The sequence below is a fragment of the Schistocerca gregaria genome, chromosome 1 (genome assembly GCF_023897955.1).
Source record: "Schistocerca gregaria isolate iqSchGreg1 chromosome 1, iqSchGreg1.2, whole genome shotgun sequence".
Classification (NCBI taxonomy): Eukaryota; Metazoa; Arthropoda; class Insecta; order Orthoptera; family Acrididae; genus Schistocerca; species Schistocerca gregaria.
Genome location: NC_064920.1, coordinates 343074785 through 344228217, shown reverse-complemented (window position 1 = coordinate 344228217; position 1153433 = coordinate 343074785). Strand labels below are relative to the sequence as shown.

Below are 1153433 nucleotides of genomic sequence, written 5' to 3'. Positions count from 1 at the left end.
CGCTGGCATTTCAAACTGTGCATTGGGTTTGGGATATAAGGCCGAACGTTTAGGCAAAGAAAGCCTGCCTTGAGGTGCTCTGGGCCGGCCGCGGTGGCCGAGCGGTTCTAGGCGCTTCTGTCCGTAACCACGCGACTGCTACGGTCGCAGGTTCGAATCCGGCCTTGGGCATGGATGTGTGTGATGTCCTTAGGTTAGTTATGTTTAAGTAGTTCAAAGTTCTAGGGGACTGATGACCTCAGATGTTGAGACCCATAGCGCTCAGAGCCATTTGATGTGCTCTGGGAGTTTGGGGTATTGAAGGTAAGAACGAAGGAGTCAGATTTCACCAGATTTCCCATCCACTCTTTTCCTAACATTCTGGACATCCGCAATTCCCTCCAGAGCCCACTCACTCTTTAGTTCTTCAACAGGAATATCCACTAAGATCCTGACACAACACAACACCTTTGCTGAAGTGCGAAGTGCTGTGGAGCTCTATACCGATGGTATAGTCGCCCAGGCACTCTTTAGGTTAACAGCTTGTTGGGAACTGGATGTTTCAACCAACAGTGTCCCATTGCGCAACCGCTTTACAGATTTTAAAGTCCCAGCAATTCCTTCTAAGCCCTTCTCGATGTAAAAAGGCGAGACCTTTTCGAAACTACCTTCTTTCCTTTTCATTACTAAAAACACATTCTGATTATGATCCTGTGCTCTGTTACTCTTTATTGCTGCTTACTGTCTTACTCTCGTATCTGGAGAGCTGACTACACGAGCCCTCTTATTAGTTGGGGTACCCGTTCCACTGGGAGGAGAAAAGGAAGATTTTGGAGGATCCATTTCGGTCCCACGAGCAGCTAGGGAAATAAGGATCCACTCAGACAGAGCCCCACGTGCCTGAGTAAGCCTTACACAACTGAGGTGCGACAGGTTCAACAGAGGTCGCCCGCTAATAACTGTTCCACCTCAACAGCCATGCATCTCATCAGCGCGCAGCACCCCTGGAGTTTGAGTTTTTTTTTTTTTTTTTTTTTAATAGAGGTTTATTCCGTCCTCACGATCCCGGCTGTCAAGTCAAGATTCCTGTTCTCTGAGACACACGACATTCCACCGCCGCGCCACATGGTGGTCGCTGGAGCATGCCCAGAGCTTACAGTGCAGGGGGACTGGCGGCGTTAACCAGTCCCCAGCTCAGGAACCCCAGGGTCACCACGCCCGTACCAAGCAAATGAATGCCGAGCCCCTGAGGGTGAGTCCCAAGGGGACTACATCCCCCCATCCCGCTACAACTCAGACTGTTTCTGCGCATGTGCCAATCTGGCAGCTTCGGTGCGGCAGAAAAGTTTTCTGGGTAGCACCTGGTGCTTGATGCTACTGTTCATTCAGCTGACAGCCACACTCCAGGTATCAAGAGGTGGGAAAAGGCATTGCTCTTAGGCAAGTTCAGAGTTGCGCATGTGCGTGAGCGGGCTGTTAACTGATCAAACGAACCTCATTATTATCGAAAACTGGCACAGATTAAAATATGCAAGGGAAAAGGGGGCGGGGGTAAGGATGAGCTGCCAAGTGATAAGCAGCTCGTGTGTAAAAATGTTTTAAAATCGGCCCTGGCGGAAACAAATGTGGGGCGTGTGGAAATCAAAGAAGAAACAGCTGAAACCACTTTAAACACGGTGATATAGAAGAATGGAAGAAACTTATATGTGAGCAAATGAAATAGGAGGTGAGGGGATACTATGTGTTGGTAACTATATTAAGAATGGGTCCAGAGATAAGTGTGTGGGAAACCTTTACCATATACAGAAAGAAGAAACGTTAGAGGTCAACGTCACTTCGATTATGGGGCCAATAGTCACTGAGTACCGACTCAGACAGGATAAGGATGGCGAAGCTAGTCGGCCGCAATAGCCAATAAGGAAACATCACGATCTTCGCTTCACTCGATTTAGAAAAAGCTCAGGAAACCTAAATGTGGATAGCTGGACGTCTAAGGGAACCTTGAATGCGCTTCGAGTATCCTATCACTTGCCCACCTTACACTGTGATCAGGAGGGACCTAACGTGGATTTTCGTTAACCAGCTGCTCCTGACACATTCCATGATCTATTCCACATGTACCAACGTTTCCTTTCCCCTGCAATTTGTCCCTTGTTTCTTCTATTTGCTAATCCGTCACTCAACGTCCTCCATATTTAGGGGCCAGTTCGTTTTGTCGGCAAGGTGTTCCTCATTCTCTTCACAGCAGATAATCTTACGAATCACCGGTTACACTTAAACACTAATGTGTCGCATGTCTGAAGTCACTTGAATGTTGCCCGAGAGAAGCTGGAGTCGAATCTATTTCTAGTCTTGGAGATACATTAGTTCCATTTTCAAAACGCTGTAGAGAGAACCACTGCTCGGAATGATGTCAAATTTGAACAGCATTACTGACCCAGGAGAAAACGTTAAATGAAAGACAATTTTACCAACGAATGGCGCTGTAAGTGGCCTAACGCAAATTACGTCAGTTACAAACGACAGAGGAATCGCAATACGAATGGTATGGTCTGAGTTGCACATTAGACTATCCATACTGTTGCGTGTGCAAAACTGCACAAGTCGGCAGTCATCAACTGTGGCACTGTTAAAAATGTAAACCCATCCACCATGGCAAGGTCGTACTACATCGGATGGGAAAAATCCATTTTTTGACTGCCTTGAGGCCAAAAACCGCACAAAAAAATTAAATCAGTTTATTATTGTCCTGGAACCAAAATTTGCATAAAAAACAAGATGACATCGGACCAGGGTATCTCGGGAGCTACGTTCAGAATGCGTTTTGCAGTGCGTGCCAACCATTCAACTACGTTCGTCATTGGAGCACTGAAGACATCTTTGAGATAAACCCACAGCCAGAAGTCAAACGAATTAAGATCAGGTGATCTGGAAGGTACGGGCTTTAGGGAAATCACGGCTGGTATCTATCTCTATCTATCCATATCTGGATCCCGCTCCAGCTACTGCCGCGTCTGGGCGCTGACGAGTCCTCTCCATTTGGCTCGGTCCTCCCACTACCTTTCTTCCTCCACTTGCTGCCAGGTCACACCTCTCCTTTCCACAGATATTCTCGCTCCCATTTTCCATCATGTTCTTGGGCGCCCTATAGGTCTTTTCCCATCCATCTTTAGTTCCCCCATAATTATGGGGAGTCTCTGCCCAAGCATCCTCTTAACATGCCCATACCATCTTAATCTCTTTCTTTTTCAATTTCTTCTCTCACACTTTCTTGTTTAAGGTCCTTTCTAATCGCTATATTCCTTACTCTGTCTATTCTTTTTTTTTTCCCTTAATTCATATATTGCTTTCAAAACGCAGACGGCTGGTAATTCTAGCATTTTCGAAAAGTGTATCTGCAGCAGCCGCTCCTCTAGCTGCGCGATGTTCGGAGGAGCACCATCTCGGATAAAAATGATTCACGCGGTTGGGAGGTCAGAATGACGGCGCGCAAAAGACCCTCATACAGTTCTCCAGTTAACAGGACCTACGAGGCTCATCTCCTCGAGAATATACGGCTCCATGTACTGTAGTCACCTTAGCAGAATGAAGTGGTAACGGTCGATGTGCTTGCGTATTTCGCATTGCCCATATTCTGCAGTTCTGCATATTGATGTGTCCTTGAAGATGGACATCGGCTTCGTGCGTCCGCAGAATGTTCTATGGCTATTCATTGTCCACTTCCATGCTAGCTATTATTTCCAAAGCGAACGTTTGTCTTGCTGGCAGGTCAGCAGGAAGCAACTCCTGGACAAGGGTGTTTTTGTATTGAAAGAAATACTGTACGGATAGCAATGCAGGATGTTTCGTAAGATTTTATGCACCGTTTCGCGGGCATGTCCAAAGTTCAGGCAATTCCCCGTCACTGCGTGTTAGCGCACCATCGCTAGACCCCTCCTGAATTGCTGTGTCCACATCTTCGACAGACGTTAGATCAGCTGCTTTCCTCGTACTGCTACATTGCAATTTTAAAGAATCTGTCTTTTACAATTATGTAATCATTTTTTCGAGACACATAGCAGGCATCGGACCAATGCGTTTTTTCATACCACTGAGTGTCCGGAACTTCTGCAAGGCTACAGCTGCACAGTCAACGTTGTTGTAAAGGAGCTTTACCAGCATTGCGCTACACCTCGTGGAGACAGACATGCCGGCCGTCTCAGAAGCAAAATGAAGAACAGCAGTCTGCCGCGTATCTGTTGGTGTGCATATTATGATACCTACAGTGCCATCTGATAGTAAAATTCCGTTATTTTGTTTTGTTCCATGACGTTTTCCCCCGGGTAAATGATTTTCTGTTCACATCTGACGTCACTCTGGGCGTTTTGAAACTGTAACTTTTGTTATGGACACAGTGTAAATGTTTCCCATGCCGTCTTCCAACCAGTTACGGCAAATGTCGTAATTGTTCCTTAGAAAAGGACACAACCAATTTCTTTGTCCACTCTATCTTTGTCGACGTCTAGAGACCACATCGTTGACTGGACGTTAACCTACACTAATGGCCATTAACACTACTACACCAAGAAGAAATGCATATGATAAACGGGTATTCATTGGACAAATATATTATACTAGAACTGACATGTGATTACATTTTCACACAATTTGAGTGCATATATCCGGAGACATCAGAACCCAGAATAACCACCTATGGCCGTAATAACGGCCTTGATACGCCTGCACATTGAGTCAACAGGTACAGCTTCCCATGAAGCTTCAACACGATACCACAGTTCATCAAGAATAGTGACTGGCGTATTATGACGAGTCAGTTGTTCGGCCACCATTGACCAGGCGCTTTTAACTGGTGAGGGAACTGGAGAGCATGCTGGCCAGGGCAGCAGTCGAACATTTTCTGTATCCAGAGAGGCCCGTACAGGACCTGCAACTTGCGCTCGTGTATTATCCTGCTGAAATGTCGGGTTTCGCAGGGATTGAATGAAGGCAGAGCCACGGGTCGTAACACATCTGAAATGTAACTTCTACTGTTCAGAGTGCCGTCAATGCGAACAAGAGGTGACCGAGACGTGTAACCAATGGCACCCCATACCATCACACCGGGTGATACGCCAGTATGGCGATGACGAATACACGCTTCCAATGTGCGTTCACCGCGATGTCGCCAAATACAGATGACGTTTTGCCATTCGTGCACCCAGGTTCGTCGTTGAGCACGCCATCGCAGGCGCTCCTGTATGGGATGCAGCGTCAAGGGTAAATGATAGTCCATGCTGCTGAAAACGTCATCGCACTGTTCGTGCAGATGGTTGTTGTCTTGCAAACGTCCCCATCTGTTGACTCAGGGATCGAGACGTGGCTGCACGATTCGTTACAGCCATGCAGATAAGATGCAAAGGCCACTGCAGAACTGAATGTTTCACTTACGAACCCTGTCATCATCAAAACAACATGATGGGAGCTCCACAAGTAGGGAATTCGAGGGCGAACTGGAATTACAAAACTAAACGTCAGTGATTCAAATTGCCCATAATACGTAAAGGTGGGGCCGAAACCATAACCTGGTCTAGGGTGTAATAGAAGAAAGTCATTTGGTCGGATGAGTCTTGTTTCACACTGTTTCAGACTTCTGGCCGAGTCTGCATCTGACTTAAGCCGTCGCAAGCCTACTATGCAGACTGCTTTAAGCCAAGAGTGAAACTTCGCTCTGGGTTCGGTGATGTTTTTGGGCAGCCATATCGTTGTATTCCATTAGCCCAAGGTCGTATTACTTCCGAGGATTTTGGCTAATCGGGCCCACCCTGTGGTCCACAGATTATTCCCGATGGTGATGTTGTGCACCAAGACGACTGGGCCCTCGTTAACGGAGTTCGCATAGCACATGAATGGTTTTGTGAGGCATAGAAAGAACTGTAGCGTCTCTAATGGAGCACCACAGTCAGCAAACCTAAATATTGTTGAGGCTTTGTGATCTGGTTTGGAGATAAGAATGAGTGATCACTAGCCAGCTCAGTCATCGTTATCTGCACTTGCCACCGAAGATTTAACCTCCAGGATCGGGTGGATTTATATTTCTTAGTATGATATACAGGGTGGTCCATTGATCGTGACCAGGCAAAATATCTCACGAAATAAGCGCCGAACGTAAAAATTACAAAGAAACAAACTCGTCTAGCTTGAAGGGGGAAACCAGATGCTGCTATGGTTGGCCCGCAAGATGGCGCTGCCATAAGTCAAACGGATATCAACTGGTTTTTTTAAAAATGGAAACCCCATTTTTATTACATATTCGTGTAGTACGTAAGGAAATATGAATCTTTTACTTGGACCACTTTTTTCACTTTATTCTATATGGCTCTGTAATAGTCACAAACATATGGCTCACAATTTTAGACGAACAATTAGTAACAGGTAGGTTTTTTAAATTAAAATACAGAACGTAGTTACGTTTCAACATTTTATTTCGGTTGTTGCAATGTGATACATGTAACTTTGTGAACTTATCATTTCTGAGAACGCATGCTGTTACAGCGTGATTACCTGTAAATACCACATTAATGCAATAGATGCTCAAACTGATGCCCGCCAACCTCAATGCATTTGGCAAAACGTGTAACGACATTCCTCTCAACAGCGAGTAGTTCACCTTCCGTAATGTTCGCACAAGCATTGACAATGCGCTGACGCATGTTGTCAGGCGTTGTTGGTGGATCACTTTAGCAAATATCCTTCAACTTTTCCCACAGAAAGAAATCCGGGGACGTCAGATCCGGTGAAGGTGCGGGCCATCGTATGGTGCTTCGACGACCAATCCACGTGTCATGAACTATGCTATTCAATACCGTTTCAACCGCACGAGAGCTGTGTGCCGGACATCCATCATGTTGGAAGTACATCGCCATTCTGTCATGCAGTGAAACATCTTGTAGTAACATCGGCAGAACACTACGTAGGAAACTAGCATACATTGCACCATTTAGACTGCCATCGATAAAATGGGGGCCAATTACCCTTCCTCTCATAATGCCGCACCATACATTAACCCGCCAAGGTCGCTGACGCAGCCATCGTGGATTTTCCGTTGCCCAATAGTGGATATTACGCCGGTTTACGTTGCCGCTGTTGGTAAATGACGCTTCGTCGCTAAATAGAACGCGTGGAAAAAATGTTATCGTCCCGTAATTTCTCTTGTGCTCAGTGGCAGAACTGTGCACGACGTTCAGAGTCGTCGCCATGCAATTCCTGGTGCATAGAAATATGGTGCGGGTGCAATCGATGTTGATGTAGCATTCTCAGCACCAACGTTTTTGAGATTCCCGACTCTCGCGCTACTGTTCTGCTGCTGATGTGCGGATTGGCCGCGACAGCAGCTAAAACAGGTTGCAGGTCGTGTTTGACGTTTCATACGTGGCTGTACACTTCCTGTTTCCTTAAATAACGTAACTATCCGACGAACGGTCCGGACACTTGGATGATGTCGTCCAGGATACCGAGCAGCATACATAGCACGCAATAGCCACACATCAACACGATATCGACCTTTTCCGCAAGTGGTAAACGGACCATTTTAACAAGGGTAATGTATCACGAAGCAAATACTGTCCGCACAGGCGGAATGTTACGTGATACCATGTACGTTTGTGACGATTACAGCGCCAAGTGGTCGAACTGAAGTATTCATATTTATTTACGTACTACACGAATATGTAATAAAAAATGGGGTTCCTATTTAAAAACACGCAGTTGATATGCGTTTGACCTATGTCAGCGCCATCTATCGGGCCAATCATATCGCCATCTGGTTTTCTCCTTCAAGCTACACGAGTTTCGTTCTTTGTAGTTTTTTTGTTTGATGCTTATTTCGTGAGGTATTTGGCCCGGTCACTATCAATGAACCAGCCTGTATATTGTGTTGTGTTATAATTTTGAGGGAACTTACGGACTGTTTCCAGTGGTCACAGGTTCCTTTCACCGTCGTAACAGATAACTTTTTAAACTGTACCATAAATCACTCTAAATCGTAACACAGCACACACATATGTCAAACTAACAAATATAAATCGACCTGGTGATGGAGCTTTAAACCTTCTAAACGCTTTGTGGAGATAAATAGACAGTGATTGGTAACAGTAAACGTGTTTCATTCGACGTCAGTCGCTGTCGTGGCAACGCCTAACTTAAAATGTTCACATTTAAAGTTGAACCTGTCACTATTTCGAGGAAGAATTGTGTAACAGTCTCTTGAAAATCATAAAAGACCTATGTTTATCCATTCATATACGCCTGGAAGCTGTTTTGAACGCCAGCGGTTTTCCTACGTCGTATTAGGTACGGTAATGTGTTGTGTTTTTAGTATTCCTAGCTTGGTGCACACGAAAAGCAACTATTTGCTAATGACGATTCTTTAAGCCATTTCCATAGCACATGTGTAGGCAGTTTTTAGTCCACCACAAGCTAACAGATTGCGTTCGAAGATAACAATCACACTGATAAATCTTCGTAGCCAGCCAGTATCTATCAGTATTATTCATTGCAACAGTATCGTGCAATAACGAATGTCTCCTACGTTTAAAATTTTTCTATGGGCCCAGAGTGTATATTTTTTCGCTAATGCATATCTGACTGCGCGGTTTTATGTAACTCTGGGACAGATGATTTGTCTCTGCCCGTTTCTAGCAAATCCAGCACATCAGCTCAGCGGTGGATGTGGAAACCTCGACGTTGACGATCAACTGTCAAGCACTGTAGTGAACAATAATAAACACCAACGGATGCGCAACAGACAATGGACGACCATGATAGAGTGCATCTGTATCATTCGTGAATGTCACCAGTGAAGATATTAATCACTGTCGACATGATATTCCACTTAAATTCTGTATGTCCCCAGGTCGTAATTTAAAAACTGGGAAATGAATCACACAAACTAAATACCCTTTTAAAATATCTGGCGGCCATCAATCTAACAGAGACAGAAGAATATGACGACACAATCAGTTGGTAGTAATGGACGCTGGAGAGGCGCGGAAATAAATTATCCCCACATTATTTGCCGCTTCTGGTCGAAAGCCTGAGGACGTAACGAGTGACGCAACGGAAACACTGGATCAAAACAATGTTAAAATAATTTAGAGAAAGTTGAATGCTATGTAACGCTACGTAATGTAACTTTAACCAAGAATGGAAGCCAATGCAGATTACGTTCTGCTCTGCTTTTTAATAAGAGGTATCAAAATGCAGTGCTCGTGTTCTATGGCGGGAGGGTTGGGGATTTTCTCTGGGTGTTTGTGTTGTCCTCATTATTTCATCATTCGTTAACCTGGCGAGAATGGACTGTGTAAATACTGGGACTTTGTACAGGCGCTGACAACAGAAAATTAATCACTTCTAAGTTTTATCCTCTGAACTGTAAAAAATAAAGTTATCTATGAGATTATACACTACTGGGCATTAAAATTCTTCACCACGAAGATGACGTGCTCAAAAAGCGAAATTTAACCGACAGAAAGAAGATGCTGTGATATGCAAATGATTAGCTTTTCAGAGCATTCACATATCTACAACATGCTGACATGAGGAAAGTTTCCAACCGATTTCTCACACACAAACAGCAATCGACCGGCGTTGCCTGGTGAAACGTTGTTGTGATGCTTCGTGTAAGGAGAAGAAATGTATACCATCACGTTTCCGACTTTGTAGCCGGAATGTAGCATATCACGATTGCGGTTTATAGCATCGCGACATTGCTGCTCGAGTTGGTCGAGATCCAATGACTGTTAGCAGACTATGGAGTCGCTGGGTTCAGGAGGGTAATACGGAACGCCGTGCTGAATCCCAACAGTCTCGTATCATTAGCAGTCGAGATGACTAGGCATCTTATCCGCATGGCTGTAACGGATCGTGCAGCCACGTCTCGATCCCTGAGTCAAAAGGCGGGGACGTTTGCAGAACAACAATCGTCTCCACTAACAGTTCGACGACGTTTGCAGCAGCACGGACAATCAGCTCGGATACCATGGCTGCGGTTACCCTTGACGCTGTATCAAAGACAGGAGTGCCTGCGATGGTGTACTCAACGACTAACCTGAGAGCACGAATGGCAAAACGTCATTTTTTTCGGATGAATGCAGGTTCTGTTTATAGCATCGTGATGGTCGCGTCCGCGTTTGGCGACATCGCGATGAACGCACATTGGAAGCGTGTATTCGTCTTCGCCATACTGGCGTATCACCTGGCGTGATGGTATGGGGTGCCATTGGTTACACGTCTCGGTCACCTTTTGTTCGCATTGACGGCACTTTGACCAGTGGACATTACATTTCAGATGTGTTACGACCAGTGGCTCTACCCTTCATTCGATCCCTGAGAAACCCTACATTTCAGCAGGATAATACACGACCGCATGTTGCATGTCCTGTACGGGCCTTTCGGGATACAGGAAATGTTCGACTGCTACCCTGGCCAGCACATTCTCCAGATCTCTCACCAACTGAAAAAGTCTGGTCAATGGTGGTCGAGCAGCTGGCTTGTCACAATACGCCAGTCACTACTCTTGATGAACTGTGGTATCGTGTTGAAGCTGCATTGGCAGCTGTACCTGTACACGCCATCCAAGCTCTGTTTGACTAAATTACCGGGAGTATCAAGGCCGTTATTACGGCTAGAGGTGGTTGTTTTGGGTACTGATTTCTCAGGATATATACACCCAAATTGAGTGAAAATGTAATCACATGTTAGTTCTAGTATAATATATTTGTCCAATGAATACCCGTTTATCATCTGCATTTGTCTATTCTTTCAGGAGTGCTAGTTCTGCGAGGTTCTCAGGAGAACTTCTTTTATGTTTGGAAGGTAGGAGACGAGGTACTGGCGGAATTTAAACTGTGAGGACGTGGCGTGAGTCGTGCTTGGGTAGCTCAGTTGGTAGAGCACTTGCCCGCAATAGGCAAAGGTCCCGAGTTCGAGTCTCGGTCCGGCAAACAGTTTTTATCTGCCAAGGCGTTTCATATGCATTTCTTCTTGATGTACCAATTTTAATGGACAGTTGTGTACATATCCGGAACTGTGTGAAAAGTGGAATGATTTTAATCTGAAGCTGTGACGACTTTCATGTTTCACTTGTAATATTAGGAGGCCGAAATTTCTCTGTCCACACCTACACAGCATCCTTTGAACTCGTATAGAGGAGAATATAACTTATCGGCTGAAAGAAAATGTATTTACATGCCTGTTTATGTGCGAAATACGCAGCAGAACATGAGCGGGAGAGTGCGATTTTGACCTTTGGAGCGATGGGAGCGGATGTGGAGCAAATTATGCTTGGAGTGTGGAAAGCATTACCATCAACATAGATTGAATATATATAGTGTAAAGGGAGAAATAGCAAAGCTAGTGGGGCTCCAGTTAGCGACATTCATGTTACTAAGAGCTGAAGCCCATAATCCGTGATCACGTGTTACTGAGGTACAATCTAAACATCTACGTAAACTTATGTATCAGTTGGAATTACTATGAAGACTAAAAAACAAAGGAAGCAAGGAGAGGAAATAAATACAAAACACTATGAAGAACGAACTCGAGGAACAGGGATGTCCATAGTGGCCTGAACACGCACTGAATTACCTTTCGGCATTTATACAAATTACGGTACAAGATCAGGAGCCGCGATCGCAAATTCCTTACAGGTCCACAAACATAATTTGGCCTGAGCTCCTCTCGACGGGTAGCACGAGGAATAAGAATAAGCACGGATCATGCTGGACCAAGGAAATGTGTACTAGCTTCGTAACATAGCCCCAAATGCTTGCTGAGAAGCGTCGTGAATAAATCTTTCGTGACTACAATTCCGTATCGGAATAAAAGGCAGCATTTGCAATTTCCTGAATAACCGAGAGGTAGAGTGAAGGTATTTCACATTTCCGATTCAATTCCAATGGTAAATTCAGAGCAGAACCAAACATGCACCGAATTGCTAAAAAGATTGCAGTTCGGAGATTTTATACGACGGAAGTCTCATTACACTACATTACAAAGCGTTCAGACTTCTTATAGATAAATCTCAATCGCATTGTTTCTGCAGCTCTGTGCGGCTCCGCATTGTTTCTGCAGCTCTGTGCGGCTTAACTCTACCATCATCAAGCAATATGTCTTCAGTCCTGAGACTGGTTTGATGCAGCTCTCCATGCTACTCTATCCTGTGCAAGCATCTTCATCTCTCAGTACCTATTGCAACCTACATCCTTATGAATCTGTTTAGTGTATTCATTTCTTGGTCTCACTCTACGATTTTTACCCTCCACGCTGCCCTCCAATACTAAATTGGTGATCCCTTGATGCCTCAGAACATGTCCTACCAACCGATCCCTTCTTCTAGTCAAGTTGTGCCACAAACATCTCTTCTCCCCAATCCAATTCAATACCTCCTCATTAGTTATATGATCTACCCATCTACTCTTCAGCATTCTTCTGTAGCACCACATTTCGAAAGCTTCTATTCGCTTCTTGCCCAAACTAGTTAACGTCCATGTTTCACTTCCATACGTGGCTACGCTCCTCTGTTAGAAACGACTTCCTGACACCTAAATCTATACTCGATGTTAACAAATTTCTCTTCTTCAGAAACACTTTCCTTGCCATTGCCAGTCTACATTTTATATCCTCTCTACTTCGATCATCATCAGTTATTTTGCTCCCAAAATAGCAAAACTCCTTTACTACTTTAAGTGTCTCATTTCCTAATCTAATTCCCTCAGCATCACCCGATTGAATTCGACTACATTCCATTATCCTCGTTTTGCTTTTGTTGATCTTCATCTTATATCCTCCTTTCAAGACACTATCCATTCCGATCAACTGCTCTTCTAAGTCCTTTTTCTGTCTCAGATTACTGAAATCGGACAGATTTTTATAATATGAATGCTGTTGTTAACTGGAGAAACGTCTATAATAACGTGTACAGGCGGTAGCCAGCTTGATGATATTGTGAAGGTTGTTTCATTATTATTCTTAAAACAAATTTCGAAAAAGTCCCACATACTCTTCACCAAATTGGGAGGCAAAGACCGACAAAAAATGAAGGAAATTCCATTAGGTCTCAACGCCTCACCGACCACCAGATCATTAGAATCGAAGCTGAAGCTCACATTGCCGAATGACGAGGAAGAAAAACGACCGTGTCTTTTTTAGTGTAACTATCCTGGCATTTGACTTAAACGGTTTAGGGAAACAACGAGAATCCTGATCCGATACCTACACAGTGTTTGTATAGTAAGCTAATCACTGTGCAAACTTGCTATGTTCCATTATTCTCGTAGAATATCCTATACGAACCGAAATGTCATAGTATGGCTGACCCTTTTCCACGGGACTGATCGTTCTGCTCCGTTCAGTCTCACAAGCTGATGCCGCGTCTTTTGACGCACACGAGGTACACTTGCTTTCACGTTTCCACCTCTGATAGCTGTTCAGCGACTTTGAGCCTTGTGTGATACTGAGCTCTCATGTCTAGTTTCAATCCATCCAGACAATTCATTGTCGATGATGTTGATTCGACGTTATCTTCATTCCTACTTCCTTAAAGACCACAAGCAGGAAATTTGATGAAACCTAGCACGAAACGAAACAGACATTCGATTTATAGCTCAGGATCATTTCAGCACTGATTTAATTTCCAACTTTTACGTTGTGGTTGTCGTTGTCTTCAGCCCGAAATTTGCGTAGCTCTCCCCGCTGGTCTATCTTGTGCTGTACTGTGTTCATGACAAGAATAAATCTAATGCAAACAATACAGTTTGTATTCTTCCGCAGTTGCTGGAATCTCACTGGATTTCGTTTCAAGCTGTCTCGAGTACAGTCAAGTACCATAATAGGGATACGTTTTATACTGTGCCTTACGCTCACATCGACTGACCGATAATACGGGACAACAGCTTTACTGGTGCATTTAACTTGCATAGCACAGGCCAGCCAGCTGGTCCAACTGATCTACGTTTATGTGAGCAGTTGCAGTTAAGACAAGAGAGAAACAATATACACCACTGGCCATTAAAATTGCTACACCACGAAGATAACGTCCTACAGACGCGAAATATAACCGACAGGAAGAAGATGCTGTGATATGCAAATGATTAGCTTTTCAGAGCACTCACACAAGGTTCGCGCCGGTGGCAACACCTACAAAGTGCTGACATGAGGAAAGTTATCAACCGATTTCACATACACAAACAGCAGTTGACCGGCGTTACCTGGTGAAACGTTGTTGTGATGCCTCGTGTAAAGAGGAGAAATGCGTACCATCACGTTTCCGACACTGATAAAGGGCGGATTGTAGCCTATCGCGATTGCGGTTTATCGTATCGCGACATTGCTGCTCGCGTTGGTCGAGACCCAATGAATGTATACAGGATATGGAATCGATGGGTTCAGCAGGGTTCTATGGAACACCGTGCTGGATCCCAACGGCCTCGTATCACTAGCAGTCGGGATGACAGGCATCTTATCCGCAAGGCCGTAGCGGATCGTGCAGCCACGTCTCGATCCCTGAGTCAACAGATGGGGAGTTTTGAAAGACAACAACCATCTGCACGAACAGTTCGACGACGTTTGCAGCAGCATGGACTATCAGCTCGGAGATCATGGCTGCGGTTACCCTTGACGCTGCATCACAGACAGGAGCGTCTGCGATGGTGTACTCAACGACGAATCTGGGTGCACGAATGGCAAAACGTAATTTTTTTTAGATGAATCCAGGTTCTGTTTACAGCATCGTGATGATCGCATCCATATTTGGCGACATCCCGGTGAACGCACATTGGAAGCGCGTATTCGTTATCGCCATACCGGCGTATCACCCGACGTGATGGTATGGGGTGCCATTGGTTACACGTCTCGGTCACCTCTTGTTCGCATTGATGGCACTTTGAACAGTGGACGCTACATTTCAGATGTGTTACGACCAGTGGCTCTACCCTTCATTCGATCCCTGAGAAACCCTACATTTCAGCAGGATAATACACGACCGCATGTTGCATGTCCTATACGGGCCTTTCTGGATACAGAAAATGTTCGACTGCTGCCTTGGCCAGCACATTCTCCAGATCTCTCACCAACTGAAAACTTCTGGTCAATGGTGGCTAAGCAACTGGCTCGTCGCAATACGCCAGTCACTACTCTTGATGAACTGTGGTATCGTGTTGAAGCTGCATGGGCGGCTGTACCTGTACACACCATCCAAGCTCTGTTTGACTAAATTACCAGGAGTATCAAGGCCGTTATTACAGCCAGAGGTGGTTGTTTTGGGTACTGATTTCTCAGGTTATATACATCCAAATTGAGTGAAAATGTAATCACATGTCAGTTCTAGTATAATATATTTGTCCAATGAATACCCGTTTATCATCTGCATTTGTCCATTCTGGTAACATTCCCCAGGCTCTGGCTAAGCGCCTGGTCAATGGTGGCCGAACAACTGGCTCGTCACAATACGCCAGTCACTACTCTTGATTAACTCTGGTATCGTGTCGAAGCTTCATGGGCAGCTGTACCTGTTAATGCGCAGGCGTATCAAGGTCGTTATTACGGCCAGAGGTGGTTGTTCTGGGTTCTGTTTTCTCCGGATCTATGCACCCAAATTGTGTGAAAATGTAATCACATGTCAGTTCTAGTATAATATATTTGTCCAATGAATACCCGTTTATTATCTGCATTTCTTCTTGATGTAGCAATTTTATTGGCCAGTTGTGTACCTTCGAATGTCATCTGATTTTTAAACCGAATGAAATAATATTCGACAGAACTCCAGCAATACCATTCACTTCTTAGGGGATCAGACGGAATGCATAACGTGCTCTTGTCTTTAGCTAAAATAGTGTCATAATTACAAAAAGAAACTGTTGAAAATTCCTATCTTATACATAGATTAATTTCTGTGCGCCAGGCCCCTGAAGATATTACTTACAGTAGGTCGACTGATAATTTCTGAAATCCTTCCCTGTCCGAATCCGAGAATTACATTTCAGTGCTGGAACTGTCCTCTGCTACGTCAGTAACTAGTCGATCAACAACAGACTCCACAAAACCATCCAAGCGCCACATTTTCTCCTCTTCTTTTATGACGTGCCTATCCGTTCCCCTTCCAGCATTCGGCAGCGACGTGTGACTAAACTTCGTGCATTAGTTAGAGCACGTCAGTCAGCTTAAATGTCTTGTTATTTCTGGCGACAAATTCCTTAACTTGGCTCCAGATCAGTTCTGCTGCGGTCATAGTACAGTGGTACGGTGACAGCTGTAAAAATGCTGAATTTGTATTGCGTGCTCGGGGCCATCAAAATTATTGTTTTCCATATTCCTACAACGCTAATCACTCCGTCTCGTGTGACATCACATTCGTGACAAAAAGGGAATGAGCATAGTGCAAATAAAATGTTCCATTTTGCATTTTTGTCCTAAAATTTTAATTTATGTTTTATAGTTTAAATGATCTTTATTAACAATCTTCCATAAGTATCGATAATTAAGAATTTATAGTTGCATTAAAAATTGTAATTTTGCGTGCAATACGTAATTATAAACAAGAAGACATCCATTTTTTATAAAAAGTCTTGATTAGATATTGCTAATTAGTATATATTTAGAATGAGATTTTCACTCTGCAGCGGAGTGTGCGCTGATATGAAACTTCCTGACAGATTAAAACTGTGTGCCGGACCGGGACTCGAACTCGGGACCTTTGCCTTTCGCGGGCAAGTGCTCTACCACCCGAGTTCGAGTCTCGGTCCGGCACACAGTTGTAATCTGCCAGGAAGTTTTAGTATATATTTGATGAATATTATATTTAAATGATTTAGTTTTGATCGAAAAAAGAAGACAAATGCGAGATTTGAACCAGTGATCCATGGACTTTTCAATTTAGCATACTACAGCACTACCGATTCAGCTATGCATTCCCTTTTCAAAACTCATTAACTTTAATAAGGAAAACCTCAAAGCTGATTTTTTTATAAACCTGTGAAAAACATTCAGTACACTCTGTTTCTCGTTGCTTTTTTTACTTGTGCTTCAAGCGCGTGTTTCAGGACGATGCAGGAAGCAGCGTCAGGCATTTTCACACCATGTATTAACAGCGCGGACATTCCGAGCACAACAGTACAGGCACGACTTTTGAAATAAAAATTACATAGCTAAGGTGTGATTAAGGGAAACGTGAATTGGCTGTTAATACATTACAATATCTTAGCTTCATTTACCATAACATAGCATCAAGGTATCTAACACAAGTAGGACATACCTCCAAGAACAGAACAGCACCAATGTACGTGTCCTATGGCTGCTACTAATCATTGCATATATGTTTCATCACGTCAGGTTCATTCTTCTGATGAACAAAGCATAGTATCTTTATGTCTGCATAACTACCGTAACCTGCACCCGCCTGGATCTGCTTAATGTAGTTAAACCACGGCCTCCTTCTACAATTATAACCCCTCCAAACTTCTCTCCATTACCAAAATCAAAAAACCTTGATACCTCAGGGTGTGTCCCGTCAACAGATCCTCTCTTTTAGCCAAGTTGTGCAACAAATTTCTTTTTTCCCCACTTCGACTCAGTACCTCTTTATTAGTTATCTAATCTTCCCATACTAAACTTACCTCTCTTTTGCACCACCACATTTCTACTTTCATATTGTCTATACCGTATATCGTCCGCGTTTGCTTCCGTGGAAGGCCACAATTCATATATTCCGTGATTTTTTAACAAATATTCTATCTTTCTGTCCCTTCTTCTTGTCGCTGTTGCCCACAAAATACTCTCCTTGCCAATTTTGTAGAGATCTTCCTCGTTTCTTATAGTATTAGTCGACATAATTTTCAACATTCGTCTATAGCCCTACATCTTGTAAATTTAGATTCTCTTTCTTTCCATTTTTCCGTAGGCCACGATTGATTTGCATACAATGCTGTGCTCAAAACGTCCATTCTTAAAAGCTTCTTCCTCGAATTACCCCTTTGAGTCCCAAGAATATAAAATATTAAATTTTAAGAAAATTAACCTTCGCTATCATAGTAAACAACTATAGCAAGAAGAAATTGGCTAAAAATAAACAATTGTCTGAAGATAATGGTTGCACTTTGGGATACAATTTTAATATTTTCCACAATATTAACCTTTATTATCATAGTAAGCAACGAATACAAGAAGAGATTTTCAAAACATAAACAATTAATGGTTTTAAGAACGTGGTTTCATTTTTAAACCATTAGGAAACAGTTCCCATGCACCCATGTTTTCGTGAGATATATTTGAAAGCAAATTCGCAGTTTTCCTAGACACAATCCCACATCTCGAAACTTCCATGAGCACCAAATGCCTAAAACAAATTACAATCTCAAATAACTATCAGAAAGGGGCTTAAAATTCAATACATTTTGTATCAAATCTACTTACTGTCGCAATGCTTTAATTTCGAAATTACTCGTTAACGACCTATACAAACTCAAATCTACGTTACAATAACTTTACATGTAGTTACTTTCACTGTCAATGGTCTTCTCAATCTGGCCACAATCTCCTACAATCATTTGGCACAATCTTTACACCAACTGCTGCTTTGAACTCTTGGAGTGACTACTGCAACCCACAACATTCGTAGAAGTACCTCAGTGTACCATTACATGTATCTGTATTGCAACAGCATCCGTAGTTTTATGCTAAAGTCACTGGTACTTAGAAACAAGTCAACAAAATGGTAGATTCAGACAGAAACCACTGACACTCAAAGGATTAAAGCTAATGTTTGATACTTTGGTCACAGGCAGTACCTTGGCTGCCCCAGTATCAAAACTCCTGGCCTACTTCTAGTGTCCTGCATTCTAAACTAATTCCCTGGATGTCACCTAATTTCATCCGACTACACTCAATTACTCTTATTTACTTTTGCTGTTGTTCAACTTTTAAACTATATTCAATACCCTATCCACTCCGTTCAAAAAATATTCTACGTCATTTGCCTGTTCTGACAGGATTGCAATGTCATCGATAAGGTTCAGAATTTTCAAATGTATTCCCAGGAATTTCATTCCTTTCCAACTTTTGCTTTCGTTTCAATTAATAAGCACTCATTGTAGAGATTAAATACCACGAGAGACAAGATACAGTCCAGTCTCAACAACAGCCCCCCCCCCCCCTTTCGAGTTATTCAAATCTTATAACTGCTCCTTGGTTCCTGTACGAGATATAGTTAATCTATCGCTCCCTGAATTTTATCCCTGCTACCTTAAGAATTTGAAAGAGTATTTTTCAGTCAACACTGTATGTATTTTTCGTGTGCAAAAAACTACTTTCTGAACAATTAAATGAAAAATTAGAAGACGCAGATGCAAATATAAACATCCGACTTTGCTTCGTGAATATTGTGAGCATGTAAATGGATTTCCTCCAGTACGAAAAACCTCCCATTTCCAGGGTTATCAGTTGGTGGGGCTGCCAATGCTAGGCGTACCAACCCGCATGTATGTCTCTCATATTTGTCTTTCTGAGCCAAAAATCTCCAGTTTTCAGGCGCAAAGGCTCGCCTTTCACCCCTTCCCGTCCGCTGCACCCACACTCTCATAGACCGTTTAGTACGTTAGTTCAGCTATCGGCACAAGAATCACCGGAGAGAATTCGTATACGGGTACCTAAAAGAGAATCGGAGCAATCAGAGCAGCTACAGCCTAACGGATACGACAGTAATGTGGAGGGTGTTCCACATACGGTGTTGCGTGGAAATCAGTGCCGCTTAACCGGCGTGTCGATTCTTGTCAACAAAAATACCTCGTAACGCTGTAGTAAAGGCATTGGCGGTCTTATGAGACGGCGCTAGTTAGCTATAAGGGGCGATCAAAAAGTTCCCGTTTCAGGTAGTTGCTACAGCATATACGCAACGTAGCCCGATCCCGGTACTGTTACATAAGCACCAACATGCAGGCAAGGGGTTAGTGCGGCATTCGTGTCTTTCCAGCGTGCTTACGGCAAATGCGGAAACGTTAACTAGTATATGACGACGTTATTACCCAATGCGTCCAAACAGAACCGACGTGCTGCCATTATTTTTTTGGCTACCGAAGGACAAACGAAGGTATACATCCATCGGAGAATGAAGAAGGCATGCAATTAACGCGACACGTTCGCGGAAACTGTGACAAGCGTTGCTACTGCTGCTTCATGATAACACAGATCCCCTTATCACAAATGTCGTAACGCAGAAGTTAGGGCAACTCAAGTGAGAGACACTCTAGCACCCGCACAGTAGTCCTCATCTCTCCACATGCAATGATCGCACCTTCGGACCCTAAAACAGGCCTCGAAAGGCCGACGATTCCAGTTGAATGAGAAGGTGCAGCAGGCAGCTCCGTATTTCTTCGCGCAGCAGGACGCGGTGTTACAAGAAGCGGATATCTTCAATCTGGATCGTCGATGGGACGATGGGCTCAATGCTTAGGGCGATTTTGCCTGGTTGCCTTACCGATTCTGGACCGTACGGCCTTCTAACGGACACTTTTTGATTGTCCCTTATATATAGAAACATAAATAGCTAAGAAGTACGCTCTTGTAAAGAAAATTGGTGAAACCAGTTCTCCTTTCCACTTTGGCTGCAAGTACTAGAGGAAGATGAAATCTACTTGGCCTGAGACGTAGATTACATTCATGTCAATCAAATTTTGATTTCAGTATTTCTACACCTACTCCTCCATAACATAACTCATGCCTAAAAACGATCTACGTAACACCTTTGTTTCCTTGTTTCTTTTTTTCTACTACTGGCGTATGCGCTCCATTCAAATGGATAAACTGAATTCTTTGCCATTATAAATTTCTTTGTCTTGGATGTCTGTTGACACCGGAATTGAGTACGACTTTAGTAAAGGCTTATAAAGAGGATGTGTATCTACTCTTGTGGATGATGTGCGTGAAAGACGTCTCAGAGCAACCAACACAGGCAATAACAGCCACAAGAAAATTAATAACACTGTTTGGGGGACCGGCTATCAAAGGCCTATAAATGGCTAACATCATAGCCACACAAAGAATAAGAGTACAGTACATTTTATCTGGAGAATTAATGGCGAGGAAGCTTAGGGCAGGACGGCTACTATATCTGACGAGGGCAATTCAAAAGGCAGTGTGAAAACGAAGTTCTCAGCTTCGCATCCACATCTACATCTACATGCCTGGCAGAGAGTTCATCGAACCACCTGTATCATTTCAGTGACACTCTCTTATATTTCGCGATAATACAAAACGTGCTGGCCTTCATCAGTTTCTTCTTATGTGACTCAACTTATAGCAAACCTTCTCTCTTCTATGCCAATGAAATCTTAATTGTTTTGTCCTCCGTGGTCTGCTACGGATGCTGTAACAGTACATACCTGAGTTTATGACTTAAAGAGAAAAGCCCTCCTCATAATTAACGCTCACCGATCTTTTATTGTAGGCTATACTTTTCAAAGTTATAACTTCTTGTTCTCAGACTAGTCTACGTACACTCACATGGACAGTCACCACAGAAGTTTTAAGGTTTTCAGAATGAGATTTTCACTCTGCAGCGGAGTGTGCGCTGATATGGAACTTTCTGGCAGATTAAAACTGTGTGCCGGACCGAGACTCGAACTCGGGACCTTTGCCTTTCGCGTGCAAGTGCTCTACCGACTTTTTTTCTGCTTTCATTTTGTTCGTTATTGATCGTTGTGTTTGGTCGTTGCGGACATCACATGACATCCGTTAAAGTTCATTTGTTGATCCTCCCACTCAGTTTTTTTTTTTAATTACAGATGCCAATCAGATCTTTGACCGAACACGCTGTTGGCTACCCAAGCACGACTCAGGTCCAGTCCTTACAGCTTTACTTCCGCCAGTACCTCGTCTCCTACCTTCCAAACTTTAGAGACGAGGTATTGGCAGAAGTAGAGCTGTGAGGAGGGGGTGAAAGTCGTGCTTGGGTAGCTCAGTCGGTAGAGCGCTTGCCCGCGAAAAGCAAGGGTCCCGAGTTCGAGTTTCGGTCCGGCACACAGTTTTAATCTGCCAGGAAGTTTCGCATCAAGGTTTTGCCAAACGTTTCATATTTTTACGAATTTATTGTCTCCGAAGTGAATCGGTTGTACGAATAACAAATAAATCATGTTAGCGAATCGATCTAAAGATAAAGAACCAGCACAGCAAGATACACCTGTAAAGACGACGTCGATTTTGACCCGACGACGACATATGGCACCTAGGCGATAGTAGATCTACTGATAAAGGTTCCACTGTCGTCCACCAACAAATAGCGTAGTGACATAGCTACCAGAGTGCTATCTTTGTGTACCCTTTAATAGGGAAGGCTCACAGCTAGAAGGCTCCATGTGGTGCAAACGTGTGAAGCAAGCAGGCAGCCATTCCATGGAGACACACTCAAGCTTCCTACAGCCAACTGAGCGACTGCGAAAGGGATCAAATTGCGGACTGACGAATAGCGGGATGGTGCTCTCGGGGAATTGCCACACAAGATTGACGTTCTGCGTCAGTCCTGCAACGATGCTGGCGTAAGTGGTCACGTGATCAGTCTCATACCAATAATCGAGATTCTGGACATCCACGCAGCACAGACGCCCGCCAGTATCGTCTTATTGTAAGGGCAGCAGTGGCAGGTCGTACAGCTACCACAGCACACATAATAACCGGTTATTAGCAATGAAACTACGGGCATGCACACCTATAGTCCATCTTCCACTCACGTCACAGCATCTACGAGCATAGCTCGAATGGTATCGTCAAAGGATCTAATGGAAGATGGTCTTTAGCAACGACAGCATATGTTGCCTGCACACTAGTAATGGTCGTCTGAACGTACGATGCAGATTGGTGAGCGCTTTCTTGTAGAGTGCATTCGTCCAAGACAGACTGGCCCAACTGGGGTGCGACAAACTACAAATCTCGTTCACCTTTGGTCCTTATGGGCGGACGCTAACTAACGCTCGGTATGTGCAGAATGTTGTTTGGCCCGTTATTTCACCGTTCTTACAACAGGAAGGTGATGCGTTGCTCCAGCCAGATAAAGCGCGCCCACACACTTCCCGTGAAACTCAACGTCCTCTGCAAAGTGTGCATCAACTTCCACGATCTCCGAACTTGTCTTCAACGAAGCACGTATAAAATATGATGGCACGATAAGCGACTCGTGCGCCTCGTCAACCAACAACTCTTAGAGAACTGCGTGAACGGATCGAGTAGGCGCGGCATAACGTACCCCAGTACAGTATTCGCCGTCTGTACGATTTTCTGGATCTCAGATTCAGTGCCGGCATTGTCGCTCGTGGAGGCTAAAGCAAGTATTGATATAGATGTTTCAGTATCTGTGGTACGTAGTACCTCAGAACCGCGTGTACTTATGAACTGTAAATGTAATAATTTCATGTACTCCATATGCCCTGTGCAGCAATAAATCTTGAGTGAATTGGAAACTCTAAAAGGCTGTTCAATTTTTCTCCGGCAATGTATATGGGACATTATTAATGAGAACCTAGATGGGTGCATCGGTATTGGTGTCTGAGCGTAGAGTTCCAAAGGATTGGAAAACGGCACAGGTCATCCCCGTCTTCAAGAAGGGACGTCCAACAGATGTGCAGAACTATAGACCTATATCTGTAACGTCTATCAGTTGTAGAATTTTGGAACACGTATTATGTTCGAGTATAATGACTTTTCTGGAGACTAGAAATCTACTCTGTAGGAATCAGCGTGGGTTTCGAAAAAGACGATCGTGTGAAACCCAGCTCGCGCTATTCGTCCACGAGACTCAGAGGGCCATAGACACGGGTTCCCATTTAGATGCCGTGTTTCTTGACTTCCGCAAGGCGTTCGATACAGTTCCCCACAATCGTTTAATGAACAAAGTCAGAGCATATGGACTATCAGACCAATTGTGTGATTGGACTGAACAGTTCCTAAGATAACAGAACGCAGCATGTCATTCTCAATGGAAGGAAGTCTTACGAAGTAAGAGTGATTTCAGGTGTGCCGCAGGGGAGCGTTGCAGGACCGTTGCTATTCACAATATATATATATGATCTTGTGGATAACATCGGAAGCTCACTGAGGCTTTTTGCGGATGATGCTGTAGTATATCGAAAGGTTGTAACCATGGAAACTTGTACTGAAATGAAGGAGGACCTGCAACGAATTGACGCTTGGTGCAGGGTATGGCAATTGAATCTCAATGATGACAAGTGTAATGTACTGCGAATACATAGAAAGAAAGATCCTTCATCATTTAGCTACAATATAGCAGGTTAGCAACTGCAAGCAGTTAATTCCATAAATTATCTGGGAGTAGGAGTTATGAGTGATTTAAAATGGAATGATCATATAAAGTTGATCGTCGGTAAAGCAGATGCCAGACTGAGACTCATTGGAAGAATCCTAAGGAAACGCAATCCAAAAACAAAGGAAACAGGTTACAGTACGTACGCTTGTTCGCCCACTGCTTGAATATTGCTCACCTGTGTGGGATCCGTACCAGATAGGGTTGATAGAAAAGATAGAGAAGATCCAACGGAGAGCAGTGCGCTTCGTTACAGGATCATTTAGTAATCGCGAAAGCGTTACGGGGATGATAGATAAACTCCAGTGGAAGACTCTGCAGGAGAGACGTTCAGTAACTCGGTAAGAGCTTTCGTTGAAGTTTCGAGAACATATTTTCACCGAAGAGTCAAGCAGTATATTGCTCCTCCTACTTATATCTCGCGAAGAGACCATGAGGATAAAATCAGAGATATTAGAGCCTACACAGAGGCATCCCGACAATCGAGACTGGAATAAAAGGGAGAACCGTTAGAGGTACTCAAAGTACCCTCTGCCACACACCGTCAGGTGGCTTGCGTAGTATGGATGTAGATGTAGATATAGATGTAGATGTAGATTAGTGTAATTCTTCCGTTTGTTTTACTCTGATACCTTAACGAGGCTTGTTGTTTTCTGTTCTTTCCTTGGATTTATTGCTCAGTTTTTAGATCCAAGAGGGGAGTTTTTCCTCAGAATCTTCTGTTGGTTTTCAATTCATGATATATCCCTCATATGCTTGGCGTTTATCGGTTCATTATAGTCATAATTTTTCTTCTTTTTTGGGTGGGATTTTTTCTTCGTCAGTGGGGTGAATATAATTTTAATTGAACCAATGTCTGTTCCTCGCAAGACTTTCACACTGTATCTATTTAAAAAAAGGTGAACACATTTTAAACCTAGACATGACCTTACCGCAAACAGCGATGACGCATTTGTAACTATCAGACAATGAACTAAGAGATGTTGGCATCTACAAAAAATAGAATAATCATTCTTAGTATGTGACGATCACTTAGTAAAAGTATTTCAAAAATCTTCTTTTAATAAATTAACTACATAGTAGAACTCAGGTAGACAGACAAAGTTAGTTGAAGAAAGAAACAAAGCCAAACAGATAATTGCAGCATCCAAAAAGAAATCTTGGGAAGACTTTGGAAACAGGTTGGAGACTTTGGGTCAAGCTGCTGGAAAACCAATCTGGAGTGTAATTAGCAGTCTTCGAAAGGGAGGTAAGAAGGAAATGACAAGTATTTTGGGCAGGTCAGGAAAACTGCTGGTGAATTCTGTTGATGCCTTGGGCAGAATGAGGGAATATTTTGAAGAGTTGCTCAATATAGGTGAAAATACGATCAGTAATGTTTCAGATTTCGATGCAGAATGGGATAGGAATGATGGTGGAAATAGGATCACATTTGAGGAAGTGGAGAAAATGGTCAATAGATAGCAGTGCAGTAAAGCGGCTGGGGTGGATGAAATTAAGTCGGAATTCATCAAATACAGTGGAATGTCAGGTCTTAAATGGCTACACAGGATGATTGAAAGTGGTTGGGAGTCGGGACATGTTACATCAGACTGGACGAAAGCAGTAATCACACCAATCTTTAAACATGGAAACAGAAAGGATTGTAACAACTACAGAGGTATCTCTTTAATCAGCGGTGTGGGTAAAATCTTCTCAGGTATTGTTGAAAGGAAAGTGCGAGTATTAGTTGAGGACAAATTGGATGAAAATCAATGTGGGTTTAGGCCACTTAGAGGTTGTCAGGACCAGATCTTTAGCTTACGGCAAATACTGGAGAAGTGTTACGAGTGGAACAGCCAACTGTATCTTTGCTTTATAGATCTGGAAAAGGCATATGCCCGGGTTCATAGGAGGAAGTTATTGTCTGTTCTACGAGATTATGGAATAGGAGGCAAACTTTTGCAAGCAAATAAAGGTCATTACATAGATAGTCAGGCAGCAGTTAGAGTTGATGGTAAATTGAGTCCATGGTTCAGAGTAGTTTCAGAGGTAAGACAAGGCTGCAACCTGTCTCCACTGTTGTTCACATTATTTATGGATCATATGTTATAAACAAAAGACTGGTTGGGTGAGATTAATATATGTGAACACAAAATAAGCAGCCTTGCATATGCGGATGACTTAGTTGGGATGGCAGATTCGACTGAAAGTTTGCAATGTACTATTTCAGAGCTAGATCAGAAATGTAAGGACTATGATATGAAGATTAGCATCTCCAAAACGAAAGTACTGTCAGTGGGAAAGAGATATAAACGGACTGAGTGCCAAATAGGAGGAACAAAGTTAGAACAGGTGGACGGTTTCAAGTACTTAGGATGCTTATTCTCACAGGATGGCAACATAGTGAAAGAACTGGAAGCGAGGTGTAGCAAAGCCAATGCAGTAAACGCTCAGCTACGATCGATCTACTCTCTTCTGTAAGAAGGAAGTCAATACCAAGACTAAGTTATCTGTACACTTTCAATCTTTCGAGCAACTTTGTTGTATGGGAGCGAAAGCTGGGTGGATTCAGGTTACCTTATCAACAAGGTTGAGGTTACGGATATGAAAGTAGCTAGGATGATTGCAAGTACTAGTAGATGGGAACAATGGCAGGAGGGTGTCCACAATGAGGAAATCAAAGAAAAACTGGGAATGAACTCTATAGATGTAGCAGTCAGGATGAACAGGCTTAGATGGTGGGGTCATGTTACACGCATGGGAGAAGCAAGGTTACGCAAGAGACTCATGGGTTCAGCAGTAGAGGGTAGGAGGAGTCGGGGTAGACCAAGGAGAAGGTACCTGGATTCGGTTAAGAATGATTTTGAAGTAATAGGCTTAACATCAGAAGAGGCACCAATGTTAGCACTGAATAGGGGTTCATGGAGGAATTTTATTTGACGGACTGTGCTCCAGACTGAACGCTGAAAGGCATAATCAGTCTTAAATGATGATGATGATTAATTAACTGAGGCTGTGGACAAAGTATTAATGGTGACGAAAAACATGTGGGCCCTATTCCATTTCATATGTTATTGTGCGTGAGCTCTCAGCAGTTCTGTCTCGGTGCAGATGAGTTAACAACACAGGCCCTGCCGGTCTAGCAGAGACTCGACGCGCCGAGAGGAAAACGACCGAAGGACGATCCTGATGTTGATGCTGGCTGACAAGACTAATGGAAGCAGTTGCTGCTGCTGCCTTTGACAGCGCTGATCCAGGCAATGCTGTCCTGTTCTTTTCGCCGAATACAACACTAATGGAGACTATGGGCCTCGCTCCAACGCCACATACAGCAGTGCACAACTCTCTGACTCACCATCGTCTGTGAAAAGACGCACCAACCTCAGTGGAGTGCATCACGCTCTTTTGTGTGATCGTGTGACAGTGAAACACACCTGTAATATCCTTGATATATTCGACAAAAACCTCAGTGTACATTAGTACTTTCGTTGTTTTCTTTACAACAGACTCTGCACGACTGTACAATGTCCCTTTTATCAAGAGTACTAAAATCTTTTTCACTGTATTGTTCGTAAATGTGGCGCATTAGGACGTGAATATCTTCAGGCCTGTAACAAAAACGTCGCCAAACTCAAAAAATGTTCAAATGTGTGTTAAATCTTATGGGACTTAATTGCTGAGGTCATCAGTCCCTAAGCTTACACACTACTTAACCAAAATTATCCTAAAAACAAACACACACACCCATGCCCGAGGGAGGACTCGATCCTCCGCCGGGACCAGCCGCACAGTCCATGACTGCAACGACAGAGACCGCTCGGCTAATCCCGCGCGGCTCGCCAAAATCAACTCTAACTAATTCTAATGATCGATACAATCTGATCGATACAATCTCATTCCCACATCGTAAAGCAAAATTTGCTTTAGTATGGTGCTGTTCTCTGTATGTTTTGATGTCACCTAATGTGTCTTTACATTATTGGTTTAAGAACGTCATTGGTCTAAATCATATCATGTGCACAAAGTCAGTCAACAGCGCCATCACACTTGAGATATTTCACGGATACATACTAGATCATTTGCCTAACGTCCTTTCTATGTCCACAACTTAACTCTCCATGATAAACAGTGTATGACGTCTTTCTCGGTAATGCACTTAACACTAATCCATTTTGTTCATCTCTAACTTCTTTTTCCAAGACATTGTTCATCATGTTTGTGTAATCAATCTAACGGCCAACTCATTCTTTATACCTGTCATTCCTGTGACATGAGATTGTATCTTGTCCTTCAGTAAGCAAAAAATCTTGCAGCGTATCAGAAAATTTTTCGGTAGTTCTTATGCTTGAAAGAGGCAGAAATTTAAATTAGTTAAACAAGAATAGATCTTCTGCCAGCTTTCTATACTAAAGCCCTAGCTGATAACTTTATATTAAACTCTAAGCATTTAGTAGTTGTACTAGCAGCCATTCCTTGCTAAATTGGTATTGTTGTACTTCTGGCGTAGATATTGAGTACCATTAACATTAGGCCAATTTATATTTGTTCCAATTGTGTGGCCGGCCGTTGTGACCGAGCGGTTCTAGGCGCTTCAGTCCAGAACCGCGCTGCTGCTGCGGTCGCAGGTTCGAATACTGCCTCGGGCATGGATGTGTGTAATGTCCTTAGGTTAGTTAAGATTAAGTAGTTCTAAGTCTCGGGGCATGATCTAAGTTCCATAGTGCTTAGAGCCATTTCACCCATTTGAACCAATTGTGTGCAGGAGAGGACTATCCTGTGGTTGAACTTGGAATGTTGGTAGCCTGCTTTCATCCCTGTTATACTATTCCATGCTGCAAGTTTCACTGTTTTATGGGGATGCCACGACCAGCCTTGATAGGTGGTAGATTTTGCTTGGCATTGCGCTACTTCCATACTTCAGTAGGACAACTCCCACTCAAAATTCTATTGTAAAGGGGGAAGTTACGCAAGGTTACAAGCCCGTCTGGTTTGCCTCTTTCCATTTATATTGAATTTATCTGCCCCTTGACTTGACTGGTGATAGCAGGGCACTTTAGTTAGACCTGTTTCAAGTCGCATTCCATTGAAATATTACTGGGAAATGTATTTTATAAAATGTCTGTGGTCATCAAAAAAATGGTTCAAATGGCTCTGAGCGCTATGGGACTTAACAGCTGAGGTCATCAGTCCCCCAGAACTTAGTACTACTTAAACCTAACCTAAGGACATCACACACATCCATGCCCGAGGCAGGATTCGAACCTGCGACCGAAGCGGTCGCGCGGTTCCAGACTGAAGCGCCTAGAACTGCTCGGCCACTCTGGCCGGCTCAGTGGTCATCGGTTAAGAGCCTAACAGTCTCAATCTGTGAGTGACTGACAAATGCACAGCTCTCACATCGCTGTGAATGTGGCAGATGTGTCGTGGGGACTCAGAGCTCTTTGCTGGCTTGCACGTGTTATGCGACCATCGACGGAAGTTTACGGAACCTGCCGGTTCTTTTCACTAAGTCGGGCTCAGAGGCCTGTGGTACGACTCGTATCTTGAGATGGTCGACGGAAAGAGTCTCAAATGCTTGCTGGGCACACCACAATTTTTGGCGGAAAAGTAAGTCCTGGAATGTGGTTTGACCTCAGGAAATTCAGAAACTACGCTCTGATTCGCTACTGGCGCGAGACGGGAATTTCAAGGACAAACTTGCGAGGAATAAGTGCTCTGATTGGCCCCATGACTGACCACTGCCATAGATCCGCTAAACCCGATTCATGCCTCAGTATCGTTTGTTATGCTATTCAATCGATCACTGGAGTTTCTAAATTAATTGTTCTGTTGTACTGGATTAATGATTTAATGTGCAACTAGGAAACGGCAGCACTACCTCCACTTGCCTGTCTTGTTAGTTGTCGCCAGAAAATAACTTTTTTCTTGTAGAATGTTGATGCAAGCACTTCGTAATTAGTTAAATAGTCGGTTTATGTTTCATTAGCAGGTGTGCTTGATTGAGCACGTAGTACTCTTCGATTCACTGGTTTATTCTATTGCTTGGAGTGATAGTGATATAGCAGGGTTATTTCGAATCTTATGATTCTATGGTGAGGCGTTTCAAGATATCGATTCTATTGCTAATTTGCAGCTAACATGGAGTCTTAAGGGGAGCGTGATGGATACTCATTAAACTCCTCATTCTCCAGCACAGACATCTCATCCACTGAACATGTAGTACACAGTAAACAATTATGTTCATTCTCTTGGAAAGTGCAGCATAGACTGAAAGACTTTCACGCCATTTTTCCCCAGACTGACATCTTGGCTTACGTCATGCGGCGGAAGGGGGAGAGGAAAGTGAGGGGAGGAGGGAGGGCCAATAACGCTTTCTGGTGGTGGTGTGGCTAACTCTGGACTCTCGACATCAAGACGAACTCACTGAACGGAGCTACTGTCTACTACAACTCAAACTTTTTAAATAAAAAATAAACCGCAATACATACAAAATAAAGGCTTATGTTCATCCTACCCAGCACCCAGTACAGACTGAGTCCTTTGGGGGTGGGGAGATGGGGGTAGGGTTAGGTTATTGGAAGGACCCAATTGACCTATTTTCCCGCCAAAATTTGAACTTCGGGCCATGATATCAATGCATTGTTGACACATCTATGGCTGCCATCTTAGATCCGCCATCCTGAATAATTCTGGCAGCAATGCAGAGAGGGGCCATGCCCATTTTACCCTACAACTAAAACATTCCCATTGTAGACTAGGGTCCACAGCTCGTGGTCGTACGGTAGCGTTCTCGCTTCCCGCGCCCGGCTTCCCGGGTTCGATTCCCGGCGGGGTCAGGGATTTTCTCTGCCTCGTGATGACTGGGTGTTGTGTGATGTCCTTAGGTTAGCTAGGTTTAAGTAGTTCTAAGTTATAGGGGACTGATGACAATAGATGTTAAGTCCCATAGTGCTCAGTGACATTTGAACCATTTGAATTTGTAGACTAGGATGAAAGCTCTAGTGTCCACACGGTTATCCTTGGTTCCTTCCTGAAACCAAAGAACAAACAGTACTCTGTAGCATTCTACATTAGTGCCCAGTTCTTCTTCTGTTTGTAATTTAAGGTTTCAGTGGAAGATGAGACTTCGAATCCTGATGAGTTTGTTGCGAGCAGAGATGTTTAGTATATCCTGCAGCTTGTGATTGCCTATGGCTGGTTTGCATTCAAAGTTTTACTCAATAGAAATTCCTTCCCATTTTCTCTCTTGCAGCATATTTTCTAAAACTATCCTCAATATTTTCTTCAAAAAACAGCCTCTACGTTATTGCAGAAGATTCTGTTTTGGTTCTGAGTATTCTTTGATACTGTCCACTACCATTTCTTCCCACCTGATCCTCATATCATGTCGTGGCCAATGACGGAAACACCATGGATTGTTTAGTCACTGCAGTGAGTCTTATTTCCTGTCTACTGAGCCGGCCATTACGTGTTATTCTAATCCATTTCACTGGGAATCTTCCTTCCTGACACTACTCACATCGATCGGAGGCTCTCCACATGGGTTCTATCCAGCCACGCCATAGGCTATCTGCCACAGTAGGCATCGTCCGTAGTCCCAATTCATACATGTGGTCTTCACAGCTGAAACATCCTCAGTGAGTATGGGGGATTTCCGATCATGAGATTTGCAATCCATGATGTCAACACGATATTTGCAACCAAAAATACGAGTATTTTAGCCAAGGGTTTTCCGACGATCAAAGAAAGCCACAACAGCGGGGGAGGCTCTGCCATAAATAAATAGACATGTTTAAAGGCGTTTTACATTTTATTAATTTTATTTTTTTTCTGTCTACCATGTTAATGCTGCAAGAGGCTAAAATTCTTGTCTTGTTTTATGAATATTAATTTATCACTGCACTTTTTGTAAGAATTTACACATTTTGAACATCTTAACTCCCCAGAGTCGACATATTTTTACATTGTCATCTAACCTTTTATTGAGATCCGTGTATCTTTTCCTCCTTTTTTGAAGAGGCAATATAGTGGAATATTTCTTAATTTCAAATATAGCATTTACTGCTCCTTGCTTCAGCGTATTTATCGGAAAGTATACGTTCGTATGTTTTTGATTTATTGAGGAGTTTATTATTCTATGCAAATATGCAACAGCATTCATAGTCCTGTGCTGCTGGTTACAACAAATCCACATTTCATTAGGCATATTATAATTTTCCATCTGCTGATTGACCATAAATTCTACGAATAACATGACCTTTTCTCCACTTGGCATTTCCTCCATTATTACAATCCACGTTTTGTCAGCAATGTTTGGTGGCAAAACAGTCTGATTTCTCCTCTAGCTTTGTATTACTTCGTTAATAACATTTCTTCTATTTTCTGCCACAAACATCGTTTGAAGTGAAAATTTTAACCAGAAATAGATGTTTTAGGGAAGACTGTTTTCTTAACCATAATTACATCCATTTCTAAGTCTGCAGTTGCAGTTTTCGAGGTCCACCAAGGCATCTTTCGTTTCAAGCCAGAAACAAGTACTGCATATGTATTTTTACTTTTGTCTCTTAACAAACAAACTAAAACAGGAAGTACCTTCGTCTCTTCTTCTGTGCTGCGGATTTCAACATTTATGTTGTACAGTTATTTGCCGCTCGGAGTGGCCGCACGGTTTGAGGTGCCATGAACGGATTGCGTGCCCCCCCCCCCCCCCCCGGAGATTTGACTCCTCTCTCGGGCATGGGTGTGTATGTTGTTCTTAGAATAAGTTCGATTAAGTAGTATGTAAATGGACTGCTGACCTCAGCAGTTTGGTCCCTTCGGAATTGATATACATTTGTACAGTTGCTTGGATTCTTTCGAACAACTGTCAAATATCCCGTTCATAAGGGAAGTTCCATATACACATTGATTTTCTTTGCTTCTTCACAACAGAACGCTAGGATTCTTTCGTCAATTTTCAACTTTTACTTTCAGTAAATGTAATCATTCAGCTGAATCCCCAAATTAGTGAACTAATTTCAGGGTTCTGAGTCGTCACAATAGCTTCCCTTCTTGCTTTTCACAGTGCAGTGTTGGAGTTCTCATAACCTGCAATATTTTTAGCGAAATCTAAATCCTCATCTGTCAAACTTTGAAATTCATCTTTAAAATTTGGAAAACAGGCGCTGTCTTTCCTTTGTTGACTTTTTCCTTGTGGTTATGCATTCGTTTCTTAATCTGTAGATCTGCTTCATCTTATTGTTGCGGCTTGATTCTGCCAAATGGAACTTTGAAATGGTTGTGGCATTTGACCAGTTTAGAATTCATGCACAATGATTCTTATACTCGTCACATTTTCGGTACACCTTGTGGCCACGACCATCCTAGAGAAGACACGGTTTGTCTTTTGTTGTTGTAAGTATTTCCATCGAACACAGTGCACAGAACTCAAGTAGCTTAGGCGTAAGAGAGAACATGGAAACAAAGGCTGTCAGCGAGGTCACAGCTTGACTTCTGGTGACATCAGCAGCTGAGGAAGCACTGGCTGGAAAACCCACGGTGCAGAACTGCTTGGTTGGAACTCCCATGGTACCTGAAGAACCTACAAATGAGTCAGTTTAGTATCTACGCAGGCATGACAACAACATTTCACTACACAGTTGGCACTGATTCTTCATGGTCCGATGGCCGACGGTGACCTGATATCTCGGGAACAGAACATTGTGAGATGGAAAGAAAGTCAGTGTGTGCTTCGATCTACAGGAAGCAGAGAGTTCGAAAACACATTGAGACGAATGCAGGAAGAACTCAGCATATGACTGATGTGGACAGCTAATGGCTAAATACTCGGCACATCACGTAGCACGATTCGTCATGTGTGACGCATACGGGTAAACACCTCTACCAGTGGGTCTGCATATACCACATGTCACATGCACCCTCTACGGCAGGTTTCACACTATCGTGCTGCACCACTTTTGGCAGCCTATCTGCCTCCATCGTGATGTCCTCTACTGAGGATACTGCATCCCTCCCCCCTGAAAAGGCCAGTTACGTCTGAAAATGATCAGCTTCAGCTACCAACACCTGGTGCAGAACTGCAGAAGACCCTGAAGAACCAGACAACAGATCAACCACCAAAGGAGAGTGGAAGGGCATGGGGGCTGCAGCAAAGGGAGATTCACTATCAGTAGTGTAGGGGATACCATCTCCATCAACCAGGAGGGAAGCAGGTAGAGGAGGAGCAGGGTGGATCAAAATCCTTAGGGTCCACATCATCAGGGACAAGTACAGGCTTAATTGGGGGGCCACTACTGCAGGTTATGGGAGGACAGGAAAGCACGGGGAAGCGGTGGTGTCAGGAATATATGTCACTGAGAGTGGGAGCCCTCCCCTGGGAGAATACTGTGATCCAGACTGCCACCCAGCAGTGCAGCATACTGTGGCAACTTTGTCTCAAAAGGCACGGGTATAGCTGTTTCGCCCGTCTTCCCTGAGGACAAGAGCTTCTTTACTACGCACTTGACCCAAAAAAGCACCTTTAGGGAGAAAAAATAGCACTTCTCCATCTTACAGTGAAGGCCACTCTCCAGGAGGCGTTGGAAAAACAGCTGAAGGTTTCGTATTGCTCCACTAGAGTAACGCATGTTATCCAGATGTCATCAAGGTAACTGATGCAATATCTGAATCAAATGCCCGAAATACCATTGGTAAATGCCCTGCACAGATAATATTGCAAAAGACAATCGACTAAACTAGTAAAGTGCAAAGGAGGTGTTGACGACAGGAAAGTCCAAGAAACCGAATCGAATGGCAACAGCAGATAAGCATTTCTCAAGTAGATGCTGGAAAATTACTGGCCACCTAAGAACTTGGTCAACAATTCTGCCTTCCGTGGAATGGGACACGAATCTGCGACAAGCTGCATGTTGACTGACAGTTTGAAATCGCCGCAAAGGCTCACTGCGCCCTGGGCTTCTGAATCACCACCAAAGGAGTGGCAGCCCACTGAGTGGAAGAAATAGGAGAAAAAATCCCAAAAATTGGCAACCAATGCTGTACAATCGCAATAAAGTCATAAGATGTACATTTGACTCTTTCATTAGAGTCAATTGAACATCTTATGACTTTATTGCGATTGTACAGCATTGGTTGCCAGTTGTTAACGTAAAAATGATCGCAGGCCTCAGATTGGATTTTATGTCCTGCATATCAGAAACAATCCTGCCAATGCTCAGCCTTTAACTTTTTGTACATGGCGAAGGGGACAGGGCATGACGGTAATATTTAGGTACCGTCGATGGCTTAAGAGAAACAGAGGCATCGAAATTTTCTTCTGAGCCCAAGGCATTTTCAAACAGCAGGCTAGGGCCATAGTAACGAATCCGGATTGTGAAAACGGACTGAGACACTAAATGCACTTCGTCAGCGATCTGAAACCAAAAACAGGAAACGTTTCGAGTTCAAATACTTTTTGTGCCAACATTGTAGTGACTACTAACAAGGTAAGATGCTGTTCCACCTTCTTACGGACATGGAGAATTGCCTCCGGAAAGGAACGCGCTCTTTTCTATAACAGATAACCCGATGAAGCGGAAATTGCAGCTCCAGCCACCACAAGAGTGTAATGTGTCTATGATAACTAGGCTGACCATGGCTCCTGTGTCTACATGGAAGTCGACAGGCTGCTCATCCACAACAAACGTCAGCAAAATACGCTGGGACGACACGTGCATGGTGTTGGAGACAACCTCAGACTGCAGTGAAAATTCTGGGGTGTTGGGTTGGGTTGTTTTGGGGGAGGAGACCAGACAGCGAGGTCATTATTGTTAGTCAGGGCCATTCTTTCGTAGGGATTTTTGAAAGTCAGATTGCGTTGCGCTAAAAAATATTGTGTTTCAGTTTAAGCACAGTCTTGTAATAATTTTTCTAAGGGGACGTTTCATATGTCGACCCTTAGCCGAGGATACCTCACTGGAATCTTCTGATTTTTTCTTGTAGTTTGTGTAATTAATGTAGATTTTTTTTATTGCTAGCGCGTAATCATAGAGAGAATTTCCTTTGTAGTTGCAGTCTTTCATTGTTGTACAGTAAAATAGTTGTGGCATGCATGTAGTTTTGCACGAAGTATTTCGCTGCTGGGCTTGCAATTAACGAGATATTATTATCAGTGCTACGTTAATGTGTTCTCTTATTTTTGTTCTTCAAATTGTGTTTTTCTGTGTTGTCGTATGAAAAATTGTGACAATAATGGCGTGTGAAAAACGTAACACTAGGCTCCAAAGTAAACTGAGAAATGAAAGTGAAGACGAAAGCAGTGTGTTAACGTCACCATGTAATGAATTCACTAATGTTCAAAGTAGTAATTTGGTAATAGCGCATAGGGAAATGGAGCGAGTTGCAAATAATGGTGTAGGCAGTGAAACAATTAGTGAACAGGGAAGCATTATCGAGCGATCGGTCGGCAACAGCTCGTCTCAGGATTCCGAAATGACAGGACACAATCTTGCAAATACTGTAGATTCAGATTTTGCGTCCTCACCGTTTTCTCAAATAAATCAAGACACATTTTCTGCTTTTCAAAATGCGAATATTGCCGGTTCAAATGCACTGCCGAAAAGCACTGAGGAACATGTTTCAGACACCAGTGCACTGTTATTACAGTTAATGCAACAAATGGGACAAAGGCTACAAAAGTTAGACACAACGCTTGAACAAAATCAGAAACAAATGGGACAAAATCTTCAAAAGTTAGACACAATGGAACAAAATCAGAGACAAACACAACAAAAGCTTCAAAAGTTAGACACAATGGAACAAAATCTTCAAATGTTAGACACAACGCTTGAACAAAATCAGAAACAAATGGGACAGAATCTTCAAAAGTTAGACACAATGGAACAAAATCAGAGACAAACACAGCAAAAGCTTCAAAAGTTAGACACCACACTTGAATAAACACGTGAAGATTTAACTAATGAGTTACATAACATCGAATCGAAATGTCAAAAAGTCTGTAATGACGTAAAAACACAAATTTGTGAGCATTTCCAACCTATTTTTTCGCGGCATGAAAATGCATTACAGAATCACGAAGCAGCCATAAAAGAACTGCAAACTATTGTTCATGAAAATCATGAGACCTTGCAAGCTAAAATTGACTCAGTTGCATCTATCGATTCGGTTACGCAACTTGCAAAAACTCAAGCGAACTTAAAGGACACAGTAGATACTCTGAAAATTGGTTCAGAAAGACACACAGAGGAAATAATTTCACTGTCGGATAAAGTAGCCGAATTTTCAGATCAGTTCACTAACTTATCTACGAAGGTAGATGATGATCTGAATGACACAAAACCTGTAGCCTTCACTGACACTGAAGAGTATGAACAAATTAGGAAATACAAACAGAATCAAAATCAAATCAACACACAGTACAAAAGAGAAATGCGGGAAGTACAAGATCAGTTGGCTCAAGTAATACAAGAATTACATATTTCAGAGGACACTCGCGCCCCAGTATGGGAAGAGGGACATAGCAATACAGAACAACCACAAAATAATAACACAGGGCATTTCCGAAATCATGAAAGTAATTGGCAAGGTGCACCGAATTTTGAGATGGAACCGCCGATACGACGTAACAATGACCGATATGCTACCCGCCGACACGATGATTTTGACTATAAGCTGTTCATTACTGCACGTAAATTCAAAACATTTAAGAATTCTGTCAACGACATTCATCCACAAGCGTGGCTGCATCAATTCTCTCATTGTTTTCCTCCCAACTGGACATTAGAACACAGATTAGAATTTATGTGTGGCTACTTAGAGAATGAACCAGCTGTAAGAATGCGATCGGTCATTCACGATTGCCACAGTGAAGGAGAATTTTACCATGCCTTCCTCTCAGCATATTGGTCCCAAGCCACACAAGACCGAGTAAAACATAGCATAATGATGGTGAAACACTTTGAACAATCTGAATTTTCCAGTCTTGTCAAATATTTTGAAGACATGTTACATAAGAATCAGTATCTTTCAAACCCATACAGCCCCTCAGAACTCATCCGCATTTGCTTAACCAAATTACCTGAACATTTACGACAGATTATTTTAGCAGGACGATGCAAAGACGACATTGAAGCTTTTCAGGGACTGTTACAAGAACTGGAAATTGACACTGACAATCGCGGAACGCGAAAACAGGAACACAACAAGTACAGGTCACACCTGTCACAATTCTGCGATGACAGAAATAATACACGACAAGGCTATTCGTACAACGTAAATCGTGACCAAAACGGACACCACCCGTATGACAACCGCTGGCAGAGTAGTAATTATTACAGGGAAAGATCACCTCTCCGTGGTAATGACTATCACAGAGACAATCAGAGAAACAGACAACATGGAAACCAAAATAATTACTATCAAGGGAGACGGAATAACTTAAGACGCAACGGTCCAGCGCGCAGTTACGATTCAGGGAGAAATTCTCCACCACGTGACCGACAAGAAAGAAACTATGGAATCTACCGACATGACGACACACTATATGATCGTAACGACAGACCTGAATTGCAGCAGAACTGGCGGGATTCAAACAGAACAGGGCCCTCTCGACAAGGTGAATTTGTAGAAGTTAGGTCTCCTAATCCCATTAACGACTCGCGCCAACAAAGACACAATAGGCAATGACTCATACCGCTGGCAGCCACAAAACGTACGCATGAAACTGACGACGCAGCTGCCGTAGCTAGTAATTACATAAAAATGGAAGACATTAGGGACATCTTACTCCAGGAACAGGACGTAAAACATAACAACATTGCATATCCTGTGATTCACATTACAGTAAATGACGTAAAATTTACGGCAGTACTTGACTCAAGCAGTCCCATTTCAGTAATTAATGAAACAGGTTTTAGTAAATGGAGCAAATCGAAAGATTGCCCCACACTTCCGTTACGCAAGATTAAATTACAAGGTGCAGTCATTGGAAAAAGTGTAGATGTACGCGACAAACCAACTTAGAATTCTTTTGTCAAATCCACAGCTTCTCTATGAATTTTCTTATTGTTCCATTATTGTCGACGGAAATTATACTGGGAGTAGACTTTTTGAATGAAAACAAAGCAATCTTAAACTTTCACGATGCTGAAATAAGTTTAGAGAAAGAAGGTAAGTCAATAGCTTTGAAATTTGAAGATTGGCTCTCAAACCATGACGAGGAAATTAATCGGCTTTACCTTCTGTTAGACAACAGTTCAGAATTTTCTACGGAACTAGACACTAACAGTCGCTCTGCAAGTACTGACAGGGATGATATCGACGGCACAATTGAAACTAATGAGTTAATTCAGAATAAAATTCAAACAATTGAGAATTGTAATGACACTGATAGGCAGGACCTTTTTGAGATTTTACAAGCACATTCCACAGTTTTTACTCACAAAACAGGAACAATCAAGGGATTTCAATACCAATTTCGTGTTCGTGAGCATACTAAATTTTGTGTTAGACCATACGTAATTCCAGCACATTATAGGGACCGTGTTAGAACAGAAATACAATCCATGCTTGACGACGGCAGTATTGAGCCTGCAGTAAGCTCATACAACAATCCATTACATGTTGTTGAGAAGAAAAATGGATCGATCAGGCTTGTCTTAGATTCGAGACAAATCAATACTATCATCATTCCTGAAACAGACAGGCCGCAAACGTTGGAAGAACTTCTTGAAAATTTTAGTGGTGTAAAAGTGTTGTCTTCCATTGATCCATCCAGCTTTTATCAGATCGAACTTCATCCAGAATGTAGAGAATACACAGCTTTTCTTTGTTTCGGCGTTTGTTATCAGTTTCGGAAACTTCCTTTTGGTTTGAACATTTCCTCGACAGCATTCATTCGCGGGCTAAATTCCATATTACCTGAGCTCTTAAAACGTCACATCACCTTATATGTGGACGATATTCTGATAGCAGAAGCCTCATGGGAACAACATAATCGCATCCTCAACAGCGTGTTACATATTTTTGCAGAATCTGGAATTACAGTTAACTTGGAAAAGTCTGAATTCGGTAGGACAAAAGTGAAGTTTTTGAGACATATTATTTCTTCTGAAAGCATCCAGCCGGATCCTGAAAAGTTAGAAGCAATCAGAGCCATTCCAATTCCATCCACAAAAAAACAAGTCCGCAGTTTTCTAGGTCTCGTAAATTTTTACCGTCGTTTTCTGAATATGCAAATTCTAGTTACACCAAAACTTTGTTCTCTCACTGGAAAAAATACTATTTGGAACTGGGACGAACAAGCACAGTTGGAATTCAATTCTTTGAAAGAATCGTTACTTAACGCGCCAATACTAGCTCATCCAGATCTCTCACAAGATTTTTGCCTTAGCACGGATTCTTCTAAAGTCGGTCTTGGTGCCCATTTATTTCAAGAAGCCACAGAAAATGACATTACTGTTCAGAAAACCATTGCTTTTGCTAGCCGAGTGCTAACAAAATCTGAAAAAAATTATTCCGTTACTGAATTAGAAGCTTTAGCTATCGTTTGGGCGTTTAACAAATTCCGTTTCTTTCTTTATGGTAAGCACGTAAAAGTATACAGTGACCATCGTGCATTACAATTTCTTATGTCTTCAAAATTAAATCATGACAGGTTAAAACGTTGGCCATTGTTTCTGCAAGAATTCCACTTCACAATAGTCTACATTCCCGGCAAGGAGAACATTGTTGCGGACGCACTGTCACGCGCACCGGCTGGGCTTGAGAAAAGTAACACATGAGGCAACCTCGAGAGAAATTTCAGTATTCTTTACATCCAGAAAGTCGCCTTTGAAAACTTCATCACCACATCTTTAAAGGACATTGCTCATGAACAAGATAAAGATCCGATTTGGAAAGACATCAAAAGTAAATGGCATGAAAAGACACACACACAGATTCGGCATTATTATCTGGTTAGAAACAACATACTGCTCAAACGATGCACTGTTGATGACAAGCTATGGGTACTTTGCATTCAAGACGATTTTGTTAATAAGCTCATTTGGTACATTCATTTCAGCTATGCACATTTTGGTCCACGAAAATGTTATCATATTCTTCGAACGACTTGTTATTTTAACAATATGGAAAAGAGAATTCGAAGCGTCTTGTCTATTTGTAAACTTTGTCAAAAGGCGAAACCATCTACTGTCTCTCATCGTGCTCCATTGTTTCCTATCATTCCTTCTAAATTAAAAGAATTTGCTGCTGTTGATCTCTTGGGACCGCTTGTCAGAACATCTAATGGATTTTTGTACGTTCTAGTCGCTGTTGAACTTACTTCAAAATTTGTTTCTTTCACTCCGTTACGTAAAGCCACTGGACGGTCTGTATCCAACGCCTTTGTTAGAAATTTCTTACGTGAAGTTGGACACGTTAGTAAAGTAATTTCAGATAACGGACCGCAATTCAGATCTGCTGTTTGGTCACGCATGCTTCGTAACCATAAAATCAAATCTGTTTTTATTTCATTGTACTCACCACATTGTAACCCGTCTGAACGGATTATGAAAGAAATCAATAAGCTTTGCAGAAAGCATCAGCATTGGGACAGATATTTACACTTATTTCAAAACGTGCTGAATGAAATGCCTCATGACTCCTCTGCTTTACCACCTGTTCTTGTACTGAAGAATAAAGAACCACCAAACAGAATCAGAGAGCTTGTACCTTTTCCGAATACACGTAAACTTCGACACAAAGACATAATTGATTTGGCTATTAAAAATATAAATTCTGCTGCAGACAAAAGGAAAAAATTACACGGTAAAGCAAATGCAAAGAAATTATATATTGGTCAGAAAGTTCTCATTAAAGCTCATCCATTGTCACATAAGAAGAAACACTTGAGTCATAAATTCTTTCTAGTTTACAATGGACCTTACAGAATCCGACGTATACCACATGATAATTGCGTTGAAGTTGAAACTCTGCGTAATAGGAAGAGTAAAGGTTTACACCACATTTCACATGTAAAACGGTTTATTGAAAGATAATCTGCTTTTTAACTTTGTCTTTGCCATGAAACATTTCACTTCACATTTCTATCATGCTTTGTCACACTTAGAAACTGTTAACATGCAACAATGTTTTGAAGTTCACTATCCAGTCTAGAACCTACGGAACGTATTTAGATAGTATTTACAAGTGCATTGTTATAGTGAACAGACATCACTGTGTTATTTCGTGTGTACATTCTTGCTTGTTAGTTGCACGATTACGTAACGACTATAAGGCTCACATACTTAGAACATTTACCAGTATTGCTAATGAGATTTTAATGCAACATTTTGGTTTACTTGAAAATACATTCTGGATTTAAAGTACTTTCTGTGAGATACCAGATGACACAGTAGTTAGTTTATGTGACAGCTACACGATTTTATCACGACGCTACTAATGATTGACAATTTACAATGTTGCTTTTGCGGTGTTTCTGTTTTATATCTGCACAGTTTTTCTGAATTTTTCTGGAAAGTAAAACATGTTTTAGTAGTAACTTTTGTGGTATAGCTACAATGAGACAGCCTTTTCTGTAGCACAACAATACGTACAGTACAGTACTTACTTCATCATGGCAATAAGCGTAGTAACTACGATATCTATACGCAAAGCATTTCACTTTTGTTTATCATGAGGTAAGTACATTGACTTCTGCAGAACTTTGCTTTGGGAGGACGATAACTACGACACTTCCACAGAGATTATCTTACAACACGACGCACAGTTTAGCGCTACAGTACACGTATTTGAGTGATCAATTTTGTATTTAAAACATTTATTTTTAAAGATATATGAAGTACAGTGATACAAAGGTTTTCTGTGATACATTTCATTCCATTGTTGTAATCTGTAACACCTGAGGATATAATTACATCATTCCTCAGGGGGGTACACGCTTACTTTGTGTACCATGTGTTTGGCAAGCACAAGGAGCCCTAGCTAATATGGTATTTGTTTATACAACTTTACACATCGGTACCATATTTCTCTAAAACATAAATTACACAGCTATCTGGTCATTTAACTGAGAGAGACAAACATTTATTTTACTACATCAGTGACAGATGTTTACGCAATTACACCGTTGGATAATGTCACACTTATGAAATTGTATTTGTCTGTACTTTGTGAACTGTTCATATTTTTTCAGAACCATTGTGATACTATGAGAGCTTTGAATGATGTATTTGGTATGGGGTCATGATTTTTAAAGTACGTTTGAGGTAGCTGACACTTTTGACATGAGCACAGATTTTTTTTTTTTAGGTTTTGAAATAGGAAGCCATGACGATTTCGAGATTTGGCTGAGATTTTATGATGTTATGATGACAATGTGTATTACGCTGTTGTGGTATGTTTATGATCAATAGGCTGATGCTATGTGAGGAATTTGATTATGCTATGTATTTCTTATGATTAAATATTGAAGAAGTGTCGACAAATATGTATATGTGTAATAAAGCAAGGAATAATGAGTAGTGGTTAGGGACTCTGGTTTGTGCAAAAGGTTGTTGGAAACCAAGAATCGTACTTTAAGAATTATGAAATGTATGTAAAGGCGTGAATGTATCACTATGCTATCGAAAATTTTTGAAAACTATTATTTTTAAATGATTTTATTTCTACAGATTTGTAACGCAAATTCTTGACCTGTGAAATTTTTTTATATGAGACTGCCACTGTAGCGGAAACTGGTGTCGTAAATATTTCGATAAGACAGTTGAGTGACCACCTGCACGTAATGCGTCGTGGGCACCCAGCTGCGCGACAACCACCTGACAAAAGAAAGCCATTAGTTTGTGCCTTTCAGAGGCACAGGTAAAAAAAAAAGGGAGGCCATTATCCTCGCTATTGACATTCCTTTGTAGAAAGCACCGCAAATACGACACGCTCATTACTGAGAAAGATACTTACATCTGACACCTGATTATAACAAACGTCTTTCTACGAGAGTTGAGAGAATTCTACTAACTTATGAAATGTCACATGACTATTGAATGATATTTTTATGCTTTGTCCATAGTTGCTTATATCATTTGATATCTGTTTTCCAGCTGTGTTGCATCATCGATTTTATAAAATAAAATTAAATGCATTTGCTAATGTGAACACTTTCTGCCAACAGATCTATTAAATAATAATTTTATGATCCATATTCTTCGAAAAAGGAGCACTTTGAATAGAAAGAACAATAAGAAGGGATTAATCACAGTAACTGAATACAAAATTTTCTTTTCAAGTACACAGTAACATTTTTTTTACAATAAGTTTTTGTGGTGCACCACTTTAATTACATAGACTTTAAGATGTGAATGGACATTGTCCGTATCTGCATTGTTGTCTTTAGTGTACATTTTTTTTCTGCATGAGCTTTGTCATGTTTAGGTATAAGTTATAGCATTTGCTGCGGCTGTTTGCCATTCATAGTGCTACTGAATGTCACTTTGTATTACTAGATTGAGCCAATTTTATTAATGATTTATTTTTCTTGTTTGCTGCGCATTGCCTTATATTAGTTGTAGTATTACTGCCTTTTTTTGCCAATTTCCCTTTTTTAACATTGCTGTTTGTGTAAATTATTTTGTGCTGCTGCATTGCCTCATCCCTTCGTTATGCATCTGAGCTCAGTAGATTTAAGTTAGCTTAAGAGGGTGTAGACTATATAAGAAACTAACTATGATGAATTGGAAGAAAAGCATTGAGAAGCTATAAGAAAATGGTTTGGCCAAAAAAGTAGTGTACAGTGGAGGAAAACTATTTTTGAAAGAGGATGAGAACAGAATGCAGAAAGCATGCTTGGATAGGATTTTTTTTGGCTGGAGCAAATGTTGAAATAGGAGGGGCGTTCTATGGAATGACGTTTTCGGTTGGACTCCAGTACCAAATGTTACCCTGAAAACAAACCCTGTCCTTTCCTTTTGTGTTATCCCACTATGTGTTTGTGTACCCTTGTGTATTTGTTTTCTTCCTGTCTCTGTGTGCTGTTTCATAGAATTTTTTCTCTTCTAATACTAAACTACATTCACTATGATGAGCAATACTGTTATCCTCAAATATAACTTGCGTTAATAACATGTTATTTACTTTGTAAAGATGTTTACACATTATTTATTCTGTTTTGTTCTAATGCTCATGTGTGAGGTTGATGTTTCAAAAGTTACTCTGATCTTTTATGTATGTACTTATGTCGTAATTTTTGTAACACTGATGTATTTGCTATTTCGATTCTTTTGTAAAGCCTGTACTACTGCAAATGTTATCTGTATTGTTATGTTCTTTAAACATGTATTTTGTACCTTTGTTATTGCATTCTTATGTTATAAAATTGTAACTGACACCAGTTCATCAAATTAAGTAACTTGTAAATTACATTTCACTGCACACGTTTCTGTTGGGCATAGTATATGCACAATATGTGAGAAGTAGGGACTGATAGTGTTTGCAAGTGTGTTAATAATTCAGCAAGGGACTGGATAACAGCATTGCTGGTTCTAAGGACATTTCAAAAACAATTTTTGTGAGTGGACAAGTGGTGGTTTATGGACTTGCTGTATTCTCTGCAAGCCTCTTCAATGGTGACTGTGCACCTGCACAGTTGCAACAGATGGCTGCTGGCCGTCTCTACAAGGACTGCAGTGGGTCTGCACCTCTGGTGGCCCACCAATACCGTAATCTCTACCATGACTACAGTGGGTTTGCTCTGTTGTGGCCCATTAACTGTCTGCATGTCAAGAGTCAGCACTGTCTGTCCGTTGGAAGGACAACACTACTTCTTCAAGACTGCTTAGAAATCCACTTCTTCCAAGTGCATTTTCTTTTACTACTCAGACTTTGAGAAAAACACTGCAATTTTACTTTGATGAATGATCAGGACTGTCTTTATGGACTGTGAGAAAATTTTAGCTTTTGACCAACATTGTATCGATAAGTGTGTTCATTTCATTTCTTTGTCATTGTAATTATGAAAAAATTTTTCAAACTGTACTGGCCACTGCCCAAAACAATTTGTAAATTTTTTTGTGGGGAGCATGGGGGCTATGTAAGTAGGCTGTTTAGGATTTTTTATTGGTAACGCCGCCGCCACGTAGCGCTCTCTATGAAAATCACTGGCTGTGCTGTGCGCAGTCTGTGTTTAGTTTTCATTGTTGTCTGCCATTGTAGTGTTGAGCAGCGGCAGCTGGATGCTAACAGCGCGTAGCGTTGGGCAGTTGGAGGTGAGCCGCCAGCAGTGGTGGACGTGGGGAGAGAGATGGCGGAGTTTTGTAATTTGTAAGACTGGATGTCATGAACTATCATATATATTATGACTATTAAGGTAAATACATTGTCTGTTCTGTATTAAAATCTTTCATTTTGCTAACTATACCTATCAGTAGTTAGTGCCTTCAGTAGTTTGAATCTTTTATTTAGCTGGCAGTAGTGGCGCTCGCTGTATTGCAGTAGCTTGAGTAACGAAGATTTTTGTGAGGTAAGTGATTTGTGAAACGTATAGGTTATTGTTAGTCAGGGCCATTCTTTCGTAGGGATTTTTGAAAGTCAGATTGCGTTGCGCTAAAAAATATTGTGTTTCAGTTTAAGCACAGTCTTGTAATAATTTTTCTAAGGGGACGTTTCAATTCAACCTTCTCGATAACTTAAGCAAACACCGATGGCATAGAAATAGGTCTATAATTGTCAATGTTATCCCTGTCTCCATTTTTATAAAGTGGCTTCACTACCGAGTACTTTAATCGGTCAGGAAACTGACCACTCCTAAAGGAAAAGTTACAGATATGGCTAAGTACTGGGCTAACATACATAGAACAATACTTCAGTACTCTGCTAGATACCTCGTCATATCCATTACAGTTCTTGGTCTTTAGTGATTTAATTATTAACTCAATTTCCCTCTTATCAGTATCATGGAGGAGCATTTAAGGTAACAGTCGCGGAAGACTTTTTTCTAAGAGCGCTATATGATTCCCTGTTGGGACTAGGTTTCTATGTAGTTCACCTGCTATATTCAGAAAGTGATTATTAAATACTGTACATATATACGACTTATCAGTAACACTGATATTTCCACTTCGCACTGTGTCTATATCCTCGACCTGTCTCTGCAGACCAGCCACTTCCTTTACGACTGGCCATATGGTTTTAATTTTATCCTGAGATTTAGTTATTCTATCTGCATACCACATACTTTTTGCCTTCCTAATAACATTTTAAGCACCTTACAATACCGTTTGTAAATGGCTGCTGCATTTAGATTCTGACTGTTTCTAACATATTGATATAATTGCCACTTTGTTCTACAAGATATTCTTATCCCTCTAGTCAGCAACCCAGGCTGCCTGTTTGTGCTAGTACCCTGTTTTGAACGTTCTAACGGAAAGCAACTTTCAAAGAGCACGAGAAAAGTCTTGAGAAAATCATTATATTTATCGTCTACTGTATCAGCACTATAAACATCTTGCCACTCTTGTTCCTTTATAAGGTTTACAAAGGTCTCTACAGCAACTGGATCAGCTTTCCTAAACAGCTGATGACTATATTTAACACGTGTTGCAGCACAAAAATCTTTTAGAGCTAAAATTTGTGCATCATGATCTGAAAGACCATTCACCTTTTTGCTAACAGAATGCCCTTCTAGTAATGAGGAATGAACAAAAATGTTGTCTATGGTTGTTCTACTATTCCCTTGCACTCTCGTTGGAAAGAATACGGTTTGCATAAGATTATATGAATTAAGGAGGTCTACCAGCATCCTATTTCCTTGAACAATCACTTATACAATTAATATTGAAGTCACTACATATAACTAACTTTTTGTATATAAAGTAAACCAAGAACCTCCTCTAGCTTTAGCAAAAATGTTGTGAAATCAGAGTCTGGGGATCTATAAATAACAAAAGTTTAGCTCCATTAAACTTAACCACACCTGCATAACATTCAAACACCTTTTCCGTGCAGTACTTCGAAACATCAATTGACTCAAATGGGATTCCGTTTTTCACATACATGGCTACGCACCCACACCGCAAAGAACTCATCAAAGAGCTGCCAGCCATCCTGTATATTGGTAAAGGAAGCCTCTGAATTGTCTCCTTATTTAAGAAGTGTTCAAATACACCAATAAATCGTGACAAATGACGTTACCGCTGGCATACCCCACACATGGAGTCAACATGTGGGCAGTCGCCACAAACAAATGACAGTAGGTGCAGGACCGCTGGTTCGCCCAAAGAACGGAAGAAGAACGACGCCAAGTACTCGAAAAACGCCACTGGTAGAAATTATGACAGCGCGAAACTGCCGAGCTTGGCACAGGTGATGGTGTACAGCACCGCGATGCTACTGCACCAGAATCGTCAATAGCGGCAATACATGGCGATTATGCGGAGACGAAGCCGTCTTGTGTACCCACCACCAGAAGTTGTTTACCGTGCACATCTGTTGTAACGTGTCAGGCAAATCCAACACCTTTCATGAAAACCCTGACATGATAAGCATATCCAGTAGTATGTCACTTAGCTCGGAATAAATCGTGACATTAAATTAACCAAAGTAATACGAGTAACGAGTGAGCAAATGGAATACCATAGACTAACACAAGAATGCCTAAATGCATGTCATACCTTCCCATCGTTAGACAGACGCAGTTCCGAGGGGAGAAACGAGAAGCCAAGAGCAGAACCGTGTTAAGCTGGAAGGCCCTACAATAAGGGACAGACACACACGTCTCCAGCTAACAGCGAAGACCACCCCCCAGCCCATGTTAAAAGTTAGAGCCCTCCAGAAGAAAAGTATAGATCTTACAATAACACTAAAAGGACCCCATCAGCTGCAAGTTTTAGCGTGAGACTTTTTCGCATCTCCGTTATGTCGCAAACTATGCCCCACCACGAAAAGTATAACGTTTCTCATTGGATGGACAGAATTTTTGTAGGCAGAGCTTAAGGTTAACACTGAGATCCTGATGGGTCAGATGAAAACACAGCCAGATAGTTTGCTTTTTAAAATCAACTTCGGTAAATTGTAGTAAGGAGAAGTTAGGGGAGAGTTGCTTCCGAGACGGCGAGGTGAGCAGAGCTGTGCTGCCCGCTGCCCCTGACGAACACCGACAAGGTAATGAAAGCACACGATGCCGCATAACAGCGTATAAAGCTTCACTCAGAACTGCAGAAGTCTCATCTGTTACACCCTCCTTTTTACGTAATACCAGTGTCGATCGTCAATTACAGCCCATGGTGTTCACATTTGCCACTTGAAGTAAAAATCTGAAACGCAATGATTTTCTGTTATATAGTTACTGAGAAGCCACATCAGCCACTGTAATTTACGATAAGTTAGATAAGTAATTAAAGCTAATTGTGGGTCACTGTAGACCATTTTGATAGTTTTCTCTTTCGTGAAACTTAATTTAAACCTAGATTATAGATGTGATATCGTATAGCTATCGATTAAAATATTGACTGGGGTATGCTTTACCATGGCCTTCACAATTGGTTGAATTTGAAAGGGTTGGTTCTGTTCTTATTCTTCTTGCATCAACGAATCCTCCACTGAGTCATACATGAGTCTTTTTAGAAATTTCCCTTGTGACTCCGAACTTTCTGTAGGATAAAATTCGACTGCTACTTCTCTCTCTTTTATTTCCTCTTCACTATTTCTTCCTTCATTTACGCTTTCTTCAACATCCTCTACTTTTTCCTCATCCTCGTCTATTTAACCAAGTTATCACATGGTTCGTAATTATATTACTCATTTGTGATTCCAATCACAGGCGAAAAGTAACGTACGTGAAATCAGACAGCCTGCACAACAACAAACACGTTTCGAAATTCTTGATGAACAAACGTCATCACAAACACATGCAGAACCACAAACGTATGTTTCAAGACAGTTTGGATCGTGCAGTGAAGCAGCAAGGTTAGCCAGACCAGATACCGAACCAATAGCTGACAATGGAAAGCTAGGTCGCGAAGAGTGCAGTGCAATGAATTCAGCTACACGTTCACAACCGATGGAAGAAAATTATTGTGCACCACTCCAACGATACTACGCAAGGGTAGGCGAAAGTTACAGTGGACAATATCCAATGGATCTACCGCAACCGGAAAGAACGACGGGAGAAATGATCAGAAACAAAAGTGGCGAAGAATCGCGAATTTCATATGGAACTATGACGAAGTACGAAACGATCATTTCCCCACAGTCAGAAAATTTCAACACTTTCGAGAGGGAGACTCATTACATCCACGAACTTTTATTGATCAATTCCGAGTAGGATTACCAGAACACTGGACACTAGCATACAAATTAGACTTTATATGTGCACACATGTCAGGAAAAGTCACAGAAAGCATGCAGAATGTTGCAGCGACATGCCGATCGTACGCAGATTTCAGAGAGAAATTTCTCTCACGATATTGGTCCAGCGAAGCACAGAACAGAGTGAAGTACGAATTATTAGAGAACCCATATTTTGAAAATTCAGGAGAGGAGAGTCCCGTGAAATTTTTCGAATTAATGGCAAAGAAAAATCAATGCTTAGATGTACCATACAGTGACGGAGAGTTGATTAAATTATGCGCGATGAAGCTACCATTGAAATACCAGCAATCATTAGTAGGTCGCGGAGGCAATGACGTCGAAGCATTTAAAGGTATTCTAAGGGAACTAGAGTTCATATTTTCGGAAGATGACGCAAGAAAAAGACGAAGCGCACGTGAAAACGAGAGCAAAAAGCAGTGGAATCCACAAGACACAGTACGAAGAAACAATAATTACGAACCATGTGATAACTTCGCACCAAGAAACGACAATAGATTTCAACAAAGAACCGGTTATGGATTTAGAAGAGAATATGGCAATAACTATAATTCACCCAGGAACGGCAACAGCTATTACAGAGGGAATAACGACAACTGGAACTGGTACTGGAGAACCAATAGACCGACAAATTATCAACAAAGAAACCACTATCAACAAGCTGAACGAGAAAAGAGAATACAGATAGAAGAGGTGGAGGTAAGACCACCAAACCCCGAGAAACGTTCGAACTGATAGCTAAGCGCCCATGCCAAAGAGAATGACTCCCCGACCCAGGACAATTGCAGCACCTTGAACAGAGAAGTAAAAATCTTATCACGAGAAGAGAAGAAGGAAGAAACAAATCCGCAGGGACCAGATGAAAACGAAGAGAAGAAAATAACAATATCTTGTTGGGACGAAATTAGTTGGGAGAATACTGAGGAGGAAGATGAATTACCAGAGGCATGCACAACGAATGCAGGAGGAAAGGACGAAGTAATGAGTATTGTTCAATGAGGATAATGTGCAGTCGACAGAAGTTGAAAATAAGTTACGAGTGGGCACACAACCCAACGTATATCATGAAGGAAGTTATGAAGCGATAATTAGAGCATTTAGATGCGATTATGTGGAAGTAGCGATGAAGAAGGAAAAGATAGACGAGGATGAGGAAAAAGTAGAGGATGTTGAAGAAAGCGTAAATGAAGGAAGAAATAGTGAAGAGGAAATAAAAGAGAGAGAAGTAGCAGTCGAATTTTATCCTACAGAAAGTTCGGAGTCACAAGGGAAACTTCTAAAAAGACTCATGTATGATTCAGTGGAGGATTTGTTGATGCAAGAAGAATAAGAACAGAACCAACCCTTTCAAATTCAACCAATTGTGAAGGCCATGGTAAAGCATACCCCAATCAATATTTTAATCGATAGCTGAGGTGAATTGACTGCGATCTCAGAAAATTTATTCATGCAGTGTAATGCCAATGAGGAATTGCCAGTTCTGAAAACACGTAAGATTAGAGTGAGAGGTCCTATTAGAAACAATGCAGCGGAAGTTACGAGAAAAACAAGGCTAACTCTTTCGTGTCAAGGTCATAAGATCGAAGCCAACTTCGTGATTATACCTAAACTAACTGTAGATTTGATTATAGGTGAAGATTTTTTAAATGAGAGACAAGCGATAATTGATATGGGGAAAGGTAGCGTAACATTCGGGAATGTCACACTTCTCTTTGAGCAAAAGCTAAAATTAGAAGAAAAACCAGTTATAAACAAACAATTAAGAATGACGCAAGATAAAGAGGATAAAGAATTAGAATGGTATGCACAAAAGTGGGAATCGCCTCAACTCATGTTAGAAGTCCATAAAGAAATCGACGAAAAATTGCAAGAAGTTCAAGGTATTTCGGAACACAGTAAAAGAGAATTAGAGGGTAATTTACTAGATAAAGCTGCTGCCAAGCTGAACCACATGGTGGCGGAACCCTGGTTGGACAGAACACAGAACCACAGAGTGGCGGAACCCTGCAAAGACACGACCGGACACCGAATGCCAGAGGGATCTCCGAACGCCCTGACTCAGCGGACCAAGCAAAAAACGGCCTGACGAGAAGACCGCTTCGGCAAGCCACCACTGGCAAAAAAAAAAAATTGTGTAAAAGTCACACTACTGCTATTAAACATCACTCTGATGCACGAAACTGAAGAAAAATTCCACAAAGTAAAAATGACATGCCCAAACAATTTATCAAACTGTTACTAAGAGGAGAACTTCAAAGCGACTAGTTATCAATAAATATTTCCGTATCCTGCCCAGAGAAGAACCAAGAAGCAAGTAAGAAGCAGAGGAAAAGAAGGAAGAACAGAAGTTGAAGATTCGCAAGATTGAGACCAAGAAAGAAGGTGGGTGAAGAATAGACGATATACCGTCCCAAATCCCTATCCTATTGTAAACTAGTCGTCTGCGAAGTATTACAACGAAAAACGACCGCTTTCAGCGACACATAACGATAACTTTCACGCATACAAAGCCAGTAAACCGCGAAATTCTGCACTCACAGCTCCATTGCATTATAGGACCTCCACAACAGCAACACACACTTGCAAAGCCAACAAGGAATGACGAACGAAGCTGTACATCAAATACTTGCCCACATCCATCTCGCTCAACCCCATCACCTTCGTGCAAAAAACATTTACCAACCTCATGTTTAAATATGCATAGGATTGTGTGAATGTGTGAAATCAAATTATGTTATGTAGGAATTGTGCAAAAGAAACATGTGAAAAACTAAATAAGTTAAGCACAACATACAGCTAATAAACTACAAAATAACAGTCATTGACTATGGACTTAAGTAAAAAATAGACTATCGTTAAAAATAAGTCATTAGTTCTGAAATGGACAGTATATAAAGAACAAAAGTAAGACATAATAAACACTAAAACTATATGCCACTTATTTTCTCCTCATAAAAAAGAGGATAACTGTTTTTTAATTTTTTTTCTCCTTATAAAAACAAAGAATAAAAAATTATCTTGTTGGATGTTTTCCCTTTTTTAACATTTGTACCATTTGTTAGGATAATATCTCAATACTTGTGTATGTATATGGCTTTGTCAAAGCAATTCTTGGAAATAATTCTTATATGTTACTGTAACAATGTTGAAATGAATGTCTGGAAACAAAAACATTTTACTTGTACATGATATTTAGAAAATGTGTTAGGAATAGATTTTACTTAATTACTACATTTATAAAAACAATATTTCTGAGAAAATCGATGTGAAAAACTTCTCACTTTCGATAACAAACTTCTTAAAAAAAAAAACTTCACAAATAAATAAAGAAAGAAAATAATTAAAAAACTAATGATTATAATAGAATAAAAATATTCTTCCCTTGTCAACATAAACATATTTTTGATAATAATGTGGAAGAATATAAAAATATAAATTAGTAATACAAACTAGCATAGAAAAGAATAACGTGGCTGAACAGTAGGAAACAAAATTTAGATAACGGAATAATTTTTGACCGGCTTGGACAACGATTCAATCTTTGCCTTACTTCAGTACAAAAATTAAGTTCGAAGGGTGGTGATATGTAAGGTGTCAGGCAAATCCAACACCTTCCATGAAAACCCTGACATAATAAGCAAATCCAGTAGTATGTCACATAGCTCCGGATAAATCGTGACATTAAATTAATCAAAGTAATACGAGTAACGAGTGAGCAAATGGAATACCACAGACTGACACAAAAATGCCTAAATGCATGTCATACCTTCCCACCGTGAGACAGACGCAGTTCCGAGCGGAGGAACGAGAACAGAAGCTGAGAGCAGAACCGTGTTAAGCTGGAAGGACCTACGATAAGGAACAGACACACAAGTCTCCAGCTAACAGCTAGGACCACCCCCCAGCCCATGTTGAAAGTTAGAGCCCTCCAGAAGAACAGTATAGATCTTACAATAACACTAAAATGGCCCCCAGCCGCAAGTTTTATCGTGAGACTTTTTCGCATCTCTGTTGTGTCAGGACCACCCCCCGCCCATGTTAAAAGATAGAGCCTTCCAGAAGAACACTATAGATCTTACGATAACGCTAAAAGGACCACACCAGCTGCAAGTTTTAGCGTGAGACTTTTTCGCGTCTTTGTTACGTTGGAACGAAAACAGAAGCTGAGAGCAGAACCGTGTTAAGCTGGAAGGACCGACGATAAGGGACAGACACACACGTCTCCAGCTAACAGCTAGGACCACCCCCCAGCCCATGTTGAAAGTTAGAGCCCTCCAGAAGAACAGTATAGATCTTACAATAACACTAAAATGGCCCCCAGCCGCAAGTTTTATCGTGAGAATTTTTCGCATCTCTGTTGTGTCAGGACCACCCCCGTCCATGTTAAAAGATAGAGCCCTCCAGAAGAACACTATAGATCTTACGATAACGCTAAAAGGACCACACCAGCTGCAAGTTTTAGCGTGAGACTTTTTCGCGTCTCTGTTACGTTGGAAACTTTAAAAGCATTGGCCCACCACGAAAAGTATAATGTTTTTCATTCGATAGACAGAATTTTTGTAGGCGGAGCCTAAGGTTAACATTGAGACCATGGTTGGTCAGATGAAAACACAGCCACATAGTTTGTTTTTAAACCAACTTTGGTAAATTGTAGTAAGGAGAAGTTAGGGGAGGTGAACGGAGCTGTGCTGCCCGCCGCCCCATCTACATCTACATCTACATCTACATGACTACTCTGCAATTCACATTTAAGTGCTTGGCAGAGGGTTCATCGAACCACAATCATACTATCTCTCTACTATTCCACTCCCGAACAGCGAGCGGGAAAAACGAACACCTAAACCTTTCTGTTCGAGCTCTGATTTCTCTTATTTTATTTTGATGATCATTCCTACCTATGTAGGTTGGGCTCAACAAAATATTTTCGCATTCGAAAGAGAAAGTTGGTGACTGAAATTTCGTAAAAAGGTCTCGCCGCGACGAAAAACGTCTATGCTGTAATGACTTCCATCCCAACTCGTGTATCATATCTGCCACACTCTCTCCCCTATAACGCGATAATACAAAACGAGCTGCCCTTCTTTGCACCCTCTCAATGTCCTCCATCAATCCCACCTGGTAAGGATCCCACACCGCGCAGCAATATTCTAACAGAGGACGAACGAGTGTAGTGTAAGCTGTCTCTTTAGTGGACTTGTTGCATCTTCTAAGCGTCCTGCCAATGAAACGCAACCTTTGGCTCGCCTTCCCGACAATATTATCTATGTGGTCCTTCCAACTGAAGTTGTTCGTAATTTTAACACCCAGGTACTTAGTTGAATTGACAGCCTTGAGAATTGTACTGTTTATCGAGTAATCGAATTCCAACGGATTTCTTTTGGAACTCATGTGGATCATCTCACACTTTTCGTTATTTAGCGTCAACTGCCACCTGACACACCATACAGCAATTTTTTCTAAATCGCTTTGCAGCTGATACTGGTCTTCGGATGACCTTACTAGACGGTAAATTACAGCATCATCTGCGAACAACCTAAGAGAACTGCTCAGATTGTCACCCAGGTCATTTATATAGATCAGGAACAGTAGAGGTCCCAGGACGCTTCCCTGGGGAACACCTGATATCACTTCAGTTTTACTCGATGATTTGCCGTCTATTACTACGAACTGCGACCTTCCTGACAGGAAATCACGAATCCAGTCGCACAACTGAGACGATACCCCATAGCTCCGCAGCTTGGTTAGAAGTCGCTTGTGAGGAACGGTGTCAAAAGCTTTCCGGAAATCTAGAAATACGGAATCAACTTGAGATCCCCTGTCGATAGCGGCCATTACTTCGTGCGAATAAAGAGCTAGCTGCGTTGCACAAGAGCGATGTTTTCTGAAGCCATGCTGATTACGTGTCAATAGATCGTTCCCTTCGAGGTGATTCATAATGTTTGAATACAGTATATGCTCCAAAACCCTACTGCAAACCGACGTCAATGATATAGGTCTGTAGTTAAATGGATTACTCCTACTACCCTTCTTGAACACTGGTGCGACCTGCGCAATTTTCCAATCTGTAGGTACAGATCTATCGGTGAGCGAGCGGTTGTATATGAGTGCTAAGTAGGGAGCTATAGTATCAGCGTAATCTGAAAGGAACCTAATCGGTATACAATCTGGACCTGAAGACTTGCCCGTATCAAGCGATTTGAGTTGCTTCGCAACCCCTAAGGTATCTACTTCTAAAAAAATCATGCTAGCAGATGTTCGTGTTTCAAATTCTGGAATATTCCATTCGTCTTCCCTGGTGAAGGAATTTCGGAAAACTGCGTTCAATAACTCCGCTTTAGCGGCGCAGTCGTCGATAACAGTACCATCGGCACTGCGCAGCGAAGGTATTGACTGCGTCTTGCCGCTTGTGTACTTTACATACGACCAGAATTTCTTCGGATTTTCTACCAAATTCGCCCCCTGGCGAACTCTGATAAGGTAATGAACGCACGCGATGCAGCATAACAGCGTATAAAGCTTCACTCAGAACTGCAGAAGTCTCATCTGTTACAACACCTTTTTGCGTAATACTAGTGTCGATCGTCAATTACAGCTCATGGTGTTCACATTTGCCACTTGAAGCAAAAATCTGAAACGCAATGATTTTTCTGTTATATAGTTATTGAGAAGCCACATCAGCCACTGTAATTACGACAAGTTAGATAAGTAATTAAAGATAATTGTGGTCACTGTATACCATTTTGATAGTTTTCTCTTCTGTGAAACTTAATTTAAACCTAGATTATAGATGTGATCTGGTATAGGTCATCCTTCGATCCATTGTAGAACTTGGACACCCATTCAGGGAATAGTCGTTCACATTTTTGTTGAATGCAGTTGGTTTTTACCGTCTTGCATTAAAACATTTCCTTTGATCAATAATGCAATTTATAAACAATGTTTTATGAGTAGAATAAAATTTCCAATGGTAAACTTAACTCCTTTTTCGACGTTATTTTACCAGCTAACTAAAAATAGGAAAGCCTTGAACCCCTTCCACTAAATTTATTTAGTATTAAGATTCTTTTACAGGGAGTGCAGTGGAGCTGACGCTGAAATCATTAAGTATTTGGTTATATCATCGCTAGTCTCACTGAACTCTTCTGAACTCTACATGTCATGTGTGGTCTGACGTCTCCTTAGCAGCAACAGGTCCCAGGTTCAAACTAGTAAATTCCCTAAAAAACACGCTCAGAGCGCCGTTGCGCGAAAGTGGTAGGGAGACACGATATAGAACGACAGACACCACGCAGAATGTTAGACTGTCATTCATCAGAAAGGATTCTCTTGACACAGCCCGAAGTTCATGCGATTTTTGCCTTGTCAAAGAATGGTTGAACAAGATCAACGCCTAGCCTGAATCTCTTGATCAGGAACTAACCTGATAATTACGTTCCAAATTAATGAGTCTGTGTAAGAGGTTGCACATTTGAGACATTCAAAACGACGCTTTAACGAGGGGCCCTACAAATAGGCGATCTGTGCCGCATACGACTGCCCAGGGCTGCTATGGTATTGGTTAAACTACAACAGCATCAGAACCACATGGATTTGGTGTCCAAGGTACTGCGTAAGCGACTGACAAAGCTCATCAAATGGAAGTTTCTTGGCCTCAATGGATGGCTTCACATTTTGGAGCACTTCGCTGCTGGACAAGTCCCCATTCTGGATTATCAGCACCTACATCTACTCACGTGTCTACTCCTGCAGCTGTTGCTGATCCTTCTGGGCCTAACTGTTCCTGCCAACACTGCAGAAATGCCAGATCCGTTGTGGCCCAAGTGAATACTAGGAAAAGAGCAAAGGAAAATAGTGTAAGTCATTTCAGTATCTGCACAGGTGTGACAATGTCACTTCACTACACGGTCGGCGCGAATACTTCAGGGACCGACGACGGCTCGATGGTAACTGGGGAGCAGAGGACCTTGAGAGTGAACCAATCTCCCCACATGAGTCAATCTACGGCAGGCAGATAGTGTCAACCCACGTAACGACGGAAAGAACTCAGCACGTGGTTGGCATGGGCAGCTAACGGCAAGCACTCGGCACGACACACGGTAGGATTAACTAGGCGAGGTTCGCGTTCTTCCCCAAACAAACCTGCATTTCTGTGAAATTTAGGAAAGTAGAGTTTGAATCCTGAAAAGGAGACAATAGGTAAGTAACCCAAAAAGAGTGACAGACTGATTGTGGTGTAAACCATAACTGATGGTTGTCCTGATAGTAGACGAGTCGTCAGTGTGAAAGCTTGACTGTACTCGAGAGGCACAATATGATCCCTAACAGCTTGCAGAGCAGTTGCCAGTTTTCAACTGCAAAGCGCTAAAAGCTGCAGGCAAAAACAGTGCCGTCTGCAGAGCTATGACAACACTGACGCTTTGCGATACAGACGTTTACAAAATGGCGTTATGTTATTGGTTGATGTCCACCAAGCCGCCGCACCGAACTCACTGCATTTGTCAGGGATTAAATTCGTCGACTCAGCCATGGCTACAAGATTCCTTACATAAGGCAGAAATTACCGTGGGACTACGTGAGCCTCCGACACCACAAGCGATTGCAAACTGTTGTGTGTTATGCCGTTGGTGTTGCTCCATGATAGTTACTACTCCACTGCTATGATTTGTTACTTCCGATGGCTATGTATATACGTTTATTCAGAATATTGTTCTGTCAATAGACAGAACTTCGGAAGTGACTCTGTATCTGCTGCAGTTCAGCAGTATTAATTTGACATATATAATTCAATACTGAAATAAGGTATTTAACAGTAAATGTGGATCAATTTTGACATCAAAGCGCATGAAAATATCTATAAAGCGATGTTTCTATTTTTTCCATATCCCCACTGGAAATGAAGTTACTGTTGGTTCTTTGCTAGCGTTATATATTTCTGTTTAGACACTTCGTTTGCTGTAAAGATAACTTTAATGAGAGTTTTTTGTCACTTGGGAAACAATTGTGGTAACTGGGAACTGCTTGAGTGGGAAAACATTTGTGGTTTGCCAGTATCCTGTATCCATAGTTGCCATGAACACAATGCTTTTGCACAGCATGTTGCGTCACAGTGGGCTTCGCTAAGCTCTTCCACTGAAGCTTCTATGCAAAAGTTTGAGGTCGGTCACTTGTGATATTTCAGTATTACAATGATGTTTAAAATTTTATACTAAAGCACTGACATATAGATAGTTGAGATACTAGTTTGCTGAATTCAAACAAAATTCATTTTTTAAATTTTGCACAGTTCTTTACTGAATTAGGAAAGACCATGTTTAATTTACAGCTTCAGAAACTTATGAGTTTAAAGTAACCAGTGTAGCTTATTTATTACCCCTGTCAGTGGATAACTTAAGGAAGAAACCAAATATTTTGCTATTATTGGTAAACAGTAATGCCTTAAATGTAGTTTCCATTCTTCTAGCAACAAGTAGCTCATAAAAAATTACTGGATTTAGATCGTCTTTTGATAACTGAGCTCCCCCTTCACTAACGACTGCTGTGTAAGGACTTCGTACCTGCAACCATCTTAGTCTCGTCCATTAACAGTGGGCCACAGTTCGAATGTTGTAGGGCTTAACGCCCCGTTGAAGAGGACAGATGCAGCAGCACACACACACACACACACACACACACGTACTCTTTATACTCTCTAGGAATGTATCGAATAGAGCGACAATTGCAAGGTTCCACCTACATTTAGCACAAATAAACTTTTTATTTACACGACTAGATATGTCGATTTTCTCTTGGACCACAGCATAGGCCATATGTCTATTGGCTAAATGAAAACTTCTAAACAAATACATATCTGCCTAATACAAACTCAGGTGGTTTTGGAAGTGATGCTTAAATGACTAAACGAGCATAAGAACCGCAGCTTAATGCTTTTGCAAACTATGGTTTCGAAAAAAAAAAATTGACAGCTGGATGTGCTTACCGGCAGGACTCTAACCAGTGAGTTGCTTATGTCTACATTTAGTAAGTCTTCAATTATCAGATTCGCGTCATACGCATTAATTTGTGGGAGAATACAGATATATGGAACGGAAGCTATAAGGATGTAAGCAGTGAGACACCTTGAACTTTGGAAAGTACTGACTGCTCAAAAGTGTGACACGCGACATTATTTTTAAACCCCAGTTCGTTCTGCTGTGTCGTGTGCAGCATTCAGTTTAACGCAAAGGAGAGAGGGGCCAGAGTCAACGACTAGATGCTAAACTAACACACACGAGGATAAGCGAACAGCAAGCAACATTCACCCATCCTGTTGCAACGCAAAGAGCTGCTGCTGTCCCGTGCCTTACATAGTAATACAATAACGAGCAGTAAATTACGCACATGTAGTTGGATCTTATACAAAGCAAAACATCACCGATGTGTTGTATATGAACTATATGTGGCAGTGATTTCTTCTGGACTTCATTTCGAATGAGATGTCGGATTATCCGGTAGCAGTACATCGCTTCAGTGTTACCTCAGGCAAGTATCCACTTGCTAACAACTAAGACCATTAACTTCAAGAAAAGAGATAAGGGAAATATATATAAACACGTAGTCTGAACTATAAGCAACAAAGTGGACACTGAAGATATTTACAACTGTTATTTCATCATTATTATTCTTATTAACTGTTAGTTCACATCCTAAACAGTCCATCTCTTTTGTTTCATTAACAGTCAGATAATGAAAACTAAAAAGTTCAAGTTTTTCATCACTTTTCTATCAGTACAGCGTCACTGTAAATATACACTTTAAAATGGTTGTTGTATGAAGTATAAAACAACGGAGGTACTCATCTTGAAATCATTGGCTCAGCTGGTGTTCCAGTAATCTGCTATGGGTTGATTTACAAGAGGCCCAGGTCCGATAGTTATCCATGAAGACAGCGTGTTGATAAGAAATCAGTTTTCCTGATATTCCCATTATAATATAACAGTTGGAAACGAACACTGTCTTTCAGATTGAAGTATTTACATTCTTGTGATTCTTGAGTTTCTCCCGGCGTATTTGATAATCAAAATATCCACGGGTGTACTGCCGGTCTATAGTGTCCAACGGGCACAATATTTCGGCGATCAAACATGTCGCCATCATCAGGTGAACTGACGGAGGGTATTTAAATCGGCCGCCGCCGCGACCGAACCCAGTTCCCCCTGAGCAGCCATAGCGTACGGATCTCCGTGGCGGCGCGTTCACAAAGCTCAGTCCGTCAGTTCACCTGATGATGGCGACATGTTTGATCGCCGAAATATTGTGCCCGTTGGACACTATAGACCGGCAGTACACCCGTGGATATTTTGATTATTTACATTCTTGTCTCTAATTGTTGAATTAGAAAAATTAACATTTGGATTTTAAACTTATTTCACAATATTCACTTCACTGGACAAAACTTACTCTCCATCTAACTTAGAGGCATGTCGCCGCCACGCCGAACCATGTCTGTCCCCTGGCGCAATGAGTCAGAGATGAATATTTACATAAAGTTTAAGCTCACATTGATCGAAAAAAGGTAATATTCAAGCAATAAACAATTTTTATATTAATAATAAAATAAAATGATCTTGGGTACAATGTAGCAATGTATTTTTGGGTATCACACTAATGTTAAATACTTAAATGTCTGCCAGTTACTGAAGAAAGAAGAAGATACAATTTCATAGGCTAACCAACGTTTTCATGAGCAACACGAAAATAAAATCAACTGATTTTAAAAACATAATGGAAAAAATATAAAAAATAAATCATATTTCAAATAATAGTCGCGAAACATATGACACCAAAAACTCCCATCACGAAAATGAGATATGCAATTTTCAAAGAGAACGACAATGAACAACTCATTAAAAAGAGATGTATCGCCAACTACTATTTATCAGGTGACACAACGGTACAGGATAGTTTCAACATTTAGCAGCAAGACAGAAAGTATCTTTCTACATCTCTTTTCAGCAGTTTTTGGGACCATGATAAACTTCTGTAACTATTGTGGAAGTAACCATTATGTCAGGTTATTATATGTATAGCATAGGATATAGATAACTTTTCAAATGATTGTTCGGTATGACGTGGAAATAGCAATTATTATATTTATCTCCGAACATAGTTCAAACGAGACAGGACATGGAAATAATAACTATTATATTTGTCTCCCCCCCCCCCCCCCCATGTACCAAGGACCTTGCCATTGGTGGGGGAGGCTTGCGTGCCTCAGAGACAAAGATAGCCGTACCATAGGTGCAACCACCACGGAGGGGTATCTGTTGAGAGGCCAGACAAACGCCTGGTTCCTGAAGAGGGGCAGCAGCCTTTTCAGTAGTTGCAGGGGCAACAGTCTGGATGATTGACTGATCTGGCCTTGCAACATTAACCAAAACGGCCTTGCTGTGCTGGTACTGCGAACGGCTGAAAGCCAGGGGAAACTACAGCCGTAATTTTTCCCGAGGGCATGCAGCTCTACTGCACGGTTAATGATGATGGAGTCCTCTTGGGTAAAATATTCCGGAGGTAAAATAGTCCCCCATTCGGATCTCCGGGCGGGGGGCTACTCAGGAGGACATTATCAGGAGAAAGAAAACTGGCGTTCTACGGATCGGAGCATGGAATGGCAGATCCCTTAATGGGCAGGTAGGTTAGAAAATTTAAGAAGGGAAATGGATAGGTTATAGTTAGATATAGTGGGAATTAGTGAAGTTCGATGGCAGGAGGAACAACACTTTTGGTCAGGCGAATACTGGGTGATAAATACAAAATCAAATTTGGTCAGGCGAATACTGGGTGATAAATACAAAATCAAATAGGGTAATGCAGGAGTAGGTTTAATAATGAATAAAAAAAATAGGAATGCGGTTAACCCACTACAAACAGCATAGTAGCCCGAGGCTACTACAGTAGACAAGTTTATATGCCAACTAGCTCTGCAGATGACGAAGAAATTGAAGAAATGTATGACGAAATAAAAGAAACTATTCAGATAGTGAAGGGAGACGAAAATTTAATAGTAATGGGTGACTGGAATTCGGTAATAGGGAAAGGGAGAGAAGGAAACGTAGTAGGTGAATATGGATTGGGGCTAAGAAATGAAAGAGGAAGCCACCTGGTAGAATTTTGCACAGAGCATAACTTAATCATCGCTAACACTTGGTTCAAGAATCATAAAAGAAGATTGTATACATGGAAGAAGCCTGGAGATACTGGCAGATTTCAGATAGGTTATATAATGGTAAAACAGAGATTTAGGACCCAAGTTTTAAATTGTAAGACATTTCCAGGGGCAGATGTGGACTCTGACCACAATCTACTGGTTATGACCTGTAGATTAAAACTGAAGAAACTGCAAAAAGGTGGAAATTTAAAGAGATGGGATCTGGATAAACTGAAAGAACCAGAGGTTGTACAGAGTTTCACTGAGAGCATAAGGGAAAAATTGACAGGAATGGGGGAAATAAATACAGTAGAAGAAGAATGGGTAGCTTTGAGGGACGAAGTAGTGAAGGCAGCAGAGAATCAAGTAGGTAAAAAGACGAGGGCTAGTAGAAATCCTTGGGTAGCAGAAGAAATATTGAATTTAATTGATGAAAGGAGAAAATATAAAAATGCAGTAAATGAAGCAGGCAAAAAGGAATGCAAACGTCTCAAAAATGAGATCGACAGGAAGTGACAAATGGCTAAGCAGCGATGGCTAGAGGACAAATGTAAGGATGTAGAGGCTTATCTCACTAGGCGTAAGATAGATACTGCCTACAGGAAAATTAAAGAGAGCTTCGGCGATAAGAGAACCACTTGTATGAACATCAAGAGCTCAGATGGAAACCCAGTTCTAAGCAAAGAAGGGAAAGCAGAAAGGTGGAAGGAGTATATAGAGGGTCCATACAAGGGCGATGTATTTGAGGAAAATATTATGGAAATGGAAGAGGATGTAGATGAAGATGAAATGGGAGATATGATACTGCGTGAAGAGTTTGACAGAGCACTGAAAGACCTGAGTCGAAACAAGGCCCCGGGAGTTGACAACATACCATTAGAACTACTGACGGCCTTGGGAGAGCCAGACCTTACAAAACTCTACCATCTGGTGAACAAGATGTATGAGACAGGCGAAATTCCCTCAGACATCAAAAAGAATATAATAATTCCAATCCCAAAGAAAGCAGGTGCTGACAGATGTGAAAATTACCGAACTGTCAGTTTAATAAGTCACGGTTACAAAATACTAACGCGAATTCTTTACAGACGAATGGAAAAACTAGTAGAAGCCGACCTAGGGCAAGATCAGTTTGGATTCCGTAGAAATATTTGAACACGTGAGGCAATACTGACCCTACGACTTACCTTAGAAGCTAGATTAAGGAAAGGCAAACCTACGTTTCTAGCATTTGTAGACTTAGAGAAAGCTTTTGACAATGTTGACTGGAATACTCTCTTTCAAATTCTAAAGGTGGCAGGGGTAAAATACAGGGAGCGATAGGCTATTTACAATTTGTATAGAAACCAAATAGCAGTTATAAGAGTCGAAGGGCATGAAAGGGAAGCAGTGGTTGAGAAAGGGAGTGAGACAGGGTTGTAGCCTCTCCCCGATGTTATTCAATCTGTATATTGAGCAAGCAGTGAAGGAAACAAAAGAAAAATTCGGAGTAGGAATTAAAATCCATGGAGAAGAAATAAAAACTTTGAGGTTCGCCAATGACATTGTAATTCTGTCAGAGACAGCAAAGGTCTTGGAAGAGCAGTTGAACGGAATGGGCAGTGTCTTGAGAGGAGGATTTAAGATGAACATCAACAAAAGAAAAACGAGGATAATGGAATGTAGTCGAATTAAGTCGGGTGATGCTGAGGGAATTAGATAAGGAAATGAGACACTTAAAGTAGTAAAGGAGTTTTGCTATTTGCGGAGCAAAATAACTGATGATGGTCGTAGTAGAGAGGATATAAAATGTAGATTGGCACTGGGAAGGAAAGCGTTTCTGAAGAAGAGATATTGTTAACATCGAGTATAGATTTAAGTGTCAGGAAGTCGTTTCTGAAAGTATTTGTATGGGGTGTAGCCATGTATGGAAGTGAAACATGGACGATAAATAGTTTGGACAAGAAGAGAATAGAAGCTTTCGAAATGTGGTGTTACAGAAGAATGCTGGGTAGATCATATAACTAATGAGGAGGTGTTGAATAAGATTTTGGAGAAGAGAAGTTTGTGGCACATCTTGACTAGAAGAAGGAATCGGTTGGTAGGACATGTTCTGAGGCATCAAGAGATCACCAATTTAGTATTGGAGGGCAGCGTGGAGGGTAAAAATCGTAGAGGGAGACCAAGAGATGAATACACTAAGCAGATTCAGAAGGATGTAGGTTGCAGTAGGTACTGGGAGATGATGATGCTTGCACAAGATAGAGTAGCATGGAGAGCTGCATCAAACCAGTCTCAGGACTGAAGACCACAACAACAACAACAACATATTTGTCTTGGCTCATAGTTCAAAGAAAGCAACGCTTTCTCCCCTAAGGCGGATATACTGGGTGGTCCATTGACAGTGACCGGGTCAAATATCTCATGAAACGAAAAATCTACAAAGAACGGAACTCGCCTAACTTGAAAGGAGAAACCAGGTGGCGCTATGGTTGGCCCGTTAGTTTGCGCTGCCGTAGGTCAAACGGATAATACTGCGTTTTTTTTTTTTTTTAATAGGAAGCCTCATTTTATTACATATTTGTGTAGTACGTAAAGAAATAAGAATGTTATAGTTGGACCACTTTTTTCGCTTTGTGAGAGATGGCGCTGTAATAGTCACAAACGTATAGGTATGTGGTATCACGTAACATACCGTCAGTGCGGACGGTATTTGCTTCGTGAAACATTACCCGTGTTAAAATGGACCGTTTACCAATTGTGCAAAAGGTCGCTATCGTGTTGAAGTATGGCTATTGTGATCAAAATGACCAACGCGTACGTGCTATGTATGCTGCTTGGTATCCTGGATGACATCATCCAAGTGTCCGGACAGTTCGCCGGATAGTTACGTTATTTAAGGAAGCAGGAAGTGTTCAGCCACATATGAAACGTCAACCACGGCCTGAAACAAATGATGATGCCGAAGTAGGGGTTTTAGCTGGTGTCGCGGCTAATACGCACATCAGTAGCAGACAAATTGTGAGAGAAACGGGAATCTCAATAACGTAGGTGTTGAGAATGCTACATCAACATCGACTGCACCCGTACCATATTTCTATGCACCAAGAATTGCATGGCGACGAATTTGAACGTCATGTACAGTTCTGCCTCTGGGCACAAGAGAAATTACGGGACGATGACAGATTTTTTCCCACGCGTTCTATTTAGCGACGAATCGTCATTACCAACAGCGATAACGTAAACCGGCATAATGTGCACTATTGGGCAGCGGAAAATCCACGATGGCTGCGACAAGTGGAACATCAGCGACCTTGGCGAGTTAATGTATGGTCCAGCATTATGGAAAGAAGGATAATTGGACCTCATTTTATCGATGGCAATCTAAATGGTGCAATGCATGCTGATTTCCTACGTAATGTTTTGCCAATGTTACTACAAGATGTTTCACTGCATGACAGAATGGCGATGTACTTCCAACTTGATGAATGTTCGTCACATAGCTCGCGTGCGGTTGAAGCGGTATTGAATAGCATATTTCATGACAGGCGGATTGGTCGTCGAAGCACCATACCATGGCCCGCACGTTCACCGGATCAGACGTCCCCGGATTTCTTTGTGTGGGGAAAGTTAAACGATATTTGCTATCGTGATCCACCGACAACGCTGACAACATGCGTCAGCGCATTGTCAATGCATTTGCGAACATTACGGAAGGCGAACTACTCGCTGTTGAGAGGAATGTCGTTACATGTATTGCCAAATGCACTAATGTTGACGGACATCATTTTGAGCATTTATTGGACTGATGTGCTATTTACAGGTAATCATGCTGTAACAGCATGCGTTCTCAGAAATGATAAGTTCACAAAGGTACTTGTATCACATTGGAACAGCCGAAATAAAATGTTCAAACGTATCTACGTTCTTTATATTAATTTAAAAAACTTAACTGTTACCAACTGTTCGCCTAAAATTGTGAGCCATATGTTTGTGACTATTACAGCGCCATCTATCACAAAGCGAAAAAAGTAGTCCAACTAAAGCATTCATATTTCTTTACGTACTACACGAATATGTAATAAAAATGAGGGTTCCTATTTTTAAAAAACGCAGTTGATATCCGTTTGACCTATGGGACGCCATAGCGCCATCTGGTTTCCCCCTTGAAGCTAGACAAGTTTCGTTCTTTGTAGTTTTTTCGTTCGACTCTTATTTCTTGAGATTTTGCCCCGGTCACGACCAGTAAGCCTAAATTCCTCACTACTGGGGGAAAAAATCTGAGGTTGTCAGTCGCACATGCGGCTGCTAGGTATGTATCCTGGTATTATAGCAGGAAAACGGTAGTATTTTCATCATTCAGTTTCAACAGTATTTGAAGCGGATTATCCCAACAATAGTATCTGTAGATTATCACGTTGTATCAGCGCTCATTGTATTTCATATTATACGGATAGCACACGTCGGGTGACAAAGACTTTATCTACATCAGTTTTCATCATACCTTTACGTGTGTTTTTGAGAAAAAAAAGAAAGGAAAAAACTGCACTCGTAAACATGGTGTGGTAACGTGATATCAGACACTTCTGTTTCACCTCTTGCCACTCCAATAACAGGAGACATCTTACTGACGCAGCTCTCCACATGTCAAATCATTATAGTGCGTACGTTATGTAAGACACCTTTAGCTATGGAATGAAAGTAGGCTGTTACCACGGAGCGCTTATCCTGTCAGCAGTCTGATGATAAATCGTACTCTGTTTTCGAACTGAACAAACCTCTAGAATTTTGTGCTACATGTTCTTCTAAGCGTTCCATGTCACTATTCCATCTTTGTTTCGCTATATCTACTGTTTACTTTCTAGCCCATGTGAAGTGCGTCGTAGACGGTACTTACTATTGTACCGGTTATTAGGGCCTCTTCCCATACCATTCACGTCTGCACCGACTGATGAATGATTGCTTAAACGGCTCTATGCGCTGTAACTGATCTAACCTTGTCTTGTTTTCGCGAGTCCTACGAAAAGGATGCATATGGGTCACGGTATATTTCTAGATTCCTCCCGTAAACATTCCTCCCATGAAACTTTGTGAACATTCAAGCGAGTGAGTCACCCATCATGCGTCTGTCAGTGGATTTTCATAAGCATCCCAGTGACTCTCTCTAATGGGTCAAAGAAACATGTGATCTTTCGTGCTGTCCTCCTTTGTATCCGGTCAATATCTCCTGTACGCCCTACATTGAGTTGACAAAACTCATCGGACAGCGATGTGCACATAAACGGTTGACGACAGTTTCGCGTACATAAGGTATAAGACGGCGGTGCACTGGCGGACCCGTCATTTCCACTGAGGCGATTCATCTGAAAAGAGATTCCGGATTACGAAGCACGACTGGAATTAACGAACTCCGAATGATAGTTGGAGCTAGACGCATGGGACATTCCATTTCGGAAATTGTTAGGGAATTCATAATTCCGAGATGGTCAAGAGTGTGCCGAGAGTAGCCAATGTCAGGCACTATCTCTCATCACGGACAGCGCAGTGGCCTACGGCAAAAATTAACGAGCGAGAGAGCAGCGGCATTGCGTAGTTTTCAGTGCTAACAGACAAGCAATACTGCGTGAAATAACAACAGAAGACAATATGGGACGTACGGCAGATGTATTGTTAATACAGTGCGGTAAGATATGAAATTAATGTGCTATTGCAGCAAACGACCGAGGCAACTGCCTTTGCGGACAATGACTGCAGCGCCTCGCCTGGACACGTGACCATATTGACTGAACGGTGACTTTTAGAAATTCCGGGAAGGACTGGACCGGGGCTTTACAAACCTACATTAACTTTTCCATTATACCGTTGTACTGAGCATTAAATTTGACAATTTAATCAGGGGTTAAATATCTTCTGCAAAATGGACTCCAACCAATTTTTCAATATTGATCAATATGAAGCGAGATTGTGCGTGCCGTAAGTTAAGAAACAATCAATTAACATAGTAGCCACTTACGTCCCAATGAAAATAAACCCAGTTTGTTAAATATTGAGTAGGAATCTGGAACAAAATTTTATCATAAAAAACAAATCATAAGGCTACAATACAACTACAGAGCATAGCAAGATGTAAACTTACGATAGTGTAAGTAGCAAGGCAGAACACTTTTCGGTATACAAACACTCAGCAGTACATCAATATTACACTACTGTCCATTAAAGTTGCTACACCAAGAAGAAATGCAGATGATAAACAGGTATTCATTGGACAAATATATAATACTAGAATTGACATGTGATTACATTTTCACGCGATTTGGGTGCTTACATCCTGAGAAATCAGTACCTAAGACAACCACCTCTGGCCGTAATAACGGCCTTGATACTCCTGGGCATTGAGTCAAACAGAGCTTGGATGGCGTGTGTGCAGGTACAGTTGCCCATGCACTTTCAACACGATACCACAGTTCATCAAGAGTAGTGACTGGCCTATTGTGGCGAGCCAGTTGCTCGGCCACCATTGACCAGACGTTTTCAATTGGTGAGAGAGATCTGGAGAATGTGCTGGCCAGGGCAGCAACCAAACATTTTCTGTGTCCAGAAAGGCCCGTACAGGACCTGCAACAAGCGGTCGTGAAGTACCCTGCTGAAATGTAGGGTTTCGCCGGGATCGAATGAAGGGTAGAGCCACGGGCCGTAACACATCTGAAATGTAACGTCCACTGTTCAAAGTGCCGTCAATGCGAACAAGAGGTGACCGAGATGTGTAACCAACGGCACCCCATACCGTCATGGCGGGTGATACCCCAATATGGCGATGACGAATACACGCTTCCAATGTGCGTTCATCGCTATGTCGCCAAACACAGATGCGACGATCATGATGCTGTAAACAGAACCTGGATTCACGCGAAAAAATGACGTTTTGCCATTCGTGCACCCAGGTTCGTCGTTGAGTACACCACCGCAGGCGCTCCTGTCTGTGATGCAGCGTCAAGGGTAACCGCAGCCATGGTCTCCGAGCTGATGGTCCATGCTGCTGCAAACGTCGAATTATTCGTGCAGATGGTTGTTGTCTTGGAAACGTCCCCATCTGTTGACTCAGGGATCGAGACGTGGCTGCACGATCCGTTACAGCCATGCGGATAAGTTGCCTATCATCTCGACTTCCAGTGATACGAGGCCGTTGGGATCCAGCATGGCGTTACGTATTACCCTCCTCCCACCGATTCCATATTCTGCTAACAGTCATTGGATCTCGACCAACGCGAGCAGCAATGTCGCGATACGATAAACCGCAATCACGATAGGCTACAATCCGACCTTTATCAAAGTCGGAAACGTGATGGTACGCATTTCTCCTACTTGCACGAGGCATCACAACAACGTTTCACCACGCAACGCCGGTCAACTGCTGTTTGTGTATGAGAAATAGGTTGGAAACTATCCTCATGTCAGCTCGTTGTAGGTGTCGCCACCGGCGCCAAACTTATGTGAATCTTCTGAAAAGCTACTCATTTGCATATCACAGCAACTTCTTCCTGTCGGTTAAATTTCGCGTCTGTAGCACGTTATCTTCGTGGTGTAGCAATTTTAATGACCAGTAGTGTACATTGCCATTAGTGAGCAGGATACTCAGATCGCCAACACGGCTTCCACAAAAGGGAATTTTTACATACAGGAAGAACAAGGTAAATAGTAGCAGCAAAAAAGGTATACAAAGTAATGGCCAAGCTATTGATTGATCCCTCGAGAGCACTATGGGACTATTTTGGGTGCTAGAACTCTGGTGGCTGATGCCAAAATATCTGAAAAAGATCCGGAGAGTAACTTAACTCCAACCTCGGAACTGCAGGACGATGTGGCGTGGCTTCGTCCCAAGTTCTGCGACAGACACAGGAGAACAGAAGGTAGAGCGCGGGCACAGCTCGTGCGCGCAGCAGTCAAACTCCGTTCAGCCGGCCACGAAAGATCAAACGGGAAAGGAAGTACTTGAGTGCAACCAGTCCGTGCTAGGACTAATGTAATCGTGTGATGGCTACCTGGTATACAAACCAGACACCAGTACATTGAAGTAATAAGCTTAAAGATAGCATGCAACGTTCAGATGTAGGAGACAAGGACCCACTAGACAATTTATCACAAGATTCAGCACTTTCGGACACCCTGACCCACTGACTTACAACCCATCATAAATTCAAAGCGATATCTGAGAAGCAACATGTGCTTACACGTGAACAAATGGTTCAAATGGCTCTGAGCACTATGGGACTCAACTGCTGTGGTCATTAGTCCCCTAGAACTTAGAACTACTTAAACCTAACTAACCTAAGGACATCACACACATCCATGCCCGAGGCAGGATTCGAACCTGCGACCGTAGCAGTCGCACGGTTCCGGACTGCGCGCCTAGAACCGCGAGACCACCGCGGCCGGCACACGTGAACACGCAAGAACCGCAAGGCTTACTTTCGAAGCTAAGGCCAACGAAATAAAATATTAAACATAAACCAAAATGGGGCTACTTGAACTAGTACAGTGCAATTTAGCAACCATTCAAAAATACGAACATAAATTTAAAACCAAACTTTAAAAGACTTAAAATACCAGATTAGGTTATGATCATGGCTCACTGTAAAAATGCCAAGTTCTCTGAACAAGGAGTAATTGGATGCATACAGCACTTAAAATGTCAAACTAAATGTTACATACGGTAATTGTCCATAAGGGGAGAGAGCATCAACAAATATTTTAAGGGGGGTAGTACGTCAAACGGGCTGACTTGGAGCAGGGGAGGCATCACAGGGCATTTTAATTTCCAGTGTCTATACTTTTACAAAGAAATTCATAAAACTTTGTCAGCAACACCAGGAAGGATTCAGGATTCACACTCATTACAGTGGAAGTTCGAAAACATAACAAAATAAATTTTTTTACGTGCGAAATTTCATCATTTTTTCACTTACTAATGGCTGCATTTGTTGCTATAGGTACACTTTTCTTCATAAGTTAGAGAGATTCTTCGATGAAATTTGCACAGCGTACATACCATACCCACAGGTGTATGAAACTCTAGAATTATTTTAATTTATGAAAAAACGAATGAACTGATATATTTTAAACTTCATCTTAAGAAAAAATACAAATTTTATAGTTAATTACCTCAATTTTTACCACAGTTTTTAATAGATTTGGAAAATAATAGAGTTTCATAGACCTTTAAGTATGGTTTGTATACTGTGCAAAATTCATCGAAGAATGTCTCTTACTTATGAAGAAACGTGTACCTATAGCTACAAATACTGCCATTAGTAAGTGAAGAAAATGATGAAATTACACATGTAAGAAAAATCATTTCGTTATGTTTTCGAACTTCCACTCCTATGAGTATGAATTTTGAATCCTTCCTGGTCATGCTGACAAAGTTTTATCAATTTATTTGTGAACGTATAGACAGTGGAAATTAAAATGTCCTGTGGTGCCTCTCCTGCTCCAAGTCGGGCCGTTTGACGTCCTACCCCCCCTTAAGCTACTGAGCAAGAGAAAGGCAATAACAAATATATCATTTGCTTCTCAGCACACAAGCCTGCAACAGCTTAAACCAAGATTTCAGAAAAGAACGCTTTAACTAACAAATTCTTAAAATGTAACATGTCAGTGGCAGCATACAAACAACGAATTTAGTGCGTGACGAATCACTTGACGCCACTGCTCGGGGACAGGCTAACGGACCAATCACTTGCTTTCCCGTCGCAAGGTACAACTAATGGTCTATTCAATCCGCTGCGATTGTGTTAGAGGAAAGTCCAGTGCGGTTGTAAGTTCGGGGACGAAAACATATACCACCAGAAACAGAGGTGATCACCATCACCTAAACGTTTGGCTTCGGCTCCATGTGTGGCAATTTCATTGAAATCAACAGTAGTCCTTCAGTGACGTAAGGTGCCAACCGCGGAAGCTACCATACTGGAGTCCCGACAAACAAGCAGCTCCGCTTCGTCTCTTTCCTTTCTTTCAAACACGCAGCGATCCGCCCATTGCCAACTCTCGTCGCGACGGGGCCTAACTCATAGCTTCCCCCCAATCGCTGCCAGAGCGCGCCAACACACGTCTACCACGCCCTCGTGGACAAACCATCCACTTACGTCAATAATCGATAACCAGAGAGCCGCAACAGCTCACCCGAGAAGACTGGAAAACCATGGTCTGGTGAGATGAGTGCCGATTTCAGATGGAAAGAACCGATGATAGTATTCGAGTGTGCCGCAGACCCCACGAAGCCATGGACCCAAGTTGTCAAAAATGCACTCTTCAAGATGGTGGTGGCTGCATAATGGTGTGGGCTGTGTTTAGACGGAATGGACTGGGTCCCAAGGTTCAAGTGAATGATTATTGAATGGTAATGCGTATGTTCGGCTACTTGGAGAGCATTTTCAGCCATTCATTGACTTCTTGTTCCCAAATAGCAATGAAATTTTTACGGATACCAATGAGCCATGTCATCGAGCCGCAACTGTTCGCGATTGTTTCGAAGAACATTCTCGACAGTTCGAACAAATGAGGTGGCCATCCAAACCGCCCGACGTGAGTCCCATCTGAGATTCACGGGACATAATCGAGAGGTCAGTTCGTGCACGAAATCCTGCACCGAAAAAACTTTCGCAATTATCGACGGCTATAGAGACAACATGGCGCATTATTTCTTGCAGGAGAATTCCAATGTCTTGTTGAGTCCATGCCACGTCGGGAAAAAGTGATCTATCAGGAGGTATCCAAAGATTACCTCAGTGTATTTGGTACAGGTTCCATACACTTCAGCAACGTTCTAGAAAGAACTGCAAGAGCCTATTGCAAGGAATCTCCTTTACATACTGACTGCCTTGTCCTAGTGATCTAGCAATGGTCTTAATATCTGAGAACCTACATTACTCCCAGCTTACTGAACTGATTCCCAGCGAAATTTTGGTGTTTTTAAATCAACCGTTACTGTGCAATGACATATGTTTTTCAGTACAATCAGATCCTTTGCGTTGCTTCACAATTACAGTTAAGTCTACTGAAAACACTACTATAACGTTTAGTCTGTAAGCCGCCGGTAACCAGTATCCACCCAGCACCTGATAGAGGTACTCGTTTCAGTATAACGCCGCATGTTGTCTATCTCATCTGTGGTCGAAGATCGAAAACATTTAAATTATTTACCCAGGTAAGTAGTCAGCTTTGCAAAACCATTGCAAACACCACTTCCAGTGGCCGAAATCAAGTGACATAAGCTGGTATATGTTTGTTCCTCTGCGATTTTTATCGCCTTCGTGGGGCCTCAGCTTATCGTGATATCACGTATGATGATCTAACCCTTTTATTTGATGCAGCAAGTTGGTACACTGCAGCAAGTTGATGCACTGTTCCTGAAAGCGCATACCACTAAGCCTTGGATAACGATGCATATTTTAGTGTTAGGAAGCTCAAGTATGTTAAGCCATGTAATCCGTGCACTCTGTTCGACAGCTATTCACATAACATTAGAAAGTTTAGTCGGCGCAGCTTCCAAGTCTAGAACGGAACTAACGACATAGGACCATCTTGTAAAGGTAAAGGTAAAGGTAAAGGTAAAGGTACGCGCGGACCTACTCTAAACTGTAGTTTAGTTAAAAAAGAGGGAGTTATGTATAGTGTGCATGATATTTCTCAACTAAGAAATCAGCGCAGTAAAGCACATTATTACCGACTTTCTGAGGTACATAGTGAAGAAATTAGTAGCTCAATGTTCCAAAAACGATTCATAATAATAGTATTAATAACAAACACATGGGAAACCAGGACACTAACTGTATGTAGCAATTCTGTAATACAGACTTACAGTTTTTTACACTAAATGTTTACAATGTAGATCGAAAAGTAAATATAAGCTTTGACACAAAGGGAAATTTAGGCGGGGTGCGTGTATTATTCGAATGATTGGCATACAATAGGGAAAAAGTAGATGGCAGCGACAAATCTACTGAAATAGCATAAGCTGTAAAAGACAAGGCAAAGGTGTCACATGTTCCACAACACTGTAGGAACGAGTAATTTAAATGACTATAAAAACTGACAAAGTAGATAATAGGTGATCCTGCAATCAAGGAAGATTTTTGTGCTAAAAGTAGTTTTTTCTGGAATTCACAAGCATATAGTTTGTTCGCTACTGCTACCATTGATGAGATTTTATAAACCTGAATTATAAGTTTTGACACAAATTAAAACACTGTTTCCAGGTATTGACGTTGTGCGTCATTCAGATTCAACGAGTTTGTCACGTGTTTCCTCGAGCAATTTAGTTCCTCTACCATGGAGTAAGGTAGGCAAACTTATTGATAAACCTGTTCACTGCTGGCGGTCATCACTACGGCTAAGAGCAAGCCTTTTCATCAACTAATAAGTATGAGATTTTTGATAAGGAATTTTGCAAAAGAGATATATTTAAACGCCTCCTCACAGTACCACAGTTGAACGCTACCGTGACATTTAACATGACAGACAAAAGCTAAATAACGATTCATCACTGGGAAACATCCAATATGACACTAAAAATTGGTAGTGGTAATGAATTTCTAGAATTTCCAGAGGAAATCATCATGTGGAGAATACGTTCTTCCAGGCCCCAAAAAAAAAAAAAAAAAAAAAAAAAAAAAAAAAAAAAAAAAAAAGAGGGAAAAGAAGCTTTGCAAAAACAAAACGGAAACCAAAATGAAATACTGTTATCAAGCCACAAGGAAATAAACAGTTCTTGTAGAAGTCACTAGAACATTATGCAAACGTGTTCATGAAAGTGAGAAATACTAGTAAACAAGAATATTTTAAAAATGTACCAATTAGTGGACTAAACTAGCTTCGAATAGCAATTTTAGAGCAATGTGAATGGAATTTCAAAGGAGATTTATTTAGCGTCCGCTGCCGGTAACTACAAAACGTGAGGCAGGACTGATCTGTTGGCAGTGTATAAGCATTTAATTAACATGTTCGCATTATAAGCATAGGACACTAATAATTTATGGTATAGGGAAGAGTTTCTTTTAAATACATTTCTCTCCAGTTTCGGACGGCGAAATTTCAAATCACATGCTCTACGTACCTCTTGGTTTCCTAAATCATTGTAGGTAAATGTGTGGGCGATTCCTTAGAAAAGATTACACCGACTTCTTTCCAACTAAGCTAGTGCCCAGTCTCCAATAATTTAAACGCTTCCTTCGCTCCACTACGGCTCCGATGTTGGGGTAAAGAAGGTGCCAATCACATTTTCTTTGCCTGTCCGAACAGATTTGATACTAAAACCTTTGGTCGACATGGACTGCCCTCTGCCGACTTCTATAATCGCGCTACTCTGCCCAGAAGCAGTTAGGACAGGGGTGGCCAACCTGCGGCAAGCGGACCGCGTGCGTCCCGCGACGTGCTAAGTTCTGATCCGCAGAGTTGTAGCATATGAAAGAAAAATTTAACTTTAATTTCAGGTAAAAGCCCAAAAGCACATTCCATCAAGCATCTTTCGTATCATATCCAATTACAATAAGTATATCTTAGTTCATTGATTCAACTACCGATAGATTTTCATATATATCGTGGAGAAAATATAGTTCGCTTTGGCGGTATGTAACCAACAATCAGCAATAGTAATGCTTGCGCAACAAGATACTTTTGTTGCGCTGCGCGTGTGAGACGAGAGCCAGACGCAGTCATTACATTCCATATACAATTTTACTGCAGACTCGAAACAATATTGGCCGTAAGTTACGGGCGGTCCTTCACGTGTATACGTGCTGCGCATTCGATACTGAAAGACCTATTATAACTTCAGGTAAATGAAGCCAGCTTTTATCTTTTTACATTTAATCTTTGACGTTTTAGTAGGCTTGCATCTATTTTATGTATTCAATTATGGTGAGTACGTACACAAACGACATTAGCAATGGTTTCTGTCTCCGTGCCTTCTTTTAACTTTAGTTGCACAAAATAAATAAATACTTAATTGTAATAATTTGTTTTTAGTGATTACGTTTAAGAATTCCTCATTACAATAACAGGAAAGGGACCATCCTAGTGCATCATCATCCACCGGTGTCTCTCTCTCTTATTTACAGCAATTAATAATTTTATCGACTTGAAATGTACACTACTGGCCATTAAATTTGCTACACCACGAAGGTGACGTGCTACAGACGCGAAATTTAATCGACGGGAAGAAGATGCTGTGGTATGCAAATGATTAGCATACACAAACAGCAGTTGACCGGCGTTGCGTGGTGAAACGTTGTTGTGATGCCTCGTGTAAGGAGGAGAAATGCGTACCATCTCGTTTCCAACTTTGATAAAGGTCGGATTGTAGCCTATCGTGATTGCGGTTTATCGTATCGCGACATTGCTGCTCGCGTTGGTCGAGATCCAATGACTGTTAGCAGAATATGGAATCGGTAGGAGGAGGGTAATACGGAACGCCATGCTGGGTCCCAACGGCCTCGTATCACGGGAAGCCAAGATGATAGACAACTTATCCGCATGGCTGCAACGGATCGTGCAGCCACGTCTCGATCCCTGAGTCAACAGATGAGGACGTTTCCAAGACAACAACCATCTGCACGAATAATTCGACGTTTGCAGCAGCATGGACCATCAGCTCGGAGACCATGGCTGCGGTTACCCTTGACGCTGCATCACAGACAGGAGCGCCTGCGGTGGTGTACTCAACGACGAACCTGGATGCACGAATGGCAAAACGTCATTTCTTCGCGTGAATCCAGGTTCTGTTTACAGCATCATGATCGTCGCATCCGTGTTTGGCGACATCGCGGTGAACGCACATTGGAAGCGTGTATTCGTCATCGCCATACTGGCGTATCACCTGGCATGATGGTATGGGGTGCCATTGGTTACACATCTCGGTCACCTCGTGTTCGCACTGACGGCACTTTGAGCAGTGGACGTTACATTTCAGATGTGTTACGACCCGTGGCTTCACCCTTCATTCGATCCCGGCAAAACCCTACATTTCAGCAGGATGATGCACGACCGCATGTTGCAGGTCCTGTACGGGCCTTTCTGGATGCAGAAAATGTTGGACTGGCGCCCTGGCCAGCACATTCTCCAGATCTCTCACCAATTGAAAACGTCTGGTCAATGGTGGCCGAGCAACTGGCTCGCCACAATACGCCTGTCACTACTCGTAATGAACTGTGGTATCGTGTTGAAGCTGCATGGGCAGCTGTACCTCAACAAGCCATCCAAGCTCTGTTGGAGTCAATGCTCAGGCGTTTCAAGGCAGTTTCAACGGCCAGAGGTGGTTCTGGGTACTTATTTCTCAGTATCTATGCACCCAAATTGCGTGAAAATGTAATCAGATGACAGCTCTAGTATAATATATTTGTCCAATGGATACCCGTTTGTCATCTGCATTTCTTCTTTGTGGAGCAATTTTAATGGCCAGTAGTGTAGAATAGTTTTAAGAAACAGTCATAACAATAGAAGTCGAAATGGGCGTCGAAATTTTGAATTAAGGCTGCTAGATTGAGTAAAGCATACGTATTTTTTTAGATTTATGACACATGTCGTTCAGAAATAAAATATCAGTTCCCTAAAACAGTTGAATATTGCTCTCGAAAATTCTCTAGAAACAGACCATGAAGTTTCACAAGTCGGTATAATAGATGAAAATGCACTAATGCGTCAGTCAAAGTAGCTCTGTGGTACGACGCTAGTCTTCTATATGGAGGGTCGCGGTTCCATGCGCAGATAAGGTGTATTTTTAAACGTAGGCGCATAGTTGGTATATATTTTTAAACATAGTCGCTTGCTGTTAAAGCATTTCCGTGAAGCGGGAAAGACCTAAACGTTGTAAAAAAACTGCACTCGAGACGTGTTGCTGGTTGGAGTCTAGTTTAGGTCATTTCTTTTTTTAGTTTTTTTCGTTCATTTCGAATACGTATGTCATGTAAATATTCACTAATTAGCACATATTTAACTGTCATTTCTGTGAAAAATGAATATCTTTTTATTTCTATTTACGTATCACACACAAAAATCCAACTTTCAATGCAGATAGAAGTCCCTAGTCACCGATTCTTCATATATAATGATGTTTCTAAAAAATGAAAGGCATTTCAGATGATTTTTTTCCATCTTCATGTACCCCATGCTTCACGGTAGTGAAGCTTTGTCTAAAAATTTACCACAACTGGGAATCAAAGGCCACCCTTGTTCAGATGGGCATCTCATCACACAGCCCATCAAAATAGTCAACTTGCTTTACGGTGTTAATAACTTCAGGGAACTTTAAAGTTGATTTTGTAGGGAATGTTGATTCTGATCTTAAGGAATGCTTAGAGACCGTCGTTGAAATCGTGTGTCCAAAAAAAGAAAAAAATATTTATCAAAAACAAGCCTCTGTCATCAGACTATTAACAGACGTGAGGACGACATTGAATGACAAATTGAAGATAATTTAAAAAAGACGTACATCTTAGTTTATGTATTATTCCGTAGCTTTGGATGGCCGCACAGAAATGCCAGATACCACCCAAATGGAGATTTATGTCAGAGGTGTTGATTCTCATTTTAATAAAACAGAAGAATTAGTGACATTGTATCCACTTAAGGATACCACGAGGTCATGAGATTTATATCGACATTAAGTCGCTTTTCGTTAAAACTTAACAACTATCGGGGCTAGCAACGGATGGTGCTTCGGCAATGGCTGGGAAACACGAAAGTTTAGTTCCGCTGATTAAAAACGAGGCCCGCAAAGTTGGCAATACGTCAATGCTAAGCTGTCGTTACATTATCAATCAAGGTAATTTATGTGCCAAGTCCCTCAGAATGGACCATGTTCTGAAGGTAGCTATCAAAACACTGAACTTCATTAAGACGAAAGGATTGAATCACGGTCAGTTCCAAGAATTTCTGAAGTCATTGGATTCAGTGCATGGTAACATTTTGTATTATGCAGAAGTAAGATGGCTAATAAATGCGAAAATGTTGAAAAGAGTGTTTGATTTAAAGCAAGAAATACATTCTTTGAAAGCACATCAAAGAAACTTCCGGAGTTCCAAGAAAAAATGGCTTTCCAACTTTGCGTTCCTTTCGTTATAACTAGCCACCTACAAGAGGTTAATCGGACGTCACACAGGCGACAGCGATTAAATATGTCCTTTGGTATCTGGCTTGAAATACGAATTCGAAAACTGATTTCCAGATTTTAAGAAACATCATCTGCTTTTTTATATATTTGCTACGACATTCTCCGTAGGCATGAGCTCACTACCGGGATTTTTCAAGTGGAATGCTGCGAAATGCAGTGTGATGTACAGTTAAAAGAGAAATTTATTCATATTGGTTTGGAAGAGTTCTATAAAACATATGTGGACAAGAAGAAACATCCAGCGTTTTACAAACACGATTCAAAAATGATTTCATTATTTGGAATCACTTACATGTGTGAGCAGGTGTTTAGTCGGATGAATTACATCAAATCACAAATTACTGACGTTTATCTGGAAAACTCTTTGCGTGTAGCTACAACGTTAGTTGACATCAACACTGACTAACGGAGTTCAGTCAACCAAAGCCAGACATCCCAATGACATGGTATTTCATTAAATTGTGTAATAAATGTTCTTTCCTCAGACTTTTCTTCTTGTGTTTAAAAATAAATTAATATTTCTTGCTTCTTTTAGTTCATAATATAAAAAATTGGCAATTCAGCAGGAGGGAAAATTGACTCCCAAGAATCTGGACCGCCTGATTTAGAATATGTCTCCTGTTACATATATTTAATTAAATTTCAGGTCATATTTAACACAAATGGATTGGTAGGTGCATTATATGCATATTGTTTCAAGTTCACGTACAGTATTCGATGGCTGTGTCAGTCTCTGCTCAGATGCATATATTTACCCTTAAACTTCAAAAACTTCTGTAATGTTCCACCATCCATGGCCCATCTATTCATCCATGGCTTTCGGCAAGGAACCACCAAGTGCCTTAACCCTTGGTCAACCTCACGCAGTGGTTAAATATTTATGTAACGAAAAACGTGGAATATGCTAAATAATTTTATTGCAGTTTACTAATATTTCGTTATCGTTAAAATCAACACGAACTGTCTCAAACCTTATTCTTCGTCCAATAAGTTTTGCGAAAAGCAGTTAGCGGATGTTACTGAAATCTCAAATTTAAATTACACTCCGGATTTTCAGGGTTCCAGAAGACAAGAACTGGTAACATATTTAAGAAACGCGCCGAGTAAGACTCCTGTGGCTATGTAATCTAATGAAGCTGTAGCGACCGTCGACCTTCAACAGCGACTGCTTGGGTCTGTACTGTGTTTTTATAGCTGACCAGGGGCCGCAAAGTACTGTATAATGCCTATTGAATCGCAGACGGTGAAAAATTTCCACTGTACCATCGTCAACCTACCAAGACAAATGCCGAGTGGGCGAGGCAATGGATCCGCATATATATGGAGCAGATCCCAGATCCCAGTGCGACAAACCGGATTTACGTGTTCCACGCTCACCCTAACACATTTAATGGGTATACGAGGGTGGTACCGTTACTGCTTCCGTCCACAAACCTTGTTCACGTGTTCTCCACTCTTAAATTAGCCGGCATCTAAGGCGTAAGGCCCAAAAGTGCGACGTTGCCGTAGGCAGCAACGCAGTTGCACAGCACTGCGCTCTCCGCGAGCCCTGAAAATTGCTTTACAGTCTATCTTTCACGAAAATCATTTTAAAAAATCTGATATTCACTTATGGCATAAATCTGTATAGTGTTTCTACGGATGTCCAAAAATTGCTCTTGATTTTTCTTAGCTAGGGAGCTGTTTTTAGGGTGGAAACAAAACCTTCGTGTGGCCACTTAGTGTCCATTTGTGAATCTGTCCGACCGTTAAGATCCCATTTTCTCAGATACAGGTATAGATATCTAGATACAATTTATGTCAGGTACTAAGGTCTACGTTCCCTTAGCGTTGTGAATATATCCAACCCTTTAGGTGATTGCAAACAAAAGATACGGCCGTACTTTGTTTCTCACAGACTCTCATCATAATCTATAGATGATCTATCTACATAAACATCATGCGTGGTGGTTGAGGTAAAGCGTATGCATAGCAGCCTCGAGCTCTTGGGGACTGCGGATTTTTCCGTGTACTTTTCTACCTATTCTTCAATTCTCACCCATGTATGGAGTAGCCAAAGTCAACACGCGATTACGATTCCACACTAAATTACAGGCACTCTTTTCCCGGTTGGATAACTGGTAAGTCGCGTGCAGCAGGCCATTGGGTCACACGAAATTATTGTCTGTATACAGAATCAAGTTTGTACGGAACCGTCAGGGCATTAGCCGTACTCGCACTTATCCGGTTTTCGTTTGACGGGTGTACCTTATCCCACGCCCTATTTCGGAAATTATAGCGCTCACAGAAATATACTGACGGAAAAAAAATCACGATACCAAAAAATAATTAATGCAGAGTAATGAAATTTCGGGAACATATTTCTTTACGTAACATATTTAACTGATTGCCGTTGTAAGATCACAGGTTAATGTAAACGCGAGGTACGTCATAGCAAACGTAAAATGCTGGTACATTAATAAGACAACCGGTATGACCACCAGCATGTGAATGAGAGCATGAAAGCGTGCATGCATAGTGCTGTCCAGCTGCCAGATGGCAGTTGGTGGGGTGGAGCTCCATGCCTATTGTTCTTGGTCGGTCAGTACAGAACGGGTGACACTGGAGCTGTTGTCCGACGCTGTTCCATATGTTCTCCAGTGGAGACTGACGTAGTCATCCAGCACTCCAAGGGAACATGTCGAAACTCGGTAGAGCATGTTAGGTTGCAATAACGCTATGTGGTCGGGCGTTATTCTGCTGGAAAACCCCCCTGGAACTCTGTTCATGAATGGCAACGCAAAAGGTCGAATCACCAGACGTACGTACAAATTTGCAGTCAGAGTGTGTGAGATAGCCACGAGAGTGCTCCTGCTGTCACAGAATCGCAACTTCAGGTGTAGGTCCAGTGTGTTTGGGTTGCAGACAGGTTGTTTGCAGGCTGTCTCCTGGTCTCCTAACCAACACACGGCCATCATTCCCACTGAGACAGAACTACTTTCATCAGGAAACGTAAGAAATCTTCACTCTGACCTCGAATGAACTCTTGCTTGATAACAAAGACGTCGCTAATGACGGTGGTTTGGGGGCAGCGGACCGCATGTTACAGGGTGTCCTTGAAAAAACCGATTTGTATCAGTTCGCTGTGTCACGATGGTGCCAAATGCCGCTCAAATTGGTGCTGCACACGCTGCACGGTGCGCCAAATCAATTCGCCGATCAGGACGGTCTTCCCTCTCGGTACTGCCACGTGGCCGTTCAAAGTCCCGTCTTCTTGAGACCGTTGATTCTCATGGCAGCCACCGTAAGTAATCATGTGCAACGGCCATATTGCTGTCAAGTCTTTCCGCAATGTCGGAGGAGGACTATCCAACTTGTAGTAGCCCTATAACACGACCTCGTTCATACTCAGTGACGTGATGATAATGGCGCCTTAAAGATATTCTTGACTAACATCAACTAACAAAGTCCAATCTGAAAGGTAACTACCGCTCACGACCGTTACAGCGTGTATTGAAAGCAATCAAAATTTGCCTCCTCACAGTGGCTTTAATATCGCCACTATTACGCGATTTTCACGAAATTTGAAGAGAGATGATCTTTAAGATGTAGAAACACAGACTTTTGTTTATGTCCCACAACTCACTCTTGGTGCTGCGATTTCTTTCCTATCAGTGTGAAACAACCCCTTAGAAAAATTTATGAATTACTGTGCTGATAAACCTCTGCGTCATTTGATTTTCAAACAGCTGAGCAAAACTGAACGAACTCAGACATTTCTCTCTTTACTTATTCTGATCAATACTAAACTGACACACAATATTTTTAGCGCAATACAATCTGACTTTCAACAATCGCTAAAAAAGAATGGCCCTGACTAACAATAACCAATACCTTTCATGAATCACTTACCTCACAAAAATCTTCGTTATTCGAATACTTCAATACAGCCAGCGCCAATACTGCCAGCTAAATAAAAGATTCTAACTACTGAAGGCACTGTCTATTGATAGGCATAGTTAGCAAATGAAAGATTTTGATGGAGAACAAACAATGTATTTACCTTAATAGTGTTCAAAAGTCATTTCATAACACACCGCCTTTCAAATTTCCTTTTTCTGACGGACACACGTCCAGATCGTCCGCTCTCAAAACTCTGCCATTGTCACTCCCCACATCCACCACTGCTGGCGGCTCACCTCCCAACTGCGCAACGCTAAGCGCTGTTCACATCCAATAAACTACAACAGCGAATATTCCAACAATGCCAACCAGCCACAGACTGCACACAGCACAGCCAGTGATTTTCATACAGAGCGCTACGTGACGTTACCAACATAAAAACCTAAACAGCCTACTGACAAGTGTACTTTTTATTGTTGATTACAAAAATACCGTATTTGGCAATGTGTCTTTTCAAACTAGTGAATCGCATTGCATTTAATATGTGTAAAGGTCTATGATGGTGCTTTCCTGCAATTTTGTCAATATAACAGGTATTAAGTCTGTATCTCATAGATCGCTGTAGTGTCTCTTTTACGCACCTCTTTCAACTATGTTCATTGTAAATTGTGAGAGACGCGAAACCAAACGTCTCACAAATATCCTTCTACAATGGCTCGCTGACAAGCGGTCAGAACAGTGCATTACGCTTTGGAATTGGCAGCTCAGTGGTAGCTGCCAAGGCGCGTGAGATCCCCCACAGGTGAGTTGCTGGCGAGAGCAGGCCAGCCCGTTAGTGGGCGAACACCAGCTATCGGACATTAGAAGCCCGCCTTCAGTCAACCGAACTCTACGTCGCCGAGACGATAAATTCTAAATCGTGTATTTGTGAACCCCACCACAGCGCCTGACATTATAATGTAAGAGCTTTTACCGAAGTGACATACACGTTACAGCTAGTTGAACCTATCGCCCCACGCTGTCCTACCTCGGTGCTCCTCAAGACACGTGACGCTACTAACGAGCTTCCATTGGCTGGAAGATAAGAGCGACAGTATCGGCGCACGCAATATAAGCTGGCGGCGGCCGCAGATCCCTCAGTGCGAACTCCACGATGGCTACCCTGCAGACTCTGCTGCTGGCCCTGCTGTTCGCCACGGCTGGCCACGCCTCCTCGCTGCCTCGTGCAGGTACGGTGCTCCCCTACATGTACCACAACTCGTCCCTCAAACCACACTTTTGTGTTGTCCACGTATCTTTGCCATAAATCCAAATTGATAACACATGCCGGTTGGAGTGGCCGAGCGGTTCTAGGCGCTGCAGACTGGAACCGCGGGACCGCTACGGCCGCAGGTTCGAATCCTGCCTCGGGCATGGATGAGTGTGATGTCCTTAGGTTAGTTAGGTTTAAGTGGTTCTAAGGTCTAGGGGACTGATGACCTTAGAAGTTGAGTCCCATAGCGCTCAGAGCCACTTGAAGCATTTTGATAACACACGCTCATTGTACACTTGCATTTGAAGGCCCGGTTTCGTTTAATCGGTTTTTTTTCCACTTGTAGCTCCACTTGTTTACTACATCTAAATTTGCATCTGTACTTCACAAGCGAACGTATGGTGTACGGCTGCTGGTACTTTATGTACCAACGTCGTTTAATCCTTTCCTACTGAAGTCGAAAATAGTAAGCGGGAAGAACAATAATTATTGGTAAGCCTCTAATTTTATCTTCATGGCCTTTTCGTGTGATGTGAGTAGGAAATGCCATGTGGCTAGGGCCTCCCGTCGCGTAGACCTTTCGCCTGGAGCAAGTCTTTCGAGTTGACGCCACTTCCACGACTTGCGTGTCGATGGGAATGAAAAGATGATGATAAGGACAACACAATACCCAGTCCCTGAGCGGAGAAAATCTCCTACCCAACCGGGAATCGAACCAGGGCCTCTAGGTATGAAATTCCGTCTCGCTGACCACTCACCTACCAGGGGCGGACATATGAGTAGGACGGAACAATACGTTCGCTGACTCTTCCAGGAAAGTACGCTCACCGAATTTTAACAGTAAGCCGCACTGTGTTTGGCAAGCCTTTGTTGTAGCCATATCCGTTGGAGATGAATACCTCGCGACACTTTGGCGACTTTTATAGTAACCTGTCACAAAACATACTGCTCTTCTGTGGATATCCTCTATTTCCAATATCAGTCCTACACAATATTAAAGTGTCCCCACAGAAAGGATTTCGTAAGTTGCCTCCTACCTGGCGGGACTACACTTACTCACATTTATACCAATAAGGCTCTAGTATCTGTCTTTCCTAGGATTAGTTTCGTGTAGTTGTTCCACATTGAATTGCTTTGTGCCGGCCGTGGTGGCCGAGTGGTTCTAGGCGCGACTGCTACGGTCGCAGATTCGAATCCTGCCTCGGGCATGGATGTGTGTGATGTCCTTAGGTTAGTTAGGTTTAAGTAGTTCTAAGTTCTAGGGGACTGATGACCACAGCTGTTAAGTCCCATAGTGCTCAGAGCCATTTGAACTATTTGAACCAATTGCTTTGTGTACACACTTCCAGATACCGACCGGATGTGACTGCTTTCACTGGGTTTCAGCAATCTTGTAACCATATAAATACGGTCATTGTGCCTGTTTGTGCACAGTACCTTACATTTGTTTTTATTGAAGCTCAGATGCCAATCCTATGCAAGGCTTCCTGCATCTCGCTACAGTGTCCTAAGCTTGCCTTCATCTACATCTACATCTACATGGATACTCTGCAAATCACATTCAAGTGCCTGGCAGAGGGTTCATCGAACCACCTTCACAATTCTCTATTATTCCAATTTCGTATAGCGCGTGGAAAGAATGAACACCTATATCTTTCCGTACGAGTTCTGATTTCCCTTATTTTATCATGGTGATCGTTCCGCCCTATGTAGGTCGGTGTCAACAAAATATTTTCGCATTCGGAGGAAAAGGTTAGTGATTGGAATTTCGTGAGAAGCTTCCGTCGCTACGAAAAAAGCCTTTCTTTTAATGATTTCCAGCCCAAATCCTGTATCATTTCTGTGACACTCTATCCCATACTTGGCGATAATACGAAACGTGCTGCTTTTCTTTGAACTTTTTCGATGTAATCCGTCCGTCCTACCAGGTAAGGATCCCGCACCGCGCAGCAGTATTCTAAAAGAGGACGGACAAGCGTAGTGTAGGCAGTCTCCTTAGTAGATCCGTTACATTTTCTAAGTGTGCTGCCAATAAAACACAGTGTTTGGTTAGCTTATTCTCCAAAACATTTTCTATGTGTTCCTTCCAATTTAAGTTGTTCGTTGTTTTACAATTAGGTATTTAGTTGAATTTAGGGCTTTTAGATGAGACTGATTTATCGTGTAACCGAAGTTTAACGATTTCCATTTAGCACTCATGTGGATGACATCACACTTTTCGTTATTTAGGGTCAATTGCCAATTTTCGCAACATTCAGATATCTTTTCTAAATCGTTTTGCAGTTTGTTTTGATCTTCTGATGGCTTTATTAGTCGATAAACGTCAGCGTCATCTGCAAACAACCGAAGACGGCTGCTCAGATTGTCTCCAAAATCGTTTATATAGATAAGATATACCTTCCTTGTATAGAACAGCACCATCGACCAAGTCTCTCGAGCTTCCGACGTTTTCTACCTGGTCATCTGCATATGTTATCACCGATTGCCCTAAATATAAAAGCCATTCTGCAATGTTTTCTTTTCGATACCACTTTAGCCTACGTGACTCCTGGTGACCATTACATGTAACTGACTTTTGTTTATTCAGGCTGTAAATTCAGTAATCCAATCATCTTCAATAGTCTAACCCATCCAACACAAAGGATACGTATGCACAAAGAAAGACATAAAAAAATTCTTGGGCCCAATGCCATTCTGAGTGAGGGAAGGAATAAGTCTCAGTCTGAGTGATCTGATGCTGTTTACCAATTTTGTTTTAATCATATCACAGTCATCATCGTCATTATTATTATTATTAGCTATTTCATAGCATCAGATGGTAAAAGACCTCATGTTCTTTTCGGATGTTGCTTCTGTAAGTTTTGTGATGTCATCTCCTTACCTCACACTAGATCACTGTCTCCCTCGCTTTCCTTCTTATCTACTGGAATACAGCAAAGAAAGTCGTAGATCCACAATTATCTCGTCCACTTCAGACTTTTCGGTACTCTGTTTGTTTGTTTTTTCGTTTTTCCTGTAATTCATAACTGACAGCTCTCCACTGGTGGGTGTGGTGGGTACATTTTGAGCGGTAAGTGAGCCCTCGAATCCTGTTCTACTCTTGAGAAGCGCATGGGAAGAATGACTGCCGTAAGGCTCTGTATTGGCTCTAATTTCTCCAATTTTCTCCACATAGTCATTACGCGAGGCGTATGTGGGGGAAAGTAAGATGTTGTCCAACTCTTCCCGCACAGTGCTCTCTCGAAATTGCAACAGAAAATGTCTCCGTGATGCATAACGCCTCTCTTATAACGTCTGCCAATGGAGTTATTTGAGCATCTCCGCAACGTTCTCTAACCGACTAAACAATCCCGTGACGAAACGTGCCTCTGTTCATTAGATCTTCTCTCTCTCTCTCTCTCTCTCTCTCTCTCTCTTTCTCCGATCACTCCTGTCTCTTAGGGATTCCAAGATGAACAATACTCAAGAATCGTTTCAACAAGGGCCTTATAAGCCACTTGCTTCGTGAACGAGTTACATTTCCTTAAGATTCTTCTTATGAACCTAAGTCTGGCATCTGCTTTATTCCGCTATTTGTTTTATGTGATCTTTCCACTTACAGTCGCTGTGGGTAGCTACTCCTAGATATTTTGCGGTAGATACTGTTTCCAACGGTTTGTCATCAATAGTGTAGCTATACAGTAGTGTTGTTCTTTTGCTGTGTATGCGCAATATAACATTTATTTACGTTCAGGGTCAACTTATATTTACAAACATAACGGTCCTAACACGCTTCCTTGGTTTACTCCTAAAATTAATTTTACATCTGTCGATTTTGTTCCGTTAAGAGCGACGTGTTGAATTCTGCCTACAAAGAAGTCTTGAATTCAATCGCAAATCCCCTCCGATACTCGGTAAGGTCGTATATATAGATACATTTTTTTAACTAAACGGCTGTGTGGTACGGTGTCAAATGGCTTCCTGAAGTCAAGGAACAAGGCTTCAAGCTGAGCGCCATTGTCGACGCCACTGTGGATCTCATGGATGAGGAACAGAGCTGTTTGCGGAATCCAGTTGATTTTTATAGATGAGATTGTAGGCCTCCCGCTTCAGGCTTATTCAAATTTTAGTCAAAAGAAATTACTTTTTCATCGAAATTTTTCGTAGATCTACTGTTTCCAACTACCGTAAATATAAAATCTTATACACTGGTTCTATGACAACATTTTTAATTTCTACTATTTCTACACATAACCTTTCCCGCTTATGTAACGGATGGCGACACCTTATTGTTATGTCTTGCCTGTTTACTGTCTTGGTAGACAGAATATTGTTCTCTCTGTAGCGGAATATCTACCTGTGCAGATACTCAGCATCGATTTTTGCATGTTCTTTCTGCATCAGGTGCCTCTAGCTTTAAACATGTCTGTTCAAATACTGTCATTTCTCATTGCCTTCCTTTCCTTCATAGACTGAACGGCTTTATACACATAATCTGCTGCTACTTCCGGAATGTCATTATACTCATTTATATTTAGCTGTGTATGTAATTCATCTCTTGGACGTCGTATGCGTTTAAAGCACTATTGTAGTACTCTTAATGCTTTCCATGTCATCTAAAATGATGAAACGTGGAGTCTGTTAACTAAAGGTACTGTCTTATTCATACAGTATTTCGCACTGTCTTCATGCTTCATATTGCTTTCAGTTACACACATCGAAAAAAGTTTAGCATCACCTCCGTTCCGAGAGTTCCGGAATCTGTTCAGAAAATTGGAATATAGCTAAACATAAACATCATTTCCGCCCTTTTTATTACTCATGACAACCACACATTGCATATTGTACCACCATACAGCGAGACCTTCAGAAGTCCACATTGCTGCACGCACCTGTACCTCTAATACCCAGTAGCACGTCCACTTGCGTGGATGCATGCCAGTAATTGCCGTTGCATGCAACCCATAAGTTCATGAAGGCACTGTTGGTCCAGATTGTCCCACTTCTCAACGGCGATTCGGCGTTGATCCCACAGAGCAGTTGGTGGGTCTTGCCGTCCATAAACAGCCCTTTTCAGTCTATTCCAGGCATGTTCGATAGGGTTCATGTCTGGAGAGCATGCTGGTGACTCTAGTCGAGCGATGTCGTTATCCTGAAGGAAGTCATTCATAAGTTGTGCAAGATGGGGCGCGTATTGTCGTCTATGAAGACGAATGCCTCGCCAATATGTTGCCGATATGGTTGCACTATCGGACGGAGGATGGCATTCACGTATCGTACAGCCGTTACGGCGCCTTCCATAACCACCAGCGGCCCCACATAACGCCACCCCAAAACATCAGGGAACCTCCACCTTGCTGCTCTCGCTAAATAGTGTGTCTAAGGCGTTCTGCTTGACCGTGTAGCCTCCAAGCACGTCTCCGACGATTGTCTGGTTGAAGGCATATGCGACACTCATCGGTGAAGAGAACGTGATGCCAGTCGTGAGCGGTCCATTTGGCATGTTGTTGGGCCCATGTGTCATGGCTGCAAAGATGGATCTCGCCATAGACGCCGGGAAAGAAGTTGCGAATCATGCAGCCTACTGCGCACTGTTTGAGTTGTAACACGACGTCCTGTAGCTACACGAAAAGCATTATTCAACATAATGGCTTTGCTGTCAGGGTTCCTCCAAGCCACAATCCGCAGGTAGCGGTCTTCCATGCAGTAGTAGCCCTTGGACGGCCTGAGCGAAGCATGTCATCGACAATTCTTGTCTCTCTCTATAGCTCCTCCATGTCCGAACAACATCGCTTTGATTCACTCCGAAACGCCTGGACACTTCTCTTGTTGAGAGCCCTTCCTGGTACATAGTAACAATGCGGACGCGATCGAACCGCGGTATTGACCGTCTAGGAACGGTTGATCTACAGACAGCATGAGCTGTGTACCTTCTTCCTGGTGGAATGTTTGGAACTGATCGGCTGTCGAACCCCCTCCGTCTAATAGGCGCTGCATATTCATGGTTGTTTACATCTTTGGGCGGGTTTAGTGACATCTCTGAACAGACAAAGGGACTGATACAATATCCACAGTCAACGTCTATCTTCAGGAGTTCTGGAAACCGAGGTGATGCAAAACTTTTTTGATATGTGTATTTCTGTTATTAAATTGTCATTTTACTTTCTCTGCCTGATGGAGACGTGATGGAGACGTTTCCGAGAAATTCTGTTTAATTCGGTATATGGCATGGAGTTCCTATTATTGTATTCTTGCTCTAAATTCATTTTAATTTCTACTGTCTATAGTTTTATAAATAAATTCATAAAACTTTGCCAGGATGACCAGGAAGGATTCAGGGTTCACACTTATAGCAGTGGAAATTCAAAACCACAGCAAAAAATTATTTGTTTTTAAGTACTTATTAACTACATAATTTGTACACTGATAACATTCGTGACTGCTGCGGTATTCCATTGTCTTTTCCCGTCGGAAAAGTTATCTTTTGTAAACGAATGTACTTACTGCAACGAAAAAAACGTATTTGTCATTGCCGCCTTGAATTGTGGTTTATTTATTGCTATCAGAGCCTAAATGTCTCACATAAATAATGAAGAACAATTAAAATCTTAGGATACAGTTAGAGGTTTTTGTGGCCTTAGTGATGTACCAGGTAAGAAGCGAGCGCGACATTGTACTCTATACACTTCGCGTTTACCACAGTTGTGACACTGTACTGTACGAGGAGAGGACTGACAACCAGATGTATCTTGTAGAATTTGTATATTCATTAGGTCCGTCAGGGTTACCGTCACATAAAGTTACATTGAAAGGAATTTGAATTGACAAGAAGACAGTTGCCTATTGAAATTGCATTTCCGATCACTGTAAACGAGTCGCAGGGACAAACGCTTCAAAGAGGCGGAATGTATTTACCAAATCCCATCTTTACTTACAGACAACTGTACATAGTGTTTTTAAGGGTACATAAATCACCTAACAATTGTATACTCCGTAAGAAAAATGAAAAACAAAAGGTACACGAAGAATGCATGTCATTTAGACCGTGATACTGTACATGGAAATGTATAATTATGCAAGTATGTATCATAAATTCATGATTATTACTTCACATTGTTCGGTTCATTTTTACAAATGTTCTCTGCTTATTCCCACAGCTACCGTTACGCCAACGCCTACAATTATTGCAAATATTGTTGTTCTTTAAAACTACAACAGTGAGAAAGTTTCACACGGATCATCCAATTGACAGAATTATCGAACATTGCCTGGCGAAAGGAATTGCTGAGCCTAGGGCTGAGGGTGAACGCAATCAAACACTTACCAAACATTAAAGATTTATGTATTATTGCTAGTTAAAGGTCACCAACAAATTTTTGTTACTCCGTTTAAAGTGCACGATCTCCACGCGTGATACGTTTACATACAAATTAAGACACTTGAATTCTTCCTTCCCTGTGCCTTTTGCATACTCCGTCCAGAACAGTGCGCTCGCCACGCAAAATAATCCTCACTAAATACCAAAGTTTCGCATTGTGTCTCCAACAAGATAGAGTTATATCCTGTATACCGAATATTAGCTCCAAAAACTAAAAACTAATAACACAGCACTCATACGTAATGTTCGCTACCTCATGTTGGCTTCTGTTCCCTCTAGTATAAACGATTCTACCCATATAAAAGGGAATGTTAGTGAATTTTTGGCAAAGCTCATTCGCATGTGTTCGCTTCCATTCACTCCATTGTAAGCTAGGACTTACATGCTAAAAATTGCTGTCTGTGTGAGTGATTCACCGAGTCGCGAACTCGGTGGCCAAGTCTGTTCCAACCGCTGTTACAGGCTGTTCTTCGGGCGACAAAAATTTCTAACTTAACATTTTTATAAAACACTTGCAGTGCCTCTTACCAGCCAAAATTCTGGCAGTGAATTTCTTTCGCTGGCTTCTTCCTGTGTAAAAATTTTCGGGGTGGGTTTCAATATGTCTTATAGGACCATTCCTTTGTAAGTGCTCACTGATCTCACTCAATAAGATTGCATCGCAATGGCATGATTTCGTATGACATGATTTCACCGTTATTGTATTTATTCTAACAGTAATATGAATATCGTTTATTTACAGATTTTTAGCTTTCCTTCAGGCAATACTGAAATTTTAGTTCGCATTAAATAAACTACCTAGAAATAACAGAAATTGTGAAACTTGTCTTGCAAAGGTGGCCGATATCTTCACATAATAATTAGAGTAGATAATACACTCCTGGAAATTGAAATAAGAACACCGTGAATTCATTGTCCCAGGAAGGGGAAACTTTATTGACACATTCCTGGGGTCAGATACATCACATGATCACACTGACAGAACCACAGGCACATAGACACAGGCAACACAGCATGCACAATGTCGGCACTAGTACAGTGTATATCCACCTTTCGCAGCAATGCAGGCTGCTATTCTCCCATGGAGACGATCGTAGAGATGCTGGATGTAGTCCTGTGGAACGGCTTGCCATGCCATTTCCACCTGGCGCCTCAGTTGGACCAGCGTTCGTGCTGGACGTGCAGACCGCGTGAGACAACGCTTCATCCAGTCCCAAACATGCTCAATGGGGTACAGATCGGGAGATCTTGCTGGCCAGGGTAGTTGACTTACACGTTCTAGAGCACGTTTGGTGGCACGGGATACATGCGGACGTGCATTGTCCTGTTGGAACAGCAAGTTCCCTTGCCGGTCTAGGAATGGTAGAACGATGGGTTCGATGACGGTTTGGATGTACCGTGCACTATTCAGTGTCCCCTCGCCGATCACCAGAGGTGTACGGCCAGTGTAGGAGATCGCTCCTCACACCATGATGCCGGGTGTTGGCCCTGTGTGCCTTGGTCGTATGCAGTCCTGATTGTGGCGCTCACCTGCACGGCGCCAAACGCGCATACGACCATCGTTGGCACCAAGGCAGAAGCGACTCTCATCGCTGAAGACGACACGTCTCCATTCGTCCCTCCATTCACGCCTGTCGCGACACCACTGGAGGCGGGCTGCACGATGTTGGGGCGTGAGCGGAAGACGGCCTAACGGGGTGCGGGACCGTAGCCCAGCTTCATGGAGACGGTTGCTAATGGTCCTCGCCGATACCCCCGGAGCAACAGTGTCCCTAATTTGCTAGGAAGTGGCGGTGCTGTCACTTACGGCACTGCGTAGGATCCTACGGTCTTGGCGTGCATCCGTGCGTCGCTGCGGTCCGGTCCCAGGTCGACGGGCACGTGCACCTTCCGCAGACCACTGGCGACAACATCGATATACTGTGGAGACCTCACGCTCCACGTGTTGAGCAAATCGGCGGTACGTCCACCCGGTCTCCCGCATGCCCACTATACGCCCTCGCTCAAAGTCCGTCAACTGCACATACGGTTCACGTCCACGCTGTCGCGGCATGCTACCAGTGTTAAAGACTGCGATGGAGCTCCGTATGCCAGGGCAAACTGGCTGACACTAACGGCGGCGGTGCACAAATGCTGCGCAGCTAGCGCCATTCGACGGCCAACACCGCGGTTCCTGGTGTGTCCGCTGTGCCGTGCGTGTGATCATTGCTTGTACAGCCCTCTCGCAGTGTCCGGAGCAAGTTTGGTGGGTCTGACACACCGGTGTCAATGTGTTCTTTTTTCCATTTCCAGGAGTGTAGATACCTACTTCCTCACTTATTATGTACTAATATACACTCCTGGAAATGGAAAAAAGAACACATTGACACCGGTGTGTCAGACCCACCATACTTGCTCCGGACACTGCGAGAGGGCTGTACAAGCAATGATCACACGCACGGCACAGCGGGCACACCAGGAACCGCGGTGTTGGCCGTCGAATGGCGCTAGCTGCGCAGCATTTGTGCACCGCCGCCGTCAGTGTTAGCCAGTTTGCCGTGGCATACGGAGCTCCATCGCAGTCTTTAACACTGGTAGCATGCCGCGACAGCGTGGACGTGAACCGTATGTGCAGTTGACGGACTTTGAGCGAGGGTGTATAGTGGGCATGCGGGAGGCCGGGTGGACGTACCGCCGAATTGCTCAACACGTGGGGCGTGAGGTCTCCAGAGTACATCGATGTTGTCGCCAGTGGTAGGCGGAAGGTGCACGTGCCCGTCGAACTGGGACCGGACCGCAGCGACGCACGGATGCACGCCAGGATCCTACGCAGTGCCGTAGGGGACCGCACCGCCACTTCCCAGCAAATTAGGGACACTGTTGCTCCTTGGGTATCGGTGAGGACCATTCGCAACCGTCTCCATGAAGCTGGGCTACGGTCCCGCACACCGTTAGGCCGTCTTCCGCTCACGCCCCAACATCGTGCAGCCCGCCTCCAGTGGTGTCGCGACAGGCGTGAATGGAGGGACGAATGGAGACGTGTCTTCTTCAGCGATGAGAGTCGTGAAGCGTCGTCTCACGCGGTCTGCACGTCCAGCACGAACGCTGATCCAACTGAGGCGCCAGGTGGAAATGGCATGGCAAGCCGTTCCACAGGACGACATCCAGCATCTCTACGATCGTCTCCATGGGAGAATAGCAGCCTGCATTGCTGCGAAAGGTGGATATACATTGTACTAGTGCCGACATTGTGCATGCTCTGTTGCCTGTGTCTATGTGCCTGTGGTTCTGTCAGTGTGATCATGTGATGTATCTGACCCCAGGAATGTGTCAATAAAGTTTCCCCTTCCTGGGACAATGAATTCACAGTGTTCTTATTTCCATTTCCAGGAGTGTAGATCAAAAGTAGTGACACACATTCGTTGTACACTTTACATTTCAACTTATCGGAAGCTTAGTTTTGAAGACATCGTTTATTTTGTCCACTACTTTAACAGTCCGAAATGGAAAATTACTATAAACTGATTGTATGACTACATTTTTAATTTGTACTGTTTTATCTTCTATGTAGTGACTACACATATTCTCTCCCACTTACGTACCGGGTGCCGCTATCTTATTTCTTACCTCTCTCCTCCCTTCAGAGATAGAAGAATATTGTTCACGCTGCAAGGAAATGTCTTACTCCGCAGATATCCACCAAGAATTGCATGTTATTTCGGTGTCAATTTTCTGCTCAGCTTTAATCATTTCTGTTCAAGCACTATGATTTCACACTATTTTCCTTCCCTTCATAGACTTCTTCTTCTTCCTCTTCCTGAAACGATTCTGCTTATGCAGGTTGTTCACAGAGCCTGTTCCGAGCTTCTCTTTTCTCCCACAGTTCATGATTCAGCATTTCCTCGCTCTGCACTGCTCTCCGATTCACCTCATTCCTCACCTTATCTCTCCATGTTGTTCGTGGTCTTCCAATTGGGCTTCGTCCAGATTCTGTCCATTCTAGGGCTCGCCTGGAAGTCTTTTTTGACCCACTCCTTTCTCATGGTCAAACTACAGAGGGGTCCAAAAAATGTATCCACTGTTTAAAAGTCCATAACTTGCAAACTAACTGAAGGAGTTGTCTCATCTTTGGTAGTGTAATAGTTTGTAGTTCCGGAAATCGCCACACAAGCGTTGTATTGAGTTGTTTTGTTCTGTGAGATGACAGTCACCAGATAGTCAGTGTGTTGTTCTTAGTTGCACCTAGTTACTAGAGTAAACATGGCTGGCGCAAGGCTTACATTCTATGAAAGGTAGTCAGTTTTGAAGTAGTATTTTAAGTACGAAAACATTAATGAGATTCAACGGCAATGGCGAAATGAGTATCAAACAGAGTCACCGACACGTTTAACGATTCGTCGCATTCGAGACAATTTGAAGCCGAAGGCTGCGTTAAAGATGTACACAAACAACGATCTGGACGACCTGTAATAGTAACAAGTCCAGCTAACTCCCGTCGTGTGTCACAACAATTCACTTGCTCACCACAGATGTCTGTTAGTCAGTGTGCCCGTGAAACTGGGGTGACTCGCTCAAGTCTTCGGCAAATTTTGAAGACAGCAAAGTGGAAGTGCTACATTCCACGATTGCTACACTCAATGAATGAGGACGACACAGATCGTAGAATGGAGTACTGGGAGTGGTTTACTAACATGGTGCGCAACCGCAACATGGTGGTTTGCAGAGATGATTGTGTGGTCTGATGAGGCACAGTTCAAACTCAATGGTACAGTAAATCGCCACAATTGCATCTACTGCGCCGCCGAAAATCCGAACGTCCATGTAGACAAAGCCGTGAAGTTTCCAGGAGTAAATGTGTGGTGTGGGTTGTGTTACCGGGGCTTGATTGGGCCATACTTATTTGGTGGCCGATGAGGGCTACCTTCAGAAGCTTCAGACATCCATTTTACCTGCCATCCGAGACTTATATGGAGACCAGTTTACTTTCAAAAAGATGGTGACCCAGCCCACTACCAAAATCGTGTTAGGGCGTATCTCGACAAAAATCTACCAGGAAGATGGAAAGGCCGTAGGGGTGCTGTGGAGTATCCACCACGTTCCCCAGACTTAACTCCTCTGGACTTTTATCTCTGGGGACGTCGTTTATCGACAGAAGCCACGCACATTGGATGAACTTCGAGAATCCATCGTACATTCATGAGCAAATGTCCAACTGAACACGTTGCAGTCAATAGCTGGGGCTGCAGTTCGGCGGCATCATTTGTGTGGGAATGTTAATGGTGACCATTTCGGACACCTACAGTGATATCTTTAAGTTGGACTTTAAGCTACACTTTCACCAAAAATTAGACAACTCCGTCAATTAGTTTGCAAATTATGGATCTTTAAATAGTGGATACATTTTTTTGGACCCCTCTGTATTTATGCCCATATGTACCCGTACTTTCTTTTAGGGGATTTATCTGTAGGATGTTTCGTATCTTCTCATTTCTTATCCTGTCCCTTCTCGTCTAATCCAGAATTCCTCGTAGAAAACGCATCTCTGTTGCTTGTTTTTTGCTCAGCTATGTATTTTTCCAAGTCCAACACTGTGATCCTTACGTCAAAAGTGGTAGATAACATGACTTGTATATCATGATCTTTGCTCTGGCAGGTATTTTCCTATTTCTAATTATGTTCCACACACAATAACCAAATTTTTATCAATTTTCTATTCTTTCCAAAATTTAGTCGTTGATGTTTCCTTTCTCGGTTAATTTACTTTCTAGATAATCGGAAGCGTCTACTTCCTTAACAATTTTTCCATTGCAACTTAAAATTTTTAAGTTTCATTTGTCCTGCTGATTTTCATTACCTCATTTTTTGTTAAGCTTAGTTCCGTGGCTTATTTTTCAATTACTCTCTGCCAGATATTTAACTTTCCTTCCAATATGTGCGCAGTTTCTTCCCAAATCACCACAACATCTATATATGCTCCGACTCTCACATTATCTCCTGTTGACGCTTGGCGAACTTACCTTATGATGTTGTCCGTTACTATGTTAAAGAGCACTGGTGAGAGCATACACCCTTGCCGAACCCCTCTATCCGTTCTAAATCATTCTGATTTTTTGTCATTCCTTATAACACATTTCAGGCCTTTATTGCATATGTTTCTGATTCTGAGTTGCATTCTTTTTGACCTTTCCAACATGGTCTCAGCCATATATCATCCCTTCTAACAGTATCATAAGCCTTTTTACACCTATAAATTCATTTACCATGCCTTTCCCAAATCCCCATTTCTTTTCTGCAAGTGCCTGGCTGTAAATATAACATATACAGCTGATTTTCCGGTTTGAACTCCTTGTTACTTTTCTCCTAATTGTGGTTCTATCCTGTTCCTGATTTCGTGTGAAATTATCTTTTCGTAAATCTGAGTGCAGTGGTACACTAGTACTATTAATCTGTCATTCTTACAGGAGCACCCTGTTATCCTTGTTTAAAGATACGTATATCAACTGCCTTTGTCCAATCATGATGATTCTTTCCAAATGTCCAAACTATCCTCATTATTCTGTACAGCTACTGGATACCTTTTGCTCCTATACCTTTGTACATTTCTAGTGTGATGTCTTCTAACGTAGGAGCTTTGCATTTGCCATTTCTAATAGAGCTTTCTCTCCATACAACATCTGCAGATCTTCTCTTTTTAATTCCTCTATGATAGTGTTATTTCTTTCTTCCTTCTATCTTATCAGGTGTATTTGATTCATCATGAAACAAAATGGAAGTATTCTTTCCACCCTTTCAAAAAGCTTCTTCTTCCTCCCACATGGGTTCTCCTTTTATGTTGATATCTTTAGAAGTATTTTTTTCGGATCTTTCTGTTACATAACATGCAGAGTAACATTTTGTTGTCACCTTTGAAATTCTCTTCTATTTCTTTTGTGAATTTCTATCGAGGCATCTTGTGGGCCAGTGCCACCATTTTCCTTGCTGCTCCGCTTAGTCGTTCCCATATATCCCTATTATGTCCCGTTCTGTCTTTAAACCCTCCTATCCTTGCGTTATTCGCCTTCTTGACTGCTTCTGTAGTTGTTTCATTCCATCATAGAGTTTCCTTGTGTTTGGTTTTTGTTGATGTCCTTCCTTGACTAAGGCCCATTTCTACTTCCTCGCCGGCCGGTGTGGCCGTGCGGTTCTAGGCGCTTCAGTCTGGAAACGCGCTACCACTACGATTGCAAGTTCGAATCCTGCCTCGGGCATGGATGTGTGTGATGTCCTTAGGTTAGTTAGGTTTAAGTAGTTCTAAGTTCTAGGGGACTGATGACCTAAGATGTTAAGACCCATAGTGCTCAGAGCCATTTGAACCGACTTCCTCCATTCTTCCGCGCCACATCCATCTTCTCATTCTTAGAGACCTGTGTCTTAATCTTCTCCTCGTGTATGTCTTGTATTTGCCTATATTTCAGTTCCGAAAACCTTTCTCTTTTCACCATATGTATGTTTTCTAAATTTCTTCAGTGTCCCTATCGACAGCCTGTGGTCACTGTCGAGATTAATGCTTAGAATCACTTTCATTTCTCTCTTCCTTCAGTTATTATTATATAAGGTACTATGGATTCCTGTTCCAAGCTCCAACTATATCCGGTAGACATGTGACTTTCTCATTTCTTATATCATCCATTACCAATAATCCATTAATTTCTCAGACATGCGTCTATCAGTATCCACATTTCTGTGATCTTTTCGGTGACTGTCTCATAGCTTCTTCTGTCTTTGCCAACATAGTCTTCCATAGCCACAGTCCAGTTATATTTTAGAGACTCTTTCAGTTTTGTGAAAAACTCACCCTTCCCGTCCGTTTCACATCCTGTCAGAGGAGGATAAACCTGGTCTACATCAAGAGCAATCTCTTCTGTCATTATTGTAAGTTTAATTATTCTGTCCCTTCCACTTTAAGTGCCTTTTCTCTAGTTCTCTAGATGCTATTATTGTGACATCATTTCTTCTTTTGTCTCTTCCTAATCACCTCTTTTTCTTACTTCACTTAGTACCATTAACAGTGCGTTCCCTTCTGTAATTATCTGTGTGATTTCCAGGAGTCTTGCATCCGTCCATAAAGATACAATATTAATAGTCCGAATATTTAAATATTTTTTGGACAAATCTATCTTTCATGGGGACCATGTTGGCCATCATAACTGGCAGATCTTGCCAAAGGCTTTGTCACTTGCGATATTGGTTTCAATTCGAAGTTCGTTTGCTTGTTCAAAGCAAATGGATTGCACACTAATGAATGGCTGGGCCTACCGTAGCTTCATCAATGGATATCCTTTTCTGTGGTTCCTGTAGGATCTCCACAGCTACGGTCTCAGAACAAACGCAGACCCCGCAGCACTTTGGCCCCACAGTCAGTCCCCTACTTCTTGCCGTTGTGCATCTCCTCCGACTTGGACGATTCGTTGGACCTGTAGAAGACTTTCCTTCGTAGATCGATCGTTTTTATATAACTCATCTGCCACTGCTTCTGGAATGTTATCGTTTTCATTAGTACTTACCTGGGTATCAAACTCATATCTTAATTTTAAGAACAATTAAAGCAATCTTGGAATTTTCATATTATTGCCTTCGCCGCGTTAACTGATGAAATGTCCTATCTCTAAGGATTAGCTTAAGGTTCTGACACATTTCTTCACACTTCATCTTGCCTTAAATTAGTTCTCTTTATAATTTTCATTTTATCTCCTCTAATTCTTGGGGACATTTAGTTTTGCTTAATGCAGCATATGATATCAAGTTAATATTACTATATTCCTTTACATTATTCGTATCTGCTACATTTTTGCTCACTTATATTCCCCCATTCTCCTGTGTTCGTATTTCCTTCAGTTTATAAACCACTCAACTTGTCGCTTAGTTTGATCTAGTACTCTTCCCTATACTTAACGAATTGTCTTAATATCCATATTTGGTCTGCTATGCCATGAGTCTGTTTCTTTGCACATTTGTCTATGTTTACACTTTGCAATAATAGGCTATAATCAATTTCAGTTACAAAAGTGACTACAGATCGACATATCCTACAGAATCCCTATTATTCGATTATTTTTACGTACTTTTTTATTATTTTGCAACAGCAACAGTGTCTCACGTCATACATTTAACTATTGACGTTGGTCTTAAAAGTGGAAGTTTTGTGGAAATATTGACTGGCGTGTTAGACGTAACGTGTATCCAGGACGATTTGTCTACTAGTCTTCCAGGTGATGCTTGCTCTCTCTAACTAATCGCATCATTGAAGTTATTACTCAGACGGATTTTTCATGAATGGTAGCATGCAAGAGTGGAGTCAACGCAACACCATAAAATCACATGTCACATTTGAAAAGACGCAAATGTTTTGCACCACAGTTTGATGGAGTACTCAATCAAAATTAATGTTGAGTACAAGCCAGTGTACACCGAGGAGACAGACGTCACGGGACACCTCCTAACCTCGTGTCGGACTCCCTTTTGCCCGGAGCAGTGCAGCAACTCGGCGTGACGTGGACTCAACAAGTCGCTGCATGTCCCCTTCATAAATACTGAGCCATACTTCCTCTATAGCCGGCAAAAATTGCGAAAGTGTTACCGCTGCAGAATTTTTCGCACGAACTAAACTCTCGATTACGTTCCATAAATTTTCTATGGGATTCATTCCGATATGGGTAGCCAATTCATTCGCCCCAATTGTCCAGAATGTTCTTCCAACCAGTCGTGAATAATAGTGGCTCGTGACATAGCGCCTTGACATCGATAAAAATTGCATAGTTGTTTGGGAATATTAAGTCCCTGAATGGCTGAAAATGGTCTCCCAGTAACAGAACATCATAATTTAGAGTCAATGATCAGTTCAGTTGGAGCCGAGGACCCAGTGTATTCCATGCGAACGCAGCCCACACCATCATGGAGCCACCGCCAGCTTGTACAGCGCGTTCTTGAAAAGTTGGATCGATGGGTTAGTGGGGTGTGCGGTACAGTCAAACCCAACCATCAGTCTTACCAACTGAAATCTGGGCTCACCTATCCAGATCACGGTTTCCATTGGTCTAGGGTACAACTGATAAAGCGACGAGCACAGGAGACGATGTCGTGCTGTTACCGCCAAATGCTGCCACACTGTCTTAACGGTTACGTACTTCTGACTTCCCACATTGATCTATGCGGTTATTTCAAACAGTGTAGCTTGTCTTTTAGCACTGACAACTCTCTGCAAAGGCCGTCGGCTATTGCGTTATTCTGTGATGAGAGGTAATGCCTGAAGTCTGGTTTCTCGGCACACTCTTGACTCTGTGGATCTGGAAGAATTGAATTCCTGAACGATTTCCGCAATGGCACATTTCTCGTGCGTCTAGCTCCAACTACCATCCGACGTTAGGAGTCTGTTACTTCCCGCTGTACAGTCGTAATCACGTCGGAATCCTTTTCACATGAATCATGTGTGTACGTGTGATACCCCGCCAATGCACTGTTCTTTTATTCCTCGTGTAAGCGATACTCGCGTCATCTGCCTATGTTCGTATCGCTATTATATGACATTGTCCCCTCATTGTATATGTAACAATACTTAAATCACTAGTTCATGCGGAGGATTTTGTGATAGTCGCGATCAGTTGTGCATGTCCTCAATTACTCGCCAAACAACGCAGTCTGCTCATCCAGTTCAGTAATAAGCAAGTGAATGGTGATCGTGAATCTTCTGCTTGCTGACGTGGTGTCCAGCATAGTTTGTAAATGCGACGGATAGCACCAGAGTCCCTACATCAAACCGATGATGGACATGACTGGACGCTCTTTAATTCATACCATTGTCTAACTGACATTTCTTTACGAAAGCTCCTCTCGTAGTTCCAGTCATTATGTACAGATGTTTATCCTTCGAATGTATCCAGTGCATTTGTAGCTTGTAAAATTTTACTTCAAATATTTCAAAATTTAAAGTTTCTGGAGAGACAGCTCTGGCAGCAGCGGTGTCTACAGGTAAATCGCTGCTAAACGGTGGGTACTGAGTGATGTGCTCATTGTGGAAGTTGATGTTAGTCACAGTTTGCGTGTCCGCGATGTACGTGGTGATCTGTACCCCATCCTATGGATGCTGTGCGCAACTCTGTCCACAATACTACAACGGCCTGCCGATTGGTCCTGGTCAGCCACTGTACAACGTGGTCCTTTCCTATTGGTTACAGAATTCAGCAATCGGAACAGAATTCTGAAATAGTAGTGCCAAAGTTTACAATCGGTGTTGGTAATTACGAGTTCGCTACGAAAAAGGCTCGTCATTCCTGTAATGAAGATTAAATTCACTGTCAACACAACTTTCCATTGGAGGCTAGAATATGTGTAAATGATTTTCTACTCAGTTAAGGTAACAATTCTGATATTCATTGTTACGAAACACGCCAAGCATAACGTTTTTAGTGGATGGGTCAATATGTTTCCCTAGCCGGTTGCGGTAACGTTCAAAAGTGTTTCATGAGTAGTGCTTGGATTTCTGTATCTCTGCATCTATATGTACTGAAGCTTGTGGATTTGGGACCGATATGGGGGTGTTCGGTGTTCAATGATCCTGACTCTCACATACATAAAATTAAGTAAGGAAATTTCTATGTCTGTGTGTAGCACAACGCAAAATTCACGTAAAATAACATGAAAACTATGGTCCCAGTAGCAGTGTTTCTGGTGATGTTTATTCATGTGTAGTAATGCTACAAAGATGCGTTCGCTGATCGTTGCACTTACACGATTGCCAATAACAACAGCTGATCGGTGAAGATTTCTTAACGATTGTGAACAAATCGTTTACAAAATAAAACAAAGTACGTTACTGATCATTTAACTAGTGGATGTGTTTAAAGTACGTGTTTATGTAATCGTAGCAACACTCCACTTGCGTATTAAGTTGAAACCGATTTTTTGTAACTGGAATGTCATAAACTGCTGAATAAATTTAATGGGTGTTCATTATACACAGAAGCATATCAAATATTAGTCACTGTTTTATTAATTTTCTTTTCTTTTACAGGAAGTAGACATTAGCAACGCCATCTACACTCTTTATAAAATTAAAATATTAGACAGTGAGTTTCTCAGTCAGAACTCGCGTTTGAATGCTGTTTACTTTAGTGAGGTCACGTTATGCCTCACGTAAAGAGACACATGTACTAGCAGTTATGAGAACTGCACAGTGGCACGGAAGTGGTCATTCATGTGTGAGGTTTATTGTTCTGCGATATCGCTGCTTGCACTGATCGGCACCCATCGACTGCCATACGAGTTGGCAATCAATGTATTCAAGAGTGCCACAGTCAATGCCACGCAAAATCTATAGTCCCGTGCGACTAGAGGCGGAGAAGACAGACATATAATTTTTGCCCGACTGTGCAGTATCATACTGCCACGTCACGTGTCTTGTCCAGCGACGGTAATGACCACAGAAGTAGCTCAACGTCGTCTCCGGTTCTGTATACCGTATCACCAAGGATGTATTCGTTTGCACGGGCTCCTACGAGAACGGATGATGCCAGGTAAAATTTCTCAACCTCATACTATCCTAACTCCTGTAGTATCGGGGTTCCATTGCGAGCACATCACGGTTACCTCTGGTTCGCATAGCCAGCCATACCGACAGCAGGACGTTTGTGAGCATTAAGGCTGATGGATCTACCCTATCTCCCACGTCTCATTGACATCTTTCAGTACGATAATGCTAGAGCGTATGTTGCATGTGCAATCCTGACCTACTTAGGTACTGACGGTATTCGACTGTTGGCCTCGACAGTATATTCCTCAGTTTTCACAACCACGGAAAAATAAAAGACATCAGATGCTGTAACAGCATATGAGAGACATAGATGTCTAGTGTTTCTGGCGTCAGGAAGCTACGAGCTAAACAGAGGAGACTCTGGCCCCCACTGCCGTCAATGTCAGCCGCTAGGATACATTATGCAGAGAAGCGTCGCAAAATGACTCAGCGCGCTAGATTATTAAAAAAAAATGAATACAAAGAGCATAATTCTTTACATAATGACAACAGTAAGTTAATGCTGTATAAAGTATTTTACCAAAAACGCTACAATTAAAATTATAACAGTGAAATAGTAAAGACAGGTTCGACGAACAATAGCTGCCCTCTATGGGTACATGATTCTGTTAGGGTACATGATTCTGTTACGCGAGTCGTAAGAGCAGCCATCGGTAACCAAGGCGACAGCGGGTACAATATTGATACGTTCCATCTACAGAGACAACAGAGGTCATGTGCTGTATTTCGCTGACATGGAACGGAAAATGCGTAGAGCGCATGGTGCATCAGTTTGATAGAGTTATCCGAAAAATATGCAGACCATACGCGATGAATCGACAGAAAACGTTGAAATGGCCATATGAGCCGCGACGTGACTACATGGAAACGAAAGATCATCCATCGATCTTGGGCCAACAACACCATGGAAGCACAGAAGTTGGTAACTAAAAATATTTACACACCCCTCTCAGTCGTTAATGTATTGTAGAGCATGGTTACGACGATCTAAAACTCATTGAGACAGGTCACCATTTTTAAATAAAAGTGTATATGCGATGAGGACTGGTTTTTAATTTCTTTTAAATATTGTTAGTAATCGAGAATTCTTCTGATATCTTGCACAAAATAACATGCAGGTTAGTAACTTTACTGTCCTACGTTGGGTGGCAATGATTAAGTGTCACCAGTAATCAAGGAAGCTGAGACAGCAGAAGATTGCAAGATTAAGGGATTGATAAGCGAATGTAATACATTGTTTACATGATAATAATATGTATTATTATATTTTTGTTACATAAAATTACAAAACTCAGGGCCGATTTGTGTGGGCATGGACACGACGCAGTTATTTAGGGGAGGTGGAGGGGGAACTGAATCATCTCGCCACTCCTCAAGGTCGCTCTTCCTGTGGTGACGTCGGCAGCAGACGCTCTGGGTCGTCACAGAGGGTCGCTTCGTAGCGGCGGCGTCGAGTCGGCAGCCCAGGCTCGGGTACGGTATCCGTGTTGCCGTGGCCGGAACACAGGTATCGCGGTGACGGGAGGCAGATCTAAACAACGAGTGGGGGAGCACCAAGTCATCTTGCTGCCCCGCGTTGCCTCCGGTGTTGTCCTCTACCCTTCTAACCACTCTCTAAGCTCAACGACACCTTGCATTTTTCTTCATCTCATTGGAAGACTAAATCTGCACTGCCTCCCAATGACTCAACGCTGTTCCATAACCACGCTTCCAATGCAGGTTCGGAATTTTGTATCCGATGTGAAGTGGTGTGTGACACAGGAATTGGAATCAATCTCACTTTTCCACTGTCAGGCTGTCCCCTGCGTTGATCGCATATTGTTCCGATGTTTGTCTGCACTAGTTGCCACACAACACTTCTTTGTGACGGCTATATCTGCATGAGGCCTCGATAGCCCCATGTTCGTGCTTCGTCTAAGAGTCTGCTGACTTTCATAATCTATAAGCAGCCACTTTACTGTGCAGCATATTTATGTTGTTGTTTTTTTTTGTTTTGTTTTTCAGCAGGCTCACTTCTTCCGCCTTTCTTTAATTTCACACGCTTCCATCTGCGAATCCTTAGCACTTTGTATCTGCGCTTGTAGCGTTAAAAGATTTTACTTTTCACATTTAACCATATATAACATTGATGATGATAATTTATGGCAATGTTTGCCGACAAGATAAAGAATGCAAACTTTAACACTAGATTGCGTACTCACGGCAGTTCTCCTTGGCTGTTTTTTGGTACGACTTGGAAAGAGAGAAACATTAATGAATGATCGCCGATGCGTCGGCTCTCGATTGTGTTCAGGAGACGTACAGATTGAATGCGCGAAAATAGTTTCTCAAATGACCTCTTAGCCCGGATTGCTTTCACGCAATCAGACTCTTCAATGAAATTACCTAAGGGACCTATTTGAATAATAATTTTTTAAAAAATTAGAAATGAATGCAAAACGGTGAAATTTTGTAAAAAAAGTTGTCAGATGGCAAATTGAACACATTAATGGACTCCCAAATACAATCGAGACACCACGACAAAGAGCGAACCTGTAACAATGTTCATTTAAACATAAACATTATTTGTGGTTAATTTAAAGAAAAGAATAAGTATAGATTTTCTATACAGTGGGTCATCAAAATATTCTCAAAAAACAAAGGCGTTAAACTATAAACATTAACAAATTTTCAATGAATACAAAACTTACATTTTTATGTTTTTCTCATACATCGAGCAGTCCAACAATCGCTGCTTTTGTATGTGTGATATTTTGTAAAAATTAAATGTCCTGGCGTGCGCGTAAGTATTTTTTTATCGTCACAAGGTTTACAAAAGCGTTGTTTTTCTTGGTGATAACGTGGTTTTTCACACTAAATGAAATATAACTTGTAGCGCTGCTACACAACACGTCTTAACAAGTCGGCGACCAAACATCAAAGGTAATGAAGTACATGTTAACATATCGGCGACCAGAAGTACAACTAACTATAAAGACTCTAGAATTTTCCTAACAAATTATAAATTGTTCATTCTTCTGTTTCGCAGCTTCTTGCTATCAGGCGCTACGGCAATGATTTTAAATATCTGCGCGCAGCGAGCCATAGTGTTGAAAAGTACCTTTTAAACGCTGGCTGCGCGTCTTGGTATAGGCGCACGTTATAAACAGATTTCGTTTCTTTACTCTCGCGTTGTCGTGCTTAGCATCATTACAAACTACAGCTCGATGGCTGTCCTTTTCTCATCTGCAAATTGTCTGAAATCCAATAATATCACACGCTACATCCCATTGTTTGCAGGATCCTCTCAACTGTCAGTGCGTTTTGCATTTTCTGACAGGTTCTTCACAATGCGCCCTTTCTTAAGCGAGGCTAGGGCATCCACCGAGCTATCCCCTGCGTGTGTGCAGAAGGCGTTTCTGGCGCTTACTCTATGGGGTCCGAATTTCCCTCATGTGCTGGTCCGCTGGCGCTGTGAGTCTGTTAACATGGCCACTAGTGGGCGTCTCACAAGTGACTGAACGTCGCTGCAACGATCACGAAACTAACAAAACAGTTTCATCGTATAGTCGTCCTACTAAAGTACAACTTCGATATTCGATATCCTTCCTGGTTTACAACTTTGGTGGCCAGCTGTGTATTGCATTCTTTTTGACATCTAAGTGTCTTTGATTCTCTCTTGTGTAGGTTAACCTGTTTCGTGATTTTAGGTGAAACAACAGCAAACACTTGCTTTGACTTTGGTACAAATCTGAAGTAGACGAATTTGAAACAGTGAAGTAGAGTCTGCAAATACTTTCACAGTATTCAGTATTGTAATCTTTTTCAAGCTTATTGTGAAACTAACTTATCAGTGCAATTAGAATGACATTTCTATTCAAATTTCAGGCTGCTCGGTGGACGTGAACAGATCCAAGATGCCCTCCCCACAGCCGCTGCTGCTGAAGCCCGGCGGAAGCAAAGACGTGCACGGCTTCGTGACGCCGGACTCCTCGGGGGAGATCTCGCTCAGCCAGAACCAGCAGATCATCGTCGCGTGTCCCGGCAACATCATCCAGGCCACGAAACAGCCGCAAGCGACAGCCTCCTGTGTCTCCGGCTCCACTTTTTCCATCAATGGGACGTCGTACAACTTCACGGATCTCGCATGCAAGTCCAAGCCAAAGCCGTCGGAGCGGATTCCGGGCCAATCGTGCGGGAGCAGAGGACAGTACCAGGTGGTCCAGCTGGGCTTCCAGGTCGGCCCCGACTTCTACACGCTCATCGACGCCTGCTTCGACGATCGGTCCTACAGCACGGTGTACGACCACTTCACGATGGTCGCCGAAATAGGGGGCAAACAGAACTATTCCCGCAGGTCCGAATGGTTATGTGGCACCTTCTTCAGCAACATTGACATGGCGTATTATTATAATAGAACCACCCAAGTCAACACGGTCGGCAGGCTGCTGGGGGACCCTAAGCTCGGGTCAAAGTACATTTATGAAACAAACTCCACTTCTGCAAGGGAAGACTACTTCCTTTCCAAAGGACACCTCACTGCTAACGCTGATTTCAGTCTCATCGCGCAGAGGTACGTCACGTTCTTCTACATGAACTCTGCGCCGCAGTGGCAAACATTCAATAACGGTAACTGGAAGACCATGGAGGAGAATGTACGTTCCTACGCTGCGAGTAACGAAACCGAGCTGGAAATCTACACGGGTACGCACGGCATCACAACGCTGCCCAACGTCACGAATTACCAGACGGGGTTGTTTCTTTGTGTTGACGGCGGCAACTACATCCCAGTGGCGAAGCTCTTCTGGAAGATTGTGTATAAGGCAGTTACTCAGGCAGCTGTAGTGTTCCTGGGTGTAAACAACCCGTACATCAATAAACCTGGCTCTGACTACTACATCTGCAAAGACGTATGCCCCAACATCACCTGGATAGAATGGGAGGCCAATAACCAAACGATGGGGTACTCGTACTGCTGTGAATATCATGACTTCAAGAAATCTGTTGTCGACGCACCCAGACTCAACGTTACCTCTCTCCTTACGAAATAGTCTCAACTGGATGGCAGTTCGAGTTATCTTCAAAAACCCGCAGGAACTCACACCAAACGAAAACCGCATTCAAACCGTCTACGGGATCCAACAAGGAATGTAAATACATCTGCAACTCTTTATTTCCGGTAGTTCACAGTCTTTGAACTTTGGTGATATTCATATTTTAATTGTATCGTCTTTGAGCCTTCTTTGAACACATAAGCCTAAAGATAAGAGATTATGGTGGCGTTTGATTTACACATTCCGGCCCTTGCTCTGAAATTTATTTCTACCAGTCTCAGTAAACCAGTCCAGGACGAATACTTTTGTTCCATTTATGACACGTTTATTTTAGAGTAAGTTTTATTTTTAGATGGCAGCATGGGAATGCTAGACTTTATATGATATATGAAACACAGCAAATTCCACAGTTTTATCCGATTTTACGTCTTAGTTCCATAATTATAGGTCAAGGTTAGAGTGGAAAAAACAAGATGAATGTAACTAATAGCAAAATCTGATGTAACGTATTTCTTAACCTAAACATAATCTGTATATATGCATTTCGGAAAAATAAAATAAAAAATCCACTGAGGATGCCACAATTGTCGTGAAACATATTTTTGAGTAAAAAATCATATTTTGTGTACTTTCAGAAAGGTGTAACCATCTTTAATTCATTATTACTTCCTACAAGTACGGAAATTCGGCTCAAAAGTACAATATGAATGAAAATATATATGCATATTTTAACATTTAATTTTACATCATCATGTTATACAAAGTACTTTTAATAGATGTCAGTCCGTTAGATTTAGTGGTTCTCCTGCGTGTTGAAGTAATTGTACAACGACTGGGTAAGAGAAAATTCAGTGACATTTGAGACTGAATTTTCAATTTACTCCCTCTCTTAAGGAAAACTGTCGCAGGAAGACAGATTACACGAGAATGTGCCGTAGATAGAACAGGGAACAAATTGTGTGATTTTATCCCTGGAATTATTATCCTCTTGAGTAGGAGAGCTGTCGCAGTATTGTGAGATGTTGATGCGCTTTGTATTGTGTATTTTACTCTTACGAAGCCGAAACACGTCTACATGATACTAGTGGAAGTCATCCGGAAAGTCAACATCGATTACGTACCCTGTATCATCCTGTATGTAAAATTTAGTCAATGGGCCGTCGACAATTTCTTTCTACTTACTTACGAGTCATACTCCACGATAATCCGTTAATACTTTCTCCCATATAGTCAGGTCGATGATACGAAACGTCGACCGAGCGTATTCAATAGCCTCTCTCTCTCTCTCTCTCTCTCTCTCTCTCTGTGTGTGTGTGTGTGTGTGTGTGTGTGTGTGTGTGTGCGTGAGCCCGTGCGCATGTTTAAGTGGTAATATAATTGTAGCAGCACATCTAAAGCGAATGTTTCATTGTATTTTACAATAGCATCTGCACAAAGATTTGAAAACTTGTCTAATATTCGCTCATATATTGTTCAGGAACATTTCAGGAGTTACTGTAATTGAACAGTTGACGTATTCATGGCAATATAAATGTTTTCGTTTTACTGAAGGCTACACCTTGTCACTGTCACTATTCATATTTCTTTCTGTACTTTTTTCGTAACTTCAATGCCCCATGCGAACATCAGATTGTCTTTCATATTCTTTTTTGGTTTTCTTCTTCCTTTCTTTCCAAGAATCTTATCGTCGAAAATATTTCAATTTGCTGCTGTTCCTTAGAATATGCCAAAAAAGGGACAATTTTCTTCCTCTGTTTTTTTCCTGTTTACTTTTTTAATAACATTTAATTTATCTTCGTTTCCATCCAGCAGTTTTGGTTATTCTCCTTCTTAAACAAATTTTCTTGGCTTCCAGATGTTTTAAATCATCTGGTAACAGGTTTCAGCTTTGGTAGCTGCACAGTATCCTATTCTAGATTTAGGTTTCCAAAAATTCTTTCTTTAGGTAAAATTTTCAATTTCGACCCCTGTCTTAAGATATTATTCAAGACCAGTCTCACTTTCTGTAACAAAAGGGGAGATCTTGCGAGTTGTCTTAACAAACGGGAATATTGGGTGAATTTTTTCGGGCTACTATTAAAAGTTCATTGCCAATAGACAGATAACGATACAGGTGTACAAGAGAGGGGGAATGTTATCAAAATACCAAATACACGACCTCCTCCTACGATTGTGCATTCCCCACGTACCGTTTCCGCGTATTTCCTTCCTTCCTGGCGGGAAGCAACGAAGCTGCCAGCCTATTGCTGTCATCTCTATTAAAAATTGATTATTAAATCGCCGTAAATTTAACGTTGCAGAAGTGTATAAAACAGGACATTTTGTACATAATTTGGCTTATGTACTATTTGAGATCTAATAATTAAAGTTAACTTAGGCATGAAGCATAAATTCTTAATTTTTAAGATAAAAATGTAGTTGCTAACTTTACGATGGTTTAGTAGTAATGCAACATTTTCTCCTCTTTGATGTTCTAGTTTTGAAACTGGTTTCGTTCTTCGAAGTCTCAATTGCATATTTACTTCCTTAATGGCGGAAGCCACGAACCTGGACGCCTATCTCATCTTTATTGAAATTACATTTGTTCTGATAACTCTCTACCTGTTCTCGGACTTTCTATCTATAAATGTTGCGTTCCTTGGCCAGCATACATACGTTTTTGAACTCTGTATCTTGGCAGCAATTCTCGTGAACTTCCGCAACCGCGGATTTCACGTTTTGTTTTAACAGTACGTGGCGTTGGCCCTGTTTAATGCATACTTTTACTCTCATTCCAGTTGCGCCTATGCATGATTTATATGTTTTGATGGAGCTGTTTTAAATAGAAAGGACAGTTTGTCGGTGTTGCTATGGGTTTACCTCTGTTGCCAAGAGCAGCTGACATTTTTATAGAACATTCTGAAAAACACGCAGTTTACAGTGCGCCACCAACACCTTATTAGCTCTGCTACGTGAATAACACGTTTGCTTGCTATACGGTTACACAGTAAACAGGAGTTTCATGAATTCCACCCTTTCTTACATGATGTTAATCTGAAAATCAGTTTCACCTCAGGTGTACAGATTGACGTTGGTTTCCCATTCCTACAGATGTTGGTCTATAGATCTGGCAGTGCTCTACGAAGCAAAGATGTATGGAAAGCCAAAGAACGCCAACTTACAGCTTCGGAAGCAAGTAGCGCTGAACACACTGCCTACGCGTGCCTTTCGTACCTATGACAGTGACAGATTGGAATCAGAGGTAAATTTCTTAAGGATGCACTGTAGATTGGTTATATTTACCCTTCTTCGTGATTCAGAGGTCTGTATTGCACTTAAAATAAATGAATCTGAATATGTACGGCGATCAAGAACAACCTTACCGTTCACCTCTCCTGATTTTTGCTTTGCTTATTTTGCATAATTTTCTATCGTTGTTGTTCGTATATTCTTCACATCTTAGAATAGTTTTTCCCACTAATGTTACATATGTTTTATCGAGATCAACACTTCTGTTTTATTGTATTCCACATTCTACTTCAACTCTTACGTAATCATAATTTACGTTCTTCCACGATGACTGCAAGCCAAAGCCTTCCAGGCACAGCATTTCTTTTGTCTGTGCACCAAAAGACTGCCAATGTTGTAGAGTGCTGAAACGTTTCTGTCCCTTGGCATTGCTCATGGACCGTATGTACATAGCTAGTTGATATTTACTCCCACTGATCTACCGGCACCAACATCAGCCAATTACTTCAGCCAACATAAACACGCTAATTAATAATACATCAGCCATTTACACTAGCTCCAAAGATACTGGCCATTAAAACTGCTACACCAAGAAGAAATGAACATGATAAACGGGTTTTCATTGGACAAATATATTATGTTAGAACTGATATGTGATTACATTTTCGCGCAGTTTGGGTGCATAGATCCTGAGAAATCAGTATCACAGGACAACCACCTCTGGCAGTAATAACGGCCTTGATACGCCTGGGCATTGACTCAAACAGAGCTTGGATGGCGTGTACAGGTACAGCTGCCCATGCAGCTTCAACACGATACCACAGTTCATCAAGAGTAGTGACGGCGTATTGTGACGAGCCAGTTGCTCGGCCACCATTGACCAGACGTATCCAGTTGGTGAGAGATCTGGAGAATGTGCTGTCAAGGGCAGCAGTCGAATATTTTCTGTATCCAGAAAGGCCCGTACAGAACCTTCAACATTCTGTTGTACATTATCCTGCTGAAATGTATTGTTTCGCAGGGATCGAATGAAGGGTAGAACAAAAGGTCGTAAAACATCTGAAATGTAACATCCACTGTTCAAAGTGCCGTCATTGCGAACAAGAGGTGACCGAGACGTGTAACCAATGGCACCCCATACCATCACGCCGGTGATACGCCAGTATGGCGATGACGAGTACACGCTTCCAATGTGCGTTCACTGAAATGTCGCCAAAAATGGATGCGACCATCATTATGCTGTAAACAGAACCTGGATTCATCCAAAAAAATGACGTTTTGCCATTCGTGCACCCAGATTAGTAGTTAAGGACATCATAGCAGGCGCTCCTGTCTGTGATGCAGCGTCATGGATAACTGCAGCCATGGTCAATGAGCTCATAGTCCATGCTGCTGCAAACGTCGTCGAACTGTTCGTGCAGATGGTTGTTGTCTTGCAAACGTCCCCATATGTTGCTCAGGGATCGAGACGTGGCTGCACGATCCGTTACAGCCATGCGGATAAGATGCCTGTCATCTGGACTGCTAGTGATACGAGGTCGTTGGGATCCAGCACGGCGTTCCGTATTACCCTCCTGAACCCACCGATTCCATATTCTGCTAACAGTCATTGGATCTCGACCAACTCGAGCAGCAGTGTCGCGATACGGTAAACCGTAATCGCGCTACAATCCGACCTTTATCAAAGTTGGAAACGTGATGGGACGCATTTCTCCTCCTTACACGAGGTATCACAACAACGTTTCACCAGTCAACGCCGGTCAACTGCTGTTTGTGTATGAGAAATCGGTTGGAAACTTTCCTCATGTCAGCACGTTGTAGGTGTCGCCACCTGCGCCAACCTAGTGTGAATGCTCTGAAAAGCTAATCATTTGCATATCACAACATCTTCTTCGTGTCGGTTAAATTTCGAGTCTGTAGCACGTCATTTCGTGGTGTAGGAACATTAATGGAGAGTAGTGCAGTTTGTTGGCGAGTTGGCTAAGTCAACGACTGTGAGTGTCAAATCATAGTTCTGGTAACAGACTGACCTTTAGCGTGGATTAAAGTTTACATTCGTATCATATTTAAACTGTTGGGCCATAGGAACGGCATTTGTACTGTACTCATTTTGGTTGCTTGTAGCCGAGTACACAAGCAGCGTGTCTGTTGGTGAAAGCTAGAAAAGTGATATATCGCATTCGAAAAACTGTCTCTAAGGCCGTTGCCGATTGCGCCACTATCTTCTTGGGGCAAGACGTGGAAACCCGTTTTACTACGAGGCAAACACCACCATTGGCGGCTTTAGGCGCACACTCTGTGGTGTTCTGTGATCTATATAAGGCTGATGTCTCAGGCGTCCCAGCAATCGAGTTTCGCATCTGAGGATGTTGATGATATGAAGTACTGAGTAAAATTGGTTTTGGGATGCAGCTGCAAAACCTGCAAACATAACATGAAGGGGCGTATGTTAAAAAACCCGCGTTAGAAGGTTTGTCTTGCAACAAAATATATCTTACGCTTACCTTATGTCATTCGGATAGTTCGTATAGGCTGCGTTGTACTGTCATGAATATTTCAGACATTTTAAATGCAGTGGTTTCTGCGACAATTTCACTAAACTATGTCGGCTAGGGTGGCTGAGCGGTTCTAGGCGCTACAGTCTGGAACCGTGCAGGTTCCAATCCTCCCTCAGGCATCGATGTGTCTGATGTCCTTAGGTTAGTTAGGTTTAAGTAGTTCTAGGGGACTGATGACCTTAGAAGTTAAGTCCCATAGTGCTCAGAGCCATTTAAATTATTAAACCATTTTCTCTCCACAAATTAAATTCATTCAGGAAATAATTTACATCGTGAATTTGGGGATTCGTAAGAGATATTCTTTGAATTCTCTTGAAGTTTTTGCCGTTATAAAGCTCATTCTAAATCCAGACCGAAAAATGGAATTGAAGTAACGTTCATGGAAAACGACATTCAGTGCCAAATATTAATTATGAAAGAAAATGCTGCAACAGCTATAGCGATGAGGGGTGAAGTAAAGCCAAGTTGGCACAGAATACTCAAAATATATTTATTATGCTGTTCTTGACGCAAGTGTGGTGACTCACGGTTTGGAAATGGACGGCTAATATCCTACTACTACGGAACATTTGGCCGGAAAGTGAAGAAAAGGTGTTGTGTAACGTTCCTGGCTCTCAGACTTTATTTCAATTTGCAAAGCCAAATTTTAAACCATTTTGCAGATCCATAAGTGCGATCACTTATGATACAGTGTATGGTTATGACACAACATGGTTGTACCGTAAGGGCGAGGAAGTTTTCCACAGAAAAAGAGCAGCACATGGAAAATGCTGACAACAATAAGGAACACGGTGATGACGACATCAGGGAATAATTTCCATGGCACTAGAGGGAGCTTTAGAGGGTAAGAATTGTAGGGTGAGGTAGCGACTGGAATATATCCAACAAATACTTGTGGACTGAGGCTGAAAGTGCTACTCTGAGATTAAGGGATAAATACGAGGCGGATCTCATCAACCATTCAGGGGACTGATGACTCCCAAGACGAAACTGGTGATCCATTCGGTGGACGGAATGAGAAGTTCGAGAACTGCATATAGCTGCTCGAAGGCAAGGTATAATGGGACGGCATGAGGTTTCATCTTCTCTCAAAATTATCAGCAACGTAATACTGAAAGCTACCTGCACCCGTCAATACTACACTACTGGCCGTTAAAATTGCTACAACACGAAGATGACGTGCTACAGACGCGAAATTTAACCGACAGGAAGAAGATGCTGTGATATGCAAATGATTAGCTTCTCAGAGCATTCACACAAGGTTGGCTCCGGTGGCGACACCTACAACGTGCTGACACGAGGAAAGTTTCCAACCGATTTCTTATACACAAACAGCAGTTGACCGGCGTTGCCTGGTGAAACGTAGTTGTGATACCTCGTGTAAGGAGGAGAAATGCGTACCATCACGTTTCTGCCTTCGATAAAGATCGGATGGTAGCCTATCGCGATTGCGGTTTATCGTATCGCGACATTGCTGCTCGCGTTGGTGGAGATCCAATGACTGTTAGCAGAATATGGAATCGGTAGTTTCAGGAGGGTAATCAATGCACGCGATCGCTACTCTATAAACTGATGACAAATGCCCCCTCCACCCACTGCTAGCAGCCACTTCCGCCAGCCTCCTGGCTACTTTCTTAGCTTCTCAACTCTCAAAGTTAGTAAATAAATGGTAATTCAAATGTGTATTACATACATTCCAGAACACAAACATCAGTACAGAACACCAACTATCACGCGATCTATTTGCATCTCTGAAAAGAAAATAGTCGTTTTTCCTTACACCTGAAGGCAAGTTACAATTCGCATTCCCAACTCCTTCTCTTTTTGGTAACATTCAAATGAGTAAAACTACAAACTCTGTCTGTGATACAAGGTTCCTACATTGTAGTTTTGGAAACAGTTTGGCACGTTTCTCTCTTTTTTTTCTTTTATGCACTAATGACCTGTAGATTGAAACTGAAGAAACTGCAAACAGGTGGGAATTTAAGGAGATGGGACCTGAATAAACTGAAAGAACAAGAGGTTGTACAGAGTTTCAGGGAGAGCATAAGGGAACAATTGACAGTAATGGGGGAAAGAAATACAGTAGAAGAAGAATGGGTAGCTTTGAGGGATGAAGTAGTGAAGGCAGCGGAGGATCAAGTAGGTAAAAAGACGAGGACTAGTAGAAGTCCTTGGGTAACAGAAGAAATATTAAATTTAATTGATGAAAGGAGAAAATATAAAACTGCAGTAAATGAAGCAGCAAAAAGGAATACAAACGTCTCAAAAATGAGATCGACAGGGAGTGCAAAATGGCTAAGCAGGGATGGCTAGAGGACAAATGTAAGGATGTAGAGGCTTATCTCACTAGGGGTAAGATAGATACTGCCTACAGAAAAAATAAAGAGACCTTTGGAGATAAGAGAACCACTTGGGTGAACATCAAGAGCTCAGGTGGAAACCCAGTTCTAAGCAAAGAAGGGAAAGCAGAAAGGTGGAAGGAGTATATAGAGGGTCTATACAAGGGCAATGTACTTGAGGACAGTATTATGGAAATGGAAGAGGATGTAGATGAAGATGAAATAGGAGATGCGATACTGCGTGAAGAATTTGACAGAGCACTGAAAGACCTGAGTCGAAACAAGGACACCGGAGTAGACAACATTCCATTGGAACTACTGACGGCCTTGGGAGAGCTAGTCCTGACAAAACTGTCCATCTGGTGAGCAAGATGTACGAAACAGGCGAAATACCCTCAGACTTCAAGAAGAACATAATAATTTCAATCCCAAAGAAAGCAGGTGTTCACAGATGTGAAAATTACCGAACAGTCTAATAAGCCACAGCTGCAAAATACTAATACGAATTCTTTACAGACGAATGGAAAAACTAGTAGAAGCCGACCTCGGGGAAGATCAATTTGGATTCCGTAGAAATACTGGAACACGTGAGGCAATATTGACCTTACGACTTATCTTAGAAGAAAGATTAAGGAAAGGCAAACCTACGTTTCTAGCATTTGTAGACTTAGAGAAAGCTTTTGACAATGTTGACTGGAATACTCTCTTTTAAATTCTAAAGGTGACAGGGGTAAATACAGGGAGCGAAAGGCTATTTACAATTTGTACAGAAACCAGATGGCAGTTATAAGAGTCGAGGGACATGAAAGGGAAGCAGTTGTTGGGAAGGGAGTAAGACAGGATTGTATATTGAGCAAGCAGTAAAGGAAACAAAAGAAAAATTCGGGGTAGGTAATAAAATCATATAAAAACTTTGAAGTTCGACAGTGACATTGTAATTCTGTCAGAGACAGCAAAGGACTTGGAAGAGCAGTTGAACGGAATGGACAGTGTCTTGAAAGGAGGGTATAAGATGAACATCAACAAAAGCAAAACGAGGATAACGGAATGTGGTCAAATTAAGTTGGGTGATGCTGAGGGAATTAGATTAGGAAATGAGACACTTAAAGTAGTAAAGGAGTTTTGCTATTTGGGGAGCAAAATAACTGATGATGGTCGAAGTAGAGAGGATATAAAATGTAGATTGGCAATGGCAAGGAAAGCGTTTCTGAAGAAGAGAAATTTGTTAACATCGGGTATAGATTTTAATGTCAGGAAGTCATTTCTGAAAGTATTTGTATGGAGTGTAGCCATGTATGGAAGTGAAATATGGACAGTAAATAGTTTGGACAACGAGAGAATAGAAGCTTTCGAAATGTGGTGCTACAGAAGAATGCTGAAGATTAGATGGGTAGATCAAATAACTAATGAGGAAGTATTGAATAGGATTAGGGAGAAGAGAAGTTTGTGGCACAACTTGACGAGAAAAAAGGGATAGGTTGTAGGACATGTTCTGAGGCATCTAGGGATCACCAATTTAGTATTGGAGGGCAGCGTGGAGGGTAAAAATCGTAGAGGGAGACCAAGAGATGAATACCTAAGCAGATTCAGAAGGACGTAGGTTGCAGTAGGTACTGGGAGATGAAGAGGCTTGCACAGGATAGAGTGGCATGGAGAGCTGCATCAAACCAGTCTTAGGACTGAAGACCACAACAACAACAACATGCTCTAACGCATTGAAGCAAGGTATGACTACAGCTTTGTACACCACCGTTCATTCTCTTTTCATACTACGTCTGTGAGGTCTATGTCAGGCGGTAACCTGACATTAACACATTTCAGTACATTGGTCCTGACAGAAAGCTGGACATCCCAGGATGTGCTGCTCCCACAATGCACACAGTGTCGGAAATAGATGGTGCTTCTTATTGATCGCAGTATATGGAAACTGGAAGAGTTTTCAGCATTGTGAAACATATTGAACTACTGTCTGAAGATGTTGGCCTCTATATTTAATCTCATGTTCCCCAGCGACAGAGTATCTGATGTCTTAGTGATCCATTTTTGAAGGGACCAAGATCATTGATTCCTCGTGTTGCACCCAGGTACATGACCACTATCTCGGTACCCTAGGTGTTAGTCATCCTGACCTCTTAACTTTTGGACACTGCATCTTTCATTTTTATGGGTTATAATACCTAACCATATGTGGAACATGGTATATTCTCCAGGACTTAAACCCATAGAGCGCAGATAGTATGTAGCATCAGTTGTCAGTCACACCAGTAGAGCAGTGGAATGATTTCATGCATCCAGCTTGACATGTCAGTACTCTCTTTTTTGTCATTTTTTTCTATAATTTACACATTTTCCATCCGTTTTCTCAATTTTACCAGGTTTTCCATCCCTTTACTAGAATTTTTATGGCTGAAAATTCATAACCACATGTAGAATAAGGACGGTATTCTGCAATACTTAACCCCATAGAACATGGATGGTATCCATAATCAGTTTCCAGTCCATCAGTGCAGGAATGGCATTATTTTCGCACACCAAGGCGAACATGTAAGTACGCACATTTTTGTTGTATTTTCCTCATTTTTACGCATTTTTGTCAATTTCACCAGCTTTTTCCATAATTTGAACGCATTTTACCGAATTACTCAAGTTCTAAACCACCACATTCGGCAACTTGTCACTTCAAGAAAACGTCTCATCGCCTCGAACCTGTGATGCTCACAGCCAATCGCATTGCAGCAAGGTTCTCAAGTTCTTTATCATTGCTAAACACCCCATCCGTTATTAATGTGTGTGTGTGGTGTGTGTGTATGTGAGTGTGTGTGTGTGTGTGTGTGTGTGTGTGTGTGTGTGTGTGTGTGTGTGTGTGTAACATTGACTGACTAATACAACAAGCAATATCTCTCAGGCAAACTGCTATATGTCGAAACATTCTGTATGCATGTGTTATTGAAGGTGTATGTATACCGGAAAATCAGACCTCACCCCAAACGTGCTTATGCTTGCAAACGCGTTGCGGTGACTTCAGTGGCGCTCCTGGAAGGATCTGGCACTTAAATGTCACGTAGGACAATTATAAATTGAGTGTTTTAACCTTAAAATCTTTGGACCCAGTCAGTATTATTGCAGCACTCTGAGTCTTCCAAGGTGCATTCATTTCTATTGCTTATATTGCATTACTGCATGTAGGTGGAGCACTTGGTGTCACAAGAGTCATGGCCTGGTGTTAGGTAGTATTGCTCATGCATATGGGGATATGGTAGTTTCAATTTGACACTCTCCTTCCTCTATGAAGATGTATATATGCATACTCAGTCCATCCTCCCTCCCAGAACATGTAATTGTATTGATTCTGACCAATATTCTAACACATGCCCAGTTTCCATTACTGCTTACTGTAAATGGTAATAGTCCTCCCGCCGTAGCCAGATTTCCCTATACACGATGTTTAAAACTACTGTAAAACCAGCTTCCTCATCTGCAATCGGTTCTTCTTTCTCCAGTCAGAGCTGTCTTCGCCATACACTCTAGTTCTCGTTTCATGACTTTGATGTCATGTAGTTCTAGTTTTCTTGTTGTACACATATCAAATTAATTGTTCTTGTAGGACTAATTTCCGTAATAGGGAACGGTTCCTCCCTTTAATAATTGTGGGGAAAAATAATTGTTTGCGAAAACCAGCCTCATTTCGCTAATATCTATATTCGATACTATGTTGGAGAATACTGTCTTCGGTTGGGGAAAACATCGTTTGCCTGCTAATGAGTAATAGTTATATCGTCTTTGTTGGAGTCGGTATTTCGAATCCTCGCGTAGTTTACAGGTGGATAATTGAAACTCAATGCAGAGAGAGCATAATTTATAAGCTTTTCTGAGTCTTGAGTGTGTGGGAGGTTGACTTTGTGTCAAAACGCTCCAAAAACGCTTCAGAATTTCTATCAAAAGACATCTTATCTGCAATAAATTGTTTTGAAAACACAGCATCCGCCATTACAACTCTCAGTTCCTCCGCCACTATAGGGGCCCTTGTACTGACTTGAACTTCCTCCAGTACAGGTGACAAAACTTTACACAGCTCTTTGATGCGTCTATGGAGACGACTTTGTTCATAGACCTACACATGGCCGGCCGCGGTGGCCGTGCGGTTCTATGTGCTGCAGTCCGGAACTGCGGGACTGCTACGGTTGCAGGTTCGAATCCTGCCTCGGGCATGGATGTGTGTGATGTCCTTAGGTTAGTTAGGTTTAAGTAGTTCCAAGTTCTAGGGGACTGATGACCTTAGAAGTTAAGTCCCATAGTGCTCAGAGCCATTTGAACCATTTTGAACCTACACATGCAGCACTACAGGTAAAATTCCAAACAGTTATTCTGTGAACTGACGCATTTCCTGTTAATATAAATACAGATGTCCAACATGAACATGTCATAACAGAGTTTTACTGGTTTAATGATGTTTCTACATACTTACAATATGTATCCATAAATATATACACTTATTGCTTTCCAGATGTGGCTTCCTATTTCTGTTTATACCATCCAACAGTTACACACAACTACCGAACTCAGTCATTGTGTCTACAAACTATCCCAATACCACACATGCAAATAAATGAATGATTGTGGTGTGGCAGGGTGTTGATGTTATACTGCTGTAAACTCACTCATAGCACAGAGGGTGCTTGTGTTTTTAAACCTTGGTGGATACAAAACTGGATACATAAAGCGCTACTGCCAGATTTTTTTCGAAATTTAATTACATGATTTGCAAAATGTCTGTATGATTCTCATGTGTGTATGTTGCATTATGATCCAGTGTTTGTGAGTGGTGGTTCTTTTCTTTTTTTTTTTTTTTTGACAAACATTTTGAAGTATAATTAGAGCAGTGATGCATTTTATATCATTTTTGGTTGTGTGTATTGAACCATGATCTGCGTGTGTTTGAGGCATGAGGGCTGTAGGGTAATTGCTAGTTTCGGTTTGAATGGTAAGTGACTTTTTTCCATTGATATTTTGCAACATTTTCCTGTGAAATGGATGAGGGAGGAACGCTGTGTTTTCGCCAGTTTCAAACCTCTCCCAGAGAGCGGTGGTCGTGCACGGAGCTAAGGGGTGATGGGTGCGACTCTGTGGGCCTCTCTCAGCCAGCGTAGCTGCTGATCCTAGCGTACCTGCAGATAGCAGACAGTGCACGCATCGACGAAAGTATGGTTTTTGTTTTTTCGACACATACTTTTAGTGGTGGTGAGTGTCGTAAGCAAGCTTTTTTCGCTACAAAATAGTCATTCAGTTTCCTCAGATGTTTCCCATCAAAAATGCAAATGAGCTATAGCAATCAATCCAATTGAGTCTGTCAATCAAAAGTGTGCCAGTATATCCAAAAGAGGAGGGGAACCGAGGGGTAGTGGGATCAAGGCACTAAAGTATTTTGACCTAATTGCACCAGTACTCACCAAAAGGTAAGAGTGGAGATACCACAATTTAGCTATTTTCCCATCAAGTTTTTTGATATCAAAAGTAATGCAGGGGTCCTGGAAGGGGACGGGCAAGCACAAACAAAATGCAGCAGTAGCTCCATTCCTCCGCTAATAATGCAGCATGTAAGTCACAGGGCTTACACTGCGTTAGTGGTGTTTCATGCCCTGAACTTCGAACCTCTTCACGAGGAGAAACTTCGTAGACCTCCTGGATAGTTTTAATGTAATATAATTTGCAATTTAATCTGTCGTTTCACTGCAGATCCATTAGTTCCATCTGTAAATCCTGAGATATGCTTTCAACTGATGTAGTAAACGGTCTTGAAAACGTCTCAGCGGGCCGGGGTGGCAGAGCGGTTCTAGACGCTTCAGTCTGGAACCGCGACCGCTACGGTCGCAGGTTCGAATCCTGCCTCGGACATGGATGTGTGTGATGTCCTTAGGTTAGTTAGGTTTAAGTAGTTCTAAGTTCTAGGGGACTGATGACCTCAGAAGTTAAGTCCCATAGTGCTCAGAGCTACTTGAAAACGTCTCAAAACCGGATGTTAGGTTGGCAGTGACCTGAAAGCCATTTGGAAATTGTTCCTGTATTTCTTCCAACACTGAAATAGATTGATCAAAATTCACATTTTCTTTAAAGCCAAGGAACTTAGGGAAATAAGTGATATTCTCTATCAGAAGCTTTCCCTTCTATAATGTTATTTTCATTTTAACGGCATCTATCCTTTCCATTAAACCAGATTCATTGCTTCTCACCTTGCAACGTCTTATTGAGCGTGTTCAGGTGTACAGTCAAGTAAACTAAAAAAAAAAAGTGAAGTCTGCAATCTATTCTGGATCTTCTAATGTTGGTTCCTGCTTTCCTTTTTCCTTCATAAGGAAAGCACGTACAAATACAAAAAACACAATAATCTTCATGTGTTACGTTGAGACGAGAGCGCTGTGTAGCAGTGCACATTTTTAGGTTCGACGACTTTTTTCAATTTCATTGGACGGTAAATCTTTAAACTGCTTGTGAATTTTGGTGTAATGCGGTTCTATAACATATCTGTTGTACTCGGTGATTACGCGACTGCTTAATAATTTCTACCCTTCTCTTCGAAGAAGTACGGTATTTCCTACTCTTATTGAAATGCTCGTGGTAATACGTCGCTAGGCTTCATCTTTTTGACTGTGTGTCACTGCACCAGCCACTGCTCTTTTACACTTCCTTTAAAGCACAAGCAAATAGCGAGGAATACCCAGCGCTGGTACTTTGAACAATACCGCGCTATATGCCGGAAGAAACAGTGCCGCATCGCACTTCTAAATGAAGTGTCGCACGTTACGGAGTACTTCCAAGAACTACTGAACAATGCCGAGAGAGGTCGATCTTCCGCCACCATATACAGTCGCCTGCGGTTTGGCATGCCGTGGCCGGCCCTAGTGTTGTACGTAAATTGTGTGACACTCGTTTAGCGATGGGATGAATGCGGGCAGTTACCACGAACCAATAATCCCGTCCGCTGTCTCATATTAACTCGAACTCTTTTCTAGAACTGTATAAGCCACTAAAAGTTTGCGCAACAGATTCCCCTAAGCTTTCCATCACTCTCTATTCCATCTTTGTACAGCTACACATATCAAAAAAGTTTTGCATCACCTTGGTTCCGAGAGCTCCGTGACCTGTACAGAAAATTGGAATAGAGATCAACATAAACATCATTTCCGCCCTTTTTATTGCTCTTGAAAACCACACATCGCATGTTGTACCACCATATAGCGAGACCTTCAGAGGTGGTAGTCCAGATTGCTGTAAACACCGGTACCTCTAATACCTAGTAGCGTCCTCTTGCGTTGATGCATGCCTGTATTTGTCGTGGCATACTATCCATAAGTTCATCAAGGCACTGTTGGTCCAAATTGTCCCACTTCTCAACGGCGATTCGGCGTAGATCACTCAGGGTGGTTGTTGGATCACGTCGTCCATAAATAGGCCTTTTCAATCTATCCCAGGCATATCTGATAGGGTTCTTGTCTGGAGAACTTGCTGGCCACTCTAGTCGAGCGATGTCGTTATCTTGAAGGAAGTCATTCATTCACAAGATGTGCACGACAGGGGCGCGAACTGTCGTCTATGAAGACGAATGCCTCACCAATACGCCGCCGATATGCTTGCACTATCGGTCGGAGGATGGCATTCAAGTATCGTACAGCCGTTACGGCGCCTACCATGACCACCTTCGGCGTACGTCGGCCCCACATAATGCACCCCAAAACAGCAGGGAAACTCCACCTCGCTGCACTCGCTCAACTTGACCGGTTTGCCTCCAAGCACGTCTCCGACGATTGTCTGGTTGAAGGCATAGGCGACACTCATCGGTGAAGAGAACGTGATGCCAGTCGTGAGTGGTCCGCTCGGCATGTTGTTGGGCCCATCTGTACCGCGCTGCATGGTCGCGTGGTTGCAAAGATGGTCCTCGCACGGACGTCGAGAGTGAAGTTGCGCATCATGCAGCCTATTGCTCACAGTCCGAGTCGTAATACGACGTCCTGCGGCTGCACAAAAAGCATTATTCAACATGGTGACGTTGTTGTCAGGGTTCCTCCGAGCCATAATCCTTAGGCAGCAGTCATCCAGTGCAGTACTAGACCTTGAGCGGCCTGAGCGAGGCATGTCATCGACTTCCTGTCTCTCTGTATCTCCTCCATGTCCGAGCAACATCGCTTTGGTTCACTCCGAGACGCCTGGACACTTCCCTTGTTAAGAGCCCTTCCTGGCACAAAATAACAATGCGGAAGCGATCGAACCACATTATTGACCGTCTAGACGTGGTTGAGTTAGAAATAACCCGAGCCGTGTACCTCCTTACTGGTGGAATGACTAGAACATTGTCTGTCGGACCCCCTCCGTCTAATAGGCGCTGCTCATGAACGGTTGTTTATATCTTTGGGCGGGTTTAGTGACATATCTGAACAGTCAAAGGGACTGTGTCTGTGACAGAATATCCACAGTCAACGTCTATCTTCAAGAGTTCTGGGAACCGGGGTGATGTAATACTTTTTTGACGTGTGTACAGGTTGATCAAAAAGTCAGTATAAATAGAAAACTTAATAAACCACGGAATAATGTAGATAGAGAGATAAAAATTGACACACATGATTAAAATGACATGGGGAACAAAAAATAAATAAAAATAAAAGTTCACAAAATGTCCGATAGATGGTGCTGGACAGCATAACGTCAGTGACTGCACATGACAATCGTGTATAAAAGGAGCTGTAATGAGAGAGAATCAGATGCGCCAGCAGTTGCAGCATGTTGGCATTACATGAAAAGGCGCTTTTAGTGAAGCTGTATTATCAGAATGGGGAATGTGCTAGTTCAGCGTTACTATCCTATCGCTATAGGAAGGGGATTCGAATGGGTAAAGGTCCGTCGACAAATACAGCCGTGGCGAGAATGATTTCGAAGTTCGAAGCCACGGGTTGTTTAGGCGATAGACCCCATAGAGGCCGACCGAGCACAAGGCGTAATGCTGCTGAGACAGTTCAGGAAGAAATGGAGACTGTAGCGGGTTCGTCTACGCACGGGGAAGTCAGCGCTCGTGCAGTCGCACGTCGCACCGGCACTCCATACATTACTGTTTGGTTGCTAATTAGGCGTACCCTCCGATACTATCCGTACAAAATCCATCGGCACCATGAACTGTTACCTGGCGATTTAGTGAAGCGGAGGGCATTTGTGGTGTGGGCGTTTCAAAAGATAGCGGAAGATGACGATTGGTTGAGTAACGTGTTGTGGACCGATGAAGCTCACTTCATGCTCCGAGGGTCTGTCAACGCCCACAACTGCAGAATTTGGGCTACTGAAAATGCTAGAACTGTCTTAGAAACTCTGCTGCACGACGAGAAAGTCACGGTTTGGATTTACCACATCTACCGTTATCGGGCCTTTTTTCTTCGAGAAAATGCGTGATTCTATTTTTATAACTGCTACCGTGAGTGGTGGGAGGTACGCCGATATGTTACAGAATCGCATCATCCCCAGCCTGGCTGATAAGCACCTGCTGGAACGTACGATGTTTATGCAGGATGGCGCTCCAGCCCATATTGGTAGAAGCGTGAAAGATCTCTTGCTAGCGTCGTTTGGTGATGATCGCGTGGTCAGCCGCCACTTTCGTCATGCTTGGCCTCCCAGGTCCCCAGACCTCAGTCCGTGCGATTATTGACGTTACCTGAAGTCGCAAGTGTATCGTGATCGATCGACATCTCTAGGGATGCTGAAAGACAACATCCGACGCCAATGCCTCACCATAACTCCGGACATGCTTTACAGTGCTGTTCACAACATTATTCCTCGACTACAGCTATTGTTGAGGAATGATGGTGGACATATTGAGCATTTCCTGTAAAGAACATCATCTTTGCTTTGTCTTACTTTGTTAAGCTAATTATTAAGCGCCATCTGTCGGACATTTTTTGAATTTTTGTATTTTTATGGTTCTAATAAAACCCCATGTCATTCCAACCATGTGTGTCAATTTGTACCTCTCTATCTACATTATTCCGTGATTTATTCAGTTGTATACTGACCTTTTGATCTCCCGGTATATCTGTACCCTACAACCCCTGTGGCTGCTTACTACTATACCAGTTATTAGGGCTTCTTCCCATTACATTCACGTCGCTTTGGTCCACTTTCCTCGGTGGGAGTCTTAATGTTTCACTCGCAGAGGCCAGCACCGAGAAATGTTCTCATACTGCGCTACTTGCTGTAATGGTTACCGCTACATGGCGGCTTTTACTGTTCGTCAGGCTAGCGCCTATCGAGTTATAATGGTGTAGGTCCCCACCTTAATCTTAACCTCTTCTTTAAGCTACGGCAGTGCCTATCATCATGGTCATCATTTGTCATAAGGGGCTATTCGGTGAGTAATAAGTGATACCAAGCGAATTTAAATTACAAAAAAAAAAAAAAAAAAAAAAAAAAAAAAAAAAATTGGCTCTGAGCACTGTGGGACTTAACAGCTGAGGTCATCAGTCCCCTAGAACTTAGAACTACATAAACCTAACTAACCTAAGGACATCACTCACATCCATGTCCGAGGCAGGATTCGAGCCTGCGACCGCGGTCGCGCGGTTCCAGACTGAAGCGCCTAGAACCGCTCGGCCAAACCGGCAGGCCTAATTAAAATCAACTAACTGTTACCGCTCTAGTTTAAGTATCTTTGGGTGTACCTTAGACCAGCTCCTACTTTGTACACTAATGTCTAGTCACTTTTATTACTAACTGAACCTGTGGAAAAATGTCAGCTGTGTAACTCCTTGAAAATGAATGCTGGTTTCTTGCATATTGTGCTTCTGGTTTTCATGTTTATTATTTAATTTGATTAGTGCAAGAGATGCAATGGGATCGCTGAGAATTATAGGTAAGAGAAGGCTGATTAAGAACATATACCTGCAACAGCAAACACGTATGCAAAATGGGAATGAGATGACAGGGGAAGGCATAATAAGAAGGGGAGTGAGACAAAACTATTGTTTCTCTCCAATAAGGTTTAAGATATATTTGGAACATATTATTCCGAAATGTGTGAAACAAGAAAGAGTAGTGCAGATTTGTGGTAGACGTATAGAATGTATTCCAATTGTTGATCATACGGTGTTATTGACAGAGAACGAAAAAACTATGACTGGAATGTTAAAATCATTAAATAAGACCTGTGAGGAATTTGGAATGAAAATTAATTAGAAAAAGACGAAATGTAGGATGATAAGTGCAATAAAAGTAAGAACTACAAATTTAGCACAGGAGGATATACACTGGTGCCTAAAATTAAGGGAACAAATGGAAATTTTGCAAATTTGTGTTTATTTTGATACAAAACAGTATAAACAGATGATAACAAAGTCGAAACAATGTAAAGGCTACAGAACGTAATCTACTGCAACACGTATAACGGTAGACAAAAATTTTCTTTGGTTTTTTGTTTCAACTTAACGGATTCGCGCACACGTTCGGTCAGCTGGTGAGCTCATTATGGGGTGTGACCACCTCTAACACCAATACAGGCCGGACAACGATGGGACATGCTGTGAATGATGTCGTCAATCTCATGTTGAGTCCAAAACGCCAATTATTCCTGCAGAGCTGCTCACAAGTCTTGGAGAATAGTTGGTGGGTGCTGACGTGATGCAACCCTCCATAGAGCATCCCAGTATGCTCTATGGGATTCAAATCGGGAGAACAAGCAATATCTTCCGTATCCAAAAAAATCATCCACCCACGCTCTATGAGATCGAGCGTTATCGTCCATCAGTACGACGTCTGGGCCCACAGCTACTCGCAACAACCGCGCCTTAGATCCCAAAATCTGCTCTCGGTACCTGACAACAGTTAAATATTACTGGTTCACCCATACAATTGCATGTAAAGGTGTCTGAGTGGTCCACATAAACCCTGCCCACACCGTTAGGGATCCTCCACGATATTGGTCTCTTTCCACAAGGTTTGGGTCCCGACATTGTGATCCATGTGCCCTTCAGATGCGAATCCGTCGATAATCACTCTCCAGACCAAATCAGAACTCAACTGTGAAAAGAACATTGGCCCACTGATCGACGGCCAGGTGGCATGTTGATGGTTCCACCCTAGACGTTCCCTTTTATGAAGACACGCCAGAGGTAAGCAGACAGCAGGTCTCCAACAATAAAGGCCACTTTGTTGAAGCCTTCTGTACACCGTTTGCCTCGATACAACACGTCGACGGGATACTGCGATGTCAGATGCCACTTGCATTGCAGTACTAATGCGCTACCGTCGTGCCCTCATAGCCAAATAATGGTCCACTCTTTCTTAAGTGACACGTGTTCGGTCCTGTCCTGGTCTCCGGGATATCGTTCCGGTTTCTATAAACTGTCGCTTCATCCGAGAAACAATAGAACGATTCACATTAAGCCATCGGGCCACATCAGTTTGCGACTCTCCTGCTGTCGTTCTTCCTATGGCCCTCCACAGCAGAGAGTCTGCAGACGTCTTCTCTGTGCCATACTGGGCCGTCTGTGTCTTTGTAAACAGCGAAAGTTGATATGGGACTACCCTGCAAAAACTACCCCGCTTGATAGGTGCCCTGGCGTGGTTTCCATTGATCGGAATGCCATCTCCCACGCAGAACACGATCGTAACGACATCTGGTTGACAGCTTGTATGATTATATCGTGAATAAGACACAGAACGGGGAAATAGCAGTTTGTTGCTTTAATTTTAGACATCAGTGTAGAACAAGTTAGTGCTTTTAGATATTTGGGAAGCACAATTACAGACGACATGAGATGCAATAAGCAAATGAAAACATGTAAAGCATTTGCCAAAAAGGCTTTTAATCAGAAGAGGAGGCTTCTATGTGGGTGCATGGACAGTGTTCTCAGGAAGAGACTGCTGAAATGCTTTATATGGACTGTTGCGCCATACGGAGCTGAGACATGGACACTGAGGAAAGAGGAAGGGAGGAGAATAGAAGCATTTGGGGTGTGGATTTGGTGGATAATGGAATGTTATTAAAATAAATCAGCCCTAGTTCACAAATATTAAGTCAAAATTGACCAGGTTTCGAAGCTACTATGAGCGTCGTCTTCAGAATTAGACTAACTGTTCTAAAACATATGAAGTATATAAACATTAAGAAAATTAAAGTTTGTACTGACTGGAAAAAGATGCAGTACTTACAAGTCACATATTAAAAAAGTTCTAAGCCGGAAAGGCGACGTCATGAATAGTTGTAAGTAAGATGGCGAGCCGATAAGGGCTGCTCGTACTTTAGTGAACAAGTGTTGCAACAAGACGGAATGTTTAAAATGGGTGGACAAAGTGAGAAATGAGGAGGTGCAGAGAAGAGAGTGGGAAGAGAGAGAAATTTTAAAGGTAATCAGGAAGAGGGAACACAATTGGCTTGGATATTGCGTGAGAAGAGATTGTTTACTGATGGATGTCATGGAATGAACGGTGAATGGCACGAGTAGAAGATGGTGGTGGTGGTCAGTGTTTAACGTCCCGTCGACAACGACGTTATTAGAGACGGAGAGCAAGCTCGTGTTAGGGAAGGATTGGGAAGGAAATAGGACGTGCCCTTTCAAAGGAACCATCCCGGCATTTGCCTGAAACGACTTAGGGAAATCATGGAAAACCTAAATCAGGATGGCTGGAGACGGGATTGAACCCTCGTCCTCCCGAATGCGAGTCCAGTGTGCTAACCACTGCGCCACCTCGCTCGGTACGAGTACAAGAGGATGCAGGAGATATCAGATGGTGGACAGTACAAGGATAGGAAACAATTATGAGAAAATGAATACGGTAGCAATGACAAGAGTGCATGGAGAGCACACGTGATGACCTGCCCTATGGCAGAATACTGATGATGATTATGAGTACTTTGTTAATGTTTTTAGATGTAGTTTTACAGTAATGCTTGGCTGAATATTTTTTTAATCTGCTTTTAAATGTCACCGGATAGTGGTGTTGTTGCTTGTAGCAAGACCCAGTTGTTTATTGGTTAAAATGGTTCAAATGGCTCTAAGAATTATGGGACTTAACATCTGAGGTCATCAGTCCCCTAGACGTAGAACTACTTAAACCTAACTAACCTAAGGACATCACACACGTCCATGTCCGAGGCAGGATCCGAACCTGCGACTGCAGCAGAAGCGCGGTTCCAATTTCCCGTCTAGAACAGCTCTGCCACAGCGGCTGGCAGTTGCTTGTTCAGATCACTGTTGCAGAGCAGTAGTGTTCCGCTTTCTGTGCGTCTTGCTCTCTGGCTGACGATGGGGTGCGCACCGGCGTTGCCACCGGCGATACACTGGTCCAGCCGGTACGGCATCCCACATCTGGCACGCGGCTCACTCAAGCAACGCTGCATCCCGGAAATTGTTGATGAAACTTAAGAAAATCGAAGATGAAAGAAAAACTGAAAATTCTGAAAAATAAATTTGTGTTAGTTCCAAAGAACCTTAGTCACTAACAAGCAGCAGTGCACCTGTGCACCGCGCGGGATTAGCTGAGCGGTCTGGGGCGCTGTAGTCATGGACTGTGCCGCTGGTCCCGGCGGAGATTCGAGTCCTCCCTCGGGCATGGGTGTGTGTGTTTGTCCTTAGGATAAATTAGGTTTAGTAGTGTGTAAGCTTAGGGACTGATGACCTTAGCAGTTACGTCCTATAAGATTTCACACACATTTGAACATTTATTTTATTTTATTTATTTATTTATTTTTTTGCACATGTCCTACCATGCTCCCTGCTGTTCCAGAACTGTCTAAGTGACCTGACAGATGTAAATAACCAAAACCTTAGACTAAATAACAGCTTGAGGAGAACATGTTAAGTAGGTCAGCAGACTGGTTAGTTTCCTTTGTCCTAGTATCTTGTATTCTGATGTCACAAAAATTGTGCCAGTATTCCGGTCGGTCATCTTGGATTCTATACTTAGCAACATGTGGCTTACTTTCGCAGTGACGTCAGTGAAAACCTCAGTAGCCATCTTGAATTTAGTATTAAGAACAGGATACCCACTTTCTCCAACATGACAATGCTCTATTTTCGATTTTGTAATTTCCCACCAATTTACACTTAGGACATCACTTCTATATCACAAGAGTGTGGGGTACCCAGGCTATTTTTTATTCTTTCGAAAAATTATTGAATTTCTCGTAATTTTATGCATGTGGTAAATGGTCTATGTCAGATGAGTGGTAGGGAGAGGGATGGGGAAAACCGATGACTCGTTGATGACGTCATTGATGGTGCCATAGAGGTAGGGGAAGCGATTGGCACCATCCCTTGCGTCCTTTGTGGTCTCAGTAGCAGCTCTGCTTACTTACTAGTTCTAAGTGAAATACTGATAATCGTGAATGGACACTGATAATAGACTGAGTAAATTTTGATGTTCTCAAAGCTGAAAGAGCTTGATTCTGTTATAGTTCTTAAATCAGTTGTGTGAGATGTATTTTTCTAGCATTTTTCAGTGATGGCTTCTGAAATCAAAATGTTCAAAAAAAAATTCAAATGTGTGTGAAATCTTATGGGACTTAACTGCTAAGGTCATCAGTCCCTAAGCTTACACACTACTTAACCTAAATTATCCTAAGGACAAATACACATACCCACGCCCGAGGGAGGACTCGAACCTCCGCCGGGACCAGCCGCACAGTCTATGACTGTAGCACCTGAGACCGCTCGGCTAATCCCGCACGGCTGTAATCCTCTGAAACGAAATTTCTTACAAGTTTTGCTGTGATCTATTCATTGATGTAAACAACTCACTTGTAGATTTAAATATTTTGTAACTTTTTATTATTATTATTATTATTCCTTTTCTCAGACGTTATGTCTGGTTAAAAATGGAAAGTGACGCGGACCTTGATCAAGCGTGACTTCCTTTTAAAGTATGGTATATGTTACATTGCATTTAGGAACTTTCGGGTAATTGAACATGTATCAATAATTACAGGTTTCTGTAGTTGTATATATAAGTTTGGATGTAGCTGTATTGAGTTGATGTATTGGTGGATATTGGGTGGTATGACTCCTGTAGTTGATAGTATAATTGGTATAATGTTAACTTTATCCTGATGCCATATATCCTTGACTTACTCAGCCAATTGGATGTATTTTTCAATTTTTTCTCCTGTTTTCTTCTGTGTATTTGTTGTATTGGGTATGGACATTTCGATTAGTTGTATTAATTTCTTCTTTTTATTGGTGAGTATGATGTCAGGTTTGTTATGTGGTGTTGTTTTATCGGTTATAATGGTTCTGTTATAGTATAAATTGTATTCATCATTCTCCAGTGCATTTTCTGGTGCATACTTGTAATACTTGTATGTGGAAACATGTTGTTTTATTAGTTTATGTTGTATGGCAAGTTGTTGATGTATTATTTTTGCTACACTGTCATGTCTTCTGGGGTATTCTGTATTTGCTAGTATTGTACATCCGCTTGTGATGTGACCTACTGTTTCTATTTGTTGTTTGCAAAGTCTGCATTTATCTGTTGTGGTCTGGGATCTTTAATAATATGCTTTCTGTAACATCTGGTGTTTATTGTTTGATCCTGTATTGCAATCATGAATCCTTCCATCTCAGTGTATATATTGCCTTTTCTTAGCCATGTGTTGGATGCGTCTTGAACGATGTGTGGCTGTGTTAGATGATACGGGTGCTTGCCATGTAGTGTTTTCTTTTTACAATTTACTTTCTTCGTATCTGTTGATATTATGTGATCTAAAGGGGTACTTCCCCCCATGAACCATGGACCTTGCTGTTGGTGGGAAGGCTTGCGTGTCTCTGTGATACGGATAGCCGTACCATAGGTGCAACCACAACAGAGGGGTATCTGTTGAGAGGCCAGACAAACGTGTGGTTCCTGAAGAGGGGCAGCAGCCTTTTCAGTAGTTGCAAGGGCAACAGTCTGGATGATTGACTGATCTGACCTTGTAACAATAACCAAAACGGCCTTGCTGTGCTGGTACTGCAAACGGCTGAAACCAAGGGGAAACTACGGCCGTATTCTTTCCCGAGGGCATGCAGCTTTACTGTATGATTAAATGATGATGGCATCCTCTTGGGTAAAATATTCCGGAGGTAAAATAGTCCCCCATTCGGATCTCCGGGCGGGGACTACTCAAGAGGATGTCGTTATCAGGAGAAAGAAAACTGGTGTTCTACGGATCGGAGCGTGGAATGTCAGATCCATTAATCGGGCACGTAGGTTAGAAAAATTAAAAAGGGAAATGGATAGGTTAAAGTTAGATATAATGGGAATTAGTGCAGTTCGGTGGCAGGAGGAACAACACTTTTGGTCGGGTGACTACAGGGTTATAAACACAAAATCAAATAGGGGTAATGCAGGAGTAGGTTTAATAATGAATAGGAAAATAGGAATGCGGGTAAGCTACTACAAACAGCATAGTGAACGCATTGTTGTGGCCAAGATAGATACGAAGCCCACACCTACTACAGTAGTACAAGTGTATATGCCAACTAGCTATGCAGATGACGAAGAAATTGAAGAAATGCATGATGAAATAAAAGAAATATATTCAGATAGTGAAGGGAGACGAAAATTTAATAGTCATCGGTGACTAGAATTCGTCAGTAGGAAAAGGGAGAGAAGGAAACATAGTAGGTGAATACGGATTGGGGGGAAGAAATGAAAGAGGAAGCCGTCTGGTAGAATTTTGCACAGACCATAACTTAATCAACGCTAACACTTGGTTCAAGAATCATAAAAGAAGATTGTATACATGGAAGAAGCCTGGAGATACTGGCAGATTTCAGATAGGTTATATAATGGTAAAACAGAGATTTAGGACCCAGGTTTTAAATTGTAAGACATATCCAGGGGCAGATGTGGACTCTGACCACAATCTATTGGTTACGACCTGTAGATTAATACTGAAGAAACTGCAAAAAGGTGGGAATTTAAGGAGATGGGACCTGGATAAACTGAAAGAACAAGAGGTTGTACAGAGTTTCAGGGAGAGCGTAAGGGAACAATTGACAGGAATGGGGGAAAGAAATACAGTAGAAGAAGAATGGGTAGCTTTGAGGGATGAAGTAGTGAAGGCAGCAGAGGATCAAGTAGGTAAAAAGACGAGGGCTAGTAGAAATCCTTGGCTAACAGAAGAAATATTTAATTTAAATGATGAAAGGAGAAAATATAAAAATGCAATAAATGAAGCAGGCAAAAAGGAATACAAACGTTTCAAAAATGAGATCGACAGGAAGTGCAAAATGGCTAAGCAGCGATGTCTAGAGGACAAATGTAAGGATGTAGAGGCTTGATAACTAGGCGTAAGATAGATACTGCCTACAGGAAAATTAAAGAGAGCTTCGGCGATAAGAGAACCACTTGTATGAACATCAAGAGCTCAGATGGAAACCCAGTTCTAAGCAAAGAAGAGAAAGCAGAAAGGTGGAAGGAGTATATAGAGGGTCTATACAAGGGTGATGTACTTGAGGACAATATTATGGAAATGGAAGAGGATGTAGATGAAGATGAAATGGGAGATACGATACTGCGTGAAGAGTTTGACAGAGCACTGAAAGACCTGAGTCGAAACAAGGCCACCGGAGTAGACAACATTCCATTGGAACTACTGACGGCCTTGGGAGAGCTAGTCCTGACAAAACTCTACCATCTGGTGAGCAAGATAAATGAAACAGGCGAAATACCCTCAGCCTTCAAGAAGAATATAATAATTCCAATCCCAAAGAAAGCAGGTATTGACAGATGTGAAAATTACCAAACTATCAGTTTAATAAGCCACAGCTGCAAAATACTAACACGAATTCTTTACAGACGAATGGAAAAACTAGCAGAAGCCGACCTCGGGGAAGATCAGTTTGGATTCCGTAGAAATACTGGAACACGTGAGGCAATACTGACCTTAGGACTTATCTTAGAAGAAAGATTAAGGAAAGGCAAACCTATGATTCTAGCATTTGTAGACTTAGAGAAAGCTTTTGACAATGTTGACTGGAATACTCTCTTTCAGATTCTAAAGGTGGCAGGGGTAAAATACAATGAGCGAAGGGCTATTTACAATTTGTACAGAAACCAGATGGCAGTTATAAGAATCGAGGGACATTAAAGGGAAGCAGTTGTTGGGAAGGGAGTAAGACAGGGTTGTATATTGAGCAAGCAGTAAAGGAAACAAAAGAATAATTCGGAGTAGGTAATAAAATCATATAAAACATTTGAAGTTCGACAGTGACATTGTTATTCTGTCAGAGACAGCAAAGGACTTGGAAGAGCAGTTGAATGGAATGGACAGTGTCTTGAGAGGAGTGTATAACACGAACATCAACAAAAGCAAAACGAGGTTAATGGAATGTAGTCGAATTAAGTCGGGCGATGCTGAGGGAATTAGATTAGGAAATGAGACACTTAAAGTAGTAAAGGAGTTTTGCTATTTGGGGAGCAAAATAGCTGATGATGGGCGAAGTAGAAAGGGTATAAAATGTAGACTGGCAATGGCAAGGAAGGCGTTTCTGAAGAAGAGAAATTTGTTAACATCGAGTATAGATTTAAGTATCAGGAAGTCATTTCTGAAAGTATTTGTATGGAGTGGAGCCATGTATGGAAGTGAAAAATGGGCAATAAATAGTTTGGACAAGAAGAGAATAGAAGCTTTCGAAATGTGGTGCTACAGAAGAATGCTGAAGATTAGATGGGTAGATCGCATAACTAATGAGGAAGTGTTGAATGGAATTGGGGAGAAGAGAAGTTTGTGCCACAACTTGACCAGAAGAAGGGATCGGTTGGTAGGACATGTTCTGAGGCATCAAGGGATCACCAATTTAGTACTGGAAGGCAGCGTGGAGGGTAAAAATCGTAGAGGGAGACCAAGAGATGAATACACTAAGCAGATTCAGAAGGATGTAGGTTGCAGTAGGTACTGGGAGCTGAAGAGGCTTGCACAGGATAGAGTAGCATGGAGAGCTGCATCGAACCAGTCTCAGGACTGAAAACCACAACAACAACAACAATAAAGGGTTGTAGAAGTGGTTATGAAATTGCAGTGGTGTAGCCGATGTATTTATATGAGTAATTGCTTTGTGTATTTTGCTAGTTTCTGCTCGTTCTATAAAGAATTTTCTACCTGTCCATAATGTAGGTTTTTAATGTCGATAAATCGTCTTCTTCCCTCCTTTCTGCTTAATGTGAATCTTCCTGTTGCTGAATGTATGTGATGTATTCAATATTTGTGGCATTGTGATCGTGTAAGTGTATTGAGTGTTCTAGGTTTGTGTTACTCCATTTCACTACGCCAAAGAGTTGGTCAATATTGGTATAACATAAGTATTTTAAGCTTTTGTCGTTTTTCTTGTTGTCAATTCTGTTCTCAGTATTTTTGTTAGTCTTCTTCTATATTTTTCTTTTGGTTCTTCTTTAATATTTTTATTATCTATTCCTATATTTATACACACCTGGATATGGAAAAAAGAACACATTGACACCGGTGTGTCAGACCCATCATACTTGCTCCGGACACTGAGAGAGGACTGTACAAGCAATGATCACATGCACGGCACAGCGGACACACCAGGAACCGCGGTGTTGGCCGTCGAATGGCGCTAGCTGCGCAGCATTTGTGCACCGCCGCCGTCAGTGTCAGCCAGTTTGCCGTGGTATACGGAGCTCCATCGCAGTCTTCAACACTGGTAGCATGCCGCGACAGCGTGGACGTGAACCGTATGTGCAGTTGACGGACTTTGAGCGAGGGCGTATAGTGGGCATGCGGGAGGCCGGGAGGACGTACCGCCAAATTGCTCAACACGTGGGGCGTGAGGTCTCCACAGTACATCGATGTCGCCAGTGGTCGGCGGAAGGTGCACGTGCCCGTCGACCTGGGACCGGACCGCAGCGACGCACGGATGCACGCCAAGACCGTAGGATCCTACGCAGTGCCGTAGGGGACCGCACCGCCACTTCCCAGCAAATTAGGGACACAGTTGCTCCTGGGGTATCGGCGAGGACCATTCGCAACCGTCTCCATGAAGCTGGGCTACGGTCCCGCACACCGTTAGGCCGTCTTCCGCTCACGCCCCAACATAGTGCAGCCCACCTCCAGTGGTGTCGCGACAGGCGTGAATGGAGGGACGAATGGAGACGTGTCGTCTTCAGCGATGAGAGTCGCTTCTGCCTTGGTGCCAATGATGGTCGTATGCGTGTTTGGCGCCGTGCGGTGAGCGCCACAATCAGGACTGCATATGACCGAGGCACACAGGGCCAACATCCGGCATCATGGTGTGGGGAGCGATCTCCTACACTGGCCGTACACCTCTGGTGATCGTCGAGGGGACACTGAATAGTGCACGGTACATCCAAACCGTCATCGAATCCATCGTTCTACCATTCCTAGACCGGCAAGGGAACTTGCTGTTCCAACAGGACAATGCACGTCCGCATGTATCCCTTGCCACCCAACGTGCTCTAGAAGGTGTAAGTCAACTACCCTGGCCAGCAAGATCTCCGGGTCTGTCCCCCATTGAGCATGTTTGGGACTGGATGAAGCGTCGTCTCACGCGGTCTGCACGTCCAGCACGAACGCTGGTCCAACTGAGGCGCCAGGTGGAAATGGCATGGCAAGCCGTTCCACAGGACTACGTCCAGCATCTCTAGGATCGTCTCCATGGGAGAATAGCAGCCTGCATTGCTGCGAAAGGTGGATATACACTCTACTAGTGCCGACATTGTGCATGCTCTGTTGCCTGTCTATGTGCCTGTGGTTCTGTCAGTGTGATCATGTGATGTATCTGACCCCAGGAATGTGTCAATAAAGTTTCCACTTCCTGGGACAATGAATCCACGGTGTTCTTATTTCAATTTCCAGGAGTGTATATTAGATATTTCTAGATATTGTATTATTATTTTTATTATTATTATTGTTTTTAGCATTGGCGTCTGTGGCATGTTAAAAGCAGTTCTGAAGGAAAGATAGATTTGGGGAAAGAGGGGTGGGGGGTGGAATAGTCTCAAACTGTGGCCACCTACCCCCAAAAACAGCATAATTTACTGTAAAAGAAAGTCTTTGTTACTTATACCACTTCCAGGTGAGCTAAAACTTTTTCATATTTTTCAAATGATAGTAGTTTATGATTTTATTCATGCAGTAGCGGAGCAAATGAATAGGTAAATATTGAAGATTTCTCCGTAAACTAACGTCCAGTAGCTCACATATTAAACTACAGAATAAACTTGGAGGAAGCAGCTTCTTCTTACCATTTCAATATCATTTGCATTCATCAATGACTATTCGAAGAGCGACTCCGTTCAAAATGGTTCAAATAGCTCTGAGCACTATGTGACTTAACATTTGAGGTCATCAGTCCCCTTGAACGTAGAACTACTTAAACCTAACTAACCTAAGGACATCACACACATCTATGCCCGAGAAAGGATTCGAACCTGCGACAGTAGTGGTCTCGCGGTTCCAGACTGAAGCGCCTAGAACCGCACGGTCACAACGGCCGGCGGGTGACTCCGTGACTACACTGCTATCACAATTAAAAAGAGAAAGCAATTAGCAAACGTAGGGAAAATAATGCTCGATGTCCATGAATAGACACTCATTAGATTTTGTCAGCCAGCATGAGCGTCTGTCAGAGTTCTGTATGGAACAGCAGGAAGCGGCCAGGAGCCAACTAGGTCAGGCGCTGACCGTGCATCAGTCCATAAGCAGTGAGGCCGTCCCCTGACTTGCACAGCTACTGTTCACTGACCTACCGCTCCGGTGGTGCGGCTAACAGGTATTGTGATGTAGTTTTAGCAGTGATGGAGCGTAAACACGCGTGAAACAGGAAGACGCGCTGACGAGCAGTTAGGAGGGCCACTCGAGAGTAATGGGCCGTAATTATGTGAGGTGGAGGGCAGGCTGCGGGCGCCTCGTCACCCTGCTGGTGAACCGACAAGCCGTCCACCCCCGCTCCCCACATTAATGAGAACCGGGAAACGCCGGAGAGTCTAATGTTTCCCGTGCCAGTCACCGCGCTGGCATTACTCATCCCAGGCAGCACACATGCCTCTTTACAGAAGCTCAGCTGTGCTGAAGAGCTTCGTCTTGGCACCAAAAGGACAAACTACAACAATAACCGCACTTTGGTTGATATGTCAATAACTTATGCACTGCCAGAAAAAAAAATCCCAACATCCAGAACGACTGTGTTTGGTGGCTCAAGGGTGTTATTGTTGTGGTCTTCAGTCCAGACTCGTTTGATGCAGCTCTCCATGCTATTCTATCCTGTGCAAGCTTCTTCATCTCCCAGTACCTACTGCAACCTACATCCTTCTAAATCTGCTTAGTGTATTCATCTCTTGGTCTCCCTCTACGATTTTTACCCTCCACGCTTCCCTCCAATACTAAATATGTCATCTCTTGATGCCTCAGAACATTTCCTACCAACCGATCCCTTCTACTAGTCAAGTTGTACCACTAACTTCTCTTCTCCCCAACCCTATTCAATACTTCCTCATTAGTTATATGATCTACCCATCTAATCTTCAGCATTCTTCTGTAGCATCACATTTCGAAAGCTTCTTTTCTCTTCTTGTCCAAACTATTTATCGCCCATGTTTCACTTCCATACATGGCTACGCTCCATACAAATACTGTAATAGACGACTTCCTGACACTTAAAGCTATACTCGATGTTAACAATATCTCTTCTTCAGAAACGCTTTCCTTGCCATTGCCAGTCTACATTTTATATCCTCTCTACTTCGACCAGCATCAGTTATTTTGCTCCCCAAATAGCAAAACTCCTTTACTACTTAAAGTGTCTCATTTCCTAATCTAATTCCCTCAGCGTCACCCGACTTAATTCCACTACATTCCATTATCCTCGTTTTGCTTTTGTTGATGTTCATCTTATATCCTCCTTTCAAGACACTGTCCATTCCGTTCAACTTCTCTTCCAAGTCCCTTGCTGTATCTAACAGAATTACAATGTCATCGGCGAACCTCAAAGTTTTTATTTCTTCTCCATGGATTTTTATTTTGTTTACTTTACTGCTTGCTCAATATACAGATAGAATAACATCGGGGATAGGCTGTATCCCTGTCTCACTTCCTTCCCAACCGCTGCTTCCCTTTCATGTCCCTCGACTCTTATAACTGTTATCTGGTTTCTGTACAAATTGTAATAGACTTTCGCTCCCTGTATTTTACACCTGCCACCTTCAGAATTTGAAAGAGAGTATTCCAGTCAACATTGTCAAAAGCTTTCTCTAAGCCTACAAATGCTAGAAACAGAAGGATGTAGTACACTGAAATGACAGAAGTCGTGGGATATCTCCTAGCATTGTGTTGTGGGATCCTTTTGTCCCATTTAGAACACCAGCTCGACGTGGCATGCACGAACAAGCCGTTGGAAGCCCCCTAGAGAAATACTGACCCATGCTGTCTTTATGGCTGTCCGTCGCTGGAGAAGTGATGTCAGTGCTGGATTTTGTACACGAACTGACCTCTCACTTATGTCCCGTAAATATTCGATGGAATTCATGTTTGGCGATCAGGTTAGCCAAAACATTCGCTCGAACTCTCCAAATCAACTGCAAACAATTATGGCCCGATGAGAATTCCATCGTTGTCTGGGAACATGAAGTCCGTGAATGGCAGTAAATTGCCTCCAAGTAGCTGAACGTAACCGGTTTCAGTCAATGATCGGTTCAGTTGGACCAGAGGACCCAGTCCATTCCATATGAACCCAGCCCACACCATTATGGAGCCACCACCAGCTTGCACAGTGCCTTGTCGACAACTTGCGTCCATGGCACTGTGTCCACTCGAACCCTACCATCAGCTCTTAATAACTGGAGCCGGTCACTGTTTCCCATTCGTCTAGGATCCAACTGATATGGTGACGAGCCCAGGAGACGTGCTGTAGGCGATATCATGCTGTTAGCAAAGGCACTCGTATGGGTCGTCAGCTGCTATAGCCTATTAACGCCAAATTTCGCAACACTGTCCTAACGAATACGTTCGACGTACGTCCCAATTCATTTCTCCAGTTCCTTCAAGCAGTGTTGCTTGTCTGTTAGCACTGACAACTCTACGCAAACGCCGCTGCTCACGGTCGTTAAGTGAAAGTCGTCGGCCACTGTGTTGCCTGTGGTGAGAGGTAATGCCTGAAATGTGGTATTCTCGGCACACTCTTGAGCAGGAGTGGCCAAGAATTCGGCTCTTCGGCCATGCTGGGGCCCAAGTGCCAATGCCATCAATCGAGCGTCACATTTCCCCCATCTCCACGCCACGCTGTCTCAGTATGAGGTCTAGTAAGAGGGAGGAACAGCCGAGGCATCGCATTTAAATGCCAGCGCAGTTGTACTGCATATGACTTGGTTTGATACACTACTGGCCATTAAAATTGCTACACCAAGAAGAAATGCACATGATAAACGGGTATTCATTGGACAAATATATTATACTAGAACTGACATGTGATTACAATTTGGGTGCACAGATCCTGAGAAATCAGTGCCCAGAACAACCACCTCTGGCCGTATTAACGGCCTTGATACGCCTGGGCATTGTGTCAAACAGAGCTTGGATGGCGTGTACAGATACAACCGCCCATGAAACTTCAGCACGCAAGAGTAGTGACTGGCGTATTGTGACAAGCCAGTTGCTCGGCCATCATTGACCAGACGTTTTCAGTTGGTGAGAGATCTGGAGAATGTGCTGGCCAGGGCAGCAATCGAATATTTTCTGTATCCAGAAAACCCCGTACAGAACCTGCAACTTGCGGTCGTGCATTATCCTGCTGAAATGTAGGGTTTCGCAGGGATCGAATGCAGGGTAGACCCACGGGTCGTAACACATCTGAAATGTAAAATCCATTGTTCAAAGTGCCGTCAATCCGAACAAGAGGTGACCGAGACGTGTAACCAATGGCACCCCATACCATCATGTCGGGTGATACGGCAGCTTGGCGATGACGAATACACGCTTCCAATGTTCGTTCACCGCGATGTCGCCATACACCGATGCGACGATCACTATGCTGTAAACAGAACGTGGATTCATCCGAAAAAATGACTTTTTGCCATGCGTGCACCCAGGTTCGTCGTTGAGTACATCATCGCAGGCTTCCTGTCTGTGATGCAGCGTCAAGGGTAACAGCAGCCGTGGTCTCCGAGCTGATAGTCCATGCTGCTGCAAACGTCGTCAAACTGTTCGTGCAGATGGTTGTTATCTTGAAGAGATGGGTAGTTCGCGAACGAATGGGTGCAAAGGAACGGTTCACCAAGATAAACAAAAGGACGGAGGAACTAATTCCAATGAACGATCGGTTCTTAGTTCACTTCGGTCGCTGCGGTCTACTTATAGTTCCCGGGAACGAGTAACGATCGGTGCATAGTTCACTCGTTCCAGCCTCGGCCGCGTGCTCGTCTCAGTCTCGGTCTCCCTCGGCCGCACTCGTCGTTCTTCGCATGACCATCTGTCTCAGTTCCACTGCCGACTGCTCCTAGTTACGAGGTGCATTCAAGTTCTAAGGCCTCCGATTTTTTTTTCTGATTAACTACTCACCCTAAATCTATAAAACTGGCGTTACTTCTCGACGTAATCGCCCTGCAGACGTACACGTTTTTCATAATGCTGACGCCATTATTCCGTGGCAGTGGGGAAGGCTTCTTTAGGAGTCTGTTTTGACCACTGCAAAATCGCTGAGGCAATAGCAGCACGGCTGGTAAATGTGCGGCCACGGAGAGTGTCTTTCATTGTTGGAAAAGCCAAAAGTCACTGGAGCCAGGTCAGGTGAGTAGGGAGCATGAGGAATCACTTCAAGTTGTCATCACGAAGAAACTGTTGTGTAACGTTAGCTCGACGTTAGGGTGCGTTGTCTTGGTGAAACAGCACACGTGCAGCCCTTCCCGGACGTTTTTGTTGCAGTGCAGGAAGGAATTTGTTCTTCAAAACATTTTCGTAGGATGCACCTGTTACCGTAGTGCCCTTTGGAACGCAATGGGTAAGGATTACGCCCTCGCTGTCCCAGAATATGGACACCATCATTTTTTCACCACTGGCGGTTACCCGAAATTTTTTTGGTGGCAGTGAATCTGTGTGCTTCCATTGAGTTGACTGGCGCTTTTTTTCTGGATTGAAAAATGACATCCACGTCTCATCCATTGTCACAACCGACGAAAAGAAAGTCCCATTCATGCTGTCGTTGGGCGTCAACATTGCTTGGCAACATGCCACACTGGAAGCCATGTGGTCGTCTATCAGCATTCGTGGAACCCACCTGGATGACACTTTTCGCATTTTCAGGTCGTCATGCAGGATTGTGTGCACAGAACCCATAGAAATGCCAACTCTGGAGGCGATCTGTTCAACAGTCATTCGGTGATACCCCAAAACAATTCTCTCCACTTTCTCGATCATGTCGTCAGACCAGCTTGTGCGAGCCCGAGGTTGTTTCGGTTTGTTGTCACATGATGTTCTGCTTTCATTAAACTGTCGCACCCACGAACGCACTTTCGACACATCCATAACTCCATCACCACATCTCTCCTTCAACTGACGATGAATTTCAATTGGTTTCACACCATGCAAATTCAGAAAACGAATGATTGCACGCTGTTCAAATAAGGAAAACGTCGCCATTTTCAGTATTTAAAACAGTTCTCATTCTCGCCGCTGGCGGTAAAATTGCATCTGCCGTACGGTGCTGCCATCTCTGGGACGTACTGACAATGAACGCGACCTCATTTTAAAACAATGCGCATGTTTCTATCTCTTTCCAGTCCGGAGAAAAAAAATCGGAGGCCTTAGAACTTGAAAGCAGTTCGTAGTTCAGTATCCATTTGAAAAGACATAGATTGCCATAAAATCGTATTTACTTATTATCTCAAAAACATTTTTTCAGAGGGAGGTGTCAAACCAAAAACTTTATTACTGCGAACTTTATTATTATTATTATTATTATTATTATTATTATTATTGCTGCATTAACTTTAATAATGCAACATATAAACCTAGTTTTTACTAAACGTGTGACGCAAGTATGAGAAAACCACGTTTTATTTTATGCTTCCATAAAATCTCTAATTCGCCTACGAACTTAGAGGGTGTAAACGATTATTGTTTACAACGTAGCATAGCTATGTAGTGGAAGTCGAAACGAAGAATTTTATACACTTGTGGTCTATTAAGTTGGGAAACAGCCACCAACAGGTTTACAATAATACATGAGCTATAGCCCACGCGCGTCGCGTGAGATTCTCATGTTCTCTTCTCCAGCTCTCTACCCATCGTCATCGATTGTTTTGCAATTGTTGCGTGCATTAGCTTGTTATTCCTTCACTGACTAATTATTACATATTTCTCTGTTTGTTGTATCTGCTCGTAACGGGCAACACATCGTCCGTAATTGGCGAACAGTCTGTACTCGGGGCCGGTTATCCGTGCCCCACCCTATATTGTTTCCCTGCGATCAGCCACACAAGGCTACGGTTGGGCGACCGCTACGGTCGCAGGTTCGAATCCTGCCTCCGGCATGGATGTGTGTGATGTCCTTAGGTTAGGTAGGTTTAAGTAGTTCTAAGTTCTAGGCCACTGATAACCACAGCAGTTAAGTCCCATAGTGCTCAGAGATATTTTTTGCTGCGGTTGGCTAAACGAGAGGTTCTGCAGAACCATAGAAATTACTGGTAAAAGTGTGTAAGAATTCTATAATAAATAAAAACTCTATACTCCAGGGGGGAGCAAGTGCCCCCCCTTGGTGTCCTCCATCCCTCAGCCACCTACACTACAAGTTTTCAGTTTTTCACAAGAACCATATACCAAGAAACAAATGAACGGTGAACGAGTAAAAATGAACGGTTCCCAAAAAAGAACGATCATCAGTGAACTAGTTCCCAAGGATGAACGAGTCTGCCCATCTCTATTGTCTTGCAAAGGTCCAAATCTGTTGACTCAGGGATCGAGACTTGGCTGCACGATCCGTTACAGCCATGCGGACAAGATGCCTGTCATCTAGATTGCTAGTGATACGAGGCCGTTGGGATCCAGTACGGTGTTCCGTATTACCCTCCTGAACCCACCGATTCCATATTCTGCTAACACTCATTGGATCTCGACCAACGCGAGCAGCAACGTCGCCATACGATAAATCGCAATCGCGATAGGCTACAATCCGACCTTTATCAAAGTCGGAAACAAGATGGTACGCATTTCTCCTCCTTACGCGAGGCATCACAGAAACGTGTCACCAGACAACGCCGGTCAACTGCTGTTTGTGTATGAGAAATCGGTTGGAAACTGTCTGTAGCACGCCATCTTTGTGGTGTAGCAATTTTAATGGCCAGTAGTGTATTTCACATTTCTGAACGACATGTATCAGAAACAAAACAGGTTTCCTGTATTAATTAATTATATTTGGTGCTCTAAAGATATAATTATTGTCTAGTACGGACTATCGGCATAGGCACAAATGCACACAATTTCACAGATTGTCATTCAAAATGGTTCAAATGGCTCTGAGCACTATTGGACTTAACATCTAAGGTCATCAGTCCCCCAGAACTTAGAACTACTTAAACCTAACTAGCCTAAGGGCATCACACACATCCATTCCCGAGGCAGGATTCGAACCTGCGACCGCAGCAGTCGCGCGGTTCCGGACTGAGCGCCTGAACCGCTAGACCACCGCGGCCGGCGGGATTGTCGTATTCAGGTTGCCATTTAATCGTAACTTACTTAATTTCGTAATCAATAAAAGGTCTTTCACACAAATATGTCGAACGAAATACAGGGTGAGTATAATTATAGTTAAACTTTCAAACCGCTGTAGAAATAACACCACTGGTCAGAATGACGTCAAATTGCAACGGAATACTATCGGAGAAGAGAGAAAACGTATGGCAGAAGAAAAATAAATAGTTACAAAATGTAGCGGTAGATGGCGCTGTAAGCATCATAATTTAATAGTGGTCGACTACAAGCGACAAATGAATCACACACTTCCCAAGGTGCACGTTTGACGTTAAACACACTGTACTACTCAGTGCTTTAGGTGTACATGTGTGATACTGTTAGTTACGTGAACCCATCCACCATGGCAAGGTCATATCGCATCGGATGAGAAAAAATCGGTTTTTAATTGTCCTCAGGCCAAAAACCGCATTAAAAGCATCACTAACATCGGTTTTTAATTGTCACGAGGCCAAATACCGTATAAAAGCATCAATCAAAATCAAATTGGATTATTACATTCCGTGTGGCTGGTGCAAAACATGTTCAGTATGATGTCCACCGTTTTCTGCAACAAATTGAAATCGAGAAACAGCATGTTCCACACTGATCGAAGTGTTTCCGGTATCATGTTCAGAATGTGTTGCGCAGTGCGTGCCTTCAATGCAGCTAAGTTTGCAAGCGGGGCACTCAGCAAACATCTTTCAGACAGCCTCACAGCCAGAAGTCACACGGATTAAGATCAGCTGATCGGGACGGCCAGACTATAGGGAAATAGTGGCTGACGGTTCTAGCATTTCCGAAATCGCCCTTCAGTAGCTGCTTAACTGGATTTGCAATGTGTGTACGTGTGCCATCTTGCTGGCAGTAGATAGGTTCTGCGAAATAGTATCGTTTGATGTTATACTTGACAATCTGACGAAACTATTAACTGTATCGTTTTGCTGATCGCCAGAATCAGAAGATACAGTTGCTGAACAATTCAAAGAAAACTTGAGTCTCATTTCAAATAGGTGCCCCAATCATACTATAATAGTCGATGGTGACTCAATCTACCCTCGATATGCTAGAAAAAATTTTCTTTTAAAGCCGGTGGCAGGCATAAAACGTCATCCGAAACTGTACAGAATGCTTTATCAGAAAAAAATATTTTTAACAATTAGTTCAAGAGCTCACTGGAAGCGTAAATGGTTGTAAAAGCATACTTGACCTTTTAGCAACAAATAGTCCTGGACAAATAGTGAGTGTTGTGACGAGTACAGGGATTAGCGACCACAAGGCAGTTGCTGCTAGGCTGAATGCCGTTACACCTGGCCGTCCGTAGTGGCCGAGCGCTTCTAGGCGCTACAGTCCGGAACCGCGCGACCGCTACGGTCGCAGGTTCGTATCCTGCCTCGGGCATGGATGTATGTGATATCCTTAGGTTAGCTACGTGTAAGTATTTCTAAGTCTAGGGGAATGATGACCACAGCAGTTAAGTCCCACAGTGCTCAGGGTCATTTCAATCATTCTTTTGAACCGTAGCACCTACAACCATCAAAAAGAAACACAAAGTATATCTATTTAAAAAAAAAAAGCTAATAAGAATGCTCTTAACACCGTTTTAAGAGACAGTCTGCACTCCGTTCGATCTGATAACGAAAGCGTAGAAAAGTTGTGGAATGATTTCAAAGAGATAGTACCGACAGCAATTGAGAGATATATACCACATAAATTATATGTGATGGAACTGATCCCCCATGTTACACAAAACGGGTCAGACAGCTGTTGCAGAAGCAACGAAAAAAACACGCAAATTTAGAAGAAGGCAATGTCCCAAGACTGGTGAAGTTTTATAGAAGTTCGAAATGAAGCGCGTACTTCAATGCGAGATGCTTTTAATAATTTCCATAACGAGACTCTGTCTCGAAATCTGGCAGAAAACCCAAAGAGATTTTGGCCATACATAGAGCACACCAGTGGCAAGACGCAATCAATACCTTCTCTGCGCGATAACAACGGTGAAGTCACTGATGACAGTGCCACTAAAGCAGAGTTATTAAACACAGTTTTCCGAAACTCATTCACCAAAGAAGACGAAGTAAATATTCCTGAATTCCAATCGAGAACAACTGCCAAGATGAGAAACATAGAAGTAGATATCCTCGATGTCGAAAAGCAGCTTAAATCACTTAATAAAGGCAAGGCTTCTGGTCCAGATTGTATACATGTCAGGTTCCTCTCAGAGTATGCTGATACAATAGCTCCATATTTTGCAATTATATACAACCGCTAGATCACAGAAAGATCCGTACCTAGAGACCGAAAATTGCTCAAGTCACACCAATAACCAAAAATGGAAGTAGGAGAAATCCGTTGAATTACAGGTCCATACACTAACGTCGATTTGCAGAAGGGTTTTGGAACATATACTTCATTCCAACATAATGATGTAACTCGAAGAAAACGATTTATTGACACACAGCTAGCACGGATTCAGAAAATATCATTCTTGCGAAACACAATTTGCTCTTTATACTCATGAATCAATGAGTGCTGTCCACAGGGGATGCCAAATTGACTCCACATTTTTAGGTTTCCAGAAGGCTTTCGATACTGTTCCTCAAAAGCATCTTTAACCAATCTGCATACGTATGGAATATCGCCTCGGTTGTGTGACTAGATAAGTGATATACTGTCAAAAAGGTGACAGTTCGTTGTAATAGACGGAAAGTCATCGAGTACAGCAGAAGTAATATCCAGAGCTCCCCAAGGAAGTGTTACAGGCCCTCTGTTTCTCCTGATCTCTATTAATCTTAGTAGCCGTCGTAGATTATTTGCGGATGATGCTGTCATTTACCGCCTTGTAAAGTCATCAGATGACCAAAAGGAATTGAAAAATGATTTAGATAAGATACCTGTATAGTGTGAAAAGTGGCAATTGACCCTGAATGAAGAAGAGTGTGAAGTTCTTCACATGAGTACTAAAAGAAATCCACGAAATTTCTATTACGCGATAAGTCACACAAATATGAAGGCTGTAAATTCAACTACATACTTAGAGATTACAATTACAATCAACCTAAACTGGAATGATCACATATACACTCCTGGAAATTGAAATAAGATCACCGTGAATTCATTGTCCCAGGAAGGGGAAACTTTATTGACACAGTCCTGGGGTCAGATACATCACATGATCACACTGACAGAACCACAGGCACATAGACACAGGCAACAGAGCATGCACAATGTCGGCACTAGTACAGTGTATATCCACCTTTCGCAGCAATGCAGGCTGCTATTCTCCCATGGAGACGATCGTAGAGATGCTGGATGTAGTCCTGTGGAACGGCTTGCCATGCCATTTCCACCTGGCGCCTCAGTTGGACCAGCGTTCGTGCTGGACGTGCAGACCGCGTGAGACGACACTTCATCCAGTCCCAAACATGCTCAATGGGGGACAGACCCGGAGATCTTGCTGGCCAGGGTAGTTGACTTACACCTTCTAGAGCACGTTGGGTGGCAAGGGATACATGCGGACGTGCATTGTCCTGTTGGAACAGCAAGTTCCCTTGCCGGTCTAGGAATGGTAGAACGATGGGTTCGATGACGGTTTGGATGTATCGTGCACTATTCAGTGTCCCCTCGACGATCACCAGAGGTGTATGGCCAGTGTAGGAGATCGCTCCCCACACCATGATGCCAGGTGTTGGCCCTGTGTGCCTCGGTCATATGCAGTCCTGATTGTGGCGCTCACCTGCACGGCGCCAAACACACATACGACCATCATTGGCACCAAGGCAGAAGCGACTCTCATCGCTGAAGACGGCACGTCTCCATTCGTCCCTCCATTCACGCCTGTCGCGACACCACTGGAGGCGGGCTGCACGATGTTGGGGCGTGAGCGGAAGACGGCCTAACGGTGTGCGGGACCGTAGCCCAGCTTCATGGAGACGGTTGCGAATGGTCCTCGCCGATACCCCAGGAGCAACAGTGTCCCTAATTTGCTGGGAAGTGGCGGTGCGGTCCCCTACGGCACTGCGTAGGATCCTACGGTCTTGGCGTGCATCCGTGCGTCGCTGCGGTCCGGTCCCAGGTCGACGGGCACGTGCACCTTCCGCCGACCACTGGCGACAACATCGATGTACTGTGGAGACCTCACGCCCCACGTGTTGAGCAATTCGGCGGTACGTCCACCCGGCCTCCCGCATGCCCACTATACGCCCTCGCTCAAAGTCCGTCAACTGCACATACGGTTCACGTCCACGCTGTCGCGGCATGCTACCAGTGTTAAAGACTGCGATGGAGCTCCGTATGCCACGGCAAACTGGCTGACACTGACGGCGGCGGTGCACAAATGCTGCGCAGCTAGCGCCATTCGACGGCCAACACCGCGGTTCCTGGTGTGTCCGCTGTGCCGTGCGTGTGATCATTGCTTGTACAGCCCTCTTGCAGTGTCCGGAGCAAGTATGGTGGGTCTGACACACCGGTGTCAATGTGTTCTTTTTTCCATTTCCAGGAGTGTACTTTGTGATCATGTTTTTTTCTGCTACATGATCCTTGCATCTGATAGTTTCCGGACGCCATATTTGTTTACAAAATACGACAGTTTATATTTGATGTGTTACGACAATGAAAGGAACCTGTGACCACTGGAGATATTTTACTTATTTTATTTTTACCGTTAGATATACGTTTAGATTTTTGTCAAAGAAATCCAAAACCGTGTTCCGAAACACTGTTTTGCTTATCCCACTAGACAGTGCCACAAGTTTCCTCCACAAAATTGTAACACAACGCACAGAAGCATCTCATACTAACAAATGTAAATCCACATGATGATTGTGGTTTAAACCTTTGAAACGCGTCGTGGAGATAAATGAACAGTGACTGGTAACAGTAAACGTGTTGTTTCATTTAATGTCAATAACAGTCACGGTAAAACCTAGCCAAAAATGTTCGCATTTAAAGTTACTGTGTCTTACGTTGGGAAAATATCAGGCCGGCCGAAGTGGCCGTGCGGTTCTAGGCGCTGCAGTCTGGAACCGCGAGACCGCTACGGTCTCAGGTTCGAATCCTGCCTCGAGCATGGATGTGTGTGATGTCCTTAGGTTAGTTAGGTTTAACTAGTTCTACGTTCTAGGGGACTAATGACCTCAGAAGTTGAGTCCCATAGTGCTCAGAGACATTTAAACCATTTTTTGAAAATATCAGAGAAATTGGCTAGTATATTTACAGTGTCCATTTGGCATCCAAATTTAGTCTGATATAGCTTAAGGAATGACGTTGGGAGCAGGAAAAGTAAATTACAGCAAATGGAAATATATAAAATACGGTATGCATAATGTAACGCGATGTATATAGGACAGAGGACAGATAGGAAGAACACTTTCGACTAAGCACAAAGAACACACAGACGCATTCAGTCTAAGCAAGTACGGTAAACCAGTAGTAGGCAAACAGAAAAGAAAAAAAGTTTGATCTACTTGAAGAACTATCTATTCACCAAGATAAGTTTCGTCATCATTATTATCATAATCATCTTGTGAGTACCCTATGGCTGGAGCCACTTCTTGTTTTCCGTATTTCACTTTTTCTGATAATGCAGTCTCCTTCTTGTAGTCCTTTGAGATCGCATCCCGGGCATCTTGACCGCAACTTCTCCTAGGTCGCTTGGTCGCCCACGCTCTCGTATTTCCGCTAAGGTGCAGTGTAAACTCTGAAGCAAAAAGTGAAGAAAAACATTCTGAGAGCCAGTCTTCATTAATCATGGCAAAATTTCCGCATGATAATCAATTCTAGAGCACTACAAAAGACACACGATCTTATAACTCACACGAGATTAACGCAAGCTGGCACAAGAGTTCCATCCAAGGTAACACTAAAAAAAATTACTCCGTCCCAACGCGAGATGACATTTTTGACGTTATTCCACGTATTGCCTTCTCCAGAAACGCTCATAGACTAGTCTTGAGCTATCTTAGCAGTTTAGCGCCTGCCCTCTCATGGCGCACTTATAATTGGTCCATCCTTTCCATCGATAAGCACTGACAGTAACTAAAATTTGTATAATTTGCTGATGAATTGAGTGATATTGAAATTATTGTTAACAAGTGCAACTGAGAGATGAAGAAGCTTGCACAGGACAGAACAGCATGTAGAGCTGCATCAAACCAGTCTCAGGACTGAAGACCACAACAACAACAAGTGCAACTAACATCATCAGTACTAATGGAGCAATATATTTATATTTAAACAGTAAATATAAATAATAATAAATTCGCTTCTTGCCGCCCAGCGTGGTAAGTGAATTCCAACTGTCTCTGTTCCAGTACGATAGGCCCCTTGCTCGCCCGGCCGTTCCCACGATATGTGACCATCTGGCGCGTCATTGGATGAGACTATCTTGCGATCCTATGTACTCGCTAGCCTCCCGTACCAAATATTCCTATACTGTGCATTAAAACATATCAATAAAAATGTAATAAATATAGGTAGAGATGTGACATAAATGACACACAGTAGAACACTTTCTTTGGCCATCAGTTATTTTCCATCCCTCATATTTGTCCATATCATTCTAGACGCTACGTCTTTATGGTGCCTGTGATTACTAATGAATTATTCACACTCATTGGCTCTCTTATGACCATATATGGTGACAGTCCATACAAGAGATGTCACAACTTTGCCTCCAGTAATCAGTCCCGAGGCCAACAACTTGTTCCTTTGACGCTTGTTTGCTATGTTTCTCCTCTGTACGTATCGATAATTTTAGCAATTGAACGATACATTCTTAGGTTAGGTCTTTTGTTATTTTGTTGCTTCAAAATATTGACTTACCTTATATCATCTTCTGCGTTTAATGTACAAGCGAGAGAGAGCGTTAACCTATTCTACAATGGATTCATACATCTATCGAAGCTTAGCGCTAATACGACACATGTGAGTATTTTCACATAGATAACTAGGAGTACGTTGTTTCATTATGCCCCTTTAATATCTCTGGAATTCAGTGGAGCAGCCCACCGGATTCATACATCTATCGAAGCTTAGCGGTAATACGATACATGTGAGAATTTTCACGTTGATAACTAGCAGTACGTTATTTCATCACGCTCCTTTAACATCTCTTGAATGCAGTAGAACAGCCCATCGCTCAGTGCAACCAGCTTTAATATCTCTGGAATGCAGTGGAGCTGCCCACCGGATTCATACATCTATCGCGGCTTAACGGTAATACAATACATGTGAGAATTTTCACGTTGATAACTAGCAGTACGTTATTTCATCATGCTCCTTTAACATTTCTTGCATGCAGTGGAACAGCCCATCGCTCAGTGCAACCAGCTAAAGCCGTGTACTCAATTATATAACCGTTAAGTGTACGGTAATATAGTTGGTGTGACATGAAGCACATGCGAGAGAATTACCACTATGGCAAAGAAGCACTTCGGTGATTGGGCATTGGTACTATATGAAGAAGCAAAATAGAGGATCGGGTGTTTCCAATTTAGAGTTAGAGGACTTTATGTCTGAATATTTTTAACTTATTTCATTTCATGAATATTTTATGTTTTTTAGGTTTCCGTACCTCAATCGGTAAAAACCGAACCTTTATAGGATCACTTCGTTATCCGTGTAACTGTACATCTGTCAGAATGTTAAAAAACATTTTTCTGGTAAACGGGTAGGCGTATCAAGTTTAAATTTATGTCACATACTAAGGTCTACGGTACTTAACTGGTGCAAAAAATTGAAGAATCTATGTCAAAGCAGTTAAAAGATAAGCCCTTGTACATCACGTATTTTTTTACTCTAAAACTTGTTCATGAAAACTTACGAGGTTTTTCCCATTGTCGTAGAACCGTGAAATTTGGCAAGAAGGAGAGTTTCACACTGCAAATAAGGGAAAAATCCTAAAATTGTTAATCTGCAATAATATCACACGATTTTTTAGACTTTCTGTCTAACTGTCAGTCTGTCTGTCCGTCCGTCTGTTAAGCCCCTTCTTCTCAAGAACGGGAAGACTTATCAAGTTGAAATTTACGTTACATACTGAAGTTTATCGTCCCTTGTTGGTGTAACAAATGTAAGTTTCCAAATCAATGAAATCAAAAGATAGGGCCATTTATGCCACATATTTTGAATCTCGAAAATTCACTCATTTGAATCTATAACGTACTTCCCATTGGCCTGGAATCATGAAATTGGGTAAGAAACTAGGTTTCGCAGTACAAGAAAACGAAAAAATTGGAAAGCTGTGTATTTTTTTATTATATCACATCTTTTTTTGCGTTTGTTGTCCCACTGTCTGTCCATCCATCTATTAAAACACCATTTCCTGAGAAATAGGTCTATGTTCCCTTGGGATATAGAAGTATTAAGCTTCTAAGTCAGTGCAAACAGTAGATACTTCATGTATCATGCTGTTATGCTGTATCATTATGTGTCTAAGCGTTTCTTACAATTGCGTGAAAAAATTTCAAATAAATCGGAAAGGAAAATTTTGGTTACACTGTTTCCCTTTACATACACTATTGGCCATTAAAATTTCTATACCAAGAATAAATGCAGATGATAAACGGGTATTCATTGGAGAAATATATTACACTAGAACTGACATGTGATTACATTTTCACGCAGTTTTGGTGCATAGATCTTGAGAAATCAGTACCCAGAACAACCACTTGTGGCCGTAATAACGGCCTTGATACACCTGGGCATTGAGTCTTGGATGGCGTGCACAGGTACAGCTGCCCATGCAGCTTCAACACGATACCACAGTTTATCATGAGCAGTGACTGGTGTATTGTGACGAGCCAGTTGCTCGGTCACCATTGTCCAGACGTTTTCAATTGGTGAGAGATCTGGAGAATGTGCTGGCCAGGGCAGCAGTCGAACATTTTCTGTGTCTAGAAAGGCCCGTATAGGGCCTGCATCATGCGGTGGTGCATTATCCTGCTGAAATGTAGAGTTTCGCAGGGATCGAATGAAGGGTAGAGCCACGGGTCATAACACATCTGAAATGTAACGTCCACTGTTCAAAATGCCGTCAATACGAACAAGAGGTGACCGAGACGTGTAATCAATGACACGCCATACCATCACGCCGAGTGATACGCCAGTATGGCGATGACGAATACACGCTTCCAATGTGCGTTCACCATGATGTCGCCAAACACGGATGCGACCATCATGATGGTATAAACAGAGCCTGGATTCATCCGAAAAAATGACGTTTTGCCATCTATGCACCCACGTTCGTCGTTGAGTACACGCTCTCAGGCGCTCCTGTGTGTAATGCAGCGTCAAGGGTCTCCGATATGATAGTCAATGCTGCTGCAAACGTCGCGGAACTGTTCGTGCAAATGGTTGTTATCTTCCAAACGCCCCCAGGGATCGAGACGTGGCTGCACAATTCGTTACAGCCATGCGGATAAGATGCCTGTCATCTCGACTGCTAGTGATACGAGGCCGTTGGGATCCAGCACGGCGTTCCGTATTACCCTCCTCAGCCCACCGATTCCATATTCTTCTAACAATCATTGGATCTCGATGAACGCGAGCAGCAATGTCGCGATACAATAAACCGCAATCGCGATAGGCTACAATCCGATCTTTATCAAAGTCGGAAACGTTATGGTACGCATTCCTCCTCCTTACACGAGGCATCACAACAACGTTTCACCAGGCAACACCGGTCAACTGCTGTTTGTGTGTGAGAAATCGTTTGGAAACTTCCCTCATGTCATCACGTTGTAGGTGTTGCCACCGGAGCCAACCTTGTTTGAATTCTCTGAAAAGCTAATCATTTGCATATCAGAGCATCTTCTTCCTGTCGGTTAAATTTCGCGTCTGTAGCACGTCATCTTCGTGGTGTAGTAATTTTAATGGCCAGTAGTATATAAAGAGTTAGGTTCCTAAAAACAGTTCAACTTCATTTCAAAATGTCCAAGCAACTGGGCAACAACTTTTGGAGATTAACGATTTTGAAGTAACGAAAATCTACTTTTTTTGTATGGATACCCGTGGGGCCCTTGAAGGCTCGAGACCACATACAGAGCAACCCTGCGAACTGCCCCAGAGCCCACGGAGCATCCCGCCCCGCCGCCATCGCCACCCCCCACAACGTCACCCCAGCCACTGCGCCCTTGCCTCGTCGCGTGTCTGCTCGCAGTTTCTGCATCCGGCCGGCACGCGGCGCTGCGGGTGCCCCGCACCCCTCTCAATACGTCGTTTCCGGGAAATTAAATAACTACACAAAGGACCGCCCGGAACAGACGCCGACGAACATATTCGAGCTGCTCGGAGAAAATACATAACCGCGCATAAATCAGGGGCGTTTCTACTTTAATAGTCGTCGCGAGCTCCCGCCGATGTCCAAAACACGTCGCCGCGCCACCCCTTAACCGGGCGCAGACCATAACGAGACCGGGAAACACATTAGCGGGAAGCCGTTTGTCATGCGCGTGCGTGTGCGCCGGCTAGGGTCCCGACACAAACCTTTCGGCTCCTTCTCAGGCCGCCTCGGCTTTCTCCCGCGCACAATGGAGCCCTCTCTCCACGCAGCTCTGCTGATGCGCGAATGGCTCCTGTTTAATGCATCAGGCGCCGCCTCCAGTAGCAATTCCATTTTTCGCCTGCATTTCACACACATAGAACTGGAATGCTTAAAATGAGCGCAAAAATGCGCCAGGCGCAGACGACGAAAGAATTCAGCACCTAAAGGTTCTCCTTCGCAGTGGCTTTACAGTTTCAGACAGACGTGATACAGTGGAATGGTGAACTTCGTTTATCAATAATCTTTTACCTTGAACTCTTCCACTGGTTCGTGTTTGTGTAAGAGCAACACTATGGGACTGTAGATCCGCCTTGCTGCAAAACACTTTTGTTTTTTATTAATTTATTCCCAAACTAGTTTCGGCGATGATATCACGATCATCAAATGGTTCAAATGGCTCTGAGCACTATGGGACTTAACAATTGAGGTCATCAGTCCCCTAGAACTTAGAACTACTTAAACCTAACCAACCTAGGGACGTCATACAAATCCATGCCCGAGGCAGGATTCGAACCTGCGGGGTGGCGGCAGGAAGGGTATCCGGCCATCCCTAACACTAACATTGACAAATCCAGACTGAAGTGCCTAGAACTGCTCGGACACAACGGCCGGCCACGATCATCAGTGGATTCTTTAAACCCAAGACATGCAAAGAATAGCATACTTGTAAACGTTGTAAAACATTATTATTTAAATAATTTCATAATACATTAAATAATTTATGTCACAGCATGATTTGTACTCTTTTTGCCGCCGTGGCCGGCATAGTTTCTGTGTTTTGGTTGCCGTTTCTTCGACAAACAGCGTGTCACCTGCAATTGCATCAGGATCTGTTAGTGAAGTAACGTTTACTTTTTAATATTTGTTTACTCATACAGTTGCATATACCATGCTGTGTGCCGAAGAAACAGTAACAAAACATAAAATTTGACGGACAGAACAATGGTACAAATGACTCTGAGCACTATGGGATCTAACTTCTGAGGTCATTAGTCCCCTAGGACTTAGAACTACTTAAACCTAACTAACCTAAGGGTATCACACACATCCACGCCCGAGGCAGGATTCGAACCTGCGACCGTAGCGGTCTCGCGGTTCCAGACTGTAGCGCCTAGAACCGCACGGCCACTCCGGTCGGCTTTGACGGACACAGCGGCAACAAACGTCAAAACCATGCTGTGACGCAAAGTAAATATAGTACTATGAAACTACTCACAGAACACAATATTTTGGAATCAAACAGTACACATATAAGAATGTTGTACAGTGTTCATAAGTAACCAATTTTTCTGCAAGTTTTAGAGTTGAAGAACCTACTGATGATGGCGATATTGTCGCTGAAGCTACTTCGAAAATAAATAAATAAAAAACAAAAATGTGTTCCATCAAGACGGACCCCCATATTGTTGTTATGTTTATTAACGTACGCTACCGGTCTAAAGTTTCCGATCACTTGTCGGAATTATGGATTTATGGCTAAAAGAGGAATTTCGTTGTGGATATTCTATCACATCCCATTTTTGAAAATAAAACAGGTACAAACATGTGAAGACTAAGCGTCTCTGTTGTGTATTTGCCTGGTGTTTCACGTAGAGCTTACCAAAGTGTCTACAACAACACTGACGGGCCTTTAGCTAAGACGATTCTATTCGAATAGGCCCCATGCCTTCAGCTGTGTAGCAACTAGTTCACATTACACTAAGGGGACGAAAGTTATATGAAAGCAACATGCCCACATAAAGATGGCGATAGTATCGCGTACACAGGTACCAAAGGGCAGTGCATTGGCGAATCGGTCATTTGTACTCAGGTGATTGAAGTGAAGAGGTTTCTGACGTGATTATGGCCGCACGACGGCAATCAACAGACTTTAAACCCTGAATGATAGATCGATCTAGAAGCATGGGACATTCTGTTTCGGAAATCGTTAGCGAAGTCACCACTCAGATATCCATAGCGACAATAGCGTGCCGCGAGTACCAAATTTCAGGCACTACCTCGCATCACGAACAACTCAGAGGCTGACGGCCTTCACTTAACGACCCAGCGCATCGGTGTTTACGTAGACAAACAAGCAACACTGCGTGAAATCACCGCAAAAATCAGTGTGGGATGTACGGCGAACGTTTCCGTTTGGACGGTACGGCGAAAGTCGTCATTAATGGACTATGGCAGCAAACGATTGATGCGAGTACCTTTGTTAACAGCACAACATCGCCTGTAGCCTCTCTCTTAGCCTCCTGACAATGTCGGTTGTACCCTAAACGACTGGGAAACCGTAACCGATGAGTCACGATTTCAGCTGATGGCAGAGTTTGAATGTGGCACAGACCCCACGAAGCCATGGACCCAAGTTGTCAACAAGGCTCTCTGCATGTTGGCGGTAGCTACATAATGACGTTGGTTGTGTTTACATGAAGTGGACTAGGACCTTCTGCTCCAACTGAACCGATCATTGACTGGAAATGGTTATATTCGGCTACTTGAAAACAATTTGCAGACGTTCATGGACTTCGTGCTCCCATACAACAATGGAATTTTTATGGATGCGCCATGTTATCGGGCCACAGTTATTCGTGATTGGTCTGAAACATTCCGGGCAGTTCGAGCCAATTTTTTGCCCATTCAGGTGACCCAACTTGAATCCGTCAGTATTTTTGGGACATAATCCAGAGGTCAGTTGGTGCACAAAATTCCTCACCGGCAACACTTTCACAGATATGGACGCTGTAGAGACAGCGTGGCTAAATATTTCTGGAGAGGACTCCCAACGACTTACTGAGTGGATGTCACGTCGAGTTGCTGCACTATACTCGGCAAAAGAACCGACACGACGTCCGGATGTATCCCACGACTTTTCTCACCTCAGTGTCGTTTACAGTAGTGCATTTGTGTAGGTGTTGTGTACATAGTTCCACGTAGTCAGCGCGTCCACAACTTTCCCACTAGAGCGCGCCCCACTAAGCACAACAGTGCAGGAGCAACACTCGTCCGTCTCCGCACTACGAGATGGCGCTGCCATAGAGACGGACCAAATTCTGCTTCTGCCGATCCGCGTATTAATATGTAACGCAGTCAGTGAGATTGCTGCTAACGTAGAACCTTTTCTCCTCGTGGATCACACTCACACAGTGATACATGAACGCACAAGGTATTATAACGAGTGTACAGACCTACGATTAGCCAGTCTGCATTTGTCTGCACCAGTCTGTACCAGTCTGCATTAGTCTGTACCAGTCTTTACGAGTTCTACATTTGTCTGTACCAGTCTGTAGTCAAGTTTCAGTCTGCACCTAATAAGATTACCATATTCCTGTACATAGCCATGAAGATAAATGTATAGACACTTTTGTCAAGTATCAGATATATATGTGAGAATAAGATTAACGTACCAATACCAAAGGAACTTCAGATTATCAATTGTAAATAGCATCCAGACCCAAGTTAAGTAATTTTAATGCTTGTTATTATTTTAATTATTGTTTGCGAAAATTAATCAAGTTCTGTTTAAGGTTGGTTACCGTCAATCTGCTACTCTAAGCGTGCAAGTGGCATTTCTATCGTCTGACCTAACGGCAGAAGATAAACACGCCACGATAAGACCACAAGACATATTGCTGACACTCGCCTACTTCGTTAGAGCGACAAGTTAAATAATCTGCTGGTGTGTTTACTGAAGGTCTTACAGTACGCACACCACAGTAGGTGATCAGCTTCGTGCCATAGTATCTCATAATCGGACGAAAGAAGGAGACCGGAACTGAAAAACGTGCTGTAGTTGTAGCTCTGTATCCGGAAGGCTATTATAGTTGGACAATAAAAAAAATAGAAAAATAAAAAAACTGGTGTAGCCCTGTCTATAGCTGAGTATACATTGTAGCACTTCAAGCAAACTGGTGCGAATGCGTTTCGCGATCTAGGAGAACCTGAGTAACATCATTCAGGGAAGGCCGGTTAATGTGTTTACAGAGCAAACTTCAGGGGACCTGTACAGCACCTGATATTCGCGAGGAAGTGAACAGCATGCGGGCTGCTCCAAACGCTGTCTCCACAGCGTACCACCGTGAACGAGGTTTTAACGGGTGAATAGCGACCGAAAAACCTTTATTACGAAAACAAAAGTAAGATGATAATGTAACTGGCACAGCAACCAATTTGGAACAGGAGGCAATGGCTCAAAGCGTTTTCCACGAATGTACCTAAGTACGAAAGATTTGGGAGCAATCGTCGACTGTTTGTCCGTCGACTTCGTGGAGAACGTATATTGAGAGTCAGTGTGTGACTCCAATGGTGAAGCGTGGTGGGGGGGACTGTCGTGGTGTAGGGATATCTTGTGGGTGATAAAGTCGGTGATCAAGTGAGAATTAATGGAACATTATATAAGGAAGGATATCACAGAATACTGATCTACAATGCAGTTCTATTTGGCAACAGACTTAATCGTCGAGAGTTAGTTCTCGAGCAGAACAGGGACCCCAAACATGCTTCTAAACTGAGCAGAAGGTATGTCGATAGAAAAGAGTAATGCGGGGAACGGAAGAATATCGTTTGGCCGAGTGACTCACCTGACTTAAATTCCATTGAACTCTTATGGCAAGAATTTGAAAGGGAAGTCAGAAGACAGAGGCTGAATATCTATGGAATAATTAATAGATATGTTGGACTGCAGTATCTGCAAAAACAGCACAAAATCTTTGTCCCACGGTTCTATGAGTTTGTGCAACTGTAATGTGGGCAGATGATGGAACACTTTGAAGAGGCTTAAGTCTGAACCATATAATATTATACTTAATTACAGAGAGACAAAATAATTATTTTATTATTGTTCTATTTAGTTTGTGCGATGTGTTAATAGACTAAAATAAAGCGTATAGTTTTTATCATGAGTGATCTAAAGCTTTTGACCGGTGGTGTATGATTAGTAAAACACACCCTCTCACAATAACACAAGAGGGTCTACAAATTTCTTGACAGTGACTCCTTCCAGTCGGAATTGAAAAATGGTTATGCTACAATGTAAGAATAATTTTAAAAATGTCATGATGGTCTCTCCATTGCCAGATTCCAGATTAGTTCAGCATTCGGATCTCCGGGAAAGGACTGCCAAGAATGAGGTAGCGATGACGAACAGATTGAAAAACCAACGAAAGGGTAAAATACTACGAGTCGGAAGGTGGAATATTAGAGGTTTGAACACAATAGGGAAGCTAGAAAACCTGAAAGGCCAAAAGCTATCTCTAGTGATAGTGGGGGTCACTGAAGTCAAATGGTAAGAAGAAGGATTTCTGGCCAGACGAGTATAGGGCACTACCAACAGCTCCAGAGAGTGGTGTAACGGGAACAGGATTCATTACGAATAGGAATGTAGGACAGAGCGTGAAGTACTGCGAAAAGTTCAATGACAGCGTTGTTCTCAGCAGAATCGACAGCAGACCAATGCCAACAACAATAATTCAACTATATGTCGTATGTCACAAACAGGGGATGAAAAGATAGAGACAGCGGATGAGTGGACTGAGCGGATTATTCAGTGTGTACAAGGAGATGATAAACTAATAATCATGGGCCACTGAAACCGCTTGGTAGGGGAAGGAATAGAAGATAGAATTACGGGAGAATATGGAATTTGTAATAGAAATGAGCGAGCAGAAAGATTAACTGAGTTCTGCAATGAATTGCAGTTAGTGATAGAAATATCTCTTTAATAAATCACAAGAGGAGGAGGTATATTTGGAAAAGGACTGGAGATACGGGAAGATTCCAGCTGGATCACAATATCGACATACAGAGATTCCGAAATCATATATTGGATTGCAAGGCGTACCTATGACCAGATAAGACTCGGATAACAATTTAGTAATAATGAAGAGTAGGCTGGAGTTTAAGAGACTGATCCGCAGGAATCAATGCGCAAAAGATTGGAATACTGAAGTACTAAAGAATAATAACATGCGCTTAAAATTCTCTAAAGCAGTATATTGCTGTAATGAATACCTCACTAGGTAGTTCAGTTGAAGAATAATTGACATCTCTAAACAGGCAATCACAGAACTTCGGAAGAAGAACATAGGTAAAAGGAAGATGGCTGCGGGAAAACATTGGGAACCAGAAGAAATACTTTGTAACTGATCGACCAAAGAAGGAAGTACGAAAATGTTCAGGTACATTGAGGCATGCAGAAATATATGTTTCTTAGGAATGATGTAACTAGGAAGTGCAAGGAAGCTAAAGTGAAATGGATCCAGGAAAAATGTAAGGAAATTGGAAAATAAATGGTCTTCAGAAGAACTGATACAACAAAACAACCTTCAGCGAAACTAAAAGCAAAGGAGTCAACGTTAACAGGGAAAGGAGATTTCACTGTTAAGCCAAGGGAAGAGAGCGGATGAGTGGAAAGAGTACGTTGAAAGGCTCTACGAGCACGAGGAAGACTTGTCTGACGTGACTGAAGAAGAAATGGGAGGCGTAATCGAAGACGTAGGCGGTCAAATAAGACCGAAAGGACAGTTAATTTTTCTTCAGAATTTCTGAAACCATTGGGGGAAGTGACAACAAAACGACTACTCACGTTGGTGTGCCAAGTCTGTGAGTCATGAGTGGACCTCGGAGTTTAGGTGAACACCTATTTTGTTCCTCATTAAATGAAGCCAATAAAAGTTGTACATACACGAATTACGTCAATTTATGATCGAAAACGATAGTTTTATAGCACCTAAAAATGCCTAATTTCAGGTTAATACTTGATTGTATCTTTTAAAAATCCAATTAAATAAAACTGTTTGCGACTAACATTCTCTTGTGGTCTTCCCAGTTAAGAATTACGCAAATATTTTATAAACTGTAATTTTATTGTGTCTAAAATACCTAATTTCATGTTATAACCAGATTGTACCTCATTTTTAAAAAATCCTAAAAATAACAAATTTCATGTTAGAATGTGACTGTATCTAATTTTTAAGAATCTAGTCAAATAAAGTTTGTATAACTGAAATTATTCTTCTGGTCTTCCTGGCTACTAAGGAAACTGTAACTGAATGGTAACTGGTTTGTTTGCATGCGTGAACGCCAATTGTTAGTCAGACACGACGACAGCACACGCCAGGCTGTTCCAGCCCGACCTGCTCCGCAGAGCGTTGTCGCTCGCTGTGAACCATCAAACGGGCCGGTGGGGCACTGAGGAGACTTGTGATCTGCCTCCGGCGCCTTCCTGCCCTGTCGGAACGGCTTGTTTAAACACATGCACTGTCTTCATTCAGTCGGTCAGCGTGCTGCTTGGATATGATGAAGTATTTCACAGCGACAGTGTACTTGTGCAAAAGTCAAGCATGCCGAACGTAGCCAGCTCCAAATCATCTCTGATTTGTCAGCGGTTACAAGAATTTACTGCTTTCTCTACAGGAGGGACAGTCATTCACTGCAATGTGTGCAACAAAGACGTAATTAAAATGTTAACCTTTTACCTGCTACAGCCACTCAGAGAACAGTGATGCCACTGTTTTCCCCCAAGTTAACTTGGACCAGACACATGCGACTCCAAAAATATTGTTTCTAAACCCTAAATATAGGTTAATTTTGTAAAGTAGATCTCGTACATAAATTCTTCCACAAAGTATTTCTCCTTTTTTTTTTTTTTCTTTTTAGATACGTTATGAACTGAGGGGTCGCATTTATCTCAGCATGTTGCAGGGATTAAACACCAGGCAAATTTAACAAATAATTCAAACTTGAAACAAAAGTTTTTACCTAAAACAAATGCAACGAACAAAAACGAATTTCACCTTGACCTGTGTCTAGCGATTGTTGCAACAAACATATTCAATGAAGTGACTTCTGAAATTTTCCCGGCGTATTTCTTCTTCTAATAATTTCCGGGTATGCAGCCGGATCACGCCGACATTCTGCCACCATATTTCAGCCCAGACGTCTCTGGGCCGAAACATCGTGGCAGAATGTCGACGGGATCCGGCTGCATACCGGGAAATTATTAGAAGATATTCAATGAAGTTGAAAATAGCCAGTTCAAAAGTTTCTAGAGAGATACTGTGACCGCAGCATTCCATCAGAATCCACACTCTAGAAAGAAATATTTAGAAACTTTATATGAAAATGCATTGAGCAGGATAAGGGAAGATACATGCGATTCATACATGAGGATCTCTACCCGCCAGGATAGCCGAAACGCGCTGCTTCCTTTACTCGGGTAGGCGCGCCAGCCCCGGATCGAATCCGCCCGGCGGATTAACGGCGACAGCCGATGTGCCGGCCAGGCGATTTTCCACATCCTACTAGGTGAATACCGGGCTCGTCCCCACGTCCCGCCTCAGTTACACAACTTGCAGACATTTGCAACACATTCACACTATTTCACGATTTACACTAGACGCAGACAGCTGGGGTACACTACTTCCATCCCGGGGGGTATGGGGTGGCGGCAAGAAGGGCATCCGGCCAACCCTTAAAACTAACCATGCCAATTCCGTATTTAACCCTGCCGACCCTGCGCACAATGTGGGATAAAGGCAGTAGAGAAAGAAAGAAAGATACATGTTGATCTCTGTCGATGAGACAACTGACAGACAAGGTCGATATGTGGCTAAATTGATTGCTGGAAAGTTAGATCCTGACACTCGCTCTGTACCTCATCTCATCTGCAGCAAGGAGCTAAAAAAGACTAACCAGGAAACAATTGCAAGCTTTGTTAATAAAACCCTGAAATTACTTTTCCTCAACAGTCTAGATGAAAATCCAGTACTTGTAATCTACACTGATGCACCCGCACACATGATTGCTACTGTTAAAGTGTTAAAAGTATTTTACCCATCCTTGCTCCATATCACATGCCTTTCCCATGCCATTAATCGTGTAACTGAAACGATACGTCTCGAATTTCCACATGTAAATAAGCTAGTTTCAAGCATCAAAAATGTTTTTATTAAAGCACCTACAAGAAGCCAGTTATTTAAAGAGGAACTTCCCACCGTACCACTTCCACCAGAACCCATACTTACTCTTTTCGGAACGTGACTAGAGTCCATGGAATATTACAGAGAAAATTTGGAAGATATGAAGAACATTGTTCTTAAATTGCGGGAGGAGGCAGTGAGTATTACTTCAGTTAAGGATCTTTCCAACGACATTGCATACATAAAATCTCATTATGCATTTTTGGTCCCCATTATTAAAACTCTAGTGTGTTCAAGGAAACCAGTCTACATGCAACTGCGATTGATAGAAAGGGTGACAGAAAAAATCAACTTGGTCCCAGGTTCTATTCATATGAAAGTTACTGAGAAACTAAATACAGTGCTACAAGAAAAACCCAGGAGAGTCCACCGTCTGCACAGTGGCTGACATCTTATCAGGTAAATCATCAGAACATGTGTGTGCGGACTCACCGCACCTAATACCATCATTTAAATATGCTCCGATGACATCTCCATGTGACCGAGTGGTTCTAGGCGTTTCAGTCCAGAAGCGCTCTCCTGCTACTATCGTAGGTTCGAATCCTGCCTCGGGCATGGATGTCTGTGACGTCCTTAGGTTACTTAGGTTTACGTAGTTCTATGTCTAGGGGACTGATGACCTCAGATGTTGTCCTATAGTGCTCAGAGCCATTTGTACCATTTTTGAACTTCTGTGGACGTGGAACGCTCAAGATGCAGTTAACAGACAAGAATGTAGTTCCTCAACGGAATATATAGAGAAAGTTTTTGGTATTTACTGTACTTGTGATAAGTATTTTTGTCAATCTATTCATCTCTCTAGACAACAAAATGTCAGATTTAGGCCACCTATTGTCTGATTTTTATGGCCTATTCTTGTAGGTGATAGAACTTATTTTAGGTACCTAATTTAAGATTTTAGGTCCTAAATGTCCGAGGTCTGGTCATGAGACAAACCATCAGACTTTCTTAAAAATATCATCTGCACAATCCCGAAGAAAAAGAGTAGGTAAGTACGAGATCTATTGCAGAGTCAGCTTAACGGCTCATGCATCCAAGCGCCTGACAAGACTACCATGCACAAGAATAGAAAGGAAAATCGAGGATTTCTTAGATGACGATCAGTTTGCCTTTTGCAAAGGTAAGGACACCACAGAGGCAGTTCTGATATTGCGATTAATAACAGAAGCAAGGTTTAAGAAAAACCAAAATACTTTATAGGTTTTGTCGACTTGATAAAAGGGTTCGTCAATATCAAATAGCTTATTTGCTTCTGTCTCGGGTTCTTCGGCCGACGTTCGTGTGATGATTTTGCTGACGTTTCGCCAGCACGAGTGGCTGGCATTGTCAAAGCTTCACCCTCCATTGCCGGAGGTGAACTGGAGCCGGGCTCGCGGCCGCAGACTATATGTACCTTGCGCGCCAACGTCCGAGGGCTTCTCCGCGGTCATTTCCGGTGCGTTTCTCCTCTTGCTACCTGCTACGGTCGTTCTCTGCAGTACGGGAAGCCAGGAGCCGTTTACCTTAAGGCTTTCTTCTTTCTTGTTGAAGCTGTTCCCGTGTTTGTGTATTTCTACAGCTTCTCTGTACAAGCGGGTGTGATAGTGCTTCTCTACAGCCAGAACTTCCGTGTCGGTGAATTTTATTACATGTACCTGGTCGGTCTCACTCAGTGCGTGTTCTGCCACGGCCGATTTTTCCACCTGTCCCAACCTGCAATGTCGCTTATGTTCTTTGATCCTGGTGTTGATTGATCTTCCAGTCATTCCGACATAAACTTTCCCGCATGTGCATGGTAAGCGGTATATTCCTGACATTGCAAGTGGGTCCCTTTTATCCTTTGCCGATCTAAGACATTCTTTGATCTTCCTTGTCGGTTTGAAAATTGTCTTTACGCCGTGCTTGTGTAATATACGGCCGATTCTGTCCGTCACTCTGGGAATGTATGGCAGAAAGGCCGTACCCGACATTTCTTTTTCTGGTTTCTTACTTCGCCGGTGGTTTGGCTCTGTTACACTTCTAATATCATTTGTGGAGTACCCATTGCTCCTCAGAACACTTTCCAGGTGTTGCATTTCGCGTTTAAGGTGCTGCGGCTCACATATTCGTGCTGCTCGCGTTACGAGCGTCTGAATCATGCCTCTTTTCTGGCTCGGGTGGTGGTTTGACAGTTTGTGCAGATATCGGTCCGTGTGCGTCGGTTTTCGGTACACGCTATGTCCCAGGTTTTGGCCATCCCTTGTGACCAGCACATCTAGAAATGGTAGTTTTTTGTCCTTTTCCACTTCAATGGTAAATTTTATGTTGGCGTGGAGGTTGTTCAAGTGTCTTAGGAAGTCACCGAGCTGTTCTTCACCATGGCTCCACACGACGAAAGTATCATCGACGTACCTGTACCACACCTTAGGTTTACAAGTCGCCGAGTCCAGTGCCTGTGCTTCGAAATGTTCCATGAAGAAGTTGGCCACCACTGGACTAAGAGGACTACCCATGGCAACGCCTTCCAGCTGTTCGTAGAAATTGCCATTCCACGTGAAATAGCTCGTGGTGAGACAGGCATGGAAGAGCTTCATGATGTCTTGCGGGAAAATGGAACCGATGTGCTCCAGAGCGTCACTGAGTGGCACTTTCGTAAACAAAGAAACAATATCAAAGCTGACCAGGATGTCGTTTGGTGCAAGTTTTAGTTTCTTCAGCTTCTCGATGAAATGTCCTGAGTCCTTTACGTACGTGTCGGTCTTCCCCACGTGCGGCTGGAGCAGAGAGGCCAAGTGTTTTGCCAGTTTATATGTCGGTGAGCCAGGAGCGCTAACAATCGGTCTTAATGGAACGTTGTTCTTATGGATCTTAGGTAATCCATACAGGCGAGGTGGTAGGGCTTCTGTGTTGCGCAGGTATCTCTGTATGTCCTCCGGAACAGAAGATGCCTTGATTAACCGATTCGTATTCCGTGTGATACGCTGCGTGGGCAGAACACGCACTGAGTGAGACCGACCAGGTACATGTAATAAAATTCACCGACACGGAAGTTCTGGCTGTAGAGAAGCACTATCACACCCGCTTGTACAGAGAAGCTGTAGAAATACACAAACACGGGAACAGCTTCAACAAGAAAGAAGAAAGCCTTAAGGTAAACGGCTCCTGGCTTCCCGTACTGCAGAGAACGACCGTAGCAGGTAGCAAGAGGAGAAACGCACCGGAAATGACCGCGGAGAAGCCCTCGGACGTTGGCGCGCAAGGTACATATAGTCTGCGGCCGCGAGCCCGGCTCCAGTTCACCTCCGGCAATGGAGGGTGAAGCTTTGACAATGCCAGCCACTCGTGCTGGCGAAACGTCAGCAAAATCATCACACGAACGTCGGCCGAAGAACCCGAGACAGAAGCAAATAAGCAGTTTGTCAACAAGTGGCCACGAAAGTCTTAACAATTTTGTAATATCAAATAGCGCAAGATGTTCCAAATTCTGAGAAAAACAGGAGTAAGCATAAGGAAAAACGTATTACATACAATTTTTACAAGAACCAAATGAGAACAATAACAATGGAAGACCAAGAACGAAGCACTAGGATTAAAAGATGTGTAAGGCAGGAGTGCAATCTTTCGCCCCTGCCGTTCGGTCTATAGATCGAGGAAGCAGTGACTGAAATAAAAGAAAAGTTACAAGAGTGAAATTAAAATTGAGAACGAAAGGATGTCGATGATAAGTTTCACTAATGACATTGCAACCCTAAGAGAATGTGAAGGGGTATTACAGGACCTGTTGAATGGAATGAACAGCGTCATAAGCACAGTAAGTTGACTGAGGGTAAACCGAGCAAGGATGAATCGAGGAGTAGCAGAAACGAGAACAACGAGAAACTTAAGATCCAAATGGGAGACAGCGAAGTAGATGAAGTGCAGGATTTTTGCTACCGTGGAAGCAAAATACAACATATAGGACACCGCAAGGAGGGCACAAAAAACGGATTAGCATAGACAAGAGGGCAATTCTGGCCAAAAGTAGTGTGCTAGTATCAAACATCGGGCTAAGTCTGAGAAAGAAATTTTTTAGAACGTACGTTCGGAGCACAAAATTGTATGGTAGTGTATCATAGACCGTGAGACAACCATAAAGGAAGAGAAGTTTGAGATGTGATGTTACAGAAGGATACTTAAAACTAGGTGGACTGATAAGATGAAGAATGAGGTGGTTTGAGGGTTACAATGTCTGTGATTATACAGCGTCTCTATCTTAACATTACAACGTCACTGGCATTGTAACCAGCAATGATGTTTCTATGTCTCGGCGGGCTAAAATGATGATAAAATATTTGTCTCTCTCTCTGTGCGGGAATCACGAAAAATGGCTGCGTAATGGTTATGGGTTTCGTGCAAAGATCGTTCCTGGATGCGTACGCGGGTAACCGATGTGGTTAGGGTGACCACTCACGATAAGCGGGAAATTCGGGTTCGAGACGGAGTCCGGTACAAATTTTCATCTCTTGCAAACAGCTGACGTCAGTCTGGACTCGGAACATTTCTTAATGAGGAGGTTATCAACAAAATCCGCGAAGAAAGAAAAGTATAGAAAACAGTGACAAGAGGAAATAACTTTGTATGGTGTCAGAGGGAGCTGTAGAGGGTAAGTATTGTAAGGGAAGAATATATCCAACACATAATCGAGGATCACCTACCTACTATGAGATGAGGAGATCGGCACAAGAAGGGAATTCTTGGCGGGCCATACCACACCAGACAGAAGAATAATCCCCCTCCCGCCCCCCATCCTCCCTCTCCACACACACACGCACCAAAACAAAACAAAAAACAAAAAAAATAGTTTGCTACCTTGTTATGTAACTGTGGCAAGATCTCATGTTTCCTATTTTTATAATCTTTATAATTTCAGGTAGGAATGGAAGAAGCACAAGAAGTTTTTCTTCTGTGTGGTTACTGCACGTAATGAATTTTTTGTTTTTGCAGGGAAAGTCTACCAAAGACATTCACACTGCTATGTTACAAACGGTACGGAAGGAGTATTCTTCCTACAACACTATCAAAACCTGAGAGTTTTGTTTCAAGGATGGGCATTTCACCACTGAGAAGATGAGCTACGCTGTGGGTGGCCTACAACATCAATAGAACAAGCGATGCTGCCTAAACGCCGATTCTTGAGGGCCAGCGAATATCATCCAAAAATATAAAGATGTAGAGGAACACGAAAAAGCTTTGAAAAAAATGGGTGCCGCAATACATGAAATTTTTAGCAGATTCGAATACGAACAATGTCAATTTATGTATTAACTGTATTTTTCTTACTTGTCACTTTTTTCTTTGTCTTTTTCCTTTTAGGAAGCTTTAATTTTCGAGAACTAGTAATAGTGTTCCATATATTTCGTGTTTGTTTTGAATACAGTCAGAGAGAGTCCCTTTAATCAGCTGTAGTGCCAGTAGTGCTAGTGTTTGTTTTGAATACAGTCCAAAGGCAGGTAGTGCTATTTTCATTGTTTTCAACAAGAAGTGTCTAGTAACCACAGTCTAGTCAGCTATCAGCTGCCTTTAGTGAATTAGCAGTCCAGTTAAAAGTTGATTAACTCTCTACAGTAAATTGTTGATTTCTTAGGATGGATAGGATGTGTGACTGCTGTGTACGGACGTAGGAGGAGCTGGCCACTCTTCGCGAACGGCTGAACGTGTTGATGGCCGCGGTCAGTCGTCTTCAGGCTGCTGCCTCGGAGTGTAGAGGCAGTGGGGACTCTGGTGCGTCGCAAGGTACACCCCAGGTATTGCAAGCTTCACCCACTGTCCCTGCTGTCGAGACATCTTCGCGGGTACCGGGCGCGGTTGGGCCACCCTCTCCCCAAGGGGAGTGGCGAGTTCAGCGGTGTTCCTCACACGAGGCGGAGGGTCAATTTGGAGGCTGGCCGTGTGGCATCGCCCGCTCTGCCTGTGAGTGGACTTGTGGCCATTCCTTCAGAAAGGTCCGAGCAGGCACACGTGGGGAGGGGTTTATTAGTGATTGGGAGCTCCAGTGTTGGGCGGGTGATGGAGCTCTTTAGGGAAATAGCGGAAACGTCGGGGAAGAAGGCCAGTGTTCACTCTGTCTGCTTGACGGGCAGTCTCATCCGAGATGTGGAGGAGGCCCTACCGGCGGCGATAGAGAGCACTGGGTGCACCCGACAGCAAATTGTTGCTCATGTCGGCACCTATGACCCCGGCCGTCTGGCTACAGAGGTCATCCTCAGATCAAACAGGCGGTTGGCAGAGTTGGTGAAGGCGGAAAGCCTCGCTCGCGGGTGGAATCTGAGCTAACTATTTGTAGTATCACTCCCAGAACCGACAGTGGTCCTCTGGTTTGGAGCCGAGTGGAAGGCTTAAACCAGAGGCTCAGACGATTTTGCGGAGATCTGGGTGCAAATTTCTCGACCTCCGCTATTGGGTGGAGAAATGTAGGGTCCCCCTGAATAGGTCATCCGTGCACTACACGCAGGAAGCGGCTACAAGTGCAGCGGAGTACGTGTGGAGTGCACTTGTGGGTTTTTTTGGTTAGCGAATTCCCTCCCTAGGCCCGACAAGACGCCTTCTGAGACGCGACAAGGTAGTAGAAGACAAAACGCAACAGGGAGTAACAATATTAATGTGGTAACAGTAAACTGCAAGAGCGTCTATAGAAAGGTCCCAGAACTCCTCTCATTAATAAACGGTCACAATGCCCACTTAGTACTAGGGACAGAAAGTTGGCTGAAACCAGATGTAAACAGTAATGAAATTATAAACTCAGATTGGAATGTATACCACAGAGACAGGCTGAACAGTGAAGGGGAAGGCGTGTTTATGGCGATGAAAAGTGTAATAGTATCTAAGGAAATTGATGGAGATCCGAAATGTGAAATAATTTGGGTGAAGGTCACGCTTACAGCGAGCTCCAACATGGTAATTGGATGTCTCTATAGGCCCCCTGACTCAGCAGCTGTTGTGGATGAGCACCTGAAGGAAAACTTGGAATATATTTCGAGTAGATTTCCTGACCATGTTGTAGTTCTGGGTGCAGATTTTAATTTGCCGGATATAGACTAGGAGACTCAAACGTTTATAACGGGTGGCAGGGACAAAGAATCCAGTGAAATTTTAAGTGCATTATCTGAAAACTACCTTGAGCAGTTAAACAGAGAACCGACTCGAGGCGATAACTTATTAGACCTTCTGGTGACAAACAAACCCGAACTATTTGAAATAGTTAACGCTGAACAGGGAATCAGCGATCATAAAGTGGTTACTGCATCGATGATATCAGCCGTAAATAGAAATATTAAAAAAGGTAGGAAGATTTTTCTGTTTAGCAAAAGTGACAAAAAGCAGATTACAGAGTACCTGACGGCTCAACACAAAAGTTTTGGCTCAAGTACAGATAGTGTTGAGGATCAGTGGACAAAGTTCAAAACCATCGTACAATATGCGTAAGATGAGTATGTGCCAATCAAGATCGTAAGAGATGGCAAAGAGCCACCGTGGTACTGCTGCGGAAGCAAAGGGAACTTCACAGCAAAAATTAACATAGCCAAAGCCTTGCATACAAACAAAAATTACGCGAAGCGAAATGTAATGTGAGGAGGACTATGAGAGAGGCGTTCAATGAATTCGAAAGTCAAGTTCTATACACTGATTTGCAGAAAATCCTAAGAAAGAATCTTATGTCAGAGCGGTAAGTGGATCAAAACAAAATGTCCAGACACTCTGTGACCAAAATGGTACTGAAACAGAGGATGACAAACTAAAGGCCGAAATACTAAATATCTTTTTCCAAAGATCTTTCACAGAGGAAGGCTGCACTGTAGTTCTCTAGATTGTCGCACAGATGACAAAATAGTAGATATCGAAATAGATGACAGAGGGATAAGAAAACAATTAAAATCGCTCAAAAGAGGAAAGGCCGCTGGACCTGTTGCGATACCAGTTCGGTTTTACACAGAGTACGCGAAGGAACTTGCCCTCCTTCTTGCGGCGGTGTACCGTTCGTCTCTAGAAGAGTGTAGCGTTCCAAAGGATTGGAAAAGGGCACAGGTCATCCACGTTTTCAAGAAGGAACGTCGAACAGATGTGCAGAACTATAGACCTATATCTCTAATGTCGATCAGTTGTAGAATTTTGGAAAACGTATTATGTACTAGTATAATGACTTTTCTGGAGACTAGAAATCTACTCTGTAGGAATCAGCAAGGGTTTAGAAAAAGACGATCGTGCGAAACCCAGCTCGCCCTATTCGTCTACGAGACTCAGAGGGCCATAGACACGGGTTCGCAGGTAGATGCCGTGTTGCTTGACTTCCGCAAGGCGTTCGATACAGTTCCCCAGAGTCTTTGAATCAACAAAGTAAGAGCATATGGACTATCAGACAAATTGTGTGACTAGATTGAAGAGTTCCTAGATAACAGAACGCAGCATGTCATTCTCAATGGAGAGAAGTCTTCCGAAGTAAGAGTGATTTCAGGTGTGCCGCAATGGAGTGTCGTAGGACCGTTGCTATTCACAATATGCATAAACGACCTTGTGGATGACATCGGAAGTTCACTGAGGCTTTTTGTGGATGATGATGTAGTATATCGAGAGGTTGTAACTATGGAAAATTGTACTGAAACGCAGGACGATCTGCAACGAATTGACGCATGGTGCAGGAAATGGCAATTGAATCTCAAGGTAGACAAATTTAATGTGCTGCGAATGCATAGAAAGAAAGATCCTTTATCATTTAGCTACAATATAGCAGGTCAGCAACTGGAAGCAGTTAATTCCATAAATTATCTAGGAGTAGGCATTAGGAGTTATTTAAAGTGGAATGATCATATAAAGTTAATCGTCGGTAAAACAGATGCCAGACTGAGAAGCATTGGAAGAATCCTAAGAAAATGCAATCCGAAAACAAAGGAAGTAGATTACAGTACACTTGTTCGCCCACTGCTTGAATACTGCTCAGCAGTGTGGGTTCCGTACCAGATAGAGTTGATAGAAGAGATAGAGAAGATCCAACGGAGAGCAGCGCGCTTCGTTACAGGATCATTTAGTAATCGCGAAAGCGTTACGGAGATGACTCGTAGAAGACTCTGCAGGAGAGACGCTCAGTAGCTCGGTACAGGCTTTTGTTGAAGTTTCGAGAACGTACCTTCACCGAGGAGTCAAACAGTATATTGCTCCCTCCTACGTATATCTTGCGAAGAGACCACGAGGATAAAATCAGAGAGACTGCAGCCCACACAGAGGCATGCTGGCAATCTTTCTTTCCACGAACAATACGAGACTGGAATAGAAGGGAGAATCGATAGACGTACTGAAAGCACCCTCCGCCACACACCGTCAGGTGGCTTCCGGAGTATGGATGTAGACGTAGATGTAGATGTAGATCAGCTGCGTAAGGGAATGACGACTATCAAAATTTATGCTGGACGGATACTCGAATCCGGATTTTCCGCTTCACGTGCCTTCGCCTTAACCTCTTTGGCTATCTCACAGCCAGACCCAAACTTCCATATGTTTCCGTTTCTGCGTCAAAGCTTGTGCTCGTACACACATTATGTAATTCCCGTACAGGGAAGGACACTTTAATTGAAAGTCACTGGTTGGTATCGGTGGAAAAGTATAATATTGCAGAACCGTTTTTGTCAAGAATAACGATGCAATGTTTCATTTTCACTGTCGTCATTTCCTTATATAGACGATGGTTGTTGTTATCGCAACTGCGAATACGTTTCACGCGCTTCTTAACGGCTATACTCGGCAGTGCCTGTTCCTACGACCATGCATGCATGTATGTCTGAAGGAACATTGCGTCGTTTTTCTTAATAACGCAGGCACTGCGATATCGTAACGAGCGCCAAAATGTTTGACAAGGGAACAGAATGAGTTCAGACATCCAAAGGTGTTTCTGGCAATTTTGATGTCGCAATGAATATTTTGGCAGTTTTAATGATTGAGTATGGAACGTGGCTCCATAGTTATGAATACAGGAACTGACAAGGGTTAGGGCATCCCGCTACCGAAGAAGCTCCCCTCCCATAAATCAGCCAAAAAGGTCATAACGTCCGTAACCTGGAACAAAGACTGAATTCTGTTGTGCCTACTTTAGGCCTGTAGTATAATCAGGGAATATTAGGTCTGCCTCCCCGGACAACTAAACGGGGCAACTGAATAGCCGTGGGAAGTTCACTAACGGCGTTTGTTTCATGCAGTATCAGTACAGTTTCGCATACATCTCAAGAAATGATTGCCAAGCCTTGCGTTTGCAACTGTCCGACCTTCCTTCTTGTTACTTCAATAATTCAGTAATGGACTGAAATTGTCCGTTGGATACTCTAGTCGCTGGCCGTTGTGACCGAGCGGTTCTAGGCGCTTCAGTCCGGAACCGCGATGCTGCTACGGTCGCAGGTTCGAATCCTGCCTCGGGCACGGATGTGTGTAGTGTCCACTACTGACCATTAAAATTGCTAGACCAAGAAAAAATGCGGATGATAAACGGGTATTCTTTGGACAGATATCTTATACTAGAACTGACATGTGATTACAATTTCACCCAATTTGGGTGCATAGACACTGAGAAATCAGTACTCAGAACAATCACCTCTGGCCGTAATAACAGCCTTCATACGCCTGGGCATAGAGTCAGACAGAGACTGGACGGCGTGTACAGGTACAGCTGCTTATACAGCTTCAACACGATACCACAGTTCATCAAGAGTAGTGGCTGGCGTATTGTGGCGAGCCAGTTGCTCGTTCACCATTGACCAGACGTTTTCAATTGGTGAGCGATCTGGAGAATGTGCTGGCCAGGGCAGCAGTCGAACACTTTCTGTATTCAGAAAGTCTCTTACAGGACCTGCAACATGCGGTCGTGCATTATCCTGCTGAAATGTAGGGTTTCGCAGGAATCGAATGAATGGTAGAGCCACGGGTCGTAACACATCTGAAATGTAACGTTCACTGTTCAGATTGCTGTCAGTGCGAACAAGAGGTGACCGAGACGGGTAACCAGTGACACCCGATACCGTCACGCCAGGTGATACGCCAGTATGGCAATGACGAATACACGCCTCCAACGTGCGTTCTCCGCGATCTCGCCAAACACGGATGCTACCCTCATGATGCTGTAAACAGAACCTGGATTCATGACGTTTTGCCATTCGTGCACCCAGGTTCGTCGTTGAGTACACCATCGCAGGCGCTCCTGTCTGTGATGCATCGTCAAAGGTAACAGCAGCCATGGTCTCCGAGCTGATAGTCATGCTGCTGCAAACGTCGTCAAACTGTTCGTGCAGATGGTTGTTGTCTTGCAAACGTCCCCATTTGTTGACTCAGGGATCGAGACGTGGGTGCACGATCCGTTACAGCCATGCGGATTAGATGCTTGTCATCTCGACTGCTAGTGATATGAGGTAGTTGGAATCCAGTACGGCGTTCCGTATTACCCTCCTGAACCCACCGATTCTATATTCTGCTAACAGTCATTGGATCTCCACCAACGCGAGCAGCCATGTCGCGATACGAAAAACCGCAATTTCGTTAGGCTACAATCCGACCTTTACCAAAGTCGCAAACGTGATGGTACGCAATTATCCTCCTTACACGAGGTATGACAACAACGTTTCACCAGGCTTCGGCGGTCAACTGCTGTCTGTGTACGAGAAATCGGTTGGAAACTTTCCTCATGTCAGCACGTTGTAGGTGTCGCCACCGTCGCCAACTTTGTGTGGATGCTCTGAAAAGCTGATCATTTGGATATGACAGCATCTTCTTCGTGTCGGTTAAATTTCTCGTCTGTACCACGTCATCTTCGTAGTGTAGCAATTTTACTGGCCAGTAGTGTAGTTCTAACTCTAGGAGACTGATGACCTCAGATGTTAAGTCCCGTAGTGCTTAGAGCTATTTGGACCATTTGGCATTCTCGTCTTTGTACCTTCGCCTTTGATTTAGTCATTTTTCCTTGCTTTCCGTTAAGAAAAAGACTGAATTGTTTTATGGGGGTTTACAAAAAATTCATAGGCAAAAGTAAGTACGATCGCTTTATGATAATTGGAGGTTCGAAGCTCGTCTGGTAAACATATTAATACCTGGAGATATTGGTAGACGTGCTGTCCTCTCTCACCGTCTGTTAAAAGAGCTGCCACCTCAGGTGGATTACGTGAAAGCAGCTTGCCCCAGTTTGTTGATCAACAAGTCACCGAAATTCTGATACTGATCATTTATTCTGTCTCCAACCGTTAAAGCAACGGAAAGTTCCTACTGTACGGGGCCTTTGTTAGTATGGAAGCAGAAGATTGGGGAGACACGTCAGAACTAAAACGAAATCGATAGCCGCTTTAATGCAAAACAAATAATTGCGTTCAGAAATTATAGGTTAACAATGTTCAGTGGAGAACACCCTTCACTAATGTAAAGCATTACTAAAGAAAAGTATAAGACTAGAAAACACAGGTATAGTGTACTGAAACTACACAGTTCGTGCAAATTTTCTTGAACTATACAAGGGCGGTGTAGTGCCAGATGGACAATGTTGGATGGAATTCCCTTAACCCAGAGTGAGACTACTGAACCAGGTGACAAAGGGTCGGTCACGGTGGGCTCTTGTAGCGCTGTTCTGCGGCCTTAGCGTAAGGCGGTCGACCCGCCATTCGGACGAGACGGCGCACGTGCGCGAACGACATTGCCGAGTTCTGTCCAAGTTCACCATTTCAGAAATGCGAGGCGGCAAGTGCCTACAGTAAAACGTGACAGCGGTAGATATAGATCTGCACCTTTTGCTCAGCATCGAAGCTAAAAATTGTCGGGACCGAAGCGCCTGCAGTCCGACCTTTCGTGATTCCCGATGTATCACATCCAAGTGAGCTTCCGGCCCCATAAAACTGGAGGGGGTACTGGGGAAAACCTACCTGCTGGCTTAGTACCAAACTTCGGAAAACAATTCTCACTTTATGAAGATGGCATCTGTTCTTTCGGATCTCGTAACTCTCAAAAAATGTGATTACAATGAAGTCCAGACGCATAGCTGCTTCCAGGCGTTGATAAATATCAACTGGGACAGTTGAAAATGTGTGCCGCTACTGGGACTCGAAACCGGGATCTCCTACTTACATGGCAGGCGGTCTATCCGACGGAGCCATTTTTTTATGATGTTTTTTATTTTTTTAACTGTGATTCGATAAAAGGTGTGCTTGTCCGGGATTTTTGTTTTTGTTAGTTTGGTAGTGGCAAGACGCGAACCACCGCCCCAACCTAAAACTCTACAGCTTGTAGTGGCGCTTTTTTTTCCCTCTGCCACCTTTAAAAAAAGAAATAAAGAAAGAAAATTATCTCTTCCACTTCAGGCGTTGACCCCTATCATCCATACTACCCCCAGAAACCTATATAGCCTAAAAACCAAATCAAAGCTAGTGCCACCGCCACTTTCATCCTAAAGCTAGCTAGGACGGCCGTTCGCCACCACTTCAGGTTCCGCCCACGAACAAAAATTAAATATGCCCCTGAACATTTTATAAAAAAATAAAAGGAGAAAGGAAAGGGTATAATACTTTATTATATTTTATTTGTTGCTCATTTTGTTCTTATTTTGTTCTTGTGTATTTATTTGGATTCGAACGCAGGTCTCCTGCACACTTTTTTTATATGTATTTTTTTATTTTCTTATTTTATTTTATATTTTTTCTTATTTTTTTTATATGTAGATATCAATGTGCGAACAGTTAATCAAGCCTGGAAAACTAAAAAAGGAATGAAGGCACCATCGAAGATAGTAAACATAAATAACATGAAAAGAAAGATACCACTTCGTAGTTACGCTTCCCAGCGACTGTGCCCACTGATAAAGATTGTTCAATATATGATCGTTTGCAGCTCGTTCTGACCTCATCTGCCATTGCCTGGAACATTCCAGCTACACGGCGGCCTGTGAAAGGCACTCCATAGGTAGTTTGCGAAGCATTGTCGATATCTGGTATGCCAGAAGTCAAGGAAATTCTTGTGTCCGTCACGACAGAGGTAATGGGCCGCATGTCCACGTATCGAGGTGACGGAGATGGTTCGAGTCTGGGGGTAAAATGTCTCATCCGGAAACAATAACGTGCGTGCAGATATATGCTCCGGCCTAACTCGCAAGAGATAAGATAGCATCTGCCGCCCTAGGTGCCAAACCGGTTCCGCCTCTCCACAGCTGAGGCGGTGCTCGTCAGAATCTACTGTATTACAACCCACACAATTGGGAGATTCTGCCATGTGGATATTGTAGAGACGTTCTTGCGTCTCCAGCTTCTCATTAACGACTACGTACCATTGGGAAACAACGTCGGAATCAAGCATGGCATCGTGTACAGTCTTCCACACCACGCGCCACCGTACGTCAGGATATTTTAGTTCGACCACATTTAGGGGGCGGCGTTGCAGCATGTCATGATATATGCGTCGAGTTGTGGCCATTTGTGGTGTCGTGAGCCCTTCACTGCTATAACTTTGTTCTAAATAGAAACGTCCTATATAAAAGAGGGGCGCTGGGATGTCCTGTAGTGGCACCGGCGCTCTTAGTGAAGCAGGTCGTAGCGCCGTCAGAAGCAGACTCGTGAGGCTGATTTGCAATTCCGGCCGTAATTTGGTTAAGAAGGCGTCGATAATTGAGCGTCGTCGCAGCCATAGAGAGCACAGAGTACGATGCGACTGCAGGGACTTATCTCTGGCACGCTCCCCGTGAGATCCACATTTCCAACGTACTGTCCACACACTACAAATGTAGTGTGTTGTAACACGCCCGAGAGTACGAATGGGTGTGATCCTTTTAAACTGGACAGACCTTGTGCCCTGTCCACACAACGTACCTGATAATCCCGCGGCGGTCACATTGTTCTGCTCTACACTGCTTGAAATTGTCTATCGAAATATACAGGCGGATTTAGGGGAGCCACTCAACGTTAAAACACAACACTATTCTACGTCCACACTATATTCTGAGACGATGAAAGAAAATCGCAGGCTGCACTGTTTACATTCTAATTCATAAGTGTTTATCCCAATTAATGGATGATTATCTGTCCACAAAAAGTCACTAAGACGAGCGTACGCATAACAGAACACGGTGCGGATGATTGTTGATGATGCGAAAGCCGAATGTGTGTCACGCATTCACAGATAGTTGGAACCAGTCCTCCTTGTGACTAGTAATGATATTTTAACACTGTTCACAAAGTTAATTTTTCAGTTCTCAGTTCTCACTTGTACGAGCGCGCGCGTAACCGTCGCGGCGCTGCTGATTATTGATGATGCGGAACGCGATGACCGAACGCACGTCCTCACGCTCGCTACGAGACACTGGCACTTGACTGCACTCTTTTATGGTAACTAATTCCAACTGATTCACAAAAGTTCATTCTGGGAGACCGAACACGTCGCTGGTGATTGATGCTGTGAGACACGCAACGAGAGGATACACAAATACTTTATCGGCGGCACTGTTCATTTTTAATTACATCTTGACGCATTTTCCTCTGAATCACTTCCATATTTCATCATTTTACTGTAATAGCACTTGTAGCAACACTTCAACCTGCGTACTAACAATGCCTCTCACATGCAGAGCTACACGCTACACAACGTAACAGAACCGTGCCCCGTGCTCGATTGTCTAGACGCGGCTGCCCACAAAGATACTCCACAACCAAACCAGCGATATGACAGTACACCTATAGTGTGAACAGTTGGAAACGTGGGTCTCACAGGGAGCGTGCCAGAGGTAAGTCCCTGCAGTCGCCCTGTCCTCGGTGGCTCAGTCGGATAGAGCGACTGCCATGTAAGCAGGAGACGTCTGGTTCGAGTCCCAGTCGAGGCACACGTTTTCAACTGTCCCCGTTCATATTTATCAAAGCCTGTAAGCAGCCAAAGGTCTGGATTTCATTGTAATTTCAAATCTCACTGTGTTCCTGCGGCCTCACATGGGAGAAGAAGGAGAAGCTTGAAAGTTGAGGAGTTTTTAAAGGTTGCTGCCATTTTGAATAAATTAAGAACTTCTCTCAAAATGACAGCAGCCAAAATCCGGATCAATATTTCGCTTGGTCGGTGTTTTAGGGGTAATTGTACCTACTTTGATGGTTACACTACATGCTTCACGTGGTCAACTTGGTTTACACAAAGAGTGTAACTCCACAATAATTTTGATAATTAAAATAAATTACATCGAAACACAAATTACAAAAGAAAAACCTCGAACTGATTATTATAGCCTTACTATTAAACTGATGGGTCAAACAATTGTATAAGCACGTGATACTGGTCTCACAAAGTACACCCCACATAGGTTAAACATAAAGAAAAGTTGCTATATTGAAAAATATTGTCAAGACGAGACGTTATAATCTCACGCACATTCACATTCAAGAGTGATGATCTTAGATAGAGTTACGGATCATCCACACGTGGTTCCACTTTACTCACAAAGTAGTGACAAAGCAACCACTGGAAGATATTCTGAACTTCACACTCGAATTACACTGCGTTGCAATTTAAGACAACATTGGATATTTTAGAGCTAAACCTGAAATAAAGGTGATTAAATTTTCAGTTAGGCTGAACTTAAGAAATCCATTGTCCTACGGACTTAGCAGAGAAGCGCTTAGCCGGAGATCTTACCACTTCAGACGCTTGCCGCGGACAGACTGCCCTGCGCTCCTACCGATGGTGCTTAACAGATACAAACGGAAGTGACCAGAGAGGCAGCTTCCTATACCAACATGACAAGGGACGGATAGGACCATACTAAGAATAGAAACCTCTCTGATTTTAGAAAGCGTAGCTACCTGTTCCGACGTTGGTCCTACTGTTCTCTAGCAGGCAGGCTTGTCTGCTACCATCAAGCATGCAACTAGAAATACATTTGCTCATTCATCTTCTCACACAGACGGGAAGGTGGATGACAGTATCTTATCATATACAGTATATAAAAGAAAGTGGATGTAGGTTCCGTATGAGACTGTGTGACATGAATTACATATAAACTGTGTTTTAAAGTGTAGTAGTGTGACAGATCGTTCTTGTTTATGTGTAAAAGTAACACGTTCCATTGCTCAGTCTCCTCCCAGATAGTCAGAAACACCACAGTAAATTTAGAAGTGGAATGTATGCCGTAAATGAAAACAGTTTAAAAAAAATTAACATGAAAGGAATCCAACAGAGACCTTTGAAATCGATACTGGAAATTAATGGAATTCGAAATAAAGATAATATAAACTATGAGTACAACAGTGGACTGTTCATTATCAAAGAGTCCAGACTCGGTTATCAGAATGCACGGTTTTTGCTTGTTATTGTATTCTTTTCTTGTCTGAAGGCTATGTCAGGCTCAAACACTTCCATCCCAGCACAGGGCGTTATAAGCATATGAAGAGCACATAACAAATAATAATGGACGAGTATGAACACATTCCGCAACATTCGAGGAAATGAAAATTACCAAAACGTTAGTAAAAGAGTGTCAGAGGCGATCGGTCTCTTATCGATTACTTTATAGTAAATAGAAAAACTTAGATTATTTGTCAAGATATAAGATTTCACAGAGAAAACAACCTGCAATCGGACCACAATCTTGTTATAGCGAAGATAGTCCTGTCAGATAGATGATAGAAACAAATAAATAAATTACACAACACCAAAGTAGAAGACTTGAAAGCATATCTGTTACAACAAAACATTATAAAAACTCTGTACTTAAAAGGACGCGAACAATATATACAGACTGAAATCACTCAGAGCAATGTACACAGATAATGGGAAAACATCAACTAACAGAGTAGAAATGAACAATATAGGGAGAAAAAGAAATTCTTGTTGGAGAATAATTTCGGTTAACTCGTAAATTTACATATTTTACAGAAGAGACTCGAACGATACAGGTAGAAAAGTGCAACTTGGCCAAAAGAGTAGTAAGGAAATTGGATCAAGAACAGTGGCATAGATGTATGTGATCTACAGAATATGATAAGTATCGTAGACAAGGAGTGGCCTATAAACTCATGAAGCAACTTAACAAGCAATAAAGAGACGCAGAAAGAAGAAATTTCATAGATGAAGGAACTTAAATAAAACACTACCAATTGCTATTAAGTCAAGAAGATGACAAGCAAGAGGAAGTAACAGCTTCACTGAATGAAGGGGACAAACTTGTGTTCGGGGATACACTAGATAAATTACAAACATTTCTGAGAGAGATGAATGCAGGAAAAGTTTTAGGCCCTAATGTAATCAACATAGAACTCTATAAATACGTAGGACAAATGTTACTACTTAGGCTCATATAGCTCTTAAATGAATGCCGAAGCTGAGGATGACATCCGAATCGTGGAAAATTGCGGAAGCGATACGGCTATACAAAAGAAAAGAGAAGGAATTGTTGACGTTGAAAGGAAAATTTTCAGTAGGCTCCAAAACAGTACTGAGCAACCTATAGACCAGGTGACACATTTGCTGCTATTACCCTGTGATGTTAGCTGTGAATAAGAACAAGAAGTCACTAATGAATTACATAAGTTTAAAACGACATGTTACACAATACATCGAGCAAGACAAGAAAGGATAGAAAGAGAAAGTTTACCAAAGTAATCAAAAATCCTAGTCTAATATATGGAAGCGAATCATGGAAATTAACTATGAAAGACAACAACGTTGTCTGAGTAAATGAAATAATTGAGGAAAGTTAAAAGTTGTAACCTGGAAGATAAAACATTATTATAAGATACGTAAGTTTTTGGATAGGGTCCGCCTTTAGCAAAGCATATTTTTTGTTTTTTACCCAGATATGTTTCACTGCAGTTGCAGCATCTTCAGTGGACTTTTATTTTCCATCTGTTAAAGATAAAGAGTGTTCTTTGCTGTTTGTATACATGTAGCTATTAGTTTTTAAATCGTAATTACAAACATTTGGAAAAAAACACCTAAATTACGAATTCATACCTTTTTACCACATGGTGTGGGTTTTCTGATGTGTTGTGTTTCTACAGTGACCGTTTTTTTTGCACAGTTTGCCATCTGCCGCCACTTATACCTTAAAGTAGACAAATTGTTTAAGCCAAAATTAAGATTTGAAAACTTGTTATTTCTATGTCTGAAATTATTAAATCTATGTATGTGTCTATTTACATAATGTATCACTTACATTTTCCTTGTTTTAAAAAACAAAAAATGTGTTTTGCTAACGGCGGACCCTATCTAAAAACATACATATTGTTAAAGCAAACACGGAAGAAAAGAGCTTCAGCCCCAAGATGAGTATTATAAGAGATCGTAACATACACTGAACAAATGAAAAGATGAATAAACGTTGCAGAACATGGAAACAACATACTAACAAAATGGTGACAAGAGATTGGTTGAACGAGTAGTCAGTTATAAACCAGTAGGAAGGAGGGATGTACGATCATCGAGAAACAGATGGTTTCAGCGAAGGTGGAACAGGCTACAAGCTTACTCCATGAAATGAAAACGAAGAAGAAGAAGTCTATTTACCATATCAGCGAACATTCACGCCAACGCATAACCCTAACTGAAATATTAGTTTATATTTCGTCTCTCAGTGCTAGAAACATTGTTTTCCAAGTATGACATACAAACCACATGGCAACCAAAATAAGCCGACCAACATTTCTCTCACGTGGTAAGAGCCTCGTCCTTTGAGTAGCCACGGAGGCGTCGCCTCTCAAGAGCCCCTAACGCATCAATTAGCAGCAGTGCTGACACCATGTTCCCACAGTGTCAGGTAGCGTCAGACTTGCACACTTATATTACTTATCGAAGTGTTAATTCCAGCAACACAAACATATGCTGTTTTTTTAATCTTCTAAAGTTACAGCTTCAAACGCAAATCACAGAAAGAAAAAAATAGTGGAAATTAAGTTAGCAAACAAAAAAAAAGATGTTTCTGTCATGACAGTAACATAGACAACCATGCTGCGTGTCCTATTATCCATACATTACGTTTAAATGAGGCTCCGAAAACTACACTCCTGGAAATTGAAATAAGAACACCGTGAATTCATTGTCCCAGGAAGGGGAAACTTTATTGACACATTCGTGGGGTCAGATACATCACATGATCACACTGACAGAACCACAGGCACATAGACACAGACAACAGAGCATGCACAATGTCGGCACTAGTACAGTGTATATCCACCTTTCGCAGCAATGCAGGCTGCTATTCTCCCATGGAGACGATCGTAGAGATGCTGGATGTAGTCCTGTGGAACGGCTTGCCATGCCATTTCCACCTGGCGCCTCAGTTGGACCAGCGTTCGTGCTGGACGTGCAGACCGCGTGAGACGACGCTTCATCCAGTCCCAAACATGCTCAATGGGCGACAGATCCGGAGATCTTGCTGGCCAGGGTAGTTGACTTACACCTTCTAGAGCACGTTGGGTGGCACGGGATACATGCGGACGTGCATTGTCCTGTTGGAACAGCAAGTTCCCTTGCCGGTCTAGGAATGGTAGAACGATGGGTTCGATGACGGTTTGGGTGTACTGTGCACTATTCAGTGTCCCCTCGACGATCACCAGAGGTGTACGACCAGTGTAGGAGATCGCTCCCCACACCATGATGCCGGGTGTTGACTCTGTGTGCCTCGGTCGTATGCAGTCCTGATTGTGGCGCTCACCTGCACGGCGCCAAACACGCATACGACCATCATTGGCACCAAGGCAGAAGCGACTCTCATCGCTGAAGACGACACGTCTCCATTCGTCCCTCCATTCACGCCTGTCGCGACACCACTGGAGGCGGGCTGCACGACGTTTGGGCGTGAGCGGAAGACGGCCTAACAGTGTGCGGGACCGTAGCCCAGCTTCATGTAGACGGTTGCGAATGGTCCTCGCCGATACCCCAGGAGCAACAGTGTCCCTAATTTGCTGGGAAGTGGCGGTGGGGTTCCCCTTCACTGCGTAGGATCCTACGGTCTTGGCGTGCATCCGTGCGTCGCTGCGGTCCGGTCCCAGGTCGACGGGCACGTGCACCTTCCGCCGACCACTGGCGACAACATCGATGTACTGTGGAGACCTCACGCCCCACGTGTTGAGCAATTCGGCGGTACGTCCACCCGGCCTCCCGCATGCCCACTATACGCCCTCGCTCAAAGTCCGTCAACTGCACATACGGTTCACGTCCACGCTGTCGCGGCATGCTACCAGTGTTAAAGACTGCGATGGAGCTCCGTATGCCACGGCAAACTGGCTGACACTGACGGCGGAGGTGCACAAATGCTGCGCAGCTAGAGCCATTCGACGGCCAACACCGCGGTTCCTGGTGTGTCCGCTGTGCCGTGCGTGTGATCATTGCTTGTACAGCTCTCTCGCAGTGTCCGGAGCAAGTATGGTGGGTCTGACACACCGGTGTCAAGGTATTCTTTTTTCCATTTCCAGGAGTGTAGATTTCGTGAACCGATTTCCGTACACCGATTGGTGATATTTATTACACTTCAGTATCGAATATTACCGGATTTCCGCTTTCATCAACGACTTTCGCTCTTTGTTAAACGCACAACCATTGTTTATACGTGCTTAGGTTGCAGGGTATGTATTCTTTTCTTTAACTATTGGCCTATCTGGACAGAGTGACATTATGCGCAGTGAAGAAAAAGTAGAAATACTAGACTGAGCATCATGTTGTGTACTTCTAATATTCAATTCCAGACAAACAGCCTTAGTGCTGACTAAATCATACACAACCGCTCGCTCGTCCAAAAATCCGTACCTAAAGACTGGAAAGTTGCTCAGGTCACAAGAATACTCCAAAAAGGAGTAGAGGTAATCCGCTGAATTATAGATCCATGTCACTAACGTCGATTTGCCTTAGGATTTTGGACCATACGTAGTGTTCGAACATTATGAATTATCTCGAAGAAAACGATTTACTGACAAACATAAAACGATTTACTGACCAACAGTCAGCACGAATTCAGAAAATATCGTTATTTCTGAAACACAACTAGTTCTTTATCCTCATGAAGTAATGAGTGCTATCGGCAGGGGTCTCAAATTGATTCCATGTTTTTAGAGTGCCATAAGGCTTTTGACAGCTTTCATCACAAGCGACTTCTACTCAAACTGCGTGGCTATGGGGCATCCGTGGTTCCTGTCAGCAATGTCACAGTCGTACTGATTGGCAATAAGTCATTGAGTGAAATGGAAGTAATACCTGGCGTTTCCAAAGAAAGTTTTATATACCGACTGTTGTTCCTGATGTACATAAACGATTTAGGAGACAATCTGAGCAGTTCTCTTAGATTGATGGTTGATGATGCTGTCATCGAATCTCTTGCAAAGTCATAAGATAAAACAATTTGCAAAACGATTTTGACAAAATATCTGTACGGTGCGAAAAGTGCCAATTGAATCTAAATCGTGAAAAGGGTGATCCTATTCACTTGAGTAAAAGGAAATTTCTGGTAAGGTCTTATGGGACCAAACTGATGAGTTACACGTTAAATCACAAAAATCTAAAGGCTGTAAATTCGACTGAATGCTTGGGGACTCCAGTTACTTAAACTGGAACCGGCTCCAAGACAATATTGTGGGGAAAGCAAAATACTTAGAAAGTGCAACAGTTGTTCTAAAGTGACTACTTACACCATGGTTGTCCACCTTCTTCAGGACTGTTGCTGTGCGGTGTGATCCGCATCAAATCGGACTGATAGGGACACCGAAAGAGTTCAGAGAAGGGCAGCTCGTTTTGTATTATCGCGAAGTAGGAGCGAGAGTTCTGCGTACATGACACGTGAATTAGGGTGTGGATTTTCTCACGACCTTTCAATCACAAACTTCCTCCTCCAATTGCGAAAATATTCTGTTGGCGTCTCCTTCATAGGGAGAAATTATCATCAAGATAAAAAAAGAGGATTCAGAGGTCGCACAGAAATATTTAAGTGCTCGTTTTTCCCATGCTCTGTTCGAGACTGGAACGGTAGCGAAATAGCCTGTAGGTGGTTTGATCCACGCTGCCACGCAATTAATTGTGAATAGCAGAGTAACCAAGTAGATATAGATGTAAAACAGAAGCAGGAACAGTTAATTTCCAGATGATGTATTTGAACGGTGTATCAAAACCTTTTAAGGCATTAAAATGTAAACAACAGACCGATGAATTGTTTCCGAATTTCGGTTTTCGTTTTCCGGAAGTTGTGAGTCATGTAACAGTACTACTCGGCAACACTAGTTGCGGATTATGCGGACTCTGAATGGCTCGTGCACGCAATAGGGTGGTGGGACTGCCGACGGATGTGCCAGTATTTGCTGCCTGCGGCCAGTTGTCACATACGTTGTCTGCGGCTCATACCTGGACTGGCCGCCCATATCAATCGCGCCGCCCTGGTGCACGTGCCTCCTCGTAGCCCGGTAGGGGACAGGGCGAGTCCCGAGGGGAGGAGGGCGTGAGCGTGTGCTTCAGCCGCTCTGGAATCAATCGGCCACCACCCGTCACTGCCGCCATGTATCAGCAGCAGCAGAGCAGGAGACCGCGGAAATTACTCCCCCGCCTGGCTCCCTCTGTTTGCTCGCCGGCACGTGGAGACCATGCTGTTGATACTTTTTCAACGTCATCGAGCTGGACTAGACCTTGCAGTGCTTCATTTCCAAAACCGGTGCGAGAGGCTGCAGATGCACTCCTCTCTTTAAAAAGTGATCCACTTTTACATATACACTACTGGCCATTAAAATTGCTACACCACGAATATGACGCGCTACAGGCGCGAAATTTAACCGACAGGAAGAGGATGCTGTCATATCCAAATGATTAGCTTTTCAGAGCATTCACACAAGGTTGGCGCCGGTGGCCACACCTGCAACGTGCTGACACGAGGAAAGTTTCCAACCTATTTCTCATACACAAACAGCAGTTGACCGGCTTTGCCTGGTGAAACATAGTTGTGATACCTCGTGTAAGGAGGAGAAATGCGTACCATCACGTTTCTGCCTTCGATAAAAATAAATTTTTGGCTTTGCACTGACCCTTCAATAACTTAATATATAAAATACAGTAAGGAATACAAATGCTTGCATAAATATGATTTTACATAATAGTTTACACAAGTATCATGTGGTTAAACAATTCAATCTATAGTGTCAGCAATGACGAATAGGTGCACGTAAGAGTCTCATAACATTTCATACACAGTAAACATACAAAAAATCAGTTTATACAAATATTCGCATAAAATCCTATCAACAGTTCAATAAACAAGTAGGACTTCTCAGAGTAGTTGACAGTTCCAGCAGTAGCACCCAGCAATGCAGAACAGGTGCAGACACCAACAAGTGACATCATTTCAGTAGAAGCAGTTCCATCAGTGGCAACCAGTAATGTTGAACATGTGCAGGTAACAGTCCATAATATTCACTATCACTAATTAGACAGTTCATCATAGTTCATCAGCAGCAATTAAACATTTCCAAGCGGCACTCATCATGCTGAACACGTGCAGGTAACAGTCCATAATATACACTATCACTAATCAGACAGTTCATCAGAGTTTATCAGCAGAAATTAAACATTTCCAGGTGGCACCCACCAATGTTAATACGTGTAAGCACAAACAACAGTTTGAATGCACATACAATTGTTTTTACAAAATCATTATCAATGCTCTTACACTAAACATACAAATGATAGCAAACACACAAATGATATCAGATAATTGTCATATTAACTATTACAAATACACAAATATCAGTAAACCTCTAATATTTATGGGCGTCAGTGCAAGCCATAGCAAACAAGTAAAATATTTTTTAAGAGATAGGTCGGTACCAATTATTTGGGATTAGGAAAGGAAAACACAGAAAACACACTCACTCATCTTTCATCCACATTTAAGTACTACTGTGTAATTGAATGGTGTTAACTGTGTAAATGCAATTCTGTCAAAATTTGATGCTCAATATGCGTATCAAGTAGTAGTGGTATAGTGTATAACAGTCAATAATAGTTAGTCAAAGTCATAGTCATCATATCAAGACCAATGTTTACCAAGTCAACTTTTTCTGAACAACTGTCAGTGTGCCATGATATGCAAATACTTCCTTTCTCCAAAACAAAAAGTATGTACTGTTTATTGATTTAACAAAGTGTGTGTGTAGACAATCTTCCTTCTACTTGAGTGTTCTAGTCTGCCATCTTCATCCTCCTTGTTCCATATAAACAAACGAAAAAAAAAAAAAAATGCTCCTCACTTACTTTACCTCTGATCCACCAAAACTCCAATAATCATCAGCATCACATAATCTCAATACCTCAATAATACCTCTTCAATACGTCGATACCTATAAACCTTATCACAAATATCATTTACCTTACCTCTTGTCCACCAAAACTTCAATAATCATCAACATCACACAATCTCAATACCTCAATAATACCTTATCATTTCACTTCTGTAACAACTCTTTCCTCTAGTCAGTCTCCTCGAACAAGTACAGATAAAATCCTAGTGCAAACTTCAATTCATCATCCCATACAATCCAAAGACATAATGTCCACACATAACCTCTGTGTAATCCATCTGACCCGAATCTTCTACTCATTATTAATTATAAAAACCATTTTGGTTACCTTGTCCATCATTAAATAAAAGAAATGCATACATGACCTCTAACAGCCTTTAGTTTGAATAACTTTCAGTAAGTGAGTACGAGTACGGAGCGTGAATGATCGTAATATTTCACAGTGTGTACACCACTTCAAGAATCATGGCAAAACAGAAGCAAACATGTGGAGTATTTCTTGTGTCAAATGTCATTTGCTATTTCAATTGCTCACGAAGAATGCAGTGTAATAACTGTCAATGGTCTAAACCTAGTGTTGGTATGTCATGTCGTTAGCTTCCTTCCTATTTGCATAAATTTATACAGCTTCTATAAAACCTCCAGCTCATGTGATTTCAATGAAGTTTCTTGTACCAATGTCGTTCGTAGAATTATAGCAGTTCATTTTCTTATCTTAAAATTAAGGTACTGAGCGTAAGCAAAACATGCAATAGCGAGTAAATATACCAGTAGAGAACAAGATGTCAACAAGTGGATGTAGCACAATCCCTATAACGAGCCTCTGCCAAGCGAACAATTTATAATTAATACCATAGTGTGGCCTAAACTCCAATTTCGTACACAGTATATCAGCATTTCTATATACCAAATTAAAGAGTAGTTATGACAACAAAACAAAAATGTGTAAATATGCTATCCATACGCAATGCAGCAACTATATATCTCACATAATAAACAGGTCATTAGCATCATATCAGCATAAGCAAATAAATGTTCATATGTAATCTTAATAAGTAAACATGAAGGCGCAAGCAGATAAATCACAAACTATAACTTAAATACATAACCACAATCAGCACAATTAATCAGGTGACAATTATAATATAAATAAATAAGCACAGCAGGCACATAATTAAAAGAAATGTGACATCAGTGGGAAAGCATAGCAGCCAAGCGATGCATAATATACATAATTAACAACTCTGTTCATTAATCAATCATTGTCAAAATCAGTTAACACAAAGAATAAATCACGTAATCGCGAGCAGCAAATTGCGTCTAAAGTACGTACCTAAGTGGAAATATGTTACCTGAAAAATAAACTGAATTAATAGTTATCTTTTTAGTTTATTACTTTCTTCTTAGAAATTACATTCTTCCTGAAATTTTCTCGATAGCAGGTCCTCTTAACGTCGGACATACACAGAATTTACCTGAAGTTCTTAAATATTTTATACAGCCGTATCCTGAAAAATACTGAAAGTTAATAACATAATTTATCAAATCACTATAGCTTTATAATGAATTTATTCGGAGAAATTAGACTGTGTATTTGTTTACGGCTGTCAGTACATTCGCACTGAGCGCTCGATCAGCTGTAGGTATGCGTGACGTAGGAAGTAATTGTTTGCGGTCAACGACTGCCTTGTGCGGCGCGCAGACTTGACTGTTGCTTTGAGTATGTGCCGCCGCCAGAACACGGCGCGGTATTCTTGTATTCTCTGCGTGTTTACGTATAACTGTTAGTTTCTCAAAAGGATGTCATTCCACAAAAATTTTAACGGTCGGTATATGATGTATTCCTTTAGAGCGCCGTGATTTAAGAGTTTCTACTTCGACAGTGTTATCATGAATAATTTTGTGAACCCTATATGGACCATTATAGGGCAGAAAAAATTTGCGACACAACCCTTTTCCTTTGTGAGACAAACGGTGAGACTTAATTAACACATTGACCAAGTGACAAGGTTTTTAAACGACCAGTACTTTTAGCTGATTTTTCTCTTCTAGCAGCCACAGATGCAATATTTTGTAGAGCCAGGTTGACAACTTCAGAATGCCGCAGCTTCCATGAAGGCGGCACAGGAACGATTTCAGAAATGCGATTTGTCGGTGCTTTATTTTTTAATATCAATATAGGCGGTAAAGAAGTTGAATCATTAGGGACTTCATTCAGAATGTTTTGAAAAATATGAAGATACTGATCCCACGTTCTTTGATTCTGATGACAATAAAGTCGACACAATTTATTGATTTCCTTCATCCATCTCTCTGAAGCGTTAGATTGAGGCTGAAAAAGTGAAATGAAAATTGATTTAATCTTACGACGCCTTAGAGTACGAAGCCAAATTTAAGAGCGAAACTGTGATCCATTATCTGATATAACCTTATCAACATGACCCACTTCTTTAAGAAAATGTTTGATGAAAGCATTAGATACTGAACGAGCTGTTGCTTTGCGTAAAGGTGTAAAACACATATTTTGATGTCAATTCCACTGCTACCAAAACGTACGCAAAACCATTGGTAGAACGAACCACTGGACCGAACAAATCGACTGCAGCCATGTCCTTTAATTTCGCTGGAATGATAGGAAACAATGGTGCTCTGTGAGAAATAGTTGGCGGCTTAGCCCTTTGACATAATTTGCATTTGGAAAGAACAGATCGAATACGTTTTTCCATATTACTGAAGTAGCAATTTCCTCGTAATTTATGAAAGCATTTTCTGGGACCAAAGTGTGCATAACTGAAATGTGTATATCAGATCAATTTATTAACCCACTCTTCAGGAATGCAAACTTACCAAACAGAGTTGTCGCCCGTTTTTGTTTAAAAAGAATATCATTGCGAACTAAATAATATTGTCTAATCGCTACGCTTTCCTTTCTCCTCCACTTCTCCTTAATGTCCTTCCAGATTGGATCCTTGTTTTGCTCCTTAGCGATGTCCTGGAGCGAAGACGAAATAAAATTTTCAAACGCAATACCTTGAATATACATCAAACAATAATTGTTTTCTTTGCAGTCCTCCTCAGCACTTTGTTTCAAACCCATAGGTGCACGTGATAAAGCATCTGCAGTAATATTTGAATAACCCTGTATGTAAACAATTCTAAAATCAAATTCCTGTAGATACAGCGCCTATCGTGACAATCTTCCATGTGTTAATTTTGCTGACATAAGAAATTCCAGAGCTCGATGATCGGTGTAAACCTTAGTATGTCTGCCATACAAAAAGATGCGGAATTTTGTGAAAGCCCAAACAACAGCCAAGGCTTCAAGTTCCGTAATCGAATAATTCTTTTCTGATTTAGAGAGAACACGACTTCCAAATGCAATAGTTTCCTGTACTACAACGCCGTTTTCTTCTATCTCTTGAAATAAGTGTGCACCTAGGCCTTTGTATGATGAGTCCGTCGCCAAACAAAAATCTTTAGATAAATCCGGATGTGAAAGAAGTGGAACAGTAACTAAAGCATCACGAAGTTGTTCAAATTCTGATTGAGCTTCCTCATCCCAACACCAATTAGAATTCTTTCCCGAAAGTTCACACAAACGAGGTGTGGCCAAATTGTCCAATCTAACAAAGCGTCTAAGTAAATTACAGACACCAAGGAAACTAGTTTGTAGTAGGAACAGCATAACTACGAATAGCATCTAGTTTCTCTGGATCAGGAAGAATACCTTCTGTAGAAATAATATGACCAAGAAATTTCACCTGGGAACGACCAAATTCAGATTTTTGCAAGTTCACTGTAATGCCAACTCTTGCAAAAATACGTAATAATGAATCAAAAATTTTGTTGTGCTCACTCCAAGAACGTTTATCAATAAGAATATCGTCAACATATAAAGTAACATTGTCACGACGATAAACAGGTAAAATTTCGTTTAAACTACGAGTGAATGCTACTGAAGATACAGTAAGCCCAAACGGTAATTTCCGAAATCACTTTTGGGTAGAATAGTCATATGTGGTTATCTTTACCGACTCTCTAGATAGATTGATAGTTGAAGAGTTGTTTTGATAGATACAAAGAACAGTAAAAGCGTAGGCAGCGGTGCAGAAAACTAAAAGGGAAATAGCACCACTACAGCTCGGGGCCCTGTGCACGCTACGGCACATATTAGCTTAGTGTAGCGAATCCCCTGAGGAGTTTAATAGCCGCACATAAATTCCAGTTTGTGACTTAGTGGCCAATTTGGTGGTAGTGCGTACATAAATTGATCTAACCATGAACATGGATGTATGTCATTCTTAGAATTGCGAAAGATCTTAAATTTCCGAACAGTTAAGAAGTGTTTATAGTCAAACTTTTCGCCTCGTAGCGACAAAGACCTACCGCGTCTGTCCCCGTCCCAATGTCGATTATTGTCAAGTTTGCGCGCCTGGTGCTCTCTTGTTGCTTCTCGTAAATAAAATAAGTTATTTTCCTCAAAGCCCTCTGCTATCTGTGATTCTAAATTTCTTCTGCTGTCTTTTCCTACGATTTCGCTTTCAATTTGTTTGACTTGCTTTCGTAACGCCTCAAATTCCTTTTAACCCGTTCATTAAAATTTCCCTGATTTTCAACATGTTTATTTATGTTCTGGTACTCTTCAGTTTCTGCAAATGGCAATGGAGCTGTATCGTCTGAATCTCTGTCCCCATTTAAACTGAGACTTGTCAATTTATCTGAAATCTCCTCAACTCTTTCCGATAAGTCACCTATTTGTTCTTTCTGTTTATTTACGTCTTCCGTAAGTGTCGTTAGTCGGGTTTCAGTATTGACACATGTCTGCACCTATTCAACATTACTGGGTGCCACTGTTGGAACTGCTTCTACTGAGATGATCTCAGTTGCTGGTGTCTGCACCTGCTCAACATTGCTGGGTGCCACTAATGGAACTGCTTCTACTGAGATAATGCAACTTGTTGCTGTCTGCACCTGTTCAACAATGCTGGGTGCCAGTGATTGAACTGCTTCTACTGAAATGATGTCACTTGTTGGTGTCTGCACCTGTTCAATATTGCTGGGTGCCACTGATGGACGGCTTCTACTGGAATGATGTCACTTGTTGGTGTGTGCACCTGTTCAACATCGCTGGGTGCTACTGATGGAACTGCTTCTAATGGAATGATGTCACTTCTTGGTGTGTGCACCTGTTCAACATTGCTGGGTGCCACTGATGGAATTGCTTCTACTGAAATGATGTCACTTGTTGCTGTTTGCACCTGTTCAACATTACTTGGTGCCACTGATTGAACTGCTGCTACTGAGATAATGTCACTTGATGTTGTCTGCGCCTGCTCAACATTACTGGGTGCCACTGTTGGAGTTGTGTAAATACTGCTGATGAAATGTTATGAGTCTGCTATTTGCACCTGTTGACCATTGCTGGGTGATACTGTTGGAACTGTCAACTACTCTGAGAAGTGCTACTTGTTTATTGAACTATTGAAAGGATTTTATGTGAATATTTTTAAAAAAGTTTTTTGTGTCTTTACTGTTTATGAAGTGTTATGAGACCCTTACCTGCACCTATTCGTCATTGCTGACGCTATTGACTGAATTGTTTAACCACATGATACTTGTGGAAACTATTATGTAAAATCATATTTATGCAAGCATTTGTATTCCTTGCTGTATTTTATATGTTAGGTTATTGAAGGGTCAGTGCGAAGCCAAAATTTATTTAGTTATATGGTATTTACTTATTTAATATTATCTTTTATTTTTATCTGTATTTTTTGGACGAATTTGGTGGTATTTTCACCACCAATGCTGGCAAAAATACCATCAAATTCTAGTCTGTGGAGGAGGGGCATATGAAAGGTGGCTACACTGAGTCACAGCGCCAGAGAGTATTATTCAGCCGCCTCCAGTGACAGTTGCCGCTGAGAAGTTGGTGAGAGTTGTAGTAGTTCTGAGGTAGGCGTGATCGTTAGGTTATTTATTCTTACATTTGGTACAGATTCCTCGATTCTTTCAAATATTTCTTCCTTATCGCGTGCGCGTTGTAAATTTGACTCTGAAAATTTTTGTACTATCACGCGATCTCTTTCTTCCTGTTCTCTATCCTGTTCCTTTTGTCTGATTTCTATTGAAATTAATCTATTATTGTGGGCATTCAAAATCGGTTGTACTTCTTCTCTAATTTCTTTCTTTAATTCATCTTTCATGTTTTTAAAACATGTCCCTATTCTTGAGTCTAATCGTGTTTCCATCTCAGTTTTAATTGTTCCTATTTGTGAGTCTAACGGTGTTTCCATTGTTCCCATCTGTGATCCCAAATTTAATATAGCACCCATCACCTGCTCCAAATTAACTGGTTCAAAATTCCTTTCGCCCCTAACATTTCCTGTAAAACTAACTTCCTTCGTCATAGCAGTAAAGCTATCTGTGTTCGATACTATTCCAGAATCTTCTGTCATTAATCTCGTATTCTGAAAATTTTTTGGTTGTGAAAAATTTTGAACTGGTTCCGGACTATTTTCCAGACTTATTAATTTGTTTTCTGCTTCATTATTCATCATACTGTTCTCCAGTGTTGGCGAGTTCGCCATGTCAACAATTTCGTCATTCTGACTATCCATCATTTTTGCCTTTTTCATCGATCGCGTAATCATTTACAAAACAAACAAAACTCGTCACTATACGAAAATTACACACAATGACACTTTATCTCCAATAATACCACTCACACGAAATGCTTCCCGACAAACACGATTAACGAACAATTGAAATGTTCATAATTGCACAAAATTGTCAAACCCGTATACAAGACATCAAAAATTAAATTCTGCAAAAATACTATTAGAAGAAAGACAGACAACTACAAATGTTCATTACCAAATATACGTATGTAATATAGACTACAATTACTAAACTACAAATTACCACAACAATACTACTGTTTGCTATTTTTACTGTCAAAAGAAATCCAAGGGACGATCCGAAGCAGCGGTCGCCACGTGCATGGGGGCTTAATTAAATATAAAATGCTAATAATTTTAATTTTAGTAGCTGTACGTCTGGCTACGAAGTCTCGTAACCGGTTGGCCCTGAATGATATTAGTCCGCAATCTGACTGCAGAGAATAACAACAAAGAATGAAAGGAAATTTCCGTTAACACAATTAATTAATTAAGTCCCCAGCAACTATTAAACCTATGAAACAAGAAAGCACAAATGTAACTGTTCTGTGTGTGGAAGTGTGATTCAACGTACACGTCTGGCACGGTTCTTCCACGATAAGACAAGATATTTTGAACACCATTTACACTGAAGTAATTAAAAAAAACTAGAAATACTCTGATTGCACATAGAAACCAAAATTACAGTCAAATACAAGAACACGAGCCAGATACTTTGTTGACTGAACCTGTGACCAAGAAGCATTGTTATTTAGGACGTCTAAAATAAAAAAAATTCTTTACCTTCATATATATTGACGAAAAATACACTTTGATCATTACAACCTCCCCAATCGAATAACATATGGTGTCTTGCCCAACAGAACAACTAGTACACTATCGAATTCTCAACAAGCACAGATCACGCCTACCTCAGAACTACGACTACTCTCTCCAACTTCTCAGCGGCAACTGCCAGTGGAGGCGGCTGAATAATACTCTTTGGCGCAATCTCTGGCGCTGTGACTCAGTGTAGCCACCTTTCAACCTCTTCGGTGAAATTACATCAATATATGCAGAAATGAACTCATGTGGTAAATCAGTATCTTTGTTCTCATAGAAACTGTCATTAAGACTTGAATTTCAGTTGGTAATAAAGGTGCAGCACTGCAGGAGCCACTGTCACGTTCTCAACAAATTTGGCGCCTAACACTAGCCTTTGTACATGCTGAATTTGTTTTGCAACATTTTTCTTCCACTTTTCCGCTCTACATACACATTTCCTTGGATTTTCCATTTACTGTTGGTGATTCACAATATTCATCTGAAATATCAGACCATGTAATTTAATTAAAAACTCAAAACAGACACGGAGTTAAAACGTAGAATCTCATTTTAACAAACGTCGCTCTTACAACCTCACTAATATGTTTAAAATCCGTTAAAAAATTTCAGACACACAAGACTAAAAAGTAGAAAATAATTGTTTGAATAAAGATTAATTTTTAATGTGTTACGTTTCTAAATTGACTAAAAAGTGTAAAATAATTTCTCCTAGCCACAAACAGATTCCTGACATCAAACCGATATATTTCTAACTTTGTGGCTGAATTGTTAATAGTTATGAAAGTACCTGTAAGGTTTCAAATGAAAAGCGTGAGCCCACGTAATACATTAGTGATTAGTAAATAGTTCATTTCATTACTCTATACAATGTCTCCAGTGTCAAAGTATGGATCGTCCATAACAACCACTCTACGTGGAGCACACTTCTGGATCCCAGAATTCACAAACTTGTTATTTTACTAGAAGTTACATCATCCAGAATTTATTAAAAGCAGGTGATAACATATGCGTGAAAGTACTTTTAAGTGGATTTAGCTCTTTAGTAAGACAAATGTAATTTTTCTTACCACCTGACTTGCTGAAATATTGTATAAGGTGTACATCAATATAGCAATTAATTCAGCTGTTCTATCGTAATCATCACTATTTATCATTGTCATCACCAAATCATGCTGTAAAAGTTCACGTATATATTTCACGGATACATGAGCACTGAAGTAAAAATCATCCAAAGATTATGAATATGCTTCAAAATACATATTTTACCCTTTAAAATATAAACGTAGTTCATTTACAGATAATTCATTGAAACACTTCATGTGTGAGTCATTAACTGACCAAAAATTCTTTGACTCAGAGTACACAAGTTCACAGCTTCCAATCACAATGCAATTTATTTTGTTTATTGGTAGTGTGATATTTTGTTCTACGAGATGTTCGCGGCTCCAAAAAGTCGGACGCTTTCATCGATCTTGTGGCTGGTCCTCCATAAATGCTCTGGTTACTTTCAGAAAATGTCACTGCCTGTCGCACCTTGAATATCGGATCGTCCGGGCCGCACGCCATCACGACGCCATGCCCTGTATTCTGGTAGTGACGACGCTTGGACAGTTACTTCGTAATGTCCTTCATGTGAAGCAGTGAAGTGAAATGAAGCGGTTTCTTGTCTTATTCGTTTTCCGTAAACGCGTGCCGCAGCTGCCCTTTTTCTAGAGATAATGCATGATTTTTTTTGTTCTCCCGGCTGGGCGACTGAAGCAGTGAATTCTCTCTCGTAGAGCTACCGAGAGGTTCCATATGGATAACCGCAATTACGGACAACATGGATGTGTGGCGTGGTAGATCTAGCTTGGAGGCAAGCTTACCAAAATCGACGCATCTTGGATCGACAAGTAAAGTTTCATAACATACATCATAAAAGATTTTCAGTGTTGGTCGAAGATAGACCACTTGAAGATACAATGTCTCCAAAGATGAAGTATTGCTTTGGTTTCGATGCTTCGTAAGCATCTTACACAGGCCGTTCTTTGTACAAAACGACAAGTTTTAGCGACTGGTATCCGCTTGTAGGGACTTTAAACAGAAGTCAGAGATCACAGAGACCATTTGCAGTTTTATTATCTACGAGGGTCACTCCCAAAGAAATGCACATTATCTTTTTAAATCCGTCTTTTATTCTACATGTTTGAAAGTTTTACAGTGTGTAGATACATCCTTAAGGAACAATATTTTCATTTCTCCACATAATTTCCATTCCTGTCAACTGCTTTAAGCCATCTTGGAACCGGCGCCTGTATACCGGCACGGTAAAATTCTGGACCAACCTTTTGGAGCCACTGTTTAGCAGTGTGCAGAAGGGAGTCATCATCTTCAAACCTTGTTCCACGAAGAGAGTCTTTCAGTTTCCCAAAGAGATGATAGCCACATGGAGCCAGATCAGGACTGTAAGGCGGGTGTTTCAGTGTTGTCCATCCGAGTTTTTTGATCGCTTCCATGGTTTTTTGACTGACATTTGGCCGTACATTGTCGTGCAGCAGCAAAACATCCTGCTTTTTGCCGATGTGGTCGAACACGACTCAGTCGAGCTTGAAGTTTCTTCAGCGTCGTCACATATGCATCAGAATTTATGGTGTTTCCACTTGGCATGATGTCCACAAGCAAGAGTCCTTCGGAATCGAAAAACTCCGTAGCCATAAATTTTCCAACAGAAGGTGTGGTTTTGAATTTTTGTTTCTTGGGTTAATTTTCATGATGAACCTCCATTGATTGTCTCTTCGTCTCTGGTGAAAAATGATGGAGCCATGTTTTACCACCTGTTACAATTATTCCAAGAAATTCATCTCCACCATCTCGTACTATTCCAAAAGTTCGCTGCATACCGTTTTTCTTGTTTCTTTGTGAACCACTGTTAACATCCTGGGAACCCACCAGGCACAAACCTTTTTTAACGCCAACACTTTCAGTATTCTGCAAACGTTTCCTTACACTACCCCAACGTAGCGTGACAGTTCGTTCAGTGTGATGCTTTTGTCAGCAGTCACCAATTCGTTAACTCTCTGCAGATTGTCTGGAGTATGTGCAGTACGAGGCCTGCCGCTGCGAGTACAATCCTCAATATTGCCGTGCCCGCTTTCATCACGTGACCTGCTTGCCCACCGACTAACTGTACTGCGGTCGACGGCAGCATCTCCATGCACCTTTTTTCAACCTCTTGTAGATGTTTCCCACCGTCTCATTTTCACAGCACAGGAATTCTATGACGGCACGTTGCTTCTGACGAACGTCAAGTGTAGCAGCCATCTTGAAGACATGCTGTGACGACGCCACTCACGGGAACAGGTTGAACTAAGTTTGAAAACAAGCGGGAAGGATGTATCTACACACTAAGACTTTTACAGATGCAGAATGAAAACTGTATTTTTACAAAAATAGTGTGCATTTCTTTTGGAGTGATCCTCGATTATCATTTGTGTTGTCATGTACCAAACCCATACTGCAATGTTTATTTGTGTTACTTGTATACTTACCGTCGTTATGAACTTGACAGATCGTAGTGCATATATGTACTCATTCGTACATCACGAAGTAGCTTTGATTTACGTAATTACAAAGAATGAGGGAACACAAAAAATAATAATAATAGGATCTCAGTAGCATATCTAATTTACCGGTCTTTGGAGCTTATGAACTGAAATTTCGTTAACGACAGTAATGGGTTTATTTTAATATTTAGCGGTTTAACAAGAGTATTCCCTACGCTGGCGTAAGAGATATCTCGCAGACTCCACAGTGCTAAAGCAACGCGAAAGTAGCACTGGTTTCGTGACAAGTGAGAATGCAGAAAACGGGCGCCAGGTCGAGGCTGGAGAGCCATTAAGTCAGGCCGCGGGCGGTGTAAAATGTGCGCGGTAATTCGGGGGTGCCATTACCTGGTTACTTATTCATGGGGGCGTCAGGGCGTGGTGGCGCTCCCCTTTGTACTGCGTCCCTCCCCCGCGTGGGGGCGCGACGGCTGAGGGGGCCACGACACCGAGTCCTCTGCAGCAGCCTGCTCTGCAGGAACGCTCGCTGTAGCAGCTGCGAGTCGAGGCACGGTCCAGGCTCTTGACTCTGCCGGAACCTACATCTAGCTAACTATTCTCCGATTCAGAATCAATCGTCTGAAAGAGGGTTCATCTAATCATGTTCAAGTTATTTCTCTAGCGTTCGACTCTAGGACAGGAGGTGGGTTGGGGAATGAACATTTATATCATTCTGTGCGAGACGCGCGGTCAGTGAAGCCTGTGGATGCGCTCGACGGAAAAGGGGGCCACAGCTCCATCCTATGGCAAGTGACACACTGCTAGGACAATCAGTGGTTACAAATTAATGCGCGAGTTCATAAGCCTCACCAGATTTGATCTCAAATACGCGATATTGTCCCCAGTCCAAAGACTTTTTTTTCTTTCTTTATTGAATTTCGATTCTCCCCGAGGGGCCGGGCAGGCAGCAGCTTAGTATGCCGCTCTTCGGCCTACAGAATTTGTTTTAAAAAGATGAGTATAAAAAAACAGGCGATAAAACCGGAGACTTACATAGTAAAATGGCGAAAAAACAGTGGAACTTAAAAACATGGAACAAAGGGATGATGATGCTAATAAAATACATACGAAGCAGACAGGTAAAATAATAGACAGACAATTAAAAAACACGGCGTCAGGCTGGTTTCTGTTCGCAAAAGACATAAAATTCACACCCAGCGACAGCATGGTTTCTGTTTGCAACACTGGAAAGACGAACAACACTGAACATTCACTGGAACACTGCACTAAAAAGTTGGCAAATGTGACAAACCACAACCGAGAGCAGGTGGAGGGAAACTGGACAGATGATGGGAAAATAAAAAAGGGGTGAAAGGAGAGGAAAAGTGAAGAAGGGGAGGGGTGAAAGGAGCCGTTGGAGGATGAGAACCCATAAGAGGGGGGGGAGGGAGGGGTTCTGGGCAGACGCGATAGGGAGTGGGGAACGCAGAGGAAGGGAATACAAAAGGATTCGGGAGCCCAAAGACCTAAGTGCGAAAATATAATGCCAACCTTTGATGCACATGCTAACAGATGTGAATATTACTAAACCATCAGTTGAATAAGGCATGGCTTTATTAATTCTTATGTGACACAACACCATACGACAATCGGATTTTTTCAATCTGCATGATGGTCCATTGATAGTGACCGGGCCAAATATCTCACGAAATAAGCATCAGACGAAAAAACTACAAAGTACGAAACTCGTCTAGCTTAAAGGGGAAAGCAGATGGCGCTATGTTTGGCCCTCTAGACGGCACTGCCATAGGTCAAACGGATGTCAACAGCGTTTTTATTTTAAATAGGAACCCCCATTTTTTATTACATCTTCGTGTAGTACGTAAAGAAATATCAATGTTTTAGTTGGACCACTTTTTTCGCTTTGTGATAGATGGCGCTGTAGTAGTCACAAACGTATAAGTACGTGGTACCGCGTAGGATTCCGCCAGTGCGGACGGTATTTGCTTCGTGATACATTGCTCGTGTTAAAATGGACCGTTTACCAATTGCGGAAACGGTCGATATCGTGTTAATGTATGGCTATTGTGATCAATATGCCCAACAGGCGCGTGCTATGTATGCTGCTCGGTATCATGGACGACATCATCCAAGTCTCCGGACCGTTCGCCGGATAGTTACGTTATTTAAGGAAACAGGAAGTATTCAGTCACATGTGAAACGTCAACCATGACCTGCAACAAATGATGATGCGAAAGTAGGTGTTTTAGCTGCTGTCGCGGCTAATCCGCACATCATTAGCAGACAAATTGCACGAGAATCGGGAATCTCAAAAATGTAGGTGCTGAGAATGCTACATCAACATCGATTGCACCCGTACCATATTTCTATGCACCAGAAATTGCATGCGTCAGCGCATTGTCAATGCATGTGCGAACATTATGGAAGGCTAACTACTCGCTGTTGAGGGGAATGTCGTTACACGTATTGCCAAATGCATTGAGGTTGACGGACATCATTTTGACCATTTATTGCATTAATGTGGTATTTACAGGTAATCACGCTGTAACAGCATGCGTTCCCAGAAATGATAAGTTCACAAAGGTACATGTATCACATTGGAACAACCGAAATAAAATGTTCAAGCGTACCTACGTTCTGTATTTTAATTTATTAAATCTACCTGTTACCAACTGTTCGTCTAAAATCGTGAGCCATGTGTATGTGACTATTACAGCGCGATGTATCTCAAAGCGAAAGCGAAAAAACATTCATATTTCTTTGCGCTACACAAATATGTAATAAAAAATGGGGGTTCCTATTTTAAAAAACGCAGTTGATGTCCGTTTGACATCTAGCGTGCCAACCATAGCTCCATATGGTTTCCCCCTTCAAGATAGACAAGTTTCGTTCTTTGTAGTTTTTTCGTTTGACGCTTATTTCGTGAGATATTTGGCCCTGTTACTATCAATGGACAACCCTGTATACATATTGAAACGTCCCCTTAGAAAAATTATGAATGACTGTGCTGGTAAACTTTTATTTGATTTTCAAACATCTGAGCAAAACTCAACGTACTCAAACAGTTTTCTCCTTACTTATTCTGATCATCACTAAATTGACACACAATAGTTTAGAGCAACGCAATCTGACTTTCAAAAATGACCCTGACTGACAATAACCTATACCTTTCATGAATCAATTATATCACAAAAATCTCGAACTACTGCAATACAGTGAGCGCCAATAATTCCAGCTAAACAAAAGATTCTAAGTGCTGAAGGCACTAGATACTGATAGGCGTAGTTAGCAAATGAAAGATTTTGATTGAGAACAAACAATGTATTTACCTCAATAATGCTCATCCATCTTTACAGATTTCCTTTTTTGGGCGGATGCACCTCCAGATCGTCCTCTCAAAACTCTGGCATATCTCTCTCGACATCCACCACTGCTGGCGGCTCACCTCCAACTGTTCAACGGTACGAGCTGTTCCCATCCAACCGCCCAACACTACACAAGCGAATTTTCCAACAATGATTCCAACCAGGCAGAGACTGCACACAGCGCAGTCAGCGATTTTCATACACAGCACTACTTGGCATTACCAACATAAAAACCGAAACAGCATACTTACAATATTATAAAAATGGACACGTGTGCGAGTGTGTGTGTGTGTGTGTGTGTGTGTGTGTGTGTGTGTGTGTGTGTGTGTGTTCCACATCTCCTAAACCACTGCACCGATTTCACCCAAGCTTGGTACACATATATCTTAACTGCCAGGCGACAGTCACTGTACGAGTAGGAATCACGTAGCTATCAAGGGAGTGCGGATAGGGATGAAAAAGGAGTCTAGCCGCGATGCGTTAATACCCACACTTCATCCACCCAGCATTTGGAAATGAGAGCACTCAGCGACGCGTCACAAATCTTACACACAGTTTCAAAGTTTTCGAAATTTTTTCTCGCTGGCAAGCTGAAAATATTTACACCTTAGCACTTTTCCGTTGTTAATGCAGTGGAAGTACCGCTTGAGGCATTACGTTATAGTTTGTTATTACTTTACTGTAACTGTATTCACGAAATATTTCGGACGCAGTATGCACATATACACTACTGAATGTAACGGCAAAATTATATCACTATACGTCTGCAATTAACGAGATATGACGTCATAAACTTTAAGAAGACCACACAGTGCATGGTATGGGCTTGGACGCACAGCTATAAATAAGTACCTGGGCAACACCAGCGTTCTCCGCTACTTTTTTTTTTTTTTATTCGGACATGTCTGAAAGATCAGATACCATCTTCATATAGTTACGGTTAACCGACTATTGAGTTTCTTCTCCTGTGCTGGATGCACACGCATACCCGAACTCCTACGGGACTCGATAAGATTGTCTGCCGCGAGTAATGAGTGTAATGGGCAGGGACACTATGAATGTAGTGTGTGGACATTAAGCTAGGAATGTAGGTCTCACGGAGAGCGTGCAAGGGACAAATCCCTGTATTCGCACTACACTCTGTGCCGTCGGTAGCTCAGAGGGAAAAAACGTATGCTGTGTAAGCAGGAGATTTCGGGTTTGAGTTCTGGTTGGGGCACACATTTTCAAATGTCCCCGTTGATGTATATCAACCCCTGTCGACAGCTTAGGGTCTTGATTTAATTATCATTTCATTCTAAGAGACCTGCATGGTCACCGATCGTCCCAAAGGACAGATACTATCTTCGTATCGGAGTTTTGAGGCTTTCCGAACATCCTTAGTATCCATAACGTCATTATTAGGATTGGCAGAGCGGCTTTGTGGTAGAGTCCTCGTCTTCCTAGCGGGCGGGCTGGGGAGGATTCCCGCCCGATGCAAATTTTTAGACAAAATAGTAATACCGTAAAGCGTAAAATGCATAAAGAGATAAACAAATCGTTCGTGCTCGAGACGTCCAATCGCTTTTAGAGTACCCATTTGGTTATTCTTTTTTCTTTTTTTTTTCGAGTTGAATTGAAATACAAAATTCATAAAATACAATGACGAGAAAATCCGCGAAAGCTAGAAGGAGTTGCGCAAAATAAGGGAAAGTTGGTAAGTGTGTTTCTACATCTGAAAGATGACGTCTATTCAGATTTCGCTCCATTTGCTTAAGAGTGGCGTTAGGCGGCGCCACCATGATTATGTAAATCAGGTTTGCTTTAAATACACGCTCTAACGGTCGTGAGCGTTAGTTACCTTTGAGATTGGACGTTGTGAGTTAATGTCAGTCAAGAATGCATTTAAAGCGACAAAGACGCCATTATCAACGCCTCATTGAGTTTCAACGAGGGCGTTTTGTAGGGCTACAAGCAGCAAGAAGTTTCATCTGCGATATTACAGAAATGTACTCACTGTATGTGACTGCTGTGGAGGTCGTCACGAGAAAGTACGACCACAAGGAGATCGCGCCACGTGGCACTGCCAAGAGGGAAGACCATCGTGTTTGGCGTGTGTCTATAACGCACCTCACTGCATCCGCAGCGGCACTTTGAGCAGCATTTGGCACCACAGTGGCACAACGAACTGTTACACATCGGTTGCTGCAAGAACAGCTCCGAGCCAGAGGCCCTGTAATGTGCACTGCACTGATCGCAAACCACCATCGAGCTCAGTGGTGTGAAGCGAGAGCTGATTGAAGTGGAGTGTGGAAGTTTGTTGTGTTTTCTGATGAAAACTGGTTCTGCCTCGGTGCCATTGATGCTGATGTGTTGGATAGAAGGATGCCAGGTGAGACTCACTGCACCTACACCTGGAGTTATGATCTGAGATGCGATTTCTTATGACAGAGCGGGAGCACTCTCGTGGTTACCCCACACACCCTGACCGAAATTTGTATATCAGACTGGTGATACGACCTGTTGTACTGCCATTCATGAACAGCAGAGGGTGTTTTCTAACAGGTTAACGTCCACACACAGACCGCTGTTGTAACAGAACAGGCTCTACAGAGCATTAACACGTTTCCTTGGCCTGCCCGATCACCAAACCTGTCTCCAATCAAGCACATGTGGGACATCATCGGACGACAGCTCCAGCGTTATCCACTAACAGCGTTAACCTTTCCTATATTGACTGACCACGTGCAACAGGTATGGAACTATATCCCACAAACTTACGTCCGGCACATGTACAACACAATGCCTGCACCTTTCCATGCTTACATTCAACATTCTGGTGACTATACCGGTTGTTAATGTACCTGCATTTCATATTTGCTGTGATTTATCTCGCGCACTAATCTGGGACCTTGCAAGGCTAATAACTGAAAATTTATTACCAAGACAAGTGTATCCCCGAAAAGTCATTACTCCACATTAATTTTTTTGTTGCAATTTTTTCTGTCAGTATATAGGCTAATTAACACACATATAATTGTCATTTTTACGAAAAAAAAGCGCGTCTTCTTGTTTCTGCTTGCATGTCACACACAAATATCCAGTTTACATTGCAAATAAACATTGAAGAGCCAAAGAAACTTGTGCACCTGCCTAATATCGTGTCGGGCCCCCGCTAGTATTCAGGCGTGCCGCAACACGACGTGGCATGGACCCGACTAATGACTGAAGTAGTGCTGGTGGGAAATGACACCATGAATCCTACAGGGCTCTCCATAAATCACTAAGAGTGCGAGGGGTGACGATATCCACTCATCAGCACCTTGCAAAGTATCCCAGATATCCTCATTAATATTCGTGGCTGGGGAGTTTGGTGGCCAGCGGAAGTGATTAAACTCAGATGTGTGCTTCTGGAGCCACTCTGTAGCAATTGTGGACGGGTGGGGTGTCTCATTGTCCTTCTGGAATTGCACATGTCCGACGGAATGCACACTGGACATGAATGGATGCTGGTGATCAGACAGGATAATTACGTACGTGTCACCTGTCAGAGCCGTATCTAGACGTATCAGGGGCAACATTTCACTCCAACTGCACACTTCCACACTATTCCAGAGCCTCCACCAGCTTGAACATTCCCCTCCTGACATATACGGTCCACGGATTCATGGGGTTGTCTCCATACCCGTACACGTCCACCTGGTTGATACAATTTGGTCTACCCATCTAACCTTCAGCATATTTCAAATGTTTGTATTCGCTTCTTTTCTAAACTGTTTGTCGCCCATGTTTTACTTCCAATATCTTTGAAAATATTCGTCATTGTGACGAAACTCATATCGTGGGCAAAACAAAATATTATTTGTTTGAATGGCCACCTTTCTCAGCAGATGTTATGTAACAAGTATTATTTGACTTTACCTGTATAACATGTACTGCAAACAAAGGTCTTCACCATACGCGTTATGCTTATTGGTTACTGATACACCATCGTCAGCGTTATAAACATTCTGTGTAAACAAAGCTTTTTTAATAGTTAGATTTCTGAGAGAGTTAAAACAATTTCTCTTCGGTATTTTCTACAGCAACACATTTCAAAAGTTCTGTGCCCTTCTTGTCAGAATCCATACAAGATTACACTCCATACACATGCCATCAGAAGAGACTTCATAATCTTTAAATTGATATTCGATGCAAAAATTTCTTTTTTTCAGACACAGATTTTTTACTACATTCCTGTGTTCTTTTTCTCGGCCATAGTCACTTATTTTACTTCCCAAATAAGAGAACTCATTTAATACCTGTAATGTCTCATTTCCTAATCTACTTCTCACAGCATTGCCTGATATAATTCGCCTACATTTCGTCGCCCTTATACTGCTTTTGCTCATATTCACTGTTTCCAAGAGACTACGCATTCCGTTCAGGATTTCATCCAAGGCTCCCGCCGACTTTGTGGAAGTACAGTGTTACTGACAAACTTCAAACTTTTTATTTCTTCTTCCTGAATTTTTGATTCATTTTCCAAATATCCCCTTGGTTTCCCATATCGCTTGCTCAATTATTTTTGTTTTGTTTTTTGAGTCGTCGTATTCTGACTGGTTTGATGCGCTCCACTGCGAATTCCTATCCTGTGTCAATCTCTTCATCTCAGAGTAGCACCTGCAATCTACGTCCTCAATTATTTGCTGGATGTATTCCAATCTTCGCCTTCTACATCTTTCTCTAACATCATGGAAGCCATTCCCTGATGTTTTAACAGATGTTCTATTATCCTGTCAGTTCTCCTTGTCAGTGTTTTCCACATATTTCTTTCCTCTCCGATTTTGCGCAGAACCTCCTCGTTCCTTACCTTATCAGTCCACCTAATTTTCAACATTCGTCTGTAGCACCACATCTCAAATGCCTAGATTCTCTTCTCTTCTGGTTTCCTCACAGTCTGTTTCACTACCATACAATTCTGTGAACCAAATGTACATTCTCAGACATTTCCTCCTCAGATCAAAGCCTATGTTTGATACTAGTAGACTTATCTTGGCCAAGAATCTCCTTTTTGCTAGTGAGAGTCTGCTTCTGATGTTCTCCTTGCTCCGTCCGTCATTGGTTATTTTGTTGCCTAGGTAGCAGAATTCCTTAACTTCGTATACTTCGTGACCATGAATCCTGATGTTAAATTTCTCGCTGTTCTCATTTCTGCTACTTCTCATTATTTTCGTCTTTATTCGATTTACACTCAGTCCATATCCTGTACTCATTACACCGTTCATTCTATTCAACAGATCATGTCATTCTTTTTCACTTTTACCCAGAATAGCAATGCCATCAGCGAATCATATCATTGTTATCCTCTCACCTTGAATTTTAATTCCTCTCCTGAAAGACTACATCCCTGTCTTACTTCCTTTTTAATCTGCTACCCCATCGTTGTGGAAGATGAGATTAACTGTATAGGTCATTACCTTCGGATAGCTGTTGGAAACGCTGTACAATACCGCAAACTCTTCCAGTTTCCATGTGTTGAGATTTTTGTGACTGAGAAACTTCGCCTCTGTGTTTTATTTCTACCAACCTGTGTATTGTTTGAGCCGCATAGTTTACACCATGCGATATTCAGCTTCCTTTGAGAGGCAAAGGTTCGAAACGTGTTAATGTCGTTTAAGCACCTGACACAGGTCTCGAAGTAATCGTAGAAAAACAAAGTGTATGACGGTGTACAAAACTGTAGTTGTACCCTGCATATATGTTTTACACCCTAAAAACCTATGTTTTAAACTGCTTATGAATAATCACTACAGGAGCCATCTCTTGTGATTGAGAGTCTACCGGATATGACGTTCCTCCAGTACAGCCGACAAAACTTTATGCACATCTGTGCAAGCGACTTCGGTCACGAGCTCCAATGGGGCGAAACGTGTATATATAATATGCTCGGTGTCAACATGCACATGGTATTTGTTTCTTCGATGTATCGGAAGAGGGATACGCGCTAAAATCTTATAGCAGGTTCTGTTATAAGAAATGGCAAAACTGGTTAAAGATTGTATGCAGATAGTTCTTTCAAAACTACGCCGATTTTGCCCATAATACTGATAGAAATCGGATGTATATATTCTCGTGGAATCATGACTGTTTTTATTATTATTGTCAATACTGCATGTTTAAAAACTAGCTGTTACGGCACGTCCTGTGTTATTTCATACTTCATAACCACTAATTATAAAGTAGACACCACTTAAATTATAGCTCGTTGTGGAACCTAGGAATAATAGTGTTTTTTTCCTTACTTGTGGGTAGATTGCATGAAACAGGCTGTGATGATCATATTGCTTTCAAAATTAGACCGCAAGGATCTGCTGTACGATAGAAACTTTACAGACATGTCGGTAGAGGAGAGTTATGGATCAAAAACGTCAAATGTAAGCACTCATACTGTAAGTAGGCTGTTTAGGTTTTCTTATTGGTAACGCCGCTTAGCGCTCGGTATGAAACATCACTGGCTGTGCTGTGCGCAGTGTGTGTTTAGTTTGCATTGTTGTCTGCCATTGTAGTGTTGAGCAGAGGCAGCTGGATGCTAACAGCGCGTAGCGTTGCGCAGTTGGAGGTGAGCCGCCAGCAGTGGTGGACTTGGGGAGAGAGATGGCGGAGTTTTGAAATTTGTAAGAATTGGTGTCATGAACTGCTATATATATTATGACTAGTGAGGTAAATACATTGTTTGTTCTGTATTAAAATCTTTCATTTGCTAACTATGCCTATCAGTAGTTAGTGCCTTCAGTAGTTTGAATCTTTTATTTAGCTGGCAGTAGTGGCGCTCGCTGTATTGCAGTAGCTTGAGTAACGAAGATTTTTGTGAGGTAAGTGATTTGTGAAAGGTATAGGTTAATGTTAGTCAGGGCCATTCTTTCGTAGGGATTTTTGGAAGTCAGATTGCGTTGCGCTAAAAACTATTGTGTGTCAGTTTAAGCACAGTCGTGTATATAATTTTTGTAAGGGGACGTTTCAATACCATAATTGGTTTAGATATAACGGAAGAGAGAGAGAGAGAGAGACGCAGTAAAATGTTGTAGGTTCTACTACAAGGCACTCTCTCACGATTTGTTTCTTAAACGATGTTGTGATGCAGCATCACACTGGTAAAACTGGGCTTGCCATAGTGTACAAAACACTAGCCTCCTCTTGAGTAGTGGCAGACGCACTCAAACTCAACCCTTCACCTACAAGCTGGCGGGAAAGAGCCTGGGGTATAAGGTACTATCTTTATTTTTTCTTTTTGGCGCGAAATATATTCAACTGACGAGATGGTGGTGTTGGACAGAGAAGAATTTAATAACTGTATTACCTGTGAGCACACCGCTACTGACACCTGGTTGGCAATCACCTTGTAGCCTAGGTAATCAAAAGCAGTACACGCTACCGCAACTGATGGAAAATACATCACTGTTCTAATAACACATTGAAATTGTCGGAAAAAAACAGGACTTGTAATGAATGGGTCATAATGCAACATATATCCTGGCGAAAATTGTTGTCCCAAACGACTGCAGAGAGGACGCTTGTTGGAAGCGCGTTATTCTTCATCGGCACTCACCAACTAACCAACTTGGAGGCAGTTTTAAACTCTTTCGACCTCCCCCCTCCCTCCGTTCCTCTCCTCGCGATAGTTAGGGATAGAGACTTGTTCTATCTTGCCGTTGGTGGTCCACAAAGAGATCCTTCTAGCAGCATCGATATACTGCCTGCATCTGCGAAAATCAGTTTGAGATAGACAAAAAACAAAAGGAGGAAGCTTCTTACAATCTGTTAAACGTATTTCTCGGAAAGACTGGACCCCCTCGAGCAACAAAGAAATTCGGGAGCGCCCTCCAGGTCGCTTTTTTAAATGTCCACTGCTTGGAGAACAGGCAGGCTGCGTCCTCTGCCGGCCACAGCCCCTGTCGTACCTTAGAGCAGAGTCTTCCTCAGCTGTGGTTGGAGCAGCCTGCTGGGTGGGGCACGTGGGTGGATGCTCAATTCGGCGGTTCTTCGCTAACACAAAAGGGAAATTTAATGGTACCATCCCTCCCTACACCCCGCCCCCCTAGTCGAGTGCAGCTGCGTCGGCGATCTCACACACACTCGACCATCCCCCACACCACACCACCTTAAGCGACCGACTTTCTTTGACTTTTATTTAACGTCAGTGCATGTCTTATAATCAAGAATCTTTTAAAAACGAAAACGCATCACGACGATAATAAACGTTGTAACGGCTCCATGTGAGCCGCTACATGGCTTCACCCAGTAGTTTTATACTCAGAACACACCTGGATGCACTTCCAACACTCACGGACGTGCAATATAAGATTTATTATTCGAAATTGTTACATCAGAGTCTGTAAATGTGAATGCGGGTTGTCTGCTGACGTATGCGTGGGCTATCTGCTGGGGGTTGTGTGAATCTGGGGATGCAGTTTAGCCAACCATTATACCAAGTAGAGTGCGACTGCACTGGACCAGAGACACATGAGTTCCCCGCGCGTTAGCAGGCCCCGTTAGGTTGGCAAACAGCCGCTGTGCAGACTCTCTGAGCCCTTCCGGCCACCGTGTGTGGACCCCGGACGAGGGGACGGTTGGGCATTCCCTGGTGAGACTCTGGTAAGTACGGACGCTCTGCGCGATAGCTCCTACAGTCATCTTAATTAGGAGAGATACTCAGGTTGGATAAAATTGCTATTTCGGTTTTGTATTACGGATGAAGAGCCAGCATTCCATAACTGTACTAAATGAGTGACTAAGAAGTATTTTCATGAATTTTAGGAAATAAATGTTGTTCTTATAGAAAATTTGTAACTTTGTTTCTCACACCAACACCGTGTTTCCGTTACCATTCCAATTAAGTGATTCAAACTTTCAACTTAAAGTCAATCAATAAGCAGAAATTTTTGCGGTGATGTTTGCTCACACGAACGGTCGTAGGCGTCTTCCACAAAAGACAGGTGCCAATTTCAAATTGAGGATGCCTGCCAAGACTTTGCGGAGAGCAAGTATCATGCAATGTCTTCTTTCCACGAAAATAGCTGCTGTGCAGTTTCTTTTATGTAAACTGAAGTGGGGTGACTGCCATCAGCTGCAGCGGGCCATTATGTGGAATCAGCAGCGACGAGCGAAAATGTGTACTGGACCGGGATTCGAAACCGGGATCTCCTGCTTACTAAGCAGGTTCGGCAACCACTGTGCCATCTGCGATACAGCATTATCGCAACTGCACTGACCATCTCAGTACGCCTCACGGCCGGCCCACACTCTCATCGAGCGCCAGCTTTCCGCACTCCCTGTCCATTGTACTCTTGTTCCCTACTTGGAGATTCCCACAGGACGTCGGATGTGTTGGTGCCTTTGCACTGAAGAAAGTGGATCCATTGCGCAGCCAGGATTATGAATTATACGAATGTATGGTGTCTGTTCCGTCGGAAGAACGCACACCGTACTGATTCCGCATAGTGTCCCACTCGTAGCAGTCATCTCCCTTCAATTTACATATAGTGATTGACAGCTGCAGGATCTAGGTGGTGTCTGTTTTTCCAAAGAACAGGCGTCATGCATTCAAACATCTTCTTTTGGTTTATGAGCAAAATCGGCATAGTTTTTATATTTCACTGCAGGATAGAATTCACGTCTCAGTATTTTGTGACATCCGGCGAAGTGCCCCACCACTGACTACAACTGATCAGACTGCAGATGACTATACGCATCCACCCTGCGCAAAATTGGAAAGAAAGCTTCCACTATTTTGCTGCGAAAACTAACGATCACCGCAGACTGTCCTCGTTATTTAGAAACCGTCATCGGAAAAGCGAGAATTTAAACCACAAAAAAAAAAAATAAACATCGATATTAACCAATTTCTTTCAGCTTGTTGAACAAATTACATGACCTGAGAGCGTCTTTCGTCTTCATGTCAGTGTCTGCAAATAAACTGTCATGCATGTGTGTATTACAGACATTTCAGACTCGAGAAATAACATTATAGAATACGATATTTCATACCATTAGATCACATGTCGGAAAAAACACAATCGTTTTACGTCCGACAACGACAATGGCGTCGTCAGTTTTTGAGCTGTATTGCAGTTGTAGGCACTCTTTGTGTAGCGCTGTGCATACAGTAGTTTTATCGGGACCCATCCATATGATTAGTTGCGTAATCAGCATCGATTTTTACTTCAGTTTTCCAACCAAAATAAATATAGTACACTAACCTAACCTTCCTCTACTGCATCTGGGCAGTTTCCATGTGTCGGATGGAGCACTTGAGTTTTCCGTGCAGAAGGTCCCGGATTCGAATACCAGAAAGGGCACTGTCATTTTTAATTTCCCGTCAGTTCCAGGGTGGAGGGTGGGGTTGCAAGTCAGCATATTCATGGGACAAAGAAATTCCCACCAAAATTCGAAATACCCACCAAAATTCGAAATTCCCCCCCCCCCAATAGGATAGGTGGGGGAGGGGGAGAAGGAAGAGTAAGGAGTGGGAAGGGTGTGGAGACCCACGTGCAGGCTGAGGAAAACACATGACATCATCCGTGAGTGGATGGGGTGCGGGTGGGCGTGGTTGGTGGGTAATTAACTGTTCAATTTAATTAATTTACACACCAATTTTATATCAAAAGCGTCCTAGTACCACTCTTACCCTAGTGCTTACGTATAGTGCCGCCAACAATCAGAATTTCACGACATTGTATGTGTTGATGCAGAAATATTGTACGGTGTCTCACGATAGTTTTCACACCTTTTCAATCGAAATTGATTGAAAAAAAATACTGCATTAGTTATTGAATGCTCCTCCTACTATATTGCCTACCGTGCGCCTACATTTCTGTGGAAGTATAGTCGATCCATCCTTCTGACAATAATTTCTGACAGTATTATACAGGGTGATTATAATCAAAGTTAAATTTTCAAAAATTTTCGAATGAGTGTGATTGTGATTGTGTTTTCCGTAATTTACCGAAATATTTTCGTGCATATAGGCTACTGATGTCTTTCCCATTGCAAGCTAACATCCAAAGATGTTCTGGCTCACATGCGGTTCCTCTTCGTCGAAATGTCTTGGCTCAAACTCGTCTAGGGGTTGAACCGCACGTGTCGCATTACACGCCCTAAATTAAACACTTGTGATCGTTTGGTTAAATTGTCTGGTTGATGGCAAGTTTGCGAAATACAAAGTTCATATAACACATAATAACAGTAATAATAATAATAATGGGGACTAAATTAACGACCCATAAATGTTGTAGGCCACACAGTTGCTATTTGGTTAGAATAATGTTAATTCATGAAGCAAACTAATAGCGGAAGTGGTCGTATTTAGAGCTACTGTTACACTCGAGCGCATGTCCATTTGACAAAGTTCGATCACTCACAATCTCATCGCGAAACACGAATCCAATAAAGCACGTCTATATTTACACGAAAAGTTAAGAGTTCACACCAGGCACACAGCTGCTCACCGCTCAGAGACTAAATCCTGCGATACCACACAACGCGAAACTTTTTAAGTCGTTTCAATTCATAGCTGCTTAAAGACCGACTGTCCGCTTTTGCATCTCAATACGAACTCTCCACTTTCTTGTCTCCAGCCAAACTGTACTCTTTGGTGTCTAGACAAGACCTGCCCTCTGCCCGTCTCCGACCACGTTTCCCGCGTGCCCATCTTCGTTCAACTGACTAGCGCAATTCCCTTTCCTGAAGCGTCCATCTGATTGGCCACAGCGTATTCTACATTATTTTACATTTTAACATATTTAAATAATTAAAGGTTGACCACTTTCACGTTCTAAATAAAGTAACAATTATATCCATTACATAATAAACGTTACATTCTTTTAAATAGAATCAACACAATTTCCTTCTTAGCTTTGAATGTCACGGCCAGTAGCCTTGCACCAATGTGCTTTATGTTAAATAAATAAAGAACAAAAGTGACTATTATGCACTAAACTTTACACCAAATATTATATTACCTCATGATTCAATAAGGTGGCATGTTGTCGTCGTTCAGTGTGTTTTGTGTGGAGGAGATGATGATCTGGTGCTTAACTGAAAATACTGATAATTTAAATTTACTATATCTCTTAAACACATAAAGTTACAGAGTTGATATTTGCAATGTATGTCATTTTAATGATGCGCTCCTATATGAAATGTCGATCTTTAAGATCGACCAAAGCGTTAGAATTTAGCATTCAGATCTTTGTTACCTTCAACAGTAAATCATAAACTATTATACATATGATCAATATTCAAGTTTTATTAGGATCACCATGAAAATTTATGGAGGATGGCAGATTAAAATTACTGTGGTTTCATTCCCTAATTTACTACAGAATTAAATAGTTTCCATAAACGTTTCCCTTTATGGTCGATCTTAGGTTCACCATATTTAACACTGATACGTCTCCTCGGCCACAAAAGCCTTCTACTGGGTTTCCCTATGACGTAGGTTCATGTCTGTCTCACTCACAATCTACAGCGCTTAGGCCTCAATAGACAATATACGCCTGTGAGTTTCCCCATCTCGTTGTGAATCTCTGCCCTTTGTGGCATCCGGTCCTCGATGACAGGGTTCGTTTCCAATTCCTGTAGGCTGACTCTTCCTGCTGTATATTTAAATGAGAGCGGAAAGCTCGTTAAATCACACCATCCTTATTCTGTCCCAACTTGTACTGAGACATTAATTTCTTCGACATCTAAGTGCTCTTAAACACCTATTTCTCTTCCTTCAACGGGAGACTGTGCCTTTCGAAATAGATGAAACTATTATAACAATAAAACTATGAATACACCTCAGACAATTTAACATTAAAGAACGAAAATAAATACTAGAAAACACAGAAAATAAATATCCTTTGGAATGTTTTTACACTCTAATAACTGACTTTATGTATTTTATAGAGTAGTATTTTAAGACTAAATTTTAATTTATAAAACCCAGTATACTAAACGTTTCAAATTTTTTCGAAACGACTCCTGTTGTTAAAGTTATTAGTGTTCTCAGATCGTCCTTATGGTTTATTGCTTATATTTGCGGATATATTTCAGCAACACCGAATTATTATGTAGTTCCGTAGAGTAAATTCGTAATACCAAAAGTTCTCGAAAGAGAGCAACACTTTCTGCTGCGACATAATAAAAGCTACAAATGCAGCAACTTTTGAATCCTTCTTTTGTAGCTGTCGGCTGTCTGACTTATTCCTTAACACCATTTTCACCTTGCACTGCTCAAAAATAGTAAACAAATTGTCGAAATCCAAGACATTAACACTTGCAAGTAGCTTACTTTCACTGTCTGTTTCCTTAGTTGAGAAGTGCAACTGCAACATCTTTCCGAATAGATGTCACATAATTTAATCCTAGACTACTAAACCCTCATAAAATTTACGATTGTACTTGGTACCAATTCGTGATTCCCCACCAAACTACTGTTGTCAGTGTACAGTGTGAAATGGGAGTTTTTATTCTTATTTTGTATGTGATATACCATTCGAGACCTTATAATTGTAATTAACTAGTGCATAAACAGTAAATTATGACCTCCTTTTCATAAAACGAGGAGTAGTAAAATTTTAGGCGTTTTATTAACTATGCAACGCTTTCCCACCTTTAGTGTTCTAGAGTTAAATTTAGCATGAATCTTATTTCCTGAGTGAAAACTTGTAAATCTATAGTTGGAATTTCCGCTGTTGGCGGAGGAGGCCATTGAAGAAACTGAAGTTGTTCGTCACAGTAGTATGGATGGTGAAGATTTGGGAGGAACAGAGTGAATGAGGATAGGATTTCTACCTTGGACCTGAAGAAGGGAGGAGGGCCTTCTGGATAAATGCTACTTCGAAATTAGATGATGTGGATTAAATTTCACTTATGGAGAGAGATGATTTGTAAAATATCTATGTAATTAACGTATTTACAAGGCTATAGCTTTTATATGAAAGAAGACAAAATTCGGGGTATATAACTTGCGGTTCGAAGCTTAGTCTATCCGACACCAACTGTAAGTTGTCGACTGGTGTCTCCGTAGTGTAGATAGGTCTCTCGCTCGCCCGTTCATCAACCAATGTGGTATAGTCGAGATTGCGATATTACATACACTCTGTCTCATCTACTGCCTTATAAATGTACACTGTCCCTCATTTCTCTCCTCGTCCCTAACGCTCATGTCGGAACAAAATGACAGAGACACACGTTCCCATTGTAATACAATCCTCTCCGTTCCACTGCATCGCTCAGTCACCTTCTCCAAGTCCTTTACAGCAGCGGGAACCCGACTCTGGAATAACCTCCCTCGTTATGTTAGAGAACTTAAAAACATGTCCGGCTTCAAAAAACAGTTAATGATGTATCTACTTAAGCAACATTAATACCTTCCTCTGTACATGAATGCACTTCACCTCATTACTTCCCTCTTTATCCCTCCTTAAATCTCCCTTCCCCAAAACTCGCTATACTAGTAAACATCTACTTTACACACCAAGATATCATTGTACATGTGCACAAACGTTCATTACTATTGCCAATGTTTCTCATGTTTGTCATTATTATTTCATTTTATTATTGCTTTTATCATAATCCGTATGTATAGGACCCGTTGTAAAAATACCGCCAGCATTTATTTTATTAGGTCTTAGTCATGTTTATCATTACTATTTGATTTTTTTACTGCTATTATTATTGCTTTTATCATAACTTTTATGTATAGCACATGTTGTAAAAATACTGCCGCATTTACTTTATTAGGTCTTAGTCACTACTCTTTATTCATATTGTCACTAGAGTAAGCTAATATTCTCATTTAAACTATGGTCCTGATGTAACTCCGATGTGTGAAATACTGCGTGTGTGGAACACTGGTGCGATGTAAGAGAGGGCCTGATGGCCCTAATCTGATCAGGTTAAATAAATAAATAAACACATCAACATAATAGGTGAAAGAAAGGCGCTTTGGGATGGACATTACAACGGTTGCAGTTCAGTTACAACTGTGCGCCGTGTTTTTCGTCGAAGGTACTCCACTGCACCTTCTACAGGCTAAAAGGTACTGAATGATTGGCCTCCAACGTCTCCTGGTATCACGGTAAGTCATTTTTTAGAATGATTTCTGAAAAAGGCTTCGTCTGCGCGTCGCTCCTTCCAACAACAAGGACGTCGCGTAGCAGCTGCGTTGAAGCCTGTTAACTTCCGGCAGGCTCGAAAAAGTATGGGGCGATGATGACTATCGTCTGGGTCTTTGTAGTGAGTCCGGTGGAGAACAAAGTGAACATTTATGAAAGGCAAATTAATACTCTGATTCTAAGCGTAATTGTAAAAAGTACCACAAAGTTTTACGAGTGTCCTTTTAAAAGTTATACCCTTGAAAAATCGGAGGATCCTTTTGAAAATAAAAACTTCGTAGTCTTCCTTGTAAGTTAAAATTTATCCTAAGTTTCTATTTTCATTCATCTAGAAGAAGCTGTCTCGTTAAATGGCGTGCATCCTTTTGAAAGACCTTACATTTTGATTTGAGTCTTTAATATTGTTTGGATTAAGATAATCAGCGTGTCTGGCTGTTATGTGAATGACACAACTACGATTGCGCACAATACATGACTGTTACTTGGCTCTGAGCACTATGAGAACTATGGGACTTAACTTCTGAGGTCATCAGTCCCCTAGAACTTAATACTACTTAAACCTAACTAACCTAAGGACATTACACACAACCATGCCCGAGGCAGGATTCGAACCTGCCACCGTAGCGGTCGCGCGGTTCCAGACTGTAGCGCCTAGAACCGCTCGGCCACCTCGGCCGGCCATGACTGTTACTGATGATTGAAGGTTTCAGGAGAGTAAACATCCAAGGCCACCAGCCTCCTATTCCCACCCCCGACGAAGTCAGCGTGCCCCATCTGCGTGTGTCTACGGTAAATTTTATGTGCGTGTGTGATGAAGTTTTCTAAAGCATGGGCAGCGTGTATCTGCGGCGGGACGTGAGAACCAGCCTGGTATTTACCTACTGGCACGTGGAAAACCGCCTAACAACAGCATCCAAGATGACAGGTACACCGACGCTCGTTGTCAATCCGCCGAGAGAATTCGAACTGGGGCGGCGCGCCTGCTGTCCCGGAAGTGCGCCCCTTAGCTCTCAGGGCTTTGCCGGGCGGATCACAACGCTAGGGATTGTTCTTTAGTTATGGGGTGGAAGTGAGTCCACTCTGACTTGTGAGTACTAGGGCTTGGCTTGCAAAGTCGACATTTAGTCCGCGTATGCTTCGTCTTGGTCACAAGCCTCACGAATACAGCCGCCCAAAGTTGCATTCAACAGCGAAACATGCAACGGTCTTCGGCGTCCTATACCTTACTTGGTACTATACTCAATTAGCACATTCTTTTACCGTCAAATTGCTAATGAATTTTCAATAACCACTTACATTGGAATATTCTGTAGTAATTAAATTAGTGATTTATTTTGTAACCATCTGTTTCTTATTTGTGAATTTATGTGTGGGAAAATAAGTTGAGAGGGAAACGAAAATTGCCATTGTGATCCATAGCTAGTGTATACACGCGCATGTAGTTATTATCATTACTTAAATCGCTATTACAAATGGCTGAAGACATTTGTGAAGGCCGTTTCGTTCAAAAACTCTCGTTATTCTTACTCGCAGAGGGTACCCTTTCTTACAGATGTTTTTGGCTGAGTAAGGTCACAAAACCTCAGAAAAAGTTTTTTTCCCTGTCGGTACGCTGTCATTCAAGGGATACACATATATGGTATCTTTCGGATAAATGAATTTTTCAGTCCGCAGTCCGGTTTGCCGAGCGACGTGTGGGCGAGCGTTGTCGTGGAGAATGTGTACGCCCTTGCTCAACATTCGTTTTCTCCGGTTTTGAATTGCCCGTTTGAGTTTTTTCAGAGTCTCGCAGTACCTTTCAGCGTTAATTGTGGTCCCACTGGGCATAAAGTCGACCAACAATACCCCTTTCCGACGCCAAAAGCGGTTATCATGACTTTACCGGCAGACTATGTTTGTTTGAATATTCGCGGCTTTGGCGAAGAAGGATGCCGCCATTGGCGTGAATGTTGCTTTGTCTCAGGTGTAAAGTGACATGCCCAGCTTTCGTCACCCGCGAAATTGAGTCCAGAAAGTTTTACTGTTCGACTGCAAGGCGGTGAAGAAATGCGCAGGAAGCATCAACTCGTTGCCGCATCTGGTCCTCAGTCAGCATGCGTGGCACCCATCTTGCGCACAGCTTACGGCAGTTCAATGTTTCCGTTAAAATTATGTGAGCACTGCTTCGGTAAACCTCAGGAACCAACGTACAGAGATCATCCAGGTTGATCCGCCGATCTTCACGCATGCTTTGCTCAACCTTCAACACTGTCTCCTCAGAAACTGACGGTCTCCCGCTCCTCTGTTCGTTGTGAATTTCGGTCCGAACAGCTGCAAACTCTCTACAAGTATTAGGAACATTTTTGACATCCATGCACGACTCACCATACACTTTCGTCATTTGGCGATGGATTTCAATCGGCGCCGTGCCCTTTGCGTTCAAAAAGCGAATAACTGCGTACAATTCGCAGTTGGCGGTAACATCCAACGGAAGTTCCATTCTCAACGGCTGCCAAGCGAAGACTGAGCGCCTCAGTGCGGCGTCCGCTTGTTTACACACACTCTTCTTAATAGTGTGGCCAACTGCCACACAGACAGAGTTCTGTACTCATCAAAAATAGGAAACCTTAGTTTTGGGATTACTCTCGTATCCGGTGTACCGTTGCAGACAAGTAGGAAATGGAATGAGAATGTGAAATTGTAGCAGGGGAAGGCAAATGGTCAACTTCGGTTTATTGGGAGATTTTAGGAAAGTGTGGTTCATCTATAAAGGACACCGTGTATATAACGCTTGTACGACCCATTCTTGAGTACTGTACGAGTGATTGAGATTACCACCAGGTCGGATTAAATGAAGACTTCAAACATTTCAGAGGTGGGTAGGAGACTTGTTACCGGTAGGTTGGAACAAAACGCAGGTTTTGTGGGGACGCTCCGGGAACTCAAGTGGGAATCACTGGAAGGGATGCGACGCTCTTTTGACGAGAAAATTTGGAGAATCGGCATCTGAGGCTGACTGCAGAACGATTTTATTGTCTTTAACGTACATTTCATGTAAGGACCATGAAGATAAGATCATAGAGATTAGGGCTCGCATTGAGGCGTGTACAGACTGTTACAAAAAGGTACGGCCAAACTTTCAGGAAACATTCCTCACACACAAAGAAAGAAAATATGTTATGTGGACATGTGTCCGGAAACGCTTACTTTCAATGTTAGAACTCATTTTATTACTTCTCTTCAAATCACATTAATCATGGAATGGAAACACACAAAAACAGAACGTACCAGCGTGACTTCAAACACTTTGTTACAGGAAATGTTCAGAATGTTCTCCGTTAGCGAGCATCCACCCTCCGTCGCATGGAATCCCTGATGCGCTGATGCAGCCCTGGAGAATTGTATTGTATCACAGGCGTCCACAATACGAGCACGAAGAGTCTGTGCATTTGGTACCGGGGTTGCGTAAACAAGAGCTTTCAAATGCCCCCATAAATGAAAGTCAAGAGGGTTGAGCTCAGGAGAGCGTGGAGACCATGGAATTGGTCCGCCTCCACCAATCCATCGGTCACCGAATCTGTTGTTGAGAAGCGTACGAACACTTCGACTGAAATGTGCAGGAGCTCCATCGTGCATGAACCACATGTTGTGTCATACTTGTAAAGGCACATGTTCTAGCAGCACAGGTAGAGTATCCCGTATGAAATCATGATAACGTGCACCATTGAGCGTAGGCGGAAGAACAAACTAAAATGAGCTCTAACATGGAAATGAAGCGTTTCTGGACACATGACCACATAACATCTTTTCTTTCTTTGTGTGTGAGGAATGTTTCCTGAAAGTGTGGCCGTACCTTTTTGTAACACCCTGTAGATAGCTGTTTTTCCCTCGCTCTGTTTGCAAGTGGAACAGAAAAGGAAACTAAGCTACTGGCCATTAAAATTGTACACAAAGAAGAAATGCAGATCATAAACAGGTATTCATTGGACAAATATATTATACTAGAACTGACATGTGATTACATTTTCATGCAATTTGGGTGCTTAGATCCTGAGAAATCAGTACATAGAACAACCACCTCTGGCCGAAATAACGGCCTTGATACGCCTGGGCATTGAGTCAAACAGAGCTTGGATGGTGTGTACAGATACAGCTGCCCATGCAGCTTCAACACGGTACCACAGTTGATCAAGAGTAGTGACTGGCGTATTGTGACGAGCCAGTTGCTCGGACACCATTGACTAGACGTTTTCAGTTGGTGAGAGATCTGGAGAATGTGCTAGCCAGGGCAGCAGTCGGACATTTGCTGTATCCAGAAAGGGCCGTACAGGACCTGCGACATGCGGTCGTGCATTATCCTGCTGAAATGTAAGGTTTCCAAAGATAGCACCACAGGTCGAAATACATCTGAAATATAACGTCCACTGTTCAAAGTGCCGTCAAAGAGAACAAGAGGTGGCAGAAACGTGTAACAAATGGCACCCGATACTGTCACACCGGGTGATACGCCATTTTTCCGCGATATCCTGAAACACGGATGCGACCGTCATGATGCTGTAAACAGAACCTGGATTCATGACGTTTTGCCATTCGTGCACCCAGGTTCGTTGTTGAGTTCACCATCACAGGCGCTCCTGTCTGTGATGCAGCGTCAAGGGTAACCGCAGCCATTGTCTCCGATCTGATAGTCCATACTGCTGCAAACGTCGTCGAACTGTTCGTGCAGATGGTTGTTGTCTTGCAAACGTCCGCATCTGTTGACTCAGGGATCGAGACGTGGCTGCGCGATCCGTTACAGCATCTCGACTGCTAGTGATACGAGGCCGTTGGGATCCAGCACGGCATTCCGATTACCCTCCTGAACCCACCGATTCCATATTCTGCTAACAGTCATTGGAACTCGACCAACGCGAGCAGCAATGTTGCAATACGATAAACCGCAATAGCGATAGGGTACGATCCGACCTTTATCAAAGTCGGAAACGTGATGGTACACATTTCTTCTCCTTACACGAGGCATCACAACAATGTTTCACCAGGCAACGCCGGTGAACTGCTGTTTGTGTATGAAAAATCGGTTGGAAACTTTCCTCATGTCAGCACGTTGTAGGTATCGCCACCGGCGCCAACCTTGTGTGAATTCTCTGAAAAGCTAATCATTTGCATATCACATTATGTTCTTCCTGCCGGGTAAAATTTCGCGTCTGTAGCACGTCATCTCCGTGGTGCAGCAATTTTAATGGCCAGTAGTGTAATAGAAGTGGTACAGGGTGTCTTCCGCCACGCACCATACGGTGGCTTGCGGAGTATGTTAGTAGAAGCAGCCCTAAGAAATGGTTCGATGGGAAGTTTCTGCCATAAACGCTACAGTGGTAATCCCGCAATTCCGTTTTTAATTGCTAACGAAGTAACAAAGTTGATTTCTTCTGTCGTGCTCAGTGTAGTTTAATTGTGATTCTTCCTCGTTTTTAATTCGTAGTACTGTTGCATCCTGTTGTTCCTAATATGCTGAGCTGCAGTGGAACTGTGTCAGTAGAAAAATAACTGTCAGTGGACAAGGTATGAGATTTATGTATTAGCAGTCGACTGTCCAAATTAATTTCTCAGCGGCAGACAACGTTTATTGGAAAAATGATTGCAGTTACTACGGTGAACGCCTGCAGTCAGACTATCTACGTTGCACTTATCAGGATAGCGCATAGGAGTTAGGTTACACATCACGACTGCGTTGCAAAATGGTGAAATATTACTTGCTGATGAAATTCTGGGCATTTTTGTTGGCAACACGTGTACATTCTGTGATTGCAGTAGGGGATGCTCCAGGTGCATCGGAACGGAGTCAGTCCTGGAGGGCTGGTGTCGGTAACGGCGCGTATCTGAACGCGGGCACGACGGCTGGCAGGTGTGCGGGGTGCGCAATGTTGTGTGCAGAAGACAGCAGACAGACAGAGACAGCCCAGGGCGCCTCCGCCCCCTCGCCTTTAGAGGAGCGTGAAACGCGATTTGCTGCCTAACGGGCCCGTGAATCACTCGCTCGTCAGCGCCGCACCCAGCGCGAGACGCGCCGCCGTGCCGCGCCACGATTACTGCAATTGTGAGTCCGCCGCTGCCGACGGGCGCGCCCTCTGCGGTACGAGGACGGGCATCAAGCGAGTTCTGCGAGCAGCGGCTCCCACCCCCTCACCGTACGTCTGCCTGTCTCCCGTACTACTCACTGGCGAACATGGGCCACGCAGTATTCAGCCCTGGGAGATACACTTCAAACTTCCAAATATAATTTTCTTGCTTAAACTGAAATAACTGAGAAGGTGAAACTTCTTTATTTAATTCTGAAACTACTGAGTGAAACTGACGAACTGTCACTTTGCTTGCCTTCATCGTTTCAACACTGACCTACAAAATTTTCCCTGACAAACACAGCTCAAACTTATTCTATTCATTAACGACCCACAATATACAAACGCAGCCCAATCTGACTATTAATTAACACAAAAGAATGGCCCGGAATTTAAAGAAATCCTAACAATAATCCATACAAAAATGGTTCAAATGGCTCTGAGCACTATGGGACTTGACTTCTGAGGTCATCAGTTCCCTAGAACCTAGAACTACTTACACCTAACTAACCTGAGGACATCACACACATCCATGCCCGAGGCAGGATTCGAACCTGCCACCGTAGCGGTCGCGCAGTTCCAGACTGTAGCACCTAGAACCGCTCGGTCACTCTGGCCGACCTAACTCAAACATTTCATCTCACTTACCTCACAGAAAATCTTCATGACGCGAACTACAGCAAATACAGCAAGTATACAGCCTGCTAAATAAAAATATTGTAACAACTGTAGGCTCTCACTGCTAATAGGCGTGTGGTTAGCAAAGGAAAGATTTTGTTGCAGAGTAAACAATGTATTTAGCAGATTTTACCTTGATCATGTGACATCCAGTTCCGAAAATTATATAATAGTCCGTGACATCCAGTTCGAAAAAATTATATAATCGTCAATAATTCCATTACCCACATTTTACAATCCATGTCCAACCAATATTAAATCTCCATGATGGACACAGGTCCAGACCGTCCGCTCCCGTTAACACTGCTTCTAGCCTCCAGCCGACCAGAGTGGCCGAGACGTTCTAGGCGCTACAGTCTGGAACGGCGCGACCGCTACGGTCGCAGGTTCGAATCTTGCCTCGGGCATGGATGTGTGTGATGTCCTTAGTTAGGTTTAAGTAGTTCTAAGTTCTAGGAAGTTGATGACCTCAACAGTTAAGTCCCATAGTGCTCAGAGCCATTTGAATCATCTAACCTCTATCAACTCCTCCATTAACTTCTAACTGCGAGTCCGACCAGCCACAGAGTCTCTTACAGAGGGCGCACAGCGCTGTCAGAGACATTAATGCAGTCTATAGCGCGTCATAGCGCTGCCAACATAAAAACATATAAACAGGCTACTGGCATGCTAAGTACCTGCTCACCCCTATGTAATTCCGAATTGACCATTAGATGTTATGAGAAGCTAAAACGAGGTCGGGAGTATTGTGTTGTCAGTAGAGAAGCAGGAAAACCAGTAGGGGTCAGCCAGGAGGGCTCAATGACTTCCAAGGTAGATTGGTCGCTGGATGTTACCTGAATAACAAATCCATCACGGACATTTCAACAATGCCCAACTCGACTGTTGCTGATGTTATTGTGAAGAGATGACTCGAGAGAACCAGTACAGCTAAATCAATGACAGGCACTCATGTACTGACGGACACGAACCGTTGAGTATTAAAGGCGGTGAATGAAATTTGTGGAAGGAATCACTGGTGAGCTCCAAAGCGCTTAAAACAGTCTAGCTAGCACAATGAATGTGCGTAGGGAGTTAAAGGAATGGTGTACAATTGTCAAGCAGCTGATCATATAAGTCACACATTTCGTTAGTCAGTTCTAAGTGACGCTCTTAGTGGCGTAAAGGGCAATGGATGACTGTAAATGAGTGATTTAGAATGATGAATCGTGCTGCACCTGGCGGCAATACAGTGGAAGCGTTTGGATTCGCCAAGTGACTGGAGAACGTTACCTGTCATATGTAGTGCCAACAGCAAAGTATGAATGAGCTCGTGCTTTGGTGTGAAGTTGTTTTTCGTGGCCGGCCGCTGTGGCCGAGCGGTTCTAGGCGGTTCAATCTGGAACCGCGCTGCTGCTGCTGTTGCAAGTTCGAATCCTGCCTCGGCAATGGATGTGTGTGATGTCCTCAGATTAGTTAGGTTTAAGTAGTTTTAAGTTCTAGGGGACTGATGACCTCAGATGTTAAGTCCCATAGTACTTAGAGCCATTTGAACCATTTTGATTTAATGCTTCGGTTGGCCTATATAGTCTTCTCCACTTTGAATACAATGCATGGAACGTCCATACGACCAAATGATATTTTCATAAAAGATTTTCTTTGGAATGTTGTTCAACTCGTGAATTACTTTGGCTCCAGTGTATGTTATACCGTCAAAGCGATGATTCTTAATGCGAATCACCACAAGTTGTAGTTTTGTTGTAGGTTCGTATTGATTTAATCAGAATCGCTTTTTAAACGTTCGTCCTCGTCATGCAGCCTCTCAGCCTATACTTGTAGTCCCGAAAGACAAAGAGATCAAATATCCTCCGATTCAGAATTACATCCAATCAGATTTGTACACGTAATGGGGGTTTATATGAGTTCCACGACGTCACCGTATTGTCAAATATCAGGCTTTTGGTGAAGTTTTTAAATCGTCGCACAGTAGTTGTCATTGCATGAACGGTGTCCAATACTGAGACGAAATGTACATAAAGCACTCACTTCGACATCTCAGCATCAAAGTCCATTGTTGTAAGACAGCTAGCACTACTACTCAAGCATCATAACAGACAGTCCTTCGGGATTGATTTCCGCTTTTACAACGAGATCAGAGTTAAACACAAGTAATAGTAATGATAATATCTGACATTGTCAGAAGAAAAGTGATCACCATACCAATGTAAAATAGCTTGCAAAGTAGAAGTTTTATTGCCAAGATCGCAGTTAGTAGACATTCCGATTGCTAGTTTCGGCAAAGTTATATTGGCGTCTTCAGGTCATCGGATACATCAATTATAAAGCCCCTAAATGTGGTGCATAACCACCTGCCCATTAAAAACATGGAGGTAAACTCACAGAAATGACACTTCCATGTAACACTAAGTGCGCTAAAATTAAAGCCGTTAACTTTACCAGCAAGGAACTGAGGTATCAAACAACAGAGCTCATACTCTGCTCTCACATGCCTGTATGTGCTCAATTTGATGTGTTTGATACCTCAGTTTCTTGCTGATATAGTTGTGGTTGTTACGGATTTTAATTTAGTGCACTTAGTGTCGCATGGAAGTGTCATTTCTATGATTTTACCTCCATGTTTTCAATGTCCAGATGGTAATGTGCCACAGGTTGGGGCTTTATAATTCACGTATTCCGTGATCTAAAGAAAACTATATAGCTTTGCCGACACTAGTAATTAGTATATGTATCAACTGCAAACTGGGAAGTAAAACTTCCATTTTCGGAGATATTTACATTTCATATTTCCTACTTAATACAAACAGAGAGGTGCACCTGCGCCTGGCGACTCCAGCCAAAAACGAGTAATAAGCTTGCACCGTCGGCGAGATCGTTCTACAGCCTGTGAGGCAAAACACTCTATACACTGAATGGTATTTTAGATAAAGTAGAGTGAAGATTTCGTCAAGAATGTAACTGAAGCACACAGTTATACTAGCAAAAAATTTCTGCATTTTCACAACTCGTTTTCGCGTCATAATTTTTTTTAATCTGAAAAACCTTACACTAAATCTCTGCAAAGAATAATACTAGCATCTTATCTTCTTTCTGGTCTTAACATATCATTCATTATGATGGATGTTGACATAGTTTTCCATTCAAGCAAGTGGGAAGTAGTGGTATACATGATGGAAATCAAATATCATGGTTATGGTCCTGCTGTCAATTCATAATGTGTGTATAATGTGTATAGTGCGTGTGGGTTGCGCATTGACAGGTGTTGACAAACGAATAAACATTGCAGCACTAGCTCGTTACATTATGATACAGCATCTCTGCAAAAATGTATAAACAAAACAGCGTCTACATCGACGCTGCGCAAGTCGCGGAGGCTACTTTGGTACTACTATCATTTCTCCAGCCCCATGTTCAATTCGCATGAACTCCAGTTTCTCTGCTCTCCTCGTCGTGCTCATTTCGCGATGGACGTGTAGGAGTAAGTATTACGTTGCCCGACTCTTCTTCGAACGCACGCTTTCGGAACGCCAATGTAAATAGTACCCTCTCTGTAATCTCTTGAAGTGACTGTTCCTGGAATTTCTTGATACAATAATTTACCAACAGCCGTATATATTGTAGAAATTTATTTCATGAACTTCTTATATGCAACCAATTTCGGCATTACATTGATGCCATCTTCAGGCCCCGCACGTCATAGTCGTAAAATAGCTATACACGGCTGTTGGTAAATTGTTGTATCAATAAATAAATGTCAGCTGTTGTCCCACAGTCCATAATGGATCAACAAAGGTTCCTGCAGTTTGTTGAACACTTCCGTAACGACCTAACAGTTACTAAACGATCGCATGACGAAATGTGATGCCCTTCGTTGTATCTTCTCTAGCTTTTCTGCTAATCCTACATGTCAAGGGTCCCATGTTGATGAGCAACACTCAACAATCGGTCAAACAAATATTTTGTAAGCTACTTGTTTCGAGAATGAACTACATTTCCTTAAGATTCTTCTCACCAATCCGAGCCCAGCATCTGCTTGTCCTTCAGTTACTTTCATGCATTCATTGCACTTCAGGTCGATACGGATAGTTACTTCTAGATATTTTACAGTTGTTACTCTTTGCAGTGATTTTTCACAAATAACAAATTCGAACAGTGATTGATCTCGTCGTCTTTTTGTGTTCAATATGTTACATTTATTTTCGTACAGCGTCAACTGCCTCTCGCTGCATCGATCACTGATCCTCTACAGGTCCTCGTGCATTTTGCTACTTTGGAAAAATATCGAACGAGACTGTGCTGTTCATAACTGACTGGCCTTGTATTCGGTGTAATGGGGACTTCTAACCCCATTCAGTCATCCTCATTTAAGGTATCCGTAGTTCCCCTAAATTATAAAGGTCAGTCAGATGAAAACGAGACAAATGGAAATAAATAAGTAAACTATTTATTATTTCAGAATTAACAGCTACAACTATTAATACATTTATCTGACTGTGAGACAAGAGGGTCAGTGCCTTCAGGGAAAAACATACGCAGTTTCCTATGCAAGTCTTCGTCCGAAACAAATCGACGGCCACAAATGTCTTTATTCAGGGCTCAAAAAATATGAAAATCCCATGGCGAGAAATCTGGACTGTATGGGGGATGTGTAAGGGCTTCCCAGCGAAATTTCTGAGCGTTTTCGAAACAGACACGCCAGCTCCAGAAAAGTCATGATGACCTTATGGTCATGATAGTATTGCTTTATTTATACACTCCTGGAAATTGAAATAAGAACACCGTGAATTCATTGTCCCAGGAAGGGGAAACTTTATTGACACATTCCTGGGGTCAGATACATCACATGATCACACTGACAGAACCACAGGCACATAGACACAGGCAACAGAGCATGCACAATGTCGGCACTAGTACAGTGTATATCCACCTTTCGCAGCAATGCACGCTGCTATTCTCCCATGGAGACGATCGTAGAGATGCTGGATGTAGTCCTGTGGAACGGCTTGCCATGCCATTTCCACCTGGCGCCTCAGTTGGACCAGCGTTCGTGCTGGACGTGCACACCGCGTGAGATGACGCTTCATCCAGTCCCAAACATGCTCAATGGGGGATAGATCCGGAGCTCTTGCTGGCCAGGGTAGTTGACTTACACCTTCTAGAGCACGTTGGGTGGCACGGGATACATGCGGACGTGCATTGTCCTGTTGGAACAGCAAGTTCCCTTGCCGGTCTAGGAATGGTAGAACGATGGGTTCGATGACGGTTTGGATGTACCGTGCACTATTCAGTGTCCCCTCGACGATCACCAGAGGTGTACGGCCAGTGTAGGAGATCGCTCCCCACACCATGATGCCAGGTGTTGGCCCTGTGTGCCTCGGTCGTATGCAGTCCTGATTGTGGCACTCACCTGCACGGCGCCAAACACGCATACGACCATCATTGGCACCAAGGCAGAAGCGACTCTCATCGCTGAAGACGACACGTCTCCATTCTTCCCTCCATTCACGCCTGTCGCGACACCACTGGAGGCGGGCTGCACGATGTTGGGGCGTGAGCGGAAGACGGCCGAACGGTGTGCGGGACCGTAGCCCAGCTTCATGGAGACGGTTGCGAATGGTCCTCGCCGATACCCCAGGAGCAACAGTGTCCCTAATTTGCTGGGAAGTGGCGGTGCGGTCCCCTACGGCACTGCGTAGGATCCTACGGTCTTGGCGTGCATCCGTGCGTCGCTGCGGTCCGGTCCCAGGTCGACGGGCACGTGCACCTTCCGCCGACCACTGGCGACAACATCGATGTACTGTGGAGACCTCACGCCCCACGTGATGAGCAATTCGGCGGTACGTCCACCCGGCCTCCCGCATGCCCACTATACGCCCTCGCTCAAAGTCCGTCAACTGCACATACGGTACAGTCCACGCTGTCGCGGCATGCTACCAGTGTTAAAGACTGCGATGGAGCTCCGTATGCCACGGCAAACTGGCTGACGCTGACGGCGGCGGTGCACAAATGCTGCGCAGCTAGCGCCATTCGACGGCCAACACCGTGGTTCCTGGTGTGTCCGCCGTGCGTGTGATCATTGCTTGTACAGCCCTCTCGCAGTGTCCGGAGCAAGTATGGTGGGTCTGACACACCGGTGTCAATGTGTTCTTTTTTCCATTTCCAGGAGTGTACATTTGAGATCATAATAGGGGTGCTAGTTTCTTGAATTACACACGAGTGAAGAGAAAGGCTCAAACTGATAGTTCGTCATATATATGCAGTGACAAGTAAGAGGTTTTCAAAGTAAAGCTCAGTCGTACGAATTTATCACAAAACGTAACAAAAAACATTTTACATTAACAATATCAGTGCAGGACATATGTAATTACTTCACAGGTTTCAAAAACAATTTTGTTAGTTGTGTTTTCCCATATTACAGTACCGAACTCAAAAGTATTGGAACTTGCCAAGAATCTCAGTTACACCTCATCTGTCACAGACTGCGATTGCCTCTTTCATTAACGTATTTTGCTTCTCTACGTTAAGCCTTATCAGCAGTAAAAATTTGTCGTAAGATCCATGACTCACTCAAAAATAGTTTATGAATTCTTTTAGGTCTATGGTTACGATTTTCTTCAAAATTTAAATATGATAAGTCGCTCCTCTTTTCGGCTATTCTCGGAACCTGTCGCTGTTTTTTCTTGGTTTGTGTTGTTTATCAGCTATAGCTTATATAATTTTGCAATCGTTTTCAATTGTCTGACAAATGTACCTCGTAAAATTGCATTGTCAGCTGACAGTATTACTGATGGTGTGAGAGTCACTTCAATTTATTGATAGTTTGAAATACTAGTGTTGTCACTGAACATTGAAGATGTGAAGGCTCCATTGCAGACGCAGAAGTGTGTTGGAGACTTCAGAGGATGAACAATGATTCATGCAGGCGCCACAGGGCAGCGCAATATTACGTAACAAATTCAGCTTAACTCGATGTAATGATGTGGAATATACTAAATAATTAAATGACAATGAATGACAATAAATTGTATCTGTATAATTAAAATATGTGAGGTAGGTTAAGAGCTCGCACAAAATAACATGGGCCTACACAGACTAGCACTCTCGTCCTGAGTGCTGGGTAAGTCCCTACCCTATGTCAGCAAGACGCGGCCGTCTCAGTTTAGTGACGTCTCTTCTGGTAAACCTTCCGGGATGTAAGGTTAGCTGAATGCTAGGAGCTGAAGAGTTTCTTGGCCCAGACCTTACATCCCGGAAGATTTACCAGAAGATATGTCATCCGGTCGTGAAAGCCTTCATACTATGATTAGTGACGTCTACCAACCTGTGCTATTCGAGGATTCTCGGACTGTTCCTTTACTACGTAGCATGGTGCCACCGTCTTGGCCGACCATACACTGTCCGCCCAAAACGTTTAGAGGCTGAATTAATGAAAAATATAGGCATTTTAAGATGGTGGTTTTAATGCTTCGCCAGCCGCTGTGGCCGAGCGGATCTAGGCGCTGCCGGCCACGGTGGCCGAGCTGTTCTAGGTGCTTCCGTCCGTAACTGCGCCACTGCTACGGTCGCATGTTCGAATCCTGCCTCGGGCATGGATGTGTGTGATGTCCTTAGGTTAGTTAGGTTTCAGTTGTTCTAAGTTTTAGGGGACTGATAACCTCAGATGTTAAGTCCCATAGCGCTTAGAGCCATTTGAACCATTTTGATTTAATGCTTCAGGTGGCCTATATAGTCTTCTCCACTTGGAATACAATGCATGGGACGTTCATACCACCACATGAAATTGTCAGAAGAGTCTTTATTTGGAATGTTGTTCAGCTCGTGAATTACTTTGGCTCCAGTGTAGGTTTTACTGTGAAAGCGATGATTCTTCATGCGAATCGGTGCAAGTTGTCGTTTTGATGTAGGTTCGTGTTGACAATACTGTTTTTTTTTTCTTTTTCAGAAGCAAACTGTTCATGTTTTGCCTTTCAGTCAGGTTGCGGCAGGTGGCCAAGCGTCGTTGTTTTTGTTCAGGAGTCAAGGTGTACGAGACCAAATTCACAAACACTTTTCCCTTCTTCAAAACTTTCTGGGGAATTTTTTGTACACTTGAATTAAAGATGTTGCTCCACTGCAATTTATGCCATAACAACGTTGACACACTTCAGTCGTACGTCCACTACTTAACACTGCCTGATCACAACTGACTGATGGAAAGAAAATTTGGCTTTTACAGTTGTTACCTGCAGTTGTGTCCGCAGTTATTGTGCTGACGTCGTTTACAGCCGGAAATAAAATCGGTCTTGGAACTACTAGGAAAAACGATGCACGTGCGGTAAAAATTCTTCATAATCAGGTGTATGTGATTATTTGCCGTTCCATCAAAATTATGTTGGGAGAAGTAAAAGAGGAAGTGCAGATCTTACTAAACATTCTGCTTGAGTGGGAAACGGGTGCATCTCGCTATTCCAATCCCATAACAAAGTCCATACAGAACGACGGTGAAAGCATAGCTACAAGTAGTTCCCCAAGCTTCAGTATTTCAGAAATATGTGGAAGAAGGAGAAAAAAAGTTAAATTTGCCGTGTTGTTCCCCGCTCTTTACGCTACAAGACTCTATTTTTCAACACTGTCCGTTCATTGCGACGAACTTAGCCACCCTACTGGGAGACTCTTTATGCACTGGTGGTACCACCCGAGTGGTGGATGTCGGAGCGAACGTCTTGCTTCTTCAGTAACGCCCCTGACATCCATATGCTGCTAACTGTGGAGTGTATCCTTCATTGAGCGAAACGGATGCAAGTCGGAAGGTGCGATATCTGGCTGTAGGGCGAATGAACCAGTCAAATGAAGTTCTTTGAGCTGCTCTCGGGTGCACAGACTTGTGTAAGACTTTGAGTTGTCATTAAGAAATAGCAATTCGTTTGCATTTATTGCTTTCTACGGTATTCTATTAGGCAGGGAGGAGCACAGGACTTTGAGTACCACCACTGGTGGACGAATGAGTCATCACTCCCAACAGGGACGCCCAGTTGTGCAGCGAGATGTCTGTGATCCGTCGATCGCCTCGAATGAGTGTGTCCACACGTTCCAACACTGCAGAAGACGCAGCTGTGTGCGGTCGGCGGGCGTACGAGGGATCGGTCAGATCTACGCGACCTTTTTGCGATGATGGCAGTCGCCTCGCCCAGAGACTCGTCGTCTTATTGTTCACTGCCAGTCTCTGCAGTCATTCTGTGCCGCGCGGGATTAGCCGAGCTGTTTAAGGCGCTGCAGCCATGAACTGTGCGGCTGGTCCCGGCGGGGGTTCGAGTCCTCCCTCGGGCATGGGTGTGTGTGTTTGTCCTTAGGATAATTTAGGTTACGTAGTGTGTAAGCTTAGGGACTGATGTCCTTAGCAGTTATGTCCCATAAGATTTCACACAGATTTGCACATTTGAGTCATTCTGCAAGCACCTATAATTACCTGCAAGGCTTAGTTTTCTGCCAAAAGAAACTTGATAACAGTCTCTGCTTGGAACGCACCTCTGTTACCGACCCCATTTTGAAGGCTACCTGTAGTCTCGCCAAATACCAGAACGTCATGAAACTATAACAGGTGAAGCGGGAATGTTCCACGATGTCCCACAACAAATTCCGCATTTTTTCCAACTGAAATTGGCCAGAGTAAAAATGTGTTGCAGTACTTATTGAATGTCCCTCGTAATTTCAACGTAACACGTTTTCCTTGTTTTACTTTGTCAGTATCATAAGCGACATTGTCTGTAACGTTTTATTTTTTGCCCCTTTTTGTTTTATGAGTTTCTCTTGTGTCGGCTCATTCATCAGAATTGTTTTACCTTCGTTGATCCATTTCTAAATGGCTAATAAGAAACTTTGAACGTCTATATCGCCGATGACATTGTAATACTGTTACAGACAGCAAAGGACTTGGTAGAGCAGTTGAACGGAATGGACAGTGTCTTGGAAGGAGAATATAAGATGAACATCAACAAAAGCAAAACGAGGATAATGGAATGTAGTCGAATGAAATTCTGTGATGCTGAGGGAATTAGATGAGGAAATGAGGCGCTTAAAGTAGTAAAGGAGTTTTGCTATTTGCGGAGCAAAATAACATGATGGTCGAAGTAGGAAGGATATAAAATGTAGACTGGCAATGGCAAGGAAAGCGTTTCTGAAGAAGAGAAATTTGTTAACATCGAGTATAGATTTAGGTGTCAGGAAGTCGTTTCTGAAAATATTTGTATGGAGTGAAACATGGACGATAAATAGTTTGGACGAGAAGAGAATAGAAGCTTTAGAAATGTGGTGCTACAGATGAATGCTGAAGATTAGATGAGTAGATCACATGACTGATGAGGACGTATTGAATAGAATCGGAGACAAGAGAAATTTGTGGCTAGAAGAAGGGATCGGTTGGTAGGGCATATTCTGAGGCATCAAGGGATCACCAATTTAGTATTGGAGGGTGGAGGGTAAAAATCGTAGAGGGAGACCCAGAGATGAATACACTAAGCAGATTCAGAAGGATGTAGGTTACAATAGGTACTGGGAGATGAAGAAGCTTGCACAGGATAGAGTAGCACGGAGAGCTGCATCAAACTAGTCGCTGGACTGAAGACCACAACAACGTCTTTCGAATTATTGTTATATATTACCTGTTGATACCATTGTTCGCAGACTCTCTAATGCTGCTACGGCCGCAGGTTCGAGTCCTGCCTCGGGCATGGATGTGTGTGATGTCCTTAGGTTAGTTATAGGGGATTGATGACCTCTGAAGTTAAGTCCCATAGTGCTCAGAGCCATTTGAACCATTATCGTTCTCGACCACACCCCTCCACGCCTCTCTCCTTGTCTGCCACATCGTCTGCGCAGCTACGAGTCAGGTTATTTTGTGCGATCCTATCTATCTCGCAACTTCTAAACGTGTCAGCTCAGTGCAAAGACTGAAAAGTACAAAAATACATACTGTACGAAGAAGGGAAGAAACATTCATTCGACTAGGAGATACACCCAGACTGGACTGCGGTACACAGCAGTAGTCGTTAATCCGCTGTACTGACTCGAGTTTAGATCACTTCGCAGTATGGTGATTTATCGCCATACCCGCAAGCGCAAGCTTTATGCGAGTGGGTCGAGTGTGTATCTTCGCTAACTACCGAAAAGATAAGGAAATGATGTTCTGTAACTGGGCTGCGGTAATATTGTGCTGTGACTAGGCTGTGTTTTGATAAGAAAAGATGATTTAGTTGGGTCTGGAAATGAGTTTCATCGCAGAACGGCCAGAAGCGGGGAAATGCATATCCGCGCCGCTGGCGGAAACCTTACCGTCCACGTAGAGGGTTTCTGGGGTGGAAGTATCCACAAGTTGACAAAATTGCGGGGAGGGCATAGCGCAGCCATTATCCCCCGCTGAGATAACGGACAGCTCCTGTATAGATGTGTGTGTGTGTGTGTGTGTGTGTGTGTGTGTGTGTCTGGCCGTGCACGCCGTCTGCTCGTATTCATGAGGTGTCCGGCCGAGCGCGTGATTCACGCCACGGCCCGCGGGCGGCCTCGCTGTTTATCGGCCGTAATGCTCGCGGCTCATCAGCGACGGCAATAACCGCCTCCCCTGGCGCTCCGGAGCAGCCGTTACAGAGTAACACGGTGGCCGTACAGCACGGTCCCATTGCGAGCTGACGAGGCCGCAGGGACAGAGAGACGCATGCCCACCAAGTACGCAGCCGACCTTAGCCGTAGAATCATTCCCAACCGGGACACCGTTCTTCACACGTAACAACCACTTTTTTCGAAAGTGGCACAATAATGTTCTGACGACGATTTCAGGGAGCTTCTGTTTTTGCTACATCAGTATAGCCCGCAACGACCTCCTCTCGTGAGCCAGCCCCTTCATCTCAGAGTATCGGTAGTACTTACATCCTAATACGTTTCTTTCGTCCGTGACTCGTAACTGTGGTGATACCGTAAACTAAGAGTTGAAAACAACAGAAGTGTCACACTCGTAGCCGCGCCCAGAATCGACGCAATCTTGGCAATGCACGGCGCGAGAGACAAGCTACTCAACGTACTGGTCCGCATATCTACTGGGAAACGTTTATTGGCAATTCAGTATACAGTGAGTAACGTTAATATAGCCCACCCGGTTGGCCGTGCGATCTAACGCACGGCTTTCCGGGCGGGAAGGAGCACCTGGTCCCCGGCACGAATCCGCCCGGCGGATTTGTGTCGAGGTCCGGTGACCCGGCCAGTCTGTGGATGGTTTTTAGGCGGTTTTCCATCTGCCTCGGCGAATGCGGGCTGGTTCCCCTCATTCCGCCTCAGTTACACTATGTCGGCGATTGCTGCACAAACAATTCTCCATGTACGCGTGCACCACCACTACTCTACAACGCAAACATAGGGGTTACACTCGTCTGGTGTGAGACGTTCCCTGGGAGGTTCACGGGGGGCCGAACCGCCCAGTAACCCTGGGTTCGGTGTGGGGTGGCAGAGGGGTGAAGTGGACTGGTGTAGACGTCGTGGGGTTGTGGACCACTGCGGCTGCGGCGGGGACGGAGCCGCTCCGTCGTTTCTAGGTCCCCAGTTAACATAGAATACAATACATGCAACATTAATATACGGAGACAATGGAAACTTTGTAGCACAATAATATTATTCTTAATCTTTAACCGGTTTGATCGGAAATTTTAACTCTAACTGCGTTATGGACACACACACACACACAGACACAAAACATGGCTTGTGTCTGGTAATGATTTCGGGACGTGTACGTAATCAAAGACATATAAAGGAATCCAACTTTTTTATTTTTAGCAAGTTTAGAAACAAACTAAAGCCAGAAAACATGAAACTAAATATCATACATATACAGGGTGGCCCATTGATCGTGACTATGCCAAATATCTCTCGAAATAAGCTTCAAACGAAAAAACTACAAGGAACGAAACTTGTCTGGCATGAAGGGGGAAACCAGATGGCGCTATGGCTGCCCGGCTAGATGGCGCTGCCATAGTTCAAACGGATATCAACTGCGTTTTTTTAATAGGAACCCCCATTTTTTATTACATATTCATGTAGTACGTAAAGAAATATGAATGTTTTAGTTAGACCACTTTTTTCGCTTTGTGACAGATGGCGCTGTAATAGTCACAAACATATGACTCACAATTTTAGACCAACAGTTGGTAACAGGTAGGTTTTTTAAATTAAAATACAGAACGTAGGTACGTTTGAACATTTTATTTCAGTTGTTCCAATGTGATACATGTACCTTTGTGAACTTATCATTTCTGAGAACGCATGCTGTTACAGCATCACTACCTCTAAATTCCACATTAATGCAATAAATGCTCAAAATGATATCCGTCAACCTCAATACATTTGGCAATACTGGCAATACGTGTAGCGACATCCCTCTCAACAGCGAGTAGTTCGTCTTCCGTAATGTTCACACACGCATTAAAAATAGGCTGACGCATGTTGTCAGCCGTTGTCGGTGGATCACGATAGCAAATATGCTTCAACTTTCCCCACAGAACAAAATCCGTCGACGTCAGATCCGGTGTACGTGCGGGCCATGGTATGGTGCTTCTACGGCCAATCCACCTGTCATGAAATATGCTGCTCAATACCGCTTCAACCGCACGCGAGCTATGTGCCGAGCATCCATCATGCTGGAAGTACATCGCCATTCTGTCATGCAGTGAAACATCTTGTAGTAACATCGGTAGAACATTACGTAGGAAATCAGCATACATTGCACCATTTAGATTTCCATCGATAAAATGGGGGCCAATTATCGTTCCTCCCATAACCCACCAAGGTCTCTGATGTTCCACTTGTCGCAGCCATCGTGGATTTTCCGTTGCCCAGTAGTGCATATTAGTCTGGTTTACGTTACGCTGTTGGTGAATGACGCTTCGTCGCTACATAGAACACGTGCAAAACATCTGTCATCGTCCCGTAATTTCTCTTGTGCCCACTGGCAGAACTGTACACGACGTTCAAAGTCGTCGCCATGCAATTCCTGGTGCATAGAAATATGGTACAGGTGCAATCGATGTTGATGTAGCATTCACAACACCGACGTTTTTGAGATTCCCGATTCTCGTGCAATTTGTCTGCTACTGATGTGTGGATTAGTCGCGACAGCAGCTACAACACATACTTGAGCATCATCATTGGATGCAGGTCGTGGTTGACGTGTTCACACGTGGCTGAACACTTCCTGTTTCCTTAAATAACGTAACTATCCGGCGAACGGTCCGGCACTTGGATGATGTCCAGGATACCGATCAGCATAATAGCACACGCCCGTTGGGCATTTCGATCACAACAGCCATACATCAACACAATATCGATCTTTTCCACAATTGGTAAACGGTCCATTTTAACATGGGAACTGTATCACGAAGCAAATACCGTCCGCACTGGCGGAACGTTAAGTGATACCACGTACTTATACGTTTGTGACTATTACAGCGCCATCTATCACAAAGCGAAAAAAGTAGTCCAACTAAAATATTCATATTTCTTTATGTACTACACGAATATGTAATAAAAATGGAGGTTCCTATTTTAAAAAACGCAGTTGATATGCGTTTGACCTATGGCAGCGCCATCTAGCAAGCCAACCATAGCGCCATCTGGTTTCCCCCTTCAAGCTAGACGAGTTTCGTCCTTTGTAGTTTTTTCGTTTGATGCTTATTTCGTGAGCTATTTGGTCCGGTCACTATCAATGGACCAGCCTATATATTAAATATATTGCATATAATCATTCTGTTATATCTATTTTCCTAGAAAAAACTGGCAAATAAAAACATTTTTATCGACTATACGTTTAGTAACCCCTAAATTATAACAAAAGAGCACATACTAAGTTCTGTAGGAAACTTGTAAAATACTGACAACAGGTCAAACATGCATACAAAAAGGGGTAACATTTAGGAGGTTGTACTCTTACAATACATTGAACACACAAATTTCGTCTTCACTTTCAGCAATCTGCACCTCATCTTCTTCATCAGATTCACCCCCAGAGAATTCACTTAATGTTTCGTGATCACTCGGAATAGCATTTTCGGTGGTAAAGCTGCTCTCGGGATCGCCATCTACATCTGAACAGTGAGCATCACATTCTTCATTCCACCTTGGTAGACATTTCTCAGAGTAAGAATCTGCTTCGTTCACGTTTTCTGGATTCGTGGACGTATACCCGGGGACTCCTAAGTTCGTTGTTTACAGTGCTTTTCTTGATAACAGACTGCAGTCGTTTCATAAGGAGACCTGTCTCCCCACCATAGGAACGTAATGAGTATGGCATGCTGCCTAATCAACAAATATAGAAGTTACTACAACTTCTTACCCATGTGGAGTCCCAGAGACTTAACAAAAAAATCTCTTTTTATATTACGGTAGATGTCCAGTCAATAACAGTATGAACTTTTCTCACATAACTTGCAACAGTTATTAAATAATACCATTTATGTAAAACACTGAGCGAATTTCACGTTACTTTAATATTCCGACAGTTGCCAGTGTAGCGCTTGTTTTGATCGTCGAAAGTAAAGTTACATACTGTTATTTTTAGAAGGCAGTGTTTGTTTACAACCGCGGTCGATCGTCTAGACGGTTCAATGCCACGCAAAAGAAATACCATCTTTGATATATGACAGCTTGTGATTTTTATTAACATGAAAGAAAAACATGGAGACAAACTGCTCTCATTGTCAACATCAATAAATTACCATAGTAAGTAAATATCGTTAGACGATTCAAAAATGAGGACAATATAGATTCTGCACCCCGAAAGGGCCGACCAAACAAGTTCACTGCACGTGAAAAGAGACATCTAACACGTGTCATAAAGAAGGAGCCGCCACTGAGTGTACCCAAGTTGGCAAGTGAGATTCTTGACGAAACTGGAAAGAAGGTGCATCTTCAAACAATTAGCAGAACACTGGAGTATAGTTGTTACAATGGAAGAGTGGCTGGGAAGAAACCTTATGTGGAGAATACAATCGAAAGGAGAGATTGGACTTTGCTAAAGAGTTTAGTACGAAGGAAAAAGCATGGCAGGATGACGTGTCTACTGACAGAAAGTGAATTTAACTTTTTTGGTTGGGATGGACGAAGACTGGTGTGACGGAAGAAGAATGAAGAGTTTAAAGTAACGAATATTAAGCCGACTATAAAGGATGGTGGTGGCACTGTTCTTGTCTGGGGTTGTATATCCGTATTTCGACCTGACAGATCAGTGTTCATCGACAGTATTATGGACAAACATGTCTATTTGGATGTACTGAATAACTATTTTCGCACAAGTGATGAAAAAATGGGGATATCAAACACGTTCAAGTTCTGACAGGACAATGACCCGAAACATAAGGCTCCATCGTGCAGGAATGTTTGTTGTACAATTGCCTGAAAGTCCTACGATTACCACCTCAATCACCAGACTTTTTTAACCCATCCTACTGAGAATATGCAGAGAGACCTACAGAGACGTTTCAGCCAAACACTAATATCTCAAAAACGAATTTTTGAAGGGTCAATTAAAAGAAGAATGGGACGGTCTATGGACTGAAGAAAGATCATTAGAGTATGACGTAAGGTTTGAAAGAAACGATGCTGCAGAATGGCTCTCCGACAAGATATTAAAACATATATTTCAATATTTTTCATAAGAATTTCTCTTGAAGTAATTAGTTCTGGAAAGTGTCCGAATATTAAGGTAACGTGAAAATACGATCGAGTTGTATTGAAATCAGTTTTTAAAAGAAATTCGGTAAATTATGTTAATAAAGTATATGTGTCTATTTAAAAGACATGTAACTTAGTATAATATTTAGTTATATCTTCTCTGTTTTGTTAAGAATAAAGTTATAATGCTGCACAGAAAAAAATTTCATACCATGGGATATTAAAATTATTCACTGTATGTACATATTATTCTTGGAATAATAACACACACCCGGATACCCGCGCGTGTTAAAGCACCACTTCCGGGACGGGCAGGGCAGGTGTGCTCCACCAGGTACATAACGACAACGATCGGTTTGCCGGTCAGCCGGCATGTCGTTTCTATGCGGTTTCTCAGCAGGTGAACACCGAACTGGTACCCAAAGCCCAACTCAGGTACGCGATTCGTAAATACTTAGAAAGCTCTAGCACACTTTCACATGCACAACACTGCACACAGACACTCAGGGTGCAGACATTCCCTCCGGGATGGTGAGGAGGGGGGAGAGGGGGAGGGGTTGGGAGATCAGCACAGAGAGGACATCAGGCCGTGCCTTAAATTAACCATGTCAAATCCTAGCTGCGTGGATGGGGGACAAAGGCACAACAAAGGAGAAGCACACTCTCTAAATAACAAACAATATAAATACAAATTGCCAGTTGCATTGTTAGAAATAATAGAAACCATTTTGCACATCAAAGGGAATTAAGATATCATACTTTCGGTGTGTGTTTAGCATTGTCTTATGTTTGTTACAGACTTAAAAGTACTGTCTTTTTTCGGTCCTTTTCCTGTTGGAGCAGGAACCTCGGGTTATGACTGATAGCTCTGAATAGTTTAGTCAATAACATTTCCCCACTTTTCGAAATTCAAGAAGGATTTATTGTATATCTCGATCAGCTTAAACGTTTATAACATTGTACACGATAATGAAGTTCTGTCGTTTGAGCACCAATCCATAACGAAATATCGCGGGGGTGGCGCAGTGGTTATCACACTGTTGTGGCTCGCATTCTGGAGCATGACGGCTCAATTCCATGTCGGGCCAGACTGATTTAGGTTTTCCGTGATTTCCCTAAATCACTCCAGGGAAATGTCCGGATGGTTCCTTTGAAAGGGCGCAGCCGACTTCCGTCCCCATGCTTCCCTAATCCGATGAGGACGATGACCTCGCAGTTTGGTCTCTTTCCCTAAACTAACCAACCCGACCCCCATAATGAAATTTTAGTTAGTACTCTTTAAATGTTTATAAATGTGAGATAAAGCCTATAACCAAGAAAAAGATCGTATAGTGTCCGACTACAAGATTGGTGGTTCACGTGTTAAGCACATTGCGCTGTAAAGATAGCTAGAAGTATTACTAACGAGCTACATGGAAATTGTTATGAACGCCTTATCCGAAAATTATCTTGAGCAGATAATTAGGTAACACATCAGATCTTGAGGTTACCAACAGGCCCGAACTTACCTACTGAGCGTGGAACAGGGAATCAGTGATCATTGAGGTCGTTTCTGAACCACTGAATACGGCTGTGAATAGCAATGTAAATAAAGGTAGAAAGCTATTTCCGTTTTCGAAGAGCGACAAAAAAACAGATATCAGTTTATCTGAGCGATCAATATGAAAAAATCCATCTCCAGAACCGTCAACTTTTGGGCAATAGTGAGGAAAGTTCAAGGGTGTGAGTTCAAGTTGGGAGGGGTCGAAAGGCCCGTCGTGTTTCGACAGCCGTACTGGAAAGCTGCTACGAAAGCATAGAGACCTTCACTGCAAGCCAAAGCCAAAGCCTCACAGACAAAGTAAATCTTAACTGAACCAAAATTAGCCTAAAGAGAACCACGCATTAAGCGTTCAACGAATTCGAAAGTAAAATTCTATCTGCCGACTTGACAGAAAGTCCTCTGAGGTTTCGGGCTGAAGTCAGTAAACGGATCGAAGCCATCTTTTCAGACACTTTGTGGCCATAATAGCATCGAAACGGAGGATGACACAGAGAATATCAAAATATTAACTGTTTTTCTCCTAAAATATTTCACTAACGAAGATGGTGTTGCAATTTCTCCTTGACATAGTCGCACGAAGGACGAAATGTCAAGTATCGAAATAAGTGACCATGCAATAGACAAGCAACTGAAATCTCTCAACAACGGGAAGGTCATTGCACTTGATGGGATGAAAATACGATCTTACGTAGGGGGGACTACGTGTAACAACTCTTCCAGCATCAATGTATCCTAGGGCGCTGGGAGTTCCTGGTTATAAAAAAAGCACAGGTGTTTCCTGTTTTTAAGAAAGGTATTGAAGAGACGAGCGAAATCATAGGCCAATATCTTTGACGTCGGTGTGTTGTAGAATTTCAAAACACGTTTAAGCTCGAGTGTTATGATATTTCTGGAGACAGAGAATCTCCCCTGAAAAAATCCTGATGGGTTCCGAGAAAAACGATCGTGTGAAATCCAGATAGCCCTATTCCTCCATGAGATTTACAAAGAAGGAGTGCAGGCGCCCAGGTAGATAGCGTGTTCCCAGACTTCCGGAAGACATTCGACACATGTTGCCTAATGAACAAAGTACTATCGCATGGAATATCAGCCTAACTGTGCGACTAGATGGAGAAGTTTCTAGTAAACAACACAGCATGTCGTTCTCAACGGACAGAAGTCGTGAGACGTAAAAGTAAATTCGAGCATGCCCCAAGGGAGTGTTATAGGACCATTACTTTTCGTAATATATGAAAATGATATACTGGGTAACATTGGAAGTTCCACGAGGCTTTTTGCGAATGTTGCTGATATACATAAAAATTCTCAAAGCCCGAACATTCTACTGAAATGGAGGAAGACTTACAGAGGATCGACGCTTGGAGCACGGGATTCGCAGATGAGCCCTAACATAAACAAACTGAAAATTATAAATAACGTTTTACTTAAATCTCTGAATGGAACTGAACCTTCTAAAACTGCTGAGTGTTTGTCTTTATCGTAACACTGACCTACAGAATTTTCCCTGACAAATACGACTCAAACTTATTGTGTTCATTAATGACCAAGAATATACAAACACAACGCAATCTGACTATTAAATAACACAAAAGAACGGCCCTGAATTAGAAGAAATCCTAACAGTAACGCATACATTTCATAAGTCACTTACCTCACGGAAAATCTCCATGCCACGAATTACAGAAAATACAGCAGGTATATATCCAGCTAAATGAAAAGATTCTAACTACTGTAGGCTCTAGCTATGAATAGACATTTGGTTAGCAAAGGAAAGATTTTGTTGCAGAGCAAACAATGTATTTAGCAGATTTTACCTTAATCATGTGACATCCGGTTTCAAAAATTATATAATCGTCCTTGACATGCAGTTCCAAAAATAATCGTCAATAATTCCATTGCCTACATTTCACAATTCATGTCCAACCAATATTAAATCTCCATGATGGACACGCGTCCAGACCGTCCACTCCCGCTGTAAGTAGGCTGTTAAGGTTTTTATGTTGGCTAGCACTCTGTATGAAAATCAATGACTGTGCTGTGTGCAGTCTGTGGCTGGTTGGACTCATTGTTGGAATATTCGCTTGTGTTGTGTTTGGCAGTTGAATGGGAAAAGCGCGTAGCGTTGCGCAGTTGGAGGTGAGCCACCATTAGTGGTGGATGTGGAGAGAGCTGCCAGAGTTGTGAGAGGTCACTATAAGCGGACGATCTGGACATATGTCCGCAAGAAAAAGGAAATTTGTAAAGATGGATGTCATGAATTGATAGATATACATATATGATGACTTTTTTACATTATTAAGGTGAATACATTGTTTGTTCTCTATAAAAATCTTTCATTTGCTGCTAACTATGCCTATCAGTAGTTAGTGCCTTCGCTAGTTACAATCTTTTATTTACCTAGCAGTATTGGCGCTCACTGTATTGCATTTATTCGAGTAACTAAGATTTTTGTGAGGTAAGTGATTCATGAAAAGTATGGATTATTGAAAGTCAGATTGCGTAGTGCTAAAAAAATATTGTGTGTCAGTTTAGTGATTCTTAGAATAAGTAAAGAGCGAAATGTCTGAGTACGTTGAGTTTTCCTCAGCTGTCTGAAAATCAAATAACGTAAAAGTTTACCAGCACAGTAATTCATAATTTTTTCTAAGGGGACGTTTCACCACTAACACAGCTTCTAACCTCCATCACTGATAACTATTGACTCCTCACTTCTAGTCCTACCAGCCACAGAGTCTCTTACAGAGGGTGAACAGTGCTGTCAGTGATATTAATGCAGTCTATAGCGCGTCATAGTGCTGCCAACATACAAACACGTAAACAGGCTAACTTACAAAATGTAACACGTTACGCACAAACAGGCAGAGAGACCCATTACTGTATCGCTATACATGGTAAAACAATCACTCGAAGCAGTCACATCCATATAATATCTAAGAGTGTGTGTACAAAGCGACTGAAAGTGGAATCTAAACATAAACTTAATCGTTGGTACAGTAGATGCCAGACTGAGGTTGGTTGGAAGAATTTTCAGGAAATGCAAGCCAACCAGAAAGAAGGTTGTATACGATACCCTCGTTCGATCGATACTTGAATATTGCTCGTCCGTATGGGATCCGTACCAGACAGGATCGATAGAGGAAATAGAGAATGTCCAAAAACGAGCAGTACATTTCGTTACAGGTTCATTTAGTGAGCGCGAAAGTATCGCGGAGATGCTCAGCTAAATCCAGTGCCAGACACTGCAAGAGAGGCGTTGTGCACCACGGCGTGATTTACTGTTAAAATTCCGAGAGCGTACGTTCGTAGATGAGTCAACCAACATACTGCTTCCACCTACACGTATTTCAGGGAAAAAAAACCATGAGAGTAGAACAAGAGAAAGATTCGAGATCACGCGGAGGTTTACAGTCATCCTCCCAGCAAACCATCGCAACTGGAACAGGGAAAGGGCGACTTGACAGTGGCACACAATGTTTCCTCTGCCGCACCCCGTACAGCGATCTACGGAGTATAGATGTAGACGTAGATGTAGAACGATCACGTCAAATGAGTATCAGCGAAGACCGGTGGAAGACGAGATTTGTTGTAAGGGTTCGGGAAAAATGCAATCCTCTTTTGAAGAAAATAACGTACAAGATGCTAGTGCAACTTATTCGATAGAATTTTTCGAGTGGTTTTAGCCTTTACCATGAAGCCAAGACAACAGATGTTGAACGAGTTCAGGGTGGTGCAGTCCGTACGAAAGTGTAACAGAAATGCACGGAGAGCTTCAATTGGAAATACTGAAAGCAAGATGACGTAGTACTCGCAAAACCCTATCGGGTAAATTTAGAGAACACAGTTTTGATGTATGCTGTGAGACCATTGTGCTGCCAGCAACGTGTTCAAATGGTTCAAATGGCTCTAATCACTATGGAACTTAACATCTGAGGCCATCAGGTCTCTAGACTTAGAACTACTTTAACCTAACTAACCTAAGGACAATACACACATCCTGCCCGAGGTAGGATTCGAACCTGCGACCGTACAGCAGCGCGTTTCCGGACTGAAGCACCCAGAACCACTCGGTGACAACGGCCGGCTCTCACGTAGGGATCGAGAGAGATTAGGGTTCGTACAGTCCTTATGCATCGCACAACACTTGAATTGAATACGAAGTTACTTGGAGATAGTGAGTGAGCTGTGCGCGCTAGAAAATAGAGTGCCAAGTGGAGAAATTGGAACACTTCAGAAATATGCATTAAATGAATCCGTAATTCCGAATAAGGACAACTATCACTTGGAGACTATGAAAATTTGTGTCGGACAGGGAGTCAATCCCGGATTTACCGCTTATCGCGTGCGTTCGGCTTACCATTTGGCTACCAGTACACGACTCACGGCCAGACACAAACTTCCATTTGTCATCAACCACGCTCCTACGACCTGTACTCGTACATCCGTAGTGTATGTTCCCGTGCAGGTCAGCTGTCGCACGTGGAAGTCGCTTGCCCGGTATCGGCAGATATATACGATATTGCAGTCCCTGTGTTATACTGATTATGATGCAGACTCCCTTTGAACATACATGCACGTCCAAAGGAACTTTGCATCGTAATCAGAATAACACAGGTACTGCAATATCGTATTTTCGACACAAGTTCAGCTAAATCCAGTGCCAGACGCTGAAAGCGTAGGCTGCCAGAATCATTTTCGCACTGTATGCGGATAATGCCATTCAGCATAGGAAGGCACGAAGATGGTTTTCACGTTTTAAGGAGGATCGTTTTTACCACTTAGTGATTCTCCACATTCATGATACCACTCCGTCTTCAGGCCACAAGTGGCCCATCGGGACCATCCGACCGCCGTGTCATCCTCCGAGGACAATGCGAATAGGACGGACATGGGGTCAGCACACCGCTCTCCCGGTCGTTATGATGGTATTCTTGACCGAATCCGCTACTATTCGGTCGAATAGCTCCTCAATTGGCATCACGAAGCTGAGTGAACCCAGAAAAATGGCAACAGCGCACGGTGGCCTGGATGGTCACCCATCCAAGTGCCGACCACGTCCGTGATCTCACGGGAACCGGTGTAGCCACTGCGGCAAGGCCGCTGCCACTCCACAATCATGAAGGTCTTCAAAATTTGTTGAAGATAGTTTAAACGTATTACCCATAATGATCCATGTTAGTGTACTCGAGAACTACGATCATTCCACAATCGTGTGACATTTACATGGAATAGGGAAGGTTCGAAACTCGGATCTAGGTACCACATGTTCTAAACCAAAATCACGTAAATCAGTGGGTGGTCACATGTGCATCTCAGCTTGCTCTGCATCAATTGAGTGGTGAACAACACCCACCATTCGTATCCTTTATTGTTGTTTGTGAGGAGAAATGGTACCTTTAAGCTAACATAAGGAAAAGAAAATGACTGAGCTCACATGGAGCAGTGGCTCCCCATACAAAGACTTGTGCGCATCTACAAAAGATAACGTTAAGCAAGTGGTGGAACAGCATCGGTGTAGTGTACTACGAATTGCTTTCCAGAGGTGTAACCGTTAGCGCTGACATTTATTCTCAACAACTAAGGCGTCTTGTCGACGCTTTTCAAGAACAACGACCAGCAAGCAATGCTGCTCGACAATAACGCCCGCCTGCATTCTGCTAGATCTACGGAAAACACTATACAGGAGTTGGGCTGGGAAGTCAGTATGCACCCATCTTATTCACTTGATCTTGCGCCCTCGGATTTTCGAATTTTCCGCTCTCTGTCAAACAACTTTCAAGGAACTTCCTTTCCGCTCCAAACATGCCTCGCCGATTATTCGCCTCAAAACATTGTGATTTCTACAGTCGCGGAATCGGAAAATTACTCAGCGGAGGCAGATTGTTATAAATAGTGAAGGAAAATATATTATTGATGACTTAAGTATCTGTTAAGTGTACCTGTCGCGTTTATTAAACTCACGGAAGAACGCTACGAACTTATCCACCAACTTAATACGAGAGTGAGTCAAATGAAAACCTTAAATTTGTAATAACAAATCGAAATTTCGCGCCGTTATCCTGTAAGTTGGTAAGCGTACTACAAACAGCCTGCAGAATGGTCTGTAGGTGGCAGCATAGTGCAGATGCACACATACCGTCGCAGTATCAGTATAAAGATGGCTGCCTCACTTGTACCAGGGAAGAACAGCGTTCTGTGACTCGGTTTTTGCGTAGTGAAGGTGTGAAACCTATTGAAATTCATCGACGAATGAAGGTTCAGTACTGTGATGCATGTTTGTCACACCAGAAAGTCTACGAATGGAGAAGGATGTTCGCAAATGGTGTGGTTTCAGTGGAAGATGTTCCTCGTCCAGTTCAGGCACAACGAGTTGTGACTCCACAGAACATTGCAGCAGTTGAAGCCATAGTGAAGGAAAACCGCCGAGTGACACTGAAAGACATTGCAGCATGTTTACAGATTAGTCATGGGTTAGCTCACCACATTGTGCAGGATGTGCTCCAGTTTCACAAAGTGTCTGCAAGATGGGTGCCACGTCAGCTGACTCCTGAAACGAGAGAACGGCGAGTTGATGCTTGTGAAGAACTTCCTCGGCGCTTTGAACGAGAAGGTAATGGCTTCCTTGCAAGAATTGTTACTGGGGACGAAACCTGGTTTCACTGCCATCAAACGGAAACGAAGAGAGCGAGCAAGTAATGGCGCCATTCCTCATCACCGAAACCAAACAAGTTTCAAACAGAACCATCAGCAAGGAAGGTTATGCTGACTCTCTTTTGGGACGAAAAAGGCGTCATTTTGGAGCATAACATGCCTAGAGGGACCACTGTCACCAGTGCATGATACACAGATCTCCTAAAAAATCATCTGCGACCTGCAATCAAATCAGAGCGACGTGGATTGCTGTCAGCAGGTGTCCTTTTGCAACATGACAATGCGAGGCTCCACACTGCCCTTACAATAGTTGCAACAATCACAGACCTGCATTTTGAGTGTCTTCCTCATCCACCTTACTCACCAGAACGTGCGCCAAGTGATTTCCATATGTTTGGGCCATTCAGAGACGCAATGGGAGGAAAGAAGTTTGTTCTGATGAAGAGGTACGCCACGCGGTGCATGAATGGCTGCGCGGACTACCAAAATAGCGGAACAAACACTGGTAGCAGTTACTTCTGTAAAATATCTGGGAATATGCGTGCGGAACGATTTGAAGTGGAATGATCATATAAAATTAATTGTTGCTAAGGCGGGTACCAGGTTGAGATTCATTGGGAGAGTCCTTAGAAAATGTAGTCCATCAACAAAGGAGGTGGCTTACAAAACACTCGTTCGACCTATACTTGAGTATTGCTCATCAGTGTGGGATCCGTACCAGATCGGGTTGACAGAGGAGATAGAGAATATCCAAAGAAGAGCGGCGCGTTTCGTCACAGGGTTATTTGGTAAGCGCGACAGCGTTACGGAGATGTTTAGCAAACTCAAGTGGCAGACTCTGCAAGAGAGACGCTCTGCATCGCGGTGTAGCTTTCTGTCCAGGTTTCGAGAGGGTGCGTTTCTGGATGAGGTATCGAATATATTGCTTCCCCCTACTTCTGCCTCCCGAGGAGATCACGAATGTAAAATTAGAGAGATTCGAGGCTTTCCGGCAGTCGTTCTTCCCGCGAACCGTACAGGACTGTAACAGGAAAGGGAGGTATTGATAATGGCGCGTGAAGTGCTCTCCGCCACACACTGTTGGGTGGCTTGCGGAGTATAAATGTAGAAGAAATTTTTTCTAAAGGAATTTATGCACTTTGTAAGCGATGGAGGACTGGGGGAGATTATGTTGAAAAGTGATACAGCTTTGTACCACTTCTGCACAGTAAATAATATTTTAAAAAATATTTAAGGTTATCATTTGACTCACCCTCGTATAATGATTTCATCTCTCATGTCTGCTCCTCTTAATTTGTTCCCTATCGTCGTAATTTCCCACTACGCTGAGAGGCGCTATTCAGTCTGGTTGTCGGCACGGGTCATAATATTTTGCGTCATTAGAGTATTTAGATTTAGTAGTTGAAGTTCTGTGCGACGTACACTCCGCTGTCGATTGAATTTGGGCGGCGGCGAAATGCAGCGGCAGTTGTTCATCAGCAGCGTCCTCTGGTGGTCCGCTGTGAATCCGCCACCCTCGTGGACCGTCGGCAGTGACAGATGCGGGGCACGGCGCCATTGTAGAGCGCGATTGCTGCGCCCCCGGGGGGCACTTACCGCCCTAAGTGCGCCGCCAAGGGGTCGGCCGATCCTCTCGTCAGGAACCACGCACTGCTCTGCCGTCTGTGGCAGCCGTGCTTTATTTATGTTTAAACTCAGGTCAGCCGGAGACAGACTTAATCACTGGCCAATGCGGTAAAGCTCCAGAACCGCCATGGAGAGGGTGGTAACCGTACAGCCCAAGGGAGTGTGCCGCATTCGGCGATAAGTAGTTCATGAGCCAATATAAGACTAAAGACAACTGCAAATGAAATTATCATTTATCAACTCTGGATCTTGTTAAACTTCGTGGCTGTTTTTCAACTAATGATTTTTGACGGTGAACACCGTTATTCACAAATAGCAAGTCTGTTAAAAAGCATTTCAATAACATGATTGGTTTCTAGTTTTCATGCTCATCTTCAGATGCCTACAATTGTTTAATTACAGTAATAAATTTGTGAGCTGCATGTTCTCGGCTTCTTCACTGGATATTCTTTGTAGATGACTTGAATGACGTATTACATGAAAACGAATATTTCTTTGCTCGTCATGTATGCGTTCCTGTTGTGCTCACGCCCGCAAAGTTTTCTGTAGAGATGAGTAGCACCTACCTCTCATACTGGTGACTGTGAGGGTCAAAGCAAGATGAGACAGAACACCTGGAGCAATTTCAGTGGAATATGGTATCAACGTGATTCATTATTTCTATAAAAGCTTTGTGGCAATAAGAAACTCCTACTACTGCTGGAGCTGAGGGTAACGATGAGGGCACTAACATTTACAGTATGTGATCAAAAGTATCCGGACACCTGGCTGAAAAAAGTTCGTGGCGCTCTCCATCGGTAATTCTGGAATTTAATATGGTGTTGGCCCAACCTTAGCTTCCACCCATGCAGGCATACGTTCAGTCAGGGGCTGGAAGGTTTCTCGGGGAATGGCAGCTCATTCTTCACGGAGTGCTGCACTGAGGAGACGTATCGATGTCGATCGGTGAGGCTTGGCACGAAGTCGGGTTTCCAAAACATTCCAAAGGTAGGATTCAGGTCAGGACTCTGTGCAGCCCAGTCCATTGCAGGGATGTTATTGTCGTGTAACCACTCCGCCTGTGGATCGTGTTGAAAGATGCAGTCGTCATCCCCGAATTGCTCTTCAACAGTGGGAAGCTAGAAGGTGCTTAAAACATCAATGTAGGCCTGTGCTGTGAAAGTGCCAGGCAAAACAACAAGAGGTGCAAGCCTCCTCCATGCAAAACACGACCTGTCCATTACATCACCACCTTTGAATTTTACTGTTGATACTACACATGCTGGCAGATGAAGTTAACCAGGCATTCGCCATACCCACAACCTGCCATCGAATCGCCAGATTGTGCACCGTTATTCGTCACTCTACACAACGTTTTTCCACTGTTCAATCGTCCAGCGTTCACCCTCCTTACACCAAGCGAGGCGTCGTCTGCCGTTTACTGGCATGATGTGTGGCTTATGAGCAGCCGCTGGACCATTACATCCAAGTTTTCTCACCTCCCTCCTAACTGTCATAGTACTTGCAGTGGCTCTTGATGCAGTGTGGAATTCCTGTGTGATGGTCTATTATACATTACGACCCTCTTCAACTGTCGGCGGTCTCTGTCAGTCAACAGACGAGTTCGGCCTGTACACTTTTGTGCTGTACGTGTTCCTTCACGTTTCCACTTCACTACGACTTCGGAAACAGTGGACCTAGGGATATTGAGGACTGTGGAAATCTCGCATACAGACGTTTGACACAAGTGACACCCAACCACCTGACCACGTTCAAAGTTAGTTGAGTTCCGCGGAGCGCCCTATTCTACTCTCCCATGATGTCTAATGACTAGTGAGGTCGCTGATATGGAGTACCTGGCAGTTGGTGGCAGCACAATGCATCATATATGGAAAACGTATGTTTTTGGGGGTGTCCGGATACTTTTGATCACATAGTGTAGAATGGACCGAAAATGACCTAACGTTTTTGTTTCCCTGTATAGGTGACTGGGAATACTTTAAAAATTTTCGTTGTTCCGTGTGTCATCCACATCGAGCTTCAGCGCCAAAAATCATGCCACCCAGTTTAATACCACAACAGAGGAGAATGATACATTTGCGAAGAGGCACTTCTACACACATCAAAAATAGTTTTGTATCATCTCGGTTCCGAGAGTTCCGGAACCTGTACAGAAAACTGGAATACAGATCAATATAAACATTATTTCCGCCCTTTTCATTGCTCATGGAAACACACATTGCATGTTGTACCACCACACAGCGAGACCTTCAGAGGTGGTAGTCTAGATTTCTATACACAACGATACCTCTAATACCCAGCAGCACGTCCTTTTACATTGATGCACGCCTATATTCGTCGTGGAATTGATGCGTGGTGATATTCGTCGTGGCATACCATCCACAAGTTCATCAAGGCACTGTTGGTCCAGATTGTCCCACTCCTCAACGGCGAGTCGGCGTAGATCCTTCAGGCTAGGTGGTGGGTCACGTCATATATAAACAGCCCTTTTCTATCTGTCCCAGGCAGGATTCGTGTCTGGAGAACATGCTGGCCACTCTAGTTGAGCGATGTCGTTATCCTGAATGAAGTCATTCACAAGATGTGCACGATAGAGGCGCAAATTGTCGTCCTGGCCTACATGCTGCCGATATGGTTGCAGTATCGGTCGGAGGACAGCATTCACATATCGTACAACGGTTACGGCGCCTTCCATGACCACCAGCGGCCTACGTCGGCCCTCGATAATGCCACCCCAAAACAGCAGGGAACCTTCACCTTGTTGCACTCGCTGGACACTGTGTCTAAAGCGTTCAGCCTGACCACGTTACCTCCAAACATGTCTCCGGCGATTGTCTGCTTGAAGGCATATGCGACACTCATCGGTGAAAGAACATGATGCCCGTCCTGAGCGGTCCATTCGACATGTTAGGTCCATCTGTACCGCGCTGCATGGTGTCGTGCTTGCAAAGATGGACGTGGGTGTGAAGTAGCGCAGCATGCAGCCTATTGCGCATAGCTTGAGTCGTAACACGACGTTCTGTGACTGCACGAAAAGCATTATTCAACATGGTGCTTTCAGGGTTTCTCCTATCCATAATCCATAGGTAGCGGTCATCCACTGCTGTAGTAGCCCTCGGGTGACCAGAGCGAGGCATGTCATCAACAGTTCCTGTCTCTCTGTATCTCCTCCATGTCCGAACAACATCGCTTTGGTTCACTCCGGGACTCTTGGATACTTTCCCTGTTCAGAGCCCTTCCTGACACAAAGTAACAATGAGGACGCGATCGAACCGCGGTATTCACCGTCTAGCCATGGTTGAACTACAGATAACACGAGCCGTGTACATCCTTACTGATGGATGATTGTAACTGATCAGCTGTCGGACAACCTTCGTCTAATAGGCCCATGCGTCTTTGTTTACGTCTTTGAGCTGGTTTAGTCACATCTCTGAACAGTCAAACGGACTGTATCTGTGATACAATATACATAGTCAAAGTCTATCTTCAGGAGCTCTGGGAACCGGGGTGATTTCTCGAATCGACAATCAGTTACTGGCAGAATTAACAAGTTTCTCAGAATTCAGACGAAACTGCCTGGCGAACTTGAAACGTTAATGTTCAAATTTCTAAACTCGTGTTTCCATCTGTTTGGTATCTGATAAATTAGTAAAACTAATTTTCATATCGAAGTGTGTAAACTTCGATGGAGAGCCACAGAACTGTGTTAAAACTAAATTCTGATAGGAAGTAAGTGAAGCTCATTCCAAACGATGCGAAATTCAGGCTAGCCAAACAATTCAGCTGAGAGAAAGCAATCCATTTTCCATGATATTTACATAATCTATTTGACTGCAAAACAAATGACTGAATACTTTTAGTCTTTCTTTCAGCTTCGCAGACAATCACTGTACCAGAACAGTTACTACGATTATGGAGCAAATGGACATAAAAATTAACGCATCTGACTATCTTTTAAAACTGTTTGTAAGTTCCCAACACAATACTTCTCTGAAATCTTTTACCTATTGGAAACCCCTGAAGTGGTATGATATTTTTACAAACACATTCCGACAATCATTGTACCTTACAGTGGACATGAATTTTGATGATAATTAAATTTGTTGGCCTACCTGTGCACACAGATCGCTCATCTGTTCTGCAACCTGTTACTATTAGGAATATCCATATGACTGCCCGAAACCCAATTTCGTTTGCCGTACTTGCCATGTGCAGCGGAAGACAGTCTCTTAACAATTTTCACAAAAATGCTTCTGCAGCACTCAACTAGCGATGTGCTATGCAAATACACTCCTGGAAACTGAAATAAGAGCACCGTGAATTCATTGTCCCAGAAAGGGGAAACTTTATTGACACATTCCTGGGGTCAGATACATCACATGATCACACTGACAGAACCACAGGCACATAGACACAGGCAACAGAGCATGCACAATGTCGGCACTAGTACAGTGTATATCCACCTTTCGCAGCAATGCAGGCTGCTATTCTCCCATGGAGACGATCGTAGAGATGCTGGATGTAGTCCTGTGGAACGGCTTGCCATGTCATTTCCACCTGGCGCCTCAGTCGGACCAGGGTTCGTGCTGGACGTGCAGACCGCGTGAGACGACGCTTCATCCAGTCCCAAACATGCTCAATGGGGGACAGATCCGGAGATCTTCCTGGCCAGGGTAGTTGACTTACACCTTCTAGAGCACGTTGGGTGGCACGGTATACATGCGGACGTGCATTGTCCTGTTGGAACAGCAAGTTCCCTTGCCGGTCTAGGAATGGTAGAACGATGGGTTCGATGACGGTTTGGATGTACCGTGCACTATTCAGTGTCCCCTCGACGATCACCAGAGGTGTACGGCCAGTGTAGGAGATCGCTCCCCACACCATGATGCCGGGTGTTGGCCCTGTGTGCCTCGGTCGTATGCAGTCCTGAGTGTGGCGCTCACCTGCACGTCGCCAAACACGCATACGACCATCATTGGCACCAAGGCAGAAGCGACTCACATCGCTGAAGACGACACGTCTCCATTCGTCCCTCCATTCACGCCTGTCGCGACACCACTGCACGATATTGGGGCGTGAGCGGAAGACGGCCTAACGGTGTGCGGGACCGTAGCCCAGCTTCATGGAGACGGTTGCGAATGGTTCTCGCCGATACCCCAGGAGCAACAGTGTCCCTAATTTGCTGGGAAGTGGCGGTGCGGTCCCCTACGGCACTGTGTAGGATCCTACGGTCTTGGCGTGCATCCGTGCGTCGCTGCGGTCCGGTCCCAGGTCGACGGGCACGTGCACCTTCCGCCGACCACTGGCGACAACATCGATGTACTGTGGAGACCTCACGCCCCACGTGTTGAGCAATTCGGCGGTACGTCCACCTGGCCTCCCGCATGCCCACTATACGCCCTCGCTCAAAGTCCGTCAACTGCACATACGGTTCACGTCCACGCTGTCGCGGCATGCTACCAGTGTTAAAGACTGCGATGGAGCTCCGTATGCCACGGCAAACTGGCTGACACTGACGGCGGCGGTGCACAAATGCTGCACAGCTAGCGCCATTCGACGGCCAACACCGCGGTTCCTGGTGTGTCCGCTGTGCCATGCGTGTGATCATTGCTTGTGCAGCCCTCTCGCAGTGTCCAGAGCAAGTATGGTGGGTCTGACACACCGGTGTCAATGTGTTCTTTTTTCCATTTCCAGGAGTGTATATAAACACATTGATAAAAATAAAGACTGATAAATGAGAAACTAATCTTAATGACTGATAGATGAGAACAAAGCAATACACCCTTTCGTAAAGTTTTCACAACTAGATAAGCTAGTAAAAAATTTTCTTAACAATTTTGCTGTCTACAATTACTTTCCTTGACACATATTTAAATTATAACTCAAATCCATGAGCTTCACTGTGAAACTTCTTACAATCAACTTTAATCATAGACGACGTTCTTCAATAAGAAACTGCACAGTTACGAATGTATATAAAAACTAGATTGCCTGAGAAAACTATCCTAGTATTCTTTCAGCCATACCATCTCAGTTCCACAATTTTTTTCCCTTAGACTAAATTAATATAAAATCCTTTACAAATAATGCTGCCTCCACTACACGGCAGGTCAGCTTCTATCCTCATCAAAGCAAGTACATAGCCAGATTGTCTAACATATTCTGCTGCTACTCCAACAAGGTAAAGCTAACGTCTCTGACCGACATCAGTGGTCTCAAGAACAGCTTTACAAAAAATACGGTTGTATCAATAACAAAGCAGTTGAGTACATTTATCAAATTCACTTCATTCACATTTATTGTCAAATCCTCTTGAAAATCGACATTGCAAGCGGGACAGTCCCTTTTCATCAACCTTCCTGTATTAAACAAGGATTTTGCAGAGTTGTTTCTGCTGATACAATTACAGGAAGTGCTCCAAGAATGCTCTAAAAGAAACAGTCACAAAAGCATGATACAATATGTGTGGTTACAGGTACCTGGGATGGGTTACAACGTATGCAAGGTATCAGTGAAAAGGTACAAAGTGATATAATTGTGGTACATAAGTTTAAATTCGAGTAACAGTACATATATGCAAACAAGTGTACAAAGTTTCCTGTAATAAATCAGTTTACATAGTTGTCGTGAAACAGAAGAGGTGGCATAACAAGATACTTGCTTTGGTAAAACAGTAATCTAGTTAGTCAAATGCAGTGGCATAAATACATATAGTGTTTTTACAATAAGTTACAAAGTACTACAAAGTCACTACGATTTGCTGCACAAATGTTTAAAAGAAACCTGTCAGGACAAGTAAGTTCTCCTGTCAATTCCAGTAAAGTAAGAAAGGTACACACATTTCATGCAACATTGTACAAAACTTTACAAAGTAGTTTACTGCCTGTTCAAATGGTTAAGATAATTTTATGAAGACAAATTAATATTCTTTTCAGTTCAAATAAAGCACATTACAGTATGATACAAAAGTGTAGAATTTTCTATTCAAAATTATGTACAAAGCCTATGAGGACAACGTCATGCAATGGGAGAAAAATATCAGAGGAAAATGTCACACACATCACTGTTTTGTTGCACAGATGCTTATCACAATTGCGCCAGCATGATGGCATGAGTACATTCCTGGGGCAGACTCAGGGAGCATAGTACTTTGCCTTCAGTCTCTCCACTGACAACCCACAGGACTCAAACTAAGTGTTATCAAGGCAGACTCAGGGAGGATGAAGTGTCTACTTACAAACCCCACTCACAACCCAGAATCTGAAGAGCTTATCTTATACAGGCAGACATAGGGAGCAATAAGTGTCTTGTGGCAACCTCCATTGACAATCCAGAATTTGAGGAACTACAATCATTGCTGTAGAACTGCCATTATGAGAAGTGTTTCAATCGGTCCAGCTTTCATAACCTGAGGCATATTGTGATACTCAAATTAGTTCCAAAGTAAATTGCATAAAGCCATACAGCACACCCTATCCCTTAAACATTGTGTGTGCATGTCAGCCAATCTCATCTCCTATACACGTTCTGAATACACGAAACAAATTACAAAGGAATTAGATAACTAGTTACTAGCATATCAATACCATGATGAATTGTCACGAAAAACATGTAATTCCACACACAGTGCCTTATTCAAAAATCCTTATTTGATGTACGTACAGTAGAAACGGTTATCTCATAACATGTAAGGCTTATCAATAAAGTTCTGGTGTCATTTAAACCAGTTGCTTATACAAGTAAATAGTTAATCATCAATCTGGTATCACATGTCAATCTTAAATATATTTCTTCGTTTTTAAAGTAGCTCACATAAACGAAGACTTGGATCCAGTTTCTTAAGTTATATACGTTTATCTATTTGGCCAGAATGGTAACTATCACATATCTAATGTACAATAACATCACGAACAAGTATGGTGATAACCAAAATACGTAATTGTTGTATTCATACTCTTAGAATAGAAAACCTTATTAAAGTACAACCAGTGTCAGTCATGTGTCAGTCAAAATCTTATGCCAATGGAGCAAAAACCTTAGGTGTACACCATCTTAGCACTTTTGAAATTCCATGGTATCATTATGACTACAAAACTGTTGTCATTCCTAGTGACAAAAGAATAACATGTTAATTATATTTTCATTAACAAGCTGCAAGTTATTGAAAATTCAAAGATCAGTTGACAGCCACAAAGTAGCTCTATTGTTTGTTGAATAAATTCCTAACAGATACATACAGATACACAATTCTAAAAGAAAATGTTCATGTTAAATATATTTTAGTTCTTGTTTCCTCTCCTACACAGTGTACCTGTAAAGTACATTTCTGAGACAAAAAAATCTTCCTTTACCCCTCATTAGCTACCAGAAATAACAATCCGCAAAACATCCCATACACCATCACTACTGAAATAACATCATTTTCTAATATTCATTAGCTCCCTGAAATATTTATTCTTACAAACACCTCTTCACACACATTTATGTAATAATTAAATATTATTACTTCATTCTTTTCAGCACTACAAAATATCATCTTATTTCATCACACAAATACAGCCACATCATCAGCACATCATCTCTTACCTTTTAGTCACAGCGTTTTTTTCTTTTACATAAATGTCACATTTCACCCATTCTGTATCATTCTTTACATTGTGTCGAGAAGATACATATTCAGCTGGAATTTGCAGTTCATGTCTCTGTATTATCAGTAACCAATAGCTGACGACTGTTAGCTTCATATAAATATTTTCAAACATCTCAAAATGGCATCAGTACCATAGACATCTGAAACATTATTGACACATTACCAAAGTTCATAGCAAATTACATTTATCACTACCCAGAAAAATAATTTCTTGCTGTGGAAGGTCGACAAGTCTCAAAACGTACTTCACTATACATACACTAGGACAGACGGAGAGATTCATTTACACTTATTAACTAAATAGAACAGTAGAAAAAGTCGAGTGCACCATGATCCAGCTGATGTACCCATCATAGAGAGATGGATCCTCTATCACATCACTCATTAAATACCCTAACACCTCGCACTTTACGCGTCCTCAGTGTTTCCACTTCCACAGCAATTTCACGAACAATGCGACGTATGAGAGACGGTCCATTGTATAGAAGCAAGAACTTACGAATAAATAATTTTCCCTTCTGAGAAAGATGGTGTGATTTCACCAAGTTCTTTTGGCCTATATATAACACGTCGTTACAAGTTCGTCCTGTTTTCAGCAGCTTTCTTAATGTTAGCTAATGCTAAATCAATCACTTAATTATGACGCAGGCTTCTTTGTTTGGGTAATGATACAATTTCTCTGAGTCGATCAGGTGGCTGCTTATCATTTAACACCAAAAGAGGGGGCAAAAATATAGAATTATTTGGTAACTCATTCATCACATTCTGAAACAAATGAAGGTATCCCAAGCGTTGTGTTTGCAGTGACAGTAAAATCTGCAGAGTTTCCAAATTCTTTCATTAGGCGTTCACAAAGATTTGAAGATGCATGATACTAAGAAGGACGGGTCTATTTTTCCTATGCCGTAATGTACACAACCAATGCTGAGGCAGGAACTGAGGTCCGTTGTTAGATATGACTTTGTCTATATGACCAACTTCTTTCACAAAATATTTGACAATTGCTGCAGATATAGATTTTGCTGTTGCTCTACACAGTGGTGTAAGTGACACAAATTTCGACGTTTGTTCTATTACCACAAAAACAAAGGAGTAATCGTTGTTTGTTCTGGGAAATGGACCAAATAAATTGACAGTTGCGAGCCATCTTAATTGAGCAGAGATTATGGAAAGATGGAGCAGAGTGGAATATAGTAGGAGGTTTTGCCTTTTGACAATTTACACCTTAAAAGCACTATACGAATTCTTTTCGCAATATTGTGAAAATAATACGTGTCACGTAACTTGTAAAAACATTTTAGGGCTCCAAAATGGGTGTAACTAAGGTGTATGTACCACACAAGTTTATTAACTAGGTCATCAGGAATGCAGACCAGCAATAATACATGATGGTGACTCGTACGTTTGAAAAGAATATTGTTCTGTATCAGATAAAATTGATTGACAGTTACATTGTCCTTGTCATTCCATTTCTCTTTGAGTTCCCTCCATTCCCTCCATATAGGGTCCTTATCTTGTTCTTTAGCGATGTCAGCAGGAGTTAATGAGATGTAATCCTCAAATGCAATCTTCTGAATTTATAAGGTACTGAAGTTGTTTTCCTGATAATCGCTTTCCGTTGCTTTGAGAAGACCAACAGGTGAACGAGATGAAGAGTCAGCTACTACTTTTTGTGCTCCCAGAATGTTAATAATGGCAAACTGGGACTTTTGTGAAATTAAAGTCTAACGCTTAAGACGATCATGATTTAACTAAACAATCATCAGAAACTGAAAGGCATGGTAATCAGGATATACCCTGGTAAGCGTGCCATACAAGAAATAGCGGAATTAATCAAAAGCCCAAACCACAGCCATCGCCTCCATTTCGATCAGAGAATAATTCCGTTCTGATCTTGATAAAATACGACTTTCAAACGCAATAGTCCTTTGGGTAATGATGCAATTTTCCTCAATTTTTGAGCTGTCGGTAGAAATATAAAAGACACATGACAGATCTGGGTGGTATGATACTGGTGATGCAAGAAGTGCATCCTTCAAACTTTGAAATTCATCCAGAGCTACGTGGTCCCAGTGCACACAATATTCTTACCAGTCAGCTTATACAACCTGGGAGTGGTCAAGTTTTTCAAGTTAATGAGTTCTAAGATTACTCTGTGTTGATGTTTAATTGTAGATACAGGCCTTTTTTCTTGATCAGGTTGAGTTCCATAATTAAATATGATATAACCAAGAAATTTAATTTGAGATTTATCAAACTGTGACTTTTCCAAATTAACTGTGATGCCAAACTCAGCAAATACCTGTAGTAGTGAATTAAGATAACTGTTATAATCTAACCATGACTTTTCCCCAATGAGGATCTCATCAACAAAGGTGGTAATTCTTTCCTTTAGGTGTTCAGGAAGAATAGAGTTTAATCCATGAATAAAGGCAGAAGATGAAATATTAAATCCTAATGGCAACTTACAAAACTGGTAACAGCTAGCAAAGCAGAGTAAAGCTGTACATTTCTTAAAAGCAGGGTGCAATAGAATTTGCCAAAAGCTATCTGAGATCTAAAGCAGATGAAACCTTAACACCATGAAATTTCTGTAACAGTTCTTCCAGTGTCTGTAGATAATCTGTTTCAGGAAGGCTAACGGTACTGATTTGTCTGGAATCTAACACCAAACAAATTGACCCATCTCTTTCGTTAACAACAAGAAATGGACTGTCGCAGCAGGTTCAATGACACACTCAGCTGACATGGACTGGATCTCATTCTGTACTCATTCCCTGTATCGTAATGGAATTCTATAACGTGGAATAAAAGTTTCCTGTGTTTAGTATGGTACCAGATTTGTTGACAAAGCCTTCAGAATGTGACTGTAGGATATAGAATAACTCTCGGCAACCTACTTTATCTACTTCAAAAGCATCATCTACATTGTCTACTTACCCACGTACAGTATCAGAAATGTAAAAAGACTGTTGCATCTTCTGAGAAATATTTTACTTATGAGCAATACGCTCAGTGGAAGGTTATAGTTTTGACGAAGATACAAATTTCAGACAGCTGATGTCTTCTTCCTCCTCTGAGATCCAATCCTCGAAATGCGAACAGACTAACTTGCCACCGACTTCAGCTTTCGCCCTAGCATCATTAAAGTTTAGCATAGCCTTGCGTTCAGTCAAGAAATCAACACCTAATATCATTTGTGTAGTAATAAGGGGAATGATTAAGAAGTTGCCTGAGCATTGATGACCTTTGCAAATGAAACCTAAACGTGTCTGTTTTCTAACTTCTACTGTTTTCCAGAAATCACGTTCTTAATTTAGGTATGTTGCAATGGAAATATTGGACAAATAGTTAATTACTGTCATTTACTGAAAGCTGCCTCACTGATACTCGAAAAAGGGCTACCTGAGTTTAATACTGCTCATAAGGAACCATTTCCTAGAAAAACTGACCCTGTAGGATGGATTAAGGTGTTCTGAATGCCTACCTCCTCTTCTAATAAGGTGTCTCTAATATCATGAAACTGGACAAGCTTTATTAATCTCTCCTCTCGGTCCATGTTACAAAGTGTTTTTGCTAAGAATGTGTCACGAAAATCCACTTCCATATCATTAGACATGTTCCCTACAGCTTGCGTATGTACATCAGTTTCACATTCACTGTCATCATTTGACCAAGGCATGTAACTAGTTACCCAGTGAAAAACAATGATTTCCCTCAAGTTTAGAGCTTGTTCCTCGAGAGCCTCTATATTAACAGGACTATGACCAGTTTCACGTAACATTTGATCCTCATTTTGATTAATAACAGGCTCACACAGTTCATTTTGTTTATTAATGGATTCGCAACAATTATTTTTATGGTACGAATGGTGGAATACTGTGTATCGGCAAACCAGTCGTTTTCCGCATGTGCCATCAGTCATCCCTGAGATGAACCGTCACGTCTAACATTATCGCGAGGATTAGGTGGTCTAATCTCAACTGCGTCAGCATGTCGTTCAGGACTAAAATTTTCACGATCGCGCCTCTCCTGATTATTTGGTTCTTCATAACCACTACGATCATGCGAACCATCTCGTGTTTGGTTGTAATGATAGTCATGTGACCTGAAATCAGTGTTCTCAGTTTCTCGGTTTGAATTAAAGTTTCGTCTTTCACGCCCATTACTGTTCTTTCTTTCGTTGTACTGATGTCTGTTGGAATCACCATTACTGCCATAATTTCTTTGGTTCCTAAAACCACGATCTCTGTAGGTACCTTTGAAATTGCTGCGGTTGTTAGACTGTTCTCTCGGATACCAACTGTATGAATGATTGTGAACACGGCTATTAAAAATTGATTACTGTATTCATAACTTTTGTTGCGATTTGCAGAATACCCATAATCGAATCCACTTAGTTGTGACTGGAAATTTTGCCTGTTGCCGTCTCTGTATTTATTTCGTGAGTAAACTCAATGAAGTGCGTGTCACTGGGAGAATTTCGACAAACTTTAAACTTCCGAACGGTAAGAAAATGTTTGTAATAGAATCAATCAGTCTGCTGAGAGTGCAAATTATTTTTCGAACTGTGTGAGGCACCCGCGCTATCTTGTCTGCGTAACGCACTGCGTTTGCATATCAATTGATCTACGCAGCATAAACCGGAAAATTCGTCAGAAGTATTAAAGCGCACAATCTGAAAACCTGTATCATCATGCCTGTGACCGATTTTCCTTTCAATGCGAGATAATCTGTCATCCAGTTTCCTTACATCAGACTTGTGCTGTTGATTAATGGTCATATGATCCTGTTTAAGACGATGAAGAGAATTATGCTTTTCGATTCTGCTGAGGAAACAGGCTGTGTAACATCAAAACTTTTATCCTCGGTGCTAGACAGTTGGATAACTGTTAGAGAAAGTTCGTCTACTTGTTTGGTAACTGTATTCAACCGTTCTTGGGTAGCGAATTCTGTCTCTTTAGCCTTAAGCGATGCGGACTACTCTTCAAGACTTTGTATCTGGGTTTCAAACTGGCTATCCTGTTGTTTTAACTATGAAATTTCAGCCATTTCATTGTACTCTAGACTTTATGTTGTTTACATCTTGCTAAAACTGTTTAGTTTTCTCAGTTAAATCGCACAAAATTACCTCTCTAAATCTTTTACAATTCTGTTCCAGATTGCTGGCCAGTTTTTTGTCACGTTCTTATGATTAACTATCATTTTCTTTATTGTCTTCATTGACACTTTTAATCTCTGACATACGAATTTCATTGTCTTTCTTAACGCTTTTAAGCTCTGACAGTAGTCTATGTAACAGATCGTTGTCCTTATCTCTGGCATTGCTACCGGAAGGAGAAGAGACTGGCTTAGCTTGACTAACAGCTGTGGGTGCAGAACGTGAATCTATCGACAGAATCTGACTGCTGTGACAAATTACATCCTACAGACTCATTTTGCAAAGCAAAATCCCCAGACGCTATTTCTTGTTCGTTGTTTGATATCGAAAAACTACCCTGACAAATCCTGTCAGGCATTGTCCTATCTGTTTCAATTAAATCAATGTTGTGGGACTAAACCTGATGAACTGTCCCTTCTGTGTCCACAGAATTTAAATCAGCTGCAGTTCTAGTATGCGACCTAGCTCGGTAGCTTTTGACATTTTAATGCAACTAAAGTAATACAGCAAACAAAAGGCACAGCTGTCACTCACAGAAGACAATAATATACAAATAACTACTAAAAATAACTTCCTATAAGTGTTAATGATAACAGAAAAAGATTTAAATTATCACTGACAGGATATACCATAAAAAAGCACATCAAGTTTCAGTATAAAAGCCCACTTTCAAATTGGATCACATAATTGGTAACAACAAAGATTAGTAGCAAAATCAGTTATTCTAAGCACAATATAACACCACAAATTTATAAAACTAAAGAATCTATTTTCACTACACACTGTAAAATACTTGTCACAAATTGGTATTCAGAATTGCAGAAAATACACTAAACTTTAAACCTGCTCAAAAAAACTTTTACTGTTCTCCAGAAAATTTGTCTACATTGTTCACTGGTAAAAATAATGCAAAAAACTGTGTTGCTGGAATGGTATGCTGCGTATAATCACTTTAATTGCTGAGTCCCAAATACTGAAAGGAATTGCTAAGTCAAAACCTACAACTGAAATTTTAATTTGTGGTTGGAGATCAAAACTTTATCTGACTACAAAAAACAGCGGACAACCATGTAATTACGGATCATGGGAGGAAAGTATGACAAGTGAAATGTTAGTGTTCAAACTTCTAAACTCGTCTTTGCGTCATGTTGATATCTAATAACTTGGTAAAACTTATTTTGATATCGAAATTTGTAAACTTCGGTCTGGACAACAGAACTGTGTTACAATTAAATTTTGATCGGAAGTATGTGAAGCTCTCGCTAAACGATCTGAAATCCGGTCTAACCAATACATCAAATAATTCTCCTACGAGAAAGTTGTCCGTCTTCAACGAAATATAAATATGCTATGTGACTTCAAAACAAATGACTCAGATTAAAATATTGGCATTCAGTATTGTTAGTACTTACGTTAAGCCTTTCAAACAATCACTGTACCAGAACTGTTATTATAATTATAGAGCAAATGGACAAAAATTAACGCATCTGCCTTTGTGTTAAAACTGCTTGAAATATCACAAGATAACACTTGTCTGAATATTTTTTCTGATTTGAAACCTCTGAAATGACATGATATTTTGGCAAATATATTCCAACCATCACTGCGCCTTATGGTTAACATGAATTTTGATGATCATTAAATTTGTTGGCCTACCTGTGCACACGGAATGCTCATCTGTCCTTCATCCTGTTACTATTAGGAATATTGATCTAACTATCCAAAATTTCATTTGCCGTGCATGCGATTTGCAGTGGAAGACGGTCTCTTAACAATTTTCTCAAAAACGCTTCTGCAGCACATAACTAGCGATATGCAATGCGAGTATACAAACACACTGATAAAAATAAAGATTGAAGAATGGGGAACTAAACTTAATGACAAATAGATGAGAACAAAGATTCCAAGTTCAACTACGCTTCATTAACAGCACTATACCCTTTCATAAAGTTCTCACAACTAGACAAGCAAACAAAACTCTTTCTTCATAATTTTCCTGTGTACAGGTCCTTCCATGACACTTATTTCAATTATCAGACAAATAAGTATGCTTCACTATAAAACTCCTTAGGAGTAAACTTTAACCACGCACAATGTTCTTCAATAAGAAACTGTACAATTACGGATGTACATAAAAACTAGATTACTTAGAAAACTATCCTTCTGACATTCTTTCATCCATATCATCTCAGTTCCACATTTTTTTCCCTCAGACTAAATAATACAAAATCCTTTCCAACTAATGCTGCCTCCACTATAAGGCAGCCCAGCTCCTATCCTTCTCAAAGCAAGTACATAGCCAGACTGTCTAACACACAGTACTGCTACTCTGACAAGATAAAACTAATCTCTCTGACCAACATCTGTGGTCTCAAGAACAGACTTGCAAAGAATATGGTTGTATCAATAATACGGCGGTTGAGAACGTTTATAAAGTTCACATCATTCGCATTATTGGTCAAAACCTTTTGAAAATCGACGTTGCAAATAGGACAGCCCCTTTCGAACTCGCAAGGGGTAAGAATGAAATATGTGTGAAATAATTTCAACGTTTGTGTAATACGAGGGTAAGACGATTATTATCCGTAATTTACTTATATTTTTGTTTATTTTGGTAGTACTGTCGTTTTACGTTGATGACGCATGCTTCATTCAGTGATCCGTTTTTGTGGTCGGAAGGGGTATCAGAGGTCGAAATTCATCGAAGGCTTTCGGTACTGTATGGGAACAGTGTTTTGCTGCAACGGAGTGTCTACGAATGGATTGAAAAATTCCGAAATGGTCGCAGAAGTGTTACGCACGATGCAGGATCCGGACGACCGTTTACCGCGACAAATGAGGAAACCATTGAGCGTTCACGTGAAATGATTCTCTTAGACAGGCGATTAACTCTTGAAGAAGTCGCACATCGTCTGCAAATTAGTCACGTTTCTGCCTACGAAAACATTCACAACAGACTTGGGATTCATAAAGTTTGTGCAAGATGGACCCCAAAACAACTCACACAGTTGCATAAGCAAACGCTCTTGGACATCTGCAAAAACATTTGGATCGCTAAGGGGACACCTTCTTAGACGGGATCATTACTGGTAACGAAACATGGATGTATCCTTACGAGCCAGACAGTAAAGGGCAGAGTATAGAATGGAAATATCCCAATTCGCCGTGCAAGAAAAAGTTCAATACCGAACCGCCCGCAGGAAAACGGATGCTTACGGTTTTTTGGGACGCACAAGGTCCAGTGCTGGAACATTATGGGGAAAGGGACACTACAATAAACTATTTACGTTACAGTGAGATGCTTACTGTTAGGCTAAAGCCTGCAATTCGAAGCAAACGCCGAGGATTGCCGTCAAATGGTGTTGTGTTGTTGAACGACAATGCCCGTCCGCATACTGCTGCGCACACTGCTGCAATTGAGTGGTGAATCCTAAGGGCCTGGGTTCGTTTCCCGGCTTGGTAGTAGATTTTCTCCGCTCAGGGACTGGGTGTTGAGTTGTCCTAAACGCCAAACTGCACAACAATTTAGAAAAGATATCTGAATGGTGCGAAAAGTGTCAGTTGACCCTAAATAACGAAAAGTGTGACCTCATCCACATGAATGCTAAGAGGAACTCGTTAGACTTCGGTTACACGATAAATCAGTCTAATCTAAAAGCCCTAAATTCAACTAAATACCTAGGTATTAAAATTACGAACAACTTAAATTGGAAGGAACACATAAAAAATGTTGTGAGGAAGGCTAACCAAAGACTAACTTTTTATTGGAAGGACAAAAAATATAATAGACCTACTGAGGAGAGTGCCTACACTACGCTTGTCCGTCCTGTAAAATACTGCGGCGTGGTATAGGATCCTTACCAGATAGGACTGGCGGAGTACATCGAAAAAGTTCAAAGAGAGGCAGCACGTTTTGTATTATCGCGAAATACGGGTGAGAGTGTCACAGATATGATACAGGATTTGGGCTGGAGATCATTAAAAGAAAATCGTTTGTCGTTGCGACAGAATCTTCTCACGAAATTCCAATAACAACTTTCTCCTCCGAATGCGAAAATATTTTGTTGATACCGACCTACATAGGGAGGAACGATCACGACGATAAAATAAAGGAAATCAGAGCTCGTGCGGAAAGACATAGATGTTCATTCTTTCCGCGCGCTATACGAGATTGGAATAATAGAAGTGTGAAGGTGGTTCGATGAGCCCTCTGCCAAGTACTTGAATGTGATTTGCAGAATATCCATGGGGATGTAGATGTAGGTGTAGAGACGTACAGCAGACCTGTCAAAGTCCTTTCGATGTTTGACTGCTGCGTACGATTAGTTGTATATTCTTTGAATTAGGGATATCTGTTGTGCTTCTACTCCTATATACTCCACCGCTTCACATAGTCCGTTGATTGGATACAGCATCATACACTTTTGTAAAGCTTCTTTGGCAATTAACTCTACAACAGGAAGCTATGTGATCCTGACAGCCGAAAAACTGTTATACATAATTTGAGAAAAAATCCAGCTCTCCTAAGGAAACACACACAGTATAAAATAACTAAAAACGAGTACCTCATGTTGTCGGGGACACAGTACAATTCTAAGCTGTGTGAATGTCTGGAAGGCCAGCGATGTCTTTTAGAACGACTTGAGGAGCAGTGTTCCCTGGGCGCCTTTGTTCCTTACTCTTTGTGTTTCTTTTCGGGAGAGGTGAAAGATTAACTAATAGTTCCATTTTTCATCTGCTCTGAGTGCACCAACATCTGCATACGTTTCTCTCTGGAGCAGAACGCAGCACATCGCTGCCTCCGCTGCTAGGCTCGCGCGTCTTTTGCTCTGATTACAGAAATGCAGGTATATTACGTACTTCCAGAGTGAATCTTACACTCTGCAGCGGAGAGGACGCTGTTATGAAACCTTCTGGCAGACTGACATAAGATTGGCGCCTAAGATCGTAGTGTTTTAAACACGACAGACAGAAGTAAGGGAGATTTTAGTAATTAATAATAGATTCTCAAATTGTTCAAATGGCTCAAGGCACTAAGGGACTTAACATCTGAAGTAATCAGTCCCCTGGACTTATAACTTCTTAAACCTAACTAACCTAACGACATCACACACATCCATGCCCGTGGCAGGATTCGAACCTGCGACCGTCGCAGCAGCACGGCTCTGGACTGAAGCGCTTAGAACCACTCGGCCACAACGGCCGGCTCCATAGATTCTCCTTCGGTATTTATAACAATCTGCCAATGCTGGGGTAACTTTTTCATTGTGCAACTGTAGAAATCACATGGTTTTGAGGCGGAGAATTCGTCGAGCCATTACGGAGCGCATTTTCATCCAAAACGGAAGTTCCTTGAAATTTGTTCGATAGTAGCGGTGCAAGATCAAGTGGATAGGGTTGGTGGGGAATGACTTCGCAACCCAACTCCTGCAGAGAGTTACACTACTGGCCATTAAAATTGCTACACCAAGAAGAAGTGCAGATGATAAACGGGTATTCATTGGACAAATGTATTATACTGGAAGTGACATGTGATTACATTTTCACGCATTTTGGGTGCATAGATCCTGAGAAATCAGTACCCGGAACAACCACCTCTGGCCGTAATAACGGCCTTGATACGCCTGGGCAAGGAGTCAAACAGAGCTTGGATGGCGTGTACAGGTACAGCTGCCCATGCAGCTTCAAAATGATACGACAGTGCATCACCAGTAGAGTGACTGGTGTATTGTGACGAGCCAGATGCTCGCCCACAATTGACCAGACGTTTTCAATTGGTGAGAGATCTGGAATGTGCTGGCCAGGGCAGCAGTCGAACATAATCTGTATCCAGAAAGGCCCGTACAGGACCTGCAACATGCGGTCGTGCATTATCCTGCTGAGATGTAGGGTTTCGCAGGGAGCGAATGAAGGGTAGAGCCACGGGTCGTTACACATCTGAAATGTAACGTCCACTGTTCAAAGTGCCGTCAATGCGAACAAGAGGTGGCCGAAACGTGTAAACAATGGTACCCCATACCATCACGTCGGGTGATACACCAGTATGGCGATGACGAATACACGCTTCCAATGTGCGTTCAACGAGATGTCACCAAACACGTATGTGACCATCACGATGGTCTAAACAGAACCTGGATTCATCTGAAAAAATGACGTTTTGCCATCCGTGCACCCAGGTTCGTCGTTGAGTACACCATCGCAGGCGCTCCTGTCGGTGATGCAGAGTCAAGGGTAACCGCAGCCATGGTCTCCGAGCTGATAGTCCATGCTGCATACGTCTTCGAACTGTTCGTGCACATGTTTGTTGTCTTGCAAACGTCCCCATCTGTTGACTCAGGGATCGAGACGTGGCTGCAATCGCAATCACAATAGGTTACAGTCCGACCTTTATCAAAGTCGAAAACGTGATGGTACGCATTTCTCCTCCTTACACGACGCGTCACAACAACGTTTCACCAAGCAACGCCGGTCAACTGCTGTTTGTGTACGAGAAATCGGTTGGAAACTTGTGTGAATGCTCTGAAAAGCTAATCATTTGCATATCACAGCATTTTCTTCCTGTCGGTTAAATTTCGCGTCTGTAGCACGTCATCTTCGTGGTGTAGTAATTTTAATGGCTACGGCCAGTAGTGTACTACGAACGTATGCACCAAATTAATAGTACGTTTGGGACCAGCAAACCTAGACAGTGTGCCTGTTTGGATTTTGTGTGCAATAGTGCACTGCATAAAAGATGGATGGACTCGAAACGACAACTAATGGCAAATGCCAAGATGTTCTTTTTTTAGGGCACAGACGATTTCCTTCCCCATCAGCGAACAATCCAAGCTTGTGGTCCATCTCTCTAATGACCTCGTTGTCGACAGGATGTTAAATCCCAATCTGCCTTCGGTCCTTCCTGCGAAGCGGCAAGAAACATCAGAGTGAAAGAGTTTTCAAATGGTATGTGAAGAGATCAGCGAGTGTAAATCAGAGCTGATATTGGCGAATTCAAAAGCTTGCTCGTGTGATGGTATCTTTTTGGCTCGTTTCAAAACTGGAGAATTCAAACGCGTCCCAGAACTAACAGTGTCTAATCTTTGTAGTAATAGTTACACGGAACCATGCCGAATATTAAGGGCTAACGAACTGACACAAGTCGCGAGCGAAAAGTTACGTGAAATGCAAATACCTAGGCTCCTGACTTTAAAAATTTATGTTTTATCCACTTTCTCAAGTACCAAGTGTAATAATTATGACAGTATGAAACCTGGTATGCAGCGTAATTGTCTTTATAAGTGTAATCTATCAACCCAGTGATTATCTCTTCAGTGAAAAGTCTCCTGAGTTACATGTAATTTTTTGTGTTCCAGAAAATTATTTTAATTTTCTTTTGACAAGATTTATAAGGGGCAGTCAAATAAAAACGAAACAGGTGGGTAAAAGTAAAAAGACTGTTCATTATTTCAAAAGTAAGTGCTATAACTGTTAATACATTTATCCCAGTGTAAAACAAGAAGGCCAATGCTTTCGTTAAAAAAATTTGTGAGTTCTAGGAACGACGATTGCACGCAGGCGTGCACCTCTCGTCTGAAGCAAATCGATGGCCACGAATGTCTTTCTGCAGGGCTTCAAGCATAACGGATTCACATAGCGCGAGATAGTGACCATGCGGAGGATGTGTAAGGGCTTTCCATCGGAAACAACAGGTATGCTTGTTCCAAGCCCTTTACGTAATGTGTGTTAAAAGTAGTTGGTGCAATATTTTAGCACTAAAAGTACTGACGAGTTATATTTTTTTGAGACAGTACAAATTATTTTTTCTTGTTGTGTTACAATGTGTACATGCATCTCTTAAGTAGTTTCTGATAGGCAGTCTATGATAAATATATTTTGGTCACACCGAGAACATATTACTGATTTTTCGAAGTTATTTTTTTGAGACCAAACGGTAATGTTACCCGAAAATCCAATGTTTACTTATAAAATTGATAGGGTTCTGACACATGGTATAGGAATTGTGACGTTAGTTTACCAGACTGTCACTCCGTCGAAAACCTCCACAAATACTAGCGATTCAATTATATTTTTCAAAATCGGTACACCAGTGAGGGTATTACAGGCTCTGTCAATAAGTGAATGATGAAGGCCTTGTAGAAATGTGAACCTTAGCTTTTTTAAAACTTTTCAATACCGAAACCGCAGACGGCTATATTTCATTGAAATAAGTAGAACTACACTCCTGGAAATTGAAATAAGAACACCATGAATTCATTGTCCCAGGAAGGGGAAACTTTATTGACACATTCCTGGGGTCAGATACATCACATGATCACACTGACAGAACCACAGGCACGTAGACACAGGCAACAGAGCATGCACGATGTCGGCACTAGTACAGTGTATATCCACCTTTCGCAGCAATGCAGGCTGCTATTCTCCCATGGAGACGATCGTAGAGATGCTGGATGTAGTCCTGTGGAACGGCTTGCCATCCCATTTCCACCTGGCGCCTCAGTTGGACCAGCGCTCGTGCTGAACGTGCAGACCGCGTGAGACGACGCTTCATCCAGTCCCAAACATGCTCAATGGGGGACAGATCCGAAGATCTTGCTGGCCAGGGTAGTTGACTTACACCTTCTAGAGCACGTTGGGTGGCACGGGATACATGCGGACGTGCATTGTCCTGTTGGAACAGCAAGTTCCCTTGCCGGTCTAGGAATGGTAGAACGATGGGTTCGATGACGGTTTGGATGTAGCGTGCACTATTCAGTGTCCCCTCGACGATCACCAGATGTGTACGGCCAGTGTAGGAGATCGCTCCCCACACCATGATACCGGGTGTAGGCCCTGTGTGCCTCTGTCGTATGCAGTCCTGATTGTGGCGCTCACCTGCACGGCGCCAAACACGCATACGACCATCATTGGCACCAAGGCAGAAGCGACTCTCGTCGCTGAAGACAACACGTCTCCATTCGTCCCTCCATTCACGCCTGTCGCGACACCACTGGAGGCGGGCTGCACGATGTTGGGGCGTGAGCGAAAGACGGCCTAACGGTGTGCAGGACCGTAGCCCAGCTTCATGGAGACGGTTGCGAATGGTCCTCGCCGATACCGCAGGAGCAACAGTGTCCCTAATTTGCTGGGAAGTGGCGGTGCGGTCCCCTACGGCACTGCGTAGGATCCTACGGTCTCGGCGTGCATCCGTGCGTCGCTGTGGTCCGGTCCCAGGTCGACGGGCACGTGCACCTTCCGCCGACCACTGGCGACAACATCGATGTACTGTGGAGACCTCACGCCCCACATGTTGAGCAATTCGGCGGTACGTCCACCCGGCCTCCCGCATGCCCACTATACGCCCTCGTTCAAAGTCCGTCAACTGCACATACGGTTCGCGTCCACGATGTCGTGGCATGCTACCAGTGTTAATGACTGCGATGGAGCTCCGTATGCCACGGCAAACTGGCAGACACTGACGGCGGTGGTGCACGAATGCTGCGCAGCTAGCGCCATTCGACGGCCAACACCGCGGTTCCTGGTGTGTCCGCTGTGCCGTGCGTGTGATCATTGCTTGTACAGCCCTCTCGGAGTGTCCGGAGCAAGTATGGTGGGTCTGACACACTGGTGTCAATGTGTTCTTTTTTCCATTTCCAGGAGTGTAATAATAGCAGCTGATTATTGCTTTTATTTCAATAATCTTTATTCGTACTTTCAGTCAGCCACAGTATCATGTCAGTATTCGATAGATACGAGGAACTGTTACCGTCCTAAGGTATAGCGAACTAGATCGCCGTTTTTCTCTGCAAGTGGCATTGTTCTTACGCTCGATGCCCCCCTGCTTCTCAATTTTCGCCGTATCAGTCAAACTGGATAATTCTGTGAAATGGCCTTCGCCGAGGCCGTTAAAACCATGTTTTCCAATCAGAGAGTTGACCACACGGCGCCAGTGCCGTCACTGAGGCACATCTATCCCTAGAAGACCGCAATAGCTATTACACGCACGACTTTGACTAACTGGCTTTCTTGCTTCCGTTCCTCACATCCCAGTGGGCAATTCTGAATACCGCATGGCACAGGGTGTGTGGCGCGACGACAGCCAGCCCTTCCCTGACACTCAAATGTTAAAAGGCGTCACCTGAGAGACCATTACGATCTACACACCACAGGCAGTTTCAGGTTGACACAACCACTTTGTCCAGCGTTGCACCGCCACCGATATTGGGGAGATGGAGGCAGGTTTCCTCGCCGTATTCGTCGCACTTATTTCCCCGTTTATTAGTTTTCGTTTCGTGCCCATACAGCCATCTCAGCCGTGGAAAGACGGTACGATATTGTGTTTGAGGCGACTTTAGTGTCTGTTACGACGATAGAAATATAAGGACAACACAACATTTACTTCCCGAACGTCCGCCACCGGTAGATGAATGATCGGTCAGAGAGCTGGTTGGCCTGTGTAATAAAAAACTGAGTGAAATGATCAACAACGAACTTGAACGGATCTCATGTGACGTCCGCAACGACGAAACACAACGATCACCAAAGAACATAATGCAAAAAAAAGAAAGTGGTGAGTGCGACAGAATGTGAATCCTAAGGGCCCAGGTTCGATTCCCGGCTGGGTCGGAGATTTTCTCCGCTCAGGGACTGGGTGTTGTGTTGTCCTAATCGTCATCATTTTATCCCCATCAACGCGCAAGTCGCTGAAGTGGCGTCCCATCGAAAGACTTGCACCCGGCGCACGGTCTACCGAGCGGGAGGCCCTAGTCACACGACATTTATTTATTTCTTTTACTTCCCGAACGAAGAAAATCTTCGACCAGACAGGGAATAGAACCCGTGCGACTTGGGCTAGCAATCTGCCGCGCTGACTCCGTACTTACCGAGGTGAACATTTGTCGGACTTTCGCAGGCGGCGTATCGGTTGTAGCTGAACGTACAAGTTAAGAGCAGCAGTACAAGAAAATCCGAGGAAACCGTTGCGTTATTTAGCGCTTTAGACAAGTGTGTCAGTAACATGTGCTGACAGATCTGAGTAAAAACCCAAACTGAAGACCTACATACACTGCTCTGCAAAACTTTTTGTTCTGGTCTTCAGTCCAGAGACTGGTTTTATGCAGGTCTCCATGCTCCTCTCTCCTGGGCATGCCTCTTCATCTCCGAATAACTACTACAGTCCTTCTGAATCTGTTTAGTGTATTCATGTGTTGGTCTCCCTCTACGATTTTTACCCTCGACGCTGCCCTCCAATACTAAATTGGTGATCCCTTGATGCCTCAGAATACGTCCTAACAACCGATCCCTTCTTCTAGTCAAGATGTGCCACAAACTTCTCTTCTCCCCATTTCTATTCAATACCTCCTCATTAGTTATGTGATCTACCCATCTAATCTTCAGCATTCTTCTGTAACACAACATTTCAAAAGCTTCTATCCTCTTCTTGTCTAAACTATTTATCGTCCATGTTTCACTTCCATACATGGGTACACTCCATACAAATACTTTCAGAAACGACTTCCTGACATTTAAATCTATACTTGATGTTAAAAAATTTCTCTTCTTCAGAAACGCTTTCCTTGCCATTGCCAGTCTACATATTATATCCCTACAAAACTAAAGGATATGTAAATAGTCGGTGGAAGTAAATGAAAGTGCTGGAGCGTGTTGCCAGGGGCCTCCCAGTCGTCCACAGAAAGCTTAACGTCAAATGGTGTGAGGCCAGCTTGTCCAACGGGCCAGGAGGCAGTTGAAGGAGCGAGAAAAGACAAGCAGAGAGCAGCCACGGTACAGATTTGAGCCAGGAGGAAGTTGACGGAGCGAGAAAAGACAAGCAGAAAGCAGTCACGATCCACTGTGCTGGTGTTCTTCATTGTAACGTGGCCCGGAGATAATATTTGCATGACTTCACACAGAGAAAAATTATCGGGAAACAGGAAAAAGGAGTGTAGCCCAAGAGTCTGGTATTGTTCACAGCATTTTTTTTTCACGTGCGGAGGGAACTTTCCGAACCACAAACACTGCTGTTCGAAGGAGTGGAGGTGGTCGACCACGATCAGTTACGGCAACAGACAGACATTATACTGTACTGTTGCCAAGAAGGGATCCACCTCAAACAGAGGTTTTCATTGCAACAACATTTGACAAAAATGAGATTTTCACTCTGCAGCGGAGTGTGCGCTGACATGAAACTTCCTGGCAGATTAAAGCTGTGTTCCGGACCGAACGGACTCAAACTCAGGTCCTTTGCCTTTTGCGGGAAAGTTCTGGAAACATCCGCCGGCTGTGGCTCAGCAATGTCTCCGCAATATCCTATCGTCCAGGAGTGCTAGTTCTGCAAGGTTCGCAGAAGAGCTTCTGTGAAATTTGGAATGTAGGAGACGAGGTACTGGCGGAAGTAAAGCTGAGAGGACGGGTCCTGAGTCGTGCTTGGGTAGCTCAGATAATAGAGCACTTGCCCCTGAAAGGCAAAGGTCCTGAGTTCGAGTCTCGGTCCGGAACAAAGTTTTAATCTGCCAGGAAGTTTCACATGTGACAAGATTCGAAGGCACACCACTCACAATCCACACTGGCACAGTGACTGCATGGCAGTGGTCTCTATGCCGTTTCTGATGTTCTCACATTTTTGTCCACCCTGTGTAACTTTTATGTCAGTTGACCTTAAAAACAATACTGATTGTCGTGTTGTAGGAAAACACGGCTTTATAACTAAATGTGACGTAATAAAGCTAGTAACAACTTATTGTTGTACACAAAATATGTGCAAATTTCCAATACTAACGTACAGGGCAGCCGGAAAGAGTACAGGAAGCTTTTAAGGGTGTTGCAGCGCAGGTGGTGCTGAGAAATAATTGTTAAGGAAAAAATTCGATAGGGGAGACCGGGTCTAGTTGATACGCTTTTTCTTTCTGGTTTTTGTATCTTTTCTCTATACCTATACTGAAACAAATGCAATATAATAAGGTGCTATAATTATTTGGCTATCAGTTGACACATTGCAAAGCTTTATAAAAATAAATTTGTGGTGTCTAAAAAATATTTTGTAATCTTCGCCAGATGTGTCAATTTAACCCAGTGTGGGTTAAATTGATTCATTTATGGGTCAAGTTGAGACGCCTTTGAGCATCTGATACGGTATTCAGGAAATAGTAACCAAAACACGTATTTTGAAACAGTTTTATTGCTTTAAAACGTACAAACATATTAAAACCGAAAACTAATATTCTAAAGACAAATTTAAAAATGAATATAATGGATTCTTACATTGTTCTAATAAATTTCTTAGTTTTACAAAAATTAACGTTTTTTAAACAACGTTTAAACATAAGATTATAGAAAAGTTTTAGGTAGCCTCACAGGCCCTTAGTTGTGGCAAGTCATTCCGATTTTGAAGAGAAACATGGGTCTGATTGGCAGTTAACACAAGTGTAAAAGGGACTGACCTGTCCACAAGCTATGTGTGCCCACTTCTTGCAGGAAACACATTGGACCCAATACTGACCCGGTTTGGATTAAGAATAAGTTTCAAGACACATCAAACAAAAAGAGCCTTCGTCAGAGTCTGATTCACGTATCTTTTTTTAGGCTTCAATCTTTTTTTATCTTGTTTTCCTTGTCGAGCTGTTTGTTTTTTGGGGAAACGAATAACATCGTTAGTTTTAATTTGCCTTTCTCTGTCTTAATGGACTTCTTTCTCTCCATCTCCTTGCTATCTTGCTCTATTTTATTTTTTATAGGATTATCTGTAAGAGAGCAGGACTTTAAGGATTGCTTGTCTTTACAGCTTGTTTTACTTTCACCTGCTTTTGGTAGAGAGCGAATTTATTCTGGCGTAACAATGGGAGAGATAGCTCCAAGGAAAGCAGTGACAAGTGACGACTACTTCTCAGTGATGTCGCCTAATATCGCTGTAGGAGGATGTTGAACATCTTCTGATGTAGAAGGCTGAGTGACGTCCGCGGATGTAGAAGCTGATGGACTTTCGCAGATATAGAAGGCTGTTGGTCTCCTGAAAATGTAGAAGGCTGTTGGTATTCTGGTGTTGTAGAGACCTGACGATCAGCTACAAAGCCTGACAAAAAAAAACTATGTCCTTAAAAATATCTGGGTTATACGGCAAGATCTCTGACATGGCATTTCCAACGGGGCTATTTACAAGTTTAGGAATATCATAAATTGTTACAGTTTTTCCATGGTTGCTAATTAGCCAGTTGTCTACAGCTGTAAAGTAATATTTCTTGCATGTTTCAAAAATGGTTCAAATGGCTCTAAGCACTATGGGACGTAACATCTGGGGTCATCAGTTCCCTAGACTTACAACTACTTAAACCTAAGGCCATCAGACACATCCATGCCCGAAGCAAGATTCGAACCTGCGGCCGTAGCAGCAGCGCGGTTCCGGACTGAAGCGCCTAGAACCGCTCGGTCACAGCGGCCGGCTCTTGAATGGTCCATAAACGTGTAAAGAGGCTGGAGGCGGTGAGAGGTATGGAGAGGGAAATACAGCAAAACAGCTCCACAGTCTTTACAGAATCTTAACACCTGTATTGACAAATGTGAATCGTGATTGTCAAGCAACAAAAGACAGGAGTGTTCGGGTGTTGGCTTTAAGTGACTGTGGAAGTGTCTTATAAAAGTTAGTAACGATGACCCAGTCATCCAGCCAGTTGGATATGCAGTACCAATGCACCCAGGCTGTCTTTCCTTTATGAAATGGTATTTTAAGAACACTCTTGGGAAAATGAATAGTGGGAGGATAGCGTTGCTAATAGCACTGACAGCAGTTGCAATTGCAACTGTTTGCCCTCGCTCAGCAGGAGTGGCTTTCGCAACTTGCCGAACTCCTTTCTCAGCTGTAATTTTCCTTGGCCGCTGAACAGCCTGCACCCACGTTTTGTATGCATTCCACACATCTTTGCTTTGAAACTCACGTTTTTCATAAACATGTCTCAAATTTTCAAAAAAACTTCCAACGTTGTACCGATTAAAACTAATTGCCCGACTAAGGCTTGTCGCTTCTGGCTCTCTTAAAGAAAGATTGGAATGCCTTTTTAAAAACTTATAAAACCTTTCTGAAGTTGCCAATTTTGGCATTTATCTAGGAAGATGTTCCAGATTACTTAATTAGCTATTGCTGATTCACAGGCCAATTCCCGAATATTTTTAGGAGTTAATGCATAGTAAATTTTAGCACTTGTTAAAATATAGTTACTAAGCTCGTTTTCCAAATAGTCATTTAATATTTGTCGATGTTTAGCATATCCCAGTGAAACCTTCCCGTCTAATATTGGATGAACGTTTGCTTGCTGACTGAACGCTGCGTCTCTTAAAATCTTTTAACTGCTGCTCTGTCAAGACTACCTGCTGATTATTACGACGAAACATAAAATGTGTTGTCGCCGTGGCCCTCAGTCGTTACCTGAAATTATTAAGACTGATTCTTACCTTTAATTATTTATACTGGATCGCCATCTGACTGCTACAGCAAACTGTGGAATGAATATACTTACTTCTCTTTAACATAATTATAAGCTGCTGGTGGAGTTTCATAATACTTTGTGACTGGAATTCTTTAAGTTGAAGTTAATTTAGATTTGATAAAAGCTGAAGCTCAGTTTAGACTTTTCTTTTAAGATAACAATAAATTCCGTAAAGCATTTACGTGAATGATTTTGGGATAGAAAATTCTTAATGCATTTAATCTGGTAGAAGTTAACTATATTCTGAGAACGATCTTGACAAACAATTACAAGGGGTATAGTTCTTTACAAAAATTCTTAAAAAGTAGCGTTGCGCTACATACCTAATTTTCCATCAAAATTACATAACTATATTCTGAGAACGATCTTGACAAACAATTACAAGGGGCATAGTTCTTTACAAAAATTCTTAAAAACTAGCATTGCGCTACATATAGCGAGTGGCTGGCGAGCACACCGCTTCTTTCAAAGTGTTAATTCATACCTCGCTTACAGCGACCTCCTCTCATGTCTCGCTAGCTACGACTGCCTCGTCTCACATCTTACTCGCAACTGCTCGCTTCCAACGCTCAATGCTACAAAAGTGCGGTCTCGCCGCCAACAATGGTTTTTGGTGCAGACAATCCCTGCTACCATTACAGATGTATTACTGCGCGCTGTTTCCCGCTCTTTCTCAAAATGTATATATGCGCGGTTTCCCGCTCTTTCTCAATAATACACAATGCAATTTAATTAACAAAACAATTTAAATAAGAAACAGTTCAGATAATTACATGCTAAAACAGTTTAAATACGCCTATTACATAATTACACCAGTTTTACGTCACCACTCCTTCTGGTGTTACAAGATGCTTTTCCTTTTAACTTTATTCCTATAAAGTGTCATTTTGTTTATAGCAAATGTTTTTGTTACTTCCCTAATAGACATCCGGTCATTCTTAATTTCTTTATATGCACTCTCAAATATATCAGTCAACTCAAACATCGAGATACTGGGACAGCGTCTTCAAATAATCTATTGAGATTAAGGTTGCGGAGAATCTCATTAACCGGGACACCGGTTTCCAGCTCAGCTCGGCTTGGAACCCAGCACTCGATCTTCTGAAGACGCAACGCAGGCAACATCCAGACTCCAAGGGACACAAGTATAAAGATGGAATCAGAGATGACAGCCCAGTACATGTAACAAAGGACTTACGTGAAGTGGTATCTCAGACAACAGACACAATACCTGAGGACGCTCTTCCGAGTCTCGAGCGACAATTTGAACACAATCGGCCTGAAAATGACACTGCAGCCGCTCCTGAGGGGCAAGACCTTCGGGTAGAATGCCTAACACGACACATCACGGTAACAGAACGTCCTAATTCACGGAAGGGCTCAAATGACGACAATCGGAAGATTAAACGTCTAGCACAGCTTGGACCCCATTCAGAACTTAATTCAGCTATATTGGAAACGAATGATAACCATAAAGTACGCGCACAGCGTTCGGAACAGCCGCGGCTAGAAGAAAACGCTACAGCCGTTGCTATTGGTTGGCGCACGCCAAGGACAGAGCGCCAGACGCCGCGTGTACCGCAGAGGGAACGCCTAGAACAACGTAGGCATAAATACCGGACTCGTTCCGCACTGGAATCAGTATCAGACAGCACCTGAAGAAGACTGCGAGACACGCAGCTGAAACATCGTGCAGGCAGGACGCGAGTAACCGGCAGAAATCTGAATAATCAACATGACAACGCCTCGCCGGCAAAGCTTGAATAATTATATCAGTGGGTATTCCGCCCCTTTCAGTTAACTTCTTATAATTCCTCGGAATTGCTGAAAACAAAAATACCACACAAGAAAATACTCGTGGGTTGAGTTAATACACCATGTCAACTTGATCCAAACGACGCCATTACACTAACCTAAAATATACGAAAAATAGGTTGCAGTTGTAATTACTGTTTAAAGTTAATATTCTTACCATGAAACCATGAAACAATATGATTTGATTGTTCAACTAGCTCACGAATAACCCTAAAATAAAAGGTGGAAATGGTTGGTAAAACTTTACTTTCAGTTAAAAAAACAGTTTTTATTCACAAAACACAGTGGTAAGCAACCTTCACCTCCGGCACACGCGTGGTTACTGAGTGTCGATCTGTTCCCCCTTCACTCCCGTTCCCGCTTGCAAGCATCTTGCCGGTTGATGTGGCGAGCGGTTCTCGGCGCTACAGCCTGGAACCGCGCGACCGCTAACGTCGCAGATTCGAATCCTGCCTCGAGCATGGATGTGTGTGATGTCCTTAGGTTAGTTAGGTTTGAGTAGTTCTAAGTTCTAGGGGACTGATGACCTTAGCACTTAAGTCCCATAGTGCTCAGAGCCATTTGAACCATTTTTTTTTTTTTTTTTTTTTTTTTTTTTTGCAAGCATCTTCATGTTTGGAAGTTAATGGGCCTGTATCAATTTGACCCTGTATCGACTAGACCCAGTCTCCCCCACGTTGCGCCGTTTCCGAGTTAATTAGCGTTGAAGTCAGCTAATCAGACACTTGCGAGTGCAAATTCAAGCGGGCCGCCAGAGATGGCGTCGCCGTGTGTGTTCTTCGTGAGGCTTATTAAAACCGAAAGAAGAGAGTGATACAAAAGCCGAATGTAGCACAGTTGTAAGGATCGAACCCGAGCCAAAGGCTGAGCAGTCACGTGCCCTATCATCCACCTATAAGAACAGCTGACACTAATTCTGTTTGGCCGACCGCGCAAGAGCCTCATTGGCTAACTTCAGTGCTAATTATCTGGGAAACGGATCAATGTATCGATATTTTTTTACTATTTCTCAGCAAGACCTACCTTCCAACACCCTTTCAAGCTTTTCAGACTACTCTGTACGAATGTATCTTCACTTAACAACAATTAAATCGACTTTATAGTAAGTGCGCTTATTACTAATTAAATCTCTGTTTAACAAAATGGACAAGTGCGCTCACTGACAGTTCCATACAAACTTAATGATGTACATTACTGGCCATTAAAATTACTACACCATGAAGATGACGTGCTACAGACGCGAATTTTAACCGACAGGAAGAAGATGCTGTGATATGCAAATCATTAGCTTTTCAGAGCATTCACACTAGGTTGGCGCCGGTGGCGACATCTCCAACGTGCTGACATGAGGAAAGTTTCCAGCCGATTCCTCATACACAAAAAGCAGTTGACCGACGTTGCCTACTGAAACGTTGTTGTGATGCCGCGTGTAAGGAGGAGAAATGCGTACCATCACGTTTCCGACTTTGATAAAGGTCGGAGTGTAGTCTATCGCGATTGCGGTTTATCGTATCGCAACATTACTGCTCGCGTTGGTCGAGACCTAATGACTGTTAGCAGAATATGAAATCGGTGGGTTCAGGAGGGTAATACGGAACACCGTGCTGGATTCCAACGGCCTCGTATCACTAGCAGTCGAGATGACAGGCATCTTATCCGCATGGCTGTAACGGATCGTGCAGCTACGTCTCGATCCCTGACTCAACAGATGGGGACGTTTTCAAGACAACAACCCATCTGCACAAACAGTTCGACGACGTTTGCAGCAGCATGGACTCTCAGCTCGGCGACCATGGCTGCGGTTACCCTTGATGCTGCATCACAGACAGGAGCGCCTGCCATGGTGTACGAATGGCAAAACTTGATTTTTTCGGATGAATCCTGGTTCTCTTTACAGCATCATGATGGTCGTATCCGTGTTTGGAGACATCGCGGTGAGCGCACATTGGAAGCGTGTATTCGTCATCGCCATGGTGGTGTATCACCCGGCGTGATGGTATGGGGTGCCGTTGGTTAGATGTCTCGGTCGCCACTCGTTCGCAGTGACGGCACTTTGAACAGTAGACGTTACATTTCAGATGTGTTACGACCCTTACGGCCCTTTTCTGGATACAGAAAATGTTCGACTGCTGCCCTGGCCAACACATTCTCCAGATCTCTCACCAATTGAAAACGTCTGGTCAATGGTGCCCGAGTAACTGGCACGTCACATTGCACCAGTCACTACCCTTGATGAACTGTGGTATCGTTTTGAAGCTGCATGGGCAGCTGTACCTGTACACGCCATCCAAGCTCTGTTTGACTCCTTGCCCAGGCGTATCAAGGTCGTTATTACGGCCAGAGGTGGTTGTTCTGGGTACTGATTTCTCAGGATCTATGCACCCAAATTGCTTGAAAATGTAACAACATGTCAGTTCTAGTATAATATATTTATCCAATGAATACTCGTTTATCATCCGCATTTCTTCTTGGTGTAGCAATTTTAATGGCCAGTAGTGTATATAAACAGTGCATCCATTCCGGGAATCGAGGAAATCGACGATTTTTATCTGTTATCGACATTGATACTTTCAAGATATGAGGCCCAGGGACACCAAGACTTTCGAGAATGTTTTAATTTCAAGTTGAAGTTGAGTAATAAACGACGAAACAAATATTTTTTCATATATCATCACAAATTACCCATTTTCTGGGTTTTCCGTTAATTCTACCATGAAATCTTTCTCATTACCAAATTTAATGATTCTACGTCAAAGGGAAGAACCCTAAATTTTAATGAGTGAGTTTGCGGGTTTCAAAATATGTGACATAAATGGTCGTAACTTTTGATTGCATTGACTTAGAAGTTTCCCTTCTTTTACGTGTACAAGGGATTGTAAATTGATACTCCTGCCCGTAACTGGAAAATAGGGTTTTGAACAGTATGACAAACCACAGACAGACAGATGGACAACAATGTGATATTCTATAAGGGTTTATTTTTTACCAATTGAGCTACGATTCCTTAAAAAGTATAGCTACCACGGAAATCAATGTCCTGTATGTATAATGACGAGTCATACAGTTTAATTTCTAAGCTCGAAGAAAAAAGAATAAAAAGTGTAAGTAGGATGTTTAGGTTTTTATGTAGGTGGCGCTCTGTATGAAAATCACTGACTGTGCTGTGTGCAGTCTGTGACTGGTTGGACTCATTGTTGGAATATTCGCTTGTGTAGTGTTGGGCAGTTGGATGTGAACAGCCGTAGCGTTGTGCAGTTGGAGGTGAGCCGCTATCAGTGGTGGATGTGGAGAGAGAGAGATGCCAGAGTTTTGAGCGGACGATCTGGACGTGTGTCCGTCAGAGAAAGGAAATCTGTTTAATTGGATGTCACAAAATTATATATATATATATATATATATATATATATATATATATATATATATATATATATATATATATAACTTTTAAACGCTATTAAAGTAATTACATTGTTCTATGCTATTTTGTCTAAAACCGACATGATGAGACCATGGTGAGACCGTGGCTGTGTACAATTAATGTAGGTTAATTCTTACAAAGAAGAAAACAGCAACCAGCCACTATTTAAACTGCTATTTATTTAGGTAAATACCACCGTTACCGGTTTCGAACTGGTAAGCATAAATAAATATTTATTTATACTCTATTTCATCGTTTGGAGGTTGGTTATTTTCACATAGGGCGCTTTTTCTACCGTAGGGCAACAACACACCAAAAATACTTCACCACAGTGGAATAATAAAAATCGAAAACGGACGATAATGTAAAGCGCATCTTGAAAACCATGTGAACAGCCGTCTGACGATGAACTTGCCAGTTCTAAACCGGTAACGGCGCTATTTACCTAAATAAATAGCAGTATTAACAGTGGCTGGTTGCTGTTTTCTTCTTTGTAAGAATTAACCTACATTAAATACGTTGTTTGTTCTCTATCAAAATATTTCATTTGCTAATTATGCCTATCAGTAGTTAGTGCCTTCAGTAGTTAGAATCTTTTATTTAGCTGGCAGTATTGGCGCTCACTGTATTGCAATAGTTCGAGTAACGAAGATTTTTGTGAAGTAAGTGATCCATGAAAGGTATAGGTTATTGTTAGTCAGGGGCATTTTTTTGTAGGGATTATTGAAAGTCAGACTGCGTTGCGCTAAAAACATTGTGTGTCACTTTAGTGATGATCAGAATAAGTAAAGAGAGAACTGAGTACGATCAGTTTTACTCAGCTGTCTTTGTATCAACTAACGTAGAAGTTTACGAGCACAGTAACTCATAATTTTTCACAGGGGACGTTTCAAAAGGTTTTTAGGTCTGTGATTATTTGATAGTTTCTCCGGAACGTCACTGTCCACTTACACGAAATTTGTGTGGATGTCACTGCAGTAGTGGGCAGGGCAACGCCGACATTCTGCTGCAGCCCAGCTTACTCGAGACAACCGGTACCAGTCGCGCGTTACCGGTAGTGGACCCTCGCGAACGGTGACACAGCACACGGCGGGGACCGGGTCGAGGCAGAGAGAGAGACGCGTTAATAACACTTAGCTCGACAGCCGGGATTATTGCCTCGCTTGGCCATTAGACGCCGTATTTAAGGCGGAATTAATTTCAGTAGCGGAACTGGGAAAGCGGCTTAGCGGTGAAGCCTTCCCTCGGAAAACTCCGGGGAAACTGGGAAGGCGCTGCCGGGATGAATATTTAAAATGATAATCGCGTCTCAGACGCGCCTGCCTCGGCCTGGAGGAGGTGCAATTTGGCTAATGATGCAGCCACTCCGCGAACCAGGGGGTGGCGTGTGGGGAATGCGCTCATGTAACGCAGAAATAATGGAACGCAGCGAGGCCAGGGGGGGGGGGGGGGGGGGGGGGGGGGAATTCTGGGGCCGCGGGCGCAGTGTTGCACTCGCAAATGCGCGGGAGCCCGTACGGTGCGTATGTGACGCCGCGCGGCGCCTACAATGCCGCTCTTCTGTCTCCTCCCCCCAACACAAACTCTGGTCGCATTGTGCTCAGGCGAGCCGCTCCCGTCCCAGCACCGGCGGGTAATCGCGGAAGCCCGGCTGACACCCGCCGCAGGCCTTGGGGAGTTGGCCGGGCTTCCGGCCTTATTGCTATCCGAGAGCCGGTCACCCGAGTCGTTACGTGACTCACCGGTAAGCGGGCTTTCACGTTTATGAACTGTCGTCCTCATCACCATATTTGCGGTGACACAGCGAAATTGCGACAGATCGAAAATGGAAGAAGCCGCTTAGAGTGCTGTGATATGGGGATTGCGTCACACTGTGCGTTGTCGTCAACAGTGTCGTCATGCTAGGGCACGTCATTGTGATTTATCACATCCTCATCATCTCATATCATCGCCATCTCCTCTTTCTCCTCCACATCACCATCATCATTATCTCAGGTCATTGTAAAGTGAGGTGGTATTGCGCGGACGTGTAACAAGCACTAAGCTGAAACTTGGTTCAAATGGCTCTGAGCACTATGCGACTTACTTCTGAGGTCATCAGTCGCCTAGAACTTAGAACTAATTAAACCTAACTAACCTAAGGACATCACACACATCCATGACCGAGGCAGGATTCGAACCTGCGACTGCAGCGGTTGTTCGATTACAGACTGTAGCGCCTAGAACCGCACGGCCACTCCAGCCAGCGTAGCTGAAATTTCCTAGCAGATTAAAACTGTGTGCGGGACAGAGACTCGAACTCGGGACCTTTGCCTTTCGCGGGCAGGTTACTTTCTGAGCTACCCAAGCACGACTCAAGCTCCGTCCTCACGGCTTTTACTTCTGCCAATATCTCGTCTCCTACCTTCCAAACTTTACAGAAGCTCTCCTGTAAACCTTGCAGGAAGTTTCATATCAGCGCACACTCCGCTGCAGAGTAAAAATCTCATTCTGGAAACATCCCCCAGACTGTAGCTAAGCCATGTCTCCGCAATATCCTTTCTTTCAGGAGTGCTAGTTCTGCAAGGCTCGCAGGAGAGCTTCTGTAAAGTTTGTAAGGTAGGAGACGAGATACTGGCAGAAGTAAAGCTTTGAGAACGGAGTGTGAGTCGTGCTTCGGTAGCTCAGATGGTAGAGCACAGAGCACTTGCCCGTGAAGGCAAAGGTCCCGAGTTCGAGTCTCTGTCCGGCACACAGTTTTAATCTGCCAGGAACTTTCATATCAGCGCACACTTCGCTGAAGAGTGAAAATCTCATTCTGGAAGTATTAAGCTGTCAGAATGATACCTTAAAAGCCTTGGACTGAGGTGGTAGAAATCATGGAATACCTCCTAACATCGTGTCGGACCTCTTTTCGCACTGCCTAGCGGAGCAGCTAGACGTAGCATGGACTCATCACGACGTTGGAAGTCCCCTGCAGAAATATCGGGCCATGCAGTCACTACAGCCGCCCATATTGCGAAAGTATTGCCGGTGCAGGATTTTGTGCACCAACTGACCTCTCCATTATGACCCATAAACGTTCGATGGGATTCACGTCGGCTGCTCGAATTGTCCAGAATATTCCTCAAACTCATAACGAAGAGTTGTCGCCTTCTTTTCCCTGCTGAAATAGGGCATATAACTAATGAAAAGCAGTATATAGGTCAGTAAAATTTAGATAGTTTACTCATTCGATATTCTAATAACTCAAGACTAGTCTTACATCTCAGACCGGATATTACGTGAAATAATTTTTGTATGTGATTCAGTACTACAGCATGGGGTTCCCAGACGATAACGGGTACACTTTACAGTGGTACGGCACTTTATGAACCGCGTCTTCTCCTCACACCACATTTTACGTGTACAAGTAGGATAACTTTGAATCTCTGTATCGTGGAACGCATAAAAATTTCAAGAACATTTTCGAGATTGTTGCAGACCGGGCTCTAAGAAATATATTATAAAAATTTCAGCCATCTTCTGTGTACAGCCGTCTTGAAATCCTCGACTTGGTTTTGGTCCGCTGGTGACGGCGAAAATATAGTTAAAAATCCCTTTACGTGGAGAACCATGAGCTAATGGTGTCTCCGTAAGTTCCTTGAAGCCCATCGTAGACCACATCAAATGTAAAAAGAACCAGCCAACTTGATCCATTTGCCGAAGAATGAGGAAGTATGTACTATTCATACTTTGACCCTGTACTGAAGAGTAATGACACCAACACGGTACTTCTGTTTGATATAAAAATGGTTCCAAACACAGTGGCTAGCCAAAGCAGTTGATCCTACCTTTCAATTCCTAATAGAAAATGAGATATGAGCTTCGGAAAATCTTGTTTTTATGCGCTGCGTTTTGGAACATACTACAGGGTGTAAATAATTTCCGGGAACACTTTCAATTATTTATTGCACAAGAGCCAAACATTGTACAGATATCATACATATGTCATTCTGAAGAAAAACCCTGAAAGTCTTTTTTTTTCATGTGTACCGCCACAGCGTAGTTTGGTAATTTGCCTATAGTCAGCGCTAGTCGCAAAAATTGAAAGTTCAGTTGCGGAGCGAGCTGTTTCATGAAATGGCCTCCCTGATCACCAGATCTCACTTCATGTGACTCGTTTCTGTGGGGACACGTTAAAGATCTGGTGTTTGTACCGCCTCTACCACGTGATGTAGCAGAGCTCCGGATGAGAATACGGGGAGTAACTGCCACAGTCGACGATGCCATGCTGGGACGGGTTTGGCAAGAATTCCATTACCGTAATGACGTCTACCGGGTCACTCATGGTTCGCATATCGAATGTTCGCTGTGGGTTTGGGAAGGAGGGGGGAGGGCATGGTGTAGAGTGGGTAGGGGTAGGGTCTCGAGGCCTGACCACGGTGTCCCCACACTCCCAGCTGCCGGGACTGACATTGGGAGAGAAGGAAGTGTAAAGCGTATTGAAAATACAGAGAAATAAGATTTTTTTATTTATGTATTCTTAAAACGGCGAAATGCAAAGTAAGTCGGCAATAAAATGAAAACAATAAGAAATAAACAAAGAAAGCCTCTCCAAGCGGCGAGGAAGGCTGCGGCGCTTTGCCGTAGCTGGACCAGTCCGGTATGTCTTCAGGGAAAGATTTATTAGCTCCCAATTATGTGGTTCTGCATGTTCGGGGTCTTCTTTTCGTGGACAAGTATCAATTCTTATCCGGGAGTTCCAACTGCACTGTGCATCGCGGAAAGCAAGGCCTAGGTAATTTTAAAATTGTTGTTGAAGCTTCTGGTTGCGAACAATTTTGGTACGCCTTTATTGCAAGTAATTTCAGAAGTTCAAGACGTCTTTGGTAATGAACAGCGTGTCCTTTGATCCGCGCGATTGCTTCGGCTTTCGTACGAGGGTACTAGGTTGTTGTTGTTGTTGTTGTTGTTGTTGTGGTGGTCTTCAGTCCAGAGGCTGGTTTGATGCACTTCTCCATGCTCTCTCCTGAGCATGCCTTTTCATTTCCGAATAACTACTACAGTCTGCGTCCTTCTAAATCTGTTTCGTGTATTCATTTCTTGGTCTCCGTCTACGATTTTTACCCTCCACGCTTCCCTCCAGTACTAAATTGGTGACCCCTTCATGCCTCAAATCGTGTCCTACCAACCGATCTCTCCTTCTAGTCAAGTTGTCCCATAAATTCCTCTTCTCCACAGTTCTACCCGGTACCTCCTCATTAGTTACATGATGTACCCATCTAATCTTTAGTATTCTTCTGTAGCACCACATTTCTATTTCTTCTTGTCTACACTGTTTATGGTCCACGTTTCACTTCCATAAATAGCTACACTCCACACATATACCTTCAGAAAAGACTTCCTGACACCTATATCTATACGCAATGGTTTCCTTGTCATAACCAGTCTACATTTTGTATCCTCTCTACTACGACCACCTTCACTCATTTTGTTTCCCAAACAGCAAAATTCATTTACTGCGTCAAGTATCTCATTTCCTAATCTAATTCCCTTAGTATCAACTGATTTAATTCGACCACACTCCGTTACCCTCATTTTGCTTTTGTTGATGTTCATTGTAAAAGGTATAGTCCGGGAAATGGAGGGATTGTGGATCGATATGTGCCGGCGTCACTCGGAGACAGTACCATCAGATCACGAGCTGCACGACTCACTAATTGTGTTATTCCAATATTTACTAGAAATTTCGCCAGTCGTTGCTTCCAATAGAGGACTGCTCGACCGAATAAGAGAGCACCAAATGTGAAATGGGCCAAGCACATCCTAACTGGATAGGCTGCCCACGCCGCCGAGCATAGGAGCCATGATCGAATCCTAGGTAATTTTTGACTCCAAAAACGTTAAATGTGTCTTTATGCATGCGCGACTACATCCAGCAGAGGCTTCTTATTCGCGAGGTGCTTCTAGCCGTGGAGCATGAGGAAGCCAGTGCAGCAAGAAGTCAAACTGAAACCAATGCGTGCGCATCGAAGAAACTGGAGGGTCAAAGAATCGTGTGGAACAATTCTGTTTGCTGTGGATACGTATCCTGTAGGGAACGACTCATTTAAGGAAACACCGTTATAAGAAATGCCATATTGACACAACTCCTTCAGGAATATCATCAATATTAAAAAATGGAATAACAGTAACGTGTCCTAAAGATATGAGACCTTTTAATAGTTTCTGGTGAAGGTTTCAAAGAACTAGGCCAAGAATTAATTCATCTAGGTGCACATTGTCGAGAAGTCAGCAATTCAGATATCATGCCATATCCCTCTAATATAAGTATACATGTCAAAGAACAGGCTGATACAATTCGAAACAGCATAAAACTTCCGGTTACTGAGGAAGTTACTAATAAAAGACGTTCTAAGACAGTTAATATGTGGACTGATTCGTACAATAATATATATAATCTGATGCTTACAGCATTTAACATAAACAAACACTGGTCTCTTGTGAATAATATTTTATCTACAACTAAATTCCTGGTCGTTAAGATCAGGGGAGTAAATATTATGAAAGCTACAGAAGAGATGATGACCGGAACGTTTCGCCGAGCATGCGAAATTTTGTTTTGTTTCCGACTACGGTACCAATGTAATAAAAAACTTTGGAAAATCACAGAAGTCTTCCTTGTGCTGCTCACTGTATTACAGCGCTTAGCCACACTTCCGATTGACTTAGCATCTTGTTAAACGATGAAGCTAACATCGCAGCATGAAGAAAAGTGGCATCTGCTCAGCGTTGAAACCAGAGGGCAGCGCTCGCAGGAACAGCTTGTACACTGTCCTAGATTCCTTACACGCTCTGTATAACCAAGTTGCTGTGTACTAAGGAAAATAATCCCCGTTATGATCTGTAGGAATATGACAATGAACCTGCAGGAAGACTTGTAGATTTCTCGCAATCATTCGTGAGGGCGCAGATGAGTTAGAAGATAAAAAAGAATCTCAAATCCAGGACAAAGACAGAGGCTGTAACTGTGAGGTGAGTTTAATTAGTTTACTTATAAGTATTGTTGCATTATGATGCAAGGAAAGGACAGATATATAACAAACTACCGTAACTGCTGCATACTGGCAGATGTGTATTTGTTAACAGCACGTACAAGGGTTAAAAGGACGAGCACTAAGGCGTAATTATTTCCAACATAAAGGGACTAAATCCATTTTGCATCTCCCGGTATCTCAGTAAGTTTGACATAAATTAAAATCAGGAAATTCCTAACTGTGCGAGATAAAAGCGTCCAACTGCTCAGGTACAACATGCAACCATTTACGTAATCGTTTTTGCGTAGTTAGTGCATAGTGTCTGACAGCGAAACGGAAGTATTATAATTCGTATAATATTTCTTCATCGTAAAACTATTTTTCCGGTTATTCTTTCACGTTTTCCACAACCGTTATGTACTATGTCTCTCTTTTATTTACTAAAGTTCAAGTGCAGTGCCGTAGCCAGCCAGAAAGAGATATCCTTTCAAGCAGATGAGGTAGACGTCTATATTTTAATGCACCCATGCGCTCACATCTTAAAGTCGTGGAACAGACACGAAAAGGATTTAGCAGGCCTGACTGCAGTCGTAATACGTATTTTACACTGAAGAGCAAAAGAAACTGGTACACCTACCTAATATCGTGTAGGGCTCCCTCGAGCACACAGAAGTGCCGCAATACAACGTAGTATGGACTCGACTAATGCCTGAAGTAGTGCTGGAAGGAATTGACACCATGACACTATGAACCCTGCAGGGCTATCCATAAATCCTTAAGAGAACAAGCGGTGGACAGGACGTTACAAGGCATCTCAGATATGCTCATGTCTGGGGAGTTTAGTGGTCAGCGGAAGTGTTTAAACTCAGAAGAGTGTGCTGGAGCCACTCTGTAGCCAATCTGGACGTGTGCGGTGTCTTATTACTGTGCTGGAATTGCCCAAGTCCGTCGGAATACATATTTGACATGAATGGATGCAGGTGTTCAGACAGGATGCTTACTTACGTATCACTTACCAGACTCGTGTCTAGACGTATCAGCAATCCCATACCACTCCAACTGCACACGCACCACGCCATTACAGAGCCTCCACCAGCTTGAATAGTCCCCTGCTGACACGCAGGGTCCATGGATTCATGAGGTTGTCTCCATAGCCAAACGCTCCATCCGCTCGATTCAGTTTGAAACGACACTTGCCCGACCACGCATCAACAGTCCAATGTCGGTGTTGAGGGACCCGGGGCAGACGTAAAACTTCGCGTCGTGCAGTCATCAAGGGAACACGAGTGGGTCTTCGGTTCCTAAGCCCCGTATCGATGATGTTTCTTTGAAAGGTTCGCAAGCTGACAGTTGTTATGGGGTAGCATTGCAATCTGCAGCAATTTGCGGAAGGGTTGCAATTCTGTCACGCTGAATGATTCGCATCAGTCGTCGTTGGTCCCGTTCTTGCAAGATCTTTTACCGGTCGCAGCGATGTAGGAGATTTGAATTTTTACCGGATTGCTGATATTCACGGTACACTCGTGAAATGGGGATAAATCCTCACTTCATCGCAATGTCGGAGGTGCTGTGTTCCATCGCTCCTTCGCCGACTTTAATACCAAGTCCACACTCACTTTAATCTTCATAACCTGCCATGGTAGTAGCAGTAATCGATCTAACAACTGCACCAAGCACTTGCTGTCAGCGCCGTATTTTACCTGTTTACATATCGCTGTACCTGAATACGCTTGCCTACGCCAGTTTGCCTGGCGCTTCAGTGTACGTATCTCAGCAACAAGCGCAGCTAGCGAACGGTGCTTTAGCAAAGCTGGCATGTTATTAACACATCGCCACAGCCAAATAAACACAAAAAGCGTCAGCGATCTACTGCTGATCGACAGTAACTACAAATCATTTTCTCTTGCAAACAGATGAAAAGTGTGAAAAGCTACAGCTGTAAATGTACAACGTTGTCGATATGCCCTGTTAGTAAAAACAGTCGTCTCCTACATTTCTTGGATAGAATTTGTGTAATATGTACGAAGTTTCCTGTTAATGACAGGAAGAATAAATCTGTTTGGAAGTGAGTCATATATTTTCCTGTGGTTGTACTGAAATATCAGATTATTTTTCACCGACTGTATGAAGTTAGGTGTGGCATGTAAGCGTTCTTGAAATCGTTACTTTTGCCTTTGAAGGAGAAAGAGTGCGAGAGAAAGCTTTTGGACCGGTGAAGTGAGGCACGGCGAGACTTCTACCAGGACTGGTCACGCACTGTTATTTTCATGCCCAGAGTCCGGAGTCCGACTGAGCGAGTACATGACCGAGCAGAGTCATTTGAGGCTGCACCCGAGCGGCTCGCTCCTCCATATAGCAGCCGAGCGGTAACTGGTCAAATATAGGCGCTGCAGCACTCTCGCTTCAAACTACATATGAGTGCCAATGCCAGGCGTATAAAACTGCACGCGCGACAGAATCGCTTTCCGGGTAGTATTACGCTCGTCTGTAGGCGTTAGTCGGAGCGATGCCCGGCACGCTGCGACTGCAGAAAAGAAACAAAAGCGGTCGCCATATTTCACAGACGACACATGCACAGAATATTTACTTCAGATTACACCTTACCCGTGAAAGCACGATTTAACGAAAATTGTTGTTGCTTACATTGTTTGGTGGTATACCGTCAGATTTTTGGATAAATATCATCCACACAATCCTGAAGATAGCAAGGACATTTAAGTGCGAAAACTATCTTACAATCAGCTGAACAGCTCATGCATCCAAGCTACAGACAATAATAATATACATAACAACGGGAAAGGAAACCGAAGACTTGTTAGATGACGATCACTGGCACTTTAGGGAAAGTAAAGTCACCGGAGAAGGAGTTCTGACGTTGCGGTTGATAATGGAAGCAAGACTTTGAGAAAATCAGAACATTTTCATATGACTATCTACCCAGAGAAAGCGTTCAACAATGTAAATTGGTGTAGCATGTTTAAAAATCTTAGGAAAATAGGTCTAAGTTGCAGGGAAAGACGGGTAAAACACAATGTGAACAGGAGACAAGAGGAATAAAAATTAATGAAAGAACGGGAACTAAGTCCTCAGATCAGAAAGGCTGTAAGACTGGGATGCTGTCTTTCTGACGTAGTAATCAATCTATAGATCGAAAAAGTAATGATGGCCAAAGAAACATAGTTTCTGGAATGGATTTAAAAATCACGATAAAAGAATATCAATGATAAGATTCACGGATGACATTGCTATGCCCAGTGAAAACGGGGAAGAATTGCGGAACTTACTGAATGGAATGAGCGTTCTACTGAGCAAGAAAGTAAAGGGGATTAACATAAATGTTATTAGTGAAAAAAAGAACGTCAAACATAAGGCCTACGAAGTAGACTGAGTGAAGAAATTCTACTACCTTGGAAGAAAAATAACGTGTTACGGACGAAGCAAAGAGGACATCAGATTATCACAAGCAGAGAGGGAATTTCTGGCCAAAATTAGTGCACTAGTATCAAACATCGGCCTTTAAGGAAGAAATTTCTGAGAACTCACGTTGAACCACAGAACTCTGTGAAAGCGAATGGTCCGCTGTAGGAATAAAAGAAATAGAATCAGAGTTTTTGAGGCGTGGTACTCTAGAAAGCAGTTCAAAATTGAGTGGATTCATAAGATATGAAATGAGGAGGTTCTCTGCATAAACGACGAAGATGTGCAGAACATTGACAAGAATAAGGAACAGGATGACAGAATATCTGCTGGAACATCAAGGAATAACTTATATGGTAATTGAGGGTAAAAACTGTAGGGGAAGACAGAGACTAGATATATGCAACAAGTAGCGGAAGACGTTGCGTGCAAGCTCCATTCTAATATTAAGTGGTTGGCACAGGAGAAGCATTCTCGATGGGCCGCTTCAAACTTCCAGCAGACTGATAGCACAAAAAATGATTACCTAACCCAGCTATAACGAGCTGTAAATGGACTCGTAACTGTCGGTAATGAACTGTGACTGATTCCCTTGTCACACTTTGACTACTTCGTTCTCAAATTTTTGCGTTAGGTTTACGTGGTTTGTTATGCCTCTATTTGCCGTCCTTTTTGGCGCAGACGTGTTTCCCATTTCGTTTAACAACACGTGGAAATGCTAGAGGGGCGGTTGTAAATCCTTGTTTCACCGAGGAACTTACGTATACAATATGTTAAACGTTCTTGCGGTACCGTTTTGTTTCACATTTGACATATAAGTTTCCTGCCAGCTTTCAGAAGTTCTTAAGTAAGCTTATTAAGTTGTTACGTAAGCTTGTGAAGTAACCCATTAATACCATGACTTGTCGTCGAGTAATGCTATACTGACCCGCTGAATTTTTTCTGCCTGTGTGGATGTAGTGGACATATCTTGACAATGAAAATCAGACTTAACTGTTCATCGCGTTCTGAGCACTGTAATATCAAGTGTACCAGATAGAAATTACTGATATATTGTAAGGGTACTGCTTGTTATTAAGTTTTGAGTAGATGTAAGAACGTCTCCAGAAAATAGTCCTATTTAAAATGTCCTCTTTTAATCCGTTAACACTGGCCCACGAAATAATATTTGTTTTAAGAACAAGTTAACAAGGGATCACTTATCTTGCACAACTGTTGTTCTATGGGCAGCAATGAACATTTAAATTTACTTTAATGGTCAATTCGCCTATCACACAGCTCACCACCTGATTTACGAAATATGTAAATGCTCCATCTTACAGAACAAACATGTGCAATGAGCATACCTGACTCACAATTGGGACCCAAACACTTTTCCACACAAAGATTGAAATAATTGAACAACAGAACAAATATTGAATGGGACTTGAGATGTCGCCGGCCCCTACGAAAATCGCGAGGCAACCTAACTGCAAAACCTGAAATATGCGGGTGAAGACGCTAACAATATATGCGTTTCTAAATAACCGAGAGCCGATTTACTGTTGTAAATGCTGATACTTTGTATGTTCAAATTACAAACCATAAATGTGTGTCATTGTTTCCGTGAGGCTATTGCAAACGAGATTCTCGTGATTGACGATGTTCAGGAGACACCAATGAATGGGAGTAAGGAACAGCTTGAAGCTAGAGTGAGACGACTCAAAAGCACTGGGAGGAAGCATGCTATCATACATAAATAACAAGTAGGAGTCAATGAAATGTCAAATCTGTTCTCAGAGTTTCATGTGCATGTACTGTTTCTTTTTTTTTCTTTTTTGCAAAGTACAAATGTGTAAAAATGTAAGTTCTTTACTTTGAAAATTAAAGCAATTATATAATGGGTAATTGGAGTTTGCTAATAATAACGTCCTCTTCAGATACATGAATGTGTATCAAGAGTTATGCATGTGGCCATGTAAAGCTTCTAATCGCATCTTAAGTTTAAAATAGGCCATGTGCATCATATTTGATCACACCATATTGATATTTTGGCCGTAATTTTTTTGCTTTTTATTTTAAAAAAAGTTGAATCTAGTATATCTGATCACGCATGAAACGACAAAAAACCATTTTCACCTGATAAATATGGTGTGATCAAATATGATGCACATGGCCTATTTTAAACTTAAGATGCGATTAGAAGCTTTACATGGCCACATGCATAACTCTTGATACACATTCATGTATCTGAAGAGGACGTTATTATTAGCAAACTCCAATTACCCATTATATAATTGCTTTAATTTTCAAAGTAAAGAACTTACATTTTTACACATTTGTACTTTGCAAAAAAGAAAAAAAAAGAAACAGTACATGCACATGAAACTCTGAGAACAGATTTGACATTTCATTGACTCCTACTTGTTATTTATGTATGATAGCATGCTTCCTCCCAGTGCTTTTGAGTCGTCTCACTCTAGCTTCAAGCTGTTCCTTACTCCCATTCATTGGTGTCTCCTGAACATCGTCAATCACGAGAATCTCGTTTGCAATAGCCTCACGGAAACAATGACACACATTTATGGTTTGTAATTTGAACATACAAAGTATCAGCATTTACAACAGTAAATCGGCTCTCGGTTATTTAGAAACGCATATATTGTTAGCGTCTTCACCCGCATATTTCAGGTTTTGCAGTTAGGTTGCCTCGCGATTTTCGTAGGGGCCGGCGACATCTCAAGTCCCATTCAATATTTGTTCTGTTGTTCAATTATTTCAATCTTTGTGTGGAAAAGTGTTTGGGTCCCAATTGTGAGTCAGGTATGCTCATTGCACATGTTTGTTCTGTAAGATGGAGCATTTACATATTTCGTAAATCAGGTGGTGAGCTGTGTGATAGGCGAATTGACCATTAAAGTACATTTAAATGTTCATTGCTGCCCATAGAACAACAGTTGTGCAAGATAAGTGATCCCTTGTTAACTTGTTCTTAAAACAAATATTATTTCGTGGGCCAGTGTTAACGGATTAAAAGAGGACATTTTAAATAGGACTATTTTCTGGAGACGTTCTTACATCTACTCAAAACTTAATAACAAGCAGTACCCTTACAATATATCAGTAATTTCTATCTGGTACACTTGATATTACAGTGCTCAGAACGCGATGAACAGTTAAGTCTGATTTTCATTGTCAAGATATGTCCACTACATCCACACAGGCAGAAAAAATTCAGCGGGTCAGTATAGCATTACTCGACGACAAGTCATGGTATTAATGGGTTACTTCACAAGCTTACGTAACAACTTAATAAGCTTACTTAAGAACTTCTGAAAGCTGGCAGGAAACTTATATGTCAAATGTGAAACAAAACGGTACCGCAAGAACGTTTAACATATTGTATACGTAAGTTCCTCGGTGAAACAAGGATTTACAACCGCCCCTCTAGCATTTCCACGTGTTGTTAAACGAAATGGGAAACACGTCTGCGCCAAAAAGGACGGCAAATAGAGGCATAACAAACCACGTAAACCTAACGCAAAAATTTGAGAACGAAGTAGTCAAAGTGTGACAAGGGAATCAGTCACAGTTCATTACCGACAGTTACGAGTCCATTTACAGCTCGTTATAGCTGGGTTAGGTAATCATTTTTTGTGCTATCAGTCTGCTGGAAGTTTGAAGCGGCCCATCGAGAATGCTTCTCCTGTGCCAACCACTTAATATTAGAATGGAGCTTGCACGCAACGTCTTCCGCTACTTGTTGCATATATCTAGTCTCTGTCTTCCCCTACAGTTTTTACCCTCAATTACCATATAAGTTATTCCTTGATGTTCCAGCAGATATTCTGTCATCCTGTTCCTTATTCTTGTCAATGTTCTGCACATCTTCGTCGTTTATGCAGAGAACCTCCTCATTTCATATCTTATGAATCCACTCAATTTTGAACTGCTTTCTAGAGTACCACGCCTCAAAAACTCTGATTCTATTTCTTTTATTCCTACAGCGGACCATTCGCTTTCACAGAGTTCTGTGGTTCAACGTGAGTTCTCAGAAATTTCTTCCTTAAAGGCCGATGTTTGATACTAGTGCACTAATTTTGGCCAGGAATTCCCTCTCTGCTTGTGATAATCTGATGTCCTCTTTGCTTCGTCCGTAACACGTTATTTTTCTTCCAAGGTAGTAGAATTTCTTGAGGTCCATGACTAAGGAATTTATTGCTAGCGCACTCGAGCATATGTAATTTCGATGGATTGCTCACGAGCAGCCTGCGATATGTAAGCTATAAGAGAATCTCAGACCAGAGAGCAGTGTTGGCTGCAGTAGGAACTGTGTAGCAGTAGGAGTTAGTAGTAGCTAGCAGTCGTGTGTGTGGAGTTGGCTGGACCGGTCGTGGGGAGCGATGGCGGTGCCTGAGCGATGTAGTATAAGGTAAAAGCAGCCTCGCGCAAATGTACTATTGTTATATCAAGTCCCATGTAAAGGTTTTTAAAAATACCTTAATATTAATCTTTCTTATAAAAATTAACTTTTGACAATCATTCATCTCAATTTAAAGAATTTACTAATTTCTCCAATCCATGGTCATCCCGATTATTGTAAAGAGAAATCAGTTGTTTATTTTTATACATGACAAATCTATCGGCCAGCATTGCACAGGTCTATGCCAGAAAAATTTCTTATAGGAGCAGATATATATGCGTTATCCGGCGACTTCATTGAGGTAAGAATTTTCACTTCATTCAGTATGATCTTTCAGTGCCATGACGCACCACTGCTGACGTTCAAATTTACCAGTTAATTATTGAAGGCTTATATATGAGTCATATTTTTTAATAGGAGGTTAGTCACATTGTGTTATTGGTAGGTTACGGAATTTAGCTGTCGGTAGATTACACTGAATGTGAATGTTATATAATTATACTTTTTACTGTTGAGAGGTTACAAGACCTAAGCAGCAACCACCAACCATCTCTTCGTCTGCGTACGGCAGACAAATTATGGCCCAAAACCGAGACAAGAGAGGACTCTTTGCTCCCACGCTGTGCCGGTCTAGGCTTCGCTAATTCCTTATTGTTCGAGACACTGCTCGCCAGAGAGCAGCGCCCAAACTATCAAAAAATGTGTTCAAATGTGTGTCAGTTCCTAAGGGACCAAACTGCTGAGGTCATCGGTCCCTAGACTTACACACTACTTAAACTAACTTATGGTAAGAACAACACACATATCCATGTCTGAGGGAGGATTCAAATCTCCAGCAGGAGGGACCACGCAACCCGTGACATGGTGCCTCAAACCGCGGGGTCACTCGGAGCGGCCCCAAACTATCCATCTTGACTGACCAAAGACTGTCTTCATCCTAGACGTCGACTTGTAGGCACATTTTACGTCCCAAAAGTGCTCGTGAGTTAAAGGATAGTAAAAGATAAAATCTGACAAACAATTTTCAATTCACCAAATGAACGAATGACGAATCGCATGTGCAGCACTATGCATTAACTACCATGTTTCTTTAAGGCATATTGTTTGACATGTCGACTGCGGTGACTATATACAGCCCCGTCATCATAGACAGCGACGCACGCTTAACATCTCAGGAGCTCCTTAAAGTAGTCCACTCATACGGCAGTAGAAGAGACCCGTCTCCATACGTCTCGCCCCTTTTGCGGTAGATCTCTGGTTCGAATCCTGGTGGTAGAAGAAGTTATCGTCGCCAGTATTTAGTCGTGAGCTAAATAAGAGATGGCCAACGGCCTTGCCGCAGTGGTAATACCGGTCGTCGCCAGATCGCCGAAGTTAAGCGCTGTCAGGCTGGGCTAGCACTTGGATGGGTGATCATCCGGTATGCCGAGCGCTGTTGGCAAGCGAGGTGCACTCAGCCCTTGTGAGGCAAACTGAGGAGCTACTTGATTGAGAAGTAGCTTTTGCGGTCTCGTAAACTGACATACGTTCGGGAGAGTGGTGTTCTGACCACATGCCCCTCCATATCCGCGTCCAGTAGTGACACCTTTAGGCTGAGGATGACACGGCGGCCTGGCAATGCTGTTGGACCTTCATGGCCTGTCCGGACGGAGTATGTAAGAGATGGTGACATCAATCTTTTGTGTGTGTTCGGAAGCGCTGAAATCGGGGATAAGTAAGCGTCATTTGTGACTTGCTCCCCTTGACAGGAGGCCCATGTATTCACTTTGTTGGAGGCAATGATGCGGTGAATTCCAGAGTATATCAGCGAAAGTCCACACCGTTGCAGCTCAACCAAATTCTGCAATATGTTCACAAAATGAATGTTGTTATTCTTCCGTATTGCTTGGGTGTACAGAGATTATAGCACGCCCGCCGGAGTGGCCGAGCGGTTCTAGGCGCTACAGTCTGGAACCGCAAAACCGCTACGGTTGCAGGTTCTAATCCTGCCTCGGGCATGGATGTGTGTGATGTCCTTAGGTTAGTTAGGTATAATTAGTTCTAAGCCCTAGTGGACTGATGACCTCAGAAGTTAAATCCCATAGTGCTCAGAGCAATCTGAACCATTTGATTATAGCACAGTTCCAGGACCGCCCCCAAAATTTGCTCGGTGCATTTAGGCTTCATTCAGTGCACGAGAATGAAAGCCAGTGATCTGAGTTTGAGTTTTTATCGGTTGTTTGTCACTGGGCCTTGGCCTTAGTTTTAAGGGCGAATTCAATAAACTGCGGCTTTTTCAACAGAGTATTCCATCAGTATAATTCCAACAGTGAATTTAAGAGCCCCGATTGGAGTATAGTCACATCAGGCGTACCAAGTGGACTCAGTAAGGCGGAGAAACAGCAGCGTACGTCGCATAGCAGGACAGAGGGGGCAGAACAGGGTGAGTCGTCAATGACGTCACGCACACTCGCCCTGTAATTACGTTGGCGGCCGCTGCGCGTCGCCAGTTTCGTCAACAGGGCGGGCGGGTGACACAATTGAAATAATTACTGGCTGGCGATTTACGACCCCTGCTGCAAGGGTGGATCATCTTTGTGTACGCCTGTGTAGAGGGGACGGGGAGTAAAAAATGGGTTCGGCACGCTGGCGTCTGTGCCGTCCTGCACTTTATAATGGAGAGCGATTCGTTGGCGGTGCACCCGGGCGGCGGTTATGTCATTAAGGGCTGCGACGGACTGGCGACAAATTAAAGCGGCCTCCAGGGGGCAGAATCGCTTAAAAGGCACCCCGTCACCGAGAGGCCAGTGGTGGCAGATAGGAGGGGCGTTACTCATTGCCGGCACAAACCGGCTCAGGTGAGGCGGCCGAGACAGCTGCGTGCAACAGTTGTCAAGTAGCTCACGATTACTGAGAATACGATTCGTGTCACCTACCGGCTTCTCAATACTCTCATTTCAGTGTCAGTAAGCAGTATCTGCAGCGAGCAGCTACCTCTTTGCACTGCATTCAGTGACCTCTGCTTATTTCTAAATACGCCACTGGCCATTAAAATTGCTACACCACGAAGATCACGTACCACAGACGTGAAATTTAACCGACAGGAAGAAGATGCTGTGATATGCAAACGATTAGCTTTTCAGAGCGACACCTACAATAGGCTGACATGAGGAGAGTTTCCAACCGATTTCTGGTCTCGCGGTTCTAGGCGCGCAGTCCGGAACCGTGCGACTGCTACGGTCGCAGGTTCGAATCTTGCTTCGGGCCTGGATGTGTGTGATGTCCTCAGGTCAGTTAGGTTTAAGTAGTTCTAAGTTCTAGGGGACTGATGACCACAGCAGTTGAGTCCCATAGAGCTCAGAGTCATTTGAACCATTTGAACCAACCGATTTCTCATACACAAACAGCAGTTTACCGGCGTTGCCTGCTGAAACGTTGTTGTGATGCCTCGTGTAAGGAAGAGAAATGCGTACCATCGCGTTTCCAACTTCGATAAAGGTCGGATTGTAGCCTATCGCGATTGCGATTTATCGTATCGCGACGTTGCTGCTCGCGTTGGTCGAGATCCAATGACTGTTAGCAGAATATGGAATTGGTGGGTTCACGAGGATAATACGGAACGCCGTGCTGGATCCCAACGGCCTCGTATCACTAGCAGTCGAGATGACAGGCATCTTATCCGCATCTCTGTAACGGATCGTGCAGCCACGCCTCGATCCCTGAGTCATCAATGGGGACGTTTGCAAGACAATAACCATGTGCACGAACAGTTCGACGACGTTTGCAGCAGCATGGACTGTCAGCTCGGAGACAATGGCTGCCGTTAGCCTTGACGCTGCATCACATACAGGAGCGCCTGCGATGGGGAACACAAAGACAAACCTGGGTGCACGAATGGCAAAACGTCATTTTTTCGGATGAATCCAGGTTCTGTTTACAGCATCATGATGGTCGCATCAGTGTTTGGCGACATCGAGGTGAACGTACATTGGAAACGTGTATACGTCATCACCATAAGGGCGTATCACCCGGCTTGATGGTATGGGGTGCCATTGGTTACACGTCTAGGTCACCTCTTGTTCGCATTGATGGCACTTTGAACAGTGGACGTTACATTTCAGATGTTTTACGACCCGTGGCTCTACCCTGCATTCAATCCCTACAAAACCCTACATTTCAGCAGGATAATGCACGACAACATGTTGCAGGTCCTGTACGGGCCTTTCTGGGTGCAGAAGATGTTCGACTGCTGCCCTAGCCAGCACATTCTCCAGATCTGTCACCAATTGAAAACGTCTGGTCAATGGTGGGCGAGCAACTGGCTCGTCACAATACGCCAGTGACTACTCCTCATGAACTGTGGTATCGTGTTGAAGCTGCATGGGCAGCCATCCAAGCTCTGTTTGACTCAATGGCCAGGCGAATCAAGGCCGTTATTACAGCCAGTGGTGGTTGTTCTGGGTGCTGATTTCTCAGGATCTACGCGCCCAAATTGAGTGAAAATTTAATCACATGTCATTTCTAGTATAATATATTTGTCCAATTAGTACCCGTTTATCATCTTTACTTCTTCTTGGTGTAAGAATTTTAATGGCCTGTAGTGTAATAAGGATACCGGAGAAAAAAATTGTCATCCCTGGAAGAGATCACAGTAATACTGTGGAACACCGTCTCCAGCTTTCATATTGGGGTTAGTTCGGCGTGAAAGAGAGTCCACAAGATTTTTGAGGTACGCCATGTCCAGCTGAATCCATTCACCGATGAGCAGGTCGCATAGAGCCTCCATATTGCGTGAATATTGGTTGCTAGGATTCACCCGCTGTTCCCAAAGGTCGCAGATCTTTTCTGTGGGACTCAGTTCGGGAGATTGAACTGGCCACTCGAGGTGTGATGTGGTGCCTGAGTGTTCGTCAGACTAGTGTCACAGACGTATGCAACTTGGCCAACTCAGTTGTTGTTATCTTGTTGAGGGTAGTGTCCACAGCATTCGTATCACGAAGACGCAGAATTAAGATCAAAACTCGGTCACCGTGAATCTCGAAATATACTGGCTGGTTCATGTTTGCGATTACCTGAATCAGTGCCCCCAAAATATCACAGAGCCCTCTCCATTTCGAACTACACCTTCCTCATTTGTCCGTCGAAGCTCTCGACGCTTTGCATTACTTGAAAAGAGGAAAAAATCGTTAATTGCCAAACTACACTAAGCACCCCCAGTCAGCTAGTGTCCAGTTTCTGCATTGTTTGGTCCGTTGGAGATGGTCAGCTTTAGGTATCGATGTTGATGAAAGCTTGTTTTGAAGTACACGATCCCAAATGTCAATTGTATTCAATTCTCTTCACAAGAAGTCGGGAACTTGACGTGATGGAATGGCATCCACTGGTAGCAGAAAATACTATCCAGTCAATCTATATTATCACGTTGTTTACATTTCCTTCATCAGACAAGATGCTTCGATAATAGACCATGCAGTTATGTCACAGATCACCCAGCATTCTGCACATAATAATGAATTAAGTGTAGAATTTTACTGCTAGATAGATATAATTTCTTTTAAGCAAGCACATATTCAATTATGTAGATTGTACTTATCTCCCTAGCAACCTCATGGTACAAAATGGAATTTATTACATATTTTGCTAAAGTATGTGACACACACTAATGTGGCAAAAGTCATGGGATGTTTCCCAATACCACGTCGGATCTCTTTTGCCCTGCGTAGTGCAGCAGACTGACGGAACATGGACTCAACAAGTCATTGGAAGTCTCCTGTAGAAATATTGAGCCATGCTGCCTCTATAGTCGTCCATAATTATGAAATTATTTCCGGTGCAGAATTTTAGCACGAACTGACCTCTCGATTATGACCCACAAACGTTCGATGAGATTCATGTCGGCCAATCTGGGTGGCCAAATCATTCGCTCGAAATGTCCAGAATGTTCTTCAAACCAGTCGACCTTTGACCCAGCGACATGGCGCATCGTTGTTTGGAAACACGAAGTTCATGAATGGCTGCAAATGGTCTCCAAGTAGCTGAATATAACCATTTCCAGTCAATTATCAGTGCAGTTGGAGCAGCCACACCGTTATGGAGCCACTACCAGCTTGCACAGTGCCTTGTTGATAACTTGGTCCATGCCTTCGTGAGGTCCACACCACATCTGAACCCTGCCGTCAGTTCTTGCCAACTGAAATCGGGATTGATCTGATCAGGCCACAGTTTTCCAGGCGTCTAGGGTCCAAGAAGAGGCGCTGCAGGTGACATCGTGCTGTTAGCAAACGCACTTGCGTCGGCCATCTGATGGCGTAGCCTATTAACGCGAAATTTTGCCTAACGGATGCGTTCGTCGTACGTGCCACATCGATTTCTGCTGTTGTTTCACGCAGTTTTGTTTGGCTGTTAGAACTGAAAACTCTACGCAAACGCCGCTGCTCTCGGTCGTTAACCGAAGGCCGTCGGCCACTGCGTTTTCCGTGCTGAGAGATAATGCCTGAAATGTGTTATTCTCGGTACAGTCTTGATCCTGAGGATCTCGGAATACTGAATTCCCTAAAGATTTCCGGAATGGAATATTCCATGCGTCTAGCTCCAACTACCATTCCGTACTCAGTGTCTGTTAATTTCCGTCGTGTGGCTATAGTCACGTGGAAACCTTTTCACATGAATCACCTTAGTAGAAATGGCAGCACTGCCATTTTATATCTTGGGTACGCGATACAACCGCCATCTGATACGTACATATCGCTATGCCAGCCTCACTGTAAATGTAATCAGTAGACATTCATCCAGTAAACAAGAAGAGCTAAAAGTGTAAGTAGGCTGTTTAGGTTTTTATGTTGGCAACGCCACGTAGCGCTCTATGTGAAAATCACTGACTGTGCTGTGTGCTGTCTGTGGCTGGTTTGCATTGTTGGAATATTTGCTATTGTAGTGTTGGGCAGTTAGATGTGAACAGCGCGTAGCGTTGCGCAGTTGGAGGTGAGCCGCCAGCAGTGGTGGATGTGGGAAGACAGATGGCAGAATTTTGAGAGCGACGATCAGGACGTGTGTCTATAAGAAAGAGTAAATTTGTAATACTGTACTGTATATCACGAACTGATAAATGCAGGAAAATGAAGACTATCCTTTACGAATGTCCTTAGGCACAATTTAATATGACTCTGATCGTCATTCGCAACTATTCGCAAGCTGTATTTTTCAGAAATTTGGCACACACTCTAAACCTCCAGTGGTTTATAAAGTATCGAAATCCCTTTTATAAAACATACTCAAACGTCTATTTTACAAGTGATTTAATATGTTAAATATTTCACGTTAAACATGCAAGAGAGAAAAAGCATACAAACGATTTCAGATTACGGTTAAATTTCGTTGGACATGTGGAAGTGCTCTGGTTATGAAACACTAGATGAGCATAGCCTCGGTAATTTACACTCGATTTTTGACACAACTAAATGTTTATGAGGTCATATCTCCTGAACTATGTGCTGAACAATGATATAATTTTGCAGGAATATTCAGTGTTATATCTAGCTACCGTTTGCAAACTGTGTTCCAAATAGAGCCGGTGGTAAATAAGTAATTAATTTAAACGTCCTGTCTGATGCTGTAGATTTCATCATTTTAGGAGCGGGGGAGGGGAGTCTCACGTAAAAAAAATTTAGTAAACCTTTGAATTTATCTGTAAGGTAAGAAAGACGCCATTCTCAAACATTGGATGAATGAAGTCCAGATATATCCGCGCCATCAGTTACTCTGCAAGACATAGGTATATCCCACTGCATTACTTGTCTTATTGTGTTATACTTTTAACGTAAGGTTATGTCTCCTAATCAGTTTGCCATGAAAGCACTTTAAAATTTTAAATTCTCTGATTAATTATGCGAACTACTGAAAATCAACTTTTTGTTGCCCCTGGAAGCAGTGAGATATGAAGCCTGCATCTAGTACTTGGTTATGGATTAGCGTTTTAATGATACAGGTATTCTCAAATTTTAAAGCATTGCTGTAATTTTTTCTGTAAAGTGCAATCGTCTGTACCGACATAACAGACTTAAACCTTATTTCGGTTTCAACTAAATTATAGGGAAATAAAATTTTTAATAACGAAATATGTTCTAAAAGTTAAACTGTAACATAAAGTAATATTTTTCTGGTTACTATTTTAATGTGCGTAATTAAATATCTCTGTTTCTCACCCACCATGTCATACAAATCTGATAAAAATTTGGTCTCACTCACTTGCGTTCTATGGGATTAAATAGTATTTGAATTTGAAGAAGCATTTTATAAGACCTGACGCTTTGGTTTCTTTATTATTGTTTTTTGAAACATCGATATGATTTAAATTGTTCAAAATACTTGCAAATTGATTAGAAAGTATTCGAATTAACTGTAATAAACTATAAACTGAAAATCATTCACTTAAGAAATAGTGTAAGAAAGAAATAGGTGCTTATATTCACATAATGTTGAGCTGAAAAAGTACTCATTTGTCCTTAACCTGTGATTCGGGCAGTTTCCTTGTAGAACTTTGCGCGAGTCTGAGCTCATCCAATGTGTGAGAGCGTACTGACTCCCAATGCAGAACGCCTGCTGGCATGACAGCCACTCAAGAGAGAATTTATTCTTTTGTATTTATACGTCTTTTTAACTTATTATGGATTCATTACTAAACTGACCGCCAACAGAAACAATTTAATCTGCGCTACTGGATTCAGGTGTGATGTATAATCGTCCCAACATTTAGGCAACAATTTGAAAAGATCCACTCACCTTTGTCCTTTCCTGAACTGGAAAAAAATAGAATTAATCTTCTCGTATATGTAGGATCTAACTTAAATTGTATTCTTACAAACTATATTTGGTGTTTTGCTTTCGGTTATCCAATACGCAGACACGCTATGTGTACTTGTCTGTGCGGGAAACAGGATTCTTTTTAATTTACTCCGCAACAATGAAATATTTGCCCTTGTTCTTTTTATTGATAGTCATAGTGTACGTTAATCTTGCCGCAAATTAGAGGATCCTAAAGCCAGTGCACCGGGGGCAAAACTTTTAGGGACGCAAAAAATTGTAAGATGCAATTTTTGTGATAAAATAAAACAGGATACTTCAGGGCTTGTATTCAGTCCCCGTCATAACTGACGTCCTACGTTAACATATTTCGAACAATTGTTATTTTATATGTTCAGCAGTAGGAGTCGTCTCCGCGCTCAAAAGGTCAGGTCGTAAAGTCCCCGCCTGGCTGGAGTGGTCTGCTTTCGCTAGTGGTCCATGAGCTAAACAAATGCTCTCGCAGCTTCACTACCTCAATGTTGTGCTTCTGTTCGGAAATAATGGTCTCTGTAACAGCTTACATTAGGACTGAAAATGCTACAGGAAAAGTATCTTTTACATACATTGCACAAGTAAATAGTATTTATACACACTTCTGGAAACTGAAATAAGAACACCGTGAATTCATTGTCCCAGGAAGGGGAAACTTTATTGACACATTCCTGGGGTCAGATACATCACATGATCACACTGACAGAACCACAGGCACATAGACACAGGCAACAGAGCATGCACAATGTCGGCACTAGTACAGTGTATATCCACCTTTCGCAGCAATGCAGGCTGCTATTCTCCCATGGAGACGATCGTAGAGATGCTGGATGTAGTCCTGTGGAACGGCTTGCCATGCCATTTCCACCTGGCGCCTCAGTTGGACCAGCGTTCGTGCTGGACGTGCAGACCGCGTGAGACTACGCTTCATCCAGTCCCAAACATGCTCAATGGGGGACAGATCCGGAGATCTTGCTGGCCAGGGTAGTTGACTTACACCTTCTAGAGCACGTTGGGTGCTACGGGATACATGCGGACGTGCATTGTCCTGTTGGAACAGCAAGTTCCCTTGCCGGTCTAGGAATGGTAGAACGATGGGTTCGATGACGGTTTGGTTGTACCGTGCACTATTCAGTGTCCCCTCGACGATCACCAGAGGTGTACGGCCAGTGTAGGAGATCGCTCCCCACACCATGATGCCGGGTGTTGGCCCTGTGTGCCTCGGTCGTATGCAGTCCTGATTGTGGCGCTCACCTGCATGGCGCCAAACACGCATACGACCATCATTGGCACCAAGGCAGAAGCGACTCTCATCGCTGAAGACGACACGTCTCCATTCGTCCCTCCATTCACGCCTGTCGCGACACCACTGGAGACGGGCTGCACGATGTTGGGGCGTGAGCGGAAGACGGCCTAACGGTGTGCGGGACCGTAGCCTAGCTTCATGGAGACGGTTGCGAATGGTCCTCGCCGATACCCCAGGAGCAACAGTGTCCCTAATTTGCTGGGAAGTGGCGGTGCGGTTCCCTACGGCACTGCGTAGGATCCTACGGTCTTGGCGTGCATCCGTGCGTCGCTGCGGTCCGGTCCCAGGTCGACAGGCACGTGCACCTTCCGCTGACCATTGGCGACAACATCGATGTACTGTGGAGACCTCACGCCCCACGTGTTGAGCAATTCGGCGGTACGTCCACCCGGCCTCCCGCATGCCCACTATACGCCCTCGCTCAAAGTCCGTCAACTGCACATACGGTTCACGTCCACGCTGTCGCGGCATCCTACCAGTGTTAAAGACTGCGATGGAGCTCCGTATGCCACGGCAAACTGGCTGACACTGACGGCGGCGATGCACAAATGCTGCGCAGCTAGCGCCATTCGACGGCCAACACGCGGTTCCTGGTGTGTCCGCCGTGCCGTGCGTGTGATCATTGCTTGTACAGCCCTCTCGCAGTGTCCGGAGCAAGTATGGTGGGTCTGACACACCGGTGTCAGTGTGTTCTTTTTTCCATTTCCAGGAGTGTATTATAGATGGAGAATAACGAAGTTTATTGATGAATTACTATTTGGATTATGGGAACAGTAGCTTTTTTGTTGCCAACATTTGGCAGTAAAAAATGTCAACAGTTACTGTTTCTTAACTGAAACTGTCTAATACTATTTTGGGAGCAAGAGCTTTTTTATTGCCAAATGCCAGATGGCAATAAAAAAGCTGCTGGGCCCAAAAAAGTTTGAGATTCCGTTAAGAAACAGTAACTGTCGACATTGGTCTCAACACCTACGTACCTGAGAGGGGAACCTGCGTTACCGGAAGCAATTTTTGTTCATAATTTATTGGTTTCCCAACTAATGGCCTACTTTCTTGTATGTCTCCTGAAGTGCCTCTTAAGCGGCAAACTTTTATTGTAATTTAATGTAGACCAGAAAAGTAAAGACTGTAAAGAGTAAAGGCATAAGCCTTTAGAACTTGATTTCTGGCTAGGTACAGGACTTCTCGAACTCGTTCTTTCCTTTCTGCCACTCGTGTCCTGATTTGACGTAGCCTCGGATGCTCTCTTGCCTCCAGAAGTGGCACTTCTTCGACGAAAAAGTCTCTACAGTAGTTACCCATTATTAACGTTTTTACACTGGCGGGAAAAAATTGCAACAACACAAAATAATGAACGTAGGGTAATGAAATTTCGGGAATACGTTTGTCTAGGTAACACATTTAACAGATTGACATTGCAAAAAACTGGCTCAAATGGCTCTGAGCACTATGGGACTTAACATCTGAGGTCATCAGTCCCCTAGAACCTAGAACGTAAATAACCTAAGGACCTCACACACATCCATGCCCGAGGCAGGATTCGAACCTGCGACCGCGGTTCCAGACTGAAGCGCCTAGAACCGCTCCGCCACAACGGTCGGCTAACATTGCAACATGACACGTTAACGTGAGCATGACGTAAGTGACTGCACATGTGAAATGCTGGTATACTAATAACCGGTGTAACCGCCAGAATGTTGAATGTAAGCATGCAAACGTGCACGCATTGTCTTGCACAGATGCCGGGTGTCAGTTTGTAGGAGAGAGTTCCACGCTTCTTGCACTTGGTCTTTCAGTGCAAGGATGGTTAATGGTTTTTGTGGATGATGTTGGAGTTGTGGTCCGATATGTGTTCGATTGGAGAGAGATATGGTGATCGAGCAGGCCAAGGCAACATGTCGACATACTGCATACCATGTTGGGTTACATCGGCAGTACGTGGGAAAACACCCCCTAGAATTCTGTTCGTGAATGGCAGCACAACGGGTCGACTCAGCAGACCGACGTACAGATTTGTAATCGGGGTGCGGGGGATGACCACGAGAAAGCTCCTGCTGTCGTACAAAATCACACCCCAGACCATAACTCCTGCTGTAGGTGCAGTGTGTGTAGCACACACACAGGGTGGTTGCAGGTCTGCAGCTAGCCTCCTTCCAATCAACACACGACCATCACTGTCACAAAGGTAGAACCAGGTTTCAACAGAAAAAAAAAACAACAGACCTCCACCTTGCCCTCCAACGAGCTCTCGCAAATGGCAGTGGTTTGAGGTCGGTGGAATGCATACTATAGGGCATCTGGCTCGGAGTTGTCCTGGAAGTAATCGATTTGTAAGAGTTCGTTGTGTCACTGTGGTAGCACTGTTGCTCAGCTGCTGCTACAGGTGATGCGCCTGAGCCTCGCACCGAACACTACGTTTCTACTCGGTAGTGCCACGTGGCCTTCCGAAGCGTCGTCCTCTTGAGATCGAACATTCTCGAAATCACCGCTGCCAGCATTCATGTACAGTGGCTACGTTCTTGCCAAGTCTTTCGGCAATATCACAGAAGGAACATCCAGCTTCTCATAATGCTATTACACGACCTCGCTAAAACTGGTTGAGGTTCTGATAATAGCTTCATTGACATTATTGACTAACAGCAACTCACGAAATCCGGTTTCAAAGGTAACCGACGCTCAACACCGTTACAGCTTGTATTTAAAGTAAATCTGATTTGCACCCCGAGAGTGGCGCTACTTCCGACACTCATATGCGACTGGTGCGAAATTTGAACAGACATCATCCTTCGTATGTGGGAACACGCCTACCAACTTTCGTTTATGTCACACAACTCCTACGTGGTGTATATTAGTTGTTTATATGCGCCTTTCAAACTTACTTATTATTTTTATGAAATTTGTCGCATTCGTTACGACATTAAGTAATATCTGGCGTTCCCCAACGAAGTGTTATAGGCCCTCTATTGTTCCTGATCTATATTAACGACATAGGAGACAATCTGAGTAGCCGTCTTAGATTGTTTGCAGATGATGCTGTCATTTACCGTCCTGTAAAGTCATCAGATGATCAAAACGACTTGCAAAATGATTTAGATAAGATATCTGCATGGTGCGAAAAGTGGCAATTGACCATGAATAAAGAAAAGTGAGAAGTTATTCACATGAGTACTAAAAGAAATCAGCTAAATTTCGATTACGCGATAAGTCACGCAAATCTGAAGGCTGTAAATTCAACTAAATACTTAGGCATTACAATTACAAATAACTTGAATTAAAACTATCACATAGGTAATATTGTAGGTAGAGCAAACCAAAGACCGCGATTCGCTGACAGAACACTTAGAAGGTGCAACAGGTCTACTAAGAGACTCCTTACACCACGCTTGTCCGTCCTATTCTGGAGTATTGCTGTGCGGTGTGGGATCCGCATCAGGTGGGACTGACGGATGACATCGAAAAAGTACAAAGAAGGGCAGCTCGTTTTGTATTATCGCGGAATAGGGAGATAGTGCCACAGACATGATACGTGAATTAGAGTGGCACTCATTAAAACAAAGGCGTTTTTCGCTGCGACGGGATCTTCTCATGAAATTTCAATCATCAGTTTTCTCCTCCGATTGCGAAAACATTCTGTTGGCACCCACCTACATAGGGAGAAATGATCATCACGATAAAATAAGAGAAATCTGGGTTCGGTCGGAAAAATTTTAATTCTCGTTTTTCCCGCGTGCCGTTCCAGAGTGAAACGGTAGAGAGACAGCATGGAGGTGGTTCATTGAACCCTCTGCCAGGCACTTTTTTGTGAATAGCAGAGTAATCACGAAGATGTAGATGTAGATGTTAAGAAAGGAATGTAGCGTCCTGTGCAGGAGAAGACGAAAAACAGAACTGGAAAAGCTTGCTGAACTATTTGGAAGATTTATTGTGAGAACTGCTGATAGCATCACCTCTGTAGGTACACTGGAATTTACATGTTCCTATAATTCAGAATCCGAAAGCTGTTATTGTGCTACAGTAGATGCAGTGACAACTTTGCCTGAAAATGCCTCGACTTCTACGCAGAAAATCACTCTCGCAGAGCAGATTGCTGGAAAGTTTCCGCTGATTTCAGTAACTGGCCAGAACATGTAAACGAGACTTAGGAAAATGAAACTTTTACTAGCGGGACGTGTGAACTACGTAATAAAGATGCATTTCTTCCAACAGGTAATACTGACAGATCATTTTCTACAGATTGGTTTTGTATGAAGTTAAAAAGCCGTTAGAGACATTTTCTTGTAGGCCTATTCTCCTGGGCCATATATTGCTCTTCTCGCATGGTTTGAAAAACACAGTGAGAATTTCTTTTCTACAGCCACATGTATTTATAAGTTAAAAAAAGCTTAAGCCCAGAGTATTAGAACACGAAAAAGTTGTCATAGTGTTGTATCATTTGAAACCTGAAACGCTTTAAATGCGGCTACAGAAATGTGAAACAATAGATGATGCTATTAAATTATATAAACGTAGGTCATTTGAGAAATGAAACTTTATTAACAAGTAATGTTGATTGTGTATTGTATTTATCCAGACTATCCTTAACCTTGCGTGGTCACTAAGAAAATATTTGTGGAAGTGATAACTGTGGTAATTTCCTCGAAACTTCCTCGCTACTTGCCAAATATGCTCCAGATGCGTATCATGATCTTCACAAACTTCAGCAGACAAATGGTTCAAATGGCTCTGAGCACATTGGGACTTAACTTCTAAGGTTAGAAGTTACAACTTAGAGCTACTTAAACCTGACTAACCAAAGGATATCACACACATCCATGCCTGAGGCAGGATTCGAACCTGCGACCGTAGCGGTCTCGCGGTTCCAGACTGTAGCGCCTAGAACCGCTCGGCCACACAGGCCGGCGTCAGCAGACAGACGGCAATGCTGTTTCTTATCTTCCTCCTCGAAGTCAAAAGTAATATATCAAACTATTTGATTATCATATCAGAACACAGATATTTAGGATCATTCCTAAGGCTAATTATTTATCATTTTTGATGGCATACAAGATTTATCGTAATCAATCAAATGTCCGAAATAATTCGTTATGCACGTATTGGTTCAAATGGCTCTGAGCACTATGGGACTTAACATCTGAGGGCATCAGTCCCCTAGAACTTAGAACTACTTAAACCTGACTAACCAAAGGACATCACACACATCCATGCCCGAGGCAGGATTCGAACCTGCGACCGTAGCAGTCGCGCGGTTCCGGACTGAGCGCCTATAACCGCTAGACCACCGCGGCCGGCGTACGTATTGTAGATTCAGAAATCACAGTAGACGAATCATTTATCGATTTCATTCTATTATGTGGGAAATCAGCTAATGAAATTACAGGAGAAATTTTTGACAAGTTGAAAGAAGGTGGTGTAAAACTGTAGTATTGCTGTGCACAGGAATACAATAATGCTTCGACCATGTTTGAACATACGAGGTGTAATCAAAAAGTAATGGGATTTTTTCTTAAATAACCTTTATTTATTCATCAACATCAATTATGTCCCCTTCTGAGTAATCCCCTTCAGATATAACACACTTATGCCAGTGCAAAAGCACTCTTAGAAGTACTGGTGGAACTCATTTTTCGTTACGGAGTTCAGCTCCTTCAACGAGTCTGTTTTTATCTCATCAGTGGTGGCAAAACAACGTCCTTTCATGGTTCTCTTCAGCCTCTGGAATAGAAAGAAGTAGCAAGGAGGCAACGTAACGGTTTTGTTTTTTGTAAAAAAGGCGATAGCAAGCATTGAGGCGTGAGAGCGGGACCATTATCTTGATGCAATTTCCACGGCTGATTTTGCCACAATTTAGACCGTTTTCTTCGGACTGCCTTATTGACCACGTGACCATAAGGCAGGAAATCATGATGCACTATCCCTTTGTAATTTAAGTAAACAGTGAGAAAAACATTCACTTGTGATCGAAACTTGTCGAATTTTTTTCGGTCTTCGCTCTTCAGGCAATTGCCATTCGGATGATTGTGCCTTGGTTCCAACGTCATTCCTATATAGCCATGTTTCGTCGCCTGTAATAACGATCTTTGGAAGTTCTGGATCGTTGTCGACTTCATTCTGAACGATGTTTAAGATACATCGTTTTCGGTCGAAATTCGACAATTTCTTGCTCAAAACATCCTTAAAAACTACTTGGCATGAGCTAAAGGTTATGTCGACATGATCAGTAACGTCTCTGGTAGTGATCGGCGATTTTCAAGGACCATTTTCTTCCCTTCTTCCACTGCGTCGCCAGTAACTGATGTACTTGGTGGTCCAGAGTGATCTTCAAAATTAATATATCAAACTATTTGCTTATCATATCAGAACACAGATATTTAGGATCATTCCTAAGGCTAATTATTTATCATTTTTGATGGCATACAAGATATATCGTAATCAATCAAATGTCCGAAATAATTCTTTATGCACGTATTGAAACGTTTGCGTTGCTCGCAGTCTCTTGGCTTCCTCATGGCAGATTTGCCAAAAGCCACTGTCAACATTTTGAATGCGGTGCTGCACTTTGTTGCCTTTTTCAAGCGATATTTAATCCAAGTTCTTTGATACATCTTTTTCGAAAGTAAAAATTCACCGAGCACTCGAAAACACTTCTAACATTTTCGACTGTCTCCAATAAACTAAATATTCAGAACAGCTGAAAATGCAGACATACATCAGGAACGTGGGTACCAAGAATATTAAAAAAAAAAAATTAAAATCGGATGTGAAAGCCGCGAAATTAAAATAAAATTCCGTTTTTTTTATCACACCTCATCTTAATGGTGTTCAGGGACATATTTTTACATACATCCCAAAACAGTGTTTGTTCTACTTACTTAATCCTGTTCGAGTACATGCAGCTACTATTGGAACAAAATTGGTGAGTTTTGTTTTTTGCTTTGTGCAAAAAGTGTACACCCTTTTCTCACTCTCAACATACAGGTGAGAAATTTTTAAACAGCATGTTCCAACTAATGTGAAGCGATCCTGTGATGCAAAATGGAGTTCAAAGCATGAATCTGTACATGGGCTTGCAGAGCACATAAATGCGTAATAAAAGCTTTGGATGTCTTGTGGGATGAATCATGAGAAACCCCAGAAACCAAAGAAGACGTAGTCAATTTCTAGGTTTGCAGTAAGACTTATTCTTTCGTTTGATTTCTTTGTTTGTGGAGCCCATTGCTTACTGAAGTGTACCTACAACAGAGAGAACTGGGACCTGAACAACTAAAACAAAGCGCTGATTCTATTTTGTGAGAGAAAGCGTGATTCCCTAGCCACAAAAACAGCTGAAAGAGTCAAGGGGATATGTAGCATATTTGATATTTCAACAACAACAAAATCGAAAGACAAAAGAAAATATCTGATGAGAAAAGTATAAATCTGGCTTAAATACAGGAAACTCATCGAGAACAGCTTGAGACAGTAGAAAATTTACCATCAGCATTAAAACAATGTGCAAATACAAATGAATATAATTGGTGAGCCATTAGCCTTTCTTCAAATTCAAATACTATTGGATTCAGAGCACAAATCCATTGTTTGAAACATTTAGCATTATGTGAAAAATATTCGGGATTAAATGCTTCAGCTATGATTATTGACGTACATCATATTAGGTGCCACATTTCTTTATTCAAAGTACATCAGTAAATGGCAATATGTGGTCACAAAGTGTTCCCAGCAACACTGCAGTAATGCAGCTGACGTTCTTGGCAAAATTGATATATGGAACAGACTGCTGCAAATAATTGCTGACATTCTCGAAGACCACTATGGGTGGAGATTGCCTGGGCAATATCTCTGTCCTTGTCTAAAATATGATTGTGTAACCCTATATTCATCAGCATTTTAGGTAGCAGGAGGACAACAGTAACTGAATTTCAGGGACTTAACCTGCCAGTGTGTGGCCACCCCCTGAGATGGACAGCAAGCCAAATTTGACCACTGTACCACACTATCCACAGAACAGAGAGATCTGTAAAGACAGTGATACCATAGCAAGGTACCTGTCAGTTCATTACTTTCCTCTGATGTCTTTGGTGTAATCATTCTGTCTTGATGCTTTTGTTCCCCAAGGAAGGTGCAGTTTCATGGCTTGGGTTTAAGATTTTAGAGAACTTGCCAAGTCATCTGATGACTAATAGCTAACTGGAAGTCACAAAAAATTCTTCTTGACAGTGTGGTATGCCATCCTTTCCTATGAACTGCAGTTGTGCAGAATGTCTACATATGCATGTGGCACACACATAGGATCATTCACATTTCAAATCACTACACTTCTATGTTTGCCATTATGAATACGAATTTTTGTTGTGAAATGTCTTAAAAACATATTTGTCAAGTACATAAGATGACTGCCAAGCAACTAAAAAAATGTTAATTTTGTATGGCATTGTTAGCTGGGATATCCCACAGGATGGCTTCAGCTCCCTGTTTGAAAGAGTGTTCTCCTTCCATGCATATTGGTCTTTTCCTTGCAGATATGTGAGAATTAGGTCATATGTGTATTTTTAGAGTGTAGGTGAGTGTAGATGAGGCATGTTAGTGTTGCATGATAATGGTGAAAGAAGGGAGGTGGTGAAACTCAGTGTTGGCAAGTACCCTACTCCTTCTGTAGAGCACCCATGGAGCCCACTGAGCTTAACTTTCCCATCCAACAACAAATCATAGTCAATAGTGTCACATGCCCTCAGTTCATTAGCCACTAAGGAGAAGCTTGGAATGCAATCCAGGATATTAGTGCCAAGACTGGTGAACAGAAACCTCCCCTTGCGGCCAAATACTGGCAGTGAAAATTTCATCTACCATCAGGATGAAACCAGTTTAACTCTGAGATGATCACCACTGTACAAGTGTGCTTTATTGACCTCAGCTTTAGAGGCAGAGGTGGGTGCTAAATAACTTACCGCAAGATAACTTTTCAGTTACCGATTCTGCTATGTTTAGATGGCAATAAAGAGCAAACTGGCTCTTACATGTACATTTCTGTATAATGTGAAGTCTTCTCTTTACTTGCCTTTTGGCTTTAATAAGCATTCACATACACAAGAGGAAGGCATGGTCTGTAGCCATGTTGTTTCCATTTGTCAGTGTGGAGTCAAACCTGTTTAGAAGTTATGAACATTTTTTTCTTTTCTTTTTTTTTTTTTTTAAATCAAAACCAATCTCTCTTCAGCATGTCTTTAGATTTGACTAATATGCTATTGTATATAGAAGCATGATATGTCAGACAGATCATGCAATAGTTTTCAGAGTTGTCTGTCTGTGATTTTTTTCGTAATGTAGTATATCTAATGGTAAGTCATACAGTTGCTTGAAAAACTTTTTATTCACTTAATTACCAACTGACTTTAGTAATTACAAAGATCTGTTGTTCAACCTTGATCACTTTCTTCAGTTCAAGTTTTTCAGTGCTCTCATAGAATCTGCAGCTGCTTTCTCTCCCTCTTTCGTTCTACTGGACAGCTCTTGTACTTCCTCCAAGTTGTCAATGAGGGCTCTGTTTATTCTTCTGTACTTCTGGCCCTCAGACATCAGTTTTCCACTTTCATTAAACTTCCTTTTTACAGTTAATCGTAGAATACAATCATGAGTTTGCAAAATGACTTAGGCCCTTCAAATTAAATTTTCAGAAACAACAAAAAACTGTTTACTATCTTACTGAAGGGAATATTACACAAAATTATTGTAGGATATGATACACACAAGTAAATTACATAAAACCATTTTTTAAAATATAACCTTGTAATCTCTTCATGTTCAAATTTTGTTTTAAAAATCAAGACTGAGATGTTTTTCAAATTGTCTTCAGTTGTGCTTTTTACACAATACAATTCTGATATGTAAACATATAATGTGTATTTTGTTTGTTGAAAAACACATTCAGAATACAGAGAACTTTAAGTCATCAAGAAATATGAACATAAAGAAAAAACTTTCCAGGCTGAAATTCAAATTTTACTCATTTGCCTTTGTTTCCCAAACTGCATTTCTTTCATAAAATGCCTTGGGTTCATCACTGCCGGGAACATACTTGAAGCATTTTGTGCATATCGTTAATTCTGTTTTCACTGACTGGACACAACCATCTGAATAAATATATCTGGTTGTTAGCTCTGGGATTTGTTGATATGTTGGGCTGAGAATGAAAGAATATTGAATTGTTCCTGCTATGAATTATTTTACCATAACTATTCTGATCTGTTCTGCAAAAAAGCAGAATTCCATGAAAGATGAAACAGTGAATGATACCTCTTTATCTCTAGGAATCTTCTTAACAGTAGACTTTGTGGACTTCACATTTATTTTGTAATATTGTGGCCATCAGTTGTGGCAATCATAAATATACTCACTTTCAGTGATAACTGTGAAACTTTCGTTACTAACTATGTGTTCACATATGTCCTTCATTGTGTAGACAATCAACAAGCTTCAGTTCCTCTTTCCATAACTGCAAAGTCCCTATTTGATAGCAGAAATTAGTGTCCTCAGATAAATAAAGAAAAGAAAACTCATGTTTTCAAAAAAGGTCTATGAGCACTTAAAGCCATCAAAAACATGTCATGTTGTTCTTATTCTGTCCTGAACATCCGTCACAAGACAACCAGAGTTCCATAACACAAGATGAAGCACAAGCATTGAAGTAATGGATGAGAAAACTATGTAATTGTCAAGAAAAACAACTTAAGTCTTGGAATGAAGCTGTTTTGGCAGTAAACAAGAATATTGTCACTGGAAATAATATACGGATGATGCAGACTAAGTCATCTGAACACTGTTGTACTCATAGCTCAAAGCCATAAGCCATTTTACAAATTTATCATTATGTGTCTTTGCACCAAATTTCATTTTCAGTTTATATATGTATCATCCATTTTTATTTCCTATGGTTTCCATTTCATATGCTGCTATTCTTTGGCATTCTTCATAAATAATCTGAAATATCTGTTTCAACATCAGTTTTCTTTTACATTTGTTTTCTTATACTTAGAGTGGTCTCTCCACACTTAATGATATATTTTTGTAGTATGTTCGATTCTTTTCTTGTTGAACTATTCAAAATTTATTGATTGTTCTGGTCATCAGCTTATGAGAAGTGCAAATTATTCTTATTACTTTTTTATGTTTCCTTTCTATCAATACTTAGTTGCAGTTTGAACTTATATTCATTCTGTGTATATTCTCTATACTAGGTAAATGCATATCAAAACATTACTTATTACATTGTAAAGCTTGTGTCTGAGGATTGAAATAATGTAAATGAATAATTATAAAATGCCCATACCACAGGAATGAAGGGAGGACTGCATAGTAAATTAGCAAGTCCCTTTGATGTCTCCTGCCTTTCAGTTGGTAAACTCAGATATGATACAGGAAATGACAGACGTCATATGCTACTAGAATTAACCATGAAATAATACAGAAATTGTACAAGAGGTGGCATTCTTATACCACTGATCACAGAATTTTAAGTTGCAGAGAAAACCCAGAGTCAAAGCTATAAAGGAATAGTCATCAGACCTGATGTCAGAATAGTGGATTATAAGAAATTAATTACAAATAGAAATTTATACTAGAATACCACAAAAAAAATTTAGCATCTTAGAAAATTGAGACAATATGCATGTAGCTGCAAGAACAATCTCTTAATAAAGGTAGTTAACACAAACAACAAAAGATGTAGCTGGTACGAAGAGAAAAAAAAAAAGAGTACACACCAAGATAAAAGAAATGGTGCACAATTAAGGAATTATCTGAATGGGTTAGAAATCAGTAGATATGATGCACATGAACAGAGAAACAAATGATTACAATTTCAGAAAAACTGTATGATTAATTCCCAAGAAAGAGCTTCACAAACTGAGAATGTCACCAACACACTGCTCCACCACTGGCCCTTATGCAAGCAGTTATTCTATTTGGCATCAATTGAAAGAGTTGTTAGATGACTTCCTGAAGAATATCAGAGCAAATTCTGTCCAGATCATTAAAATTCCAAGCTGGTTGGAGGGCCCTGTTCATAATGTGGCACACATTCTCAACTGGGGAGAAATCTTGCACCCCTCACTTTGTTGCCCTTCACGGTAAACCATCCTGGGCTTAGATTTCAGCAAGATAAGCCTACCCATACATGACAAGAGTTTCAGCCCCTTTGTATCCATGATTTCCAAAGCCTACATTGGCCAGCAAGGTCATGGATCTTTCCCCAATTGCAAATGTTTGGTATATTGTGAACAGGGCCTAACCCCCCCCCCCCCCCCCCCAACCATCTTGGGATTTTGATAATCTGATGTGCAAATTCGGTAACATATCTGTTAGGACATCCAACAACTCTCTCAGTTGGTGCCAAACCAAACAACTGCTTTCATGAAGGTTGAAGGTGGACCAATGTATTATTGACTTACTCAGTTTGAGAAGCTCTTTCCTTTGAATAAAACATTCAGTTTTTCTGATATTGCAATCATTTATGAAGAAATCTTCTTGGGTTATCAGCTGAGTGATGGCATCATATAGTTGCAATGTTGTGATGAGCTTCATCATCTGATTGATTGATTTCTTCATTAATCCATGTAACAATGAACACTGTGTGGATTTCGTCAGCAAAATCATATACAATACAATATATCTACAATTTATACACATAAAATTAATATTTACACACATTTTTAAAGTACCTTACATTAGTTTTATATTCTTACATAATTTTCTTATAGTACTGTACAGTTCTGGATTTCATATAATTATTTCCTCATGTATTACAATGCAGGCTACTTTAATTACACTACATGTTTTAATTCAGATAGTCAATTACTGTGTAATAACTTTTATTTAATAAAATTATTTTCAGTTTTGTTTTGAACAGCCCAAGTGAAGTGTTGGGATTCTGTGTTCCACCTATCCATATAATTGCTTGACAGCTGTCCACTTCTGCAGGCAATACAATTGCTCACCTTCAGAAGGGTGGTGCCATATTGGTGGTCGGAGAACATGACACAACCAGTGGCAAGTGATTGCAGCATGTTCCTGACACTGGCATCAAGTCTCAGATACTGTCCATCTGCAGATGCTGCTGGCTTCAGAACGGAATGTTCCTGACCTATTTACTCAATTGTGGAATCTCATGATGTGCTTAGCAGAAATCCACTATCATGTTTTTACAACTGTCTACTGAGTCATGATAGCTGATTTGAGTTTAGCATAGCATGGGATTCCACAATTAAGAATTTCAGCAATAATGCTCCATTCCGAAGGCAACAGAGTCCACAGACAGATTGGACTACAGCCAGGACTCACTGGCCATGGCAGGGCCTGGCTATGATTTCCCATCACTGGTCAAATTGCATCCCCAATCACCACACGGTATCCCTTTCTGGAGGCAAGCGATTGGCCCACCTGTATAAGTGGACAGTGGTCGAGTGACTATACAGATAGATGGCATGCAGCATCCCCAACACTTTGCTTTGAAGATGATGGCTACAAAACTCATCAAAACATTGCAACAAGACAGCACCCCAACTCAGCTGATCACCCGAAATGATTTCCTCACTGGAATATGCCAAGAAAGCCTGCAATCTCATATATTGTAATATCTGTTGTTTTTTTTGTTTTTAGATAGAAAATGAAAGAGAAAATTGTGCAAGGATTGCTATTTCTTTTTTAATGTGTAGTTCAAGATATGAATCAGACATGGAGATGATAACTAATGAAAATTATGACATTCCATAAATAATGCCAATGAGATGTATACGATCATCTGATGATGTATGAGGGTAGGAAAGGTGGCAGAAGATAATGATTAAACCTGGAGAAAAAATACAAAATGAATATGCTAAATTATTTGCACAATATTTATGGAGGGACGTTTCCCAAAAAAATGGAGAAATACTATTATTATTCTACTTCATAAGAAAAGGAGCAGGATTGGAATTTTTAATTACAGCTTAATAGATGTAAGATACTGAATAAAATTTGGGAGTATGCTGAAAATTATATATATCAACACCATAGTTTCCATTAAACTTCATCCAGATTGTGAGAAATTTAAAATTGAAGGAGACGTCAAACAAGGAAGCTCCATAAGTTTGTAGCCCTGGGAGAAGTTTTCAAATCCTAAAACAAAGAAAGAATGTGTGTTAATAGACCATGTCCGAAACACTTACATTTTGTGAATTATGCTTTGCTGCTTGCCTCTAGTGCAGAAAAACTTCAGCAACCAATGGAAGAACATAGTACAGCAAGTTTGAAAGTAGAGCAAAATCAATTATAATATGACACAACAAATTTAAAACAAACTAGTCATGTACTTGGTTCATGATAATTTGATTTTACAGCAGTTGAAGATGACGAGTTGATGTATGACAAAAGAAATATCATGCAACAGTAAAAAATATGGTTCGGATTGTTTTTGGCAGCCTAAACTGTGTTTTAAAAGCTATGATTTAATATGAAAACCATTTTAAAAGGTGAATATTGTTCAGAGAGCTGTGGAGAGCTGCATGTCAGAAATTACTAATCACTGAACAGACTGGTGGGAAGGTGTAATTGTCATGGTAAAGAAAATAAGGGGAGGAGTACACAGCATGCAACCAGATGAATGCATGGTAGACGGACCAAGAAAGTCGTTTGCTGGATTTCAAGAAATAAGAAAAGGCCAAGACATTGTTGTCCTAAAAAAGATGGATAAATCACAATACAAAAAAAAGGCAGGAACAATAAGGATACATGGAGCACGAATGTAAAGCCTGGAAAAATATATGAGGGGCCTTTATTCAGCAGCTGATGATAAATCTCTGCTACTGATGGTGATGAATGTTTGACATTACCTCTATCTCACAAACATGTTCTAAAGATGGACTGATCTGAGAAAAAAAGCTGGAGAGAGTTAAAGCTGTGGGTGCACCAATGCAAAAAAAGTGCTATGCTGTATGGCACACACAGAAGTTCAAATATTTGTTTCTTTCTGTTTAGTCCATCTTTTAAATCATTGTTGTTATTACTAACTGGAATGTTGGTCAAAATTTCATCTGGTCTACACAGAAAGATATTTCCTGTTAGTTACGCCTGACATGTTAAGTATGTTTTACATATTCTATTTTTAGCAGTACAGCAGTGTACGCACGTTTGAGAGGGTTCTCTTTGTGGCATTTATTCATTGTCAGTGCACTTTTTGGGTGCAGTAAAGAGAGTCTGAATGGTTTCAAAGTTATTTGCTCATGATTGCAATGTTCATAATAAATTATGAAGATAATTAAAACAGTGACACAAAGTAAGAGCCAGTAAATTCCGTGCTACCACTTTTTGCTCTTGCTATGAATATCATATATTGATTTTTAACTCATAAAATAGGTCTGCAAGTTCCTTGTAGCCACTGTAATCCTTTACAATATATGGGCATGAAATATCTACAAGGGAATCATCTTTACATTTCCAAGCTGCTGTGCTTTTGTTCTCAATTTTGTGGAAAATTTGGAGAAACTGTAATGGTTCCTGATCTTTCCAACCCATTGGTGTGATTTCTGGCCTACTACATCAAAACTGGAATCCTCCCTGGAACAAAATCTAGCTTTACTGACACAAAAGTGATCATATGATATAACAACAACAAAATTTTAATTTCATGATACTGTATTTTGGGTGGTTTCAAAGTAAAACCACTGGGCCCTTATGATGATTTTAATGGCTACAAATGAATGTAATTACATCTTGGTGCTTTCAGAATGAAACTATCTGCATTTTGAAAGAAATGAAACTGCTTATTATAATTATAAATAGAAATATCTTCCTAAATGAAGTACAAGAACATAGCATTACCCAAAATTCCAAATGTCTACTGCAGATATGTTATAAATTAAGTATACAATTAAGTGTGGATTCCATCATCCAGCATTTAATACAACACTGCTTTGAAAAGGTGGATAACCTTCAACAATCAGTTTGCTGCTGCTCTAGTTGTCAGTGCTGATGATAGGTGACACCAGCAGTCAGTGTCCAGTACTGACTTCAAGACAAAACCAGTAGATGATGTAAGGAAGTGAAGTAAATAAGTAAATACATGGCTTCAGACAAACCACTGGCTTACAATGAGGTAAGTATATTACAACCATCATAAAACTTGGGTCTGTCACTTATTGTTTTCTTACAGTATTTACCACAAAATTGTGTTCATTAAATTTTCTCACACATTTTTTTCTAAAACATATTTTATATGTAAATGATGAAATAACTTTTTACCATTTTTATGCATTAAATGAAAGTGTTTTGTACTGTTGAAGTTTTACTACAGATATAGGAAATTAATGAAACTAATTAGTTTCTCTACATTTTATTCATCAAGTAGTTTTAATTTATAAACCAATTTGCATTTTGCAAATGGGAAGGATGTTACCAGCGGTGCAGTGGTGGAGGACAGCAACACAACAATTACTTTAAAGCATCAGTTAGGAAAGATGTGGGTAAGAGTAGGAGAAGGGTTGGCATTATTCATATACTCAGATTCTACCTGAGAGATCAAGTCGGCTCAAGGCTCCAGACCATGAGATTAATCTCTTACAACGTAATGGCAGTTCCATAAAAGTACTTGAGATATTTACACTACCAAGTTCTATAGATGATGGGAAGAGAGCTTCAAAAGCACATGTATTATATATACAATGATTCGGCTGCTCATGCTGATGGATTTTATGCAGCCCCACAATGTCTTCAAATATAACATGCAAGGTTTTCATATTATCTCGTTTGCTATGCACAAATTATCATTCCTACAGAGACAATAAATGGGACTCTTTTGTAGGAAATTTAATGTAGTTAAATTCTGTAGCAGGGTGTGTTTTTGCTAGACACCATAGATTTCAAATTATTCAAGAAAAACATACAAAAGAGACCTTCAAATGCATTTTTCTTGAATAACTCAAAAATCCTGGTCATGGCGAGAACTTATACTAGTACAAAATTTAACTACATTAAATTTCCTACAAAAAAGTCCTGTTCATTTTTCCTATAGGTCTAACACTTTGTGTGTATCGAATGAGATAATATGAATGTCTCACATGTCTGGTTTTTGAAGGCATTGCAGGTTACATAAAACCCATCAGTAGAGGCAGGTGAATCCTCCTGTATATATTTTTTAGCAGAATTTTCTTGTTTTAATTTGAGAACATAGTTTTAGGATGCATTTGTTATCTTTTTAACAGTGATAGCATTACACAATAGTAAAGCCACTCATCACATAAAATTGTGCACATACCAGCAAGAGGCAAAGAAGCACTCATGGATTACCGGACAGTTTTTCTATGTTTGAGATTCATTAGTAGTTTGTCATTATCATAAATTATCTTTTTGTAGACGAAACATTAAAAAGATTACTGATATCATTTCATAAATTCCATTTCCATGTTGTCCTGTACATAAATTGTTGAAGTGGAATTTCAGGATCATTTTGCACATAGGGAAAATTTAAAATTTGAATGAAAGAAAATTTATAATTATATATGGTTCATTTTAATTAATATAAATATGTACATGAATAATTTTACAATAAAAATACTTTTTTATACTTTGATTTACAATATATGAAATAAATAATATTCAAATTATTTACAAATGTTTACAGAAAAATCTTATATACAGTCATATTTACAATGTACGTATATTATACGGGTCTCTTAAAACTATACAGTCATATGTTCACATGAAGGAATGATAACTCATTTTGTAGCAGTTAATAACATCCATGAGCAACTGTCTCAAATATTTTTACTGAAATGGTTGTTATATGTACAAAAACTGTATGGAAGATCTATGTTCAATAGTATGATAATATTTGCAGTGTATTACATTAAAATATCTTTATGATATGCATTCTGGTGTCAGTACAAGTCAAAGGCTGCAATTTCTTGTGCTTTGGATAAATGTATGAATATACTGCAAAAACAAGATAACCAAAGAGGTCTCTCAAATGATGATATCAGTGAATGTTGCACTTACATCACTCGTTTAAACTTACGACATAAAATGTTAATCTCATTCCTCAAAAATTCTCTGACATAAATAGTACGATTGTCATTAATTTGGAAGCATGTCTATTGACACTGTGCTACTACATGACAGTCTCTACAGCAAGTTCTACATGTCTATAAATATCTGAGACCACTTCCATCTAATGTAATGGCACTTTTACCTAATATACTGTATTGAAGAAATCTGAGATCATCACAGGCAAAGGCAGGGATGGGCACTTTATCAGTTACATTTTGTACTGCTTGCCAGCTTCTCTATCATAAGGGCACATTGGTCATGATTTTTTATTAAGTATACCTCAAAAACAGCTGGTAAGGTTAAACACTATGGTAAAAGAGCCTACTGCTACAAACATCATCTCTTTTAAAGTGTACAAAAGTTGCAAAGGACACTTCCATGTAAGAATTAAAGACCTTTTTAAAATATTCTTCATACAATTACCACATTTACCACTAAAAGCTCTAGAATGTCAGAATACTGAATACAAATATTTCTTGATAGCATAATAGTACCTACAGTAGCTACTAATACAATTTCCTTCCAATAGCAGATCAATAAAATGATGCACTGCTTTTATTTAATGCTTCTTGACAAAACATTCACAGTCACAATATTAGTGTTAAAACTTAATGATACAAAAGACTGATAGTAAACTATGGAATCCAACAAATAAAAATGTTATCTGATAAGCATGGTCAAAAGATGATGCAGACTCTGACACTGCAAATTTTTTCTGATCCAAACTAGAAACCTAGAAAAAGATTCAAAATAGTGAATGTGTGAAAGTGGACATACGACCACTAATTCACTTTGATAAGGGAAATAAATGGTACAAGAACAAAGGAGAGCAGCACAACATTATCAAAATAAGTATCGGATATTCTGTATATGCCTAACCAGCAGATTAAAGTTGACCGAGGCTCAGAGATCAAAATTACTCATAAGCAGTGTTTAGCTATTATGTGTATTTTTCTATACTGGGTAGTCAAATTATGTAGACATAAAAAGGCATGAAAAAGTGAAGATAAAAAAAATCGTTAAAAATCATTAGAGCTTCCCAATGATATGTCTGGACAACCATGTCATAAATTTGTAGTAATATTTAAATATAATACAAAAACCAATATCATGTTAATCAACAAATGCTAGAACACATCTGATCAGAATTGCCATTGTTCCTTTTTCACTTAAGCACAGTCTTAGATTTAAATGTTATTCATATTTTTTTGTGTTTCCTGTTATACTATTTATCTTTAACGTGCGCCTCCATAGAGTGGAAGAAACATTTTATGAGAATCTCCACATGACTGATGTGTTTGATGTCCTATCACTTTAATACACAGTAATGCCATTGAGCAGTACCATTTTATCATATCTTGAAATGCCATGTTACAAGCCTATGAAGAAAAGAACTCTGTGACAAAATTGTTACAATTACTGATGATAATTATCAGCAGATGCACAGGCAAGACTACATGAATGCATGTGTTCACTGAGATATCTCACAGCAGTTACAAAATGAAGAGACAGAAATTTTAGAGAATTAGTCTAGGTTCTAGATTCTATTTGTGGAACCAAACACTTGTACCTAAGAGACATCAAAGTTCTGTGAAAAAACTGAAAATCAAATTTAGAAATGAACTATTTCAATGAAACAAATTCAAATACATCTAGGCTCATTCTAGAGAGAAATATGATAGACAGTATTGTAAGATTCAATATACAAGAACTTTTAAAAATGTGTAGTACATCAGTGCCCGTAATAACACATGTCACATGGAATGTGGCCCAGTTTTGAATCATTCTGTGCATCTCCTTCTACTAAACATGGCAGGCAATGACATTTAGTCTTTCCCTGGATGTGCCTTGCAATGGTGGTAATAAATGGTCTCTTCCAGACTGCACTGTGGCCATACTTCAGTGGTGATGAAATTTTATGCATTGTTGTCCACAAAAGCTCATTATAGAGCTTTGTAACAGGAGAAGTTCTTGCTCTCCTTACTCTTCTTCATTGCGTAGAGATGTCTTCTGACATGATGTGCAGTATTGGAATGAATGCTCTCTTAATGGACCAGAGTGAACAATATAGAAACTGATGAAACACACAGAGAGCAGCTTCTTTCTTATGCAACAGAAAGTAAAAGTAACACAATTCCTGTCCCTGAAGGAAGGATAGTGATTTACAATACAGCTCAAATTCTGTTACTCTGTAAGATTCTGGGATAATTTTCAATTATAGTTGTACACAGCATTACATGGATTAAGGAAACCAACAAATTCTCATTTGCTAGTGTCAGTAAATAGGAATTAACTGATTAGAAGCCAAATACATATAAGCTTATGCCAAGATAGTGGCATGCAACAGATTCTTAAGTATGTTTCAGATTAGAAAAAAAAATCTCTTATAAATACTTGTTTCAAATAATGACAAGAAAAGACTATGGCACTTAATAATTTGCACCAGAAGATAACCTATAATATCACTCATTAATGTGGATTACTGGGCCAACTCAAATGTTGCATAAAGCACAGTTTCTAACAAGAAAAACTATTTCAAATTGTTGTAGTTAATATACTGATATATCTGACAAGCATAAGCGAGATAGTTTTAAAATGTATAGGTATTACTAATCTCAGAAGTTTGTAGGTGATGAGGAGATGCTAAATCTCTAAACCTGTTACTCAGATTAAATCACCCAACATACATAATTTATCGAGGGACTGTTGTTCTCAAATAATGATGTTCAATTAACGGATGATAAACCACATAACGCCAGTAAAACAGGATTTCTTGGAATGTTACAGCATCACACACTCATGTTCGCCTACTTTTCACACACTTAAGTTGGCCTACTTTATGTTTCAACACAACATTATAGAGTGATACAGTCTTTTCCATTTCTGCTTGTAATGACATCGTGATCTGTCAGAAATGTAGCAGCAAAACAAGCAAAGCTGGATCTGCTACACATATCTTGTTAACTGTGTGTAGAAATCCTGAAGGCACACTTGGAGCTGACTGAATGTTGGTCTTTCATCAGGACTCATTGCCCAGCAATAAGCCATCACACCAAACCTGAAACGGATAGAAGTTATGCAAAATCTACAATGTTGCAGGCACATTATGAAAATAAAGACTATTGCTTATAACCTGATCAAAGCTGTTATTTTGCAACAACACAAGTATTAATCCATATTAATACAGCAAGTAGCAAAACTCTGAATAATACCTGACACAGTGACAAGACAAAGTTATCATAAGCTATCGAGGGCCAAAGTACACGTTTTCCATGATTATTCTGAATTTAGTCAGGGCTTTTATTTTGGGACAAGTCCAAGTAGCAGATGAGTCAATATCACAATTAGGTTCAACTCATGAAGTGAAGAGCCATTAGAAGGATAAGAGCTAGCTAGCTAGCCATGGCAAGAGGCTGTTGATGCCAATGAGGGTGGTGACAGATCATAGCTATGCAGCTGTGGACTAATTTTCAAACAATGTAACAAGTTTTAAAGCAATCAGAATATTGTCATATGTGTCAAACTATAATATTAGTAATTCTGTAATCAGATTCAGTAGCAGAGTGCACATTGTCCGGTAATATGATGCCAACTTGTGCAATCAGTCTTGTGAAGATATTCTCTACATACCAACTTTGTTCATGGTGACAAGCCTGGAAACACAAGAATACAATCCCCCTAACTTAGATTCGTCCATTCTTGCTATGTTGGAAGGCATGACAGCAGCCAAGTTGCATGTAATAAACATCCAGAAAGTCATGAACTGTAAGTTCATCTTCAGCTTATTTTATAGGCTACTGGTTTCAGCGATATAACTCATCATCGTCAGGCCGTCTACTCTAGATTGCGGCTCAATTTTTCACTGAAAGAATTTAAGTAAAATATGTGCTTACGTCATATGCACACAAGCTGCTGAGAAGACTGGTTATTTCCCATATATGGCATATGAGTGTCAGTCAATAATTTAAGAGAAAAATTGTTCAGGGGAAAAAACAGTTAGTAGGGCAAGTTTGGTACTTCTATGGCTTTATGTTGGCATCACTGGAATGAGCCTTGATCAGCAGATGTATAAACATTGTTTTGTTTATAACCTCAAAAATACATTTCAAGATGGCTAGTCTACTTGAAATGTTCACATTAGTTGAATATCGTTCTGTTATTCATTTTTTACATTTTGAAGGTGAGAAACCAGTGAATATATATTGTAGAATGTCTAAATATTATAGTGAAGGTTGTATGAATTGTGAAAATTTTTACAAGTGGGTAGAGCAGTTCAAAAATGGTCAGGACTCAGTGACTGACAAACACCATTCTGGCCAACCAGTTGCAGTTTAAGCTCCCTCACTTGAAGTCGAACTGATGACATTATTCATGCCAATCGCTGTGTGACTGTGGAAATGATAGTTGATAAGTTTCAAGTTAGTACTGGTACAGTTCACAACATTATCTGTAACAGGCTTAAGTATTGCAAAACATGTGCAATATGGGTTCTAAAAGAGTTGATGTGGCTACACAAGGAAACAAGGTTGAGAGTGTGAACAGAACTAAGGGAACATTATGAAAGAGAAAGTGAACACTGCCTCAACAGAATTTTAACTTGTAATGAAACTTGGGTTCACTATTATGAGCCAGAATCAAAAAGACAAAGCATGGAGTGGAATTACACCAACTCACCTGTCAATAAAAAATTGAAAACCCAAGCATAAGCAGGAAAAGTCATGTTGGTAGTGTTTTGGGATGATGAAGGTCCAGTTTTTTGTGATTATCTAGAAGAGCAGCATACAATGAACAGTCAATATTACTCAGATTTGCTTTTCTCTCTCATGTGAGAGAGATGTCATGGATCTCAGAGGAGGGGTGCGATTCTCCAGCAAGACAACGCACTTCTTCATATTGCTCAACTAACCTGGTAAACCACTGACAAAATGGGTTGGGAAGTGCTGCCTCATCACCCATACAGTCCTGATTTAGCACCTAGTGATTTCAACTAGTTTGGTGCACTGAAGGAGGCATTACGTGGGAAGAGCTTGCACGACAATGAGGATGTGAAAAAGTTTGCAGAAAATTAGTTCAAACATTAAGATAAAAGAGTTCTTTACAGCCAGAATAGAAAAGCTTGTAGTCTATTGGCACAAGTGCATAAATGTTCAAGGAGTTATATTGAAAAGTAGAAAAAGTATTGTTTTGTAAAAATAAATGCTGTTTTCTTCAAACCAGTTTGTCTCTTTGACTACATAATGATCCTCGTACATAAATTTTGTCATTGAAATATTCTATCTAGAATAGAGGGTCTCAATATGGAATATTATATCACTTAAACTGTTAGCCAATGAAATAAACTGATGATGAAGTTACAGCTGATGGCTTTTTCGATATTTATTGTACATCGAATCTCTCTGGAAACTGAAGCAAGTAACTTGTGTGTTTATCACACTTAAAACCCCACTGGTCATGTTTGATGTAAGCCTGCCAGCAGAACTGCAGCTACACTAGCATGCCACACAACACTTCCGGAGTGGCAGGTTACTCTTCCCAGTATGTACAGAATTCTGCCAACAATTCCTTGACAAAAGTGGTGAATCTACACAAAGAAGATTCAAAGCAGTAATGACTGATTGAAATGACTACACCATCCTATCATACATTACCTCTGTGGTCTTACGTGTCTATTCAACTGTTTCACTGAAATCACAATTGGCCTATCAGATCTCACAATTTACACATGTATGTGCCAGAATGAATACTGTTACACCTGAAATATTTATCAAATAAAAACAAAAATCATATTATTCTAGATGTTCTGTCTAAGCCTTTAATTGTTATTGTGCCTAAAACAAGGAAAATAAAAGAAATGAAACTAAATGTGTACAAAAAACCTGTTAAAGACTATCAGACTGAGATTTTAATGCCTGATTTCTTTCTTGTGAGGTCATAATTCTTTACATTGCCACTGAAATGCTCTGTAAATGTGAGTACATCATCTGTCCAAATAGGGTGTGACAGAGAAAACTGGAGCAGGAAATTAGGACAAGAAATGAGTGGGTGTTTATTTCCTAATAAGCCTAATTTCTTCAATATGTCAACTGCAGTGAGTAGTATAGTATATTACACCCAGCTTATGACATTAGACTGTTTGATAGTGTTACAACCCCTTTAACAAGTCACATCAAATCAGATCATAAGATAAAGAGGAAACTCACAGTTCATCAGGACAATTTACAGGCTGCACAAGCCTGAAACCATCACTGAGGTATGCAGCCATTTCAAATGGATCAATCTCTGCATAAGGTTGCTGTGCCAGTGTTGTTAGTTCCCAGAGCAGCACTCCAAAGGCCCACTGAAACAAAGTAAGATTTTATTACTTCAGTACCTCAATATACTCTGATACTCAATGTGTTGGATAAGAAACAAACAGATCCTTCACCCCACTCTCTCTCACTCTCTGTCACACACACACACACACACACTACAAATGAGCAAAGTTCTCAGAATGTAAATCATAAAAGATAAGCAAGTATTTGTTGCAAAATTTTCAGGTGGTAGCTAGTAAGATCTCTGCAGTTCAGTATCAGCCTACTGCCTGAGTCATGTTTCAATTAACAGTACTAAACAGAAGAACTTGATGTAACTATTTAGATGAAATTAAAAAGTCTTGTGACATATATGAGGACTGTTGGTATGAATTTTACTATTCTAGATTCAGGCATTCACTTCAAGAGCTCAACATAAGCTTTGACGTTAGTCGCTCATACATGTGTGCTAGTACAATAAGTTTTCTTTGTCACCTAAGACACATTCCATTTTTCGTTCTGCTACTGTTTCTGTTTGAATACTTCTACATTTACATCTACATCTACATATATACTCCACAGGCCAATGTACAATGTATGGGAAGGCTACCCTGTATCTCTACTGTTCCACACATAAATAGACCAAGAGAAAATACTGTCTATGTACCTCAGTACAAGCACTAATTTCTTGTCTTTTCTTACAAAATGTGTGTTGGTGGCAGTAGAATCATTCCACAGTCAATTCCTTCAAAAGAACATCAGGGATTCCCATTTTAGTTCCCAAAGCATCTCCATGATACTAGCACATTGTTCAAACCTATTGCTAACAATCCAGCAGCACACCTCTCAACTGCTCAGTACCTTCCTTTAATCTGACATGATGCAGGTCCTAAACACTCGCACAGTATTTAAAACAGACCACACTGGTGTTCTATTTGTGGTTACCTTTACTGATGAACCACCCTTGCTCAAAATTCTCCCAATAAACTGAAGTTGACTATTCTCCTTCGCTACCTGAATCCCTGCATGCTCATTCTATTTCATACTGTTTGAAAAATTACACACAGATGTTTAAATGATGTAACTGTATCAAGGAAAACAACTAACACTGTACCCCAACATAATGGGCTTGTTTTTCCTACTCATCCACATTAACCTGCATTTTCGTACATTTTGAGCTACCTGTCATTCATCAAACCAATCAGAAATTTTGTATAGTCATCTGGAACTCTCATTTGACACCTTCCCATGCACCATACAATCATCAGCAAACAACTGCAGATTGCTGCACACCCTGTACACCAGATCATTTGTGTATATAGAAAATAGCACTTTCATAGTCAGACATAGCCTTTTGTTCAGGTATTCTTTGTTGTTTCCACTGTATTATTTAGTTCCACTTCTGCTGGAAGTTGTTAGACTTACGACATCAGATGCTGGTGAATAGCTGTTGTGAAGGAGACTTTCTATAGCCAGCCATTTAACAGGGCGATTCTCGTTGTCACCCAGACAGTGGTAGTCAGCAGGGAAGAGATCGCGTGAGAGAGCACAGTCTGTTAGCTGCACATGCAGTCTCTCATCCACAACACAGTTTCGTGCTGCGAGGTCACGGTGCACAAGTCGCTTCTTATGCAGAAATTGCACTGCTGCCACAATCTGCAGTGCCATGTCAACCACCTCCTGCGTTGTCAGAGTATGTGCTACACCTTCCGGGCACAGCTTACATTTCTGCAGGAACCTGGAATGAGCAATTTATTTATGAATTGTGTTTAATTATGCTTCAGAAGATTTTACAGTCAGTGAGGAATAGTTTTGCTTTGATATACATTCCAAATGCATCAGACACTACATTCAAGAAGATAAAGTGAATAACATAACATCAAAAAGCCTTCTACATAGATAATGGCAATAACATAGTTCATAATGAGTAAAGAAAAAATAATATAAACTAAGGAGGACATCTTATGCACATGAAACTCCTCTTAATGCAATTCACCAACATGGTGAGCTAAACATAAAAAAAATTAGAGAACTGATTAATTAAATGGCATGGTTTAGATGTGAGTTGTCACTCATCAACCTCTCTCCTTCCTCCTGATTTTACACATACCACCTCATTTGTAGACAAGATATATCACAGACATTCAAGATAAAAATATGTATCTATTAAAGTAAAGAACTGTAACTTATGAATAAAACTTAAGTGAACTGGACCACAGACTAACATTTATTTTAATGTGCACAAATACATAGTGGATCATGTACCCAAGTGAAGAACATCAACAGAACAACTTGTGATTAGGATCTGAAAAGAATTTTAACAAAACTCTCCCCCCTTCCACGCTCCTACACTGCAGATAAATTATGTTATTTTAATAATAGTAATAGATAAGCAGAAACAGATGCTTACCTTTTCAGGTTCGTGTAACCATGATATGGATAAATGAGAAAAGGTGAAGTGTGGTCTTCAATGGACACACCCAGCACAGACAAAATATTCTTGTGGCTGAAGCCATACATTGCCATTCCCTCTTGCAGTAACAATGAAACTTGTACTTGGGATGCATGATCTGTTTCAAGCAAATTAAAAAACAAGCATGTAGTTAACAACTTGCTACATCAACAAGTTATAATACATCTTAATAAATAACAGAATGTGTACCAAATTACAGAAACTGTAATATAAGTGCAAGTATTAAGGATGCAACCAGCAGAAAAAAAAACTGGCAAACAAAATAAAGAGACATAATAAGCTATTGCTACGTTGATAAGTTATAAATGAACATAATAAGCAACACAAAGCATACCTAATTATAGTAATTGTAACATAAATGCAAGTATTCAGGATGTAGCCGAAAGAAAATATGCTGGCAACAAAATATGTAAAGAGATATAATTGGCTATGTACTAGCATGACAGGTGGAAGAGCAAAGGAAAAAATAAATAAAGGAAATGATAATAATAACAAACCAACATAGAAAACTGTCTTATTTATTCATTTCCCTACCTTATTTCCCTACTTTTTTTGAAGGGGGTGGGTAGGACAGGGGAGTGAGGGCAATGTAATAGATACTACAATTCAAACAATGGAAAGTTCAAGATGGAATAACATGAAATGAATTGACTGCTACACAACACATAGAGGAAGTGATGAGTAAGGTGACCAACACTCCACGTTTCCCAGGATCTCCTGTATAGGAATTCTTTTAAATCCTCCTAGCTCCCCTATTGATCACCTGTTTCTCCTGTGTATTTCTACCATGATCATTTTATAATGGTGATCACTGATGAAATATTTATTATCAATCCCACACAGTGCTATTGATATTTCGTATTCCATGACTGACAGTTCTCCAAGTTTTCAAGTAATAATCAATCCTATAATTTACATACAGCCTTTTTTCTGTTTGTGCATTTATGGAAAGAAGGCTCATGAAAATAAATATAATGAGAAGCATTAGTTACTACATCTAATTATCTGAACAGATAATGGCATGCTTTTCTAGAACTTCCACCACAAATGAGTCTTATTACATGTTTTTGCCCTCTAAAAACTTTCTCTAAGTTTGTGAAATTATCCCAAAATATGATAATGCATGGCCTAACAAGAGTAAAACTAAATCATGCTTGCCAGTTTTTTATATTTATATCTCCATTGTTAACCATTCCAAGAAAATGTGATGTAGTACATGCAGTTGGAATTTATTGCACCCAATTATGCCTTAAATGTCCTTTAAAATCGTGGTTAGATGTTTATCATCCCCTTTAAAACCAAGACCAAATGTTGGTAATCCTTGTGTTGAGTCACAGAGAGGCACAATGAAAAAGACTGCTACATTGGACCTCAGCACCCAGAGAAAGAGGCCGTGTGTGTGTGTGTGTGTGTGTGTGTGTGTTCTCTGTTTGAGAAGAAGGCTCAGATGTTCAATAAAATTTTTCATGGTGCCTGTCTGCAACACAATACCTCTGTCGCACAATTATCAGCAACCTACCTTTTCCTACATTCCAACACTGCTTTCTACGATTATCAATGGACACAGTTGAATATCCTACCATTTGTTAGAGGTTAATTCAACAAAAATGGGGAATTAAATTTCTTATTGTCAGTAAAGTATAGTTTTCTGGCATATTACAGTATTCAACATTATAAACTTTAGTTTGATACTGCCTCATAGATTTATGTATATCATTTTGAAGGAAAAATGGTACCTGTCACAGTTTTGACTAGCACTTCCTCTTCCACACCATCTTCATGAGTGTATGAACCACGATACACTCTACCAAATGTTCCTTCAAGGACCACACTACGCAGACGCACACGACACCTATAACAAAACATAATTATTACAAAATGTAATTTTCAAATGCCTTGATAGCTCTCCAAAGATCTGAATACTGTTATTCAGCACTGCTATAGGAAATGAGTTACTTTTCCAATACCAACAAATTTAATCAATATATTTCGATTCTGGGAAGTAATACAGAAATACATGTTGATACACAATTAACAGCTTTAGTTGGGATCATTGATGTGCTAGTTTACCTCAGACCAAGCGATCATATTTGCAGCATTATCTATAGAGTAAACAGTATGTGGGAAAATACTGCACTGGCATGCAGCAGTAAGGCCTAATTATACATATTTTTTCACTGTATCACATCTTTGTATACAGCCCACCCCCTCTGAAAAACATAAATATTTTTATATAAACAGCAGAAAATATTTTTTTTTTACTTATTCGTTGTCTGTAATAATCCAGTAGGACTTTAGCATATTAATTGGAGCATGGCTGCTAAGATGATGAAAAGTGTCACTTCTTAAACAATAAATACGGAGTTGCGCAAGAGAAACGAAAGTTGGTAGGCGTGTTTCTACGTCTTAAAGATGTTGCCTATTCAAATTAGAAGTCATTCGCTAACGAGTGGCGCTTTTAGATCCACTGTGAGAATGTAAATCCCGTTTGCATTCAAATGGTCATGAGCGTTAGTTACCTTTCAGACTGGACGTAGTGAGTTGATGTTAGTCAAGAATGTCTTTAAGACGATGAAGACATCGTTATCAACAGCTCACAAGCTGTTACAGGATAACCCTCACCCACACATCACCTGTGAAACTCAATATTTTCTGCAAGACGTACAGCAACTTTCCCGGCCATCACGATCTCTGGACTTGACTTCAATCGAGCATGTGTGGAAAATGATGAGGCGAGAAGCCACTTGTGCAACTCGTCAACCAACAACTCTTACAGAACTACGTGAAAAGATCGAGCAGGCGTGACACAACGTGTCCCAGGACAGTATTCGGCTTCTGTTCGATCGACTGAATGACAGAGTAAGCGCCTGCATTGCCACCTGTGGAGGCTACAGCGTGTACTACAGTAGAGAACCAAAGAAACGGGTACACCTGCCTAATATCGTGTAGAGCCCCCCACGAGCAGCAGAAGTGCCGCAACACGACGTGGCTATTGTCTGAAGTAGTGCTGGAGGGAACTGACACCATGAATCCTACAGGGGTGTCCATAAGTACGTAAGAATATTTGGGGGTGGAGATCTCTTCTGAACAGCACGTTGTAGGGTATCCCTTATGTGCTCAATAATCATTATATCCGGTGAGTTTGGTGGCCTTTGGGAGTGTTTAAACTCGGAAGAGTGTTCCTGGAGCCACTCTGTAGCAATTCTGGTCGTGTGGGGTGTCGCATTGTCCTGTTGGAATTGCGCAAATCCGTCGGAATTCACAATGGACATAAATGGATGTAGGTGATCAGACAGAATGCTTACATTCGACTCACGTGTCACGAGTCGTATCTAGACACACACCCCAAGATTGTGTAACTTGGGCTACAAGAAGCTGGACGTTCTTCCGCATATTACAGAAAGACTTGGGAGAAATGTAGCCACTGCGCGTGATCGCTGGCAGCGGTGGTCATGGGAAAGTTTAGCTACAAGACAGGCTTTGGGCAGCTACGTGCCTGCCATTACTGAGGTGGAAATAAATCCTATTATGCATATGGCTGTGGCATATCAAATTGCACCTGCAGTAGCTGTTGACTTCCACAGCTCCGAGCCGGAAGCTCAGTAGTGTGCACCCCACTCACCCCAAACCACAAACTTTTGCGACTTTGGTGTCAAGCGAGAGCTCTGTGGAGAGTTGATTGGAGGTCTGTTATATTTTTTGATAAAAGCTGGCGCGCTTCGATGGCAGTGACTGCCAATATGTTGGTTACAAGGAGGCCAACTGAGGAGCTACAACTAGATTGGGGTGCAATTTCGTATGCCACCAGGAGCGCTACCGTACTTATCCCACGCATCCTGACTGCAAATCTGTACGTCAATCTACTGATTCGACGTATTGTGCTACCGTTTATGAACAAGAGTGTTTTCCAACAGGATAACACTCACTCATATACAGCTTTTGTTACCTAACATGTTCTTCAGCGTGCCCAAATGTTACTTTCGCCTGCTTGATTACCAGACCTCTCTCCAGTCGAGCACATACAGGACATCATCGGGTGACAACGTCAACGTCATCCACAAAGAGCATTCACCGTCCCTGTATTGACCGACCAAGTGCACATAGCATCGAACTCCATTCCACAAATTGACATCCGACACTTGTACGACACAAAGAAGGCACATTTGTGTGCTTGCATTCAATATTCTGGCGGATACTCCAGTTATTAATGGACCAGCACTCCACTTACGCAATTGTTTTTTCCGCACTTACATTAACCTGTGATTTTGAAACTCTAATCACCTAAACATGTTACCTTTGGAAACGTATTCCCGAAATTCAATTATTCTATGTTGATTATTTCTTGGCGATGGAATTTTTTTCCATCATTGTACTTCCACGATGCATCCAAAAGTGGCAGAAAAGTTGGGATGTATTTGCGGCAAAAGGAACTACTTTGAAGATTTATGTAACATGTAATGCCTTCAATTAATTTTTTTAAATACCTCATATAAATATGTTGTTGTCGTTGTTGTTGTTGTTGTGTTCTTCAGTCCGAAGACTGGTTTGATGCAGCTCTCCACGCAACTCTATCCTGTGGAAGTCTCTTCATCTCCACATAACTGCTGGAACTTACATCCTCCTGAATCTGCTTAGTGCATAATTGGTGATTCCTTGACGTCTCACAATATGTCCTATCAACATATCTCTTCTTATAATCTAACTGTACCACTAATTTCTTGTTTCCTCTGTTCTGTTCAGTACCTCATCATTAGTTACGTGATCTACTAGCCTAATCTTCAACATTCTTCTGTTGCACCACATTTCAAACGCCTCCATTTCCTTCTGTTCTAAACTGATTATCGCCCATGTTTCACTTCCATACATGGCTACACTCTATACAAATACTTTCAGAAACGACTTCCTGACACTTAAATCTATACTCGATGTTAACAAATTTCTCTTCTTCAGAAGCGGCTTTCATGCCGTTTCCAGGCTATATTTTATATCCTCTCTACTTCAGCCATCAGTTATTTTGCAGCCCAAATAACAAAACTCATCTACTACCAAAAAAAATGGCTCTGAGCACTATGGGACTTAACAGCTGTGGTCATCAGTCTCCTACAACTTAGAACTACTTAAACCTAACTAACCTAAGGACATCACACAAATCCATGCCCGAGGCAGGATTCGAACCTGCAACCGTAGCACTCGCACGGTTCCGGACTGCGCGCCTAGAACCGCGAGACCACCGCGACCGGCTCATCTATTACTTTAAGCGTCTTATTTTCTAATCTAATTGCCTCAGCATCACTTGATTCAATTCGACCACACTCCATTATTTTTGTTTAGCTTTCGTTGATGTTTATCTTGTATCTTCCTTTGAACACACTGTCCACGTCCTTTGCAGGCTCTGACAGAAATGCACTGTCGTCAGCAAACATCGAAGTTTTTATTTCTTCTCTCTGAACTTTAATTCCTACTTTGGTTTCCTTTACTGGTTGCTCAATAATAATTGAATAACATCAGTGGTAGGCTACAGCCCTGTTTCATTCCCTTGTCGACCACTGCTTTCCTTCCGTGTCCTTCGACTAGTATAACTGCCGTCAGATTTCTGTACAAGTTGTAAATAGCCTTTCGCTCCATGTATTTTACCCCTGCTACCTTGAAGATTCAGTGACAGTATTCCGCCAACAATGTCAAAAGCTTTCTTCTTGGTCTACGAATGCTATAAAAGTAGGATTGCCTTTCCTTAACCAATCTTCTAAGAAAAGTACTGCCTCGCGTGTCGCTACATTTCTCCGGAATCAAAATCTATCTTCCTCGAGGTCGGCTTATACCAGTTTTTCAATTCTTCTATAAAGATTCAGATTAATATTTGCAACGATGACTTATAAAACTGATAGTTGTATACTACTCGCATCTGTCAGCACTTGCTTTCTTTGGAACTGCAATTATTACATTCTTCTTTAAGTCTGAGGATATTTCCCTGTCTCAGACGTCTTGTACACCAGATGTGAGTTTCGTCACGGCTAACTCTATCAAGGCTGTCAGTAACCCTGGCGGAGCGTCGCATACCGCGGGGCCATGTTACGACTTGGTCTTCCAGTGCTCGTGCCACACCATCGACATGCACGGACCTCTGGGGCTGTCAGAAGATCACTTGGAAGATGGAACGGCGCGCCGAAGTCTTCAGCGATGAAAGCGATAAGCTAAACTTTCCTTCATCTTCGGTGGTTTCGGTAGGGGACGCTAACCAGCGCTCCGTACGTGCAGAATGTTGTCAGACTTATTCTTCTGCCGTACTCAACAGGATAATCCTCGCCCACACATCACTCGTGAAACTCAACATTTTCTGCACGACATTCAGCAACTTTCCCGGTCATCACGATCTCTGGACTTGACTTCAATCGAGCATGTGTGGAATATGATGAGGGGAGAAACGACTCGTGCGACTCTTCAACCAACAACTCTTACAGAACTACGTGAAAAGAGCAAACGGTATTCGGCTTCTGATCGATCGACTGGATGGCAGAGTCATCTCCCGCATTGCCACCTGTAGAGGTTACAGCACCTTCTACACTACTGAGCTAAAGAAACTAGTACACCTGCCTAATATCGTGTATCCCCCCCCCCCCCCCCCCCCCCACACACACACACACGAGCAGCAGAAGCGCCGCAACACGACGTGGCATGGACTCTACTAACGTCTAAAGTAGTGCTGGAGGGAACTGACACCATGAATCCTACAGGGTTCTCCATAAACCCGTAACAATATTTGGGGGGTGGAGATCTCTTCTGAACACGTTGCAAGGTATCCCTGATCTGCTGAATAATGTCTGGGGAGTTTAGTGGCCTGTGCAAATGTTTAAGCAGGGAAGAGTGTTCCTGGAGCTACTCTGTAACAATTCTGGTCGTGTGGGGTGTCTCATTGTCCTGTTGGAATTGCCCAAGTCCGTCAAAATGCACAATGGACATAGATAGATCCAGGTGATCAGACAGGATGCTTACGTTCGTGTCACCTGTCAGCGAGTCGTATATAAACTTATCAGATGTTCCATATCACTCCAACCGCACACGCCCCATTCCATTACAGAGCCTCCAACCAGCTTGAACAGTCCTCTGCCGACATGCAGGATCCATGGATTCGTTAAGTTGTCTCCATATCCGTACACGTCCATCTGCTCCATACAATTTGAAACCAGTCTCGTCCAACTAGGCAACAAGTTTCCAGTCATCAACATTCCGATGTCGATGTTGACGGGAGCAGGCGAGGCATAAACGTTTATGTCCTGCAGTCATCAAGGATGCTCGAGTGGGAATTCGGCTTCGAAAGCCCATATCGATGACGTTTCGTTGAATGGTTCGCACGCTGACACTTGTTGATGGCCCAGCATTAAAATTTGCAGAAATTTGCGGAAGGGTTGCACTTCTGTCACGTTAAACGATTCTCTTCAGTCGTCATTGGTCCCGTTCTCGCAGAATATTTTTCCAGTCGCAGCGATGTCTGAGATTTGATGTTTTACAGGATTCCTGATATTCACGGTACACTCGTGAAATGGTCGTACGGAAAAATCCCGACTTCATCGCTACTTCGGAGATGCTGTGTTCCACCGCTCGTGCGCCGACTATAGCACCACGTCCACATTCACTTAAATCTTCATAACCTGCCATTGTAGCGGTAGGAAATTGATCTAACAACTGCGCCAGACATATGTTGTCTTATATAGGAGTTGCCAACCGAAGCGCCGTATTTTGCCTGTATACATATCTCTCTATTTGAATACTCATGCCTGTACCAGTTTCTTTGGCTTCGGTGTAACATGGGTGTTTCAGCATTGGTTGATACCCGGTATCTCAGAACCGCTTGTGCTACTGACCTGCAAAAGTAGTCACTTCCTGTATATCATATGCACTATTGCAACAATAAATCTAGAGTAAATTGAAAATTTCTAAAAGGATAAAGGATGTACTAATTTTTTCTGGCACATAGTTCAAACGGATATCAACTGCGTTTTTTAAAATAGGAACCCCCATTTTTATTACATATTCATGTAGTACGTAAATAAATATGACTGTTTTAGTTGGACCACTTTTTTCGCTTTGTGATAGATGGCGCTGTAATAGTCACAAACGTATAAGTACGTGGTATCAAGTAACATTCCGACAGTGCGGACGGTATTTGCTTCGTGATACATTACCCGTGTTAAAATGGACAGTTTACCAATTGCGGAAAAGGTCGATATCTTGTTGATGTATGGCTATTGTGATCAAAATGCCCAACGGGCGTGTGCTATGTATGCTGCTTGGTATCCTGGACGACATCATCCAAGTGTCCGGACCGTTCGCCGGATGGCTACGTTATTTAAGGAAACAGGAAGTGTTCAGCCACAAGTGAAACGTCGACCACGACCTGCAACAAATGATGATGCCCAAGTAGGTGTTTTAGCTGCTGTCGCGGCTAATCCGCACATCATTAGCACACAAATTGCGCGAGAATCGGGAATCTCAAAAACGTCGGTGTTGAGAATGCTACATCAACATCGATTGCACCCGTACCATATTTCTATGCACCAGGAATTGCATGGCGACGACTTTGAACGTCGTGTACAGTTCTGCCACTGAGCACAAGAGAAATTACAGGACGATGACAGATTTTTTGCACGCGTTCTATGTAGCGAAGAAGCGTCATTCGCCAACAGCGGTAACGTAAACCGACATAATATGCACTACTGGGCCACGATGGCTGCAACAAGTGGAACATCACCGACCTTGGGGGGTTAATGTACGGTGCGGCATTATGAGAGGAAGGATAATTGGCCCCCATTTTATCGATGGCAATCTAAATGGTGCAATGTATGCTGATTTCCTACGCGATGTTACTACAAGATGGTTCACTGCATGTCAGAATGGCGATGTACTTCCAACATTATGGATGTCCGACACATAGCGGTATTGAATAGCGTATTTCATGACAGGTGGACTGGTCGTCGAAGCACCATACCATGGCCCACACGTTCACCGGATCTGACGTCCCCAGATTTCTTTCTGTGAGGAAAGTTGAAGGATATTTGCTATCGTAATCCACCGACAACGCCTGAATACATGCGTAAGCGCATTGTCAATGCATGGGCGAATATTACGTAAGGTGAACTACTCGCTTTTGAAAGGAATCTCGTTACATGTATTGCCAAATGCATTAAGGTTGACGGATATCATTTTGAGCATTTATTGCATTAAAGTGGTATTTACAGGTAATCAATCTGTAACAGTATGCGTGCTCAGAAATGATAAGTTCACATAGGTACATGTAGCACATTGGAACAACTGAAATGAAGTGTTCAAACGTACCTAGTTTCTGTATTTTAATTTAAAGAACCTGCCTGTTACCAAATGTTCGTCTGAAATTGTGAGCCGTATGTTTGTGACTATTACAGCGCCATCTATCAAAAAGCGAAAAAAGTGGGCCAACTAAAACATTCGTATTTCTTTACGTACTACACGAATATGTTATAAAAGTGGGGGTTGCTATTTAAAATAAAGACGCAGTTGATATTCGTTAGACCTACGGCAGCGCCATCTAGCAGGCCAACCATAGCGCCATCTTCAAGCTAGACAAGTTTTGTTCTTTGTTGTTTTTTTTTTCGTTTGACGTTTATTTCGAGAGATATTTGGCACGGTCACGATCAATGGACCACCCTGTATATAGCACGATGTCACATGGAGCAATGCTGTTGGATGTTGAGGATTTTTTACGTGCATCGTCTGCAGCCATTCTTACGTGTTTGCGGCTCAGGACTACAGGGACACTGGTTTTGTTACCGTCTCAAGAGGGGCGGCACTTGTCGGTCACGATGGCCTTTCTTGCTGCCGGTTGTGTGATTTGGCCTTGGCGCCAGTCCGCCGCCAGTGCGGCTAAATGAAGCCGTGATCAGCGGCGGAAGGCGCCGGAATGCAGTAAGAAGCGGCCGGCGCGCCGCCGGGATAAAAACTGGGCGCGGCGCCTCCGTCCTCTTCAGTTAACGCTGGCCACTCCCCCGCCAGCACCGGACAGAGCCAGCCGGCGACGCCGGCCTAGCGTCTCTGCAGGGAGGCCAGAGAGCGATAACGGCGCCGAACAGGAAGAAACAGTGCGCTACATCCAGCCCGCTGTAATACCTCCTATGTAAGAGTCGATACTGCTAAGCGGCTTTTCCGGAAACCCTTACCAGTTGCAGGTTTGCTGCTTATTGGCTTCTAGGGGCAACAAAAACTAAATTTCCAATACTTCGTGCAATTACTGACTGAATTTAAAAATTTAATTGATGCCATCAAGAGACATCATCTTACGTTAAAATTTTAACACCACGAGACAAGTATTCCAGTTAGAAACTGTTTGTTTGTCTTGAGGCAGTGTTAACAGACGGCGTGGAAATATCCGCAAAATGACGCAAGGAGTAAAACTTATTACTCACTACATTGTCGCTATTCATGTAGTAGAACTTCACATCAGGCGTGACGCTTTAATTTATTACTGACGTGTATGTATGTATGTATTAAACAGGGGACCTAGAAACGACGGAGAGGCTTCGTTCCGCCGTGGCCCACAGTGGGTCAAAACCCCACAACAGGCCACAGCAGTCCACCCACCCCACCGCGGCCCCACACCGAACCCAGGATTATTGTGCGGTTCGGCCCCAGTGCCCCTCCCACACACACACACACACACACACACACACACACACACACACACACACACACACACCACCCCCGGAACGTCTCATACCAGACGAGTGTACCACACACACCCACACACACACACACACACACACACACACACACCACCCCCGGAACGTCTCATACCAGACGAGTGTAAACCCAAATGTTTGCATGGTAGAGTAATTGTGGTGTACGTGTACGTGGGAACTATGACTGACTTGAAACTTCCTGGCAGATTAAAACTGTGTGCCGGACCGAGACACGAACTCGGGACCTTTGCCTTTCCCGGGCAAGTGCTCTACCGCAGACGGTAGGCAAAGGTCCCGAGTTCGAGTCTCGGTCCGGCACACAGTTTTAATCTGCCAGGAAGTTACATATCAGCGCACACTCTGCTGCAGAGTGAAAATCTCATTCTATGACTGACTTACTACTGACTCTGTTGGCAATACTGTTTGCAGACAGTATGTAGATATTTCACTGAATGTACCTGTAAAATTACGTCGTTGTACGAAGCAAAAGTTCAGGGGATACGACGTCATAAACACTTAGTTGTGCAAAAATGGTGCATAAATTAACCAGACTATATTCATCCATTGTTTCATAATGAGAGCACTTACCGACTTCCAACAAATTTTGAGCATAATTTCAAATCTTTTCTACATTTTTTCTTGCTTACATCTATAAAGTCTAATATTTTAGACGTTAACCTATTTGTAAAATAATGAGACATTTGAAGCTATTTAATACCGAGTTGTTACAATTAAAGTTGTTATCTTATGGCAGCGAAACATGGAAGACGATATCTAATGCGAAACAGATTTACGGCGCAAAAAAAATTAGTTCCAGTTTTGGTCACCAGTGCAAACCTGGCGCTGGACAGCATCAAGTCAACGTCTCTGAAGCTCATATTGAACAATTTGTGTAAGCGGTAGTTAATAACAAAATCAATATTATGCCTTTCTCACTTGTTCGACCTTCTCTGCACACGTCCCATTCCTTATCCATTATGTATGGAAACATTTCCGTGCGTCTTTTTTTCCTTCACAGCACCAGATTTGCACCTGGTGGTCAGTAATATTTTGCAGTGTAAATCGTTGCGCATTAACGCATTAGAATACGTACCAAGCTTCGCTGCCATACGATAACTATGGCCCGCCATAGATCTCTGTAAGCAGCTGTATCTTAACTATAGCTGTATGGGAGTTCGATTCTTTAAAGAACCGGAGGTTTACCACTCAAGAAATTTCGCAAACAATGATCTTGCGAAAAAGTAAAAAGTACTCGCTATATTCGTCCGCGGGATCCAGAACGCAGCGGACACAAATAATTTACACAGGGAGGGCATGACCGTCCTTTTTCCACCGCTTGTCGCCGTCTGCAGTTCGTGACTGGCCAAGTTACATCACGAGGGGTTCGTGGGGCCTCTTGTTACGTGTGTCTCACAGGACGTGTTAAGTATTTTCGGTAGTTTCACGAGAAAGTGCTGTGCTTTTCGAGGGAAGAAGGGAGGCAAGCGTTGTACAATTCGCGATGACGGGAGAGATGCAGGCGGTTGTTTGGAAGCACTCAAGAAATCATAAAGTAGAACATAGTCAACACATCTGAGTGTTGTTTCGTGTCATAGTTAATGTTACGTTCCTGAAGTTTGATGCACGCTTTTCTCAATCGTTAATTTGTGTTTACTGTACGAGTATACTACATAACAATTTCAAACACTGCTATTGGCTACAGCAATATGTGCATTATGTCTTGTTACGCATGAAACCTTATACAGAGCTGCGGGAGATTCCGATGCCCAAGTTGATGGCGTGATCCTCGAATTCCTGACGTAGTTTCGACCCTCACTAAATAATAAAATACGAGCGTACGGAAAATCAGAAAAGTTCGTAGAAAACAGAACATGACCTGACCTTAATGGAAAGAAATCTTCAGGTATAAATGTAGCAACAGGCGTAGTATTAAGAACTGTTACGGGACTATTACTGTTCACAATGTACGTAAATGACCCAGTGGATAAAGTAGGAAGCTCTTTCAGTATATTGGGGTAAGATGCTGCTGTGGAGTGGTGCGACGTTTAACTCTGTCTCGCGGGAAAGCGACGCTCGTAACCCTTTTTTAATTCATTTTACTCCTGTGAATCAAAGCAGGGAATTAATCTGGATCCATCAGTACACGCTTCGGATTATATATATTGAGCAGTACGTCGTACCGTCAAGAGGATATGAGTTCTGGCGCGGCCACAAGTTTGACAACGTGGCCCGGTTAGGGCTGCCACCTGTCCCAGTTCTGTAACGATCTTCCCTACTTTCTGTTGTTGTCCCTTGTACCTAGATGAGTATGTCGGGACCGCCTCAAGTCGCTACTTTTTCGGTTCACATTTACTGTTTCGGACATGTCCGAAAGAACAGATGCCATCTTCATATCGTTAAGGCTAATCGGCTGATGACTTTCTTCAGTGTGAATGCCCACGAATTGCCTGAACTCTTACGGGACTCGGTGGATTGTCTGCCGCGAGTAATGGGTGTAATGGCAGGGGCACTACGAATGTAGTGTGTGGACTATAAGTAGAGAAAGTGGGTCTCAAGGGGAGTGTGCCAGAGATACATCCCTCCAGTCGCACTATCCTCTGTGCCCTCGGTGGCTCAGATGGAGCACAGTAGCTCAGAGTGTTCGGCCAGAGGGTTAGCTGCCCTCCGTAAAAACAACTGAGTAAATGGATCAACGACGAACAGAAACGGGTGTCTTGCGACGTCCGCCCAGAGCAAATGCAACGAACGAAAACGAACAAAATGAGATTTTAAAAAAAGAGAGAGAGCGAGAGAAGATGGATAGAGCGTCTGCCTTGTAAGCAGGAGATCCCGGGTTCGAGTACCGGTCGGGACACAAATTTTCAACTGTCCCCGTTGGTGTATATCAACGCCTGCGAGCAGCTAATGGTATTGATTTAATTGTAATTTCATTCTAGAGATTTGCACGGCCACCAATAGCATCTATTCTTTCGGACATGTAAGCTATTGAAAATATTAGGTCATAGTCTAGTTGTAATTTTCTGCGTACCAAGCTTACACAACTGGCAGTTACATTGCAGACCTATGCAAGGAAATTAAAGAGCACAAAACCTAGTCTGTGGTGAAGTTGGGCATTTGAATAATGTAAATTATCTTTAAATTACTCCCATTTCATCTTTGTACACATTGTCGGCCTTAATCGTGTGCGCAAATATTGAGTGTAAAAGTCTGATACTGTTTTATCAGATCACATTTGGATACAAGTTTTAGTTTAAATGTTGTACAGCATTGATATTGCTGTAAAATTTAAGTTGTTTTATTGAAGGCACTTATAGGTTTTTTTTAAAATTATATTATTATTGATTGGTTTTTAACTTACATTAACTGATGTTCGCTTGGTGTATACCGTGTTTTCTGCGGTCTGTTGTCTGTTTGTGTTCTGGTTTTTCTGCGAGTTGAGGTGTGTGGGAACAGCGCCACGTTCTGCTTCGGTGCACAGAAACGGTGACGTGTAGTCTAATGGGAAGTGACTCCCGGTTGGGCCCCGGCGTTTAGGTGTTGCTTTGGACGATTTGTCTATTGCTTCCGGCATTTTAAGTTAAGTCACCTTTTGCCCAGGGCAGCCTGACGTCACTGCCCGTTTGGTGATTATTGAACCTATTTTATATATACGTAAAAAAGGGGGTTTTAATTGCTTGGGAATCAATTGCATTAATTAACTTGTTGTGTTCCTTGTGTTATTTGGGCTCGTAACGAACTGGTGTGCTTTGCAAATCATTTTCATATTATTGATTATTGCCTTAAAAAAAAGGGGGAACATTATGTGTGCCACCCTTAAAAATCACCTTCAGATTGTGATTTGTTACTTCAGTATTGAAATCTGCAGTAAGTTGTTGTAATTGAACATTTTGATATTGTCTTAAGAATGGCCACGTGTTGATTGCCTCTAATTTGTTTTATAAAAGCTTGTTTTGATTTGCTAGTAGTTGTGTTACGGAGTGACCTTCCATGCTAAGTGTACCCCTCATCCCGTCTAACCGTCTAAGTTACAGAGATGTTAACAAATTCCTCTCTTTCAGAAATGATTTCCTTGCTGTCGACACTCTGCATTTTATACCCCCTCTATTTCGGACATTATCAGATATTTTGCTGCCGAAATACCAAAATTCACCTACTGCTTTTAGTGTCCCATCCGCTAATAGAATTTCAATATCTGGTCAAAGCTTGCGTGAAAATAATGTACAACTAATATCATTAAGTGAAAACGGATATGACCTGTGTGTCTACGACATGTCATTCGATTACCATTCCTCTTTTTTTATTTTCAGATTATCCGCATTTTCGATGATCCGGGTGACCAACGATCGCACCTAGTCCGGAGAAACCAGGTTTCGGAGTATAGCAAGTGACACACACACACACACACACACACACACACACACACACACACACAGAGAGAGAGAGAGAGAGAGAGAGAGAGAGAGAGAGAGAGAGATAGAGAGAGAGAGAGAGAGAGAGAAGTACCTCTGTATGGTGAGCTGGGCGATGCGCTCGTGGATGTCGGCCGGCGGCTGTGCGGCGGCGCCGGGGGCGGGCAGCGGCCCCGCGGACGTGCGGAGGCTGGCGTAGCTGTTGCTGGAGGCGGCCGACGTGGCGCGCGCCGGCGGCGGGGGCGGCGGCAGCAGGGAGGCGTGGCCCGCCGCGCTGCTGCTGGCCGACCCGTGGCGCGACTCCCTGCACACGCAGCACACACCCCGGCTGTAGCAGCGGTAACGACTGTGCACTCGCTGTCTGTTGAAATGTTCGCAGCTGTGAAGTTGGTACCAATTTGACTGCCGGAGCGACACTAGCGCCCCAAGCGGCGCGAAAGCCGGCGACTACAACGCCGTAAACTATTGTTGTCGTCTTCAGTTGTTGCCATACGCGTGTTGTCTCTTCTTCTTCTCCTTTTCTTTATTATTATTATTACTTTTTTTTTTGGCAAAGGTACTATCATAGTGGCTTAAAATGTATACCGATATTTGTGTATATTGTCTGACCCTATATCGGCTGATGACAATAGATGTTAAGTCCCATAGCGCCCAGAGCCATTTGAACCCCATATCTTCAGCCAGTTCGATCACTGATGTGGCCGCTTTGAGTTCGCGTCCCAGTCCACCTGTCTTTCTTATATCTCTGTCCCATCTCTCCGATGGTCTTCCCCTTGGTCGTTTACGGCAAACTGGGATCTAATCTAGTTCTTCTTTTGACAACGTAGTTACCAACTTTTCTTTGAGCGACATGACCGGCCCACTGTCATTTCGAGGTATTCATTCTTTCCATTACATCACTAAACTTCGCTGCCCATCTCATATAGACTTCTTTGTTTCTGTCTTTCTTTGAATGGCCCACCACTGATCTTTCAGTTCCTCTTTGGCTTACTACTAGTTTGCTAACAGTGAATTAATTTAATGCCCACGTCTCACAGAGTCATTAGAGGCTGTATGCATTAGTCAAAAACTGTTTTCTTCAGTTCGGCCGACATCTTAAACTCCTAAGTTAATGGGTATCTTACATAAGCTTTACAGCCTAATTCAATACGTAGCAATATATCTGGTTTTACGTCTATTTTCTTATTTACAAGTTGACCCAGAGAGACATATTCTGTGACCTCAGATCTGTGTCCACGGTCATTATCCGATTCTTCCCAGTCATAAAAAGCACTCAGTCTTCAGGCCACGAGCGGCCTACCGGGACCATCCGACCGCCGTGTCATCCCCGATGGAGGATGCGGATAGGAGCGTGGGGTTAGCACACCACTCTCCCGGGCGCAAAACGGTATTCTTGACCGAAGCCGCTACTATTTGGTCGAATAGCTCCTCGTTGGCATCACGAGGCTGAGTGCACCCAGAAAAATGGCAACAGCGCTTGGTGGCCCGGATAATGACCCATCCAAGTGCCAACCACGCCCGACAGCGCTTAACTTCGGTGATCTCACGGGAACCAGTGTATCCATTGCCGCAACGCCGTTGCCCCCCCCCCCCCCAGTCATAAGCTTTACACATTATTTTCTATACATTAGGGTTCAAAATAGTTCTTTTACTTTGTAATAGAGGCATACACAAACAAAACTAACATAACAAATATGTAATCGTAGGCTTGCCGTGAAGGGCAACAATACGGTACCAGAAATATCGTCGACGTACCGCTATGCTGTAAGGCTGCCTCGGAGCTCAGGTGACAATCAAATGGGTCCTGTTACCAAGTAAAATGGTGCCACAGACCATCACTCCTGCGTCTGCAGACATGTCTTCGGTCTAGAATCTCACTGAGTGAACTAGACGTATATTCAGTGATGGTTGCGGTTCGTACCGAGCCCCCAACGATCAGCGAAGATTTATCTGGAGACCCTCCGGACAGTCGTGGGTTAACCAACCTGTCTGTCACCCGCCATACGGCCCGACAAACTGGGGTGCTATTTCATTTTATATCAGGACCCCTTTGGTAGTCATCTGCAGCGACCTTAAAGCACAGACGTACATCAACGGTACTCTACTCCCCTATTGCCGCGCTTGGTGACAAGCCATCCAGGGCTTACATTTCTACAAGAAAACGCTCGCCCGCACACGGCGAGAGTTAACTTCTTCATGCTTCCCAAGCCCTACCTTGGCCACTGAGGAAGTCTGGAGCACTACGTGCACGGCCCTTCAACGAGATTGTGATTTTGACGACATAAGGCACAAGTAAGACACAAAATGGTTCAAACGGCTCTAAGCACTATGGGGCTTAATATCTGAGGTGATCAGTCCCCTAGGCTTAGAACTACTTAAACCTAACGAAGCTAAGAACATCACACACATCCATGTCCGAGGCAGGATTCGAACGTGCGACCGTAGCAGCGGCGGCGGTTCCGGACTGAAGCGCTTAGAACCGCTCGGCCACAGCGTTCGGCTAAATAAAACAGAATTCGGAACAATATCGATCAGGGGAACAGTCATCAAGTCTAACAATCAATGGCAAGCCGAGTAACTACTCGTACAAGCGCCAGAGTTGGACCAAAGCATTATTGATTTTCTCAATGAGTGAATCTCTCTTTCTCTTGACTAAATCATCTGGTATTTTTGAAATTGAAATCATTTGTTGGTCCGCACATGTAAATCACTTCGATTTCTATCGCATTCTGATAATTCCTTAAATTATGAACTATTAGTAGAAATGTGTGTCTAAACTGACTGCAACAGAGACATAATGGGTGCTGTGTTTGGATCTGCATTGTACTCATATTTTTTTGTTATTGGCTGCAGACTTTGTGAAGAAAGAGAACTGCACTGTTTTTTAATATTTAATGCGTGAACTTCATTACATAAGGCACAGCATTTTTTTATATATTTAAAGAGGGTTAAACATTTCACTCTTACTCGTTGATCTCCATTTGTTGCTGCCACTGCAGTACGACACAGCATTTCCGTTACTGTTAACTAGTCCATTAGTTTTATTGCGCACCTCTTGTAGTACTTGGATGTACGACGCGAAGTTTTAAGGCTTTAATCTTTAAAATCCCGAAAAAATATTGCTGTTTTTAATGGACTGCTCTACCAGGTCCCACAAAACTTTTAAACTTAATTTAAATTAACTCAATATTTAAGTCATAGTAGTAGCTGTGACTTTTTCACAACGAATGTCAAATTCAGCATTTTCAGCTTCAGGACTATACTTATACATCAATATCTCTTTACAAAATATGTTGTCACTTAAAGTCAACAACACTTACATGTTACTGAAAATGTGTTTAAGATGATGATGATGATGATTGGTTTGCAGGGCGCTTAAGTGCGCAGTTATCAGCGCCCGTATAAATTTCCAACCTTTGCTCGCCACTTTCAGGAATGATGATGAAATGATGAGGACAACACAAACACCGAGTCATCTCGAGGCAGGTGAAAATCCCCGACCCCGCCGGGAATCGAACCCAGCACCCCGTGATCGGGAAGCGAGAACGCGACCGCGAGACCACGAGCTGCGGACGAAAATGTGTTTATGTTGCTACGGTTAAGCATGAGCTTGCACAAACAAAATAACGTAACGAATTCTTTAAAATCTGGACGTAGATGTCTGTTGTTCTGGTTCACATTGAAATACCTGCGCTGCAAAACTATAGCACCCTAGAGGGCCCGAAACAAAACGGCGCAGACCATGGATAAAATGTAGAGTCGCGTGATGAGCTCGTCTCCGGCAACAACACCAAAGATGCAGTCAGGTCAGGGCAATCCGCATGGGTGAAGACGTCATCCAGATGCCTGCATGGTGGCATTTTTGAAAAAAACATGGTCGGTTTCCTTCCCCACTCTGAGTTTGTGCTCTGTCTCTAATGACCCAGTCGTCGACGGAAAGTCGAACCCCGACGATAGGAATCGCATGATAAAAAAGATCGAGCAAACAGTGCCTGTATGAGCTGTAAAAAGAATGGCTGTTTGCATCTGAGACTTCAGACATGTCCAGTGCTACTACACAAGCCTACTGCAAAGAATCAAAGATTCAGAATTACCTGAATGACGTCCTAACAATATCCGTGGCAACGGTCGGCACATTTTAAGTCTTGGCAGACCTTGAAAATACACTTGTTTCTCTGGCCGTAGATTTCTTGACGTCGTCTCTCATTTAAGTTCAAATGGCTCTGAGCACTATGGGACTCAACTGCTGTGGTCATCAGTCCCCTAGAACTTAGAACTACTTAAACCTAACTAACCTAAGGACATCACACACATCCATGCCCCAGGCAGGATTCGAACCTGCGACCGTAGCAGTCGCACGGCTCCGGACTGCGCGCCTAGAACCGCGAGACCACCGCGGCCGGCTCTCATTTAAGTAGTGTTTCCATTATGCACATGTGTGTCCTGTAAAAGCTGTCCTCGGCGCTTTATCATTTTCTTCGACGTGTTTCTGATGGTTGACGGGAAATCATAAAAATTCGTCGAAAGATGTACGAGCAACGGACTGAACTCCACACCCAGGTTTGTCAGCGCCACAGCTGTAGTGGATGGTAATACATTGCGTTGACGCGCAAGTTGCCGAAGCGGCGCCAGATAGAACCACTCGCACCAAGCGGACCAACAAACCCAGACGGGGGCCTCCCGGCCAATAATCATCTTGAAAGTTGGACGTCCATGGTTCTGCCGTGGGCAGCATACACAAACCCTGAGTCTGGGATTTAACTCGTGTTATCGCGAGCGAGTAGTAGCGAACGAGCAGTTGTCGAGGGCAGCCGGAAGTGGTCGGACGCAGCTTGCGGTGGAGAGAAGCCACGCGACGTGAGGGGTCTCAGCCTGCCGTCATCGTGCTAGTAGGAGAGACTTTGGTATTAATTGAGGATTTTTGGTAATCTGCCTTTTCGCTGCACGTTGCTGTTGGTTGCTTGCGCACTTCAGGCATTTTGTCATATTTATGTACGCCTACATTCAGAGTAATATTCGTAACTTTGTTGTGGCCAGTGGTTATTGAGTACAGACATCCTGGAACAATGAAAAGTCCGTGTAAAGTTTGTCAGCACTCAAATCATCAATTTTCTGAATATAGTAATTTAATAGTTTTTATTGGTTTCTTTCATTTTTCTTGTCAGCACTCAAATCATCAATTTTCTGAATATAGTAATTTAATAGTTTTTATTGGTTTCTTTCATTTTTCTTTACATTGTTTAAGGTTAGTTGACGAAACCCGTCTTGATCATTTAATTTCTATATACGAGGGGTGTCTAGAAAGTAAGTTCCGATCGGTCGCTAAATGGAAACGACTATGAAAATCCGATGAAGTTTTGCACAGATATGTTGGGCAATGTCCCTAGTACAACCCTAGATAGCATCACGTCGCTCTTCTCACTTCTGAGCTCACAGTGAGCACATAAATATGTCTAGAAAATAGTGTCTTCCACCAAGTACGAGGGCCTGGTGGGAAATTTCGCCTGAAGCTATGCAGCCAACATTTCATAAGTGTCGTGCGTTTTCTTCTTCAAGGCAATTCTCAGCCGCATTCTGCAGGGGCAATGAAGATGCCCCTGCATCCTTTTCAATTTTAAATGTCTGATTACCAACAATACAGCCCGTAATTGTCTCTCTCTGAGTTTCAGCTCTGCTCACATGAACCGCTGGCTATGAAGACAACATTTTGGCACAGACAACGAGCTGTGGGCCAGCGTAGAGAATTGGCGGAAAGCGCTGGCGGCTGCCTTCTATAACGAGGGTATTGGAAAGTTGGTACAACGCTACGATAAATATCTAAGTCAGAACGGCGACTACGTAGAGAAGTGGCTGGAAGGTGTAGCTAACTGTTACAAATAAAACATTTCTGATTTTCACTGTGGTTTCCATTTCGCGACCAATCGGAACTCACTTCCTGGACAGCCCTCGAATAAACGTATGGCAGTAATTGTTGCAATTAGTTCATGCATTGCTCTCTGCATGGATCGCAGTACTGTTTTTTGAAATATTTTAGCATGTTGCTGATCACGCACTTCCAGCGACAAGACGATGTAAGTTGTCCGTTGCGTACAGGAGTATTGCAGAACAGCTGTTAGGAGACGTTAGAGGATATTTTACATCTCGCAGTCAGGTGGTTGAGGTTTGATTTGTTTGTAATTCGTGGGAGGAGTAATTAACTTTCTGTTAAAATTCCCTTTTCTATGTGTATTCAATCAGAATTCCATTACTGTCAGAGACGGAATGTTACACACATATTTCCGTACATGTCTTTAAAAAATAATTAGGAACCTATCTGAATCTCATTTTACTTCAATTCAGCGCAAATTCCATCTACGTATGGTATCTTAACGGCCTGCTCCCTAAATTACTCGATCAGGTAAATTAACTAAAATGATCATGCATTCCGAGTACTGTCTTAGAATTCAACAAACGACGTGAGTAGCCGAAAGTGTACGAACGTACATCGTCAAGCTTGGGGAGTTCGATGTGAATAAGGGAAGGTACACAAAGCTTTTCTATCACAGCCTCACTGCTCACGTGTCGCAGGCGCCACATAGCTACTTGAGCTGCGGTCTCGTGGGACAGTTCAGAGCCGGAGGGCATAACATGAAGGACCACAAAGGCGGAAGCGTCGCTGGCCCCGAGTGAATGGCTCGGTCAATGGAGGCAGCCAACGGCTACCTGTTGCTTCGGCAATGTTCGGAACGGGACGTGAAAAGCACCGATTGGCGGTGCGAAAGGACGGAAAACGCGGCTCACTGCAGATCAGCTGACGGACGAATTTTTTCGAATGACTCTGACCGCCAGATATAACGGTCGCTACGATTAATTGCTGCTGTACGGGGAAAAGTGGGAGGGGAGGGGGGGGGGAGTAGAAAATATGAGAACACCAAAAACGCCAGACATTACCATGCGAATGCAGTGTAGGAAAGCCGCTGGTATTAAAAACAGATACAAGTCGTCTCCGAATGAATAAATACATGTTCCGTACGGCTTTCAGGGGAATATTATATCATCGTTCCTGCGACACAGTGACACGTTTAAGATAACGATCGTGGAGATAGATAGCATTGACGCACCCTTCTCTCAAAATTAGATCACAGAGACTCAATAACATTGAGATCTGCTGACTATTGTGGCCAGGGCAGATGCGAGAATTTATCTTGGTGCTCACAAAATCAGTCTTGGACGATACGAGGTGTGTGAATAGCGGCCCTGGAACACAGTATCACCATTGGGTAAGTAACATTGCCCCATAGAATGGATCTTATGAGCCAAAATATCACATGATACTTGACAGCATTGTAACCTTGAGGAGAAACCATGAGACCTATGGAGTTCTACGATATGACTGGCCAAATCCCCACCAGAGCTCCGCCATGTTTTCCTCTAGTGACGTAACACGACCAGAACTTGGCATCACTGATGAGTGATTTTGGTATTCCAGCTCACCCTGCATGTCGAACTCCCTTCGTATTGATTTGGCGCTTCGTGTTTAATTGGCGCTAATAGCATTCACAAGTGCGATACTCAGTTCTGTAGTGACCATGCAGCTGTCCTCGTATTTTTTTCACAGTCAGGTTTGCCAGGTACGACGATTCAGGCAGAATTCTTCTGAATTTCCTGTTGAAAAGCCGACTCCCGCTTAAATCTTGTCATAATAGGGAAAAATCCCGAGCACAGGAAAAGTACAATATTTCAAATAATATTATGGTCTTCACTTTAAATTGTTAATTGTGGCTTAAAACTGGGCGGCAGCCTTCTAACAGTTACTGGAATTTAAAATTCTGCTTTAGTTTTAGTCAGAGAGCTAAGATGGAAAACCTGGCATAACTGCCGTTCTTTTCTTCGATCATCACACTGCTTAATTGTTGTCTTGAAGAACAACTAAGTAGTTTTGTGCCGTTTTCTTGCACTCCTTACACCAAGAGAGGCGTCGTTTGGCATTTACCGCCGTGATGTGTGGCTTAAGAGCAGAAGCTCGACCACGAAATCCAAGTTTGCCCACCTCCTTCGCCGGCCACTGTGGCCGAGCGATTCTAGGCGCTTCTGTCCGGAATCGTGCTGCTGCTACGGTCGCAGGTTCGAATCCTGCCTCGGACATGGATGTGTGTGATGTCCATAGGTTAGTTAGGTTTAAGTAGTTATAAGTCTAGGGGACTGATAACCTCAGATATTAAGTTCCATAGTGCTGAGAGCCATTTGAACCATTTTACTATTGTTCGCATTTTGTTGCTGCTGTTGACATATAAGGGTAATACGCGACCGCTCTATCGAATGGACACGTAAAATTACGCATTAAAATAACTTTGATTGCAACAGCAAAGAAACCGATTCTTTTCGTCCACACTGGACGTCGCATGAAAGACATGGTGAGCAGTATTTATGTGGGATCACTCCTGCTACATGCTGAAATAACGAAACTGCAAATATCTGCCTAAACCCCAGAGAAAATGCGCCTGACGACTCTAGGGGAGACACACTGTACACTGTAACTTCAATTAGTTTATCCTGTTGTTATTTTGTGTGATATCATTACATTAGTTGCTTTTAAACCGACTATGCCATACAGCATTTCACACAACGTTGCAATTCATCTACACTACAGGCCATTAAATTTGCAACACCACGAAGATGACGTGCTACAGACGCGAAATTTAACCGACAGGAAGAAGATGATGTGATATGCAAATGATTAGCTTTTCAGCGCATTCACACATGGTTGCCGCCGGTGGCGACACCTACAACGTGCTGACATGAGGAAAGTTTCCAACCCATTTCTCAGACACAAACAGCAGTTGACCGCCGTTGCCTGGTGAAACGTTGTTGTGATGCCTCGTGTAAGGAGAAGAAAAGCGTACCATCGCGTTTACGACTTTGAGAATGGTAGGAGTGTAGCTTATGGCGATTGTGGTTTATCGTATTGCGACATTGCTGCTCGCATTGGTCGAGATCCAATGCCTGTTTGCAGAATATGGAATCGGTGGGTTCAGGAGGGTAATACAGAACGTCGTGCTGGATCCCAACGGCATCGCATCACTAGCAGTCGAGCTGACAGGCATCTTATGCGCATGGCTGTAACGGGTCAAGCAGGCACGTCTCGATACCTGAGTCAACAGACAACAATCATCTGCACGAACAGTTCGACGACGTTTGCAGCAGCATGGACTATCAGCTCGGAGACCATGGGGTTACCCTTGACGCTGCATCACAGACAGGAGCACCTGCGACCGTGTACTCAACGACGAACCTGGGTGCAAGAGTGACAAAACGTCATTTTTTCGGATGAATCCAGGTTCTGTTTACACCATCCTGATGGTCGCATCCGTGTTCGGCGACACCGCGGTGAACGCACATAGGAAGCGTGTATTCGTCATCGCCAATACTGGCTTATCACCCGACGTGATGGTATGGGGTGCCATTAGTTACACGTCTGGGTTACCTCTTGTTCGCACTGACAGTAATTTGAAAGGTGGACGTTACATTTGAGATGTGTTACGACCCGTGGCTCTACCCTTCATTCGATCCCTGTGAAACCCTACATTTCAGCAGCATAATGCACGACCACATGTTGAAGGTCCTGTACGGGCCTTTCTGGATACAGACAATGTTCGACTGCTGCCCTGGCCAGCACATTCTCCAGACCTAACACCACCTGAAATCGTCTGGTCAATGTTGGCCGAGCAACTGGCTCGTCATAATACGCCAGTCACTATTCTTGATGAACTGTGGTATCGTGTTGAAGCTGCATGGGCAGCTGTACCTGTACACGCCATCCAAGCTCTGTTTGGCTCAATGCCCAGGCGTATCAAGGCCGTTATTACGGCCAGAGGTGGTTGTTCTGGGTACTGATTTCTCAGGATCTATGCACCCAAATTGCGTGAAAATGTTATCACATGTCAGTTCTAGTATAATATATTTGTCCAATGAATACCCGTTTATCACCTGCATTTCTTCTTGGTGTAGCAATTTTAATGGCCAGTAGTGTATTTTGACTTCGACCAGATAATGAATCGTAACCAAAGATGTGAAACGTGCCTTATTCTGTCTTCCCTTTCGAGTATCATCAGAATGAACAGAATAATAGGCGCCGGAAAAGAAATTTCGCTCGGCTCAGTCTTCGGACAGTGGTTCGGTTTGTGTGTGCAACTGCAGAGTACGACCTGAAGAGCAGGTCAGAGGAAGGAGGGCACGTAAAGGTTAAACGTGAGGCATCTGGGCTGCTGGACGCCGTCCAACGGAGACTGCTTTACGCGAGGGAGCAGGCGCTGCTAAGTGCGCCCCACGCTGCCCTGCCACGTTTCAGGTGCGGCGCGCGCGCTGGCCGCTACAGAGGCCGAGAGTGTGCCAGAGCAACGCCACATGTCACTGAGACCTAACACGAGCAGCGTGGTTTCCGGATTCACACTGAATCAAGCAGTCGTCATTGAAACGCTGCATTCGAATAGGCTACCAGCTCGGTTCCAATGTTAAGTTCGCCTTACCCACTTAAGTTCTCTCTTTCTCTCTCTCGGTGCTTTGGCGAAACTGAATTTTCAACTTGTGGGGTAATCACCACAGGGATCGACACTGAGTTCACTCACACTCACATAAATGATCTGCCATCATGTGTTGTTGTAGTCTTCAATCCAGACACTGGCTTGACGCAGCTCTTCATGCTACTCCATCATGAGCAAGGTTCTTCATCTTTCAGTACCTACTGCAATCTACATCCTTCTGAATCTATTTAGTGTATTCATCTCTTGGTCTCCCTCTGTGATTTGTAACCTCCACGCTGCTATCCAATAAGGTGATTCCTTGATGCCTCAGAATATGCTCTACCAATCGATCCCTTCTTCTAGTCAAGTTGTGCCTCAAATTTCTGTTCAGTTCTATTCAATACCTCCTCATTAGGTATGTGATCTCCCATCTAATCTTCAGCATTCTTCTGTAGCACCACATTTCGAAAGCTTCTATTCTTTTCTTGTCTAAACTATTTATCGTCCATGTTTCACTTACATACATGGCTACACTCCATACAAATACTTTCGGAAACGACTTCCTGACACTTAAATTAATACTCGATGTTAACAAATTTCTCTTCTTCGGAAATGCTTTCCTTGCCATTGCCAGTCTACATTTTATATCCTCTCTGCTTCGACCATCATAAAAAAATGGTTCAAATAAATGGCTCTGAGCAATACGGGACTTAACATCTATGGTCATCAGTCCCCTAGAACTTAGAACTACTTAAACCTAACTAACCTAAGGACATCACACAACACCCAGTCATCACGAGGCAGAGAAAATCCCTGACCCCGCCGGGAATCGAACCCAGGAACCCTGGCGCGCGATCAGTTATTTTGCTCCCCAAATAGCAATACTCATTTACTACTTTAAGCGTCTCATTTCCTAATCTAATTCCCTCAGCATCACCCGATTTAATTCCACTACATTCCATTACTCTCGTTTTGCTTTTCTTGATGTTCATCTTATATCCTCCTTTCAAGACACTGACCATCCCGTTCAGCTGCTCTTCCAGGTCCTTTGCTGTATCTGACAGAATTACGATGTCATCGGCGAACCTCAAAGTTTTTATTTCTTCTCCATGAATTTTAATTTCGACTCCAAATTTTTCTTTTGTTTCTTTTATTGCTAGCTTAATATACACATTCAATAACATCGAGGAGAGGCTACCTTTCTGCTTTCCCTTCTTTGCTTAGAACTGGGTTTCCATTTGAGCTCTTGATATTCATGCAAGTAGTTCTCTTTTCTCCAAAGGTCTCTTTAATTTTTCTGTAGGCAGGACCTATCTTACCCCTAGTGACATAAGCCTCTACATCCTTACATTTTCCCTAGCCATCTCTGTTTAGCTTTGACAGACGAAATATATATTCGAGAAATAGAAATAACTCTCTTTTCCGACTTGAAAACGTAAATATTATTTCCTTGGAAATTGATCGCCGCTTTTCTGCAAACATACAGTCACTAAACTCAGATAAAAAACAAAACGTCTAATTCAGAAGTACTAAGTGCCTGACCACAAATTTAGAAGTAATAAGAAGTTAAAGCTCCGTCCGCTGGCATTGCTAGGCAATTAACTACCAACCGACCACCATGCTAGCTATAATACTGGTGTGTAAAACTTCAAGCCTAGTTTACACGACGGCACTAGGTTGCAGGCAACTGCGCTACTGGCCACTGCCCATGCGCGTTGCGCGTTTGCGAAAAATCGTCGGTGCAACTGAACACTTTTGGCGTGTTCCAACTTTGGCGACAGTAGTTGCATGACTTTCGAGGTTATGTGTGTTCGTAGAGTGTAGACAAACTGAAATATGCAGTGAGGAACGGAGAATAATGTTCGCTTGTTAGATATCTATGCTTTGCGTAGGTGTTTGTGGCATTTCAGTGATGCCGATTACAAAAATAAGCAATTTTTTCCTGCTCCTGAGACCTTCACGTGCGGTCAGAACACAGAAAGTTTGACAATATCTGAGCTGCAGCACAACATTTATTGAATTAGAAGCGCATATAGAACTGAATTGTGAAAAATACAAGCAAATGTAATTCTAGCTGTGGAAATGCTCTCGTCTACAAGACTAAAATCCCATCGTTCGAGTTTGCCGACTCTTTTTCTTAAGGAATATTCTTGACAGGAGGTAAGGCTATACAAATCAAGAAGCTGCCATCTTTATTCAATATTCATCTATCTAAAACGTCGCAGCAGTGCTCCCCATTCACATATGTTTGAATTTTGAAATATTGACACTGTACAGATCTATCTTCAAGAGATTAGTCTGCAAACCAGCCGGACGATGTGGCCGAGCGATTCTAGGCGCTTCAGTCTGGAACTGCGCTACCGCTACGGTTGCAGGTTCGAATCCTGCCTCGGGCATGGATGTGTGTGATGTCCTTAGGTTAGTTAGGTAAAAGTAGTTCTAAGTTCTAGGGGACTGGTGACCTCAGAATTTAAGTCCCATAGTGGTGAGAGCCATTTGAACCATTCTGCAAACCATTATCTTCTTAATGCGGCCTGTTCGTATAATTACTGCTGTTAATGTTAATTATTATTACTGTTAATTTTAACAATTAATGGCGTTAATGAAAAAGTGTCATCACCCACTAAATCCGCATCTTATAGCATGCCGAGTGTTCTCGATTGTAAAATATTCAATGTGATATAAAATTTCAGTTCTGCATTACAGTATCTTAATTCCTTATTCCAAAATTAACTATATTTAGAATATACGTGAACAGTTCTGATGACAGTCTAAGATAATTAAAAGAACTTCTTGGATCTTCCATTACAAATTAATTCAGCAAGAATGCTGATGAATCGAGCTGACGTCTTTTCTTCATTTAGTCACGAATCGAAACTCGTTTCTTATTTTTTTACTATGCAGCGATTCCACGAATCAAGCTTTAACTTCATCACAACTCGTGCGACGCACAGCTGCCAAAACTTTCATTTCAGACACGACTCAGGAACCCACAAAACGACGAAACTGAAATGTATACTGGTTTCGCCGTGTCGACAGTCAAATACGAAACCAACCGGGACATAGTTCTTAATATGATGTATGATCACCACTGGTGACAGTTCATGCTGTCCAACGTCTCCCATGTTGGCCACAAGGTCGGTATGGAGTTCTTGAGATAGGGCGCTCCATTCCTTAACCAGATCGGTTGGCAACTGTGGATGGTCTTTGGTGCATATACACTTAAGTGTCCCGAACGCATACCACATGTGCTCGATGGAATTTAAGTCAGTGAATGGGCGAGCCAGTCCATTCGCCAAATATCCTCTCGTTCCAAGAGATGCGGTCACAGTTCGATGCGGTCGCGCATTCATGCCTAAAAACAATGTCAGGACCGAAAGACCGCTGAACAAGACGCACATAAGGAAGGAACACAATGTCAAAAAAACAATGACCGGCTAGTGTACCTTGTTCAAAGATTTGGAGCTCAGTACGCCCTTGCAACATTATGCCTCCCCACACCTTAACGCCTGGACTACGAAAGCAATTATGTTTGACAATAGTTGGCATACCCTCATATGGCGAGAGCAGGGAACACACAATGGACCCACCAACATAGTCGAATATGATGGTTTTGATGCTGCTTGTGTTATGGTTTGGAGAGTTATAGTGTCGTGTTGGCGTACTGACCACCCAATTCTTCAACAAGGTACTCATTCCCTAAGTGCGTCTTTTGAGGGGTGCATTCGGCCTCAACATCCATTTTTATGGATAGCAATGCGCAACTCCATTGAAAATCGCACGTGGAGGATGGAGGAACTCTTAGAAATGAGAAGATACGAGGGCTATTCGAAAAGTAAGGAACGATAGGTCGCGAAATGGAAACCACAGTGAAAATCAAAACTGTTTTATTTGCAACAGTTAGCTACAACTTCCAGATACTTATCTCCTTAGTCGCCGGTCCGACTTAGACGTTTGTCGTAGCGTTGTGCCAACTTTCCAATACCCTCGTTATAGAATGCACCCGCCAGTGCTTTCCGCCAATTCTCTACGATGGCCTACAGCTCGTTGTCTGTGCCGAAATGTCTCCATAGCTAGCGGTTCATGTGAGCAGAGATGAAACTCAGAAGTAGACAATTACGAGCTGTATTGTGGGTAATCAAACGTTTTCAACTGAAAACGATGCAGGAGCATCTTCACTGCCCCTGCAGAATGCGGCTGAGAATTCTCGTCCTGGATACCGAGCAGCATACATAGCAAACGTCCGTTGGGCATTTTGATCACAATAGCCATACACCAACACAATATCGACCTTTCCGCAATTGGTAAACGGTCAATTTTAACACGGGTAATGTATCACGAAGCAAATACCGTCCGCACTGGCGGAATGTTACGCGATACCATGTACTTACACGTTTGTGGCTATCACAAAGCGAAAAAAGTGGTCCAACTAAAATATTGATATTTCTTTATGTACTACACGAATATGTGATAAAAATGTGCGTTCCTATTTTAAAAAACGCAGTTGATATCCGTTTGACCTATGGCAGCGCCATCTAGCGTGCCAACCATAGCACCATCTGGTTTCCCCCTTCAAGCTAGACGAGTTTCGTTATTTGTAGTTTTTTCGTTTGATGCTTATTTCGTGAGATATTGGGCCCGAAAAATGTTAAACATGTGGCCATGTTTTTCACTGAGGGATAAAGCACTGGCACGGTAGGTCTGGGACATCCAGCGTATCATACTACTCACTGACCTTTCTACATGAAATGTCAAGAAGAATAATTGTTAGTCCTGTCGGTGCAGTAGAGGGGAGATGTTCTCACGAATTCCAGAGGAGCCACCAAAAAAATCACAGAACGTCACATACACGTGTCAGGAAGCTACGCCGCTACACGGCTGCTGTGAACGTAGCATCCACGTGGAATGTCAATGAGGGCATCTCATACAAGACAGGGCTGCGCGCTGCCGAGGATGTTCCGTGACTCCGCTGAGGATACACAGAAATCTCACTTGGTGGTATGACGAATATAATCGCGTGTTGTGAAACATGAAACAGACATCTCCACCGAATTTATAGTACAGGACGTTTGTCAGTTAAGAGACTACATTGAAACTTACCATGGCAAACTATAGATCTTGAGGTTGTTTTTTTTTGTGTGTGCTTCGCAGACAAATTCTGACGAATAACGTACGTGTGGCAGACAATCCATGTAGAGCTGAGATATGATGTCGGGGGTAGTGGGAAGCTGAATGTGAAATTCAAGTAACGTCGTGTGTAAAAACTATCTACGGAGCTGCCTCCATCGGGCAGTGTCACTGATGCCAAGAGATCAGAAAGATCAGTTCGGAGAACGGATGCTATGACGACTTCCTATAGTGGATTCTTACCAGCGCCTTACTTAAGGGTCGCATGACAATGTCTAACGGTTCATACAGTCAGAATCATTCTGAATAGAGAGATATCCTTTACGAATTGGACAGAACTTTACACCTACGATTTATTGTTCGCTGGAGTTGTTTGCGCTGGTCTGATATACTGTTGGAATTTTTTATCAGTCTGCTGTGGTCAGATTGGGCAGTGTTTCACATTTGAGTTCTTAGTTTTTTTCTTCCGACAGACGTAGTTGTCATTATACGTAATTATCTTTACTGGGCCAGTAACAATCTGGATATTTATGTTGAAGACGGAAGGTGGTAGTTTAATGCGGCTTGTCGGTGACTTCCGTTGGTGGTCCTTTCCTATGCATGTCTAAAAGGTATCTAAAGATACTGAAGATACTGCAAAATCGTGTATGTCCAGTAATTGCTTAGTGGGGTCACACTGCGCAGTTTACTTCATAACGTACGGTGCACTCGCACACTTCTCAAATGAAGTTCGTAAGTTGTTATACAAAAGTTTCCAAGGACTATGGGTTGCGGTATCTGGTCTCTCAAACGAATGTCCGAAGTGCAGTGCAAACCAACCATCATTTGACTTTTTCGCTTCGAGATAGGAAAATGAAGAGGAATTACTTGAAAAAAAAAATGAAGAAAATTCTACATCAGGATAGGTGCATTATATAAAGCAGTCTGCATCCTTTTCCATCAAAACTTTTATACGGCTTTCGGTTCATTATAGTAGTTTACAGTTACTTATTATTAATAAAGTGAAAAATCCTTAATATGATTTCGCGATAATAAAGGAATTTACGAATAATAAATACCGTTTAGATGGCTTAAGTATATCTTTCATTATGTTGTTTCACGTAAGTTTCGGCTCATGTCATCTTCAAACCCAAACTTGAAAGTGTCTGAAATATAGTTCTGTCCCAATACACGGTAAATGCTACGTCGAACCAAAGAACCTGTTATCGGTGCGAAACGGCAGTTTCGCCAAGGTTTATTTGCTTCACTGGCACGCAAATTTAAGACTGCTTCACCACGTCTGCAGACACCTCCACCTGTTTCGGAACCTAAATACAGAATGGTTGGCTAAACTGAAATAGCCAGTAGAGTTTATTTGGAGTATGAACTGTTTCTCCCAAGTATGTCGGCTGGTCTTCTTTCGCCGACGAAGTCGACATTTAACTCTGACGTCAATGGCCTCATTGAAAAAAGCAGTTCCCACGAAGTTAGTTCTAAATGATGTCATTAATTGACAGATGATGCACTTACTCCACAGAGGGAAGAGAGAACTTTATAAACTTCACCTGCTAAATACTGCATACTCCCTCTTCGCCACGACTCCTCCATCTCTCTCTCTCTCTCTCTCTCTCTCTCTCTCTCTCTCTCTCTCTCTCTCTCTATGCCTTCCCCTACTTTGCACTTGTTCGCTACCTTGTCATCATCTTTGAACCCTGCCCCCTTTCTGCTTCATCACAACCCACATCTCATTTAAGATCAAAACATAATACGACATGCTTAAAGTCATTCTTTGAAATATGTACTGTTAATGACTGGAAATATTACATAATAACAGTTCAAGTTCCACTAGACATTTGAGATTAATTATAACATATCGGTGGCTATGATTTCTCGGCGGTACAAGCACACTGTTGATATCTCAGTATTTCAGTGAGTGAACAAAAACATGGAAACAAAAAAAGGAACACATTACCACTCCTCCATGCGTATTGAATCTGTATACTGAGCAAGCAATAAAGGAAACAAAAGAAAACTTCGGAGTAGGTATTAAAATCCATGGAGAAGAAATAAAAACTTTGAGGTTCGCCGATGACATTGTAATTCTATCAGGCACAACAAAGGACCTGGAAGTGCAGTTGAACGGAAAGGACAGTGTCTTGAAAGGAGAATACAAGATGAATATCAACAAAAGCAAAACGAAGATAATGGAATGTAGTTGAATTAAATCCGGCGATGTTGAGGGAATTAGATTAGGAAATGAGACACTTAAAGTAGTTAAGGAGTTTTGCTATTTAGGGAGCAAAATAACTGATGATGGTCGAAGTAGATAGGATATAATATATAGACTAGCAATGGCAAGGAAAGCGTATCTGAAGAAGAGAAATTTGTTAACATCGAGTATAGATTTAAGTGTCAGGAAGTCGTTTCTGAAAGTATTTGTATGGAGTGTAGCCGTGTATGGAAGTGAAACATGGACGATAAATAGTTTGGACAAGAAGAGAATAGCTTTCGAAATGTGGTGCTAGAGAAGAATGCTGAAGATTAGATGGGTAGATCACATAACTAATGGGGAGGTATTGAATAGAATTGGGGAGAAGAGGAGTTTGTGGCACAACTTGACTAAACGAAAGGATCGATTGGTAGGACATGTTCTGAGGCATCAAGGGATGACCAATTTAGTATTGGAGGGCACCGTGGAGGGCAAAAATCGTAGAGGGAGACCAAGTGATGAATACACTAAGCAGATTCAGAAGGATGTAGGTTGGGGTAGGTGCTGGGAGATGAAGAAACTTTCACAGGATAGAGTAGCATGGAGAGCTGCATCAAACCAGTCTCTGGACTGAAGACCACAACAACATGCATAATGTAGTACAGGAAACCCATTGGAATTCAAAACAGATTCGTCATCTCAGAAGGGATAAATACAGATCCTGTATGGTTTTCAAGCGAATCTTACACCAACCTTCCTGCAAAATGATGACAAGTTCAGGCAACAATGGTGCAGGTGGACAGCGATCAAGCATCTTCTCTCCAAAGTAGACCACAAATGTTCGAAGTACTGAGCTCTGGTGACTGGGGGGGGGAGGGGGGGGGGGAGGTTGCAAAAATTCATTCTTGTGTCCATAAAACCAGTAAAATTTACTTTCTTCCATTGTTCCATAGTCTAGGATTTATACCTTTGGCACCATGTATTCCTGCTACAAGCATCTGCACCAGTGGTAAGTGGTTTTCGAATTCTAGCTCGCCCTGCAATTTCCCGCTTATAGAGCTTCCTTCGAGTTGTTTTTGTGTTGACTGGGTTCGCGAGTGCGACAATCACTTCTGCAGCAACTTTTGCAGCTGCCGTCCTCTTATTTTTCGTCACAATCCTCTTCAATGACGCCTGTCACGATCACTCAATGCACGCTTTCGTCCGCGTTGTGACTTAACGGATGATGCTTTCCGCTTTCCCTGTAAGCGGTGTGTATACCCGATACGGTGTCCCTTGAAACACCAAACAATTCGGCAACCTTGGTTGCGGAAGCACCCACCACATGGGCACCAACAATTATCCCAAGTTCGCATTCATATAGGTTCGACACAAAGCATTCACAACTACACGAAACACTGTTCCGACTGCAGCTGACACCTGCAAGATACTGAGGACACTGCACAGGTGCCGTTCGTGTTCAAACACAGCTGCAGACTTATTTAGCATCTGCATTTATGTTGAACCGTGAATTTCTCGCGGTGTTTCCCTATTTTTGCCCAACGCCTGAAACTTCACATACCTAAGTCCATTGCTGGCGATAAATCTTTGTCTCAGGCCTACATGAAATACGCAACCAAAGATATATTCTGCATAATCGCTCCCTATGTCGTTCGGTCTCTCCGCTGATAACTGAGTTACATTCTTTCTCATGCCTCTGACTCTCTGGCCGCAGACTCGACAGACTCCGTCACACTAGGGATGACGGTTATCGCTGGAAAAAAAAAAATGGTTTCCAGTTATATCGTTTTTTTTTCACGCCTATTAAACCTGACTGTTAAAACCGGTTTCTGAAACAATCGATTTTCGATTTTTTGTTCCAATTATTTCCTGTAATAAACGTAGAAATCGAACAAAGATTGAAAACTCTCTCAGTTTCCAGATAACATAGAATCAGAATATTAGATGAAATAGGCAAACAAAAGAAAACTCTGCCCGTCCATCGTTCTTCTCGAAAGTGTTAAGTGATTGAATACTACAAAACATCACCAGTATTCCATTACTAATTCCAATTTTTTGAAACGCTACTCGAAAACCACATTTTAATCGGGCATCTTGCCACTATTTCGGCATTACGAGTAGTCAGTGCTAAAGAGTAAAAATTTTGAGTCAAGAACCCTGTTTTAAGCGTTCATTTGACCGTTTTCAGGGACTGCAAGCAGATGAAGGCATATTATGTAGACACAGGCACGAGATCGGCTATTTTCTATTTTTCTTGCTTACTATGAATGAATTGTCACGTCTTCAATTTATTACTGTTACCAAAATTTTCTTCCTCTTTCATTATTTCATAGAAATAGCAGACAAATCTCTAATCGTTTAAAGCAAACGAAGTACTGTACGTCATTACTACGTCACTTCGCAAAGAATTTTTAACATGTTGCAGCCCTGTCAGCAACTGTGATAAATTAATACGTCAAAGATCCGCCTCAGTTGCGAAAAGTTGCTGGTCTTTACCCAGGTTTCAGCTAGAGTAATCTAGGCTTCTTCAGAAGCATAAAATAAACTAATACATGCCAGAATAAGGCACGGTCAAACATAGAAAGCTAAAGTACCGTGGTACCATGTCAAGTTACGTTACTTAGCTGAGGAACAGCCCCGGCCCCACTTCATGGAAAGCGGTCGGTTAGCCGCGGACGCTGCGTTGGAACTCACTCACTTCGCTAACATATTTTCAGTCTAGGACTGGTGCCATTCTGCAATAAAGCGGACATGCAGCGACGACAGCAGGAAACTACCCAGGTAGTGTAAGTCTTGCACAGTGCACGTTCGCGGGAACCTTCAGCCACGACACTTGGCAACAGCGGAATTACTACCTCAGCAACGTTGCACCAATGCTTATGCCATGTGTTTGTTAATCATTTCTGTCGGCACTGTTATTAAAATAGCACTGATCGCTTTTCCTACTTTCTATAATAACGCAATATTACAAACCAATGCAAATTTTACGAATAAAAGTTACTACATTTTCTAAAAAAGGTTTATTTAGAAACGAAAAATTTTAGCAGTGCTGGTATGACTAATGGATACTCGCCTATTAGTAGAAAATAAAAAACGCCTAGAGAAGTACCGAAAAACACCGGTTATTCAGAACTAAAATACCGGTGTCAGATTTAACCGACCGGTTTTTCCTATACGTACTCCGCACTGTTCACTCAGTGCCTACCGCCCGCATCAGCCGTTCTCTAGTTCAAAGAGTACCAACAGCGTAAGAGAGTCTACACTTCCCTGGCTGTGGTATGGGCTAAGACTACGAACTCCAGGCGCTGGGGCATCCCATGGGACCCTTATTGGAGAGCCTACAGCAGAGCGAAGAGGTGCTAGAGGTGACAGCCTACGCGGATAACCTCCTCCTGTTGCTTGGCGGCCGTAGCCGCGAAGATATTGAGCCAAACATAGAAAGGGCTATGGAAAAACTACAACTATGGCGCCGAAATAAAAAAATGACAATTCCACCAAATAAGTCAGCATATTTCTTACTAAAAGGGCAACTTGTAAGGAACCCAACAGTGAGAACTGAGGGCTCGCCAGTTCTTCGGAGACGAGGGGCGCGCTACTTGGGAGTCATCATTGATGAAAGGTGGAACTTTGCAAATCACATCGAAACCGTAACCCAAAGAGCCTTAGAATGCCATGACACATGGCAACAGCTAAATTAGTGTCTCAGCAATGTTGTACCAATGCTAGTGCCAAGTGTAACTCAATAACATCACTTCCATTGGTCATTAAAGATTCCATCTTCGCCTCATTTAATAAAATTATACCACAGCAGCATATTAACATCAATTGTGTGTTATGGCTGGGGAGTCTGGGCGCACAGGCTCACGAGGGTGGTATCCGCCATGACAGTGAGGAGAGTGCAAAGGAACATGATATTAAGGTCAGGTGGGACAGGACGTGGGGCCCTGTTGGTAATAATGGGGCTCTGCCCTGTTGACATTAAAATCAGAAGCAGGCACCATGGTTTGGACTAAGAATGGGGTAGCTGGAAGAACAGGGGATATTCTTGGCGCTCGGGCTGGGGATAAGAATGCGATTAGGAGACGAGGTGAAGAGCTATGGCAGGAGTCGTGAGCAGCCGATGACACTGGCCGAAGAACATTCCATCTTCTACCAGACGTGAAAGAACGGTTAGGCATGAGATACTTTGAGCCAACCTGGGGACTGTTCCATTTCCTCACTGGTCATGAGCCCTACCCGACATATCTATGTCGGTTTGGGAGGAGGACTACGCCTTTGTGTGACTGTGGTGCATCCGAGGGTAGTCGCAACCATGGGGTTTACGAGTGCCCCCTTTAAAATGATGGCCGGCCGATGTGGCCGAGCGGTTCTAGGAGCTTCATTCTGGAACCGCGCGACCGCTACGGTCGCATGTTCAAATCCTGCCTCGGGCAAGGATGTGTGTGATGTCCTTAGGTTAGTTAGGTTTAAGTACTTCTAAGTTCTAGGGGACTGATGACCTCAGCAGTTAAGTCCCATAGTGCTCAGAGCCATTTGAACCATTTTTTAAAATGATGTAGCAGCCGCGCTACGGCTTCAACTACCAAACAACAACCCGTACACACTACTGAGACGAAAGGATACATTTTGAACATGAAACAACCTAGCGAACGAGGTATCATGAAACGTTCTATCGGAATATCTGAGGAACAATCGTGATTAGTAACAAATAACCAAATGTGTCCCAGTATCCAAATCCCGTACCGCCTTTGTGTGGATAGGTCTACTATCATTACAGTTGGAATCCGCCACGTGCAGGACTATGGAGAGTGGGGTGCAACAATACTGAACCAAGACAAGCACCGAAACTGACGTAGGCTAGATACTTAGTAAGTAGAACTTAGAATAAGGAAACAAAAAATAGGAACCTGCACTGATATTCAGGTTATCTTTGGCCTGCCTAGTGGAAAGGGCACGCTGATCGAGATTAGCTCGGTGGGCAAGGACGCGCAGTAGGTTATACACTTGACTGACACACCTGTGACGCTGCAGGTAGTATAAAGGTTTAGTCTCTAAGCACACCATTAGAATAAGACGAGTAATATTAATAGAAAACAAATTGCTCATTGTAACACTACTGTAGCTCACTTGTAACCTTGTAAATTTGCTGCTAACAATGAGATTTTCACTCTGCAGCGGAGTATGCGCTGATATTAAACTTCCTGGCAGATTAAAACTGTGTGCCGGACCGATACTCGAAATCGGGACCTTTGCCTTTCGCGGACAAGTGCACTACCATCTGAGCTACCCAAGCACCACTCACGCCCCGTACTCGCAGCTTTTGGAAGGTGGGAGACGAGGTACTGGTAGAAGTAAAGCTGTGAGGACGGAGCGTGAGTCGTGCTTGGGTAGCTCAGTTGGTAGAGCACTTGCCCGCGAAAGGCTAAGGTCCCGAGATCGAGTCTCGGTCCGGCACACAGTTTTAATCTACCAGGAAGTTTCAACTGCTAACAATATTGTAACAATTAAGGACCCAAAAATTACGTGAGGTGGTGGGTTGTGTATGTATAACACACTCCTGGAAATTGAAATAAGAACACCGTGAATTCATTGTCCCAGGAAGGGGAAACTTTATTGACACATTCCTGGGGTCAGATACATCACATGATCACACTGACAGAACCACAGGCACATAGACACAGGCAACAGAGCATGCACAATGTCGGCACTAGTACAGTGTATATCCACCTTTCGCAGCAATGCAGGCTGCTATTCTCCCATGGGAGACGATCGTAGAGATGCTGAATGTAGTCCTGTGGAACGGCTTGCCATGCCATTTCCACCTGGCGCCTCAGTTGGACCAGCGTTCGTGTTGGACGTGCAGACCGCGTGAGACGACGCTTCATCCAGTCCCAAACATGCTCAATGGGGGACGGATCCGGAGATCTTGCTGGCCAGGGTAGTTGACTTACACCTTCTAGAGTACGTTGGGTGCCACGGGATACATGCGGACGTGCATTGTCCTGTTGGAACAGCAAGTTCCCTTGCCGGTCTAAGAATGGTAGAACGATTGGTTCGATGACGGTTTGGATATACCGTGCACTATTCAGTGTCCCCTCGACGATCACCAGAGGTGTACGGCCAGTGTAGGAGATCGCTCCCCACACCATGATGCCGGGTGTTGGCCCTATGTGCCTCGGTCGTATGCAGTCCTGATTGTGGCGCTCACCTGCACGGCGCCAAACACGCATACGACCATCATTGGCACCAAGGCAGAAGCGACTCTCATCGCTGAAGACGACACGTCTCCATTCGTACCTCCATTCACGCCTGTCGCGACACCACTGGAAGCGGGCTGCACGATGTTGGGGCGTGAGCGGAAGACGGCCTAACGGTGTGTGGGACCGTAGCCCAGCTTCATGGAGACGGTTGCGAATGGTCCTCGCCGATACCCCAGGAGTAACAGTGTCCCTAATTTTCTGGGAAGTGGCGGTGCGGTCCCCTACGGCACTGCGTAGGATCCTACGGTCTTGGCGTGCATCCGTGCGTCGCTGCGGTCCGGTCCCAGGTCGACGGGCACTTGCACCTTCCGCCGACCACTGGCGACAACATCGATGTACTGTGGAGACCTCACGCCCCACGTGTTGAGCAATTCGGCGGTACGTCCACCCGGCCTCCCGCATGCCCACTATACGCCCTCGCTCAAAGTCCGTCAACTGCACATACGGTTCACGTCCACGCTGCGATGGAGCTCCGTATGCCACGGCAAACTGGCTGACACTGACGGCGGCGGTGCACAAATGCTGCGCAGCTAGCGCCATTCGACGGCCAACACCGCGGTTCCTGGTGTGTCCGCTGTGCCGTGCGTGTGATCATTGCTTGTACAGCCCCCTCGCAGTGTCCGGAGCAAGTATGGTGGGTCTGACACACCGGTGTCAATGTGTTCTTTTTTCAGTTTCCAGGAGTGTATAAAGATCAAGAATAAAGAATTAAAAATACAACTCCAGATGTTGCGGCCAAACAAATGAGGAATTCGTGAATCATCCATCCGAATTTATGACTCAGATAAATCGTTTTCATTACCAATGACGCCAGTGAGCAGCATAGACACGGACAGTGTGTCAGTCTTCTGATACAGACACTCTGCCACTGTAGATGTTGCAACATACGTCACCTACGTGCTGATTAACGTCAGGTCGTGGATATAATAATGCGACTCAGAAGTACAGGTCTACGTACTGTACGGCTATCCCACTGTTTTTCTAGTGTTGGACACAGCCGGTATAATGCCTGTATAATGCACCAGCGAAGGATCCGCTGTGTGCGCCTGCTGCATCGGCATCAGCGCCACCGCACCTCGGATCCCTGCACGGTCGCCAGACACAGCTGGGCGCCGTGTGTTGTGCCCTGCCCGCCCACGCGTCTTCTTTCTCGCTTTGTGAGCGCACCGTTTATTACCTCCTGTCCGCCACAGCCAGCGCCAGTCGAACGTGACGGGCGCAACGTGCAGTTTGATAAAAACAAATAACACACTCCGGTCGGAACAGCGACGCCGAGGCAGGGGTGTGCCTGTTCGCTAACCAGCATAACAGTTGCTAGCGAAACAAAAATTACACTGGTCAAATGCTCTCGGGCAGCGATACACTGAACGGCTATACATCAGTCAGCCTGGTGCAGTATTCGCTGTACTCTGCACGGTATTTGCTATCTGGACTTCGTAATGAATTATTTCCTCCAGTCGTCAGGATCTTAAGCAGCTTCGGTATCAGAGACAGGTAAATTCAACGAGGAGCTTTGCGTACTAAGTTCATCGAGGTTTTTCCCGTTTTTAAAACAACAAGAAGTGAGACTTTGATTTGGAGTATAATAGCTCAACAGATACAAATTAAATTGTAATTTTACGATGGAAGGGTGGATGAACTTACGTTTTGTTTGTGTGTTTGCGATGGGGTTGGAGTACTTTTATGGAATGAGGAGGTAGTGGTCTGGTTAATAGTGACCTGCCTGCTAGAGCCAGGGACAGTGTCCTGGCCGGACCAAATCGTTGAGACAAGTGGTCAACAATAATCAATTAGCTAGCAATGTCAATAGCATCATCACCACCTGAACATCTAGGGATCAGGCTCAGAGCCAACTCCTTGAGACAAAGCCGCCAAAAATAATCAACTAGCCAGAAATATCAACAGCATCATCATCATCTCAACTTCTAGGGATTAGGCTAACTGCCTGGTCCCTCTTCAAAGATTATTGTTGAGCCCATCTCATTTTGGGTCTACCAGAGCTTTTACTTTCTCTTGGGCTACATCTCAATCGTTACTTCACCAAAGTTTCTTTCCCATTCTGCAAACATGTTCTTTTCATATGTTCTATATTTATCTATTGTGTCGCTTATCCCATTAACATTCAGTTCTTATCTAATTTGTTCATTCCTAACGCTATCGTCGCGTATGGAAGATCAGACTGGGTAAGATCATGTTGAAACTCACTAACTCTGAGCAGTTGTGTACCATGTATGTATGGCTAATTGATATTTCGATTTTTTACTCTGTTATGAGTAACAAAACAAAAAATGCCTGTTAAAACCGAAACCCAAGACGTGCTGAAAAATACCGGGTATTTAGAACTAAAATGTAAATACCGGGTATTTAGAACTCAAATGTCGGTATCAGTTTTAACCGATCGGTTTTTTCTGTACCTTCTCCACACTGTTCCCTCAAACAGTGCCTATCACCCACGCTACCCGTTGTGCAGTTAAAAGAGAACCAACAGCGGAAGAAAGTCTACGCCACCCTGACCGATAAATAGACGTTCTGTATGGTTTTCAAGGCAAGCTTGTGCCATTCTTTCTACAAAATACTGGGAAGTTTGGATAACGATGATGGAGGTGGATGCTGATCACACATCCTTCTCTCCAAAGTTGACTACAAAAGCTCAGTAATACTGAGATCTAGGGACTGTGATGGCAAGCGGAGATGCGACAGTTCATCCTCAAGATCACAAAACCAGTCCTGCACGATGCGAGGTGTGTGAATAGGGAGCCTCTCGACTTGGAAACTTGGCATCACTATTCGGGAACAAACACTGTAACATACGATGGACCTGATAAGCCAAAATGGTCACATAATCGTTGGCAGTAATGCGACCCTGCAGAGTAACCATAGAAACCATGTAATACTATGACATGGCTGCCCAAATCAGCTCCGAAACTTCGCCCTGTTTCATTCTTGGGACGTAAACTGGCCAGAAGTTGAAAAAGTGTAGAACAAGACTCGCCCGACCAAATGAGTTTCTTCCATTGATACACAGTCTAGGTTTTATGGCTTCGGCACCATATTTCTCAGTTAGAGGTATTTGTATCGCCGATGAATAGTTTTGGAATTCAAGCTCGCTCTGTAATTCCCTACTTATGGAACTCCCATGATCTTGGTTTGGAGCTGACAGGGCTCGCGAGTGAGACATTCAGTTCTGCAATGACTTTTGCAGCGGTCGTCCTCGTATTTTTCGTCACACTCACAATCCTGTTCAAGGATCGTCTGTCACGATCACTCAACACACACTTTCGTCCGCATTGTGACCTAGTGGACGATGTTTTTCTTCTGTCCCTGTAAGCGATGCCTCTTAAAACACCAAACGAGCTTGGTTACGAAGCACCCACCATACAACCACCAACAATTTTCCCACGTTCCTGTTCAGTTAACTTTGACATATTGCACTTACAACCACACAGAACATTGTTCCGAACACAACTGACACATGCAACGTTCAAATGGTTCAAATGGCTCTGAGCACTATGGGACTTAACATCGATGGTCATCAGTACCCTAGAAATTATAACGACTTAAACCTAACTAACCTAAGGACATCACACAATCCCAGCCATCACGAGGCAGAGAAAATCCTGAACCCCGCCGGGAATCGAACCCGGGAACCCGGGCGTGGGAAGCGAGAACGCTACCGCACGACCACGAGATGCGGGCACACATGCAACGTAATGAGGGAATTGCACAGGCGCCGTTAGTGGTCAAATACCATAGTACAATCTGCAGACTTCGCTAGTATCTGCATTTACGTTCCAGCATGAATTTTGGGGATGTTTCCATATTTCTGTCCAATCCCTCTACACACAGACTCTCTGATATCCGTTGGACGTTTTCCCCCAACAGCTCCCTTCTTTCCTATATTGTCTGCCACAGCATGTCTTAGGACGTGTGCTCCGGCTTCTACTTCCTGCTGGTAAGAGAGTTCCTTGCATTTCTTATTTTGCTTAGCTGCTTTGTTTTTGAGACATTTCTGGCTCTGAGCACTATGGGACTTAACATCTGTGGTCATCAGTCCCCTAGAACTTAGAACTACTTAAACGTAACTAACCTAAGGACCTCACAACATCCATGCCCGAGGCAGGATTCGAACCTGCGACCGTAGCAGTCACACGGTTCCGGACTGAAGCGCCTAGTGCCGCACGGCCACACCGGCCGGCTGAGACATTTGCGTTACACATTTCAACTGCCTCATGTTTCTTCCTCCCAGTACACTCTTCACGTTCATACAATGTTTAGTTCCAGATTCTCAATTTCAGAACAGTGGGACGAACAACTACATTAGCGACGTAATATTTCTATAAACGGAATATTCTTTACTTCTGGGACAGACAATTCGACAGCACGCTTGTTGTCACTTATTTTGAAAGTAACGCCATTGAACTACGGAGATCAGAGAATCGGTCTGGTAGGAGTTTTAAGACTACCCGTAGCGATCTCGAAACTTGTGACAACTGAATAAGATAATTACCGATATGACAGCCACGAACAAACTGTAATGAAGCAATTAGTTTGAGGATAGGAAAAATTGTACATTGCACGTATTTCGTGGCAGTTTGAGCTTTACAGAGTTCGGGTTTCCTTTCAGCTTCCTGGGAGCTCTAACTTCGGCCAGAAAGCACATTGTGCTTCAGAGGTGAGAAATTTCTGGAAAATCTTACTAAAACGACGCCCGTGCAGATACACGGTCCAGTAACAGACGGCAGGTGGCAGCACCAGCAGTGGAGGGTATATAAAGCGCGTCTGGGGGATGCGGAAAACAGTGCAGCCGTTGTGGTAATGCAGAAACGGAGCGATTTACCTGACGTGCAAAGGGACATGATCGTTGGCTTTCGCGCTAAGAGTGAGAGCGTTTCCGAAGGCCTAAGTTTGTAAACTGTTTCCCTGCCGCCCTGGTTAAAGAATACCGTGCATGGAAAAATGGCGCTATCCTAAAAACTGCCGCCGAGGAAACCGTGGCGCATCACAGGCCATAGCTGACAGGGGTAAAGCACGGCTGCGGAGATGTGTACGGGCGAATATCAGTGCAACTGTTGAGCAACAGACCCCCCCGCCCCCAGGCGAACTAATGGGCCACCAAGAGAGTGTCCCTAATGTCCGTCCAGCGGACGTTGCTGTATGCGTCTGAAACACGCATCCGCGCTGACTGCCGTTCGTAGGCGACAAAGACTGGAATTTTGACGATAATACCGCAGCTGGACGTCTATTGAGTGGCGATAGGTGTCCTCTTCAGGTGAATCACGTTTTATGCTCCATCGGACAGACTGCCGTTGGCGTGTATGGCCCTTCAGCAATCGTCGGAAAGGTCGTTGCAGGAAGAGGGAGCTTTATATTCTGGGGAATGTTTCCGTGGTATTCCCTGGGGCCCGCCGGTGTGGCCGAGCGGTTCTAGGCGCTTCAGTCTGGAAGCGCGACGCTACGGTCGCAGGTTCGAATCCTGCCTCGGGCATGGATGTGTGTGATCTCCTTAGGTTAGTTAGGTTGAAGGAGTTCTAAGTTCTAGGGGACTGATGACCTCATACGCTAAGTCTCATAGTGCTCAGAGCCATTTGAACCATTCCCTGGGTGATATATTTCTGAAAGACCCAATGGATCAACACAAGAATGCATCTATCCCTTGGGACCATATCATCCCCTACATGCAGTTTCTTTCTTCCTCGGTACGGTAGCATCTACCAGCAAGACACTGCGACATGTCACACAGTTCGCAGACTCCGTGCGTGGATCGAAGGTCGCCAGAATGTGACAATATTGAAACACTCGCGAGATGCGCATGCGATGTAGTTTAGGTGATTTTTGTAGGCCAATTACAGATAATTAAGAGACAAAGGAATTACTGCGAGTGGGCACTGATTTAAATCAATGGAGAACGTTGAGAACTTTTAGCGGATCGGGTTTATTAGGCCGGCCGGAGTGGCCGTGCGGTTCTAGGCGCTACAATCTGGAGCCGAGCGACCGCTCCGGTCGCAGGTTCGAATCCTGCCTGGGGCATCGATGTTTGTGATGTTCTTAGGTTAGTTAAGTTTAATTATTTCTAAGTTCTAGGCGACTGATGACCTCATAAGTTAAGTCGCATAGTGCTCAGAGCCATTTGAACCATTTGTATGGTATAATTCTTTTGTTGTTGTCGAATTGTCACTTAGATGTAACTCATAAGTAGGTTTCTGGAAATTAAATTTTGAATGTTATATGTTGATTGCTGGGGTGGCAGTTTTTATGTTGGTTGCTAGAGTGGCAGTTTTTCCACAGCAGCTATGTAAATACTTGTGTATAATACTTATACAAAGTTGACATTTACTACCTTTCCTGCGTGTTACAGTTTTGATTGTACACAAGTTAACTTTGAAATGGTTCATGCTCTAATTTTTATATAAAGTAAAATGGTACTAAGGGTTAATTGTACATATTTTGGCAATTTCCATGTTTTCTCACCACGATGTCTCAGGTTAAAAGTACACACTCATTTAATTTGTGAAAATATTTACACTGAAGTTGCTGTATTGTACTTTTACTGAAATGTTGTATGCCTATGTTCCATGAGTTACTTTGTAACATATACAAGTGCATGTTAGATGTAGATGTTACCAGTATTTTACTACATGCTTTTCTTATTTCTTTTTAAACACATCATCTGGTAAGAACTTACTAAAAAGTTGAAACTAGTGATGATACTATTTGTGTGACCCAGACTGGAAAGAAACAATAAAAGAATTTTACGTAGAAGATGGTTACTGTGCCACCTTCAAGATTATGACTAATTTTTGTTTGTCTTATTGTTTCTCTCAGACTTTGCTCAGTTTGTGGTGTGTGACTGATACCTGCCTCCCCCCCCCCCCCCCCATCCGCACTGGAGACGACGTTGATCATCCTCGCCTTAGTTAATCAGAGATAGTTCTTGAGTTGATAGACCACAAGCGTCTTGTTAAAAACATTGTGAACAGTTATCGTTTACACTATGTAGACTGAATAGTATAGGTGGAAGACTGCATGCTTGTCTTATAGCATTTCAAAATCCGTGCACTTGGTTCTTGCTATACCGTTCTTATTTTTCCCCACTACTTCCTGTACCTGTTATGTAGTACCGCTTAATATACTTTTATCCATATTTCAGTCAAAGGAGAAGTCATGTCAGACGCAGAAGAGGCTCTTATGCGACGACAGCACACTGTTAAGGGCGGTACTCACTGCAGGATGTGACCGTGCCGGCGCGCTTTGGAGGTCCTGAGGTAGCAGCCGGCGACGGCGAGCAGCACGATGACGATGAGTGCGCATGCGCAGCCCAGCGCCACGTAGAACACCAGCGTCGGCGTCGCCTCCGACACGGCGGCGGCCGCGTCCACCACCACCGACGGCTGCTGGCTCTCTGCACACACACCACACGCGACTCTCACTCGCCTGCTCAGTCACCTCTTCCCTAATGCCTTTAGCATCCACAACATGTTGAACACTAAACATCCCTCTCTCTCTCTGTCTCCCCCCCCCCTCTCTCTCTCTTCTCTATAGGCTAGGTGTAGTGATACGACGTCACCAGAAAGCTAGATGTCTGTAAATGGGACCATAACTGCAGGAAACCGTCCCTCAGTGGATAAGGGCCAAGGGTCATACACACGAGGGTTGTCCGTAAAATAAAGTTCCCGTGGCGCTACAGTCCTGAAAAGCGCTGTTACGTGGATCCGGCGATTCTGTACTGTACCTTGGTTCCCCCACTCCAGATTCCCCCCTAACGATCTGCCTGTTTTGAACTATAGTGCTACTGACAACATGACTCGTGCATATGACGTTATATATATATATTTGACGATGCTGGTGCTGATTTTACATTTAACATTTGACGATGCCACTATTGCTGCAGTACATTAGGACTTTGATTTTATAAAACAGATGATGGTCATTACAGACCCAAACAGGTAACCTGTTAACAAAAAGTTTGTGACCATAGACGTAAATTAAAGGAAACCTAAAAGTTTTTATTTTAACTTTAGTTCCACTTCCAGTAAAGTCGTTGATTTCCTTTACTATTTGCAGAATGTACCATCACAGTCCCCTAATTCCCCGCGTCTTAACACTAGGGAACGCGTACGCCTCATAGCTGTGTTTGTTGTGATCATCCTCGTTCAGGCATCGTCCTGAATGCGCAAGTGACATCATGGTACCAGTTGTCTACAGAGATCCTCAGCTCCTGACAGCGTCACTTGCTGAAGGAACTGGCTCACGATACTGGACACTAACAGCTGTAAATGAGTTTGTTATATGCACCTGAAAGTAAACGACGAAGGTGAAGCAGAGGGGGTCCAAAATGCAGACTCTCGAGAGCAAGGAAAGCGTTCCTGAAAAAGAGGAATTTGTTAACATCGAATATAAATTTAAGTATTAGGAAGTTTTATACGAAGGTATCCATCTGGAGCCGCCGGACGATAAACAGTTCCGACATGAAGACAATAGAAGATTTCGACTTTGGGGTTATGTACAGACGTCGGGTAGGTCGGATAACTAATGAATAGGTACTGAATCGCATGACGGAGAAAAGAAATGTACTGCTCCCTTTAATCAGGCTTCAGTTACAGTAAGCGGGTATTAGTGGAGAAAGGTCGCAGTGGTTGGGAAAGGATGAAGAGGCTCGCGCAGGATAGATTAGCAAGGAGACCAGTCCTCAGACTGAAACGCCCAAAACTTCAACAACACAAAAATTACATTAGAAGCAAATCAGTACAACATTATCCGGTAACTTTTCGTTACTAAACATACACTGAGGTAAAAAGCCGTGTGACTAGGGCCTCCCGTCAGGTAGACCGTTTGCCGGGTGCAAGTCTTGCGTGTCGAATACAGTCATAGAATACCCCCAAGCATCGCGTCGGACCTTCTTTTGCCGGGTGCAGTGCAGCAACTCAACGTATCGTGGACTCAAAGGGCATTGGAAGTCCCCTGCAGAAATATCGAGACATGCGGCTTCTATAGCGAAAGTGTTCCCGGTGCAGAATTTTGTGCAAGAGCTGACCTTCCGATTATGTCGCATAAATGTTCATTGGTTTTCATGTCAGTCGATCTGCGTGGCCAAATCACTCGCTCGAATTGTCTATTACTAAATCTCCTAACAGACCGTATATGGGAATTTCATTCTCCCAGCATGTTCTACAACTATAAAAGACTTACCCGATCCCTCTCACCTCTCTTCAGTCCCAGTGTACGATCTTACTCTGCCAAGAAGTTTAAATAAGCGCATACTCCGCTTCAAAGGAAAAATTCATACATGTGCAGCAATTCTTATGGTTCAATCTGAAAATGGCTCGACGAATCACAGCCTAAATACCGTAAGAGGAGACTAAACGGCTTGGTAGCATTCCCAAAACTTCTTGGACGAATAAACAACAATTATTAATTACATCTTATAAAAAACGTATTCGAATAATCTCAAACCGGATTTACCACCTTCCATGAGTATCATTGCATGCTTAGTGACTGTTGAACTGAGTCGAGTGTGGAACTATTGTATTACATGAGGTGAAACGAATCGGTAATTCGTGCAAACACCTCAGGACTTGTAGCAACAGGAGTAATGTGGGTGGCAATAGATGTAACAATGAATAAAGAAATAGGATTACGGATAGGCTACTATACAGTCTGAAAAACGTGATCTTTTATACCGCCAAGAGCTGCTTGTAAGTATTCTGTATTGAGAAACCAGTTTCGCTCCAAGGACCATCATCAGATTCGTAAAACATTTATATCATACTAGGATATATAAAATGAGTGACGCTAAAAGAGTAAAATCCATGAATTCGTCACTATTGTCAAATGGTAATATAAACCACATCGTCATCATAAAAATGTGCCAAACAGTGCACTGATTCATGTTATACAAACAGTCAGCATTAACGTTAAAGAGACATTCTACGTATTGATACAGACGAATTCATGGATTTTATTATTTGAAGCAACTGATTGTCAGGATGTACAAAATTCACAAGTTTTGCACAGCTTCCAACACGAAGTTGTGACTGCAATTAGATTCATTGAAGAGGAGCCTGCCGGAGGTAAAAGAGTCACTTGCTGGTTCAGTATGAGCCGGTATAAATGAAATTCAATAAGTAACTGCAAACACAGTAGACACACATAGTTGTGACGTTCCGTCAAAATGTCCGTTCGTTATCTCTGGCAACTCGTTGCACAAAATTTTGAGCACCAAAGCACACAGGCAATGACGTACAGGCTCATATTGGACCCTTTACTTGGAATGTGGTGTAAGTCCGTCGTGCGCCGCTAACATGATTGACCGCGAACGGCAAATGAGATTGCGCGGCGGGTCGCTCAGATTTAACTGCCTCCCAGTTATGCTACCAGCAGAACAATAACGAAAATGAATTTACGTGTCAGCCAGTCGCATCGAACCACTGTGAGTACAATTATGTTGTGTGACCCTTCAACGAGAGAACTTTTTGAACAAGTGACATGCCACATAATTCGTGGTTACTTTAGTAAAGGTCAATGTATTAAAATAGCAGCTTCGGGCTTTCGGCTACGACTGCCGTCCCACGACAGATAAACGGAAAGCAGAGCAGATAGATGAAGGGTGAAAACGCGCGCCCGCTAGACCACCACGGCCGGCACTCACTCTTTCCATCCAGCTTATTCTCTCCATTCTCCTCCACATCCACATCTCAAATGCTTCTAACCTTTCTTCATCCTCTCGTCTCAGCGTCCATTCCAGACAAAACATTTGCCAGGGCTTTTCCTTAGACCTTTATCTAATTTGCCACATAAGAGTCTCCTCTTTCTGTTGAACGCCTCCTTCCCTACGGCAATTCGAGTTTTCACCTCCTGGTGACATCTCAGGTCTTCAGTTATTGTGCTTCCAAGATATTTAAATTCACTTACTTGGCTAATGGTAGATTGTCCTATTTTAATATAGGACAGTCTGCGTCTTGTACTGATGACCATACTCTTTGTTTTTGCTGTGTTTATGTGCATCCGATATTCCACACAAGCTTCATTCAGATCTTTCAGCATGTTATTCACTGTCCGCTCACTTTCTGCCACTAATACCATGTCATCAGCAAATCTTATATATTCTAGACTCTTTCCACCAATACGTATTCGTCTTTTCCCATCTAAGCCTTTTGCAATAATCTCTTCAAGTTATGCGTTAAACAACAGTGGGTAAAGGCAACAACCTTGTCTAACACCTCATCCAATGTTGCTTCCTTCTGACATTTCATTTCCAATCCTTATCCTTACTTTCTGGTGTAAATGTAGATTCTGTATCAGTCTTCTCTCTTTCCAATCTGCTCCTTTCCTCTTCAAAATATCCATCAGCCTGTTCCACTGAACTCTGTCAAAAGCCTTTTCTAAATCTATAAAAACAGCAAAGATTTCTCTACCCTTTTCATATATCTTTCCCCTATAGTTCTTAACAGGCCAATAGCATCTCTTTTTCTTCTTCTAAATCCGAACTGCTCCTCTGCAATCTCTCTATCCATCTTGCCATATAGCCTTCTATCCAACACTCTCAGCAAGACTTTAGCTGAATGAGAAATTAGACTGATGGTCCGGTGCTCTTCACATTTTTTAGTGTTTCCATTTTTCTCCGCTGATGTAACTGTTGCAAGGAAGTCCTCAGACCATTCCTGTTTGTCATATGCCTCGTTACAGAGGTGGACTATTTCTTTTCATGCCTTCTTTCCCATGCTCTTCAACAGTTCTGCTGGTAAATCATCAATTCCACATGCCTTCCTATTCTTCATCTCCTTCGGCGCTTTTTCTACTTCTGCTTCCAAGATGGTGAATCCCTTTCCATCTTAATAATAATAACTAAAGCGGACCTACTCTTCTAAAAAAATGGCTCCCAAGACAATCACTCCCGGTTGTCAAACAGTATGGCGGGCGGCAAGCAGGTTGGTATCCCACCGCTTTCCAGCGCGTCTCCACACACGTCTTCGGCTTGGAATCTCATTTACTGGAGTAGGAATGCCTTCAGTGACGAGATCCACTTCGAACTGATCCCCGATGACCATTGAGAGTCCTCACACAGCTATGAGATACCAATGTAGCTCTCGCCCGCCGTACGGCCAGACGATAAAGAGTGACGCTCTAGGGTGCCATTCCTTTTCACAGCGGCTCTCGTTTGGTTGTCATCCGCGGCACCCTTGTTGCACAGCAGTACATGGACGATATCGCACGTCGCGTTTTGTTGTCCTTTATACCAAGCCATCCTGAACTTCCATTTCGGCAAGATGAAACCCGCCCGCACACGCTAGAGTTTCTACTGCTTGTCTTAGAGCTTAGCAAAACCGTACCTTTGCCAGCTAAGTCGTCGGATCTCTCTCCAAATGAGAACGTTTGGAGCATTATCTGCAAGGCCGTCCATCCGTCTCGGTATTTTGACAATGTAATGCGACAGTTGGACAGAATCCGGAACGACATCACTTAGAGGAACATCCAACAACTCTATCAGTCAATGCCAAGCCAAATAACTGATTCATAAGGGCCAGTGGCGAACCAACGCGTTATTGACTTGCTCTATTTGTGTAGTTGTTTCTCTTGAATAAATTACCCAATTTTTCTGAAATTGTAATCACTTGTTTGTCTGTAGATGTGCATCAAATCTGTGGTCTCGATAGCTACGATGCCAAGGCGTAAGTTGGCACTACGACACCGGCACCGACGACAGCGCCCTCTAGCAGGCGCTGTCCAGATCTACGAGCTCCGCTCCAGATTCTCCTCATTAGATCAAGAGCAGACGGCCGGGACACTTCGCTTCAGCTTCGCTTCGCTTCATATACTTTGCTCTACTTACGTCGGGTCTACGGCTTCGCACCTACTTACAAAGTTATGTACGCCCTGTATATATTCATGCACCAGTAAACCACTTTCACTTTCTTGCAGTTCCGACGTGTATTACCTTTTCCTGCTCCTAGTCACTTCCTTCATTTGGCCAACCTTTCAGTTTTTAGGAGCAGACCCACGCGCCGCCTTCCAAGCGGGATACAAAAATATACATCGACTTCCGTCCCATTCAGTTAATTCCTTCGTGCCGCATCGTTTTGTTTTGTCTTACAGGCGACTATCCTGTAACCCGTAAGGAGTAAGGACGGTTTCGAGGGGCAACAAAATTGATTTCGTGTAATTATTTCTCGAATTTAAAAAAAAAAAACACTTAAACATTGTCCTAATCAACTCTTAAGAGGCTTAATCTCATGTTAAAAGTTTAGCACAATAATACGAGCATAACAGTTGTCTTGAGGTAGCGTAGCTGACAGCACGTGCACACTCGGACTTTCTTCATCCAGTATCTAAGAATGAGAGCACTTAGTGACTGTCAACAAACTTTACACATAATTTCAAACCTATAACAAACATTTTTCTCGCTAAAACCACCCCAAAAAAATGATAAAAAGTAAAAAGTTTGTCACTTGCTACATTTTCGATGTTCCTGCAGTAAAATTTCAGCATCAGACATGACGTTTTAATTTATTACTTCGTTACAGCGAGCCTTCGTAAACCAGTTTGCACACAGTATCCACATATATAACTGAATGTACAAGCAAAAGTATATCATGACGCCAGAGGCATTTAGATGTGTGAAAAACTACCTTTTGCTTAAAATGGCTTACAGGCATGACCTTTAAATTTATTACTTCTTTACAACTATCTCGAATCGCGGCACACTTTACACACAGTACCTACATACAAAAACCGAGCGAGGTGGCCAGTGGACTGGACTGGACTCGCGTTCGGGAGGACGACGGTTCAATCCCGCGTCCGGCCATCCTGATTCAGGTTTTCCGTGATTTCCCTAAATCGCTCCTGGCAAATGCCGGGATGGTTCCTTTGAAAGGGCAGGGCCGATTTCCTTCCCCATCTTTCCCTAATCCGATGAGACCGATGACCTCGCAGTTTGGTCTCTTCCCCCAAAACAACCCAACACCCTACATACAAATGTGAATGTATCTGCAAAATTATATGCATCTTCAGGTGATATGAGGTCATAAACACTGAAATGCACGGAAAACTTGCTTTTGGTTGAAATGGAGCACAAACAGCCAGATTACAATCATCCAGTAATCGGACGTTTGAAGCAGCTTTATACATGGGCGTTCGATTCTTTGAAGATGGTTCAAAAAATGGATCAAATGGCTCTGAGCACTATGGGACTTAACATCTGAGGTCATCAGTCCCCTAGAGCTTAGAACTACTAAAATCTAACTAACCTAAGGACATCACACACATTCATGCCCGAGGCAGGATTCGAACCTGCGACCGTAGCAGTCACGCGGTTCCATACTGAACCGCGATTCTTAGAAGAATCGGGTAAGTATTTCCTACGATCTTAGCTCGTTGTCATCAGCATGCTGCGGTACCGGGGACTGCAAAACCTTTGTTCAAACCACTACTCGGGAAGTGTCTCCTCAGTGGTCCATAGAGGCTTTGCTGTGCAGAATACTTCTAGACGGTGATGTCAGAAAACTACGATCCTAGGAAATAGAAATCTTATTCATATAAGAAGTATATACGCGAGCTGCATTTTTATACGGGGCTGGTAGCTCCGAAATCGATCAAGACACAATAAAAAGAAACTGCTGGTCATTTTTTCAGTCACAGGAAAATTCTCTCCTAATATCGCTGCATCGAATTAATTTCAGTCGGGCAAACACTCGGTGTTGCCAGTAAAGTGAGGCCTCAGAAACTTCAGTTAAGCTACGCGTTTGAATCCAGCAGTGAGTCAGCTTACGGTGCTGTCGCACGGCCGTTGTGTCCTCCAGTTTGATCAGCGATGGGCGTGGCCGGGAGGGCGTGATCAAATAGCTTTCATCTATTCATACACCTTGCAACGCGAAGTGAGCGTAATCAAAAACTCAAAAGAAAGAGTTTATATATTACAGATTACTCGCTCACTGTAAGACGCGTCACTTGCCCTGTATCATGAAATGTAACTACGTAGCCGGCCGCGGTGGTCTCGCGGTTCTAGGCGCGCAGTCCGGAACCGTGCGACTGCTACGGTCGCAGGTTCGAATCATGCCTCGGGCATGGATGTGTGTGATGTCCTTAGGTTAGTTAGGTTTAAGTAGTTATAAGTTCTAGGGGACTAATGACCACAGCAGTTGAGTCCCATAGTGCTCAGAGCCATTTGAACCATTTTTTTGTAACTACGTAACTAGTGCAACTGTTCCGTGATATTGTTTCCCTCTTCAATATATTACTAGAGGCACAATGAGCCAAATAATAGTTAGATAGTACTTCGTTTTCGCTTATTACCTATATGCTGTCTTCGTACATAATGCACTATGAAGCGTGAACGGCATATTACAGAAGGCAAACCTTCGTTGTTGGGCTACGTCACGTTCTTCTTCAAGTTTCATCTTCATAAACCGATATTTCGACGCCTCTGCTGGTATTCTTTTCAGGACTCGGTTCTCGTGTCCCCAGTTAACTGACTGTGGATAATAGTAAAGTCCTGTAGAAGATTTCAGCAGAGGGTCGGAACGTCGACCTGTGAAGAAGAAATCTGAAGAGGAACGAACATGACGCGGCCTCACAATTTACAAGTTTTGCCTTCAATGACAATGGCCTCGCGAGCCTGCAAACTTACATAAAACGTCATATTACTATGGAAAGTTTCATAAGAGAATAGATTACTATCACCAGAGCATAGAGCTGATGTCCAAAGCTTGGTCTTTTTTACACTGCTGAAAACAATTATTAGTACTCCATTTTAGAGGTTCCAAATTCACTCAAGATTACTGTTGCAACAGTTCATATGAAGTACATAAGGTGATTACATTCACACATTAATAGCATAATGGTTCTGTGGTACCGGGTATCGACCAATCGAGAAGTATCCATATTAGTTCGTGGTATAGCCTCCACGGGCGGCACTACAGGTGCTGACTGTGGCACCCAGTCGATCGTACAGATATCGAATACTGCTCTGCGATATGTTATGCTACGCCTACTCGATCCGTCCAAGTTCTGTAAGAGTTGTACGTTGACGAATCGCACGAATCACTTCCCTTCCCATCGGGACCTACATGTTCTCGATTGGAGACAAGTCTGCAGAGAGTGCTGGCCAGACAAGTTGCTGCACGTCTTGCACAGTATGTTGAGTTTCACGGGCAGTGTGTGGGCCAGACTGATCCTATTGGAACAACACATCACCTTCCTGTTGCAAAAGAACGCCCTAACAACATTCTGCACGTACCGAGCACTGATTAGCGTCCCGTTCAGAAGCACCAAAGCTGAACGAGAGCTGTAACGTATCGCACCCCAAACCATAAGGCCAGTGTGTTTTGGACGAATGCAATCTACGAGAAAGCACTCTTATCAGGTGTACGTCGTATGCGCAAACGACCATTATTTGCGTGCAGGCAGAATCTGTTTTCATCGCTGAAGACCACGGCGCAACATTTCATCTTCCAAGGGATGACGGCACAAGTCGAGCCGTGCACGTCGGTGCAGTTCCGTGAGTGGAAGATGGGCTAGCGATGTCCGTGTCTGTAGCCCCATTGCTAATAGCCAGTTCGCAACAGTTCGTGTTGACACGTCTGGACTCGCAAGAACCTCTTATCTGTCCTCTGGTACCTATACGATCTGTCACTGCTGTTGTTACAGTACGAGGATACTGGCGGACGTCTGAGCTGTGTGAACGTACAGAACCTAGTCTACGGGTGTTAAGAACGTTCACGTGACTACTGCTACAAAAGAGCATCGTTGCACAACTGACGCAGCACGTCCAACTTGCGTAGCAATTCTCCGAAAGAACTATCCCACCGCTAGGAAGGCCACAAATTGACCCCTTTCATACTCGCTCATTTGGTTTTGGGGAGCATGAGTGCATCTCTGTGGCATGGTAAATTTAAATGTCGTGTGACTTGGGCCTCCCGTCGGGTAGACCGTTCGCCGGGTGCAAGTCTTTCGATTTGACGCCACTTCGGCGACTTGCGTGTCGATGGGGATGAAATGATGATGTTTAGGACTACACAAGACCCAGTTCCTGAGCGTACAAAATTTCGGACCCAGCAGGGAATCGAACCCGGACCCTTAGGATTGACATTCTGTCGCGCTGACCACTCAGCTACCGGGGCCGAACTGTGGCATGGTTACCGGCTTGCTTTACAAGTTTGCAACACACTGGGACTTCTGGCTGTTAGCATTTCCTATTAAAGGATAAACGTAGCTGTCGCTCTGGTAGCTATGCCATTACGCAATCTGTTGGTGGAAAACATTAAAACCATTACCGATATATCTACTATCCCCCAGGTGGCATATGTCATCCTCAGATCAAAATCGACGTCGTCTTTTCAGGCGTACATTTTTTTCCGTCATTGTATAAGGGGCACATGTGGGCAGTGACCTGACAAAAAAAAAAATGGTTCTGAGAACTATGGGACTTAACATCTGAGGTCATCAGTCCCTTAGAAAAATGGTTCAATTGGATCTGAGCACTATGGGACTTAACTGCTGAGGTCATCAGTCCCCTAGAACTTAGAAGTACTTAAACCTAACTAACCTAAGGACATCACACACACCCACGCCCGAGGCAGGATTCGAACCTGCGGGGTGGCGGCAGGAAGGGCTTCCGGCCATCCCTAACACAAACATTGCCAAATCCGTTGTAACCACGCCGACGCTGCGAACATTGCGGGACAAAGGCGCAAGGGAAAGTGAAGTGCCATTGATCATAGATCATTAGGATAAGTCTCTTTTTTTTATCATAATGTCGATTGCACATTTCTTATCTTGTAGCTGTACACCTGAAGATGTGATCAGATACCACGAAACTGGCCGTGTTCGTGTAAAAGTTTACATGCAACTGCAAGTGGTTTATTTCAGAAACGTCTATTGTAAATATATTTTCAAATCAGATGTGTAGAGATTGGGGCCGATAGGACGTACTCTAATCTTTTTATCGGAAATACGTATCGATCCTTCATGGTATTGATAATTTTTTTCTTCCATTACTACTCATGAGTACAGCGACGATACCTGTCCTTCGATCTACGCGCCCCTCCGCGTAACCACGCCGCGTTCTTACTTGCACGCCACTGCATGGACCATCTGCTGCTTCAGCTCCGCCATGTTCGTTCGCATCCTGTCGTCAGCTCATCGAGGAAGACCTGAGAGCGCAGCCCGCAGTGAGCACCGCACTCCAGCCTTAACGACGTAATGGCCACTCTACATGTCCGCGTGTCGCGCGCCCTGCCGGATACGGCGGCTGCAATGTAGGGCCAGACGCCACGGCCTGCAGCCTGCAAGCTGGACCGGCCCCCGCCCATACCGGGAGCGCCATCAGATAACTCCTGGGGAACGTACGGGTGTCGCCGGCGAAAGCAGCCCGCCGCCCACACGCACAACTCCTGACCTTTACGCACCGCGCACCGCCACTCCAATAAATAGCGCGTTCGCCTTCTGTCAGTGCACAAACCGCCGCCAACCGGACCTTTCTCGTCCGAGAGGTCGAAAGAGAAAACATCGCCCCTTTTCTCTCCACTTACACAGTGCCAGAGTCACAGATTATCTGTGATTATCATAAGAAAAACGCCAGACAGGAAGCGGGGGTGCTTACCTGGATCCTATGGCTTAACGACGAAGGAAAATTATGCGGAGTATGAAGACTTGGAAAAAGTATGCTGCGCATTACCTAAATATGACCTAATGCTAGTAGTAGGAGATTTTAATGCAAAAATAGGGAGGAATGAACATCCATATGGAGTTTCTGGAAAATATTCACTACATGAAGACAACAACGAGAACGGAGACTTACTATGCCAATTCGCAGCAAGGAATAATATGATTATTAAAAGTAACTTCTTTCCACACAAAAGGATCCATCTGGGTACTTGGAAGTCTGCAGTCAATGGAGTAGTCAATCAGGTTGACCCTATTTTGTTTTCATGCCGCTCCACATCAGTTGTGGATGTACGGAGCTGCAGAGGACCCAACTGTGACTCAGACCTCTTTGTGATAAAATCAATCTTGAGAGAGAAACTGTCACTAACAAATGGCAACAGAATAGGAAAGATGATAAAATCGAATACAGACAAACTGAAAATCCCCGACGAAGTAAAAAAAATACCAAGTTGAGCAATGAGGAGACCACAGAAGGAGTAGACGAAAGGTGGAACAGACTTGAAAAAGCCATTAAGGATGTTGCAGAGGAAATAATAGGCATACGAAGGAACAGAAGAACCCAGGAATGCTTTGATGAAGATTGCGGGTCAAATGGTTCAAATGGCTCTGAGCACTATGGGACTCAACTGCTGTGGTCATTAGTCCCCTAGAACTTAGAACTACTTAAACCTAACTAACCTAAGGACATCACACACATCCATGCCCGAGGCAGGATTCGAACCTGCGACCGTAGCAGTCCCACGGTTCCGGACTGCGCGCCTAGAACCGCGAGACCACCGCGGCCGGCATTGCGGGTCAGCAATAGAGGAAAAGAACAGGGCAAGAACAAAAGTGCTACAGAGAGAAACCAGAAATAATGTGGAACAATATAGAGAATTAAGGAGAAGAGCTAACAGACTGTGCAAGAGAAAGAAAAGAGAGTGGAATAAGAAGAAATTTCAAGAACTAGAAGAACTAGAGGAACAGAGTGAAATAAGAAAGTTCTATCATGCCACAGGCAAAATGAAGAATAGATTCCAACCAAAAACAATTGCCTGTTCCAGTAAAGATGGGAAAATGATAAGGGAGGAAGAACAGATAGTGGGAAGATGGGCAGAGTATTTCAAAGATACACTAAGCACCAGCCTAGAAGATAAGAGACAGCCGCACAGGAGGGAAGAGTGGAGCTGGAAGTAGGCAATGAAACCAATGAGGCAAGAAAGCCAACACTACAAGAGGTCTCCGGGGCTGTGCACAAGTCAAAAAACAATCGAGCCCCTGGGGAAGACAGCATAATTGCTGAATTAATAAAAACTGGTGGTGAGGCTGTAATAAAGGAACTGCACACATTAATATCAGATATATGGGAAACAAACTATGCCAGATAATTGGAAAGTTGGAATAATTATGCCCATTTATAAGAAAGGGGATAGAACAGCATGTGAAAACTATAGAGGTACAACACTGCTAAGTACAGCTTATAAGATCTTCACAAGTATATTAAACGAAAGGATACAGAAGTGTGCAGAAGGTATGCTAGGGGAATATCAGTGTGGCTTTCGACCAGACAGACGAACAAGTATTTGTGATAAGACAAATTATGGAAAATTTCTATGAATATGATACAGATCTGCATTTCCTAGGCGCTACAGTCTGGAACCGCGCGACCGCTAGTGACGCAGGTTCGAATTCTGCCACGGCCATGGATGTGTGTGATGTCCTTAGGTTAGTTAGGTTTAAGTAGTTCTAAGTTGTAGGGGACTGATGACCTCAGAAGTTACGTCCCACAGTGCTCAGAGCGATTTGAACCATTTTTGCATTTCCTATTCATCGACTTCAAGCAAGCGTTTGACAGCATAAACCGGCAACAACTATACAGAATACTGAAAGAAGTTGGTATATGTGCCAAATTAATAAGACTAATCAGAATGACAATGACAGAGACAAAAGCAAAAGTAAAGGTCCTTAGCAGAACAAGTGAAAGCTTTGATTTTAATAAAGGTGTGAAGCAAGGGGATAGTCTCTCCACTGTCCTATTCAATATAGTCCTACATAGTGTGGTAAATAAAATCAACAAAAGAGGCACCATATTTATGAAAACTAGCCAGATATGTGCATACGCTGATGGCATTGCTATAGTAGGAAGAAATACCAATACACTCCTAGAAACTTACCGGGTAATGGAAACAAAGCCTTAAAAATTGACCTCGTAGTAAATGAAAACAAAACAAAATATATGATAATGTCACAATCTGATGGCAGAAGAACCCCTAAAAACATAAACATCAATGGGAAATGCTTCAATGGAGTGTCCTCTTTTAGCTACTTGGGAGCCCTAATAACAGATGATAACAGTATTGGAAAGGCTATAAGGGAAAGAAGCAGGAAAGAGAGCTTCCTTTGCAAATAAGCAACTTTTCAAAAATAGGCTTGCTACAAGAAAAACTAAACTGCTAATATATAATTCCCTAGTCCGCCCAGTTATCATATACGGCTCAGAGGAATGGACGTTAACAGAACACGATGAAAAAGCACTAAGAACCATTGAGCGGAAAATACTACGCAAAATCTATGGGCCAATAAGGGAAGAAGAAGGCTGGAGAATACGCTACAATGCTGAATTACAAGAGTTAATGCAAGGCAGGGACATAGTAAAATTTGTGAAATCACAGCGAACACGATGGCTAGGACACTTGGAGAGAATGGCAGAGGATAGAATCCCAAAGATAATGATGAAAGGTATGATCCATTCAGTTAGACGAAAAGGGAGACCTAGAAGAAGATGGATCGAAGAGGTAATAATGGATATCACCAGTATGGGAGTCCGTGGGTGGAAAAGAGAAGCCAATAACCTAGAAGTGTGGGGGAAGATTGTTGAAGAAGCCAAGGGCTGCAGCGCTACTGAAGAAGCAGAAGAAGAAAAAGAAGAAGAAGATGATGATGATGAGAACGATCAGCTTTTATCGAGTTACGGATGTCCATGTACGAAAGCAGATGGGATGCGGAGGAGTCCGTCACAGACAGGATTGATGCTCGAGAATTGAGATGATATGAACACGTTCGACGGACGTGGTAACAGCGACGGCCGCAGTGTTTGCTCAACTGGTCTCCCCCAGGGAGAAGGAGCCGACTGAAGCCGAGGGCACCGTGGAGGGAACTACAGTCAAATTCACGGAAAGGAGGGCCCTATGGGAAGGAAGGAGACTGGCGGAACAGAAGTTTGTGGGACTGAGAAAAGGCAACTGCTAACATGTATGTGAAAACACTCGCTATAGTAAAAAAAATAAATTTCCGCGTCTACTGGACATATGCTGATGAGCCAAGTCTTTGGTACGTTTTTCCGAAGGTATGTGGCACCAGATAGATATCTGTATACAGATCACATCATTCCTGCAAATTATGGGCCATTGTTTGTGAGCGTAGCGGTGACGTCCAATAGCGGCCCAGGTGCGTTCCATAAGGTTCGGTCAGACAGATTAGGTGGCCAAAACCCTAACGTGAATTTCTGTCACCAATCTTGAACCGTTATGGCACCATTTTTGTGTTGTGGCACTGATAGGTTGCTGCGGTGACACTATAATAACGGCAAATCGTCATGAAGAAAGCGGCCGAGAATGTGGGAGGCTCACTTTAGAGGTTATATGATTGCCTGTAATATCATCCTCAAGACACCTACGTGGCGTCAAAGTGTCGGCATTAGCCAGTCGCACGTGAACTGCAGTAAATGTGCGATAATGCGGACATCTTCGTTCATAGAAACGTTTACATGGAAACGTCCGAGGTATATTCGCTGTGTTCTTCGGCGATTTTCTTCAGCTCTACCGTAAACAAAGTGCCATGTCTTGCAATTCTTTCCACGTGCAGCGCTCGAAGTTAACGTACTACGGACGGTAAGAAGGCACTGTACAACGCTACATGCTATTTACTGGCTCAGTGCGAACATCAGCACGTCACAACTCCTTGTACTTAAAATCAGCTTTGGTGTACCGGTGTTTGAAGAAGGCACTAACGAATGCTTTTAATGCTAACTCAGTATGCGTTTCCAACATCTGATTTTGTATCGAAATACGATTGTCGTTGGCGTCGTCGTAATACGCCATGTTGCGCGCAGAATTTTTGATCACCTTGTATATGTGCCTGTGGTCACTGAGGAGGCGATGGAACAAAGTAATCCCGTGTTGGCATACGTAACCTGCCGCAGGCACGGACAATACTGCTGCCAGATGTGCTGCATGCTATGCACTGAAGCGGTAAGCGTCACTGGCTGGCGTGTAGGATCTGATCAACAGCAAATACTTGTTATTTAGTATTTCTTATTTCTAGATAGTTCTCCAAGTCTCTCATGTTTTTAATGTTTACCTATTCTATAGTATTCGATGTTTATAGAAATAGCAGCATTTTCTTTCCAGGAGGCAGCTCCGTTGTGTCTGTACGCTAGTGTCCGTAATATACGAGCTTTCTGTGCGAAATGTTATAGTTCACTGAGGACCATGCTTTCTGGTTATGATCATGAGGGATACGTCGCCTGCATACTTAATAGAAGTAGAGGTCAATGTATGGGGAGATCTCGTAGTTTGGAGGCCGAAGTAAGACATCACAGTGGTTGAAGATGAACAAGACAAGGGGTCGAACCGTCATTGTTCTCATGTCTATAGACGAATTATGCTACTCAAGGAAAATGTATTCCGCGACACAGCTGGCGATACGGTCAGTTACTAGTGATACCTCTACCCGGCTGCCATATGCCTAGGATTGCGTGTAACTGCTCTTCAGGTCTTCATCCGTGCTTCGGCCACTGCTTACAAATTCTCAGGAGCGGGAACTTCGAGTGCATACGGAGGATGCTTCAGTACCAGTGGGAATTCGACAGCCCATCCGCTGGTACACATGTAATTAAGGAAAATACTGGTGCCACTCGTCAATGATACGTAATTACCGCCTGAGAACAGCGACAATTTGCAGCAGCAATTACGGCCTAATACCAACTGCAGTTTTGCGGAGCATCTAATAAACTTGACATGCTGCAAGTATAATGGCTGCTGCAAGGAATACACATCTCGTGAGAACTGCACTCATTAGTAGGGTTTCCGGAGAAGCATAGAAGCAGGAAATAGGGTATTCATCTGCTATCAGATTATTCTAGACATTATTTTAAAATACTGAACTAATCATGAACGCCCTTTTTGTATTTTTTAAAGGCCATTATATTCATCGTGGTCCTTAGAAATTAGTTGTTTCACTACTGCAGTTTCTGCCTTTGGGTCATATTCAAGTGGCACTGCAAAAGATTTTGCTTCAGCACATTTCAGACTTTAAAATCCCCCGACATATATTCGGGTTGTTCAAAACGTCTCTCCGCAGTGCCGTACGATTGTTAGCCGCGCGTGTCGTATGATTGTTCGCCTGCCTGGGTTACTTCCTTTCAAGTGGTCTCTCCCAACATTCCACTGTTTCGTTATCTCAGTAAAAATGAATATTCAATAAACTAATAACTTGCATTTCACTGAGTTCCATTTCGGTTTATTCGCTGTAGCATACGGCATGCGCGGCGAACAATCATACGGCACTGCGGAGAGACTTTTTGAACACCCCGTACATGTCATCATAAAATACACACCTTTTCACTGTAGAAATGTAACATCAGACAAATGTGAAGCGTGAAGTTCTGCATGTCGTGAAATAATGTAAATTACGTGAAACCTTGCCAATGTCAACACCATTAACGTAAATCGTTACAAATCGATGTTATAGAACACTTTTTACATTCAGATCACGGCCGTTCGAGTGAACGGCTTCACTTTACATGTAAGCACAGTGCCAGAACATCGATCTCCCGTTTTAAAAGTTCTACATGAATGTGGACCCCGACCATGAGAAGAAGAAAGATTAGAATTTAATTTATTGCCGACGTTGAGGTCACTCAAGTTGGGAAGGACGAGTTAAACTGAATGATGACGGCGAAGGATGCAAGCAACGATCTTACGGAATTATGTGATTACGGGAAGAGGCCAGCAAGAAGATGAATGGACGGGGAATTATGTCTGCATTCACAATGTGTGATAGTATGCGCTTAGTTTCAGCTGAAAGCAAAGTTTTGTTGCCAATCGGCATATGGCTACGGCTATTGTCGTGTCACTACGGTGAACAGAATCCTGTGGGCACAGTTTATGCCAAACAGACACACACTGAAGAGCCAAAACTTTATAATCACCTGATTAATAGCTTGTTTGTCCGTCTCTGGAACGAAATACATCACTGATTCTATCATTGATTCTGCGTGTCAGGGATCTGACAGTTTGTTGGTAGGTTTGTGGAGGTATGTGGCATTAGATGTCTACGCACAGTTAATGAATTTCGCGCGTAAATAACGGGCCGCTGTTCTGCGTACGCTGTGACAGCGCCCAATAACAACCCAGATGTCTTCCGCGGGATTTACATCAGGCGAATTTGGTCGCCGAGGCATCACCGTGAGTTCACTATAACGCGGCTCAGATCACTGCAGCACGGCCCTGGCTTTGAGACACGAACAGTTATACTGCTTAAAGATGATATCACCTTCGGGGAAGACATCAAGCACGCAGGGATGCAGGTGGTTCGCAGCTCTCAGCGTGTCTTCTATGACTACCACGGGTCGCATGCAAGCGCAGGAGAGTCTCTCCCATAGCATAATACTGCTAGACGATTCCATTTCAAATGACACAAATGAATAGTGAATGCGTCACCTTACTGTTTTAAAGTTTGCTGGGAAACAAAAAAATAATGTTGTAGTTCACAAGATACCTCTCCAAAGCTATAATATTTTGATTTTCTGGTGATTTTTTAAAACGCTAGAGACGTCTCTAAATGAGAGTATTTGTGAAAAAGTTGTAACGAAAGGGAAAATAGACAAATTGTAATAAAGAATCCAAAAGTTATAGAGATCTGAATTTATTTTCAATAAATACTTTGTTCCTAATAGTACGAGAGAAGAATAATACATGGGTACATCTGAGCTTCTTTCACTTTTTATTATAGAAAAATAAACTACGAAAATTTGTAACTTTTTGCGAATTCACATTTATGTTTTGAAAACATGAATAGTCACAAAATGTTAACTGTCTTGAGAAATTATAAAGTGGAAGAAGTGTTGTCAGCTACAGCATTAATGCATGAAATTCTTGAACAGTCAAAATATTTACACGTAAAGATTAATGAATCTGAATGTTCTACAAATTTCATATCACGGTACTTGGGCATTGTACTTAGGGAATGCAGAATCACAGTGGGCAATACTTGTCTGTACAAAATGTGAAACTTTTTTTAGGTAAACCTAGAGCTACTCTCAAACTCAAAAAATCATGGACGTTTTTTAAACTGATAGCTGAGTTTAAATAAATGTCATGCAAAACTGGTATTTATGAATCAAAATAACTACTTTGCAACATTATAAGTGAGTGGGAAAACAATTCACAATTTTGTTCGAAAGCATCATATAACAAAAGTCAGATATATAGTATATTTATACCCACTCTTCTTTTTATGATGTTGTTATTGTGTGGTCTTCAGTCCAAAGACTGATTTGATGCATCTCCCAGTACCTACCGCAGCCTACATCCTTCTGAATCTGCTTAGTGTATTCATCTCTTGGTCTCCCTCTACGATTTTTACCCTCCACGCTGCCCTCCAGTACTAAATTGATGATCCCTTGATGCCTCAGAACATGTCCTACCAATCTATCCCTTCTTCTAGTCAAGTTGTGCCACAAACTTCTCCCCAATCCTATTCAATACTTCCTCATTACTTATGTGATCCACCCATCTAATCTTCAGCATTCTTCTGTAGCCCCACATTTCGAAAACTTCTATCCTCTTCTTGTCCAAAGTATTTATCGTCCATGTTTCAAAATAGTAGCTTGCCATTTCTCTGTGGACATGTAAGTAACTTGACGGCTTACTGGAATAAGGTCATGCTATACTTCAGGAGTGTTCATCTATGAACCGAAATTCAAGGGGGGAAAGAAGTCCTCTCCAGGCAATAGAACCTTCTCAAATCCTGTAGCATGCAAGCCACAGAGCGACATGGAAACAAGAAAATCTTCAATCACTTTGGTGTGGCTGCACGACATTGTGTCAGGTGAGACAAAAAAACATATTCTTCAATCCTAGGCCGTTAGAAGCCGATTGTATGGGTCAATTTCAGTCTGTTTTGGGAGGTTTTCCGCATTCGTCTAGTCGAATGCTGGCACAGGGATACACTTTACTAGAGCAACCCAAAAAGTGTAGCTTTCAAAACAGACTTTCTTTGAACTTCAGATAATATGACTACATAAAAGTAATGAAATAAATCTGTTTAAGAAGTCAAATGTGAAGTTTTGTAAGGAAACTAACTATTACAATTGGCATTACATTCGAATAAGCGTCTCATAAAGTTTGTCCGCTTTGAAGAGAGTTAACGCTGCATCTTTTGCTGGTTATTTTTGCTGCTATACAACAGGATTTTGTCAATCAATTTGATTTTTACTGCTGTTCTGGATTTTTTAATTTTAAATGTAAACTAAAAATGAATTGTTTTCGTGATCTTCAGACCGAAGACTGGTTTGATGTAGCCCTTCACGATATTTTATCCTGAGCAACTTTTTCCATCCGCGAACAACTACTCAGTATACCCACGCTTGACACATTCAGGTTGCTTTCCTTAAGTCTCAGTCTCCCAAACGTCCTTCCAATACCAAATCGACCATTCGTTGATGCTTCAGGATATGTCCTATCAATCGATCATTTCATTTTCTCCAATTCGATTCAGTCTCCTCATTATATGTTCGATCTACCCGTGCAACCTTCGGCGTTCTTTTGTAGCACCACATTTCAAAAGCGGATATTCCCTTCTTGTGTGCGCTGTTTATCGCTTACATTTCGCTTCCATACAGGGCTACACACGAGAGCAATGTCTTCAGAAAAGACTTCCTAACACTTAAATCTATATTTAAATTTAACAAATCCCTTTATCTCAGAAACGATTTTTTTGCTGCAGCCAGTCTGCATTTTCTGTACTCTCTGCTTCGGTCATCATCTGTTATTTTGGGGCTCAAATCTACTACTTTTTCCAATGTCGCCTAATTTAATTTGGCGGGCGGTGTAGCCGAGTGGCTCTAGGCGCTTCAGTTTGGAACCGCGCGACCGCTACGTCGCAGGTTCGAATCCTGCCTCGGGCATGGATGTGTGTGATGTCCTTAGGTTAGTTAGGTTTAAGTAGTTCTAAGTTCTAGGGAACTGAAGACCTCAGATGTTAAGTCCCTTAGTGCTGAGAGCCATTTGAACAATTTAATTTAATTTGACTAGAGTCCATTGCCCTTGTTTTACTTTTGTTTATGTTTATCTTATAATCACCTTTCAAGACAGTGTACATTCTTTCTACACAAAATGGATATATGAACATAATTTTTTGTGAATAATCCTTTGGATATCCTCGATTTAATCTTAAGCCTTCTTAACATTATTTCAGCTTACTGGTATTTTGATTCATGGCAACAGTGTGAAAGGTTAACTTTGGATTGGGAAATGAAATATGCTTACCATTTAGGTATTCAAATAATTTACCTTAAAAATATTAAATGGATATCAGACGTTTGAGGCGCTGTTTTCTGTGAACTTTCTGCCAATACGTTCTCAAACTCATTTAATCCGTTACGTAGAAAAACGGCAATTTTACAACCTTGTCCCTCCTAGATAAATTTCTGCGGACTCCCACGTTCATTTGGTACAAGAAAGTGATAACCAGCAGTGAGCAGTACCGTAGATGAGACACCTACGAAACAAATCGCCGAGGCCGGGGACGCTACCTTGTTAGTGAAGCGTCTCCTTGCTACCGAAATAAAAGTAGAAGCAAGTTTAAGAGGGAAGCGCACGGGAAGTGCGGAGAGATACGAGGTTTTCGTCGAGCTTCTGCGCGGCCCGAGAGTATTCAGGGAGGCGCGAGAAGAGGGAACAGGGCGCGGGGCGTGAGAATGGGAAGCGCCGCTTCCGGCGCTCTTTACGGGGGCCCTAAAACAGGGGAAACCAGCCAGCACAGCACAGTGGAGCACAGCGAACCGGGTGGCGCGAGACAGACAGGCCCGGCGAGCAGCGGCGGCGGCGGCGGCGGCGGCGGCAGCCACGTGTGACTGGGAACACCTCTGACGTGTTCTGACGGGGTACTGCGACAACGGGGTCCGACGCTCTTTCTTCGTAGGATCTTCGCCAGTGCTGGGTCCGGTGGGTCAGACACGGATACATGGAGGCGGGGTCACTACGGTAATGCCCAGCGCCTCCCCCACCCCCTAAGAAAAGAAAACATTTCAGCATACCATAAAAGAAAACATTGTCCGTTGTAGGCTGTAGATTTACCTTTTCATTGTATGTGCTCTTGGCCAGTCTCGACTGAGGCGTCAGTGCCAAACACGTATGCATCTACATCTACATCCATACTCCGCAAGCCACCTGACGCTGTGTGGCTGAGGGTTCCTTGAGTATATCGGTTCTCCCTTCTACTCCAGTCCCGTATTGTTCGTGGAACGATTGTCGGTATGCCTATGTGTTGGCTCTAATTTCTTTGGTTTTATCCTCATGGTCTCTTCCCGAGATATACGTAGGAGGGAGCAATATACTGCTTGACTCCTCGGTGTAGGTATGTTCTCGAAACTTCAACAAAAGCCAGTACCGAGCTACTGAGCATCTCTCTTGCAGAGTCTTTCACTCAAGTTTATCTATCATTCCGTAACGCTTTCGCGGTTGCTAAAATGATCCTGTAACGAAGGGCGCTGCTCTCCGTTGGATTTTCTCTATCTCTTCTATCAACCCTATCTGGTACGGATCGCTCACTGCTGAGCAGTATTCAAGCAGTGGGCGAACAAATGTACCGTAACCTACTTTCTTTGTTTTCGAACTGCATTTCCTTAGGATTCTTCCAATGAATCTCAGTCTGGCATCCGCTTTACCGACGATCAACTTTATATGATCATTCCATTTTAAATGATTCCTAATGCCTACTCCCAGATAATATATGGAATTAACTGCTTCCAGTTGCTGACCTGCTATATTGTAGCTAAACGATAAAGGATCTTTATTTCTATGTATTCGCAGCACATTACACTTGTCTACACTGAGAATCAATTGCCATTCCCTGTACCATGCGTCAATTCGTTGCAGATCCTCCGGCATTTCAGTACAATTTTCCGTTGTTACATCCTTTCGATATACTACAGCATCATCTTCAAAAAGCCTCAGTGAACTTCCGACGTTATCTACAAGGTCATTTATATATATTGTGAATAGCAACGGTCCTATGACACTCCCCTGCGGCACACCTGAAATCACTCTTACTTCGGAAGACTTCTCTCCATTGAGAATGACATGCTGCGTTCTGTTATCTTGGAACTCTTCAATCCTATCACACAATTGGTCTGATAGTCCATATGCTCTTACTTTGTTCATTAAACTACTGTGGGGAACTGTATCAAACGCCTCGCGCAAGTCAAGAAACACGGCATCTACCTGGGAACCCGTGTCTATGGCCATCTGAGTCTCGTGGACGAATAGCGCGAGCTGGGTTTCACACGATGCACATTACGTACTACGTTGTATGAGGTCTGACATGCAAATCAATATGTCAATCAAAATGGGGAGCCACACTTCAGTCTCAGCATGCTCTATATCGAATGCGACCTGAACGACAGTAAACTACGCTCTTAAAAAAAAAATAAATAAATAAACCGACGCTCCACGAAGCAATACTCCAGAAGGACGGAAATCTGTAGATGCGATGAACACGTACAGATAAACAAACAGTTACAGTTTCAGACAAATTGGATGATTTACCCAACAGAAAGACTGAGCCAGTCAGTAATCGTTGGTCCATCTCTGGTCCTTAGCCAGCCGCAGTGGCCGAGCGGTTCTTGGACCGCTACGGTCGCAGGTTCGATTCCTGCCTCGGGCACGGATGTTTATGATGTCCTTAGGTTGGTTAGGTTTAACTAGTTCGAAGTCTAGGGGACTGATGACCTCAGATGTTAAGTCCCATAGTGCTCAGAGCCACTGGAAACCCACTCCGAAGTAGAAATACGCGCGATAGTATGATTCTGAGGATGACAGTAAAATGCTGGCGCTACGTGGACCAAATGCAATTGTAGCATCCAGCCGTAGAGAAAGGGTACCAACAAATTGAGAAAAGGACGCATAGATGTGGGCTGATTGGCAAGAAGAGCCATCGACATTGACATCAGATTACAATGTACAAGCCATCTACTAGCTGCTGCTGATGATGATGATTTTGGTTTGGGGGATGCTCAATGGCGCGGTTACCAGCGCCCGTACAATTTCGCAGTCTTTGCATTTCTCACTCTGGCCAATTTCTGAATGATGATAAAATAATGAGCACAACAAAAACATCCAGTCCCCGGGTGGAGAAAATCCCGACTCTGACGGGAATCGAAGACGGGACCCCGTGATACAGATGCAGCGACGTAAACCACTCGACCACGAGCTGCGGACGTCTGCTAACTGATTCGCAGGCATGGCAGACTGTGCACCGCGAGCATAGCTCAGCAGATCCGCATCTCAATAAACAAACCCGATTTTTAAAATATTATCCATTTCGTAAATGTTAATTTAATTACTCGTATGTACGCCAGTGTAATTCCCTGCACAGTCCTAACAAACCTGCAACCTCTCTACAGGAAGATCAAAAGCGCCATAACAGTAAATTAACTTTGCTGATAGTCCTTCACTCGCCTTTCAAATGGTGTGCCTTCACCGCATTTGGACTGAACTCAACAGCTGCCTACTTACATAGCCTGGAGCGTACACCGCTGCTCCCTAACCAGTCACGGTTGACAAGCGAGTGCTCGCCACGGCATGCCTGATGTCGCACACGAGTACAGCCTCGGCGAGATTAGTATTCGTACCGGGTCTGCTGAGATATTAACGCTGCATGTTGTTCGTTTTTTCGTGCGCTCGTTTGGGAGGTTGCCAGGCAGAGTCCAGTTAGGTGAGGGGCAGGTGTCCGCCAGCTGGTAATGGCTCGTGGTGTATACACCGCCGTGCTCGCTCCGTATCTGGAGTAGCCGCCTGTACGTCCGTGTCCAGTGTAACGCCGCCTGCTTTCTGACAGGCCGGAATTTACTCCGGTCGACGATTCGACTAAAGATACTTCAAGAGACGTATCTGTTTGCATCTGAGATCAGGAAGGTATTCAGTAAATTTATCTTACGAACAGATTATACATTACGATATGGCATTAGAGAGAGAACCGATGCAGCTGCCTTGCCAAAGAACCATGATGCAGCCGATTAAGTTGTCAGTTAGGACACTGTCACTGCCTCGGCGTAACACTGGGACAGAAGCAGATTTGGTCTAGTCACTGGTGAAACGTGTCTAAGCGGTAGCAATAGACAGTACCTGATAAAAAGTATCCGGACACTCCTATGTGATGTAGAATTGACCGCCAGATGTCACTAGACACGGAATCGCGGGTATAAAAAGAGGCGAGCAGTACTACACGCACATAAAAAAAAAGGTTTGCTTCACCCCGTTTCCCAGAACTCCTGAAGATAGACTTTGACTGTGGGTATTGTACCACAGACATAGTCCCTTTGACTGTTCAGAGATGTCACTGAACCCGCCCAAAGATGTAAACAACCATGCATGAGCGGAGGGTGTCTGACAATTCCAGTCATTCCACCAGAAAGTAGGTACACGGCTCGGTTCGATCGCGTCCGCATTGCTACTTTGTGCCAGGGAGGGCTTTCAACAAGGGAAGTGTCCACGCACCTAGAAGTGAACCAAAGCTATGTTGAAACTTCCTGGCAGATTAAAACTGTGTGCCCGACCGAGACTCGAACTCGGGACCTTTGCCTTTCGCGGGCAAGTGCTCCACCATCTGAGCTACCGAAGCACGACTCACGCCCGGTCCTCACAACTTTACTTCGTCCAGTATCTCGTCTCCTACTTTCCAAACTTTACAGAAGCTCTTCTGCAGAACTAGCACTCCTGAAAGAAAGGATATTGCGGAGACATGGCTTAGCCACAGCCTGGGGTATGTTTCCAGAATGAGATTTCCACTCTGCAGCGGAGTGTGCGCTGATATGAAACTTCCTGGCAGATTAAAACTGTTTTAATCTGCCAGGAAGTTTCATATCAGCGCACACTCCGCTGGAGAGTGAAAATCTCATTCTGCAAAGCTATGTTGTTCGGACATGCAGGAGATACAGAGAGACAGAAACTGTCGATGACATGCCTCGCCCAGTCCGCGCAAGGGCTACTACTGCAGTGGATTACCGCTGCCTACGGATTATGGCTAGGAGGAAACCTGACAGCAACGCCACCATGTTGAATAATGCTTTTGGTGCAGCCACAGATCGCCGTGTTACGACTCAAACTGGGCGCAATAGGCTTCATCATGCGCAGCTTCACTCCCGACGTCAATGGCGAGGTCCATCTTTGCAATCACAACACCATGCATCGCGATACAGATGGGCCCAACAACATGCCGAGTGGACCACTCACGAAATGCATCACGTTCTCTTCACCGATGAGTGTCGCGTATGCCTTCGACCAGACAATCGTCGCAGACGTGTTTGGAGGCAACCCGGTCAGGCTGAACGCCTTAGACACACTGTTAAGCGAGTGCAGCAAGGTGGAGGTTTCCTGTTGGTTTGGGGTGGCATTATGTGGGACCGACGTACGCCGCTGGTGGTCATGGAAGGCGCCGTAACGGCTGTACGGTACGTGAATGCCACCCTCCGACCGACAGTGCAACCATATCGGCAGCATATTGGCGAGGTACCGAATCGCCGTTGAGGAATGGGACTATCTGGACCAACAGTCCCTTGATGAACTTATGGGTAGTATGCCACGAAGAATAAAGGCATGCGTCAGTGCTACTGGGTATTAGAGGTGCCGGTGAGTACAGCAGTCTGGACCACCACCTCCGAAGATCTCGCTTATAGTGGTACAACATGCAATGTGTGGTTTTCATGAGCAATAAAAAAGGGCGAAAATGATGTTTATGTTGATCTCCATTCCAGGTTCCTGTACAGGTTCCGGAACTCTCGGAACCGAGGTGATCCAAAACTTTTTTTTGATGTGTGTATCGTCAGCAGAGACGCAGTATCAGCGCAATCGGTCGATCAGGAGTACTCAGTACCTTCGAAGTGGACTAGTTACTGGATGTTAGACGAGCAACAAACCCACCACGGATATTTTTATCCTTCTAAAGCTGTCCAAGTCGGCACTTGGTTAAATGATTGTGAACTGGAAAAGCGAAGGAAAAGCCACACCTAAAACAAGACCAGCCAGACGCCTGCTCTTGCAGAAGGTAGCAGTAACAGTCGCATGAAATCAGCGGAAGGAACTACTCGTGAGCTGCAAAGTGCTACCAGCAGTCTAGCTGGCACAGTGCCTGTGCGTAGGCAATTAAAAAGAATGGGTACAATGGTCGATCGGCTCCTCATAGACCATGCATTTCTGTAGTCAGTACTAAGGGACGCTAGAGGTGGTATAAGAAGAGTCAGCTTTCAATTTTGATGAGTGCAAACGGGTGACGTGCAGTGACCATTCACGCTATAGCTTGTGGCAGTCCTATGGAAGGGTCCGCAACTCGTGGTCCAGTGGCTAGCGTTGCTGCCTCTGGATCACGGGGTCCCGGGTTCGATTCCCAGCCGGGTTGCGGATTTCGTCTGCCTGGGGACTGCGTGTTTCTGTCGTCCTCATCATTTCATCATCATCATTCGTGACAGTGGCAAGATCGGACTGTGTAAAAATTGGAGTGTGTCAAAACTGGGACTTTGTACGAGCGCTAATGACCGAGCAGTGTGAGCGCCCCACAAAACAAACACCATCACCATCATCCCATGGAAGGGTTTGGGTTCGGCAAATGCCTGGGGAACGTTACGTGCCATCATGTGTAGTGTCGACAGCGGAGTACGGTTGAGACGGTGTTACGTTTACAAGCAGCGTGCTGTTATTGAATTCTTGTGTGCAGAAAAAGAAACCGTAGTGAACATCCATAAAAGTTTGTATGCAATGTACGGCGATACTGCAGTTGATAGGAGTGCAGTTGGGCGATAGGTAAATAAAGTTACAGCCTCAGGAAACTCAGAAACAAAGCTCCATGATCAGCCACGCTCGGGACGTCATGTCACAGCCATTGCTCCAGACATGATGAATCGTGTCGCCTAGAGTATCAAAATTCGACAACTGATTCTACAGTTCTCGGTCAGCATTGGAAGTGCGTCTGCCATGATGGAAACTCCCGGATTTTCAATGAGGTGCTCACGAAGGGTTCCACGAATGCTCACAGCGGACCATAAGTTTCGAAGAGAGGCCATTTCATCTGGATTGTCGGAGTGTTTTGAGACTGACAGAGGTCACGGATGCAGTAAAAACATGGCTACGTCTACAGGACAAGAGCTTTTACCAGCAAGGAATACATACTCTTCCGCAACGTTGGCGTACGGCTCTAACGTGATGGAGATTACGTAGAAAAATGGGACGTGGACAAGAGATCTTCATATATATGGACGATAAATAGTTTGGACAAGAAAAGAATAGAAGATTTCGAAATGTGGTGCTACAGAAGAATGCTGAAGATTAGATGGGTTGATCACATGACTAATGAGGAAGTGTTGAATAGGATTGGGGAGAAGAGAAGTTTGTGGCACAACTTGACCAGAAGAAGGGATCGATTGGTAGGACATGTTCTGAGGCATCAAGAGATCACCAATTTAGTATTGGAGGGCAGCGTGGAGGGTAAAAATCGTAGAGGGAGACCAAGAGATGAATACACATAAACAGATTCAGAAGGATGTAGGTTGCAGTAAGTACTGCGAGATGAAGAAGCTTGCACACGATACAGTAGCATGGAGAGCTGCATCGAACCAGTCTCAGGGCTGAAGACCACGACAACAACAACAACAACAACAACAACAACAACACACACACACACACATATATAACGTCACCAAATTCTGACTCTTAGCAATAAATATGTTCTAAGAAAATAAATGTGGGGCTTTACTTCTTTAACGACCCTCGTATATACGTTCGATATGCGGCTCACTTGTCTTAATGTTACGCTACGGAAGTTCAACGTACTGATGAGGGTTTTATGGTGCATAATGTCGTGTGTTTTGTGAGTTCACTTATCCGGGAAGCCTGGTAAGTCCTCATCGAAAGAAATGAAAAACTAGGGATCCAAATGTGCTGAACGACTTCATTCAGAAACCGTCGGCTGAACTAAATAGACGCACGTTGGTCTGAAAGCTCTAAATGCTGCAACAACAGAAAATTTGTTAGGCTAAAGATACGAATCCTGGGAGATCCACGATATTTCGTTTGGTATTAAACACGCAATCAACCCTTGGTGCGCATCCTGAAGAAGTCTAGGCATACATCCTATTTATGTGATCAGTTAAAACTTCCGCTGCATCTGGGAGGATAGTATGCTTCGATGAGTAATTCTGTTAGATCAACATAATTGTACAGATTTTATACAGCGAGTAGGGAAAGAGAACACGTCCGTACACAACACAAAAAAAGAATATGGTGCGCAACTAGAAGCATAATGGGGAGGCAACGAAATGGAACTTCAAGATTTGAGTGTGTATGTCACGATACTACAGTATGAGAAAATCAAGTCAGATTTAGAAAGAACATGGCAGCATGAGCCCACCCTCTTCCTGGATGCATGGACTGATTCCATTGGTAAGTAAGTACATATCCATAGATCATTTGAACGATTATCGCATTGAAATGAATGTAGAATAAGTCAGTTTACAGGACTATATACGTGATTAGTGTCAACATTAATGAGTACATTGTTATTTTTAATCATTTTAAGGCTGGCCGCTGGTGGCCGGGCGGTCCTAGGCGCTTCAGACTGGAACCGCGCGACCGCTACGGTCGCGGGTTCGAATCCTGCCTCGGGCATGGATGTGTGTGATGTCCTTAGGTTAGTTAGGTTTAAGCAGTTCTAAGTTCTAGGGGACTGATGACGTGAGATGTTAAGTTCCATCGTGCTCAGAGCCAATCATTTTAGGAGGGTGCCATAAATCTGTTGTATCCTCTGTTGAGGTATATTGCCCACAACCGCTGTAACTCGTCATTAATATGCTGGATTGTGGCACTGGTTTGAGCTGGCACCGAAACGAGTCTCACGCATGTCGTATGAGGGATCCCGATAGCAGCTGGAGTGCCTCAACAACAGGCAGACAGTTCGTACAGATACGGTCATGTGACGACGAACATGGCACCGCAATATTGTCGCATGAAAGGTAACGCATGAGGACCATCATAGTTTCCTCAATGAATGCCAGCCGTGACCGGAAATATAGCCAACAGCTCCGCACGCCATCACGCCACGAGTAACACTGCTGTGGCTCTGCAAAAGATTGGGCGACGTGCTCCACAAATGTGGATATGGCACGATTCGACAAGTGGGACTAATGGAGTTCCACAATAAGGCCTCTTTTAAACCCTGCCCAAGTGCTGATAACGCTGTCTCGTACGAGTATGTGGCATCTCCATAACGAATCCTCAACGTCCCCCTTACATACCCTATCAGGCCTACTAACGACACTAAACATGAAATCAGTAATGCACTGTAGTTGCCGTTCTATGTGTGACACGGAATTGCAATTACGAGGACATTCAATAAGTAATGGAAAGTATGTTTTTCTCGGCCAGTTTCGGTTGAAAAAAGAAAATAGAAAAAAAAAATTTGTTGTCGGACGTCGTGGAATACTCCTGCTTCAGCCCCTATATTTTCACGAAGTTCCGACGCGACCGCGTTATGCGTAACCTGCAAAATGGCCTCTGTATCAGAGCTGCGGCCCAAGCAGAAAGCTGTCATTGAGTTCCTGTTACTGGAAAACCTCTGTATCGCAGATATTCATGGGCGCTAGCAGAATGTGTACGGAGATCTGACAGTGAACAAAAGCACGGTGAGGTGTTGGGCGAGACATCTGTCATCATCGCGACAAGATCACGCAGACTTCTCTGATCTCCCGCGTGCTGGCTGGCCGCACACAGCTGCGACTCCTGGAGTGCTGGAACGTGCGGACACTCTCCTTCGAGGTGATCGACGAATCACAAACACCTCGCTGCTCAACTGGATGACTCTTTTAGTAGTGCTGACTCACTCTTTCAGCACTACGGGTATTCAAAGGCATGTGTTTGCTGGGATCCTCGCCGCCTAACAAAAGAACACAAAGAGCATTTGTCGCACGCAAGACGTTGGTTCCGACGTCGACCATTGCAGTGGTACCGCACGGGCACATAGGCCCTTCCAGTAAAGTGGCGTTGAACGGAGATTACGTTGCAAGGCATGGTTTTGTAGCCAAAAGAATGGGGTATGATATGATGTGTAGACATCCTCAATGAAACCAACCCCGTTTACTGAAAAAATTGTTTTGCGTTACTTACTGAACGTCCCTTGAGTAATTAGTCACATACCCACAGATGGTTTGCGCGTGTACAAAGCTATGTTGACATCCGATTATGCCTACTGGGTGCTTCATATTCTTTGTGAGGCAGTGCATACGTCAGAAAACTACACTACTGGCCATTAAAATTGCCACACCACGAAGATGACGTGTTACAGACGCGAAATTTCACCGACAGGAAGAAGATGCTGTGATATGCAAATGATTAGCTTTTCAGTGCATTCACACAACTTTGGCGCCGGTAGCGACACCTACAACGTGCTGACATGAGGAAAGTTTCCAACCGATTTCTCATACACAAACAGCAGTTGACCGGCGTTGCCTGGTGAAACGTTGTTGTGATGATACAATGAAGGCTCTCACGACCGGATGGTACTGTTGTTGATAATTCTTACGGGTTATATGGCTGTGGTCCATGGAATACTTCTATTCCTAACGTTTCGTCCAATACTACGCTGGACATCCTCAGAGGTATGGCTGGTCCTGTCGGCAGGACTCAACAGGACCAGACATACCTCTGAGGATGTCCAACGTAGTATTGGACGAAACGTTAGGAATAGAAGTATTCCATGGACCACGGTTGTTGTCATACCTCGAGTAAGGAGGAGAAATGCGTACCATCACGTTTCCGACTTTGATAAAGGCGGGATTTTATCCTATCGCGATTAGGGTTTATCGTATTGCGACATTGCTGCTCGCTTTCGTCGAGATCCAATGACTGTTAGCAGAATATGGAATCGGTCGGATTAGGAGGGTAATACGGACCGCCGTGCTGGATCCCAACGGCCTAGTATCACTAGCAGTCGAGATGGCAGGCATCTTATCCGCATGGCTGTAACGGATCGTGCAGCCACGTCTCGATCCCTGAGTCAACAGATGGGGACGTTCACAAGACAACAACAATCTCCACGAACAGTTCGACGACGTTTGTAGCAGCATGGACTATCAGCTCGGAGACCATGGCTGCGGCTATCCTTGACGCTCCATCACACACAGGAGCGCCTGCGATGGTGTACGAATGGCAAAACGTCATTTTTTCGGATGAATCCAGTTTCTGTATACAGCATCATGAAGGTCGCATCCGTATTTGGCGACATCGCTGTGAACGCACATTGGAAGCGTGTACTCGTCATCGCGCTACTGGAGTATCACCCGGCGTGATTGTACGGGGTGCCATTGGTTACACGTCTCGGTCACCTCTTGTTCGCACTGACGGCACTTTCAACAGTGGACATTACATTTTCGATGTGTTACGACCCGTGGCTGTACTCTTCATTCGATCCCTGCGAAACCCTACATTTCAACAAGATAATGCAAGACCGCATGTTGCAGGTCCTGTACGGGCCTTTCTGGATAAAGACAATGTTCGACTGCTGCCCTGGCCAGCACATTCTCCAGATCTCTTACCAACTGAAAATGTGGCCAAGCAACTGGCTCGTCACAATACGCCAGTCACTGCCTTTGATGAACTGTGGTATCGTGTTGAAGCTGCATGAGCAGCTGTACCTGTCCACGCCATCAAAGCTCTGTTTGACTTAATGCCCAGGCGTATCAAGGTTGTTGTTCTGGGTACTGATTTCTCAGGATCTATGCACCCAAACTGCGTGAAAATGCAATCACATGTCAGTTCTTGTATAATATATTTGACCAATGAATGGTCGTTTATCATCTGCGTTTCTTCTTGGTGTAGCAATTTTAATGGCCAGTAGTGCACATCAGGAGATGAGGTGTTTGTGTTATTTTTTTGCATAGGCGTAGCGCAGGAAACGTGAAAACGTTGCAGGTGCGGGTAGTGGTCAGGTTGCTCTGAATTACTCTGGCACGACCTGGGTCGCGCGGGTTCCGAACGGGCGGTCCACTGCGCGCGCCCCTGGCCGCGGCATCAGATGGCGCGTCGCCCGTCGGCGGAAATACTGCGGGCATTAGCATGCGCCATTGTGGGTGCGCGCCCCGCCATTAATTAGCCGAAAGCTGGCAGAGGAGCAGGCAGGCCCTGTTTTGCATGTGGCCGCCGCCGCGGGACCGGTTGCCCGCCCGCCGCGCACTTGTTAGCATTCCTTATTCAAACAGTGGAGCAGGGCGGCGTGGAGGCGCGCGAAGGGCAGGGAAGGGAGAGGAAAGGAAAGGCAGCGGGCCCACTCACACAAAGGAGGCGCTCTCCCAGCGCCGCGCAGTCGCGCCGCTCCGCCACGTAAAGCCTCGCGGGCTGACTGACTCCTCGACACCTCCAGAGCACTACAACTCTCATTTGAAATGCTGTTTTATTCCAGTCTATGATCACAAATGAATTCTTTAGACTATGACCGGTTTCAGTCTGTACTGACCATCCTCAGATCTAAAATACACTCCTGGAAATTGAAATAAGAACACCGTGAATTCATTGTCCCAGGAAGGGGAAACTTTATTGACACATTCCTGGGGTCAGATACATCACATGATCACACTGACAGAACCACAGGCACATAGACACAGGCAACAGAGCATGCACAATGTCGGCACTAGTACAGTGTATATCCACCTTTCGCAGCAATGCAGGCTGCTAGTCTCCCATGGAGACGATCGTAGAGATACTGGATGTAGTCCTGTGGAACGGCTTGCCATGCCATTTCCACCTTGCGCCTCACTTGGACCAGCGTTCGTGCTGGACGTGCAGACCGCGTGAGACGACGCTTCATCCAGTCCCAAACATGCTCAATGGGGGACAGATCCGGAGATCTTGCTGGCCAGGGTAGATGACTTACACCTTCTAGAGCACGTTGGGTGGCACGGGATACATGCGGACGTGCATTGTCCTGTTGGAACAGCAAGTTCCCTTGCCGGTCTAGGAATGGTAGAACGATGGGTTCGATGACGGTTTGGATGTACCGTGCAATATTCAGTGTTCCCTCGACGATCACCAGATGTGTACGGCCAGTGTAGAAGAACGCTCCCCACACCATGATGCCGGGTGTTGGCCCTGTGTGCCTCGGTCGTATGCAGTCCTGATTGTGGCGCTCACCTGCACGGCGCCAAACACGCATACGACCATCATTGGCACCAAGGCAGAAGCGAGTCTCATCGCTGAAGACGACACGTCTCCATTCGTCCCTCCATTCACGCCTGTCGCGACACTACTGGAGGCGGGCTGCACGATGTTGGGGCGTGAGCGGAAGACGGCCTAACGGTGTGCGGCACCGTAGCCCAGCTTCATGGAGATTGCGAATGGTCCTCGCCGATACCCCAGGAGCAACAGTGTCCCTAATTTGCTGGGAAGTGGCGGTGCGGTCCCCTACGGCACTGAGTAGGATCCTACGGTCTTGGCGTGCATCCGTGCGACGCTGCGGTCCGGTCCCAGGTCGACGGGCACGTGCACCTTCCGCCGACCACTGGCGACAACATCGATGTACTGTGGAGACCTCACGCCCCACGTGTTGAGCAATTCGGCGGCACGTCCACCCGGCCTCCCGCATGCCCACTATACGCCCTCGCTCAAAGTCCATCAGCTGCACATACGGTTCACGTCCACGCTGTCGTGGTATGCTACCAGTGTTAAAGACTGCGATGGAGCTCCGTGTGCCACGGCAAACTGGCTGACACTGACGGTGGCGGTGCAGAAATGCTGCGCAGCTAGCGCCATTCGACGGCCAACACCGCGGTTCCTGGTGTGTCCGCTGTGCCGTGCGTGTGATCATTGCTTGTACAGCCCTCTCGCAGTGTCCGGAGCAAGTATGGTGGCTCTGACACACCGGTGTCAATGTGTTCTTTTTTCCATTTCCAGGAGTGTATATACATATAGTGAGCAGTGTGTCTTTTAATATAAAACAGCAATATGTATTACAATGTACTGTCATATACCAGGGAAATGTACAGATAAAATATGGTATAACGTAACTTTTTACAACATATTTTAAATCTATGTGACGATGCTATGCTGATTATATTGATATGTTTCGACGATGCCATTATAGCCGTTTCACTTTAGGACATGGCGTAAAAAAGGTACGTTATACCATATTTTATCTGTACATTTCCCTGGTGCATGACAGTATATTGTGGTACATATTGCTGTTTTATGTTAAAAGACACACTGCTCACTAGATGTATACAGGGTGTTACAAAAAGGTACGGCCAAACTTTCAGGAAACGTTCCGCACACACAATTAAAGAAAAGATGTTGTGTGGACATGTGTCCGGAAATGCTTAATTTCCCATGTTAGAGCTCATTTTAGTTTCGTCAGTATGTACTCTACTTCCTCGATTCACCGCCAGTTGTGGTCTGATGAGAATCCGTACGCAGTTGTGCAATCACGTCATCAACACAGATTTTCTCTGAACGTTTGGGCAGGCATTGTTGGTGATGTCTTGATTGGGCCCCATGTTCCTCCGCCTACGCCCAATGGAACACGTTATCATGATTTCATACGGGATACTCTACCTGTGCTGCTAGAACATGTACCTTTACAGGTACGACACAACATGTGGTTCATGCACATTTCAGTCGGAGTGTTCGTACGCTTCTCAACAACAGATTCGGTGACCCATGGATTGGTAGAGGCGGACCAATTCCATGGCCTCCACGCTCTCCTGACCTCAACCCTCTTGACTTTCATTTATGGGGGTATTTGAAAGATCTTGTCTACGCAACCCCGGTACCAAATGTAGAGACTCTTCGTGCTCGTATTGTGGACGCCTGTGATACAATACAATTATCCAGGGCTGCATCAGCGCATCAGGGATTCCATGCGACGGAGGGTGGATGCGTGTATCCTCGCTAACGGAGGACATTTTGAACATTTCCTATAACAAAGTGTTTGAAGTCACGTTGGTACGTTCTGTTGCTGTGTGTTTCCATTCCATGATTAATGGGATTTGAAGAGAAGTAATAAAATGAGCTCTAACATGGAAAGTAAGCGTTTCCGGACACATGTCCACATAACATATTTTCTTTCTTTGTGTGTGAGGAATGTTTCCTGAAAGTTTGGCCGTACCTTCATGTTGCAAATGTTGCACATGTACTACTCAGTTTGTATATTTTGCTTTTTTTTCATAGTTCCACACAACTTCTTCCTTGTTTCTCGATTAATCTGTGTTCAGTTTTTCAAGGCCTATCCGCTGGGCCAACTTATAACTAAATCTGAGGGGGGTGCGATGGGGAGGTTTCCTTGTTAGAAACACTCGTAACAAAAAAAATCATCCGTGACATCACTTCTTTTCTGAAGGAATCATCAAATTATTTAATTAGAATTGTTCTCGAGCTGGTATTGATTAACAGATCACACTTGAGTATACGTCATTTGTGGAAATAACACGTACCTTTTTGAAATTGACCTTAGAGTCAATGAAATTCATCTCGAACATGAATTAGCGATTGCCTTTCATATACAAATATGCATATACAAATCTCCTTCAAAATCTTGCAATGGCGTCGATTTGTACTACACAATAAAGAAGAGACTCCTCTGTCATCAAATTAAATCTTAACAAGAACAAAGCTTACTCTTTAAGAATAATCATCTAAGCGCTCTAACCCACAGAGTAATAAAGAATCTCTCTCTCTCTCTCTCTCTCTCTCTCTCTTGTACTGTTACATTAATGCATAGCAATCTTATTACATGATACATCGTAATCCGTAAAGTTCGTGCAAGAGGGTATATCTGATGATGCTGTCACTTGCAGCCTTCCCTATTCCATTTGTGAATGGTGCGTGGAAAGAATGTCAAAAAATTTCTATACGAGATCTAATTTCTCTTATTTTTCATCGTGGTCATTTCGCTACTTACGGGTTTCCTGCATGCTGTAACATCTTCAAAAACGACACACGAAATTTTCAAACGCTCTCGCTCACTATGTTCAAACTGTTAGTCCTACAGAAAAACTGAGCAGGACATTGTTGTAGGAAATTTAATGTAGTTAAACTTCCTAAGTTTTTTGCCGGAGTTCACTTATTCAAGAAAAACGTATTTGGAAGTCCCTTTTGTACATTTTCCTTGAATAATTCGAAAACTACTGCCTGTAGGAGAAACGTATGTCAGTACGAAATTAAACTACATTAAATTTGTTACATGAAGATCCCGCTCATGTTCTCCGTGGAACTAACAGTCTGCACGTAGCTGACAAGAGAGTATGAACATTTGCGGGTGGTATTTGGAGCTTTGTTACATTTGTACCTTACATGCCGTTGGAGGGCAGCGCGGAGGGTAAAAATCGTAGACGGAGACCAAGAGATGAATACACTAAGCAGATTCAGAAGGGTGTGGGTTGCAGTAGGTACTGGAAGATGAAGAATCTTGCAGAGGATAGAGTAGCAGGGAGAGCTGCATCAAACCAGTCTCTGGACTGAAGACTACAACAACAACATGCCGTTTAAAGTGGATTTCCAGTGTTTGGAATATGTCCAGCTTACGTGAACAGATGTCCTACTCTGTATTGTGTTTTTGTGATGTATCAAGCACCTGCGACCAGCGTGTATATGGCGTGGACTTCTGCACAGGGTTCTTTATGTTTTTCAATATTTCAGTTATGACAGACCTTACATAATGTGCTGATTTTTATCCACATGACAACTTGTCAGGTGCAAAGTAAACTGAACACGTTTCACAATAAAAAGATTTTTAGTACCTGAAGTTGACCACAAAGTCTGTCGAAATAGATTGCCATAAATAAAGAAACATATGACGCTGTGTAAGCTATTGAATGTTTTTAGCTCGTGCAGTCAATTGAAACAAAAAAGTCGCTCTTATGAAATGTGCTTAAGAGGCAAGAGGGCACTTCGAATAGCACGGGCCACTCAAAAAGGAATTTGCAGCAAGTGGGAAAAAATATTAACAATAAATTTGAGATAACGCAAAATCGCATAGTTACAGGATGCACAGGCTGAGAGCTGGGGTAAACCCGCGGCTCACTGAAGCTGGTAAATGTGACTGTTCGAAAATCCATTCCAGAATGTCTACACTGCCCATATCTAGATGAAGTTGAGAACAGAAAGGACTGATTTCAGCCAAAGAACAATTCCAAGACAGATGCGGAACGTTGGAAAATTACTGTAGATTGGGCGCAACGTGGACTCGAAAAGTGGGTAAACGCATTTTTTTAGTCGATGTATGTTGGAAACTGTGTGTTTCTGTATCACCAAGGGCGATGAAACTGGCGTACAGCGTGATCAAATGTAAAAACTGCACGAAAATTTTTTTCGGCATTTCGTAATAACGTAACATAAAGAGTACAGAATACGCCAGAAAAGAGCGAGACTCCACTGGATGTGAAAGCAGCACGTGAGGGGGCGGATGCGCATGCGCTGACACGTGACAGCAACAAGTTGTTTCTCTCTCAATGAGAGCTGTAGGAGGGGCCAGTGACTCACTGAAGTGGACACAAATGCTATGATTCTTGGAAAATGTTTGCCCAAGACTTTAAGGCTCGCACTGTTCTGGAAAAAAACCTCCAGGGAAATCTGCCACAGATAACTTTGTCACGAAATTGAGTGAAGGGTGACCTGCATGTGCGTCTCTCAGTCTTCCTCCTCCTTTCCTTCTGACATCGACCGTGTCTATTTCACGGTTTTGTACTTTATGGTAAAAATAATAACCGAGAACAGTGTAACTCGTAACTATGGAGTCACATGTGATATTTAATAAATTGTATAGTTAGAAATAATGCTATTGCCTTTTTACATTCATTAATGTGTTTTTAATCGTATGAATACCGTTATGTAGCGTTCTGTTAGCACACCAATCCGTATTTAACTACAGTTCCATGCTATAGCAACTTTTCGCTAGTACCTGTATCAGCTGCCATAGATCTCAGTTAGCACTTACAACTGTTTGTTCAGTCTAGTATTAGACGAGACACATTGTATCCACCTTCGACGATGATGATGTTTAGTTTCTGAGGCGCTCAACTGCGCGGTCATCAGCGCCCGTACAAAGTCCCAATGTCTACTCAGTCCAGTTTTTATCCAATCTTACCTAGCCACTACCACGAATGATGATGACAACACAGACACCCAGTCCCGGGGCAGAACAAATCCCCAAACTGGCCGGGAATCGAACCCGAGACCCCGTGATCAAAGGCAGCAAGTATCCATGCTTGATTTTTCTTTGGTATGTATTAAGAGTTACGGAGATCCACGATGATGAACTGTTTGCACATTAGCTCACATAGACTGCCCTTTATGTTTCGGTTTTCTTATACCACGTGATTCAGCTAACCCTACCACTGTCGTTTTATGTAGTCTACAATGTTTTAGCTGTCCATGAGCCACGCGCCAGATTTTCATATTCTCTCGCTCGCTATACGCAAACTATTACTGCTAAGGAAAAATTAGCTGGACTTTTTTTTGGAAATGTAATGTTGTTAAATTTTTTACTTTGTTAAGTTTCCGCTGTGGTCACAATTTTCGAGTTATTCACGAAAAACGTACGGAAGTAACCTTGAAACACACATACCGCCCCACAACCCCCGTCGACAGTGAGGATTTCTCCTACGTTCTTCGTGGCACTCCTCCCTACCACTGAACAAAAATTTCCGACTACGCGAACTGTTCCCGATACTCAACTTTTCTTGGTCTCGAATGGGCTGTGTCGCTACTAGCATACTCAGGTACTTCAAAAATTGTTTCAAATGGCTCTGAGCACTATGGGACTTAACTTCTGAGGTCATCAGTCCCCTAGACTTAGAACTACTTAAACGTAACCTAACCTAAGGACCTCACACACATCCATGCCCGAGGCAGGATTCGAACCTGCGACCGTAGCGGTCATACGGTTCCAGACTGAAGCGCCTAGTGCCGCACGGCCACAGCGGCCGGCTGAGACATTTGCGTTGCACATTTCAACTGCCTCATGTTTCTTCCTCCCAGTACACTCTTCACGTTCATTCAATGTTTTGTTCCAGATTCTCAATTTCAGAACAGTGGGACGAACAACTACATTAGCGACGTAATATTTCTATAAGCGGAATATTCTTTACTCCTGGGACAGACAATTCGACAGCACGCTTGTTGTCACTTATTTTGAAAGTAACGCCATTGAACAACGGAGATCAGAGAATCGGTCTGGTAGGAGTTTTAAGACTACGCGTAGCGATCTCGAAACTTGTGACAACTGAAGAAGATAATTACCGATATGACAGCCACGAACAAACTGTGATGAAGCAATTAGTTTCAGGATAGGAAAAATTGTACTTTGCACTTCTTTCGTGGCAGTTTGACCTTTACAGAGCTCGGGTTTCCTTTCAGCTTCCTGGGAGCTCTAACTTCGGCCAGAAAGCACATTGTGCTTCAGAGGTGAGAAATGTCTGGAAAGAAGACACTAAAACGACGCCCGTGCAGATACACGGTCCAGTAACAGACGGCAGGTGGCAGCACTAGCAGTGGAGGGTATATAAAGCGCGTCTGGGGGATGCGGAAAACAGTGCAGCCGTTGTGGTAATGCAGAAACGGAGCGATTTACCTGACGTGCAAAGGGACATGGTCGTTGGCTTTCGCGCTAAGAGTGAGAGCGTTTCCGAAGGCCTAAGTTTGTAAACTGTTCCCCTGCCGCCTTGGTTAAGGGCTGTAACGCCTAGAACCGCTCGGCCACTCAGTCCGGCTCAGCTACTTCGTTAACATAATTAAGTGCGCCACTGACAGTAATAAACGACAAACTTTACACCAAAACTGATTACGTAGACTTTTCGATCCAAACTTAACCGTTATAGGCACAGTAGATTCGTAGTCAGAAGGCCAGCCAAATACAATGACGTTTAAACTCGCAAAACTGTTAGATAAAATTTACACAAACGTCAGTTTTACAATTTGTAGCTGCTAAACTCTTGGTGGCGTCAATGAAGACGAAAAAATATCGAATGCGGGAAATAAATTATGCAGTGGCAAATATTTGTACAGTGGTAGGAGGGAATGCCACGAACAATACACTAGACGTCCTGACTGGTTGGGCCTGTCCTTAGGAGTGGGGTGAGTCTGACGGTCATTTCTGTGTGTTCTTCTTAAATAACTCGAAAACTGCGGCGTCTAGTGGTAACTTGTCCTAGTATGAACTGCAACTACATTAAATATACTACAAAAAGGTTCTGTTCATTTTTTCTGTAGAACCAACAGTTTTCGCGTAGCACGTGAGAGAATATGAAAATCTAGCGAGCCGTTTACGAAGGCCAGTCACACAAAACGACGCGGATTGCACAAAACAACAGCGATAGGGACAGCTGAATCACCTGTAGATCATTTGATACCTGATACACATACGCGTCATAATAATAATTATAAAATGCATGCGATCTACGGTCTGTGTATGAGACCCGGGTAGTTTCATTTGATCGCAAAGGTCTGAGAGAGTCAAGAAAGAGATGGCATACTGTTCTCGCTGTTTGAGTGATGTGGGTGGGCTGCGAGCGTCCGTGGAGCTTCACGTTCGAAGAGATTTGCAATTCGAGGTGACGGCAGCGACTATCGACTCGGCGCACCGGTACCGTTATCGACATACCTCAAGGCCAGAGCAGAACACAGGCTCCAGTGTTAGCTGCAGCCGCCTAGGAATGGCTTCCTCAGCTCGTTGTTTACACTGTCAACGTTGGCACACGGCTTCCTACGGCCATATGTACACTGCCAACTTTAGCATACGGAGCCTACTGTGCGAAAAAATACGCCCTGTGATTTGTGGGAAGGCTCAGTATTTCAAATCTGGATCCCAAGAAGGCTTCACAGCGACGTTAGCACTGCTATTACTATGTAAGAGTTCAGTTTCAGCTCCTATGTGCTGTTTGCAAATATTCTTATAGTAGTAGGCAGATACTGAAATTGTCAAGTTTTTTACTGTTGTTATCCATATATGTGTAGGTAATGTCGAAGTCTGGATATATAAGCATATTACTTTACTTTACATCTGGCAAGGGCCTTATCGACCATACGCTTGCTCTATGAGCCTCTTCCACTTTTGTCCGTCCAACGCGCTGTTTGTACAGTTGCTGTTGCTGTTCATCCTAGTTGTGTCCTCCCGAATGTTATCAAGCCATCTGATTCTAAGTCTCCCTCTCCCTCTCGTTCCATCTATTGTTCTGCTGAATGCCATTCTAGGTAGTCTATTCTCTGTCATTCTAGCTATATGGCCTGCGCAATTCAACCATCTCCTCTTGGGCACTTCGACGATGTTACGGTGTTTGTACAGCCCTCTTAATTCTTCATTTCTTCGTATTCTCCATTCCATGTTATTTTCGTCGTATACAGGTCCAAAAATTTTCCTTAGTACTTTTCTTTCGAATATTAACAGTTTTTCTTCATCTTTCTTTCTGAATATTAATGTTTCACATCCATATAACATCACAGGTATAATGGTCGATTGATATAAGCGGATTTTGAAGTTACTGCTAAGTGATCTTTTTCTTAGAATTTTCATGAAACTAAAAAGTGTCCTGTTTATATATTTATGTATTATATATGTATATATTATATATTTATATAAGCATACTACTTTTAAAAAATCAATGCCATTCATTAAAGATAATTATATTAATGTTTAAATAAATAGGCTGCTCTCTATGTATCAATGTTATGAACACAATACAACGACAAAAATCTATTGTTTACATTTCATTAAATTAGAGACAAAACAAATGCTTTAACTAGTTAGCATCACTCAGCATTTACCCTTGGGACTGTCATATATTAGCCAGTTAAATTCAGTGCTTTGATGCCGTTCGTCATCTCTTTCCATGTTGCATATCAGTAATCTTCGTTGATATACTAGGCATCTGTCCCAAAAATTTGTCCATTCTACTCAGCAGGAACCAACCTGGATGCCTCAGCAGGAGTCCCACAAATAGACCTCTTCTTCAAATAAGGGTTTCACATGGACTTCCTTCGTCACCGTTCCTTCTCAGAACCTCTTCATTTCGTACTTCATTGCTCCACTTCAAATTTAACATGCATTCTCAACGCCACATTTGGAAAGTTTGCTGAAACTTTTTGTCCCAACCTAACTCGTGGAGTTAGGCTGAAATTAGTGTTTAACGTTCAAATAACGAAACGGAACTATTCACATCTCTTTGATATGTGTCAAACATATATTCAAGGGAAAATCTTAAGGAATTATGTAAAATGGGGCCGGTGCGAGCTGTTAGCGCTAAATACCTCGAAGTCTTGCCGGCGCTCGCAACAGACTAAATGATAAACGTACTACTATTTTTTAACTAGAAAAAAGGAAACCTATATGTATTTGTTATGGAAAACATTAAACTTCCATTTATGGCAAAGACATGCAAATGGCCCTTAAAATAATTTAACAACTTGCTTGTGACGGATTTAATTTGCCCCCTTTAATTTTATTCTGCCAGATATGGACTCCCTGCAGACTGCCACATTAATGAAGAACAACATTTTACGGCGCAGCTTTCATTACGAACGACTCTGGTACCATTATACTTCGTTTTTTTTACGCTCGGTAGACTGAAAAGCGAAGCTTGTATCCACGTCATAAAAGTTTTACGGTGGTCCTGCCCGTCCGTGGAGAAAAGCGGCGCACCTGATCAGATCATTTTATTGCTTAACTCTTCTGCATCTTCCCCAGTCGAAGAACGCAAAAGGAGACACGGCGGTGTTAACTCGCTTTGATTGGGGAAACGTTCCGACCGCCACAAATTTCGGCCCAAGTCACCGGAATAAAGATATTTAAGAAATGTGAAATCAGCTGCTGACTGTGACGTCAGGAAGTTCGGAACGTAACTCTGGCAAACCGGTTCTGTCAATAGCTTTCGATTTAAAGGTATTCGTGTCCGTAAATAACGGATCAATGTCTCTACTCAGCTTCACTGAAACTGCATACTTGAAGCAGAATTATAAAGACAAGTCTTTACACTGGAGATTACTGTGAGGAAGAAGACACTTACTGCTAATCAAATGCGGAAATCGAGTTTGACCCAATGATCTGGATGTGGTTCGTATTGTACGATTACATATTACACGATGCGTTAAAATGGCTGTATTTTCACCAACTGTAAACGTTATTACATAATCTTACCGCTTTCTCAAGAGGAGGAATAAGAGTTTCGACGCCATTTGATCACAGTTGCCGACTAGCGTCTGATGTTGTTATTGTCGGGAAACTTGACTACATTAATTGTAGAACATACACTGAAGCGCCAAAGGAACTGGTATAGCCGTGCGTATTCAGATACAGAGATATGTAAGTAGGCAGAATACGGCGCTGCGGTCGACAACGCCTGTATAAGACAAGTATCTGGCGCAGTTGTTTGATCGGTTACTACTGCCACAATGGCAGGTTATCAAGATTTAAGTGAGTTTCAACGTGGTGCCATAGTCGGTGCACGAGCGATTGGACACATCTCCGAGGTAGCGATGAAGCGGGGATTTTACCATACGACCATTGCACGAGTGTAACGCGAATATTAGAAAAACACCAAATCTCCGACATCGCTGCGGTCAGAAAAAAGATCCTACAAGAACAGGACCAACGAGGGCTGAAGATAATCTTTCAACGCGACAGAAGTGCAACCATTCTGCAAATTGCTGCACATTTCGATGCTGGGCCATCAATAAGTGTTAGCGTGCGAACCATTCAACGAAACAGCATCGATATGGGCTTTCGGAGCCGAACGCCCACTTGTGTACCCTTGACGACTGCACGACACAAAGCTTTACTCCTCGCCAGGGCCCGTCAACTCCGACATTGGACTGTTGATGACTGGAAACATGTTGCCTGGTCGGACGAGCCTCGTTTCAAATTGTATTGAGCTTATGGACGTATACGGATATGGAGACAACCTCATGAATCCAAGAACCCTCCATGTCACCAGGAGACTGTTCAAGCTGATAGAGGTTCTGCAGTGGTTCGGGGCGTGTGCAGTTGCAGTGATATGGGACCCCTGACACGTCTAGATACGACTCTAACAGGTGCCACAAACGTAAGCATCCTGTCCGATCACCTTCGTCAATTCATGTCCATCGTGCAGTCCCACGGACTTGGGCAATTCCAGCAGGACAATGCGACACCTCACACATCCAGAATTGCTCTACAAAGTGGCTCCAGGCACACTCACCCGAGTTTAAACACTTCCGCTGGCCACCAAATACTCCAGAAATGACCATTGTAGAGCATATCTTGCAACGGAAGAGATCTCCTCCCTCTCGTATTCTTACGGATTTATGGACATCCCTGCAGGATTCATGATGTCTGAAATACATTTCTACTGTACGTGACTCGGCTAGTTAGGCGTAGGCGACTATTTAGTGACGTAGTAGAAATATCTCTAGAGAAGCCAGTAAACCAGTTAATTTATTGACAAAGTTGGTGAAAACAACAAAACTACTATCACAAAGTCGTATTCTCACAATGGTTTACGGCCTATTATTCAGGTATCATAATCCGCATTTGTTGCAAGAATACTTTTCATGCACAAAGAGCAATAAACAGCTTTCGTAATTGGTAATGGGTCTCAACTATTAGCGCGGATTACTTCTTGGGGTATTGTTCGTGACAACCACACAACGCGCGAAGTGATTTGAGCTGTTCATATCTCTTTTTATTTTATAAATGTCACAATCAAATTATTCTGCTAATTCATTGATGAGAAAGAGCTCACCGAAGTGGTGTTCAGCGTGCAGCCGACATGTGGCAACTTTCTTTGATCGCAAACAGTGATCAGTACATGTTTGTGGCGTAAGTGGAGCTGCGCTCTACCAAAACTATGGTTCAGTATTTTTCGCACAATACATAGTAGTATTGCTAACATTCTTAGAGAAAGAAACGTAAATGAATATGTGAGAGAGAAACTAGGAGCCAACGAGCTGTCTTTGCTTTTTGTTTGTTTTGCACATCATTAGAACAGCACATAGTTCAATGTTAGTCCACTGTGTATTTTATATCCTTACAAAAATAAATTGCATTTTATAAACAATAAAAATTAGTTCATCGTGCAACTTCTGCGTTTGTATGAAAGCAAAGCAATTATTTTTGATACAAGAACAGTTGACATGCCCAAAGATAAAAACTCTACATTATTATCGTTGTTTTTTATACTCAGCAGAACGTGCTCCGTCATGATCAAGGGTAAGAGTTTCCTGTTATTGTTGGTAACTGTGAAAGTTGTTTACACATAACAAAAAAATTGCTCTGAGCACTATGGGACTTAACATCTATGGTCATCAATCCCCTAGAACTTAAAACTACTTAAATCTAACTAACCTAAGGACATCACACAACACTCAGTCATCACGAGGCAGAGAAAATCCCTGACCCCGCCGGGAATCTGCATATAACAGAAATATGTTTTGTATAAGCTAGACGAGGTATTGAATCCATGTTGGTATGTTTTTCTTGTGTGTGTGTGTGTGTGTGTGTGTGTGTGTGTGTGTGTGTGTGTGTGTTAATTTTACCTTTTCCAGGATCAAAAAGAATCATATTTCTCAAACTAATTAACATATTCAATGAATTTTGTTTTTTGATGAAAGGGAAACTCAAAAAGTTTTTATTTCATACCTTTTCATATGGATTCAGGGTGCACATGTTCAGATGCACGCATATGTCAATGCGATATTGAAATTGTTACCACACTGCAGCGAGCATGTCTTGAGTACAGCTTCCACAGCTGCTATTGTGCGATGTCTCAGATCATTCATTATTGTTGGTAATGGAGGCACATACACAGAGTCTTTTATAAACCTCCGCACAAAATATCACATGCAGTCATGTCCGGTGACCTTGGAGGCTGAATCATTTGGTCCAGTGCAACCGATCCATCGTTCTAGTCCTTCGATTAAAAAATTCCCGCACTTCTAGATGCCAGTGTAGCGGTGCCCCACCCAGTTGGTAAATGAAGTCGTTCAAATCAATATCTAAATGCGGGAAAAGAAAGTTCTCAAGCATGTCGAGATAGGTGCTTCCTGTAACAGTGTTATCAGCAAAGAAAAATGGACCATACACCTTTTCCCATGAAACTACACGAAACACATTTTGGAGAGTCACTCTCACGTTGTACAACTTCATGTGGTTGTTCCGAACCCTATATTCTTACATTATGGCGGTTCACTTTTAGATTGTAATGGAATGTTGCCTCTTCACTAAACGCTAACCGTGGAAGAAACTTGTCATCCTCCATCATGCCAATAACGAAATTACACAACTCCACACGTTGCTGTTTGTCACCTTCACGAAGAGCTTGCAGTTGCTGAATTTTCAAAAAAAGAAAAGTTTTGTTCAATAGGCTGTGAGCACTATAGAACGTAACATCTGAAGTCATCAGTCCCCTAGAACTTAGATCTACTTAAACCTAACTAACCCAAGGACATCGCACACATCCATGCCCGAGGAAGGATTTGAACCTGCGACCGTAGCGGTCGAGCGGTTCCAGACAAGCGACTAGAACCGCTCGGCCCACCCGGTCGGCAGCTGAGTTTTGCAGCGATTTGCCTTTACACAAAGAGTTTCTCTAAGTTTTTCATGCCATCGTCTAATGCTCTGTGCTGTAGAAGGGTCCACACTATATCTAGCACGAAAGTAACGCTGAACAGTTATAACTGACCTGCACTGCGCAAAACATACAACACTAAACGCTTTTTGTTGTCTCGACACCATTTTTGCTAGAATCGAAGTGGACGCACACTGCTGCTACCTTGCGAGAACGATGTAAAACTCTAAGACTTTGCTCTTTCCAACAGTACGTTGCTCACGCCCATATCTCAAGTAACATAATAGTTGCGATTTTTTTTAATCGGATGATTCTTTTTGATACACCTTGTAAGTAAGAGGAGGTTAATTATGTATAACAAAAATGTTGTAGGTTACGTGGCCTTTTGTATATCGTCATTCAGATTCTAGACGGTTCAACGGTACAGGTCTTTAGGGGTACCTCGCAAGAGACTGATCGCATGCGTGAAGAAAGCGATCGTTACAAGGTAATACTCGACAGGTATCAACCAACGCAACATACTGTTAACGCGGGTGCCGGCCGCTATGACCGAGCTGTCCTAGGCGCTTCAATCTGGAACCGCGCGACGGCTACGGTCGCACGTTCGAATCAAATGGTTCAAATGGCTCTGAGCACTATGGGACTTAACTTCTAAGGTCATCAGTCCCCTAGAACTTAGAATTACTTAAACCTAACTAATCTAAGGACATCACACACATCCATGTCCGAGGCAGGATTCGAACCTGCGACCGTAGCGGTCGCGCGATTCCAGACTGTAGCGCCTAGAACCGCTCTGCCACAGGTTCGAATCCTGTCTCGGGCATGGGTGTGTGTGATGTCCTTAGGTTAGTTTAAGTCGTTCTAAGATATGTTCTATGTTAAGTCCCATAGTGCTCAGAGCCATTTGAGCCATTTGACTTTTGTTAACGCGGGTACAACCTTAACTGACCAAAGTTACTATGAAAACTACCTCAGTCTATACTTACTTAGTCTACTGTAGCCTACGGTAGATTTACAACTCTAAGCGTCAGATGCCTGCTACATCATGTAAGATGAGAAGAGAGTAGCCATGGATGCAAAAGCCAGAAAAGTTACAGTAGCGTTGCAGAGAAGTCAAATATTGACAATAAACACTTCATACAAGAAGGGATTGGCAGCTTTTGATAAGCAGTGCTATAGAGGATTGCTGGAGATTAGATGGGTAGTTTGAATAACTAATGAGGAGGTACTCTAAGTGAGGATAAAGGACATTTACGGCTCAACGTAGCTAAAAGAAAGGATCGGTTGATCCTGAGGCATCAAAAAATTGTGGAAGTAAATGTATGGCTCTGAGCACTATGGGACTTAACTTCTAAGGTCATCAGTCCCCTAGAACTTAGAACTACTTAAACCTAACTAACGTAAGGACATCACACAACACCTAGCCATCACGAGGCAGAGAAAATCCCTGACCCCGCCGGGAATCGAACCCGGGAACCCGGGCGTGAGAAGCGAGAAAGCTACCGCACGACCACGAGATGCGAGCAGGAAATGTATGTTCTTGCGTGTGTGTGTAAGTGGGGGGGGGGGGGGGGAGGAGGAAGGGGGAAGGGATGGGGAGGGGGGCGGAAAGGGTATGAGGGAGACCAACGCTTGACTACAGAAAGCGGTTGAAATTGACATACGTTGTAATAGATATGCAAAGGTGAACAGCTTAGCGCAGAATACCTGTTGTGGCACCTGCGCGGAGTTAGCTGAGCGGTCTAAGGTGCTGCAGTCATGGACTGTGCGGCTGGTCCCTGCGCATGTTCGAGTCCTCCCTCGGGCATGGGTGTGTGTGTTTGTCCTTAGGATAATTTAGGTTAAGTAGTGTGTAAGCTTGGGGACTGACGACCTTTGCAGTTAAGTCCCATTAGATTCCACACACATTTGAACATTTTTGAACATGTCGTGGAGAGTTTGCTATTCGGTCTGATGGCCACAACAACAACAACAACAACAACAGGAACATGTAAAAACTGCTGGACTAGACACACTGTCGACTACTATCGTCCTGTACGGGGTAAAGCGATGTTGCACCTCAAGAGCTTAGTTTACTTTTTCCCCGCCACGTGCCACAGAGGCTGTACGCCAGGAAATATTGCGGTCGGTGCGCAGTATATAGGCGGGCTGTCCGTGTCCAGGCGGGTGGTCACACGCGCGACGGCTGAGCTTCCAGCAGGTGCGCTGGAGCAGCTAAGCGGCGCGTTCCACCCGGCTGCCACTGCGTACACACGCTCGACACAGCAGAGGACGGCCTGGAGTAGGCTGTCCCTCACAGCGACACAGGGCTTTGTGCCTGCTGCTGCTAGCGCGTCTCCGCTCACACGCCGCTGCACCTCAAACGACGCTGGCGATTTGGGGCATAGCAGAGCAGCGCCGGTTTAATTCCCACAGCAGCCGACAGCGGGCACCCACTGGGGAACACACTGCCGTCCGTCCCACACACGCCAGTTTTCTTACCTGTCCAATAAAGGCCGCCCCTGTACTAATGCGTAAGGCGACAAGGAAAGTGGCAAAAATTCATTGAACGTTCGTCTTGTAGCAAGTTGCGTCTCATAGAAACTCAGCCATCGCTCTTTCCATTTCGTGACAAAGTCTAAGTCATTTACATCACACTTAAGATTTGTGGTATGTATGACACTACACATGAATAATATGGATATATCGTTGTACGAGGCGTGTTTTTTGAGTAAGTACCGTTTTGAAATTTAAAAAAAAGGCTTGCTAAGATATCTCAATAATGTTATTTTTACATGAAAGTCTGTACCTTAATCTACGCACTGACGCCATTACAGTCTGATTCTTCCTTGTTTACGTTGTGTACTGAGTGTTTAAGATGCCTCCGAAAATCGTGAGTCCCGCCGACTGTGAAGTACGGGCTGTTATAAGGTTTCTTAGTGCTAAAAGCCTAAAAGCGATCGATATTTATCGTGAGATCTGTGCAGTTTACAGAGAAAACATTAGAAGTGATGGAATGGTAAGAAAGTGGGTGAGAGCATTTAAAGATGGCCGCACAAATGTGCATGATGAACAACGGAGTGGACGTCCTTCGGTCGTTAATGAAAGTTTGGTGCAGGAAGTGGACAATAAGGTGAGAGAAAACAGACGCTTTACGATTTCCTCCTTGTGGGATGACTTTTCTAATGATTCTCTTAGTGTTTTGTATGGCATTGTGACCGAGCACTTGAATTACCGAAAATTGTGCGCACGTTGGGTACCGAAAATGTTGACGGATGCGCACAAAACCAAAACGTTCAGACAGTGAATTGACTTTCCTTGAGCGGTACCACAACGACGGTGATGATTTCTTAAGCCAAATCGTTACGGGCGATGAAACATCGGTTGCCTACGTCACACCAGAATCAAAGCAACAGTCCATGGAAGTTGAGCAAGGGCAAGACAATGCCCGTCCGTATGTGGCGAATCAGACCAAAGATCTCATCACATCTTTTCAATGGGAAACTCTGGATCATCCTCCGTACAGCCCCGATCTTGCGCCCAGTGACTACCATCTGTTCCTGCACTTGAAGAAACACCTGGTCGCTCAGCGTCCTCAAGACGATCACGAAGTCAAAACAGTCGTGATGCAGTCAGGCGGCAGACTTCTGTGACGAGGGTTTTCAAAAACTGGTACAACGTTATGACAAGTGCCTCAATATTGACGGAAATTACGTAGAAAAGTTGATTAAGGTAGAGGCTTTCATGTAAAAATAAAATTGTTGAGATATCTTAGCACGTCTTTTTTTAATTTCAAACGGTACTTACTTAAAAAACACGCCTCGTACTTCAGTAATAGTTATAAGAACAGCAAACAAAAATTTAGTCACTCCCACGTGACATCATGTTAACAACGTACAACACGGCTTCTACCCTTGAAAACGGGCAAATTTCGACGTGGAAGAGAGTCCAGGACTGTCAACCCACCTCCGCAGCCGAGGTCGGCAACGCAAGCCTATGCGGTAGCGCGCATCGGAGAAAAGCCGGCTCGAATCCTAGAACTGAACAAAATTTTCACAGTCATTGTTTGCCCAGAAGGGACGGAGAAGTGGTATAGTTCCTGATCTTTAGTCTTTCCGACGATGTCCTGGATTAAATTCCAAACCTCTCCGCAGTGTTGTGATCCGTCCGTCGAATGCGTCCTCCTTGGTGCCCTTCGACAGAAGTTGGCTTTGTGCCGGCACCGGCAGATGTTTCAGTGTTCGTCCCAGTGAACATCTTGATTTGGCCAGTTTGAAGCCGTCTTAAGTGCTCAACTTCGTGAAACGGGACTACAGCTGGTAACCTACACTCAAATTTACCTATTAATTGTGAACATCCTTCGGGAGGTGGAGATGACGCGCTGTAAGAACACTCTCCCATCTCACACTCTGAATAACCAGATGGAACTAAGGTACTGTAGTATTTTGAATAACTTTGATTGTCTAAAAAGTGGATTTTTAATTTGGTCCACTTTGTCATTCAACTTATTTTTATCTGAATCACTTACATTTCCTTGAATGAGTAATTTTTATCTCTAACTTCTTTATTACTCTGTGTCTTTGGACACATTATTTCACTGTTAGGAGGCCTCCCAACCTTCCATATTCAAAAATCCCGACGCGTTTACCTTACGCCGTGGTCCTGCCGTTGCGCAGTAGCGCCTCCCGTTGTATGTCGCCTTTGGAAGTCTCACTTCACACCTGACAGCCTTATATGTCCTGCCCTTGCAGCCACCATAGCGTATGTATCGGTTCTTGTTTTATATTACTTCAAGTTATCTTAGTCCTTTCCTATCTTAATACCTTAAATTTCTGTAATGGTAAGGCGTCCTTTCACTTGATGTAGTCTGCCTGACAAAAAAAAAATTGCGTGTCAATAACAACGTCAGTATGTTGCTGTTTTAATGTAGCGTCCTGACACGGATGCGGTTGGTTACTCATCTCGCCGGACGCCCCAGTTTTGATCTTCCCTTATTTTTGGTCTTTAGTTTGTACCCACACATGTTTTTTCTCGTACTACGCCATCACTCTACGCGCCCCTACGTCCTGTTTTACTTATTTTGATGACTTCCCGTCTTCAACTTTTTTTTTATTTTTGACTGCGAACATTGGGGCTGTCTTGGTACGGGTGTTTCCTTGTCCTTTTCTAGTTTATACTGTATGAGGAGGTGGTTTACAATATTGACATTTGTTTTAGGAGGAGGTCAATCGTTATTGAACCTAACCTTGGATTGGGTATGTTCCATTTCATTTCTGGTTCACCTGTAATGTTTTATGTTCTAACCCTTTTTTTCTTCTATCCCAGTTGCTTATGGCACAAAATGATACATGACACTTTTCGCATGTTACTTATCATTTCTGGGGATGTTTGTCAGTGAGAAAATTACAGAGTTGCTTCGTGGGACGGAACCCGCGTTAAACCGTAGCTCATTCTTATAACTGGCTACGTAACTCAGTCCGTAGGTCGCAGGGATTTAGGGGTATATCACCTCGAATACGCCCTTGCCTAGTAAAGCACTGCCTGCTCAGATCAACCAACCAATCTTCGTCTACATAAAAGCACATGTCAGCTTAGCAGGCAACAAAATAACGGAGGAAGGGAAAAAATTAAGATGGCAAAGGAAACGACAAAGTAGTACCGACAGAAGGCTTTACCCAGAAAGTGTAGGTATCCCTGTGGAGCAGAGTGGGTAGTCTGGCAGGTGGCGAAAGAAATTCACTGCGGCATGATGACATCAACATGACGATGGTACCGTGGAATCAGGTGTGGATCTATTTTTAAGTCGTCAAACACATGAGTTCAAGCACGGTCCATCCAAACAATACCTCCACTGCACCAACACCATACCGTCTCCTCCGCCCAACTGTGGTGAAAATGAGTACCTAAACAACGTTTCCTTTGGCTGCGTACATAGGGACTTGTCAAAGAGTTACAAGGTAACACTGGCCGTCTGAAACATCAGCTACCATCCTCATGTCCTATGCTTTTATCATCACAACGCAGTTTAGTATATAGGACAATGTACACTATCGTATTCAAAGCAAGCATAACTGTATAAGACACATTCTACATCTACATATATACTCCGCTAGTCACCATGTGGTGTGTGGCGGAGAGCACCCCCCCCCCCCCCCCTACCGACAAAAAACGACTGTCTGAACGCTTCAGTACGAGCTCTAATTTCCATTATCTTTGAATGGCGTCATTGCGCGATCTGAAAGTTGGCTGTAATAATATATGCTCTACATCCTCAGTGAAGATCGTATTTCGGAATTTAGTGAGCAGCCCTTCCGTTTAGCGCGCCTTCTATCTGCAAGTGTGTCCCACTTCAAACTTTCTATGAGATTTGTAACGCTCCCGCGATGGCTAAATGTACCAGTCACGAACCTTGCCGCTCTTCTTAGGACCTTCTCAATCTCTTGAATCAGACCCCACTGGTAAGGATCCCATACAGACGAACAATACTCTAAGACGCGACCAACGAACGTACTGTAAGCTATTTCCTTTGTTGAAGGACTGCATCGCTTCAGGATTCTACCAATGAACAGCACTGAATTTGCCATCCCCGTTACTTGTGTAATCTAATCTTTCCATTTGAGATCGTTTCGAATAATCAAACCCAGATACTTGACGGATGTTACCGCTTCCAAAGACTGGGCATTTGTTTTGTAATCGTACATTAATGGGGATTTTCGCCTTGTTATACGCAGTAGGTTACACTTACTAATATTGAGACATAACTGCCAGTCATTACACCACACATTTATTTTCTGCAAATCCTCATTGATTTGTTCACAACTTTCGTGTCATAGTACTTTCTTGTAGAATACAGCATCATCGGCAAACAGTCTAATGCCGCTGTCAATACCATCAACCAGATCGTTTATGTAAATCGTAAAAAGCAGAGGACCTATTACGCTGCCCTGGGGCACACCTGAAATTTCTGTTGAAGTCACCCTGTTCAGGATGACATACTGCTCCCTGGCTGTTAGGAAAATTTCTATCCAACCGCATATGTCATCGGATAGACCGTAAGCGCGCACTTTTTGGAGCAAGTGACAGTGCGGAACTGATTCAAACGACATTCGTGAAATATATAGTAATGATTTTAATTTTGGAGTCCTATTATTATCAGCATTTGTTATATTTTAATTCTAATTATCAAGCTACTATCATTATGTATGTCCTTGTTCTTAACACATTCTCTTCTCGTACATTATAAAATTGTAAAACAGCCTCTGGGTGATAACAGCTTCAACATTAGGTCATGCTGTGAATGATTTTGGCGAGTTCAGGAAGACATACTAAGGAGCAGAAGCTTTGAGACAGGGTGTGAGGTCTGCCCAAATAATTCAGTATGAAAGAGCACTACCCGCAGCGCATCTTGATACAGTACACCGTTTTAACATCTGACCAACTTTCACAACTCTGCATATACAGTATGCTACGTTTCTAGGTGAGAGGTAATTCTCTGTTAGCACTGCTCTATACACGACCTGCCTGATGAAGGCACCCGAGAATATATTTCAATTGTACAAAGTGAGATTTCTGTAATCTGGGCTGCCGTTCTTTCCTGCTATGGACAGTTCTCCCATTCACCATAATTATCACTGCCGCGTAAGCCTGGAGTAGAGCTGCAGAAAGCACACACAAAAAGATGAGCCACTGTCAAATCCACGGGGAACGCCACGCTGTCTCTCCTCGACCACTGCCGCGCCGGATTTCGAACGGCTAATGCGTCACGACGGGAATCTAGACATCGACAACAACGGCTCTCACTGTGCTCGACAGCTTAAGCAGCGACAGCGGCGCGGGAATCAAAACAAACGTCAACACAGGCAGTGGTGTCTGTAAAGGGAGTGCGGGGGGGGGGGGGGGAAGAAATAATGCGAGAGGTACCGCTCCAGAGTGTACCACACACACACACACACACACACACACACACACACAGAGTGAGTCAGTCGGGCAAAAACTCTAATGCGGAGCGGCGGACCCCGGTATCTGGATAAGCGGGCAGTCAGTCATGCCAACCGCCACGTCCGTCCCGTATCGCGAGGCCGTGCTCATTAGGGCCATTTCTCACCGGTTCTCGGCAGAGGTGCCAGCACTAAGTGCCGTCTCGCAGTTCGCTTTACGTCCTGCTATGTCTCAATAGCTTGGCAGCGATGCGCAAGCGGCCTTCGTAAATTGTAGTTAAAGCGATTTTGTTTCAGTTCCACAGTAATAGCCTCTCTGCGCTTCGAGGCTCAGTAACAACCATCACGCATCTGTATGTGACACTGCGAAGCGAGGTGGAGCGGAACGAGCACGCATAATGAAGTGCGTGTCACACTGTGGGAATTCTGGGCAATTGGAGCGTGCATGTGAAGCACATCAACCGAAAGCAATGAGCAGTGCCTTGGGCGGCAGTTGCATGATGGACATTAACAAAAGTACAACGAGCGTAATAGAGGGTTGTAAAATTTAGGTGATCCTGTGCAATAAGATTACGAAATGAGACACTAAAAGCTGTAGACGAGATCTGGAATTTAGGCAGTAAAATAACTGAAAATCCCCGAAGTAGAGAGGACTCAGAACGCAGACTGACAACAGCAAAAACGGGCGTTTCTGAAAAAGAAAACGCAATTTTAGTGTAATAAAGCCTTTTGTCAACGCATTCGTCTGAGTATATCTTTATATGGAATGGGATGTGGACGATAAGCATTATACACAAGAAGAGGACAGAATCTTTTCAAATGCAGTGTTCAAGAAGAACGCCGAAGATTAGATGAGAAGAGCGAATAACTGAATTGAACTGGTGAGATTAGAGCGTTGTGGCATCAACATATACATGTACATGGATACTCTGCAAATCACATTTAAGTGCCTAGCAGAGGGTTCATCGAACCACCTTCACAATTCTTATTCCAATCTCGTAAGCACGCGGAAAGAATGAACACTTATCTCTTTCCGTACGAGCTCTGATTTCCCTTATTTCATCGTGGTGATGGTTTCTCCCTATGTAGATCGGTGCCACCAAAATATTTTCGCATTCGGAGGAGGTAGCTGAAGATTGGAATTTCGTGAGAAGGTTCCGTCGCAACGAAAAACGCCTTTCTTTTAAGGATGTCCAGCCCAAATCCTGTATAATTTCTGTGACACTCTCTCCCATATTTCGCGATAATGCAAAACGTGCTGCCTTTCTTTGAACTTTTTCGAAATACTCCGTCAGTCCTATGTGATAGGGATCCTACACCGCGCAGCAGTAGTCAAAAAGAGGACGGACAAGCGTAATGTAGGCAGTCTCCTTAGTAGGTCTGCTACGTTTTCTAAGTGTCCTGCCAATAAAACGCACTCTTTCGTTAGCCTTCCCCACAACATTTTCTGTGTGTTCCTTCCAATTTCAGTCGTCGTAATTGTAATACCTAGGTATTTAGTTGAATTAACGGCTTTTAGATTGGACTGATTTATCGTGTAACCGAAGTTTAACGAGTTCCTTTTAGCACTCATGTGGATGATCTCACAATCTTCGTTATTTAGTGTCAACTGCCACTTTTCGCACTACTCAGATACTTTTTTCTAAATCGTTTTCCAGTTTATTTTGATCTCCTGATGACTTAACTAGTCGAAAATGGTTCAAATGGCTCTGAGCACTACGGTCATCAGTCCCCTAGAACTTAGAACTACTATACTAGTCGATAAACGACACCGTCATCTGCAAACAACCGAAGACGGCTGCTCAGATTGTCTCCTAAATCGTTTATATAGGTAATGAAAAACAAAGGGCCTATAACACTACCTTGGGGAACACCAGAAATCACTTCTGTTTTACTCGACGACTTTCCGTCAGTTACTACGAACTATGACCTCTCTGACAGGAAATCACAAATCCAGTCACATAACTACGACGATATTCCGTAAGCACGCAATTTCACTACGAGCCGCCTGTGTGGTACAGTGTCAAAAGCCTTCCGGAAATCCAGAAGTACGGAATCTATCTGAAATCCCTTTTCAATAGCACTCAACACTTGATGTGAATAAAGAGCTAGTTGTGTTTCACAGGAACGATGTTTTCTAAACCCATGTTGACTGTGTGTCAATAGGCCGTTTTCTTCGGGGTAATTCATAACGTTCGAACACAAAGAATCGACTGATAGGACACAGCCAGTGGTGTCGAGGAACAGTCACTTCGGTTTATCAATAAAAGAGACAGATGGAGAGAGGGGGAAGGGGGAGCGAGAGGAGTAAAATTATGGACTATAGCTTGACTGCTATAAGCGGAGTCCAATGGACTATGTTACTGATGCAGAAATAAAGATACTTGCATAGGACAGGCGAGCATGGAAAGATACATCAAACCAGTCTTCGGACTAAAGACTACAACAAAAACTTGCGATAAGCATTTGCACCAGTAACTCTCGTGTGATCTACACCTTGGAAGAATGATCCGTACGAAACCAAACTCGGGAGACTGTCAGCGCTGTACCGGCAACGAGCAAAGACGGCTACAGGACACGACAAACCCAAGGAGGCAGCAACAGCGCCGCGTCTCGCTTGGGTGGAAGTTCAGTGACACGCCAAGATCAGAAGTGAAAAGCAAGCGCCTGTGGGCCTTGTCATCAACGAAAAGCTTAAAATTGGAGTGTGAGTATCTTCGACACAGACACAGTTGTAGATTTCCGGGAAAGGGTTTTGGTGTACTGAGATGTCTCGCCTTTACAGGGTATACTGATGTACTGTGACTGCAACTGCAGTGATGCGTGTGTGCAACCAAAGGAAAGATAGGAGCATACACACCACTGAGGACCGCCAGCTTCTGCGCGCAGCTTCGACGGCAGAGCAATGATTTCCAGAAATGGGGCTGGTACAGTAGTCAGAGAGTGGATGTAACAAGCGCCACTGTATCGTAGTCTGAACCTTATTTTCGTATAACCTTGACGGAACTATTGCGTCTAAATGAAGACACGTGATCAAGTTCTGATATAAAGTGTGTATTTTCATATTGCCTCATTTTTTGGCTCGTAGTATGGCAAACCTCAGAAACAATGCGTAAAAACTGTATACAGTTCTCTGACGGATAGTGAATAAGTATGCCAGTAAAGGATGTGGGGGAAAACAGTTAATGCGCCAAATTTATCTGTATTCGACGAGGACACAGCAACTGTTTGGTTACTTTTCTTTTTGACTAATTCGGCACTTATACAGGAATCACATATTTACGCAGTTACCATTAGTGGCTCCAGAAGACATGCTCGGATGTCAATGAGACTTTGTACACTTACATACCGCTGGCGGCTATGGATGAGATTACAACTGCAATTTCGTGAGACAAGTACACTACTGGCCATTAAAACTGCTACACCAAGAAGAAATGCAGATGATAAACGGGTATTCATTGCACAAATATATTGTACTAGAACTGACATGTGATTACATTTTCTCCCTATTTGGCTGCATAGATCCTGAGAAATCAGTACCTAGAAAACAACCACCTCTGGCCGTAATAACGGCCTTGATACGCCTGGGCATTGAGTGAAACAGAGCTCGGATGACGTGTACAGGTTCAGCTGCCCATGCAGCTTCAACCGATACCACAGTTTATCAAGAATAGTGACTGGGGTATTGTGACGTGCCAGTTGCTTGGCCACCATTGACCAGAAGTTTTCATTTGAGACATCTGGAGAATGTGCTGGCCAGGGCAGCATTCGAACATTTTCTGTGTCGTGAAAGGCCCGTACAGAACCTGCATCATGCGATCGTGCATTATCCTGCTGAAATGTAGGGATTCGCCACGGGTCGTAACACATCTGAAATGTAACATCCACCGTTCAAAGTGCCGTCAATGCGAACAAGAGGTGACCGAGACGTGTAACCAATGGCACCCCATGCCACCACGCCGGGTGATACGCCAGTATGGCGATGACGAATACACGCTTCCAATGTGCGTTCTCCGCGATGTCGCCAAACACAGATGCGACCGTCACGACGCTGTAAACAGAACCTGGATTCATCCGAAAAAAAATGACGTTTTGCCATTCGTGCACCCACGTTCGTCATTGAGTACACCATCGCAGGCGCTCCTGTCTGTGATGCAGCGTCAAGGGTAACCGCAGCCATGGTGTCCGAGCTGATAGTCTATGCTGCTGCAAACGACGTCGAACTGTTCGTGCAGAATGCTCTGAAAAGCTAATCATTTGCATATCACATTATCTTCTTCCTGTCGGTTAAATTTCGCGTCTGTAGCACGTCATCTTTGTGGTGTAGCAATTTTTATGGCCGGTAGTGTATTATAGTCAAAAGTTTTTTAGAAATGAATTCTGTATTACATGGGACATAAAGAAATCAACAAGCATGTTATTTTTAAAGTCATATTTATGTACATTTTAGGTCATAAATGCCTGCATATATCGCTGTTTTTAGGTCATTAGGATCCATGTCCTACTGATAAGACAGCTTATACTGACAACTTCTTTGTAAATCAGACTTGATACTGTCATCACTGCAGTAACTTGACAAACCCTCTCAACTCGTAAAGTTTCATTTCGTTTCCTTTGCCTCTTCTCAGTGCTTTTTTTTTCTTTTTTTGTAGGCAATATGTATCAAAATTATTAGTGCTGATTGTAAAATGCTGACAATGGAAGAAAATGTCCAGAAAGCTTAACAAAGAAATCGCTGGTCGCAGCACTGCATGAAGGGCGTATTATGTTTGTTTCATTACTGAGGGAACTCTCTTTAGATTTCTTTCAGAATAGACTGCCCCCAACATGCTGGGCTTTATTTATTAGCGTTTCTCCATCTCAGCCGGAACACTTTACGCTGCCGCCTCATCAATATTCCGGACTTGATGGGTCTCCCGAGACGCGCCAGAAGCGCTGAGCTGAGACCAGCGGCGAGTGGCGCCTGGCCGTATCGCCGTCGTTAGGCGGGCGCAGCCGCTAAGTGCGTTTCTTCGCGGCTGTCACGCGGCCACAGGAATCCGATCACTTTCCGACAGATATCCAGCGGCCGCCCCCAAAAATACCTCCACTGCGCGGGCCACAGCTTGTACGCTTCTCCAACTGTCGATGACCACCGTTCTTCAAAACATAGCTCGAACGGTGCGAGTCTGTAATACCTCCGTACAACATCAATCCACATTCCCTTGTAACAGAAATTAATGAAGTGTAATATAACGACGATCAGCATATTTTATTTTTTACTGCTTCGAAATATACTGATCTCTCGTAATTCGGAGACGACGCGGTCATTTACCATCCCAATGGCAGCTCTAGGCAGCATGAGCAATGTCTTTATCTCTCTCGTTTCACTTCCACCACTAAATGAGCATGTTATTTTCCCTTTTCCCCTCTTCGCTTTACCAGAACATTATACGGCCGTTAAGATAAACGTGACGCAAGTAATATAAAGGTGAGTGAAGAAACGTGTTACCTGTCTGAAGCGACTTACAACTTCTTACAGATATCAAGGTCAGTGACTATCTGGAATGAATATATTTGGTAGTATTTGACGTAAAGTACTGATCAAGCAAGTAATTTGATCATGTGCTTATGTCGAGTTTCACCTCATTGGCAGTTGAAGAGCAGCTTACTATAGTCGTGTTCCTAGGCTCCGCCGGTAAAGTTCGTGTCGGAAACGTTTCATGTAATCTTTCTCAGATTTCATTTTATTTCCACTCAATAACGCCACCTCGAATTATCGGTGCGTTTCTTGGCCAATCCGCGAGAAAACTGAGCAGCTGGGCATACTTATCTCATTATAAATTAATGGAAAGATGAGGCAAATCTTACTCCGCAGCTCTCTAACGTATTTATACATGCATACTGTCCGCCCCCGGTAGCTGAGTTGTGCCGGCACGGTAACTCAGCGTGTTCGGTCAGAGGGTTAGCTGCCCTCTGTAATAGTAAAAAACTGAGTTAATGAATCAACGACGAACTGAAACGGCTGTCTTGCGACGTCCGCCCCGAGCAGATACAACGAACAAAATGAGATTAAAAAAAGAAAGTGGTCAGCGCGACAGACTAGCAATCCTAAGGGCCCGGGTTAGATTCCTGGGTGGGTCGAAGATTTTCTCCGCTCAGGGACTGGGTGTTGTGACGTCCTAATCATCATCTTTTCACCCCATCGACGCTCAAGTTGCCGACGTGGCGTCAAATAGAAAGACTTGCACCAGGCGAGCGGTCTACCCGACGGGAGGCCCTCGTCACACGATATTATTATTATTGTAGATGCATACTTACGTTCCACGCAAGCCCTCAATACTATTTATGTGATTTGTGTTCTGTGCTTCCACACGTCCCTTCCTTCCTCACCCTCTGTGTGCGTGTCTATTTAGTATTTCAACAATGGTTAGTGATGCAGCACTAGGCTGCCTGCTGTAGACACAGGACTGCAATCTTAATGGATTCAGGTAAAGCAAAGAGGTTTGTGTTTGCTGTGTGTCTTTCGACTGTCGTTAAGTTGGTGTCGGTGAGGATGCTGGTCAGCTCCTCTAACCTAGAGGTTCGTCATTCGGAGAACGTGCAAAAACATTTCGCACTGGGCGGCTGGTCAACGCACATCGTAACTGTAAGAGCCAGGCGAGAGTTCGCCTTGGAGCGTGAATTGTGTAAGTTCTCAGGCCAATGTGAAGTATTCTAATTCAGTTTATTTCACGATGGCAGCCTCAGAATTGTATTTGATAGTTTATTAAGAGTACTTTGTCTTACGAGAAATTGTGGTCTGCAAATGCTTTTCACCATGATACGCTGAGGTTTTCAGAGAATGAATTCTATTAAGCGAGAATGAGAATCTGCGTGTAAATGTACTCCCGTGTGAATTTAGTTTCATTTTCTGTAAATTCATTTCCGTTTCAGCTGTGTGTATAACTTGCCTGCTTTGTTTTTTTCGTGGCATCACACATGCTCGAAATTCTTTCTATGTGCCCTCAGCACTATCCAATCGTGTTTTCTATGGTTGAGTCGTGCGATAGGAAATATTCAGTGTAGTTAGATGTGTTCGTGTGATTCGATTGTGTTAAACTCCGATTTTCGAGTACGCACTTTGTTCGTGTAGGCCACGTGCATAAATGATTCCGGTGAAACCTGAGCTCCTCACCTTTTCTGTTTGCTAATTTGCTTTGTAATTCGTTTGGATTTTTAGTACCGTGGATTAATTTATCTCGAAAATATTGAGAAAATTTGCGGGCGTTCCACTTGATTTTATTGCAACTCTTATGTGCTCGGGTGTATGAGCCGCCTGGTCTGTAGTTATGTGGCGAAGGGCTGACTTCCTGCTGTCTGTATTCTTTTAGTGTGAACTTAGTGTGCGTATGAATTTATCCCATCCTTCTCTAATTTTGTACGAATTATATTCATGGAGTCTCTCAGTATCAAACATACATGGTGCATTCAACTATAGATTTTTTGTCGAATAAAAGAAAAGCATTACACGAAAGGCAGCAATATCCGGCAAGAGGTCGGAGGACTCCGTTCTTCTACATTCAGGCACTGGGTGCAGTTCATATGCCGACGATGAAATTTTTACCATTTGCGTGTCATCACCAGTCCGTTATTCTGCTCGAAAATGAATCTTAACTAGTTGTAGAACACCCTACGCCTCAACTGTGTGAACCCCAACCCCCAATATTTCTGCGACCAGTACCCTCGTACACTGCAGTGTTAAACAGCGAGGACACTTTACGAAGAATGTTTCCGTAAGGATAAGGTTGTCTTTCTGCAGGTTGTGGAAGTTTGAGTAACAATGAAACAAACAAAAATTTAAAGAGTGAAGTGTCTACGACGGTTTCCCGTCTTGTAATATGCAGGATGGGTCATAAAGGTGGCCCGCAAAATATTTCATGCACCTTAAGATAGCTAACAGGGCGAGCATTACCTGCCATAGGTGCAGACGATGTAAGATGGGCTGCCTATCGTAACGTACATGATATTTTTACTAGTCAGATTTATAATTACATCCCCTAGCAGATAATAGACTACTGGCCATTAAAATTGGTACACCAAGAAGAAATGCAGATGATACACGGGTATTCATTGGACAAATATATTATACTAGAACTGACATGTGATTACATTTTCACGCAATTTGGGTGCATAGATCCTGAGAAATCAGTACCCAGAACAACCACCTCTGGCCGTAATAACGGCCTTGATACGCCTGGGCATTGAGTCAAACAGAGCTTGGATGGCGCGTACAGGTACAGCTGCCCATGCAGCTTCAACCGATACCACAGTTCATCAAGAATAGTGACTGGGGTATTGTGACGAGTCAGTTGCTCGGCCACCATTGACCACACGTTTCCGATTGGTGAGAGATCTGGAGAATATGCTGGGCAGGTCAACAGTCTAACACTTTCTGTATCCAGAAAGGCCCGTACAGGACCTGCAACATGCGGTCGTGCATGATCCTGCTGAAACGTAGGTTTTCGCAGGGATGAATAAAGGGTAGAGCCACGGGTCGTAACACATCTGAAATGTAACGTCCACTGTTCAAAGAGCCGTCAATGCGAACAAGAGGTGTCCGAGACGTGTAACCAATGGCATCCCATACCATCACGCCGGGTGATACGCCAGTATGGCGAAGACGAATACATATTTCCAATGTGCGTTCACCGCGGTGTCGCCGAACACGGATGCGACCATCAGGATGCTGTAAACAGAACCTGGATTCATCCGAAAAAATGACGTTTTGCCACTCTTGCACCCAGGTTCGTCGTTGAGTACACGGTCGCAGGTGCTCCTGTCTGTGATGCAGCGTCAAGAGTAACCGCAGCCATGGTCTCCGAGCTGATAGTCAATGCTGCCAAAATTCATCGAAGTGTTCGTGCAGATGGTTGCTGTCTTGCAAACGTCCCCATCCGTTGACTCAGGGATCGAGACGTGGCTGTAAGTTCCGTTACAGCCATGCGGATAAGATGCCTGTCATCTCGACTGCTAGTGATACGAGGCCGTTGGGATCCGGCACGGCGTTCCGTATTACCCTCCTGAACCCACGGATTCCATATTCTGCTAACAGGCATTGGATCTCGACCAACGCGAGCAGCAATGTCGCAATACGATAAACGGCAATCGCGATAGGCTACAATCCGGCCTTTATCAAAGTCGGATACGTGATGGTATGCAGTTCTCCTTACACGCGGAATCACAACAACGTTTCACCAGGCAACGCCGGTCATCTGCTATTTGTATATGAGAAATCGGTTGGAAACGTTCCTCGTGTGAGCTCGTTGTAGGTGTCGCCACCAGCGCCAACCTTGTGTGAATGCTCTGAAAATCTAATCATTTGCATGTCACAGCATGTTCTTCCTGTCGGTTAAATTTCGCGTCTGTAGTACGTCATCTTGGTGGTGTAGCAATTTTAATAGCCAGTAGTGTAATCTAATAGTATCTAATCATACAGTAAGTAAAGTATACTGGCTCGATCACTTGCTATATGTTTTTGTTTTAGATTCTGGAGGTGATGCCGCAGGCCGATAAGTATCATGGTTACAGAATCAACAAGAGTGACTGGAACAGGTAAACCGTTGCTGTGTGATAACACGGTAACACTTGTGCCTGAATAAGATTATGTTGCTGGTTGCAGAGTTAAAGGCGGACTCACCGGGGTCGCCCTTGCGGCAGATCTTGCGGCGGCGGAAGAGCAGCGAGGTGACGTTGTTGGTGGCGCGGTGCAGCGTCACGTTGACGGACAGCGCCACGTCCACCTCGGCGTCGGCGCGGCCCGTGCAGGGCAGCGTGACGCGCCACGTCTGCGCGTACGTCGGCACCTCGCCGCGCGCGCTGATGTTCAGCTGCGGCGGCCACAGCGCCTCCAGGTCCGACGCCCACACCGACACCTCGTACGGCAGCTGCGGGCACACGGCGAGGCGCCGAGTCAGCACTCCGAAAGTGACTAGCAACACGAACGAGTGTGCCTACAAAGGTACAGAATAGCAGCTGTAGCTCCGTCAATATTAGTGTGAGAGCAAATCCTTTCAGCGTTATCTTTATGTCTTACCACTTTCCGTGTTGTTGTTGTTGTTGTTGTTGTTGTGGTCTTCAGTCCTGAGTCTGGTTTGATGCAGCTCTCCATGCTGCTATATCCTGTGCAAGCTTCTTCATCTCCCAGTACTTACTGCAACCTACATCCTTCTGAATCTCTTTATGTGTATTCATGTCTCCTTCTACGATTTTTACCCTCCACGCTGCCCTCCAATGCTAAATTTGTGATCCCCTGATGCCTCAGAACATGTCCTACCAACCGGTCCCTTCTTCTTGTGAAGTTGTGCCACAAACTCCTCTTCCCCCCTATCCTATTCAGTACCTCCTCATTAGTTATGTGACCTACCCATCTAATCTTCAGCATTCTTCTGTAGCACCACATTTCGAAAGCTTCCATTCTCTTCTTCCCTAAACTATTTGTCGTCCATGTTTCACTTCCATATATGGCTACACTCTATACAAATACTTTCAGAAACGACTTCCTGACACTTAAGTCTATACTCGATGTTAACAAATTTCTCTTCTGCAGAAGCGCTTTCCTTGCCTTCGTCCGACAGTGATGATGATGAATGACGATGATGGAGACGACACAACAACACCTAGTCATCTCGAGGCAGGTGAAAATGCCTGACCCCATCGGGAATCGAACCCGGGACTCCGTGCTCGGGAAGCGAGAACGCTACCGCGAGACCACAAGCTGCGGACTTACCATGAAAGGAAAGAGCTTTAGAAACTGATCCATGTGAATAACCCGATAGTTCATCTCTGGCCCTTTTGCATACGGTTATTCGGTATGACACAGTTGTTGGATGTCCTCTTGAGGAATATAGTGCCAAATTCTGTTCAACTGACGCATTAGATCGTCAAAATCCGGAGCTGGTTGGAGAGTCCTCCCATAACGCTCCAAACATTCCCAATTCGGGAGAGACCCAATGACCTTGCTGGGCAAGGTATGGTTTGGCAAGCAAGAAGACAAGCAGCAGAAACTCTAGCCTGTGTGCGGACGGGAATTGTCTTTCTGAAATGTAAGCCCAGGAGAAATTATCGTAAAGGGCAACAAAACAGGGCGTAGGATATCGTCCACGTACTACAGTGCTGTATGGGTGCCACAGATGACACCGAAAAGAGTCGAGCTATGAAAAGAAATGGTGCCCAAGACCACCATTCTTGGTTGTCGGGCCGTATGGCGGGCGACAGTCAGGTTGGTATCCCACCGTTTGGGTCCGTCTAGAGGCACGTCTTCGCTGGTCACAGCGGCTCATTTCGAAGTGGGACAAATCACTGAAGTCAATTATACTCCAATCAATGAGATTCCAGGTCGAAGATGTGTTTACTGGCGCCCCGGATAGCGGTGAGATACCAACCTGACTCTCGCCCGCCATACGATCCAACTATCAGGAGTAATCGTCTGGGACGCCATTTCTTTCCATAGTACGACCCCTTTCTTTGTCATCAGCGTCACCCTTACAGCACAGCGGTACGTGGACGATATTCTACCCTCCGTTTTGTTGCCCTTCATGCCAGGGCATCCTGGGCTTACATTTCAGCAAGATCATGATTCAGTGGCTCTAAGGACTATGAGACTTAAGATCTGAGGTCATCAGACTTAGAACTACTTAAACCTAACTAACCTAAGGAAATCACACACATCCATGCCCGAGGTGGGATTCAAACCTGCGACCGTAGCAGCAGCGCGGTTCCGGACTGAAGCGCCTAGAATTGCTCGGCCACAGCGGCCGGCCAGCAAGATTATGATTTTCCGTTCAATTTTAGAGTTTCTACTGTTAGTCATCATGCTTGCCAAACGTTAATTTCCGCACAAGCTTGCGAGATATTTCCGCAACTAAGAACCTTTGGAGCATTAAGGGCAGAGCCCTGCAACCATCCCGAGATTTTGCTTATCTAAAGCCCCAAGTGGACTGAATTTGGCACGATATCTCTCAGGTGGATATCCAACAGCTCTCTCAATCGATGCGAAGCGGAATAACTGCTTGCTCAAGGGCGAGAGGTGGATCAACGAGTTTTTTGAGCTGCTCAACTTGTGTCGCTCATTCTCTTGAACAAATAATCCAATTTTTCTGAAAGTGTAATCATTTCCTCGTCTTCACGTCTACATCACTTCTATTTCCATCCCATTAGGATAATCCCTTCATGGTGCGTTGTTTTCTGCTTCTTCTATTTTTTTAGATCATGCTTATGCAAAGTTTTGGACAGTACACAAAAAAAGAAGCATGTGTGCAGTGTGCACAGTTGTCTACGGGGGTTCTAACGATAGATGACGTATTATCCACATTACACGTTTCTCAACAGTGAATATTTACTTCACCAAAACAGAGTTGTCTCACAATATTATGCCATTACATGCTAGAAAATAAAAAATGAGCAAACAAAAGTAACTGTCGAACACTGGTATGTCTCAAGTCTGCTATTGACCTCTTAATATCTGTAGGTACCACGTGAGTCGCATCTCCCCAGGCCGCAGTGGAGCTAGTTGTTAAATGTATGCCGGCCGCTGTGGCCGAGCGGTTCTAGGCGCTTCAGTCCGGAACCACGTTGCTGATACGGTCGCAGGTTCGAATCCTGCCTCGGGCATGGATGTGTGTGATGTCCTTAGGTTAGTTAGGTTTGAGTAGTTCTAAGTCTAGGGGACTGATGACCTCAGATGTTAAGTTCCATAATGCTTATAGCCATTTGGACCATTTGTTAAACGTGTGTTTCCATAACGTCGCAAGTAATCAAGAAAGTCAAAGACCACAGCAGTTAGTGATTGCGTTTTAATTTTTCTATTACTCCGTACTCGATTTGAATACAGTGCATCTTACCTTCCAATGGCTGTGCTTCATCAACATTCAAAGTTTACTGTGGATAGGCCGATCAGAACATGAGTCGTTGTACCATGGAACGAGTTGGACGATGAATGAAAATGAAAATCATAGCCAGTACATTGTTTGTGGAGCTTAAGGAGTAACAGAGTGCGCCCACGGAGCTGACACGACGCGTGCAGACAGTAGCAGCGGCTGTTCAGCTGGGCTGCAGGGTCGAACTAGTGAGCAGGGCGTGCGTGGCACGTGTGGCGGGGAAAGAAGGAAGCGGAAACGAGCAGTTTTCAGCGGCAGCGGTCGGGCCCACCCACCGTTCAGGCAGGGCACTCGCTAAACACTGCGCCCTTCACCAGCTCAATGCCGAAAGTAAACATCGGCTGACACTAACGCTCATAGTGTTCCCAGTCGCTGCACCATGAGAAAATCGATGTGTTTCTGCAGACTGTTTTGCTTCCTCAGACATAACTGAGTACCATTAACATTTGTGTCAACTCCTCCTCACACCTAAAAGAACAATGCTTGGTCCCACATCCTATACAGCACTGCATATAAACATTGCATAGCGTAGTGATGGCAGCAACCAGCACCTGATCTGCCACTGGAACCCTAACAAGGGCATTTCAAAATCAGTGAATTGTCAGCAACTTCCGAAATTAGTAAGTCGTAATTCTGAAAAAAAAAATCGACTTCAAAAATTAGAAGATTCACGCCCGCTGTGAAGTCCGCAACATTTCCATCTCATTAACACATTTGTACCGACCGAGGTGAGGCGATGATCAGCTCACTGGAATCGCATTCGGTTCAAACCACGCCTGGCCATCCTGCTTTAGGTTTCCATGATTTCGCTATATCGCTCCAGGCAAATGGCGGGTGGTTCTTTTGAAAGGGCACAGTCGATTTTCTTCTCCATCCTTGACACAATCCTAGCTTGTCCTAGGTTTGTAATAACCTCGATGTTGACGGGACGTTAAACCTAACCTCCCTTCCTTTCTTCCTTTAATACAGTTGTACGTAACTGAACGCTTTGTCAAGAGAAGAGATACTTACACTCCTGGAAATGGAAAAAAGAACACATTGACACCTGTGTGTCAGACCCACCATACTTGCTCCGGACACTGTGAGAGGGCTGTACAAGCAATGATCACACGCACGGCACAGCGGACACACCAGGAACCGCGGTGTTGGCCGTCGAATGGCGCTAGATGCGCAGCATTTGTGCACCGCCGCCGTCAGTGTCAGCCAGTTTGCCGTGGCATGCGGAGGTCCATCGCAGTCTTTAACACTGGTAGCATGCCGCGACAAGCGTGGACGTGAACCGTATGTGCAGTTGACGGACTTTGAGCGAGGGCGTATAGTGGGCATGCGGGAGGCCGGGTGGACGTACCGCCGAATTGCTCAACACGTGGGGCGTGAGGTCTCCACAGTACATCGATGTTGTCGCCAGTGGTCGGCGGAAGGTGCACGTGCCCGTCGACCTGGGACCGGACCGCAGCGACGCACGGATGCACGCCAAGACCGTAGGATCCTACGCAGTGCCGTAGGGGACCGCACCGCCACTTCCCAGCAAATTAGGGACACTGTTGCTCCTGGGGTATCGGCGAGGACCATTCGCAACCGTCTCCATGAAGCTGGGCTACGGTCCCGCACACCGTTAGGCCGTCTTCCGCTCACGCCCCAACATCGTGCAGCCCGCCTCCAGTGGTGTCGCGACAGGCGTGAATGGAGGGACGAATGGAGACGTATCGTCTTCAGCGATGAGAGTCGCTTCTGCCTTGGTGCCAATGATGGTCGTATGCGTGTTTGGCGCCGTGCAGGTGAGCGCCACAATCAGGACTGCATACGACCGAGGCACACAGGGCCAACACCTGGCATCATGGTGTGGGGAGCGATCTCCTACACTGGCCGTACACCTCTGGTGATCGTCGAGGGGACACTGAATAGTGCACGGTACATCCAAACCGTCATCGAACCCATCGTTCTACCATTCCTAGACCGGCAAGGGAACTTGCTGTTCCAACAGGACAATGCACGTCCGCATGTATCCCGTGCCACCCAACGTGCTATAGAAGGTGAAGGTCAACTACCCTGGCCAGCAAGATCTCCGGATCTGTCCCCCATTGAGCATGTTTGGGACTGGATGAAGCGTCGTCTCATGCGGTCTGCACGTCCAGCACGAACGCTGGTCCAACTGAGGCGCCAGGTGGAAATGGCATGGCAAGCCGTTCCACAGGACTACATCCAGCATCTCTACGATCGTCTCCATGGCAGAATAGCAGCCTGCATTGCTGTGAAAGGTGGATATACACTGTACTAGTGCCGACATTGTGCATGCTCTGTTGCCTGTGTCTATGTGCCTGTGGTTCTGTCAGTGTGATCATGTGATGTATCTGACCCCAGGAATGTGTCAATAAAGTTTCCCCTTCCTGGGACAATGAATTCTTATTTCAATTTCCAGGAGTGTATTTTCTTTATTCATCCACTCTCTAAAACTATATGGGTACACAAAAAGAGTGAAAAAAAGTGCGTAACGTGAAAGTCTACTAATCGTAAATTCATTGGTTCACATCTCACTGATAATAACCTTTTTTTATGGAACTTTTGTTTCTCCCGGCGTATAGCATGTTCAAACAGCTTACGGGAATACAATTTGCGCTTTGAAAATGACAGGATGTGCAGCTGTCGAAGTATCGCTTGTTGTCGAAGACGTCATCCAGTTGCTTTCCCGTAAGTTACTGGAACCTTCTGTTTAGTTTTATTTAAGTTCTATATTCCTTATCAAATGGAAGTGTTAAACAGTGGTGAATCACAATTTTAATAACAATGACGTCTTCCTGTTTTTATTTACTAATCGCATCAAAAAGCGGGGGTGTTCATAATAAATTAAAATTAGCTACAAAACTGAGAGACATCATATAGAAAAATAAATATTATATTATCATTGACGTACCAAAATTTTTTGATTTAACAATAGGCCATTCCACGAGCCCGTATCACATTTAATATATTTTAATGACCAGTAATTAAAAATACAGGTGTTACTTTATTTAATTTATGACTGAATATTGCTTAATTATCATTTCCGTTCGACAATAAATATAGAATTTATATAAAAATAAAGAAAAAGTTTCTTTGAAAGAGATTCAAACCACCGACTTTATCAGCACTAGACTTTGATGCTACGTACACAGCTACAGGCAATTACGTGAACGTGTTCGAAATGTTTTGCAGTTAACAGCGAACGGAATTCCAGTATTCAAATGCGATTTTTTTTCCCTTTAGGAAGCCGATAGCCGGGCACTGGCCTTCAAATCCTAAAGTAAGGCCCCCTTGTGAGGATGGGACTCTGGAATCAGAGACGCAGTCGTAAGATAATTTTACATGCTTTAAGGGGAATGGGAGGTTTACTAAAATTAGAGGGAATTATAACGTATGCTTCACACTGGAATACGGCGTTCAACATCAGTGCTTTCTGTGGTCTCGGCTCTTAAGGAAGGGCGTACACATACCCATAATGATGTTCACTAAAAGTGTCCCAACATTTTTGATCAGGTAGTATATGTATAGGTATACAGGGTGGTTTTGATTAAACTTTCGCTACTTTAGAAGTCCCATGGAAAACGATAGATCATAGGACAATGAAACATTTTGAAAACGTTTCTAAGGACATGCGGAAGAGAAATAACGAACAAACCATTGAAAGAAACACAATTTTCCACGTGACAGGGTGACATTTGTTAATTGCGTACCATGTATACGTTTCACGTTACTAACGTTGTTCATTGTGACGACTATCTGCATTCAGGAAAATCTGAAAAAAAACGGTTCAAATGGCTCTGAGCACTATGGGATCTAACTTGTGAGGCCATCAGTCCCCTAGAACTTAGAACTACTAAAACCTAACTAACTAACCTAAGGACATCACATGCATCCGTGCCCGAGGCAGCATTGGAACCTGCAACCGTAGTGGTCGCGCGGTTCCAGACTGTAGCGCCTAGAACCGCTCGGCCACTCCGGCTGGCGAAAACCTGCAACCGCAACAGAGATTGCTCTTCTGCTGCCGAATGTTTACTACCTCTCTCGCTATGTTCACCTTCAACCTCCGACATGTGTTGGTGTTGCGTTGATAAACACGGCTTCAAATCTGGTGGTCTTGGTGGCCGCGCAGTTTCGGACGAAAGACCAATGATTCGGTTTTCTCCAAATGTGTTACCGAGTAACCGAGTGGCCTCATCCACTGGTGGCCGAACCGCACAGTAACCTTCGGTTCGGTGTGGGGCGGCGGTGCAGTGGGTGGACTGCTGCGGCCTGTTGTGGGGTTGTGAAGCACTGAGGGCTACGGCGGGACGAAACCTCTCCGTCGTTTCTAGGTCCCCGATACAATACACACGGTCCTGAACAAGAAAATTTTGAGTATGACATTCATTGGGGAAAGTGACATCTACTACTATGACTTAACTGTTGGGTTAAGTTTATTTGGCAAATTTAAAACATTTATGGAATATGGCAGAATAGTTCATTAAAAAGAATAAAAACAATTCCCAGAATTTTAAAATAGAAAGTAACTGTTTAGATTACAATATTTTGAAAAGGTGGACATAAAGTAATCCCCCCCCCCCTCCCGTTGATATTGCGAGTGTCAACTGACTCACACATCGAGACTCTAACCGGGACGATGCTTTTAACGCACCGCTCTTCTTACGACCGAGTTACCAAAGTGTACTTGGAAATACAGGTAGATCAAAAAGTCTCTATAAATTTGAAAACTTAATAAACCACGGAATAATGTAGATAGTGAGGTAAAAATTGACACACACGCTTGGAATGACATGGGGTTTTATTATGACCACCCCATATTGTTAGACACGTGAAAGATCTCTTGCACGCGTCGTTTGGTGATGATCGTGTGCTCAGACGCCACTTTCGTCATGCTTGGCCTCCCACGTCCCCAGACCTCAGTCCGTGCGATTATTGGCTTTGGGGTTACCTGAAGTCGCAAGTGTATCGTGATCGACCGACATCTCTAGGGGTCCTAAAAGACAGCATCCGTCGCCAATGCCTCACCATAACTCCGGACATGCTTTACAATGCTGTTCACAACATTATTCCTCGACTACAGTTATTGTTGAGGAATGATGGTGCACATATTGAGCATTTCCTGTAAAGAACATCATCTTTGCTTTGTCTTACTTTGTTATGCTAATTATTGTTATTCTGATCAGATGAAGCGCCATATGTCGGACATTTTTTGAACTTTTGTATTGTTTTGGTTCTAATAAAACCCCATGTCACTCCAAGCATGTGTGTCAATTTGTACCTCTCTATCTACATTATTCCGTGATTTATTCAGTTTTCAAATTTATACTGATTTTTTGATCACCCGGCACATAGATAATGCAGAAGAAAATATGAACAAGATATTCTAGGTAGGAATATTAGGAACAGGACAGAGTTGTAGGGAAAGTGCACACAAGACAATATTTGTCGCTTGTAGCCAGTGTGTGATTTGCAAGGGGGGGGGGGGGGGGGGGGGGGATTTCCCGCCCTCTGCATCAGACCATTCCATCCTCTGGTTTTAGTTTATGGATCCCAACCTGGGATGTTTATTTCCCACGTACTGGAGTAAAACTTTACATATAACTTAAATTTGTGGAGCCGAACACTGAAAGTTTTTAATAAGTCTTGCTATTAATACTATCAATATGTTTCAGTTTTCTATCATCAGAATAAGTACAGCTTTTCACAAATGTGCCTCTACTTTTTGAATTCCCCTCGTATATCTGTACCCGTATGTAGATGATTTTGTAAATAAGCTTTACCTGTAATATACTTTTAAAGATATAACAAGGGATGGCTTTTCTGATAGTTCATACCGGTGAATAGTGAGTTTCGGCATTAACATCTGTTTATAAATAGCTGTTTAACCATGCGTAACGCCACGGTCCAACCTAGTAACATATATAATTCTAATAACCCCCTAAGACATCCCCTCCACACGTAAAAGCACAAATCGCACCCTGCTTGTAGCTGACAAGGCCGTATCTCCGCTCTCAGCTGCTACGGAGCGCTGCCTGAGACGAGTTCCAGGAACCGTAGCTGTAGCCGGCGCGGCGCTCGCGAATCGGCTTCGCCGCTGTGCGTCGCAGGAATGCCGCGCGCGCACGTCTCCCGGGAGACGCTAATGATTACGTCACAAAGTCGGGCAGGAATGCGGGTGTAGAATGTGGACGACTCGGCAGGCGCCACACGTCACGTCAGCTCAGGTGGGGCGGCGGCCAGCGGCTGAGAGCTACCGGCGCGTGGCTGCGCCGGCATGCGGCCGGGCCGCGTTCCACGCATTTAATTGGCTGCCGCCGTCCCTGGCACTGCGCTCCCGCTACAGTCGTTTCCCCCCACTCCTCTCACCGTTCATTTCTTCCGTTCTTTGTCAGAGTTTCGCGCCTCAATCAGTAAAAACGGAACCCTTACAGGCTAGCGTTTTTGTCCGTCTATACGTCTGATCTGTCCGCCTATCTGTGCGACTGTTAAGAACCCTTTTTGTCAGGAACGAGTATATGATTCAAGTTCCAATTTATGATCCCTTGACAGCATAAAAATTCTAAGCTGCTAAGCCAGTGCAATCAAAAGATACGCCCATTTATGTGACATATTTTGATGAAATGATAATTACATGGACACCCTAGCTGCAAACAGGTGTTTATGTACTTCATAGGGCCATGAAGAAAATGTGTGCCCCGACCGGGACTCGAAACCGGGAACTCCTGCGTACATGGCAGGCGCTCTATACATTTTTTTTTTAATCTCATTTTGTTCGTTTCCGTTCGTTGTACCTGTTCGGGGAGGACGTCGAAAGACACCCATTTCAGTTCGTTATTGATCCATTAACTCAGTTTTTTGTATTACAGCTGACCAAACACGCTGAGTTACCGTGTCGGCGAAATCTCATTTTGCTCTATATTGGTCGATGAATTTGTTCGTGGAGGACGTCCGATGATAGCCGTTCAGGTTCTTTGTTGATCCGTTCACTCAGTTTTTAATTACAGAGGGTAGCTAACCCTCTAACCTAGCACGCTGAGCTACCGTGCCGGCATCCATCTGAGCCACCGAGGGCACAGAGGATAGTGCGCCTGCAGGGACTTACCCCTTGCACGCCCCCCGTAAGACCAACATTACCAACATGTCCACACCACTACATTCGTAGTGCGCCTAATAGATGTTTGCCCATCACACTCATTACTCGTGGCAGATTAACCTTCCAAGTCCCGTAAGAGTTTGGGCATAGCGTGTGCGTTAGCACAAGAAGGTCAATGTCTGGGAAGCCATATTTTACCTGTATATGAAGGCAGTATCCGTTCCTGCGAGAACAGTTACCGTTGATGACCATGCAGCTTTCGTTAGAATGAAATGATAATTAAATGGACATCCTAGCTGCAAACAGGCGTTGATATACTTCATTGGGGGCATTTTTTGATACTCGAAAACTCACTCATCAAACCCTAAAGCGTACTTCCCGTTGACCTAGAATCATGAAACTTGGAAAGACGTACAGGTTCATACACAGATAAAGGGAAAAATCCGAAAATTGTTAATTTATATCACACGAAAAGAATTTTTTATTATATTTTATCCATCAGTCTGTCCGTACGTCTCTGGAAAAAAATCGCATATCATGTTCAGATTATGTCACACCCTAAAATCAATGAGCCCTTGGCGGTGTAAAACATTAAAGTTTTTAATTCAGTTTAATCAACAGATTCGGCTATTTATCTCACATATTTTGATCCTCGAAAACTCACTCATCGAAACCCACAGCGTGTTTCCCGTTGACCTAGAATCATGATATTCTGAAAGAAGCAAGGTTTCACCGTACAAGGAAAAAATCCGAAAAGTATTAATTTGTAATAATATGTCACGAACAAATATTTTTTCTCGCTTTTTATTCGTCGTCTGTTTATCTACACGTCTGTTAAGACCTTTTCCCCCCTCTGAAACGTGTTGGCGAATCAAATTCAAATTTATGTCACATACTTAAGTCTACGATCAAATGGTTCAAATGGCTCTGGGCACTATCGGAGTTAACTTCTGAGGTCATCAGTCCCCTAGAACTTAGAAGTACTTAAACCGGAAGCGCCTAGAACCGCTCGGCCACCGGCCCGGCGGCTTATGAAGGTTTGTTTCAGATTGATTATATAATTGTTAGACAGAGATTTAGAAACGAGATTTTAAACTTTTCTAGGAGCAGAAGTGGAGTCTGGCCATAATTTATTGGTTATGAGCCGTGAATCGAAACTGAAAAAATTGCAAAAAGGTAGGAAATTGAGGAGAGGGGACCTGGATAAACTGGAAGAACCAGAGGTTGTTGTGGCTTTCAGAGGGAGCATTAGGCAACATTTGACTAGAGCAGGGGAAAGGAATAGTGTAATTAATTTATTAAAAACTGTGATAAAAAATGAGATAGTTAACTATAAAATTTGAGTGTTTACAACACATGAAATTTAAAATTAACAGCTCATTCATTGTTTCATAAATAAAATAAATTCTAGAGTTTCATACACCTGTGGTTTTTATGCTGAATGTATAAGGGGGGGGGGGGGGCGTGGTGGGTGACAGGGAAGGGGAGCAGATGCGGTATGGGGAGAGGACGAGGATGGAGTCCTTGGGATGGAGAGGCTGGCATTGATTAAGAGATGGTAGGATGGATATATGTCAGGCCGGAGTTCGTTCGTGGTTTCGGAGAGGGCTGAAATTTCTTTGGGAGACGACGTAAGCTTTACAGGAGGAGGGGTGGTGGGATGTGTAGGTAAAGGCACGGCACCACACTAGGATTGGAGAGCAGGGGGGACACACTAGGACTGTTAGAGTCGAGATTATGTTCAGTGTAGGTTATTCGGCGGGGTTCAGTGTGAGTGACGAGAGATGGGAATTTGATGATTTGGTAAAGGATCCTTGTTGGGGTAAGGTAAGCGGATATGGAAAGCAAGGCGGAAGGCATCGCCTTCGAGGATCTGAAGCGGCTTATAGAACTTCGGTGGGACAGATATCCAACACAATTGTATTGCAAAGGCTGGGGCAGATCAGAGACGTGTATGTGTGAAAAACAGTGGAGGGCTGTAGTCCCAATTTTCAGCTAGTTAGTAGTTTTAGTCGTTTTGTCTACTGTGGGCTTTCTGTTGGATTCGTAGTAGGTGATGTTCCCATATTAGATATGCCGGCCGATGGTGAGTCCAAGGTGTTTTAGTGTGTTAGTTAGCTGGATAGAACGGTGAGGTGGAAGTCGTGGAGTCGGAAGGTGCGGGTGGTTGCGTCCTACAATTATTGTCTGGGTTTTGATGGGGTTCATCTTCAGGAGTCATTGATCCGCCAGGTTGGCCGAGAGCGCTAATGCGCTGCTTCCTGGACTCAAGTAGGTGCGCCGGCCCCAGATCGAATCAGCCCGGCGGCTTAACGACGGAGGCCGGTGTGCCGGCCAGCCTGGATGTGGTTTTTAGGCGGTTTTACACATCCCTCTAGGCGAATACCGGGCTGGTCCCCCCGTCCCGCCTCAGTTACACTGCTCGCAGATGTCTGAACACATTCGCACTATTCAATGGATTACACTAGACACGGACAGTTGGAGTACACTCATTCCGTCGCGGGGATACGGAGTGGCGGCAGGAAGGGCATCCAGCCGCCCCTTAAATTAACATTGCCAAATCCGATTAACCATGCTGACCCTGCGTCATTGCGGGAAAACGGGATAAGCGAAAGCATCATAAGGAGTCATTGGTTAAACCAGGGGGTTAACTGACTGAGGTGGATTTCTGGAGCGCAGGATGGAGGGTGAGGAAATCGGTGTAATCAGAAAACTGAAGGAGATGGATGGGAGAAAGTGGTTTGGACATATCGGCAGCGGATAAGAGGTAAAGGAGAGGGGACGGAACGGAACCTTGGGACACTCTTGCAGTGGAATGGAAGGTTGTTAACAATGACATCAGATGAGAGATTGAACAGGGAGGATGCAATAAGTCGGACATTGTTGACTGGAAGTGCATATTTCTGGAGTTTGAAAAGGAGACGGGAATGTCAAACGCTGTCATAAGCTTTCTCTAGGTCAAGGTACACAAAGGTGGTGGATTTACGGTTGTTGAACTGTAGATATACGAGATGGGTGAGGTTCAGAAGATGATCATCAGCAGAGGAGGAGGGAAGGAAGCACTGGGTAATAGGAAACACACGGTGTTGGTGCAGATGCCGGCGGATGCGTCAGGAGAGAATTGATTCAAATGGTTCGAATAGCTCTGAGTACTATGGGACTTAATGTCTGAGGTCATCAGTCCCCTAGAACTTAGAACTACTTAAACCTAACCAACCTAAGTACAGCACACACACCCGTGCCCGAGGCAGGATTCGAACCTGCGACCTTAGCAGTCGCGCGGTTCCAGACTGAAGCGCCTAGAACCGCTCGGCCACAGCGGCCGGCAGGATAGATTCAAAGGCCTTGCTAAACACTGAGGTAACTTTGAGGCATTTGTGTATCCCCGCGGTGTCGTCTCACTAGGCGAGAAAGTGTCAGTCATCTTTGGCAACTTCCGCCACGCTGTGCGAAGTTTATTCGCCTATGTGCCGCACATTGCAGCCGTGTGGACGGCAAGAGGTCCGAGCATCGGCTTGCAGCGCTCTAATAGACAGCCACTGGTTGTGTGGGAGGAAGCAGAGGGGCCCTGGGGCGGCGTGTCCGGCGGCGGTCTATTCCGGGCCGTTTACTGTGCCATTTAACGCGCGCGTTCCACTAGAAAAACACAGCCAGGCCCCGAGACCGGGCCAGACAAATTAATGCGGCGCCGCGCCGGAGGCGACGTGATGCGCTGTAGCTGGCCGGCGTATTTTTACGAGTGGGTGGGGCGCACCGGGGTGTCGCGTTTCGTCTGTTTGTTGTGACTGCCCCGTCCGACGGCGGATGCCGGTTGCCGGCACGCCTAATAACGCCCCGGGGTGGAGCTGACGCGTGGGAAACGTCACTCACACCCACAACTCCAGGAATAACAACGGCGATTCAGCCATTACATCTGGTATGGTCAAGTGGAGAACGGCACAAAGAAACACTGATACTAAATCAATGGACACTGTAAGAAAAATTAAAAAAAGACTTGCTCTCATCCTGTTTCTCCAGTTTCTTAATTTTAAGTATAGCAAAATACATGGGGCCAATGGCGTTGCTGTAGTGGTACCACCGGCTTCCCTCAGATCACTGAAGTTAAGAGCTGTCGGGCTTGGCTAGGACTTAGATTTGTACAGTCCGTGTCTGCTGAGTGCTGTTGGCAAGTGGGGAGCACTCAGCACTTGGGAGGCCAATTGAGGAGCTATTATCTGAGAAATAGCGGCGCCGGTCACGAAAACCGACAACGGTCTGGAGAGTAGTGCGCTGGCCACCTGCCCATCCATATCCAGTGACGTATAAGGTTTAAGGATGACACGGCGGCCGGTCGGTACTGTTGGACCTTCAAGGCCTGTTCGGACGCTGTTTGTTTTTTGATATGCAGGAGGATTCGGCTGCCCCTACCGACAGGCTTTATGCAACCTGCAACACCTTCAAAAACCACGCACAAGATACATATTTGCTCGCTCAGTATGTGCAAACTGTTTGTCCTGCAGAAACAAAGGAACAGAACCTTTCTGCAAGCAATATAACGTAGGAGGCCACAGATTTCGCGTTATTCAAGGAAAACTCGTTTGAAGGTCGCTTTGGTACCTTTTTCTTGAATAATTCGGAAACTATGGCCTCTGTCATAAACCTATTCTCCAGTAGAAAATTTAACTACATTAAACTTACTATAAAAAGATTCTGTCCATAATTTCTGTAGGGCTAAAAGTCTGCACATAGCGAGCGAGAGAATATGAAAGTCTTGCATGTGATATCTGAAGATGTTGTGGACTGCATAAAACCAAGTACACAGGATGATTTCTTGATGACGTTACAGACTTTCAGTGATAATGGAGAAGGATAAACATATCAGTTTCAGGCAAGGGCACCTGGTCTGGAAACGACCGAGACAAAAGGCATCAGTGAAAATCTATCAAGGACTTGGTCTCGCGCAGAGCACAAAGTAAGTGCCCCAACTTCCGAAGCCCGCGGATCCGACATTCCCTGAAACGTGAATGGGCTGTTGAGGTTCTTTTTTCATGGCCAGCACATTCACCTGACGTTACCCTTACTTGATTTCTTTCTGTGGCAATATGCGAAAGGCCGGCCTGGGTGGCCGAGCGATTCTAGGCGCAGTCTGGAACCGTGCTGCTGCTACGGTCGCAGGTTCGAATCCTGCCTCGGGCATGGATGTGAGTAATGTCCTTAGGTTAGTTAGGTTGAAGTAGTTCTAATTTCTATGGGACTGATGACCCTAGAAGTTAAGTCCCGTAGTGCTCAGAGTCATGTGAACCATTTTGAATATGTGAAAGCAGGAGAGCTTCTGTAAAGTTTGGAAGGTAGGAGACGAGATACCGGCAGGAGTAAAGCTGTGCGGAGGGGGTGTGAGTCGTGCTTGGGTAGCTCAGTTGGTAGAGCACTTGCCCCCGAAAGGCAGAGGTCCCGAGTTCGAGTCTCGGTCCGGTACACAGTTTTAATCTGCCAGTAAGTTTTAAACCGAAAACCGCTTACTTATGCGATAACCGTCAATCCTTGTTCGGACGCGTCCATGAACTATTGTGGGGGGAAGACCGAGCCACTCGCAGTCATAAGAGACAGCATAAGACCAGTGATCCTACTGTGCGATCCGTGTCTAGCAGGGACCGCATATGAGTGTCACGCTCTGTCAATGTCAATCGGTTTGTAAACAGAAAGGAGCTGCTGAAGTGGCCGAATGCAGGTGTGTCTCACCCAATTTCAGAGGGAACATTGGGAAGGAAACTGCATGCAACGAAAGCTGGAGTCTTGTACCTCGCGAAAGGCCATCGCTCAGAGTAGCACAGACAGCTACCATCTCTAACTGGCCAAACAGCACACAAAGTGAACAGTAGCTAACTGGAATGTGTAGAGTAGCCCGATAAGTCGTGATATTTACTTGCGTTTCGAGTGATGCAATGCGTTTAATGCAACGACAGTTCATTGAGCCACATAACCCGTAGTGGGATATAATTTATGCTGGAGATTGTCGTGTGATGTTTTGGCGGTGTTTGCCGTGTCATGATCTGGACCAACTCATTTAGGTTAAAATCAGCATCAAGCAGGATCAGTAAAGCAACATTCTCCGTGACCAAGTGATGCCCTTACTATTACATCTTCATGATGCGTTTGCTGTAGACGTTTCTATCATCCAAGATACACTGAAGAGCCAAATAAACCGGTACAACTGCCTAACATCGTATAGGGCTCCCGCGAGCACGAAGAAGTGCCACAACATGACGTGGCATGTACTCGACTAATGTCTGAAGTAGTGCTGGAGTGAATTTTTTGGTCACGCAATGGCGTTTCAAACACAGCACGAGGATTGTCCGTTGACAAAATCGTGTGTTTTGTGTGTTAACGTGAGCAGCGTACTACAGCCACGCCTCGTCTGTGAAGCAAGTCACGTCAAGAAAATCAGTGGTATTCCTCTTAATAAAATATGTAAACCATTTCCAGCAAGGGATTCACTTGTCATCATCGCATCTTTCAATTCTTGCATTAGAGAAAATAAATGTCGTGCGACTAGGGCCTCCCGTCGGGTAGACCGTTAGCCGGGTGCAAGTCTTTCGATTTGACGCCACTTCGGCGACTTGCGCGTCGATGAGGATGAAATGATGATGATTAGGACAACACAACAACCCGGACCCTTAGGATTGACATTCTGTCGCGCTGACCATTCAGCAACCGGGGGCGGACAATTCTTGCATTGCTATCATTTTATAAGGAAACAATGTCAATATTTGTCTTGCCACTTTATGCACAGTTGCAAACCTGACAGGTTTTACTTGTACCAACTTCCTCAACGATTTTGCTCCGCTCTGCTGCATAGAGACAGAAATATCCAACAACTTGTGTTCGTTTAATTTAGGTGGTCTTACAGTTCATTCGGTATCTAATTCTTTCTCTCGAATTTTTTCACTAAATCGACGAACTGCAATAATAACGATGTGCAGAGGTTTTCAGGAAAATTTCACCAAATGCCTCCATGTATTTATAACCCTAGTCGAAACACATTATGAACAAAAAACAAATAGATTCCTCAGTTGAAAATGCTATAATTTAAAAATAAATTGAATATCTAAACACTGCAAATTGTATTCAGTAACTTTCATCTAATGAACCAAACTGTAGAATGAATTAAATAATAGTCGTGTTTTTATGAAAAAATAGTTATGGCAACTCTGTTTCGAACTTCCAAAATAATCTACATCTATAGTCGGTAGCCTAGTGCACAGTGGCTCTCCAAAGGCACTGCACATTGAACTAATGAGGTTAATGTACAGTAAAAATTCGACACCCAACTAGTGGGTTTGTTGAGTCGCCAAGATAGAGTTGTCGAAGCCCCATCTCTTTAAAAAAATTTGTCCTCTGGTGCTAATATGTCGTGTGGCCAAGATTTCAAGGTTGCGTAAAAGATATCACATATTAGTTTCGGGAAACAACTTGCCTAGTTTTTGGCGTGCATATCACTTTTTACGTCCTATGTCACTATTACAACAGTAAAAGGTGACTACGCCTGTCCTGTTCATTAGCAGAAATACGTTCATTCACACGAATACACTTACATTTAAATTCGAGGCTTTATCGTTTCCTCCGTTAAAATGTGTCCGTGCGGCAGGCAGTACCTGGCTATTCCGAGGTGTATTTGATGGCTCCAGGCACGGCAGAACGACACTAAGTGCGGAAACCGAGGTAATACGAGACTGGTTAGGCCGTGGCACAAAAAAAAAAAAAAAAAAACACCTGCCAGTTCTATGTAACAGGAACGACGCCCCTCGAAAATTCCAAGGCGACAGCAAAGTTCTTCGCGATCGCTGCGGAAAGAGCCGTTTTTAAGGCTCCTCAGCTCGACACGACTGTTGCGTATCTTGATGTTGATTGGAGCCTATTGGTTTGTTGTTGTCAAACAGATTGTTGACCGGCCTGATTGCCTAAATTCACCAGAGAGTTTTTAACAGCTGTGTTTCATGTCGTGACGAAACCACAATCGTCCGGTAATTGTGGGTTGTTGATTGTTGTGGGAGATGGCTGATCGGAACTACAACATATGAAACATTAGTTCACTTTATTGCAAGAACGATAATAGGAGTTACTTTCCACAATCCACCTCCGCAGGAGAGTTTCGAATATTTAAAACTGCCTTTGAACAGTACAGCATCACTTGATGCACACAATTACAATCTCTTTTCCTTAAGTACAATTTCAACATTGAGGTATGTACATTTCCATCTGAGACTTGATTAGCACTGGTGTTGTAACTAGATGATGTTAAATGCTTCATCGGAGATCACGAACAGAAGCAGAGTGATCCCATGCTTGGCTCTATACTGACCTGTGTGTGATGGCACTGCGCTGTGAGAGACATGGCGCGTCTTCATGGGAGCCTCCCAATCATCACTGATGATTGCAGCGAGACGTCGCTAATTCCTGTGATATCAAAGCGCGTTGCTGACTTCGGTCGTGGCACTTTGATGTTTGGATGACGCCACATGTATTTATTGCAATGATTTAAAAAGTTCATAAAACTTTCTTCACATTTGGTATTTTCCTTCTTTTCTTATTTGGTCCCATCGGCAGTTGGTAGATGGAGGCGGAGGGTTGCAGGCCTGTAGCCCCGACCCGTTTATCCCTGGGACAAATCTCCGGTATTCATTTGATAGCAGGCTGAGTGGGCGTGGCGCCGTCTTGAAGGGACTGAAGCGAGGAAAATTCCCCGCCCCTATGCGGGATTGAACTCGAGACTTCCAGGGCAGATGGACTCAAACATAGTAGATCAACAAAAGGATCAATTTAATATGTATGAACAAAGTCCTAGGCCATGATACAACCAGTCTCCGGTTATGTCAGTTAGCAAGAAGCTCGTACGAAATGTAGATTTTCTGACGTTGGTCTACGCCAGGCATGGGTAACCTTTGGTGACCTGCGGGCTTGATTGGCACACGTCCCTAAGCTCAGGGGCCAACCACTTTGTTACGTGACGCGGCATAAAATAAAAAACCATAGCGTGACATTAATGATAAAGAAACACTTTGTTACGTGACGCGGCATAAAATAAAAAACATAGCGTGACATTAATGATAAAGGATAACTCGTTGATATGAAGAGAACCGCTTTCCCGACACGCCACGCTAACAGATTATGCCTCAAAACACGCTTTTTTGAGAAAGTATCCAATTTACTTTCACTCCATCTTCTGATCCTTACATTTAATTCTGCGTTGTGACTACTCTTACTTTACTTACGACGCCTTACAATAGCTGCCTTAAAAACTTCCGTTGCAAAATTCTGCTACGCCGTTAGTAAAGAAAAAATATTCACGACACGTAAGTAAATGTAAACGTCTGAATACTGGATGCCAGGTGTCATGAAATGTTTCGTGGAAAAATGGACGCCTATAAAAGCAACTGGTTGCAGCTAATTCATTATACATTAGCACCAACTTCAACAGATGCAGAGTTCTAACATCCACAACGGGCAAGATTTATTCATTAATGTTAATACGAGAAAGGATAGAAAAACAAAATACAGCAGTGAGGTGAGGCATTCCAATCAACATGCAGTTAGGAGTACCTTTGCGATTTTTGGCTACAGGCAGCTCATTTTGGCGTTTGAAAATTAGTATGTTAATATAATTATAACTAATAATTAGTATTAGTAAGTATTTTTAAATATTTGTCCAAAAATACTTACGATGACTGATTGCATAGGTGTAACGCATTAAATACACTTTCTTCCGCTGGACGGACTGGACGAATAGCAGGCCGGATGCGCCCGCGTGCCACTGGTTGCCTATACGTGGTCTATGTCATAAGATCGAAGAAAATATTTTATGCAACAGTGACTGAAGCGTCGGACGATACAGTTTTGCACTTCCCTTGCCTTTGACAGCAGAGATTCAGTACGAGCTAGCTTCCTACTTCTTGCGTATTCTTCTCTTCAAGGCTAGGGAAGCCATTATTCAACTTCCCACCAGTTTATTGTCCGAGAAAGATTAATGGAGTCTCGTCCGTCCATTATCAGGATAACGGAGGAAGTACACAGGAAATCGATGTAGCTCTTATTCCAGCGTGTTTATCGGGACGCAGATTCTCTCCGCGGGCAGTTTATTTCTCCTGGAGACTGGATAATGGCAGTCATCTATCTCGCTGTCGCAGTTGATGAGAAAAGCGTCCGAGGAATCAAAGGGAATGCAGCAAAGAGCATGTGATGTAGTACTTCCGTAAACATACCTGACGCAGTCACTTCCCTCTGGGGAGGTTTCTAAAATGAAAACATGACAGGGCTGACAGAGCGCAGGGACTTGCTTGATTCGAGCAATGCTATCTGTTGTTTTTTACCGGAAACAATGGTTACCGCCACAGTTGGTAAAATTTTTTGGAGGGGAGTAATCAATCCATTTGTTTCGCTTTTCACTCTCTTATTCATATTATTGCTAGGTATTGCGCGTCAGGTTTCTTATATTAACAACATTTTTAAAAGGCAAAATATTTTGAGAAATGATTTGTCTAAAAGCAGAAAATCAAAAAGATTAGAGCAACATTCCGAATGATACAGAATTAAGCTCGAATTCATGCACAGCAGCTGAGATGCTCATACGTTAGTAACGTAAGGATATCAAGGATATCACTGAATAAAATTCCAACAGACAATTATCCTGCAGCATTCGTTAAAATTCTAACATTCTGAGTTAAACTTTTAACTTCAGCTTATCAGTCTGAACCTCATTTGCTGTAAATTATTTCAATCATTCAACGTGCGTCCGATGTTCCCCTAATCCACATATATTATAAAAATGTATGTATGCATGTATATTCCACGTGTCCTAACTCTCTTGATCGATTTCAGCCAAGCTTGGTATCGATATCGCTAACTGCCTGGAAAGAAGCACTGTGGGCGTAAGAACCATCTACCTCTCAAAGGGGTTCGGGTGAGAAGTGAGTATAGTTTACAGCACGCAAATACCAGAATTTGTTCATCCCGTATTTAAGAATGAGGTCACTTAGCGTCTTACACAAAACTACACATATAGCTTCAAACTTTCAAGAAACTTTTTCCCGCCGCCTCTCCCCGCAAAATGAAAGGAAAAGGTGTTTCACTTACTACATTTTTGCTGGTCATGCGGTAAAGCTGCCACATCAGGAATTACATTTTAATTTATTTCTCATTTACTACTACTTCTTTCGCGACACATTTTGCAGGAAATATTCACATATACCACTGAATGTACTCGCCAAATTATATCATTGTACGACACACCGTTCGGAAGATGTGGCGTCGTCAACATTAAAGTGCGTGAATCGAAACTGCAAGCAATATCCGCTAGAGATACAAGTGATATGTCAAGTGGTGAAATGCTCCTCCTAAACCTCTAGGTCGATTACTACAAACTTGGTACACATATAACTTACTGACAGCTTCTGTATTTTATTTCTTACTTTTAGACAAAGTGACAAAAAAATTTGAACTTTCTTTCGACATTTGTCCAAATTTCACGTCCTATTCAGAAATAATGAAATGTAATACACTTAAATATCAACTGGTGTTCTATTAATATAAAGAGGATATAGATCAAGAGATAGAAAATAGGTTTCAGTTTATGCTATGATTTGATTTTTTTTTGCATTTCATTTACATATCTTACTGCGGCTGTTGGTAAAATATACCAATTTGCTCTCAAATCACTCCTTAAGTTTTTTCTTAACTACGCTGATTACTTTTAAGCAGTTAGCTATTTTTCCTCTCCAAAACTAGACCTCACCCTGGCTAATTTAATACCCCATTTTTCCTTTTCTCGCTCTTCGTTTGGCTTTGAAAATTCAAACAAAACGCCATTTGTAATTTCTAGAGATTCTTGCTTTCGCTCGCTACACCAAAGGGAGGTTTCAACACACTATCTGAAAAAGTTTCAGTTTTTTAGCCTTCCCAGCAAATGGTGTTAAGTGTAATAACTCTCACTCTCCGTGTGTGTGTGTGTGTGTGTGTGTGTGTGTGAGAGAGAGAGAGAGAGAGAGAGAGAGAGAGAGAGAGAGAGAGAGATTGAAAACCATGGTTCATATGTGAGATCTGGAGCTGATTAGTTTGGGGCTTAATAGAAAAGTTTACTTTGCAAATACAGCTATACTTACCAGGACAATATTCTATACTGACGTCAGTGGCAGCTCGTAATCAGTTACCTCGCAAACGATTCTGTGACTGGCCGGTGCTGGAGATAGCGTGATATGATGAGATTAATTGAAAGTATATCAGCAATGATTAAACTGGCTGTCAGTTTCCTTGTTCCCCTAATTAACTGGCGATGTTAAACCTCACCTGTCGGTCTGATGTTGTCCCGACCGAAGCCAGAATCAGATTCTATCACATCTAGCTGGGATTTCAGTATTCAGTTAATAATAATAATAATAATAATAATAATAATAAAAAGAGACTAAACGGCGAAATCACAGGCCAAGGAAAAATAGACAAATCTGGTAAAATGTTGTATATGCTGTCTCCGCAGGACATATTAAACGAGAGGTAGCCTGTTACACGCGAACAACGGCTACTGCACACACATTTAAGTAAGAAAGTGGTGAGAACTAGTTTTGCTGCAGGTCAAGACTCATTAAAATTTAAACAGGAAATAGTTACCGACCTTGTGTTGCAAGGTCTAACCCCGGAATTAAGAGACAGCGTGCTTGCAGTGCATAGGAATTATTACCAATCAGCAAGCAGAAACTGATTACTGACCACTACTGCAGTGAGTCAATAGGCGCTACCGATGTGACTTGTATTCACATCCATGCAGCCCGCATCTCGTGGTCGTGCGGTAGCGTTCTCGCTTCCCACGCCCGGGTTCCCGGATTCGATTCCCGGCGGGGTCAGGGATTTTCTCTGCCTCGTGATGGCTGGGTGTGGTGTGATGTTCTTAGGTTAGTTAGGTTTAAGTAGTTCTAAGTTCTAGGGGACTGATGACCATAGATGTTAAGTCCCATAGTGCTCAGAGCCATTTGAACCATTTGAACATCCATGCATAATGCCAGCAGCTCATTCGCTCAGGACGGTCAGGAACCTACACCAACTAAAAACTGACTTCAGTTGGGGCGTCATGGCGTCTCTTGTCACTTTTGTGTGCGAAGACACAACAACACTGCAATACCTACACCGGCAAAAAGATGAGCCCCGTGAGCAACCTAACAGGGGCGCACCTTGCGGATTTGTTCCGACTCGTGAGGGCAGCAACTGTGGCCTACAGGTTGGGAGACTTGGAACAGCCGGTCTTCTACGAAAACGAGCGGTAGGGTGTGTCCCTCCGCCGCTGGTAAAGGAAGACTGAAGTTCAAATCAACAGCTACCTTTGTCTTCCAGAAATACTCCATACTGTACAAATTCTGTAATGATTAAACCAGGCGCCAGGAAATTATAATCTGGAATGAGATTTTCACTCTGCAGCGGAGTGTGCGCTGATATGAAACTTCCTGGCAGATTAAAACTGTGTGCCCGACCGAGACTCGAACTCGGGACCTTTGTCTTTCGCGGGCAAATGTCCCGAGTTCGAGTCTCGGTCGGGCACACAGTTTTAATCTGCCAGGAAGTTTCAAATTATAATCTCTTCACATGCAGGGCGTCCTCTGGTTAGGGAAGCTTATGGAGGTACTGCAGAGAGCCTGTGTCCGCTATCGATAGACTGGGATACACACCCATGCATAACAGCAGCAACTCATTTGATATGATTTAAATATATCGACTTTTAAACTACATCTACTTCTACATGGACACTCTGCAAATCACATTCAAGTCCCTGACAGATTTCAGTGAGCCACCTTCACAATTCTCTATTATTCAAGTCCCGTACACCGTACGGAAAGAACGAACACCTGTATCTTTCCGTACGAGTTCTGATCTCCCTGATTTTCCCATGGTGATCGTTTCTAGGTCAGCGTCAACAAAATATTTTCGCATTCGGAGGAGAAAGTTGGTGATTGGAATTTGTGAGAAGATACCGTCGCAACGAAAAACGGCTTTGTTTTAATGATGCTCGTCCCAAATCCTGTATCATTTCAGTGACACTCTCTCCTCTATTTCGCGATAATACAAACGTGCTGCTCTTCCTTGAACTTATTGTATGCACTCCGTCAATCGTATCTGGTAAGGATCCCACGACGCGCAGCAGTATTCTAAAAGAGGACGGACAAGTGTAGCGTAGGCAGTCTCTTTAGTAGATCTGTTACATTTCGCAAGTGTCCTGCCAATAAAACGCAGTCTTTGGTTAGCCTTCCCCACAACATTTTGTGTGTTCCTTCCACTTTAGATTGTTCGTAATTGTAATTCTTAGGTATTTAGTTGAATTTGCGGTCTTTAGATTTGACTAATTTATCGTGTAACCGAAGTTTAACGGATTCCTTTTAGCACTCACTTGGATGACCTCACACTTTACGTTATTTAGGATCAAAAAAATGGGACTTACCAGTTGAGGTCATCAGTACCCTAGACTTAGCAATACTTAAACCTAGCTAACGTAAGGACATCACACACATCCATGCCCGAGGCATAATTCGAACCTGCGACCGTAGCATCAGCGTGGTTCTGGACTGAAGCGCCCAGAACCGCTCGGCCACAGAGGCCGGCAATTGCCAATTTTCGCACCATTCAGATATCTTTTCTAAATCGTTTTGCAATTTGTTTTGATTTTCTGATGACTTTGCTAGTCGATAAACGACAGCGTTGTCCGCAAAAAACCTAAGACGGCTTCTCAGATTGTCTCCCAGATCGTTCATATAGATAAGGAACAGCAAAGGTCCTATAATACTACCTTGGGGAACGCCAGAAATCACTTCTGTTTTTGTCGATGAACTTTCGTCAATTACTACGAACTGTGACCTCTCTGACAGGAAGTCATAAATCCAGTCACATAACTGAGACGATATTCCACAGATACGCAGTTTCAGTACAAGCCGCTTGTGTGGTACAGTGTCAAAAGCTTTGCGGAAATCCAGGAATATTGAATCAATTTGAAATCCTTTGCCGATAGCACTCAACACTTCGTGCGAGTAGAGAGCTAGCGGTGTTTCACAAGAACTTGTGGGCCCATTAGCTAGTGACCTATATCAATCAACACCTAATTTAAAGAGAACACTTAATATGTAATCAAAATTATAAATTAAGTTTTATTCGGGCATTCTCCCTTTGTCAAAAGCTGGACTAACTGCTACCGTGCTTCCTTATGCTTTGTGGCTCGGTAGCATAAAGTATCAGTACGACAAACCGCTTGCAGACCAAGTTTGATCCTATATTTTCACCCGTGGCAATTTTTGCTATTATCGTAATTGTGAAAGTGCATGAGCTCTCGTTGACTGTGTTAGGTTTATTTTTCGTATTTTGCGTCAATCAGGAAGATTCGAATAGTAAAGAACTTCGAATAGGTCTATTATCACACATTATGTGGGAACACAGGCACATTATTTTTCTTTTTTTTTCTTTTCTGCAGGCTTTGTCCAGTCTAATACTCCTTTTTCAGGGTTTGGCATGTTATGTTTCATTATTTGACTTGTGGCCGGGTGCTCTTCCTGACGTCACAGTCGTCAAGTTAACTCTCAGGGTCCAGCCGGAGTGGCCGAGCGGTTCTAGGCGCTACAGTCTGGAACCGTGCAACCGCTACGGTCGCATGTTCGAATCCTGCCTCGGGCATGGATGTGTGTGATGTCCTTAGGTTCGTTAGGTTTAAGTAGTTCTACGTTCTAGGGGACTGATGACCTCAGATGTTAAGTCCCATAGTGCTCAGAGCCAATTGAATCATTTTTTAAACTCTCATGAAGGGAATTCTGTCGCTCAGGAAGGGGACTCGGTGCGCCTAATGTCTGTGAATCGTGTCCACTTCCTTCTTTGTGTTATCCAGTTTTAACAGCTGGTGTATCGTAGTATTAAGGGGGAATTTGGGGACCATCCAGCGCGAGAACTTGATTAAAATTCACACTCTGTCTAGCCGGAAACCAGCCCACAATCGATCAAAGTCTGGTCTGCTAGCGGCTGTGCGTTACGCTATACGAGCAGGTCAGTCTTGTACATTTTCCCATATGTCATTGAAGTACTTTCGGACCACAAATATATAGGGTGTTACAAAAATGTACGGCCAAACATTCAGGAAACATTCCTCACATACAAATAAAGAAAAGACGTTATGTGGACATGTGCCCGGAAACGCTTAATTTCCATCTTAGAGCTCATTTTAGTTTCGTCAGTATGTACTGTACTTCTTCGATTCACAGCCAGTTGGCCCAATTGAAGGAAGGTAATGTTGACTTCGGTTCTTGTGTTGACATGCGACTCATTGCTCTACAGTACTAGCAACAAGCACATCAGTACGTAGCAGCAACAGGTAAGTGTTCATCACGAACGTGGTTTTGCAGTCAGTGCAATGTTTAGAAATGCGGAGTTGGCAGATGCCCATTTGATGTATGGATTAGCACAGGGGAATAGCCGTGGCGCGGTACGTTTGTATCGAGACAGATTTCCAGAACGAAGGTGTCCCGACAGGAAGACGTTCGAAGTAATTGATCGGTGTCTTAGGGACAACGGAACATTCCAGCGTATGAGTCGCGACTGGGGAAGACCTAGAACGAAGAGGACACCTACAATAGACGAGGCAATTCTTCGTACAGTTGCCGATAACCTTAATGTCAGCGTCAGAGAAGTTGCGTTGACCATGTGACCATCCAACAATGTGTCAATCCTCATTTCAGCCCAAATGTTCTCTTTACGGATGAGGCTTCATTCCAACGACATCAAATTGTAAATTTTCGCAATCAACATGTGTGGGCTGACGAGAATCCGCACGCAATTGTGCAATCACGTCATCAACACAGATTTTCTGTGAACGTTTGGGCAGGTACTGTTGGTGATGTCTTGATTGGGCCCCATGTTCTTCCACCTACGCTCAATGGAGCACGTTATCATGATGTCATACGGGATACTCTACCTGTGCTGCTAGAACATGTGCCTTTACAAGTACGACACACGTGGTTTATACACGACGGAGCTTCTGCACATTTCAGTCGAAGTGTTGGTACGCTTCTCAAGAACAGATTCGGTGACCGATGGATTGGTAGAGGCGGACCAATTCCATGGCCTCCACACTCTCCTTACCTCAACCTTCTTGACTTTCATTTATGGGGGCATTTGAAAGCTCTTGTGTACGCAACCCCGGTACCAAATGTAGAGACTCTTCGTATTCGTATTGTGGACGGCTGTGATACAATACGCCATTCTCCAGGGCTGCATCAGCGCATCAGGGATTCTTTGCGACGGAGTGTGGATGCATGTATCCTCGCTAACGGAGGACATTTTGAACATTTCCTGTAACAAAGTGTTTGAAGTCATGCTGGTACGTTCTGTTGCTGTGTGTTTCCATTCCATGATTAATGTGATTTGAAGAGAAGTAATAAAATGAGCTCTAACATGGAAAGTAAGCGTTTCCGGACACACGTCCACATAACACATTTTCTTTCTTTGAGTGTGAGGAATGTTTCCTGAAAGTTTGGCCGTACCTTTTTGGAACAACCTGTACTGTGGACGGTGGTGAGACCATTCTGGAAACCACGTAAGTATTTCCACAACAGGAAACAGAAAAACAGAACACCCATCCTGACAAAGTAGCCGTTGTGAAGATTTAACTTTTTTTTAACGAATCTGTCATCGAGATTTGTAGAAAGAAAGAAAAAGAAAACGACAGTTAGCGAGCGGGATCTCCATCAACGCCCGCCACTAGCCGGTGATCCCTGGTGTTTGTTTAAGCTTTCAGAACGCGCGCGGCCCCGCCAAACACGCGCAGTTAATTTTATCCCGGGCAGCTGAGTCCGGCCGTTGTCCGCTACAATAACTGTTTGCGAGCGTTCCCAGGCGTCGCGGCGGCCCTGCCCGAGGTGACGAAACGCAGCCAGCGGGCGGCGCGCCGCGTAAACACGGCGGGGCAGAGAGCGTGGTAGGCGCCTCGCCTCGCGCGCTGCCCGGGGATTAGCGCCGGACAGCCGGCGATCGCGTTTCCGGGACGTGTGCGCCGAGTCTAGCGGGCTGCCGAATTTATCCGTCGCGAACTGGATGGATGCAGGCCGATTCACGCGCGACGTCACCGTCAAGCCTTTTCGGGCCAACGAGATACATGAGCCCTGCAACGAACTGGTGACGTCACACTAGTCAGTTTGTCCGCCACATTTCGCGTGCACTCGGCTCCGTGCAGGGCTGATGGGAGATCACTATTTCCCTCTAAAAGTCTTAATTTCGTCGTGTGCTATCGAGAATTCGCATGCATTTAAACACGCAGTCAAGAACTAGAAAATTCTTTTGAAATTGTTATTCTCACTATCTTTCAAATTCTGAAGGTGGCAGGGGTAAAATACAGGGGGTGAAAGGCTATTTACAATTTGTACAGAAACCAAATGGCACTTATAAGAGTCCAGGGGCATGTAAGGGAAGCAGTGGTAGGGGAAGAGAGACAGGGTTGTAGCTTATCCTCGATGTTATTCAATCTGTATATTGAGCAAGCAGCATACTCTAAAAACGGTTCAAATGGCTCTGAGCACTATGGGACTAACTCCCGTGGTCATCAGTTCTCTAGAACTTAGAACTACTTAAACCTAACTAACCTAAGAACAGCACACACATCCATGCCCGAGGCAGGATTCAAACCTGCGACCGTAGCAGTCACGTAGTTCCAGACTGCACCGTCTAGAACCGCTCGGCCACCCTGGCGGGCTGTAATGCTGTCAGAAACAGCAAAGGAGCTGTAAGAGCAGCAGAACGTAATGGACAATGTCTTGAAAGGAAGATATAAGATGAACAGCAACAAAAGCAAAACGAGGATAATGGAATGTAGTCGAATTAAATCGGGTGATGCTGTGGGAATTAGATTAGGAAATGAAACGCTTAAAGTAGTAAAGGAGTTTTGCTAGTTGGGGAGAAAAATACGTGATGATGGTGGAAGTAGAGAGGATATAAAACGTAGACAGGCAATGGCAAGGAAAGCGTTTCTGAAGAAGAGAAATTTGTCAACATCGAGTATAGATTTAAGTGTTAGGAAGTCGTTTCTGAAAGTATTTGTATGGAGTGTAGCCATGTATGGAAGTGAAACGTGGACGATAAATAGTTTAGACAAGAGCAGAATAGAAGCTTTCGAAATGTGGTGCAACAGAAGAATGCTGAAGATTAGGTGGGTAGGTCACGTAACTAATTAGGGGGTATTGAATAGAACTGGTGAGAAGAGAAATTTGTGGCACAACTTGACTAGAAGAAGGGATCGGTTGCTAGGACATGTTCTGAGGCATCAAGGGATCACCAATTTAGTATTGGAGGGCAGCGTGTAGGGTAAAAATCGTAGAGGGAGACCAATAGACGAATACACCAAACAGATTCAGAATGATGTAGGTTGCAGTAGGTACTGGGAGATGAAAAACCTTGTACAGAGTAGAGTAGCATGGGGAACTGCATCAAACCAGTCTCTGGACTGAAGACCACAACAAAAACAACAACTTTCGCACCTCGCCGGAGACGTCTCCCTGGCACTCGTGGGACCTGCAGTGTCACGTGGTTTGACGTAGCCGCCATGTGGTCGACGCCGACGAGAAAGACAGGCCCTGGCGTCACAGCGCGTACCGCAACAGTTCCTACGAGTACCAACAACCGCCTCCGTTGGGGAGCGAGTAACTATTCCAAATGGGTTTATTAATTCTTAACTATGCGTTTAAATGCATGCAAGCTCTCGATAGCACACGAAAAAGGTACGACCTACAGTGAGTAGCTTTCCATTGACAAATTCATTTCCCGTGGACACTGCAAGAAGCGGAGCGTTCGCGAAGTGTGACAGGCAGGCTGACTAGTCTAACGTCGCAAGTTCGTTGCAGGGTCCGTATTTCTCGTGAACCCCGCAGACGGTGAAGGGTTCAAACCAGACGGAACGCCACCACGTCGACAATTCGCTTAGCCCAGGTCCGAAATGTGAAAGCAGTGTTAGTAGATACCAACCGCGATATGAAAAGTCGAAATATAGCATCGGAATTAAGGAAGTAACTAGGATGAATTTTATTAATGGGCAAAGCATTCATAACCGATGTTTGGGTGGTAAATTGCTGGAAAGTGAAACAGCATTTCAGTACAACGAAATTTATCTGCTAGGAAAAATATGTACATACAGACACATCGTACTATTGTTCCACAAAATTTTGGGCGAACTGCCGGATGTTTGCAACTTACTGCTACAATATTTCGGCGCAGAGTCTTCAGGCCATCTTCAGGAATCACCTGAAGATGGCCAGAAGACACTGCGCTGAAATACTGTGGCAGGAAGCTGCAAACATCCAGCAGTTCACCGAAATTTTGTGGAACAATATGTACGCGGGGAAAGTTTTAAATCTCACACATCGTACTATGTTTATAAGGGAATAGAGACTCTACAGTCTGTTTTTCTCATCCATTATGTACTTTTTTCCCTACGTAACTAGTAATGTCATGAGCAGTGGTAAGTTTCTCCTTCAGCAGAACTCACTTTTCCACTTAATAACACGTTACTTAATGAAATACGCTTCATCAATTTATGTTCTTATTTACATACAGTGTACATGTCCGCTGTCTTCAGTTATTGTAAAACTTAAATCAGTTTTCCATTTCAGATATCTTACATCTCTTATAGAAGTATACTGAATGGAAAAAATACCCAAGTTGTCAAGGAACACTTGCAATGGGTCACGAACAAAGCAAACTAATAAGATAACGACTGAGAGAAAGCAAAAGAGCGAAATCCAGTAGTGTAATATGAGACCACGGTCTGACCTAAGCAGCTATCAGGTGCTGATGTGTGGACGCGTGGACGCAAAACGGGTAGTCTATATTGACAGGCACAGCTCATTTAGTGGTGCAGTTACGACAGTGTAAAAGAAATCAGATAAAAAATTATGTGAGGTATTTGCGGGAAAACTGTTAGACGCAGAGACACAACTAACATACTGTAGTGGCTACACATTAATATGCCAATGATCACAGTTTTTGTGTTTATACCCCTAACAGCATGTATATAAATTGCCGACTACTTATCAATGAACCTAACGAACTACTGGTAACAATGATGGGTTAGTGAAAAATTATATGGCTTCCTGGCTGGACCATAATTGAACATGTTTTAATATCTTCTGTACACAGTGCTACAGAGCTGCCTTGCGCTTAGGAAATGCCATCATGAAGCCACCAAAAGCTGCTATACTGTATATTTGTTCACAGGCAACCAGCTCCGATCACACGCCCACTGTCAAGTCAATATTCCTTAAAATGTGTGAGAAACATTCCCTGGTATAAAAGTTATGGTCAATATTTGTTTATAACATTACACCAAGTTAAAGGAAGGTTGTTTCGCGCCTGTATCTGCATATGGGATCTCGGCAGCAATCGCTGTACAAAGGAAGGCAATCTTCATCCGATACAGTCGGCAGTTTACGATACGACTTTGACCAGACTGTATGCTGAAGAACGCAGGTAGTGTGTCGATTAAAACTTCCTAGCAGATTAAAACTGTGTACCGGATCGGGATTCGAACTCGAGACCTTTGCCTTTCGCGGGCAAGTGCTCTACCATCTGCGCTACCCAAGCACGACTCAAGCCCCATCCTCACAGCTTTACTTCCGCCAGTACCTCGCCTCCTACCTTCCAAACTTCACAGAATCTTTCCTGCGGAGCTGCGGAACTCGCTTCCTGGAAGAAAGGGTATTGCGGAGACATGGCTTAGCCACAGCCTGGGGGATGTTTCCGGAATGAAGTATGTCGATTGTTGCAGGTGCTCGTGGTTCCCATACTCCTGCACGTGTATGGTGTAAGTAGGTGACTTCATGAGTTCCCTTGGTCGAAACGTATCTTTATCTATGAGCCACAGCGGAGGGTAATCCTGGTACCACTATTCCCTTCCCCTCCCCCCCCCCCCCCCCCCACACCTTTTACTGTTGCAGTGTGAGAAGAATGACTGTTGGTGAAGCTCTGTATTATCTCCAATGTGTCTGAATTTCTTGTCGCGTTCATGTTACAATATGCACAATACGCGGAACATACTCTGTCGGAATTTCAATAGTAAACCTTTCTGTGATGCATAACGCCTCTCTTGTTGCGTCTGCTCCGGAGTTTGTTAAGCATCCCCTCAACGCTCTCGCGTCCCGTCTAACGATTCCGCGACGCTACTCGCCGCTCTTAAATGAATACTCTCCAACTCTTCTGCTAATTCTACATAGTAAGGGTCCCAGACCGATGAGCAATACGCAAGAATCGGTCAGACAAGTGTTTTTAAAGCCACTTCTTTCGTGGATGATTTTACTTAAGCTTCTTCCAATGATTCTACATCTACATGATAACTTTGCAGTTCACGATATTAAGTGCCTGGCACGGAGTTCATTGAACCACCTTCATGTGTTTTTCTACAGTTCCTCTCTTGAACGGCGTGCGGAAGAAACGAGCACTTAGTCTGTCCGAGCTCTGATTTCTCTTTTTGTATCGTGATGATCGTTCCTTCCTGTGTAGGTGGCCGCCAACAAAATATTTTCGCAATCGGCGGAGAAATTTGGTGATTTTGCATGAGAAGATTAAAAACGCTTGTTTCAGTGAGTGCCACCTCTATTCACTTATCTTGGCCCTTGCACTCTCTGCCCTATCTCGCAATAACAGAAAACGAGTTGACTTTCTTTGAAATTTTTCGATGCCCCCCGTCAGTCTCATCTGATGCGGATGCCACATAGCGCAATGGTACTCCAGAAAAAGGCGGACGAGCGTAGTGTAAGCAGTCTCTTTAGTAGACCTGTTGCAGTTTCTAAGTGTTTTGCCAATGAATAGCAGCCGTTTGTTTGCTTTACCACACCACAACGTTATCACTGTGACTTTTTAAAAAATAAGTTACTCGTAACTGTAATCTCTAAGTACTTAATCGAATTTGCAGTCTTTAGATATGTATGATTTATAGTGTAACCGAAATTTAGTGGTTTTGTTTTAGTGCTCGTTGCTTCCGCTCGTTGTTCCCGATTTTCTCACCACACAGATATCTTGTCTAAACAGTCTTTCAATTCGTTTTGATCAGCCAATGACTTTACACGAAAATAAATGACAGCATCATCATCATCAAACAATCTAAGACGCCTGTTCAGATTGTCTCCTATGTCGTTTACATAGATAAGGCACAGCAGAGGGCCTATAACACTTCCTTGGACAGCGCCAGATATTACTTCTGTTTTGCTCGATGACTTTCCATTAGTTTCTAGGAACAGTGACCTTTATGACAGGAACCCAGGAATCCAGTCGCACAGATGAGGCAATACTCCACATGCACGCAAATTGATTAGAAAACGATTGTTAGGAACTGTGTCAATAACGTTCTGGAAATCTAAAAATACGGAATCAAATTCAACATCACATGCCGTTCCTTTTTTTTAAAATTTTGAGGTACTACAAAGTGTTCGAACACAGTATATGTTACAAAATTGTAAAGCTTTCGTGGTCACTTGTTGACAAACCGCCTTTTGGCTCCTGTCTCGGGTTCTTCGGCCGACGTCTGATGACCTATGTCCTTTCTCGGATATTGGTGTGACTTGTGAAGCTTGCCAGCCTTTAGGTACGGAACTGTCGGTCTGCGAGTGGTTGTGTATAACTGCTAAGTATGGAGCTATTGAATCAGCATACTCTGAAAGGAATCAGACTGGTAGACAATCTGGATCGGACGCTTGCCTTTTTTAAGTGATTTAATCTGCTTCGCTTCACAGCGGATATCTAGTTCTACGTTACTTATGTTCGCAGTTGTTCTTTATTCAATTTTTGGAATATTTACTTCGTCTTCTTTGGTGAAAGAGCTGTGTTTACTAATTTGCTTTAGTGACACTGTCATCAGTCACACAATCTCTTTTATCGCGCAGCGAACGTATTGATTGCGTCTTGTCACTGGTATAGGCCTACTTCACATATGACGAGAATCTCTTTGGATTTTCCGCCGGATTTCGAGACAGTTTCATTTTGGAAACTACTGAAACATCTCTTAAACCCAACTACGCGTCTGCTTTTCTTTCCATTGTTTTTACGTCGCCATTGCATGTTACGTAACTCCTTGGTATTTTACGGTAGTTACTGTTTGTAAGCGGGCAGTAGAGGACATTTTCATTTGTTTATACGCTGTTTCGTATATTTATTTACGTTCAGTGTCAACTGCCAGTCCTTGAACCAATCGTCGATCCATTGTGCAATTTGCGACTGTTTGCCTCAGTGGTGTTTCCAGTCGATAGGGGTGAACTAAACGGGACGCGCCAATTCAAGTATTCGAACAGTGCAAGCGAATTAGGCAGCTTTAAAAACTCTCTTCTGCTCCACACGCCAGCTGTATCGGAGCACCGCACTCAACTCGCATCGGGGGCACCTGCAGTGGAAGTTAAACGAGAGCTGAAATAACGCCGTTCACGCGGAAGAAGTTTAATTGTAGGCTGCCGATCGCGTGCACAGGCCGCGCAGCCAATGAACGCGCGGATACGCGATCGCAGATCGGGGCAAAAATTTGCAGTTACTACGCGCCAGCTACGCGGAGGAATGCCTTCGCTGATAGCAGAGCTGAAGGAGAGGCTGTGAGAGCGGGGCACGGCGGCCTCTTGACCAGTCTACGGGCCTGCGGGCCAACTGCGGCCGGCAACGAGGAGAGAGTCCGGCGAGCGGCGCTAATTGCAGTGGAGAGGCTGCCTGCTGGAATGGGCGGCCGGGGGGAGGGGAGGGGGGGGGGGGTTGAGGCAGAGCTAATCGCTGCCGGGACGGAACACGCCACAAATAAACACGTCAGCGCGCGTTTGTTTTCGGGACGGCGCCTCCCCTCCCCTCCCCACCCCGACGCTCCGCGCCACTCTGCACCCACACTTCATCTCCGGTTGCCGGCTGCAGCCCGCTGCACCGCCTCGTCACCCACGCTGTCATTCTCCACGCCGTTTCCTGCGCTGACACGACTCGTTCTGGTCTTTTTGTTCTCCCGCACAGACGTCCGGATGTTGCAGCCACCCTGTATCACCCCATTACCTCCTCTACGCTCCTCTGCCTTCGCACTCGTCACCTGTCACCTGTCAACTGTCACGATTTCTACCGGGCGATTCAACTTCATCTCTCTGGTCTGGTTTACCGAGAACTTGCGTTGCATCTGCAACTGGCGTTCGTGGCCCACCACACTGCAGTTTTCTACGTCTACATCGGTATGACGACTCTGCACTTCACACTTAATGCCTGGCACAGGGTTCATCGACCCACTTCCGCAGTATTTCTCTACCGTTCCACACTCGGACACCACGCTGGAGAAACGAACACTGAAATCTCTCCGCGTGTGCTTTGATTTATTTTATTACGACGATAATTTCTCCCTATAGGTGTCTGCGTGGAGTGGCAAACATAAGTTGGAATTGGTAGCACGACGTGACCGGGGTGTAACGCAAGATCTGATGCCCGAGAAAAAAAATTAGTCTCAAAGTGAGGCGCCAGCGATCAGGAAGATTACTTATCTTTATTCTCCACACTGAAGCAAGCACCGTCTATTGCTCTCATAGCAAGTAGCTACGTAATTAAGTTCCCAATAGAATTCACAGAGCCGCAGTGCACTCCAAATCGTAACTAAGTTTAAGCCCGAGGTTGTCATAAAAGATCTATACAATAACACTTCGATATCAACACAGCTAGCGAGTAAGAGCGAGTGGCCGTGGCGTCAGGTCTGTGCTCTCGTTATATCTTGTGGCCATAGAGGGAGCTGGAAATGAACTACCTGAATAATGATAACTGAAATAAGAGATGTAGTGTAATTCAACGACGTTTATTTGAAACATGTTACCAGTTTCGACGCCGAAAAGCGTCGACGATGACATGTCACAATCGGGTCAGACATGCTTTAACATTTCAAAATGTACTTGAGAATTGCTATAAAGCCGAAATCGTGAGTGTGCAATATAAATAAAATGAACTGCGAATCGGCGGAAATTTCTTTCAGACAGTTCTACATGACCGTGGTCGCCCACGAAGGAAAGATCATTAAAACAGCTGGAGAGTGAAATTCCGTGTACAGGGCTCGCCGCGTCGGCAGACGCCCTTCTTTTAACAACTGCCATTCCAACTCGCATGTTAGGCCTATATCCGTGACGCTCTCTCCCCTAGTTCGCGATAGTAGGAAACGATCTTCCCCTGCTTCTAACTTTTTCAATGTTTTCCGTCAATCCTATTTGGTCAGGATCCTATACCACACGGCATTATCCTAGTAGAGAATGGAGAAGCGTAGTGTAAACCGAGAATTTGTTGCATCTTCTCAGTGTTCTGCCACTAACACGCAGTCTTTGATCGCCTTCCCCACAACATTATCTATGGGATCGTTCCAGTTTTAGCTGTTCGTAAACATTATCCCAAGGTATTTAGTTGAATTGGCAGCCTTTAGATTTGTATGATATATTTTGTAATCCAAATTTAGCAGTTTCCTTTTGCACTCATCTGGATGATCTTCTTTAACGAAAACTAAAAGCTATCACTCAGCGCTTTAGGATTATTCTAGCAATTTCCAGGGTAAGGTTACATTTATGAAATGATATTACTGCTTTGGCCACTTTTTACTAACATGTATTAGCAAGATGCGTTTCGGCAGCATACTGCCATAACCAGCTGCATTACTGTTACATGTACATTAATCTGATGCATGGTGAGGATTATTGGTGGGTATGCCAGTGAAGCTATGTACATGTACACAAAGGTTCGTTTACTTTAGTACAGGGGTAAATTTCGGTACACAACCTCACTTTGACACATCCAACAAGCAAAAAATCCTCATCATACGTCAGCTTAATTTACATTTAACAGTACAGCACATGATGACGACAGCTTGCTGCCAAAACGCGTTGTGCTGCTAAATTTTAGCTAAAAGTAACTGAAGCTGAAAATACTGTTTCATAAATTTATCACTGACCTTAATCAGTTCTATCCAACATGGACAAATTTCAGATTACACTTATTTAAAAATTCCATACTGAATTTTGAATGTAATATAGAGTGTTATTTTGAAGGAGACCTGACACTTACTTTGTAATACTTGATTAGATCAGAGTAACTGTTGCATGAAATCAATTTTCTGGTTTGTCTACAGTTCACATTCGAAAAAAAAACACGACTGATGTCTCCTACGCCACATTAACAATAAGAATTATCACTAAAGATTATCTCGAACCTGTATTTATGAGGTTTGCTGCGGAATGTTCCGTGGTTGAATTTCATGCAAATTATGGAAGTCGAGAGAATGTTTGGCTGTACTTGACCATAATACTTCTCTTTACTGCGTATCGTTAATTAATATTCGTCTTCCCACTGGCATCTTGCTCTTCTTTGTAATATGGTCTTCAGGTCTGTTGGCGGTAATAAGATTTTAAATGAGCCGTTTTGAGCAGCGGACCTCGCTAAGTTGTCGATTATCACTGTGTTTCACAAATTAAAGTTCCCGCCGCGTTTTTCTAGAGGTAAGTGAAGGCTAATCTCAAGAACTACTGTAGGGGTTTTGATACGATTTCCACTAACAGGTACACTGAATCACGAGGAAGATTTGTTAATACACGGTGACGCAGAAATATTGTGGCAAAGTTCGGGAGGCTGTCGAGGGTGTCTTAAGGAACAAGTCGAGGGTTTGCAAATGTCATCCAACGACGCTACAGAGCGTATAAGTTATAGACACCGGCGCCCCTTTCGCAAAGTAAACTGCTGAGAGTCTTGCCACTCATTGATTTCCATCCTCAGACATTGAGCATTTCTGCAGCTTCCGCAAACAATGAATTTTATGGCGTGTTAACAATAGTTCCTAGGCAAGTCCCAACCAACTAAGCACGTCAGTTTCCGACATACCTGTATAAGAATACTTTTTCCGTTTTTACGATGGACAATAAATACTACTTGCTCCACTTCCACATCCAAATAACTGTACTGAATTTATTACTGTCAGAATTAGTTAGGATAAATTTTAAAGCTACATGGCTACATTTTCGTGCACAAAAGTTGGCAGTCGGTGTATACCACATCACCTGAACGTGAGACAGCTTATTCGTTCATCAAAAATTATGAAAATATCTCACATGACGATAGGTAGATGTGTTTCCATAGCTAGGCTGTCAATTGCGTGCATCCGTCCGTCCACATTATTAGGCTGGAGTCCAGTCATACTCGTACTTTCAACTACAATTCTTCGCAAAGCACTGCAATACTTTTCAGTAAAGTGTCACCTTTTGGAAATAAAACCCCATTCACTTTGATTCGGTTCGGATCCGAACGAATATACTTACAACTATTTTTTACATCTCACGAATCGATCACCACAGATTCTACATCAACATACATACTCGGCAAGTAACCACGCGATGCATGGTGATGAGTACGTTGCACCGCAGCTAGTCATTCCATTCTTGTCCCACTCTCAAACGGAGTGAGAGGAAAACGACGGACCGTATGCTTCCTTAAGAGTCGAGATTTCTTTTATCTTGTCTTCGTGGTTCTTACACGGGGTGTACGTTAGTGGAAGTAGAATTATTCTGTAGTCTGTCGCAAAATCCGGGTTCTCTAAACTTTCTCGATAACGTTTCGTAAAAACAAGTCTCTTTCTCTCCAGGGATTTCCATTTCCCCAATACTCGCGCGGACAAATTTAGGACCATACCTTCCTGTTACTTCGATGTCTTTCTGTAATAGGATCTGCTGGGGATCCCAAACATTCGAGCAGTACATAGGAAAGGGTTGCATTAATGTACAACCGACCTTACGTGCTTGTTCCGTTTCACGTAGCTTTGCAACATTACTCCTACATATTTAATCGATGAGAGTGTGACAAGCAGCACATTATTAATACTGTATTCGAATGTTACAGAACTTTTTTTTTACTCATCTGCATTAACTTCAGTCCCGTAGGCCGTGGCTAAGCCATGTCCCCGCGATTGCCTTTCTTCCAGGAGTACGAGTGCACTCGAGCATGTGGGAGAGCTTCCGTCAAGTTCAGCGGGTAGATGAGAGGTACTGGCAGAGCTTAAGCTGCCCAATAATACCTTCCGCGAAAACTAAGGTTTCGGGACTGATCCCCAGCCAGGCATACGCTTATAGCCTATTACGAAGTTCCACTTTTGAAACCGTGTTACAACTTTGAGCAACTGACGAACACAGAGTATATTTCTACAAGAATGGGAGTCTTCCCACTACTTACTTGTAACTCGTAAGCTCCAGTTGGTGCATTAATTAAAAGAATTTTTAAGTACAGTTAGTTCCTATCATCTACTGTGAGTGACAATGCAAATTTAATTAAATTAATCTGACAGCTATTGGTCACTAAATCAGCCGAATATGTTTTGTTTTATTTATTTAACAACTCTGAGTTTTTCGAACTCTGGTCATTCTTTTTCAAATAAGACGTACAATTAAAATGTAAAGACTACGAACAATGTTTCATCTAAGTACTATAAAAGATTAATGCTCAGGAGAGGCGTTAAGCAATATTTTATTAGTTTTTAATAGCAGAGAAGTTATTTACAAACTACTTTTCCGGAATTCAGCCGAATGACGTCTTCGACAACAACCGATAATTCGACATGTGAATGTCCCGTCATTTTCAAGGTCAAATGACGTAGCTTTCACCTGTAGAAATATTGGCGGTAGTCGAAGACGTCACCCGCCTGCATTCCCCGAAGTTGCTTCAACACTTTGTATACAGGAAGTTTCACAGATGAAGTAGTGTTTATGTTCTTCATGCTTTAATCGTATGCAGTATCTGAAAGCCAGTTTGATGAGATTGAAATAAACAGCGATTAAATCATTAAAACGAAATAGTAACTGTCAAGTGAATTAAAATACATGCATAAAATTCCATAACAGTAACCGTCTGCATCATCACAGCCGTGTTTCCTTGAGAAATACGGAACGACCAACAGAATCACAAAAGTCGAAGGCTGGTTTTACTTAGAGAGGCACAGAGAGTAAAAACGTCCACGCTGAAATGCGCCACGCAGCTGGGAGCTCAGTAGTTATCAATGAGTAGCAACGTCTGCAGCGTCGTCAGCGGTCACACGACTTTGCGATGCGTAGCGGGATGCCTGCATTTGAGGGGCGTGCGCAGCTAACGCTACACCTATCTATTCAAACGCAACCGTCATCAAGCAACTGGCCCTATACCGCATACGGTCGGATAAGATCAGTGACAGTTAACCGAGGTTTAATAAAGGCAGACACAATGTCAGTGAAGATCTGTGGCAAGTGTAAAGCTATAGCTGATTATTTCAGGTACAGTTGCTATTTAATATAGATCATGCGTTTTCTTATTTTAATGTCAAGGCAGCCTTTCACGACGACGATGTTGATAAGTAGCACTGAAGCAAAGCTGAAAAAATTCAAAGTTGGATAATAACTGTCAAAACAGGTGATCGCCCGTATTGGTTCAAATGGCTCTAAGCACTGAGGTCATCAGTCCCCTAGACTTAGAACTATTTAAACCAAACTAACCTAAGGATAGCACACACATCCATGCCCTAGGCAGGGTTCGAACCTGCGAACGTAGCAGCAGCGCGGTTCCAGATTGAAGCGCTTAGAACCGCTCGGCCACAGCGGCCGGCTCGCCCGTATTAAATCACAACTGTGTCTGAACTAAATATCACCAGTCTGCATGATTTATTATGAGTACAAATAAACATGCGTTCTGACTAATATATTTACGCCGATTTCAAAACTGTTCCTTATGCTAAAAAGTTTATTTCATCTTTACTTACAAGAATTTACTACGAGAGCACGAAAATGGTCTGCTATTTATGTGAATGGGGTAGCTGTACAAAGCAAAAGCATTAGAGCGGAGAGATTTGGGCAAATATGAAGCATTTTTTGACTTGCAGTAAAAATATATCTTGCGTCAACAGCTTATACGACACAAAAGTATTGCTTTTACCGATACATGTCAAATTCGGGTTGATCGGGCAGCACCGTTCAATAAATTTCATGTAAAATTCTCGTCCGTGGTGTGAAGAAAAAAATGAAAGCTGAAAGTTAGTTGGTCCTCCGTGTCACAAACTGATAAAGGACCATGAATTTCAGAACAAAGAAAGAGAAAAAGATGCATGGACTGCCTTCAGGCATTGTACTGAACACTTCCTGGGGAATATAAAACAGCCATTTTACAAGAATATTGTCAAAACCATGTTGTAAAATGTGAACAGGCTCGGTTGTTGCATTAGTGTAAAAGTCCACTTGGTACACTTACTTAATGACTATTTCCGTTAAAATCTGGGGCCTTATAACGTAGAGCAAGGAGATCGTTACCATCAGGACACTAAGGGGGCGGTGTACAGTTGGGAAGATGGTGTCAAAGTAGGATGGCCGACAATTGGTGGACGTTGAGGAGGGGCAGTAAAAATGAATCTCTTGCAAGGAAATCAAAATCGAGAAAGTTTGAAAATTAGATGTAGCTGAGAGTTTTTTTCCGGGGCAGCCGCAGTTGTGTAAGTCCGTTTTGTAAAATGAAGAAACAGCCAACAGCTGCTTAGTCTACAATGTTTTATTGTGGACACGAATGCTTTCGAAACACACAAAGTTCTAACACTTGGTGAAAAAATGACAACACTTAATTAATCCTCACCCCACAGTTGTCAGAAACCAAAGGTCTCGTGTCAAAAGGATAAGATGGACGTAAATTCCATGAAACCGTTCTCCCTGCCGCGCGACCGGGAACACAAACAGGAAAACTATGTGGATTAAGCAACTGTTGGTGGTTTCTTGAGTTTACAAAATTAATGTAACAGAGTGCCCATAATGATTCTAAGAAAATTAGTTTCTAGTATTTTAGTATTAGCCTAAACATAAAGAAATAGTTAAAAAAATTTGGGCCTCGACTGATTTTTTTATTTTAATATTTGCGTTTCAACTACTTACATTTTCGAAATACGTATTATTATGCAAAAAAATCTGACATGATAGAACGAAACGAGAGTAATTTTCGTAACAAGCTTTATAAGTTTATTCTAGAACGCATATTTTTGAGAAATCACCTGATAATAATTTTAAAAATGTGTATGCCTATAGGCCAGAAGTCAATGACAGCATACGATAAAGGAAAAGGGTAATGTGTCACCACTGAAGCAGACAAGAAAAGAGGATACTGATTGTCTTGGACGAAGAGCGGAAGGGAAGAAGATAACAGAATCTAAGAAGGGACTACCGCGGTCCTACAGAACGTCTGGCACGAATTGGGACGTCTCCAGAGGAGACGATGTGACAGACTGCTTTCTTTCTCGCTGCGCTGGCTGGCTGGCTGCGTTCACCCCTGGGTTGACCCTGAGTAACCAGCAGCGGAAGGTGTCGGGCGGACATAATGGCCGTTTGATAAGCGGGCCGTGTTGTGTTACCGCGGGCTGTTTGTTTTGTGGAGCGCGTGCTTAATGGAGAATCCATTAGCGGGCCCGGCCCAGGCGGGGGCGGCACACACACACACACACACACACACACACACACACACAGTCTCTCACGCGCACATACACGGGAGCCCGCCTGCTGCTACAGCGCTCGGGCTGAGCGTGTTCACGCCTCGGGGCTGCTCTTCCTGCTTCTTCTCAGTCCTGCTTTCTGGAAGACTCATACTGCAACAAGGGCACGCTTCACCTACCCTCTCCGACCAACAATACTCTAGCAGTTCCTTCGTGGTGACTTTCGCGGGATCATCACAACTGTTCGAGAGAAAAAAAACCTGCCCTCCGAGTACTGTACAAGGTCTAGAACGGCCGAAGAAAGGATCGATCAGATGAAGTGAAAATTTTGATTCTAGCCGACGGCTTAGACCAGTGACGAAGTGAACTGCATTCGGCACCGTAAACAATGTGGCGACTATAACGTCATATTCTTGGCCGCATTTTTAAAACGATTTCCGGCATCGTAAAGTAAGCTTGTAGGTAGGCTGTTTAGGTTTTTATGTTGGTAACGTCACGTAGCGCTCTGTATGAAATCAATGGCTGTGCTGTGTCTGTGGTTGCTTGGCATTGTTGGAATATTCGCTATTCTAGTGTTGGGCAGTTGGATGTGAACAGCGCGTAGCGTTGCGCAGTTGGAGGTGAGCCGCTAGCGGTGGTGGATACTGGATATGGGAAGAGAGATGGCAGAGTTTTGAGAGCGGGCGATCTGGACATGTCTACCGTCAGAAAAACGAAATTTGTAATACTGGATGTCATGAACTGATATATATTTATTATGACTTTTGAACACTATGAAGGTATTAAGGTTCTCTATCAAAATCTTTCATTTGCTAAGTATGCGTATCAGTAGTTAGTGCCTTCAGTAGTTTGAATCTTTTATTTAGCAGGCAGTATTGGCGCTCGCTGTATTGCAGTAGTTCGAGTAACGAAGATTTTTGTGAGGTAAGTGTTTCATGAAAGGTATAGGTTTTTGTTAGTCAGGGCCATTCTTTTGTAGGGATTATTGAAAGTCATATTGCGTTGCGCTAAAAATATTGTGTGTCAGTTTAGTGTTGATCAGAATAAGTAAAGAGAGAAATGTCTGAGTACGTTCAGTTCTGCTCAGCTGTTTGAAAATCAAATAACGTAAGAGATTTATCAGCAGAGTAATTCATAAATTTTTCTAAGGGGAGGTTTCAAGCTCTACAGCTGTAGTGCAACCGCGACAAACAGACAAGAAGAGCATTATCAGTTTATCAGAAAGGAAACGAATTGCGTATCGTACATTTGTAGCGGAGACCACGATAGACAGTGAGAATTAAAAGTAAAACAATTTGTCGTATAAAAAAAAGCTGTTAATTGTCCTAAACATTAAAATTCCCACCTAAACAGAAGAGATACTATTTAGTTTCTAGTACGCAACATAAATTTAAAAAATAATGATAATTCTTCTCGAAACTGCGGAAAATATGACAGCAAATATCTACATAGAGAAACGCAGTTCAAAATGCGCACCACGAAATGACGTGCTTCGTGAATCTTGAAATATCTCTTATGGATAAATAAACATTTCAAGATTGTTTTTATGACTAATTACGGTAAGCTGAGTAAGAAATGCTCACGTGACAAACAGCTTTACGTGTATGACTACATCTTTGCTTGTTCGTTAGCACGATGATTTACTGCCCGATGAACTTCTAAGCCCAAGCGCGTAAGTGTACGAACAGCTTCTACGCTGGTTGTACTAATGCAGACACATTCCGTGGCGACAACCTGTCTTGTTATGCCATATGTAGAACAGGCGGCCATTACTTCTGGTCCTCAGGGAATGGAATTCAGGTTATCTGCTACAGACGTGGAATTCCTGCTTAATATATTTCAATCCGTGGCTGCGAATAACGATGTAAAATGAATGAAGGTCCTCATTAATCAGGAGCTACTGTCCACAGATGCGCCCGTGCCATTTCCGTTGACCACAGTTCTGCCATTGTGTCGTTGCACTTACACTGTATTTGTCGTTTAAAGGAATCCATACTAAGCGATTAGCTATCATGTGACCTTTACAGCGCTATGACATTAACGCATAGCACGGGTATGGAAGCCTCCAATGGCAACGCTGCTAACTATTGGAGTTTTTATGATTTTTGTATCTGTGTGCAACGTAAAGTTACAGGACATCTGGTGATGGCAATGTCCAAGACGCGTAATATTGGAATAATGAAGTCAGCTTACATCCAGTCAATGACTTTTTCGCCACATATGTTATATTTACAACCGTATAATAAAACGATACGGCAGAAGATGGTACACACTCTGTCTTTTCCTTGAGGAGTCTCTCTTAACAACAGAATTTACAGTCATCCTAGATGGACTTATATGTGCGGAAAACATAGCAGAAAGTGGTGATCTGTATTGACGCTGTTACAGGACCGTCTCGTCGTCAACACCAACAATTATTCAGCACATCAAGCAGCAGAAGAAGAGGTGGGATTACGTCGTTGTGATTACAAGACTGCCATAGTGGGCGTGAAAGGACACTGAAGAGTAGGAAAGAATGGAGATTTATACAGACTAACAAAGGTGGCATTTCGCATTGTTACAAGGAAATGTGCCCAGTTTTTGCGCATTCACATACTGCAGCTTCTACACGTACCAATTAGAAGTAATTAGAACAATATTAGTACAAATAAGCCCTCGGTCACAAATATTAAGTCAAAATTGATCAGGTTTTGACGCTACTATGAGCGTCGTCTTCAGAATTAAACTAATTGTTCTAAAACATATTAGGCATATAATACATTAATAAAATTAAAGTTTGTACTGACTAGAAAAGATGCAGTACTTACAAGTCACATATTAAAAAAGATCTAAGTAGGAAAGGCGACGTCATGAACAGTTGTGGGACTCGTTGCAACCCTTGTTCACAGTACGAGCAGCCCTTAGCGGCTCGCCATCTTATTTAAAACTGTTCATGATGTTGCCTTTCAGGCTTAGATCTATTTTAAAATGTGTCTCTTAAGTACTGCATCTCTTTCAAGTCAGTACAAACTTTAATTTAATTAATCTATTATATACCTAATATGTTTTAGAACAGTTAGTTTAATTCTGAAGATGACGCTGATAGAAGCGTCGAAACTTGGTCAATTTTGACTTAATATTTGTGACCGAGGGTTTATTTGTTCTAATATAATTCTGACACTTTCACTGAATCTTAGCAGCTATGTTCAAAGTTTTAATTAGAACAACACACTGCATCTATTACATCAATATTAGGTACTGCACTACGCTGAAGTAAATGGGAACATGACATGACGACCATCGTAGAACAGTGGGTTGCTGAAAGGTCGTGTGCAGTGTGCAGCAGGAAAGGCTACGTGTAATGAACTGTGTAAGTGTGACATACTGTCAACTGGAATCTAAGCCTACAGAAGAACAAGTTGACACATGAAAGGGATAAAAAAATAAAAACCATCGATAATGTCTAGTAGGATTAGGCGGAACGTAGTTGGTTAAAAACAAAAGAAAGATTCAGCTGCAAAAGAGGGATCTGCTCTTATCCAAACGGTAAACTCAATCAGAAGTGTCTGTTTGCGTTGCCTACAGACGGCCCAAAGCTAGTACAAGAACTGTGGCTCAGTACTTGGGATTGAAATCGATGATCAGTTGTAAAATAAATAAGAGACTCAACGCTGAAGCAAATACATGGTGTCCATAAAAGAATGTCCCGGTTTCAATGGCATATCGTAACAGTTTCATTCAGAGTATTTACAGCAAATCATACGTCAAATTGAAGGTAAACTAACTTTATTTTTATTGAAAATGTTCACTATGTGCGCACATCAAACCAAAAATCCAGTTCTTCTCATACTTTGGTGAACTAGTCTGGAGTAAAGGAAGCACCAGCCTCTTCAGTTCTGTGTCTCAACTCTAATATATCACTTGGTCGTAGGGGAAAGTGGACGCGCTCTTTTATACAACTCGAAAGGAAAAAATCGTATGGCGTGAGCTCTGGTGAACGTGGATGCCACCGCAAAAGAGTTCTGTCGCCTCGACCATTCAGAGCAATCCAAGAATCGGGGGGTGGGGAATTCGACTTTTAACAATTCTCTTACAAATAGATGCCAATGGAGAGGGGCTGCATCTGGTTGCCAAACGAAGTTATCAGGTTCGCCTTCTAATTGGGAAAAGAGCCATTCTTGCCACATATTCAGATAAGCCATCCCTGTTAAGGTAGATCGAGTGAAAAAAAAAAGTTTAGTACTCTCGACGGTGGGAAGCAGTGCAAAAAAGTTTAGTTTTGGGGAATGTCTGATATCGAACAAGTTGATGAAGATACAAATATTACGGATACTCACCTTCCCATTTAGATGAAAAACTGCGTCATCACTGAACGCCACACGATGAAGAAAGTTATCTTCTCGCTAAAACACTTCGTTTGAAAAGTTGTACCATGCTCATTGGTCATCTGCCTTTAAGGAACGTACCAGCTGCAACTGACATGGAGGCATCTGTAGACTTTTTTCTTTTCTTCATTTTTACCCTCCACACTGTATTGTTTGGCAAAGTAGGTTCAAGTCTTGCTTTCCAAACAGACTCTTTACGGCTGCGAAGATAAAATGCTCTGGCACGGTCGACATCCCCTTCAGACACTTTGGATCGTCATGTGCTTTTCCCTTTACACAAACATCCGGAGCGTTTAGAATTGAATGTGTCATCAGCGGATGTTTCCGCCACATGGGGGATCACAATTAAACGGAATAGAAATAACATACTCACTCTTAGCAAACTATAGAACACAAAACGCCTTACGCTCAGTAGTCGTCATTTTGGGTATGTAGTGGTGCAAGCACGAAAACAGCAGAGAAGTACTCGCGCTTGCAATTAACTGAACTGTTTGAGTTACTCTTTGTGACGTTGGACCAAGACTATAAAGCGCTTTCAGTTTATGGTATCAAAACTTATACGTCTGGGAATGAACTCTATAGATGTAGCAATCAGGCCGAACAAAAAAAAATGGTTCAAATGGCTCTGAGCAGTATGGGACTTAACTTCGGAGGTCATCAGTCCTCTAGAACTTAGAACTACTTAAGCCTAACTAACCTAAGGACATCACACACATCCATGCCCGAGGCAGGATTCGAACCTGCAACCGTAGCGGTCGCGCGGTTCCAGACTGTGGCGCCTAGAACCGCTCGGCCACTCCGGCCGGCCTAGATCAAGAAGAATCGGATGCTGACCGAGTGTGGGACAGAGTAGGTCTGAAGCGGGCGGGCCGGCGAAGCGGCAGTGTTGAGGTTGAGGAGGTCTCGGCTGAGCAAACGGCCTGCAGGTATTGGCGCTGGCGCTGCCTTTGTCGGCGCGCCGGCCGCCCCGATGCGCTATCTGCTATCTGCACCTCGCGGCTCGCCGCGCCGCGGCGCTCTCTTTTGTAGCGCTGATCGGCGCCAGCGCTCGGAGGGGGCAGAGCGTGCCTGGCCGTGCCCTGCTGCACCGTGGCGCTCGCCTCGCGATGTGGGCCGATTAACGGCCAGGCGCCGGTCTGACTGCCCGCCTTCTCACGACAGACAGCCCGGGCCACGCTGCCACGTCACCGGCCGCCAGCTCCGGCCATTGGGACTCCACTATGCGAGGCCCATTTTCTGTTTCCAAGGTTCGCACAATCGATGAAGCCTTGCACAGATGTGTTGCACGCAGTATCTGAGCACGCAGTGAGAACGTAAAGACGCATAGAGCAAGAAGGGCTCCCGACAAGTGGGAAGTGCTTGATGTCATTCTTCCACCTGAGTTCATGCTACCAACGTAACTGTCAGGCGTGACAGCGAAGTGCGACAATAGTGCAGGGAATTTGAAGGAGGACGCACAGACGTCCACGATGCAAGCGGTCACGGAAGAAAGCGAGTCTCAATCGATTATCTCTTTCGATAACATTATCTTCGAAGAGCAATTCAGAACACACTAAGAGCAATGTTGTCACCAGGGATTGTCCTTCGTGACAACGCTCGGCCGCACACTGCACCTGCAGTGAAGACGCTCCTGCAGTGTTTCCGATGGCAAGTGGTTTATCATCCACCATAAAGCGCAGAATTGCCATCGTCTGATTTGAATCTCTTTCGTCATATGAACCGCTGGCAATGAGGATAGCTTTTCGCACACACAAGCTACAGACCAGCGTATAGAATTGGGGGAAACCACAGGCGGTTTGCCTTCTACGACGAGGATATTGGCAAGATGGTACCCCACTGCAACAGATGTCCAAGTAGGAGCGACGGCTATGTAGAGAAGTAGACAAAATGTGTGACTAGGGCCTCCCGTCGGGTAGACCGTTCGCCTGGTGCAAGTCTTTCGAGTTGACGCCACTTCGGCGACTTGCGCGTCGATGAGGATGAAATGATGATGATTAGGACGACACAACACCCAGTCCCTGAGCGGAGAAAATCTCCGACCCAGCTTGGAATCGAACCCAGGCCCTTACGATTGACATTCTGTCGCGCTGACCACTCAGCTACGGGGGGCGGACAGAGAAGTAGATAGACAGCGTAGATAAACCTTGCAAATAACACATTCTTGATTTTTCACTGTGGTTTGCATTTCGCGACATATCAGACTATTTTTTAAAAAAGAAAAAAAAAGAAAGTAGCCTCCGTACTATATTTTGCTCATCGTAAGCTCAACCCTCATCGCACGCTCAGAAACTGGTCGTCGAGCACAGAGCACTAGCATCAGATGTTATAGCGCCACAGGAAATAGGTCCTTCTTACGCCTAGCTTACCTTGCACTTATTGTAGTGTCAATGAAAAAGTGGTTTGCTTGATTTAATTCCTTCGACCATAGGGCACACAGGAGATTTCTCCATCCATCTCTGTCTCCGGAAATTTCCCTCGACTCTAACCTTGCTACCCGATCCACTGTCCTCTCCCATCCACCTCTCTGGGCCTTCCTCGGCTCCATGTTTCCTGGTGATTCAATACCAGTGCTTTCTTGTCGATTGCTACGTCTGGCTTCTACAATGTTTGCCGCAGCCATCTACACTTTCTCTCACATATTTTTCATCGATAAGTATCTGCTTCGTTTTCGTTTAGAGCTCCTCGTTATCTACTTTTTCTAGCCACCAGATGCTCATGATGCGTTGGTGACGCCTGCTTCTGAAGCTCTGCAACTGTGATTTTTATCTTCTTGTCCTCATTGCCAACTTTCACCGGAATTTAATGTTTCTGTTTGCCTTCTTTATCCGGTTCTTCGCACCTTCTCCAACTCCATGATCTCTTGCCACCAGACTACCCACGTCCAAAAATGAGTTCGTCTCCACCTGCTGCTCCCATAGAAACTGAGGCATGAATGACACAGAGAGGCACGCACGCTACAGAGCTGAAAGACTTCACTGTTTCTGCCAATTGACCCACACAGTTTTTATTTGAAATCTCAATTTCACTGAAAGGTAGGTTTCTTTGCTCCGCCATACGTGCTCATGTGGTATACCCGAAGACTGATTTGCTGCAGCTCTCTACGCTAGTGTATCCTGTGCAAATCCCTTGATCTCTACAAAGTAATGCAACCTACATCCATATCAATCTACTTACTGTATTCATGCCTTGGTCTTCCTCTACAATTAAGGGGAAAAATTATTGTTCCTCAACTATAACTCTTATTGGTATACACTTTTGAGCAACCTCAATGAAATTGGACACAATGTGTGAAAACCAATATTTCGCTGGTGATAAATTGTATTTCAAACCCCAGCAAAAATGAAATCCTCTACTTTACGTACACTGGCATAGCACGTGTAAATCACTACGGTACTATTTCTATGTAAAGATCACACATTGCAAGTGGTGTATCATTGGCATACGTTCGGGGAAAAAAATATAGCAGTAGACTGTAATTATTGACAATGAATACGGCGTGCGTTTGTGTGTGTGTGTGTGTGTGTGTGTGTGTCAGTGGATGAGTGTGTGTGTTAGGGGAGAGAATGCCCAGATGACAAGAAAATTTCATGAAATTTTTGTAGTAACCTCGTACATATAATGCCAAAACGGTAATTTTCCAGTAATGTGGCTAAATCGCAACCATTTAAACGATCATCGATCGAATCTCTGCGTAAAAACAAAAATTAAGATGCTTACAGCCTTTATGGTGAAAATGATGTATGTATTACAAATGAAGAAAATTAGGATTCAGTAACGGTCGCCGACGAGGTGATTTGAGACACCGTGGATGCTCGGTTTGATCAAGTGTTTCTCTTTTTTTTTCATTCTTAATTACACTTCCTAGAGGGAAGCCCACAAGCTGCAAACCGACGACTGTCAAAGAAATTCGTTGGAGCACTATGGAAACTTTTCAATTTGTCTTTCAGCAACTCGTAATACACATGGCGCCTTAACCCCGATACCCAACCATTTGTATCTTGTAAGCTGTAACAACGACACTACCGTGCGGAAACAGGCCTCTCTCATTTGCACCGAGGTATGACCCGTCAAACTGGTGAAGTTCTTTGTAAGATTTGATTCCCATGTGTCCTCATATCAGAATACAGAAGGGTTATATCGCCCGAATGCAAATAAACTGCCGAAATTTCGCTTGAGAAGTTCGCCGAGTGCTGAAGGAATGTCTCTCAATATTCAAAAGGAGCGTCATTCCACACTAGAACCCCGAAGAATTCAGTTTCTCTGGTCGCTGCTACTTCACATTTTAGTTGGATTCAGCCTTAAAAACGAACACAAGTTTACTCACAAAACATGTAGAAGTTAAATATTCAGCGCCTCACCTCCATTACGGAAACTTGATTTGAAAGCGGCGCGGTAACTTCCACGCTGCCTCCCACCTAACGACCTGAAACGAACTTTTTCGGGAAGCCACTGCAGGAGAGCCTGCGGATCCCTTCTTCGTCTATCACAAATATTTAAGTTCGTGAGAATGTGGGAAAACCGTGAGTGCTTTGTTTGGCCTTCGCAAACCCAAAGCAATGTCGAAATCTGAAAAGACAGAAGCATCGTCACAATCGTCATCCACTAAGAGTACTCAGAGAGTTCCAGTTTTGCGACTACGCGAACTGTCTTCATAATCTCTCTTTCCTAGAAATCTACCTTGGAGCACTGTACATTATACCATAGTCTCTGGCGTTTTAACAAAATACGTGTCCATTTAAACTGGCTCAATTGGACATCGCAGACTATTTCTCCCGCATCATTGTTTCTTGTGACCTCATTCAAAGACACGACGCTCAGGGAACATAAAAAAATCTGATCTGTGACATATTTATTCTTGTTTTATAAAGATCGCAAAGTTTTCAACATTTTCTTCCTTGTAGAAGCTCCGGTTTCAATACAGATATTATGAAATCTACTTTGGACACGTTTCCTCATTTGTTACACAAATTCAGTTTTGAGAGTTACTTCTGGCTGCTAAATTATGAAGTGTCACGACCCAGATAAACAGGGGTTTCAAAGTCTTTGCGACAAACGTCTCATGGTGACAGAAAACGTCACGAGGAACAACTTCTGTTAGAGAAAAACTGTTCGCTGATGCTTGCCGGCAACCCCAGGAGCCCTTTTGTATTGGTTATGCCCCTGAGATGCGGCAGCGAGTAGGGAATAGTTGTCTCAGCAGAGACGCAATAGTGACCGCTACGGTCGCAGGTTCGAATCCTGCCTCGGGCATGGATGTTTGTGATGTCCTTAAGTTAGTTGGTTTTAAGTAGTCCTAAGTTCTAGGGGACTGATGACCACAGATGTTAAGTCCCATAGTGCTCAGAGCCATTCGAACCAATTTTAGAGACGCAATACCAGCTCTTACGACTCAAATTAGCTTAAACTAACGTATGCTAAGAACAACACACACACCCATGCCCGAGGAAGGACTCGAACCTCCAGCGGGAGGGGCCGCGCAGTCCGTGTCATGGCGCCTCAAACCGCGCGGCCACTCCGCGCGGCGAAATATTCAAATTTAGTGTCACTTTGTAAACATAAGGCAAACGATGAACGAATGAGCAACATACTACCTCTCACTGAAAATGGAGGCGAAAGTGTGTGCTCAAATCACGCTTTGTGGAAAATACGTTTGAAGCAATTGTGATAGTGAAAATATATAAGAAATCTGTGAGCAAACAGTGTATTCATTAGCACTAGAAAAAGATATCCACCGAGATACGCAACGAGGAGGATAATCTAATTACAGTAACATACACGAATACTAACAGCGAAACGCACATATTTTCCTCACGACTACTTTGCAGATGACACGCTTTCAAAACGAAAAAAAGGGCACAAACAACCGATCTGTAAAAATGCAATTTCTATAGCAGTGTAATTTTCAAGAAAGCAATCTAAACAAAACCAACAAAATGCACATGTTATAATTTTTTGCCCTACAATGGAAAAGGGTTTATAAACCTTGAAGTATACGTTACGGAAACAAATCTGATCCACAGAAGATGACACATAGGTGTCGAAAGGTATCTGGGTGAATAAAAACAAACGAGATTCTTACTTAATGCGAATTTAAGAAAAAAAAGAGTGATACCAACAAGCGCTGCAGTTTTGGACTGACCAATAAAACACAAAACGCCTACAGCCCCTTTTTCCTCTTCTCTTACAGAGGTCTTCTTCCCCTCACAGTTAGTATTTCGCAAGGTAAGTGCGTCATTCGGCTCTAGTTGCTTTTGAAATACTACCTGTCGTAGAGGATAATGTTTCATTGCAAGCAGTGACTAGCCGTCTTCCAGATGGGATTTCTTCTTTCCGCTATTGCGGCAACGAGACACTATAAAAGCAGGATAAACACACAGACAGCTCGGCCCCCTGCAAATAAGGTCGTTTACCCGGAGATCCGCGTTTAGAAGGCGAGGAGGCGAACAAAAACCGAAGGAGGGAATTTGAGTATTGCAGCCACAGGTGGCCCTGGGCAGTGGAGCTGAGCGCCAGACACCTGCCATTACGTGTCTGTGCTTGCGGCTGCCTTGTTACCCACTTTGAGGAGCACCGCCACAACTGACAAAAACACGAGAGAAACGTCGGAACAAAGCACGCAATACGATTTCTTGTCAGCCTCGTGCTAGTCACGTTCAGTAATTCTCATTGTTCATTTTATTCGCAAAAATGTGAAAGTCGGTGTCACAAGGCGTCACAAAAAAACGTACTGGTTACTTACCTGCTAAAATATTCTACTTCTAGTGCACACCAGTCTTTGGAATGTAGAGCTGTTTATGGCGCTTCTGAGTCTTATAAAAGGATAACGTAACCATTAGCAGTCAGTACCTTTATTCTCATTTGATAACAAAACAGACTGCAACGTTTTCTACATTACCTCAAATTCTGAAAACGTGCCGCTACAAATGAGATGTACGAATATATCCTGCACAGGCCTCAAGAAAAAAAGAGTACAGGCTGTCGAGCGAAATGGTTGTCTATAGCTGATCAACATTAAAATGGGCGTTTAGTGTTTTGTCAATCGGTAGAAGCGAAACAAAAAGTGCAGACATCACGCCAGAACATGAGCCTATCCGCTAATGGAATGCGTCTCTTGGAGTTGGTCTCAGGGTTGCTGTTTATGATACAAACACAAAACTTAAAACCGATTGCAAGTCTATGCTATATTTGTTGGATAGATCTACAAAATAATATATGAACACATAAGGCCTCTTCATCGAACAAATACATTCTTTTTCATCAGTGCAGTACACTAATTCGTACGCTCCGTATGTTCATTAGAAAATATGTTAAAGAGTGTAGCGAACTTGCTAGAAAACTCAGAGGAAAACGTAGAAAACCTTAAGAGCAAGGAAGACAATACGAGGGAACGAAAACAGTTGGATACGAGAAGTAAGCGAAGAAAACGGAATAAATGAAGTCGAGAAGGAGATCAGACATGAAGAAAATTGAGGAAATGGCTAATAAAACGATAGTGTTGAAGAAGAATAAGTGACGTGGAAATATATAAAGGAAAAAGCAGCAAGTTACGCAACGAAAAGAGGGTACTTGCTTATCCAGCACGTTCCAGAATGTTCACTCAGAGATTGTGTCTAGCAGAACGAAATCACCATACAAAGCGTAGAACTTCCTTGACAATGCCTTCTGAATAACTTAACTCCTCGTGCTATGTGTCGTAACACATTAGTAGTAGACTCTCTCTCTCTCTCTCTCTCTCTCTCTCTCTCTCTCTCTACGTCTATTCACTGAATGTTGAAGGAAGGAACGAATAACATAGTTAGTTAAGCGTCGCTTGAGACGGAGTACAAGCTTCGACTGCGGAACTATGGGAACGAAAACAGGCCGTGCGCTTTCAAAGGAATCATCGAGGCATTTGTCTTATGCCGTTTAAGGAAGCCATGGAAAACGTTGCTTTAAGCAGAAGATGATACACAGTTTTTTAAATATTACCGAAAAAACATGATTTAACACGATAGCTACTCGTAAATTTTTTATAACTAACAGTCAGGTCAAACAGACAATCCTTAGGTAAAAAGAAAAACATTAACTATGTTAACATTGTGTATCACTAAATGCAGACTTTCACGTGCGGTATCTGCATTATTGCTATGGTTGTTCCATGAGCAGCATTCCATTGTGCAAGGCATAATTCTCTGCCTAACGTTTCGTCTTCGCATAATGAAGGCATCATCAGTGCTAAATAAAACAAACAGTGCAAACTCTTCCGCACAACAAGCTACAAAACATACGTCCGCGTGACCTTGCGATCTTAGATAGCGGTGTGATGACGTCACGAACCAATTGTTCCATATAAACACTTCGATTTTAGTGAGTTTGTTTGAGACTGTAACTGCCACCTGGGACGTTAAAGCGTGTGATGAAGTCTCCTGGATTAGAAGATGATGTTGCTAATGGTGAGTAAGTGCTTCAGGAGACCAAACAGCTATGGTCATCAGTGTCCCTTTCACCGCACCTAGGTCAGGAACAGTGTTACCCAGTCTGCCTGCGTATGGCGTAAATCATGTGTGGAAGGGTGAGAAACTGTACTACACGTTTGCATAGTGTTTATCCAAGACAAAACGTGGGAACCAGCCCGGTATTCACCTAGTTTCATGTGGGTAACCTCCTAAAAACCACATTCAGGCTGACCGACGCCGGCACGTCGACCCTCGTCGTTAATCCACCTGGCGGGTTGGATCCGGCACCGGCATATCTCGCATCCCGCAGGCGGTTTTGGAAGACGAAACGTTAGGCAGAGAATTATGCAGCGGACCACGATCTTATGCCCGTAAAGCAAATATCAGTATAACTATATATCAGTGATTTTTGTGATACAAGATACAATACTGGCCATTAAAATCGCTACACCAAGAAAAAATGCAGAATATAAACGGGTATTCATTGGACAAATATATTGTACTAGAACTGACATGTGATTACATTTTCACGCAAATTTGGGTGCATAGATCCTGAGAAATCAGTGCCCAGACAACCACCTCTGGCCGTAATAACGGCCTTGATAAGCCTGGGCATTGAGTCAAACAGAGCTTGGATGGCGTGTACACGTACAGCCGCCCATGCAGCTTCAACACGATACCACAGTTCATTAAGAGTAGTGACTGCCGTATTGTGACGAGCCAGTTGTTCGGCCACCACTGACCAGACGTTTTCAATTGGAGAGATATGGAGAATGTGCTGGCCAGGGCAGTAGTCGAACATTTTCTGTATCCGGAAAGGCCCGTACAGGACCTGCAACATGTGCTCGTGCGTTATCCTGCTGAAATGTAGGGTTTCACAGGGATCGAATGAAGGGTAGAGCCACGGGTCGTAACATATCTGAAATGTAACGTCCACTGTTCAAAGTGCCGTCCATGCGAACACGAGGTGACGTGTAACCAATGACACCCCATACCATCACGCCGGATGATACGCCAGTATGGCGATGACGAATACCCGCTTCCAGTGTGCCTTCACCGCAATGTCGCCAAACACGGATGTAACCATCATGATGCTGTAAACAGAACCTGGATTCATCCGAAAAAATGACGTGCACTCAGGTTCGTCGTTGAGTACACCATCACAGACGCTCTCGTCTGTGATGCAGCATCAAGGGTAACCGCAGCCATGGTCTCCGAGCTGATAGTCCATGCTGCTGCAAACGTCGTCGAACTGTTCGTGCAGATGGTTGTTGTCTTGCAAACGCCCCCATCTGTTGACTCAGGGATCGAGAAATGGCTGCACGATCCCCTACAGTCATGCGGATAAGATGCCTGTCATCTCGACTGCTAGCAGTCATTGGATCTCGAACAACGCGAGCAGCAATGTCGCGATACGATAAACCGCAATCGCGATAGGCTACAATCCGACCTTGATCAAAGTCGGAAACGTAATCGTACGTACTTCTCCTTCTTACACGAGGCATTACAACAGCGTTTCACCGAGCAACGCCGGTCAACTGCTGTTTGTGTATGAGAAATCGGTTGGAAACTTTCTTCATGTCAGCACGTTGTAGGTGTCGCCACCGGCGCCAACCTTGTGTGAATGCTCTGAAAAGTTAATCATTTGCATATCACAGGATCTTCTTCCTGTCGGTTAAATTTCGCGTCTGTAGCGTGTCATCTTCGTGGTGTAGTAATTTTAATGGCCAGTAGTGTATATACCATCACAGTTTGGCCTTGTGCTTCTCTCGGTTAACGTGTTGCGTAATACATAAATCGGGAACTTTTATACATTCCATAATTTTTTTCAGTTGCTGTATAAGGTAGATCAAGATACAAATTATAATGATTGGACGCATTAATGTGGATGTCCTTTTGTTTAAGCGAAATTGGCAGTTCTCATAAAATTAATTCACATACCGTGGAAAATCTTTTTTAAGTCACGGAAAACCTATTTCTGGATGGGCGGACCGAGATTTGTGCCGACGCGTTCCCTAATACGAGTCCAGTGTCTTAACACCGCGCGTCACCTCGCTCGGTTCTGAATGTTGAAAGCACAGCCTGCGACGCGGGCTGGAGTTGAAGGACAGGCAGTGTAGCAGGCAGCTGGAGACAGGAGGGGAGAGCTGCGCTATTGTTGCTGGTGACAGCCCCATACGTTACACACTGATTGCTACCTCCCCTCCTCTCCCCTCTCCTCCTCACCCTTCGCTACCTCGACCCAGCAGACGTGGTGCTAATTAATCTGTCCGTCAGAACGATCCCAGGGCGTGAGTGACAAGTGCCTTACCGAACACACAGGCAGCGGCAGCCTCAACCAGTTTCCATTAGCCAAACGCCGTCAACTGACAGGGCGCCGGCCGTTGTGGCCCAGCGCTTCTAGGCGCTTCAGTCTGGAACCGCGCTGCTGCTACTGTCGCAGGTTCGAATGCTGCATCGGGTATGGATGTGTGTGTTGTCCTTAGGTTAGTTAGGTTTAAGTAGTTCTAAGTCTAGGGGACTGATGACCTCATATGTTAAGTCTCATAGCGCTCAGAGCCATTTGTTGATCTGACAGGGCGGTGATAGGTTTGTCGATGTGTACAAATGGCTCTGAGCACTATGGGACTTAACTTCTCGGGTCATCAGTCTCCTAGAACTTAGAACTACTTAAACATAATTAACCTAAGGACACCAGACACATCCATGCTCGAGGCAGGATTCGAACCTGCGACCGTAGTCGTTGTGCGGTTCCAGACTGCAGCGCCTAGAACCGCTCGGCCACCCCGGCCGGCTTCGATGTGTACAACGGTACCTCTTAGAGTTCCTATAATAACAGGTTGAATCGTCCGCCATGTTTCCCCCAACTCTGACAATTTAACCACCCACTTTGTGGGTAGTTTACTATTCCTGCAACTTTTAACAGTACTTATTAGGAAATTGAATACTGCTTGTACGAAATGTACCGAACAACAATTAATGTGTATAGAGATACTTGGAATGCCCTTTTCATGTAACACAAAAATTGAAATGTAGTATTACACTGCTATAGAAATGTAGGCTCGGAACTTGCGCAGTACTCTGTAAATATTAAACGTAATGAATTACGAACTCCGTCCCAATGCATTCAAATATATATGCTACGCAGTAGCAACCTATGCCTGCTTATTAGCTTTTGCACGAGTGCAGGCACTTGCAAAAAGGGTGTTTATGTTTTAATCATAAGTAGGTGCTTTAAAAAATACGGCAGTTTTGTTTTTACAGAGGGGAATTGTACCATGCGTGAACTCAACCACAGAAGTATGATTTACAGGCCTATGAAGCAAAACTACCATTTTATGTTATTTTTTGTGCATTACGTCGAATTAGTTAATGACCTTGTGGATAACATCGAAAGTTCCCTGAGGCCTTTTGTGGATGATGCTGTAGTATATCGAGAGGTTGTAACAATGGAAAATTTTACTGAAATGCAGGAGGATCTGCGACGAATTGACGCACTGCAGGGAATGACACCCGAATGTCAATGTAGACAAGTGTAATGTGCTGCGAATACATAGAGAGAAATATCCTTTATCATTTAGTTACAATATAGCAGGTCAGCAACTGGAAGCAGTTAATTCCATAAATTATCTGGGAGCAGGCATTAGGAGTGATTTAAAATGGAATGACCAAATAAAATTAATCGGCGGTAAAGCAGATGCCAAACTTAGATTCATTGGAAGAATCCTAAGGAAATGCAATCCGAAAACAAAGGAAGTATGTTACAGTACCCTTGTTCGGCCTCTGCTTGAATACTGCTCAGCAGTGTGGGATCCGTACCAGATAGGGTTGATAAAAGAGGTAGAGAAGATCCAACGGAGAGCAGCGCGCTTCGTTACAGGATCATTTAGTAATTGCGAAAGCGTTACGGACATGACAGATAAACTCTAGTGGAAGACTCTGCAAGAGAGACGCTCAGTAGCTCGGTACGGGCTTTTGTTGAATTTTCGAGAACATACCTTCACCGATGAGTCAAGCAGTATATTGCTCCCTCCTACGTATATCTCGCGAAGAGACCATGAGCCCACACGAGGCATACCGACAATCTTTCTTTCCACGAACAATACGAGACTGGAATAGAAGGGAGAACCGATAGAGGTACTCAAACTACCCTCCGCCACACACCATCAGGTGGCTTGCGGAGTTTGGATGTAGATGTAGTTTGTGCCCAGCAGCGGGTCTGAGTAAACACCCGTTCTTACCAAGCACCAACCATAAAGTTTGTGTACATGAAATTCACGCTTTTATTAAGTGTTTTTATCATTAATAAAAAAATAAGATGGAAACGTTGTTACTTGTTGTGGTCAAAACTTTATAGTTTGGAAGTTATGTTACTTGTGCAGGTTGCCTCACAACGATCAATCCGCTGTAAAAATATCTTAATATGTAAATAAGAAAAGGAGTTACGAATTATTCAGTTTGTGTATGTATAAATAACCACAACAGGCCCAAATATTCGTTTTCACTTTGCCAATTGCGAAAACACCTGAAGAATAAAAAAACTGAGACGAACTGCTTCATGCAATCGGTTTTATGTTTATAATTACTTTTTTTAACATATATTTGCAATACACAAATGAGGTGCCAGATCCTGGTAACCAGTTGTCTCGTTTTCTTCGTTCAGGATCACATGGAAATCTAAACATGCGAAAACCATTTTTGCAATGGTTAGTGCAGTTTACAGGTGAGCAGCCACATTTTTCACGATAAATTCTTCAATACATTTAATCAGCAACATCCACTCGCACCGGGTCTCATACATAAGCAAGTATGAATATAGTATACTCCTGGGAAAACATGGTAGACCGCTCAGCTCGGGTTATAGGAGTCTTAGTACCTCTGCACACATCACGGTATCGAGTATTTGACTGCTGCACCGCTGCATGGAACTACACTCAAACTCTTCCAAATTAAGTGGTAGTGGGGACATATCTTTTACTGAACTCGTTCAGCGCACTCGTAACAATCTTGGCAACATGCGACCCTTACACATCCTCCATACAGTACCGATCTCTTCCCATGAGATTTCCATACCTTTCGAGCACCGAAGAAACGTAATCGTTTCCGTCGATTTCCTTCGGACGAAGACACACATCCCTGGGTACAATCAAGTTTCGGTAGGCAAACGCAAACATTTTCCCATGAAGGCACTGACCGTCTTGCCTCACAGTAGTATAAATGTATAAACAGTTATAGCTGTTACCATTGAAATAATAAACAGTTTACTTACATTTCCCCTTGTGTCACGTTTTCATTTGTCTGCCCCTTATAGGCGAAGCGCTGACCTTGCGATTCCACCAGAAGAACGAGTTTCCGTATCAGATCCGATGATAGACAGTAAGAGAGAAAGTAGAAACTCTGAAGATTGAAGGAAACTTTAACCGTTCATCAGGATTAAATCGTCACTGCGGGATTAAAGAAACTGGTCGACAATACGAGAAACTTCGTGGTAACAACGATGCAGCTGATGCGTTAATCGGTGAAATCTTCGGTTTCATCGAACATAATAGTTTTCACTCCACCAGATTTACAACACTGATGAAACGGCACTGTACTGGGCATTTTAAGCATTGTACACTGGAGCGCCAAAGGAACTGGTATAGGCCTGCGTATTCACATTCAGAGATATTTAAACAGGCAGAATACTGCGATGCGATCGGCAACGTCTATATAACACAAGTGTGTGGGGGAGATGGTAGGTCTGTTACTGCTGCTACAATGGCAGGTTATCAAGATTTAAGTGAGTCTGAACGTGGAGTTATAGTCGGCGCACGAGCCATGGGACACAGCATCTACGAGGTAGCGATGAAGTGGGGATTTTTCCGTTCGACCATTTCACTTATGTACCGTGAATGTCAGAAATCAGGTAAAACATCAACTCTCCGACATCGTTGCGGCCAGAAAAAGAACCTGCAAGAACGGCACCTATGAAGACTTAAAAGAATTGTTCAACGTGACGGAAGTGCAACCCTTCAGCAAACTGCTGCAGATTTCAATGCTGGGCCATCAACAAATGTCAGCGTGCTTTCGGAACCGGAGGCCCACTCGTGTACCCCTGAAGGCTACACGACACAAAGCTTTACTCCTCGATTCCCGGCGGGGTCAGGGATTTTCTCTGCCTCGTGAAGACTAGGTGTTGTGTGATGTCCTTAGGTTAGTTAGGTTTAAGTAGTTCTAAGTTCTAGGGGACTGATGACCATAGATGTTAAGTCCCATAGTGCTCAGAGCCATTTGAACCTTTTTTTTTTTTCTCCTCGCCTGGGCCCGTCAACACCGACGTTTCATTGGAAACATGTTGCCTAGTCAGACGAGACTCGCTTCAAACTGTATCGAACAGATAGACGTGTACGGGTAAGGACACATTCTTATGAATAGATAGACCTTGCATGTCAGCAGAGGACTGTTCAAGCTGGTGGGGGGTATATAATGTTGTGAGGCGTGTGCGGTTAGAGCGATACGCTTAGATATGACTCTGACAGGTGACACGTAAGTAATTATCCTTTCTGATCACCTGCATCATGTCCATTGTGCATTCCGAGGGACTTGGACTATTGCAGCTGGACCACGCGACACTCCACACGTCTAGAATGGTTGCAGAGTGGCTCCAGGAACATTCTTTTGAGCTTAAACACTTCCACTGGCCACCAAACTCCCCAGATATGAACATTATTGAACATATCTTGAATGAGGCCTTGCAACGTGCTGTTCAGAAGAGATCTCCACCCCCTCGTACTCTTACGAATTTATGGACAGCCTCGGAGGATTCATGGTGTCAGTTCCCTCCAGCACTGCTTCAGAGATGAGTTGAGTCCATGCCACGTCATGTTGCGGCACATCCGCGTGCTGCGGGGGGCCCTACACGGTATAAGGCAGTTGTACCAGTTTCTTTGGCTTTTCAGTGTAGAAGACGACGCAGCAGTATAAGTAGAAGGGTGTCGACGAGATTGAGAACGGGAGCGGAAACATACAGACGTGTGTCAGTTCTGGCACTGCGCAACTCACCGGTCGTCCAGCGAGCGACTGCCAGGTGAAGTGGAGGCTCTCGATGCCCGGGTGCACCGGCACCACGAAGTTGAGCGCGTACGTGTTGACCATGCCATCCCGCACGTAGAACAGCTCCGCCTCCAGACCTGCAACACACCAACACACGAGTTCACAACCCACACATACGAACAACGACGTTTGCCGGAAGTGCTTTAAGGAAACCGCGGAAAACGTAAATCGTAATGGCTGAATAAAGCCTGGAGCGTCCACCCTCCCGAAATGATGGCCGATATGTTTGAAACAGTGCTACTTCATTCTGTTTGTTCCTAGTGTGCAACGATGTTTTATAAGTAAGTTATTTAATAGAGTAAAAGGCTAGCGCGCCACTATTCATCCATTTCTCACTCCCAGTCACTACACGCGCACACACATCGTTTCATACTCATGTGACGTCCATGTGAGATACTGAGCTCAGAAAGAGGAAAAGGTGTGTAGTATTACACAATGAATAGCGTTGAAAGTAAGTTTTTCAAGAAAAGAAAAAAGAAGGAGAACGTAGTGTGACACTGTTACGTGGAATGACAGACATTTTGTTAGTGTTACTACTATTTATTTGTGTTACATTATTTACCAGACTCCTGCTCTGCATTATCTAAATAAGCCTTCGATGCATAGAATGTATTGTGTAACAGGTACTTTTTAACTGCCTTTTTAAATCATTTTCTTTTAGCAATTTCTTCAGTCTCTCCAATTAATTGTACAGTTTTATTCCTTGATAGGAAATACTATTTTGTGTTCATTCTTTCGTGGTGAAAGCAAGTCCACAGCTGCTCTTCTTCCATGGTAATGAACAGAGCTGCTCGTGCAATGATTTTCAATGTTATTTTTGATGTGATGCACGCATTTCCGCGCGCTCGCGCTAGATGCTTATCGTTTATGGCCGTAGCTTCACAACGGCGCATTTCCAACGATTCGAAGTGCCCTACCACGCGGTGGCGTAATTATATCACGGTAATGCTCATCTCACAATAGTCCCTACAAACGTGAAGTAATTTTGACGTCACGCGCAAAATAGACACCCTAAGGAACTGCTATCGACTTTCGTTAGTGTTTGGTTTGTGAGAAGTCTTTTGACTTGAGAATTATCCGCGAAATAACTGTGACAAGAAAGAATGTGAATGTTACTGCTCATCGTTACACTCGCAGCAGTTTAAGCTCTCCTCTTAGGTTCCTGCAGTTTAAGCTCTCTTCTTAGGTTCCTGCCTAACCACACATTAGAAAATTGTCACTTATTCGGAAATAAATAGTCAAATATTTCATCCTTCGTTCTCTAATAAGACAGAAATGTTAAATAGCATCGAAAAATGCAGATCATATAACATTTACAAGCAAGTTCCAAAATGTGTTAGCAACGCGAAGACGAAAAAAAAAAAAAAAAAAAAAATTAGCACTTTGCGGAGTGCGAACCTACATCCGTCGGCTCCGTAGACAACGATATATCCTCCTTTTTTTTCCTTTTTTTTCGCGGCTTAGTCATGTAACTTTTGTTTCATGTTTCCGTTATCATACATGTAGGCTTATATCGTTAGTGCGTTATTAACTCACATTTCATGGTAAGGTTAACGTGCTTGTGATGCATTTTCAACTTGCCGTCGCCTTTAAACAGCATAATGCAAGTTATAATTCAAAACATCTAAATGTGTCAAAATGCATATCGTGCCTGCCATATCGACTGTCGATAATGCGTGTGACGTCAAAAAGACGGTCACGTTTGCAGGGAATCTTGTCAAATGAGTGTTACCATTATTTTCAGATTGTTTTTTTCTGCTCCCTGTACTGCAACATGAAGAAGACGTGCGAATTTATAAAACGAATAAACAGAAAGCTGTTTTAGAAGAATTCAGGAGAGATGATTTGTTACGATTACTATTTAATGCAACGATTTGAGAAACCGCGAGTAATCCGTTTATTACTTATTCAGACTATTAATATTCCTTAGCACAGAAGCATGCATAAGAACTTGAACGCTAATGGAATGCTACAAGTCTGAGATAGCACGAATGGAATGCAGTATATATTTTCATGTTGTTCATGATCTTCTGGAATACGCGATAACTCGTAAAAAACAATTTTTCTTTCCATTTAATAGATCCGGTACTGAAACATGGAAGATTGAAATGCAGGATAATTTCAGCGAGAGCTCGAAACACTTCATAGTGATACATAACTTGGTGTTCATACCTTCCACGTTGAGTCTTACGTGTATCGAAACGTTACCAAGACGTCCGCCGGTGGGCAAGACGTAGAGAAACCCATCTCGCGAAGTGTACTGCATTTGTCAGGAGCGGCTACCTGTAAAACTCATCACAGGAATGAACAAACCGAACATTCTCTGCATGTCGCCAATCTTGCCGTAGCGACTCATCTGTGGCGAGGCCTTCTCACGCGGTGTGGTTTTTTTTCCCCGCAAAGAAATTGCAGACGCTTTGCTCCAAGACGCATCGCTCCTCTTACAAAGCCCTCCCCTTTCCCTACATCGCCGTGGGCAGAAGACGATGGACCGCGCTTCGGCGCTACAAAGGCACGCTATGTAGCGCGGTGCACTCTGGGAGCTTTCCGCCGCTACTGCCACCGCGTGATGTAATCACGGCCGCCTCAAAGCCCGCCTTGGAGCTCTCAGCAGATGAACGCCGCGCAGGTATTCGGGTTGGACTGCTCACGACGAAAGCTGTAAGTGCACGCATTTCGTTGTATTGCTTTTATTTTTACTCTGGCCCGTGCTCGTAGTCGCTAACGCTCGCTCGAGATGTGGCGCTCAGCCGGCCGGTTCCCAGTTCGAATCCTGGAGGGGGGAGAAATATTGGCGCGTCACGCTCGCTTCAACACTGCTTGCGTGGCAAGTGTATAGTATGTGTTACACGGACTCGTAAACGTGGCTGTGATAAATGCATGTACAGAATATACGTAGTATCTTATTTGTGGTCATGTTCAACATTCTATGTATCGCTTGCGCCTTATCCTGCGGTTACGCAGGGTCCGTCATGGTTAACCGGATTTGGCATGTTCACTGTAAGGGGTGTCCGGATGCCCTTCCTGCCGCCACCCCATCCCCCCCAGGACGGAAATAGTGTACCCCAGCTGTCTGCGTATAGTGTAAATCGTGAAATAGTGTGAATGTGTTTCAAATGTCTGTGGATCGTGTATCTGAGGCGGGACCTGGGGATCAGCCCGGTATTCACCTAGTAGGATGTGGAAAACCGCCTAAAAACCACATCCAGGATGGCCGGCACACCGGCCGTCGTCGTTAATCCGCCGGGCGGATTCCATCCGGGACCGGAGCGCCTTCTCGAGTCCAGGAAGCAGCGCGTTAGCGCACTCGGCTAACCTGGTCATGTTCTATATCTACATCAATATTCCGCAAGCGATCTGACGGTGTCTGGTGGTAATTGGTACCTCAAACTGGTCACCTCTTCCATGTTCAGTTCGCGGATAGCGGGTTAGGAAAATGATTGTTGACAGGCTTCTGTACTGTCTCTAGCTTCTCGAATTTTATCGTTGCGGTCATTTCACGAGTCGTGTGGGAGGATGCGGGGGAATAATTTGTTGGCCGGGTCTCCCCGGAAAGTGCTTTCTCGAAATTTTAGAAGTACACGTTTCCGTGATGCACAGCGCCTCCCTTGAAGTGTTTGCCACTGTAGTAGTAGTAGTAGTAGTAGTTGTTGTTGTTGTTTTTGATGATAATGATGATGATAAAAGAAAAGAAGGGAGAAACTGGTGTACATAGTGTGGTCTTATCGAATAACGCAAGGAGATTACCGAACTTAACGTGTCCACCAGACTGGGGGATCACCATCGACAGCGTCACGTCGCACCTCAACACCTCAACTACGAAGACGGTTTCAGTGTCTCACTGATCAGAGGCGTGCAATTACGGAGGCTGATTGGCCCGTCTGGGGGGGACGTTAAGCTCGGTAGTTAGCCACCCTGCACCCACCCACCACTCCCTGTTGCTACCCTATAACTTAAGACTTCACCCTCTCCCTTCCTTCTACACAGTATTCATCAAAACAATAGAACACTACGTTGCTGAACCACTTCTTTCACAGGAAGGCAACGCTAACAGTCCCTCCTTCTGTCATTGCTCAAGATTACACTGTGAAACTTCTGCCTCGTACCCAACACACAACGGGCTAGATTTTGGTGCACTATGATTTTGAGAATAGTTATAACTAGGATGCAAGATATGCGAGGCAAAGGAAATACCACGAGGCTTCAAGAAGAATGTAATGTAATGTAATAATTCCAATTCCAAGTAAAGTAAGTGCTGTCCGGTGTAATCCGTCAGTTTATTACGTCATGCTTGGAAAATACTGACTCAATTATTTACAGAAGAATGGAATAATTGGTAGAAGCCGAACTTGGGGGAGATCAGTTTAGGTTCCATAGAAATGTAGAGACAAGTCAGAAAACACTGAGACTACGACTTGCCTTTAAAGACAGGCAAACGACAGGTGAATCTACGTTTATATCATCTGTGTGTTTACAGAAAGGATTTGACAATGTTGAGTGGGTCAGTCTTTAAAATTCTAAAGGTAACACGGATAAAATGCAAGGAGCGAAAGGTTATGTACACAACTTGTACGTAACCAGACGGCTGTTACAAGAGTGTGTAAGCGTATTGTCATATCGCTGGCGTAGTTGTGGAGTATCTTTGCGGGCAGCCGCGTCTGTAGCGAGTCGAGCACGGGACACGAAACTGTTATGTTGTGTAGTGTGTAGCTCTGAATGTAGAAGCATTGTCAGAATTCAGGTTGAAGTGTTGCTACAAGTGCTATTATAGTAAAGTGATGACATATGGAAATGGTTCAGAGGAAAGTGCGTCAAGAAATAATTGAAAATGAGCAGTGGCGTTAATAACGTATTTGTATCTCCTCTCGTTGCGTGTCGCATAGCATCGATGATCCGCGCCGTGTTCGGTCTCCAAGAATGAACAAATGTGAATCAGTAATACTGTTTACCACAAACGAGTGCAGTCAAGTGCCAGTGTCTCGTAGCGAGCGTGAGGACGTGCGTTCGATCATCGCGTTTCCGCATTATCAACAATCAGCCGCGCCGCGACGGTTACGCGCACGCTCGTACAAGTGAGAACTGAGAACTGAAAAATTAACTTTACGAACAGTGTTTCATAATTACTAGTGTCAAGGAGGACTATTACCAGGTATCTGTATGTGCGACGAGCGTAAGAACTCTCGTTCGATCATTCGGCTTCCGCATCAGCAACAATCACCCGCGTCGTGTCGGTTACACGTACGCTCGTCTGAATTATATTTTGGGCTGTTAATCATCAAGATTGTTAATTGGGATAAACATTTACGACTTAGACTGTAAACAGTGCAACCTGTGGCTTCCATATCGTCTCAGAATATAGATGTTCATACCAGACATAGGACAGTGTTGTGTTTAAACGTTGAGTGGCTCCCCTAAACCCGCTTGCATTTTTTCGATAGATAATTTCAGGCAAGCCAACAGCAGTGTGGAGCAGGACAACACGACCGCCACGGGTTTACCAGGTACGTAGTGAGGACAGGGCGCACGGTCAAGAAAAGAAACAGTTACGATACGAGAAGTCAGTTTATGGGCACCTCCACCCCCGTTATTACTCCCGGGGCGTGTTACAAGTCGAGGGGCATGAACGGGAAGCAGTGGTTGAGAGAGGAATGAGACAGAGTTGTAGCCTATCCCAGATGTTATACAATCTATATTTTGGGCAAGTAGTAAAAGAGACCAAAGAAAAAGTCGGAGAAGGAATTACAGTTGAGGGACAAGAAATAGAATTTACGATTTTTTTTTCATCGACATTTTAACTGCTTCATATGTGGCAAATGACTATCAAGAGTAGATAAATGGAATAGATAGTGTCTTGAAAACAGGTTATAAGATAAACATGAACAACAGTGGAAATGGAAATGAATTCAAGCGTTAGCAAGTTTTCTCTGAAGTTTTTTGTATGGACTGTACCCTTGTACAGAAGTGAAACGTGGACGATAAACAGTTCAGACAAGAACAGCACAGAACCTTCTGAAATGTTGTGCGAGAGATGAATGCTGAAGACTGAATGGCTGAAACGGATAACTTGAGGCGAGGTGCTGCTGAGTCAGATTCGAGAAGAAAGGAATTTATGACACAACTTGACTAGAACAAGGGATCGATTCATAGGATACAGCTAAGGCATCAAGAAAGCGTCACGTTAGTGATGGGAGGAAATGTAGCGGGGTAAAAACTGTCGAGGGAGACCAAGGCTAGCGTACAGTAAGCAGTTCCAAACGAATGTGGGTTGCAGTAGCTCTGCGCAGATGAAAAGGCTTGCACAGGATAGACTAGCGTGAAGAGCTGTGTCAAACTGCCAACAAAATTTTATGTCATACAAAAATATCAATAATGAAATTCACGTTTTAAGTGTTCGATCAGTTTGTAAGATGTCTTATTTTGTGCAAGCTGATAATAGTCGGGATAACAGCAACGTTGTATGTTTCAATTACACTGTAAGATATCCACCATCTTACATAACAACACGTTCCTTGAGTCAAAGTTCTCATCATACACTGACGGAAAAAAATCGCATCACCAAAACATATATAATATAGAGTAATGAAATTTTGGGAACACATTGGTCTAGGTAACATATTTAAGTGATAACACTGCAAGGTCGCAGGTTAATGTAAGCTCGAGGTAAGCTATTGCAAATGTCAAATGCTAGTACATTACTAACCAGTGTAACTGCCAGCACATTCAACGTAAGTTTGCAAACGTGCCTGCGTCATTTTGGGCAGCTGCCGGATGTCCGTTTGTGGAATGGAGTTCCATGTCTGTTGCACTCGGTCGATTAATACAGGGACAGTTGTCACTGGCGTTGTCGTCCGATGATGTCCCACATGTGCTCGACTTGAGACAGATCAGGTAATCGTGCGGGCCAAAGCAACATGTCGAAACTCTGAGAGGCACGTTGTGTTAAAACAGCGGTATGTTGGCGAGTGTTATCCTGCTGGAAAACACCTGGAAAGCTGTTCATGAATGGCAGCGCTACTGGTCGAATCACCAGATTGATGTACAAATTTGCAGCCAGGTTGCGGTAGATAACCATGAGAGTATTCCTGCTACCGTACGAAATCTCACCTCAGATCATAGCTCCAGCTGTACGAACAATGTTTCTAGCACACGGAGAGGTTGCTTTCAGACCCTCAACTGGCCTGCTACTAATCAACAAATGGCCATTACTGGCATCGAACCAGCTTTCATCAGCAAACACGAGTGATCTCCACCCTGCCCTGCAATGAGCTGTCGTTTGACACCACTGAACTAGCAAATGGTGGTGCTTTGAGATCAGTACAGGGCGTCTGACTCGCAGCTCTCATTGAAGTTTCGGATTAGTAGCAGTTCATTCTGTCACTGTGATGCCAATTGCTGCTCAGATTACTGCTGCAGATGCAGTACGATGCGCCACAGCCATACGCCGAGCACGATGGTCTTCCCTCTCGGTAGCACCACGTGCCCGTCCGGAGCCCGGTCTTTTTGCGACAGCACATTCTCGAGACCACCGCTGCCAGAAATCATGTACAGTGGCTACATTTCTGCCAAGTCTTTCTCCAACACCATGTAAGATACATCTACCTTCTGACAGCCTTATTACACGACCTCGTTCAAAGTAAGTGAGGTGCTGATAATGGCGTCTTTGTCGCTTTAAATGCATTACTAAGTAACAGCAGCTCACCACGTCCAATCTCAAAGGTAATAACGGTCACGGCCGTTACAAGGTGAACTAAAGGAGAACCTGACTTGCATGCTCATAGAGGCAGTTCTAGCGCCACTCTTATGCGTCTGACGCGAACTTTTCTACATCTTTCAGATGTAGAAACACGCCTTCCAGCCTTGGTTTATGTCGTAAAACTTGTTCTTGGTGTTGCGATTTTTTTTCCGTCGGTGTATTTCCGGCACTTATACCATAGCATGACGAGAGGTTTGATTGCCGTTGACTCAGCATGGCTGTGATGTGGTCCTGATGCCGGCTACAGATTCTGGTTTCCGGCCAGCTGGCGAACACTTGCACGTGATGGCGGCTCAGCTCAGCACCTGCAACGCATCCTGTCAATACTGCAGCGTCCGGCTCTCGCTGATAGGATACCTGCTGTCCTGTTCAACAGCCGAACGCTGCCACTGTACTGCCGGCGAATAGATAACAGTTACCGAACCTATTCCACATTACGCAACTGACCTCTTGTGTGCCGGACTTCGTGTTTACTAAAAATGTAAGCAACAGCAACTGATACACTGCTTTCCTTTTTGTTTTTACCACGTTTGTGTTAAGTCACGTTCTTCTCTCTCTCTGTCTGTTTGGTATTATTTTGATAGTTCTTGTTAAACTAGTTTTTACAAACGGTGTTCGCTTATCTTTCGCCCAGTCGGAAGTCCCAGGCGACTGGAAAAAAGCGTAAATGACTCCTGCATATAAAAACCATAAAACAATGCACCCGCGGAATAACAGACCGACAACCCTAACATCGGTTTGCTGTAGCATCCTTGACAGTATTCTCAGTTAGAATATAATAAATTCTGAAACTTCGTGGCAGATTAAAACTGTCTGCCGGACCGAGACTCGAACTCAGGACCTTTGCCTTTCGCAGGGAAGTGCTCTACCATCTGAGCTACCCAAACACGACTGACGCCCCGTCCCCACAGCTTCATTTCTGCCAATACCTCGTCTCCTACCATCCAAACTTTACAGAAGCTCTTCTGCAGAAGATGGTAGAGCACTGCCCGCGAAAGACAAAGGTCCCGAGTTCGAGTCTCGGCCAGGTACACAGTTTTAATCTGCCAGGAAATTTCATATCAGCGCACACTCCATTGCAGAGTGAAAATCTCATTCTATAATAAATTTTCTTGATACCGAGAAATTTGTGTTCACGAGTTACCAAGGTTTTAGAAAGCATCGCTCGCGCGGAACTCACCTTGTCCGTTTCTCACATGATATACGCCAACCATGGATGAAGCGCATGAGGCACATTCCATATTTCTAGATTTCCGAGAGCATCTGAAACGATGTCCCTCTCCAGACTGTTAACGAAGTTACGAGACATGTAGTATGTTCCGACATATGTGACTGGCTCAAACACATGTTAAGTGTCCTCGTCGGCCAGAGTTCATCAGAGAAAATGGTATCGTCAGGAGAGAACTAGGGAAGTGTGATAGGCCATTATTTTCTGTATACATAAATAACCTGGCGGATGAGGTGGATACCAATCTGCATTTGTTTGCTGATGATGCTGGGGTGTTTTAAATATATGGGAGTAATGTTGCAAAGCAATATGAATGGAACGATCACGGAGGCATTGTGTTGGGCAAGGCGAATGACGAACTTCGGTTCATTGGGAGTATTTTGGGAATATGTGGTGACCTGTAAAGGAAACTGCACAAGAGCGCCAGTGAGACCTGTTCATGAGTACTCCTCATGTGTTTGGGATCCCGTACAAAGACGGATTCAAGGCAAACATCGAACAAATTCAGACGCGGGCTGCCAAATTTGTTACTGGTAAGTTCGAACAACATGCAAGTGTTACGGACATGCTTCAGGAACTCAAATGGTAATCCCTGTAGGAACACTATTAATAAAATGTAGAGAACTGGTATTTGAAGCTGACTGCAGAACGATTCTGCTACTGGAAGCACACATTTCGCGTTAAGACCACGAAGGTAAGATACAAGAAATTAAGTTTCGTACAGAGGCATATGGTGCAGTACCACATATTGACACCACCCTAAGTCGTATCAAGATTGGTAACGGAATTGGAACTTGACGTCTGACACCGACAGCAGTCGCACGGGATCTGGCGGACTCAATGGTGCGCGTCCACTGACAAGGGGAGGCCGCCAATTGTGAAATTCAGATTCGATTCATATGGCGCATAATAAAAGCTCATGGCCAGAGGTGTAATGTGGCAAAGCACCAAGATGCACTTCTCAGCCGTTGTCGAGAAGATCGACAGTTAAAAGAAACAGTTGCAGTGAAATACTCTCTACGATTAATAATTTTCTACAGCGTCGTGGCGCAACGGTAAGAGCTAGGGTTCGTTTCCCGAAGGCCGCCGGATCGAATCTCGCACCGTGCAGCTATTTTTTATTATTTGTTTTTTGTAATTCAAATGTATATACCATATGTACAAAAGAAAAAATGTCACTTTCTGATCGACTCTTGGGGGTGGGCAAACGAACCCGGCGTTATACAATGAGATGTTCCAGGACTATAAGAAGTTACCAACGTGCACTATAAAAGTCATCCCTCCAAAGTGCACTCCTCTCGTCCAACCGTGTGACGTGTATTTTTACCGGCAGGTAAAAACTTTGATCAAGTGCCATCAAAATTATGCTGTTTTAATCGAGCGAAACCGTGACATCAACTCCACAGACGATTGTATAAAAATCCAGTCCATCGTCCACCACCAATTGTCTTCTCCGATTTTTGCCGATATGATACGATACGCGTGGTATGCATCAAATCTGACGAACGATAAAACAATTTTTCAGAATATCAATCAGGTATGTTTCCCAACAGATATTTAAAAAAAACAATTGTTCTTGTAAAAACGCATCGTTTATCAAATGTGCTCGATGTCGTGATGTTTTCTGCTTTCCATGTTTCTATGATAACTACCACTCTGGTTCGAGTGATACTCTAGCTACTTCTGGTCACTAATTGTTAATTATGTGCGAGTGTATACCGAACTTTTCAGTAAATTGTATCCACTTGAATATTATTTGTGATATTGTGTTTTATTTCAAGTATTTATTTTTCCACGGCAAACGACTTTCAACGACTTATTATATGCACAATTGTTGCGATATATATATATATATATATATATATATATATATATATATATATATATATATATATATATGTGTGTGTGTGTGTGTGTGTGTGTGTGTGTGTGTGTGTGTGTGTGTACACATTTGAATTACAAAAAACAAATAAAAAAAAGTTTCGTGGCACGAGATTCGATCCGGCAACCTTCGATTTACGAACCCGAGCGCTTACCGTTGCGCCACGACGCTGTTGAGTTGAGTTGAGTTGAGTTGAGTTGAGTTGAGTTGTTTAGGGGAAGAGACCAAACAGCGAGGTCATCGGTCTCATCGGATTAGGGAAGGACGGGGAAGGAAGTCGGCCGTGCCCTTTCAAAGGAACCATCCCAGCATTTGCCTGGAGCGATTTAGGGAAATCACGGAAAACCTAAATCAGGATGGCTGGACGCGGGATTGAACCGAATGCGAGGCCAGTGTGCTAACCACTGCGCCACCTCGCTCGGTCACGACGCTGTAGGAAATTATTAATCGTAGAGAGTATTTCACCGCAACTGTTTCTTTTAACTGTCGATCTTCTCGACAACGGCTGAGAAGTTCATGTTGGTGCTTTGCCACATTACACCTCTGGCCATGAGCTTTTATTATGCGCAGTATGAATCGAATCTGAATTTCACAATTGGCGGCCTCCCCTTGTGAGCCACAAGTCCAGCAGCTCTGTTCTACAAGCGCCCTCTGCCGCCGAAATATTGGACGGCCGGTGGCAGACGCTCAGTCCACTTGCGCTGAGAGCCACTTCGCCACGCAGATGCCGCCAGTTGCTGCTCCATCTAAATCGTTCATGCTTAGTACAGAGGGTCTCTTCGTTGTGGACACTGACAGTCGGAATGTATTTCTTGCTGCATAATTTCTAATAAGTCTTCATATGCTCCCAGAAATACCAGTTAAATAAATTTTTGGTTTACTATGTTAACTTGTTCGTAAATCATTCCTACTCCTGTCCAGCTTCCCTTCAACGACAGCTGCTCCAGCACTCTCTAGCCCACCTCGCGTTACTGTTGTGTACGAACTCGTACCGAACATATAGACGGTCGTTTTTTGCTAGTGGGACAGGAAAGGAAACGACTAGTAATCGTATACGGTAACCTCCGGCACGGACCGTGCGGAGTATATACAGGGTGGTCCACTGATCGTGACCGGGCCAAATATCTCACGAGATAAGCGTCAAACAAATAAACTGGAAAGAACGAAACTTGTCTAGCTTGAAGGGGGAAACCAGATGGCGCTATGGTTGGCCCGCTAGATGGCGCTGCCGTAGGTCAAACGGGTATCAACTGCGATTTTTTAAAAATAGGAACCCCCATTTTTATTACATATTCGCGTAGAACGTAAAGAAATATGAATGTTTTAGTTGGACAACTTTTTTCGCTTTGCGATAGATGGCGCTGTAATAGTCAGAAACGTATAAGTACGTGGTATCACGTAACATCGCGCCAGTGCGGACGATATTTGCTTCGTGAAACATTACCCGTGTTAAAATGGACCGTTTACCAACTGCGGAAAAGGTCTATACCGTGTTCCAGCACAGTATATGTTCCAAAATCTTAGTACAAAATGATATCAGTAATGTGAATTTGTAATTCAGTTAATTACTTCTGTTTACCCTCTTGTATACTCGTGTGGCCTGTGCAACTTTCTATTTCTTAGCTACGAATCTTTTGTCGCGTAAGCGGTTGTATATGATTGTTAAATGCGGAAGTATTCCATCACCATGCACTGAATCAAACGTACCTAAATTAGTATGCTATCTGGACCGGAAGCCTTTTTGTTTCGTGGCTTAAGTTGCTTCGCTACACTGGGATATCTACTGCTAAGTTTTCTACAGTTTTTGCAAGCATCGAAGCATACATTGTGGCCATGTTTGAGTACATATGAGCACTCGGATAATTTGTGAAACGCACGAACAAATTCGAGGTCCGGGGCATCACACGATGGCGCAGCCGATGACAGGCATGTGATGAGGACGCAGCATGGTAGTCGTGGTAGCTGTAGGGAGGGCGCGACGAGCAGCCGCCGCCCTGCCGCCCCCGCAGTGCGGTCGCGCCACCGTCTCATTAGGCGGGGTCGATACCCGCCACAGGTGCTCGCGGAGACGCCCTTAGCCGACGCCTCTGCGGCGCCCGACACGCTTAATGCAGCAGCAGCCGGCAACCCACTCCCTTCGCACAAAATTACTGCCCTCTGGTTCACACTGGCGCGTAGGCAACACGTTAACAAAAACACACTGACAGAAAAAGATCGCAACACCACGAAGGAGTTGTGCGACATATACGAAAGTCAACAGGCGTGTTTTCACATGTGAAAGATGATTTCTATTGAAAATTCGGCTCTTTAGTACCACTATGAGGATGCAAATCAGCTGCGATTTATTTACAATTTGTAACGGTCGTAAGCGTTAGGTACCTTTGACACTGGACGAGAGGAGAGATGATGTCACTCATGAAGGCCTTTAAGGCGACAAAGACGCCATTATCAACACCTTACTGAGTTTGAAACAGGTCGTGTAAAAGGGCTACCAGAAGCTGAATGTTCCTCCTGCGAAACTGCAGAAAGTCGTGACAGGAAGGATGCCACTCTACATGATTGGCACCACTGATCAGAGGTTTACGGTCGCAAGAACACTGGGTTCCGTACGGCCACTTGCCACCACAGAGAGGTAAGACCACCGCGATCGCCGTATGGCTCTGATGCAGCAATTTCAGCAGCAATTGGCACCACAGTGACACAACTGGCCGTTACAAATGGGTTGCTTGAAGGACAGCTCCAAATAGGCGCCCTGGAGCGCGCATTCCACTGATACCAAATCACCACCATTTCCGACATCAGTGTTGTCAAAAGACAGCTCGTTGGAGGGTAGGGTGGAGGTCTTTTGTATTTTATGGTGAAATTTGGTGCTGCCTCGGTGCCATTGATGGCCGTATGTAGGTTAGAAGGTGGCTAGTCGAGGGCCTGTCACCAATATGTCTGCGTGCTAGATACGCTTTACCAACACCTGGAGTTTTGGTATGACAGCAGCAGCACTCTCGTGCTTATCCCACGCAGCCTGGCTGCAAATTTATACGTGAGTCTGATGATGGACCTGTTGTGTGCCATTCATGAACAGTATTCCAGGGGGCCTAGTTCACATACTGCTGTTCTACCCCAATGTGATCTACAGACAGTCGACATGTTGCCTTGATCTGCTCGATCATCTGATCTGTCTCAAATCGAGCACACATGGAACGCCTTCAGACAACAAATCCAGCGTCATCCACAAAAAGCATTAACCGTCCCTGTACTGACCAGTCAAGTGCAACAGGCATGAAACTCCATCCCACACACTGACATCCGGTGCCTGTACAACACAGTGCATGCACTTTCGCATGATGGCATTCAGCGTTTGGCGGTTACATGGATTATTAACGTACCAGCGTTTCGGATTTTCTATCGCTTTCTCCACCCTTACATCAAATTGTGATCTTGTAACGTTAATCACTTAAATATGATACCTAGACAAATGTAGGCCCGGAATTAATTACTCTACACTAATTATTTCTTGGTGCTCGGATTTTCTTTCCGTCAGTGTAACTAGTACTAAAATTGACAATCTTTGGCCCGTAGTGCACTCAAGATTTGAAGCAGAATCTTTTCCGTATACAGCTACTAAGTTTGTCTAAATGTTCACTTACCTTGCGAGTGTTGTTACTGGTGTGGCCTTCAGTCCAAAGACTCGTTCCATACAGTTCCACATGCTACTCTATTCTGTGCACGGCTCTTCATACGTAATAACTAATGCAATGTATACCCCTATTAACTGTAGTCATCTAGTCGTCTCCCTCTTCAATTTGCAGCCCTTCCCAATGCCATGTTAAATAAGTAAGTAAATAACGGAGTGAAACCAATGAATATTAAATTTTTCTTTTAATGCGTATTTTAGGCATATTGCATTTCGATGAGCGGTAATGATTGCCATTTTGATGAAAACATGAGTGATAGGGGGGAAATGATATTAATAGGTTGAGTGTTCCCATTATACCCGTCGTTTTTTGGCGAACACGAAACGGAGGGTGAGATTTCAGCGCTATCACTCTACTGGAAACCAGAGACAGTTTAGTGTCACTGAAATTGTTCCCAGTGGAGTTTCGTACAAGTCGCCATGAAGCGTCACACTTGGTTGCATCAGGGATGAAATGAGGTGAATCTCTGCTCTAGACGACTACTCGTGCTGGGTAATGTTAAAGGTGACTGGTGAGTGCACCAGGAGAGCGACTGTAGTTTGTTTATTATGTCAGTCAAATCACACCTGATCTGATCCAGCGCTCAAAATCAGGTCAGTGATGGCTACACCTACAACCAGTGTTTAGTTTTACACTGCAAAAACCATCTCTCAAAGTATGTTTTGTAAGATATATTCGCTGGCCGCCGTGACCGAGCGGTTCTAGGCGCTGCTGCTACGGTCGCAGGTTCCGATCCTGCATCGGGCATGAATGTGTGTGATGTCCTTAGGTTAGTAAAGTTTAACTAGTTCTAAATGTAGGGGACTGATGACCTCAGATGTTACGTCCCATAGCGCTCAGAGCCATCCGAACTAGTTTTATGATATATTCGAGTGTCTTCTCGTTCTGTTCACGGATAGAGTGAGAAAAGCGATAGCTAGAAGGGTAGAGTCGACGAGGACAAGAGCAATTTTATCCCAGAAGTGTACGGAAGTCTTTTATCCGCATCGGTAGGTACTAAAATGTTGTAAACCAGTTAAAACCGTTCACTGTGCTGCAACTCTGACGGTTGACTGTGTTCTGGCTAAATATTCGCCTGCTGAGGCCGGACTTCAAATGTTAATTTCATAGACTAAAGTAATAGAGACCAATCAGGACCACATTTCAATATAACATACACTATCACATTCTTCATATGTTTCGTAATTTCTGTAACTGAATTATTCTAGTTTTCTTAGAACTCTTCCTTGACATTGGGAAGTCAGATGAAGTCGTGTTACATATTGTCGTCACATCATGCATACTGGTAAGTATTAATCAAATAATCCATTTATAAAATGCACATTAATTTCCAGAAATTAAAATAATTCTAACGTGCTACACTTGTCAGTGTAAGATACATTGTAATATGTGCTTTTAAATATATTAAAGAAAAGCGATGATAAACTCATCCATTCTATGTAAAATATTATTTAATTCATGAAGTGCAAACACGCGAAAGTAGTAATATTGACACTGTTCTTTAACTTTTAGTTACAAAATAATTATTACACCAGCGGATATCTGCTTCTGTGAATGATTCTTTTTCCGCGAAGTATTTATAACTGCGAATATCAGTGGACATCTGTGTGAAAGCTGCGAGCTGTTTTCAGCCTGATCCTGCCTCTGCGGTCCGCACAGAAGCTATACGGAGAACATTTACGAACCTGGTCTAACGTGATGTCATTGAGAGACTAAGCAGAAAACAGGGCTAGTCAACTGTAAGGGCAGAAACAAGCCGCGACCTTCTTACAGGAATTAATCACGCCAAGAGCCAGTTACACACATTTCGCTCGAAGGAAGAGAGGATCAGTAGTCAACTTTTCGTCGATGACGACGTTCTTAGAGACGGAACAAAAGCTCGTGCTGGGGGAGGAAATATATTGCGCCGTTTCTTATCGATTCAGGAAAAGCCTAATATCTGTTCCAAATGTCAGGTACTGAAACTGCCACCCTCGTTGGTAAGAATGGAAGAACACGGTGTCTTTACCTTTCATTAGTAAGGTTACAGAGCGAATCGGCAAAATTTTGCTGAAACATGAAGTGAAACCGGTATTCAAACCTACCAGAAATATAGGACAAGTACTTCGTTCTGTTAAATATAGAAGGCAACCATTATCACCTAGAGGTGGGTATGGCTCTGAGCACTATGGAACTTGACATCTATGGCCATCAGTCCCATAGAACTTAGAACTACTTAAACCTAACTAACCTAAGGACAGCGCACAACACCCAGTCATCATGAGGCAGAGAAAATCCCTGACCCCGCCGGGAATCGCACCCGGGAACGCGGGCGTGGGAAGCGAGAACGCTACCGCACGACCACGAGCTGCGGACAGAGAGGTGGGTATAAAATTCTATGTGCCTGTGGCAAGGTCGATATTGGTACTACGAAAAGAAGTGTGAATACAAGGGTGAAGGAGCATAAAAGTCTTTGCCAACTGCGTAAAATAGATAAATCGACCGTTGCGGAACATGCACTTCAATCCGGTGACCATGTAGTTAAGTTTTCTGAAACTACAGTTTTAAGTGCTACCACGAACTATTATCCACGACTGTATGGGGAGGCTACTGAAATTTATAAACATGAAGATAATTTTGATAGAAAAGAAGAGGCTTTGAAATTAAGCGAGATATGGACAGTGGCGTTACAGAATCGATCAGTGATTTTTATCTATGACGGACTATTATCGATAGTTAAATTTTATCTTTGACTAGTTTTTTCTCTGCTACTATGTGCAAACTAGACCACGCCCACTAGCCTCAGTATTTAGGCCACTCTCATACGCCCGACTCGTCAGTCGGCAGGACTCAACAGGACCAGCCATATCTGTGAGGATGTCCAACGTAGTATTGGACGAAACGTTAGGAATAGAAGTATTCCATGGACCACGGCCATATAACCCGGAAGAATTATCAACAACAGTACCATCTGGTCGTGAAACCCTTCATTGTATGAAAAAAATATTGATACATGAAGGGCCTTTTTTTTCTTTCAGGATACGTCAAGAGCACGAATACGTGTAGCTGGCGTGCCGCCTGACAAACAGAACGTGTTTCAGGAAGGGCCTCGAGGACACAGTGGTTAACAATTACTCCAGTGAAGTGCCGCTGTGAAAACATGTGACGACAGGTCGGCTATTATACACTTCGCCCGGGCATCAAATTAGTGGTCCGGTAACGACGTGTGGAGGGGTGGTGGGCAAGGGGTGGGGGTGGGGGGAGGGGCGGGGCCGCGCCTTCTCGCAACTCACCTCCTTTGATTGAGCCGATGCCGCTGCTGACGCGTCTTTCTGCCGTATTTTCGTGACTCGTTAACTAACGCTATTGTCGGCGCATAAGGATCGCGGCGAAGCGCAGACGATACAAGTTCTGCGCTTGGCGTGCTGTGGCCTGAAATGTTCCGGCCTTACATAGTCCACCCATACATAAAAACTCTGCAAGCCAACGCACAGTGCGAGGCGGAGGGTACTGTGTTTCTATATTTCAATTTTCTGCCTCGTTCTGTTAGCTTGTTGAGCGAAGGAAAGATGTCTGTCTATACGACTCTGTGCTAGCCTTAAAAAAATGGCTCTGAGCACTATGGGACTTAACATCTGAGGTCATCAGTCCCTTAGAACTTAGAACTACTTAAACCTAACTAACCGGACATACGTACTACACCGTCCTGTTAGGAACTTAGCAGCACGTTTCTTAATTCCGTCATCGTCTGTCGATGAAGTATCCAAACGCTGAAAGAGTATGCAAGGAAGCAGACATCCGCTGGTGTAATAATCATCTTGTGGTTAAAAGTTAAAGAACAGTGTCAATTTTACGACTTTCACCTGTTTGCACTTTATGCACTAAATGATATCTGATATAGAATCGATGAATTTATCGACGTTTTTCTTTAATTTATTTAGAAGCACATATCACACTGCATCTTATATTGAGAAATGTAGCACGTTAGAATTATCGCACTAACATCTTGCAAGTCATTTCTTCTACAAATACGCCGCACTTTCCGGGTAGTATTTCTACATACCTCGTCTTCAACTCGCTTTCGTGATCATCCAATTTCGTACAGTGTCTTAATATAGCTCGCGAATAGCTGTATGATGTAACGTTGTTGACGCAAAATTTGTAATCGAATAATTTATTACAGGCGTTATCTTGGATTTATTCACATTTAAAGAGAGTTGCCAGAGTTGCCATTCACTAACGTAATGAAAGTTTTGTCCAAATCTTCCTGCTTTACGTCACGATCGTCCAACATCGATACTTTCCGGCAGACAGCAGCATCGCCAGCGAACAATCTTATAATGCTGCAGATCCTGTCCGATAAGTCGCTTACGTAGAATGGGTAACGCCACGCGTGGATAATTGCCTCTGTCGTGTTACAACGTCACCAACTGTAGTTTGTATCACAGGAAACAATGTAAGCCTTACCATCTCCGTTCGGATTGTCATAACATTCTGTCCTCAACGAAATATTTTGAAACTGAGTACTTGCGTGAGACTAATGCTTCTAATATGAAAAAATAATAAAAAAATAATTTGACTTAATCTTAACATCGCGTTTACATTGTGATATCAACCCGAACAAAAGCTCCTTTTGCTTTCTGAACAGCTGGTACGCAGGTGACGAAAAACACAGGGAAACCATGAATGGAACTTTAGAACTATAAAACATTGTATTAAAGTGTTCATTTAACGCAACAAAGGCTGATTATGTAGCACCTGATACACTTCAGAATTAATTATTCCTTAACCGGAGATTCATTCGACCACTATGTAGCCCAATACCATCTTATAAGGCTTGGCGGTCATGAAAATACTTCACTGCAGTTTATAAGGCTTGACAGTCATAAGAATACTTCACTGCTACTTCGTTTCCGTCTGTTGCTAACCTTTTCTGGGGTACACTGGGCAGGGCCTGTAGAACACAGAAATCGCTGGGCACAGTCATTCCTTCACAGCTGAGTGACACAACTTTCTGCCAGTACCGGTTCTATCATCACACTAACAGATTAGCAACTTCAGCGTCAAACTGTGAAGCGTAAACGCCCATGGCGTGCGTGAATGAAGTGACACTATAAGGCCGCTGTCGTAGTATGGCTGATCGCTACTGTACTGAGGTTTATTGGTATACAGTGTGATTCTTATTAACGTTTGAAAACCTCCGAAGCGACGCCGATAATGCTGAGACAAGTAAATTAATATCAGACACATGGGGCAGAAAATGTCTGGAAATACCGCAAAAAGTTGATGCCAAATGTTAACCAGGTGACATCACCAGACGACGTACCTCGGCGGAAGTGTAGCGGTTAGACTTGTCGGGTCCACCCTGGCCGGTAGAGGGCAGTGCAGCACATCGCTCCCTTAGGCTCCTCTCTTCTCGTTCTTGCAGTTTTTCGGTGTCGCACGATGCTGCTCCCGGTAGCGGTAAATCAAGTCTATGACGAAGCGCTTTACATTTACCGATCTTGCAGGCATACGTTACGATATTGCTAATTCCAATGCGGTGGCAGCAAGACGCATTTACGCAGAACGTTTCACCAGTGCTTTTTTTGTTTTTACCTTCTCAAAAACCGTTTCCTTCAGTGGATCGCCCAACGCAAGTAAACACTGAAGGCCAAAATGTGCTGGGGGAAAGTAACACAGTGGTCAGACATGCTGTGTTTTGATATCAATGTTAATCATCACGTCAGATCTAACGCATCAAACGATTTCAACTATTTGTTCCCACTACCCCTGAGACATCGGATAGTGCTAGAACGAAAACAGAGTAAAGACACAGAGGAATTACAGACATTGCCTGCAAGTGGACACTGATTGAAATCAAAGGGGAAAGTCGAAAATTTGTGCCCGACCAGTATTTGAACCCAGGTCTCCTGCTTACTGGGCTTACCACTAAGCCAACCGGACAAAGAGATCATTGCAACTGTACGGACTACCCTAGCACGCCTCCCGACAGACTCAAAATCTCAATTTATCCACACAGTACTAATATAGCTCCCCTTGCCCATTATCCTCATTACTCTCGGCATTGCGACGATTACCAAGAGAGGTGAGCATCCGCACTCAAGACGTCGTTGGCAGAGCGGTTCTAGGCGCTTCAGTCCGGAGCCTCGCTGCTGCTACGGTCGCAGGTTCGAAACCTGCCTCTGACACGATGTGTGTGATGTCCTTAGGTTAGTTATGTTTAAGTAGTTCTACGTCTAGAGGACTGATGACCTCAGATGTTTAGTCCCACAGCGCTTAGAGCAACTTGAAGAGAGACAGCATATATGCGTGGTTTAAATGGTTCAAATGGCTCTGAGCGATATGGGACTTAACATATATGGTCATCAGTCCCCTAGAACTTAGGTTAGTTAGGTTTAAATACTTCTGAGGAGATCACACAACACCAAGTCATCACGAGGCATATATGTGTGGTGTCTGTTCATTCAGACAACGGCTGAAGAGACACTCCGTAAGGGAAACAGAATAGCCTAGCAGAACGGTCTGTAGCACGGCCCCCGACCTGTGAGGGCAGGATCAAAAACCCAAACGATGCACTTGCGGCGAGTTACGTCATCTGGTGACAACGTGTGTTCAAAGCATGCCATACAAAAAACAGAGTAGCCTAGCAGAGCGATGTGTAGCACTGCTCCATACTGGTGAGGGTGGCGCCAACAAGCACAAAAGCTGCATATGCGGCGAGGTACGTCATATAGTGACAACGTAAGTCCAAATCTTGCCATCCACTTCTGGGGCACTTCCAGATATTTGTAGACCCATGTGAATCAAATTAATTGTCTCAGTGTCATCTACGCCACTTCAGAGGTTGATAAAAGTTAGTAAGAATCATTTTCTATATAAAACAGTGTCAGGTTCGTATTTTGGATTGTTCATATCGTAGAAACCTATTCTCTTCTTGTCCAAACTATTTATCGTCCATGATTCACTTCCATACATGGCTACACTCCATACAAATTTCTCTTCTTCAGGAACGCTTTCCTTGCCATTGCCAGTCTACCTTTTATATCCTCTCTACTTCGACCATAATCAGTTATTTTGCTCACCAAATGGCAAAACTCCTTTACTACTTTAAGTGTCTCATTTTCTAATCTAATTCCCTCAGCATCACCCAACTATATTCCATTATCCTAGTTTTGCTTTGGTTGATGTTCATTTTATACCCTCCTTTCAAGACACTGTCCATTCCATTCAACTGCTCTTCCAAGTCCTTTGCTGTCTCTGACAGAATTACGATGTCATCGGCAAACCTCAAAGTTTTTATTTCTTCTCCATAGATGTTAATACCTACTCCGAATTTTTTTTTTTTCCTTCACTGCTTGCTCAATATACAGATTGAATAACATCGGGGAGAGACTGCAACCCTGTCTCACTCCCTTCCCAACCACTGCTTCCCTTTCATGTCCCTCGACTCTTATAATTGCCATCTGGTCAGTAGATACTGGGAGATGAAGAAGCTTGCACAGGGTAGAGTAGCATGGAGAGCAGCATCAAACCAGTCTCAGGACTGAAGACCGCAACAACAACACATTGATATAAGTCATATACAACGAGTCTGAAACACCTCTGACAATGGAAACCTTCGCAACGTTGCACGAAATTCAAACAACGAAGAATAATTAAAAGGATATGACACCAACAATTATGAGCGAGCGAACCGCAAAACTTTCTTCCTACAAATCTTTGATGTTGGCGTCCCGTATCGTTGACATTTCAGATTCACTGTGGAATGTATTGACCTTCCGTGTCGTCGAGAGCGAATCCACCCTTTACCGACAACTGGAGCTGAAAGTTGGAGCCTGTCCCGATAGAGTATCACGAGGGTAGAACAATCGGGAGAGCGCTGCCTGGGAGCGAGACCCTGAGGCTTGTCGAGCGCCACTCTGCCCCTCGGCATGTATCAACACGGCGGCCACGCGCGCAGCCCCAGTGCAGCAGTAAGCAGAGTGCGCCAGTTGATCAATTAGTCGCGCGGCCCATTGTGCTTGGCTGCCTGAGCCAGAGGTGTGAGAAGCCAGCAGCGGCGGCAGCGGACGGGGGGCAGGCGGTCCCTGGCGTTACTGCTGCCGGACCCCACAACGGCCGCGCCGCCGCGGATCCGCTTTCACGGGCGCAAGCCTGCCAACCCAACCAATACACACTGCCGCTCCCGAGCACCCCTAGTATACGTTCTTAACCTTCCACAGATTGTTTCAATAAGGTGTTTTTTTCTGTAATTTACAAAACAACAAGTGGAACGAATAGATAAACATGAGAGGCGATACGATTTCTGCGGAGTTATCAACAGTGTTTCAAAATAATTGGACACAGCTGCTGTTTGGCAACGGCGAAGGTGAATGAGTGACCTGCGAAAAATGAGCCAACGTTTATTAACAACGCCTGACCATTGTTTCAACAACTGTAAAATTGTTTTCTTCAGAAGTACATGGACGTATTGTGGACATTTTTTACATCATAGTTAAACAGAATTACCAAGGTTTAAAGGATGCACAAAACTACTGGATAAAAAGTAATAAACCAAAATTACTTACACGTAAAATCACATTTCGGCGGAAACAAATTTCACAACACAGACGCCCATTTCAAGTAAAGGTCGCCACACACGTAACTGCAAGCTTGACAAGCACCCTTGCGCAAGCATGTCCAAACTTATGGCGCCTACACACGCTTCAAGCATGCTTGTATAAGCATTAGTTTGTTTATAAGGAGCCGGCCGGGGTGACCGAGCGGTTCTAGGCGCTTCAGTCTGCAACCGCGCGACCGCTACGGTCGCAGGTTCGATTCCTGCCTCGGGCATGGATGTGTGTGATGTCCTTAGGTTAGTTAGGTTTAAGTAGTTCTAAGTTCTAGGGGACTGATGAGCTCAGATGTTAAGTCCCATAGAGCTCATAGCCATTTTGTTTACCAGGAAACGTCGATCTCACATGGCTTTGGCAACCTTTTTGCGTATGTTAAAAAAAAGTGACATATGGAGTTAAGAGTGGTTAAAGTAACGAAAACATTATTCCCGTGTTAAGCTATTCTTGGTAGACATGCTACGGAAACTATCGCACACTACTGTTTTTCTTCTCTTTCTCCATGTAATATTGCATTCTTTGACTTTGACTTACAGTACAATACGAATACAGAATGTAATTCAACGGACCAAATATAAATTAAATCAAACCAGATCACTGACAAATACCTGCACAAGCCTCTCTTTTTTTTTTTTTTTTTGGTACATACACTAAAGCATACACACGCTTGGAACTCTTGCACAAGCATGCATAATGGAAACTCGATCAAGAAGCAAGATGCTTGTACAGGCCAAACGTTTGCGCAAATTTATCCTACACATTCTCAAGAGCGTTTGCAGAAGAGTGCTTGTCAAACAAGCAGTTACTTTTGAGGCCGCTTTAAAATTATGTGTGTGAGCATCATTAGAACCAAATAAAATCTGTTAAAAACATTCCAAGTGGAACTGGGCGAAGCGCAGAAATCTACACATTTAAATGTACATCATGGAGTTAAAAGGCAGTGGCACGACCTGTAAGCTTATATAGCCGCCGCCATGTGGCGACTGACAGAGTTGCCGTAGTGGATGAAATAGCAAACATTGGTAAGTGCCCTAGCCGCGCGAAAATATATGCATAAAGCAAGCACCTACAGTGTAAACTTACAAACGCCACACTATATCGACTAATCGAAAAGGAAGTGAGAAAATTTCTTCACACTATATCGAAAAGGAAGTGAGAAAATTTCTTAGTTAGGACAATGGGGAAGATGGGACGTAGGGGAGGAGAAGAAACCTGATAAAAGAATTATAATAGTAAAATATTTCATACGAAAAACAGAAATTTGAAGAGAATTAATGACAATTGGAGGCAAATAGCGAATTCCATCTGCACTAACCGGCCTGAATCTTCAAGAAACTGTCGACTCGCAGGTTGATGCTCATCATTTAACATGTTACCATCCCTACTGAGTGTATGTTTAAACATTTCTAGTTCTTCACGAAAGTCTGATTTCCGTCCTTTAAGCTCCTGACACAAAATTACTTTTTCAGCGAGATTTTTAAGGGAATGCTTAGCAATGAGTAAATGTTCAGCAAACGTGAAGTGGTGCACGTACCACCATCCTTTCCAGTTTCTTTAGTTAGATATCCCCATAAAAAGTAATCGACTACTGTTTATTGGTATTGTTACTGAGCGAACAAGTTATAGTTTCGTAGTTGAAAGTGAAAAGAAAAGACAGTGATACAGTGACACTAGGTACAATTGTTGAGGTGCTCGATATTAGAATCAGACACCGTAACATTTATTTATGGATTTTTACCGTCTCTCACGCGGCATTAATTTCACCGTATCGCCAAAATTAAGTGTTTTCTAGTTTAACGTAATTCGACAAATGAATAAGGTGCCAACTCCTTTTCTTAAATCAAAATCATTGAATGTAATTGCACTGACAATAGTAACTATCTCAATGAGCACAGTTGCTTTCACTATTGAAAATATGTATGTCAAAGACGCGATCTACGGAACAAAATTCCAGTGAGGACAACGAGACATCTTCAGAAGACATGAGGTAAGCAGGGCTCTCTTCCAGCAGTCAGCTAATCACTCAGTGCAGTCGCTTGTTAGACGTGAGGAACAATTTATAGGCTTAGCCTATTCAGTCACATTAATGTATCGTCACTGGAATTGCCTCATCACTTTTTACAAGTCCAGGAATCACCACAGCTTGATTCAGCAATGTTCTAACCCCCACTGTCCAGAATACTTTACAAGTAAAATGAAAACAGAACAGATTTGGGTTTAAAGTCCCTCGTGTACGATGGTATCGCTAGAAAAGGATCACAAGTGCAATCGACCGAAATAATTTAAGGACATCAGCGAAAAGTTAAATTTGGTTGGCATGTTAGGATTTAAAAACCGCTCCACCCATAAGAGGTGTCCACTGCCTGTAACGTCTGTATCATTTCGCTCTGAATGTTGCAAGTTGTCACTAAATAAGGATACAACTGTACCATTTCGTGGCGACATATAACGACTCACATTTACGAATAATCTTTACTCAGTTGGTATTACATTGTAATTCGTCAACTGAGAACTACTGTACGTGCTGGAAGAATAGCGCCTAACCAACAAGGAGTTAGGCAACCCGACATACACGCTCCATTGACGCGTTTGAATATGAAAATGTAGAACATGTAAAAGAAACGAATAAATAAATACAGCTCGATGTAATTGCAATCGTAAATTATGTCGAGATCGATGGCTTTCTTCTTTTCTGTTCTTATAAATGACTACTGACAAAAGTTAATTAGCTGGACCGTCTCCTAAGACTAAAAACGAATCTTACTCGAAACGAACAAACGAGGAATTCGACAATTCAATGTCTTTGTTGATACGGTCTTCAAGTCTACTCATCTCCGCCTAGCTACTGCAACCTACACCCAACAGAGCCAGAATGCATGGAATTATGGTATGAGGGTGACTAGAATTGAACTAGAAAAATAAGAAAAAGACAAAAATCTTTCACGCCTTGTGCACAATGTTTTACGTCCGGGTAATCCAAATTTAGGTTATCTGTGTTTTCCCGTGGTGGCTTAAGGCAAATGCCAGGTTGGCTCCTTAGAAAACGATTCGGTCGTTTTCCTTCTCCAGCTCAGATGTGCGATCCGTCTCTAATGAGCCCTTCGTCGTCGGGACGCTTAACCCTAATCTCCCTTCGTCCTAAACAAGCAAGGCTTAAACTCCCGTTCGGCCACAATCCGTTACCCCTACGCTGGTAACAAGGACCCCTTCTTCACCTTCGACTCTTCTTTTTGCGATTAATACTGTGTTTATATGAAGATGGTATACCAACGATGACCATGCAGCTCGTTGGAATGAAATTACAATGAATTTAATAACCCTATATATATATATATATATATATATATATATATATATATATATATATATATATATATATATATATGGCTTACCGGCCATTTGACCATCTTCTTCTGTGCGGATGCACAAACAGTGCCCGAACTCTTACGGGAACCAGCAAAAAGCCAAAAGCCGGAAGTAATGAGTATAATGGGCAGGAGCACTATCGATATAGTGCGGCACAATGAGCTGGGAATGTGGGCCTCACGGGAGGCGTGCCAGAGACAAGTCCCTGCATTCGCACTATCCTTTGTATCCTCGGTGGCTCAGATAGATAAACGTCTGCCATGTAAACAGGAGATCCCAGGTTCGAGTACCGCCCGGGGCACACATTTTAAACTGTCACTGTTGACTTAAATCAACGCCTGTATGCAGCTAGGGGTATTCATTTCACTGTAATTTCAATAGTGTGTTTCGCCATATAACCTCGACATGACTGAGAAAATTTGAAGCTTCTAATCGTCACTCCTTAAAGAAGAGTTACACTCGAGTGTTGCTGTCGATGGTATTAGAGTGCAACATCAGCACAGGAAAAGGAATGCTGCAGGTCGGAATCGCCCATGACTGTTGTAGGGACCGTCTCAACACTCGCTGTGATCTGGAAAAAATACCGAAACGAAATATCCTGATTGTCAGACGGGAATTCTATGCTTAATATGCTGCGATTTACTTTGACCTGTTACCCTACAACTAAGGTTAATGGTGTTTCCACAATATTAAATTCTATATGTACTTAAAATAAAGCTTATCTGGTTTTGCAGCTTTATATACTTGGAAACATAAACCTAACTAGGAAACACAAGTGTTTAAAATTAACTATTTATGTATTAGGAAAATAGGAAAGTAGTTGCCGTCCAGGAGGGAGTAACTCGGAAAAATACTAAACCTGTCTCTCTTGGGCAGCCACTGCCCGATCTTCTGCTACTCGCCATCAGAGGGCGATGATCTCAGCAATACTTTTCAGATTCTCGCTCTCAGATGGCATCATCATACATCTAGATTAGGTTCTATTTTTCATCTACTGCATCGTGTATTGTCCTCCATTTCTACATTTGTCTTACAAACCTAATATTATTGTCTAAAGTACAGTACACCACTGTTGCCGTGTTTCAGGGTGCACTCAGCCTCGTGGTGCCAATTGAGGAGCTACTCGACCGAACAGTAGCGGCTGCAGTCAAAGAAAGCCATCGTAACGGTCGGGAGAGCGGTGTGCTGACCACACGCCCCTCCTATCCGCATCGTTGAGGATGACACGGCGGTCGGATGGTCCCGATGGGCCATTTGTGGCCTGACGACGGAGTGTAAAGAAAGACTCTCTTGAGAGCAGACTTGCTTCAGACGAAGAGGTGCACGCCTGGCTCCAATCATGGTTCCGTCGGCAATCACAAAGATTTTTCCATGAAGCTACTGACCGACTTTTCTCACAATGGGATACACGTATAAACAGTTACGGCGATTATTTTTGAAATAATGAACAGTTTACTTACTTTTTTTCCATCTGTCTCGTTTTCGTTTTATTGCCCATTGTAGTTATCAATTCTAGTGTATCATCTGTATCGGCAAGCCTATGTTAGTGCTTTACATTTAGTCCTTATTCTATCTTAGTCCGTCTACATCACTGCCGCTGCCTTCCGATCTGCTATAGCCGTTTTCTGTTTCGCTAGGTTTGTCCGTGCAGCCATTCGTCACCTCGTTGTCGGCTGTAGTCTCGTCGCAGCAAGTGCTCTTTATGTAACACTCTAGATATTTTGTTTTTGTAGTCACCGCCGCAGCCGCAGTGGTCCACAACCCCACGGCATCTACCGCAGTCCACTTCACCTCTCCGCCGCCCCAAACCAAACCCAGGGTCATTTTGCCGTTCGGCCCCCGGTGGATCCCCCCAGGGAACGTCTCACACCAGATGAGTGTAAACCCTATGTTGGGGGTAGAGTAATGGTGGTGTAGGCGTACGTGGAGAACTTGTTTGCGCAGCAATCGCCGACATAGTGTAACTGAGGCGGATAAGGGGAACCAGCCCGCATTCCCCGAGGCAGATGGAAAACCGCCTAAAAACCATCCACAGACTGGCCGGTTCACCGGACCTCGACACAAATCAGCCGGGCAGATTCGTGCCGGGACCAGGCGCTCCTTCCCGCCCGGAAAGCAGTGCGTTAGACCGCACGGCCAACCGGGCGGGCTCATCGAAAGGGTCCTGCTAAGTCTTTTGAGTACTTGCAGTGCGTGCAGAACTCGGAGAGACCCCAAAGGAAATGTGTGACATAACCGATTATCGCTCCGAATACGATTGGAAGTTCTCACAAAACGACGAGGAGCGTCGAGCCCGCTCCACAATATTTTTATTGCTGCTGTCACAACTAGTTTCGCGACGTTCCAAATTTCAATCTCCTCCTCCTTTGACGTATAAAGAAGACGCAAACGCGAGACGAGGCCATTCGCTTCGACACCGCAGCTGTGCGCCGGGACGATGAAAGCCCAGGAAGGCGGTGTCGGAAGACATTGCCGTCATTCCGCGACAGCTTTGTGCGATCCAGCACTGGGAACTGCAACTGGAGAGGAGGCCTCCTGGAACGGAGCCAATTTCCAGTAACACGAGCACCACCCTCCTCCTCTCCGCAGCGCCGGCCCAAATTAAACTCGACTGCGCACAGCGTGAGCGCCTCGCGGCATGCGCCTTATTGGCCGAAATCAGAGCGCGCACATCCCGCGCCTGCTGCGGTGACCGAATGGTGGAGCGCAGCCACCGCTAGGGGCAGGGAAGGGCCATGTAAAACAGCGCCGCGTCGCGAGGAAATCCATTTCTACTTTTCGTGCGCCGGTTTTTTCGTCCCCTCCGTTCTGTGTGTGTGTGTGTGTGTGCGTGTGTGTGTGCGCGCAGGGGAATAGGGGTTGGACTCTTTGTGGGCCTGCACAAAGACATTCAGCTGTCAGGGCCGGACCGCGCGTGAGAAAGCCACAATGGGGCGGCGCTGGCGAGGTGTCGGCGGCACACGGTGCGTCGACAATCGCGTCGTCGTCGCCGCAGAGGCCTGTTAAACGCACACCGCACGCAGGCCACCGCCAGCGCGCCGCTCGCAGCGTTAACACTCGCATCCGTCTCAGTGCCCCTAGTTTGGGGCCGCCCTTCCTCACATTACCGGAATTTACTAATTCTGCATTTCCTAATACACTTTCGCCGGTCGGATTTCTTCCGTGGTCATGATGTTTCGAAATGAACTTCGATTATATCCGAAAGGACACACACACACACAATCAGATGACGACGAACAATGATCCTTTCTTCCAATGCGGATATACACTACGTAATCAAAAGTATCCGGACACCTGGCTTAAAACCGAGCGAGGTGGCGCAGTGGTTAGACACTGGACTCGCATTCGGGAGGACGACGGTTCAATCCCGTGTCCGACCATCCTCATTTAGGTTTTCCGTGATTTCTCTAAATCGCTCCGGGCAAATGCCGGGATAGTTCCTTTCAAAGGCCACGGCCGACTTCCTTCCCCGCCCTTCCCTAATCCGATGAGACCGATGACCTCGCTGTCTGGTCTCCTTCCCCAAAACAACCAACAACCAACCTGGCGCCGTCCGTCGGTAATGCTGGAGAAGTATCGATGTCGGTCGGTGGGGCCTGGCATTAAGTCGGCGTTACAAAACGTCGCAAAGGTGTTCTACAGAATTCAGGTCAGCACTCTGTGCTGGCCAGTCCATTACAGGAATGTTACTGTCGTGTAACCACTCCGCCACAGGCCGTGCATTATGAACAGGTGCTCGATCGTGTTGAAAGATGCAATCGCCTTACCCGAATTGCTCTTCAACAGTGGGAAGCAAGTGCAAAACATCAATGTAGGCCTGTGCTGTAATAGTGCCACGCACAACAGCAAGGGGTACCACGTAACATCACCGCCTTCGATTTTACCGTAGGCACTACACACGCTGGCAGATGACGTTCACCGGACATTCCCCATACTTCACCCTGCCATCGGATCGCCACATTGTATACCGTCATTCGTCATTCTACACTACGTTTTTCCACTGCTCAATCGTGCAATGTTTACGCTCCTTACACCAAGCGAGGCGTCGTTTGGCCTTTACCGGCTTGATGTGTTATGAGCAGCTGCTCGACCAGTAAATCCAAGTTTTCTCACCTTCCGCCTAACTGTCATAGTACTTGCAATGGACCCTGATGCAGTTTGGAATTCCTGTGTGATGGTCTGGAGAAATGGCTCTGAGCACTATGCGACTTAACTTCTGAGGTCATCAGTCGCCTAGAACTTAGAACTAATTAAACCTAACTAACCTAAGGACATACCACACATACATGCCCGAGGCAGGATTCGAGCCTGCAACCGGAGCGGTCGCTCGGCTCCAGACTGTCGCGCCCAGAACCGCACGGCCACTCCGGCCGGCGATGGTCTGGAGAGATGTCTGCCTATTACACATTACGACTCTCTTCAACTGTCGCTGTCTCTGTCAGTCAACAGACGAGCTCAGCCTGTACGCTTTTGTGCTGTACGTGTCCCTTCACGTTTCCACGTGACTTTCACATCGGAAACAGTGGGCCTAGGGACGTTTAGGAGTGTGGAAATCATACAGACGTATGACACAAGTGACACCCAATCACCTGATCTCGTTCGAAGTCCGTGAGTTCCGCGGTGCGCCCCTTTCTGCTCTCTCACGCTGTCTAATGACTACTGAAGTCGCTGGTTGCAGTACCTGGCAGTAGGTGACAGCACAAAGCACCTAATATAAAAAAACATGTCTTTTGGGTGTTCAAATGGTTCAAACGGCTCTGAGCACTATGGGGCTTAACTTCTGAGGTCATCAGTCCCCTAGAACTTAGAACTACTTAAACCTAACTAACCTAAGGACATACCACACATACATGCCCGAGGCAGGATTCGAACCTGCGACCGTAGCGGTAGTGCGGTTCCAGACTGTAGCGCCTAGAACCGCTCGGCCACTCCGGCCGACTTTTGGAGATTTCTGGGTACTTTTGATCACATAGTGATACCTTGCCTGATCTCTTACGCAAAGCAGGGACTGCGAGTATAGGGTTCATGGGTAGATGTCGCTTCGTCAGACTTGAATAACAAGTTGGAAATTGGGATCGGAAGGGGAGGGTGCATGGATGGCGGGCGCGTTTAAGATCACTCTAGCGTTAGGAGGACACTCCTGGTCAGGCAAAAATTTTCACCTGCAACTATTTACAGACTTCAATACCGAAATGCGGCGAACGTCATTAGAAACCATTGAACTTTAAAAAAACAGATTGCAGAGCAGTGAGGGAACAGAACAGCAGTTGAGAATAAAAATTTGAGCAGAGTAACAGAAACGCAACTACCTTGCTCAGTATCGAAAGATAATGTTAGTATTCTGTTTTCTTTTTTACCACAGAAGTGTGCTGTTCCTTAGAAAACAGATATTGACACTGAAGGCCGGAGATCCTCTGGTCATAACAGGTGCACAACACGTAAATTCTACGCGGGAGCAGTGAATTGTTAAGCTGTGGTGTGCATCCAGGGCATGTAGAATGATAAACAGTCACAGGTTGATGGAGCTGGCAACACATTAGGTGAGGTACTGCGCCACATAGTGATGTGGTGTCGGTGCAGCAGCTGTGCCTGATGGTGGGGCGTATCCGCGGAGGGGGGGAGGGGAGGGGGGGAGGGGAGGGGGGGTTAATTCAGGATTCGTAAGGCAGCTCTTTGCCTGTCGAGGTCGTTCCGCCTCGTAGGGCCGAGAGAGATACGTATGCGAAAGCGCACGTGCCGACGTTATCTGCTGCGAGCGTCGTATGTTAATTGTATCTGGGGCTGTCAGCACTAAGCATCTCCCGTATTCCAGCTCATCTAAGTAAATGCCTCAAATGATGTCAAGTGCGTATCGTCTGCTTACCTTCTTAATACACGGCGCGAACATCGTCCGAACCAGCGCATGACAATCCGTGGGGCCATCCATTTCTTGCGGTGTGCAGAGTCATTGTTGTTTTAGTAATGATGCAAGGACCAAAATTACCAGAGACCATAGCACAAGAAAATGCAACACAAAATAACTGCTGCACACACGTCAGCAACATTTCTCTATCGTCAGTAGTCGCTTTGTCTGCGCTCATGGGAGCTTTACCTGACTTTGATGACTTGCCGCCAGTAACGAACACTACAAAAATTGTGAAATTTCGTTTTGCTTCAGCCAATTTTAACAGATGGGATTCAGACCCACCGCCAGATCTTGTATACGGAGCATTTTACTATCGCACCTTATCTAAATGGTTGAAAACTTGATGTTTACTTTTTTACGGTTATCATGGCTGCTAATTTCTCGGCTTTGCAATACACAGACATTCATATCTCTAGATAGGAAGCGATTTAATCATCTTTGTACTTCGTACACCGATACCACATCATTCTAGAAAGCATGAAATGGCAGTGTGAACTGCGTTCTTCCCTTTTAGTAAATAATTTTCAGAATGTTTCGATTTCCTTTTATTTTCATTCAAATTCATTACACGTAACCCTTTTGAGGGGTACACTTTGCTCAGGGAATGCCAGATTGGCAAAATGTTCCGAGGATTATGGGATCGCAAAGTCGTCTGCAGTAACGTATCAACAAAATTCCTCTACAGTCTTAATTTTGTGTTCTTTTTGTTTACTTAAACTGCAAAAACACTGATATTTCCTAATTTTTTGTTCTTCAAATAAAATCCTGCTCTGAAAAAATTCAAAAAGTTTCTTTCACTTAATTACTGTACGTGTCCCATTGCTACCAAAACAAAGTGAATCGTTGAATTTTCGGTTATATGTTATTGCTGCAGCTTTACAATATTAATTTGAAAACACATGCGGCCAACGACATTTTCAGGTTGCTACAAACCGATAAATGGGAACTGCGTGTGTGTGTGTGTGTGTGTGTGTGTGTGTGTGTGTGTGTGTGTGTAGATACCTAAGGGACGAAACTGCTGAGGGTCATCGGTCCCTAAGTTTACACAGTACTTAATCTAACTTAACTGACTCTAAGGACGACACACACACAACCAAACCCGAGGGAGGACTCGAACCTCCGACGGAGGAAGCCGTGCAGACCGCGACAAGACGCCTGAGACCGCGCGGCTACCCCGCGCGGCAAGGCGCCTTTAACCACACGGCATGTGGGAACTATAAGTTCGCTAATCCCTGATCTAAACCAGAAAGACTTGAATAACAGTATGATGAAGCGAACCTGACATTAAAACACAGATGTCCAAGAGGAAAAGAAGTGTTTGCTTACCCTTTTTGTTCTGCATAATAGCAATTGATGTGCTCGAAACTTCTCTTCCCAATTCTTTCACATACTGCATGTGAAAGTAACTACATTCCGTAACTGCGATACAGTTGAAGTCTTGGTGTGATAATCAATTTAGGTTCGACCCGAGTTAGACTAAATGCGTGATTAACATAATCTTGTACCACCACCTTTGTTCTCCGTGCCTGTCAAAAACTGGATTGAAAATTCGAACCGGCTACCTCCGAATAGAACACTGTAATAAACGACACAAATTATGCAAATAAGTTGCTGAATGTGAAGCTAGAACGAAATAATGCCTTCTTCTTCTAAAACCTTTACAGAGATTATGCGTATTTCGGTAAAAAGCATTACAGTGCGACAACGGATATGCAAGTTGTAAACGTGGCCGTTTCTCAGCAACCGTATACTAGTATCAGTACAGAATTATACGGCTAACCGGTCGGTTGGCTGTATAATCCATTGTTGAAAGTATAGAAGCATAAACGTGTATTTTTGTGATCACTGTAAGGGAATCATTCATTCCACCATTAGTATAAAATGTTCCAAGCTGATTAATGTGATCAACGGTAGATGAGTGCGTATCAGAAGTGTCTCGCAATCGTTGAGTAGTTGGTTTCAATCTAACTAATACCATCGTTTCTTTTTAGTTTTATTTACATTCTATATTTATCATCAAACTGAAATGGTAATTAAAAAACATTTTATCATAATTTTTAAATGAAAATAATATCTTCATTACTTTAAATTATTTTTAATTAAAATTAATTAAAATAATTAAAATTAAAATTTGATGTAGCCATGCGAAGTGCCTTACCGTTAAGTGAAAAGAAGTATTTACAAAGTAATCTCTAGAAACAAATAATTTTTTTATTTAATGCTTCTTATTTTTGTACCAAATTTTAATTTGTTGTGACTACTCCTATGAATTTGTAATTAAAAACAAAAATGTAATTTTTTATAAAAATTACGCTTCAGTATTAATTAACATTTCCTAAAGTAACAAAAACAGAAAGTAAGAATGGTTGACATTAGTAAGAATCGAAATGGTGATTTTACAATTATACGACTTTTATGGACATACTTTTTCAGTAACACTTACTATAAATACAGCATTTAAATGATATGCATAAATGATAAAAATTAAAACATTTATATACTCTCCTCTCTCGCTGACAACAATGTTCTTGTCTTGATGCTGGAAACACTTTGACGTCCGCTTACATCATTTTGTTGCTGTTTATTTCGCTGACAGTCGTTGATAGCAAAATTACTCATTTAAATTTTTTCCATTTCCACATACCTGTAATTTTCGAACAACTTATTGTTCGGTCGTCAACCGCTGACTTCCAGTACTCTACAACTTGTACCATACTGGAAGCTTGGATGATCAGTCAGTTTCATTCTGTGGCGTCGCGCAGCTGTTAGGATTAAATCATTTACAAATACCAGACGGTTATAAATGAACTGACGGTGTTCCGAGTGCTGCACTGCAGGCTCTATACATCGAAGGACGAAACATCGTAGGTATGTTAAAAAATCGGTTGCTCACGGAGTATGCGGAAAAAATTAATAGTGCCACTTGTTGCCTCCAAGTGAAAATATGGCGCTGTAAGCAGTCAGAATGTGAAGTGTTTTCGGCATCAGTACTCTTTTTGTCATTTGGCGACGTATGTTGATTCCTTTTGTGAAGTGACTCTTGTTGTAACGACCGCATAATCTCTAGGCAATTTCAAGATGTGTGGCCTTCCAGCTCTCCCTACCTAGTTCCATGTGACTTCTGGTTTTGGGGATGTTTCCAAAATCGAGTCTGTCAGGGATGTATCTGACCTCTTCCTGAACTGCACGACAGCATTTGGCGACAAGACGACAAATCACTTTGACTACATCAGATACGCTGTAAGCAGCTGACAACCAAGACGTGTTACGGATGCAGCATATTGTTGAGTAAGGAGACTATTCTGAACGCATGTTGCAACTTTCGTGAATATCCTAGTAAAGGTGCCAGAATCACCTTTACCTTCGGTTTGATCATTACTCCCCTTTACCTGCACCCACGCCACGTTCTCACTGCTTATAGCTCCGTATTCTCACCTTGTGGCATATAGTGGAACCATTATTTTTTTCAGTATATTCCGCGAGCGCCATGATTAATGATCATACCTACGACGTTTCGGCGTACTGAGATGAAAACAGACCGTACTGCGGCATTCGCAACACCCTCAATTTAATTATAACCACCCTGTATGTAGGCAGCTGAGAGAAACATTGAATTTACGGATTTGTCTGCTAAAATAGGCCAGACCGTCTTCCGGTTTAAGTCTTTGTGTTTTACATGATTTGCTGGCAACATAAAGTTCTGTCCCCAATGATTCGCACTATAAAAATATGTTGCAGCTTTGCAAGACACGAATGATATTTGTTGGCATCCAACTATCACATATGCGTGTATTTCTATCGGTACACTCCAAGAAGCCATTAGTAAGGCCGACAGACCTGGCCGTAATTTGAGTGTACTTACGACATTTTTCACTACAAAAGCTGGACATTTTGCTTTCCAATATGTTAAGTTTAGATTGCCATAGTCAGGTGGTCATGTCAGCTTATACCCAGCCACACGAAACAACGAACCAGCCTTTGTACTAGAGAGATTCGAACCAGACTCGCAATGGGTTCAAAAGTGCTTGTAATCAACAGTGTTCGGAAATCTAATTTTCAAACGCTGTACTTTCAAGTGGTTATATATGTGAAATTGTGACGTGCTGCTTTAGAAAAGTGATGTGAGCAATTCTTCAATGACCATAAACACGAAGAAAATCAAATAGGGCCAGTCCGTAAGGCCCTCTTGTAACTTTCAAGTAAAAAAAAAAGGGAAAAATTGGATCGAACCCACGGCAAATTTGTTGGCAGAACGCCACCGAAAATCACTGGCATGCACAACAGAAACATCATACCTTTAGCAAGATATGCATATGTTTACATGATATGGCAATATGCTGCCGAAACGCGCCGTGCTAAATATTTCTATTAAACGTGTTTGAAGCACTAAATTGTGTTGTTTGCAAAATTACTGTTTATGTTGCATTACGACTGTCTACAGTGTTTTCGACTGCAACTAGAGTTGCTCTGTACCAAAACTACGGTTGCATAATTTCATTACAGTACATAAATCACGTAGTAAGTCCTAGGATTAATGGCGGTATTGATAGCTTTGATGGGGAAAGAAACATAAATGAATGTAGAGAGAGAAACTGGGAGCCGACGACTTCCCTTTGGTTTTCTTTGGTTTATTTTTTTGTTTGTTTTGCAGATAATTAGAACCGCGAATCGTTCAGTGTTAGTCAACTGTGCATTTTATATCGTAAAAAAAAATTGCATTTTACAAATCATAAACAAAGCAATTACTTTTTATGTAAGTACAGTTTGCATACGCAAACATTAAAAAAATCTATGCTATTACTGTTCTTACCTTGTACTAAACAGAACGTTCTTCATCATGATCAAAGGCGAGAGTATATAAGCTCGACAAAGTACTGAAGCGAAGTTTGATATGCTTTTGTTTAGAGAATTTTTTTTAGCTTTTGTTGAGGTAAATGGGTTTCCTAGCACTGTAGGATAAGTCTGTACTTTTTTTCAACTACAACATCACGTTAGAAATCAACAATTTCCTTACAAAAGCTGAATTAAATTCTGACAGTCTCAATCTTGCTATAAATACTTTTTATTTTTATGAAACAAACAGAAGGATAACTAAGCAGAACAAGAATTTTCCATTAGTTATTTCCCCCGTTATATGTCCTCACTCAGCTTTTATATGGTTCACAACTTCCGGTTTCTAGCAGAATTACCAGGGTGACAATTATTAGACTATATGTAATAAAAAGGTCATAATTTCTGAATGGTTTGCGTTAGGGCGTTCAACCTGCACAGTGGCAGAGGAGCATGATGGGAATTAGTATGCCCTGTGTGATTTGGTTTAGCGACGAAGCCCACTTTTTTGGATGGGTTCGTCAATAAGCATTTGGAGGACTGAGAATCTCGATCGTGAAGTCTCTTCACCCTCAACGGGTGACCGAGTGGTGTGCAATGTCCAGTCACGGGATAATCGGTGCGATATTCCTTGATGGCGCAGTGACTACCGAACGGTACGTGAAGGTTTTGGAAGATGATTTCATCTCCATTATCCAAAGTGGCCTGATTTCGACGCAGATTCGAATCCTGCCTCGGGCATGGATGTGTGTGATGTCCTTAGGTTAGTTAGGATTAATTAGTTCTAAGTTCTAGGCGACTGATGACCTCAGAAGTTAAGTGCAATAGTGCTCAGAGCCAGTTGAACCATTTGATTTCGACAAGATGTAGTTCATGCAAGACGTACCTCGACCCAAATCGAAGCAGGATAGTTTGATATCCTGGAGCAGCACTTTGCGGACCGCATTCTGGCTCTGGGGTACCCACAGGCCACTGGCATGGGCATCGATTGGCCGCCATACTCTCCGGATATGAACACATACGACTTCTTTTTATCGAAAACAAGGTGTACAGCAATAACCCCAAAACCATTCATGAGCTGAAAACAGCCGTTCAGGAGGACATCGACAGCGTAGAAGTTCCGAAACTTCAGTGGCTCATGCAGAATTTCGTTACTCGTCTGTGCCACATCACCAATGATGGCAGGCATGTCGAACATGCCATAACGTAAATCCGAATATCGGTAGTGACGTTTACATATTGAATACCGTTGTGCACGCTGCAGTTTGTAACTAATTTATGGTTTTTTTTTTTCATATAGGTTCTCGCGTCCGTCGGCCGTCGTAATTTAATATATTATTATTATGTTGATTGTTGCCGACTTACGTGGTGGGCCTTAATAAAAATGATATTTTATTCAATTTTGATTTACAATTAAATGCTTTTGTGAAGTTCTCCTTTTAACAATATTAATCCTAAATTATTTGTTATGTTAATGAATGTTACACTCGCTGAATCTTAAAACCTGAGCATGTAAGTTGAACAATGTAATAAACTTTTCATATTAATTCCCTCGGCTAGTCAGCTCACTTTAAAGCAAAAAATCTTTAGTTATTAATTCCAATTGCGGCCCACACACGCGCAAGAGTATTTCTTCTTACCTCCGTTAACCATTGCATTTTAATCGGAGTCCTGGCTCAGGGTCTCGTCTGTGGTACTGAAAATAAGAATCTTAATGCTAGGTATTTTCTGCAACGTCGGGCGGCTGTTGAGAAAAATGAATATTATATTAAAACTGTAAATTACCTCGAATACAAGTTATTTCAAGGACGGTGGACGTGAAATCGGAATCACCTCTTGCAAATTAAAAGTGAACAATGATATAAAATCAATATATTATCTGCTTAATTAGTACAAATATGCTTACATCTGCCAGCACTCGCAAGATGTCCGTCTACACACAACCAAGACAAGATAAGAAGTGAAGAGGACTAAAAAATTAACAGAAGAGTGTATCTTGTCGTCTCTTTAGATCATTTTGTTATATTTCTCTGCCCTCGAAACTTACACAGAGAAATTATTATAACACAGGTACATGATAAAAATGAATATTATTCAATTTTTAAATGTCTCTTCTTTATAAATACTGTTTTTTTAGTCTTTTCGTATTATTTCACTGGGGACGCTATAAGGTCAATAATTGTCGCCATATAGTAAAACTGATCACATACGCAGACAAAACGATCGAAACGAGGTAACTCCAGATAGTTATGCAACGCAACTAACTTGCAGGTAACGCGGTTACGATCTAAATTGACCAAAGCTACTAGGGAAACCATAGTAGTCAACGCTTACTTGTTGTAGTCTACGGTAGTTTTTCAGCTCTACCTGCAGCACATATTTCTCCGCAGTATACAGAAGTGGGCTCGCTGACCAACCACAGCAGAGCAGAACAAAGCCCTGGGAACGCCGGCGTTTCTCGCTGTACGCGTCGGCAACACTTTGCACTCTGTGAATAACGGGTTCGTATCGCAGCCGAGAACAATGCGCCTACCTAACTCGCGGCAATGAAATACGGCCGGGTTGCGTGCAGGCGCTACAAGGAAGTTGTCGTCGGTTGTAAATGAACGCCTGCCGATGCCTCCTTAAGGAGCACACGACTGCTTGCGGCACGAAGCCACGCCGCGGGCACCCATTCACCGGCGCTACTTCGGAGCTGCTCGCGGACTATTTTAATGCAAACCCGCGCGCCGCTCCCATACGCAGCGCCCCGTCTGACAGCTCTCTTTTGTGCGCGCACCAACAATAAAGAGCATTATCCTGCGCCGAGTGGCTACGCCCGGCATAAATATTTACATAAACGCCGCACACTGAAATACAAATGACGAATTTGGGAACGGAGATGAAAAGAGAGGTTACAATTGTATTTAGATTTACGGCAGCGACCGCGCCCTTGCTGCGGCGTGGAATTTTAATTAGCGTCCCGTGTTCCTTAGTGCTGACACAGTGTATTCGACGAGTGTGTGTATGTGTGTGTGTGTGTGTGTGTGTGTGTGTGTGTAAGAGAGAGAGGGGGGGGGGGGGGGGGCTTGCGTAGTCGCAAGTCAAATCGCACTACAAGGCTGAAGAAGAGAGGTGCTGCAAAGTCTAGCAGCTACCCCGAAAAGGGGTAGGTGGCATCCTAGCTACGGTTTCTTCAACATAACAGGCTTATTCACACGTGGAACGGCCGGTACGTGTCGCTGCTCAGGGAGTGAAACGTGTGTTTGCGTGGAGTTAGCTGGATTTGACCGGTGTATGTTGCTTGGAGTGCGGAAGCGGGCCTGTTATTGCAAGTTCTTGAGGCGTGACTGGGCCATGGCCTTCTACACAGGACGCTGGTCAATGTGTCACTCATTTTGGCTAGTGGAGTTGAACTACGTAGCACGCAGCAGTCTATTGCAGAAGTAGACATTCAAGCTTTCTAGTTTTGCACTCGGGCCTACCCGTGTTATCACTAGCTTCTACCTTTTCTTATGAGTGCCAATATTGTATTGGAACTCCGACGTACTGGTGTAATAATATTATGCCTTGTCTTATCGTAGCCCTTTTAAAACTAGTCTGTTTGTACTGGGGCAATTTTACATATTTTGAAATTTGAGGTCTACAGTTAATTCTTTTAACCATTTTTAATTTGCCTTTGTCTTGATGTGACCTATCTTTACAGAATTCTATCTTACTATATTCTGGGGCTGTTAACATTATTTCTTTTGGCTGTGTGTTTGCGCTTTTCTGTTGCAGCACTGCAGCGGGCACTTAGTCCACGTCTAAATCGATGTCTGGAGTACGACACCTTGGCCGACCAGTACCAGAGGGAACGGGAGGTTCTTTTGGCCACGGGGAAAATGGAAACCGATACGGCGGCCACTGAGTTCTTCGGGTTGCAGTGACTGGGGATCTTGCATTAAGTTAAAGTTTCCTCTGTATTGGGACGCCAAGGCGTCTGTTCCGTTTGCTACACTGCTTATATACTTATCTTCAAACCCATAAAGGAAGGAGACTAGTGTTCTGAATTATGCCTTACGTTTTACCTTTTATTATTGGAGTGCTTACAGTTAGTATAGAAGTTATAAGAAGTTCTTGTTTGCACCTAATTCAATTAGAAAGGTATTGTGTGATGTATGTATTTTTCTGACTTGTGAATAAGAGACACTTGTAGAAAATGTTTGGTAAATACTTTGCCCTTTGGGTTAAACTGTTGATCAGTAATAAATTAGTTGTATCTTGCAAGTCCTCTGTACTTGTTATTATTTCACTTGTCACCGGTTGCAACGTGGAGTTTACGTTCAAACGTTACAATATCAAAAGAGAAGTTACAGCGCAGCAAGACGGCAAATGTCAGAAAACTCTCGTGTCGCCTTCTCCGACCGACGAGTTGGCAGTGTCATTGTACTCGCAGTGAGTACTCTTTAAGTGCCTGTATGGCGCTGCAGTTGTTGAGTTAAGGTAGTGTGCACGCCGCCCTATACTCAGTACAGCTGTAATAAAATGTCTTTGTGACTGAAAGACTGAATTCGTACGAGTAGCTAAAATGAGGAAGTACCACGACGTGCGGCTGGCTTTCGGCTGAAATCAGAAATCGGTCACGTGACGTCCTTCTGCTCGGATGAAATGGGAAATCGGTCACTTGAAGTCCCTCGCTCGTTGTGTGGTGCGATCTTAGTCTTGACTGTCAGATTTAGTTCAAATGGCTCTGAGCACTATGGGACTTAACATCTATGGTCATCAGTCCCCTAGAACTTAGAACTACTTAAACCTAACTAACCTAAGGACATCACACAACACCCAGTCATCACGAGGCAGAGAAAATCCCTGACCCCGCCGGGAATCGAACCCGGACTGTCAGATTTAAGACAGAGTTGTTAAGGATTCCATCGCAGCTAAATATTTGTGACTAGCAAGACTACAAATACGAGAGTAGCTAGGTGCAATCACAGCAGTTTAAGCTCAGTTCCTAGTTTCCTTCCCAGACACACTCTCGGAAATGCTAGGTTCAATCACAGCAGTTTAAGCTCAGTTCCTAGTTTCCTTCCCAGCCACACTCTCGGAAATATACAGCCAAATATTTCTAACAAGCAAAAACGTAAAGGTCATCGCTGCTCAGTTCACTCGGAGCAATTTCATCTTTCGTTACTTAGTCAGACGTAATCCATGAAATCAAATATACTCATTCCTGAGAGAGAGCACGCTCTTATGTGTAAATAACTTCGAGTATTGTAGAACATACCATTTTTACGTGAATAACAAAGTTCCAGAATACGTTACAAACATGAAGACAAGAAGCTTGTACCAGGACAGAAACCAACTTCCTTCATATCCGCAACGGCGCGCCTCCAACGACATGAACACAGTGTTCACATACAATATTATCGTTCATCTATGAACCTCCTTAGGACTTTTACAGCTGATTTGTCATTAACTGACATTTAAATATAACAAATCATACCTACAGTGATGTGTTTGTGATAAATCTTCATTATGCCGTTGTCCTGAAACAGTACATTACCGTTACCGTGAAACATTATGTGTCCCACGGCCCTGAAAGTACATCTCCAACAGGCAACACAGCGAGCACATAGCGCTGGAGGAGCAACTCGATTGGTTGGCGGCTGGCCCTATCACTTGATTCCTTTAAACGTCAATCACAAAGTTATTTTAATCTGAACATTTTGCAGACGTTAACTGACAAGTATAAATAGCTTTATTCCGATATTGTAGCCTGATATGGACCACGAAATCAGTATTTGCTACGGAACATTCTTTTAAAGCGGCAACTCGTAGGTAACCACCTATACCAATCTAATTGTATCGTTTTTTTGCAGCTGCACACGGGACTGTATTCAGTAGACTGGAAGTATGAATTAAAAAACGCCTTCAATAACAAATTGTCGTGGTTCATTCTCAGGTGTAAGTTGTCTTAATCTGTGATTTATTTTTGCTCTTGAATGAGGTGAAATGAATGTTCCACATAATCCAAGAAAATCGTTTTTAACTTTTTATTTTACAGAAAAATTTGCGATTGAAGGCGTCTTTTAGTTCACACTTCCAACCTATACCAATGTTGTGACAAGAAGTGACGATATTTTCACTCTTGACTTATCGACTGGTAACTTTAAAAAACGAAAAACAAAACAGAAAATTGCACATAGCTCAAGCAGCAACTGTAGGATGAAATCTTCTCGAAGAAATAATAACAGCCAATCAGCTGCAAAATGGAAGGTTTATTTGAATCCCTTGCCTATTATTTCAACGTTTATAAAAACGTCTTCTTCAGAAGGAACTAGTGACAACGTGTTTTAAGAATCTTCAACGAAAGGTTGTTTCTATATAAATGAATACTTCGATGAAAATTCTCAAAACAGGTTATCGTTATTTCCTTCTGAAGAAGACGTTTTTGTGAAAGCTGAAACCATGGTTAATGGGTTTAGATAACCCTTCCACTTTGCAACTCACTGGCTGTTTAAAATTTCTCCAAGATGAATGATAACTGTTGTTAATCATGATTAATGCAGTATGGTCCACTGCAGTAAAAAAAAAAAAATATATCTGAGAATCGTTGCTGAAGTTGATGATAGACGAGAAAATTAAACAGTTATAACTAACATCAAATTACTTTGGCTGTGAATTTGAGTCCAAATTACAACTTACGTTTATATTAACACTGCTGCAACCACAAGGATTGAAAAGACATATAGCAGTTGATTTTGTAGTCTCTCGATTACAGTTTACAGTAATATCTTCCTACGTATGCACATTTTTTGGGAATGTTCTGTTCTGTTCTACGTTTATTACTGACGCAATAATAAATATTACTCGTTTCTCGCAATTGAATCTTATTCTCATTTCTTGAACAAACATATTTTGCTGTTGCTGACTTCTGAGCATGCATAAATGTTTAGAAAGAGGCATCATTTGATGCCTACTACACTAATTTTTTTGTTTATTTGTAACTGTAACTGACAGTCCGATCATTTACGCCATTTTCAGACGCTGACACTGCACAAACGAGCTTTAGTGCCTTGTCGTCATGTCCTCAGTACACACGGCTAGACACAAAATTAAAATTATACCTGATCATCTGCGCAGCCATGCGCAACGACATCGATCTACACTCATAAACCTAAGTTGAGCACGGTTTATTTTTTGTAAATTTTCTTTGTGAAAATTGTAATAAAAATATAATCTGCGAGGGAAAAAATTATAAAACATTTCGTGTTGTTGTGATCTTCAGTCCGGAGACAGGTTTGACGCAGCTCTCCACGATAATCTCTCTCTGGTCTTGGTGTCGTCATTTCTGCAGAGCTACTGCAACCTACGTCCATCTGAAACTGATTACGCTACTGGAAATCGTTAGAGAAAGACTGCAGATCGGCCAGGTTGCGCACCTGACATGTTACACTACGTTACCGTCACCTCCTAAAGCGTTCAACACACGCTGGCAACTCCGCTTCCCTCCACTCGCTCCATACTGAAGTGTCATACGTCGCAACTAATTTTACACGCACTATACAAACCTACATTTTTCACACTGCCGTAGGTGTTAGTATGGGACACAAATTTGAATGTGATACACCAACCTCTTCTAGGGAAAAAGGGATCTTGACAGGCGAACAGACTGACGCACGGGTTAAAAACGACAAATAACATTATTTTGGTGTGATGTAATGAGAAATTAGTGGTGATCGGATTTTTTCCTTCAAATAGCTCTGAGCACTATACGAAGTAACTTCTGAGGTCATCAGTCGCCTAGAACTTACAACTAATTAAACCTAACTAACCTAAGGACACCACACACATTCATGCCCGAGGCAGGATTCGAACCTGCGACCGTAGCGGTCGCTCGGCTCCAGACTGTAGCGCCTAGAACCGCACGGCCACTCCGGCCGGCCCTTTACTTGTAGTGTGAAACGTTGCTTCATGGCAGATTTAATGATTCTATATCAACGAGAATTACCCTATACTTTTTGATGAGTGAATTTTCGAGTATCAAAATGTTACCTGGGTGTATGCACGGACAAGGAAAAAATTTCCCGGATTTCCCGGTTAAAAATACACTTTCTCCCGGGTGAAAACACGCGTTTTCCGTGTTAAGTGACAGTATATTTTACCTTATCAATCCTTTGAATGGTTATGGTTTTATACACGGGCGTAGAATTTCCCAGCACTTTAGGAAACGAAACTCTTGGAAAAAGATACGTTTTGGAAATATCTTTGATGTGCAGGAACATGTACGCTGCGTATTTTCGTATTATGAAAGTATACATTGGAATTCCACCAAACACCGAACGTTACTTTCCGAATCATTGAAATCGAGGTAGCGATGCGCGTTTGGAAGCCAGTCACAGCTCATATCACGTGATCTCGCCAGCCGATGGCAACGGATATTCAGAACATAGGACACGTGATGTAGTACTTCTGACAGTATATCGTCTCTTACCTTCCAAACTTTACAGAAGCTCTTCTGCGAACCTTGCAGAATTAGTACTACTGCCTTTGCAGGGTAGTCCCGATTTTTTCTCAGGTTCAGTACAGTCGTCCCTAGGTGGCAGCACCGTGCAGAGCTGGATAACATACATCCCGACATTCGAACTGGCGCTCAAAGTTAGTGGGACATATATGACCCATCAACCAAGAAGGGGTTACGATATGACCCTAGTTGTCTGCCTTATAGAGGGGCCAGATGAGTTGCAGAGGTTCACCTGCTGGAACCCGCTACCCGGTTCCTCTGGTCTCGGGCAGTGGCGGCGGTGTGAAGGCCTGCGGGCTGCCGGCGCTGCAGACGAGCTGCGCCGAGGACAGCCGGGGCGACGTGATTTGCCGGCTGAGTGGCGCCGCTGCACGCCTGGATTACGGCCCACGCCTCTGGCTGCTCGCTTTGAGCCATTCGTTGCGCCTCGTCCGCCGGCCTGGGGTAGCTGCCGCTTCTAAACCAGCCCGCCCCGCCGCAAGAGATCGCGCCGGTACGCCACTCCAGCCACCAGCTCCTCAGCCGCGGCACCTGCCGCTATGCTAATGTCTTCACCGTCTCCGGACCACTTGTACACAGTCGGCAGTGTTCCCGCAAATATTTACTTTGCAGCTACAGAGACTTTCAAGGATCTCCCAGCTGCCTCCGGATGCATCGTAAGTACGACGTCCTCAGCTGATACGTACTGGTGAGCACGTCAAAGTCTTAGCCTACTGCACTCCGTTTAGCAGGGGGGCGCAGGGGGGAGGGAAGACTGGGCGGAAAGGTCAGTGTTGTTACCCCCACATCAAAAACAACTTTATCAAAAGTGCTTGTACACTGTTGTGCAAAACTTAAGCATGATGTGTTGCTGCCAAGTAACATAGCTCGATGAAACTTGCACCGAACATATACTGAAGCGCAAAAAGAAACTGGTATAGGCATGCATATACAAATACCGAGATATGTAAACAGGCAGAAGACGGCGCTGCGGTCAAAGCCTATATAACAGAACAAGTGTCTGGCGCAGTTGTTAGATCGCTTACTGCTGCTTGAATGGGAAGTTATCAAGATGTAAGTGAGTTTGAACGTGGTGTTATAGTTGGCGAGCGAGCGATGGGACGCAGCAGCTTCGAGGTTGCGATGAATGGGGGATTTGCAGTACGAACATTTCACGAGTGCACGGTGGACATCAGGAATCCGGTAAAACATCAAATCTCCGACACCACTGCGGCCGGAAGAAGATCCTGCAAGAACGGGACCAACGACGACTGAAGAGAATCGTTCAACGTGACAGAAGTGCAACGCTTCAGCAAACTGCTGCGGATTTCAATACTGGGCCATCAACAAGTGTGAGTGCGAACCATTCGACGAAACATCGATATGGACTTTCGGAGCCGAAGGCCCACTCGTGTACCCTTGATGACTACACGACACAAAGCTTTACGCCTCGCCTGGGCTCTTCAACACTGACATGGGGACTGTTGATGACTTGAAACTTGTTGCCTGGTCGGACAAATGGTTCAAATGACTCTAAGCACTATGGGATTTAACATCCATCAGTCCCGTAGACTTAGAACTACTTAAACCTAACTAACCTAAGGACATCATACACGCCCATGCCCGAGGCAGGATTCGAACCTGCGACAGCACCAGCAGCGCGGTTCCGGACTGAAGCGCCTAGAACCGCTCGGCCACAACGGCCAGCAGCAATTTCATTTTAGGTCGCTCCAGATGGTCAGCCTCTGTGTTTTAATGCAGCGACTGGTTCCGGCGATCTTGTCACCGCGTAAGTCTTGACGGCGCAGGATTCTGTGCACGAATAAATCTCTCGATAATCTCTCATAAATGCTCCGATGAGATTCATGTTCTTCAAACTAATCGCGAATAATTGTGACCTGGTTTGGAAACATGAAGTCTATAATGGCCGCAAATGATCTCTAAGTAGCCGAACATTGAAATTTGCAGTCAATAGTCGGTTTAATTGGACCAGAGGGCCCTGAGCATTCAGTGTAAACACGGCTCCCACCATTATGGAGCCATCACCAGCTTGCACAATGCCCTGTTGACAACTTGGGTCCACGGTTTCGTGGAGTCTCCACGACACTCGAACCCTACCATCAGTTCTTACCAACTGAGATCGGACTCATCTCGCCACTCCGCGATTTTCCAGTAGTCTAGCGTCCGACCGATATGGTGATGAGCCCAAGGAAGGCGCTGGAGGCGATGTCGTGCTGTTAGCAATGGCACTCGCGGCAGTCTCCTGTTCCCATAGTCCATTAATGCCAAATATCGCCGCACTGTCCTAACGGATACATTCGTCATATGTCCCACATCGACTTTTGCAGTTATTTAACGCAGAATTGCTTGTCTGTCAGCACTGACAACTCTACGCAAACGCCGCTGCTCTCGATCGTTAAGTAAAGGTCCTTGGCCACTGCGTCGTCCATGCTGAGAGATAATGCCTTCAATTTATTATTCTCGGCACTATCGTGAGGCTGTTGATCGCGAAATATTGGATTCCCTACCAATTTCAGAAACGGAATGTCCCATGCGTATAGCTCAAGCTACCATTACGCGTTCAGAGTCTTTTCATTCCCGTTAAAAAATGTTGAAATGTGTGTGAAATCTTATGGGACTTAGCTGCTAAGGTCATCAGTCCCTAAGCTTATACACTACTTAACCTAAATTATCCTAAGGACAAACACACACACCCATGCCCCAGGGAGGACTCGAACCTCCGCCGGGACCAGCCGCACAGCCCATGACTGCAGCGCCTTAGATCGCTCGGCTAATCCTGCGCGGCTTCATTCCCGTCTTGCGGACACAATCACGTCGGAAGACTTTTCACAAGAATCATTTGAGTACAACTGACATCTCCGCCAATACATTGCCCTTTTATACCTAGTGCACGCGATAACACCGCCATCTGCATATTTACATATCGCTATTCCATCAAGTATTGATTTAAGTTTCAGGATGTCGTTTCTGAAAGTATTTGTATGGAGTGTAGACATGTATGGAAGTGAAACATGGACGATAAATAGTTTAGACAAGAAAAGAATGCCCGCATGTCGTGGTCGTGCGGCAGCGTTCTCGCTTCCTACGCCCGGGTTCCCGGGTTCGATTCCCGGCGGGGTCAGGGATTTTCTCTGCCTCGTGATGGCTGGGTGTTGTGTGATGTCCTTAGGTTAGTTAGGTTTAAGTAGTTCTAAGTTCTAGGGGGCTGATGACCATAGATGTTAAGTCCCATAGTGCTCAGAGCCATTTGAACCAAGAAAAGAATAGAAGCTTTCGAAATGTGGTGCTACAGAAGAATGCTGAAGATTAGATGGGTAGATCACATAATTAATGATGAAGTATTCAATAGGATTGGGGAGAAGAGATGTTTGTGGCACAACTTGACTAGAAGAAGGCATCGGTTGGTAGGACATGTTCTGAGGCATCAAGGGATCACCAATTTAGCTTTGGAGGGTAAAATCGTAGAGGGAGATCAAGAGATGAATACACTAAGCAGATTGAGAAGGATGTAGGCAGCAGTAGGTACTGGGAGATGAAGAGGCTTGCACAGGATAGAGTTGCATGGCGAGCAGCATCAAACCAGTCTCAGGACTGAAGACCACAACAACAACAACATCCCATGAATTTCATCATCTCACTGTATGGCAGTAGTAGATTTCTTCGCCTCTTTATGAGCAACATTTATTAGCGTAGTAGAAAACGAAAGGGGAAAATCAGCGGTACGTTGTTGAAGGAGAACGAGCATCCGCTTGAAGTGATTTATAACGGAAAAACGAGTAGGGGTCTAGTATTCGGCAGGGAGAGAGATTTTTAGCGGTCGTTGTACAGGAATGACATCGACAGAGGGGAGAGACACAATGGCAAATTCTGGTGCTCCACCACGATCCTGTTTATAATGAAGTCAGATTCCATCACAGAGCTTGCTGAATAGATCGTGACGGATGGATTGCAACAATCCCATTAAATGAGCGAGGGAGTAAGTGTGAGCCGAGAAGGCGCTCCGAGCAGCAGACGGCTATTCACATAGCGGCAGGAGGTGGGGGCTGAGGTGAGCGAGATTTCCGCCCGGCTGTGTCGCGTCGCCGGCGGCACAATTTGTCAGCGTCGCCCGGTCGCAGCTGCGGCGCGGGGCTGGCTGGGTAGCGCATACTGGCGGGCCGCCCTGTAGCGCGGAGCGGGGGACAGGCCGCCAGCTGCGGACACCTCAGCCGTCGCGGGAGGCAGCCGCTGCCGGAGCTGCGGCGAGCGGCGCGGCCCGTGGTCCAGCTGCCGCCGCCACGTAAACACCGCGACCGCCGCGCCGCCACCATCGTGTCCGCTCGCCGTTCGTCACGGCGGCCATCACGGCGCGCACGTGCCAATGGCTCAATTCGCACGTCCACGTACCGGCCCAACACGGTCTCTCTGGCTCTCTTTCGGCGGAACGCTGGAGAAAGGAGCGCCTCCAGTCTCACATCCTCGCGCAAGACTGTCAGTTACGCCTCAACAGTCCCACGGAAGGTCGGCGACCGGACGGACTGAAAAACCCCCCTGCTCCTTCAGGTGAACCGAGGTTGACAACCAGGCAAGGTCGGCTGCGTTCAGTCTGCCGTGAGTATTCACGGATAACACCTAATGTTGTTGTTGTTGTTGTGATCTTCAGTCCAGAGACTGGTTTGATGCAGCTCTCCATGCTACTCTATCCTGTGCAAGCTTCTTCATCTCCCAGTACCAACAGCAACCTGCATCCTTCTGAATCTGCTTACTGTATTCACCTCTTGGTCTCCCTCTACGATTTTTCCCCTACACGCTGCCCTTCTGCAGGCACTCCATTCTCCAGCGTTCCGCCGAAAGAGAGAGACCGTGTTCGGCCGGTATGTGGATCCCTTGGTGATCCCTTGATACCTCAGAATATGCCCTACCAACCTATCCCTTCTTGTAGTCAAGTTGTTGTCGTTGTTGTGGTCTTCAGTCCTGAGACTGGTTTGATGCAGCTCTCCATGCTGCTGTATCCTGTGCAAGCTTCTTCATCTCCCAGTACTTACTGCAACCTACATCCTTCTGAATCTGTTTATGTGTATTCATGTCTCCTACGATTTTTACCCTCCACGCTGCCCTCCAATGCTAAATTTGTGATCCCCTGATGCCTCAGAACATGTCCTACCAACCGGTCCCTTCTTCTTGTGAAGTTGTGCCACAAACTCCTCTTCTCCCCAATCCTATTCAGTACCTCCTCATTAGTTATGTGACCTACCCATCTAATCTTCAGCATTCTTCTGTAGCACCACATTCAAAAGCTTCTATTCTCTTCTTGTCCAAACTATTTATCGTCGACGTTTCACTTCCATACATGGCTACACTCCATACAAATACTTCCAGAAACGACTTCCTGACACATCTACACTCGATGTTAACAAATTTCTCTTCTTCAGACACTCTTTCCTTGCCATTGCCAGTCTACATTTTATATCCTCTCTACTTCGACCATCATCAGTTATTTTGATCCCCAAATAGCAAACTCATTTACTACACCTAATATTATAATTTAAATAGCTGGACAAGTGAGAGTACAACTCGCGCTCTCCGGGTCCCGATATTTCGAAACTATTCGTTCAAATTAATACAGGAGACAGAATACATCAAAACAAGCCCGCCTGGCTAGCCGCGTGGTCTAACGCGCTGATTCCCGAGCGGGAAGGCGTGCCGGTCCCCGACACGAATCCACCCGGTGGATTAGTGTCGAGGTCCTGTGTGCCGTCCAGCCTGTGTATGCTTTTTAAGGCGGTTTTCCATCAGCCTCGGCGAATGTGGGCTGGTTCCCCTTATTTCGCCTCAGTTACACTATGTCGGCGATTGCTGCGCAAACACTTGTCTCCACGGACGCAAACAGTTGGGGTTACACTCGGCTGGCATGAGACGTTGCTGGGGGAGGGGGGTGGGTGGAGGGGGGGGGGGGGGTGGTCCACTGGTGGCCGAACCCCACAATAACCCAGGGTTCGGTGTGGGGTGACGGTGCGGTGGGTGGACTGCTGTGGGGTTGTGAACCACTGAGGGCTACGGCGGGACGAAGGCTCTCCGTCATTTCTAGGTGTCCGCCCCTGGTAGCTGAGTGGTCAGCGGGACGGAATGTCATACCTAACGGCCCGGGTTCGATTCCCGGATGGGTCAGAGATTTTCTCCGCTCAGGGACTGGGTGCTGCGTTGTCTTCATCATTTCATCCCCATTGACATCCAAATCGCCGAAGGAATCTTTTTGTATTTCCCCTGTAAAGGACATTCTCCATGTGTCACCTTCTTCAACCTAATGATACAGTTCCTAATCAAACTGCACCTTCCTGCGGTCAAATGATGACAAAATATCGTCGATGCTGGGGCCGTTAGAGAAGAATCGGTTCAGAGAAGGAGAGGGAACGAAATCGATCCTGTCCTTTTCCGGGGAACTATCGGTCGATTTGCCTTAAGCGATTTAGGGAAACCACGCCCGCCCGGATAGCCGAGCGTTTTAAAGCGCGCGCTCCCGGAAAACGCTGAGGCGCGATGGCCTGGGATCCAATCCACCCAATCCACCTAAACGACACATCCAGGCTGGGAGGCACTGTAAACCCCGTACCCGGTCTTAATCCAACTACCACCAATATTGCCGAAAACTATATAACAACGCCGACGCCGTAGGGGGAAAAAAGAACAACAAATTATTTAGGTGTACCACGAAAAACCAAAGTCTGGATGGCCTGAAGGGGTACTGAAATGCCATCTTCCCGAAAGTGGGGGTAGCATCTTATCACTATGAATGGACTGATGTCTGGGAAAAACAGGGTCATGTCTAGAGTTGTAAGACTACCGTAGGCTGTTGTAGACTGTCATAACTAAATGGCTCTGAGCACTATGGGACTCAACTGCTGTGGTCATTAGTCCCCTAGAACTTAGAACTACTTAAACCTAACTAACCTAAGGACATCACACACATCCATGCCCGAGGCAGCATTCGAACCTGCGACCGTAGCAGTCGCACGGTTCCGGACTGCGCGCCTAGAACCGCGAGACCACCGTGGCCGGCACTGTCATAACTACGCACACACTACAGTACTTTTGCTATTTGCTTAGGTCAGTTAAGGTCGGACCCGTGTTCCATGTAAATAAGATGTGTTGCATACCCGTCGGGCGTTACCTCATAACGACCACATTATTTCTGTAGAAATCAGTGTCTTACTAGAGTTTTTCTGAAAACCGGAAGTGGTAAAATGTCTAGAAGCTGAGTGAGAACACACAAATAGTCGCATTATCTACGGAACATTTTTGTTCTACACAGTTGACTGTTACGTAAAAATAAAGAGTGTTTATAGCGAAACTGAATTTGTCAATGTTTAATTCAGACTTTATTCTAAAGTTATTGATTTCTAACGCGAAACAGAGAGATGTTGTAAAAACAGAGAAAACAATACAGATTTATCATAAAGCACTAGAAAAGACGATTTCCTTCACAAAAAGGTAAAATAATAACAATAAAAAAACAGCAAACAAAAATATATCAAACATCGCTTTAATACTTCGTCGAATTTATATAAAACATGTTCCTGCCATTTATAAAAGACTAGAGTATATAATGACAAAGAAGACGGAGAAACATATGCTGATTTACCAAAATCGTTATTAGCCAATTCAGAAATATGGTAAGAGCGAAAAGCAATAATGTCTCTGTCCACAAAACTTTCCAGGCCAGGAACATTTGGTACTCCTGTACCACCACGAACAATGGCTACGGTAAACCATCCGTTACCATGAGCAAAAGAATCGTTTATATCTAAAGTAAAGTTAAGTCTACAACTGACGAAAACAGCAGGACCATCCAGCAGAGCTTGTGCAGCGACAGACTTAACTGGAATACGATTGTTCTTGTCTCCAGCTGTTGTAGAAAATTCGATGTTCTCGATGGTCTTGTAGACTGTTTGTTTAGGACGGCGGCGATATCTTCTGTAAGGCATCCTCTGAGCGTAATGAAACGTTCTACTGAGTGCAAAATAAAGCACAATTACATACATTTATTACGATTGTGCACGTAACCTGTGCTTGCACCAAAAGTAATTGCTTTAGTTAGATAAAAACGCAGAAGTTACGCTATCAACTAATTTTTGTTATTACTTATATAACGCAATTTATATTCTGTAAAGATGTAAAACGTGTTGGACTAAAGTGAGAGACGTGCTGTTCTAATTATGTGCAAATAAAAAAAATAGAAATCTTCGGCTCCCAGTATCTCTGTCACACACACTCATTTATGTTTCTTTCCCTATCACCAATGCTACCAATACCACGAGTAATACTACCAAATTTACTACATCATTTATGTAGTGCACCGAAACTATCGAATCGTAGTTTTGGTAGAGCGCAACTGTGGTCAGGCCATTTTCGTTTAGGTTCTTCACAGTTTCCGAAATCACAAGGACAGTAGGCGGTGTAATAGTGAAGACGTGCGAAGGCGCAGCACACGTGTTTCCGGGAGTGTCGCAGGAAGGGGCGAGATAGCAGGGAGGCGCGACAAGTAGAGGGCGCGAACAGGGCGCGCTTTGAGCGGCGGGGCGCGGGACACGCCGGTAGCAGCAGATAGCGGCCGGACACGTGTTGACACGGCGATAGCGCCGTCTGGGGCGCTGCCGGGCGTCTGCACAGGCGAGCGCCGATCAACGGGTCGAGCGGCAGGCGCGATCATGACTCCGAAAGAACCTCTCCTTCCGGATCTGAGACTCGTCACCCTACATGCAAAACAGCCCATATACTTATAGAGGCACTTTAGGGCAGAAGTGACCAGCTTCCAGTGTCACTGTGACTTCTTAAACCACGTACTGGCACCACTCGCACAGTGGTTCCCTAGGAATGGTAATGGAAACAAAATATAAGAGTCAGTAAAATTCATCATGCTGTGTTAAAACTAACCAGTCTTTTCAGCCCTGTGTGGCTGGTCCCGGCGAGGTTTCGAGTCCTCCCTCGGGCATGGGTGTGTGTGTTTGTCCTTAGGATACTTTAGGTTGAGTAGTGTGTAAGCTTAGGGACTGATGACCTTAGCAGTTAAGTCCTGTAAGATTTCACACAAATTTCAACATTTCTTTTTCAGCCACCATTGCAGGTAGCCTCCATCAGGATGACTACTTGTAGTTTTTGGTAACTACTGAATAATTAAAATGAATTAATGTCAAACATTCCCAGAAATAAGCATCGGATATAGCTCTAGTTGGTCTGGTCTCTCAGCCAAAAAAATGGTCGTCAAGCCTATCAAATATATAAAAATGGACATTGAGTTTGTTCATCTTCTATGCGTTCCTACACCATCATCCGATTACAATAACACTTCGGTGAGCTGTTGTGCTCACACTGGGGAAGGTTTCTGCGGGGGTAATCATCAGCTAGGCAATGGCCTTGCCGCAGTGGATACACCGGTTCCCATGAGATCAGCGAAGTTAAGCGCTGTCGAACGTGGTCGGCACTTGGATGGGTGACCATCCTGGCCGCCATGCACTGTTGCCATTTTTCGGGGTGCACTCGGCCTCGTGATGCCAGTTGAGGTCCTACTCGACCAAATAATAGCGGCTCCGGTCAAAGAAAAGCACATAACGACTGGGAGAATGGTGTGCTGACCACACGCCCCACCTATCCGCGTCCTCAGCTGAGGATGACACGGCAGTCGGATGGTCCCGATGGGCCACTTGTGGCCTTAAGATGGAGTGCAAGCATCAACTACTACCCGTGGAAAAGAGGGAGGGAATCATAGAAGCTTAACTCAGGAACATCTGGAGCAGTTTCAATCACTTTTTGTATGTACATGAGTCATTATTTGTACAAAAATATTGTGCAGCTAATACAGGCTAACCACCATTAGAAGTAGGGTGAAAAGATCTGACGTGTAAAATCATTCTCTGACGACCGATACCAGTACCATAGTTCTCGGGCCGCTGGACTTTAGGCAACGGTCATGATGGCGTTTCACCCCCTAATGTTGCAGGAGGCGTGAGGAGGGAGGGTGCAAAGACTTTGACATATCAGCATATCTCTGTAACGCTCGAAGAAATTCTCCCAAAAGTTTCATACGTATCACTTGCTGTCTGTAAAAAATTACTGTGGCAATTAGGCACCACTAGTACCTCTATGGGTGAGGATGTAGAGTGAGAAGGCGTGTCGTAAAAGCATAACTCAGGAATTTCTGATGCAATTTCATCCAAATTTGTTGAATGAACATGTTGTGGGAATAAGAATTGGAAGGAATACCAACTACAGCTAGAGGTTAGGGTGACGCTGGGAAGGGATAACCAGTATAAACGACTGAAAACGGCCTGATGGTATTTATTTCCTATAATTAGTTGCCCTGGAATACTTCGAAATAATGAAGCGTCTGTGTTGTTTGATGCATCGGCCGCATCTGTTTTCCGGGCCAAATATCACGCTATACGGATCATAACCGCATATACTTTTAACGTCCTCGCTAATTTCGCACAGTGTCAAATGTGGAGAATCAGACAGACGCCAGCGACAATCCTTTTTCTCGGAAAGACAATCAGTTATTCGCAGAATTACCAGTTTCCTCAGAACTCGCTATAGGTTTGGATGAAATGCGTGTACAAACATGTGGATGCTAGGTTGCACTGTGTCTCAGAATGCTACTTGTTCTCACCACAAAGGGTGCAACGAGAGTGGAAATGGTCATGCTTAGTTTTCAGTTAAGATATAATTTCAACAAACTCCTCGCTGAAGATGTTCCCGTTATGATGAAACCAGGTTCAGATACCACTATAGGAGAACGGTATGTTGGGTAATGGGTGACCGTGTCAAAATGTAGCACAAAGTGATGAAATGTGTCTCAGTGCAGAGCAAGAATAATAGGACTTCGAGATGGTTCGAACGCTGCAGCTTCACAAATTGATTCGCGAGCTGAAAGCGAAGTGGTTAATCTCACACTTAATTCCATAATTAATGCTATGGTGACTCCAATCACCAGCACGACCAAAGTACGATAACCCGTCACGGTTCCGTTGACATATTAAAGCAAATAAAAAACGAGTTCTCACATGAAATGTGAAGTGGAATATTCACTCTTAATTATAATACGTCCACTTTTCGTAGTGAAATGTCCAATAAACACAATGAATTGTCGGATCAGTTATCCCTAAATTATTATTTGGTTCAAATGGCTCTAAGCACTATGGGACTTAACACCTTAGGTATCAGTACCCTAGACTTATAACTACTTAAACCTAACTAACCTAAGGACATCACACACATCCATGCCCGAGGCAGGATTCCAAACTGCGACCGTAGCAACAGCGCGGTTCCGGACTGAAGCGCCTAGAACCGCTCGGCCACAGAGGTTAGCTTATTATTTGAAATACACACGGTGCGTAATGAAATGTGTGCTAAAAATAAAATTACCCGTTTTCCGTAATGGAATGTGTACTAAGAAAAACGTGTGAACTAAATTTGAATATTGTCCACTAAATTGTCAAGCGAAATTTCCGCAAAACATGATAAATTCCGAAGTGACGTGTGTTCAAATAACGAGTCTGTCTGCGGACACATCAAAGTGAAAATAACATTGTAAGACTTTCACAACTGATGTAGCAGGGCCGCGCGGGATTAGCCGAGCGGTCTCAGGCGCTGCAGTCATGGACTGTGAGGCTGGTCCCGGCGGAGTTTCGAGTTCTCCCTCGGGCATGGGTGTGTGTGTTTGTCCGTACGATAATTTAGGTTAAGTAGTGTGTAAGCTTAGGGACTGATGACCTTAGCAGTCAAGTCCCATAAGATTGCACACACATTTGAACATTTGATTTAGCACATTTGTCATTGCAACACGCTACCATGAACACTGATACAGCTGCATTGAAGGATGGAAACGAAGATTTGGTAACTTGTCTGTAGCATTTATACTTATTGTACGATCTGTACGGAAGTTAGATACTAACGTCGATTCAGAACCAGCACTCATAGTACAGCCTTCAGCTGGTGACCTTTTAACCCAGTATGGCACTACGGAAATGGTTAAAGCTACGAACATGGCGATCTGACATGCAGCTAGACGGAAGTAAGCAAGGTTCTAATGATCTTCCTTTGTTTCATATAAAAATAACGAAATTAATCTACTAGCTGCAGCACATCGAATTCAAGGATATACATATCTCTCTGCGTGGCACTTAATTAAACAACAAAATTTAATTTCTTGTAGCTCGAAGCCACGACACAAAGTTTTTCACATGGTGAGTTACATCTTTTACTCACGCGAGTGGGACAACCAAAAATGAATTTGTTTTTCCAGCAGACGGTAACATCAAAAATACTGATACTCAAAGGACTTTAAGAACAATTTCAAATAAAAATAATGCACAAAAATTATTTACCTCTCATATATTTTGCACTTATAAACGTGTCTGCTTTGTTAATTATACTACATAGAAAGAAAAAAGGATCTCACAGTTAATTCCAAATAATAAATACAAAACCACAAGCCACAAGTAGTCATTTTGATGAAGACTGCCTGCAATAGCAGTTGAAACGTTTGTCGTTTTATCACTTATGAGGCCGCCACACACCCAAGAGAATTGTATTGAAACTGACTCCCGCTGGTAAATCCTATAAGCTGCCTATTTTACATCAACTTCATAATCTGCGAATGATTCGAAGAGAGCAGAGAGTCACAGAATGAGCTTTATGAAAATAAAAAACTTAAATATATAATAAAAACAAAACAATAACCACCAAATTGTAGCAGGCGCTCATCTGTGAAATCTGAACCTGCTTCTGGTAAAATTCGAGACCGTGTTGTTCCACCATGAACATTGTAAGACGACTGTCGTATACCAACAACAGTGGACAGCAAATACTCAACCAACACTAGGCACGGAAGCATCAGTAACATCCCACAAAATGCCACACGCTAATGTCGCGTAACGCAGGTTTATCTTTGTATAGTAATGCGATATCAGAGATTACCTGACGCAGTGGTAAATCTGTGCTGTTAAGAGGCTCGGGAATGATACATGCGAATGTGAAAGGGTGAGCCAGACAAATGTCTACCAAAAATTATTATATTTCATTGTTTACATGCAGGAAATGAACTTCAGACTTCAAATTAATGTATTGTAACACGTAAGTGCAATGCCCTTGAAGATCGCAGCATGCTACCGAAACACCTAGTGCAAATAAATTTAGTAAAAAGTGACTGAAAGAGCAGAATTTACATCATAAATGGGAAAGATTAAACTGTTCATCACGTCTTTAGAGTCAGTGGTTTACAATATGTATTTCCGTCGAGTCACAGATGTTTCTTTGTCAGTCGATATCTTTGATTCGCGATAGCAGGCGACACCGCTGTGGCGACCGCAGCCATCTTCGATTAACGAACATCTCTGGTAAGTAATCGCTGCCATCTTGGCCGACAACAGGCAGTATCTCTGGCGATGTATCGCGGCAATCTCTGGTGCGGAGCCGCCGAACAGCCCTACCAATCACGGCCACCGAACACGGAGGACACAGATTAATCGAGCGGCAGCTTACTAGCCGCTTGAACAACCGAGGGTGGAAGAGGCGTGCTCCTTACACGGTAGCGGCGTTCTGCGTGAAATATGCCTCGACCGTGGGGAGATAAGCACAGGCGCATACATCAGCAGGCACGCCGGACCAGTGCTAATTAACGAAGGCACCCACAGATGTCTGGAGCCAGATAGCCGGGGGACAAAACGGCTCCTCGCTTTTCTTTCCCCATCTCTGGCGAGACCGCAATTAAGGGGGGCGAGAGACGAATGGAGCCGACGGGGGTTCGCTGGCGAGTTTCGCTGCAACATCGAGGTCCAGGCCTGCGGAAGATTCCGATAACGCTGGCGCAACAGGTCTCGGGTTTCTCTTTTAGCGACGCTTATTATTGTGAAACATGACCTAGCTTGGATTTATATTCAGTTCCCAGCATTCGTTATCTTCCCTTCTTTTTAGGAGACAGATAGAAATATGTCCGTAACTTAAAGGATCTTTGAAATCTACGAAAAATAGTGTTCCCTGTTGTGACCATGCAGATTAATAGAAGCTGTTACGAATGAACACTGAAACGTGTGACATAAATGAGTCACGAAATCCTGTATAGATATACAAGGTGATTCAACTACCCCTATGTATGGGTTTATGCAACCTGCAGTGGCTTCAAAAACCACAAATGAGATTTGTACAATCTCTTGCTCGCTACATGCAAATTACTAGTTCTGTAGAAGTACGAACAGAACGTTTTTGTGGGAAATTTAATTTACTTACATTTTGTACTGGGATACGTTTTCAGTGGAGCGCTTAGTTTTCGAGTTTTTCAAGATCACCGCCTTTGAAGATCACTTTTACAAGTTTTTCTTGAATAGTTCAAAAACTACGGTTTATGGCGAAAACGTGTCACTGTACAAAATTTAACTACATTAAATTTCCTGCGGAAAGGTCCTGTTTGTTTGTTTTGTAGGACTAATAGTTTTTAAATAGTGGGAGAGAGAGAATATGAAAATCTTGTGCGTGGTATTTGAAGGTGTTGTGGGTTGCATAAAACTCACAGGTAGGGGCAGCTCAATCATTTTTCATAATTACAAAAGGCAATACATATGCAGAGTATGTCACAAGTTGTAACATCCTTTTTATTTCATGAGCGCTTCAAGATATAGAAACGAAGCTTTCAGAGAAAGGTAGTACACAGATGGACTTGTTATCTTGCTAAAGGTTTTTAATATTGTTAACTCATTTGTTAAATTAGTTATTCAAGCAAGTATGTTCCTACTTTTTTTAAATAAATACTTTAAATAAATACGACTACATAGCATTTTAACGACATTCGAGACAAACACAATAATATTATGCTTGTTAATCCTGGTACTGAAACTTTTTGCAAAAAGTATCTGATAAACCTGCCAAAAGATCTATTATTTCGACACAAACTCTGCCACGTGGGGCTCTCAAACCGAGTTCCGACTGTATATATAGGGTGCAATAGGTATAAGTACAGATAATTTTATGTGTGGTACTTTACAAAGATCATTGTGTTGGTTCTTTTTTCTCTGCACTGAACTGTCTTCCCACAAACACGCCACAAAACTAGTACCTGTTTTCTTCTGCACCGTCATAACTGCATCACTAAGTGGTGTGCGCCTGTGAGTATAGACTAACCGTTTTGTGTCCATGAGCCCACACTTCCATATCTGACCTGCTGCCCAGGGAAAATAAGCATTAATGGTTTGCTTGTGTCATTTGGAGGTACTAACCAAGCTAAAACTACACGACTTGTAATAACTATAATTATTAGTCTGAAAATGACGTAAATACTGATATAATTTTTTTTCAGTACTTCGTCCTCAATCTCTAACAGAATCATCTGCGTTTATAACTGTTACACTCTGTATAGTATATGTGAAAACACTGGGACATATACACAGTTGAAACAGTTTTTCTGATCCTTTTCTGGCACCCTTAAAGTTGAGATACAGATCACTTCTCAAAAAGGATACCTGTTCCTCTCTCATATAGAATACAGCCAAGAGGATATAAGTTTTATCTCAACAGCCTCAATGCAGCCTCCATGCAGCGACGGTTCCTGGAAAGACAGGTATACTTGACCAGTGGTGACGCAAAAAAGACATTTTTGGTCGATAGCTCACTCTAAGTTTTAGCGCATTCCTCAGATAATAATTCAACGCTAGTATTAACATGTGTTATATGCGGTGTATTCAGGGAGCGTAAGTCGGATTGACGCGAGTTCTCGTTTTTGTGTTGGTAAACACGTCTGAAACGTATTTGTACTGAGTTAGCCGTATCGGATATTTAGTCTGTTGTCAGCTGTCAAAAAGAATACACGTGTTTAGGGGCTATCGCTGATTATATGTTTTGTATACAATTGATCACAGATTACTATCAAAATGAAATAAAGTGCAGCAAAGTTTTACAAATGTTAATATTCATTTTGGTTATAGTGCTGTGAGTAATGCGAGGGTTCACCAGTGGTAAAACCATTTCGAAGAAGGGGGTGAAGACGTTACAGATAAGGAGCGCTCTGGAATCCCCAGCACGTCAGCAATCGATGACAGTGTAAACGGGGAAGGAATGATTATGATCGGTCTCCGAATCACAACAGAGATGTCACTGTTGATGTTGGTATATCAAATGGCTCATACCATGAAACGTTTTCATATTTTTGGGTATGAAACGTGTGAAACGTGCGAGAACAAGATTGCTTCCAAAATCAGAAAATTTCGACCAAATTCTCAGGAGTTGCTAGATGAAAACAATAACGATGCAGAGCTACTGGAATGCCTTGTAAAAGGTGACGAAAAACGAGGTTAGGGATATGAAGTCGGAACTAAAACTCAGTCGTACCAGTGGAAGCTTTCTCGACCGCTAAGACCGAAGAAAGCTTGAAAAGTGCAATCAGAAGTGAAGGTGTGCTTACTATATTGTTCGGTTTTAGCGGCGTAGTTCTCCAAGAGTTCTGGTCACAACATCGAACGATCAATAAGGAGTACTGCTTACACGTTTAAAGCAGTTTGCCTGAAGCACTCCCAGGACTTGTGGCGAAGCAGTCCGTAGCTGTTGCCCCACGATAATGCTCGCGCTTACATTTCAAAGCTTGTTCGTGATTTTTTGGGTCAAAATCAACACTGTAATAATGCCAGAACCTCCATAGTCGTCAGACATGTACTCATGTGACTTTTTTCTGTTCCAGATGATAAAAGATCGTTGTTTTATATGTGTAAAAGGGTAAGCCACCTTCAGCCGGAATACTGACTTGAACAGCACAACGCTTTACTAGTCACAGTCGAATTAGAGATGGTATGCCGTTTCCTTTCACCGACCTCTGAACTGACTTCGCAGTCAGTAATAGGGGGACCTATAGTTTATCGTGGCCTCCGGACCACGGAGAACACAACATTTTTGACACTAACAAGCAGTGGTAGAGGTGAACGAAGTGTTATGTGACAGTCTAATGGCGCGATTAATTATGCCCATTCTACAGAAAATGTGTTGAATTTCCTCTTCTGAAGTATGGTCCACAACCCTTCCTTGCTAAAAACGAATGGTGTTCTTCTACGGGAAACGCTGTAGTAGAACCAGCAGCATTATACGAATCCAACGGGTGCAACAGCTGTTCATGAGTATCGGGTTAGCTGAATGATTAATAGAAAGGTAGTGGGTGAAGACTTCGACGTATTGACCCTTGTTTGACACAAAAACCCTGCCAAGCCCTTGCTAATCTTAAGTTCTAGTTTCAACACTAACACGCAGTCACAGTCACTCGTAATAGCGAGTTTATGGTGTGGAACTAGACCTAATACCAGACAGCATTACAAAGCGGATTATCTGTAACAGAATGCTCGCTCAAATATTACACAATTTGACCTGAATGTTAAGTTCAGAGATACGGCTTGTATAACATGCCATGCGTATTTTGATTATTCACACGTTACATGTTACATATTAAAACGAACACGTGTCTAGTTCAACGGGCTGCTGAGCGCTCAGAAACGATGCGACTTGTCGTTTTAGTACGCGGGCCCCAACGTCAAATAAGCAATCGCAACGCGCTCCAGCTACAGTTGTCGGCTGTATCTGGATCGTAAATCACATTGTTTACGAAATGAATGGGACTAAAATTCCTGTATTAGCTGTGTTAAAACGTACTTTCCCCCCTTGTATATATGCTAGTCAGGTTGTTCTGTCTGTAGTGTACATAAATAAAAACTTCAATATCCGTGAAAATATTACAAGGCAAAAATGAATGTATCATATCAAGTCGATAAGGACATCGGCTTATAAAAGTTCCATTACAAATAGTATGATGCAAATTTACAACAGTTCTCTACACAAGATAAAAATTATTTCATCATTCTTACAAAAATATTAGGCCATTCTTATATGATTACTGTTCCTACGCAGCAGCAGAATCTTTACAACATGTGAATTACAACACTTAAAAGAAAAAAGGGCAAAATATGTTACAGCAAAAATGCCAAGTGTCTCGTAGCTTAAGCCAATCGAACAAACTCACTCCCCAAAAAGAGCGCACTAATATTTACGTAACATCGAATATTATAGTACATACTTAACGGAAGTATCAGACCGTATTAAAAACGCGAAAGTTAAGAAAAAAAAATAATTGGGTGTAGCAGGACGCAAACCACAACCGTATCATACATTGCGTCACGATTCTGAGACACTATTCACTGAGGTTTATTTTTTTATCTCATTTTATTCGTTATTATTCGTTGCATTTATTCGGGATGGAAGTTCCATGACAGTCGTTCAAGTTCATCGTTGGTCCATTCACTCAGTTTTCTGTATTACAGAGACCAGCTAATCCTCTGACTGAACACGCCGAGCCACCGTGCCGGCATCAACATCGTATGGCTGTTGTTACCATATCTAGCTTTTACCATGTCCTGAAACCTTTAATCGTAGTTATATTATTAATTGAAATTTAATTATAGTTAATTGTACAAAGAACAATGCGGTTCTAATGGATCCTCAACATGTCGTTGTCTTCAAATGCCATTCTCTCATAATATGCATGTTACAATAATTCTTTTACCACGAATATGACGTTTGTCGTCTTTTATTACACCGAATAACACAACTGACGGCCGGTTTCCAAGAGCTCCTCAGTTTGCTGGTGCTCAGAAACGGCATATATACATACGGGCTTCAACTAAAGGCCAATATGGCGCCTCACAAGGGAGATAGCGTGCACGGCGGTGGACAGCGTGCATGTGACGTAGAAGGCGTTCTGCCATCTCATTGGTCAAAGCTCAACGCTCGTTCAGAATATCTTACAAGCTACATATTGCTCTGTGCGTGCGGAAAGTCTCTCCATCGTGCTATTCCACACTATGACGTCGGAAACTCGGCACGCTCAACGCTCGAAGTTCGGATGCAAGGTCCGTGCGCCGACGGCTTTACGTAGGCACTGTGAGGTACGGGGGTTTCCAGATATTTTGTAGCCAAAGGTCGGAAATGAATGATTTCGTTAAATGGAAGTGAAATGTCGTACTAATTTTGAATATAAATGAATAAGGTTTATTAGTAGAATGGCGTGCATTTTTGCTGTGCAGAATAATGGTTCGGAATATAAAGATTTAGTTATTATGGAAGAAGGCTTATTACGGGAAAAGTCCTGTTTTGCGTATTTTATTATTTGAGTGAGGTATTCTGTCTGGTCTCCGTGCCGTCTCAAGAGAGCTGAAGACGGAGTCTTAGCGGGCAAGGCACTCAAACTCAAAGCCGGCAAAGAGTCTTCTGCACAAGCCACGCTGTCAAGGAGTATCAGTGACCGGAAGCTCATATCAATAATAAATACATGAACTAATGAAAAAAATCGCTTGTTATTCGTTACCCAAAAGGTCTCCTGTAACAAGATGTTTATCATCTAATGTGTGTTTAATTTAAAGGGACAATTAAAGCACTAAAAGATCGGAGTTGCCAAGTCGTGGGTTTTAGAAAAAATTCTACACATAGGAAAAATATTTAACAAGTCGGGGGTTCGCAGATTACTCCGAAACGAAGACAACGACGAGGTAACTTAAAATATAAACAGAACACTCGAAGGGCGATGCAGGGTGCTACGCCTCAACTGATTAAAATCATGGGAGTGAGCAGGGATATAACCTGTAACGTTTGGATATGTAGCCTACACTTTACACGAAGCCTCCACGATGTATATATGAAATTGAAACGCATCACAGAGAGCGCTAAGGGCTATTCGAAGGATCGGATTTCAGGAAAGTTTCTAGTATTGGTAAAAGCTCTGACGGGTAAGTGTGTAATACCAAACGGCGACTATTTTGAATGGCATAACACTGAATTAGATGTATAAATTAAATTCTTTAAAAAACCGTTATTTCTTGAACACACCACTCAACGTTGCATACGCCTTTTAAAGAACTTTCGCGTGCCATTGTAAAGTACATCGATCCATATAAAAATAATCTTCCTTCCTTCCATCGGTCGGTACCAGAACTAATAGCATAAATCCCCTTGATACAATGATGTCTCTCTCAATAAAAAACTAGTCGCAGAATACCTCGTTCTCATATTTACAACAGTGAAGGACGTAAAATGGCATGCTACTTTTACGTGATTCGTCTTTTATAGTACATTAACCGCTCAAATAACTGAAACAAGATAAAAGTGTAAGAAATAATTTAGGGGGAACTATGAAAAGGCAAACGAGAAAAGTCGTACGGGATTTAAGCTGAGCACAGTACGATTCCCGGTACTGACAGGACTTTTCCTTTGATGGGAGACCGCAAGGGGGTGCACTCAGCCTCGTGATGCCAATTGGGAGTTACTTGAAAGAATAGTAACTGCACCACGCCAGCTGAACTCACAACGCCTGGGGGTGTGATGTGGTGCCCCTCCACACTGCATTCAAATGACACCGTTGGAAAAGGACGACACGAGGATCTGCCGGTACTGACTAGCCCTCCTGTGGCCAGAAGGATGATTCTTAATACTTCTCGGATGAAGTTATGGCAGAGGACAGATCAGCCACCGGGTAGGATCTGTTTCCACCTGCAGTGGAATATAGGCTGTAAATGAAATTAAATTTTTCTGTGGAAGGCAGAGACATTGCCTATTGGTGCTGGAAACTGCCTGGACCTGTCCTACTTCGCGAATAGGATTCACAGCAACCTCGGAGAGTCTCAAGATGTTGACTATGTAGGCGGTGGCGTTCATCTCTTGCGAGCGTCCGACTAAGAGCTGAGCAGGAACTATACCATGTTTTCTCACGCTCTTTAAAAAGAGGTGCAGCTACTCGTGTACGGCTGAAACGCAGGCAGTTGATTATATTCGCGGTTGTTTACATTGAGGCTCGGTAGCGTGTTTATTTTTTTCGTGATATCTAATCTGAGGCTGCACTCACCTATCTTTCACAAGTTAAGCGTCCATTCGTGCTGACTTCTCTGCGGGTAGGAAGGCGTAACAACATGTTCTGTTCATCAAGACAATCCATGGCCGGTGCATGCTTCAAACAAGTTTGGTAATGCTCCCGATAGGTAAAACATAGAAAATAGAGTACGGGGGAGGAGGGGAACTGGAGAAATACGTTATTATTTTTTGTATCGCCAACTGTGAGGTCATGTCGGATCGGAATTAGCACCATGCTTCTCCAGATCGGGCTGCGGTGAATGAATGTTTTATCGAATCGATGGCTGGCGTACAAACTTCGTGCGTAATTTGGGGGACCAGAACACCTGGAAGAAGGGATATTGATGAGAAATGGTTTAGCAACAGCCTAAGGGATTTTTCTAGGATGAATTTTCACTTTCTTTCTTTGGGCCTTGCCCCGCTTCAACGCGGGGCCGGCCTTGTTTTACGGATTTGGCAGTGTTAGTTGCAGAGGGTGGTTGGATGCCCTTCCTGCCGCCACGCCGAAACCCCCCCTCCCCTCCCCCGAAACGTAAGTAGTGTACCCCAGCTGTCTGCGTCTAGTGTAAGCAATGAGAGCGTGCAAACGTCTTCAAATGTCTGCGTGTTGGGTAACTGAGGCGGAACTTGGGGACCAACCCGGTAGTAACCTAGCGGGATGTGGAAAACTGCATCCAGGCTGGCTGGCATACCGGCCCTCGTCATTAATCCGCCGGGCGGATTCGATCCACGGCCGGCGTGCCTACCCGAGTCCAGGAAGCAGCGCATTAGCGCTCTCGGCTACCCTGGAGGGTAGGATGAATTTTCACTCTGCAATAACATTTCTACCAGGAGTGTTGCCCCGCAAGGAAATCAGGAGAGCTTCTTGGGAGTTTAGAAGGTAGGAGAGAGATACTGGAGGCAGTAAAGTTGTGTGGGTGGGTCGTCAGTCGTACCTAGATAGCTCAATCGGTATAGTATTTTATGACAAGAGTGATAGGTCCCAATTTAGAGTCACGGTCCGGCACACAGTTATAGTCTGCCAGGTTTTCTCAAATCAGCGTACTTCTGCAACGAAGAATTATCTGAAAAAGCATCACAAGTATTCATTTGAATCATGATAAAATTTTAAAATCCCGCAAAGTCTGGCTACTTGCTTTACATTTCCAGAAATGTAAATTAATGTACTTTCAAGAAACGAAAAACGTAGTATCCTGTGACTAAAATGTCAGTGAGTCACGACTGGAACTGATCACGTCACAAAAATATGGTTCAAATGTCTTTGAGCACTATGGGACTTAACTTCTGAGGTCATCAGTCGCCTAGAACTTAGAACTAATTAAACCTAACTAACCTAAGGATATCACACACATCCATGCCCGAGGCAGGATTCCAACCTGCGACCGTAGCAGCCGCCCGGCTCCAGACTGTAGCGCCTATAACCGCACGGCCAAGGTCAGCAGTCCCCAAGAACATAGAACTACTTAAACCTAACTAGCGTAAGGACAGCACACACATCCATGCCCGAGGCAGGATTCGAACCTGCGACAGTAGCGGTCGCGAGGTTCCAGACTGAAGCGCCTAGAACCGCTTGACCATCTCAAGTTTTGTAATAAATATAAACATCGAGCACCGCATCGTTTACATACAAAAATCGTAGTCACGGATTAAGACGTTGTCATAGCTACTATACCATTTTCATGTGATCTATAAATCTTCAAGGTCCTCTGGCCGTAATAACGGCCTAAATACGCCTGGGCATTGAGTCAAACAGAGCTTGGATGGCGTGTGCAGGTACAGCTTGGGCAGCTTCAACACGATACCACAGTTCATCAAGAGCAGTGACTGGCGTATTGTGACGAGCCACTTGCTCGGCCACCATTGACCAGACATTTTCAATTGGTGAGAGATCTGGAGAATGTGCTGGCCAGGGCACCAGTCGAACATTTTCTGTATCCAGAAAGGCCCGTACATGACCTGCAACATTTGGTCGTGCATTATCCTGCTGAAATGTAGGGTTTCACAGGGATCGAATGAAGGGTAGAGCCACGGGTCGTAACACATCTGAAATGTAACGTCCACTGTTCAAAGTGCCGTCAATGCGAACACGAGGTGACCGAGACGTGTAACCAATGACACCCCATACCATCACGCCGGATGATACGCCAGTATGGCGATGACGAATACCCGCTTCCAATGTGCCTTCACCGCAATGTCTCCCAACACGGATGCAACCATCATGATGCTGTAAACAGAACCTGGATTCATCCGAAAAAATGACGTTTTGCCATTTGTGCACCCAGGTTTCTCGTTGAGTACTCCATCGCAGGCGCTCCTGTTTGTGATGTCTGTCATCTCGACTGTTAATGATACGATACAGCACTTCTCTCCGTATTACCCTCCTGAACCCACCGATTTCATATTCTGCTAACAGTCATTGGATCTAGACCAACGCGAGCAGCAATGTCGCGATACGATAAACCGCAATCGCGTTAGGCGACAATCCGACCTTTATTAAAGTCGGAAACGAGATGGTAACTATTTCTCCTCCTTATACGAGGCATCACAACAACGTTTCACCAGGCAACGCCGGTCAATTGCTGTTTGTGTATGAGAAATCGGTTGGAAATTTTCCTCATGTCAGCACGTTGTAGGTGTCGCCACCGGCGCCAACCTTGTGTGAAACGTTCTGAAAAGCTAATCATTTGCATATCACAGCATCTTCTTCCTGTCAATTAAATTCCGCGTCTGTAGCACGTCATCTTCGTGGTGTAAAAATTTTAATAGCCAGTAGTGCATATATAACCCAAGGGTCTATCCTCAGGTTCTCGTGCAATGCTTCGTAGTACTGATTTTAAGTAGGTACCTGCTTAAGTACTTCTAGTACGCTAATCTGGAACATTACAATAAACTACTTAGTTCGCTACAGTTATTTACACGGCCTTGTCAGTATCGAAGAAGAGAAACTTCAGTACCGCTCGTCGCAACGACGTGCAGTAACTCACAGGGGCCGTACAAGAAACCGTTCGGTTAGCGGCGTTATAACGAGGTGATACTTTATTCCCGCGCCTTACGAAACGCGGTACCGCGGCCGTTTTTCTGTCGTGGCGGTTTCGCTCTCATCTCTCGCGTCCTCGCGCGACACTAATCTTTGTGCTGCCAGAGCGCAGGATTTACTGCGGCGCCAACAAAGAAGACACTGTGCAGACGCGGTCATTTAAATACACTGCGGCACATTTTGAGCTTATCCCACGCAATTTATGTGCTTACACAGTGCGGGAGCAGGCGCGGGGTCCCGGAGCAGCAGCACCAGAGCGGCAGCAACGTCTTCTGCCAGGAATAACCCGCGCCCGCGATTAACGGCTCCGCTGGGGCCGGATTCATTACTCGCGCGCGGATAAATCCAACACAGTCAATTAAGGGAGGCATATTCAAGATGGAGAGCGACATTTTAAGGCAGTCCGCTTAGCGCGACGTGCAATTAAATCACAATCGCGCCAATTAAGGACTTGTCTGACTAACAATGCAAATCTGAAGTTGTTCTCGAATGTTGGTGTCCTTGACATCGGTTGAATATATGCCAGACAGCAGATGCCGTGACAGAGAACTATCTATATCCTGATTCAAATTAATTAGCCTACGACGTTTCATGTGCACAGTTGCTACACTGTTGCAGCAAATGCTGCAGCTGCCCTACGATCTCCGCGGCGAATGAAAATCGCCTTTGCCTCTTATCCATATATTTGAGAAAATAATTGTATGTTTACAGGGTGTTACAAAAAGGTACGGCCAAACTTTCAAGAAACATTCCTCACACACAAAGAAAGAAAATATGTTATGTGGACATGTGTCCGGAAACGCTTACTTTCCATGATAGAGCTCATTTTTTTACTTCACTCCAAATCACATTAATCATGGAATGGAAACACACAGCAACAGAACGAACCAGCGTGACTTCAAACACTTTGTTACAGGAAATGTTCAAAATGTCCTCCATTAGCAAGGATACATGGATCCGCCCTCTGTCGCATGGAATCCCTGATGCGCTGATGCAGCGCTCGAGAATGGTGTATTGTATCACAGCCGTCCACAATACGAGCACGAAGAGTCTCTACATTTGGTACCGGGGTTGCGTAGACAAGAGCTTTCAAATGCACCCATAAAGGAAAGTCAAGAGGGCTGAGGTCAGGAGAGCGTGGAGGTCATGGAATTGGTCCGACTCTACCAATCTGTTGTTGAGAAGCGGACGAACACTTCGACTGAAATGTGCAAGAGCTCCATCGTGCATGAACCACATGTTGTGTCGTACTTGTAAAGGCACATGTTCTAGCAGCACAGGTAGAGTATACCGTGTGAAATCATGGCGGTGAATCGAGGAAGTACAGTACATAGTGACGAAACTAAAATGACCTCTAACATGGAAATAAAACGTTTCCGAACACATGTCCACATAACATCTTTTATTTATTTGTGTATGAGGAATGTTTCCTGAAAGTTTCGCCGTACCTTTTTGTAACACCCTGTATATGTACGTTCATCGGTAGGTTCCCCATCTTCTAACGCAATGGATCGACTTCAACAGGCCGTGCGGTTCTAGGCGCTTCAGTCTGGAACCGCGTGGCCGCTACGGTCGCAGGTTCGAATCCCGCCTCGGGCATGGATGAGTGTGGTGTCCTTAGGTTACTTAGGTTTAAGTAGATCTAAGTTCTAGGGGACTGATGACTTCAGATGTTAAGTCCCATAGTGCTCAAAGCCATTTGAACCATTTTGACTCCAACCAAATTTGGTGCACGTATACATTCGTGTAAGTAGACAGCTCTAGAAAACTACATTACAGAAGGAGGAGTTTGAGGAGTGATAGAAAAGTCTGGAAAAGTCTGGAACAGTTTAAACCAAATCTGCTGTAAATACAGACTGAAAAAAAATCGCAACACCTTGAATGAGTTGTGCAACACAAGCGAAAGTTGGTAGGCGTGTTTCTACATCTGAAAGATAATGTATATTCAAGTTTCGCGACAGTTGCGTAACAATGGTGTTGGTAGGGCCACTATAAGGACACAAAACAGGTTTGATTTAACACACGATGTAACGGTCGAGAGCGTTAATTACCATTGAGATTGAACGTGGTGAGTTGACGTTACTCAAGAATCTCTTTAAGGCGGCAACGACACCATTATCAGTATCTCAGCGAATTTGAAAGGGGTCGTGCAATAGGGCTACGAGAAGTTGAATATTCCTTCTGCTATACTGCAGAGAGACTTGACAGGAATGTAAACAGCGTACGTGATTGCTGGCACCAGTGGTCATAACAATGTATGGACGTGAGATCAACTATGGACGGCCACCTGGGGCTAGCGAAAGGGAAGACCATCGCGTTCGGTATTGGCTCAGGCGCATCGTACTGCATCTGCAGCAACGATGTGATCAGCAGTTGGCACCACAGAACACAACGAACTGTTACTTCAAGGACAGCTCCGATCCAGACGCCCTGTAGCGAGCATTCCGCTGACCCCTAACCACCACCTATTACGACTTCAGTGTTGCCAAGCGAGAGCCATTGGAAGGCAGAGTGGAGCTGTTGTATTTTCTGATGAAAGCTGCTTCTGCCTGGTTGCTAGTGGTGGCTGTTTGTTGGTTAGATGGAGGCCGCTTGGGGCCCTGCCACCAACAGGTCTGTGTGTTAGACACACTGGATCTATACCTAGAGGTATGGTCTGGAGTGCGATTTCAGCAGGAGCACTCTCGTAGTTATCCCAAACATCCTGACAGTAAGTTTGTAAATCATTCTGGTGATGCGATATATTGTGCTGTCATTCGTGAACAGCGTTCCAGGGGTGTTTTCCAACAGAATAACGATCGCCCATCTACCGCTACTGTAATCTGGCATGCTCTACAGAGTGTCGACATGTTGCCTTGGCTTGCTCGATCATCAGATCTGTCTCCAGTCGAGCACATATGGAACATCACTGTACGACAACTCCAGGATTAACCGTCCCTATATTGACAGATTTACGTTTTTCTTTGAAACAGGAGAAATGTTCGCATCGGTTATGCTTCCTATTTGAGAATGGTAGGCACAATTCTTTCTGCAGCGGGAGTGTCAGCATAGTGGTAGCCGACAGCAATAATACAGCGAATCCGCTGGTTTAACACAAAACTTTCGCATATATACCAAATGGTATCCCAGGAGGAAATTGTCAATATCAAAAACATGGTCACCTGAAAAAAAAAATACAAATAAACAAACCCTGCATATCTCTGCTGTTCTGTTAAATACGTTTCATGTCCATGTCAATAGCTATTAGGTGCTTGGTTTTCAGTGGAGATCAAGTAGAGATATGCAGGATATTACGTTTGACAGACAAACGCTAGTAATACAAGCACATTGAGACTCCGAAATGTTTTCTTTGCCTTAACTCTGTTTATCAAAGAGATTATACTGCATATTGAAACGCTGTCAAGGATTAGCCTGTTTTCCATTACGACGCAGAGTCAGTTCACACACACACACACACACACACACACACACACACACACACACACACACAAACACCCACCCACAAACACACACCCACACCCGTACCCACGCAGACATACATACCCACAGAACCGACAGAGAAAGAGAGGGAGAGGGACGGAAGGGGAGATAGATAGAGAGAGAGAGAGAGAGAGAGAGAGAGAGAGAGAGAGAGAGAGAGACTTCACGAGACTGAAGTTAATCGTCAAAGCACAGGATCCCAGTAGTGGAAGTGCAGGGTTCTCAACCCGTCTGGATGTTTATGTTTAGATTTAAATAGATTTTTGACTCAATTTTATCATATCTACGACATGTACACCGTCGTCTGACAAGCCAAACGTGAGCGAACAGTGTGGCTGTCGAGGAGAGAGACCGTGCTCTGTTACTCGAACTGTTTGATGTTAACGGCAACAATTATAATGTCGCACTGAGAGAGTATCGCTAACTAAAAGATCAGAGGAGAGGTCTGATGTCATTAAATGGCCTTTAGAAGTTGAGGATGAAATCCCAAAACACGGTGTGACCTTGGTGTGGTACTTGGAAGGCGGCCTATCCCAGTGAAAGCTTCTGACGAGGTTGCTGTTGCTGTTGCTGTTAAGTGACCATGCAGCACGAGGCCCCGGGAATGCTAGTCCTCGCGCAGTGTCACGAGAATTCTCCGTCTCATAGTCAACAGCACAGAAAGTTTTGCAGTCTGTTTCACACTAGTACAAGATCCAAGCGGTGCACAAGTAAAACGTAATGAACCACAGCAAAGTTCTGCATTTTCTGTTTCTGGCACGGATTAAAGTTGATGATATGTGGCCGCGCAATATTCTATGAAGTGACGAGGCACATTTTACACTGCAGGATGCAGTAAATACACAGAAGTGTCGAATTTGCGGTACTGTTATACCGCGTGTCCCGCACGAAGAGTCATTGCAATCACCATATGTTGAGTGCATAGTGTGAATTCAAGAGTACATTTGTTCTCGGTCCGTTCTTCTTTGAAAAGAATGCATGCACATGACCTGTCGGCTGTACCGCGACGTCTGTACGTTATCGAGACATCCTTGAACAAGATTTGATTCCTGCTTTGAAAGAACACAACCGAGTGGAAACCACTGCTTTCATGCAAGATGGGGCAACATCTTATGTCGCTCGCTCTGATGTGCTCAATGCAACGGTTCAAGAACGTGTTATTTCCAGAGATTTTTCAGTTGAATGTCCTTCAAGATGACCTGTTCTGGACCCATGTGACTTTTTGTTCTGGGAATACCAAAAATAACGCCTCTACATAGTACATATTCTATTTCTACCTGGTCTGAAGGCCAGTTTACAGGAACACGTTGCTTAGATTCCACCGGAACTGTTGCGATCAACTGTTGATCACATCGTTTTGTGGATGCAGCATCTCGCCAATGTTTCCGGTGCTCATATTTAACAAATTGTGTAACATCACGCCTTTCTCGCTTGTTTGACCTTTTCTGTCCCGTCCCTAATCCATTACATATGGAAACATTTCTATACGTTTTGCTCCCATTCAAGCGCCAGAATTTGCACCTGGTAGCAAAAACTGACAATTTTTTTTTCAGCGCAAATCAGTCCCGCATTACCGCTTTAGAATATCTACTAAGTTTCGCTGCATACGATAATTACAGCCCACATTTGACCTATGTGAGCAGCTGAACATTAATAACAGCCACCTGATATGCAGCCTGCAAACTAATGAGCGAGCAGGAGAGTCCCAACTCTCTCTACCCAACTACGTCACAAGCAGCACCTAGTGACGATTTCACAAAGTTATACCGGTTTCTCCGCAGCGCGTTTTAAACCGTTGACTATGCAGTGCTAAGATACGTCCGCGGAGCGTTGATTTCTCACTACACGCGTTAATGCCGCACAATAACGCTTAAATTAATAAGTGATATAAGTGAAGCAGTCCGCCCCCGTATTTGAGTTCTCATGCTGAGGACCTGGGTTCGCTTCCCGGTACTGCCAAGGATTTTTGTCTTAGTCGGAGGACTCGTTTGGTGCGCAACAAGTCCCGTGTTGCCAACTGAGGAGCTACTTGACCGGGTAGTGGTGTCTCCTCTGTCTGGAAAATCGGCAGAAGGGGCGGACGAGGTGTACGCTGATCACATGGCCGTCCATAGAGCACCCACATGATGTCACTAGGCAGACAATGTCACGGTGACCGGTAGACATCCTTGTGCCTTCACGGCCTAGCGAGGATCTCCTTTCCTTTATATATAAGGGGCGTTCAAAAAGAAACGAGCCGCAGGCACAATTATAGAAACCAGTACCTGCATGTTAGAAGTATTGATCCTGGCTGTTGAGACACTGTGACACAAGGCGGTGAATGGCTGCCTCATAAAATTCCCGGAGCTGCGATGTTAACCGGTTCCGCACGTACAACTGGACATCGTTGCCCGAGTTGAGTCGTTATGCTGTCGTTCTTCTTTGACCCAGATGGCCCCCTTCTGATTCACTTCCTGCAGCACGGGAGAGCAGTGAATGCCCAGCGTTACTCACAAACCTTGACCACCCTTTGCCAAGCGATCAAATCAAAACGACCAGGCAATCACACCAGTGGGTTCATTCTGCTCCACGACAAAGCCTTATACAGCCAACACAGCCGCGGCACTCCTGCAGAAATTCGAATGGGAGTTTCTCGGCCATCCTCCATACATTCCGGACCACTCTCCCTGTGATTACGCCATTTTTGGTCCCCTTAAAAAGGCTCTGATGGGCAAACTATTCACCTCGGACGACGACGTCCAGCTGTAGGTGCGGAAATGGTTAACATCGCAGCCCCGAGAATTATGTGAGACAGTCACTCACCACCTTGTGTCACAATGTCTCAACAGCCAGGGTCAATACTTCTAACATACAGGTACTGGTTTCTGTAATTATGCCTCAGGCTCGTTTCTTTTTGAACGCCCCTTATAAATAAAACAAGAAAAGTACACACAGAGAAATTACATAAATCAACGGACGCTGCACTACACTGCTAGACTCGAAACCGGTTTGTAAGTGTTCCTGTAGGGCAGCTGTAGCATTCTTTCGGGAAAATCCACCCCCACACTTCTCGCTCCTCAGTTTAATGTCCTCGCTTAGGTGTTTTATGTCTTAGAAATGACTAAAGTACTTTCTTAGCCCGTGTTCCCCCTATTTAGAGTACATCTGACATACCAACAAGAGAAAGTTATTATCGTGTTTTCTACTGCTCTAAAAATTGGTGCATAATTTTGTAGCGTTTGTCCGTAGTTTCATAAACACAACAGATATACTTAACAGAGACGTTAGTCGTTATTAATACAATCTGCTTCACTATTTATAACAGTCTGCCAATGCTGGTGTGACTTTTCGATTCCGCTACTGCAGAAACCATGTTGTCTGGAGGCGAAGAACTTGTCGAGCCATGTTCGGAGTTCATCTTCATCCGGAAAGGAAGTTCCTTGGAGGTTGTTCGATAGAGTGCGCGAAGGTGAGAAGACGACTGAGCAAGGTGGTTACGGAATGCCTTCCTAAGCCAGCTGTTCTTCAGTGTTTTTGACCAATCTATGAGAATGCGTGCTGGCGTCACCGTGGAGCAGCATCACCTCAGTCTTCCTGGTCGTTGTCCTTGGATTGCGTTTGCAAAACTACTCAGCTGTTGACAATAAATGTCAATAGGCATGGTTACATCTCGGGGTAGAGATTTGTTGAAGTTCCATACTGTAGCTGTTCCACCGGATGCATAACATTATCTTTCGTGGATGCGTACAGGTCTTAGTGTGGGAAGCTGCCGCTTTGTTTGGTCTCAACCATTCCTTTCTTTTCCTTATGCTAGAATAAAGGTACCCTTCCTCATCACGAGTAACGATACGGGGTAGGAATGGTCGGAGTCGTTCACAAACAAATTCATGACGAGAAAGCGGAAACGCACATTTGGGCACCAGCTGATCTTTGTGATTTTTGCTTAAAACAGGCGGTACCCATATAACTGTGTTTTGAAAGTTCCCCCTTGCATGCAAATGTCGCACATGGTCGAATGACAGTAGTTAATCGCATTTAACAGTTCTCGAATATACTGAAGTGGATCATAGTGGATTAATGCTTTTAAACCATCTCCATCAAACACACAAGGTCTTCCTGAAAGTTCAAGAGTCGCTAATATCAAAAAGATCCTCCACAAAACGAGAAAACTTTTTTCTTGTCGTGCTCTGTCCAATGGCATTACTACTATCAATGGTTCAAATTTTTCTGGCTGTCTCCACTGCTGCCACACCTCCATCTAACTCATACAGAAGAGTATGTCGGATCTGTTCCGATTTTTCCAATTGGTGCTCCATTTTCTAGCGTCCACAGCTCCATTATCTCCAGGTGACAAGCTGTAGCGGCATTTTCAACCTCTGGTAGCAACAGTGAACGGTAAATAAAAAAATCACAATCGATAATTAAAAACTTAGCAAACGAAATACCAAGATGCAAATAAAATGGCTAGGAAATTATGCACCATCCTAATACAAGAACTTATATGCTGTTTGTATGAGGCCATTGTTACTTTGTGCTACGTTCATTTATACGCGTTGACTGGGAAAACGAAGTGAGTCCTGTGTGTATTCAGCACGTTGGACTATTACAGGTACAAAACAGAGGCAATTAGAGAATAATGAAACAACCAAATAACCCTAATAAACACAGATTCAGAAACGGATAGTTTCCTGGATACGACGTATGTATATGTCCAAGCACGCCAATGTTACAACACTGTTAATGTCTAAGGTCACTTTAATTTCGAAACCCCAAGTGAGGCACAAAATGCGTAGCGGTAAACGGCCCTGGTTTGGCTTTATCAACATTCCGGGCGATTAATTACTGGAAAGAACATTTCAATTAGTGTATCGATCGTTGCTCGCCAATACCATATCCTCCCAGGTCCATCGACGTGAACAGTTGGATTTTGTGTGCGTGTTTAGGGTAGGAAGAGGGGCGGGGGGGGGGGGGGGGGAGTTTTTAAAAGCTTTGGTGTATTTAAATAGTGCCCATGAACTCTGAGAAAGTACTGTGTGGTGGCTGTTAGAGAATTCCAAACAAGCCTGTTATTTTGGAACGTGTATGGGCATCTATGAGTGGACGTACTGAAGCCTGCCTTCAAAAATGGCTCTGAGCACTATGGGACTTAACTTTTGAGGTCATCAGTCCCCTAGAACTTAGAACTACTTAAACCTAACTAACCTAAGGACATCACACACATCCATGCCCGAGGCAGGATTCGAACCTGCGACCCTAGCGGTCGCGCGGTTCCAGACTGTAGCGCCTTGAACCACTCGGCCACAGCCTGCCTTCACGTGAACGGTAACCATGTGGGACACTTATTACTGTGTGTTTTTCCCCAAATACATATCTGCAGTGGACCCATGGGGACACTGTTTCAACATATTCAAGTACTTCGTCGCAATACGTCGTATCAGGGAAGTAATTTGTATCTGGACCTATGTTTATTAGCTTGTTTCATCGTCCTCTACTCGCTGCTTTCAGCTGTGTGCATCGACCCCTGCATACACATGTGGAGTATATATTGAATTTTTTATTCGCCTGCAGAAATTTCTCTCTCTCCAATCATGCATCATCAGGCGTATACATTTTATGCCCAACACCAGTATTCAAGTCGCGACCTGATGCCTCATACGACAAAGAAAAACATTCGTAGGTAAATAAAATGTGCCACATTTCAACTTGGTGAAATACATTCACACAAACGTTGAAAAGTACTTTATTAGAATTGGTGGAAAATTCCTCCGTATCGAAAGCTCGTTATTGCCCTACATCAACATTGCGTCCCTCAAGATCTCAGCCAGCAGGGCGATGAATGAAGATGCGGCGTGAAGAGGCTCGGAAGTTTAATTAAGGAGATCTGGAAGGAGTGAAGCCCTTCGGCCAGCGCTCTGGGGTGGTTACCTGGCCTGCGAGCCGGGCGGTAGGGCCCCCTCTCCGCGGGCCTTTGTGCGCAGGGCGGAGGGCGCATTCCTGCGCGCCGCGCTGTCCTGCGTAGCGTGGCGTGGCGTGAAAAAGTCACGAAACGTACACAAACAGGTGGTTTAATTACGGCCGTCACTCAGCGAGCGGCATTGTGCCGGTGACGCATTCAGGCGGACGCGACGACGCCGGAAATGAGGCGGGCACCCGCTTCGCCTGCGTGCGCAACCACAACCACAACCACGCCTTCTGCATCATTGCGAGCGGTACTCCAAACGTCACTTTCAGAATTTGGAGCAGATCACCGGCCACTCAACGAGTTGGCCAACACTGGTCATCCGATTGGGAAGCTAATTACGTCCGGTGACTCCCAATGGTAAGCAGGCTCATTCATTGTTGTTGATAATTCTTCCGCTTTATATGGCCGTGTTCCATGGAATTCTTCTGTTTCTTACGTGAAACTTCCAGAAGTCTAACTGATTTCGAGACATTCTCCCCGTAGAGTCTTCTAATCATACAATGAAGACTTTCACGACCGGATGGTATTGTTGTTGATAATTCTTCCGGGTTATATGTCTCGAAATCAGTTAGACTTCTGGAAGTTTCACGTAAGGAATAGAAGAATTCCGTGGATCACGGCCATATAACCCGGAAGAATTATCAACAACAGTACCATCCGGTCGTGAAAGCCTTCATTGTATGATTAGGTTCATTCATTGACCCTATTTCGTAGAGGAAACTTCAAAGTTGCAAAACGAGTCAAGGTACCTATTAATAAAAGATAAGCAACTCTTAAAATACTTAACCCGTAGACTGTATAGACGATAAAATTTCACTACATTGGTTGCTACCGGCTGTGCTTACAAGATCACTCGAGAATTGGCTATTTGTGATATCTTTTCTTACTATTTATGTTACGTAAACTTCAAAACTCAAATTTCGCTCCATGCCTCTCTCGAGAAAAACAACTTTAAAGTTTTCTGAGCTGTTTTAATACATAACTGGAAAAAATCGCAACACCAAAAAATAATTAATGTATAGTAATGAAACTTCCGGAATACGTTTCTCTAGGTAACATATTCAAGTGATTAACATTGTTGGACCACAAAAAAAAGTTCAAATAGCTCTGAGCACTATGGGACTTAACACCTATGGTCATCAGTCCCCTAGAACTTAGAACTACTTAAACCTAACTAACCCAAGGACATCACACAACACCCAGTCATCACGAGGCAGAGAAAATCCCTGACCCCGCCGGGAATAGAACCCGTGAACCGGGGCGTGAGAAGCGAGAAGGCTACCGCACGACCACGAGCTGTGAACTGTTAGACCACAGATTAATGTAAGCGCGAGATAAGCCATTGCAAATGCGAAACGCTGGCACATTAATAAAAGGTGTAACCGCCAGAATGCTGAACGCAAGCAAGCATACATTCATGCATTGTACTATACAGGTGCCGGATGTCAGCTTGTGTGATGGATGGCTGGTTCAAATGGCCCTGAGCACTATGCGACTTAACTTCTGAGGTCATCAGTCGCCTAGAACTTAGAACTAATTAAACCTAACTAACCTAAGGACATCACACACATCCATGCCCGAGACAGGATTCGAGCCTGCGACCGCAGCGGTCGCTCGGCTCCAGACTGAAGCGCCTAGAACCGCTCGGCCACACCAACGCTGAACACACTGTAGACTGTAGAGCATATTGGATTGGTATGTGTGTGAATGTTATCCTTTTCGAAAACACCCGACGGAATGCTGCTCATGAAAGGCAGCACAACAGGCCGAATCACCATACTCACGTACAATTTTGCAGTCAGGGCGTGTGGGATAATCACGAGCAACTTGGCAGCAGGTTGGCTGCAGACCCTTAACATCGAACACGATGGTCTTTACTCTCGATAGCGCCATGTGGCCGTCCAGAGACTGGTCTTCCCGCGACCGTACGTTTTCGTGACCACCGCTGCCAGCAGTCCCGTACAGTAGCTACATTCCTGTCAAGTCTTCTCGCAGTTACTCGTAGACCTATTACAGGACCTTGCTCAAAGTTAGTGTGGTGTTGACTATGGGGTCTTCGTCGCCTTAAAGACATTCTTGAGTAATTCAACTCACCACGTCCAATCTCAAAGGCAATTAACGCTCACGACCGTTACACCGTGTGTTTAAAGACCGACCGCTGTGACCGAGAGGTTCTAGGAGCTTCAGTCCGGAAACGGTAAGTTGTCACCAGCAGAGCGATGGGGAGGGCTGCGCTGTGGCGTTCAGACCAGCCTTGCGTTGGTGACAGAAGGGAGGAGGTGGAATATCAGAAGTCGTTCCGAACGCGAGGAGGAGCAGGTAGCAGGCGTTGGGGGGCAGCGACGTGTTGACCGAGGCGAGGGATGTTTGCGCTGGGCACACACGGCCGCGCCTCTTCACGCCTGACACCGGATACGGGCATTCCAGCGCGCGGACATTGTCTCGTCGCACCACCCACTCTGTGGTTCATGTTCGATCCTCGTCTGTCTGCCTGACTCAGATTTTCCGAGCGCTTAGACGAGGTACTAAGCGCTGGTCGTAAAATACCCCCTTCGTCAGAATTGTTCCAAGGCAGGTTTTGTTCTATTATTTTTTTTTTTTCATAGAAAGTTGCACATACCAAGTAATGATCCTGGCTCATATCGAAGTAGTCCCCTTGGCTATCTATACATGTACACAGTTGCCACTGTCCTGGAGGTCTTGGAAACAAGCGGGAAATTTTCAGCTGCCATGCTTCTAAGCTCATTTGTCACAGCCCGTTGGAAGTCTGCGATATCCTTATGAAGCATTCTTACAGTCGCCTTTTCACTCACGGAAATTAGAAAAAATCTCAAGGCGAGAGGTGCAGCGAATACGGCTGATGTGGGATGGCAATAACAAAACGTCTGACCAGATACTGGGTAACAGATAAAGCGGGATGGGGCCTTGGATTGCCATGCAGTAATAAACAGTCCCGAGAATGCCAAGATTGCATTGTCGCAAACTTCGATATTGATTAACCGTTTGACCTGGAGGAACATAATCATGGTGAACTAATCCTTAACTATCAAATAATGCTATCTACATTGTCTTTGTTCTCGACGGTTGTCGTTTGACTTTTTCCCAGGTTGGGGTCCAGGAATCCGCCATTTAGCACTTTTGACGCATCCTGTGAGGGTCATACCGGTTGCAACAGTTTTCATCGCCTACAATAATCTTTGACAGAAATGTGGGATCACGTCTGGCTCCATCCAGTAGTTCAGCAGAAATTCCTCCTTCTGTTCGTCTGTTTGTGCGTGAGGGACGAGTTTTGCATTAAGTTTAGGTTTCTGTAAATCTTCGCGTAAAATCTTATGACACACATCACGAGTCAAATTAAGTTCTTCTGATATCGCACGCACAGTTGCATGACGGTCTTCTTGAAAAAACTGCTTTTCGCGCTCTACGTTTGCATCGGTCTGCGCTGTAGGCGGCGACCAGCTTTGCAGTCACGAAACCTTTTGTACCACTGGAAAACACGACTTGTTGAAAGTTCCTGGCCGCATATGTTTACTTAATCATTGTCCACGTTTCACTAGGAATTTTCCTGAGCTTAACGCGGAACTTAATGTTCACGCTTTGCTCACAATCAGCATCCACTGCGTCATCGTAACTAACGCACCATGAACCCAAACAGTGTGCTGCTAAACACAGCCCTGCAACCAAGTGGGTTTGCGCGTAAACATGGCCAAGGTCATTTCAAGGGCGCGAAAATAACATATAACATACAAACAACGTGTTTCTTTTTAGTACTGCTAACTCAGAAATTAAAATAGAACCAGAATGTCATCTACAGTAATTCAGAGGCTGTTCAGATACGTTTTCTGGGTGTTTTAGTATAACTGACCCTGTGGTCTTCAGTGGCTACTTACAGAATAGATATGTAATTATGATGTACTGGCTGTGTACCCAGCGTTGCCTGGGTATGTGTTTATTACAATCTTCTCCCAGTCCCCTCTCACTTTTCGCCTCCTCCTCCCTTCTCAGCCTCTCCATCCCTTCCTCTTTCCTATCTCTGTCGAACACCTCCCCTCACCTCTCTCTTTCTCTCCTTCTCCTCATCTTCTGTCTCTTTGTCTATTTCCTCCTCCCCTTACCCTATCAGTCGTGTCTCCCCCTGTCTTGGTCTATATCGTCCTCTCCACTCTCTCTGTCCATTTCCTCTTCGCTCTGTCCGTCTCCTCCTTCCCCAACTTCTCCCTCCACGTTATCACCCCTATCACAATAGGAGTCTGATGTTTCTTACCTCCACAGTACTTAATTCCAGATCGTTATTAATTTGTGTCCATTTTTGAAGTCGTTCCAGGGGGTAAGAATGAGCATTTTACCCATGGCTATGCCCACGTTCGCACATATTTCACGCATATTTACAGTATTTCGCACGAATTTGTACACATATTTCACCTTTATCTCTAGCGAATTTCTCCCCTGCAGTTTCATTTTCACGCAGCTCAGTGCTTATTACATGGTATCACTTTTAACTATTTGCCGTACAATGATATACTTGTGTACGTAGATTGAGTGGCATATTCGGACATTATTTCCGAAACGTGCTGCGAATAGAATATGTGGTAAAGAAGCAATAAATTTGAACGTCATGCATGATACGGCAGTTTTTCGCGCATCTCATTATTTATGACATCGTATCTCCTGGACTATCAGTCGTACAATTATATAAAATTACTTGTACATTTAGTGGTATATGTGAATACCATCTGCAATAATTGTCGCTAATACAGTTAGTAGTAAAGAAGTAATACAATGAAACGCCGTGGTCCATACAGGAACAGCGTAAATGTAGTAGCGGTTAACTTTTCTCCTTTCCATTGTAGGGGTTGTCAGCGAACAAAAGTTTCATAAAGATATAAAAGTATTTGTAGCGTTTGTTGCAAGTCATTTACTGCTCTCATTCTCAAATACTGGATGAATAAATGATGGGTATATGCGCCAACACTTCTTTTTCACCACCACGCTCACCCCTTTGAATGACATGTTCCTTTTACCCGCACAGCGATTCTTTCCAGTGATTAACTGATGTTTAATCATTTTTATACAATACCTATGGATTCAGAACAGTGAAGAACTCGGTAATATTTAATCATCAAAACCCAGAAAACGAAACACATCGGAGCTCAACAACTCCCAGACAAAACAGGTACACCCGGATCACAACGTTCAATTTAATCATCAGTGAAAAGCGCAGATAAGCAGTGAAACAGAACCAGAATTCAGTAGGGAATGCAAAAGGATGTCACTTTAAAAATAAAAGTAACAACTCAGGCCAGACAACGGATGCCGGCGAGATATTCCCACAGTATTTCACCGACGCATCTGACCGACTTCTTCAGGTTTCACGAACACACGCGTGAGCTGTGACTACAGTTGTAAAACTACCGTAGGTTACCGTAGACCGTCACACATAAGCCTAGACTACGGAAGTATTCCTAGTAGCCATCGTCAGTTAAGATAGTATACACGTTACCTGTGTGATAGGTATTTTGTATATATCCCGGGCTTTACCTCATACCGATCGCTTTGTTTACAAATGCGATCAATGTCTTATTAGTTTCCTCTAAGAAATTGGAAATAGTGAACCGTCTTGAAACTGAGTGAGAACGCATAAAAGATAGCGCAATCTGCAGAACATTTTTATTCTACATGTTTGTCCTCCTGTCTATAGTTAAAAGTTAACGGTATTTAGAGTTAAATTGAAATTGTCAGTCTTTAATTCACGTTTCAAACAAAAACTGTTGATTTATAACGTGCAACACAGTGATGTTGGGGGAAAAAAGAAAGAGAGAATCAGAATGCACAATTTCTTTTTTTTAAGAAATATAAAATTTAAAAAAGGAAACAAAACAAAAATATATCAAACATTGCTTCAATACTTCGTCGAGCTTATATGAAACATGTTTCTGTGATTCACAAATAACTTTCGCATTTATCAATAACAATAGGAAATTCCTACCTTTAATCATGATGAAGAACCTTCTACTGCGCATAAAATAATGACAATAATTATACAGATTTTTTTTATGTTTAAGATGTAATCCTTACTTGCATCAATAGTAATTGCTTTGGTTACACAAAAGTGCAGAATTTACGCGAACAAATAATTGTTGTTGCTTATGAAATACAATTTACAAACGATATAAAACACACAGTCCACTAAAACTGAATGATGCGCTGTTCTAATTAAGTGCAAAAGAAACAAACAAAACATGGAGCCAATTTGCCGGCTCCCACTTCCTCTCTTGCACATTCATTTATGTTTGTTTCCCTACTAACACTACCAACACTGCTTGTAGACGTGAAATTTACTACGTCATTTACGTACTATACCAAATCTACCGAACCGTAGTTTTGGTGGAGTGCCCTGTACGTGTGACAGAAGTCAGCCCAAGTAAGAAACGCGCAGGTGTGAAGAGTCAAATTCGATGGCCAACAGTGTTGAAGTCCTTATCGTCGAATAATTCGTCATAAAATGGATGACGCTTCGGCGACGACACAGATCTTCCGATGACAACAGTGTGCGTCATGACGCCAGCGCGGGCGCGTATATCGGCACGTGACTCGACAGAAGGCGCTGGGGCGGCCGACGGGCAGCGCCAATGAACATCGACGCGCAAGTCGCCGAAATGCCGTCAAATTGAGACTTGCACCCGGCGAACGGATTACACGATGGGAGGCCCTAGTCACACGACATTTACAACAATAAACAGCAGCTTTTGCGCCTGCGCCGAAGCTCTTGTTTCAGCTTCCGACAGAGCACACATGCATAAATAGGAGGCTTTGTCGCAGCTCAGCAAGTGGTGTAACACGTGGAAACTTCAAGCCAAGCCACCATATTTTCCTGCTCCAATCGGCGTTTTTATCGTCCAGATTTCCGTCTCTTCATCTACAACCATACTAACACAGTAAGGTATTTAGTACTAACCCCCAAAAACAATCTAAAATTGTATGCACATCTCCCTACCATCCAACACGAAGTCCTAAATCAACTAAAACTAAACAGGCTGCACGTGGGGTCTACATCTTCTACTATTATCCTCGCCATTCGCTCCTTCCTCACCAACCCCAATGTTGCCTGGATCTCTGCCCCCCCCCCCCCCCCCCCCCCCCGAAAGTCCCTCGAAACCGTGGAAAGACATGCACTCCACATCGCCTTCCGCGTCTAGCTACCCTCTCCAACTCGCATCTCGCATTTGTACCAACCCATTCGTTTCACACACCTTCTCTTCCTAGAGCACCTTCGGATGCAGTGAGTTAATCGTAACACCCATTCCCAGCATCCCAGTTCCCACACACTAATCACACATCCAGGTTCCTGCCGCGCCATCGAAACCATATTCCACGTACCATGCACGTTCATACCTTATCCATCTTCTTCCGCCGGAGTTTCAACCAACTCCCACTCCCCAACAATGAAATCAGCCTCGAGATACGCCCCTCATTCATGTAGGTCTTGAGACTCGCCATTTCCTGTGACCTATCGATAGGTCGTCTATGAACCAAATGGCATCGATCTTGTTAACGCATGTTGGGCGACTTACTGATGTGTTCGATGTCTTCCTCGAAGGTGACTGAAGGCGTAAATTTCGCCATCACTGCTGACGTCTATTTTTGCTCCAGCCTGCTACAGGCAATCTCTTATCCCATAAGTAATTTATCTAAATGGTGCCGAAAACACTTATCCGAGTATTTCTGTGCCATATCGTTCACAAATTAAAGATCTGCTTATTTGCTGTTTCACATTTTTGCCGCTCAATGTCTTCAGTAATACGCAGTTTTGAGGATGAAGTTGACAGAAAAAGGGTTGACAATTCTTAACGATTTTAAAACAGTTTCATTTTTAATGGATACTAATGGCTGCACGGTTCACGTAAATGCGAAAAACTAAATGCAGTCAACACACATTTCTTGTCACAAGGGTCCACATAGTGTTTCACTTCCTGCTCTGCTACCCGCCTGCTTACTACTCCACCCTCACCGTGGTGCTTACTACTCCACCTTCACCGTGGCATCATGCAAAGATATTGTTGCGAGCTTTCCACTCGCTGGAGTTGGGAAGTATGAAGGACGCTACCAGTCGGATCACCACGTACAGACAGGATATCTGTCGCTGAAGACCACAGAATTACTACTCAGAATCCCAGAACGGGAGTGCACACACGACTATGACATTGTGGATCTAATGTAATGTCATCTTTAATTTATGAGAACATTTCTCGTGGAGAAAATCAGCGGTCTAACTAAAATACTTTAAAATAGATCATAAACATTCTTTATGGCAGCAAAACATTTATTTGCAATGGAGCTGGTTTCGGTCATGATGTGACCATCTTCAGACCATGGTAGGTGGGCGGTAGCGGCCAACAAAGACGTGGCTCCAAGAAAGTCAACCGTTCAACTGCTTGTGGAGCCACGACAAGCTTCGTTCGCTGCCACCGCCTACCATCATGGTATAAGTAGTTGAAACTATCACATTTTAACTGAAACCGCTTACCACTGTAAATAACATATTTTATTGCGGTCAAGGCTACTTCAATCCATTTTAATGTCATTTTTGAATCGTACCTTGTTGGAATCATAGAAGATACCTTTCGTATGCAGACAGAAAATTTATTTATTTTGAGAAAACTCTGCAGATCATTCCTCTGCTACACACCTCAATTTTTTTTCCCCCTTACGAATGAAGCACCAATCTTGAGGCACCAGTCTAGTGTTAAGTCGGGAGTGGAGCCGGTAAGACTCCACTATGACCACTCGTCACGTAAAGCCCATACACAACCATCATCAGGTATGCCTGCCGTGCGCGGACCGCCCGGTCATACGTCATGCCACCCCTGCACGACACGGGCGCAGACACGCGTGCCTTTGTCTCCGTCTGGGAGTAAATCACTCGCCTCATTGGAGGGCTGTGGCACGCCGAGGCGGCAAGATGTACTGTTTCCGCCAGCGGCCCAAGTGGGAAGCGGCGGCCGCTTGTGTCTTCCCCGAACTCTGTACTCCAGTCGGACATGGATCGGGCGTCCTACAAAGAGTTATTCTAGCAGCATTACGATGTGAAGCGCTTCCCGAACCTCAACATCTCGTCGTCTCGAGGCTGTCAGCAAGTTTGTTCATTTTACTTAAACTTCTACACTCCGCAAGCCACCTGTGGTGTGTGGTGGAGGATTCTTCCTGTACCGCTAACCGGTCTGGTGAGACCGGAAGAAAAGCCTCATTCGAAAGAACAGTTCCTGTATGTAATTGGTTTACACGGTGCACAGTTGGCCTGAGTGCACGCAAGAAGAATATTGTAGCATGGAACGTCTATAATTGGAAACATATAGACGGAAATGAAAAGTGTTTCACTATCAAGCCCCAGCCTGGTATTTATCAAACTTCCCTCTTCCCTGGCGGCTGCGGAAGCCAAGCGGTTCTAGGCGCTTCAGTCCGGAACCACGCGGGTGCTACGGTCGTAGGTTCGAATCCTGCCCCGGGTATGGATGTGTGTGATGTCCATAGGTTAGTTAGGTTTAAGTAGTTCTAGGTCTAGGGGACTGATGACCTCAGATGTTTAGCCCCATAGTGGTTAGAGCCATTTGAATCATTTGAACCCTGTTCCCTTCGCGAATGCCGCGCAGGAACAATGACTGTCGGTAAACCTCTTTATTAGCTGTGATTTCTCGAATTTTGTCGTTCTGGCTATATGGCGAGAAAGCATGTGGAAGGGTATAACAAGTTCTCCGACTCTTCCCAAAATATTCTCTCTCTCTCTCTCTCTCTCTCTCTCTCTCTCTCTCTCTTTCTCTCTCTGGTCCACAACGCCTCTCTTGTATCGTCTGCGTAACGCTCTCGCACTGACTATATTCTTCTATTAATCCCACCTGGCAACAGTCCCATACAGATAAGCAATACTCGCGAATCGGTCGACCAAGTGTTTTGCAAGTCACCTTCTTTCGTGGGTGATTACATTTTTCCGATGAATTTGTCTGACGTCTGCTTTTCCTACTATTTGTTTTAAGTGGTCATTCCACTTGCGGTCGCTCTGGATGGTTACTCCTAGATATTCTACTGTAAAAATGTTCAAATGTGTGTGAAATCTTATGGGATTTAACTGCTAAGGCCATCAGTCCTCCAGCTTACACACTACTTAACCTAAACTATTCTAAAGACAAACAATCACACCCATGCCTGAGGGAGGACTCGAACCTCCGCTGGGAGCAGCCGCACAGTCCATGACTACAGCGCCTTAGACCGCTCGGCTAATCCCGCGCGGCGATTCTACTGTAGTTAGATACTGTTTACAGCAGTTTGTCGTAAGTAGTGTGTAGAAGAACAGTAGTGGGTTACTTCTCCCATACATGCGCAGTAGGTTACATCTATTTATTTTGTGCATCGACTGCCAGTCCCTGCACCATTCATCAATCCTCTGCAGGTCTTTCTGCAAGGCGTTCCAGTCAACTGGCGTTAAAAAAACATAAACTCCGTCCACATGCCCGGCGGGACCATTGGTATAGACCGACAGCTGTGTCCTCCTCTGCCAATGTCGTCACTGGAAGAGGTAAGGAGGTGTGGTCAGCATACGGTTCTGCCGGACGTTGTCGGTTTTAGTAACCTGGAGCCGCTCCTAATCCGTCAAGTAACTCGTCAATTGGCGTCATGAGGCTGAATGCCTCCCAACACGGGAAACTTCCTGACAGTACCGGGAATCGACGCTGGTCCTCGCAGGTTCGAATCCTGCCTCGGGCATGGATATGTGTGATGTCCTTAGATTAGTTAGGTTTAAGTAGTTCTAAGTTCTAGGGGACTGATGACCTCAGAAGTTATTGTCCCATAGTGCTCAGAGCCATTTGAACCATTTTTGAGGCTGGTACTCTGCATGGCAATAAACCTCTCTGACCACTCAGCTGCAAAGGCGGACGTCGTTTGGCATTGCTATCTTCTTACAGACAGCCGCGTCATCTGCGAACGGCCTTATTGTACTTTCTTCTATAGTTCTGTATTTTAAAAACCATTGAAGTATTTTGAGTTTCGCCTTCAGTTATGTTTATCTCTCCTAAGGCTTTCTGAATATCTTTCGTCCACTGACTTACTTTCTGGTATTGTAATAATGGAAGATTCTTTTAAATTGTTGTCCTCCATTTCTTTCAAGCGTGCAAAGAAACTGACCGTCATCTCCGAGCTATGTCTCAGGGTTTTGGAATCTTCTTTTTTTATATACTGTTCTTTGTGGTTTCTTAATTTTGATTTCGTCTGCGGTGAGTTCCAGAATTTATAAAAAGCATTGTCCTCTCTGTTTTCTCCAGTTTTTCTTGCTGTTTCTCCTACTTCACGTGTAGCAATGCATTGTGCTGTATTTAGCGCTTGCGGTTTTATAGCTCTTCTGGAGTCTAGTTTTCGCATTAACGGGGACTGATATTTTTTTTATTTGTAGGTGTCTTTGTAGAGTTAATACGCCTTCTTCATCTTCTGGCATTTGGCGTTGTTTGTTTCTTTGGTGAGTTTTTCTTTTGAATGATTACTTAAATTTATAAACTTTATTAATTTTTCGGTAATCTCTTTTCAGTGATTTGGAGCATCTACGATATTTGTCACGTATTACGTTTTAAATGTTGAGAATTGTAGGCCTGCTTTCTGTGATTGTTTTCCGAGGAGGGTTATTTAGGTTATGGCTAATTAATGTCACAGCCAAAGACGTAAAGTCATTCGCAAAGGCTAGCGAACTTTCCCACTCTTCCATTATTTTGTTTTCAAAACGCAATTACAGCGGACAGGGGAGAGTTCGCATCACGGTGTTATCAGTCACACAGTGAGGACTATCACGAGCGCATGTCCTACTGCTGGTATACCTTTCGAACTGATAGTTTTCCGTTCCTAACGTTTCTCAAGAGTTGTGGTGTGTATCTTCACAGGTGCTCCTGGTTCCGCTGAGTCAATTGGCAAGACTCAGTGTTAGCCGGAGCACCTTTAAAGATGCTCAGCACAGCTCTGGCCAAAACTTTAGCAACGGAAAAGTTTGATGGACTCCGCTGCAGAGTGAAAATCTCATTCTGGAAACATCCCCCAGGCTGTGGCTAAGCCATGTCTCCGCAATATCCTTTCTTTCAGGAGTGCTAGTTCTGCAAGTTTCGCAGGAGAGCTTCTGTAAAGTTTGGAATGTAGGAGACGAGGTACTGGCAGAAGTAAAGCTGTGAGTACCGGGCGTGAGTCGTGCTTCGGTAGCTCAGTTGGTAGAACACTTGCCCGCGAAAGGCAAAGGTCCCGAGTTCGAGTCTCGGTCGGGCACACAGTTTTAATCTGCCAGGAAGTTTCATATCAGCACACACTCCGCTGCAGAGTGAAAATCTCATTCTGGAGCTTTAAAGATGCTCAGCACAGCTCTGGCCAAAACTTTAGCAACGGAAAAGTTTGATGGACCACGACATAAAACCCCCATGATTTACCAGGATCTTAAGTTATACCAAGGTTATTAGGTAACCGAACACCGAAAAATCTCTGTGAAGGTATACGTAGCCGAAGACGTCATTCGCCGGTCGGGGTGGGCGAGCGGTTCTAGGCGCTACAGTGTGGAACCGCGCGACCGCTACGGTAGCAGGTTCGAATCCTGCCTCGGGCATGGATGTGTGTGATGTCCTTAGTTTAGTTAGGTTTAAGTAGTTCCAAGTTCTAGGGGACTGATAACCTCAGATGTTAAGTCCCATAGTGCTCAGAGCCATTTTTTGAAGACATCATTCGAGAAGCACCACTTACACAAAAGACGCAGTCGCTGAGAAATTTCTTTGGAGGGACAGTAACGGAGTATAGGGAGGTATAAATCAGAGGAGAAGAGAACAGTGACTTCTGGAGAGCCTTGTCCTGGATGCCAGAGACCAACTGTGGGGGTACCCTACAGTGGACGCACCCCGGGGGGCGACGCCGGCTTTTTTTGTCACCGCACAGCTGAAGATAAGACGGCAGGGGGGCGGGGGACGCTGGCTTTTTCTGTGGGGCAGTAAATTGGCCATTCCGTGAGGCCGCAGCCCTCCCACGCACCCACGACCAGCAAAGGAGGGGCACAACACGGCGCGGCGCAGCGGGGCGCCGCGGAGATATATGAAGACGTTTCACTCGGCCGACGGCCGCGTCTTTGTCTGGTGCGCGCGCGCTCTATTCGGATGGGCCGCACATCAATTGCGTGGACGAGGACCGGCTCCAGCGTAACGGCCTCCGCCCCCGCTGCGGCCTATGGAACGGCGTCGCACTGTCGCAGCTGCGTCCCGCCAGCGAGCTGTGTAGCCCGGAGGACCGCATCTGCAGCGTGGTGCGGCACCATTAATAACACCCCCCTGCCGCGGCTGGAAAAACACGTCGAATCTGTTGTGACTCCGGTGGCATGCGACTGATGCCAGCTGCGGAAACAGCCTCGCTTCCGCTTTTGGGAACTCGGGGAGTGGAAAATTGAGGCACATCCTTATACAGGGTGTTCCAAAGCCTTTTGCCTCAGACATCTAAGGCTACGAAATCACGTCACGGGGACCAAGTTTTGTTAGTGACAACACGTTCGCTGTCGCTTCCCGGACCGCGCGGGATTAGCTGCGCGGTCTCAGGCGCTGCAGTCGTTGACTGAGCGGCTGGTCCCAGCCTAGGTTCGAGTCCTCCTCGGGCATGGGTGTGTGTGTGTTTGTCCTTTGGATAATTTAGGTTAAGTAGTGTGCAAGCGTAGGGACTGATGACCTCAGCAGTTAAGTCCCATAAGATTTCACACACATTTGAACATTTTTAACGCTTCTCGGCGACGCAAGGCGTCTTTTTGCATTGGTTCTGACCCTACTAAATACCTTAGAAGCTAGATTGAGGAAAGGCAATCCTACTTTTACAGCATTTGTAGACTTTGATAAATCTTTTGACAATGTTGAGTGGAATACTCTTTTTCAAATTCTAAAGGTGGCAGGGGTAAAATACAGGAAGCTACAGGCTGTATACAATTTGTACAAAGACCAGATGACAGTTATAAAGAGTCGAGGGACACGAAAGGGACCCACTGGTTGAGAAGGGAGAGAGACAGGTTAGCAGACTGTCCCCGATGTTATTTACATGTACATTGAACAAGCAGTAAAGAAAACCAAAGAAAAATTTGGAGTAGGAATTAAAGTCTAGGGAGGAGAAATAAAAACCTTGAGGTTTGCCGATGAGATTGTAATTCTGTTAGAGGTAGCAGAGGACTGGAAGAACAGCTGAACGGAATATACAGTGTATTCGAAGGTGGATACAAGATGAACATCAACAAAAGCAAAACAAGGATAATGGAATTAAATCAGGTGATGATGAGGAAATTAGATTAGGAAATGAGACACTTAAAGTAGTACATGCGTTTTGCTATTTGGCCAGAAAACTAACTGAGGATGGTCGAAAGAGGATATAAAATGTAGACAGGCGATGGAAAGGAAGAGAGATTTGTTAACATCGCGTCTAGATATAAGTGTCAGGAAGTCTTCTCTGAAAGTATTTGTATGGAGTGTAGCCATGTATAGTAGTCAAGTATGGATGTGAAACATGGACGATAAACAGTTTAGACAAGAAGAGAATAGAAATTTTTGAAATGTGGTGCTACAGAAGGATGTTGAAGATTAAGTGCGTAGATCACGTAACTAGTGAGGAGGTACAGAAGAGAATTGGGGAGAAGAGGAATTTGTGGCACAACTTGACAGGTGAAGGGATCGGTTTGTACGACACATTCTGAATCATCAAAGGATCACCAATTTACTACTGGAGGGAAATGTAGAGGGTAAGAATCGCAGAGGGAGACCAAAAGACGAATACACCAAGCAAATTCAGAAGAATGTAGGGTGTAGTAGTTACTCTGAGATGAAGAGGCTTGCACAAGATAGAGTACCATGGAAAGCTGCATCATACCAGTCTGTGCAAAACTGAAGTTCTTGACTCGCTTCTAAAATACCTCTATCCGCTTAGAACCAACTATTATACGGTCTTCTTGTTGAAAATCGCTCTGTCAGTTTACTGAGTTTGGTAGCCGCAGCATACCTGGTTATAATACAATACTTGTTCGGACGGCAAATATTAAAGAACATAAATGTTGGCGGGCAGCGTCAGTGAATATGCTGTCAGAAACAAAAGTTGTTCCCCAAAACGGATCTATAATCTCGAGACATTTGTTGTAAGATTTTGAAACACCCTATGCAGATTGTTTTTTTCTTTTTGAAGCCCACCTTCTGCAAAACAAAGATTTGTTTTTAATATTTTCCCAAATGTGATTCTCGCTTCTTGAAAACAGCTTAAAAGGTAAGACGAAGTAATTTGAGTTCATTTTCCATTCCGTGATCATTTTTCTCATTATCTATCATTTCGAAAGCAATACTGCCTGGGGTTTTCTCCAGTCGGGAACACGACATCCACGACATCTGTATTCTCGAAGAGGAGCTGTGCATTTTCATTCCAATGACGCAGACGTGCACCTCGTCGGTTGCTCCGCATGGGTAAATACTAGTGGTATCACTGCACAGAATGAGAACTACGCTAGTAAATGGCCCCAATCTTTCTCAGTCAGACACATGTGACGGGTAGACTCATCACTCTCCCCTCTGCCTAACACGTGTGCGCACTTCTGCATAATTGAGATTAGCGTCAAGTGACCAGTATGAGTTCTAAACAGCTGAGCCTTGCGAACCGTTACGAATACGGTACACGTTTAGATTTATCCCCTACAAGGCAGTGACAAATGGTAATAAATACTGGACTGATTTATTAATTTTTGTGTTAACAGAAGTAAATCCTATCTTATTACACTAGACTCAGGTACTACAGTACCGCACTCAAACATGAAGATTTGTATTCAGCAGAGACAATTACTAGAACTCAAATTCAGATATAAAAAAAAAGCGAGGAAATTTCTAAGAAAGATCCCTGGGTCAAAAGACGGTAACAGCAGATGAGTTTCAATTCCACTTACACAAAGGACCATACGAAAAGTTTGAAAAGATCTCACCCACAATAGAGAAAACCAAGGCTGACTCTCTAAGGACACCTCGAAGGAATGAAATCAGAAGGTACAAGATAACTGCTACAATAACGTTAAAATAGCAACCAGCCACTGTCAATAATGCTTTTTGTTAGGAGAAAATAGCACTATTATCGGTTTCGAACCTAAAGGTTCGTCCTCAGACGACTGTTCACATGTGAAGATTAACTTGCCAATTAGAAACAAGTAACGCCGCATTTTGTTCCTAATAAATAGCATTATAAACAGTGGATCATTGCTATTTCTACGTTTTTGAGAGAAGTATCTTGTATTTTCATCCACCAATGGAATTATGTCAATTTTCGACAAAATAGAGGAAACCAGAAAGGTTGCAAAAAGGATATCGACTTAGCAGGAGAACAGAAAACACAATATAATGAGTGTGAAATTATATTACAATAAAGGGAAGTCCGGGATCAGTGAAAAATATAAAAAAACAGAGAGGATCAGAGAAAAAACTAGTTGGCTTGGTGAGTCTATTCTACGACAAAGCCAAGAAACACGGGTGCTACTCTTACAACCACAGCGAATAAGGACGAGTCAGAGCATGGCGGAACACTGGCGAATGAGGAAAGAACTTGAAAAGTGAAGGCAATTATGGAATCGCAGCTCATTAACAGGTAACCGAATCAACTAAAATACATAACAGAAAGTAAAATTTACGTCCCTATGCATCGGTTTCTTTCCACACCCCCTATCTCCCGTCAATACCATCCACCCGTGATTAAACCCCCCCACCGAGTGACTGTGTGTATGTGTGTGTCTTACAATTAATGTCTTTCTGCTGTCATGTTGATCCAAGTATCCCCAGTATTGCTCGCATGATGTTGCGTTGTCATCTGGGACATTTGTGGGCAATATCTTTGGACGAGCCTGGTTTCTTGTCTCGATGGAGCCACATTAGATGCACATGGTCGGATGTATAGTGGCCACAGACTTGTAAACCCAGGGCATACGCTGCTCGTTCGGGGACGTTCAACTATGTATGACATTATCGTTAAAATTGTCAAGATGTGCTGTTTACATCCTCATGTTTAAACCAACGAAACGTGACAGCATTTACAAATCGGCAGGTTCAAAATGGCTCTAACCACTATGGGACTTAACATCTGAGTTCATCAATCCCCTAGACTTAGAACTACTTAAACCTAACTACTTAAACCTAACTAACATCACACACATCCATGCCCGAGGCAGGATTCGAACCTGTGACCGTAGCGGTCGCGCGGTTCCAGACTGAAGCACCTAGAACCGCTCGGCCACAGAGGCCGGCATAATAGACAGGTTTTCTATCAATATTCAAGCGTGTTATGCGCTTCGGCTACTTAACTATTTCTCTGTGTCAAGAACATACAAGTAAAAGTACGGTGTTTGCAACCAAAAAGGCAGCAGAGAGCAATTCTGACATTCGCCTAGTAGTGGAAAGGAAACTGAGAAAAATCGAGATATAATTGTGGAGTTTGTGGACCCACAGAAGTGGAAAAAAGTTCTTAAAGGATTTGAGTGAAGTGCAAGGACGACCGAATAATCTACAACATCCACAAACTGAAGCTCTAGTCATACTCGTAAAAGTTAAGGACAATATAGACTAGTACGTCTTAAGCAAGCTATGTGACCTGGTTGCAGCTTATCACGCCTGTTCCCCAATTTGTAGGTCAAATGTGCAGTGTTCGATGTGAGAAGACAATTTCGAAACATGTTCAACATTAATACAGCTAGTGCCGGCCGAAGTGGTCGAGCGGTTATAGGCGCTTCAGTCTGGAACCGCGCGACCGCTACAGTCGCAGGTTCGAATCCTGCCTCGGGCATGGATGTGTGTGGCGTCCTTAGTTTAGTTAGGTTTAAGTAGTTCTAAGTTCTAGGGGACTGATGACCTCAGAAGTTAAGTCCCATAGTGCTCAGAGCCATTTGAGCCAAAACTGGTAGTGATACTGCAGTGGAAAAGAAGTAGTATTCTGCAACCTAGGAATACACAGGATGACAGAAGCGATGGTTAGTTCAAATGGCTCTGAGCACTATGCGACTTAACTTCAGAGGTCATGAGTCGCTTAGAACTTAGAACTAATTAAACTAACTAACCTAAGGACATCACACACATCAATGCCCGAGGCAGGATTGGAACCTGCGACCGTAGCGGTCGCGCGGTTCCAGACTGAAGCGCCTATAACCGTTCGGCCATTGCGGCCGGCGACAGAAGCAATGGGAATGTATGAAGTAAATTGGTACAGTCGAAGAAAGCTTTCTTCAGTGAAAGAGCTCTAATTACAAAAATAAGAAAGAAACACCCGAAAATGTACGTCTGGAGGACAGCGATGTACACTATCTGATCATAAGTATCCGCAGAGCTCTGTGTAATGCAGAATTGGTGGCTGGATGTAACGAGAGGAACTTCCACCAGTATAGAAGTCGTCAGAAGAGAAGCAGATAACAGCATCTCTCTCTCTCTCTCTCTCTCTCTCTCTCTCTCTCTCTCTCTCTCTCTCTCTCCGTGAATTTCGGTAGAATTACCCCTTGACATATGTTGGTTTTCTTGCGAACGCCCTGTAAGTAGTTTTAAGTGGGCGTGTACTTCGCCCGGCGTGGATGCTGGCGCTCCTACCGCCGTGTCGCCAGGCAGCCAGCAGACAGGCGTGGAATGCACAGTGGCCGCTGCTGCTGGCGCTGCCACCCCCGCACAGATACGGGCGGCGGCGCTATCTGTGCGGTGCGCCCCCACACAAGGCCCCAGTGTGCGCGCCTAACCCACGTCCAGATGGGTATCGCCGCTACCTGCCCGCTGCCACAGGGCCCGGCCACACGCAGCAGCAGCAGCAGCAGCAGCCGCCTGCGTTCCCACGTGGCCCGCCACTCCGTGTCACGTTACACGGAAACGCGCCTCGTGTAAACACGCACAATTTGTTTAGCGTGACGGCTTCGTTTCTCTATTCGAGAGGCGACTCCGCAGCCTGACGTCGCATACAGAATGAGAGGTCGAGCAGCGAGCCCTGACGAGCGCCTCTTCCCACCGGAAACAGCCCGAGTCATTTAGTACGGCGTCGCTGACTTGTAAAGCCACAGTGGATGCCATCAGCGTGCCGTGACGTTGGTAGATACACTCCAGTGCTAACAGAGGAATTCATCGACCCCTCTCTTTCACACTGCCAGTTGCATATTCACACAGCAGACACGATCATTGTTGGCCATATACAGCACAGTCCCAACAGAATACTTAAGTAGGCCCAAACGCTTCCGTGATTCTAGTTCGGTTGTTAGTTGTTTGCCGAAACTGGGGGATTCCTCCGAAATATTCAGAATTGTGTTTGGCCATTCCAAAAGTCCAGTTGTTGAGATTTCGCGGAAAAGGGTAGACACTTAAAGAAGTGTCCCCCCTCTCAGATTTAGTACAGAATGAACAGCAGGCAAGAATTTTTTTACTTTGGCGGGTCTTATCTCACTAATAAAAAAGGTCTGGATCTCTCTGTTGCGACTGAAGATATCGGGAAGTACTCACGAGCTGTAACGACAGAACAGGATAATTTCTCCACATAATCTCAATCTCGACGTCGATGAATTTTGGTTGATTTAGCTTAGTTACAGTGTGAATTATAATCTCTAAAAAATGAGGTTACGTAATTTATGTTTCATGTCTGTTTTCAGCTGCACGCCAACGGTCCGGATAATACACTGAAATCCGTGTGCCATAGTAGTACGCCGCTATAGCAGCCAAAACAAAATTTTGCAGCTTATTTCCATCTCATCAATACCCTCCGGCAGGTATTTTTGGCTCCTATAGTGGCGTATTAAGGTGGTATGGCGCGGGGATTTTAATGCGCATCAGGACCTCAGGCTTTTTTCAGAATTTGACAAATTTTATTTTATTTTTTAACTGTATGAACGACTTATCTAAGGACTCATGTGGTTAACACCCACACGCACCCAAGAAGGGAACCCCTCAAGGGCTAATAAAATATCAGGACCGGCATTAAACAAATTTTGAAGTTGTTGGTATAGCAGTAGCATGAAGGAAGGTGAGACACCAAAAGAATGGAAAGAAAGTATTAAAATTGTAGTATATAAAAAAGAAAGTATGCAAGTATTACGTAATTACCCTGTTTGAGACCACTTTAAAACCCATAACATCAGTAATTAGACACATAATTCAAAACTATATAGAAATAACAGAAAAACAGCGGGGATTCGGGAAAAACAGGAGCGCAATAGATGCTATTTTCGTTTTAAGACAGATTGTCGAGGAATCCGTAAAACTTTACAACAAAATCAACCTGTGCTTCATTGACTTGTTAAAAGCTTTTGACAGGATTATAAAACAAGATATAATCCAAGCCTAAATCCACAATAGAATATCAACGAGCTTGTGAAATCGTAGAAGATATATATACGGATACTAAAAAAAAAAAAAATATATATATATATAGCAACGCCGGCCGCGGTGGTCTCGCGGTTCTAGGCGCGCAGTCCGAAACCGTGCGACTGCTACGGTCGCAGGTTCGAATCCTGCCTCGGGCATGGATGTGTGTGATGTCCTTAGGTTAGTTAGGTTTAAGTAGTTCTAAGTTCTAGGGGACTGATAACCACAGCAGTTGAGTCCCATAGTGCTCAGAGCCATTTGAACCATTTTTGAACTAAAAAAAAATTATAACACGAAGGATTCACAGATGAAACTGTACTAAATAAAGGAGTTAGACAAGGAGACTCACTGCGCCCACTGCTGCTCAACTTCATAATGGACCACATCATTGATGAAGTAAGGAAGAAACCGGGTATAAAATGGTAAGTAAAGTGGTAAGTGTTATGTGTTATGCTAATTATACTGATACCAAATAACAAGGATAATTTACGAAGGTTGATTCATCAAATTAATAGAACAGGTAAGCAATATAATATGCAAATCTCATCTAAAAAATATCAAAAGAAACCTATAGAATGTAAATTAGAAGTAGATAAGTTTTAATTATCTACAGACTATTATTACCTGCTGTGAATACTTAACCATGACAGTGAAAAATCAAGTGACAAAGGCAGTAAGGGTAGCCGGGTGCCAGCAAAATACTGCACGGAGAAATCAATTTTTGACGAATGAGGGAAAAATAAAAAGGTATAGAAGTGGCGTGTCCTCTTTTGACATACGCAGCAGAAAAAAAGCGGAAACGAAAAAGATAAAGCAAAATTGAACGGCAGTGGAAATGAAGATACTAACGCAGATAGATACAAGGACTAACCATGTGGGACAAGAGAACAAATATGTAGATAACGGAACAGTGTGGAATACAAAAGATAAATAAATAGATGAAGACAAGAAAAATAAATTCGATGAACTATGTGCGAAACATGGATCCCACAAACCCATCTAAAATTTGCAAACAGGGACGAGCGCAAGGGAAGCGGCTATCCGGATGACCAGTCAAGGGACAGGACAGCAGTTTGTCCAGTACAGTGGCGGAACGAGGCAAACCAGCCGGGGCAAATAAAAGCTGAAGATGAAGAAAGGAACTAGGTGAACCGATGCCCGTCCTGACGTCACAGTCGTCTAGGTTACTTGAGGGAGGGAAGTAGAGTGCGCCTTCCGCCTGTGAATCGTGTAAATTTTGTTCTGCGCTTTACCGCACTTTAACTGTTTGCTTATTGTATTCTCCGAGAAGGAACTGGGCGCCCAGTCCAGCGTTTGCCCAAACGGGCGTGGGAAATCGAAACAATAAATGCGCTCAGGACGGCCAGTGTATCAGACTACCGCCCTTAATTCTCCGCGGATCAGATCCGGGTCCCGCCTACCTTCCTGCCCTGCAAGCTAGCGCTCTGTGCGTTAGCTAGTACGAACAGGACAAACAAGAAAAATAGTAGCGCAATTTTATGTTCTCGTGGTGATAATACCCTTTGTACCAGCCACAACAACTAAGGGACGTATGGCAGGATTTAAAACACTGGACACGTACCAGGAAAATCAGAAAAGAGCGGTAGCTAGGTTTTCACAATTAAGATTCTTATTTGAGAGTTTTTCTCCATGATGTCGAAGGCCTATCGTTGCTGCTGTATGGCGCGTTATCTCACTCAGGACTTTCGGACGTTTTTGTAACTGTCGATGGCTAATGTTGCAGTGGTTAACTGAAAGGAAGAAGAACCGATTCTTTCAACTAAGTTCATCAGAAGGCCTCAAAATCTGATGGCCTTTCTGTCGACTGTTCTGTATCTGCCTTACCCTTGCAGCCTCCATGTATCAGAATGTACCAGTAGGTATATGGCAGTTCTAAGAAAGTTTAGTTTTCTCGCCGGTCGGCGCAGTTCTTTAACACCTCGAGCGTCAAACTGGTGTAGGGCGATTATCATCACGATCATGTTCGACAAATGCATCCTCCAGAATTCTTCACTTACCTGCATCCTTGTCGCCGCTTTCTGCCCACTTTCCATTTGGTAGTTGTATCCGCCTTTCGTTATCTTTTGGCATCCTTGGTGCGTCTACCATCTATTGCCCTGGTTACTATTCCGCCCATGTCCATTTCAGTTTCACTACGGTCATGAGTACTTCTTCTACTCCATTGTATTCCCCTTATTATTTTTATTTACGTTTGTCGTAGTAATTTTCACCATGCATGGTCGATGAGGTAATAACCATCAGTCCAAAAAGTTTCGAGACTGGCTAAGTAAAAAAATAAAGTTAAGATGGAAGATTTAATGCTTTAGGTGTTCTACTAGTCTCTCTCAGAACGTTCATATATCCATGTGAAACTGTTAGAAAAGTCTTTCATTCTGATGTTCAGATAGCGCGTCACATTACCTTGTATATCGGTTATGCCGTTAAGGCGTTGATCCTCCATGCGAATTTCTGCACTTTGTCACTTTGTTGCAGATTAGTATCGAAAACACCAAGTCTCGACGCCCGAAATAATTTTTTCCGGAAAAGAACTGGCCGCATTTCTGAAGAAATTCTTGAACACTTGATTTAGCGATATTGCTCAATTGCATCAACGTTGACACACTACGTCTGGACATCCACTGCTTAACACTGCCTGCTCACAACTGACTAGTCGAACGCACATCTGTTGTTTACAGTTGTTCGTTCAGACTGGCATCGTAGTTACTGCGCTGACGTCGATTACTCGCCAGGGATAAAATCAGTCCCGGGACATTTTGGACGAGTGGTGTACATGCTTTTGTTGCTCATCATCAGTGAGGGCAACACGGACGAGAGCATAGAAACCACGTCCGCGTGTGGCACAAGTTCGCCATACAAAGTAATATAGAATCCAGAACATGTACATTAATATGAAGAAAATGTGAAAAGGTGTAGAACTTACAACCTTAAGTGGAATCAGTAGGAAAACCTACGTGCACAACATAAGCGACGCTGGCGACTGGAGCACAGTAAGGGGCTTAATGAGGTTCACCTACCGAATCCAAAGAATGAATGCCAGAAATGGGACACTACTCTCACTCTCTCTCTCTCTCTCTCTCTCTCTCTCTCTCTCTCTCTCTCTCTCTCGGAGGAGGAGGAGGAGGAGAAGGTTCAATTTAGCGACTTGCTGAGGAGAGTGAATCCAGAAAAATATTCCAAGGTTACAGTTTAACGACTCGTCGACAGTGAAGTCTTCACAGCGGAGTAGTAGTTCATTTCGAAAAAGAAAGGACAGTGGCCGTATCCGAGGAACCATCGGACAATCGTCTTATTTATGGAAACAACAGAAAAACCTAAGTGTGGGGAATTGCTGAATTCCCTTACGAACTCGAGTTACTTCATAGGAGCCAGCAGATGCAGGGCGCCTCACAGCACTAATCACTGTAACTTGAGAGACGGAACGTCAGGGCACATTACTAGTGTGTGCCGGGTCGGGACCCGAATCCGGGACTTTGCCATTCGGGAGCTTTCCAGGTATGACTCAGGAAGCGGACTCACGGCTGTACTTCAGCCAAACCCTCTGTCCTACTTTACATACAAGAAATTTTGGAGCACGTATTATGTTCGAGTATAATGACTTTTCTGGAGAGTGGAAATCTACTTTGTAGGAATCAATATGGGTTTCGAAAAAACGGTCGTGTGAAACCCAGCTCGCGCTATTCGTCCACGAGACTCGGACACGGGTTCACAGGTAGATGCCGTGTTTCTTGACCGTTCCCCACAGTCGTTTAATGAACAAAGTAAGAGCATATGGACTATCAGACCAATTGTGTGATTGGATTGAAGAGTTCCTAGATAACAAAACGCAGCATGTCATTCTCAATGGAGAGAAGTCTTCCGAAGTAAGAGTGATTTCAGGTGTGCCACAGGGGAGTGTCACAGGACCGTTGCTATTCAAAATGTTTCAAATGTCTCTGAGCACTATGGGACTCAACTGTTGTGGTCATCAGTCCCCTAGAACTTAGAACTACTTAAACCTAACTAACCTAAGGACATCACACACATCCATGCCCGAGGCAGGATTCGAACCTGCGACCGTAGCAGTCGCACGGTTCCGGACTGCGCGCCTAGAACCGCGAGACCACCGCGGCCGGCGTTGCTATTCACAATATACATAAATGAATTGGTGGATGACATCGGAAGTTCACTGAGGCTTTTTGCAGATGATGCTGTGGTGTATCGAGTGGTTGTAACAACGAAAAATTGTACTGAAATGCAGGAGGATCTGCAGCGAATTGACGCATGGTACAGGGAATGGCAATGGAATCTCTATGTAGACAAGTGTAATGTGCTGCGAATACATAGAAAGATAGATCCCTTATCATTTATCTACAAACTAGCAGGTCAGCAACTGGAAGCAGTTAATTCCATAAATTATCTGGGAGTAGGCATTAGGAGTGATTGAAAACGAAATGATCATATAAAGTTGATTGTCGGTAAAGCAGATGCCAGACTGAGATTCATTCGAAGAATCCTAAGGAAATGCAATCCGAAAACAAAGGAAGTAGGTTACAGTACGCTTGCTCGCCCACTGCTTGAATACTGCTCAGCAGTGTGGGATCCGTACCAGATAGGGTTGATAGAAGAGATAGAGAAGATCCAACGGAGAGCAGCGCGCTTCATTACAGGATCATTTAGTAATCGCGAAAGCGTTTCGGAGATGATAGATAAACTCCAGTGGAAGACTCTGCAGGAGAGACGCTCAGCAGCTCGGTACGGGCTTTTGTTAAAATTTCGACAACATACCTTCACCGAAGAGTCAACCAGTATATTGCTCCCTCCTACGTATATCTCGAGAAGAGACCATGAGGATAAAATCAGAGAGCTTAGAGCCCACACAGAAGCATACCGACAATCCTTCTTTCCACGAACAATACGAGACTGGAATAGAAGGGAGAACCGATAGAGGTACTCAGGGTTCCCTCCGCCACACACCGTCAGGTTGCTTGCGGAGTACCGATGTAGATGTAGATGTAGAACCTCTCCTGCACGCTTTGCTGAACTAGCGCTCCTGTAACAAAGCACTTTTTCTCTTCTTCTTCTGTAGTGGTCAACCCAGGATTGGTTTGGAATAGCTACAATGAGAGCTCTTCTCCGTTCTGTGCGTCTTTCAGCTTTTCTCTTCATCTCTTTATAGCTGTCACATCCCACATCTTTCACGATTTGATCCATGTACCTCAGTCGTGGTCTTCCTCTTGGTTTTTTTCCCTCGACATATCCGTCTATGATTGTGTTCAGGAGTCCTGTATGTCTTAATAGATGGCCTGTAAATTGCACTCTTCTTTTAACAATGAAACTCCAGAAGCTTCTCTTCTTACCTGCTCTTTCCAGAACCACTTCGTTGGTGACCTTGCCGATACATTTTATTTTGTGCATGCGTCTACAGCACCACATTTCAAAAGAATTTAGCTTGTGGTCTTCCTCTGTCCCGAGATTCCATGTTTCACACCCATAGCATGCCACACACCACGCATATGGTTTCCAAAGTCTTTCCCTGATTTCAAGGCTGATGCTCTTAGATGTTAAGATGTTTTTCTTCTTGTTAAAAGCAGCCTTTGCTTGAGCAATTCTACTTCTCACTTCTGCCTTGCTTCTTCCATCCCTGGTAATATTATTGCCCAGATAAGTAAATTTATCAACTTGTTCACGCAGTTCATTGCCTACATGAACTTGGACTTCAACTTGATCTTTTTTGTAGCATGCCATTACTTTTGTTTTTGCTTTATTAATTCTAATATTATATTCTTCCCCCATAACTTTATCAATTCTATTCAGTAGGACTAAAAGATCTTCTTCACTTTCAGCCAGGACAGCTATACCATCGCAATATCTCATCATATCTATTCGTTGGCCATGAATTATTATACCTGTCTGTGAATTTTCCCTTACATTTTTCAGCGCCTCTTCAATGTATAGGTTAAAGATAACAGGGGATAGCGCGCGCAACCTTGTCGGACACCTCTGCTTGTTTTGTCCGTCCACGGATAACTGCTGTCTCGTTTTTGTACAGGTTCCATATCATTTTTTCTATCTTTATAGTCTGTTCCTACTTTTTTGAGTACCTCAAACATCTTATCCTATTTAACATAACATTATCAAAGGCTTTCTCTACATCTACGAATGCTATGTATGTTGTCAGGTTCTTATCTAGTCGTTTCTCTATTATTAGTTTTATAGCAAATATTGCTTCCCTGGTTCCTCTATCTTTTCGGAATCCAAAGTGGTCTTCGGAGAGTGTAGAGGAACAAAGCACATTGCGGAGAAATTCTCAGCCACAATCCAGGGGATTATTTCCAGAATGAATTCCGGTCTTCCGTTACAGTATATAGTTTTAATGTAACGGAAAATTTCGAAATAGTGCATACACCGCTACAGACGGAAAGATCTGTTCTGGTCAGTTGAGAGGTATTCTGTGTCGACGAGAGGCGGCAGAAGAATACGGGGCGGAGGGCAAGCAGGAGAAAGTAGTGAGGAGGGAACATGTACTTACTAAATAAAAACTAGACCACGCATTGGCGCTAGTGTCGCGTCCCCACATTGAAAGTGAAAGAAGACGCCATTTGCAGGGAAACATTGTGTAAACATGGTTCGTTCGTGTGCTGCTTTTAATTGTAATAGTAAGAATGGAAGCAGTAACAAAGTCGGAAACAATGTTACATTTCACAGGTCAGTCATTTCTGGTTGTTTGTTACTTTCTATTACTCATATACAGTATTTTCATGGAGAAATAATACATCAAGAGCGTTTGTTTTTATTTAGGTTTCCCCTTCCAAATGATTTTCTAAATCGGAAATGTATGGTTGCTACTCGGAGAGAGAACTTCTAACCTACAGCAAATCATTTGCTGTGCTCTCTTCATTTTGAAGACAATTGTTACATTGAAAATTATGCAAATAGGCGTCACTGAAGGACGATGCTATACCAACAGTATTTGGATTTCCAGCTCATTTGAAAAAAGCGTAGTGTTCTGGAAATCGTGCAATATAGGCCTAGGTTAAGTAGTGTGGAAATACTGTCAGTGTGTATAATTTTGAATGTTCCTTTTCCAAGTTACCAAGGGAAGGAAACCTCCAAAGCCAAAACCGAGAAATGTTGAGACAGCAGAAAACGTGTGTGTGTGGATGTGCACGTTTCTGGTTACACTGGAGACCACAATTATTCATTTCCAAGTTCAAGTAAGCTGAAGGAAAAGTTCGAAAAAACTGAAGAAAGGAAGGGAGTAAAAATTGTGCAATATAATACTAAGTTGAATACAACGAAAAAAAGTGCGAAAGACAGAGGCATAAGATTTGCAAATTAGTAAATATTTTAGAAGAACTAAAACCTAATAATTTAGTAAACGATAAAGTAATCTCGCTTATTAACGCTACTCGTACATGTTAGTGGAGGTCCTAGATAGAACCAAAAACAGATCACAGCAATATTCGGATAGGTTAAAAGCTTTTGCTATAACTTTAAACATTACTGTGCTAAACAAAAGTAAGCGTCCAAAATGTACACAGTAGTCGGCAAAAAGCAAAGACGACCTGACAGGAAAATTATGTAAATTAAGTAATAATCGTACTGGCTGCTACTTTAAAAGTTTCTTGTAATTATCTACTGCAAATAACTCGATGTAAACTCGCTCCACCTTGTCAGGAAAGAGCCTTACATTCTTAAATTTCGCGTCTCTATGCTGACGTATTTCGGAAATTAGAAAACTTCATTCATTTACATATACTTTCAAAATATACTCCGATACTCAGAATTTTTTTTAAACACATATGTGTTTAATTTGTGCTTCAATTTGTTCTTGTTGCGTCGCATACACTTCAAATCACAACCCCAGTACTAGGATTCATCCCTGCACATGGCGGCGATCAGCTACTTCAATTGGTGGACAGTTGCCTCGCTTCTCCGCTACGGCGTGGTAGGGGCTTGGGACGGAAGGAGCTACTGGTGAGTCGCTCTGCTTCAGAGCCAAAGCCGACGCGCGCCCGCAGCACACACGAGCAGAGTCAGCGCGCGTACAGGTAGTGGAGAGTCCGACAGCTTAGCCCAGCCGGAGACGGATGGGCCGGCATGATGGATGGCGGGCCTCGGGCCTCTGCAAACATCGCCGCCCACCGCCGCCCCACCCACCACCGGCGCCACAGGAAGAAAAACGTCGGGAGAGGGGAGGAGGGGCCACAAGTCTCCCGGCAACGTCACATCACGCCACGCCGTACGGGAACAAACCTCCACAGCTGGCATCAGGCAGCGGTTGGACGACTCTGCTATCAAAACAGTCCGTACACAAATATATTTGCTTATAGGAAGCTTTCACCGTGCGATCTGGCGCAGTAATAGGCACACAGTACTCCTACATCTACATCTACATACATAATCCGCAATCCACCATGGCGGAGGATACCTCGTACCACAACTAGCATCTTCTCTCTCTGTTCCACTCCCTAACAAAACGAGGGAAAATTACTGCCTATATGCCTCTGTACGAGCCCTAATCTCTCTTATATTATTTTTGTGGTCTTTCCGCGAAATACAGGGTGTTACAAAAAGGTACGGCCAAACTTTCAGGAACCATTCCTCACACACAAATAAACAAAAGATGTTATGCTTGTGTTGACATGCGACTCATTGCTCTACAGTACTAGCATCAAGCACATCAGTACCTAGTATCAACAGGTTAGTGTTCATCACGAACGTGGTTTTGCAGTCAATGCAATGTTTACAAATGCGGAGTTGGCAGATGCTCATTTGATGTATGGATTAGCACGGGGCAATAGCCGTGGCGCGGTACGTTTTCATCGAGACAGATTTTCCAGAACGAAGGTGTCCCGACAGGAAGACGTTCGAAGCAATTGATGGGCGTCTTAAGGGGCACGGAACAGTCCAGCCTATGACTCGCGACTGGGGAAAACTTAGAACGACGAGGACACCTGCAATGGACGAGGCAATTCTTCGTGCAGTTGACGATAACCCTGATGTCTCCGTCAGAGGAGTTGCTGCTGTACAAGTTAACGTTGACCACGTCACTGTATGGAAAGTGCTATGGGAGAACCAGTTGTTTCCGTACCATGTACAGCGTGTGCAGGCACTATCAGTAGCTGATTGGCCTCCACGGGTACACTTCTGCGAATGGTTCATCAAACAATGTGTCAATCCTCATTTCAGTGCAAATGTTCTCTTTACGGATGAGGCTTCATTCCAACGTGATCAAATTGTAAATTTTCACAATCAACATGTGTGGGCAATTGTGCAATCACGTCATCAACACAGATTTTCTGTGAACGTTTGGGCAGGCATTGTTGGTGATGTCTTGATTGGGCCTCATGTTCTTCCACCTACGCTCAATGGAGCACGTTATCATGATTTCATACGGGATACTTCACCTGTGCTGCTAGAACATGTGCCTTTACAAGTACGACACAACATGTGGTTCATGCACGATGGAACTCCTGCACATTTCAGTCTAAGTGTTCGTACGCTTCTCACCAACAGATTCGGTGATCGATGGATTGGTAGAGGCGGACAAATTCCATGGCCTCCACGCTCTCCTGACCTCGTCCCTCTTGACTTTCATTTATGGGAGCATTTGAAAGCTCTTGTCTACGCAACCCCGGTACCAAATGTAGACTCTTCGTGCTCGTATTGTGGACGGCTGTGATACAATACGCCATTCTCCAGGGCTGCATCAGCGCGTCAGGGATTCCATGCGACGGAAGGTGGATGCATGTACCCCCGCTAACAGAGGACATTTTGAACATTTCCGGTAACAAAGTGTTTTAAGTCACGCTGGTACGTTCTGCTGCTGTATGTTTGCATTCCATGATTAATGTGATTTGAAGAGAACTAATAAAATGAGCTCTAACATGGAAAGTAAGCGTTTCCGGACACATGTCCACATAACATATTTTCTTTCTTTGTATGTAAGGAATGTTTCCTGAAAAGTCTGGCCGTACCTTTTTGTAACACCCTGTATAAGTTGGCGGCAGTAAAACTGTACTGCACTCGGCCTCAAATGCTGGTTCTCTAAATTTCCTCAGCAGCGATTCACGAAAAGAACGCCTCCTTTCCTCCAGAGACTCCCATCCCAGTTCCTGAAGCATTTGCGTAACACTCGCATGATGATCAAACCTACCAGTAACAAATCTAGCAGCCCGCCTCTGACTTGCTTCTATGTCCTCCCTCAATCCGACCTGATAGGGATCTCAAACGCTCGAGCAGTACTCAAGAATAGGTCGTATTAGTGTCTTATAAGCGGTCTCCTTTACAGATGAACCACATCTTCCCAAAATTCTACCAATGAACCGAAGACGACTATCCGCCTTCCCCGCAACTGCCATTACATGCTTGTCCCACTTCATATCGCTTTGCAATGTTACGCCCAAACATTTAATCGATGTGACTGTGTCAAGCGCTACACTACTAATGGAGTATTCAAACATTACTGGATTCTTTTTGCTATTCATCTGCATTAATGTATATTTATCTATATTTAGAGTTAGCTGCCGTTCTTTACATCAATCACAAATCCTGTTCAAGTCATCTTGTATCCTCCTAAGGTCACTCAAGGACGACACCTTCCCATACACCACAGCATCATCAGCAAACAGCCGGACATTGCTATCCACCCTATCCAAAAGATCATTTATGTAGATAGAAAACAATAGCGGACCTATCACACTTCCCTCGGCACTCCAGATGATACCCTCACCTCCGATGAACACTCACCATCGAGGACAACGTACTGGGTTCTATAACTTAAGAAGTCTTCGAGCCACTTACATATTTGGGAACCAATCTCATATGCTCGTACCTTAGTTAAGAGTCTGCAGTGGGGCACCGAGTCAAACGCTTTCCGGAAGTCAAGGAATATGGTATCCGTCCCATCGTATTCAGGCGATGCTAGTTCAAATCCCCGTCCAGCCATCGAGTGTTAGATTCCCAAAATTGCTGAAGGCTACAATTGTAAAACTATCTTAGGCCGTTACAAGCGAGCGCGGAGTAGTAGTTTTCCTAGTAGCCTTGGTCAGTTAAGTTAGTAACCTCGTTACTTGTACGTTAGGTGTGTCACATACCTACTGGGTGTTACCTCACTTCCATTCCTTTGTTTGTGTACGTGGTCAGTGTCTTACAAGATTCCCATAGAAGCCGGAAGTGATGAGGATATATGAGGAGCCGCACATTCTCCGGAACATTTTTCTTCCGTATCGTTCTTTCTTGTCTGTCACTTAAAATAAACTGTACTTTAGCAAAACTGAAGCAGGCAATGTATAATTGAGGTTTTATTCGAAAATTCTGATTTCTAACGTGAGGGATATTGTAGTAAAAATAAAAATTTAAGATATTCAGGTTTTTCCTATAGTACTAGAAAACGCAATTTACATTAAAAAAAAGTAAAATAAAAAAACGCAAAGTAATAATGTACCAAACATCGCTTCAGTACTTCGTTGAACTAATACTAAACATGTTTCTGTTATTCATAAATAACTTTCACAATTATCAGTAATAACAAGAAACTGTTGCTTTTGAACACAGAGTACAAAATAGCAACAATGGTTACATAGATTTTTTATGTTCTTGCGTGTAAATTGCACTTGCACCAAAAATAATTGATTCGGTTACATAAAGGTGCACAAGTTAGGGGGTCAACTATTTTTCAGTACTCATAAAACTCAATTTATATTTTGTAAGGATATAAAATACTCAGTGGACTAGCACTGAACGATGTGAATTTTTAATTACGTGCGATACAAACAAAAAAAATCTTTCCTGACAATGCTAACAGTACTACCCATCATCCTAGGATTTGCTACGTAATTTATGAACTGTACGAAAACCACCGAACCGTAGTTTTGTTAGAAAGCGACTCTACACAAGCCAAACGCTGGATTGGTTCTTTTAAAAGATAACGGCCAATTTACTTTTCCATTCTTCCCTAAACAGAGCTTGCCCCTAAACTTCTTTCTTCTTTGTGGTCGAACGATGATACTGTTGCTAATCTCTCTATTGTAGCTGCAAGTTTCAGTACAGAAGTTGAGCATAGAGCCACCAAAATACATGCCATTAAATAGCCAGAGCGTTACAGGAGAAACAGTAAAAAATTTTGGGAAATAGTAGTGTAGACTTACGTCCAATTTTTATTGTTTACACAGACAGAGTTGGCCACAGAAGTAAGTTATCATTTTGCTAGTTGGTACTTTATATCACAGAACCTTTGAACAAAACACTCAAACATTCAATTATTTCTCAGTTCGGAGGCTAAAACAGGCTTTCAAAACGCCTTACTCGGCTCACAAACGTGAGCAACACTTTACCGCCTAAACGACCTGACCAGATCGGTGTCACCGGCAAAAAACTCAACATGCTGTCAGCTCAGCGGGTCATGTGACCAACTACATTAGTCAAACATCCACCTACGGCAAGCCTCATTTGATCGCAAACACGTTTTTATGTCTAACATTTAAATTATACTCATCGTAAATTATTTATCACAAATATCAAAATAGTGTTTCATTCCTAAGTGTTATAACCGCCATTTTTTAGATCTTTAAATCGCCGGAATACTCACGCCCTAGTCACCAGTCTTACTACATTTACTACTTCCGTTTCCACACTGCGTTGTTCAAATGTTATTTTTTTGTTAGTGCCGATTTCCAACTTTGCATTCAAGACAAGGACAGTCAAATCCCATATCGATAAATGTAGAAGGTTAACTGTTTCATGACTTGTCTTGACACTTATTTTTCCATATTACTTTTCTCTCTCGTCGGAAAATTCTTGTTAAAATTCCCCTCAGTACATGTCTCCAACAGACGACGACGCCACTGCTGTGATATGTGTTATCGTACGACACGGCTTCCTGTTATCTTATTGGTACATTTCTGAAAATGGGTTCCTTAGCAAAACTTTACCTACTAAGTCGCTTCTACAACCCCAAAAGCCAGCTATAGGAATAATGCAAGACGGTGTACAGACGCAGAACACAACTGCTTTACCCACGAGTCATCTCCCATCGCACTCCGCACCAGCTCGCTTACAGCACGTCGTATTGTTGAACATAGAAGCCGTAGTTGGTGCAATTCGGTCCCACCCTCAACACACAGACCCATTCGCGAGGCACCGATAGCGGTAGAATTCATATTAAGTGCCAAAAAGTTCCAGAGCGGAGATATAAGAGGTCTGCCTTCTAACGCGAACGTAGTGGTAACCTAACAATCGGTCACAAAAGAACGAAGTCGGTATTCTCTGTCCACCTTGTCCTTGTGTGCTGGACTAGCGAACCGTTACGCGCGCCTCTTGTATCGGTGGTCTAGTCTTCGGCGGCGCTGCCGCGTACCGCCGGGAACAATACGCCGGCGTCTGCAGACTGGAGCAGCGATATTCGGAATAAAGGCTCGGCGAAAGACAGGCGCGCCATTGTGGCGCGTTGCAATTGGAACCGCCGGAAATTAGGTATCGACCGCGCCGGCTGTCACAATAGGCGCCGAAACAATGCTGGCGGCGCGTCAGACTTGGCCCTCCTGTGTGCCAGTGTTGGGTGACGCTGCTCGTTTTGGGAGACAGGACACAGCACGCGGGCCGGCGCTGTTAACAGCTGGCGCTGCCGCTTTGTCAGCCCTAAATGCCCGCCCGACGAGATTTTTCAGGGCTTTGTGGGATTAGTGGCTATCTGAAGCACTGTGCAGTGATTCGTCACGACACCGACAGGCGTGTGATATTGAGGCAAAGCTGTGTATTTATAGATACAATTTTTAAACAGTCAGTGACTTGTGCGTGGGAGATACTAACAAGGAAACCTCCCCATCGCACCCCCCTCAGGTTTAGTTATAAGTTGGCACAGTGGATACGCCTTGAAAAACTGAACACAGATCAATCGAGAAAACAGGAAGAAGTTGTGTGGAACTATGAAAAAAATAAGTAAAATATACTAACTGAGTAGTCCACGCGAAAATAGGCAACGTCAAGGAGAATGGGAGTTACAGAGCGCCTTGGTCCCGTGGTTAGCGAGAGCAGCTACCGAACGAGAGGTCCTCGGTTCAAGTCTCCCCTCGAGTGAAAAGTTTAAATTTTTATATTCAGTTTATGTGACAAACTCTTATGTTTTCATCACTTTTTGGGAGTGATTATCACATCCACAAGAAAACCTAAATCGGGCAAGGTAGAAGAATCTTTTTACCCATTCGCTAAGTGTACAAGTTAGGTGGGTCGACAACATATTCCTGTCATGTGACGTACACGCCGTCACCACTGTCATATAGAATATATCGGACGTGTTTTCCTGTGGAGTACTCGGTTGGCCTATGACCTCGCGATCAAATGTTTTTGGTTCCCATTGGAGAGGCACGTCCATTCGTTTACTAATCGCACGGTTTTGCGGTGCGGTCGTAAAACACAGACACTAAACTGATTACAGTGAACACAGACCTCAATGAACGAACGGACAGTTCATACCTTTGCGAAAATAAAGAAAGTAAACTTATCACTCGAGGGAAGACTCGAACCAAAGACCTCTCGTTTCGCAGCTGTTCACGCTTCCTGTTTTCTCGATTGGTCTGTGTTCAGTTTTTCAAGGCTAATCCGCTGTGCCAACTTATAACTAAACCTGAGGGGGGTGCAATGCGGAGGTTCCCTTGTAAGGATGATAAGAGCTTTTAACGTCCCGTCGACAAGTAGGTCACTAGGGATGCATATTCAGAATATAAATGTTCAAATGTGTGTGAAATCTTATGGGGCTTAACTGCTAAGATCATAAGTCCCTAAGCTTACACACTATTTAACCTAAATTATCCTGAAGACAGACACACACACCCATGCCCGAGGGAGGCGTCGAACCTCCGCCGGGACCAGCTGCACAGTCCATGACTGCAACGCCTCACGCCGATCGGCTAATCCGGCGCGGCCATATTCAGATTAGGGAAAGAAAGGGTGCGTAAGCGGCGGTGCCCTTTCAAAGGAACCACCCCTGCATTTGCCTGGAACGATTTAGGGAAATCAGAAAATCTAAAGCTGGATGGTGTAACGGAGATTTGAATCGTCAAGATCAGTGTGCTAAGCACCGCCTTCGGTGCAGGTAACAGAGGAACAACATGTAGCACATTCAGTGACATAGCTTTTGGTCACGTGCTGGAGTGATTTTATACATCTGCATCTGTAATACGTAAGCCACCTTACAGTGTCCGGCAGAGGGTGCTTAATGTGTAGTGGCTTGTTAGGAAAGGAAGTAAGCTGAAACTAGTGTCCGGCAGAGGGTGCTTAATGTGTAGTGGCTTGTTAGGAAAGGAAGTAAGCTGAAACTAGGCGAAGACAACAAATATAATATCAGTCACAGGCCTCTTGAAAGGTTGGCGTCATCAGGAAAATTGACAAAGACAATTTCTTCTGCTGTTCCTGAGGGAAGAATGAGTCTGCCAGACCACTTGTGGTGGTAACATGGGAGGTGCCAGTGCAGGATATTCTCTGAACACAATCGCCCAGGAAGGACAACGGGTTCCATGGCGCAAGAAGAGATCATCTCTTAGAAGGGCAGAGCTACAGATGAGATTGAAACGTGTTGTGCGGCCGTCGCCGCGAAATATCAGCCTCTGCTTGTGGCCGGCGCAGTGACCGAGCGGTTCTAGGCGCTTCAGTCCGGAACCGCGCTGCTGCTGCCGTCGCAGGTTCGAATCCTGCCTCGGGCATGGATGTGTGTGATGCCCTAAGGTTAGTTAAGTTTAAGTAGTTTTAAGTTCTAGGGGACTGATGACCTAGATGTTAGGTCCCATAGTGCTCAGAGCCATTTGAACCATTCTGATCAAGTTGCCTCTCTGACTAGTCCGAGGTTCAATAAAGCAGCTACAAAAACGAAATATTTATTTTCATCATTTCAAAAAGAGAAGCTTTGAAAGATAATTCTGATTATTGTAAACTGGTTGATGATAGTGGGAGTTGCACTAATGGGAAATGGTCTCAAAAAGATCATTAACCACTGTTTAAGATTTTCAAGAAACTGAAGGTAGCAGTGCGCCACTCTGACGTCCCACGCGGCAGTATTGTGTGCATTATTCGTTCGGGAGAGCCTTAACAATCGCACAGCGCTCCCCCGTGGCGCCGCAGTGTAATTGGCGCCGGTGAGGGGCAGGCAGTAGTGGCGCCTAGTGCAGAGCGGCGGCCGCGCTTTCAAAGCCCGCCGCGCTTATACGCGGGCACGCCTGAGGCGGCTGCCGGCTGGTTCAGCCACACCACGGCGCGGCGCGGCTCTGCAGGTCGTTACGCACGGCGGGCGCCTCCTCCCCGCCTCCCACCCTCCACCCCCGCGCCCTACTGCCACTGCGGCTCGCCTAATTAACTCGCTCACCGCGTATCGACCCCGGCACCCGCTATCAGCCGCCAGCCTCGCGACAGCTGCGCGCCCACGCTCTGCTCCGCAAAATATCCTCCACGTAAATCCAGCACGTCCTACCCACTCGCTATCCAGTAATCCACAAGTGTACTGCTTGCATTAATCCACAAGTGTACTGCAAGTAACGCTAAAGCGGTCGTAACTTGTTTATTAAGTCGGGTAGATCATTTAAACCGCGCACACGCTTGGAGCGTCTGTAAAGCCGCCAAACAGGACTGTACGAGGAGGCGTTGTGATTCGGCGTGCCGTCCACCTGCACGCTGTCATCTCATTCAGTGGAAAGAATAGTAGCTAGAGGTGGTAAACTACAACTACGGTCAATCAAATCGACAGCCCAGGTCTGGAGAACATGATGCCAGCCACATCGATGGAAAGAAGTAATGCGCGTATGGTTAAGAATAGTACGTGGGTCATGATGAGCTGTAGTACGGACAATAAAGATTTGCCTTGGCTCTGACCACTGCCACTGTTAATAATACTACTGTCTGGACCCTACAGCAGGGCGGCAGCCATAACATAGTTATTGTTGTTCTGTGCTGTCAGATCGTTCGTTTATTGTTGCGAAATGACTAATGAAGAAATTTCTGATCTACTGCGACACACAACTCGGACAAGGCATATACATCAGATATTTAAGCATAACGAATCTACGAAACGTGTCCAGAAAAGAAGTTGCGATCGGACGCGAATTGAAAACGACAGTGAAAATCCTTTGAAGATTTGCACAGATGTGTTGGACAATGTCTCTAGTCACATAGCACTTTGCAGTTCTAAGCGCACACCGAGCACGTAAACATGCCTATAAATGACTCTGAGCACTATGGGACTTAACATCTGAGGTCATCAGTCCCCTAGAACGTAGAAATATTTAAACCTAACTAACCTAAGGACATCACACACATCCATGCCTGAGGCAGGATTCGAACCTGCGACCGCAGCAATCGCGCGGTTCCAGACTGAAGCGCCTAGAACCACTCGGCCACAACGGCCGGCAAACATGCCTATAAAGTAGTGTCTTCCGTCAACTATGAGTGCCTCCCGTGAGATTTCGCCCGAGTTATGCAACCCCACATAACTGTCATGCATTTTCTTCCCTGTGACAATTCTCGGTCGCTTACTGCAGGAGCAACGAGAATGCCCCTGCAGCGTTTTCAATGGGAAGTTTTTGATCACCCATCATATAGCCCACACCTGGCTCCCTCTAACGTTCATCTCTGTTCACATGAACCGCTGGTTACGAAGACTACATTTTGGCACAGACAAAGAGCTGCAGGCCAGCGTATAGAATTGGCGGAAATAGCAGGCGGCTGCGTTCTACAACGCCACAAGTGTCAACGTCGGAGGGGCGACTATGTAGAGAAGTAGCTGATAGGTGTGGCTAACTGTTGAAAATAAAACATTTCTGATCTTCACAGTGGTTTCCATTTCGCAACCTATCGGAGCTTACTTTTTGGTGGTCTCCCGTATCTGTCTCAATTTCACTATCATAGATGCATGGAACATTGTACGTATGGAATGGGTGGACTATATGAGAACATGTTCACACATTCGTTTCACAAGCTATAACATTCACCACATTGCGCCAGGTGTTAATGTTAGTATTTCGAAAAACAATCATTTATTGGTAAGTTACATAATCAGTGTTTTAGACACTACGTAGTATTTACAGTAAAAGAATTTTAAAATAATTTAGCTTAATGACAAACTGAAACAGTTGGTATTACCCATCAGAACATTTATTTTACCACTCACGGGGTAATTACTCCCAAACTGGGAGCGTCTGTTGTGAAAGGACCTGCACTCCGCCTTGGCATCCGACTACGTATCTTGCACCTTTTTGTAAAGTACCCCCACCTCCTCCACAAACACGTAGAAAATCATCGCCTGTCTTACGTCTCTTGTAAACGTGGTTCTAATGTCCTTTGTAAAGGATTTCTTAACAATTGCCTCCCTCGTCAAGAGCTGGCACTGCATCTCTGGCCTCGTTCTCAGACGGAACGTTAAGACTTTATCTTCCTTCCATTTTCCCAACACTCCATTGCAGCCCCTGGCCTCGAGAATCCAGCGTTGTCCGTAAGTACCTCTGGCCTCTCAGAATACGACCGCACGAAAACTACTGGACGTACGGAGAGATGACAAATATCAGTGTACAGAACATCTCTACAAGTTTTCGCTTCGTAGAATGCGCCTTGGCACAGCTGTGTCAGAACATGTAGACAAACCGTCTGCTCCGTACTGTGGCATCCAGCAAGTCCGCGCCTGCAGATAGGCAGCTCAGTGAACAGATTACAAAAGCAGGCTGGTGTTAAGCGCACTCCCAGTCAGCAGCGCGTATTGTTCTGCCCTCACTGACGTTTTCAAGTCACAAACGGAGCCTACACTGAGCACCTTTAATGTGAGTTAAAAACATTGAGAGGTGCTCTGTCCGCTGATGTGTATTATCTTGATGCCTTGTAGTTATCGCACGGTCATCTTCTGAAACCCCAGAGATACTTCCGAATAACCATTTATTAGCAGATACCACATTCCCCTCATCCTAAATATACCATAGCCTTTCTGAACAAAACTGTAACCACCTCGCCTTCTTCCCTCCCCTCCCCCCAAAAAAATCCCATCCCAAATTAAGGTTCCAACTCACCCTCTTCCGGCCTAATTGAAATCTTAACATCTACTAATTTTACACTCCAACTATGACATTCTTCTCACGTAAACATCCCATAGATCTTTTTTACACGACGTCCTCTCCAATATCTTCCTTCAGCTAAATCCATACCCCAAATCAGCAGTAGCCCCAAACATCACCACAGAACAGCAGAACAAACTTCACCATTATTCTCTCATGAATACTTTCCTATTTTACACGGTTAACTTTATTTTTTACGATTTTTATTTTTAAAGCAAAGGCAATCCGCTCGCTGCTATCCGTACCCCTTCTAGGGAGGGGGTATATATAACAAAGAACTAAAAAAGAGAGAAATGAAACATCAGCGGCACATCAGTTTCAGACTCCGTCGCTGAGCAGTGTACTTCCACTGATTATTACAACGTTCAGATCCCAAGCCACCGCATAATTTTCTTTGGAACTTCATGGAACCGGTGTAAATGCATCAAGATAATTTCATCAATTAGGACGAGATCCTCCACTCAGGTAGTTCATGGAACCATACTGCCATTTCAGCAATTTTTTTTCATTTCCGCATACATTTATATGTGACTGTAGTGTTGTCGGCTACATCTGTGTATATTCACATCATTGAATGACGTGTCTTGGCATCTCAAGGAATAAAAAGATGTGAATTTCAGCTAGGAAGTGAATCGCTCACTCGCCTTGACAGAGGCTGGAAGGTAATATGGAAAGAAATATTCATGGAACATGAATATATATTGCCCAGCCTGTCTAAACGAATGTCTACTAAAGGTGGCTAAAAAAAATTAAGAAGTCAAGAAACGAGCAAGCAAAATTGTTGTCAAAGTTCAAATACTAAAAAAAAAGTGTTTATGACCTACATTAAGCGTAGTCAAATCAAGGAAATGAAGCAACAGGATGATACTCAAAGAGTCGAAGCCTACCAATTTTGACAAAAATTTATTTATTTTTACTAGTGCTGTAGTCATCTGAAAAGTGAAGAAGATAATTCTAGTGTCGGCCGGGGTGGCCGAGCGGTTCTAGGCGCTACAGTCTAGAGCCGCGAGACCGCTACGGTCGCAGGTTCGAATCTTGCCTCGGGAATGGATGTGTGTGAATGTCCTTAGGTTAGTTGGGTTTAGGTAGTTCTAAATTCTAGGGGACTGATGACCTTAGAAGTTAAGTCTCATGGTGCTCAGTGCCATTTGAACAATTTGATAATTCTAGTAAGGAAACCTTTTCGACTGCTAAACTTATTCTATGATTCTCTTTAAAACACAAACAGCCACTTTTAGCCCGCGTGGCCTCTTTCTTTCCAGAGTAACCGGTGAACCAAAATATGAATCGCATTTAACAGTACAAACGCAATGCACTTGTTATTGTGTCACTCCCAGTCCACCTGGATATGATACCACAGAAGTCCCAACGTGTTTACGAAGTGTGCCCTGAGATTGCTGCTTAGATTGATGGATTATTAATAAAAAAAGACAACATATGTCATAAATATGAAGGCAAACAAGTAGACATTACCGTAGCGTCACACGTGTCATCGAGATGCATAAGAGCAGGCTGCGACGTCATTACTCACCTGAAACAGAACGAACTACAATCAGTAACCCTTCTACACGCTTTGAAAATAACATTATTTGTCACACTGAAGGAAGAATGGACGTCACACATTGGTTAAGAACGCACAGAGACAAGCAGAACTATGGAGTCCCGGAGATAACAGACTTAATGACATTTTTAATAACGCTACTTATAAGGAAATAATTTATATAACTAAGTATGAACTTCGTACGAAGTAATGACATCGTTCACGAGAACTGCCACAGCAGTAACGGCAGTCGCGAAGGGAACGAGGGGTCGTAGTGGCCAAAGCAATCGCTTTGTGCTCTGGACTGTTCAGTCTCAATCTCCACCGGACAGCCGTCTGTAAAATTTTGCCCGCTTTCCCTGCATTACTTTCGAAGGAGCCCAATATGACTGCATGAAGTAAGCTACGGATGATTTCTTACACACCTCTTATCTTGTTGAAAAGTAAGGAAAGAGACAGGGCGTAGCTCGCTGCCGGTACATAATTTACTCATCTCGAACAGTAACAAGAGGTCGCCGGGAGTTAAAATTACCGCTATGCTGATCGATCTTACCATGCTAATGAGTACTGTGGAGTTGTTCAATACAGTGCACGGTCAAGTCTGTGGGTCAAGAATTGCACGCTTCTGAGTCATTCTCCTTGCACACCAATGAAATGAAATGTGTGGCGAGGGCCTCCTGGCTGGTAGACGCGATCGCCTCGTGCAAGTCTTTTGAGGTGACGCCATTTCGGCAACTTGCGCGTCGATGAGGATGAAATGATGATGAAGACAAAACAAACACGCAGTCTCTGACCAGAGAAAATCTCCGAACCAGCCGGGAATCTCGCATGCATACGGTCAATCAGATGCTCAAAGGTTTCTTGGGAAATGGCAGCCCCATTCTTCACGCAGTGCAGCACTGAGGGGAGGTATCGATGTCGGTCAGTGAGGATTGGCACGAAGTCGGCGTTCCAAAACATCCAAAAGGTGTTCTTATAGGAGCCAGGTCAGGACTCTGTGCAGGCCAGTCCATTACGGGGATGTTATTGTCGTGTAACCATTCCGCCACAGGCAGTGAATTATGAACAGGTGCTCGATCGTGTTGAAAGATGCAATCGCCATCCTCGAATTCAGTGGGATAAAAGAAGGTGCTTAAAACATCAATGTAGGCCTGTACTGTGATAGTGCCACGCAAAACAAGAGGGATGCAAACCCCCTCCATGAAAACCACGACCACACCATAACACCACCGCCTCCGAACTTGACTGTTGGCACTACACACGCTGGCAGATGACGTTCACCGGGAATTCGCCGTACCCACACCCTGACATCGGATCGCCACATTGTGTACCATGATTCCTCACTCTACACGACGTTTTTCCACTATTCAATCGTCCAATGTTTACGCTCCTTACACCAAGCGAGGAGGCGTTTGGCATTTAATAGCGTGATGTGTGGCTTATGAGCAACCGCTCGATCATGAAATCCAAATTTTCTCACCTCTCGCCTAACTGTCATAATACTTGCAGTGGATCCTGGTGCAGTCTGGAATTCCTGTTTGATGGTCTGGATAGATGTCCGCCTATTACACATTACGACCCTCTTCAACTGTCGGCGTTATCTGTCAGTCAACTGACGAGGTCGGCCTATACGCTTTCGTGCTGTCCCTTCACGTTCCCACTTCACTATGACATCGGAAACAGTGGACCTAGTGATGTTTAAGAGTGTGGAAATCTCGCGTACAGACGTATGACACAAGTGACACGCAAACACCTGACCACGTTCGAAGTCCGTGAGTTCCGCGGAGCGTCCCATTCTGCTCTCTCACGATGTGTAATGACTACTGAGGCCGCTGACATGGAGTACCTGGCAGTAGGTGGCATCACAATGCACCTAATACGAAAAACGTATGTTTTTGGGTGTGTCCGGATACTTTTGATCACATAGTGTATGTTGTTATTGACTCGCCATTATTCGCACAGAATGTTGTCCGGAGCTGGTGTAGTACAGCAACCAGCAATTAGCCAGCAGCTCCATAAGAGCCGGATCGAGCTCAGTAATACAAACAAGCGGCCACAAGAACTGGCGTGCCGCATCAACGTCTCGCTGCAACAAAACACGATCATTCAGGTTCGCACTGGTAGTTAAGTCCACCAATTTATACAGAGCACAGTTTACACGATTCGCAAGCATGTGGTGCAGACGACGAGTCTCCCGTAGTTTAAATAACGACTGGTGACTGAGGTATACTCGGTTGTAAGGATACCACCCGTCTGTTTTGACTCGTGACGCAGTTGCGCTGTGTCGCGATGTGTTCTGTGACGCCATCGAGCTGCTGTGTGTGTGTGTGTGTGTGTGTGTGTGTGTGTGTGTGTGTGTGTGTGTGTGTGTGTGTGTGTCGGAGCACAAGTAAAATGTTGTTGAGGGAGGGCGGGGGTATGAAGAGGTGGCGTGATCTAGCGGTTAAGTATGTGGTGGCGATGTGTTTGTGAGGTATCTTGTTGTGTCATTTAGTGTACTACAGTCGCTATGATGTGGAGTGTACGAAATTACGTGGTGCCACAATGGAGTACATTCCGCAGAATGCTGGAATATAAAACGTAATGTGTTGTAAAATTTAAACTGCATGCGTAGCCACCGAGTAAATGGATCAATGTGTTTTAATTAAAACATGGGATAAGATAGGTGGATCAATGTTTTTACTATATCGAACATATGACCCTAGTATTAATTAACACTGATCCAACCATCATCACCCATGATATAGTTCAAAAACTTTGATCCCCCTACCGTCGCCTATGATTTAATTAAAAAAGAATGATCCACTTACGACGTCTACCGAAAACTATTTTCTTATGAGATCCACCATCTTGTCCTATTCGACTTATCATTCATCATGTTTAGTTCTCATCATTCAGCCGGCATACACTTACCAACCGCAAAAGAAACAGGAAAGCCGCCGACAGCGCAAGTGGGCTTTTACTATAATGTTGAGCCATATAGTAAACTGGAGTTTTGGGTACTTCCTTTTGTAGTCTGGAGGAGGGGTGGGGGTGATTAAATGGAGATTGAGATACCGGCTTTTGTAGTTCTGCGGAATGAGGGGATTTAGAGTTCAGCTATATAGGGGAACTGGAGACTCGAATATCAGCCTTTGTAGTTGTGTCGGGGGGGGGGGGGGGGGGGGAGGAGGAGTTTATTGGTATTGGTATCCTCATCTGTGGATGAGCTACATAGTTTGACCGGAAAACTAGGATACCGTGATCTTATGGTGTGTTTTGTTGTATGGTTTTCTCGTGTTTTTTTTGGTAATTTCGAGTTTTTGTTTTTTGCAGAGTGATGCGTCTTGAACAGTATTATGGTTCTAATTATTGACATTTTAATTTGTCACCATACAAAACCTCCTTGCTTCCGCGGTTGCCCCTGTAATTTCATTGGTTTTGATCAGTGTACTGGTTCGCGTGGTATTTTTATTTTTGCGACGAGTGCTCCGTTTTGGCCGCCATGTTGGATACGTTCGAAAGAGGGGTTTGGCGGCATTCTGAGGGCGTTATTGGTCAAAAAAAGACAAGTGGTATCCCAGTCTCCGGTAATACTGGTGACAGGAAGGGCACCCGGCCACAAAGTTAAATAAAATGAAATCGTAGAGTATTAAAAACGCTAGGAAAGAGAGAGACGTGGGGGGGGGGGGGGGGGGGGGGGAATCGCTCTTGAATATACACTTATAACAACTGAGATGAAAATCATAGATATATATACAGACACATACAGAGCAAGAGACACAAAGAGCACAGTAATGAATAGTCGTTAAGTTCTTGTGAGGCATATCATTAGTTTGGCAAGAGTTATAAAAGCAACTAAGAAATGAGTTATCAAGTGAACACACCTCTACGACAGAACTCACGCACAGTTCCCGTAAGAAATATTGTAACTACTGCCAGACCAGTAATGGTGTTCCGCAACAGCTAGCTTACGAAATAAGCAAACTGCGAAACAAAAAGATCTTGGCGTGTAAATAGGTCGATGTTTCGGAAGTGATGTTACAGTGGGAATTTCAGCGTATAGGATGAGCGGAAAAGCAGATTAAGGGCCAGGAAAATGAATAATAGTAGAAATCGATTTATACAAAAATTATGGTGCAAACTGTTTTCTAATGTATAAGGATCGCATATGAAAACTCTATTGCTCCAGATTAAATCTACTGAACATACTTTACAAATAAAGGCGACAGGCGTTTGGAACGAATAAAACAGACTGCAGCGAGGAAAAGGCGAATGAATTTATAAAACGAACTTGTAAGCAACAGCGTTGCAGTTAACATTCCAAATGTTGGTTCGAACACCACAGGGATTGGAGTGTATACTCCTTCTCGATGTGGTATCCCTTGGCCTATTGGCCTATCCCTGACTAGAAAACAAGTTGTAGATGAGCCTGCAGTTCACCTTATAGTCCTTACCAACGTGTAACTTTACTCACTCACTCACTCAATCTCTCTCTCTCTCTCTCTCTCTCTCTCTCTCTCTCTCTCTCTCTCTCTACCACACACACACACACACACACACACATACACAAACACACACACACACACATCCATCACTGACAGTAGTGAAAGTCCGATTTACGTCGCAGGAAAAGAAACGGCTTTGTCCAAAAGGAAACCGAAGCTTCAAACTTTTGCAATTGGAATCTGATACTAAAACACTCAACGGTAAAATTAAAGCGACTGGCAGATAGAGGAATGTGCCGATTGAATACGTGTTGCTTCGCGTCAGTTGGTAAACCTGTGATGAGAATCTGAGCGTCCAGCGTCGCGGCTTTGAGCAGATACATTTTCGGGCGTATCTCGCGTGCCCAGCGCCGTTTGAGCACGCAACGCCCTCCCGTCGAAAGCACATGCAGCAGACAGATAGAATCACAACGACAGAACAAGCGCCAGGTTGCAGTCGATCACTCATTGTTTGAGTACCGACTGATCCCTCCCACAATGGAGCACGGGCGAGCAAACGATTGTGTGCGCCCGAGAGGTCGTTACTCCGCGAGAAGTCGGATAACACGCTACAAATGAGAGGCGCCGCGCAATTTGGGGAAGAGTGCGGTCCTGTGAGCTCACAATGGGGTATTATCGGGCCATCGGCGGCTTCGGCTGCCGTTATTGTGGGTGGGGAGCCGAGGGGCCGGCCGACACAATGGCGCGCGCAGCCCCCGCTTATCTCCATCAGGTCCAGGTGCCAGCCAAGCCTCTCCACCACCCTCGGCGCGTCTCCTCCTGACGAGCTCGTCAGTAATGAACGTGGCCACAGCTCAACAGACGTTACATAGCAGGAACTTGCTCCAACGCGAAGACTACACGCCGATCTATTGCTCTATTTCGTCATACACGCTGTGTTGCTTGACTTCCAGAAGTCGTCTGATACAGATCCGCACTGCCGCCTACTGAACAAAACACGAGATCACGGAATATTAAACCAATTCTGTGACTAGACTGAAGAGTTTCTAGCAAATACACTCCTGGAAATGGAAAAAAGAACACATTGACACCGGTGTGTCAGACCCACCATACTTGCTCCGGACACTGCGAGAGGGCTGTACAAGCAATGATCACACGCACGGCACAGCGGACACAACAGGAACCGCGGTGTTGGCCGTCGAATGGCGCTAGCTGCGCAGCATTTGTGCACCGCCGCCGTCAGTGTCAGCCAGTTTGCCGTGGCATACGGAGCTCCATCGCAGTCTTTAACACTGGTAGCATGCCGCGACAGCGTGGACGTGAACCGTATGTGCAGTTGACGGACTTTGAGCGAGGGCGTATAGTGGGCATGCGGGAGGCCGGGTGGACGTACCGCCGAATTGCTCAACACGTGGGGCGTGAGGTCTCCACAGTACATCGATGTTGTCGCCAGTGGTCGGCGGAAGGTGCACGTGCCCGTCGACCTGGGACCGGACCGCAGCGACGCACGGATGCACGCCAAGACCGTAGGATCCTACGCAGTGCCGTAGGGGCCGCACCGCCACTTCCCAGCAAATTAGGGACACTGTTGCTCCTGGGTATCGACGAGGACCATTCGCAACCGTCTCCATGAAGCTGGGCTACGGTCCCGCACACCGTTAGGCCGTCTTCCGCTCACGCCCCAACATCGTGCAGCCCGCCTCCAGTCGTGTCGCGACAGGCGTGAATGGAGGGACGAATGGAGACGTGCCGTCTTCAGCGATGAGAGTCGCTTCTGCCTTGGTGCCAATGATGGTCGTATGAGTGTTTGTCGCCGTGCAGGTGAGCGCCACAATCAGGACTGCATACGACCGAGGCACACAGGGCCAACACCCGGCATCATGGTGTGGGGAGCGATCTCCTACACTGGCCGTACACCTCTGGTGATCGTCGAGGGGACACTGAATAGTGCACGGTACATCCAAACCGTCATCGAACCCATCGTTCTACCATTCCTAGACCGGCAAGGGAACTTGCTGTTCCAACAGGACAATGCACGTCCGCATGTATCCCGTGCCACCCAACGTGCTCTAGAAGGTGTAAGTCAACTACCCTGGCCAGCAAGATCTCCGGATCTGTCCCCCATTGAGCATGTTTGGGACTGGATGAAGCGTCGTCTCACGCGGTCTTCACGTCCAGCACGAATGCTGGTCCAACTGAGGCGCCAGGTGGAAATGGCATGGCAAGCCGTTCCACAGAACTACATCCAGCATCTCTACGATCGTCTCCATGGGAGAATAGCAGCCTGCATTGCTGCGAAAGGTGGATATACACTGTACTAGTGCCGACATTGTGCATGCTCTGTTGCCTGTGTCTATGTGCCTGTGGTTCTGTCAGTGTGATCATGTGATGTATCTACGCCAGGAATGTGTCAATAAAGTTTCCCCTTCCTTGGACAATGAATTCACGGTGTTCTTATTTCAATTTCCAGGAGTGTAGAACACATCATGTCATTCTGATTTTGAACGAAGAGAGGTCGTCAGGCGCAAAAGTAAATTCGAACGTGCCGCAAGGCAGTACTATTAAAACTAAGCTCCTCCCGAACCGGTCATGAAGGCCCAACGTTATCGACCGGCCGCCGTCTCATCCTCAGCCCATAGGCGTCACTGGATGCGGATATGGAAGGGCATGTGGTCAGCACACTGCTCTCCCGGCCGTATGTCAATTTCCGAGACCGGGGCTGCTACTTCTCAATCAAGTAGCTCCTTAGTTTGCCTTACAAGGGCTGAGTGCATCCCGCCTGCCAACAGCGCTTGGCAGACAGGATGGTCATCCATCCATGTGCTAGCCCAGCCCGACGGCGCTTAACTTCGGTGATAAGACGCTGGTCCGCAGCTCGTTGTCTGTGCCAAAAAATAGTCTTCGTAGCCAGTGGTTCATGTGAACAGAGATGAACATCAGAGGGAGCCAGGTGTGGGCTATATGATGGATGATGAAACACTTCCCATTGAAAACGCTGCAGGGGCGTTCTCGTAGCTCCTGGAGTATGCTGCCGAGAATTGTCATAAGGAAGAAAATGCATGACAGTTATGTGAAGTTGCATAACTCAGGCGAAATCTCACGGGAGGCACTCACACTTGACGGGAGACACTATTTTATAGGCATGTTTGCCAACCTGTGTGGCCGAGCGGTTCTAGGCGCTTCAGTTTGGAACCGCGCGACCCCTAAGGCTGCAGGTTCGAATCCTGCCTCGGGCATGGATGTGTGTGCTGCCGTTAGGTTAGTTAGGTTTAAGTAGTTCTAAATTCTAGGGGACTGATGACCTCAGATGTTAAGTCCCGCCGGCCGAGGTGGCCGAGAGGTTCTAGGCGCTTCAGTACGGAACCATGCGACTGCTACGGTCGCAGGTTCGAATCCTGCCTCGTGCATGGATGTGCGGGATGCCCTTAGGTTAGTTAGGTTTAAGTGCTTCTAAGTTCTAAAGGACTGATGAGCTCAGATGTTAAGTCCCATAGTGCTCAGAGCCATTGTGTTAAGTCCCATTTTGCTCAGAGCCATTTGAACCATTTGATCACCCATCCAAGTGCTAGCCCGGCCCCACAGCGCTTAACTTTGGTGATCTGAAGGGAGCCGGTGTTACCACTGCGGGAAGGCCGTTGGCTCTTTTTAAATACACCACCAACAAATCAGAAACAAAACAAGCTGCCTTGCAATGCGTTACTGTGGACAGTGTGCAGTGAAGTCCACTTAAAATGCGAAGTCTGCATTTCATTCCGGGTGAAGTAATTTTCGTTCCAGCATTCCTTTCTGCTTCACACATTCAACAATAGCGAGATTGAAATCGGAAAACCGCTTCAGGTATGCCCCTTGACTTAACCAACGAACTTTGCAGCAATATATGAAGTCTCCATACTCTTCCTTCATTTCCATTGAAAACTGCTGCAACTGAAAATGGAATAATGGGTGCAACTTAAGAAACTTTACTATTCGCACCACAACTTTCTTCAAGTGCTTCACGCGAGCAAATTTAGCACAAAGTGTTTCTTGATGTACTGAATAATTAATGCTGTAGGTCGATCGTTGTAATGTTTTGACCTTTCACTGTCGTCTCAAAGTTTGAATTCTTTCTGCATGGTACGATAGTGTCGCTTCGTAGCAGATAAGCAGTAACCATTGCTTCTGAGAATTGAGAATTATCATCCCTCTTCTGCTATTGCCATTCATTTTAAAGGTTGTGACGATAGATCGCTAGACTGCCTCTTTTTGTGCTAACAGTCACTGGTCCTCAGAACGTCCTTCATACCGTGAGCAAACAGCAAGGGTAAACGACGCTGACAGCATGTCCGAAAGAACATATATATAAGGCTCACAGGACATTTTACCAACTTCACCTGTGCGGATGCACAAATAGTGTCCGATCTCTTACGGGAATCGGCGGTAAAGCCGTGAGTAATGAGTATGATGGGCAGGGGCACTACGAATACAGTGCGGGACAGTAAGTTGCGAATGTGGGTCTCACGGGAGGCGTGCCAGGGATAAGTCCCTGCAGTCGCACTATCCTCTGTGTCCTCGGTGGATCAGATGGATAGAGCATCTGCCATGCAAGCAGGAGATCCCGGGTTAGAGTCGCGGTCGGGGCACACATTTTCAACTCTCCCCGTTGACTTACATCAACGCCTGTTTGCAGCTAAGGGTATTCACTTCATTGTAAAGCCAGGCCTTGCCTGCAGGCGGCCCGCTCACGTTGCACGCGTGAAGTTTAGCACGCCGTGACTGGCCCTTCCACCGACTGTTTACTATCTAAAATCAGGTAGCCTGCAAAAAAATAGTTGAAGTGTACTTGCACGAATAGGACTGGAAACTAATATGTCAAATTACGTTAAAACTAATCAGTTATACGTATCCTGTGAACTGACTCATTCTACACAATTCGGATAAGAAATTTGTTAAAATCATGCGTGGGTCATGTAACTAATCAACTACGCTGTCAGGAAAAAAGAATCAACATGCTCACAGACTGTGTTCAGTGGCACTAGGTGTATATTGAGGTGTTCTACTGACAGTGATTCATTTGTCACTGTCATCGGCGATCAAGTGGCGCTTAGGAGGCCTGACTGTTTAGACTCTGCAGGCAGTAACTGTGCTGAGTGTAGAGGTGAACAGTCGTTCTAGGGTACAATCATGCACTGCCGATGAGTACGTCCCGTGCTCAACTTCAACCATTTGAACGCGGTCGCCGGCCGCTGTGGCCGAGCAATTCTAGGCGCTTCAGTCCGGAACGCCGCTGGTGCTACGTTCGTAGGTTCGAACCCTGCATCGGGCGTGGGTGTGTGTAATGTCCTAGGTTTAAGTAGAATGAGATTTTCACTCTGCAGCGGAGTGTGCGCTGATATGAAACTTCCTGGCAGATTAAAACTGTGTGCCCGACCGAGACTCGAACTCGGGACCTTTGCCTTTCGCGGGCAAGTGCTCTACCAACTTTTTTATATATATATATATATGTTAGGCACTAATGCAAATAACATGTACAGAAATATGTCAATGAATACTTAAAGAAAATGGTGTTTCTACACACACTCATTATTAAGCTCAACAAAAATATAATCACAGCCTACAATGCTTATTTCACAAACTACTAACTACATTTTTTTTTGAGAATGCATAAAAAAAACAAGGCAGCCATGCGCAAAAAGTTGCCAATAAAGTGAACTAAAAAGGGCCATCTTGCTCGCCGCGGTCACATTGCTAGGCGGGCGGCCAGGAACGGGCGGTCGTCATTGCATTGGACATCACCAGCCACCAATCGTTGGAGCGCCCGGGGCCGCTGCACACAGTCAGAGACTGTTTCTGTTACCATAGGGGAATCGTGGAACGATCACATCTACAAGTTAATGTCTTCTCACACCCGGCACACCCCAGCTGGGTGGTGGGTCCATGAATGACGAACCCAAATAGTTCGCAAAAAGGTTCCGGTAATCCTGTCTGTTCGTTAAGACCAGAAACTCGTCGATCATATAGTACCATAAATCGAGGACGTCTTTGTCTCCATCGCGGTATATCTAGTGTATCGCCATTCCTCGTACCCAATTAACCGCATTCATCCGGGTCATAGGGAAATAGACAGCGTCGGGATGAAAGAGTTCTTGGGGTAAAATCGAAACGTAGGGGCGGCGGAGCAGGAAAGCCAGGATCTGGCGGATCAGTTTCCAGCACTCACGCGCGGGGCCACAGTTCAGTCTATGTTCGTCCGTGTCTAACGTCGTGCAACGGGGGCACACAGGGTCGTCAATTAGGTGAATGGCATGCAGCCGTTGTCGGGTTGGAAGTTTCTCGTTAACGACCACATACCACGTCGACCGCACGAAAGTAGACAGGAACGGCGCGTGGATGGCTCGCCATACTCGTGGCCAGTCGACCGTAGGGTGGCGCCGTACAATGTCGTTATCCGGAGTCCAGTGCTGGAGAGCACTATAATAAGTCTTCGCTGTCGGATTCCGTGTCTCCGATATAACCCGCAACACATAGCTATGCTCTACGAAAAACGTTCTAATGTGTGACAGCGAGGGCGATAAATGTCCAACTGGTACCGGTGGGTACAGCGTACGTGGGGCCACTTCTTCAATCAGTAGGCCTGGGAGACTGGCTGTTGGTGAAAGCCAGAGTCGCCTCATGGAACGGAGATACAGTGCCAGCGCTCTGTGCTTGACGTGAGTGAGTCCAACACCGCCTTTGTCGAAGGGTAAAGTAAGCGTAACAAAACGGATCTTGAAAACAGCACCATCGTTCACCACGTGTCCAAACACTGCCTGTATCCTGGAAGCCATCGTGTCCGTTATCGGCAGTACATGGGCGTAATGGTTAAGGTGAGAAGCCATGTACACATTAACGTATTGGGCGCGTTGCAAAATGTTCAATGATCTGAATTTATTGAGACGAGCCTCTAAACGGAGTCGTCGTAAGACCATACGATACGTAAAGGCTGCCGTGCGTTGTATTTGTCGATGGAGTGATATCCCTAAACACTTGAGCATCGGGACCTTTGTCAGAGGTACGGCCAGACCTGCAGGCATTCCTCGTCCTACCTCCATGTAGCGTGATTTCCGAAGGTTGAGCACACTGCCTGCCACCGCCCCATACTGGTGGAGCCAGGAAAACGCCGTGTGTATTTCGTCACCAGACCGTGCTAAGAACATCACATCGTCGGCGTATGCACCACATCGAAAGGTTACGGAACGGAGGGTAAGTCCTTCTAAGCGTCGCCGTAGTCCGTGAAGAGCTGGTTCGAGGGCAACGGCGAAGAGCATGGCAGAAAGAGGACAACCCTGCCGGACGGACCTGTTGACACGGACGGGGGCGGACCGACAGCCGTTGATCATAATCCTCGTGACAGCCCCATGGATCAATCGAAGCACAACAGACGTCGTCAGACGCGGGACACCGATGTGTTCCATAACAGCACGCAGGAAACCATGGTTAACGCGGTCGAAAGCATGGTCGAAGTCCAGCGCAACAAGAGCGCCTTGGAGGCGGCAAGTTTGCATGAGCGCCACCACGTCTCTATAGGTGCTTAAAGTCGTAAACACATTAGTGTCGCCCCCGAGGCAGGTTTGATCAGTGTGAATGGCCGCCATTACCGTAGGTTTGAGCCTCTCACGGAGCATGCGTGTCAACAGCTTATAGTCAGTGTTTAGCATTGTCAACGGGCGAAAATCAAGAGGGCGACGGCCTCCGCCGGGTTTGGGCACAGGGATCAAGAGACCCTCAGTAAAGTCAGATGGTACCTGAAAATCGGCGTCCAGGAGTTCACTGTACATCCTGACCCACATTGGGCCCATGAGATCAAAGAATCGCTTGTAAAATTCAAGAGGGAGGCCGTCAGGGCCAGGCGTTTTGTTGGGAGAGCCACGCAACAGAGCCTCTCGCAGTTCTTCCAAAGTCACCGCCGACAAGAGCGTAGCATCATCTTGTAGGTTCCGAGAGACTGGTAGGTCAGATAGGACTTCCCTGACCCCTACATTCATGTGGGACTCCCTCTCGTAAAGAAGTTTATATGACTGTGTGAACACTCGGACGATATCCATTTGTGCGTCAACGCGTCGCCCGTCCTCCGTCTCAACCTCGGTAATGAGCTGCCTCTTGCGTCTTCGGCGTTCTTGGATGATATGGTGGAGGGAAGGTCGTTCACCACGAACATCATCAGTCGTCCTCGCTCGCACCCGCACACCCGCAAGACGTACGGCGTTGATACGAAGCAATTGTGCCTTGACGCGTTGTACTGCTGATTGTCGCTCTGGCGACGGCGGTTGTACAGCCAGTTCGCGGAGCGCAGTATAGTAAAAATCAGTAGTCGCAGTATACCAGCGCGCTCGGTCGCGTCCATAGCTGACTAATGTTCGGCACAGTGCGGGTTTTGCACACCGTAACCACCATTGAAGTACAGAACGGTAGGCGGGTAAACGCCGGTGGCAAGTGCTCCATGTGGACTCGACTGCGCGTCTGCAATTTATCTCACCAAGAAGGGCCACATTGAAGCGCCACGGACCCCTACTTCGGCGGACGCGCTGGCGGGGAAGGGTGAGAGTACACACATATGCGAGGTGATCCGTGAACGCTGCCGGCCACATCTCAGCGTCGACAACGGCCGATCGTAGGCCGCGGGTGACGTAGACTCGATCCAAACGGCTCGCGGAGTGACTTGTAAAGTAGGTGTGTGCTCGACGGTCGCCGTGTTGGATGATCCAGGTGTCCAACAAGGCCAAGTCCTGTACAAGTGCCTGGAGTGCCGGGCAGGTGGTATAGTGTGGCTCCTGGTCGGATGGGCGGAGCACACAATTAAAATCGCCGCCTACTACCAAGTGGTCGGTATTGCCCTGGAAGAGCGGGGCTATATCTTCGGCAAAAAAGGTGCGCCGTTCTCTCCTTTTGCCGGTGCCTGAAGGAGCATATAAGTTCACCAGACGTACTGTACCAATCGTGAGTGCGACCCCCCGGGCCGACGGTAAATAGGAGACATCAGTGGCCATTATCCCTTCCCGCAGTAGAATCGCCGTACCTCCGCCGCCCACATCTGCAGGCATAGTGTAGGCGTCATATCCGTAGGCATCGAGACAGAGTCCTGATCGGACTTCTTGAAGGAAAACAACGTCCAGATCCGCAGCGCGTAACGTATCCTTCAGCATACGGGTCTTGACATCAGATGTAATGCCATTGACGTTGATCGTGGCGAGGCGGTATGCCTGGTCCATCAAGTCTCGGGAGGTGACCATGGTATGACAGGAGGGCAGTAGTCGTGACGTGGAGCGCCGGTCTTGCGAAGTGCTAGGCAGCGACGAGAGGTGCTCATGCCGTCCTAGGCGTCTGTCGCCGGCCGCGTAGACGCTGCCATCGGCATCGGTGTATCGTCTTGGTACTGAAACGCATCCTGCAACTCCATCTCCTGCGCCCAGTCGCCCAGGGACGTTGACACCACTGGATCTCGAGAGGCAGACGGAGGCAAGGGTGCATCCCCGGTGTCGGAGCTGCGGTGATCTCCCGCATCCCCATGTGGTCCAGACCCAGCGGTAGTGGGAGAAGACGTCGAACCATGTGAGACGGTAGGGTCGCCTGTGTCGGCGCGGTGGAGCGGTTGAGGCACCTCGTCATCCAGCGGTGTCGCGTCGGGCTGTTCTACGTCGTCGGTTGTCTTGCGCCGCTTCTTATGACGCTTGGGTGATTTCTGCTTACGCTGCCGCGCCTCTGTTTCCGACGTAGGGCAAGGGGAGGACGCTGCATCCTGTGCTTCAACTTCCATCGCACCGTCGACGAGCCGTTGTGACGGTGCGCCGGGGTCCGACGAAAGGACATCAGTAGCATCAGCACTGAAAGACGCTTGGGGCTCCGTGGAAGCTACTGCAGGGTCCTCCAAAGCTCGCACCAATACAGTGGGGTCGTCATATACAGCTGGCGTCTCCCGTCTCGCCGCCGCAACATACGTAATCGGCAGAGAGGTCGGTGTCGACGGACGAATCTGGTCGGTCGAGGGTGTCTGCGCGAGACGGCGTTGCAGGCATTCGGTACGCATGTGTCCCGTCTGGCCACAACCGGAGCAGGTTCTCGGCTGACCGTCGTAAATAATTATTGCCCTGCAACCAGCGATCGTGAGATACGAAGGAATATGGCGACGCAGGTCAATACGGACTTGTCGCACCCCGTTAAGGACAGGGTAGGTGTCGAAGGTCTTCCATTTTTCGGCCGTGTGGCCGAGAACTGTTCCATAGGGTCGAAGAGCAAGGGTGACCAAATCCGCCGGAACTTCAAAAGGGAGCTCAAACACGCGCACATTTTGGATTCCCAATCCAGCACGTTCAAGCGTCACCACACCCACGTTTCCGTCTGAGTGGCAGAACCGATAACCTGCCGTCGAGCGTCTGAGAAGTTTGTCACATGCTTCGTCGTCAGTGAACTTAAGATATACGACGCTGGAGACAATAGATAAGTGGATACCGATCAGCTCGTTAGGATCAACATGTACCACATCGCGTAAAAAACGCTCTACTTCGTGGGCCTTGGGTCTAGAGTACGTAGTGTCGAACTGCAGCTTGATCGTGGCTTTCCGATACGAAAGAGCCATCGTGTGTCAGGAACGTGACGGCAATACGTAACACTAGCGCGCCGGCGCGGTAAACAACAACACACCCGGAAACGCGACACGGAGCGGCCGGGACGTACCGCACCGCTCCACAGCCAAAGGCCGACTGACCAACTGAGCTACCGAAGCACGACTCACGCCCGGTACTCACAGCTTTACTTCTGCCAGTACTTCGTCTCGTAGGATACGAGGTACTTTTTCTTTGACGTATCTATTTCTCGCAGGCCCTGAACAGAGAAGACCATTCGCGAAGTATGATGGATAAGGCGACTTGTTTAGCGTCATAATTTCGTTTCAGGGCCTTTATACATAAATGTAACATGCTGCGCGCAAGTCCACCACTGTACAGCTACAATATTGATGACAAACAGCTGGAGACACCGTCTGTCGTAAAATATCTAAGCGTAACTATCCAGAGCGACCTTAAGTGGAATGACCATATAAAACAGATAGTGGGAAAAGCAGACTCTAGACTCGTATTCATCGGAAGAAGTGGCTTATAGGGCACTCTTTCGACCTATCTTGAGTATTTTTCATCTATCTGGGATCGCTATCGGGTAGGACTGACAGAGGAGGTAGAGGAGATCCAACGAAGAGCGGCGTGTTTCGCCACGGGATCGTTTAGCTGGCGAGAGAGCTTTACGCAGATGCTAAGCAAACTCCACTAGCAGACGTTACATATCACTTCCGCAACATACATCTCGCATATTGACCACGAGGAGAAAATTCGAGAAATTGGAGTCAATGCAGAGGCTTAGCGACAATGATTTTTCTCACGCACTATTCGCGAGTGGAACAGGGTTGGAGGGATCAGATACTGGTACGGAAAGTACTCTCCGACACACAGTATTAGGTGGCTTGCGCAGTATGATGCGGATGTAGATGTATTTCTCGTGAGCACCGGGCGTAGAGATGGTGAGCGAACTATCCGGATTGCACTCTACCACGACACACAAAGTCTCCACCCAAGGTTGAATGGTGTGGGAGGCTATCTGTCACAACTCGAGATCACGCTTGGTTTTCCTGCAGGGTGAAGTAACCAGTGCCTGCTAGATTGCACAGGTTTGTAGCGGCACTATCGTTTGGGATAGGAAAAGTCAGTGCAATATTTCTGAGCGCGCAAGTTACAGCCAGGTGTGGGCCTGTTTACAGTGAGTTACGCTCACCAGCAGTTGCGAAGTAATATAGAGGCCATAGGGGCGTAGAACCGCCAGAAACTGTACACGCAGTGGTTTGCATGACTCAAGTCACAGGCAGAAGGCGCCCACTGGCCAACCTAAGTGTTATGAGTACGTGAAGTAGAGCGGCGCATTTAGCAAAACAGAGGTACACAGCCACATAAAAAGAGGCGCCGGTTCACTAACAACACACCGAGCGAGGTGGCGCAGTGGTTAGCACACTAGACTCGCATTTGGGAGGACGACGATTCAATCCCGCGTCCGGCCATCCTGATTTAGGTTTTCCGTGATTTCCCTAAATCGCTCCAGGCAAATGCCGAGATGGTTCCTTTGAAAGGCCACGGCCGATTTCCTTCCCCATCCTTGCCTAATCCGATGACACCGATGACCTCGCTGTTTGGTCTCTTCCCCCAAACAACCCAACCCAACTAACAACACATTCAAGTATGGCAGCTCTCCTGGATGGTGGGGCCTGTCTCGCCACTGGCTACACACAGCAGCTGATGGGGCGCCAGCATTCCAGTCCACAGTGGGTCGCTGGTTCGACCCTCTGAGGCTGACGCAGGATCTGTAGCCAGCCAGTGGCGGGCCACGCCACGGCGTGCTACTGCGGGCAGTCGTCTTGGCTCCCAACACGCACCGGAGACATCCTGGGCGAGGGCCGCAGATTCAGCTGCCGGATCGCGGGCGCTTGTTGTTGCTGCGACCGAAGGCATGCCGGCGGGGACGCACGGTGCGGGCCACCTTGCAGTTGTCAGCTGGCGGCGCTGAGGCAGTGCAGGATGAAGGCTGCTGAGTCAGTTGCTGGCGCAGCCCTGACGTCGTCATATCACTGCGGCTGTACGAGGCCGACACATTAGCAGAGCGCTCGACTGGTTGCTGACGTGGTTTCCTCAGATTGCGGGACCCGGAGACACAGACTGAGGGGATGCACCACTGTAGTTGGAAACAATAAACCACTTAGAAAGCCCTGGCGAGTCTTAATACGGTGCCTTCTACCTCTTACATTTGGTGTTTCTGTTACATTTGGTGACAGAAGTCGCTACTACTGGTTGTTATCCGTCTGATACTGTCTCTTCTTTAACAAGATGAAGATGCGCTTTTTCAGCAGGACAATGCATGTTCATGTACAGCTACTGCGATGCAAAGTGCTCTACATTGTGCAGAATGGCACTGACGAGGAGGATAACCAATTATCTCTCCACATGAACACGTAAGGGACATTTCTGAAGCAGGAACTTACTCGCTCTCCTGAGACTAGGAAGAAAGTTGCTGAATTGCGACTAAAGGTGCAAATGCTTGGGGCAATATATTGCAGGATGCCATTCGGCACCTTTATGATCGTTAGCATGCGAGAATACTCGCCTACATTGCCGCAGGAAGGACGTACAGTGTGTATTGAAGCAACTATTTGGGCATCCCTTTACTGTGCCATGTGTGTTTCATGTTGTCTCCTACAACGAAGACCTACCTGTCACGTCACTTGTCAATAAAATGACCTAGTCCTTGAGGATGTTGCATGTTTTTTTTTTCTGGCAGTGTAGCTAACTAGTGGCCCCGCAGGCGCAGTGTTGTCAACAGTAACTGGGAAAGATTGATTTAATAGGGCAGCCGTTCGATGGCCGCGGCCAGCGGGCTGTCACTGCAGCAGCCGGCGGCGGCGGAGGCGGCTAAGCGCGCGCTTCACGGCCGAGCGCGCGGCCGCGACAGCTGTGCGCAGCATCTGCCGGGTAATCTCACGTCAATTACGGGCCTGCACCTGCAGCTGCCAGCTAGCATCTAGTGGCCATCGGCTAGCCAAGCCATTATACTTGCAAACCGCGCGCGGCGGCCACGCCGCGACATCTGACCGCGCGCGCGTCGGCTCTCCGCGGCTCAGCAAAGCCCCGCTGCCAATCCTGAGCCGTAACGTCACTATTACCGTGATCTATCGCCGGCGTTCTGCTCTCCACCGATGGCGACTGGCAGCGATTCAGCTTCGAGATTAACGGCCGTGTCCACTCGCTTGCCATCACCTACGCGCCCAAGTACGCTCACGGGACTAGTTGGTGTGGCGATAGGGGGCGATGGAACCGCATTCGAAAGCAGAAGAATTTACGTCTCTGTTAAACCATCCCGTACGTTTTTCGGTGGTTTCGGTAAGTTGAAGGCCGCGAAAGTTAGTTTCAAAAGTGCAAAACACCAATTTCCTTTACCATTTCCGTTTAATCTGACCTCAAGGTCCGGCTGCAATGGCCTCGCTGCTCGCTGTCAACGGGTCGTCGCCACCTCCATCTTCCTTTTGGCTCCTTCGAAGGTAGGCATACTCGTACAGTCCACACTTAAGTCTGTGCTGTTTGGAAGGCAGTGGCGAGCTCCCAACGCCGTGAGAGCTACTAAGTGCCATGAATTTTCAAAAAGAAAGGCATCACAAATAATATTTCCTTAGGAGAGTAAGCCGGCCGCAGTGGTCTCGCGGTTCTAGGCGCGCAGCCCGGAACCGTGCGACTGCTACGGTCGCAGGTTCCAATCCTGCCTCGGGCATGGATGTGTGTGATGTCCTTAGGTTAGTTAGGTTTAAGTAGTTCTAAGTTCTAGGGGACTGATGACCACAGCAGTTGAGTCCCATAGTGCTCAGAACCATTGAACCATTTGAACCTTAGGAGAGTAATTTAGCTGCCCCTATTTCAAGCAACCCACAACGCCTTCAAAGCCACGCACGAGATTCTCAAGCTCTCTAGCTTGCTACACGCAACTACTAGTCCCACAGAAACAATGAACAGGACCTTTTTGTAGAGAATTTAATGTAGTTAAATTTTCTAGTCGGATACGTTTTCGCTAGAGACAATGGTTATTGAATTATCCCAGAAAAACGGGTCTGAAGATCACATTTGTAAGTTTTTCTTGATGAATTCGAAAACGACAGTCTTTAGAGAAAAAGTATCCCAGTACAAAATTTAATTAAATTAAATTTCTTACAAAACAGGTCCTGTTCATATTTTCTGAAAGGCTAATAGCTGGTGCGTAGTGACCGAGAGAATATGAAAATCTTGTGCGTGGCATTTGAGGGCACTGCAGGCTGCATAAAACTCACAAGTAGGGGCAGCTCAGTCACCCTGTATATTGTCGAGTCATATGTCATATGCCATATGGCACTGTTGGCTGGTTGTCCCGTGGGATGGTTTCAGATGTCTGCCGGAGAGGGTGTTCTTCCACTCTTCACAATAACGCCTTTCTTTGCGGGTAAGTGAGAGTTGCGTCAGACGGGTATTTGTATAGCGCAGGTCGGTGAAATGGATGCGTGTATTGTGTAGTGTTATGTTAGTGTTGCCTCACGATGATGAGATCAGGGAGAGGCTGAAACCCAGTCCGGGCACAGAGCGTACTCCTCTCTAATATCAGCAAGGGGGTCGCCAAGTTTAACGTCCCCATCAGGCAGACAGGTCACCATCAGCGGTATCACCTGCTCTCATTTCATCAGGCACTGCGGATAGTTTAGGAATTTAACGCACAACATTGGCGTAAAGACTGGTGACGTCACAATCTCTCCTCCGCCTGGCTGCCAAATTTATCCACCACCAGGATTCGAACTGGCATACCCCCGAGCCGAGACCCACTCGCACAGGTGTACGCTAGCGACCTCGGCTACTGAGGTGAGGTTACTACCAACTGCCATCTCATATTACAGCGCATACAGTCGCTAGACGAAATGCATTGTTACACTTGGCCTGGGTGATTCTATCGCTGCTGTCTGTAGAGTCTGGAGTACACGTTCGGTCAATAAGAGTACAACAGCACAACCTAGTTGAACAATACGTAGCGAATGATTTTCTAAACGACAACTAAGATTGAGGATTTCTTAGATGCTCACATGTATTACGTTTCAGATAATTTGGGAACCAGATATGTACTTTCAGTACTTGTTTTTGTTCTTCCAGACGTGTCTGCTGAAAGATTACGCATTTGCCAGCGCAGACGATCAATCCATATGGGTGAGGCTTTGCTCTGAAATGTGGGTTCATAATCCATAGCCTCAACATAGCTTTTGGTATAAAATAATGGTTTTACAGCATGTGGTGAAACTACTCCCCCGCCTATAGCACATCTCCCACCGAACGACTATTTTCATACGTCGACCCTCTCCTCCCTCAACACCGCCACTACCTTTACTTCTTACAACACTTGTCACAGAGTGCCTGTTATTTGACGATCGTCCCATAAAGCTAATAATTTGACACGTTCAAAGAAGTTACGCACCACCAGTATGTCACAGTCCATAATAAGTGTCTTCTGCCTTAAAGTAAGTTCCGCCAAAACAATGAAGACTTTTGAAGTCAGCATCTCCTTCGGAGTTCCTTGCGCAACAAGCTCGTCGCCGATGAGTTACGGAAGCCACGAGTCTGTTCGCCCACATCTTTTTATTATTTTTTTAAGTTTCTTGGTCAGGACGTGCTCTGCTGCAACATAACTGGTGGCCATCACTGTGGACATTCACGTCGCACATCAAAGGCAGTTTCCCAGTTCTGTGTCTTGCCATTAGTCCTCTCGCTATACATTTTCAGCAAACAGGCAGGCAGGCAGGCGTCCGAAAAATATTGCCCCTGCAAATAGCTGTTGGCTCTCTGTGATACTCAATCCCATCTCTTCTTTTCGTAATTTTAGCAGTTCATGAACTGTGGATTAAGTCAGCCTGTCTGATTCACTATAAACTGATCTTAAGTTAGGAACCTAGCTTTGAATATCCTTACGAAAAAAAAGAAATAGTAATTTTAAGGACGGAAGGCAGTTTATTACACTGCAACAGGCGATTTTCGATTGACCTATCGACCATTTTGTCATAAACTCTCGAACAGTATTATCGGCTGCAAAAATATTTGGACCGACGTATTGGAGGAAATGCAACTAGAGAGCACATATGAACCGCAGAACAAGCACTCAGTGACAAGTATGCAGCAACTATATTCGGCCCTGAAAGAATTCCTTAGCAGTTGTTTTGAACAGGCTGGTACTGCTTCTGCAAAGTAGCACGGAAGAAATACATGGGCATTAATAGTGTGTTCTCGAGCAACAAATTCTGACTTAACCAAGATTTTTGTCTAAGGATTGAACAGCTATTAGAGTCTTTTTAAGGCCTCTGGCGTTGTCTCAAGCAATGGGAAATGAAAACTTTTGGCACAAAAATATGCTTTGGACCACGGCCTACTGCCCATAAAACAAAACTTCATGAGGAACAAGAACACAGGCCGTGGAAGCCTTCACTGTATGACGTAACCTTCCTTTTTTTTCAAGTTCCTCAGCAGAAAAAAAGAAAAAAGCAGAAGATGAAAGTTTAAAGCATACACCAAATAGGTGCATATAATTGGTTCGTAATGCACCAACTGACTGTAACTGTTTCCCGTACATACGAGTGTGAGTCTATCCGCAGCTCGTGGTTTTGCGGTAGCGTTTTCGCATCTCGCGCACGGGGTCCCGGGTTCGATTCCCAGCAGCGTCCGGGATTTTCTCTGCCTCGAGATGACTGGGTGTTGTGTGTCCTTCATCCTCATTGACTCGCAAGTCACCGAAGCTGCGTCAGCTAAAAAGGACTAGCAATACGGCGGCAGTACGATCATTTCATTTCACTGTGAGGCTGTATTCGAACTTTAAATGTGTCAACTCATAGGCAGTTGACGAAATGTTTGCTACAGACGTGTTCCTACGTTCCACCGTAAAATTTCCCTGTACTAAACGTTGACAACGAGTAATTGACGTTTCTTTTGAAATATATGAAGCAAACTTTGGAGACTATTCCATTTGCTAATGGGGACGACAGAGAGTCTGTGAATAGTAGAGGAGATTTTCTGAACGTTGGGACTCGGCGAAAAATCGTGACTGACAATATCGCACAAAGAGAATAGAGGAAGACACTGAAAAAGTTCTATAAGCAATGAGGGGAGACTGATAAATGAGTGATCCTCATATTACTAGAACGTTGCAAATGCACGAAAGAAGTTGCTGGCGCACTTAAAGGAGTACAAGAACATGAAGAACGTAAGTGTGAAAATACTAATAAAAAATTGACGTGGTGAAGAAAAGGAAAGAAGAAATTCGTTTTGGTATTTGGAACACGTTGATGAAGAGCCCTATTTTTTTACAGACTGTTCATAAAGATTGAAGCAGGGTCAAAATCCAATGAGCGAAAAATTACCCATAACTGGTCAAGAAACGAGATTTTAACTGTAATATTTTTTAATAAATAATGCGTCATTTCGGCCTTTTATGCCATTTTCAATTATTTGATTTTATTTCTTTAACATACGTTGCAGCAGACTTAACATGTTGTCAGGCTCAAAGTTTGCCATAAAATAAGAACATATTGACTCCTCACGAAATGCCAGATGTGATTTTAGAAATGGAACTCAAGTCAAGGGAGGAGAAATTAAAACATTGAGGTTTGCGGATATCAGTGTAATTCTGTCATAGACTGCAAAAGGCTTGTGAGATCAGCTGAACGGACTGGACAACGTCTTGAAAACGCAATATAAGGTCAATATCAACGTGCGTAATGGAGTTCAATAAACATTATATCAGTTATTGCTGATGGAAGTAGATTAAGAAGATAAGCCTCAAAAAGTAATAGATGAGTTTTGCAATTTGTGCAACAAAATTACTACTTCGTAGTGTCGTAGATTCGAGTCCTCCCTCGGGCATGGGTGTGTGGTGTGCGTTGTCCTTACCGTAAGTTAGTTTAAGTTAGATTAAGCAGTGCGTAAGTCTATGGACCGATGACGTCAGTTTTGTCCCTTAGAAGCTTACGACAAAATCTGAAGATTGTCTGAGCAGATCGATATCTAATGAGATCATACTGTATGGAATTGGGTAGGAAAGAAATTTGTGAAGCAGAATTACTACAACAAGGGATCGTCTAATAGAAGATATCGTCAAACTGGTAATGGAGGCAAGTGTGGGAGGTGGAGGGGGTAAAAGTTCTAGAGGGAGAAGAAGGCTTAACTACAGTATGCAAATAGAAATGGATGTAGGTTGTAGTAACTATGCATAGACGAAGAGGCCGCGCAGCATAGAATAGCGTGTAGAGTTGCATCAAACCAGTCTCAGAATGAAGAGCACAAGAACGTTATGTACGATGAAACTTGGATTTTTTTGTGCAGAAGTTAGGGCAAAAAGCGCATTGAAAGTAGGTGTATCGAAAATTATTACCTTCCTCACCTAAGAAGAAAACACGAGTAAGTCGTTTAAAGTTCAACGCAATGCCAATCGTTATCATCGATATTCAAGGCATAATTGCGACAGAATGGGCACTCACTAGTCAGCTAATTAACAGAAAGAATTTTCTTATTTTGATCTACAATGCGACGGTGAGGATTCAAAGCCTAGGATAACCATGCTGGAGGTACAAATTCCAGTATCCGACGGCGCTGATGTGTAGGAACATGAAAACATATAATTGATGTCGACCAGACCAAGACAAAAAGGAAATGACTCGATATACATGCAGTTATTGCAGACCCTGGTTTCACAGCCAGGTTTATGGCTTACTGTTGCATCATCAGCCTTGTTTACGTTCGAGCAAGAATACAATAGCGCGCGGGCGACACGAGCGCGTGCTGACTTTTACTGCTCCCTACGACACGACGCGGCGCGCTCGCCGATCCGTGACCATCCGCTCGACGAAAGAAGGGAGCGAGCGGCCGTAGACGGGTACCGGGAAGCGGGCTACGGAATTAGAATGCCGATTTCCGCTCTGGAGGATCAGAGCCGGGTTCGCAGTTCCGCGTATTCGCCGTGTGGGGCCCGAGGCTCTAGACACGGCGTGACGGCTCCCCACGACGCCTCTGCATTCGTTCCAGCCTCTCCAGCTCTCTATGACAGCTCACGCGTATTAGCAATGCGGAGATTTCGGGCTCACGGCTATGCACGTACGCCCTAGGGAATGCTCTGACTTGATTCTCGTGGAGCTGTGCGACACGACGTGAGGCGATTCTCAGAAGCAATCACACCAGTGCGGTTAGGCTAGCTGTCACTTCGAATCAGCGTCGCGATACGTTGTACAGCGTCAGTCATCTTTACTAGAAATCAGTTTGCCAGGTGCTCGAGCAAAGCGAAGATCAAAGTACAGAATAGTAACTCTCCATCACGTGCGCGCGCTTGTGTGTGTTTGTGTGTGTGATGGAGAGTCATCCGAAAATTAGAGGCAGATCGAATGCAGTAGGAGACGACGACGTGGGTAAACATTCTCCAGTTGTTCTCGTATTTCATCATCACTTGATGACAACAGGTTCAACTTCCAGGAAGCTTCGGTGCGGCACTGCCTGTTCATGGCTTCCATATAATACGGGGTGGTCAAAAAGTCACTCCGCAGTGCCGTATGATTGTTAGCCGCGCGTGTCGAATGCCGCAGTGAATACACCGAAATGAAACTGAGTGAAATACAAGTTATTAATTTATTGAATATTCATTTTTACTTACAAATTTTAACATTAAATGTTGATAGTTCCTCCCTGTTGTTGAATAGACAACTCAATTCGTCTAATCATACGGCACGCGCGGCTAACAATCTTGCGGCACTGCGGAGAGACTTTTTGAACACCCTCTACAAGCATATTACATCTCCTACAACTTCTACAGAAACTAGGCTGTTATTATAAGAGTCTGACATAAAAGGGACACAACAGTTGAGAAGGCAGTGGTACAGGGTTGTAGCTCGTCCTCCATGTTATTCAGTCTGCGCGTAAGCAGTAGAGAAAACCAAGGAAAATCATGGTAAATTAATTAACTTTTAGGGAGAAGAAATTAAAACTTCGAGATTTGCCGATAATATCGTCATCCGTTGAACGGAGTGGGCGATTTGTATAGGAAAGATGTTATGAGACGAACATCAAGTAAGTGTCTTGCAGTGCAATCGAATTGAGTAAGTAGCTGTTAAGGACAATAGATAAGTAAATGACACACTGAACATAGGAGATGAGTTTTGCAAATTTACGCAACAAAATTAGTGATAGGTCCTCCGAGTCTTGAGCGGCGACATAATTGGGTTAAATGTTGGCGGTTTATAAATCCCGTAAATTTGAGGTATATAATTCTCGAGCTTTCGACGGCTGTCACCGCCATCGGAAGTTTATCTCAAAAGTATCCAATTCTCCAAAAGAACTAATGACGGAAAAAGTAAAGATAATATAATTATAACCACTCCATTCTATGGCTACCGCAGACTTCTTTTTGAAGTCTGGGGGTGTTTCGCCTGTCTCATACATCTTGCTCACTAGATGGTAGAGGTTTTCAGGGCTAGCTCTCCCAAGGCTATCAGTAGTTCTAACGGCATGTTGTCTACTCCCGGGGCCTTGTTTCGAATTGCGTCTTCCAGCGCTCTGTCAAATCCTTCATCAAAATCCTATCTAGCATTTCATCTTCACCTACGTCCTCTTCCATTTCAACAATATTGCCCTCAAGTACATCGCCCTTGTATGGACCCTCTATATACTCCTTCCACCTTCCTGCTTTCTCTTCTTTGCTTAGAACTGGGTTTCCATCTGAGCTCTTTACGTTCATACAAGTAGGTCTCTTTTCTCCAAAGGTCTCTTTAATTTTCCTGTAGGTCTATCTTACCCCTAGTGATATATGCCTCTACATCCTTAAATTTGTCCTCCAGCCATCCCTGCTTCGCTGTTTTGCATTTCCTGTCGATCTCATTTTTGAGACGTTTGTGTTCCATTTTGCCTGCTTCATTTACTGCATTTTTATATTTTCTCCTTTCATCAGTTAAATTCAACATCTCTTCTGTGGCCAAGGATTTCTACTAGCCCTCGTCTTTTTACCTATTTGATCCTCTGTTCCTTCAATATTTCATCTCTCAAAACTACCAATTCTTCTTCTACTGCATTTCTTTCCCCCATTCTTGTCAATCGTTCCATAATGCTCCCTCTGAAACTCTCTACAACCTCTGGTTGTTTCAGTTTATGCCCTCCCAGCTCCTTTACGGGACTCTTAATCACGTTCGAAGCCTCGGTTACGATTAGCAAGGACTTTTATCGATAAGCTCAATTCTGGTGCAATATTTTATGAGTTGACATTTATAGCCCTCACCACCCCGTGAGTCACAAATGTGATCCTGTGCTCCATAGTCCAATCGGTGTATGTCCTCTTCTTATTCTTTAATTTTTTCATTTATTATTGCCCTCAGTAGTAATTTATACTTATACCAGTTTGTAATTTCTCCAGAATGTCTCATGATGCCTAGATCAGGCGAAACACGTCACACGAGAAGATTAAATGAACCTCTCTTGTGCGAGTCCTTTTTCTCTGTTCTAAAGATTTGCAGTCAGGGAATAAACAAGAAAAGTTTTCTAAAAATCAAAAATATGTTTGTTAACACTGAATAACAATTTAAGGGTCGATAAATATTTTCTGAAAGTATATGTCTCGTGCACAGCTTCATCTGGAAGTGGAATGTGGATGATAAAGAGTAAAAACAAGAAGAGGCTAAAAGCTTTTGAAATGTGGTGTTGCAAGCAAAATGCTGAAGATTAAATGTGTCCATCGAATAGCCAGTGAAGAGCTGTTGAGTGTCATCAGGTAGAAAAAAGTTCTATGGACGCTTCTCTAAAAGGAGGCAAACACTGTTAAGACCCGTCATATGGCATCAAGGACTAATAATGATGGTACGGCAGGAGGTGTGTGCGCAAGCGGGAGGAATGGGAGGGGGAAGGTGTGGTGAAAAGCGTATAAATTTTATACGGAGGGTACGGTTGGACTACAGCAAGAAAATTCGAATGGATATAGGCTGGAGGAGTCAGCACAGACGAAGAGATTTCCACAAGTAGCGTCGCGTGGACAGCTGCATCGAGCTAGTCTTCGGACTGAAGACCACAATAGTAACAATGCAGAGGAACGGGAGAGATCTTTAAAAACATTTCGATGCCCTGATTTTAAAAGCCAATTACTATGAATGTGGGATGTATTTTCCTTAAGTTTGGAGTAAAAGGGTGATATCACCGAGTTTTGCTTCCTGTATGGACTGTGGTTAAATGTTCAATTTACGAATACTATAAAACAGTTTTCTCGCTCGAACGTGAACGTTTGCGATTTAACTTGTAACACCAGGTGCCGACAAAACTTGTAATCTCGCCTTTTTTGTTTCTACTGTTCGGTTCGTGATAAGAAGAAGGGGGGAAAACGGACGTTTCCAGCTAGTTCAGAGCGACCCCAGGTTCCTGCTTGCGTTTGCGTGGGGCGAACTTACTCACCAGCTGCCTTGCTCACATGGAGAGAGTTCTCCAAATTTATGAGGCATTAGCATGAGCGCTAAGCACGAGAACGTGACTTCAGGAGTAGGCACGATCACATTTTATGGAGAGCTTAGAAAACCCCTTACCGCCGCTGAACTATGTCAACGAATTTATCGTCTTTCTTTTCCATAGATGATACGTATTAATAATGACAATATGGAAGAAAATTCGTTGTGTGTCGACGGGAGATTATTTACCTTAGTTTCTTGTTTGTTTCCAACAAACTGCGCGATACCAACAGGCAGAACTTCAGCTGTGGTTTTCTTTTTCGTGTTAAATGACATAACCACTGAATCAAAATTATGCCCCGAAGAAATCAGAGGAGGGGGGAAATGCATACACACTTAACTTTAGTCAGCTGCTAGGCTTTAATCAATGCGCCAAAACAATTGTAAGTGAGAAGCTGATCTCTGCTATCTGGAAATTTGCGAAATAATCCGCGGATGTTGTGAAATGCTACACTAACGCCAAGATTTTTTCTTGCCACCTTATTCACGATGCTCGTCTTGGTTCGTTATTAGAACTCTTGATCACTTACGTATAAAGACGTCCCAAACTGAAAATATACAGAAGATGCCTGACGCAAAACAGGCGACAAGTATGGTCCAATTTTGTGTGTTTATCAAGTATGTTAGTTAGTAATGAACATTTTCAAAGTACGAATTACCTGACTAGACAAACGTGTCAATTCACGAACTAGGAATCATCTGACTAGACAAACCTGTCAGTTCATTCCACTCACTCACAATATTTATGTACCTCATGTCTTTCCCTATCATAAAATTAATCTCTATTCTCACAAAATTATTTTCCGGAATTAAAAAAACCGCACAGTGACAGAGCGTCCGAGTGAGGTGACTGTTCAGGAACTGATCTGTTTTTATTTCACAAAACTTGCTGCACTGATAAAATGTTGTGTATGGCCGCATTGTCCTGATCCTTTTTCAATCCCTTTCATTCCCTATGTGCGACGATCTGCAGCCACTTTCCTGTCAACAGCAAGTGCGTCAGTCAATGGAATCAATTTGTTTCCAGACAAAACACAAAGCACATGCCGTCGACAATTTCGCAGTTGTGCAAATGTCTTCCGTGCAATATAGTTCTTTACATCAGGCAACATTACGCGTCCCTGTCCATGGTAATGAACAGCAGAACTTTGATGCGTCTCCATGCGGCATATGCTTGAGGCTGAAAGCGACAACCGATGGTGTCTTCGAAGCCTACTATCTAACAGCAAACGCTGATGTCCGAATAAGAAGAATGGGACTGAGAGGCAGCATTCGGGAGTTCTATGATGTAGGAATTACTACTCCTCAGTAAACTTCAAAAGACGGAAAAGAGGGGTACTGAGGAACGCAGTGGCCAAGTTCTATCTGCTCAGACATAGGAACATAAAATGCCTTCGTTCATCAGAGGTTTCCCGTCCTGCCTCGGGGACAACTGAAGCAAGGGGGGATGTTTTCTGTATCAGGACGCCTCTTTGAATATGGAGGAGCCGATCAAATCTTCAGTGAACTTGAGAAATGAAGAGGCAGATGTAGATGGATTTCAAGAATGCCGGCCGGTGTGGCCGAACGGTTCTAGGCGCTTCAGTCTGGAACCGCGCGAACGCTACGGTCGCTACGGTCCTGCCTTGGGCATGGATGTGTGTGATGTCCTTAGGTTAGTTAGGTTTAAGTAGTTCTAAGTCTAGGAAACTGATGACCTCAGATGTTAAGTCCCATAGTGCTCAGACCCATTTGAACCATTTTAAAGAATTTTTTATGATTACTCAGCCAACTAAAGTACTTTTGAAATTAATTCATTGACTACGGATTCCCCGGCATCAGCTGTATTATGTATAGATCTAGTCAGGAAATTAATTACTAAAGTACAGCTGTGGATCGTTAACACTGTCTGTTCTTTCAAACATGAGTTTAAGAACTACAGTAGTTCAGCAACAAAGCCCAGGAGTCCACAGGACGCAATTCTATACGCTGCTTAAATCATCTGCCTTAAGATCCATATTAAAGTTACAGCGTTGAGAATCAAAAAATTCACAAGTCCGGCAGTTACGGATTTGGCGAGGGGCGATTTTTGCGTTCAGTAATATTACCCACCTAGTAAGGATCAAATGAGGTTCAGTCATTATCCGCTTCTATGTGTGGAAGCCATTAATATACACAAGCATTGCCATTTCCTCCACAGTGAAGAAGAAGCAGCACTACATATTAAAAATATACGGATTTCATCGCAGGCAAAAACAACGGCCACTTAAGTAGAGTTCAGCGCGGCGACGGACAGCCTCAAGTCCAAGCAATCAAACTCGGCGAGAGTCAGCAGGAGACGAAAAACTGGACAAATACACTCCTGGAAGGGGAAACTTTATTGACACATTCCTGGCGTCAGATACATCACATGATCACACTGACAGAACCACAGGCACATAAACACAGGCAACAGAGCATGCACAATGTCGGCACTAGTACAGTGTATATCCACCTTTCGCAGCAATGCAGGCTGCTATTCTCCCATGGAGACGATCGTAGAGATGCTGGATGTAGTCCTGTGGAACGGCTTGCCATGCCATTTCCACCTGGCGCCTCAGTTGGACCAGCGTTCGTGCTGGACGTGCAGACCGCGTGAGACGACGCTTCATCCAGTCCCAAACATGCTCAATGGGGGACAGATACGGAGATCTGGCTGGCCAGGGTAGTTGACTTACACCTTCTAGAGCACGTTGGGTGGCACGGGATACATGCGGACGTGCATTGTCCTGTTGGAACAGCAAGTTCCCTTTCCGGTCTAGGAATGGCAGAACGATGGGTTAGATGACGGTTTGGATATACCGTGCACTATTCAGTGTCCCCTCGACGATCACCAGAGGTGTACGGCCAGTGTAGGAGATCGCTCCCCACACCATGATGCCGGGTGTTGGCCCTGTGTGCCTCGGTCGTATGCAGTCCTGATTGTGGCGCTCACCTGCACGGCGCCAAACACGCATACGACCATCATTGGCACCAAGGCAGAAGCGACTCTCATCGCTGAAGACGACACGTCTCCATTCGTCCCTCCATTCACGCCTGTCGCGACACCACTGGAGGCGGGCTGCACGAGTTGAGGCGTGAGCGGAAGACGGCCTAACGGTGTGCGGGACCGTAGCCCAGCTTCATGGAAACGGTTGCGAATGGTCCTCGCCGATACCCCAGGAGCAACAGTGTCCCTAATTTGCTGGGAAGTGGCGGTGCGGTCCCCTACGGCACTGCGTAGGATCCTACGGTCTTGGCGTGCATCCGTGCGTCGCTGCGGTCCGGTCCCAGGTCGACGGGCACGTGCACCTTCCGCCGACCACTGGCGACAACATCGATGTACTGTGGAGACCTCACGCCCCACGTGTTGAGCAATTCGGCGGTACGTCCACCCGGCCTCCCGCATGCCCACTATATGCCCTCGCTCAAAGTCCGTCAACTGCACATACAGTTCACGTCCACGCTGTCGCGGCACGCTACCAGTGTTAAAGACTGCGATGGAGCTCCGTATGCCACGGCAAACTGGCTGACACTGACGGCGGCGGTGCACAAATGCTGCGCAGCTAGCGCCATTCGACGGCCAACACCGCGGTTCCTGGTGTGTCCGCTGTGCCGTGCGTGTGATCATTGCTTGTACAGCCCTCTCGCAGTGTCCGGAGCAAGTATGGTGGGTCTGACACACCGGTGTCAATGTGTTCTTTTTTCCATTTCTAGGAGTGTACGTTGTGGTGATAACATGTAAATAAGAACTGAAATGTAGAGCAGTTAAACAATCAGTGCTAGAAAATTTACTATCAAAAACAATCACAATTTATTTATTACGGTGACAGGTTTCGACCACTTCAGACCAATGAGTAAGAACCACCTTTTGGTGGTAAATCGCTCATGTGAAAATGACCACTACTGTGGTCACCGTAATAAACACACTGTGATCAAGACTGTTTCTGATAGTAAATAAAGGAAATCCGTCGGCAGGTGCTGGCATGAATATTTCACTGCGCAAGGGAATGTGCACTACTTTGAAACCTCCTGCTAGATTAAAACTGTGTTCTGGGCCTGGACTCGAACCAGGAACCTTGTCTTTCGCGTGTTATGCTGTTACGTGTGAGCTATCCAGACACGAGCACTGCTGCCACTACCTCTCGCCCACTTTCGTAGCTTCACAGTTGTTACCACTGTGTGAATCCTGCATCGCTCTGAGTTACTATGTCATCGTTTCTGTTAAATGGAATTTTTCTTTCACAGTTCCTGTTTCGGAAATAAACATTTCAAGCCAATGGTGGTAAGGTGTGAGTCGAGCGATAACATCTGGTGTGACCGACGCCCCCCGAAGTGGGTACGCAGTGAGGTGTATGCGGGACGAGTCGGTCAGTTGCTTTAGTATTCTCGCTGGGCGCGCGCTGTCAACCTGGGGTATTAGGGGCCACTTACAAGTTGGAGTGGAAACCTTTCGACAGGGCTGGCTGGCGTCGGTTTAAAATTCCGGGCCGACGCCCGCCATTAGTCTATGTCCCGGGCTTATCAGCGCAGACCCGGCTGGCTGGGCCAGCTTTTTACCGCCACCTACACACCTGTCGTCTGATCGCGAGGACGCAGCGTGTGTGAGCGATCACCGTGTACCGCAGCGGACGCCCTCGCAGTACATGGGTGGTCCGGGAGTAGCGTGTCCAGTATCAGGAAAGCGCCTTCAAACTTGATTATTGTGGTTATTGCAGCATCTACTAATACTAATACTAGGAACTTCTTCTGTTACTACCACACTCAACAGCCCCAACACTATAACGCTGAAAATGGAGCAATTACTTAAATGATTAACAAGCTTCTAGGTAACTAGTAAATAAAAAAAAAATGTTTTAAGCACGCTTGAAGTCTAGCCTTCTGATTCTTTTGTTGGAGCATAGAACGTCAAGGTTGTTTTTAAATCAATAACAGTGACGTAATTTTAAAGATGGTATACGTATGTTAATCACAACTCGATTTTAGCCACCATGTAAGTACTGCAAATCTTCGTTGTAATATAACAACTGCGAACAAATTCTCTATCTGGCTATTTCCGCAAAACCTATTTTGTGATCGTGCACTTTTCTTTTATGCTACGTAATTACTATAACACAATTAAATATACGTAACAGCGCTGCATACCATTCTATTCTTCCAGTGAATTAACTGCTATTAAACTCTGTGACAAAAAAAAAAGTGGAGCATTCAGAAGGGGCGCAGGAAACGAAATGAAGCCCCCTGTGTTGAAAGGGTAGGTAACGTTACGTCAGTGATTAAAAAAATCGAGTCAAATTCACAAAGACCTGAGCCTACTTATCGGTGTAACGTTGAAATAGTCCTCTCCTAAATAATATTAATGTGAGTAATAATCATATAATCTAATACAGGGGTTTCCAGGCTGTGGTAAGCGTCCCACTGGTGGTACGCAAGGACATTTCAGGCGATATCCGGTAAAATGAAACATAACATCTATGTATATAAGTAAAATTACTGTTATCTCATTTATTTTGGATTGTGCACATGATATAGGAAGGTGAGACTGTACCTTCCCCACCCCCTCGCATAATTATCCATCGCTGCCTTGTCAGAAATCTTTCATCTCTGTAACCTCCCCACAAAATAAAATAATATGAATAAAATTCACATTTAGTGTAACCTCAAAACAGAAAATTTCCTAAACCTCTCAACAGTAAAAAATATAATTATGTCGTTCACATTCAGTATAACCTACCAACAGGAAAATTGCATAACCTATCAATAATAAAAAAATGACTAATCTCTCAACAATAAAAATGTTACTCACTTATAACCTTTCAATAATTGACTGTGAATTTAAACTGGTAAATTTTTGGACGTCAGCAGTGTTGCGTCATGGCCCTTAAACTTCATTATGAATAAACGGAAAAATCTTACCTCAATTAGGTCGCCGGATAACCCGTATATATCTGCTCCTATAATAAATTTTTCTGGCGCAGCTCAGTGCAATGCTGCCCAATAGATTTCTCATGTATAAAAAGAACAACCGAATTTTTTTTTACAATAATCGGGATGACCATGGACTGGAGAAATTAGTAAATTCTTTAAATTGAAATGAATGATTGTCAAAAGTTACTTTTTATGAGAAAGATTACTATTAAGAGATCTTTTTAAAAACATTTACATGGCACTTAATATAAGAATACTACATATGCGCGATGCTGCTTTTACCTTATCCTACTACGCCCAGGCTCTGCCATCGCTCCACGACCGGCCCAGCCAACTCCGTACACACGACTGCTAGCAACTACTTACTCCTACTGCTACACAGTTCCTACTGCATACAACACTGCTCTTTGGTCTCAGATTCTCTTATAGCTTGCATATCGGAGGCAGCACGTGAGCAATCCATCGAAATTACATCATCTCGAGTGCGCTAGCAACAAATTCTTTAATCATGGACCCCTTACATCTCTTTTTGACGTTGGTGGCGACACTTTGATCGAGTCTTGTCAGTGATTGATCGAAACGTTTCGTGTCGCTTTGCAAATGCCGACAATTTTGCGGTCCACTAATGTGTGGCGCTACAGTAATTTTTACTGTTTATTGTTGTTATTAACACTTTCTTGGGCGTTACATTAAATGATAGGTACGGCTTGCGTCTGGAACTGCAGTTTGCATGTTACAATGAGCTATATTACTATATACTACTATAATATACGACTACTATAATTGTGATGTGAAGCCTATCTTAATTGCGTCACTTACATGTGACAATTCTATCATACATAATAGTAGTCTGTATGGCGCAAAAACCGTGCGTGATGAAATTTCCTGGGAGATTAAAACTGTGTGTCGGACCGAGACTCGAATTCGGGACCTTTGCCTCTCGCGGGCAAGTGCTCTACCAACTGAGCTACCCAAGCACGACTCACGCCCCGTCCTCACAGGTTTACTTCTGCCAGTACCTCGTCCTCCGTGCGTGTTGTTAGCGCTGAGCAAGATGGGAAATTTTTTTTTCTCACAGCCGGCCGCGGTGGTCACGTGGTTCTAGGCGCTGCAGTCCGGAACCGCGCGACTGCTACGGTCGCAGCTTCGAATCTTGCCTCGGGCATGGATGTGTGTGCTGTCCTTAGGTTAGTTAGGTTTAAGTAGTTCTAAGTTCTAGCGGACTGATGACCTCAGATGTTAAGTCCCATAGTGCTCAGAGCCATTTGAACCTTTTTTTTTTCGCACATACCGTTCCTCACTCTCGCCCAATAACTGCGCAACAGCCTGCTAACCCACCCACCCCCCCTTCCGTCCCGGAAAAAATGTCAAGTGGTACGCAGTGACAAAAAGTTTGGGAAATGCTGGTCAAGTAGCCAGTCTATTCCACCTAATGACAGCTACTACAAATCTTTCCTTAGGAAATTCTGTATCAATCAATAAATAATAATCAGCAGTCGTTCTAGTTAACCAAGTTAACAGTAACTTAAGTTAACTGGGAGTTTTTCCTTATTGGTGATTACAAAAAAAAAAGTTCAAATGTGAGTGAAATCTTATGGGACTTACCTGCTAAGGTCATCAGTCCGATAGCTTACACACTACTTAACCTAAATTATCCTAAGGACAAACACACACACACACCCATGCCCAAGGGAGGACTCGAAACTCCGCCGGGACCAGCCGCACAGTCTATGACTGCAGCGCCTTAAACCGCTCGGCTAATCCCGCGCGGCATTGGTGATAACTTCGTGCCATGCTATCTGTACTGTATAGCCCATACCCTTGCATGTTACATCGTAATTACTTAGGGTAGTATGTCAGATCGTCTCCCAAGTTAGATTTTGCAACGACTCATCATGGGCCGCCAATAATTTCCAAATAACATAAAAGAGTACTCCCGATGATGAAATTTAAATTCGGAAAACCGAAAGTACTTTAAATTGTCTCACTCTGTATGACGTAAACAGTTTTTTATGCTGTCCAGAATAAATGATAAAAAACTTTCGTTTTACGTAGGGCATCGAACAACGAATAATAGCAGAGAGTAAAAACCTCCGATCGGTTAGCACACAAAATTGCTGCTGCACTGATTCTATCATCTTCCTTTCATTCTTTCTTTCTCGGGGCCTTTGTCCCGCTCCAACGCGGGGTCGGTTTTGTTATTACGGCTTTGGCCCCCTGAGACGGAAGTAGTGTACCCCAGTTGTCTGTGTCCAGTGGAAGTCATGAAACAGTGCGAATTGTTTCAAATGTCTGTGAGTCGTGTAACTGTGGCGGAACTTGGGGATCAGCCCAGTATCCACCTAGCGGGAAGTGGAAAACTGTCTAAAAACCTCATGCAGGCTGGCCGGCATACCGGTCCTCGTCGTTAATCCGCCGTTAATCAGGGGCCGACGCGCCTACCCGAGTTCAGAAAGCAGCGCATTAGCGCTCCCGGCTACCCTGGCGGGTCCACTGATTATATCATCTCTGGCGCATGAATTTTCCATTTCACGATACGCGCCGTCTCTAACCTGGATCGATGTACTGACTGGATTGGGAAGACTATTATAGAGCCGGTGTATTCATATATTCTGGATAAAGGCACCGGGACGGAGATGACGTCAGAACTGCTCCCACATATATACCGACTCGCACATATCTAGGGATGTTGCTGACCATGGGAGAACCTCTACATCACGCAGGCAATTAATAGAGACAGGTGCCATGTGTGGACGAAAATTAACCTGTTGAAGAATGGCACCACGGTACTGTCACATGAGAGGTAACAAATGAGGATGGAGGATGTTCGTGACGTAACGTTGCGTTCTCAGAATTCCCTCAATCACAGCCAGTCGTGACGTGAAATTATACTCGACGGTTCTCATTTTCGCAAAAAAGCTGTACTGGACAGTACCTGTCGTTTTATACATTAGTTCAGCTTCAAACATTTCCCTGTATCGCGTTGTTCAACTCGCCCATGTTCGCGCACTTTTTTTCCTTTCGGTCGGAATCTAGCATGCGGCGAAGGCGCCGTCATTAGCAGCTGTGGTCGAATCACATACACGCAGCCGAGCCCCCGGAGAAAAACACGCGTTGCCAGCCATCGCTGTAAGACTCTATCTGCGGTCGACAAACAGCTCCACCTAACAACGGACGCAAATCGCGACTCGGCGGTGGCGCCGATCGGACCGGCCGCATATCCTGGAGAGCGCGGCCCGGACTGGGCGTGTTGTCGGCCGTGTAACCGCACACCGCCGGCAAAAAGGGAATACCTGCGGTCGCGACAGGGCGGCAGCGGCTGCGGCTGCGGCTGGGAGGCGTCTAACCGGCCCACGCCGCTCTATACCTCACAGACCTGCTCCCACGTTTGGGTTAACACAATAATAGCCTTGCTTTACTGTGCTCTTCTTATGAGGGAACGTATAAGCGACCTTGACTACCAACTTGGGTATTTCATCGCTCCCTCTCTACACATGAAAAGCTATCTTGATTTGACCCGACCTCGCTTACGCGAATGTCACATGGACACCCATTCTACACTGCTTCTATCAATCACTCCAAACCCCCGAATGTCATCCACTTTGTCTAACTTACAGCATCCGCCTATCTTCCTCTAATTAAATTCTCTAACAAGTCGTTAAATTCCCCGTCCTCCACATCCACAATGAAAATAGCCGTATACCTAAACATACCACACACTTGAATCCAACGCTCTTATTGTCTCCCTGCTAGGTACCGAATCTCAGCGTGCTACTGTGCCACTGAAACATATCCCACGAAGCCCATGACCTTCATATCCCCTCTCAGGCAATTCTGCCCAAACATTTATTCTACTTCACATCAGGGTTCCCACCTTGTATCCCACTCAGTCCTTTTCCTTTTTCTCTATTGTAAAGAACTGACATACATCGCTGATATCCGTATCCGAATACCCATTCTCCTGCCACATACTCTGCTACACTACAGCCGCCCGCTGTGGCGAGAGGTTCTAGGCGTTTCAGTCCGGAACCGCACGATTGCTACGGTCGCAGGTTCCAATCCTGCCTCGGGCATGTATGTGTGTGATGTCCTTATGTTAGTTAGGTTTAACTAGTTCTAAGTTCTAGGGGACTGACGACCTGAGAAGTTAAGTCCCATAGTGCTCAGAGCCATTTGAACCAATTTGCTACACTACACACATCCCCACACACCAACCCACCAACTCCTTTACCACTCCATTCTTCATAGCGCATCTTTACGCTCAATTTGCCGTAGCGAAGAGAGTGGTAACTTTCAATAAGTCAGAAAATAACACGTTCATGTTTTAACATTTTGAAAGTGGAGAGGACTGCCAGCTCATCTCGCCCTGAAAGGTGAGGGAATGACGTCACAACATTAAAAATTATGTGCTTTTACCAGATCAAATAATAGAGGAGCAGCCTTAAGTTCTTGTTACTGGCCATGGGGGTGAGGAGAATGAAGAATAGCTTCATGCTAAGCATTGCTCAAGGATAAGACGTGCCTTCATTTATATTGACTAGTATGTTAGCACTTTTGATTCGATAGTGTACAAGAAGTGTTGTGTAGTTATGCATGAGACGAGTGAATTAGGGATAACGAAAATCGTGTGTAGTTTATGCTCACATGAACGCAATAACTTGTACGAAGCTGTGCTGCGGATTACGTGATTATCCTCCCGATGTAAACTGCAGGAGCGTCTATAGAAAGGTCCCAGAACTGCTCTCATTAATAAACGGTCACAACGCCCATATAGTACTAGGAACAGAAAGTTGGCTGAAACCAGACGTAAACAGTAATGAAATCCTAAACTCTGATTGGAATGTATACCGCAGAGATAGGCTGGACAGTGAAGGGGGAGGCGTGTTTATAGCGATAAGAAGTGCAATAGTATCGAAGGAAATTGACGGAGATTCGAATTGTGAAATGATTTGGGTGAAGGTCACGGTTAAAGCAGGCTCAGACATGGTAATTGGATGTCTCTATAGGCCCCCGGGCTCAGCAGCTGTTGTGGCTCAGCACCTGAAGAATAATTTGGAAAATATTTCAAGTAGATTTCCCCACCATGTTATAGTTCTGGGTGGAGATTTTAATTTGCCGGATATAGACTGGGAGACTCAAACGTTCATAACGGGTGGCAGGAACAAAGAATCCAATGAAATATTTTTAAGTGCTTTATCTGAAAACTACCTTGAGCAGTTAAACAGAAAACCGACTCGTGGAGATAATATATTAGACCTTCTGGTGACAAACAGACCCGAACAATTTGAATCAGTTAATGCAGAACAGGGAATCAGCGATCATAAAGCGGTTACTGCGTCGATGATTTCAGCCGTAAATAGAAATATTAAAAAAGGTAGGAAGATTTTTCTGTTTAGCAAAAGTGACAAAAAGCAGATTACAGAGTACCTGACGGCTCAACACAAAAGTTTTGTCTCAAGTGCAGATAGTGTTGAGGATCAGTGGACAAAGTTCAAAACCATAGTACAATATGCGTTAGATGAGTATGTGCCAAGCAAAATCGTAAGAGATGGAAAAGAGCCACCGTGGTACAACAACCGAGTTAGAAAACTGCTGCGGAAGCAAAGGGAACTTCACAGCAAACATAAACATAGCCAAAGCCTTGCAGACAAACAAAAATTACGCGAAGCGAAATGTAGTGTGAGGAGGGCTATGCGAGAGACTTTCAATGAATTCGAAAGTAAAGTTCTATGTACTGACTTGGCAGAAAATCCTAAGAAATTTTGGTCCTATGTCAAAGCGGTAGGTGGATCAAAACAAAATGTCCAGACACTCTGTGACCAAAATGGTACTGAAACAGAGGATGACAGACTAAAGGCCGAATTACTAAATGTCTTCTTCCAAAGCTGTTTCACAGAGGAAGACTGCACTGTGCTTCCTTCTCTAGATTGTCGCACAGTTGACAAAATGGTAGATATCGAAGTAGACGACAGAGGGATAGAGAAACAATTAAAATCGGTCAAAAGAGGAAAGGCCGCTGGTCCTGATGGGATACCAGTTCGATTTTACACAGAGTACGCGAAGGAACTTGCGCCCCCCCCCCCCCCCCCCCCCTTCTTGCAGCGGTGTACCGTAGGTCTCTAGAAGAGCGAAGCGTTCCAAAGGATTGGAAAAGGGCACAGGTCATCCCCGTTCTCAAGAAGGGACGTCGAACAGATGTGCAGAACTATAGACCTATATCTCTAACGTCGATCAGTTGTAGAATTTTGGAACACGTATTATGTTCGAGTATAATGTCTTTTCTGGAGACTAGAAATCTACTCTGTAGGAATCAGCATGGGTTTCGAAAAAGACGATCGTGTGAAACCCAGCTCGCGCTATTCGTCCACGAGACTCAGAGAGCCTTAGACACGGGTTCACAGGTAGATGCCGTGTTTCTTGACTTCCGCAAGGCGTTTGACACAGTTCCCCACAGTCGTTTAATGAACAAAGTAAGAGCATACGGACTATCAGATCAATTGTGTGATTGGATTGAGGAGTTCCTAGATAACAGAACGCAGCACGTCATTCTCAATGGAGAGAAGTCTTCCGAAGTAAGAGTGATTTCAGGTGTGCCGCAGGGGAGTGTCATAGGACCGTTGCTATTCACAATATACATAAATGACCTGGTGGATGACATCGGAAGTTCACTGAGGCTTTTTGCAGATGATGCTGTGGTGTATCGAGAGGTTGCAACAATGGAAAATTGTACTGAAATGCAGGAGGATCTGCAGCGAATTGACGCATGGTGCACGGAATGGCAATTGAATCTCAATGTAGCGAAGTGTAATGTGATGCGAATACATAGAAAGATAGGTCCCTTATCATTTAGCTACAAAATAGCAGGTCAGCAACTGGAAGCATTTAATTCCATAAATTATCTGGGAGTACGCATTAGGAGTGATTTAAAGTGGAATGATCATATAAAGTTGATCGTCGGTAAAGCAGATGCCAGACTGAGATTCATTGGAAGAATCCTAAGGAAATGCAATCCGACAACAAAGGAAGTAGGTTACAGTACGCTTGTTCGCCCAATGCTTGAATACTGCTCAGCAGTGTGGGATCCGCACCAGGTAGGGTTGATAGAGGAGATAGAGAAGATCCAACGGAGAGCAGCGCGCTTCGTTACAAGATCATTTAGTAATTGCGAAAGCGTTACGGAGATGATAGATAAACTCCAGTGGAAGACTCTGCAGGAGAGACGCTCAGTAGCTCGGTACGGGCTTTTGTTGAAGTTTCGAGAACATACCTTCACCGAAGAGTCAAGCAGTATATTGCTCCCTCCTACGTATATCTCGCGAAGAGACCATGAGGATAAAATCAGAGAGATTAGAGCCCACACAGAAGCATACCGACAATCCTTCTTTCCACGTACAATACGAGACTGGAATAGAAGGGAGAACCGATAGAGGTACTCAGGGTACCCTCCGCCACACACCGTCAGGTGACTTGCGGAGTACGGATGTAGATGTAGATGTAGATGTATGCGCCTTTCCACACAATAGAGAAAGTCACGCATTGAATTACATGTTTACAGTTCCCTTCTGCATTTGAAAGATCAGTAACGGTTCTAAACTGTGAGCTATTATGGTTGCAATACCATGAATGTGGCAAGGATCGAAGGTGGTCCGTCAATGAGAATTCTGGGCACTGAAGTGAAACCATATCGTGTTTTCATTAGGGTCACGGTTCTACATACAACCAGCTATGACGGATGAATTCCGTTTGGATGCTCCGAAGACAGCTAACGTTCCCAGACTGCATTCATCGTTATGTGAGCCTCGTGCCGTGCGTAATGGTACGTCGTGCCAGTGGGTACACCTATCGTCTCTTGCTTAATTTGGACAGCAGATATAGTTCTGAAATATTAATGCAGTGGCTCTGCTATATCTTCGAGGTCTCCATGACGTTACATTTCAACACGAAAACGCAAAACCACAAGTTGCCAGAGCTGACATGCGCTACCTCGATGCAGAGGGTGTTTGACAGATGTCATCGCCAGCACATTTTCCAGATCTCTCACCCACTGAAAACATTTGCTCATGAGCTGACGAGAGACTCGCATGTCTGCACTCACAGCCACCGCGATCGATGACTTCTGGCACAAAGTTGGAAAAGCATGTAATGTCGTACCAGCATCTGCCATCCAAGCTCTCAGTCCGACTCGATACCCAGCTGGGTTAGAGGCAATGATGCTACAAAAGAATGCAGTTCTGTGTACTAAATCTCCCACGCTGTGTTCCCCAAACCAATCACAAATTTAATCATGTATTTTCCTACCATACTGTAAAAGCACAATACGTAATATTTCTTTACTTGCTACCCTTCCAAGTGTAAGTTTAACGGCCGGCAGTGTATTATTAGTAGACAACAACAGTAGATGGAATATGGCGAAGTTTACTTTCTTCGGAATGCCGGTGGACAAAGCAGTAGAGGGTGGGTGCGTTTTCCAAACACTGGAAGAACAATAGCGGTCGATAGTATCGCCGGGCCGGAGCGGGCGGCCAGCAGCCGCTGATGCCTGCCTCACGGATAATTACCGGCAGCGCCGGCGGAGAGAAAGAGCGAGAGGAACGAGCGGGCGCTGGGCGCTGCCCGGACCAGTCCAGATTGCATCGGACATCCCGGCCGCCGACGCGTCACGAGCTCGCCGCGGGTCGACTTGCCGAGGTCGATAATTCCGGAGCCCGCCACCGCTCTCCCCCACTGTCGGTTTTTGTGCTCGGCGACAAGCCTCACTTCATTAACTGTGAGATCTGTGCGCTGTACATATTGATAGTAGCGGAATACTGGTCATCGACAACGCAGTTCGATAACAGCCCAGAGTCGACACGAATGTGAGTTAAAAAAATGCATGGAGACAAGGCAAGGTCCGTAGCTACAATGTAACTGGTGCTTTGGGAAGTTTTCACCAGCAGCCGAGTAAGCGAATTACAAGTCGAGGAGATCTCCTGATTTTCCTGCGGCTTCTTAATAAGGACTAAGAACTAAAGGCAAACATGTTGCTCTTAAGTTGCTGGGGCACGTAACCACTACACGTTAACAGGGGTTCACAGCTTTGTCTATGGGGTGAGGGGGGGGGGGGGGAGCAATGTTTTTCTGCCAGTGCTGACCTGATTTATGATAAAACATGCTGTGAAGTAAGTGTAGTACGAAACGTGTTGTTTCAATAAGAGTTTATACGAACTCATCACTAAATAAAACATATACAAATTAGGCATATCATACACCTATGAGCGAGAGAAGTGGAGTAACAGTTGATATACACTGAACTCGTATTCCAGAGGTCTGAGATACAATTCCGTCGTTCGTCCACCCACAGTTAATTATTCCTAGAAGACGAATGCCGGAGCCGGCTGCTGTGACCGATTCCGGCACTGTAGCTCAGCGTGTTCATCGGACGCCCGCCAAGAACAACTTCAACAAACAATATAGAACAAAATAAGATCAATGAAAAAAAAAGGCGGTTTAGGCACTTCGGTCCGAAACCTCACTGTTGCTATGGTTGCAGGTTCGAATCCTGCCTCGGGCATGGATGTGTGTGATGTCCTTAGGATAGTTAGATTTAAGTAGTTCTAAGTCTAGGGGACTGATGACCTCAGATGTTAAGTCCCATAGTGCTCAGAGGCATTTGAACCACTTCGTACGCCGAAATGGCTACTCTTCCCCAATCCTTTCCCACTCCAGTCTCACGGCTACGTCGTTGATGGGATGTGTAGACCATAACATTCATTTAATTTTTCGAAACGCAGGGCAGTGTGTTAAGGACAGCTCCGTCCGCCTTGGTATAAACGATCGAGGTTGTGAACCGTTATTGGAAAGAGATACGAGACTATCAGACATTCTAGTATGTGTGAGTTCCGCAATGATAGATTTTAGGTTACGATATTTAATAATGGCAAACCCTCTCCGTTCAGGATATGTTGGACCATCAGAGTTCAGGGTCACATAAGTTTTTGTGTCAAGGTAAAAGAACTACGTCTTTGCTTCTAAAATAAGTAAAATAAAGCTGTCCTGAACGTGAGTTTTGGATTTGTAGTCTTGCGCTTGCCATTTAGTTAGCTAATCAATCTTTTTAAAAATAAAACTAAAAATAAAACCTATTTATCTCTGCCGCAGTTTTGCTATGGATTTTCTTTTACAGGATAACGATTGCCAAAGTAGAGACGATATAAAATGCAGAATCTTAACAGCAAGAAAAAAGTTTCTGAAAATGTGAAATATATTTATATCGAGTATAAATTTTAAGTGTTAAGGGCGTTCTTAACGTTTTGTGTGTGTGTGTGTAGTCTTGCACGGAAGGGAAATATAGGTGAAAAACTCTACAGGCAAGAAGAAATTAGAAGCCCTTGAAATGTGTTACAGAAAGATGTTAGAGATTAGATGGTCAGGTTGAGTGGCTAATGGCGAAGTACTGACACACACTGGAGATAGGTCAGTTTCTGAGATCTGAAGGAATAGTTAATTTGGTAACAAACGGAAATATGTGTGTGTGTGGGGGGGGGGGGGGGTGGGGGGGGAGGGGGGGGGACCTGGACTAGAGAGGTAGGAGAACCGAACATGGCAACAACACAAGTCGTTCGGGTATAAAACTGAAAAACTATAAAAATTCGCTGCCTTAGTCATTACAGCCGATCAGGAACAGTGTGATATGTATTTTACTTCATTTTAACGCGAAAGTAACGAGTTGAAGCAATTAGAATGGCTACTACCGGATACTATTCTGTGACTGGGTTGCACTGCTGAGTGTATATGTTATGAAACAGCTGGTTGATTTAAGTGATCTGATATTAGTAATTTGCTCATGATGTTCTGTTCAAGTTCCTTTCGCCCGTTAAGAAATGCCGTAACTTTAAAAAATGCTTCACATGGCTCTGAGCAATATGGGACTTAACTTCTGAGGTCATCAGTCCCCTAGATCGAATAACTACTTAAACCTAACTAACCTAAGGACATCACACACACACATTTGACCGAGGCAGAATTCGAGCCTGCGACCATAGAGGTCGCGCGGTTCCAGACTGTAGCGACTATAACCGCTCGGCCACGCCGTAACTTCAGTCAGTTGTAATTTAGTACGGTGTTCATATTTAAACAACTATCATTCAAATGCAGTTCCTTTTACTCAACCATTAGGTAAAGATCAGCTGGGTGTACGATCACTGAATTGTTTATAATTCTAGTACTGTTAAGTGGGCTGATCCTGCGGCTTTACGTAAACTGGTGTTTCTGAACTGGCTGTTTGCATACCGCAGGCGTGTGGAATACGAGTAACTGGCTTAAACTGCTTGCACTGTTGTTGATTCGGAATTGTTTCACAAAGTCAAGTGCTCTTGCTTGCAATGGTTAAATAGTTTCTTCTTACGTGAAGAAGTGTCTTGAAATCATTCAAATTGTTGGTTTGTTAAGTTGGTATGAGAGAGAGAGAGCAATCGTCTATTGGTTCAAATGGCTCTGAGCACTGTGGGACTTAACTGCTGAGGTCATCAGTCCCCTTGAACTTAGAACTACTTAAACCTAACTAACCTAAGGATATCACACACATCCATGCCCGAGGCAGGATTCGAACCTGCGACCGTAGCAGTCGCGCGGTTCCGGACTGTAGCGCCTAGAATTGCTCGACCACTCTGGCCGGCGCAATCGTCTATTAACAGAAAAGGTTAAAATTAAATGGGTTCGTGACATTTAATGCCAATGGATATTTCTAATACTTGTAACTGCTTTTGACTGTATATTTTCTATGGGTGTGCGCATGGGCTTACGTATGTTTGTTGCCGTTATTAAACATCTTAATTAAGCGCTGTGACTTCTCATCTGTGTCTGGGGCTAAGCAGGTTTGTGTTGCAGGTATCGTTAAGTTTTCTAACAGGAAAGGCCAAGACGTCACCTATTGTAGAGAGGAAGACCAGCAAGTACACTGAAGGACGCACTATGTGTGAAACTATTACCAATATTGTGTCACATAACACCCTCCCTCCCCCCACCCCCCACATACAACTCAAGATACTGTTGTCTATCCCTCGGTTGTCCATCGATTTCCAAGGATTGTATTTGTTGTTTAATTGATTGTCTTGAGTCATATCTCGAGTCAACTGTTTGTGAAATTGAGTTGTAATTATTTGTTTTAAAGAGAAAAGATCATACTCGAAGATTCTTGGAATTATTTGTACATATTGTTTATTGTCAACATTATTTTACTGTCCGCAATCATAGTTGTAAAGTTAATGCTGGTCATCAGAGTTCGTTTAACTGACTATCTGTTTCCGTGTTTAAAGTTTATCGAAGAGACTAAAAATAATTCTGTTTTTAAGGTATGCTTGTAAATTGGCACCTTAACCACTCCCCTCCCGCTCCTATCATTTCACATTGGATTCAGCACTTCTGCATTTTCCATTCGATCCACCCTTCTAACCTTCAGCAGTCTTCTGTAGCACCACATTTCAAAAGCTTCTGTTTTCGTCTTGTCTGATCTGCTTGTCGTCTACGATTCGCTTCCGAACAAGGCTACGCTCCATATAAATACCTCCAACAAAGACTTCCAAACACTTCAATGTAAATTCGATGTTAACAAATTTCATTTTTTCAGACGCGCTTTTCTTGCTATTGGTAGTCTGCGTTTTGTAGCTGTCTGCCTCGGCCAAAGTCAGCTATTTTACTGCCCAAATGTCGAAACACGTCAACTAGTTTTACTGCATCAAAACTGGACAGATTGTCACATTATAGTAACCGTTTTCTTTTCGGAAAGGACCATTCAGAGTGTGCGTAAGGATTTCTTTCTTTAGTAATTATGTTTATTGGCCGACAGTAGTCGACCAGCGTTTGTATACCCATTGTAAATATACTAGATGCTCTGTGCACGAGCGTTACTCTATGAATGTTGACAAGGATTGTGCACATGTGTGGAATGTGGTACCGGCCGTTGTTGCCCAGCGCTTCTAGGTGCTTCAGTTCGAAAACGCGCGACCGCTACAGTCACAGGTTCGAATTCTGCCTTGGGCATGGATGTGTGTGATGTCCTTAGGTTAGTTAGGTTTAAGTAGTTCTAAGTTCTAGGTGACTGATGACCTCAGATGTTAAGTCGGATAGTGCTCAGACCCATTTGATCCATTTTGTGGAATGTGGTCCACATTCAATTGTGAAGTAGAAGAGCAATAAAATACAAAGTGATCGTCACGAGGTCGCTGGCGAGAGTCCAATTCAATTACATCATCCACTTAGTTTATTCATCACGAAGTCAGTTTTCAGGTGGTACTGATTCTACATGAAGTTGGATGCTGCGGACGAACCTGCAGCACGGTGGACGCCACTTCACACCTCTGCTATGATAGCTGTTCACCTTTACTATTTGGGTACGCATTGCACATTGAGGAGCCTCTCCTACCACAAATCATTCTTCGCTTACTGGTTCTGCTGACGCACCTGGAAGTATGTGGACCGTTATAGACTGGACTAGAAACTAAATCCAGTATTCATGATACCAGGCAACAAAGTAACAACTCAACAGGAAGCTGCCACTGATTCATATTTGTAGAAAATAGACATTTTTCTGTCTGTCGATTGCTGTTTTTATTTTTTTTAAACTGACTAGTTTCGAACAGTGTCTCCCCATCATTATATCATTTCTTGTAGTTACAGGGGAACCACTCATAACGCAACTATCAGTTTATAACAACCTGTGAGAGCGAAGCTGGAAGTTCGTTAACGCCGATTACTCTGCAGCTACGAAATATGAAGATGAACGACACAGCCCGAAACCGGACTATCTGAAATTACAAAAACAGTGATCGCAGACGGAAAATATGCTCTTAGTGCCAGATTTCCTAACCTAATTCCTCACTGTCGCCTGATTTACTTCAGCTAGAATTACTTTACATTAGTCGATGTTCAGCTCATAACTGCTTCTCGAGACACTATACAGGGTGCTTGAAAAAGAACTCTCTAGTTTCAATGTGTCCTAGAATCTATTCTAAGTGCCATACACTGTTCTAGTTAGTGGTGTTTGATTCATCAACTCTCCAAGTTTGGCTGTTCTGCAATTGGCAGGTCTGCTTGACCTTGAACGGCATCAGTGCTGTTTTTTCCCACTGTTCCCTCAGTTCAGTCCAGGCGTGCTTGCAATGCAGTGCAGCGCACCACAGCAACATTTCATGTCGGTGGAACAGTCATAACTGCAGAATTTGGGGGGCAGAGGATCCACATGACGTTATTCAGCATCAGCGTGACTCTCCCAAAATTTAATGTCTGATGTCGTTTGATGGAAGATCGTGGGATTGGTCCTTTCATTTTTTGTAGAAAAAACAATAAATGGGGACGTTTGCTGTGACATGTTCTCAAAGTACGTCTTCCCTCAAATGGACGATATTGAGGCGGTAAAGGGGCTTGTGTTTTTCGAATAAGATGGCGCCCCACCTCATTACGGTAACCATGTGCGTGCGCCTCTTGACACTCGCTTTCCAGTAAGATGGATAGGCAAGGGCTGGCCCAATGCCTTGGTCACCACGAAGCGCAGACTTAATCCCACTCGACTTTTTCCTTAGGGGCCACATAAGAAATGTTGGGTACAGGGAAAAGATCAGAGACATCGTCGCGGCGTTTGGGACAGTTGCACCTGCAATAACGGTGAACACGTGGCGAGAAGTGGAATATCGTCTCGACGTGTGCAGGACGTCTATTAACATTAAACAAAACTTGAAGGCATTATCTTTCATGACATGTACTCACTGATGTAATTTTTCATTAATTTTCCCATTAAATGTATGCTTAAAACTAGGGAGTTCTTTTTCAAACATCCTACGTCGCTGCCGTCTCAGATGGAATTATGAACATCATTGGCGAATCTGCAAATAAATTCCATTTCCAAATGTCTTCTTGGTGTCACTTCCTGCCTGCTCAGTGTACAGACTGAATAACAGTGGGGAGAGGCTACATACCTGTCTCAATCCCTTTTTAGGTACTTCTTCCGTTTCATATTCTCTCACTCATGTAATTGTAGTCTGATTTCTGTACCAGCTTTCTCTCTCTGTACTCCTACTAACAGGTTCGTTATTCCAAAGGGTGCATTCCAGTCAACATTATCAAAAGCTTTCCTATAAACCTGCTAAATGGAAAAATGAAAACTATGTTTGGGCACATTAGAGTTACTCTCGGAGAAGATCCAGCCGCCTGTTTCTCTTACATCTACATCTACTGATTACTCAGCTATTCACAATAAAGTGCCTGACAGAGGGTTGAATGACCCACCTTCAAGCTGTCTCTCTACCGTTCCACTCTCGAACGAGCACTTAAATATTTCTGTGCGAGTCCTGATTTCTCTTATTTTATCGTGATGTTCATTTCTCCCTATGTAGGTGGGTGCCAACAGAATGTTTTCGCAATCTGAGGAGAAAACTGGTGATTGAAATTTCATGAGAAGATCCCGTCGCAACGAAAAACGCCTTTGTTTTAATGATTGCCACTCCAATTCACGTATCATGTCTGTGACACTGTCTCTCCTATTTCGCGATAATACAAAGCAAGGCGTTCTTCTTTGGACTTTTTCGATGTCATCCGTCAATCCAACCTGTTGCGGATCCCACACCGCACAGCAATACTCCAGAATAGAGCGGAGAAGCGTGGTGTAAGCTGTCTCTTTAGTAGACCTGTTGCACCTTCTAAGTGTTCTGCCAATGAATGACAGTCTTGGTTTACTCTAACCACAATATTATCTATGTGATCCTTCCAATTTAGGTTATTTGTAATTGTAATCCCTAAGTATTTTGTTGAATTCACAGCCTTCAGAGTTGTGTGACTTATCGCGTAATCGAAATTTAGCGGATTTCTTTTAGTACTCATGTGAATAACTTCACACTTTTCCTTATTCAGGGTCAATTGCCTCTTTTCGCACCATACAGATATCTTATCTAAATCATTTTTAACTCTTTTTGGTCATCTGATGACTTTACAAGACGGTAAATGACAGCATCATCTGCAAGCAATCTAAGACGGCTACTCTTATTGTCTCCTATGTCGTTAATATAGATCAGGAACAATAGAGGACGTATAACACTTCCTTGGGGAACAGCGGATATTACTTCTGTTTTACTCGATGACTGTAAATCTATTACTACAAACTGTGACCTGTCTGACAGGAAATCACGAATCCAGTCGCACAACTGAGGCGTTACTCAGTTTGGTTAGAAGAAGCTTGTGAGGAACGGTGTCGAAAGCCTTCTGGAAATCTAAAAGTATGGAATCAATTTTACATCCCCTGTCGATAACACTTGTTATTTCATGAGTATAAAGACCTAGTTGTGTTTCACAAGAACGATATTTTCTGAAACCGTGCTGACTATGTGTCAATAAATAGTTTTCTTCGAGGTACTTAATAATGTTCGAATGCAGTATATGTTCCAAAACCCTATTGCAAATCGACGTTAGTGATATAGGCCTGTAATTCAGCGGATTACTCCTACTTCCCTTTATGGGTATTGGTGTGACTTGAGCTATTTTCCAGTCTTTAGGTACGGATCTTTCTGTGGGCGAGTGGTTGTATATAATTGCTGAATATATTATATGAGCTATTTTATCAACATACTCTGAGAGGAACATGACTGGTATACAATCTGGACTGCAGGGCTTGCCTTTATTAAGTGATTTAAGCTGCTTCGATACTCCGAGGATATCTACTTCTATGTTGCTGATCTTGGCGGTTGTTCGTGATTAAAATTCAGAAATATATATTTCGTCTTCTTTGGTGAAGGAGTTTTTAGGAAAACCGTGTTTAATAACTCTGCTTCAGTGGTACTGTCACCAGTGACTTAACCGTTTCTGACGCGCGGCGAAGCTATTGATTGAGCGTCTTGCCACTGGTGTGCTTTATGTATGAACAGAACCTCTTTGGGTTTTCTGCCAGATTTCGAGACAGAATTTCGTTGTGGAAATTATTAAAAGCATCTCGCATTGAAGTTCTTACGTTGTCACTTCACAACCGACGTCAAGATAATAATGAAGGGGAGAAGGCACGGAAGACTATTGCCTGTGCTACGCTAGAAGATGATTGGCGGGAGTTTCCCTGACGAATGGCGGGATGTTTCCATCGACGAGACCACTGTGGTCTCTTTCCCCGCCGTTCCGCAGCTGGGCTGTTGCCGCGCCACTAACGACCTCTACGTCGACGGGCCGTTAAAGTGGACCGCGCCGCCGCCCTGAAGCTGGTCTGTCTTCACGTCCGCGCTCACGCTCGTGCTCGTCCGTCAGCGCGGCCGTTCGGAATGTCCGGAGCCGCGAGCAGCACGGCTGCCGGCTCGGACGCGAGCGCGCCCAGAGTAAACACGCCGGCCGGCGCGTGATTACTCGATAATTGCGAGCTGTCGGGCCAGCCGCCTTTATTTAGGGGCCGAGCCGCCGGCACGGCCATTACCATAACAAGCCGAGGTGGAAGGGGGGGTGGGGGGGGGGGTGGGAAAGAGACAGGCACTGGTCTGCCTTCTAACGAAATGGGACTTGATGACGTTTAGATCCGCCCCCCCCTCCTCTCTCTCTCTCTCTCTCTCTCTCTCTCTCTCTCTCTCTCTCTCTTCTCTCTCTCTTCGACTACCCACCTTGTCGCTGTCACTGAGACCACCACTCTGTTTCAGCTCACGTTCGTAATGGAAAGTAACACAGCCCCGTCCCACGGCGGTGCTATCTAACAACTTAAACTTGCTCCGAATAACTCTAGTTCTGACGGCACCGGATGAAGCGCATCGTCACTGCAACGCTGGATCAGTACTACCTTTGGTAAAGACTTTTTAAGTAATGGAACACAATACTTTGACCTGGAAAACGAGAATTCATTCATACTTTTATGGATATGATGTCTGTTCTTTCGGACATGACCTGCAGCCGTCTAGAACGAAATTAGAATTATATTAATATCTTCAGCTGCTAACGGGCGCTGATATATATCAACGAGGAAAGGTGAAAATGTGTGCCCCGAACGGAACTCGAACCAGGGACCTCCTACTTACATGGCAGACGCTCTATTATTTTCTTTTTTTTTTTGTTTGTTTGTTAAATCTCATAATCTCATTTTGTTCGCTTTTGTTCGTTGCATCTGCTCGGGGCGGACGTCGTAAGACATGCTGTTAAGTTCGTTGTTGATCGATTAACTCAGTTTTTTTTTTTTTTTTTTTTTTTTTTTTTTTTTTTTTTTATTACAGAGGGCAGCTAACCCTCTGACCAAACACGCTGAGCTACCGTGCTGGCAAATCCAACTGAGCCACCGAGGGCACAGAGGATAGCTCGACTGCAGGGACTATCTCGCGCACGCCTCTCGCGAGACCCACATTCTATCTCGTATGTCCACACACTACGTTCGTAGTGTCCCACCGCAACACACTCATTACTCGTGGAACATATTCTTACCAAGTCCCGTAAGAGTTCTGGGAATATGTGTGCATACGCACAGAAGAAGAAGGTCTTGACCAAAGTTGCCAGAACGATATACTTATATGGATGCACACATATTCTCCGAACTCTTACGGGACTTGGTAAGAAAGTCTTCCGTGAGTAATGAGTGTGTTGGCGTGGGACACTACGAATGTAGTGTGTGGACATACAAGGTGAGAATGTGGGTCTCGCGGGAGGCGTGAGCGAGATAGTCCCTGCAGTCGAGCTATCCTCTGTGCCCTCGGTGGCTCAACTGGATAGAGCGTCTGCCATGGAAGTAGGGGATCCCGGGTTAGAGACCCGGTCGGGGCACACATTTTCACCTGCTCCCGTTGAAATATATATCAACGCCCGATAGCAAAAGACGGTATTAATATAATTCTAATTTAGAATTCATTTAAGTCAAAGGCGTCGTCAGGACTGCGCCAGAAAATTCTGGGAAGACCGCTATTGTTTTTTGTTCACATAAACGATTTGACGGATATTGTCGGTAGCGATCTGACACTGTTCGCCGTCGTCGCTGTAGTGACTGCAGGAGGATCAGGATGACTTGGACAGAATTTCTGTATGGTACAAGAAATAGCAGCTTGCTTTGCACGTGCAAGAACGTAAATTAAAGCAGATGGAAAGAAGAACGATCATGTAATGTTAGAATACAGTATTAGTGGTGTGCTATATGAGGCAGCCACGTCGCTTATTCACTGGCGGAAAAAAATCGCAACACCAAGAAGGAGCTGTGTGACTGTCTGTGATAACTGTTTTAATTCATCGCTATTGTCATACGCAATCGTAGTTGCCAGGTTATTTACGGTTCCTTTACACCAGAAAGTCTTACAGACTGATAATCTGCAAATAATTGTATCAACATGAAGAGAAAGCACGAAGACACTGCGGATTCGCATTATGGCTGGACAGTAGTTCAGAATGTGATGCGATCGCATTCAGCTTCCGATTGAACCTTCCGATAACAATGCACAGCGGAGCAAGCAATTTCCGCGGCGAGAGATGCTTATCCGACGGGAATCAAATAAGTGTGTACAAATGAAGGAGGCCGTACAATTCCGGAAGGGCTGTAATCCCGTAAGCACACAAAGCGAGGTTTCGACTCATCGGCGCGTCCACTATTGTGGTCGGAATGAAACGCCGCCTCCTCGCAGACACAATAGTCCCTGGCTTATCTCGGTCCAGGCCGCCGCCTTCGTCCGTCCCCTCGACGAATCGAGAATTTAATGAAACATACAGTAGAATGATGGCGTGGCAAACATGTTCTGTGAGGCTACGGCAGGAATGAAACGACCGTCGGATCTTGTTGGAGGCTGTATATACTGCGTTGCGTTCCTCTGGAAAAGGCAGGTAAACAGTATTGTACCACTACAGGGACAAGAGACGTCGTAAACACACCGAGTCCTCACTCACGCCTTAACAACCACGTACGCAAATCGTAAAACTTCACGACAGAGCGTTAGGGAGGCAGCGCTCGTAAATTTTGTACGAAAATGGAGCGCCTCAAAAAGGATTTCACGGCTGCAGGATGTGATGAATGCGGCTGACTGGTAAGAAAGCTAAGAGATGCACCAGACTAAAAGTAACGAGATTAATTGCGTTAATAAAATGCAAGCATCACGCACAATATCCCGGCATACAAATGGTACTGCGGGCAGTGTTCTTATGCGTTACGGAATGTTGACAGACGGACTCACTCTGCTCTGAAACAAAAGCAACTGAAACATGCACATAAACGCGACGCCTTGCTCCCGGCTCTAAGAAACTTATTTCGTGCGTGCAGGGCGGACAAAGAGGTTGAAAGCACTGTGCCGGCGGGGATGATGAGAAGCCGTTGCCGTTGCCGTTGTTGTTGTTGTTGTTATCTTCAGTCCTGAGACTGGTTTAATGCAGCTCTCCATGCTACTCTATCCTGTGCAAGCTTATTCATCACCCAGTACTTACTGCAACCTACATCCTTCTGAATCTGCTTAGTGAATTTTCATCTCTTGGACTCCTGGACTCCCTCTACGATTTTTACCCTCCACGCTGCCCTCCAATGCTAAATTTGTGACCCCTTGATGCCTCAGAAAATGTCCTACCAACCGATCCCTTCTTCTAGTCAAGTTGTGCAACAAACTCCTCTTCTCCCCAATCCTATTCAGTACCTCCTCATTATTAGTTATGTCATCTACCCATCTAATCTTCTCCTCATTAGTTATGTCATCTACCCATCTAATCTTCAGCATTCTTCTGTAGCACCACATTTCGAAAGCTTCTATTCTCTTTCTGTCCAAACTATTTATCGTCCGTGTTTCACTTCCATAAATGGCTACACTCCATACAAATACTTTCAGAAACGACTTCCTAACATTTAAATCTATACTCGTTAACAAATTTCTCTTCTTCAGAAACGCTTTCCTTCCCATTGCCACTCTACATATTATATCCCCTCTACTTCGAACATCATCAGTTATTTTGCTCCCCAAGTAGCAAAACTCCTTTATTACTTTGTCTCATTTCCTAATCTAATTCCCTCCGCATCACCCCACTTAATTCGACTACATTCCATTATCCTCGTTTTGCTTTAGTCGATTTTCATCACATACCCTTCTTTCAAGACACTGTCCATTCCGTTCAACTGCTCTTCCAAGTCCTTTGCTGTCTCTGACAGAATTACAATGTCATCGGGGAACCTCAAAGTTTTTATTTCTTCTCCATGGATCTTAATGCTTACTCCGAACTTTTCTTTTGTTTCCTTTACTGCTTGCTCCATATACAGATTGAATAGCATCGGGCAGAGGCTACAACCCTGTCTCACTCCCTTCCCAACCACTGCTTCCCCTTCATGTCCCTCGACTCATAACTGCCATCTGGTTTTTTTACAAAATGTAAACAGCTTTTCGGTCCCTGTATTTTACCCCTGCCACCTTCAGAATTTGAAAGAGAGTATTCCGGTCAACATGCTATAGGTCACAATTTAGAAGATTGTGTATGTGACTAAGATGCCACACGTCTGATGTGTCCGTCGCCACTGCAGGTATTTTTCGAACTAGAGAGTACAATTTCGTCGACTACTTACAAGTGCATTAGTTTTCCAACAGGGTCCTTCATTTATTTCATACTTCTATACGCTAAAGATATGCGTAACTAACTGTGAAAGAGGTTTGCGATAACGCTAGAAGCATAAATCACTTTCGTGTACATGCGAAGAAATAGACTGATGTGGAAGGAGAAAGCAAACGCCTTATTGACAATAATAGTGTTTTTTACAGAGCGATTATTGCAAAGACATATAGTGCCAAACTCATTACGAGATTAAAGTGCCGCTGGGCTACGTATAATCAGAATTAATTACAATTAACATTTTTCTTCTTAAATATTACAATGAACTCCGTATCTCTGGAGTGTTGTCAATATTGCGATACACACACACACACACACACACACACACACACACACACACACACACACACACTGTGCTGGCTACGTGCCACCAGTACCGTTGACATTGGTGAGATATACGAAGGAGCACGAAAACCGAAAGCTGCAGCAACCAATCACGAATGTAACGCAGGCACACCCTGCGCTGCGGCGTGCAGATCGTAACCTCAGCGAACAATGCTGTCGACGAGAGCACAGCTGCAAATTTGGAACATAACGCCGAGCGTGACAAAACAAATAGCAGAATCAAGAGACGCGAGCGCCTTGTGTCGCCGATTTACGACATTTGGCGGCAGTGGCGCGCCGGTCGCCCACTTCCACAACGCGTCTCCAGGTACGTCGTAGGCAGTGCAGGCCTGCCAACGCCACGGGGAGTCCCCTAGCGGCGTCAGCCTGCCTGTGTCAGGATACGTCGTGTTTCAAGTGGCCACAACTGTCGCGAGAGCTCGCCGCTGTCGCAACATCCTGCAGTGGGCGAAGAATACGGCTACGGCTCCCCATTCATTTTCGATCCCATCAAAGGCAAACTTTTTGTTATACCCACAACTACATTACAGGATGAACTGCCGTATCAAAGCCAATACACTACGGGCTGCTGATCTTTTTCGTCCTACAGTAATCGTCTATAAAATATTGTAACATTTTCCAACAAAAAAACCGCATTTGAGCGCCAAAGCGATTGTGCAAATATCGCCTGTCTATACAAACCAAACCATTCTTCTTTTGTGTTTTCCCTTCCTCCATCACCATGGGTACCCCAGCGAGCTATTCCCTATTGTTAGTCATATTGTTAACTTTTTAATGGAATACTTGGTACGCTGATAATTTTTACTTTGGGACCGTCTAATCACAACTGAATAAAACGCAAGTTTTCGCCTTTATTCTTTGAAAGACATCTTAGCGGCAGATTTCGTGGATGTTGATCTATGTAGTTGACGCAAGCAGTAACATCAAAACGAGTTATAACTTCCTGTTTCTGTGATGATATTTATAATAAGGGGAATAGTTGTAACAATGGAACAAAAACACAACATGTAGATCAACATCCACGAAATCTCCCACTGAAGATGCCTTGCAAAGAAAAAAGGCGAAACGCAACATTCAGTTGTGATTTAGACGGTCCCAAAGCAAAAATTATCAGCATGACTACATTACACGCAACTAAGGACGCCGGCCGGAGTGGCCGAGCGGTTTTAGGCGCTACAATCTGGAACCGCACGGCCGATACGGACGCAGGTTCGAATCCTGCCTGGGGCATGGATGTGTGTGATGTCCTTAGGTTGGTTAGGTTGCAGTAGTTCTAAGTTCTAGGGGACTAATGACCTCAGCAGTTAAGTCCCTGAGTGCTCAGAGCAATTTGCTACATTTGAACTAGGAACGATAGGACTAGAAAAGTTGAAGATTTTAATGCAACATTTCGAACAAAAGGAGCTAGATTTAAACCTAATACTTTCTCGAGGTAAGCAGATCATGTTTTTGCAGAGCCGGCCGCGGTGGTCTCGCGGTTCTAGGCGCTCAGTGCCAAACCGCGCGACTGCTACGTCGCTGGTTCGAATCCTGCCTCGGGCGTGGATGTGTGTGATGTCCTTAGGTTAGTTAGGTTTAAGTAGTTCTATGTTCTAGGCGACTGATAACCTCAGCAGTTGAGTCCCACAGTGCTCAGAGCCATATGTTTTTGCAGCGTAGCCGCGTGGCACGATTACTAAGGCTATTTCAGTTCCATAACTGGAAACGCTTCAGATACCGTGTACCCGGATACGTCAGGACGGATACTTCCCTCTGTTTTGGATACTCTGTTCACCGCAATAACAGTGACTCCCTGGTACATATTGTGCACTGCAAGTGCAATAGATTTGTACCTGCCTGGGGTCAGTTATCTTTCACAGAAACTGATGGTCCAGATTGCTCTGAGCACTATGGGACTTAACAAATGGTTCAAATGGCTCTGAGCACGATGGGACTCAACATCTGAGGTCATAAGTCCCCTAGAACTTAGAACTACTTAAACCGAACTAACTTAAGGACATTACATACTTCTATACCCGAGGCAGGATTCGAACCTGCGACCGTAGTGACCGCGCGGTTCCAGGCTAAAGCGCCTAGAACCCCTCGGCCTCACCGGCCGGCGCAGAAACAGAAATTGGAAATTTGTGGTAGGACTTATGGGACCAAACTGCTGACGTCATCGGTCGCTAAGCTTACACACTACCTAATCTAACTTAAACTAAGTTACGCTAAGGACAACACACACACCCATGCCCGAGGGACGGCTCGAAATTCCGACGAGGGGAGCCGCGCGAAGCGTGGCAAGACGCCCCAGACCACGAGATTACGGGAACTGAGAAGGGGGCGGGATCGAGTTGTTTAAATTCTATATAGAGCAGCAGCAAAGGAAGCAAAAGAGAAATACGGAGATATTTAAATTCTGTCAGAGACAAAACGAAACGATTACTCTACCGAAAATCGATTATAACATGAATGAAAACACTTGTAACGTCGAATTCAGACACGTAATATTGAAAGAACTGTTGAAACTAGTAAAGGAATTTTGTTATTTGGATATCGGAATAACTGACAAGATTAACAGTGTGCGGTGTATACAACGTAGACAGCCAACAGCAAGGCAAACTTTCTTCGCAAATCAATTTTTTTAGCTTCGAATATAAATTTAAGCGTTACGTTGTTACCCTTCTGAAATATGGTGCTCCAGAACAATATTGAATATTAGCTGAGTAGCTCGGATGACGAATGAATTGAAAAGGGGAGAAAATAAAACTAAACGACAGGGCAGGTCGACGGGGCGCATAACGAGACACAACGAAATCGTCAGTTTGGTCATGGAAGTCAGTGAGACTTGCACGGAGCCCGGTACACAGTAGGTAGAGGACAGGGTGTTCCAGAAGTAGGATACCCTGGCCTGACCACAGCTACGTGCACCTTATTCTGCGGGAGGCCAAAGCCCATTTCCTGCACAAAGTTTCCTGTCCCCCTTCCAGTCTTGAATTTACTGGATAAAAATATACTCATATTCTTCTTGAGGAGGTGCAGTGGACATCTGATTGTAAGCTAGTGCCTCTTTCCATGGTGCTTGTTGCTTGTATTTGCACAGTCAACAGGCAAAGTAATTAATTTCCAACGACTGGCTGTTGCTTCGTCTCAGTTTCCTTGGAAATCTTGTTGCTTGTTTTTCCCATTTTAAATTGATACCAAGGGCTAAATATTTTTTAGACCTATTTAAGATTGGAAAACAGCCAATTCATTTTGAGCTCTAAGAGTTGTTGTTGTGGTCTTCAGTCCTGAGACTGGTTTGATGCAGCTCTCCATGCTACTCTATCCTGTGCAAACTTCTTCATCTCCCAGTACCTACTGCTACTTACATCCTTCTGAATCTGCTTAGTGTATTCATCTCTTGGTCTCCCTCTACGATTTTTACCCTCCACGCTGCCCTCCAATGCTAAATTGGTGATCGCTTGATGCCTCAGAACATGTCCTACCAACCGATCCCTTCTTCTAGTCAAATTGTACCACAAACTCCTCTTCTCCCCAATCCTATTCAATACCCCCTCATTAGTTATGTGATCTACCCATCTAATCTTCAGCATTCTTCTGTAGCACCACATTTCGAAAGCTTCTATTCTCTTCTTGTCCAAACTATTTATCGTCCATGTTTCACTTCCATACATGGCTACACTCCATACAAAAACTTTCAGAAATGACTTCCTGACACTTAAATCTATACTCGATGTTAACAAACTTCTCTTCTTCAGAAACGCTTTCCTTGCCGTTGCCAGTCTACATTTTATATCCTCTCTACTTCGACCATCATCAGTTATTTTGCTCCTCAAATAGCAAAACTCCTTTACTACTTTAAGTGTCTCACTTCCTAATCTAATTCCCTCAGCATCACCCGACTTTATTCGACTACATTCCATTATCCTTGTTTTGCTTTTGTTGATGTTCATCTTATATCCTCCTTACAAGACCCTATCCATTCCGTTCAACTGCTCTTCCAGATCCTTTGCTGTCGCTGACAATTACAATGTCATTGGCGAACCTGTTTCCATCGCTGCTTGCTCACTATACAGATTGAATAACATCGGGGAGAGACTACAACCCTGTCTCACTCCCTTCCCAACCGCTGCTTCCCTTTCATACCCCTCGACTCTTATAACTGCCATCTGGTTTCTGTGCAAATTGTAAATAGCCTTTCGCTCCCTGTATTGTACCCCTGCCACCTTCAGAATTTGAAAGAGAGTATTCCAGTCAACATTGTCAAAAGCTTTCTCTAAGTCTAAAAATGCTATAAACGTAGGTTTGCCCTTCCTTAATCTAGCTTCTAAGATAAGTCGTAGGGTCAGTATTGCCTCACGTGTTCCAACATTTCTACGGAATCCAAACTGATCTTCCCCGATGTCGGCTTCTACTAGTTTTTCCATTCGTCTGTAAAGAATTCACGTTAGTATTTTGCAGCCGTGACTTATTAAACTGATAGTCCGGTAATTTTCACATCTGTTAACACCTGCTTTCTTTGGGATTGGAATTATTATATTCTTCTTGAAGTCTGAGGGTATTTCGCCTGTTTCATAAATCTTCCTCACCAGATGGCAGAGTTTTGTCAGGACTGGCTCTCCCAAGGCTGTCAGTAGTTCTAATGGAATGTTGTCTACACCGGGGGCCTTGTTTCGACTCAGGTCTTTCAATGCTCTGTCAAACTCTTCACGCAGTATCGCATCTCCCATCTCATCCTCATCCACATCCTCCTCCATTTCCATAATATTGTCCTCAAGTACATCGCCCTTGTATAGATCCTCTAAATACTCCTTCCTCCTTTCTGCTTTCCCTTCTTTGCTTAGAACTGGGTTCCATCTGATCTCTTGAAGTTCGTACAAGTGGTTCTCTTTTCTCCAAATGTATCTTTAATTTTCCAGTAGGCAGTATCTATCTTACCGCTAGTGAGATAAGCCTCTACATCCTTACATTTGTCCTCTAGCCATCCCTGCTTAGCCATTTTGCATTTCCTGTCGATCTCATTTTTGAGACGTTTGTATTCCTTTTTGTCTGCTTCATTTACTGCATTTTTATATTTTCTCCTTTCATCAATTAAATTCAGTATTTCTTCTGTTACCCAAGGATTTCTACTAGCCCTCCTCTTTTTACCTACTTGATCCTCTACTGCCTTCACTACTTCATCCCTCAAAGCTACCCATTCTTCTTCTACTGTATCTCTTTCCCCCATTCCTGTCAATTGTTCCCTTACGATATCCCTGAAACTCTGTACAACCTCTGGTTCTTTCAGTTTATCCAGGTCCCGTCTCCTTGGAGTAAACATTCCAAAGATGTGAAACAGCCATTAAATTTTCTTGAAGAATGAAGTTTTAGGGTGGAGTATACCCTTGAAATGGAGTGTAGCTGTTTTTAAAGGGATGAAAAGTACCACGATAGTCGGATTACGAGCTTCGAAGCTGTGAGACACATCAACACTAATGTATCAGTGCTGGATGCCTAGTCTGTATGTTTGTTGCATGCATTGATGTCTTGATATGTTTAGTGTTCCATTAATATACTTCAAAACTTTGAACACAGCGAAGAAGTTCAGTTTACAACAACATTACAGTAGTTTCCATGCAAGGAATGTGGGCATTCGGAAAGTGAATTGCGAGAAGCAAGTGTACCCAATATTAAAAGCAAGGCGATCTTTGAAGTGTCATAGGGGAGCAGAGAAATAAATGTCTGAATAGTTTTCCCAACATTTACGCTGTGGAGATACATTTTTGTTTCCAGGAAAAACACTCAATGGGTGAATATGCAGTTAGATCTGGTTGCCATACTGCTTTTCAGTTTGTAAAGGGTTGCGCAGTTTCACAGATTTTCGTGTTATGAACCCGCCTACAGCTAGAACTTATACACCCATATTATGACGTTGGCGTGATTGACTTCAGAGCAAAATTAGTTTCATAGAGTTATGCTTGCTCGATGCAAATTTTCACGACATAACGAGTCTGCCGCTGCAATAATGTCGACGTTTGAATATACGTGTACACGTTGCTCTTTTAGGCAATGAAGAGAATGAAATCCACGCATAGAGGCTTACTGGCAGACATCAGCTCCATGCAAGTGTCACTCTGCACAAATGTTCCAACCCCTGGTATTGGTGGTGGTGGTGGTGTGTGTGTGTGTGTGTGTGGGGGGGGGGGGGGGGGGACAGCAAAAATTGTACAGGAAGATCATGGCTAGGATAGTCAGCAAGTTCAAATGGACGTACGGTGCAGCACGTACAAGGGGTTTCACATGATAGGCCAGTGTTGCTAAACCAGTGGTTCCCAACAGGTGGTCCGCGAGCTTTGCCAGAGAGGTCGACAAGATGCTATTAGAATAAAAAATATATTAAATACACTCCTGGAAATTGAAATAAGAACACCGTGAATTCATTGTCCCAGGAAGGGGAAACTTTATTGACACATTCCTGGGGTCAGATACATCACATGATCACACTGACAGAACCACAGGCACATAAACACAGGCAACAGAGCATGCACAATGTCGGCACTAGTACAGTGTATATCCACCTTTCGCAGCAATGCAGGCTGCTATTCTCCCATGGAGACGATCGTAGAGATGCTGGATGTAGTCTTGTAGAACAGCTTGCCATGCCATTTCCACCTGGCGACTCAGTTGGACCAGCGTTCGTGCTGGACGTGCAGACCGCGTGAGACGACGCTTCATCCAGTCCCAAACATGCTCAATGGGGGACAGATCCGGAGATCTTGCTGGCCAGGGTAGTTGACTTACACCTTCTAGAGCACGTTGGGTGCCACGGGATACATGCGGACGTGCATTGTCCTGTTGGAACAGCAAGTTCCCTTGCCGGTCTAGGAATGGTAGAACGATGGGTTCGTTGACGGTTTGGATGTACCGTGCACTATTCAGTGTCCCCTCGACGATCACTAGAGGTGTACGGCCAGTGTAGGAGATCGCTCCCCACACCATGATGCCGGGTGTTGGCCCTGTGTGCCTCGGTCGTATGCAGTCCTGATTGTGGCGATCACCTGCACGGCGCCAAACACGCATACGACCATCATTGGCACCAAGGCAGAAGCGACTCTCATCGCTGAAGACGACACGTCTCCATTCGTCCCTCCATTCACGCCTGTCGCGACACCACTGGAGGCGGGCTGCACGATGTTGGGGCGTTAGCGGAAGACGGCCTAACGGTGTGCGGGACCGTAGCCCAGCTTCATGGAGGCGGTTGCGAATGGTCCTCGCCGATACCCCAGGAGCAACAGTGTCCCTAATTTGCTGGGAAGTGGCGGTGCGGTCCCCTACGGCACTGCGTAGGATCCTACGGTCTTGGCGTGCATCCCTGCGTCGCTGCGGTCCGGTCCCAGGTCGACGGGCACGTGCACCTTCCGCCGACCAATGGCGACAACATCGATGTACTGTGGAGACCTCACGCCCCACGTGTTGAGCAATTCGGCGGTACGTCCACCCGGCCTCCCGCATGCCCACTATACGCCCTCGCTCAAAGTCCGTCAACTGCACATACGGTTCACGTCCACGCTGTCGCGTCATGCTACCAGTGTTAAAGACTGCGATGGAGCTCCGTATGCCACGGCAAACTGGCTGACACTGACGGCGGCGGTACACAAATGCTGCGCAGCTAGCGCCATTCGACGGCCAACACCGCGGTTCCTGGTGTGTCCGCTGTGCCGTGCGTGTGATCATTGCTTGTACAGCCCTCTCGCAGTGTCCGGAGTATGTATGGTGGGTCTAACACACCGGTGTCAATGTGTTCTTTTTTCCATTTCCAGGACTGTATATTTCGTATGATAGCAGATTTTTGTTTTCGTCTCTGAATATTTTTTCAATAATGAATATGTCAATGTTTTTTATAAGTACCAAAAATAGAAAACGTATAAAAAGACTATTTGCTTTTTTAGGTACTTTAAACTGTGATACGACAAGGTACCAATCATGCTCGATGAGGGGGTCCTCGGGAAAATTTTGTTGGGAACCCCTGTGCTAGACGAATCAAATCTGTCTTCGGACTGACGCGTACACCACAGCCTGACGTGCGCTGTGTACCGTCGACACCAACGATACAAAGAAAATGTGGCGCGCCTGTGACTCTCACGCTAGGATCCTTAATTTTAATGCCACAGGAGTTCCCCTGTGTGGCGGCGAGGGGTAGTGGAGGGGGCGCTGGGGACATTTCGGACCACACGAGTGTTTACGACCTGCCAGTCATCGCACGAGGAGCACTGCCCGTCAGTGGGGGAGTTCGCAGGGATGCGGAAAAGCCAGTGCGTTCGAGTGAAAGCGCGTCGTCACGCGTCCTCCCTTGTTGGTCGGGCAGGTGGTGGGTGGTGCGCCGTGGTCTCCGAACAGGTAGGGCCTCCTGCGGCTGTCAAGGCCGTCCCAGAGGCCGCCAGCCAGCGCCACTGACGGGCAGGTAGCGGCCGCGACACGCACGCCCCAGAGCAGCTGCAGCTGCTGCCTGCCTCGCCGTCTCACACTTCCAGGGGAAAACCACTCGCCAGAGGAACAGTTTTTGCTGTGTCAGATTGCCGAAACATCCGCTCCAGACACAAAACTCGCAGCGCACGGTTACTACAAAATGTAACATATATTCGTAACTGTTGTTGTAGTGGTCTTCAGTCCTGAGACTGGTTTGATGCATCTCTCCATGCTACTCTATCCTGTGCAAGCGTATTCATCTCCCAGTACCTACTGCATCCTACATCCTTCTGAATCTGCTTAGTGTATTCATCTCTTGGTCTCCGTCTACGATTTTTACCCTCCACGCTGACCTCCAACACTAAATTGGTGATTCCTTGATGCCTCAGAACATGTCCTACCAACCGATCCCTTCTTCTAGTCAAGTTGTGCCGCAAACTCCTCTTCTCCCCAGTTCTATTCAATACCTCCTCATTAGATATGTGATCTACCCATCGTATCTTCAGTATTTTTCTGTAGCACCACATTCCGAAAGCTTCTATTCTCTTCTTGTCTAAACTATTTATCGTCCATGTTTCACTTACATACATGGCAACGCTCCATACAACTACTTTCAGAAACGACTTCCTGACACTTAAATCAATACTCTATGTTAACAAATTTCTCTTCTTCAAAAACTTTCGTACCATTGCCAGTCTACATTTTATATCCTTTCTATTTCGACCATCATCAGTTATTTTGCTCCCCAAACAGCAAAACTCCTTTACTAGTTTTAGTGTCTCATCTCCTAATCTTCCCTCAGCATCACCCGACTTAATTCGACTACATTCCATTATCCTCGTTTTGCTTTTCTTGATGTTCATCTTACATCCTCTTTTCAAGACACTGTCCATTCCGTTCAACTGCTCTTCCAAGTCCTTTGCTGTCTCTGACAGAATTACAATGTCATCGGCGAACCTCAAAGTTTTTATTTCTTCTCCATGGATCTTAATGCCAACTCCGTACTTTTCTTTTGTTCCTTTACTGCTTGCTCAATATACAGATTTGTAACTATTGTAATGAAAAGAATATATCTACGGAAGCAAAGATAAGCCACTACAAGGCAACGGTGAGGAATGCAGTATTATATGCTTAGATGATGACACTAGGAAGAAATGGGGCAGAACAACTAGAGAAAGAAGAGAGAAAAATACTTGGTCCCAAAAGATGTGGAGAGAGGTGGATGCGAAGACCTGGGGAAGAATTGTACCGGGAACATGAGAAAAATAACCGGGAAAATCAGACTCGAAAGAGCAAGGTCCGCTGGGCAGAATGTCGAAGAGAGTATGGGAAACAACAGGGAGGACAAGGGGAAAGACGGGAACCAAGTGGGTTGTTGAACTTCGGAAGGACTAGCTGGAATTGGGAATCAAGGTCGAAGGAAAGGAAAATTGGAGGAACAAATATACACCGACCGATATGCCGGAGATCAACGACGGAGAAGAATACAGGAAAAGATTAGTGTGTCACCAGTGGACCCAGCAGGAGAAAAGGACACAGAAGATCTCGGAAGAAGAGCGGGAGAGAAGAGAAAGAATGAAGCGGTTCTGGGAGAAGAAAAGGAAAATGCAGTCCACGAAGGGGCTACCTGTGGTCCTACAGAGGCCATAACACAAGAAGAAGAACTATTGTTTACGTTCAATCCCTACTGGACCATGCAATGAACAACAGAGGACATTTTCAAAGCTCTGGTTTAGCTTCTCTTTCTGCCCATATTACAATCATTCTCTCAGAATGGTCTGTTTTTCCATTCGCCAGTCCACGTTGTTCCTATCATCTTGGGTGTTGGGTCCAGTCGTGAATTATCTACTTACAATGGTTTCAGTCTGGTATACCAAGCTGATTCATTGAGGATCTTTTTTGGCTGCACCGATCCATTTCACTCTTTCACTTTTATATTTACCATGACTTTCATAGGACACCAGCTGTCTAGCTAATCTGGTTGTATCCATTCCTTTAATATTTCCATAGAATTTTAGCCTGTGTTTTACCATACATGAATACATGTTGGTAAACTTTTCCACTTTTTATTTGCTCTTCGTCTGTGTGTTCTTTTTTGGTACAATTTGAATCTTTAATTTTTCTAATCAGGCTACTTATCGTTATCTCTTTTCGATTCCTTCAATTTTTTCTGTTTGAACTGAGTGTTTTAGCCCCCATCAAAACATTCTAATTTAATGACTTAATGGTGCTGTCTCAAAAAAGTGGTTCAAATGGCTCTGAGCACTATGGGACTTAACATCTATGGTCACCAGTCCCCTACAACTTAGAACTACTTAAACCTAACTAACCCAAGGACATCACACACACCCATGCACGAGGCAGGATTCGAACCTGCGACTGTAGCGGTCACGCGGTTCCAGTCTGTAGCGCCTAGAACCGCTCGGCCACACCGGCCGACTTTGGCGTCTCATTTCATAATCCAATTCTGTTAGCACCGCCTGATATAGTACGACTATATTCCATTGTCTTCGTTTCACTTCCGCCGCTGTTCACGACAAGACGTCTTTTCCAAACATTACCCATGCCATTCAACTGTTCCTCCAAGTCCTTTGCAGTATTTCACGGAATTACGATGTTTTTATTTTCTCCGCCTGAAATTTAATTTCGTTTCCTTCATTGCTTGCTCAGTGTATGGACTGAGTAACATTGGGAAGAGGTTACAAACTTGTCTCAGTATCTTCTCAAATATTGCTTAGCTATCTAGTCTTTCAACTCTTATAACTGCATTCTGGTTTCTGTAACACTTATAGATATTTTGTACCCGCTACATACAGAATTCAAAGGGTATACTACAATCAAATCAAACAAATATTCACGAGTAATAGCATGAAGCGATACGAAATGGGGCAAACGCACAAATTCCGTAACAGAGAAGGCGTATGAAAGACTTGGGATATGTTGAAATGGTTCTGGGAAACAGCAGCGTATCTGTAAAGGAAACTGCACACGAGACCACACTTTTACATTACCGCTCCAGACATACCACGTACACGCAGATTCTCCGAGAAATTAAATGGAGACCTTGAAAAGCGACAGTTTTTCTCGCAAGACCTTCATGGCTACATCTAGATAACCAATATTCTAGGAGGTCTGGGCGACGAAGTTCCGGCCACCTTTGTACTGTGTATCGCTTGCAGGAATCGTGAGAACGATGAACGTGAGAGAGATGCGCGCGCGCACACACACACACTCTCTCTCTCACACACACACACACACACACACACAAGTATATTAGTCTGAGAAAATTCAGTAGCTCGTCTAGTTTTTCGATCATGAGTTAAAATTAAGTATTTTTTTGCTGTTGTCAGTCACAACTGCTTGGCATCTTTCTTACATTTTCTTTAATCCTGGATGTTTCTAGGCGAAACACGTCATGGTAAGGCTGTTTTGCCAAAAAACTATATCTTAAGTACAAAGTGGTTTTTTTCGCGTTTTAGGTACTCTTGGCGAGTAATGACGGGCGCCTGGGTGAAAGAGAAGCACAATTTTTCTGAGAAGGTGCTACTTCTTTCTCGGTTCACTGGACTGCTGCCAACTTTTAGTATTTAAAACGTCTCTCCCTGTGCCCATTAACCCGTGCAGCACTCTCCTTCTTCGATCACTGGAGAAAAGTGTCTTTTTCGATATTTTCCACACAATGCACTTTTTGGGGGACAGCGAACTTCTCTTTTCCTGCACCTTCTTTCTAGAAACGTAGAAGAAACTACGTGTTTACGTGCAGAAAGGTGTCTGAATAAACACACCTAGCGGTATTTTATCGAGGCAGATACGATATGTGGTGCTTGGTACTTACTGTAAAACGCAGTACTCTCAGGACATTTGGATACTATGACAACACATTCTGCAGTCTGGGCTCTGGCTGTGACTTCTGTACTCACCTGGAACAGAACAAAATGCGTTTAGACATATTGGCTCTTTCGTATATGTCAAAGCTGGTTTACATACGTACATAAAACTGAAAAAAGTCAATCGCTTATCGAGTGCTGTTACAACAAGTATACACAATATAACCAAAACCTTAAAGATTAACTTCCTTACCTGGATTTATCCATAACAACAAACGTTCCTTACGTACATGTACTGAAAAGCACTCCTTTAAAACCGGGAATTAATGGTCCTAAATTATCGATATTGCGACATTTAACAGATCGATGATGACAAACTGTACCATCTTCTGTGCCCTCCAACGAGCTGTTACGCACAGTTAAGTTTTTAGCGACTTTAGCGGACACTTCTAATGTCGACTGACTAAATTTCGCTACTGTCTAGGACCAACCTCTCTGCCAATCACTATCGTAGGCCACCGTAGTCGTAGCTTCATTTAACAGACAGGCTGTTACCGCGGAAACATTACTCAAGTATACGTAGATTTTTACTCATTGTTTTAACATCGGCTTTGATGGCATCACAGAGATGCTGCCTTAATGATGTGAGTTTGTTATTTAGTTTTATGTTTCATGGGTCATGTGCACGATAAATAGTAATGATGTTGAGCGAGTTATTTTATACTCACATCGCAGATTTATTCATAAACACCGTTCTATGCTGAACATTTACAAATTTTTAATTATGATTACTATTATTATTAAATGTACAAACGTGAGTTACAGACTACAATAACAGAAATTCTTCTACGCAACAGAAGGAGTTTTTAAGGAGAAACTTTGTCAGTTGGTTTTCAAATTTTACTTTGCTTACAGGCAGACATTTTATATCAACGGGTAAGTGACCAAAAAATTCAGCTGTAGCATTGTATAAACCTTTTAGTGCTAACGACAACCTTAAAGTGGAGCAATAAATCTGATATTTCCTTCTGGTATTGTAATCACATACATCATTGTTGCTTTTGAACTGGAGTGGATTATTTACAACAAACTTCATGAGGGAATAAATATATGTTGAAGCCACATTCAGAATGCCAAATTCCTTTACAGATGTGTACAGGATGATCACGGTTGAGCACCACATACTATTCTTACAGTACGCTTTTCAGCAATGGGACTGTTTATCTTAAAGATCAGTTACCCCATAACATTTCCCATATGGTATTATTCTATGAAAATATGTCAAATGTGTTAACTCACTGATTTGTCCCTCTCCAAGATTTACGATGACCAAATTGAAATGCGGCTGAACTACCTTTTACAGGAGTTCTAAAATGTGATTTTTCGACCTTAAAGTGTCATCTGTATGGACACCTAAAATTTTTGATGTTTCCGCCTTATTTATTGTTTCCTCACAGTATGTTAACTTATCATTGGTGTAGTACCCCTAGATGTACGAAACTGATGTGTTATGTCTTTTTAAAACTGAGAGAGACCATTCTCAGAAAAAACAGTTAATGGCACTGTCAATAACATCTATTTCTTCTGTTGCTGTATTGCAATACTAGTATCACCTCCGAGAAGAACTAATTGTGGAAACCACACATCTGGCTCGCTCTCGTTTTCTTTGTATTCTACATCCTGATTAAGGCTAGCGATGTGGATTCGTAATGCGATAACCTCGCTCAATAGATCGGCACGTTTTCTCAGTATCAGCCAAATCAAGCAATTCACTCAAGTCGATGCTATGACCATCATACATTTTCGGTCGCGAAATAAACGTTACGCAAGTCCATATCTGTATTATCTTTCGCCTTCAGAATTGTAATTGCAGCAGAATGTCCTGTAACAACAACATGTTATTTATACAGTCTGGACAGTAAAGCGAAAGACTACATCGGTGTCTTATACCCTTTGCTTCCATCCTTATCTTTCCCTCTTTTAATGTGGAATCTAGAAGGTCAAATTCGAATTTTTCAGATACAAAAGACGTTTCTGAAGATATAGAGTTTTTAACTGTCATGAAAGCCCAACACCAACAAATCGTGGTTTGAGGCTCTATAGATGTGCCCTGACTATCGCTCTTAAGCGGTGGTAACATTGCTGAGTCTACCACTGTAGAATGAGGTTAGTGATAAACGACGGAAGATAAGGGTTTAACGTCCCGTCAACACTGAGGTCATTAGCAGTGGAACATACGCTTCGATTTAACAGAAACACAGACATAAATCAACCGTACCCTTCTCAATGGAGCCGTCCCACCATTCGACGTAAGCTGCTCCGCCTCTAATGACCACGATGTCGACGGGGCGTTAAACCATAGTCTTCCTTCTTTATTACTAAAATAACAAGTTGTACATGTGCTATATCTCAAAAATACGAGCGTGAAATTATTGTGTAATGCTATGCCTGGACTAGAGGTCTACGCAGATAGATCTCCAATAAGAGTTAATAAACGGATAAAATTTAGCGCGAATGTAGAGGTTCATTGCGATCAATGAATACGATTGCATGGTTCAAATGGCTCTACGCACTATGGGACTTAACATCTGAGGCCATCAGTCCCCTAGACTTAGAACTACTTAAACCTAGCCAACCTAAGGACATCACACATATCCATGCCCGAGGCTGGATTCGAACCTGCGACCGTAGCAGCAGCGCGGTTCCGGACTAAAGCGCGTAGAACCGCTCGGCCACAGCGGCCGGCAACACGATTGCATCAGGCTGCGTTTGTTACTGCGTGAAATGTAGCATGTTGACATGATTTAACGTTATGGTGAACTGGCATACACCGGTGAACCAAAACAATATGATCACCTGCTTAATACCATTTTGTCCGTCTTTGGAACGAAATATAGCACTGATTATGCGTATTAAGGAGCCGACAGTTTGTTGGTAGGCTAATGGAGGTGTGCAACATTAGATGTCCACTCACAGGTAACGTAATTTGCATAAATAACAGGCCGCTGATTGGCGCACGCGGCCATGACGCCCGATAGCGACCCCAGATGGTTTTCAAACGATTTATATCAGGCGAATGTGGTCGCCGAGACATCAACGTGACTTCACTATAATGCTCTTGAAATCACTGCAGTACGGTTTTGAGTCCGAGACCAGGGCAATCAATCAGGTGAAAGATGACATTGTCGTCGGTAAAGACATCAAGCGTGAAGGGATGCAGGTGGTTCGCAGATGTCAGCGTGGCTTCAATTACTACCACAGGTCCAATGAAAGTGCAGGAAAATATCTCCCATGGCATGCTGCTCCCACCAGGCTGCTTCCGTGAAGCGCTCCACGTTTCGAGACGCCATTCACCCCGATGACGGCGTTTGTGGAATCGACCATCGATCTAGTGTCACAAAGATGTAGTTCACTCGAAGAGCCGACACGTTTCCCGGTGGACCCGTGTCGACTGCAGTTACAATAGACGATGTCGTTTGGTCAACATGTGAGCACGTAGGGGTGGTCTGCTGCGGAGCTCCATGTTCAACAATGCACAATGAACCATGTGCTCCGAAATACTTGTGCGTGCACCAGCATTGTGCTCCTTCAGTAGAAATGCCACAGATCACCGCCGATCCTACTTTACAGAGCAGACAAGCCTCCGCGCCTCACGTTCTGTGAAGAGTCATGGACGTCCAACCACTAAGCGCCTAGTGGTGGTTTCACTGTCCCACCTCTTTCAGTAAATGCTCAAGCCACTAGCACATGAACATTCAACCAGCTTTGCCTTTTCGAGATACTCGCTCACAGGCCCTGCGTAGTAATAATCTGCCCTTCGTCAAAGTCGCTTATCTCAATGGATTTTCCTCATTTGCAGCCCGTATCTGCGCTAGGGTGATCCCCCGACCGTGTCTGCTGCGCTTACATACTTATGTTAGCGCCACGTGCAGCATAAAGTTCTCACAACTAGACAAGTTAGTAAAATATTTTTAATAATTTTCCCGCGTTAATTACTTTCCTCGACACTTGTTTCAGTTATAAGACAAATCCATGTGCTTCACTATAAAATTTCTCCAGTAAACTTTAACCATACGCAATGTTCTAACAATAAACTACACAATTACTAATATAAAAAAAGCTGGATTACTTTAACACTTTGCCGGCCGGGGTGGCCGAGCGTTCCTAGGCGCTACAGTCTGGAACCGCGCGACCGCTGAGGACGCAGGTTCGAATCCTGCCTCGGGCATGGATGTGTGTGATGTACTTAGATTAGTTAGGTTTAAGTAGTTCTAAGTTCTATGGGACTCATGACCTCAGAAGTTAAGTCCCATAGTGCTCAGAGCCATTTGAACCTTAACATTTTAACCCTCAAGAATTATCAACAACAGTACCATCCAGTCGTGAAAGCCTTCATTGTATGATTAGAAGACTCTACGGGGAGAACGTCTCGAAATCAGTTAAGACTTCTGGAAGTTTCACGTAAGGAACAAAAGAATTCCATGGACCACGGCCATATAACCCGGAAGAATTATCAACAACAGCACCATCCGGTCGTGAAAGCCTTCATTGTATGACTTAACACCTTAGTTTACATAATTCCTCGATTAATACAATCGCAGTTACTCAGTATTTTTAATCAAAAACATCTTATTGCAAAATCCTATCTAAATACTGCCGCCTCTGCTGCACGGCAGACTAGCTTCCATCCTTTTCAAGCCAAGTGCACTGTCGGACTGACAAACTCACACTGCCTCAATATGGTTATATCGATACAACACATGTTGAGTACATTTATCAAATTCGCTGCTTCATTCACATTTATGGTCAAAACTACCAGAAATCGTCATGGCGAATAGGATAGTCCCCTCTCATCATCTGCTGCGGAGCTCCATGTTCAACAATGTTCAATGCACGGGTGTGCTCCCAAACACTTGAGCGTGCACCAGCACTGTGCTCTTTCGCGAGAGATGCCACAGATCACCATCTGTTCTACTTTACAGGGCAGACAAGCGTCCGAAACCCCCGTTATGTAAAGAGAGATGGACGTCCAACCATTTAGCGCCTAGTGATAGTTCCACGGTCCTCCTACCTCTTTCCGTAGATACTCACGACACTAGCACGTGAACATTCAACCAGCCTCGCCGTTTTCGAGATACTCGCTCACAGGCTCCGTGTAATAATAATCTGACCCTCGTCAAAATCGTTTGTTTTTTTTCAATGGATTTCCCCATTTGCAACCTTGCGTTCGCTAGAGCGATCCCTCGTCCGTATCTACTCCACTTAGATACTTTCGTTACCGCGTCACAACAGTTAACTCGACCAGGCGACATCCAACGTCGCGGTGGGCACCTGTCATGTTTTGTCTTATCTGTGTATACTCTGTTTACGAATTCCTCCTTTTCATAAGTTCTTCGGCGCCTGTTCATAATTTGCATTTCCTATCTATTTCCACGATCACCAGTTTTTTGCTATCGAAACAGAAGACTCATCTACTACTTTCACTTCCCCTTTCCCAGTCTTACTCCCTCAACAAAAACTCACATACGAATTTTACTTTCTCTTGCGTAATCTAATTCTCTAATTAACGCCTGATTTCATTCGACTACATTTCATTACACTTGTTTTACTTTTTTTGATGTTCTTCTTAAAATATTTTAAGGACAATGTCCATTCAGTCCGCACCAGGTGCTTTTCCGTGTGAGACGTACAGTGTCGTCGCCAACCATCATGGCTGTTATTTCTTCTTCCTTAACTTTAATTCGTCTCCTGATTTCTCCTCCGTTTCCTTTACTGTTTGAACAATATGGAGATTGAATAACGTCGGAGATACTCTAGAACCCTGTCTCCACTCCCTTCTTAACCATTGTTTCCCTCTTAGATCCTTCGACTCTAATAAACTAGTGTCTGGTTTCTGATCGAGTTGTAAATAAACTTTCGCTCAATGTATTTTATCTCTGCTACCTTCAAAATTTCAAGGAGTGTCGGCCAGTGTATATTGTCAAAACCTTTCTCTAGATCAGGGGTAATCAACATTCCTTACGTACCACTCACTTGTGTATCTCTGTTAGTAGTAAGATTTTCTGACAGCCCACTGGTTTGAGAGTAACGATGATTTCCTATCTTGGGAAGTAACTTTGTAAAATTTATGAAGCAGAGTCACGGCTAGTAAAAGCATGTAACAATAATAATTAAATACTTTATGTAAAAATGTTATGACATCCTGATGAAAATATCTTTAAAAGCGCTACTGCCCACCAGGTAAGCTGGATCGCCCATCCGTGGGCGGCAGATTCCAGGCTGACTTCCACTGCTCCAGAACTACAAGAGCCATCTCCTACATCTTAGGATCAGTACTGCCTAGTGTGGCCTCACATTTCTCTGGAACCCAAATTTATCTCCCCGGAGGTCGGCGTCTACCGATTTTTCCATCGTTCTGCACATAATCTGTCAGTATTTTGCAAGCATGGCGTACTAAACTGATGGTTCGGCAATTTTCACGCTTGTCAACAGCCGCCTTCTCGGGCGTCGCCCGGGGCGAGGTGAGGCAGAAGATGTGGGGCGGGAACGGAGCTGTCTAGCTGTCTGTCTGTAGTGTAGTGGCGACCCTGCAGCCGGGGCTGCCCCGCCTGTTCGCTGGCTGCCTGCGGTGCTAAGTCAACAGCCCGTCAGCGCCACTCCAGGTCGGCAGTTTACTTTAGCCCGCTCCCAATTTAAACTGCCTTCTCTCACCTCACACTCCCCACTCGCCTTTTTTCACCCTCAGTAGTACCTCCACTTATTTTCATCGAGATGGAGACTTTCGACTTCTACGCCTCCTCTGGTGGCAGCTGAGAAGACAAAGTAACTTCGAGCACGTTTCACGCCAGCGTATTATGACCTTGCTGGAGACCAACAATTTGCTCTGTTGCAATCAATACTGAACCTGTAAACAACATCCGCGTGAAGCCTACCACGCTCTGTTCGTCCAGGATACCAACAAGGCAGTAGATAATGGCGCTGAGGCGGATGCTGTGTTCCTTGGCTTCAGGAAGGCGTTCGACACAGTTCCGCACTGACGCCTGCAGAAAAAGTACGAGCATACGGAACAAGAGAGCAGCTTTATTATAGGACTGAAGAGATTCTTACAGATTGAAATTTCGTTCTAAACTGAGACAAATCTTCGTACGCAAAAGTAATTTTGAGTGTACCCAATGGATGTTATATGGCCATTACTGTTTACAACACATATAAATCATCAAACATAAAAATTGGTGACATTGGATGGTCGATGAGGATGTTCTCGCATGAAATCTTTTCTACAGAGAAGTCGCAACTTCAGATAACTGTAGCGTTCTAGGTAACTGTAACGGAATGCGGAAAGACGTGCACACAATCGACTTTCTGTGCACCGACAGGTAGTTAACCTTCAGCATAAACAAATGTAATGTATTCCGCATAAACAAGCGGAAAGATCCCTTACTGTAGGACGCACGACTGCCGAAAATCAGTGGTACGTCATTGTAAATGCTTGAGAAGTGCCGGGACCCAAGATGTCTATTGGATCCCTCAGGAATTGCTCCGAAAAATCAGTCGTAGCAAAACACGCTATAGAACGTTCATAGAGAAGCGCTGTGGTGTTTAAACAGACCTTCGAGCTGAGGACAACTAGGCTTCATAATGACAGTGCCTTCTGCCACGAAGTCCAGCCTGTCTCAAGGAAAACACCAACCTTAGATTTTGAACCACACTATTTGGTCCACATACAGTTACTAGGCTGACACATACTACCCCAGGTCTACGTAAGGATGAATGTTCCGTCGCCTAAATATCGTGGATAAGCAACGATTTGACTTGGATTGCGATCCGAGAAGATCATAAGTGGGGCCTTTCAACAGGTGGTGCCCCAAATGGTTCAAATGGTTCTAAGCACTATGGGACTTAACATCTGAGGTTATTACTCCCCTATACTTAGAACCACTTAAATCTAACTAACTTAAGGACACCTCACGCATCCGTGCCCGAGGCAGGATTCGTAGCAGCCGCGTGGTTCCGGACTGAAGCGCCTAGAACCGCTCGGCCACCGCGGCCGACCAGGTGGTGCCCCACATCTCGTAAATATTTAAAAGAAACGTCAGAGATCCAGCTGCCAGAAACTGCTAATAAATACTTTATTACTGCAACCTGTTTCAGTCCTCAAATCATTCTCAGGTATATTAAAGTCATTTAAAACAGCTAGCATGGCATTACACATTTGGTGCCAAACAACATAAAAGCCTTCGTACGTCACTGCTGTTAAGTGGGAAAAAACATTACATCGCCAGTAACATTTTAATCGTGTACGTAAACGCCGCCTGCAGAACATATAATTTGCAGACGAAAACTCCTGTTCCATTTGTTTTGTTATCCAATTGTCTACTTGAAAGAAGGGTAAAACGTTTAGTTTCTGGGAATAACCATCGGAAAGCACATGTGACAATATGAGCTGAAGCAGGAAGACGTCCGAATTTGTGAGCTTAATCGTGAGGCTGCTGCTTGGACCTAAGAGACGTCAGGTGACGGGTTGTACCTTTGTGGTGGCGGTCTGCCAGCCGCGGTGGCCGTGCGGTTCGAGGCGCTTCAGTCCGGAACTGCAAGACCGCTACGGTCGCAGGTTCGAATACTGCCTCGGGCATGGTTGTATGTGATGTCCTTAGGTTAGTTAGGTTTAAGTAGTTCTAAGATCTAGGGGACTGATGACCTCAGAGATGTTAAGTCTCATAGTGCTCAGATACATTTGAACCATTTTTGATGGCGGTCTCTCGCGGTATTTGTTGTGTGTGTACTTCTTAATTGGTATGAAACAACAGAAGTGCAACCGTTCCGCAAGTTGATGCAGATTTCAATGCTGGGCCATCAACAAGTGTCCTGTCTTATCACCTGCATCCACTCAAGTCCATTGTGCATTCCGCCGGCTTGTGCAGTTCCAGCAGGACACGTCCAGAAGTGCTACAGAGTGGCTCCAGGAACTCTCTTCTGAGTTTAAACACTTCCGCTGGCCACCAGAGTCTCCAGACATGAACATTATTGAGCATATCTCGGATGCCTTGCAACATGCTGTTCAAAACATTACCTCCACCCCCTCGTACTTTTGCGGATTTATGGACAACCCTGCAGGATTCATGGTGTCAGTTCCCTCCAGCACAACTTCAGACATCACTCAAGTCCATACCAGTCGTGTTGAGCGGCACTTCTGTGTGCTCGCGGGGTCCTACATGATATTAGGCAGGTGTACCAGATTCTTTGGTTCTTCAGTGTATATCTACAACGTGCTGTGGTAAAGCATTTCTTTGCTCTCGTGGGTGATGTGGCTACTGTCCACGTCAGAGGAGGCCACGTCGGAAGAGAGAGGCGGTCGCCCAGAGTGCGGAGGGAAGCAAACGGCCACCACCAGGTTACCCGGGCGCCGGCATCCGCTACAAATCCGGGCAGAGCAGTCGTCGCCAGACAGCGCCGTATCGGTTTTACGGCTGCCGCCTCCGCCGGCCGGGAGGCCGTAAAACGCGATCCGGTAAGCGACCCGACCCGGCCAGACCAGGCCACGCCCCGGCGCTAAGCGTCGCGACGTCGCGCGTGACCTGAGACGGCGCGGCGGCGTAAACAGCAGGCGCCACTGCCGCTGCTGGCACCACATAAAATGTTTCCCCTGCCCCACACCAGCCCGCAACCGGAAACAGTGGCGCCAGCCATGTGGCGTTGAATGGCACGCACCCGAGGGGTGCGCCAATAATAAACCGAACAGCGGTTATAATATATGCATTTCCTGTTTGCTACAGAGCGTTTCACACAAGGAAAGTAAACAATGCGTAATATGCGGGTAACGCAGGATCGACTTTTCATAGCAGCTGATCATCGAACCTGTTATCCGTTTCATAATGATCAACCCCTGACTTTGAGATCATATTCTGGTTACATCGCAAGCTTAACGTCACCGGAATCGAGGAAAATTCTACGTTTATTTACTCGGAAACTTATTCCCATGTGGGTGGCGCGGAGGATTGCCGTTGTTCGATATACACCAAAGCGATTATCCGCAATGATAATTAACCTCTGCACAAGAGTATCCTCTACAATGCGGATATCCATAGTAATAATTACTTTGTGCATAAAAGTAAAGAGACCGTGTCGTTGATTTAAAATACATGCGATTGACAGCAGTAGTTATTATTGTATTAAGTCACTATCGATGTCCATTTGGGATTCGATGGCGTGCGTGTGCAGTGTCCTGAAGAGGCTAGAAGGATCGTTGGCATTTTTAAGGGCGCCATCCACAACTTCCTGATTTTTCGCAACTTCTACAAATGCATCCTTTTTCCGTTGTCAGACCAGCTGTAGTAACTGTAAGACATTGGTGTGCAGTCTGCATCGACAGAGATGAGTCATGTCATTACCGAAAGCTACCACAATGCTCTTGTAGGATACTACACTACTGGCCATTAAAATTGCTACACCTCGAAGATGATGTGCTAAAGACGCGAAATTTACCCGACAGGAAGAAGATGCTGTGATATGCAAATGATTAGCTTTTCAGAGCATTCACACAAGTTTCGCGCCGGTGGCGACACCTACAACGTGCTGACATGAGGAAAGTTTCCAACCAATTTCTCATACACAAACAGCAGCTGACCGTCGTTGCCTGGTGAAACGTTGTTCTGGCGCCTCGTGTAAAGAGGAGAATTGCGGATAATCACGATTCCGACTTTGATAAAGGTCGTATTGTAGCCTATCGCGATTGCGGTTGATCGTATCGCGACATTGCTGCTAGCATTGGTCGAGATCCAATGACTGTTAGCAGAATATGGAATCGGTGGGTTCAGGAGGGTAATACAGAACGCCGTACTGGATCCCAATGGCCTCGTATCACAAGCAGTCGAGATGACAGGCATCTTACCGCATGGCTGTAACGGATCGTGCAGCCACGTCTCGATCCCTGAGTCAACAGATGGGGACTTTTGGAAGACAACAACCATCTGCACGAACAGTTCGACGACGTTTGCAGCAGCATGGACTATCAGCTCGGAGACCATGGCTGCGGTTATCCTTGACGCTGCATCATAGACAGGAGCGCCTGCGATGGGGTACTCAACGACGAACCTGGGTGCACGAACCCAGGCCATTTTATCAGATGAATCCAGGTTCTGTTTACAGCATCTTGATGGTCGCATCCGTGTTTGGCGACATCGCGGTGAACGCACATTGGAAGCGTGTATTCGTCATCGCCATATTGGCGTATCACCCGCGTGATGGTATCGGGTGCCATTGGTTACACGTCTCGGTCACCTCTTGTTCGCATTGACGGCGCTTTGAACAGTGGACGTTACATTTCAGATGTGTTACGACCCGTGGCTCTGCCCTGCTAAACCCTACATTTCAGCAGGATAATGCACGGCCGCATGTTGCAGGTCCTGTACGGGCCTTTCTGGATACAGAAAATGTTCGACTGCTGCCTTGGCCAGCACATTCTCCAGATCTCTCACCAACTGAAAACGTCTGATCAATGGTGGACGAGCAACTGACTCGTCACAATACGCCAGTCACTACTCTTGTTGAACTGTGGTGTCGTGTTGAAGCTGCATGGGCAGCTGTACCTGTACACGGCATCCAAGTTCTGTTTGACTCAATGCCCAGGCGTATCAAGGCCGTTATTGCGGCCAGAGGTGGTTGTTCTGGGTACTGATTTCTCAGGATCTATGCACTCAAATTGCTTGAAAATGTAATCACATGTCAGTTCTAGTATAATATATCTGTCCAGTGAATACCCGTTTATCGTCTGCATTTCTTCTTGGTGTAGCAATTTTAATGGCCAATAGTGTAAATCTATTGGAAATTTCGCTTCGTCGTCTGCATCTTGTTTGCGTTTGACATAGGGCTATGAACAATTTTTTGTATGAAGTGAGTGGATTTAAGACCTTTGTCTTAAATGTATTTCAAAGTACCCTGCAGTATGGTGAATTAACGTACATTTGATAAACATCTGCTTAACGGGGTGCTGGTCCCCCTCTGGAACACAGTCCAGCAGCGGTTCTGCATTACACGTGTTTTAGAAGTCACCGGTACCTTTACGTCCGGCCACGCAATTCGGATAAATTGCGGGCTGGTGGTTTGACGGCGCGGAGCTGGCGTCAGACACCGTTCCACATAGTTCTATTAAATTTATAAGAGGCAAATTTGGTGGCCAAGGCATCGACGTGAGTTCACTATCATGCTCCTCAAATCACTGTAGCACTGTTACGGTCTTGCTGCACGGACAAGAGTCCATCGCTGTCAGATTAGACGTCAAGAATGAAGAGATGCAGGTGGTCTAAAATAATGTTCAAGTAGTCCGGGGCTGTCATCTTCCTTCCATTACTATCACAGGTTCCATGGAAGTCCGGGATGCGTAGCCAGCCTCGGTGGTCTAGCGGTTCTAGGCGCACAGTCCGGAACCGCACGACTGCGACGGTCGCAGGTTCGAATCCTGCCTCGGGCATGGATGTGTGTGATGTCGTTAGGTTTAAGTAGTTCTACGTTCTAGGGGACTGATGACCACAGCAGTTAAGTCCCATAGTGCTCAGAGCCATTTGAACCATTTTTATGGGCCGAGATAAATGGGCGACCGCATTTTGGGACCAGTCATATTTCCGCGTCTCCTAAAAGGCTGGAACTATCGGCGTTTCACGAACACATAGGCGTCATTTACTGCGGACCTGCATATTCAACGTAATGAGTCGAATGGTTGTGCTGTGAAAATCTCGTGCCTTCACAAGAAACGGCTCTGACGTCGGACTTCCCACAGATCCACTCCGATCACGGTTTACTGACCTCCACAGTTACTGTGATAAGCGTGGAAGTCCTGCACCATCCTTCAGTCACTTTCCCTTGTTGCTCATGGCAGCACCAAGCAACTCAGCGGTCATCTTCGCCGTTACCGAATCGCTCGTTCCCTGGTATTACACCATAAAGATTTACTCAACAAAGTCACTGATGTCAGTGTATTCTCCATTTTCATCGTTAGAACGATACCTCGCTTATACAGGGTAATTTTTTCAAACTCGTACAAACTCTACGGACTGATCGATGAGAGGACATGGGACAAAAAATGTCTGATGAAGTTTTGTCCGGAAATGCATGGTTTCCATTTATTGAATCATACTTTGTTGCAGACACTGCGGTCTAGCACGTGCTGTACCATGCAGCACCAGTTACAGTAGGCATGATCTTCTCCTAGAGTATGGTACTGTTCCTCATACGCCATACCTTAGAGTGCTCTCCTGCCATTGTAATTTGTAATATTGTGTCCGCTTCACTTCTCGTGCAGACTCACGTGGATGGGATACAGCGCTGTATAAAGTGGTTCCTTATTCGAATGGAGAACTTGCCGACGTGATCTACATCTACATCGATACTCCGTAAGCCACCTGACGGTGTGTGGCGGAGGGTACCTTGAGTACCTCTATCGGTTCTCCCTTCTATTCCAGTCTCGTATAGTTCGTGGAAAGAAGGATTGTCGGTATGCTTTTGTGTGGGCTCTAATCTCTCTGATTTTATCCCCATGGTCTCTTCGCGAGATATACGTAGGAGGGAACAATATACTGCTTGACTCTTCAGTGAAGGTATGTTCTCGAAACTTCAACAAAAGCCCGTATCGAGCTACTGTGCGTCTCTCCTGCAGAGTCTTCCACTGGAGTTTATCTATCATCTCCGTAACGCTTTCGCGATTACTAAATGATCCTGTAACGAAATGCGCTGGTCTCCGTTGGATCTTCTCTATCTCTCCTATCAACCCTATCTGGTACGGATCACACACTGCTGAGCAGTATTCAAGAAGTTGGCGAACAAGCGTACTGTAACCTACTTCCTTTATTTTCGGATTGCATTTCCTTAGGATTCTTCCAATGACTCTCAGTCTGCCATCTGCTTTACCAACGACCAACTTTACATGATCATTCCATTTTAAATCACTCCTAATGCGTACTCCCAGATAATTTATGGAATTAACTGCTTCCAGTTGCTGACCTGCTATTTTGTAGCTAAACGATAAGGGATCTATCTTTCTATGTATTCGCAGTACATTACACTTGTCTACATAGAAACGGCAAATGGCAACACGATTGTATCTAGAGACCTATCTCCGCCGATAACCAACACAGAATTCAATGTTTGCAACAGTGTTTTGCCGTTTGTCTGAGACAGCGTCCTTCCAGGAAGCAAGAAATCATGAAAAACGTACCCCAAATGTTGACACACCAGACTTGGAGGAAAAAGTGATTAACACTGTGGGAGGCGACCTTCGTGTCAGTACCAGGCAGTTCGCCCACCAGTACAGGGTAAGGCAGACAACCGTGTGGAACATTATTAGTGGTAATTGTGACAGATTTTCCAGGTCGGGAGAAGTTTTGTCACTGGTTTCTTCACCAGGCAACCACGATTCTGGGATTTGTGTCGTCCATCCTATTCACACATGAGTCCACCTTTATGCGGAGTGGTTTCTTCAACTTTCGTAACAGTCACCAACTGGATAATATAAAGAACCCCCGTGGTATGGAGAAAGCGAATCATCAGCAACGATGCAGCGGGAATGTGTGGGCCGAGATAATTGTATACCGTATTTACGGACCAGTCTTCCCTCCACGTTGCCTAACAGACCAGAACTATTGACGTTTCTTGCGGGTGAGTTTGCCTTCCCTGTTGGAGGAAATGCCACTGATGATTCGAAAGGTGATCTGACTGCTAAATGATAGTGCTCTAGCCCACTTCGTCGTTGACGTCCGGACGCATGTCAATCGCGTCTTCCCTCGTCGATGGATCGGACGAGGGGTCCGGTTATGTGGCCTGTTCGTTCGCCGGATCCCAACCAGTGCGATTTCTGGTTACGTGGCCATCTCAAAAGTATCATGTATGCATATCCCATTCCAAATGTGGAGACACTGGAGCATCGTATTCATTTTGCGTTCCGTTAATTACGACAAAATAGTAACTTGCGGATCGTATTTAAAATATTGGGTGTTATGTGTATAGGTGCAGGTATTGGGATCATTGAAAAAATGTTCAAATGTGTGTGAAATCTTATAGGACTTAACTGCTAAGGTAATCAGTCCCTAAGTTTACACACTACTTAACCTAAATTATCCTAAGGACAAACACACACACCTATGCCCGAGGGAGGACTGAAACCACCGCCGGGACCAGCCGCACAGTCCATGACTGCAGGGGATCATTTAAACCTTAACATGTACCTACTTCAGTGTGCCAGGTTGTTTTTTTTTTTTTTTCCTACGTCTACCAGTGTTCCTGCAGACGCGTCACCTACCTGATATTTTCTGCAGAGTCGTAAGTGCACTACTAAGTCGATTACTCCTCTCAGTATAGGATAAAACAGTTTTGCATCCACACGTCTAACTTTTAAGACCTGATGTAGTGCCCAGGGGAAAATAAACGTACTTGCTGTTGTCACATGAGCTTAAAGGTACTAACCAAGCTAAAACCATATTTCGGCTAACAGCTATATTTCTTAGTCTGCAAATGAAGTAAATACTGTTGTAATGTTGTTCAGTTCACTGTCCTGTCACAAATAAAAATTATTACACTTATACTAGAGATGGCGGTTATCTCTGGAACAGATGGTTTTCTGTGTAACTTTCAAAATAGCTCAAAATAACCAGTTTCTGAAACAACTGATTTTCGGTTTTTTCATTCCTGTTATAAAAGTACAAATCCAAAAAAGATTGAAAAATTTTGAGTCTCCGTTTCAAGATACAAAGAATCAAAATACTGAATTAAATAGGCATCTGACAGGAAACTTAGTCCGTGCACTGTTCACTGCTTTTCTCGGAAAGTGATAAGTTGTCTAATACTACAAAAAACCACCAGTATTCCCCTGCAGATTCTAATTTTTTAAAACTCTCTCCAAAAATCATGTTATAATCAGGGATCACACCACTATTTGGGCATTATGGATAGTCAGGTGAAAACTTGGGTTGAATAACTTTGTTTGACGTATAATTCGTCTGTTTCCAAGGGTTATAGGCAGCAGATCAGCTACTTTCCATTTTTATTGTATACTATGGATAAATTGTCGTTAAGTTTTTAATTTATTACTGTTACCATAATTTCCAATCACTTATTATTTCATGGAAGCAGTAGACAAATTTTCAATCTTTTAAAGCAAATGAAGCATTGTACTTCATTGCTACTTCACTTCGGAAAAATGATTCCACACAAGGGCTGCTGCCATTCTGCAATAAAACAGATGTCCGACGACGACAGCGAGAAACTACCATAAAGACGAGGTGGGATCCAGTCCTGCTTAGTGCACGTGCTTGCATACTTAAGCCACGATACACGGCAACACGGACATGATTGTGTCGGCAATTGTTATGCCGTGTGTTGGTTGCTCGTTTTTGTAAGCACTGTAATTAAAACAGCACTGATCGCTTTTCCCATTTTCTGTAATAAGCATTATTTCACACCAGTACAAATTTTGTTGTTCTTGTTGTTGCGGTCTTCAGTACTGAGACTGGTTTGATGCAGCTCTCCATGCTACTCTACCTGTGCAAGCTTCTTCATCTCCCAGTACTTACTGCAACCTACATCCTTCTGAATCTGCTTAGTGTATTCATCTCTTGGTCTCCCTCTACGATTTTTGCCCTCCACGCTGCCCTCCAATGCTAAATTTGTGATCCCTTGATGCCTAAGAACATGTCCTACCAACCGGTCCTTCTTGTCAAGTTGTGCCACAAACTCCTCTTCTCTCCAATTCTATTCAGTTCCTCCTCATTAGTTATGTGATCTACCCATCTTATCTTCAGCATTCCTATGTAGCACCACATTTCGAAAGCTTCTATTCTCTTCTTGTACAAACTATTTATCGTCCATGTTTCACTTACATACATGACCACACTCCATACAAATACTTTCAGAAACGACTTCCTGACACTTAAATCTATACTCGATGTTAACAAATTTCTCTTCTTCAGAAACGCTTTCCTTGCCATTTCCAGTCTACATTTTATATCCTCTCTACTTCGACCATCATCAGTTATTTTGCTCCCCAAATAGCAAAACTCTTACTACTTTAAGTGTCTCATTTCCTAATCTAATTCCCTCAGCATCACCCGACTTAATTCGACTTCATTCCATTATCCTCTTTTTGCTTTTGTTTGTGTTCATCTTATATCCTCCTTTCAAGACACTGTCCATTCCGTTCAACTGCTCTTGCAAGTCCTTTGCTGTCTCTGACAGAATTACAATGTCATCGGCCAACCTCAACGTTTTTATTTCTTATCCATGGATTATAATACCTACTCCGAATTTTTCTTTTGTTTCCTTTACTGCTTGCTCAATATACAGATTGAATAACATCGGGGACAGGCTACAACCCCGTCTCACAACCTTCCCAACCACTGCTTCCCTTTCATGTCCCTTGACTCTTATAACTGCCATCTGGTTTCTGTGCAAATTGTAAATAGCCTTTCGCTCCCTGTATTTTACCCCTGCCACCTTTAGAATTTGAAAGAGAGTATTCCAGTCAACATTGTCAAAAGCTTTCTCTAAGTCTACAAATGCTAGAAATGCAGGTTTGCCTTTTCTTAATCTATTTCCTAAAGTAAGTCATAGGGTCAGTATTGCCTCACGTGTTCCAACATTTCTGCGGAATCCAAACTCATCTTCGCCGAGGTCGGCTTCTACCAGTTTTTCCATTCGTCTGTAAAGAATTCGCGTTAGTATTTTGCAGCTGAATTACTGCTTTTCTAAAAGAAGTTTAGTTAAAAACGAAAACTTTTAGTACTACTTCTGCAGCTAACTAATATTTCTATTTCTTTACTTGGTTATCAGTACAAATTTTTAAAAAAATGTTTTAACTGAAACCAGACAAATACCGAAAAATACCGGTTATCCACAATAAAATACGGGTATCAGTTTTAATTGGTGAATTTACGATATGCGTGTATTATATGCGCATATGAGCGGCCTGTGCGTTCTTACTGTGTCAAACAGAAATGACGACGTCCGTCTTCAGAACTCGGGCGTACCAAACAGGTTAAAAATGTCTTACGAAGTTTTAATATCCGCAGATGCGGATGACAGTCCGCAGCTCGTGGTCGTGCGGTAGCGTTCTCGCTTCCCGCACTCGGGTTCCCGGATTCGATTCCCGGCGGGGTCAGGGATTTTCTCTGCTTCGTGATGACTGGGTGTTGTGTGATGTCCTTAGGTTAGTTAGGTTTAAGTAGTTCTAAGTTCTAGGGGACTGATGACCTTAGATGTTAAGTCCCATAGTGCTCAGAGCCATTTGAACCATTTTTTTGCGGATGACAGACTTGTCGGATGCGGTGCGGATAGCACTTCCTTTATCTGCGTGGACTACTGGTGATGGCTGCGAAATGATCGAGCAAGTTTTGAAACTGCAGTGACGCATCACCTGACCGTTGATAACAAAATTTATAGGTGTGGTAGCCACGTCTCTGGCGCCAGGAGGAAGCGCCGTTTCCGGTGCACTGGCGCCAGTGTCTCCAAATGGCATGCTGCATGCACAGTGGCTGTTGTAGGCTGAGGCGCTTGTCTCTTTGCTAACGAGGGAATGAGGTGCGACAGAGTGCACCGAAGGATTTTCAGCAATGTCAACAGCAACGTGTCAATCTGAGGAAGAGCCGGCCGGAGTGGCCAAGCGGTTCTAGGCGCTACAGTCTGGAACCGCGCGACAGCTACGGTCGCAGGTTCTAATCCTGCCTCGGGCATGGATGTGTATGATGTCCTTAGCTTAATTAGGTTTGAGTAGTTCTACGTTCTAGGGGACTGATGACCAAAGAAGTTAAGTCCCATAGTGCTCAGAGCCTTTTGAACCATTTTTTTTCAGTCTGAGGAAGAATACGATTTTAAGCTGCAGGAAATCAAGCGATTGCGACACTTCGCCAGATCATTTTATTGAGAAAGATGGCAGTCTTGTCGACTGGTGAAGTACTTTATCAACTCTGACGCTGCAGAAACGTTTCTATACTGTCAGAGGCGATGCGGTTGGTTATGGCATCAGTAAAGGAAAACCTCATTACTTAATTAAAGTACGCTCGAAAGTATCTTCCACCACCTTGAACTATTCGTGACTCGGGTGGTCGATGATGCGAAGTGGAGCTTTGGAAACTGCACTTCGTAGCCTACACCTGAACGAGACAACAATAAGTAATTCAAGGACACTCTAAATGAGAATGACAGCATCGCCTTGCTGCGGGAGTAAATAAATTAATACGAACGATGGGATGGTCATTTATTTTTATTGCGGAACATCTTCCACCCATTTATTGCTTAGTATTTAATAACGTCGATGTCGACGGGGAACTAAACTAACATTTTTTACCCCTGAGGAATATTGTCTGCGATTATTCATGAAATTACCGTGCGAGAGAGAGATCAGATTACGCACAACAAATATATTTTCCATGGTTTGTTGCATCAGATCAGATCAGATTACGCACAACAAATATATTTTCCATGGTTTGTTGCATAGCTGACTTATCCTCAAGGGGAAACAGCCTACAACGTTGACGGAGCTCTCGTGTGGCGGCGGGGCCTGTTTCTGAGGTGAAAACAGTCTGGCTGATGTGTGTTTCAAGGCTGTGTCCCTCATAATACCTCGGGGATTCCAGAGTCCGCCTAACACACAGCACTCAAAGAATTTTTTTTAAAAAGGATAATGCTCTCACGAACCCGAATGTCAGACCACAATGTTTTACTTGCGATGATCCTACTTGAGATGTCTTCCTCTCACCTTTCAAAGCTAGTGATAGAGGAACCTACATTCAAACTCTTTTTTTTCACAATAACAAACATTGGCAGAGGTGATACAACTAATATAAAAGATAAATAAAACACTAATCACAGAAAGCAATGGGAAAAAAAACTGATGTGTCCGCTCCTTTCTATTTGATAGTAATCGTCGATCACATCCTTGCAGAAAAAAATTACAGGCCTGGTTTCCGTCAGTTTTTGCAGAACACATTTCATTGCCCAAGTATGTGCTACAAAAATTACTTATTAAATCTAAATGCCATTAATAAATGACAGTTGTAGTATTTCTGTCACCCCATTATCACGGGAGGAACATATGCATGGGGTTAATAATATCGAAAAATGAAGATAAAACTTAAGCAGTTACGATATTTTCGTGGAACACAAACAGCTTAAAGAGACAGACGTTAATTTCCATCTACCTTCTGAAAAGCATAATGTTGGTACATATGACAGAGTAACCAAAGAAAACGAATTAACAACCTAAGAAAGCTTAAAGAATATTCCGCACAAAACGGAAGTCTCACTAGTACTAAGTAAATGTTTTAAAATTTTTCACGTATGTAATGAAAATCATCACGTACACACTCATGTTGGCACATATGTACTAAAATATATTAGTTCTGATTAATTTGAGAAAAAAAAGTGTTTTACCATAGTAGGCAGAGGCCAGTTCTGTAACCTAAATGGATAAGAAAGTGCTGAGACATCAGAAGGAGCATTTGGACCCGCCAAACACAGCGCAAACATCGTATTCTAGACTAGGAACGCCGGATGCAGAGTATCTCCACGCGGATGTGGTGCGGCAACTGACGGCATGGAGTCTTTTCATCTGTCTCGCGTGCCCCGATCTGATTTGAAACTGAGTTTAGCTCAGAGGTCCTGCACATGGCGTAACACCATCTGTCTGTAGTGATTTAACTCTAAGAGAGATTGCCGTTCCAATCAAGGAACTCGTGCTAAATAAATAAGTCAGCCAGACCGTCCCTGAAGGCTGTGGAACAACGTTGCTATTATTTTACTACAATGAACACACACACACACACACACACACACACACACACACACACCACACCACACAGAGAAAAAAAGAGAGAGAGAGAGAGAGAGAGAGAGAGAGAGAGAGAGAGAGAGAGAGGAGGGAGAAAGAGAGAGAGAGAGAGGAGGAGAGAGAGAGAGAGAGAGAGAGAGAGAGAGAGAGAGAGAGAGAGAGAGAGAGAGAGAGGGAGGGAGGGAGGAAAGGAGGGAGAGGGAGAGAGGGGGGGGGGAGAGAAAGAGGGGTTTCCAATTGGGAACATATCCCCTACAACTGGATCGTCTAGCAACTGGCTCTCAAGAAAATTAAAAAGTAAAAGAAGACGAGGGTCTACAATGGGAGCAGAGAATGAGAAGTTCATAATGCGAAAATACCTTCAGCTCCACACAGATGCTATACACGACGTCTCTGATAATCTCGATCACCCGGGTCGTATCATACTGTACCTCACAACCAATCTACAGGTTCCTACATAGCTACATTAATTTTGTACAACTATCTCAAGAGTGTGCTGTACCAACTTGTTGCTCCCACCGCTAAAAGCTCTGTATACCAATTTTTGTGTGGTTTAAATAATATTTCCGTCAGTTTTTTATTTACTTCCGGATACAAAGGCAATAGCACTCAGATATTGCCTATTGCAACTGTATTGATTATTTAAAATCAATAACAGCGCTGGAGCCTTAGTTCTGTTAATGACCACGTATCGCCACTCTTCGTTGTTGCCTACTTGAGTTTTAACGTGTTTCGGTGACACACTTCCTTCACTTTCTTTTCCGATTTTCTCACCAGACATTTTAAACTAGGAAGACGTACATCTCTAACAGAAGCACCAAAGTTTGCAAATTCTTTATCTGTAGGTGACAGTTAACTTTTACAGAAACCAGACGGCACTTTCAAGGATCGAAATGCATGAAATCGTAGCAGTAGCTGAGAAGGGGGTCAAACAACACTGTAGCCCTATGATAGTGTTATTCAACCTGCAAACTGAGTAAATAGTAATAGAAATCAAGAAGAAATTTGGAAAGGAAATTTAACTTCAGGGCTAAGAAATAAAACTTTGCGGTCTGCCGATGAAATTGATACTCTGTCAGAGACGGCAAAGAACTAGCGAGAGAATTTGAGCGGAATGGATAGGGTCTTGAAAAGAGATTATAAGATGACAATCGAACGATAGTTAAAGAGTATTCGAATTAAATGAGGTGACACTGAAATAATTAGTTTTGCTGACTGGGCAGTTAAATAACTAATGATGACCGAAGCAGAGAGAACATACAATGCTGAATGACAATAAGATGAAAAGGAATTCTCAAAAAAAAAAATTTAAATCGAAGATAAATGCGTCAAAGTCTTGTCCGAAGGTGTCTGGATGACAATGATGATGTTTGGTTCGTGGGGCGTTCAAAGGCGCGGTTATCAGCGCCCATACAAATTCCCAATCTAGTCACTGTCATGAATGATGATGAAATGATGAGGACAACACAAACACCCAGTCATCTCGAGGCAGGAGAAAATCCCTGACTCCTCCGGGAATCGAACCCGGGACCCTGTGCCTGGGAAGCGATCGCAAAACCACGAGCTGCGGACTTAGTCTGGAGTACACCTATGCACGGAATTGGAACAGTTCAAACAAGAAGAGAACATAAGCTTTTGAAATGCAGCGCTATATCAGAACACTAAAGAGAAAATGGGTAGTTCATGCAACTAATAAAGAGGAACTGAATAAAACTGGCGAGAAAAGGACGCCACTGCACATCACCGGTTGGGGCTGGTTGATAGGAAATATCATGACAAGTCAAGATGTCATCATTTTGGTACTGAGAGAAGTATGGTAGATCAAGGCTTTAACACAGCTAGGAGTTTCAAATGTATAGATGTTCCTTCCAGTGATTATTGGGAGATGGCGCGGCTTGCACAGGGCGGACTATCACAGTGTGCTGCACCAAACCCGTCTTTGGACTGAAGAAAACGACAACAACAGGCACTTTTGTTGAAACGATTTCACAAACTTCCAGCATGCTGGAGTAGCTATGGATCAGCAACTCCTGTTTATCAGTCCAACGAAAAACCAGTCAAAAGTTGCCAATTTTATGTTTTTTACTCATTCGATGAAAAGCTTTGGGCCGAAACCCATTCTCAAATCATCGTGACGTATTAAAAAATCCGTTTTTCCGAAGATGTGAAAATCATGTCAAAAATGTACAACGGGCAGATGCAGCGCAATCAAATAGTTACCTGTATGCGCTGTAACTGTTCGTTGCACGTTTCTGAAGTGGTTTTCAAATCTTCGGAAATATCATTTTTGACTATGTTACTGTGATCTGAAAATGGGTCTCCGCCGGAAACTAGTCATCGAGTGAATAAAAAAAATTTGCAACTTTGGACTGTTTTTTCGTTGTACGAAGTTTTCTTCACTCCAGTTTTTTGTAATGCGCTTCGTGAGTAACTGAATACTTGCGCTGTTTCAGCTGCATCTTCATCAGTTCCGATGTTTAACTTGTTAAACAGTCTCATTCCTGATACATGTTCATACTTCCGTTTTAATTTTATCGACCGTTACTAAAAATGTTGCACCATGTACCCTATCCATTCAGTATAACAAGTGATGTCATTCGTCCTTACTTCAGGGTCTGGAACGAAATGCCAAATATTTGCTCTCGCTCGTGTTTATCGACGTGTGCAGCAGAACCAGAGCACCCGGTTCGGCGCCGAAGCTGCCATTAGATGCTATCGCCTGTCACGCCTGTGACAAAAGTTGCCGCCGAAAGCTGTTACACGAGAAGCACATTTACAAACAGAGCGCAGGGGGACGTGATTTCCTGTGTCATAAAGGAGACAGTAGCTTTTTGTTCGGGCGCCGAGGCGGTGGAGGACCCTATCGCAACTGAGGAGAACCTTGCAGAAAGTGACTCCCCTCAGGAAGTAGCACGGAAGGCGAATGTTGTGGCCCGTCGGAGGTGGAGCCAGCCGGCAGACAGATCTGATTGCAGCATGTTCTCTTCGTGCACAAGGCGATGTTTCAGTAGCATTCTTCGCAAAGGACAAATTAAATTCGCCGTCTGCGATTACCTGTTCGCTGGCAGGGTGTGTGCTACTAAATGCGTGGATGATCAAGCCGAAAAAGGTGACGCAACGGTTGAGATATTGGATTTGTATTAGGGCGGAGTAGTTTAATCATTCAAAACTTAGAGTTCCCTAAATCATTTGAGACGAATGCCAGGACTACTACTTAAGGGAATCTGCTTTCTCTTGCACCAGTTTAAGGTCTATTGACCTTGACGTCGATGGGACATTAAACACCAAAATTACTTCATCCACCTATGCTAGTCGAAGCACAAACTAACAACAATTCCAACAAACAGCAGCTAGGTTATTTATCTGGCATACAGGCTTCACAACAGTGATGCACTGTGATTGCTGGAATGCTTCTTATTGGCCATTTTGCACCTCATTAATACTACACTAGCGTGGTTCGGAAACCGTTCGGTGGTAATGGTGTTAGTTTACATGCGTTGCAGAGGTCCCATCAATTATGTTCCTGTGAAGCTAGTACACCTTTCCCTCATTTGCTCTGAAAAATATTTCCGTTCAGTGATTTCTTCCAAAACCGAAAACCGTTTAATTATTTCTCTTATACAAGGTCTCAATATTCCTACAGAAGATAGTATTGGTCAACACTAGAAGAAATTTCCAATAATTGTAAGTCTTGAAGCAACACCTGTTGAGGAAGGGGCGTTTTACTCGTGACGATTGGTGTACGCCGTCTTAATGTTGCAGTTCATTGTTCATGTCTGAATGATGGTTGTAATTTGCAGAACTCTGATGGTGCCACTGATACAAATCATATCAGTGAAACCATCTGCTGCATCTGTCAGTTGAGGTTGTGCTGCGACAGTACCTCACTGCAACATTCCGTGAGCGATGGATGGGTCGAAGTTGTCCGGTAGCGTGGCCTCCTCGTTCACAAGACATGAATCTGTTGTGTTTCTGGCTACGGGGACCTTCAAATGGCATTTGTGTATCCTCCACCCATCAAGGTAACCAACGCATCTAACACATTCCAAATGGAGCCAAGTGTGTTTGAAAGAGTGCGTGGTTCACATAGAAGAGATTTTGAAGGATGTATCAGGATTCATGGTAACCATATGCAGCATTGCCTATAGTCACTACTTATACGTAACAGACAAGAGCCGGTCGTAGTGGCCGTGCGGTTCTAGGCGCTACAGTCTTGAACCGGGCGACAGCAACGGTCGCAGGTTCGAATCCTGCCTCGGGTATGGATGTGTGTAATGTCATTAGGTTAGTTAGGTTTAATTAGTTCTAAGTTCTATGTGACTGATGACCTCAGAATTTAAGTCGCATAGTGCTCAGAGCCAACTAAAGAGAATGACAGGAGAGATTGCCGTACCTCAACAGGTGTTGATATCCGGACGTAAGTATATGGGAACTTCTCTTCTAGTGTGAAACAGTACTACGTTCTGCCTTTACGTCCAACTGTGACTAAAATACGTAATGTTAAAATTCTTTTATATAAAAGATACTACATTTTATTTCCAATAATCAACACTATTTAATTAATAAGCTCATTTATTTAGTAACAGTGGTAGCACTCAGAACATTCATGCAAAGCAATTTCAGTTGTTTGGTCGTACAGAAGCTTGAACTAGAAATAGTACTTTCAGAACCTGTAAGCACAGTATAACTTGACCATAGATATAATTATACGATGTAAACGAGTATGTTGCTTGGCAACATGACAGATACTGAGCTGTTTTTGTGCAAAACACAATGAAAAAATGTTTGTGCCATGCTTACAAAGGCGAAAATCGAGACAACAACAACCTGAGTAAAAATTAAGTGCATCTATTTAGTAATATACCGTAAATAGACAACGCATGTAGTACAGCAACTAAACAAAACTTAATATTTACAGTAGAGCTGCAGATCCAAACTGCAGTCGATGTGTTTTAACGATGTACAACTGAAGAATGAATAAGTGTTACGCCAACTGAAGACGCGAGAAAGCCCGAAACGCGTATTAGCATAAATAAAAATACATAAAAAAAGTGGCTGGTTGCTGTATTTCTTGTAATAATATGTGACACTTTTTAAATACCTGGTATACGTTCTTTACTCACAGTCAATTTTCCATTGTCTTCAAGCGGTAGCTTTCAAAGTTTGTTATTGCCTAGAAGAAAGACAACGAGGAGCTTATAGGCGGCGATAACAGCTGAGCTGGGCAAGTAACAGGCGGTAAGTTTTTCTTCACTTTGTCGAAGAGAAATACTTCAGTTTTCACCTTGTTTTTTCCTTGTTGTGTACATTCTTACTTCTGACATTACCACAGATTTAGTCCAAAATGAATTTTCACTTTGAAGTGGAGTGTGAGCTGATTTGAAAATTCCTGACAGATCAAAACTATGTGCCGTACACGATGAGGTATTGGTAGAAGTGAACCGGTGAGGGCGGATCGTGAGTCGTGTTTGGGTAACTCACGCAATAGAGTACTTGCCCCTGAAAGCGAAGGGTTGCAGGTTCGAGTCCCGGTTCGGCACACAGTTTTAATCTGACAGGAAGATTTGCTGTTCTTTAGGTTGATAAGTTTTGTCTTGGGGTTTTCGGAAGATACTGAGCACTCTAATCACAATCTTAAGGGCAGATCAAAGAACAACACCAATATACAGAACTGTATAAAAATCTATGTATGCGTACGTTCCAGTTTAAATCAGGGAAGCCTGTAGCTATTTTAACAACCCGTAACACAGATATGACTTATTACCTGGGTGAAAATATAGTCTGGATAATAGACATCCAGCATTACAAGGGAGGAAGGGTTGATGAGAGTTCTGGATTTCAACAAGATGTAGCACACTTGCGACTTGCTAATTGGTGAAAAAGTACGAGGGACCAGACATTTTTGCTTCCATAACGGTGACGTGGAGATGATCTGACGCGACAAGTATAAATGAACGAAGACCGATATTACCGTCTAATTCAGTTTTCTGGGTCGATAGATCGACTGATCGCAGTCGTGCTGAAAATTCTATGTAATCTTTGCAATATTTTTCTGTGTCTTAATATTCTGCCGGGGACCGGAAAATAGGGTGAAGGTTCAAATGGTTCAAATGGCTCTGAGCACTATGGGACTTAGCAGCTGTGGTCATCAGTCCCCTAGAACTTAGAACTACTTAAACCTAACTAACCTAAGGACATCACACACATCCATGCCCGAGGCAGGATTCGAACCTGCGACCGTAGCAGTCGCACGGTTCCGAACTGCGCGCCCAGAACCGCGAGACCACCGCGGCCGGCTAGGGTGAAGGGTGGACGAAAATATAGTTGGGTGGTATGTTCAGTTACGCGTACATGGGTTTTATTCATCTAAAGATTTATTTAGGCTTACCCATAATGAAATAACTAAATATGTTGTTTATGATCATATCAAAGGAAATTTGTAAAAGATTTTAATTTATAATTTGTGTACGATACTCATAGTTTGAACTTGTTCATTGGGTAACTCTGACTTTACTTCATAGATAACATCGATACCTCTTTGCGGCTAATAGAAGACTGATATAATCTGTCAACACCGGTAAATCAGCAAGTAATATTGCAAGAGTTAAATTGACACTCCCCTCCCCCAAACCTTTACTTTTTCGGAGCTGACGTTGTATAAATGTACATAACACGCAAAAAAAGAAAAAAAAATACATTAAGATCTGTCTGTTATGTAATGCGGCTTTTATGGATTTACCTTGTAGTTTTATTTGGTTACAAGGAAACGTACGTGAAATATCGGACTGTGATGAAGAAAGATACCGTCTGGATAACTTGGCTGCGTTCCAATACGGTAACTGGTTTCGACCTTCTATATGTGGTCATCCTTAGAAATATGTATCTAATGACTGAAGCGTACAGTGTCGCAGCGGTGAAGATTCAATTAAATATAAAAAAATTACCGAATTTAGCCCTGCTAATAAATTGTGCTCCGCAGTAATTAGATGTACGGATATGAGGATGACAAGTATCAAAGGTCCAAACTGGTTTACCTAATAAAACAAATCAAATGACTAGGATCGTGACTTTTCTATTGAAGTGGCCACGATTCCCTGATACATCGCGTCTTCAATTACGACACATCACTCTGTTGCCACAACCCTTACACACATTAACATTCGTTGGCTTTACCGATTGACAACCAAAATGGTAAATTCCAACGTAACCTACACATAGGGCTATGCAAGAAATCAGCCTAATAACTGAACCACGATTTCAAGGAAAAAATTGTGAAATATGGAAACGATTCAGTTCGTAGCATCCTGTGAATTATTCGTCAATGTGAAAATAGATTAGCAATACCTTTGGCGAACTAAAGGATATTTGTATTATTAAACAGCAACTGACGGCAAGACATCTCAATACTTTATCAAAAAAAAACATTCTCAGTACAAAAATAACATGTAATTTCTGCACGTATGTTACTGGAAAACCCACAGCAATTTTCGTCCTACCAACTGTTGATGGCCCTTAAAAATTACATTGCTCCACTGAAAAACTTAGTACTTACTTTACTGCAGCAGATAAGGAAGTTTTACATGTTAATCGCGCGGCGAAATACTCTTCTTTGCGTGCTATCATTTCCAAAAATCTCTTATCGATACCTCAAACCGTTCGGGAGATAGGAGAGATGTTATGAGTATTTCGTTCTGGTTTTATCGTTTGCACACGCGAGCGGAACTGAGTGCGACAAATACAATCCACTTTATCGAGAATAGAGAGAGATATAGATCTCGTTCCACGTTTAAAGAATTACTTGTATGTTAGCTACATTTCACACGCTGCAATGTATGCAAATGCAAACTCATAACGACTTCTATTTTTAACTGCAAACTATTCGAATTAGTTTTGGATGTGAGGTCCGCCAGTTACGCAAAACACCGTTTTTCGCAGTACCCAACCATGTTTCGGCACCACTGTGCTATCATCAGAGGGTTTTCGTTTTTATTTATGTGAACAACTTGTTAAATGATTATAAAATTATGTGCATTTTTAGTTCAAACAACAGATCGTGTCTTTTTGTAAATACCTTTACATTTGGTGAACATGAATTTTCAGGATCACTTTTGTGTTAATTATTACAGGTGGCTTGTGATCTGCAACCAAACGATGTTGATGAGAAAAGTGTTTTGCTGGGAGTTAACCTATCTTCTAGAACGTAATTTAGTTTCTCGCGATGTTTTCACTCCTATTTTGGTATTTACTTACGATTTCGTGTGGCAAACACTTCCAATTTCCGTATCATGCTGAGATGTTGTGATGCACACGTAACTATATCAAGCATTTTCCACAAAATAACTTATTAAAACACTTTTTACTACACCAGAACACAGTGTGATTGTGGTTTGTTATGTGTCCCAGCCCAGTCAATGTTCATTTGTTCACCAGAGAGTTCGGCGTCAAATTTGAATTTTATTTGAATTTTATTTGCATTTTATTGTGTGTGTGTGTGTGTGTGTGTGTGTGTGTGTGTGTGTGTGTGTGTGTGTGTGTGTGTGTGTGTGAGTGATCCAGAAAATTCATGTTCAGCAAATGTAAAGGTATTTACAAAACGACACGATCTGTTGTTTGAACTAAAAATGTACATAATTTTATAATTATTTAACAAAATGTTCACACTGTAGAATAAATAAAAACGAAAACCTACTGATGATGGCACAGTGATGCCGAAACATGTTGGGTACTGAGAAAAACGGCGTTTTGGGTAATTGGCGGAACTCACATTCAAAAATTTTTAACTGCAAACACGGCCAATACAAGGAGCTGCAAATCAAAAAGATGGATATTAGAATTATATGCACCAGCTCACTTAATGCTGTAAGCATCAAGCAAATGACATGCAGTTCATTACGAAGCTGAGGAATCATGATGTGATATGCGAGAGATTTTTTTAACTGAATAGTTTACTTAAATTAGTTGAGAAAAACTGAAAAGCAGTCGGCTGGCGCGCACTGCCCTTCGCGGAGTGTAGCTGCAGCCCTGCATATTGCACCGTGTGAGTGGGAGCTTCGGCGTGCGAGCTGGTCCGTCTCCACTCCCTGCTAGACGACAGCGGAGCACCTCACCTAGCAAACTTACGGCGAACCTTAAGTCGCCGGCACACGGACCGTGCTGTCGAACGTTAACGTTGAGCGTGCCAAGTTCAACGTGCTGCTGAACGCTCAGCAACGATGCGACTTGTGCATACGGTACGTGGGCCCCAGCGTGGTATACGCGATCGCAACGCTCTCCAGAGGCAGTTTAGGGATGTTTCTAGTTCGTAAATCATACTGTTTACTCAACGGGGGCGCGTAAAATTCCCACTTTAGCTCTATTAAAACGCACGTTTCCTCCATCGACCACGAAAAGGAAAGTACCATGTCCAGTCAATAAGGACACAGTCTTATAAAAGTCCCATTACAAACAGTGCGTTGCAATCGATTAAATTCCGGGCATGCAGCCACGCAAATAAAATTTCCTCCACTAATATTTCGGCCGCGTATCGTCCGGCCATCCTCAGAGTGATTCACAAGCTTATGACATTTTATTTGCGCGGCTGCATGCCAGAAATTTAATCTATCATTCATTACGCGGCGAGAAGTTGAAAATGCGCAGTGTGTTACAAATTTGGAATACTTCCGCGCATAAGATAAACATTATTTCATCATTCCCACATTTTAGTAAAACCCCAAGGTCAGTCTTACTTGATCACTTTTCCTACCCAGTAGCACAATCTTTGCAAGATGTGATTTACGAAGCGTAAAATAAAAAGGAGCAAAATATCTTTATACAAGTAGCGCAAGCTGTCCTGTAGATTAAGCCAATCGAACGAAGTCACCCCTCGATAAAAGGTGAACTTATATTTACATAACATCAGATATTATAGTATATACTTATATTAAACTAATAATAAAGTATCAGAACCTAATAAAAACGCGAATGTTAGGAAAAAAAATTGGAAGAGTCAAGACACGAACCACCGGCCCCAACAAACAACTCCTTAGAGGAAAGTGACGCTATTCATTACGCTAAACCAACATCAGTTCTTTCACCTGTAATCATATTACGTACTCGTTGCTCAAAACCTTAATCGTACATATGTTACAAACTGAAATTTAATTCTTTTTCACTATGGGAGAAATTTAATTATAACAAATTGTACCAGGAACAATGCGTTCTGGTTGGATCTTCAGTGTGTCGCTGCCTTCAAATAGCCTACTCTCATAGTACGCAAGTTACAATAATTCTTTTGCCACGAATATGATGTTTCTCGTTATTTTATTGGATTGAATCACACAGTTAACAACGGTTTTTCCAGTGATTCTCAATTTGCTGGTGCTCAGAAACGGCATATATACATATAGGCTTGAAATGAATGCCAATATGGCGCCTCACAACTCTGTACTGAAGGGAGACGGCGTGCGTGTGACGTAGGTGGCGTTGTGCCATCTCATTGGTCAACGCTCAGACGCACGTTCAGAATATCTGACATGCCAGATATTGCTCTGCACGTTCGGAAAGACTCCCGAGCGATCTATTCCACGCTATGATGTCAGAAACTCGGCACGCTCAACGTTCGGATGCACGGTCCGTGTGCCAACGGCTTTACCCCGAGTGAGGCGGGCTTATCAATACATTTTTAAGATGGACTACTTCTAGCGGTGTGGTTCCCATTGGGTGTCCCCCTGCACCAGAGAGAGCCTGAAAAAATGGCTCATTATGCGGCCACAATTAAGCGGAGGTGGCCACGCACACCCGCCCTTTCTTATCGCGTCCGCATCGCGCCGCCCCCGGGGGCAGCCTCGCGGACATCCTGCGACGGCCGGTCGATAGTATTCACTGTTTGTTTTGAGGCGGCAGGCAGTCGGCCAGCCAGCGCCCCAGATGCGGACCGCCGCCCCCGCCGACGAATAAAGCATTAACATAAGAATAAACACTGAGGCCCGCCCGGCACTTATCCCATCATCGGCCATGAATAGGCAAGCGCGTATAATTCAGATCCAAACACGGCCCAAGGAGGCAGGCAGGCAGGCAGGGAGAGTGGGAGGTAGGTCGGTAGGAAGGAAGAGCGAGGAGACTGGAGGAGAAACGGCCGAACAAAGGGCCAATTTAAATTCGTAATTTACGGGGTGACGTCAGCGGGCGGCCACACCGTGCGATACGCATCGCCCAGGTCCGCTCTGCCGCCTTTGTGGGGGTCCGTAATGGCGGCTGTCCCTATAAAGCGGCTGCTGGCTCGTCCGGAACCTCCACCACTGCCGCCACCTCCTCTTACAGCTTCCCTTATCGGGCATGAAGACTGCATTAGGCTGGCGCCACCCCGCACTAGTGCCTGCCCTACTTAGGATATCTCTGCCGTTTCTGGACCTCCCCCAGGACCGTCCCGCGACAGTTACGTGGGCCGCCGCGACTTACACGACTGCCTCGTTAAACACCGCTGGCGCGACACATTAAGAACTCGGAGAGCTTCTTTGCCGGGCGTGTGGGTGACGGGCTACAAGTATCGCGTCCGTTGGTCGGGAGGTGTGGTGGAGAAATCAGAGATGGGCGGGCGATCTGCGTCTTCAGAAGTCTTACGACTTGACTCCTCTTTGGCCCATTACTGATGCAAAGGAAACACGTTTGGTTTGGTAAGGATACCATATATTCTCAGCCCACAAAAATCTTCTTCCTCTTCACTTCAAGGAACAGGCTCATAGCCTGCTCCGTATTCACGAAGGCACCTTTTTCTTGGCCTTCCCACATCTCTCTTTCCTACAGGTCTATAGTATTTTACAAGTCCGACTATACTTTCTGTCCCCATCGTTCCAATGTACTTCTTCCATTTTACGATAATGATATTCCAGCTATACTGCTCTTTTTTTGTGTTAGTTTTATACCTGAATTCACAGTGAGCTCTTTTCGGCACATTGCCATCGTCAGATTTTCTGTAAATACATTAACAGGTGATAGTCTTGATATTGTAAACTGTAACAATGATCGTAAAGGTATTATACATTCGACTGGTGTTTGTACCTTACGCGTAATGTCGATGCCGCCACATGCTGTCTTTGTTAGAATTTGTGTTTAGCTGCTACTTGGATTTTTGCTGTACACGATTCAAACCTAATAAAATAAAACGTAACCGAATTTTCACTCATCCCAAATTTCTAGTAATAATTATGCAAACATGGGTCATCACTGACTCACTGTCATCCTAGGTGTCGAGAGAAATAACAACCGAGAAAAACTTACTAATATGTATCTAAAGATCAAATATAACAGTACGTCTATAATGAACGTCCACGTAACGTCTAAATACAAGTTCCAACAGCGTATGACAGCATCGATATTAGAGGTAAGGTGAACATAAATCGAATGCAAATATCATTACGATCATAGCTACCGTTGACAATACCAAGACTATCACCTATTAACGTATTTACAGAACACCTAACGATGGCAATATGCCGATATCAGTTCATTGTGATTTACACAATACAACTCATATAAAAAGATCAGTGAATTGATATATCACTATCATAATAAGTCACTAAAGGACATTCTGCACTGTGGGCCCCAAGGAACAAAAATTCTTCTATTTTGTTATCTCGTTTTCTATTGTGTCATTCAAACAGGACGTATCTGTGTCTTGTCTTACATCAGAATTCTGTAATTTTCTCTCCCAGAGTATACCCTTTTACTTTCCTTTAATATTTCACTTCAGCTGGCTGTATCCTTATTAAGCGAAATAAACTTACTGAAGGAATTAGCAAGATACTTGACGTAATCACAACTCTCCCATCCCATTCTACAGGCCCCGGTTATGTATATGTGTACTGGAACGTTAACGAAATTTTAAAACATAAAAGCATGGCGCAATCCCAATATTACTTTGGCAAAAAGATCAGCTTCCTAATTCACCCTTATTATTTGTATATTTATTTGTCTCATTTTTACTGAGAATTTGGGTTCTTGGTGGTTTATTTAGAACCTGTCCGTTAATTATCGAGCCATTACCTGAGTGGTTCTAAATGACGTTTAAATTGAACAGTTGCGAATAGTTCAAAACGTACAAATGTTGTTCATTAACCATTCCAGAACCATTCAGGGAATGGTTCGATAATGAACGGCTACTTGCGAAACTAGTTACCATTAGCCCGAAATGTCAGAGCAGGTGAGACAGAAATATAAAGGAATGATGATAAAGTCATGGAATTAAAATAAGCATAAGGTAGGGATGCGATTTTTTTTTCCTGATACCTCGGCAAGACTATCAAGCCACGCATTCACCGCTGGTTGGTGTTGTCATAAAACTATATGCCTACTTCTACTACACAGGTTTTACGTGACTGTAGGTATAATAGCCCGTCTCTGCTTGTATACTACGTCACTCGGTCAAAGGGGTTATTATCATCATCATCGTCTGTATTGTTTCTTGGGCCAGTTTCGCTTTCCCTGAGATTTCTGTCATGATGATTCTTTGTTGAACCCTGGGTCTCATATGAAGAAGAGAAGAAGGAAAGAAAGATTAGAGTTTAACGCCTACTCTACAGCGGAAAACAACCTCGAATTGGAGAGGGACATCGGCTATGCCATTTTACAGAAACTACCCCGGCATCCGCCTTAAGCGATTTAGGGAAATGACGGAAGACCTAACTGTGGGATGCCCGGACATTTGAACTGCCGCCGCTTCCGAATATGAGTCCCGAAAATACTAGGAGCACCTTGCTGTGCTTTATGACTCACGAGGACGCGGCACTCTGCCTGTTAGACTACGATTAATTTGTAGTAAAGGGCAGGGGTCAGTCTCTGGACGGGGGTGTCGAGCCCACTCTGTACCGGATATGCGTGCTGCACGTTTATTGGTCGAATGAGCACTCTATGGTCCTGGCAGAGGGGCGCACAGGCGAGAAAACAGAGGCATCAAACGGCGCAGCCGCTGATGGATACGCGCCCTTCAACAGGAAGCCCCAAAATTGCTGCCGGGGGCGGGAGGAGGGGATGCCCACCCCGTGGCTTCCGGCCAGCCATCTGGCGCGTCGCACCACACAAGTTGAGCCAAGACAACGCGGCCGCACAGGCACCCACTCCCCAATCTGTCGCACTACTTTCTGTTATATGAACGCGTGGTTCCTGTTCTTTCGGATGTGTCCAAAAGAAGAGGCACCAAGCGAAATCCATATCTGTGATACATATTATGTAAGCTGAAGTTGGAGAGAGGGGGGAAAGGAAAGGAAACCGTAGCAACTTACGATATCAGCTGCGTAGGAGCTTCAAGCAGAATCAGTGGCGACGAGTGAAAATGAGTGCTCGACCGCTATTCGAACATGGGATCACCTGCTTACTAAACAGTTACAAGAAGCACTGCGCCACCCGGACACCGTCATTCTCGCTAATGGCCGGACTATCTCGGCATGCTGACCCACATTCCCACATAGCGCCATCTGTCTGCAGTCCCCATCCATTTCCTTCATGCTCGTTAGACTCTCACTGGAGGTAGAACGGGAACGTGTATCCGCAATGAAGGTTGTAGGTTCTTTCGGACATGTCAGAACAGATACCAAGCATTCATGCAACTGATTCACCTTAATACGCACTGAATACACAAACTTCAGTGCAGATACACACTTCTAATAAACGGAAGCGCCAAAGAAACTGGTATAAGCATCCGTACTCAAATACAGAGATATTTTCAGGCAGAATACGCGGCTCGGGCGGCAATGCCTATAAATGACAACGAGTGTCTGCGCAGTCGTTAGATCGGTTCCTGCAGCTACAATGGCAGGTTATCAAGAATTAAGTGAGTTTGAACGTGGTGTTATAGTCGGCACACGAGCGATGGGACACAGCATCTCCGAGGTAGCGATGAAGTGGAGATTTTAACGTACGACCATTTCACGAGTGTACCGTGAATATCAGGAATCCGGTTAAATAACAAATCTCCGACATCGCTGCGGCCGGAAAATGATCCTGAAAGAATGGGACCAACGACGACTGATTCAACGAAACATAATCGATATGGGCTATCGGAGCCGAAGGCCCACTTGTGTACCCTTGATAACTGCACGAAAAAGCGTTACGCCTCGCCAGGGCCCGTCAACACCGACCCTGGACTGTTGATGACTGAAAACATGTTGCGTCGTTGGACGAGTCTCGTTTCAAATTGTATCGAGCGGATGAGAGCTACGGGTATGGAGACAACCTCATGAATCCAAGGACTCCGCACGTCATCAGAGAACTGTTCAAGCTGGTGGGGTCTCTGTAAAGGTGTGGGGCGTGTGCAGTTGGCCACGGTATAGGACCCCGGATACCTTTAGATACGACTGTGGCAGGTAAGCATCCTGTCTAATCACCTGCATCCATTCATGTTCATTGTGCATTCCGACGGACTTGGGCAATTCCAGCAGGACAATGTTGTAAATAAAAACAATGAAAACTGAAATTTTCGGTTCATTTAATGAACACCCCCCTCCCCCCTTAAATAATACAATGTATGTACTACTCAACTATAATTTGAAGTCTGAAAAGCCGTACGAACGGCAATTATGTGTAGGAAATAGACGTCGGTGCCCATAGAGAAAATTAGTTGTTTGTTGTACGAATATGATTAACCTCGAAGTAATAAAAGTCCAGTTCATGTCCTAATCGTGTTAATCTGCTATGTGTTTATTTAGAAAGATCCGAAATACGTCACTCATAGATACAGCTATAAGGAATCTTTTGAAATTGATAAGAATGACCAAAAACAACTGTTGACTAAATGAAAAAAATAATAATAAGCGCTGTAAATACGATTTTCCAGAGTGGAATTATTTTGATTAGAGTTGAATCTTTAACGTTTTGAATGTTTTGTACGTGTTTACGCGTGGTCTGTAGAATTTACATTGAACGCAATTAGTAAGCCTGCAGCATTTTATAAAACTGCCTGACGTAAGTTTTCTTGTTATTACATGTGCACGTCCTTCCCTTAGTAAAATTAACAGCTGACCACAGTAAAAACTTGGATCAGTCATTGGCGCCCCTTATTGGGGTCTTGGAGAAGTTGGCAACCCTAGCTGCAGGTCGCCGTACATGGCGACAGCAGGAGACGTAAATTACGGGCGCGTCACTCGCCAGACGCGAGCCCGGCTCATCGGCATGCGGGGCGCTGCCTTTGGCACGCGCGAGATTTACCGGGCGTCGCTCCAGCCAGTCACAGCGGCCGCCGTGATGTACGCCGACCTGCGGCCAGGGCGTACCGCACTCTGCTTGCTGTCTGCAAGCACTGCAACACTCGGCTAGTGTTGCTTGCTCCACCACTGTCTAACCCGCACGTTTCCCACACCGGCTGACACGCTTAAAATCCGTGCGTCCAACCAATGCGTCTTTCTCGACTGACCTTGTATCGACAAGTTCTCCATTTGCTTCTCCCTCACTGACCAAAGAATTAAGAATCTGGTGTGCCTGTGCTAATAGTAACTTCGGGAGCTATCTACAGTGCACTTGAAAGACAACTTACGAAATATTCTCGTTTTTAAGCAAAAATCCACACTTTAGAAAGGTAGAAACATTGCAAGTTCGTTGGAAATATCTCGGGAGTAATCGAAAGGGTGATGATTTTAATCTAAGGCCATTAGAACAATACACGCTCGATTTTGTGTTCCATTCTTGTCTGATGTGCCATATACAATTTACTGAAAATCAGGACTTACAGACTGGTGGTATAAAAAACAGGAACACAAAGTAGTAATACGTCGTAATACGAAAAAGGACGTAACTTTCAGTAATAATAAGTACTTTATTATAATATATTTTATGAACGAAATTGAGACACTGGAGCATCGGTGCTCATGAAAAGTATCACTTTGAGGCTGGGAATAAAATAATTTAGCAGAATTTAGACCACAGATGCACCAGTGTCTCAAACAAAGGCTTTCCTAACACGGCTGTTATTCAACAAAATGGTTCAAATGGCTCTGAGCACTAAGGGACTTCTGTGGTCATCAGTCCCCTAGAACGTAGAACTACTTAAACCTAACTAACCTAAGGACATCACACACATCCACGCCTGAGGCAGGATTCGAACCTGCGAACGTAGCGGCAGCGCGGTTCTGGACTGAAGCGCCTAGAAATACTCGGCCACAATCTAATTATCAATTTCGTTTAATATTTTCAATTGTATAAAGTTAATTTCAACGCTAAGAAACTGGTATAGCGCAAAACATTCTGTGCAAGCGGATTCTATTTTTGCTTGGTTATCTAAGAACTACTGTTCCTTGCGGAAACTAGCCACTTGTTGCCCGAAGGTGGCACAATAATCCTAAAACTACTTGGAAATAAACAAAAATCAGTAGGACAAAAGCCGGCCGGTGTGGCCGTGCGGTTCTAGGCGCTTCAGTCGGAGCCGCGTGACCGTTACGATCGCAGGTTCGAATCCTGCCTCGGGCATGGATGTGTGTGATGTCCTTAGGTTAGTTAGGTTTAAGTAGTTCTAAGTTCTCGCGGGCTGAAGACCACAGACGTCAAGTCCCATAGTTCTCAGAGCCATATGAACCATTTGAGTAGGACAAAAACAGTTTACTTGTTATTCAACCATAAAATTTTGCAAAAAACGAAAGTGCATTTTTGATTAGTGTTCCTCACAACTATGAATCATAAGGCTGCCTATAAAATAATCTTAATAAGAAACGCCTACAAAGTGTTAAATGTGCAGTAGCAAACCGATAGTAAATAAATGCATTCTTTGCGTTTCTTAAGAATGCTAATGGCACTGTAAAACTTAAGACGGGTCAATGTTTAGGCTTGTTGTTGTTCTTAGTTTATATAACTAACTAGCGTATATCTTCATTCAAACTGTCTATATCTGAAACAATGTTCAGGAAACGATGGAGTGGGGGTAATGACACGACGATGGAAGCCGCGTGACAGAGGTACAGTCAGGGCACGCGCTGGAGGGGCAGTCTAGTTCACCGACTGATCGCAGGATATTCTTCTGAATTCCTTGCGTCTCGTCATCGACGCGTTCAGGAACCCATTTCGAATATTTAATGCACTCGACCATTTTTGACATTAATACGCATTATACTCCTCATGGTTGGCGATACTGAAAAATTTTGGTGGCAATTTCTTTGTCCCAGGGCTGTGCCGACGTAAAATTATAATTGGAACACAATTCTTGACAAAAGGAACACAGTTAAAGAAAAAGGGATGTTTTCTCACCTACTAAATATCGCCCTTTTCCTTCCATTATTAATTTAGTAGAGATATACAGTTCTTTCTAACACATCTTACTGAAAGTAATGTCCGTTTGCCATAAAAAATAAGAAATAGATTTTGTTATTCCTTTAAAAATTTTGTTGTTGCTGTGGTCTTCAGTCCTGAGAGTGGTTTGATGTAGCTCTCCGTGCTACTCTATCCTGTGCAAGCTTCTTCATCTCCGAGTAACTACTCCAACCTACATCTTTCTTAATCTGCCTACTGTATTCATCTCTTTGTCTTCCTCTACGATTTTTACCCCTCCCCCCTCCCCTCCCCCCTCCCCTTCCCCACCATGCTTCTCTCGAGTACTACATCGGTGATCTCTTCATGCCTCAGATTGTGACCAACCAACCGATCCCTTCTTCTAGTCAGGTTGTAGCACAAATCTCTCTTTTCCCCAGTTGTATCCAATACCTCCTCATTAGTTACGTGATCTATTCATCTAATCTTTAGCATTCTCCTGTAGCACCACATATCGAAAGCTTCTATTCTTTTCTTGTCTAAACTGTTTAATGTTCATATTTCACTTCCATACATAGCTACACCCCATACAAATACTTTACTCGATATTAACAAAGTTCTCTTCTTTATAAATGCTTTCCTTTCCCTCGCCAGTCTACATTTTATATCCTCCCTACCTCGACCATCATTAGTTATTTTGATACCCCAGTAGCAAAAGTCATTTACTGCTTTAAGTGTCTCACTTCCTAATCTAATTCCCTCAGCATCACCCGACTTAATTCGACTACATTCCATTATCCTCGTTTTGCTTTTGTTGATGTTCATCATATATCCTCTTTTCAAGACACTGTCCATTCCGTTCAACTGCTCTTCCAAGTACTTTGCTTTCTCTGACAGAATTACAATGTCATCGGCGAACCTCAAAGTTTTTATTTCTTCTCCATGGAGTTTAATACCTACTCCGAATTTTTCTTTTGTTTCCTTTACTGCTATAGATTGAATAACACCAGGGACAGGCTACAACCACGTCTCACTCCCTTCTCAACCATTGCTTCCCTTTCGTGCCCCTCGACTCTTATAACTGCCATCTGGTTTCTGTACAAATCTTTTATAATCTTTCGCTCCCTGTAATTTTTTTTAACCCTTGCCACGTTTAGAATTTGAAAGAGAGTATCCCAGTCAACATTGTCACAAGCTTTGTCTGAGTCTAATGGCTTACTGCACCGAAAGTATTTCTCCTGTCACCTTGGATCGCAGTTTTATCTTTGCACTGGTTGCATATCGCGGGGAAATACAGCCACGCTACTGCGGGAGCGGACGCCGTGTTATCTGCACTGCACGCGCTCTTCCGCCGTCGCAAGTCACAGGGCTGCGCTCCAGAGTATCTCCCGTCGGTGGCGCTTTGTGACGTACCTGCCGCTTGTCACTGACGTAGGTCATAAAAGGCTGCGGGTAAAAGAGGCTACCGTCTGTCCTATCGCCAGGCGAGCAAGGTGAATGCACTGTTCTCGACTTTCTGTGCAGGGAGTTTGAGTCTTTGCATCAACCGTTTAGGGATGATTGATAACGTTACGGGGAACAACTTTTTTTTGGAGACAAAATGTTAGCTGATCTATCACCTTCAGATGTTTGCAGCAAAGACTTAGAAACGTCCTGTATATCCAGTTTCTTTGCACGAAACTCTCACCTACAACTTGCAGAGTCCGCTTTCTGTTTAAACAACAACCCATGCGCTGCCGCAGAATTTTCGACCACTGCTAAGTCATGTGTGGAAATACAACGATGAGCTACTCTGGCAACGCTTTATGTGTGGAACCTACGATACGGACGTTCCATTACTTTCATTCATTTTTTTCTCACTATCTGTTCAATTTAGGACTAAAAGCACAAAGCACTTGTTCAGTCAAAAATGAGCAAGAATCTATCTATAGCCGGCCGGAGTGGCCGAGCGGTTCTCGGCGCTACACTCTGGAACCGCGCGACCGCTACGCTCGCAGATTCGAATCATGCCTCGGGCTCGGGTGTGTGTGATGTCCTTAGGTTAGTTAGGTTTAAGTAGTTCTAAGTTCTAGGGGATGTTAAGTCCCACAGTGCTCAGAGCCATTTGAACCATTTCTATCTATAATTACTACGATGTAATAGCGTGAATCTTCTGTAATATATGATTGCTCGCTGGCTTATTTTTGGAGTCAGACAGATAAGCAGAAGGTCTAGAGATGCTCATGTGCATTTTAGTTCTTGCAGTTCCCGCTAGCTTTATCTTTCACTGAGAATGGTGTACACAAAAAATGACAGCACGCCCTACGGTTCGCATTTAATCTATGTTTGCCTGGTTAATTTATTTCTGAGATCGGTGACAGGTAAAGTGATTACTCCTCTGTTGTTTGTATCATTCGCCAAGGTACTGAATTTACTAAGCCTCAAGCGATGGACACCATCGTTGACATAAAAATAAAGATCGTAAGAAACAAGCTGCAGTTGGTGTATCCACACCAGTGTCAGAGAGATAGCTATAGTGACAAGAAGACATTGTTCACAGCTCACAGTCGTCATAGGACCCGATTGTTTACCTTCACGTTATTACCTTTTATTTTCGGCCTGTGTTGATGATGATGTTTGGTTTGCGGGCGCTCAACTGCGCGGTTATCAGCGCCCGTACAGATTCCCATCCTTTGCCCAGTCCAAACTTGCCCAACTCATTAATGATGATGAAATGATGAGGACAACACAAAAACCCAGTCATCTCCCTGATCCCGCCGGGAATCGAACCCGGGACCCCGTGCACGGGAAGCGAGAAAGCGACCACGAGCTGCGGACTCTGGCTGCGTTGATTCACTACATTAGCACTTGACAATGCCCCGAATGCCAAAACTGCATTTATCGTAAGTACACTCCCCCCCCCCCCCCCCCCCGAAGAAAAAAAAGACTCACCTCAAAGGAGTTATTCATATCGGTCACAAATTGATATTCATACAGGTATCGATGAAGAATGCATAATTGTAAACTTTGGCGGCTGGTGAACAAATGCGTGACGCTGCAGTGCAGTTTCATCGCACAACTGGCGGGGATAGTAAACAGAGGACATGCCAGTAACAAGTCATGAAGACTGCGAATTTCATTCCGTATACGCAGATGGACAATGAATACACCTCGCATACAGGTGCGTGAACAATATAAGCAGATGCCAGTATTTGAGAGAGGACGTGTAGTTAAGCTCTAACAAGCCGGCTGATCTGCGAATCGCTCGACATTTGAATAAGAGCAATGTCATTATTATGCTGGCAGGTACGGGTGAACCATGGTCTAAAACAGCGTCAAGGAGGAAGCGGTCGAAATAGAGAGACGACAGGACGTGGTGTTGGTGACAGTTGCACGGAGAGACACTTTTACAGAGAGGGAATGTGTTGACATTTGTAGGGAGCCCAGGACACTGTAGATAGTGGACAGGGTGTTTCAGAAGTGGAGTACACCAGCCTCTCCGCCGCTACCTGCGACGTGTTCTGCGGAAGGCTGAAGCCCATTTCCTGCACAGAGTTCCCTGTCCTCGAACCCGTTCGCAGTGTGCGTGGCTTTCTCTCAAAGTTTAGTACTTCAGTTGACTCCTGACTGGCAAGTAGCGTTCCATGTGGGAAGGTAGCCATGTTTTATATTCCAGATGAAGCAGCAAATGAAGAGCGAACACATTTTGTCAGCCCAAAGAAGAGGACAGAAGAAACAGACGCTACTGTTTCATCAGTTTACGTTGAAAAAGCAGGGAATTGCGGCACCATCGTTACACAGCATTAGGCGAAAATGTAGGGGAACTATACAAGATCCCAACGATTGTGGCGGAATATTCTCCCAAGACAATGATTTACTGATGAATGAAGGTAGCAATTTTTTACTTGCAGATGATAACAGAAGGCCGAATGACAGAATACTGGTGTCTGCCAGCGAAAAGCGTTTTGATCAATCCCCGAATTTTTCTTTGTGGATGAAACGTCAAGACTTCGAGCAAGCAGTTTCGAGAAATGTTTATACTTCAACGCCGACCTTAATAGTTGAAATGAAATGATCGTATAATAGTTCTTGAGGCGGAACAAACACCATTCCAGTTGTTTACACTTTGATGTGAAATAAGAAGCGAGAAGCGCATGAACTCTTTTTTAAGTTATTAAAATTTACATGCCCGGATGGAGCTCTGTATCTCTGATGGACTTTGAAAATTGCCGACATCCAAGCAGCTAACAGTTTGTTTCCTTTAACAGAGATTAATAGTTCCAGTTATTTTAATCAATGTTTGTGAAAAGAAGACCAGTGCTGCGGCTCTTTCCAGCCTATAAGCAAAACGAGGAAATACTCTGTCACATAAGAGTGTGTTCTGCTCTAGCACATGTTCCCCTGGCAATGTTGGAGGTGGCTGGCTGTGTATTCAGGGCAGCACGACTGAAACCCAAAATATTCAGGGATTTTATGACAGTTTTGTGCACCATTGCATTTTATGACAATTTTGTGGATCAGTGGCTCGATAACGAAGAGAGATGTAGAACTGCAGTGAAAGACGCCATCGCACCAATAATAACGTCTCAGAAGGATGGAACCAACGCAGAAATGCGTCAATACGAACAGTTCATTCCAATTTTTACTGATTAGTGACAAATCTTTTGACGATGCGAAGTACCACGGCCACCAGTTTGACCGATTAATTGTAAACTTTGGTGGGAAAAGAAAGAAAAAGAAAAGAAAAGGAAGTCAGCAGCTGACGAAACGATTGCTAACAAACTCCCGATTGATGGGCACATACAATCACTTCTGGATTCCGTGGCCAACACACAGAAGTTACAACGACGAAGACAACGTCAGAATCATTGAAAAATTTGTAAATATTGAAAAGTAGTTTGATGCAATCATCAGAAATCTTGTAAATACTGCAGATATTGTAAGTAAATTTAATGGGAGACGGAAAGAGATTACCTCCTCGTATCCTCGTAATGCTCTCTTTAAACGATACCAAGTCAGCTAATGTCCCTTGAAATTTGTAAAACTTTCCCTAAAGAAGACAGATAAGACTATCTCAAAGTCCAAGTCTCGGCCAGTGAATAATGCCAGCATTCATCGAGGTTGGCCGCTACACTAGCTCCCCTTTCGTTCAGCATTCTTTACCTTATGGGTACATAAGCAACAAACGTTAACAGTTTCTTTCCTCTATTTCTAGGAAAACACACATTTGCGGCCCTTACAAATGACGATAAATGCTCAGTTTTCATTTAGGTCCCACTCTTGCACTTTCTCGTCCAACTAACACGGACGCACACATCACATGACACTATTTCGAGACCAAGGGCAAATGGGAACGCCAACAATGAAACATTCCACATCTCCCCCGCCCAAGGAATCCAAAGCTTCGACTGCAGTGGCCGCATGGTTGTCGAGTTCCTCGAGCGTGGAATCACAATCAGTGCATAAACTGCGTCATAAAGTCAAAACGCCTAGGAATGCTGTCGGCCAGAATCATCCCGTTACATAATAATGCATGTCCCCACATTTGCAAAGCGAACGAAGGCTATGCTCCAGGGGTTTGATTGGGAAACTGCAGTACCCTCCATACAGCTCGGATCTTTCACAGCTTGATTTTCACATCCTTGGCGACCTGAAGATAGATATGCGTGGACATTGGTTTTGTTGGACGTGGAAGTGCAAGAGTGAGTTCGCTTATAAAACATTAATACGACCTATTCTTGAGTACTGCTCGAGCGTTTGGGATCCATATCAGGTCGGATTGAGGGAGGGCATGGAAGCAATTCAGAGGCGGGCTACTAGATTTGTTACTGGTAGGTTTGATAATCACGCGAGTGTTACGGAAATGCTTCAGGAACACGGGTGGGAGTCTCTAGAGGAAAAAAGGCGTTCTTTTCGTGAATCGCTACTGAGGAAATTTAGAGAGCCAGCATTTGAGGCTGACTGCAGTACAATTTTACTGTCGCCAACTTACATTTCGCGGAAAGACCACAAAGATAAGATACGAGAGATTAGAGCTCGTACAGAGGCATATAGGCAGTAATTTTATCTCGTTCTGTTTGGGAGTGGAACAGGGAGAAAAGATGCTAGTTGTGGTACGAGGTACCCTCCGCCACGCTCCGTATGGTAGATTGCGGAGTATGTGTGTGATGTAGATGTAGATGTAGACAGTGTTATCGCAACTGCGTGGACTATATTAGTACGCCTCATTGTCTATCCACACTCCCTCCAAGCACCATCTATCCGCCGTCCCTGTCCATTTTCCTCCATGCTCGCTACTCTGCGATTCCAGCAGAAGGTCGGACGTACTTGTGCATCTACACTGAAGAAAGTGGATCAATTGCCCAATAAAGGCGAATCGATTATATAAATGCGTGGTGTCTGTTCGTTCGGACTTGTCCGAAAGAACAAACAGCATTCATGTACTTTCCAGGCAGTTCTAAGATTTTTGTCTGGCTTTTATCACTTCTTTTCGCCAGTAATGTTTTGTAATGTGAAACAGGCAGAGCTGCATCGCGGTTTGGAGTCTACGCTAAGCTGTAGATCCCGTTATAATTAGATGGTACTGAAACAGAGGATGACAGACTAAAGGCCGAAATAGTAAATGTCTTTCTCCAAAGCTGTTTCACAGAGGAAGACTGCACTGTAGTTCCTTCTCTATGTTGTCGCACAGATGACAAAATGGTACATATCGAAATAGACGACAGAGGGATAGAGAAACAATTAAAATCGCTCAAAAGAGGAAAGGCCGCTGGACCTGATGGGATACCAGTTCGATTTTTCACAGGGTACGCGAAGGAACTTGCCCCCTTCTTGCAGCGGTGAACCGTAGGTCTCTAGAAGAGCGTAGCGTTCCAAAGGATTGGAAAAGGGCACAGGTCATCCCCGTTTTCAAGAAGGGACGTCGAACAGATGTGCAGAACTATAGACCTATATCTCTAACGTCGATCAGTTGCAGAATTTTGAAACACGTATTATGTTCGAGCATAATGACTTTTCTGGAAACTAGAAATCTTCTCTGTAGGAATCAGCATGGGTTTCGAAAAAGACGATCGTCTGAAACCCAGCTCGCGCTATTCGTCCACGAGAGGCAGAGGGGCCATAGACACGTGTTCCCAGGTAGATACCGTGTTTCTTGACTTCAACAAGGCGTTCGATACAGTTCCCCACAATCGTTTATTGAACAAGGTAAGAGCATATGGACTATCAGATTGGATTGAAGAGTTCCTAGATAACAGAACGCAGCATGCCATTCTTTATGGGGAGAAGCCTTCCGAAGTAAGAGTGATTTCAGGTGTGCCGCAGGGGAGTGTCGTAGGACCGTTGCTATTCACAATATACTTAAATGACCTTGTGGATACATCGGAAGTTCACTGAGGCTTTTTGCGGATGATGCTGTGTTATATCAAAAGGTTGTAACAATTGAAAATTGTACTGAAATGTAGGAGGATCTACAGCGAATTGACGCATGGTGCAGGGAATGGCAATTGAATCTCAATGTAGACAAGTGTAATGTGCTGCGATTACACAGAAAGAAAAATCCCATATCATTTAGCTAAAATATAGGAGGTCAGCAACTGGAAGCAGTTAATTCCATAAATTATCTAGGAATACGCATTAGGAGTGATTTAAAATGGAATGATCATATAAAGTTGCTCGTCGGTAAAGCAGATGCCAGACTGACATTCATTGGGAGAATCCTAATGAAATGCAGTCCGAAAACATAGTAAGTAGGTTACAGTACACTTGTTCGCCCACTGCTTGAATACTACTCACTGGTGTGGGATCCGTACCAGATAGGGTTGATAGAGACAGAGAAGATCCAACGGAGAGCAGTGCGCTTCGTTACAGGATCATTTAGTAATCGCGAAAGCGTTACGAAGATGATAGATAAAACTCCAGTGGAAGACTCTGCAGGAGAAACGCTCAGTAGCTCGGTACGGGCTTTTGTTGAAGTTTCGAGAACATACCTTCACCGAGGAGTCAAGCAGTATATTGCTCCCTCCTACGTATATCTCGCGAAGAGACTATGAGGATAAAATCAGAGAGATTAAAGCCCACATAGAGACATACTGACAATCCTTCTTTCCACGAACAATACGAGACTGGAATAGAAGGGAGAACCGAAGAGGTACTCAAGGTACCCTCTGCCACACACCGTGGGGTGGCGTGCGGAGTGTGGATGTACAGGGTGGCGCAGGGGAACGGGAAATTTTGTACGTTACAGTTGGCGGCACTGTAGCGCCGGCAGATGTTCGGAACTTTGCACAATTGATGTAAACGCATTGCCATTTAGTAACCATAGAGAATTGGACCAGTGCGGAACGTGCAGTAGCTGTGAAAGCGTTTTACAAAAATGGTGATAGTGCGACTGCCGCGCAGAGAACATTTCGACAGCATTACCAGCTTGGACGTCATGGACGTGTCCCACCTGCGCATGTGATTACAACGTGGATGCGTAATTTGGAATAAACAGGATCTGCCTTGAAAAAGAAACCTTCAGGTGGCATTCCAACGGTACGTACCCCAGAGAACATTGCAGCTGCTAGAGCTGCAATCGAGAGGAGTCCTAGCTTGCAATCGAGAGAAGTCCGCGCCGCTCCGTTCGACAGCATGCATCTTCGCTAGGGATTAAGTGACGAAGCTTACAAAGAATACTGCACGAATTAGACTTCCGTCCCTATCAGTTGCAGATTGTGCAACACTTACATGAACGAGAACCAGCGTCACTTATGGAGTTTAGTAGCCAGGTATTGACTAAAATCAACGAGGACGCGAATTTCCTTGGTAACTTATGGATATCAGACGATGCCCATTTCCACCTGAACGGATTCGTGAACAAACAGAATTTTCGTTATTGGGCACAGGACAATTCTTGTGAGTTTCATCAGCGACCACCACATAGTGTCAAGGTCACAATATGGTGTGCTGCATCATGTCATGGTGTTATCAGTCCTTAGTTTTTTGAACGTGAGGTTGGTAGTGCAGTGACAGTAACATCCGCTCGATATGTTGAAATGTTTCAAATATTCTTTACACCGAGACTGTACGAGCTTAATCTTAACGTCGAAAACATGTGGTTTCAGCAGGACGGAGCCACGTCACACACTGCTCGACAATCGATGGTAGCAGTTCGTCAATTGTTTGGAAGACGCATTATTTCACGTAACGGTGACATTGCATGACCTGCGAGATCCCCTGATCTTAGTGTGTGCGACTTCTTCCTGTGGGGATATCTTAAAGGCAAGGTGTACCGTACACGTCCTACAACAATCCATGAACTGAAGGAGAACATTGCAAACGAAATGACTGCCATTCCCCAAGATTTGCTACACCGCGCATTCCAGAGTTTTCATAACAGGCTGTTAGAGTGTGAACGCCGAATGGGAGCACATATTTCCGATGTCATCTTTAAAAAGTAAAGAGACACTTTTGGACATTTTGATTGTAAAGACTTGCTGAATAATGGCATACTGAATACATTAACTTTCGTTAATAAATTACTAGTTTTATGAATTTATTCATGGAAATGACGTTATTTCGAAATTTCCCGTTTCCCTGCGCCACCCTGTAGATGTAGATGATGAGATAGGTCAATGGTAGGAGGAAGGCAACGTCATACCACATCCAGCGGGACCAGTACATAACTGTGGTGTTGACATGAACCTTCTGGTTGATGACACCATTAATATTTAAGTTCAGATGGCAGTTTAGCTCGGAAGTAACACGGCAACCGAACTTCGAAACTAGTCCTCGGTATGAGTATTGGTCTGTTACTCTTGGCACAAATTCCCAGGAGACTTCGCCGGGTGGTTGGTATCACTGAGGGTATTCCCCTGTGAAGGACAGGGAGTGAGCCCCTCCCGAGCACAATTTATAGTGTGTCGGGCGGGCGCGGAGTGGCTGTGAGTCAGCAGGTGGCAGTGCTGGGCCGGCCCCCGAGGACGCGGCGCGCCTGACTGACACCCGACAAGCCACCGTTAATTCGCTCTACAAGCCGGCACGGGGGGCGGGGGCACCACCGCCCAGGGCCGCCAACACTATTTATTCTCCAGGCTTGGCAGTAAATTGGTTTTATATCGCGCAGCATCGCTAGGCTGACTCAACCGCGGGGCCCGCCCTGTCCTTTCAAGCGTGACAGCTACGGTGACGAGACACGATGACTTGGGGAAGGCGGGCGGCCGCTCCGGACCCACAGGAAATGGGAACGACAGTGCCACAGTATTTGCAAGTTGATTACACCCTGTAGCAGAAGATGAGTTCCCGCGCAGTTCGAGAGGCTTCACGTCAAACCAGCAGCGAAAGTCCCCTTTGTATTCCCGGTAGACACCATGCTGCCCTGGCTTCTTTGCACTGGTAGATGTACGGTATAAGTAGCGACTAAAGAAATACATCAAAACAAGGGTATCGTTTGTCAAGTACGTTTATTGCGGCGCTGTGGCTACCATACTGGATTCGCATTCGGGACGACGACAGTTAAAACCCGCGTCCGCCCATCCCGCTTTAGGTTTTCCGTAATTTCCCTAAATCGCCTGGATGAGATTTTCACTCTGCGGCGGAGTGCGCGCTGATATGAAACTTTCTGAGAGATTAAAACTGTGTGCCGGACCGAGACTCGAACTCGGGACCTTTGCCTTTCGCGGGCAAGTGCTCTACAAAACTGAGATACCCACGCCCCGTCCTCACAGCATTACTTCTGTCAGTACCTCGTCTCCTACTTTCCAAACTTTACAGAAGCTCTCCTGCGAACCTTGCAGAACTAACACTCCTGAAAGAAAGGATATTGCAGATACATGGCTTAGCCACAGCTTGTGGGATGTTTCCCGAATGAGATTTTCACTCTGCAGCGGAGTGTGAGCTCAGTTGGTAGAGCACTTGCCCGCGAAAGGCAAAGGTCCCGAGTTCGAGTCTCGGTCCGACCCACAGTTTTAATCTGCAAGGAAGTTTCATATCAGCGCACCTTCCGCGGTTAGAATCCTGCCTCGGGCATGGATGTGTGTGCTGTCCTTAGGTTAGTTAGGTTTAAGTAGTTCTAAGTCCTAGGGGACTGATAACCACAGATGTTAAGTCCCAAAGTGCTCAGAGCCATTTCAACCATTTTAGCCATTTGTTCCTCCAGATTCAGGCATCTTCAGACTGGTCTACACAGAAAATATACATTACGTTAGAACTGGCGAGACGCAGTGTTGCAGAATTGGGGTTACTAACAAGTAATTACAAATGACTTATTTGCTGATTATTAGATAGCCTTGGGTACATAGGATACCGAGTATAAAGTACGTCCCAGCAAATAATTGCCCTCCTCAAATATATGCAAACATTGCGCGGCCACTATGAATAAATAGAACGGGATAAAACCACACCCAATGACCTGGTTTGTGATAAAAATGTATTTTACACTTTATGAAGTTGTGGAAGGAAAAGGAAAGGCAACAGATTACCTTGTTGAGGCATGCGTCGTAGTCCAGTGAATGCAAAATACGAACAGGCTTACATAGTACTGCCATCATGAAAACATGTCGATGTGTAGTTGCTCGTATCCGGGCTATGCACATACTACTGGTCACGGGAACACGCCACTATAGCACGCAATTTTTTTTGTTACTTTTGTCTTGTTATTTCGGCCCTTATCTGTGGATATCCACAGTCTCAATGCGATTAGTTTTGTATCTTATTTTCAATAGGTCCCACGGTTCCAGACTGTAGCGCCTAGAACCGCTCGGCCATCCGGCCGCCGTCGGTGGTAAATAAACAGTAAATACATCACTGCAACCACTGTTTGTTCATCGTATATTACATGTTGCTGTGCCATCCTTGTCTTGTGTTGAAAATGTTTTAAAATTTTAATCTACACACTGCATCTGTTCGGTCTCGATCTAATTGCTACGTACGAACTGCGTTTGTCGTTGTGCACTTTTAAAGTGTCAGGCGTATGAGACAAACAACGGCTGCTCAGAGACTGCAATGTTGGGTAAGGTGACTGAAAGCATGGCACTGGAAATACCAAATGTGTGTCGCGTCTCCTAGGTGCGAGCGCTCGTCTTCTGTGGGTGACGGGCGGAAATCTAGGCCTTCCTGTCGGCTGACGCCTTAGAATCGACAATCGGATTTGTCAGGAGCTGTCGAACGGCGACGGCGCGGGTCGGAGGGCGGGGGGAGGAAGCTTTGTGCCGCGCCTGAGGCTGGCCGGAGATCTCGTAAGCCGCAGCCAGGCAGCCGCAGGTAGCCGGTCGACGCGCCCTGCTCCCTGCGTGCGGCTGGCGACCTTGCCAGCTGGCGGGACGTGGCCGTCGCCACCCCCTCCTCCCCCGCCTCCCAGCCACGGCTGACGCCGTTATGTTAATGAGCGGCCCTAAGCCCGGCCGCGTCAATCTCTCGCGTAATTGGAAACACTGGCCGAGCGAGCTGTGTGACACGGCCTCCAAGCGTCACCTGCTCCCTCCGAGGTGTCTGCTCGCGGTCTTACTCCCTTGGCACATGGCGCTATGACACACTGACCTGTATTCCTATCAACGCATCTCTCCTATCCTATTTACTTTTGTTTATCTTTTTGCCTACATCTATATCTACAGGGTGAAAAGTATTTAAACCGACAAACTCTGGGTGGTTGTAGGAGACATCAAAACAAATATTTTTCCCTAATGTCATTTTTTCCTTTGAGAAGTATTTAAACCGGTAGAGGAAGATTTCTCTGGCGGCAAATTAATAAAACCAACAAACACTTTTCCATTTTTTATGACCAAGAAACAACAACCAGGTGGCAGATACAGGCCAATTAAACAGTCCCAAACAACACCGACCCACACATTATCGAAGAACCGTATTTGATAAGCGCTAGTAATTGTGGCATGTGGGTTATCCTCACTCCAAACATGCGAAGTGTGCATCCTGAAGACTCCATCGCGCCCGAACGTTGCTTCATCGGTAAACAACACAGAGGATGGAAATGTAGGATGCATTTCACATTGTTCCAGGTACCACTGTGAAAACTGTGCTCTGGGTGGATAATCAACTGGTTCCTGCTTGTGGACACGCTGTAAGTGAAATGGACGTAACAATTGCTCTCGAAGGACTGTTATTACTTTCACCTAATTCGTTCCCATGTGACGTGCAATTGCACTTGTGCTGATTGAAGGACCCCGCTCCATATGGTGCAAGACAGCTTCCTCAAATTGCAGCGTTCTTACCGTGCGACAGCATCCCTGTCTAGGTAATCTGCTAAATTAACTGGTCTCACGCAGACGTTGGTACACAGCATCAAAGGTCGTGTGATGTGGATACGGCGATTAGGATATTGTTGCTGATAAGCCCGCTGTGCAGCTCGTCCGTTGTGGTGCTCTATGTAGTACGCACCAACTATATCAGTGTACTCACTCCAGGTGTATCGCTCCATTAGTAAACAGACACAATTCACTACTACACTGGTGGACAGCAGTTGCCTACAACTGAAGTACGTAATACGCCCTCTAACTACTGAAGATCGTAATACGCCCTCCAACGGTTTAAATAATCCTCGTAGTAAAAAATTACATTAGCGAAAAATATTAGTTTTGAAGTCCCCTACAACTTTCCAGAGTTTGTCGGTTTAAATACTTTTCACCCTGTATATACAGGGTGAGTCGCGTAAGACGTAACACCCCCTTTATTGCGGGGGCGGCGAATCATGCACAGTAATCACAACGTTTATATTGACGGAGATAACGAGGCAAGTAGATGTTTTTTTTTTTTTAAATAAATGGGACGCTGTACTTTTTTTTACCATCATTGGAACGCTCTGGAAAAGACGCGTATCGTGATGTAACGCATGTTGCTATTGTGATTCAAACTTTGCTTAAAAGAGGGCGGATGATGATTTGCCTGCGTAGCGTAGGCCGTGCATACTGCATGGAGCACGGAAACCCGGCCTGTGGGTCGCACGAGGCGTGTTTACAGTCTGCAGCCGCTTCCGACCGCCTCGACCTTCAATCGTACAATATTTCCCAGCGTCTTTTAAGCGAAGTTTGAATCACAATAGCAACATGTGCTACATCACTATACGCGTCCTTTCCAGAGCGTTCGAATGATGGTAAAAAAAAGTATAGCGTCCCATTTAAAAAACATGTACTTGCCTCATTATCTCCGTCAGTATAAACGTTGTGATTATTGTGCATGTACCAAAGTATCTGCCCCATAGTCGGCTATGATTCGCTCAACACCGTTTGTCGATACGTGCAATCGCCAACGGAAGAATGGGGGTGTTAGGTCTTACGCCACTCACCCTGTATACTGTCCGCAAACCAACTTTTCTGTTCCATTGTCGAATGGTAGGACCGAACGACTATTGATCCCTCCCCCCCTCCTCCTGTGAACTTTTATCCATCTAATTTTATCTTCACTGATTTTTCGTGACATTTACGTAAGAGGAAGCGATATACTTTGAGATGACGAGAGTTGTGGCATAGCAGTGTGCACATATACAGATGGCGGTAGTACCGTGTACATAAGGTACAGCGTGTTTATAAATGAATATCTGGGTCTTAATACTTTATAATATTTATTACATTAAACTTAGTTATAAATGATAGGTCAAATGAAAGAGCAACTCAGTTGTGTTTATGCGCAGCGCGCAATATTTCCGGCGCAATCCGCTGGACAGCGGTAGTAGCGAAGATGGCGACTAGTGAACAGAAAGCGTTCTGTGTTTTGCAGTTTGCAAAGACCGAATCTGTAGTTGCTGTGCAACGTTCGTTCCGGCTGAAGTTCGGTTGTGATCCTCCAAGTGATAATAACACTCGTAGATGGTATCATCAATTTGTAAAGGGAAGACCACAGAACGACAAAGAGTGTTGAGCGAGTGAGAGAGTCGTTCACTCGTAGCCCAAAGAAATCAGTCCGGAAGGCTAGTCGTGAAGTACAAGTTCCCGTGTCGACTGTTTGGAAAGTTTTAAGAAAACGCGTACAACTACATCCTTATCGTTTACAGTTATTACAGGCTCTATAGCCGGCAGACCATGGACTACGTGACAAGTTCGCAAAGGAAATGTTGTTTCACGACGATGAAGATTTTCTGTATCATTTAGTCTTTAGTGATGAATCGACCTTTAACCTTACTGGACATGTTAACACTCACAATGTGCGCATCTGGCGCTCAGAAAATCCTCGCGAGATGGTACAAATGCAACCGGATTTCCCTAAATTGACTTTTTTATGCCGTATCTCGGCAGAAAGTTTATGGGTCTCTCTTTTCTGGTGAACCTACTGTAACGGGCACTTATTACCTTGATACACTAGAGCAATTGCTTTTCCCTCAGTTGGAAGATGGTCAGCCAGAGAAATTCATTTCCCAACAAAAGATCTTGCACCACCTCACTGGCATAGCGAAGTAACTCTATTGGTTGAACTTCACTGTACCCAAGCGCTGGATAGGCCGCAAGGCGCCCAATGACAGGGCTTGCTTTGCATGGCCTCCACGTTCACCCACACTAACGCCATGCGATTTTTCCCTTTGGAGCTTCATCAAGGATCGTGTGTACATGCCTACGCTACCAGCAGACCTCCCTGAATTAAGAAACCGGGTTGAAGCAGCTGTTACTACAATCGCTGAAGACACACTTATCAACGTTTGGGAAGAAATCGGCTGTAGACTTGATGTGCGCCGTGTGAGAAATAGTGCTCATATTGAACATTTATAAGGTTCTTGGCAAAACTGTTTCAGTTGCTCTTTCATTTGACATATCATTTGTAACTGTAAGTTTAATATGACAAATATTATAAAACGTTAAAACAGCGACATTCATTTATAAGCACCCTGTATAAAAGGGTGGTGCATTAGTGGAGCTTACATTTATATTCAAGTGATACATGTAAAAAGGTTTACGACGTGATTAATGGCCACACGACGGGAATTTACTGACTCTCAACGCGTAACGGTAGCTGTAGCTAGACGCATGGGACGTTTCACTTCCAAAATCGTTACGGAATTCAATATCGCGAGATCCACAGTGTCAAAAGTGTGACGAGAATATCAAATTTCAGGCATTATTTCTCACAACGGACAACGCTGTGGCCGACGGCGTTCACTCAACTACAGAGAGCAGCGGCGTTTGCGTAGAGTTGTCAGTGCTAACAGACAAGCAAGACTGCATGAAATAACCGCAGAAGTCAAAGTGGGACGACGATTCATGGATCTGTTAGGACAGTGCGGCGAAATCTGGCGTTAATCGGCTGTAGCATCACACGACTGACTTAAGTGCCTTTGCCGACAGCACAACATGGCTTGCAAAGCCTCACCTGGGGTAGTATCCTAGACGGATGGAAAAACTGTGGCCTGGTCAGAAGGGTCCCGATTTCAGTTGGCAAAACCTGGTGACAGGGTTGGAGTGTGGCGCAGACCTCGAAGTCGTGGACCTAGGTTGCCAACAAGGCACTGTGCAAGCTGCTGGTGGCTCCATAATGGTGTGGACTGGGTCCTCCGGTCCAACTGAACCGACCATTGACTGTAAATTGTTATATTCGAATGTTTGAAGACCATTTGCAGTCACCCAAACAACGATGGAACTTTCAAGATGACAATGTGCCATGCCACTGGCCAATAATTGTTTGCAATTGGTTTGAAGAACGCTCTGGACAATTCGTGCGAATGATTTAGCCACCCATTGAACCTTTACGGGACGTAATCGAGAGGTTTGTTCGTGTCAAAATTCTGCACCGGCAACACTTTCACGATTATGGATGGCCGTAAGGGCAGCACGGCCCAAAATTGCTGCAGTGGAATTCCAAAGACTTGCAGCGACAGAGCAAAACGAGGTCCCATACGGTATCAGGAGATATCCCACGACTTTTGTAGCTCAGTGTATTGTTTGCTGGCACGCTCTCGGAATTTTAACAGTAAACCATACTGTAATGCGAAATGCCTCTCTTGCAGCGACTGCTACTGGATCCGGACGATTATCAACGAGAAGTTTTCGCGCTTAGTGAACCAAAGTGTGACGAACGTTCCGCTCTTCCTTGTATCTTGTCTACTTTCTCTATCAGTCCTATCTGGTTAGGAAGCCAGACTGACGAGCTGCATTCAGGTACAAGTTGAACGAATATTCTCTAAAATATGTCCCTCCTCATGAGTGGATTACAGTACTTGAAGTTTCTTCCAATAAATCTGTCTCCCTTTTGTTATTATTATTTTATGAATTACAGTAAATGGTGCACTTTTATCTCTTTTTTAACTATCTTGGTCATTGCTGACAAAGGAGTAAATCAATACCTGCATCCATACACGAGATCGTTACTGCTGACCAGCTCGGAATTGCTAAACCAGGAGGTAACCTTTTCGGATCCTGACAGCGGCATTTTGAAAATACAGTAATTGGGATGTGTAACAGATCGTTTTTTTGCAGAGACCTCACATTTTTGTCAAAGACCAAATCTGTGTTAAATTTCATGGCGTTACTTTTGTTAAATCATTTTAAGATAGTGATGGCGATAAAATTATAATTCTTGATGCAGAACCATTGTGTCCTAAAATTTTTTTAAAAGCAAATTATGTCACTGAATAAGCTCTCTGAAATATGCAACGAAATAAAAAATAATGGTACATTATTTGGATAATCAACTAACCTTCTGACATTAACCCTCAATGGACAATAAAGGCAAAAAATGTTCATCTAAAACTCCCGATGAAAGATGTCATAACGAAAAAACAGATGAAAATGAAAACTAAATATTTTTATTCCGTATTGGTTATATTAGACTTCTGGCAAAGTATCTCACATGCTTTTGGCAAACAATCTTAAATGTCAACGAATACTTCTTCTGAATTTATGGACGCGTTGATGTCGCAGGTCTTTGGATGAGCGTTGTAGGGTGATCTGTATAGTGTGAATATGGTAATTACTTCCCAGCTCGTGTTATGATGATATGCACAAAAATCTCGGCTACGTGTATCACACCGGAATCCCCAGTAGTTTCTATCAGCGTTGTGTTCTCTTTTCTAGCCAGTAATGTGGCGTATAATGGAAACCGTTTATCCTCTAAGTGATTTCCATCCCGAAGAGATTTTAATCAGCCCTGTATGCATTACCCACTCAAAACTTCTGTTCCCCACCCTAACATCGCATGCGTATCTGTCGGCATTGGGCACCTTTTTTTTTTAAAAAAAGCTTGGTGTTCACACGTTGCTCCATCCCACTGCGGCACGATTCTTCATAATCACTTCTGATGCCTTAGTCGTATATCCTTCATACGAATCAATAAAATAACATAACGACGCATACGGGAGTGTACAGACAGCAATTTATCCTCGCTCCACAGGGGACTACGATTGGAGCAGGACAGAGGGTGACAAATATTCATTGAAAATACCCGCCACCCACACTACAATTATTTTCAGAATGAGATTTTCACTCAGCAGCCGAGAGTACACTGATATGAAACTTACTGGCAGATTGAAGTTGTATTCGGGGGGTTGACGTTTGTCGCGCAGGATTCCCTCCTGTGTCGGTGTACAAAGTGAACGTGGATTCCAGCACTAATAATCTGGAGGTTGCTCACAGATATTTTCTGAGTATTGTGGTGTAAGGGACATGTGGTCTCATGTGGCTCTTTACAGAGTAGTAATGTAATTATGAAGTATCAGGTGTGTTCATAACCGTGATCACGGGAAAGTGTACAGCAATGTATCATCGACTGTCTTACACGTCCAAAAATTCCAGTACTTTCGGCGCACTACTACTGCATAACTCCTAGCAACAAGGTGCATGTGAATATCAACCAGTCTTGTAAACTAGACTCTCCACACTGCTCCAGAAGGAGAAGTCCAGTGATGTCATTTCTGGACCACCACGACAAATCTATTGTTGACCAAACGAAACTTAATCACTCTATAAAGAAACATTGCAGACACCGTGTTCCTTACACCAAAATACATACAAAATATCCCTGAACAACTTCCAAAATGCTGTCGGTGCAGAATGGGTTCGCTTTGTATGAGACGTTATACATATTACGTTAAGCACTATGACAACGCATTCACCCCCTTTTTTTGATGCAAGACTAGTCTGACGATGGCTGTAGATCACAACTTAAACCGGAAGTTGTAAAAGTAAAACTAGTATAAAGAAATGACAGTGCCCACACTACGCTACGGCACCAGGCAGCTTAGGGCTGAGGAAGGCTTACCGGGGTAGACAGATTGAGAAACAGCGACATTAGGAGGACATTAAATATATTTAACGTAAGAAACAGAAATGAAGACAACAGAAGAAATTGGAGTGAATATCTTCACACAATTAACAGTGGCAGTGTGACATTTCTGGCTTTTGAACCTTAATATTCCACACCAAGCTTCACCCGACTGCTTAGTTTGGTCGGTGGATGACGTAAGAAGTGCAGTGACAGACAGACAACAGACAGTGAGTACCAATTCCGCGAGAAACTGCGTCAGCTTTGTAGTCTGTTAATCTAATTGGCTACCACATCAGGATCCAGTGCACAATATCTCCAATTTTCATTTATTAATATTTTTCAATAGCATGCGGTCATAACTTACTTTAGAAGTCATTTCATTTTTATAACAACCTTTATTAATATTAGAATAGCGACTGCGTGCAGTGCCGACAAGATCAGAGTAGAGAATGTGTAACTTAATTTGTGAGTGTAGTTTATAGAATGTATTCATCGTACCATGCATATTAATGTTTCGTACGTGGACTGTGATAGGTGTGACTTAGTTGGCGTACATTTGTGAAGTGGTTTCTTAGCAATTTGTGGTTTGTCCTGCGGTGATTGAAATCTGACTGGTTATTTCGTAGCCTTAGCGATGTTACTAGTTTCTTACAGCCGCACATCAACAGCAATGGACTCACGACGTATCTGCAACTTCAACTTATTGACAAAGACTTCGTTAGAAGACGTCAATTGGGGACACAATTACAGAATGCTTTGATGTGGCAGAGTAGCCTACACCGTGTGCCCAAGGGTCCATTAGCGTTGCTGGTGTTGAATTACAAACTGCAACGCTATCTCGCGGTGAGCTGTGTGTTGTGATCCTGAAGTTCGAACAACAGCCGTATAAAAGATCAAAGCATTAGCATCGACGGATCTGGTGTCCTGGCCGCACTTGTAACAGTACGTGTCTGGCACTCGTCGGAAAATGGTGGTGGAGCATTGAGGCAGCATCAAGTTTTGTGTTGAGTTTCGTGTTTTCGGGCTAGAATTCGTCAAATTCGACTCGAATGCCGAGAGGTAGGTACCTGGTCCCTCCTCCATGAGAAACCCCAGCCCACAGAGTGAAGATTGTGCGTGAGTTTTTGGCCAGCAAATGGATCACAGTCCTAGACCATCCAACGTATTCGTTAGATTTGACGCCTGCCGATTTCTCGTTGTTCCCGAAGCTGAAACTGGCAATGAAAGGACACCATCACGACGCAGTTAAGAGCATTCAAGAAAATTGCTCTAAATGCAATTCCAAAAAAGGATTACATTGACTATTTCAAACCATTTTTGAAAAGATTCCAGCTGGGTATTGATCCAGTTGAATAAATGCCGTGATTGTGTAAATATAATTAATGATTTTTGTTTTACATATCCATAATCCTAACAGAAATGGGACACACAGTGTATATGTCCTACCTTTCCAGTACAAAAGGGAACTGTTACATGTTATCTGTGGCAACACAGAGGAGGGTATGAATGAACGAATGTGCAGAGCGCCTGATTCTCCAGACAGATTGTATTCGTCAAATTTTGTTTCTGTCACTCAAACTGCAACATACTGTATCGTCGTAGCAGACTGCCAGACAACGCCAGGAATCTTATAATCCGGTAGCCAGAACAACTCTGGAAAGGTCAAGGCAGTGAGGGCCACCGTAACACACAAAGGCCTAATATAAAGTGCAGAGGGGAAGAAACTAGAGATTGTCACCCGCTTAAGTAGAGGAAGAAGAAGAAATATTTGACGGAGTTGCTAAAATATGGGCATCGTACTGGCGAGCACAGGTATTGCCAGGCTTTTGTGGGCCGCGACTACAGCGGTTGCTGTCGTGACACCCCACGAGGGCATTCAGTGACCGTCGCTGCCGTAATGTATGCGCCGAGCCGCTACTGTGGCTTTCTGGACCGGCCCTAACTCCAGCACCTCGGCGGGACAACAGAAGCCACCGTAGGGGGACAGCGGCCCGCCTTTAATTGCAAATGAACGGAAAAGCCACAGTCCGGACGGGGCGAACGATATACTGAGTGGACATGCAAATTATTTTTCGGGAACTGTATCCTTTGGCGGACAAAAGGGACCGCCACGCAATTACCATGGACGTTCTGAAAGGCCTTCCGCTGTCCAGCAAGTGTGTGGGGTACGGAAGAAGGGATAGGAGGAGAGGGGAGGGGTGTTATTTATTAAAGCATTGTTGCAGAGCAGGGAGTGCTATTAATACTTGTCGCTGGCGCGTCGCAGCACACCATTTGTTCCGTCGATTAGTGTCACGGGCCGTATTCAAATTCGCAGCAGCCAGGCTGGCCCGGGCCTCTCATCCTTCCGTAGAGAGAGCGGAAAGGCAAAAGAAAACAGAGGCGGAGAGGAGAAAACAAAACAGGCGGGAGGGACAGAGAGAGAGGGGCAACGCGGCCCCGGTGGGAAACGAGGTAAGAGGCGGGAGAGCGAGATTCGCCCTAGGCGATACCGGTATGCCAACCGGGCCTTCCAAGTCTCCACTGGAGATCGCGCGCCCATTAAAAAAGCCGCCGAGCAGAACCAGACCGGCCGGCAGAGTTTGCGCGCCGCGGGGCTTGTATGCAAAGTACCAATAAGCTGCCAATACCATTCATCAGCCGCCGTAACGGCAGGCACTGACAAAGCGGTCGCCGTCGACCGATCGATCGCTCGATCCACCGCTCGCTCTCGCCCTCTGTCTCTCTCTCTCGAACGGGACGAGCGGGCTAGGTCGGAAGGCGCGGCCGCACAGAGGAGACGTGACAGACAGCTGCCAGCCGGCGCGTGTTCGAGTGCGTGGAGCGCCGTGTCGTGTGCGTCACGCATGGTGCAGAAGTGAGGTCGGGCGGGGAATGCTAAGCAGGGGAGCCAGAAAGGCGTATCTGTCCGAGAATACTCGCGTCGCATGTTCTCTCCGAGGTACGTTTCGCTACGAACGGTACGCTCGTAACTCTCCTGGAACGACCTGGGAGACGTCACGATTTACACTTGACTTAGTCGACAGCCTTAGTGCCAATCGCAGACACCTCGAGGATGACGAGGTTACCTCCGAATACGCGTTCGCCTCACTCGAGATCTGGAACTTTTACCTGCTCAACACCCCGGACTCTACAACTTGCCCAAAGCTGCCCTTAGCTTCAGCGACCGAACCCCACACCTAGGAGCAGACCTTTGATTTTCTGTTCGCCACTCTCTGTAAGACATCGGTATGCCATTCTGTACGGGTATAGCAATGATAAGCCACAGTATTCACCTTGAAGACTAGTTCGAAACAGATCTGTGTCTAATCTATCATGTGCACCTTTGTAAAAATACTACATCATATATGCATTTGCACGTGCTTCGTGCAGTCAAGCGTTGCTCTCCCACTACAATTTTTAGCCACCACATATCTTTTGACGACCTCTATATGCCTCAAGATATATCCAGTCAACCCTTCCCTTCTCTCAGTAAAGCTGTGCCACAAATAACTTTCCTCCCCAACTCGTTCCAGTAACTTCTCGTTTGTTATCCGATCTACATTCAAAATTCTACTGTAGCTTCACGTTTCAAACACCTTCTGCTCTGTTATTGTCTGAACTATTTATTTTCCACTTTGCATTCCTGTACAAGGCTACAATCTAGAAAAATAACTTCAAAACAGATTTAATAACGCATAAATTTATATTCGATGTTTATAAATTTATCTTTTTACGAACACTTTCCCTGCTTGCGTTTTATACCCTCTATACATCGGCCGTAGTAGTTACGTTCACCAAATAGCAAACCGTATTGACTATCTTTACGGTCCTATTTAGCTAAACTGCCTCCCTCAGCTTCACGAGATTTAATTCGACTATATTCCATCAGTTTTGCTTTACGATGTTCTTCTTGTTACCCATTTTCCCAAAATTATCCATTCCGTTTATTTGATATTCTGAGTCACTTGCCGTCCTTAATAGAAAACAATATCATTAGCAAATCTTGAAGTACTTATTTCTTCTACCTGAACATAAATTCGTTTCCAAATTGACCTGAGTTCGTGGTCTAGTGGCTAGCGTTGCTGCCTCTGGATCACTGTGTTCGATTCCCGGCCGAGTCGGGGATTTTCTCCGCCCGGGGACTGGGTGTTTATGTCGTCATCATCTCATCATCATTCGACGCGTGGTGAGACTGGAAATGGAAAGATTGGGAACTTGTACGGGCGCTGATAACCACACTGTTGAGCGCCCCACAAAACATCAGCATCATCGTTTTCAAATGTATCTTTGGCTTCTTTTAATTTTGCTCAGTGTACAGATCGAATATCATGGGGGATAGGTTACAACCCTGTCTCACCCCCTTCTGTTTCGGTGCAAGCTGTGAGTAACCCGTTTGTCCGTGTATTTTATCCCTGCTACCTTCCAAATTTCAATGTGTTTGAGATAACACTGCTAAAAGCATTCTATAAACTTGCAAAGACCACAAATGCTGCTTTACCTGTTTTCATCCCATCTTGTAAGGTAAGATTACAAATAAAAAAAGTTATTGTTTTAAATCCTCTAAATAACAGAAGCATGATGAAAAATTATTCAGAGGAAAGGGACTATACAATAACGAGCACCAATTGATAGTACTTTACTGAGAGCATTTTTTTAAGTTAACGTCAAGATTTAAGCTTTGTATGAAACAGCTTTCCATAAGTGGCATCCGTCCATTTCAGGATTTTGCCGTAGCACAATTTTGTTTGAGATAAACACTTGTCTTCATTTGGTTTTCCTGTCAGTTTTTGGTACGTAACCGGGGCCGACACCGTTTAGTTGAAGAGCCTCTACTCTTCAAGAGTTCCTTCCAAAAATGCAAATGTTGGACTCAGCAGATTCAGAGTTAAAATGAGCATGAAAATCTCGCATGGCTTTTCTGTTCTCCAGAAAGCAATGGACTCGTTTGTACAAATATATGTGTGCGTCCTTCTGTCTGAAGTGTTGGATAAGAGGACTGTTTCTCGAGCTTCTTTGAATTACAGAGTTCGTGCCCGCTGGATGTTTTCTTTTCTGGACCTTTGAGACCAAGGAGGCTTCACTGTGTATTACAAGATAAGTGGAAATCAGTTCGTCAGTAACTTGATGGGGTATAATTTTAAATTATTTCTTTCCACATTAGTAAATTTTTAATTTTCACAGTGTGAGTTGGTTTATACGCAATGTGTGTAGTGATACCTGTGAGGAACTTATTTGAAGTTTTCTTGCCGTGATTTGAAGAGTGATGTCGAGTTCCGCTGATTTATTATGGTTAGTGGTGTGACGTTTTCGGACAGAATAGAACGGTCAGAAGTCGAAACTGATATTGCAGTGATTTGATGAAGGCTAGTACTTGTCAGATGACCAGAGTTATTATGTTATGTAATACGTTATGATGCCCGTAAGGAATTTATGCATTCAACCTTGTGGCCTGCGGACCCATTCCATTTAAATAATGAACATCATCATTTTTGTTCTATCGCACTTGTACAAATTTTACACTGGTTTCGGTGCGTCGATGAACGTGGTTGCTTAGGATTACTTTATGAACTAATTGTATTTTATTTAACCGGCAGTTGTGGCTGATTCTTAAATTATATCACCTCTAATTTAAAAATGTTTGCTTCTAAATGTCGTATACTGATATTCGTGACATGCTCTGTATATTCTTTAAGTAATGAATGAATGTAATGTTGTGGCTAAAACCATTTTAGCCCTTATCCGTGAAGATGAACCATGAGTGAAACCGGGGTATATTTGATGTTAAAATAAAAGCGTCTGATGAACAAACATGCATTTTATACCTGTAATATCAGTTTATGATTTCAGTCTTAAAATTATTTATTAACTAGTTGTATTTTTAATTGTAAAATTTTGGAAATATCTTTGAGCATATAAACTTCATTTTAAAAATTATTTCATTTTACCAAATTATGTTTTCAACCCATTTTGGAAATTATCCTACCAGACATCGCTCCACATGACTACATGGAATATAGTCGAATAAAGTCAGGAGGTGTTATGGGAATTAGATTAAGAAGTGAGACACTAAAAGTAGTAGATGGGTTTTGTTATTCGAGTAACAAAGTATGATGCTCAAGAAGAGAGATATAAAATGACGACTGGTCACAGCAAGAAAAGTTTTTCTCAAAAAGAAATTTGTTAACATCTAACATAAGTTTAAGTGTTAGGAAGACTTTTTGTGGGGTTTAGCCCTGTATGGAAATGAAATGTGGACGAGAGGTAATTCAGACCAGGTGATAGGTTTTGAAATGTGGTACTATAGAAGAATACTGAAGATTAGGTAGGTAGAACGAGTAACTATTATAACAGATGAGGAGGTACTGACGCGAAATAGGGAAAAAATAAATTTATGGCACCACTTGGCTAAAAGAAGGGAGCAATTGACAAAACTGAGACCTCGAGGAATTGTCAGTCTGGTGAAGGAAAGAAGTGTGGGGATAAAAATTCTAGAGGGAGACGAAGGTTTCAGTAAAGCAAGCAGGTTCAAATGGATGTTTGGTTGCGGTAGTTATCCAGAGATGAAGAGGACTGCACAAGATAGACTACCATGCCTCGCTGCATCAAAATGTCTGCGGACTCAAGGCCACAACAACTTACAACGTGCTGACATGAGGAAAGTTTCCAACCGATTTCTCATACACAAACAGCAGCTGACCGGCGTTGCCTGGTGGAACGTTGTTGTGATGCCTCGTGTAAGGAGGAGAAATGAGTACCATCACGTTTCCGACTTTGACAAAGGTCGGATTGTAGCCTATCGCGATAGCGGTTTATCGTATCATGACATTGCTGCTCGCGTTGGTCGAGATCCAATGACTGTCAGCAGAATATGGAATCGGTGGGTTCAGGAGGGTAATACGGAACGCCGTACTGGATCCCAACGGCCTCGTATCACAAGCAGTCGAGATGACAGGCATCTTACCGCATGGCTGTAACGGATCGTGCAGCCACGTCTCGATCCCTGAGTCAACAGATGGGGACTTTTGCAAGACAACAACCATCTGCACGAACAGTTCGACGACGTTTGCAGCAGCATGGACTATCAGCTCGGAGACCATGGCTGCGGTTACCCTTGACGCTGCATCATAGACAGGAGCGCCTGCGATAGTGTACTGAACGACGAACCTGGGTGCACGAATGGCAAAAATTTATGTATTCGGATGAATACAGGTTCTGTGTACCGCATCATGATGGTCGCATCCGTGTTTGGCGCCATCGCTGTGAACGCACTTTGAAAGCCTGTATTCGTCATCGCCATACTGCTGTATCACCAGGCGTGATGGTATGGGGTGCCACTGGTTACACGACTCGGTCACCTCTTTTTCGCATTGACGGCACTTTGAACAGTGGACGTTACATTTCAGATGTGTTACGACCCGTGGCTCTACCCGTCATTCGATCACTACGAAACCCTACATTTCAGCAGGATAATGCACGACCGCATGTTGCAGTCCTGTACGGGCATTTCTGGGCAGAGAAAATGTTCGACTGCTGCTCTGGCCAGCACATCCTCCAGATCTCTCACGAACTGAAAACGTCTGGTCAATGGTGGCCGAGAAACTGGCTCGTCACAATACACCGGTTACTACTCTTGATGAACTGTGGTACCGTGTTGAAGCTGCATGGGCAGCTGTATCTGTACACGCCATGTAAGCTCTGTTTGACTGAATACCCAGGCGTATCAAGGCCGTTATTACGGCCAGAGGTTGTTGTTCTGGGTACTGATTTCTCAGGATCTATACACCAAAACTGCGTGAAAATGTGATCACATGTCAGTTCTAGTATAATATATTTGTCCCATATATACCCGTCTATCAACTGCATTTCTTCTTGGTGTAGCAATTTTAATGGCCAGTAGTGTATATAGACTCCGATTTCATCTCACTTACCGGTTCAATAAAGCCGACGTGACTTACGTACTGCTTGGGAAGTATAGGAACGTTTATTACGACCGAAAAATCCTCTTCTTTTTTTTAGTTTTACTGCATTGCGTCACACAGAATCATCTTTCTCTGACTGTCAGTCACTCGAATGTAAAGCAGGATTTAGAGCGCGCGCATAATAAATAATAATAACGATGTGGCAGCGGAATGCGAATGTAGATGTAAAGGAGAAGAGTGGAATGCGTCAGTTGTGAGACAGAGGCATAAGATACAGGGCTGCAGGAGTGCGGTGGAAGCATGCGGAAATGCTTGAGAAACTGCAGACACATCCATCGTCCGCGTTCGCCTCGCCTGTGCGAGTACGTACTCTTCGGCAAAAAAGGCGCCTCTGAGGCGCTGCCGCCGCCGCTGTGGACAGCAGAGCGCGCTGCCGGATCATAGGCCGGCCATACATCGCGCTCTCTGCCTGCCCGCGATGGAGCAACGCGGAAAACCTGCCTCTAAGCACGGGAAACTCGTTTCGAGACTTTTAAAACGCGAAAAACTGTGCTGTTACAATCCGCTTTTTATTTTGTTCCTAATTGAAATTGTAGTGACGAAATGCAAAAAATTAAACCGCAGTCGGGTTTCCAAATTAATTACGAATTTTTCGTTTTTCTGAGCCCCAGGAGGAACTGGTAACTTAATCGGTTCTGTCTACCATACAGGGTCTATACGAACTCTGCTGACGAGAAGTCTCACGAAGTAAGAGTGATTTTAGGTGTGCTGCAGGGCAGAGTCGTACGTTGCTACTCACAATATAGGGTGTTACAAAAAGGTACGGCCAAACTTTCAGGAAACATTCCTCACACACAAAGAAAGAAAATATGTTATGTGGACATGTGTCCGGAAACGCTTAATTTCCATGTTAGAGCTCATTTTATTACTTCTCTTCAAATCACATTAATCATGGAATAGAAACATACAGCAACAGAACGTACCAGCATGGCTTCAAACACTTTGTTACAGGAAAGGTTCAAAATGTCCTCCGTTAGCGAGGATACATGCATCCACCCTCCGTCGCATTGAATCCCTGATGCGCTGATACAGCCCTGGAGAATGGCGTATTGTATCACAGCCGTCCACAATACGAGCACGAAGAGTCTACATTTGGTACCGGGGTTGCGTAGACAAGAGCTTTCAAATGCCTCCATAAATGAAAGTCAAGAGGGTTGAGGTCAGGAGAGCGTGGAGGCCATGGAATTTGTCCGCGTCTACCAATCCATCGGTCACCGAATCTGTTGTTGAGAAGCGTACGAACACCTCGACTGAAATGTGCAGCAGCTCCATCGTGCATGAACCACATGTCGTGTCGTACTTGTAAAGGCACATGTTCTACCAGCACAGGTGAAGTATCCCGTATGAAATCATGATAACGTGCTCCATTGAGCGTAGGTGGAAGAACATGAGGCCCAATCAAGACATCACCAACAATGCCTGCCCAAACGTTCACAGAAAATCTGTGTAGATGACGTGACTGCACAACTGCGTGCGGATTCTCGTCAGCCCACACATGTTGATTGTGAAAATTTACAATTTGATGACGTTGGAATGAAGCCTCATACGTAAAGAGAACATTTGGGCTGAAATGAGGATTGACACATTGTTGGATGAACCATTCGCAGAAGTGTACCCGTGCAAGCCAGTCAGGTGCTGATAGTGCCTGCACACGCTGTACATGGTACGGAAACAACTGGTCCTCCCGTAGCACTCTCCATACAGTCACATGGTCAACGTAACCTTATACAGCAGCAACTTCTCTGACGCTGACATTAGGGTTATCGTCAACTGCACGAAGAATTGCCTCGTCCATTGCAGGTGTCCTCGTCGTTCTAGGTCTTCCCCAGTCGAGAGTCATAGGCTGGAATGTTCCGTGGTCCCTAAGACGCCGATCAATAGCTTCGAACGTCTTCCTGTCGGGACACCTTCGTTCTGGAAATCTGTCTCGATACAAACGTACCGCGCCACGGCTATTACCCCGTGCTAATCCATACATCAAATGGGCATCTGTCAACTCCGCACTTGTAAACATTGCACTGAGTGCAAGACCACGTTCGTGATGAACACTAACCTGTTGATGCTACGTACTGATGTGCTTGATGCCCGTACTGTAGAGCAATGAGTCGCATGTCAACACAAACGCCGAAGTCAACATTACATTCCTTCAATTGGGCCAACTGGCGGTGAATCGAGGAAGTACAGTACATAGTGTACGAAACTAAAATGGGCTCTGACATGGAAATTAAGCGTTTCTGTACACATGCCCACATAACATCTTTTCTTTATTTGTGTGTGAGGAATGTTTCCTGAATTTTTGGCCGTACCTTTTTGTAACACTCTGTATACATAAATGACCTTGTGGATAACGTCGGAAGTTTACTGAGGCTTTTTGCGTAAGATGCTGTAGTATATCGAGAGGATGTAACAATGAAAAACTGTGCTGAAATGCAGGAGGATCTGCAACTAATTGACGCATGGTGCAGGGAATGGCAATTGAATCTCAATGTAGACAAGTGTAACGTGCTGCGAATACATAGAAAGAAAAACCCTTTTCATTTAACTACAACAAAGCAGGTCAGCAACTGGAAGCAGTTAATTCCATAAATTATCTGGGAGTAGGCATTAGGAATGATTTATAATGGAATGACCATATAGAATTAATCGTCGGTAAAGCAGATGCCAGACAGAGATTCATTGGAAGAATCCTAAGGAAATGCAATCCGAAAACAAAGGAAGTAGGTTACATTACGCTAGTTCGCCCACTGCGTGAATACTGCTCAGCATTGTGGGATCGGTACCAGTTAGGGTTGATAGAAGAGATAGAGAAGATCCAACGGAGAGCAACGCGCTTCGTTACAGGATCATTTAGTAATCGCGAAAGCGTTACGGAGATGATAGATAAACTCCAGTGGAAGACTCTGCAAGACAGACGCTCAGTAGCTCGGTACGGGCTTTTGTTGAAGTTTCGAGAACATACCTTCACCGAAGAGTCAAGCAGTATATTGCAACCTCCTACGTATATCTCGCAAAGAGACCATGAGGATAAAATCAGAGAGATTAGAGCCCACAAAGAGGCATACCGACAATCTTTCTTTCCACGAACAATACGAGACTGGAATAGAAGGGAGAACCGATAGAGGCGGCCTCGGTGGTCTCGCGGTTCTAGGCGCGCAGTCCGGAACCGTGCGACTGCTACGGTCACAGTTTCTAATCCTCCCTCAGGCATGGATGTGTGTGATGTCCTTAGGTTAGTTAGGTTTAAGTAGTTCTAAGTTCTAGGGGACTAATGACCACAGCAGTTGCGTCCCATAGTGCTCAGAGCCGTTTGAACCATTTTTGAGAACCGATAGAGGTAGTCGAGGTATCCTGCACCACACACCGTCAGGTGGCTTGCGGAGTATGGATGTAGATGCAGACGATCTTCAGAGGTTCTTCTGGAATGTTTATTGAGGCGTGTGATGTAGAGGAACCAATGAGCACCGGTGTGGCTAGTTAATGATTAATTACAATTTTAAGATATGTAGTATCTCTGGCACTGTACCTTGTGAAGTTGAGCAAACAATATGAACCAATTAACCACAAACGGTGTTCTGAATTACATACAAAAAATATTTGCTCAAAAATTTCAATTATATTGGCATGTATACAATTCCTCCTCCGCAAAATACAGCTTTAGGTGAGGCAGTAACAACCGCAACCACTCAATTTTGTTTTCGTTCTTGTTTTTTTAGAAACCACATTTTCCTATGGTTGGATCCTGTTCTGCCAGCCGGAGTGGCCGAGCGGTTCTAGGCGCTGCAGTCTGGAACCGCGCGACCGCAACGGTCGCAGGTTCGAAACCTGCCTCGGGCATGGATGTGGTGATGTCCTTAGGTTAGTTAGGTTTAACTAGTTCTAACTTCTAGGCGACTGATGACCTCTGAAGTTAAGTCCCATAGTGCTGAGAGCCAGATGGATCGTGCTCTGACACACAGTATTGTGCATCAACGTGCGAACAACCCCACTCTGTGAAAGTGGGGTGAATTAATAATCTGGACAAACGTTCCCATAACAGAACAGAGTTACTGGTTTCAGTTACTATTATCGTCCTAAAAATTATCATCTAGTCACAACGGAAATCTTATCCCTTTGCAGTACACAACTGTTTTTTAGGTCATCTACATACGTGATCGATGTCACTATCTTGACAAAATGAAGAAGAATATTAGGGTTAAATGTCATGTCCACGATAAGTTCATAAGAGACGTTTCGCGCCCTTCTGTAAACATTGTAGCATCTCTGATTTTATCAATGAGACACCACCTTCCCTCCTTACTTACTTCTTCATACTGGGAAACTCGCGACTCCCTTTTACAAAGTAAGTATAATCCCCTTCCCTCGTGTAACAGACTAGACGCTTCGGAAAGCTCTAGACGCCGCGGAAAGCGTAGCAGGCGATAACGTGTCCTTCCATCGCCGGCGTCAGTTATGGCAGCGTTGTGGTATAAGTGTGCCAGTCGGGTGTATAGATTCAGCGGAGAAGATGGGCTGATGTGGAGACGTGACACAAAGCAGCTTCCGCTTCTGGACGCACCCACCACTGCACCGTAAATGAAGTTGCCCGATCAGCTGGTATACGAACGTGAACTGTCGAGCGTGTCTGCAAGCGACGGTGTACAACTCACACCTATATAACGCGGCGCAAGAAAAGGGGTCGTAAAAAGATCGTAATGAACAGGAACCGGGACACTAGTGTCAACGGCAGGAGGTTTCAAACCCGATAGGGACTGCTGGTTCCAGTGCATGTAGGTTCATGTCAACCAGTTTCCAAGCGAACACTGCGAAGGGCAGTGCATGAAATGGAAATTTAGAACAGGGATCCTCGCAAAAGTTCGTTGCTCACAGTAGCACATAGAGCTACACGTCTTCAATGGGCGAGACTACACAGAAACTGGATTGTAGCTGATTTTAGACGTATAGTGTAGTCCAATGAGTCGTGATCTTGGCTCTTTGCAAAGGATGCAAGACATGCAGTACCCCGAGTGCGAGTTTTTCGTTGGGTTATGCGATGTTTTCACGAGGATTTCAGAGTATAACTCTCTCCCAGTCATTCACGTTACAGCGAACATTAAACAAGATCATTATTTCAACAATCTTGATGACCAAGTGTTGCCATTTTTTTTTCAGAATATTCGTGATGTATATGCTCCGGATACTCCTATCTTCCAACATAACCACAGCCGTGTTCAGATGACTGCACGCATACGTTCCTAGTTTGAAAAACACTCAGACACACTATCGCACCTCCAGTAGCCAACTGAATCACATGCTCTCAATCCCACAGAAAGTGCCTGGGACTATTTGGAACAGGGGGTCACGCGCAACACTTATAATACGGAATCTCATTACCTACGATAGGCTCCGGGTATATGGAATATCTCACGAATCGTGTGAACTCTCTGTCACCGAACTGGGGCTTCATCAAGGCTGCAGGCGGCTTTACACGGTATTAACATGATGTCCGATGCGACTGCTTCCTTCGCCACTTCAAAGTTCATTTCTCCGCAGAGGGGACGCCCCAAATTTTCAAGATAAACAAATTTCATCCATGTTTACAGCGCGTACGAACTCCTGCCAGCCCTGGTGTTCTCTAAACAAAAAAGTCGGATCTGTTTCAAATTCTCAAGAAATTTGTTACGAGATTCATCCCAAACATGACAAATAAGTACTTCAAAGGAATTCAGCAGATGTATCTAACTACGCCTCTACACTATCAGATCAAAAGTACGTGGAGATCTATAAGTAGAAATAAAATGGAGTGGACCTACACTTCTCCTTTATGGCGGATTGAACTCTGCTGCGGACAGTTTCAGTAAGGCGTTTCAGTGTCGGTGGAAGAGTAGCAATCCATTGTTCCTCTCGAGAGCCAAAACCAGAATAAGTAGTTATGTTGGACGCTGGGGCTTGGAGGAAGGTCAACGTTGTAATTCATCTCTAAGTTGAGGATGGAGCATCTCTACATCTCACTGTTGGCACCACACAACATGGCAGAAGCACTGTCTAGGCACTCGTCAAAGCCAGACCGTTCCATCAGCTAACACGGTGTAACGTCATCCATCACTTCAAATCAGAATGTGAGTTTCACTTTGCAGCAGAGTGTCCGCTGATATGAAACTTCCTGGCAGATTACTACTGGACTGTGTGCCGGACCGAGACTCGAACTCGGGGCCTTTGCCTATAGCGAGCGAGTGGTGTGGCGACTGAGCTACCCAAGCACGACTCACGACCCGTCCTAGTTTTAGTTCCGTCAGTACCTCATCTCCTACCTACCAGAGCTGTGAGGACGGGTCGTGAGTCGTGCTTTGGTAGCTCAGTTGGTAGAGCACTTGCCCGCGTAGGGAAAAGGTTCCGAGTTCGAGTCTCGGTCCGACACACAGTTTTAATCTGTCAGGAAGTTTCATCCCTTCTGATCACTCGTTTGCAGTCATCCACTGTCCAGATGCGTCGCTGTTTACACCACCTCAAGCGTCACTTAGCATCGGCTACAGAAATCTGTCGCTTATGATAATGTACTCGACCACCGTATCCGATTCTTTTTAACGCTCTACGCACAGTCGTCGTGCTAGCTGCACTGCTGTTAGGACTTGCGAAGCCACGAGGTGACTCCTTCCTCTGATTTCATGTGATTTTTGTACAACTATCGTCTGTAATGCCCGTCGGTACAGGAGATCTCGGTCTAGCTGTGTTTGTTTCTCCACGATTCCACTTTCCAGTCGCATCACCAACGATCGCTTTGGGTGGCTTTAGAAAAGTTGCGTCGGAGTGTCCTCGATGGATTTGTTACTCGGGTGACCACGTTCGAGGTCGCTGAGCTCTTCTGGCCGACCCATTCTGTTTTACTACTTCTCTGCTGAGAACACAATACTCCTCTCGTGACATCTAGTGGGCAGGTCCGCATGATTAGGGGTATAGGGACACTTTTGTTGAGCCAGCGTACTCATTTTGTTCCCGTGGCGCTGTTTGCGACAAACCTGGAGAACGGGAGCCGGCCGTGAGGCCGTGGGAGCGGCAGCTGCGTCGACTATCGCGGCCTGCTGAGCCGAGAGGAGTCGCAAGGCTGAGCTGAGCCCGGCTGATCAATAACGCACGCCGCCAGTGGCGTCGCGTGCCGAGGCGAGGCGAGCAGCGTGGCGTCTCGCGCTTGTCACGGCCACCGAACTGTGTGAGGCGCCGCGGCGGTGCGTTACGCACCGGTGTCTCGCCCTCTGCAACCCTACCAACGGGCCCAGCTATGTTGCGTTGGGTACATACCGTCTAGTTCGACACCGGGGATCAGTTTGAGATAAACCTTGTAGGAGGTGGACAAAAACGTGGAAACACTAAAACTACACTTTCCAACATCCAATAAGGAGCAGAATAACATTTGTCCTTCAAAATATCTTCCAGTCCACTCGCAACGTATAAATAGAGGTTCCGTATGGTTTTCATGGTAGCTTTATACCGTTTCCCCTGCAAAATAGTGGCAAGTTCAGGTAACGATGACGGTCGACGGTACTTTTAACCCCCTAAGTGGTCATGCACGCTTCTCTACACTTTACACCACAAAGGCTCAATAATATTGACATCTGGTGACTGTGGTGGGCGGGGGAGATGTGACAAATGATTCCCGTGCTTCGGCCACTGTGACCGAGCGGCTCTAGGCACTTCAGTCCGGAACCGCGCTCCTGCTACGGTCGCAGGTTCGAATCCTGCCTAGGGCATGGCTGTGTGTGATGTCCTTAGGTTAGTTAGGTTTAAGTAGTACCATGAGCTGCATCTGGTCATCCACAATGGTTGCATAATTGTTGACAGTAATGAGACCTTACAGAGTACTCATGGGACCTGATGAATGCCACGATGTCGCTGCGCAGATGATCACCAAACGACCGCCATGCTTCACTTTTGGGGCGTAAACTCGGCCAGAAATTGAAGACACTGTGGACACAAGACTTATCCGACCAAATGACTTTCGATACTGGAGTGCCTGTGTTATTCTGATGACGCTGCACTGTAGCGACCACAGCCGTTACGAAATACATCAGATGAACTCGCAATTGCGAATAATGACTACCACCAGCTGTAGAATGGAATGACGACACAGGGACTCGAACCCAGATTTCCCTCTTATCGCGAGCGATAGCCTTAACATTTGGCTTTCCGTGCACGACTCACGCCATATGTCGTCAACCACACGTCTACGACGACGTTCTTCCGTTGCTCCATAGCCCGAGTTTTATGGCTTCGGTTCACGTTTTCTTGGTAAGGTTTGGGTTGGGTTGATTTGGAGGAGGAGACCAAACTGCGAGGTCATCGGTCATATCGGATTAGGGGAGGATGGGGAAGGAAGTCGGCCGTGCCCTTTCAAAGGAACCATCCCGGCATTTGCCTGAAGCGATTTAGGGAAATCACGGAAAACCTAAATCAGAATGTCCAGACAAGGGATTGAACCGTCGTCCTCCCGAATGCGAGTCCAGTGTGCTAACCACTGCGCCACCTCGCTCGGTCTTACTAAGGCAAATTGCATCACTGATGAGTGGTTTTGGAATTTCAGCTCGACCTGCAGTTCCCAGCATTCCTCTTCAATGACCATCTGTCAGGATCCTTCAACACTACTTTGGTTCGCGTTGTGACACGGAAGTTGATATTTTTAAGCTTTCTCTGTATGTGATATAAATCTTGGACACTGTGTGCCTTGCAGCATCAAAAACTTCGACTCCCATCGTTACGGAAGCACCTACTATATGACTACCAATAATTTTCAAATTCATTCATAAAAACACAGAACGCTGTTCCGACCGCAGCTGACACAAGTAACGTATTGAGGGGATGCAAAGTTGTTGCTCGTGGTCAAATACAACAGCGCGTGGTACAGACTTGGCTATCATCTTAATTTATATTCAAACATACATCTTCGCTTCGCCGTGTTTCCATATTTTTGTCCAAACCCTGTACTTATGTTGCGGTTGACAGCTGCCAGACGCCGGAGTGGCCGAGCAGTTCTAGGCGCTACAGTCTGGAAATGCGCGACCGCTACGGTCGCAGGTTCGAATCCTGCCTCGGGCATGGATGTGTGTGAAGTCTTTAGGTTAGTTAGGTTTAAGTAGTTCAAAATTCTAGGGGACTGATAACCTCAGATGTTAAGTCCCATAGTGATCAGAACCAGATGGCTGCACCAAGCGCTGACTGTCTGGAAAGAGAGAGAGAGAGAGAGAGAGAGAGAGAGAGAGAGAGAGAGAGAGAGAGAGAGAGAGAGAGAGAGAGAGGGGGGGGGGGGGGAGTACGGCGTTGCGAGACTTTCCTGTACACGACCGCATCATCCTCGAACAGCCGTAGAGAGCTTCAGGCAATGTCAATCAGCTCTTCCATTTCACTCAAGATTTATTGCTGCAACAGCGATTATGGAGTACATGGTTCAAATGGCTCTAAGCACCATGGGTCTTAACATCTGAGGTCATCAGTCCCCTAGACTTAAACCTAACCAACTTAAGGACATCACAAACATCTATGCCCGAGGCAGGATTCGGACCTGCGACCGTATCAGCAGCGCGGTTCCGGACTGAAGCGCCTAGAACCGCTCGGCCAAAGCGGCCGGCTGTACATGAAATGATTACATTTACACATCAGTAGGACGTAAGTTGCAAGTGCTGCTCTGAGATGACGAGGTTAGCACAGGAGAGGAATTCGTGGCGGGCCACATCAAATCAGTCTGAAGACTGATGTCCGAGAAGAAAAATGGAAAAAGACAAACTGTTGTGAAATACCAGACATCAACCCAAGATGAAACACCCACATTAGTACGTGGTGCAGCTTCCACGGCCGGCAATGCAGGCGCTGATTCTGGCGTACAGTCAATACCACAGAAGACAAATACCGTCCTGAGATACAATATGTCACACCTGCTCGACTTGTTCATGTAGTTCTGAAGAGTTGTTGGTTGATGAGTCCCAAGAGTCACTCCTCGTCTCATTTTATCCCACATGTGCTCGATTGGAGACAAGTCCGGAGATCGTGCTGGCGAGAGATGTTGCTGCACGACTTGAAGAGCACGTTGAATTTGACGGGAAGTGTGAGGGCGAGCGTTATCCTCTTGGAACAACACATCACCTTCCTGTAGCAAGAACGGAAAACAAGAGGTCCAAGAACATTCTGCATACACCGAGCGCTGGTTAGCATCCCCTCAAGAACAGCCACATGTGAACTGTAGTTGTAGCTCATGGCTCCAAAGGCCATAAGGCCGGGGGTGGGATCGTAGGATCGGCGTGTCTTGGGCAAAAGCGCTCTACGAGGCAGCACTAACCAGGTCTACGTCTACGCGCAAACGACCATCACTGCTTTCATCGTTGAAGACCACAGTGCGCCATTCCATCTTCCAAAAGATCCACTGACGACACCAGTCGGGCCGTACATGTCGCTGCAGTGGTGTGAGTCGAATACGGGCTAGAGGTGTGCTTGCCGCAGCCCCGTTGCTAATAGCAGGTTCGCAACAGTCCGTGTTGACACGTCTAAGCTCACAAGCACTCTTATCTGCGTTGTGGTAGCTGTAGGATCCGCCACTGCTGCCCTTACAATGCGGCGATCCTGGACGGCGTCTGTGCTGTGTGAACGTCCTGGACCTCTCCTATTGGTGTGAGAATGTTCATGTGACCACTGATGGCAGCATTTTTGCACAATTGACGCAGCACGTCCAACTCGTGTGGCAGTTCACCGAAAGGACCAACCCGCCACTCAGGCCACAATTTACCCCTTTGAGACTCTCTGTTGGCTGTAGGAAGCACAGGTGCGTCTCTGTGGCATTATTCCTTTACTTTACGCATGTGTACCACACAGGAATTGCTGGCAGTGAGCGTGCGATATTAGACTGCGCTCTGGTAGGTATGCCGGTATCTGTTGGCGGACGACGTTGATACATCAGTACATCCACTGTCCCTCAGGTGGCATGTGCCATCAAAGGATCCAAATTGACGTTTTTCCTGGTGTACTAATTTTTATCCCGACAATGTAGACCGAGCGAGGTGGCGCAATGGTTACAACACTGGATTCGCACTCGGGAGGATGGCGATTCAATCCCGCGTCCGGCCATCCTGATTTAGGTTTTCCGTGATTTCCCTAAACCGCTCCAGGCAAATGCCGGGATGGTTCCTTTGAAAGAGCTACGGCTGACTTCCTTCACCGTCCTTCTCTCATCCGATGTGACCGATGACGTCGCTGTTTGGTCTTTTCCCCCAAAACAACCCACAACCCAACCCGACAATGTACACCCCAAGAACGCTCTGGGATGCGAGCGTTGTCACTTTCACTTCACAGTGCTTCTCCCAATTTAGAATGACGTGCCCAGATCGTTGGTTGACCCAGACTGTAAGCAATTACTGCCTCCCTCGACTTCGCCCAGTTGAGCTAATGCGTGAACACTAACGACGACGACGTCGTTCGGGAGGTCATTCTGTCTGCTAAAATTGTCTTATCTGGACAAATGCCAGAAGCTGTATGCTGCAATCCCACCACACGCACTCGCTGCAGGTTTCGGGACAGAGTGTTGCAAGAAGCGCGTGCTGGACTTGCGAGCCGGCTTGTAGTTTCGCAGAGCTGGTGGGGGCGTAAATTAGGCGTGAGGCGCGGCGCGCAGACACACACGTGTGGCCGCCACCATGGAGCGACGCGTCTGCAATGCACAGCCGCAGCCGAAACCTGCTTGCTCGCTAACGAAACGTCTGAGGTGAGACGCCTATCACTTCGGAACAGAAAGCACGGAGCACACGTACTGTTCAGCGTCATCGTGTACCGATGACTGGTTAGTCGTCACATAACGATGGAAAACAAAACCACAGCACCAAGAAGGAGTTGTGCGACATAAATGAAAGTTGGTAGGTGTGTCTCTACATCTCAAGGATGATGTCTATTTCGCGCCACCATGAGGACGCAAATCAAGTTTGCTTTAAATACACGCGGTACCGGTCGTGAGGGCTAGTTACGTTTGAGATAAGACGTGGTGAGTCGATGTTAGTCAAGAATGTCTTTAAGGCGACAAAGACGTCATGATCAGCGCCTCACGAGTATGAACTAGGTCGTGTAACAGGACTGTGAGAAGCTGTATGTTCCTTCTGCGATACTGAAAAGAGAGTTAGAAGGAACGTAGCCGCTGTATTGCTAGCAGCGGTGGTCACGAGAGCCCACACAGAGGTATACCGACAATCTTTCCACGAACATTGCGAGACTGGAATAGAAGGGAGAACCGATAGAGGTACTCAAAAGTACCTTCCGCCACACACCATCAGGTGGCTTGCAGAGTATGGATGTAGATGAAGAATGTACAGTCTCAAGAAGGTCGGGCTCCGGACGGCCACGTGGCAGTAATTAGAGGGAAGACCATCGTGTTCAGCTTATGCCTCAAGTACATCGTATTACATGTGCAGCAGCAATTTGAGCAACAGTTGGCACCACAGTGGCACAACGAACTGTTACACATCGGTTGCTTCAAGGGCAGCTTCGAATCAGACACCCTGTAATGTGCATTCCACTGACCACGAACCACCGCCATTTGCGATTTCAGTAGTGTCAAGCGAGAGCTCATTTTAGGGTAGGGAGACGCCGCTTGTGGTTCAAAAGGCTCTGAGCACTATGGGACTTAACTTCTGAGGTCATCAGTCCCCTAGACTTAGAACTACTTAAACCTAACTAACCTAAGGACATCACACACAACCATGCCCGAAGCAGGATTCGAACCTGCGACCGTAGCGGTCGCGCGGTTCCAGACTGTAGCGCCTAGATGCGCTCTGCCAATCGGCCGGCCACGCCACTTGTGTTTTCTGATGAAAGGTCGTTCTGCCTTGGTGCCAATAATGGCCGATTGTTGGTTACAAGAAGGCTAGTTGAGGGCCTGCAAACAGTCTGCATACTAGACACGCTGGACCTAAACCTGGAGTTTGGTCGGGGGTGTGATTTCGTATGAGAGCAGCAGCGCTCTCATGGTTGTCCCCCGCAACGTGACTGCAGAGCTGAACGACAGTCTGATAATTCGACCCGTTGTGCTGCCATTCAAGGACAGAATTTCGGCAGGTGTTCTCCAACTGGATAACGCTCGCCCACGTACCGCTCTTTTAACCCAATATGCTCTACAGAGGATCGACATGCTGCCTGCGTGATCACCAGATCTGACCCCAATCGAGCATATATGCGTCATCCACAACTAGCATTAATCGTTCGAGTATTGACCAACAGATGGATCTCCATCCCCTGTAATGGACTGGCCTGCACAGAGTCCTGACCTGAATCCTATAGAAAACCTTTGGGAAGTTTTGGAAGATCGAATTCGTATCAGGCCTCACCGACCGACATCGATACCTCTCCTCAGTGCAGCACTCCGTGAAGAAGAAACCTCCCAGTACCTGACTGAACGTATGCCTGCGAGATTGGAATCTGTCATCAAGGGTGGGCCACCACCATATTGAATTCCAGCATTACCGATGGAGGGCGCCACGAACTTGTAAAGTCAATTTCAGCCAGGTCTCCGGATACTTTTGATCACATAGTGTACATCGCAACTTCTTCAGTTCAGGCTACCTTATCCCATACGTTGAGCGTGCGAAGGACTTGTTTCTGCAACAGTGAAAATCTCTGTGCTGCGTGACGCAGAGTGAGTTGAGGTACACATGTGGGGCAGTAGCTTCTGAACCCCATACCGAGTACTAGTTCCGTCTGGGATGGGTCTGTCATTGTTGTTGTTGTTGTTGTTGTTGTTGTTGTCCTTGTCCAATAACGTACTGCTGCGTTGTGGTCCGTCCATGGGCTGTAGCTGGAGCTCATGGCGATTCTTTTGTCAAGGCGCTGTTGTGTGGTGGCCTATGACAACCGCTAGGGTTGAGGTGGAAGAAACAAAGAGGCGATACCACATGTGCTTGCTAGTACCGATGGACGAACAGCAAAATTCGCAAACGCCCTCACTGCCAGTCGTAACAGAGTTCATTGGCATCCCTGGAAGCGCTCAGCCCGGCGCACTGAAGTCAGCTGCCTTCTTAGACGAGGATCCTCTGCTGGTCACGTCATAGCTTCCGGTCATACGCTTGTCTCAGGCACGCCGTGACCGCCTGGTTGCTAGCTTCCACTCCTGCGAATTCGTAGCACTGTCTTGTAGCTTTGGGAACGCTGAGCAAAAGCACACAACTGCGTCGAAGGGGAAATAAAAAGTCAGCTCCGTTAACACCACGAGTCGTGCAGGTGACAGTTTTTAGAATTATTTACCCCATTAACGGCAAGGGACTCGCCTTCGCGGAGAAACGCTAAGTGGAAAAGAGCACTTAGTAACTATAATTCCGCGTCGCAATCGCAAAGGCGTGATGCAAATCGACTACCCTCACCCATGACTTTGCATTTTGTTTCCGCGACAATTCTGGATGTAAACTTAGCGACGTGGGCCAGCAACCTCCAGTGTAAAAAACTCACCTGAAGATGGCTGAATGGTTGGCAGCCGTAATATAGTGGAAAGATGTCGACGCCGTACTGCTGCTAGCCCGAAACCTAATGATTTAAGATATTATACGCTGTGATGTTCAGCTTTCAGATTCTAGACGGCTTCGCCTTGAACATCAGAGACAAGGAATAACGTAGATTTTGAGCTACTGGGGATTCAGCACTATCTCTCTCCATTAATCCATTTGTTAAAAAGTTTCTGCAAGCTAATTACAGATGTTTATAAAGTAAAAGTCAGCTTCAGTTGCCAATAACTTTCTTAATTTACTCCACGACAGGTTTCCAAGCTTAAAGCTTCATCTTCTTATGAAACTTAAGTGTGTTGTGGTGGGGCCAGTCAGTCATGGAGGATCACACCCACATCAAACAAACGCATGTGAGCGTAGGACCACGTCGAATGTGGATGTGATCCCTAATGACTGACTGGCCCGACCAACACACACTTAGGTTCCCATAATTATTTGGTGGCACCTGAGGATGAAGCTCAACACTTCGAAACTCATCGTGGAATAAAATTAGAAAATTACTTGCAGTTGAAGACGATTTTTATTCAATAAATATGTTGCTCTGTTTCGGATGTTCACCTGATCAAATACTTTGCATTCCAGTTGTGTTAACGAAAGATGAAGCCAAGAGGGAAAAAGAGGTACATTTTGCGCTTATAGTTACAGGGAGTGTTGGGTCGATGCACTACGTACCGCGTTACTTGTCACGGAACAAGACACGAGGCCTGCAAAGTCTTATACGTACCAGGAACCCTTTTCTTCAATCTCTATACCGCGGACCTCGCTCTTAATCTCGGAGGCAGCTCGTTGGGTCGACAAGACGGACTCCTATCTGCGTGGGATTAAAATCGCGCGTTATTAAGGAACAAACGGCCTTTGCGGACAAAGCGCGGCCTCTGGGCTGTAGCTGTCGGGCCGGCTCCCTAATGAGCCCTCTGATCAGCGCGAGAGCTGGGCGCCTACATCCTCGCGTGCTGCTCGTTGTTCCCCCCGTCCTGCATAAAGGAGTTCATTAAGCCGTGTGTGCGCCGCGCCTTATCGCACGACTCCCGGCCCGGTGCCGTATTTCTCCTTTATCTCGACCGGGGAATCCCCTACCTGTTGTCCCTGTCGCACACTCACCCCTAAGTCCTCACTACACACTGATATGTTTTAGTTGCTGTACTCTCCCTCTCCTCCCTATTCACGGCTCTTTGTTCCTGTTCTGGGCTTCTACTGAGCATCTGCATACACGTCATTCTGGGTTAGGTATTCAGGCCACTGTTTCTTTCCTGCTCTCTTCCTAATGAAATTAACCAATTTGAACGTTTCAGAAAGATCACAGAGCTAAATAGAGTAGTTGAGGCTCTGGACTCGTATTCAAGAGAAGCGGGGTTATGATCGTCCTCTGTTCATCCTAGCCGGCCAGGGTGGCCGAGCGGTTCTAGGCGCTACAGCCGGGAAGCGCGCGACCGCTACAGTCGCAGGTTCGAATCCTGCCTCCGGCATGGATGCGTGTGATGTCCTTAGGTTTGTTAGGTTTAAGTAGTTCTGAGTTCTAGGGGACTGATGACCTTAGAAGTTAAGTGCCATACTGCTCAGAGCCATCTGAACCATTTTTTTGTTCATCCTAACTTGTATTTTATGTTTCACGAGAGTCACTTTAAACGAACTGCAGGATGCTTCGTCCAGAACCTAAGACCGTTGCACTCCTTCTCCCATGCACTCTGTCTCTCATCATCCTGCCGTCTATGATACGCTCAAATCTAGAAATCCTTTTTTTCAGACTAGGCGCCATACACTGTTCCCCACATCCGTTTTAGATAATATTTCTGAGGAGAATCTTATCACCGTATCAGATAAAGTCATCAGTTTCAAGCTTATCGAGACGCGTTGAAGACATCGAGGTAATTCCGCTGTGCTGTCTCCTGCAAGCTGCTAGCGGAGGTAAGTCGCCATTGGCCTCCTCGTATCTTCAATTAGCCAATGTCGTTGCGCAATGGTAACACCGGTTCGCGTGAGACCATCTAAGTTAAGCGCTGTCCGGCTGGGCTAGCACTTGGATAGGTGACGATCCGCTCTGCCGAGTGCTGTTGATAAGCGGGGTGCACTCAGCCCTAGTGACAAAAGTAGCGGCTCCAGTCCCGTATTCTGACATACGGCTGGGAGAGTGGTATGTTAACCACATGACCCTCCATATCCGCATCCAGTGAAGCCTAACGGTGGAGGATGACACGGCGGCCGGTCGGTACTGTTGTGCCTTCATGGACTGTTCGGGCGGAGTTTGTTTTAATAAAAGGAAAGGAGGTGTTGAAACTCGAGGTGATAATTAAAAGTTCACCACTGCCCCTTTTATTAGGGAAAAAAGTAGACCGTCTTTTCAAAAATTTCGGCGCCTGATGTCATTCTTGGGGTATAAACGACTTCTGCGCAGTAACTACGGTGGCAGCTTGAACCAACAACTGTAAGCATAACACGTGCATTCGACCAGTTTGTTGTGTGGAGGCCTATTAAGTAGGGGATCGACGAGCAGAATGTTTCTACATCGTTATGTTACAAATCGCAATGCTGCAACATCTCTAAATCAAGTGTTCAAGACAGTCACCAGACTACATTAGTGCAATGTCTGATTCTACCGAATGTTCTGAAGAAAAAAAAGTTTATCCCGCACACCTTGACTCCAGAACAAAAACAACGACGCGTGGACACCTTTCGCGGAGTGACTGAAATGCGAAACGCGGACAATCATTTTCTGGAAAAAATCTTCACGGGTATTGAGATCTGGTCTTATCAATACCAATCTAATGCAAAAAGACAAAACGCTGAAATTCACGTGCATGAAGGTCGACGCTTTGACGGTGTAACCGACATTTAAGCCAACGTAAAGCGTGAGATGAACAACATTCCAAAGACTTTTATGACAGATTCACAAGGTTCTATGAACTTTCTGAACGTGTTACTCAAGGGGGACACGGGACGGACTGTGTAGAACACATGAAGCATTACGACACCATGTTAGCTATTGTTTATTTATTTTTTTGTTAATCCTGTCTCGGAACATTTTGGACTGAACTGCTCACGAATGACTAGTCACGTCTTCGCAGGGAAACCGCTGACTTACGTGGTGACTATTTATGGGACATAATCTAGCTGCAATTTCAGTTAGAGTATAAGGCGACAGAAAACGGAGCCGGTGTATCAGTATGCTCCTGAGCAACGATATAGATGATATGACAGTCTGCTGCAGCCGCTGCCCTGCAGTGATTAATGGGGTGCGGTTGGCCTGCCGGCCGGGCTCATTAATCAGTGGCAGGGTATGCCGAGCACCACTCAAGTGTACAGCTGCCGTCCGCCTATTGTCCTCAGAGAGTCGCCGTCGCAAATATGGCAGAGGTGGGCGAGGTCAGTCTTGGCTCCTAGGCGGAGTGGAGTGACGTGGAGCTATGAACGCTCTCTGTCAGTCACTGCTCGCCGGCGGTCGGCGCCCATGTGTGCTGGCTCTCCGTAATATGTGCAGTTTGAATGCCCTGCGCTTGGTGACTGTTGTAACTAGGAACAACACAATAAATATATCACCATTCTACGGTTTATTGACGCAACACTGATACAAAATGATTCTGTTACCTAATGCCTAAGTGTAGTTGAACACTTCATGGAAATTGTACATTACCGGCCATTAAATTTACTACACCAAGAAGAAATGCAGATGATACACACGTATTCACTGGACAAATATATTATACTAGAACTGACATGTAATTACATTTTCACGCAATTTGGGTGCATAGATCCTGAGAAATCAGTACCCAGAACGACCGCCTCTGGCCATAATAACAGCCTCGATACACCGCGACGTTGAGTCAAACAGAGCTTGGATGGCGTGTACAGGTACAGCTGCCCATGCAGCTTCAACACGATACCACAGTTCATCAAGGGTAGTGACTGGCCTATTGTGACGAGCCCGTTGCTCGACCACCAGGGACCAGACGTTTTCAGTTAGTGAGATCTGGAGAATGTGCTGGCCAGGGCAGTAGTCGAACATTTTCTGTATCCAGAAAGGCCCGTACAGGACCTGCAACATGCGGTCGTGCGTTATCCTGCTGAAATGTAGGGTTTCACAGGGATCGAATGAAGGGCAGAGCCACGGGTCGTAACACATCTGAAATGTAAAGTCCACTGTGCAAAGTGCCGTCAATGCGAACGAGAGGTGACAGAGACGTGTAACGATTGGCGTCCCATACCATCACGCTGGGTGATACGCCAGTATGGCGATGACGAATACACGCTTCCAATGTGCGTTCACCGCGATGTCGCCAAACACGGATGCGACCATCATGATCCTGTAAACAGAACCTGGATTCATACGAATACATGACGTTTTGCCATTCGTGCACCCAGGTTCGTCGTTGACTACACCATCGCAGGCGCTCCTGTCTATGATGCAGCGTCAAGGGTAACCGCAGCCACGGTCTCCGAGCTGATAGTCCATGCTGCCAAAAAGTCATCGAAGTGTTCGTGCAGATGGTTGTTGTCTTGCAAACGTCCGCATCCGTTGACTCAGGGATCGAGACGTGGCTGCAAGTTCCGTTACAGCCATGCGGATAAGACGCCTGTCATCTCGACTGCTAGTGATACGAGGCCGTTGGGATCCAGCACGGCGTTCCGTATTACCTTCCCGAACCCATCGATTCCACATTCTGCTAACAGTCATTGGATCTCGACCAACGCGAGCAGCAATTTCACGATACGAAAAACCGCAATCGCGATAGGCTACAATCCGACGTTTATCAAAGTCGGAAACGTGATGGTACGCATTTCTCCTCCTTACACGAGGCATCACAACAACGTTTCACCAGGCTACGCCGGTCAACTGCTGTTTGTGTATGAGAAATGGGTTGGAAACTTTCGTCATGTCAGTACGTTGTAGGTGTCGCCGCCGACGCCAACCTTGTGTGAATGCTCTGAAAAGCTAATTATTTGCATATCACAGCATCTTCTTCCTGTCGGTTAAATTTCGCGTCTGTAGCACGGTATCTTCGTGGTGTAGCAATTTTAATGGCCAGTAGTGTACGTGTGGTGTAAATGCCCTGCGCTTTGTGACTGTTGTAACTAGGAATAACACAATAAATACGGTTTATTGATGCAACACTGATACAAATTGTTCTGTTACCAAGCGCCAAGTTTTAGCTGAACACTTTATGGAAATTATACAGATTGATGGTGGTTATACCAGTACCCAGGAAGTGTAAGTGAAACGCAGAATTTCGGCTGAAATCACAAGTCCGTTGACATACTAAGCCTAGGAAGCGTTGTAGTCCGAGCTCCAGTGTAGCATACGGATTCTAAGCGCAGCCGAATCAACATCTAACAGCAGGTCCACGGCAGCACAGCACTTCCGAATTTTGGGGCAGAATCATAACACGATGAGAACTGGCTTGCAGACGTATGGAGCGCCGGGAGCCGACGGCTGGGATCGCTATATATTCTGGGCGGCCAATCGCTTAGTGTTATGGGTGGTCAATCGCCCCAGGGGGCTGCACACGGAGAAGTGCGGCCAACATTGTGTTTCTCGGCCGCGCGTAGTGGAGCGCGGCGCTGCTCAGAGCAGAGATTTGATAATGATGGGTACCACTGTGACGTTTAGAACTGCAAGACTGAAGCTCCGCCGCTCTGCACAAAATGCAAAATAAAGCTTTTATTGTTAAAATGATTACCTTTTCCTGCGGATTTTGTGAAAACCTTTGATCGAAACAAATGTAGGCAGCGAGTAGTAACAGTGGAAAATCAAAACACTTCTTCATAAGGGAAATGAGGTGTCGCAGAAATGTTGCGACAAACGTCTAGTGGAGCTGGGGCAATCAATAAAACTGGGATAGCCAATCAAGGCCGCAAAAGTCCGGGGTAAGTGGTAGCAGAAGTCGAAGTTCTGAAAGGAAACAAGACAGCGATTCATTTGAAATCTTTATTGGACATAACGAGTACGCGTGATGTACTACATGAACATAGCTCTAATGTTACAACAGATGCTCGACGTTTGCACCATCTGGCACCACACATGCCTGACATCGACGGAGCGTCGACTGCCGCACACCAGGGAGTTTCTCTGGTTGTAGGAGTTCCGAAGACAATTCTTGCGACGAGATCCATTTCAGACTCCACAGGACCGTGATGTATAAGGATTTTTACGACTTCCCACAGACAGAAATCAGGCCTCGATAAATTCGGTCAGCTTGTAGACCAGGGAACCGCACCACCATGTCCACTTCATCCATGCCAGAACGACCTGTCCAGATGCCAACGAACAGGCGTCCAAAATCAGAAGGTACCCCATGACGTTGGAAGCACATGATGCCTCTCATAATTACTGGAACATCTTCAAGCAAGCCAGGAAGAAGCTGTTCCACAAAAGTCTGAAAATTCGCGTTGTCCAAGCGAAATGGTACTACCGAACTAAGCAGTAAAAGAACTGCATCAATATTGTGCAAGCCAAGTCTTAATACAAAAATTGTGTAACTGACGATAAAACTTCTTGGCTTGCCAGAACAGAGAATGTGGTATTTCTCCAGAACTAACACCCGCATGACAGCAACTCTCCCGCACAACGTTTGTTCACAAAAGACCTTCCTTGCAAGTAGCGGGAGCTACTCTCCAGCGACGCATTTGTGAAGTAGGCCACTGGTCCTTTTCACCCAGTGGTTCGAATCTCCTGGGCTTTCCTAGGCTCTGTAACTAACTCCAAACATTTCTAGCAATTTTATTCTGCTGTTCCTTGGCTTTTACCGCGTCTCATTACGCGCTCCGCTGTACCACAGGTTCGGCAGATTTTGTTTTATTTCTCTTCGCGGCCGGATGCCCTTCCTGCCGCCGCACTCGTCGAGGAAACCTACGGGGGGGAAATCGCATGCTTCCTCTCTCTAGAATCGTGTAAACTCTGTTCTGTGTGTGATCGTGTTTTAGCTGTTTGTGTGTCGTACTGTCTGAGGCAAAAATTGGTCATCAGACCTGCATTTGCCTGTATCAGCGTTGGGAAATGGCATAAAAACCCACACTCAAGCCAGCCGATGCACCAGCCACAGTCGTTAACCCGCCGAGCCGCTTCGATTCGACTCTGCTGGCCCACCTTCCTATTCATTTAATTTATGAATAAATGAATGAGCTGTTACAATTTAAACTTCATGTTTAGAAAAAACTCAAATGTTATGGTTAATTGTCTCAATTTTTAAAACAGTTTTTAATAGATTTGGAAAATTCTAGAGTTTCATGCACCTGTATGGTTTATATGCTGTGTAAAATTTATCGAAGACTCTATAGCAACAAATGCAGCCAATAGTAAGTGAAAACATGATGAAAAAAAAAATGGCTCTGAGCACTATGGGACTCAACTGCTGTGCTCATCAGTCCCCTAGAACTTAGAACTACTTAAGCCTAACTAACCGAAGGACATCACACACATCCATGCCCGAGGCAGGATTCGAACCTGCGACCGTAGCACTCGCACGGTTCCGGACTGCACGCCTAGAACCGCGAGACCACCCCGGCCGGCGACATGATGAAAATTCACACGTAAAAAAAAATTATTTTGCTATGTTTTTGAACTTCCACAGCTATGAGCGTGAAACGTGAATCCTTCGTGGTCATGCTGACAAAACTTTATGAATTTATTTGTGAAAGTATAGACAGTGTAAATTAAAATGTCCTGTGGTGCCTCTCCTGCTCTTAGTCGGCCCGTCTAACATCCTACTCCCCTTAAGTTTTTTGGTGGAAGCTTAGAGTGAGCGTATAAATATATACAATACATTTACAAAATAGCAGTCCGATAAAAGAATACGTCGAGAAGACGTAAGGAAACCAACTACAAACAAACGGAGTATGACGCATAGTATTGTAGAGGTTTCGAATACAATTGACTTCGGAGGCCGCTACTGCCCAGTGATGTCGATGTCGGCAACATTTCTGAAGATGTGATGCGCCAATAATGATGCACTGGTATACGGATGTGCGGAGCGCTAGTGTGATAAACGGCGAAACAAGAACTATGTGTCATTCTTGAAGCAACAGAGCACACCTGTGTAACGAAAACTATGATCAATAATACCCCACGACTGAGTTTATGATGCAGTGTATAAACAGAAGGCACCATGCGAGAACAGGTGTTCCAGCCAGGTATTGTAGGCTCTCAATGTGGGTAGCCTAAGGAAACCAGGAAAGAAAAGCAAGCCGATTTATTCTCTTCGTAACGTGAAAACGCCGTCTTTTGACATACGTTCTAGCGTAACGCTTTACTATGCCCGCTCTAGACGTGTACAACAATAACTGTGGAATACGTATGCAGTCAATTACCGAAGCATGGCCGCGGTGGCCGTGCGGTTCTAGGGGCTACAGTCCGAAACCGCGACGCTGCTACGGTCGCAGGTTCGAATCCTGCCTCGGGCATGGATGTGTGTGATGTCCTTAGGTTAGTTAGGTTTACGTAGTTCTAAGTTCTAGGGGACTGATGACCTAAGATGTTAAGTCCCATAGTGCTCAGAGCAATTTGAACCTTTTTTTGAACCGGAGCATGTGTGCAAACCTTGCCGCGATGAATTTTGGTAAATTCTAGCAGCATCTTCAAAAATCTTTGTTTCAGGTTGCTAGATAGAATTCGTCAGTTAGTGAAACTGGTTCACGGAAAGAGAACGACGGATACGTCCATAGTTCACAGATCGTCGCTGTTGTCACGCCGGACGCATAAATGTCGGAAAAAATAGTTTGCATGTATTTTTTATACGAGACATTGAATAAAGTAGAAAAGCATAAAATATAGCGAAGTTCCTTAGCGTTTCTTTAGCTGACCAACAGTAGCTCTCGTTAACGTCATTTCCAAGTGAAAACTGTTCAGTCACCTCAGTTAACTTGTTGGTTATGCTATGACTCATTCGGAAATAAATTTACAGTTTCCAGTTTTCATAAGACTGACAGCATGGAGTATTTTTCACATTTTTCTCAAACACTTCTTCATTATCTACCGTTGAATTTATGCCTTCCAGATTAACTTAAAATAATAAATGGCAACACACGCGGTTTTTCTTGAGCAGTTGCTCAATTTCGTCGGATTTGGTAAAGCAACGTTTGAGGCGCGGCGAAAGTGTTTGTATTGATGAAGAATACTGTCAGCAAAGCTCACCACATAGAAAGAGTCCACAACGCTGACAAAAAGTAGGTGAAACAGCAGTAGTGACCTTTTAAGATTTGTTTGACACAGTGTTTTACCATTTACAATAGATATATTTCCCGCAGTGAATGAACATACTTAAATATTACACCACATAGACGTAGCATTGCAGCAGGAAATGCAGTCGTTCACAGAGAGACGTAGAAAGTGTGTGGCGCCGACAGAGGCCATTTATACTAACCGGGTGCGGCTGATTTCGCTTTTGTAGCATCTGAAGGCGAAGCGTCCCTCGACGACGTTTCAATGCTATCTACTCAGCACATCGGTGTCTTCATGGATTGCAACGGGTGCACGAAGTCAGTGGCTTGGCAAGTAATAGTGAACCCAACGAAGTTTTGTAGCACTGTAGGAGAAGGAGTACGTCTGAGTTGCTTGGGTGTCAACGCTAGCGACGCAGTGCTTCTGTGGCCGAGCCTTTGTAAGCTGTACCAATTTCGGCAGCACGTCACACTTCTGCCGCGTCACCAATCCACGTGTCTGTAAGATGCCAAGCAACAGCGTGGATCGAATAATAATTGAAGCTGATTATAGCCGAGATGTATGTCTGAATGCCGAAGACATTGCAGATCCAGACTCAAATGGGATGTCCTGCATTTGTTTGTCAGAAGAAATATACACTCCTGGAAATTGAAATAAGAACACCGTGAATTCATTGTCCCAGGAAGGGGAAACTTTATTGACACATTCCTGGGGTCAGATACATCACATGATCACACTGACAGAACCACAGGCACATACACACAGGCAACAGAGCATGCACAATGTCGGCACTAGTACAGTGTATATCCACCTTTCGCAGCAATGCAGGCTGCTATTCTCCCATGGAGACGATCGTAGAGATGCTGGATGTAGTCCTGTGGAACGGCTTGCCATGCCATTTCCACCTGGCGCCTCAGTTGGACCAGCGTTCGTGCTGGACGTGCAGACCGCGTGAGACGACGCTTCATCCAGTCCCAAACATGCTCAATGGGGGACAGATCCGGAGATCTTTTTGGCCAGGGTAGTCGACTTACACCTTCTAGAGCACGTTGGGTGGCACGGGATACTTGCGGACGTGCATTGTCCTGTTGGAACAGCAACTTCCCTTGCCGGTCTAGTAATAGTAGAATGATGGGTTCGATGACGGTTTGAATGTACCATGCACTATTCAGTGTCCCCTCGACGATCACCAGAGGGTTACGGCCAGTGTAGGAGATCGCTCCCCACACCATGATGCCGGGTGTTGGCCCTGTGTGCCTCGGTCGTATGTAGTCCTGATCGTGGCGCTCACCTGCACGGCGCCAAACACGCATACGACCATCATTGGCACCAAGGCAGAAGCGACTCTCATCGCTGAAGACGACACGTCTCCATTCGTCCCTCCATTCACGCCTGTCGCGACACCACTGGAGGCGGGCTGCACGATGTTGGGGCGTGAGCGGAAGACGGCCTAACGGTGTGCGGGACCGTAGCCCAGCTTCATGGAGACGGTTGCGAATGGTCCTCGCCGATACCCCAGGAGCAACAGTGTCCCTAATTTGCTGGGAAGTGGCGGTGCGGTCCCCTACGGGACTGCGTAGGATCCTACGGTCTTGGCGTGCATCCGTGCGTCGCTGCGGTCCGGTACCAGGTCGACGGGCACGTGCACCTTCCGCCGACCACTGGCGACAACATCGATGTACTGTGGAGACCTCACGCCCCACGTGTTGAGCAATTTGGCGGTAGGTGCACCCAGCCTCCCGCATGCCCACTATACGCTCTCGCTCAAAGTCCGTCAGCTACACATACGGTTCACGTCCACGCTGTCGTGGCATGCTACCAGTGTTAAAGACTGCGATGGAGCTCCGTATGCCACGGCAAACTGGCTGACACTGACGGCGGCGGTGCACAAATGCTGCACAGCTAGCGCCATTCGACGGCCAACACCGCGGTTCCTGGTGTGTCCGCTGTGCCGTGCGTGTGATCATTGCTTGTACAGCCCTCTCGCAGTGTCCGGAGCAAGTATGGTGGGTCTGACACACCGGTGTCAATGTGTTCTTTTTTCCATTTCCAGGAGTGTATGTGAGTAAACGCTGATTGGCCAGAACATTATGACGACTGCCCACTGCTACACTCGATGACTCCTGTTGGAGTTGTGGGAATGTGACACGATAGCCAAAGTATGCAAGCGGAGCAGACACAGACAGGAGATCACCCTAGCGAATACGTGGAATGTAAAAGGGGAAATAAACTGAGATAAGCGACTTTGACAAAGGGCAGATTATTATCACGCAGAGCCTGTGTACGAATATCTAGAAAATGGCGAAGCTAGTTGAATGTTCACGGGCTACGATCGTATCTACTGAAAGCGGTACGACAGTGAAACTACCACTAGGCGCTAAATGGTTGGACGTCCACGACTCTTCACAGAACGGAGGGTTCGGGGGCTTGTCTGGTCTGTAAAGTAGGATAGATGGTGGTCTGTGGCATCTCTGCCGAAAGAGCATAATGCTGGTGTGCGCATAAGCGTTTTGGAACACACCGTTCATCGTACATTCTTGAACATGGAGCTCCGCAGCCGACCACCGCTACGTGTTCACAAGTTAACCTAAGTACGTCGTCATTTACAATTGCAGTGGACACGGAGCACAGTATTCGACCGCCCATCAATGGAGACGTATCGGCTCTTCGGGTGAATGAATCGCATTTTTGGTAAACTAGATCGATGGTCGTCTCCACAAACGCCGTTATCGAGGTGAACGGCGACTCGAAACGTGCAGCCCACCACGGACGCAAGCTGGTGGGGGTAATATTGTAGTACGGGAGACATTCTCCTACACTTGCATAGGACCTGTGGTAGTAATCGAAGACACGCTGACATCTACGAACCACCTGCATCCATTCATGTTTGATATCTTCGCCGTCGGCAATGTCATCTTTCAGCAGTATAATTGTCGGTGGTTCGGAGCCAAAACCCTGCTACAGTGGTTTGAAGAGCATGGTAATGAACTCACATGCTTACTAAGATTGACTGAAATCGTTCTAGGGCTTCAGTAAGAAATTTTTACAAGTCGCTTTGTCCATATTCGCGCACATATATAGAACAAACATCGGAGACATCCATTGGGGACTGAAAAATGTGTATGAGACAGAATTCTGTCGAAAATCTGCCGTTGTCGAATGGCTGCGGCAAATGATGATGCTGCTTCATAAGAAACGTCCCCATCTCGTAAATGTGGAATCGCATAAGTTACGCCAACTCTGGAGCACTCGCCCTATTGTCCCGATCTATCACCATGCGGTTATCAAGCCTTCGATCTCTTTACAAGAGGCCTTGAAGGGTCGACGATTTCTGTTGGATGAGGACGTGCAGCAGCAAGTTACGGACTTTGTAAACTCCCCCTTCCTTATCGGCCTACTGGTTTGAGATATAACTGACCGTGATCGCATGTGCCTAATGAAATTTTACCGTTAGTAAGGCTATCGTTATCGAAGGAAAACAACGCCGGTTAGTTGGAGGACAGTGTGCAACAGACTCTTCTGAAGGGAGAAACTATTCTAAACTTAAGCTAAATACTGATGATAATTTTGAAATGGGTGGAATATAGTGCAATCGCTCACGAACCGCAAAGGGGGGGGGGGGGAAGGGTACCACGTAATATTACTACAAAAACCACTGATAACACAACGAAAACACTGATTAGCTAAAAGAAAGATAATTAAACGGTTGCCAGCCCATTAGGGCAATGAATCTCCAGAATCTTGAGAAAGGTAGTGGCAAAGAAATTTAAGCAAATAATCACTGGCGTGGCAACAGAAGGTTGTCCTGCTTTTCCACAGCACAATATTTCACGAGGAAATACATGAATCGGGAAGCACTGAGCCTGCAGTTACGTATTCTGAACTAGTAAATTTTGAAAGTAAATTAAATGGAGTTACTGGTTAAATAAATGACTGACTTAATTTTAACATTGTTATGTAAAAAAAAAGACTTTTATCAACCTCAGTATAACGTAGTGCAAAATGTAGGAAAAGGCAAGCAACTTTATTATTGAGAGACTGAATTGAATTTACTTTAAGCAAATGAGCAATTGGTTAAACTTTTAAAATAACAGTAAAATACATACCAAAACAGCAGAAGTCACTCGCTAAGTTAAGTAAAGAATAAATGAAACTGTGCACTCTTAATCTGTGCTGTATCTTTAATGATTAGTTTTACCATTGAAATTTTACTTTACTTTAAGTAGTCTCTGTTATGGGACCCCGCTTGGTAATAACGTCTGAGGACAATGACAGCGCAGGTGCCCTACAAGTTTTAACTATTGCAAGTTATTATTCAAGTTATTCATACTTTGTATTGGGTTGTTGGTGCGTATGACAAGAGACGTCTCAAGACATTTGAAATGTGGTGCTACAGGAGGATGGAAAAGATAACTTGACAGCAGATCTAACAAATTAAGAACTTCTTAGAAGAATAGATGGAAAAATACCTCTGACGTAAAAGATGAGATCAGTTAATTGGCTAGCTCTATCGGCACAATGATTTAAGCCAAGAGAGGAAGAGGATTACTGAAAATCTCCAGACAGGGTGATGTAGGAGCAGACTCATACGAGGAAATGAAGAGACTAGAACAGTAGAGAACGAGAATTGCTATCAACCAATCTTCAGAATGAAAATTAAGAAGTCTTAAAAAATGTGTGTGAAATCTTACGGGACTTATCTGCTAAGGTCATCAGTCCCTAAGTTTACACACTACTTAACCTAAATTATCCTAAGGACAAACACACATACCCATGCCCTAGGGGGGACTCTAACCTCCGCCGGGACCAGCCGCACAGTACATGACTGCAGCGCCTAAGACCGCTCGGCTAATCCCGCGCGGCAAGAAGTCTTAAGCGTACTGGTAACAACTTGGGAACGCCGAACAACACAATGTCGATACAGTTGGAAGTTCATGATGGAAATGTAACGGGGCCATTTAGTGTTGCATTTGGAACTTACGCACTTTTCCAGTGGATTAGTCAATTCCTGTCCATTTACTTAGTTTCTACCTTGCACCCCTCATGTGGGACTACATACCACGTTTTACAGCGTCTTTGACTGATTAAAAGCCATAACTGCCTCTGTCTCTATAATAGTGAATTCAGATCCATACTATGTACACTGATGAGCCAAAACATTACAATCACTTGCTTCACAGCTCGTTTGTGTGTTTGTCAGTCTTCGGAACTAAATACATAACTAATTCTGTGTATCAGGGATCCGACAGTACGTTGGTTTGTGCAGGTGTGTGGTATTACGTCTAAGAACAGATCATGTAATTCGCCTAAATGACGGGGCCCTGATGTGCTAATGCTTGTGATGGCACAAGATAGCAACATAGTTCGGAAACGGTTAGCCCGATGGGGCCTTGAGTTACGTATGTGCGGCCACAGCGATCACGCAGCGCGTGAGGTGACCAAATTAGTGATAGCGTAGCTGAGACGGCCCCCGCAGCGCGAATGGGCGGCCAGTTCGCGTGTTCGTAGCAATTAGGTACCGGCCGCCCACGCCACCATAAACAAGAACAGCACTCGATAACTCGCTCGCAGCGGGACTTTATTTACTATGCATTGGCCCGTTTGAATTTCAAATGTAAAACGCACTGTACATCACCCGCAGCCCATCTCCGACAGGAAACATTCTCCGCTTTGCGTCCTCGCGCAAGAATTTATATCTGGGTGGGAGCACCTTGCGCGGCTATGCTGCGGCGAACAGCATCGAGTCTCCTCCCACACGTCCGGCTTTTCTCTGTTGCTCGCTGCCGACACCGAGCTTTTTCGCTTTGTTTATAGCGGAGTCAGTGCTCGTGCATAATCGTCATTCGCCTTGTCACCTCTCCATACAACGATTTCTTATATATTACATGTATAATGTATGAGAGGCAGGCCGGAGAGGTGTAGGGGCGGAGCACCTTTTATATGTTTGCACTTGTTATGCCGAGGAGCCTGTGAACACTTTGAAAACCAACACAAACGGTTCGTTAGACGTGTGAACGAGGTGTCCGAGCCAGTAAGGGCCATTCTCGCGCGCGCTGCACGCCCAGATAAGTGGCGTATGCTAATGGTTGTTAGCCACAGCTGTCAGAAGCGCGTGGCGAGCGAAAATAACCCGTAACCGCCTCTCTGCCTGGAGAACGGTCGAGCGAGTAAGGCGCCCGTTTCTTTTTTTGCCCGTCTCTCCTCATTCTCTCTCTCTCTTCAGCTACCCTTTTTTCCTTCCTTTTTGCTTTGTTTACTTCTCCGCCCTACCTGAGTCTCCTCTTCGCGAGTGCAACAAAAAGACTCCGGGCCGGTCGGTTAATAAAAGCTGAGGGGGGAAAATGGCCCGGGCGAGCTGCGGAAGAGAGAAAACTCTCGGAATTATCACCTGCTTCCACGGCCGCAGCCAAAGCACAGGCAGGCGGTTGGCGTCACAACGAGGTGCCTGTTTGCGTTGTCTCTGCAGTCACGTTCCGGCGAGCAGACTTGAGATGAGATGCTGTTACTAACATTTGCGAGGAGAGAATGCAAACGGCGAGATTTTCCTAATGTCCGGCAGGCGTCTACGGAGATGGAAGGGGCAACGCGGAATGTAACGGCGCATTTCGCTGTGAAGCCCATGAGTTGCTGTGTAGTAGTTTTGTGTCATTCACCTCTGCAACGGTGCTCATTGAACTTAAAAGCTATTATTTTGTTGATTAAATAAGGCAATCAAATTTCATCTCCAAACGTTCAGTGTCTCAAGTCTACTTTACGAGACTGCTAAACCTCTCCCACTTGTCTTGGTACGCTGTTTCTTCTGTAATGTCCGAAAGAATAGATACCATCTTCATATAGATAAGGCTTACCGGCCAATGATTTTCTTTAGTGTGGATGCACTCACATTGCCCGAACTCTTACGGTAATCGGTAGATTCACTGCCGCGAGTAATGAGTATAATGGCGTGTGGCACTACAAATGTAGTGTGTGGACAGTACGATGGAAATGTGGGTCTCACGAGGAGCGTGACAGAGATACGTCCCTGCAGTCGCACTATCCTCTGTGCCCTCGATGGCTCAGTCGCATAGATCGTCTGCCAAATAAGCAGGAGATCCTGGGTTCGAGTCCCGGTCGGGGCACAAATTCTTCCACTGTCCCCGTTGATGTTTACCAACACCTGTAAGCAGCTAAGGTCTAGATTTCATTTTAATTTCATTATTCTAGAGCTGCAAGACCATCAATAATATATGTACAGATACCATCCACGTCCACTGTACATTCTCACGGACTTGGGCAATTCCAGCAGGCCAATACGCACTCCACATGTCCAGAATTGCTACAGAGTGGCTCCAGGAACACTGCTCTGAGTTTAAACACTTCCGTTGGCCACCAAACTCCCCAGAAATGATCATTATTGAGCAAATCTTGGACGCCTTGCAATGTGCTGTTCAGAAGATATCTCCACCCTCTCGTGCTGTTAGGGATTTATGGAAAGCCCTGCAGGATTCATGGCGTCAATTCCCACCAGCACTACTTTAGACATTAGTCGAATCCGTGCCACGTCGTGTTGCGGCACTTCTGTGTGCTCGCGGGGGCCCTACACGATATTAGGTAGGTGTTCTTTGGCTGTTCATTGTATAAGCGAAGCCGTTGTTTTGAACAACGCAGTGCCTGTTGGAGAGGAGGGAAGGGGGAGTGCGAATGATTGTTTTTTCCTGTAACCAAATCAGCTTGTAAAGTGATTGACCTCTACTCAGGTCACTAAGTTTCTGCCTTTGTAATTCACATATTTTGTAAGATTTTTTCTCACAATAATGGCCTCTTTGCAAAATGACGAAATAGCAGACATAAATATATCTGACAGTGCTGAAGTTGTTTCGAAGGGTGACGATCATGTTTCGGGATGCACCTCTTGACCTTCACTAGGAGGCGCAGATGAGACACCAAAATAACGAATAGTTAGCAGTACGATAATGATGTCAACGGATAAATCAATTGAATAGAAAGGGAATCTCTGCCTCAACTGGGACGGCATGCAGCATGTGATATAGTTCACCTGATTCAAGGAACAACAAGGTATGTCACTTATCGAATTAAAAATGAATACTCAGTTTCCAAATATTTCCTTCCACCATCAATGGAAAACATTATACTCACCCATTATAATACTGAAGGAATGCGTTTATGTGAGATCAGTGGGAAAATATATATGTTCTTGACCTAGATGCTTACCCTGGTCTGTTGTTATTAGCAGGAGTTTGTAAGTTACATCATGAGTCTACTGAAAGTTTATGGGATGATTACATAGGGACCACTTTTCAGAGTTGCAATGTCACTAGAAACGTTCAAAAAGGATTAATCCATTTGACGACCGTGAGACAAGGCAAAAAATAAGTGAACAGGAAAAGTCTGCAACTGTAAGGGATTTGTGGGAGAAATGGGTAGAGATATTATCTAAATTATAATATCCCGATATGTTTGTTACAGTAGACGAAAGACTTGTAGCGTTCAGGGGAAACTGTCCGTTCCGCCAAAATATGCCTAGTAAACCGGCGAAGTATGGCATCAAGTTTTGGGAATTGTGACGAGGAAACAAGTTATGTATGGAATATTCAGTTTTATTCCGGAAAATAAACAGGTAGTGTGCCTGAAAAGAACCAAGGTCTAAGGTTTGTAACTGACTTGTCTTAGAGCTTGGAAGGGCATAACATTACCTGCGACGACTTTTTGACCTACTACGAGCGAGGACAAATGCCGATGAAGAGAAATATCACAATGATTGGAACTGTACGAAAAAATAAGCCTTCCATCCCACCAAAAATATTGCAGACCTACGCGAGTCTTAATCACCCATTAACATTTGCTTTCACAAAGGGCAAAACGCTTAAATCATACGTCCCACAGTAAAACAAACGTGTTATTGTGCAAAGCACTCTGCACCATAATGCAGAAGTCAGTGATGTCACCAACAGAAGAAACTCAAGTTGTTTTGGATTACGACGCTACGAAAGGAGCTGTGGACGCACTATACAAGATGCTGGTGAATTATATAGTAAAGAGCAAGATAAGTAGTGGCATATTGTTTTGTTCTCAAATATCATCGACATATCTGCATACAACTCTTACGTGCTATTAACGGCAACTTACCCCCAATGGAAAGCAAACTTCTACTGCTAAGAAGACTATTCCTAGAGACTCGTGGCGAGCAACTAACTGATGGGGACATCTTTCAAGAGGAAATGCTGCAACAGAAGCTATAGAGAGAAGAACATCGTGTGAATCTGCACGCTCCACACCGGTAGAATGTAGTCCTAGGAGTAAGGAGATGCAGATGTCATCTGCGTGGGAAAATGCAAAGCAAGCTGCTCCTCTCAGAACTTTTTCGGTGTCTTCTGCCAACCTTGTCTGGTGAGGATTTCATACCGCGGAGGAATACTTCAGAAGAGGATGGACTAGCGTAGTGCAAACATCTTCTTATTGTTCTGCTGATAAAACGCAGTTCCGCACCATTTTCTGTGAATCGGTTCTTAACTGCAGTCCCTAGGTGTTTAGTTTACCATTACTGTTGATTTCTTTATTTCCGTATTATTTCGCATACACGCCATAATGATACAAAATCACTGTGTGAATCAATATTGGACACGAGCAATATTTCGTCAATTCCTGCAAAGCCTTAAAGACGAATAAAGAAATATTTGGCGTGCAGATCCGAATCACGCTGAGAAAAGTATATATACTGCGGTACATGAAAGAGCTGGTTGCAGACATAAAAGGCTGCCCCGGCAACAAGATGACTGTAAAGGAAAGTCCGAGTGAGGTGCTATTAGAGAGGAAGGATGATAGATGGTCTCTAAAGACAGCACTATTTCAGGACAAATGCGGTAAGAAAGTACACGCTAACAGACAATATATGCACGTTACACTGGAGCGTTATTCTGAGAAACATCATGATAACCTTGTAACACGAAAGGAGAATGTCAAAAGCTGTCGCACGGCTGTGGGAGGAAAAAAAAAGGTCCTCTCTTGCCTCTCGTCCATTCGGGTATTTTGCAGAGAGAGAGAGTGAGAGATTACGAGAAAATGAGCGGTGTACGGACGTCTCTGTACAAAGCCCAAAGGCTCGCGAATGAGGTGTAATTTGGGCGCCGCCTGCACGAAACGCGGCTAGTCCAGTCGGACTGCAGGCGCCTGGAACTGCGCCTCGAACGTTGGCATTTCTCTAGCGAGCACGGCCGTCTTTCATTCCGCCAGCGAGGTCGCTTTGTACGAGGTGACACAGACAGACTCGGTTATCTCATTTCACGCAGTGGGCGAATTTGCATAACGCCAGCACGGCGGTATCTCGTCTCTTTTCCGCTGTGTCAATACAGACTGAATTACGCTCGTTTCTTATTTCATGCTGATGCTGTTGGTATTTATGCAATCTGAAAGGCGTTCCAAGCTGCACAGACAGCACGAAATATTGCGGCTCTCAGCAAAAGGCACCCTTAAATGTAAGAGGTTTTTACGGGAGAGACGCCTGGTGCCAGATAAAAGTGTGGAATAACAACACGATGCAGACTGGAGACAATGCGAACGACTTCGTGTCAACTCCTGAAGAACATTACCAGGTGAACCGGAATGAAATGAGCGTTAAGATACATACGTGTCGATAGGGAACACTTGTTGTGAACGAGTCCAATTTTTTTTGTTTGGTTGGTATGACATCTGTCAAAGATATTTAGAATACATCAAGTCATGGAACAAACAACATCATATGTTTTCATCGTGTTAACCCTGTCGAATTTTGTACCAGAAAGTGATGATTTGTGGAAATCAGTAATTTTTTGTTTTCATTTGAAAAAAAGTGCTGCAGAGTCGCATCGAATGCTTGTCGAGGCATATGGTGATCATGCTCTATCAGAAGCAACATGTAAAAGATGGTTTCAACGGTTCAGAATTAATGATTTTGATGTAAGAAATGAAGAACGTGGAAGACCACCAAAAAAGTTCCAAGACGCCGGATTGCAAGCAATATTGGATGAAGAAGATACTTTGAGTCAGAAGCAAATGGCAGCAATGCTAAATGTTGCACAACAAACAATTTCTGACCGTTTGAAAACTATGGGAAAGATCCAAAAGTGTGGAAAATGGGTGCCACATGAACTGAATGAAAAACAGATGGCAAACGGAAAAATCATTTGGAAAACTTTGCTTCAAAGACACGAAAGAAGATAAATTTTGCATCGAATTGTTACTGGCGATTAAAAATGGATTTATTTTACGAATCCTAGAAGGGAATAATCATGCGTTAATCCGGGACAACCATCAACATCGACTGCAGAACCAGATCGATTCGGCAAGTTTGGTGGGATCAGAAAGGTGTGGTGTATCATGAGCTTCTAAAACCCGGTGAAACTGTGAGTACTAGTCGCTACAGACAACAAATGATCAAATTTAACTATGCATTGATAGAAAAAACACCAGAATGGGCCAGAAGACATAGCAAAGTAATTTTTTTACATGACAATGCACCTGCACACAAAGGAAAACTGGTTCAGGATACAATCAAAACACTTGGCTGGGAACTGCTACCCCACCCGCCGTATTCACCAGACTTGGCCCCTTCCGACTACCATTTGTTTTCATCAATGGGACACGCATTGGCTGGGGAACACTTCGATTCCTACGAAGAAGTCGAAAATTAGGTGTCTGATTGGTTTGCTTCAAAAGATGAACATTTCTACTGGCGTAAACATGTGAAACTCGAGAGTTTGTTGTTTCCAACAGTACGTTCTTTACACACATATCTCAAATAACATAACAGTTACGAATTTTTTATATCGGATGATTCTTTTTGATACACCCCATATAACCTCCTTCAAAGGTGCCTTACTCCGCAGTTATAACCGTACTCCAACGGATCTCTCGCTCTTGTTTGCCGCAGTCAGCAGCCATAACGGGTATGACATCTTACTTCGTAGCTTATAAAATGGCTCTGAGCACTATGGGACTTAACATCTGTGGTCATCAGTCCCCTAGAACTTAGAACTACTTAAACCTAATTAACCTAAGGACATCACACACATCCATGTCCGAGGCAGGATTCGAACCTGCGACCCTAGCAGTCGCGCGGTTCCGGACTGAGCGCCTAGAACCGCTAGACCACCGCGGCCGGCGTGGCCTATTTTTTTTTGACGTTGTTTATCCATATTTCCATCCCTCTATACTGAATACGTGTTATAACTGCACTGCTACTGTGATAAGCCTGAAGATAGTCTGAGGAAAGGACCGAAGCCGGTTGCTAACAAATAAAACGTGATCGAGACTTTTTATTGATTTTTAGTTATAAAAGGGGAAGAAGCTCCATCTATCGTGCCCTCATCCGTAATAAAACGATTAACATCTACAAACACCGTGTATGTTATATGTATAAGAAGAAAAACCTCATGTTGAATATGTAGATATACCACAATATTTCTCGAAATCTACTATTTGAGCACATACATTCAAAAACCATTAAAGGAGGCCTAAAGCAACCATCAGAATACTGAATTACTGTTCGGTTGTGTTCACGTTGCACAGATGTTCCTTTCTACTAAGCAACGACTGTGCTAGATAGAACCCCACGTAATTCATACGCGGGAAACTCAGTCATTTCGTTGTGAATCAATGCTATTTGCTGTTTTATAGACACATCTGCCTAACAGTTTATCCACAATGCTCCAGTATATTTTTTTTTCGACGCATAAACCTTGCGTAAGCAGCAGTCACCAATTATTTATTTTTCCACTACGCTTTCCGGAAGATTATACTTCTATCATGAAGTTCACTTAAATGATGTACGTTAGTGGTTAAAACCCTTTTGTAATTAACGTAACCGATATTAATAAGATATCAAAAATTCCGCAGTTAACTCTTATTATTTTAAAAATGTATTTTTAGCGTTTTCATACAATATTTCAAGATATAATAATATGAAGTTGAAATTTTTCTGGTAATTGTTGCACTGGTTAGTACGTGCCATAACTACTATGACAATCTCTTTGGATCGTCTTGTCACGCAAGAACCTCGTGGTTCATGCAAAAATAAATAAATAAATAAATAAAGTAATGATCTTCTAGGGAATTTCCTCTTCTATCAGAAGCGAAATTGAAAGAACTCATCTCTATTGGATGTGGCAGTCGAAAAATGGTGTTGCGCTCTAACTCTGAATAAAAAAAAAAGTCAGTGAGTGAGAGGGGATCTTCGGCGTAATTCAAAGAGATTTGTTATACGTTCTTGGGCATCAGTAAGGACCCGACTTACGTTTCTGCTGTAACAAACATACTCGGAAAGTTTATGGACTGTTTGATGAACCTCAAGATTCACTTTCTGAACAGTCATCTTGACTTTCACGCTCAAATTTTGGGCGATTTCAGCCCAGGACAAGGTGAGCCCTTTCATCGACTCATCGAAGTGACGGACAGACGATATCAGTGCCGCTGTACAATCAGTATGACGGGAAACTATTGTTGGTAACTTCACGGAACATTCAACAGCAGAAACAGCCATATTCGACGCTTTAACGGAGAGAGAAAGGAAATACAAGTAAATGGATTCTGAATTAGTATGTACGCGGATTTTCTGCTTTATAACGAAGTCATGTTTAGATAAACTTGAATAGTGAGTTCGTTACGTACGCGCCTGCACGCTCATCATGTCCACAGAAAGGTCCCGAGAGATGGAGAGATGTTCGGCTTTCATGGACCAGCAGCAAGAAACAGGAGTCGTTATACGTATTGTAGCTCATTTTCTTCAAATATATTTTACTGAAAAAAAGAGTTCCATAAGATAAAATTTAGTTTTTTAAATAAAGAACTAGAAAATCCACTGTTTATTTGATATACAATTTCAAACTCCAAATATGATTTAGAATTTTGCTCTGCTCAGAGTTACTGAAATGTCTGTGTCTTACACGATTATGATTATTCTAGGCCACTGAAATGCTAGGTCATAGTACATTACAAGCATTTCACAAACACGAAGAATAAAAAAAATCCGATGTGGAATTACGAAGTTGCTGTTTTAAGTTAAAACGATAATTTGTCATTTTTATGTGTGAATAACGAGCTGAAAACTTTTTTATATAAATTTTTGCTAATGCTGTCTTGGGGCAGAAGCAAGTCGTTAATCCAGCAATCTTTAGGTGCGGTAACACAAACTGTGATAAAGCAGTTACATGCAATAAACAGATTCAAGCAATAGCAGCTGCCATCTTTTCAGAACAACGTAATCGCAAGGACTGAAAAAATATGTCAGAATGAGGGAATTCTTAACTCCTTGTGAAAGCGAAATACTATAACTAACACTTTTGTCCGAATTTTAGAAACATTGCAATGGTATTTTAGTATCAAGTAGCTATAGCAATTGCCGGCCTGTGTGACCGAGCGGTTCTAGGCGCTACAGTCTGGAACCGCGTGACCGCTACGGTCGAAGGTTCGAATCCTGCCTCGGCAGGTGTGTAACGTCGTTACGTTAGTTAGGTTTAAGTAGTTCTAAGTTCTAGGGGACTGATGACCTCAGCAGTTAAGTCCCATAGTGCTCACAGCTATTTAGCGATAGCAATTTCTTCCTTGCCTCAAAAACATCTTTAATTTTTAGGTCTTATTGAGGCAACGGCTTGATTTTTCAAATTACGAAATACTCTTTTAGAACAAAACAACTTACTCTTTATCGCTACTTAAAAGGTAAAAATAGTCTTATCTTATCGCAACATTTCTGCCATAGCAATCCTTTGATTTTGAGCCTATACTCTGTTTGGGTGAACAGCACCAATGAAGAGTACTGTCAAACAGTTTGTTTTGCAGATGCAGTCTTAAAATTTAATTCTGTTGAAATCAGTGTACAGGTATGTTGCCCCGTTTTTATAAAGCCTCGATCCGGTATTTCCTGCCCGAACGACACTTACGCAAGGTCGGTTACCGCGTGTGGCCGGAGGAGGCGTTCGACCAGATCGACAGCTCGCGAGCGATCTCTCGCGGACGATGCACCCGGATATCGTTCGTCAGCTGTCACGACAGCCCAGTAATGGGATGCATTATGCGCAGTCGCGACACTTCATGGGCCGAACCGCTTTGCATCGCGAGTAACGAGGCGGCAACATGTACTGGCAGGGGGAGAGGGATGGGTTAGCGGTATGGAGGGAGGGGGGAGGGGAGGGGAGGGGAGGAGGTTGTACCTGTGGAGGGAGTTACAGCGAATTTACGGCTCCCAGGAGCCGCAGTGTAGCGTCGTTTCTCAGCGGCCGTCACCTCTAAACGGCGCAGAGCCGTCGCAAACAGCAACTCTGGCGAAGTTCACGGCACAGTTTAGCTGCCGCTTTCTGTAACTTATTTCTCTCAACGAGCCAACATTTTTTTCCATTTTTCTGACATATGCTATAAGTTAAGCGTCTGTATCGTGCAATTAAGTGCACTAGTCTATGCCAGCGTTTGAAGTTTGTCCTGCCTGTTTTCTGTGCGTTCTAGCTGACTCTATGCACAGTTCCATCACAGAGAAGTCTATATTTTTATGCAAAAGACATTTGTTGTAGTAGGCGACAACTTTTGGCTGCAGAATGCTCTGAAAAAATAAAACACGCGGAATGGTCCAAATATTTAGAATATAAAATACAGGGTGAACACGAAGTCTTGCCCTGGTTATTAAAATTTGTAACAGAATAACCATTTGACATAATAAGTTACATCTGATGCCGTTACATAGCTTAGTGTTACTAATTGTGACCAATAGATGGCGCTAGTGCTCCACAACACCGACGCGGTCTGTTAGGCCACGTTAGTTGCTGGCGAAATGGCGTCGAAGCAGGAGAAAACGCAATGTGTGGTTTGGTTTCACGAAACGAAATCACCCATTAGTGTTCAGCGAAAATTTCGAGTTTCTTATGGACGCAACCCTCCTGACGTTAAATCAATAAAGCGACGATATGCAAAGAGTAACGAAACAGGCAGCGTTCAAGATTGTCCTCGAAGTGGCAGGCCTCGTGTGAGTGATACAACTGTTGATCGTGTTCGACAATTGTTTCAACGGAGTCCGTCTAAATCATCTCGTCAAGCATCACGTGAACATCAAATACAGCAAGCAAACGTGGTGAAGATTCTTCATGAAAGGCTTCGGTTGCATGCTTACAATGTGCAACTCGTGCAGGCCTTGCAATCTAATGATCTGCTGACACGTACTGAATATGCAACTGAGATTCTGAACAGGGTTGACGGCGCTAACAATTACTTAAATCGCATATGCTTTACCGATGAATCCACCTTTCATGTCAGTGGATAATGTCTGTACATGTCTGTACATGAGGTACAGGGACGCCACATGCTACTGTAAAGTTACAGCGAGACAGCAAAAAAGTGAATGTTTGGTGCGGCGTCATGCATAACAAGGTTTTTGGACGTTTTTCTTCCCGGAAAAATCCATTACCACTAACATTTCCTTAGCCGTTTTGCTCCACAGACGAATATCAACCATGGATAATTTTCCAGCACAGTGCGTGAGTTCCAGGATGAAACATTTCCAGATCGGTGGATTGGAAGGAACGGTTCAACCCCCTGGCCACCCGACTCTCCAGACTTTACGCCCTTTGACATTTTTTTTCTGGGGTATATCAAGGACAGAGTCTTCGTCACACCAGTTGCTGACGTCGACGAACTGAAGGCTAGGATACAAGCTGCTGTGGGTACTGTGACAGAACACATGTTACGGAATACCTGGCGGGAACTGGAATACCGCCTCGACATTCTTCGAGCTACCAAGGAAGCACACGTTGAGGTTTACTAACGTAAGTGGTCTTTAAAAAAAAAAAAACTATTAACACTAACCTATGTAGCGGCATCAAATGTAAATTATTATGTCAAACGGTTATTCTGTAATAAATTGTTATAATCAGGGCAAGACGTTGTGCTCACCCTGTATATAGAAGGCAGAGGGATCTGCGTTTTTCCAGATAATGTGCTAATGGTTGGAAATGAAATCCACATTTTTTTTACATGACGAACATCTACCTCATGGCAACAACTTCAGTTCGTTGAAACTGAACAAACCGACGAACGAAAGTGTAAATGCTTGTATTACAAGATGATTCATAACAGAATTACGTGTACCACTATCTCGTCCGCTTTTTTCTGTTCCAGTCGCGTACGGTTCGAGGGAAGGACGATTGCTAGTAAGGTTCCGCGTGTACTCGAATCTCTGTAATTTTATCTTCGTAGTCTCATCTTTTAGCGCCGTCCAGTGCGCGAGACAAACCATGCGACGCATCGCACCGCTGACTCCCTCCAAAATGTCTGTCAGCAGACCTCGATTACTTCTGCTCACTGCTACACACATACTATTGTGCCAAATAAGGATCGTCAGCCTTACTTTGACCCTCCAAACAAGGTTAAAATAATCATTCTTCTACGTTATTAAACCAGTGTTTCCCAACCTGAGAGACATTATCAATTACCCCCTGAGGGGTAATATAAAATTTTCTGAGGCGGAAAAACAAAATAACTCGATTTTGTTTCGGTCAAACAAATGTTTTTAAAACCACTATTCTTATCACAATTCTGTGAGACTTAATACTGATTACATAAGTTGGCAATAATTACATTTTTCCCAAATACTAGTATTCAAATGGTTCAAATGGCTCTGGGCACTATGGGACTTAACTGCTGTGGTCATCAGTCCCCTAGAACTTAGAACTACTTAAACCTAACTAACCTAAGGACATCATACACATCCATGCCCGAGGCAGGATTCGAACCTGCGACCGTATCAGTTGCGCGGTTCCGGACTGAGCGCCTAGAACCGCTAGACCACCGCGGCCGGCAATACTAGTATTAACGAGTGGCACGATGCGGTGAAGGTTACAGCGTGTGAAACGAACGGGCGAACGTCATTGTCCTCACTTAGTGCACCAACTCTGTATATACTTTGCTGCACTTTGTATCATGCATGTACAATAGTAAAATTCACATATACAACACATATTGTTAAGCACATCATGGAAAAGCCTTCTCCGAGGTGTAGGTAGTTCCTGCAATTGGTCAGAATTTGTTTCATCATTCACTTCGCAGCAGATAAACGCACTAATTGATAGCACAACACGACAGTAACTGTGTGATGGCTAATCCACGTGATTATCATCAGTAGTATTAGTAGTAGGAATAGGAGTAGTAATACTAGTAGCGGCAGTGGTCTACTGAAAACATTGGCAACCTGAAGTGTTCCAGTTTCTGCCATTTTAGAAGTAAGGCATACAGCAAACACGCGAAAATCACGTGACTTACGAACAGTAGCCCTAAGAGTAGTACACATATTGCAATTTTTTTGATTTAAATGTGGGTGAAGGGTGTGGGTGAAGCAAGTGTCGCTAGGGAAAGGAGTGGTTCATGGGAAGCATGTTTTGTGACAAGTGCCTACTTCTTTTCTGATAAAGAGTTGTAGGTAGCACTTGTGAACTGTATCATCACTCTATAAAAAAGGAATAACCGGTACCAATTTTTTCATTGACCCATTAGTTTGAGGTTTCATAACACACTAACCAAACATTGATGGTTCGTCATTAAAAAAACAAAAAATTCTTTTTAAAATTCATTTTAATTCCAAAGTTTAAGAAGGCGCTAATGTGACGATGGTGTGGGGAGGGGGGGCTTACTTCCTAATATGTGCATGCGCTCAGTCGTAACGGTCTCAAAAAGCTTGTGAACCGCTGCACTAATCAGTGCTCTGGTGTCCGCAGCTCGTGGTCGTGCAGTAGCGTTCTCGTTTCCCACGCCCGGGTTCCCGGGTTCGATTCCCGGCAGGGTCAGGGATTTTCTCTGCCTCGTGATGACTGGGTGTTGTGTGTTGTCCTCAAGTTAGTTAGGTTTAAGTAGTTCTAAGTTCTAGGAGACTGATGACCATAGATGTTAAGTCCCATAGTGCTCAGAACCAAGGTCTCTGGTAACACTCTCATTCTATCAAAATGTTCTCAGATCCGACCACTGCACTGGAAAACGAACACCACAAACAGTCACTGCGCCATCTACAACAGGGATACACTGTCTCCAGCGTAAACCATACTCATTAACAGATGCGTCGCCGGCCGCGGTAGTCTAGCGGTTCTGGGCGCTCAGTCGACTGAAACAAATGGAATTTGCTGTCTACTATAAGGCCCCGCCAACGCCATCTCTTTGTTATCAAACACTTCCTCCAGCTTGTTGATGTCTCCACCTGCCGAGACGAGACCTTCCTCCGCGTACCAAATGCTCGCTCACTGGCTGACTCTCTTTCTCACAGAAACTAAAGGTCGTACACGGAACAACTCAAATCTCAACCTCGAACCACAGAACTCGTGGCTACCGTTCTAACTTCGTGACGGCTGGCAGCTGACTCCCACCTCCGGAGCTGCCAAACCTTGCACGAAATTACAAGGGCTGATCTATTTAAGAATTATCATAATGTCTGTTTCGGCAAAATACCTTTATTAATGCTCATAATTTTTATAGTCCATCACAAAATAGTCTCCTCTGAATGGCCCAGCTTTTCTGCCAGTCTACAGAGACATACAGGCAACCATTGTTGATATGTTCTATTGAATCATCTCCAAAGTCTTCACTACTGTTCCTCATGGTGGAAAATGTCTTCCACGAAGGTTGTTTCTTTAGGTTACAGAATAAAAAAGTTACATGGGGCTAAATCCAAACTGTAGCGAGGGTGACATATGGACTTCACATCGATTTTTGCAAGATATTCAGCAATAACAATTGCAGTAGGGGACTGTGCTGTATCGTGGTACAGTATCCACCCTTATTCCTGGCATGGACTTGCAAACTTTGCATTACATCCTTTTAGTACTGTCCAGTTATTGATGTGTATGCAGGTACAACATGTTGATAAACCATTCCACGAATATCAAAAAATTAGACGAGCTTGACTTTTCCAGCAGGTGCAACTTCTTTTGCCATTTTGGAGGTTGATGATGAAAAGATATCCACTCTGAGCTTCGCTGTTTTCTCTCAGGATCAATCTGCTGCAGCCAAGTTTGAAAGTAACCCCGGACCTTCCTCTAACATCGGCATCAAGTGCATGCAGACCTGCACCCGAATGTCCTTTTGTTGGGTGAACAGCAGTCACGGTACCCGCCGCGCACACACGCCTCTTGTGTAAAATTATTTGTTACCAACTTATGGGTGGCACCCAGTCAAATATTCAGCATTTCAGGGAGTGTTCGTAAGATTATTCGTCGATCTTGTCTCACAATGACGCAGCACGTGTTGATGGTTTCCTCTGTAAGGACCAGTAACTGGAGCGCCTTTCCAATTGATTGCCTCCCTCTTGAAACAGTTTAAACCATGTAGATCATTCCACGAAATGTATTCGAAATTACGAATACGGACGATCATCATGGTATGGCGACAATGAAGATTTGTACCGGACCCGGCCTAGAACCCGGATATGCCGATTATCGCGAGCTGTGGCCTTGCTATTAGGTTATCCGACCACGCTCAACGGCCAGAACCAAAATTCCGTATGTCGTCAGCCACGTGTTTAAAACTTGCACTCGTACACTGATTATGTATATTCGCGAACGGGGGACACATTTTAATTGAAAGTTACTTGCCCGGTCTCGGCCAATAAATATTTATCCAGCTTAATATTTATTCGCCGACACCGGGCAAGCGATCCTTTCATGAGTCAACTCAACTTTTCAACGTTGTGAGTACTTTTCGCTCATGATTAAATTCCTCATTCCATTTCTTAATCAAATTATCCATATCTTATTCTGTCCGGGGACTGCGTGTTTGTGTTGTCCTCATCATTTCACCGTCATCATCATCATCATCGTCACCACCAGCACCACCACCACCACCACCACCACCACCACCACCACCATCCGTGACAGGGGCTAGATAGGATTGTGTAAAAATTGTGACTTTGTACGGGCGCTGATGACCGCGCAGATGAGCGCCCCGCAAACCGAACATCATCATCATTATCCATCTCTCTTTTCCATACAAGCTTCTACTTTAATTTTTTCACTTAAAGTGAATTTTCACGCGCGTCCTCGTGGCCACGTAGTGTAGACAACGTTTAGTACAGGAGCACTGCTGGGCGGAAAGCGGTTGTAATCATGCACGGCTATATTAACGTCACGCGGTGCCGCAAGGCACTGTACCATCTCTCTTCTTCCATTCAGCACTCTTGAAATAAAGGATCTGCGGAAAAAAATAATAACCCACAAGAGCGTATTATGAGTTATTGCATGTTACATGTTCGGTTAAACGTAAAGACAAAAATAAAAACAGAATAAGACAGAGCAATTTACAAGGTAGACGAGTTCTAGCGATACATAAGGAACCTCATTCGAAAACGTAAGAGATTACAAAATCAGACTAATAATGACGTTAACGCGGTGAGCACTTTCTTCCGCCGATCCCATCGTATTAAATATTGATATGCGACTACGCTTTCGTTCAAATATCTTTTCAGTAGTTATGTTACTGTCCGTCTGAGTAAAGTCAATGGGAGTGCACCGTAAGTAACAAGATAAAAGCTTATCTCTCATCCCAATAAATTTTAATATCTAGCGTTGAGACGTCGCCACTGGATAAGCACTTGAGATAAGGTGCCACTCATTCTGCTGTAAAAATCCACTCTGAATTACTGACATACGTGTCTTTGAAAACAGTAGCGAATGATAATACGTTTTAGAGCTATCCACGAGAAGAATTATCCGCATCTACATCGATATTAGCACTGCCGATATTCTTAAAAACACTACGAGTAAGATATATCGATATTTAAAGCAATATCATTATTGGCAATCGACATATCTAAAAAATCATGGATAATCGACGGAAAAATATCGACGTACCTACAAAAAAAAAATATTGATTGCAGATTGTAAATATACCGCCAGTTTTAGAGCTATATATTTAAGTATTGATTTATTATTAGATATTCTGCTAATCAACGAGCAAGCAGCCTGCTTATTCCCCTTAGAGCAAGAATTGAAAGGAAACTATGCACGTTCATGCTTGGCGATAGCCATTTCGCTAACAATGGTAACTGCTGGTAAGTGGCACGATAAAAGGTGTCGCTCGGCTTCGTCACATAACGGATTTGTCTGGGTTCCAGCGACCTAGCAGTTGCGGGGTGAAGTTAAACGTTGCAGTTTCGTGGTAGCACCGAGAGCCGATTACGTCAGCATTTCCCCTCACACAACTTGGCCCACCACAAAAACCATCCTTGTCAAGTAGATTTTTGTTCATCAGTTTCAGCAACTGTTTTGAAGGATGTCGATGTGAAGAAATAGCACACTGGTTGCATTAATAATTGTTTATTAACGCAACTGGTGTGTTATTCTTCACATCGGACATGTTGCTATTCCTTTCCTTTCCCACCGCCCCCCCCCCCCCCCCAATGCAATCTCACTTCTTTCTGCCATCTGTACTTGCTTCACACAGTCAGAGAAGGATCGACATAATGAAAGGTCAAAAAATAGTAAGACGCCTTTACATAGTGAAATTCAAATTATGTTCGACTACAATTTCAAGAGAACAACTTCAAATATTTGCCGAAAATTGTGAAAAAACTGTAATATAAAATAAAAATATTGGACCTCGATGTCGCCTTTTGATATGATATATCGGCGAAAGAAATATCGCTGATACGTAACTATATATTTTGGAAAAAATACTGATACATCGATATTTTATCAACAGCCCTGATAGCAAGCTATACTGTGTTGTGTGACGGAGAGTACTTTGGTACCACTGTCACTTCCCTCCTTTCTTCTTCAAGCCGCGAATAGTCCACAGGAAGAGCGATTGTTGGCAACCCTCTGTGTGAACTTTAATCTCTCTAATGTTACCTTCATGATATTTTCGCGAGATATAAAAAGAAGCAATATATTGGTTGACCTTTCTGTGAACGTACGCTCTAGAAAGTTAACAGTAAACCGTATCGAGACGCACAATGCATCTCACTTACAGCCTGTCACGAGAGTTAGGTGAACATCAACGTGACGCTTTCGAGTGTACTAAATGAACCTGTGAAGAACTGGGCTGACCTTTGGATCTTCCCTATTCCCTCTCTTTAATTCCATCTAGTACAGATTCCAGACTGGAGATCGGAATAAAATGGCACTAACAAAGCTGCTGCAGATAAACATCAGCCTTTTGTACGGTCTAAGCTACGTAAGTATTCTAGGCATTGATCAGTGATTTGGATGAGATCAGACACGAAGAATGAATCCACCTCGTAATTTTCGAAGTGCACTAGCTACATCAACATCCTTGCCGTCTGCATGGCAGAGTTAGTTTAATCAGTCTGGAAGGGTATCACATTCGTTAGAAGCAACGCTCCTATGAATTACGCCAGCTTAGTGCTCGAATCGTACAAGGAACGATACTTCCTGAGCGTTCGTGTTCAATTTACAACATAGTTGAAGGAACATTAAATAAACATAATCGTAGGCTCTAGTAAAAAAAGTTGATTGTGTTTTGAAAATACTGTCTCCAGCGAAGAACTAACGAATATTATGTAGTCGCTACAAACAGTCGATACGGAGATCATAAAGAAAATATTATTAGCTCGTTGGATGAGTTCTTCCGAAACGCCACCTTTATATTTACGAAAATGCAAAACATTACTTTACATCACACGTCGCTTAACAACAAAGTTTTAACTGCTAGAAAAACAGCGAGGCGCCGTTTTTCAATTAGTTCGGCAATAAAAACGAAAAGGAAAGGTCGGATACCTTCCTTCAGTAACCATCTAACAATTTCGTGAAGTGATCCGGGGCAGTCAGGGAAATTCAAAGCGTGTCTTGCTCAACTCCCGCCAGCGCAGTGCTTGCCCACATGGGTAGTTCAGCAGTAAATTAATCTATGAATTCTAGTCGGCAAGAAGCTAGTTCCGGCCTGTTCACAGAGCAAAGTGTAGACTTGCTTGATTCGTCTTGACGGAAAACACATGTGTTCGTTTCTCATGCACACTACTTTCTGCATTTTTTTGCTTTCATAGCTGGACATTTTTATTGGTAATCGACTACATTCGTATTCTTAAATTTCTGAGTCCCTGTAGAGTACCTACGTATAACGCTAAGTTAGACTATTTAGCTACGGATTTGCAGTTTCATATCGTCATCATCGCATTATTGTCGCAACCGAAATCCGCTCTACAGATTGCTCCTTTTTATATACGGTAAGCGTATACTGTACTCGTTAAGTTGTCTAAGAAGTTTTTGTGCGTCCTCGTATTCTGTTTGCTCCGACGAATAGCTTCTAACACTAAGAATCTGTTATCCTTTAATGAGTGACCCACAAACTTAATTTACGTTTGCTGTATTACCACAAGCAGACATTCAGTTTGTTTCTACCACTGTCGTATACTTTTGATATCTACCCATAATGATCTGGTAAGTTTTTTCGCGGTCAGATTTGCATTGCATGCCCCCGCTGCTCCCCTTATTCTCTGTCTGACCAATATTCACTACTTTGTAATAACGTGCTGTAGCTAAACATTGTAATAGTAAATTTACCGTTATCGAGTCTAAGTTAGATTGAAAACAAAGTCTTAGCCACAGCGTGATAACTTGTTCTGTAGAAAATCCTATATTCTGAGACCAATGTAACTTAGTTTTCCAGTCGTCTTTCCGACTATGGGAATACCGTTCATGAATAATGACTGAGATTCACGACAGAGACGTTACAATGTTTGAAGCAGTATCGAACAGCCAACCGAAACTATCATAAGCAATGTCAACAGCATATTTTTAGGAATACATAAGTATTGTGCGTATTAAACCGTCTATCCCTTGAACCAAAAAGAAATGATAAACGAATTAGAAATAAGGAAGAGGAACTAGTCAAAAAGCGACGACAAAGGAAATGTAATCAGGAGCTTAATAGTTACGCTGAAAATGCAACAAACACGATCAGGAAAATACGTGACTGCCCACTTTTTCTCACTGTAGATAATAATAATTTAATTCATGGGCTGTCTCTCGTCGTCCAAAGGACACAATATTTCGGCTAACGATTACATTGTCCTTTCTTCATGGAGATCTGGCAGAAAGCTCAAGGAAACAGGTCTGCATGTTTAGGGATGCGTTTCGAGGGTAGTAGTCAATATGTCAAGCAAATACCTTATCACGAACTATAAACGAAAAAAAAGCTAAAATGCTCGAATTTGGCAAAACGGTATATGAGACGCAAGACACACCACTTTTCACAAGTATACAGAGCCAAAAGTGCTTCCAGGGAAAATGAATCCCTACGGGTAAACAAGTCCTCTCGAAGCAGAGAGAGTGGAACGCATAGTGCTGATAACGGGCGAAATATCAAAAGCAGTCCAAGCTTCGATCTGGACGTTTTGTTCGGTCAGTGCCTCATTTCTCATTAAAAAAAAATCATGGTTTTGCTAGAGATTTTCAATCCACTGCACCCTTATCCTTAAGCGAAAAGCAAGATATTTACTACAAAAGCAAGCTTTCTCGTTAGGCTTTACCCTTATTGATATCAATTGAAACAACAAGTTTACTGTTACCAGGCACAGTTCATTTTATTTTCACTATGCATTTCAGAGCTTTATGAGATGAATTTATGCAAATTCATACGCCATGTGCACTGTCTGACAAAAGTATCCGAAATCCTATTACTGGACATTAATACGTGGTGCGTCCAATATTCGCCTTTATGACAGCTTGAACTCTGTCTGGCGACACTTTCAATGAGGTGTGTGAATGTCTGCGGAGGAATGGCAGCCCGTTCTTCATCAAGAGCCGAATCCGGAGAAAGTAGTGATGTTGAACGCAGGGGTCCTCGTAAAGATATGCCATTGCGTTTAGATCGGAACTCTCGGCAGGTCAGTCCATTTCAGGAATGTGATTGACCACAAACCAATGCTTCTCAGATGCTGCTTATGACAGAATGCTCTGTCGTGCTGATCAGTCATAGTCTCGGAAAGTGTTCCGGTACTGTACACAGTAGATAATGCTGTTAAAAATGTTCATTTTAGTTTTTTCTTAAGCACAATAAGGTGTCCCCAACCTAACGACGAAAAACACCAGCATACCATAGCACAACCACAGCCTTGCTTAATTGTTGGCACTAGATATGATGACATTCGCCAAATCCAAATCCTTTCATCGGATTGCCACAGAGTATAGCGTGGTACATTACTCCAAATCACTCCTTTCCACTCACCTACTGTCCACTGACGTCGTTTTTTACACCACATGAAGTACCGCTTACTACTTACAAGTGGAAATTTGTGGCTTATGAGAACGTGCTCGGCCACAGTATCCCATTCTCCATAACTCCCTGCGCACTGCCATTGCGCCACCTGGACTGCCGGTAGCACTTTGAAACTCACAACTGATCCCCTCCGCTGAACTCACGCGGTGTTCTACAACCACCCTCAGCTGAGGTTGTGCCTTCGTGTTTTCACTTCACGATCAAATGAGCGGCTGTAGATGGGTAGCTGGAGAAGGATAGATATGTCGCTGATGGACTTTCTCCTCCGGCAGCATCGAATGACTAGTCCACGTTCCAAGTCTGAACTGTCCTGACCTGCTGTTACTGCTACCGTACCGCCAACCCAGTACTCCACGTCCGCTTTATAATGGTGAAGCCGTCTCTCGCGCCATCTAGTTGACAATTCTGTTTTACACAGGGGTGTCTGGATACTTTTGATCAGATTGTTTACGACTGGCAGAACAATATACAGTAACAGCAAAACACTATTTACTACATGGTTCTATTTTGTGAAGTTCTCTGACGGAATACTTGAACAAAAAACGTAAATATAACAGTAAAAATACTTCTGGTGGTCGCAGGCTCTGTTTGCTACACTGTTACGTGGTGGAATATAAGCAAAATATTATAGGTTTTAGGTTCCGCATTTATGCAAAAGCATCGTTTTTTTTTAATTCCAGCACATTTGGGCACCTCTTTGTCATCATCAGTGGGTTTTGTTTATTGAAAACGTGATTTTATGTTAAATGGTTTTGCAGGACCATCTGTATGGTATACTTCTATGGATAGGTACTGTTCTTTCGGACATGTTCTGGCAATACCGCCCATGACCTCCTTCTTCTGTGCGTATGCACACATATTAACCCGAACTCTTGTGGGACTTGGTAAGAATGTCTTCCACGAGTAATGAGTGTGTGGGGTAGGGACACTACGAATTTAGTGCTTGGACATATGCCAGAATGTGGGTTTCGCGGGAGGCGTGCGCTAGATATTCCCTGCAGTCGCACTACCCTCGACTCAGGTGGATGCCGGCATGGTAGCTCAGCGTATTCGGTCAGAGGGCTGCGTCCTCTCTGTAGTAATAATAATAAACCTGAGTCAAGGAATCAAAGATCAACTTGAACGGAAGTCCTGTGACGTCCGCCCAGACCAAACGAAACGAACTATATCGAACAAAATGAAAAAAAAAAGGGTAGAGCGTTTGCCATGTAAGCAGGAGATCCCAGGTTCGAGTCCCGGCCGGGGCACACATTTTCACCTGTCCCCGTTGATATACACTCCTGGAAATTGAAATAAGAACACCGTGAATTCATTGTCCCAGGAAGGGGAAACTTTATTGACACATTCCTGGGCCCAGATACATCACGTGATCACACTGACAGAACCACAGGCACATAGACACAGGCAACAGAGCATGCACAATGTCGGCACTAGTACAGTGTATATCCACCTTTCGCAGCAATGCAGGCTGCCATTCTCCCATGGAGACGATCGTAGAGATGCTGGATGTAGTCCTGTGGAACGGCTTGCCATGCCATTTCCACCTGGCGCCTCAGTTGGACCAGCGTTCGTGCTGGACGTGCAGACCGCGTGAGACGACGCTTCATCCAGTCCCAAACATGCTCAATGCGGGAAAGATCCGGAGATCTTGCTGGCCAGGGTGGTTGACTTACACCTTCTAGAGCACATTGGGTGGCACGGGATACATGCGGACGTGCATTGTCCTGTTGGAACAGCAAGTTCCCTTGCCGGTCTAGTAATGGTAGAATGATGGGTTCGATGACGGTTTGGACGTACCATGCACTATTCACTCTCCCCTCGACGATCACCAGAGGTGTAGGGCCAGTGTAGGAGATCGCTCCCCACACCATGATGCCGGGTGTTGGCCCTGTGTGCCTCGGTCGTATGCAGTCCTGATTGTGGCGCTCACCTGCACGGCGCCAAACACGCATACGACCATCATTGGCACCAAGGCAGAAGCGACTCTCATCGCTGAAGACGACACGTCTCCATTCGTCCCTCCATTCACGCCTGTCGCGACACCACTGGAGGCGGGCTGCACGATGTTGGGGCGTGAGCGGAAGACGGCCTAACGGTGTGCGGGACCGTAGCCCAGCTTCATGGAGACGCTTGCGAATGGTCCTCGCCGATACCCCAGGAGCAACAGTGTTCCTAATTTGCTGGGAAGTGGCGGTGCGATCCCCTACGGCACTGCGTAGGATCCTACGGTCTTGGCGTGCATCCGTGCGTCGCTGCGGTCCGGTCCCAGGTCGACGGGCACGTGCACCTTCCGCCGACCACTGGCGACAACATCGATGTACTGTGGAGACCTCAAGCCCCACGTGTTGAGCAATTCGGCGGTACGTCCACCCGGCCTCCCGCATGCCCACTATACGCCCTCGCTCAAAGTCCGTCAACTGCACATACGGTTCACGTCCACGCTGTCGCGGCATGCTACCAGTGTTAAAGACTGCGATGGAGCTCCGTATGCCACGGCAAACTGGCTGACACTGACGGCGGCGGTGCACAAATGCTGCGCAGCTAGCGCCATTCGACGGCCAACACCGCGGTTCCTGGTGTGTCCGCTGTGCCGTGCGTGTGATCATTGCTTGTACAGCCCTCTCGCAGTGTCCGGAGCAAGTATGGTGGGTCTGACACACCGGTGTCAATGTGTTCTTTTTTCCATTTCCAGGAGTGTATATCAACGCCCGTCAGCAGCTGAAGGTATTAATACATAATTCTAATTTCCTTCTGTATGGTGTCCTACACTGATAGATTGTCATGTGTTGTTGTGACCGATGCTCCTCGTTTTGCATTTTACGGGCACTGCACACACACACACACACACACACACACACACACACACACACACACATTAATGTACCGTGTGATCAGAAAGTCAGGATAAATTTGAAAACTGAATAAATCACGGAATAATGTAGATAGAGAGGTACAAATTGACACATGCTTGGAATGACATGGGGTTTTATTAGAGCCAAAAAACTACAAAAGTTCAAAAAATGTCCGACAGATCGCGGTCATCTGATCAGAATAGCAATAATTAGCATAAAGTAAGCAAAGTAAAAATGATGTTCTTTACAGGAAGTGCTCAATATGTCCACCATCATTCCTCAGCAATAGCTGTGGTCGAGGAACAATGTTGTGAACAGCACTGTAAAGCATGTCCGGAGTTATGGTGAGGCATTGGCGTCGGATGTTGTCTTCCAGCGTCCCTAGAGATGTCGGTCGATCACGATACACTTGGCGACTTCAGGTAACCCCAAAGCCAATAATCGCACGGACTGAGGACCTGGAAGGCCAAGCATGACGAAAGTGGCGGCTGAGTACACGATCATCACCAAACGATGCGCGCAAGAGATCTTTCACGCGTCATCTGCCGGACATTTTGTGTTTATTTTTGTTGTTCTAATAAAACCCCATGTCATTCCAAGTATGTGTGTCAATTTTTACCCCTCTATCTACATTATTCCGTGGTTCATTAAGTTTTCAAATTTATAGTGACTTTTTTATCACCCTGTACTTTGTGTAGTTTCGTTTGTTATAAACGCGTTGTCACTTCGCAAAGCGTGGTGAGCACTATGAGTTTTCAATAAACAAAACCCACTGATGGTGGCACAGAGGTACAGGGACACGTTCGAGCGAAAAGAAAAAAAAAACCGAAAAAACCGGTATTTTTGCTAAAAGTCGGAACCTACAACGTATAGCTTAACTGCAAGATCGGAAGAAAAGACAACAGCTGCAGATCCATAATATGGATAGTAAGCGAAATACTTAAGCACCTTGGTATTCGCCAATAGCTAGGCAATAACAGTCAACTTCAGAAGAGGAAGTGACTAAAAACAGGGAGGGGACGTACTTCCAAGTAACAATCGCCGGCTGCAGTTCCTAGGAGAGGAACTGCCACATCACGGCAGCAATCCGGCAACCGTGACCGGCGTATCTAAAGCTGGCGACTTGTCTCAGTACCGACGACGATCGTAATGGAACACACACGACGTGAAAATTTTACTGCCCGCCTTGCTGGCAGTGCGGCAACAAGCGTGGCCAACACGCGTCCATTACGGCGCGTCGAAGCGATTTGGCACGCCGCGGGGACGGCGGAACACGGGCAGCAGGGCCGCCCCACCCCAGGGTCTCACGAGAACGCAGCCGGGCGCTGTCGCCGCCTCTACGACTAATAACACGTACAGAAGAGACGCTACAGTCTCGGCCGCGGGACTGTTTGCTCTTGTAAACCTGCGTGAAATTACGCCGCGCCGATGGCACGTGAAGGAACGCCGAACTCGGTACACAGAGTCGGTCCGGCGGAAATCGACGCAGCGCATTCACGATTTATTAGTCCGCTGTTAGCAGAGGGAAGGCAGAGTGCGATACGCGGACGATAAGCGGCTTTAATTGTGGTCCGGAGGTGCTGCGCCGGCCGGAGAAGTAATGGACGCAATTTCACGGACAGCGGAGCCTGGCTGTACTTCTTCCTTTGTTCGTCTTTTGTCGGCACTCAAATAGGCATGCACTAACTGGCACGGCGGAGATGTAAAGCATCGCGCATAATTCATAACGCAAACACTGTTCAAAGATGCTGTACCGCCGTGTGAAGCGATCGTTACACTCACGCTATAACTTGCCTATGTAGGAAAGTCGTTGCCGTGTGGAGCGGAAATCCGCGCACGGTTTAGAAACGCGAGCATAACAACAATAAAATGTATAAAAATATTATACAAGAATCATTTTAAAATTTCTGCACGTTGTAAGCTAGAATTGAAGAAACAAAATTAGCCGGCCGTGGTGGCCGAGCGGTTCTAGGCGCTACAGTCAGGAACCGCACGACTGCTACGGTCGCAGGTTCGAATCTTGCCTCAGGCATGGATGTGTGTGATTTCCTTAGGTTAGTTATGTTTAAGTAGTGACCTCAGAAGTAAAGTCCCATAATGCTCAGAGACATTCGAACCATCTGAAAAAAAAATTATCTTACAAAATACGTTTGCAGGCCTTCAGTATAATCTCCATACTTGTTATGACAACTTCCCAACGTTTCGGCAACTTCTGTATTCCAGACAGGGCACCTTCATTGTTGAGAAGCTTCATCAGTTGCGTCAAAACATGTTCCACAGAGTTGTTTACTCAGTTTGGGAAACCAATCAAAGTATGGTCGGCTCATATCAGGACTCTATGGTGAATGGCGAAGTATCGCGGTTATTCGGAAAGTGAGGAACGATCGATCGCGAAATGGAAACCGCAGTGAAAATCCGATGAAGTTCTGCACAGGTGTGTTAGGCAGTGTCTCTAGTATGCCCATTGATCGCATTACGCGGTTCTTTTCAGTTCTGAGCACAGAGGGAGCACAGAAAGATACCTAAAACAATAGTGACTTCCGCCAAGCACGAGGGCCTGGTGAGAATTTCTCCTCAAGCTATGCAACCAACATTACATAACTGTCGTGTGTTTTCTTCTTCGAGACAATTCTCAGCCGCATTCTGCAGGGGCAATGAAGATGCTCCTGCATCGTTTTCAATTGGAAACATTTGTTTACCCACAATACCGCCCATAATTGTCTCCCTCTGAGTTTCATCTCTGCTCACATGAACCGCTGGCTATGAAGATAACATTTTGGCACAGACAACGAGCTGTAGGTCAGTGTGGAGAATTGGTGGAAAGCACTGGCGGCTGCATTCTATAACGAGGGTATTGGAAAGTTGGTACAACACTACGATAAACGTCTAAGTCGGATCGGCGACTATGGAGATAAGTAACTGAAAGTTGTAGCTAACTGTTGCAAATAAAACAATTTTCATTTTCACTGTGGTTTCCATTTCGTGACCTATCGTTTCTTACTTTCCGAACAGCCCTCATATTTCCCATCCGTATTTGTAGTCCTCGTATTTCCCATCCGTATTTGTCGAGCGTGTCTCACTGGTAGGACAATACTCGGCCTTATATTTTTTGTGCCAAATGTGGACACCAGCTGCAAGTACATTCTTTGACATTTTCCAGAAACAGCTTGTAGTACGTGCTAGTTACAGACGTCCCCTGGGGCAATGTTTGTAGCTATGACTCCATTCATGTCATACGGAAATATCATCATCGGAAGATATCATATCCCAAAATGTTGACTGCAGCTTTTGTTTTCTAACGCTTGTCGATAACTGTCGATTCCATATACAGCTGCATGTTCCATTATAATATTCTGGGTGAGATGCTGCTCAGATGGCTTGAAGGTAACGCGTATATCACCTCCAATAGAGCGAAGACTCTTTCTGTAGGGTGTAAAGTACAGCTGTTTATGACTCACCGCAATGGTTTAGGAGAAGTCGAGACAAACAATCTGATACAGGATACTTGTGGTATATCAAGCTAGAAAACAACCACAAATTGACAAACTTTTTCTGGGTACTATACCGCGTCACAGGGTAAAAAAGAGATCTGTACTGGAGAAACCAATGTTTCGGCCATGTTAAAAGTGGCTCTCTTCTGCTTCTACTGAAACACGGAAGAAGGCCACTATGACAATGGCTAAAATGCATGTTCCGGTATGGCTTTGTTTTTACATTACGAAGCGGCAACGTAAACAGAAAACTTTTATGTTAACTGACACCGGCCGCGAAGCCTCCGCAATTATGCACACATCAAAAGAAGTTTTGTATCACCTCGGTTCCGGCAGATCCGAAAACTGTACAGAAAATTGAAATCAACATAAACATCATTTCTGCCCTTTTTATTCCTCATGAAAACCATACATTGCATGTTATACCACCATAAAGCGGGACCTTCAGAGGTGGTGGTCCAGATTGCTGTATACATCGGTACCTATAATACCCAGTAGCACGTCCTCTTGCACTGATGCATGCCTGTATTATTCGCTGTAGCATACTGTCCACAAGTTCATCACGCCCAGATTGTCCCACTCCTCAACGGCGATTCGGCGTAGAACCCTCAGAGTGGTTGATGGGTCACGTCGTCCGTAAACAGCCCTTTTCAATCTATCCCAGGCACGTTCGATAGGGTTCATGTCTGGAGAACAAGCTAGCTACTCTATACGAGCGACGTCGTTATCCGGAAGGACGCCATTCACAATATGTGCACGATGGGGGCACGAATTGTCGTCTATGAAGACGAATGCCTCGTCAATATGCTGCCGATATGGTTCCACTATCGGTAGGAGGATGGCATTCACGAATCGTACAGCCGTTACGATGCCTTCCATGACCACCAGCGGCGTACATCGTCCCCACACAATGCCACCCCAAAACAGCAGGGAATCTCCACCTTGCTGCACTCACTGGACAGTGTATCTAAGGCGTTCAGCCTGACCGGGTTGCCTCCAACACGTATCCGACGAGTGTCTGGTTGAAGGCATATGCGACAATCACTGGTGAAGAGAACATGATGCCAATCGTGAGCGGTCGATTCGGCATGTTGTTGGGCCCATGTGTACCGCGTTGCATGGTATCGTTGTTGCAAAGATAGACCTAGCGACGGACGTTGGGAGTGAAGTTGCGCATCATGCAGCCTATTGCACAGAGTTTAAGTCGTAACACGACGTCCTGTAGCTGCACGAAAAGCATTATTCAACGTGGTGGTGTTGCTGTGATGGTTCCTCCGAGCCGCCAGCAGCGATGGTCTCGCGGTTCTAGGCGGGCAGTCCGGAACCGTGCGACTGCTACGGTCGCAGGTTCGAATCCTGCCTCGGGCATGGATGTGTGTGATGTCCTTAGGTTAGTTAGGTTTAAGTAGTTCTAAGTTCTAGGGGACTGATGACCACAGCAGTTGAGTCCCATAGTGCTCAGAACCATTTTGAATCCTCCGAGCCATAATCCCTAGGTAGCGGTCATCCACTGCAATAGTATTCCTCGGGCGGCCTGGGCGAGGCACGCCATCGACAGTTGCTGCCTCTCTGTATCTCCTCCATAGCCGAACACCATCGCTTTGGTTCACTCCGAGGCGCCTGGACACTTCCCTTGTTGAGAGCCCTTCCTGGCACAAATCAACAGTGTGGACTCGATCGTTCCGCGGTACTGACCGTCTAGACATGGTTGAAGTACAGACAACACGAGCCGTGTACCTCCTTCCTGGTGGAATGGCTGGAACTGATCGGCTGTCGGACCTCCTCCGTCTGATAGGCGCTGCTCATGCGTGGTTGTTTACATCTTTGGGGGGGGTTTAGCGACATCTCTGAACAGTCAAAGGGAGTGTGTGTATGATACAATATCCATAGTCAACGTCTGTCTTGAGGAGTTCTGGGAACTGGCGTGATGCAAAACTTATTTTGAAGTGCATATTAAGCTACAACTGGCCTACAAGTACCACCGAAGCTACAGCGTATGTTTGGCGCGTGAGTTTTAAAATCCTCCTACCTTCTTACGCCGCCGGCTTTGTTGTGCACCTACAAAGTGTAAAATTGACGTTTGTGTACATGTTGCTACCCAATTTTGTGGATTGTAACATCGTAAAACTAACAGTTAAATAGTTTTGCTTGTCTTAATACAAAACGAACTGGAAACCTTAAGTAATTTTTGTGTAACTTGTTCGAAAGTCTATTCCTTTCATTACAGGAAAGGTCAATTTACTGATCTTCAGGAATGTCGGTGGCATAAGAGGGCGAGAGGATATTACATATGTCGCGCCGTGAGCATGTGCTGTAGCTTAGATAGATTTTGTAATCCAATTTGACGTTGTTTTTCCTCTTCATGGACAAGTGTCCTTTGACAAATTGTTCGGCTCGGCTTCCCCTAAATCACGGTGTTACGTTGTGAACAGTTATCGCTTATACCTTATATAATAGTAGCTAAGATCAAATGTTTTCGTAATAGACTACTTGGGTTCAGGGAAGTGACTGTGGTCTTATCATACTTGAGCCGGGAGCTCAATAAGCCGGAGGATGACAGAAATAAAATTTTAATGAAATGTGGGAACTTGTATGGACTGTAGTAAGGAAAGTTTTGGAGGTAGAGAGGTAGAAATTGATTGAAACCTGAACCAAATGGCAATTCTCGTATGATTATCATTGAAAAGAAAGCAGGAGAATAAAATGGTTTAGAAATTGAAAGGCATATTCAACAGTACAGTGAGGTGAGTAACATCATGCGATACAAACTGATATCGTGTCGAATCTCCTTTTGCCCGGCGTAATGCAGCAGCTCGACGTGGTATCGACTCAACAAGTCGTTGAAAGCCCCCTGCAGAAATACTGAGTCACGCTGCCTCTATAGTCATCCATAATTGCGGAAGTATTACCGGCGTAGGATTTTGTGCACAAAGTAACCTCTCGATTATGTTCCATAAACGGTCGATGGGATTCATGTCGGGTGATGGGCGATGTGGGTGAACAAATCATTCGCTCGAATTGTCCAGGGATTCTTCAGACCAATCGCGAATAGCTGTCGCCCCTCGAAATTGCGCATCGTTGTTTCTCAACATAAAGCCCACAAATGGCTGCAAATGGTCTTCCAGAGCCAAACATAACCATTTCCACTCAATAATCGATTCAGCTGGACCAGAGAACCCAGTCCATTCCACGCAAACACAGTCCACACCATTATGGAGTGACCAACAGATTGCACAGTGCGTTGTTGACAACTTGGGTCCGTGGCTTCGCGGGGTTTGCGCCACACACTAAGCGTAGCATCAGCTGTCACCAATGAGCTCGGGAGTCATCTGACCAGTCCACGGTTTTGCAGTCCTCTAGGGTCCAGCCGATAGTCCAAGAGACCGGGCAAGACAGGCGCTGCAGGCGATGTCCTGCTGTTACCAAAGGCGCGAGCATCGGTCGTCTGCTGCCATAGCCCATTAACGACCAATTTCGCCGCACTGTCCTAAACGATACGTTCGTCGTATGTCCCACATTAATTTCTGCAGTTATTTCATGCAGTTTCACTTTTCTGTTAGCACTGACAATTCCACGCAAACGCCGCTGCTCTAGATCATTAAGTGAAGGCCTTAGGCGTTGCTTTGTCTAGGTAATGCCTGAAATTTTGTATTCTCGGCGCACTCTTAACACAGTGGATCTAGGAATATTGAATTCCATAACGGATTCCGTAATGAACGCCCCAAGCCTCAAGCTCCAATTACCATTCCGCGTTCAAAGTCTTAATTCCCCGGCGTACTCAGTGGACGGGCGGTTCTAGGCGCTTCAGTCTGGATTCGTGCGACCGCTACGGTCGCAGGTTCGAATCATGCCTCGGGCATGGATATGTGTGATGTCCTTCGGTTAGTTAGGTTTAAGTTCTAGGGGACTGATTACCTCAGATGTTAAATCCCATAGTGCTCAGAGCCATTTGAACCATTTTCTTAATTCCCGTCGTGCGGATGTAATCATCGCGGAAACCTTTCCACACGAATCACCTAAGTGCAAATGACACCTCCGACAATGCACTGCCCTTTTATATCTTGAGTACGCGATGCTATGATTTTCGTCACCTCAATGTAAATCTCCAATTAACACACATGAAATTATTTTTGTTACTTATATGAACACTAGTTACCAACCCACGCCAGTTAGAACTTAATGCATAAACTGTACAAAATTAGTAGTCGCTCCATCGGCAACAGACAAACACAAAAGCTAATATGACGGTGCAGCGAGATGATTAAAGGAGCAAGAGATAAGAGGTGAGGACGTCGTAGTGCACTTTACACTAGTACGAAAGGTGTGGTGTGGTGCAAATATCCGGATGAAGTGCTGGAACGAAGGAAAGTTGTTTGCATCAGTGGACAGAAGTTCCTGTTACAAATGAATAGGTGTAGCGTGAAACATCCACCTAGAAACGCATATACCGACGAACGTCTGGAATGAAGAAACTGTACTGTCATCGTGTGCTTCAACCGTCAATAAACCCATCAACATCACAGCAAAATGCATTGGGCCGACCAACCACAAGGCACTCTCAGCAAGCAATTTCTTTTGCTTACCGTGTTGTCCGCTCGCAATGTGAGATTTCACATTATGAGTTGGTATTTGTCAGTTTTTATTTAAATACCTGACTCCAAGATTTAGCCATGCGACATTTTCTTGTGCTTCGATAAGTTGATGTGAACGTGGAGCGATAGGCGTTCCGGCACACGCAAAGCGCGCCCTGCAAACTTGCATCTGTTGCTTCGTTACTTTTCGAATACGATAGCTCTCCATTTATTCTATGATCGTGGTTCGAGACTCCTGGTTACGATATACTTACAATATATCGATTACAATTTCTTGCGAGGGGGTCGTACTACTTAACGTCTCAAGTACCAGCATTCGACTAGCATCTAGAGATTTCTGGAAGGTGTGATCTGCATGTATAACCTTCGCGAAATATTTTAGCATAACCGCGATACTGCCAGCGGTGTCGTTTGTTGCCATTAATCTTGTACATTGTACTGTAAATTTAACTAATCTTAAATCCCACGCAACATGGATTGCTTAGTACGTATTACCATCTACTGTAAGTGTAACCCTACACCTCAACTAGCTGCAACATACCGAGTCGCTGGTAATAGAAGAATTGTCCCTCACCAATTCACTCTTCTCTCCGCAGACGGAGAATTATCCCTCATAACATCCAAAGAATGTTTTGTTCCAGTGGACATCTTTATTTTATTTTTTAAATTTATTAGCTTACGGAACACGCCCATAGAGCCGTCTCAATAGCACAATGTCAATTATGACCATACAAACGCAAAGACAACACAACACTCAGTCCCCTAGCGGAGAAAATTTCTGACCCGTCCAGCAATCGAACCCAAGCCTCTTCTGTTAGCAACAGAGAAAAATCTCATACGAAATTTACTTCTGCAGCACGCAGGTTTGAACTAAACAGAAGTACAGGTCTCCAATCTCGTGTACAATGTATCACGAGCTAACCAGTTAATCATTCGCAGAACAAATACGCAATTTCACCAAGCTGCAACTGATGAAGAGTCAAGAGGTTTCGAAATGCGTTGTGTGTAACACAGGCTTTTGTGACTGACGAGCTCTTTCCTCGCCAACATCTTTCACAACACAAAGCGACTGATGCATTATAACATCATTCTGAATCTGTTGTCTTGGTCACTGTCGGGCTTCATTTGAGTAATAATTAATGAATATTTAATTAAAAGTGTCAAAAATATCTAACAATCAGCATTACGGTAGGCAGAGAAAGAGAAATTTAACAGAATGTACAAGGTGCTTATTGACATGACAGACAGAAGATAATGCCGACCTATAGCTGCGAATACACAGCTATTCACGAAGCAGTTGCAACTGATACTTATAATTTGGACATGGTACCAGCGTAACACCCACTCTTCTTTTCGCTACAGGATACTATGAGTTCTGCAGAGTGGTACACCGGACGACGACAAGTTTCCAAATGGCTCTGAGTACTATGGGAGTTAACATCTATGGTCATCAGTCCCCTAGAACTTAGAACTACTTAAACCTAACTAACCTAAGGACATCACACAACACCCAGCCATCACGAGGCAGAGAAAATCCCTGACCCCGCAGGGAATCGAACCCGGGAACCCGGGCGTGGGAAGCGAGAACGCTACCGCACGACCACGAGATGCGGGCAGTTTCCAAATGGTCTGTCAATTAAAAATGTGAAATCAAGTAACTTCAGCTTCCGTAAGTCTTCTCAATGCCTTTTTGGGGGTATTACAGTAAAAAAAGGGAACGTTCAGTTTTTGCCTACAACTTGAAATATTAAATTATGAGTAAATTCGTTTTGATTTTGTTCCTGTGGCACACTGAAAGGTCTGTCAACATATCAACTTAATTTTTCAGTAAAAATTCATTCACGGTTATCGCTTGTTTCTTGGGGTACGGCATAAATTCGAATAGTCTGTTACTGAGGTGTTGACCTGTATATAAAACGTTGCCTCTAATGGTAATAAATGACAAATCATAGCTGAAAGTGTACAATACTCTACAACTGATGAAATGGACAATTTTTGCTTCCGTGCTGACCCAGCAGTGATGCTCGGGAGTATCTCATTAAGAGTAACAGTGCTTGCACACAATTCTCCAAGTAGCGTCTGTTTTCCGATTAGCCACATCCACGATAGTATCGTCTCAGAAGAAATGAAAACACAGCTGGAAAATTAGATTTTTAATGAAGCGAGGCGCCCCATCCCTACCCGTGCTGATAACGCTGCCACTACAGGCGCGTCCATCAATCATGCAAATTGTTTCTGTCAGGATACTTCATCAGCACTTTAAGATCAACACACCTAACAGCGCCCCATCACAGAAAAAACAAGGATGGGAGAGGAAAGCAATCTAACAAAAACAAAGGAACCACTGACACTTCTCGATTGGCTGACGATATTTATAAAGCAACAGTCGGCTACAGGGCACGCACAAGGCGGCGACGCGAGAAAAGGAAACGAGGTGCTAGATTTACTATATCCCGAGTCGGTTTTACGCCAGTGACGCGATGTATGGGACATTCCCGGCGCGCTTGTAACAAAATGTGGCGGTCGGCGCACAAAAAACCGCTCGTACGTCAATGTCTAGTTTAAATTCGGCAGTCCTTTGGAGCCCGCTACACGCGCCGTCCAGCGCACGCACGCACTTCTCTGCGTGGTCTCCTCTCGTTCTCTCTTTCGTTTCTCCGTTCTTTTCTCTGCACTGTTTCACAACAATGGTGTCGCTCCACGGAGCCACAGTGACCCCCAATGCACTTTAAACACAGGTGTTGACTAACAGCATTGCCTGCCACAGGAACATGTTCCATAAATAGTGTTGTTTGGTCACATATGTTTCCAACCATTTCAATGAAGCAACATTTCAATGAAATAAAGTTCGAGATACACTACAAAAGGTTGTTACTGGTACACATGAGGCAGTAATGATTGTTTACTACAAGTGACAATTCCATGTGATTAAAAATTTCTGCCATGGAACATCAGGTATCAATTTGGAATGCTTGTGGAATAATTGACTTGGGTGTAGCACTGAAGAAATACTTGTTTTGTAAAAGTGACAAATGCGGCATTGTAATTTTATGACAGGAGCATTGCAAGAATGAACGAATTTATGAAAAGATAAGACATAATACAGCCACGGATAACACAGTTACTTTCGATAGTGAGTTTTAAATTACGGTAGATTTCTTTTACACAGATGGGATGCGAAAAGATGTTAAGTCCCGTGACTTCTCTACGAAAATGAACACGTGTGCAGTCTCAAACACAACAGAGTAGTACTGCTGTTGACGAACTCTTCGTTGCGTGTCCAGAAGACGACACACTGCCGATTCGTGTCACTTCACAGTAAATAACAGTGCGCGGACTTACCGAGAAGGCGCCTGACTTCGGGCTGGCTGAGGTACAGGTTGAGATTCCCGGAGCACAGGTCGAGGAGGAAGCAGCAGACGAGAGAAGAGGCCAGCCGGAGGCGGCCGGCGGCGCCCCGGGAGGCTTCGGCGTGCAGAGCCATCGCCGCGTCACATCACAGATGATAGCCACTCGTCGCCGCGTCGCGAAACCAGCACGGAACACGCGTCGCTGCGTAGCACTAGCCCCGCCCGACCGCCATAGCTTTGCCAGACTGACTGGCCCGCAGCCACAGACTTGGCGCGAGCCGGCCTGCAGTCTGCTTGTTGGGGGAGCCGAGGTGGGGGGACGCCGCGGCCCGAAGGTCGGCGGCGACGCACGAGCGCGCACGATCGCCGCGCTACACGCGCGCTTCCTCGTCTCGCCGCATCGCAGCATCCGTCCGTAGCACAGAGCGAGGTGAGGACTGAGGAGGCAGAGGAACGCCTACCTGCTTGCAGCGTTGCTACGGAGATTCCACGCTCACTGAGAGGTAGCCAGTTGGTTAGATCACGCGCGCCGGGTACTTGGGACGATATCGCGACCTACGCTTTGCTGACCACTTGGTGGAAATTATTCGGAAAGATATGTTAGTCTACCATTTGTAGACGAAGAGAAAGCTTTCGACAATGTTGACTGGAATACTCTCTTTCAAATTCTGAAGGTGGCAGGGATAACATACAGGGAGCGAAAGGCTATTTACAATTTGTACAGAAAGCAGATGGCAGTTGTAAGAATCGAGGGACATGAAAGGGAAGCGGTGGTTGGGAAGGGACAGCGTTGTAGCCTCTTCTCGACGCTATTCAATCTGTATATTGGGCAAGCAGTAAAGGAAACAAAAGAAAAATTCGGAGTAGGTATTAAAATCCATGGAGAAGAAATAAAAATTTGGGGGTTCGCCGATGACATTGTAATTCTGTCAGCGACAGCAAAGGACTTGGAAGAGCAGTTGAACTGAATGGACAGTGTCTTGAAAGGAGGGTATAAGATGAACATCAACAAAAGCAAAACAAGGATAATGGAATGTAGTCGAATTAAGTCGGGTGATGTTGAGGGAATTAGATTAGGATATGAGACACTTACAGTACTAAAGGACTTTTGCTATTTGGGGAGCAAAATAACTGATGGTGGTCGAAGTAGAGATGATATAAAATGTAGACTGACAATGGCAAGGAAAGCGTTTCTGAAGAAGAGAAATTTGTTAACATCGAGTATAGATTTAAGTGTCAGGAAGTCGTTTCTGATAGTACTTGTATAGAGTGTAGCCATGTATGGAAGTGAAACATGGACGATAAATAGTTTAGACAAGAAGAGAATAGAAGCTTTCGAAATGTGGTGCTACAGAAGAATGCTGAAGATTAGATGGGTAGATTACATAACTAATGAAGAGGTATTGAATAGAATTGGGGAGAAGAGGAGTTTGTGGCACAACTTGACTACAAGAAGGGATCGATTGGTAGGACATGTTCTGAGGCATCAAGGGATCACCACTTTAGTACTGGAGGACAGCGTGGAGGGTAAAAATCGTAGTGGGAGACCAAGAGATGAATACACTAAGCAGATTCAGAAGGATGTAGGCTGCAGTAGGTACAGGGAGATGAAGAGGCTTGCACAGGATAGAGAAGCATGGAGAGCTGCATCAAACCAGTCTCAGGACTGAAGACCAGAACAACAACAACATGTTACTCTACGAGCGGTTTTTAATTTGTAAACACCAAAATGTTGCAACACTTTGTTTGTATACTATACATGGTGAGCCAGGAAGATAGGTATATTCTATTAGGGGAGATAGTATCGGTGTTATACAACAAAGAACTTCAAATGTCCTGTACATATGCCCTTTTCTTAACCTATCCGTCAAACAGATGTTTGAAAAAAAGGGGCACCAACCGTACTGAAAGTACATACGACGTAGTGTTGTCAAAGGAATGTCTTCCAAGTATTCTAGTACGACAACTTGAAGGAAATCAAGATACCGTACTCCATTAAGACTGTAATCTGAAACAACTAGAAGATGAGTTGCTCATCAATAATACTGCACCACGCGTTCTCTGAGATAAGCCGTCGAAAATATGTTTCCACAGTAGCGTACAGATCTTTCTCTATCGACACGTCAAAGCTGGGGTATTATTGATGCCATTGAGGGTAAATGGCGACTCATCACTGAATAGAATACATGCAATGTGGTCAGATCAGCAACACAGAGCTGCCTACAAGAGCTGCAAAATGCATCACAGTTCACTGTGTACTTGTTGCACATATTTTGAAAGGAAATGTACACAATTAAACACAATACCATATCGTAATGTTGAGTACCATCGCCTTCGTTTGTCCTGCTCTCATTATTTTCATTAGTTTTCTCGGAAACACTTCAGAACAGGAGATAGAGGGTGTGTCCTGCCAACCAGGAAGGTTGCAGTGTTGGTGAGCGGGGAGGGGGGTTTCACAGTTGCCTACTCGGAGTTGGTGCCACAGGAACAAACTATCAATAGCCAAATTTACTAAAAAGTCCTTGAAAGGCTCCGAAACCGGATGCATCGCGTCAGGAAGGCGATTAGTGGAAACTGGTGACTCCATCACGACAACGTGCCGTCTCGTACCGTCTTTATTGATTGCGAATTCCTGATCAGGCACGATGTGGCAACGCTGCCCCAACCTCCACACAGTCCTGATTAGGCACTAACGGACTTGTTCCTGTTTCCTCGAATAAGGAGAAGCTCAAAGACCCACATCTTGGTATCGTAGATGCCATGAAAGTCGCCGCGACGAGGTGTCTGACGGAGGTTTCAGAAAACTGTTCTTTACGGATTTATTCAACTTTAATCCTGACACATCCTGTATGTTCAGACGATGTTTTTAGTTTAGAATCACTAATACTATCACTCCTCACAGAGTGTACATTTCCTTCTGATTCAACCTGTATATATCCAATTGCCACAGAAATAAATAAATAAATATATGTATATATTCTTGATGGTATTATGGTTCTGTCGTTGCAACCACAGAACCAAAATATGGTCAAGAATTATAAAGCATCTACAGACGCTATGGCCACACAAATGAAGAAGTAAATAAATATACATATATGTAATCTTTTTCCGAGTTGTTTTACAGCGCATTAGCTCAGTTCTAACGACCATGTCTCGAAGCAAATTATTTCATTGCACATCCAACTCTGCTTGAATTTTTCATTCTGTACAGGGTCTTCCTACTTCTTTTGCATGGAGATTGCTAACACATCACTCCGCTACAGTCGCAGGTTCGAATCCTGTCTCGGGCATGGATGTGTGTGATGTCCTTAGGTTAGTTAGGTTTAAGTAGTTCTAAGTTCTATTGGACTGATGACCTCAGATGTTAATCCCATAGTGCTCAGAGCCATTTGCGTTTTTTTTTTTTTTTTTTTTTTTTTTTTTTTTTTTGCATCACTTCGGTTCCGAGAGTTCCGGTACCTGTACAGAAAATTGGAATACAGATCAACATAAACATCATTTCCGCTCTTTTTTTTGCTCATGAAAACCACACATTGCATGTTGTACCACCATACAACGAGACCTTCAGAGGTGGAGATCCAGATTGCTGTACACACTGGTGCCTCTCAAGCCCAGTAGCACGTCCTCTTGCATTGGTGCATGCCTCTATTTGTCGCGGGATACTATCCACAAGTTCATTAAGACACTGTAGGTCCAAATTGTTCCACTCCTCAACGGCGATTCGGCGTAGATCCCTCAGAGTGGTTGGTGGGTCACTTCGTCCATAAACAGCTCTTATCAATCTATCCCAGACATATTCGATAGGGTTCATGTATCAAGAAAATGCTGGCCACTCTATTCGAGTGATGTCGTTATCCTGAATGAAGTAATTCACAACATGTGCACGATGGGGACGTCAATTGTCGTCTATGAAGGCGATTGTCTCGCCAATATGCTGCCCATGTGGTTGCACTATCGGTCGGAAGATGGCATTCACGTATCGTACAGCCATGACCACCAGCGGCGCAGGTCGGCCTCACATAATGCCACACAAAAACAGCAGGAAACTTCTACCTTGTTGCACTAGCTGGACAGTGTGTCTAAGGCGTTCAGACTGACCAGGTTGCCGCCAAACACGTCTCCGACGATTGATTGAAGGCATTCGTGACACTCATCGGTGAAGAGAACGTGACGCCAATCTTGAGCGGTCCATTCTGCACGTTGTTAGGTGCATCTGTACCGCGCTGCATGGTGTCGCGGGTTGCAAAAGTGGACCTCGCCATGGACGTCGGTTTGAAGTTGCGCATCATGCAGCCTACTGCGCACAGTTTGAGTCGTAACACGACGTCCTGTGGCTGCACGAAAAGCGTTATTCAACGTGGTGGCAATGCTGTCAGGGTTCCTCCGAGCCATAATCTGTAGGTAGCGATCATTCACTGCAGTAGTAGCGCTTGGGCGCCCTGAGCGAGACACGCCATTGACTGTTTTTTCTGCTGCGTCTCCTCCATGTCCGAACAACATCGTTTTGGTTCACTCCGAGACGCTTGGATACTTTCCTTGTTGAGAGCCCTTTCTGGAACAAAGCAAGTTTGCGGACGCGATCGAACAGCGGTATTGACCGTCTAGACATGGTTAAACTACAGACAACATGAGCCGTGTTACCTTCTTCCTGGTAGAATGACTGGAACTAATCGGCTGTCGAACCCCCTATGTCTAATAGGTGCTGCTCATGCATTGTTATTTACACCTTCGGGTGTGTTTTGTGACATCTCTGAACAGTCAAAGGGACTGTGTCTGTGGTACAATATCCACAGTCAACGTCTATCTTCGGGAGTTCTGAGAACTGGGGTGATGCAAAACCTGTTTTGATGTGTGTAGTAAGTTTTCCGGCCATCACTCATCCCCACCCGCCCCCCCCCCCCAAAAATGGTTCAAATGGCTCTGAGCACTATGGGACTTAACATCTGAGGTCATCAGTCCCCTAGAACATATAACTACTTAAACCTAACTTACCTTAAGGACATCACACACATCCATGCATGAAGCAGGATTCGAACCTGCGACCGTAGCAGTCGCACGGTTCCAGACTGTAGCGCCTAGAACCTCTCGGCCACACTGGCCGGCTCACTCATCCCCATCTCCTCAGAGGCCCATACCATTTTAACGCCGTTTTTCCGCCTCTTCGATTCTGTTGTGGGACTTGTCATTCGTTCCCTGATTTCTCTCCTTTGGATGTTCCATCGCCTTGAAGCTTTACAACTTCGCCCAAAAAAATCCATAACAAATGAGAATATTCTTCGAAGAAGCACCGAAATGTAACAAACATGAGTCTGTGTGGTATATCAGAGTGGAAGTATGCGAAGTAAACAAGTGGTAACACATCAGTGTCAGACACAGTGCAGTTATACTTACAGGAAGACTACAGAGACTAGTTTGAGCTGGAGATCATGAATGTGTTCCATGAGAGAGAGATTTTCGTTTATCTTCAGTTTTAAGATTTTAAAATGAACAATTTCACTGATCTTTTGACTGCCTTGTAATTAAAAAGATTCACTGCTACAAGAGCTTGCATCAAAACCTATATGTACTACATAATAACCAATAAAAGTGTTTTGTTTGCATGTTTTAGTTTCTTTGTTTTATAATATTTTTGTCTCAGAATTTTAGTTGCGCTTTGTGTCGATCGAGCAAGGCCGTTCGCTTATTTTTTCATCAGCCTTCTAATTGGTTTTACGGTATGCACCATGACTTCCTCTCTTGTGTCAATTTGATTATCTCAGAGCAGTACTTAACCCAATTGTTTGTTCTACATATTCCTATCTCTGTCTTTTCCTGCAGCTTTTACACTCTGTGGCTCCTTCCAGAAACGTGGAACATATTTCTTGATGCGCGAGTAGATGTCCTGTTCTCTTTCTTGTCACAGTTTTCTGTAAGTTCATTTCCTCGCTTATTCTGCGGAGAACGTCCTCGTTTCTTATCTTATCAGATCACCCAATTTTCAACATTTTTCTATAGCACTATGTTTCAAATATTTCAGTTCTCTTCTTTCCCAGTTTTCCTACAGCCCACTATTCACCTCCAAACAATGTTCAGATGGAGAAGTACGCTCTCGGAAATTTCATGCTCAGTCTAAGGTCTTGTAGGTATCTCTTGGCTGGGAATATCCTCTTTCGCTGTGACAGTCTGCTTTTTATATCCTCCTTGCTTCGTTCTTCAACTGTTATTTTGCTTCCAAGTAGCAGAATCCCTTCATTTCATCTACTACGTAACCACAGTTTCGAGAATACTGGAGCTTTGCCTTGCGCTCTCCACGCTGGGGTAGTGTGATGCGGGAAACAACTCGATGACCTCTTTTATCGGTAGGTAGCTGGTGAATCTCATTAGGCCAACAGCAGCTCCTTTTGGAATGCAGGCAGCTTTAACGGAAGTTGGGTAGTAACCTGAAAGATGGGCTGGCGTCTTCACCCACTATGGTCAGTGAAAGTTGCGCCCGCCCTCCAGCCCTCAGAGCATGACCAAGAACCTATTTTTGGCTTTCCGCGTGAATATCAAATAGCAAGACACGACGGCACCGTCCGACCAGCATGGGAGAGTCAGTTACGTTTTCTCCAAAAATTTGGTTCAACCAATAGAACTGCGCTGCCACTATACAGTGTTATCGTTGCATAATTCTAACCATCGCGATGGCATTGCTCCAACCCTGTACCAACTTCGTGTTTAAAATTGTCATTCGGTACGCAAAACAAACGAAGTTATATGTGCTTTCCCCTGCTTTTTCACGAATTTAACAACAGTTCTTACTCGTTTCATTGGCACCAAAATAAAAGTCATTCCTCCGTTGTAGGACTTTTTGGTATTAGGAGTTGGGAAGGACTAAGTTGGGGAATTTGCTGCCAGCTATCTTCTGATGAGGTAATTTGGAGGGATCGTATGCTAGTGGCCGTTTGGTGCTGTTGCACACACTTTGCTCTTCTTGAGGAAATGTAAGTTCACGGTATGGGGTGGCGCGATTAGTATTCTGGGCAACTCGCTTGATTGTGTGTTTCTAATGCGTAACTTGAGTTACGATCTGATTTAGTGTTAACTATTGAATTCGCGAGCTGCACAGGTAAGGATCTTCGTTCATCATAAAAAGAAGTTCAAATGTGTGAGAAATCTTATGGGACCTAACTGCTAAGGTCATCAGTCCCTAAGCTTACACACTACTTAACACTAACACACACACCCATGCCCGAGGGAGGACTCGAGCCTCCGCCAGGACCAGCTGCACAGTCCATGACTGCAGCGCCTTAGACCGCTTTTTTTAAAATCTCATTTTGTTCGTTTTCGTTCGTTGTATGTGCTCGGGGCGGACGTCGCAAGACACCCGCGTCAGTTCGTCGTTGATCCATTACCTCAGCTTTTTATTACAGAGGGTAGCTAACCCTCTGACCGAACATGCTGAGTTACCGTGCCGGCACCGCTTGGCTAATCCCGTACGGCGTTCTTCATCCTCTGTGCAGTGCTCCAGGTAAATTTTTGTGGCCCCATCAGTGTTAGCGTAATTCTTGGTCAGTTTCATTGAATATTCACATAACTTTGCTCTCTGGCAACTTGTTGTTAGTTTCTTGGAGCATACAAAGCAAATAAATACCTGTTATCTGCTTTGAATTGAATATCAATATCCTTCAGCTTTCCCTACAAATCTTCCTGGTAACGCGATCCATAAAAACTACGTAGTAACTTGTTGTACGTCCAATTGGTTCACGCCTCAGCCGCGTCCTTCTCCACAGCGATCAAGTTCCAGAATAATTTACTTATTATTTTGTGAATGCAACGAGCTTTGCAATCGCCCGTCAGGTTATCAGTACGATTTAGTTCTACTCGTTATTTTGTGATAACGAAGAGCATTGCTCCTCTTGTATTCCTAGGATTTGGTTTTATTAACTGGGGAGAGTTGAGCCCATTTCCCATAGATGTATAAGTTGGAGGTGGGCTGGCATTAATTCGCAACGTAACCACCGGACTACGAACTTTCGCCTGTTATTGTTTCTCACATTTACAGAGGATACCATTGTCATCGGCGAATCTTATTAATGATATCTTTTCACTCCTGAAAGTTTATTTAAGGGGAGGTTTACTATCTTTGGCCCGAAATAAGCATGTTCTTTAAGAATATTTTTCTCTCGACGTGTTATAGATATCAATGCCAAATTTGGTTAAAATGTTTATTGATATTTCCTTTACAAACGGGATTGTTTTTGACCGGAAATGTCGAAGAGCAAAGGCGCAAGTGCCGTCGGAACGAAACAATATTTCGATGTAGACTTCCACGTGCTGTATGTCACAGGTCAGCCGGCTCGTCTGAAATCAAAACTGAGTTCATGTTAGTGAAGTATATAAGATTCTTTAGGAGCTATACCTCGCTTAAGTTATTTGGACCATAGGAAACAAAATAGTGTTTTTTTCATCGATATTTCGATTTGGTCGGCCAAGTAAAAATATTTATAGTTGATGGATCGTAATAAAAGTGATACAACTCCTAGACAGTTTAGTTAGCTTCGTCGGAAACAAAGAATCATGCCAATCGGCTCAGTTGATTTGAAGTCACCATACCGCGCGATATGAAGTTTTGGCTACATATAAATGGAATATTATGCACCTTCCTCTTCCTCTTAGAGGGCGTTCTCCTCGATCTGGGCCATCCTGCGGTGCTCCAGAGCCGCTCGTACGGCCGGTGAATAGCTTGAATCCGGGAGTCGTCCGAATGCTTGACGATCTGCGTCGAATACAGTCGGTGACGTCCATCGTTGTCATGGTCTTCAGAATTGCTGAATACCCTTCGTTGAAGTTGCTCACTACCAGGAAAGTCTCAATCTCCACTGCCTTCGCAACAGAATGCAAATGCATGGGGGCTAACTCCCAAACAAAAGGAATTAAAACTTTCATTTGAATTTAGTGTGTTTCCTCCCAAGCACTGGTACAATAACTCGTCCTCGGAAAGGGCCTCCTATATCGTATGAATCACTTTTGGAACTTATTTGGAGAGCGGCTGGTCGTGTTGATATTCGTCCAGTTGTCCGGTAGCCTCTGCAATGCGCCACTTGCAGCAACTAGTTTCCCCAGCCGTACAATTTTGGTGTTGTGGGTGGGCATCCGTCGAACACTTGTGGAAATACATTGCTCAAATTGCCTTCTTCGACTGTTTCACGGAATTGGAATCCTGTCGGATTGCCAAGCCATAGTATGTCGTAAGCTTCTTGATCACTGGATCACTTGATTCTTGGCCAAGCACATAGAATAACTTTCCGCGGCTACAAAGTCGAAATTCCCGAAAAAAAAAAAAAACTGGTGCGCGAAAAAGGCCGATTTCAGGCAGGTGCGTTTTTTTGTTCAACTGCGAATAACAAACATTTCTGTTCCATATTCGGAAAAACCGTTTCAGAAGTTCATTCTAAACACTTTCATGGATCCAAAAATGCAATTTAAAAATAATCAATTTTTTGAACCAACAGATAGTAAACCTCCCCTTAATCTCCGTCATTGCTTCTTTGGTGCACAAATTGAAGTGCAGGAGAGAGCGGCTGCATCCCACTCTAACACCTTTTTCAATCAGACAAATAACAGACACCACGCAGAATCCTCAGCTGTGATACATATTTCTTAAACTGAAGATGGAGAGAGAGAGAGAGAGAGAGAGAGAGAGAGAGAGAGAGAGAGAGAGAGGAGGAGGAGGAGGGCGGGGGCAGAAAGGAAGAGAAAGGACATGTCCGAAAGAGCAGACACCATCCGTTCATATAACTGAGTCGCCTATGAATTCACCAGCTTAAGTGCGAATGCACAATTACGTTCGACCTTTTGCGGAAATCTCAAGGAGGACAATGTGTGTCGGCCAAGGAGTGTATGGAGGTATTTCGCCCAATTGCAATAAACGCCTGTCTGTGTGGCGCAGTGGTTAACACTGCTGTCTAGTAAGCAAGAGGTCCGGTTTCGAATTCTCGTCGGCCACACTTTTTCACTCGGCACCACTGACTCCGCATTAAGACCCGAAGCAGCTGGCGGGCTCAGTTCCTTTCCTTTCCTTTCCTTTCTCCTCCTTCCTCCTTCAGTTTACATTATATTACAAAAATATCGAATGAATGGTCTGGAGGAGTTCTAGATAAGAAGCCACTTTGCGTGCGGAAATGCCATTTTTCGTCAGACGCTAATCGCAGGTTAACACGGCAGGTAATTCCGGCTATCGGTTCTGGTTTAACTCCTGACTGAAATACCGTTAACCATTCACGGATGAAGGCAGCGCTTCTGTTTACGAGTGTGCTTGTACCAAGGGTTGGAGGCCCACGCCACTCTTAATTCACGAAGCTTTATGGCGGCTCTTTTATCGCGTGTCTTACACTTGTTGAGTCGTCCCTGCCGCGGGTCGCTATCAACGCGTAAAATTAATTGGAGCCGACCGTCGGCTCGGACGCTGTTATGGTAATGACTGGCAGAGGTGGGGTGTACAGATTTACACAGCCACTAGGCGGGACGTGGGTATACGTGCCGCACTGTAAGATCCGAGCTGCGGCCCACGGGCATCTCGCCCGCACTCGTCACGAACGTATTGCGCCTAGCCGGCAGCTGCACGTTTATTGCAGATGTTCAGGCGGGATGGAACGGTCGCCACAAATTTCGTGCGTGCTGTCCACGGAGCGGACCTGCATATCTTTTGTCAGTGATGCATGTAAGCAGTTTCATTTACAGATACACTGCACTTTCCAAAGATCCTTCCAACAAATAATCCATTTACTTTCCCTAATGGTGATTTTATGTGACTCTCCCATTTCACATCGCTTCTTACTATAACACTTAATTGCGCGATGTGACATTTTCCATTCATTATACGTGAAACGACTGGTTAAATCCGTAGGACAGAAAAGGTAGTTGGAATTGTGGAAAGAGGCCAAAAATGAGCGGCTGTCAGTTACATTCGAACACAAATAACTTTATTTACTTGCCCAAACATTACAGCCCAAATTTCGAGCTTAAGGTCACAAGCTCTTTAATTTTTTTGAAACGGCTGAAAGCTCGTGATCTAAAACACAACTACAATCAATTTTCCAAAGGCAGAAAGCGCAAGGTTTTATCCTTAAATAATATTTCAAATTAGGCTGAAGGTCCAAACAATGCAAGACTTGACAAGTAAGGAACTTTCAATCTTAAAACGACTGAAGGCCCATAATTAAAAACCCAACTAAGAGGATGCAAATTCAAACCATCGGCTATGAGCCATTAAAATACACAATGAAACACCAAAAATAAAAGGCAGTACAGCCAGCGGCGCTCAGAAGTTTCCGGGGCTCGGTCTGCACTTGAAATATTATCGTTTGCTTAGGAGAGACAGGTAGTCGGTCCAACTATATCCGATCCGCCGGAAACCCAACCAAGAGACAGCCAACGGACCCACCGACAAGACGACTTGCTTTCCACCCGACCAGTACACAAGGAACTCCAATGCCAAAACGTAAAAGGCGTAGCCGCCCACGACCAAGTGTGCATAAGCTTGAAACGTCCCCTTAGAAAAATTATAAATTACTGTGCTTATAAACCCCTTACGTTATTTGATTTTCAAACAGCTGAGGAAAACTGAACGTACTCAGACATTTCTCTTTTTACTTGTTCTGGTCGCCACTAAACTGACACACAATATTTTTAGCGCAACGCAATCTGACTTACAAAAATCCCTACAAAAGAATGGCCCTGACTAACAATAACCTATACCTTTCATGAATCACTTGCCTCACAAAAATCTTCATCACTCGAACTACTGCAATACAGTGAGCGCCAATACTGCCAGCTAAATAAAAGATTCTAACTACTGAAGTCACTAACTACTGATAGGCATAGTTAGCAAATGAAAGATTTTGATAGAGAACAAACAATGTATTTACCTTAATAGTGTTCAACGCTACGCGTTGTTAACAGCCAACTGCCCAAGACTACAATAGCGCATTTCAACAATGCAAACCAGCCACAGACTGCACACAGCACAGCCATTGATTTTTTCATACAGAGCGCTACGCGGCGTTACCAATATAAAAACCTAAACAGCTTACTTACAAGCTGTAAAAACTACACACAAGTGTTGGACAGCGACAACACAGTGAGGAAAGGACACTGCCTGAATTTTTCGTCAGCGGCCAGGGCAGGTAACCGGAATGCTAACGGCCACAAGGCAGAAAATTCCGCTGGTGCACTTGGACTTCAAATAACCAAAATACAGCTAAACTCCACAGGATTGTGGCCAATCTTTCGCCAACTCCAACACTCGCTGTTGCTCACGGGAATACCCCCAACAGCCAACCATGAAAACCAACGGCACAATGTGGACAGACTGGTTTCGGTAGTTAAATTACCACTGGGTCGGTGAGCCACGAACCTCGTAGCTATCGGAACAGCTCCCACACAGTCCGACACTGCGTAGAGACCGCCAGCGGGCCGGGCCCACTGCGCCGCGCGGAGATTTCCTGGCTGATCCACACCAACCGACCGACTGGTCGCAGACCGCCCCGTACGTCGACAACACTTAAAATAACTTGTCCATCAAAATCACACAAACTACACACAGTTTCACGAAGAACCAGACAATGTTAAAGGCAGCAACAGTACAATAACAGGGACGAATCACGAGTCGGCATACACAGCCAACCCATAAGCGATCGCCGGCCAAATACACGTCGTCCGGCAAGACGAGCGACCGACGACCAACCAAAGTCGTCGCCACTCCGATCGTGTTCGTCGGCAACCGTCGGGCGAGTCGTGGCGGTCGGGACCTCACTGCTGCCGCTCTCCGACTGAACTTGTGCCACGTACCAACTCAAACACTGCCAGGTCCGAACTAACTGCTGGCACGTTCCAACTCACTGCATGACACACGACGACCAGGAAAATCTAATAGTCATGGGGGACTGAAATGCATTTGTAGGGGAAGGAGCAGAAGGAAAGCTTACAGGACGATATGGCTTGGGACAAGGAACGAAAGAGGAGAAAGACTAATTGAGTTCTGTAACAAGTTTCAGCTAGTAATAGCCAATACCCTGTTCAAGAATCACAAGAGGAGGAGGTATACTTGGAAAAAGACGGGTAATACGGGAAGGTTTCAGTTGGATAACATCATGGTCAGACAGAGATTCCGAAATCAGACACTGGATGGTAAAGCGTACCCAGTCGCAGATATAGATTCAGATAAATATGTAGTAGTCATGAAGAGAAGGCTGAAAAGTGATTGGTCAGGAAGGATCAACATCAAAATAGTTGGATACGGAAGTACTAACGAATGACGAGAAACGCTTGAATTTCTCTAAGGCCAGAGACAGTGCAATAAGGAATATCTCGGTGGGTAGTACAGTTGAAGGGGAATGGTCATCTCTAAAAAGGCCAATCACAGAAGCTGGAAAGAGAAACATAGGTACAAAGAAGGTAACTGCGAAGAAGCTATGGGTAACAGAAGAAATATTGCAGTTGATCGACGAAAGAAGAAAGTACAAAAATGTTCAGGGAAATTCAGGAATTCATAAATACAAGTCACTGAGGAATGAAATAAGTAGGAAGTGCAGGGAAGTTAAGACGAAATGGCTGCATGAAAAATGTGAAGAAATCGAAAAAAAAGTGATTACCGGAAGGGCGACTCACCATATAGGAAAGTCAAAACAACCTTCCGTGAAAGTAAAAGAAAGGGTGGTAACATTAAGAGTGAAACGGAATTTCCACTGTTAAATGCAGAGGAAAGTGCGAATATGTGGAAAGAGTATATTGGAGGCCTCTACGAGGCGGAAGATGTGTCTGATGTCATAGAAGAGGGAACAGGACTCGATTTGGAAGAGATAGGAGATCTAATATTATAATCAGAATTTGAGTGAGCTTTGAAGGACATAAGATCTAATAAGACAGAAGGGACTGATAACATTCCATCAGAATTTCTAAAATCTTTGGGGGAAGTGGCAATAAAACTACTGCTCACATTTGTCTGTAGAATGTGTGGGTCTGGCGACATACCATTTGACTTTCCGAAAAATATCATCCACAGAGTTCCGAAGACTGCAAGAGCTGACAAGCGTGAGAATTATTGCACAGTCAGCTTAACAACTCATGAATCCCAGTTGCTGACAAGAATAATATACAGAAGAATGGAAAGGAAAATTGAGGGTGTGTTAGATGATAATTAGTTTGGCTTTAGGAAAGGTAAAGGCACCAGAGGGGCAACTACGACGTTGCGGTTGAAAATGGAAGCAGGACTAAAGGAAAACCAAGACCCGCTCATAGGATTTGTCGACCTGGAAAAAGCGTTCGAACAGTGTAAAATGGTGCAAGATGTTCGAAATTCTGAGAAAAATAGGGGTAAGCTATAGGGAGAGACGTGTAATATATAATATGCACAAGAGCCGGGATGGAATAATAGGAGTGGATGATCAAGAACGAAGTGCTCGAATTAGAAAGCATGTAAGACAGGGATATAGTCTCTGGCCCCTACTGTTCAATCTGTAGATCGAAGAAGCACTGGTAAATAGAAGAAAGTTTCAGAAGTGGAATTAAAATTCAGAGTGAAAGGATATCAATGATACGATTCGCTGATAACATTGCTATCCTGCGTGAAAGCGAAGAAGAATTACATGATATCCAGAATGGAATGAATGGTCTGATGAGTACAGAGTATGGATTGAGAGTAAATCGAAGAAAGACGGAAGTAATGAGAAGTAGGAGAAATGAGAACAGCGAGAAACTTAACATCACGATTGGTGGTCAAGATTTAGAAGAAGTTAAGGAATTATACTACTCAAGCAGGAAGATAATTCATGGCGGACGGGGCAAGGAGGACATCAAAAGCAGACTAGCACTGGGAAAAGGGCATTCCCGGCCAAGAGAAGTCATCTAGTATCAAACATAGGCCTTAATTTGAGTAAGAAATTTCTCAGAATGTACGTTTGGAGCACAGCACTGTATGGTAGTGAAACATGGACTGTGGGAAAACCGAAACAGAAGAAAATCGAAGTATTTGAGATGTAGTGCTACAGACGAACGTAGAAAATTAGGTGGACTGATAAGGTAAGGAATGAGGAGGTTCTGCACAGAATTGGAGATGAAAGGAATATGTGGAAAACACTGACAAGGAGAAGGGACAGGATGATAGGACAACTGCCAAGACATCAGGGAATGACTTCCATGGTACTAGAGGGAGCTGTTGAGTGCAAAAGCTGTAGAGGAAGACTGAGATTGGAACACATCTATCAAATAATTGAGGACGTACATTGAAAGTGCTACTTTGAGATGAAAATGCTTGAACAATAGATCGAAGCGTGGCGGGCCGCATCCTACCAGTCAGAAGCCTGATAACTAAGAAAAAAAGTATTTGAAGCTGCCATGCGTTTTATGGCTATTTGAAATGATGAAATGTTTGATCCTCTACTTCACCTGTGTGTGAACGCAACTTTATATGATAGTGTGATTGAGTTTAGTTTGAAATTTTCGTGGCTAACTGTAACCTGTATTATAATACCGTAATGCTTCCCACTTGAGTTGATTGAGACGATGATGGAAGAAATTTGAGAGGTTTGTCTGCGCGCGTAGGAGACGCTAAGGAGTTTCCGCATTAACGCCATTGCGTTGGCTACCGTCCCCACGTTTGTCTCCCGAGCGCCCCACTCTGGCTGCAGTGAGGGGGGAAAAAAACCAGTGACTGTTGCAGTTTTTTGTATTTACAGTGATAATTTTGCTTTGATTGCGTATGTCTATTGAGGCGAAAGTAATTTTTTTCCCTCACTTCTTTCCTGCAGCTCGTGATACTGTCCATAATTTTGAGCCCATAAGTAAATCAATGTATGCTTTCTTGTACCAATGGATGATGCATATTTATAATTATAACGAATAACGGTTTACTGGTTTCTCGCATATTAGAAAATAAATACAACTGACCTTTGCAGGAGGTATAATATTCTACACTGTAATTCTGTTATTGTAGCAACTGATTTCAACGTTTGCATTAATGACTCAAAAAACTGAGATTCAAATTTAGTAACGTATTTCTAAATTACTAAGATACTTAAAGTCCGATCCTACTCCTTGTGACTGATGCCCTCTTATTAACAATGCCGTTTTAAGGAGAGATATGAATGGTACAAGATGCTAATGAAAAGAAAGCCCAGTGCTTGTGGTATTTGCCTTTGTCAAATACATAAGGTTTCTCATTCATGTTTGCATCCCAGATTAATGTTTGGAAATCTGATTATGACTAAATTATATTGGGGGCAGTAAACATGGAATTTTTCATGATAAACAGGTAACGAGAGTGCCTAGCCGGCCGGTGTGACCGAGCGGTTCTAGGCGCTACAGTCTGGAACCGCGCGACCGCTACGGTCGCAGGTTCGAATCCTGCCTCGGGCATAGATGTGTGTGATGTCCTTAGGTTAGTTAGGTTTAAGTACTTCTCAGTTCTAGGGGACTGATGACCTCAGAAGTTAAGTCCCATAGTGCTCAGAGCCAGTTGAGCCATTTTTTGAGAGTGCCTAAGAAATGGAAGTGGTGCTCGGATAGCAAGGCAGATAGCTAGTGCCCATCAACAGAACATTTTCAATCTGAAATGCTCGAGATATTGCTATGAAACCCAACGGTTACTGCTGAGTGTAGTCACTCTTCCAAACAGTAGTCCATACGAGGAAACCAGTTGGGTCTTTATCTGTAGTTATTCGTACAATAAATACTGTGGCTACACACGGGTCTGTTTAAAAAAAAAAAATGGTTCAAATGGCTCTGAGCACTATGGGACTTAACATCTGAGGTCATTAGTCCCCTCCTCTAGAAGTTAGAACTACTTAAACCTAACTAACCGAACGACATCACACACATCCATGCCCGAGACAGGATTCGAACTTGCGACCGTAGCAGTCGCGGGTTCCAGACTGAAGCGCCTAGAACCGCTCGGTCACAGCAGCCGGCGGCCTGTTTAAAAAGAATAGCTCGATGTAGTCGTAGAGTCGAGCTGTGAACTTTGCTTTCATGCCCCACAGCTAATTCATTGCAAATTATAACCTGTAATTCTGATCCTGCAGTCAGATATGCTATGCATTGGTTAGATTTGTGAATTAAGAAAATGCACAGAAATATTGAATAAAAGATAAGCGAATAATTAAATACGAGGGTTGGAACTTAAATGGTGGCAACTACTTATTTACAGCTCGTAAAAAATAGAAACGTGTTTCAAAGTTTTACTGACCTACAAAATGGTTACCAGCTTTGTGTGTAGCCCGATGCCAGTGATGTGGAAGACGTAGGACAACCTCAGCGCTGCCAGTTGTGTTGACAGTTTGAGAGACCTGGTCTATTGCCCGACGAATTTGTAGCAGTTCTGAAGCGAATGCCGTGAAGTGTTTCCTTCAGTTTAGAAATCGAGTTGAATTCTCGAGGTCTCAAGTCAGTAGAGTGCAGTAGGTGGTATAGCACTTAGCAGCCCCATCAGTCAAACAAATCAGTAATGGCTTGCACTGTACGTGCTTGAGAATTGTCCTGCAAAATGATGGTCAGATCCTGCAGAAGGTGTCTTCTGCCTCTAAGCTGGTCGTAGGTTGTGTTCCAAAAATGAACGGATGTACGATACATTAATGCCTTCCTCCGATCGATAGTGCAGCCATATCGCCAGCATATTGACGAGGCATTTGTCTTCATGGACGAAAATTAGGGTCCCCATCGTGCACATCTTGTTAATGACTTCCTTCAGGATAACGACATCGCTCGATGTGTGCAGCAATCTGGACCACCACCTCTGATGGTCTCGTTGTGTGGTGGTACAATATGCAATGTGTGATTTTCATGAGCATTAAAAAGGGCAGAAATGGTGGTTATGTTGATCTCTATTCCAATTTTCCGCACACGTTCCGGAAGTCTCGGAACCGAGGTGATGCAAAACTTTTTTTTGATATGTGTATATACATATTTATTTGTATAAAATTTTGCTTTATATACCAGATTCTATACTTTCAGGTCAGAAACGTTTCTTCTATTTTCTCGTTTTGTGACAGGGTAGTCCACATTTGTACTTACAAGATTTATAGATGTTGCTCTACATGTGTGCTTGCTGTGCTGGTTTTAAAGATATTCTTCTCCTTCCAGTCTTTTAAAACTTCACTAGAACAGCACTGAGAATACGGAAGTCTATAAAATATCTAGGCGTATGCGTATGGAGCTATTTAAAGTGGAACGACAAAATAAAACTGATCGCAGGAAAGCCAAATGCCAGACTGAGATTCAGTGGAAGAATTCTCAAGAATATTCATGTGCATGTAGATACAAACATATGTTCCGCTTGAATGTTATTGCCAGATATTGAATGTTGTTGCAAACTGTAGATTGTCTGTCTGTGACGAACTTGGTTTGTGTACGTGTACTCGCGCGTGGGCACTTATGTGTGTGTATGTGTGTGTGTGTGTGTGTGTGTGTGTGAACTGATACATGCTTTATCACAGTAAGATATACAACTGATACATGCTTTATCACAGTAAGATATACACATGATGTGCACCTACAATTTTCGACTATTTAATTACTGTGGTTAGATTTAGCATGGAGTTGGTGGTTATTATGCATCTGGTAGTTTATTAACCGTTAGTTCTCTGAAGTAGCTTCACTGTGAAAGTCACGAGAAGAGCAGACGAATCTCAGACCCATGGGATGTATAGAAAACGTACATACATCGAAGCTACACGAACCAATCTCTGTTTTCTCCGGTCTCACATTTATCGGTTCATTAAGCTTTCACGTTTTCAGATTGTGGGAACAACACTGAAAAATTTGAACCCCTTAAATTTTTTTCAGAGGAGTGTGTATTCATGACAACAAACAGCATAGGAATTACGGAGAAAATCAACAACGCCTGTCGAAGAGGTCAACACGGTAGAAGAAAGAGAAAAACAGTAGTAATTAAGTGACCTATTCCGAGAAAAAATCGTTAGACTGCGATGGGAACGTGTCATTAATGTATTTCAGGCTCGCCCAGGAAGGTAAGAGCTCTGTTTCATAAGATTAAAGATGACCTCAGTTACCTAAAACCACATTACTCACCAATATGCCTCATCGGGCGTGGGGTAAATTAGCAAACCAATCTAAGACATAAACAAGCAACAGCAGCGATACACCCAGATAAAGAAGCCAAGAAAGTTGATAACGACCGCTGTCACAAGCATAATCGAGAAATGGGATAGTGGTATAGTCGTGTAAGCACCAAGTTTGGTTCAAATGGCTCTGAGCACTATGCGATTTAACTTCTGAGGTCATCAGTCGCCTAGAACTTAGAACTAATTAAACCTAACTAACCTAAGGAGATCACACACATCCATGCCCGAGGCAGGATTCGAACCTGCGACCGTAGCAGTCGCTCGGCTCCAGACTGTAGCGCCTAGAACCGCACGGCCACTCCGGCCGGCGCTCCAAGTTTCTGGGAAAGTGTAAGTAGTATATGAAACACCGCTATTGGGAACCAGAATGAACAAAGACAGAAGTTTAAACAGTGGCAAGGATTGAGAAGCCGCACTCAACTTATTGTCGTCGAGATGGTCACTACTCAATAGATGAATTCTTAGATATAAAGTAGTATATAGTCTAAAGAAAACTTATGTTACAGTGACACGCTACACATCATTTCGAAATGTCGTACTCATGATCTATGGAACAATAATTAATATGTGTATGTATCTCCACAACGAGTTTCAAAGGTTTAAACCTCCATTATCAGGTGGATTTACATTAGTTAGTATGACATGTGAGTGTGTTGTGTTAGAATTTGTTTTGTGTTCCTCCAAAAGATCGCAACACAACACACAGACACATGTCATACTAACAAAGGTAAATCCACCTGATGATGGAGGTTTAAACCTTTGAAACCTACCGTGGAGATAAATAAACAGTGACTGAATTACAAGCTGCCATTGATTCACTATAAGTACTTTATGGTTTGGCTCATTATTCTGGAAGAATCTGACCGTCGACAAGATGTCCAACACTCCAAAACTTCGTGTTCAATACATTTTAATGTAGTCAGGTATTACTTGTCTTCAGCTAAAGTCTGTGATACACACATCTCAGCTGAAGACGCACACACTAACTGAAGACATATCATCACATATCATACTCTAGCATCACCGTGGTTTAATATATCTGAGAATAATAATAATAATAATAGCTGTAATTAATCGTGAATAAAGATTAGTAATTATAAGTAGTTGTTTGGTGCATTTTTCTAATAATCATGTCGTTATCACATCAATTCTATCTTCAGTTCAGTATCGATCTATGATATCGCCAGTGGTAGTGCGTATATATTGTACGAACATGAAGAAGATTGAAAGTTACCATCGGATCATGCTGTGTAAGCTTTACAACACTTCTGCTGTGTAAATGGCAACGACTTGCCGAAACTGGTAACGTGAATACTTTATATACATGTAAATGACTGTGACGCAATAAATGATCATACAAACAATTAAATAAGTCGTATATTTCCAGATGACAATACGCTATTTATTTTCGGAATTATTCTAAAGAAACTTTGACACAGCAGGATACTAAGGCGAAATGTCGATGATCTCACAGAACGATGGCGTGAGAACCAATAATTAAATGACGTTAGATATAAATAGCATTCCGTGAGCAACAGTCGCTCACATATTAACTGGAGTCTATGCAGAGAAAACGTTTTAGGCCATCGCTAGCAGTACGTGAGACGAATCACGTATATTGGGCACAAAAAGGAAAAAAAAAAATTTGCTCTACTGGTCATCCTGGAGTGTACATTTTATCATCTACTTTGATAAAGATACACTCTGAGACGGCGGGCAAGGCAATTCGTTCACAGAAGTTAAAAGCCGGAGTGAGTCTTTTGCTCTGGATATAATGTAGTCTCTGCACGAGTCTTCTTCCGCCCAAGTTGTAGTTAATGGCGTAGGACGCAACATTAATACCAGTTTCGGACATCGCAGACTACGTCGTTATATTTAAGGAGCTGTGAAAGCGAAAAAAAGCTGTTGCGGAACCAGTATGATATTAAGAAAGATTGCTACCTGGTGAAATGATTGACCATTAAGTTCGATCATCCAAAAATGCAAATAATGCCCTGGAGGGAGTGAGAAACCAGTCATCACCGTCCACTGGAGAGTCAGGTTGGTGCTGTCTGTGGCTTCCGCTACAGCTACGAGCAATGAGGCGGAACCATGCGACCACGCACATTTCGTGTTCTTAATCTACCACGTAGTATGTTGGCCACTCACGAAGTGCTCAACGAAGGATCGTAGCTGAGTACTTCATTCAGAGGCATTAGAGATGTGATTGGTTTATCCAGTTCAGTGAAATGTTCAATGGTTTCACTGATTTTATACCGAAAATTATAGAAATTATTTATCGACATGAAGCCAGTAAAATTATGATGCATTCTAGTGGATTTTAAAATGTTTTTGTTTCCAAGCTGTTTTTATTTGATGACAATCAGACAGGTGTCTGAAAAAAAAAGGTTTCCCATAAGACACGAAATGAAAACCTCGAAATTATTTCTGGTGACTTTTTCTTTATCGCCACCTCGTTGAACAAACGGGGGAAGACTACAGTGTTTTTAAATTTATTTGAACATTATTCCAGGGAAAGCAGCGATCTATTGATATTATAGCCTATTTCAATACGCACGACCGTAATAGCATTTAAAATAAAAAAAATTAAAAAAGATAAAATTAAAATAAAAGACTTAAATGCAATATCGTCTGTTTATTGAAATAAGTTATAATTTTCTCCTTCAGAAATGTCGACCCTTGCAATAACTGTCTTAGGTGTTGTTGTTGTGGTCTTCAGTCCTGAGACTGGTTTGATGCAGGTCTCCATGCTACTCTATCCTGTACAAGCTTCTTCATCTCCCAGTACTTACTGCAACCTACATCCTTCTGAATCTGTTCAGAGTATTCATCTCTTGGTCTCCCTCTACGATTTTTACCATCCATGCTGCCCTCCGCATTCACAAAAAAAAAAAAAAAATTGTGGCTGACCGAAAAGTAAGCGTTGTTCGTTCGCTGCTAGGCCCGAGGAAAATCTTTTACTGTATAGTGACAAGAAGTGAATCTCTACCTTATTGTTACACAGCTAAGTATGAACAACATTTACTCCAGTGAAAGGAAACGGTCAACTAACGCCTACTCTGAGAAGCCTGTACCACTGTAAAGGGATCTTCAGAAAAGATTTACATGTTTCCCGTATTTGATCGACAGAGTTAGGAGAGACGACGGAAAATGCGGGCAACAAATCAGAAACGCACGAACATGCTAAATATTTTGGTCAAGGCTGTACGTGCTATGATAAGACCTACTGCTTATGCAGGTCGTGACATCGAATCAGACAGGCATTCAACCTGTCTGTGACGTATTGCACGATAGATACGTTGTGCCTAGGTACAAAGTACAGCAGTAATTTTCGCCTGTAGAACTTCACTACTGAGTCGCTGAGTGACGAATACACTGATATTTTCAACGGACGATTTGACAGATTATGGGCAGAGTTACGATAACAATATCTATAGTTCAGAGAAGAAGTCTTGCGAATTCCAGTAACACGTTGTTGTGCTAGTCGTACGTTTCAGCTTTGATTACTGACTTGATGAACGGCAGACAGTAATGGACAAAGTGACATACAATACAGCAAACGAAATTACATCGGAACGTTGCCTTCTTGTGTGTGGCGTAAGCAGTTGTTTGAATTTTCTGGAAGAGTGTTTCTATTAGGTATTGTGCAGTTAGATAGTGGTCGCAATATTTTAAGTTATAGTCAAGTCTTTATTTGTGGCAAAGACTGTGTGGTCAACGTTTTACGAATGCAGTGTTGAAGCGATGTCAGAATTGCAGCATATCATAGTCTATGACCGAGATGTGCACAGCCGGTGCCCCGTCGTGGTTGAGACACCTATTTCCTCGCACTCTAATGCCGTCTCGCCATGAGCTGCGTCAGCTCGAATCCGACTGGCATCTGTGGATCAGCTTTTCCTGATCCAGCACCCATCACACCTCTCGTCATTCGAAGCTTCCTCTATCATTCTCTACTTTCGCTCCGGCATTTTAACATCCCCACTCGCATTTATCAACATGATAGACAGGTCTCTAAGACTTTGCTAGCAATTGATTGTGTCTTATGCCCCATCATTTGGCAGTGAAAAATTTCTTTGTGACTTGGTCTGACGGTTTTCTTGCTGTAGGGTAATGTCAGACGACCTCTAAAGGCAGGTGATGCTACGTTGTTATTACCAGAGTATAATTATTGAAAGTGTTTTTGCTGATCACTTGTTCCTACTCGAAGATTCCGTAATTTCCGTTTTTTAATCACGTAATTCTCTGAAAAATGCTCATTTTAGAGGTAGGTTGGAGGAATGTCTTTTAAAAGTGGACGAGCGTTATATTTTTGTAGTGCACGTCCAATACAGTTTAAAATGGTCATCTGCTTCTTTAGCTAGTCATCTATACCCCTTCATACATTTATGAAGATTTGTTTAGTTGGTTAGACCCTACCAGAGTATTCTATAGAATCTGAAGGAAACTGCTTAAAATACCAGGTGGTTATAATTAAACTTCCCCTATTTAACACATTATAGCATGGAAACTAATTACCGTACGAGTACCAAACTTGGTAGCATTAATGTCAAGACAAGGGGAAGAAAATTAATGTAGAATCAATTAAACTGAAACACTTTCAATGTCCTTGTATCATACCATTACATACCGGTACCATTACTGCTAAGAGAAGGGGCTCAATAAGGCGCCCATCAGTGTCCAGAAGAGCCTGAAAGCGCAGGACTGCATTTTGCACAGCAGAACAAAGCATGTCCATAGGTATGCTGGCTACGTATCTTGGTATGCTGCGCTTCAGATCGGTGAATGTACCCCTGGTAAACCCTGTCCTTTAGGTAGCACCACAACCAGTAATCACTGGGGGTGAGATCAGCTGATCGTGCCGGTCAAGCATTTGGAAACGATCGATTGATAACTCGATCGTTTCCGAATGTGTTTCGGAGAAGCAGGTGAACTTTACGAGCGATGTGTAGTGGTTCCCCTTCTTGCATGAAAACTGTTGATGGGTCTCTCTCCTGTAGAATGGGTATGACATGCTCGCGAAGCACATCGCATAACGCTAGCCAGTCACACTGCACGTCTTTGAACCTTGAGCACCAACCTGTTCAAAAAAGAATGGGCCAATGACGAACGAGCCATGAAGCCACACCATACGGTGACACGTTCGCCATACTGAGGAACCTCATGCACAGTGACTAGAGGTGAAAATCCCCGCACTCGGCTATTGTGTGTGCTCACTTCACCCATCAGAGGAAAATGAGCTTCGGCTGTCCATGGGATGGTCCAGGGCCAGCCCAAATCAACTTCAATCCTCGTGGAGAACGAAGTCAACAAGCCGTTGTGCGTCCTGTGGTGGAAGCTGCTGTACGATATGGATCTTCTACGGATACCATTTGAGAATGGTTCGAAGCAGCTTCCGTTCAGTGGACCATGAGATGTTCAACCGTCGTGACACTGCACGAGCACTGCCTGACGATTGGGACCTGCGGCCGCAGGGGATTAGCCGAGCGGTCTTGGGCGCTGCACTCATGGACTGTGCGGCTGGTCCCGGCGGAGGTTCGAGTTCTCCCTCGGGCATGGGTATGTGTGTTTGTCCTTAGGATAATTTAGGTTAAGTAGTGTGTAAGCTTAGGGACTGACGACCTTAGCAGTTAAGTCCCATAAGATCTCACACATTTTTTTTATTTGGGAAGTGCGCGTAGCATGTGCTGCCATAGCAACAGCGATTTCATCAACCACCTGTGGTCGTCGGCCTCTTTCCGGACTGACGCTCAGTTCTCCAGTTGATTCGAACTTCATCATGCTCCACACAGCAGCCAGAGAAAGAGGACCCCTCCGTAATTCTTTCAGTCAGAGATATTCACGAAGTGCAGCTGCAGCATTACTGTCGCTCTGATAAAAGAGCTTCACCAATAATGCCCTGCTCCTTTTGTTCAACGTCAACATGTGCACTGCGGCTGGTCAGGTGTGTGAGACTGTGGATCATTATGAGTGATCACGGCACTGCAGGCCATGGCCGGTACTGGATGGTGGCGCTGTGACGTGTGAAAATCATACACACCAGTCTCTGGACATTAATGCAACTAAGTTTGGTGCTTGTGCGGTAATTAGTTTCCGTGTTATAACGTGTTAGATAGGGAAAGTTTAATTGTAACCACCCGGTAGATGAAAGAAAGTAACAAATTCCACTAGTTTTATTCCTCTTAGTGATACAACACCGCTAACAATATTATTCTGTGTAATCGATACGGCATTATTTAGAAAATTCCGAGATTTTACTAAAGAAAACATTGACATGCAGTTCAAGTTATACGTTATTTTTAATGGCTATGACATTATCGGTTTGGAGCAATGATAATGAAATATTTTAGTGAAAATTTACACACTTTATATTTGAGAAAGTGTGTTACATGTTGAAACAATCACTGAGAAATCTCTAACTACTCTAATAATTTTTATTGGCTAAAAAGCATTATTCAAAGTGAGTGGATGCTAAATTTACTCATGAGCCATTATTGCCTTTTAGACCTGATATCATTCGGATGAGGTAATAAAGTAATCGCAGACGATTTCCTAGGACACATAATTTTTGTGCCAATAAATGATAATACATTCAGAAAGATGTAATAATTATAGTACCTCAGACAATGAACTTAAATCCTGAAGCCATATTCTTGATATGCTTATCAGTTTAAGAAGAACACTGTTATTTAGTAGTATGTTCCGTAATAGCATGGAACATCATACGCTGAAGAGCCAAAGAGACTGGTACAATTGTCTAATATCGTTTAGGGCCCCCGTGAGCATGCATAAGTGCTGCAACACGAAGTGGCATGGACTCGACTTATGTCTGAAGTAGTGCTGGAGGGAATTGACACCCTGAATCCTGCAAGGCTGTCCATAGATCCGTAAGAGTACGGGGGGGTTGAGATCTCTTCTGAGCACCACGTCGCAAGGCATCCCAAATATCCTAAATAATACCCATGTCTGGTGAGTTTGGTGGGCAGTGGAAGTCTTTAAACTCAGAAGTGTGTTCCTGGAGCCACTCTGTAGCAATTATGGACGCGTGGGGTCTCGCATTATCTTGCTGGAATTACCCAAGTCTGTCTGAATGCACAATGGACAAGAATGGACGCACGCGATCAGACAGGATGCTTACGTACGTGTCACCTGTCAGAGTCGTATCTAGACATACCAGGGATCCCATATCACTCCAACTGCACACGCCCTCACCATTAAAGAGCCTCCACCAGATTGAACAGTCCTCTGCTGACATGGAGGGTCCAAGGATTCATGAGGTTGTCTCCATATCCGTACACGCCAATTGAAACTGGACTCGTCCGACCGGGCAGCATGTTTCCAGTCATGAACAGTCCATTGTCGGTGTTCACGGACACACGAGAGGCGTAAAACTTTCTGTCATACAGTCATCAAGGGTACACAGGTGTGCCTTCGGCTCTAAAAGCCCATATCGATGATGTCTCGAAATCTGCAGCAGTGTGTGGAGGGGTTGCACTTCTGTCGCGTTGAACGATTGTCTTCAGTTATCTTTGTTCCCGTTCCTGCAGGATCTTTTTCCGGTCGCAGCGATGTCGGAGATTTGACGTTTTACCGAATTTCCGATACTCACGGTACACTCGTGGAATGGTCGTACGGGAAAATCCCCACTTCAGCGCTACCTCGGATATGCTGCGTCCCATCACTCGTTCCCCGACTATAACATCACGTTCAAACTCACTTAATAGCTGCCATTGTAGCTGCAGTAACAACTGAACGAGACATTTGTTGTCTTATATAGGGGTTGCCGACGGCACCGTTGTATTCTGCCTGCTTATGTATCTCTGTACATGAATACCCATGCCTATACCAGTTTCTTTGGAGCTTGAGTGTAGATTGATGAAGAAGTCTGTAGAACATCCCATGGTTTCAAAGCTAGCTATATTATGCAAGTCATTGTCGTCAAGTGCTGAGAATAACAGGAAATGTTTAAACACAACTGCGAGGCTTTCCTAGAAGCCAGACAAGGCTGGCAAAGATGGCTTAAGTGGACTGTTGGTTTGCTTGTGAAGTTTCTGCTCCATGCAAAGCGTGACAGGAACCAAGAGAGATGCTGCCAAGTCATGAACACTTGGACAGACTTGAATGAAACACAGGAATTCCCGTTGAAACAAGTGGATTTATTATTGGGCGTTTGCTTCCTTGACGTATCAGGAATGCAAACACTTGAAACAGTTTACTGTGCCAAATGTAGGGAATGACTGAGGCCTGCAATTAGAGAGAACGGAGAAAGGAATGAATTAATCTGTGGGCTAAGCTTCCGAAGGTGTCACCCTGGTGCTGCAAAACTAGGAAGATGAAAGCTGTCAGCAGGCAACTTAACGTCAGACAAACAACCAGTTTTCCGACGAATCGCACCGATCTCGTATCTGCCGCAGACGCTCTCATGAAAAATTAACCCACTCGAGTGGCGAGATGAAGGAAGTTATTCCCCGCTTACTTCCCCCGTTACTGAGTCTTGTAGCCGGTTGGGTGGCCGAGCTGTTCTAGGCGCTACAGTCTGGAACCGCACGACCGCTACGGTCGCAGGCTCGAATCCTGCCTCGGACATGGATGTTTGTGACGTCCTTTGGTTACTTAGGTTCAAGTAGTTCTAAGTTCTTGGGGACTGTTGACCTCAGAAGTTAAGTCCCATAGTGCTCAGAGGCATTTGAACCATTTTGAGTCTTGTATGTGTCCAGCAAATCAGGCCTAAGTTTTATATTAGTATCATTCATATTAATATGAACAGGACTGATTGCGTGATTTCTGTAATAAATTTTCATATTAATTTCTATGGTTTGCATATCAGTTTGTTCTCGCTACATTCTGTCGTCCGGCGTGAGGTCTCTCGTTTGTAATTTTAATCTCGTTATGATTAAGGTCGGTTATACTTTCACGATAATATATATTATTACACCATCTGCTCAAAAATATCTGGACAACTTTACGTAGTGCACAACCGACTCCTAGGTGCCACGAGAGACATACCCGCCAGTATAAAAGAAGATGTTGAGTATTGCCAGTAGAGAAGGAGTAACGACAGAGGGTTCAAATGGCTCTAAGCGCCATGGGACTTAACATCTGAGGTCATCAGTCCCCTAGACTTATAACTACTTAAACCTAACTAACCTAAGAACACCACACACGTCCATACCCAAGGTAGGATTCGAACCTGCGACCATATCAGCAGCGCGGTTCCGGACTGAAGCGCCACAGCGGCCGGTAGTAACGGCAGAATGGGATGACCAGGAGAGCTCAGTAAATTCTACTCACTGAATGTCGTCTGAGCAACAAATCCAACAGCGACATTTCAACCCTTCTAAAGCTGCCCTTATCGACTATTGGTCATGTGATTATGAAGTTTAAATGCGACGAACAACCAAAACTAAACCAAGACCAGGCAGGTCTCATGGAACTTCGGTCAAGGACCGTCGAGCACTGCGGAGGGCGGCTGTAAATAAATCGATTGAAATAAGTGGAAGGAATCATTCGTGAGTTTCAGAGTGGTACCACGAATCCAGTTTGTTTAGGGAGTAGAGAGAATGGAATACAGTGCTGAAGCACTTCCTTAGTCAATGCTGAGCGACGCTTCAGCAGGTGTAAGGAGCGGTGGCACTGGACAGTGGATGACTGAAAACGACTGATTTGGCTGGATGAACCACGCTGTACCCTGTGGCAAGACATTGCAAGTTTGGGTTTGGTGAATTCTGGGAGAACTTCACCCGCCATCCTGTAGAGCGCCAACAGTGAAATACACAGAAGGTGGTGGTACAGTATAGGGTTATTTTCGAGATTGCGGTGTAATTCACTTATCGGACTTCAGAGAGCGCTAAGTGTGAAAGGAAACTGAACACATACTAACGCATTGTGTAGTGCGTACTGTAGAGGAACAGTTCGGACACAATTATTGTATGAACTTGAAAATGCACCCTATCACAAAGCAGCACGTTTGAGGTCATGGTCTGTGGACAAAAATGTTCATAAAATGGACTAGCCTGACCAGAGCCCTGACCTAAATCCAATGGAACACCTTTTGGCTGAGTTAGAAAGTCGACTTCGCTGCAGTGTGCAACATCACTACCTTCTACAGCGTGCTGTGCACGCAGGAGCATGAATGAGAGGTGGCGATAGGTCGGTGGGCCCAGTTGAAGCGCTGTTGATAGTCACAAATGACTATGGCTAAAATAGCTCTGAGCACTAAGGGACTTAACATCTGAGGTCATCAGTCCCCTAGAACTTAGAACTACTTAAACCTAACTAACCTAAAGACATCAAACACATCCATGCCCGAGGCAGGATTCGAACGTGCGACCGTAGCAGTCGCGCGGTTCCTGACTGAGCGCCTAGAACCGCTAGACCACCGCGGCCGGCACAAATGACTATGACTGGCTTCAATACGTGATGTAAGGAACCCTGCAAACATCTTCCCATTGCCCTTGGCTACTACTGATGAACGGGTGGTGGCTTCTGCCTATAGCTGCTGAGCCAGTACTGTGCATTACTGAGGGCCTCTGGAGGCCATGACCATTGACACCAGCAGCACTATATTTTGCTGTGCTACGACAGTATTCCACTCGGGCATAGGAGTCTAACGGCGACTGGCACGGTGGCACGAAATCCCACTAGGAACTCAGCGTTGGTGGTGGCTGGCACGGATGGTAGGTCAGGGTGGCAGTGACATTAAGTCCTGTGATGGACTTAGTGCAGGCGACAGGCGCAGCCTGGTCTCGAACCCATGGTCGCTGTCAGTGGTGTCCGATCATCTAGCTGTCCATCATAGCTCTGGTGTCGCGGTGGCACTGCTGGATTCCAACGACGAAAAGTGGTCCTTGCTTTAAAACCCGGACTTACTGTATCTATAGGCCTTTGGTGCCCGTCTGTTTCACTAAAACCCGGCACCTAGTCGTGTCACCTTAATAAGAGACTCGACCTGGTATTGTGACATAGCGTCATTTGCTACACAGTTACTGCTGTGCTCGGCTACCCTTGCTTCCCAATCCACTAGCGTGTCTATTGACCCAAATGCCGCACAGTGGCGGCTACCAACCCTTGTCTGCTAAAGCAACACTCAATGGCAGCTTACATGAAACTTCTCCTTACTTTTGCTAAGGAATCATAATTTTCTGTCCAAAGACTGGGCAGTGGTACAACACTGCCCTCCCCTGATCCATCAGGTGTTACTTTGACCAGTCTTCCCCTAAGGTAACTTTACCCTTCACTCTGCAGACGAATAGGCTTATTACTAGATTGGTGACTTCTACTTACTAGACAACTATCGCACTCATCTTCAACTTGACAAACTACTCTCTATCCCTTGCTCACAGAATCCAGTCCGTGGGAACTCGAATTGTCCTCGGATCAACCCTCTCAACGCCTCGTCGTCTCAAGCACACAAACGCTGTCAGGAAAAGTCAGAGTCACTATGGCGCTGGGGAATGCGACAAGTTACGGTTACTTGATGTCTGCTATCTCAATATTGACTTGCATTCTGCAGCAATTGTTCTGCAGTGGTTTGCCCCTCCTGTGCATCTACGGCCCATGCTGTGTTACCAGGTGGCATTAAGGAAGGAAAGGTTCTGCTTGGAAAACATCTCTAGGGGTTCGTCTGGGCAATACAGCTGTGGCCCGTCATAGTGGCTGACGGATGGAACGTAGGTCCCATAATATGACACTTGGCCTCATTGATCAACAGTACACTGCCCTGTAATTTTAAACATTTTGCTCCCATGATCCTCGATTGTTCATAGCAAGGGCTACCACTACAACGTTATCGTATACTGAGTACATCCAATGTAAACTTTACCTCCGAAAATAAAGTTTTGGTTCGATCGCCTCTTTCTGCTCTACCTCTGAATAATTGCACGACACTTGCACTTGCGCCTGTGGTGACCTCACGTGCCGTGCATGTGGTGTTCATCCCGCTCAAGCACTGCTGGAGCTCACTCTCGGTCTTCACCACAGGTCGTTCCCCGTCTGCTGCTACTAGCAACACCTCTTCTTTCGCTTGCACAAATTTCCCTATTGCTGCTAACTTCATTGAATAGATGTGCACCGTGTAACATTTAAATAGTGCATGCTTGCTCGCTACCAATATCGTCAGTGCCGCTCTGACACATACAGTCGTGCTTTACCCCTCGCCATCTCCACTGCTCTACTATGGAAGCACAACGACAAGTTCTGACTACCTGTCTCCACTACTTGCTGCAATTCCGGCGGTAACTCTTTCTGGACCTTCCTCAATCCTTTGAAATATTTCTCGGGGGACAGCAAGACTGGATTCAACTGCCTGTGAAGCTCATGGTTCATGGACTCCTGTAATTTTATCAGCTCTATATTTCATCTCAAATACGATCTTCTAAAGACTGCAACCAACTCGTCAGTGTTATCTTCACAACCAGTACCGGGATTCGTGCTTGTACGGCTTCCAAATCTTGATTCTAAGCGCTAGCTGAGTCCCAGGAATAATGCATAACCTCCTCGGTAAGCTGCCAGAGAATGTGTGCGTCGTGTAGCACCCTATCCTCCAGATTCATGATCTGCATGGAACGAAACTCTTCTGTTGCTTCATTTGTCCGAGTCAACTCCTTTAGAGCCTCTGCAGTTTTATTCAATCTGCTCACGTCACTTACTTCTGCCGCCCCAAGCAAGGTTTTGCGTATCCTACCTCCTGGGTGTATCGAACCGTTTATACCCTTCTGTCCTCACGTGGTGTGCTGACTGCTGACACTGTTCAGATGACCTCCAGCATCTGCTCTTTCAAACGCACTTTTTTATGTCCTCAGTAACTTTCTGCGTACCTTTAAGACTTCCCTAAGCATCCCATTACTGCATGCTTACTGTTACACCACAGCGAACAACTTTCCAAGTCTCAATAACTCGTTCTATAGTCTCCAAACATAAAAACATTAAGCTCAACGACCAGCTATGGCTGGATTATATTACATCTTGTTTCCCGGAAAGTACAATTCCTCCTTCCAGGTGATGACTCTGCATTGCACCCACTGCACCGCCAGCGAAGAGGTACTGCACTCCCAACACTAACAATCTTCTATCTGGTTCTCCACTGTTCAACGACCTGAGCTGAGGGACCTCGTCACCATCCCTCTCGCTAGAAGCCCGCAGTCCACGACAGCACGTCTTCACATACAATAAATAAATCTTAACTATTGTAGTATTTTAATAAAAACAACGTCAACTACCCATACGATAAACAAAAAGAAAAAAAATCACAAAATATAATACATACAATTACTTCCTACTCCCTATTGCATATCGATCTTGAGGTGTCTGGACCCATTGATCTCTGTGCCCATCCCTTGGTTTCTTCTTTCCTGGCTGCTTCCCTATTTTCATTCCCACTTGCTGTGGGATCGCTTCTGGCGCACCCTTGAATGAACATGCAGAAGTGTTGATATTGTGGGCAATTGTAGCTTGACATTTGCTGGTGATGTAGTATCGATCAGTTGGTATGTGCCATGTTACTCTTACGAACTTCTTCATTTTTCCCTTCGGAGTATAAGGACTGGATAACACCAGCTACTGTCCCACTCTGTACTGTGGCGGTGTTTCCACTCGCTTCACTACATCTCCTTGTTTCTCCATCTCCTTTGCATTTGCTCACTGGACCCTTCTCCACATCCCCGTAACGTTTCTTGTCAATTTTCAGACCGCATCTCGTGGTCGTACGGTAGCTTTCTCGCTTCCCACACCCGGGTTCCCGGGTTCGATTCCCGACGGGGTCAGGGATTTTCTCTGCCTCGTGATGGCTGGGTGTTGTGTGATGCCCTTAGGTTAGTTAGGTTTAAGTAGTTCTAAGTTCTAGAGGTCTGATGACCATCGATGTTAAGTCCCATAGTGCTCAGAGCCATGTGAACCATTTTTAAAAAATGCTCCCAGACCAAACAAAGCGAAAACAGTTGCCTAATGGGTCATATTATATCTGCAAATGCCCTCACGGATTTCCTATAATTATTTGCGAGACTGAGAAAATATTGAAATTCCGTGGTTGTACTGCTTGAGTAACCTCAGATCCATCCTCACACTGTCCTACTAATGATATGTTCGAAATAGTTGATTTATTTCAGCGCAAAGAGACATTTTTCCGAGCTGAGTGTAAACTGGCTGCTCATAGCCTCTTGAATATTTCCCTCCCACATTGTCTTTATATTCGTGTAGTCTTAATTGACATTACTTTTGAGACTGCTGAATGGCACGGTCCGCCAATAAATGGAATGTGCTACCATTTTGTATCATATCCTTACTACCTCACAGAGAGTATGCTCGTGAGATTAAAAATTGTCTTAAACATGCAAGAAGGGTCATTTCCGTAATTTCAGTTAACGGTTTTCAATTCGGAAGCTACGTATCTACATATATCTGTTGTAATAACCATGAAGATAAAATTATGGCAGTAACATCTAACGCAGAAGCTGATAAATAATCATTCGTCCAACAATCTCCAGCCGCATATGGCGTGGTAACTGACTGTGCTGTACAGTGCAATGTAGATTCCCTTAATGTCACACTCTGCTGGGCATATATTTAGAGGTAGATAAGGGGAAGACGCTTAGGTATAATGTCCGTCAAGACTGTTCGTCCAATAGACCCATAACGCTGCAGAAATCGGCGTGCACCAGCTAGCGTAAAATTCCGAGGTATAAGCATCCGGGCGACATGAAATGGGACGAGCACATAAAACAATGAAATGCCAGGCTGAGATTCATAGGAAGAATTTGAAGGAAAGTCAATTCATCCACGAAAGAAGTGGCATATAAAACGCTTCACTGACCGATTCTTTAGTACTGCTTATCAGCCTCTGACCCTTACCAGGGTGGTTTAAGGAAGTAGTCTGATAAGATACAACGAGGAGCGAGGCGTTGCATCACGGGTCCGTTTATTCGCAACGAGAACACAAGGCAAATGCTCAACGCACTCCAATGGCCGACGTTACAAGAGAGGAGATGTACATAACGGAGATGTTTATTATAGAAATTATCAGGAAGTACGTTCCGGGAAGAGTACAGCGACATTTTAATTCCTCCCACGTAAGTCTTGCGAAATAAGCACAACGAGAAAACTCTAGAAATCAGAGCTAATACGAAGATTGACGGACAATCATTCTTTCCAGCCGCAGTTTACAAATATAACAGGGAAGGTGGGACAGGTAATGGTACCAGGAGTACTGTATTTTCCACAAAAATCCGTAAGGTGGTTTGCGGAGTATATTTGCAGACGCCGTACTCAGATAGGGGTCCCGGTATCAAAATATGTGTAGCGAGAGCGCATATTCGAATAAGAATCATTTCAATCTGCATATCTGCCGACTTGTGAAAAAAAACTGGTTTTTTTCAATATGCAGAAGAAATGCAAAATCCCTCATAACGGAATTTGCAACTATGAAAGAATTAGATAAAGAATTTCAGGGATGTGGGAGAAGAAGAAGAAGAATGCGAATTCTAAAAATGCCCATCTTTTCTTACACGACACTACAACCGGTGCAATTGTTACCTTTTGTTGGTGATTGGAGACTCAAAAGATTTATAGCGAGTGTATACACAAATTAAAAAATAATATGATGATGTTTGGTTTGTGGGGCGCTCAACTGCGCGGTTATCAGCGCCCGTACAAATTCCCAACTGTTGCTCAGTCCAATACTGCCACTTTCATGAATGATGATGACAACACAAATACCCAGTCATCTCGAGGCAGGTGAAAATCCCCGACCCCCCCGGGAATCGAACCCGGGACCCCGTGTTCGAGAAGCGAGAACACGACCGCGAGACCACGAGCTGCGTACTAAAAAATAATAGCTCAAATTTTACTGCTTTATTTTCCGTTTGTTGTGTCGTTGTTCGAGTTTGGTATTCACGGTAGCACTTTCGTTAGTTCCTGCACATTAATATAAGTGGTTCTAGTAACTAAATTACTCAGAAAATTCAGACAAATCAGATCAAAATAGTAAAGTAAAGTAGTAAAGATCTAAAAATAATCATTTATGTAGAATAGGCTGCATAAAAAATATGAAGAGCTAAAATCTGAACAAATCTAAGGTTTACTGCTGCAGTCAACCTGAAAAATATCCTAAGTATTCCTCCCTTCACTCTGTGTAGGACAGTTGGAAACTTTACAAGTACACATTTAAAAAGCGGTTGGTGCCGTCTCTCAAGGTAAAGAGCAAGTTATCAGCCAACCCACAGGCTTTCTGCTTGTTAGAAAATAAACTGCATTCTGACAAAATGCGAAGTTCAGGTGGTCGTTCGCCATAAGCTCCGCACACTGGTGGAGCATCTCGTCGGAGGAGTAGGGTTGGATTGGGTTGTTTGGTTGAGGAGACCAGACAGCGAGGTCATTGGTCTCATCGGATTAGGGAAGGCCGGGGAAGGACGTCAACCGTGCCCTTTTAAAGGAACCATCTCGGCATTTGCCTGGAGTGATTTAGGGAAATCACGGAAAACCTAAATCAGGCTGGCCGGATGCGGGATTGAACCGTCGTCCTCCCGAATGCGAGTCCAGTTTGCTAGCCACTGCGCCACCTCGCTCGGTAGAGGAGTAGGAAACGTAAAGTCGTACAGCATCGTTGAATGGGAGACCTCCAGAGGGTAGCTTCTCTCATCTAATCGGAAAGGCTTTTCATCCCTTCGCGAAGAGTGAGCGTTGTGTACGAAGTGTATCTGCCCAGTGTAGGCCACTGTGTTGAGCACGTGCAGGTTTTAGTGCCAGGTCTGTGATACTGAGGACAGCGAGAGAGACAAAGGGGGAGGCGAAACGCCGGTCCCGGTACGTGGTCTGCTCCTCTCGACTAGCAACAAGGGGACTGGGGGCTGCCGAGCTTAACGTTCTCACCCACAGAACGAATCACCATCAGCGATGCTTCTCGCCTTCAGTTCCTGAGAGGCTGCGAAGAAGTTAGGAGTTTAAGGCACGACGTAATCACAAAGCTAGTTGATTAGGAGCTGTACGGCACCAGAATTCGAAGCGGCTACCTCACAGTCGGGCTCCGCCTCACAGGCGTGGGTTAGCGACCTCGGCAGCAAAGAGGGAATCGTTGCATCGCGGGGCAGTGACCAAACGGGAGTCAAGTTGACACAATTTAATCTCGCATGAGTGGCGGAAACAAGTTCCTACATGGCAGGGCGATATTTACAACACACGTTTTTAAATTCAACATGAAATATCAATGTACATTTTCGTATTGTGTCTTAAAAATTACGAAGGAACTACAGTGTTGCCAGAAGCTGGCTTCTTCAAACCTTTGAAGAAAGCACTTTACCATCTACAAAATTAATTCGGATATAAGGCACTGTATCACATCAACCACGCCACGCAAAAGGAATGAGAGATTCTCTATAATAAAAAAAAAACTGTGGAGTTATTCACATAAGTACTGAAAGAAATCCGCTACATTCCGATTATGCGCTAAGTCACACAAATCTGAAGGCTGCAAATTCAACTAAATACTTATGGATTACAATTACGATATAGCCTAAATCAGGGCGATCACATAGGTAATGCTGTGGGTAGAGCAAACCAAAGACTGCGATTCATTGCCAGAACACTTAGAAGGTTCAACAGGTCTACTAAAGAGACTGCTTGCACCACGCTTGTCCGCCCTATTCTGGAGTATTACTGTGCGGTGTGGGATACGCATCAGGTGGGACTGACGGATGACATCGCGAAAATTCAAAGAAGGGCAGCTCCTTTTGTATTATCGCGAAAATACGGGACGTAGTACCAGAGACAAGATTGAATTGTAGTGGCAGTCATTAAAATAAAGGCGCTTTTTCGTTGCGATGGAATCTTCTCATGAAATATCAATCACCAGTTTTCTTCTCCGATGGCAAAGACATTCTACTGGCACCCACCTACATAGGGAGAAATGATCATCACGATCAAATAAATCAGGGCTCGCACAGAAATACACTCCTGGAAATGGAAAAAAGAACACATTGACACCGGTGTGTCAGACCCACCATACTTGCTCCGGACACTGCGAGAGGGCTGTACAAGCAATGATCACACGCACGGCACAGCGAACACACCAGGAACCGCGGTGTTGGCCGTCGAATGGCGCTGGCTGCGCAGCATTTGTGCACCGCCGCCGTCAGTGTCAGCCAGTTTGCGGTGGCATACGGAGCTCCATCGCAGTCTTTAACACTGGTAGCATGCCGCGACAGCGTGGACGTGAACCGTATGTGCAGTTGATGGACTTTGAGCGAGGGCGTATAGTGGGCATGCGGGAGGCCGGGTGGACGTACCGCCGAATTGCTCAACACGTGGGGCGTGAGGTCTCCACAGTACATCGATGTTGTCGCCAGTGGTCGGCGGAAGGTGCACGTGCCCGTCGACCTGGGACCGGACCGCAGCGACGCACGGATGCACGCCAAGATCGTAGGATCCTACGCTGTGCCGTAGGGGACCGCACCACCACTTCCCAGCAAATTAGGGTCACTGTTGCTCCTGGGGTATCGGCGAGGACCATTCGCAACCGTCTCCATGAAGCTGGGCTACGGTCCCGCACACCGTTAGGCCGTCTTCCGCTCACGCCCCAACATCGCGCAGCCCGCCTCCAGTGGTGTCGCGACAGGCGTCAATGGAGGGACGAATGGAGACGTGTCGTCTTCAGCGATGAGAGTCGCTTCTGCCTTGGTGCCAATGATGGTCGTATGCGTGTTTGGCGCCGTGCAGGTGAGCGCCACAATCAGGACTGCATACGACTGAGGCACACAGGGCCAACACCCGGCATCATGGTGTGGGGAGCGATCTCCTACACTGGCCGTACACCTCTGGTGATCGTCGAGGGGACACTGAATAGTGCACGGTACATCCAAACCGTCATCGAACCCATTGTTCTACCATTCCTAGACCGGCAAGGGAACTTGCTGTTCCAACAGGACAATGCACGTCCGCATGTATCCCGTGCCACCCAACGTGCTCTAGGAGGTGTAAGTCAACTACCCTTGCCAGCAGGATCTCCGGATCTGTCCCCCATTGAGCATGTTTGGGACTGGATGAAGCGTTGTCTCACGCGGTATGCACGTCCAGCACGAACGCTGGTCCAACTGAGGCGCCAGGTGGAAATGGCATGGCAAGCCGTTCCACAGGACTACATCCAGCATCTCTACGATCGTCTCCATGGGAGAATAGCAGCCTGCATTGCTGCGAAAGGTGGATATACACTGTACTAGTGCCGACATTGTGCATGCTCTGTTGCCTGTGGCTATGTGCCTGTGGTTCTGTCAGTGTGATCATGTGATGTATCTGACTCCAGGAATGTGTCAATAAAGTTTCCCCTTCCTGGGACAAAGAATTCACGGTGTTCTTATTTCAATTTCCAGGAGTGTATATAAGTGCTCGTTTTTTCCCGCTCGCCGTTCAAGAGTGGAACTGTAGAAAGACAGCTGCAAGGTCGTCCATTGAACCCTCTGCCAGGCACTTTATTGTGAATAGCAGAGTAATCACGTAGATGTAGGTGTACTGTGTGGTTCTCACTGTGTAAGTTTTCTCCTGTATGCAGTTCTTCTCAGATATACGAGAAACATTATTAAAATACAAAGCAAATAGCAACCATCTATGGTTAGGTGACAAAATAAAAAGTAAACCTAAATTGTGTAATTCGTTAAACGCGCATACTTGGGCCACCGTCAGCGTACTTTTCTACGTCAGTCAGTTATATAAGCATAGCGTCATCGTCCTGATACACAATAAAATAAACACCAATTCAGTAAAGTTAAACGTGGTAAGTATTCAGAAAGGGACGTTATAAAACAAAACATTTAACTACCCTGCCTTACTTTAGAATTGCAGGGATAACACCAAGTGTTACAAAAATAATAATTGCACAGCATAATAACTCTCTGGTTAAAGGAGTACTGAATTATAAAAGTGACAGCTTGTGTCTGACTGCTCAGACATAAAACCTGAGCGGAAAGGTATGCACTATGTTAGCGTTTCCCAAGCTCTGTGTCCGTTACCCTTCAGTGCAATAAGATATTAGGTTGTACCACGGCCCCATCCACTCTACCATTATTAACACTGGCGTCTGACGAAATTTTAGAATGAAAAAGAATTTTCTTTTAACATATTCACTTTTAAAATGACGAAATATAAGTGATATTTAGTTTTTGTGGGTGTTTTGTAAAATAATAATGCAAAACTCAGGGCATCATGAGTGCTACGCATAACTCCTCCTCAGAAAATGAAGCTAATGTACAGACGGGGAGGGGGGGGGGGATTTCTACAAAACATGCTCCCTCTGCACTATTCCGCTGCCTGGTGAAGGAAAAACGACTGTCTACATGACTTTGTGCGATACTTGCTTTCTCTTATCTTCGTGGTCCTTACGCAAAATGTACGCTAATGGAAGTAGAATTGTTCTGCTATCAGCTAGTAATGCCAGTTCTCTGAATTTCCTTAACTGTGTTCCTTTAAAAGAACGTCGCTTCCCTCCAGGGGATTCAAATTTTGAGTTCTCTAAGCATCTCTATAATAATTGCGAGCCGATTGAAACTGCCTGTAACAAATATAGTAGGCTGCCTCTGAATTACTTCGAGATCTTCCTTTGATACAATGTGGCGAAGATAATAAAAATTCTCCCATTAAATAGAAATCAATCATTCGCCTTCCCTACTATAAACCATGCATGGACTCGTTCCGTTTCATATCAGTCTGCAACATCACGCTTAAATCTTTTATCAGTCAAGTTAAAATTTGTGCACTACGTTTAGAGCTACTGTTTGGAACTCACTTTATCGCCGAGTTCCTTTCTTCTGAATTGACAGGAATTGAAGAACTTCAGACTGCTAGTGATTTTTGTCTGACTACTGTCACTAATAATAATAATACAATTGAGGCTCTACCGCAGTATAGTAGTAATCATAACATCGTTGATGTTGTTTTGCTGTGAATTAGTTGATTTATTGCTGCGAAGCGAATAGACCTGATGAAGCAATTTCTGATTCGCTGTGTGTGTGTGTCGGGGGGAGGGGGGGGGGGGAGGGGCTACCTCATGAGGTATTTAAGCATATGAGATTTAAGAGGTGTACAACTTTGCTTCCGCCGTTTGCCAACATGTGGCGACAATGGTAAGTAGCGTTCGAAAGAAACAGATCGGAGGCAGTTAGCTTGGAGCTCGGTCAACAGAGCCTCATTCAAACATTAGTCGATTGGTGTCTTCATGATAAAGGTGTTCTTGATTGAAAATGTCAGTTTACAAGACTAATTCTCGTCTTTTGCAGGAGATGTTACTGTTCTGTTTCAATATGAAGATGAAAGCGGCTGAGTCTCATCGAATGCTCTCAAGTACGTATGGTAAGAACGCTATTAGTGAAAGAACGTGTCGTGAGTGATTTCAACGCGTCAAGAACGGTGATTTTAACATCGTAGACCGGCATTGTGGTGAAAGACAGAATGTTTTCGAAGATGCAGAATTGGAGACATTGTTGAGTGAAGACTCGCGTCAAACTCAATAAGAATTGGCACGATTAGTGAGAGTGACACAGCAAGCCAAGGCTATGGGCATGGTTCAGAAACAAGGAGCTTGGGTCACATTTGAGTTGAAACCAAGAGACGTTGAAGGGCGTTTGTGTGTTTGTGAACACTTGCTTCAGAGGCAAAAACGAAAGGGATTTCTGCATTGCATTGTGACCGGGGATGAAAAATGGGTTCATTTCGATAACTCTAAACGCAAAAAATCAAGGGGAAAATTCCGATCACGCTACCACATCGACGGCCAGAGCGAATATTCACGGCTCCAAGATCATGCTCTGCATTTGGTGGCACCAGCTCGGTGTCGTGTACTATGAGGTGTTAAAACCAAGTGAAATAATCACAGGTGCAATTAATGCGTTTGAGCAGAGCATTAAAAGACAAACGGCCGCAATACAGCGAGAGGCACTATAAAGTGATTTTGCAGCACCAAAACACTCCACCCCACGTTGCAAAAGAGGTCAAAACGTAGTTGGAAACGTTAAAATGGGAAGTCATATCCTACTCGCCGTATTCTCTAGACATTGCTCCCTTTGACTATCGTCTGTTTAGATCAATTGTGCATGGCCTTGCTGAACAACTCTTCCGATCTCATGAAGAAGTCACAAATTGGCTCGATTCGTGGATCGCTTCAAAAGATGAAGAATTTTTTCGATGCGGGATTCGTACACTGCCAGAAAGATAAAAGAAAGTAGTGGCCAGCGATGGAAAATACTTTGAATGATACATGTGTAGCCAATTTGTTTCATTAAAGCCTAAATCGTTGGGGAAAAAACGGCGGAAGCAAAGTTATACACCTTATATGTCTCAATTTAATTTTATAGATACATAGTACACAATATGTGTGCAGGGGGTGGACTATGTGAAGAAGGCATTCATTTCACTAACTATAGTGCCTACCACATTGTGTCACATGTTGACGAAAGCGTTTTTTTAAAAATATATGATTAGTAGTCAGCTACGTTCGTTACAAAACACTTCAAAATTGTTTAAATTCTTTTTTGTCTCTGAATGGTTCTTGAACGAAACTGTAATCAAAACATCATAATTAGAGTCGTACGTCCAGAATTACGTCACTCCGTCCAGTTGGTTTGCGCAAACTTTTTTCAATTTTTTCAATTTTTCAATTTAGACGTCGTTTGTTTCTTCTCAGAAATTATATTAATGCAAGTTATCTTCTTTAATAAATATTAAAACCACATTGAATAAACTTTTAAGACTCAAACTCTCGATGAACGTGGTCAAAAATTAATAATCTTGTCAAATAAATCAGTAATACTTCTTCCTTAATAAAATTCTTCATAAATTCTCGGAACACGTATTTTAGCTCTTGTAGTACACACTAGTTTATAATCTTCATATATAGTACATATAGACGTGAACATGAGCCTTGACAAGATAGGACTGAACATTTACAACACGATTAAACTTTCTATGACGTCATTGTTGTAGAAACATTACAAATTCCTATTTTTTCAGTTTTTAGAAGCACTACGCAACAACTCGGTTTTAGGATCTTCTGTTGCTCTTTGGCTGTCGACCCGCAACGTATAGTAGCCAGCAATTTTCTCTCTGGTCCCGGCAGTGAAGATGCTGTCTCCGTTCGTAGCTGCCACCCTCTCCGTACTTGAAGCATAAAAATAAATACAAAACTTCAGATAATTCACAAACATTACAAATCTTACAAATTACATAAACAAAACACTAAATTAAACTTATATTCACCTGCAAACTGGGCTGACACTGGTGGATGGGTGACGCTTCAATTTCGCGTCCCACTACAATGGACACTCTGCAAATCACTTTTAAGTGCCTGGCAGAAGGTTCATCACATTCACAATTCTCTATTATTCCAATCTCGTATAGCGCGCGGAAAGAATAAACACCTATATCTTTCCGTAAGAGTTCTGATTTCCCTTATTTTATCGTGGCGATGGTTCCTCCCTATTTAGGTCGGTGTCAACAAAATATTTTCGCATTCGGAGGTGATAGTTTGTGACTGGAATTTCGTGAGAAGATTCCGTGGCACCCGAAAAACGCCTTTCTGTTAATGATGTCCAGCCCAAAGCCTGTATCATTTCGGTGCCACTCTCTCCCGCATTTCGCGAAAATACGAAACATTATTGCCCTTCTTTCAACTTTTTCGATGTACTCCGTCAGTCCTATCTGGTAAGGATCCCACACCGCGCAGCGGTTTTCTAAAAGATGACGGCCAAGCATAGTATAGGTAGTTTCCTTTGTAGATCTATTACATTTTCTAAGTGTCCTGCCAATAAAACGCAGTCTTTGGTTAGCCTTCCCAATAACATTTTCTATGTGTTCCTTCCAATTCAAGTTGTTCATAATTGTAACTTCCAGGTAGTTAAATGAATTTAGAGCCTTTAGATTTGACTGATTTATCGTATAACCGAAGTTTAACCAATTCCTTTTAGCACTCATGTGGATGACCTCACACTTTTTGTTATTTAGGGTCAACTGCCACTTTTCGCACCATTCACATATCTTTTCTAAATCGTATTGCAATTTGTTTTGATCTTCTGATGACTTTATTAATTTGTAAAAGGCAGCGTCATCTGAAAATAACCGAAGACGGTTGCTCAGATTGTCTCCCAAATCGTTTATATAGATAAGGAACAGCAAAGGACCTATAACACTATCTTGGGGAACGCCTCAAATCACTCCTGTTTTACTCGATGACTTTCCGTCAATTACTAAGAACTGTGACCTCTCTGACAGGAAATCACAAATACAGTCACGTAACTGAGACGATATTCCATAAGTACGCAGTTTCTCTACAAGCCGCTTGTGTGGTACAGTGTTCCAAATGGTTCAAACGGTTCTGAGCACTATGCGACTTAACTTCAGAGGTCATCAGTCGCCTAGAACGTAGAACTAATTAAACCTAACCTAAGGACATCACACACATCCATGCCCGAGGCAGGATTCGAACCTGCGACCGTACCGTGATACAGTGTCAAAAGCCTTCCGGAAATCAGAAATACGGAATAGATCTGAAATCCCTTGTCAATAGCACTTAACACTTCATGTGAACAAAGAGCTAGTTGAGTTTCACAGCCGGCCAGTGTGGCCGAGCGGTTCTAGTCGCTTCAGTCTGGAACCGCGCGATTGCTACGTTCGCAGGTTCGAATCCTGCCTCGGGCATGGATGTGTGCGATGTCCTTGGTTAGTTAGGTTTAAGTAGTTCTAAGTTCTTGGGGACTGATGACCTCAGATGTTAAGTCACATAGTGCTCAGAGCCATTTGAACCATTTTTTGTGTTTCACAGCAACAATGCTTTTTAAACCCATGTTGACTGTGTGTCAATAGACCGTTTTCTTCGAGGTAATTCATAATGTTTGAACACAATATATGTTCAAAAATCCTGCTTCATATCGACATTAATGATATGGGCCTGTACCTTAGTGGGTTACTGCTACTATGTTTCTTGAATATTTGTGTGACCTGTGCAACTTTCCAGTATTTGGGTACGGATCTTTCGTTATTGTCGCGCTTTCAGACATTTCACGCCGTTGATGCCAATGGCCATCTGTCTTGAGTATAAAAAGCGCTTCGTGTGGAAAGGCCATACTTCGCCAGTCTGTGGAAGCCCAGTTTTGGTACTGGTTTGCCAGTTGAAACCTTCGTCGCCGACGAACAGCAGTCAGCTTGGATGCATAAACCAGGCGCCTGCTGTAGCGGCTCATGCGGAGCAACGTTCGCTGAACGGTCGTCGAGGAGACACTGTTGGTAGCCCCTTGGTTCATCTGGGCGATCAGTTGCTCAACAGTTGCACGTCTATTTGCACGTACACTTCTGTGCATCAGTTGCTCACTGCCGTCATGAATAGCACATGGCGGACTACAGTTGCGTCGGCGGCTGTTTTGGATAGTGCCATTTTGCCCTGTACGGTATACGCTGACTATGGCAGCACGCAGTTTACAAACTTAGCCGTTTCGGAAATGGTTCCCCCCTTGCCCTTTTTACATCTGGAGAATGTGCTGGCCAGGGCAGCAGTTGAACATTTTCTGTATCGAGAAAGGCCCGTACAAGACCTGTAACACGCGGTGGTGGATTATCCTGCTGAAATGTAGAGTTTCACATGAGTCGAATGAAGGGTAGAGCCACGGGTCGTGACACATCAGAAATGTAGCGTCCACTGTTCAAAGTGCCGTCAATGCGAACAAGAGGTGACAGAGACGTATAACCAAAGGCACCCAGTACCATCACACGGATGATACGCCAGTATGGCGATGACGTATACACGTTTCCAATGTGCATTCACGGAGATGTCGTCAAACACGAATGCGACCATCAAAAGATGCTGTAGACAGAACCTGGATTCATCCGAAAAAATGACGTTTTGTCATTCGTGAACCCAGGTTCGTCGTTGAGTACACCATCGCAGGCGCTCCTGTCTATGATGCAGCGTCAAGCGTAACCGCAGCCATGGTCTCCGAGCTGATAGTCTATGCTGCTGCAAACGTCGTCGAACTGTTCGTGCAGATGGTTGTTGTCTTGCAAATGTCCCCATCTTTTGACTCAGGGATCGAAACCTGTCTGCACGACCCGTTACAGCCAGACGGATAAGATCCCTGTCACCTCGACTGTTAGTGATACGAGGCCGTTGGTATCCAGCACGGCGTTCCGTATTACCCTCCTGAACCTACCGATTCCATATTCTACTAACAGTCATTGGGACTCGACCAACGCGATATGATAAACAGCAATCACGATAGGCTACAATCCGACCTTTATCAAAGTCGGAAACGTGATGCTACACATTTCTCCTCCTTACAAGAGGCATCACAACAACGTTTCACCACGCAACGCCGGTCAACTGCTGTTTGTGTATGAGAAATGGTTTAGAAACTTTCCCCACCGGCGCCAACCTTGTGTGAATGCTCTGGAAAGCTAATCATTTGCATATCACAGCATCTTGTTACTTTCGGTTAAATTTCGCGTCTTAGTGGTGTAGCAATTTTAATGGCCTGTAGTGTTAATCGTTCTGTTTTCGCATTCCGACAACGATGGCACTGTTTTCCGCGTCCCATTCGACACGCTTTATAAGGCCTCGACCGGTAGTACTGACCCTTGCTGTGTGTGAGTGGTTATTTCCCATTGATATCGAACATAGGCGGTGGTGGCAATAATGTGACTGGATCATATATAGTCGCGGAGTGGCCGAGCGATTTGAGGCTCCACGTCACGGACTGCGCGGCCCCTCCCTCCGGAGTTTCCAGTCCTCCCTCGGGCATGGGTTGTTGATCTTACCAAAAATGTTTCAAATGGCTCTGAGCACTATGGGACTTAACATCTGTGGTCATCAGTCCCCTACAGTTAGAACTACGTAAACCTAACTAAGCTAAGGACATCGCACAAATCCACGCCCAAGGCAGGATTCGAACCTGCGACCGTAGCAGCAGCGCGGTTTCGGGCTGAAGCTCCTAGAAACGCTTGGCCACAGCGGCCGGCTGTTCTTGGCATAAGTTAGGTTAAGTTAGTTTAAGTAGTGTGTAAGTCTAGGGACCGATGACCTCAACAGTTTGGTCCCTCAGGAATTTATATATTTACTAAGATGGTATCTGTTCTTTCAGAATGTGGGTTTCGCGGGAGGCATGGCAGAGACAAATCCCTGCAGTCGCGCTATCCTCTGTGTCCAGACGACCCGACAGTCGACATCGAAGGACGTGTACCATCTGCTTTTCCACAGATCGCCCGGAACAGGGTGGAACGAAAACATCCAGCCGTTAATTGACACGTGGTGTGGCGCACGGTACACTACCCCCACCTACCTACATCTGTCAGATCAACGTGGTACATTGTCGTGACCGAAAATACCCTACAAATGATAAAAAGTACGCAATACATTTGGCGGATTCACCCTTGTGTCAGCAATGTGGCGTGCTGGATACGGACGACCATCGGCTGGTCTGCGGCGAGGCATTGGCTGTCTGGACTCTCGCAAGAAAGATAATAGCGTTCATGCGGCACATGATCTATACAGCAGTCTCTCCTGACATAGTATTTTTTCCAGAGAAAAAGTATTTTCCGCGTCATAAGACGAACGCAGTGGCGTGGATCACAGGTATGACGGTCCATTACATCTATAGAGACACACGTCAGAACGTACTGAACGTCCTGGATTACTGGCAATACTTGCAAGATGGACACACAAAACTATTACAGCTACACAAGTACAAGGATTGGTATGCCAACTTCCTAGTAACGGTTTTTGCGGACCCACCATATACTTGGGGTGTGCCGGGTGCGCAAAGATGAGCGGCGGTGCTGTTGTTGCGAAACCGACCAAGTAAAGTGATCAACTAAGGACACTATGCGAGTATGCGAGTTATGAAAAACTAACGCTTGCACAGTTAGCAAATGAATGTGCTTCAAATTTGGTTTTCATATCTATAAATACTTTTCTTTAGGGTGCCGGAGGTGGCCTCACTTTAATTTTGTTGTTATTTCATGCTGCATGGTAGGACGGCAGCGAGGTTCCTTCTAGGACAGTTATCATGTGTCAGGACGTACTATGTTTATTTTGTGAATGATAAAGGTTTCTGTTTCTCCTACCTTCCTTAGTAAAAAAATAATAATTAAAAAACCCTCATTCCTGGCAAAATAAAGTGGTTCCCTTGTAAAAAAATATAATTAAAAAAACAAAACAAAAAGTAGATAGAGCGTCTGCAATGTAAGCAAGGGATCCCGGGTTCGAGTCCCGCTCGGGACACACATTTCATCTGTCCCCGTTGCCGTATGTCAACGCCTGTAAGCAGCTAAGGGTGTTCATTTCATTGTAATACCCTTAGGAATTCACACACATTTGAACATTTTGATCGTGTATGATGACATCTGTGGTAGGACGAAGCACCACTTCCCACCTCTCTTCTGAGCAATAGCAGCAATAAAAAGCGTCCAGACAAAATGATAAACAACATTATTTAAACGAGAAAATATTTTCGTAATACATTTTGTTTTACGCGGAACGCAGTAATAGACGCAACCCAAGTCCACATGTCGTCTCTTTTCATCCTTCTTAGCAACAGCAAACATGAAATAGGTTCTGGATATCAAAATGAAAATATAAAGACAAACACTGGAGGACTTATGTCCATTCCAGAATCAGGCATCTTATTATTTATACGTAGTCGAATGTTTAAAACTTAAATTGTGACACGTTTTACTAAAAACGAATAAATTATAGAAAAATATGAAACAGTACGCACGAAGTATTTTTTGGCTTTTTCACTTTCGCATTACCAAACATCCTCCAGCCAGTAGGTGGGGAGGTAAACAGGAAGGAAAAAAAAAAAGAGAACCTGTGGATGATTACGAATCACGGATCAAGCACATGATTAGCCTTCCATAAACAGATGTAAAACGCAGGATGTGAGAAAAGTCTGGAGCAACCACTATATCAAAACAATATGGAAACTCACATCTGTTTCTCTCTTACCTAAGAAATTATAGTAACTACAACATTAAATCATTAATATAGATTTTGATTTTATCTTAAGCATAGTATAATAACGTCCGAGAGGTGAAGCATGTTTTAAAAATAATGTTGGAATTCCCTGTGGAATAATGTTTTAGACCCGAGATAAACGACTGGAATAGGCATGTTTATCACCGTACCATCGTCGGGATACTTCCTGCATACGGGTAGTTTACACCAATACAAAATATATGGGCATGCGGTGGAAGTACCTTGTTCAAGGCTCAATAAACAATGCTGCTGTATTTATCGCCCCGCCACTTGCGAAACAGGACTGCTATAAACATCGGACCGGTTCCAGAGAGGACCTTCCAGCCTGCGGGCTACAGGAACAATGCAAGTATGTGCTGCTGGACACCGGTGTCTTATCCAGATTCAATCCAACAGCTTTCGTGGCGTTACTCCATGCTCAGAAGCCGTTCATCGCCTTTTTATTTCTTTTAGAAAACTGGTTTACAGCAAAACAACCACGGCTACTGGTGCTGATTTATAAACCTTCCCAACATTTTCACCACTTTCTGCGTAAAATTTACAAGAATCTTTTCTCCATACGGCTTCCACTCAAGTTTCATTGCCCTTGGTAATTTCAAAGGAAAAATGCGAGAAAAATAACGTGAGATATTATTCTCAAGCATAAATTTTAACAGTCACAATGTTTTCTCTCTGTTGACATATATCTCTCTATAAATTACATTTCCCAACTTAAACGGCTTATTGTTCTTCGTTAAACATCCTCTCAGGCACGTCTAAGACCTTCAAAGGTTTCTGGAAATTCCCTGAAACTTTTCTTGTCTCTATAGCAAGTTACAGGATATAGGTTCCGCATTTATGTAAAAACACTCTTTTTTCTGTTTACCTGAAAATGTTTTCGCACCTCTGTGCCATCATCAATGAATTTTGTTTATTGAAACTGTAAAAATTGAACATATTTTAGTCTGCAAGTGATCTAATAAAGTGAGGTTACAACCTAAAATATGTTCACTAAAATATGTTCACAAACAAAAACCATTGATGATAGCACAGAGGTGCCGAAACATGTTTGAGTAAAATGAAAAAAGAGTGTTTTTACATAAAAGGCTGGACTTAGATCCTATTATTTAACTGCAAACACGGTAAGAAAAACAAGACCTGCAGATCCTAAAGATGAGCTGTAGCGTCTGTTTCAACAGCCTTGCAGATGATCGACATCGTTCATTTGAATATTCAGTCCGCTGTACTTCCTCAGTTTTCTTTTACTCTTGATTTTTTTATATTGGTAGTCGTGGTGTCTTAGCGGGCAGATAACTAGAGATCGCCTCTGCACAACCTGGGTTCTATCCCGAACGAGAGCGGGGATATATCTTCGATTCAGTTCCTACAGGACGATCAGAGGTCCACTCATCCTCAATGACTTCTGTGGATCTTTCGTGGGAGCAAATGTACTGTAGTGAAGAACGGCTGTACTCTACACACAATTAAGCCGATAGCCCGGTCGCGGGCTTGGGCCACACAATTTACCTTTATCTTTTCGTTTAAATTATGAGTTAAAGGAAACGCAACATCGATAATTTTGAGTCTTATTGATTGTTTCCATGATAGCTACATCTGATGTTTTATCTTCAGCCATCTTCGAGGGTAGCCGTCACTTTCAGTATACAATACGACAGATGATATCTGGAATCCAAAAGAATCGTAGAAATATGTTTATAATAGGAGCTCATGTATTAATTTTAGTATTGTATTGTATGTTAACCGGGGACCTAGAAACGACGGAGAGGCTCCATCCCCGCCGCAGCCGCAGTGGTCCACAACCCCACGACGTCTACACCAGTCCACTTCACCCCTCCGCCACCCCACGCCGAACCCAGGGTTACTGTGCGTTTCGGCCCGCGGTGGACCCCCCCAGGGAACGTCTCACACCAGACGAGTGTAACCCCTATGTTTGCGTAGTAGAGTAATGGTGGTGTACGCGTACGTGGAGAACTTGTTTGCGCAGCAATCGTCGACATAGTGTAACTGAGGCGGAATAAGGGGAACCAGCCCGCGTTCGCAGAGGCAGATGGAAAACCTCCTAAAAACCATCCACAGACTGGCCGGTTTACCGGACCTCGACACAAATGCGCCTGGCAGATTCGTGCCGGGGACCAGGTGCTCCTTCCCGCCCGGAAAGCCATGAGCTAGATCGCACGGCCAACCGGGAGGGCATTAATTTTGGTAACTGGTTACGTCTGCCCAGATACGTGGTTTTCGTAGTGCAGAACAATGGGCCATGATTTGTGCTACTGATTTATTTCTTGCCTGCACCTGAAAGTCAATTCCATATTCAGGATGTGCTTTTCGTAGCTCCGTGTGTTTGTTATTCACGAATCACCACGACCATTCCCTTATTCTGAGGTCACAAACACATCGTTCGGAAGCCACTGTAACGTATTTTGGACGACGTAAGATGCTTCTAGAAGGCGGGAAAACTTTCTCTCCATGTTGTGGGTTGCTCTTACAACGGAAACTCCCCATCGCAGACCCCTCAGATTTAGTGGTAAAAAGGGCCAGTGAATAGCCCGTCAAAAACTGAACACAGATCAGACATGGAAACAAGAAGAAGAGATACTAAACTCTGAGAAAAAGTGAAATAAAAGCAGTGAACGCTTAAAGTTAAAGATGTGCAACATCGAGAGCATTATAAGAACCGCGGCATCGTTGTAGTGCGCTGACGGTGCTGGACTGCGAAGTGGAAGATCCGTGTCCAAATCTCCCTCGTAATCCACTTTTTTGTTCACAAATTTATGATATGTCCGATCGGTTATTAAAGTGTCTGTTCGTACTATACATTGGTTATATAACATGAGTCATCTGATAAGAACATATTACCGTCGCAAGTAAATGCGATGAATATTGAGAGTAGACGAGATGCCGCAGAGACTCCGCATGGAAATTAAAACAACAAATAAACTGGTGTAAATTATGCTACAACAAAGAAATGAAAGAAACTTCCAAAATGGAACTTAAGAGTCATAATATATTATGGTACTTGTGTAGAATAGATAGGAGGTAAATATGTCTGGAGGTCACTTCCTTACACTCCGCTGTTCCAGACGGGCCTTACAACACAACACACACAAATCTGAATACATACACGTCAGCGACAGTTCATAATTTAGCGGAAAAAAATCGGGCACGAGAGAAAATTGAACATGGATCTCCCCCGTCGCACTCCATCACCGTCGCTACGAGGACTATTCACAGAAAATAGGGAACGTCCCTGTCTTTAGCCGCTAGGCGCGCGCCGATCGCGTGTATTTTGGTATGTGCGTGCTCGGCAGCTCAGTCGGCATCCATCTGTGACAGTGGGAATGTCTCTGAGCGTATGCTTTTTCTATATTCGAAGCTAGGCTACCACAAATTTTGTGCGCGATGGGTGCCCAAAATGCTTATATAGCACCATAAAGAACAGTGATTGGGGGCAACGTTGACATTTGTGGAGGCCTACCACAAACATGGTGATTCATTACTCGATCGAATCAATTGCGAGACAAAATTACAGTACACGGAGTGGGGGCGCACAGCCCCCCCCCCCCCAAAACCAAGAAAATGTTTGCAAACCTTGTCGGCAAGGAAGATAATTGTTGTGGAATAGGCAATGTGTGCTTTTTATTGATTTTCTCGAACGTGGAGCGACCATAAATTCTGCCCGGTACTGTCAAACTTTGCACAGCCTTAGACGAGCAGTTCAAAACAAACACCGAGGAAAGCTGACGTCCATAATTTTATTTTTGCACAATAATGCCCGACCTCACACGGCAAACCGTATTAAAGAACTCCTTAATTCATTCAAATGGGAAATTTTCCCTCATTCGCCCTACAGCCCCGATCTTGCACCAAGCGACTTCCACTTGTTTCTCAAGATGGAGAACTCGCTTGCAACGCAGCGCTTTGATGACGACGCGGAACTCACTGGCTGAAGTCACAAGCGGCAGAATTTTACGACGAAGGTACTTCAAATCTTGTCCACCGCTTTGATAAGTGCCTCAATGTGTTTGGTGATATGTGGAAAAGTAGTATGTCAGTCGCTCTTTTAGATGCATATAATAAAATCTATTTCTTATTCTTAGTTTTATTTTTAATGACAAAACGTTCCCTACTTTCTTAATAGCCATCATACATAGCCACGACGCGGTGGCTGATCAATTGCGTTCGATGCTGCAGATCTTGAGCTTGGACGGTTCACTGTTTCTATTTTGCTTTCTTTTTCGTAGTTCAGTACACTTTCTTCCTGTTTTCATGATGCATGATATGTGTTCAGTTCTTGACGGGCTTTCCACTGGGCCACGTAACCGACAAATATGCGGGGGGGGGGGGGGGGGGTGCGATGTGGAGTTTCCCTTGTTTCAACTTCACGTGGTTGTGCGGCAGATGAAATGGACTGTAGCTGCTGCCAATTTCGATAACTTTCTTCAAGAGATCATCTTGATTTTCCAGTAATTGATGAGACTGTTGTAGATCTGAAAGGTTTGCAATACTCCTTTCCTACTTTCCTTTCGCGATAAATAGTCTATCAGCCGAAGAATTTACATGTTGGTTTTTGATGTTACTGTCTTTAAAGAAAAGAATATTACCTTTTTTGACTTACTTCAGTTGAATCATACTGCCAAAGCTTATTATAAGCCCGCTACGGTCTCAGGTTCGAATCCTGCCTCGGGCGTGGATGTGCGTGATGTCCTTAGGTTAGTTAGGTTTAAGTAGTTCTAAGTTATAGGGGACTGATGACCTCAGATGTTAAGTCCTATAGTGCTCAGAGCCATTTGAACCATTTATTATAAGCATAAAATCATGAACATATACAGGAATCAGAATTTGAATAGTTCGAACAATGATTTAAGATTACTTTACAGTGTCCAGATAGGCAGAATACGTGAAGCTAAATAATCTTGACAGTGTATCAGCTATAGAGATAAAATGAAAAAAGAACTGAACAGAGATTTTGGAGCATACACTGAGAGATCAGAATGTTTATGCAACCACAGAGAGTATACCATAGTTCATACACACTCGTTTCTATGTCGTATAAAATGAAAACGGTTTTGTATATTTTCATACACTATGTGATCAAAAATATCCGGACACCTGGCTGAAAATGACTTACAAGTTCATGGCACCCTCCATCGGTAATGCTGGAATTCAATATGATGTTGTCCTACAATTAGCCTTGACGACATCTTCGACTATCGCAGGCATACGTTCAGTCAGGTGCTGGAAGGTTTCTTGCAGAATGGCAGCCCATTCTTCAGGGAGTGCTGCACTGAGGAGAGGTATCGATGTCGGTAAGTGAGGCCTGGAACGAAGCCGGCGTTCCAAAATATCCCAAAGGCCAGTCCATTACAGGGATATTATTGTCCTGTAACCAATTCGCCACAGGCTGTGTATTATGAACAGGTGCTCGATCGTGTTGAAAGATGCAGTCGCTGTCCCCGAATTGCTCTTCAACAGTGGGAAGCAAGAAGGTGCTTAAAACATCAATGTAGGCCTGTGCTGTGATAGTGCCACGCAAAACAACAAGGTGTGCAAGCCCCCTCCATGAAAAATACGACCACACCATAATACCACTGCCTCCGAATTTTACTGTTGGCACTGCATACGCTAGGAGATGACGTTCATCGGGCATTCGTCTTAACCACACCCTGCCATCGGATCGTCACACTGTGTATCGTGATTCGTCACTCCAGTCCAATGTTTTCCCTCCTTACACCAAGCGAAGCGTCGTTTGGCATTTACTGGCGTGATATGTGGCTTATGAGCAGCCGCTCGACCATGAAATCCAAATGTAATCAAATTGCTTTGAGCACTATGAGACTTAACTTCTGAGGTCATCAGTTCCCCAGAACTTAGAACTACTTAAACCTAACTAACCTAAGGACATCACACACATCCATGCCCGAGGCAGGATTCGAACCTGCAACCGTAGCGTTCGCGTGGTTCCAGACTGTAGTGCCTAGAACCGCTCCCCCACTCCGGCCGGCAAGTATTATCACCTCTCGCCTAACTGTCATAGTACTTGCAGTGGATCCTGATGTATTTCGGAATTCCTGTGTGATGGTCTGGATAAATGTCTGCCTATTACACATCACGACCCTCTTCAATTATCGGTGGTCTCTGTCAGTCAACAGACGAGGCCGGCCTGTGCGCTTTTGTGCTGCGCGCGTCCCTTCACGTTTCCACTTCACTACAACTTCGGAAACAGGGAACCTAGGGATGTTTAGGAGCGTGGAAATCTCGCGTACAGACGTATGACACAAGTCACATTCGATCACCTGACCACGTTCGAAGTCCGTGAGTTCCACGGGGCACCTCGTTCTGCTTTCTAGCGATGTCTAATGACTACTGAGGTCACTGATATGGTGTTCCCGGCAGTAGGTGGCAGCACAATGGTCCTAATAGGTACAACGTATTATTTGGGGGTGTCCGGATACTTTTGATCAAATAGTGTTCCTTCATGAAACAAGAAAACAAAGCACTTGTTGGAAGCAGCATCTCCAGTTTCACAAAATATGGCAGCAATCGGTTCTGCTGTGCTTTGAAAACACTGTAGGAAAACAGTAAGTTACACCTCTTTCTTTCTTCTAACAGTCGTAAAAAGGGTTATCTTGATACGTATCCTTTGTTGGTGGGAAGGAGTTCATCCGTGGTTGATACGCAACCGGAGAGAGACTAGCTCGCAGTGGAATCAGCAAATACATATTAACCTAAGCATTGAAACTTGAACTGACAGTGCCGAATCAATTTTTCGTAAAACTGTAATACTCCGAATCTATGTTTTAGAATGTCAAATAGGAATTTGAATGAATCAGAGATTGGGGTTTAAAATCCCGTAAATGGCGAAGTAATTTGAAGCACGGTATAGTTATGGTTACTATTACGATGCCTTCAGCACGTGATATTTTAGATTTTATGCAGGTGGTATCACATCTCATACAAGATCTAGGTCATTGATCGAACAGTACTGGCACAAAAACAAATCAAGTCCTTAAAAGCACATACACTTACATTGATCATGGAGTATTTTCCGTCCAAACAATTAACTGAAGGTAATTTGTTTACTGCCATAGGTGTTTCGCTTTTCTTATTTGTCAAGCGTCTTCAGTGACCTTGTAATACACCTTTCTTTTTATACATACAATAAATGTATCATGTGGTGATTACAATATGCTACTACGTCAGATTTTTTCATGTTTTTCTCTTGATTTTTAGGTTAGAATCAACTTTTGTAGCACAAATTTAGTGACGTGAAATTATCGTTTGATGTTACGAATTCCAGCGCTGTTAGCCCATGTATGTGGTCCTGGAGATGTGTTCAGTAGTCTCCATGTTCGGTCGGCCGACTTCCGGCGTTCTTTCACCGACATTTGATTCAGCACATCACTTGCACTTTACATTTTGTGTTCAACATGTGTGTTTTCAGTGTGTAGTGTTGCTGTGCGTTTATCTCTAGTCTTTTATTTGTGTTGTGTGTGTGGTTTGATATTTTAATTTGTTTAGCGCACGCGCGCGCGCGCTCGCGCGCGCGCGTGTGTGTGTGTGTATGTTTTGTTGGGTATAAATGTGCCGTTCTTTGTGAGAACGGAATTTTTTAAATGGATATTTGTGTGTGTGTGTGTGTGTGTGTGTGTTTCACATTCTTAGAAAGAACGAAACATTTTCACAAAATAAAATACACACACACACAATGTAAAGCGCAAGTTGGGCTAACAGCGCTGGAAATCGTAAACACCGAACGATAATTTCGCATCACGAAATTCGTTCTACAAAAGTTGATTCTCACCTTAAAAACAAGAGAAAATCATGACAAAACGTAACGTAGTAATATATTGTAACTACCACATCATAATTTATTATATGTATAAAAAGGAACATGTACTGTAGGCCACTGAAGATGCTCCAGAAACAAAACAAGCGAAACGCGTTTGGGAGTAAACAAAGTACTCTCAATTAGTTGATAGACGGAACATACCTCCAAGAATTTTGAAGCAACTAAGAAACGACGGAAAACAGAAAAAATGACGACTTACAATGTCAAAGCGAAAAGAATCTTCCGAAGTCAGGTACTCTTTCACCAAGTAAGGACCGAGAGGAACACATGAATCTTTCACCGTGTAAGCGACATTACTTCATCTCTGTTGATTCACATAGGTCTGTGGGAGAGTTCTGGTTCAATACCTGACACAGGAGCAGTGAGTTTACACTCATGAAGCCAAATCCTGAAGATCACCGTACTAATAACAGAGAATGGACGTTGTACGTAACCTTTGTACAGGCCTATTAACATGACTAGCAACTGCATTTTTCCTATAGGTCACAGTATAGTGAAGCATTGCAACCACAGGACTGTACGCATCGAGTGAAGTGTGAAAATGGATCTCATTTTTTTCCTCCCTACGACATCGACAAGGTTATATTTCCAAGAGATGACACGTTCAACAGGTAGACTAGAATCCACCAGGACAATCAGAAGTAACTACACGTGTCCTGTGAGCGGAGTGGCGGCTGTAACAGGCTCCAGCGGTTTGTGCCACACAATGTTTTGACTCTAATAGACAACTAACGTCTGCTCAGAAGAGTCGACTATTATCGAGTGTTTGTTACGTTAACGACGATCAGGTGTTAGGCGATTTTGCAATTGGGAACGTAACGAGCAGTATGCCAAGGCCAGACTCTGGTCAAAAAACAGGATGACAGAAGATGTCGTCTTTAGGTTGAAGACTGGTTTGGTCCACCTCTACTTGATTGTCTACATTGTGTGGAAGACTTTTCATCTCTGCTTAGCCATTCCACTCCAAATTCAAACCTGTTTTTGTAGCCAGGTCTAGGTTTGCTTCTACTACACTCCTGGAAATGGAAAAAAGAACACATTGACACTGGTGTGTCAGACCCACCATACTTGATCCGGACACTGCGAGAGGGCTGTACAAGCAATGATCACACGCACGGTACAGTGGACACACCAGGAACCGCGGTGTTGGCCGTCGAATGGCGCTAGCTGCGCAGCAATTGTGCACTGCCGCCGTCAGTGTCAGCCAGTTTGCCGTGGCATACGGAGCTCCATCGCAGTCTTTAACACTGGTAGCATGCCGCGACAGCGTGGAAGTGAACCGTATGTGCAGATGACGGACTTTGAGCGAGGGCGTATAGTGGGCATGCGGGAGGCCGGGTGGACGTACCGCCGAATTGCTCAACACGTGGGGCGTGAGGTCTCCACAGTACATCGATGTTGTCGCCAGTGGTCGGCGGAAGGTGCACGTGCCCGTCGACCTGGGACCGGACCGCAGCGACGCACGGATGCACGCCAAGACCGTAGGATCCTACGCAGTGCCGTAGGGGACCGCACCGCCACTTCCCAGCAAATTAGGGACACTGTTGCTCCTGGGGTATCGGCGAGGACCATTCGCAACCGTCTCCATGAAGCTGGGCTACGGTCCCGCACACCGTTAGGCCGTCTTCCGCTCACGCCCCAACATCGTGCAGCCCGCCTCCAGTGGTGTCGCGACAGGCGTGAATGGAGGGAAGAATGGAGACGTGTCGTCTTCAGCGATGAGAGTAGCTTATTCCTTGGTGCCAATGATGGTCGTATGCGTGTTTGGCGCCGTGCAGGTGAGCGCCACAATTAGGACTGCATACGACCGAGGCACATAGGGCCAACACCCGGCATCATGGTGTGGGGAGCGATCTCCTACACTGGCCGTACACCTCTGGTGATCGTCGAGGGGACACTGAATAGTGAACGGTACATCCAAACCGTCATCGAACCCATCGTTCTACCATTCCTAGACCGGCAAGGGAACTTGCTGTTCCAACAGGACAATGGACGTCCGCATGTATCCCGTGCCACCCAACGTGCTCTAGAAGGTGTAAGTCAACTACCCTGGCCAGCAAGATCTCCGGATCTGTCCCCCATTGAGCATGTTTGGGACTGGCTGAAGCGTCGTCTCACGCGGTCTGCACGTCCAGCACGAACGCTGGTCCAACTGAGGCGCCAGGTGGAAATGGCATGGCAAGCCGTTCCACAGGACTACATCCAGCATCTCTACGATCGTCTCCATGGGAGAATAGCAGCCTGCATTGCTGCGAAAGGTGGATATACATTGTACTAGTGCCGACATTCTGCATGCTCTGTTGCCTGTGTCTATGTGCCTGTGGTTCTGTCAGTGTGATCATGTGATGTATCTGACCCCAGGAATGACAATGAATTCACGGTGTTCTTATTTCAATTTCCAGGAGTGTATTTACACCGCCTGCATTCCTAGATGCCTCAGTATGTGTACTAAAACTATTTCTCTTCAACTGGTCACATAATACCTTATGGCCCTTGCTTCCTGACTCCACTTGTCATTTCTTCATAGTTACAAAACATATCCATCTAATCTTCAGCATTCTGCAGTAGCGCCACAATTCCAAAGCTTCTATTTTTCTTTTATCTGTACTGTTTATCGTTCATGTTTCACTTCCATACTATTGCTGGACTTCTGACAAATACTTCCAGAAAAGATTTTCTTACACTATATTCTATATATACTCTATATCAACAAATTTATCTTTCAAGAAACAAAAATAAATAAATAAAATAAAATAAAGACGTTATCTTGCATTTGCCAGTCTGAATTGTATATCACCTTTCACTTGGACATTCCCACTTATTATACTACTCAAATAGCAAAATTCGTCAACTACTGGTAGTTTCTCGTTTCCAAACCTAAACCACAGATATCACCTCAGTCCGAGTATGCTCAGCTGAGGGGTCTGCTTCTAACTTCCTTTCCAGATATTTTCCATTCCGTTCAAGTGACCTTCGAAGTCTTATGGCGTATCTGGCACAATTAAAATGCCAAATATTTACTTCATCTCTCTCCAAATATTTTTACATCTTTCTTCTTGGTTTCATTCACTCTTTGCAGGTTAAATTACACTGGAGTTAGGATGCAACCGTCTTTCACCCCTTAGCAGCTACTCCCTCCGTTTCATGTCTTTCGACTTTGATGGGTACCGTCTGGTTTTTATGCAAGTTTTAGATAACTTTGTATTTGTTGTATTTTATCCGTGCTAATGTCAAAGGATGTCAAAAAGCGTCAGAGATATTACCTGGAAATTAAATAACAATTGAGGCAGTGAAAGCGTGCTTCATCACCGAAATAACAAGTGAGAACCGTTTCGAAAACATTGTTAGTTTCTTTTTTGCTCAAGAAGGAGATGAACACGAGGTCAACACTGGATTAGCATTACTACCTGCAAGTGTAGAAACGATTCCGTGAAGCACTGCAGAAAAAAATTGTCTCCATCTTAGCGATCAAAGGGTTGGTTCTACCACTACGACAACGCTTTTGGTCAGAGAGTACTATACGTATAACCCCTTCATCTGTTCTGAGACTAGGGGCAGCTAGCTGAAAATACAATAATAACGTTCATACTGATATATTTTTATCTGGTTGCAGGTAGTACAAATATTTCAATGTAAACAAGTTATTGATAACACTGTTTATTCTGAACAGACGTTACCAACGCTTTTAACATTATATTAGACCAACACTAAGAAATTCAGTAAATGTAACAAGTTGCCTGTGGAAACCCACTGCTCTCGTTCTAAGCTTATATACCGAAATATCACATCTGCAGATTAAATACCGACATGGATTAAAGCTTTGGGGACTAAAAAGTCCAAACACTGCTACTATTTACGTAGACGACGTATCAATACATCTATCTATCTCATCTGCAGTCCACCAAGACTCAACTGGAAGAGGACGCCCCTTTTATGACCCATAGAGCTGGGATCGCATTGCGTGTAGGACACCAGATGCCGTGTGCAGAAATGATCCAATTTACGCCCGGAGGTAGTACACAGTGGTATATACAATGAGCCTCGTCAGGGGGTGGGCATAAGCGTATACCGCAAAGAAGTGCTGATGCCGAAGTCCAGTGAGCCATTGCGATGTACTGTGCTGGTGGCAGCCTGTGGATGGGAAGGTGTTATGAAACGTCCACTTAGAAAAATTTTATAAATGACTGTGCTGATAAACCTCTTACGTTATTTGATCTTCAAACAGCTGAGTAGAACTGAACGTACTCAGACATTTCTCCCTTTACTTATTCTGATCAACACTAAACCGACACACAATAATTTTAGCGCAACGAAATCTGACTTTCAATAACCTCTAAAAAAGAATGGCCCTGACTAACAATAACCTGTACCTTTCATGAATCACTTACCTCACAAAAATCTTCGTTACTCGAACTACCGCAATACAGGGAGCGCCAATACTGCCTGCTAAATAAAAGATTCTAACTACTGAAGGCACTAACTACTGATAAGCATAGTTAGCAAATGAAAGATTTTGGTAGAGAACAAGCAATGTATTTACCTTAATAATGTTCAAAAGTATATATATATATATATATATATATATATATATATATATATATATATATCAGTTCATGATATATAGTATTACAAAGATACTCTTTCTGATGGACAAACGTCCAGATTGTCCGCTCTCAAAATTCTGTCATCTCTCTCCACCACTGCTGGCAGCTCACCTCCAACTGCACAACGCTACGCGCTGTTCACATCCAACTGCCCAACACTACACAAGCGAATATTCCAACAATGCAAACCAGCCACAGACTGCACACATCACAGTCAGTGATTTTCATACAGAGCGCTACGTGGCGTTACCAACATAAAACCCTAAACAACCTACTTACAGCGTCGCCAATCGAGACGTTCTGCAGTGCAGTGCCAGCACGTACCTCGGTGCTGTGATAGACAACCCATCACGCTCCAGTGAGGACAGCTGACTGTGTGGTCCAGGGTGTTAGTTGTCGCGAAGACACACAGATCGATATAGACTGCAGCAGATGTTCTTGGGTCGACCAGTGGGCTTCACAAACGTGCCATGCCTCGTCAGTGTAGAGGCGATAGCTTGCAGATCGACAGTGAGCGATCATCGGTAGAGGAGGGCTGGTCTCATATCAGTCACCCCTCCCTCTGTGATGACACTGTAGGCAGCAACAACAGACTACAGCTGTCGTAAACATCAACTTGATTATGTCTCGGGGTTAAAGTCAGCAAGCAGAGAGCAGGCTCACCACCATTGATCAGCTTGTAGTGGTTCCACTAGAAATCAGTAGACGATCATTCTCTCTGGATCTGGTGACACGGGCAGAACGACAACATGACTGGATGTATCTACGAGCCCCAAAAGCCTTACTATATAGCTGATGTTTTTCCACCGCGTAAAAGCTCTAGGTATTGATCGATGAAAGGATACGGAACAAAAATGCTCTAATGAACTTATGTCCAGAAAGGCATAGTTTCCATGCTAGAGACCATTTATTCAGTCATACATTGTTACAGAGTCTGCAGTCTAATATGCGCTGTACCATGCAGCCACTGTTACAGTCTGTGTTGAAGATGATTCTCATGTGCCTCAATGCATGTATGTACGCGCCGTATCATGTTGTGTCTCACACGTTCACATCGGCCAGGCTGCATACAAACAGTGGCAAAGGCAGCATAAATACGCAGCTTCAATGTCTCCGTATCTGGAATGGGCTGTGCACACACGATACTTTTGAGATGTATCCATAACCAGAAATCGCATAGTTGAGATCCGGTTAACGAGCAGGCCATGCAACTGGACCCCTCATCCAATCCATCGACCGGGAATGACATAATAGAAATGCGTGCGGACGCTACCGGCGAAGTAGGCTGGATCGCCAACACGCAACAGCAACATAACCCTTCGAATAATCAATGGCACTTCTTGCAGCAGGTGAGGCAAAGTGATCTGTAAGAAACGCAGTTAGTTCCGGTCTGTTAGGAAACAAGGAACACTGGTCCCAAAATACGGTCGTCAACTATCCAGGCTCACACATTTCGGCTGCACCAATGCTTATGATTCTCTGTCACCATATCGTGGAAGTTCATCTACATCTACATCGATACTCTGCAAATCACATTTAAGTGCCCGGCAGAGGGTTAATCGAACCACTTTCACAATTCCCATTATTTCAATCTCGTATGCCGCGCGGAGAGAACAAACACCTAAATCTTTCCCTTAGAGCTCAGATTTCCCTTCTTTTATCGTGGTGATGGTTCCTCCCTATGTAGGTCGGTGTCAACTAAATATTTTCGCATTCGGAGGACAAAGTTGGTGATTGTAATTTCGTGAGAAGATTTCTGTCGCAACCAAAAACGCCTTTCTTTTAATGATTTCCAGTCCAAATCCTGTATGATTTCTGTGACACTCTCTCCCATATTTCGCAATAATACAAAACGTGCTGCCTTTCTTTGAACTTTTTCGATGTACTCCGACAGTCCTATCTGGTAAGGATCCCACATCGCGCAGCAGTATTCTAAAAGAGGACGGACAAGCGTTGTGTAGGCAGTCTCCTTGTTACGTCTGTTTCATTTTCAAAGTGTCCTGCCAATAACACACAGTCTTTGGTTAGCCTTCCCCACAACATTTTCTATATGTTCCTTCCAGTTTAAGTTTTTCTTAATTGTAACACCTAGGTATTTAGCTGAATTTACAGCTTTTAGATTAGACTGATTTATCGTGTAACCGAAGTTTAACGAGTTCCTTTTAGCACTCATGTGGATGACCTCACACTTTTCGTTATTTAGGGCCAATTGCCACTTTTCGCACTATTCAGGTATTTTCTCTAAATCGTTTTGCAATTTGTTTTGATCTTCTAATGACTTTATTAGTAGATAAACGGCAGCTCATCTGCAAACAACCGAAGACGGTTGCTCAGATTGTCTCCCAAATCGTTTGTATAGATAAGGAACAGCAAAGGGCCTATAACACTACTTTGGGGAACGCCAGAAATCACTTCTGTTTTACTTGTTGAATTTCCGTTAGTTACTACGAACTGTCACGTCTCTGACAGGAAATCACAAATCCAGTCACGTAACAGAGACGATATTCCATAATCAATCAATTTCGCTACGAGCTGCTTGTGTGGTACAGTGTTCTGCATACTACCCAGCAGATGAATGTTATGAAAGTTGAAGGTACCACGGTGAATAGGATGACTGACACAAATCCCAGGATCTTGGCTGCCTGGTGAAGAAACCAGTGACAAAACTACTTCCGACGTGGAACGTCTGTCGGTAGTAAGCCCTGCATACGCTGCAAGTGATAAGGCTAATAACAATTGTCATGGAAAATGTTCCACACCGTCGTCTGGCTTATCCTGTACTGGCGGGCCAACTGCCTGGTACTGACGTGGCCATCGCCTTCCGCAGTGTCAATTACATTTTCCTCCAAGTCCGTTGTCCGAACATTTCGAATACGTCCTTCATGATTTCCTGCTTCCTGAAACGATCCTGTCTCAGACAAACGGCGAAACACTGTTGCAAACATTGAACCGTGTGGCTGTTCTCGGCGGGATAAATCTCCTGATACAAACTTGCTGCTTACCGCCCGTTGCCATTTATCTTTCTGTAAGTAAACGTCATGTCGGCAATTCTCGATTCGAATACGGAACCACTGTATATAATGCTGTATCACATCGACTACAAGGTGAGTCAGCAAGAGAAGTGAAGCGGAGAAGTGAAGAGGACGCTAGGGAGTGACGTATGAGGAACAGTTCTACCCTCTAGGAGGAAACCATGCGTACTGTAATTGTGGCTGCGTGGTACAGCGTGTATTATACAGCAGTCTCTGTAACAATGTAAGACTGAGTAAATGGTCTCTAGCATGGAAACCATGCATTTCCGGACATTGGTTCATTAGACCTTTTCTGTTTCGTATCCTCTCATCTAGCAATCCCTAGAGTTTGTACCTGGTGGAAAAAATGGCCGTGTATAAAGAGCCCATCCTGCGCCTACGAAGCAGTGACTCTGGGCGTATGATCGCATTTGCCCTCATTTATTGACATTGTCAGCATTCCTTGCCTCGCTGTGATAAATGGATAATTCAAGAAGTTGAGATCCATTGGTTTCCCCTATGTGCAGCAATCGTTCAATATATGTTGAATGAAGAAAGGGCAGCGGTCACTCGCAAAATCCGTTGCTTATTGCAGATCTAGATTTGAACTATAACAGTGCGTTACCAAAGAAAAAAATGGCTCTGAGCACTATGGGACTCAACTGCTGTAGTCATCAGTCCCCTAGAACTTAGAGCTACTTAAACCTAACTAACCTAAGGACATCACACACATCCATGCCCGAGGCAGGATTAGAACCTGCTACCGTTGCGGTAGCTACCACTACCTGCGACCGCTCGGGCACCTTGGCCGGCTCACGTAAGTCCCGATGTGTCAGAGCATAACACATGACAAAATAACACTAGCATTTACATGACAGACACTAAACGTTTTGCGTCTGTCATGTAAACACTAGTATCATTTTCTCATATGTTAAGCTCTGACACACTGGAACGTATATGCCTCTTTGGTACTGCATCGATGATGATGCTGTACAGTTGAAATCTAGATCTGCAGTAAATTACGGATTTTGCAACTGACTGCTGTCCTTCCTTCAATTGTGATTTGAAAATTAATCTGGATCACTGAGCTCGGGTCTTTCTGCAATATTTGACTAATGCATTGACTCAGTGTGTAAGGTAGCTATAATTTCACACCTTACAAGAACTCAAAAATGGTTCAAATGGCTCTGAGCACTATGGGACTTAACATCTATGGTCATCAGTCCCCTAGAACTTAGACCTATTTAAACCTAACTAACCTAAGGTCAGCACACAACACCCAGTCATCACGAGGCAGGGAAAATCCCTGACCACGCCGGGAATCGAATCCGGGAACCTACAAGAACTCATCCACATACTTTGCCGTGATCTACAAACACAATTAGGTATAATGTGATAGGCTGTACATCGCTTATATGAATATATAAAGGAGACTGACATTGTCACGTACGTCTTGTAAATAATTGCTAACGCTAATTGCATGAAAGGTGACTGAGTGTCTTTATTATAAAAACTGCGTAATGAATGATTGCCTATACTAGTAGAGATTGGAACGCCAGTGGAGATGAAACGGCAGGCAGAACTCAAGCTCTGGGTGGAAGTCCCGCACAGCTGTTGGTCCTGCTTAAGCACAGGAAGTAGCTAGACGGACGTCGTGGCATCTGAGCTCTGGTGCACAATAGGGTGACGGCTGGCCGCTATTGTAGTAGGGCCCGGAAGGATAACCAGATAATACTTCCGGACGCTTAAAATCTTGGACGCAGGTGAGAGGAACGAAGAAGCAGCACCTCGGAAAACACGCAGGCTGGGTTATTTCCAAGAATTTTTACTCAGAAGCGTACGATTGTACGAGTATAGGTTTTTCCTGTCAAACTTTCCGCGCTGTACGACAAAAGACTGAATTATGACTGGTCGGCGTTGGGAAGAATCTGTAGAGAGGGAGAATATTCCATGGTTTCGGGAATATGATTCGTTTTCGCATTTACGATGGTGGGGAGCCGAGCCTTGCTGGGAAGCCAGCGGTGGAGAGACGTGGTCTTTCCGTTGCGAGCGCCCGTGTGTGACGGTAGCTCTATATCGTCGCAGACGAGTACGAGAACCATCACTTCGACTCACCGGACGCAGCACCTACGGTGATACCGCAAATTGCTTCGGCTTATTAGGGCTATGAAGCTGTGATGACGTTAGTTTATTTCCACTGAGGTTCCACACCACCGTAGATCATCTTTGAAAGTGGTGTCTTCTAGAGTTTGGTACGCAGATGATGTCAGTCATTTCGAATTATCGATATTAGATCTCGCAGTCATAATAAGGGACAGAGTTGGGCAATTGATTAGTAATTTTACTTAGGAAATGTAAATTTTGTAATATAAAGTTTTTTTAATCTACAATGAATATATAAGCAGGACCAACATTTATCATTTAGTAGGATTAGTGGACTGCATCTTTCATTCACGTAGAGATTGTAATTTATAGAATTAAGAGATCCTAAGATCTGCTTCGGGGGGTAGTCAGACAGGGCCAAATCTTCATTTTAGCATTTATTATTTCCCTTTGCGCACATGCATTTTACACCCGCCTGGAGTAGCATCTTGGAAGTGGTGCCGAAGTTATTTCATAATATCTTGTTATGTAGCACTGTGGTGTTGCGTTTCTGCTTCCCTCTCTCGGACGTTGTGTGGCAGTGCTTCCTGGTGCCCTGACGTCCGTACATTGGTGGAACATTTTATTGACGTTCCGATCGGTATACTGGCACAGAGTTAGCCTTCTGTGTTCTGCGCTCACGAGGCATATCCTTAAAAATTTAAGCATGTACAATGAAATTGTTCTGTGGGTTAACATGATCAAGCCTACATTAGGCTTGAGCTGTACCACATCTCCACTGGAAGTGCGAGTCAACCATGGGAAGATATTTTGTTGATGCTCACCTACAAAGAGAGAAACGATCATCCTAGTAAATACAGAAATCGTAGGAAACACAGAAAGATTTACGTATTCATTTTTCCTACGTTCTGTTCGACAGTGGAGCGGTACGGAAATAGTGTGGAGGTGGTCCAGTGAACCATATGTCGGGCACTTAACTGTGAACTGGAGAATAGTAATGGAGATGTTGATGTCATATTCTACTAAGTGAGCAGTTCTAGAAAAATTCTATGCAACCATAAGGCTGTCATGCCCCGTTGCTGCCTACTCTTGGTACTAGCTAAGCGTATTAAACTGTACTCCTATTTTCTTGTTTCGTTCAGCCTTGCCTTGATCTCAAGCTTCTGTTTCTTTCTCATAAACTTTAACTGTGATTGTTAGTGTATGATCTTAATTATCTTTTCTTCCGATTTCCTGGGACAGCATTTGGATCACATCTCTGCTGGACTACTGGGAGCACTGTCAGATGTGTGATGATCGTTGGCGCCAATATTCTGACTTTCAGAGGCGATTTGAGAGAACTAGTGCGAGGGCTAAGACACGCGGGCAGGCAGCTACTGCTCTCTTGCATATCCTGCCTTGCCTTTCGCACATAGAACTCATCACGCTGGAGTCCAAAGCATCTTTAATTTATAATCTTAATAGATGGCCTGGTGGCTTGTTCTGTTACAGCTATCAGACAATTTTGGCTAAAAGTGAAATGAAACTGATTTAACGAGCACACTGTTCATTGGATTAGGCCTCTTGTGAAACAAAACTACGCCAAGCTCTTAAATAACCTGTATAAAAACTTAACATCAACCTAATCGATGCCTCAGTTTTATAGTGTACCACAATGTCTGTTACTGGCATCTAATAAGGATAGTCACAAGGCGTTGATTACCACTTCAAAAATGTCAAAGAGTGACAATGAAACTTGGTGAAAATATTAGCCATTTTCATCATATTCACCCTATAACGTAACAAATTTTTCCCCTATGGTGCATGACTTGATGAAAACTAGACTGTAGAAGTTTGCATTTTGGCTGTTCAGGAAACTAGGATATGACTGCCACTATTTCATGGATATTTTATTGAGTACACTGGACATGTTAGCCTGGGAGGAAATATATGTATTTTTCTAGCTAGGAAAATGAACTCCCGATGTGCTCTCATTCTGCTTGTCAGTAGGAGGCGATCAATGGTTCTTACTGGGAGAGGCGAGCGTCCGTGGGCGGTTGGGAATTTTTGGCGGAAGTTGAACTGCAACCTGCTCCTATTTTCTGCTGGCAAAGCCGGCACATGCCCTCGCTTGGGTCAGAGGACGTCGTGCCATCAGTCCCGTCTCCCGAGAGTAATTGAGCATGATATTTTTGTCCTTTCTGTAGATATGCCAAAGGACGGGACACAGTGGCGACTCCCAACCAGCGTGGTAAAGTCGGTTGCTCTCGTTGCAAAATTTTGGTGTATCCAGTCGAATGAGTCATCCTTGCCATCGTGTTTGGCGTGAAGAGACTGACCAATCGAGGAGAAACTGCTACAGAGGAGTACTAACATCATGTTTGTTAATGTGGTTGTTGTACGCGAAGTGCAGGAAGTTGCTGCTGCGTTTCCCCACGTGTTTTTTTTCCTTTTCTTTTTTTTTTAAAAAAAGAGATAATCTCATTCATCACATTGGAAGCACTGGCAAGTCGTCTCATCCATGGAAAGTTGTTTTGAATGAAAGCAGCTGAGGGAGTTAAACTAAGATTCTGGCGATCCGTCCCCTTGCGCTGTCTGCTGTTGATCGGCGCACGCTAGCTGATTTTGGGGGAAGTGTAAGTGTCGAAACTGCGGTGGCACAATCCATATTCTGAGCAGCTCGCTACTTACCTACTTTCCTATCAAATTCTGTTGCTCAGTTTACTGTAACTTGTGGCCTTCTTTTATTTCGCTGTCATTTAATTAATGAGCCGTCCAGTTGACATCTTGTTGCCCTTTCTCCGCACAGTCTGCAATATAATTACGTTCCTGCCCACAGTATTAGCTTCATTTCGTGATCACATTTGAGCTTTTAGCGAAATTTCCTCTCTGTTAATTTTAAGCGAATTAGGTCAGTCATTAAGAGCAAATAAATATCTGGTACTATCAGGCTTGTCTTAGATTTCAATATTCCTTACCATTTCGCTCTGGAAGAAAAGGGGATAACATCAGCTCGCTACACTGAAATACACCCTATTCGGCAAGTTCTCGCGTAGTGTTTGTTCGTGCCTGTATTTGTTCTACTTTCACAGGCTCTGCCAAATTGTTAAAAAGTTTGCCCCACTGCGGTCACCACCACGGACGGTGGCACTTGTAGGGCACCCTGCTCCACGGATTTGGCAAAACCAGCCGCACGGTGTCGCAATGAATACTGAGGCACTGCATGTACCCCACCATGAAGTGATTAACGGCGCATTCGTCGCTTCCCCCAATGCAGATACACACCAACATGTTCCACCTGTAGATGCAACTAAAGTAAGAGACCTGCAGCCATCGCAGAAACGCCAACGGGTACACGTGGAAGAGGAGGAGGAAGACGACAACGAGCGAGACAAACTGGAGAGAGCGCTGGGTGCCACCGCCACCTAAGCAGGTACCATCACCCACCAACATACAAGCTGCACTGTAAACTTCTACGCAACTGCTAACAAAGGTCTTATTAATCTTATTTGTTGAAAAGAGAGATGAAAACATAGGCAGACTGCATCCTGCTGCAGTAGGGAAAACTGTTAGACAGGAATGTGAGTCGTTATTCAAACAGATAATCAATATTACGGCTAACTCAGACTGAGTAAAGACCTACTGCCAATGCCTTGGTTCAACATTCTTTCTTGGACAAAGCATATTTGAAGGCCTAAATTACGAAGTTCTTCATTACAAACAAGGCATCGTCAATCATGTTGAAATCTCTTGTAACGACTCCATGTAAGCCGCTACATGGCTCGACCCCACAACTAAAGACACCTGAGTGACCTTCCGACACTCAGGGAAGAGCCTGATGATAATTAGTAAGATAGGTTTAGTTAAATATAGACGATCATTTTAATATTAGATATGGTAATGGTCTGCAAAGTGTGAATGCGAACGTATGATGAGGTATACGTGAGATGTCGGCGGTGGGTGTGCTATAGGCATAGTGGAAGTGTAGCCAACCTCGAATCTAGTAGAGCTCGACTGCACTGGACCAGAGAGGCATAAGCTCCACGCGCGTCATTAGCGCTCGTTAGGTTGGCAAATAACCATGTGCGGTATCTCTGAGTCCTTGCGGCGACGATGTGTGGACCCGGACGAGGGAGACCGTATCGGGGTTGTTGCTGGGAAGACCTGGGTGAGTAAGCACGCCCTGCTCTATCGCTCCGATAGTTAGCGAAGATTTAGAATGCCATGATCACTTTGAACTTGGAAGCAGCTTCCCTGCTGAGGAAAGCCACTATGGTATTTCCTATAATCATCTCTATTAGGAGAGATAGGGAGATGATTTCTCTTGCCAAGTAATTTCATGGGAATTTGTGTTCACTGCACTTGGGAGTGAACAGGCGCTCATTGCCGAGTAATACTCAGAATTGCTCAATTTGCATTTCAGTGTGAGTCAGAAGGATATATGCAAAGTGTATTTTATTTAAATGTGTTTATTCACTACTGATTGTGGAGAGATTGGTAACACGTGGTCCGCAGACCCCGTTCATTTCTTGGTGAGGAGCTTCAGCTCGACGTAATCACATTTCGTGATCGAGCTGCATCTTCTACGTAAATTAACGCGTGTGATTCAACTGTTCCTTCACAATATCCATTAAAACTCGCGGAGTTAGTTAAACGTGAAGACGGGACAACCCGAACTGAAATTACAGTTGGAACCATGTGCTCTCTCCTAATGTTGTCCCACTTGGTGTATGGGAACCTTCCTCTTTTATTTGTTGGATAAAATGAATAGAGTGAATGTTAGTGTGTGTGTGTGTGTGTGTGGCTAAATGATGATAGAAATGTGCAGGCGGTAGTCATTGTCGATTCACGGCAAATGTTAGCCGGATGTTTAAGTAAGTTTACTTAGATATTATTCTATTTGTATCACGCCAGCATTCCGTGATAAGAGAGAGGGAATGTTTGAGATGGTACTGTTTAGTGAATAAATGTGATTGTGTTATTATATAAATGTGTTACAGTGACTTCTCCCAGCCACACCATATTCCCTTATCATTTCACAGAATATTTGGCATGCGTATTTCAGTTAATCACCTGTCTATGTCCCACTCATGGGCATATTTCATTTAATAAACTGTGTAAGGTGGTATTAAAACTTCATTATAATAATATTCTAATTCTAACTTGATCAAAACCACCGAATAAAACTTTAGTGAGTATTGATGCTTGTTGCTGCAAATGGCGGCCGGCGTCTTCTATAGTACAGGTGCCATTTATAAAATTGAGGATGCCTGCCGAGGGTGCGGAAAGCAAGTATCATGCACTCTCTTACGGAGGACGAATTAAAACGGAAATGACTTGTTGCCGCAAAGTTACTGCCATCAGAATATTTAGTAAAATTGTAACACTGAATGAGCAAAATGTAGCAAAGGAGTTTCCAGATTTTGTTGTGACATTTATATCACGGGGCCCCCCTCAGTTGGTTTGATTTCATGAAGTTCGCTGGCCACTAGACATGTACTTACCCTCCGTCTTACAATGCCCTAAGTGTTTGCGATTTGGACATGGCAGCAAATAGTGCACAGGTAACACAAAATGCGCGTACTGCGCAGGTCCACGCAGGAGTGATGCCAGTGGGATCGCCAGTCAATCAACCTGTATTCGTTGTATCGGTGGTCATGCTGTCCTAACTCGAACCCGCCCTATGTATCTCAGACACAAGGAAATAAACAAAATTATATATCTCAGTAATATTACTTTCCCAGAAGCTACAGCTGTTTTCAAAAATAGACCGTATGTGAATGCAGTTACTTCTTTCCCTAACACTACGAGGCAGGGTACAAAGTACCACCATTTACGACTCAGTAGCGGCTCAGTGCGAATATCAGTATCGCCAGCTACAGTCCATAGCAATCAAACCATCCCATGACGACAATGCCGCAGACGTCAGGAACGGTGACTCTAGTGGATTCACCGCCGGTACCATCTCTCTCCTCTCATACAGCATACCCAAACGCATTATCAGGAACGTGTAAATCCTATGGAACACAGAAGACCCAACTGATGCATGGTTCCCAGGGACCAATTATACCAACGAGAACTCTGCCTCCCTCTTGCTCCAATGGGTCCCAACCTCTACCTATGGCAATAACATAGACTCAGCCAGAAGGTTATGTTGGTAAATACTTCGTTAATAACATTTTAAGTATCATTATAGCTGTGATGAATGATACGTCATACCAGTCGATTACTAACTGGTGCACTCCAGCACTAAAAACGGATTCGATTCGGATGTCAATCCAGAATATGTTGACCACATCCCAAAATGGTCTATGAAATCATCAATGGAACGTAAGATCGCTCAAGACGAACAAAAACAGCCTTCGATATTTTCTGCTCGAAACTAAGGTAGTCCTTCGTACAATCCCCAAAATAAGTTTAAAACCACACTCCCAGCCTACTTTGTCATTAGAGAAAATAAAGATGATGGCTAACGCGGTGCAGCTTTGTTGGTAAAACAGGATATCGATTTTTCTGTTGTCATACTGGCACTCGCCGTGATACGTTAATAATAGTAAGAATCCGGCTGCGGATCGAGGACCTCCATCTGAATTTGATCTCAGGATACAAAGCACCCAACGACAGACTTTCCAAACAACGGCTAACAACAATCATTGCCTTTATCGGCAAACCTCTTCGGATACTAAGTGACTTTAACGGCCACCATGCACTGTATAGTTGCACAATGCCAACGCAATGGAAAAATACAAGTCGACGTACTATCCACATATAATACTAACCTTATAATACTAAACGATGGCCCACCCATGCGAATAGTCCGACCAAATGAAGTCCGACGGCAATGGACTTGAGCCTAACATACGCTGCACTCTCTACAGGAACAACATTGGATGTTATACGGGATACTTTAAGTTCGGACCACTGGAAAATTCAAACCACAATAAACACACAACCTAGGGAGATAGTCAAACACGCAATTAGCCGGAAATTGTACGTAAACAAAGCTAACTGGATGGTATGCGAAACACTACTGGAAGAGAAACTAGAATCGATCATCGAAACTGACGATCCCGAAAAAGACTGTGGGCTCTTGGTATCGCTTGTCTATGAAGCAGCGGAAGTCTCAGTACCTCATAAAGGACGTAAACGGATTACTCATCGATCATCACACAGTTGATAGGACTGAGAATGTGACGTAGTCCTCAGGGAACGAGGGGAATCATTGAGAAAATACAAAAACCTCTCTAATGATACGAACTTTCTAACTCTTAAGAAAGCAGAAGCTTCAGCCAAGGAAATACCCAAGTACAGAAGGGAAAATAGTGATAAAATTTCTGCACTGCAGTCTCCAAAGAAATGTAAATAGCCGCGATTTTGACTGTGGGGCAAGTCCGCGCAGCCGCGGTAATTCCTGTGTCATCGGTAGGTAGGGATTAGAGCGTATTCCTTGAAAGCAGAAGATTCCCGGTTTCGAATCCCGGTCGGGCATACATTTTCAACTCTCCCCATTGATTTATGTCAATCTTCCGTACACAGCTGTTGTCTGTAATTCATCGAAATTTCAGAAAAACGATGACTTAAAAAAGTTCAGACGTTTATGGCGGAGCCTCCAGTTTGACCTTGACCAGGAACTACGGTGTAACATCACAGTTTTCAGATCAACAGATCATTACCAGAGGTGACATAGACAGTACGTAAACGAATAGCTGCTATGACATACTGATGGGGATTGAACCCTGGGTCTCTAGGGTAGTCGTCTGTTACCTACCCACGGAGTCATCCAACCGCTGATATTCAGGATGGACAAAAACAACCTCATAATGATGTCAGAGCAGTCTAGGGAACGTCGAACTGAGCAAAATTTTCCAGACAACCACACGTCTGAAATACAGTGTTGTGGAGCTAAGGCTACAAAACGACATACAGTCGGCAACGAACGCGCTTTCGTTTGTCCCGTAAAGTGTTTGGTTGTGTATACTAATGCAGTTTTGTTCGACTGAGCTGCTGCTGTATTTTTAGAGAGAATGCACCAGTCATTGCTTGGCCGATGTCAACATTTTAGTAGAAATTTAATGTATTTCCTGTGGAAAATGTGATTTGAGAAAAGTGGAGTTTTTAAAACTGTTTTTCTGTTTTGATTTTTAGAGTAGTTGTTTCAATACTCTAGATTTATCTGAAGAGAATGGCAGAAGACAAAAGAACATGGAGAGTTACCACGTGAAAACCTGCCTTTTGGCAAAATACCCATGATGACTACGATGATACCGAATAAATATCACAGAAAATTCGCGTCTACCGTGACCAGTCATAGACTAAAATTTGTCTAAAAAAACTAAAAACTGAACTCTTCCCGATCAGGCCATGAAGGCAAACGGTACCGACCGGCCGCCGTGTCATCCACAGCCCACAGGAGTCACCGGATGCGGTTATGGAAGGACATGAGGTCAGCACACCGCTCTCCCGGCCGTATGTCAGTTTCCGAGACCGGAGCCGCTACTTCTCAGACAAGTAGCTCCTCAGTTTGCCGCACAAGGGCTGAGTGCGCCCCGCTTGCCAACGGCGCTCGGCAGACCGGATGGTCACCCATCCAAATGCTAGCCCAGCCCGACAGTGCTTAACTTCGGTGATCTGACGGGAATCGGTGTTACCACTACGGCAAGGCCTTTGGCAAAATTTGTCTATGTTTCACTATTCATCTGAAACCTTTACTTTTAGTTAATTTGATTTGTACCTGCGGTTTATAGCACAACAGAGATTAGCTGGAGCAACTTAGTTCAAATGCACGCACCTGAACGCGCTTGTTGCTAACTGCTGTCGTTTTGTGACCGTGGCTCCACAACAGTGCATTTTTGAACTGTGGTTATCAGGAAATCTACCCTGCTCTGACCTCATTATCAGGTTTTTTTTTCTCCACATTGTCTAAATATTCTATAACTCTTGCGAGACAAGGTTCTTCTGGTCATTGTAGAACGCTGTAACGCTAGGGGTGCAGCGGAAGTATGATAATCATCGGTAACCAGTGCGTTGCTCTTTTAGAACGAATTTAACGTTAGCCACATCGGCGCTATAGCGGAACTGTTGTTATCCAGAGGTGCTACACGGGGGCTATCGTGTGGAAGTGGTGGTATTGTGGAGGAGCCAGTTGGCGTCCAGTTAACACGCCAGCGGCGGGTAAAACAAACACGGCACGCACGTTCCTGCTCCTTTATAGCGGCCATCCCGTGCCTGAAGCCTTACACACACACACACACACAGCTTCCGGAACATGGTCCCACCTGCTGCTGCCGCTAACGCCACCTGTTTGCTGCCCCGTGCGCCTTCGCATGTTCCCTTGCGGGTGCACGCCGACCGGTCAGAGGAACAACTGAACACTACACACTGCTGAAGAGCTCCTTAACAAATGATATGTCAGTAGTAGAACTGACTAATAAAGATTAATTTGAATCAGAGGAAGTAACACACCATGGTTGAGCTACACACGTAAAGTTTATGTGAATACTGCCACATGGGTTAGTGGGGCGATAATGAACCTCACCCCCCCCCCCACCCCCCATGAACCATGGACCTTGCCGTTGGTGGGGAGGCTTGCGTGCCTCAGCGATACAGATAGACGTACCGTAGGTGCAACCACAACGGAGGGGTATCTGTTGAGAGGCCAGACAAAAGTGTGGTTCCTGAAGAGGGGCAGCAGCCTTTTCATTAGTTGCAAGAGCAACAGTTTGGATGATTGACTGATCTTGACTGGCCTTGTAACAATAACCAAAACGGCCTTCCTGTGCTGGTACTGCGAATGGCAGAAAGCAAGGGGAAACTACGGCCGTAATTTTTCCCGAAGGCATGCAGCTTTACTTTATGGTTAAATGATGATGGCGTCCTCTTGGGTAAAATATTCCGGGGGTAAAATAGTCCCCCATTCGGATCTCCGGGCGGGGACTACTCAAGAGGATGTCGTTATCAGGAGAAAGAAAACTGACGTTCTACGGATCGGAGCGTGGAATGGCAGATCCCTTAATCGAGCAGGTAGGTTAGAAAATTTAAAAAGGGAAATGGATAGGTCAAAGTTAGATATACTGGGAATTAGTGAAGTTCGGTGGCAGGAGGAACAAGACTTCTGGTCAGGTGACTACAGGGTTATAAACACAAAATCAAATAGGGGTAATGCAGGAGTAGGTTTAATAATGAATAGGAAAATAGGAATGTGGGTAAGCTACTACAAACAGCATAGTGAACGAATTATTGTGGCCAAGATAGATACGAAGCCCACACCTACTACAGTAGTACAAGTTCATATGCCAATTAGCTCTGCAGATGACGAAGAAATTGAAGAAATGTATGATGAAATAAAAGAAATTATTCATATAGTGAAGGGTGACGAAAATTTAATAGTCATGGGTGACGGGAATTCGGTAGTAGGAAAAGGGAGAGAAGGAAACGTAGTAGGTGAATATGGATTGGGGCTAAGAAATGAAAGAGGAAGCCACCTGGTAGAATTTTTCACAGAGCACAACTTAATCATAGCTAACACTTGGTTCAAGAATCATAAAAGAAGGCTGTATACATGGAAGAAGCCTGGAGACACTGACAGGTTTCAGATAGATTATAAAATGGTAAGACAGAGATTTATGAAGTAGGTTTTAAATTGTAAGACATTTCCAGGGGAAGATGTGGACTCTGACCACAACCTATTGGTTATGAACTGTAGATTAAAACTGAAGAAACTGCAAAAGTGTGGGAATTTAAGGAGATGGGACCTGGATAAACTGAAAGAACCAGAGGTTGTACAGAGTTTCAGGGAGAGCATAAGGGAACAATTGACAGGAATGGGGGAAGGAAATACAGTAGAAGAAGAATGAGTAGCTTTGAGGGATGAAGTAGTGAAGGCAGAACAGGATCATCATCATCATCATCATCATCCTTTAAGACTGATTATGCCTTTCAGCGTTCAGTCTGGAGCATAGCCCCCTTATAAAATTCCTCCATGTTCCCCTATTCACTGCTAACATTCGTGCCTCTTCTGATGTTAAACCTATTACTTCAAAATCATTCTTAACCGAATCCAGGTACCTTCTTCTTGTTCTGCCCAGACTCCTCATACCCTCTACTGCTGAACCCATGAGTCTCTTGTGTAACCTTGCTTCTCCCATGCGTGTAACATGACCCCACCATCTAAGCCTGTTCGCCCTGACTGCTACATCTATAGAGTTCATTCCCAGTTTTTTTTTTGATTTCCTCATTGTGGACACCCTCCTGCCATTTTCCCATCTACTAGTACCTGCAATCATCCTAGCTACTTTCATATCCGTAACCTCAACCTTGTTGATAAGGTAACCTGAATCCACCCAGTTTTTGCTCCCACGCAACAAAGTTGGTCGAAAGATTGAACGGTGCACAGATAACTTAGTCTTGGTACTGACTTCCTTCTTGCAGAAGAAAGTAGATCGTAGCTGAGCGCTCACTCCATTGGCTTTGCTACACCTTGCTTCCTGTTCTTTCACTATGTTGCCATCCTGTGAGAATATGCATCCTAAGTACTTGAAACCGTCCACCTGTTCTAACTTTGTTCCTCCTATTTGGCACTCAATCCGTTTATATTTCTTTCCCACTGACATTACTTTCGTTTTGGAGATGCTAATCTTCATACCATAGTCCTTACATTTCTGATCTAGCTCTGAAATATTACTTTGCTAACTTTCAATCGAATCTGCCATCACAACTAAGTCATCCGCATATGCAAGACTGCTTATTTTGTGTTCACATATCTTAATCTCACCCAGCCAGTCTATTGTTTTCAACATATGATACATAAATCATATGAACAATAGTGGAGACAGGTTGCAGCCTTGTCTTACCCCTGAAACTACTCTAAACCATGAACTCAATTTATCGTCAACTCTAACTGCTGCCTGACTATCCATGTAAAGACCTTTAATTGCTTGCAAAAGTTTGCCTCCTATTCCATAATCTCGAAGAACAGACAATAAATTCCTCCTAAGAAGCCGGTCATATGCCTTTTCTCGATCTATAAAGCATAGATACAATTCCCTGTTCCACTCGTAACACTTCTCCATAATTTGCCGTAAGTTAAAGATCTGGTCCTGACAACCTCTAAGAGGCCTAAACCCACACTGATTTTCATCCAATTGGTCAGGATCAAGTAGGTAAAAAGACGAGGGCTAGTAGAAACCTATCCGGCCGCGGTGGTCTAGAGGTTCTAGGCGCTCAGTTAAGAACCGCGCGACCGTAGGGTCGCAGGTTCGAATCCTGCCTCGGGCATGGATGTGTGTGATGTCCTTAGGTTAGTTCGGTTTAAGTAGTTCTATGTTCTAGGGGACTTATGACCACAGATGTTGGGTCCCATAGTGCTCAAAAAAAAAAAAAAGTAGAAACCGTTGGGTAACAGAAGAAATATTGAATTTAATTTATGAAAGGAGAGAATATAAAATGAAGTAAATGAAGCATCTACAGCCACATCTACGTTTACATCCATACTCCGCAAGCCACCTGACGGTGTGTGGCGGAGGGTACCTTGAGTACCTCTATCGGTTTTCCCTTCCATTCCAGTCTCGTATTGTTCGTGGAAAGAAGGATTGTCGGTATGCTCCTGTGTGGGCTCTAATCTCTCTGATTTTATCCTCATGATCTCTTGACGAGATATACGTAGGAGGGAGCAAGATACTGCTTGACTCTTCGGTGAAGGTATGTTCTCGAGACTTTAACAAAAGCCCGTACCGAGCTACTGAGCGTCTCTCTGCAGAGTCTTCCACTGGAGTTTATCTATCATCTCCGTAACGCTTTCGCGATTACTAAATGATCCTGAAACGAAGCGCGCTGCACTCCGTTGGAACTTCTCTATCTCTTCTATCAACCCTATCTGGTACGGATCCCACACTGCTGAGCAGAATTCGAGCAGTGGGCGAACAAGCGTACTGTAACCTACTTCCTTTGTATCCGGATTGCATTTCCATAGGATTCTTCCAGTGAATCTCAGTCTGGCATCTACTTTACCGACGATCAACTTCATATGATCATTCCATTTTAAATCACTCCTAACGCGTACTCCCAGATAATTTATGGAATTAACTGCTTCTAGTTGCTAACCTGCTATTTTGTAGCTAAATGATAAGGTGTCTTTCTTTCTATGTATTCGCAGCACATTACACTTGTCTACATTGAGATTCAATTGCCATTCCCTGCACCATGCGTCAATTCGCTGCAGATCCTCCTGCATTTCAGTACAATTTTGAACTGTTACAACCTCTCGATACACCACAGCACCATCTGCAAAAAGCCTCAGTGAACTTCCGATGTCATCCACAAGGTCATTGATGTATATTGTGAATAGCAACGGTCCTATGACACTCCCCTGCGGCACACCTGAAATCACTCGTACTTCGGAAGACTTCACTCCATTGAGAATGACATGCTGCGTTATGTTGTCTAGGAACTCTTCAATTCAATCACACGATTGGTCTGACAGTCCATATGCTCTTACGTTTTTCATTAAACGACTGTGGGGAAGTCTATCGAACGCCTTGCGGAAGTCAAGAAACACGGCGTCTACCTGTGAACCCGTGTCTATGGCCCTCTGAGTCTCGTGGACGAATAGCGCGAGCTGGGTTTCACACGACCGTCTTTTTCGGATTCCATGCTGAGTCCTACAGAGTAGATTTCTTGTCTCCAGAAAAGTCATTATACTCGATCATAATACGTGTTCCAAAATTCTACAACTGATCGAAGTTCGAGATATAGGTCTATAGCTCTGCACATCTGTTCGATGTCCCTTCTTGATAAAGGGAATGACCTGTGCCCTTTTCCAATCCTTTGGAACGCTACGCACTTCTAGAGACCTGCGGTACACCGCTGCAAGACGGGGGGCAAATTCCTTCGCGTAGTCGGTGTAAATTCGAACTGGTATCCCATCAGGTCCAGCGGCCTTTCCTCTTTTGAGCGATTTTAATTGTTTCTCTATCCCTCTGTCATCCACTTAGATATCTACCATTTTTTCATCTGTGCGACAATCTAGAGAAGGAAGCAGACAAAAAGGAATACAAACGTCTGAAAAATGAGATCGACAGGAAGTGCAAAATGGCTAAGCAGGGATGGCTAGAGGACAAATGTAGGGATGTAGAGGCTTGTCTCACTAGGGGTAAGATAGATATTGCCTCAGGAAAATTAAAGAGACCTTTGGAGATAAGAGAACCACTTGTATGAATATCAAGAGCTCAGATGGAAACCCGGTTCTAAGCAAAGAAGGGAAAGCAGACAGGTGGAAGGAGTATATGGAGAGTCTATACAAGGGCGATGTACTTGAGGACAATATTATGGAAATGGAAGGGGATGTAGATGAAAATGGAATGGAAGATACGATACTGCGTGAAGAGTTTGAGAGTGCACTGAAAGACCTGAGTCGAAACAAGGCCCCCGGAGTAGACAACATTCCATTGGAACTACTAACGGCCTTGGGAGAGCCAGTCCTGACAAAACGCTACCATATGGTGAGCAAGATATATGAAACAGGCGAAATACCCTCAGACTTCAAGAAGAATATAATAATTCCAATCCCTAAGAAAGCAGGTACTGACAGATGTGAAAATTACTAACTATCAGTTTAATAAGTCACAGCTGCAAAATACCAACGCGAATTCTTTACAGACGAATGGAAAAACTAGTAGAAGCCGACCTTGGGGAAGATCAGTTTCGATTCTGTAGAAATGTTGGAACACGTGAGGCAATATTGATCCTACGCCTTATCTTAGAAGCGAGATTAAGGAAGGGCAAACCTACGTTTCTAACATTTGTAGACTTAGAGAAAGCTTTTGACAATGTTGACTGGAATACTCTCTTTCAAATTCTAAAGATGCCAGGGGTAAAATACAGGGAGCGAAAGGCTATTTACAATTTGTACAGAAAGCAGATGGCAGTTATAAGAGTCGAGGGACATGAAAGGGAAGCAGTGGTTGGGAAGGGAGCGAGACAGGGTTGTAGCCTCTCCCCGATGTTATTCAATCTGTATATTGAGCAAGAAGTGAAGGAAACAAAAGAAGAATTCATAGTAGGTATTAAAATTCATGGAGAAGAAATGAAAACTTTGAGGTTCGCCGATGACATTGTAATTCTGTCAGAGACAGCAAAGGACTTGGAAGAGCAGTTGAACGGAATGGACAGTGTCTTGAAAGGAGGATATAAGATGAACAACAACAAAAGCAAAACGAGGATAATGGAATGTAGTCGAATTAAGTCGAGTGATGCTGAGGGAATTAGATTAGAAAATTAGACACTTAAAGTAGTAAAGGAGTTTTGCTATCTGGGGAGCAAAATAACTGATGATGGTCGAAGTAGAGAGGAGATAAAATGTAGACTGGCAATGGCAAGTAAAGCGTTTCTGAAGAAGAGAAATTTGTTAACATCGAGTATAGATTTAAGTGTCAGGAAGTCGTTTCTGAATGTATTATATGGAGTGAAGCCATGTATGGAAGTGAAACGTGGACGATTAATTGTTTGGACTTAATTCGACTACATTCCATTATCCTCGTTTTGGTATTGTTGATGTTCATCTTATATCCTCCTTTCAAGACACTGTCCATTCCGTTCAATTGCTCTTCCACGTCCTTTGTTGTCTCTGACAGAATTACAATGTCATCGGCTAACCTCAAAGTTTTTATTTCTTCTCCATAGATTTTAATACCTAAACCAAATTTTTCTTTTGTTTCTGTAGCTGGTTGAATAACATGGTAGATAGTGAAGTTTTATGTAATAACACTTTGCCGACCCGTGTGGTCGAGCGGTTCTAGGCGCTTCAGTCCTGAACCGCGCTGCTGTTGCGGTCTCAGGTTCGAATCATGGCTCGGGCATGGATGTGTGTGATGTCTTTAGGTTAGTTAGGTTTAAGTAGTTCTAAGTCTAGGTGAATGATGACCTCAGATGTTAGGTCCCATTGTACTCAGAGCCAGTTGAACCATTTTGAACTCTTCTGTTTGGGCGCTATTACTTGCCAAAATCTCTTTTCGATATCTCAAACCGCTTATGACGTTTGAGGCATGTTTTGAAAATTTCTTCAGGCCTTAGCCCTTAGCAGTGTAGCCACGCGGTCAATGGCATCTTGTCATGGTCCGCGCGGCTCACCCCGTAAGAGTTTCGAGTCCTCTTTCGGGCATGGGGGTGTGTGTTTCCTTAGCGTAAGTTAGTTTAAATTGAATTAAATAGTGTGTAAGCTTAGGGACCTATGACGTCAGCAGTTTGGTCCCACAACACCTTACCACAAGTTTCCAAAATTTCTTTAGCGGTGGCTCTCAAGATCGCAATTGAATGTACTACATAAGATCAACTTCCTAGAGGGTGGTGACAGATAGAGACATCCACCAAAGTCTAAAGCAAAATTCAACATTTTAGCTAAATTTCATATGCAGCAACATATTATATGCTCTAAACGCAGAACCATAGCGATCCCTATTTTTCGATGCAAAACTTCTTCGAATTTTGCACCGTGTCTTATTTAAATGCAATCATCACAGTAATTATGACCCTTAACGAAATGATGGGCACGTCATCATGAAGTTGACATAAAGCTGTATACACCGATAAATCAAAACGTTATGACCACTCCCCACCGCGACATTGGATGCCACCTTGTGGCGTTGCGGGCATTTAGCGCACTAACAAAAGAACGTAAACACAGCAGACACGAACAGGGGATCACACAAGCGAAGATATGAGCTCTAAACGGGGGAATTAATTGGTATAAGCTACTTTGACCAAGGGCAGATTATAATTACGCAGAGCCTGTGAACGAGTATCTCGCAAGCGGCAAAGCTGGTTGAATATTCACGTATTACTGTAGTGAGCATCTACGGAAAGAGGTAGAAGGTCAGCGGAACTACCACTAAGCATTAAATGACTGGACGTCCACAGACTCCACAGAACGTGGGGTTGCGAGGCTTGCGTGCTATGTAAAGTCGGATAGATGGTGGTCCATTGTTGACCATGGAGTTCGGCAGCAGACCACCGCTACCTGTTCACATGTTGACCCAACGACATGGTCAATTAAGACTGCAGTGGACACGGGACAATCGGGATTTGACCTTCAGTCAATGGAAACGTCTCGGCTGTTCGGGTGAATCACATTTTTACTACGCAAGGTCGATGGTAATCTCCTCGAACGCCGTCATTGATGTGAACGGCGGCTCGAAACGTGAACGCGCTACCGAGCAGGCTGGTTGGGAGCAATATTATGCTATTGGAGACATTCTTCTGCGCTTGCGTGAGACCTCTGGTAGTAATCGAAGACACTCTGACAACTGCGAACCACCTGCTTCCCTTCATGCTTGATGTCTTATCCGACGGTGACGTCATCTTTCGGTAGCAGAATTGTCCGTGTTTCGCCGTCAGAACCGTGCTACAATGCTCTGGGGAGTGTTATAGTGAATTCACGTTGATGTATCGGCGAAAAAATTTACCTGACGTAAATCCTATGTGGATAGACATCTAATGCCACATATCTCCACAAACGTAGTAACAAACTGTCGGATCCCTGATACGCAGAATCAGCTAAAGACGGACAAACAAGCTGTTAAGCATGTGGTCGTAATGTTGCAAAGAAAGAAATTTTGTACTGTGTAGTTTCTGTTAAAGCATTGGAGAGAAGCTGCAGGGCATAGGGCTCAAGTCTGTCATTGCAGCGGGGTCGCTAATCGGTCGATATGGGACAAACAATTTCGGCCTGCCCTTCTGAACAAACGAATGAACTTACCAGCACTTCGGCCGAATATTGGTCTTTGAAAATAGACCACAGTATCCTGTATGGTCTCTGTCAGTATCTCTTATCGTGTTTACGCGGATGTTTCACTTACAACCTCGAAAAAAATCAAGCAATGACAATCAATGACTATGCGAAGGTATGATTCCCCCAACCAGATACCAGTAACTTGGCGCTGTCTTTGGTTGCAGACTTCTGCATTTTGGCTAGGACACGCTCCTCCATGACAGTCTCCTTCTAGTCATTTTGGAAAATCCTGTTATCTCTGCTTTGTTCATCTAAGGATATAAGACGTGTCTGCGCACTATGCCAGAAGAATACAAGAGGTGGAATGTTTAGCTGTGTTCTTTGGGCAGATGTCATGGAGCAAAAACTCCCCTACTGGGCAGTTTCCTGCAACGGCTATGGGTAGTACGCACTAATGACGCTTTGTTTCTTACGAGCATAATCCTTTAGCTTCACCCAATGGCATTCCCGATAAACAATCAGGTAGGAGACGGATACTGGCAGAAGTAAAGCTGTGAGAACCGGGCGTGAGTCGTGCTTCGGTAGCTCAGATGGTAGAGCGCTTGCCCGCGAAAGGCAAAGGTCCCGAGTTCGAGTCTCGGTCGGGCACACAGTTTTAATCTGCCAGGAAGTTTCAATCAGTATTATGTTGCCAGATAACGGTAGGGACTTCACATTTTTCGGCGATATTGAATCTCCGTGCTTCCACTGTTTGAGTTGTTTCCTTGTTTTGGGACCATGGTGATGCACATAGCAGTCGTACATGGTAATTAGGTGGCTTAAAGTAATCTGTACTGGCCTGATACATTTTCAACATACCGCTGCTGCCTAGATCTAGATTCGGAGGCCGTTTTGCATGGGCGCCATTGCCGCGGATCCTAGTAGGTGGCCAGACCGAAGCAGCGATATATATATATAGACTTGAAAATGTCTCTGGAAGTATATAGTTTTATTTGATCTTCACAGAGAGCGTGCTTCTTCATTCTTCGTTATTCAGACTTGGTTGACCTGAATGGAAGGGTATAAGCCGCCTGATACTGTGTATGTGATGGTGCGTCATTGCTATACATTTCGATCAACTCAGCATGGATTGTTGCACGTTGTTCCCTTTCAGATTCAGGAAACGAGTTACCGCCGTATGCTTGACTTCATCAAAGGGTTGCGCTATCTTGTTTTGGGTTTCCTAATGGCGTGAGTTGGTACTCAGACTTAGGTATTTCTTTGCGTACCAGAACTAAAGATTTGTACGAGAAAAAATAAATTAATTACATGACCTAATTTTTTTGACGTGACGGTTAAGTGTTTATCACTGTTTTTCGCAAATACCCCCTCTTTGCTGCGTACGACTCTGATCTATCTAATGGCCCCACATGCCCGAAACTATTGCCGTAGGAATCTATATATAATTGAAATAAAATACTGCGACAAATGTTACTCAAAGACCATTTGTCCTCGCTGTTCTAACTCACATGCTGGTACTGCCACCTTTGACGTCGACAAGGTGTAATTGACTTTCTTTTTATTATTTTTGTATACTTTTTTGCTCTAGCGCATACAGTTGCCAGACCTTAATGAGCACCAATGTTTAAAAACAGGAGGCTTCATCTTAAAATCGTGTTAATACAAGGCAGGCGTTCGGTTTACACTAGACAACATGCCAATGACGACAGAGGGGTGCCAGACGTAAAAGAGTCAGCACGTTTTGCTGCCTGGACAGAGTAAATAACAAAGACATCAGATTTGGAGATGTTACACCACCACCAATCAATGAGAAATATAACTACTACGATAATAAGTTTTGCACTATTGGAAATTCCAGTTTTGTGTATTTCTATCCAACCTAAACACATTGTTGACAATACCAGTCAAAAATAATATTTTCACTTTCTCTGTTATTTTTAGATCATCTGTTTTGTAGTGGACAAATTTTATCTGTTTTCTAGGAAATTAAACTCAGTCCTTCTGGCCGCTTAAAACTGTGGTTCATTAGAATCCAGTTGGAGAAAAGGCATAGCATACTTCGCACAGAATATGGTTTAAGTGTACACTAATCAAAGACGAATGCGATGCACAACAGAAAAAACAACTGAAAGAAATGTCAAATGTTTTCCGAAATCATTGGACTAAATTTAATAAATAAAATAGATTAGGGAAACATTTTGACGTGTCTTTGAAGATGTTAGTGACTTAAGGGGACCACTGAGTGAAATTCCGGCACACAAATATCTTCTAGCACTCTTTAATATTCTAGTATTTTAAGTTAAACATTGAATTTTAAATTCTCAGTCAGCGCCTCAATTGCTGTACATAATTTAGAGCATCATTCTAAGGGGCTTTAAATGTTTCTGTAACCGATTTTATTCCTTACCTTTGGACAAACCATGTCACAAAAGAATTCTCTTTTTTTCCTTCAAGCTTCTTTTTAATATACTTATACGACACCGATCGATAGTTAAACGTATTGCATTTCACGCTTCTTAAAGAAAAATTGAAAAAACTTTCCTTTAAAAAAGGGTGAAATGCAATACGTTTAACTATCGATCTGTGTCGTATAAGTGCTAAGAGTATGTAGATAAAGAGAAAGCACAGGAATTGCAATTTTTCCTGTGATTTGGTAGTATCTGACACTTCATTTCCATTGGTGAAATACCTCAGTTCTCCCTCAAATTATCTCGATTACTATCAAACAATAAAATTTTTCTTTGGGAAACTGTAGTTTACACTGATCAATTTTATTCGCAATTTGCCCGTGTCTAACCCTTTATTTGACTACGAAATTTCCGACAGATATCCAGTAATTTCTTGGAAGACTTGTTTTCGTTTCGCTCAAAATATTTGACAAAGAAAGGATCATAACTATTTGATTAATATCAAAACTGGGAACTACGCAATGGAGGAAGAAGTGAACGAATTCTCCTTCTAGAAAGTACATAAACAAGAAATCTGAAGAAAAGTTATTAGGATTACACTATTAGACGCAAAGGACATTTTCTTCGGCAAAAGGATTCTGCTAGTAGCAAATATTGCATGGAAATGAAGAAGTGAAGAGTATAGAAGTGTGAAACATGAACCGTTGGAAACCTAGAGAAGAAGAACTGTGGTGTTATCAAAGTATGTTAAAAATGGAAGGGCGAAACAAAGTGCGAAATGAAGAAATGCGAAATAGAGTACGTAAGGAAGAGCCTGTATGGAAGAGCCTTAGCAGAAGAGGAGGCGTGTTATTAGGGCAATTGCTGCAAGGAGCACTAGAGGTGGAAAATAGGAGGGGTACACAAAGATTAGAAACCTGAGAAACAGAGGTCACCGTTGTAGTTGCGTGGAGATGAAAGATAAGCACGATATAGGAATAGTTGGAGTACAGCATCAAACCAACAGCAAGGCTGGTGACTAAAAAAAATTCAGTCTGTCGACAGGAAGATAATGTATTTTGTTAACTCATAGTGCGAAAACACGGAGCAATCGCAATCGCATCAAGACTGCCGGTGAGGTACGTGCACTTTTCGCGAACCGGTTCCAGAAAACCCAGACGTGCTCTAAATCGCTGAAACTACATCGTCTGAAACGCGAAATAATTATCCCTAAATAGCCTTAGATGAATGTTTCCACTGTCACGAATAGATCGCTTGTTTTCCAACGCAGGGCGCTAAATACGTTCCACTTACGTATTGCGCTGGCGACGTATGCACGAAAGCTCTGAGCTGCAGCTGCGTGGTAAGCTCCTCATGTGCAGAAGATGCACTGGGCGTTCGCCTGGGCACATCTCGCACCGAGATCACGTTCTAGAGTGCCTGCGACGTAAGATGAATACATCACCACAGAATTCTGTTAGCGGGCACGTTTGCATTAGAACAGGCCAACTCGTGATCTAAATGCCCATACGCTTTAGGAGGTTGATGTGAAATACGATCCACGAGTGTCTTCCGTTTCTCAGTCTCAGAACACCTGTTTGACTTTCAAACTATCACATCAGTGTAGAAGAGGTACACATGTATGACAAACCGTGCCTTTGTTTATGGAGTTGATTAATTAGCTGTTGCTAACGAAGCAAATACAAGATTACATCAACACTCGGCACGTTCGCGAAAGTTTATCGCACGAAGTACGGTAGATGTCCAGGGAGTAGCACGATATGCTGTCTGATCAAAGGTATCCGGACACCTCTATGTAATGCGGAACTGACGAGTAGACGCTAGGAGAGGCGTACCCGACGGTATAGAAGGAAGCGAGGAGTATTGTTGAAATCCCTGGGCTAGCAGGACAGAGCGGATGTGGTTATATTTGTGGAAGGGGGCCAAAATAAGTTACTGTCAGTTTGCACTCAATATACAAACTTTATTTCTTAAAACAAACAATCGCAGAAGCAAGAGTCAGAACTCTCAAGGTTTTAACGAAAGACCTCCTTTGATTTAATTTACATCGGATGAAGCCACATCGAAAATCCAAGGCACAAGACCTAAGCAAGGAATTAGGGTGCAGGACTTCTGATGAAGTTCCACTTCTTTAGAATTTTTTTTTACCTTCAATATAATAGACTGAAGGCCTTATCTTACAATATTTCGAGTAAATTTCGGCTCAAGGCCTCATACTAAAGAATAACAATCTTATGACTTAAGGGAAAGACAAGGATATCGAATTTTTTAATTTAAGAGAGATTAAAACTCGGCTGAAGGCCTCACACCATGCAGAAAACAATTGTACGGCTTAAGGCCCAAAGGGAAGAGCTTCTAAATTTCAACTAAAATAGGCTAAAGGATTTATCCTAAAATGCTTCACATAACTCTCGGCTGAAGGCCGCATACGAAACCCAAATAATCTCACAGCTTAAGGCCTAGACAAAGAAATTTCCAATTTTTAATTTAAGCTGGAAAACTCGGCAGAAGGCCACATAAAAACTAGAAAATATTTCTTAGGGTTAAGGCCTGGATAAAATTTGTCAACCTTTGATTTGAAAAGGCTGAAAACTCGGCTGACGGCCACATACCAACATGAAACCAATTTACAGCTTAAGGCCTAGACAAAAGGAATTTTCAATTTTAATTTTGAAAGGCTGAAACTCAGCTGAAGGGCAAAAACCAAACAAGAAACAATTTTTTATGGCTTAAGGCCTAAGCAGAAAATTCTTGCAATTTTAATGAGCTTAAACTCGGCTGGAGGCCACACAGAATTGTTCAGAATAAAAAGTAAATCACTACGTAAAACACAAGGGGCACCACTCAGAAGGTTCCAAGGATCGGCCTGGGAAAGTGACACTAATGCACGTTTAGGTGAAACAGGCAGCCAGACCGACAACCTCTTAATCGGAACGCAACCCAATCGAAAGCCATTCGGCGAAGCAACCAACAAGATCAGTTATGCTCCAGCCGACCAGCAAAACGACAACAAGATGTCAATAGCACAACGTTCTGGATACCGGTGCCCAATCCAGCCAAGTCAGAATACACGCCGAAAACTACCAACAACACCTTAGCTGTCGAACTACACGCCGTGCTGGACAGCATCAACATGACGAGGAAAATACACTGCCAAACTACGTCGACGACCAGGGCAGGTCACCAGAACGTCAACGGCTACTAGGCAGAAGATACCCATGGTACACTTAATTAATGAAGGAATGAATTAAATTAAGTTAAACACTACACAGGAACACTGCTGCAATTCTAGCCAACTTCAATGCACACACGTTGTTGTTCACGGGAATCTCCCAGAAAACGACAACCAGGATCAAACGAAGAGAGGTGACAGCAGTTGAGGCTAGATAGTAGGTTAAGTCAGCACTCAACTTTAGTGCCAAAGATCGGTGGGTGACGAATTTCGTAACCCTCGCAAAAAGCGCCTCACAACTCCAATCGCGCGTGCACGCCGCCAGCAGCTCCAGCTTGACTACGCGCCATGGAGACTTCCTCGCTGCTCTGCCCCAACCAATCGACTCGTAGGCCCTAAAACGGTCAAAGGACCAAATACACGTCGGCCGATGAGACGACCGACCGAACGACCAACCAACGGTCGTGCCCGCTCCATTCTCCTTCCGTCGGACAGCTCAAGTGTGTCGCGAGCACTGGCTGTCCACACCTCACCGGCGCTCCGTCCTCGACTTCACTGCTGCTACGTCCCGACCGAACTCCAGACACACGACGACGTGGAAATACAATCGGTCGCTCCAGACAGTGCACTTAGCGATAAGCGTTGCTGCTGCCCCTCACGGCAGGTAAGGCAGGAAGTTAGTGACACCAGTAAAAGAAAACTAGCCGGCAGTACCGTAAGAGAACATGACAAACAATCAACGGCGTGAACACGAGCCCTGCACGGCTCAATTGTGTTGTCAATACAGTAGTCGTAAGAAGAGATGGGATCGATCAGGAGAGCTCAGTGACTTCGAAGGTGGACCAGTCAACGGATGTCACCTGAGAAAAAAAATCCATCAGGGACATTTAATTCATTCTAAAGTTGGCCAAGTCGACGGTTGGTGATGTGATTCTGAAGTGGAAAAGCGAGAGAAAAACCACTACTAAACCAAGGCCAAGCCGAACTAATGTACTGACAAACAAGAACTGACGAGAATCGCGTAAAATCAGCGGAATAAATCACTCATGAGTTCCAAAGTGCTATCAGCAGTCCAGCTACGTCAGCAACTGTGAGGGGGAGTTCAAAAGAATGAGGTACAATGATGGAACAGCTCCTCAACCACCTGTGAGCCACACATTTCCGTAGTTAGTGCTACGCGATGCTAGACGTGGAGCATAGAGCAATACCAATGGACTGTGGATGGCTATAAACAAGTGGTTTGCACTAATGAGTCACTCTATACTCTGTGGAAATCCGATGGAAGGTTTTGAAATCATACGTAGTTCCAACGAGGTGGTGTTAGATCATGGGGATGTTTCTCATGGTCAGTCTGTGGTTCCCTTATTGTGCTTACGAAAATGCTGAGATACCTCCCTAGCAACTGTATAGTTGAGGGTCTGTGGTAAAACGGGTTGAGATAAAAGCATGACTCAGCAACGTCTGGAACATTTCATCCAAATTCCGTGTAAACGTGAATCATTATTTGTATACAAATACGGTGTAAATAATATACGCCCTCTATCGCTACAGGCGGGGGTGAGGGTGAGAAGATGTGACTTGCAGAAACTTCCAAAAGCGACGTGTTGGAATTTCCTCCCTGCAGTTAGTTGACTTGGGATACTTTAAAAGTATGAAGTGCCATCTGTCTCTCACTTGCGTTGTTGACTGCATCTACCACATCGTGAGAATGAGCACTAGGACGGGCCGCACTTTTTGCCTATGTGTTTCGAGGCGCCAGCCGCGGTGGCCGAGAGGCTCTAGGCGCTTCAGTCCGGAACCGCGCGACTGCTACGGTCGGAGGTTCGAATCCTGCCTCGGGCATTGTTATGTGTGATGTCCTTAGGTTAGTTAGATTTAAGTAGTTCTAAGTTCTAGAGGACTGATGACCTCAGATGTTAAGTCCCATAGTCCTCAGAGCCATTTGGACCATTTTGTTTCGAGGCCGAAGATCCACCACACGGCTCAGTACCACAAATACATTTATCGTTCTTTCTAGTTTCTAGAGTCCCATGGGGTGAAACTGCAGAGAATCTGTTACCTGCGACAGTTCTTTTTCTCGAAACGACAATCAATTACTGGTAGAATTTCAAGAGTCCTCCGAATTAATATGAAACTGCAGTTCAAAATTCGCTAGGGATACGGATGAAATTTGGGTACAAATATGTGCGAAGTATGATTAATGTTTGTGAAGTATACAAGGTGTACCAGAAGGAATGGTCGATATTCACAGCTACGACAGGATTGGATCATTCGGAGAAAAGAATCTAGTTAACATGGGCTCTACAATGCATACCTTAAGAGCTGTTGGCAAATCAAAAATCGTTCAAATGGCTCTGAGCACTATGGGACTTAACAGCTGAGATCATTATCCTAGAACTTAGAACTACTTGAACCTAACTAACCCGAGGACATCACACACATCCATGCCCGAGGCAGGATTCGAACCTGCGACCGCAGCGGTCGCGGGGTTCCAGACTGAAGCGCCTAGAACCTCACGGCCACCACGGCCGGCTGTAACTGTTGGCACTTGTTCATATTCTCTACTGTGAAACATATCTCTTCTACTCAACATTTGATCATAGCTCTTAAGGTACGCACTTTAGAGCTCATGTTTGTTAGACATTTCTGCTTCGAACGATAGTTTCTGCCGTGTCCATGAATCCTGATCATTCCCACTGCGACGCCCTGCGTATACAGGCTGTAACGGGTACAAGTGCAGATGTTTCTCGCGGAGGTATGTACTGTCTTGTTTTTTACGTTAGAATCAACTTTTGTAGCACAAATTCCGTGGTGTTGATTCTAACCTAAGAAAACAAGAAAAAAACACGATAAAATATAATCTAGCAGCATATTATATCTACTACGTATACTTTTATTGTATGTATAAAAGGAAACGTGTTTCAGGCCACTAATGATGCTTCCCAAATACAAAGAAGCTAAACGCTTATGGCAATAAGTAAACTGCCTTTAGTTAGTCGCATAGACAGTTCATACCTCCTCAAATTTGGAGCAATGAATGGAAAGACGGAAAACGGAAAAAAATGCAGATATTTCTGTTGGTGACTGAGGACCGTGTACTGAACAACATTACATAAGTATTCACGTCACGTACAAGATAATACTTACTGATGCAACCATTAGGTTTCTTATTACCTCCAAGAACATGAAGCAACAGCAAGCCATTAAAGATTATTTTCCTCTGGGCAGCAGGTCAGGCGTGTGGACGCAATGTCGCAATACGGTCAGCCTATACTGACAGGCGTAGTACACTTGTTACTGATGAAGTACGACTGTGCAGAGAACATAATGTAAAGTTAGTGAGGTGTTTGTGGAAAGACTGATCGACACAGAAAAAAAGCAACGCACTTGATGTGTGTGGAACTCAAGATACCACATGTAGAAGTATCTGCTGCTTGTATATAAGAAATCTATGACATACTTATGACACTGAAAGCGCGGATATTTAGCTATTGTCTATTGCTGCATAAAATATCTGGAAGTCTTTCAAACAGGGTGAAACACAGCAGTCAACATCCTCGCAATTTGTCAGCTCTATGGGATCTACTCATCGACGAGTATCTTCGTAACGATATAACAAAGCTGAAGAAACTTATGGACGCGCTTTCTCTCCCGACTGAGGTCTCTATCAGTACTAGAGGTGGTCTACACTCCTGGAAATGGAAAAAAGAACACATTGACACCGGTGTGTCAGACCCACCATACTTGCTCCGGACACTGCGAGAGGGCTGTACAAGCAATGATCACACGCACGGCACAGCGGACACACCAGGAACCGCGGTGTTGGCCGTCGAATGGCGCTAGCTGCGCAGCATTTGTGCACCGCCGCCGTCAGTGTCAGCCAGTTTGCCGTGGCATACGGAGCTCCATCGCAGTCTTTAACACTGGTAGCATGCCGCGACAGCGTGGACGTGAACCGTATGTGCAGTTGACGGACTTCGAGCGAGGTCGTATAGAGGGCATGCGGGAGGCCGGGTGGACGTATTGCCGAATTGCTCAACACGTGGGGCGTGAGGTCTCCACAGTACATCGATGTTGTCGCCAGTGGTCGGCGGAAGGTGCACGTGCCCGTCGACCTGGGACCGGACCGCAGCGACGCACGGATGCACGCCAAGACCGTAGGATTCTACGCGGTGCCGTAGGGTACCGCACCTCCACTTCCCAGCAAATTAGGGACACTGTTGCTCCTGGGGTATCGGCGAGGACCATTCGCAACCGTCTCCATGAAGCTGGGCTACGGTCCCGCACACCGTTAGGCCGTCTTCCGCTCACACCTGGCATCATGGTGTGGGGAGCGATCTCCTACACTGGCCGTACACCTCTGGTGATCGTCGAGGGGACACTGAATAGTGCACGGTACATCCAAACCGTCATCGAACCCATCGTTCTACCATTCCTAGACCGGCAAGGAGACTTTCTGTTCCAACAGGACAATGCACGTCCGCATGTATCCCGTGCCACCCAACGTGCTCTAGAAGGTGTAAGTCAACTACCCTGGCCAGCAAGATCTCCGGATCTGTCCCCCATTGAGCATGTTTGGGACTGGATGAAGCGTCGTCTCATGCGGTCTGCACGTCCAGCACGAACGCTGGTCCAACTGAGGCGCCAGGTGGAAATGGCATGGCAAACCGTTCCACAGGACTACATCCAGAATCTCTACGATCGTCTCCATGGGAGAATAGCAGCCTGCATTGCTGCGAAAGGTGGATATACACTATACTAGTGCCGACATTGTGCATGCTCTGTTGCCTGTGTGTATGTGCCTGTGGTTCTGTCAGTGTGATCATGTGATGTATCTGACCCCAGGAATGTGTCAATAAAGTTTCCCCTTCCTGGGACAATGAATTCACGGTGTTCTTATTTCAATTTCCAGGAGTGTATTTAAATTTCGTACCAGCTGTGTAAGATTGGCGCTAGTAGTGGCACTATGGCGACGCAGGTCAAGTATGTTATAAATACACGCCGTAACTGTCGTGTGAGTTAGCTCCCTTTGAGACTGGGCGTGGTGAGCGCAAGAATGCCTTCAAGGTGACGAAGACACCATTATCAACACCTCAATGAGTTTGAACGAAATCATATAATAGGGCTGCACGAAGCTGGATTTTCTTTCTGTGATTTTGCAGCGAGACTTGACGGGAATGTAGCCACTGTACACGACTGCTGGCAGCGGTGCTCACGAGAATGTACGGACACAAAAAGACTGGGAACCAGTGGACTTAGCGAGAGGGAAGATCATCGTCTTCGCGTTTGGCTCTGGCACATGGTACTACATCTGCAGCAGCAGTCTGAGTAGCAGTTGGCACTACAGTGGTACAATGAACAGCTACGGTACATGTCGGTTACTTCAACAACAGCTCCGAGACAGACCCCCTGTTTCGTGCATTCCACTGACCCCAAACCACGGTCGATTGCGACTTTAGTGGCGCCAAGCGACAGACTGGACGGCAGGGTGAAGATCTGTTGTGTTTTACAATGAAAGCTGATTTTGCCTCGTTGCCAGAGATGGCCTTGTGTTAATTAGGAATGGGCCAGTCGAGGGCCTTCAACCAATCTGTCTGGATGCTAGACACACTGGTCTTGCGGTAGTGTTCTCGCTTCCTGCGCGCGGGGTCCCGTGTTCGATTCCCGGCGGGGTCAGGGATTTTCTCTGCCTCGAGATGACTGGGTATTGTGTGTCTTTTATCATCATTGACTCGCAAGTCGCCGAAGTGGCGTCAGCTAAAAAGGACTTGCAATTCTGGCGGCCGAACACCCCGCATGGGGTCTCCCAGCCAATTGTACAATCATTTCATTTCATTTCACTGGCCCTTGCCTGGGGTGCGATTCCATATGACAGCAGGAGCACTCTCGTGGTTATCCCTATCACCCTGACTGCAAATTTGTACATCAAACCGGTGATTCGATCTTCTGCACTGCCATTAATGAATACCATTCTAGTGAGTGTTTTCCAAAAGGATAACGCTCATCGATTTACTGCTGTTGTAACCCAACATGATGTGTGAGTATCAACATGTTGCCATGGCGTGTACGATCATCAGATCTGTCTTCAATCGAGCACATATTGGACGTCATCGGACAATAACTCCAGTGCCATCGACAAATAGGATTAATCGTCCCTGTACTGAAAGACCTAGCGTAACAAGCATGGAATCCGTTGCACAAACCGACAACTGGCACTTGTACAACACAATGCATGCATGTCTGCATGCTTGCATTCAACATTCTGGCTACTAAACCCGTTATTCGCGTGTCAGTGTATCTAGCATGCAGACAGGTTGGTTGCAGGCCCTCAACTGGGTGCCTATTCTGTATCATTCCGCCATTGTGCCGAACGTTTCGGTACTCAAGAGCACCGAACTGTCTAGTACTCGAATTAGAGCCCCTGCGTTATTCAGTATGCATTTCGGAAGCGATACCGTTCGGGTCTAAAGAACCGAAGCGCTGTTGTCTGTTCGCATCGCTCAAGCCAATCAAAAGCAAGCGGCCGCAGACCCGCACTGCAGCACACAAAGCAGCCAGCAGACGACAAAGGCGCGCTATTCTTCGAAGTACCGTAAATTGCATTTACGTTGACATAACGCATGACGCCGCACTCCATGAACCTGACGTGCCCGTCTTCATCGCTCTTGAATCCTCCTTAACTGTATCAGGCGCAGTATATCCATTTCCACGATTCTCAGCTGAAATGCATAGAAATTTTTGCAGTTTCCCTGACCGCATGTTTCCAATCATGCATAATAACGATAGAGTATTTGACTGTATTCTGCAGACTGTCGTAAATGCCGCATTCTGTCACCTTATTCTCATTCACACTGACATCGTGTTTTGGATTTTACGTTTCGGAAAATGAGTTAGGTTCAAAATGGTTCAAATGTCTCTGAGCACTATGGGACGTAACTGCTGTGGTCATCAGTCCTCTAGAACTTAGAACTACTTAAACCTAACTAACCTAAAGACATCACACACATTCATGCCCGAGAAAGGATTCGAACCTGCGACCGTAGCAGTCGCGCGGTAATGAGTTAGGAATAGTGTGTAGTACCACATTGTACTAATAAACCTATAAAACCACCCGAAAAATTGATTCTGAGAGTTTTAAAGAATAAGAAGATAAACAGAATGTGGTTATAACTCACTCCTAGAGATCCAAATGATTAAGTAGCCCATTCCCGTATATGGTACTGTAAGTAGGCTGTTTAGGTTTTCTTATTGGTAACGCCACGTAGCGCTCTGTATGAAAAATCACTGGCTGTGCCGTGTGCAGTCTGTGGCTGGTTTGCATTGTTGTCTGCCATTGTAGTGTTGGGCAGCAGCAGCTGGATGATAACAGCGCGTAGCGTTGCTCAGTTGGAGGTGAGCCGCCAGCAGTGGTGGATGTGGGGAGAGAGATGGCGGAGTTTTGAAATTTGTAAGACTGGATGTCATGAACTGCTATATAAATTATGACTATTAAGGTAAATACATTGTTTGTTCTGTATTAAAATCTTTCATTTGCTAACTATGCCTATCAGTAGTTAGTGCCTTCAGTAGTTTGAACCTTTTATTTAGCTGGCAGTAGTGGTGCTCGCTGTATTGCAGTAGCTTGAGTAACGAAGATTTTTGTGAGGTAAGTGATTTGTGAAACGTATAGGTTAACGTTAGTCAGGGCCATTCTTTCGTAGGGATTTTTGGAAGTCAGACTGCGTTGCGCTAAAAATATTGTGTGTCAGTTTAAGCACAGTCTTGTATAATTTTTCTAAGGGGACGTTTCAATACGTCAAAGATTTGGGTCTTAAAAACAAAGCTGAAAAAAAAAACAACGCATTTTCGAGAGCTCCTGCAGTTCGTCGAAGTTTATAACACGCATCTCATGAATGAAAATGTTTCGTTTAAGGTGCTACAATCTAAAAATATTACGGTGGAGATCTTTCATCTCTGTATACTGTTGTTGAGGATTCGATCGCAGATAAAGACTTGTGACAAGCAAGATTCTGAAGGTGACTGGTGCTAGTTACATTCCCAGTAATTTAAGTTGTGCTCTTAGATTCCTGTCTAACTGCATACTCGGAAATCGCTACATATTCGGAAAAATTGGTGAATTATTCCTGACAAGAAAAAATATAAAAGTCACTGTCGGTTGTTTCACTCACAGCAATTTCATCTCCAGCAATTTCATATTTCGTTTTTTAAACACACAGAAATCACGCAATCATTACTGAGGAAGTGCGCTCTCACATGTAATAACGAATATCGCAGAAAAATCTTAACTTACACGAATAACAATGTCTCAGAGTGTGTTGCACACATGAAAGGAAAAAAAAAATTTTTTGCATATACCCATGCGCGAACTCGTGTTCTACCGTTTCGCATACCTGCGCGCTAACCACTTGGCCACGCCAAAAAACAAAAAGAAAATTCTCTATTCTTGTACTGTAGCATAGAGGAACGTAGGCTGACTTCGTTGCCAAACGTGACAGTTTGTAAGGTTTCCTATATCGGGCGTCATATGATTGCTTTCCTTTGTTACTTGAAAGTTATAAACACGTTTCGATAGTTACTAACTAAACCATTTGTGGGAAAATGTACACGAACACACTAGTAATGTCAGTTCACACTCATGTAATATACGCAAGCACAGCCGATGTCTTGATATTTAATTACCTTTAAACTCATATTTGCATAAAAAACACGTATTTTGAGAGAATATTGGCCGAAAACTTTTTTTAATGTAATCATTCACAGTAACAACCTGACCTAAACATATTTCTAACAAAGGAAAAAGAGTCTATTATGAACTCACTTTCCAACTGGATGCGCCCTCTGGTGATTCTTTAGTAACACAATCACTAAATCCAAAGCTAAAACCGCTAAAGATGTTTGAAATAACAAGTTATAGATATACATAAACCACAGCTCACCGATCGACAGTGCCACACCGAAATCCAAAACCTCTCGGTACAATTGTCGTAAAATCGGTGGGAGGACCGTTTGGTAACAGCTCTCAGAAGCTTACTGAATAGGATATTTCGGTAAAGAACCGAAAACCACTACCGAGACAAACCTACTACACCGATCAGTATGAACGGTACAGAATAGAGCCCCTGGCCTCCTCCTAATTCTGCCTCAGTGCCAGAGATGGCCTTGTGTTAGCTAGGAGCAGGCAGAATCAGCTTTTATCGAAAAACACAACAGATCTGTATCCTGCTAGCCAGTCCCGCGCTTACGTTAACCTGTAATTTTGAAATATTACTCACTTCATTATGTTACTGGAACAGATGTATTCCCGAAACATCATTACTCAACATTAATTTTCTTTTGATGTTGCGGTTTATTCCCTGTTAGTAGTTTTTTTTGTCGTGCGAGCTCAGCTGTGGCTTCAAGGACCAGCCGCTGTGTGCCACGTTAGCCGTTGAGCCTGGCAACGACCGGCAGAGGCAGTCGTCCGCTGCTGGCGCGGCGTCGCGGCTGTTGACACCCGCGGCCTGTCACGAACCCGGGCCTCGCATCCTGACAGCCTGGCAGGTGGACGCTCCGCGGGGCGCAGCGCCTGCCTGCCAAAACATTTGTCCTCCGTCCGCGGAGCTGGCCGTTCCCACGTGACTGAGCATTTGCCTCGCCACGCTGGTTCTCAGAAATGTTACGCTTCTCTCCGGATGTGGTGGTTCTAATAAGACGCGTCGCAAGAAATGAGCCTCGTGGTCACTTTACGAAGAACTCATTCGCTGGCTATTATCACATATGATGGTGCAAGGATACATGGTACATCTCGAAAGTAAGGGATTATTAGTTTGCAAAGATCAAAGTAGACGCATATCAAAATCATATTTTCAGACACACACACACAAACACACACGCCACCTTCCCCTCCCCCTCACGCACACACGGCATTGCGATGCAACAGCCGGCCGTGGTGGCCGAGCGGTTCTAGGCGCTACAGTCTGAAACCGCGCGACCGCTACGGTCGCAGGTTCGAATCCAGCCCCGGGCATGGATGTGTGTGCTGCCCTTAGGTTAGTTAGGTTTAAGTAGTTCTAAGTTCTAGGGGACTGATGACCTCAGCAGTTACGTCCCATAGTGCACAGAGCCATTTGAACCGTTTTTTGCGATGCAACACCTAGAGCAGTTTTTCCCGACCTGGGCATAATTACCTTCTGAGGGTAGATCGAAACAAATGGAGTTCAATGAGAATTTAGTGATCATTCTAATTTTATTTCATAAGTACCCGCTATTATCACTGTTATAGTACACTTTTTGTCTGTATAATTTTTGTACTTTTACTACCAGATATCTGACATTCATTGCCAGATTAAAGCCTTCTCTAGGTGCTTCCATGCAATGCGATCTTCAGCGCCACGAGTCCGTATTACAACCGCGTATTTTCTTACGTCATCCACCTACCTAAAATTATTTTTTGAATGATTTCGTGCTGCCTTCAGCTGCTATTCCCTTTATTTCATTTACGAGTGCATAATTTCTGTCTTAGGCTATGTTGAAGAATAAAAAATTGAAGATTATACCATGGATTCATTAGTGTTACTTGTCATTTCAAGATAGGAACAACTCATATCTCTACATTTGCTAGACGCTTTATAACTTACTTTATGGACGATTCCTTAGTAGTACATCATGCCATGTATGTCCTTGATCCAATGAGTGCAAGTAATTGTTATAAAATCTGAAATGATTCATCTATATTACATGAGTTACAGAAATGAAAAATCATCGACATAACGGAAAAAATTGAAGTTTACATCCGTCTAAAAGACCACTCAGACAGAGTTTCAAATGAACAAAAAGACCTGCAAAATGGCGAAATGGAACTTTTTACCAGTTCTATTACGAAGCATTACAGAACAATGGGATTTATACTTACGGCTAAAATTACTAATAAATATGACAGTATTGCGAAAGATCACGCAACCATAACCACGTTTTTATTCGATTCTCATGGTTTTCCTTACAATATTGTGATCAATTTTATATATAAGATCTTCGTAACAACTATCCAAAAATGACGTGTTCCCACAATAACAGGACAAATATCTATAAGTTCTTTTAAAGAAATAACATACAGTCATATTTACACCAATAATGAACGGTAATTAAATACAATTGAGAACAAAGACGTATGTAGATTAATTAAGAAACCTCTTTAAAATAATTCTAATCTTCCTTTTGTAAGTACGTTAAAAACATCGGCATTATGCGTAAGAGCTTTGGAACAACTGCTCGAAAGCAACGTGCTCTTAAAATAGCAAAAAAACCTGTTCTAATTTATTCTACGACAATTGCATGGAGTCATAGAAGCAAGGATGCACATGACATTATATACTACTAAAGAATCACCCATAAAGTAAGTTATAATTCGCCTATTACATCTAGAGGTATGCTTTGTTCCTATGTTAAAATCACAAGTGACACTAATGTATCTAACATATTGTTGTTGTTGTTGTGGTCTCCAGTCCAGGGACTGGTTTGATGCAGCTCTCCATGCTACTCTATCCTGTGCAAGTTTCTTCATCTCCGGGTACCTACTGCAACCTACATCCTCCTGAATCCTGTTTAGTGTATTCATCCCTTGGTCTCCCTCTACGATTTTTACCCTCCGCGCTGCCCTGCAATACTAAATTGGTGATCCCTCGATGCCTCAGAATATGTCCTACCAAGAGATCCCTTCTTCTAGTCAAGTTGTGCCACAAATTTCTCTTCTCCCCAATTCTATTCAATACCTCCTCATTAGTTATGTGCATCTACCCATCTAATCTTCAGCATTCTTCTGTAGCACCACATTTCGAAAGCTCCTATTCTCTTTTTGTCTAAACTATTTATTGTCCACGTTTCACTTCCATAGATTCATTTCCTAATCTAATGCCTTCAGCATCACCCGATTTAATTCGGCTACATTCCATTATTCTCGTTTTGCTTTTGTTAATGTTCATCTTATGTCCTCCTTTCAAGACACCGTCCTTTCCGTTCAGCTGCTCTTCCAGGTACTTTGCTGTCTATGACAGAATTGCAATGTCATCGGCAAACCTCAAAGTTTTAATTTCTTCTCCATGGATTTTAATACCTACTCCAAATTTTTCTTTTGTTTCTTATCCAACGTGTAATTCTTCCATTTTAGGTACTTGAAAATGACCTAAGGCTGAAATTATACAATCGTACATAAAATAAACAGAATGGCAGCTGAAGGCACCACGAAATCATTCAAAAAGTTCAACACAGCTGCAGACACTATTGTAATGAACATTACGTAGATTGGACAGGTTTGTGCCCTGTTGTTGTGATGATGACAGACGCGTCGCCCAATGACTCAGCGTGCTTTAGTTCACAGCCAGGTCTCCGTAGACATTCTGCAAGCGGCTATGACTACCGCCGATTGTCTGGTTTTCTGCAGAAAGGAATTCGATGACAGCTTTCTGCTTGGAATGCACCTCCATTATAGACGACATTTTCAAGTCTACGTATAGGTCTGCCACCTATCGGTACTTCATGAAACTACAGGGACTGAAGAGGGAATATTCCACGATGTTCAACAACAAGTTCCGAAATTGGCTGAAAAAAAAGAGTTGCATTACTTACTGAACGCCCCTCTTCTACTACGTGAAGAAGTTTGTGGATTGTTCCACGACGGAGCCAACTGCAAATATATTTCGACAAGGAACCACGAATGAGAAACGCATATTCGGAGCCTCTAAGTATGCATGAGTATGTCAGTTTCTTCTCATGGACAGGGCTTGATTTACTCACGAAGATATGTTCCATTGCCATAACTCGTATGTATAGCCAGATGAAATATCATGAACAACAGTTACACGGGTGTAGTCCAGAAAGGAGAGAAGGGTGCCACTTTTAATTTATTCAAGATAGTGGACGCTCCCCCCACACCTGTGTCCTGGTTTAGATTTGGCAACGTCACGCTTTTGATATTAAATTAATTAATTGATTGAATTTAATTACCCCTCCCCATCTCTCCCCACACCTCCCCCTCCACTCCCCTACCCTCCACGTTCTTTCCCTCCCCTCCCCCCCCACCCCCCACCTGGAAAAATGTCGAGAAAAGTCGTGCAGTCTGTGCTGAGCTGTTGGAGTGGAAGGATCTCGTGACATGAAACTGACATCAATGTCAATTACATTGCAGAGGATATACTGTTTATTTATAAAATTCAGGAGACATTGCTCTCAATCTCTTTATTTGGCGGGAAAAGTTCATCGTTCTCTGTTGTTTACTTAATTTTGGAACGTGCAATTGTAAAATACTTAAAAAAGTATCGAGACGTCAAAAAATAATTACTTAGTTAGTTACATGTTCCATTGATTATTTTGCGTGATTGATCATAAAATTGTGAACGTTTCATTTTACATTCACATGGCAAATTGAAAAAAAAAAAAGATATACAGATGTGCGTTAGTAATTCCTACCCACTTTCTATTACACATTACAGTAATAGAAATCCTAGTACGGAATAGTCGGTGGTGACTTCCATCTGTCCTCGATATGCTGGAAAAATTATAAGATCGAAGTCGGGAGCAGGCATAAAACATCATCCGAAGTTGTACTGAATGCTTTCCCAGAAAATTATTTTGAACAATTAGTTCATGAGCCCACTCGAAGCGTAAATGGTTATGGAAGCATACTTGACCTTTTAGCAAAAAATAATCCTGGACAAATAGTGAGTGTTGTGACGAATACGGGGATTAGCGACACAAGGCAGCTACTGCTAGGCTGAATACCGTAACACCTACAACCATCGAAAAGAAACGCAAAGTAGATATATTTAATAGAGCTGATAAAAATGCTCTTAACGCCTTTTTAAGACATTGCCGGCCGGAGTGGCTTAGCGGTTCTAAGCGCTACAGTCTGGTACCGCGCGACCCCTACGGCCGCAGTTTCGAATCCTGCCTCGGGTATGGATGTGTGTGAGGTCCTTAGGTTAGTTTGATTTAAGTAGTTCTAAGTTCTAGGAGAGTGATGACCTCAGATGGCTCAGAGCCATTTGACACAACCCTTTTTAAGAGACAATCTTCACTCCTTCCGACCTGATCATGTAAGTGTAGAAAAGTTGTGGAATGTTTTCAAAGAGATAGTATCGACATCAACTGAGAGATATCACCACATAAATTAATAAATGATGGTGCTGATCCCCCATGGTACACATATCGTTGCAGAATCAACCAAAAAGCATGCCAAATTTAAAAGAACGCGGAATCCCCAAGATTGGCAAAGTTTTACAGAAGTTCGAAATATAGTGCATACTACAATGCGAGATGCTTTTAATAATTTCCACAACGAAATTCTGTCTCGAAATCTTGCAGAAAACCCAAAGAGATTCTGGTCATACATAAAGCACACCAGCGGCAAGTCGCATTCAATACATTCACTGCGCGATAACAACGGTGAAGTCACTAAAGCAGAGTTATTAAACACGATTTTCCGAAACTCCTTCACAAAGGAAGACGAAGTAGCTATTCCTGAATTCCAATCAGGAACAACTGCCAAGATGAGAAACATAGAAGTAGATATCATCGGTGTAACAAAGCAGCTTAAATCACTTAATAAAGGCAAGGTCTCCGGTCCAGATTGTATACCAGTTAGGTTCCTCTCAGAGTGTGCTGATAAAATAGCTCCATATTTAGCAGTTATATACAACCACTCGCTCACAGAAAGATCCGTACCTAAAGACTGGAAAATTGCTCATGTCACACCAATACCCAAAAATGGAAGTAGGAGTAATCCGCTGAATTACAGGCCTATATCAGTAACGTCGATTTGCCGTAGGGTTTTGGAACATGTACTGTATTCGAACATTGTGAAGTACCTCGAAGAAAACGATTCATTGACACTTAGCACAGATTCAGAAAATATCGTTCTTGTGATACACAACTAGCTCTTTATAGTCATGAAGTAATAAGTGCTATCGACAGGGGACGTCAAATTGATTCCATATTTTTAGATTTCCAGAAGGCTTTCGACACCGTTCCTCAGAAGCCTCTTCTAACCAAACTGCCTGCCTAGGAAATATCGCCTCAGTTGTGCGACTGGATTCGTGATTTCCTGTCAGAAAGGTCACACTTCGTAGTAATAGACGGAAAGTCAGTGAGTAGAACAAAAGGAATATCCGGCGTTCCCCAAGGAAGTGTTATAGGCCCTCTATTGTTCCTGATCTATATTAACGACATAGGAGACAATCTGAGTAGCCGTCTTAGATTGTTTGCAGATGATGCTGTCATTTACCGTCTTATAAAGCCATCAGATGATCAAAACGACTTGCAGAATGATTTAGATAAGATATCTGTATGGTGCGAAAAGTGGCAATTGACCCTGAATAAAAAAAAAGTGAGGAGTTATTCACATGAGTACTAAAAGAAATCAGCTAAATTTCGTTTACGCGATAAGTCACACAAATATGAAGGCTGTAAATTCAGCTAAATACTTAGGGATTAGAATTACAAATAACCTAAATTGGAACGATCACATAGATAATATTGTGGGTAGACCAAACCAAAGACTGCTATTCATTGGCAGAACACGTAGAAGGTGCAACATGTCTACTAAAGAGACTGCGTACACCAGGCTTGTCCACCTTATTCTGAAGTATTGATGTGCGGTGTGGGATCCGCATCAGGTGGGACTGACGGATGACATCGAAAAAGTACAATGGAGGGCAGTTCGTTTTGTATTCTCGCGAAACAGGGTAGATACTGTCGCAGACGTGATACGTGAATTGGAGTAGCAATCATTAAAACAAAGGCGTTTTTCGTAGAGACGGGGTATTCTCATGAAATTTCAATCACCAGTTTTCTCCTCCAGTTGCGAAAACATTCTGTTGCCACCCACCTACATAGGGAGAAATGATCATCACGATAAAATAAGAGATATCAGGGCTCGCACAGAAAAATTTAAGTGCTCGTTTTTTCTGCGTGCCGTTCGAGAGTGGAACGGTTGAGAGACAGCTTGAAGGTGGTACAGTGAACCTTCTGCCAGACACTTTATTGTGAATATATAGATGTAGAAGGAGTTGTCAAGAAGGAACTTCCTCAGTCTGTTCTCAAATTTTACTTTGTTGTTTGCCAGGCATTTTATACCATGGGTAAATGATCAAAAATTTTTGTTGCAGCATTGTGTACTCCTTTTTGTGCTAAAGACAACACTAACGGGGAGCAATGTATGCCATTTTTCCTTCTGGTTTTGTAATTATGTATTTCATTGCTCCTTTTGAAGTGTAATGAATTATTTACAACAAACTACATGAGGGAATAAATATACTGCGAAGCAGTAGTCAGAATGCCCAACTCTTTAAACAGATGCCTACAAGATGATAATGGGTGAGCACCACATATTATACCAATAGCATCTTTTTGCACAATAAAGACTTTCTGTCTTAAAGGTGTGTTACCCCAGAACATCAATCTCTATGACATTATTGAATGAAAATATGCAAAATAGGTCACATTACTAATTTGTCTCCCCCGAAGAGTTGCAGTGAATTTAAGTGCTAATGTGGCTGAACTAATCTGTTTTAGGAGTTCCAAAATGTGTTTTTCCAATTTAAATCCTCATCAATTCAGACCTCTAAGAATTTTGAAGTTTCCATCAGTTTATTACTTCCTCACCATGTGCTACAGTTATCACTAGGTGTAGTATCTCTACATGTATAGAACTGAATGTGTTGTGTCTTTTTAAAACTGAGGATGAGACCATTTGCAGAAGACCACTCAATGATAATTTTAAGAAATTTCTTTACAATATTTTCTGTTTCTTTGCAAATGCTAGGACTGATTACAATACTAGAGTCATCTGAAAACTGAACTAATACTGCTTGTTGTATATTAGATGGAAAATCGTTTACATAAATGAAGATCAATAGTGGATCTAATATTCAACCTCAGGGAACCCCATGAGTGATTTCTCCCCAATCCGATCCATGTTCCTGAATTATATTGCTTGAATTACTACGTACAACTTTCTGTATTCTGGTTAGTATGAAATTATCCATTGGTTGGCTATACCATCAATCCCACAAAACGTCAATTTATCTAGGAGAATACTGTGATTCACAGAGTGAAATGCCTCTGGAAGGTCGCAGAAAATACTAACTGGAGTTATTTTATAATTTAATGCTTGTAAAATCTAGTGAGTGAACGTGTAAATGGCATTCTCAGTAGAGTAACCCTTCTGAAACCCAAAGTAGTTTTCAAAGGGTACTATTGTTGCAATGGTGAGATACTATTCTAGAATACATCACCTTCTCAAAAATTTTGGAGAACGATGCCAGCAGTGAAGCAGATCAGTAGTTACTAACATCTGTCTTATCACCTTTCTAAAAGAGGGGCTTAACAATGGCACATTTCAGTCTCTCTGGAAAAGTGCCTGACTTAGAGATGCATTACGTATTTCATATAAGACTGTGCTTATTACAAGTGAACAAATTTGTAGTAATATTTAGGAAACACCATCCAAACCAGATTTTATTTTTGAGAGGTTGTATATTTTTCTCTATTTCAGAAGGAGAATTTGGTGACACTTTCATATGAATGAATTTATGAAAGTTATATTTTTAACATGTTGCTGTGATTTTGTTATTGAACTGTCTGTCCCTATGTTATTTAACAAATGACAATTAAAAGCATTTGCTAGCTGTGACTCATGATTTACAGCCCCTCCATTCAGGTAAATAGTGATGTTCTCTTGTTTTGTGGCTGGTTGCCCTATACCTCATCTCAGTAAATTCATTATAGCTTTAAGTCTCATGTCACAAGAACTGATTTTATCACTATTTGCATGTTCCTTGAATTTTAGCAACCCTTCTTAATAATTCTGAGTAGTTTTCTAACGTGCAGCTACTACAGGATCCCTATTTGTTCTTGCCAAAAGATACGTTTCCCTTTTCCTTCCATAAGACGCTTCGATCGCTCTAGTAATCCACGATTTCTTACATGGCTGTTTATTGTCCTTTCTGATGAATTTAACAGGGAATAGATTAAATTTTATGTTAGCATTTAGTTCTGTATAAATTACATCCCATATCATCTCCTGTATACTATTCTTAAAAACTTTGTCCTGGAGACATTAATTATTGTAACTGATTTCCACTGAGGAGTACCCATACTGTAACGTGCTACGTTATTTATTCTAACTAACTGTAGATCATGATCAGAGAGAGCATTTTTTATAGATTAAACAGTTTTTTCTTACATTCAGCTTCATCAAAGAAAACCTTATCAATTAGGGTGCTACTTCCTTTACCCACCTGAGTTGGTAAATTAATTACTGAGATCAAATTATCGGATCAAAATAAGGTTCCAGATCATTTTTATTATCAGAATTCTTTAGAAAATTTACATTGAAGTCACCACAGACTATTAACGGCTTGCTGCCTAGATTCCTCATAAATAGTTCAAAATTTCGCAGTGGGCATATTGGTTTTCTCCAATCGCTCGTGCAATCCCGCCACGAAATCGGCATCAACAACACTCACTGCATGTAATTACACTGCTACAGATAGCAATTGTAACACTAAACGTAGTCATTCGTGACATATCTCGCAAAACAGAGGTCTTTTTCACAGTAAATCATATATCGCAAAAAAAGTTGAAAAGATCGTAACAGGTTATAAATAATCACAGAAATATGGACTGACGCCACTTTACACCGTTCACATGCCTAGAAATTGCAAATCAAACCCATTACGACGAAACGGTTAACAACATCGTTACAGGTCGAAATAAGAACGAAAACCATTTGGAAAATTGTCCTCTTCTTCCGATCGCGACAAATGGTAGTTAAAATCATCGCAAGACACAGTCCTAATGATCGCAGAAGAAAAAACGTAACAACACGCATCGTCGAACACCTGCATCTTCCATGGGATCGGTGCGCTCCTTGTGTGTTGTAAAACACGTGCAGAACTCGTAGGTCCTGTTAGCGATATGCACTGGTGGCTTTCGTCTTTGTCAGTAGCCGACCACCTGCATGTCATTATGTGTATATCCCAGACCGAAACGTTCGCTCATTCGGCGGCTGCTCCAAAGGACTTCCTAGGAAGACGATGTCGCTCTATGCGTAGTGGCTGCGGCCAGTCATTGAGGACTGTTTCTTTTTCTTTTCTGCCGGACATCCTACAGACCCGAAGCAGCACTCCTTTGTCGGCATCTTCTGGCCCTTGTATCGGTTTCACTATGATGTGGTCTGTCGCGATTGCATCAAAGACATTTGCTCACTTAACAATATACTTCATGTGTGCTGTCTGAAGGAAGCTGTTTCCTTCTGAGTCTCCTTATCCTTCAGTATATCTGAGGCAGCAGACCTGTATTGGCATCTTCAAAGACCTTTGTAGAACGACCGACAAAGCACGGTGTGTTTCCTGTTTCCTCGAACAAGCATTTCCTTCGAAGACATCTGGAAGAGTTGAAAGACAAACACTAGGATGATGACCTTGGCCTTGATGCAGCCAACAATCGATTTTCTGGGGAGGACTCATGAAAGCCAATAAAGACATTCCTTGAACCTTGACTTGGTCAATGATAACTGTTCAAAGGATTTTTACGCCAGCTTTGATGTAGCCGGCCACAGGTTTTCCGGGCAGGACTGGAGAACACTGACAAATACATTCCTAGAACGTGGACCTTGTGAACAGTACCCACCCTGTAACATCCACGTGATAAATTTTCGGCTACAGTGCGACGAGAGGAAGTTATGCCTCTATCAATTATAAACGTTATGTATTTGACGTATGAAAAAACAATGAAAACTTCTAAATATTAATTTTTTATATGTTGTTGTTGTTGTTGTCTTCAGTCCTGAGACTGGTTTGATGCAGCTCTCCATGCTACTCTATCCTGTGCAAGCTGCTTCATCTCCCAGTACCTACTGCAACCTACATCCTTCTGAATCTGCTTAGTGTACTCATCTCTCGGTCTCCCTCTACGATTTTTACCCTCCACGCTGCCCTCCAATGCTAAATTTGTGATCCCTTGGTGCCTCAAAACATGTCCTACCAACCGATCCCTTCTTCTAGTCAAGTTGTGCCACAAACTTCTCTTCTCCCCAATCCTATTCAATACCTCCTCATTAGTTACGTGATCTATCCACCTTATCTTCAGTATTCTTCTGTAGCACCACATTTCGAAAGCTTCTATTCTCTTCTTGTCCAAACTAGTTATCGTCCATGTTTCACTTCCATACATGGCTACACTCCAAACAAATACTTTCAGAAACGACTTCCTGATACATAAATCTATATTCGATGTTAACAAATTTCTCTTCTTCAGAAACGCTTTCCTTGCCATTGCCAGTCTACATTTTATATCCTCTCTACTTCGACCATCATCAGTCATTTTACTTCCTAAATAGCAAAACTCCTTTACTACTTTAAGTGTCTCATTTCCTAATCTAATTCCCTCATCATCACCCGATTTAATTTGACTACATTCCATTATCCTCGTTTTGCTTTTGTTAATGTTCATCTTATATCCTCCTTTCAAGACACTGTCCATTCCGTTCAACTGCTCTTCCAAGTCCTTTGCCGTCTCTGACAGAATTACAATGTCATCGGCGAACCTCAAAGTTTTTACTTCGTCTCCATGAATTTTAATACCTACTCCAAATTTTTCTTTTGTTTCCTTTACTGCTTGCTCAATATACAGATTGAATAACATCGGGGAGAGGCTACAACCCTGTCTCACTCCTTTCCCAACCACTGCTTCCCTTTCATGCCCCTCGACTCTTATTACTGCCATCTGGTTTCTGTACAAATTGTAAATAGCCTTTCGCTCTCTGTATTTTACCCCTGCCACCTTTAGAATTTGAAAAAGAGTATTCCAGTCAACATTGTCAAAACCTTTCTCTAAGTCTACAAATGCTAGAAACGTAGGTTTGCCTTTTCTTAATCTTTCTTCTAAGATAAGTCGTAAGGTCAGTATTGCCTCACGTGTTCCAACATTTCGACGGAATCCAAACTGATCCTCCCCGAGGTCTGCATCTACCAGTTTTTCCATTCGTCTGTAAAGAATTCGCGTTAGTATTTTGCAGCCGTGGCTTATTAAACTGATAGTTCGGTAATTTTCACATCTGTCAGCACCTGCTTTCTTTGGGATTGGAATTATTATATTCTTCTTGAAGTCTGAGGGTATTTCGCCTGTCTCATACATCTTGCTCACCAGCTGGTAGAGTTTTGTCATGACTGGCTCTCCCAAGGCCGTAAGTAGTTCTAATGGAATGTTGTCTACTCCGGGGGCCTTGTTTCGACTCAGGTCTTTCAGTGCTCTGTCAAACTCTTCACGCAGTATCGTATCTCCCATTTCGTCTTCATCTACATCCTCTTCTATTTCCATAATATTGTCCTCAAGTACATCGCCCTTGTATAAACCTTCTATATACTCCTTCCACCTTTCTGCCTTCCCTTCTTTGCTTAGAACTGGGCTGCCATCTGAGCTCTTGATATTCATACACGTGGTTCTCTTCTCTCCAAAGGTCTCTTTAATTTTCCTGTAGGCAGTATCTATCTTACCCCTAGTGAGATAAGCTTCTACATCCTTACATTTGTCCTCTAGCCATCCCTGTTTAGCCATTTTGCACTTCCTGTCGATCTCATTTTTGAGACGTTTGTATTCCTTTTTGCCTGCTTCATTTACTGCATTTTTATATTTTCTCCTTTCATCAATTAAATTCAATATTTCTTCTGTTACCCAAGGATTTCTAGCAGCCCTCGTCTTTGTACCTACTTTATCCTCTGCTGCCTTCACTACTACATCCCTCAGAGCTACCCATTCTTCTTCTACTGTATTTCTTTCCCCTATTCCTGTCAATTGTTCCCTTATGCTCTCTCTGAAACTCTGTACAACCTCTGGTTCTTTCAGTTTATCCAGGTCCCATCTCCTTAATTTCCCACATTTTTGCAGTTTCTTCAGTTTTACTCTACAGGTCATAACCAATAGATTGTGGTCAGAGTCCACATCTGCCCCTGGAAATGTCTTACAACTTAAAACCTGGTTCCTAAATCTCTGTCTTACCATTATATAATCTATCTGATACCTTTTAGTATCTCCAGGGTTCTTCCACGTATACAACCTTCTTTCATGATTCTTAAACCAAGTGTTAGCTATGATTAAGTTGTGCTCTGTGCAAAATTCTACTAGGCGGCTTCCTCTTTCATTTCGTAGTCCCAAACCATATTCACCTACTATGTTTCCTTCTCTCCCTTTTCCTACACTCGAATTCCAGTCACCCATTACTATTAAATTTTCGTCTCCCTTCACTATCTGAATGATTTCTTTTATTTCATCGTACATTTCTTCAATTTCTTCATCCTCTGCAGAGCTAGTTGGCATATAAACTTGTACTACTGTAGTAGGTGTGGGCTTCGTATCTATCTTGGCCACAATAATGCGTTCACTATGCTGTTTGTAGTAGCTTACCCGCATTCCTATTTTCCTATTCATTATTAAACCTACTCCTGCATTACCCCTATTTGATTTTGTGTTTATAACCCTGTAGTCACCTGACCAGAAGTCTTGTTCCTCCTGCCACCGAACTTCACTAATTCCCACTATATCTAACTTTAACCTATCCATTTCCCTTTTTAAATTTTCTAACCTACCTGCCCGATTAAGGGATCTGACATTCCACGCTCCGATCCGTAGAACGCCAGTTTTCTTTCTCCTGATAACGACATCCTCCTGAGTAGTCCCCGCCCGGAGATCCGAATGGGGGACTATTTTACCTCCGGAATATTTTACCCAAGAGGATGCCATCATCATTTAATCATACAGTAAAGCTGCATGTCCTCGGGAAAAATTACGGCTGTAGTTTCCCCTTGCTTTCAGCCGTTCGCAGTACCAGCACAGCAAGGCCGTTTTGGTCAATGTTGCAAGGCCAGATCAGTCAATCATCCAGGCTGTTGCCCCTGCAACTACTGAAAAGGCTGCTGCCCCTCTTCAGGAACCACACGTTTGTCTGGCCTCTCAACAGATACCCCTCCGTTGTGGTTGCACCTACGGTACGGCCATCTGTATCGCTGAGGCACGCAAGCCTCCCCACCAACGGCAAGGTCCATGGTTCATGGGGGGAGGAATTTTTTTATATAATATTCTATTATGTAATTAGACATATCGATGTGTATCATACAAAGACAACGATAATTGTAAATTCCTTTTATGATCTGCATTTGTCTTCCTTTGTTTTTACCTTTTGTTGGATGGCTTTAGTAGGTTCAGCACGCAAGACGCTTATCAAACTGAGGTCTGTTGAGGAACTGTAATTATTTGTTAATTATTACTTGAAAATAGAGTTTACTATAATTATAAATATGAGTGAATAATTATTAATAACTTTAATTCCTCTCTCAGTAAGCATTATCTGTGTTAATTGTTTCTTTCCGCTGCAAGGAGCGCAGCCATTGATGATGGCGATTTGTATCGCGTTTTTGTCTGTGTTTTCCTTAGAAACAAATCAAATGTTTGCTTGATGAAGTCTAAATAGTGCACAATACGAAAGTAGGATTTCTGTAAAGTTTAACAATCAGTTAAAATACTTATTTGGTCTAACAATAGAAAGTCTCTATCAATTGTCTGCCGCCATCTTAACAATTGTCTCAGCGGCAAATTCAAATTACGCAACTCTGCAGACATAAATGCTGAACGTAATACAAATGTGTAAAAATAAATGTGCACCGGTGGTTCCGAACTCATTTTAATGAAAATGATTCGAATCAGATTGGTTATTAGAAAACAGTGCTCTTAGCACGAACGTTATATCAAACTTTTCTAGGTTATGTATGGAGCCGAAATTAATGATGCACGAGTTGCGAAGAATATTGTTTCAGGTAACATACGTCAGAGTTGTGCGCGGCTGATATTCGGTGGTTTTAATGGTCATTTTGCTGAAGATAATTTCCATCATAAGCCATAGTTGTATAGAATCTGTTGTATGAACTGTGATTTAGTGACACTTACACAACTTACAGACAACACTTTAACACGACGTTAACTTGGAGTTCTTTAGCAACTTGACCAATTGTTTACCCGGGAGAAAATTTATTTAGTAATTACTCAGTGTGATAAAATAAGATTATCATTTTCATTTACAAATTAATTAAATACCAAACCACTGAATAACACAGCGAACGCCACAACCCCCAGAGGATTGAACACCAGTTTGGATGTATCAACCAACAATCGATTTTCTGGGGAAGACTTATGAACGCCAAGAAAGACATTCCTTGAACCTTGACTTGGTGAACGATATCTGTTCAAAGGATTTTTACGCCAGCTTTGATGTAGCTGACAAAAGGTTTTCCAGGTAGGACTGGTGAAGACTGACAAATACATTCCTAGAAAGTGGACCTTGTGGACAGTACCCACCCCCAGAGGAATTAACACCAGTTTTGATGTATCTGACAACTTGTTTTCTCCAGGAAGGGCCGATGAACATTTACAAAGCATTCCCTGTCTTACCACATGCGTTGTGTATGAAGGCGGTATTGAAGGACATTTACAATAGCTGTCCCAGGTGATTTGAACCTGTTTTGATGTATCCGAAACAAGTTCTATTTCCGGGAAGGACTGGTGAATTCTGCAAAGGCTTTCTCTGCGTTCTCACCTGAATTCTGTATGTGTATGGCTCTGAAGGATGTGAACAGTACTCGAAGTGTCTGAACTTGCAGGCCTGGGTTTTCACCGCGTAAAAGCATTTCTATTGGTTCCTGCAGAATTAGTGGGTGGAACGTGAGTCTATAGAAACCCTTACAGTCATCTTCATTCTGCTCTAATCTGTGACTATGTGCAGTTGTCCTCGTTAGTGCGTCTATCCACCTTTTTCGTCGAGTTTTCGATAGTGCATCCATCCACCCCTACCGCGGAGTGGGTGGCAGCAGTAAATAGTAGCAGTGCCAGTAACAGCAGCAGCAGCTAACGTCTGCAAGAGTCAGATATGGCGTTCATATTTCATAGCAATTTGTCTATCAAATCAGCGTGTTCAAATTTCGTGTCTTACATAACATGTGTTTATCAGGTTAGTGTTTTAGTAATATACTGACGTTAAAAAAGCTTCGTTGCATGTGATTATCAAATAAGTATGTTCAAATTTCGCAAATTTCGTAGCACATGTCTGTAAAATCACTATGTCAGAAACATTTTTCTGTACTGCAATTTTCTCCTTGTTTTTGTTACAGCATTTATTACTAAAATGCGGGCCAATAAGTCCGGACAGCTTCCAGCGGCACATCAGACGACACAGCTCCCATGTAAGTACATATTCACGTAAAAGTTTTTTTTTAGTGTTGTATTTCGTATATATGTTTCTTCGACGTATACGTTTTTGAATCGATATGTTCTTGCTGTTGTATGTGAATTCGAGAAGGTCGAAGAATATGTTACACCACCTCCAATAATTCTATCACACATGTCATGTAAGTATATATTCTTTTTGTTAAAATTTTTGTTCATAGTGCTGTATACATTTTTTTGGATCAATATTATTATTTTGTAGACGACCGAGAGGGGTGGCGCAGTGGTTAGCACACTCGACTCACATTCGAGAGGACGACGGTTCAATCCCACGTCCGGCCATCCTGATTTAGGTTTTCCGTGATTTCCCTAAACCGCTCCAAGCAAATGAAAGGGCACGGCCGACTTCCTTCCCCATCCTTCTGTAATTCTATGAGACCGATGACCTCACTGTTTGGTCTCTTGCCCCAAAACAACCGAACCAACTATTTTGTAGACGACATCAGTGGGCTGGACCATTGCCCCAGCCCGGATGCTCACATAGGAGCAACTGCACCACACTGTCGATAGCCTCGCAAGAATGGTGTGCCATGCCAAGCACTTCATCACTCCACTCCACAGCCAGCTTTGTCATAGTCCTTGGATGCTACTATGGCATGCGGCAGTTCCCTTTCCTGTCCTGTTATAGACAAGCACCAGGCTAGTACTGAGATGTCACAGCTAAACTTTGAGATGACTAAGGACGTTTTTGAGGAACACATCACACTTCTCCAAATAGGAGGGCACACAGATCGTATCGGTTTTCTGAAAGCGAGCCTTTCTGTTCTGGAAACAGAGCTCCTGAGAATCGTTATGCATCCAGAGTAGCTCACCATAAAGTTCAGCGATGAGCTGTGTTATGAATACACACATCGCGCCAAACAGGAGATGAGTAATGTACACAGGGTATTCATTGTAACAGAAGACAATGAAATAGCTCGAAAACTGGATATCAGATCAAAAAAAGTTATAATTCCAATTTATTTCCCGTGGAGGGTACATCCAATGATACCATACACCTGACCAAGAGCATGGATGTTGGTGGGTGGGTTGAGGAGCAACTTTGAAATCTTTAATGTGGACTCCCATTTTTATTGCAGATTAAGATTCTACAGGAAACTCTACGTAAATTTTGCCTGAAGCATATTCTTCGTTTCACCACAGATGGCGCTGTAATCAGAGGGATAGAAATGGGTACACAGTCATAATTTACGACGTGTTACTCATTGGCTGCTCAGTCCAATCGCACTTGGGACCCCACCTTGATGCCGTGAATGATGGTAGGTCAGGCTAGTATTCCATAACTTATAATTGGAAACCCCATTCACAATGTTGTATTTCTCCGACATATCACACAGGGGCTAATCGATGCACAATTTCAAACAAACAACAGTAGTAGTTTTATTTCCGGAAAGCAAACTGACAATACGTAACTTTCTTTACAGCACATGGCTGCGGTGGCCGTGCGGTTCTGGCGCTGCAGTCCGGAACCGCGGGGCTGCTACGGTCGCAGGTTCAAATCCTGCCTCGGGCATGGGTGCGTGTGCTGTCCTTAGGTTAGTTAGGTTTAAGTAGTTCTAAGTTCTAGGGGACTTATGACCTAAGATGTTGAGTCCCATAGTGCTCAGAGCCATTTTTTTTACAGCACATGTCGCCAGCGAGAGGCGACGTGTAAACAGTACAGTTCTTGGTATGCACAGAGTCCAGGGAAACACATGATGCTGACAGCGTAGCACTAATCACGTTGCAGACTCGGGCCTATCATGTGCGGCCGAGGCTAACAGGAGCTGCGTTTATATGCAGCTGCTGTAGGGGGCGCGCCTGGGGCGGCACGGTCCGATTCCGGGCACCATTGGCCGTCGTTTCTTCATTGCCTTCTCTGGTCTTTCGTTTTGCATCTTCGTTCCGGCGTTTGTGCTTCCGCCAGAATGTATTTGATGTAAACGTAAAAAGATGGCGGCTCACTGGTGTGGCACCTTGTGAAGCAAGTATACAAGATAATATGTTTCCAGGAAGTAAGCTCACAACTCATGATTTGAATGATGAATGTATTGTCCATTAAAAACAGCTGAAACAGTTTAGAATCTCGTATAGATAATCTTACCTACACTTTTCCTCACAAAGCAAGACAATCTCATGATGCACAATCCAGAAACATTAGTACAAAAGGTAAGCTAACTTCCACGAACAGTTAACATCGGTGAATTGAAGATAGTACAGAACGAAATGTAGATATTTAACCAGCTTCCGAGCAATTATGAATTCGCTACCTCTTCGCACCTATTCCACCGTGCGCAAACACGCAATCACACACGAGCACGCGGACCGATAATACTACTCAAAGCCAGCTAACCTCATACGGAAATCCTTACGGCACCCCTGAGTATAAATTGGATTGATATTAACCAATTTCTTCTACATGGTGGCATAATCCCTGCTTATCAACATGACCCTCAGTCAAACAAAGGTGACTTCATCAGAAAAGCACGAGAAATCGGAAGTATGAGGTTTGGTTGAGTTAGGTAACATTAGATATCCAGGAACGAATCATCATTTGTCCTCATACTATTACATTTGTCAGTATTTCCAACCTTCACAGAAGCTGCGTTCATAGCCGAAGACGTGCCATGATGATGCTCCAAATTTTTCACAGTTTGTGGTAAACTTTCGCTGAGGTATTCGTCTTTGACACGTCGATGCAGAAGGTGTCCCAAATACAGGTAACTAAAAAATCCGTGATGGAGCTTTAGCACGTATTACCTCCAGGAAAAAGGTTCCAACATTTAGAAGATGTAGTATGCAACAAGGGAAGAAGAAAGTTGTTATAAACATTTATCGTAAATCTCATATCTATGGTCTACAAACACTCTGAAGGATCACTGTGTTTCTGTGCTGGTGTGACTACCATCCATTGCAATGCAGCCTTCCACCCTAAGTCTGATGGAATAACATATTCGTTGAAACATCCCTGGTTGTTGACAGACTGAATCGCAGGCACTGAACACATGTTGTCGTAGCCTACCCACATAATTTATTGGGATCGAATACGCCAAGGTCTTTACATGTCTTCAGAGCCAAAAATCCACAGGGTAGGTTCCATCCCTTCTGGAAACTCGTTTAGATGTCGCCTCAACCTACGTTGAAAATGGGCGGTGCCCCGTCATGCACTTATCGCATTTGCAGTTCTTCATGTAACGGGACATACTCCTGCAACACAGGTAATTGGTCCCAAAGGAAGTCACGATGCCTAACACCATTCAATGTGTTTTGTAGAACGTAGGGACCTAGCAACCTGTCCCCCGTGGACGCATACCCAAATATTCATACTAAATGAGTGCTGGTATCGTCTCTCTTCAAGTGCATGCGATTTGGCATCAAACAATGAGTGTGTGTTATAGTAATTTACGATACCATCTCTCGTGAAATCTGCTTCATAATGAAACAACACCTTCGCCGTGAACTACAGACCATGAGCACACGTTTGGGGAAACTGCTGTCAGAATTGCAATCTGGCGGGACGATAGTGCGGCAGCAGAGCTTGGACTCGTAGCACATAGAGGACTGTCCAGCCAACAGACTTAGCAACATCTTCCGCGGCAGCTATCCTTGAGACATTCGTTCCAGTGTTGTTCTTCACATGTTATAATACCAGTTGCTTCATATCAGATGTGCGAGTCGTTCGAGGTCTGTCAAGATCTCGTATTCGTGTTGCGAAGGATCCCATTTCTGACAGTCGATCGAACAGGGTACTAAACATCTTTACAGATGGTGTACGGCGTCGTGGATACTTTTCAACATACGGGTTACCAATAAACCGAAGTATTCAGGTGGCATACTTCGGTTTATTGGTAGAATATTAGAGGAATGCCAACAGTCTACCAGACACCTAACTGAAAATGACTTACAAGTTCGTGGCGCCCTCCATCGGTAATGCTGCAATTCAGTATGGTGTTGGCCCACCCTTAGCCTTGATGACAGCTTGCACTCTCGCAGACATATGTTCAATCAGGTACTGGAAGGTTTTTTCACGCAGTGCTACACTGAGGAGAGGTATTTTTGTTGGTTGGTAAGGCTTGGCACGTAGTCGGAATTCCAAAACACCCCAAAGGTGTTCTATAGGATTCAGGTCTGGATTCTGTGCAGGCCAGTCCATTACGGGGATGTTATTGTCGTGTAACCATTCCGCCATAGGTCGTGCATTATGAACAGGTGCTCTACCGTGTTGAAAGATGCAATCGCCATCCCCGAATTGCTCTTCAACAGTGGGAACCAAGAAAGTGCTTAAACCATCAATGTAGGATTGTGCTGTGATAGTGCCACGCAAAACAACAAGGGGTGCTAGGCCCCTCCATGAAATACACAACCACAGCCTCCGAATTTTACTGTTGGCACTACACACACAGGCAGATGACGTTCACCGAGCATTCGCCATAACCATTCTCTGTTATCGGATCGCCACATTGTGTACCATGATTCGTCACTACACACAACGTTTTTCCATTGTTCCATTGTCCAATGTTTAAGCTCCTAACACCAATCGAGGTGTCGTTTGGTAGTTACCGGTGTGATGTGTGGCTTATGAGCAGCCGCTCGAACATGAAATCCAAGTTTTCTCACCTAATGCCTAACTGTCATAGTACTTGCAGTGGATCCTGATTCAATCTGTAATCCCTATATGATGGTGTGGATAGATGTCTGTCTGCTATACATTACGACCCTCTTCAACTGTCGGCGCTCTCTTTCAGTCAGCAGACGAGGTCGATGGTTCAAATGGCTCTGAGCAGTATGGGACTTAACATCTGTGGTCACCAGTCCCCTAGAACTTAGAACTACTTAAACCTAACTAACCTAAGGACATCACACACATCCATGCCCGAGGCAGGATTCGAACCTGCGACCGTAGCTGTCGCGCGGATCCGGACTGAGCGCCTAGAACCGCGAGACCACCGCGGCCCGCCAGACGAGGTCGGCCTGTATGCTTTTGTGCTGTACGTGTCCCTTCACGTTTCCAGTTCACTTATCACACCGTAAACAGTGGACCTACCGATGTTTAGAAGTGTGAAAATCTCGAGTACAGACATATCACACAAGTGACACCCAATCATATGAATACGTGCGAAGTCCATGAGTTCCACGGAGCGCCTCATTCTGCTCACTCACGATGTCTAATGACAACTGAGGCTGCTGTTACGGAGTACCTGGCAATAGGTGCCTGCCCAATGCACTTAATATGAATAACGTATGTTTTTGGGGATGTCCGGATACTTTTGATCACATAGTTTATTTGATACGTGGGAGAATTTAACAGAGATGCTGAAGAAACTGGAACGGCAGGCACTTGAAGGCACAGGTAAACTATCCAGTGAAAGCCTAGTTAGAAATGTTCAAGAATCACCTTTAAATGAGGACTGACGAAATATGCTACAACTCTGTATGTATCGCTCCCGAAGGAACAGCGAGGACAAGTTTAATCACAGCACGTACGGAAGCACGGAGGCGCTTCAAACGTGAATGGAACACGAAGCTGCCCCAGTAACTGGTAAAATTGAGAGCACTCTCTGACACGCACTTCACAATGGTTCGCAGAGTATGCATAAAGATATAGACATAGAAGCAGAAGCTCCCCGTATGTTTTCGCGATGGTTCGGCTGACAAATATTCAGCATGCTCGTAGGTTAGTGCTGCGTGGGCGCTCTCTGAAAAGTATCGGACCACATGCGGAGCACAGGCGTATGCTTAATGCTGACTTTGTATGCACACCCTGCGCCGAATTGCGGGCCCGCCAGCTTAAAATTCGGCGCTCAGAATAATAAATTTAATTTCCGCTAGACGTGTCATTAGATGTAAAATTTTGTTTTTCTGGCGAAATGGAAGAAATTACCACGTCCCACGCCTTTAGAAGACGAAATCTACCGTCACATTAATTAGATATTTCGCCAACCGTATTCCCACAGATTGCTTAGTAAATGATTCCCAAAAGGATCTCGCCAATATTTCCACGGCATAGTAATCCATAGTAATCCATAGAACGATCTCTGAAGATAGGCGCTCGTCAATGGTTGACTAAGGGGCTACGTCCGCAGTTCGTGGTCGTGCGGTAGCGTTCTCGCTTCCCACGCCCGGGTTCCCAGGTTCGATTCCCGGCGGTGTCAGGGATTTTCTCTGCCTTGTGATGAATGGGTGTTGTGTGATGTCCTTAGGTTAGTTAGGTTTTAGTAGTTCTAAGTTCTAGGGGACTGATTACCATAGATTTTAAGTCCCATAGCGCTCAGAGCCATTTGAACTAAGCGGCTGTGAAATGCGAGTGTGGCGATCGTGTCCTTCGCATATCTCGTGTACTGTGGGTGTTGTTTGATCAATGTGGGCTATGACACATTGCCATGATATTCTGTAAACTCGAGTCTTTCGCAAACCCAGATCATCCTCCATAGGTCTTTTTGGAAGACCGGAAGATTACTGTCACATGTCGTTTCTTTACGATTTTGCCTAATTTAAGTGAAATATTTTCCTCACGTAGGAGGAACGCATTGGACTTGAACAGCTTCTTCTCCTCGTGCTCTTGTGAGAGATATGTTTATTCCTTATTGAAGCTGTTATAGTCTTTGAACACAGACTAGGTGTATTCTAAATGGCTCTGAGCACTATGGGACTTAACATCTGAGATCATCAGTCCCCTAGAACTCAGAACTACTTAAACCTAACTAACCTAAGGACATCACACACATCCGTGCCCGAGGCAGGGTTTGAACCTGCGACCGTAGCGGTCGCGCAGTTCCAGACTGAAGCGCCTAGAACCGCTCGTCCACACCGGCCGGCAGAGATATTCGAGCGACTTTGCTGTGCTTTTTCTATCGCAAAGAACACCTGGTTCGTGTGACAATGTTCAAAGAAAGCCCAAGGTTTGTGGAGGATGGTGGTAGCTAGACGTCTGCAAATGTAAGCCCGTATGTGTTGACTTACGACAAACAGAATACCCTAACGAACCATTCACTTTCCGATTGACTAACATCTCTAGAGAGGACACTCCGGCCGCTGTGGCCGAGCGGTTGTAGGCGCTTCAGTTCGGAACCGCGCTGCTGCTACGGTCGTAGGTTCGAATCCTGCCTCGGGCATTGATGTGTGTGATGTCCTTAGGTTAGTTAGGTTTAAGTAGTTCTAAGTCTAGGGGACTGATGACCTCAGATGTTAAGTCCCATAGTGCTCAGAGCCATTTGAGCCATTTTTTCTAGAAAGGACAGCAAGGGTCCTTCATAGTCAAAACAGTGTTCTATGTAATTTTCGTAGCATTACGTCGGAGGTGAGTGAATTCGAACGTCTGCAAATTTTTGGCTCTTTTATGTTGGCTGTTTCGGTAACCAATGTAGACGATGTGTTTGCTGCTTCAAGAGGCACCGTATCAAAGAGTTGTATAGCAGATAAAGAAAGCGAAAGCGAAACATCATCCACTAAGTGACAAAGCAGAGGAAAGTGTGTGCTGATTGATCCTTACAGTTGGTCACTCAGGAAGTTTGTGACGAAACATAACGAGGATGACAGGCGCAGAACAGTATGTCGCACTCGCGAACACTGTCAGCGTCGAAACAACAAGAAGGGAGCTCTATAAGCAGGTAATTGCTGGGCGAGGTGTAATTCTAAAACTACACATTAGTGATGCAAATTCCTGTAGCAGGAAAATATGGTGCAGAAGGCATAACCTGCACTATGAAGCAATGGAGAAAAGCCATTTGGTCGGATGAGTCTGGTTTAACACTGTTCCCAGCTTCCGGCCGACTTTATGTTCCAAGAGTGATACATGGCGGAGGTCTGGTGATGATTTGAGCAGTTCGTCGCGGTATTCCATGGGCTTTCGTGGTTGCTCTGCAATATCGCATTACTGTCACGGATTATGTGACAATTTTGGTTAAACTGGTACATCCCATTGTACAATATTTGTTTTCCAATCGCGATGCTATGTTGCAAGCCCACAGGACCCACTTTTCTGAGAAGGAAAATGAATTTTAACATCCTCCATGGCCACCACAGACACAAGATATCAATATTATTGAGTCTTGATCACTATCTGCTTCCAGCATCGTTACCCTTATTTTGCAGGAAGGATGGCGCCAGATTCCCTGGAAAAATAGACAGAACCCGTATTTGTCATTTGTGAGACGAGTTGAAGCTGTTTTGAATTAAAATGTATTAGGCACGGTAATATGTTGTGTTTTTGGTGTTCCAATATTTTTGCCCATCCTATGTACGTGTATTCCGCTGATGTACGTTTCTTGGAGTAGTTGCATTATTTAATAATTTATTCTGTAAGTTGTTAATACATTTAGCGGAAAATGGGCGTACCCATGTGTGCCTGAGTACCGCATCGCGACTCATTTAAATGGAGAAGAGCAGCTATAGCGTAGGGAAACAGGCTGTAGCTGCTGCTTATGACGTACTGAGGTAGGGTGGATACTCACCTGCTAGGTAGAGCTTAACTTACAGTGTAACCAGCGGCAATGAGAACTCCATTACAGTTTGAATATGCGCCACAAATTCCGGAAGACGAAAACCAAATTTCGTAAAGTCTTTTCCGATCGTCAGCTGTTTTATATAAATAGCGTCTGGAAATCAGCTGTTCAGATTTCTCTTAAATTAAATATCAGAGGTAGATAACTTCGTGCTCAGTCTAACACAGTAGTGAAAATCAATACAAAGGCATAGACATCTGCAGGAAAATTAACACTGTCGCTTGGAATAGTTGCACACAGTGTCACCAACAAATGCACCCAAATGGTATCGCATTTGATCTCCGTAGTAGAGTATATAAGAAGACATTAGCGATTCTGGTGGTAGAGGGTGGAACTCGGTATAAAGGCAGTCAGCTCTGTGCGCTGTTAGTGTGTGTTAACGTGCCTTTACTGCAGACAGGAAAGAGACATCATTCGTGAGAGGAGCTGGTGTGTACATAAACCACGATTCCGACAATGCAATGCTGAAAACAGTTATCACGTGACGTAAAAGCAAAAATCGGTTCGTACAAGGAAGTGGGACTCTCTAGTCAAATTTTCAAGAAGATGAACTGTTCAAGTGCAGTGATAACTTCTTTAGATTGGGAGCACGATGTGGACCGAAGGGGAAAATGGGCAAAGTATAAAATTATCTGAGGCATATAAAGGGTTACTTCTGCGCAAAGCAAGGGCCACAAATCGTTATTCTTCTCAACTTCTTGTTTCTTTATACACTCCTGGCAATGGAAAAAAGAACACATTGACACCGGTGTGTCAGACCCACCATACTTGCTCCGGGCACTACGAGAGGGCTGTACAAGCAATGATCACACGCACGGCACAGCGGACACACCAAGAACCGCGGTGTTGGCCGTCGAATGGCGCTAGCTGCGCAGCATTTGTGCACTGCCGCCGTCAGTGTCAGCCAGTTTGCCGTGGCGTACGGAGCTCCATCGCAGTCTTTAACACTGGTAGCATGCCGCGACAGCGTGGACGTGAACAGTATGTGCAGTTGACGGACTTTGAGCGAGGGCGTATAGTGGGCATGCGGGAGGCCGGGTGGACGTACCGCCGAACTGCTCAACACGTGGGGCGTGAGGTCTCCACAGTACATCGATGTTGTCCCCAGTGGTCGGCGGAAGGTGCACGTGCCCGTCGACCTGGGACCGGACCGCAGCGACGCACGGATGCACGCCAAGACCTTAGGATCCTACGCAGTGCCGTAGGGGACGGCACCGTAACTTCCCAGCAAATTAGGGACACTGTTGCTCCTGGGGTATCGGCGAGGACCATTCGCAACCGTCTCCATGAAGCTAGGCTACGGTCCAGCACACCGTTAGGCCGTCTTCCGCTCACGCCCCAACATCGTGCAGCCCGCCTCCAGTGGTGTCGCGACAGGCGTGAATGGAGGGACGAATGGAGACGTGTCGTCTTCAGCGATGAGAGTCGCTTCTGCCTTGGTGCCAATGATGGTCGTATGCGTGTTTGGCGCCGTGCAGGTGAGCGCCACAAACAGGACTGCATACGACCGAGGCACACAGGGCCAACACCCGGCATCATGGTGTGGGGAGCGATCTCCTACACTGGCCGTACACCTCTGGTGATCGTCGAGGGGACACTGAATAGTGCACGGTACATCAAAACCGTCATCGAACCCATCGTTCTACCATTCCTAGACCGGCAAGGGAACTTGCTGTTCCAACAGGACAATGCACGTCCGCATGTATCCCATGTCACCCAACGTGCTCTAGAAAGTGTAAGTCAACTACCCTGGCCAGCAAGATCTCCGGATCTGTCCCCCATTGAGCATGTTTGGGACTGGATGAAGCGTCGTCTCACGCGGTCTGCACGTCCAGCACGAACGCTGGTCCAACTGAGGCGCCAGGTGGAAATGGCATGGCAAGCCGTTCCACAGGACTACATCCAGCATTTCTACGATCGTCTCCATGGGAGAATAGCAGCCTGCATTGCTGCGAAAGGTGGATATACACTGTACTAGTGTCAACATTGTGCATGCTCTGTTGCCTGTATCTATGTGCCTGTGGTTCTGTCAGTGTGATCATGTGATGTATCTGACCCCAGGAATGTGTCAATAAAGTTTCCCCTTCGTGGGACAATGAATTCACGGTGTTCTTATTTCAATTTCCAGGAGTGTAGTTGCTAGTAACTGCCAGAAGTACACGACAAATTATATCACATGACAAACATCTTGCATTCAAGAGACGACTGCAGAAACCAGCACCGTCACCCAAACATAAACGTGCTGGATTGGAGTTTACTGAAAAAATGTCTGCCATGGATTTAAGAATGGGATAAAGTGATCTTCAGTGATGAGAAGAAGTTTAACTTAGATGGACAACATGGGTTTGAATATTACTGGCATGATCTGTGAACACAGTAGCAGGTAAGAATAAGGAGACATTTTAGTGGTGGAAGTGTTATGATCTGGGCAGCCTTGATCTGGGCAACCTTCTTCATTAAAACTAAAGCACGCTTTGTTTGGCTAAACATTAGAAAGTATTGTAATAAATGCACTAGGATGCTAGAGGCAGAAGTGATTAGAATGTATGAGGAGATGGGAGACGGAAGTTTAATGTTTCAGTAAGATACTGCACTCGTGCATGTTCCTGTACAATAAAAATGTGGTCTGAAAGATACCGATGTCTTACCGCAACTTGCACGTAGCGCGGATTTGAACCCAGTGCAAAATCTTTTTAGAATGCTTGCACGGCTTGTTTATATCAGTGGATGGCTATTTGAAGCTGCATGTGAACTCAAAAGAGCGATACGATAAGAATGGGAGACAATTTCACTGCAAGAACTACAAACCCCAACATATTGAATGCCGAAGAGAATTTCTGAGGTAATTAGGAAGAACGGAGGTTGGACAAAGTATTAACATTTCAATAACACAACAGGAGTGCGAGTGCCTTTATACAAAATTACATCCAGGTAAACCAAACATGGGCAGCGTAGAGGGTAAGAATCGCAGAGGGAGACCAAGAGATGAATACACCAAGCAGATTCAGAAGGATGTAGGCTACAGTAGGTACTGCGAGATGAAGAAGCTTGCGCAGGATAGAGTAGCATGGAGAGCTGCATCAAACCAGTCTCAGGACTGAAGACCACAACAACAACAACAACAATGGTGGAACCTGAATAAATGAATTAAAATTTGTGCCACAGCCAGGATCTGCTTGCGTAGTAGGTAGGAAAGGTGACTATTACATCGCCGCAGCACTACGGCTAATATTGCTGGACGGACTACTCAAGTCCAACGCCGTCCCCTGAAGTAGCAGAACTTGTTAACTTCATCTGCTTTGTGGTCTCCAATTCTGATGTTAAGTTTCCCGCTGTTCTCATTTTTGCTACTTCTCATTACTTTCGTCTTCCCTCGGTTTTCTATGTCAATATGCTGTACTCATTACAGTACGGTAGTCCGTGCAGTAATGTTAGTTACAATGCTACAGTGGTGTAATGGTCAGCAACATGTCCTGTAAGCAGCGAGTTCAAATGGCTCTGAGCACTATGGGACTTAACATCTGCGGTCATCTGTCCCCTAGAACTTAAAACTACTTAAACCTAACTAACCAAAGGACATCACACACATCCATGCCCGAGGCAGGATTCGAACCTGCGACCGTAGCAGCCGCGCGGTTCCGGACTGAGCGCCTAGAAACGCTAGACCACCGCGGACGGCTGTAAGCAATGAGACCTAAATTCATTTCTCGGCCGTGGCACAACTTTTAGTTCATTTATTTAGCTTCCGTCATTATCGTAGATAAGGATGAGACATAAATGTCTCGAGGAAAATTTAATTATAAGACCTCATTTCGTTGCTCGTGTTATGAAAGAAACTTTGTAACTCCGTGATAATTGCTTATGTCTCATATGTATCTACTATTTCGATAGTAAATTCGATATACGCTACTAGCCATTAAAATTGCTACACCAAGAAGAAATGCAGATGATAAACTGTATTCATTGGACAAATATATTATACTAGAACTGACATGTGATTATATTTTCACGCAATTTGGGTGCATAGATCCTGAGAAATCAGTAACCAGAACAACCACTTAGGGCCGTAATAACGGCCTTGATACGCCTGGACATTGAATCAAACAGAGCTTGGATGGTTTGTACAGGTACAGCTGCCCATGCAGCTTCAACACGATACCACAGTTCATCAAGAGTAGTGACTGGCGTATTGTGACGAGCTCGGCTACCATTGACCAGACGTTTTAGATTGGTGAGAGATCTGGGGAATGTGATGACCAGGGCAGCGGTCGGACATTTTCTGTATCCAGGAAGGCCCGTACAGGACCTGCAACATGCGGTCTTGCATTATCCTGCTGAAATGTAGGATTTCGCAGGAATCGAATGAAGGATTGAGCCACGGGTCGTAACACATCTGAAATTTAACGTCCACTGTTCAAAGTGCTGTCAATGCGAACGAGAGGTGACCGGGACGTGTAGACAATGGCATCCCATACCATCAGGCCTGGTGATACGCCATTATGGCGATGACGAATACACGCTTCCAGTGTGCGTTCACCGCGATGTCGCCAAACAGGGATGCGACCATCATGATGCTGCAAACAGAACCTGGATTCATCCGAAAAAATGACGTTTTGCCATTCGTGCACCCAGGTTCGTTGATGAGTAAACCATCGCAGGCGCTCCTGTCTGTGATGGAGCATCAAGAGTAACCGCAGCCATGGTCTCCGAGCTGATAGTCCATGCTGCTGCAAACGTCGTCGAACTGTTCGTACAGATGGCTGTTGTCTTGCAAATGTACCCATCTGTTGACTCAGGGATCGAGACGTGGCAGCACGATCCATTACAGTCATGCGGATAAGATGTTGTAATCTCGAATGCTAGTGATACGAGGCCGTTGGGATCCAGCAAGGCGTTCCGTATTACCCTCCTGAACATACCGATTCCGTATTCTGCTAACAGTCATTGGATCTCGACCAACGCCAGCAGCCATGTCACGATACGATAAACCGCAATCGCGATAGGCTACAATCTGACCTTTATCAAAGTCGAAAACGTGATGGTACGCATTTCTCCTCCTTGCACGAGGCGTCACAACAACGTTTCACCAAGCAACGCCGGTGAACTGCTGTTTGTGTATGAGAAATCGGTTGGAAACTTTCCTCATGTCAGCACGTTGTAGGTGTCGCCACCGGCTCCAACCTAGTGTGAATGCTCTGAAAAGCTAATCATTTGCATATCGGAGCATCTTCTTCCTGTCGGTTAAATTTCGCGTCTGTAGCACGTCGTCTTCGTGGTGTAGCAATTACAATGGCCAGTAGTGTACGTATGCTACAGACATTGTACTTTTGCTTTCTTGCAAACCCTGCCTTTATACTGATTTTCATTATTGTATTTCTATTTCTCCTTCTCTGTACAAAAGGTCGCTCCTTCGAGATTTGACGAAAAATTTTCGTTACAAGATGTAACGTGACAAACGACGCAAGTTTCAAAATCGGTTGTGCGGTTATTTGACAGTGAAAATCTATTGTGGAAGTGGAAATTCTGCAGCTAGAGCCACATTTTCTGAATTGATAGTGGAGTGTCTACCTGACCAACCAGAAACGGGAAATCGGTTTACGATATCCGGTTTTGGGAACTACACGTAAAAGTAGTGTGGGCGTCTGTGTTAGGTCGTCCTAAGATATTACGAACCTGGCGCTTCTTCGCCATTACACACAGGCGGCAGCGAGCAGTATGTCTGCTGGCGAAATGGTTAAGTTTACAAGAGGGGCAGGGGGGGGGGGGAGGCTTGGTGGGCGGGGGGGGGGGGTGCAGGCAGGTGGGAGAGTAGGCTGCGTCATGTTGCCTGCTCTCGGCCGTTACTCAGACGGCGGCAGTTGGTCCTGCTGCCATCCCCTGCTGGTGCCGCTGCTGTGCCGCTGGTCCCCCATGTAAAGTGGAAACGGCGGGCCTAAATCATAACGCCATACCGCGGAGCGATAACCGCCCGGCCCAGCAGGGAGCTGGCGGGATACTCGTGGAAGCGGCTCGCGCCAGATCCTCGCCTCAGATACGGCCTAAGCGGGCCTGTCCGTACAAACAGCCGCCTGTCGGACCAGGAGGGCGGGCAGACACCAACCAAATAAAACTAAACGCCACGCACTGTCGTTTCTCTCGCTGACGGGTACGTACTGTAATGGCCGTCACATAAATGTTGCTGCGGAATTTGCCGTCCGGGCGAACTAACGACCCTATTTGTGTTTCTAGTAAAGAGGAGACGTGTCGTTAGTGAAAATTTTAGACATTCCACCTGGACCATTACAGGGGCTTTCCTAGTAAGAGACTGCCTCTGGGTTTCTTGGTCGCTGAGACGCAGTAATGCTCGTTCGAAGAGTATTCGGAGGCAGATGCCTCACGCTACATGAAATACTTACAGGAAGTTGGTGACACGGCGTGCAGTAGAACAACGGAAACGTGCAAGGCCTGCATCACTAGTGGCATTAATTTGAATGTAATTGAAAGCGCACCAGACAAAAATTTATATCTCAAATAAACTCGCTAACGAGAATGAGGACAACCATCAGCTGTAGAATGGAATCACGACTCTAACATCTTGAGTGGCACCGCGATTCGAACCCGATTCGCCTTAGCATTTAGCTATCCGCGCACGACTCACGGTGTAACCTCCCAACAGAAGAATAATTATAATATTCACATTTAGTATAACCTCCCAACAACAAAAATCTCAATAAGTTCCCAATAGAGAAATTTCTTTCCCACAGATACGACTTGGCAAACAAATGGTAATGAGATGGGGAGCTATTAATATCAATGGGGGCTACTCAGGAAAGAAGGTAGAGCTGGCACAGGCTGCAAGTAAGATGGGGCTGGACGTTTTAGCTGTTAGTGACATTCGGGTAAGGGGTGAGAAAGAAGAGGAAGTGGGAGAATACAAGGTCTACCTGTCAGGAGTCAAAGCAGGAATAGCACAATCGGGTGTAGGGCTTTACATCAGAAAAGAAATGGAATCCAGCGTAGTTGCAATAAGGTATGTAAACGAACGAATGATGTAGAGAGATTTGACAGTGTCTAGCAAGAAAATTAGGATTGTCAGTATATTCGCATTGTGAAGGGACAGATCAAGATAAGATGGATAGTTTTTATGAGGCACTCAGTGATGTAGTTGTTAGAGTAAAGGACAAGGACAGTGTTCTGCTCATGGGTGATTTTAACTCCAGGATTGGAAATCGAACAGAAGGGTGTGAAAAGGTTATGGGTAAATTTGGAGAGGATATGGAGGCCAACAGGAACGGGAAACAACTCCTGGATTTCTGTGCCAGTATGGGCTTAGTAATCACAAACTCCTTTTTTTAAACATAAGAACATTCACCGGTATACTTGGGAAGGCAGGGGAGCAGATCTGTCATTGACTATATAATAACAGATCAGGAATTCAGGAAGGCTGTGAGGGACACACGTGTATTCAGGGGATTCTTTGATGACCCTGATCATTATTCAATCTGCAGTGAAATTGGGATTGTGAGGCCGAAAGTGCAGGAGGTCAGGTCCATATGTAGAAGGATAAGAGTGGAGAAACTTCAGGATAAGGAAATCAGGCACAAGTACATAACAATGATCTCAGAAAGGTACCAGTTAGTTGAATGTAGTCAATTACAGTCATTGGAAAAGGAATGGATAAGGTACAGGGACACAGTACTACAAGTGGCTAAAGAATGTCTTGGAACAGTAGTGTATAAAAGTACGATGAAGCAAACAGCTTGGTGGAATGACACAGTCAAGGCAGCCTGTAAAAGGAAAAAGAAGGCGTATCAAAAAAGGCTACATACTAGAACTCAGGTAGGCAGAGAAAGTTATGTTGAGGAAAGAAACAAAGCCAAACAGATAATTGCAGCATCCAAGAAGAAATCTTGGGAAGACTTTGGAAACAGGTTGTTGACTATGGGTCAAACTGCTGGAAAACCATTCTGGAGTGTAATTAGCAGTCTTCGAAAGGGACGTAAGATGGAAATGACAAGTATTTTGGACAGATCAGGAAAACTGCTGGTGAATCCTGTGGATGCCTTGGGCAGATGAAGGGAATATTTTGAAGAGTTGCTCAATGTAGGTGAAAATACGATCAGTAATGTCTCAGATTTCGAGGTAGAATGGGATAGGAATGATGATGGAAATAGAATCACATTTGAGGAAGTGGAGAAAATGGTCAATAGATTGCAGTGCAATAAAGCTGCTGGGGTGGATGAAATTAAGTCGGAACTCATCAAATACAGTGGAATGTCAGGTCTTAAATGGCTACACGGGATAACTGAAATGGCCTGGGAGTCGGGACAGGTTCCATCAGACTGGACAAAAGCAGTAATCGCACCAATCTTTAAACATGGAAACAGGAAAGATTGTAACAACTACAGAGGTATCTCTTTAATCAGCGTTATGGGTAAAATCTTCTCAGGTATTGTTGCAAGAAAAGTACGAGTATCAATTGAGGACTAATTGGATCAAAATCAGTGTGGGTTTAGGCCTCTTAGAGGTTGTTAGGACCAGATCTTTAGCTTACGGCAAATAATGGAGAAGTGTTATGAGTGGAACAGGAAATTGTATCTATGCTTTATAAATGTAGAAAAGGCATATGGCCGGGTTCCTAGGAGGAAGTTATTGTATGTTATACGAGATTATGGAATAGGAGGCAAACTTTTGCAAGCAATGAAAGGTCTTTACATGGATAGTCAGGCAGCAGTTAGAGTTGACGGTACATTGAGTTCATGGTTCAGAGTAGTTTCAGGGGTAAGACAAGGCTGCAACCTGTCTCCATTGTTGTTCATATTATACATGGATCATATGTTGAAAACAATAGACTGACTGGGTTAGATTAAGATACGTGAACACAAAATAAGCAGTCTTGCATATGCGGATGACTTAGTTGTGATGGCAGATTCGATTGAAAGTTAGCAAAGTAATATTTCAGAGCTAGATCAGAAATGTAAGGACTATGGTATGAAGATTAGCATCTCCAAAACGAAAGTAATGTCAGTGGGAAAGAAACATAAACGGATTGAGTGCCAAATAGGAGGAACAAAGTTAGAAGAGGTGGACGGTTTCAAGTACTTAGGATGCATATTCTCACAGGATGGCAACATAGTGAAAGAACTGGAAGCGAGGTGTAGCAAAGCTAATGCAGTGAGCGCTCAGCTACGATCTACTCTCTTCTGCAAGAAAGAAGTCAGTACAAAGACTAAGTTATCTGTGCACCGTTCAATCTTTCGACCAACTCTGTTGTATGGGAGCGAAAGCTGAGTGGATTCAGGTTACCTTATCAACAAGGTTGAGGTTACGGATATGAAAGTAGCTAGGATGATTGCAGGTACTAGGAGATGGGAACAACGGCAGGAGGGTGTCCACAATGAGGAAATCAAAGAAAAGCTGGGAATGAACTCTATAGATGTAGCAGTCAGGGCGAACAGGCTTAGATGGTGGAGTCATGTTACACGCATGGGAGAAGCAAGGTTACCCAAGAGACTCATGGGTTCAGCAGTAGAGGGTAGGAAGAGTCGGGGCAGACCAAGGAGAAAGTACCTGGATTCGGTTAAGAATGATTTTGAAGTAATAGGTTTAACATCAGAAGAGGCACCAATGTTAGCACTGAATAGGGGATCGTGGAGGAATTTTATAAGGGGGCTATGCTCCAGACTGAACGCTGAAAGGCATGATCAGTCTTAAATGATGATGATGATGATGATGATGATGAATAAAATTTCAAGTTTTAATGTGACCTTCCATTAAAAACTGACTGCATATCGAGATTAATAAGTTTCGACGTCAGCAGCGCTGCGACATGACCCTGTAAAATCATCCTGAATAAACTGAAAAATTCTTACCTCACGATGGTGTCACCGGATAACGCTGTCTATATATCTGCTCCTATAAGAAATTTTTGGTACGGGCCAGTGCAATGCTGGCCACTAGATTTTCATCTGCAGGACAACAGCTGATTTTCTTTTGCTTAATCAACGCGAGTATGCACAGGGAAAATTCGTAAAATCATTAAACTGAGATAAATGACTGGCAAAAGTTTTCTTCGGAACAAAAGTTATTATTGAAACATTTCTTCAAGGAGTTACATGGGACTTTAACATTACGATTGTGGTTAAATCAGTTGTGGCAATTAACATAGGCGCGTGGCAACAAAGAACAATAATATGTATTTTTTACCTTATACCACATCGCTCAGGCACCGCCATCGTTCTGCACGACCGGCCCAACACAAGTCAACCGCTGCACCGCTCTGTCCGAACTCCATAACTGAAGTGCTCTGTGCGAGCTACAAAACACGACTGCTCTCTGCGAGCTACTGAACTCGACTTACTGCCAACACTGCTGTGACCTGCGATTCTATTGTAGCACAGCTATTCCATATCCCAGGCAGCGCGTGAGCAATCCATCGAAATTACATCTGCTCAAGTGCGCTAGCGAATAGTAATGAACCCCTAATGAACCCCTTACAACGGCCCATCGCAAACTTCCATATGTAGTTAACCATGCGTCTGCGACCTGTACTCGTACATCCATTATGTATTTTACCGTACAGGTCAGACGTTGTAGTTGAAAGTCGCTTGCCCGGTATCAGCACATAGACAAAAATTTAGTCAACCCCCTAACACATTACACTGCTATAGTGTATCACTGTAGTCTGGATAACAGCTCAATTCGACGAGGAAGAGGACCCACAAGTTTCTTCAGGTAGGTTATAACGACTCACAATTAGCTTCTATAGGGCTACCAAATTGTGGGAATGTTGATTGTTAAGTTTCATCAAGCTGTTCCGCATAGTCTCAGACTTTTCTATGGGATTCAGATCGGTCAGCTGAGATGCAATACGATCTACATCTACGTCTATACTCCGCAAGTCACCTTAAATGTGGGGTGGAGGGTACTTTGTCTACCGGAGTCACTTCCCTGCTTTGCTGTTGCAGTCACGTATGATTCGCGGGAAAGAACGATTACTGGTAAGCTTGTGTGTGGGCTTAAATTCTCTTGTTTTATCTCCATGCCTGTAGGCGACATAAACGTAGGAAGCAGTTTATTGTTTGACGCTTCTAGGGACGTGCGCTGTCGGAACTTTAACAGCAGACAACTGTATGATGCAGAAAGCCTCTCATGCAGCATCTGCTACTGGAGTTGACTGAGCATCTCCGTCACGCTATCGGGCTTTGGAAATGAATCTGTAGGGAAACGTACTCTTCTTCTTTTAATATTCTATATTTCCTATAGCAGTCTTAATCGCTAAAGGCCGCAGGCTGACGAACAATATTCAAGTACTGGTAAAACGATGGTTTTGTAAGGTACTTTATTCGTTGATCGGCTACGCTTGGTGAAGATTCTTCCAATGAATCTCACCCTAACCTCGGCCTTATCCACGATTGATATTATACGGTCTTTCCACGTGACGTCGGTTGCTACCACACACTGGAAGTAACTGCTTCTAAATGTTCAATTGTGTGTGAATTCCTAAGGGACCAAAGTGCTGAGGTCATCAGTCCCTAGACCTACACACTATTTAAACTAACTTACGTTAAGGACAACACACACACCCATGCCCAAAGGAGGACTCGAAACTCCGGCGGCAGGGGCCCCCAATCCGTGACATGGCATCTCAGACCGCTTCTAGAGATGCTTCTGCAACCGTGTAATCATGTACTAAAGGGTATTTCTGTTTCCACAACACTTCGCATTTTTTTTGTGTTGTAGGTCAGTAGCCGCTCCCTGAACCAAGCGTCGCGGCATTTTTTTGCAATTGCGACTCCTCTGTATACAACAGCATCATGCGCGAAAAGCCTCATGGCAGTTCCGACGTTATTTACTATCTCACTTATATAAACTGAGAAAAGTAATGGTCCTATAACATTCCAGTGGGGTTCTCCCGAAGTTACTTTAACGTCGTAAGGCTGTTCTCCGGTGAGAGTGACATGCTGCGTTCTGTTTGCTAGAAATTCTCTCTGTAATTCTTCAAAAAACCAGGAACGTATGCGTGCAGCTCCGTGGCGGCGTCCACAACACATCCATCACGAAGATGAGGAAGAAGGACAACATCTGTTTGCTGAGGAAGACGAAACAAACAGCCTGGTCCAGCTTCACGGCAATCAGCGGAGTGGACTCAAGTCATGGCAAGAACCCCCGCCCCCTCGCAAATCATGCCCGAACTACGCACTCCACAAAATAAGGGTTAAACGCCTCATTGGACTACCAGTATCATTCGATAAAAAGGGAAAAATTGTGACTTCGTCAGACGCAAGCCTGCACGCAATAAGCTACTGTCCAGTTTCTGTCTTATGTGGCCCTCTGAAGAGGTGTAATTTTATGCTCCACTGGCGTTTTTCGACATACCTGACTACAAATGGTCACTGCAAACAGTTCCACTCGCGATGCTGGCTCGCAACCTATTTGAGATAGACCCGCATTCACTGACAGCGGCAATTACAGTCGGGGTTGACATTAATTACCATTGATGATACCTTCGGTCTCTGTCAGTGACCACTGTTCATGTGCCTTATTAAATAGATGCGAGTGCTGTATCATCCCTTGTAGACGCGCTCGACAATCTACGCTAATAGAATAAATCGTGCAACTTCATTCAAGGTGTGGTCTTATGCACGTTGAATCACGATAGCTCCTTTGTGTCATTGTGTTACGTCTCCATGTCGACCCTTTTTACTACGCTCATTCCAAACAACCGACTGGCTGTAACGCGTCCTCTTATATTGTGTTTTGCTAGTGTTATTGTTAGAGAAATCTTTATTCAGTCGTTCGTCGAAGTTTTGAAATAAAAGTTATTGTGGATGTCGCTTAAGAAATATTTCGCGTGAAGCGCTGTTGCAACACAGGGAAAGATCAATTGTGGAAACTAAGCCACTGAATATTACAAATAATATTCTTAAAGAATACGGCCGACTGACTACATCAAATAAGACACGTACATTCGGGAATAATGAGAGTAAAAAAAAGCGTTAATACTGTGTAGGAAATGAGTCTTAAATATAGTTACGCTTGTACACACTCAAATGTATGCGAACATACGAGCGGGATAGAGGCACGTAAATTTTGAGTGCAATCATCCCCCGTGGCTTGGATAAAAAGAATTACAGTTAATTGCATTTATTCATCTTAGAACGTAAATGCGTGGACTTCGAAAATAAATGAAAAGGAAGACTGCAGGTTCTGAATGTCGCGGCAGATATACTGAAATTAATGGTAGCGGCCACGAAAGGAAAAAGATGAACACATTCACGTACCTCTATTGTTGAGCAGCGTCGCCTTGAAGATCGTAACCTCTATCTAAATTTTCTGCACAAAATTAAAATAATAGTAATAATTTCCCTGAATTTCATGAGCTGGGACCCATGGTATCACAAAAGACGAAATCGCTCTGCTTCAAAATCACTTTCATTATTTATCAGTAAGAAAGGAAACAACACGTCTTAACACTAGGTTAGGATAACAGCGAAAGGTAACTTATTCTAAAACTAATAAACGAAGAGCGTAAAGCTTCTTTTGTTCAGAAAATGCTTTACACATTAATCTCTGGTAGTTGGACTAGTGTCTATATGTTCATAAAAAGATTATATAATTCATTTACGTGGCCTCCTTGGGCGAATTGTTCGAAGAAATGTCAAATTCCGGGCAATTAGCCCAACCACTTTACACATGGGTAGTTCTTGAGTCCTCTACACACGTACTTAAATGGCATTTTTCATTTCTTTAATGGAGTTTTCTTCATCACTTAGTTTATATAGTGCTGGCACTGGTACTTAACAAGAAAAACAAAACATACACACTAGAGCACACGAAATACTTACATAGTAGATACAAAATTACTACATCGTCATTTACATTAAATACATGGATATTACATTACATCATTATTTACATCAAATATGCGGATATTACATTACATCCACTTTTAGATCAAATACATGGATATTACATTACATCGCCTTTTAGATTAAATTTATACTTCAGTTCTTTACGACGATTCACAGTGTCATTGTTCCTGGGTACAAAAAACATCTTCAACCACGTTGACAATAACATTACACTTCACAAGTCTTTTCTATGATTCTGCAGTTACATTTTTCCTGAAAACAAGAAAGTTTTACAAGAATGTCGTATATTTTAGTTCATCGATCCATACTGTATGGTGCATACACTACACTTCACCGCCATGACTTAAGTCAGAGGTAAAAGGTCATGCGACCAGAGTTCTCTTTCAAGGTATTTACTAATACACTGACGGAAAAAATAGTGAATTTTTTCAGAGCTTTCCAGTTCACTCAAGATTTATTGTTGCAACAGTGCCCATGGACTACATGAAATGGTTACATTTAGAGATGAATAGCGTAAGCGATTATGTGGTGCCAGGTGTTAGGCTATGGTGCAAAGTCCGTGGGTGGCAATGCAGCCGCTGACTTTGGCATTCAGTCGATCGCACCAAATGGCGAATACTGTCCTGTGATATGTTGTGCCGTGCCAGCTCGACCTGTTCACGCTGTTCTGTAAGAATTGTTGGCTGACGAGACGTACGAGTCACTTCTTGCCCCATAATATCCTACATGTGGTCGACTGGAGACGAGTCCTGAGACCGTGCTGCCAGGGAAGTTGCCGCACGTCTTGCAGAGCACGTTGAGTTTCACGGGTGGCTTGTGGACGAGCATTATCCTGTTGCAAGAACGTCAACAGAACTGGTCTAACAACATTCAGCATGTGCCGAGCTCTGGTTAGCGTCCCCTCCAGAAACATTGAAAGTGAACGAGTGTTATAGCTTATCGCACCCAGACCATAAGGCATGTTGCAGGGCCAGTATGTCTTGGACGAGTGCACTCTACGAGACAACCCTCACCAGGTCTACGGTGTATGCGCAAACGACCATTACTTCCGTGCGGGTAGAGACTCTGCTTTCATCGCTGAAGACCACAGCGCGCCATCCCATCTTCCAAGTGACCCTCTGGCCACCAGTTGAGCCGTGCACGGCGATGCTGTGGCGTCAAACGTATGGGCTCACAAGCACTGTTATCTGTGCCGCGCCGGCTGTACGATCTGTGACTGATGCTCTTATAATGCGACGACCCTGGCGGGCCTCTGTGCTGCCTGGAACTTCAGAACCTCGTCTACAGGTGTGAGGATGTTCACGTGACCAGTGATACCAGCTTCGTTGCACAAATGATGGAGAAAGTCCAGCTTTCATGGCGCTTCTCCGAAAGGACCATTCCGCTACTCTAAAGGCAACAATTTGACTCCATTCAAACTCGCACAGTTGGGTGCAAGAAGCACGAGTGCGTCTCCGTGACGTGGTCGCCTGCTTGCTTCACACGTTTGCACTACACTGAGCCTTCAGGCTGTGAGCATTCCCTATTAAACGGTAGACACAGGTGACGCTCAGGTAGTTATGCCACTACGCTATCTGTTGGCTAACGATGCTGAAACCGTTATGAGTACATCTACTATTCCCCAAGTGGCATATGCCGTCATCGGATCAAAATCGATGTCGTCTTTCCAGGTGTACTATTTTTTTTTTGCCAGTTTATTTTTGCCAATGAGCTTGTTTTGTATAGCTGTTAATTTGATTTGCATAACAGTTTTGGTTAAACTAGTGTTTTATGTTTCGTAGCGTTCAAAATCGTAATCTACATCACCACACGCCATCACAAATTCTTTGTTTTGGATAACTTGCCATCAGTGAAATACATCCCATGCTGACGGGAGTGGATAACAAGTTACCTCCTTAATTTTCACCGGTTAAGAAAGGAGCGAATGAATTCAGACGTGGACGTAACTCTCTTTCAGATGTTCCATGTGAAAGTCGTCGCTAAACTGCTACCACATATGAAAAAAAAAAGATTAGAACAGATTAGATTCAGTTTTCGTTCAATAGACCCAAAAAATGTGATGATTCTCGTGGGTGTGGAACATGTCAGAAAGGATAACATAAAATATTTGAGTATAATACTTACTACCCTGATCATTTGTCAAGAAATTGTCGAAATAGGTGAATACAATGCGGTAAACTGGAACAGCTAATATTTACAGAATTAACACGCTGTCAGAATGAAACATTGTTATGCACTATTATTAAATTTATCATACACAAAACACATAATCTTGACTGTTGTTACGAAGTGCTGTCAAAACTGAAATCTAACAGACTTTTTACTTAAGCTGCCTTAACAGTCTCTGTTAATATAGTCATCTATAGAGTAGAAGGAGCTGCCTATCAAAAAGTCAAGCTCTGTTTAATCTGTGCTTTATCTGAAACCAAGTTTTTAATGGTTGCTGACAATTTATTGAAAATGTGTGTTCCTGAACATTGGACACCTTTTTGGACAAAGGAAAGTGATTTTAGGTATTTATGTAGATTGCTCTTATTCGTAGTCGTGATACTACGTATGGAGTTTTTGGTTGGAAATAGAGATGTATTACTTGCAACAAAACGACAAAGAGCTCAATGGGGTTTTGGGCAGTCTGCGATTATAGGAGTATAAAATAACTAACGTCACAGGCGTATCAGAAGAAAGGGTACAGCTCATTCGACTACAGCATTTCACTGTTTTGCGAAATTTGGTTGGCGCATTTATTCTGCGCCAGACAGAAACACTGCGCAAAAGAAGTATAACTTTTCCGAAACCCCGTAATGCCTCATATTACGACAATTTGGATGAAAGTTGTCTACAGCCCTCCTCTGTGATGGAGCAAAAGGGCGGCGCCCTAAGATGTCACTTGCCTGTTCGGCGGCGGTTCAAATGGTGAGGTGTCGACACATGCGGAAAACAGGCCACACCTCAGAATTTCATGTGAGGTGTAAGATGATTAATGTCTCATCGGGACCAAATTTCACCACAATACTGTCCAACATCATCACAGGCGCGCCCCCCTCCCCCCACCCCTGTTACACATATTTCACCCCTTCTTTTGACGCCTTTGAGACGTAGACCAGAACTGCGACACGCTGCTTTGAAAATACGCATTTTTTTATGTGTGGCCGGGGAAAACATTTCAGACACACCGCTGCTCGGAATCGGCACGAGAAGCCGTCAGGTGTGACTTCACGTGTGCTGGACTGTTGTTGAAATTGATCGTCAATATTTTATAAATTTTTAGTCTCCAGTTACTTATTTCAAAGTTTATTTGTGTTAATATTTGCTGTAAGTAACTTATTAGTGGATATTCATGAATGTCAGTCTTTCTTCCTGTGTTATAGACTCGAGTGGGCTGGTGTTCGTGAGTGTGCTTACATCGTTCGTCCAAGCCTCGCGCTTGAGTAGTATATTTACATTTTGCGGCGTGCAGTTGCAGCTGTAGCTGTAGCGGTTTATAAAGCTAAGTACTGACAAAGTTACTTGTGCACTGTTATAAAGTTATCAAAATTAATAGTTTTCAGTGATGTTTCGTGCTGTTTGTGGCGAAATAACGATTTAATAGACTTTTGGAAACGTTCGCTTGATGTGTTTTCAGTTTTCTGTGCGTTGAAGTCGTTTAGTAAATTTCGTGCTGTACTTTTCAGCTAACGGTTCTTATTGTTTCTAGTGAAATATTTCAGTAAAATTTACGTTCCGTGTTTTAACTTCGATGAATCTTCCAGTGGTCGCTTGAATTTTTGGTTTTAGCTAATAATTTTGTGAAGTTTTGTTGTTGATTTTGGTATTAGTTGTGGTTTAGTAGTATTAATACAAGGAATTGCTTTCTTAATAGAGAGAGAATTTCCAGACCTCTATTGCTAGTTCTCTAAATAGTAACTGAACTCAGGTAACGTAGACGTAAAATTTTTTTTTCAGTAACTGTAAAATTTTACCATGAGCGAGAAGTGTGGGCTCTGTCGTAGGTTTGTGAGTAGTGGGTTACAGTGTGGGATTTGTTGAAATATTTGCATTGGCGGGAATGCAGTGGGGAAGCCAGTGAGCATTCTAGCGAGATCCTCTTCTGGGAATGCAGAATCTAAAGCAGAAATAAGTTGATAGAGGAGCAGGAGCGTAAGGTCTGCGCCCTTCAGGTGCAGTTATAATACGCAAAGAAGGAACTAGATACGTTGAGGAGGGTGAAGGGTGCTGGGGAATGGGAACTGGCAGTTGGCAAGGAGCAGCTAGCAGGGAGGAGGTATTAGGACATAAACTTTGCGTATATGCAATATATTTTACACTCCTGGAAATTGAAATAAGAACACCGTGAATTCATTGTCCCAGGAAGGGGAAACTTCATTGACACATTCCTGGGGTCAGATACATCACATGATCACACTGACAGAACCACAGGCACATAGACACAGGCAACAGAGCATGCAGAATGTCGGCACTAGTACAGTGTATATCCACCTTTCGCAGCAATGCAGGCTGCTATTCTCCCATGGAGACGATCCTAGAGATGCTGGATGTAGTCCTGTGGAACGGCTTGCCATGCCATTTCCACCTGGCTCCTCAGTTGGACCAGCGTTCGTGCTGGACGTGCAGACCGCGTGAGACGACGCTTCATCCAGTCCCAAACATGCTCAATGGGAGACAGATCCGGAGATCTTGCTGGCCAGGGTAGTTGACTTACACCTTCTAGAGCACGTTGGGTGGCACGGGAAACATGCGGACGTGCATTGTCCTGTTGGAACAGCAAGTTCCCTTGACGGTCTAGGAATGGTAGAACGATGGGTTCGATGACGGTTTGGATGTACCGTGCACTATTCAGTGTCCCCTCGACGATCACCAGAGGTGTACGGCCAGTGTAGGAGATCGCTCCCCACACCATGATGCCGGGTGTTGTCCCTGTGTGCCTCGGTCGTATGCAGTCCTGATTGTGGCGCTCACCTGCACGGCGCCAAACACGCATACGACCATCATTGGCACCAAGGCAGAAGCGACTCTCATCGCTGAAGATGACACGTCTCCATTCGTCCCTCCATTCACGCCTGTCGCGACACCACTGGAGGCGGGCTGCAGCTGCACGATGTTGGGGCGTGAGCGGAGACGGCCTAACGGTGTGCGGGACCGTAGCCCAGCTTCATGGAGACGGTTGCGAATGGTCCTCGCCGATACCCCAGGAGCAACAGTGTCCCTAATTTGCTGGGAAGTGGCGGTGCAGACCCCTACGGCACTGTGTAGGATCCTACGGTCTTGGCGTGCATCCGTTCGTCGCTGCGGTCCGGTCCCAGGTCGACGGGCACGTGCACCTTCCGCCGACCACTGGCGACAACATCGATGTACTGTGGAGACCTCACGCCCCACGTGTTGAGCAATTCGGCGGTACGTCCACCCGGCCTCCCGCATGCCCACTATACGCCCTCGCTCAAAGTCCGTCAACTGCACATACGGTTCACGTCCACGCTGTCGCGGCATGCTACCAGTGTTAAAGACAGCGATGGAGCTCCGTATGCCACGGCAAACTGGCTGAAACTGACGGCGGCGGTGCACAAATGCTGCGCAGCTAGCGCCATTCGACGGCCAACACCGCGGTTCCTGGTGTGTCCGCCGTGCCGTGCGTGTGATCATTTCTTGTACAGCCCTCTCGCAGTGTCCGGAGCAAGTATGGTGGGTCTGACACACCGGTGTCAATGTGTTCTTTTTTCCATTTCCAGGAGTGTACCAACTGTCAGTTGAATGGAGAAAAGCCTCTTGTAGCTGTAGGTGTAGCGAACATGCAGCAGTCCTCAGTAGTTAGGAGGCCTCGGTCAGCTGCAAAGTCTAACAGAAAGGAGAAGGTTCTGCTGCTAGGTAGTTCGCACGGTAGAGGTGTGGGCCAGCAACGCAGGAAGTGTTCGAGAGTGAGTACCGGGTTACCAGTATTGTGAAGCCCAATGCAGGGCTGGCTCAGTTGACTCACAGCACAGGGGGGTTATGTAGAAATTTTACGGAGGAGGATCAGTTAGTGATAGTGGGTGGAGCAGGGAATATAGGGACGGGGAATATGATGGAGGTGGTGACCTGCTAAAGATAGCTAATCAAACTGGTGGCACTATTGTGCATTTCGTGCAACTGTTTCAGCGTCATTATCGGGCTCAACCTTAATGCGGCTGTTAGACGCGTTAAAATGGGGCAGGAGAAGCCCCTGATGGCAGAGGGCATGGGTCACATTGCAGTGGTGCCGGTTGAGTCTATCAGTAGATCGGGTTTCACTAGGGATGGCCTGCACCTCAATAGGTATGGGGAGCGAAGGCTGACAAAGCTTATAGGTGACAGTGTAGTGGGTGGTGGTGGTGGGATCACTCATGGAAAAATACCTGTAGCAGTTCGTGTTAGAGCTGACCTTTTTTTTTAGATTGAAGCCAGCTGATAGGTATACCTGCTTAAAGGAAGTCCCTTTAATTAAGGGCTCACCTTCAGAGGAAATAATATTTCCAAGTAGAGAAATAATAAAAAATATAAGAGGTATTAGTGAACTGCTTATAGTTGTGGACTCTGAAATTATTGATATATCAGAGCACCACTTAAATAATTTGACAATTCAGAGGCTTCCTCTACCAGGATACAGATTAGCTGGCTGTTTTTAAGAAGGTCCTTGCGGGGTGGGGGAGTGGCCATGTACGTTAAAAAAAAAACAAAAAAAAACAGTATTCCATTGGAGCACATAGAAGTATCACAGCACTGCACTGTACAGATATTTGAATGTTGTTCAGGGGCAGCTGAATGTAGTGAAACTAAACTTCTAATTGTTGTTGTTTATACGTCCCCTAACTGACTTCAGAGAATTTGTGCTCAATCTAGAGAGGGTTCTTGATTCGCTTTGTAGGAAATACCAGAAATTATTTGTGTGTGGTGACTTCAGTATTAGTTTTGTGTCTGATTGTGCAAGGAAAAAGATTTTGCTAGAGATCCTAAATTCATGTGATCTAATGTAAACTGTGTTTTTTTCCCACTAGAGTGCAGGGGAACGGTAGTACAGCCATAGAAAATATTTTTATTCATTTATAGTTATTAGAGGGGCAATCTGTTAGTAAAAGGGTGAATGGCCTTTCAGACCATGATGCACAAATTTTAACACTAAAAGGCTTTTGTACTGAAACAAATGTCACACATAATTACAAACTATGTAGGAAAGTAGTCACAATCAAGCTACAGTAGGTCATTACAAACAGTTCTGTAAGGTGCTTAAAATGTTATTAGGAAGGCAAAGAGTATGTAGTATACAAATAGAATAGCTAATTCACAGGATAAAATTATAACAATATCGTCAGTTGTGAAGGAAGTGACTGGTCAACAGCACAATTCGACGATATGAAATCTGTTCACAGTAAAAATACACTCCTGGAAATGGAAAAAAGAACACATTGACACCGGTGTGTCAGACCCACCATACTTGCTCCGGACAGTGCGAGAGGGCTGTACAAGCAATGATCACACGCACGACACAGCGGACACACCAGGAACCGCGGTGTTGGCCGTCGAATGGCGCTAGCTGCGCAGCATTTGTGCACCGCCGCCGTCAGTGTCAGCCAGTTTGCCGTGGCATACAGAGCTCCATCGCAGTCTTTAACACTGGTAGCATGCCGCGACAGCGTGGACTTGAACCGTATGTGCAGTTGACGGACTTAGAGCGAGGGCGTATAGTGGGCATGCGGGAGGCCGGATGGACGTACCGCCGAATTGCTCAACACGTGGGGCGTGAGGTCTCCACAGTACATCGATGTTGTCGCCAGTGGTCGGCGGAAGGTGCACGTGCCCGTCGACCTGGGACCGGACCGCAATGACGCACGGATGCACGCCAAGACCGTAGGATCCTACGCAGTGCCGTATGGGACCGCACCGCCACTTCCCAGCAAATTAGGGACACTGTTGCTCCTGGGGTATCGGCGAGGACCATTCGCAACCGTCTCCATGAAGCTGGGCTACGGTCCCGCACACCGTTAGGCTGTCTTCCGCTCACGCCCCAACATCGTGCAGCCCGCCTCCAGTGGTGTCGCGACAGGCGTGAATGGAGGGACGAATGGAGACGTGTCGTCTTCAGCGATGAGAGTCGCTTCTGCCTTGGTGCCAATGATGGTCGTATGCGTGTTTGGCGCCGTGCAGGTGAGCGCCACAATCAGGACTGCACACGACCGAGGCACACAGGGCCAACACCCGGCATCATGGTGTGGGGAGCGATCTCCTACACTGGCCGTACACCTCTGGTGATCGTCGAGGGGACACTGAATAGTGCAAGGTACATCCAAACCGTCATCGAACCCATCGTTCTACCATTCCTAGACCGGCAAGGGAACTTGCTGTTCCAACAGGACAATGCACGTTCGCATGTATCACGTGCCACCCAACGTGCTCTAGAAGGTGTAAGTCAACTACCCTGGCCAGCAAGATCTCCGGATGTGTCCCCCATTGAGCATGTTTGGGACTGGATGAAGCGTCATCTCACGCGGTCTGCACGTCCAGCACGAACGCTGGTCCAACTGAGGCGCCAGGTGGAAATGGCATGGCAAGCCGTTCCACAGGACTACATCCAGCATCTCTACGATCGTCTCCATGGGAGAATAGCAGCCTGCATTGCTGCGAAAGGTGGATATACACTGTACTAGTGCCGACATTGTGCATGCTCTGTTGCCTGTGTCTATGTGCCTGTGGTTCTGTCAGTGTGATCATGTGATGTATCTGACCCCAGGAATGTGTCAATAAAGTTTTCCCTTCCTGGGACAATGAATTCACGGTGTTCTTATTTCAGTTTCCAGGAGTGTATTTCTGTTACTGATATATCAGATATATGTACAGTATTTAACCATCATTTTCTGAGCATTGTTAGTGAATTAAATAAAACTTAAGTTCCTACAGGGAATCGTACAACTCTCTTGACAAATGCCTTTCCGAGATTGATGTCTGAAATATTCATCTGTGGTACAGACGAGGAGGAAATTGAGTCAATAATTAAACCACTGAAGACTAAGGACTCTGATGGTTATGATGGAGCGCCTAGCAGAATATTAAAGTACTGTGCTTCACAAGTTAGCCCAGTATTTAGCCATATTTGTAATTTTTCCCTTAGGAATGATAAGTTTCCTAAAATACTCAGTAGTAAAGTCGCTGTATAAAAAGGGAGAAAGGTATAAAGTAGTCAATTTTAGACCTATTTGTATGCTATCAATGTTTGCTAAAGTTACTGAAAAGGCTATGTATGTAAGGATAATTGATCATTTTATGTCACACGATTTGGTATAAATGTACAGTTCGGCTTTAGAAGTCGTTTAACAACTGAAACTGCTATATTCTCTTTACTCTGTGAGGTACTGGATGTATCAAACAAAAGATTTCGAAAGCTAGGCATATTTTTTGTTTTAACTATTGCATTTAATTGTGTTTATCACAAAATATTGTTCCAGAAGTTGGACCATTATGGAATACGGGGTGTAGCTCACAATTGGTTCACCTCTTACTTGAGCAACAGACAGCGCTGAGAATAGCTGTGATGTGGGGACTGAGTGGGGCACGGTTAAGTTGAGGGGGGGGTGGGGGGGGGGGGGGGCGGGACGGGACAGGGGGTGCCGCAGGGAGTAAGTGTTGGGACCACTCTTGTTCCTCATTGATATAAGTGATATGCACGCTAGTATTACGGGTATCTCTAAAATATTTCTGTTTGCTGATGACGCTAGTTTGGTGGTAAACGATGTTGTGTGCAACATTGGCTCCGTTTCAAATTGTGCAGTTCATGACATAAGTTCATGGCGTGTAGAAAATAAACTAACGTTAAATCACAGTAAGACTCAGTTTTTACAGTTTCTATCACACAGTTCAACAAAACTAGAAGTTTTAATTTGAGAGAATGGGCGTATGACTAGTGAAAATGAACAGTTCAGATTGCTATGTGTTCAGATAGATAGTAAAAGGTTGTGGAAAGCCCATGTTCAGGAGTTTGTTCAAAGAATTAATGCTGCCATTTTTACTATTAGAACGGTATCTGAAGTAAGTGATCGTTCGATACGAAAATTAGTCTACTTTGCTTATTTTCATTCGTTTATATCGTATGGTATTATATTAGGGTGTAACTCTTCCCATTCTAAAAGGATATTTTGGGCTCAGAAAAGGGCGGTTCGGGCAATAAGTGGTCTTAAAGTTCACGAGCCTCTTGTCGATCCCTGTTCCCGAGTCTGGGCATTTTTAAATTGGCCTCTCAATATATGTATTCCTTGCTGTCGTTTCTTGATAACAATATCAGCTTATTCCCAAGAATAAGCAGCTTTCACTCAGTTAATACTCGGCAGAAATCGAACTTCCTTCACTCTTGTGCAGAAAGGTGTGCAGTATACTGCTGCATCCATTTTCAATAAACTACCACAAGGCTTCAAAAATCTTAGCAGTAATCCACGCGCTTTCAAATCGAAACTGCAGAGTTTCTCATGAGTCACTCCTATTCTGTAAGGGAGTTCCTTGAAAAATTAAGCTGATTCTTTTTGTGTTGTTGTCTGCGTTTACTTAAACTTATTGCCTGATTTTTTTGGGGTTCATAAACATTTTATTTTTATCTTTTATTACATTTACGTTGTAATTTCATGTACTGAGACGTACCATGACCTTGGAGATTTGCTTCTCAATTTGGTCCTACGGAACTTGACGTGTAAACAAATAAATAAATACAGTGGTGGTACAAAGGGCTTCAGTGAAACACACCCTGCCTTGTGGGGCTGAGTCCCACAGATTTAGCGGTCGAATACGATTGCTCACAACAGGACGTTCTTGATAACGTTTGACTCTGCTGATAACCCTCCGACGATTCATCACTACTCTGAGGACACCGTGGAGTGCAGCCCCATTGAACGTGAGCTGACCCTTCTGAAGTTTTTTTTTTCTTTTTTGGGGGGGTATACAGAGTGGAACCACTATGCACCGTTCAAACTATTTTACGAAACCTAATCTGGGGCGGGGCAGCAAAGGATGTTTATGGTTTTTCAGACGTATTGTTTCGCGCCCTCCTCTGACGTGGTCACGTAACCGTGTAAAATTGGCAAGTGTCTGAATACACCGGCAAAGGTTCTCTTTAAGACCCCTTTGTTCGGCAACATCCTCGACTTCACACCCGTACATTTATTGACCACTTAAAAAATGTACAAATTTCGCAGCGGGCTATAGTATGGAGAATCCTCTGTACAGGAACTGACACCCTTTCAGCTGAGTGGTGCTTCGAGGCTGCTCTAGCTGCTGAGGGCAGACAACCCGGAATACGTATCGTGTACACTACGATACATATTAGCATTTACTTCTTTTAAATGACGTTGTCTATTAGCATTAATTTAAACTTAATTGCAATTTACTTCCTCTAAATTACGGTCTGTATTAGCATTGCTTGCAGTTAAGCTACCATTAATTTATTTTATTGTTGTTAATGGCGCTAGACTAGCGGCCAGTAACTCCATGTTTTTCATGACACATGTCTACTCAGACACTGACCCTGAAGTTCCCATGACAAACTTATCACTATTAAAATTAAGGGATCTATCTTTCCTCTACCACTATAACTTCAAAACTACCTCTGCGGATAGCCTCTATTTAATTGTCACAAGTTATTATTATTACCATTTGTCATATTCCCTTTATTCTCATTAGCGCTAGTCACTTTCTAGACCACAGAGTTTTACTGTCCAAAAAGTTTCATCAGTCGATCTGACTGACCCAGACTTTTATAATTTGAATTCTGCCCTCCATTTCCAGACGACATGAAAGTTGGCAAGAATATATCTTAGATATCTGCCTTGATGAGTGTGGCGGCTGGCAATGAGCTCTATATGGCAAACTGCTAAAAGTGGCAGCTCAGAGTGTTGATCGCTGCAAGAGGGTTTGGATCTCTCCCGCGGCCGCTTTGGAAGTCAACCCTGTCCCCCCCACCCAGACCCACTCCTTTCAAGGCTCTCCTTTTCTGTTCTTGAGCCTTCATATGAATCTTGTTCTTGAGCTTCTTATTTGCCTCTTACTTCTTCCTGCGTCCTCTTTCTTCCGAACGAAATTGCTCTCTTAAATACTTTTATTCTGGTACTTCACTCCCATCTCAAAGTGAGACAGCCTCTTAAGCTAACCCGCAGTACGTACCTCAGGTGACGTATCAACTCTTTCGTCAGCTTAAAGTCACACCGCACGAAGATCGTATCTCATCTACGTCGGTAGATTATTTCTGTGAGGATTTTGTACGATTTGGCGTACTTAAAGTGGGGATGAAACTGAATGTATCAGTTAAACTCGATTCTTCCTCCAAATCAATGCAGAAATCAATGGCATCCGGGTGAGTTGATTTTTTACGTTGCTATAACGACTCAGCTATATCGTTTTATTGCAAAGTTCTTTATGATCCGTCAGCTCTGAGCATCGTAGTATCTGCTAACACACTATGTTTTATTTCTTATTAGAAATTGTCCCTAGAGTGTTAACTCTGCTTCAAAGAGAGAAGAAATGATTGACATAACCTCATGTAATCTTACGCATTAGCACTTTTTTTTAGGTATAACTGGCGTAATTACCTTTCGCCAGAGGTCATCGTTACTTCCGCAAAGCCGCAGATTGTAATTCCAATAGAATTTAATTACAATTTCAATAGAATTTAATTACAATCTTCATTTTATTTGAAAGAACGAAATCTCTTACCGGGGCCTATTCACTTCAGCTTTGCGGATGTAGCGATGATCTCTGGCGAGAGAAATACGCCAGTTGTACCTAAAAAAGTGCAAACGCATAAGATTACATGAGATTAGAGGCCCATTATTTCTTCTATCTGTAATGAATAGTTAACACTGTAGAAACAATTTATGACGATAGGAAAGACTATCAAAGTCAGCAGATTGTAATTCCAATAGAATTTAATTACAATTTCAATAGAATTTAATTACAATCTTCATTTTATTTGAAAGAACGAAATCTCGTACCGGGGCCTATTCACTTCAGCTTTGCGGATGTAGCGATGATCTCTGGCGAGAGTTAAATACGCCAGTTGTACCTAAAAAAGTACAAACGCATAAGATTACATGTGATTAGAGCCCCATTATTTCTTCTAGCTGTAATGAATAGTTAACACTGTAGAAACAATTTATGATGATAGGAAAGACTATCAAAGTCCTTTGGCTACATTGCGATAACTTTTAGAATTCAAAGATATCTTTTAATTCCTCGCTAGCGATAATGCGAACTTCCTGTTTAGTTAAGATCTTTTATAAAAGTGCAGACACTTTTTTTCAGTTCTCCACAACATTCTATTCACCAGATTTTCACAAAAATCAGAATACCGGTAACTTCCAATTAATTTCAGGAATCACTCAAGTTTTCATTTGCGCATAATACGTACAGAATCGTGTAACGCAGTAACAAGATCGCAAGATCGATTGACGATTCTTTCGTTATTTTGCATTGTTACAACAAATAGTCGTAGGAAGAACTTGAAACTATCGGCATCTCCTCCATACCTACTGCCGCTGATCTGACGGTGAAAAATGTTCGGTGGTGCCAATGCTTTCTCGGACATGAAGAACGTCTATCGCTGCCAACTTCTTTCTCCACCACCCGTGAAACAAAATCAGTTGTTTCGTGGTTATATGTAAATAATTCAAAATATATAACATAAGAATTTTAAGTCATACTGTCATAAAAAATGTATTTAAATTTACCGTACATTGTTGCCGTTGGGAAACCCGCAATGATACTATTGAGTTCTTTGTACCACTACACGTGTCGCTGAACCCTAGAGTGACTTTGCAGGGCACCACGCTTTTGCACCATTACAGAGAAATTTTGTAGGCACATTTGAACCAAGTCTGAAATTTGTGTGTCGTAATGGGAGACAGTAAAGGGGCTTCGAAAATCTGATACTTTTATTGCGCAGTGTAGTTACGCGATAATTTATTATTACTGCGTGTGAAGCACGGGTTCGCCACTTCACACAAAAAAGATATAAGAGTAAAAGTAATGAGTGGAAGTCAGATGCCTTGTAAGAAAAAATGTAAAATTGATTATACATGCAAGAAAGGTTTTCTCTTATGAAACCTGTATTCCTCTTATTTATTACCTTGCAAAGGTTAAACCAAATGCAGACCCGTATGACGAAGACTTGCAGACTGAATGGAAACATACAACAGAAGAACATGAAACAGAAAAAAAGAAAAGTTTTCATATTTCCTAAGCGCCTGCTCGGAGAGGAGCAACTTATGTGTCAAATAGTTAATAACCCACATTTTCTCTATCCCCGTCATAATGATGTATAGCGAAACTTATCTGTAGAAAATGTAACTAACTGACGTCATTCATATCTTACAACTTGTCGGTTCAAATACATCTCCAAATTTTTAAATCATTTAAGCTAAATTAAGCAGCTTTTTAACTGTACTCAGACTAGTTGAGAACTGCAAACACAGCTTTAAAACAGAGTTCAGAAAAAATCAGAATAGTAATGTATTTAATATGCATCATTTGCCACATAATTGACGAGAAGCGGTAATTACAATCATATCAAAATAAAAAGCATGATGGAGTATGAAGCCATTTACTTTCTTTTCTTTGTGCATTCATTGGCGCAATGTAGGCGACTAACAACAGGATCAAGTCTACATTGGGTAGTGTTTACGTTTTTCGTTGACTGCAGGATTTAAAAAATTACAAAAAATTACGCAAAATTGCATATGACGACTTAAAGATGAATGACACAAACTGTAAAGGCAAGGGTTTTACTTTAAGGAGGCAGTTTTATAAAAAAGGAAGAACTAACTGAGAGCAAAGAGACAACCAGAAGGAGAGGCGAAAAGACGATGATAACTGAAGATATTCTACCCTTTAACGAGCAAAAAAAGTAAATAAAAATAGTGAGTCTGGTGGAAAGAAAGCTAACGACACTAAGCGGACGTACAAAGAAGCAGTAGCTGAGAAACAAACAGAAATCAGTTGTGGTTATAGGGAACACTGATTGTGTACAAAAAGGTTAAAGTGGAAATTATTAATCTACGGATTAAGCACGAAGTCTCTTTTAACTTTAGAATTAACGGTAGCTAAGAGGAGCAGACCAACCTCTCCTGGTGTTGTGCTACTGCCTCGCTGAACAAAGAAGATTAGTGATGGGTTGCTGTTTCTGCATTCAGTTTTCAGTAAAGTTCACTGGTCCCTGAAGAACATAGCCATGCTATACAGTTTTTTTGTTCACCTGTACCTAGTCTCAGTCGAAAAGGAGAAAATACCTTTTCCGGCACTTCAAGTGAAAAGAGGAAGCGTGAAATTTCGAAGCAGAAAAATGTCCTCTGCAAGAATCGGACCTTTTTCAACAGGCTATAAGACAGCATCACAAGCAATCGTAAACCTATGAATTCTGCTCGCCAGTTCGCCTGAACGCACAATAATCTGACAAACTAATGGAGAGACGACTGTCTTGGTTCAGTCCCATTCTACTAGCCGGTTTGAGGTTTACAATACTCATCTAGTCGATTGTTGACCGTGGATTGCCCTTTTCCAACCAATCCAAAAAAATGTACCTTTCGAAACACATTTTGTTCAATTGTAATTGTACCGGTCAAAACATTTATAATCGAAAGCTTGGAAGTAATGCAATGAATCAGTTAACATGTTCTGATACGAAGTTTCGTGAGGAGACGAACTGTTGTTGAAGTCATCGAAGTTTAATAAGTGTATTTTAAAGTTCATTCCATTTTATCGACTTTTCGAGACTTAACGTGCCATTTTAGATGGTTATTTTTGTTGATACCCAACAGGATTTGTTGAATCATCCTGAATTTTTATATTGCAGATATTTAATTTGAATGTCAGCCTAACATTAGCGGAATATAATAATAATATTGTGAGTAGTTTTTATCTATATTTTGAAAGTCATTCTTTGCAATGGATGTAATCATATGACGACGTAATTTCAGATTTCTGATTATAAAAGGTAACCCCATATCACATGGAGTATTGTCAAAAGCCGGCCGGTGTGGCCGAGCGGTTCTAGGCGCTTCAGTTTGGAACCGCGCGATCGCTACGGTCGCAGGTTCGAATCCTGCCACGGGCATGGATGTGTGTAATGTCCTTAGGTTAGTTAGGTTTAAGTAGTTCTAAGTTCTAGAGGACTGATGACCTCAGATGTTAGGTCCCATAACGCTCAGAGCCATTTGAACCATATTGTCAAAAGATCGCTTACACGACTGAAAAATTTTGGAAATTTGTGGTGAGGTCTTATAGGACCAAACTGCTGATGTCATCTGTCTCTGAGCCTACACTCTACTTAACCTATCTTAATCTAACTTGCGCTATGGACAATACACACACCCATGCCCGAGGGAGGAGCCCCACGGACCGTGACAAGGCCACCTCGACCGCGCGGCTTACACGACTGAAATATGCAAACTGTTTAGATATCAAATGAATATATCTTACAAGTAGAATAAAAAAACCGTCGCGTCACGAGGGAATTACCTGACTGAGAAGAAAATCGGTACGTATGATGTACGTGTATAGACAAATAATTGACTACAATTTCAGAAAAATTGGATGATTTGTTCAAGAGAAAGGGGTTCACTCATTGAGCAACTCAGTAATGCGTTGGTCCGCATCTGGTCTTTTGTGCAAGAAGTTATTCAGCTCGACACTGACAGAGTTTTCGGTTGTCCTCCTGATGAGTTTCGTGCCTAATTCTGTCCGACCGGTACTTTAGATCGACAAAATCCCAAGATGGTTGGAGGACTCTGCCCATAATGCTCCTAACGTACTAAACTGGGGAGAGATCCGGCGAACTTGCTGGCCAAGGTAGTGTTTGGCACGCACCATGACAAGCAGTGTAAACTCTCTCCGCGTGCGTGAAGGCATTATCTTGCTGAAATGTAAACCCAGGATGGCTTGCCATCAAGGACAACTAAACGGGGCGTAGAATATCGTCGACGTACAGCTTTTCTGTAAATGTGCCGCGGATGACAACCAAAGAGAGCATGACTTGTGATTGACGAGCCGTATCACGGGCGACGGTCTGGGCGTCATCCACCGCATTCCAGGGCGTCGACACACACGTCTTCGACCTAGAATCTCACTGTCTGGAGCAGAATTGTCTTCAGCGATGAGACCCTCTTCGAACTGAGCCCCGATGACTAGCGAGGACGTGTCTGGCGACACCCTGGACAGCGGTGAGATATTAGTCTGATTGCCACCCGCCAAACGTCCCGACAACCAGGAATGATGATCTGGGGTGCCATTTCTTTTCATAGCAGAACCTCTTCTGTCGTCATTCACGGCACTCCTATAGCACACCTATACGTCCAAGACATTTTTCATCCTGAATGAGATTTTCACTCTGCAGCGGAGTGTGCGCTGATATGAAACTTCCTGGCAGATTAAAACTGTGTGCCCGACCGAGACTCGAACTCGGGACCTTTGCCTTTCGCGGGCAAGTGCTCTACCAACTGAGCTACCGAAGCACGACTCACGCCCGGTACTCACAGCTTTACTTCTGCCAGTATCCGTCTCCTACCTTCCAAACTTTACAGAAGCTCTTCTGCGAAACATGCAGAACTAGCACTCCTGAAAGAAAGGATACTGTGGAGACATGGCTTAGCCACAGCCTGGGGGGTGTTTCCAGAATGAGATTTTCACTCTGCAGCGGAGTGTGCGCTGATATGAAACTTCCTGGCAGATTAAAACTGTAAACTGACCTTCTGTAAAGTTTGGAAGGTAGGAGACGGATACTGGCAGAAGTAAAGCTGTGAGTACCGGGCGTGAGTCGTGCTTCGGTAGCTCAGTTGGTGGAGCACTTGCCCGCGAAAAGCAAAGGTCCCGAGTTCGAGTCTCGGTCGGGCACACAGTTTTAATCTGCCAGGAAGTTTCATTTTTCATCCTGTTTTGTTGCACTTCATGGCAATCTATTCAGGGCTTCCATTTCGGCAAGTGCCCGCACGCACAGGCGAGAACTGCTACTGCTTTTCTTCGTTTTTGCCAAAACCTGTCTTGGCCTGCAATGTCACCGAGCCGGCCGTGGTGGCCGAGCGGTTCTAGGCGCTCAGTCCGGAACCGCGCGACTGCTACGGTCGCAGGTTCGAATCCTGCCTCGGGCATGGATGTGTGTGATGTCCTTAGGTTAGTTAGGTTTAAGTAGTTCTAAGTTCTTGGGCACTGATGACCACATCTGTTAAGTCCCATAGTGCTCAGAGCCATTTGAACCAAAGTCACCGAATCTCTCCCCCATTTGCGAATTTTCGGAGCATTATGGGCAGGGCCCTCCAACTATCTCAGAGTTTTGACGGTGTAACACAGCAGTCGGACACGATTTGGCACGATATCCCTCAGGAGGACCTCCAAGAGTTTTATTAACCAATGTCAAGCGGAAAAACGGCTTGGATAAGGGCCAGAGGTGGACCAAGCCGTTACTGATATGCTCAGTTTGTGAAGCTGATTCCCTTTCAACAAATCTTCCAATTTTTCTGAAATCGTAATCATTTGTTTGTCTGTGCGTGTAAATAACGATTTCCATCCCATTTGGATAATTCCTTCGCTGTAAGTCGTTTTTGTCTCATAATGTATTAACTGAATAATTATCAATCATTTCACGTACAATAATTTTCATTTATTTATTGTCAAAATTGCTGGTTGAGGCTCGACACGTTTTCAAACTAAGCGAAAGTTATAAAAAAATGGATATTCCAGATTTTTACCTCCTACTGGATGAATTTCTGCCGACGCCCAAAACGCGAGCAGCGGAACAGCTGCACCTCGCTGCACCTCGGTGCCGGGACTGTGGACGGCTGCTGGCTAACTGCATACGGATGGTGGACCCGACTGCATCGAGCCGTTCGGCATTTTGTTGTTGTTCCGAGAGTTCCGTCCCAGAAATCGCTGATGAAGCAGTGGAACAGCGTGGCATGGAAGCGTGCGGCTGGGGCGCAAGGTGGCGGTTGGCGACTGACGGTTCGTGGGAGTTGTGCTGCAGGCAAGGACGATGGGCCGATTGGCGTCCGAGAAATCCGTTCCTGCATAAAGGGCTTCGCATGAGGCAATGCGAGATTCATTTTCTTGTCTGCCCGTTGCATGAACAACTGTGCACACACAGAAAACAGAAGGGGTACTAGTCCAACGGAGCTTACGTGGGCAGTGATTCAGTACAAGCTGACCACGTATTAATACTGCCTTTGATTAATTTGTATGTGTTTGTTTGCGCTTAGTTATCTAGTAATAATTGATATGCTACTGAGCCCAGTTATCATTTAATTGTTACATTTTGTGTCCCAGGGGTTACGACTATGTCAAAGGAGAGCTCTATTTCTGTCGATTCTGTAGTGTAGGTTATAATATAATTCAATTCTGCTGTTTTTCGTGTTATTAGTATTGAGTTTTTTATCATAAGGTTTTCTTTTATTCATTATCGGCTTTATTTACTGTTACTTAGATCTTGGACACTGACTTGGCCTAGTGTAATTTAATTCTGCTCTTTCCGGTGTCAATCTTGTTCTGTTCATTGCGGGTTTTAATTTCAAATACGTTACTCATGAAACTCTGTTCCAGTTATTTAGGAGGCCTTTAAATGCTTTTCTTGTATTTTAGATGTAGGTTTCTTCAGTAACGATTTATTATATTCATTGTTAAATATTTAAAGATTGTCTGTTCAGGTTGTATTAATCCTGTGCACATTTAATAGGAGATTTTGTCACTTGTTTGGAATTTTTTGTGAACCTGTTGTTAATAAATTCTATTTTCTGATAAAAAACGTATATGGCCCCACAACACCTGGTCACGTACATCTCTCAACCTATGCTGCTAGGAAATCCGCCGCATTGCTAAATTTATCTCTGCCTTTTCAATTCTTTCTATCTGATTCAATTAAACAGAGTTTCGGTTTCAAAGAGTGTATGCATTATTTTCGGGCACCTTGTACGCACAGTGTTCCTGGAGGAATGGTCAGCATTCAGGGATATGACAAAAACAAGTATTAGAAGCAATAATCTCAGTATGTACCAAATATTTTTCGAAATAGAACAAATTAAATGTACATTGTTTTTTATGGGACTGATGACTTTTCACACAACTAGTTCGAATCACACGGAACAAACAGAAAGCAAAACGTTGTGCTGAACCGTTCAAAAAGTGTCCTAAAGGTGGGAAATTTGAGTGACTGGAAAGGAATCATAAAAGGAGTTCCACAGGGTTCGATTTTGTGTCCATTTTAATTCCTGTGGCAGAAAGTCGTCGCGAGGAAAGAGGTTGAAAGCAACGTTGGAGGCTTGGATAGAATAAACGTCAAAGAGGTTGGATAGGCAGTGCACGTGCGTGTGCGCCACTACACAAAAAACAATTGCCGTTAAATGTGTTCTGATTAGGAAACAATTCGGAAAAGAGCATATGTCTGTTTAGTGTGTTTTGTGTCAAACGAGCGTTCCTGTCATATGCCTGACTGTAGGCCATTCCTCCCGGGACACCGTGTGTATCTGCACTGGCGTTAAAGCGGAGTCCACGTACACAGTGGAGCCGGGGCAGAACGCCACCGTGTTGCTTGCTGCCCCTTGAGTAACGAACAGCGGGCTAGCTGGGCATCGGATGCTTTCGGTGCCAGATCCACCGCTACGCACGCCCCTGCCTTTCTCGCTCCCCCCTCCCTCCCCCCCACTTGTTCCACGTCCCAGGCCACTGTTTGTTGGCACCTGACTCCTAAAATAAATACGGCGCCGGCGTAACCCGGACGGAGGCAGTGTCAGATTTTTTACGGCTGGCTGGAAACACTGTTGTAGCAGCCCGCTGTGGCTGTGTGTGCCGTAATTGCTGCCCCTTTGTTATCGCGGAAGACAAAAACAGGCGGCTGCCGCGGGTAGTGGGGCGAGGAAGACAGACCGACTCTGCCGGCTGTGGACGTTCTGAAGCCCAGAAAGAACGAGCTACTCCACAGCGTCCCTCCATTGCTGGTCGTCGGTATATGACCCCTAAACGGAATGGGACCCTCAGCCTATCAGATCTTCACTATCCAAATATACTGACTGTACATCCCCGTTAGCTGTTTGGAAATTAAGGTACACTGCAATTAATGTGTGTGAAAGAGTGATACCAACAGGGGGTCTGCAAAAATATTGGAAACTCAAAAGCTCTACACATTCCTCTGCCTAATACTGTGTAGGAAACTTTTTGGCAGTCGAAACAGCTTCCAGTCTTATCAGAATGGATAAACACTAAACACAGGTCTTGAATTCTTTTCAAGAGAATCTTATACTGTTCTCCCTACAAAATAGTGGCAATTTTAGGTAATGATGATGAAGGTCCCCAGAGTAGATTACAAGGGCTCAATAATATCCAGACCTAGTGACTGTGGTGGTCAGATGAGATGGGACAGTTGATCCTTGTGTTCATAAAACTGGTCCCGGATTATGGGAACTGTGTGAACAGCTGTCCTGTCATATTGAAACACAGCATCGCTATAGGATGAAAAAACATTGTATCATCGGATGGAATAGATCACTCCAAATGGTCAAACCTTAGCAAGAATGCGAAACCATAGGGCCCATGCAATTCCACTATATACCTACCATATCAACGAACCCCCGCCATGTTCCAATGGTGGGATTTAAATTCAGCCAGACGTTGAATACGGTGTGAAAAAAAGACTCATACGACCAAAGGACTTCGTTCCATTACTCGATACTCCAGGTATTATGACAAGGGCACTAGGGTTTAAATTACGGAAGAGTTGTTCTGGCGTTCCATTTAGCACTGCAATTCTCTGTTTATGGTGCTTCCTTCGTGTTGTTGTGATTGCTAACAGTGTTCGCGAGTGCAAATATAGAGATGGTTAGGTGCATGATTTTAAAGGAGTCTGGTGCGGATCTGAATCCTGCTCTGCGCACATGCATCCAGGTTTCGCGTCCACCATACCTATATGGGTCCAGCTCTAGAGCCGGTTGGGCAGACAGTATCTGTAAAGTGAATTCATCTCGATTGGACCTGTATTCGTCTTGTTCTACAGTCAGCGGACTAGGCGTATCTATGAAGCGAATCTTCTCTCATCGAGAGGGATTGCAGTTGTCTTACACAGAAGTTAAATAAGATGCAGCTCATAACTTATTAACAGACAGTCCTGATTTTTTTTAAAGAATAAGAGGATACCAGCTGTAATAAAATTATGTTTTATTACCAGAAAATCACAAAGAATTTGTAGCATTATAAATTCACAGTTATCAGTTATTATACATGCCACCAAAATCACATTAGTATTTTTCTAACTATCTCTACAAAACTACATCCGTTGTTAACTATTAGTTCTTACTGTAAAAGTGACCCCTTTTAGTCAGTCAATATTTTCAAACAATTACTAGTATCAGCTATGATAGAAATTATACGTCGACTCAGCAATGTTTCCTACACACATCATCCCCATTCCCAGAAATCCTGAAGATAGAAGTTGACTGTGGATATTGTGTCACACTCACAGCTCCTTTGACTGTTCATAGATGCCACTAAATCCGCTTAAAGATATAAACAACCATGCATGAGCAGCGCCTATCAGAAGCAGGGGGTCCGACAGCCGAACAGTTCCGGTCATTCCACCAGGAAGGAGGTACACGGCTGGTGTTGTCTGTAGTTCAACAATGACTAGACGGTTAATAACGCATTGTTACTTTGTGCCAGGGAGGGCTCTCAACATGGGAATCGTCCAGGCGTCTCGGAGTGAACCAAAGCGATGTTGTTTGGACATGGAGGAGATACAGACAGGAACTGTCGATGACATGCCTCGCTCAAGCCGCCAAGAGCTACTACTGCAGTGGATGACCGCTACCTGCGTGTTATGGCTCGGAAGAACCCTGACAGCAACGCCACCTTGTTGAATAATGCTTCTCGTGCAGCCACAGAACGTTGTATTACGACTCAAACTGTGCATGATACGCAACTTCACTCCCGACGTCCATGGCGGGCTCGATGTTTGCAACCACGACACCATGCAGCGCAGTAGAGATGGGCCCAACAAAATGCCGATTAGACCGCTCAGGATTAACATCACGTTCTCTTCACCGATGACCGTCGCATATGCCTTCAACCAGACAATCGTCGTAGACGTGTTTGGAGGCAATCCCGTCAGGCTACCGCCTTCGACACACTGTCCAGCGAGTGAAGCAAGGCGGAGGTTCTCTGCTGATTTGGGGTAGCATTATGTTGGGCCGACATACGCCGCTGGTGGTCATGGAAGGCGCCGTAACGGCTGTACAACACGTGAATGCCATCCTCCGACCGACAGTGCAACCATATCGGCAGCATATTGGCGAGGAATCCGTCTTCGTGGACGACAGTTGGCGCCCCCATAGTGCACATCTTGTTATTGACTTCCTTCAGGATAGCGACATCGCTCGACTAGAGTGGCCAGCATGTTCTCCAGACATGCACCCTATCGAACATGTCTGGGATAGATTGAAAATGGCTTTTTATGGATGATGTGACCCACCAACCACTCTGCGGGATCTATGCCTAATCGCCGTTGAGGAGTGGACCAACAGTGCCTTGATGAACTTGTGGATAGTATGCCACTACGAATAGAAGCATGCATCAGTCCAAGAGGACGTGCTACTGGGTATTATAGGTACCGGTGTGTACAGCAATCTGGAGCGCCACTTCTGAAGGTCTCGGTGTATGGTGGTACTACATGCAATGTGTGGTTTTCATGAGCAATAAAAGGGGCCGAAATTATGTTTATGTTGATCTCTATTCCAATTTCTTGTACAGGTTCCGGAACTCTCGGAACCAAGGTGATGCAGAACATTTTTTGATTTGTGTTTATATACATGGTGTTACAAAAGGGTACGGCCAAACTTTCAGGAAACACAAATAAAGAAAAGATGTTATGTGGACATGTGTCCGGAAACGCTTAATTTCCATGTTAGAGCTCATTTTAGTTTCGTCAGTATGTACTGTACTTCCTCGATTCACCGCCAGTTGGCCATATTTAAGGAAGGAGCTGATTGGCCTCCACGGGTACACTTCTGCGAATGGTTCATCCTCATTTCAGCGCAAATGTTCTCTTTACTGATGAGGCTTCGTTTCAACGTTACCAAATTGTCAGATTTCACAATCAACATGTGTGGGCTGTCGAGAATCCGCACGCAATTATGCAATCACGCCATCAATACAGATTTTCTGTGGACGTTTGGGCAGGCATTGTTAGTGATGTCTTGATTGTGCCCCATGTCCTTCCACCTACGCTCAATGAAGCACGTTATCATGATTTCATACGGGATACTCTACCTGTGCTGCTAGAAAGTGTACCTTTACAAGTACGACACAACATGTGGTTCATGCACGATGGAGCTCCTGCACATTTCAGTCAAAGTGTTCGTACGCTTCTCAAGAACAGATTCGGTGACCGATGGATTGGTAGAGGCGGACCAATTCCATGGCCTCCACGCTCTCCTGTTCTCAACCCTCTTGACTTTCATTTATGGGGGCATTTGAAAGCTCTTGTCTACGCAATCCCGGTACCCGATGTAGAGACTCTTAGTGCTCGTATTGTGGACGGCTGTGATACAATACGCCATTCTCCAGGGCTGCATCAGCGCATCAGGGATTTCATGCGATGGAGGGTGGATGCATGTATCCTTGCTAACGGAGGACATTTTGAACATTTCCTGTAACAAAGTGTTTGAAGTCACGCTGGTACGTTCTGTTGCTATGTGTTTCCATTCCATGATTAATGTGATTAGAAGAGAAGTAATAAAATGAGCTCTAACATGGAAAGTAAGCATTCCCGGACACATGTTCACATAACATATTTTCTTTGTGTGTGAGGAATGTTTCCTGAAAGTTTGGCCGTACCTTTTTGTAACACCCTGTAAACATGTCTACAAGCGCGTACAACTCAATTATACTAAATTTTGGGCAAGAAATATTATTTGGGATAATTTTTCAGGCTTCAGTCTGCTCCGTCGCTCGTTAATTATTTATCCCCTCCTGGAAAAATCCTCTCGCATGCCACAGAGGTGGCAGTGATGCACAGCCGGGTCAGCTACAGTTTTTCTTTGTTTCCACCAGATAAGACAATCTTGAGTCCTGACAAGTAATTCTTCAGTAACATGTTTATCTATTTCTATAACTCTCGACGGAGCAGGATTTTGTGGAGCAAGCAAATTCTTAACTTGTTGATCAGATTTTCCCCAAATCAGCGTCTGACAGTCCTGTTGACCTAAGAGAGTGTCTTCAATATTTGTATTACTGTCGTCATGGTTTTGGTCAGTATTTAACTTAATTGTAGCACACGTCTGGTTGAGCTCACCTATTTCTTTTCTGCGTTTCTAGACGCTTGAGCATGAGACTTGATCCTTGGATCTAGCACCGTCGCTAGAGCAATTAATCCTTCTGTTCCAGCAACTCTTGCGTTTATCTCGCGCTTAATTGTCTGGCGTTGTTCTTCAGTGCAACTTCTATTTTGTTCTTTTGAGTATGCATTTAATTTGTCCAGCATGTCAGAAATATAAATGGGTTCGTTTTATAGAAAGGCTTGTTTTTCTGTGCAATGAGAATCGGTTACAACACGGAAAACGTGTAAAACTCGTTTGCGCTTTGATATAATTTCACTCTCTTCAACAGACTAATTATTTAACTTTGGTTTCTGAATGGCTAGAGTAGTTACTTTAGCAGTCTTAATTATATGAAATCTAACAAACATATCATACGTTGAATTCCAACGAGTTACACAGTCCTGTTTCAGTACTGGAATGTTTAATTCTTTTTCATATAAATATCCTTTAGCTGTGCTGGTACTGCGAACGGCTGAAAGCAAGGGGAAACTACAGCCGTAATTTTTCCCGAGGACATGCAGCTTTACTGTATGATTAAATGATGATGGCGTCCTCTTGGGTAAAATATTCCGGAGGTAAAATAGTCCCCCATTCGGATCTCCGGGCGGGGACTACTCAAGAGGATGTCATTAAAATGAGATCGACAGGAAGTGCAAAATGGCTAAACAGGGATGGATAGAGGACAAATGTAAGGATGTAGAAGCTTATCTCACTAGGGGTAAGATAGATACTGCCTACAGGAAAATTAAAGAGACCTTTGGAGAGAAGAGAACCACGTGTATGAATATCAAGAGCTCAGATGGCAACCCAGTTCTAAGCAAAGAAGGGAAGGCAGAAAGGTGGAAGGAGTATATAGAAGGTTTATACAAGGGCGATGTACTTGAGGACAATATTATGGAAATGGAAGAGGATGTAGATGAAGACGAAATGGGAGATACGATACTGCGTGAAGAGTTTGACAGAGCACTGAAAGACCTGAGTCGAAACAAGGCCCCCGGAGTAGACAACATTGCATTAGAACTACTGACGGCCTTGGGAGAGCCAGTCATGACAAAACTCTACCAGCTGATGAGCAAGATGTATGAGACAGGCGAAATACCCTCAGACTTCAAGAAGAATATAATAATTCCAATCCCAAAGAAAGCAGGTGCTGACAGATGTGAAAATTACCGAACTATTAGTTTAATAAGTCACAGCTGCAAAATACTAACTCGAATTCTTTACAGACGAATGGAAAAACTGGTAGATGCGGACCTTGGGGAGGATCAGTTTGGATTTCGTAGAAATGTTGGAACACGTGAGGCAATACTGACCTTACGACTTATCTTAGAAGAAAGATTAAGAAAAGGCAAACCTACGTTTCTAGCATTTGTAGACTTAGAGAAAGCTTTTGACAATGTTGACTGGAATACTCTTTTTCAGATTCTAAAGGTGGCAGGGGTAAAATACAGGGAGCGAAAGACTATTGACAATTTGTACAGAAACCAGATGGCAGTCATAAGAGTCGAGGGGCATGAAAGGGAAGCAGTGGTTGGGAAAGGAGTGAGACAGGGTTGTAGCCTCTCCCCGATGTTATTCAATCTGTATATTGAGCAAGCTGTAAAGGAAACAAAAGAAAAATTTGGAGTAGGTATTAAAATTCATGGAGAAGAAGTAAAAACATTGAGGTTCGCCGATGACATTGTAATTCTGTCAGAGACGGCAAAGGACTTGGAAGAGCAGTTGAACGGAATGGACAGTGTCTTGAAAGGAGGATATAAGATGAACATCAACAAAAGCAAAACGAGGATAATGGAATGTAGTCAAATTAAATCGGGTGATGCTGAGGGAATTAGATTAGGAAATGAGACACTTAAAGGAGTTAAGGAGTTTTGCTATTTAGGAAGTAAAATAACTGATGATGGTCGAAGTAGAGAGGATATAAAATGTAGACTGGCAATGACAAGGAAAGCGTTTCTGAAGAAGAGAAATTTGTTAACATCGAATATAGATTTATGTATCAGGAAGTCGTTTCTGAAAGTATTTGTTTGGAGTGTAGCCATGTATGGAAGTAAAACATGGACGATAACTAGTTTGGACAAGAAGAGAATAGAAGCTTTCGAAATGTGGTGCTACAGCAGAATACTGAAGATAAGGTGGATAGATCACGTAACTAATGAGGAGGTATTGAATAGGATTGGGGAGAAGAGAAGTTTGTGGCACAACTTGAGTAGAAGAAGGGATCGGTTGGTAGGACATGTTTTTAGGCACCAAGGGATCACAAATTTAGCATTGGAGTGCAGCGTGGAGGGTAAAAATCGTAGAAGGAGACCAAGAGATGAATACACTAAGCAGATTCAGAAGGATGTAGGTTGCAGTAAGTACTGGGAGATGAAGAAGCTTGCACAGGATAGAGTAGCATGGAGAGCTGCATCAAACTAGTCTCAGGACTGAAGACAACAACAACAACATCCTTTAGCCGTGATAGGGCATATGAACTTCGCTTAAAATATTCGACAGTACTTCTTACCTTTGCTATAACTGATTTATATTCTTCCTGTCGCAGACCACTATTTACTGCCAAATTTAAGGAGTTATCAAAGCATCACACTTGTCTCCACCCTGCGACTGTCACAGCCTTTAATATGTTGCTAGAAGTATTCGTGACCATGGCAACAACATTATGCTGTGCGAGGGGGACGTATACTCCATTCAGATACAACATCTCGGAGCATTTTTGCTATATTGTGAGCTGTTTGCCAGCTTTGATAGTAAATATAGTCCAGGAACACATTTTGCAACATTGGGTTTTGATAGATGAAGTGAGCTGTGATTACGTGGAAATGGTTTTCATTATTTTGAGACGTCTATCCATCAGCAGTTAAACAAACGTCTGTTCCTTGCCTAAATAAATTTCAAATATCTTCCTTTAGTTCGTTGTGGATGTCAGGCAATAAATTGCAGCATACTTTTTCCTTGTTGGCATCTTATGTGCTGGACAAAGTAAAGTAAACAGTTTTCGGAACTCAGGATCTTCAATAATTTTAAATGGATGGAATTCTTTTACAATCATGATTAATAACTGATTATCAGTTAGTTTGGAACGCTGAATTTGAAGAGGCCCTGTGTTAGTCGTATAATTAGTAATTAAATTTGATTTTGATGTTTGATATACTGTTTGGGTTTCTTGAGATACTGTAATTCAGGGCTACCAGACTACTGAAGTGCACGGTAGACTTCTACTAAATTGGATGGTGAAGGATCAAATATAGAGTTGTGGTTAGTATTGTTAGAATAGCTGTTGATGTTAGCAAATTCTTCACTGCTAGATAAATTTATCTCAAATATTCCAGTTCTTGGATTGTAAGCAAGATTTAAACAATGATATCGATACTTAGGTATACTTTCTTCGCTTGTAAAATGATTCCAGGATTCACTGTTCGTGGGCGGTGGTATAATGAAATCTAAAATCACAAAAAAGCTGTTGTAAAATATATATCCAACTCGTAGGCCAGTATGAATAAAAAGCTTAGTTAGCTATCTGTCATTAAACCCATGTAGTGTCCATAATATCATATGCAGTGGTGAGAATTTGCTTGCAACGTTTGCTTGGCAGACTGGAGAGAATAAAAATTAAAACTTTTAAAAATATGATAACGAAAAGTATCATGAAAATAAAAAAATTGGGCTGTCCGTTACTGTTTAGCACGTAAAGATATCCACGCCTTAAAACCACAGCGTAAAATACAGCAAAACCGAGTAATAAAATGTTACTGCCGACTTTTTAGTCACACAATCAATAAAATAGTTCGAAATTACTTCTCAGTAATTGCCTCACCTTTCAACGAAAGTTATAGTTCACTGAATAACAACAAAAATTCAGGAAACGGTCGGTCGGGGTTGTACTGAACAAAATCACTACCACCGGAAGTCGGTACGGACAACGGCCTGCCTCTCCGGCGTGCGCCACGTTCGCACAGCAGACAGATTCTCCGCCGGTCGCAGCGGCTGTGTGCAACTGATGGCGCGTCTAACTTCTGTAACGCACGTACCGTAGACTCCACATCTGGCGCGGGCTTTACCACTCAGTCAATCTCCATTCCACTCCACCATTGCCGCGCGTGGCAAGTTTGCTGGCCAGTCGATGACAATGTGTGCCCGAGGCTGTGTCTCCGACTTGAACTCGGGTTTACATCCATCAACAGTGCAACTGATGCGGGTCCAAGCAACTGTTTCCATTCGTCCCTACCCATTTGTAGTGCCAATTCAGTTCTGCAGTGACGTTTTGCAGGTGTCGTCATCCTACTCTTCGTCACAGCCCTGCACTATAACCATCTGTCACGATCACGCAACATACACTTTCGTTCGCGTCGTTGCTTGGCTGATGATATTTTTCCGTTTTCCCTATATGCAGAATAAATCTTTTATACGGTGTCTCTTGAAACAACAAACACTTCAGCTACCTTGGTTAAGGAGGCACCATCCATACGAGCCAATGTTCGAAATCATCTACGTCCGATATAATGCAGTCAGAACTGCATACAACATTGTTCTGACCACGACTGACTCTTGCAACGTTATGAGGACATTGTACAGGTACCGCTCGTGACGAAATACCACAGAACGTGTGGTCGTTGGTTGTGCAGTGTTGCAGATCCACGATTCCAAATTTTGGTTTGAGATACTTTTTAACTTTACAAATAAGAAAGAAAACTTCGCGGGTTGTCTTTTTATTTGGGTTGCAAGCATAAATAATGTAACAAGTGAGCTGCACCGAACTATCTCTCAGCATCAGTGTTATCAGCTTCACGCTAGGCAAAAGTGATACGACGCCATTTTGCAAATAAGTACATCTGTAGCTGTGAAAGCATCTGCTTGCTACACAGGCCTACATCGTGCGAAGATTCCCCAGAACTGCTCACCCTGGTTCAAATTGCTCTGAGCACCATGGGACATAACATCGGAGGTCATCAGTCCCCTAGACCTTAGACTACTTAAGCCTAACTAACCTAAGGACATCACACACCTCCATGCCTGAGGCAGGACTCGAACCTGCGACCGTAGCGGTCGCACGGTTCCAGACTGAAGCGCCTAGAACCGCTCGGCCAGTGCGGCCGGCGCTCACCATGAGCTGAGTCTGCATCTTTTATTCTGTTGGCTAATGACGCCTTTCCCATGGTGTCAAACAACTCCTATGCCCAGAATTACGACGTGTCTTACGATCACATTAATTTTCATATAATTTTTAACTTCTCTGGTGACCAATTATAAATATGATTCGTTGTCTCAAAATGAGATTGGCAATCCCTCACGAACTGCCGCATGCACATCGTATTTATAATAAATACTGACTGATCTGAGATGAAAGAATGAAGCAAGCCCTAAAAACGTACAGGAACAAAAATAACTAGAAAAATTCCAAAATAAATATCAGAAACAATGGTATGGCTATACATGTGGAACAATTCCGGCCGATCAGATTGTATTTTTCAGTCATTAGTCTTCTGAATGGTTTGATGCGGCCTTTCACGAATCACACTTCGTGCCAACTTGCATTGGGCATAAGCATACAAGGTCGAGAACGAAACGGACATAAGCGTCAGTGAGCTCTGCCACACCACAAGCAAACAGACAAACAACTAGCGCGATCCTCATTACCGAGACACAGGAATGAACAGGGAGTGACAGAAGTGCCCGAATTATCCCTACAGACCTATTCATGTTAGCCAAAATTAGAAAGGTCCACTGAAAACCATCTACAGTTGCTGCCAAGAAAATGATTGTACCCAACACAATGCAAGTCGGAGTAATGGAACTGGCTCTAAATATAAGTCACGTTATCAGATAAAGTTAACATTTACATAACACTGCTCAAATTAATTCGATCATGGTAATGGTTGGCTTACTGTAGCCATTGTACGTGGAGGTACGGTAGTTCCTAACGTGCCTGGACTTGAATGTTTTGTTGATAGAGACATTGCCTATCGTACCTACGATATATCAGTATGTACCAAGCAAGATCGTAAGAGATGGAAAAGAGCCACCGTGGTACAACAACCGCGTTAGAAAACTGCTGCGGAAGCAAAGGGAACTTCACAGCAAACATAAACATAGCCAAAGCCTTGCAGACAAACAAATATTACGCGAAGCGAAATGTGGTGTGAGGAGGGCTATGTTAGAGGCGTTCAACGAATTCGAAAGTAAAGTTCTGTGTACTGACTTGGCAGAAAATCCTAAGAAATTTTGGTCTTATGTCAAAGCGGTAGGTGGATCAAAACAAAATGTCCAGATACTCTGTGACCAATATGGTCACAGAGTGACAGACTAAAGGCCGAAATACTAAATGTCTTCCTCTAAAGCTGTTTCACAGAGGAAGACTGCACTGTACTATCTTCTCTAGATTATTGCAGAGATGACAAAATGGTACATATCGAAATAGACGACAGAGGGATAGAGTAACAATTAAAATCGCTCAAAAGAGGAAAGGCCGCTGGACCTGATGGGATACCAGTTCGATTTTACACAGAATAGGCGAAGGAACTTGCCCCCCTTCTTGCAGCGGTGTACCGTAGGTCTCTAGAAGATCGAAGCGTTCCAAAGGATTAGAAAAGGGCACAGGTCATCCCCATTTTCAAGAAGGGACGTCGAACAGATGTGCAGAACTATAGACCTATATCTCTAACGTCGATCAGTTGTAGAATTTTGGAACACGTATTATGTTCAAGTATAATGACTTTTCTGGAGACTAGAAATCTACTCTGTAGGAATCAGCATGGGTTTCGAAAAAGACGACCGTGTGAAACCCAGCTCGCGCTATTCGTCCACGAGACTCAGAGGGCCATAGACACGGGTTCACAGGTAAATGCCGTGTTTGTTGACTTCCGCAAGGCGTTCGATACAGTTCCCCACAGTCGTTTAATGAACAAAGTAAGTGCATATGGACTATCAGACCAATTGTGTGATTGGATTGAAGAGTTCCTAGATAACAGAACGCAGCATGTCATTCTCAATGGAGAGAAGTCTTCCGAAGTAAGAGTGATTTCAGGTGTGCCGCAGGGGAGTGTCATAGGACCGTTGTTATTCACAATATACATAAATGACCTGGTGAATGACATCGGACGTTCACTGAGGCTTTTTGCAGATAATGCTGTGGTGTATCGAGGGGTTGTAACAATGGAAAATTGTACTGAAATGCAGGAGGATCCGCAGCCAATTGACGCCTGGTGCAGGGAATGACAATTGAATCTCAGTGTAGACAAGTGTAATGTGCTGCGAATACATAGAAAGATAGTTCCCTTATCATTAAGCTACAAAATAGCAGGTTAGCAACTGGAAGCAGTTAATTCCATAAATTATCTGGGAGTACTTATTAGGAGTGATTTTAAATGGAATGATCATATAAAATTAATCGTCGGTAAAACAGACGCCAGACTGAGATTCATTGGAAGAATCCTAAGGAAATGCAATACTAAAACAAAGGAAGAAGGTTACAGTACGCTTGTTAGCCCACTGCTCGAATAATGCTCAGCAGTGTGGGATCCGTACTAGATAGGGTTGATAGAAGAGATAGAGAAGATCCAACGGAGAGCAGCGCGCTTCGTTACAGGATCATTTAGTAATCGCGAAAGCGTTACGGAGATGATAAACTCCAGTGGAAGACTCTACAGGAGAGACGCTCAGTAGCTCGGTACGGGCTTTTGTTAAAGTTTCGAGAACATACCTTCACCGAAGAGTCAAGCAGTATATTGCTCCCTCCTACGTATATCTCCCGAAGAGACCATGAGGATAAAATCAGAGAGATTAGAGCCCACATAGAAGCATACCGACAATCCTTCTTTCCACGAACAATACGAGACTGGAATAGAAGGGAGAACCGATAGAGGTACTCAAGGTACGCTCCGCCACACACCGTCAGGTGGCTTGCGGAGTATGGATTTAGATGTAGATGTAGAAAAGCTATGTTATAGTCGGCGCATGAGTGATGGGACACAACAACTCCGAGGTAGCGATGAAGTGGGGATTTTCCCGTACGACCATTTCACGAGTGCACCATGATATCAGGAATCCGATAAAACCTCGAATCTCCGACATCGCTGCAGCCTGGAAGAGATCCTGCAAGAACGGGACCAACGACGGTTGAACGAAATCCTTCAACGTGACAGAAGCGCAACCCTTCAGCGTATTGCTGCTGATTTCAATGCTAGGCCATCAACCAGTGTCAGTGTGGGAACCATTCAACGACACATCATCGGTACGGGTTCCGGAGCCGAAGGTCCACTCGTGTACCCTTTATGACGGCACGACACAAAGCTTTACGCCTAGCCTGGGCCCGTCGACACCGATATTGGACTGTTGATGACTAAAAAGATACCGCATGCTTGGATAAATCTCGTTTCAAATTGTATCGAGCGGATACGCGTGCACCGGTATGGAGACAACCTCACGAACCCATTGACGCTAATGTCAGCAGGGGACTGCTCAAGCTGGTGGTGGCTCTGTAATGGCGTGGGGCGTGTGCAGCTGGAGTAGTATTTGACCATTGAGACGTCTAGATACGACTGACAGGTGACACGACGTAAGCACCCTGTCCGATCACCTGCATCCATTCAAATTCCATTGTGCATTACGACGGGCTTGGGCAATTCCATCAGGACAATGTGACACCCCACATATCTAAAATTTCTACAGAGTTGCTCCAGGAACACTCATCTGTGTTTAAACACTTCCGCTGGCCACCAGACTCCCAGACATGAACGTTATTCGTCATATCTGGGATGCCTTGCAACGTGTTATTCATAAGAGATCCACCCCTTACTGATTTACGGACAGCCCTGCAGGGGTCGTGGCGTCAGTTCTCTCCAGCACTACTTCGGACATTAGTCGAGTCCTTGCCACGTCGTGTTGCGGCACTTCTGCGTGCTCGTGGTGGCCCTACACGATATTAGGCCGGTGTACCAGTTTCTTTGGCTTTTCAGTTCATAAGGAACAGTCAGACAAGGTTCTTAAGACATTTGACTTATATGAGAATCTCATTATGTGGGCCAGTGTAATTACACAACTCAATTCAGTTTAAGCATAAGGTGTTGCGAAAGAAGCAACGAGTCATAATAGGTCAAACACGTGTGATCAACGAAACATCAAAATATTCACACAATGAGCGATTAGCCAAAGACACTCTCCCCCGGTGGGTACAGCTTACATTCGTAAAGATAACAGGCAACACCCGCATATGGGCAATGTTCAAAGCCGAACAACAGCACAGCTGCAAGTGCCTCCTATGCAGTCAATGTTATGCCGCAAGACCCAACGGAGCGTTAGAACCACAGAGCTTGAACAACAAATTCCGTGGCGCACTACACGAGCAGGGGATTGGAACACCATTACCCGCACTCATTCATCCTAACCAGCCTCGGGCAACTGCAGGGTAACAAATATAGGCTGCGAGCGGAACAAAGTAGCCGCCCTGCAGCAAACGCAGGGACACACCACGAAGGACCGTCATGGTTCGGCTCAACCAAGACGGCGGAGCGAGAGCGTCTCTCGCTCAGGTTGTTCCCGTCACAAACCTGGCTGAAACAAACGCCAGAGGGCGGCCAGAAGAACGAGGGTTACGCTGCCCTCCGGTGTCTGTTCGTAATTCGCCTTCGGCTCTGACAGTCCACCTGCCATCTGTGTGGACTGGCCAGCAGGCGGCGGTGCTGCACCAGATAGACGGAAAGATAGTACCAAGTGCCGGATCAAAATATCACGTGCGAGCCACAGGGCTCAGATCGCTGTAGCGTGTAGTCAAAGTTACAAACTGATATTTCAATGTATCATTCTGGAGCACAAATCCTGAGCTAAGGCACTGAACTGGGCATTTAGTTCCATGAATTTATATTTGATACATAATCTTCAGAATTTTGTTGTAATTAGTAGGTATTTGAAGTGCAGCAGCTGTTTTCCAGTTTCACTATTAGACTGAATGCGAAGGATTAATGTGATAAGTAACCTGCAGACTGGATGCTAATTTGGACTCATTTGTATATGAAGAAAATTGGCGATGTTTTTCTTGCTATGTTGTATGACACGCACAAAATCCGAAAGAATGTCCACATGTCAGGTTCGTTTGAGACAAGTGCTAGACTAAACATTTGAAAGTGTTGTTGTCTAGCTGATATCAGCGTTTCTGTAGATTTGTTTATTTGAAATCAAATTCCTATTCCAGTGGTAATTCTTTCCAAGACGAAACAACAGTCCTGCTAATTATTTAGTGGTTTGAGCAATAGATGCTTAAACGCAACTGTTTGGAAAAAATATGACGTATCATACTGTAGAACTCACGTATAGTATTTATTTAAATTGTTTCATTTTTCTTTACCAGTGTAAATAGAGGATTGCTTTTCTGAATTATATACCCAATAAATGCAATAGAATAAAACAACAGGTATCAATTAACACTAGCTAAAGGAGCGCTAGCATGCACTACAGAACTGTAAATAGTTATAAAATGAAATTGTATTGTTTATATTTTCCCTTCAGTATTTCAGTGGTATAGTAGGAAAGTATTACCATTTGTTCCTTATGAACAATTTTGGGATATTTTGTTTATGTTTAGAGTCAACAGTACTTACTTTCAAAACAGCATAATATTTTTCTAGAAAATTTTGATCCTTATTTTAAACATAGAACTTTTCTGTGGTGTGTGTTATAGTGACACAAAGCAAAAATTTAATCGGCAATTAATAATTTGTCGACTTTGACACAGATTATGTTGAGTCGTATTGAGACAGTCATTACTTATTAAGTTATCATCGGTGTTGCCATTTTGAAAATAATGCAAAACGAAAGTACTGATCCAGCCGAGTGACACATGTTGTGAGTCAACTTCGACTTAACAGTCTGCTAGATGCAGCCTCTCTTAAACTAAATCTCTTCCTTTTGAAATTATGTCTTGTGACGTCATTACTATGGCACTAATGAAGACATACATCATAGTGAGGAAGTGTCCTTTAGTTCAATTTATATTTTACGTAATTTTGAATTAAGCTGAAAGTGAATTTTCTGCACGATTCAGCGCACAGTGACGGATATGAGAGACTATCGCGAAATGTCGATTCTCATTGCATTGAAATCACTTTTCTAACATGTTGATTGTACCATGTTAACTTGAGCATACAAAACTGCAGAAATTAAAGTAGAACGAAATTATTATGAATATCAAAAGATCACATTCGATATGGTGAGTGCGAATCTGGAGTAAAATTTGGTCAAGGATGTGTGTTTTAAATGTTGCCTATACATTCTAATTGGTGAATTAATTAATCAACAATTAAAAATCAGGTTTTTCTGATTGAAAGTATTTTGACCTACAAGTTTGAATCAGATTGATCTGTTGCTTCAGAAGGCTGATTTTCGAAAGGGTCGATAAGAAATAGAGAAGTGCTCTTATAAAGGCTTGACAGGTTAACGCATGCAAACCATTACGTATGATACATGTGCGGAAGGTGTACTTCAAAATTAGGTATAATATGTAAAAAGGAAACTTAAGAGGAAATTTAAACTACAGGAAGACAGCCGATGGGATAAAAGAAAGTAAAATGACTTTTACGAAAAAAACGAGTAATTTCGAGCAATTTTATTTTGCCACCGTAATCTGCTCTTACCATATTATCCAAAGAGTTTCGGGACTGGATTAATAAAAAGAAAGAAAGGAAACCCATAGGGAAACGTTAAAATGGTGGTTTTAATGCTTCTGGTGTTCTACATACTCTTCAGTACAGCGCACAAAAAATTCATACAGGCATCTGAGAGTGTCAGAAAAGTCCTTGTTTGGAATGTTGCGCAACTCACGTGTCATATTGACCTGGGCGACAGTTCCGTCATCAAAGCGGTAACCGCTCATATGAATTTCTGCACTTTGTCGGTTTCCTCTAGGTTCGTTTCGATAACTCCGAGTCTCAAAATTTTTCCCAGAAAAGAACAGTCCGCGTTTTGAATTTCAATCGAGCCGCAGTACGTGTACGTGTAACGTTGTTTTTGGTCAGGAGTCAAGTTGCGCTGAACAAACTTTGCACACGTTTTTAGTGCTCTTCAAAACATTCCGGAGAATGTCCTGGACACTATTTATAGATGCTGCGATTTGCGGTACAACGACGTTGAGACACTGCGGCCGCACGTCCGCCACCCACTGCCTGCCCACAAGAAGCTGGTAGAATGCTCATCTGCTGTTTGTGGCCGTTAGTTCAAACTACCACCGCAGTTACTGCGCTTACGTCGCTTATAAGCCAGGAATAAGATTAGTCTCGAAACATTTTGGAACGGACTGTGTATGTTTCTTTAGAATCAAATTTTATTATGCGTATAATTAAGTTATAATGAATTAAAAATTCTTAGTCCAAAGCTATCGACCAAATGGCGATTGTGTGCTTGTAGTACATCTTTGATAAAAAGAGTAGCGAGCTCAGAATACTTACATCACAATTTGATGACAAAATTACCATACAAGTCACAAATCGGAGGGAGAGAGATAAGGATTGGCAAGGATAGTTCACAGTTCTTTCTTCCCCTATCGTCTCATGATTTCGTGCCAAGACTCCAATAACGATATGCCCATCCTGTAAATTCACCAACTTTCCGTCTAGAACAGCTTATAGATACATTGTCAAGGCAAGTACGTAACATTATTTTGACCATGTGGACATACTTGCGAATCTCATTTATTGGTTCGTGATTCTTATTGTGTAAGATATTCTGTATAAATAGTGGGAAAACTCTTTATTGAAAGACTACAAGACTTGCCGAACAATAACTGGAAAGAGCTCATCAATATACACGCTGATTAGAAGTAATCTGTAAAGTTTGTCAGGGCAGGTTGTGCAGAGAAATAACTGTTAAGAAAAAAGTTCGATACGTTACGCTGTTTCCTAGTTAATTAGCAATTGCCAATCTGCCCGCTGCGCGCATAAATTCAGGCGGCCTGCCAGTAACAGTATCGGTTGTTTTCGTAGCGCAGATGGTAGAGCACGAGACTGCTCGATACTTACTGCCAGCCCTTGTCCAATTTTTGTATCACACTCTTGGCCGGTTTTAGGAAACCAAACGAAGAACACGTTGGGCGATACCGTCTCTAGCGGGCCGCTCGAATTTGCACGTGAAACGTTGTGATTCACTAACTTCAGTGCCAATTAACTCCGAAACTACGCAGTATATCGAATTTTTTGTTAACAATTATTTATCAGCACAGCCTACCCGGCAATACTCTTACAAGCTTTTCAGAATGTATCTGGCCACCGCGTACACCAAGAAATAAGGAAACGACTTAGGAAAATCACATAAAACCAATCATAAAAAAGGCAGATGCCAGATTGAAAAAACATTGGAAGAATCCTCAGGAAATGTTGTGCACCCACGTAGGAGATATCTTACAAAACACTCATTCGATCGGCTGTTATTTTGGTGTACTGTAACAACTGGAGTTCTTAAGGAAGACGCCGGCTGGATACCACAACACACACACACACACACACGGCTTAGGAACACTTATTAAAACTTGAACGTGGTAAATTCGTAACTACGGAAACAATTACGGTCCACACCGATGCCAATTATTTGATCCTGTCGCTGACACTTATAACACTTAACACTTCGTCGTTTCGGAATGATAGTTACAGTATAATTGTTTTTATAAAATTTTGAAAAACTTTTCTATTCGGTCGCAACCGGATCATTGCTAAGACGTTGTTGTCGTCGTTAGCGGTGACTGAAAGTGATCGCTGATTAAATAGAGGTTGGACTATTACGTAGAGAGTGGCTGAGTGACACTGTGTTCGGACATAAATACTGTATACTGCCGGAAGTAAATTCGTAACACTAAAAAGAGTTGTGCGACATAAACGGAAGTTGGTAGGCGTGTTTCCACATCTGAAACGTGATGGCTATTCTAGTTACGTGCTAGTCACATAACAGTAGCGCCACCATGAGGATGCAGATCAGGTTAGCTTTAAATACTCGCTGTAACGTCTTGAGCGTTAGTTACCTTCGAGACTGGACTTGGTGAGTTGATGTTGGTCAAGAATGCTTCTAAGGCTACAAAGATGCCATTATCAACACCTCACTGAGTTTGAAAGAGGTCGTGTAATACGGCTATGAGAAGTTGGATGTTCCTTCTGCGACACTGCCGAACAATATTGCAGGAATGTAGCCTCTGTACATGAATGCTGGCAACTGTGCTCATGAGAATGTGCGGTCGGAAGAAGGCCGCGTTCCCGAGGGCCACGTTGCAGTACCGAGAGGGAAACCACCGTGTTCGGCTTATGGCTCTGGTGCGTTGTACTGCATCTGCAGCAACAACTTGAGCTGCAGTTAGCATCACAGTGACGGAATTAACTGTTGTAAAACCTTTGCTTCAAGGACAGCTACGAGACAGGCACCCTGTGGCATGCGTCCCACTTACCGCAAACCACCACGGTTTACGACTTCAGAGGTGTCAAGCGACAGCTCTCTGGAACCAGCGTGGAGGTTTGTTGTGTTTTCTGGTGAAATCTGTTCTTCCTCAGCACCAGTGGAGGCCGTGTGTTGACTACAAGGAGGCTGGCTGAGGGCTTGCAAGCAACCTGTCTGTTTGCTAGATACACTGGACCTACACTTGGAGTTACGGTCCGGGGTGCGATTTCGTATGGAAAGCAGGAGCACTCTAGTGGTCATCTCACATACCCTGACTGCAAAATTATACGTCTGTCTGGTAATTCGTGCTGTTGTGCTACCGTTCATGAACAGCATTCCATGGGTTGTTTTCCAACAAGATAACGCTCGCCCACATACCGTTGTCGCAACCCAACGTACTCTACAGAGTGTCGACATGTCCGTTCGCCTGCTCAATCACCAGATCTGTTTCCAGCGGAGCACATATAGGACATCATCGGATGATATCTCCGGCGTTGTCGACAACAGCATTTACCGTCCCTATATTGACAGACGAAGGGCAACAGGCATAGAGCTTCATCCCACAAACTGACATACGGTACTTGTACAATACAATGCACGCTCGTTTGCATGCTTGCATTCAACATTCTGGAGGTCACACAGGCTATTAATGTACCACCATTTCACATTTGTAATGGCTTATCTCGCGTTTACGTTAACCCACGATCTTGCAGTGTTGATCACTTAAATATGTTACCTAGATAGAAGTATTCCCAAAAATGTTAGCATAGTACATTATTCTTTTGGTGTTGCGATTTTTTCCCGACGGTGCAACATTCGCGCTATGGCGGAGTGAGAAACGCCTGGGAGACTCTGCAGGAGAGACGCTCAGTAGCTCGGTACGGGCTTTTGTTAAAGTTTCGAGAACATACCTTCACCGAAGAGTCAAGCAGTATATTGCTCCCTCCTACGTATATCTCGCGAAGAGACCATGAGGATAAAATCAGAGAGATTAGAGCCCACACAGAAGCATACCGACAATCCTTCTTTCCACGTACAATACGAGACTGGAATAGAAGGGAGAACCGATAGAGGTACTCAGGGTACCCTCCGCCACACACCGTCAGGTGGCTTGCAGAGTACGGATGTAGATGTAGATGTAGCATGTCTACGCTGATGTTTCCGATTCGTTGCTGCTTCTGGCAGCGACTGTGTTTACTTGTTGTATCGTCGTGGGGTACCAACTGTTGCATGGGACCTCATTCTGCGGACGACAACGCACTGGTCTTGCGCGTTAATATTGGATCCTTTCCAGTTAGTATTGATAGAGGAAATAGAGATGATCCAAGGAAGAGCAGCGCAGTTTTGTGGCAGATGTTACAAGAAAGGCGCGTCGTGCATTACATTGTGGTTTACTGTGAACATTTCGAGAGCATTCGCTCTAGACCAGTCAACCAATGTGCACTATTCGTTCCTATAACGTGTATCTAACGAAACGTGCACGAGGGGAAAGTTAGAGAGCTTTGAGTTGACAAGGTGGTTTCCTAAGAATGGATCTCCACGCACACAATCTGCGATAAACTCAAAAGGCGGGAAATGACAATGCCACACAAAATTCCCTCTGCCCCTCACAATGCAGTGGTGTGCGGAGTAAACATGTGTATGTGGTGCAATGAAGTAATACACTGCTCAGTTTTTCACAAAATAATGTGCACGGCGGCCGAGCGGCTCTAGGTGCGTCAATCCGGAAACGTGCTGCTTCTACGGTTGCAGTAATGTACGGTTGCAGTGATGTCCTTAGGTTAGTTAGGCTTAAGTACTCGTAGTTCTAAGTCTAGGGGACTGATGACCTCAGATGTTAAGTCCCATAGTGCTTAATGTGCACGGATTGAGCAACAGAATCAGAGATAATCAATACAGGCTCCTGTTGACACGAAGTGTGCAGTAATTTGAGGAGTCACGTGACTGGCATGTTGTCTGACGTTGTACCAGTCGTCAGGTTGATAGTCGAGCACGGCTTGCATAAGACCTCAGAATCCCTGACGCATGGGATTTTCCATTTACGACGTCATTCAGGCATTGGGCTATTTGCATGCTTCGTTGTTAAGGCAACTCGAATTAATAAAACGTCGCCACTGGAGTGAGCCGCACACCAACTGGAAAAATCGCTTGCTTGCCATTTTCCCCAGTGATTTTAGAAATTCAGATCAAAGTCTACCTCTTCTATCTGGTTTGTTCACAAGCCTTCTAAAGCTCTGTCAAACGCTGACTCTGTTATGTTCTTTATGCCTTCTAAACCGACAGGCATTCTTTTTCAATCCCATCAACAAGCATTTGCTCCCAGTCTTAGAGCTGTTCAACGTCTGTCCTTAAGCCACTCTCTCCTCTGTGTTTACTACTGTAATTAAAGTTTTGCACTCTTCATGCTCACATCCTTACTTTTAATTTCAACGAAATTTATGTAGACATACTCTCCTTTTCAGGGTTCCATAACACAATCTGTAAAAGCCGAACCCTCATGGAGCCACTCTGTTGTCTGGCGGTCTGTTCATATGTCCATCTGTCTGTCGACTGTGAAAAAGCCTTTTCTCAGGAAGGAGCATCAAGTTGAAATTTATGTCATTTGCTTAAGTTTAGTATCCATTGTTGCTGTAAAACATCGAAGCTTCTAAGCCAATGCAGGCACAAGATATGGACGTGCACGTCACATATTTTGCTACTCGAAGACTCACTCATCAAAATCTACATCGTACGTCCCGTTGAGAGAGAATCACGAAATTAACAAGAAGCCGGGTCTCACAGTACAACCAAACAAAACAAACAAAAAAATTTTTAGTTTCTAATTATACCACACGGAAAGAATGTTACCATTTTTTTATAAAACTGCCTGTCTGTCCGCCTGTCCGTTAAAACCCTTTTTTCTTAGAAATGTATAGACGTATCAAGTTAAAATATATGTCAAATGCTATGGTATATAGCCCCTCGGCGGCGCAAAAAATATAAGCTACTAAGTCAGTGCATCCAAAAAGTTACATCATTTATGTCACCTATTTAGATTACCTCAAACTCACTAATCAAAACCTTTTGGTTACTTCCTGCTGATACAGAATCATGAAACTTGCCAAGAAGCAGAGTTTCACAACAAACTCGAAGTAAACGAAATCAGAAAACTGTTGATCTGTTATTATATCACACGTTAAAATTTTCTTTTGTCATCTGGTATTCGACTTCAAAGCTGAAATTAAAATCTTCTCGGAAGGCTTGGAATCTTGTAGGTGTCAATGCCAGAAACAGGTAAAAATCATTGAGACTCTCGATTCCCGAAATGGATGCAGTGCCTATATGAAGGAGGATTTATTGTACCCTTCTTCGTCTATACACATAATTAAATCTGTACGGAACCCTATTCGCACCTGGCCATTTTTTTTTCTGAGTAACCCATCGAAAGGAGTCTACTGGGGCAGATTTCTATGTAGCACCCAAATATGATTTTATAAACGATGTATGTCTTTGATAGGCTTTATGTCCCTGTCTGTGTAAGACCGCAGATCCAGAGATACTGCTTCTGGTCTGAGATTATTTTAGTGGTGGAGGAAGAGAGCGTTTGGCGCTCAGTTGTAGGTAGCACTCTGTGAGCGAAAGACCATGGAGTAAGTAGTTTTTGTGGTGTGCTGTGTGAAGCCACCAAGTGTTACATTAATTTAGGTATGTCATATTGTTGAACTTGGAAGCAGAGGTCTTCATGGAAACAAGGTAAGATGTTAAATAATAATTTATGATTTTTGTTTTTGCCAGAGCGTTAGTATAGATGAGTTGGCTAATAATTTGAATGCCCGTAAATCGTTTTGAAAAAAAAGCCTAGTTAGATATTTCTCTTTTTTAATGCTTCCAATATTTGTTAACAGAGCTATATGTAATTTGATGATCTGCATTTATGTTGGATTAGTGAAGTTAGATGATACTTGCTGTTTAAATCTGATTGTTTGTGAATCAATTGTGAGTAATGTAACGTCAGTTGTCAAATGTTTTTGAAAAGACAAACTTACATTGCATAATAATTTGGCTAAAAAAATTCATTGTTAGTAATTCACCACCTGTTTTTCAAAGAAGTTGGATTTTTCATAAATGTTTTTCATAAATATTTTCAGCCAAAACAATTTCATGTGCATTTCAAACTATCACAGCCAGCATTACATATCACTGAGCCAGTAGCTACCATTTTTTTTATGAGACCCGAATATATCGCGTTACTCCGTTGCTGTTCTAGTGGTAAGACAATTTAATTTATTGTTATGTGCACAGGGACCAAAGTTATCAGTTTCGAACTGGGCCAGAGGATTCAGTGCCTAAGGGGCTGAATGTATTTTGTAGTGACAGTATTTCTTTATTGGTTTTGGAAGTTGCATTGCCCCATCAATTCGTGTAGAGTTTTGCTAACAATAACATAGAGTAAGCACACCACCTGCACATAACAACACACAACACGACAGTTCGAGTTCAATACCTATTCCACGACTCAGAATTCAATCAACGTAATCTTAACAAAGTCTAATGTTGCTAAAAGAAAGTTACAACATTATACTTTTTTTTCCTTGTAGAAAGTTAACATCTCTATCTTCCATCTCCGATTTTAGTTCCAGTGAAACCGCCTCCGCTACAACGGCGATTTTACTGTATTTTAAATGACCGACTCTTTCAAGGGACAGTAAAATTAATGCTGTAACTATTTTGATCAGGGTATTTATTTTTCAAAATGGTTCGATCTGGTGTATTTCGAATGACAGGCCGTGAACGCTCCAGAGGGAGTGTTGCTGTGGAAAGAAGACGTTCGTTAGCGCCAGACGGAAGTGCGCCGGTGAGTGATTAATCGTCCGTCGCCGTTGTTTATGGCGGCGTCTCATTTTTGTCCGCTGGCGATTAATCACCCGACAAAGCCGCTGGCCGGTGACAGGGTTAATTATGTCATTCTGGACCGACGCCGCTCCACCGCGGACGACCCGGAGTGTATCGCGCCCAGATATTAATTACCGGACCCACTCCGATACGGCGCCATCCGCTTCCACAACAGAGATATAGCGCTGTTACAGACAGAGCGACTGCGAACGAATTGCCCCGCCACCAGAGCGTCTGAGGTCACTGGCTTCGCGGACAGCCGAGGAGATCTCCGGGGCAGATACCGCGAGGTTCACCAAACCCGTCCGCTCTGATTAATAGGTCTTATTAAAGTGTATCCGTTAAACGCTTCGTCGCATATTTCCGTCGTCTTGTTTGGTACGTATTATGGAATAAATTGAATCGGTCTTAGCATCTGCATATTAATGCGTTTCGCGCTGAATGAATTCGACACAAGAGATAGTCTCACTTGTCTTCGTTATGTGTATGCCCACAACGCATTTCCCACTTCAGATAGTGCGTCAGTCACTCGGCGCAGCGAATACACTGCTGAAATGCGCTACGTCTACTTCGATACTCCTCGAGCCACCTTGCGCGAGGCGGTACAGTGGTGAAAGAAACTGGGCATAGTTTTGCGAATACCGTGATTCATATGGTTCAAATGGCTCCGAGCACTATGGGACTCAACTGCTGTGGTCATTAGTCCCCTAGAACTTAGAACTACTTAAACCTAACTAACCTAAGGACATGACACACGTCCATACCCGAGGCAGGATTCGAACCTGCGACCGCAGCAGTCGCACGGTTCCGGACTGCGCGCCTAGAACCGCGAGACCACCGCGGCCGGCTACCGTGATTCATCCTGCCACGACGTCCACATTAACACAAATAACGTGATGGTTCCTTCTAAACAGGCAGGCTGGTTTTGTTGTCTCCCGTTGCCATAGTCAAAGCTGTCGTTGGCGGTCGTGGGAACCTAAATTTGTTACCTTCCTTTTTTTAAAATCGAACGAGATGGCAGATTTATTAAAAACTAAAAACCCGCCTCGATTGCTAAAAAAGCACCTACTGTTAAGTGTTAACCCAGTTTTCGGTGTAGATAACTACACCTTCTTTAGAACAACAATAAAACCCACAAGTGCCTAAGGAGACCTTTGTCAATGATTAAAAGAGCACCATAGCTATACATTTATAAACGAAAAAGAAAAGGAAAACACAAACAGTACATATGTACGTAAGTAAACATGTAGCATAAGCAACCATGTGCGGTTATTTTTAGGTTTCATCTCCTATTTAGCTCGTCTCCTGTTCTATCCATTCCATTTTTTGATACACGTTAATCCACAATTGGGAATATATGGGCTATTTAGCCCCGACCCATGTATAAACTTTGGGCATGCGCATTCAAGTAACTTCCCTTGTCTTGCGCATGTGCATAGGTAGCGGGTCGGGCGTGTAAGTGAGAGACCATTTGCAACTGCAGTTTATGGCAGGTCATGGCCCATCGAATATAGGCCGGTGTGAGGTGGACTGTACACCATTAAGTAGTGCTTTTGACTTTGTACATATGTGCTGTTTGCGGTTTTCTTTTCTTTTTCGTTTATAAATGTATAGCTATGGTGTTCTTTTAATCATTAACAAAGGTCTTCTTAGGCACTTGTGGGTTTTATTGTTGTTCTGAAGAAGTTGTAGTTATCTACGCCGAAACCTGGGTTAACACTTAACACTAGGTGCTTTTTTCTCAATCGAGGCGGGTTTTTAGTTTCTAATATATTAACCAACGATTGCTGACGAGCTGTGATGTCGAAGGTTCTTAGGTGGCAGATTGGTAAGACAGTGGACTCTTATTCTGGAGGACGCTTGTTTCAATTATATAATAATCTCTAATGTAGTTTTTTTTGTATTGCTGACTTTGTTGTGAGTATTTAAGTTACTAAGTAGCTATTTAAACTACTAATAAACACGAGAGAATTTTTAACAAAACGTAGATAGCTTCAGTTGAAACTTCCGGACTGAGAGGCCGTGGTCGATGTATAAAATTTCTTCCTGAAGTTTCTTCTCCATCTGCGGGAGACATCTTCTGAGGTCGTCCGGCTGCTGCACTAGATGTCTCCCGCAGATGGAGACGAAACCTCAGGTGGAAATTTTATACATCGACCACGGCCTCTCAGCCCGGAAGTTTCAACAGTAGACAACACGGGCCGTGAAAGCCTACATTGTAGATATATTCTATGCAGCAGTAATGAATAAAATTGATTGTACTTGTAATGTTTTTGTAGGCAGTTTTAATTTCCACTACGTAAGGTTTTTGAGCAAGAATAATGTCAGGCACGTAATCCCAGCAGTACCATGTGATGGTAATTGTAATATGCGACATATAACGACATGAAACGAGCGGATTAGATTTTTGGTTTGTTGGTACTGTTACTAGAGGCATTTTCAATTGGCCATAGGCCGAAACTGGAAATTACTGTAATGTAATACACGACGACATAAATGTCCTCTTGTACACACTAGGATCAAAAGACGAGACACCACGAATGAATCACCCGAATGGGATGAAATCTGCTGTATGTGATGCACAAACAGATGATTACAATTTCAGAATAAATGGATAATTTATTCGAAAGAAAGAGCTTCAGAAATTGAGGAATTCAATGATGATTTTGTCCACCTCTGGAGCTTATACAACCAGTTATTCGGATTATCATTGATTGACAAGGTTGTTGAGTGTCCTTCTTTGGAAAATAATTTGATGCTAAATCACAGTAAGGCTCAGTTTTTACAGTTTCTAACTCACAATTCAACAAGAACCGATATTTTGATCAGACAGAATGGGCATATTATAAGCGAGACGGAAAAGTTCCTAGGCGTTCGAATAGATAGTAAGCTGTTGTGGAAAGCCCATGTTAAGGATCTTGTTCAGAAACTACATGCTGCTTTATTTACCATTAGAACAGTATCTGAAATAAGTGAGAGTTCAACAAGAAAAGTAGTGTACTTCGAATATTTTCATACGCTTATGTCGTATGGTATTTTTTTTTGGGGGGGGGGGGGTAATTCTTCTGATTCAAAAAGGGTATTTTTGGCTCAAAAACAGGCTGTTCGAGCTATGTGTGGTATAAGTTCGAGACCCTCTTGTCGACCCCTATTCAATAGTCGGGGAATTCTGACATTGCCATCACAGTATATATTTTCTTTAATGTCGTTTGTTGTTAGCAATATTAGCTTATTCCCAAGATTTAGCAGCTTTCACTCAGTTAATACTAGGCAGAAATCAAATCTGCATGTGGAATGCACGTCCTTGATTCTTGTGAAGAAAGGACAGCAGTATTCTGCGGCATCCATTTTCAATAAGCTACCACAAGAACTCAAAAATCTTAGCAGTAGCCCAAACACTTTTAAGTCTAAACTGGTTTCCTCATGGCTCACTCCTTCTATTCTGTCTAGGAGATCCTGGAAGAGCTGAAAAATTAATCAAATTCCAGTGTTACAATGTTGATTTGCTTTATTTAAACTTACGACTTGTAGCCTGAATATCTTGCTTATATTTCATTTTATATGTTTGTACTATCGTGTTATAATTTCATGTATTGACTCGTTCCATGACCATAGACACTTCTCCTTAATTTGGTCCCACGGAACAATAAATAAAGAAATTAATACCCTGTCAAGTTTTCTCCTATCGGTGCGTTAGATCTTCAAAATCGATTACTCGTTGGAAAGCGCTGTCCAAACTGCTCCAAATGTTCTCAACTGGAGAGGGATAGAGCCTTATTCATTGCCAAGATAGGGCAAGCAGGAAGAAAAGCAGTAGAAAACTGCTTCCGCGAGCGGGAGGCCATTATCTTGCTGAACTGTAAGCCAAGGATGGCTTGCCAAGAATGGTGACAAAACGAGAAACAGAATATCGTCGACGTACCGCTGGGCTGTAAGGCTGCCGCGGATGACAACCATAAGGGTCCTCATCAGAAAAGAAGTGGTACCCCAGACCACCACTTATGGTTGCCGGGCCATGCTAGAAGTGACAATCAGGCTCGTATCCCATAGCTGTCCACTGCGTCTCCAGATACGTCTTCGGTGGTCGTCGCGCCTCAATTGCAAGGGGGACTCATCGTTCAATACAGTACTACCTCAGTAAATGAGATTCCTCGGCGAATCTCTTCAACACCATTGCAATCGGGATTGTTCTACATCTTCATCTACATGTATACTCCGCAAACCACCCAACGGTGTGTGGCGGAGGGCACTTTACGTGTCACTGTCATTACCTTCATTTCCTGTTCTAGTCGCGTACTACAGTCTGGAGCCGAGCGACCGCTACGGTCGCAGGTTCGAATCCTACCTCGGGCATGGATGTGTGTGATGTCCTTAGGTTTAATTAGTTCTAAGTTCTAGGCGACTGATGACCTCAGAAGTCGCATAGTGCTCAGAACCATTTGAACCATTTGAACCAGTCGCGTATGGTTCGCGGGAAGAACGACTGCCGGAAAGCCTCCGTGCGCGCTCGAATCTCTCTCATTTTACATTCGTGATCTTCTCGGGAGGTATAAGTAGGGGAAAGCAATATATTCGATACCTCATCCAGAAACGCACCCTCTCGAAACCTGGACAGCAAGCTACACCGCGATGCAGAGCGCCTCTCTTGCAGAGTCTGCCACTTGAGTTTGCTAAACATCTCCGTAACGCTATCGCGCTTACCAAATAACCCTGTGACGAAGAGCGCGGCTCTTCTTTGGATCTTCTGTATCTCCTCTGTCAACCCGACCTGGTACGGTTCCCACACTGATGAGCAATACTCAAGTATAAGTCGAACGAGTGTTTTGTAAGCCACCTCCTTTGTTAATGGACTACATTTTCTAACGACTATCCCAATGAATCTCATCCTGGCACCCGCCTTACCAACAATTAATTTTATGTGATCATTCCACTTCAAATCGTTCCGTACGCATACTCCCAGATATTTTACAGAAGTAACTGCTACTAGTGTTTGTTTCGCTTTCATATAATCATACAAAAAAGGATCCTTCTTTCTATGTATTCGCAATACATTACATTAGTCTGTGTTAAGGGTCAGTTTCCACTCCCTGCACCAAGTGCCTATCCGCAGCAGGTCCTCCTGCACTTCGCTGCAATCCTCCAATGCTGCAACCTCTCTGTATACTACAGCATCATCCGCGAAAAGCCGCATGGAACTTCCGACACTATCTACTAGGTCATTTATATATATTGTGAAAAGCAATGGTCCCATAACACTCCCCTGTGGCATGCCAGAGGCTACTTTAACGACTGTAGACGTCTCGCCACATCTGGTCTGATATTCCGTAGGCTCTTACTTTGTTTATCAGGCGACAGTGCGGAACTATATCGAACGCCTTCCGGAAGTCAAGAAAAATGGCATCTACCTGGGAGCCTGTATCTAATATTTTCTGGTCTCATGAACAAATGTTAGTGTACGATGGTCAATTGTGGTGGGACAATGGGCGCAGTGAGGTCAGATCCCTTGCTGTAAGCCGCCTGTTAATGGTCCTTGTGGTCACTGAAACACCAGTTGCACGTGGGTCGATGATAATCATTAATTAGAGGCTCTGAGCGCCTCTCTGAGGATTGCTCGGTCCTCGATTTCAGTTGTTTCTCCAGGTCGACCACTTGATGCTGTTATTTATTTATTTACACGTCAAGTTTCGTATGAACAAACGGAGGACCAAATCGCCAAGGTCATGGAACATGTCAGTACATGAAATTACAACATAGAAGTAATAACAGATGCAGCTCTCCTGATCAAGCCTCTTCATCTCCCAATACCTACTGCAACCTACATCCTTCTGAATCTGCTTAGTGTATTCGTCTCTTGGTGTCCCTCTACGATTTTTACCCTCCACGCTGCCCTCCAATACTAAATTGGTGATCCCTTGATGCCTCAGAACATATCCTACCAACCGATCCCTTCTTCTCGTCAAACTGTGCCACAAACTTCTCTTCTCCCCAATCCTACTCAATACCTCCTCGTTAGTTACGTGATCTACCCATCTAATCTTCAGCATTCTTCTGTAGCACCACATTTCGAAAGCTTCTATTCTCTTCTTGTCCAAACTATTTATTGTCCATGTTTCACTTCCATACGTGGCTACACTCCATACAAATACTTTCAGAAATGACTTCCTGACAATTAAATCTATACTTAATGTTAACAAATTTATCTTATTCAGAAACGCTTTCCTTGCCATTGCCAGTCTACATTTTATATCCTCTCTACTTCGACCATCATCAGTTATTTTGCTCCCCAAATAGCAAAACTCCTTTACTATTTTAAGTGTCTCATTTCCTAATCTAATTCCCTCAGCATCACCCGACTTAATTCGACTACATTCCATTATCCTCGTTTTGCTTTTGTTCATGTTCATCTTTCAAGACACTGTCCATTCCGTTCAACTGCTCTTCCAAGTCCTTTGCTGTCTCTGACAGAATTACAATGTCATCGGCGAACCTCAAAGTTTTTATTTCTTCTCCATGGATTTTAATACCTACTCTGAATTTTTCTTTTGTTTCCTTTACTGCTTGCTCAATATACAGATTGAATAACATCGGGGAGAGGCTACAACCCTCTCTCACTCCCTTCCCAACCACTGCTTCCCTTTCATGTCCATCGACTCTTATACCTGCCATCTGGTTTCTGTACAAATTGTAAATAGCCTTTCGCTCCCTGTATTTTACCCCTGCCACCTTTAGAATTTGAAATACAGTATTCCAGTCAACATTGTCAAAAGCTTTCTCTGAATCTACAAATGCTAGAAACGTAGGTTTGCCTTTCCTTAATCTTTCTTCTAAGATAAGTCTAAGGTCAGTATTGCCTGACGTGTTCCAATATTTCTACGGAATCCAAACTGATCTTCCCCAAGGTTGGCTTCTACTAGTTTTTCCATTCGTCTGTAAATAATTCGCGTTAGTATTTTGCAGCTGTGGCTTATTAAACTGATTGTTCGGTAATTTTCACATCTGTCAACACCTGCTTTCTTTGGGATTGGAATTATTATGTTCTTCTCGAAGTCTGAGGGTGTTTCACCTGTTTCATACACCTTGCTCACCAGACGGTAGAGTTTTGTCATGACTGGCCCTCCCACGGCCGTCAGTAGTTCTACTGGAATGTCGTCTACTCCGGGGGCCTTGTTTCGACTCAGGTCTTTCAATGCTCTGTCAAACTCTTCACGCAGTATCGCATCTCCCATCTCATCCTCATCCACATCCTCCTCCATTTCCATAATATTGTCCTAAATTACATCGCCCTTCTATATACCCTCTATATACTCCTTCCACCTTTCTGCTTTCCCTTCTTTGCTTAGAACTGGGTTTCCATCTGTGCTCTTGATGTTCATACAAGTGGTTCTCTTATCTCCAAAAGTCTCTTTAATTTTTCTGTAGGCGGTATCTATCTTACCCCTAGTGAGATAAGCCTCTGCATCCTTACATTTGTCCTCTAGCCATCCCTGGTTAGCCATTTTGACTTCCTAGCTTATTGAAAATGGATGCAGCAGTTTACTGCCACACCTTTCTGTACAAGAGTTAAGAAAGTCCGATCCAAATACAGGTTTGATTTCTGCCGAGTATTAACTGAGTGAAAGCTGCTTATTCTTGGGAATAAGCTGATGTTGTTAACAATAAATGACAGTAAGGAATATATATATTGAGAGGCCAGTGTCAAAACGTTCTCCAACTTTTCTTTGGTTTCCATAACTGATTTCTGAACGTACGGACTGAATAACATTGGGGACAGCGCTTCACTCCCTTCCCAACCACTGCTTCCCTTTCAAGCCCTTCATCTCTAATAGCTACAATCTGCTTTCTGTACAAATTGCAAATAGCCTTCCTCTCCCTCTGTTTCACTCCTGCTATCTTTAGAATTCCAAAGAATGTATTCCAGTCAACATTAAAAAGTTTTCTCTAAGTCTACAAATGCTGCAAACGTAAGTTTACTTTCTTTATCGTGTCTTATGAGATTAGTCATAGGGCCGACATTGCCTCGCGTGTTCCATCGTTTCTCTGAAACCCAAACTGATCTTCCCCGACGCTGATTTCTACCAGTTATCCATCGTTCTGTAAATAATGCATGTTAGTATTTTGCAGTCATGGCTCATTAAAGAGAGAATTCGGTAATTACAAACCTGTCAGCACCTGCTTTTCTCATACATTTTACAAACGTGATGGAGTAGTTCTGTCGCGGCTAGCTCTCGAAAGGTTATAAGTAATTCTGGCGGAATGGCATTTAGTCTAGGGGACTTACTTCGACATAGGTCTCTCAGTACTCTGTGAAATTATGCTCTCACTATAGTATCTACCATCACATCTTCGTCTACGTCCTCTTCACTTTCTATAACAGTTCTTCATTTTCCCTGTAAAAGCCATATAGAGGGCCTTCTATCTTCCAGCTTTCCCTTGTTTGCGTAGCACTGGTTTCCATCTAAGCTCTTGTATTCATACAGCTGTTTCTTTTTTCTCCATAGGCCTTTATAATTTACCTAGAGGCAGTGTTTATGTTTTTCCTAGTGATGTATGCTTCTATATCCTTACATTTTCCCTCTAGTCGTTCCTGCCTCCTGTCCGTCTTATGTTTTAGACATTTGCATTTCCTTTCTGGACTGCTTCATTTTCTGCATTTTTTTATATTTTCTTCTTTCATCAATTAATTTCCATGTCTCCTGCGATATAATGATCAACTTCTATTAGGCCTTTTCTTTTTACCTATTTGATCCTCTGCTGACTTCACTATTTCGTCTCTCAACGCTACCTTTTCATCTTCTACTGTTTTCCTGTTCCCTTTCACTCAATTGCTGCCTAAAGCCCGCTCTGATACGCCCGACAACTTCTGTAGGTCCCATATTCTTAATTTCTTACCTTTTCCCGATTTCTTCAGTTTAAATCTACAGTTCGAACCATAAATTGTGGTCAGAGTTCACATCATCCACTGTAAATGTCTTACAGTTTAAAATCTGGTTCCGACACTTGTGTCTTACCATTACACAGGGCGTCCCAGGAGGAATGAATGGTGAATATTCAGAAATATGACAGGAACGATCATTCGAATCGAAAAGAAAGGTAAACATCGGCTCTAAAGAGCATACCGCTAGAGTTACGAGCACGCCTTTGTATTTGATACTGTGAGACAAATCTCTTGTACTGCGAGGTCTTTGGTTTCCATAGTTTGGGGAGCAGGTAGTATGGACCAAAACAAGAAAAATTTGTCAAGCAAACATGGGTTTTAAAACGCATACCTTACGTTACATTACAGTGTGTCAAATACCGCAACCAGCTCACAAGTTTTTTTTATTTTTTTAAAATGATTTCATTACACCATTACTAATTTTGATACTTTTGATATGAATAATTTTGCAACGGCATGACATTTGACCAATGAATGGCATGCAGACATATTTCACAGAGTTTTGAGGAGCTAGTTTTGTTAAAGTGCTGTTTGTTTTGGACTTAGAGCTATCTTTACTATTATATTTGTCTTTGCTTCTACAGATAACTTTATTGATGGTGTCAAGAGCTGTAACGACGGTTGCAGACTATTAGTTTGATTCTTTTTAGTTGATTGTCAGCTTCTAAGGGTATTTTTCCGTTCTGTTGACTATTGACCTATAATGTACAATTTTGTGTTGCTTGGGGTGACATGATGAGCTGTTGATACTGACATGTATTGCAGTGGGTTTTCCATATACTTTAAATTTATGTTTAACATTGTAGTTACTAATTTTTAGGTCCAAGAAATTTATGTTGTTACCAGTTTCCTATTGCATAGCAAGTTCTCTGTTTGGTGATGTTCGTTATGCTCTTTTGCAAACTGATCAATTTCTTCCACTGTTCCATCAAATAACATAAATGTGTCATCCACATTATTTTTTCTTTATTAGCACATTGGCATTGAAAAAGGATGTTTCAAATGATTTAAATAAACATTGGGTAGCAGTTCAGCTAGGCTACTGCCCACTGCAAAGCCATCTACATGTTCATAAAATTTGTTATTAAAACAGTAGTATGAATGTGATAGCACTAATATTAACAGTTCAGCAAGCTCATAAATTTGGGGTAGACTAACATTTTTTTAAAGTTTACTTCCAATTCCTGAGATTTTTTGTTTTACTCGTATGTTTGAGTACAAGTTAACTATATTAAAGGACTCAAATCTCGTTGTGTTTTGTATGAGAATCTCTTTCATGTTATCTGAAAGGTCATAGCTATTAATTACGCTAAAATTACCTTCAAATGTGGAGGCACTGGTGAAGATCTCATTAGCTGTTTTACTCATTTTACAGAAAGGGCACTTTTGTGAGTTCACAGTTGCTCACATAGCACACCATTCTTTGTGCATCTTTAGTTGCAATCGAAGTTTTCGAGTTGAAAGCTTCATTATTGAGATTTGGAGGAAGTTGCACTCTTTGAGAACGTTTTTAAGTTTATCTTGTGATTTTAGGGTTGGATTAGAATTAATTTCTTTTATGTTGTTGTTTCTGAAATATAATCTAGTGTATTATTTCTATAATTTTCTTCATACATTATTTGCAGAACATCGATTGTCTGCTGTAACTGCAACTACCTTATTCTCCTTGAGTTTTTTATTCATTTTTCTGAGACAATTTGACTCCTGCGAAAGTTTACATTATGCTTTGTTTATGTCTGTGTGTTTCTGGCTTTATTTCATTACCTACTGCATTTTATCGCAGTTAATTAATTTAGCCATGTCACATCCAATTAATTCCTATATTTGCCCTTCACTTCATTTTTTCACTATCGAATTCCAGTCCCCCATCAAAATAAAATTTTCCACTTCCTTAACTATCTCAATAATTTGTTTTACCTTATCGTATTATTTTTTACAATTCCTTCAACATCTGTGAAGCTAGTTAGTGTGTAACCTTGTGCTTCTGTGATGGCCTTTGCTTTGTGTCTATTTTGACTATGATAATACATTCAGTCCCCCCCCCTCTCCCCCCCCCCCCCATGAACCATGGACCTTGCCGTTGGTGGGGAGGCTTGCGTGCCTCAGCGATACAGATGGCCGTACCATAGGTGCAACCACAACGGAGGGGTATCTATTAAGAGACCAGACAAACGTGTGGTTCCTGAAAAGGGGCAGCAGCCTTTTCAGTAGTTGCAGGGGCAACAGTCTGGATGATTGACTGATCTGGCCTTGCAACACTAACCAGAACGGCCTTGCTGTGCTCGTACTGCGAACGGCTGAAAGCAAGGACAAACTACAGCCGTAATTTCTCCCGAGGGCATGCAGCTTTACTGTATGGTTAAATGATGATGGCGTCCTCCTGGGTAAAATAGTCCGGAGGTAAAATAGTCCCCCATTCGGATCTCCGGGCGGGGACTACTCAAAAGGACATCGTTATCAGGAGAAAGAAAACTGGCGTTCTGCGGATCGAAGCGTGGAATATCAGATCCCTTAATCCGGCAGGTAGGTTAGAAGACTTAAAAAGGGAAATGGATAGGTTAAAGTTAGATATAGTGGGAATTAGTGAAGTTCGGTGGCAGGAGGAACAAGACTTTTGGTCAAGTGAATACAGGTTTATAAATACGAAATCAAATAGGGGTATTGCAGGAGTAGGTTTAATAATGAATAAAAAAATAGGAGTGCGGGTAAGCTACTACAAACAGCATAGTGAACGCATTACTGTGACCAAGATAGACACGACGCTCACACCTACTACAGTAGTAGAAGTTTATATGCCAACTACCTCTGCAGATGATGAAGAAAAAATGGAGAAATATATGATGAGATAAAAGAAATTATTCAGGTTGTGAAGGGAGCAGAAAATTTAATAGTCATGGGTGACTGGAATTCAAGAGTAGGAAAAGGGAGAGAAGGACGCATAGTAGGTGAATATGGATTGGGGTAAAGAAATGAAAGAGAAAGCCGTCTGGTAGAATTTTGCACAGAGCATAACTTAATCATAACTAACACTTGGTTCAAGAATCATAAAAGAAGGTTGTACACATGGAAGAATCCTGGAAATACTAGAAGGTATCAGATAGATTGTATAATGGTAAGACAGAGATTTGGGAACCAAGTATTAAATTGTAAGACATTTCCAGGCGCAGATGTGGACTCTGACCACAATCTATTGGTTGTGAGCTGTAGATTAAAACTGAAGAAACTGCAAAAAGGTGGGAAATTAAGGAGATGGAACCTGGATAAACTGAAATAACCAGAGGTTGTACAGTGTTTCAGGGAGAGCATAAGGGAACAATTGACAGGAATGGGGGAAATAAATACAGTAGAAGAACAATGGGTAGCTCTGAGGGATGAAGTAGTGAAGGCAGTAGAGGATCAAGTAGGTAAAAAGACGAGGGCTAGTAGAAATGCTTGGGAAACAGAAGAAATATTGAATTTAATTGATGAACGGAGAATATATAAAAATGCAGTAAATGAAGCAGACAAAAAGGAATAAAAACGTTTCAAAAATGAGATCGACAGGAAGTGCAAAATGGTGAAGCAGGGATGGCTAGAGGACAAATGTAGGGATGTAGAGGCTTATCTCACTAGGGGTAAGATAGGTACTGCCTACAGGAATATTAAAGAGACCTTTGGAGAAAAGAGAACCACTTGTATGAATATCAAGAGCTCAGATGGAAACTCAGTTCTAAGCAAAGAAGGAAAGCAGAAAGGTGGAAGGAATATACAGAGGGTCTATACAAAGGCGATGTACTTGAGGACTATATTCTGGAAATGGAAGAGAATGTAGATGAAGATGAAATGGAAGATACGATACTGCGTGTAGAGTTTGACAGAGCACTGAAAGACCTAGGTCGAAACAAGGCTCCGGAAGTAGACAACATTCCATTAGAACTACTGACAGCCGTGGGATAGCCAGTCCTGACAAAACTCCACTTTCTGGTGAGAAAGATGTATGAGAAAGGCGAAATACCCTCAGTCTTCAAGAAGAATATAATAATTCCAATCCCAAAGAAAGCAGATGATGACAGATGTGAAAATTGCCGAACAATCAGTTTAATAAGCCACAGCTGCAAAATACTAACGCGAATTATTTACAGACGAATGGAAAAACTAGTAGAAGCCAACCTTGGGGAAGATCAGTTTGGATTCCGTAGAAATATTGGAACACGTCAGGCAATACTGACCTTAGACTTATCTTAGAAGAAAGATTAAGGAAAGGCAAACCTACGTTTCTAGCATTTGTAGATTCAGAGAAAGCTTTTGACAATGTTGACTGGAATACTGTCTTTCAAATTCTAAAGGTGGCAGGGGTAAAATACAGGGAGCGAAAGGCTATTTACAATTTGTACAGAAACCAGATGGCAGGTATAAGAGTCGATGGACATGAAAGGGAAGCAGTGGTTGGGAAGGGAGTGAGAGAGGGTTGTAGCCTCTCCCCGATGTTATTCAATCTGTATATTGAGCAAGCACTAATGGAAACAAAAGAAAAATTCGGAGTAGGTATTAAAATCCATGGAGAAGAAATAAAAACTTTGAGGTTCGCCGATGACATTGTAATTCTGTCAGACACGGCAAAGGACTTGGAAGAGCAGTTGAACGGAATGGACAGTGTCTTGAAAGGAAGATACAAGATGAACATGAACAAAAGCAAAACGAGGATAATGGAATGTAGTCGAATTAAGTCGGGTGATGCTGAGGGATTTAGGTTAGGAAATGAGACACTTAAAGTAGTAAAGGAGTTTTGCTATTTGAGGAGCAAAATAACTGACAATGGTCGAAGTAGAGAGGAAATAAAATGTAGATTGGCAATGGCAAGGAAAGCGTTTCTGATGAAGAGAAATTTGTTAACGTTGAGTATAGATTTAAGTGTCAGGAAGTCGTTTTTGAAAGTATTTGTATGGAGTGTAGCCATGTATGGAAGTGAAACGTGGACGATAAATTATTTGGACGAGAAGAGAATAGAAGCTTTTGAAATGTTGTGCTACAGAAGAATGCTGAAGATTAGATGGGTAGATCACATAACTAATGAGGAGGTATTGAATAGAATAGGGGAGAAGAGAAGTTTGTGGCACAACTTGAGAAGAAGAAGAGACCGGTTGGTAGGACATGTTCTGAGGCATCAGGGGATCACCAATTTAGTATTGGAGGGCAGCATGGAGGGTAAAAATCGTAGAGGGAGACCAAGATATGAATACACTAAGCAGATTCAGAAGGATGTAGGTTGCAGTATGTACTGGGAGATGAAGAAGCTTGCACAGGATAGAATAGCATGGAGAGCTGCTCAGTACTAAAGACCACAACAACAATAACACATTCAGTAAACTGTTCCCAGTAGCTTATCTGCGTTCATATTTTTCTATTCATTATTAGTCTTACTTCTGAAATACTCTTTCTGATTTCTTATTTATAATCCTATACTTGACTCACCAGAAATCCAGTTTCTCCTACAACCAGACTACATTAATTCCCACTCTATCTTCAATATCCATTTGCTTTTTTAAATCTTCTACCCTTCTGATCAGAGATCTGACATTCCACACTCTGACCTGTAGGATGTCAGTTTTGTTTCTCCTAGTGACAGCGTCCTCCTGAGTAGCATGTGCCTTGAGATCCAAAAAGAAGAGCATTTTACATCACCCAACCATGCCGTAGAACTGCACGCCCCCGGGAGAAAGAATGGTTGCAATTTTCCCTTGCTTTCGGTTTTCCTAGTACCAACACAGCAACGCCATTTTGGTCGATGTTATAAGGCCACATCATTTAATCATCCGGACTATTGCCCCTGCAGCTACTGAAAAGGCTGCTGGCCCTCTTCAGGAACCACACGTTTTCTGGCCTCTGAATAGATATAGCTCCATTGTGGCTGCACCTACTGTACGACTGTGTGTATGGTTGATGTATGTTAGTCACCCTACCACGGCAAGCTCCATGGTCCGTCGTCTGGGTGGTTTGGGGGGGGGGGGGGGGGGGGGGCGGGAGAGTATAGACATGAAGATAAAACAGAGAAGTTTCCGTACATTCTGCGATTTGATATTTTTTGACACTTCAATTACAGAGCCAGCAGTAGTAGTTCGTGAAATATTTCAGCTTTTAGTCACATATCACTAATAAAGTTTCTTAATTATCCTGATTGATTGGAAGCAATTAAATCTTTCTTCGAAAACTAAACTTCACGTTGGTCAATTTGATGCGCCATTTGTACCTTTCCAATTCTTAATTTGGTTATTAGCGTTGGGGTAAAAATTTTCCCTCAAATCAGTAATTAAGTTCTTGTTGATTGCCCTAATTATTTTGAAGGAATTAAATATTCCTTTGCAAAACTAGAGCTCACGTTGGTCAATTTGGTACATAATTTGTTCATTTCCCACATTTAGTTTGACTATGAAAATTGGGACAAAATGCATTGTGTATTTCTAGGGAATCTTGATTCCGTTTCGCTCAAACATTTGGCCAAGTACTGCAATACATAGTATTAATGTACTACAATAATAATTATTTTATAATTTGTTGTGAACCGGCTTTCGGCTCTCTAGGCCATCGGCAGAAATCGTAAGGCTGAACAGACAATCCACAGTACATCGACGAGAGATTCTAGCCGCACGAAGACTGTTACTTCGAAACACATGTGGCATCTAAAGATTATGCAACTCTACGGAGAACAGGTATGTCTAGACGCATAATCTAAAAAGATTAGCCGCTTGGAGTGGCCGCACGGTCTTAGGCGCCTTGCCATTGTTCGCGCTCCCCCCCCCCCCCCCCTTCCCCTTCGTCGGACGTTCGACGCCTCCGTCGGGCATGGGTGTGTGTGTTGTCCTTAGCGTGAGTTAATTAAAGTTAGGTTTGGCAGTGTGTAAACCAAGGGACCGATGACCTCAGAAGTTTGGTCCCGTCGGAACTTACCACAAATTTCCAAATTTTTTAAAAAGTTTGTGCAGCTATGCCCAAAAAGTCACATAGCTTGGCAAATGAGTTTCTGTAAAGCTACAGGTTCTCTCGGGAGTTGTGCAGACTATCCCCTCAGTTTTAAGTAGTCTCACAATGGCCCAGAAAGTCTGAAGTTCACGAACATATATACAATATGTATTATTGTGGGACATCAATACTGGCTATTCCGGGGTTTAACAATTTGTTTATTTTTTTTATTATTATAACGTAGGTACGACTGCCAAGTTAAAAGTGGGGCTGACAGCAAGCTATATTTGAGTGGGTGGGGAGTGACAGAGCTGCTCTGGGAGAGGGAGAGACGGAGTGGAAGAGAGAGAGAGAGAAAGAGAGAGAGAGAGAGAGGGGTAGTATGTTCCTCCTTCCCTTGCATCTGTTGATCAGAATCCTGTTTCACTGTCTGAAACACAACTCTTGGAGTTTCATGATAAAGAATTATATGCCCTCACTTTTCCTGCCCTTGGCAGCCAATTACTGAAGATGAAAATTCATCCCTCGTCAGGATTCAAAGCCGTGCGAGCGTCACCCCATTAGGAAGTTGTAACGGTCTCGACTACATAAATGAATGTGAATGGTCCCCTATACAGTTATCTCAAAGAACGTCGTATTCCATTAGGAACTGTGCTGAACCATAACAAACATCCACTGCGACTGAACATTAAATGCGAACACAAACGCATACTGTTATATAGAGTTCATATTCCGACGCCAAACCTTATGGCAGCATTTTGAGCGAGCCATTATTTGAAGCTATTTTTGTACGAGAGATTAATCGGAACAGGTTTTCTCTGCCCCCCCTCGTCAGTGTAACCAATCCGCGTCACGGTCCGCCCGCTGGTTTTCTGCGCGATCCCAGTCGCAGCCATCGCCACGTCTCGCCGGGCCGTTCGCACGTCGTTTGTATTCATTAGGCGACGCGGCCGTGTTTCGCCTTAATTCGCGCGCCGCTCGCCCGGAGCGCTGTCAGCAGCTGCGCCCGCACGGTTTTTAATTAGCGCGTTAGCGGCCAGGCAAGGCACGCTTGGCTCCCAGCCACTCGCATATCGCGGCCCCGCGATAAATCGATTCTCGCACGACCAGTGCCAAACGACCCTGCGCTCGCCCTCCTCCATTCCACACAGCGTCGCCTTCCCCGCTCTGCTAATGAGCCGTGTTCCGTGAATTAAAAACAAGAAGAGATCCGATTATAGAGCGAGCCGCAGCGTGCGGGGGGAATGTAGCAGGTTTTAATTAAACTGGGGTACGAAGGGTTGGCGATGTAATGGATCAAAAGCAGAATCTTGTTTAACGTGGTATACGTGAGTGCACAGAGTGCAGGCATTTGCGCAGTATGCCACTGTGGTGTTGGGGATAGATGGGCGATGTTGGGGGAGAAAGTTTACAAATTGACCAACCGCTCAATATACAAGAGTAGGATGAATATATACGGAACACTATGAAAACAAAACCGAGCTTGCTGTCTAGATAGATGAGAGAGAGTGACCTGTATTTGGTAATACCTAGGGTGGTGGATAACGGACATGAAAAAAACTGTTGACAGTTGTAATTATATTGAATTTCCCACGTTTATCAAAAATAGACGGTAGATTACGACGTAACGGCCATTTTCGGCTACTGTGGGGAAGATGAACCATGTACGATGGTTCGAGATTTCCGCTGGGATCGGCTGACTGGTTTGTCTTCGAAGAATGTCTTTGGCAGTGTGGATGTGGCGTGGGAGGCCAGCGAGAGAGAGGGCGCGCCCGGGCCAGATGGAGAAGCGGCTCTGCACATGCAGGAAGAGTTGTCGAACGTAACGGCTAGCGAGTGGACGCCTTTGGTGAGGCTGCTGAGAGCAGTGGAGTTTGTGTATGTGAAGGAAGACACATGCGGAGACTTTCACTAAGTTGGAGGAAGAAGAGGGCACGCCATGGTAGCCATCTTGTTTAGTCTGACAGCCTGTCGCTTTTGGAACTTCTGAAACTTCTGATCATTGAAAACGAGAGGATTGGATTCGGTTTCGCCCAATAAAGTGATCTTGTTCTAGAACCTTGTAGAACTGTGTTGTGAAGCTGATCTTCTAAGACGGGGAGAAATATGGACAGCGCCGGTAATGCGTAAGTTGATTTGGTTTAGAGGAAGTAAGGTATGAACTGTGCCCTATTGGCCAACAAGGGCATGTTGATGTGGTAGTCAGGCCTGAGAAGCGTGGTAAGATTAGCATAAAGGCATGAGCAGTCCAGGGGGTGGATACATATTAAGTACGAGGGTAAGTTAATTATTATCCACAATTTAGTTGTATTTTGTTTATTTTGGTAGTACACTCGTTTTACGTTGATGAAGCATGCTTTGTTTCTTTGTTGTTATACGTTTGAAATTTTCAAGTTGCTACGTTACTTTCGTTATCGCTGCCGTTGTGTTAATCATGGCTGCTCCGCTGTCTATTTGCACCAAAAAAGAGCAACGTTCAGTGTTCCATTTTTTGTGGTCGAAAGGCGTTCTTCATCGAAGACTTTCGGTGCAGTACGGGAACAGTGTTTTTCCACAACGGAGTGTCTACGAATGGACTGAAAAATTCCGAAATGGTCGCACAAGTGTTATGTACGATGAAGGAGACGGACGAACGTTTACCGCCACAAATGAAGAAACCATTGAGAGTTTACGTGAAATGATTCTTTTAGACAGACGATTAGCTATTGACGAAATGGCACATAGTTTGCAGATTAGTCACGGTTCTGTCTACGAAATCATCCACAACAGGCTTGGGTTCCATAAAGTTTGTGCAAGATGAGTTCCAAAACGACTCACGCAGTTGCATGAACAAACGCGCTTGGACATCTACAAAAAACATTTGGATCGCTATGGTAACGAAGGGGACAACTTCTTAGACAGGATCATTACTAGTGACGAAACATGGGTCCATCATTACGAGCCGGAGAGTAAACAGCAGATTGTGGAATGGAAACATCCAAATTCGCCGTGCAAGAAAAACTTCAAGATCCAACTGTCCGCAGAAAAACTGATGCTTACGGTTTTTTGGGACGCACAAGGTCCAGTACTGGAACATTATGAGGAAAGGGGCACAACAGTAAACAGTGTACGTTAAAGCGAGATCTTACTGCTAGGCTAAAGCGTGCAATTCAAAGCAAATGCTGAGGATTGCTTTGAAAAGGTGTTGTGTTGTTGCACGGCAATGCCCGTCCGCACGCTACTGCCCACACTGCTGCAACGCTCCAGAAACTCAAATTTGAAGCACTGGATCATCGTACATATAGTCCCGATCTCGCCCCTTCTGACTATCACTTGTTTGGTCCACAAGAACAGGCATTAAGAGGCCGTCGATTCGCCTCAGGAGAGCAGTGAAACAAGCGGTACATTCCTGGCTCGCAGCGCAACCGAGAATCTTCTTTTATGAGGGCATCAGGAAACTTATACAACTATGACCAAGTGCGTTGAAACGCAAGGAGACTATATCGAAAAATGATGTTCTTGTAAGTTTCCTATTTGATTACAATAAAATTTTATAACTCCTTTGTGGATAATACCCTCCTAATTTTAAGTAAGGTTAGTCTGTACATGGTACATTGATAAAAGGCTGTCTTTTCTGTTGTAACATCTCACTGCGTACTGTTATATAGCACAATGGAATTTTTCTTGTTTGAGGACAGTGTGTATTGGCACAGCTTAGTAATTACTGGAAACAGTGGAGAGCTCTCAGGTTAATGAGCTGGTAACTGTTCTTGTTAAACTGAATTTTTTAAATTGCATTCCTTTTTGTCAACTAACTGTAAATGGTTACATGGGCACTTAAGCTGGCCATTTTCTGCGTGAGCGTTGGTTAAATTATTTGTTATTAAGTGCTCTCATAAGCGCTTTTGGTAGACAGGTTTAACTTGATGAAATTTAATGGCAAGCGTCCTTTGGTATTGTTAGTTTATTGTAAAAGAATTGTCTTCTGGTATTGCCCGAGTTTTTTAGTAACAACTTAAGGGACTGAAAACCGACCTTGTTCAACAGAATCTGTTTCAAAAATTGTTTTAATATTGCTTTTTAAATTTGGGGTGTTACCTTTGCATAAACTCTTGTAAGTGAATGTTAGCAAACAAAACAAAAGTATTTCAGGGTACATTGGAATTGAGTGACTAATAATTGTTGTATCTTAAATAAAGGAAGAGACTAACACTTGCCATTAGAAAAATAAATCAAATGGCATAGCACTTGTGGACTGTTCAACCAACATGTAAAAAGGATTATTGGACTGCTGAAAATTAATAAACCTTTGTAATAAGGAGAGTTCGATTTTCAGTGTACAACCTGTTCGCTCCACTTCCCCAGGAAATCTTTCTCTTTGCTCTCACTTCTAGCAGAGCGTAATTGTCAGTGGATTTGGGGAACAGTCAAAACCAAAAAAATATGACTTGTTATTTTAAGGCTGTATTTTGTTTTCTTGTGAGCAGAAACTGTGGCGTAGTTCTGATTCAGTAGGTATATCGAGAGATTCCTGGGGTTAACGATTTCAAAAAGGATAGCCTGATGTACGAGCTGCGAATTCGCGGAGAGGAACCACAAGGAAATGTGGACGAGTTAGCGTGGTAGATGCGTGCTGTAGCTGATCGGCTGGTAAACATCACGGTGGAACAGATGGGTGAGGGAAGTGTGGCCTTCTCCGGTGTTGGCACTGGTTTGCACGAGCTTGGCGGTAATTTTGGCCTTCTTTAGATCTTGTGCACCTTCCCGTAGACAGATTAAACGCTTGCAGGTGTAACTTATTCATTGGGGGAACCGACGGAAGGATTTACGAACAGTTGAGTTAGATTACAAGCAAGTGTTGAGAGTGCAAAGGTTGATAACTATGGTTGTTGATTATCACGCTGAGATTGAGAGATTTTTGGGAGTGGTGAAGTTGAGGAAACCAGTTCAGGGGTGCGAAAGGGTTCTGAGTTAGAACCGTTGACCTGTTTCGCCTCAGATCTGTTTGCTAAGTTACCGAACTCATTGCTACCAGTGTTGCAGAAGGTAGCGACTTCGGCGGTAGAGCAGCTTTCACAATTGAAAGACACGTTATGGTCACTTGCGGAAGTAATGGAATTAAGAGATATATGTACAATCTGAGGGATGCTGATATTGTCAGAGTTTTTGTATCCCCTGAACAGAGGAATATTACGGGATAGAATGCGCGAGATCATTCACCAGCAGGGGTTTGTTAAACAACTGTAAGCAGAGGAATATTACGGGATAGAATGCGCGAGATTATTCACCAGCAGGGGTTTTGTTAAACACCTGCAAGAAATTATTTGTAGTGAGTATGTCCCGAAAAGACTAGTGCATGAACTCCTTCAGATTCATTACTCACAGATTCAGGGGGCCACTGAAGCTTTGTATAATTACGTGTATGATATTAGTATGTGAGTGAAGGCATTGTGTATAAATGTAGCGGAAACGGACGTAGTACAAAATGTTTTAGAAGGAATCAAACTAGAGGACAGGGGACAGGTCAAGGAGGGCGTTCTAGAACCTAGTAGGAAATGGAGGGACTCTGTAGCCAAGTTGAGAATACAGACACGTATAGAGGAGACAAAAAACGAGATAGCAAGGGGGAGTGGCTTGTGTTTCACGTGTCAGAAAGAGGGACATGTGGCTCATGATCGTCGTCAGAAAGTAAAGAGACACGCATCACAATTATGATTACAACAACGGGCTAAGCTCAGTATGAGGAAAGTGGCGCTTAAACAGAGTAATGGGATAAGAATTATCAGAAACAGTTGTTTGTCCTTTATATGTGCTAGTGAAAACGATGAAAGAATGGTGCCTTTGTGGATTTGAGAAGTTCGGTTTCCATAATGGGGAGCAATGGTACAAGGCTAATCCCGGGATGTGTAAGCTTCCGAAGTTACGCAAAAGTAATATGAAATGCGTGGCTACAGAAGGGCCAGCACTAAGGATAGTCAGAGAAATGGTTGTAAAAATTAATATCCAGACCTGTTCGTGGAAAATGATGATAGTGTTAGCTGAAAAACAACCCAGTGGTTTGACATTAGGACTCGAATTTGCCCAAAAGGTGGGATTAAACTGTGATTGGGCGGTAAGGCAATTTTCATCAGGGAGGTGCATCCATTCTGTAACCATCGGCTGGGGAAGGGGATTAGTGAGCGACAAATAGGTCAGGGTTCGATTATGGAGCATGTTAACGTTGGGGAGCTATCACCCCAAGAAAAGGAGGAATTTGGTAAGCTCCTGGAGAAATATGGAGATCTACTGACACAGCAAATGAGAGTGACTAATATCACATAAGGTTAACTGACCATGAACAGTGAAGCAGATGCAGTACAGGTTGTCTCCTCCTAAAATTCAGGAACTCAAGAAAGATTATCCATAAACTATTACAACAAGGAGTTATTTGGCCATCTACGTGTCGCCTATATTTCTGGTTCCTAAACACGGGGGAGGGGTCTCTTACCGGTAGTGGATTATAGACAATTAAATAAGAAAGTGATTTTGCGATTAGTCCCATTAACAGACCTACATACGTTACCTGAGTTAAAGGGGCTAGGTAATTTACCGTTTCAGATTTCAACCAGCCATACTACCAAATACCTTTAACTGGATAGTCAAATGCGGCTACGTCCTTTTGTACATATTGGGATCTTTCTGAGTTCCAGCAAGTTCCTTTCGGGTTATCGATGGGTGTTGCTGTGCTCTCTCCGTCATTAGACTACGTATTTGATGAGATAAAGTTTGAGTTCCTGAACCATTACCTGGATGATGTGATTATTTATATTGCTTCCCTGGAAGAGCACCTGCAGCACGTAGGCCAAGTGCTACAGCATTTGAGAGAAGCTGGCCTCACTGTAGAGGCATCAAAGGTTAGCTTGGCTCATTCCCGGATATCGTTCTTGGGATGTATCATTTCGGAGAAGGGAGTTTAGATTGATCAAGCGAGAACAAGAGCTATTCAGAAATTTCTTCCTCCCAAAGCCGTGAAATGTTTCTCTAAATTTATAGGAATGGCGAGTTTTTTTTAGAAAATTCGTGCCAAATATGCTCAGTTAGCGGCACCTCTCAATGAATTACGTAAAAAAGGAATAAAAAGTGGTCTGGACGGAGTCACAGCAGGCCGCCTTCGAAGGACTTGAGCAGGCACTCACCAGCGCCCCAGTACTAGCAGTTCCCGATTTTGAGAAGGAATTTATCTGTCAGACTGATGCCTGAATGGCTGGCGTCGCTGAAGTTCTTTTACAAGAAGACAGTAGGAGCGTCGACCGATAATGTATGCATCCAGACCATTGTCCTAGTTGGAAGGTCGGTACTCTATGTATGAGCTGGAAGCTTTAGCTGTCCTATTTGCTATTGAATTGGGTGCTGGCCAACCCATGTGTAACAAGTAGAACTGCTCAATGGGCGGTCCATTTAACATCACTCACATCTGAGGTGAGGCATATCAGGGGGAGTCACAGTATCATAGCGGACAGTTTGAGCTGTATGTTCCAGGAAGAGCCCGAGGATGAGCTAGAGAAGAAAAATGGGGGAGGATGTCAGGAAAGTGAAGAAGTTATTAATCTCAGTAACATGTTGGTGAGTCTGCCGGAGCTCTTTAAGAACGTGGACGTCTGTCAGAATCAGGACAGGTAATTAAAGATTATTAAGGAACAATTTCAGAGAAGAGAGAGTGTAAAGGGCTATTTCATATGCAATTTGGTCTTGCCCTTTCAGCCACACAATGAGAAAGAGAAAATAGTCCTGCCCAAGGAATTACTGGCACTTGTGTTTAAGTATTATCATGAGTCTGTGGCGGGTCAAGGAATATTTTGTGTGGAAGGGAATGTATAAAGATATATGGTTTGTAAAATTAGCAAACCTAGTAGTGACAGTCGTCAGGGCTGGCTGGCGTTGACAAGGGGACAAGCGCTATGGATAAATTGTCTATTTACTACTTGGGCCCACTGCCCAGGATAAAGGAACATAATAGATATCTGTTTGTGGTTGTGGATGCTTTTTCAAGATATGTCCGGCTGATACAAACTGGACGAATGAAGGCTGATGTTATAAAAAGAGCCTCGACGAATATTTTTGCTAGCTAGCCTAGTTAGCGACAATGCACCTGCATTCGTTTCTAGTCAGCTCTGGTGATTTTCTTTCAACCATGCCATTGCTTACGTAGCTCCTTATTATATGCGGGTAGGTTCACTTGTGGTCTAGGGGTAGCGTCTTTGATTCATAATCAAAACGTCTACCGTCCCGGGTTCGATCTCCGCCACTGCCGAAATTTTGATAAATAATCAGCATTGGCGGCCGAAGACTTCCGGCATAAGAAGTCAGCCTCATTCTGCCAACGGCGTTGTCAAAGAGGGCGGAGGAGCGGATAGAGGTTCAGGGCACTCTCTTGTCCTAAGGGTAGGAAATTGCCCCTAAGGGCGGAAGAATCAGCAATGATCAACGACATGAGGATGCAGAAGGCAATGGAAACCACTGCATTAAAGACACGTAACGTGTATCCACAGGACATGTGGCGTGTAATTGAAGAAGTGTCATTATCTCTCCATTGGCAAAAGATTCCGGAATAGTCCCCCATTCGGATCTCCGGGAGGGGACTGCCAAGGGCGAGGTAACCATGAGAAAAAGATTGAATAATCAACGAAAGGATAGTGTTCTCCGAGTCGTGGCGTGGAATGTCAGAAGTTTGAACGTGGTAGGGAAACTAGAAAATCTGAAAAGGGAAATGCAAAGGCTCAATCTAGATATAGTAGGGGTCAGTGAAGTGAAGTGGAAGGAAGACAAGGATTTCTGGTCAGATGAGTATCGGGTAATATCAACAGCAGCAGAAAATGGTATAACAGGTGTAGGATTCGTTATGAAAAGGAAGGTAGGGCAGAGGGTGTGTTACTGTGAACAGTTCAGTGACCGGGTTCTTCTAATCAGAATCGACAGCAGACCAACACCGACAACGATAATTCAGGTATACATGCCGACGTCGCAAGCTGAAGATGAACAGATAGAGAAAATATATGAGGATATTGAAAGGGTAATGCAGTATGTAAAGGGGGACGAAAATCTAATAGTCATGGGCGACTGGAATGCAGTTGTAGGGGAAGGAGTAGAAGAAAAGGTTACAGGAGAATATGGGGAATATGGGCTTGGGACAAGGAATGAAAGAGGAGAAAGACTAATTGAGTTCTGTAACAAGTTTCAGCTAGTAATAGCGAATACCCTGTTCAAGACTCACAAGAGGAGGAGGTATACTTGAAAAAGGCCGGGAGATACGGGAAGATTTCAATTAGATTACATCATGGTCAGACAGAGATTCCGAAATCAGATACTGGATTGTAAGGCGTACCCAGGAGCAGATATGGACTCAGATCACAATATAGTAGTGATGAAGAGTAGGCTGAAGTTCAAGACATTAGTCAGGAAGAATCAATACGCAAAGAAGTGTGATACGGAAGTTCTAAAGAATGAAGAGATACGTTTGAAGTTCTCTAACGCTGTAGATACAGCAATAAGGAATAGCGCAGTAGGTAGTACAATTGAAGAGGAATTGACATCTCTAAAAAGGGTCATCACAGAAGTTGGGAAGTAAAACATAGGTACAAAGAAGGCAGCTGCGAAGAAACCATGGGTAACAGAAGAAATACTTCAGTTGATTGATGAAAGGAGGAAGTACAAACACGTTCCGGGAAAATCAGGAATACAGAAATACAAGTCGCTGAGGAATGAAATAAATAGGAAGTGCAGGGAAGCTAAGACGAAATGGCTGCAGGAAAAATGTGAAGACATCGATAAAGATATGATTGTCGGAAGGACAGACTCAGCATACAGGAAAGTCAAAACAACCTTTGGTGACATTAAAAGCAACGGTGGTAACATTAAGAGTGCAACGGGAATTCCACTGTTAAATGCAGAGGAGAGAGCAGATAGGTGGAAAGAATACATTGAAAGTCTCTATGGTGGTGAAGATTTGTCTGATGTGATAGAAGAAGAAACAGGAGTCGATTTAGAAGAGATAGGGGATCCAGTATTAGAATCGGAATTTAAAAGAGCTTTGGAGGACTTGCTGTCAAATAAGGAAGAAGGGATAGATAACATTCCATCAGAATTTCTAAAATCATTAGGGGAAGAGGCAACAAAACGACTATTCACGTTGGTGTGTAGAATATATGAGTCTGGCGACATACCATCTGACTTTCGGAAAAGCATCATCCACACAATTCCGAAGACGGCAAGAGCTGACAAGTGCGAGAATTATCGCACAATCAGCTTAACAGCTCAAGCCTCGAAGCTGCTTACAAGAATAATATACAGAAGAATGGAAAAGAAAATTGAGAATGCGCTAGGTGACGATCAGTTTGGCTTTAGGAAAAGTAAAGGCACGAGAGAGGCAATTCTGACGTTACGGCTAATAATGGAAGAAAGGCTAAAGAAAAATCAAGACACTTTCATAGGATTTGTCGACCTGGAAAAAGCGTTCGACAATATAAAATGGTGCAAGCTGTTCGAGATACTGAAAAAAGTAGGGGTAAGCCATAGGGAGAGACGGGTCATATACAATATGTACAACAACCAAGAGCGAATAATAAGAGTGGACGATCAAGAACGAAGTGCTCGTATTAAGAAGGGTATAAGACAAGGCTGTAGCCTTTCGCCCCTACTCTTCAATCTGTACATCGAGGAAACAATGATGGAAATAAAAGAAAGGTTCAGGAGTGGAATTAAAATACAAGGTGAAAGGATATCAATGATACGATTCGCTGATGACATTGCTATCCTGAGTGAAAGTGAAGAAGAATTAAATGATCTGCTGAACGGAATGAACACACCAATGAGTGCACAGTATGGTTTGAGAGTAAATCGGAGAAAGACGAAGGTAAGGAGAAGTAGTGGAAATGAGAACAGCGAGAAACTTAACATCAGGATTGATGGTCACGAAGTCAATGAAGTTAAGGAATTCTGCTACCTAGGCAGTAAAATAACCAATGACGGACGGAGCAAGGAAGACATCAAAAGCAGAATCGCTATGGCAAAAAAGGCATTTCTGGCCAAGAGAAGTCTACTAATATCAGGGACAGGATGATAGGACTTCGGCGAAGACCTGAGGGAATGACTTCCATGGTACTAGAGGAAAAAAACTGTAGAGGAAAACAGAGATTGGAATACGTCAAGCAAATAATTGAGGACGTAGGTTGCAAGTGCTACTCTGAGATGAAGAGGTTAGCACAGGAAAGGAATTACTGGCGGGCCGCATCAAACCAGTCAGCAGACTGATGACAAAAAAAAAAAAAGAACTGTGGTCATCATTTGAAGAAAGAGTTAACACGGACCTTAATGCGGTATGGATTGCATATCAACACCAAAATCAATAGATTCCACGGCTGAATTATGCTTTCAATACTGCCACCCAAGGGAGTCATGAGACGTCCGCGGTTAGGTTGATGCTGGCATACATTACTAATTAACCTTTATCAGGCCTGTGGCAAACTGATGGTCTATTGCCAGAAAAGTATCATCTTGCCACGGTTAAAGAGAACTGGCTCAAGGCGAGGCCCAACATATTAGCTCTTCATTAAGAATTTTTGGGCCACAAGCGAAGGGGCTGACAAAGTAACACGGAAATATTACTCAGGTTTCCGGGTCCCTGTGAGCTTTTTAAAAAGTTGACCCCAGTCTCTCTCCTGGTATGGAATGTAACATCTAGAGAGACGGAGTGCACATATCCCAGACTAAGGCGACATAAGGCCATGTGGTGGGTAAGGGTAGTGGTAAGGAAGGAAGGAGGAGTTTGTACTGGAGATCACAATAATACCTTGCTAGCATAGGCAATAAACGTGCTTATATTCTCTTGAAGCTTTCCGCTGGTATTGTTTGACTGGCTTGCCTTCATAGAATGCCTTATATGGTACGGATGAATTGTGCAACGCCAGTAAGAAAGAGGGCACAAACGGGCGAAATGGAGAAATGCCTCTGCTCTTGCAGCAAGAGACACTGTTTTGATGATATTTGTGAATCAGCAAATACCCTCTTTGGTATCTATTTAGGAAACATGATGTATAAAGTTACTCTAGGATGTCCAAATAATAAAAATAGGGGAAGATACATTACCTTAGTGGGAGAAATAAAAGTGGGTGTTTCACATTGTTTGACTAAGGATCAGTTACAGTTTCATGTCTGAATACAAGCATGATTATCAAGCTCAGCAAAGAAGCATAAAAAATAAAAATTGTAATTGATATTTTTTGTGTTATTGTTTTGCAGAAGTGGACTACCCTCAAGCTTTGAAAAAGCATACTTCATCCGGTCTATACTCTCAAAAATACATACCTTCTGCTAATGTAGTGTACCAACAGAAATTTTGAAGAAGATAGAGAATTCTTGAGTGTGCACGTTGAAAATATAAACTGCAGAAACCACATAGCAGATATTCTCAAACTTTTATTTTAAGCAGTTGTTGCTATGATACTAATTGTAATTTTTGGGCCCATAGGACTCAGTACATAATTGTATTTCACACTAATTTCCTGTGGTATAATATTCTCGGTTAGCCACTTCATTAGCAATAAGTTTACGTTGCACAAAAGTAAGCAGAACTGTGTAGTGCTAACACTCACAAATACATGCACACCTTGAAGGTAACTCTTTTTAAGTGATTAGAAATGTAAACCACAGCTTCTGAATATCATTCTAACATACCTAACACTGGCAGAGAAAGCAGTGAAATACTCAGTTATAAGTTTTTGATAATCTGCTCACAGAAATAAAATATCTGACAGACAGCTGAAGCTTTCACTAGGAGTGCACCTACATGCTAGAACAATTCTTGAATAGAAATGAGATGTCATTTATAAATATGTAAATGCCACCCCCCCTCTGATCATTTGTAACTGATCTGATCACTTCTTCACTCTAGTCAATCCTATGTATCTATTTAAACCTGCTTCCTGCAGCTGGTGTAAATAATTACCTTCAGACTCATTGGCAGCTGACTTTTGTAAACCCTACATAGCTTACCAAAACCACTCCGGGCCCACTTAGCTCTTCTGTTTTCCATTCCCTGTGCATCCAGTAATTGTCTTCAGTTTCCCTGAAAATAAAAACTCATGCACTGCTTCTATAATGTCATTGCCAGTATGTGTTACTTTCTTTTTGATGTACTGGTTTTACTGTTTCAGCTTTCAGATCCACTTATAAAACTGCCTGTAAGTTTTTTCAAAGTGGTTGAAGTCTAACTGCATTAAAGGTAAACAGTACACTGCCATCTGCAAAAGAAAATGGCATCAGGAATGTTCCTCTAATACCTTTTTCTTTCTTATGTCAGTTGAATGACCTGTAGAAGTCCTCTTTGAATCTCGAGAAAAAAAATTTTGGTGGGCGATATTCCTTCCTGGCTCCATTTTCAGTTTTGAATCTCTCTGATGATGTCAGGTAGAAACTACAGAAATGACATACGAGTGAGGATAGCCATGAAGTTAAAATATCACTTCAAAAAAGTAGTTACATCATTAATTTCTTTGTTTGTTTGCTTGCTTGCTTGTTTATATACTCCTGCAGTCCTGATAGATGTTGTTGTTGTTGTTGTTGTTGTTGTTGTTGTTGTCTTCAGTCCTGAGACTGGTTTGATGCAGCTCTCCATGCTACTCTATCCTGTGCAAGCTTCTTCATCTTCCCGTACTTACTGCAACCTACATCCTTCTGAATCTGCTTAGTGTATTCATCTCTTGGTCTCCCTCTACGATTTTTACCCTCCACGCTGCCCTCCAATGCTAAATTTGTGATCCCTTGATGCCTCAGAACATGTCCTACCAACCGGTCCCTTCTTCTTGTCAAGTTTTGTCTCCCCAACTCTATTCAATACCTCCTCATTAGGTATGTGATGTACCCATCTAATCTTCAGCATTCTTCTGTAGCACCACATTTCAAAAGCTTCTATTCTCTTCTTGTCCAAACTATTTATCGTCCATGTTTCACTTTCATACATGGCTACACTCCATACAAATACTTTCAGAAACGACTTCCTGACACTTAAATCTATACTCGATGTTACCAAATTTCTCTTCTTCAGAAACGCTTTCCTTGCCATTGCCAGTCTACATTTTATATCCTCTCTACTTCGACCATCATCAGTTATTTTGTTTCCCAAATAGCAAAACTCCTTTACTACTTTAAGCGTCTCATTTCTAATCTAATTCCCTCAGCATCACCTGCCTTAATTTTGACCACATTCCATTATCCTCGTTTTGCTTTTGTTGTTGTTCATCTTATATCCTCGTTTCAAGACACTGTCCATTCCGTTCAGCTGCTCTTCCAAGTCCTTTGCTGTCTCTGACAGAATTACAATGTCATCGGCGAACCTCAAAGTTTTTATTTCTTTTTCCTGGACTTTAATACCCACTCCGAATTTTTCTTTTGTTTCCTTTACTGCTAGCTCAATATACAGATTGAATAACGTCGGGGACAGGCCACAACACTGTCTCACTCCCTTCCCTACCGCTGCCTCCCTTTCATGCCCCTCGACTCTTATAATCGCCATCTGGTTTCTGTACAAATTGTAAATAGCCTTTCGCTCCCTGTATTTTACTCCTGCCACCCTTAGAATTTGAAGGAGAGTATTCCAGTCAACATTGTCAAAAGCTTTCTCTAAATCTACAAATGCTAGAAATGTAGGTTTGCCTTTCCTTAATCTATTTTCTAAGATAAGTCGTAAGGTCAGTATTGCCTCACGTGTTCCAACATTTCTGCGGAATACAAACTGATCTTCGCCGAGGTCGGCTTCTACCAGTTTTTCAATTCGTCTGTAAAGAATGCGCGTAAGTATTTTGCAGCTGTGACTTATTAAACTGATAGTTCTTCTTCATCTAGCAGTATGATATGATACAATGGTTTAAGAATTTCAATGTACTCAAGGGCTGCCAACTTAAACCATCAATTTAATTATGTAATGTACAAAATGGTGAGATGGTAAGGTGGTGGGTGTAATTAAATCATCAGGATAATATTTAGACAAAGGCCATTTATTGGCGAAAGCTTGTTAAAAAGGAGTCACATAGTCAGGCCTAGGGAGGCGAGGGTGAGCCAGAGCGTAGAATTTGGCGAAACATAGTTCGTGAAGCTAACGGAAGATGGTGTCTGCCAATCGGGCAAGTTCGAGTGGTATGTCAGCTGCAAAGTCCACAGTGCCGCACCACCAGGGGAAGCGGTAGACCTTCACTGCTGGAGGGAGCACTTCCACGAGCGAGGGCCCTGGTGGCGGGCAGCCGGGTACATCCAACTAGGCCACCTGGCTTCCCCCACCCTGATTGGTCAGAAGCTGAGGAACCCATGGGGGCAGCATGGAAGTTTCCAGAGTGTGGCCCGGTCAGCTTGCCATAGATGGCATCACCATGTCAGCACACCAGAGAGTCGCGTGATCGAGGTAGCTTTCCTTGGTTCTGACTTCCTGTTACCAGACCATTGGACAAGAATATTTACAGGCAGCCGACACTGCTGGCCAAGCCTTGGCCATCACAAGAAAAATAAAGCTACCTTTAGAAAGCTAATAAAATAAGGTAAAATCCCCTACAGTATGACATCCTTACAGTAACTTTACTTAATTCACTGCTGGAGGGAGCACTTCCACGAGCGAGGGCCCTGGTGGCGGGCAGCCGGGTACATCCAACTAGGCCACCTGGCTTCCCCCACCCTGATTGGTCAGAAGCTGAGGAACCCATGGGGGCAGCATGGAAGTTTCCAGAGTGTGGCCCGGTCAGCTTGCCATAGATGGCATCACCATGTCTGCACACCAGAGAGTCGCGTGATCGAGGTAGCTTTCCTTGGTTCTGACTTCCTGTTACCAGACTGTCGGACAAGAATATTTACAGGCAGCCGACACTGCTGGCCAAGCCTTGGCCATCACAAGAAAAATAGAGCTACCTTTAGAAAGCTAATAAAATAATGTAAAATCCCCTACAGTATGACATCCTTACAGTAACTTTACTTAATTTTTTTTGATGATACAGTTAAAGCTTTACAAGTAACCTTCGTAAAACTCAGTACACTATCATAATATTAATATACATCTTCCTCTCAAGGACTGTCAGCAGCGATTTTATTTAAATTGATCGTAAATCTCTCACAGTTGTGTATGGCCGTCAGATTCAGTGGTGATCCATACTCATATTTCTGTTCTATAATTTTGTCGACAGTTTCAGCAAGACGGTCTGCTGTCCTATAAATATATCTGAAGCCAATATGTTCCTTTGTCTGATTCAAATGCCACGTTGTTCTTATACAGTTGACGAAAGTTTTAATGAATGTCTTATACGTTATTGGGAAGAGACTGATGGGTCTACATATCTTTATTTTCTCTCCCCCATTTATTGTGAAGGGTAACAACTATAGCATTTCCTCGAAACTCACATCTTCTCTGATTAATTAGAGCTCAAATTACTTTTTCTTCAATAATTAGTAATACTAACTCACTTATTTAGAATAACATACTAAGACTTTTTATCTAGGAATTCAAGGAACATGTGCAGATTAAGTTTGCATGTACTTTTGCAAAAGTTAGTGAACTTGTAAAACATAAAATACGGAAAGAAACACGATGGAAACTTCAAAAAACAGTCACATTGTCAGCATTATTTAATGTAAGTGAGTCGTGGATATTGAATAAAAGACAAAAAGATACAATCTGTAGAAATGAGGTTTCTTAGACCAGTGAAGAGTTGTAGAAGAATGGAGAAAATGCAAAATAAAGATATTTGGTTAGAGTTGAAAACTGAAGTGTGACTAAAAAACCGGGTGAATACAAAAATAAGTGGATTGATCATGTATAAAAACCAAAATGAGAAAGATTTCCTGACAGACTGAGGAATAGATGGGTACAAACAAGTCGCAACTGGACTAATACAGAAAGTGCAGAATAAGATTTCATTATCCAGATGAATTGTGAGTACATTACTCTTTCGAAACAGTGGTAACAAATGGCGCTGTGTCTCTGACTATTTCTAAGGAATGTAAATTCTTTCCTTTCTAGTGTCTGAAGGTAGTGTTTTACTTTGACATCATAACAATCCCTTGTCAGAGAATATTAAATAAAAAACGGACAGCTGGACGAATGAGCATGGAAGGGGGAGTTATTCATAAGAATGAAATAAATCAAATAAACAGTATTTTTATTCGTAAAACATTTTATATTTTTGTTTTGCGCTTTTTATGATTTTGATTTATTGTGTCACTGCAATTCATATATAATTAGAGTTGATAAAGAAGCAAAGAGAGACTGTTAAAATTCAAAATGAAACGTAGAAAACAATGAACATGAAGCCTTACTCTGCTGCTAGAACACTGCATCAACATATTTTCCTCACACATTCCACATCTCCTCCACTTCTCATTGAAGATGATACAATTATGGTTAGCGTCTAGTTAGCTTTCTTGCTCACCCTTTGGTCAGTGGTGTGCTCCATGGTTGACGTTTTATCTTAGGACAATCCTGTTCCAAGCATCTTAAGATAACATAAGGTAAGTCTTGCTCTGAAGACTAGAAAATCAAGAAGATTTACCCGAAATTTTGGTGTCAGTCTGAATAATAGCTAGGAATTGTGAACACAAAGCTCCACCTATTGTTACAGAACACGAGAGACCAGATAACTATATTGACCTCAAGCAAGTCTTCTCACCAAAATTTGAATGCTGGGCAACGGATCTAAGATCAAACTAGCAGTGGATGGAATTCCACAAGCGTCAGTACTATCGCTATTTTTGTTTACAATTACGAGTCCCCACCTCTCGCCATATGAGAGTACGTAATGCTCCTGGAAACTTTGTCGGACATGATCGTTCTAGTGGACCATCTGTTATGGTGACTGTAGGCATAATGTTGCACGGACTTATTGATCTCCAAATCTTTGAACACGGTACACTCACAAGTCAACCTTTTGTTGACACTGTGTTCCTCCCCCACATGCGTGTTTTCATGGGTGCATTCGACCTTGACTTCGTTGTTAGGGATGGCAGTGCGTGGCTGCATTGAACAGAGCAGGTTAAGAAGCTCCTGGAATGTGACCATATTCTCCAAATGGATTGTCTTCCTCTTTCCACCTTTCCACCTCCTCCCACTCGACTTAAATCCCATGGAGACTTACTGGGTACAGCCGGTAGTATGCCATTCTCCACAGTCATGACCTCTGTCTCATCTCTACGTCCAGCATCCTGCCTCTCTCCCCGTTGTCGTTCACATCTTCCTTACACAAGAGTGCGGCATTTTGGCGGGCGGGGCGGTGGGTGGGGGCAAAATGTGCTGGTGTAAGCTGTCGCTAGCACACTGGTCAGCAAGGATGTAGTGCAAAGGTCGATAGCAGGTGCTGGACCAAGTACGCCAATCATGAGAAGTGCCAGAGACACACCAACAAGCAACAAGCCGCCAACACTCTCTTGACAGCATCTATTTAGGCTGCCGCCGCTGACTGGAGGGCGTCACTGTCTCACTCAGGCATTCAGCTGGTGTCTGTCGGTTCGATCGCAGAGAGGGTGCAGTTCATCTCAGGCTACGACAGTGCATAGCGGAGATACTAAAGTTTGTAATAGCAAGATTACCGATACTGTCTGCAAGGACTGTTACCGATGAGAATGAAATGATAATTAAATCAAGACCCTACACTGCCGACAGGCGTCGATGTACATCGACGGGGACAGTTGAAAATGTGTGCCCTGACCAGGACTCGAACCCAGGATTTTCTGCTTACATGGCAGACGCTATATCCGTCTGAGCCACTGTAGGGCTTATCCCTTGCACGCTCCCCGTGAGACCTACATTCCCAACTTAATGTCCACACACTGCATTCTTAGTGCCCCTGCCCGTTACACTCATTACTCGCACGAGACAGTCTTACCGAGTCCCGTAAGAGTTCGGCCAATGCGTGTGCATCCGCATAGAAAAAGAAGGTCAATGGCTGGTCAGCCTTAACTGTATATGAAGATGGTATCTGTTCTTTCGGACATGCCCGAAAGAACAGATTCCATCTTCATATATATTACAGATGAGCTCTTTTCCACAATGTATGGACTCTACTAAAGTTAACTAGCAGCTATCTGTTCATGTAAATAAGTAACAGTTTTAATCCATGTTTGCATTTGTGTTGTAGAAAGAGGAAACCACCCACCCATAATAACTATTATGTCCCCATTGATTTATATCAATGCCTGTCGGCAGCTTAAGGTATTGATTTAATTATAATTTCACCCTTAATAACATCCTCTTCCTTGCTTCCCTACGGTACAAAACACTACTCTTTCTGTACTATACTGCAGCCTTTCCTTCTACACTCCTGGAAATGTAAAAAAGAACACATTGACACCGGTGTGTCAGACCCACCATACTTGCTCCGGACACTGCGAGAGGGCTGTACAAGCAATGATCACACGCACGGCACAGCGGACACACCAGGAACCGCGGTGTTGGCCGTCGAATGGCGCTAGCTGCGCAGCATTTGTGCACCGCCACCGTCAGTGTCAGTCAGTTTGCCGTGGCATACGGAGCTCCATCGCAGTCTTTAACACTGGTAGCATGCCGCGACAGCGAGGACGTGAACCGTATGTGCAGTTGACGGACTTTGAGCGAGGGCGTATAGTGGGCATGCGGGAGGCCGGGTGGACGTACCGCCGAATTGCTCAACACGTGGGGCGTGAGGTCTCCACAGTACATCGATGTTGTCACCAGTGGTCGGCGGAAGGTGCACGTGCCCGTCGACCTGGGACCGGACCGCAGCGACGCACGGATGCACGCCAAGACCGTAGGATCCTACGCAGTGCCGTAGGGGACCGCACCGCCACTTCCCAGCAAATTAGGGACACTGTTTCTCCTGAGGTATCGGCGAGGACCATTCGCAACCGTCTCCATGAAGCTGGGCTACGGTCCCGCACACCGTTAGGTCGTCTTCCGCTCACGCCCCAACATCGTGCAGCCCGCCTCCAATGGTGTCGCGACAGGCGTGAATGGAGGGACAGCAAGATCTCCGGATCTGTCCCCCATTGAGCATGTTTGGGACTGGCTGAAGCGTCGTCTCCGGCGGTCTGCACGTCCAGCACGAACGCTGGTCCAACTGAGGCGCCAGGTGGAAATGGCATGGCAAGCCGTTCCACAGGACTACATCCAGCATCTCTAGGATCGTCTCCATGCGAGAATAGCAGCCTGCATTGCTGCGAAAGGTGGATATACACTGTACTAGTGCCGACATTGTGCATGCTCTGTTGCCTGTGTCTATGTGCCTGTGGTTCTGTCAGTGTGATCATGTGATGTATCTGACCCCAGGAATGTGTCAATAAAGTTTCCCCTTCCTGGGACAATGAATTCACGGTGTTCTTATTTCAATTTCCAGGAGTGTATGTGTGGTCCAAGCTATATCGAACTATGTTACTAGCCAGTGACACATCATGCGAAAGTTATTTTCATCTTTAAGTTTTGCACACTACTGTAAATAATTTTTAAATTTACTTTTCCACATCATTACACAATATTCAGCAATTTATGGACCATTTAACTTACCTAAACCAATTGAGTGTTGAGGTATTTTTCTTTTTATGGGCTGACTTTTAGTGAACTATATACTGCGAGATGCCAAGCCTTTACTCATTCCCATGCAGTAACGGTTACCTTCTTTTTCGAATTTCCCAGCCGCACTCTTGTTTTCTGTTGACGTTGTGGTCCTGCTATGGAGTGCCACATATTAAACCGCTGACTTCGTTTTCGATTGCAGAGGACGAGGGCTATAAGAGAACTTCTACATTTAAATAACTCATTACGAAACCACAAAAAACTCTTTCAATATTTCTTCTGTAATAATCAGTTATCAACTCACGACAATTGATAATAAAGTTATCCTTACAACATGTTCATACGTAATGCTTCAATGCTTCACCGAAATCATAAGTTCGTATTTAACTCCAGATAGCATGGCATAGAGTATATATAACCACATTCATTTTTCTTTAGTCGTTGGCCATTTTCGTCATACCCTTTTCTTGTTTGGAGTCCACACCACCCTCAGAGCACGACTGGAAAGTGGAAGTGACCCAGCATTGGCCAGTCCAAATTACACATCCGTTGTCACTTTCTGCATTGTGCCCGCATTTTTCTTTCTCATGTCTGCACACAAATTCCGACAAACCCGAGCGCAGTATATGCTCTTTACGCTACTACTAATTAAAGTCACGTTTTCCACACGCACATCTTTCGTCGATCTAGTAAAAGGAAAGTGAGACGTGTCGCTATGCTTTAACTCAACATGTATCACTACTGTGTTCACCGAGTATCACTACCTTCCAGTGGGCCAGAGTTCATTCTCCAGAATCATCGCCGGTGGAGAAGATGACCTGTATTCACCGAATTCCAGCGTAGTACACAGTGGATGTACAAAAATAATTTTAAATCATTTCGGAACTTGGGCGTATTCAATTGAGGAATATCGTAGTTACGATCTTTTGAAACAGGAAGCCACAGAAGTATTTTTGCCGAACCTTGTTCCCCTTCGTAACTCTCCAGTTTCTTTCACTCTCACATACCTTTCCGACGTCTTAGTGCATACTAGAGCACTGGCGGTCAGCTCACAGTTCTGGCTTAAAATCTAGTAATGGGAGAAAGGTATTCTGGATGCAAAATGAGCAGAGATGGAGGCAAGAAGTTCGTGATTATAGGGCCATATACCGGTGTCCTTGTTTAAATTCCTAACCTCTGTTGAAAGTGATCAGTACATTACAAACTATGGTCGTGCAGAGACTGGAGAAATTGGAGGCAGAATTACTCCTCGTCACCTGAGAAGTGTTTTCATTGTTGCTTCTCTCCCATGCCCACAGGGTCTGGAGGTAGGGGTACTGAATGGGGAGTTATCAATGGTATGTACAACCAGTTTTACTATAAATGCGCTCAAAAGACACAAAATCGAAATAGCATCATCGAAAAATTAAACATCTACATACGTTTTTCAAATTAGTAAAGTATAATTTTATCGGACTCTTCTAGAAAATAATTACAAACATTTTTATTTTTAAGCTACAAAAATAAAAATAAGAAATTAAATAATGGTGGAGACAGGTAATCTTGAAATGAAAAATCGCACTTCACCAAAAGTAGAATGACCTGTGCTGCGGAGCGACTGCCAGGCGAGGGAAGGTCAGGTGTTCTGTAGGATCGGAGGTGTGGCTAATAACAGTAGATGGATGGTTTCTGTGGAAGTGAGGGTACCTGCTTGGACAGTAGGTGGGAAATGGAGTGAGGGCCACGCAAAGCTATGAAAAGGAGAGTGACAGAGAGAGAGAGATCGAAATGGGACAGAAAGCCCTGATGTGGAGTGGGGTAGTGACTGAAGATTTAGAATTTACAGGGTGGTTAAATATCGGTAAGGATTTGATTGTCTGCGAGAGGGAGTCGATTTAACTGTATATGGAGAGTTTGTAATCATAAGATTGGTAGAGGCGGGGGAAGATACCAAATTTGAATGTTAGAGGACAAACAATAGCGTTGTTAGGTCTGTCTTCATGGGAAGGTGGAATAAATGGAGATGTCCATTGTGAGTCAGAACAGGTGGGAATTTGAAGATTTTGAAGCAAGTGTTTGTAGGTGTGGAGGGATACACTCCCCAAGTAGTAGTAGTAGTAGTAGTAGTAGTAGTCGGGAGTTGGCATTGGTCACAGTATCGAAGGATGAAAGATTAGAGAGTAATGTTGCAAAAATGCAAACATTGTGGGATTTATTTTGGGCAGTTAATACATGCGGTTTAGATGTTAATTATCAGCCGAGCGTCTAGGCTGATGTATTTGACGATGTTAGTTAATAGCCTTGGACACTGGCACATTGTTAGGTAGAAGTTGTAAGGATTGATATTATGGGTGGTTTTTCCTACAGTTAGTGGGATAGAAGGAATGGGAACTGGTGTTGTTAATTGTGATGTAGGATGGGCGATTGAAGGGAGAAAATGTAATAAGGCGAACAAAGCTAACTAGATGTGCAGGTACACCAATCTCTGGAGAAGTAGGGACAGAAGCCACACTGGTTACCAGGAAGGAGTAGAGACTGATTCAGGATGGATTCATAAACATTGCATAGTTGCACCAAGGGTATTCATCTGGTTCACGGAAAAGCAGGATTTTGGAGATTTTCCGCAGGTAAGGATAGTAACAATTGGTACTGGTTTTAAGGCACTCTTTTTACGTTTCCATAGGTAAGTGAGTAAAGACTGGAGGTAAATTTTTTATGTAATAATTGTTTTATTTTACGTACTATGTAGCGGAACAAACACTGGTAGCAGTTACTTCTGTAAAATATCTGGGAGTATGCGTGCGGAACGATTTGAAGTGGAATGGTCATATAAAATTAATTGTTGTTAAGGCGGGTACCAAGTTGATATTCATTGGGAGAGTCCTTAGAAAACGTAGTCCATCAACAAGGGAGGTGGCTTACAAAACACTCGTTCGACTTATACTTGAGTATTGCTCATCAGTGTGGGAACCGTACCAGGTCGGGTTGACAGAGGAGATACAGAAGATCCAAAGAAGAGCCCCGCGTTTCGTCACAGGGTTATTTGGTAAGCGCGATAGCGTTACCGAGATGTTTAGCAAACTCAAGTGGCAGACTCTGCAAGAGAGGCGCTCTGCATCGCGGTGTAGCTTGCTCGCCAGGTTTCGAGAGGGTGCGTTTCTGGATGAGGTATCGAATATATTGCTTCCCCCTACTTATACCTTCCGAGGAGATCACGAATGTAAAATGAGAGAGATTAGAGCGCGCACGGAGGCTTTCCGGCAGTCGTTCTTCCCGCGAACCATACGCGACTGGAACAGGAAAGGGAGGTAATGACAGTGGCACGTAAAGTGCCCTCCGCCACACACCGTTGGGTGGCTTGCGGAGTATAAATGTGGATGTAGATGTAGATATAGACTATGATTGTTGTGCTTAGCCCTATCTGTGATATGTTGTTCTAATAGTGGACCCTGTGAGACAGCGGTTGGACAGTGGTATCTGTATGTTAACGGACTGCAGGTAGCAGGGAATAATCGCAATGAGGGTCGTAGAGAATTTTGAACATTTCGAAGAGACTGATGCAATGTAGCTTTGCTGATATTGGATATTTGTTGTAAAGGAGAAGGTAGTGAGACATGGAGATATTGTCAGTGAACCCGAAGGTAAACATAGAAGTGTTTACTGAGATTGTATCGTTAAATCTGGTGCATGTCTAATGCCAGTCCGTATGTACAGGAAAATTCAATAAGTTGCCACAGTGTACGGAATGTCTTGTTGCTAATGCTGTGTAGTTGACGACTGAGGATCTTACTGATGAGCATTTACTTTTAGTCCACTCAAGATGGTTTTCACTGAAAGTCTTGAAAGTAGTTTATTGGGTAACACAATGATGTGACAAAAGTCATGGGTTATCGTGTCGAGCCTCATCTTTACCAGGCGTAGCGCAGAACTCGACGGGTCACGGACTCCACAAGTCGTTGGAAGTTCCCTGCAGAAGTACTGAACCTTGCTACCGCTATACACGTTCATAATTGTTGAAGTGTTGCCGGTGCAGGATTTTGTGGACGAACTGACCTTTCGATTATATCACATAAATGTTCGATGAGATGCATGTCGACTGATCTGGGTGGCCACACCATTCAATACAGCTACCATAAATATTCTTCAAGCCAATCACGAGCGATTGTGGCCTGGTGGTACGGCACACTGTCATTCATAAAAATCCCATTGTTGTCTGGTAACATGATGTCCATGAATGCCTGCCAGTGGTCTCCAACTATCCGGACTTCAAATGGCTCTGAGCACTATGGGACTTAACTGCTGCGGTCATCAGTCACCTAGAACTTAGAACTACTTAAACCTAACTAACCTAAGGACATCACACACATCCATCCCCGAGGCAGGATTCTTACCTGCGACTGTAGCGGTCGCGCGATTCCAGACTGGAGCGCCTAGAACCAATAAATAAAAAAAATAATAAATAATAAATAAAGAAATAAATGAATGCAAATATTTGCGAAAATATCAGAAGAGGGGGGGGGGGAGATTAGTGTTTAAATTCCTGTCGACAACGAGGTTATTAGAGATGGAGCGCAAGCTCGGGTGAGGGAAGGATGGGGAAGGAAATCGACCGTGCCCTTTGAAAGGAACCATCTCGGCATTTGCCTGAAGCGATTTAGGGAAATCAGGGAAAACCTAAATCAGGATGGCCGGAGACGGGATTGAACCGTCGTCCTCCCGAACGCGAGTCCAGTGTGTATAAGAAAAAATGTACCTGAGGACTAATAGGAGGGACATGCAGAATATAAAAGCTCTTAGCAATGTAGACACAAAACGGACAGTCTATACTGATAGGCGACTGTGCAGGTATGACTGTGCAATAAACATCGAGCAGTAAATTACGTGATATCTTTGTAGGAAGACTATTTGAAACAGAAAAAGAAATTAGTATCCACTTCAGTGTGTTAGTTATTTTTTTCTCTGTGTCACAAACACGTCACATAATTTACTGTCCGTTTCTTTTTCTGCACAGTCGTAACTGCACCAATAAGTGGACTAAATTTGTTAGTACAGACTTACCGTTTTGCGTTCAGTCTTCAATAACTCGGCTGCTGCCTAGGGGATAATTAACAGTAGTGGCTTTCTTGTACTGTGTGCTCTTTGAGATACTAACCAACATAAAACCATACTACTCCTAATCGATGAAATTATTAGTCTGCAAACGAAGTAAATGCTGATACAATGTTGTTCAGTAAACTGTGCTCAGTCATCAATAAAATATCTGTTATTTACCGTAAAAACCCTGTATAAATGTTTCTGTTACAGCTATTAAACCAAATTCTGACAGACAGGATGGCGTTTAAAGAGATTTTCTGTCGGATGGTTAGGACTGAGCGATGTTGGGAGAAATGGTAAGGGGAGAGGGTTTGCCAAATTCGCTACTCGCGTAGTACACAATCGTACCTGGAGCGAACCCTGCAGACACTAACAGAAAGCTTAAAGTGAAACTGAACTGTGCCTTGATAGCTAACTGTGTAAGCATCGTCCAGTGATTACTGTGATTCACTGTTGCAATCTGTTCGCTAGGTTGTGTTGTGATTTCGTCATCCGTAATGGTTTGACTGAACGAATACCTGTGTAGCCCACGACTTCTCCCACTGCACGATGAAAGTGTTACGAACAAAACTATCCCGTTGCGCAAGTGACGCTCGCGGCAAAGCTGCACTGACGAAATGAAATCATTGTATGGCGTTACTGACTGGAAGACTCAATTGGGGCTCTTCGGACGCATATTGCAAGTATTTTTACACTGAAGAGCCAAAGAAACTGGTACACGTGCCTAATATCGCATAGGGCCACTCGGGAGCAAGCAGAAGTGCCGCAACACGACGTGGACTAGACTTAAGTCTGAAGTAGTGTTGGACGGAACTGACACCACGAATCCTGCGGGCTGTACATAAATCCGTAAGACAAAGAGGGGGGGGGGGGGGGGGGGTGGGAGATATCTTCTGATCAGACGTTGCAAGGCATCTCAGATATGCTCAATAATGTTCATGTCTGAGGAGGCCGGTCGGTGTGACCGAGCGGTTTTAGGCGCTATAGTCTGGAACCGCACGATCGCTACGGTCGCAGGTTCGAATCCTGCCTCGGGCATGGATGTGTGATGTCCTTAGGCAAGTTAGGTTTAAGTAGTTCTATGGGACTGATGACCTCAAAAGTTAAGTCCCATAGCGCTCAGAGCCATTTGAACCATTTTCTGGGGAATATGGTGACCAGCGGAAGTGTTTACATTAAAAAGAGTGTTCCTGGGGCCACTCTGTAGCAATTCTGGGCGTTTAGGGTGGCGCACTGTCCTCCTGGAATTGCACAAATCCGTCTGAATGCACAATGGACATGAACGGACGCACGTGATCAGAGAGGATGCTTACGTGTCACCTGCCAGAGTCGTATCTAGACGTATCAGGGTTCGTATGTGACTCCAACTGCACACGCCCCACACCCATTACACAGCTTCTACCAGCTTGAAAGTGCAGGGTCCATGAATTCATAAGGTTGTCTCCACAACCGAACACGTCCATCTGCGACATACAATTTGAAACGAGACTCGTCCGATCAGGCAACAGGTTTCCAGTCATCAACAGTCCAATGTTGGTGTTGAAGGCCGAGGCAAGGCGTAAAGCTTTGTGTCGTGCAGTCATCAAGGGTACACGTGTGGGCTATCGGCTCTGAAAGCCCATATCGATGATGATCCTTTGAATGGTTCGCATCCTGACACTTGTTGCTGGCCCAGCATTGAAATTTGCAGCAATTTGCGGAACGGTTGCGCTTCTGTCTCTTTGAACTATTCTCTTGTGTCGTCGTTGGTCCCGTTCTTATAGGATCTTTTCCCGGGCGCAGCGATGTTGGAGATTTCACGATACACTCGTAAAATGGTCGTTAGGTAGACTATAAGATCACGTTCGAACTCATTTAAATCTTGATAACCTGCTATTGTAGCATCAGCAATCGATCTTACGACTACGCCAGACACGTCTTGTCTTATATAAGGCATTCCTATACCGGTTTATTTGGCGCTTCATTTTATTCGACGCCATTACGGCGACTTGAGCTTACATTATGAAATGATTATGACAACACAGCATCCAGTTCACAAGCGGATAAAATCTTCGATTCGGCGTGGTATCGAAAGGGGGACAGCCTGATCCAGAGGCAGCAACACAATCGCTAGACCACGAGCTGCAGACGGTGGCGTGGGCGGCGCCGGTGCCGGGCGTCTGGGGTGGGCGGCGTTCCCGCGGCGCGACGTGTCAGCTTTAATTACGCTCGGCTAACAAGCCCCGCCACCACAATGGCGCGCCGGATTGGCCGCGCTGACTCGGCAGGACGGACACCTGCTGCAAAAACGCCGGCCGTGTCGTGCCGTGCTGTGCTGCCACGCCGCGGCGGCAACGCCAATTACAGCAGCGCACCACGAATTTGTTTGGTGGCGCAGGTGCCACTTCCAGGAATCCGGCCGGCCAGAAAAAAGACCGGCCAGTTGTCAACGTCCAGACATCCTCCAGCGACGTTTTTTTCGCTCCCGTAAAGGCCGCTAACTCGTCGGGGGCGGCATGCGTCAGGCCGGTGACGGGGAAGAATGACTGGTCAGCTTCTGCTAAATGGCTATCCCACATAGATTCCTCTCGCGTTGCAGACCGACTCACACACTCTTAACAAAACTGAAAAAAAGTTGCGTGTGACTGAAGCATCATATTCTAAACCTACAATCATAACACTTAAAAACCTGAGGAAAGGAAAATGATCGAATAGTCTACTCGATAGCGAGTAATACACTATCTGATCAGAAGTATTCCGACATCCTTTTGTAATGCGGAATTGATCACTATACGTCACTAGAAGCCACCTGCCAGCACAAAAGGAGACGGGGAGTATTGTGTTGTCAGTAGGGAAGCACCAGCAGCAGACTGGGTCCATTAGAAGGACTTAATGACTTCGAACATCTACTAGTCAATTGATGTGGCCCAAGTAAAAAGTCCATCAGGGATATTTAAGCCCGCTCGAGTCGACTATTCGTGGTTGTCAAGTGGAAACGGTAGGAACAACCACAGGGAGACAAGGTGGCCATATTTTGCTGACAGACAGGGACGGTTGTACAAAATCTCATGAAAGCAGCTTAATGATACGCTCTTGAGTTCCGAAGTTCTATCCGCTGTCCAGGTAGCACAGATACTGTGCATAGATAGTTTCTTCCTCCCGATATTTGCGAGCGGAGCAGGAAGCGAAACGACTAGTACCGATACACCATACGTTGGCTCGCGGAGTATATACGTAGATGCAGAAAAAAGAATGAGGTACCATGGTCAAGCAGCTGCTGACAAGCCACATATTTTCGCAGTCAGTGCTATGCGACGATTGACGTGGCTTAACGACTCCACTGGACAATGGAAGACTGGAAACTAACGATTTGGAGTGACTCTATACACTTAGGCAATCCAATGGAATCGTTAGGGTTTAACTAATGCCTGGAGAACCTTACCTGTCGCCATGTGACAGTGAGGTATGGAGGCAGTAGTAATGTGGTGTTGGGGCGTTTTTCATTGTTAGGGTGTTGTCAACTTATTACGCTTAAGAAAATGCCAAATGCGGAGGAACATGATCACATTTTGCAGCACTGCGTACTGTGTACATTAGAGGAACAGTTCAGAGACGATGACACGGCACCTTGTCGTAAAGCATTATCGGTGAGGCAATGGTTTTTGGGCAGTGACATTCCTGAAATAGAGTAGCCTGTCCTGAATCGCGACATGGACCCAATGGAACACCTTTGGGATGAGCTAGAACGTCAATTTCACTGGATTCATGTCTCACTGAAAGTGTCTCCAGGAGAGTTCTAGCCATTATATAGGTAAAGTGTAGATACACTGCCGGCCGCGGTGGTCTCGCGGTTCTAGTCGCTTTAGTCCGGAACCGCGTGACTGCTACGGTCGCAAGTTCGAATCCTGCCTCGGGCATGGATTTGCGTGATGTCCTTAGGTTAGTTAGGTTTAAGTAGTCCTAAGTTTTAAGGGACTGATGACCACAGATGTTAAGTCCCATAGAGCTCAGAGCCATTTGAAGCATTTTTTTGTAGATACACTACATATTAATGTCCGTGTTGTTCTGACTATACAGTGTACATGTATGTGTTATCTGACTATAAAGAGGTACCACATCATTGTTGGTTATCTACTACATCGGAATCTATACTTGTAAGGTCACCCTACACTGTATGACGGGAGGATGCTTCTGCTATAACTATCTTTTCCACCCTTCCCTGTTCCATTCACGAATGGCTCGAGAAGAGAAATGATTGCTGGTAATATTCCGAAAGACATGTATTTTCTCTGATTTTCTTTTTGTGGTCATTTCGCGTGACATACAGTGAGGATGGAAGATATGCTGTGAGAACTTCAACAGTAAACTCCCCTTAACGCACAACGCCTCTCTCGTAGCGTCTGCCGCTGTAATGTGTTGAACATCCCAGTAACGTTGCGCGTTGAGTAAAGGATCCCGTAACGAAATGCGGCCCTCTCAGATGGAGCTTCTCTATTATTTCTATTAATTCTACTTGGTAAGGCTCCGACACCGATGAAAAATACTCAAGAAATTGTTCGAACGAATGTTTTATAAATCACAGCTTACGTGAATGAACGACATTTCCTTCAGATTCTTACTATAGAATCTCTGTCAGGCATCTGCTTCTGCTACTTGCGGTTAGTCGTCATTCGATGACCCTACATGGTTAGTCCTGGGCATTATAAGGCAGTTACTGTTTGCAGTCATTTCTCGCCAATAGTGTAACCGAAGAGTAGTGGATATCTTCGCCCTTTTATCTCTTGTTCTGCAAAGTGTTAACGTCGTCTGAAAGACAATTTTAGTTAGCATCACATCGAAGAAGCAGCGCTAAGGCGATGTGACAATGGAGTGCCCATAAAGGGTTGCTTTTGCATTATAAATTTCTTGAGTTGATACTATAATGCCGTATTCGGAGATGTAATAGTTGATAGAAACATTTCTGCCTGATCGATCGAGATGAAAACAATAAATTACCATTGAAACGGTACATCTATAAATGCAATTGAAAATGGGCAAATCGTATTTTAAGACTAAGATGATGATGATTAGTTAACTAGGAACTGGACATTAAATATCATTAGATAATGTAGATCAGGGTATTTTGCAAGTCAATGAAGCAGTGATGGACAATACTGTTGACTAGAGAAATTCAGGTGTGAATGACGTGGACGTGCACATCTGAGTCTGCCGCTATCAGGACGCATAGGAGATAGGATGCGCAATTTGGTACTAGGAGTAATTTTAACTTAGCTTCATATAAGCAATTCATAACGCATATCTTCAAGTAGATGAGTAACAGACATATGTCATGCTATAATTTTTGAAGCAACAGAGATTTAGCAACAAAACTGAATTATAAAATTACGGTATACCTTTCTTTTTTTGCTTACGTAGTAGTTAGCACGATGTTCCGTAGACTATGTACTCCGAACCTTGCATCTAGTGGCAAACAACAAAAAAAAAGCTTCTTTTGTGTGACTTGTCGGCGGCGCAGGTGTGTGGGAATTACTTTCTCTAGCTTGCTGCTTTTAACATGTGGCGCTGCAGATCCTAGTATCTGGATATTTCGGTAGCGGTTATTCGACCTGGACCTTTTGTTTGGTAGAGTAGGTGACAGACTTACATTATTGGTAGGATACTGGAAAAGTGCAATCTTCTACAAAGGAGGCTGACTGTCAAGCACTCGTTCGATCTTTCCCTAGTATATTACTCGAATGTATCGGAATCATACTAAATAGGATTAACGTATAGAAACAAATCAGCATTGGTTTTCTGTAATCATTTGACGAAAACTACTGCAGAATCCCATCGAATGCTTGTCGAAGCTTCCGGCGAACATGCTCTTGGGAAAACACAGTGTTCCGAGTGGTTCAAAAAATTCAAAAGTAGTGATTTTGACGTGACGAACGACGAGCGTGGGAAACCACTGAAAAAGTTCTAAGACAACGAATTGCAGGATTATTAGATGAAGATGGTACTCAGACTCAACAAGAACTCGCGGAACAATTGAATGCGACGCAGGAAGCCGTTTCTCTTCGGTTGAAAGCTATGGGAAAGGTGCAGAAAGTGGAAAAATGAACTGAATGAAAGACAGCAAGCAAATCGAAAGACTACTTGTGAAATGTCGCTGGCCAGATACAAAAAAAAGTCGTTTCTCCATCGAATAGTGACAGATGATGAAAAATGGATATATTTTGAGCATCCTAAGCGTCGTAATTCATGGGTGAATCGAAGCAAACCATCGACATCCACTCCAAGACCACATCGCTTTGGAAAGAAGATGTCAGAAGATGTCACCTATTATGAGCTGCTAAAACCTGGTGAAACCGTTAACACTGATCGCTATCAACAGCAAACGATCGATTTAAATCGAGCATTTCGTGAAAAACGACCGGATTATGGAAAAAGGCAACACAAAGTCAGTTTGCTCTTTGATAACACACTATCACATACAGCAAAACGGGTTAACGAAACGATCGAGCCGTTCAGTTGGGAAATATTAGGGCGTGCTGCTTATTCTCGAGGCTCGGCTTCGTCCCATTATCATCTGTTTGCATCATTGGGACACGCTCTCGCTGAACAACGCTTCAGTTCGTATGAAAATGTACTAAAATGGCTCACTGCATGGTTCGCTTCAAAAGGAGAATTATTTTTTTTGACGTGGCATGCCGGCAAGGCGGGAGAAATGTATAAATAGCAATGGATATTATTTGGAATAAAGTACTGTTTATCAATTTCAAACAACAGACTTATAATTATTGCAACAAAATTCCGGTTTCATACTTCTACACCTGGGACGCCACTAAATATCGCTAACGTAGGAAATGCAAAAAAGAAAAAAAAAGATTAGACTGCGGCGCACACAAATGTATTTAAGTAGTCATTTTTTCCACATACTGTCCACGAGTGGCATGGAAAGAAACCCTAGTACATGATATAATGTGACGCACCTTCTGCTATGCATTTCACAGTTGACTGCAGAGTACGGATGTAGATATAGATGTGCCTTGTAGGCAAACTGAGGAGCTATTTGATTGAGGAGTAGCGGCTCCAGTCTCGTAAACTGGCATACAGCCGGAAGAGCGGTGTTCTGACCACATGCACCTCCATATCCGCATCCAGTGACGCCTGTGGGCTGAGGATGACACGGCGGCTGGTCAGTACTGTTGGGCCTTCCACGGCCTGTTCGGACGGAGAGAGAGAGAGGAGAGAGAGGAGAGAGAGAGAGAGAGAGAGAGAGAGAGAGAGAATAAGCATCTTGCAGTTTCCCATGCCCGACTATGACGTAGTAGTTCTTCATACCTTTCTCACAAATAAGATTTTCGGCCAAGTACGAGGGTGTCCTCAAAACTGATGTCTCCGCATTTGTTATATGAAAACTCTTAAGGTATGGAAATATAACAAACTTTGTTAACATCCTACTTATTTTTTATCTCTACATATTTACGAGACAGTGCCACCGACGGGCGTTGTTACTATCTGTAGTGTTCCTACAGAAGAATAGTTTTTACGTAGATAATCCGGAGGCTGTGTTTTTCAGCACACCCTCCTAAGTAGGAATACATACGACATGCTACAGAGACAGCTTCTGATCACCCCATTGTATAGTGCATGCAACATGACTCTACATTCCCATTACACACTTTAATGCGTTGCTGTGGGGGCTGAAAAGCTATCAGTTTCATACAAATATAAACTCATATATTTCTCTTCCCCTGTATAGACAAAATTGTGATGGTAACTTACTGTGACTTTGGTAGTTATACACTATGGTTTTGCTAATTTGGAATATACTGCACCAAACGATCCCTGAGAAGATAAGTAGCTAGTCTCCCCACTTGAATCTGGTGATAAAGGATCTTTGACAGTTTCAGTGATTGAAAGCAGGTATGAAAACACACCAGGAGAATGTGGATGTACTCTCCGTTGAAGCCGGTTCCATCTTGTCTTGACTTGTCGTACTTCGCAGTACGTCTTGTAATTTATTTCTTGGGGTTTTCGTCGTTCTTTTCTTAGTAATAGAGTTGCCGGGTGCAGCGATCTTGATTCGTCGCGTTGACAGAAAAGATCTTGGTATTCTTTTACTTTGTAATGACGATGCTATTTTGTAAATATTTACACTGGTCTTAATTAGACACTGACAAGGTACGCAACCTAGCTTCAAGCAACACAGTTCGTTATTATATAGTGTTTCAATAGATTTTAGTATGCACTGCGTGTGTTGCGTTACTAATGAACTGTTTATTCTTACGCTATATAACACACTGCGACGATTTCTTCAGATGGCCGGCGTTAAGTCCAGTTTAATGATTTTGTGATGTTAAACTTTCCAGCTTTTCCTATCGTTCAAGGCCCAGACATATGATTTAATTAATTATCGGAGAAACTTCAGGCTAGCTCACATAGAATTTGACCAGAGATTTTATTATCTGAGTTGTATTGAACGTTAAAGTTAACATACGACTGTCACTGTTAATATCTGTGTGGATGTAGTAAACTGTTCAAACTAAAAAAAAAAAAGATGAAAACCACTTTTTAATCTTTGACAGCCCTTTTAGTTGAAAGTCACTTCTTAATCTTTCGATAAACAATTAATTAATATTTTTCACTCTCTCCATAGTTTCAACTTTGAGAAGCAGTTATTTCGTACGGTAAAATTAGCGCCGACTTTGCGCAGAGATATCTTATGTTAGAGAACATACACTGTTTAAAATAAATTTTGTTGTACTTGCAATACTTTCCTTACAAGCATCGATAAATAAGACTTTCACTTCAATCTCAGTTAACACGCCAGAAATCAAGTCAATGAACTTATTTGCAACAAGAGCGAGCAATAAGTGCAGCAAGCGAGAAGAAGAAGGGAGTTACAATTACGTGCAGTAGCTTATATAGACGGAAACAATCTACAACATAAAATCTTTTATTCCTTTGCTTAGTACTCTTTGTGTTTAAATAATGTTGAACTTTAATATTTCATTTTATTACTAAAAATATGATAAAGGCAGAATAAAATACGTCGCCTACAACCGACGAAAATGCGGGAGTAGCTTCACTGTACTAGTTTTGTAACTAATCACTTGAGAGGGCAGTCCATGATGACATGACGAGGCCGCTCTCCCGCAGCTTCGAGTGCACTGATGTCCTCTACGGAGGGGGGAGGGGGTGGGCGAACTGTCTGCTGACGCGATGGTAAAAGAAATGGGTGAAGATCTGGAAGACATAGGGGCCCAGTATTAGTCAGTGTATGATTTGGTTTTGGAAGGCTTGCGATCAAATATGGCGGGATAAATAACATCTCTTCGGAATGTAAAACTCATTCGGGGCGGTGCACCCAGCCGACTATTCAAGCTGGTTTGTAGAATCTGTTAACCTGAATATAGGAAACATATCATCCACAGAATTCACAAGTTAGCTAGAGCACAATCTCCTTATCAGCTCATACTTCCAAGTTGGTGACAAAAATGATGTACATTAAAATGGAAAAGAAAGTTGAAGATAACTTGGATTTAGGAAAAGTGAAGGCATCAGATAGTCAATTCTGACGTGACACCTTCTGACCTAACAAGTAATAAACGCTTCCTTTCCGCACCAAGGCCGGTGAAATTAAAAGATTCTGCTTCTAACACCTTTCGAATATTTAAATATGGGAAATGAGTAATCAATAACTATATATTGATATATATTGATATTTTGAGTAATTAAGGAAATGCAACATTAAGTTTCGGCAGTGTGTTGCACGGAGTGGGCACATGAGTATCTAGTGTAGCACAACATTGCGCGAGAATGAGATCTACTCTCAGATCTCTGTTACAGTCTGCTGCAGATTTCATCACTGTGAACTAAGCTGAAAATTACTATCAGCTAACCAGTACAGTTCAAAGTTCAGACTCTTCACTCTAATTCGCTGATGTTCACTGCCTCTAAACGAAAATTCTGCTAAGCCTAACCCGATAGGCAGCATCAATAATACAGAGTTGCGTGGCACAACACAGCGTTTTTTACTATGTCTGAAATTTGCACATGCGATTCGTCTGCTATTTGCGTCAGAAAGTTTAGTGGAAGTTTCCGAGACTGGTTCTGGATGGCAGGAATGTCGCAGTGTTAAAATTTGTACGCAGAATCGTACAAATTGTAACAGCGTGACATTCCAGCCACCCCGTGCCGGAATCAGTCTCGGAACCTTTTACTAAACTTTCTGACTCGAATAACAAACGAATCCCATTCTGGTACCCCTGGTTCGCACTCTATTCCTCACTTTACGAGTCCAGTCCCTACATAGCCCCACCCCCACTCTACCTCCAGACCCTTTACTGCCCAAATAAAACGAAATGACACTGTTGTTGTGCAGCAGATAACTTAATGAATTTAATTTATTAAAAGGTGGTGGCTCAATTATACACGAAACATGGACGCTATAACTCGCAAGGGTCACTATAGAATCATATTTATTACAATTTATTGTGAACTTCAGGTTAAAAACAATAGCACAAGGACATGAAATGATTACATTCAAAAGGAATGAACAGCACCTTGACAAAAGTCGGGTAATGAGACTGAGGTCAGTGCGTTAAAGTCAATACGACATCGGAGGTGACTACTAAGTTCGAGTAAGTCGCATTACTAGATCTTAATCAGTAATGGGAAGAAAGAACTACAAAAAAAATCAAACTTACACCCACTATTTTCATAGTACAGATGCTGACTTCGACATTACTAATGACTGTAACTGAATTAAAAATGTCAAAGCCCTAACGCCAATCTGAGAACTCTACGTACATCTGTCACTTGTTTTCCGAGCACTGCAGTAGCTCGCCTCACTTACCACAACAGGTACCTGCGTTTGGTGGCTCCGGTGGATAGAAATTTTGTCTTCTAGTCTGTGCCGAGGGCTGCTCTCCCTTAGGATCGAAGTTTCTCTCTCGGCTGAAGCATCCTCTCATACTCTGGTAAGTCTCAATGGAAGTAAAGTCCACGGAGCGCTCCCAGCAAGAAGCTGAATTTTTACGTCTGCATGATTTTGCACACCACCGACAGTGATTCCTCCGAGTGATGTTCAATCCGGCCCATCGTAATACTGTAACAATCTTCCTTCCAAACTCAGTTTAAAAATAATTAATCAGTCGTATGCGTTTTTAGGGTTAGGGTTCAGAAACAAGCAGCTCCCTCCATCCGTCCTATCACATGTTTTTAGTGAACCGAGTGTCGTGCAAATACAAACAGCGTTTTCTCTTCTCCCACTCTACATCTTATCCGTATTACCCAATGGCAGCAGCGCTTACTATTTCTTTACAGTCAACATCAATGCATTAACTCAGCACGAGGATGAGTCCCACGTCCTTAAATACTAAGGTGCCGGACAGCCTTCTGTCTTATTTCACTTCAGAGATTTCTATCTTTGTATTGCTTCGGCTTTACCGTTTCCCAAAATGCTGACTTCCTCCTGAGTGGAGGGCACCGCAAAACTGCGGTCTTCCACTGTCTGCTCAAGGCGTGTCTTTCCGGTGTCAGCAGACTGTTCACGATACAATGGCTTCCCCTCGTTTACGACACAAAACGGATGGTGCCTCTTTGGCGGAATTTATCCCTCATACAATATACTGCCCCGATTTACCACGTGTCCTTGTCATCCACTTGGCAGCGACTGTCTTTTGAAAAGGCCTGCAGCCCGCCTAACGACTGGACGCTGGCTGTTTCCTTCCGCTCGCGTGACCTCCGCCCAGTCTTCACTCAAGACGATGCCTAGCTACGTATAAGCAACCTCCAGAAGAAGAATTTCGTATGGAACTGTAGTAATTGGATGTGTCGATCATTCACATTAACATTAATCATACCTGTACTCTTGTTTCTAGTTTGGGGGTAATTTTGGTTGGTTGCACCTGTTAATTTATTGAGATTTAATTATGGCACATGAGAGTTTTGTCGCAGAGATAAAACCGGTTTCCTTCCGGTCCTGGGCTTTCTACTTTCGTGCCGGTCTTGGCTAGCACTTGGATGGGAGACAGAGCCTGCCGAGCGCTATTAGCGAGTGAGGTGCACCCAGCCCTTGTGAGGTCAGTTGAGGAGCTACTTGACTGAGAAGCAGTGACACCGGTCACGAAAACTGACAACAGCTGGGAGAGCGGTGTGCTGACCACATGTTCCTCCATATCCGCATCCAATGGATCCTATCGACTGAGGTTGACACGGCGGTCGGTCGGCACCGTTGGACCTTCGCCCGCTAGGCCTGTTCGGACGCAGTTAGTCAATTCGTTGGTTACACGACGATTTTGCCACAAACGTCATATAAAAATACCATTGAAACGAATATTGAGCAAACTCATTTCCAAAGAATTTTTCCCGCTTTTCCCATAGGTGATGACTATTTGTTCCTAACTTCAATAATTCTTACTGATTACTGAAATTAATTGTAAGACTAAAATGAAATTAATTTTACAAAATAGGTTAAATTAGTACTTTCGTAGATACAGATAGTTTAATATTACTATCCTCTACAGTATTTGTTGTTAAGTTACAATATAATCAGTTACATAACAATAATTACAGTTACGACCTATAAATGCTTCAATTTTGAATTTTGATAAAAATTTTCATATATCATTTGCTGCCACATGAATCTTGTCGTCGAAAGACAACTTGATCACAACTGTCACCCTTTTCTTTCTATGAAACTTATTAATTTTCAAAATAAATTTTAAAATGTGCTCTGTATTTATTGTCGTAACTCGGTCATTTGTTAAAGAAAACTCCGTCAATGAAAACCACACATTTTTAAAGAAGTAGCAGGTTTTTTTTCTAAATCGGACGTTAGTTTTCGCTGTTGAATATCACCTACAGCAGTCAGTTATCGTGACTGTACACTGAAAAGATATTAAAATAGTGGCATTCTCTCGGAGCACCCAGCGGCCTCCATGAGGTACAGTCTCGCACGGTAAACTTCTGTGAATTCTGGAGCACTCTTTGGCAGTGCTGGCTCAAACTCACAGTCTTCCTGGTCAGCTACATTGGTATCTGCTGCCACCTCGATGGAGTGGTCAGCCACATACATCCACGTTCCCTGAGGCGCACCTATTACTAACGTGGGATCTGCATCCTTATCTTATGTCCTAGCTCCTTACTCGCATGAAATGTAGAATGCTATTGACAAGGGATCTCAGATTGATTCCGTATTTCTGGATTTTCGGAAGGCTTTTGACACTGTACGACACAAGTGGCTTGTAGTGAAATTGTGTGCTTATGGAATATCGTCTCAGTTATGTGAATGGTATCGTGACTTACAGTCAAAGAGGTCACAGTTCGTAGTAACTGACGGAAAGTCATCGAGTAAAATAGGAGAGATTTCTGGCGTTCCCCATGGTGGTGTTATAGGCCCTTTGCTGTCCCTTATCTATATAAACGATTTGGGAGACAATCTGAGCAGCAGGATTAGGTTGTTTGCAGATAACGCTGTCGTTTATCGACTAATAATGTCATCAGAAAATCAAAGAAATTGCAAAACGATTTAGAAAAGATATCTGTATGGTGCAAAAATTGGCAACTGGCCCTAAATAGCGAAAAGTGTGAGGTCATCCACATGAGTGCTAAAAGGGATACGTTGAACTTCGGTTACACGACAAATCCGTCATATCAAAAGGCCGTAAATTCAATTAAATGCCTAGGAATTACAATTACGAAAAACTTAAATTGGAAGGAAAACATAGAAAATGTTTTGGGGAGGGCTAAACAAAGACCGCGTTTTATTGGCAAGACACTTAGAAAACGTAAGAGATGCACTAGACAGACTGCCTGCACTACGCTTGGCAAGCCGTTCCACAGGACTACATCCAGCATCTCTACGATCGTCTCCATGGGAGAATAGCAGCCTGCATTGCTGCGAAAGGTGGATATACACTGTACTAGTGCCGACATTGTGCATGCTCTGTTGCCTGTCTCTATGTGCCTGTGGTTCTGTCAGTGTGATCATGTGATGTATCTGACCCCTGGAATGTGTCAATAAAGTTTCCCCTTCCTGGGACAATGAATTCACGGTGTTCTTATTTCAATTTCCAGGAGTGTATTATCGCGAAATAGGTGAAGAGGGGAGTGAGTGTCACTGAAATGATACTGGATTTGGGGTTGACGTCATTAAAACAAATGCGTTTTTCACATGAAATTCCAATCACCAAATTTCTCCTCCGAATGAGAAAACATTTTGTTGACATCGACCTACACAGAGAGAAACGATCACCATGATGAAATAAGGGAAATGAGAGCTCGTACAGAAAGATATAGGTGTTCGTTCCTTCAGTGCTCTACACGAGATTGGAATAATAGAGAATTGTGAAGGTGGTTCGATGACCCTGTGCCAGGCGCTTAATTGTGATTTACAGAGTATCCCTGTAGGTGTAGATGTACATGTCTTAACCTGACAGTAGACGCAAGATCTTTTTAAAAAAATGAAGACACTTTAATACGATGTATAGACCTTAAACAAACGTTTGACAATGTAAGATGGTGTAAGAGGGTCAACAGTTATGAGCTGCATGGAATGACAAGTAACACACAATATGTATAGAATCATAATGGAATAATAAGTATGAAAAGCCAAGAAAGAATTGACTGGATCAAAAAGAGTAAAGACAGGGATGCATGCAACTTCCTCACCGTTCAGTTTATATATCGAAGGAGCAATGATGAATATACTTTTAAGAAATTTGCAGGAGTGGTATTAAGACACCTGATGAAAAGACATCAACGCTGATAACATAGCAATTCTTAGCGAAAGTGGGGAATGATTCCAGAACCTGTCGAAGCGTACGAACAGTATAATGACCACCTGCTGTGGAAAATAAAGAAGAAAGTAATGAGTACTAACTAATTAAATGAGATAAGCAACGAAGTTTATATCGAAATTGTAGACTACTAAATAGACGAAGAGAAGGAATACCGCTAGCTTGGAAACAGTGTAAAACATGACGGACGAAGTAATGAGGAATCAAAAAGCAGACTCGCATTAAAAAAGAGCATTCCTGACCAAAACAAGTCGACAACCGTCTAACATTGACTTTAATTTATGGAAGTAATTTCTAAGAATTTGTGCGTGCTGTAGAGTATTGTATGGAAATGAATCATGGGCTGTGGGGAAGTCGGTAATGAAAGGACACGCGGTATTTGACATGAGCTGCTATAAAGGGAAGTTGAAAATTAGGCCGGTTGATAAGGTGATGATTGTAGTACTGGCGAGAACAGGAATATTTGGAAGCAATGAAAAAAAGAGACAGAATGAAAAGACATTAATTAAGACGTAAGGGTTAATCTGAGGTACTATAGGTAACTGTAGACTGTAGAGGCTACAAGCTATAAAGAGATACTGGAATGTAGTGCATACATATTGTGAGCTACTGAAACTGAACCTCCAAGAATATGGCACGAAACAAAGCATCAGATTAGCGTGGAGGGCACTATGTGTTGATAGGCAATGATTAATATTCCAGCGCCAAATAGGCAGCAGTGATACCATCTGCATTCTGTACGTGAGGAAAGATTACTCTTCGGGATTAGCTTTGAGGCAAGGCATTTAAATGTTGTTCATTTTATGCCCCATGAGAAAGCAGAAGCAGCTGTCAACGCATGTCGGTACTCGACAGCAGCAGAACGGCGGTCTAATAGAGACTGCAGTAGATTGTACCGCGACAATCTTGCTCGGGTTAATCTGGATCCCACGACAGTCATACTATGATGGAACTGATTGGTTCAGGAGAGTCATACTCTATGCTGTCAATATCATAAAGGCCCCACACGACCAGCGTCCGAGAGGATATTGTGTTCGTTTACCACTGCTGTACAGTCATGTGACGTACCTTGAGCGAAGCAACGTGCTTGTTGTAGCGAGGCATATGTTCACGTTGACAGTGCGACATCTGGAACACAGGGGACGGATAGCACAGGGTCCATTGTGAATCTTCCCATTAATGCGGCAGCAGCGGAGCACACCAAGAGTGGTACTCCGGACGACGACACTGGACACTCAAATCGTACCTTACCGTCTTTTCAGACGAGTGTCGGTTCCGTCTGCGGCATCAAGACGGTCATATCCGTGAGTGGAGGTCCGACGTGAACGGACGTAGCTTTATCGTATTTTCCAGCCCCATACAGGCCTAGCGTCTGGTATGGGACGCCATTTTGGTAGACATCATCTAACTGCACATCTGCATACACACTCAGCAAGCCGCCGTAGGGTGCACGGCGGAGGGTACCTAGTACCAGGAGTAGTCATTTCACGTATGAACCCTAATACCTCGTATCTTATCTTCCTGGTCTTTGCGCGAAATGTATTATTGGCGGCAGTAGAATCTTTCGTCAATCGGCTTCAAATGCTGGTTCTCTATATTTTCTCAATAGCCTTCCTCGAAGAGAACTTTGCCTTTCTCCAGGGATTCCTATTAGAGTTGCCGAAGCATCTCCATGACATTTGGCGTGTTGACCGCGCCTACCAAATGTCTCCGAGCACTATGGGACTTAACTTCTGAGGTCATCAGTCTCCTAAAACTTAGAACTACTTAAACCTAATTTAAGGACATCACACACATCCATGCCCGAAGCAAGATTCGAACCTGCGACCGTAGCGGTCGCACGGTTCCAGACTGTAGTGCCTAGAACCGCAAGCCTACCAGTAACAAATCTAGCAGTCCGCCTCTGAACTGCTCCAAAGTCTTTCTTTAATCCGAACTGGTACGGATCCGAAACACTCGAGCAGTACTCAAAAATAGTTGCCATTAGCTTTCTATATGTAGTACTCTTTACAGATGAACCAGACTTTCAAAAATTCTGCCAATGAACCTTGCCTACTACAATCGTCACATACTCGTTCCTTTTCAAATTACTTTGCAACGTTAACAACAATAAAATATGGTAAATGAGTCCAGGAACACCCTAACAATGCTGTATTCGAGAATTACGGCACTGTTTATCCTACTCATCCATATGAACTGTTTTTTACATCTAAAGCTAGTTGCCGTTCATCACGACAACAAGAAATTGTGTGTCAGCAATGTTGTATTCCCTATAGTGTCTCAAAGACGATGCTTTACGGTACGCCAGCGGCATCATCAGCAAACAACTGCAGATTGCTGCAATCCCTATTCGCCGGGTCATTTACGTACATGGAAAATAATGCCGGTCCTATCACACTTCTCTGGGGCACTCCTGACACTACCTTGGCCTGTGATGAACACTAGCCGTCGATGACAACATACTCAGTTCTACTACTGAAGAAATCTTTGAGTCATTCACATATCTGTGAGCCTATTCCATATGTTCGTACCTTTGTTAACAGTCTACAGTGGGTTAACGTGTACAACGCTTTTCGGAAATCGGTAAGTGGGTCGATGGCTTCCATCCAGTCACTCACTGATCAGTCTGGCCTGGCAACTGAAGACAGCAAAACGAAATCTGAATTTTAGAAATCTTTCACGCAGGAGGATCGTGTAAACATACCGCTGTTTGAGTCTCGTACAGATTCCCGTATGGAGAACATAGCGATAGACGTCCCTGAGGTTGTGAAGCAGCTGTATGGGTTGAAAATGAATAAATCGCCAGGTTATGATGGGATTCCAATTCGATTTTACAGAGAGTACTCTACTGCATTGGGTCCTTACTTAGCTTGCATTTATCGCGAATCTCTAGCCCAACCGAAAGTCCCGAGCGACTGGTAAAAAGCGCAGGTGACGCCTGTATATATGAAGGGTAGAAGGACCGATCCTCAAAATTACAGACGAATATCCTTAACATCGATTTGTTGCAGGATTCTCGAACATATTCTGAGTTCGAATATAATGAATTTCCTTGAGACAGAGAAGTTGCTGTCCATGCATCAGCACGGCTTTCGAAAGCATCGCTCCTGTGAAACGCAACTCGCCCTTTTTCACATGATATCTTGCGAACCATGGATGAAGGATATCAGACGGATGCCATATTCCTTGACTTCCGGAAAGCGTTTGACTCGGTGCCCCACTGCAGACTCCTAACTAAGGTACGAGCATATGGGATTGGTTCCCAAATATGTGAGTGGCTCGAAGACTTCTTAAGTAATAGAACCCAGTACCTTGACCTCGATGGTGAGTGGTCATCGGAGGTAAGGGTATCATCTGGAGTGCCCCAGGGAAGTGTGGTAGGTCCGCTGTTGTTTTCTATCTACATAAATGGTCTTTTGGATAGGGTGGAGAGCAATGTGCGGCTGTTTGCTGATGATGCTGTGGTGTACGGGAAGGTGTCTTCGTTGAGTGACTGTAGGAGGATACAAGATGACTTGGACAAGATTTGTGATTGGTTTAAGGAATGGCAGCTAACTCTAAATATAGATAAATGTAAATTAATGCAGATGAATAGGAAAAAGAATCCCGTAATGTTTGAATACTCCATTTGCAGTGTAGCGCTTGACGCAGTCACGCCGATTAATTATTTGGGCGTAACACCGCAGAGCGATATGAAGTGGGACAAGCATGTAATGGCAGTTGTGGGGAAGGCGGATAGTCGCCTTCGGTTCATTGGTACAATTTTGGGAAGATGTGGTTCATCTGTAAAGGAGACCGCTTATAAAACACTAATACAACCTATTCTTGAGTACTGCTCGATCGTTTGGGATTCCTATCAGGCCGGATTGACGGAGAACATAGTAGCAATTCAGAGGCGGGCTGCCAGATTTGTTACTGGTAGGTTCGCTCATCACGCAAGTGTTACGGAAATGCTTCGGGAACTCGGGTGGATATCTCTCTCTGGAGGAAAAGAGGCGTTCTTTTCGTGAATCGCTACTGACGAAATTTAGAGAACCAGCATTTGGGGCTGACTGCAGTACAATTTTACTGCCGCCAACTTATATTTGGCGAAAAGACAAAATATTTTCGCATTCAGATGAGAAAGTTGGTGACTAAAATTTCGTAAATAGGTCTCGCCGCGACGAAAAACGTCTTTGCTTTAATGACTTCCATCCCAACTCGTGTATCATATCTGCCACACTCTCTCCCCTATTACGTGATAATACAAAACGAGCTTCCCTTTTTTGCACCCTTTCGATATCCTCCGTCAACCCCACCTGGTATGGATCCCACACCGAGCAGCAATATTCTAACAGAGGACGAACGAGTGTAGTGTAAGCTGTCTCTTTAGTGGACTTGTTGCATATTCTAAGTGTCCTGCCAATGAAACGCAACCTTTGGCTCGCCTTCCTCACAATATTATCTATGTGGTCTTTCCAACTTAAGTTGTTCGTAATTTTAACACCCAGGTACTTAGTTGAATTGACAGCCTTGAGAAATGTACTATTTATCGAGTAATCGAATTCCAACGGATTTCTTTTGGAACTCATGTGGATCACCTTACACTTTTCGTTATTTAGCGTCAACTGCCACCTGCCACACCTTACAGTAATCTATTCTAAATCGCTTTGCAACTGATACTGGTCTTCGGATGACCTTACTAGACGGTAAATTACAGCATCATCTGCGAACAACGTAAGAGAACTGCTCAGATTGTTACCCAGGTCACTTACATAGATCAGGAACAGCAGAGGTCCAAGGACGCTTCCCTGGAGAACACCTGATATCACTTCAATTTTACTCGATGATTTGCCGTCTATTACTACGAAATGCGACCTTCCTGACAGGAAATCACTAATCCAGTCGCACAACTGAGACGATACCCCATAGGCCCGCAGATTGATTAGAAGTCGCTTGTGAGGAACGGTGTCAAAAGCTTTCCGGAAATCTAGAAATACGGAATCAACTTGAGATCCCCTGTCGATAGCAGCCATTACTTCTTGCGTTGCACAAGAACGATGTTTTCTGATACCATGTTGATTACGTATCAATAGATCGTTCCCATCGAGGTGATTCATAATGTTTGAATATAGTATATGCTTCAAAACCCTACTGCAAACCGACGTCAATGATATATGTTTGAAGTTCGATGGATCACTCCTACTACCCTTCTGAAACACTGGTGCGACCTGCGGGATTTTCCAGTCTGTAGGTACAGATCTCTCGGTGAGCGACCGGTTGTATATGATTGCTAAGTAGGGAGCTAATGTATCAGTGTAATCTGAACGCTCCCCCCCCCCCCCCCCCCCCATGAACCATGGACCTTGTCCTTGGTGGGGAGGCTTGCGTGCTTCAGCGATACAGATGGCCGTACCGTAGGTGCAACCACAACGGAGGGGTATCTGTTAAGAGGCCAGACAAACGTGTGGTTCCTGAAGAGGGGCAGCAGCCTTTTCAGTAGTTGCAGCAGCAACAGTCTGGATGATTGACTGATCTGGCCTTGTAACACTAACCAAACTGGCCTTGCTGTGCTGGTACTGCGAACGGCTGAAAGCAATGGGAAACTACAGCCGTAATTTTTCCCGAGGGCATGCAGCTTTACTGTATGGTTAAATGATGATGGCGTCCTCTTGGGTAAAATATTCCGGAGGTAAGATAGTCCCCCATTTGGATCTCCGGGCGGGGACTACTCAGGAGGACGTCGTTATCAGGAGAAAGAAAACTGGCATTCTACGGATCGGAGCGTGGAATGTCAGATCCCTTAATCGGGCAGGTAGGTTAGAAAATTTAAAAAGGGAAATGGATAGGTTAAAGTTAGACATAGTGGGAATTAGTGAAGTTCGGTGGCAAGAGGAACAAGACTTCTGGTCAGGTGAATACAGCGTTATAAGTACAAAAACAAATACAGCTAATGCAGGAGCAGGTTTAATAATAATTTTAAAAAAATAGGAGTGCGGGTAAGCTACTACAAACAGCATAGTGAACGCATTATTGTCGCCAAGACAGACACGAAGCCCACACCTACTACAATAGTACAGGTCTATATGGCAACTAGCTTTGCATATGATGAAGAAATTGATGCAATGTATGATGAGACTGGAATTCGAGAGTAGGAAAAGGGAGAGAAGGAAACATAGCAGGTAATATGGATTGGGGGAAAGGAATGAAAAAGGAAGCCGCCTGGTAAATTTTGCACAGAGCATAACTTAATCATAGCTAACACTTGGTTAGAGAATAATAACAGAAGGTTGTACACATTGAACAATCCTGGAAATACTAGATTATATAATGGAAAGACAGAGTTTTAGGAACCAAGTATTAAATTGTAAGACATTTACAGGGGCAAATGTGGACTCTGACCACAATCTAAAGGTTATGAGCTGTAGATTAAAACTGAAGAAAATGCAAAAAAGGTGGGAATTTAAGGAGATGGGATCTGGACAAACTGATTAAACCAGAGGTTGTACAGTTTCAGGAAGAGCATAAGGGAACAATTGTCACAGAGGGGGAAAGAAATACAGTAGAAGAAGAATGGGTAGCTCTGAGGGACGAAGTAGTGAAGGCAGCAGATGATCAAGTAGGTAAAAAGAAGAGGGCTGGTAGAAATCCTTGGGTGACAGAAGAAATATTGAATTTAATTGATGAAAGAAGGAAATATAAAAATGCAGTAAATGAAGCACGCAAAAAGGAATACAAACGTCTCAAAAATGAAATCGACAGGAAGTGCAAAATGGCTAAGCAGGGATAGCTAGAGGACAAATATAAGGATATAGATGCTTATCTCAATAGGGGTAAGACAAATACTGCCTACAGGAAAATTAAAGAGACCTTTGGAGAAAAGAGAACCACTTGTATGAATATCAAGAGCTCAGATGGAAACTCAGTTCTAAGCAAAGAAGGGAAAGCAGAAAGGTGGAAGGAGTGCATATAGGGTCTATACAAGGGCGACGTACTTGAGGACAATATTCTGGAAATGGAAGAGAATGTAGATGAAGACGAAATGGGAGATACAATACTGCGTGAAGAGTTTGACACAGCACTGAAAGACCTGAGTCGAAACAAGGCCCCGGGAACAGACAACGTTTCATTAGAACTACTGACGGCCTTGGGAGAGCCAGTCCTGACAAAACTTTACCATCTGGTGAGCAAGATGTACGAGACAGGCGAAATACCCTCTGACTTCAAGAAGAATATAATAATTCCAATCCCAATGAAAGCAGAGGTGAAATTTACCGAACAATCAGTTTAATAAGCCACAGCTGCAAAATACTAACGCGAATTCTTTACAGGCGAATGGAAAAACTAGTAGAAGCCAACCTTGGGGAAGATTAGTTTGGATTCCGTAGAATTATTGGAACACGTGAGGCAATACTGACCTTATGACTTATCTTAAAAAAGATTAAGGAAAAGCAAACCTACATTTCTAGCATTTGTAGACTTAGAGAAAACTTTTGACAATATTGACTGGAATACTCTCTTCCAAATTCTAAAGTTGGCAGTGGTAAAATACAGGGAGCGAAAGGCTATTTACAATTTGTACAGAAACCAGATGGCAGTTATTAGAGCCGAGGGAGATAAAAAAGGGAAGCAGCGGTTGGGAAGTGAGTGAGACAGGGTTGTAGCCTCTCCCCGATGTTATTCAATCTGTATATTGAGCAAGAAGTAAAGGAAACAAAAGAAAAATTTGGAGTAGGTATTAAAATCCAGGGAGAAGAAATAAAAGCTTTGAGGTTCGCCGATGACATTGTAATTCTGTCAGAGACGGCAAAGGACTTGGAAGAGCAGTTGAACGGAATGGACAGTGTCTTGAAAGGAGGGTATAAGATGAACATCAACAAAAGCAAAACGAGGATAATGGAATTTAGTCGAATTAAGTCCGGTGATGCTGAGGGAATTAGATTAGGAAATGAGACTCTTAAAGTAGTAAAGGTGTTTTGCTATTTGGGGAGCAAAATAACTGATTACGGTCGAAGCAGAGAGGATATAAAATGTAGACTGGCAATGGAAGAAAAGCGTTTCTGAAGAAGAGAAATTTGTTAACATCGAGTATAAATTTATGTGTGAGGAAGTCGTTTCTGAAATAATTTGTATGGAGGTTAGCCATATATGGAAGTGAAACATGGACGATAAATAGTTTGGGCAAGAAGAGAATAGAAGCTTTCGAAATGTGGTGCTACAGAAGAATGCTGAAGATTATATGGGTAGTTCACATAACTAATTGAGGAGGTATTGAATAGAATTGAGGAGAAGAGGAGTTTGTGGCACAACTTGACAAGAAGAAGGAACCGGTTGGTAGGAGATGTTCTGAGGCATCAAGAGATGACAAATTTAGAATTGGAGGGCAGTGTGGAGGGTAAAATCGTAGATGGAGACCAAGAGATGAATACTCCAAGCAGATTCAGAAGGACGTAGGTTGGAGTAAGTACTGGGAGATGAAGAAGCTTGCATAGGATAGAGTAGCATGGAGAGCTGCATCAAACCAGTCTCAGGACTGAAGACCACAACAACAATCTGAAAGGAACCTAATCGGTATACAGTCTGGACCTGAAGACTTACAAGTATCAAGCGATTTGAGTTGCTTCGCAACCCCTAAGGTATGTACTTCTAAGAAACTTATGCTAGCAGCTGTTCGTGTTTCAAATTCTTGAATATTCCATTCGTGCCGCTTTAGCGGCACAGTCGTCGATAACAGTTCCATCGGCAGTGCGCATTGAAGTCCGTGCCAAATTTAGCGCGTCTCTAAATTTTAGCCGATCTTCGGGATTTCGTGTTCTTCTGAAGAGAGATTAGGGCTCGTACAGAGGCATATAGGTAATCATTTTTCCCTCATTCTGTTTGGGAGTGGAATAGGGAGAGATGATAGTTGTGGTACGAGGTACCCTCCGCCACGGAGGTATCTATGTAGATGTATGTATGTAGATGTAGAACCTCCAACTTGCTGCTCTGGACAGTGTGTTTAAGACGTTCAGCCTGACCGGGTTGCGTTCAAATACGTCACCGATGATTGACTGGTTGAAGGCATATGCGACACTCATCGGTGAAGATAACGTGATGCCAATCCTGAGCGGTCCATTCGGCATGTTGTTGGGTCCATCTGTACCTCGCTGTATGGTGTCGTGGTTGCAAAGGTCGATCTCGCCATGAACGTCGGGAGTAAGGTTGCGCATCATGCAGTCTATTGCGCACAGTTTGAGTCGTAACACGATGTCCTGTGGCTGCACGAAAAGCGTTATTCAACATGTTGGCGTTGCTGTCAGGGTTCCTCCGAGCCATAATCCGCAGGTAGCGGTCATCCACTGCAGCAGTAGCCCATGGGCGGCCTGAGTGAGGCATGTCATCGACAGTTCCTGTCTCTCTGTATCCCCTCCACGTTCGAACAACATCGCTTTGGCTCACTCCGAGACGCCTGGACACTTATCTTGTACAGAGCTCTTCCTGGCACAAAGCAACAAAGCGGACGCGTTCGAACCGCGGTATTGACAGTCTAGGCAAGGTTGAACTATACACGTCTGTAAATGCCGTCATGACGCTGCGTTAATCTCGAAAAAACTGTAACATTTTCTTCTTCAAACATCGTTGCGTAAACGCAACAGAATAAGAGCAAGAACTAATCCTAAACAGCAGTCAGCTAAGGTTTTGGGGGCATCTAACATAGCAGCGCCGGCTTCAGATCGACGTTTGAAGTAAGTCTCTAATGTCATGTACCATTAATATACCTCCGTGGGAAAACCATTACATCGAAATTATAGCTGCATGAGCGAGGTCTTACGTTGGATTTCATGTTACTTTGTTCAACATCTATGTTGTGTCATAAATAAAATACACTGATCAGCGAGAACAATATGACCATCGATCTGCTGTCATTGTATCCCTGTCCAGGCAATATAAACTATCGATATAAACTATTATCCAGGCGATAGGAGTGTCACCTGGCGAGGAATGACACACGCACTCTGCACATAGTATCAGTGAGCGTCCTGTCCACGTGTAGAATAGGGGAAGGCGTGAGTTCTATCTGAGTTCGACCGTAGCGAGATTGTGATGGCACGGAGGCTCGGCAGGAGCATTTCCGAAACTACACGACTTGTCGGGTGTTCGAAGAGTGCTGTTGCGAGTGTTTTCAACACGTGGCGAAACGCAGGTGAAACCACGTCCAGACGTCGTGGGGTTGGGCAGTCACCCGTCATTACAGATGTCGGATGTCGTAAGCTGGGCAGACTGGTAAAAGGGGACAGGAGGCGAGCTGTGGTGGAAGTAACATTTTCATGCTGGACAGAGTTCAAGTGTGTCTGAACACACAGTGCACCGAACACTCGTAACGAAGAACCTCCGCATCCGACGGCCCATGAAGGCGTCAATGTTACCAACGCTACATCAGCAACGACAACTGAAATGGGCATGTAGCCATCGGACAAGACGGTAGCGCAGTGGCAGAGCGTTGCATGGTCTAGTGAATCCTGATGCCTTCTTCATCATGTCGATAGGAGGGAGCGAATCCGTCGTCTTCCAGGGTAACAGCTCTCTGACACCTGTCTTGCGGGACGGAGATAAGCTGGCGCACTAGAGAGCATTCAAGTGGGCTTTCAAGGGTCGAGTGAAGCTCTTGCAAGGCGCCATGCCAATCAAGGAGTATCGTACACTTGTTGCAGACCACCTCCACCCCTTCATGACGATCACGTTTCCCGACGGCACGATGGCATTTTTTAATGAGATAATGCGCCATGTCACAAGGCAAGGGGTGTGTTGGAGTGGTCCGAGAAACACTGTGACGAGTTTTAATTGATGTGCAGGCCCCCCAACTTGCCAGAGCTGAACCAGATGGAACACATCTGGAATGTGATTGAACCTGGCGTGAGACCCCCCCTCCCCCTCCCGGAATTTAGGGGAATTAGGTGGCTTGTGTGCGCAGGTGTGGTGCCAACTGCTTCCAGCGACCTACCGAGGCAACACTGCTTCAATGCCACGACACGTCGCCGCTGTAACCATGCGAAAGGTGGGCCTAATGGATATTAGTATATGCTCATTATGTTCTGACTGATCAGTATATTTTCGGTAACACGGAAAATCTTAGTTTCCCAAGATAACGTAATTATTTATTTGTTTTACTGACCTTTATGGTATTCTCTTAGGTCTAAATATTCTTAGAGATTTTGTTTACTGTTAACATTCCAATGTGCAAAGTACTTCAACTATACAGAGGAGCAATAATAAAAATGGCAAATATTTAAGGTAACGAATGTTGCTATGACAGTAACTTCAGTCTTATTACTACTGTTTGATGTACATTTATCATTGTACAGAGTGTATCATAATCAATGGCGTAAACGCATACAGTTGAAAGTACACGATACTAGAAGCAAAAACAAAGCCTCAGCAAACATAGGGTCGAAAAGGCATGCCTTAAGAGCTACGAGCAGTTTTTCATCGTCGATACTGTGAAGCAAATCTCTTCTACTGCAAGCTCTTTGCTTTAGATATTTTGGGAAGTGATCATATGCACTAAAACTAGAAAAATATGTCTGATAAACATGTGCTCTTAAATGCATACCTTAAGAGCTTTGAGCACTTGTTCATCTTCAGTCTTTTGAACAAAACTCTTCTAATGAACTTTTATGGTATACATTTCAGAGCACATGTTTACTGGACATTTTTATCCTTGTTTTGGTCCATACATACCAAAATATGGAAAGGAAAGAGCTTGTAGTGGAAGAGATTTGCTTCACAGCATCGAAGATGAGAAATTGTTCGTAGCTCTTAAGGTAAGCATTTTAGACGCTATATCTGCTGAGACTTTTTGCTTCCAGTATCGTGTACTTTTAACTGTATACGTTTACGCCATTAATTATGATACACCATGTATAGAGTTCCCATTGAATCGAAGCGGTGATGCATCAACTACAGAGCACAGCTAGCATAAGAAATGGAAATGAGCCCACGGCATTGTGGGCTGGGAGTCCCCCCTTCGGGGATGTTCGACCGCCGAGGGCAAGTACTTATTACATTCGATGGGGATGAAATGATGAGGAAGCCAACACAACACCCAGTCTCTGAGCAGAGAAAATCTCATGCCTCCGCCGGAAATCCAACCCGGCCCCTTTGCGTGGCATTCCGCCGCGCTGACCACTCATGGTGTAACGGGAGCGGACAGCGATAATTAGAATCGTACCGGAAGAAGAAGTTAACTGCTTCGAGGAATTGCGAAAGAGTTGCTGCTACGGTCGGAGGTTCGAATCCTCCCTCGGGCATGGATGTGTGTGATGTCCTTAGGTTAGTCAGGTTTAATTAGTTCTAAGTCTAGGGGACTGATGACTTCAGATGTTAAGTCCCATAGTGCTCTTAGCAATTTGGACATTTTTTTTTTTTTTTTTTTTTTTTTGAGGAGCGAAAGGTATAGTGTGTAATGTTGTTGCTTTAATTTGTTATGTGAAAGCGGTGCTGATAGACAATAAAAGAGGGTTAAAAGCTGTGAGCTATCTGAGGAAGTTGCATTACTGAGCAACTGTTTCACCAGGTATCCAATCTAGCTTACCAAATTTCCAACCAGACTAACATTAATTATAATCTTTTAATAGTCATACGAAAACCAGTGATACATATATAAAAAAGAGAATTTAAATAAAAATAAATAAATCAGTTTATATTTGGAAATTTATTTTAACATTGATCATTGAAATTTCAGCATATTAAACTTGAGTCATAACTAAGCTGGTGCCTTATTTTGGATTGTGAAAATGTGAGTTTGTAATCTTACGGAACACATCAAATAGGGAGCCAAGATTGGGAGACTGCATACAACACTACATTCATAAAATAACACACGAAGAACATTGAAACATATGTAAGAGGAAATTAACCACAACCAACCGATTCAATTTTCACCCAAAGAAGTAACGTTCGTAGCGCAATCCTGTCCGTCATGTAATTACCACACACTGGTATACTAAATTCATACTAACTCTCTGTGAAATCTTCCCGAAAAGAATAGCTGAGAGCTACTTTGATGATTACACCACATGCTTCACGTGGTTAACTTGGTTTACACAAAGAATGTAACTCCACATTAATTTTGATAATTAAAATAAATTAGATCGAAAAGCAATTTACAAAAGAAAAACCTCGAACTGGTTACTATCGTCTTACTATTAACCTGATGGGTCAAACAATTGTATAAGCACGTGGTACTGGTCCCACAAAGTACACCCCACGTGGGTTGAACATCAAGAAAAGTTGCTATATTGAAAGATATTGTTAAGGCGAGACGTTATAATCTCACGCACATTCGCATTTAAGATTGATGATCTTAGTTAGAGTTACTGATCAACACGTGGTTCCACTTTAGTCACAAAGTAGTGACAAAGCAACTACTGGAAAATATTCTGAAGTTCACACTCGAAATACACTGCGTTACAATTTAAGATAACATTAGATATTTTAGAGCTAAACCTGAAATAAAGTTGATTAAATTTTCAGTTAGGCTGAACTTAAGAAATCCATTGTCCTGCGGACTTAGCAGACACGCTCTTAGCCGGAGATCTTACCACTTCAGACGCTCGCCGCGGACAGACTGCCCTGCGCTCCTACCGAGCGTGCTTCCCGATACAAAACGGAAGTGACCAGAGGGGCAGCTTCCTATACCAACATGACAAGGGACGGACAGAACCATACAAAGGATAGAAACCTCTTTGCTTTTAGATTGCGTGGCTACCTGTTCCGACGTTGGTCCTACTGTTCTCTAGCAGACAAGCTGGTCTGCTACCCTCAAGCATGCAACTAGAAATACATTTGCTCATTCATACTCTCACACAGAAGGGAAGGGGGATGACAGTATCGTATCATATACAGTACATAAAAGAAAGCGGATGTAGGTTCCGTATGAGACTGTGTGACATGAATTGCATATAAACTGTGTTTTAAAGTGTAGTAGTGTGACAGATCGTTCTTGTTTATGTGTAAAAGTAACACGTTCCACTACTCAGTCTCCTCGCAGATAGTCAGAAACGCCACAATAAATTTAGAAGAGGAATTTATGCCGTAAATGACAACAGATTTAAGAAATTAACATGAAAGGAATCCAACAGAGACCTTTCAAGTGCTCTTAAACAAATGAAAGCGTGCGTAAATCTCGTAGTCTGTATGTTCGCATCGATGCCATTATCTAAAAGAAATCATGTAATCTCTGTTATTATAGGAATGGTTATCATCAACACTGGAAGTGCAGAGATGTATGTAAACAGTTTACAGCCAGCCTCAATAAATTTGCAATTACTACTGAAGTTCGTATGAATTCGTTACAATCCTATTACAAGCCAGCCATGTCAACGATCAGATTTGGAATCGGTTATTTTTCTGCGTAGATGATTTAATATTCTGAACCACGAATAGCGGTCTTATTCAGCTAATTTTCGATAGTACCGAACCCTCAGAATTTAATTTACGACAGCGACAAAATTTACAGTTTCGCAACATTCTGTGGCTATAAATTTTACTGGAACCTTAAAATTAACGACTTCACGATACGAAACTTGTCGAGCGGGACCCGAAAAAATACGGCGGTGAAACAGGAGGCGAGTGTGGGCCGCCGGCGCTTGGGCGTGTCCGGCCGCAGGAAACTGGCGTCCGAAGGCCGAGCGTATATCAGGCGCGAGTCGAAGGGGCAGTCAGTCGCTAACGACCTGGCGAAGGCTCGCATTCTGCACTGGTCTGCGTCTGGCACTACAGTCTGTGATCCAGGCTCACTACAGGCGGCGGTCGACTGTAGTTATTTGATTCCCGATGCATTATGGTAATCGTAATTTTAATACGTTACCTGTAACAGCGATATTTCGGTGATTTACGAGTTGTTTGCAGGTCTGTAGGCTGTGACTTGTGCCCCCAAGCACATCAGACATGTGTTTTGAATTAGTGTAATAAATAAATTATGTGAAGTCCAACCCTAAATAAATAGTTCCCAAATAAATAAAGTACACTCCTTCCTCTCTCCAGCAGCTCAGCACAGGATGAGTCATTTTCCTGCCATTTTCCTCTCAGACTGCTATGGGATGAAAGCACACTCTGGTGGCAGTAGTGTGTAGTAGGTCGGTTGGACTCCAAACCTCATGGTGAACACACTGGATGGAGTTACAGCCTCAAATTGTTTAAATAAAGACTGGAAATAAAGACTTACGTCCATCCTATCCAGCGCAAGCCAACTTTCCCAGACAATTCCTAGGAAGAGGTGGCGGTCGCATGACTTAGATTAGTGGAGGTAGCCCAAGTGACCTATTTTAGTGCCATTTTCTTAGGTTACTGGAGGTAGCCATGGTGTGTTGCAGTGTCCGTATGGGAGTTGAACTTCCCGCCATTTTCTGGGGGAGGGGAGGGGAGGAGGGAGGGGAGGGGGAGGTAGCCCAGTTGCCCTGTTTTGTTGAAATAGGCAGCAGTGTTCTTGTGATGAGAGGACCATCCACCTCTAGGATTCCTCTTTGAAACACAGGAGAACCGCGGATGATGCACTGGTATCTGGGTCACCAGTGGTTGCTATAGATCAAGACAGGCTATTAATTAATAATGAAAGCCATTTACTATTAAGGATACCAATTTCAGGGATACCAATCTCCTGATTTGGACACTGTTCGTCTCCAGCTCTGGGCCGACAAACCACCAGGCAGTAATTTATGGGGATTAGAACTTGTCGAATCCATGATGTACAGAATCACTGCTATATTGCATTCTGGAGGTGGACCAGCATGCTATTGAAGGGAGGGTCATAAGGTTTTGCCTCATCAGAGTAAGTTTTTCGTGTGGCTAGTTTGCTTCAAAATGGAGGGAGGTCGCCATAAGATATCAATAAACTTCTTCATGTGGGTCTAACATGTATGAAAGACTACTCAACTCGAAGACGTCGACTGTTTGTAGTTTTGTAAGGAGCCTGTTTGTGTGTATGTATGTTGGCAGCGCTGTAGACTGTATTAATATCGCTGACAGCACTCTGCACCCTCGGCAAGAGACTCTGCAGTTGGACGGACTAACAGTTAGAGAGGCGAGAGAGAAGGGTTTGGACACGATTTTTTAGTGGAGACTGTGTTGAGCACATGCATTGTAAAATAAGGCAGGATGTAGTTGGTAATGTTTGGGTAGTGGAATTATTGACAACTATATAATTTTTGGAACTGGATGTATGGGTTATTGTTAGGATGTCTTGCAATTCAGGGCCATTATCTTGCGTTAATTATTTGAAGCCAGGTTGTCACTGTATAGCAGTTACATTGGGTTGGGCTAGTATATTGTGGGTAATAAATGAATAGATTAAGTTTGAGTTGTCCTTGTCAGGAAAAATTCCGTAGGTCAGTAATTAAATGGTACAAATAAGTAAAGAGATACTAGTTTCACTCAGGAGTTTCACCTGTCGACTCTTAGCCGAGGATACTTCACTGGAACCTTCTCATTTTCTTGTAGTTAGAATAATTAGAGCATGATTAGAAATTAGGTATTGTTTAGTGCCAGCGCATAATTGTGTGTATGGAGTTTCCTTTGTATTTGTACTTTCTTGTTGTTGAAACAGTACTGTCATGAGGATTGTACTTGTGGCATGCTTTTGGATTTTCACGAAGCATCTCCGAGTCGCTTTTGCAACTAGTTAGGTATTGGTTATTTTCAGTACTATTTTAGTGTTTCTCCTTATTTTTGCTTTTCGAATTGTTTTTTGTGTGTTATTGTGCAAAATAGCGTGATAATCATGGCGAGTGAAAAGCTTAAAACTAGGCTGCAAAGCAAATTGTGAAATGACAGTGGCGAGGCGAGGAGCGTAGCTTGTTAGCACCACCTAATAACGAACTGACAAATGTTCAGTACAATAATTTGGTAATAGTGCATAGCGACGTGGACCAGACAGTAAATAACGGGGTAGAAATTGAAACTATCAGTGAACCGCGAACTATTTTCGATCGATCGGTCTGTAACAGTTCGCCTCAGGAATGAGAAATAACAGAACGAAAACTTGCAAACACCTTAGGTTCAGGTTTTGCATCAATACACTTTTCTCAATAAAGTCAAGACACACTATCTGCTTTTCAAAGAACGAATATCACTGGTGCAAACGCGCTGTCGAAAAACACAAAGGAGCATGTTTCAGTCTCTAATACATTGATATTGCAATAATTCGAAAATTTGATGAAACAGACCAAAAGCTTCAAAAGTTAGACAGAATGGAACAAAATCAGGAACGAACACAGCAACAACTGGAACAAAATCAGGAACGAATTGACAACAGTGACCTCAAAAGCTAGACATAACTGACGAAATTAAACAAACACTTGATCAAACACGTGAAGATTTAAGCGCTGAGATACACAAAATCGAATCGAATATCAAAACATTTCTAAATATGCAAAAACCCAAATTTGTGAGCATTTTCAGCCTATTTTCGCGAGATGAAGACACATTACAGAAACATGAAGGAGCAATAAAAGAATTGCAGACCACTGTACACGAAAATCAAGACAACTTGCACCCTAAAACTGACTCTTTTGCGTCTACCGATATGGTCGCGCAAGTTGTAAAAAACTCAGGAAAACTTAAAGGGACACAGTAGATACATTACGACACAAAAGGGCACTCTAAAACTTGGCTCAGAAAAACACACGGAGGAAATCAGCACATTATCGGAAAAAGTAGCTGAAATTTTGGATCAATTGACAAATTTATCTACGAAAGTACATGATGATTTGAATGATACAAGACCGGTAGCCTTTATTGACACAGGGCGGTACGGGGAAATTAGGAAATTTAAACAGAGCCCCCCCCCCCCCCCCAAAATGCACAACACAAAAAGGAAATGTGGGAAGCACAAGATCAGTTGGCACAGGTGATACAAGAATTACATATTTATACTCGCTCTCCGACACGGGAAGGGGCATTTAGAAATATAGAAAAGTCACACGGTAATAATACATGGTATTTCGGAGATTTTGAAAGGAGTTGGCACGGTGGACCGAGCCTTGAGATGGAACAGTCGATACGAAGTAACAATGACCGACGTGCGACTCGGCGACATGAATATCTTTGACTATAAGCTCTTCATCACAACGCATAAATATAAACATTTGAGGATTCTAGTAACGACATACCGGGTCATCAAAAAGTAAGTTTACATTTGAAAACTGAATAAATCACGGAATAATGTAGGTAGAGAGGTACGAATTGACACACATGCTTGGAATGACATGGAGTTTTATTAGAACCAAAAACAACAACCATTCAAAAAATTTCCGACAGATGGCGCTTCATCTGATCAGAATAGCAATAATTAGCATAATAAAGTAAGACAAAGCAAAGATGATGATCTTTACAGGAAATTTTCAATATGTCCACCATCATTCCTCAACAATAGCTGTAGTCGAGGAATAATGTTGTGAACAGCACTGTAAAGCATGTCCGGTTCAGAGTTATGGTGAGGCATTGGCGTCGGATGTTGTCTTTAAGCATCCCTAGAGATATCGGTCGATCACGATACGCTTGCGACTCCGGGTAACCCCAAAGCCAATAATCGCACGGACTGAGGTCTGGGGACTTGGAAGGCCAAGCATGACGAAAGTGGCGGCTGTGCACACGATCATCACCAAACGACGCGCGCAAGAGATTTATCACGCGTCTAGCAATATGGGGCTTTTTTTGTTCTAATAAAACCCCATGTCATTTCAAGCATGTGTGGCAATTTTTCCCTCTCTATCTACATTATTCCGTGGTTTATTAAGTTTTCAGATTTATACTCACTTTTTGATCACCCGGTACATCCACACGCCTGGCTTCATCAATTTTCTCATTATTTTTTCCTCCTAATTGGTCATTAGATTAGAATTTCTGTGTAGCTATTTAGAAAATGAACCACCTGTAAGAATGAGATCGGTTATTCGCGACTGTCTAAGTGAAGGAGTCTTTTATCATACCTTCCCTTTCTGCATGTTGGTCTCAGACTGCTCAAGATCGAGAAAAATACAGTATTATAACGATGAAGCATTTCGAACAGTCTGAATTTTCCAGCCCTGTAAAATATTTTGAAGATTTGCTACACAAGAATCAGTATTTGTCAAATCCCTACAGCCCCACGGAAAATATTCGCATGTGCTTGATTAAATTGCCTGAACATATATTATTTTGGCTGGAAGTTGTAAAGATAACATCGAAGCTTTTCAGGGATTTCGCAAGAGTTGGAAATCGTCACGGACAGTCGAATGATGCGAAAACAGGGAAACAACAGCAATTACAGGTCACATCCATCACAATTTCGAGACGACAGAAAGAATAACTGTGCATGAAAAATCGTGGCCAAACCAGACACCAGCCATATGACAACCATTGGCAGAATAACAATAATTACAGAGAAAGATAACATTTCCGTGGTAATGACTGTGACAGAGACAACCGTAGAAATAGACAAGAAGGGAACCTGAATATTTATTAACAAGGGGAACAAAATGACTTTAGACGCAACAGCCCCCCTGGTAAATACGATTCCGGGAGAAATTCTTCACCACTTAATCGACAAGAAAGAAATTACCGACAAGACGATGGACAATATAGTCATGACAATAGACCTGAATTTAATGAGAACTGACGTGATTCAAATAGGGGAGGGCCCTCTCAACAAGCTGAAATTGTAGAAATTAGGCCTCCAAATACCAGTAACGATGTGTGACAACAAAGAGATAATAGACAATGACTCATACGGCTGGCAGCCACAAAATGTACTAATGAAGCAGACGACGTAGCTGCCACGACTATCTATTACGTGAAAATGGAAGACATTAGGGGTATTTTACTGCAGCAATATGACATGAAATAGAACAATACTGCACATCCTGTAAGTCACATCACAACAAATGACATGAACTGTATGGCAGTACTTGACTCTGTCACTCCTACTTCGGTAATTAGTGAAACAGATCTCAGCAAATGCAATAAATCGAACGATTACCCCAGACTTCCTATACCAGTTTTTCCATTCGCCTGTAAAGAATTCGCGTTAGTATTTTGCAGCTGTGACTTATCAAACTGGGATTGGAATTATGATATTCTTCTTAAAGTTTGAGGGTATTTCGCCTTCTCATATATTGTGCTCGCCAGATGGTAGAGTTCTGCCAGGACTGGCTCTCCCAAGGCCGTCAGTAGTTCCAATGGAATGTTGTCTACTCCCGGGGCCTTGTTTCGACTCATGTCTTTCAGTGCCCTGTCAAACTCTTCACGCAGTATCGTATCTCTCATTTCATCTTCATCTACATCCTCTTCCATTTCCATAATATTGTCCTCAAGTACATCGCCCTTGTATAGACCCTTTGTGTACCCCTTCCACCTTTCTGCTTTCCTTTCTTTGCTTAGAACTGGGTTTCCATCTGAGCTCTTGATAGTCATACAAGTGGCCCTCTTTTCTCGAAAGGTCTCATTAATTTTCCTGTAGGCAGTATCTATCTTACCCCTAGTGAGACAAGCCTCTACATCCTTACATTTGTCCTCTAACCATCCCTGTTAAGCCATTTTGCACCTCCTGTCGATCTCATTTGTGAGACGTTTGTATTCCTTTTTGCCTGCTTCATATACTGTGTTTTTATATTTTCTACTTTCATCAATTAAATTCAATATTTATTTATTTTATTTATTTATTTATGCATTTATTTTACCTGGCAAGATTAGGGCCTTCAGGCCCTCTCTTACACCTAACCAGGCACACTCAGTTTGAACGAGTTACAGTTTCTACTTAACATTAAGGATATATAGCCTATTATGCAGTATTGATGTTAAAGAAAAAAATCGATATTATAACAGTAGTACAATGATAATTATAACAATAAAAAATAATTATAACAATCAATAATAATAATAATAATAATAATAATAGTGGTGATGAATAAGGTGAAAACTAACTGGGTAAAGGAAACCATGGAAGACCTTAAAAATCTTAACATCTCTACAGAAGAAATATCAAACAGAGGAAAATACAGAGAAAAAATCAACAAACAGAAATTCGATGAACCACCAAAAGAGGAGAAAGCAGGAAGGAAGTGGACAGAAGAGAGGAAGAAGAAGCACAGTGAATTTATGAGAGGTTTTTGGGAAGAGAAAAGAAAGAGACAGAAAAAAGTGCCATGAATTTGAAATGTACCAATTTATATACCATATTGTCATTGTGATTAATGATTGTGTTTTAACGCTCTCCTCAGTGGGGAATTAACGATAATAATAATAATAATAATAGTAATAATAATAATAATAATAATAATGACTATGTATATGAAAGTAAACATACTTTTCTTTTCTGAATGTCAGTCCCATTGTTAGTTGGGAATTTTCTCGTTATGTTCTTGCAGCTTGTGAGTTATTCTCATCGAGCAGAGACATAAGACGATAGAATGGGGTGACAGAGATATATAAGAGGTAGATAGGTTAGAGGAAGAGAAATAGAACAATAAAATTCGAAGTTGTGATGGAGAGGAGAAAGTAAGAGATGGGAGGGGCACAAGAATGGTGGCTATACCGTCCCTAATATGTAAGTTTTGAGTTCCCTCTTGAATGTTGAGTAGTTCTGGATAAGACGCAGATCACAGGGGAGGGCGTTCCATAGTCGTATGGCTGAGATGGAGAATGACACGAAGAAAGATTTTGTGTTATGTAAAGGTACAGCCAAGATGATAGACGTATCCGATCTAGTGTTGCGATTGTGGAATGATGATAGGTGTTTAATGTGAGAAGATAAGTATTGGGGGCACCAGTGGCTAAGAAATCGATGAAGTAAGCACATCGTGTGGAGATCACGTGCCGTATGTGGGCGTATCCAACCTAGCTTCTGTTACCCAAGTATTTCTACTAGTCCTCGTCTTTTTACCTACTTTATCCTCTGCTGCCTTCACTACTTCATCCCTCAGAGCTACCCATTCTTCTTCTGCTGTATTTCTTTCCCCCATTCCTGTAAATTGTTCCTTTATACTCTCCCTGAAAATCTGTACAACCTCTGGTTTAGTTAGTTTATCCAGGTCCCATCTCCTTAAATTCCCACCTTTTTGCAGTTTCTTCAGTTTTAATCTACAGTTCATAACCAATAGATTGTGGTCAGAGTCGACATCTGCCCCTGGAAATGTCTTACAATTTAATACTTGGTTCCTAAATCTCTGTCTTACCATTATATAATCTATCTGATACCTTCTAGTATCTCCAGGATTCTTCCATGTATACAACCTTCGCTTTTACTAGCCGCGTGCTAACAAATTCTGAGAAAAATTATTCCGTCACTGAATCGGAAGCTTTAGCTATGGTTTGGGCATTTGACAAATTTCGTTTCTTTCTTTCTGGTAAACATGTAAAAGTTTATAGTGATCATCGAGCATTACAAATTCTTATGTCTTCAAAATTAAATCATGACAGGTTGAAACGTTGGGCATTGTTTCTGCAAGAATTCCTCTTCACAATAATCTTCACTCCTGGCACGGAAAACACTGCTGCGGACGCACTGTCACCTGCAACGGCTGGCCTTGAGAAAAGCAACACAGAAGCTAATATTGAGAAAAATGTCAGTATCATTTACGTTCAAAAAGTAGCCTTTCAAAACTTCGTCAATGATTCTTTATAGCAGGAGAAAGACAAGGATCCGATTTGGAAAGATATTAAAAGTAAATGGCACGAAAAGACACACCCGCAGATTCGTCATTATTATCTGATTATACTCTTCAAACGTTCCACTGTTGATGACAAGCTGTGGGTACTTTGTATTCATGACGATTTTGTTAATAAGCTTATTTGGTACATTCATGTCACCTACGCACATTTTGATCCACGAAAATGTTATCGTGTTCTTCGGACGATTTGTTATCTTAACAACATGGAAAAGAGAATTAGGAGAATCATGTCTGTTTGTAAAATCTGTCAAAAAGCTAAATCGTCTAACATCTAACATCGTGCTCCATTGTTTCCTATTATTCCTACTACAGTAGATTAAAAGAATTAGCTGCTGTTGATCTTCTGGGATCACTTGTTAAAACATTTGATGGATTTTCGTACGTTCTCGTCACTGCTGAACTTACCTCAAAATTAATTTCTTTCACACCGTTACGCAAAACCACTGAACGTTCTGTATCCAACGCATTTGTAAAAAATTTCTTGCGTAAAGTTGGAGACGTTGAGAAGGTCATTTCAGATAACGGACCACAATTCAGATCTGCTATTTGGTCACGCATGCTTCAGAATCGTAAAATCAAACCTGTTTTTATTTCACTGTACTCTCCACATTGTAGCTCGTCATAAACACATCATGAAAGGAATTAATAAGCTTTGCAGACTTTATTGTCACGGAAAGCATCAGTATTGGGACAGATACTTACACTTATTTCAAAACGTATTGAAATGAAATGCCTCATGAATCCACTGCTTTACCAACTATTCTCCTACTGAAGAACGAGGAACCACCGAACAGAATCAGAGAGCTTGTACCTTTTCCGAGTACACGTTAACTTCGACTTAATGACGTAATTGATCTGGTTGTTAAAAATATAAATTCTGCTGCAGATAGAAGGAGAAAACGTCACGGTAAGACAAATGCAAAGAAACTACACATTGGTCAAAAAGTTCTCATTAAAGCCCGTTCATTATCACATAAGAAGAAACATTTGAGTCACAAATTCTTTCTGATTTACAATGGACCTTACAGGATCTGACGTATACTGCATGGTAATTGAGTTGAAGTTGAAACAATACGTACTAAGAAAAATAAAGATTTACATCAACTTTCTTATGTAAAACCGTTTACTGAGAAATAATTTGCTTTCTGACTTAGTCCTTGCTATAAAATTTTTCACGTCAAGTTACTGTTACGCTTTGTCACGTTCAGCATGCAGCAAAGTTCTGAAGTTAACTCTCTAGCCAAGAAACTATGGATTATTGAGACAGTAACTTTACGGGTTCACTTTTTTAGGGAACAGATGCCACAGTTTTATTGTGTGTACTTTTTTGCTTGTTAGTTGCACGATTACATCACGACTATAAGGCTCACATTGTTGGAAAATATACTGCTAATGAGTTTTTACTGCAACATTATGGTTTACTTAAAAGAAAAATTTTCTATTTAAAGCACTTTGTGAGAGGTCACAGACGACACAATTTGTCTGACAGACACGTGTTGATATTACGACGTTACTTATGAGTGACACAATTTTCTTTATTGCTGCCCAGTCTCATATCAATACGTTACAGTACAGTACTTTCAAGGTCACGGCAATGAACGTAATAACTATGACATTTATACGCATAGATCTTTACTTTTTTATATGACCGGGTAAGTACATTGATTTGTAAAGAACTTTGCTTATGAAAGACGATAACTACCTGGCACATTTTTACTGTTAAGCAACGAAAGAAATTATCTTACAGGAAGAAGTATAGTTTAACGCTAAGTGACACGCATTTGAGTGATTACTTTTTGTGCCTGAAACATAATTAGAAATATTTTTGAACTACAACGATAGAGAGAAGGATTTCAGTGATACATTTCATTCTGCAGTTTTAATCTGTACGATATGAGGTATAATTACATTATCACTCATGGGCATACACGTACTTTGTGTACCAAGCATGTGAAAAATGCAGGGAGCCCTAGCTAATACGGTATTTGCTTATACAGTTTTATACATCGGTACCATATTTCTCTAACACAGAATTACACAGTTACCTGGTCATTTAACGGAGAGAAATTAGCATTTTTCACTATATCTCTGACATGTGTGTAGCTAATTATATAATTGGATAACTATGCATTTATGAAATTGTACTTTGCATTTTATGAACTGTTCATATATTGTTTAGGAACCATGGTGGTACTATGAGAGCTTTGAAAGATGTTTATTGTATGTGACCTTTATGCAAAGCTCTGCTGTGCTGGCCTGCGCGACAGCCTCTTTGGCATGAACCTATTGTCGTGTTACCTGTTAACCTTGCTGGTGCCGCTTCAGCCGCTTTATAGCTCGCTGCACTCCCACAAGCACTCGCATAGCTATAGAAAAGAGAGACCGTTGACCTCGCTGTTGACTTTTATTTGCAGAACACACCACAGACATGTCATACACTATTACCTGTAAACATATGATTACACTTTGGAGTTTGTACTTTGTGCTAGTTACTGAAATGCTTATGAAGTGATGAGAAATATTCTTACATTTACACACCTGATTATGACAAGTGTCTCTACACAAGAGGAGAGAGAGAATTTTTCTACTAACTTACGTAATGCCACATGGCTTTTTAATGATGTTTTTATGCTTTGCTTTGTACATGTTCGTTTATTTTATTTGATATCTGGTTTCTGGCTGCAATGCGGAATTGGTTTTATAAAATAAAATTTAACACATATGCTAATGTGAACATTTTCTGTCAACAGGTCCATTAAATAATAATTTTATGATCCACATTCTAAGAAAAGAGCAGATGGAAAGGAAAGTACAATAAGAAGAAGTAACAGGAGTTAAATACACAATTTTCTTTTCGAGAACTTGTTTTTTTTGTAGAATAAGGTGTTGTGGTGCACCACTTTAGTGTTGGAATGTGACATAAAACTACTGAATTTCACATGGCAGATTGTATATAACTTGTTCCTTGTCCTGGCGCTTCGCATAGTTTTGATGATAAGAGATAAGCTTACACATATATTTCCCTTATCTGCATTTCTATCTTTACTGTATTGTTTTTTCAGCTTGTGCTTTGTCGTGTTTAGGTATAAGTTATTGCATTTGCTGCTGCTATTTGTCAGGCAATGTAGTACTGAATTTTACTTTGTATTACTGTCCAAAGCCAGTTTTATCACTGATTTGTTTGCTGCATATTGCCTTATATTAGTTGCAGTGTTGCATTTGCTTTGCTGATTTAGATATGGTGCTCTTTGCTTTGCCAATTTGCATTTTGTTATTGTTGTTTGTGTTTGTGCTCCTGCATGGCCTCATTGTCTAGTTTATGTATCTGAGCTCAGTAGATTTAAGTTAGCATGAGAGGGGGTATGATATATAAGAAAATGAGCTATGATGAATTGGGAAGAAATGCATTGAGAATCTATAACGAAAAGGTGTGGCCAAAAAGTATCGTATAATGAGGAACTATTATTTTGAAAGAGGAAATGAACAGATATGAGTAAGGTATAGTGACAATAGGTTTAGGTACGATTTTTTTGGAAAGAAATCATGACATAAGAAAAATATGGAAGTACAAGCACTGGTTGAAAGTATAAATATAGACAGATAGGATTTTTTTAAAACAAATGTTGAAGTAAGAGGTGTCTGTAAGAATTAAATGAATTTTTAGTTGGAAATGAGATAGTTTGGGTTGAAAGTATTGCAGGTATGAGCATAAAGTATATTAGAAAAAAAGAGAAAAATGAAACAGAGGTATAAAATGTGCACTGCAAGTACTGTAGTATCGAATATTACCCTTACACTTTGCCACGTTTACATTTGAAAACATATCCTGTCTTTTCCTTTGTGTTATTCCGCTATGTTTGTGTGTACCCTTGTGTCTTTGTGTTCTTATCTCTTTATGTTTACCTGATAACATAAATTCGGTAGAATTTTTTTTGTCCTTTTAATACTAGGCTGCAATCAATATCATGAGGAATACTATTATCCGCAAATCTAATCTCTGTTTTTGTACCATATTCTTTACGTTAGGAAGATGTTCACACATTATTTATTATGTTATGCTTCTACTGATACTATCATTTTTCATTTTTTTACTTATGTCATAATTCCTGTAGTACTCATGTATAGGCTTATTTATACACTTTTCGTGAAGCCCATATTACTACTAATGTTATTTATATTATCATGTTCTTTAATATAACTTTTCTCTTTACATTTGTAATTGTATTAATATGCTATTAAATTGTAATTGCACAGACACCACTTCTTCAAGCTAGGTAAATAGTAGGGGCTTATTCTACTGCACACATTTGTCTCTTCGTCATACTATATGTATCAAATCTCAGAGATCATATGACTGTGTTAAAGCCTCAACATGTATTGATAATTCAGCAAGAGACTGTTTAAAACCATTGATGATTGTAAAGTCATTGTAAAAAAATATTGTTAGTGAGTACAGAAGTGGTGGGTCAGGGAATTGTAATATGCATCAATACTGACTACACAGTGGTGGTTCATGGACTTGGTATATTACCCTCAAGATTCTTCAATTGTGATTGTGCACCCACACAGTGACAAAAGATGGCTGCTGGCCATCTGTACAAGGACTACTGTGGGTCTGTAACTTTGGTGGACCGTTACTATCACAATCTCTACAACCACTACTGTGGGTCTGCTCTATGGTGACGCATCAATTCTATCAATATTCCTCGAGACTTCGACTAATACTGCGGTGGATCTGCTCTGTTTTGACCCTTACTAATCTTAGGATACCAACTGAAATCTTCATGTCAAGAGTCAGCACAGTGTTTCCATGGGGAGGACAACACTTCTTTTTTAAGACTGCATGGTTGTCCACTACTTACTTGTGCATTTTCATATACTGCTCAGCCTTTGTGCATAAAAGTGGCATAGGCTTCTCTTCTGATGAATTATTGGGACTGTCTTTAGTGACTGTGAGGAGAATTTTTACTTTATTGACCAACAGCATATTATTTAATCTTTGAGTGCATTTCATCTATTTGATATTGTTAATATAAAAAATTTAATAACTTAGTCTTGGCCACTGCCCAAAACACTTCGTAAAACTTTTTGAGAGGAGCAGGGGGGGAGGCTACATAAGTAGCCTGTTTGTATGTTAGCAGCACTGCAGACTGTATTAACATCACTGACAGCGGTCTGCGCCCTCAACAAGAGATTCTGTGGTTGGACGGACTAGCAGTTAGCGAGCAGAGAGAGAAGGGTCTGGACATGATTTCTTAATTGAGACTCAGTGTTGGTAGGACATACATTGTAAAATGACGGTGGATGTAAGTGGTAAGGTTGGGTAGTGGAATTATTGAAAACTATATAATTTTTGGGACTGGATGTCATATGAATAAGGTAAAATCTTCTAAATACATTGTTTTCTCTTCAACAAAATCTTTCTTTTGCTAAGTATATGCCTCCTAGTGCTTAGAATTTATAGTATTTAGAATCTTGTTATTTAGCTGGCTGTAGTTGCTGCTTGCTGTAGTTCGTGTTATGAAGATTTTCTGTGAGGTAAATGACTTTCGAAAAAGTATGGATTATTGTTAGGATTTCTTACAATTCAGGGCCATTCTTTTGTGTTAATTATTTATTTGAAGCCATGTTGTCACTGTATATCAGTTAGATTGCGTGGGCTTGTATATTGTGGGTAATGATTGACTAAGTTACGTTTGACTTTGTAAGTAAGCTGTTTAGGTTTTTTTATTGTTAACGACGCCGCCACGTAGCGCTCTGTATAAAAATCACTGGCTGGGCCGTGCGCAGTCTGTGTTTAGTTTGCATTGTTGTCTGCAATTGTAATGTTGAGCAGCGGCAGCTGGATGCTAACAGCGCGTAGCGTTGCGCAGTTGGAGGTGAGCCGCCAGCAGTGGTGGACGTGGGGAGAGAGATGGCGGAGTTTTGTAATTTGTAAGACTGGATGTCATGAACTGATATATATATTATGACTATAAAGGTAAATACATTGTTTGTTCTCTATTAAAATCTTTCATTTGCTAACTATGCCTATAAGTAGTTACTGCCTTCAGTAGTTCGAATCTTTTATTTAGCTGGCAGTAGTGGCGCTCGCTGTATTGCAGTAGTTCGAGTAACGAAGATTTTTGTGAGGTAAGTGATTTGTGAAACGTATAGGTTAATGTTAGTCAGGGCCATTCTTTTGTAGGGATTTTTGAAAGTCAGATTGCGTTGCGCTAAAAACTATTGTGTGTCAGTTTAAGCACAGTCGTGTACAATTTTTCTAAGGGGACGTTTCATAAATCACTTACCTCACAAAAATCTTCGTTACTCAAGCTACTGCAATACAGCGAGCGCCACTACTGCCAGCTACATAAAAGATTCAAACTACTGAAGGCACTAACTACTGATAGGTATAGTTAGCAAATGAAAGATTTTAATACAGAACAGACAATGTATTTACCTTAATAGTCATAATATATATGATAGTTCATGACATCCAGTCTTACAAATTACAAAACTCCGCCATCTCTCTCCCCAAGTCCACCACTGCTGGCGGCTCACCTCCAACTGGTCAACGCTATGCGCTGTTAGCATCCAGCTGCCGCAGCTCAACACTACAATGGCAGACAACAATGCAAACTAAACACAGACTGCGCAAGGCCCAGTTAGTGATTTTTATACAGAGCGCTACGTGGCGGCGGCGTTACCAATAAAAAAACCTAAACAGCTTACTTACATATGTAAGTAGGCTGTTTAGGTTTTCTTATTCGTAGCGCCGCTTAGCGCTCGGTATGAAAAATCACTGGCTGTGCTGTGCGCAGTCTGTGTTTAGTTTGCATTGTTGTCTGCCATTGTAGTGTTGAGCTGCAGCAGCTGGATGCTAACAGTGCGTAGCATTGCGCAGTTGGAGGTGAGCCGCCAGCAGTGGTGGACGTGGGGAGAGAGATGGCGGAGTTTTGTAATTTGTAAGACTGGATGTCATGAACTATCATATATATTATGACTATTAAGGTAAATACATTGTCTGTTCTGTATTAAATGTGCGCAGTCTGTGTTTAGTTTGCATTGTTGTCTGCCATTGTAGTGTTGAGCTGCGGCAGCTGGATGCTAACAGTGCGTAGCGTTGCGCAGTTGGAGGTGAGCCGCCAGCAGTGGTGGACGTGGGGAGAGAGATGGCGGAGTTTTGTAATTTGTAAGACTGGATGTCATGAACTATCATATATATTATGACTATTAAGGTAAATACATTGACTGTTCTGTATTAAAATCTTTCATTTGCTAACTATACCTATCAGTAGTTAGTGCCTTCAGTAGTTTGAATCTTTTATTTAGCTGGCAGTAGTGGCGCTTGCTATATTGCAGTAGCTTGAGTAACGAAGATTTTTGTGAGGTAAGTGATTTATGAAACGTCCCCTTAGAAAAATTTTACACGACTGTGCTTAAACTGACACAGAATAGTTTTTAGCGCAACGCAGTCTGACTTTCTAAAATCCCTACAAAAGAATGGCCCTGACTAACATTACTAATATAAATATTTTATGCCTACAGATCCAGTAAATAATAACTTTATGATGTACTTAAAAAAAAAAACGAAGTAGCACAAAAAGACATTTCCCTTCACAGAAATTGCATACAGAATTGTCTTTTGAAGTACATGGTAATATTTTTTTACAATAAATTTTTATGGTGCACCACTTTAATTGCCTAGACATTAAGATGTGAATATACATTTCCCTTATCTGCATTGTTGTCTTTAGTGTAACATTTTTTCTGATTGAGCTTTGTCATGTTCAGATATAAGTTATAGCATTTGCTGCGGCTGTTTGCCATTCATAGTGCTACTGAATGTCACTTTGTATTACTAGGTTAAGCCAATTTTATTACTGATTTATTTTTCTTGTTTGCTGCGCATTGCCTTATATTAGTTGTAATATTGCTGCCTTTTTTTGCCAATTTCCATTTTTTTAACATTGCTGTTTGTGTAAATTGTTTTGTGCTGCTGCAATGCCTCGTCCCTTAGTTAAGCATCTGAGCTCAGTAGATTTAAGTTAGCTTAAGAGGGGGTAACCTATATAAGAGAATGAGTTGCGATGAATTTGAAGAAATGCACTGAGAGGTTATATGAGAAAAGTACAGAAATCAGGTATAGATAGGACTTTTTGGAAATAATGAAGAACGAAGGGAGATCTCCGAGAAGTAAAGAAAGTTTTGTTTGCAAAATACTGCAGTACCAAACGTTACACTGAAAACAAACCCTGTCCTTTCCTTTTGTGTTATCCCACTATGTGTTTGTGTACCCTTGTGTATTTATGTTCTTTCTGTCTTTATATGTTCATCTGATAAGACTTATGTTGTAGAATTTTCTAATCTTCAGCTACATTCACTATGATGTGGAATACTGTTATCCTCAAATATAATTTGCATTAATAATATGTCGTTTTCTTTGTAAATATGTTTAGAAATTATTTATTCTGTTCTGTTTTAATGCTCATGTGTGAAGTTGATGTTTCAAAAGTTATTCTGATCTTTTATGTATGTACTTATGTCGTAATTTTGTAACACTGATGTATTTCCTATTTCGATTCTTTTGTAAAGCCTGTACTACTGCTAATGTTATCTGTATTGTTATGTTCTTTAATGATGTATTTTGTACCTTTGTTATTGTATTCTTATGTTATAAAATTGTAATTGACACCAGTTCATCAAATTATGTAACTTGTAAATTACATTTCACTGCACACGTTTCTGTTGGTCATAGTATATGGACAATATGTGAGAAGTAGGGACTGATAGTGTTTGCACTTGCGTTAATAATTCAGTAAGGGACTGGATAACAGCATTGCTGGTTGTAAGGACATTTCAAAAACAATTTTTGTGAGTGCACAAGTGGTGGTTATGAACTTGCTATATTAACCGCAAGACTCTTCAATGGTGAATGTGCGCCTGCACAGTCAAACCGATGGCTGCTGGCTATCTCTACAAGGACTACAGTGGGTCTACACCTTTGATGATCCACCAATACCATTATTTCTACAAGGACTGCAGTGGGTCTGCACCTCTGGTGGCCCACCAATCGTAATCTCTACCAGGACTACAGTGGGTCTGCTCTGTGATGACCTACCTACCGATAGTCTTCAACGTCGACAGACTGCTGTGGCCCATTACCTGTCTGTTACCTGTCTGCATGTCAAGAGTCAGCACTGTCTCTCCGTTGGAAGGACAACACTACTTCTTCAAGACTGCATGGAAATCCAATACTTCCGTGTGCATTTTCATTTACTCCTCAGACTTTGAGAAAAACACTGCAATTTTACTTTGATGAATGATCAGGACTGTCTTTATGGACTGTGAGAAAATGTTAGCTTTTGACCAACATTGTATCGATAAGTATGTGCATTTCATTGCTTTGTCATTGTAATTATGAAAAAAATTTTCAAATCTGTACTGGCCACTGCCCAAAACAATTTGTAAATTTTTTTGTGGGGAGCATGGGGGCTATGTAAGTAAGCTGTTTAGGTTCTTTTATTGGTAACGCCGCCGCCACGTAGCGCTCTGTATAAAAATCACTGGCTGTGCTGTGCGCAGTCTGTGTTTAGTTTGCATTGTTGTCTGCAATTGTAGTGTTGAGCAGCGGCAGCTGGATGCTAACAGCGCATAGCGTTGCGCAGTTGGAGGTGAGCCGCCAGCAGTGGTGGACGTGGGGAGAGAGATGGCGGAGTTTTGTAATTTGTAAGACTGGATGTCATGAACTGATATATATATTATGACTATAAAGGTAAATACATTGTTTGTTCTCTATTAAAATCTTTCATTTGCTAACTATGCCTATAAGTAGTTACTGCCTTCAGTAGTTTGAATCTTTTATTTAGCTGGCAGTAGTGGCGCTCGCTGTATTGCAGTAGTTCGAGTAACGAAGATTTTTGTGAGGTAAGTGATTTGTGAAACGTATAGGTTAATGTTAGTCAGGGCCATTCTTTTGTAGGGATTTTTGAAAGTCAGATTGCGTTGCGTTAAAAACTATTGTGTGTCAGTTTAAGCACAGTCGTGTAAAATTTTTCTAAGGGGACGTTTCAACTTGTCCCTTTCAGGAAAAATTCCGTAGGTCAGTTTTTAAATGATAAAAGTAAGTGAAGAGACAGTAACTTCCCTCAGTAGTTTCTGTTTTTGTTGCTTCGAAAGAGAGTTTAGCGTTTAGTTACTTTTCTTAGAAATGTGTTGGATTGTCCTTAGAACTACTCGGAAGTGTTTTGGAAACAGTCTGATGACAAAATTAATTTTAAGGCACTCCTCGTTCTGTGACACATACGCTTATGTTTCGGACAAAGTTCGAAAAAGCCCTGGGATAAGGAGTTCACGAACATCTGAGATGTGGCCAGCAGTGAGCCAATCAAGTGCATTCATTCGGACGTGAAGGAATCAGCGGCTGCGGCGTAATATCACAGCTATGGGAAGTTACAGTTCTGCGTACGCACTCACTTGTTACAGTATCCCGTTAATTGACTCACTCTCACCAGAAACATATCGTGAGGGTAGTAAAAAATGTAAGGGGCAAGCCAAGAGGGCTTGGCATCTTTCAGAGGAAATACACTCTCAGTATTAATCATGCTTATGTTATGGTTACGATTTGGAAAATGCATCTGCAATAGAGTGGAGCTACACTCCTGGAAATGGAAAAAAGAACACATTGACACCTTTGTGTCAGACCCACCATACTTGCTCCGGACACTGCGAGAGGGCTGTACAAACAATGATCACACGCACGGCACAGTGGACACACCAGGAACAGCGGTGTTGGCCGTCGAATGGCGCTAGCTGCGCAGCATTTGTGCACCACCACCGTCAGTGTCAGCCAGTTTGCCGTGGCATACGGAGCTCCATCGCAGTCTTTAACACTGGTAGCATGCCGCGACAGCGTGGACGTGAACCGTATGTGCAGTTGACGGACTTTGAGCGATGGCGTGTAGTGGGCATGCGGGAGCCCGGGTGGACGTACCGCCGAATTGCTCAACACGTGGGGCGTGAGGTCTCCACAGTACATCGATGTTGTCGCCAGTGGTCGGCGGAAGGTGCACGTGCCCGTCGACCTGGGACCGGACCGCAGCGACACACGGATGCACGCCAAGACCGTAGGATCCTACGCAGTGCCGTAGGGGACCGCACCGCCACTTCCTAGCAAATTAGGGACACTGTTGCTCCTGGGGTATCGGCGAGGACCGTTAGCAACCGTCTCCATGAAGCTGGGCTACGGACGCACACCGTTAGGCCGTCTTCCGCTCACGCCCCAACATCGTGCAGCCCGCCTCCAGTGGTGTCGCGACAGGCGTGAATGGAGGGACGAATGGAGACGTGTCGTCTTCAGCGATGAGAGTCGCTTCTGCCTTGGTGCCAATGATTGTCATATGCGTGTTTGGCGCCGTGCAGGTGAGCGCCACAATCAGGACTGCATACGACCGAGGCACACAGGGCCAACACCCGGCATCATGGTGTGGGGAGCGATCTCCTACACTGGCCGTACACCTCTGGTGATCGTCGAGGGGACACTGAATAGTGCACGGTACATCCAAACCGTCACCGAACCCATCGTTCTACCATTCCTAGACCGGCAAGGGAACTTGCTGTTCCAACAGGACAATGCACGTCCGCATGTTTCCCGTGCCACCCAACGTGCTCTAGAAGATGTAAGTCAACTACCCTGGCCAGCAAGATCTCCGGATCTGTCCCCCATTGAGCATGTTTGGGACTGGATGAATCGTCGTCTCACGCGGTCTGCACGTCCAGCACGAACGCTGGTGCAACTGAGACGCCAGGTGGAAATGGCATGGCAAGCCGTTCCACAGGACTACATCCAGCATCTCTACGATCGTCTCCATGGGAGAATAGCAGCCTGCATTGCTGCGAAAGGTGGATATACACTGTACTAGTGCCGACATTGTGCATGCTCTGTTGCCTGTGTCTACGTGCCTGTGGTTCTGTGAGTGTGATCATGTGATGTATCTGACCCCAGGAATGTGTCAATAAAGTTTCCCCTTCCTGGGACAATGAATTCACGGTGTTTTTATTTCAATTTCCAGGAGTGTATTAACGCGGATATGACATAGTGTGGCTATTTGGATACCGGAAACTGCGTCAGCTGCAAGAACTCTGTTGTGAAGTGGTAGTAGAAGATAAAGAAGCGGAGGAGGTAGGTACAAAGTTCTAGGATTTCGACGAGGGTGCGTAGCTTACCGTGGCAAGATGAGCCGACGGAGTGGTGGACTCGCCACCTGGTTAGCGCAGCGCGCGTAACTCGAGGTGAGTCCCAGGAGGCAGGCGGCGCGTCCCGGCGCGGCACGCAGCGCCGCTCGGCCTGTCCTGGTCTGCTCTGGCCGGTCGGCGTCGGAGGCGGCTGCAACGGGAGACGGCGCGCCGGCCGCCGGCCAGCTGTCGGTGCGCGGCGCGAAAGACGAGCCACCGCCCCACTCCACAGGCCTCAGGCCGCGGTCGCCACTCGCCGTGCCGGCTTGCGTTACACGTCGCATCGCGCTCCGCCGCCCGCGAGCACCTCGCTGCCTCATCCAAGGCGCCAGTACATCGGACGCGCGCCGGCACAGATCGCACCACACCACACCCGCGGCTCTGTAACAGTGTAGCTACCGAAGTGCGCCTACCTTTCAACATTACTGTTATTCGCCGTCGTCCATTTGAAACTTCCTTTTTGAAAATTAAAGAATGACGGTGCTGGAAAAACTCTTACGTTATTTGATACAGAAAAAGCTGAGTAAAACTCAACGTACTCAGACATTTCTCTCTTTACTCATTCTGATCGTCACTAACCTAACACACAATATTTTTAGCGCAACGAAACCTGACTTTCAATAATTCCTACAAAAGAATGGCCATGACTAACAATAACCTATACCTTTCATGAAACACTTACCTCACAAAAATCTTCGTCACTCGAACTACTGCAATACAGCGAGCGCCAATACTGCCAGTTAAATAAAACATTCAAACTACTGAAGGCAGTAACTACTGTGGGCACAGTTAGAAAATGAAAGATTTTGATAGAGAACAAACAATGTATTTACCTTAATAGCTTTCAAAAGTCATCATATATAATTTTGTGACATCCAATTAAACAAATTTCCTTTTTCTGACAGACATATTCTCTCCCCTCATCCACCACTGCCTGCAACTCACCTCCAACTGCCCATCGCTTTGCGCTGTTCACATTCAACTGCCCAACACTACACAAGCAAAAATTCCAACAATGAGTCCAACCAGCCACAGACTGCACACAGGACAGTCATTGATTTTCATACAGAGCGTTACCAAAATAAAAACCTAAACAGGCGACTTACACAGTTCCCGCTATCAAGCACCAGGCCAGATTGAGACATTACACCATTCTTCTTCTATATCTGTTGCTGTTTTCTTCTTATCCACATTCCTTCCTCTTATACTGGTGCGAATCACATCGATCTATCTTCCTCTGGGTCTATATCTTCCCTTCAAATTTGGCCTCCATCATTGTTTTGTTATTCTTCCATCTTCCTTTCTGTTTACATGTCCAAAGAAAATGGTTCAAATGGCTCTGAGCACTATGGGACTCAACTGCTGTGGTCATTAGTCCCCTAGAACTTAGAACTACTTAAACCTAACTAACCTAAGGACATCACACACATCCATGCCCGAGGCAGGATTCGAACCTGCGACCGTAGCAGTCGCACACATGTCCAAAACATTTCAAACCTACTCTTCTCAATTTTACTTGCCGTGGCAAATTTGGGTAAAATCCCAAGCTTTCGATGACTACCTCTGTCATCTTCGTCAGGGGTGAAATTGTTGTGGACCTTTTTTTTCCTTTATTGTATTTCAGTTCCCAATTGGGGCGGGCTGGCAGCAGCAAATGCGCTGCTCTTCAGCTGAAAGACATAGAACAAACAATAGTGGACAGGCGAGGCTTCTGCTTTTATAAGCAGTGTTCGGCTTCTCATTGGCTGGATGACGTCACAGTGAAAATGGCGCGTACGGAGGTGGCGGCCTCTATGTTCATAGATTTTGATTGCGAGCTTTATCCAGCATTGCTTGCACCGGCATGTATCGCAACAGGCGGAGAACTGCGAGGAATGTAAGACGTCGCCCTCTTACATTCCGCGCAGTTCTCCCTCGCAGTTCCTCCCTAACATCTTAATTTATATCCCTGTATTCCTCTTTTACCCTAACATACTTCTCAGGAATTTCGTTTCACCAGCTTTGATTCTACTCCCCTCTCTTCCCGTCACTGTCGAGGTCTCCGATGCATATCGGTATGCACGCGACAGCATTTGTCAGCTCTGTTTCTGATTGTTGTGAAAAGGTAGGGTCACGTTTTTGTATAGCCCTGGGGCTAGGCACCACTTTTATAACCAAAAGAAGGATCGTCTTATTGTCACTATCCCACAGTACAGGGCCGAATTGTGATTATTGTACACTTCCTCCAGATTAGGCAAATGGAGCAAATCGGTTGTTTTTCTATGCGGCCCACTATGGACTTCGTGGGACTTACGGAGCAACTATTAATGCGTGAACTGTTTTTAGGAAGATCCCACAACAATGGCTTTCTACTACAGTTTTGCCGTCACCAGCGGACCAAAGCTCAGCCGAGGATTCCAAGACGACTATACGAAGGAAATGGTTTAAATTTTTACGATATCTTCCTAAAACCCCGATCTGCAACAGCCTTAAAATTTTCTTCCTCTCCTGCCTTCGTCCGTTATCGACATACCCTACTTCTACACTTAAAAATCAGGTATGAGGCAAAAACATAGTTTACACAGTGAAGTGGCATGGAGAAATATGCTGTAATGGGTCTCCGTAACGTCTGGGAACCGCATGTTGTAGTACTGAATCACATACTGATTCACATGCAAAATTTTCTTACACATAGAAACCTATCTGAGGTATAAAACTAGTTTTGCATTATTTCAATTTAACTAAAGTATCTAAATTTTACTCACCAATACATTTATTTTCATATGAGTTATATGTCCAGCTGCATCAGGAATGAGAAGGGAACAAGTGGAAAAATTAACCTTCGAAGCACAAGAGTTGTCAATATCTTCCCGTTTATTTAAAAGGATGACTGAAACGTGGGGTACCAGCTGCCTCATTCTACTTTCCTCAGCACCTTTAAAAATTTTCTCGAAAGTGGGGCATGATCACGTATTTATGCTTTTTCATGTAGGTAGAAAAGAAGATAGTGGCAGTGGCAAAGATACGGAAAGTAATAAATACTGGAAGGTAGTAGACAGTGGTTGTGTTATAAAAAGAGGGAAGGAGACATTGGCAGTGTGAGAGAAACAGAGGGATACAGTGGCTATGGAATTTAGTTAACAGTGACAGAACAGTGCTATGAAAGGGGTGAAGGAGACAGTACGAGGTGGAGGGGAATAAATGTTAGGTTAGGTTACTGTTTTTTAACGTCCCGTCGACAACGAGGTCATTAGAGACGGAGCACAAGGTCGGGTTAGGGAAGGATGGAGAAGGAAATCGGCCGTGCCGTTTCAAAGGAACCATGCCGGCATTTGCCTGAAACCATTTAGGGAAATCACGGAAAACCTAAATCAGGATGGTTGGAGACGGGATTGAACCGTCGTCCTCCCGAATGTGAGTCCAATGTGCTAAACACTGCGCCACCTCGCTCGGTGAGGAATAAAGAGGAAGAGAAAGTGGAAGTGGGTGAGTGCCAGTGATGATGAGAGACAGAATATATGACAATAACGACGAAGAACAGACAGATAGTCGCACTGAGCAGAGGCAACAACAATAGGAAGGAAGGAATGAGAGAGTAGCAGAAAGAAAGAGCGAGAGAGCGGGAGACAGTAACAGTGAGAGGATGTAACCAAGGGGATGTGAGTGAGACACAGGGGACATGACAGAGACGGTACGTGATACCCGCATCAGGCTGTCTGCGGTAGCAGGTACAAGCTCAAAGGGAGACTGACAGTCATTGGTGTTGTGAACTCTTTCTTTATTTTAACAAAACATACTAAGTCAGGTTTATTAAACGTCTATTGGAGAAAACCTACAGTGATATTGACTACGATGAAACAAAATAATTTACAATCATAAAACTGTACCAGATTGATGAATAGAAAACAGATCAAATACGATCATAAAAACTGTAGCAGTACAATAAAAGAGCCGAAAGTTCTTTCTCGAATGAAACTTTAACATTTACAGTCCAAAGTAGAAGTATACTCTGCAAATAAGTGCCATACAAGGAAATTACTATAGCGCCTGATATTGTGTCCTGAAAGGTACAAATAGTCAGAGAGAACCTTTGTGAAATTAACAGATCTTAAATCTGTCGGTGTTTGTCCAGTTCAAGAACCAACTGTGCAGACAAGGAGTAAGATTAATAACTATTCACTCACACTTGCATGAGCACATTTAAGTAAATAAAAACTAGTAATTATTCAATAAGCAAATAAGCTGGTTAACACTTCACTAATTTACATGAGTTAGTGGAAAAGCAGTAGGCGCATAATGATTATGAAACAAATAAATACACCGAAGTGCTATACGGCCCTGTCTTGGCAAGTACAAGGTGGGCTCGGAAAGATTAAGAGCACGTGTAGCCCGGCTGGCGGTTCGGTCGGGCGCGGACTTGGCTCCGCTTTCGGACGCTACGCCTGCCCTGTCGACCAGGCAGCCTTTACCCAAGTCCCACCAGAAGGAACACAAATGGTAGCTTAATTAACAGAGCAATACAGAATGTAGTACAGAACGAGCCGCCCTTCTTTGTACTCTTCGGTGCACAGGAATTGCGCCAGGCGTCTATAGTAGACTGAACGCCACCGAACGACAGTCAAAGTTACAGCTACGAGAAAAACATGTGAATAGTTTTTCAGTGAGTTAATGGGGTCAGATTAATGAAACTTGCAAGGCGGCCAAAATCCAGACAGTTGCAAATACAGTTACGGACCTGGAAGATCGACCGTCAGCCACAAAATGTACCAAAGTCGTGCCAAGTGTGCGAGGTCTAGACAAGTAACTGCCATGCGGAGAAAAGCACTTATCCCCTAAACATCTACGTCTACTTCTACATCTGCTTGATTACTCTCCTTTTCACAATAAAGTGCTTGGTAGAGGGTTCCATGAACCATTTTGAAACTGTCCATTCTCGAACGGCGGGAGGGAAAAACGAGCACTTAAATTATTCTGTGCGAGCCCTGTTTTCTCTTGTTTTATCGTGATGATCATTTCTCCCTATGTAGGTGGGTGCCAACGGAATGTTTTCGCAATCGGAGGAGAAAACTGGTGATTGAAATTTCGTGAGAAGATCCCGTCGCAACGAAAACCGCCTTTGTTTTAATAACTGCCACTCCAGTTCACGTATCATATCTATCGCACTATCTCCCATATTTCGCGATAGTACAAAACGAGCCGCCCTTCTTTGTACTCTTCTGTGACATCCGTCAGTTCCACCGGATGCTGATTCCATACCGCACGGCAGTACTCCAGAATAGGGCGCATCCGGTTGGCTAACGAATCCCTGATTAACAGCAGGTAGAACATAACCTTTCGAATAAAATTACAACCACGTATAAGATAGTAGTAACACACTCAAAATAAATTCGCCACTGAGATACACCTAATAATTAAAAAAAGAGGCCACTCTTACAAACAATACAAAAAACACAAACTTAGTAGTATAAACACCTAATAAGACAATAAATGAAATTGTGCGTTCCAGTAATAGCACAAGTAATCCGTGGCACGTGAAATGAACCCAGATAATATATAAATGCGCGCCGCCCATGGATCCGATGTCTTTCAGCAGCCAACTAGGAAGTTGAGACCGAACTTCGGAAACGACACTCAGATTGTATCATTAAACAAAGATACAAATTCAGTAGTGCTATAGGAGTGCACAGGCAACTTTCCTGCCTAGACACAGAAGTGGGATCAATAACCAGAAGTCTGATATGGAACCGGACGTGAATTTCAAACAAACAATCAGAAAACTATAGAACTAAACAGTCACAGTACGAGTCAGGAAATGGCAATTATAGCTACGGTTACTGCAGATGCTTGGCTCACTTGCACCCAATAAATAGGAAGCTTACCAGACATATCCGTACAACGATCCAGAAAGGACAGTGTGGAGCCGACACACAACTTCAACATCGCGGCGGTCCGCTGCCCCCCTCCACGTCCGGTCGGTCGCTGAAGCACACAACACTGTTTTCCCCGAAGCGCGGCACACGCCCAAAGATTTACAGGCGGGCACAATCGAGGTAATAACGGTTCTCAAAACTTGAACTCCCCCTCAGTGTCTCTTCCTGGTATCGCCGATGCGTTTAGAGCCTGTGACTGTTAAGTGCCGATTTTCAATTAGCTATCAACTGCCGACACACTACTCGCCTCGTCGCCAGGATCCAACTCTGCCGCCTCACTCTGAGCGAACTGTTTCACTTTTCCGGTCTCGCTGTCACTGCATTGGCGCCTCCGATCTCCGCGCTAACCATCCTCTCCTGAGGCAAAGATGTTCCACTAGAGACAGTGGCGCGACCTATCGATCACGTAACGGCTCAAGAGAGACACAAACAGATAATTATGAGTTGGGCTCAATGAGTGCGTGAGAAAGGGCAACTGGGAGAGGTCGGGTATGAGCGACTTCCAACGACTGAGTACTAGCTGTGAGTGAGTTATAGTTAGAAGTGCTTGTGCAAGTTGAAGGTGAGCTGCACATTCAAAATGCGCGAATATGTTCGCCTGCCACAATTTTTGGGAAAATTTACGAAGCTGTCGAGGAACGTAGAATGACACAGCTGGTACTCCACTTCCAAGTTAGTCTTTTAAATAAACAGGAGCATACTCAGCCTTTTCGTGCTCCGTTACTGTACTGTACTGTTGGCTTCTGATTGGCATATCATTAATATTTCAGAGATAATGAACACAACTAGGCAGGAAGGAAGGAAGGAATGAGATACTGGCAATAAGAGAGAACAGCTGATACTCAACTTTTCACTCAGAGTCTTTTAAATAAGCAGGAACATATTCACATTTTTTCTTGCTCCTATACGAGCACTTTTCCGCTGGTGACAACATGGGTGTAAAGTGCATGTTGTCCGGGACTTTCCTTAAACGTCATCGGTGGGCTCTACTTGCCTCATACCGGTTTTTGCCACTCTGTTTTTGGTTTGTTAGTGACTGATTCCCTCACTTCCTGCATGTGACGGCCTTGTGGCTCTTTGAAGAGATTCAATCACACGCATTGTTCTCTGTAGAGTCTTGTTTAGCTGGCTGTTTCGGAAGCTGACTGGGGTCTCCCGGCGAGAACGGGCTCATGGTCGCCATGTTTATCGTGGAGGGCAGCTCTGTGCCATTTGAAGACTCACTGCTCCCTTCTCCCTACGTGGCCGCGGGTTGCATCTTCTGAATTAGCACAATTCCCTTTTTGGCAGCTTTTTATGGTGGATGTGGTCCCTCCAGCGTAAGTTATAACGAGCACCTACGATTAAAAAATAAATGGCGATCACCTTGTTTTGCATGTGATTAAGTATTGGATGAGATTTGCGTAAAACCCTTTCCTGTTGCTGAGCCTTTGTCATTGAATTTGCTTAGGGTTCTCCCAACGGCTTTGTGCTGCTTTCATTAGTCCCCATTAGTTTGGAGAGTGCTTTTATTGTCGCCAGCAACCCTGATAATCGGAACATGCTCGAGCTTTTCTGAAGACAGTTGTAAAAGAATGGATGGATGGGTTGATCGGACTATAGGGACCAAACTGCATGGTCATCTGTCCTTTAATCCTTTGTGTGACAAGCCGCGAATCACCCCAGAGAGGAAGCACACAACAGACAAATGTCAAAGGCCTCGATTGTATCTGAGAATCAAGGAAACCAAGGGATGGAAGCGAGTAGAAGTGAGAGGGGGATAAAAATATTGAAAGTACTCGGGCACTGATTCTTTAAAATTTTATATCCCTTGTAATCTGAATGTTTAGATGTTCTAACTGTTTTTAAACATTTGTGTCTTCAACTGTCTTATTATTTTGAAACTTTTTTGCGCTAAACAGCACAGTTTTGTTGCTTCAGATTTATTGCGCCAAGGCCGAAGACCAGTCTCAGATCGGCACTATCCTTCCGTTACATAATTTCAATGTGCATTCTGTGTATGTTGTAGAGTCTGAGCTGCACCAAGCAAGTGTGTGATGAATGGGGTGAGCTCCAGCCGCTATCCTAACCTTGGCTAATGCATTCATTTTCAGCTCCTTGTAATTCTGTTTCAAAACTATGAAACAGTGCTCCTGTTTTCATATCTTTCGTGAATTATCGGTTTAAACATTCATTTTCTTACTGATTAGGCACTTTAAAAGCTTGATTTAGTTAAATGTTTTCAGAAATTGAACACTTTGCTTAATTGTTTCTCAAATGCTGTTGATTCTAAAATATTATTCTAAATAATTCTGAATAGTGTTATGAGTGCCTCTTAAACAAGCTCTTAAATATTTATGATGTTTAAGATCTGCTAAGAACTGAAAAAAGGTAATAGTGTAAAATGTTGGCGTTTGGTACACCTAGCACCTTCCCATATCCAGATCCAGGCTCGCTATCATTCCAGTTGTCACCTCCCTTCCCCAGGCCAAGCCCTTCACAAACTGGTAAAATGTAATGCTCTGTTACATCCTTTCGCTAATTTCTACCTCCACCCTTGCGTTCTGAATTATCTCACTTAATAAATATTTGCAGTTGTACACATTTTCAGATTCCTGCAATTTAACATTAATTTTCCCTTCCCTCCTTTGTTTCCTCTAGTCACCTCCTTAGGCTTACTTTCTCTGCACTTTTCACTTCATGCCATATTTATAATTTCTTTTTCATTTAATAAGTCCAGTTGTTTCTGTACTTCTTTAAAGCCAGTTCGCTACTATACAATATCGTCGGAACATAGGAACATCTTCATCTCATTTCCTTTCTAAGCTTCTTTTGTCTCTTTCACGATTCCACCCATTACCGTTACAAACAATAGTGATGACACCACACTTTCCTGTTTTAGCTCTGTAACATTCCTAAACCAATCAGTTCTTCCATCTTGCATATGGAAGTAGCTGAAACTTTCTCATGGGTTGCTTGAAGAATTTTAATTCTTTGTTTTCTAGCTCTTTTTCTCTCCGAGATTTCCCCTACCTTTTCTCTGAGGACATTATCATGTGCCATTACTAAGTGAAGAAATGTCATCATCAATCTTTCCCATACTCCCAAGGCCCTTCTATCAATTGCCCCATACTAAAGATTGAATCTGCTGTTGATCTACCATGTACAGAGCCATCTTGCACCTGTTTTAACTGACCTACTTCTTTCCTCAATCTTCCTTCTAGTATCCTCTACATCGTTTTTACTACTTGCAATTTGAATGTGTGCCCTTGACAGTTGCCGCATATTTTCCTGTCTCTTATCTTGAAAACTGGAATTATTATTTTTAGTATTTGCAGCATTCTTCCTCAGTTCCTACTCCAGCTATATTTATAATATACACATGGAAAATTTTGTCAGAACAGAGAACATATAAGAGCACTGAACAGCGAATGTAGCTATGCCACGCATGCATCATATCTAATGAAAAAAGAAATTACTATCATAATGGGATAAAAGCAGGCAAGTTAATCCTACAAGGAAATCTAGTGACAAAAGAAAGAGAACAATCATTCTCCAGGAGAAGCATTTCATTCTGCGGGCCATTAATAAAAATGAAAATATTCTCAATCGCAAAAAAGTAGAAACACAGAGACAATATGTAACTTGGATTTCTCCTGGATTATAAAACGTTCAAATAACACTGGAATGCAGCCAGTTGACGTCTTCGACAACGGCCAATATTTAGACAGGTGAATACCATACCATTTTGAAGGCTTCAATGCAACGAGATGGCGTTGTGCATGGAATTTTGGAAATATGAGTATGAAATGCATATGCTATAAATGTACAGGGCATCCCAGAAATGTTGCGACAGACTTTGAGGGTTGTAGATGGTGCATTGGGGAACAATTTGAGGACAGAAACCCGCGTTCGGAACTATAATCAAAAAGCGCTACAGAGCGTCGATGTAATATGCGCCGGCGCCTGCCACTAGGCCACACCTTCGGCAGCAAACGTGTCTTTGTACACTGGCGGACCATAGGCGGAACGCATCGCAATGTCATTTGCTGTTCAGTGATCTCGAGTGATTGCCACGATTGGCAGTGGAGAAGATGAAGATAGCTGCCGCATGGACAGGCCTTATCTCCTACGAATGCGATGGTCTGTTGCCTTGGTGGACGTCTGTTCTGGACTGGACATAGGCTCCAATCTGCAGTTTATTATTCTGCTGAAAACCGAAAAACATTGGAGATTTTAGAGAGTTGTTGATTAGAATTTGGTCCTCATGTTTTCAATGTAGGGAAAAGCCATTCCCACAGCTGGTGAAGAATGGGGAGAGTACATAATGGTTATTTGCAGGCAGGCAGGAGGCTCTAGTGTCGAAAGGGTTTCCTGTCCTGCTGGTGGGTAGGGATCAGCCGATGGGCGTGTCTGTACAAAGACATTTCTAATGTTCGAGATACCACTGAGAGTGTTGTTGAAGTAGGGAGAAGAGGGGAGGTGGGAGAGGACTTGGGGCGTAGAGGGATGCTTTGCTGTTTTATTCACGTGCGTGTCAACATCGTGTAGGTCACCTCCCCTCCCTCCTCCGTGCACGCGCCAGAAAAAGGAGTGGAGGAGGAGGGATGGAAAAGCATAAAGATCGTATCCTGTTTCGGATCACGCTCAAAATTTCGTCGAACGGTTTTGAACGGTCCCTATATCAGGAAAACAAAAAACCATACTTTCCCTTTTCGGAGAGACTGGTGAGACTAGTCTCCAAGTGTACAGGGACGGCGGGAGTGGAGATGACGTCATGTAACCCCCTTTTGGGACACTCGAGAAATATGGGACCAGCAGCGAACTTGTGACGTCACACTAGTCGCCTAGTGCGCCACAGTTCGCAAACCCTCGGCTATGTGTAGAGCCATCAGAAAATAAATATGTCAGTGAAGAGATATCTACTAAATGAGCCGTGGTAAAAATTGTTGTTTTGAAGAGCGCACCGCAGCGCGTTCTGTAAAGCAGTCGCCCTCCGTTTCTGGGGGTGGCGCCGCTGTGGCAGTCGCAGCTTCGGTGTCTCCCTCTGGTGGGAAAGGGGAAAGGTTGCCTGTTCACGTGCATTTAAGGGGCTCTATCAGCTCGTCAGGGTGAGTCTCGCGTCACCAGTTGCTGGTCTGTCTCTCGTTCACATTTGTGCGGCAGTGAGTGTTTGTCTGTCGTCGGACTGCTACTGAGTCTGGGCGTTAGGCCGCCTGTCTGCACGAGTTGCTTGCGCAACGGTCATTGGCGGTTGGATCGGTAGGTTGCGCACTAAGACACAAGATGACTTGTCCGCCTTGAGCGTCGGCGCATGTGAGGTCCACAAATGAGTCCAGTGGACCACGCCTTATAGAAAGGGGTAGTGGCTTCGCGGTCGACACGAGAGCAACAAGAGTCAAACCACGACATCGGGCTGGCCGGGGCGAGCTGCGACGCCGTGAGACAGGAGATCGACGCACTTTCGTGCGTCCGTTGAAGCGGCTGGCAGCGGACGGTTCGGGATAGCGTTGGGGCTGGTGTACCAGGTCTTCGCCAGAAATTGCAGTTTATTAGAAGTTAAGTGATTGGAGATATGTTGTTTGATTTACTTGTTAAATTCTACTTATTTTCTTGGTGAGGTCACCATCCGCTTCGTTTTGGGGTCGTCCCACCATTCTTCTCCGTTTGCCCACCCGGGGGAAGGTGGTTATTTATGAATTGGGTGGTCCGTTTTCTCTTGTGGAGTTGGAGCGGGTTAGAGCAATCTGCTGTTCGGGTTGTTCAGTAATCCCCCTGTCAATCTGCCATACGTTAATAGCTGCCTCTCTCATGTTTGTCGGATTCGGTGTTAACGAATTTATTGCTTAAGATGTAAAGGCGGAATTCCTGAAATATGTTTTTATCTTGCCTATCGTCTTGCGAGGTATATGTGTAATGTAGAGCATGTTGGTACATTTTATGTAAAACTGCATTTCATGGAATTTATTTAAATGGCCTTTTTAGTATACAAAGTTGCCACCCTTCCACCATAGAGTTCTTTTAAAAACAAGTTGCACTTTCGGTGGCAAGTAATTTTTAATGTGAGTGTTTTGTACCGTTTCCATCCCTCTTACGGGGTGCATAGTTTATGTCTTTGTGTGACTTGTTAAAATTTTTAGTTTAAAGTAATCTGGTGTGTTGCACATTTGCACCAGTGTAGTCTTTCAGAGGTTGTTGTGAGCGGTCGTGATTACGGCCGTGTTAAAAGGGAGCGGCCAGGTTCTAAGCACGAAAGCTCATACTATTAAAAGGAGTTGTTATTTCTGCGTCTGAATAAACTGTAACTTGATATTTGCAGGGTGATTTCTGATTCTAATTTTAAATCCGTTTTTTTTTAAAAAAAGGGCTTTCAGGAATAAAATTTTCATTTATTAAAAACAAACTTTAATTTGTGTCATCAATTACCTATTGGCCAATTCTTCCACCCTCACATAGTGTGATTAAATGTATTAATGTTCTTGATGAATCGCTAGTGATTAAACTAAATTCTTAAGAAAAGGCGCAGTGGCTAGACACTGGACTCGCATTCGGGAGGACGACGGTTCAATTCCGCGTCCGGCCATCCTGATTTAGGTTTTCCGTGATTTCCCTAAATCGCTCCAGGCAAATGCCGGGATGGTTCCTTTCAAAGGGCACGGCCGACTTCTTTCCCCGTCCTTCCATAGCCACATGAGACCGATGACCTCGCTGTCTGGTCTTCTCCAAAAACACCCCAACCCTTAAGAAAAGGTTATGAAAGTAAATTCACCGTTCACTAAAGCTATTAACTTCGTCGTGTGCTATCGAGAGGTTGCATCCATTTCATTGGTCAGTCAAGAATTATTAAACTCGTATGAAATAACGACTCGCTCCCTGCTGGAGAGAGCCGGCCGCGGTGGTCTAACGGTTCTAGGCGCTCAGTCCGGAACCGCGCGGCTGCTACGGTCGCAGGTTCGAATCCTGCCTCGGGCATGGATGTGTGTGATATCCTTAGGTTAGTTAGGTTTAAGTAGTTCTAAGTTCTAGGCGACTGATGACCACAGATGTTAAGCCCCATAGCGCTCAGAGCCATTTGAGCCTGCTGGAGACGTTTGCTGGCACTCTGATGACCTGCAGTGTCACGTGCTAAGACGTGCGCGAAGCGGCCTGTCATTCTCGTGGGCCTCGAGCCCCTGCTGAGCTTAAAGCGAGTATATAGAGCTCATATCTGATATTTAGCGGAGGCCCAGCTCTTCGCGGCGCCGACAGGGCTGCTAGCATTCGCTGACATTGTCTGGGAGCAGAAGACTCTGACACGTGCCGCAGCCCTTAAATGAGTTCACTGGGACGCGAAATGGGCTCCAGGTGATGTTCTCGCGTGTAGGGAAGGGCTCGCTCATCGGGGCAGGCGGTCAGACCCACGGCGCACTCGCCTGCAGGGTGTCCGTGCCGTATAAGGCGGCGTGATATATGCGCGCTGTTAACGTGACGTATGTGCGCGCCATTGTGCCAGCGAGGCCACGCGGCCCGGTACGGCACGGCGGGGCACGGCACGGCACGGCAGATCGCGAGATGGCGACCCGCTGAATAAACAATAGGCACGCCGCGCGCAGGACGGTAGCGCGCCCCGCGCAGATACACATCGCCATTGTTGCTGCCCCGCAATAAATACACGCATATCGCGCCCCCGCGCCGGGCGGACGCGGAGCGCTATGTCTCTGCGACGCCGAGACCATTAGAGGAAGAAGTCCAAGATTAAAATCGAAGCCCGGCTTGCAACCAGGCACGATCGAGTAACGGCAGAGGCGGCCGTTCCCTATATTTCTCTCTTCGCGTCGGCCTTTGCTCTTTCTGCGTTTATGGACTTCCCTGCGGAAGACCTGCAGATAACCTCCAGCCAGAGCAGTATGAACATATAGCCAGGACGTATTTAGAAACGGAATTCCTTGTTGTTTCATTTTTGTGCTTGAGCAAACATCAGAGCTTGAAGGTAATACTGTGCTGCTGGTCCTGGCGGAGATACGAATCCTCCCTCGGGCATGGGCGTGTGTGTTTGTCCTTAGGATAATTTAGGTTAAGTAGTCTGTAAGTTTAGGGACTGATGACCTTAGCAGTTATGTCCCATAAGATTTCACAAACATCTGAACATATTTTTCGTTCCGGCAGAGGTTCGAGTCCTTCCTCGGGCATGGGTGTTGTGTGTTTGTCCTTAGGATAATTTAAGTTAAGTAGTGTGTAAGCTTAATGACTGATGACCTTAGCAGGTGAGTCCCATAAGATTTCACACGCATTTAAACATTTTTGTTTGAAGGTAATACACTGCCGGAAAATTAAACAGTACACACCTTTAGAAATTTCCAATTCACTCAAGATTTATTGTTTGCAACAGTGCATATGGAGCACATGGAATGATTACATTTACAAGTCAATAGCAGAAGTGGCTCTGTGGTACCAGGTATCGACCCACGCTGGAATACCCGTAAAACTACGTGTTGTAGCGTACATGGCGGCAACTTAGGCACTGATTATGGCATCCAGTGCATCGTTAAAATGGTGTATACTGTCCTGGGATACGCTATGCCACGCCTGCACGACCTGTTGTAAATAGGCTAATAAGGTTTTTATATTGGTAACGCCATGTAGCGCTCTGTATGAAAATCACTGGCTGTGCTGTCTGCAGTCTGTGGCTGGTTGTTATTGTTGAAATATTCGCTATTGTAGTGTTGGACAGTAGGACGTGAACAGCGCGTAGCGTTGCGCTGTTGGAGATGAGCCGCCAGCAGTGGTGGATGTGGGAAGAGAGATGGCGGAGTTTTGAGAGCGGATGATGTGGACGTGTATCCATCAGAGACAGTAAATTGACTTTTGAACACTATTAAGGTAAATACATCCTTTGTTCTCTATCAAAATCTTTCATTTGCTAACTATGCCTATCAGTAGTTAGTGAATTCAGTAGTTAGGATCTTTTATTTAGCTGGCAGCATTGGAGCTCGCTGTATTGCAGTAGTTCGAGTAACGAAGATTTTTGTGAGGTAAGTGATTCATGAAAGGTATAGGTTATTCTTACTCAGGGCCATTCTTTTGTACGGATTACTGAAAGTCAGATTGCGTTGCGCTAAAAAAGTATTGTCTGTCAGTTTAGTGATGATCAGAATAAGTAAAGAGAGAAATGTCTGAGTACGATTAGTTTTGCTCAGTTTTTTGAAAATCAAATAACGTAAGGGGTTTATCAGCACAGTAATTCATTAATTTTTCTTAGGGGAGGTTTCACTGTCCACGTAGTTCCGTAAGAGTTGTTGGTCGACGAGTTGCATGTGTAACTCCTCGTCCGATCGTATTCCACACGTGCTCGACTGGGGACGAGTACGCAGTGCTGGCCAGAGAAGTTACTGCACGTCTCGCAGAGTACGTTCAGTTTTACGTGCAGTGTGTGGGAGAGCATTATCCTTTTGGAACAGCACATTACGCTCCTTTTGCAAGAACGGTAGACGATCGGGATTCTGTATGTACCGAGTGGTGGCTAGCGTCTCCTCCAGAAACACCAAACTTAAATGAGAGTTTTAGCTTATCGCAATCCAGACCATAAGGCCTGGGTTGGTCCCAGTGTGTGTTGGACGAATGCACTGCACGAGACAGCGCTCACCAGGTCTGATTCGTACTCCCAAACGGCCATCACTAGCGCAGAGGCAGAATCTGCTTTCATCGTTGAAGACCACGGCACGCCACTACACCTTCCAAGTGATCCTCTGACGGCACCGTGCGCTTTCATTCTGTGGCGTGAATGGAATTCCGCCTAGAAGGACGCGCGTCCACAGTCCCATTGCTAATAACCGTTTCGCAATATTTCGTGTTGACACGTCTCCACTCACAAACCCTCTTATCTGTGCTGTGGTACCTGTTCGATCTGCCACTGCTGCCCTGGCAATACTTCGATCCTGCCGGGCGTCTGCACTGCGTGGTCATCGAGAACCTCGTCTAAGGTGTGAGAATGGTTCAAAAATGGTTCAAATGGCTCTGAGCACTATGGGACTCAACATCTGAGGTCATCAGTCCCTTAGAACTTAGAACTACTTGAACGTAACTAACCTAAGGACATCACACACACCCATGCCCGAGGCAGGATTCGAACTTGCGACCGTAGCGGTTGCGCGGTTCTAGACTGAAGCGCCTAGAATCGCTCAGCCACAGCGGCCACGTGAGAATGTTCGCGTGACCACTGATACGAGCATTGTTGCACCACAACAGGTGGAGCCCATCCGGCTTGTGTGTCTGTTCTCCTAAAGTACGGTCTAGCCACTCGGAAAACCACAATATGACATTTTTCAGTCTCGCTCATTTGACTGTAGGGACCACGAGTGAGTCTCCGTGACCTGGTTGCCTACTTGCTCCGCATGTTGCACCGTACTGAGCCTTTTGGCTGCGAGCATTCCGCATTAAAAGGCAGACAAATGTGGCACTCTGGTAGCTCCGCCAACAAGCAATCTGTTGGCGGACGACGTTGAAATCATTATCAGTACATCTAGTATTCCTCATCCCCCAGCGGAGGTTCGAGTCCTCCCTCGGGCACGGGTGTATCTGTTGTCCATAGCGTAAGTTAGTTTCAGTTAGATTAAGTAGTGTGTAAGCTTAGGGACCGATGACCTAAGCAATTTGGTACCATAAGATCTTACCACAAATTTACAAAATCTTTTACTATCGCTCAGATAACACATGCCTCCATCGGATCAATATCGACATTGTCTTTCCAAGTGTGTTAACTCTTTTCTGGAATATACCTATACTGAGATCTTGCCAGTATATCTGGTTTATGAACGTAGTTGGGTCCTATGTTTGTGCCAGAGTATTCTAAAAACTTGGCGCGTGAACAATGCCAAAGTTTGTTCGGTTTTTAAGCGCATTTAGAAATACGATTACTAGTACATACGGTGTTTCCGTGTAAACAGTGTGTTACGTTAATACAGTGGTGCACGGACTGTCAGGACTAAAGTAACTTTCGCATGATGTGTCGCTGTCAGGTAACATAGAGCAATGAAACTTGGACCATAGAAAGAACTGCTACAGTGCAGTACACAAGATAAGTGGAAGAAATAAGCAATGAGACGAACAGAAATAACACTTTTATTCAAAGCTACCATTTACATTGAAGTCACCGTCATTCATGATGGTCACCTGGACGTTACAAATGGCGGCACATGGTACTCAATAGGATGACTAATCATCACTGTACCGAAGAATGCTCTGTAACGTGCTCTGATGGTAGCTACACGGTCGGTAAGAATGTCTTTTCTCAGCCTTGGCGCCTTTGAATTAGTAGACTGTTCTGTCTGGCTCCACTGGCTGAGATCTAGTATAGAGTATCGTTCTTGCGACCCAATTGCCAATATCTACGAGGAAGAGTTGGTATCTGTGGGTTGCTTCCTTAGAAGGTCTTTGCTTGCTGGTATATATATGGGGTTCGCTGGCCAGAGACGGTCCCCCTCACCCCATGGTTGCCCCTCTCCTCTCCCATCCCTGCCCCCTGCCACGTCTTCACTGTTGTGTCCCCCCTACCCTCCATCTCTACACCCTACATCTCCTTTCCCAAGGTGGCTTCCATCAACTCCCCCTCCTAGATGATGCCCTCTCTCCCTACATTTATCCTTCCTATCAACTCTGATCCTCACTCCCCCTCCTTTCCTCTGTCCTTTCCCATGGCTCTCTCTCCCCCCTTCCCTCTGTCCTTTTCCCACACTCCCTCTCCCCCCCTGCCATCCTCTTTTCTCCCCACCTCCCCTCTCTCATCCCCCCTTCTCTAACCTGAGTACTTTTGCATTTCCCTCGTCTGCCTTTTCCCACTCCCTCTTGCGTCTGCCCTTCCCCTCTCCCCCTCCTTTGGTTCCCCCCTTTTACTTTTTCTCTTCTCCTCCCTCCTTGTTTTCCCCCTCCTCCAGGTCCCTCCCCCACACCCGCCCCCCCCCCCCACCCATCTGCCCTTGGCTAGGGAATGTCATCTTTGTGCCGAAATTTTCGTGCAGTGACTTACAGTGAGTGTTCCATGTTGTGTGTCTTTTGGGAAGTGTTGCGAAAGGCCATCGTACTGTCGCTCGGTGTGATTTTTTTATCTCTTGTGAACAGAAACCAGACTATCGCCATGTTTTTTTAATTGTGTGTCTACTATGTTATTTGTTTGATTCCTGTGTATTTTATTAACATTGCCAACCACTTTCCTTTCTGTTTTAACTTTCCACAATTTTCCGCCATTTTACACTTTAAGTCACCGTTTCATCGCCTGTTTTTCTTGTTCCTTTTCTTCTTCCGTTTTTAAAAAAGTCTGTAGGCTGTAGAGCACCGTACTAAGCTGCTGCCAGCCCGCCCCCTTCGGGAGGAATTAAAATTCAATAAAGGAAAAAAAAGCCCGAGACGGGGGCACGAAATTTGGGGATTGGCGGTATTGTCGCGACAAGAGGTGGTGACGAGGTCCGAGCGGCCGCAGCCACGAGCTGCGTAAGGAGGGTCAGAGCGAAGATACAGGAGTACTTCACTGGGGTCAGAGTCGACTACAAGCACCGGGGCGACATTGCGTCGGTTGGTTGGCAGCATTTGTGTCGGACGACCGCTCGTGGCCTGTCTGCCCTCCTCTACCAGGCTTCAATCGGCACCGCTGCGACGCACCGTGGATTCATCAACTGTTTGATGATAAAGGGGAGTAACATTCTGTAAGCCTCGTGGTGATTGATTTCTTTCTTTGTCTACCTGTCCTCCTTATTATTTTCTGATTCGTACCCGCCCCTCAGAGTTTTACGTGGTCGGTTCTTTGGTCGTAAATATAGGTAGTAGTGTTCTACCAAGACACTAGTTGTCGTTTGAAAATTTGTCCCGCTGTTATATTGCCTTTCCTTTCTAGTTTGTACCCATCATTAATGTTCTAATTAATCAGCTCATGGTCGTAAATACAACCGGAACAATTGAACTAAGGCAAAGGTTTCCGTTAAACAAAAGAGGGACCTTCTGGTTAGATTGAGCTGTTAGCAGGTTCAATTCGTTGATTGTAATTGCATTTCTCAGTCATTAGTTATAAGCTGAACAACTTGTTGTACTAAGCTGTTCGTTTCCGTGCTTGAAACACCGGTTCATTATTAGCGTATTTTAGCTGGATCTTGTGGTTACGTCGAGTGAGTTTTCTTGTAATAAGCGTTCACAAGTGATGTTTCAAGACGTTCCTTCTGAGCGGCCTTAATGACTGACAATCAGTTTAACCTTGAAAATATTAACAGCCAACTGTCACCAGAGCTGTAGTCATTAGAAGGGACGGGTTGGGGTCCAGTTGCACCTTGGTTACCGACTGAAATTAAGAAGTTGGTTGCTTTGAAGAAAGCTTTATCATTGTCATATTGTTTGCTAATCTCTTTAACCTTTAAGCACAGGTGCGCATCCTCACCCTGGAACCTTTCCACACACAGCTTTCAAATTAAAAGATAAGTCATTTGTTTTGAGGAACTGAATCAGCCTTGTCATCAGTGGCGCTTATATAGTTTCCAAATGTCGCAGAAGGGCATTTAATAAGACATAATGTCTCCAGCGTGGTAGTAAACACCTCTGTTTCACCCGATAACGGGCGTATTGCAGGTCCGTATGTCTTGTAATCTTTTTTTTCTTTTATTTGGAAATTTGTGGTAAGCTCTTCTGCGACCAAACAAGTAGGTCAACGGTCCCTAAGCCTACTCACTACTTAATCTAACTGAAACTAACTTACGCTATGGACAACACACACACCCATGCCCAAGGGAGGAGTCGTACCTCCGATGGAGGGGAGCCGCACGGACCGTGACAAGACGCCCTAGACCTCGTGACTACCCCGCGCGGCTTGTAATCTTTGTCGTACTGTTTGCTGTTTTGCAAAACAGCACTTCAGATTTTTTTTCCAAAGATTAAAAGCTTACTCAACTTAAGGATGTTAGTCAAAAGAATTTTGCAAAATTGTTCATTTTATTAAAGAAAATTTTATGGTTAAATGCTTCGATTACCTGTAAAACACAGTGTATATATTGTTACATAAACAGGTTGTGTGAAAAGAAAGATGTATTGGCGGGTCGCCGCGCGGGATTAGGCGAGTGGTCTTGGGCGCTGCTGCAGTCATGGACTGTGGGGCTGGTCCCGGCGGAGGTTCGAGTCCTCCCTCGGGCATGGGTGTGTGTGTGTGTCCTTAGGATAATTTAGGTTAAGTAATGTGTAAGCTTAGGGACTGATGACCTTAGCAGTTAAGTCCCATAAGATTTCACACACATTGGAACATATATTTTTTTTTTTTTTTGGGTCCTCCCTTCCTCGTTTTCCTTACTTCCAGTAAGCACCACGTGTCATTGTCATAGAGCGTTCCATTCCTCCACCAGCGCGGCTGAAAACTGCCGGATGGTCCTTGGTGCACAGAGACGTGTTGCGACTCGATCCCCCAAGGCGTCCCACACTTTCTCTGTGACATTGACGTCGGGGAAACGGGCACGACGGCTCATTGGCCAAAGTCCTCTCGTTGCAGAAGCTCCTCCATCTGCATAATTCGATGCGGTCGCTAATTGTCATTCATAAAACTAAAGCGACATAACCTGTGAAAAGACGCACATGGGGAAGGAGTACAGTAGCACAATGACATTGACCGGTGAGTGTACCATGTTCAAAGAGTTAGAGGTCAGGAGGCCCATGCAACGTTATGCCTCCTCACACCGTAACATCTGGACAACCAAAGCAATCGTGTTCTACAATGCTGGACGTACCCTCATGTAGCGAGAGCTGGGAACACGTAATGAACCCAAGAACTCAATCGTTTTGTCGGCCCAGGTGTTTATGATGTGACAAGATATAATGCTGCATGGGTTCTATTCCCATTTTATCAAATTATTTGCTGACCCCCACGATACGCTGACTCACCAAAGTACTATGACACTGTACTCCGACCCGGTGTGCGTCTTTTCAGGGGAGCATTCGGCTCTGACTTCATTTTTACGGATGACAATTAGCCACCGCACCGATCGACACACCTGCCTAATAGATCGGCCTGCCCGTTCCTCCGGTTTAAATCCCACTGACCACGTGTGGGATGCGCCGGAGAGACTATCGCAGCACGTCCACGTGCTGTAGCGACCATTCAGCAGTCGTAAACAGCGCGCTGGAGGAATGGAACGACCTGCTACAAGAAATCCTTACCAAACTTGTGGACAGAAGTCATGCATTGACATCCGTGATGCTCACACACCCTACTGAGAACCGTTTCCCGCCATTTGGAACGTCCAGAGGACCATCAACAATCGCGGTGACATATTATTGCCTTCGTAGAAAAGTGTCATTTCTGTTCGTCTCATTGCGCATCTCTTTCCGTTAACTTCTGTACTACAATGTAGCAGTTCTTTTTATGTACAGCCTGTTTCATGCAGCTATGTTACTTAACAGTAACACATCACGCGAAAATTACTTTCGCCCTTACATGTTGCACACCAGTGTGCAAACATTCAAGGGACGGGAAAACGTATCGATCTTAGCTACGGAAACCTAGTACGAAAGCAACTGAGCAATGAAGGGAAAAATGTATTGGTGTAAGTCTGTCATGGGAATAGGGAAGCTTACGAATTGTTGTTTGGGTAATGATCTGCTGTTTGCGCAGTTGGTTACATTGTTAAGCAGGCGTTCCCTCGAAGGTGGATAGTAAGAGAAGATGCTACTCGTTCACGTACAAGAAACGTATTTTGTTTATTGTTCTGAAGTGAGGTGAAAATTCTTCCGTCCCAGACTCATGTCTGAGAGGGATTTCATGGAAAGAATTCTCGGGCACGACATTACTTAATGTAATGTCGTCATGACTGCATAGAAGCAAGAGAACACTACTTTGAACAGCTGTTGTCAGAGCAGCATCCTGCGCAGATAACAAAATTATTACAAAATGTGTTTACCTCGAGTCATGTCGTAGTGTGCATACCGATGATACATTTCCTGTTTTCTCATTTTCCGTTATAGATTATCTGATGAAATATATCCGGAAAACTATTAGTGTACATCAATATGGAGTGTCTTCACCCGTTCGCTTTTATGACGCACTCTGCTGAGACGCTTTCAATGGGATGTCTGAATATCTGTGGAGGATCCTTCCTCAAGAGCCGAAACCAGAGAAACAAATTGGAAGTTTGCTGTGGAACGAACTCATCCAAAAGTGTTCCATTGGGTTCAGATTGAGTCTCTGGGCCGGATGATCAACAACAGGAATGATTAGCCCACGGATTGTTTCCTCACAGATGGTGCTTTATGACAAAGTGCCTTGTGATCCTGATCATCGTATGCACATTGTTTTCTTAAACGCAAAATGGAGGCCCCACTCCAACTACAAGAAAACTTCCGCATATCATAAGAAGAACTCCTCCCTACTTCTTTGTTAGCACTACACATAACGGGAGGTAACGGTCTCCAGGCATTAGCCAATCATTGGATGTCCAGAAGGTAGAGTGTGATTCATCATTTCAATCATTCACTGTGCAGTGGCGTCGCTCCTTAGGCCACTTCAACTGTCACTCTGCATTGAGTACAGAAGTGTGAGGCCTATGAGGAGCTCGTCGATCATTGCATTTAACTCCATACGAACAGTCATTGCGCTAGCTGAAATGATACTAGCGCCTTGGAAGTCACTGAATACGGTCACAGCTCTGAAGCCATCAACTAGAGATCATACTCTCTTCTGTAGATGTATGTCATTAATTTCCTTACTATACTGCATACGACATAAATTACGAGCAATACATTTTCTGCACAGCACTTAATCCTTTAGAACTAAACCTAAACCTAAACTCCGTCCGAACAGACAACGGAAGGCCCAACTGTACCGACCGGCCGCCGTGTCATCCTCACCCACAAGCGTCACTGGATGAAGATGTGGAGGAGCATGTGGTCAGCACTCCACTCTCCTCTCTGTATGTCAGTTTACCAGACCGGAGCCGCTACATCTCAATCAAGTAGCTCCTCAGTTTGCCTCACAAGGGCTGAATGCCCCCCGCTTGCCAACACCGCTGAGCAGACCAGATGGAGTTAATCCTTTATGTAAATCTCTGCTTCTGCTTGCTTTTAAGACATGATTTGCTTCCACTACCGATTGTGTTCACTGAACATCCACAGGTGCATTACAACGTAATAGAGACATACACAGCTAAAAGTAGCTACTGTCATTTATTTTCTGAAATAGGCAATAAACAAAGACTGGAATAAAAATCATGTTAATGGTCAAACATATAGAATTCACAAACACAGAACACATTACCATGCCTAATATGGTGCAGGAAAACCATTAGCATTCCAAATAGCTTCCAGTAGTCCCGGAATGGATAAATACAGGTGCAGTATGTTTTTCAAGGCCATCTTATGACACTCATCCCGTAAAATAGAGACAAGTTCAGGGGGAGGTGGACAGCAATTACGCACCCACCTAAGCAATGTCCACGACAAATATTCAATAATATTGGCATCTGGTGACTGTGGTCGCCTATGAAGGTGTTGCAATTCATCCTTGTGTTAACAAAGTCAGTGTTGGACGGTGCTACCTTTGTGAACAGGCGCCCTATGGTCTTGGAACACACGATCACCACTGGTGAACAAACATTGTACCACAAGATGATTAACCAAAATGGTCTCACAATCCTCTGCAGTTATGCGACCTAGCAGCATAACCATGGGACCCACGGAATATCACGGTATGGCTGTCTTGATCATCACAGAACATCCGCCATTTTTCACTACCTGTACGTAAACTAGACTATAAGTTGAAATAAGTGTTAAACAGGACTCATCCGACCAAATGATTTTCTTCCATTGCTCTATAGTCTAGGTTTTATGGGCATGGCCTTACATTTTCATCGATAATGAGTGGTTTTGAAATTCCATCTATCCCTTGAATTCCCTGATTGTGGAGACCCCTTCGTGTGCTTTTGATGGTGTCAAGGTTGGCGAGAGCGACATTCAGTTCTACAGTGACTTTTTCTCTCGTCTTCTTATTTTTTTGTCACGATTCTCTTCAATGACCATCCGCCACGATCGCTCAACACACTCTATCGACCACTTAGCTGATGATCTTTCTCTACATGCTGTGTACATCTTCGTAATGGTGGCACTTACACCACCACACACTTCGGCTATCTTGGTTATAGAAGCACCCACATTCGAGAACCAACAATGCATCCACATTAAAATTCACATGATGCACTCACAACTACATAGTACACTATTTTGACCACTTGCAACGTTCTTAGGTCACTGCACAGGCGGCGTTGGCGGTCAAATACAACAGCGTAACTTGCAGGCTTGGCTACGATCTGCATTTATGATCAAGCATGCATTTCTCGCTATGTATACATATTTTTAACTCCACAACCCCACCCTCCTTTTGTTCAAATTGGCTGTAAGAAGATCAAATTGGATGAATCCAAGGCCACACGGTACAGCATCATTTTTTGAGCCGTGCCGTGGTCATCAAATAAATTTTACACACAACATAAAGATGGCTAGTAGTAATTGAATCTCATAGACAGAAAGTCGTAATTGTATTGAGGCGGCGTGTTTGCACACACTGTAAGTAGGCTGTTTAGGTTTTTTTATTAGTAATGCCGCCGCCACGTAGCACTCTGTATGAAAATCACTGGCTGCGCCGCGTGCAGTCTGTGGCTGGTTTGCATTGTTGTCTGCCATTGTAGTGTTGGGCAGCGGCAGCTGGATGCTAACAGCGCGTAGCGTTGCGGAGTTAGAGGTGAGCCGCCAGTGGTGGTGGACGTGGGGAGAGAGATGGCGGAGTTTTGAAATTTGTAAGACTGGATGTCATGAACTGCTATATATATTATGACTATTAAGGTCAATACTTTGTTTGTTCTGTATTAAAATCTTTCATTTGCTAACTATGCCTATCAGTAGTTAGTGCCTTCAGTAGTTTGAATCTTTTATTTAACTGGCAGTAGTGGCGCTCGCTGTATTGCAGTAGCTTGAGTAACGAAGATTTTTGTGAGGTAAGTGATTTGTGAAACGTATAGGTTAATGTTAGTCAGGACCATTCTTTCGTAGGGATTTTTGGAAGTCAGATTGCGTTGCGCCAAAAATATTGTGTTTCAGTTTAAGCACAGTCTTGTATAAATGTTTTAAGGGGACGTTTCATAACACGACACTGTCTTGTCAGAGGGCAAAATTAAGTAAAAACAAAAATAATGTTTGACAACAGAATGGGTAACAATCAATAACCATTTTTTATAAGAATATGTACAAATACTTGGTTTCATTGTGATAACGATATGAAGAGAATGAGGCGCAGCGAACTATTTTTGAGTTCAGAAGCGGTCAAAACCTATCTCAGTGAACGATGACTAACTAATCTTATAGTAGACTCCGTCTGGCTCTGCTGTTGCTGAGAGCGTTAAAGTCCTATCTTTGTTAACAGCACACACTGCTACACTTGGGGTATTTTGCTATACCCTGCGATGACTGCGTCAACTAGACCACTGTCTGATGACTGCTGATGAAAGCTGATGGCAACTGGTGGCGACTGACCATGTGGAGCTGTCCGTACACGATCAACGGACGAATGTTCATTTGCGGTCTACACTTGTAAGCGTACTGTCATATCGCTGGCTTGGCTGCGGAGTATCTTAGCGGGCAGCCGCGTTTGCTGAGTCGAGCGTGGGGCATGGAGCTGCTATGTTGTGTTGTTGGTAGCTCTGCATGAGAATGTATTATTGTAGAAGTTCAAGTGTTATTACAGTGAAGTAATGAGATATGGAAGTGAATACAGTGAAAAGAGTCGCAAAGTAGTAATGAAATATGAGCAGTGCTGCCGATAAAGTGTTTGAATATCCGCTCGTTGCGCGTCGTGCTGTACAGCATCAATCATCCGCGCCGTGTTCGATTTCCCAGAATGAACTAATGTTGATCGGTAATACATTTTATAGAAAAAGAGAGCATTCAAGAGCCAGTGACTTGTAGCGAGCGTGAGGACGTGCGTTCGTCATCGGTTTTACGCATGGTCAACAATCAACCGCGCCGCGACGGCTACGCGCACGCTCGTACAAGGGAGAACTGAAGGTTTAACTTTGTGAACAGTGTTACATTTCTTACTGGTGTCAAGGAGGACTGGTACCAAGTACCTGTGTATGAGTGACGAGCGTAAGAACTTTCGTGCGATCATTCGGCTTCCTCATCATCAACTGTCACCCGCGTCGTGTCGGTTACGCGTATCCTTGTCAGAGTTATATTGTGGAGTGGTAATCATCTATTAATTGGGATAAACACTTGTGACTTACAGCGTAAACAGTGCAACCTGTGATTTTCATATCGTCCCAGAATATACACTCCTGGAAATTGAAATAAGAACACCGTGAATTCATTGTCCCAGGAAGGGGAAATTTTATTGACACATTCCTGGGGTCAGATACATCACATGATCATACTGACAGAACCACAGGCACATAGACACAGGCAACAGAGCATGCACAATGTCGGCACTAGTACAGTGTATATCCACCTTTCGCAGCAATGCAGGCTGCTATTCTCCCATGCATACGATCGTAGAGATGCTGGATGTAGTCCTGTGGAACGGCTTGCCATGCCATTTCCACCTGGCGCCTCAGTTGGACCAGCGTTCGTGCTGGACGTGCAGACCGCGTGAGACGACGCTTCATCCAGTCCCAAACATGCTCAATGGGGGACAGATCCGGAGATCTTGCTGGCCAGGGTAGTTGACTTACACCTTCTAGAGCACGTTGGGTGGCACGGGATACATGCGGACGTGCATTGTCCTGTTGGAACAGCAAGTTCCCTTGCCGGTCTAGGAATGGTAGAACGATGGGTTCGATGACGGTTTGGATGTACCGTGCACTATTCAGTGTCCCCTCGACGATCACCAGAGGTGTACGGCCAGTGTAGGAGATCGCTCCCCACACCATGATGCCGGGTGTTGGCCCTGTGTGCCTCGGTCGTATGCAGTCCTGATTGTGGCGCTCACCTGCACGGCGCCAAACACTCATACGACCATCATTGGCACCAAGGCAGAAGCGACTCTCATCGCTGAAGACGACACGTCTCCATTCGTCCCTCCATTCAAGCCTGTCGCGACACCACTGGAGGCGTGCTGCACGATGTTGGGGCGTGAGCGGAAGACGGCCTAACGGTGTGCGGGACCGTAGCCCAGCTTCATGGAGACGGTTGCGAATGGTCCTCGCCGATACCACAGGAGCAACAGTGTCCCTAATTTGCTGGGAAGTGGCGGTGCGGTCCCCTACGGCACTGCGTAGGATCCTACGGTCTTGGCGTGCATCCGTGCGTCGCTGCGGTCCGATCCCAGGTCGACGGGCACGTGCACCTTCCGCCGACCACTGGCGACAACATCGATGTACTGTGGAGACCTCACGCCCCACGTGTTGAGCAATTCGGCGGTACGTCCACCCGTCCTCCCGCATGCCCTCTATACGCCCTCGCTCAAAGTCCGTCAACTGCACATACGGTTCACGTGCACGCTGTCGCGGCATGCTACCAGTGTTAAAGACTGCGATGGAGCTCCGTATGCCACGGCAAACTGGCTGACACTGACGGCGGCGGTGCACAAATGCTGCGCAGCTAGCGCCATTCGACGGCCAACACCGCGGTTCCTGGTGTGTCCGCTGTGCCGTGCGTATGATCATTGCTTGTACAGCCGTCTCGCAGTGTCCGGAGCAAGTATGGTGGGTCTGACACACCGGTGTCAATGTGTTCTTTTTTCCATTTCCAGGAGTGTAGATGTTCATACCAGATATAGGACAGTGTTGTGTTTGATGTTGAGTGGCTCCCCTAACCCCGCTTGCGTATTTCGATAGATAATTTCAGGTAAGCCAGCAGCAGTGTGGAGCAGTACAGTACGACCGCCGCGGGATTACCAGGTACGTAGTGTGGACAGGGCGCACGTTCGAAACGACAAGCAGTGCATTCTGGACAGGTGCTCGATCGTGCTGAAAGATGCAGTCGCCACCCCTCAAATTGCTCTTCAACAGTGGGAAGCAAGAAGGTGCTTAAAACATCAGTGTAGGCCTGTGCTGTGATAATTCCGCGCAAAACAACGAGGGGTGCAAGCCCCATCCATGAAAAACACGATCACACCGTAACACCACCGCCTCCGAATGTTACTGTTGGCGGATGACGTTCACCGTGCATTCGCCATACCCTTACCCTCCCATCGGACTGCCACATTGTGTACCGGGTTCGTCAGCCCACACAACGTTTTTCCGCTGTTCAATTGCCCAATGTTTACGCTCCTTACACCACACGAGGCGTCGTTTGGCATTTACCGGCGTGATGTGTGGCTTATGAACAGCTGCTCGGCTTTGAAATCCAAGTTTTCGCTACTTCCTCCTAACTGTCGCGGTACCTGCAGTATATCCTGATACAGTTTGGAATTCCTGTGTGATGGCCTGGATAGATGTCTGCCTATTACACATTACGACCCTCTTCAACTGTCGGCGGTTTCTGTCAGTCAACAGACGGGGTCGGCCTGTACGCTTTTGTGCTGTACGTGCCCCTTCACGTTTCCACTTCACTGTAACATCGGAAACAGTGGACCTAAAGATGTTTAGGAGTGTAGAAATTTCGCTTGCAGACGGATGACACAAGTGACACCTAATCACCTGACCACGTTCGAAGGCCGTGGGTTTCGCGGAGCACCCCTTTCTGCTCTGTCACGATGTCTAATGTCTTCTCAGGTCGCTGATATGGAAGAACGGGCAGTAGGTGGTAGCACAATGCACCTAATATGAAAAACGTGTGTTTTGGGGGGTGTCGGATACTTTTGATCACATAGTGTGTATTTGACATGAACGAATATAGTTACATTTTCTGTATGCAGAAAGGCCCGTACAAGACCCGCAACATGCGGTCGTACACTATCCTGCTGAAATGTAGGGTTTCGTAGGGATCGAAGGAAGGGTAGAGCCACGGGTCGTAACACATCTGAAATGTAACGTCCACTTTTCAAAGTGCCGTCAATGCGAACAAGAGGCGACCGAGACGTGTAACCAATGGTACCCCATACCATCACGCCGGGTAATACGCCAGTATGGCGATGACGAATACACGCTTGCAATGTGCGTTCACCTCGATGTCGCCAAACTCGAATGAGACCATCATGATGCTGTAAACAGAACCTGGATTCATCCGAAAAAATTACTTTTTGCCATTCGTGCACCCAGCTTCGTTGTTGAGCACATCATCGCTGGCGCTCCTGTCTGTGATGCAGTGTCAAGGATAACCGCAGCCATGGTCTCTGAGCTGATAGTGCATGCTGCTGCAAACGCCGTCGAACTGTTCTTGCAGATGGTTGTTGTCTTGCAAACGTCCCCATCCTTTGACTCAGGGATCGAGACGTGGCTGCACGATCCGTTACAGCCATGCGGATAGGATGTCTGTCATCTCGGCAGCTAGTTTTACGAGGCCGCTGGGATCCAGCACTGTGTTCCCTATTACCCTCCTGAAACCACCGATTCCATGTTCTGCTAACAGTCATTGGATCTCGACCAACGAGGGCAGCAATGTCGCGTTACGATAAACCGCAATCGAGATAGGCTACAATCCGACTTTATCAAAGTCGGGAACGTGATGGTGCGCATTTCTCCTCGTTACATGAGGCATCACAACAACGTTTCACCAGACACGCCGGTCAACTGCTGTTTGTGTATGAGAAATGGATTGGAAACTTTTCTCATGTCAGCACGTTGTAGATGTCGCCACCGGCGCCAACCTTGTGTGAATGCTCCGAAAATCTAATCATTTGCATATCACAGCATCTTCTTCCTGTCGGTTAAATTTCGCGCCTGTAGCAAATCATCTTCGTGGTGTAGCAATTTTAATGGCCACTAGTGTAATAAAACCGCATGTCATTCGAAGCATGTGTGTCTATTTTTACCTCTCTATCTACATTATTCCATAGGTTATTAAGTTTTGAAATTTATACTGAGTTTTTGGTCACCCGGTATGTGTAGCCCAAGTTTTATCGAGTTATCGTAGTTGGCAGTGACGCACGCGGCAAGAGTTACTTTCGTCCTTAGGTCTTGCACGCCAGTGTATTTGCGTTGGTTTGTTTTCATCGCAACTTTTGTTGCCTGTGACAGGAAAATCGCGGAACGTAGAAATGCCAAGAGCGCCCGCGCAGGTGATGTACTGTGCATAATAGGGAGCCAGGTGAGCGGGTTGTGGCCCCAGGGGAGGCGCAGCAAGTGTCTGCAACCTGTTGCGCCGGCATCACCGGCGCCGGCCGCTCATCCGGCATGCGGCATGCGGCGGGCGGCCGCGGGCCGTCAGCGTCACGCGTCGCATTGTATGCGCGGGCGCGCTCGCTACACGACAGCGCGTGCACTCGTGTGCCGGGGCCGGCCGCGAGGCGCCGTGCGCCCCGGGCTACGAGGCCGCTCTGCGGACGCGCCGTCGCGTCGCCGCTCCACGGGCAGAAGTACTGCGCGAAGAGCTGCTGCGCCGTCCACGTCGAAGCGCCCTGTGTGACTATCAAGCTCCGCAATTATTCGTAAATGTCGCGCAACGAACTACGTACGATGTACAGTAATGGAAATGTATTCGCTGTTTTGACAACGATAAGGGAACGACGAAGGTGAACGTTTTGTGCCCGACTAAAAATGGTTCAAATGGCTCTGACCACTATGGGACTTAACATCGATGGTCATCAGTCTCCTACAACTCATAACTACTTAAACCTAACTAACCTAAAGACATAACACAACACCCAGCCATCACGAGGCAGCGAAAATCCCTGACGCCGCCGGGAATCGAACCCAGGAGCCTGGGCGTGGGAAGCGAGAACGCTACCGCAAGACAACGATATGCGGGCTGTGCCGGACTGGGACTTGATCTGTTGTGCTGGCAGAAGAGCCAACACCGTGTTACTAGAGGAGGCCGAAGTGCACGCGTTTTAGCTCACGCAGGCTGGCGTGAGGAGGGATGAACTACACTGACGTGAGGTCTGGAACATGACAAGGAATGAGAGTTCAGAAAGCGGACATAATTAGTTTGATACTTAACTTTAATCAATTAATGATGAACGTCGCTCTTAACGGTACAGGATTCACAATACTATCAGTTTAGAATACATTCTTGTAAAATATGGCGCCTTGCTAGGTCGTAGTAAATGACGTAGCTGAAGGCTATGCTGAACTGTCGTCTCTGCAATTGAGCTCGTCTGTAGTCGGTGAACCATTGCTAGCAAAGTCGGCTGTCCAACTGGGGCGAGTGCTAGGGAGTCTCTCTAGACTAGACTAGAACTGTGGTGTGGCGGCGTTCGGTCTGCAATCACTGACAGTGGCGACACGCGGGTCCGACGTATACTAACGGACCGCGGCCGATTTAAAGGCGATCACCTAGCAAGTGTGGTGTCTGGCGGTGACACCACACGATCCTAGACTCCTCGCTTTACGTGAGCGGTTGTCTTAACTGCTTTCGCTATCCACGCACGACTACCGGCCACTCCCAAATTTCATTATCTCGTATATTTATATGCATATGTCTGTTCTTTCGGACATGTCTGATAGAGCAGACACCAGATCCGTATAAGTATATATAGTTCTGGCAATACCGGCCATGACCTTCTTCTTCTGTGGGGATGCACACATATTCCGGGACTTGATAAGAATGTCTTCCACGAGTAGTGAGTGTGTTGGGGCGAGACACTACGAATATCGTGTTTGGACATACAAGGTTAGAATGTGGGTCACGCGGTAGGCGTGCGCGAAATAGTCTCTCCTTCAGTCGCACTCTCCTCTGTGCCCTCGGTGGCTCAGATGGATGTTCTGTGATAGTCGCAAAAAAAAAAAAAAAAAAAAAAAAAGAGTCAATGGACTAACAAACGAACTTCAACGGATGTCATGTGACGTCCGCTATGACCAAATACAACGAACAGTAACGAACAAAACTAGAAAAAAAAGAGAGATGGACAGAGCGTCTGCCATGTAAGCATGAGATCCCGTGTTCGAGTCCCTACCGGAGCACTCATTTTCACCTGTCCCTGTTCATATATATCAACGCCTGTTAACAGCTGAAGGTATTAATATAATTCTAATTTCATTATTTCGTAGTTCCTGCGTCGCAGCTTATACCCATAAACACATTATGTAATTCCTGTGCAGCTGAGGACATTTTAATTGGCTGTCGCTACCTGCTATTGGCGGATAAATGCATGCATTCACGTCCGAACACTGCATCGTTCTCCTTAACACAGGCACTACAATATCGTAAATATGTTTCTACCTTCAGAGAGGGCAAATTACGCTTCTTTAACATCCAAACATGTGAAAGGGTATGCTGTTTGTTGGGCAGTGACACCGGGCAGGTGATATGCTATGAAGTTGCTATCAGCTTTTGTTGGTTATTAAGTCTGAATACTACAATATCGTTAGCCAAATAGTCATGAAACAACGAACAGCAAACTATTAATTGGTTCAAATGACTCTCAGTACTTTGGGAATTAACATCTGAGGTTATCAGTCCCCTAGAACTTAGAACTACTGAAATTTAAGCAAACTAAGAACATCACACACATCCCTGCCCGAGGCAGGATTCGAACCTGCGACCGTAGCAGCCGCGTAGCTCCGAACTGAAGCGCCTAGAACCGCTCGGCCACCGCGGCTGGCTAAACTATTAATTCTAGGGTAAATCGACAGATCTCTCTCTAGCTAATAAACAGACTTACAACAAAACAAACTTGTGAGTACAATGCTCGTACTTTTGCCGAATTATAACAGAATGATCATTGAGTTTGGCCACTGTATGAAATGATAACAGCGTCACAGTGAGAAGAGCAAACTCTTTATTATCAGTGGGTCGCGTAAAACATTTAGAACGCTTGAAAAAAATTAATACAGTTTAAAGGATCTTCAAATTTAAATCAAGTCTGAACAGAAGACGATTTCATTTGCTCTATTTATTGGACACAACTCACAAGTAGTTAATAGACAGCAAAATGTTTCAAAAATCTATATTGAATTCACACAAAATGGCGCTAACACAGTGGGGAAGCACTAAACTATATGGGAGACGGCATGGAGAAAACGCAAGTCATCAGTATCCGGTCAGCTCGCGAATTCAATCGCGAATTCAACGTTAATAATCTCTAATTATAATCAAATGAGCAACCCAAATTGCGTGCCAGAACAAGTAGCGAGCTGTTCAAATTACGGGTCCTGTTACCACAGATTACGAAACGTAACATATTGCTGAAATCAGCAGGCCATGCAGAACATGCGCTTATCAGCACCAGATGGCGGCCGGAAGACCAACAACACGGCGGCCAGAACACGAAAGCCACGGAACCTACACCTCCTCCTAAGCTCACTACTTTCAAAACCATCTATGAAAAGCACGACTCAATGCTATTGGCAATGTGATGGAGGAGATTATAGCTTGTTTCTTGAAAAAATGGGGGAACGCAGCAGAAACTTCACATACTTGGTGTTCAAAACGATTATTAATAACACTGAGGTTGTTACTGCCCTATGGCAGTGTCCTCTGGATTGGTCGGCACCTTAGCGCCAAACACAGTGCCTGGAAGACTTAGTTTTATTGAATGACCAAAATTTTGGAGCGAATGCAACGGTATTTTTCATGCTCTCTGGGAGGTGTCACCGTGTCGACTTTCGATATTCGTTCAGAAAAGGAAAAAAATGTCATACTCTGTAGTGTCGGCCTCCGACAATAAAATCGTAAGACCACACTGGGGTGCACCTTTCCATCGCGAAAAACGCAAAACCTTCCCCATAAGCTGTCAATAAAATAAACACCGAACATCGGCAGAAAATGAAACAGTATCAACTAGAGATATATGACAGCACTATTAGAGTTATATTACAAGATTCATCCTCTAAACTATGCGAGGTATTAAACAGTACATATCTGAAGGACATTGCATTACACCACACAGGCAGTGAACAAGACAGGCATAGTCAGATTGTATTTCATGCAACACACGAAAAATCTGCGATAGTAACGTCTCTCCGCGTCCGTGAATAGTAGGAAAATGTGCAAACATATGACGTGGACACTGTGACTTATGGAAGTTTGAATCAGTCTGGGAGGCGTAGCACTCTGACAATTAACTCACTGCTCATGGTTTTCGGCACTTCCAAATGGGTGTACTGTGCTGCCATTTATCTTCAATTAGAAAATCTGTGACACTTGACATCGATCTCATCTAGTATGTAGCAAGATAAGACTTCCATGAATCATTCCAAGCCTAATGATATTTTCAGATCTTGCGGGTACAAGATCTATACACTACTACTGTCACACTATAAACCGTGAGCATAAAAATATTTCGTGATCGAATTCACGAACAGCGCATCTCTATATCAATGCTTCCACTATCCAGAGCAAAAAAGTATCACAAATTTACTCTGGCGATGTCTATCCCTAGAGTACCTATGTTCATCTTCCTTATGACGACACTACGTCATGGTTCACGGATCTACCTGGCGTTCAACCTCAGAAGACTGTACCATTAGGAATTTGTTGGAGATATTAGATGCAGTATGTGCAAAGTATAACAGTTTATGAGGCGAATTGCTTAAAAAATGGCATACAAGCCTTGTATACTAGACTGCTCTATGTTTGCAGCAGGTATTACTGTAGTTAAACGAATCGTTTCCAATGATACTAGAGACAAAACGCTAGCTCTTGCTTCCCGTAACGGGTCTAAGCTACTAATTTAGATCTGGTGTGCCCTACATGGCACAATCAGGACATCAATGACAATATTGTTCGGTTGTGTTTTCCCTAGTTAATCTTTATAACGCAGTCGGGAGGGAGTGGAAACTTCTTAGTTGTTTAGTGTTGATAGTGGCTAATGCAGATGGGATTATGATTTACCAAAGTAGCAAGATGATTTAAACACTTCCAATATGTCTGTATAATATTAGACATCTCTGTATACGAGATGTCTGTGCAACAAATTCCTTAACGCATATATACATGAGCTACGCTTGACAATAAACTTTTCCTGTCAAAACTCGCTTCACTATGATTCCGTCGTATTACACACGGGCGTTTCCACTGCCAAACGACAGGAGACACCTGGCTTCTTATTCTAGTCACAACCTAAGGTACTTACAGACAAAGGCAGACCTTGCTACTTGCTCTCTCGTCCATTGAATCAGTAGCTACTTGGTCTAATCAACGGGAGATAAATACTATGCAGATTCTTGTTCCTAATAGTAAATAAATAAAATCCGCTACACTACTATTTGAGACAAAGACAGGCATCTGTGTTCGACTGTATTAAATGAAATATCAATAAAATTGTTACTCATCAGTCAGTTGCAGTTGCGCCAACCAAGTTATACTGTCTTCTCACGAATGAAGTCATATCATGCCTGCGGAGAGGACATCTGGCCACAACGTTAAAACACGGTAAATTTGCCAAATGACAAGGACAAAAACATTTTTAACAAACGACCTGGAATAGGTTTTGACAGACCTTTTATGTACATTAGGAGAATCGGCGGTCCTAATTAGATTATTTCGATCACGTCCGACGTCTACTTTGCTTCAGTTGAATAATCACGGTTACTGTACTCCTCACCTGCAATTGTTTCACTGGTCTCAGGGAAAGATGATACGGAAACATAATACAGTGAGCGGACGGCCCAGCAGTTGAAATCCCGCCGTGAGGGACGGCGACCGCCCAAGGCGCGGGGGCGTGGCTTTGCATTTCAATAAACCACACGCCGAGGCAGCGCGCCGTGCTTGCAAATACTCCAAGGCCGGCCGTCTGGTGAACACAGTAGCCAGGTCAGACACCGCAGTGGGGGTAAGCAGCGCCAAGGACGGAGAGACAGGGAAGCGTCGTGGGATGGAGTAGGGAGGGTCATCTGCACCCAGGGTAGTGAGCACTACCTTTGCCCTAAAGCAGGATTACTTGGAGAACGCAGCTGGCGACAATGACCGGTTTGCCGTCGTATCTCCCCAGTAACGTCGCAGAAGGTAGTACCATCGTACTGAGCCACGTAAGCTTTGATCGTGTAATTGAAGTTTCCACGGCCTGTATCTACATCTTTGGAGTTTTTTTACATTTAGGAGCTAGGCTGCGGTATAAGACATGTTTTTGTGCCTAAACTTTCTTTCCTAGTGATGGAGATTTCCTCGGAGGCAATAAAGGTAAACGAATCTTTGAAACCTTCGACGGACCTATGCCAACCGAAGTTAACAAACCTCCTAGCACAACTGGCCAGTGTCCAAAGAAACGACGAAAGGAAACATCAACACCCGGATCAAAGAACACAAGAGCAATTATTGTCGTCTGGATTGCTGGCCGGGGTGGCCGAGCGGTTCGGGCGCTACAGTCTGGAACCGCGCGACCGCTACGGTCGCAGGTTCGAATCCTGCCTCGGGCATGGATGTGTGTGATGTCCTTAGTTTAGTTAGGTTTAAGTAGTTCTAAGTTCTAGTGGACCGATGACCTCAGATGTTAAGCCCCATAGTGCTCAGAGCCATTTGGACAACACGGATTAATTTGCCGTAGCATATCATGCAACGGGACGGGATCCAATCATAACTATGCTAGGATGTCCAGAGACCCACAAAAATTCGTAAAAAAAGAAAAGAGCACAGAACGACTTTGACATAAAAGAAGGACTGAAATCAGGCAATGTTTATGTCTTAGTGCTAAATAAAGCAAATACTGCCCAACAGATAGAGCTAGGATCTAGGTGTAGTAAGATGCTGAAAGAAAATAAAATAATTTTTGAAGTAAACTTATTTATTGGTTTTTGTAAATTTCAAAAGTAAATCAAAACAGACTCTAAGTTAACAAACAAGTCGTTAGGTTCTGATAAGTACCAAACTTTATGGAAATTTACTCAAATAGATTCTCTAATACACATCGGCAAAAATCTGACACAACAAAATTGTGAGGCATATAGAATCTAGAGTAGCATCAGTAAATATAAAAAATTAAAGAAATAAAATACATACACAGCTAAAAATCAAGAAGAAAGAATTGCTGTCTCACTAGTTTCCATGATCAGGGAAAGCGGAAATGTAAATTAATGTATTCGTACCAAATGTATTTGTACCAAATAGTGTCACCAGATGGGAACGCTAGTAATAAAAATTTTAAAGGTATACATTCATCTTCTGTGGTAAGCGTCAAGTCAATAAAGTTTAATTGATTTCGTGACTTAACGCTTGCCACAGAAGCTAATAAAATCTCTTTCAATATTTTTCGTGAAGTAACATATACTGACCAGATCGTATCTGCATCTTCCACTCATACACAGTCTCATAAAAAAGCCTATCACTCTGCTATTCACCGAGTTACTTCTATTCTACTTTCGAAAGAAAAGTTCAACGACGAAATCCATTTACTCAAAACGATGGCAGTTAATAACGAGTACAAAACCTAACATAGTAGATGACCTCCTTAAAAAGAAAACTGCAAAAAGAGTTACTACGCTCGGCACCTCTATTATTGAGTGTAACCCAAAAAAATATTTATCTATTTCTTTCATGGGGTCCATCTCCTATTACATCCAACGCCTTCATCGAAATAAATACGACTGCAACGATACTTTTCCTACCAATAACAATTTGAAAAAGAAATTCATTCATAACTTACAATCTGTTCGTTCCTCTTTAGAAAATTCTGGCGGTTACAAAATTGTCTGCGATACCTGCTCTTCTTACTACGTCGGACAAACAGGACGTGCCTTTACAACCATATATAAAGAACACGTGTTAAGAAAAATGGAACCAGCCCCAAAATTCACCGTTTGCCGACCATCTTCTGATTACAGGTCACTAAAGCTATTTGCGATAGCAACATTTTTCACACCGAAAAGAAAGGGCGTAGATTATATATTGTAGAAGAATTGGAGATTTTTAAACATCTCTCTAGAAGTGATAGCCTCATTCTCAATGAACAGCTGCAGCTACGAAATAAAAATTTCTTCAACGGTATAAATCCGTTATTTGACATTTGACTTCGGTTCTCCCCGTGCAGTTTTCCAAAATGCTCTTTCCATCTAAGTCATTCTCATAATTTTAATTATTAAATGGTTTTTTGGCTATATTCCATGTTATTTTGCTTTCTACAAGCTGTCATTCAGCCCTCTCTGAATTTTTTATAATGACGTTTTATGTTTTATATCGTACTTCTAAGCTTTGATGCACACAAAATGTTACGTTGTCTGCCACTGTCAAACAAATGTTGATCTTCATTATGTACTGAACATTATTCATTATCATTTTATCTGCCTGCACTTGAATGTGAAGTAGCCTAATTGTGCCCACGGCTACTAGATAGCACGCTCGTTGCAATGGCATGTTCACCTGGCCGCATTTGTTAACGCCGGCACCTCAGTCCGTTGCATCCTGTGGCCGTACACGTATGAGCAGCCCATAGTGGCTCGACTTAACTTGTTGTTGTTGTCTTCAGTCCTGAGACTGGTTTGATGCAGCTCTCCATGCTACTCTATCCTGTGCAAGCTGCTTCATCTCCCAGTACCTACTGCAACCTACATCCTTCTGAATCTGCTTAGTGTACTCATCTCTCGGTCTCCCTCTACGATTTTTACCCTCCACGCTGCCCTCCAATGCTAAATTTGTGATCCCTTGATGCCTCAAAACATGTCCTACCAACCGATCCCTTCTTCTAGTCAAGTTGTGCCACAAACTTCTCTTCTCCCCAATCCTATTCAGTACCTCCTCATTAGTTACGTGATCTATCCACCTTATCTTCAGTATTCTTCTGTAGCACCACATTTCGAAAGCTTCTATTCTCTTCTTGTCCAAACTAGTTATCGTCCATGTTTCACTTCCATACATAGCTACACTCCAAACAAATACTTTCAGAAACGACTTCCTGATACATAAATCTATATTCGATGTTAACAAATTTCTCTTCTTCAGAAACGCTTTCCTTGTCATTGGCAGTCTACATTTTATATCCTCTCTACTTCGACCATCATCAGTTATTTTACTTCCTAAATAGCAAAACTCCTTTACTACTTTAAGTGTCTCATTTCCTAATCTAATTCCCTCAGCATCACCCGATTTAATTTGACTACATTCCATTATCCTCGGTTCATCTTATATCCTCCTTTCAAGACACTGTCCATTCCGTTCAACTGCTCTTCCAAGTCCTTTGCCGTCTCTGACAGAATTAAAATGTCATCGGCGAACCTCAAAGTTTTTACTTCGTCTCCATGAATTTTAATACCTACTCCAAATTTTTCTTTTGTTTCCTTTACTGCTTGCTCAATATACAGATTGAATAACATCGGGGAGAGGCTACAACCCTGTCTTACTCCTTTCCCAACCACTGCTTCCCTTTCATGCCCCTCGACTCTTACGACTGCCATCTGGTTTCTGTACAAATTATAAATAGCCTTTCGCTCCCTGTATTTTACCCCTGCCACCTTTAGAATTTGAAAATGAGTATTCCAGTCAACATTGTCAAAAGCTTTCTCTAAGTCTACAAATGCTAGAAACGTAGGTCTGCCTTTTCTTAATCTTTCTTCTAAGATAAGTCGTAAGGTCAGTATTGCCTCACGTGTTCCAACATTTCGACGGAATCCAAACTGATCCTCCCCGAGGTCTGCATCTACCAGTTTTTCCATTCGTCTGTAAAGAATTCGCCTTAGTATTTTGCAGCCATGGCTTATTAAACTGATAGTTCGGTAATTTTCACATCTGTCAGCACCTGCTTTCTTTGGGATTGGAATTATTATATTCTTCTTGAAGTCTGAGGGTATTTCGCCCGTTTCATACATCTTGCTCACCAGCTGGTAGAGTTCTGTTATGACTGGCTCTCCCAAGGCCGTCAGTAGTTCTAATGGAATGTTGTCTACTCCGGGGGCCTTGTTTCGACTCAGGTCTTTCAGTGCTCTGTCAAACTCTTCACGCAGTATCGTATCTCCCATTTCGTCTTCATCTACATCCTCTTTTATTTCCATAATATTGTCCTCAAGTACATCGCCCTTGTATAAACCTTCTATATACTCCTTCCACCTTTCTGCCTTCCCTTCTTTGCTTAGAACTGGGCTGCCATCTGAGCTCTTGATATTCATACACGTGTTTCTCTTCTCTCCAAAGGTCTCTTTAATTTTCCTGTAGGCAGTATCTATCTTACCCCTAGTGAGATAAGCTTCTACATCCTTACATTTGTCCTCTAGCCATCCCTGTTTAGCCATTTTGCACTTCCTGTCGATCTCATTTTTGAGACGTTTGTATTCCTTTTTGCCTCCTTCATTTACTGCATTTTTATATTTTCTCCTTTCATCAATTAAATTCAATATTTCTTCTGTTACCCAAGGATTTCTAGCAGCCCTCGTCTTTGTACCTACTTTATCCTCTGCTGCCTTCACTACTACATCCCTCAGAGCTACCCATTCTTCTTCTACTGTATTTCTTTCCCCTATTCCTGTCAATTGTTCCCTTATGCTCTCTCTGAAACTCTGTACAACCTCTGGTTCTTTCAGTTTATCCAGGTCCCATCTCCTTAATTTCCCACATTTTTGCAGTTTCTTCAGTTTTAATCTACAGGTCATAACCAATAGATTGTGGTCAGAGTCCACATCTGCCCCTGGAAATGTCTTACAACTTAAAACCTGGTTCCTAAATCTCTGTCTTACCATTATATAATCTATCTGATACCTTTTAGTATCTCCAGGGTTCTTCCACGTATACAACCTTCTTTCATGATTCTTAAACCAAGTGTTAGCTATGATTAAGTTGTGCTCTGTGCAAAATTCTACTAGGCGGCTTCCTCTTTCATTTCTTAGCCCCAATCCATATTCACCTACTATGTTTCCTTCTCTCCCTTTTCCTACACTCGAATTCCAGTCACCCATTACTATTAAATTTTCGTCTCCCTTCACTATCTGAATAATTTCTTTTATTTCATCGTACATTTCTTCAATTTCTTCATCATCTGCAGAGCTAGTTGGCATATAAACTTGTACTACTGTAGTAGGTGTGGGCTTCGTATCTATCTTGGCCACAATAATGCGTTCACTATGCTGTTTGTAGTAGCTTACCCGCATTCCTATTTTCCTATTCATTATTAAACCTACTCCTGCATTACCCCTATTTGATTTTGTGTTTATAACCCTGTAGTCACCTGACCAGAAGTCTTGTTCCTCCTGCCACCGAACTTCACTAATTCCCACTATATCTAACTTTAACCTATCCATTTCCCTTTTTAAATTTTCTAACCTACCTGCCCGATTAAGGGATCTGACATTCCACGCTCCGATCCGTAGAACGCCAGTTTTCTTTCTCCTGATAACGACATCCTCCTGAGTAGTCCCCGCCCGGAGATCCGAATGGGGGACTATTTTATCTCCGGAATATTTTACCCAAGAGGATGCCATCATCATTTAATCATACAGTAAAGCTGCATGTCCTCGGGAAAAATTACGGCTGTAGTTTCCCCTTGCTTTCAGCCGTTCGCAGTACCAGCACAGCAAGGCCGTTTTGGTTAATGTTGCAAGGCCAGATCAGTCAATCATCCAGACTGTTGCCCCTGCAACTACTGAAAAGGCTGCTGCTCCTCTTCAGGAACCACACGTTTGTCTGGTCTCTTAACAGATACCCCTCCGTTGTGGTTGCACCTACGGTACGGCCATCTGTATTGCTGAGGCACGCAAGCCTCCCGACCAACGGCAAGGTCCATGGTTCATGGGGGGGGGCGACTTAACTTATCCCATCTTAAATATTTTTTTGTGACCAAAGCCCTTTTGGCGTGTTAATTATTTTATATGTGACATGTAAGTAGTGCCTCTGTCTTTTACTGTTATTCAGTACTTACACTCTTTATATAAAAATGTCTTACCATATAACTCTGTGACTGTGTTATAGGCCACTTTAATTGTTTTCAGTTACGATGAAGGCACTCCTAGTAGTGTCTAAACCAGATTAATTAAGTCTAAAAATAGTGACCTAGGGCTCACTTCTTGAAATTGTAATCTAGAAACGGTCTCTGAATGTGCAGCCATATTTAAATTTTGTCGCTCTATTTTTGATATGGAAATTGCGTCAGCTCTCCCTTTGCCTCCAGCAAATGCTAATAGGAACACAGCATTCTGAGAAGCTGCAATTTGCAGATCAAAAGAATGAGTCTACTTGATGCTTTTGTTGGGGGGCGGCGAGGTCAAACAAGGCTAATATCAAGTCCGTGGCCACCTGTATTCAGTAACATGATCTGTAATTAGGACATTGGGTAGTTTTAACCTTCGTGGTGGCACCCTGACGGTACTCCACAAACCCAGGTCACTCCAAAGAGTGGGTACTATACTGCACTTCACTTCATTCATGACCTGTAGACAACTTTTGTAGGATTTAGCTGTCAGTGCTATAGGACTGCTGTGTGTTTCCTGACCTGTAGAAAATAGTTCCTCAAAAGTAGCGGACAGTAGTCCCACACCTCCAGTGTTTAGAGACAAATCAAAGCGAAAAGCGGATCAGTCTCCTCTGGGTTAGACAGGTAGGAAGTTGCCTCCCCCCCCCCCCCCCCCCGAACCGCCATTGTGGCTTAATAGCAACTGCAGACCAGCATTTGTATGACGTTTTCCTAGTCTGTAGGGCAGTGCTTCGAATTCTATTTGTCGTGAACTTTTAGATATGTCATTGTTCTGATTTTTCCGCCTGTGCTTCGAAAAGTGAGGAAATAAAAACCAGAGCCTTAAACACCCCCGACTCCAGCAGCAAATACAAACTAAGCCTACTTAGCGTTTCCATATGCGATCAGAATAATAAAACGGCGCACTTGTTTAAATATTCGATATTGCCTTGTCGTTCACAAACTGTTTAATCAAACAGTATTCCATTCATTGTGAGAGGCACCCACATGCCTTGCTCATACTGTGGCATCAAGCAGTCATGCCTGCAAGATCAGCGGTCTGCCAAGCGAGTGGATTTATTCTTATTTCTCGAGTAACCTCAATGATTGGTTATGAGCACTAGTACCCACAATTAAGCTACAAATTATTCTCCTGTTTGAATATTACGCAACGGAAACGGATAACGCACATCTGACTATTAGGAATTTACACAACTCTGATTGTTCGCTAAGCTCTGGCAATAACACATTTTCTTTCTTACCCAACGGCTTTGATCAACACGTGGCCATCGCACTGAATATGAATGACGCACACATTATAAATTCTGGATATCATGACTAAACACTATTCGAAGAACAAGGGCACCAATCTTTTTCTTTTCAATATCTTTTTTATTCCGATAAATTCTAATATGATTCAAATATAACCAAAACAAACCATTACATTTTATACGACAATTACACATGAGAAACTCCGCCCAGTGGGCATGGCTTTACATTGGTGGTTCTCTATCTTGTTGTTGTTGTTGTGGTCTTCAGTACTGAGACTGGTTTGATGCAGCTCTCCATGCTAATCTATCCTGTGCAAGGCTCTTCATCTCCCAGTACCTACTGCAACCTACATCCTTCTGAATCTGCTTAGTGTATTCATCTCTTGGTATCCCTCTACGATTTTTACCCTCCACACTGCCCTCCAATGCTAAATTTGTGATCCCTTGATGCCTCAAAGCATGTCCTACCAACCGATCCCTTCTTCTAGTCAAGTTGTGCCACAAACTTCTCTTCTCCCCAATCCTATTCAATACCTCCTCATTAGTTACGTGATCTACCCACCTAATCTTCAGCATTCTTCTGTAGCACCACATTTCAAAAGCTTCTATTCTCTTCTTGTCCAAACTATTTATCGTCCATCTTTCACTTCCATACATGGCTACACTCCATACAAATACTTTCAGAAACGACTTCCTGACACTTGAATCTATACTCGATGTTACCAAATTTCTCTTATTCAGAAACGCTTTCCTTGTCATTGGCAGTCTACGTTTTATATCCTCTCTACTTCGACCATCATCAGTTATTTTTCTCCCCAAATAGCAAAACTTCTTTTCTACTTTAAGTGTCTCATTTCCTAATCTAATTCCCTCAGCATCACCCGACTTAATTCGACTACATTCCATTATCCTCGTTTTGCTTTTGTTGATGTTCATCTTATATCCTCCTTTCAAGACACTGTCCATTCCGTTCAACTGCTCTTGCAAGTCCTTCGCTGTCTCTGTCAAAATTACAATGTCATCGGCGAACCTCAAAGTTTTTATTTCTTCTCCCTGGATTTTAATACCTACTCCGATTTTTTCTTTTGTTTCCTTTACTGCCTCACTTGTTCCAACATTTCTACGGAATCCAAACTGATCTTCCCCGGGGTCGGCTTCTACCAGTTTTTCCATTCGTCTGTAAATAATTCGCGTTAGTATTTTCCAGTTGTGACTTATTAAACTGATAGTTCGGTAATTTTCACACCTGCTTTCTTGAGGATTGGAATTATTATATTCTTCTTGAAGTCTGAGGGTATTTCGCCTATCTCGTACATCTTGCTCACCAGATGGTAGAGTTTTGTCAGGACTGGCTCTCCCACCGTTGTCAGCAGTTCTAACGGAATGTTGTCTACTCCCGGGGCCTTGTTTCGACTCAGGTCTTTCAGTGCTCTGTCAAACTCTTCACGCAATATCGTATCTCCTATTTCATATTCATCTACATCTTCTTCCATTTCCATAATATTGTCCTCAAGTACATTGCACTTGTATAGACCCTCTATATACTCCTTCCACCTTTCTGCTTTCCCTTCTTTGCTTAAAACTGGGTTTCCACCTGAGCTCTTGATGTTCATGCAAGTGGTTCTCTTATCTCCAAAGGTCTCTTTAATTTTCCTGTAGGCAGTATCTATCTTACCCCTAGTGAGATAAGCCTCTACATCCTTACATTTTTTCTCTAGCCATGCCTGCTTAACCATTTTGCACTTCCTGTCATTCTCATGTTTGAGACGTTTGTATTCCTTTTTGCCTGCTTTATTTGCTGCATTTTTATATTTTCACCTTTCATCAATTAAATTCAATATTTCTTCTGTTACCCAAGGATTTCTACTAGCCCTCGTATTTTTACCTACTTGATCCTCTGCCGCCTTCACTACTTCGTACCTCAGAGCTACCCATTCGTCTTCTACTGTATTTCTTTCCCTCATTCCTGTCAGTTGTTCCCTTACGCTCTCCCTGAAACCCTCAACCTCTGGTTTAGTCAGTTTATCCAGGTCCCATCTCCTTAAATTCCCACCTTTTTCAATTTCTTCAGTTTTAATGTACAGTTCATAACCAAAAGATTGTGGTTAGAGTGCACATCTGCCCCTGGAAACGTCCTACAATTTAAAACCTGGTTCCTAAATCTCTGTCTTACCATTATACGAGTATAATCTATCTGACACATTTTATCATCTCCAGGATTCTTCCATGTATACAACCTAATTTTATGATTCTGGAACCAAGTGTTAGGTATGATTAAGTTATGCTCTGTGCAAAATTCTACCAGACGGCTTCCTCTTTCATTTCTTAGCCCCAATCCATATTCACCTACTATGTTTCCTTCTCTCCCTTTTCCTACTCTCAAATTCCAGTCACCCATGACTATTAAGTTTTCGGCTCTCTTCACAACCACAATAATTTCTTTTATCTCATCATATATTTCTTCAATTTCTTCATCATCTGCAGAGCTAGTTGGCATATAAACTTGTACTATTGTAGTAGGTGTGGGCTTCGTGTCTATCTTGGTCACAATAATGCGTTCACTATGCTGTTTGTAGTAGCTTACCCGCACTCCTGTTCTTTTATTCATTATTAAACCTACTCCTGCATTACCTCTATTTGTAGTCACCTGACCAGAAGTCTTGTTCCTGCTGCCACCGAACTTCACTAATTCCCACCATATCTACCCTTAACCTATCCATTTCCCTTTTTAAATTTTCTAACCTACCTCTCCGATTAAGGGATCTGACATTCCACTCTCCGATCCGTAGAATGCCAGTTTTCTTTCTCCTGATAACGACGTCGTCCTGAGTAGTCCCCGCCCGGAGATCCGAATGGGGGACCATTTTACCTCCGGAATATTTTACCCAACAGGACGCCATCATACAGTAAAGCTGCATGCTCTTGGGAAAAATTACCGCTGTAGTTTCCCCTTGCTTTCAGCCGTTCGCAGTACCAACACAGCAAGGCCGTTTTGGTTAGTGTTACAAGGCCAGATCAGTCAATCATCCAGAATGTTGCCCTTGCAACTACTGAAAATGCTGCTGCCCCTCTTCAGGAACCACACGTTTGTCTGGCCTCTCAACAGATACCCCTCCGTTGTGGTTGCACCTACGGTACGGCTGTCTGTATCGTTGAGGCACACAAGCCTCCCCCCAACGGCAAGGTCCATGGTTCATGGGGGGGGGGGGGGATTCTCTATCTTATGGTCTCGTAATTATCTAACGTTACAGTTCACTTTCTGGATAGGATGGTGGATCTATTGCTATATCTCACACTTCGACTCTCACACCTATCATCACGAAAATTTACTCCAGACCGAGCGGTACAAAAAGGAACATGCATAACCCACTGCCTCTGAACCTATCTTGCTACTCTCCTGTGCAAACCACATATAGTTAAATTACATTAATACATCACACTGGCGTCATAGAATACCTCACAAAGAACAGTCACAACGTTAGATTCACTTCACTTTCAGCTTTCCCACTTCAAAGTAGTATTCATCCCAGTTTTACATGACTCTGCCCCACTTCGTAACTTTTCTTTCCTACTACATACTCTGGAAGATATATGCACGTGTTGGTGTGCAATGGAAGCCAAGTGGCGTTGCTGGAAAGATGGCTGACTCACCTTGCTTCTCTCTCA

At 43.6% G+C, this 1153433-nt stretch overlaps 2 protein-coding genes, 1 non-coding gene and 1 pseudogene across 3 annotated transcripts; 2 read left to right on the top strand and 2 right to left on the bottom strand.

The window, feature by feature from the left end:
• Nucleotides 1–86010: 86010 nt before the first annotated feature.
• Nucleotides 86011–111628, top strand: LOC126298499 (uncharacterized). Its single transcript, XM_049990210.1, has 2 exons — nt 86011–86087; nt 109879–111628. Exons 1-2 carry the CDS (start codon nt 86012–86014, stop codon nt 111039–111041), a joined length of 1239 nt encoding a protein of 412 aa, XP_049846167.1. The 5' UTR covers nt 86011; the 3' UTR covers nt 111042–111628.
• Nucleotides 111629–334353: 222725 nt separating this feature from the next.
• LOC126344554 (tyrosine-protein kinase Dnt-like) lies at nt 334354–834774 on the bottom strand. Its single transcript, XM_050002028.1, has 10 exons — nt 834506–834774; nt 516575–516702; nt 453934–454180; nt 389100–389277; nt 357899–358108; nt 344426–344541; nt 342627–342786; nt 341642–341954; nt 340127–340263; nt 334354–336984 (listed from the first exon to the last, which is right to left on the bottom strand). Exons 1-10 carry the CDS (start codon nt 834645–834647, stop codon nt 336873–336875), a joined length of 1743 nt encoding a protein of 580 aa, XP_049857985.1. The 5' UTR covers nt 834648–834774; the 3' UTR covers nt 334354–336872.
• Nucleotides 469645–469719, top strand: Trnas-cga (transfer RNA serine (anticodon CGA)). The gene has a single exon. It is a non-coding gene; the product is annotated as a tRNA-Ser (tRNA).
• A 73920-nt stretch (nt 834775–908694) lies between the features above and the next one.
• Nucleotides 908695–908812, bottom strand: LOC126290206 (5S ribosomal RNA; annotated as a pseudogene).
• Nucleotides 908813–1153433: the final 244621 nt, after the last annotated feature.

Bases quoted from the DNA above. Each gene is read 5' to 3' on its own strand.
- LOC126298499 (XM_049990210.1), top strand. From the start codon at position 86,012: ATGGCTACCCTGCAGACTCTGCTGCTGGCCCTGCTGTTCGCCACGGCT. The intron at 86,088-109,878 runs GTACGGTGCTCC...TTCAAATTTCAG, and splicing joins CTCCTCGCTGCCTCGTGCAG to GCTGCTCGGTGGACGTGAAC.
- LOC126344554 (XM_050002028.1), bottom strand. From the start codon at position 834,647: ATGGCTCTGCACGCCGAAGCCTCCCGGGGCGCCGCCGGCCGCCTCCGG. The intron at 389,278-453,933 runs GTGAGTCCGCCT...GTGTGTGTGCAG, and splicing joins CTGCCGCAAGGGCGACCCCG to AGAGCCAGCAGCCGTCGGTG. The intron at 344,542-357,898 runs GTACTTCTCTCT...GTTTTGTTATAG, and splicing joins GCCCAGCTCACCATACAGAG to GTGTCGTGTGCGTCTGCGTA.